General features: G+C 42.1%; 2 protein-coding genes and 6 non-coding genes across 8 annotated transcripts; 3 read left to right on the top strand and 5 right to left on the bottom strand.

Annotated features, from left to right (window-relative positions):
- Window positions 1-25,876: 25,876 nt before the first annotated feature.
- Window positions 25,877-958,688, top strand: VPS13B (vacuolar protein sorting 13 homolog B). The gene is given in 64 exon segments (XM_029063425.2): window positions 25,877-26,282; window positions 46,373-46,516; window positions 98,747-98,867; window positions 100,670-100,837; window positions 103,179-103,360; window positions 108,390-108,564; window positions 127,841-128,106; window positions 135,639-135,734; window positions 136,243-136,365; window positions 138,132-138,269; window positions 141,435-141,522; window positions 149,786-149,977; window positions 155,448-155,617; window positions 160,242-160,436; window positions 179,332-179,456; window positions 200,455-200,639; window positions 282,230-282,364; window positions 284,001-284,174; window positions 381,173-381,282; window positions 400,471-400,618; window positions 450,925-451,052; window positions 465,041-465,147; window positions 465,149-465,273; window positions 482,545-482,765; window positions 508,030-508,233; window positions 533,894-534,065; window positions 535,949-536,063; window positions 538,564-538,705; window positions 544,015-544,426; window positions 555,147-555,258; window positions 623,607-623,810; window positions 648,514-648,640; window positions 651,652-651,795; window positions 704,377-705,070; window positions 728,629-728,766; window positions 748,994-749,398; window positions 775,243-775,445; window positions 782,771-782,978; window positions 783,531-783,715; window positions 827,862-828,058; window positions 841,485-841,666; window positions 843,047-843,396; window positions 851,754-851,915; window positions 882,043-882,198; window positions 893,540-893,803; window positions 897,601-897,684; window positions 897,862-898,037; window positions 905,056-905,226; window positions 906,264-906,465; window positions 910,438-910,626; window positions 913,343-913,489; window positions 915,083-915,366; window positions 918,355-918,374; window positions 918,377-918,432; window positions 918,434-918,482; window positions 918,763-918,962; window positions 923,938-924,056; window positions 927,379-928,196; window positions 934,086-934,262; window positions 936,273-936,443; window positions 948,886-949,062; window positions 951,671-951,773; window positions 953,388-953,637; window positions 956,691-958,688. Coding segments are annotated over 64 exon segments (12,081 nt in total). The 5' UTR covers window positions 25,877-26,135; the 3' UTR covers window positions 956,940-958,688.
- Window positions 364,696-364,834, bottom strand: LOC114811821. Its single transcript, XR_003759516.1, has one exon. It is a non-coding gene; the product is annotated as a small nucleolar RNA SNORA7 (small nucleolar RNA).
- MIR875 (microRNA mir-875) lies at window positions 585,816-585,894 on the bottom strand. The gene has a single exon (NR_034642.1). It is a non-coding gene; the product is annotated as a microRNA mir-875 (primary transcript).
- On the top strand, window positions 591,998-592,135 carry LOC114811878. Its single transcript, XR_003759574.1, has one exon. It is a non-coding gene; the product is annotated as a small nucleolar RNA SNORA7 (small nucleolar RNA).
- On the bottom strand, window positions 596,239-596,375 carry LOC114811906. Its single transcript, XR_003759601.1, has one exon. It is a non-coding gene; the product is annotated as a small nucleolar RNA SNORA7 (small nucleolar RNA).
- Window positions 826,243-826,379, bottom strand: LOC114811397. Its single transcript, XR_003759101.1, has one exon. It is a non-coding gene; the product is annotated as a small nucleolar RNA SNORA7 (small nucleolar RNA).
- Window positions 925,733-925,861, top strand: LOC114811479. Its single transcript, XR_003759181.1, has one exon. It is a non-coding gene; the product is annotated as a U6atac minor spliceosomal RNA (small nuclear RNA).
- A 2,143-nt stretch (window positions 958,689-960,831) lies between the features above and the next one.
- On the bottom strand, window positions 960,832-972,287 carry LOC100074669 (cytochrome c oxidase subunit 6C). The gene is made up of 4 exons (XM_007663642.4): window positions 972,191-972,287; window positions 966,336-966,463; window positions 963,649-963,776; window positions 960,832-960,952 (listed from the first exon to the last, which is right to left on the bottom strand). The coding sequence occupies exons 2-3, from the start codon at window positions 966,447-966,449 to the stop codon at window positions 963,657-963,659; spliced, it is 234 nt and encodes a 77-aa protein (XP_007661832.1). The 5' UTR covers window positions 966,450-966,463; window positions 972,191-972,287; the 3' UTR covers window positions 960,832-960,952; window positions 963,649-963,656.
- Between the last annotated feature and the right edge of the window lie 20,876 nt (window positions 972,288-993,163).

The raw sequence follows: 993,163 nt of genomic DNA on the forward strand, positions 1-993,163 counted from the left end.
TAGTCAGATGAGCCCAAACCTGGAAATGGGGACCTGGGTTGTAATCATGCCACAATCACCTGCCTTCAGTGTAATCTTGGGCAAATTGCCACGCTTCCCAGTGCCGTTTCCTCTTCTGTTCCTCTTCTTTTTCTTCACTTGTTCTCCTTCATATTTAGATCATGAGCATGTAGGAAAGGGACTGTGTCTAAACTGATGATCGTGTATCTACACCAGAGCTTGGATAAGAGTAAGCACTTAACAAATACCATTTTTAAAAATTGCATTTTCTCCTTCCCCTTTACACTGTGAGCCACATATCGTACAGGGATCATATCTGACCCAATTATCTTGTTTTTTCCTTTTTATGTTATTTGTTAAGCACTTACTTTGTGTCAAGCACTGTTCTTGTATCTTGTATCTACTCCAGTCCTTAATACAGTGCTTGAAACACAGTAAACACTTAGTAAATTCCACATTTATTATTATGAGCAATGCTATTAATAATGGTCTGTCCTTGGAAGGATGGTTGTCCTCCTCTGTATCTACCCATCCATCCAGAATCATTCCTCTAATTTCTGTCACTGATCTCCTTTTTGTTTTTCTACTTATCACTATAATAATAATAATAATAATGGTATTTGTTAAGCGCTTACTATGTGCCAAGGACTGCTCTATATATATGGACATAGTTTTTATCAATTTGTCTTCTCTTTCCCTCCTCATTTTCTTCTTCACCTGTCCTTGAGAAGAGGAAAAAAGCTAGTAAAAATCATCCCAAAGTATTGCTTTTTGGAAAAGAGGCAGATTTAGAGGACTCCACATTGCCTCTCCCCTCAGGTGGACATGACCTCATTCACTGATAATGAAAAGGCCAAAGCAGTTTTTGCTTCAATTTGCCCCTCACCTGAGTCACCAAGTGGTATTCTTCAGATTCGAACAAGTACCTTGGAATCAGAAGGTCATGGGTTCTAATCTTGGCTTCGCCACTTGTCTGCTTTGTGATCCTGGGCAAGTTACTTCACTTCTCTGTTCCTCTATTCCCTCATCTTTAAAACGGGGATTGAGACTTGTGAGCCCCATGTGAGACAAGGAATGTCTCCAACCCAATTTGCTGTATTCATTCATTCAATAGTATTTATTGAGCACTTATTATGTGTAGAGCACTGTACTGAGCGCTTGGAATGTACAATTCGGCAACAGATAGAGACAATCCCTGCCCATTGATGGGCTCACAGTCTACTCGGGGGAGACAGATGGACAAAAATAAGACAACTTAATCGCAATAAATAGAATCAAGGGGATGTACACCTCATTAACAAAATAAATAGGGTAATAAAAATAAATACAAATGAGCACAGTGCTGAGGGTAGGGGGAGGGAGAAGGGGAGGAGCAGAGGGAAAGGGGGTAAAGGGGGCTTAGCTGAGGGGAGGTGAAGTGGGGGACAGAGAGGCAGCAGAGGGAGCAGAAGGAAAAGGGGAAGCTCAGTCTGGGAAGGCCCCTTGGAGGAGATGAGCTCTGTACCCGTCCCAGAGCTTAGTACAGTGTATGGCACATAGTAAGTGCTTAACAAATACCATTTTCAATGCAACTAGGATTAGAAAGTCCTGAGAATAGGAAGATGTAGCTAAAGTCAGGCAGATAGACATTAACCCAACTCATCATGTTCCTGATGTTTCCACAAACCCAATATCAATTGTAATTCAAAACCCAGATGGGGTGACTGAAAAAGGATAATGGATAGTTTCTTCTTAAATCACAGATTCTCTTTTAAACTACTAATTTAACCAAGCATCCTTGGAAGATTATAATGATAGTTGTATTTGTTAAGAGCTTACTATAGGGCAAGCTCTGTACTAAGCATGAAGATAATAATAATAATGTTGGTATTTGTTAAGCGCTTACTATGTGCAGAGCTCTGTTCTAAATGCGGGGGTAGATACAGGGTAATTAGGTTGTCCCACGTGAGGCTCACAGTTAATCCCCGTTTTACAGATGAGGTAACTGAGGCACCGAGAAGTTAAGTGACTTGCCCACAGTCACACAGCTGACAAGTGGCAGAGCCGGAATTCAAACCCATGACCTCTGACTCCCAAGCCCGGGCTCTTTCCACTGAGCCACGCTATAGATACAGTTCATGCAGATTGGAGTTGCATTCTAAGCTGGAGGAAGAATAAGTATTTATATCCATTTTACAGGTGAGAAAACTGAGGCAAAGAGGCACCGCAGGCAAGTGAGCAGCAGGAATTCAACCCAGGCCACTAGACCATGCTGTTCTCCGGCTATAGTGCTCAAAATGTGAAAATATGTTCTAATGTTCACAGGCCCTTCAGCCTGGAAATAATGCCGGTTAAGGGTACTACACATGGGAATTGTCTAACATCTTTTTTATAGAAAGAAGGCTAGAAGAAGAGGGAAATGCCCCATAGAGTTGAAGACGTGATTCAGAATTTGCTTTGTCTATGACCAATTTTCTCCCGGCTCTCTTTTGCAGGATCCTAAAACTGCAAAAGAAAAAGTACTTCCAGTCAGATCCAGTCCACTGATGGCATCCATGCCTTCCTAAACTTTAACCTTTCATCCCTAACCTTTCTAAACCACTTACCTAATAAATGTCAACACTTTCCACCTAGCACTGTCCTGACCTTTAACTTCTCCTGTTTTTCTCTGTTATGACAGTGAAGAGGAGAGAATAATTTAGAATTATGCTCTCTACACAAACAACAAAAAATAATTTTAAATAGATGAATCTATCCCTCTCCCTTCTGCTTTGCCTGTGCACTTAAATTTGTAGACATTAAGGGCTTGCTATTCACCACACATAGCCCCACAGCACTTTTGTGCATATCAATAATTTATTTTAACATCTATTTCCCCATCTAGATTGTAAGCTCCTTGTGGGTGGGGAGTATGTCTACCAACTCTGTAATATTATACTCTCCCACTACTTAGTAGAGTGCTTTGCATACAGTAAATACTCAATAAATATAATTAATTGATTGATTGGCTATCTCCCCAGCATCACCTATAGAAGAAGAGGAAGTGCTGCAGAGGAATTAATTGTCACATATTCTTGGTAGTTTCAAATATTCCTGTGATATGTAGGGGTGATGTCAGGGGAAATAGATCAGGAATTAGCTTATATTCCTGGGCAACATTAGGTGATGGTGCTCCATATGGACACGAAAGGGCTTGTGTGCTTTTTGTCTTCCTGGGTTTGTCTCAGAATTCAATAGAGATCTGGGACTGGTAGCCCATAAATACTTGCTTGGGTGCCATGTAGCTGAACATCTCATCTGGGAGAAGGGGGAAGGAATTAAGACGATGTCTCAGACTCCTTCAACACCCCAGGCCTTCATTCACTTCAACAGCCCTAGATAAGCTCTTGAGAGAAGAATCACCTACCAACTCCCAGGCCCATTGACTGTCTCGTTGTTTCAGAGCTTCCGGAGCACGACTGGTGGAAATCCAGACACCTGTCTGATCTTGTCCACCTAAAATCTATTCGTACTTGATTCACTTTGGCCCTCTCCTCTGTACAGCAACAATACAATACTTCTTTGGGAATTTGCTCTTTTTTATGGTATTTGTTGAGTGCATACTATGCGCTAGGCACTTTACTAAATGCTGGGATAGATACAAGTTTGGACACAGTCCATGTCCCATATGGAGCTCACAGTCTTAATCCCTATTTTACTGATGAGGTAACTGAGGAACAGAGAAGCAAAGTGACTTGCCCAAGGTCACACAGAAGACAAGTGGTGGAGCCGGGATTAGAACCCAGGTCCTTTAGACTCCCAGGCCCATGGTCTATTCACTAGGCCATGCTGCTTCTCCCATAACCATTGCCTCCACCAGCTGATCCAGACATTTAACTCCCTCCTCATAACCCCTGTCTCCCACTTCCTCTTCCCCTGACACTAATGACCTTGCTGTGTACTTCACAGATAAAATTGAAACCATTAGGTGTGGACTACATGGAAGCTCCCCTAAACCTCTTTAGTCCCTTCCTCCTCCTTCCCTCTTTTTGACTCTTTCGTCCTTCCCAGAAGTATCTCAAGACGAGATCTCCTGCCTCCTCCCCTCCACTTGCACCTTCAAACCCATCTCGTCCCACCTAACCAAACAATTGTCCCCTCTCTTCTTTCCTCTCTGACTGCTATCTTCAAAGGCTCCATTTTCAGTGGCTCCTTCCCCGCTGCTTTCAGACATGTTTATGCCTCCCTTATCCTAAAAAAAACCTTCCTTGATCCCATGGCACCCTCCAATGAATGCCCAATTTCCTTCCTACCATTCCTCTCCAAAATCTTTGAGTAAGTTTTCTGCACTTGTTCCCTCCATTTTCTCTCTTCCAACTCTCTCCTCAAACCCCTGAAAACTGGCTTCCGCCTCCTTCCCTTCACAGAAATAACTCTCTCTAAGGTTACCAATGACCCTTTTGCAAAATCCAATAGCCTCTACTCCATCCTAATCCTCCTTCACCTTTCTCCTGCCTTTGACATTGCAGATACCTTCCCCTGACTCACTCTCCTGGAAACCTTATCCAGCCTTGGCTTCACTGGCACTGTCCTCTCCTGATTCTCCTATTATCTGTCTGACCACTCCTTCTCAGTCTCTTTCACTGTGTCTTCTTCTGCCTCCAACCCTCTTACTGTGGGTGTCCCCCAAGGCTCAGTTCTGGATCCCTTTCTATTCACTCCCTTAGAGAACTCATGCACTCCCACAGCTTCAACTACCATTTGGATGAGAATCATTCCCAAATTTACCTCTTCAGGCCCGACTTTTCTCCTCTGCAGTCTCACATTTCTTCGTGTGCTCAGGACATCTCTACATGAATGGCCTGCTGACTCCTCAAACGTAAAGAACAGGACCCAACAAAGAATACTATTGTATTTTCATGAACAGAGTGTTCAAGTGATTCTTCCTTAAAGACATCATATATCAAGTCTCATCTTTGGCAATGTCCTCTTTGAGTCAAAGGATAACTTCACATCTAGCAATCATGATTCTATATTCTTACATTCCCCTAGACTGTTAGCTAGTTGTGGGCAGGGAATGTGTCTGCTATATTATTGTGTTGTGTTGTGTTGTGCTTAGTACCGTGTTCTGCACATGGTTAACCCTAAATAAATATGATGGATTGATGGATTATGTGGAGAAGTCAGGCTACATATGCATATGGACTAATACTTGTTCTACCCCTTAAAGAATATTCAATACAATTTTGCATTTCACATCTGGACAGGTGTCTCTCTTTGCCCTCCCCCCTTCCACTTCTCCAGCTGTAATATCAGAGTCAATACTGACTCTGAAGCACCTCTCCACCTGCAACTGGTAAACAGAAATACACACGATTTTTGTGTGAAGGAAGATCCTCATGCATTAGTACAGGGATTCTGGAGATTGCTCTTGGGAGAATCCCTTAGGAACCTGCTCTCTGGCTCCTCCTCTGCCCGGACACCAACCATAGTGACCAGTAGTGACACCAGTACAAAAGAGTGAGAGATGGTTTTTCCATTCATTCTTTCATTCAGTCAATCATATTTATTGAGTGCTTACTATGTGCAGAGTACTAAGCGCTTGGGAGAGTACAATTCAACAATAAAGAGACACATTCAGGCCCACAATGAGCTTACAGTCTAGAGGTGGGGAGACAAGAATGTAAGGGTAGATTAACCATGCTTGTGGGTCTGCTTGCTAGTCCACTCAAATCTCCTCTCTACTACCTTTCTTGCAGGGAGAAAAACCAGATGTTTTGTTAGAAATATTAACAATGAATCAAATCTTCTCAGGGCATTAGTAAATCACCAGGTCCATGCAATTAATAATATCAATGGTATTTCAATCAATTATATTTATTGAGTGCTTACTATGTGAAGAACACTGTAGTAAATGCTTGGGAGAATACAACATAGTGTAACAGATACATTCTCTGCCCACATCTTGTGTCGTTTGAGTTTTAATGTGGCTTAAGAAAAAGTAATTCCCAGGTCTGTTGCAGTCTTGCCCACAAGACAGAGTAATTCACAGAGGGAAACATTTTTCAACTAACGTTTTTCCCCAGTTCCCTCTTCCTTATGCATCTTCTATGCATTTGGATCTATGACCTTCGGGCATTTGGTATTCACCTCATCCTCAACTCCGTAGCACTTACAGACATATTTATAAATTATATATCATCAATTATTAATTTAATATTAATATCGGCCTCCTCCTCCTCTAGACTGTAAGTCTATTATGGACAGGAGACACGCCTACCAGCTCCGTTGTATTGTATTCCCCTAAGCTCTCAGTACTGTGCTCTGCCATGGTAAGAGCTCAATAAATCCGATTGATCCATTAATTATACTAGTTGGTTCTCACCTCCAGGAGGTACTCAGAATGATAGAGATGATCAGCATTCTTAGTTTTATACCTAGTTGAGTAATAACTTATTTTTGGTATTCTTTACCATCAGGAAGGTAAAGATCATGATTGGTTATTTGCAGGGCAAGTCTAATAGATGGCTCTCCCATTATCTGGTTGGTTTTCCATGGTTTCCAGTCTTTAGTATAGAGCAATTTACATTGGTGGGACTTGGACTACATTTAACTCTGTATTGGTGTTTTTAGTTTTGACAAATGTGTTCCTGGTAAGCATTGAGCCAGAATCTCCTCTGTAACTAAGTCCTTTCATCCTTGAGGAAGTTAAATGCTATGAGACGAGGAACATTCACACTTTCAGGTCACTAAATATCATTTAGTGCATGATTGCTGAAAGAACAGAAGCATGGGGAGGAATAGCATATCAGCTTATGCAAGATGGGAACAGAACTTAATGAAATGCAGAATTTATACGATGCCCAATATGATGGAAAACAGTATGTGTGTGTCCTTTCTTTTTTTCTCTTGGGCTCTGTCCTTCCTTTTCATTTATCTAAGTATTAGTACTGATAACAATGTGATATTTTTTAAGATCAGACAATATGCTATGTCATATTGACATATAAGATATGGCCCATTTCTATGCCATGTCTTGACCCCCTTGATTTTTGGATAAATGGGGAATTTTTGGACTTTGATCATGAAGGATTTTTGTTTCCTGAACACCCAGAAAATGAGCCAATCTGAATGACTGCTTTGAAATGACATGTTTCCAAGATCACGTTTCTGATCTTCTTCATATCAGAAAACAGAGGCCACAGTGAAAAAAAAAAATGATCAGAGCTCTTGCTACTGGTATTAAACAAGAGTAACACACCCTCTATAATAAAATGCCATATGGTGGTTCCTACCTGGTTCAGTATTTAAACTCACAATTTATTACTGGGCTTCCTGGCAGCAAGCTGTGCAAGTTGAAGTGGAATCTGATTGAGGTGAGTTAATTAATGTGGTGGCCGCTTGGAATGTTGTTCAGCTGCCAGTTAGAATTATGTCTGTTTGCCTTTGGCACAAGTGTGAAATGATTGGCTGTTGATTTCAGAAGTGTGAGGGTACATTTTTATATCTTACACGAATGAATACATGTTTTGTATTCCACACGTTTGGGGAAATCAAAACGTTATTGGGCCGAGTTATTTACCACTTGTGTGGCAGGAAGAAAAGCGTGGAATGTTGCCCCAGAGTTTGATTTTGCATCTTTAGAAAAACAAAAACAGGTGGCAGATAAATCCCAGAGTGGGTAAATAACCATCTTAAAGTAGCCAACTTTGGGCTTGGGGAGAGTCAAAACAAAAAGATGGAAGTAAGGCCATTGAACTTGGGCCGGGCAAATTTTGGAATGATGGAAGATTTTGATTCGAGTAAACATGGTTTTGGAAGAGAAACTTCCCCTACAAGACAGAGTTTTTAGCTTTTCTATTGCCTTGCATTTCGTATTTTGATCTTCCTCTCCCTGGACCCAGCTCCCTACTGAAGGACATCATCTCTCTGAATAATCTCCTCTCCTATCAAGAGACTGATGATAATGTTCCCTGTGATGTGTTCTGATGTTAAAGGTGCAATCGATTTCAGCTGCTGTTGCTGATATGATCAGAGGTTTCTTCTTTCAAGCTGTCAATAACTGACACTAAACCAACAAAAGTACAAAGTCCAATTGAAGGGTGTCAGACACTATTATCCCCTTCCCCCATTTTCTTTCTTCAGCTGACACGACTATTCGGGTAAGCAGTAGATAAAACTTTGCCCGAATAATTTAAGGAAATGGATATTTAAAAATAGAGGACACAACAATACAATTCTCTTACATCAACTCTTGATATGAAAGGAATGCTTTGAATATAGAGCCATAGAAGGAATACAAGAACAAGGTAGAGATGACAGGGCGCATAGATACAGAAAAGTTCTTTGAAAACAAGGCTAAAATGCAGGCTTTCTGGAAAATACTTTCTTCTCTTTTTTTTAGAATATTGGTCTGGTAGGTTGCTACCTGGAAATCCTAGAAAAGGTGAAAAAGCATATTGTTTTCAATTGCTTTGCAGGTGTCTGAAATCCCTCACGTTGGGTGAAAGTAGTAGGTGAATAAGTTGAGTAGGGCCTAATTGCAGTTGTTCAGTAATAGAATCAACAGTACATATTGAGTGTTCATCGTGGACAGAATATTTTAGCATTTAGGGAGCACACAACAGAAGTAAAATTCATTAATCAGTGAATCAATCGATCAATGGTAATTATGAAACACTTACCGTGCGTACAGTCCCGTACTAAATGCTTGGAAAAGTATAATATGATAGAATTGATAGACCTGATGCTTTTCCTCAAGGAGCTTATGGTCTATTTTAATAATAACTGTGCTATTTTAGTGCTCATTGTGTGACAGCCACTGTACTAAGCATTGGGATGGTTACAAACAAATCGGGTTGGACACAGTCTCTGTCCCATTTGGGGCTCACAATCCCCATTTCACAGTTGAGGTAACTGAGGCCCAAAGAAGTGAACCGACTTGCCAACGTTACACAGCATACAAGTGGCAACGCGGGGTTAGAACCCATGACCTTCTGACTTCCAGGACCGTACCCTATCCACTACACCATGCTGCTTCACTGTGCCCAACCCTAGGATCTCATAAACTAATGAGGGAGACGGTAGCCCTGCACTGATGATAACATCACCAGTAAGAGTGACAAACAGATATAAATAACAGCATAGGTGAATAAAAGACGTAATACATACATAGGCACATAAATATATAAAGTCCGAGATGGTTGATTAGCTGGTTTTAGGGGGAGTTCAATTAGAAAAAGCCTCCAAGAGAAGGTGACTGAAAAAGAGCTTTGTGGGAGAGGAGGGATATGCCTAGGCAAAGCTGAGTTGAGGTGTGCATTTCAGGAGTAGGGGAAGATGTGAGCAAGGAGTGTGAGCCGGGAAACTGCCCGGAAGGAATTGTAAGGAGATCAGTTTGGGTGTGAGGATTGAAAAGCACAAGTTGGGGTGGAGAAGGAGAAGTGATTAGATAAGAAATATAGGACGGGAGGCTGATGTTAGAGCCTTGAAGCTGATGGGTCAGGAGATTGTTTTTTATACCAAGGCAATGAGGAGCCACTGGAGATTTTGGAGGTGGAGGAGGGTTGTGCTCTGAAAGCTCTTTGAGGGCTTGTCGTATGGTCCTCTCCCGAGTTCTTAGTTCAGTGCTCTGCACCCACAGTAAATGCTCAGTAAATACCTTTGATTGGTGGAACAATTAACATTTTTAAAAGATGGAACAATCAAATCTCTTATCCTAGGTATGCTTCCTGTTTCTTGCAAGAATGCTTAAGCACGTTTCAGCAATTTCAGGCATTCTCTATATACAATCCCTGCTCTGCCACTTGTCAGCTGTGTGACTGTGGGCAAGTCACTTCACTTTTCTGTGCCTCAGTTCCCTCATCTGGAAAATTGGGATTAAGACTGTGAACCCCCACGTGGGACAACCGCATTACCCTGTATCTACCCCAGCACTTAGAACAGTGCTCTACACATAGTAAGCGATTAACAAATACCAACATCATTATTATTATTATTAAATTAAATTTAGGAATGCAAGAAACAATTCCAATTATGGGCCAAGTTTGACTGTATCTACCCAGAAATGGCAGTTCAGTCTATATGCTAACTAGCCAAAACACAGACGGAAGGTTCATGTGTGGCTAACTTTTTCATCAAATGACCAGAACAGACTGGTCGATGCTATTATACTATACGGATTATAAGGTTATCATAACCTTGACCTTTCAGACAAAAATAGTCTTCAGGGAGTTGTTCTATATCCTATTAACACTAGAAGTGAACAAGAAGGCAAACATTTTTATCTAATGTACACTCTGTGGGCATCCTATAAGGTCACTCTTATCACAGACAGCTGGCCTGACAATGGATTTCTTTAAATTAAGTATTTGCTTACTATTCTTCCCCCTTTGCTGAAATGCATGGTGGATATTAGCCAATCCTATTACTTTCTTCTTGTGAGAATTCCCTGGAATTTCCCGTTATTTTTTCCTATATGCCATCCGGTTCTTGATTGTGAAAGTTTCCTTTTAGTGAGATATTTTCTTTAAACATCAAATAATTTCTCACATCATCTTTACTTGAGCACTGGGAAACATTTCTGTAGAAGTTTCTTTTGCTTAAATTTTTCAGATTTCTTAAAATTACCAGAAGCATCATCGGTTAAATTTGCTATTAACTGAGGAAGTGGATTTAAATTTGATAACGGAAACAATGGGTCTATATTGAAGACTTCCACTGGTTGGAATAAAATAAAAATCTTTGTGATGGGTAATTTGCTGTTGGACTATCCAAACCAAGCATTTCAATGAGAAGCAGCGTGGCTTAGTGGAAAGAGCACGTGCTTGGGAGTCAGAGGTTGTGGGTTCTATTCTCGGCTATTTGTCAGCTGTGTGACTGTGGGCAAGTCACTTCACTTCTCTTGTGCCTCAGTTACCTCATCTGTAAAATGGGGATGAAGATTGTGAGCCTCACTTGGGACAAACTGATTACCCTTTATCTACCCCAGCGCTTAGAACAGTGCTCTGCACATAGTAAGCGCTTAACAAATTGAGTGCTTAACAATTAACCTAAATGAGTCTAAGAGAAGCAACAGGGCCTACTGGAAAGAACACCAGCCTGGAAGTCAGAGGACCTGGGCTCTAATTCTGTCTCTGCCAATTGTTTGCTGTGGGACCTTGGCTAAGTATTTAACTACTCTGTGTCTCAGTTTCCTCAAATGTAAATTGGGGACTCAAAGCCTGTTCTCCCTCCTAATTAGACCGTGAGCCCTAAGTGAGACAAGGACTGTGTTCTACCTGATTAATGTATCTCCCCCAGTGCTTAGAACAGTGCCTCGGTTTCCTTGTCTGTAAAATGAGGATTGAAACTGCAAGCCCCACATGGGACAGGGACTGTGTCCAACCCGATTAGCTTGTATGCACCCCTGTGCTTAGAAGCAGTGTGACTTAGAGGAAAGAGCACAGGCTTGGGAGTCAGAGGTCTTGGGTTCTAATCCCAGCTCTGCCACTTGTTGACTGTGTGACTTTGGGCAAGTCACTTAACTTCTCTGTGCCTCAGTTACCTCATCTGTAAAATGGGGATTAAAATTGTGAGCCCCACATGGTACCACCTGATTACCTTGTAGCTATCCCAGCACTTAGAACAGTGCTTGGCACATAGTAAGCCCTTAACAAATACCATAATTATTATTATTATGGGGCCTGGCAAATAGTAAGTGCTTAACAAATAACATTATTATTATTATTAGTAGTAGTAGTAAGTGCTTAACAAATACCATTAAAAGAAAGATCTTGCACAGTATTATCTTAGAAGTCAAAGAGGGCTCTTCCTCCTCACTGTCTGTTGCTATGGTTTGAGTCACTGGAGACAAAGTGCTGGACCAATGTCAGGAGTAATATTTTTTAGGTTCTTTATTTTGTATAGCTTCTAATTAGTCCCAGGTTTATCTTTTCAGAAAAGACCGGTTCAATACAATCATGCCGTGCTAATGTAAACTGTGCAACTTCCCTAATGACTTCCAAACTGTCAACTTCTGCCTTAAATGCTGTATTAAATACAGGCGTCCCGTGCGATAATGCCCTTTTTTCATTCAGTCAGTCCTTCAAGTCATATTTATTGAGTGCTTACTGGGTGCACAGCAGTGTACTAAGCACTTGGGAGAGGCCAATATAATAATAAACAGATAAATTCCCTGCCCGCTTTTCTGCTGCAGTCCTACTGAATTTGAATACTGGTATTTATTACAGTGCAGTCTGCTTCCAGGGGATCCCTCTGGTTTTGTTGTGCATGTACACTGGACAGCAGAAACGTATTCTGCAAGTTGGGCAGGGATTGTCTCTAAATCTCTTGCTGAACTGTACATTCCAAGCGCTTAGTATAGTGCTCTGCACACAGTAAGCGCTCAATAAATATGATTGAATGAATGAATACACTCAATAATGCCAGAAAGTGTGTTTTCACAATACGTTTAGCTAGAAGACAATGACAGAATTGGTGAGCATTCTGCCAACAACACAAGCTTGCCAGGATACACTGCAACGTAATGTCATAAAAAACAGCTGTGTGCATGAGAGCAGCTTGGACCCTGAATTATACCTTTTTCCTTTTCCTTAATGTTTTTCAACTTTAACTTGAACCTTGACTTAACTTTAACTTAACATGAGGTTTTACTAGAGGGCGCACCCCATATTAAGTGGGGAATGAGGTGAACATCATAATCTCAGAGTGGACTACCAAAGCTACTGTTGCCAGTGTAGAGAAAAACATCCTTAAACACTTAAAACTAGCAGTTAGATGTGATAAAATAGCTGAACTCAGGTGACCATCAAATTGACATACTGACAAATATGGGGCTTTATGTTTGGTGGGGTCAACAGAGCTGGCAAGTGGGTTTTCCTCTTCTTTGTATTTAGTTGCTTATATTCATACTCTTTCATTATGATGAACATTTACATTGCTACTTGATGTAAGCTAATAAAGAGTGTTTGCTCTCTGCTCTTTCATCACTTAAATATGTTTATAGTATTTTGGTCAATTTCTTTGGATCTTGGGAATACATTAATAGGCTTTGTAACATTTCCTACCGGCAATTATATTTGGTTTCATGCTCTTTTGTTTAATGCTCTGTTTTCATGGAAACAATTGAGATTGCTAACGAAGTTTTTGAAGAGAGTAATTAAGAACAATTGTTTATCACTTCTATATAATAACCTGCAGGGGGCAGTTACACAGTACTATCGGTTATGTTTTATCAACAAATTAGGTAGCTGAATTGAAATATTTGGTCTCGGTGGTGGATGTAAGGACAGTCAAGTGGGTTCATGAAGCTGAGGAGAGGAATGAAGCCACTTGACTGGAATGCATGGATGGGGAAACGAAGCAAACAGCCGATGGCAAGTTCTCACTGAAATAACAAAACTGTTTCAATCAATCAACCATATTTATTGAGCACTTCCTCTGTGCAGAGCACTGTACTAAGAGAGTACAATATAACAGAGTTGGTAGATATATTCCCTGCTCACAACAAGCTTAGAGTGTAGAGGGGGAGACAGTCATTTGAATAAGTTTCATTCTTACTCTAAGGAGCTACCTATATGCTACACTTGTCTTTTGGGGACAGTTTGGCTGAAACAATTATATTCATCATATCATAGCAGAGAAACTTTATAATAAATACCTGAATATTTGCAGTAGATTATTTTCTACAGGGGAATGTCTACTGAAACTTCCCTATGGTTCTCCTTTGCCCTTAGCCTGAAACTCAAATGATCCCTCCTATTATAATAATAATAATTATAATTATGGTATTTGTTAAGCACTTACTATGGGCCAAGCACTGTTCTAAGCTCTGGGGTAGATGCAAGGTAATCAGACTGTCTTAAGTGGGGCTCAGAGCCTTAATCTCCATTTTACAGATGAGGTAACTGAGGCACAAAGAAGTTGTGACATGAGCCAGGTCACACAGCAAGTGGCAGAGCCAGGTTTAGAACCCTTGTCCACTGACTCCCAAGCCCGTGCTCTTGCCACTTTGCTATGCTGCTTCTCTGCATCCACCAAAGGCATCCCTGACTAAAATATTTCTATAGATTCAAGGGCCTCGAGCTGAGCTGAGTCTAGAGAGTAGCTAATAACTCAGAATTTCTGCAGGACATTCACAGCTTGCTGCTTCCTGTGCCCCTTGTCCACTCTTTAGCCCCGAAGCAGTGTGGAAAAACTTCTTTATGGATCTCCACCACCTCAGCTCGAATCTCTCCTTATATCAATGATCTCATCTTCCTTTCCTCCCTGTCCAGTCCCTTGATTTCTAGACTTCTAGGCATTCTTTGTTCTCTGACATCAACACCTCCTTTCACAATATTCTCTAGGTCTGGACCAACATCCTACTTCTTCCAACTGTTTACTTTCCGTGGCTTCTTCCCGCTGGTTTCAAGCAGGCTACGTCTTTCCTATTCTAAAAAAAAAACCTTCCCTTTGATCCCATGACTCCCTCCAGTGATTGCCCCAACTCACTCTTACTATTCCTCTCCAAACTCCCTGAGTGAGTTGTCTCCACCCACTGCGTCCACTTCCTCTCTTCCAATTCTCTCCTTGGTCTCTTCCAATCTGGTTTCTGTGGTTTCTGCCACCTTTGTGTCACAGAAACTGCCCTCTCTAAGGCCACCTTCTTGCCAAATCTGACAACCCCTTCTCCAGGCTAATCCTCCTCAATCTCTCAGCTTCCTTTAATGTTGGTATTTGTTAAGTGCCTACAATGTGCAGAGCACTGTTCTAAGTGCTGGGGTAGATACAGGGTAATCAGGTTGTCTCACATGAGGCTCACAGTCCTCATCCCCATTTTACAGATGAGGTAACTGAGGCACAGAGAAGTTGTGACTTGCCCACAGTCACACAGCTGACAAGTGGCAGAGCTGAGATTTCTCAAGTGCTTACTATGTGCCAGGCACTGTTCTGGGGGAGATAAGATAATAGAGAAGCAGCGTGGCTTAGTGGAAAGAGCCTGGATTTGGGAGTCAGAGGTTGTGGGTTTTAATCTCAGCTCTGCCACTTGTCAGCCGTGTGTCTTTGGGCAAGTCACTTCACTTCTCTGGGCTTCAGTTGCCTCATCTGTAAAATGGGGATGAAGACTGTGAGCCCTACATGGGACAACCTGATTACCTTGTACCTACCCCAGTGCTTAGAATAGTGTTTGGCACATAGTAAGCGCTTAACAAATACCAACATTATTATTAGTATTAGCTTGCATCTACCCAGACGTTTAGTATAGTGCCTGATACACAGTAGCTGCTTAATGAATATCATAAAAAAGACATAAAGATGTAAATCAGAAAATAGACAATGTTGAATTTTAGCTTAATTTCTCCCCAGTAAATTAATGGCTGTGGCTTAAATTTATTTATCTTCTATTTCTGTTGAGTGTGAAGATGGGTTTTAGTATTTCTAGAAAGGTAGACACTTGCACTTAATTTACTGATTAACCTTTTTTTAAACTGTAAATCACAGTTTCTCCTTCATTCAATCGTATTTATTGAGCACTTACTGTGTGCAGAGCACTGTACTAAGGTACAAGTTCATTTTCACCAACGGCATATTATTGGAATGGAAAGCCAAGCTTCCATGGGGTAACAAGAAAACAATTTCATGGTGCATTGTATTTTAGTTAGCTGTCTTTGTTACAGTGAGGCCTTTATTTCACCTAAATATTTTCTCCACCTAAATTTTCAGTTTTCATTTTAATGCTTAAAATAGCAGTTGGTTTGCCATCAGTTATTAACTTCTTGTCTTTCCAGGTGGCCCAAATGCAAATGATTGAATCACACCTAGGTTTTGACTTGTTTCTAGTAGGAACGTGATGAATCCTCCTGGTGAAAACAGGTCACTGAAAAAAACCAATCCTGTGGCATTCTAAGACTCAGTCCTCAAAGCCACAGAAATAGCTGTTTCGCCTTTGATGTATCCACATGTTTGACATAGTTGGTCTTTATTTTATTTTCAACATTAACCAAAGTTGGTTTGTTTGGTTAAGGCATTTCTAATGAATTTAAACACTTGCTTTGCAATTACATCTCACAGTGGGAACCTAATTTTACCCAGGAGAAATTAATTTGAGCTCCATTTGTGGTTTGGAGTCAAATAAGATGGTTGCCACCTTCCCCCACCATCTTCTGCTCAGAGCTAGTTTTAGGAGTGGTCACTGTGGGTGGTAGCTTGGACCCACCAAATTCAGGCTAACGGTCACTCATTTATTTTCAGCAGATTTTAGGGGTAAGACACATAAAAGTTCTTAGAGTAAGATGAATGCTAGCCTTGGGAAAGCCAGCATTTTGCATCCCAGAAAAGTTAGGATATAAATAACAGAGCTACTTGTTCTTCCGAAGTTCTTCTTCTAGACTGAACGCTCCTTATGGGCCGGAAATGTGTCTACCAACTCTGTTGAACTGTGCTCTCCCAAGCCTCAGTACAGTGCTCGGCCCTAGGTAAGTGCTCAATAAATATCTTTGATTGATTAATCTGTCTTCTCAGACCCAACTTGGGACAGGGTTGGGGTCCGGAAACAATGCTTCCCCGGATTGAGCTGAGGAGAGGAAGTTTAAGTCCTAGCTCAAGCTGGAGATTGAAAATACTTGTTTGCCGGGGACCACTGGAATGCTAACACTGACCCTGCTTCTGTGGAGAGAATATTGCACTGAGTTTTACTGAAATGGTTAAGGTGCTCCCTTCTCTCTTTCTACTGCTCACCCCGCACACTCCGCTCCTCTGCCGCCCACCTCCTCACAGTCCCCCGTTCTCGCCTGTCCCACCGTCGACCTCTGGGCCACATCCTCCCGCTGTCCTGGAACGCCCTCCCTCCTCACCTCCGCCAAACTCATTCTCTTCCCCTCTTCAAAGCCCTACTGAGAGCTCACTTCTCCAAGAGGCCTTCCCAGACTGAGCCTCCCCTTTTCCCCTCTGCTCCCTCTGCTCTCCCTATAGCCACCCCCTTCACCTCCCCTCAGCTAAGCCCTCTTTTCCCCCCTTTGCTCCTCCCCCTCTCCCTTCCCCTCCCCTCAGCACTGTGCTCCTCCACTCAATTGTATATATTTTCATTACCCTATTTATTTTGTTAATGAGATGTACATCACCTTGATTCTATTTATTGCTATTGTTTTTGTCTGTCTCCCCCAGTTAGAATGTAAGCCCATCAATGGGCAGGGACTGTTTCTATCTGTTGCTGATTTGTACATTCCAAGCGCTTAGTACAATGCTCTGCACATAGTAAGCGCTCAATAAATACTACTGAATGAATGAATGAATGAATGAAAAGAAATTAGCTGTGAAAATATCCCACCTTGATTACTATATCAGCTTCCTTGCTGACCTCTCTGCCTCCTGTCTCTCTGCATTCTAGTCCATACTTTGCTCTGCTGTCCAGATCATTTTTCTACAAAAGTGTTCAGCCTCTAATTCCCCACTCCTCAAGAACCTCCAGTGGTTGCCCATCCACCTTTGCATCAAACAGATACACCTTAAGAGAAGCAGCATGGCTCAGTGGAAAGAACCTGGGCTTGGGAGTCAGAGCTCATGGGTTCAAATCCCCGCTCTGCCACTTGTCAGCTGTGTGACTGTGAGCAAGTCACTTCACTTCTCTGCGCCTCAGTTACCACATCTGTAAAATGGGGATTAAGACTGTAAGCCTCATGTGGGACAACCTGATTACCTTGTATCTCCCCCCAGTGCTTAGAACAATGCTCTGCACATAGTAAGCACTTAACAAATACCAACTTTATTATTATTATTATCTCACCATTGGCTTTAAAGCACTTAGTCACCTTGCCCCCTCCTATCTGACCTCCCTTCTCTACTCCTACAACCCAACCCACACTCTTTGCTCCTTTGCCACCGCTAACCTCCTCAATGGGCCTCGTTCTTGCCTGTCCCGCCATCTACCCCTGGCCTACGTCCTTCCTCTGGCCTGGAACGCCCTCCCTCCTCACATCTGTCAAGCAGCCACACTTGCCTCCTTCAAAGCTCTACTGAAGGCTCACCTCTTTCAGGAGGCCTTCCCTGACTAAGCCCCCCTTTTTTCCTCAGCTCCTCCTCCCCATGGATCAGACTTACTCCCTTTGATCTACTCCCCTTCCCCGCCCCACAGCACTTGTGTATATATGTACATATCTATAATTCTATTTATTTATAATTAATCCCTGTTTATTTGTTTTGATGTGTATATGTCTATAATTCTATTTATTTATATTGATGGTACCGGTACCTGTTTACTTGTTTTGATGTCTGTCTCCCCCTTCTAGAATGTGAGCCCACTGTGGGCAGGGATTGTCTCTCTTTGTTGCTGTATCATACTTTCCAATGGCTTAGTACAGTGCTCTGCACACAGTAAGCACTCAAAAATACGATTGAAAGAATGGATATTATTATTATTACTACTAATAATAAAAAAAAAACATGGATTGATGGCAGGTGCTGCTCTGGCCTGCTCTCACTGCGTGGCTCTGAGATTCACTCCTGGCCCTGGGACCCCTTGCAGCATTCCCACCATTAGATTTGAGTCCGCTTTTGTTCTGGTGATTAGCACCTAATTTAGAGCTTTAACCGAAGGAGATGCTCAATAAACACTGTTGAGGGTTAGGCATGCCTGTGGCTGCCCCTTTTACAGCATGCCCAGAGACAAGAGCAGAGGTCTGGGAGTCAGCAAAGACCAGGGTAAAGAACATCTTCTACCAACTCTATTCGACTGTACTCTCCCAAGCGCTCGTACAATAATAATCACAACTGTGGTTTTTGTTAGGCGCTTACTCTGTGCCACAAATTATACTAAGCGCTGGGGTGGACGCAAGCAAATTGGTTGGACAGAGTAGCAGAGAGTGGCAAGAGCATGGGCTTGGGAGTCAGAAGATGTGGGTTCTAATTCCTCTGCCTCTTGTCTGCTTTGTGACCTTGGGCAATTGGCTTTACTTCTCTGTGCCTCAGTCACCTCATCTGTAAAAGAGAGATTAAGATTGTGAACCCCATGTGAGACAACCTGATTACCTTGTATCCATCTCAATGCTTAGAACAGTGCTCAGCACTTAACAAATACCATACTTATTATTATTATTAATATGGGCCTCCCAGTCTTAATCCCCATTTTACAGATGCAGTAACTGAGGCCCAAAGAAAGACTTGCCTAAGGTCACACAGCAGATAAGAGGCAGAACCAGGATTAGAACCTAATTCCTTTTCTAACTCCCAAGCCTGAGTACTATTCACTAGGCCACACCATTTCTCTAACAGTGCTCTGCATAGAGTTAAGTGTTCAGTAAATCCCACTGATTGATTCCCGGTGATGCCTTTCCTGATAATAGTGTTTTTAATGTATTTAGAGAAGTAGTGTGGCCAAGAGGGTAGAGCACAGGCCTGGGAGTCAGAAGGACCTGGGTTCTAATCCTGGATCTGCCACTTGTCTGCTGTGTGATCCTGGACAAGGCCCTTCACTTTTCTGTGCCTCAGTTCCCTCATCTGTAAAATGGCCTGTATTTACCCCAGTCCTTAGCAGAGTGCCTAGCTCCTAGTAAATGCTTAACAAATAACATAAAAAGTTTAGCTCTGTTTGGGGGCTGGGTCTTGCCTAGTGGAAACATCAGCGTTGCCCTTGATTGACATGTCTTCTGCCCATAATAATAATATACTTATCAAAATTCAGTATTTTTTCACTATTTAGAGAAGCAGCGTGGCTCAGTGGAAAAAGCCCGGGCTTGGAAGTCAGAGGTCATGGGTTCGACTCCCGGCTCTGCCACTTGTCAGCTGTGTGACTGTGGGCAAATCACTTCTCTGTGACTCAGTTACCTCATCTGTAAAAATGGGGCTTAAGACTGTGAGCCTCACGTGGGACAACCTGATTACCCAGTATCTACCCCAGTGCTTAGAACAGTGCTCTGTACATAGTAAGCGCTTAATAAATACCAGCATTATTACTACTGAAGCAGCGTGGCTGAGTGGAAAGAGCCCGAGCTTGGGAATCAGAGATCATGGGTTCGAATCCCCGCTCTGCCACTTGTCATCTGAGTGACTGTGGGCAAGTCACTTCACTTCTCTGTGCCTCAGTTACCTCATCTGTAAAATGGGGACTGTGAGCTTCACGAGGGACAACCTGATTACCCTGTATCTCCCTCAGCACTTAGAACAGTGCTCTGCACGTAGTAAGCGCTTAAAAATACCACCATTATTATTATTGTTATGTCCCAGCAGCCAGGGGTTGGAACAACGGGCCTAGAGTGGTTAGAAAGAAGGTTCCTAAGTGTTTGCAGCCAAGAGTGCACCTTGGAGCAAGAGCTCATGTCTGTTGATTCTTCGTACTCTCCTTAAGTGCTAAGTACAATGCTGTGCACCCAATAAATACTACTGATGGATCATTCATAAGGCTGATAGACACTTGTGGTGGTCTGTTGAAAACTTTAATACCCTGGAAGAGGTGATTAAAAAAATTATTTATTGTAGTTTACGTTCCTCTGCCTTTATTCTTCACAAAGTATATAGGAAACGATCTGCAAAATAACCTCCAGGACTGCAGTCATTTTTAAATCTGAATTTTATTCAAAAATTGAATGAGAGTGTTGAGTGGATCAGATACATCAAACAGTATAATGCTCCAGGTGCTTTGTACACTGAGATGGAGATGATGAAAATATTTGCAGCTGGATAAGAAAACAGTGGGGGCAATTCTCCCCACTACTCTCCATATACAGCTGCCTGAAGTGCCAAGTTTAAGCTAGCTTTGATTCAGCAGTGAAGGTCTTATCTTAGACAGAAAGCAGTTTATTTTAGCGATTTTCTGTCTCTTTGGAAACAATGCAACTTTTTAAATTTGAATGGGCAACCAATATAGTCAAAGATCTGCACTAACACAGCTAAAAAAAAATTGTAGAACTCCCCCTGCCAATCAAAGATATTGCTATTGTTTTTCTCTGTCTCCCCCGATTAGACTGTAAGCCCATCAATGGGCAGGGACTGTCTCTATCTGTTGCCGATTTGTACATTCCAAGCGCTTAGTACAGTGCCCTGCACATAGGAAGCGCTCAATAAATACTATTGAATGAATGAATGAATATTCACCCCACCCTCAGCCCCACATTTTTGCACATACCATAGTTAATTTTCATATGTCTTCCCCTCTAGACAGTAAGTTCCTGGTGGGCAGGGATCATATCTATCAACTTTGTTATGCTGTACTCTCCCAAGTATTTAGTAAAATGCTCTGGACACATTAAGTGCTCACTAAGTACCATTGATTGATCATCTGATGGTTGGGTGTTTATCTGGTACTAAATATTTTTGACATTTGGCATTTTATTGAATGTCATAATTTACTATATATACACTATATATAATTTACTATGTGGGTGTACATATATATTTATGTACACCCACATAGTAAATTATATATAGTAAATTATATATACCCACATAGTAAATTACTTGAGGGCAGGGATTGTGTCTTCATAATAATAATTAGGCTATTTCTTAAGCATTTACAATGTGCCAAACACTGTTCTAAGTTCAGGGTTAGATACGAGATAAGCAAGGTTGGACCTATTTCCTGTCCCAAATGGGGCTCACAGTCTAGGTAGGAGGGAATAGGATTTAATCCCCATTTTATCTGTGTTAAGACATAGATGCATAGAAGCAGGATGGCGTAGTGCAGAGAGCACAGGCCAGGGAGTCAGAAGGTCATGGGTTCTAATCCCAGCTCTGCCACTTGTCTGCTTTGTGACCTTGGGCAAGTCACTTCACTTCTCTGGGCCTCAGCTACCTCATCTGTAAAGTGGGGATTGAGACTGTGAGCCCCACATAGGACAGCACATAGTTTAGTGGAAAGAGCCCGAGCCTGAGAGTCAGAGGATCTGGGTCCTAATCCTGACTCCGCCACTTGTCTGCTGTGTGACCTTGGGCAAGTCACTTCAATTTTCTGTGCCTCAGTTCCCTCATCTGCAAAATGGTAATTCAATACCTGTTCTCCCTTCTACCTAGACTGAGAGTCCCCAAAAGGACCTGATTATCTTGTACAATGCTTGGCACATAGTAAAGACTTAACAAACACCACAGTAATAATCATCCAGGCTCTGTCATTTGTCTCCTGTGTGACCTTGGGCAAGTCTAATTTCTCTATACCTCAGTTACTTCATCTGTAAAAGGAGATTAAGACTGTGAGCCCCATGTGGGACATGGACTGTGTCCAATCTGATTATCCTGTATCAACCCCAGCACTTAGTACAGCGATTGGCACATAGTAAGCACTTAATAAATGCCACAGTAATAATCCCGACTCTGCCATTTGTCTGCTGTGTGACCTTGATCAAGTCACTTCCTTTCCTCTATGACTCAGTTACCTCATCTGTAAAATGGGGATGAAGGCTTTGAGCATCTTGTGAGATGAGGATTATGTCCAACCTGATTTGCTTGTATCAACCCAAGCGCTAAATACAGTGTCTGTCACATAGTAAGCACTTATTACCATTAGAAATAGAAAAAAAAAAACTTAGAAGACATAGGGTCCCAAGCCCAACTGCTCCTGCTGAAGCACTGATCCTCCTCTCCTGCCACCTGACCTATTGCCTCTTCTCAGCCCTCACACAAGCAATCAATGGTATTTATTGAGCACTTACTGTGTGCAGAGCACTGTCCTTAGCGCTTGGGAGAATACAACAGAATCGGTAGACAGGTTGCCTGCCCACAGGGAGAAAGCAGCATGGCCTAGAAGATAGAGTACAGGTCTGGGAATCAGAAAGACTTGGGTTCTAATCCCAGATCCACCATTTGTCTGCTATATGAATTTGGGTAAATCACTTCTTTTCTCTGTGCCTCAATTCCCTCATCTGGGAAATAGGGATTAAGATTGCGAGCCCCAGCGGGGGCAGGGACTGTATCCAACTCGATTTGCTTGTATTCAGCACTTAATACAGTGTCTGGCAATAGTAATAATAATAATTATGGTATTTAAGTGCTTACTATGTGCCAGGCAACGTACTGAGCACCGACACAGATACAAGCGAATCGGGAGTCATGCAGAGGGCTCACAGTCTTAATCCCCATTTTACAGATGAGGTAACTGAGGAACAGAGAAGTGAAGTGATTTGACCAAGGTCACACAGCAGACAAGTGGCAGAGGCGGGATTAGAAACCATGTCCTCCGACTCCCAAGCCGAGGCTCTTTCACTAAACCACGCTGCTTCTCTTGTCTAAAATGGCGTTGGGCTGGGCAGGCAGGGCCTGGGGAGGGGAAACCATCTCTCCTCTTAGACTGGAAGCTCAATGAGGTTCATTGAAAGCACCCCGTCACCTGGCCCCCTTCTACCTCCCCTCGCTTCGGTCCTTCTACCACCCAGCCCACACCTTCTGCACCTCCGGCGCTAACCTTAGTACAGTGCTCTGCACATAGTAGGCGCTCAGTAAATACTATTGAATGAATGAACCTTCTTATCGTGCCTCGACCTCCCCATCTTGCTGCCGACCTTGGACCCACGTCCTGCCTCTGGCCTGGAATGCCCTCCCTCCTCAAATCCGCCAGACAATTACTCTCCCCCCGGCCCTCTTGAAAGATGTGCTCCCCACCTGGGACAACCTGAAAACCTTGTATTGCCCGCAGCGCTTAGAACAGTGCTTGGTACATAGTAAGCGCTTAAGAAATATTATTAGGAGGAGCACCATGGCTCGGTGGAAATATCCCAGGCTTGGGAGTCGGAGGCCATAGGGTTCTAATCCCAGCTCCGCCACTTGGCTGCTGTGTGACTTTGGGCAAGTCACTTCACTGCTCTTGGCCTCAGTTACCTCATCTGGAAAATGGGGATTAAGACTGTGAGCCCCGCGTGGGTAAACCTGATTACCTTGTATCTATCCCAACACTTAGACCAGTGCTTGGCACATAGTAAGTGCTTAATATTCATTCATTCAATAGTATTTATTGAGAGCTTACTGTGGGCACAGCACTGTATTAAGTGCTTGGAAAGCACAGTTCGGCAACACAGAGAGACAATCCCTGCCCAACAATGGGCTCACAGTCTAAAACGGGGAAGACAGACAACAAAACAAGTAGACAGGCATCAATAGGATCTATATATATATATATATATATATATATATTATAATGTTGGTATTTGTTAAGCGCTTACTATGTGCAGAACACTGTTCTAAGCGCTGGGGTATATACAGGGGAATGAGGTTGTCCCAGGTGAGGCTCACAGTCTTCATCCCCATTTTACAGATGAGGGAACTGAGGCCCAGAGAAGTGAAGTGACTTGCCCACAGTCACTTCACTGACAAGTGGCAGAGCTGGGATTCGAACTCATGACCTCTCACTCCAAAGCCCATGCTCTTTCCACTAAGCCACGCTGCTTCTCTGATATAATATATATTATGATTTTAGTTTCCTCCTTGCCTGGATGGGAGTGGCTGTCAACTGGTCCTCTTTCCCTCTTCAAAGCCCTACTGAGAGCTCACCTCCTCCAGGAGGCCTTCCCAGACTGAGCCCTCCCTTTCCCTTTGCTCCTCTTCTCCTCCCCATTCCCCCTTCTCTCACCCTCTGCTCTTCCCCCTTCCCCTCCCCAAAGCACTTGTGCATATTTGTATATATTACTTATTACTCTATTTTGTTAATGGTGTGTCTATATCTATGATTCTATTTATCTTGATGATACTGATGCCAGACTACTTGTTTTGTTTTATTTTGTTGTCTGTCTCCCCTGCTTAGACCTTAACCAAGATGATCCATCCTGCTGTGTGATCAAAGTTCTTAATTTAAATGGGTGCATAGGTAAATGGGCACACTTAGTTCTTCCAGCCAGTTAGATCATGTGGTAAGCCTAACATCTTTTTTATTTTATTTTATGGCATTTAAGTGCTTACTATGTGACAAGTGCTGGGGTAGATGATGATGATGACGGTATTTGTTAAGCGCTTACTATGTGCCATCTTCCAGATGAGGTAACTGAAGCACAGAGGCTTACTATGTGCCGAGCGCTGTTCTAAGCGCTGGGGTAGACACAGGAGAATCGGGTTGTCCCACTTGGGGCTCACAGTCTCCATCACCCTTTTACAGATGAGGTAACTGAGGCACCGAGAAGGTAAGTGACTTGCCCAAAGTCACACAGCTGGCAAGTGGCCGAGCCGGGATTCGAACCCATGACCTCTGACTCCAAAGCCCGGGCTCTTTCCACTGAGCCACACTGCACTTGTCATCTGTGTGACTGTGGGCAAGTCACTTCACTTCTCTGGGCCTCAGTGACCTCATCTGTCACATGGGGATTAACGGTGAGCCTCATGTGGGACAACCTGATGACCCCGTATCTCCCCCAGTGCTTAGAACAGTGCTCTGCACATAGTACACGCTTAACAAATACCAACATTATTATTATTATTAAAATGGGGATTAAGATTGGAGCCTCATTTGGGAGAACCTGATGACCCTGTATCTCCCCACAGACCTCTGACTCCGAAGCCCGGGCTCTTTCCACTGAGCCACGCTGATGACCCTGTATCTCCCGCAGCCCTCAGAACAGTGCTCTGTACATAGTAAGCGCTTAACAAATACCAACATTATTATTATCAAGAAAAAGGACTGAATGAATGGTCCTGTCAACCAACTTGGCCTCACCCCCTCTACGTGAGGAGCAGGCGGCGGGGCTCCCACTAGGCCTCCCTTCCGGGCGCCCCTGCCCAAAGAGTCCCCTTGCCCTTCCCTCTCTCCTCGTCGCCCCCTCTCCCTTTTAGACCGCTTTTCTCCCCGGGAACAGGTCGCTGCGGCCACAGACATTCGAACCGACCCCGCTTCCTCCTTTTCCTCCTCCTCCCGGGGGAGGGGGCGGCCCTTCCGCCGGGGGCGGAACCTCTCCTTCGCGGCGTCAGGGCGGGGAACGGCGGCGCGGGGGACGGTTTAGGAGGAGACACCCCCACCCGGAAGTGGGGCCGGGGATGGGCAACCGCCCCATGCGGGCTACGGCAACAGCGTTGTGCGAAGGGTGGGCGTGGGAAAGGGGCCTTCGGGGGGCTCCCAGGGGGGCCGGAGGTCTCCTTCCTGCTCCTCCAGGGTTGTCCTTCCTCGCCCTTGTCGTCCAGAGGGTTTCCGAGCCGGTCCTGGCCATCCGGGGGTCCCCCAGCTTGGCCCTCCATCCTGTAGAACGCGGTTTTCTCTGCACGCCCTGCCTGGCCCCGCAGCCCCCGAGGCCTGCACCATGCTGGAGTCCTACGTGACGCCTATTTTAATGAGCTACGTCAACCGCTACATCAAAAACCTCAAGCCCACCGACCTCCAGCTGTCGCTCTGGGGAGGGGATGTGGTGCTCAGCAAACTGGAGTTGAAGCTGGATGTCTTGGAGCAGGTAGGCGGCAAGGACCTGCCCGGGCCCTGCACCTGTTTTCCCTCTGGTTCATTCATGCAATAGTATTTGTGGAGCGCTTACTATGTGCAGAGCACTAAGAGCTGGGGTAGACATGGGGTCATTCATACGTTAGTATTTATTGAGCGCTTACTTTGTGCAGAGCACTAAGAGCTGGGATAGATACAGGGTCATTCATTCATGCAATAGTATTTGTGGAGCGCTTACTATGTGCAGAGCACTGTTCTAAGAGCTGGGATAGATACAGGGTCATTCATTCATTCATGCAATAGTATTTGTTGAGCGCTTACTATGTGCAGAGCACTGTTCTAAGAGCTGGGATAGATACAGGGTCATTCATTCATGCAATAGTATTTGTTGAGCGCTTACTATGTGCAGAGCACTGTTCTAAGAGCTGGGATAGATACAGGGTCATTCATTCATTCATGCAATAGTATTTGTTGAGCGCTTACTATGTGCAGAGCACTGTTCTAAGAGCTGGGATAGATACAGGGTCATTCATTCATGCAATAGTATTTGTGGAGCGCTTACTATGTGCAGAGCACTGTTCTAAGAGCTGGGATAGATACAGGGTCATTCATTCATTCATGCAATAGTATTTGTTGAGCGCTTACTATGTGCAGAGCACCAAGAGCTGCAGTAGATACAGGGTCATTCATTCATTCAATAGTATTTATTGAGCGCTTACTATGTGCAGAGCACTAAGAGCTGGGGTAGATATAGGGTCATTCATTCGTTAGCATTTATTAAGCGCTTACTTTGTGCAGAGCAGTAAGAGCTGGGATAGATTCAGGGTCATTCATTCATTCAGTAGTATTTATTGAGCGCTTACTATGTGCAGAGCACTAAGAGCTGGGGTAGATATAGGGTCATTCAGTCGTTAGTATTTATTGAGCGCTTACTCTGTGCAGAGCACTGTTCTAAGAGCTGGGGTGGATACAGGGTCATTCATTCATTCGTTAGTATTTATGGAGCGCTTACTAGGTGCAGAGCACTAAGAGCTGGGGTAGATATAGGGTCATTCATTCGTTAGCATTTATTAAGCTCTTACTTTGTGCAGAGCACTAAGAGCTGGGATAGATACAGGGTCATTCATTCAATAGTATTTATGGAGTGCTTACTCTGTGCAGAGCACTGTTCTAAGAGCTGGGGTGGATACAGGGTCATTTATTCAATAGTATTTATGGAGCGCCTACTATGTGCAGAGCACTAAGACCTGGGGTAGATATAGGGTCATTCATTCGTTAGCATTTATTAAGCGCTTACTTTGTGCAGAGCAGTAAGAGCTGGGATAGATACAGGGTCATTCATTCAGTAGTATTTATTGAGCGCTTACTATGTGCAGAGCACTAAGAGCTGGGGTAGATATAGGGTCATTCGTTCGTTAGTATTTATTGAGCACTTACTCTGTGCAGAGCACTGTTCTAAGAGCTGGGGTACATACAGGGTCATTCATTCATTCATGCAATAGTATTTATGGAGCGCTTACTATGTGCAGAGCACTAAGAGCTGGGGTAGATATAGGGTCATTCATTCGTTAGCATTTATTAAGCTCTTACTTTGTGCAGAGCACTAAGAGCTGGGATAGATACAGGGTCATTCATTCAATAGTATTTATGGAGCGCTTACTATGTGCAGAGCACTAAGAGCTGGGGTAGGTATAGGGTCATTCATTCGTTAGTATTTACTGAGCGCTTACTCTGGGCAGAGCACTGTTCTAAGAGCTGGGGTGGATACAGGGTCATTTATTCAATAGTATTTATGGAGCGCCTACTATGTGCAGACACTAAGAGCTGGGGTAAATATAGGGTCATTCATTCGTTAGTATTTTTGCAGCGCTTACTATGTGTAGAGCACTGTTCTAAGAGCTGGGGTACATACAGGGTCATTCATTCGTTAGTATTTATTGAGTGCTTACTATGTGCAGAGCACTGTTCTAAGAGCTGGGATAGATACAGGGTCATTCATTCAATAGTATTTATTGAGCGCTTACTATGTGCAGAGCACTAAGAGCTGGGATAGATACAGGGACATTCATTCATTCAGTAGTATTTATTGAGCACTTACTATGTGCAGAGCACTGTTCTGAGAGCTGGGGTACATACAGGTACATACATTAGAGAAGCAGCGTGGTGCAGTGGAAAGAGCATGGGCTTTGAAGTCAGGGCTCATGAGTTCGAATCCCAGCTCTGCCACTTGTCAGCTGTGTGACTGTGGGCGAGTCACTTAACTTCTCTGTGCCTCAGTTCCCTCATCTGTAAAATGGGGATTAAGACTGTGAGCCCCACGTGGGACAACCTGATTCCCCTGTGTCTACCCCAGCACTTAGAACAGTGCTCTGCACATAGTAAGCGCTTAACAAATACCAACATTATTATTATTATTATTATTACAGGGTAATTCATTCATTCAATAGTATTTATTGAGCACTTACTATGTGCAGAGCACTATTCGAGAGCTGGGATAGATACAGGGTCATTCATGCATTCAATAGTATTTATTGAGCGCTTACTGTGTGCAGAGCACTGTTCTGAGAGCTGGGATAGATCCAGGGTCATTCATGCATTCAATAGTATTTATTGAGCGCTTACTATGTGCAGAGCACTGTTCTGAGAGCTGGGATAGATCCAGGGTCATTCATGCATTCAATAGTATTTATTGAGCGCTTACTATGTGCAGAGCACTGTTCTGAGAGCTGGGACAGATCCAGGGTCATTCATGCATTCAATAGTATTTATTGAGCGCTTACTATGTGCAGAGCACTGTTCTGAGAGCTGGGACAGATCCAGGGTCATTCATGCATTCAATAGTATTTATTGAGCGCTTACTATGTGCAGAGTGCTGGACTCAGTGCTTGGAGTGTGCAATCGGGCAACAAATGGAGACACTCCCTGCCCAATGATGGGCTCACAGTCTAAACAGGGGAGGCAGACAGCAAAGCAAAACAGAACAAAACAAAAACAAGACAGCATCAATATAAATAGAATCAAGGGAATGTACACCTCATTACCAAAATAAATAGAGTAATAAATAATATATACAAATGAGCCCAGAGCTGAGGGGAAGGGGGAAGAGCAGAGGGAAGGGGGGCTCAGTCTTGGAAGGCCTCCTGGAGGACGTGAGCTCTCAGTAGGGCTTTGAAGAGGAGAAGAGAGTTTGGGGATTGGGAGGAGGGAGAGCTTTGTGGTTTAGGTTTTCAGGACCTTTTGTTATTCATCATCATCACATCATCATCGTAGTTATATTTGTCAAGTGCACTGTGCCAGGCCCTGTACTAAGCGCTGGAGTAGATGGAAGCAAATCGGGTTGGACACTGTCCCGGTCCCACGTGGGGCTCACGGTCTTCATCCCCATTTTACTGATGGGGTAGCTGAGGCCCAGAGAAGGGAAGTAACTTGCCCAGGGTGACAGCAGACGAGTGGCAACGTCGGGATTAGAACCGATGACCTGCTGACTCCCAGCCCCTTGGTCTTGCCACTACACCATGCTGTTATTGCTGCATTTAGAGGTTGCTCTGTAACGATATTATTTCTCTTGAATAGCTATTTAAGGTTTCAGAATTGGGAAGGAGGGTAGCTTTGAGTTGGTTTTTTTTGTTGTTGTTTTTTGGAGTTGTTGGATGCCTAATTCATAAATCTTAGCCCCAGGTGCAAGCTTTAAAAGGGCAATTTGCCCTCAGCTGTTGCATTTATAGACTGAAAAGACCTGAGGATTTCCAGTCGAGGCAGAAATGAACTAAAATAATGGATTGTGGCATATATGACATTTGCTGCTTGTCTCTGGGCAGGGGACATGTCTACCAACTTGGTTGTACTCTCCCAAGTGCTTAGTGCAATGTTCTGCGCACGGTAAGTGCTCAGTAAATACCATTGATTCCCAGTGATGCTTTTGCCAGTAGCTATTTTTAGTGCAACCTAGAGAAGTAGCGTGGCTTAGTGGAAAGAGCCCGGGCTTGGGAGTCAGAGGTCGTGGGTTCTAATCTCGCTCTGCTCCTTGTCAGCTGTGTGACTTTGGGCAAGTCATTTCACTTCTCTGGGCCTCAGTTCCTTCATCTGTAAAATGGAGATGAAGACTGTGAGCCCCACGTGGGACAACCTGCTAACCTTGTATCTACCCCAAAGTTTAGAACAGTGCTTGGCACATAGTAAACCCTTAAATACTGTCAGCATTATTATTATTTGTCTGCCTCCCCCCTTCTGGACTGTGAGCCCGTTGGGTAGGGATTATCTCTATTTGTTGCTGAATTATACTTTCCAAGCACTTAGTAAGGTGCTTTGCACACCCTAAGTGCTCAATAAATATGAATGAATGAATCTCTTTGCCTTTGTTCCCTCATCTGTAAATTGGGGATTAAGACTTTGAGCCCCATGTAGGGCAGGGACTGCGTTCAACCTGATGAGTTTATTTCTACCCCAGCGCTTAGTACAGTGCCTGGCACATAGTGTTTAGCAAATCTTCCAATGCCTTCCAATAGTTTGTGACCCAAAACGACCCTATGGATATACCCAACTTCTGTCAGAAAGTTGTTCTGGTATCTTTATCCATAGACTTGAATAAATACCATTTAAAAAAAAACAACAAAGAGAAACAAACTTTCAGTAGAAGGGTCATCAGCTGCCTCAATTACTTTTATAGCCGGTCTCTTCAGGTGAAGCATATTGAATTAATCCCATTGAGTCAGTCCCCTGCTGGATCTGAAACTTCCCTCTTATCTTTATAAGTCCAAGTGTTGATTGAATCCTTCTCGATGCATGCTCCTGGGTAGCAGAAGGTGCTGGTGCTCCTTTCAAGACTCATCACAGCGTCCCAACCTCCCGGAGTTTACAATCTAATAGGGGAACTGAGGCAAACCCCCAGTCGGCCTAGATGTGTAGCTGAAAATTTGATAATTATGAAATGTTGCAGGATGGGGAGCCGTCTTTTGCTAAAAGGTTGACATATTGGAAAAGACTAGTCAGGGAACATTTTGTAATAATAATGTTGGCATTTGTTAAGCGCTTACAAAGTGCAGAGCACTGTTCTAAGCACTGGGGGAGATACAGGGTCCTCAGGTTGTCCCACGTGAGGCTCACAGTTAATCCCCATTTTACGGATGAGGTAACTGAGGCACAGAGAAGTGAAGTGACTTGCCCACAGTCACACAGCTGACAAGTGGCAGAGCCGGGATTCGAACCCATGACCTCTGACTCCGAAGCCCAGGCTCTTTCCACTGAGCCACGCTGCTCCCGAGTTGGTGGGATTTACCTGTGTTTCAGGTAGTGGGGCAATGAGGATATTGCCCAGGCAAAAAGGACTATGTGGGTAAAAATATAGGGGTTTAGGAAGGAAGGCAGAGCAGATAAATAAATAAATGGTGGTATATGTTAGGTGCTTACTGTGTGCGAAGCACTGTTCTAAGCACTGGGGGATACAAGGTGATCAGGTTGTCCCACGTGGGGCTCACAGTTTTAATCCCCATTTTCCAGATGAGGTAACAGGCACAGAGAAGTGAAGTGACTTGCCCGAAGTCACACAGCTGGCAAGTGGTGGAGCCGGAATTAGAACCCATGACCTCTGACTCCCAAGCCCGGGCTCTTTCCACTGAGCCATGCTGTACTATAGCATGAGAAAAAAATATATTTTGCTTGACCTGACCACCTCTGCAATCTTGCATTTCCTCCGACATCCAAAACATCACTATATCGATTTCACCGGCACCCCAAGCCCAACCTGCCTAAAACTGAACTCCTTAGAGAAGCAGCCTGGCTTAGTGGAAAGAGCCCGGGCTTGGGAGTCAGAGGTCGTGAGTTCTAATCCCGGCTCTGCCACTTGTCTGCTCTGTGACCTGGGGCAAGTCACTTAATTTCTCTGTGCCTCAGTTACCTCATCTGTAAAAGTGGGGATTAAAAAAAATGTGAGCCCCATGTGGGACAATCCGATTACCCTGTGTCTACCCCAGCACTTAGAACAGTGCTCTGCACATAGTAAGCGCTTTACAGATACCATAATTATGATTATTAACTCCCTTCCCCAGTCAGTCCTTCCACCTGTTTCCCATCACAGTTGACATAACTGCTCTCCACATCTCTGAAGCTTGGAACCTTGACCTTCTCCTTGGCTACTCTGTCTCATTCAGTCCCCTTATTCAGGTGGTTGCCAAATCCTGAGAGTTTTTCTTTTACAGTGCTCCCAGAACCGACCCCCTCCTCTCAATCCAAACTGTCACTGCGTTGGACCATGCACTTGCAAGCAGCAGTGTGGCTCAGTGGAAAGAGCCGGGCTTGGGAGTCAGAGGTCATGGGTTCTAATCCTGGCTCTGCCACTTGTCAGCTGTGTGACTTTGGGCAAGTCACTTCACTTCTCTGAGCCACAGTTACCTCATCTGTAAAATGGGGATGACTGTGAGCCCCCCATGGGACAACCTGATCACCTTGCATCCCCCCAGCGCTTAGAACAGTGCTTTGCACCATCATGATTATCATTATTACTGTTACATCCTGCCTCGACTACCGCATTGGCTTCCTCACAAGGTCTCTCTACCCCAGCCTCTTTCAATCAGTCAGTCAATGGTATTTGAGGGACAGACCCCACAAGGGCTTTCCTCTTCTGTCACATTTCACTGACTCTGCTACCTGGATCATTTTTCCGGAACGTTCTGGGAGTTAGGTCATGGGTTCTAATCTCGGCTCGGCCGCTTGCATGCTGGGTGTCCAGGGGCAAGTCACTTAACTACTCTGTTCCTGTTACCTCATCTGTAAAATGGGGATTGAGACTGTGAACCCCACATGGGACAGGGATTGTGTCCAACCGGTTTGCTCGTATCCACCCCAGCGCTTAGTACAGTGCCTTGCACGTAGTAAGCGCTTAACACATAACATGATTATTATTCTGTCACCTCATTCCTCGTAAACCATTGGCTTTAGAGCATTCTGTTATCACTCTGACAGAGAAGCAGTGTGGCTCAGTGGAAGGAGCACGGGCTTGGGAGTCAGAGGTCGTGGGTTTGAAACCCGGCTCTGCCACTTGTCAGCTGTGTGACTGTGGGCAAGTCACTTAACTTCTCTGTGCCTCAGTGACCTCATCTGTAAAATGGGGATTAAGACTGTGAGCCTCACGTGGGACGACCTGATTACCCTCTATCTCCCCCAGCGCTTAGAACAGTGCTCTGCACATAGTAAGCGCTTAACAAATACCAGCATTATTATATCCAGTCCCTTCTCCCACTACACCTTGCTCAAGCTTTTTATTTCTCTCAAACCAACCTACTCACTGGGCTTCATTCTTATCACTCTCCCCACTGACCTCTTGTTCACATCCTCTCCTCAGCCTCATTCCTTCTCCCTTCAAATATGACAGAATTACAATCTCCTGGTGGGGAGAAACAGCCACAATCATTTATAGGAGGAGGATTTTTAGGTGAATATGTGCTTAGTGGAGTATGTAAAGCGACGTGTAGAAGTGCTACAGTTGAGCCCATAAGTCCTGAGAGGCTAGGGAATGTGACCTGGGGGCAAACAAAAATTCATCAGGGAAATCCTCGGCTGAACATGGTATTTCAGGAAGCTTTTGAAGATGGGAAGAGCCGATGCCTGCTGATTGCGAATCGGAAGGGGGCTCTAGGCTTGAGCAAGGGGTCAGAGGTGGGAGTGGAAAATCAGGAATAATAATAATAATAATTGTGGTATTTAAGTGCTTATTTTGTGCCAAACACCATACTAAGAGCTGGGGTAGATACTAGATAATTAGATCAGACACAGTTCTCATTCCACATGGGGTTCACAGTTAGGTTCTAAATATGTTTACACTGGTGGTAATAATAATAATGTTGGTATTTAAGTGCTTACTATGTGCAGAGCACTGTTCTAAGCGCTGGGGTAGATACAGGGTAATCAGGTTGTCCCACGTGAGACTCACAGTTGATCCCCATTTTACAGATGAGGGTACTGAGGCACAGAGAAGTGAAGTGACTCGCCCACAGTCACAGAGCTGACAAGTGGCAGAGCTGGGATTCGAACCCATGAACTCTGACTCCCAAGCCCGGGCTCTTTCCACTGAGCCAGGTCAAGGGTGTACTGTACAGCAAGCACTCGGCTACAGAGATACAAAATAATCAGGTCAAACGCATTCCCGTCCCACATGGGGCTCACAGTAAAGGGAGAAGCGGTATTTAACCTCCACGTTTCCGGTGAGAAAATTAAGGCCCAGGAAAAGTAAGCGATTTGCCCAAAATTCATTCGTTCAATCGTATTTATTGAGCGCCGTGTGCAGAGCACTGTACTAAGTGCTTGAAAAGTATAATTGGGCAATAGAGATAATCCCTACCCAACAACGGATCACAGTCTAGAATAATTCAATTGTATTTATTGAGTGCTTACTGCATGCAGAACACTGTACTAAGCACTTGGGATAGCACAATACAGCAGTAGAGACAATCCCTGCCCACAGTGAGCTCACAGTCTAGAGGGTGAGCTCAAAATCACACAGGCAGGTGGCAAAGCTGGATTTGGATCCCAGGTCCTCTTAATCCCAGGCTGGTGCTTCTTTCACTAGGCAACACTGCTTCTCTGTGTATTTAAATTTAGTGCTATCTTTTAAACATTGTCAGTTTGAAAGAAAAGAATTTACAGCCAAGTTCACTGAAGCCAGGAGCAGTTCTTCTCTCACTCACTACTTTTTTGTTTTTTTTTTTAAATCCCCTAGGGAATTCGATACAGGTTGCTTAATAAATATTGCTAGTTGACTCCCCCCCCCCCCAGGGAGCGATTACCCAGTTTGTAGACTATCATAATAGTAGTGAAGAACCAGCATGGTTTAGTGGCAAGAGCACGGGCTTGGGAGTCAATAGGTCGTGGGTTTTAATCCCAGATCTGCTCCTTGATTGCTGTGTGACCTTGAGCAAGTCACTCAACTTCTCTGTGCTTCAGTTACCTCAGTTACAATGGGGATTAAGACTGTGAGACTTAGAATAGTGCTTGGCACATAGTAAGCGCTTAACGATTACCATCATCATTATTATTACTAGGGTTTATTATGTGCTGATGGTATGCAGAACACTTCTAAGATCTGGGAACAAGTACAGGGTACAGTGACCCTGTCCCCTCAAGGGGCTCACAGTCTCAGTGAGCCCGTTGTGGGCAGGGATTATCTCTCTTTGTTGCTGAACTGTACTCTCCAAGCGCTTTGTACAGTGCTCTGCACACAGTAAGGGCTCAGTAAATACTTTTGACTGCGTGGAGCAACGGAAAGGCCTGGAAACACAGATTGGGAGCAGTGAAACATGAAAATATTAAAACAGCACAAAGAGGAGGACAAGGGCAATATACAAAATAAAAACAACAGTCAGTAGTGAGCTGCGGATAGAGAGGCAGAATTTCTCCTCTCGAATCATGGTCTTAGCTTCTGTCTTCTTTAGGTCCAGTGAGTGATATTTGGTACCACACTAGGGTAAAGTCTGGGATAGGTGACAGTCAAATTAGTTTTGCTATTCATTAACAGTTGTGGGGAGAAAAGTTGGAGGCAGGAGAGATTGAAACCAAATTATTAAAAAAAAAAGTGTTCTCTGTATTAGATTTATTCACACTACTCGGTCCCCTTTTCTTTTGAATAACCCAGAGTTCCTGAAGGCAGCTTGGCCTAGGGGACAGAGGAAGGACCTGAGCCAGGTCATGTGCTGGGTTTTAATCTCACCCATCAATACTATTTACTGAGAATTTACTATGTGCAGAACACTGAGGTAACTTATTAAGCACTTAAGCTGTGCAGAGCACTATACTAAGCACTGGGAATTGGGCAAGGACCTTTTGGCGAAGCGGGATGCTCATAATTTCCCTTGCTTGTTTTGTGACCTTGGAGAAGACACCTAACTTCTCTATGCCTGAGTTTTCTCATTCGTAAAATGGAGATTGTATACTTCTTCTGCTGCCCCCTTACCCGTGAGTCCCATGTCGGGCAGAGACAGTGTCTGACCTGATTAGCTTGTATCTGCTTAGCACAGTGTTTCCCACAGAATAAGTAATTGACAGATACCACTAATGTGATCGTATTTGGAGGCATGGGGAAACTTCCATGGTATGTCGGAGGTTCTGAGTGTTTTAAAATTTCCTTAACCAAGATGATCCATCATACTGATTGATCAATGTCCTTAATTAAAATGAGTGCATAGATAAATGGCCCGACATTAGCTTTTCTCGCCAGTTAGAACATGTGGTAAGCCTAAAGTCTTTTTTTATTTTATTTTATGGCATTTAAGTGCTTACTATGTGACAGGTGCTGGGGTAGATGATGATGATGTTTGTTAAGCACTTAATATGTGCTAAGCACTGGGGTAGATATAAGGCAATCAGGTTGTCCCATGTGGGGTTCACAATCTTCATCCCCATTTTCCAGATGAGGTAACTGAGGCCCAGAGAAGTTCAGTGACTTGCCCAAGGTCACAGAGCAGACAAGGAGCAGAGCTGGGATTAGAACCCACATCCTCTGACTCCCAAGCCTGGGCTCTCGCCACTTGGCCACGCTGCTTCTCATGCAAGATAATCAGATTCGATAAAGTCCACACCCCCTAATGGGGTTCACAGTCTTAATCCCATTTCATAGATGAGGTAACTGAGGCCCAGAGAAGTGAAGTGACTTGCCCAAGATCCCACAGCAGACGAGTGACAGAGTAGGGACTAGAACCCAGGTCGTTCTGACTCCCAGGCCCCGGGCTCTATCCATTAGGCCACACGGTGTCTATGAATGTGGCGTACTGTCCCTACTTTAGGGAAGCAGCGTAGCTCAGTGGAAAGAGCACAGGCTTTGGAGTCACAGGTCATGGGTTCGAATCCAGGCTCAGCCACTTGTCAGCTGTGTGACTGTGGGCAAGTCACTTAACTTCTCGGTGCCTCAGTTACCTCATCTGTAAAATGGGGATTAAGACTGTGAGCCCCACGTGGGACAACCTGATTCCCCTGTGTCTACCCCAGCGCTTAGAACAGTGCTCGGCACATAGTAAGCGCTTAACAAATACCAACGTTATTATTATTATTATTACTTTGACAGATAATTGGGCGCACTGGGTGGCCGACTTTGACGGGTGTTCATTTAGAAAAGGGATGAATGGTTTTGGAACAGGGATTGTCTCTATTCGTTGCTGAATTGTACTTTCCAAACGCCTAGTCCAGTGCTCTGCACAGAGTAAGGACCCAATAAATACGACTGAATGAATGGAGCAAGGAACTGCCCGTTTGTTTCGTAGTTGAGACTCTGTGCCCAGCTTCCTTTTCAGTGGTTTATCTAGTTGTTAGGCTCAAGGTGGGGTGTCAGAAATTAGACTGTCAGAGATATTCATTTCTTATACTATTCATACTAAGCAGGGTGTTCTGGTTGTAAATTTGGGTTTTGAAGATGCTTGTAAGTTTTCATGGCACTAGTGTATCCATTTAACATATTTGAGTAATTTAGTCATTCATTCATTAGTATTTAGCGCTCACTGTGTGGAGAGCACCATACTGAGCATTTGGGAGAGTACAATAAAACAATAAACAGACACATTCCTTGTCCACAGCGAGCTTGACATCCGGCTGGCCTGAAATTAATGTTCTGGAACTCTGTTGTAAGGGCTGTGATTGGGTAATGGGATATATAATAATAATAATGTTGGTATTTGTTAAGCGCTTACTCTGTGCAGAGCACTGTTCTAAGCGCTGGGGTAGATACAGGGTCATCAGGTTGTCCCATGTGAGGCTCACAGTCTTCATCCCCATTTTCCAGATCAGGGAACTGAGGCCCAGAGAAGTGAAGTGACTTGCCCACAGTCACACAGCTGACAAGTGGCAGTGCTGGGATTGGAACCCATGACCTCTGACTGCCAAGCCTATGCTTTTTCCATCAAGCCACCCTGTATGACTGAGTGGGTGGATGGGGGAGGCGGATGGGTCTCTGTCCTGACAGGAAGTAATTGGGGATGCTGCTAGTGGCTTGCCCAGCTTTACTCACAGTCTTTTTGTCCCTATCAGTTCTATTCCCGCTGACATATAGGGTGAGCCGAGCGAGTGGGAGGGCAGGGAACAGTAGTCCCGTGATAGAGAGGGATAAAAATGAATTTGAAAAATTTGAAATATGCTGATTCACTTACTAGTGTCAATTGTCATTCATGACAGAAAAAGGAATTCATTCCATCGCATTTGTTGAGCGCTTACTGTGGGCAGAGCGTTTATCTTAATTTATCTTAACCAGACCTAGAAATTATAGTCAATGTACTCGGGAGACAAGTCTCGGTACCAGGAACCAACCAACTTCCTTTTCTGTGGTTTATTTAGTTGTTAAAGAAGTTAAAGCGTATTTGAGATTGAAATCTGCACTAAATACATGGCGGTGTTTGTTCAGCGTTTACTACGTGCCAGGCACCGTACTAAGCTCTGGGGTGGATATAGGAAAATCGGGTTGGACCCAGTCCCTGTCCCACATGGGACTCCCAATCTCAGTCCCCATTTTACAGATGAGGGAACTGAGGCCCAGAGAAGCGGAAGTGTCTTGCCTAAGGTCACACAGAGGCAGAACGGGAATTAGAACCCATGACCTTCTGACTCCCAGGTCCTTGGTCTATCCACTAGGCCAGGCTGCCGCTCAAAGAGTATTCTAGTGGGGGCAGGACTGTCTCTATCTGTTGCCGATTTGTACATTCCAAGTGCTTAGTACAATGCTCTGCACATAGTAAGCGCTCAATAAATAAAAAAAAATCTTAGAACGAGTCATCTACAATCGCTGCTTAGAATTCCTTAACTCCCATTCTCTCCTGGACCCCCTCCAATCTGGCTTCCGTCCCCTCCACTCTACTGAGACTGCTCTCTCTAAGGTCACCCGTGACCTCCTTCTTGCCAAATCCAATGACTCCTACTCCATTCTGATCCTCCTTGACCTCTCTGCTGCCTTTGACACTGTCGACCATCCCCTCCTCCTCCACACCTTATTTCACCTTGGCTTCATGGACTCCGTCCTCTCCCGGTTCTCCTCTTCTCTCTCTGGCCGGTCATTCCTGGTCTCCTTCGCGGGCACCTCCTCCCTTTCCCATCCTTTAACCGTTGGAGTTCCTCAAGGGTCAGTTCTCTGCCCTCTTCCGTTCTCCATTTACACTCACTCCCTCGGTGAACTCATCCGCTCTCACGGCTTTGACTACCATCTCTACGCAGATGACACGCAGATCTACATCTCCGCCCCTGTCCTCTCCCCCTCCCTTCGGGCTCGCATCTCCTCCTGCCTCCGGGACGTCTCCACCTGGATGTCGGCCCGCCACCTAAAACTCAACATGAGCAAGACTGAGCTCCTCATCTTCTCTCCCAAGCCTGGTCCTCTCCCAGACTTCCCTGTCACCGTGGATGGCACGACCATCCTTCCCGTCTCTCGGGCCCGTGATCTCGGTGTCATCTTTGACCCGTCTCTTTCGTTCACCCCACACATCCTATCTGTCACCGAGACCTGCCGGTTTCACCTTTACAATATCGCCAAGATGGGCCCTTTCCTCTTCACCCAAACGGCTACCTTACTGCTACGGGCTCTCGTTCTATCCCGGCTAGACTACCGTGTCAGCCTTCTCTCTGACCTCCCTTCCTCCTCTCTCGCCCCGCTCCGGTCTATTCTTCACTCCGCTGCCCGGCTCATCTTCCTGCAGAAACGCTCTGGGCATGTCACTCCCCTTCTTAAACAACTCCAGTGGTTGCCTATCAACCTCCGCTGCAAACAAAAACTCCTCACTCTAGGCTTCAAGGCTGTCCATCACCTCGCCCCTTCCTACCTCTCCTCCCTTCTCTCTTTCTACCGCCCACCCCGCACGCTCCGCTCCTCCGCCGCCCACCTCCTCGCCTTCCCTCGGTCTCGCCCGTCTCGCCGTCGACCCCCGGGCCGCGTCCTCCCGCGGTCCCGGAACGCCCTCCCTCCTCACCTCCGCCAAACTGATTCTCTTCCCCTCTTCAAAACCCTACTTAAAACTCACCTCCTCCAAGAGGCCTTCCCAGACTGAGATCCTCTTCTCCCTCTACTCCCTCTACCGCCCCCTTTTCACCTCTCCGCAGCTTAACCCTCTTTTCCCCTCATCTCCCTCTGCTCCTCCCCCTCTCCCTTCCCATCCCCTTGGCACTGTACTCGTCTGCTCCACTGTATATATTTCCATTACCCTATTTATTATGTTAATGAATTGTACATCGCCTTGATTCTATTTAGTCGCCATCGGTTTTTACGAGATGTTCTTCCCCTCGACTGTATTTATTGCCATCGTTCTCATCTGTCCGTCTCCCCCGATTAGACAGTAAGCCCGTCAAACGGCAGGGACCGTCTCTATCTGTTGCCGACTTGTTCATTCCAAGCGCTTAGTACAGTGCTCTGCACATAGTAAGCGCTCAATAAATACTATTGAATGAATGAATTAATACTATTGAATGAATGTATGAGCGCTGTGCAGATGTGGAATGTGCCTTTGGGGACACAAATGTTTTAGGTCCCACTGAGAGCCTGCCCTGTGCATCCTACTTTCAGCGATTGACGATGATCCTTTCAGGGCCCGAATCCAGCCTGTCCCTAAAGTCTGCTCCATCTTTAAGCGCCTCCTAGAATTCCTCAAAGCCCGGAAAAACTGTCCCCGGCCGGAGGGGGAAGAACACGGAGCACCATGCGGCACTGACTGGCGCTGCTCAGCACAGACCATCTGCCGTCCCATTTCAACTGTTCGCTCCCATTTCCATTCATTTTTTCCTTCAATCGTATTTATTGAGCGCTTACCGTGTGCGGAGCACTGTACTAAGCGCTCGGAAAGTACAATTCGACCATAGATAGGGACAATCCCTCCCCATCAGCGGGCTCACGGTCTAGAAGGGGGAGACAGACAACAGAACAAAACAAGTAGGCATCAGTAGCATCAAAATAGATAAATAGAATCATAGATATATGCACATCATTAATAAAAAAGAGTGATAAATATGTATAAATATGCACAAGTACCATGGGGAGGGGAAGAGGGTAGAGCAGTGGGAGGGAGTCGGGGTGATGGGGAGGGGAAGAGGAGCAGAGGGAAAGGGAGGGCTCAGTCTGGGAAGGCCTCCTGGAGGAGGTGAGCGCTCAGTAGGGCTTTGATTTGCCTTCTGACTGCTGAACTACTTATTAGGCGTGATAGAATGGGAGCTGGAAATTCTTGGTCAGGATTTTTTTTTAAAGGAGTTTAGATTTTTGCCCTGTGAAGGCCTAGCCCTGGAGACATTGAATTTATTCATTCAGTCGAATTTGGAGAAGCAGCGTGGCTCAGTGGAAAGAGCCTGGGCTTGGGAGTCAGAGGTCAAGGGTTCGAATCCCGGCCCTGTCACTTGTCAGCTGTGTCACTGTAGGCAAGTCACTTCACTTCTCGGTGCCTGAGTTACCTCATCTGGAAAATGGGGAGTAAGACTGTGAGCCTCACATGGGACAACCTGATTACCCTGTATCTACCCCAGCGCTTAGAACAGTGATCTGCACAGAGTAAGCGCTTAACAAATACCAACATTATTATTATTATTGAGTGCTTACTCTGTGCAGAGCACTGTACTAAGTGCTTGAGAGAGTACAATATAGCAATAAAAAGACATTTCTTCCCCACAAGGAGCTTACAGTCCAGAGGGTACTTGGGTACTTGTCAAGAGCTTGCGCGAGGCATCGGTTTCTTCCCTCCTTCTCCCCATCTGTGCCTGTGGGGCAAAGGGGATCAATGTAATTATATGCTTCTTTTTAATATTCTGCATCTTATACCAGTGTCTTACCCAGTTATATTTGTGTCTCCCACTTGCCCATTTTTCACATTCTCATGCTTTCTCAAATTAGAAGTGAGAGATGGCCCTAGAACCCAGAGTTGGATCAGGCATCTGGAGTGCTATTAGGGGCATTGTAAGACCCTGGGCCCACCCCTTTCAGCTGAAATTTCTTTCCGGTCCCGGAATCTTGCTGATCGGGTTAATACTAGAGAAGCAGCGTGGCTCAGTGGAAAGAGCCCAGGCTTGGGAGTCAGAAGTCATGGGTTCGAATCCCAGCTCTGCCACTTGTCAGCTGTGTGACTGTGGGCAAGTCACTTCACTTCTCTGTGCCTCAGTTGTAAAATGGGGATTAAGTGTGAGTCTCACATGGGACAACCTGATTACCCTGTATCTGCCCCAGCGCTTAGAACAGTGCTCTGCACATAGTAAGCACTTAACAAATACCAACTTTATTATTATTATTATTACTTCCTCCAAGTGATTCTTGGGTTGGGAGAGTGGGTGTGCTCAGCGCCTGCCTGGGATTGCCCATTTTCAAGGTTTCTATCGTGATGTGCTTTTGATCATGTTTATAATCCTTCTTACACTAACCCTCTTTGCTAGAGTTCTCAGGATCTAATATAAATGAGCATTACATTCATTTCATGGCGTAGTGGGTTGAGCACGGGCCTGGGAACCAGGTGGTCATGGATTCTAATCCTGGCTCTGCCACTTGTCTGCTGTGCGACCTTGGGCAAGTCACTTCACTTCTCTGTGCCTCAGTTTCCTCATCTGTAAAATGAGGATTGAGACTGTGAGTCCCACATAGGACAGGGACTGTGTCCAAGCTGATTTTGCTTGTATCCACCCCAGCCCTTAGTAGATTACCTGGCACACAGTAAGTGCTTAAATACCAGAATTATTATTATTAATATTATTATTTCATAAAATGTTGAAATGCAATCACTAGTCACTAGACATTTATATTAGTGTTTGTCTGCCCTTCCCCCAGACTAAGCTTATTATGGGCAGGGAACGTGTCCGCTAATTCCGCTGTACTGTACTCTCCCAACACTTAATACAATTAGTCCCCGTTTAGACTGGGAGCCCGTCATTGGGCAGGGATTGTCTCTCTCTGTTGCCGAATTGCACTTTCCAAGTGCTTAGTACAGTGCTTTGCACGTAGTAAGTGCTCAATAAATACTATTGAATGAATGAATACAATACTCTACACGTAGTAAGTGCTCAGTAAATACCATTGATTGATAGTAAAATATCAAGATATGGGAGCAGTGTGAGAAGGGGAGACCCTAGCCCTGTGGGTGGCCACTCTGCCGGCAGGAGGATCAGGAGAAATAATATTAATAATGATGGCATTTGTTAAATGCTTACTATGTACCAAGCACTGTTCTAAGCACTGGGGGGATACAAGGTAATCAGGTTGTCCCACGTGGGGCTCACAGTTTTAATCCCCATTTTCCAGATGAGGTCACTGAGGCACAGAGAAGTTGTGACTTGCCCACAGTCACACAGCTGACAAGTGGCGGAGCCGGGATTAGAACCCATGACCTCTGACTCCCAAGCCTTTGTTTTTTCCACTGAACATCGCAGCTTCTCACACCGGAGATGAACAGAGAAGGAGCCTTTGGAGACAGGCTGAACATCCCTGCTGTTCCTTCTTGAGAAGCAGCTTGACCTAATGAGAAGCAGTAAGTAGTGGATAGAGCCCGAGCCTGGGAGTCAGAAGGTCTTGAGTTCTAATCCCATCCCTCCACTTGTCTGCTGTGTGACCTTGGGCAAGCCACTTCACTTCTCTGGGCCTGTTGCTTCATCTGCAAAATGGGGATTGAGAGGTGAGATCGGGCCTGTGTCCAACTTGATTTGCTTGTATCCACCCCAGCGCTTAGTACAGTGCTTGGCACTGTACACGCTTAACATATGAGAAGCAGCATAGCTCAGTGGAAAGAGCCTGGACCATGGATTCAAATCTCAGCTCTGCCACTTGTCAGCTGTGTGACCGTGGGCAAGTCACTTAAATTCTCTGTGCCTCAGTTCCCTCATTTGTAAAATGGGGATTAAGACTGTGAGCCTCACGAGGGACAACCTGATGACCCTGTATCTACCCCAGCACTTAGAACAGTGCTCTGCATATAGTAAGCGCTTAACAAATGCCAACATTATTATTAAATACCATCATTATTATTAGTATTATTATGGCTTTTTTCTGCGGCTGGAGCTCTCCCTGCCCCTTATGCCCTTGAAAATTAAATAGGCCTGAAATTATTGATAACCACTTGGCATTCTTGCTGCATTTAATAATAATAATAATAATGTTGGTATTTGTTAAGCGCTTACTATGTGCAGAGCACTGTTCTAAGCGCTGGGGTAAACACAGGGGAATCAGGTTGTCCCACGTGGGGCTCACAGTCTTAATCCCCATTTTACAGATGAGGGAACTGAGGCACAGAGAAGTTAAGTGACTTGCCCACAGTCACACAGCTGACAAGTGGCAGAGCTGGGATTCGAACTCATGAGCCCTGACTCCATTTAGAGAGAGGATGTCGAATTAAGCAAATTTCCAATTTTGGTGAATCCCTCACCCTTCTCAAGTACCTTTGCTTTTGAGGGTTGACAGAGGATGACTGATTAAAAGCAGAGGACGACTGATAAAACTTGTCTTAGACGGCTGCAGCCCCTGGACCTCCTTAGGGCCCAATCAACCAACAGTATTTGTTGAGCGCCTACTATGTGCAAAGCATTGTACTGAGCGCTTGGGAGAGTACAGTCCAACAGAATTAGCAGGCATGTTTCCTGCCTTTAAAGTGGCTTGTGGCCACGTCTGCCTTGAGGAAACGAGAAGCAGCGTGGCTCAGTGGAAAGAGCCCGGGCTTGGGAGTCAGAGGTCATGGGTTCGAGTCCCGGCTCTGCCACTTGTCAGCTGTGTTACTGTGGGCAAGTCACTTCACGTCTCTGGGCCTCAGTGACCTTATCTGTAAAATGGGGATGAAGACTGTGAGCCTCACGTAAGACAACCTGATGACCCTGTATCTACCCCAGTGCTTAGAACAGTGCTCTGCACATAGTAAGGACTTAACAAATACCAACATTATTATTATTGTTATTGTTACTCCTGTGGCAGTGTCTGGTGCTTGCTGGATGGCGGTGGTGCCAGTTGGTGCCGAGGGCTCTGGCTTGGTGGGCCACACATTGTTCTAGGGGTAAAGGGTGGTACCAAGCTACTGCCTCCACCATCCATCAACCAGTGGTATTTATTGAGCGCTGATTATGTGCTTACTATGTGCAGAGCACCGTACTAAGTGCTTGGGAGAGTCCTACATGACAACAGATTCCCCGGAAAAGCAGCATGGCTCAGTGGAAGGAGCCCTGGTTTAAGAGTTAGAGGTCATGGGTTCTAATCCCGGCTCCTCCACCTGACAGCTGTGTGACTTTGGGCAAGTCACTTAACTTCGTTGTGACTCGGGTACCTCATCTGGAAAATGGGGATGAAGACTGTGAGCCTCACGTGGGACAGCTTGATGACCCTGTATCTATCCCAGCGCTTAGAACAGTGCTCAGCACAGAGTAAGCGCTTAAAAAATACCAACATTATTATTATTAAGGAGCTTCAGTCTAGAGGGGGGCTTGGCTGGAAAGATTTCTCAAGGGGAGGGTGGACCAACTGGCCTTAATATCCCTTGGCCAAAGGCCCCAGGTGACCCAGGCTACTGTTAATTACAAGTTGATTGTGCCTGAAGGTTGTTAATCAGCAGTATACCAGTAAATGGAAACTAATCTATTCATTCAGTCATACTGCATATGCATACTGCATACAAGAGAAGCAGTGTGGTTTAGTGGAAAGAGCCCGGGCTTGGGAGTTAGAGGTTGTAGGTTCTAATCCCAGCTCTGCCACTAATCAGCTGTGTGACTTTGGGCAAGTCACTTCACTTCTCTGGGCCTCAGTTACCTCATCTGGAAAATGGGGTTGAAGACGGTGAGCTCCACATGGGACAGCTTGATTACCTTGTATCTACCCCAGCGCTTAGAACAGTGCTCGGCACATAGTAAGTGCTTAACAAATACCATTATCATCATTATTGCTATTACAATTTGGCAACAAATAGAAATAGTCCCTAAATATATGGCTTTTATTAATAAGTAAGGGAGACAGAAATTTAGAAAAAAATGCACTTTGATCATTTGCATTGTTCTTCTATTGAAACTAGGAAAAAGGCATTTCAAATTATTGGTGACAAAGCACCATCAGGTTGGGTGTATTTTTAAATATTAGACTTCTTAGTTCACTGACTTTTGTGCAACACTTTGGAGCTGAAATTAATTTTTGTTTCCTTCCGGGCTTTCTTTTTCTAGGAGCTGAAATTACCATTTACATTTTTAAGCGGTCATATTCATGAATTACGGATCCACGTGCCATGGACAAAACTGGGCTCAGAGCCGGTAGTGATCACTATCAATACAATGGAGTGCATCCTGAAGCTCAAAGATGGATTACAGGTGAGGAATCTGTCATTCTGCTTGTGTGAGGAATGTATCATTCTAGATGTTAAGTTAAAATGTGAGACTGACAGACTTGCCCTCTGTATGTGGGCTCCATCACTTGCCTCTTGTGTGACCTTGGACAAGTCATTTAACATCTCTGGGCCTCTGTTTCTTCATCTGTAAACTATGGATTAAATTCCCGTTCTCCCTCCCCCTTTAGAATATGAGCCCCATGTGGAATGGGGACTGCGTCCAACCTGATGGTCTTGTATCTGCCCCTATGTTTAGTATGGTGCTTGGCACATAGTAAGCATTTAGAAGAAAATAGTAGTAATTGGTGGTGTTCTTATGAATTGGTAACCAACTGAAGCTTTTTTAAGACCTGGGGATGTTTGTGCAAGATGGCTAAGTATTGATCACAGTTATTCAACCTCATTCTTGTCTTTTAGTCCGAGAAAGTAGCCACTCAGTAAACTCTTTGAATGTGGCTTTTGAGGGTCATTTTTATTGCACATTTCCTGTAATGTAGCCCCAGAATCATTAGCATGGATGCAAATTCCCCAGGCGTGTATCATTTGAGTGGGGCCTGCTGCTGGGTTGAGTAGGGTCAAATACTAATTTAGCTCCAATTAATCCAAATGATGTATCAAAATCCGGGTAAAATATATCTTGCTGTATTTCAGTTAAGGTGAGATGTATTTTATTTTACCAAAGTTTCTTGCAGTCTTTTGGATAAATTTGATTTTGCCTGCTAACCATATTTCTTTTCCAGTGTCTCCAGATTTTGTTGAGTCCTTATTCTTTTTTAGGTGTAAATGCTGGTCATTTATTTTCTCTTCCAGCTTTTCTTGGGGTAGACAGCAGACAGATCTCAAAAACGCATACCATTTTAACTGTTTTTGCTTTCTATCACCCAAGAAATACCTTTCTTGACTTGAGTTTGTGTTTTGGCACTGCCCATCATACTAGTATATGATAGATGTTTTTTCAGTTTCATTATGTAATCCAGCTATTATTTTTAAGAAAAGAATTTGAAATAAGAGTATATGTAAAATTGTTTTAATTTTTGAGACTAAATTTTAGGGCTTCTCAGAAGAAAACTGCATAGAATTCAGCAATTGAAATATTATTTGACATTGATAATATTCAGATCCTTAATTTTTAGGGGCATTATACAAAAGGCGTAATTGTAAGCTTATTCTTTCATCTAAATGCTTTTTCCTTCTTGAGTGTGTTTTCCACTTTTAGAGTGCTTCATTTTAGGGGGAGGAGGAGGAGGGAGAAAACAGGCTTTTGTGGAAATTCCATGTGTGCTAAATGTATACCCAGTTCTCCTAAACTGTGGAAATCATATTCTTAACCTGCGTGAAGGAAAATTTGTGATATAATAGTTGTCCTGTGTTTGAGGCTGTGCACGTGCACCGGACCATTTGTTCTAACACCTTGTCCTACGGGATCCAGACAGATGTGTGCCGTCGGAAGAATCTTTCCTATTTCTGCTTTCATGTTCTGTCCAAAACACATAGTGAAAACGTGTTCTGGCAAAACTAAGTGGACGTGGCTATTTAGCAACACAATTTGGAAATGTATGAATAATGTTATTATGATTATAATCATCTTTTTGCATTACAGCATATGTGTAGTGTTTCAGTGGGTTGTAATGAGAATCAATGTATTCTTGGAATTTGAAGATTTATTTTTAGGAAAATCTGCACTTGATTATGCCACCCATGCTGTATTCCATATTGGGCGGGGGGCGGGAGGAGGGAATCCAGACACTAAGTATTTTTTCAGTGCTAAGGTGGAAGTTTCAAGGCCAGATGTCCCATAAGAAACACATTTTAGAAGACGCAAATTACAACTAATTATAGAGGCTGCAGAAAAAGATTTGTAACACATGACTTTGTGCAGTCCAGAACTAATATTTGATATTGGACTATGCAGATGGCTACTGCTGGAATGATCAGATTTCCTGCTTGCATGGTATGTGAAACTTGAATTTTGTGGTGCATTCAGCAAGAGGTCAAGTGTCACAAATGTAAAGCACTTGCAAAACAAGTATTTGTTACAGATGGCGAAGATTCTGGGATAAGAAGGACTTTTGAAAATTGCAGTTGATATTTAGACAAATTATTCACTGGTACGTACTTCCTTGGAGAAAAACACGCGGGTTTTTGCCCATGATAAGCCCTATCTTTTGAGTAATAATGTGGAGGTAAACTGTCCTAATAGTTTGTCCTAAATATTTTTAAAAGAAACTTTGGATTTAGCGGAAGCTTTCCACAATTATTCATCTGATGTGGAAAATGAGAAAGGCTACTTTGGAGAACTCAAGACTATTTATTTTAACTAGTTTAAATTTCAGAAACACAGCAGTCAAGGCTAAATCCATTGCACCCTGTGAATAAATTTGGGTTTGGCATGGATGGTAAAGGGGGAGACAAATGTAGAAGGATAAAAATATCCTTTATTGCATGTTGGTATATAAATAAGTATATTTGTGTGCCAGAGAAGCAGCATGGCATAGTGGATAGAGTACGCCTGGGAGTCAAAATGTTGTGGGTTCTAATCTCCGCTCCGCCACATGTCTGCTGTGTGAGCTTGGGCAAGTCACTTCACTTCTCTATGCTTCAGTTACCTCATCTGTAAAATGGGGATTGAGACTGTGAGCCCCACGTGGGACAGGGACTGTAAACCCGGCCCATAGGAGCTCATGCTGCTCTGCAGGGGAGAGGAAGTTTCTTGCTGGAGTATGCCCATGGTTCCAATTCAGTCTAGAGTAATACTTGTATTTTGAATCTACCCCAGCGCTTACGACAGTGTTGGGCCTGTAGTTAGCACTTTACAAGTAATAATAAAGATGGTATTTGTTAAGTGCTTACTCTGTGCCAAGCACTGCTTAAGCGCTGGGGTAGATACAAGGTAATCAGGTTGACCCACTTGGGGCTCCCAGTCTTAATCCCCATTTTGCAGATGAGATAACTGAGGCACAGAGAAGTTAAGTGACTTGCCCAAAATCACACAGTTGAAAGCGGCAGAGCCGTTAAGAATCCATGACCTCTGACCTCTCCCCTCTTCAAAACCCTACTTAAAACTCACCTCCTCCAAGAGGCCTTCCCAGACTGAGCTCCTCTTCTCCCTCTACTCCCTCTGCCACCCCCCCCTTTTACCTCTCCGCAGCTAAACCCTCTTTTTCCCCTTTTCCCTCCACTCCTCCACCTCTCCCTTCCCATCCCCACAGCACTGTACTTGTCCACTCAACTGTAGATATTTCCATTACCCTATTTATTTTGTTAATCAATTGTACATCGCCTTGATTCTATTTAGTTGCCATTGTTTTTACGAGATGTCCTTCCCCTTGACTCTATTTATTGCCATTGTTCTTGTCTGTCCGTCCCCCCCGATTAGACTGTAAGCCCGTCAAACGGCAGGGACTGTCTCTATCTGTTGCCGACTTGTTCATTCCAAGTGCTTAGTACAGTGCTCTGCACATAGTAAGCGCTCAATAAATACTATTGAATGAATGAATGAATGACTGCCAAGCCCGGGCTCTTTCCATGCTGCTTCCCTGCTTAACAGAGGACCTGTGTTCTAATCTAAGAGAAGCAGCGTGGCTCAGTGGAAAGAGCATGGGCTTTGGAGTCAGGGCTCATGAGTTCGAATCCCAGATCTGCCACTTGTCGGCTGTGTGACTGTGGGCAAGTCACTTAACTTCTCTGTGCCTCAGTTCCCTCATCTGTAAAATGTGGATTAAGACTGTGAGCCCCACGTGGGACAACCTAATTCCCCTATGTCTACCCCAGCGCTTAGAACAGTGCTCGGCACATAGTAAGCGCTTAACAAATACCAACATTATTATTATTATTATTAATCCTGGCTCTGCCACTTGCCTGCCGGGTGACTTTAGGCAAGTCACTTACCTTCTCTGTGCCTCAGTTTTCTTGTCAGTAAAATAGAAATTCAATCCCTGCCTGTCAGCCTCAAGTTAGTAAGGGGAACGTTTCTGACCTGATTGTCTTGTGTCTATCTCAGTGTTTAGTACAGTGCTTGACACAGTGTAAGTGCTTAGCAACCACCACAGTCATTAGTACTGCTGAGACTAAAAATTCTTTATAGAGTTAGAGGGACAAGAACCAGGCCTGAATATGCATCCTTGCCTTCCACGCTTTCCTTTTTTTTTTACTCTCCCAGATGCCAGTAGGGACCCTGCTGGGTATCGGACCAGATCTGAATTGCAGTTCCCTACAGGATGGAGTGGATGGGATGCGATACATTACAAGAGAAAGGGACAGCAGCTACAGGAATTCCAGGGTGCTTTGTACAAGAGTTTTGAGAACACACAAGCCTGGTCTTTGAGAATAGAAGAAAAAATATAATAATGATAATAATGGTGCTGTTTAAGCGCTTACTGTTTGCCGGGCACTGTACCAAGCACTGGGATGGATACAAGCACCTTGAGTTGAACAATCTCTATCCCATGTGGGGCTCACAGTCTCAATTGACATTTTACAGATGAGGTAACTGAGGTCCAGAGAAGCAAAGTGATTTGCCCGAGGTCACACTGCAGCCAGGCGGTGGAGCCGGGATTCGAACCCATGACCTTCTGACTCCCAGGCCCATTCTCTATCCATTACGCCATGCTGTACTTGCTTGTTTTGGTTACTCAAAGTCCTAGAAGGAAGCAGAATTAAGCAATTTTGAATTTTTATAATGATATTCGCTTTTCTTAGGAGACCATTTTGGTGTGAATTGAAAGCATATTGTGGAGAAGGAATAGTAATTTATGAAGCTTTCTGAGAGGCAGAGAGAAGCCAGACAGTTGGTCATAATCTCAAGGAGTTTAGGAGGGCTAATTGTCGGGCAAGTAACTGGGATAAGGGCCTGGCCACCCTCTCAGTGAAGAAGGACGAGGGAGGTGTGGGGCTTCCCTGGCCTGCAGGGAGAATGAGTAGGAACCTGCCCCCAGTTTGCATGGAAGTCGGAGGTCATGGGCTCTAATCCCCGCTCCGCCACTTGTCAGCTGTGTGACCTTGGGCAAGTCACTTAACTTCTCTGTGCCTCAGTTCCCTCATCTGGAAAATGGGGATGAAGACTGTGAGCCCTGCATGGGACAACCTGATTACCTTGTATCTATCCCAGTGCTTAGAACAGTGCTTGGCACATAGTAAGTGCTTAACAAATACCAACATTATTATTATTATTATTATTTGGGCTTATTACAAGTAATGCAAAAGCAGGGAGAGATGTAAATTGCACATTTTGCTTCTTGACCTCTGGGTATTTGGAAGTAACCCCACCCTCAACCTCACAGGATTTTGCAGCAGCAGCTTGGCTTAGTAGAGAGAGCACAGGCTGGGAAGTCAGAAGGTCATGGGTTCTAATTCTTACTCTACCACTTGTCTGCTGTGTGGTCTTGTGCAAGTCTCTTCACTTCTCTAGGCCTGTTATTTCATCTGTAAAATGGGGATTAAGACTGTGAGCCCCATGTGGGACAATGACTATGTCCAACCCAATTTGCTTATATCCACCCCAGCACTTAGAACAGTGCCTGGCACACAGTAAGCACTTAGCCAATACCATAGTTATTATTACATATCTATAAATTGTATAGTATAAATTATAATAAGAATGTTAGTATTTGTTAAGCGCTTACTATGTGCAGAGCACTGTTCTAAGCGCTGGGGTAGATACAGGGTAGTCTGGTTGTCCCACATGAGGCTCACAGTTAATCCCCATTTTACAGATGAGGTAACTGAGGCACAGAGAAGTTAAGTGACTTGCCCACAGTCACACAGCTGACAAGAGGCAGATCTGGGATTTGAACCCACGACCTCTGACTCCCAAGCCCCAGTCTTTCCACTGAGCCATGCTGCTTCTAATTCATATTAATATCTGTCTCCCCTTCCAGACTGTAAGCTTGTTGTGGGCAGGGAGCATTTTACCAACTTTCTTCATTTATTCAGTTGTATTTATTGGGTGCTTACTATGTGCAGAACACTGTACATAAATACTTGAAATGTACAGTTTGGCAACAGATGGAGACCATCGCTGCCCAACAGCTGACTCAGTCTAAAAGGGAGAGACAACAAAACAATACAGCACTTAATACAATGCTCTGCACATATTAAGTGCTCAATAAAAACCATTGGTTGATTCTTGAAACAGGTAAAAGAAAAATACAGACAGCCGGTTAGGAGATCTGTATTGTCTCCTAATCCTGCTTCATTGAAAGTGTGAATTCACAGGAGAAAACATTTTTTTTTAACCTTTATATTTTTGCTACCTTTCCTTTTTTTTTCCTCTCTGGGTTTATCTTTGATTGTCTGTTGAGCAGCCAAGAGGCCAAGTAGCCGTGAGTACGAACCTTCAGTAATTCAGGGCTGCTGATAAACTCGTCCAATGTCCATAGGGCATTTCGGATTCTGTGCCTTTAGTTTCCCTCAGGTTTCAAACCAAAGCCCATGGTATATTATATCTAACATTTTAATGCAAAACCAGTGTCCTTTGCTTTACACTGCTGTTACTGTTTCATAGAATCCCGTAAGCCATATTATTTTCAATCAGTTGTAGTTCATTAGACTGTAAGCCCGTCAATGGGCAGGGACTGTCTCTATCTGTTGCCGATTTGTACATTCCAAGCGCTTAGTACAGTGCTCTGCATATAGTAAACGCTCAATAAATACTATTGAATGAATGAATGAATGGTGTATGGTGTTCTAGCTCTTGTCTGCGCAGATATTCATTTATCTAATTTCCAATCGCATGTGCTCACAATACCTTTTTAAGTCACTTAGCATCAAATGAGTTTCCTCTAAGATCTTTCTCAGATGTTTAGCAGCCATTCACTCTTTGATGGAAACTGCACTCCTGAACTACCATCTGTAGTCTTCAAACCTTAAGTCATTGAAGTTTTTGCCCTAATAAAGGCATGTTGGAGTGATTTTTCCTTTAGACCCTTTGTCTGGACTAGTTAAAATAGGGGTTTCAGTTTACTCTGGAGGAGGTTTCTTTTAGTCCTTCAGTTGGAAGGACCGATAGGGTCGTTTCAATCCTTCCTAAGAGAAAATAACATTTAGTGATATCACCCATTCCTTAGATGGTCTAATTGCACAAAATCATCTGTTGTATGATTACTCTGGATTTCAAAGATTTTGAGACAGGTGAAATTAAAATAGAAAGTTTGAAGACTGTTGGTTTCCCCACCCAGCGATCATCTTGAGAGTTAGTGACACTGTTTCTTCTTGCCTCAGAAGTCATTTAGAAGTCCAAAGAGACTTGCTTGGTTTCTACCAAAGGCACTGAAAAGGCTTATTAAGCAGAAGTGTTGTAAATTTTTGTCGAACCTGTGAAATCCAAGGCTTCACTGGGAGAAATCTTTCTATATGTGATAATGTTATGAGCAACTGTACAGGTGGAGCTATATTAAAGGTCCCAAAACTTTGGCAGTTTTCAACGTGAAGTTGTATGTTGCTTGTCAGCCGAGTTTGTTTTTCAAGGGAATTTCCAGTACTGTACTGTTCAAAAACTGAGTCCCCATGTTTGAAGACTTTTCCCCCTAAAATTAGATGCTTCAGAATGGAAAGATCCTACCTTCTGTTGACCTTATCTTACTGACCTTCTGCCTGTTCTTTAAATTATCCCCTTTTCAGGCAGTTTTTGCCCAAGATCATTATTTAGTTGTAACTTAGAAATTCTTCTCATGCCATTACGTCTAGCCTGTTTTGTATTTTTGGTGTTGGTGATTTCAGCAAAAGAGATATACTTGAGATCATTTATTTTTTTCTGACCTGATTTTTCTCTGCAACAGCTTTAACTCATCATGTTCTTCAACTTCCATCTCTATTTTTTTTTTCTGTGACATTGAGAGCTTACTGTATGTCAAACACTTTTCTAAGTGCTGGGATAGGTACAAATTAATTAGGTCGGACACAGTCCCTGTTCCACGTTGGGCTCACAGTCTAATGGGGAGGGAGAATACATATCTCCATTTTACAGCTGAGGAAACTGAGGTACGGAGAAGTGAAGCGACTTGCCCAAGGTCACACAGCAAGCACTTGGCAGAGCTGGGATTAGAACCCAAGTCCTTCTGATTCCCGGGTCTGTGCTCTCTCCACTAAGCCATGCTGCTTCTGTGCAGATAATTCCCGAATCATCTTCTCCAGCCCTGCAGTGTCACATTTCCTATTCCCATCTCAACTTGGATGTCCCTCTGATGCCTCAAATTTGGCATGACCCAAAGAGATCGTGTCATCTTCCCACCCAAATCTTGTCCTCCCCCTGAAACTTCTATCACAGTAGACACCACCATCATCCTCCCTGCCTCACAGGCCCATACCTGTGGCATTATCTCAGACCCCATCTTTCTCATTTAACCCACACATTTAATTTGACATGAAGTCCTGTCGGTTCTACCTTCACAGCATCCCTACAATCTCTCCTTTTCTTTCCATCCCAAATTGCTACCAACTGATTGTTATTCATTGTATCCCAGCTTGACTACTGCATTCGCCTTTTCGTTGATCTCTCTGCCTCCTGTCTATCCTCTGTGCAGCGTGGCCTAGCGGAAAGAGCATGGGCTTGGGAGTAAGAGAACCTGGGTTCTAAGCCCAGCTCCCATCAGTTATCGGCTATAAGACCTCAGGAAAAATCACTTAACTTCTCAGAGCCTCAGTTTCCTTCTGTAAAATGGAGGTTCGCTACCTGTTGTTCCTCCTACTTAGACTGTGAGCTCCAAAAGAGACAGGGACTATGTCCAACCTCCTTAACTTGTATCTGCTCCAGCGCTTAGAACCGTGCTTGACACAATAAGTAACTAGTAAGTGACTTAGCTTTTATTTGCTCTGCTGCCTGGGTCATTTTTCTTAAAACAATTTCAGTCCATATCTCCCCATTCCTCTCAAACCTCCGAAGGTTTCCCATCCATCCCCACTTAAGGTAAACTCCTTACCTTGTTCTTTAAGGCCCTCAATCAGGTCCCTCCACCCTACCTTACCTTGTTGAACTCCTGTAGCCCAGCTCGCACACTTGACTGCCCTAAAGCCAACCTATTTTCTGTACCTTGACCTTGTCTATCCTGCTGTCGATTCCTTGTCCTTCCTCTGGCCTGGAACTGCCCTCCCCTTTGATATACAACAGACCACTCCTCTCCCCACCTTCAAAGCCCTCCTGAAATCACACCTTTTCCAAGAAGCCTTTCTCGACTAACCCTTCATGACTTTCCTCATACCTTCCTCTCTGCATTACTTCTGGACTCAGATCTGTGCCCCTTAAGCACTTGATATTCACCCCACAGCACTTAGGTACATAACCTAAGCATATCCTAAGAGAAGCAGTGTGCTTAGTGGAAAGAACAAGGGCTTGGGAGACAGAGGTTGTGGGTTCTAATCCCAGCTCCGCCACTTGTCAGCTGTGTGACTTTGGGCAAGTCACTTAGCTTCTCTCCGTTACCTCATCTGTAAAATGGGGATTAAGTCTGTGAGCCCCACGTGGGACAACCTGATTACCTTGTGTCTGTCCTAGCGCTTAGAACAGTGCTTGGCACATAGTAAGCACTCAACAAATGCCATTATTATTATTTTTATTATATCCTTACACTCTCTTTCCCCTTGCTGTGATTCATTTTAATGTCTCTCTCCCCCTGTAGACTGTAAGGCCCTCTTGGGCAGGGATCTCAACTCAATTGTATTGTAACTTCCCAAGCGCTAGTTCAGTGCTCCTCACACAGTAAGCACTCAGTTAATGCTATCGATAGATGTTACTGCAAGGGAGGGTCAGTTGCACTGGGAGAGGGATATGTTGGAACCAAAGATTACCTGAATCTCTTACTCTTGGTCAGCGCTTAGAACAGTGCTTGGCAAATAGTAAGCCCTTAACAAATACCGTCATTATTATTCATAAAGTAAGAGAGGAGTCGGGGAGGAGATTGGGAGAGGCAGAATGAGGAGGAAGAAATCAGGCAGTAAAAGAATCCAGAGACCCAGAAAGAATAGAAATACCGAGGCAATCAAATGCTGTTTGGAACAGGTGGACCCGTGCAGGCTGTGCGGGTGAGAGAAGAGCTATATTTCCCATGAGCTGTTGGAAAAATAATTTCAACAACCTCTCCTTAGTCAATGAATTGGCCCATTCAGGGCTGAGTCCCTATTTTTTTAACCAAAAAAGGTCACAACTACAGCTCGTCAGTATTTTCATTCAAATGGGCCACTCCTGCTGGTCATTAGAGAGCCCTCGAGGAAGCATGCAAGCATAAATCCTTGTCCCTCCCCTCTCTTGTTTGAATCTCATCCATCTAGAGCTCCTGGAGGTTCATCGAGCCTGGTGTGGAAGGCCTTTGTGTTGGGACTCCTTGAGGATTGGGTGGGATGGGGGGATGAGGGGGTGGTGGCATTGATGTGCTGGGCAAAGGAGTGTCACATGAGACATCCTGACCTGGTCTTAATCCCCTTTCTGCAGTCTCCTCCTTAGGTTGATCCCAGCAGGCCGACGAAGGAATGGGATGTAGAGCTGGCCGCCTTGTCCAAATGAAAGAATATTTAGTTCTCTGCAGGCCTAACGTCATCTCATTTACGAACTAGTTTATTCTGACATGCCAGTAACATTAGTTAACTAATAAGTGGTGTTTATTGAGCGCTCACTATGTGCAGAGCACTGTACTGAGCACTTGGAAGAGTTCAATATAAGGGAATAAGCCGACACATTCCCTGCCCATACCGAGCTTTCAGTCTAGAAGGGGAGACAGACAATAATATAAATAAATAATTTATAATACCTAGTTAGCATCAGATATTTACAAGAGTTTACTAGTAATTTAGGCTTGGAAAATCAGACACCTGAGCAATCTAACTGCATCTGAATCTGTTGGAGTTGGTTTTGGAGAGACTTTGTCATGAGCTAGGGTAGGGCGAAGCAGTTTCAAGCAGATTGGCCAAAAGAAATGCCACTTCGATGAACTGCATCTCAGTCTGAAGATCTGTAAGCTTAGAGGAAGTGATAGCAACTTTTGAAATCATTAGGCATTTGGAAATGAGAGGAGTTGGCTAATTTGGGGTAAATTATATAGGGGATTTTTGAGAAAAGTTGAAGGCATAAATAAGTGTAGATAACTACAAAAATGACTACAGATGCTCTAAATGTGGAAAAGTCCATTACCAGCCTTTTCCTCCCATTTTTTTCATTTTGTGATAAATGAGTCAGTTTTGTCTTCCGTTTTGGCTTTTTGGATAATTAGCCCTGTAATTGAGATGGGTGAAGGTGATCATCTACTTTATACTACTAATTTTTACAAAATTAAAAAGCACTGGGGACTTCAGTTTGGGCCTTTCCAAGCAGTAGTTTACCAAAGTCTTAACAACTTTGGTTGAGACAGACTTTAATTAATTAATACCCCATGTATTAATAATCTGCTTTGCACAAACTGTCATACCACACCTGTTTAAATGTATTAACTCCTTGTGTAGTCCTTGTTTCCTGAAATATTTGCTACTTTTTGTACCAGAAATGGGAATCGTTAATAAAATGGGGTGAAAGCTTTAAAAAAAAAAATAGTCCATAGTCCATGTCCCAAATGGGGCTCATAGTTTTAATCTCCATTTTAGAGATGAGGTGACTGAGGCACAGAGAAGTGAAGTGACTTGCCTTAGGTCACACAGCAGACAAGTGGTGGAGTGAAGATTAGAACCCAGGTCCTTCTGACTCTCAGGCCTGTGCTCTATCCACTAAGCCACATGGTGTCTTTGCCTGATGTTTTCTCTGGTTTTCTCTCCCTTTTTCTCTCCCTCCTTCCTTGTCCATGAGTTTACAGCCTAGAAGGGGGATATAAAATGGATATAAAGGAATTGGTTCAGTTGTTTGCTGCATGATTAATTCATGGAACTTACGATAAATATGTGATCAGATATTTAGTTGAGAAGATACCACTTGGTTCTCCTTTATAGGAAGAAGATGAAAAACAAAAAGTTGGAGTATTCCATTATTAATCTTATAGACGCTTTGCACATAAAGTGTGCTGAAATGTTTGCGTCCTGAAAAAGTGACACAAAGAAAATAACTTCAAAGTGTCACCAAAGACAATTTGAACCTTCGCTGGGAAATTTTTAGGTGTTGGTTCTCAACAGAATCGAAATTTGGTAAATAGTATATTGCACATTTGCAGTACCTCATTGTCTTTAAAAATGCTTTTTTTTACCATGTCTTGATGAAAACCAGTTATAATGTTGATGGAGTTAACTTGATTGCAGTAATGAGTTTTAATTCATATAAAAGCTGAAAACAAAAAGAGCGAATGGAGAGCTGAAGTCTTGCCCTGCAGGCAGCAATCCAAACCATCTGGGCTGTCGGCCAGTGGTCCCTGAACTCAGAATCTCAGGTTAATTGAAACGTTGACATTTTGTGCCAAACTGTAGTGCTTTATTTTTGTGTTGAGCAGCTAAATATAACCAATAGCATAGCAAAAGGGCATGCTACAGCATAGGAAAGGAAAGTTTTCCGTGCTACTTTGTAGAAGTCCTTTGAAAACCTTTTTTTTTTGGTTTCAGTGTTTAAAACAAGCTTCATATGAGAAAATCTTCCTATATCATAAGAGCAGTATTCAGAATAAGAGGTTGTCTCACTTGATAACATTCTTTTTGACCATATTTTTGCAATGAGGTGTGTCACGATAGTGGTTTTTTTCCCCCAATCATCGTAGTTTGCCGTGGCACCTTTGCCCTGTAGCCCATTTCATGTTATTACACATAATGAAGTGTTTTGTTAATTCCATTCTTAAATTTCATTTAAACTATTGGATTTTTGACATCTGGAAGAAGTTATCTAGGCTGACATCTCTTCCATGTTCAATTTTCATTTCTGTCACTTGAATAAGAGCCCTACAGTGTCATACGTAGTGGGGTGAATTAAGGACAGATCACTAGGTTAAACTGGACAGCTTTTATTTCTGTTTCTTGCTGACTATGATTTCAGATTCTGTATTAACTCTTTTTTAAAAAAAATCTATTGTACCTTGATAACTTCCAAGATGAAGCCCTTAGTTTATTTTTTGACTAATGTGATCATGACCATGGGGCAGAGCTTTAACTTTTCTTGGTCTGACCGTTTCCTTCATCTGCAGAGTGGAGGGTGTAATATACCCATTTAATACCGTAGCTGTGAGGAGAAACTAGTGACATGAGTTAAAACCAATTTGCTCAATTTAGCGTATTTGAACAACTTAATGTTCCCAAGTTTTTTTTTTCTTCAGGAGCCCAGGTGATACTGAAATAAGATTCATTCATTCAGTCATATTTATTGATGGCTTACTGTGTGCAAAACACTGTACTAAGCCCTTGGGAGAGTACCATATGACAGCAGACACAGAGCTTGCCCATAATGAGCTCACAGTCTAGAGGGTGTGTGTTGTATGGCATCTTTTGAAGAATTTTCACACAAATCACGTCTGACATCTTTGTAAAGTATATAGGGAAAGTTATTTTCGTTCCTAAATTGCAGAAGAGGTAACTGAGACCTAGAATTGACTTACCTAAAGCCTTGCAGTCATTGGCAGTGAGTAGAAACCAAATTTCCTGATTCCCAGTCTAATATTCTTTCCTTGAGTGGAAAGAGTTCAAGGTTGGGAGTCAGTAGCACCAGGTTCTAGCCCTGACTCTGCTACTTGACAGCTCTGTGACTACGGGGAAGTCACTGAACTTTTCTGGGCTTTGGTTTCTTCATCTTTAAAATGAGAATGAAATTCTTTGTCTCCCATCCTCTTAGATTTGTGCCCGTTGTGGGAAAGGGACTCTGTCCAATCTGATTATTATGTGTGAACCCCGGCTCTTAGTACAGTGTTTGGCATATAACAAGTGCTTAAACCCCTTCATCATAATTATTATTTTATGTCACCTAATATCATATCATTTTTAAAAATCAGAAACCAACACTAAGCTATAATACTTTTTATAAGATTATACATTCTTTATTATCTGGAGAAGACATTAATCGTAGGAAAAGTCCAGGGAAAATGTGGGCAAGGTGGACCAGCAGATAGATGGTTAGAAACTATAGGAATGATAACGAAAGAATTGTTAGCAAGGCTATGGATTGTGGCAGAAGATAGGTCATCCTGGAGGAAATATATCCACAGAGTCGCTATGAATTGGAAATGACTCGACGGCATTTGATGATAATTCTTTATAAAAATCTACGTTTATGCTATCACTTGTGTTTTCATTACCCAGTTTGGGTAGAACATGATGGAAGAATAGAGAACATCCTTCCCTTAACATTAGTCTGTTCTGGATAAACATGATTCACAACTAGGACAGTTATCTATGGTTTAAGAATAAAATGGTTGTGTTCACCCCGTTGATCAAGACACAATGCTGCTATTCTTCCCAGCCGTTCCCTCGGTCTTATTGTACACTCTTTTCTGTTCTTGTGATTTTTACAGGTTTTAAGGCAATTAAATGTTGAATGACAAGAGCCTAAAGCATCACCATGTAGGAATTTGTATCAGAAACTAACAGTTGAAAATTTGTATCCAAAAAGTCAGTTGAAATGATAACTTAAAGCTGTCTACCTCCCAAGCCATTCATTCTCAGTGAATCAGTAGTTATATTAGTTGTTAGAGTAGCAGCGTGGCTTAGTGGAAAGAGCACGGGCTTGGGAGTTGGAGGTCGTGGGTTCTAATTCCGACTCCGCCACTTGTCTGCTGTGTGACCTTGGGGAAGTCACTTCACTTCTCTGTGCCTCAGTTACCTCATCTGTAAACATGAGGATTAAGAAATGTGAGCCCCACGTGGGACAGTGACTACCCTGTATCTCCCCCAGCACTTAGAAAAGTGCTCTGCACATAGGCGCTTAAATAGCATAATTATTATTATAATTATTATATCATGCTCTTCAAGAACACAAATTCCACGATATAGAAGAAGCTATTTTATATCTTATGTGGTGCTCATAAATTGTGGGTTTGTCTGCTTCAGGCTCACCCCACAGTGCAACTATACTATGTTCCTCAAATGTGGTTATCATGCAGTGTGCTCTTCTGTAGACTTGTAGGTGAAATTGGCCCCTTTTGTCCCCATAAGGCAACAACAGCTGAGATCATTAAGCAACTGTGGACTCAGTATCATCCACATTGCATCATGTTCAGTGTGACTTAATGAAATTGTCATTTGGGGGGTTATAAATGGTATGATTGGCTCTTGGCAACAGCAGCAAAACTCAAAGGTTTCATTTTGTTTGGCTCTGCTGCACAAAAAGGTTGTTAATCCCTACCCTAAAGGCTTATCCTCCAACTGCCCTCCCTGACTGCTATCTTAAACCTTTCACTCTGTGAAGATGCCTTCCTTTAATAACAATAATAATAATTGTGATATTTAAGTGCATACGATGTGCCAGGCACTGTACTAAGCACTGGGGTAGATACCAGCTGATCAGGTTGGACACAGTCCCTGTTTCTCATGGGGTTCCCAGTCTTCATTCATTCATTCAATAGTATTTATTGAGCGCTTACTATGTGCAGAGCACTGTACTAAGCGCTTGGAATGAACAAGTCGGCAACAGATAGAGACAGTCCCTGCTGTTTGACGGGCTTACGGTCTAATCGGGGGAGACATTTTGCAGATGAGGGAACTGAAGCACAGAGAAGTTGTTGCCCAAGGTCCCACAGCAGACAAGTGGTGGAGCCAGGATTAGAATTCAGGTCCTTTTGACTCCCAGGACTCCCCACTAGGCCATGCTGCTTACTTTTTGCTTCAAACATATTTTCATTCAATCATTCGATTATATTTATTGAGCGCTTACTGTATGCAGAGCATTGTACTAAGCGATTGGGAAGTAAAATTCAGCAACAAATAGCCACTCGCTGCCCACAACGGGCTCAGGGTCTAGAACCGGGGAGACAGATATCAAAACAAGTAAACAGGCATCAGTGGCATCATTATAAATAAAAATTATAGATAAATATACATCATTAATGGAATCATTATAAATAAGTACACAGGTGCTATGGGGAGGGGAGGGGGGTAGAGCTAAGGGGTGATGGGGAGGGGGAGCAGAGGAAAAGGGGAGCTTAGTTTGGGAGGGCCTCCTGGAGGAGGTGAGTTTTCAGTAGGGCTTTGAAGAGGGGAAGTCTGCTGTTTGGTGGATTGAGGGAGGGCAGTCCAGGCTGGAGGTAGGATGTACTTAAGTCTTCCATATCCTAAAAACACTCTCTGCTGATCCCATTGCTCTCTCCAGCTCTAGTCCCATCTTTCTCCCTTCTCTCATTCCTATCCAAACTCCAGGAACAAGTAATATAGGCCCACTACCTCCATTTAATAATAATATTTATTAAGTGCTTACTATGTGCCAAGCACTGTTCTAAGTGCTGGGCTAGTTACAAGGTAATCAGGTTGTCCCACGTGGGTGAGTCTTACAGTCTTAATCCCCATTTTACAGATGAGGAAGCTGAGGCACAGAGAAGTTAAGTGGCTTGCCCAAGGTCACACAGCAGACAGTTGGCAGAGCTGTGACGTCCTCTGACTCCCAAGCCCGTGCTCTTTTCACTAAGCCACACTGCTTCTCTCCATCACCTGTCTTCAATCAGGTTTTCCACATGAATGGATACTCTTAGCTCACCAGTGACCTCCTTATAATCATAGCCAGTGGGCTCGAAGGTGCCCTAATCCTCCTTGACCTCTCAGCAGCCTTTGATTCTGTAGACCAGTTCTCTCCCCCGCCCCACACCAGACCCGTCTAGAGAACGTAGATCATTCCATCCTCATCGAAACACTTCTAGGCCTTGGTTTTGCTGATGTGATGCTAACTTGTTTGACTGCACCTAGGCAGCGGCTCTGCACATACGTGTCTCCTGTCTGCACCTTCTCATAATTATAGTATTTTGTTAAGCACTTACTCTGTGCCAGGCACTTTACTAAGCACTCGGGTGGTTACAAGCAGATTGGGTTAGACACAGTCTCTGTCCCACATGGGGCTCACAGTCTTAATCCTCATTTTGCAGATGAGGGAATAATAATAATGTAGTTATTTGTTAAGCGCTTACTTTGTGCAGAGCACTGTTGTAAGCGCTTGGGGTAGATACAGGGTGATCAGGTTGTTCCACGAGAGGCTCCCAGTTAATCCCCATTTTACAGATGAGGTAACTGCAGCACAGAGAAGTGAAATGACTTGCCCACAGTCACACAGCTGACTAGTGTCAGAGTTGGGATTCAAACCCATGGCCCAGAGAACTGTGGCTCAGTGAAGTGGCTTGCCCAGGGTCACCCAGCAGGCAAGTGGCAGAGCTGGGATTAGAACCCATGACCTTCCGACTCATAGGCCCATGCTCTGTCCACTTGCCATGTTGCTTATTGTAGGAATAATAATTGTTATATTGGTTAAGCGCTTTCAAATTATATGTACTAAGCACTGGCAGCAGAAGACAATCAGGCTGGTCACAATCCCAGTCCGGCATTGAGGTCAGAGTCTGAGTAGAAGGGAGAATGGGCATTCTACGTCTTGTACGTCATGGAATGGGGTCACTCAGACTAGTATGCATAGGGGCTTCAAGGCTTTGGGGCTCCCCCAGAGATAAGGAGGGTGGTTAAAGTGTTTCTCTGGAATGATCCTGTAAAGCAGGTCTTGTAAAGCAGGTTATTCAACTCAAATAGTTTCTATGTCTGTCATCTTCACTGTAATTCGGAGTTTTTACGGTCAGGGACTGTCTTAATTTTTCCTTCTATATCTTGGAGTGCACACTTGAGAATTACATGCATTTCAGGTGCTTGATAAAAGTAGTTTTGTTGTTGATAGAAGCTGCAGGGCGTGGCGGATAGAGCTCGGGCCTGGGAGTCAGGAGGTCACGGCTTCTAATCCCAGCTCCACCACTTGTCTGCTTTGTGACCTTGGGTAAGTCACTTCTTCTCTGGGCCTCAGTTCCCTCCTCTGCAAGATGGGGATTGAGACTTTGAGCCCCACGTGGAACAGGGACTGTGTCCAACTTGATTTGCTTTTATCCACCCCAGCGCTTAGTACAGTGCCTGGCACTTAGTAAGCGCTTAACTAATGCCATCGTCATTATTATAAAGACCAATTTGCTGTTAGCAATTTTTTTCTGTTTTTTTCCCCCGACTAATTCCTGATGAAATCTTCTGGGTTTTTTAATTTAACAGGTAATTTTCAAAGTCTAGTCCGTTTGGCGATGAAGACTGCTTTCGTAACACTGTAGTGTAGACATCTTGGTACTTCAGAATTCCTTGATTCATGTTATGGCCTATAATCCTTTTGAAATTGGCTCAACAGAGCTGTGAGTGCTATTGATGGTGCATTTCTTTAATAACAGGGTGTTAAGGGGGTTTACATCTTTATTAGGTCTGTGGTCGGCCTGGGAATTTTAAGACAAAGACTTCACTGTACTTTTAATGCCTTTTCTGAAGATAGAGATCTTTCCAGAAGACTAAACAGTTAGAAAAGCTGTCATTTGTCATTGAACTGTTTGAACAGCAAAGTCCCCCTCCTCCTCGTCTCTCCTCCTCCCCCGCCCCACTCCCTCAGGCTCTTGTCATCACAATATCGGCCTTAACACTTATGAACCTGTAGCCATTATAAGCATCAAGAATGAAAGTACTTCAAAGGATTTTAAATTTTTGGACCTGATTTTTGCTGCGTAAAACTTTTCCATAACGAAGCATATTATTTTTAAGGTATAGCTTAATTCCATGTCCTGTTCGTTTCAGAGTGAGAATGTATTTGTTAAAATCATAAGTACCCAGTTTTTCTTAATGGCTATTTGTAAATGACTAATTTTGTGACTTTGTGGGCTGGATGAGTTTCTTGAAAATGTTTAAGTAAATATCTTGATCATAAAGGAATGTTTCTTAAAACTTGTTTTCAACTTTTCAGCCTCTTGTGTCAAAAAACTGTGGAATACTGTCAAATTCACTTATTGTGCCAAACACTTGCTAACTTCCCTTTAGAGGTGCATTGTACTTCATGGGAAGAGATGTAATGTAGCTAAATATTGTGGTTCTTGGAATCTGGAATTGTGTTAATTCCTAGCTTCCGTAGCTATTGACTTGAGAGAAAAACCTAATGGTCAGGAAGTCTTAAATTTTGACAGTTTTAAGTTTTATTTTCCCGGAGATGGGGAAGTTGAGCACCTTATCAGAAAGTACAATCATATGTAAGGAGAAACTATTGTAAAATGGTCATTTTAACAATTAGACACTAGAATGTTGAGGGCCAAAGCTGATATGAACTGTTCTTTTATTATACTCTTAGTTTCTGAAAATTATATGGATCATAAGAAGCCTTTGTTTTATTGGATAGATAGCTATTACCTAGAAGGCAAACTGGTGTAATATTTATTGTGCCCAGTAAACCTTGAAAGCGCCTTTCCCTTTTCAGTTTTCTCTCTTACATAACCAGTTATCGGGGCCTCCTGAATTTTCTTTAAAAATAGAAATAATCCACAGTGCAAATATTGAATGAGGAAAAAAAGCAATAAAGGACACTACCCTTTTTCCCATGTGGTGTGACTGACACATCTTCGATTTCTTGTCCAAAGCACTTCAGCCCACAATCTTTGAATTGCCAGCATTACATCATCCATTGCAATCCGGTTATTTTATTTACGTTAGGAGAACCTAAAAACTCCTTGTATGTTAAAAGCCTATCCTCACTGTATGGTCAGGCACCGTGAGTTAGAAATACTGAAGCTATTAACCCAAACTACTGGAAATGATTGAAGCCAGGGATGTTTCCGTAATGTAAATGTTGATATATCATAATGTTTGATCAACGAAATCAACCATTTTGATAATGTTTAGGAGCAGTATTGATGAGAATAATCCCACTATGCCTCATGCATGCTTGGATATTGGGCCAGCCACTTCTCATCTTTGTGCCTCAGTTTCCTCCTTCGGATAATGGAGACTCAGAAACAGTTCTTCCTCCATCAGAGACTGTTTGCTCCATGTAGGATAGGGATTATATCCCAAACTGATTATTTTGAACCCACCTCAGTGCTTAGTACAGTGCATGACACAGTGAGAGCTTAAATACCTCTACTATTATTATTAATAATAATATAACTGATGAATTATTGAAATTTTCTCAAGTTACGTTTTTTGTTTGCCATGGCAAATATTAGATGTGTAAAGGGTAGTACATTGCAATAAGTCATCTTAGAATATTGTAATTGAAGTCTTGGAAAGTTGTTGGGATTCTTTTTATGACTTGGCAGTTGCTTAACTGATCATTTTCAGAAATCTCTGATTAATTTGGTGTATTTAAAAATCAAACAAGGAACCTCTTGATGACCTTCACTTTAGACAGTCAGTCCCATGCATCGTATAAGGAATTTCATGAATGAGATGGTCTGTGCCCTGAATCAGAAAATATGAGTTGGTTTTTCAGTGTGGCATGTATAGCTTTACTTCCTCTCAATGCTTGATCTGATGATTCTACTTTTATATTCCTCATGCTTTATAGGAAAGAACTGCACTTTACCTCTTGCTGCTCATTTTGTGAAGGGTGATTAAACTACTTGCAGCCTTGTAATCTAGACTGGAAGGGAACACGTCTACCAACTCCGTTACATGGTACTCTCCTGAGCACTTAGTACAATGTTCTGCACACAATATTCAATAAATGTAATTGATGTTCATACTTTCTGCCACTCCTTTTTTCCTTTTTCCAAGATTCCTTGTCTAAAAATTCTAGTCCTGCCATTTTCATTCTTCCTTTTTCAGTCACTTATTACTTTTATCTCTTAGCTGTCAATCATCTCTTCTTGATATTTGTCCATTTAGTATTAATACTAGATAGCGAACTAGTTTTGTTTATCGGTAGCTCGCAGACGCAATACCTTGACACCCTTAACCCCAATTTTAGGCAGTGTAGCATGAAAGAGGAGAATCAGGAGAGGACAGTGTCTGTGAATCCAAAGTTAAATGGTGTTTCCAGAAGAAGGGTCCACAGTGTTGAAGGCAGACATCTAAGAAAATTAGGATGGAGTAGAGTCTGTTGGTTCTGGTAAGTAGGTCATGGGTGGCCTTGGAGAGGGCAGTTAGTTTCTACGGAGGGGAAGGGCATGGTAGCCAGATTTCAGGAGGTCGAGGAGAGGAAGTGGAGGCATTTTTGTCAACAACTTGTTTGAGGAGTTTGGAAAGGAATGGTAAGAGGGAGATGGGGTGATAATTGGAGAAGGTGGTGAGTTCAAGGGAGGAAGAGTTTTCTTTCCATTCTTTCCGTGCTCTTCCCACTAAGCCATGGTGGTATGAGATCATCAGAGGAACAGGGGGCGAGGGAGGAGAGTTCAATGGAGAAGGTGGAATTGAGTGTATGGATTTATTTATCAAAAAAAGGGACACTATTTTAGATGACACTGGATAGTCTCTCGGGATCACACCTAGAGAGTTTCCAGGACTCTGTCAGTCTCAGCTAAGGGAGGGAGAGTCAAGCAGAGGCATATCCTTCCCATTCCTATCTTGGACAGTGGTTAGTGAGTGGAAGGCAGTCTGCCACAAGTCCAAACTCACCAGTGCCGGGCAGCAGCGGCATGGGAGAGAGTCGAGGACGGAGACTCAAGTTGACTGCATGGAAGAAGGCGATGGTAAACCACTTCCGTATTTTTGCCAAGAAAACTCTAGGGATACACCACCAGAAGGATGGCAGGTGGAGGTGGGGCGTTCTGGGAGAGTTGTGTCCATGGAGTCGCTATGGGTTGGAGATGTCTCAACAGCAGAAGACAAGATAAGTAATTGACTGGTTCAAGAGATCGGAGGTCTCTGTAGGGACTGGACAATTTTGTGGGTATGTGGGAAAGAAGGCAGGGGAGGAAATGGTGGTTAGAGATTGGCATTTCAGAGTTGGTGAGTTGGAAATAGTGTAGTGATTAAAGATGATGATATCAAGGGAATATCCAAGGTGATGAGTGGTGAGGTGAATAGAGAAACCTGTAGTGTTTTGGTTTTTTTTTTTATTTTGACAAATGATAGAAGCTGAAGTTTTTCATGCATCTAAGAACACGAAGGCACAGAAATTGATTAAGATTATTCCCATGGCCAATTCCCATGGCATCGTAGATCTTCCCACGATGCATTCTTGCCCACAGCCCACCATCACCTAACCAGTCCAAGGAACATTCCTGCCGGTGTTCCCATGTGACTTCCCACCAGCTGGTGGGACTGTTAGGCCTCTGTTCCAGGAAAATGTGGCCACAGAAGTGCAAACCTGTAGGTTTCATTGTTTTCCAAACAGTGGGGCATTTAGCCAGCAGCAAGAGTATCCCTAGAACTTGCTAAACAGGTTGGGGAAGGGAGAGAGTACCAGGGAAGAAACCTTACTTTCCCTCATCTACTCACGTTCCTCTTAATTGAGCAGTTGATCCCTTCATATTAGCACCAACTTTTAAGTCCCCGCTGTAAGGGCCTTGTTGGCAGGGGTCATGTCTACCAACTCTGCTATTGTATACCTTTTCAAGTGCTTAATTGAATGCTTTGTGCACAGTAATTAAGCACATAGTCAATTCCATTGACTGATGTAAATTAAAGAACCTAACAGAAGTTTTCAGTATATAAGTATGACTATTTTGCAGCAATTGGGGTCCTAAAAATTATTGCATACCAACTGAAATAGGCAGACACACAGAGAGAGAGAAACTCCCATATTACCGTGTATATGTGTACATATATTTTTTAGGTTGATAGTTCAAAATATGGAGCTCTGTTTCTTATGATAAACTAGATTTTTCCAGGTTTTACATGAACTGTGGTTGACCCTTTATTTTTCTAGCAGGGAAAAGAGGTTAGGAGAAAGTAATCCACAGCCTAATCAAAAATCCCACATTCAAAATATGCCGTAACAGAATGAATACAAAGGACAGGTGGCCTTCTCTGTTTTCTATTTTCTGTTGTCCGTGACACACCCATACTAAATCTCTTAAGGATCACAAAGGCTGATTGATTAAGTACGTTGTGAGTTATATACTTCTAAAGTGTTACACTGCAATTTGGCTTACTCTTCATCACCTTGCTTCTAAATCTTCCCTTGAAATTTCAGTATGCGTTCAGAATTACTTTGAGAAAGTTCTTCTGTACTTGACTTAAGTTTAAAATGAGCTACATTCTTTTCTCCTTACATATGGAGTACTCCCCAAGCCGCTCTTTTTGGCATTATATAAGAAGATTAGAACATGTTTCCAAATTTTTCATTTTCCCACACTCCTATCTTTTTCCCAAGTTACTTTTAAATTTTATTTTCTCCACCCTATTGGCCAGTTTTTAACCTTTACTTTTGCATATGTTCATATTGCACAGTTTAACATCAGGCAGCAACAAGCAGTTTTTCCTATTTGGAGAAATGTTTATATTTTTCTTTTCCCCTGGGCACCTAGAATCCACTCATGCCTCCTTTTTGGCCAACATTCACTTTCCTTTCTCGTATTAAATCTTTACTCTTTCTTTCATTAGAAATTAGAGCAGAGATGACAGAAAAATGAACTTTTCTTCCAAGTAGTATTGCTGCCAAAGCTGAATTTGAGTTGGTGGTATTTATTTTTACCCAGAAATATTGTATTCATTGAGTAACAATGAATCATTGCTTTTTTTTGGTCAGTTTTCCTATAAGAATGAAGATTTTTCATGCATTTGGTCACCTTCTGGAATAATGAACATTGTGTGCTATTAAAATGCATTTCATAGTTGAAAAATACAAAATTACTATTTAAATTGGCCTGTAAAATTATTTTGGCAATTAGAATAATTTTCATTTTTAAAATGAAATGACATAATGTGCAGTTGACATTTGGGTTCCAGTTGTCATATTTAGAAGAGATGGCATTAATATTACTCTCCTGTTTAATTTCTTCCCAAAGCTAATGAATTAGACTGTAAGCTCGTTATGGGTGTGGAAGTTGTCTGTTAATTCTGTTGTATAATACTCTAAAGTGCTCAGTACAGTGCTCTGAACATAGTAAGCACTCCCCAAATCCCATTGGTTGATTCTTATTTTTCTGGTCTCCAACCATGCCAATGTACCTTTGTCACTCTAATCCAGTAATTGAATTCTGACCTTCATTCATTCATCCATTCAGTCATATTTATCAAGCTCTTACTGTGTGCAGAGCACTGTACTAAACTCTTGGAAGGTACAATACAACAAGAAGACAGTCCCTGCCCACAACGGGTTTACAGTCTAGAGGGCATTGTAAAGCTAGTTAGCACTGTTATAATCGCTCAGTAGCATTTGAGCGCGTGTTGTCTGTTGATCAGCCAGTCAACCAGTGGTATGTATTGAGCCCTTACTGAGTGCTTTAAGTGCTTGGGAGAGTACAGTACAACAGAGTTCGTGGACACAATCCCTGCCCTGCTCACAAGCTCACCTCCTCCAGGAGGCCTTCCCAGAGTAAGCCCCCCTTTTCCTCCGCTCCCCCTCCCCTCCCCTCCCCATTGCCCTGACCCACTCTCTTTGCTCTACCCACCCTCCCCACCCCACAGCACATGTGTATATATATATGTACATATTTATAATTATAACTATTTTTATTAATGATGTACATATATGTACATAATGTACATATGTATATACACATGTATATATATGTTGAGAAGCAGCATGGCTCAGTGAAAACACAGGCTTGGGAGTCAGAGGTCATGGGTTTGAACCCCAGATCTGCTCCATGTCAGCTGTGTGACTGTGGGCAAGTCACTTCACTTCTCTGTGCCTCAGTTACCTCATCTGTAAAATGGGGATTAAGACTGTGAGCCTCACGTGGGACAACCTGATTACCCTGTATCTCCCCCCAGTGCTTAGAACAGTGCTCTGCACATGGTAATTGCTTAACAAATACCAACATTATATATACATAATTCTATATATTATAGAATAATATATATTCTATATATAGAATATGCATTAACTATTCTATTTAATATTTATTATTAAATAGAATAAATTATTCTGTTTATTCGTAGTGATGCTACTGATGCCTGTTTACTTGTTTTGATGCCTCTCTCCCCCATTTTAGACTGTGAGCCCGTTGTGGGCAGGGATTGGCGCTCTTTGTTGCTGAACTGTACTTCCTAAGCTCTAGGTACAGTGCTCCACACACAGTAAGCGCTCAATCAGTACAGTTGAATGAATGAACAAATGGGGAAGGCAGATGTGAAATTTACAAATAGGAGAAGCTGCAGAGTATAAAAACACGTACAGTACTTGCAGAGAGGTTGGAGTAAGTGCCGAAGTGCTTAAGAGGTGCAGACCCCAGAGCGTAGGTGATGCACAGGGGAAAGAGGGTAATTATAATTAATTAATGTTGGTATTTGTTAAGCGCTTACTATGTGCCGAGCACTGTTCTAAGCGCTGGGGTAGACATAGGGGAATCAGGTTGTCCCACGTGGGGCTCACAGTCTTAATCCCCATTTTACAGATGAGGGAACTGAGGCACAGAGAAGTTAAGTGACTTGCCCACAGTCACACAGCCGACAAGTGGCAGAGCTGGGGCTTAATCAGGGAAGGCCTCTTGGAGGAGATGTGATTTTAATAGAGCTTTGAAGATGGGAAGAGCGGTTGGTCTGTTGGGTTTCAAGGGGGAAGGGAGTTCCAAGCCAGAGGAAGGATGTGAGCAAGGGGTCGTTGAGACGGTAGTGAATTTTCAATTTTAATGAATAATGTATGTACTTTAGGTTGAGCAGCAGCCTTCTTTTTCTTAAAGGGCTTTTTAGTAGGCTGTTTTTCGGACCATCTCTCTGTACCTTTGAACTCCTTTTTATCAGGATCTTCAGTCATTTTTCAAAGTTTGTCTGCTTTCTTGAAAATGGATGGAAAACTACAAATTCAGCTGGGGCTGAAACTAAGACCCTAGCCTTAGTAGCAACCATGACGAACTCCTCCTCTGCCACTGTGGAGTGGAAGTTTCTCTGTTCTCTCTGAAAGTAGTACCAGTCAGGAGGAGAGAGGGCGGAGGTGTAGCCAGATCTGTCTTGTCTCATGCTGTCGGATCATTTCCGACCCGTAGCGATGCCTCGGACACCAGAACGCCCTGCCTCTATCTGCAGTCGTCCCGGTAGTGTATCGATAGCCACATTTAGATAGCTTTTAATACCTAGCAATTCTGTGCTCCTTTCGGGTAGTGCAGAGAAGCTGGCTTCCTACTGGTCTTTGGGGAGGGAATTTAATTCTCTGCAATGACTGGACGTAACTTACTCTTTATGTGACTGGGCCTTATGGATCCCAGACTAAATCAACAATGAGTGGATGATGTATCTTTAGGTTTTAGGTATTGAAGTTGTGTTGTATGTGGATCAAAATATACAAAAGGTCTAGAGGGTGAGTACATAAGTGGTAGGGTGGCTTTTGGCTTGATCCAATCTAGAGTATCTAAATTGTACTTTCCAAGTGCTTAGTACAGTCCTCTACACACGGTAAGCGTTCAATAAATAGGATTGAATGAATGGTGGAAATTAACTGGTGAAGTTTTCCAATAGAGATATTTCATCCATAGTATCAGTGTACAAGATAGTTTGGGAAGGATGGTTCTCCAATCTCAGTAAGTCATATTTTCAGTCAACTGTATTTGAGTGCTTACTGTGTGCTGAGCACTGTACTAAGCACTCCAATTACACCTTTCGGTTCGGCATGAAAGAATTATTTTACCACTTTTTGGCATGATGAACATGTACTATGCAGCTGTTCCGTTTCCTTGTCTTAGTCCATTTAAAGTCCAAACACAGGACTAACAGCACAGAGATGGTATGTAAATATCATAAAGGCTGGGATCCACATCTCTTACTATTTAAAATTTTATTTAATTCTCTGCAATAACTGGGCGTAATTTACCGTTTAAGTGGCTGGGGCTTATGGATCCCAGACTAAATCAACAATGAGTGGATGATGTACTTTTAGGTTTTAGGTACTAGATATTTAGGCACTTATTATGGGACAAACACTGTTCTAAATGCCGGAGTAGGTACAAGTTAATTAGGTCAGACAGAGTCTATGTCTGGCACGGGGCTCATAGTCTAGGTAAAGAGGGAAAACAGGTATTTAATCCCCATTTACAGTTGAGGGAACTGAGGCACAGCAAAGTTAAGTGACTTGCCCAAGATCACATAGCAAGCATTTGGCAGATCTGGGATTAGAACCCAGGTCCTCTGACTCTCACTCAGGCCTGTGCTCTTTCCCCTAGGCTATGCTGCTTCTAAATGAACTTTTTCTAATGTTTTATCTCTTTGCCCTTCCTGCCCTTTCCTTGTCTCCTCTAATTTCTCCATCCCTTTCTCTCTTTCCCTCCTCCTATAAGCACCTTTTTGTTGTGAAAACTGGAAATGGTAGTTGCATTCTAAGAAGTTGGTGGCCCATTCTGTTCATCATTTAGTTTAGTCGGCAAGTAGCTAAATATATCATTAGTCTATTTGTCAGGTACGGTAACCTAACTTTTATTAAAGGATGCTAAGAATGTTTCATTGACTATTTCTGGAAACAGCATGGAAAAAGAAAAACCTATATGGGTATTTATATTTCCAATGCAACACATCAGTCATAGAAATGGAACTCATTACCTACATTAATACTTTCAACCAATATATCAAAAAAACTTTTTTTCCTAACCACTGGAGAAAGAAAAACACAAATTAGAAGGAAGGGAATAAATTTCACATTGTTAAATTGAGAGAGCATATGTTTACAAAAATCCATAAATTATCTGAATAATGGGAAGCCTAATATCCCTGGGACTGAATTATCCCGATTTTGAGCTTTGTAAACTGGATAACGTGTGCTTGGACATAGCTCAGTTTTGTTTTCTCAAGTGTTGTATTGGTGTTGAAGGAAGAATATAAATTTGAGAGAACACATTTATTTTATACAGTTTTTTTTCTGGTTCCTGCACAATCAATCCAGCACAAAAAGGAAGTCCATTTGAGCCTGGCAAGGACCAGGTTGGGAACTAAGCCCACATTTTTGGTAAGTGTGGGAAGAAGTGGGTATGCCTGGAAGGCATTCTGCACTTCTTGGGGCTTCAGGTCTAGTTGGAGATGAAACAGTCAAGCTTGGGGCAGAGCTGAAACACAGTTGAATTTACTGAGCGCTTACTGTGTGCAGAGCACTGTACTAACCGCTTGGGAGAGTACAGTATAACAATAGATGGACCCATTCCCAGCCCATAGCGAGCTTGTGGGCCCTGTCAGGAGGTAGTTGCCATCTCGGGTGGCCCTTTGTCTTTATCCCTGCTGAACCGAAATGGCCAGTTACGGCATCTAAGGGTGAAGTAGTTAATGATAATAATAATAATTATGGTATTTAAGCGCTTAGTATGTGCCGAGCGCAGTTCTAAGCGCTGAGGTGAGCAGTCGAAATGGGCAGCACCTGTCAGAGGCTGCAAAAGTAGCCCTCTGCTTTTCCTCACCTCCAACTCGACCCAGGGGTGCCCTGTCAGTAAATAGGCTGACCATCAGCTGGCTTGTGCTCCAAAGTTCCTTATTCCACTGCTGAGGTCAGCCCAAAGGGACAAACGTGGTGCCGCGACCCCGCCCCCATTAGGAAGTGAGCTCAGGCTCAGGATGAGCTCACTCTCCTGGGACTCAGACTATGCCCCAGGATTTTGGCTTCCAGAGGCTACGTTGACTGTTCCTCCGCTGGCCCAAATTAGGTTAGCTTAAAGCACTGTATATAAAATGAGCTAAAATCATAACTATTTCAGAGGAGCTTACGCTGGACGTAATATTCCAAAATTTGGCATAGATTCGTGCCAGCAGTCTTGTATGGGAGCGAATTGTTAGCGCTGTGGTATGCACACACCTAATGGTACGCACTAGGATCTGCACCCTTTATTCACCCCTCCCTCGTCCCCGTAGCACTTCCGTACATATCCGTGACTTTATTTCCATTAAGGTCTGTCTGCCCCTTGTTCTGGGCAGGGAACATATCCACCAACTCTGTTATATCATACTCTCTCAAGCACTCAGTACGGTACTCTGCACACAGTAAGCGCTCAAATAACACTGGATGTGAGACTATTCATTTTCACAGAGCTGCTAATATATTCTGGATAACCCTTTGCGTTGGGCCCAATTCAGACCAATATCGTTAAGTGAAGCTTGGTAAAACATTGTTTGCCAGGCATTGGGGCAGGTCATGTGTTGGACTGTACTTTCCCAAGAGCTTAGTTTAGTGCTCATTAAATAGCATCGAAGGATGCTGATATTTCATTACTGTTTTTGTCAGGGCGTATTTTACCCGGTGCCCAGTTTTGGCATTTTGTTTTTAGGTATAAATACTATACTAGTGCTATTACTCAGGAGATGTAAATTCAGCTGGAATTTCCAACAGACAATACTTCCTTGTTGTGCTGGATATTTTTTCACAAAGCCTTACAAGATATGTCAAGATCCCAGCCGTAGCTGAACCGAAACTGGTCAGGACTTGAAACCTAGTGATCCTCAAGCTTTATCGTCTTGCAGCTTCCTATACACCTAATTCCCCTCCCATCAGAAAAGAAAAATGTGTCAGGAGGTTCCGTGACACCGCGAGGGGAGAGACTGCAGAAACATTCTGTTCCTCTTTGTCTCCTGGTGAGGAGAAGCGAAATGGAGTGGGCGGGGGTGAGGAAGGTTGAGGTGAAGAGGAGGACAGTTGGGGAGGGGAGTGGGTTTGGTGGCCTTGAAAAGAAAACATTGTGGTGATTCTGAGGAGGAATAGGATGGGCTAATGCAAGTTCATTCATTCAGTCGTATTCATTGAGTGCTTACTATGTGCAGAGCACTGTACTAAGCACTTGGAATGTACAATTCGGCAACAGATAGACAATCCCTGCCCAACAATGGGCTCACAGTCTAAATGGGGGAGACAACAAAACAAAACAGTCTTCAGGAACCCTGCAGGGTCCCTGGGGCTTGCAGCATGGATCAGTGGAAAGAGCATGGGCTTAGGAGTCAGGGGTCATGGGTTCTTATCCTGGCTCTGCCACCTGTCAGCTGTGTGACGTTGGGCAAGTCACTTCACTTCTTGGTCCCTCAGTTCCCTCATCTGTAAAATGGCGATTAAGACTGTGAGCCTCACATGGGACAACCTGATTACCCTCTATCTACCCCAGCGCTTAGAACAGTGCTCGGCACATGGTAAGTGCTTAACAAATACCAACATTATTATTATTATTATTAGAGTGCTGGCTCGAAGGAAAAGGGAGAATTGTGTGCCTCTTAGAGGTCTTACCTATGAGATCGGGGTATAGGAAAAGAAGAAAATAGCCCCCAAACCCTCCAGACTGTGAGCTCAGGGAATGTCACTGTTTAATGTTCTATTGCACTTTCTCAAGCGCTTAGTACTGTGCTCTGCACACAGTGAGCGTTTAATAAATGCGATTGAATGAATAAAATAACCCATTTATGTAGTTTAGAAATAACATATTACAAAACTAACTGTGCCACTTTAAGACCTTGAGTCTGTTGTTCTCTAGGCTGAAAGCTTGTTGTGGGCAGGGAATGTGTCCGTTTATTGTGGTCATACTCTCCCAAGCGTTTAGTGCAGTGCTCTGGGCACAGTAAGTGCTCAATCAGTGGTATTATTGAGTGCTTACTATGTGCAGAGCACTGTGCTAAGTGCCTGGGAGACTACAGTACACCAGAGTTGGCAGGCAGGTTTCCTGCCCACAATGACCTTTCAAAAGCATTGATTGATTCTGTCCCCCGTGGGGATCCCAGGCTTCATCCCCATTTGACAGATAAGGGAACAGAGGCCCAGAGAGTTGAAGTGACTTGCCTAAGGCCGTGCAGCTGACAAGTGGCAGAGGCAGGATTAGAACCCATGACCTTGGACTCCCAGGCCTGGACTCTTCCCACTAAGCCATACTGCTTCTCTGTAAAGGCCCAATAAATACGATTGAATGAATGTGTCAGGAGCTGTAGTAAGGACCGGGGTAACCAAGGTAATCGGGTGGGCACGGACCCTGCCCCACGTGGGGCTCACAGACTTAATCACCATTTTACAGATGTGGTAACTGAGGCACAGAGAAGGTGAGTGACTTGCCCAAGGTCACACAGCAGGTAGGCATCTGTTTACTTACGTTGATGTCTTCCCCCCACCCCCAAAGACTGTGAGCTCTTTGTGGGCCTGGATTGTCTCTTTACTGCTGTATTGTTTTTTCCCAAATGCTCAGTACAGTGCTGTGCATATAGTAAGCGCTCAATGTGTATGGAAAAATAGGTTTATGCTGAAATACTTGGTGACTGTAATGAGTCATGAATATGATTTAAAAACTCTTTACAGCAGTTCAGCATTTACATAGTACTGTTGAAATAACTGGACCAATTTTAAGGATCCTATTGGGTGCATATTTGAAGATTGTATGAAAGTTTGGAGTTAGTGGCATTGGCCAGCGACCTTTGAAGTGTTTAGAGATCTCTGTTCTACCTTTTTGCAGAATGCCAGAAAAGTACCCTGGTTTGTCCTTCACTCATCCTTCACTTTAAGGCCTTATTTGATTTTTTTTTCTGTTTTTTCCATATCTATCAATCACCCATATTTACTGAATGCTTAAGGTGTGCAGAGCACCATGTAATAGTCGGGCGAGTACCATATAATAGAGTTGGTTAGATATGTTCCCTGCTCTCAAGGTGCTAAGACTCATTTACTGCTTTTCTTGAGAAGCACCGTGGCTCAGTGGAAAGAGCCCAGGCTTGGGAGTCAGAGGTCATGGGTTTGAATCCCGGCTCTGCCCCTTGTCAGCTGTGTGACTGTGGGCAAGTCACTTAACTTCTCTGCGCCTCAGTTGCCTCATCTGGAAAATGGAGATGAAGACTGTGAGCCTCACGTGGGACAACCTGATTACCCTGTATCTACCCCAGCGCGTAGAACAGTGCTCTGCACATAGTGAGCGCTTAACAAATACCAACATTATTATTATTATTAATAGAGTCGGGAAAGTACCATATAACAGAGTTGGTTAATAATAATAATGTTGGTATTTGTTAAGCGCTTACTATGTGCAGAGCACTGTTCTAAGCGCTGGGGTAGACACAAGGGAATCAGGTTGTCCCACGTGGGGCTCACAGTCTTAATCCCCATTTTACAGATGAGGGAACTGAGGCACAGAGAAGTTGTGACTTGCCCAAAGTCACACAGCTGACAAGTGGCAGAGTCAGGATTCGAACCCATGATCTCTGACTCCAAAGCCCGTGCTCTTTACACTGAGTCACGCTGCTTCTCAGCGTGGTTACATACATTCCCAGCCCACAAGGAACTTAAATTCATTTACTGCTTTTCTTCTGAAGAAGTCAAGCTCTCACAGGCACTTCCAAGTTTTTCAACATACTGTACAAGTCAGTGCTGTTACCAAGGTTCATTTTTGAGTAGTTATGAAAAGTACAGCTTTCCTCAACATAGTGAAGAAGAGTTAGCTTGGTAGTGAAAGCACAGGCCTGGAGTCAGAAGACCCGTGCTCTTATCCTGGTTCCTCCACTTGCCTCCTGTATGTCCTTGGCAAGCCATTTAAGTTCTCTGTGCCTTTGTTTCCTCACTTGTAAAATGGGCATCAAATACCTGTCCTCTACCCTCCTTAGATTGCCAGCCCTAGGTGGAACATGTGCTGCGTTTTGATCTGGACATCCTTTATCTACCACAGCACTTGCACTTTGATGTTACATATTAGGTGCTTAAAAATACTTTAATCATCAATAACAACTAAAACAGGTGCACTTGTACCGATTGAGTATATTTGTTTCTCCAAATATGAGTCTTTTTAATCATTTTTTCCCCTCAACATGTTCAGTTACTCTGTCCCAATGAGTTTGACTTTATTTCTATACCACTCCCTTCTCCTGGGAACCTTCTCTCCCCTCTCCACAAGAGAGGGGGAGAGAGAGACTTACTCTCTTTTTAATGGAGAAGTAGTATGGCACTCTGCCACTTGGCAGCTATGTGATTGTGGGCAAGTCACTTCACTTCTCGGTGCCTCAATTACCTCATCTGTAAAATGGGGATTAAGACTGTGAGCCCCACGTGGTACAACCTGATTACTCTGTATGTACCCCAGTGCTTAGAACAGTGCTCTGCACATAGTAAGCGCTTAACAGATACCAACATTATTATTATTATAGCGGTTAGAGGACGGACCTGTTAATCAGAAGGTCATGAGTTCTACTTCTGGATCTACCACTTGCCTGCTGTGTGACATCGGGCAAGTCACTTTACTTCTCTGTGCCTCAGTTACCTCCTGTGTAAAATGGGGATTGAGACTATGGGACGGGGCTGCGTCCAACCCGATTTGCTTTAATCCACCCCAGTGCTTAGTAAAATGCCTAGCACATCGCAAGCACTTATCAATTACTACAATTTTTATTATTATTATTACTGCTGGTAAAAATAAGTTCCTGGTGCATTTCACGTCTCTTAGGTCGTTCTTGTTTTCTGTAGGCTGCAGGATGGCCCAGTTCATATCAGTGCTAGAAAGTTCAAGCCTACCTGGTTCCTAACTGAGCTGTGTTTGTCTCCACTTACTGCTTTTCTCTACCATCTTGGCCTGCAGTGTCCCGTGTTGATTTTTTTACCCTTTCCTGTTAGAATCATTTTCTTGAAGCCTTTACCCCTCTTTGCTGCTCTTGCCTCCCAGCAAACATTCATGGATTGATTCAGTCATATTAATTGAGTGCTTACTGTGTGCAGAGCATTGTACTAAGCGCTTGGAAAGTACAATTCAGCAACAGAGACAATCCCTGCCCAACAACGGGCTCACAGTAAAGCACCTATTAAAGACTTCAGTCATATTTGATTCAATTATATTTATTGAGCACTTACTGTATTCAGAGCACTGTAATAAGGACTTTGGAGAGTACAATATAACAAGCAGGCACATCCCCTGTGCCCTCAGGGCTGAGCATTATATTTGGTGACATTGATGCAACTGCTGTATGCCAGCTATGAAATTCATGGTAGGTACAGGACTCTTAGCCATTTATTTCTGTGAGGAGGAGGGTCACATCGTCACCACACACGGCATTGCCAATGACTTTGCAGTGTTGAAACCACACCCAATAAGGCTCTAATTCAAAGAAACAGTTTTTTTGTGTGTGGGAAAAGAGGGGTATCTATTAGAAAATGAAAGAGCCTGTACTAGAAGTCTCTAAAGATTCTTTGATCCCTCTGGATAAACCTTTTCAGGTTTAATGTCAACAGCATGAAATGCCAATTACACAGTTGGGTTTTTGAGACCTCAATTTTTTTCCCACTTATTTTCCCTTCTGCATTGTTCTTTCTTTCGTAAATTATTAATATCCTGGCTCTGCTGTTTGTCTGCTGTGTGACCATGGGCAAGCTGGTTAACTTCTCTGTGCTTCAGTTATTTCATCTGCCAAAAGAGGACTAACACTATGAGCCTAATGTGGGACATGGACTGTGTCCAATCTCATTGGCTTGTATTTATCCCAGTGCTTAGTACAGGGCTTGGCAGATAGTAAGCATTTAATAAATGCCATAAAAAAAGAATTGTCAAAGTCTTTGGGGCTTTCAGACTCACTCATGTGGATAGGAAACATATGTGGTTATAATTTGTATGCAGACTTCACTTTTTATAGAGATGAAAATTACTAATCATCTGTAAAATTATTAGCAGTGTCCACAAAAATAATGCTAAGCAAGAGGGCTAAATGAAGTGTTAGTTTTACTTTGAAAACAAAGTGCATGAATGTGTTTCCTAGGTCCAAATAATTGACCAGAACAATATCAAGCTACTGAAAAACTGATAAAAGGGTAAGATTACAAGATGAAATGTCAATGCACATATGTACCAATTAATAGAATATTTTGAATTAGTTTTTTTTTGTTTACGTATGTAGGTGCAGTACTTCATTTTCTGTCATATTCTCTTCGGCAAAAACAATATCAAAAAACCCATCCATCAGTGGTATTTATTGAGGTCTTAATAGTGCTTGGGAGAGTTTATTTGGATAAGTAGGAATGATTCCTGCCTTCAAGAAGCTGTCATTATATATGCTAATAGATATCTATTGATAAATTAAAATCAGCTTTAATTAATTCAGTCAAAATTCTTAATAAGGGAAAGCAACATCATGAGCGTGTGCTATTGCTAATATTGGGATTTAAGATCAATAGTATTATCTCCAAAGAGTATTGAGGTAAGAGAATCCTAATTGGGGATGGCTGTCTTAAATAGAACAACAGTAACAAATTGGTGAAGAGAACTGTTTTTATTTCTGAGAGATTCAGTGGTGATCTATTATTTTGGACGTGGGCAGGGAACTCTGCCAACTCTGTATTCTCCCAAGTGTTTACTACAGTGCTCTGTGCATAGTAAGTGTTCAGTAAATACAAGTGATGATGATGGCATCAGATATCGAAGATTAAGGGAGAGAAAAGCAAATGGAAGAGAGCGGACCACCAGTTTAACATGCCTGATGTAAGTGATTTCCCTTCTACAGAAATCTGACCCTCATATGATCTCACTCTCCTTGGTTATCTTGATCTTCTTCCTCTGAAGGTCTCTTTCTTCTTTTCCGTATTTCTGCGATTGAAAAATTATCTTTTCAAATTAAAACCAAGATAGTTTTTCTCTCTTCCTTCCTCCCTCTCCCCACTTTAATTTTTAGCACTAGTAAACAAAGGGTCACTCATATTGAAGACTTAAGAACTTTCCAGGAGCTGAGGCGATTGTAAATCCAATGCAGATGATGACTGTGGCTTTGCCTTAAAAATGTAATTATTATTTAACATTTACATTCCTTTTACCCATCCTCAGTTCTAAGGTGTGACTATCTGCTTATTCAGTTATTTTGGCCACTATTAGTTGTAACTATTTTGGTACTTCCCCTTAGGGTGTAAGTTTCTGGTGGGCAGGGAACATATCCCTTCTTTATTCTGTGTTTCTCGAGGCCTTCAAACAGTGAGTGCAGTGCACCCAATTGCTACTGCTCATTCCGCTGGCAATTTTGGGCGATGCGTAGAATTAACCACTTTGTAGCTGTATTTCGTTTTTCTCTTGTGTTAATCTCTACTCTGTTTTAAATATGCAATTTAGATGGGTGGCTTTTCTTCTCGACTCTTACAGTGATTAAAAAATTGGAGGTGCCCTAAAGAACTCTATACAATTTTGTGCTTCAATTTGCTTAAGCCAGCTCTTGTAATAAATCCATTCCATCCCATTGCTAAAACAGGCTAATTTAGGCAACAATCATAAATTTTGTGACGCCTGAACTCTTGAGTGATTGGCTTTGGCCGAATTGTTGGTTATTCTCTATGGTGGTTGAATGGGGAGTGTCTTTCATTTTTCTAAATGAAGACCTACCAGATGAGGTTTGAATTGCGAGATGCGACCACTTTCTGGGTGGAAGTTGAAGATTATAATGTTTTTGAGAAATGCCTTTATGTCCTCAGTAAAAATTTCAGGTCTGATTGACAACTTTGAACACTGAGAGTTTGATTTATTTCTACATGTCCTTAGTGTTTTTTGGTACCTTATAAAAGTGTAACTTTATTTTTCTTGCATACACTTTTTTAAAGTGCCCTGGGACCCATTGCATAGAAGGAAACTCACAGGAACTTATTTTGATTATACTGTCTGTTCATTTTCAGGCAAGACAGGCAGCTTTAAAGGGATTGAAATTTACAGCTGTTGAATACAGAAGGAAAAAAGTCACAGAAAATTAACTTGCTTATATAGGGGCACTGTCAGGAACTTATTAAACTATGTTTTCTCTTACTTCGGAATCAATATTGGAATAGGATTATTAATTTTCTAAATTTAATTCACAAATATATGTAAAATTTCCAGACACCTGTGGTGGAGACGAGTGCCTGAAAAGAGTCTGGCTCCTCTCCAGCCCCTTCCTCCTTCTGCCCTTTCTCCTACTCTTCCATCTTTCTCAGCAGTAGGTCAAGGAGATTTCCCACCTCCTCTCAAAATCTCCCCCCTCCATCTGTGCCTCTGACCCCAACCTATCGCACCGTATCAGAACATTTGCCCCCTCCTTCCTTCCCTCTCTGACCACCATCTTCAACTACTTACTCTACAGGGGTTTCTTCCTCACTGCTATAAAACACGCTCACATCTCCTCTATCCTCAAAAAAGCCTCCTTTAACCCCGTGAACCCCTCCGATTATTATCTCATCTCTCTCCCATCATCCCTTCACTGCACAGAAGCTGCCTTCTCAAAGGTCATCAATGATCTCCTTCTTGCCCAGTTCAATGGCTTCTACTCCAACCTAATCCTCCTCGACTGTTCAGCTACCTTAGACGCTGTCAACACCCCCCTTCTCCTGGAAACATTATCCAACCTTAGCTTCACTGACACTGTCCTCTCCTGGTTCTCCTCCTGTCATTTTGGCTCCTCATTCTCAATCTCTTTTGCATGTCCCTCCTCTGTCTCCCACCCTCTAACTGTGGGAGTACCTCAGTGCTCAGTCTGGGCCCCTTTCTATTCTCCATCTACATTAACTCCCTTCGAGAAATCATTTGCTCCCATGGCTTCAAACTATCATTTCTACATGGATGATTCTCAAATCTACCTCTCCAGTCCTGATCTCTCTCCTTCTCTGCAGTTTTACATTTCCTCCTGCTTTCAGGACATCTCTACTTGGATGTCCCCCTGACACCACAGACTTAGTATATCCAAAACAGAACTCCTTATCTTCCCTTCCAGACCCTGACCTCCCCCTGACTTTCCCGTCATTATAGACAGCACCACCAACCATCCTACCCACATCCTTCCCCTTGCCCACATCCTACCTATGACCTCCTTCACATCCAACAGAGGGTCACTCTCTCCACCTTCAAAGCCTTATTGAAATCACATCCCCAGGGGCACTTCCCTGACTAAGCCCTCATTTCCCTCACCCTCTCCTGTCTGTTTATTCACTCCACCCTCAACCCCATAGCACTTAGGGTACCTATCTGTAAATTACTGTCTGTCTCGCCCTCTGGACTCTAAGACCCTTGTGAGCAGAGAACATGTCTACCAACTCTCATTATTGTGCTCTCCCAAGTGTTTAGTGCAGTGCTCTGCAAACAGTAAACACTCAATAAATGCAGTTGATTGATCGGCATCGCCTTCAGCACACCCATTCCTTGGAGGTGAGGGAGAGAATTAGATTAGGGAAGGGGTTGGGTTTGGTGACAACTTAGATGTATTGTCACTTGTCCTCATTTTTATTTTCAGCCCTCTGGGCACCTGATGGCTTCCTGCCACTGAGGCACCCATATGGTGTTCTAAAGAGGGTGATCTTGGGGTGCTCCTGAAGTATGGTGTGGGATCAGGAGCTGAGGTGTTCACCAGTTACAACCAGCCCCAAGACCTACTTATCTCCTTTTTCCTTTGGAGTATCATAGGAACTCAGGAAGGGGATTGGATACTAAATAGGGCTGGTGTGGTGGGGAAGCAGCGTGACTCAGGGGAAAGAGCCCAGGCTTGGGAGTCAGAGGTCATGGGTTCTAATCTCGGCTCTGCCACTTGTCAGCTGTGTGACTTTGGGCAAGTTACTTCACTTCTCTGTGTCTGTTACCTCATCTGTAAAATGAGGACTAAGACTGTGAGCCCCTTATGGGACAATCTGATTACCTTGTATCTCCCTCAGCATTTAGAACAGTGCTTGGCACAGAGTAAGCACTTAACATATACCATCATTATTATTACTAAAAGTCCCATGAGTAGAAGGCAAAGGAAGCAGCTTGGTCGAGTGGCGAAAGCACAGGCTTGAGAATCAGAGAACATGGTTTCTAATCCTGGCTCTACCACTTTGCTGTGTGACCTTAGGAAAGTCATTTCCCTTCTCTGGGCTTCATTACCTCATTTGTTAAATGGGTATTAAGACTGAGAGCCCTATCTGGATCAGCCTGATTACCTTGGATCCACCCCGCTGCTTAAAACAGTGCTTGGCACATAGAGTTTAACAGATGCCATCATCAAGAGCATGGATTTAGGGAGGAAGAGGACTACTTTGGATCAGTATGTGAGCTCTTTTCACTGCTGCATCCTGAGTTGCTGCCCTTTGCTTCCTTAATAGTAATAATGATAACTGTGGTATTTTTAAGCACTTACTGTGTGCCAGACACTATTCTAAGCGCTAGGGTGAATACAAGCTAATCGGGTTGGACACAGTCCTAGTCCCATGTGGGATTCAGAGTCTCAATCCCCATTTTACAGATGAGAGAACTGAGGCACAGAGAAGTGAAATGACTTGCCCAAGGTCACACAGCAGACGCGGGATGGAGCAGGGATGAGAACCCATGACCTTCTGACTCCCAGGCCTATGATTTAGCCACTATGCCATGCTGCTGCCCTGTAATATTATTGCCAGGATCACCTATCAGGGCCTGAAGTGCAGTGTAACACTGAAGAGATCAGCACTGATCAGGGTGAATCCCAGTTCACTATTCTTTTAAGCACAAAGGTGATGGGATCATGAGGGTCAAAAGTGTGGAGAAGGAGAAGAGAATGGATGAGTTAATTCTACATGTAGTTTTTCAGAAGGGAGTGTATGCAACATTTAAAATATGAGTTGAGTTCGTTTACTCTGTTAATCATCGTGGGTTTACACAGTAGATTGGGGCAGTGTTTTAATTGCATAATAACTCTGCCAAGCACTCTAGTAATCATTGGGGTTGAGTTCTACATGGGGCTCACAGTCTAGGAAGGGGAATGGGTATTGAATCCCCATTTTGCAGATGAAGGAACTGAGGTACAGAGAAGTTGAAACTTGCCCAAAGTCATGCATCAGACAGCTAGCAGGGCAGAGATTAGAGCCCAGGTCTTTAGGCTCCAAGGCCCTTGCTCTCTTTCCATTAGGCCACTCTGCTTCTCAGTACATATTACACCAACTCCTTAGTAGAGAAATGGGTTACTCAAGAAGGGTTCTAATGTGATGCTAGCCAGTGTGCTTTGAAGAAGTATTAGAAACTTATTGCTGTTTTTTTGTCAAGGAATATAGCCAATTTCCCTCACCTTTCATTTCAACAGACAAGTTCCTAGCTGATCTGTAATACCAGTCTTTTAAAAAGACAGATTTTCACAGCTACTGCTCATAAAAGTCAGTAAAACTACGAGTTACCATTTTAGGTGGTCATAACCTTTCACCGCTTGAGATTTTTTGAAGTAGCTCTTAAATACTTACTCTAGGTTCCAGTGTTCTACCTCCACCCCAAGAAAGAATAATTGGTCATGAGAGAAATGTCCTGAAAATGTCCATTTATTCCGATCATGCTGGTAAGGAGCAACTTGGGCAGATTCCAGACCGGTGCTGAAAGCCACCCGGGCTGAGCCGGACCTTCACTCTGGTATAAGAAAAAGACCCAGGGAGTTGTTTTTGTCACAGTAGCCCATTTGGCCAGAGTTGGGGGGGTGGTCTCCCCACCCCCGTAGACCCTGGCCAGGAGGGGCTGCGATGCCTGGCTCTTAAGACTTCTTAGTTGCCAGCAGCTGCATTCACTCCCATTTTTCCTATGCCCTGAGGCCCTGGGCTGTGTGCCCAGAATGCCTTTGGAGCCAGATGGGGTGGGCTTGGAGTTGAAGCCAAGCTGGCCATTCCCCCTCATTGCCCTCTGCTAGTAGGCTGCAGCCTCAGACCTGACCTTAGGATCAGGGAGGGTCATCCAGTCCCTTCCCAATCAACCGATCAGTGCACTTTATTGAGCACTTACTGTGGGCAGAGCGCTGTACTGAGCACCTGGGAGAGTACAATGGAGCAATATAACAGAGGGCAGAGACACATTCCCTGCCCACCTTGTTGGTTGGCTGACCCCGTGGCCACCTCCCTTTGCGATGCTCGCTCATGTCTACTTGATCCGGGTAGAGTGCCTGCACCTCACAACGGGCGACAGCGTTGTAGTTAGAAATGTTTTTTCACTTGAACCATTTTCCCACAGTTGCCCACGGACTAGCCACTCTGAAATACCCAATTCATTTAAAAATTCTCGCTGCGGGGAAGAAAAAGGATCCAAAGAACAGCGTGATGAGTGCAAATTTTAGAAAAGGGATTGATGATAAAATGTTAACCTTTGTTAGGAAATAACTAAAAAGGATAGATTTTAAAACAAAAAAACCCAAGATAAATGTTTGCCATTGAATGACAAAGTAGGTATTTGAATAGAAAGCAGGCTTAGGAAACTGGCAAAGTAAACAGAGGTAATCTTAGGGGGGAAATAATTCCTTTAAAAAAAAATGGAAAAGTTCACCAGAATGTGGAGAACAGGACAACCTAGAAAGTGGGGTAGATGACTGGCAGACAGAGAGATGGATGGGACAAAAAGAAAAGTGAAGACATATTTCAAGGGACTCCAGATGTTCTTTAAATGTCTCCTGTTCTTCAGCACTGCGGGGTTGCGCTCATAAAACTCTGAAGAAAATTCACATTGCTTTTCTCATTTTATCCGTTGCCCTTCTGTACAAACTGTTCTTTCTGACACTCTACCACACTATCTCCAACCAGACTCATGTTGTCGGATTGTCTCTTAATTTCTGCGTACCAGCTAGCCAAAATGCTTAATGAAAATGCCGATTATGGTAGATTCAAGTATTTATCCTAAGCAGAATTCTGGCATGGAATTCACTGGGGCCACTAGTGTTAAATGGACATGGCTGAAAGAGTAAATTGGTTGCTTCTGTCTTTAGATTTTGGAGGAAGAGATTAGGTATTCTTCACACCCAGGTTTTTTTTTTCGTAGCTGAGAGGTTAGAGGACTTGGATAAAATTTTGGTGAACAGCAGGATGTTAGACTAAATTTGTAAACTAGACATAAACAAACCTTTGGAAAATCTAAAGGAATTTGCAGTGAAAGTTACAACTGATCATTACAAATGCCAATGAATCGGAGGATTCATTGATCGTAAAGTATCGAAGATCACTGGCAAACAGGTAAAATCCATAATTCATCTAGGATCATTGAAAATTCGAGGACAGGATTAGCCTGAGTAGAATTAACTCCCAGCTAAATTGCAGCAGGTGGGACTTAGGTTCCAGGGGGTAGGTTCCAGGCCAAACTGCTAGTTGGCAGTGGGATTGAACCTTAGAATTTAGGTGCTGGGCTCCAAGACCTCCTTTGTGCCATCTGAAGTTTGCAACTCTTCTCCCCTCCCTTCTGAACCAGAGTGGAAATTCAAAATCTCCATCATTACATTAACAATGTGAGAAGAGACCAGCAGTTGAACCCCATATCACTGATGCCATGCTTTCCTCCCCCCACCCCAATCCCTTATACGCCATCCCAAAATCTCAGAATGTCCCTTTGACAACTCACCTGTGTCCCATAATTCCCCACTCAATGTCAGGGAAAGGAGGAGTTGGTCTACTTTCCCCTCAATGTCTTTTTTGCTTTTCTGGCACCCCCACCTTCCTCCTCTTCGTTACACTTAGTCTCTACCACTTTCTACAGCTGTTAAATGCTATCTAACATCCTCCTGGCTCCACTTCTATTTTTTAATTATTGTGGTGTTATTTATTCATTCAGTCATATATTGAGCTCTTACCTTGTGCAGATCACTGTACTATTATTATTATCATTATTATTGTACTAAACACTAAACCCAGTCCCTGGCCCACATGGAGCCCACGATCTTTCTTTTGCACTTCTTCCTGTTTGGTCCTTTCTTTACTGTCTTACTCTCACTTCCTCCTCTGATCTGCAGTCACTTCGACCTCCATGTTGAGCCCAGTGATTTCTCCAGCGGCTTGGTTCCCCTCACTCATTAACCAATCATGTTTATTGAGAGCTTACTGTGGGCAGAACGCTGTACTGAGCTCTTGGGAGAGTACAATATAACAGTTGGTAGACAGATTCCCTGACCACAAGAGCTTAGAGTCTAGAAGACAGCTCTACCAACCTCTTGCTACCACTTACCTCAGCCTCTTACCAGCAATCACGCTTGATCTGATCGTCTCTAGACATTGCATCATTTTACCTCACCACTTAATATGTCTTCTGAGATTGACTCTATTCTATTTTGTTCTTGTTCTTCCTCCTCTTTTGTGACCCACAGTCACTAGAAGTGACCCACCATCAACACCATGGTCAGGTGGTTATTATAAGGGGGGGCTGAGTCAGAGGATCTGGCATGTCTCGGGATTCATGGGACCCTCTTACATTTTTCCCTCTAATGTTACCACCCACGTGTCAAGTTAATTCCATCTCCCTAGCCTCCCTCCAAGTGAGTGGGTCAAGAGGGGGAGGTTTGCTCTGCAAGGCAATTCCTGGAGACTGAGGTGATTTAATTGGGATCAAATTGAAGACTCTCACCTTGGGTCTGAGGAGCAGAACTCTTAGGACTTTGAGTCCTGTTCACCTCCATGCTGACTTAAAGCAATGTCAATCACCCTGAGGTATTTATTGAGAATGACTGTTAGCATATTTTGGACGCATCATCAGAAGGACTAATTCTCTGGAGAAGACACTAATGCTAGGAAATGTTCAGGGAAAATGTGGATGAGGCAGGACCAGCAGCTAGAAGGATAGAAACCATAACAGTGGTAACGGAAGACCCGTTAGCAAGGTTATGAATTATAGCAGAAGATAGGATGTTCTGGAGAAAATATATCCATAGAGTCGCTATGAATCGGAAATAACCTGACAGCATTTGATGATGATAATACTGTGTGCAAAGCATTGTATTAAGAGCTTGGGGTAGTAAACACAATAGAGTGAGTGAATGAGATCTCTGTCTTCAAGGCGATTACAGTCTGGGGGACACTGACAATAAAATGCATTTCAGAGAGGGGAAGCAGTGGAGTATAAGGGTATGTACTTAAGTGGGAGAAGTGAGCATCAACATGTTTAACTGGTATAGATCCAAGTTCATATGTGATGCCCAAGGGAGGGAGAATAGGGTGGGTAGATGAGAGGATAGTCAGGAAAGGCTTCCTAGGGGAGATTACTCTGTCCACCATCAAAGCCTTATTGGAGGCACATCTCCTCCAAGACGCCTCCCCAGACTAAGCCCTCATGCCCTCTTCTCCTGCTCCCTTCTGTGTCGCCCTTGCACTTGTACTAGTCCCCTTTATTCACCCCTCCCTCAGCCTCCCTTATACGTAAGCGCTGACTTATTTATATTAATGTCTGTTTCCCCCTTTAGATTGTAAGCTCCTTGTGGGCAGAAAACATATTGACTCTGTTATTGTACTCTCCCAAGCGCTTACTATTCTGCACACAGTAAATGCTCAATGCATTTGATTGATGGGTGGTAGGATTTTAATAGGACTTCAGAGCTGGGGAAGGTGGAGGTCATTTGAATATGAAAGGGGAGGGAACTCCAGGCAGGAAGGAAGGTATGAGTAAAGGGTTGATGTACAAAAGATAAGACTAAGGCATGATGAGTAGTGTGGTGTCAGAGGAGCAAAGCCTGTGGGCTTGATTGTAGTGACAGATGAGCGAGGATAGGTAGGAAGGGGAAGAGGCCTTTGAGAGCAAGGACATTTCTGTGAAAAACGTTCAATGGAGCACAGTTTCCAAAACAGGTAACTTTATAGAAGCAGGGGAGAATTAACTCTCAATAGAATTGCCTAACCTTATTTTAAACTGTCCCTAGCTCAGTGGAACAGCCTCCCCCTCCCAATCAAGGGCCCCTTCATTACTTTTCTTGGGTGGTCCTTGACTGATCCATCTGGTAGTATGCAGCTTCTTTTTCAGCACTTAGCTTTAATACTCTGGAACCTCTGACTGAGGTCCTGAGGGAACTCCAGTTTTCCATCTACAGCCAAAATCTTATCTCTTCACTTGATATAGTGTTTTTTTTTTCCTTTCTCTTTAGTTTCTTAGCACCCTTTTCTTCCATCTTCTTCCCCACTTCACCCCAAATCCCCCCTTGGATTGATTCTTCTCTGTATCCAGGCAGGTTCTCTCATTAACAAGGCTGCCCTTGGCGGGGCAACATAGCAATCTATCAGATGCTGTTTTCTTTTACGTCTAAAGAACTTTAAGAATTAACCCTAATCAACCCGTGGCTTTCAGGGACTTTCAGGACTTCCATGGTTCTTAAACCATGCTTGCTCTACAGAAAAATAATTTTGAATATCTGCCTTCCTCACTAGACTGTAAATTCCTTGTGGACAGGCAATGAATGTTTTCCTACTGTTGGACTTTTCCAAGCTGTAGTACAGTGTTTTGCACTAAGGTCCTTGGTAAATAGTATTTGATCCTTGAGACAGACTAACTGGTTGGGGAACGATGCCATTTGTTGTTCTAAGGGGAAATCATGCCTCATAAATCTACTGGAGTTCTTTAATAAACATATGGATGGGGGAGACCTCATGGTCATAATATATGTCACGGTCCAAAAGCCTATGACAAGTTTCCTCCAAAGGCCTTAAAAATAAACCGAGTTGTCATGGGGATTAGAGGAATAGAATGCTGACTGAGAGTAGAAAATGAGGGCTAAGGAAGAACGATTACTGCATGGAGAAGTGTGAAGAGTGGGATCCTGCAGTGGTTGCGGTAAGACTGTTTTTATTTAACACTTCACAATTGCTCTGGACTGCAAAGTAAAATCTCCTAGCTCTCGGGCATAAAATGCCCTGCCGCTGGGACTGAACTGCAGTAGGATGCCAAAAAGCTGAGGGGAGGGTGGGGGGAAGAGTGGCAGATGAATTTCAAGCCAGGGTAAGGTTATTTTATTTTTTCTAGGGAAAAACAAGCTGAACTACTAAACGAGGGTGGGCTCTAAGCTATAAATTGCAACTCAGGAAACAGATCTTGGAGTTTTCTCCTCTTCTCTCAAATGTCAGGCCAGTTTGCTTTGACAGCCAAAAAAACTGGGCATAAGCAGGAAGGGTATTGCACACAAAACAAAAGGCGTAGTTTTACCACTACATAAAACCTTGGTGTGGCCACATCTGGAATAATGCAGGCAGTACTGTTTGCTGGGCCGAAGGAAGGAAGGAAGTAATGGTGGTAGGAAAGGAACAGGGAAGGCCAACTAAAATGTTGGACCAGGAGTCCCATGTGGTACAGGGACTTTGTCTGGCCTGATGATCTTGTATCTACTGTGGTGCTTAGAACAGCGCTTGGCACATACTAAGTGCTTAGCAAGAACCTTAAAAAAAAAAAAAAAGGCATGGGCGGGAATCTTGCTTGTGAGACTGAGAGGTTGAAACTCTGCAGGCTGGAAAGCTGAGCTCCTTGAGGAATTGTGATTGCAACTTAAAGAGTCATGAAAGGTAGAAATGGTGAGCATGCAGTTGAGGTTCATCAATCAATCATACTTGGTGAGTGTTTAGTGTGTGCTGAACTAAGTGCTTGGGAGAGTCTTGTCGTATGCCGTCGAGTCATCTCTGATCCTTAGCGACTCCATGGACACATTTCTCCCAGAACGCCCCAACTCCATCGGCAATTGTTCTGGTTGTGTATCTGCAGAGTTTTACAATATAACAGTCATATTTCCTGCCCACATTGAGATAGACTATAAAGTCTAGAGAGGGCATACATGCATCAATCTAAATAAATAAATTACAGATATGTACAAGTCTTCAAATACAGGATTTAGGGTACTCAGAATGCTTAACAAATACTATAATAATAACTATAGACCAGTGAAAGAAAGCAGTGCTTCACACAAAAGCAGTAAGTTATTGGAATTCATGGATGTTGTGTAGAGAGAAAATGTCAGCATGTTCAAGAGAGCCTTCTGTGTCTTAGCAATAGGTTCATTAGGGATATTAGATGGTACCCAAACCATGATGGTGGACATCATCAGCAGGGACAATCACATTTCCTCCCGGTTTTCTCTGACCACTGATAACACACCGTACTGGGCTAGAAGGAACATTGCTCTGATTCAGTATGGCGTTTTTATCATTCTCTTAGAAGACAAAAGTTCAATTTAGACAGATTACCTGTTTAACCTCTCTCCTATTCTCTCCCTTCTCATACTTCCCCCCCACCTTTCAATTGTGCTGACTTCATGTCAATCAATCCATCAGTGGTACTGAGTATATACTATGTGAAGAGCATTAAGTTCTCAGAGTATAATACAACAGAATTAGCAGTCGCGTTCCCTGCCCATATTGCATTTACATACAGTCTAGAGGCAAACTTGGAATCTAGAAGTCTTGGCTTAATGGAAAGATCATGGGCTTGGGAGTCAGAGGTCATGGTTTCTAATCCTGTCTCTCCCACTTATCAGCTGTATAACTTTGGGCAAGTCACTTAACTTCTCCATGCCTGTTACCTCATCTGAAAAATGGGAATTAAGACTGTGAGCCCCACATAGGACAACCTGATTACTTTGTGTCTCCCCTAATGCTTAGAACAGTGCACATAGTACGCTCTTAACAAATATCATCATCTCTTAACAAATATCATCATTGTTACTTTTATTATCTCAAGATAAGCATGTAGAATATTATCAACAGTCCTGGAGGACATAGTGTGTGTAAAACATAGTGATAATTATTTAAAGAACAGATAAATGTAGTACAAATAAGGACTTCACAGCAGACTGTATAATCAGAATGGCAAGTTCATAACAGATGAATGTACAGTGGTTAAGGTTAAATTAGTAGGTATAAAAATAATGAGCACAAGAGGGTGAATTAAAAATGTATAAGAAAATACCTGGGTCCTGAGAACAGGAATTTTTTGGAAACAACAGAGATTTCTCATGAAGGACTGTAATATCTAGACTGTTGGATTGAAAGTTTGTTGTGGGCAGGAAACACATCTATACCGTACTCTCCCCAGCACTTAATACAGTACTCTACATACAGTAAATTCAATAAATATGACTGATTGGAAGGACATGAGAGGAGGAGAGAGAGATGTGGCTTGGCAGAGTTGAGGGCAGAGGATATTTGAAGTGGAGGGAAATAATATTTATATTCTGTCACTGTTAAATGAAAAGTTTTAATAGGTCTATATAAATATGTTTTTTAAAAAGGTTTTCCCTCTGTTAGGAACTTTTTGTTTGGAAATGACATTCTTGTTTGGTTTCATGAGAGCAAAGGGCAATATTTTCAGAAATAGCCATGTGATCCTCAAGAGAAAACATTCTTTTGCCATGAAGTATTATTACCAGACATCTTGGAAATCTTGCAACCTAAACAAGAGAGATATCGCTGTAGTATGGTTGCAATTAATAATTTTTTGGAAAATATTTGAGATAATTTGGTTTATTAGAACTGTCTTGTTTATTGAAATGTGTTTTTTAGTATGTTGGTAGTAATTGGACCCTCATAACAGATCTTCTAGTGATATCAAGTGTAAGTTGGTATTTTAAACCTGGGGTAATTAGAGTTTAGTCAAGTACTTTGAGGCCGGTAAGATCAACAGGATATTGATTGTAGCAGAAAGAACAATAAGCTTATTGACGTTATACTAATTCCCAGTTGCAAAGCTAGTTATTTTCTTACTATTAATGTTCATGGAGCCAGGCCATGACTTGAAGTACACAAATAGTGCCTGCCACGTTTTTCTGGAAGACACTATTTCTTGGCATAGGCATTCACTTGTGATTTGCATGTTTTGTTGCCTTAAAATCACTAATTGAAGCTGTAAATTTATGAACATAGATTATTATTTTAGGAGTTATTTTTCATAATTGTAGGATCCAAATCTTGCTTTGTTGCATTTTAATTAATAAAATTCCGAGTACCTTCAGCATTTTTAACTAATCATTTTTTCAAAAATATAAATGTTATATTTTATGAATAGTTATAATCTGATGTGAGCCAAATTTATTGGACAGTAGTAGTTTTCGTGCAATTTGGCTGGAATATTTATTATGACATCACTGTAATCTATGTACAGTATGTGATTTCAGTTGGTTCCAGTGTTAAATATTTTCATAATTATGCTGATTTTGGCACTTATCTTGGAACTTTTTCACATCTCTTTAATGAACATGTTTTATTTTGGGCTTATGAGACAGCCATATGTTTCAAAAATGAAGAATGTGCTTTTACCATTAACCTTGAGCAGCAGGGTATGGCTACAGACTCTTTTGTAAGAATTTAAGTTGAACTAAATGTAGTTTTTGTAAGGCCATGCCCACAGTAGTCATTTTTTAGTAGTTGCATGTAACATTTCATAAAATAACTGGAGAGCATCAAAAAATAGTGTATGGTATAGAGGAAACTCTTTATAGCATGCCTGCTGTAAAGTGTTAATGTTCGATGAGGAAGTTGGCATTAATTTTCTTTAGTTATAAATCAACAGGCTTCGAATTCGTTATCCTCACTTTGTTTGCACTGATGCCCGAAACAAATCAAATTTGGTGGAAGGTATTGTATTATATCCTGAATTTATATGGCACTGTTTTATGTTTTCTCTCTATCACCTGGTTGTTGTGTTGTACTTTCCCAAGCACTTAGTACAATACACATAGCAAGTATTCAATAAATAAAGTTGACTGCTTTATCCTCACAAAAATCCCTAGATTTCCATGAGGTAGATATCCCTGTTTTCCAGTTGAAGAAACTAAACCCAAGTGGGATTAACTGAATTATCTGAAGTTGCATAGTTACAGGAGACTGGATTCCGGGGCTATACTCCTAAACTACACTATCAAACTTAATGTGACTGAGTACATCATTGAAAAATATACTGTGCGCCTTTTTCCTAGTCTACAGGAAACAACCTCAAAAACTCAGGAAGGAGAAAATGGACACACTGAGGGGGAAAAATTAGCAGGACAAATATGGGTTTTTTTTAAAGTGTTAATAAATTCAGTAGTATTTGAAGATTAATAGTGATAATGTAATTAAGTGCTTATTATGTGCCGAGCACTGTCCCACATGGAGCTCACAGTCCTAATCCCCATTTTAGAGAAGAGGGAACTGTGGCACAGAGAAGTGAAGTGACATTACCACGGTCACACAGCAGACAAGTGGTGGAGCTGGGATTACTTAACTTCTTTGTGCCTCATTTGTGCCTCAGTTCTCTTGTTTATAAAATGGGAATTAAGATTGTGAGTCCCTTGTGGTACCTAGACTGTGTCCAACCTGATTTACTTGTATCTACCTCAGTGCTTAGTACAATGCCTGACACATAAGTGCTTAACAAATACCATTAAGTTTAAAAAAAAAATAAAAATCCAGACTGTACCTTGAATTTGCCATAAGAGGAGCGGCACTTAGTAGTGAATAGAGCAAGGGCCCGGGAGTCAGAAGGTCATGGGTTCTAATCCCAGCTCTGCCGTCCTCTGTGTGGCCTTGGCCAAGGCACTTCACTTCTCTATCCCTCAGTTACCTCATCTGTAAAATGGGGATGAAGCCCTGTGAGGGACAGGGACTGTATCCAACCCGATTTGCTTGCATCCACCCCAGCACTTAGTACAGTGCCTGGCACATAGTAATTGCTTAACAGATGCCGTCATTACCATCATTATAGCACAATAGAGGGCCCTTTTTTGGTGTGGTGTGTATTATGTGGTTGGAATTGTGGGGTCTTCTTTCATTGGCCTTTTCAGTCAGATACATACCCAAATGAATTTAACAACCAGGACTATTTCCTTTCAGTATGAAGGATAACTGTGTGTGTGGATGTATGCACATTTATATACATGTTTGTTTTATATATATATATATGAAATTGTATAGACCATCGTAATCTAATTTAAAATATTTCTAGGTATTTGAAACCTTTACTCTTATAGCTGATTAGCGCAGTGCATATGTCTGAAATGAAATAATTCTTTTTTCCATAGTCCAGTTCACCTCAAAACTCCCATCTCAGTTGATAACTCCACATTTCACTTCACTAGTGCCAGCCTACTCACTGTACTTTATTTTCATCTGTCTTACTGCTGACCTCTTGCCCGCATCCCACACTGGTCTGAAACGCCCTCTCTCTTCATATCCTGCAGATGTTCCCTTTCCCCATGTTCAGTGTCTTATTAAAATCACATTTCCTTCAAGAGGCCTTCTCTAAGCCCTTATTTCCACCACTTCTCCCACGCCCTGCAATGTCGCCCTTGCACTTGAATTTGCACCCTTTATTTACCCATCCTTTAACCCCACTGCACTTATGTACATATCTGTAATTTATTTCTATTAACATCTGTTTCCTCCTCTAGACTGTAAGCTCATCGTGAGCAGGGAACGTGTCTCTCAACTTACTGTTACATTGTATTCTCCCAAGTGCTTAGTATAGTGTTCTCAATGTAAGTGCTCAATAAATGTGATTGTTGGTTCACCATCCGTCTCGTCCCAGAAACCTGCAACATTGGTGTCATCCTTGACTCCTCGTTGTCTTTTAATTCTTGCATTTAATATTCTGCCAAATCCTTTGTTTTTCTTCTATGATATCTCCTTCCTCTCCACCCAGCTATCTCTGTGACAGAAGCTTCGTTCATATTACAATTCGATTATTGGATTAGCAACCTTGCTAGTCTCCCTGCTTCCAGTCTCGAGTTCCCCCAATGCTGCTCTCCCCAACAGTTTTATCGACGTATTGCTGGGCGTAAATCTCACCTCTCCTGAGAACCGTCCCTTGGCTTCCTGTTTCCACCTGCATTTAACAAGCACTTTACAATGGGTTTCAGGGTGCTCACAACCTCTCCCCACCATCTTCTTTCTTCAGTCTATCAATCGTATTTATTGAGTGCTTACTGGGTGCAGAGCACTGTACTATGCCTTTGGCAGAGTACAATATAACATTCATTCAGTAGTATTCATTGAGCACTTACTATGTGCAGAGCACTGAACTGAGCACTTGGAATATACAATTCAGCAACAGAGAGAGACAATCCCTGCCCAGTGATGGGCTTGCAGTCTAATCGATAGTTTAATCGGTACTGTAACATAGTCGATAGATGTTTCCTTCCCACAAGGAACTTATAGTCTAGTCTTCACCTGCTCTCTCCCAGCTTGCTCGCTTCATGCCTCCCAGGCTAAGCTTCTATCTGTAGAGGGCATTGCATCAAGTTGTGCAGTTGTGACTATTTGAAGATATTTTTATGTCTGTTTCTCCCGTGTAACTTTCTTGTGAGCTGATAGCATGTCATCTCTTTGTTTTGTACTTCCTGAGTAGAGGGCATTGCATCAAGTGGATACTGAGAAAACACTACTCATCTGACTTTTGTTTTACACTTTTTGTGGGTGGATGGAATGCATTCTGTTTGTGAAATTCAGTAACATTACTTAAAACCAGAATTTGTGTCTTAATCCAGAATATTGACGGTTTCAAGGAATCCGTATTTCTTTGATCAGTAAAGGATTTTTAGCAGTTTCTAGGTAGTATGAGTACTTCGTAGTGCTCGGGGAATCAATCTGGCAGAAATTGTATTGTGAATCTGAGTTACCATAAATGGTTCATTTTCAATAATTCTTTACTCCTTTTTATGGTATTTAATCTTTTTTTAATAGGATGATCATGAAAGCTGTGGCTCCAGTTCAACCAATCGTAGCACTACCGAGAGCTCAAAGTCAACCATAAAGCCAAGACGAGTCCAGCAAGCTGCCCCCACGGACCCCGACTTGCCAGCAGGTGATTTGTAATGGGATAAATGAAGGTGTAATAAAGTTGACACTTCATATGTCTTCCATGATGGGGTAGTTTATATGGTTGACTTCTCCACCCTCCTGCCCCTTTCTCTTACACCTGAGAAAGATCACTGTTATTGTCTCCTTCCCCAAATAAAAAGGCCCTTGTGGCTTAGCCTATTAACTTCTAGTAGATTGTGTTCTTGAGCATATTTTATACATTTTAAGAATAACTGAGGTAACCGGGGCACTGTTTGCCCTAGATTTATTTTTTCTAGGTCCATAGGGTATGAAATTCTAAAATAAAACACAACAGGAATGATGAGGTGAAAGATAAGAGTTAAGGAGAAAGTGTCCTAGTGAGAGGCAGAACTTGGGACTAGAAGTTAGGAGACCTGGGTTCCAGTCCTGGCACCTTCACTTTGGGTGGCCTTGGATTAAAGGAATGTGTGGGCCTTTTTTGGGGGGAAGAGGAGGGGTTTGTTTTGTTTTTGGGTTTTGGGGAGTTTTTTTGGGTACTTGTTAAGCACTTACTACTTTTCTAGCACTGTACTAAGCACAGGGGTAGATACGAGACATTCAGGTTGAACACAGTCTCTCCCCTATTTGTAGTCTAAGTAGGAGAGATTAGGATTCTCTGTTTTTGAGGATAATGCAGTATTTGTTCAGCATTTAGTTAGTGGCAAGGATTTTACTAGGGTAGAAGGATTTTTATAGGGTAGATACAATATGAGCAGATTAGACCCAATCCCTTTCCCACACGGGACTCACTGTCTAAGTAAGGAGGAGACCAGGAATTTAATTCCCATTTGAAACTTGAGAAACCAAGGCATAGAGAAGTTAGGTGATTTGGCCAAGGTTACACAGGTCACCGACAGAGCTAGGATTAGAACCCTAGTCCTCTGACTCCCAGGCCATTTTCTTTCCATGAGGCCCACACTGTGTTGCCTTTTTCCATTCCTTCCTTTTTGTGATGAGCCTGAAGCTGCCTTTCTTTTTGAAAGGTGCTGTGGTGGTGTGTACATGTCTGCATCTTTAGTGATTAATAAAAGTTCTTGTTTTGCTGGCAGTCTGCCTTGCCTAGAACCTCTTCAATGTTTGCATCCTGTTACGCATGTCCTGTAGCTTTTCATTTGTTCAGATGTATTTGAGTGCTTACTGTGTGCAGAACTCGGTCTTGAGTGCCTGGGAGAGTACAATGTAGCTTGATTTGTACACCATGATGTAGGTTTCTTTTAGCCTTTATCTGATCATGCAGTGCTGCATGAAGTTACTGATGCATTTTTGCAAGTGATTTAAGCTTATCTTAAAGCTGCCTAGCGTTGCTTAATACTGCATTGCCAAACTATATTTAACAGTAAAAGTGAGGGTTTTTACTGTTACTGACCTATTACGATATGAGCTTTTTAAATAAAGTGCATTCAAATATGTTTGAATATATACATTTTATAAACGATTACCAATGCTAAAAAAATAGGTATTCAAAACTTTTCAAAAACATAATTTGCTAGGAAGTATGTTTCACAATGTTTGTTTGAAGGTAAGTTCATGTGTTGTGACCAGGATAGTATCTATATCGTAATTATGGTCTTTTGTGTAAGCTTTCTTCGTTACCACAAACTGATCTCTTTGCAGTTATTATGTTCATTATCGGGGATTTGAAGTGGAAAAATTGTGCATGGGGATTTGGAAGAAAGCAAGTCATTTTATGAAAATTCAGTTCAGGAATACTGTAGAATTGACTAACGGTGACTTGTGGCTAATAATGATTTGTGGTTTTTTTTTCTTCCTTTTCTGCTTTGATAGGATATGTACAGAGCCTGATTAGACGTGTTGTAAACAATGTAAATGTTGTAATCAATAACCTCATTTTAAAATATGTGGAGGATGATATAGTTCTTTCAGTCAACATCACTTGTGCAGAATGCTATACAGTAGATGAGTTTTGGGATCGAGCATTCATGGATATTTCGGGTGAGCAACTGTTTTATCGTTTTCCAACTTCCGTATATTCTTGTTTCCATTTATATTCCTTTATTCTCCTCCATCTCAAATGACATGTCATTTTAAAAATGTTTTCTAAGCATCCATAGGTCAAGATAAAGGAATGCCATGTAATTCACCATTATAGATGCCGAAGACTGCCTTGTCACCGACCTCTGGGTTAAAGGCGTTGTAACTAAATCTGTGTGAACCATGTTAATGGAGGAAAGAGAGAATATTATTAAATGAAATCCACTGATAATTCTCAAAAGCCCTAGTTTAGCCATTCTTTTTAACTGACTTGGCAAAAATTTTGTAGTAGCTACTAGTAAATAACTTTAGTATTTCTGACATCTCATCAACTGAAGAGTGACAGTTTCTACCTTAGTGTACTCTGGGTTAGTGAACTTAAGTGGTGGCTCTTGAATTTCTGCGCTCAAAAAGTTGTTTGTCTCATTTCCTTATGGTGCCACAGGACAAATGCCGGAGAACTAATATTAATTACCAGAAAAGCCTTGCAAAATTGCCATTTTTCATCATTTTTCTCCTTCCTCCAGTTGCCACCACCTGGGGACATTACAGCACTGGTTGCCTTTGCCCACGTAACCATGAGTCCTCAACATGTGACTAATAAACTCCACAACCTGTATTTTTTTTCTGTCCTCTCCTAGAGGTACAGAGGGAGTAAAATGAGCAAAAGTTGGTCAGAGGAGGTGGGAGAAGTATTGAGGTGCGGAGTCTGGACACAGATGGCCACGGATGGCAAATCTTTGGTCCAATATGTTCCTTGTAGGTTAAATATTGCCATCTTTTTTGCATTTTGTCTTTGCTAATCTTAAGTAAATATAGTTTTACCTGGTCATTTGCAGACTTTCCCATTGATGGTTTTACTTGTTTTGGGGAATCTTAATCCTTATTTTTATAGTTCCTGAAGCCAGATTCATTTATTTGCAGGCTTTTAAGAAACCTGAGATGCTTCATGGGACTTTGAGAGGTTGGGACTTCAAATTCAACAAATTTCAAATACTCTTCTATTGAAATGAAATAGAACTCTCAATTTCAGAATCTAAATTCTTCCCAGGCCACCCAATGTTAACAAGCGTATGGTTTTGTATCTGTCTCACCTGCCGGTGTTAACAGGCCTATGGTTTTGTATCTGTCTCACCTGCCAGCTAGATTTCAAACTGCACAACGAAGTCTTGCTGTTTCCAGACCCTGTTCCTTTACTCCCATTGGCCTTTCCACCCTCCCCCCGCCCCCACACCAGACCTTCCCGTCCCCTTCTTGTGCTGCGTCCCCTTTCCTTTCCCAAATCAGAAGGAGAAATGATTTTCTCTCCGGACTGAATTTGGATCTGCTTTTTTGTATACCATCAATCAGTAGTATTCTTGAGCACTTACTGTGGAGAGCCCTATACTATACTACATAGCACTTGAATGAATGTGAGTACAATACAGTGGAGATGGTAGAATGTTCCCTGCCGAAAAGGGGCTTAAAGTCTAGAGGTAGAGCTTACTGTCCACCATCAGACTAGGGCTTAAGGGATTGACTACCCCAAGCTCAACATCACCCAAAGTAGACGTGGAGTTAAGACCTCTCAATAGCCATCCCTAAATAGAGCTTTATAGGTTGTAGAGGCCCTGACTGAGCTGCAACCAAAAACAGACATAATAAGCAAACAGTCTAATTTGAAACATAAATAGAAAGGAAGCAGGAATATTCCCTGCCCATAATGAATTTACAGCCCAGAGGCGTTAAGAAATTTGTGCCTTTCTTATCATTTGTGTTTTGTATGTCTCCTCAGTTCGTTGATTTTTGAGAGTGATAAAGATTTTGTCTCCCCGGCTCGAATGAACTAGTATTAATAGTAGTGATTGTTTTTATTAAGCACTTAATGAGGGTGGAAGGACTACCCAGGTGAGAATTAAACAGGAACGTAAGCTTCTCATGAGCAGCGATGGGTTCCCTTTGTTGCATGCTTCGCAAACGTCTACCTAGTACCACTGCTCCAAATGGATGCTCGTTATAGACCATATAGCTAATACCCAGGAATATAATTCCTGCAGCGGCATAGTAAAGCACTGCCATACTATTCCATAAGAAATGTAGGGACACTCTTTCAAATGTACTTTGGAGGATTCTTATTATAAAATCATTTCCATTTCAGTAGTATAATACGATAATAGTTCTGTGGCTAAATTAAAAAAAAAGATAATAACGGGACCTAAAATCCTCTTACTTACTGCCTGATGGACTAAATTTGTGTTTTGGGGTTTTGATGGGTACCATTTGCATTTCTTTCATACTAAGTATTTTTCTTTTTTCCCCCCAGCAACGGATCTGGTCTTGAGAAAGGTTATTAACTTTTCCGACTGCACGGTTTGTCTCGATAAAAGAAATGCTAGTGGCAAAATAGAATTTTACCAGGATCCCTTGCTTTACAAATGTTCCTTCAGAACTCGTCTTCATTTTACGTACGATAACCTTAATTCCAAGATGCCGTCTGTCATTAAAGTAAGTGCATAAATAATCCGTTCTTCTAATAAGGGTATATGTTGAGGATTTGTTTTTTGGTTGATTAGTTTCTAGTGTAGAAGGATAAGAAATGAAAAACTTAGTAAATGGAGACTGGAATTTTATCAGTCAATCCGAGTACCTGTGAGGTATAATCACTATTTTGTGAGCTTTGGATAGGACTATAGAGGTCAGAAACTGTGGTTTGTACTTGGAAGGAATTTACAGTATAAAGACACAATCCTTTATAGCTAGGAAGAAATATATAAATAGTGTGTAGGTAGATATGTACAAAAGAGGTCCAGGTGGTTGTGAATGCATAAAAGTTGAAGTGGGGATTTTGTGCTGAGATGGTTGTTGTGAGGGTGAGATATGGAGAGAAGAAGAAGGAGGAGAGAGCATTCTGGAGAAGGTGGGATTTTAGCAGGGCTTTGAAGATGGGGATACTGGTAATTTGGCAAATTTGGAGGAGAAGGCAGTTTCATACTTGAGGAATGGCATGAACCAAGGGGTTAGAGGAGGGAGAATTGCTAGTGAGCAGCAACGATATGGAGATGCAGGGGAGAATGAAGAGGGTGACCCTGGGTATAATGGGAGAAGATATCAGTTAAGTAAGAGAGGGAGAGCTGATTGAGCACCTTAAAGAATGGTCTAACAAAATAACAAAATAAAACCGCTAGTAAAGTATCTTGTTCTCTCATGTACATACTGCTCTTCTTCCCAGATAAATGCCAGAGCTGGGCAATCTTGTCTTTTGAAAAGTCCTGCACTTAGTTCAGGGTGGTGATTAGGTAAGAAGCTGATGGTTAAGTGACAGGTTTAAATTTGTTTGTTCCTTTTTCTTTAGTGTGTCTTGTCTATTATAATTTTCATTTTTGCTCATATCCTTTAATCTTCATTTCCTCCTCCTTTTGTGTTGAAATTTGTAGAAATTCACAAAGAGATTATAGGTTGGCATATTCTATTTGTAAAGAAATTTTTTTCTACACTGTACAATTTAAGGTCTTAAAGGCAGGGATCATGTCAAATAACTTGATTGAGTTCTCCCAAATACTTAGTACAGTATTCTGCACAAAATAAGCCCTCAGTAATTCAATTGATAAATTATTAATGAATAATTACAATTAGTACAGGGCTCCTCTGCTCACACGAGGTGCTAAATAAATAGATTTGACTGATCTTGGTTCCTACTTGGGGTCTCTTTGGAAAATATATCTTTCACATTGCGACCTCTGAGATATTTTGGAAGCTTTCTCTCCATGGTTTTGGTATACATTTTGGACATGTGCCGTGGTTACAAATTCACAAATCTTCAACTTTCTCTAAGTTACACAACAATCTAAAAGCAATCACTTAGCCATTTTAAGTTATACTTGAAATCTTGTTTGCCAAGTTAAAATTGTTTTTAGCTTCTGCAACCAAGTTGTAGAATCGAATGGCTGACAATTCAAACCATAGCATTACAGGGTACTGTTTTATAATAATGAGGGGTTTTTTACTTTTTTTTATTAGAAAGCTTTTAATGGATCCTGCATCTCCATAAAACACATGCCAGAGTCTGTGGAGTGGTGTTAGTGTAATTAAATTTGTGTTTATATGAAACCCACCTGTTTTTTCTGGGTTGGTGGTCAGTCAACTGTATCAATTCATTTTACTGAATACAGTGAGCATTTCTTAAGTTTTGTTGTGAAAGTTCCAGTAATTAAGTTTTTGTGTCTTTGCAGATAGTTAATATGAGTAAATAAAGTTTTTATGGACTTTTAAAACTTAAAATAATTCCCTCACTGACCCTCCTGTCATTTTGGGATGTTCCTCAGGATTCACTTCCATATTCTTTAACTCTAAAATTAATCCTGTTAGTAAAGAAGCAAATTATATACTATAGTAGAATAATCTTATTATTTACATGGTATAGTGGATAGAGCAGGAGCCTGGGAGTCAGATGGTCATGAGTTCTAATCCCGGCTCCACCACTTGTCTGTTGTGTGAATTTGGGCAAATCACTTAACTTTTCTGTGCCTCAATTACATCATCTGTAAAATGGGGATTAAGACTGTGAACCCCATGTGGGACAGGGACTGTGTCCACCTTGATTTGCTTGTATCCACCTTAGTGCTTTATGCAGTGCATGGCATATAGTAATGCTTAACCCATACCGTGATTTGTTTTTTATTTTATTCTGATCGGAGGCCAATACAGATTTATTTAAGATGTGGATAAAGTCAAGGAACTTAAATATTTGAAGTTACTGACTTGCTATCCCTCTAATAGCAGTTATTCAGCATGGCTCAGTGGAAAGAGCCCGGGCTTGGGAGTCAGAGGTCGTGGGTTTGAATCCCAGCTCTGCCCCTTGTCAGCTGTGTGACTATGGGCAAGTCACTTCACTTCTCTGGGCCTCAGTGACCTCATTGTCAAATGGGGATGAAGACTGTGAGCCTCACGAGGGACAGCCCGATGACCCTGTGTACTCCAGCGCTTAGAACAGTGCTCTGCACCTAGTAAGTGCTTAACAAATATGACCATTATTATTCCTGAAATGTCCATTAATCGGAAACATTATAAATGTATTGGATCCCAGTTGCTGATCCAATTTGATCTGGAAGTTAGGACAGATGATCCAGGTGTTTGAAACTCCTGGATAGCAGGTCAGGTTTGTTGGAAATCATTTTCTGAGTTATATCCAGGAATGAAAATAGGGGTTTTTAGGGAAATTGAATCTCCCTGGAGGAAGGGTAGGCCAAGTGAGAACTGCTACCCCATACTCCAAACATTTATCCTATCCCACCTGGATTACTATGTCCTCCTTGCTGACCTCCCTACCTCCTATCTCTCCCCACTGCCCTCATTCTGCCACCCCAATTATTTTTCAAACAAATGGTTCAGCCCACGTTTCCCCACTCCTCAAGCACTTCCAGTTGTTGTAAACCAACTCCGCATCAAAGAGAAACTCCTCACCATTGGCTTTAAAGCACTTGGTCCCCTTGCCCTCTCTTATCTTACATTACTGACTTCCTACTACAACTCAGCACGCTCACTTGGCTTCTCTAATGCCAGCCTACTTACTGTACCATCTAGCCGCCGACCCCTCACCCACATCCTGCATCTGGCCTGGAGCCTTCCCCCTTTCATATCTGACTATCACTCTCTGCCCCTTCAAAGCCTTATTAAAATCACATCTCCTCTAAGAGGCCTTCCCCAACTAAGCCCGGATTTCCCTTACTCCCTCTCCCTTGTGTGTTTCCCTTGCACTTGGATTTGCAATCTTTATTCACCCTACCCTGAGCCCCACATCATCTGTGAACATATCTCTAATTTATTTTAATGTCTGTCTCCCTCTCTGGCCTGTGAGCTCTTTGTGGGCAGGGGTTGTATTTAGCAATTCTGTTATATTACTCTCCAAAGTGCTTACTACAGTGCTGTTCATATAGTAGGTGCTCAATAAATATCATTGAATGAGGAGTGGGCAATAAATCACAGGGAGAGGGGACCATGTAGTGCCTCTTCTGATACTCATATACTGCAGTTCGTCTTTGCAGCTTGAGGCTCATCCTCAAAGGAAATAATAATAATTATTACAGTATTTAAGCACTTACTCTGTGCCAAACACTGTTCAAAGCACTGGGGTAGATACAAAGTAATCAGGTTGGACACAATCCTTGTCCCGCATGGGGCTCACAGTTTTTTTTTTTTTTTGGTATTTGTTAAGCGCTTACTATTTGCCGAGCACTGTTCTAAGCGCTGGGGTAGACATAGGGGAATCAGGTTGTCCCACGTGGGGCTCACAGTCTTAATCCCCATTTTACAGATGAGGGAACTGGGGCACAGAGAAGTTAAGTGACTTGCCCACAGTCACACAGCCAAGTGGCAGAGCTGGGATTCAAACTCATGAGCCCTGACTCCAAAGCCCATGCTCTTTCCACTGAGCCACGCTGCTTCAGATAAGAGAATTGAGGCACCCTTGCCACTTGGCCATGCTGCTTTGGGAAGGATGAATGGAATGGTGTCCTGTAGTGTTCAGTTTTAGGGTCAGGTCTGTTCATCGGCTTTCCTGATTCCTTGGTCAGAAAATGTGATCATCAATTAGAGGGAATCATTAACATTCTGGAAATAGAAGAAAAATTTTGGCCAACACTGGCCGTAAAACAACAGAATGAAATTCAAGTGTTAGGTAGTTTTTTCATGGCCAAAAAAAAAAATGCAATAAATATATGATGGGAAATGATCGTACTAAACAAAGAAGAAAAAGATTGGAGGGGAAAGGAAGGAGACCAGATGAATGAACCATCACTCTAATGCCAATATTATTTGGAAATGCAGACTTCCACTGGGATAGTTCAACAGGTGTATAATGTAAATTCCAGGAAGTAATTGTTTTTAGTTAGCTTGGCATTAGTTAAAGCAGGGGTTGGCAGCCTTTTTGTGCAGAATAAAGCAAAGTTGAACCTTTGGCTGTTTACACATCAACCGTGCGTTGTAATAATAATGATAATGTTGGTATTTGTTAAGCGCTTACTATGTGCAGAGCACTGTTCTAAGCGCTGGGGTAGATACAGGGTAATCAGGTTGTCCCATGTGAGGCTCACAGCTAATCCCCATTTTACAGATGAGGTAACTGAGGCACAGAGAAGTTAAGTGACTTGCCCACAGTCACACAGCTGACAAGTGGCAGAGCTGGGATTCAAACCCATGACTTCTGACTCCCAAGCCCGGGCTCTTTCCACTGAGCCACGCTGCTTCTATAAGCAGAAGGGGATAGGTACATGTTCTCTATGGAAAGCCAATTTAATCCAGAGATGTTAAATGATACCATGAAGTTGCTGAGGTTCTTGGTCAATACTGTCTTAATTGCCCTTAGAACAAACACTTCAGTTGCCTAACATTTTATTTTTCAATTCTTAAGAACAAAAATTAAATTAATTCATTTAAAGGTATCAGGCCAATTTTGACACCTTTCTAATATTCTTACTGTTAATATTAAGAAATGGATGCTACTTCATATATGTTACTTAATCTCTTGTTTCCAATACAGATTCATACTTTAGTTGAAAGCTTGAAGCTGTCTATTACGGATCAACAACTCCCCATGTTTCTGCGTATCATGCAACTTGTGATTGCTCTTTATTATGGAGAAATAGGGAGTTTTAAAGATGGAGAAACAGAAGATCTAGTCTGCAGCACTAAGGACATATTGGGAAATCTTCCAGGCAAGTATCATGACTAAAAAATGTGGTATGAAAACAATTGATGTTCTTTCAGCTTTCTTTTTACCAGTGAAGTATTTTGAGAAGGATTATAGTAAGCACCCCATTCATTAATATGATGGAGTTTAGGTATACAGTCAATTGATCTGATAAAGCACTTTTCCTTTTTGAAAACTTGAAAATTGGTTTGGTACATAATAGCCACATCCAGCTTTACCATTTTCCTTGGTTCAGGATTCAGAGTCTGATAGTTTTCTTGTGATGTCTTGTGATCTCTTTGAAGGATCATCCCATTTTAATACACTGTGTCTCAATAGACCAGGGATTATTCTGCAAATATCATATTGTTCCCACTTTCCAAGTGTATGGACAGGAATCAGGATGTTCTAGTCTTTCTCATATTAGCACATATGAACTCCAGGAGGAATCTTCCTTTCTCCTCAGTAGTATCACATGAGGAGAGGCAGACTCACAAACAGTGAATTCTTAGGAATTAAGGCCACCAATCTCAAAGCATTATTTATCATAACATATCTTTGCTAGTGTGAAAGGGATGGATGAAGAAAGATTATTAAACACATCCTCTAAAGTTACCTGATATCCTTAAATAGTAGGGACAGAAAAAATGCTAAAAAAGGAAAAAATGAAGTACAAAAGCCCACAACACAACACAAGGATAAAAGCCCAACACTGTCACATAGCAAAAGAAGGAACCAAGTGAGCCTGGCTTGCAATTAGAATATTAGAAAAAATTAGAAAATTAGAAATTAAAGTTAGCAATTAGAAATGGTTGACTTTGACAGAGAGAAGTGGTAAAGACTCCAACCATTATAGCTAGCCAGATCTACAGCCTAGCAAGGAAGAATCTGTATATGCCTACAATGCTGAGAGAATTACTGGTCTAGAGCATGGGCCTGGGAGTCAGAAGATCTTGGGTTTTAATCCCAGCTTTGCCACATGTCTGCTGTGTGACCGTGGGCAAGTCACTTCACTTCTCTGGGCCTCAGTTCCGCATCTGTAAAATGGGGAGTAATAATGATGATAATGACTAAGACTGTAATCCCTTTGTGGGACAGGAATGTGACTGTGGCTGTATTATACTCTCCCAAGCACTTACTACAGTGCTCTGCATGCAGTAAGTGTTCAGTAAATATGAATGAAATGAATGACAGGTAATATGTCCAACCCATTTATCTTGGAGAAGCAGCATGGCTCAGAGGAAGGAGCATGGACCCTGAAGTCAGAACATGGGTTCTCATCCCGGTTTCGCCACTTGTCTGCTGTGTGACCTAGAGCAGTTTCTTCACTTCTCTGTACCTCATCTGCAAAATGGGGATTAAGACTGTGAGAGACTGTGTCCAACCTGATTACCTGGTATCTAGCCCAGTGCATAGAACAGTGCCTGGCACATAATAATAATGATGATGGTATTCAAGTGCTTACTGTGCGCCAGGCACTGTACTAAGCATTGGGGTGGATACAAGCAAATGGAGTTGGACACAGTCCCTGTCCCATGTGGGACTTAAAGATGAGATAACTGAAGCACAGAGAAGTGAAGTGATTTGCCCAAGGTCACACAGCAGGTAAGTGGCAGAGCCAATATTAGAATCCATGACCTTCTGACTCCCAGGCATGTAGTAAGTGCTTAACCAATCCCATTATTATTATTATTATTGTTCTACTACAGACCTGCGCACATTCTCCATTCCTTGTTTCACTTTGCCTCATTCTCAACTCTCCTGTTTCCTACCCCTTGTTCTCTTCTTTGCACCTGCCTAGAACTTTCTGACTCTGCCAAACCAAACTCTCCCGAGCTTCAAAACCCTTCCAAAGATTCCATCTACTCCAGGGGGCTACGGTCGATTTCTTCTCCAGTCACATCCTCCTCACTATCATCCTCCTCCGCTTTAGCACTTTACTCTTACTACTACTTTTTTCCACTTCCGCATATATTTTACATTCTTGACTATTTGAGCACTTCTCCTTCTTATTTGTAAGTTATTGGTTGTCTCCCCCTTCTTGATTGTAAACACTGTGGGTAGGATTTCTTCTTCTAATGTACTCGCCCAAGTGCTCAGTAGAGTGCTCTGCACACGGTAGGTCATGAATGAATATTATTCATGGTTTTTGCACCTCAGAGCGTCCGAGTATTATTCAATACTACCACATGAGTGCTCAGAGGAGATATTGATAACTGTGGTATTTGTTAAGCGCTTATGTGGCAGGCACTGTACTAAGCACTGGAGTGGCTACAAGCAAATCGGGTTGGATATAGTCCCGGGCCCACATGGGGCTCACAACCTCAATCCCCACTTTAAAGATGAGATTAATTGAGGCCCAGAGAAGTAAAGTGACTTGCCTAAGGCCACCCAGCAGATAGGTGGCAGAGCAGAGATTAGAACCCGTGACCTTATGACTCCCAGGCCCATGCCCTATCCACTAGGCCATGCTGCTTCTACAGCTTGCAGTATTACTGATTTGCGCTATCATTAAAAAAATAATAAACATATCAATTCAGGTTGCTTAAAGCAAAACCTCTTTAGAAAGGTTTTGAAACTTCATTATATCCTATATGGTTTTAGGAGGTAATTATTGGAGGAATCTGGAGAGTGGAACATTTTGCCAAAAACTTAACTCCTTTGAATGCTGTTTCGCTAGGGTAGGCAACTACCACAGTCCCCTGGCCGCTTTAAAATTGTTTAATATCTATGTGAAACCGAAGAGCAGTACAGTAGCACCTCAGTCCTGTAGCTCATGACATTTCTCAGCTCTGAGTACTCTCCTGTGAGCCAGGAGTAAAGAGAAAGTGGCTGTGGAGAAGATCTCGGGGCTGCTACTCTTAATGTCTTGGGTGCCTCCCAAGTGTCTTGGGCAGGGCAGTAACTTAGGGTGCCATGGGCAAGGAAATAGTTGAGCATGGCAGTGGTTTCTGGACCCCTGGAGACCTTTGGTATAACGAATTTTGAAATATATTACCATCAGCAATGGAGGGACCAGCCAACTCGTTCCAGCCTATCACTCTCCCCTGACTTATCACTTTCAAAGGTGGCCGGGCCCAAGGCCGGGAGTTTGGCAGAAGCTAGACAGGTCCTCCTTTGGTGTTTTCAGGTGGTGTTTTTTGTTTGCTTCTGGTCGCCGGCACTGCCTGTAGACCAGGGAAGCAGCGTGGCAGAGTAGATGGAGCCCAGGCCTGGGAGTCGGAAAGACCTGGATTCTAATTCATTCATTCAATAGTATTTATTGAGCGCTTACTATGTGCAGAGCACTGTACTAAGCGCTTGGAATGTACAAGTCAGCAACTGATAAAGACAGTCCCTGCCCTTTGACGGGCTTACAGTCTATCCTGGCTCTGCCACTGGTCTGTGTGTCAAATCACTTCACTGGGCATCAGGTACCTCATCTGGAAAAAGGAGATTAAGACTGTGAGCGCTTTGCGGAACGGGGACCCTGTCCAACTGAATTACCCTTTATCTACCCCAGTGCTTAGTAGAGTGCCTGGCACATAGTAAGCATTTAACAAATACCGCTATTACAGAAGCAGCGTGCCTCGTTGGAAAGAGCCCGGGCTTAGGAGTCAGAGGTCATGGGTTCTAATTCCGGCTCCGCCACCTGTCAGCTGTGTGACTTTGGGCAAGTCACTTCACTTCTCGGTGCCTCAGTTACCTCATTTGTACAATGGGGATTAAGACTGTGAGCCTCACGTGGGACAATCTGATTACGCTGTATCTTTCCCAGCACTTAGAACAGTGCTCTGCACATAGTAAGCGCTTAAATGCCAACGTTATTATTATTAGACCTGGTAGTTGCAGTGCGAACCAGGTCCTCCCTGCCTCTACCCCCTCCATGAGGGGCTCAAGCCAAACAGAAGGAAAGGCAGGTAAGCCTGGCGCCCTTACTTGGATTACTCCAGGAGACACTTGGGTTGGCAGCAAGAGTTCCACTGGTCTCCCTGTGGAATTTGGGGCTAGGAGGATCTGGATCATCACTTTTCCCGGTTGCCTGTCTTAATGGTTCAGAATCGAGCCCAACCTCCTACTGTTAATTGCTTGGTCAGCAGGAACAGATTTAGAATAATAGCCTTCAAGTAAAGTATCAATGCATGATCCCCTATGACTTCTCGTCTTTGTCACTTCACTTTATAGGCCTTTTAGAGTGCAGCTGGTATTAAAGGAAACATAAAAATTATAGAGCTTCAATGAACTACTGTATTCTAAATTCCCAAATTAATTAAAATAGGAGGCATACAATGAAGTCTTTACTGTGTGGGGAAACAAGTCACACAGGACCTAATAAAATAGGTTTTAAACTTAGCATAATTGGAATTTTATTCGATAAAATTATTTCAAAAAAGACCCCTAGGTCTGTGTAAAATGTACATTTCCAAAAAATGTTTCAGCATTCATACTGTCTAAATAAATTTAAATAACTCAAATTTTAGGGTGTTTTTCCTATATTCACCATCTTGGCATCCTAAAAAGAAAATAGATAAGAAAATCACTTGCACCATGCACTGTTTTCAAAGGTCTAATGGCTATAGTGGCAATATAGTAGTATACTGTACTAAGCCCTGGGGTGGATGCAAGTAGGTCAGGTTGGACTCAGTCTCTGTCCCATGTGGGACTCACAGTCTCAACCCCCATTTTCCTGATGAGGTAACTGAAGCCCAGAGAAGTGAAGTGACTTGCCCAAGGTCACCCAGCAGACAAGTGGAGGAGCTGGGATTAGAATCCATGACCTTCTGACACCCAGGCCCGTGCTCTATCTGCTACGCCATGTCCTCCCTCTGGCCTGGAACTCCTTCCCTCGTCATCGCTGACAGACCATCACTCTCCTCACCTTCAAATCTTTTTTCAAATCACCTCTCCTCCAAGACGCCTTCCCTGACTAAGCCCTCATTTCCCGTACTTGCCTCTCCCTTCTGAATCAACCTTGCATTGGGATTTGCACCCTTTAAGCACTTGATAGTCATCCCTTCACCAGCCTTCCAGCACATGTACATGTCTGTAATTTATTTCAGTGTGTTTTCCTTCTAAACCGTAAGCTTCTGATGGATTGCAATCATGTCAACTCCTTTGTATTGTGCTCTCCTGAACCCTTAGTACATGATCTCTTCTCAGTAAGTGCTCATTAAATACCACTGGTTGATTTGGTATTCACTGAGCAGTTTTTGTGTGCAGAGCCCTGAATAAAATAGATATTACAAAATCTCCTGTTTGCTTCTAGTCTGTGCCTTTCACCAGACCCAGTGGAAAAGGGAAAAGCAGCCATAACATGCCACCACAAAACCTGGAATCATTTAATCATGGTATCAGTGGTATTTATTGAGCACTTGCTGTGTGCAGAACACTTTAAGCGCTTGGGAGAGTGCAAGATAACAGAGTTGGTAGACACTTTCCCTGCCCAGAATGAGCTTACAGTCTACAGGGGAAGGCTGTGGTGACTTATGCAGCGGTTGCTGTGGCTCTGGGAGTGCCTTTTGCCCTGAGCCACAAGGAGCATAAAATTTTGCACCACCTCCCTCAGCACCCTGCTGGTTTTTATTTTTATTGTGGTTGTTTGTCCTTGTGTTTATGTTTTTAGAGTTTTGCTGTTTTGTCATTTCTTGAATGTCTGTCACCAGGCCCTCTCTTCCCATTGGCTCAGTGGAAAGAGCATGGGCTTGGGAGTCCGAGGTCATGGGCTCGAACGCCGGCTCTGCCACTTGTCAGCTGTGTGACTCTGGGCAAGTTACTTAACTTCTCTGTGCCTGTTACCTCATCTGGAAAATGGGGATTAAGACTGTGAGCCTCACAAGGGACAACCTGATTACCCTGTATCTACCCCGATTAGACTGTAAGCCCATCAAATGGCAGGGACTGTCTCTATCTGTTGCCGACTTGTTCATCCCAAGCGCTTAGTACAGTGCTCTGCACATAGTAAGCGCTCAATAAATACTATTGAATGAATACCCCAGCACTTAGAATAGTGCTCTGCACATAGTAAGTGCTTAACAAATACCAGCATCATTATTATTATTATTATTATTTTATTCTTAGGTTGAGAGGCCCAGGGGCCGTATCTGATTCCCATCTCTATATTTTTTCCCAGGGTTTAGTAGGATGCTCTGATCACTCTAATTGCTCAGTGAGTACCATTCCTATTACTGCTATTGTGATCCAGACTAGTTCTAGAAGCTCTGTTTTATTAGGTATTTTTTTTTCTTTACCAAATAACTAGCTTTCTTTTAAATGGTATTTTTTAATTGGCATTTGTTAAGTTCTTACTGCGGTCAAGTGCTGTTGTAAGCGCTGGCATTGGTGCAAGATGAGTTGAACACAATCCAGGTTCCATATGAGACTCAGTCTTAATCCCCCATTTTACAGTCGAGGTAAACGAGGCACAGAGAAGTGAAGCTACTTGCCCAAGATCACAGAACAGACAAAGGGTAGACTAGAGACTAGAACCCAGGTCCTCTGTCTCCCAGGCCCGTGCCTTTCCACTTGGCCACGCTGCTTCTCTTGAGGTCGGTGACCCAGGCGTCTCTGATGCAGAGATATAGGAAAGAGGGTATGCAGATGTGGAGTTTGGACAGACTGTTGGGTCTGGGTGAGGATGAGTGCTGTGCAGAAATGTATTTTCACTCTTATGTTGCCTCTTCCTTCTCCTTCCCCCTCTTAACATCTCTCTGTCCCTTCCCCCTGTGATCACTCTGCCTTTGATGCTCTGTCCTATGGCATCCTCTTCACAGCCCATTTGCCTGTTGTTATAGCAACACCTGAACTATTTACCGCCCTTGACCTTGGGGCCCAATGGAAATGAAACCTGCCCTTTGAGTCCTATTGTGTAATTAACCTCAAAATCGAGCAGCATTTGCCCATAAGTTCCTGCTTGTCGAGGCTTGAAGTTGGTGAAGAAGCAGTGTAGTCTGGTGGAAAGAGCTTGGGCTTTGGAGTCAGAGGACCTGAGTTCTAATTCTGGCTTTGCCACTTGCCTGCTCTGTGACCCTGGGAAAGTCACTTACCTTCTCTGTGCCTCAGGGTCCTCAGCTGTAAAACCGGGATTCAATGCCTGGTCTCCATCCTATTTGCACCGTGAGCTCCTTATATGACTGTGCCCACACTGATTATCTTGCATCTACCCCAGTGCTTAGAACAGTGCTTAACACATAGTAAGTATTTAACAAATCCCATAAAAATGTCTTAATAATAACCTGCATCTCTGTGATTGCTGTTTGCATTTGGTAGAAATCTAGGTTTAAATAATATGCTATATAACCTTGCAAATAAATAAAACAAAGAGTTCATAAACTCTGCACAAAACTACTAATGTCCAAGAGATGATGCAGCTGGTATGACTGAACATCAGTAGCCTAAGATATACAGTCCTGGACTCGGGCCTTGTGTTTATCATGTTTCTTGCCCAAAGAATGTTTTTTTTTTAAAGGAATTGAGTCCAAGAATGCTCATTCGTATGCCAGTATTTAATAGGAAACTGAATTTAGGATTTCAGAACTCCATTGTTTCAGTACTTTAAAACAAACCAAACCTTAGTACTACTCAAGAATTCGATTCAAAGTTTTGTTCTTCATGACAATTTTTAATGACTAAAAAAAATCCGTACAAATGTTATCTGGTCACCTAATTTATTGCCATCGATTTATGGAATTTGTGAGAAATCAAGTAAAACTGTATTTTAATGAGAGAAATCCTGACATTAATAGTTGTAAATATTTGGATCTAAATCTTTTCAGGAGTTTTGCCATCATCTCAAAAGGCAAATGAATGTGACATTTGCAAGGTTGTTCTATGAATCATTTACTCTGGAAAGGGTTTAGACAATTGAAAAAATTACTATTGTATTTGAGAAGTGCATGGTCAGTACACACACCAGATAAATGAGTGTCATTTATTATTGCTTTCAATCAGACAGTAGTTTTGTTTCAGCAAGCAGAACAGTGAAGTTTCTTTTAAAAAAAAAAATCCTGCGGTTGGAAATTTGGATGACTAATGTACTGTAAAGAGCTAACTAAAAGAATGTTTCCAATGTGCAGGCACGGATGTATTATAAAAGATGAAAGAAGTGTAAAATAATACTAATAAAGAAGCTGGAGTACAGATAATTTTGTAAGCTTCAGTCTTTGGCAGGCCCAGTTAGTGGCTTGACATAAAGCAACATCTAAGTCAAACTGGAGGTATATTAGCCTTTGAAATAATTATTTTGAGAAAATCGAAGTGATGAGAAAGAAAATCCACTTTGGTACATTAAAGTCAGAATTTTATTGTGGGGGAAAGAAGCCACTGAAGTGGGAGATGACAGTTTTCATGGAACAGTAAAAGCAATTTCTGGAATGCTGCGACTAAAAGAGATGTTAACAATAATGGGAAGGAGGGCATTCATCGCTAAATGGGAACAGGGTCAGGTCATGATTCTGTGAGGGCATTAATGTGTCTAAAGCAAAGACATTGCTGGATCCAGTTGGGAGGGTTTGAGAAAAGACATAGTCGTATATCACTTTTTGCTTCGTAAGTAAGTTTATCCTTGTTTGTTTTTAAAGACCTTCTGTTCATCCGTAAATTGAAAGAAATTATTTTGGCCTGTATGTTGCCCAGTCAATTTCCTAAGTGAAGCCAGTAACACCAATTCTATCCGGAGAGGGAGCGGTTATTGAATGCAAATCTAATTTCTTAACCAATTTGCTTGGCTTAAAATGCTCTGTCTACCTTCATCTTCTCCGTAAAGGAACTGTTCTTTGGTAAATTGCTTTTGTCCACTTCAAGTAACAGGACTTAAGCCTACTTGACACAATTACTTGCAGAGCAGTGGTATATAATAATGTGTTGGTATTTGTTAAGCACTTACTATGTGCAGAGCACTGTTCTAAGCGCTGGGGTAGATACAGGGTAATCAGGTTGTCCCACGTGAGGCTCACAGTTAATCCCCATTTTCCAGATGAGGTAAATGAGGCACAGTGAAGTGACTTGCCCACAGTCACATAACTGACAAGTGGCAGAGCCGGGAGGGGAACTCATGACCTCTGACTCTGAAGCCTGGGCTCTTTCCATTGAGCCACGTTGTTTCCCATAATAGGGCGTTAGGATGATGAGAAGCAGCGTGGGGTAGTGGATAGAGCATGGGCCTGGGAGTCAGAAGGTCTTGGGTTCTAATGCCGGCTCCTCCACTTGTCTGTTGTGTGACCTCTGTGCCTGTTACCTCATCTGTAAAATGAGGATCGAGACTATACTCCCCATTGAGACAGGGACTATGTCCAACTTGATTTGCTTTTATCCACATAATACAGTGCCTGGCACATAGGCGTGTAACAAATACCATAATTATTATTATGGCCTATGAATTGGGAGAGAATTGAGTGTTTCAGGCCTATTTAAGCTTTTCTGTTTGGTCTCAGATAACTTTCAAATGAAATTCTTATTCTGATCCTTAAAGCTGTCTCTTACTGAGTTTAATTTTCTCATCCATCCAGTATTATTGATTCAGGTCCCTTTCAGCAGAACTGAGTTGCAGAGTTGGGGGAAGATGCCCAGAGTCAGGGGCAGGATCACTAGCAAAGTCCTTGTCTGGCCAGTAATGGTTCAGTGCATTTGTTTAGAGAAATTGTTACATCTGAAATCTGCTTTAGCTGATGTAGAGGTGGTTAGTTTTGGAATTAGTGTTGATTTCAGTGTAGTCTTTATGCTTGACTATTTGATGACTCATGATTCCAGGACTTTGAGGCAGCTAAGACTCTAGAGGAATATATCTTTTTAGAGCTCTTAAGGCTGAGGAAACAGCGTATTTACATCGGAAGTCCCCTTTGTGTTCTTGATGACATACCTATCTTTTGATCTGTAAAACTTTTTATTTAGTTAAAAGGTGAAAGTGTAAAGACTTGAAATAATGAAAAATTGTGTCTATTCACCCAATGGTATTTATTGAGCGCTCATCACATACAGAATACCACACTAAGCACTTGGTAGAGTGTGATATAACCAAGTTGGTAGATGTGTTCTCTGCCCTCAAGGAGTTTATAGCCAAATGTTTGAAAGGGTACTTCTGATGTTAGAAGAAAAGAGTTAATAAGAATTTACTTCGCAAGTAAGACTGAAAACGAATTGTGTCATCTTAAGAAAATATTTTAAAATAACTCAAATTTTTGAAGAAGAATTTAGGAGGGTTCAGGAATCAGGTAGGCAGAAAGACGAAACAAGCTGAAGAAGATAGTGATGTGGAATTGAATCTCTCCTCTGATTATCAACCTTCTTGACTCCTTGTGTGAAGTGGAATGTATGCAGATCCAGCACACCAGAAAGGAAGGGGTACTTTTTTGTTCATTGATTCATTCAATTGTATTTATTGAGCGCTTTGTAGGCAGAGATTGTCTCTATTTGTTGCTGAATTGTACTTCCCAAGCGCTTAGTGCAGTGCTCTGCACAAGCGCTTGGAGAGTTCAATATAACAAGACACATTCCCTGCTTACAACGAGCTCACAGTCTAGAGGGAGCTAACAGTCGTTGGAGTGTTTGCTAGTTACCGCTGTGTTGTGAACTATTTGTATTTCACTGTGTTGTGAACACTGTGTTGTGTTTGTTTAGATTATTTAAGTGCCTATTATGTGTCAAACACTGTTCAAGGTGTCAGGGTAGATGCAGATTGATTTGGTCGGACATAGTCCATGTCTCACATAGGGCTCAGAGTCAAAGTCGGAGGGAGAATAAGAGAACTGAGGTACAGAGAAGTGACTTTGCCCAAGGTCATATACCAAGCAGTTGGCAGGGATGGGATTAGAACCCATGTCCTCTGACTCCCAGGCCTGTGGTCTTTTAATTTTAAAACCTAAACGTATCCAAGGATACATAATGAAAACTAGGGCCATAAGCCGATAGGATTTTTTTTCTCCTTCCCTGTAATAGAGACAATTTAGGTGGGGGAGTAGCCGAAAGACACCCTAATCAGTGAGGATCCTGGGTAAGTCGCTTCATTCTCTGTGCCTCAGTTACCTGTTCTGTAAAATGGAGATTAAGACTGTGAGCCCCGTGTAGGACATGGACCGTGTCCAAATTGATTAGCTTGAATCTGCCCCAATGCGAAGAACAGTGCTTGGCACCTAGTAACCACTTAACAAATAACATTAGAAAAAAATAGGTCTGGGCTATATTTCTCCCATCTCCATCATCCTCAAGTGCAGGTTTAGGGTGGTGCAGAGGGGGTAGATAACCACCAGGGTTGCACATGGCAGCTATTTCCTTAAAAGCATATTTTGGATACACTACAATACTGAAGGTATACAAATCCCATTAAAAAAAAAGGATCCCCAACATTTGAATTTGATAGGCACATGTCAAAGGATGGTTTCAGTGATGTTTATTTGCTACCCAGAGAGCCTCGTGGTTGTTGAGATTCAGGCTTATCCTACAGATAAGCGGGCTGACCCCACAGCAGGATCTCACAGGATTCACAGCTATCCTGACAGGACTTCTCTCGGTTTAAATAGGGGTGCTTTTTTTTTTTGCATCTTAGGAAAATATAAGAGTTTCCCTGCAGGGTGGATTTTAAGGTCTCCCTGCAGCATAACCCTTCCAGGGCATTCCAAATGTATAAAGGTATTTGACAACTTAAGAAGAAAAAGAAGGTTTTATTTCTTTGTTGAAATTTTCCTATGCCTAGAGGTCATCTGCTTAACTGGCTCATTGGAATCCAGAAAATTGAAACTGAAGATATCAATGTCATCCTTGACACGGGAATCAAAAGCAGTATAGCCTAGTATATTCCAAATACTGAACTTTTATACCTGAATCACACTAGAGATTCTCTTTTAAAAAAATCTATCAAAATTGTCAATTGTTTTGGATAACTCTGAATGAGATTGCTAATATTTTGACATTAATGTCACATTGTATTTGTGGCAAAGTTAAAGCAACATCAGGGGTACTTTTTAGATTTTGAGATTTTAGATTTATTTTGAGAGGGAAATTCCTTTCTGACTTAGGTCGTCGAATTTTGTTGTCGGGGTTAAATAGAGTCCTATTTTCACTATTTGGAAAGTTGTGTCATTGGTGTTGGCTTTCCTATTTGGGAGAGAAATTGAGTGCCAAGAGAGGGGGAAAAAAAGGTTCATCTTCCAGAAATGGTGCTTCTGTCGCTCAATATATCAACTGCTTTGTTATATGGGTGTCTCATGCTTCTTGGTAGATGAGTTCCCATTATTCTGCTAAATTTTTGAAATAAGGCAGCATTCTGCTGCATTGCCGTTTTGTGGGTGGGGGCCGTCGGGGAGTTGGGGTGGGAGAGATAGCTATGTAAATGGAAGGGTGACATTTCCGTTTCACTAATGATAAATTTTGTATTTAAAAAAATTGCAAAAAAGCATGTATGGCTGATGTTGAACAGCAGCCTGTTAGGGGGCTTAAATAGATTTGAGAAATTGTTCAAAAGCAATGAATCCACATGTAAAGCTTGCATACATGTAAAGGACAGCATCCGTTTGTGTTGTAGGGCATCTTGAGTGTTGCTCCAGTTGGATTGTGCGCGTGCCCTATTCTGCACTTGAAAGGCAATGCTGACTATTTCTGGGACCCTTTCATCTGGCTTACACTGCAGGGCCTACAGATCCCTCTTTTCTTGTTTTTCTTGAGATAGATTAAATTAGAAAAGAGAGAGACATGTTAAATAGAAGATAGGATTTAGCTGTGCCTTCCTTGCAATTTAGGGAACACATATATGCTACTATGATGCAAAATTTCTGGAGAAGTTTGATCAAGTCCGGATTTCAAAATTTAAGGAACTAATTTAAAATCATCTGTGAGTTTAACGTGTTAAATTTTTTTTTTGATAAATTCTACTTCTTGCTATAATCAGCCAGAGGTATTAAGCACTCACTGTGTGCAGAGCACTGTACTAAGCACTCGGGAGAGTGCAGTACAATGCAGTTGGTAGAAAAGTTCCCAGCTCACAGTGAGCTTATAGTTTAGAGACTCAGTAAGCAAGATGTCTGGGAACATATTGTGACGGCAGGTGTTCATTTGTAATAATAATGTTGGTATTTGTTAAGCGTTTACTATGTGCAGAACACTGTTCTAAGCGCTGGGGTAGATACAGGGTAATCACTTTGTCCCACGTGAGGCTCAGAGTTAATCCCCATTTTACAGATGAAGTAACTGAGGCACAGAGAAGGGAAATGACTTGCCCATAGTCACACAGCTGACAAGTGGCAGAGCTGGGAGGCGAACTCATGACCTCTGACTCAGAAGCCCAGGCTCTTTCCACTGAGCCACGTTGCTTCCCATAGCCATACCTTTCAAGGGTTAGACCTGGCTAAAACAGATCTCTCAGAACCTGATTACCCTGTATACCCCAGCGCTTAGAACAGTGCTCTGCACATAGTAAGTGCTTAACAAGTACCAACATTATTATTATTATTATTATTATTATTAATTCACCTTCTGTTTATCCAAAACGCAGAACTGTAGGGGCAGATAATCGCTTCTTCACCCCTGAGGCATTGACAATCACTAGTCAGAGGCTTTTATGCTGAACTTCTTTTCTACAAGCTAGAGTCGTAAGCTATAATCTGAAATGGATTCTTCAACTTTAAAACTCCTTTAAAATATAATGGGTAGTTTTAAAAAGAAAACTCGGCGCTGCTCTTCATCTTTCAAAGTTTAATTTTTCTGGCTTGAAAAGATGCCTTTCAAAATAACATGAAACACTTAATGTTACAGTTAATAAGTATTTCTCTTTTCCTTACGGTTTGGCTTAAAATCATATTTCAAAGTTGTAATGAACTAGGCAAAAAATGGGTAGACTCTTGGTTTGGGTTCATGCTTTCTCTTTCTTCCACTCCCACACTCTTTCCCTTTCGCGATGATTGTTGCCTCATGTACCTCTATCCAGTCAACTTTTCTTTCCCGCATGGAATAAATAGTCTTTTCTATGATGAGAAATTGAATTATTACCTCATCTGTACTCTGGCCTATTGAGTTTAATATATTCCCTCTCTTGGTGATTAAATTTTTATTTAAAGCCTTTCTGTTATGCAGAAATTTATACACACATCCTTTCCCCAAAGACAGTTTCAATTTTAGAAAATTTTATTTAGGTAATAGCGGATTCTTTTGAGCACTTGGCTCTCTTTTAGGTTCAATGGAACCTGACTAAAAACATTTTCAAAATATATTTTTATAATCACATGATTCTTAGTTATCAGAGATCATTCAGACAGATTTTGTTTCCCTCTTTTCCAACAAGGGACAAAAATCTAGTTTTAGTTACAGTACAGTGAAAATGGGACACATCTTTCAAGGTTTAGCTCTCAAACTTTACATATAATCTGGAACCCTGAAAACTATACATTTCTGTTATTGGTAAATTATCTGTTAGATGGGCTAGAGTTGGGTTAAGTTCTTAGTGGTCTGATATCATATGGCCGTTTATGTCGTAAAACTTCCTCCATTTGCACTTGGAATTAGAGGCCAGTACACTTCCCCCGTTTACCCAACCAGGGGATTGATTAGTCAGCCATATGTATTGAATGCCTACTATAAAATTAAAAAAAAATGGTGGTATTTGTTAAGCGCTTACTATGTGCAAAGCACTGTTCTAAGCCTTGGGGGATACAGGGTGATCAGATTGTCCCACGTGGGGCTCACAGTTTTAATCCCCATTTGACAGAAGAGGTAACTGAGACATAGAGAAGTTGTGACTTGCCCAAAGTCACACAGCAGACAAGTGGCAGATCCAGAATAAGAACCCATGACCTCTGACTCCAAGCCTGGGCTCTTTCCACTGTGTCACGCTTCTTCCCACTACGTACTTTGCTCCGTACTATGCACGGAGTGCTACACTGAGCACTAACTACAATGTAGTTAGAAGATACAATCCCACCCGTCAAGTAGCTTACATTCCAACAGGAGAGACAGACACAAAGTAATTTAGAGCAAGAAGAGAGAAAGGAGAAATGGGTATGTAGATGTGGGAGGGAGGAACTCCAAGCTTTGAGATCAGCTTGAGTGAGAGGCAGGAAAGACCTGAGTGAGGCTTAGTTAGGAGGTTGGCTTGGGAGGAATCAAGAGAGTTAGATGGAGAATTAGTGAAGATTTAACTTCGCTTCTCTGTGCCTCAGTTCCCTCATCTGTAGAATGGGGATTAAGAACTGGGAGCTCAATGTGGAACAGGGAATGTGTCCAACCTGAACAGCGTCTATCTCTCTACATCAGCGCTTAGTACTGTGCCTGGCACATAGTTATGTGCTTAACAAATACCATAAAAAAAGAAAAAGAAAGAAGATTGGTTAGGTGAAGCGGTGTGGCTCAGTGGAAAGGGCCCAGGCTTGAGAGTCAGAGGTCGTGGGTTCGAATTCCGGCTCCGCCGCTTGTCAGCTGTGTGACTGTGGGCAAGTCACTTAACTTCTCGGTGCCTCAGTGACCTCATCTGTAAAATGGGGATTAAGACTGTGAGCCTCATGTGGGACAACCTGATTACCCTGCGTCTATCCCAGCACTTAGAACAGTGCTCTGCACATAGTAAGCGCTTAACAAATACCAACATTATTATTATTATTATTAGGTGGGTTGGGGCCAGTTTGGGGAGAGCATTGAAACCGACTGTGAGAAGGAGTTGTTTGATGCAGAGACACAGGAAGCCAGTAGAGCGTTTTGAGAAATGGAGAGTTGTTGCCAAGTGACACTTTGGGAAAATGATCTTGCAGCAACATGTAATGTAGTTGGGAGGCTGGTGGACAAGTCAAGAGGCTCATGGAAGAGCTTAGTCAAGAAGCGATGGGATAGCCCATCAGCCTAGTAAAGAAATGACTGACCTTGTATTAGGATTGTAGCAGTTTGGGTGGAGAGGAAGGGGTGAATCTGGGAAGTGTGGTGCAGGAAGAGCCACAATGATTTGGCGAGAGAGAAAAAGAGAGATGAAAAATAAGAGTAAAGGATGACACCCAATTGAGGGATATATTGACGAGGGTGAGGGTGGTGACAGGAACAGATTTAGGAGGAAAGGTGAGAAAAGTTGCCGTTTTGTTAAATAGACTTTCTTTTAGTGTACTGCTTGATTGTTGTTGAATAATTTATATTTGTGGGTCCAGTTTAGGATGAAATAAAGTACCCTGCTAGAGACCATGGTCACATATGTATCAGAAGTACATAGAATCGCTTGGTATGTGCTGAAAGGAGGTTGTCTTCTTTGTTAATAATGGAAAAGTTCTCATTGAAGCAGAGTGTAGGGAAGTCTGTGTCTGTCACCCCATCTGAAAAATGGGGATTAATACCGGGAATGCCTTGTGGAACATGGATCGTGTCCTACATGATTAGCTTTATCTACCCCAGTGCTTATTACAGTGCCTGGTACATAGTAAGTGCTTAACTAATACCATTAAAAAAAGTCAGGTAGGTGGAGAGGAGCTTCATGTGGTAATATATTTCTCTCAGCTCAAGCGGTACCCGGGGCTAAAGTCAAGCTAGGGGAAATTAATTTGGTTTTTATTTTAGATTGAACCTTTTTTCCAACCACTTTCCCAAAGAAAGTCTGAGGGAGCCAACTGCGTGGCTGAACCACATGGTAATAATAATAATAAAAATAATTGTGGTATTTGTTAAGTGCTTACTATTTGCCAGTGCTGTATGAAGTTCTGGGGTAGATATGAGACAATTAGGTCAGACACAGTCCCTACCCCAGTTGAGGTTCACAGTTTCAAGGGTAGAGATAAGTTATGTAATCCACATTTTACAACTGAGGAAACTGAGGCACAGAGAAGTGACTTGACCAAGGTCACACAGTGCTCAAGGGGAAGAGCTGGGATGACAACTCAGATCCTCTGGCTCATACTCTTTCTACTAGGCCACACTGCTTCTTGTGGTGTCTGCAATCTGATAGCCAGATCATTTGGTTTACCCTGCCAGGCTTAAAATTTCAGTGGCTTTAAGTATTATATGAAAAAACATTGATTTTAGTATTTTCTGTTACAAGCCTTTAAAATCTGTGGTCATGTGGTTCCCCTGTTCTGGAAGTTCCTTCCCTACCTAATCTGAAAAACCACAGCTCTCCCCACCTTCAAAGCTCTCCTAAAATTCTACCTTCTCCAAGCCTTCCTCAGTTGACTCGTAAATCGCAGTTCACATTAACTGATCAATTATTCTTAGTGCATAATCTTCATTTATGCCTACTTCGGCGCTTCTGTGTGTTTAAACTATTTATTTTGATTTCCCATTTGTAAATATTTTAGGGTATCTCCTCTGTTGGTTGTAAGTTTCTTAAGGGCAGGGGGATATGGTCTCACTTTTCCTCCTGCCTTCGGGCCATTGAAGAAGAGGTGGATATCCCACCTCATACATGATATGCCCAAAACAGAACTCCTCATATTCCCACCCAAAGCTTGCCCTGACTGTAGGCACCACTTTCATCCTTCCTGTGTCACAAGCCTGTAACCTAGGCCTTATCCTTAGACTGTGAGTCCGTCATTGGGCAGGGATCGTCTCTGTCTGTTGCCAAATTGTACATTCCAAGTGCTCTGCACATAGTAAGCGCTCAATAAATACTCTTGAATGAATATCTCATTCAGTCTGTTGTTCAGTCCTGTCAGTTTTACCTTCACAGCATCTCTAACATTCGCTCTTTCCTCTCCATCCAAACTGCAGTTTGATTACCCTGATCCGAACACTTACCATGTCACATCTTAACTAGTAATAATAATGTTGGTATTTGTTAAGCGCTTACTACGTGCAGAGCACTGTTCTAAGCTCGGGGGTGGATACAGGATAATCAGGTTGTCCCACCTGAGGCTCACAGTTAATCCCCATTTTACAGATGAGGTCACTGAGGCACTGAGAACTGAAGTGACTTGCCCAGCTATGGCTGCCTCATCCTTACTGACCTGCCTCCTGTCTTTCCCCATTTCAATCCTTGACTCTACTGCCCAGACCATTTTTTTAAAAATAAAAAACTTTTAGCCTACGTTCCCCCACTTAAGACCCTCCAGTGGTCCCCCGTCCATCTCAGGATCAAACAAACTCCTTACCATTGGCTTCAAAGCAGTCAACCAGTTCTTCCTCTCTTATCTTACCTCTCATTTCCTATTACAACCCAGTCTGCGTACTTCACTCCTTTAGCATCAACCAACTCACTGTACTTCAGTCTCATCTGTCTTGCTGCTGACCCCTTGCCCATGTCCTCTCTCTGGTCTGGAATTTTCTCCCCCTTTATATCCAACAGACCACCACTCTACATTTTCAAAGCCTTATTAAAATCACACCTCCTCCAAGAGACCTTCCCTTATTAAGCCCTCATTTTCCTTCCTCCCTCTCCCTTCCTTATCACCCTTGCACTTGGATCTGTACCATTTAAGCACTTAATATTCACCCCATCTCCTGCCCCACAGCATTTATGTATAGATGTGTAATTTGTCTGTCTTTCCCTCTAGCATGTTAAGCTCACTGTGGGCAAGGAACATGGCTACCGACTCTGTTACACTGTACTCTCCCAAGATCTTAGTACAGCGCTCTGCACACATTAAGCACTGAGTAAATTGGATTGATAGTAAGCACTCAATAAATAATATTGATTGTAGTGGATTGCTTCCAATCTTTTATGCCAACCACTTGCTCTTATAGACTATTTGACCTTTCCAGTGGCTCCGTGTGTGTATGTGTCACCCACATAAATCCACAAATGCTGGTATGCACTGACTTCCAATGATTCTTTTGCCTTCTAGAAACTTTCCAAGCCCTATTATGGCAGTCAGAAGATAGCCATGTCCTTTTGTGAAGAGCAGGAAAGGGGGGAGGAGGTTGGAGAGGACACTGACACTCCTACTCTACTATCTTTATCTTCCAAACCACTAGGAAGGTGGGACTCCGGAACAGAAGGGGTCTATGTAAGAGGAGTGTTCACTGGAAAAGTTTGCTTTAAGAAACTCTATTAAGGCTTCCTAAAGATTGATTTAATCAGATCTCCATGTAGAGTTGTGTGTTTTTTTTTTAATTGGCATTTGTTGAGCACTTACTATGTGCCAGTCACTGTACTAAAAAGTAGTCACAGTCTTAGTCCCGATTTTGCAGGTGAGGTTACTGAGGCCAGAGTGAAGTGAAGGTCACAGTAGGCAAGTGGTGGAGCCGGGATTAGAACCCAGGTCCTCTGGCCCCCAGGCCTGTGCTCTTTCCACTAGGCCAAGCTGCTTCTCTGTGTCCTATGTGTGTGAGAGAAATGGCTGGAAAGCACATTATATTGGTATAATATATTACATTTAAAAACCTATGTAAGCTTTTTAGCATTCCTTATTGATGTGTTAATGTTTTTGTGTTGGAAGGTGGAGAAGATGAAATTAACCCAGATGTGCAGTATTCAGCTCCATATAAGACCCAGGAGATCTACTCGCAGCCAGATGATGAACAGCAGCAGGGCTGGGTATCATGGGCGTGGTCATTTGTTCCTGCTATTGTGAATTCCGATGATGCAGAAAATGAATACCTTGGAAGTGATGCAGCATCAATAATAAATCAGAAATCCCAGACTCTGAAAGATCCTATTGTTTCCATAGGGTTTTACTGTACAAAGGCAACTGTCACTTTCAAGGTAAGTTTCCTACCACTGTATTTTAGGCTTAGTTAAAATTATCATTTGTAGTTATCTCGTAAGAGGAGAGAAAAATATTCTCCTAACAAGCATATTTTTATTTATCTTTAGGAAAATCAAGCATCAGCTAAACCTAATTGTTAGTGGTTCTAAAGTTTGAAGCGTTAGAGAATTCAAACAATGAAACAGTGACTTTACATCTTTCCAGTTTAATGAAATAGCACAAAATAGAATGCACTGTGGTCTGGGCATGGAATGTATCTGTTGTACAGTTCTTGGAGATGAATATCCAGAATAAAGTAATTTTCAAGTTGACATAATGTTTATTGACTTTACCAGTTTTTTGGGAGTTTCAAGGAGATCAGTGAGAGTTTAAAACAGGTTCTGTATCAGAACCCAGAGTAAAATAAAGCCACGGATCTATGTTTCCCACGAAGAAATGCGGAGAATTCCCAAATTTTATATGCAGGGATCCCCAGTTCTTTTAGCTGTCTTTGCTGATGTGGTAATTAGATGCCCTTGTGAAATACATCTCTGGGAGGACTTCCCTAATTAATCTCTCATCTTCCCCTGGAAAACTCAGGATTTCCATGTCACCCAAGCACTTGGGCACCCCCCTGCCCCAGCCCCATTTCCTCCTGTGTTTGGGACATCGAAGAAGGGGTGGCGATCCTGCTGACACCTCATGCGAAACATGTCCAAAACAGAACTTGTCATATTCCTGCCCAAACCTTGCCCTTACTGTAGAGCACTTAAATAAATATGGTAATTGCAGTATTTAAGTGCTTACTGTGGGTCAAGCACTGTTCTCAGCACTGGGATAGATACAGGTTAATAGGTACACATCCCAGTATGCTGTCTGCTTCCTTTCCGGTTGACAGCAATCACAGATCTGCCTGTTTGGTGGCTGGCTGGCCTCGAGTTGTTGGGTAAACTTTCTTGTGCTCTAAGTGCAGCTGCTGTCGGGGTACAGATTGGTATCCATAAGTTCTTACTTTAGTGAACTACACTCAGTAGGTACTCAATACATATTGTTTCTACTTTTAATCCAGAAGGCCAGGATGTCCTTTCAAGGTCGTTTAACAGTGTGCATTAGGCTCCAAACCATACAAATGATCTACAGAACTGTAATAATAATAATAATAATGTCGGCATTTGTTAAGCGCTTACTATGTGCCGAGCACTGTTCTAAGCGCTGGGGTAGACACGGGAATCAGGTTGTCCCACGTGGGGCTCACAGTCTTCATCCCCGTTTTACAGATGAGGTATCTGAGGCACCGAGAAGTTAAGTGACATGCCCACAGTCACACAGCTGACAAGTGGTCAAGCCGGGATTCGAACCCATGACCTCTGACTCCAAAGCCCGGGCTCTTTCCACTGAGCCACGCTACTTCTCTAATGTTGTCCAATCTTCTCTGTGTCTCTAAGAGCTTGATTTTCTGGACGCTGAATCCTATTTCTTGAGCAGCCCTTGTTGTGGGATATGTGTTGAGACTGGATGACAATAGGATAGTATAGCGAACTGAAACTAGGAAGCAGCTAGGTTAGAGGAAACAATTGGAAGGTACAGTAAAACAAGTCACAGACAATGTTGTATCCTAGTTATTTGCTGCAGAAAGACCAGCATTGTATATCTGCAAAAGAGTGGTTTTGTTGAAGTGAGAGTTCTGTAAGGACTCTGAAACAAGGAGGCCAAAGTGAACCTGGATTCTAATCCCAGCTCTACCACTTGTCTGTTGTGTGACCTTAGTCACTTAACTTCTCTGTGCCTCAATTCCTTCCTCTGTTAAAAGGGGATTAAGACTGTGAGTCCCATGTGGGACATAGACTGCGTCCAACTATTTAGCTTATGTCTACCCCAGTGCTTGGTACAGTGCCTGACACAGAGTAAGTGCTTAACAAATGCCATTTGAAAAAAAAAAGTGAAGGCGGTATCAGGTGATGCAAGGACAGCAAAGATCAGCCTTTAAGCATCGTGACTTGGACTGTGTTTCCCAAACTGGTCCTTCCAATCACTCGTACCCCCTAAGTGAACCTCCCATTTGTGACAGCTTCTTTCTGCAATCCAGGAATGAAAGACGTCCTTAAAACAGGATTCTAGCAATAACAGTACTAGTAATGATATTTACTGAGCGCTCACTGGGTGCTGTGCACTCTACTAAACTTATGGGGAGTTTGAAAGAGAGAAACCACCTAATGCCTGCTCATTAGGAGCTGACACTAATGGGTAAGAGAGAGATATTTATTGATAGAGTAAAATCGTGAGACAAGCAGGCTAAACTAAAGAGAAACTTATAGCATCAGGTGCCACAAATGACAAATTTTACAGCTAGGGACTGTTGGCTTGTGGTCAGAGCATGTGTCTGCCAACTCTGTTATAGTGTACTCTTCCAAGCACTTAGTACAGAGCTCTGCACAAGGGAAATTTCTCAACATATATGATTGATTTTTTTTTTTTTTTTGGTTTTTTAAGGGGTGTTTATTAAGCACTTCCTATGTGCCAGGCACTCTTCTAAGCACTGAGGTAGATACAAATTAATCAGATTGGACACAGTCCCTGTCCCACATGGGCTCACAGTTTTAATCCCCATTTTCCAGATGAGATAAAAGAGGACCAGAGAAGTGAAGTGACTTGCCCAAGTTCACATAGCGGACATGTGGCCGAGCGGGGATGGAGAGAGTACGGGGGGTGGGGGCGGTCCTGTGTAGGCCTTCCAATAGGTGATTCTCTTTTTCAGCGGTGTCAGTCACTCGATCAGTGGTATTTATTGAGCTCCTTCTGTGGACAGAGCACTGTACTAAGTGCTTGGGAGAGTACAACAGAGTTGATAGACACGGATTCCTGCCCACAAGAGTGCAAAAAGTAATATGTCTGAGCCCGAGTAGCCCGGAGGCAAACGGTGGGGCCCAGGGTAGCCCAAGCAGCAGGGGCTCAGTACAGTCTCCAAGTAGTGGTTACACTTGGCCCCGTCTGGAGGCAACCGTGGCCTGATTGGAGTTGGCTAGGCACACTTTGATATGGAGGCCGTGGTCTGTTTAGACCCCCAAAACCTACCACCCAGCATTGCTTAAGGTGGTTGCCAAAAAGGAGGGAAAGATGGACAGCACCAGGATGAAGGAGAAAGGGGAAAAATAGAAGTGCATATCCACAAACAAGTTGCAATGCATATCTACCAACTCTTATATTGCACTCTTTCAACTGCTTAGTAAAGTGCTCTGCACACAGTAAGCGCTCAATAAATACCTTTGACTGATGATTCATTCATTCAGTAGTATTTATTGAGCGCTTACTATGTGCAGAGCATTGTACTAAGCACTTGGAATGTACAAATCGGTAACAGACAGAGACAGTCCCTGCCCTTTGACGGGCTTACAGTCTAATTGGATCTGTTTTTAGTTCACCTATTTGTGTAATGGTTAAGGTGTTAAAATTAATCTTCTGAAATCTTAAAGGTATTCATTTTGAAACAGAAATGGGATGTCTCCAGCCTTATGAAAATCTAATAAATTTTGGATTTTAGGAATCCAAAAATGTATTAAGTAAAAATATTCCAAATCTACTTTATAACAGAATGGTTAGTAGTAGTTAGGTGTTGATTTAAGTATATGACAAAATGGTGATCCTTTGAATTAACATGAATTTAAATATTTCTGCTTTTTTTTAACCTGTTCTTGTAAAGACTATCATTATTGTGTTTAACCAGTTACTGTGAATCAAGCACTGTTCTTAGCCCTAGTAGGGTATATCAGTAAAAACATAACTTTTGTTTGTCCTCCTTGTAAATTAGTGAATTATTCTGAAGTATTTTAAAATAAAGATTTTTGCTATAGTTTTATTGATGAGAATTATTGAAATCCCTTGTTACCTGCCCAGTGTAGATATTTTTAAGGGAAGGACTGTGCTATGTCAGCTGATAAGCTGATTAACATGGGTTTAAAAACGTTTATAATATTTCTATTAGATAAAGTTGCGAGAGAACCATTTTGACATTTAGGAGGAAAACATTAGATCTCATTGTTTAGCTTGTATGTGAAGAATGTATGGCATTAATTTGTGGTTCATATTTTGGTCAGAAAAATAAGGTCATATTTCTATATTAGCATTCTGAGCAGTTGATACCAGTCCAACAAAAAAGTATGCCAAATTAAATGTAGCTTTTTTCTAATAATGTTGAAAATTGTTCTTGTAATGTTTGAGTTCTTTTAATCAATTAATTGCCTTTCCCCAACAATAATTGCAGACAGCTGAAGGGTGATCAGGTTTTTAAAAAAAATCCAATTTTACTTAAGCATTTGGATTATAGAATCTTACTTTGTTGTACATATGGAGGCTGTTTTGATGTTGGAAATAACTAAGCAGTGAGGTCTTGGGAGATTCTAAAATTTTACGGAAAACGTATTGAAAATTATATCTGGTATGGGAATAATTGGTGAATTTCTAAACCACTGCTTTTGAACTTTAATGTATATTTTGTTGAATAATATAATTTTTCTTCATAAGTGGTAGAAAAATGCTTTTGTCATTTCATGGTGTGATTTCTGACTTCGATACCTTAAAACTTGAAGAATAAATCTGTTTCTCTGAGTAATTCATTTGAATTCCTGGTACCAAATAACTAAAATTTACCTATAGATTAAAGAAAAAAATGGAAAAAGATTAACTTATATCACTTGAATAATATTCAATTGAATTTATTGAGGGCTTACTTTGTGCAGAGTACTGTACTAAATGCTTGGGGGTGTTCATTTATTCAATTGTATTTGTTGAGCACTCACTGTGTGTAGAGCAAGGTACTAAGCGCTTGGAAAGTATAATTTGGCACCCAATAGAGACAATCCATACCCAACAACAGGCTCACAGTCTAGAAGGGGGAGACAAACAACAAAACAAAACAAGTAGACAGGCATCAATAGCATCAAAATAGATAAATAGAATTATAGATATATGCACATCATTAATAAAATAAATAGAATAATAAATATATACAAATATACCCAAGTGCTGTGGAGCGGGGAAGGGGTAGAACAGAGGGAGGGAGTTGGGGGGAGGGGAGGAGGAGCAGAGGAGAAGGGGGGCTCAGTCTGGGAAGGCCTCCTGGAGGAGGTGAGCCCTCAGGCCTTTGAAGAGGGGAAGAGAGTAAGTTTGGTGGATGTGAGGAGGGAGGGCGTTCCAGGTCAGTAGTAGGACGTGGGCCAGGGGTCGACGGTAGGACAGGCAAGAATGAGGCACCGTGAAGAGGTAAGCGGCAGAGGAGTGGAGTGTACGGGCTGGGCTGGAGAAGGAGAGAAGGGAGGTGAGATAGGAGGGAGTAAGGTGATGGAGAGCTTTGCAGCCAAGAGTGAGGAGTTTTTGCTTCATACGAAGGTTGATAGGCAACCACTGGAGAATTTTGAGGACGGGGGTGACATGCCCACAGTGTTTCTATAGAAAGATAATCAGGGCAGCAAAGTGAAGTATGGACTGAAGAGGGGAGAGACACGAACGAGGTAGGGAGGTCAGAGAGGATGTTGATGCAGTAATCCAGTCATCCAGTCAGGATATGATGAGAGATTGTATCAGCAAGGCAGCGATTTGGCTGGAGAGGAAAGGGCAGATCTTGGCGATGCTGTGAAGGTGAGACTAGCTGTGAAGGTGAGATGGATTGGATGTGTGGGTTGAATTAATGAGAGAGCGGAGTCAAGAATGACTCCAAGATTGCGGGCTTTTGAGTCGGGAAGGATTATAGTGCCGACCACAGTGATGGGGAAGTCAGGGATAAGACAGGGCTTGGGTGGGAAGATAAGGAACTCAGTCTTAGACATGTTGAGTTTTAGGTGGCAGGCAGACATCCAGGTGGAGATGTCCTGAAGGCAGAAGGAGATACGAGCCTGGAGGGTGGGGGAGAGAACAGGGGAGGAGATGTAGTTTTGAGCTGTCATCTGCGTAGAGATGATAGTTGAAGCCGTGGGAGAGCGTGAGTTCACCAGTGAGTATAGTTGGAGAACAGAAGGATGGGAGGGGGAGGAGGAGCCCACGGAGGAGACCGGGAATGAATGGCCAGAGAGACAAGAGGAGAATCAGGAGAGGACGGAGTCCATGAAGCCAAGGTAGGATAACATGTTGAGGAGAAGGTGATGGTCCGGTGTCCAAGGCAGTTCAGTACAAAAGAGGTGGTAGACATGATCCCTGTCCTCAAGGAGCTTACAGCCCACTGCAGGAGATGGGTATCAAAATAGATTATGGATAGGGAGGTAGTAGAATATGAGGCTAGTTACATAAGTGCTGTGGGGCTGAAGTGAGTATCAAAATGCCTAAGGGGGACACAGCCAAGTGCATAGTTGATGCAGAAGGAAGGACAATTGTGGGAAATAATTTAGCCAGGGAAGTCCTCTTGGAGGAGATGCGATTTTAAGAGTGCTCTAGAAGGTTTTGAAGGCGGGGAGAGGTGTGGACTGTCGGATATGAAGGGGGAGGGAATTCCAGGCCAGAGGCAGGATGTGTGGAAGGTGCCCGTGGCGGCATGAACAAGATAAAGGTACAAGAGTAGGTTGGCATTAGAGGAGGGGAGTGTGTGGGTTGGGTTGTAGTAGGAATGAGATGAAGGTAGGAGGGGAACAGCTGATTGAGTGCCTTAAAGTGGATGGCAAGCAGCGTGGCTCAGTGGAAAGATCACGGGTTTGGGAGTCAGAAGTCATGGGTTCTAATTCCAGCTCCACCATTTGTCAGCTCTGTGACTTTGGGCAAGCCACTTCACTTTTCAGTGCCTCAGTTACCTCATCTGTAAAATGGGGATTAGGACTGTGAGCCCCATGTGGGACAACCTGATTACCTGATTAAAACGGTGCTTGGCACATAGTAAGTACTTAACAAATTATTATTACTATGGTAAGACCTTGATAGATTAAGCAATGTGGCCTAGTGGAAAGAGCATGGGCCTGGGAGTCTGAGGATTTGGTGTCTGATCCTGGCTCCATCACTTGCCTGCTGTGAGACACTGGGCAAGTCACTTCTTTGTGCCTCAGCTTCCTTAAGCGTAAAATGGGGATTCAATATCTATACTTAAACTGTGATCCCGCTGTGGGACAGGGACTGTACCTACCCTGATTATCTTGTATCTACCCCAGCATTTAGAATAGTCCTTGACATTTAGTAAGCCCTTAACACGTGCCTTAAAAAAAAATTAATTACTATGTGGCTTATAGATTTTTTTGGCCGGGGAGGTAGAAAATATAATTCACTTGCTGTTATATGATTTTTGCAGCTGTCAGGTTGCTGTTTAATATTTTAATATAGAATTGTCATAAGAAAAATTAAATGAGTGTTAATATTCTTTTGCCTTATGAAGATTAAATTGGCACCTTCAACTGTAAGCTTTTATATTCTGATACAGTGTAATAGGTTACAGCTGTTGTACTGCACCTGTTTCCTGCCTCATGTAATTCAGCCAAAAGTAGAGTTTATTTTGTCGTCTTCAATTCAGTATCGTTGACAGATTGCTACTATTTAGTGCTAATATTGACTTATATAAGGTGTTTGTCATATTGTTCCATAGCTCACTGAAATGCAAACAGAGAATAGTTATTATAGCCCACAGAAAGTAAAATCCAAGGAAGTAATATGCTGGGAGCAAGAAGGAACTACAATTGAGGTAATTTTCCATCATAAATAAATTTTGGTAAAGATTCTAGCAGATAAATGCCTTATAAATCTTTTATGCTGCATTTCCAGGTATCAATAATTACTGATTTTACACTTCCATTTTACTGTGTAATGAGGCCCACTGTAATATAGTAGAGTGTTGATTATATAAACTGATGGGAGCAGGGCATTATTTTTCTCTGCTTTATTAAGTCCAACACTAGAATCAGTGAGTTGCAGAAATGAGTGCATGCAAAAATGTGGCACACATTTCCTCAGCACCTGAGTAGCATGAATCCCTGGGCAAGGGTTGGGCAGTGACTTGGCTAGAGAGAAATTCCCACCAGATTTTGCAAGCATCCATTCCTGTTCATGGGGATAATTGAGGCTCCATATTTGTTTCTTGGATTAGGGGGGAATAGAGGTATGCTCCTGATCTTGGAAAGATCATAGCGTTGCGTCCTTTATCTTACAGTTCAAATGATTTTCTTTAACTAATTTACCTTGTCTTTCCACAGGCTCTTATGATGGGAGAACCTTTCTTCGATTGCCAAATAGGCTTTGTAGGTTGCCAAGCTATGTGTCTTAAAGGAATTATGGGAGTTAAAGACTTTGAAGAGAATATGAACAGAAGCAGTGAGGTAAATGAGTAAAAAAGAGTGTTTGGAAATGAGATAAGGAAGAATAAAATAGTTGGACTTCTCTCTTTCTCCATCCGTGCATGGATACTGAAGCCCCTGCGGATCAGTGTGGATGTTCCCAATTACCCTTCTCTCTTCCCGCTTCCTCTTATTCCCCAACTTCACTGACCGGCTTCACCCCACCTCATCCACTCATCAGCTTGGAAACAGGCTCGATCTTATCACCTGTAGTTACTGTTTAATCTCCGTCTAGTGGATAGGGCACAGGCCTGGGAAACATTAGGATCTGGGTTCTAATCCCAGCTCTGCCACTTGTCTGCTGGGTGACCTTGAGCAAGTCACTTAACTTTTGTGGGCCTCTGATTTCTTACTATAACCCAGCCTGTGTGCTTCACTCCTCCAGTGCCAAATTTACTGTGCCTCTATCTTGTCAGTGACCCTACCTTATCTCATCACTAACCCCTTGCTCATGTCTTCTGGCCTGGAAGCCCCTCCTCCTTCATAACTGACAGACCACCACTTTCCCCACCTTCAAAGCCCTGCTAAAATCATATATCTTCCCAGAGGCCTTTCCTCAATAAGCCCACATTTCTTTTACTCCCTCTGCATTCTTGTGTATGCACCTGGATCTGTTTCAAGCCCATGCTTCTCACCGTACCTTCAGCCCCACAACACTTTTGTACATATCCTTAATTAATTTTAAAATCTCCCCTTTTATTCATTCATTCATTTGTATTTATTGAGTGCTTAGTATGTGCGGAGCACTGTACTAAGTGCTTGGAATGTATAATTTGGCAACAGATAGAGACAATCCCTGCCCAACAACGGGTTCACAGTCTAAACAGGGGAGAAAAACAACAAAACAAAACAAGTAGTCTGGCATCAATATCATCAAGATAAATAGAACCATAGATAGCTATATGCACATCATTAACAAAATAAATATATACAAATATGCACAAGGGTTGTGGGGAGGGGAAGGGAGAAGAGCAGAGAGAAGGAGTAGGGGGAATGGGGAGGAGAAGAGCAGAGGGAAAGGGAGGGCAGTCTGAGAAGGCCTCCTGGAGGAGGTGAGCTCTCAGTAGGGCTTAGGATATACATTCTAGGAGGTACCAAATGTTGGCTTGACTTCTCCCAAGCAAAGTTCTCTGCACACAGTAAGTGCTCAACAAATATTACTGATTAGGACTTGGTTACAACAGTACTATTTTATCTTATTTTTAGAAGGGGGAGGAAAGAGATTTTGGAGGAATTAATACAATAATGGACGATATATCCTTCAGTCAATGATAAATTGATCACATAATGTGTGCAGAGCATTCTACAAAGCACTTGAGTTGGTACACACAGTCCTTGCCCACAGAAAGCTTACAGTCTAGAGAGGGAGATACCCTTCCAAGCAATTCCTCCCACAAATGGGCAATACATAGGAAATATGCCAAGATTTAAGTCTGTCATTATCCAGTGTAAAAGGATTCACCACATATTTTATGTTCAATGAATCTCTCTTTTATTTACTGGTGCTTGCTCTTCTCAATTCACCAACAGAATTTAGTTCAGTTTAGGTGTGGTGATGACATGCCTATTGTTTCTATTTCAGATATTACTAGAAACTTGGGTTTGTCCCTTTTTGGGAGGTGTCAAGGGAGCATATTATCGTAATTTGATTGAATACTATGTATATGATAAAACTGAGGCCTTGTTCACCAGATCATGTCCTGTTAATATGATTTTCATACATTTTATTTTTATTTTTTCATTTTCAGGAAGCCCGTTTCTTCCTTTGTGGTGAAAATTTAAGCACCAAAGGGATGACATACCTTACAAATTCCCTGTTTGATTACAGAAGTCCAGAAAATAATGGTACCCGTGCAGAATTCATTCTGGATGCAACTCACCATAAGGTCAGGAAAAGAATAACTGAATCTCATTTCAAATTTACATACTTGCTGAATGCTGATGCATTTCCTCTTCTGCACCTGCAAACCAGTTTTGACTACTCACCATAGGGTCTGTATAGGACTAGAGTTATTCAAGATGTATAGGGTTTCCTGCCCTCTACATGCAGAAATAAACAGTGGAATGTTTATGGAATGTATGAAAAATCTTAGCGTCCTAATGACACCTAACAGAAGGACTTTTAGATATTCAATATGGTCCTACTGCCCTGTGCCTGTAGTGAAACTTCTGGGTCCTTAAGTAGTCCTGGCAGTCTAACATCAATCAGTGGTATTTATTGTGGGCTTATAATATGCAGAACACTATACTAAGCACTTGGGAGAGTACAATACAACAGAATTAGCAAACCGGTTCCCTGCCCATAATGAGCTTACAGTCTAGAGACATTTGTGTGTTCTGACTGTGGAACTCTATAACGGGGACATGTAAATCAATCAATACTTAATCAGTGGTATTTATTAAGTATTGACTTTGTGCAGAGCACTGTACTAAGTGCATTGGGAAAGTATAGTGTAATAGAGTTGGTAGAGGCGATCACTGCCCGCAAGTAGCTTACAGTCTTAGAGGGGGAGACAGACATTAAAATAAATTACAGTTAGGGGAAATGGTAGCCTATAACAATATGTTAATAAGTGCTGTGAAGCTGGGATGAGTATTCAAGGGCTTAAGGGATACACAGCCAACTGCTTCATTTGCTGGGAGGGTAGATGGGGGTATGAGGATTTAGGAAAGGCCTCTGGGAGATGGGATTTTTAAAAAGATTTGGGGTTGGGGAGAGTAGTGGACTGATGACTATGAGGGGCAGTTTAAATAAATCTTCAAGTCACTCTGGAGTTACCTAAGACAGTCCCAGAGCTGTGGGACTCTGGTCTGACTTCCAGTCCAGGGTAATCATGAGGAAAGAAGCTCCCGGAAATTCTGAGCAGTCTTGAGGGAATGCAGAGGCTTTCCCCGCCAACATATCCCAAACAATTGCAAATCAGTTGGACTGCCCTTGGTCCCTTCTGACTTCTGTAGCCAATCTAAATTGGAGTTCCTCAGTAAGCACTCAGTAAATACGATTGAATGAATGGAAGTTTCTCATTTCCCCATCCTGCCTCTCTGTATACCAGGGCTCCAGAGTTGTCTGGATGTTCCAGGGAATGGCTTGGGGTCACGAGTGCTGGACAGAATTGCTGAAACTACATATAGCCTACTGCTCACCTCCTTTAACAATAACTGTTGTATTTAAGTGCTTACTGTGTGCCAGGTACTGTTCTAAGAGCTGGGGTGGATACAAGCAAATTCATTCATTGTCGTATTTATTGAGTGCTTACTGTGTGCAGAGCACTGTACTAAACCCTTGGAAAGTACAATCCGGCCACAGATGGAGAGAATCCCTGCCCAACAACAAGCTGGATACAGTCCCTGTCCCCTGTGGGGCTCACAGTCTGTATCTCCATTTTACAGATGAGATAACTGAGGCCCAGAGAAGTGAAGTGACCTCCCCAGTGTCAGAGAGCAGACGAATGGTGGAGCTGGGATTAGAACCTAGGTCTTTCTGACTCCCAGGCCCATGCTCTGTACACTAGGCAACACTGCTTCAGCCCACCGATCCTATGTTAAGGCACCCTCCAGAATTCTGTGGATGATGATTTTGCCCAGTAGGTTATTTCCTGAACTGGGCAAACCTTGGGTGAGTGGCCTATTTCCCAGCTGCCACAGAGGAAAGCTGAAGGGCAGGGGGTGTTGAGAGGTGAAAATGGCAGAATTTCCATTTACAGCAGCTCCTAAATATGAGCTCTTTGTAGATGTGTGGCTCAGTGGAAAGAGCATGGGCTTTGGAGTCAGGGCTCATGAGTTCGAATCCCAGCTCTGCCACTTGTCAGCTGTGTGACTGTGGGCAAGTCACTTAACTTCTCTGTGCCTCAGTTCCCTCATCTGTAAAATGGGGATTAAGACTGTGAGCCCCACGTGGGACAACCTGATTCCCCTGTGTCTACCCCAGCGCTTAGAACAGTGCTCTGCACATAGTAAGTGCTTAACAAATACCAACATTATTATTATTATTATTAGATGCCCCCAGTAACTCCCTCATGCCACAGCCTCAACTGTGTTGAGGTGTCATGGGAGCTGTCATATGCTGGCAACAGGCCGGAAGCTTAAGGAAAGGCTGCTTAGGCTGTCACTCAGTGGTGAGTCTTTTAGCTGGCTGAATTTTGACCACCCCTTCTCTAGAAGTTGCTGATTAACTTGCCCTGACAATTGGGACTTGATGGGCTTGCATAATTTAGATGAAAACCCAGTTTGCTCTTTTAATTAAAAATCATTTTAAGCTTCCGACTACCTAGACTGCGGCTGCTCGGTCTCATTGATATGCTCTCTACATGTAAGGTCACAGTTGCACATTCAAATCCTAGTACACAATAGAAATCTTTTCATCTAGCGTCTCAGAACTTTCTGTGTTCTATAAGGTGCAAGTCCTGTCATTCCTTTTCTTTATAAAATTGGCAGGAACACAAGGTCACACAGAAATTTGTCAAACTAAGTTTCAGTTGCACTTTTGAAAGTGAGTTTTTTAATGTGATCTTCCTTCAGAACATTTTACTTGGCCGTATTTTCAAATCACAGTTCCAATAGCCGTCATTTATGGTAAAATAAGTCATATTATGATTTGATATTGCCTAATAACCCCATTGATTCTATGACTTTTTTGTTTTGTTTTGGCAAGTGGTCAATGTCTGTTTTGTGAAAGTTTTCTCATACTTCATGATTTACTTACTTTTCTTGTGAACCTGTGCAATTAGATGGTTTTGTGGTATTGAGAGAGGTCAAGAGAAGAATATGTTCTCCATTAAAGGTATTCATTAACTAGGCATTATTGATAAAGTGGTCAAAATGTCCAGTAGAATTATGGATGTCCTTTTGTATGCCCCATAATAGAAGTTGCATTACCTGAGGTAGAGGTGAATTCTTTGGATAACCCCTGTTCTTTTGTTTTGATAATCTTTTCTGGAGTTGATACACGAACCCAAACAAGCATACGTCTCCGATTCTTGACCTATCAGGTTGTAATCTTAAGATTCTCTTCTTCTACAACTTTTGTTCTGTTTACTCTGCTTTGTTGGCAGGAGACATACACAGAGATAGCTGGAATGCAGAGGTTTGGGGCTTTCTACATGGATTACCTGTACACAATGGAAAGCTTCAGTGGCAAAGGTACTGGTTTCTTTTCCTCATGTTTGCCTTCCCTGGAACAACAGAAACAAAGGCTTCTTCAGAGCCACCTGGTCCTTGACCGGCTGTCCCCTGTTACCCCAGATTTACCTTTTAGGGATGCTTTTTGGAATCATTTAATACGCCCAGATGCGTGTTGAGAGCCTTCTTAGCCTGCTGGCATTTTGACTCATTTCCCTCCTTGGATGATTAGAAAGGTATTCCTCTCCACTAATTAATCAGTTCTTATAAGTACCATATTGTATTTTTTGTGCAGGGAAACAAATATGCCGTGAGACGATGGGAAAGAAAAATTCCTCTCTTTTCCAAGTCACTTTTGACTAGCTGTTTTTAGGTCAAAAAAGAGCAGCTTGTGTGATGGAAAAATGGTTGAAAAATTATACTTCTGGAAGCTCTGAAGAAGTTTTTTATTATTTCCAGGATACTTGTTTTTATCACACTAAGAAAGGAAAAGCATTCTTGCTTCCCATTGTTCTTTTATCTGTCCCTTATGCTTTTAGTTCATTTCTTTTGTAATCAGATAAATTTTAGACATGGTTATATCATTTTCATTTTTTTGAACTGGTTGTAGGGAGTAGAAAACAGAAGAATTATGCCTTTATAATCTTGCACAACTTTGCTTAGAAGTTTGTTGAGGCTGGGGATTTTAAATGAAATCACCAGTTTTACTTCGTGTGTGTGTGTGCGTGTTTGGAGTCTTTTGTATCTTCAGATGATCTATTTATATATATCTATAGTATAAGGTAATAGACGTTTCAGGAATACTGCCTATGAGAAGTTTTGACAGAACTTAGGGTTTTTTTTTATAATAGCTGTACACTGTGCTACAATAGTAAATGACAACATTGGTAATTGACTGAAAGTTTGTCCATTTAAGAAGTTCGTTTTGCAAACATTGTAGCCCTCCTTGGGCAGGAATGATTGAATCGAAAGGGTGAAAAGTATCTCCGAGTTCATTCTCCTTATCTGTGGACGGGATTGCATTTACTATTATCGCAGAAATGTTGTACTCCAGTGTATTTTTCTAACATAGATTCTAAGTTTCATTCTCGGCCTATTTCTTACAAGATTGAATAGTGTAGCTGGTACATAGAAATATTTGCTATCATGTAAAGAGATTTCTGGATTTGAGTGTAATTCATCAGCAAATATATCTGCATGTGTTTTTTTGCATAACTCCTAAATTTTAGGAGAGGGGAAGTTTATTTTGAATCTAATGAATCCTGTGCACTGTGAAAAATATCAGTTTAGAATAATGCTAAGTGGACTTGCACTCTTATTAGAGTGACACTGGTCTTCCTAAATGTGGAGGGATGGTGAGCAAAATATTTCAATGCCTTTTGTGGCGTTTTAATTCTCTTGTAAATGATTCTCCTGTAGACTTAGATAATTTCATTTATAGTCAATTTTAATCTTTCCATACCCAGAAATCAAGTCTTTCTAGTAGGATATGGATTGCACACCATCACCTACGTGAGAAAATAGTGGTTTATCTTCTAGAACATTAATAATAATAATAATAATAATGATGGTATTTGTTACTACTTACTTACTATGTGCCAAGCACTGTTCTAAGTGCTGGGGTAAACAAGGTAATCAGGTTATCCCACATGGGGCACACAGTCTTAGTCCTCATTTTACAGATGAGGTAACTGAGGCACAGAGATGTTAAGTGACTTGCCTAAAGTCACACAGCTGACAAGTGGCAGAAGTTAGGATTCGAACCCACGCCCCCTGACTCCCAAGCCTAAGCTCTTTCCACTGAGCCACACTGCTTGTCTTGCCACTACATTAGTAGTGGCATGATGAAACCATGAATGCATGAGCAACACGAGAAGCAGCCTATTATATGAAGCATGCATGAGTCAAGGATTTCATTCATTCAGTAGTATTTATTGAGCACTTACTATGTGCAGAGCACTGTACTGAGCGCTTGGAGCATACAATTGGGCAACAGAGAGAGTCCCTGTCCAATAACGGGCTCACAGTCTAAATGGGGGAGACAGACAACAAAGCAAAACGAACAAAACAAAACACTTGGGTGCCAATTCCGGCTCTGCCACTTGTCGGTTGTGTGACCTTGGGCGAATCACTTGACTTCGCTGCACCTCAGTTACCTCATCTAAAAAAATGGTGATCAAGACCGTGAACCCCATGTGAGACACGGACTGTGTCCAACCTAATTAGCCTGTATCTATCCCAGTGCTAAGAGCAGTGCCTGGCACAGAGCGCCTAAGAAATACCATTTAAAAAAAATAAAAACTGGAAACCAAGCGAAAATCACAAGGCAAGCACATTGGTCCAGTGGCACATTGGTGCTGTTGCCAAACATGCTTCACTGTCCAGTCTTTCTTTTGCTAGTCACAGTTCCAGAGGGGTGGTACCTAGAATTAGTCTGAAGAGGAGATATATTTAACCAGCCTTCTTAAAACTGGGATTCTGTCTTGCCCCTTTTCTCTCTGCCCAACTCTCCCTCCCCCCATCCAACCAAAACCCCCAACACTGGGTTAGTTGCTCAGGGCTACAGCCCCTAGGGATGTCTCTGATTATCAAATTACACTATAATTCCATGCTCTATGAACACTTAGAAGCATATTAACACAATAGTGTTATCTTCTGATAACATTTATCTTTGATGTACTTCAAAGGCACTCAGATATCTAGGCCTACTCTGTTTTTAGGTTAACAAGTTCAGAACCGCACTTTAGTGGCAAAGGTAGGAAGAAGTAAATAGAGGGAAGAAAAGAAGTTCCTACTGCTGTTTGTTTTTGTTGTGATAGGCCCAGTGGTTATAGTTTGACCAGGGTTTTCAAAAGGTACTGCAAATTTGAACCCGGGTGATAATAGCTTCCTGTGTTGAGGCTTGGCTTTCCGGATAAGAATCTCCTAACAATTATTTCCCTGTTCTTTATGATACCCCAAACAATGCATTAACAATTAAGTGCTGGAAAATGACCTTTGACCATGATATAGGAAATAAAGATGAAGAGATCATTAAAACTTGGTACAGGTCTTATTCTTTGATTGCAAAAGTGTGTGGTAAATATTTTTAAAGAGTCCTCCTCTGCAGTTTCTTTGGTTATGGAACAGCATTGTACATTAAGTGCTAAAGCTGTCTAAATGAAAATGACTATTAGCTGTGTAGGTGAGGTTTTTGCTTTCAAGGTGTTTTTGTTGTTTCACCTTCACTACCTCTTTAACCCTAACTGCAGCATCCATCCACTTATTTAAAAAAGTCAGAGGGTCACTGTGAACCATAAAGAGTTTCTATCATTTACGTGCACTAGTCGTAATAATGTTCGACAAAAAGCAACCCAATTCAGTCTTATTTATTGAGCACTTACGGTGTGCAGAGCACTGTACTAAGTGCTTGGGAAAGTACAATACCGCAATAGAGAGAGACAAGACATGTTCATTGAAGAGACAGTTGTAAAACTTGCCCATCCCCCTTGATTTCATTAATTTAACTTAAGAACAATGAGGCTCCTGTGTTTTGAAATAATAATAATAATTATGGTATTTGTTAAGTGCTTACTATGCGCAAAGCACTGTTCTAAGAGCTGGGGGAATACAAGGTGATCAGGTTGTCACACGTGGGGCTCACAGTCTTAATTCCCCATTTTACACATGAGGGAACTGAGGCCAGAGAAGTGAAGTGACTTGCCCAAAGTCACACAGCTGACAAGTGGCAGAGCTGGGATTAGAACCCATGACCTTTGACTCCCAAACCTGGGCTCTTTCCACTGAGCCATGCTACTTCCCCATGAAACAGAGCATGATTCATTCATTCATTCAATAGTATTTATTGAGGGCTTACTATGTACAGAGCACTGTACTAAGCGCTTGGAATGTACAAATCAGCAACAGATAGACAGTCCCTGCCCATTGACGGGCTTACAGTCTAATCGGGGGAGACAGACAAAAACAGTAGCAATAAATAGAATCAAGGGGATGTACACCTCATTAAAACAATAGCAATAAATAGAATCAAGGGGATGTACACCTCATTAAAACAATAGCAATAAATAGAATCAAGGTGATGTACATCTCATTAAAATAAATAGGGTAATAAAAAATATATACAATTGAGCAGACCAGCACTGCTGAGGGGAGGGGAAGGGAGAAGGGGAGGAGTAGAGGGAAAGGGGGAAGAAGAGGGTTTAGCTGCGGAGAGGTGAAGGGGGTGTAGAGGGAGCAGAGGGACAAGGGGAGCTCAGTCTGAGAAGGCCTCTTGGAGGAGGTGACCTCTCAGTAGGGCTTTGAAGAGGGGAAGGTAATTAGCTTGGAGGTGAAGAGGGAAGGCATTCCAGGACCGCGGGAGCACGTGGCCCAGGGGTCGACGGCCAGATAGGCGAGACCAAGGGACGGTGAGGAGGTGGGCGGCAGAGGAGCGGAGCGTGCGGGGTGGACAGTGGAAGGAGAGAAGGGAGGAGAAGTAGGAGGGGGCAAGATGATGGAGAGCCTGTAGCCTAGAGCCAAGATGATGGAGAGCCTGGGAAGCAGCGTGGCTCAGTGGAAAGAGCACGGGCTTTGGAGTCAGAGGTCATGGGTTCGAATCCCGTCTCGGCCACTTGTCAGCTGTGTGACTTTGGGCAAGTCACTTAACTTCTCGGTGCCTCAGTTACCTCATCTGTAAAATGGGGATTAAGACTGTGAGCCCCACGTGGGACAACCTGATTCCCCTGTGTCTACCCCAGCGCTTAGAACAGTGCTTGGCATATAGTAAGCGCTTAACAAATACCAACATTATTATTATTATTAGAGTGAGAAGTTTTTGTTTTGTGCGGAGGTTGATAGGCAACCACTGGAGGTTTTTAAGAAGGGGAGTGACATGCCCAGAACATTTCTTCCAGAAGATGAGCTGGGCAGCGGAATGAAGAATAGACTGGAGCAGGGAGAGAGAGGAGGAAGGGAGATCAGAGAGAAGGCTGACACAGTAATCCAGCCAGGATATTATGAGAGCCTATACCCGTAAGAAAGCCGTTTGGGTGGAGAGGAAAGGGCAGATCCTGGCGATATTTACCAGTTTGCCTTGCAGGTAGTGAATCAGTTAGGTGCTGATGCAATCCATCTGATTTTAAAAATACAACCGGGGCTACACAGTTTACACTGTGATCCGGAGAAACCAGAGTCCAACTGATCCAAGCATCCTTGAAGATAACTACATTCATTGATAGTTTGTAGACGTCCTTCCTTGCTTTTGTGACTTTTCCAAAGAAAACATTCCTGGTATTATTTAGAGTGAATGACATAGGTGGCAGCATCCTGTCGTTATGTTCCCATTATAACAATAATAATGTTGATATTTGTTAAGCGCTTACTATGTGCAGAGCCCTGTTCTAAGCCCTGGGGTAGACACAGGGTAATCAGGTTGTCCCACGTGAGGCTCACAGACTTAATCCCCATTTTACAGATGAGGTAACTGACACCTCTGTTCCTGCTTGTTTGCCTTTACCCTTCCTTCATTACCCAAATTGAATGCATTTTTAATAAGATTCTAATAGTGTAGCAAGCTGTTATTATTATTTGTAATACTGTATATGATAAGTGCTGCACCGGGGTAAATATAAGGAAGTCAAGTCAGACACAGTCCCTGTCCCTCTGGGGTTCATAGTCTACGTAGGAGGGAAAAGAGGTATTGAATCCCCATTTTAGAGAGGAGGAAACTGAGGCATTCTGTTTGCCCAAGGTCACACAGCAGGCAGGTGGCGGAGCTGGGAGTTGATCTTAGGTCCTCTGACTCCTAGGTGTGTGCTCTTTCCATTAGACCGTGGTGCTTCACTGTGATGTACGTTTAAAGGTAATGTAGTAGGAATTAGGACTCCCGATGTCCTCTGCCAATATGACCGAGTCCTCTGAGATCTGGTGTTTTTTTGGAGGGAGGAGATGGTGTTTGCTTCTCCCCCCTCACGTATGCATGTGTGTACACACACACACACACACACACACACACACACACACACACACACACTCTCTCTCTCTCTCTCTCTCTCTCTCTCTCTCTCTCACTCACTCTCCTTCTCTCCTTCCCTCCTTCTCTCTCTCTCCCTCCCTCCTTCTCTCTCTCTCCCCCTCCCCTCTCTCTCCCCTCTCTCCTCTCTCCTCCCTCTCTTCTCTCCCCCTCCCCTCTTTTCTCCCCCCTCTCTTCTCTCCCCTCGCTTCTCTCGCTCTCCCCGCTCGCGCTCTCCCCGCTCGCGCTCTCCCCTCTCGCGCTCTCCCCTCTCGCGCTCTCCCCTCTCTCCTCTCCCCTCTCTCCTCTCCCCTCTCTCCTCTGTTCTCTCTTCTCTGTTCTCTCCCCTCTCTCTCCCCGTTGTCTTTCTCCCCCCCCCCTTCTCTCTCGCTCTCCTTGTTCCTGCTGGAGTGCTCTTAGGTCTTAAGAGAGGAAACAGTCCTGGTTCAGGGGCGATGGGAAGACACCTTCCCAGACAAAGCCCCCCATCTGTCTCGCCAGTAAACTCGTTGTGAATAGGGAATGTGCCTGTTGATTGTTGTATTGTACTCCCCCAAGTGCTTAGTACAGCTAAGAGAAGTGCTTAGAGAAGCAGCATGGCTCAGTGGAAAGAGCACGGGCTTTGGAGTCAGAGGTCATGAGTTCGAATCCCGGCTCAGCCACTTGTCAGCTGTGTGAATTTGGGCAAATCACTTAACTTCTCAGTGCCTCAGTTACCTCATCTGTAAAATGGGGATTAAGATTGTGAGCCCCAAGTGGGACAACCTGACTCCCCTGTGTCTACCCCAGTGCTTAGAACAGTGCTCGGCACATAGTAAGCGCTTAACAAATACCAACATTATTATTATTATTAGTACAGTGCTCTGCACACAGTAAGCGCGCAGTAAATACGATTAAATGAATGAATGCACACAGTAAGTGCTCAATAAATATGAATCCACTAGCTGGATGAGTGGAGGAATGCACCTTAGAGTGGAGGTAGGATAAAGATGGCTGCAGGAGCACCAAATTTCCCTTGGAGCGAATTGAAGATGATGTTTATTCCTGACACTTGTCAAGTGGTTTGCACTTCAGTGCTGCAGAAAGCAACCTATTAAGGGGTCTGCTGGTGGCTCCAAGAGTCACAGTGGCAGGGTGAGCGTATGGCTGGACGTTTTCCCACCCAGTGGGCTTTGGGGTCCATGGGGCAGTTTAAAGCCTGTGGTGCCTCCCCCCCGCCACATCACCGGAGAGGAGCCCCACCTCCCTTACCAGCAAGGAACCTGCCTGCTAATTCTGTCATATTGTACTCTCCCAAGCACTTAGTACAGTGCTCGAATACCATTGATAAAGTGACCATGGTGGACAAAAGGATTACTTGAGCAACCTTTGGAAGTCTGGATAGTTCGTGATGGTTTAAATGTAGGATAGTCCTAGTGGAGGGGGTGAGAAGAGGTGAAGTGGGAGCTTCCAAATTGTTCCCTTCCCCCATGCAGAAATGAGGGTTTGGCTGCAGCCCTGGCCTGGTGACGGTGTGGGGGGGGGGGGGGAGCAAGTCCCCCACCGCCTGCTTGGAAAGTGTGCTGCAACTGAATTTGTCTCTCCTCTGTTTGTACCCTAACCTCCCCATCCCAAGCGCGTGAACCCTGATACATTCATCCCAGTTGTCCTTTGGGTTAAAATATTGTGCTCTTGGGAGGGGGAGGTGATCATTGCAGAGAAATGATTTTATTCAAGGGTGTAGGCCTTGTTCCTATAGGTTTGTCCAAAATATGGTTAGCAAAATATGTGTAGAGAAGCAGCATGGGCCTGGGAGTCAGAAGGATGTAGTTTTTAATCCTGGCTCCACCTCTTGTCGGCTCTATGACCTCGGGCAAGTCACTTAACTTCTCTGGGCCTCAGTCACCTTACCTGTAAAATGGGGGTTAAGACTGTGAGCCCTATTCTGTCCAACCCAATTACTTTGTACCTCCTGCAGCTCTTGGAACAGTGCCTGACACATAGTGAGTGCTTAACAAGTGCCTTAAAAAAAAGTGAGCAGGAGAACACTTACCTAAGCCATTCTTCATATACAGAAGCACCCAGGAATGTGGCTGTATTACTCTTCGCAATAATGGGTTCACATGCAGTGTTAAATTTTAAAATGCAATAGATAGAGGCAGAATGTGTAGTGTGGACCATAATGTGATGTTGACATTCTTTTATACTTCAGATATTTGAATAATTTTCTCATCATAGGTATGAATAATTTTGAATTAGGTTTTTGGTCATTCTGGTTGAAGTTTTCCTTTTGTTAATGGTGAAATTTCTTTTCAGTAGTGTCTGGGACTCAACAAGACCTTTCCTCGAAGAGTGACGATTTGGGAAACGTTCAAGAGAGGTCAAGCAAAAGCCTCGTCATAGGACCTTTTGATCTTCGCTTGGACAGCAGTGCTGTACACAGGATTATGAAAATGATGGCATGTGCTTTTGAGCATGAATATGAACCATACAGCAGGCTGAAATCAGGTGTAGTATTGGCTTAATTTTGAGTCTGTCATGAGCCTCTTTGGATTCATACAGTTACAGTTGCTGTCTTAACATTAGCTTAACTGTCCTGGATATTTTGTTCATGCTAAAATGCATAACTTTGTTTTTAAACTTTTAAAAGTTAGCAGGATTACATGTAGTGCATTCAGAGGTTAATTATCTGAACTAAAGAAATTTGAGAAGTGAAAGGAAAATTTATTTACATCTGTTAAATTCTTTCACTAGAAGGGGAAAAAAACCTCCTAACTGGTTAGGATCTTTATTGCTTACCAAAGGGAGTTTCTTTTGGCAACAGGAAGCAGTGTGATCCAATGACTAAAGTTACAGGCCTGGGAGGACCTGGGTTCTAATCCTGGCTTCATCAAATCTGCTGTGTGACCTTGGACAAGTCACTTAACTTCCCTGGGCCTCGGTTACCCCCTGTGTAAAATGGGGATTAGGACTGTGAGCCCTGTATAGGGCTTGGACTTTGTGTAGCCTGTGTCCAGCCTGGCATATAATAAGCGCTAACTAAATGCCATTAAAAACAAAAGAAAGACCAAAGGAAAAAAAACAAACCCCAAAACTAAGCCCAAAATAAAGCCATACAGATGGGCATTTAACTCCACAGAAGTTAAACTGGAAAGATGAATTCAAAAACTAAAGTATATGACCCATGGTAGGATGCCAAAACTGAAGAGATGTAGAGATATGTCGTGAACCACTCAATAAAGGACTTTTATATGAACCACTCAATAAAGGACTTTTATTCATCCCAAAATAAACTTTAGGACCCCTTCTAGAGCAGCCCCCTGAAGAGAACCACCTTCATCAAATTCAGAAGGAAACTCTTACCCAGTGAGAGAAAATCCTGCCATGGTCATCTCAACATGACTTTGACCACTGAGGAGGAGATCCTTTAAGACCCTGAAAACCCACCAAAGTGGGAAGGCCTGGCCTTAACTGTAACTAGAACAAGTTATTACTGCACAGCACAGGGAGGAACCGAGAACTATTGGCATGCTGCATAATGCTATAAGGAAAGTGGTGATAGAATTCTCAGATGACTCCATGAGCTCTTCCTCAGCATGTGGAGCCTGCTACCCTTAGCAGTTGGGCAAAACCATTTATTTAGAGCACTTCTTGTTTATTTTTGGTTCATGTGGTAATTTCCCCCCTTGTTCTCATTGAACAGATACCACCCGTGACAGCCCACCTCCCCCATTAGAGAGTAGTAATAACGTTGGTATTTGTTAAGCGCTTACTATGTGCAGAGCACTGTTCTAAGCGCTGGGGTAGACACAGGGGAATCAGGTTGTCCCACGAGGGGCTCACAGTCTTAATCCCCATTTTACAGATGAGGTAACTGAGGCACAGAGAAGTTAAGTGACTTGCCCACAGTCACACAGCTGACAAGAGGCAGAGCGGGGATTCGAACCCATAACCTCTGACTCCAAAGCCCGTGCTCTTTCCAGTAAGCTGCGCTGCTTCTCCAGAGTAGGCAGTTCAGGGATCATGACCTAGGTTCCTACTTTTATCAGAAGCTCCCTGGGGCCTCTGCACAGTTTAGACTCTTAAAAATGCTGCTGCGGCTAGTAAATGATGACGATGAATCTTGGTGGCAAGGAAAAGCAGTAAGTTGCCTGGTAGTTTCCAAGAAGGAAGGGCTACTGATTAACTTAGCACCTCAGCTAAGAAGCAGCGTTGCTCAGTGGAAAGAGCACGGGCTTGGGAGTCAGAGGTCATGGGTTCAAATCTCAGATCTTCCAGTTGTCAGCTGTGTGACTGTGGGCAAGTCACCTCACTTCTCTGTGCCTCAGTGACCTCATCTGTAAAATGAGGATGAAGACTGTGAGCCTCAAGTGGGACAACCTGATTATCCCATATCTCCCCCAGCACTTAGAACAGTGCCGTGTACATAGTAAGCGCTTAACAAATACCACCACTATTATTATTATTAATTGATGGAGGGAAAGCCTGTCCAGAGAACTGTTAGGGATTGCCTCTTGGAAGAGGTGACTTTTTAGGAAGGCTTTGAAGGTTAGCAGGGCCTTGGTGTGTCAGATTTGAGGAGGGAGTGAATACAACAAAATTGCAATCCATTACAATGTGGTTTCTCATCAAAATGCATCCACACAGATGTGGTCTATAGCTTAACACATGAAAAAGAATTTCAGGAAGCAATTCTAAGATTCAGCTCTTATTTATATAGGCGGCACCAAGCATTTGACACCGTCAACAGACCAGATGTCTGGCAGCGGCCAAGCAAAAATTCAGATGGACTGAGATACACCAAGATCCTTAGGCTAATCCATGATGATATGGTCAGTTAAGACAGAGTTAAAGTTGTCTCTTCTTGCCAGTCATCATCAGAGTCAAACAGAGCCAATTACTAGGCTTGTTCCGGTGTACAGTCATCTGTGTTTCCAAGTCTGAGGTTACAACAAGAGAATGAGAAGCAGCGTGGTTCAGTGGAAAGAGCCTGGGCTTGGGAGTCAGAGGTCATGAGTTCTGATCCCGGCTCCGCCACTTGTCAGCTGTGTGACTTTGGGCAAGTAACTTCACTTCTCTGGGCCTCAGTTACCTCATCTGTAAAATGGGGATTGAGACTGTAAGCCCCATGTGGGACAGGGACTGTGTCCAACCTGATTTGCTTGTATCCACCCCGGCGCTTAATAAAGTGCCTGGCACATAGTTAAGCGCTTAACAAATACCATAATAATAAACAAGGAATCTAAAGCTGAACAGACTGTACTTGCTGTGTGCTGTGTGTGTTTCATCAGAAGGCTTTAAAACAGTTATGCTCATGATTGTCCCCCGGAGCACCTAGTTGAGAAGACGGGTAGGTGATGCAAGATATTTCACATCATCAGCGTCCTCTGGACTAAACTAAACTGGGGAAAAACCTGAACTTTATCCCTGTCTCTACCCTGGTAGTCCGGCTCACAGACCATCCTTGCCCAGGTAGTTTGTTTCAGAACTGACGAAATAAACAATGGACTACGTTACGTCCGTTGCTTTTGGTACAATATATGAAAACTGGCACCCTAGTAGTGGCATTTATTGAGCTCTTGATGCAGTATGCTGTACTAAGAACTTGGGAAGTACAGAATAATATAATTACATGTTCCCTGTCCCCAAGGAGGTTATACTTCTAATGGACATACGATAATAAAACCTTAGAACATTGGGACATAGGATAATGACAGGTTTTCATTGTTAGACATCAACGATGAACTCAGACCTTGAAAAATCTCCATTTGCATTTAAACAGTCCCTTAATAATAATTATGGTATTTGTTAAGCGCTTACTATGTGCCAAGCACTGTTCTAAGCTCTGGAGTAGATACAAGGTGATCAGGTTGTCCCACATGGGGCTCACAGTCTTCATCCCCATTTTACAGATGAGGGAACTGAGGCCCAGAGAAGTGAAGTGACTTGCCCAAAGTCACACAGCTGACAAATGGTGGAGCCAGTATTAGAACCATCCCGCCGTCGACCCCTGGGCCACGTCCTCCCGCGGTCCTGGAACGCTCTCCCTCCTCACCTCCGCCAAACTGATTCTCTTTCCCTCTTCAAAACCCTACTTAAAACTCACCTCCTCCAAGAGGCCTTCCCAGACTGAGCTCCTCTTCTCCCTCTTCTCCCTCTGCCACCCCCCATTTACCTCTCCGCAGCTAAACCCTCTTTTTCCCCTTTTCCCTCTGCTCCTCCACCTCTCCCTTCCCCTCCCCACAGCACTGTACTCGTCCGCTCAACTGTAGATATTTCCATTACCCTATTTATTTTGTTAATGAATTGTACATCGCCTTGATTCGATTTAGTTGCCATTGTTTTTACGAGATGTTCTTCCCCTTGACTCTCTTTATTGCCATTGTTCTTGTCTGTCCATCTCCCCCGATTAGACTGTAAGCCTGTCAAACGGCAGGGACTGTCTCTATCTGTTGCCGACTTGCCGACTTGTTCATCCCAAGCGCTTAGTACAGTGCTCTGCACATAGTAAGCGCTCAATAAATACTATTGAATGAATGAATGAATCATCCCAAGCGCTTAGTACAGTGCTCTGCACATAGTAAGCGCTCAATAAATACTATTGAATGAATGAATGAATGAACCCACGACCTCTAACTCCCAAGCCCGGGCTCTCTCCACTATGCCACGCTGCTTCACATATGGTCCCTTGCCATTGCACACATCATATTTGTGAAAGGAAAACAGTTGTATACTTTAATAGGTTGCAAAATAAATTCTAAATCTCTGTCTCCTAGCTCTCTCCCTTCTGTGTTGTCACTTGGGTCTGTAATCTGTGTGCAATTGGTATTTACCTCATTCTCAACCCCAAATCACTTATGTACATATTTATAAATTTTGCATTACTTTTATTAATGTCTCTCCCCCTCTAGACTGTAAGCTCATTGTGGTTAGGGAATGCGTGAGAAGCAGTGTGGCCTAATGGATAAAGCATGGGTCTGGGGGTCAGAAGGACTTGGGTTCTGATCTTGGCCCCCCCCCCCCATCTGCTTTGTGACCCCAGGCAAATCACTTAACTTTTCTAATAATAATAATAATAATTTTGGTATTTGTTAAGCGCTTACTATGTGCCGAGCACTGTTCTAAGCGCTGGGGTAGACATAGGGGAATCAGGTTGTCCCACGTGGGGCTCACAGTCTTAATCCCCATTTTACAGATGAGGGAACTGAGGCCCAGAGAAGTTAAGTGACTTGCCCACAGTCACACAGCTGACAAGTGGCAGAGCTGGGATTCGAACTCATGAGCCCTGACTCCAAAGCCCGTGCTCTTTCCACTGAGCCACGCTGCTTCTTTCTGTGCCGCATTTACCTCATCTGTAAAGTGGAGATTAGTGCTGTGAGTCCCATGTTGGTTGGTATTTGTTAAGCGCTTACTATGTGCAGAGCACTGTTCTAAGCGCTGGGATAGACACAGGGGAATCAGGTTGTCCCACGTGGGGCTCACAGTCTTAATTCCCATTTTACAGATGAGGTAACTGAGGCACGGAGAAGTTAAGTGACTTGCCCACAGTCACATAGCTGACAAGTGGCAGAGCCGGGATTCGAACCCATGGCCTCTGACTCCAAAGCCCGTGCTCTTTCCACTGAGCCACGCTGCTTCTCCTACGTACTGTCCATTTAAATTAGCATAATGCCCGGCACATAGTAAACACTTAACAAATATCATAAAGGAAAAGCAAAGCGCCTACCACTCTGTATATGTATTTTCCCAAGTGTATAGTTCAGTGTTCTGCACAAGTAAGCACTCAGTAAATACCACTGAATCGTGAAGCAGAATGATAGAATTTGACTTTGAGAGCTAGGATAAATCAGTTCAATTTTAAACCATCCCAAAACATTAGTCATTAATAATTAATCAAGAGTCTTGGAAGAAGACAATGACATAGTTTTGTTAACAAAGTTAATATTTTTGACTAATTTTTCATTTTGTCTTATTTTAGATGTTACAGATGAAAATAGAAGCACACCTGTCAATGAAGAAGTGCCCTCTTTAGAAGACTACATTCCTACACGGCTTACCAGTGTTACGATCCTTAATTGTACATTTACAATTCACATGGCTGAATTCAATTTGTTAAGCCATTTGCTGCCTGTCATTCTGGGGGAAAAGGTATGATTTTGATTCTTATTACTTAACCTCTAAGAGTGCCTATTACTTTTTTTAATATTGGAAATATCCTTAAAAAGTCATGGAGTGATTATGCAGAGAGAGACAGTAGTGAAACTTTGATCTGCATCATTCATTGACTGATTCCAGGTCAGTGTTATCCAGTTATGTGTGGTGGCTGGTTAGTGAAGTTTTGAACATTCCACTATAAGTTGCAATTCATATGGGAAAAAAAAATTCTGTATTATTTACCCAAAACAAGGATTGCAAAATTTTTGGTGCCAGGCTCGTTTTGGAATGCAGTGCTTACTATGTGGTGAGCATTAGGGTAAATAACAGACAACCACATGGAGCTCACGATCGAAGAAGTAGGGAGATCAGCCTGTGGCTATTGTGAACTGTTTTGCTAGTCATCTCCCCCTTCCTTTTGAGTAGGTAAAATAGAGAAACCAGAGTAATTTGGAGGAGAATTTCTATGTAGATCAAAGAAAGGTTTTTCTCAGCCATGTATCTGCATAGCTACATTTAATATTGGATGTGCCATTTGGATGGTAATTGATCATCCTAGTACCTGTCTCACTCATACTCACCCCATTGGCACTGAGTTAGGCTCCATCGTGGTAAGATTTGGTGGCTATGCATCCCATTTTCCTTTCTGTATCCTTATCCTTAATTGTGGCCTGTAAAGGAAAAGTGAGCTATGAACCTGTGAAGAGTCCAAGGAAAGTGATACTTTTTGGGGAAAAAACCCAAAGTGGATTGTATAGCATGGGGAAGAGAGTAAAGAAGATATCCATGTGAGTAAGTCTCCAGTGGGATGTATTGGGTGAGTGTGGTGTGTGCACAAGTACAAAATTCATCTTTATGCCACAATGATCGTTACTTAGAAAAAATGGAAAAAGCACTCAGCATCCAGCTCAAAGACCAGACCCTGAAAAAAAGTGCCTTTGAGTAGCCAAATGATACATTAAAAAGCATCTCCAAGAACTCTTTGATGGGGTAGGGGGAGAATGTGTGTGTGTGTGTGTGTGTGTGTGTGCACGTGTGCGCAAAAGGAAGACATTTTCTGGGGATAATTGCTTCAGCAGGCCACGAATCCACCGCCTCACTGCTTGCTTGAGCTGAAGAAGGTGTGTGAAGAAAGTGTTTATAGACTGGATCAGGTTTTTAAAGTCAATGAAGTGGACTTTTTCTGGAAAAGAATCCCTTCCCAAACTTTCTCCTCCAGTTTAGCATGGTCTGCTCCAACCTTCAAGGCAGGGAAGGGCAAACTGACTCATCCTCCCTATTGGTTCCAACACTTGGGGTAAAATAATGGTAAAGCTGATGATGCTTTCTCTTTTTGATGGTATTTTTTAAGTGCTTACTATGTGTCAGGTGCTGTAGTAAATGCTGGGGTAGATAAAAAGGTGGACACAGTCCATGCCCCGCATGGGACTCATGGTTTTAGTGCCCATTTTACAGGTGAGGTAATTGAGACACAGAGAAGATAAGTAACTTACCCAGGTCACACAGTAGACAAGAGGTGGAGCCAGAATTAGAACCCAGCTCCTGACTCTTAGGACCATGCTCTGTCCCCTAGGTCAGCATAAGTACATTTGCCACAGGTTTGGCTTTGGGACCTAGGTCACATATCACTCCCCCTGAACTATTGTCTGGGTGAACAATTCTTTGGACCACAACGTTTCATCAGTCACTGCCCTTCAAATGAAAATGCTGAAAGCCTTATAGCCACAGTCCAATTGGTGCATCCTAATAAGATAAGTGTGACTGCTTCATCCAAACCTAATTTCTTACTTCGGGGATTGGTTAAACGAAACAAAGTGCGGCCTACACCCAGAGTGGGCTTATGATCTAAAGGAGACTCACTGATTAATGAATGATGTGTAAGCAGCATGACGTAGTCGATAGAGCCCGGGCCTGGGAGTCAGAAGGTCATGATTTCTAAACCCATCTCCACCAATTGTCTGCTGTGTTACCTTGGGCAGGTTACTTCACTTCTCTGTGCTTGTTACCTCATATGTAAAATGGGAATTAAAACTGTGAGCCCAATGTGGGACATGGACTGTGTCCAACCTTTTATCTACCTTAGTGCTTAGTACACCATTTGGCACATAGTAAATGTTGGTATTTGTTAAGCACTTACTATGTGCAGAGCACTGTTCTAAGCGCTGGGGTGGATCAGAATCAGGTTGTCCCACGTGGGGCTCACAGTCTTAATCCCCATTTTACAGCTGAGGAAACTGAGGCACAGAGAAGTTAAGTGACTTGCCCACAGTCACACAGCTGACACGTGGAAGAGCTGGGATTCGAACTCATGACCTCTGACTCCAAAGCCCGTGCTCTTTCCACTGAGCCATGCTGCTTCTCTAAAACACTGATGATGCTTAACAAATATCATTAAAAAAAAAGAGAGGATCATTAGTGAAGTGATGGGCAAGTGACTTGGCCAAGTCACTTCACTTCTCTGTACCTCAGGTACCTCATCTGTAAAATGAGGATTAAGATTGTGAGTCCTGTGAGGGGCAGGGACATTTGCTTGTTTCCCCCCCAGTGCCTAGTATAGTGTCTGCCATATAGTAAGTGCTTAAAAAATACCACTATTGTTATTATTAACAGCCTCACTATTGTGGGGATGCAGGCTTTTGCGCACCCCAGCCTGCGGGCAGATCTCTACCCTGGTGATGATGGGCGGGGGAAGGAGGCACTGCCTTGAACTGCTTGGTTGCAGCTCCAGCTTTTGCCAACCCTAGTTCCATGGGATGGGTCTTCCACCCTGGTGACAAAAGTTAGGAGAAGGAGCTGCCAACCCCACAGACCCAGGATCGTAATAGAAGAAAAGTCCTGGATTACGTGGCCGCAGCCCCAGCTTCACTCAATCAGTTGTATTCATTGAGCGCTTACTATGTGCAGTGCACTGTACTAAGCACTTCGAGGGTAACAATGTACAGACACGTTCCTGGCCCGCAACGTCCCTGGCCCATTCTAGAGGGGGAGATGGAAATTAATATACATAAATTACAGAAAATCATAATAATTATGGTATTTAAGCACTTACTTTGTGCCAGGCACTGTACTAAGCACTGGGGTGGAATCAAGCAAATCAGGTTGGACATAGTCACTGTGGGGCTGGGAGGGGGGATGAATAAAGGGAATCCTGTCAGGGTGACACGGAAGGGAGCAGGAAAAGAGGAAAGTAGGGCTTAGTGAGGGAAAGCTTCTTGGAAGAGATGTGCCTTCAGTAAGCCTTTGACATGGGGACAGTAATTGTCTGTTGAGCATGAGTCGTCAGTCGAATTTGAGTGGTTACTGCATGCAGAATACCATATTAAGTGCTTGGGAGACTACACTATACATACATTTACTATATACTAGAGTAGGTAGGCACATTCCCTGCCCATACAAAGCTTACATTGTAGAGGGGTGGCTAGAACCTCAGCCAATGTACTTGGCTGTGACACTTATATTTAAAAGCTACTTTCAGCTGCATCCTGGAGTTGACTGAGGTGGACCCAACCCTGTCAGGGCTGCAGTGTTGGGAAAGTCTGAATTTTCTGTGACTGCATCAGTAAAATCAAGGCATCACTATATGAGTTGAAACCATTAATTCTTGATGATTCATGGGGGAAGACTTCGCAGGGTGGTAATGAATGATCCATGTCCTCCCCACAAAGGAGACTGAATGGCACCGTTTTGCCAGGCTGTAGTGTGATGGGGGAGTGAGAAGTTCGAGGATGGTGAAACGGAGTTGCAGACAGAGAGTTGACTAGGGCGACTCTTAGACTGATGCTATCAGTCAAGTCTTCCAGTGTGTTGGTTGAAACTGGCACCTATCTGAAAAGAAGTTGGAAAGTTACGTGAGGACTGCTATAATGCATGGTACCGCGTTAGGCAGGCCAGAATGGTTTTCAAAATAAAATGTTGCTGCCATCAATTGATACCTTCTTGCAAAGACCCATCACCATCATTACTTCAGTCGCGAGTATTGCTTCAGCAGCAGTTGCCAGATCTCCTTCCTCCTCCGTCCATTGATGGTCCGGAGTCTGAAGAGGAGGAGGAGAACTTGGCAATCTAATTATCCTTAATCTGCAACCTGACCATCATTATTTCTGAACCTGGAGGTCCTCACAAGGATATAGATTTTTCACATGATAAACTTAACAGTTACTGCCTGCAGCACTGTAACTTCTTGTAACAGTGGCTTTAAGCAGTAAGAACTTTATTGTAATGTTATTCTGCTTTTTCCCTTCTATAATGTGTTCAACATTAAAACACCCTCACAGTAGGTACTCTGTAGTATTAGAGATAAGCAAAAATGATTTCCATATGGGGGATTGTGTCCTAATTGTTTTTTGGAATTAGTATTTGTTTTGGGTTTACTCTGCTGTGCAATCCCAAGTAAAAATAAATTTAGATGGGAGGAAAGTGTAATTATCTGAGAGGCAAGAATACAATTTAAGATTGTTGGGTATGATAAAATAGAAAAAGTTGGCAATATTTGTTCTTCAGAGATATTTTAGCGATTGATACTTGAAGTGGTAAATTAGGTACTGCCATGAATTGTTGGTATATCGTAGCTGTCATTTAACATGTCCTACAGTATAAATTGATGATTTTTTTTTTCTAGAATGCCAGTACCTTTGTGAATAATACAAGCTTCCAACCTATACGGCCTTTGCCTTCCATTCAAATATTGGTAGACAAAATTAACGTGGAACATTCTGTACCTATGTATGCGGAACAACTGGTGCACATGGTCAGCAACCTTAGCCAACCTTCTGAAAACTTGCTTCACTACTGTTATGCACACTGCTACCTTAAGGTAAGAAATGAAGAAGTGAATTACTGGAGTGTAATCCCTGGCTGGATTTAGAGTTATTTACTTTGAATAGGTGTAGTGTCTTCTCAAAATTGCTGCGATAATTCTGCACATGGGTTAGGATATAAAGAGCTTAAATATGTATATCTGCCCCTAAAGGATTTGGATTCTATGTTAATTTAAAGGTTATAGGACTATAAAAATAATACCTGTGGTATTTTGCACTTAGTATGTGCCAAGTTTGTACTAAGTTCTGGGGTAGATACAAGATAACCAGGTCCCACATGGAATTCATGGTCTTAATAGGAGGAAGAACAGGTATTGCCTCCGCATTTCCAGCGGAGAAAACTGAGGCACAAGGTCACACAGCAGACAAATGGTGGAACTGGGATTAGAACTAGGCCCTCTGGCTCCCAGGCCTGGGAATAACCTCTTGAGGATTTATTGCATCCCCATTTTATAGATGAGGAAACAGAGGCATAGAGAAGTTAAGTAACTTGCCCAGGGCCATACCACGGGCAAGTGGCAGAGCTGGTCTCCTGACTTCCAGTCCTGTGCTGTATCCACTAAGTCAAGCTGCTGCTTTTCAAAAATGGAGGGAATACCCTCCTTAAGCCTTTGCCAAAAATTGTTTTAATACCATTGATTAATTCTTCCTCAGTGTATGGACCATTGAGGAAATGTTGCAAGATCTCCATCTTAATCCCCATTTTACAGGTGAGGTAACTGAGGCACAAACAAGTGAATTGGCTTGTCCAAGGTTACACAGCACATGGATGGGGGAGCTGGGATTAGACCCCAGATCCTTCTAACTCCCAGACCTGTACTTAATCCACTATGCCACACTGCTGCTTTTCTTGTTCTCCCTCCTACTTACACTGGAAGCCCTGTGTGGGACAGGGACTGTGTCCAACCTGATTAACTTGTATTCACCCCAGCACATAGAACAGTTAACAAATACTATTAGAAAAAGTGCATGCAGGATTTTTATGTGCAGGAACCATTACACCAAAAGTAACCAAAGCAAGAGCTCATCTTTTCAGCTGCGATGGATTTTATTGATTATATTAGCCGTAGAGTTCAGGAAGGGGGAAAACTAAGGCTAAATTCAAATTACACCTACAACAATCCAAGCAGATAAGTCACTTTTCACCCTTCGCATAAGCTTCTTTGAAAACCCAACGTAGATTTCTTAAAGATTGTAAAATGATGTACTCAAAGCACCTATCAAATTCTTCACTTAAGCTGTATTTTTCAAGTCTCAGTTCTATTCTCCATCTACACTCACTCGCTTGGAGAATTCATTTGCTCCCATGGCTTCATTTACCATCTCTACGTGGATATTCCCAAATCTACATCTCCAGCCCTAATCTCTCTCCTCTCTGCAGTCTCACATTTCCTCCTGCCTTAAGGACATTTCTACTTGGAGGTCCCACTGACACCTCAAACTTAACATGTCTAAAACAGAACTCTTCATCTTCCAACCCAAACCCTGTTCTCCCCCTCACTTGCTCATCACTGTAGACACCCCCACTATCGACCACTCACAAACCTGTAACTTTGGTGTTTTCCTCAACTCACCTTTCTCCTTTTAAACCACATATTCAATCATCTTCAGTTCATTTTTCAAGGGCTTCTTCCCTAATGCTCTGAAACATGCTCATGTCTCTCATATCCTAAAAAAACCCTCCCTTGATTCGACAGCCCCCTTCAGTTATCTCCTCTCGTCTTTCTCGGGTCGTCCTCCAAACTTCAAACTGCTGGAGTGTTTATCCTGTCCCACCTCAATAAATGCATCAACCTTCTTGCTGACCTCCCTGCCTCCTCTGTCCCCCCACTCCAGTAGATACTACATGCTATTGCCTGGATCATTGTTCTACAGAAATGTTCAGTCTCCTCATTCTATTGTTCAGTCGTATTTATTGAGCACTTACTGTGTGCAGAGCACTGTACTAAGCACTTAGGAAAGTACGGTGCAACAATGAACAGTGACATCCCCTGTCCATATTGAGCTTACAGTCTGCAGTTCCCCACTCCTGAAGAACCCCTTGTGGGTTGCCCATCCACATCTGCATCAGACACTCCTTACCCTGGCTTTAAAGCACTCGATCACCTTGTCCCCTCCTACTTTACCTCTCTGATTTCCTACTGTAACCCAGGCTGCACACTTCGCTCCTCTGATGCCATCCACCTTAGTCATTGTACCTAGATCTTGTCTACCTCACTGTTGACCTCTCACCCAAGTCCTGCTTCTGGCCTGAAACCCTCTCCCTCTAGACTGTAAGCTTGTGGTGGGCCATGAATGTGTCTGTTATATTGTTGTGTGATACTTTCCCAAGTGCTTAGTACAGTGCTGTGCACACAGTTAAGTGCTCAATAAGTGTCTCTGATTCCTAACCAACAGATGATGACTCTCCCCTTCAAAGCCTTGTTGAAGACACTTTTCCTCCAAGAGGCCTTGCCCGACTAGGCCCTCCTTTCCTCTTCTCCCGCTCCCTTCTGGATCATCCTTGTATTGGATTTGAACCCTTTAATCACTCCTCCCTCAGCCCCATGCACTGATGTGCATATCTGTAATGTATTTACATTAATGTCTGTATCCCTTTATAAACAGTAGTAAGATGACTGTGGGCAAGAAACATGTCTAACTGTTACAGCATACTCTCCCGAGCATTTAGTACAGTGCTCTGCACCCAGTTCAATAAATACAGTTCATTAATTGTTCAACAGTAAGCAACCAGCCCGGGTAGTCAGAGGGCAAAAAGAAGGGAAGAGGCCAGTAGACCTAATTTTCCAAAAGGACTGTCTCTGAGCTGGGAGAACATAGGCCTTTGATCTTCTGGGAAATGTGGTTCTTTAAGGGAGGTTTTTCTACTTCCTTTTCTACTTCCTCCTTGGGGAGTTTGGCAGCAGTAGTATGTTAGACTTCATACCAAAGTCTGCAGAGCTGTGGTAGTGTTCAACCTTCTATTGGATCTGTACCCTGTAAACTGCTTGGTATTCGCTCCACCCTCAGTCTCATATACATAGCTGATTTATTTCAATGTCCCCTCTAGACTGAAAACACCTTGTGGGTAGGGAGTGTGTGTACCAACTCTCAGATTTAATTCTCCTAAGGGATAATCAGAGTGATTCTAAGCAGTCTCCTTAATCTTTATGGATATCTTAGAGTCCATCAGGTTATTTTTTCCTAAATAAGGTTTCATGTTTGCACTCATTGAAATTAATCTGCCACTTTTTCCTCACTAATTTTTCAAAGTCTTTCTGCAGTTCATTCCTATCTGCTTGGTATTTAGCACCTGGAAAAGCTCACTGCCTTTCGTAAAATAAGATTCTCACTGCCAACCATCTTTCACATTATTTATAAAGAAATTAAAACTGAGCTCAGCTTCATTCATTGGAGAATGCAGAGAACTATATATCTGTACCCTTTGTTTTATACTTTTAGCCAATTATATGTCTGACAGAACATTCCTCCAATCCCATGATTACTCTTTTTAAAAAAACTTTTGGTGTAAACCGTCAAATGTGTGAAAATCTAAATTTTGTTTATTCTTTCCCCTCTCCATCTGTTCATCTGAATCACATGTATCAGCCTCCTTGCTGACCTCTCTGCCACCTGTCTCTCCCCACTCCAGTCCATCCTTCACTCTGCTTCCCAGATCATTTTTCTAAAAAAAGTTCAGTCCATGTTACCCCACTCCTCAGAAAGTTGAAGTTCTGCCCATCTACCTTCTCTTTAAACAGAAACTCCTTATCAGCTTTAAAGCACTCAATCATCTTCCGCCTTCTCTTTTAACTCCCTGATTTCCTACTACAACCCAGTCCGCAAACTTAGCTCCCCTAATACCAATGTACTCACTGTATCTCTGTCTTATTTATCTCACCCTCTCCCCCACATCCACATCCTGCCTTTGGCCTGGGATTCTTTCCCCTTTATATATGACACCCATGCCCATCACCCTCGCCAGTTATTCCACATGTTTAACTCCCTTCTTAGTCCCCTTGCCCCAATGGCCTGGCCACCTACTTCATCAAGAAAATTGACACTATCAGATGTGATCTCCCAAAAGTCTCCCCTGCCCCTCTCTAGTCCTTCCTCGCTCTTACCCCTTCTTCAACTCTCCCATCTTTCCCAGCAGTATCTCTGGAGGAAATCCCTTGCCTTCTCTTAAAATATGCCCCCTCCATCTGGGTATCAGACCCCATTCCTTTACACCTCATAAAAACACTTGCCCCCTTCTTTATTCCTTCCCTAACTGCCATCTTCAACTGTTCTCTCTCCATTGGCTTTTTCCCCACTGCTTTCAAACATGTCCATATCTCCCCTATCCAAAAAAAAATAGTCCCTTGACCCTATAGCTCCCTCCAGTTATCACACCATCTCCCTCCTACCATTCATCTCCAAACTCCTTGGGCAAGCTGTCTACATCTGCTGTCTCAAGTTTCTCTCTTCCAGTTCTCTCCTTGACCCCCTCCAAACTGGCTTCTGTCCCCTTTACTCCACTCCATCTATACTCACTCCCTTGGAGAACTCATTTGCTCCCACGGCTTCACCTATCATCTCTATGCGGGTGACACCCAAATCTGTATCTCCTCCCCTGTTCTCTCTCCCTCCCTCAGGCTAGCATCTCCTCCTGCTTTCAGGACATCTGTACTTGGATGTCCTCCCGCCACCTAAAACTCAACATGTCCAAAACTGAGCTCCTTATATTCCCTCCCAAACCCTGTCCTATCCCAAACTTTCCCATCACTGTGGACAGCACAACCATCCTTCCCGTCTCACAAGCCCGCAGCCTTGGTGACATCCATGATTCTGCTCTCTCATTCACCCCACATATCCAATTTATCACTAGATCATGCTGGACTCACCTTCACAACGTCACCAAGATCCACCTTTTCTTCTCCATCCAAACCGCTACCACATTAGTACAGTCACTCATCCTATCCTGGTCAAACGGCAGGGACTGTCTCTATCTGTTGCCGACCTGTTCATCCCAAGCGCTTAGTACAGTGCTCTGCACATAGTAAGCGCTCAATAAATACTATTGAATGAATGAATGAATGAATGAATGACTGGATTACTGCATTAGCCTCCTTTCTGACCTCCCAATAGCCTGTCTCTCCCCTCTTCAATCCACACTTCACTCTGCTGCCCAGCTTAGCTTTCTACACAATTGTTCTGGGCATGTCACCCTCCTCCTCAAAAATCTCCAGTGGTTGTCTATCAACTTCTGTATCAAACAAAAGCCCCTTACTATTGATTTCAAAGCTTTCCATCACCTTGCCCCTCTTTCCTCACTTCCCTTCTCTCTTTCTCCATCCCAGCCCGCACACTCCACTCCTCTGATGCTAACATCAAATTCACCAAGCAATCACTCTTTCCTCCCCTTCAAAACCCTACTGAAGGCTCATCTCCTCCAGGAGACCTTCCCAGAATAAGCCCCCTTTTTCCTCAGCTCTCCCTCCCTTTTGCGTCACCTTGACTTGTTCCCTTTGCTCTCCCCCCAAGCATACAAATAACCTCTGTTATTTGTATCAATCTATACAAATTTTGTATATCTCTATAATTCTATTTATATTGATGCCTGTTTACTTGTTTTGAGGTCTGTCTCCCTGCTTCTAGACTGTAAGCCCGGTGTGGGCAGGGATTGTCTCTGTTACCATATTGTAGTTTTCCAAGTGCTAGTACAGTGCTCTCCACACAGTAACTGCTCAATAAATACGATTGAACGTATGAAAGAATGAACAAAAAAACCGCCCTCTCCTAGGTCACTAATAATCTCCTGCTTGCCAAATCCAATGGCTTCTACTCCATCCTAGTCCTCTTGGACCATTCATCTGCCTTTGACACGTTCGGCCATCCCATTCTCCTGGAAACATCATCCAACTTGGCTTCATCGACACTGTCCTTTCCTGGTTTTCCTCCTATCTCTCTGGCTGCTCGTTCTCAGCTCTTTCGCGGTCTCCTCCTCTCTCTCCCATCCCCTAACTCTGGGTGTTCCTGAAGGTTCAGTTTTGGATCTCCTTCCATTCTCCATCTACACCCACTCCTATGGAGAACTCATTGTGTCACATGGCTTCAACTGCCACATCTATGCTGATGACACCCAAATCTACATTTCCAGCCCTCATATCTCTCTGTCTCTCTCCCTCTCTGCAGTCTGGCATTTCCTCCTGCCTTCAAGACATCTCTATTTGGATGTTTTCCCTTCACCTCAAATTTAATATGGCTAAAACTGAACTTCTTATCTTCCCACACTAACCCTGTCCTCCTACTCACTTTTCCATCACTGCTGATGGCTCCATCTCTCTCTCATTCAACCTACATATTCAAGCTATTCATCACTAAATTCTGTCAGTTCAGTCTTTGCAACGTGGCTAAAATCTGCCCCTTCCTCTCCATCCAGACTGCTACTACATGAATGCAAGCACTTATCCTATCCCACCTCCTTGCTGACCTCCCTGCCTCCTTTCTCTCCCCACTCCATTCCATACTCCTCTCTGCTACTGGATCATTTTCCTTCAAAAAATGTCCAGGCCATGTTTCCCCACTCCTCAAGAAAATCCAGTGGTTGCCCGTCCACCTCCGCATCAGACAAAAACTCCTCACCCTTGGCTTTAAAGCACTCAATCACCATGCCCCTTCCTACCTCACCTCACTGCTCTTCTACTGCAACCCAGCCCATATACTTTGTTCCTCTAATGCTAATCTTCTCACTGCATCTCGGTCTCGTCAATCTCACCGCTGATCTCTGGCCCACATAATAATAATAATTATTAATAATTTTGGTATTTAAGCACCTACTATGTGCCAGGCACTGTACTAAGTGCTGGGGTGGAGACAAGCAAATCAGGTTGGACACAACCCCTGTCCCACATGGGGCTCTCATTCTCAATCCCCATTTTATAGATGAGGTCACTGAGGCACAGAGAAGTGAAGTGATTTGCCCAAGGTCAAACAGACACGTGACGGAGCTGGAATTAGAACCCACTACTTTCTGACTCCCAGGCCCGTGCTCTATCCATTATTCCATGCTGCTTCTCATCCTGCCTCTCTTCTAGGCCATCCTACTTCTAGCCTGAAATGCCCACCTTCCTCGTATGAGAAAGATAATTTCTGTCCCCCACTTCAAAGCCTTATTGAAGGCATATCTAATCCAAGAAGGCTTCCCTGATTAAGCCCTCCTCTCCTTTTCTCCCACTCCCTTCTGTGTTGCCCTGACTTGCTCCCTTCAACCTCTCTCCCATCCCCACAGCACATTTGTATATATCTGTAATTTATTTATGTATACTAATGTCTTTCTCCCCTTTTAGACTATGAGCTTGTGGACAGGGTATGTGTCTGTTATACTGCACTTTCCGAAGCACTTAGTACAGTACTTTGCACACAGCAAGTGCTCAATAAATAAGATTGAATGAATGAATCTGACAGACCATCACACTTTCCCCTCCTTCAAAACCTTATTAGAATCACATCTCTGAGAGACCTTCCCTAAGTCCTCATTTCCCCAACTCCCTCTAAGTGTGTAAGCTCCTTGTGGGCAGGGAACATATCTACCAACTGTGTTATATTGTACTCTCCCCAGCTCTTAGTACAGGGTTCTGCACACAGTTAGTGCTCAATAATCAATTAATTGGATTTACGGAGCACTTACTGAATGTAGATCACTGTTCTAAACCCTTGGGAGAATACAGTATAGCAAAATTAGATACGTTCCTTGCCTATGAGGAGCTTATAGTCTAGAGGAGGAGGCAGACATATAAATAAATTATGCATATATACATAAATGCTGTGAGGGTGAGGTGAATAAAGGAGACAAATTCAAGCTCAAGGTTGAGGCAGAAGGGAGAGAGTGTAGGGAAAATGAGAGCATTTGGGAAGGTCTCTTGGAGATGTGATTTTTAATAAGGCTCTGAATGTGGGGAAAGTGGTCTTGGATAGTCATTCAGTCAGTCAGTGCTATTTGAGTGCTTACTGTATGGAGAGCACTGTACTAAGCACTTGGGCGAGTACAGTACAACAGTTGGTAGATGCCTTCCCTGCCCATCCATGAACTTACAGTCTAGAGAGGGAGACAGTAACATAAATGATGTACAATCTATGTGTAATTTGTAGATATGTAACTAAGTGCTGTGGTCCTGAGGGTGGGGCAAATAGCAAATGCCCAAAGATTTCAGATTCAAGTGTGTAGATGTTGCATAAAGGAGAGGGAGCAAGGGAAAAGAGGGCTTAAGCAGAGAAGGATATGAAGAGAAAGAGAATTACAGGACAGAGACAGGATATGGGTGAGGGGTAGGTGGTGAGATAGATGAGATCTAGATACAGCAACTAAGTTGGTGTTAGAGGAATGAAGTGAACATGCTGGGTTGTAATGGGAAATCAGGAAGGTGAGGTGGGAGGGGCAAGGGGATTGAATGCTTTAAATAATCAGTGGTATTATGGAGTGCTTACTATGTGAAGAGAACTGTGCTAAGTGCATGAGAGAGTACAGTGCAACAGAGTTTTAAGCCCATGGTAAGGAGTTGGTTTGACATGGAGGTGGATGGGCAATCACTGGAGATTCTTGAGGAGTGGGGAAAGGTGTAGTGAACTTTTTTCTTTTTTTTTTTTAGAAAATGATTGGGCTGTAGAGTGAAGTATAGACTGGACTGGGGAGAGATGGAAGCAGGGAGGTTAGCAAGGAGGCTGCTGCAGTAGTCAAGGTGGGATAAGTGCAAGGATAGAAATGGTGGATTTTGGCGATGTTTTGAAGGTAGAATGGACAGGATTTTCTGACAGATTGAATATGTAGGTTGAATGAAGAGATGAGTTGAGGATAATGCTAAGGTTATGAACTTACGAAATAGAGAGAATGATGGTTTTGTCTACAGTGATGGGAAAGACATTGGAGGACGGGTTTGGGTATTCATTCAATAGTATTTATTGAGCGCTTACTATGTGCAGAGCACTGTACTAAGCGCTTGGAATGAACAAGTCGGCAACAGATAGGGTTCGGGTACAGTTTAGGTAGGAATGAGGAGTTCTGTGTTGGATTATTGGAGGTGTCAAGGGGACAGCTAAGTAGAGATATTATGAAGGCAGGAGGAAATATGAGACTGCAGAGAGTAGAGAGCTCAGAGCTGGAGGTGTAGATTTGGGAATCAGCTGCATAGAAATGTCAGTTGAAGCCATGGGAGTGGAACTGTTTTCCAAGAGAGTGGGTGTAGATGGAGAATAGGAGGGGATGCAGAACTGAGCCATGCGGGACCCCCACTATTAGAGGGTGGGAGGGAGAAGAGGATCCCACTATATACTTAAACTGAGCAGCAAGAGAGGTAGGAGGAGAAGTCAAGGTGGATGATATTTCAGGAACAAGTGTAGCACAGTGTGGAAAGTAGGTGAGCAGTTGAGGAGAATTAGGATGGAGTAGAGAACATTGCATTTGACAAGAAGATCATCGATGACCTTAGAGAGGGCAGTTTCCGTGGAGCAGAAGGGACGGAAGCCCAAGTGGAGATGATCAAGGAGAGGAAGTGGAGGCAGGGGATGCAGACAACTTACTCAAGGTGTTGGAAAAGGAATAGTAGAAGGAGATGAGGCAATAACTGGAAGGAGCTGTGGGGTCGAGAGATTTTTTATGATAGGGGATACCTGAGCATGTTGAAAGCAATGAGGAAGAGGCCATTGGAGAGTAAACAGTTGAAGATGTGGTCGTTGAGGGAGAAAAGGATAGGGCAAGTGTGTTTTGGTAAGGTGTGAGGGAGTCATGAGCTCAGGTAGAGGGGGTGGATTTTCAGTGAAGGTGGGTGATCTCTTGAGATATTGCTGGGAAAGATGGGAGAGTTGAAGGAGCAGGAGGAGGGAGATTTTAGGGAGATCATGCCTGATGGTTTCAATTTTATAAATAAAATATGGGGCCAAGTCTTTGGGTCAAGAGATGGAGGTGTTGAGGTCAGGGGATTTGAGGCGGGAATGAAACTACGGGTGAGGGCAGTGGGCTTGGGAGTCATTATGTCAAACAGTCAACCAATACAATTCCATAATTGATGTTGATTTTGCCCCCTTTTAAAGGAGTCCAAATTAATGACATGATTTGCCTTTATGGAAGCCATGTAGTCTTTTTCAATGAGAGTGTTTCTAAAATCCTCTTTAAATATGTTAGATAGAAATAGAAGTGAGACCCTCTGAACTGAATGTCTGAACCATTTCTGATGGGTGGGTGATAACTTCCCAATAAGTTGGTTCTCTGGTACGGTAGCAGTTGGTAATAATAGGTTACTAACTTTTGCTAGGAGCTTGCCAGTTCCGTCCCCCCCCCCCCAACAGGTTCTTTCCAAACACTTGAGACAGATGCTCCTCAGATTGGGCTAAAAGAACCTTTATGGTTATTAGTTTATTTTGCCTTTTATGAAAAATAATTTGAGTGAGGAGAGCTCCTTTCTTTGGTCTGAATGAAAGAATTAACTGAACCTCTTGGTCGTAGTCTTTCTACTGCAGTGTACAGCTTTATGATTGAGTGGTTCATCTCATTCTTGAAGCTGTCATGTGGTATATTGAAGACACACATCTTGCAGTGTCTTGCAAGATGCTCAAATTACTCTTTTTCCACATAATATTCTGTCCACCCTGACCTGGCCTTTCTAATTCTGGCATTCCTATTCTCACTAGGATGAGCTTTCCATTTTTATAAGATTCATTTTTCTTCTGAAGATGGGACATGGACTGTATCCAACCTGAGTATCTTGTATCTATTCCAGTGCTTAGTACAGTGCCTGACCCTTAACAAATACATTTTAAAAAATATTTTTCCCATTGCCCTTCAGCCCGGCAAGTGGGTCTCTTTAATTTTGCCACTTGATATTCATTAGGTCTCTTACTTGTGTTTTTAAACTCCAGACTTCTCTTGGTTACTATTTTATCCTTTCCTTCAATTTTTTTCCTAATAAGGCCTTGTTTAATCATAATTCCTTTTCTAAAATTTAGTATTTTTTGCAGTGTTTTGGTCATCCTACAGCTAGAATGTTCAATTGTATTGTGATCACCAACCTGCGGAGTTCCTCTAATATATAGTCTTTGTATTAGTTCTCAGAATTAAAACAGGATATTATTTGGATTCTAGTTATCCCAGAAAATGATTGAAAATTTTTACCAACATTCATATCCTACTATTTATTTATTGCTGTTTGTTCTTGTCTGTCTGTCTCCCCGGATTGGACTGTAAGCCTGTCAAAGGGCAGCGACTGCCTCTGTTACCGATATGTACATTCCAAGCGCTTAGTATAGTGCTCTGCACATAGTAAGCCACTCAATAAAATACTATTGAATGAATACTAATATTTTTCAACCAATTTATTTGGGGGTAATGAAATCTTTCCTGTTATCATCAGTTGAATTTATTACTACCTATTTTAGTTACCTATTATAGTATTTCTACTTATTTCCCAGTCTAGTGTACCATCATTGGGTAGCCCATAGTACAGTCCTAATTTCAGTGTTTTTGAGAAAGAATCAATAAATCAGTGATAATTATTGAACACTTACTGCATGCCCAGTGCTTCTATAATGAACACTTGGAAGAGTACAGTATAGCATGGTCCAGCACTTAGAACAATCCTCGGCACACAGTAAGCACTTAACAAATAACTGTCATTATTATATGTTTCCTGGCCACAATGAGCTAGCAGTCCAGAGGATGGAATTTTACCCCAATTATTATCTGTTATACCTTTTTTCTGGTAAGATTTTATTTTTAGAGTCTGTTGTTCCACAGATACAGCTCTGAACCCCCACCTGTTCGGCATTCTAGCCATCCCCATAGAACTTAGAGTTTGCACCACTGTTTTCCCAGTGGTTTGCTTCCCTTTAGCAAGTCTGAGATGCCAATTAGATCAAGATTCTCAATAGTTGCCAAACATTCCAGTTCACCACTGTATTTTTAGGCTTCAAGCATTGAAGTAAAAAGTATTTATATACTGGCTTGTTCCTTTTCTATCTTCGTGTCTACCCAATTTCTCAGTTTTGGGAACTTGAATTTCCCCCCCTGGTTTACCACAAATGCGCCATTGGATTGTTTGCAGATGCCTTTCTTCCCCTACAGCATCTTCGTGCACTTGAGCGGCTTCTTTTCTGGGCTTTGTAGTTAGTGGTAACTGTATTAGTAAGCTACCCCAACTGACAAAAAAAAAAAAGCTACCCTTTCACAAAAGAGATATTCAGAATCTTAAACTTATTATGCAGCAGGAAGCAGCGTAGCCTAGAGGAAAGGGCATGGGCCTGGGAGTCAGAGGATCTGGGTTGTAATCACAGCTCTGCCTCTTGCCTGCAGTGACCCTGGGCAAGTCACTTCACTTGTCTTGGACCCCACTTCACTTCTTTGTGATCTTTTTTTTTCATCATCTGTAAAATGGGGATTCAATTCCTGCTCGCCCTCCCTGTTATAGACTGTGAGCCATTGGGGCAGGGAATGTGTCTGACCTGATTATCTTTTGTCTACCCCAGGGCTTAATACAGTGCTTAGCAAATGCTGCTGCTGTTGTCATTATTAGCATTATCGCTATTGTTATATAAGTTATTGGCTAGATTTTTATTCCACTTCCCTCCTACTGAGTGCATCACTTTCCATGATGAATGTCCAGAGTCTTGTGAAATCATATTGTAAAAACTGTTATTGGGTAATGAAAATTAATGATCAGTCTCTTCAATGTTACAGTCCTGTGTATTTTGACTAATGCCAAAATGCCAAAGCCTATACAACACATATATTACTCTATACCTACAATGGAAATTAAAATGGAAATTCCATTTCCTATATATTGGGTTGCCGACTTGTTCATCCCAAGCCCTTAGTACAGTGCTCTGCACATAGTAAGCGCTCAAATACTATTGAATGAATGAATGAATGAATTGGGTTAATTATAAACTTTTTTAAGAATGAATTATTCAAAAGCCCTAAATAATCTGGTGATCCATTAACTTGGCATTACAAGGAAACTACAAGTAGAATTCTTAGTTTTCAGTAGTCACATAAATTTTGGATTTTGAAATTTTTAAACTATTCACTGAATGCAAGAATTCCACTCAAAAGATGGTATTGGTGTCCACTTGGGTGTGTATAATCGCTGTGGCATTACAGGGGGACCAATTTACAGGTCAGAAAGATGTTGCAGTTTAACTGTTTGCCTATAAGGTTCTTTTCATTTCACTTTTTAAAGTGTTTCCAATTTGTTACTGAAAAATGCAGAATTTTTTCTTGGTGATTTTTTTTCTTTTAGTGGTTGTATTTCTCTGTAGTTTAAAAAAGTTTTAAATGCAATGCAGTTGCTTCTCCAATAATGCTGGGGTTGTGTTTTTGAAAAAAATCCACTTGGAGGAAATTGGAATATAGAATGCATGCCTTGACTAATAATAATAATGGTATTTGTTAAGCGCTTACTGTGTGCCAAGCACTGTTCTAAAGCTCTGGGGAAGATACAAGGTAATAATGTTGGTATTTGTTAAGCGCTTACTATGTGCAGAGCACTGTTCTAAACGCTGGGGTAGATACAGGGTCATCAGGTTGTCCCATGTGAGGCTCACAGTTAATCCCCATTTTACAGATGAGGTAACTGAGGAACAGAGAAGTGAAGTGACTTGCCACAGTCACACAGCTGAGAAGTGGCAGAGCTGGGATCTCGAACCCATTGACCTCTGACTCCCAAGCCCGAGCTCTTTCCACTGAGCCACGCCTGCTTCTCTAATGAGGTTGTCCCACGTTGGGCTCACAGTCTTAATTCCCATTTTATAAGTGAGGTAACTGAGGCACAGAGAAATTAAGTGACTTGCCCAAGGTCACACAGCAGACCAAGTGGAGAAAGCCAGGATTAGAACCCACGTCCTCTGACTCCCAAGCCCGTGTTCTTTCCACTAAAGCTGCACTGTAATGATTGGTGCAAAGGCACAATTATTTCTTTTAATATTGCATCATGTTCTATCCAGACAGATGTGTTTTGTTGGAAGAGCTTTCCTGAAATTCCACCCCCCTGCCAAAAAAAAAAAAATCCCATTATATCCAAATTGCATAATGAGAGCACTTATTCGAGGTCTGACTATCATCAGTGGTATTTGAGTGCTTACTGTGTGCAGAGCACTGTACTGAGCACTTGGGAAAGGACAATACACCAGAGTTGGTAGTCACGTTCCCTGCCCACCACTAATCTGGTTTATGAGATGATTTTTTGCTTGATTGCTTTTATGGATTACTCGTCTCTGGCTAGGGGGATTGTGGCCTCGCGATTTCCAGGTCCTTTGTACATTTCATTCTATCAGTTACTGACATTTATTGATGGCTTACTTTATGGTATTTGTTAAGCACTTATTAGGTGTACTAAGTGCTGAGGTTGATACAGAATAATCAGGTTGGACACAGTCCCCGCCCCACATAGAGCTCACAATCTTAATCCCCATTTTACAGATGAGGGAACTGAGGCACAAAGAAGTTAAGTGATTTGTCCAAGGTCACACAGCAGAGAAGTGGAAGGAGCCAGGATTAAAACCTAGATACTCTGACTCCCAGACCTGGCACTTTCCACTGGGTCACGCTGCTTCTTGTGTTCAGAGTACTCTATTAAGCAAGCACTTTGGGGAGAGTACCAATAACACAGACCCTACCTACAGGAATCTTACAGTCTATTTTTAGATGTTTACCTGCTGTGGGTACCTTGGAAAGGCAAGTTTTCCAGGTATTAGTAATCATTGATTTTCAATGATCACAGTTTACCTTAGGGTAATCCATGTACTGTATGATTTACCATATATTTTGATTAATAAGTCCTTTTATGTATAGGCTAATAAAGTATGTTGTTCATTTCTGAAATATATTTCAAGGAATAAGCATTTAAGTCCTGATCCAAATTTCTTTTATTGTCTTTGGTTCAAATTCGCCTTCCAAACACATGTGGATAAAACTATTTTCCAAACTATGGTCTTTCATTCATTTCCTCATCCATCGTGAGCAGTATGCTCTGAATTACTAAGTAACGGACTATGCATATTCTTAGTATCTACTAGATTGCTTAACTTTCACACAAGACCAAAAAGTGAAGAAATTGTCTAGGTTGTTTTTTTTTTTTTCTGGGTCCATAGTTGGTTTTGGAATGGGCTAAATTCACGTTGGTATCTGGTTGGTGTGAGGTTTGAAGGAGGATGTAGCTGATGTGACAAGATCAGGGAATGTGTCTACCCACTCTATTATATAGTTGTAGTGTAGACTCCCAAGTGCATATACAGTGCTCTGCACAGAGCAAGTGCTCAATAAATAATAATAATAATAATGTTGGTATTTAAGTGCTTACTATGTGCCGAGCACTGTTCTAAGCGCTGGGGTATACATAGGGGAATCAGGTTGTCCCACGTGGGGCTCACAGTCTTAATCCCCATTTTACAGATGAGAGAACTGAGGCACAGAGAAGTTAAGTGACTTGCCCACAGTCACACAGCCGACAAGTGGCAGAGCTGGGATTCGAACTCATGAGCTCTGACTCCAAAGCCCATGCTCTTTCCACCGAGCCACGCTGCTTCTTGATAAATGCGATGGATTGATCAGAGTATCCTCCTTCAGTGCATTATGTTTGCACTGTGTTATGAGAAGCAGCATGGCCCACCTGGATAGAGCACAGGCCTGGAGTCAGAAGGTCATGGGTTCTGATCCGGCTTCCATACCGTATTTGCCTGTGTGACCTTGGGCAAGTCACTTCACTTCTTTGGGCCTCAGTTCCCTCATCTGTAAAATGGGGATTAAGACTGTGAGGTCCAACATGGGGCCGGGACTCTGTCAACCCAATAATTTGTATCGGCCCCAGCGCTTAGAACTGCACCTGGCACAATAGTAAGCACTTAACAAATACCATCATTATTATGATTATTGTTTTAAGAGAGAGGAAGACCTTGAGTAGGTACATTTTGCCAGCCTTTGTGAGATGCTTTTCAAAGGGCTTTCCAAATTTTGTGTGAATATACACTCAACCTTTTTTTTTTGGGTGGGGGAATCATAGTTTTCTGCTTTTTGATGTATGTAATTTTTGGATTTGAGTCTTGGCCTTTTATGAAGTGCTCAAACTGCTAATGAAAAATTAGCTGGTGGTTTTAAAGAACACAGAAATATGTTTTATATTTGCTTAGGTGGCTGAAGTTAAATGATCCGAATTCCTTTTCATAATAATCCTTGTTTCTTTCTATTGACATTGCACTGTCCCTTGGAGATAGCACTAGGCAACGAGTAAATACAGTGAATTGGAAAAATATTGCTCTTCCCAAATCCCCCAAATCTTTGTAGGGCCATAGGGGCTGTGACATTAAAAGGACTTTTCTTCCCTTCTGTGCCTTCTCCCTCCATTTCTTCAAATTATGAAATCTGGTGGCTGTACTTGGAAGGATCTTAATGCATTAAATTCTGAACATTAAAGTGATTGCCAGTGACCTCCCTACTGCTTTCTTCAATCTTTGCTTTTGTCATTCCCTCCTCCTTTGTCAAGTTGTCTTTTCTCAAAAATACCTCCTCCTCAAAGCCTTTCTTTACGTGGCAGAGTCGTAGCAATCACTACCACGAACCCATAGCATTTTAGCATTTATGTGTATTTGCTTTAGAATATATGTATCTTCATATTTTTTGTACATTCTTCTAGGTTTCTGGGCTGTTTGGTTTTTGTTTATTTGTTGTAAATGTCTTCCGCATATTGCCCATTTAGATTACAAACTCATCCGTGAGCAGGAACTTTGTCTTTTTCTTCTTTAACTCTTCACGGTATCCAGTAATAGTGTTTTGCGTTTGTTATATGCTTAATGTTATGTGGTATGACCTAAAATTAGATGGGTGTTGATCAAGACATTCTATAATTACCTAGTGGAGGAAAATAAGATTCCTTCAAAAAATAATGAATCACTTTAGAATTTTTGAATAATATTAAAGATTAGGTCTGGTGCCCTATTACTGTTTGTTTTTGTGCTTCTTTTTGAGAAACAACCATTTGAAATCCCGTGAGGACTTCAAATTGAGGTCAACAGAAAGTGTTCCCAGGGAGAGAGGTGCAAGATTATTTTCTGGAATGTTAGTCTTAATATGAGACATTTAAATACCTAATAATTTTCAAATTTATTGAACCTTTCAGTTTGGGCTACTGACATTTATGTTCTACGATAAGGAAGTCACAAAAGCCTGATTTCAGAAGAAAAAAAATTAACCCTAATGTTAACAGTACAGTTGTCTAGAATATATTCCTTTAAACGTACATTCTTTTTTTTGGTATTTGTTGGTATTTGTTAAGCGCTTACTATGTGCCGAGCACTGTTCTAAGCGCTGGGGTAGACATAGGGGAATCAGGTTGTCCCACGTGGGGCTCACAGTCTTAATCCCCATTTTACAGTTGAGGGAACTGAGGCACAGAGAAGTGAAGTGACTTGCCCACAGTCACACAGCTGACAAGTGGCAGAGCTGGGATTCGAACTCATGAGCCCTGACTCCAAAGCCCGTGCTCTTTCCACTGAGCCACGCTGCTTCTCTAAAAATGATCTAATGAAAAAGTTTCAGGTTGTCAATTTCTAAAAATCTCTAAGGGCATAATTTCCTGAAAACACAATAAAATAAGCATATAATTATAGGCAATACATTTTGGGTTGTACTTTAGTACAACTTTGCTTATTCAGCAAAGGTATTGTCTCTTTCCTTAAGGTAAACAAATGATGACCTTACATTTCAGTTAGGTATTATTCTGAGGCAAACAATTTGACCCTATGGAAATGAAAATTTAGAAATAGCTGTAGATAATGTTGTAGTCAGACTACTGATGAATGTTAGGAAAATATTAAATGTCATGAAAAGCAGTGAGGGCTAGTGGATAACGCAAGGGGGTTGGAAGTCAGAAGGACCTGGGTTCTAATCCTGATCCTTCATTTGTCTGCTTTGTGACCCTGGGCAAGTCCCTTAACTTCTCTGTGCCTCAGTTACCCTCATCTACAAAATGGGGATTAAGAGTGTGAGCCCCATGTGGGATGTGGACTATGTCCAACCTGATTAGTTTGTATCTACCCCAGACTCAGTACTGTGACTGACATGTAATAAGTGCTTAACAAATACCATTATTTTAAAGTGGTAAATCTGTGTTCCTTAATTCTGTGCGTCTGTTTTTAGTGTGAGGTGTTTATCGTCTACCTTTTTAAAAATAAGAAGAGTGGAAATAATAATGATGGTATTTGTTAAGTGCTTACAATGTTCATAGCACTATTCCAAGTGTTGATAATAGATTCCACCCTCAAAAAATTTTCCTTTATAGTATTATCTTGTTTCATCACCATAGTCAAAGCCTAATGTTCAGGAACGAAATGTTTTTCTGTTCTGTTAATCAGAAATCATTGAAAAGATTCATTAGGTTCCAATATTTTCAGAGCAGTGCAGGAAAATCAAGTAACCTTTTTTCTTGCCCAATGGAACATCTCTTATTTTTAGTACAAAGTTTATTAAAATATTTTTAGTTGCAGCTGCTCAACAGATACTAGATCTTACTTTAACCATAAAACTGGATTAAATAATTTCATTCTGAGGGAAGTATAAAATCTAATCAGTACTGGAGTTCACATGAGCAGATAGATGTACATGTGAGTAGGTAAATGGAAGAATCATTTTCCTTTATATTTGAAAAGGAAAGCCATTTGATTAGTAGTGACTTTTTGTGGAGGTGTGAGACTCATTGAAGTCCATAATTCCCATTTTAAATAATTGTCTATCAACATAAAGGAAAGATTTGATCATTTTGGCAGGTGAATATGCATTGCAAAGTGGTTAGTGGGAAGCCGGGGTATAAAAAATGAAAGCTGTCATGATTTATCCTGTGCTTGTAAAAGTAAAACTTCATCTCTATGAACTTTTGGATTTTAAAAAAATTTCAGGTATTTGGCTTCCAAGCAGGATTGACCTCTTTGGATAGTAGAGGATCATACTGCTTACCTGCTCCGCTCATCCCCTCTTTCAGCACTGCACTTTATGGAAAATTCCTGAAACTCCCGATGTGTTGGTAAGTAACGTTTTAAAATCTCCCAAAAGATTAGCTACATGTTTTACTTTTGTTTTCACTTAGGAGCGAAGGAGAGTTTTCCTTATCTGGGTCTTCAATGATTTGCATTAATTTGTTGTGTTTTCCCTTGGAAAGGCATAAAGCGTAATTCCTTTGATTTCTCAGTTATTTTAGTTGGTAATGCCTTTAGTGTGTAGTGACTCCTCTTTGTAAGGTTATAACTGATGCTCCATCTTGTAGACCCTATTTTTCTCCTCTGGGTGGACTCTGTTAACAAGTTTAAAAAAAAACAACCCAGAAACTCAACAAATGTTTTTGCTTCAAAAACTAATGGGAACCTTATGGACTTATTCCCATTCTTTTTTTTTTTTTTGAGAACAAATACCAGAGATAAGAAAGTTACCAGATGACATCAAGAATATTAATTGAGTAGTTATGTACTTACTTTAATCCACCATCTCTATGACAGTCTGAAGCTGAATCTGTGTGGTATTGGTGTAGAGAGTCAGCATTTTGTGATCTGTTTCACTGACTTAATAGTATTCCTGGAATTAACCTGGCCTTTAAGGTGTTTCTTCAAGCGCTTCTACTCGAAGTATGTCCTTTGAACTTTCCTATATTATGTAGTACTTCCTATTCCTATCTTTTGATATTATTTGGGTGGAATTGTTTTAATGCTAAAAAAGTTGTCTGTGAATATGCTTTTTCTGTTAGAGGTATTGTGTTCCCATTAGCAAGGTCTAGTGACTATATCAATTGGGAATTAAATTTTCTTTAAAATTGAATTTTGGAAATATTTGTAGTAATAGAACATAACATGGACATAAAACATTTGTAACATTTGTGGTGTAAGTTGAGACTTATGAAGTTTAAACTTAAATTGGTTGTGCGTCTTTTTGATGGCTGATTCAAAATACATTGCATTTGTTTGTTTCTGGATCTTGATGGGCAAACACTTTTGAACACAATCAGTACACCACCAGGTGGTGGTAGTTTAATTTTTCATGAACATACTTTTCATCTGTCCTGTATGAAAAATATTACTGACTTCAAGGTAACAGTGATTAATTTCTTTCGAAAGTGCTTTCCTTTAAGTAATCATGAACCACCTTTAATATAGAATTTTTTTAAAAAATGATAGTGAAACATGTTGTCGTATATTTATTGCAATGAGAAATACGCTATGCTTTTCAATAACATTTTGTTATATCAGGAACAAGATATTCTGACTTGTTTTAAATGAAGCCACCTTCAAGTCCAAGTATTTATAGTCATATTAAAAATACTGACAGGTCATCTTTACAAAATTAATTACCAAACATTTTGATGTCAGTCGTTTTTGAAGCATTTCAGTCTGGAAACAACTCTTCAGCGTCCCTCATATGCCTTTGATTTAATTTGGGTGAACACTGGTTTCACTTTTTAAAATTGTGTCTCTCTGTGCTAGCGTATTTCAAATGAGGACCACTTCATCTCTGAATCTAGATAGGCTCCAGAACACATACTGGGGTTTATTTAGAAATGCATGTTAATGCCCTAAAATACTTTCTCAGTTCAAAAATCGATCTTTTAAATTATTTTCTGGGCTAATACTGACTGGCACCCATCACTTAATGAACGGTGGTTCAAGTTTTACAAGTGTAAAATATTAAGATTACACACACCTCATTTTGAAAGAAAACAAATGTTTGATGAAGGTGTAAGAATGAACCAAAATGTTCTGGACTAGGTGCTTTGAAAAGTAATCATGGGAGAGAGTACATTTGCCATAAATTGAAGGAAAAAAGACCAAAATTAGGTGATTTACAATATCAGGTTTGTTAAAGGATACCGGTAGCTCTAAGCAGGATGTCGGCACTTTCTTTAGGCGAATATGGTTGAAATTTGTTTCAGTGGTTGTCGATCCCTTATTTTCAAAGTACAGTGCTCTTTCATATTTTCATAACATAATTTTCCCCTAATATGATAAAAGCAAATTGTTACTATAAATTAATATGTAGACTATGCAACACCAATTTGAGGGTTGTAAAATAGAAAAATAAATGAATGGAGCTGCAGCCCAGTTAAATGAAGTGAGGTTTGAAGTGAATAAAACTCCATATGAAATGCATCAAATGGCACTTGAACTAAATCAAAATCAGCGTGAGGACCGAGAGCTTCATTGAAGTCATGCAGCGAGTGAGAATTAGTCTGGTAAGGTGACCTGGTAATGTCATTAAATTTCAACTCATTCTCTCCCTTCCCTCCCCTCCACCCCCAAATTCTGCCACCTGCTTTATTTGGATTTTTAGATTTCACATTCCTCAGTTTCTTAAAGTACACACATCTGATGCTACATGTGTTCTTCTGTTTCTTGAGAGAAAATATATACCACAGGCCATAGCTTTTAAAAACAAAGACATTTTATGAACTGTTATGGAATCCCTTAGGTAGTGTGTTTTGAGTTAGCAGTGAAAATCTCAACTTTATTTCGGACATAAATCAGAAAACTGTTTTTCATTTTTTCTATTCAAAATAATTCCAACTGTACACCTAATTATATCTGTTATCCTGCAAGTTAGTTGTTTTTGACCATATTCCAAACAATTGTTGTATCCTCCCCCAGATTATTGATATATTAGTAGCATCAATAAATGAAGTTAAACCAAAATTGGATATATTTCCCCCAATTAAATTGAAATGCTTGTAAACATACATATGATAGACTGTTACACTTATACCTTATTCACAATTAATTTAAATACGAATCCTCAAAATGAAAATATGTTGATCCATTACTATTTATTTTTAGGATTAAAAATAGAATGAGTAGTTCCAAAGCCAAAGGACAAAAATGTAAGATTTAAAATAATTCATATGGACCAACATGCTCTGTTGGTAACTGAAATATCACTCTAGCTTCAAAATGAACCAAATTACTAATTACAATGATTAATGCCAGACCGATCTTGAGATTTCTCAAATCCTGGTTTTACCTGATTTTTTTTTTCTAACAAAGTCTGATTCACTGGTAGAAATGTACTTGAATTCCCTATTGATGGTTGTTTCTGAAAGTTGGGATAATTATATTTAAACCTGTATGTTTTTATAATTAGTCAATACATATTTTATTTAGGATTTATGAGCCAAATTTGTCTTCCCAAACCATTTATCTGCTGAATGGTGGGGCTTCCTGGGTATTTCAATTAAATTTTGTCCTGAAAGAATAAGCAAACCTGTTTCGTGGTGAAGGACTTTATGTCTTTCCACTGGAATTTGAGATGTAGTTGGCCCTGGCCTTATGGCAAAGGTGCTTTTCCAGGTTCCCTTGGGAGATGTGCTTGACCTTTGGCAGGCTACCTAGGAGAAGCACAACTGACTAGCTTGAAGTCTGCTGTTTGGATTTACGTGGACTACAGTAAAGTACATGTGATTGGTTGGAGCAGGGACCTCCTGGTTTAAAGGAGGAAAAAGGGGTAACTGAATAGCTCTTATGTTTCTCTGATCCTGATGGATGAACCATTCTGACCACCCATGCGTTGGCTTGATGCCAAATAGCTCAGTGAAAAGGCATTATACTAAAGAAACTCCTTTGGGAATAAAACGAGCTATTTTTGGTCACTCCTTATGACCGACATCAGTCATGGTAGCATTTTCTATCGTCATTTTTCCCCTCCATCAAGCTATGGAGGTTGTCTTAGCGTTTGACATCTCCTTTCTCCCAAGGTGTTGTGATCAAATCCAATGAATTATATTAATTTTTTTATCACATTTAATGGGGTGTTTTCTCTGTTTCCCATTTTTGCTTTTCCTTTTTGTTTCCCTAACTTTTTTTTATAAACCTCAGAGTGGTCTAGTGGATAGAGCACGGGCCTGGGAGTCAGATGGACCTGGGTTCTATTCCCAGCTCCACCACTTGTTGGCTGTGTGACCCTGGACAAGTCACTTAACTTCTCTGTGCCTGTTACCTCACCTGTAAAATGGGGACTAATGTTGTGAGCCCCACGTGGGACATGTACTGTGTCCAGGCCGATTAACTTGTATCTTCCCTAGTGCTTAGAACAGTGTTTGACACGTAGTAGGCGCTTAACACATGCCATAATTTGTTATTATTACTGCCTGTTTTGATATTCCCTCCTTCCATTTTCCCTTTGAATTCCTTCAGTTTTAACCTTTCCTGACTTCTTTTCTTTTTCTACCATCTTAAATTTTTCCCATTGCAGTAACGGTTATTGGGCAGCGAAATTAAACATTCACAAGTCACCCAAGCCCTACCATGTTCCTCAGGCTCTGAGATTACTTGTAATAGGGTGGTTTTTGCCACTGTAATTCTGGAGATCTTGTTTGTATGCAATTTTGAGTCTCTTTATGTAGCTATCAGGAGTCATTGGGTAAAACCTCGTTGAATGACTTGAACTGGATTTCCATAAGAATGTTTCTAATATTGAATTTCCACAGAGATTCATTACATGGGTACAGTGGGTCATCTTTATCAGTATTTAAGTGTCTTTTTTTTTTTTTTTCCAAACCATTGTACTAGATACTTAGGAGTGTACAGTTGAAGTAGGTGGTCTTGGTCCCTGGGAAAATAGATATACACGGAATAGCTGTAGTGGAAACAAGAGTAAATCCATAAATAAAATAGGTAATGTTAGTCAGTGGAAAAATTCCAAAAAACTGTAAATGATTGGAACGAATGAACTGATATACACAAGAAAGTTTGGAGTACAAGGTGATATGACCCAGTTTATTTTAGTGTCTGTCTCCCCTTTCACACTATAAGCTCCTGGTGGCAAGGACTGCGTTTACCAACTATGTTGTATTGTACTACTCTCCCAAGTGTCTAGTATAGTGGTCTGCAGGCAGTAAGTGCTCGATAAATGCCATTGATTGACTGCCCTCCGGGGAAGGATGTGGTGAGGGTGGGGGGTTGAGATGAGTTGGGGAATGCCACCAGGGTGAGGTGGCTTATTAGAAAAGTTTTGAATGTGTGTTGGTGGGGAGGCTGTGGTTTTAGCAGATGTGGTTTTGCAAGTCCACCGAGGGGAGACAAAAGAGGTTACACAATATCTGAATGGGACAGTTGAGAGCTAGGTATGCAGTTAAGAGGCTTGCTAGAAAGGTGTAAAGAACGTCAGCTGGGATGTAGCTGGAGAAGAGAGCAGAAAGGCAAGGAGGAGACAGCTGGTGGATTGCTCTGAAATCAGTGGTCAGGAGGGTTCTGTTTGATGCTGAGAGTCAGGCAGAATTGCAGCCAAACACATGTTAAATACCAGAAAATCCTAGTCTCTTGTGCCTGGACTCTCTAACTGTGTGATCTTATCCCCAAATTTGTGTTTACTCTTTCTGCACGGTGCACAGGGAGAGTTCTTTAGCGTCCTGCTATATTTGCTTTTGACAGTTCCTAGCATTCTTTCAGATTTGACCTTTTGCTGTCTCAGTTCCCAAAGTCACCCCATTCCTACTTACTAACTAGCAGACTCATATATCTGCTGCCGGCGACCTCAGCCAACCAATCATCAGTGGTTTTTCTTGAACGTTTACTGAGTTCAGAGCACTGTAGGAGGTCTCTGGGAGAGCAAGACGGAAGCAAGGTACCCATTCCATGGCCTCAAAGAGTGTAGAGTGTAATGGAGGAGGCAGGCAGAAGAAAAGTGGTTTTGGGGGATGAGGAAGTTAGTGGGATAGGGAGTAGAATTTAAGGTTCAAAATGCTGAACGATTCATGGCTTTTGCATCTCTTCCTCTTAATTATGACTTCCTACATTTTTCATTTATTCAATCATTTTTATTGAGCACTGACTGTGTGCAGAGCACTGTACTAAGCACTTGGGAAGTACAGCTCAGCAACAGAGACAATCCCTACCCACAGCAGACTCGCAGACTAGAAGAGGGGAGACAGACATCAAAACAGGTAAACAGGCATCAGTAGCATTATTATAAATAAAAAGAATTCTAGATATATTCACATCATTAATAAAAATAAATAGAATTATAATTATAAATATGTACATGTATACACAAGTGCTGGGGGTCAGGGAGGGGGTTAGAGCAAAGGGGAGAGAGGGCGATGGAGTGAGGGAGAGCAGAGGAAAAGGGGGGCTTAGTTTGGGAAGGCCTCAAAAAAGCCCTTTTTCCTCACTTCACTCTTCCCTAGCTCTACTATAAGCTCAGAGGTAAAAATCAAAGGAAATAAATCAATTTATCTATTTGACGGCAACTCTGGAAGAAAAGGCATTGATGAAAGATTGAATAATTGGCTAAAATAAATTTTTTTGATTATCTGAAAAACTTGAACTTCATGTAGGCAGACAGAATTGTGGAGAGTGGTGCTAGTACACAAAGAGACCTCTAGATATTTTCTCTGAGACTGAAGTTTTGTGCTGAGGCTGAATAAAGAGGCCTCTTCGGGGCCCCCGGCTATGTTGTGTCTTTGGGGGAAGTGGAGCTGAAAATGCTGAAATGGCCACTGTCAAGTATAAGGTAACCTCTTCTCTTAGGAAGCAGGAACAGCATGGCTTTGTGGAAAGAGCATGGGCTTGGGAGTCACAGGTTATGGGTTCTAATCCCAGCTCCACCAATTATCAGCTGTGTGACTTTGGGCAAGTCACGTAACTTCTCTGCGCCTCAGTTACCTCATCTATAAAATAGGGATTAAGACTGTGAGCCCCACGTGAGACAATCTGATTACCTTGTATCTACCCCATTGCTTAGAATAGTGCTTGGCACATAGTAAGCGCTTAACAAATGCCACATCATTGTCATCATCATCCTAGGACCGCTTTCATCAAGGCCCAGCTTGAGTGGTTAGAGACAAAGGGCGTATCATCAATTTACGTTTCCTGACCCCTATCTTTTCCCCACTCCTCAATCAACCATAAGTAGTTATTGAGCCACTAATTCTCTGAAGAGCACTGTTCCAAGTGCTTGGAGGAGTAAGAGAGAGTTCATTCATTCATTCAATTGTATTTATTGACTGCTTACTCCATGTGCAGAATACTGTTCTAAGAACTTGGGAGAGTACAGAATAACAATCAACGGACACATTCCCTGCCCACAATGAGCTTACAGTCTAAAGAGGGGAAACAGACATAAACTAAATAAATTTCAGATATGTACGTAAGTACAGTTAGACCTGATCCCGGCCCCCAAAGGGCTTATGATTTAGCTGGGGTGACTGTTACAAAATAAATTAAAGATTGGAGGAAAAACCAAGGGGAAAGATTGATATAAACCTGCACCAGTGTCCTATCACAACATCCTGGAGCCTCCATCCCAAACTGCCGTGCACCATCCCCATGGCAAGGATAGAGCAGCGAAAACCTCATCTCAAGACTCCCACAAAAAGTAGAATCTTGGGAAGGCTGTGCTTTCTGCCGTAGTGGTCCCTGTGGTTGTTACAGTGGACTGTTATGAGGAACCTGAAAATCGCCCCTTTAGCCTCAATTTCCCTACTGTTTTGTGTTTTAATTTGCATAGTGATATATTGCTTTAGCATTTCATTGTTTCATCTTTCCATATCGTCCATCTCAAGTCCCCCCTGCCTCTTTTAATCTTAGACCGTGAGCCCTGTGAACGCTGATTATCATCTGGGTATTCTTTCCCAGCGCCTAATACAGTGCTCTGCCCACAGAAATGAGTGTGCTGTTTGTGCCCAGATACTTGGGGCTGTGTAGGCTTCATTTTATCTTAATTTTTTTTTCCACGTAAACACTGAGTCTCAATTTTATGAAGTAGACTTTTTAAAAAATTGCAATACTGCTCAAATCTAGTAGGCTTTGTACCTGTGATTCTGGGAAGCTTGTAATATCTTGTAAAATGACAGCTTAATGGTGGCCCTTAACAGCCCTCCAAAATGACAGAATGGCATTGCCCAGCACATCATGTGCATTATGCCAGGCATGGGGCGTTAGTGGGACTGATGCCATAAGCACTGTTTTGCAGGAGTATGCCAAGTTTACCCAAATTTAGTCTTATTTTATGGACCACTTACCGAGTGCAAAGCAGTATACAGCTTACAGTGAGATTACAATATATCAGAGTTGTTAGAGTTGAGATATATTCCCCGTCCACAAGGAGCTTACAAGCGAGGGGGAGAAGACAGACAATGTAAATTTAGAATGCTTCTCTGGGAGGACCCTTGACTATGCCACTTCTGTCAGAACCTCTGGTCCAATTTTCCAGCTCCTCTGAACCTTGTTTCTGCTTCTAAGCTGTGGAACCTGGAGACAGGATTTGTGGTAGAGAAAAGCTGGTTTACTTCCAATGAAAATACTGGTCACAGAAGCATCTGGTGCAGTGTCCATATTGGATATGAGACAGACCAACTGTTAAACTGGATGGCCTAGTATAAAATTCAATTACTGTCCACTGTAGACAGGCACCTATGAGATAAATTTTAAGTTCAGTATTCTTTTGGGTCAAATTAAACTCCAAATTTTGGTAAATGACCTTGTGTCTGGGGAAGCAGCATGGCATGGTGGGTACAGCATGGGCCTGGAGTCAGAAAGTCATGGGTTCTAATGCCGACTCCGCCACACGTCTGTGTGTGGCCTTGGGCAAATGACTTCACTTCTCTGTGCCTCAGTTATTTCATTTATAAAATGGGAAGTGAGAGTGGGAGCCCCACGGGGGGCAGGGACCATGTCCAACCCAATTTGCTTGTACCCACCTCTGTGCTTAGTACAGTGCCTGACACATAGTAAAGATTTAATATCAGTTATTAGTATTATCATTATTGTCACCAGTTATTGTTTGCTTTGAGGTTAGAGAGCAGCTTTGTAAGGGACTAAATGCCCCCTGAATTTCTTGTTATTGAAATTGGTGAGGAAATAACTTGATTTCCAGTTAAGAATATAACAAAAATAAAAATATTCTTTTGAAAAATTAATGCAATTATGTTAACTAATTAAACCCTCAGACAGCACATATCCCTTCCCCAGTCCTCAGCATAGCTCTCGTCACATAGTATGAGCTTAAGAAATACTATTATTGTTATTATTACTGTTATTTCTAGAGTATAAGCTCATTGTGGGCAGGGAATGTATCTACCAACTCTGTTGAACTGTTCTCTCCCATGTGCTTAATACAGTATTCTGCACACGGTAAGCACTTAGTAACTGCCATTGATAGAAGAAAATTAATCAAATTGATATGAATCCTAACAATTTCTATTCATCAAAGATATTGAAAATACACTTGTAATTTTTTGTGCATTCAAGAAAAAGTTCAACTTTTTATCCACATTAACATATTTTGTAAGTTTTAGTTTCTACATGAGAAAGTAGAATGAAAATAAGGACAAATTATTGCTTAACATGTATGCTCAGCTTTTGCATCTTAAAAATAGGGGACAAATAGGAGGCACACATTAACAAGCAGAAAGGTTTTCAGTCAGTGAGCATAGATAGTTTAATTTTGCTTTACAAAAATTTCATCATTTTGCATGCGTAATTTTGTGATAGTTTGGGTGTGAAGCAAACAAAGACAGAACACATCTATTTCAAATTCTTTGCCAATTGATTTCTCAAGGAGAATTGATGTAGTTACTGCAACTGTCATCATAATGAGCGCTCTAAACCCATTTTTAGAAAATACCTTATCTCCCCAAACAGTTGATGTTGGATACTGTTGTTGCAGGGTCCCATGTCTCTGGCTTTGAAAATAAATATAATGGCTTTGTCTTAGTAATTGGCTTTGTCTACGCAAGACAGCAGGAGAACATTATACTGTGACAGCACTGTAGTTTAATGACAATACCCTTTAAGTATGTCTGTGTTTGATTATTCTTGTGGGATTGGGACTTACCCAGGGTATGTAAAAATATTTCATGTTGAAAGCTCCTTATTAATATGACATGGTTAAATTTTGCAAACCCCAAGATGAAGCTGTTTTTTCCTTACCTTTTTTTCCTCAAAATCCATGTCTCTTTTTTTAACTGCTTTGAGTCTCATGTCTCCTCTCAGATAGTCATCCAAAATCCCAGTGATAATTTAAAATCTGTAGGTGTCAAGCCATCCATTTGAAGAGGGTTAAAGTCTCATCATCATCAAAGGTATTTAAATACTTCCTGTGTGCAGAGCACTGTACTAAATGCTTGGGAGTGTTCAGTGCGATTAGGTTGATGGATAGGTTTCATGCTCCCCCTAGACACACTTTCTGTATTTAGTAATGGAAGAGAAAATAATTTCCAAAGGTTTTTAGCAGTTAATGTTACACCTTCGCAATACAGCTTGATTGAGCATTTCCACCCAGCTAGTTGGAGTCCAGAACAGGAAGCCTTCTACTATCCTACTGTTTTGATTCAGTCAACCAGTCAATTGTATTTATTGAGCTCTTACTGTGTTCAGAGCACTGTACTTAGCACTTGGGGGAGCACAATATAACAGACAAGATTCAAATTTTTATGAATTGAGAAACCTTAAAAATGCTAGGAAGTTAATGCTCTCCTTATACCCTTACTTTTAAAGTTTACACTTCAGTATAAAATGAATGAAATTTTAAAGTTTATTTTCAAAACATTCTTTTCTACATGTTACTGTTAGGCAGTTAACTTAAAATCATCTCTGCTTCTTAGTACCATTTGCTGCTGAAATAGTGAGTGGTATGGAAATAACATACATTAACTCTGCTTTTGATAATGATTTAAATCCATGAGTAATAGAGAATCTGAGTGCAGGCTATTTTAACTGGAAAACTAAACAAGTCAGTGTGATGCTCAAGGAAGGGGCTTAATAAATAGTATTGATGATGAAATCAGCCAGAGAAGTCAGTTTAGAAGTTTGTCAGGTAAATCAATCAAGTAAAAATACACCCTTTGACCAGTCTTCAGTATTATCCCTTGAACATATACTTGTCTTTTTTTGTGTGTGGCTTTGGAATTCAACCAGAAACTCTGAGGTTCTAGCAATTTTCATATTCTAGATTAAGAATATATATATATATTATATTACTGGTTTGGTGGATTTTGTACCCCCTTAATCTTGTTCCCAATACTTCTAACTGAGGTTGACAGACCAGTAAAGAGACAGCTGTTTGTTAGAGGGAGACCAGGCAAGTAGGCACAATCAGTCAGTGAGTGTTTCCTGAGTGCAGAGCACTAACTAAGCGCTTAGCACAGTACAGTAGAAAAGAGTTGGTAGGCATATTCCCTGCCCACAACAAGCATGCACTCAAAAGGCAGATGAAACATTCAAAACTGAACTCAGAAAGAGTGGTGTGGACAGGTTCTGGCTGTTAGCAGAAGAATGCCTAAGCTGATCTCTTGTCTTGTCTTATGCTGTTGAATCATCTCCGAACATAGCGAAGCCATGGACACGTCTCCTCCAGAATGCCCCGCCTCCATTTATCTGCAATTGTTCTGATAGTGTATCCAGAGAATTTTCTTGGTAAAAATATGGAAATGGTTTACTACCATTGCCTCCTTCCGCACAGTAAACCTAAGTCTCTGCCCTCGACTCTCTCCCATGCCACTGCTGCCCAGCACAGGTGAATTTTGCCTTGTAGCTGATTGCCTTCCACTCGCTAGCCACTGTCCAAGCTAGGAATGGAAATGCTTCTGCTCGACTCTCCTTCCTGTAGTCGAGACTGGTAGAGGACCGGAAACTCTCCAGGTGCGACCATGAGAAGGGAAGCCGATCTCAGGGGCTGAGAAAATGAACCCGAGTTACTGGGTGGTAAGGAAGTGAGGAACTTGAACAAGTATAGGAAAAAGACACTGAACCTAGTACCATTCAGATTTGGTAAAGTAGCCAAACTGATAATTTTTTTAAAAGACACTGAACCTAGTACCATTCAGATTTGGTAAAGTAGCCAAACTGATAATTTTTTTAACAATAGTATTTGAGTTCATTTTCTGCACATTAGTATTATAATTTAATTGGATTTTTTGTGCGCTTGTATTTGCTTGTATTAAAAAATCTCATGCGCTCAGGTATGCCATAGTGCATATTTTCAATATGCATTTTAGCAAAGAAAATGAGTGAGCTGCAATATGTTACAAGAAAGAGTTTTAGCATGTGTACAGTCAGGACTAGGGAGAAATGTGATGCAAGTGTTCCTTTGTATGGGGTTTTGGAAGAACGTAATCCCCGTATTATAGGATAATTGGGTGTTACTTTCTCTTTCAGGCTATCTGGCCTCTGACTTTACGGTAGGGTTTGACTGGGCATGTGCCAAGACTGAATTTCAATCCGTAAACGTTGAGGGAGTTTTTTTGGCTTTGGTTTCAAAGATAGTTATCAGCTGGAGGAGGATAATAGGAGCCAGGATGGCAGAATAGGATGTGATAGTAAAGAAAGTCCAGAGAGATCAGGAGAAAGGAGAGTAACATGAATCAAAAATACCCACCATGCTGAAGGATCAGAACTGTCCATGTATTAGAGATGATAGTAATGATGGTATTTAAGTACTTTCTCTGTGCCAGCCACTGTACAAAGTGCTGGGGTGGATACAAGCAAATCAAGTTGGACACGGTCCCTGTCCCCTATAGGACGCACACTCTCAATCCCCATTTTACAAATGAAGTAACTGAGGTATAGAGAAGTGAAGTGACTTGCCCAAGGTGAAACAGCAGACAAGTGCCAGAGCTGAGAGTAGAACATATGGCATATGGAGCAAAGTGCTACCTCTGAGGTGTGGCTCAGTGGAAAGAGCCCAGGCTTGGGAGTCAGAGGTCATGGGTTCAAATCCAGGCTCTGCCACTCCTCGGCTGTGTGACTGTGGGCAAGTCACTTAACTTCTCTGTGCCTCAGTTACCTCATCTGTAAAATGGGGATTAAGACTGTGAGCCTCATGTGGGACAACCTGATTACCTTGTATCTACCCCAGTACTTAGAACAGTGCTCTGCACATAGTAAGCGCTTAACAAATAGCAACATTATTAAGGGGAGTTGTGGAAGTCTTAAGGGAGTGAACGTAAAACAAGTATGCTTGAGAGAGGCAGAAAAAAAGATCAAATGATAACAAAAGGGGAAATTGTTTTCTAGGAAACACACCCAGCCACTCGTGGAAAAATGGAAAAAAAAGGATAATTGAGAGCATATTACCAAAAAAAACCTCAGGAGAGAAGGAAGAGGGACAGGAAAATGTAGAAGAATTTGTTCCTGCCCTTGAGGAGCTTACAGTCAGACTGTGGTTACCAATTGACTGAAGTCACTGCTCTAAACCATGTGGACCACAGAATAATAATTGTGATATTTTTTAAGTGCTTACTCTTTACTACATACTGGAGTAGTTTCAAGATAATCAGATCAGACACATTTCCTGTCCCACAGCGCTCCAGGTCTAAGAGGAAGGGAGAAAGTTATTTAATCCCCATTTTATGGAAGAGGAAACTGAGCCACAGGGAAGTTGTGACTTGCTCACCTAGTCATATTTATTGGGTGTTCTGCAAAAGTTCTGCAACAACAATTGAGTAGAACTTAGAGCCGAGAGATGAATTTACAGCCTAGAGTCTAATGCCCAAAGTTACACAGTAAATGAAGTGGTAGAACTGGGGTTAAGACCCAGTTCTCTTTACTCGCAGGTCCATGCTCTTTCCACGAGTAGCTTCCCTGCTTTCTATCATATGGTTAGCATCCTGAAGAGAAGTAAGACTGTGTTTGTTTTTGGGGAAAAAGAAAGACACGGTTTACCAAAATGAACGATTCACAGGTAAAGATTTTACCCTTCTGTGTTGCCCGCACTTGCTCCCTTTGCTCTTCCTCCCTGCCTCCCATATCAATTACATATATATGTCATTTTATTTATTATATTGATGTTTATTTGTACTGATGTCTGTCTCCTCCCCCAGACTGTGAGCTCATTGTGGGCAGGGATTATCACTGTTTATCGTTGCACTGCACTTTCCCAAGCACTCAGTACAATTCTCTGCATACAGTCAACACCCAATAAATATGATTGAATGGCTGAATGCAATATCAAGAAAAGAAATGGGGTAATGATATCTGAAAATGAAAGTACAAGATACATGTTAATGCTAAAGAAAATGTATATACCAATTTTCAGATTGACATATCTGAAAGAAGTTTGGAAGTATAGAAACTGATCCTGCAACAATAAAACAAAAACTTTTAAGGCAAGACAAACTTGGATAGACTAGTCATAGTCAAAGCTCTTTGTCTTTTTTTTTAAAAATGCATTTGAGCTTGATGAATAGGGGACTGAGGAGAAAAATATTAAAAATATGATTCCAATTGTTTTGAATATGTTGGAACAACCTCAGTTTACTAATTTTTTTAATGGTATCTGTTAAGTGCTTACTGTATGGCTGGCAGTGTACTAAAGTGCTGGGGTAGATACAAGATAATTGACTTGGTCATAGTCCCCATCCTACAAGGGGCTCACAATCTCAATCTCCATCTTAGAGATGAAGTAACCGAGACGCAGAGAAATAAAGTGACTTGCCCAAAGTCCACACAGCAGACAGGTAGCAGAACTGTGATTAGAACCCAGACCCTTTGACTCCCATGCTCTTTCCAGTAGATTATGCTGCTTCTCATATTTGTGAAGTGCTTGGTTTGTGCCAGGTGCTGTACTAACTGCTACGATAGATCCAAGTTAATTGGTTTTGACACAGTCCATGTCCCATGTGGTTCTCACAGTCCCCAGAAGCAGTGTGGCTTAGTGGAAAGAGCATGGGTTTGGGAGTCAGAGGTCATGGGTTCTAACTGCGGCTCCACTACCGTCAGCTGTATGACCTTGAGCAAGCCACTTAACTGGGCTGTGCCTCAGCTACCGCATCTTGTAAAATGGGGATTTAGACTGCGAGCCCCATGTGGGACAACCTGATTACCTTGTATCTACCCCAGTGCTTAGTGGTTGACACATAGTAAGTGCTTAACAGATACCATTATTATTATTATTATTGTTATTTTTACAAATGAGGTGACTGAGGCCCAGAGAAGTTTAAGTGAGTTGCCCAAGGTCCCACATCAGGCAGTGGCAGAGCCGGGATTAGAACCCCCGTCTTCTGACTCCCAGGCCTGTGCTTTGTCTACTAGGCCGTAATGTTTCAAAACTGTACAGGATCTTTCTGTGTTTCAGGTGCTTCATCTCTAAAGCACTTACTGATTTCCTACTACAACTCAGCCCTCCAACTGCGCTCTTCTAATGCTAAGCTACTCTCTGTACATCGAGCTCATCTACCTCACCATCGACCCCACGCCCATGTCCTCCCTCTGGCCTGGAACTCTCCTTCCCCTTCATATCTGACAGACAACTCTCCCCTCCTTCAAAACCCTCTTAAAATCACCTTTCTTCCAAGAGGCCTTCTTTGACTAAGCTCTCACTTCTCCTGCTCCCTCTCCCATTTGAATCCCCTTTACACTTGGATCTGTACCATTTAACCGCTTGCTGGAGAAGCAGCAGAAAGAGCCCGGGTTTAGGAGTGAGAGGTCATGGGTTCTAATCCCGGATCCGTCACCTATCAGCTGTGTGACTGTGGGTAAGTCACTTAACTTCTCGGTGCCTCAGTGACCTCATGTGTAAAATGAGGATTAAGACTGTGAGGCTCATGTGGGACAACCTGATTACCTTATATCTACCCCAGCGCTTAGAACAGTGCTAGGCACATAGTAGGTACTTAACAAATACCAACATTATTATTATTCCCCTCATCTTCAGCCCCACAGCACTTAGGTATGTATCCGTAATCTGTTTCGTCTGCCTCTACCTCTAGACTACACGCTCCCTCTGGCAGGGGATGCGTCTCCTGACTCTGTTGTATTATGCTCTCCCAAGTGCTTAGTACACTCTGCACAACCCAAATGCTCAATAAATACCATTGATTGCTTCAGCATAATCTGGAAGAAATTTATGCAGTATTTATGATCGAAAGGGCTAGCTGTAGTATTTAAGCTGATCAAATTTTTTTATAGTGAATTGGCAGAAATATCCCTGCTTCCCAAAGGTGCTGTGTGTACAGTAGGGGTAATGAATGAATTACTGTGTGGAGCATTGTATTAAGCGCTTGGGAGACATGAGCTTGCAGAATGTGGCCTAGTGGATAGAACACAGACCTGGGAGTCAGACGGTCATGGGTTCTAATCCTGACTCCTCCACTTGTCTGCTAGGTGACCTAGGGCAAATCACTTCACTTCTCTGTGCCTTGGTCATGTCATCTGTAAAATGGAGATTAAGACTATGAGCCCCATGTGGGACAGGGGCAGTATTTAACCTGATTACCTCCTATACTCCAGTGCTTGGAACACAGTAAGTGCTTAACAAATGTGATTATAATTCTAATAATGTTTCTGATCACCACTTTAGCTACAACCCATGCCTCTCTCCCCCACATTCCCTAGAGCACCAACATTTCCCTCCGTTGCTCACTATTGTAACCTGCCCCAAATCGTCCTTCATCAGCCCATTTCTGTCCATACTCCTTAAGAACTTAATGATAGAGCAAAACAAAATAAGAGTTTCACATCCTGGAGGTTATTTATTTATTTATATTAATGTCTGTCTCCCTCTCTAAACTATGAGCTTGTTGTGGGCAGGGAAAGTGTCTATTAGATTTTGCTCTCCCAAGCACTTAATACAGTGTCTTGCACACAGAAGCACTCAATAAATATGATTGTTATTATTTATTTATTTTTTTCCTAAAGATGGGTATTACTGTGTCTTTAACTGGTCAGTGCATGCTTTTATCTCTGAAGGGAGCTTATAAATGTGTGTGTTGTACATATTAAATGTTGATGTCACAGATCGTGAATTTTACCAGTATGTGCAGGTGAGTCTAAACATTTTAGTGTATGCCCTGTAGTCAACACCCAAACTCAAATGATATTGGGTTGTAAATCAATCAGTCATTGGTATTTATTGAGTGCTTACTGTGTGCTGAGCACTGCACTAAGCACTCAGGAGACTACAATATATAGTGTTGGTAGATGTGTAAACTCCCAGAGAATAAGGATTGAGTACTTTTAGCAAACTTTCTTTTTAAATGACATTTTTAAAGCACTGATTATGTGCCAGGCATTGTACTAAGCCGTGGAGTATATACAAGCTAATCAGTTGGGCCTCATAGTCTTAATCCCCATTTTACAGATGAAATAACTGAGGCACAGAGAAGTGAAGTGATTTGCCTAAAGTCACCCAGCTGACAGAGACAGGATTAGAACCCAGATTCTTATGACTCCCATGCCGTGCTCTATCCATCCCGCTTCTCATTTTCTGTATTGCAGCAAATTTTGTATTCCATGTAAAGACCTGAAGTCCCAACTTTTGGGAGCATCTGGCATATAATAATAATGTTGGTATTTGTTAAGTGCTTACTATGTGCAGAGCACTGTTCTGAGCACTGAGGTAGATAGAGGGTAATCAGGTTGTCCCACGTGAGGCTCACAGTTAATCCCCATTTTACAGATGAGGTAACTGAGGCACAGAGAAGTTAAGTGTCTTGCCCACAGTCACCCAGCTGACAAATGGAGGAACAGGGATTCGAACCCATGACCTCTGACTCCCAAGCCCAAGCTCTTTTCCCTGAGCCACGCTGCTTCATAATCACGTATTGATCATCTGATCAGAATGTCACAAAAATATATACATTCCTAAACTTCATTCAGGGTCTACACTTACGCAGAAGGTTCTGGTAGCATGTTATAGGTTTTGCCACCTTGGAAAAAATGAACTAATCGTATTTTACTGTACAGGATATGAGTAATAACAAAATTACATTTTTGGAAACATTCTACAGGTTCCAGCCTTTGCATTCGGGGACTCTGTATAAACCAAAGTGCAGGCTGTTCACTACTATATTCTTTCAATCACTGAGAGGTGTTGATTTTAAAAGAATGGGTTTCTGTGCCTTAACTCTACATATTGCAAAAATTTCATGGTACTCCGATGAACTTTCAGGGATTGGTTAAACTAATTCCTTTGCTTGAAGCATGCAAGTACCATTTCCATGTTTTTTATTCAAAAACTGTGAAGAAAATTATTTTCTTTAAAGATATGCCAGATTTATCCTGATATTTTAGGAAGTATATTTTACAGTTTGTCAGCAACATAGGTACACCCAGGGTGTATTTTCAGAATCATTTTGTTAGGTCACATTCATTTTTAGCTTTGGCCACTAAATATCAAGACTTGCTTGCTCCTATTTCCTTAAATTTATTCTGGAGTTTGTCCAAGTTTGGTTTTAATGAGTTGTTTATCCCGCTAGTTACATTAGGATTTATTTTCCCCTAGAGAATAATGTTTGAATTGATAGTTTTTTAACCTGTTCTTTTAAATGAACATATGTTCAGCTGTTGACTTCAGCTCCGTTCATGAGAAATAAGTATTTGGGATATAAATGAATTCTATTGTTGTGGCCAAGGAGTTTTAAAATGCAGGCTTGCTAATTTTATATAACACAAATTTTGACTCTCGATGTATATTTTGAGCGATGTTATACTCAAAAAAGCATTGAAATGTAACGAAGGCATGGGTTTCATAAATTTCAAGCGTTATATTTTTTGTAACCTTTTTTTAAGGCAACAAATACTATCAAAGCCCATGAAAATACTGATGAATTGTTGTATCAACAGGTGCATTTAGAAAGCAACCCCTGTCATCCAAAATTTTCAAAGCTCTGTTTATACTTCCTTTTAAGAATCATTTTCTAGACACATTGTGTTGTTACTCTTACTTTTTTATGTTTGGCTGATTTGGGTGTAGTCACTTTCTTTTTTAAAACAAAAAATACTGAAGTGAAAATTGCTGGAGTTTTTTTTTTTCCATTCCCAAAGAGATTATTAAAAATCACAATAAGTGAACCTTTCAGAATTTGCATATGTTTAAGTATATCCAGTATAGAGTTACTATCCATCTGGGAAACTTTTTATGTGAGGCCTATTAGTTTGAAAGTAAGGGTAGTTCAGTACAGTAGCTCAACTACACATCAAATAAATAGTGATCTTGCACTTTTAAAATGAAGCAATTCCAAAATGCTGCCTTGTAAGTTGCTCTTGCTTTAACCTTCCGGACGTAACCTTTGCTACTCTACAGCACCTCTTAAATGTTGGAAATTTATCCGGCTGGAGACAGAGTGATTGGATTATTCATGCTCTTTTGAGTAGAGGGAACTGCTCAGATTTACTTTCTTCTGGATATTTTTTCACCTATGCTACAAAGCTGGTTTTGGTTTGTTTTTTTTTTCAAATTTTCATCAGTAAGGATTTGCAAATTGAATTTAAGGACCCAAATAGCTAATATCAAACCTGTTTTAAAAAGTGCAGAAAGACCTTAAAATTATTCAAAGAAGACCTTGAAAGAGGGACAGGGAAAGTAAATAGTAACAACATGAAGGAAGAAGTACATATTGCTAAATTGGATTTAAGTGGCAACAGAAACAGAGAAGTAGCATGATGTGGTGGGTAGCACATGGGCCTGGGAGTCAGAAGGTCATGGGTTCTAATCCTGACCCCAGCACTTCTCTGTGACCTTGGGCAAGTCATTTCACTTCTCTGTGCCTCAGTTACCTCATTTATAAAATGAGGATTGAGACTGTGAGCCCTTCTTGAGACAGGAACAGTGTCTAAGTTGCTTTGCTTGTATCCACCCTGGCGCATAGTACAGTGCCAGGCACATAGTAAGCACTTAACAAATACCATAATTATTCTTAATTATTATTATTAGAGGACTCCTAAATCTCTCTTGGGGTAAATTTCACAGATGTTTCATTTGTCTGCCCATACTCTGAGTGGCATGATGACCTACAAGATAGGCCTTTTCATAGCTTAACAGAGCTCCTGTGATGAAAAATTTGACCTTCAAGGAATATGTGTGGGCAGAATTGAGTTGTAAGGATCTCGATGTCATGAGAACATCTGGAAAAGTTGGTTGACGTAGCAGGTCAGCCAGCATTAGATACCTAGAAGTGAGGGAAAAGTCAATGTATGTGTGTGCGCGTGCACATATGCGTTCGTTATAACTTTGAAAGGCAAACCTATGAGGTGACTAGGATATCATTATGTGTTTAAATCTGTACATTTGTGGATTCCTCTTGGAGTTGTTTAAGGTTCCCGTTCCCTTATTTAGGGGTTCCCTGATTGAAAAATGCTTTATTATAGGTCTCATGATGATTGATAGAGCTCAAGCAAGCTCTTGGAGGTGAAGCAGTTGGCATCAAGGTGTCAATAGATTAATGGCATTAATTGCTTAGTGTATGCAGAGTGCTGTACCAAGAGCTTGGGGAGTGTACAGTACCACAGTGTCGGTAGACATTTTCCCTGCCCACAAATGGCTTATAATTTAACGAGTTCTAAAGACAATAAAATAACTTGTAGATAGGTGAGGTGGCAGGAGAAGGCAAGTGCGTAGGTGGCGAGGATTCTGTTGCCGAATTGTACCTTCCAAGTGCTTAGTACAGTGCTCTGCACACAGTAAGCGCTCAATAAATACGATTGAATGAATGAAAGGATAGAGGTTGGAGCTGAGTGAAGCTTGGGGCTGAGATAATCAATCGTGGTATTTCAGGGCCTGCAAAATATAAAGCAGTGTATTAAGGGCTTGAGAGAGTACAACAGAAGCAAGGCCCTTGGGCACTGCTGCCCTGGAAGAATTCTTCAGAAATAGAAAATGAGAATCTTTTAGATCTGACAAATTTCCACTCGGTTTTTGGTACTTACGTCCCTGTGCTCCTCTAAGGAATCAATTTACTGTTTCAGGATTTCTGCTTATATGTCTAGTGCATAAGTGCCTATTGTCCGCACCTTCAAACTTGGAAAATAAATTAACTTTTGGACTCATTTGCAGACATCGTAATGGTGATTTTAGGGTGTTTCTATTTCTAAATGTCTTTTTTTTAAAAATAATATTAGGAATTATTAAGAAAGACAACTTAAATAAGAACTAATTTTTACCTTAGGTTAAAACTACACCTGTCAGATATTGGTAAGATGTCATGAAAAATGCTATCCTACTTATTTTTTCTAAAAAATTATACCGCAGAGCATCATTCTTTGCAAACATTTTAGATGTAGCAGGAAAACAGTATGTTTTCTGATTCCATTTTTCTGTATTTTCCTTAATAGGACCAAACGAACACAAGTTCCATTGACCGAGTGCATATTTGAGCTTCCAAGCCTCACACTTCAAGCTACAAGAGCCCAGACTCTTTTGATGCAAGCAATTTATGAAAGTTGGTCCTATCATACTGGGAATATCAGTTCGGCCATCGTTAATGAAGTTTTGCTGAATGAAATATTTCATACCTCAGGTAAGACCACAGTATTTCTGTGAGCAAGGTAGATCCTGTTGGTCATAGAAAATCCACAATTCGAGCATATTCTTCTTAAATAACCATTGGAACCAATTTCTCAAGGTATTTTGTAGTCTCATAGAAGACCATTTTTCACTACCTATAGTATTCAATCCGTCAACCTTTTTGATCTTTTTCTAGAGAATATATTAATTCCTTAGGTGTATTCCAAAGTTGAATAAATTATAACATATCAAGCCTAATGATTTTAGTCACTGAAGATATTTCTGTGATATGAAATGATATGACATGATCTGGTTAGGTTACTTAGTGTGTAGGACTGAAGTGTGTCACCTGCTTTCACACAGTAAGTGTTCAACAAATACGATTGAATGAATGTCAGTTTATTGTTTATATATTTTGGAGGTGAAACTAAAAAGCCTAAGAATGAAGAAAAAGAGATGAAGAAGCAAAAATTAGTATGCAGGGCCCAATTAAACCGATGAGAGGCAATAAATTGTATTGGTTTTTAGATGTTATCTCTTTCAACCCACTCATGCCAGTAGAGTGCTTAAAATCAAATAACATTTGCTCTGTACCCTAATGTCTCAGAAAGCAGTGCACCTATAAAAATTGAATAGTGTTCCCCTCTGTCTCAGTAGAACCAGAACCAAATCTGGAGACATTGCCGCTATATACACAATTGAACCCAACCAATGCTTTTTACCTTGCCTTTGGACTGATGTTTCGTGCCATATTGGGAGACTTAATCACACTGTCTTATTCTCTCATAAGACTTAGATAATTCCATTTTTCACTTCTATTTCTATGCAACCTTGCATGGAGTGCTGCTTAGCTGGATTCATTGACAATATTTAGCTCTCTCAACAGTGGAGAGGTTAATTGTTGGTGTTGGCTTGTACAGAGCCTTGGTTGCTTTAAAACTGTCAGTCTGAAGTTTTTTGGGTGAAAAATGGTTTATAATCCATCTGAGATGTGTCCTTCAGGGCACCTCAGCAGTATGTAGTTTTTCGTAAGTCACTGTTAGATGGAATGGAGAAGCAGCCTTAGTTTATTTTATTTGGGTCATTCCAACTCAGCAGGCTTAAGTCAAACCCAAGATTGTGGGTTGCTCAAGCCCTTGTTGCTCAGCTGCTGAAATGATAGAAACAGTGGAAACTCTCTAGATGAACACCCTAATCACTCAGTATATTGCTCCACCAGACACATTTTCACTGTCAGTTTTTCCTTTTGACTGCATCATATCATTCTGCATTTTCCAGTCCTTTTCACCTGGCTCTATTGATCTACGTTTTAGTTTTATCATCTTTGTTCTGAGATGTCTGTTGTGCCCCTTCTTCGCTCTGAATAGCAGTGATTTCATTGATCTTTGCTTTTTGTGTCTTTTCTAGTTTTTAAAACTCAGTGGCTCTTCTAAAAGAACTATGGTTTCTTTGTGTTGGTTTTTATATTACTTTGTTGTGCAATTAAGAATTTGGTTAGCAATCTGTGGGGTCTACAGCCTTCTTCACTTGCTGCTAGAGAGGACTGGCAGTGGGAATTACAGAAAATGGACTGGACTACTGACAGATGATTGGGTGATTCATAACCTGCTTTTCTGTCACTGGCAAATTTGAAATTAGTGAAACTAATTTCTTACAGATTGTGAAGATTGAGGAGAAAGTGATGATGTCAGAAGTTTTGACCTCCATGTCACACGGTTTGATTTTTATCAAAGAGAACCGCAATAAAGGTCATAATGGATTAAGTAAAAAGTACAGTTGCAATAAGTAATATCAGATTTCTTCAAAGGCAAATTTGCAACAAGGGCCAGATTTCCTTATCTTTTGATGGCCCATGACTTTTTTTTTTTTGGCTATAGAACCTCTTTTAGAGGGTGAATAAATTAACATAGAGAGAACACTAGTGGAGCAAAATAAGATTTTTGGCCCCGTATTTTCAAATATAAATACATGGGGAAGCAAGTCATCATATATGTAGTATGATTGCAATATTTTTCACATTTTCAAAGTGTCATTAAAATATTGCTGCTTCTCATCAGAGAACTCTTTAGTTAGTATCTGAGTATTCAGATTCTTGAATCATTTTGTATTTTCTAAAACTCTTCCTCAGTGACCCATTCTTCTCTGTATCAAGCAGAAGCAGATGACCATTGGCTTTAAGGCATTTTATCATGCTGTGATTTTGTTAAACATTTAATATGTACTGAATCCTGGGGTAGATAGAAGATAATCAGGTCCCACATGGGACTCATAGTCTAAGTAGGAGGGAGAGCAGGTATTGAATCCTCATTCTGCAGATGAGGGAACTGAGGCACAGAGAAGTGAAGTGACTTACCCAAGATCACACAGCAGGAAGTGGCAAAGTGAGAACTAGAACCCAGGTCCTCTGACTCCCAGGCCTGACTACACTGCTTCTCCATCACTTTCTCTTGTACTTAAACACTGTCTCCTTCCTTTGTACACCAATTGACATATTTCATTTTGTCTGTTGCCTTATTCCTCCTCCTTGATTCTCCTGCCTGTGACTTCTGATTGAATCCCTACCATCTGCCTGGATCTCTTTTTATGCTTCAGTCTATCAGAGCACAGCACTTCCCATCTTCAGATACCTCTGGAAAGCTCATCTACAAGAGGTTTTCTCTGATTGATTTTCCCATTTATGTCCCCCTCACCTCCAACACGGAATTTTTGCTAATACTTCCCCCATGTCCACTCATAAGAGAAGCAGTGAGACCTAGTATTAGGAGCATGGGCTTGGGAGTCAGAGGACATGAGTTCTAATTCCACTCTGCCACTTGTCTACTGTGTGACCTTGGGCAAGTCACTTAACTTCTCAGTGATTTAGTTACTCCATCCATAAAATGGGGATTAAGACTGAGCCCCACGTGGGACAACCTGATTACCTTGTATCAACTCTTAGAATAGTGCTTGGCACCTAGTAAGTGCTGAACAAATACCATAATTATTATTAACTATTATTATTTTCACCTTTATACGTAATAGTCCTACCTGCCCTATTACTTTTAAGTACACAGTCATCTACAAACCCACTTTTCCTTTTTCCTCCTGTGTGTAAATTATTTTTGTGTGTCACTCTTACTAGATAGCGAACTCTGAAGCCAGGAATCGTATTTGCTAACTTTATTGTACTCTCTCAAGCACTTAGTACAGGGCTCTGTACACCATATGGGCTCAATAAGTACTACTGATACTTATTCTTTTAAGCTATTGTAGTTAGTAATGTGACTTTTGAGGGGACAAATCTCATTCATACATGTGGTAAAGAATATAGACTTTGTATTGGACCTGCATGGTCTTTTAAGCACAGTATTTAGATTTTCATTATCTATCATATTGCAGAAATAACTTCGTTTTTGCTACTGTAAAATGATAGTTTGTTTTTATTATCACACTGCAGAGTTGAAAAGAAACTGCGGTTCTTCCAGTTGTGTTGGTAGTTCTTTCCATGACTTGTTCAGGACTATGATGCTTTTGGAAAATTCAAGTAACAGACTTTTCCCTTTTTATTTTATGTTGCTGGTCCTTTGAAAGACTTGGGATTCACATTATCCATATGGATGTGATGTACCCTACAACTGTCCTGTTATCTCTCCTTGTTTTTTGTTTAGAATTGGATTGACTTTTATTCATCAAGGGTTTGTCAGCTAAGCAATAGTATTTGAGTATACAGAACACTGTATTAGGTAGGTATTTGGAAGAGTACAGGGGAGTTAATAGGCATTATCCTTGCCAGCCATCTACTGGAGAAGGAATGTGGCTTAGTGGATAGAACATGGTCCTGGGAATCAGCAGCTCATGGGTTCTAATCCTGGGACTGCCACATATCTGCTATGTGGCATTGGGCAAGACACTTCACTTCTCTGGGCCTCAGTTATTTCCTCTGTGAAATGGAAATTAAGACTGTGAACCCTATGTGGGACTGGGACTGTGTCCAACCTGACTAACAATAATTATGGTATTTGTTAAGCGCTTACTATGTGCCAAGCAGTGTTCCAAGCACTGGGGTAGGGATAAGGTAATCAGGTTGTCCCACATGGGGATCACAGACAGAATGGTGGGAGGGAGTTGAGGTAATAGCTAGTTGCTCTAGTGGAATCAAGATCTGTCTTCTCTGGGGCCTGGTGGGAAACACGAGTGTGCTTCAAAACAGAGGGAATGGAACCATCAGAGGGAATGGAACCATCAGAGTGAATGTCTGAAGATGGCGATCATAAGGAAAGGAGGAGTGGGTGCCTGGGTTTTTATAGGTGTGAAGAGAGGGTGTCAGAGGCCCCAATGTAGAATCAATTTTGAGTATAGGTGGGAGATCTCTTGATGGACAAAGGGGAAATTTGAGAGAACGGGTGGCTAGAGAAGCAACGTGGCTCAGTGGAAGGAGCACGGGTTTTGGAGTCAGAGGTCATGGGTTTGAATCCCGGCTCGGCCACTTGTTAGCTGTGTGACTTTGGGCAAGTCACAACTCCTCGGTGCCTCAGTTACCTCATCTGTAAAATGGGGATTAAGATTGTGAGCCCCAAGTGGGACAACCTGATTCCCCTGTGTCTACCCCAGCGCTTAGAACAGTGCTCGGCACATAGTAAGCGCTTAACAAATACCAACATTATTATTATTATTATTAGGGGCAAGATGGAACCGGAGAGATGAGTGATTTGATTTTGATTTTGTTAATAAAAACTGACAAGGTTGACAGGGATGAGAGAGGGAGAAGGTTAGGGCACTGAGAATGTGAGGAGGAGGTGGAAATTTGGGAATAGTTGAAGTGATCAGTGGCTTTGTAAGTTATTGGACAGAAATATAATTCTCTATTTTCATAACATAATAAATAAAGAAAATCAAACTTCAAAAGACCAAAGGTTTGCGAGAACACTTATTGAGAAGGCTCAACTATAGTCAGAGTTAGTTGTTGAAAAATCATACTGAACCAGGGATAAGTACAAAAATTCAGCAAAATTCTGGTGAGTTTAGAGATAAGTTTTAATTAGTTTGGATATCAGATATTCACTTGATTAGTTTATTTACAAGTTGTAGCAAAATGTTTACTGGCCGACTTGTTACATCGCTCATGGTTTTATAGAAGAAAAACAGACATGGTTGGAGAACTGGAGCAGTGAATGACTCTGTCCAACCCGATTTGCTTGTATTCATCCCAGCACTTAGTACAGTTCCTGGCACCCAGTAAGCACTTAAATACCAAAATCATTATTATGATGTCCCAAAGGAGAAAAACTGATTGACTTGCTGTGGTCTTTCCTGCTTTATCATTTGATTTTGATTACAGTAAATAGATGAGCCGGGTCCTGATCCAGAAGCTGATCCAGATAGACTGTGTTGCCGGGCGTAGCTGAGCTCTGTTAGCAGTATAAGGAGGTTTTCATATGACACTTATTCCACAGATCTTTCCCTTAATCTGAAGCCTAATGCCATGGCAGAACCACAAAGTTGCAATTGGCCCCTAAAGGCCATCTATTCTGCTTGAAATGTTATCTCATTTTCCTGAGCAGTATATGTGAAGATGACAGAACACAGTAATAGCTTTCAGACTTGGAGTTCTGTTGCAAATCCAAGGTCATATGTAAGACTTCTCTGGGCTTAGGCTAATTCACGACTAAGACCTTCTTTGAGTTTCATTCTAGTGCTATGCTGACTGTATATTAATCAACTAATTGTATTTATGGAGCTCTTACTATGTGCAGAGAACTATAGCTTACAGTCTAGAAGGGAAGACACATATTAATATGAATAAATAATTTATAATATATAATTTAAAGATATGTACAATATTAAGGCTTGCAGTCAACAGTCTTTTCATATTTTATGTCCAAACTTACAGGGCTCATAGCCAGAGCATTTCCAGAATGTTCTGATATCCTTATGATGAGGAACATGCATTCCCCAGTATCAGCGTCTCTGTCTCTCTCCCCCTCTTCTCTCTGTTTCTCTATATATTTACACACACACACACACACACACACACACACACACACACACACACACATTTTGGTGACATGGCTCATCTTCTGGAGACATTTGGGAAAATGATGTTAGTTCTTACTTAATACTCTGTAAAAAAAAAAAAAATCCTCTTACTACGTGGGATGCAAATGATAATACAAATCCCCGTGCAGGGAACAGGGAGTATTTTACCATTTTTCAGACATTCTGAATCCCCTCAGCACGACGAAGCCTAACTAGTTTTTGGTCACCATCAAGAGCATCATGTAACAAAAGCCATCAATCAAATTTGTTGAGCACTTACTGTGTGCAGAGCACCGTACTAAGCGCTTGCGAGAGTACATTATACCAGAGTTGGTAGACATGTTCCTGACCAGTTGTTGTTATTGACATTTTACAGATGAGTAATATGAGCCCCTAATTGGCCAAGTAAATAGTCAAGGTCTCACTGCAGGCCCATGGCCAAGCTGCATCTCAAAGCCATAACTCCTGAATCACAGGCCCATGCTGTTTCCAATTGACCAGGCTTCTACCACTAGAAACTGTTTATTAAATACTATTCTGCATCAGAGGCACTATAATGGGATTAAACCCCTTTCCTCTTGGGATCAAATTGAATTGATTTAAAACACAAATGGAATCACTGTTTCTCCCCAAATCACAGTGTTGTTCCCAACCACAGTGAAGCATAGCGGGCATGATCTTTTCAGAATTCAGTAGGCGTACTGAAAAGTCGAGCTCTCTCCACTATGCCAAAGAACAGTATTGGATGTGATCACCAGAGCTGGGTTTTGATAACTGTAGAAAGAGTTTGGCTGCTTGAAGAAATCTTTCAGGCTCCTAAGATTACTCCCTAATGGGCTGAACATTAGAAGCGATCATGGATATGTCCCGGCCTCATTGGTAGTTTCTCCAAAGATCTCCATTCCTGATGCAAAATTTAAATGCTGTCTCTAAATTCCGCTGCCTAGGATACATGTTGCTTAATGGAGCAAGGATAAATATACAGATAGAAAGCTGTAACAAACATAGCCAGATTGCGAAGTAAAGATATGCCGAGTAATTGTAGGATCCAACTCCGCCACTAGATTGCAAGCTCCAAATTGTCAAGCGTGTCTCTAACAGAAGTTGAAATTCTCATAGCACTCAGCTGCTGATGCCTTCCGCCGGTGAGATTTGTTCATTCAGTCGTATTTATTGTGCTCTTACTGTGTGCAGAGGAGTAGACTAAGTTCTTGGGAGAGTAGAATACAATAATAAACAGACAGATTCACATTGCCTGCCACAACGTGCTTAGAGTCTAGAGACGAGCTTAAAGTGCGTTTCTCATGGAATAAAAGTACTGCACTGATGTAGCACATTTCATGAGATAAATGCTTTCGTAAATCAGCAGCCTGGCTTAGAGGATAGATTATGGGCCTGGAAGTCAGGAGGTCATGGGTTCCAATTCTGGCTCCACCACATGTCTGCTGTGTGACCTTGGGCATGTCACTTCACTTGTCCTGGCCTCAGTTCCCTCATCTGTAAAATGAGGATTGAGTGTGAGCCCTATGTGGGACAGGGACTGTGTCCAACCTGACTACCTTGTAGTACTTTCCAAGTGCTTAGTACAGTCCTCTGCACACAGTAAGCGCTCAATAAATACGATTGAATGAATAAATCTACCCCAGTGCTTAGAACAGTGCTTGGCACATAGTGAGTGCTTAGCAAGTACCATAATTTTATTATTATCATTAGGGTAATCAACTTGTACCCATGGCCTTCTAAATGAAACCTATAAAGTATTCTCCTCATTTTATTCCCCTGCATACAAATAAATGCATTCATTCTTTATCCTCTGTTCTGAACCCCAGGTGCTCCTCTGTTGACTGCCAGCCTTAATATCGTACATATCTTTAAATTATATATTTTAGATTATTAATGGGTGTCTTCCCTTCTAGATTGTAAGCTCATTATGGGCAGTGAATGTGTGTGCTAATTCTTTTGTAGCCTCTCCTGTGCTTAGTATAGTGCACTGCACATAGTAAGCACTCCATAAATAGAATTGATTAATATACAGTCAGAAGTGCACCAGAATGAAACTCAAAGTAGGTTTTACTTTCTATAAACACTCATACTCACTGTCCTCCCTCACTGTCCACTATCTACAGCTGTGCATTTTCTGGGAGTTTCTTCCCCACTGCCTTTGAACACGCCCACGTTCCTTTTACTCTAAGAACACTTAACTGAACCCCACCACACCATCTCATTCCTCCTGCTGCCCAACTCCTGCTCACGCCTTCCCTGCCTGCTTTGAACCCTCTCTACCTTCACATCTGAAACAGCTCTTCCCATCTGCAGGGCCCTTCAAAATCACATCTCCTCTTGGAGGCCTTCACCAGTTAATCTCTTGCCTCTCCATCGTGTTCCCTCCGACCTCCACTTCAGTCTTTCCATGGCACCTAAGCAGTTATTCATTAAATCATATTTATTGAGCTCTTAATGGGCGCAGAGCACTGTACTAAGTACTTGGCAATGTACTAAGCATACTCATGACCCCAAATAACACTCATGTCTATATCTATTCCTTTCTCCTCTGTATAACTAATTTGTGTCTATTCTATTTGAATGCTAACTTTTTTTGCCTTCCCAAGCACTTAGCACCCTGTTCTAAACACGGGCTTAATAAATGCTGTCGATTTGATTCTTGATCTCTCTTTTCTCTCTCTTTCTATGCCCCTCTCCACTCTGTTTACAAACTTAACTACCTCCTCAGTTACTATGGGTTATTCATAGATGTCCATGGAATGCCCAAGCATTTCACTGGTGAGGAGTGGAGGGGGAGTGATCCTGTAATTGAAGTAGCCTAATTTAAAATGGTGTCCAAGACTAGGGTACTGCAGACAACTTTAGAAATTTTCCATTTCTCCCGTGGTGAGTGTCAGTAGCTCAACTGTCAACGGCAAGAAACTGCTCTGAGAAAAGAGAAGTACTCAAGGTTCTATTCATTCAGTCGTATTTATTGAGTGCTTACTGTGTGCAGAGCACTGTCCTAAGTGCTTATGTGGGTGGCTCCAGGACCTTATGATTTTACTGCCTTTGTAAGAAAAAAGGGAGGCTGTAACTGGGTTAAGCACCCGAACCTGTTCCCTATGAGTCTCGAGGAGCTAGTTTATGCTCAACTTCCAGTAAGAAACACTGTTTCAGCTAGCAGCCGATAGAGTGGGTGCAATAATTGGGAAACATTGCGTGGGGCAGGGGGAGACCTAATTCTATATTTTGCTGTGCCCTTGGTTTGTTACCTGGCCCTGAAGAAGTAACAACATCAATCTGTAAGATGTACCTCAGGTATTGTATGTAGACAGAATGAAGTAAGTGGCATAATGACATATTGTGGTGACATTCAACTCTATCAGTTATCTCATTTTGTCCACTTAATGCATGAACTACATTTCCTGAGTTGTTGAAGTCTAATATATTGGTATTTGAAGCCCAGTTTCTAACATCATCCTTTCAAAACAACAGATAGTGTCACATATGGCTGTAGTTTGCCGTGGAAAACTCGACTTAGCTACCTCTTTTTTCCCCCCTCGTCCTTTTCAGGTAGTTCATTATTTTGTTGACAATCCAGTTCCATTAATCTGGTATTTTGGGCAAATTGCTTGCAGACCTAAATTCTGTACTGAAGGCAATTTGAATCCCACATGTAAATGATGTTTTAAAGTTAAAATAAAATGTACTTTCCAGAAAGTAACTGTAAAACTATTTTATGCAAGATTTCATGTGGGATACCTTAATGGTTGAATAATAAATTTTACCTCATAAAAATGAAATTCAATAATACAGTAGCTTTCTCAGCGCGGTAGCATCTGGTCGATTCTCATGAGAGCCAATATTTTCCAACTCATTAGGATCATGTCGTTCTGTATGTCGTCAACATTGACTTAGCCAAGCTACCTTTACTTACATAACCGCCAAACTATTAAATAGGTCTCTTGTGGAGTGAAGTCAAATATTCCTCTTATTTTGCTTTTGCCGTAGAAGAGGAGAAGAAAATGTACATACTGTAGCATTTAAACATCTGGTCTAAACCACATCAGGATAACTCTGAGGAAAGTAACAGGATTTAGTATTCTTCCCAGGTGTTCATATAAAAAGGGTTTTGGAGTTGTTGCTTAGTTGTTTAACCATTTAGGAAAAAGCCTGAAATTTAGTGAAACGCAACTCTAATGTTCTATTTTTAAAATTGCTTTTTTCCTCCCAGAAGAAGAAATAACTTGAATTCAGTTATGATGCCTGTTGTTGCACTCTAATCATTTCCTTGCCACATGGATAAGTCTCTCTGAATCCCTATTAGTTCCACTTAATGTGGCCAGAGTTGCCATTCATTTTCAGATCTACAAGTAAGACTCTGTTTAAAAATCAAAGTGCAAGAATGCATTCTCCTGAGTAATTACTTGGAAGGGGCTGAGTCCAGCTGTATGAAACTTGTTCAGATTGAATATTTTGCTGTCTCCCCTGGGTGATCGTACCCACATGTGCTGAGATACTTCTGTGTGCTTCTGCTTATAGCGTTGAAGTAAGATCAAATTTCACTTAACGTTCTTGGGTTGGTGTAGGGTTCTCATCGCTCAGAATAATGGGAATTATGGAAAAAACTGATAATCCATAGAGATTTTGGGAAACATCGAACAACAATACGATTACACTTTTGAGGTTCGGTTGAATTTTAGCAAGTCATTTTGAAGTTTTGGCGGCCTAAGGTTTGGTAGGGACTTAAACGGCTTTTTTTAGCTGTTTGTTGTTCTCCTGCTAAGTGCAATATGTTAGAATTGCTAAGTAGCTCTGATCACCCTCAGAGGAGTCTACTATTTGCCCTATCCCAAATATCTACTTTAATGTCTGTCTACCCCATAGACTGCACACTACTTAAGGACAAAGATTATGCTTACCAACTCTTTTGTATTTTCTTTCCTGAGTACTCAGAATGCTATTCTGCATATCCTGTTCAAATACCATTTAAAAAAACAAGTCTTCCATCTGATGGAATGATGTGAGTGATACTTTGCGAGCTAGAAAGCAGTGATGGATAACAACAAAAAAAAATCAACCCTAGAAATAAATGGCAGGAAACTTCCTATGCCAAATTTTAAAGGTTCAGCTAGATTTAGAAAGGAGCATGGTACCCCTTATGAATCATCCTCAATTATTTTCAGTCCACTACAGAAAAGTGAAGGGAGTCTTTATGATGTAATTTATTAGACTTTTAGAATGCTTTTTTGAAGTAATTCTATAAAATAATTGTGTTTCATTATCAGTGACGACCATGTGGTACTGAAAGAGTAACAAATGAGGTTCTCTTAGGGAGGTTGGTGGGTTTTTTTTGTATCCTTTTTATGAATGGCCTTGAAGCAGAGGTTAACAAGTAGTCCACATCCTGAAAAATCCCTCTTCCTTCCTCTTCTCCCCTCTTGGCCGAACCTTTCTTGTCAACCTTGAAAGGTTAGGCTTTCCTTAGGGCCGAAGGCCCTTCACCGTCACATATAAAGAAAGTCAAGAATGGAAAATAGAGCTGAATTTGGTGAAAAAGAATCATTCCAGAAGTCAGAGTGGGTGTGGGGCAGGCATGCAGTAAGAATTAGTGTAGAAGTGGGAGCTGAAAAGTGAAGACAGGCAAAGGCATTTGCTTAAACCAGAAAGGATGTAATGGCTTTAACAGATTTGGGACAAAAATAGTTAAACTTGTATAAGAAGGAATTCTAAGAAAAAGTTTTTTTTAATATTTCATTTTTTTTGCTCCAGAATGCTTCCTGTTGTGTAAAAATTTCAATGAATAAAGTCTGTTATAATGAAGTGACTTTTTCAAGTGTCCATACACATTGCAAGGATATTTGCTGTTTGCTTTAGCAAGTAAAACATTCAGATTTGTATTTAGAAAGGTTATGAAACACATGTCTATTTGATCAAAGTAAAAATTTCAGTATGATGAAGTCATGTTAACTGAATGAAAGTACCGTTCTGTTATTTAAAATGTCTAGTGTGACAGTACCTGGCTCATTTAACTCTGAATTCACACCAGAGCTACTGTTGTGAAATGGACTTGTGGTGGAAGAAAATTAAAAATTTCTGTAGATTAAAGTTATTTTCTCACTTTTTTTGAAATTAGAAAATTAACATGTGTGCGTGCATGTGTATGTGTTGGAAATTTCTAACCAAAAGAAATGGTCTTCTAGAAACAATTGTTTTTGTACACACACACATAATTGTAAAAAAAATTAATATATATTTGAATGTATATGTATATTATGAATTTGGTAATCTCAAATGATACAATTGACTCTGACTCTATGTGTGTAAGTATGTGATTGAGAAGGTCACTGTGGCCTTTATAACACTATATACTTACAAAGACAGCCTCCTCTTGTCCTAGTGTTTTTGCTCCTTTTTGAACGCCTGGCAATTTTCAGTTTTACTTGTTTCATGATCCTCTCAGAGGACCAATTCCTTTCTTGACTGCAGCTTGTCAAGCTGTCTGGTGACCAGTTGTTTCCTAATATTCAGCTGCCAGGTCATATTGTCAGAGGCTGTGCTTCCTTGAATTCTGCAAGCATTTCCTTATCCCTCCTGTTTTTTGTCACATTTATTCAGCTCCCATAGAGCAGCTATTTGGGTGTCCTTTCATCCTACACCCACGCAACCAGGATGGGCGTACTGGGCATTGTTCCTATACTGTTCAATTGCTCTCATTTCAGAAAGTCACGTGTAGGGTATGAGGATTTGTTGTTGAGCAGGGCTGATAGAATAATAACAATAATGGCATTTGCTAATTGCTTAGTATGTGCCAGGCACTCTACTAAGTGCTAGGGTGGATCCAGAGAGGCAGTGTGGCCCAATGGTAAGAGCCCGGGCTTGGGAGTCAGAGGTCATGGGTTCTTATCCTGGCTCTGCCACTTGTCAGCTGTGTGACTTTGGGCAAGTCACTTAACTTCTCTGTGCCTCAGTTCCCTCATCTGTCAAATGGGGATTAAGACTGTGAGCCCCACATGGGACAACCCGATTACCTTGTATCTCCACTGCCCCCTCCCCCACCCAGCACTTGGAACAGTGTTTGGCACATAGTAAGCGCTTAACAAATATCATTATTATTACTAGAGAAGCAGCATGGCTCAGTGGAAAGAGCCCGGGCTTGGGAGTCAGAGGTCAAGGGTTTGAATCCTGCCTTCGCCACTTGTCAGCTGTGTGACTGTAGGCAAGTCACTTAACTTTTCGGTACCTCACTTCCGTCATCTGTAAAATGGAGATGACTGTGAGCCTCACGTGGACAACCTGATTACCCTGTATCTCCCCCCAGCGCTTAGAACAGTACTGTGCACATAGTAAGCGCTTAACAAATGCCAACATTATCATTATTATTATTATTATTATTATTACAAGCTAATTGAGCTGAACCCAGTCGCTGTCCCATATGGAACTCACAATGTCAATTCCCATTTTACAGATGGGGTAAATTGAAGCACAGAGAAGTGAAGTGGCTTGTCCAAGGACAAACAGCAGACAGGTAGATCGAGGATTAGCCGACTTGTGGGCCCGTGCTCTTTCCACTAAGCCACATTGCTTCTCTGTGATATGTGATGCTGCTGGATGAGTACAAGAAACCATTTGACATCTGAAGTGAGTCCAAAGCTTGTAACTGTGTAAAAGTTTGGACAGTACCAAAAATGTGTAGCACTTGAGTGTGATACAAAGCCTAGACCACATTGTCACCAAGTCCTGACAGTTTCCCACAGGAAACGCTGGCCTTCTTCATGTGGTTTTTTAATACTTTCTATAATCAGAGCATCGTCATGTGTTATATTCCCTAGAAAAGCATCATTCCGTGACAATTTTGAGCTTTGTATTGATGATGGAAATCTCATGTGATTAGGAATTCAGTATTCTTTAGGTTGACATGAGGCATGGTGCCTGTCTTGCTTTGCAAAATTGTTCAAAGTGGAGTACATGCTTTCCACAGGGACTTCTTAGAGCATAATTATATTCATATTGCCTGTTTTTTCTAGGACTTCAGTGATGCTCACAGTCTATTAAATGCAGAGGATTTCTGGGAGATTTAAAAGCTGGTTCTGATACCAGAGCTCAAGTACCTTATTGTACCCATCGCCATCCAGTTTGTGGGTTGGAGGGGAGAAATTAAAAGATAATTCCCAGGTTATGGGCTTGTGAAACGGGATGGAAGTGCGGTCTGCAGTATTGGGAAAGTCATGGGTAGGACAAGGATTGGGTGGAAAAATGAGTTCAGTTTTGGAGATGTTATGTTTGAAGTGACAGCAGGACATCCACGTAGAGATGTCTGGAAAGCAGGAGTAAATGCGAAACTGGAGAAAGGTTGAGAGATCTGGGCTGGAGATATAGATTTGGGTGTTGTCTGCATGGAGGTCGTTGTTGTAGCCATGGGAGTGAATGAGTTCTCCAAGGGAGTGAGTGTAGATGGAGAATAGAAGGGGACCCAGGACTGCATCTTGAGGGACTCTATGGGCGGGAGGAGCCCATGAAAGAGACTGCAAATGAGCGGCCAGACAGGAGGAGAACCAGGAGAGGACAGTGTCAGTGAAGACAAGGTTGGATAATGTTTCCAGGAGAAGGGGGTGGTCTGCAGCGACAAAGGCAGCTGATAGGTCGAAGAGGATTAAGGTGGAGTAGAGGCCGTTGGATTTGGCAAGAAGATCATTTGTGACCTTTGAGAGGGTAATAATAATAATGTTGGTATTTGTTAATCGCTTACTATGTGCAGAGCACTGATCTAAGCGCTGGCTTAAATTTACAGGGTAATCAGGTTGTCCCACGTGAGGCTCACAGTCTTAATCCCCATTTTACAGATAAAGTAACTGAGGTACAGAGAAGTTAAGTGACATGCGCACAGTCACATAGCTGACGTGGCAGAGTCGGGATTCAAACCCATGACCGCTAACTCCCGAGCCCGTGCTCTTTCCACTTAGCCACGAGGGTAGTTTCTATGGAGTTAAGGGGGTAGAAACCAGATTGGATGAGGTCAAGGAGAGAAATATTGCTCTTTATGTTAAGGAAAATTTTTGTTCTGGGTATACTAGCAAATAAATGTGGCCATTCTTGCAGGCTTTCATGTAAATTGTAAATGAAAGGATTTAAGCATATCACGAAAGGAGTGACTCCCGTTGAGAAAAACATTTATAAAGAAAGAGGCAAGAAGGCTAAGGGAAAACAGTAGTGGGCACTGCAAACATTAAGCATCTTTCCCCCAAGAAGCTCAAAAGTCACTGTCATTATTTTCTTAGCGTGTGTTTTATTCTTAGGAGGTAGGTAGTTAATATATATTGTTTGAGAGCGTGAAGCCCTGAGTGATTGTTTTACCCACTTACTTTTGCCAATGTTTGAATCAAAACTAGGACTCAGTCCTCCTAACCATTAATCAGTGAAGTTCGAGTCAGTCGTATTTACTAAGTGCTTACTATATGTAGAAAACTGTACTAAGCACTTGGTCAATACAATATAACAATAATCAGACACATTCACTGCCCACAAAGTGCTTACAGTCTAGAGGGAAAAATGGACATTAATATAAATAAGTAAATCACACATATTTACATAAGTGCTGGGGAGGTGATGAATAAAGGGAGCAGGTCAGGGTGACACAAAGTGGGAGAAGATGAAGGAGGGCTTAGGGAAGGCATCTTGGAGGAGATGTGGCTTCAGTGAGGCTCTGAAGTGGGGAGAGATTAGGCATCTACTATCAGCATTGGACTGTGCTAACCACTTGGGAGAATACAATGGAGTAGGTAGACAGGATCCTGGCTGTCAGTTAGGTGACTATGTTTTGTGAAGGTGAGAGGCACTCTAATAAATTACAGGTAGGGAAAGCGACAGAGTGGAAGGATATGGTCGTAAATGCTGTGGGGGTGGCATAAGTCCCAAATTGCTTCTGGGGTATGTACTTAAGTACACAGAAGGTAGGGGAAAAGTGGTGGCAGGGAGGGTTTCTTGGAGGAGATAGGATTTTAGTCAGGCTTTGAGTTGGGAAAAGTGGTGGTCTGTTGGCTGTGAAGGGGAAGGGGAGGTCCTGGCAAGAGGGAAGGTGTGATCAAGAGATGGGTGGTGAGAGAGATGAGTTGGAGGCACAGTGAGTAGGTTGGTGTTAGAGGAGTAAAGTTTGGGACTGGGCTGTCATGGGAAAGGAGCTAGGATAAGTAATGCGAAGAGAGCACTGATTGATTTATGCAGAGCTGCTGACAAGCATTGGAGGCTTTTGAGTTGTGAGGATACAGAACGACTTTAGAACACTGACATAGGCAGCAGAGTGAGGTATGTATTGGAGAGGCTGTTGGGAGGGAGCTGAGCAAGGAAGCTGATGAAATAATATGGGGAAGCAGTTTGGATGGAGAGGAATGGACACCTTCTTGAGACTGTGAAGATGGAACGGACAAGATTTGATGGCTGAGTGGGAAGAGCGTGGGCCTGGGAATCAGAGGAACTGGGTTCTAATCCAGACTCTGTCACTTACCTTAGGTGTCACAGCAGGCAGGTCACATACTTAATTTCTTCCTACCTCTGGTACCTCATCTGTAAAGTGGGGGATTCACTACTTGGTCTGCCTCCCATGTATGCTGTGATCCCCATGTGGACAGTGTCCCACTGGATTATTTTATATCTACCCCAGTATTTAATATAGGGCATGGTACATAGAAAAAGCTTAATGAATCATATATATTTGGTCAGGGAAGAAGAAAGAGAGAAAACGTTTGAGGTCAGAAGATCTCCTGAGAGACAGCTGGGAAGGCTGAGAGAGGGCATGTGGGACATGGGAGAGAAGTGGGACTGGGGGGTAGTTTTAGAGAGTTCATGCCTGATGTTTTCAAATTAGACAGTGAGAGACAGCAAGGTCATCAGGGACAAGAGGTAGGACCCCTATGAGTTAATCGCCAGTAATTTTGTGCTTTGTATGGAGCACTGTACTAAGCAGTATTTAGGAGAGCACAATACAGTGAAGTTGGTAGACACGTTCCCTGCCCACAAGTAGCTTAGGCATTCCTTTTATACTATATTCAGACTGCTGAACTATTTCTTATCCCATTAAATGTATGTTAAAAGAATAGATGAAATTCATTTTTGAGATGTATTTGTTTTAAGATCCTCTTGAAATTTCTTGCTGGTTTTAATTGAATATTTTAGGGAAATTCAGATTATGATCCCCAATTATCCATTTTACTCACAATCATTGAGGGGTTTTTTGGCAGTGAAAGGATTAACATCTAGTTTGAATGGTTTAGTGATTGAAGTCATGTGGCAAGACACTATCTGCAGTATCTTAAATATGAGATGCATAATTCATAATGAGGAACAAAATTTCTCCAGAGAAATTACCAAAGAATTAGAAATGCTTCTTCAGTTTATTTTACAAAAATATGTTAATTTTGGATTTAACTTTATGTTCTCAAGAAATCTGACTGTTTTGAGGGCTTATTCTGTGCAGAGCACTGTACTAAGCCCTTGGGAAAATACAGTATAAGAGATTTGATAATAATGTTGGTATTTGTTAAGCGCTTACTATGTGCAGAGCCCTGTTCTAAGCCCTGGGGGAGATACAGGGTAATCAGGTTGTCCCACATGAGGCTCACAGTTAATCCCCATTTTACAAATGAGGTAACTGAGGCACAGAGAAGTTAAGTGACTTCCCTACAGTCACACAGCTGACAAGTGGCAGAGCTGGGATTTGAACCCATGACCTCTGACTCCCAAGCCCAGGCTCTTTCCACTGAGCCGCACTGCTTCTCACGCCCCACAGATCCAATCTGTCACCAAGACCTGCCGGGCTCACCTTTATATCGCCAAGATCTGCTCTTTCCTCTCCACCCAAACGGCTATCTTACTGGTACAGGCTCTCATAATATCCTGGCTGGACTACTGTGTCAGCCTGCTCTCTGATCTCCCTTCCTCCTCTTTCACCCCGCTCCAGTCTATTCTTCATTCCGCTGCCCGGCTCATCTTCCTGCAGAAACGCTCTGGGCATGTCACTCCCCTTCTGAAAAACCTCCAGTGGTTGCCTATCAACTTCCGCACGAAACAGAAACTTCTCACTCTACACTTTGAGGCTCTCCATCACCTTGCCCCCTCCTACCTCTCCTCCCTTCTCTCTTTCTACTGCCCACCCCAAACGCTCCGCTCCTCTGCCGCCCACCTCCTCACCTTCCCCCGTTCTCGCCTATCCCACTGTCGACCCTTGGGCCACATCCTCCCGCTGTCCTGGAATGCCCTCCCTCCTCACCTCTGCCAAACTAATTCTCTTCCCCTCTTCAAAGCCCTACTGAGAGCTCACCTCCTCCAGGAGGCCTTCCCAGACTGAGCCCCCCCTTTCCCTCTGCTCCCTCTGCTGCCTCTCTGCGCCCCCTTTACCTCTCCTCAGCTAAGCTCCCTTTCTTCCCCTTGCCCTCTGCTCCACCCCCTCTCCCTTCCCCTCCCCTCAGCACTGTGCTCGTCTGCTCATTTGTATATATTTTTATTACCCTATTTATTTTGTTAATGAGATGTACATCCCCTTGATTCTATTTATTGCTATTGTTTTTGTCTGTCTCCCCTGATTAGACTGTAAGCCCATCAATGGGCAGGGATTTTCTCTCTCTGTTGCCAAATTGTACATTCCAAGCGCTTAGTACAGTGCTCTGCACATAATAAGCGCTCAATAAATACTATTGAATGAATGAATTAATGAATTTGATAGACATCTTCCCTGCCCACAAGGATCTTACGGTCTAGAGAGGGCGACCGATATTAAAATAAATTGCAGATAAGAACAAAAGTACTCTAGGGCTGAAGCTGGGGAGAGTGAAGGGTGCAAATTCAAGTGCAAGGGCTAGCCATAGGGCAGAAGGAGTAGGGGAAATGAGGGCTTAGTTGGAGAAGGCCTCTTAAAGGAGATGTGATTTTAATAATGCTTTGATGATATGCCGGATATGAAGGGCAAGGGGGTTTCAGTCCAGAGGCTGGACGTGGTGGGGTCTATAACGAGAAAAATGAGATTGAGTTACAGTGAGTAGGTTGGCTTCAGAGCAGCTAAGTGAGCGTCCTGGGTGACAGTTGGAAATCAGGGAGGTACGGTAGCAAGGGGCAAGTTGATTGAATGCTTTATAGCTGATGTAAAGAGCTTGTTTGCTGAGGTGGATGGACAACCATTGGAGGTTTTTGAGGAGTGGGAAATCATTTTGTAGAAAAATGATCTGGGAAGTAGAGTAAATAATGGCCCAGAGAGGGGAAAAACAGGAGGCAACGGGGTAACCAAGAGGCTGATGCAGGAGTCAAGGAGGGATGGGCTAGGTGCTTAGATCAACATAGTAGCAGTTTGAATGGAAAGAAAATTTTGGATTTTAGCAGTGTTATGAAAGTAGAACTGAAATGATTTGGTGACAGATTAAATTTGAGGGTCGAATGAGAGAGATGAGTTGAGGTTAATGCCAAAGTTAGGACAAGGAGGAAGGTGGTGCTGTCTATGACGATGGGAAAATCACGGGGAAATAAGGGAAGAGGAGTTTTGTGTTGGATATGGTATGTTTGAGTTGTTGTCATGGCATATAGAAATGTCTTGAAGGCAGGAGGGAATATGAGAGACTGAAGAGGAGAGATCATGTCTGGTGATGTAAATTTGGGAAGCATCCATCTAGAGATTGTAGCTGAAGCAGTGAGAATGAATAATTTCTCCAAAGGAGAATGGAAGGGGACCTAGAACTGTGCTTTGAGGGGCTCTTGGTTTGGGGGTGGGAGGACCCTTGAAAGAGGCTGAAAATAAGGGGCCAAAGAGGTATGAGGAGAACCAGGAGAAGACAGGGTCAGTGAAGTCAAGGTTGCATAATGTTCCCAGGAAAGGCGGTGATCCATAGTGTCCAAGGCAGCTGAGACCTTGAGAAGGATTAGGATCCCCTGATTAGACTGTAAGCCCCCGATTAGACTGTATGCCTGTCATTGGGCAGGAATTGTCTCTATCTGTTGCCGAATTGTACATTCCAAGCGCTTAGTACAGTGCTCTGCACATAGTAAGCGCTCAATAAATACTATTGAATGAATGAATGATTAGGGCAGAGTAAATGCCATTGGTATTGGCAAGAAAGAGATGATTGGTAGCCTTTTGAAAGGGCAGTTTCCATGGAGTGAAGGGGGCCGAACCAAATTGAGGAGGGTCAAGGAGAGAATTAGAGAGGACCTATTCTCTGTTCCTCGTTCTCTTCTTCTTCGCCACTGACCCTTGCCAGTGTCCTGCCTCTGGCCTTAACCTCCCCCTTCATATCCTATGGAATGTCACTCTCCTCATCTTCAAAGGTTTATTAAAATCACATCTCCTTCAAGAGGTCTTCCCTGATTGAACCTCCATTTCTCCTACTTGTAAGTAATTTACATATAGTTTAAAGCACAAATAAACATTTAACAAATAGTATTTAAAAAAAGTTGTTTCTTTTGTTTACTATTTCTGCAGTTTTCCCATTTCCTCCAACCATAGAGTATCTGTCTTTTCTCCTCCTGTTCCACTTTACAAGGGTATGATGTATTTTGTGGTGTTTTGATTTTTGAGGGTAGGACTATATTCCACTTGATTCTTGATATCTTTTAACTTTATTGTCCCCGCAACCTGTAATTTATTTCATATCTAACTGTCCAGTTATATCGTAAGCCGCTTGAGGGTAGAGATTATGTCTACTAGCTCAGTTGTACATTCCCAAGCACATAATGAATTGTTTGGCACAGAGTAAGCACTTACTAAATACAATTGTTAAAATGATCCTAAAATGACCTCACGTTACTTTTTCTTTTATCTTATGTGTGCAAACCAAGTTAATTTTTTCCGGTTCTTGTCATGCTTTAGTGAATGACATGTCTTAAATTCCATGCAATTTAGCCAGATATTAATTAAAATGTGAAATGGTGGCATTGCTACTCATGAAATTAAATCAAACACTCACTGCCTCTTCTTAGCGTAGCACTTAATTCAGTCTTGCAGATTCCCTCACCCATTTGCCGTGGGTATAATCACTCTTTCCTTGGCTGAATAGAATAACCAACTCTCTTCATTCTTAATACATTTAGCTGGTTAGAAAGCAGGTTGATAAGGGTAGTTTTTCACGTCAGTAGATTTTAACATTTATTTGCAAATAGTTTTTAAATCGTTAATGAGGTGCCTTTTGTCCTGGAATTATTAGTGAACTGCTCTGATATTTTTGTGAAGTTGGTTCATAAGAAATAATCTGAAAATATAAGCAGAATTTACCACTAGGTTATATTCATTTTTTAAATGAAAACATATCCAAACTTTGTACCAGCATGTCTTTAATTGGCCTGCCAATCAGTTGTCTTTAGTATGAAGTGAAATTCATTATTTTCTAAATTTAAAATGTTTGCTTGACTTGTTTTTAAAAGATAAAGTCTATATTGGAGACATTCTGATTTTCAGAAACTAGACTACTTTTTAAAGTGTTGAAATATATGTAACTTGTTGAAGTATCTCCATTATTTCCTGACAATATGTCTGTTGGTTTTGTGGAATTGCTGTAAGGTATAACTTTAAACTGTGACTTACTGTTTCCCTACCCCACCCATTTTCAGTAATTCTGCTACCTTTAGAGGAAGAGTACCAGAAGCCCTCTTTCATAAGTACTTTCTAATTAGGTAATTTCTTGAGATTGGTGACTCAAACATCAATATTTTCTGAAAACTTAAAATACCATTATTAGCCAAACGGGTAAATTTCTATGTATATGTGTGTGTGTGTCTGTATAAAGACATTGGGAGAAGCAGTGTGGCTTAGTGGAAAGAGCATGGGCTTGGGCGTCAAAAGACATGGGTTCTAATCCTGGCTTCGTCACCCGTCTGCTGTGTGACCTTGGGCAAGTCACTTCACTTCTCTGGGCCTCAGTTACCTCATCTGTAAAATGGGGATTAAGACTGTGAGCCTCAATTGGGACAAGCTGATTACCTTGTATCTACCCCGGCACTTAGAACAGTGCTTGGCAATAGTAAGCCCTTCAAAAATACCATACTTATTGTTGTAATTATTACTGATTGGGTTGGAGGCTGAGCGAGTCAAGAGAGAAAGATGCAGTTAGATGATTTTTAGAACGCAGTGGTGTACACCTGGGTGTACTTGCACCAACTCTTCTTCCTTCCCAGACCTCCGTCTTCAGCTGCTCTTTTTCTTGATGGCTTCTTCTCCTCTGCCATCAAACATGCCTGCATCTCCCTTAATCTAGAGAAACCCTTCTGGATCCCATTGCACCCTTCACCTGTCGCCCCATCTCTCATCTCCTTCTTGAACTCCTGTATGCATCCGCTATTTCAACTTCCTTCTTTACCCTCAGTTCTGTTCCCCCCCATTGTCATTCTGGTGATACTGCGCTCTCCAAGGTCACCAATATCCTCCTCTATGAGAGTACAGATGATATATACTAAATCTTCTGTCGCTGTGCACACAGTAAGTGCTCAGAAAGGATTATTGATTATTGAATTAATAATTGTGCTTTTTAAGCGCTTGCTATGTGGCAAGCACTGTGCTAAGCACTGGGGTTGATACAAGCTTATCAAGTTGGACAATGTCCCTGTCCCCTGTGGGGCTCACAGTCTCAATCCCCATTTGACATATGAGGGAACTGAGGCATAGAGAAGTGAAGGGACTTGCCCAAGGTCACGCAGCAGACAGGTGGCAAAGCCGGGATTAGAACTCATGACCTTCTGACTCCCAAACCCGGGCTCTAGCCGCTATGCTATGCTGATTCTCTAACTGTAACTGTGTTATATTGTACTGTATTTCATTAACTGTATTATATACATGTCATCCCTATAGAATAATTTAGAAGTAATGCTAGTCTTGGAAACAAAGGCTACCAAAGTTGAATAATTTCTGCTAGGTGTTGTTATAATCCAGTGAGGATATTTATATCAGATTTATGCCCCAGGCATGTTTTCTAGAATAAATGAAGTATCACATCCAAGCCCTTTAAATTTGCCAGCTCCAATACACTCCTCTGCTCAGCCTATGCAAAAATTTAGATTTTTACACAGAAGATTTTTATGTTATGCACTGTTGAGATTAATTTCCCAAATATGTGCACTTTTCGTTGATTGTTCAGTGGTCTTTGACGTTCCTGGGAAAGGAGCTCCTTAATAAGAATGATGGAAGATAGTTTTTTACTAGGCAGGGTGCTAAAAAGATTTTGACATTGATAGAGTGCAGCAAGGTAATTCTTCAGTTTCCATCGATTCATCCCATCCTTCATTCTTTCTGGCCCATCGTTTGGATGGTGGGAAGATTCCTGAAGCTGCTGGTGCAGAAAGGTTGGAGTCTCTCATGCTCTCTGTGCCCTTAATGGTGACCTATTAGGTCACACTCAAACTGGGCAGATTTAACCAGTATACTCCCACACACTGTGACCTGAGCTAAACAACTTTCTTGCTGAGTGCTGGGGAATGTGTTTCAGCTTCTGGTTCTGAAACCACTCTCTATCCATTTTGCAGCTTCTTTACTTCTGAGTAAGCCTGGGTACGAATCAACTCTTTAGGGAACTCTTTATGCTTGTGGCCTTACTGTTACTGTCGATGACCAAGGTCAAAGGATTTCAAATCTATTGTTTATTATTTACTGAATGTTCTCGATAGGTTAGATAGCGTGACCCTGGGCTGTGTTAACCCTGAGCTGGTCTGAGGGTTTTGGTCTGTTCAAGAACAGGAAGGTGGTGTTCTAGCCCTCCCCTCCCATCAATTTTGCACTTATCTGTGCCCCACCCCTGCCCCCAAGCATTTTGATACCGACCCCAACCCCACAACACTTATGTTCATATCCTTACATTCTACTACTTCCCCTATCTGTAATTTATTTTAATATCGGTTGTATTTCAATCAGTCATATTGATCCAGAGCTTACAGTGGGTAGAACTCTGTTCTTAATAATAATACTAACAATAATGGTATTTGTTAAACGCTTACTTTGAGTCAAGCTGTGTTCTAAGCACCAGGAGAGATACAAGGTAATCAGGTCATCCCATGTGGGGCTCACAGTCTTAATCTCCATTTAACAGATGAGGTAACTGAGGCCCATTCATTCAGTAGTATTTACTGAGTGCCTACAATGTGTAGAGCACTGTACAAAGCGCTTGAAATGTACAATTCGGCAACAGATAGAGACAATACCTGCCCAATAATGGGCTCAGTAAAGTTACGTGCCCAAAGTCACACAGCTGACAAGTGATGGAGCTGGGATTAGAACTCACGACCTCTGATTCCCAAGCCCAGGCTCTTTCCACTAAGCCACGCTGCTTCTCAATTGGGAAAGTAAAATATGACAGATTTGGTAGACACGGTCCTTTGCCCACAAGAAGCTTACGGTCTAGAGGGACTACGTGTCTCCTCTCATAGACCGAAAGTTCCTAATGGGCAGGGAACATGCCTACCAACTCATCTGGTACTTTCCCAAGCACTTAGTACAGTGCTCTGCACACAGTAAATGCTATTGATTAATGAATGAATGAATAAATGTCTAGACTTTTTGAGGCTTTCCTGGAATCAGAATGAGTCATCCAAGATCATTTCAAAGTGGGTATCCTGATTCTCCCCACAGCTAGGACCTTCTCTGAATTGCCGGATAAACTGGGCAACTGAGGGATTGGAAAAGTGTCCACTAATTCAGGAATCAGATTCTCAAGTTGCAGGTCTTAAAGAGGTTAGCAATTGACTATTCTGGAAAGCCTTAAAAGTGGGAGCTATAAAGGCTAACCCTGAGTTATTGTCCCTAGCCAAACTAGTTATGATATTTCCAATTGAATTTTACCAGGAGAACCGTATGTTTTATCCTTGTCTCTATACAGGGTAAAGTAGACTTACAACAACAATTTAGTATGGATGCTTCTGTCTTCAAGTCCACGCCAGATACCCTGACAAGTATATGTTTCTCTGATGTGACAGGCTGTGTTTCAGACATTTTTCATAACCCTGTTTCATTCCCTCCCCTCTCACCCCATAGCTTAGAGTGGCCTAAGGTCTCACCCGCCCAGCTTCCAGTCTTTCACATTTGTAACTTTTTTCCCAACATTTAGTACGGTGCTGTACCGAAAGTAATTATTTAAAAAATCCCATTACTATTACTACTGCTTAGGCGATCTCCCATGCACAAGCAGATGGGTAGAAGACAATACAGGACTGCCAACCTCCTGGGTATTATCTGTGACTTGTACAGTTTCCTAGCAATAAAGAGGTAATCTCAAGGAAGTGTTTACCATGGACCTTCTGTTTTGTCTGCTCTTGACAAACTGCTTTAGGGAAGGTGAATTTTGTAATCGTGACCCTAATCACTAGTTGCAGATCCTTTATTTGCAATGAAATGAAGCTGAAAGCTCAGGAACTGCTAAGTGGCAAGCTTTTGCTTTCACCTTTCTGTTCATTTTTTTAAGAAATGCGGTTTGTTGCAAGTAATTCTACCTCTCTGGGTTTCATTACCAACATAAAAAAGAAAGTAATATCCCTGTCTACACCACAGGAACGTCCTGAGAACCAATTAAGTAACTATAAAATCCTGTCTAGAGAAAAGCACTTTAAAAGTACCTAATTTTCTGTCATGAGAGAATGGATGTGAGTTGATTATCAGAACACCTAGGAGGTTTAGGGGGTTTGACCTTTTCACAATTGGAAGTAGGGAAAAATGGCCAGGAGAGCTTTGGGGAGTAGATGAGGCTTCCCTGCCTCTCTTTTCCCAAGTCCGGCCCTGTCACTGTCCCCAGGAAAACAAATGCTGTGATTCCCTCAGTTCTCACAGGAATGTCCACACCTCCCCATGAAAATGTGACAATCCTCCTGACCTCCACTGCCCTATAGAAAACAAGACCTCTTTTACTATATCTGAATGGTACTGTGGGTTTTAAAACAAAAATCATGGTAGACAAGGTACATTTCATGTTTATGTGGATGTTCTGGATTCTGGAAAATTGTCCACAGAGTGGTCCATATTGTCCAGAAAAGTGTCCAAAATATGAATTGTGATTGAGCTATGTGGAGAAGTTCACTATGCATTTTGGAGAGAAACTCCAGGGAAATCAGATAATGTTATGGAGATAATGTTGCAATTGAATAGAACACAGAGGTTTATCAGGGGAAAAAGTCATGTGTTGAAGTTAAGTTGAGGCTCTTAATTTTTTTGTACTGCTTGCAATGTGATATTTTTGGCTACTTTGCTGTCGCATCTTTTTCACAAGAATAACTGCTAATGTATTTCTTTGAATAAAATGTAGAGCCTGGTGTGGGCAGGGATTGTCTCTCTCTAATGCTGAATTGTACTTTCCAAGTGCTTAGTACAGTGCTATGCACACAGTAAGTGCTCAATAAATATGATTGAATGAATATTTTTTCAGTTTGATTTTACTTAACCATTCAATCAAGGATTATCTTGATTGCTTACAGTGTGCAGAACATTTCCCTAAGCGCTTGACAGAATATGGTACAAGTCGGCAATAATAATAATATTGATGGTATTGTTAAGCGCTTACTATGTGCCGAGCACTGTTCTAAGCGCTGGGATTGATACAAGGTTATCAGGTTGTCCCATGTGGGGCTCACAGTCTTAATCGCCATTTTACAGATAAGGTAACTGGGCATAGAGAAGTTAAGTGACTTGCCCAAAGTCTCACAGCTGACAAGTGGTGGAGCTGGCATTAGAACCCATGACCTCTGACTCCCATCCCTGTGCATAAGGGACTTACAGTCTAAAGAAGGATTAGTCAGTCAATCACTGGTGTTTATTGAGTGCTTACTACATGCGTAGCACTGTACTAAGCGCTTGGCAGAGGATAATACAGTAGAGTAGTGGGCATGTTCCATGCCCATAACGAGCTTATGGTCTAGAGGAGACAGACATTGAAATATATTACGAATATGTACCTAAGTGCAGTGGGGCCGAGGGTGGGGTGAATATCAAGTACATAAAAGGTGCTGATCTAAGTGCATAGGGGACCCAGAAAGGAAAAGAGATTAGGGGAATGAAGATGTAGTTGAGGGAGGGCTCTTGGAACAGATGGGATTTTAATAAGGCTTTGAAGTTGAAGAGAGTGGTGGTCTGTCATATATGAAGGGAGAAGAGGGTCCAGGCCAGAGGGAGGATGGGGCAAGGGGTCGGCGGTGAGGTAGACGTACAGTCAGGTTGGCGTTACAGGAGTGAAGTGCCCGGGTCTGCTCATATTAGGAAATCAGCAAGGTAAGATAGGAGGAGGAGAGCCGATTGAGTACTTTGAAGCTGATAAAACATCTTTAAAATTTAGGATCATAATCAGGCAAGCAAACGAATGCTTCCTTCTACTTTATGTATCTATTTGATAATTTGGAGTTTATATGAGCTAAAAATAGCTTCCTCTTTGTTTATTTGATGGTTGCCAAAGTATGTGTATTCCCACAGAAGAAGGACAATTCGCTTATTTTAAAGAACTCTCGTGATAAGTCTCTTCTGCCTAGTGTCAGTTTTGATTAAGTAGAGATGTGAGAAGTAGTAAAAAGATCAAACTTTTTATTTCTCATTTTTGGCAATTGTTTATCAAATGGCTTAGATGAAGCTGCAGTCCTTCACCTTTGAGACCTTGATTTGAAGCCAACTTGAAATGCTGGTAGCTTACTTTGCTGTTCTCAAATAAAGTGGAACAAGGAACTCTATATTTCTTTTCTTTTCATTTCTTTTTTTAAATGGTATTTAAGTGCTTGCTATGTGCCAGGCACTGTTCTAATCGCTGAAGTAGGTGCAAGATAATCAGCTTGGACACAGTCCCTGTCCCACTTGGGGCTCACATTTTTGATCCAAGTACCATGGTGAAAAGTGAATGGGTGCTCCTCCAAAATACTTCCTGTGTGGCACCTAGCAAAGCAGGCTCAATAAAAATGAGAAATGAGAAGCAAATTAATGCTTCAGTACCTCTCAGATTCTCATAGTCATATTGTACTTTCCTAGTGCTTAATACAGTGCTCTGCACATAGTAAGTGCTCAATAAATACAGTTAATGAATGAATATTATGATTAAAGGTCTATAGGAACCTGTAAAAGAACAGTGTTACTAGTGGCGTAGTGGATAGACCCTGGGTCTGAGAGTCAGAAGGCCGTGGTTCTAATTCTGGCTCTTCCAGTTGTCTGCTGTGTGACTTTGTGCAAGTCACTTGACTTCTCTGTGCCTGTGTTTCCTCATCTGTAAAATGGGGATTAAGTTTGAGAGTCCCATGTGGGACAGGGACTGTGTCCAACCCTGTTTGCTTGTATCCACCACAGCGCTTAGTACAGTGCCTGGCACACAGTAAGCACTTAACAAATACCAGAATTATTCATGCCGAAATGCTAAGATTGTAGAAACCCAAGGATATGCCCACCTCCACCAAAGCAATAATTTTTATTCAATAATAGAAAAGCCATGTGTGTCCCATGTCCACATCAACAGCGTAGCTAATAAAATATATGGTTTATCAGAGACAATGAAGGAATTCAGCAGGGGTGCCAAAAACACTTCAGTGGGTAGTGAACATTCCTTCTGCCCTAGAGGATTTGTCCCCAAGAAAGTATAGAGGCCCTTCCCTGCCTCCCTTCCTCCCCCTTCCCCCCCCCAAAAGGCATGACCTACATATCAATTTTGGGCGTATCACTGCTGCAGCCAAAGGCATAAAGAACAATCAAGTGGTTAGATGTGCGAGCATTACTGCCAAAGTATTTAAGGGACAGTGGAAATTACTGTTTAGCAATTTACATTGTGTGTTCTTCAACATGTGGAGTTTGGAAGAAATGACAGAGGGCTTTAAAGGCTCTACCAACATCACCATCTTAATACAAAAGGTTACCAAAGCCACTCTGCTCTTTCACTGTTCTCCTTTAGTACTCAAATTCTGTCAGAGTCCTGGACCAGCTACTTATTAATACTGTCAACAAGAGAGTGTCACAGTCCCATTGTGACTACCTCACTTACCTTTGAAGTGTGGTGGATATAGAAGTAAAAGAACCTGTATGTACAGTTTTTACGGTATTTATTGTATGTACAGTAGAAGTTCTGTATTTTTCAATGCTACAAATGTTTTTAACACTATTAGCTGTTCTGCGTTCTAGCAGCTGCTAAGTACATTTGTTCTGAGTTCTAAGGAAGGGTGAGCCGACTGAGTCCTTAAAAGCTGATGGTAAGGCGTTTGTGTTTGATGCGGAGGTGAATGGGCACCCATTGGAGATCCTTGAGGAGTGGGGAGATGTGGACTCAACTTTTTCAGAAAAATGATCTGGGTGGCGGAGTGAAGTATGGAATGGAGTAGGGAGAGAATGGAGGCAGGGAGGTTAGCAAGGAGATTGGTGTAGTAATCTAGGCGAGATAGGATACAAGCTTGGATCAGCGCAATAGCAGTTTGGGAGAAGAGGAAAGGGTGGATTTTAGTGAGGTGAAAGCAGAACCAACAGGATATGATGACATTGTATGTGTGGATTGAATGACAGATGATTTGAGGATAACACCACTCAGATAAGTCTGCTTGGTGCTATGGAAATATAGGAAAGTTGCTTTATGTGAATCGAGACTTTGGGAAAACCAGATTGAGAACAAAAAATCCCGCAAGAAGCAATGGCAGCAAGGAATTCTTAATCTTATTGCTAAATTTGGTGTCATGATTATTCATTTGAGCAAAAGACATAAACTTCCATTTTTCTTTGTTGGGTAAGACCAATCTGGTTCAGGTTAATGGGCTTTAGTGTAAGCAATATTATATGAAATCAATGTGTAGTTGTTTAGTACTAGTGGATGTAATGTTTTAGCTTTTGTAACTCAGAATTTTTTCTGTTTTCATCAGGGTCATTCTCAGTGAAAATGTAATTATGTAACTCTAAGTCAATTTATGAGTTTTGCCTGGATTTTAGAGTTCAGCTTTAGTACTGCAGAATGGCTATCTAGTTAAATAACCAGTTACTTGTGTGAATTAATCTTATCTTTTGGGGAGAGTTCACATCCACTGTCATTGCTGCAGTGGTCCAGATGCTCTTTCATAGGCTGAGAACTCAGTCCACTGTGTTGACCTACTTGTAAAGATCCCTTAGCTTTCTGCAGCTAGCACAAGTGTTTTCTTTGCCAGACATTTGCTTGACACGATAACACTCTTTTCTACTTCTCATTTTCTGTTAAAGTACTGGGATAATTTTGGATGTGGTACCATTAGTTAATTTTTTTTCTATCCATAGTAATTGTTTTTTTATAAGCTTTAGTTATTGGTAAAGTAGTGTTGAGCCTGAGAATTCAAAAATATTCCACAACTATGAGGCTTACAAAGCCTACTGACTGTGCCTCATTATAAAAGATATATGACTTTGGCTGTCTTTCCTCCTAAATCCTTCCAGGATGGAAATGCTTTACTGATTAAATTTTTTTTTTAATACAGCTGTTGAGCTGGTATTAAAGAAAGTTCAGGAAAAAAGTTAGCTGATACTTTTACAAGGAGTTTGAACTGAAATTTTTGATGATTTTATCAGGTAAGGGAAAGAATCATGAGAACCCTTTTAAGTAAATAATAGAAATGTTTAATCAAGCCCTCTCTAGTTAAGGTCAGATAAAAGTAGTTTTCCCCTCCACTCCCTCTTAAATTAACTGACTTTATTCAGGGAATACATCTGTGCCTATCATTATAAACTTTGCCTAATACTCTGGGTGATAATTTAGAAGTTAAAATCAGTAGGTGTAGTAAAATACATATGGAAATATTTGTCCAACTTAGACTGTTCCATGTTTGGATTTCATTTATAGTGTCCAAAATCATTTTGAGAACATTGGAAAAGATTTGTAAATGAAATTCAAATCATGTTTTAGCCTTTGTTAGTACATGCTCCACATCTCTAGGTAATTCCACTGAAGAATCAGGGGCCTCGAAGGAATTGTGTCTTAAATGACTGTTGGCTCATGGAAGTCCTCCCACAAAAAGGCTGGGGTGATTCTGGAAAGTTATAATATTAGCATTGGTATTTGGTAAGTGCTTACTGTGTGTCAAACACTGTACTAAGTACTGGGGGAGATTCAAGATAATCAGGTCCCACATGGGACTGCCAGTCCGAGCAGGAGGAAGAACAGTTTGAATCCCCATTTTGCAGATGAGGAAAATGAGGCACAGGGAAATGAAGTGACTTGCCCAAAGTCACACAGCAGGTATGGGCCAGAGCTGGGGTTAGAACCAAAGTCCTCTGATTTTCTGGCTCGTTCTCTAGGGGAATATCTACTCCAGGCCTGAACTGTTCATTCCCTCGGCAATGCTCCATTTTCCCAGAATCGCTCAAGCTTTGTAGCTCACTTCCCAGTTAGAATGTAAAATAATTAGAATGTTGGTCTGTACTTGTTATGTGACTTGTACAGTGAATTATACCAAGTAGGTACTCAAATGTTATTACTACTTCTGCTTCCACCCTCTCCCCCTGACCCCCTAAATGGAAGCCCTATGGAAGTGGATAGCCTGAGAGTTTGCAGCCTTGGGGTTAGAAAGTTGGAAATAAGACACTCTTTTTTCTACTTCTTAGGATTTGGATCCCTGTTTGAGACAGACTCTGTTTTATTGGGTTATCTTACATATACACACCAGCGCCCAGCTGGGCGCTATATGCACTGAATGCTTGATATATAATAATTACGGTATGTGCTTACTTTGTGCCAGGCACTGTACTAAGCCCTGAGGCATTGTATTAAGTGCTGGCACTCTACTAATATATACTGTGGTGACTGTTATGCAGTCCTCAGATGATGGAGTGAAGGACTGATATTTTTGTGTCTAAAGAAGATGTTTCAGTCACACTTTCAATCATGATGGGTCCTAGTAAATGGAGCATTTTCTCTGTCTCATGTATCTGTGTGTATATGTGTATATATACAAAATATGTATATGTATAATGTATTTTTATGTATATTATAGAGAGAGACGTAGAGAGAGAGAGAGAGAAATGAATTTTGGGTATGTCATGGTCATGCCAAATAGTTACCAGAATAAATGCATAAACCCAATTCACTTCATTCAGAAATAGCATAATGTTTTGAAAATGTTTTTTGAGGAATAACAAATTCTGAAAGGACAAGAGCTTCTTTATTTCCATTTGTTCTTGTTCCATTTGAGGCTGGAACACAATAGGGAATGTGTGGTTTGAATATGGAATGCTGGATAAAATAATCAACCAAGTCTTTTGTGCTGTGAAGTTTTTGTAAGGCTTTATGGTAGAAGCCAGAACCTATCAGAATACATTTTTATTTATTTTGCCTCAGTTTTGTTGGGATTTGGGGGGGCCATACGTGTGTGTGTGAGAGAGAGAATTGTATTTATTGAGCGCTTATTATATGCACAGCCCTGTATTAAGAGCTTGAGAGTACAGTATAACAGAGTTGGTTAAAAGTGGTTGCTATTCACTGGTTTGATTTTTTTTCCCCTTCCTTCAAGTCAATCATAAATAAATTTCTGATGTGAAATGTTTATTCTCAGAAATCGAGATAACCTTTTTTACATTCCTAATGACTGGCCACCTACTTCCTGTGTCTCAATCAGCTATTCATTGATAGTCTAGATAGCACACGAGGTGGACTTAAGGATGAAGACATTGGCCTCTAGATTGTAAGTTCCTTGTGGCCAGGGAATGAGTCTACCATCTCGGTTATACTCTCCCAATCACTTTATACAGTGCTCAGCACGAGGTCAGTACTCAGTGAACACCACTGATTATTACTCTTTTCAGAGGGCTATGGCTGCTGTTCCCTCCACCCCCCGGGCCACCTCCCTTTTCCCTTCCCTTTTTCTCTTCAATCAGACAACTACATGACTGGACTTTTCTCTGTTTACTATCCCCTTGTTCTCTAGCTATGCCCAACTCCTTGTTTTATCGATTTTAAGAAGGGAGTTTGGACCTTAGTGGGGCTAGTAACAAAGTTAAGGGTTTTCCTTTATAGTTGGCTACATGGTATAGATTCTGTTCTGCTGTTCTACATTATCAATAATGATAGTTTTCAACCCGTTTTCAAGTTTAGGTCTGGGAAACAAACATGATTTTATCATAATTATGTTTTCTGCTAAGAGCTGGGATAGATAGGAGATATCAGACATAATCTCTATCCAACATGGATAGAGAGCAACTCATATCCCCCTCTTACAGATGAGGAAACCGTGGTTGAGAGATGTTAAGCGACTTGTCCAACTTCACACAGCAGACCAGTGGTCGAACTGGGATTAGAAACAGTGTCTTCTGAGTCCTCGTGTTGTGTCCTTTCTGTTACACTATTTTGCCTAGTGATGGAAAGCAATTTCATTCAATTAATTTGCTGGACAATATTTTTTGGCTCATTAAATATGCTAAAATTATTTGGTTTAACTTTTGGTTCTGCCAGTTCCTAGCTTAGGCAACGTATGATGAAAGCCTTTTATGAGCAGTGGAGTAGATATTAATATTTTAGAGAAATCCTAAATAAGTATTTTCAGAATGCTTCCATTCATCAGTATTTTAAGCATTCCACATTATAAAATGAACAACTTCAGTATAAAAATGCAAATGTTATTTGTTATTGTTTGTACAAAAATTTCTTTTGTGATATTTTGGCTGGATTTGAAAAGGAAGCCAAATTGGTGGTTGCAGAAGTGAAGAAAACAACATCTTAAGTGTTGGTCTAGTGCAGTCAACCCCAAAGCTGTGGTTTTTTTTTCTTCTTCTAATGGCAAGTGCCAGAAAAATGAGTGCAGAATTCTTTTATGGTTATGTAATTTCAGTCCAATGGCAGCACTTATAATTTCTTTTAAAATGACACGTGTATTGGTATATGATAGATTTAAAATCTGGAGCACCATTATCATATTGGATTATTTGTTTGCTCTGGCACCCCTTTGCATTGACAAATAGTGTCTTTTCAGTACATTTCACATCTCTAAAATGTCAGGGCCATATTTCTGCACAACTCTGTGTAAAAGAAATCTCTTGCTCTAGTATTCCTATGCCTCAAACATGCAAGCAAACTGTTTCTTTTGACAAATTGGCATGCTGTATCCAAAAAAGCTCATGTTTCCTGTTGCTGTTTCCACAATTCCCCAACAATGTTCTAGCTATAACCCTTAGTTAAAACGTGTGATGTTAGAACTGAGTGTGTGGCTATATTTTATTTGTAGTAATAATAATAACGATGGCATTTGTTAAGCACTTATTATGTGCCAAGCACTGTTCTAAATACGGAGTGAGGGGGACGGCTACAAGGTAATCAGGTTGTCCCACATGGGGCTCACAGTCTTAATCCCCATTTTCCAGATGAGGTAACTGAGGCCCAGAGAAGTGAAACGACTTTTCCAAAGTCACACAGTTGACAATTGGCAGAGTTGGGATTAGAACCCATGACCACTACTCCCAAGCCCGGGCTCTTTCCACTAGGCCACCTGTTGTAGAGAGAGACTTCATATTTTTAGTGGGTTTTTATGCAGCTGGAGCACTGAACAGAGGTAGAAGTACAGGGCTTACACACAGTAAGTGTTCAATAACTTCAGTTGATTGATTAGCCAACCTAAACATGGCATGTGTAACTTGGATGAAATGCCTATCAAAGCAGTTCTTTTATACAGGACAACCTACAATCATGGTATAGAGCACTCTACTAAGCACTTGAGAGATAACAGTAAAGTAGGTAGGGCAGCAGGGCTTAGTGGCTAGAGCACAATAATAATAATGTTGGTATTTGTTAAGTGCTTACTATGTGCAGAGCACTGATCTAAGCGCTGGGGGAATACAGGGTAATCCGTTTGTTCCACGTGAGGCTCACAGATAATCCCCATTTTACAGATGAGGTAACTGAGGCACAGAGAAGTTAAGTGACTTGCCCACAGTCATACAGCTGACAAGTGGCAGAGCCGGGAGTCGAACCCATGACCTCTGATTCCAAAGCCCACGCTCTTTTCACTGAGCCAGACTGCTTCTCCAGAGCACAGGCCTGGGAGTCAGAAGGACCTGGGTTCTAATTCCAGCTGCACGACTTGTCTACTGTGTGAATTTGGACAAATTACTTCACTTCTCTGGACCTCAGTTATGTGCCCCTCCAACATGTATCTACCCAGCGCTTGGCACATAGTAAGCGCTTAACAAGGACCATAATTATTATTATCCGTGCCCTCAAGGAACTTGCAAGGTGGGGGCGGGGGAATGACATAAAAATGAATTGCTGGTCGGGGAAGCCACAGAGAATAAGAATATGAGTGTCCTGGTGGTGATCTTAGTACTTAGGGAAGCAGCGTGGCTCAGTGGAAAGAGCCTGGGCTTCGAAGTCAGAGGTCATGGGTTTGACTCCCGGCTCTGCCACTTGTCAACTGTGTGACTGTGGGCAAGTCACTTAATTTCTCTGTGCCTCAGTTACCTCATCTGTAAAATGGGGATTAACTGTGAGCCACACATTGGACAACCTGATTACCCTGTATCTACCCCAGTGCTTAGAACAGTGCTCTGCACATAGTAAGCACTTAACAAATACAGCATTATTATTATTATTATTATTATTATTACTGGCATGCTTAGAGCGCATGGACTCACGTGTATAGGTGATGCAGTAGGGAGGGAAAATAGGGGGTCAGATTAATTTAGTTAGGGAAGGCTCTCTGGAAGAGAGATGATTTTTCAAGCAGCATGGCCAAGGTGCAAGAGTACAGGACTGGGAGTCAGAGGACTCCCAGACTCCCAGTCAGAGGTTCTAATCCCGGCTCTGCCACTTGTTTGCTGGATGACCTTGGACAAGTCACTTCATTTCCCTGTGCCTCAGTTACCTCAGCTGTAAAGTGGGGATTAAGGCAGTGAGCCCCATGTGGGACAGGGACTGGGTCCAACCTGATTATCTTGTATCTATCCCAGTGCATAGTAAAGTGCCTTCCATGTAGTAAAGATTTACCAAATGCCATTGTAAAAAAAAACCAAAACACTAAAATACCCAGTAGGGCTTTGAAGGTGGGGAGCCTCACAGGACTCATTAAAATATAAAGGCTCTCTATTATCAGAAGTGAAGACCTCAATAGCAAATACTGATACTCAGTTCTTTCATAACACATGTTTTCACTATGCGTCGGGGATGGAATGCTATTAAGGAATTAGGGCACATTCTTCCACTGACATGTGCCTATCTGGCTAGGAGTCAGTATAGCATTTGAAGAAGCAAATCTTTTGGTGGCGGTCTTCGGGTGAGTTTTCTGATGTGAGTTTTCTTTAATGTGGAGTTCATCTCCATGTTGGAGAAGCACTAAGCGTATCTCTCTCTTTCCTTCATCTTTCAAGATGATGCTACTAGCATATTTTATTTGTTAATGTGGTGGAAAATATGGTAACATGATTGATGGCCTCTTTCACATTGTGCACATGTGTCAAGATGATCCTTCAGTGAATTGTTGCATTTGTTATTGCAGTTCCTGGGGCTGTTTTAGATTCTGTGTTTTAATAACTAGTTTTCCCAAGTCTTTTTCCAGAGACCCACCCCATTTCTAGCTCACCAAGGCTAGATTGTCTGCCCCTTTTTCTTTCTCAAGAATCTACAGCTAAACTCCGTTACTTGAACTTGTGTTCTGATAAATCTTGAAATCATTCTTTTGCCCTTGTTGTTTATTCTCACTTTGGAGTAAATGATACGTACCCCATTATGTAAAAGCATGGGGATTATGTTTTTGAGAGCCCTCCAAGAAGAAAAACTTATGCGCACAACTGTATATTTCAACACCAGGTTGTACCTCATTTGTACAGATGAGCATTGTTGGAAGAGCGTTCCTTTATTAGTCATTGGAAGAACGTTCCTTAATTTGTTGCCAGAAGAGTGTTCCTGAATTATGCCGTTGTTTTCTAGGGAAACTGTGAAAAAATATCCCTCCTGTCAGAAATGAGATAGCATTATTTATGGTCAGAAATGGTTAAAATTCCATCATTCAACCAGTGAAATCTGTTGAAAGTTCCTTTTTAGTGAACAAGCTTAAGGGGCTGTTTTTCCTCTGTACAGTGTGGTTGCCTTTTCTATCAGCAAAAAGGTAGGCACTCAACCTTTTATCCTAAAACAGGTGGAGATTTCAATTGAAACACTTAAAGACCAGCAGCCGTCCTCTTAAGTTGCAAAGTCTTTTCATCTACCTCATTAAACTAATTTCAACACCTATCCTAAACTTAGGCTTGAACTCACTTGTTACTCTGGCAAATGGCAGTGTCATTTTATCGTGCTTTTTAGTTTGAGCAGAAAAAAATGCTTAAAAAAATCAATCCCACAATAAACAATACCCAAACAGTTTTTTTAAAAAAAGATTTTCCATTCTACACCTGCTTCTCTGAAAACAAAATATCTAGAAATTACAACTATAGTAACTACAGTTGAGGGTTTTTCCCCCCCTTTTTTTGGTGGGGTTTGGGTGTCATTCACAACTGTTAAGTATTGTTTGATGTTTTAGTCCTAGGACTGTGTTTCCCAACAAAAGTCATGTGACATCAGTGGTTTGGAATAGTAAGAGCTCTCTTAGGATTCCTTTAAATAGAATGGAAGACTTTGGGCTTGAAAGGTTGTGTGGGCTTGACTGTGATTTTTATTTGATATATGAGCTGTGACATAGCTATTGCATGACTGAGATGTGTCTGTAAGGGCTGTACTATGCAGATGGGGTTCTCTGAAACAAAGCCAGAACCTAAATCTGAATGTGCTCATTTAGAGGAGAAGAATACTTCATACAACATATGGAAACATTTGTAAGGTTTTTCATTAAATGGGTCTTTTACTTTTTAAACATTTTTTGATTGTTCACGTTACTGTGCCAGTTACCTGGCTAAATTTCAGAAGCTGAGAAAAAAATGATATTGTAAAGTGATGGGATCATTCGAGGAATACTTTTCTTCCTTCTTTTAGTGTTGGACAGTAAGCACAGTTGCTAAACTATGTGGAATCACGTGGTAGTTATGTATTTTAAAATACATAACCAGCCCCCTAATTTGCTTGAAAAATTTTAATTCAATATAAACTCCCTCTATACTGTAATCTCACTGTGGGTAGGGAAGGTGTCTGTCCGCTCTGTTATATTATACTCTCTCAAGTGCTTGGTAAAATGCTTTGCTCACAGAAAGCGCCTAATAAGTACCATTGATTGACCTTCCTAATAGTCCTTTTAAGATTGTGGCGAGATTCCAAGTGACCCAATTGTTCTAACAAATATCTACAGACTAGTTGAGACTGGTAATGTAATTGTGGAATATCGTGTTTTGCTTATATATATTCCCTGTGCTGGTTGTGGCCCTCTGTGTAGGAACTGGAAGGGCTAAGCTTATGGATGTCAGTGAACTTGACTTTGGGTGCCCGTGGGCTAGGACTTTGAGTTGGTGAGTGCCTTAGCCCAGAATTCTGGGTCTTTCACTTTGAACATTTGATATTCGCTCCAACCCCACAGCATTTATTCATTCATTCAGTGGGATTTATTGATCGCTTACTGTGTGCAGAGCACAGTACTAAGCGCTTGGAAAGTACAATTAGGCTACAGATAGAGACAGTCCCTTCCCAACAACGGTCTCACAGTCTAGAAAGGGGAGACAGACAACCAAACAAGTACATAGGCATCAATAGCATCAAAATAAATAGAATTATAGATATATACACATTAATAAAATAAATAGAATAGTAAATAAGTACATATATACACAAGTGCTGCAGGGTGGGGGAATAAAAAAAAAATTGTGACTCTGCACTTACTGTGTGTGGAGCACTGTACTAAGCAGTTGGGAGAGTACAGTGTAACAATAAGAAGACACATTCCCTGCCCACAATGAGTTTACAATCTAGAATTCCCAAGTAAAATCTCATTTCCTCTTCTCCCACTCCCTTCTGCATCTCCCTTGCACTTGGATTTACACCTTTTATTCACCCATCTCTCAGCCGATAACACTTAAGCACGTATCTGTAGTTTAGCCTCTCTGTTTAGCCTGTAAGCTCTGTGTCTGTGGGGAACGTGTCTACTAAATGTGTTATATTGTACTCTCCAACGTACTTAGTACAGTGCTCTGCACAGAGTAAGCGCTCAGGAAACAGGATTGATATCCATACATGCTGTTCTAATACGTAAGCAGCTTTTGAAATGGATTTGATCCCACTTTGGTTTTTCTTAACATTTTAACACAAAGTTCCCACCTCCAATATTGCGTTCAAGTTATAAGATGAAATTGCTAAGTTTGAGGTTTGAAATGAAGAACAAGGTTGCACCACAATCTAGCTGGGAAGAAGAAAAATTTCATGTAAAGAAGCATCGTGGAAGATTGTGTTGGATTGATTTCATTTTACAAGGGTAAACTCAGGTTACTTTTGTAAGCAGATATCCTCGGCACAAGTGCTACGTCAGTATGCTCCCAGACTAACTGTGAAATGGAAGTATTGTTATTTTACTCAGTTGTATTTATTGAGTGCTTACTGTGTGCAGAGCACTGTATTAAGCGCTTGGGAGAGTACATAGTGAATATATCTCCTTGCATGTTAATTCTGCTTAATTGGAATCTAGTTCACAGTCCATAACGTGCATTTGGGATTTCTCTTAAAAAAAGCATTCAGAAGTTCTCACAGGTATTTGACTAGAAGGTCTAAAAAAGCTGTTGAGCAAATTGTGCTGAATTTAATATGCAGCTGAATTTTTTTTTATGAGTTGGACCCAGCCCATAGTGTCCTGGAAGGTCCAGGCCCATGGAGCCAAGTTGGCTGGCATAAAGCCCCATGGGTTGCATGGCCAGGTCTGACATCGTTCCTCTGTTTCGAGTCTGTAAGGCAGGACGGATTGTAGCTTACAGCTAACCCACTACCACACATTTAGGGAGATGCCTTTCGGGCTGCCGAGAGAACTCTCTTGGGCCTCTAGTGGCCTAAGAAGTAGTCAGGCTCTCTGACCACTCATTTCTGGTTTGGTCTGGGCTGACTTCAGTCTCACGGTGCCCGGTTCTACCATGTAGTAATGGCACTCCCTTTGTCCAGTCATTTTTCTGGTTGCCCTCCCGCTCCCTATGTGCTGTACTTTGCGATGTGGGTGCCTCGTAACCCCTCAGTCACCACTTCACCGACTGTCACCATCTTGGGAGGCAGAAGGTCATGGGTTCTAATCCCACTCTGCTACTTGTCTGCCACGTGGCCTTGAGCAAGTTGCTTCATTTCTCTGGGCCTCGGTTACCCTATCTGTAAATTGGGGATTAAGACTTTGAGCCCCGTGCAGGACGGGCACTGTGTCCAACCTAATTTCCTTGTATCCACGCCCACCGCCCAGCGCTTAGTTCAGCACCTGGCACACAGTAAGCACTTAACAAATACCCCAGTTATTATTATTGTTTGGGAGTCCTCTGCCCCTCTCCTTCCCAGGCTCACGGTCGGTTTCCCCCAATGGGACGACAGCCACAGAGCGGGGCTGTATGAGGAGGTGGCGGTGCTCTCCCGAGTCACTGCCGCTCACCCTCTCCTCAGCCCAGTTGACTCGTAGCCGCCCGTCTGCATTCAATCATTCAATTGTATGTATTGAACGGTTACTGCGTGTGGAGCACTGTACTAAGTGCAGGGGAGAGTACAGAAAAACAGTAAACAGACACATATTCCCTGTGCCCACAACGAGCTTCCAGTCCGCATCTCTGACCAGGGCGGGGAAATGGGCCACAAGCCAGCCAATGGTAAGAGGTGGGCTGAGGGATGGCTAGTGGTTCTTGAAATGACTTCTGAGTGGTTAGAAACAGACCAAACAGCCCAGTTGGACTCGCACAGCCCATATAGGGACCAGAAAAGTGACTGACAGTGGAAGATGATGGGGCAAGACTAGGGGTGAGTGGGGAGAGAGGGGATTTAGCCAGGTCGGAAGATCATCTGGGGATTAGAGGGATCAGAGAGCCTTTATGTAGGGCCCCTGGTTGCCTTGTCTAAGGAACTGGTCAAAAGGCTAGTCCGCGGGACCAAGGAACAGCACAGCCTAGTGGGAAGAGCCTGGGCCTGGGAATCAGAGGATCTGGGTTCTAATCCTGGCTCTGCCAGTTGCCTGCTGTGTGATTATGGTCAAGTCCCTTAACTTCTCTGGGCCTTCATTTCCTCATTTTTAAAATGGGGATTCCATACCTGTTCTTTCTCCTTCCTTGATTGTGAGGGACTAAGGCCAACCTGATAAACTTGTATCTGCCCCTGCGCTTAGGACTGTGTTTGACACAGAATTACATCGTGACTTATCTTTTGTGTCATTCTCCAAGCTGACTTGTCAGCCTTCAGCTTTTCCCTGCTCCAGTCCAATCTTCTCTCTGCTGCCTGGATCATTTTTCCCAAAAAATCATCCCATGCAAGTCTCCCCACTCAAGCTGCCTATCCATGATCACATTTGTGTTTTGCACCTCTGCTTGCCTGTCATGTTGAAGCACTCCGTGGCCCAGTAGAAACTTGACTAGCGGGGATGAGAGAGTACAATTGGCTTAAATAATAACTGTGATATTTGTTAAGCACTTACTATGTGCCAAGCACTGTTCTAAGCACTGGGGTTAATCAGGTTGGGAAGAGTTCCTTTCCCACATGGAGCTCACAGTTTAGATCAGAGGGAGAACAGGGGTGGAATTTCCCTTTTATAGATGAGGAAATGGAAGCGCAGAGCAGTCTAACAACAAGCAAGTTGCAGAACCAGGACTAGAACCCAGGTCTTCTGACTCCTAGGCCTGAATTCTTTCCAAGAGGCCATATTGCTTCTCCATGAAAAACATTATCACTAGTACCAGTTCTTTTATGCAGGTTCTGAGCCTTGAAGTTTGCGGGCTAAAGCTCATTCATTGAATTGAATGAAAGAATCTGTCAATACCTTCATCATTCTTACATTCTGGCATTCTCATAAAGATCAGCTACAGAGGATCAAGTTTAATGTTCAATTTGGATAAGCCTGTCTTTTAAAAACACTACTGAGATGGAGAAGGCTCAATTTGTCACTATCTAGAGAGTGGAATGTGTTACATATAGGATTTAAAAAATGTATTGAGTAATAGAGTTTAAATTTCTCTGAGTTTTACCATACTGTCTTTTTTTCTGGCATTTTTCATTTTTTAAATATGATCAATTCCACACACAAGCAGATTATTACTATATTTCCTGGTACATAACTACACAAGAACTCTTTGTACTGCTGGCTGTACTCTACACAGTCCCTTACTACAGTAAGTAAATACATTACCTCAACCCTTAATCAGTCTACTATTGCCACTGATGACCCAATGCTTAAGCTGTAACACTATGCTCTTGACCCAAGACTCTGGGGGCTTATTTTATTTTATTTTTTTGATGAATTGCTGTAGGCAATTTTAAGGGTGTGGAGCCAAACCATTTTCTCCCTTGGATTCATTTCCACTTCTATTTCCTATGGGAGGTTTAGCCCTCTTTCCAAATATTTGAATTTTTAAATTGTTCACCTATTTTGTGGTCAGTGGGTGGAGCAGAGAACCTATTATTCACTGCTTTCATCCGCTGCCTTCAGCACTGCTTAACTTGAGTGTAAATAAGTTCACGTGTATCCTGTTAGAGCATACTGCGATAATTCTGATAGCTTTTTTAACCTTTTAGGAATTTTTTATTTCGTGTTGTTCAACTATTCCTCACATTGTGCGCATTTTTGCAAGGAACATTTTGGCGTAGTTTAAACCCTAGTGAATGTAATTTAGAGCTTTCAAGGCTCTGTACAGTTGAAAACAAGTACAGTTTATGAAGACTGGTTATTGTTTACTAACAGATATTGTATTTGAGGATTAAATGACATAATGATTACTCTTATTCTCAGTAGTAGTCTTAAAAATTTGATCATAAGAAAGTTTAAGTATAATCTTTGGAAAGTTGGAATCTTGGCCCGATTGCATAATGATATAATGAGCAATGGAAATAGAATATTCTCTCCACATACATAAAGTGATATATTCAATTCATAAGATTTAATTTTTTGTGTGGTACACAGAGGCTTTTAACATAAGCTTTTGGCAAAATGTCCTGATCCTTAACTGCATTCATAGATATTGTATTAAGAAATATTGTATTAAAAAGCAGCATGGCCTAGTGGACCTGGGAGTCAGAAGAACCTGGGTTCTAATCCCAACTCTGCCACCTGTCTGCTCTGTGACCTTGGGCAAGTCAGTTCACTTCTCTGTTCCTCAGTTTCCTCATTTGTAAAATGTGGATGAATAATAATAAAATGATTATGGTACTTGTTAAGCGCTTACTATCTGCCAGGCACTCCAATGAGCGCCGGGTGGAGGGGATAGCAAATCCGGTTGGAGACAGTACCTCTCCCACATGGGGCTCACAGTCTCAATCTCCATTTTACAGATGGGTAACTGAGGCCCAGAGAAGTGAAGTGACTTGCTCAAGGACAAGCAGCAGGCAAGTGGTGGAGATTAGAACTCATGACCTTCTGACTCCCAGGCCTGTGCTCTAGCCAATATGCCATGCTGCTTCACTGAAGACCGTGAGCCCCATGTGGGGCATGGATTGTGTCCCACCTCATTAGCTTGTGTCTACCCCAGTGCTTAGTACAGTTCCTGGAACATAGTGAGGGCTTAACAAATCATAAAAAGCCAGTAAAACATAACAGGCACTGTTGAAATACATAGATTTTCAAATATTTTACAGTGGTGTTGAGTATCTGAACCGTTCTGGGGAAGCAGGTCAGTTGTGACAAGTGTATGCAGTGTTAACATTTTCTATATAAATGTCCTTCATGGTCGAACTTGATACTAACGGTGATATTATTTTCTTTCATTTTGCCCATTTTCAATAGCGTAGTTGAAAAGACCGATTCAGTGTCTGACAGTTCCTTCAAAACCATAAAGACATTAACATCATTCTTTTCTGCGGTGTTGCATTTGCTATTTATAGTGTTAGCAATCAATGATATTTGAGTGCTTACTGTGTGCAGAGTCCTGTACTAAGTGATTGTGAGAGTACAGTATAACCGATTTAGTAAGCACGTTCCTTGCCTAGCTTACAGTCTAGAGGACTGGTGCTTGGTCTTATTGCAGTCAGCATTTTCCTTTCACAATACTGTGAATCTCTAAGGGAATCACCACAAAATAATAATTATGGAATTTACTAAGCACTTATGATGTGCCAAGCACTGTTCTAAGTGCTTGCCAGCCATCAGGCTAAATGGTCTGCTGCTATTGTCTCCCTGCAGCCTTCAGCTATGCTACACTACTTGAGGTTTTCCTTAACGTTCAGTCACCCGTGCCACGGTGTAATATTGTGTTCTAGAAAACTCCCGAAGGAACTTAAAAACAAAACAAAACAAAAAACAGCCCATCATCCACCAGCGGCTCAGTGGATTATAAGAGTTTGTGAGAAGGAGAGGGGCAGGAGAAGATGGTTTGAATAAACCAGTACCCAGAGGGAATTAGTGACTGCCACGCTTTTGCCTTTCAGTCTTACCCCAAACAGACTGCATTGAGTTTCTGTAGAATAAAACTCAATAGTTGATTAACATTTTACATGGAAATAATTTATAACTCTTTAGAGTGCACTGTTGCTGAGATTGTGATGCCTCTGAGGGACAGGGACCCTAATTCTCAACTGTGTATTCTCTTCCAGCACTTCTTAGTGTGCTCTGCCCCAGATAAGCACTTCGTAAAGTAATCTTACCACTACTGCTATTTCTAAAGTACATTCAGAGTGGTCTTAGGCACTTAAAATTTGTTCCTTATAATGCTGATGAACTGACACAATTACAGTCTAGAGGACTAGTGCTTGGACCTATTTCACAGTCTGCATTTTCCTTTCACAATACCGTGGAATCGTTGAGGGAGCCACCATATAATAATAATTGTGGTATTTATTAAGGGCTTACTATGTGCCAAGCACTCTTCTTGGTATTTTGGCCAATTCACTGCTGCGTTAATACCATTTCCACTTTTCCATCATGTGACAGTGGAAAGAGCCCGGGCATGGGAGTCAGAGGGCGTGGGTTCCAATCCCAGCTAGGTCACTTGTCAGTTGTGTGACTTTGGGCAAGTCACGTCACTTCTCTGGTCCTCAGTTCCCTCGTCTGTAAAGTGGGGATGAAGACTGTGAGCCCCAACCTGATTACCTTGTTGTGCCTACCCTAGTGCTTAGAACAGTGCTTGGCACATAGTAAACACTTAACAAATACCATCATTATTATTATTCTATCCATGTGCTATAGCTGATATGACTTTTTCTTTAAAACGTTTTGCCTGCTTCCTTTAGCCTCCTTAAGTCATCAGCGGCTTAGAGATTCTGTTGACATAAATTCTGTCTACCAGTGAGCATGGCTTCAGTACTCGTTGAACTATGGATTTTGGACTTCATTTTTTAAAGCCGTCCGCCACATGACAAGTATGGCACGTAGGCCGTTCTGACAAACTACTCTAGATGTTGCTATCACAGATGTATGGAAATTGGGACATTGCGACCTCTATAAAAGTCTTTAGCTTGTTGAAAGTCAGAAACCTTGGTGTCAGTGTCAGTTTCCTAAAGGATGTGTAGTCCGTGATTAGATTATATTTTTTTTTCCACTTTGGTGCATCTGTATATGATTAGCCAGTGACCTCCTTATGAAAAAGAATTCAGTGACAGTTCTCAGCTCTTTTTTGCCAATGCAAACAATTCTTGTGCATGCATGCAAACTCAGGTAGGACTGACTGGGTTGCTCATCCTATTTTTCTAAGAAAAATACCAATAGGTAAAGTCCCTGCAGGCATGTACTTTAATTTTTTTTATGGTATTTAAGCACTTATTATATGTCAGACACTGTCCTAAGCGCTGTTCCAAGCTAATTAGGTCCTCCCGTAGAACTCACAGTGAAGTAGGAGAGAGCACAGGTATTTACAGTTGAGGAAACTGAGGCCCAGAGAAGTTAAATGATTTGCCCGAGGTCTCACAGTAAGCAGTTTGCAGAGGCAGGATTAGTACCCAAGTCCTCTGACTCCAAGACCTGTGCTGTTTCCACTATCCATGATGCTTCCTGATTCTTTCCCTACGCTGTAGGGAAAAGTTATAGCCAAATTCTGACTCTACCGGCAAATTGAGAGTCTCTGTTCAATCTTATATAATAATAATGGTATTTCTTAAGTACTTACTATTTGCCAAGCACTGCACTAAACTCTGGGGTGGTAACAAGCAAATTGGGTTGTACACAGTTTCTATCCCACATGGGGCTCACAGTCTCAATCCCCATTTTACAGATGAGGTAACTGAGGCAGAGAAAAATTAAATGATTTGCCCAAAGTCACACAGCAGACAAGTGGCAGAGCCCGGGCTTAGAATAATAATATTGGTACTTATTTAGCGCTTAACTATGTACAGAGCACTGTTCTAAGTGCTGGGGTAGATACAGGGTAATCAGGTTGTCCCATGTGAGGCTCACAGTCTTAATCCCCATTTTGCAGATGAGGTAACTGAGGCCCAGAGAAGTGAAGTGACTTGCCCACAGTCACAGCAGACAAGTGGCAGAGGCGGGATTCGAACCCATGACCTCTGACTCCCAAGCCGGGGCTCTTTGCAGTGAGCCTTGCTGCTTCTCAAGCCTCTGGAAAGCCTTGGATGATGCAGTAGTTAGTATGGTGGAGCAAATTTGGTGATTCTTGATCTTAAAGGGGGACTTTGTGGACCAATGCCTTCTCTTCCTGGCAATGATATATGGGATATCTCATCTTTCTCGTAGTCGACCTCTCACCCACGTCCTGCCTCTGGCCTGGAATGTCCGCCCTCTTCATATCCGACAGACAACTATTGTCCCTGCCCTCAAAGCTTTATAGAAGGCTCACCTCCTTCAAGAGGCCTTCTCTGACTAAGCCCTCATTTCCTCTTTTCCCTCTCACTTCTGTGTCACCCTGGTCTGCTCCCTTTACTCAGTCCTCCCTCAGCCGCACAGCACCTATGTGAGTAGCTGTAATTTATTTATATTAATGTTTGTCTACCCCTCTAGATTCTGAGCTCATTGTGGGCAGGATGTCTGCCAACTCTGTTGTACTCTCCCAAGTGCTTAGTACAGTGCTCTGCATGTAGTAAGCAATTAAGATTGATTGGGTACCTGCACTACCCTCACCATGAGGGGATCTGCCTGAGGCTTCATAGTAAGTGGGAAGAAGCTGACATTCATTGATGGCTTGTCATTTTGAGGCAGTTTAAATCACTTTCGTCGAGATTCCCCTAGCCACAAGGACTTGTGGTTGAGAGACCGGGGGCTTTTTGCTGATGTGACTACATTGCTCTGTCCCTTGATCCTACCCCTTGCAAAGTCTTGTTGATTATTACCTAGGACTTAATAAAGAGCCCCTGGAGCATAAATAAATCTTGCTTCTCTTATTAAGATGCTTGAGCTATTCCATTACGGTCTGGCTAATTACCTCTTAGTTCCTGGTGTCAAGTGTAGTCTATTTCTTATTCCCAACAGAATGAATTAAGCCTGCGTCGGGCTTAATTTAGCCTTTCACACAGCATTCAAGAGGGGGTTGGACATCGAGAAATCTTGGACACTCTGTTGTACAGGCACTTTTGAATTCTGGGGAAGCAGTGTTGCCTAGTGGATACAGCCCAGGCCCGGGAGTCAGAAGGACTTGGTTTCTAATCCTGGCTTCACCACTTGTCTGCTGTGTGACTTTGAGCAAATGATTTCGTTTCTCTGTGCCTCAGTTACCTCACCTAGTAAAATGGGGATTAAGACCATGAGCCCCATGCGGGGACATGGATTGGGTCCCAACTGATTAGCTTGTATTTACCCCAGTGCTTAGTACAGTGCCTGGCTCATAGAAAGCGCTTAACAGATACCATTAAAAATGCTGATGGCAGTTCTCGAAGAAAGCACCCACAAATGGTTGCAATTTTACGTAGTTTATCCAAAAGAAAACTACATTCTGAAGAAGGGAAATGACATGTGCTACACTGCACTGGAGAAGTTTCATGTGCAGGTTCTTCATTTGAATGAAGTAGTGAAAGCTGTTGCTGCAAAGTAGTGGCTCAGCAATACAGTGAGGTAGAAGAAAACCTCTAGGAGGACATCATGTCCATTAAGAAATATCTAAATAGACACTATCAGTGTGTGATTTTTTTTAATGATATTTAAGCGCTTACTATGTTTAAGTGCTACTAGAGAAGCACAGTAGCTGAGTGGAAAGAGCACCGATTTGGGAATCAGAGGATGTGGGTTCTAATCCCAGCTCCGCCACTTGTTGCTGTGTGACCTTGGGCAAACCACTTATCTTCTCTGTGCCTCAGTTCTCTCATCTGTAAAATGGGGATTAAGACTGTGAGCCCCACGTGGGACAACCTGATTACTTTGTATCTCCCCCAGTGCTTAGAACAGTGCTTGGCACATAATAGGCACTTGACAAATATCATAATTATTATCATTATTATTATTAACTGCCAAGAGTATGACTGCTCTTTGCTAGTTGCCTTTGCCGGCTCGTCTTCCTCCTATCTCCCATTAATTTTGGGTGTTCACCGTGGGCTTGGATTTGGGCCTTTTACTCTTTCCAGTCTATAGTCACTCTGAGAGAATTCATCAACTTAAATGACTTCCACTAAGCCCTCTGTGAGGTGACTCCCAAAACTACCTAATTGGCCTGTCATATCTACTCATGCTCTAGGCCATTAATACTTGGATGACTTGTTAGCACCATAAACTCCAAAAGTCAAAAATTGAACTTCTTATCTTCTCTCGTAAAGCTGCTTATCCTTTTGCATCGTAAAAAAAACAAAACAATCACCACTTTCTTCCCCGAGCCAAAATCTTGTAACTCTTGGGTATCATCTCCTGCTTTCTCTCGGTTTTCAAATCTGTAATGATCAGCCAGACCTTAAATGGCACCAAAAGGAGACATTGCAGCACCACGAGATGGGGCCCATCTGTATGCCTTGGCAGTCACTCTCACCCGAGAAGCTGATTTGCCTGAGTGACAGGTGATGACTTCATTGGTGGGTGTGGAGGGATGAAGAACCCAGTCACAGACACTTGAAATTGTCTCTGACTTGCTCTGCGTTGCTTGGGGTGAAACTAAAATTTGAACTGTGACCTTGAAGCTATGCTAGAAGAGCATCCTCTGGAAGATGAGGCTAAGTGGATGCTGCTTTTTTTTTTAGGCAAACCCATGTGAAATTATGGTTTCAGATCAGACTAGGGTCAGTCTTTAATTAAATCTGGATTCTAGTTCAAAGGTCTCATCCTTTCTAATTTATGTTAACAATCAGTTATTATACTAGTATTTGTTAGTCGCATACTATGTGCCAAGCACTGTATAGCAAGTGCTGGGGTAGGTATGAGATAAGCAGGCTCGATACAGTCCAGTTCCCACATGGGATTCACATTCTATTCTATTCTGTGTATTTCTTGAGAACTTTCTGTGGGCATAGCACTCAACTAAGCGCTTCGGAGATTGATTTGCGTACTCTCTTCCAACGAAGAGACACTTAAAAGTGTAGCTTAAACATTTTCTATATGGAGAGCAAATATTTCTATACTTTTCTATAAAGGAGCATGCTTGTGCAGTCTATGTGAACTCTCAAAGTCTGCAGAAGTTAGTTAAGTACAGTGAGGAGGAAGCTGAAGCTTTTGGCTTGTTTTTCCACATGACAGTTGAACCCACAGCCAAACTCCCCAAATCCTCCCATGCCTCTTGGTACAAATCTCTTTAGAAGGACTGGGTGAGCCTGGTTCAGGAAGAGCTTAGATATTTGAGAACAAGTTGCTGGATAAGCATAGTAGAAGGAAGAGTGGAGGGGGAAAGGATGAGGAGGAGGAGAGGCTCAGCAGACTCTAACCTCATTATGGACAGGGAACATATCTGCTAATTCTCTTGTAATACTAATAACTGGATAATTCTGGTATTTGTTAAGCCCTTACTGTGTGCCAGGCGTTGTACTAAGTGTTGGTATAGATGCAAGATAATGAGGTTGGACTCAGTCCCTATCTCACTTCTGGCTCACAATTTTAACCCCTATTTTACAGATGAGATAACTGAAATGAAGTGACTTGCCCAAGTTCACACAGCCAACATGTGGCAGTGCCAGGATTAGAGCGCAGGTCCTTCTAACTCCCAGGCCTGTAAAACAGGATTATGACTGTGAGCCACATGTGGGACAGGGACTGTATCCAACCTGATGTGCTTGTTTCTACCCCAGCACTTAGAACGGCACTTGACACATAGAAAGAACGTAACATATGCCATCGGTATTACAACTGGGGCTTTTAAGCATCTACTGTGTGAAGAATGAGTGCTTGGGAGAGTACATTAAAATTAGTTGACCTAATTCCTACCTTGAAGGGGCTTACAAACTAGTGAAAAATAAAATAAAAATAAAGCATGGGTAATAGGAAGCACTAGAGTGAAAAGATATGTGCATATAGGGCAAAAAGTGGTGTGGTGTGATTACCCCAAGTGGGTTTTTTTTTTTTTTTTTTTGCAGATGTGACATTTGGGAGAGCAATAAGATGGGGACATGCGAGGTTCATTCATTCATTCAGTAGTATTTATTGAGCGCTTACTATGTGAAGAGCACTGTACTAAGCGCTTGGAATGAACAAGTCGGCAGCGGATAGAGACAGTCCCTGTCGTTTGACGGGCTTACAGTCTAATCGGGGGAGACGGACAGAAAAGAACAATGGCAATAAATAGAGTCAAGGGGAAGAACATCTCGGAAAAACAATGGCAACTAAATAGAATCAAGGCAATGTACAATTTATTAACAAAATAAATAGGGTAATGGTTAATCAGGGAAGACTTCCTGGATGAGATGTTAATCAGGGAAGGTTAATCAGGGAAGACTTCCTGGATGAGATGTAAGACTCATCTCTTGCGTAGAGCGGTGCTTTCAAACCTTCTGAATAGGTCTGGTTGAAAGCTGACAAGGGAATTGCCGAGAAGAAAAGGACAAACACTACTGGGGAGACTTTGTCCAAAGTTCTCTGAGGCCACTGGGGCATTCTATGGGGAGTTGGCCTTTTGGGACATAGGTGGACAGCTGCACCTTCCCCCCCCCGGCACACTTTTGGTGGACAGGTAATAAATATTTTCCAAAGGAATTTCCCATAGGAAGGTGTCTCTCTTTCTGTCTCTCTCTCTGTCTTATTCATTCAATTGTATTTATTAAATGCTTTCTCTGTGCAAATCACTGTACTAAGCACTTTTCTCATCTCTGGTCTCTGTCTGCTCTGCATCTGGACTCTGTCTATATGTCTCTCTCTGGCAGAAGTTATCCTGCAGCTCTCCTCTGTTTAAGCTGAACGCTATTGGATTTCTGGGTGTAGTTTTCACCAGCTAGAGCAACTAGATAAAATCATGAGAAGACCACTGAACAGCCACCAATTTAAGCCAAGGAATGGAGACTAAATCCTGTGAGGAAGGCAAAATAGAATTAGGGCTCTTTGGCCTGAAGAAGAAAAGGTTAGGAGTGGCTTGAACCAGAAAAGCTAATACAAGATAATCAGTTTAGATTCAGTCCCTGTCATTAGAGGAGAGGAAGGAACAGGCATTTGATCCCCATTTTGCAGATGAGGAAACTGAGGCAGACACAAGTGTAGTGACTTGCCTAAGGTCACACAGCAGCAGCAGACCCCGGGGTCTCTGATTTGATTTTGATTCAGACTGGGAATCTAGTGGTAACTTGGGCATTTGTAGAGCTAGCAAACAGCGTTTGGGTGTGCTGAACAGTGGAAACTTCATGTTGTTCATTTTAAATCTCTGGCTTGAACTAAATATTATTGTCCTATTAGATAAATCTATCCCAATAAATGCTCCATGGCAGTGCTAAGCAGTAATGAGTCCAATTAGAAGATGACTTTCCCCTTTCATAGAAATGCTGTTATTTCTGCATTCAAGTCACTTTATTCAGATGTAAATCGATATGTTAGTTGTAGAAGTAAATTAACTTTTTGACTTCTGATATCTGTAAATCCAGTTCTGATCTCCCCAGTTTCCAAATTGTCTGTTGGGAGAAACACAAGAAGAAATTTAAAAGTTTAGAAACTGTGCAGAGCCCTTTAAACACAGCATGGGAATGTGCTGAAGGTCTTTAAAGTTTAAATGGCCCCTTGCTGAGTCTGAGTAGCTCTCTGACAAGGAGCAGGGAACAATTTAAAGTTCTCTTGTTTCCATATGAACAGCCTGGATCTCAGAAAGCCTGCTTTGCTGCTTCTAGGGCTGCAGAGGACAGGCCTATCCCTTCTCCCAAGAGTTGGGATATTCATCCCAAAGGAGGTCTCTCACCCACCCTCCCATTCTTATGCTCACTCAGTCAGTTGTATTTATTGAGCATGTACTGCATACTAGTGCTTGGGAGAGTACAGTCTAACAGTTGGTAGTCATGTTCCTTGCCTACACTGAGCTTATAGACTAGAGGGACAGACAGTCATTACTGTAAATGGGTCAATTATGGATCTTTCCATAAGTGCTGTGAAGCTTTGAATAAAGAGTGCAAATCCAAGTTCCAGGGTGACACAGAAGGGAGTGGGAGAAGAGGAAATGAGGGCTTAATCGGGAAAGGCCTCTTGAAGAAGATGTCTGTCTAATAAGGCTTTTAAGGTGGGGAGAGTGATATTCTGATATGAAGAGGGAGGGCATTCTAAGCCAGAGGCTTAGACGTGGGCGAGGTGTCAGTGATGAGATGTCTGAGATTTGGCATTGAAGGAGCAAAGCGATCTTACTGGATTATTGAGGGAAAGCACGGAGGTGAGCTAGGAGGGGGCAATCACCTCAGGTTTCCCTGTTCTCTTCTCCAGGGGTTGTTTCATGAGCATATAGAATAGTCTAAAGCAGATGAATATGCTTATGAACTTGGCCAGGAGAATCTTATGAACATGAAAATAAGCAGAATTTGACTTTCTTGGCGTAAGAAAAATCAGAAACTCTAGTCCAGATTTGAATCATCCAAGTCAAATGACAGTATGCGAATTTGGTCAGGTAACTTATCTACCAACTTGGTTGTATTATACTCTCCCAAGTGTGTAGTACAGTCCTCTGCACACAAAAAACATTCAATAAACATTATAAGAAATCTGAATTATTGGCTAAGTGCAATATTCCATCTGTATACAACTGAAAATGTATACTCAGGTGTCTTAGAATCATCAGAAAATAATTCAAAATGTAGGTAAACCAGAAAGAAGAACTTTCAAAGCAACAAAAGATCAGTTTTAGCCAAAAACTCATGTACAGGATTGAGAACAGTTTATATTTCAGTAAATGATCCCATTAACCGCAGCATTGAATGCAGGTATATCAAGGATTTTCTTGCAGTTTCAAAACATAATTTTGAGTTAGGATCAAAACTACTACCTCGTTGATTTTTTGTTTTCTTTCAAAGTCTTTTGATTATTGAATTCATCTTGAATGAATGCAAATTAAAAGTGAACTGAAGTACATTGTAACAGTTAATACTATGAGCAGTAATATGTGAAATATTTTGTATGTGCAGTTTTGTTTTACATATAGGTAGATGCATGCCTTGGTCTTTTTTCTAGTTCTTTTCATGATATAGATAACATTACATTTTAACCATTTGAAAAGAAAACAGAAATGAAACACAAATATTGTTCATTTTACATGGCTTTAAGATAGTATAATAAAGCACAAAATTATGGCAGCTACTTGTTGATTGAATTACCATTAGATGCGAGAGATAGTATTAATTAAAAGGGGAGAAGTGTCATCAGTTAAAAAGTAGTTATAGGTTCCAAATAATAAAGGACACATTTTCATTAAGAATTGGTTTAACTAACTCTGTCTAATACATTGTGTATATCATTTTGGAAAACCACAGTAGGATCTATTGGCTAATGCCTCAAAGCAATACTGTTTTCCATCCACTTGGTTGGCCAAAATTTGTCATATATGCATGTACTGAAGACTGGAAAACCGGTTTTCATAGATTTTGTTTAATGATAAATCTGAAACTTTTAGGGTATTTGCAAGTAAATGGAATTTCCAGAATCTTAACTTAATGCCTTATAAGTATGAAGCAAGCAAAGGCTTTATGAAGCAGGCTTAAGATGACATATGTTGAGGTAGAAAGTAAATAGATTTAGGAGGGTTTGTTTTTAATTAATATCAACAAACTTTTTTTGTATCCATTTACAACAGTACTCCTTGAAAATTGCATACATTTGATAAAAGTTGGGTGGGAAGATATGACATTGGGGAACAGACAAAGAGGACAATTTTATATGTAGCGTCTTTGGGACACTTCAGTCTGTCAGTGTGATAGTATTGCCTCAGTCGTTTTATTTTCGCCTGAATTTTGAAATAAGCTCCCTTTGCTAGAATTAAAAAATGTTCAAAGTTTTAGTTTGGGTGGTTTGAAGACTCTACATTGAAAATGAATAAAGCGTTGTAAAATAGCATATGAAATGTATGATCAATTGAATTTTTCACTTTTGGCCTCTGCTATCGGAAACCTGTCCTCTGCTCCATCTTGTTATCAGAAACCAGTAGCACTAGATAGCATTTTAATGTCATTGATAGAATCCAGTAATGTTTTTCTGTCTGATTTGGGGCTACTTTGCTTTGTACCCATAAAAAAGACCATTATCATCAGCCTTTCTATATCTAACATCACTAAAGAAAGTTCCCTCTCTCTCTCTGTCTCTGTCTCTGTTTGTGTGTGCATAATAAAAGCTAATTGGGATCCACATGGCCATATTGTTGCACACAAAAGGGCTGTTCCTTGTTGTGTTGTGTTATATTCAGTGTTTGCAGGCCTAGCACTGTTTTCAATTTTTTGCTTCTGTGTCTCATTCCTCATGGAGTTTTTGCTCAGGGCCAACTCCTTTTTTGGTAGCAGAAGGTCATGTCAGTCTACTCTCAGTTTTTGTCTAATTCTTTGTTTTTCAGTGTTCGTAAAACATTTCCTCTGCCCTTCTCATTTTTGGTTTCTCAGTTACAGCTCTCCATAGAGCAGTTATTTGAGGATTCTGCCGCTGCTCATTCTCTTCCCATGTCCCATCCAGCTTTGCTGTGTTAAATCGGGCTTAGCTTTCATTCTAGGAGATTAACTAGGTTTCCAAACTTCATATTGTTTATGCCAGTGGAACAAAGTGGTTAAAATCGTAACTGTTGAATCAGCTTCATGTAGGATTCATTTGAAAGTTCTGTGATGGTCCCAACCAATAGTCCATACCAGTTAAAGTCAGAATCAGGATTTAATTAACACAAATGAAATGATTGGGAGAATAATAAATCTGAGGTTTGGAAGATATTTATATCCCTTAAAGATATAATACCATTAACAGGTAAGCTGAATATTTTATCAGCAAACCTTGCTTTTATGTACCATCTCTATGCAGATGATTCCCACATCTACCACTTCAGCTCTCACTTTTGTCCTTCTGTACAATCTTAGGACATCCTGCCTGCTTTCTGCTTTCTGCCTTCAGGTGTTTGTGCTTGGATGTCCTGCTGACACCATAAACTTAACGTTTCCAAAACAGAACTCCTTATCTTACCTTGTCTGTCACTGTAGACAGCATCTCCTTCCTCCCCATCTCACAAGTCGGTAATCCCGGCATTACCTTTGACTCATCTCTCTCATTCAACCCACATATTCGATGTCACCAAATCCTGCTCTGGGATTTGGGAAGCAGCGTGGCTCAGTGGAAAAGAGCCTGGGCTTCGCAGTCAGAGGTCATGGGTTCGACTCCCAGCTCTGCCATTTGTCAGCTGTGTGACTGTGGGCAAGTCACTTAACTTCTCTGTGCCTCAGTTCCCTCATCTGTAAAATGGGGATTAACTGTGAGCCTCACGTGGGACAACCTGACTACCCTGTATCTCCCCCAGTGCTTAGAACAGTGCTCGGCACATAGTAAGCGCTTAACAAATACCAACATTATTATTATTATTATTACCTTCACAACATCTCTAGAATCCACCCTTTCCTCCCCCTCCAAACAGCTACTCCGGAGAAGCAATGTGGCTCAGTGAAAAGAGCGTGGGCTTCGGAATCAGAGGTCATGGGTTCGACTCCCGGCTCGGCCACTTAGCTGTGTGACTGTGGGCAAGTCACTTAAGTTCTCTGTGCCTCAGTTACCTCATCTGTAAAATGGGGATTATCTGTGAGCCTCACGTGGGACAAACTGATTACCCTGTATCTGCCCCAGCGCTTAGAACAGTGCTCTGCACATAGTAAGCGCTTAACAAATACCAACATTATTATTATTATTATTAGCTACTCCGATATCCAAGCATTTATCATGTCCTACATGACTCATATTGACCTCCCTTCCTTCTGTCTCTCTCCACTCCACTGCAAACTTCTCTCTGCTGCCTGGATCGATTTTCTTAGAACAAAACAAAAAAGAACAAAGACATTCAGTCCAGATCTCAGCGTGGCTCAGTGGAAAGAGCCCGGGCTTGGGAGTCAGAGGTCATGGGATCTAATACCAGCTCCGCCACCTGTCAGCTGTGTGACCTGTGTGACTTGGTTGGGCAAGTCACTTCACTTCTCTCTGCCTCAGTTCCCTCATCTGTAAAATGGGGATGAAGACTGTGAGCCCCACGTGGGAAAACCCAATTACCTTGTATCTACCCCAGCGCTTACAACAGTGCTTGGCACATAGTAAGCACTTAAATACCAACATTATTATTATTATTATTACTATTATCTCCCCACTCCTTAAAAAGCTGTAATATTTGCCCATCCATCTCGACATTAAACCGAATCTCCTCATCATTGGCTTTAAGGCACTCCATAGACTCTCCCTGCATATCTTCACTGGCAGATCTCCTACTTCAACCCAACTCACACACTTCACCACTTTAACGCCAATCTATTCAGTCTCATCTATCCTGCTGCCTTGCCTACATTCTCCCTCTGGCTTGGGACTCCCTCCCCCTTTATATCTGACAGACTATCACTCTCCCCACCTTCAAACCCTTCTAAAATCACATCTCCTCTAAGAGGCCTTTCCTCACTAAGCCTACGTTTTCTCTACCTGTCCTCCCTTATGTATTCCTGGGCACTCTAACCCCACCTCTGCCACATGTCTGCTGTGTGACCTTGGGCAAGTCACTTCACTTTTCTATGCCTCAGTTACCTCATTTGTAAAATGGGGATTGAGACTGTGAGCTCCACGTAGGACTGGAACTGTGTCCAAACCAATTTGTTTCCACATCAGTGCTTAGTACAGTGCTTGGCACATAGTAAGCACTTAACAAATACCACAATTATTATTATTATTATCACTTCAGCAGTTGATATCCACCTCACCCGCAGCGTTACAACCTTTATGCACATAGTACTTTCCAAGTGGTTAGTGCAGTGCTCTGTACATAAGAAGTGCTCAATAAATATGATTAAGTGAATGAATGCTCTGTCATTTCCCTTATCTCTAATTTATTTCATTTTCTGTCTCTCCTGCTGGACTCTAAACTCCTTGTAGGTAAGGATTATGTCTACCAACTAAATTGTATTATACTTTCTCTAGCGCTCAGTACACTACACACAGCACTCAATAAACACCACTGATTGACTTCATGCAGTGTGCTTCTTGAGGATTCTGCTTGGAAAACATTGAGAAGCAATTTAGATTAAAGTCACCCACAGATTAACCTGAAAAGAAGTTAGACCTTACTATTAGACCATCTTAACTTCCTTTTTAACCCAGGTGAAACTTGGGTAGAGAAAATTGCATTACCACATGTTGGATCTCCTTGGCAAGAGAACTACAGTCTATTCACAGCCATCATCCCAACTGAACTCTACCTCGGTCCCCAAGGGGCCTGCCCTGAAAAGGGTGGAATTCTTCATTCTCTTCGTCCAAAATGAATCCCCTGTCAGTGTTTGCCAAATGATCCCGTGGGCATGGGCGAAAAGCTGACTTCAGCCTGCCTATGACCGTGCTCGCTAATCGTCATCTTTTTCCCATACCACATTTTGACCCCTCTTGGGCTATTTGCCATTGTTCCTTGTATACTGCTGCTCTCCTGGATCCCTGCCACACTCTTCTGGTTTGTTTTCATTTCGTTTGGGTATCAGAATTTTTCTGGATGTTCTTTTTGACTTTTTCACTGTTGGTTTAGAAGATCTATAATGAGTCATCAAAAATGCAGCATTTAAAGAATCAAGTCATCAAAAAATAAATACTTGAGTTCCATGATCTAAATAGCTGTAAAATGACCATTGAAAAATCAACTCAGTGAAACTTGCTTGATGTGATTAAATTAATGGTCTCCACTATCTCTGCTGGATGACATGATTGGAAACAAAATTACTAAATGTTATCATCAGCAAGCAATTTTCTTTAAAATGTAAGTTCAGTAATGGACACTATCAATTCCCAAAGGATTTATGTTGGGTTTCCATGATTGAAGTGGTTAGTTCTTAGCATGTTCATTAGTAAACATTTGATTATTGACTGTAGAAACTGTTAATCTATCGGTTTCTATATTATCCACTATCCCTAAAGCTTATTTTGGATTTGCATTCTTTTGCAGTCATAGACTCTGGATGGCTGAGGGAAATCCTCCTGTTTTATTTCACTTCCCTAGTCTGTAAAATAGGGACCACAATAATTTCATTCCACCTGGGTGTTTAGAAGCCACAAATAAATGTTTATCTTTTCATATCCAAGTATTTCATATTTGCAAATCTTCATACTCTGAAAACTTTACAATCAATCGATTGTATTCTCTGAGTCCTTGCAGTGTGCAGAGCACTGTATTAAGCCCTTGGAGGAATACAACATAAGAGTTGGTTGACATGTTCCCTGCCTTTACAGGGAAGACAGTGACTATCTTGAAGTGACTATCGTTCACCTCTCTTTTCACAATCTCCCCCCTCGACTTGTGCCTCTGACCCCATCGCTTTGCATCCTATCAAAATACTTGGCCCCTCCCTGACCATCTTCAACCATTCATTTTCCAATGGCTTCTTCCCAACGTTCTCATGGCCCCCCTACCCTAAATAAAACCCTACCTTGACTTCACAGCCCCCTCCAATTATCACTTCCATCTCTCTCCTACCATTCCTCTCCAAACTCTTAGAGGGTTTATCTGATCTGTCTTGATTACTGCATCGGCATCCTTGCTGAACTACCTAACTCCTGTCTCTCCCCACTTCAGTTCGTATTTCCCTCTGCTGCCTGGATCATTTTTCTACAAATCCGTTCAGTCCATTTCCCCGCTCCTCAAGAACTTCCAATGGTTGCCCGTCCTCCTCCGCTTCAAACAGAAACCCCATGCCAAAGTCTTTAAAGCACACTATCACCTTGCCCCTCCTACCTTACCCCTTTGATTCCTATTAAAACCCAGCTTACATTTTGCTCCTCTAATGCCAACCTACTCACTGTACCTTGATCTTGTCTATTCCTTACTACCTTACTACCTTACTGCTACAGGCTCTCGTTATATCCCGGCTAGACTACTGTGTCAGCCTTCTCTCTGACCTCCCTTCCTCCTCTCTCGCCCCGCTCCAGTCTATTCTTCACTCCGCTGCCCGGCTCATCTTCCTGCAGAAACGATCTGGGCATGTCACTCCCCTTCTTAAACAACTCCAGTGGTTGCCTATCAACCTCCGCTCCAAACAAAAACTCCTCACTCTAGGCCTCAAGGCTCTCCATCACCTTGCGCCTTCCTACCTCTCCTCCCTTCTCTCTTTCTACCACCCACTCCGCACGCTCCGCTCCTCTGCCGCTCACCTCCTCACCGTCCCTCGGTCTCGCCCATCCCGCCGTCGACCCCCGGGCCACGTCCTTCCGCGGTCCTGGAACGCCCTCCCTCCTCACCTCCGCCAAACTGATTCTCTTCCCCTCTTCAAAACCCTACTTAAAACTCACCTTCTCCAAGAGGCCTTCCCAGACTGAGCTTCTCTTCTCCCTCTACTCCCTCTACCACCCCCCTTCACCTCTCCGCAGCTAAACCCTCTTTTCCCCCATTCCCTCTGCTCCTCCACCTCTCCCTTCCCCTCCCCACAGCACTGTACTCGTCCGCTCAACTGTATATATTTCCATTACCCTATTTATTTTGTTAATGAATTGTACATCGCCTCGATTCTATTTAGTTGCCATCGGTTTTTACGAGATGTTCTTCCCCTCGACTCTATTTATTGCCATTGTTCTTGTCTGTCCATCTCCCCCGATTAGACCGTAAGCCCGTCAAACGGCAGGGACTGTCTCTATCTGTTGCCGACCTGTTCATCTCAAGCGCTTAGTACAGTGCTCTGCACATAGTAAGCGCTCAATAAATACTATTGAATGAATGAATGAATGAATATTCCCGCCACCCTCTCACCCACATCTTGCCTCTGGCCTGGAACTTACTCCCTCTTCATATCTGACAGATGGTTACTCTCCACATCTCCAAAGCCTTATTTCTTCTTTCCCACTCTCTTCCATGCCATCCTCATATTTGGATTTTCCTCCTTTATTCACCGCTTGCGCAGCCTCACAGTACTATGCATATATCTGTAATTTATATATTCATATTAATGTCTCTCTCCCTCTCTAGAGAGTAAGTTTGCAGCGGGCAGGAAACTTGTCTGCCAACCCTGTTATATTGTACTCTCCCAACCGTTCAGTATAGTGTTCTGTATATAGTAATCCCTCAAATACAGTTGATTGATTGACTTGTCCAAGGTTATAGCAGACAAGTGGTAGAGGTGGGATTAGGACCCAGGTCCTCTGATTTCCAGGTCTGCACTCCTTCCACTAAACCACACTGCTTCCTGTCCACTCAACCCACATATTCAATCTGTCACCAAATCCTGTTGGTTCAACCTTCACAACATCGCTAAAATCCACTCTCTCCTATCCATCCAAACTGCTATTATGCTGTTCCAAGCACTTATATGCTGGCTTGACTACTGTGTCAGCCTTCTCAGACTTCCTTGCCTTTTGTCTTTCCCCACTGTAGTACAGAATTCAATATGCTGCCTGAATAGATCATTTTTCTAACAATAAAAGTGCAGTTTACATTTCACTCCTCAAAAACCTCCAATAGTTGCCTATCCGTCTCTTGCCCATCCACCTCCATACTGAACAATAATAATAATAATGATTTGGTATTTGTTAAGCACTTACTACATGCCAAAAACTGTTCTAAGCACTGGGTAGATACAAGGTCATTAGGTTGTCCCTCGTGGGGCTCACAGTCTTCACCCTCATTTTACAGATGGGTAACTGAGCCACAGAGAAGTTAAGTGACTTGCCCAAAGTCACACAGCTAATAGGTGGCAGAGCCAGGATTAGAACCCATGACCTCTGACTCCCAAGCCCGGGCTCTTTCCACTGAGCCACGCTGTAACTCCTTATGTTGGCTTTAAGGTACTCAATCTGGTTTCCCCCTCCTATCTAGACTGTAAGCTCATTGTGGGCAGGAATTCTTAGTACAGTACTTATGAAGTGTTTAGTACAGTGCTCGTAGCAATTGCCCAGTAAATACCATTCATTCACTCATTCAATAGTATTTATTGAGCACTTACTATGTGCAGAGCACGTACTAAGCGCTTGGAATGTACAATTCGGCAACAAGTAGAGACAATCCCTGCCCATTGACGGGCTTACAGTCTAATCGGGGGAGACAGCCAAAAACAGTAGCAATAAATAGAATCAAGGGGATATACATCTCATTAACAAAATAAATAGGGTAATAAAAATATATACAAATGAGTGGACGAGCTCAGTGCTGAGGGGAGGAGAAGGGAGAGGGGTAGGAGCAGAGGGAAAGGGGGAGCAAAGGGGACTTAGCTGAGGGAAGGTGAAGGGGGGCAGAGAGGCAGCAGAGGGAAAAGGGGAAGCTCAGTCTGGGAAGGACTCTTGGAGGAGGTGAGCTCTCAGTAGAGCTTTGAAGAGGGGAAGATAATTAGTTTGGCGGAGGTGAGGAGGGAGGGCATTCCAGGACAGCGGGAGGACGTGATGAATGGATTGATAACTGATTTCCTGCTACAACCCAGTCTGCACACTTGGCTCCTCTAATGCCAATTCACTCACAATACGTCTGTCTTTTCTGTCTCACAGCTAACCCCTTGCCCATGTCCTCCCTCTGGCCTGTAACTCCCTCCACCTTCATATCTGACAGACCATACTCATCCTCATCTTATTAAAATCACATCTCCCCAAAGGGCTCTTCCTTCACTAAGCCCTCATTTTGCCTACTCTCTTTCCCTATTGCATTGCCATCGTACTTGGATATGTACCCTTTTAGCACTTGATATTCTCCCCACTCTCAGCTGCACAGCACTTACGGATGTATCTATAATGAATTTTAATGTCGGTCTCCTCTTCTGGACTATAAGTTCATTGTGAGCAGGGTATGTGTCTACCAACTCTGTTGTATTGTACTCTCCCAAGCACACAGTGCAGTGCTCTGCTCATAGTTAGTGCTCAACTGAGTGTCACTCTCTCATTGGGGGACATATGCTTTTATGATTTGCCTTTCTTGATGTAAGTCAGTGGTAAAACTGGGACCTGAACCCTTTAATTTCAAGTTCATTTCTGTTCCCACGAGCTCAGTATAGTCCTCTGCACCCAGTAAGTGTTCAATAAATCCCATTGATTATCAATAGTGTTTTCAAAAAATTGCACGTCTCTTTAATCTATTTGGAAGAAATATATTCTCCTTCTCCATTTTCATTTCACCAGTGGTATTTGTAAAAGGTCTACCTCCGACAGTGAAAAAAGTTTAATTTCACACTTTCAAAATAATTTCCAAATGATGTACAGAATTCTTGAGGGAGGAATTGCAATTTAATACAGAGAGGAACCAAATTCAAATCCTTGGTGTTCGAATAGCAGCCACAATAGGTTTCTTACAGCTGCTTAGATCTTAAAATGCCCGGTGCTCTGATCTCAGTAGGGTAATTAACAGCATCTTAACCAAAACCCACACTGTAAATGCAAAGCTACTCAGTCAAATTACCAACTCTTAAAATTCCCAGTTGCACTGAAGTTACAATAGTTAAACAAACTTTCATTGGCCTAAACCCATATGCCCAAAACATTTAGACTCCCAACTCACAAGGCAGTGACCATATTGGTTAAATTTCAGTACCTCCATTAACTAGAGCCCAGTTCCTCCTCAAAAGCCCAAGATTGAGGGATTCCACACAGTTTTAAACTTTAAACTCTGTTTCCTTCCCCTGCCTATAATTTATTTTAGTGGCCGGGGGCCCTGCCTGATGGTCAGCTCCTCGAGGCTAACATTGTTTTTGCTAGCTCTAATATGCTCTCCTAAGTAATTTGTACACTGACCAGCATAGATTACGCGCTCAATATATGCTATCGATTGATTCAGTTAGACAGTGTCTTCAGTCTGGCAGATGTACTCCTCAAGAAGGAAAGTCAGAGTGGGATTTTAGGCATATCCCTGGCTTAACTCCTGAAGCCACATGTAGCACTGAAATATAGCTGGTATTGTTTGATCATCAATGAATCACTCAAGGTATTTACTAGGGAAGCAGCGTGGCTCAGTGGAAAAAGCCCGGACTTGGGAGTCAGAGGGTTTGAAATCCCGACTCTGCCACTTGTCAGCTGTGTGACTGTGGGCAAGTCACTTAACTTCTCTGTGCCTCAGTTACCTCATCTATAAAATGGGGATGAAGACTGTGAACCTCACATGGGACAATCTGATTACCCTGTATCTCCCCCAGCTCTTAGAACAGTGATCTGCACGTAGTAAGCGCTTAACAAATACCAACATTATTATCATTATTATTATTATTATTATTATACACTTTGTGCAGGGCACTGCAATAATAACATACCCTGGGTTATAACAACCCTATGAAACAAACACCCCAGGGATTCAGCTTATTTTGTTTGATGTTTTACCCCCACCAGTGCCCATTCACTGTGATTTTCTGTTTGAGTCCTTCTGGTAAGTACATTTTTCCCTACCTCCTCTTCACCTGGACTGAGATAAAGCAAACGTCAATTAATTTATCTTGGAGGCAGCTAGCAATCCAGCTTGTCATCATCATCATCATCAATCGTGTTTATTGAGTGCTTATTGTGTGCAGAGCACTGTAATGAGCACTGGAGAGACTACAACAAAATTGGTAGATACCTTCCCTGCCCGCAACAGGCTTACATTATAGAGTGGAAAACAAATTTTAATAGAAAGAATTTATAATGCATAATTTATACCAGCCTTGGTCAGATTTTCAATGTATAAACAAAACCACCAGGGTGATAAGCAAAGAAGTTGTTGAATTGTCGAGGCCACTTAATTTAGAAATTAATGTTGCAAGTGTCAGTGAATTCAGGGAAACTCTTTCCAAAGATCTGAAGGGCTTATCAAATTTTGACAGTCCAGTGCCTCATTGTGAGATACAGAAGGTTGCAGCTATGTTCTTTCATTGCCAGCTAAAATCAATCATATTTTGTACTGCACTGTACTAAGCACTTAGGAGAGTATACTATAAGAGACACATTCCCTGCCAACAATGAGCTTACATTTGAAAGTCTAGACAGTAAGACTCTAGATTATAGAATCTAGCTCTACAGTCTAGACCTAAAACTTTGGGATGGTTTTGTAACAATTTTTATGAGAGCTGATAAAATGACAAAAGATATAAAATTTATTGAAAAAGAAGATCCAGTATATGGCCTGGTCACAGCTGACTGAAGCCATGTGCTTTTAAAAAAAAGAAGAAATCTTTCACAGGCCTGGATAAAATGCTAATAAGAGAATTACAGTGAGGGAAAGGGTAAAGAAACTACAAAACCAGGGTTCAAGGAAGTAAGTGGGACATTCTGGGTTTGCCTCCGCTGTTAATAGTGGAAGAGCTATAGTCCTCTCCAGGTGAGGGGTTGGGTTTGCCTCAAGAGGATCTGTGGAACTAATCTCAACATGGTGTGCTTCTCCATGGCTGCTTTTCCCTTTTGCTGTTCCAGAACCTGGTTCTGCCTAGGTCTCTACTAGGGAAATTTTTTTGTGTGGTGAGGTCATTTTTTTTCCTCTTCTCAAGCTATTCCTGGGGTAAAAAGAAGACTTGGGTGAGCAAATTGGGCATCATTTCATCTTAAACCTTTCATCATCTTTCCCCAAGCCTTTAAGGCATCCCAGTGACCCTACAACCCAGTCCGCACACTTCAATCCTCTAATACTAACCTTCTCACTGTACCTCCATCTCATCTGTCTCGCCACTCCCCTCTCACCCACATCCTACCTCTGGCCTGGAATACCCTCCCTTCTCATATCAGACAGATAATTGCTCTCCCACACTTCAAAACCTTATTGAAGACACATCTCCTCCAAGAAGAAGCCTTCCCTGACTAAACCCTCCTCTCCTCTTCTCCCACCCCATTCTGCACTGCTCTTAGTTGCTTCTTCATTTATCCTCCTCCCATCTCCAAAGAACATAGGTGTATATTTGTATATATCTGTTATTCATTTATTTAATGTTTTTGTCTATTCATATTAATGTCTGCCTCCCCCTCTAGACTGTAAGCTGATTGTGGGCAGGAATGTGTCTTTTTCTGTTATATTGTATTCTCCCAAGTGCTTAGTACAGTGCTTTGCACACAGTAAGCGCTCAGTAAATACGATTGAATGAATAAGTCTGGCATAAGGTGAATAGCTGTTGTAATCCGGAAATCAAGCTTAGCATTGCAGCTGTAAACCTCCATGACTTTAAATATCATTCAGTACACCTGTAAACCACTAGAATCACCAGAATAAATTTCTCCTTCTGCAGCCTCTTGTAAAGGATTACTATCACATTACAGCTCACTTATTTACTACAGATTACATAATAGGCTGGTGATGTCTAGCATTACAGTATATAGCACACAGTGGGATTTCATATTTTTCCAGAGATTCTGGAATGGATTCTAGTTTAAGCAGTTAGCATAGTGCTCTACACACAGTGACTGCTCAGTAACTACCTTTCACTGATTGTTTCATGTAAGTCTATGGGAAAATTCCCTCCGTTACAACCGTATTCATGATAAAACCCCGTTTTCGAGAACACCTCAGCTATATATGTCTGTGCTAGAAACAACTTCCTACCACATAGCCCTCTGTTAGGGTAAATGCTCTGTGCTTATTAATGGCTGAATATTTACACTGCCATCTTATGATAACACTAACCTAGGCAGAGAGCCATTCATATGCCTGAGACAAGTGCCAAACTAAGCCTGTCAAGTGACCATAAGCCAGGCCAGAGCCTATGAATTCAAACTGTATAGCTGGTTGATCTCTTATATTTTAGCCTGGGTCCTTTCCACAAATAGAGCCAGTTTTCTCTGAGGACACATAACCGGAGTTGATGAAAATAGAGGCTGCATTTGGAATGTGCTCTGGTTTTATATTTATTTCTTTGTTCCCAAGGTACTGCTTCAATGAAGTAAAGCAAATTGATTTGAATTATATGGATTTTGGCCAGTGAAATAATCAATGGCATTTTCTCCTAGTTAGAAACACGTTCTCCCAGTGAGAATCTATAGGAAAATAGGTTTCCTGTTGTTCATCTGTTGGAACAATTTTGCTGGTTTGGATATTGTAGAAGGTAAGGATGGAAAAGGTAAATGCCTTGTAAGAGGCACAAGAATAGAATAAAAGGATAAATTATTTTTTGTGTGAAATATATTATACTGTAATCATTTATGAGAAGCAGCTTGACTTAGTGGAAAGAGCAAGGACTTGGGAGTCAGAGATCGAGGGTTCTAATCCAGACCCTGCCATTTATCAGCTGTGTGACTTTGGAAAAGTCACTTCACTTCTCTGTGCCTCAGTTACCTCATCTTTAAAATAGACTGAGACTGAGCCCCACATGGGACAACCTGATTACCGTGTATCTACCCCAGTGCTTAGAACAGTGCTTGACACATAGTAAGCCCTTAACAAATACTATTATTATTATTATTTCTTTTTCTTATTACCCAGAAAGTGTATTATAATACTCCTTGTGGACAAGGATCATGTCTACGTCTTCTAGTGAGCTGTGTTTGCCCAAGAAGTTTGTTCAGTTTTTTGCACACAGCACTCAACAAATAATAATGTTAATAATTGTGATATTTCAGTGTACTTATTCTGTCAGACGCCATACTGAGTGCTGGAGCAGATACAAGATAATCAGGTCAGTCAAAGTCGCTTTCCCTCTCAGCTCACAGTTGAAGTAGGAGGAGAAGCAGGTATTAAATCCCCATTTTACAGATGAGGAAACTGAGCCGCACAGGAGTGAAGGGATTTGCCCGAGGTCATACAGGAGGTTTGAGTAGAACCCAGGTTTTCAAACTCCCAGGTCCCTGCCCATTCACTAGGCCACACTGATTAATTGACTGATATCAGGTTACCAGTTTGTCCTCCCCTTCCATCTCTACCTTCACTCACTCTGTTTCTGTACTCCATAATAATAATAGCAATAATGAATATTGTACTTGTTAAGCGCTTACTATGTGCCAAGCACTGTTCTAAAGCACTGGGGTTGATGCAAGGTTGAAAGGTTGGACACAGTCCTTGTCCCACATGGGGCTCACACTCTTAATCCCCATTTTCCAGATGAGGTAACTGAGGCCCAGAGGAGTGAAGTGACTTGCCCAAGGTCACACAGAGGACAGGTGGCGGCGCTGGAATTAGAACCCAGGTCCGTCTGACTCCCGTGCTCTATCCACGTGCTCTATCCCCTGAACCACGCTGCTTCTCTTCTTTCCCAGCCCTTTCCTTGTGTGACAATTGTCTGACCTATAAAGGAGGCAGTATGCTAAAATGAAAGTGGTGTGGGGATGGAAACCAGGGAACATGACTATTAATTCTGTTGTCGTGTGCTCTCTCAAGCGCTTAGTCCAGTGCTCAGCACCCATAAAGCACTCAATAGATGCCATTGATTGATTCACATCCTGGCTTCCCTCTAGACTAGAAGTAAGGACGTAAGAATTGCCATAGTGGATAACATCAGTGATTCATCCACTCTAGTATTCTGCCTCAGATTGGCATCCAAAGGAATAGTGATGGTTGCCCCTCTTGATGTCCATCTTTATGGTAAGCAAGGTCACTTTTCCTCTTGGATCTATCACTGGTGAATATATCTAAATCATACCATCCGTAACATTTGTCTCCATATCCCCAATTTTCCCTCTAATATCCCATTATGCGTAGCCATGAATTTTGTCAAGCTGCCTTTGTTCTTTTTTCCTATCCAGATGAGTTGATTTCAGAAGACTTTTGCCACTTGGAAAAAATTAGTGTTTTCTTATATTTGTCTTGAACCTACCATCTCCCAGCTTTTATAGGTGCTCTTAGTCAAGACTCTTAGTCTTTTTAGATGTACAGAATGGTTGTGCACTTGCATGTGGTGTCCTACACAACACTTCTGCTAGAATGTAGGTTTTCCTTAGCATGGGATTCATCAATAATGTAACACCACCACCCCCGCCCAATAGGAGAGCAAGGATACTCTTCTCCAGTGCTTTTTTTTTTTTTGGTTAAGTCCTCCAATAATAATAATTGGGGTATTCAAGTGTGTACTATGTTCCAGGCACTGTATTAAGTGCTGGTGTAGATAGAAACTAATCGGGTTAGCCACCGTCCCTGTCCCATATAGGGCTCAGTCTTCATCCCCATTTTACAGATGAGGAAACTGAGGCACAGAAAGTTAACTGTGTTGACTAAGGTCACACAGCAGACAAGTGGCAGAGACAGAATTAGTACCCAGGTCCTCTAACTTCCAAGCCCATGCGCTTTCCTCTAAGACAGGCTGCTTCCCAATCCTTCCAAATCCACACTGCTTCCAAATTCCCACGAATGAATTTAGAGAGCTTTTATCAGGAAATAATGCTGCTCTAGTCTCAAAAGCAATCTCCCTAACCCTCTGACTCTAAGCCCTCCTTTAGGAAGCCTTTCTCCATTCATTTGCTTCTCCCCTATCTTATCCTCTCCAGTGAAGCCATAGCTCTTATTATGCATTCGCAATCTCTCTAATGCTTTAGTTCCTTTCGACTACGCATAGAGAGGTACGGTCCTGGGAGTCAGAGTCTCTGGGTTCTAATCGGGCTGTACCATTTGCCCACTGTGTGACCTTGGGCAGACCATTTAACCTCTCTATGTTACCATTTCTTTGTATTTTAAATGGGAATTCAATGCCTGCTATTCCTTTTACTGGAGAAGCAGCGTGACTCAGTGGAAAGAGCACGGGCTTTGGAGTCAGGGCTCATGAGTTCGAATCCCAGCTCTGACACTTGTCGGCTGTGTGACTGTGGGCAAGTCACTTAACTTCTCTGTGCCTCAGTTCCCTCATCTGTAAAATGGGGATTAAGACTGTGAGCCCCACGTGGGACAACCTGATTCCCCTATGTCTACCCCAGCGCTTAGAACAGTGCTCGGCACATAGTAAGCGCTTAACAAATACCAACATTATTTATTATTTTACTAAAACTATGAGCTCTATGTGGGACAGGAACTGTGTCCTACCTGATCACATTGTCATAACATAATAATAATTATGATATTTGTTAAGCACTTACTATGTGCCAGGCACTGTTTGAAGCACTGGGGTGGATGCAGGCAAATTGGGATGGACACAGTCCCTGTCCCACACTGGGCTCACAGTCTGAATCCCCATTTTACAGATGAGGTAACTGGGCACAGAGAAGCAGCATGGCTTAGTGGAAAGAGCCCGGGCTTAGGAGTCAGAGGTCAAGGGCTCTAATCCAGGCTCTGCCACTTAGCCATGTGCCTTTGGGCAAGTCATTTAACTTTTCTGTGCCTCACTTATCTGTAAAATGGGGATTAAGACTGTGAGCCCCACATGGGACATCCTGATTACCTTGTATCTACCCCAGCGCTTAGTACAGTTCTTGGCACATAGTTAAGTGCCTAACAAATACCATAATTAATTAAGTGAAGTGATTTGCCCAAGGTAACACAGCAGAAAAGTGGCGGAGCCGGGATTAGAATCCATAACCTTCTGACTCCCGGGCCCATGCTCTATCTAGTATGCCACCAGCTCTTAGTGCCTGAACATAGTAAATCCCTTAACAGATGCCACAATTATTATTATTATGATGATGATGCTGCTTCTCACCTGTCTGAGATTGTACCTATCCCGGCGCTCAGTACAGTGCTCTGCGCAGAGTAAGCATTTGTTGTTGTTGTTGTTATGATTGCTCTCCGGCATATTGTAGAGGTTGGCTGACTAGACTGCTCTCCCAAAATTGCTGTGGTCCTGGTCCATGGCAACTCCAGGAGCTGCAGATGCCCCAGTTTTAGGAGGCCCTCTGAATGGGAACCAGTGGGAACCACTTAGAGCCCAAACCACTTCTGGTGATTGTTCCAAATGGAGAATGTGTAGGCCAATTAGTTATCGTTATGCCAAGCATTTAGCATTTGCACAACATGTATAAAGGAGACAGGGATTTGTTATTCACAGGGAAAAGACAGACACCATACTCCCTAACTTTTTTCTTCCCAGATTAGTGATGACATTTTTGTTTCCTATGGGTAGTAATCGTTTTTCACTCTTACTCAGTCCAGATAGTCTTCATGGAAGAGATGGGTTCTCGGAAGGCTGATGTAATGCAGGTAGTGTTTTGACTGACTGACAAGTATCAGAATGTTATTTCCTTTTTCTGAGAACCTTTTTTATGGTATTTGTTAAGGGTTTACTATGTGCCAGGCATTGTATTAAGCGCTGGGATAGATACAGGCTAAGCACTTTTGACCGTTATCTGTAGGTATCTTTATTTTGCCTTTTTCAAGTCTGTCTTTTCTTAGGTGTCGTTCCTATTTTATCAGTCTAAGCCAGCACCCAAAATTCCATCAGCCCAACAGTGTCACTTTTCAAGATCATGTGTAGGTTCATTTTCAACTCCAGTGGTTGCCTATCAACCTCTGCTCCAAACAAAAACTCCTCACTCTAGGCTTCAAGGCTCTACATCACCTTGCCCCTTCCTACCTCTCCTCCCTTCTCTCTTTTTACCGCCCACCCCGCACGCTCCGCTCCTCTGCCGCCCACCTCCTCGCCGTCCCTCGGTCTCGCCTATCCCGCCATCGACCCCTGGGCCACGTCCTCCCGCGGTTCTGGAACGCCCTCCCTCCTCACCTCCGCCAAACTGATTCTCTTTCCCTCTTCAAATCCCTACTTAAAACTCACCTCCTCCAAGAGGCCTTCCCAGACTGAGCTCCTCTTCTCCCTCTACTCCCTCTACCACCCCCTCTTTACCTCTCCACAGCTAAACCCTTTTTTCCCCCTTTCCCTCTGTTCCTCTACCTCTCCCTTCCCCTCCCCACAGCACTGTACTCATCCGCTCAACTGTATATATTTCCATTACCCTATTTATTTTGTTAGTGAATTGTACATCGCCTTGATTCTATTTAGTTGCCATTGTTTTTACGAGATGTTCTTCCCCTTGACTCTATTTATTGCCATTGTTCTCGTCTGTCTCCCCCGATTAGACCGTAAGCCGGCAGGGACTGTCTCTATCTGTTGCCGACTTGTTCATTCCAAGCGCTTAGTACAGTGCTCTGCACATAGTAAGCGCTCAATAAATACTATTGAATGAATGAAAAGCTTTCTCATCCTCGTATTTATCGTTGTTTCTCCTCCTGCTCCCTAAAGTTCTAATTAATATAAGCCATTTTAATCTCCCCCTTTAGGTGGTAAACCCCCAAAGGACAGAGATCATGCCTTTTGCTTCTGTTGCACACTTCCAAAAGCTCAATACCATGCTGTGCATTGCAGTAGACTCTTAATTCCATTGACAGTGATGATAAATGAATTATAAATATTTTGGAAATGCATGGTGAGAATGTAAATAATTAAGAGACTGAAATGTTATTCTAGCTGACATTGTACAAAGCATTAATGAAATAGATCACTGGCCTTCATTTTACTACTTTTCCAAAATAAGCTTCTCTTTCAAGTGTTATATGTACTTATATTTTTCAAGATTATGAATATTTTGCTTTTCTTTCAAATGAGGGATCTATAAAACCGTCTGCAATCTTATGTAAATCCTTACCTCTGGATAAATACATGGATGTGCTTGATACAGTGGAACTTCACTGAATTGTCCCATTCATCTTGAAATTTTTTTTAAAAGTGATCACTATATATTTATAAAATGCATATTACTATATAATGCCATTTGATTAAAATGAATACAAAATGTGGCTGGCAAAACATTTTCCAGTGCCTTATGTCAGTTACATCCCATGATTTTTCCAAAAGTGATCCCTATTAGGAAAACCTTTGAGAATTTTTCACATAATAAACAATCTACTACTTAAGCTACCTTAACTTTTTCTATTAACGGCATCACTCTATTCTAGCCATCCTAGCAGAAATTCCACTAAGTAGACATTAAATAATAATAATAAAAAAATGACACAATCCTGCAGTTATTTGGTGAGGCCAGCATAATCATAAATTTACCATCTAGGCTTTTTCCAAAAATACTAACCCGTATTGTTCTCCCTGGACCTGCTGCAAGGATGACTAATCCAACTGCTGAGGTCTCCATTTATGTGTTTGATGGAACACTTTGGCTTGCTCGACTCCAGCTGTGTGTTTATGTGCAGCGCACACCTGCAGGGGCCTGACAAATAGCCGCAGTATGCGGAGGATACAAAATTACCCTGGCAGCACTGCAAATAAGGAAGTTTCTGTTTTGAAGTCCATATGTGTTGTGTGCGCTCGAGATGCCAGCTGGGGTATTTATGGTGCATCGCACAGATGGAAAACTGCCAACTGATTTTATACCGAATAAAGGCTAATCTTTTTATACATACTCAGTGTCAGAGTTATGAAGTGGTATATAAGAATGTTCTCACGACTTAAAAAAAAAAAATGAAAGTGGACGGGAAAACTTAAGATTCAAACGGAGAGGGCATTTATTTAGATCTAAGCTAATGGATGGTAAAGGATTTTATCTATCAATCGTATGTAATTGCTACAAATAATGGTAAAATATTGCTTCATTTTAGACATAGAGCTAATATGTCCTTTTCGGTTGGCTAAAGCCACTTAGTTCTGGGCCGAGTCAGGTTTATGAGTTCTGAAATATGAATGCCAAATTTGTATAAGTACTTAACGTGAAGGCTTTGGGCTTCCTATTTTTCAAGTGGTCTTAATTTTTTACATTTTCAAGGCTGTCAGAATAAAATACAAGTACATATTGAATATTTTAAGCAACCTAGTTGCAAAATTGAAGTAAGAAATACTACTGTGTTTTTCCTTGAGGCTAATCCTTTCCAAATGTATGGAAATCTAAAAAAAAAAATGCAAATTATGAAAAAAATCTAAAATGAAGTAAATGCGATAGGGAAGCTACATTTTTTAAAAGGAATAAAAAGTTAACTCTGGGTCCTAATGCTATAAAAAGTAAGTCGTTACTCTGCTCTCCCATTTTTCTTTCCCATTAGCTTAAATACAATTGGAAACATATGATTTGGGGGTGTATTTATATTGTTTGGAAGTTGCTTGAAAACACAACAATCCAAACTAAGTTTTTCTTTACCTAGTGCTTATTTGCAGTTTAATGTTTGTGGTTATGATCTTTTATTATTCTGTATTGGGAACCTGAATAATATGTTAAACTGCTGGTATTAATGTAAATATTTCTATGAATACTGATTTTACTGTGAGCACACTCCTCTTAAGGAAGTTATTGCCAACAAAATATCTTTGTTTACTGTGTGAAGAATGTGCCCAGATTAAGCCACAACCAAATTCTGTCTTTATCCCTCCTGTTCTACCTGTTGTCCCTCCAGTTTAGACTGTGAGCCCCACATAGGGCAGGGACCGTGTCTGACCTGCTTATATTGTATCAACGCCAATGCTTAGTTCAGTGCTGAGCACATAGTAAGCGCTTAAATGCCATTGCTCTGATTATTATCGTTTTCATTAAGTGACCTTGATTTAAAAAATTAATTGCCCTTTTGTTTAGGCTGCTGAAGAGGAGTAGTGGAGACGGAAGAGTTTAACAAAACTAATACTGCTTACTTATTAGCCATTTTAGAAGCATATTATTCAGGTTAAGCTGCTGGGAGCCTTTTGTCAGATGATGTTTGCCATGTTGCCATGCCTATGTCCCAGAAATAATGTATTTCCTAATGTAGATTAACAGTTTATGGCTTTTTGAAAAAATGTGTGTGTGCGCGTTCATCTGTTAAATGCAGGTAGGTAGGTACCCAGATAGGAGAAGAGTTTCGAAGTTCATGATTTGAGAGCATTCATATTATAAATCATGTGGTAAGTTATGTACTTAAAAAGTAACCCAGGAATTGCCTGACAGTTAAAGGTACAGCTATATTCATTTCTCACAGACCAGATCAGTTGAATGTTGCTGGCTTTGAAATGTTTTGTATGTTTAAAGAGTTAGCAACCATTGAGTGTGAAAAAAACATGGCATTTTTCTGTCCCTGTTGAAATAATATTCAATCTGAAAGGATAGTTTTCTGAGTATTGTTTAGTTTTTAGCTTGAAACATGAAGACCAAAAATCCAGATCATTAGCTCATAGGCTCAGCTTGATTGGGAGGAAATTTAATAAGAGAAAGAAAAAAGGTGGAATGCAAACCACATTAAGAGCATCTCCTACTGCCTGACCTGCAGGATGGCATTCTTAAAAAAAAAAAAAAAAAAAAAAAAAGCCTTATGTGGACACCTGGTTAGAAGAAGTGTAGCAGAAGCTGAGAGAAGGAATATGCACATGTGTCTGTGTGCGCGCTAAAGAAGTGCTTAGAGTAGACTCATTCACTAAGCAATGACAGAAAACTGTACATTGGATTCAAAAAGAAGAAATTCCTTAAAATAACTTGTTATTGATGAGAAACAGGAAATCCTATTTGACCATTCTTTCCCAAGAAATAACTCTAAGAAGGGTCTAAATCCCCAATCTAAGACCAAAGAGACAGCACCTTTTATTTCTCATGTGAGAGATTATGTTCCATACATTGCTCGGTTATTTAGTGCCAGGGCCAGGTTTCTTATAGTAGGGTATCACTTCAAACACGGCTGCCGCCACTGCAGGTTGCAAACACATGATTGAAGGCTTCTAGTTCTCTGCTCGCACACAGATGTCTTTCAATAACTGTAGCCAGTAATTTCTTCAAATTGCTCAGTTTATCAGCAGCACATGTCATCAATCCTGGAGTGGTTGCTCAAGTCAAACGGCAGAATCTTTAGCCTGCAGATGCAGCTGCAAACAGGTGAACAGGCAGAAAGTAATTTGTGCAGCTTGGTGGCTGTCAGACGAAAGACAGACAATCTGTGTTTAAAACAGATTGCAGGCCCAGCTTGGGCCAGACAAAAGGGATTTCTCCAACTGCAAATAATTCCAAGGTTAACATATTTTCCTTTCTGCCATTAGGTGATTTGTTAAAATTGGAAACAATGAACATTATAAATCGCCACAGAAACTAGAGACAAGATGAAAGAGAAAAGCAGATCACTAAATAGGTTTACATCTTTCTTTCCAAAGAGTCAAAGTTGGCATTCAAATGTCCTCCTTTTTCAGAAATGAAGCCAAGTTTTTGTAAAGTTCTTTTTAATATTCCACGAACAGATGCATATGTAGATTGCTGTTAAACTTAAAAAAGTTGTTAAAAGGACCTATAGGATAATTGGCAGTGCCCCGGAACCTGCTGATGGGAAAAATCTTTTTTTATGTTAAGCATTTGGTTTATGTTGTAACGAGTTAAGGGGGAGAAAGAAATTACAAGAAGTATTTTTCAGGCAGTGAAGACTTTACATTTATTGACAGTATAATTTTGAATTTCACAACAATTTCTCAAATTTTACTTTTGAATTTTGAAATGCTGCCTTGATTCGATTTAAAGGGAGGACCTTCCCAGATTTACCACATTTTGCAATATTGAGAGATCAAAAAGTGTTCAAAACACCCCCCTCCCCCCCCAAAAGCCTGTTTCTTGAGAAAAAGACATTTCCTGGACCTAGCTCTCTTTTAAGAGCTAGTCCGGGCCTTTTCAATACTTTCCTTTAATTGAGTCCTTGGAATGTGTGTTGCTAGAAAGATATTACTCAACCGAACAATTAGATAGGCTGGATAGTATATGATCCACAGATTTCTAAATAGATAAACTGTGCCAGAAGAACCTGAATCAGGATAGTATTACCTGACGGTATTAGTCCACGTAAGTACTTGCTCACTAAACTAAACAGGAAGAAGGGCTCTGTTACATTAGCTTGATGAGTACCTCATGCAAGACTGCTGAAGAAGTTGTGAGGTCAGTTGAAGTTTATACAGCCCATGAGAAGTAAAAGGATTAGGCCTTCTGTGTTACTGTCTCCTAGAACTAATGCCCATGATCTGGAGAACAAGTAAAACTGCTTGCATCTGGCAGATCTTTAGTTGGCCTCAATATTAATTTAGCCAGGGCTGCAATTACTTTGTTTATAATACCGTACTTCTAAAAACTTTATAGAGACTACGCACTCCAGTGCTTTGGAATTGCAATTGGCCTTCGTGACAGATGTTGCCAGAATTTGGCGCTCGCATTTGGACCCTTCGTTTTTAACTTTAGAATGATGCAAATTCATCCCCAGCTCAGATGTAATAAGCTTCGGCACTGGCGTTGGATGAGAGCGCTGCTTCCAGGCGTGAGCTGGCTTAAGGCTGAGCCTCTGTAACTTTAATTCTTAGCTCAGGGGGTTTTAGAACTGGGTTAGAACCTTGGATAGAAGTAGCAGAGTGGAACCTTTTGGGTCACTTCCCACCTTGGCCCAACCCGTTGAAAATTCCTTGGGTAAAGAGCACCGTAGCAAAGGGGAGAAGGTGCTGAGAAGACTGACTCCAACGACTAGCTGGTAATTGCGAACTCTGCTCGGTGTAGAGAGAGAACTCTGTAACACTTGCCATGCCATTTTGGCTGCTCCTCTATTTCTGCATTTCCTAGATTTTTCTGGGTCAATAGAAGTGGTAGAGCTAACCCCAAAGATGTGGCTCATCTCTAGCCCTTGGCCAAAGGGTCGGTAAAGAGTAGCCAGGACATAACGAAGAGTCAGAAGGATGCCACTGCCTTTCCTATGTTCAAGATGATTTTCTTGGAATTTAGATTATGATAGCATAGGTCGGGCGTGCAATGTCACATCTTCTCCAAGAGGCCTTTCCCTATCAAGTCTTTTCCCCGGCTGGCCCTCCCTTCTGCGTTGTCTATGCACTTGGTTCTGTGACTTTTGGACATTTAATATTAGCCTCATCCCCAACCCCAAAGCACTTAGGTACATATCTTTCATTTATATATTATAAATCATTTATTCTTATTAATGTCCACCCCCCTCCCAGACTGTCAGTGTGTTATGGGCAGGGAACATCAGCAGATTCCATTGCATTGTACTCTCCCAAGTGCTTAGTAGAGTGCTCTGCACATAGTAAGCTCTCAGTCAGTATGACTGAATGTTACCTTTATTGCAAAAATTCAGTTCCTTCTGCTTTCTCATTCCTTACTGCCCACCCTCCCACCATGCACTGTCAAGAATCAGCCCCTAAAATTACGCTCTCTTGGCAACCTTCCCCCCACGATTAGATCTACCTACTCTGCTGGTTGTGCGGGAAGTCATGGTTTCAGGATAGCTCTAGGAAGGACTTCATGTCTGGCAGAATGGACTCTTATTCTCACATTTGTTGTTATATGGTACTCTCCCAAATGCTTAGTACAGTGCTTTGCACACGATAAGTGCTCAATAAATTACAACTGCATGAATGAATATCGGCATGGTCTGAGCGCCTTCTCCAGCCCCCTCAATAATGGGGCCAGGCTGGGAGTGAAGGGTCCTGGAAGATGACTGCTAGAATCCTCTTCATCCTTAGAAGCAGCATGGCATAGGGGATTGAGCACGGGCTTGGGAGTCAAAAGGTCATGGGTTCTAATCCTGGCTCCGCCACATGTCTTCTGTGTGACCTTGGGCAAGTCACTTTACTTCTCTGTGCCTCAGTTACCTCATCTTTAAAAATGATAATGGTATTTATTAAGCACTTATGTGCCAAGCACTGTTCTAAGCGCTGAGATTGATACAAGGTAATCAGGTTGTCCCACATGTTGCTCACAGTCTTAATTCCCATTTTAGAGATGAGGTAACTGAGGCACAGAGAAGTTAAGCTGCTTGCCCAAGGTCACACAGCAGACAAATGGCAGAGTCAGATTTAGAGCCCACGTCTTCTGACTCGCAAGACCGTGCTCTGTCCATTAAGCCGTGCCGCCTCATAGAGTGAATAGGGATTGAGCCTGTGCGCCCCACATGGGACAGGGATTGTGTCCAACCCGATTTGCTTATATCCACCCCAGCACTTACTACAGTGCTTGTCACATAGTAAGTGCTTAACTACCACAATCATTATTATTATTATTATTATTATTATTATTATTATTATTAGTTTGTGCCACTGGTTCCCTACCATGAACTAAACCATCCTTTCAACAGCTCTGCATGTTCAGTAGTACAACAGCCCCATGAACAGCATATATACATGCATATGCTACATCTATTTATTATGAAAGTGAGCTCACCATCTTAAAAAGGATGGTTTTAATTTGATTTGTTGAATCAAGTGGATACTTTATTTTTTTTGGGGGTGGGGGGAAGCAGTCATGCAGGCTGAGGCCTGCAGTCCAAATTGCTGATCAGAGAGTCTTTATATGCATCGGTAATGTGCTGTGCAATATAAGCTGAAATATATTCCACAAGGGAGGAAAACGGAATAGGTTACATACGCTGTTCCTAAGTGCAATGAATATAAAACTCCATTACTCACTTTAAGCAGGTGCTTTTTATATGAGGCATTAAAGAAATATAAAACTGTTGGTGAAATGATTGGTTTGTACTGATACCACTTAGCTTCCAGAACTTTGACCAGATAAAGAAGCTAAAAATATCCCTGCGTGCATTTTTTTAATGATTCAAGGATTAAAGATGATTATCCTTTTGGTGTGAGGAACTATCATTCTAGGTACTGTACAGCATGGGGAATTTGCCTATAACTTCATAGTGAAATAGGTTACTTTTTAGGGAAACAGGAGAACTTCTCAAGTTGTCCTTTGAGTACTAATTTGTGGTGCAGTTCAGTAACACTTTTGTGCTAGTAGATAACTTTCAGAAATCATTATCCATAACAATTTCATTGCACCAATGATATTTACATTTACCTCATTGGCCTCACCTCTTATATTTCTTGTGTTTCCTCCTAAAACAAAATAGCTGAAAAATGAAGTTCATCATCTTCCTCTTTAAAAAAGGAAAGAAACTTACATACTTTTTTTTCCCTTGATGGTACCATCCCTCTAGGGCAGGTGTTTAAAACTTGAGTCATCTTTTGATTCTTTTCTCTCTTTCGCATCTTTCAGTCTGGTTCTGCTGATTTTTTTCCATGGAATTATTTTTCAGATTCCTCCTTTCCTTCAGAGCTCCATATGCCCCTGCTTCCAGCACTTTTGGTTTAATTTATCCTTACGACAGCAGTTGACATTTCTTCTTCCTCAACTGTCATCCTGACTGGTCAATCTGTCAGTTTTGTTTGTTGAGCATCAATGTCTAGAGCACTGTGCTATTGGGAAAATAAAGGTATAAGGATAAGAACTGCCATTAATCAGTTGTATTTGAGTACTTAATACATGCAGAGCACTCATCTAAGCACTTGGGGGAGAATAGTATAATAAAGTTGGTGGACTTGTTCCTTGCCCACAGTGAGGGTACAGTCTAGAGGAAGCTTTCATTAAGCAGTTTTCTGTAACTGTGGTATTTATAAAGGCTTAATATGTGTTAGCACTCTCCTGGATGAAACATACCAGATAAGACAGAACCAGGTTCTGGCCCACATGGGCATCCACAGTCATCTAGCTAGGTGGAACAGGTATCTTATTTCCATTTAACAGGTGAAAGAACCAAGTCACAGGGAGGTTAAGTGACTTTTTTAAGATCACACTGCAGTGCACTGGCAGAGCTAAGATGAAAATCCACATCTCCTGTTTTCCAGGCCATGCTCTTTCCATTAGGCATTCCATCTTCCAAATCTGACAGGAAAGACAGGCTCTCTAGTGGGAACAGGAGGACAAATTCAACCAGTTACTTTAAAATACAACCAGTAAAGAAAGATGGCTAGGTGATTATGGTATGAATAATCTATCCATGATAGTTTCCCTTCAGCAATGACTGAAGACATATGGTTAGTGGTAGCTGAAGATTCAACCTAAAGTGAGTTCTTAAGAGTATAGGTAGAAAATTGACACTAGAAATGTCAGATAACCGTATTTGCTCACATAATTACCTGTTGCTCCCTGCCTGTCCTTTCTCCTATTCCCTCACTCTAACTAAAGGACAGTGCTCACCACTCTTCCCACTTCAAGACCCTACTCTCAGCTTTTCCAGAAGCCTTCCCTGACTAATCCTTTGTTTCCTCACCCTCCCTTCTGTGTCATTTCTGCAGGTGAGTCTGAATCCTTTAAATCACTTTGGTACTCACCCCTCTCCAGCCCCTCAATACATATCCTTATACTCTGCTGCTTCCCCCATAGGTAATTTATTTTAACGTCTGTCTACCCCACCCCAGATTGTGTGCTTGCGGAGCACAGGGACTGTGTGTACCAGAGAAGCAGCATGGCTTAGCGGAAACGGCCAGGGCCTGGGAGTCAGAGGATGGGGTTCTAATCCCGGATCCACCTCTTGTCTGCTGTGTGACCTTGGGAAAGGCACTTAACTCCTCTGTGCCTCAGTTACCTCATCTGTAAAATGGGAATGAAGACTGTGAGCCTCACGTAGGACAACGTGATGACCTTGTACCTACCCCACCGCTTAGAACAGTGCTTGGCACATAGTAAACACTTAACAAATACCATCATTATTATTTCCAACTCTGATACATTGTACTCTCCCAAGTGCTTAGTTCAGTACTCTGCACACAATAAGCACTCAATAAATACCATCGATTGATCGATTATTGGTTTGCTCAGTGTTTTAAGCCGGCTCTGGACTAAGGGCAACAGATCTTGGAAAAAATAGCCTCAGCCTTAATCCGAAAGACATTTTCACTTAGGCGGTGTTAACAGGACTGTTGGTCTTTCAGGTATATCCTTATAGTCAGAGTGTATCATCTTCACCAGCATATTTAAGGATAGTGTCCTTTTGTTCCTGGCTTCATATTCATTGAACTGCTGGGAGAAGTATATTTCTGACGATGTGGATGGATTTTCGTAGGTAGTGCTGTTTTGTTTTCTTTCTTGAAACCACCTATGGAGGTACTTTTAAATGGCTGAGCAGCAAGGATTTTTTTTTTTGTAAGGAGAGCTGGGCTACCCATCTGGATGATGGTATATTCTCATAACCGAAGCATCTGTTGATTAGAAGACTGTTCCACAAACCTTCCCCCTAAGTATTTGCATACACCATCATCTCTCATGCTTTTTCTTTGCCCAACTGGTTGAACACTTAAACAGTGTTTAAGGGTAGGAGGGAGGGACGTTGATTGGTGACAGAAGAGGTCAGAGAAAAAGAAAAGAACAATTCCAGAACCTTTTCTTCGCAGATATTCATTGATTTCCACCTAGGTAATTAGGATCTTTATAGATGATGCATTTACAAAATATACTCTCTCACCTCCTAAAGCCTAAACTTTGAAACCCAACACATAGTAGAAGAACATCTGAGGTAGATAATTAAAGCATAATGAAGTTTAAATGCCTTGGTGAAGGAATATAAAAATTATTTAAATTCAACAGGCTAGTACATTTGCAGTTTTCTTTTATTAGGTGTGAAATCTAAGCATCCCCTGCCAACTCTTGAGGGCTCAATCCAGAATGTCGAATTGAAGTACTGCAGCACATCATTGGTCAAATGTGCCTCTGGGACCGTGGGATCAATAAAAATTTGTGCCAGAGCCCCAGGTATGTGCAGCTGGACCGTGTAAAACTTTATTGCCTGTATAGGAGAATTGGCCTTGCTTTTTACAAGGAGCGTTACTGAAATAAGAATTTACTCATTGTTCCTATGAATCAGAAGGTTTTTCAAATTCAGTTTCTTCTCTTTTAATATTTTAATTGTGCCAGAATGATAACTGTCATTATGTTGAGGTTTTTGGTTTTTAAAAAAAAGTACTTTGACCAGAGTGCAAAGGAAACAATCAGTGCCAGGAATTTTCAGACGTACAGTAAGCGCTCAATAAATACCATTGATTGATTGATTGATTGATGTGTTGTATGGAGGAACAGAATTAAAAGACAGCCGTATTCCACAGCATGCTTGAAGTTCCCTGACAATTGATATGAATTTTTTTTCCATTTCTGAATATGTGTAAGCCGTTTGGCTCCCATAAGATTTTTTTTTTGACAAACCTGGTGCCCAAAGAATCCTTTTGCATTATAGGAAATAAATGGACACTTTGAGGATATAGATTTGTCCCTTGCCATTCAAGCCAAGAAGTGGTGACAAGGGAGAAGCGATTATCTTAAATCAGGCTATGCACTTGCTATGCACTTGCTGATTTATCTTAAATCAGGCTATGCACTTAAGCAGGCTATGCGCTTGAGTTATTTTTGCAAAAATGGTGAGGGTTTGCTCTGAGAATGCCACACACTGTCCAGTAACCCTTGTTGGTAAAGGAACCATTTTCCTGACCAAATGGAAATTTTGACCTCTTTCTCTCTCTTGCTCTCTTCTGAATTTGTTGTCCTCCAACACTTGAATATATGTACAGTTACTCCTAAAGTGCTTCATTTAGGTCCTGAGAGAATGTTAGATACTTTGGGTTGATCATTTCCCTTTCCAAAACATGTAAAGCAGTGTGGCCTGCTAAATAGAGCATGGGCCTGGGAGTCGGAGGGATCTGGGCCCTAATCCAGTTTCTGCCATTTGTCTGTTGTGTGACCTTGGTCAAGTCACTTAACTTCTCTGGGCTTCAGTTACCTCATCTGTAAAATTGGAATTAAGACTGTGAGCCCCCTGTGGGATGAGCACTGGGTCCAACCTGATTAACTTGTATCCACATCAGTGCCTAGTATAATGACGGGCACATAATAAGCGTTTGGCAAATGTCATAATGCAAGCCAAAAAAAATTAAATAAGGGGCCAGTTAGGTGCCCTGCTGCCTCTATTGGGTGTACATAACTGCAATGTGATTTAAGAGTCTCAAGTAGTGTGAAAATTATTGCTCCTCCCAAAGTGCTTACCTTATTATCAGAGCATGCCAGTCGGCAATGGAAGAATTGAGTTTAGAGTAGTTAAATGTTGTTAATTTTTGCAACATTAATTTTTGCTATGTTTCAGGGAAGGAAACCAAAGTACAAATTCTGGTTTTGAATCATTTTAGTTGACTTTATTCAGTTAATCATAAAATCAGTGAATTTGAATTTTTAAAAATTGGTACCCTTACAATTCAGTAACTAAATATTGTTCTAAAATGTTTGAACTTTTAAAAAGTATGTTATGCATTAAACAATTGGGGATTAAAAGTGAAATTGCCTTAGGGATAAGAAAAAATCCACTGCAAAATAAAATGTTAATCTTCTGACATGTTCTGTGTAGGTGATGGTGGAAAAGAGAAGCTGATTCCTATAATTCAGGGTTCTTCAGACACCAGAGATCTTCATAGCAGCAAGTGGCTCAATGAAAGTAGAAAGCCAGAATCTCTCTTAGCTCCAGATTTGATAGCCTTTACAGTCCAAGTTCCTGGTTGTGTGGATTACTGCCATAATTCTGGTAAGTGCCAAGCTCCAAGATTGCTTTTGGTTGTCTTTTAATATTCAGCATGATGTACATAAAATTGTTTTTTTTTAATTGGCACTTGTTAAGCATATGTTATGCACCAGGCTCTATAGTAAGTGCTAGTGAAGGTGCAAGATAATCAGGTTAGGTAGAGTCCTTGTCCCACATGGTGTTTGCGGACTTTATTCCCATTTTACGAATTAGGTATTTGAGGCACAGAAAAGTTGAGTGACTTGCCCAAGGTCACACAGCCAACAAATAGTAAAGTCGGGATTATTACTTAAATTCTCTGACTCCCAGGCCCATGCTCTTTCCACTAGGTCATGCCGCTTCTTTGGTTAAAATAGCAAATGTCGAACACTGTCTTTGACATTATGATGCTCTCTGAGCAGTCTTTTTAATATTATCTTTAAGAGTTAATTTCTCCTCAAAGCCCTATCCACATGGTGAATTAATAATAATAATAATAATGGTATTTAAGTGCTTACTGTGTGCCAGACACTATACTCAGCACTGGGGTAGATCAAGCAAATCAGGTTGGACACAGTCCCTGTCCGATGTGGGGCTCGCAGTCTCAATCCCCATTTTACAGATGAGGTATCCGAGGCCCAGAGAAGTTAGGTGACTTGCCCAAGGTCACACAACAGTGGCAGAGCTGGTTTTAGAACCCATGACCTTCTGACTCCCAGGCCTGTGCTTTAGCCACTGTGCCATGCTGCTTCTCCAATCATAAGAAATCTACCTTCTTTTAGGTATTTTATATGTATTTTCTACCTACTGACCCTAAGCAGGTTTTCATCTTTATAGTATGTCGCTTCTAGTATGGTGAGAGTTGATTTAAAATGGCTGACCTAATGAGTAAACTTGCTGTATTTACCCACATAATTGGCCTGCTATTTTGCCTAATTTCATGTACAGTTGAAACAGGGGTGCTGTTATTGCATGGATCGTATAAGAATTGAGTCTAGCAATAAGTGGTAGGGGAAGAGCAAAAGTAGGAGAAAAGGAGGGGAAAGTAGGAAGGCACTTGAAACTACACCTTTTACTTTTGTTGCGCACTCCCAAGGCCTTCCTACAATAGCTGCCCTATAAATTAACAGCCACCCCTCTCCCTTGCCTTGTTCTGCACACTCAAGTTCCTCCTTCTGGGGCCTATGGTTGTCTCAGTGAATTAATTCCCTCCACCTGCTCTCTGGTTGTCAACCTTCTGGTCATCCTCACAAGGGCTATCCCAATTTAAACTGTCTGGTATAAAGAATAATTTCTTACTATCGCCTCAAAAATCAGGGTGGGGCAATTATGTAGAGGTAATTATGTGAGTGAATATGATGATTTGACATTTCTAGTGTCAGTTTTCTACCTCTACTATTAAGAACTCACTTGAGACTGAATCTTTGGCTCCTGTTAGTCACCTGCCATCCTCAGGTAAGAGATTGACTTAGAATGGTCTCAGTTGTTCATGTGGGTGCATAACGAAAGTGGTATCATTCATTCAATAATATTTATTGAGCACTTACTATGTGCAGAGCACTGTACTGAGCGCTTGGAATGTACAATTCAATGTAATGAATTAATGTATTAGTGTAATAATTGTGTAATGTATGTCTCAGGTACCTCAGTGCTGAAAGAATTCATTTTTGGCTTTGTTACTTTTATATAGAGAAATATGTGAACTTTACATCTGAGCACTTCATTACTTGAATCAAAATGTGTGTTCAGGAGTGCTTGAATTTCAAAGCGAACTGTGTTCTTGTCTAAAAAACCAAGCGTGGGAGGTCTATAACTTTCCCAAACTGCACATAATAGTCACCCATGCTCATGCTTACAAGGTTTATGGCATCATTTTATAGTACTCATAAGCATTATTTTTTAAAAGAAGCATTAGGATAATTATCCTAGTCTCTTTACGCAACTTTAAGATCGAAACTAGGGATGTGGGGGATGGTATCTATTAAGATTTGTTCCCCTTCATCGAGTAGAATTTTAGGTTATTCACCGATTGGAAGCGATCATGTTCACTTCCTTTGCCTTGAGCTTGGAGAAGTCCGTTGAAATAAGGCAGCAATAAAGACACTCTTATGAAAGGAGTGGAGGAACCGAGGTGAGCGGTGAAGAAAAGTCCAAATATAAAAGGAGCGAAATCGGAGTTGGCTTAGTTCTTACCAAACGGGAAGCTCTCCAACAGATGAGGTCCTCGGGGAATTTTTTTCTGAGGGTTTACAGAAGCAAGTATGGATTGTTTAATTTGAGTGATAGGTAGTCGAAAACACAATGCCGGTTGGTGAACTAGGGCTGAGTGTTTTTCGAGTAGGTGGGTGATAGGCTTAACAGACTCTGTGGGGAATGGTGGCATGGGGGATGGGAGAGAGCAGCTGGGGTTTATAAATGATTACAAATGAGGGGAAAACCAAGTAAAAGCCAGGACCCAGTAAAATTTGTGTATGGAAGAAAAACAGCAGGTGAATTCTGGAGGGAGTTCAGTTGGGAAGAAGTAGTAAAATGCTTACATCGTGGCAGGGTATATAAATAAAGACAGAAGGCATCTCTGGAAACGAGTAGCATCAAGTGTGCCTTGGAGCAACCGAAAACTGAGCCCTGTTTTCCTGGGGACGCTGGGGAGCTTAACAGGACTTTGGATTCTAAAGAGCAGGGGTGGAGAAAGAGGTATCTCTGTCCCTTCTCCCTTCACAGGGACATGTGTATCGTCCTCTTCCATAGCACACCATTTGTAATAGGACCGGAATTGGGCTGAGGACTTTCTGGTAGGATATGATCAATCAACTGAATTTATTGAGCGCTTACTGGGTGCAGAGAGCGCTGTACTAAGCACTTGGAAGAGTAAGATATGACAGTTTGTAGACCCGTTCCCCGCCCACAGTGATCACCCATGTAATCTTCTTCCAGGCACACTTTTGGGTGCTTTTAAGCTCCCCCAGGTGCATGCTCCTTTGACCTGCTAGGCATTAGGTGGCACAGTGTTCAAGCGCTTAATACAGTGCTCCGCACCCAGAAAGTACTCAAATAAATACATCGTAATAATAAATGCGATTGACTTTTGAAAACAGGGCTAATTGCCTGCGGTTTTGGAAAGATCTAAGAGAGATTCGAGAGCTTTTGAATTTAGAAAGCATTTTGAGAAGCAGCAGTAGTTGGCATAGGAATAAATTTCATATTATCATTCCAGGTTTTGAAACAGATCCCAATCTATGATGCGTAAGTCAATGGGCAAATGTACATCATGATGCACCTGTATAGCCGTATAGTCCAAGGTCACACACAGCAGACAAGTGGTGGAGCTGGGATTAGAACCTAGGTCCTTCTGACTCCCAGGTCCATGCTTTATCCACTAGGCCATGCTGCTTGGTGGTAACAGAAGCCACAGTACTGGAAGACAGACATTTCCCTATAGCGCTGGTCCACATTTCCTTCTATTGCCTCCTTTTGCTCCGTGAGCAGCCTCATTTCTTGTCTAACCTCTGCTTGATGCTACGAGGCAAGGGGTGTGGGTATCTCAGGCCCTGTGCTGTCCTAGGAATGCCCTAAGCAAAAACTCTGTGCAGACTGATTTTTTGATCCCAGATTAAATTCTTACCCACAGTCACTCAGAAATTTAAGAACTGGGTTAGTGTAAGTTCAACTTCACTCAAACACTGCTTGCGCAGGAAATAGGACCAACATTTCAAAATGGATGAGTGACGTAATGACGATTTGTTACGTGCTTGCTTTGTGCCAAGCACTGTTTTATATGCGGGGTTAGATATAAGGTGATCAGGTTGCCACACTTGGACCTCACAGTCTTAATCCCCATTTTACAGATGAAGTAACTGAGGCAAAGAGAAGTTAAGTGACTTGCCCAAAGTCACACAGCTGTTAAGTGGTGGAACGGGAATTAGAACCCATGATCTCTGACTCCCAAGCCCGTGCTCTTTCCACTAAGCCATACTGCTTCTCTAAGCAATGGTAAATGTAATGTTAATGAAAGTTATTACTGTGTTCAAGTGCTTGTGATATTCCAATCACCAAATTCATTGAGGACCTACTGTGTGCAGAGCACTTTATTAAGCATTTGGTATTAACTTTTATGTTGGACTAAACCTAAAATGAATACCTAATACAAAATAGAACACCCAGAATATTAGATAACTGACTTTTTCTTGCTCTATTTCAGTTCTTCATTTGTTTTATTTTCTCTCTAAGACCTAAAGATCAGTTTACCTTCTCTACCTATGTTCTTGAAAAAGATCTTATTAGGAGTCACTCAGATCTTCTGAGTATTTACTCTGCATAGAGTCCTGAGTAAGCCTTGTGGGGGTAAAATAGAGGTAGTAGGCCTGTTCCTTGCCCTAGGGGAATCGACAGTCTAGAGGAGCAGACACTAAAATAAATGACAGGAATGGGAAGCAGGAGAGTATAAAACATGTACCTAAGTGAAGTGAGTTTATCTAAATAGCCAAGGACACAGGGGACGCGGAAGACCTGAAGTGGCTGTTGTGGATTGTAGATATGAGAGATCAATTATGGAATCTCCTAAAGGAGATGTGATTTCAGAAGGGGCTAGACTGTAAATTCGCCCTCTAGACTGTAAGCTTGTTGTGGTCAGGGAATGTGTCTGTTATATTGTGATAGTGTACTCCCCCAAGTGTTTAGTACAGTGCTTTGCACACAGTAAGCACTCAATAAATATGATTGGCTGACTCGAAGATGGGGAGTGCAGTGGCCTGCCTGATGTGAAGAGGGGTAGAGAGAGGGCGGGAATAAGAGATTAGGTTTGAAAGAGATGGGATTGAAGTACTAGGAGTAGGTCGGCATGAGGGTAAAGAAGTGGCAAGCTGGGGTTTAGTGGAATAGGAGAGAGGAAAAGTCGAGGGATGAGACTTGATTGCCTTAAGAAATTTGTACATAGTCACATCATTTGATCATGTGACATTGTGTTTCTAATCAGTTAAAATAAATTTATTCATTGCATAGTATTTATTGAGCACTTACTATGTGCAGAGCACTGTATTAAGCGCTTGGAATGTCCATTTCAGCAACAGATAGTGACAATCCCTGCCCAATAATGGGCTCACAGTCTAAACGGGGAAGACAGACAAATTTATAGCACTTGAAGCATTTCTGAATGCAAAAAAATAAATGCCCATTCTGTAATTTCCTATTGGAAGCTCCACAGGTGCATCCACATTTTCCCATTGACTGACATGTTGTAGATTGGGGTCTGTTTCAAAACCTGGAATGATCATATGAAATTTATTTTTGTACCGAGTACTGTTACGTAAAGCATCACTACACTATTGATGAATCTGTTTTAAAGTAATTTAAAGTATACCAATCACAACATTAACTCAGTGAAGTACAGTAGAAGTTCTGATTTTAGTGTTAGCCAGGTCACCAGGTGGTTCAGATCAGAATTTACCTCATCCCTCCTAGTTAGTCTGGAATATTCTGGGAGAGACTGAGTGTTAGCCCGTAGGGTGGGAACCTTCCTTTCCATTCATTCAATAGTATTTATTGAGTGCTTACTATGTGCAGAGCACTGTACTAAGCGCTTGGAATGTACAAATCGGTAACAGATAGAGACAGTCCTTGCCCTTTGACGGGCTTACAGTCTAATCGGCTCACCCGCCTCACTCCCCACCAGCAGATTGAGAGGGGAGCTGAGCTTTCTGTGAGCTAAATGTAAGCTTAGTTCTTGTTGGGAGTTGACAGAGAAGGGAACATTAGCACTGACTCCTTCCTTCAGAGACCCAGCATGTAAAATTGCATGTGGTAAATTTTCTCTTCCTCCGAGCTACATCATAGAGAACATGGAAGATATAATAATGTTGGTACTTGTTAAGCGTTTACTATGTGCAGAGCTCTGTTCTAACCATTGGGGTAGATACAGGGAAATCAGGTTGTCCCACGTGACGCTCACAGTTAATCCCCATTTTACAGATGAGGTAACTGAGGCACAGAGAAGTTAAGTGACTTGCCTGCAGTCACAAAGCTGACAAGTGGCAGAGCAGGCATTCGAACCCATGACCTCTGACTCCTAGGATCGTGCTCTTTCCACTAAGCTACGCTGCTTCTCTGAGTGGGATTACTCTAGTTGTGAGCATAATTTCTGGATGATTTCAACCTGAGCCCAGTTTCTCCAAGCAGCCCAGCCTGGCACCGGGGTGGTTGAGTTATCAGACTGACTTCGAGGTGGGTGGCCTGGTAATCAGTCTTAAAAACCTTTAGGAGCTGTAAACAGTTACCTCGCACAACCTCTCCTTCGGCATTCTGTGGTGGCAGTTCTCTATTTGTGCTATTAATTAAATACCGATTGTTTACCTTGCCTGTTTGGAGGTGTATTTTTAGTCTGGTCTCTGGGGCCCGCCTACACAGCCTTTTTGGTTGTTAGTGGGAATTCTTGATTCATTTTTGAATTTAGGGTGGTCTGTGAGTTTAGTCCCATTTGCTGGTGTCCAGCAAAGTAGCCCCAAATTCAATCCAGAGAAGTGGAAACTCGCTTGGATTCTAACAAGGCTGCAAAAGTAGAAGCTTGGTCTGCCAACTGTGTAGTGGTTTCTCAACTTTAATTAATGTTGGTATTTGTTAAGCGCTTACTATGTGCAGAGCACTGTTCTAAGCGCTGGGGTAGATACAGGGTCATCAGGTTGTCCCACGTGAGGCTCCCAGTCTTAATCCCCATTTCACAGAGGAGGTAACTGAGGCACAGAGAAGTGAAGTGACTTGCCTACAGTCACACAGCTGACAAGTGGCAGAGCCGAGATTTGAACCCATGACTTCTGACTCCTAAGCCCGGGCTCTTTCCACTGAGCCACGCTGCTTCCACTTTAGTGGAGAGTATGTCCAATTTAAGATGAGCAGCAGCCTTCTTCTCTTCATAAAAGACTGGGTCATCTTAAATTGGACATACTGTCCACTGTCCAAATCCGTCCAAATGCCTCTTCATATCGTTGAATGCTTCTCTCCATCAAGGTCCTCTTCAGTCATTTAAAAAAATTCATTCACTTTCTGACAACGTAAATGTAAAACTCAGATGTAAAAGGAAAAGACCTCTTAATTACAAAATCTTACCTGGTGTGGAAGAGACCATAATAGCAGTGATACATTGAATTGTTGAGGTGTCAGACAGTAATTAGCTGTATTCCTGGGTTTGTGCTTCTTGGTCTTGCTGAAACCAGGTGAGCTCATTGTGGGTGGGGAATGTCACTGTTTATTTTTGCATTATACTTTCCCAAGTGTTTAGTACAGTGCTCTGCACACAGTAAGTGCTTAATAGATATGATTAGATGAATGAATGAAGAAGTATCAAACTGTGCTGGCTGTGTCTGACTTTTATGTGTCAGGAGTGACTGTAACCCGGGGTATTTCTTTACCTTGTTTGGTACCTTTGGTGCAGTGAGGCCTAGTGGTTAGAGCAAAGACCTGGGAATCAGATGGACCGGAGTTCTAATCTTCCCTCCACCTTTTGTCAGCTGCGTGACCTAGGGCAAATCACTTCTCTGTGCCACAGTTACCTCATCTGTAAAATGGGGATAAAAAGTGTGAGCCCATGATGTAGTGGATAGAACACAGGCCTCAGAGTCAGCACGTCATGGGTTCTAATCCTGCTGTATGCTGTATGTCTGCTGTATGACCTTGGGCAAGTCACTTGACTTCTCTGGACCTCAGTTCTCTCATCTCTAAAATAAGGGTTGAGACTGTGAGCCCCATGTGGGACAGGGACTGTGTCCAACCCCATTTGCTTGTATGCACCCCAGCGCTTAGTACAGTGTCTGGCACATAGTCAGTGCTTAATAAATACCACAATTATTATTATTATTATGTGGGACATAGACTGGGTGCAATTTGATTAGTCTGTCTCTATCCCAGCACTTAATAAGTACTATCTCTGCACATAGTAAGTGCTTAACAAATACCATTAAAAAAAAAATCATGGAACTAGAAAGAATGCCAAGTGCAATTACTCGGTGATATACATTATCACAATAATATATATATTATATATATATCACCTGCACCTTTCCAGTGCACTTTTCTTCAGTTAATACTGCTGAAGTTTTTCACGTCCATTTATACTAAATTGCTGTCGCAAACAAGAAGTCTTATTACAAATTAGGAGACTGTACCGTCTCAGTTCTTTCTTCGACTGTGAACCCCATTTGGGACAGGGACTGTGTCCAACCTGATTAGCTTCTATGGAGAAGCAGCATGGCCTAGTGGATAGAGCATGTGCCTGAAAGTCAGAAGGACCTGGCTTCTAATCCTCACTCCACCACTTATCTGCTGTGTGACCGTAGGCAAGTCACTTCACTTCTCTGTGCCTCAGTTGTCTTATGCTGTTGAGTTGTCTATGACGCATAGCAACTCCATGGTCACATCTCTCCTAGGATGCCCCACCTCCATCGGCAGTCCTTCTGGTGGGTGTATCCATAGAGTTTTCTTGGTAAAAAATACAGAAGTGGGAACTCTCCAGGTATGATCCTGAGAGGGGGTGCCTCAGTTACCTCATCTTTAAAATGGGGATTAAGACTGTGAGCCCAGGTGGGACGTGGGCAGTGTCCAACCTGATTACCTTGTATCTACCCCAGGGCTTAGAAAAGTGACTGACACATAGTAAGTGCTTAACAAATACCATAAAAAAAACCGTATGTCTACCCCATTGTTTAGAACAGTGTGTGGCAGAGTTAGTGCTTAAAACAGTAGCATTATTACTGTTTCTTTAACATTTTCTCTTTTGCTATTAATAGAAATAGATGCTCTCTAACACCTGTAACAGAATCCCTTTAAATACCTGAGTGTCCATGGAACCTTTTCTTCTCCCAACTACTCAACCACAGTTCTTTTAATCTTTTCTCTCCCTGCCAGTTTTTATAAATCCTTTTAGTTTTTGTTGCTTTCCTCTGCTCACAGTCTTAATCCCCTTTTTACAGATGAGGTAACTGTGGCCCAGAGTAGTGAAGTGATTTGCCCAAGGTCACACAGCAGGTGCATGGAGGAATCAGGATCAGAACCCAGAGTTGCTCAGGCCTATTCTCTATCCACTAGGCTATGCTGCTTCTCTCAGCTTTTCACTTGTTTTATTATAATATGGCAGCTGGTTAATTACTGGCTGCCAAACACTGGGGTAGATATAAGGTTATTAGAATTGACACAGCCCTTATCCCTCATGGAGCCCTCAGAGTAATTCATCCCCATTTTACAGATGAGAAATAAAGTGACTTACCCAAGTTTACCCAGTAGGCCAGTAGCAGAGGAGGTGCTAGAATCCTAGTCCTTTGCCTCCCATTTCTGCGCTCCTTCTGCTAATAATCACAGTAATATTATTTATTAAGCACTTCCATGTATTATGTGCAGGGAAAGAATACCTGCGTGGGAATTAAACAGTGGCCCTGGTCTTCAAGGGGCTCATAGTACAATTTGAAGTTAAACTGTGGGAACTAAATAATAAAAGTCAATATACAAGGAAACTGAAAGACTAGGTAAATTTAAAGAGAGAATGTGATCAGTAATTACTCTAGTGAGAGAGAAAGTCATCCCAAGTATCATTTTAGCCATCAGGTTTCTTTTCCACCAAGCTTTAACAGTGCTACTACAAAGCAAGATTGATCAATCGATCATAGATGTTGCATGATCACTGTGTGCAGAGCAGTGTACTAAACGTTTGGGGGAGTACAGTGTAATGGGTCGATATACATGTTCCCGGCCCACAGGGAGCTTGCCAGTCTAGAGAGAGCATTTATCCTAAAGCTCTCACACCAATGCTTGTGCACGTAGAGCTTGTCACCACAGTCTGAGTTGTACAGGGGGTGACTTGGGCATTCTCCAGAGCTGCCTAGAGGAAACAGTCCCTTCTGCTTCCTTCCTTGTGAATTTTAAATTGCAACTTGCCAGTGTTTTAATTATCTGGCAAAGGTAGCAATATCTAGTTCTTCCGTGGCTTTCTGTCCTCATGATTTGGGAGTTCTAGCTGTATTCTGGGGGGGAGAGGCAAGCAGGTATGGACAAACGATGACTATCCTGGCAGAAGACATGACTGCTCTCGTGCTGCTATTCTCTTGTGCCCAGTATATAGCCAACTGCAGAATTCCATGCATCTTAGCCCTGCAGCCATCTCCCAAAATACATAACATCTTTGTGTTGGCATTGGAGGAGGGGAAGTGCTCACCCTCCTCCTACACCCCTCCCATACCACCACCTTTGCCCCACATCAATAAATGCATTTTATGGGTTATTCATTTTTAGGTTTTACTCTTATCATGTTGTTTCTAGTGTTTAATTGCTGTTTGTTAATGTTTTATATACTTACCCACATTCCTGTTATTGATTTTAGATTTTACGTTTCAAGAAAGGACATTTGTGTATTTTACTTGGTATTGTGGCCTACACTACATTCAAAAATATTAGAAGGCAACACACTGATGCTTATGATTTAGGTGGAAGTGAAATATCATTTGTCTGGCTCCCCCGCAAGGCAGTGCTTTTTCTTTCCTTACCGTATAGGTGTTTAAATTCCATTCAGTCTTTTCATCTGAATTTTTTTTGATACCTATAATTCTTTAAGTCATATCAACATTGGAACTGAAAGTTGTTTTTATGTCTACTGTAATTCTTATTACCCTGGATGAATTAATTGACCATTCAATCAATCAACTGTATTTGAGTACTTACTCTGATTAGAGCACTTTTCTAAGCACTTGGGAGAGTACAGGACAACAGAATTGGCAGACACATTTCCTGACCATGAGGATCTTACAGTCTAGAAGGGGAGTAAGACATTAATATAAATCATTTCAGATATATAAATAAGTGCTCTGGGATTGAGGGTGTGGTGAATATCATGTGCTTATAGGGTTCCAATCTAAGTTATCTTGTAACTACTCCAGCGTTGAGTCCAGTGCTTGGCACACAGTAAACGCATAACAAACACCGTAAAGAAAAGATATACAAGATGGAGGTACAGTGAGTAGACTGGTGTTAGAAGAGCAAAGTGTGCAATCTGGTTGAGAAGCAGCATGGCCTAATGGATAGAGCATGAGGTTAAGAGTCAGAAGGACCTGGGTTCTAATCTCAGCTCTGCCGCTTGTCTGCTGTGTGTCCTTGGGCAAGTCACTTCACTTCTCTGGGCCTCAGTTATCTCATCTGCAAAATGGGGATTAAGTGTGTGAACCCCAAGTGGGACACAGACTGTGTACAACCTGAATACTTTGCATTTTTCCCAGCACTTAGAATATGGCCTGGCACAGAGTAAGCACTTAACGAATACCATAAAAAATATATATATATATATATATATATAAGATAAGGTAGGAGGGGGTGAGCTGATTGAGTGATATAAAGCAGATGGTAAGGAGTTTCTTTTTTGATGGAGAGGTGGATGGCTCTCACCTGGAGGTTCTTGAAGAGTGGAGAAATGTGGACTGAACTTTTTTTTAAAAAAGTGATCTGACAGCAGAGTTAAGTTTGGATTTGTTGTGGGAGAGACATGAGGCTGGGAGGTCAGCAAGGAGTCAGATATAATATCATGGCAGGGTTTAAGTGCTTGCATCAGTGTAGTAGCAGTTTGGATGGTGAGGAAAGGGTGGATTTTTGTGATTTTTATGGAGGTAGACCAAACTGGATTTGGTGACAGATAGAATATGTCGGTTGAAAGAAGGTGACTCGAGGAATAATGCCAAAGTTTTGGCTTGTTAGGGATGTTAGTGGTGTTGTCTGTAGTGATGGAAAAGACGGGAAGATGAGTTCTGTTTTGGGCACATTCCCTGCCCACAATGAGCTCAGAGTCTAGAGGGGGAGATGATTTGCCATAGCGCTTTTATTACCAAAGCACTCTGACAGTTCATTTCAACCCTTGCAACAAAACTGTGAGGTAGGGAGATACGACAGGTATTATTATCCCCATTTTACAGATGGTGAAAGATCCTGTGGAAGAGGCCAAAAAGACAGGAGGAAAACCTGGAAGGGATTGGGTCAGAGAAACTGGTTAGTTAAGGTTTCCAGGTGATCCACAGTGTCAGAGGCAGCCAGGGCAGAAGTCAAAGAGGATTATGACGGGGTAGAGGCCATTAGATTCAGTGAAAAGGAGGTCATTGTTGACCTTGGAAAGAGAGTGGAGCGGAGGTGGCGAAAGCCAGATTGTAGAGAAGATTGATAGGTACGAAATCCTTAAGGATTCGAGAAAACCAGAAAAAAAATTTGAAGCAGCAAAGATGTGACAAGTGATCTTTGTCTTCAAGTAGTTGATAGAGTTTTCTAAACTGTGTTGAAGCAGAAAGCAAATTCTACTTTACAGAGCTAGTGCTGGTTTGTAATAACCACAGTTATAGGCTTCTGAGATGGGAAAAAATTGAATCAAGCAGTTGCCATGGTTGTAATTTTACTTAAACCTTATAAATGCTGACAGGGTCCGTGACAGTACTGTGATGATACTGTGTTTAGAAGTCCTCATGCAAGTGTAGTGTGTGGGTTTTTTTCTTTGAAAAGGAGTGAATTATTAATTCACACACACACACAAACGTAGATAAACTTGGCTCCTGAAGTTAGTGTGTTACATTTTGTTATGGTATAATTTGCAAGACAGAGCGGAATTATTGGATATATACCCCATCAAGTAATATAAAAATGCCTTTTTGGATCAGCAAGTACAATTGGAGGTGCATTCATTTCTTCTATAATGCTGGAGCTGCATTCTCTGAGTTAAGGAAAATGCGTGCTTCTAGTTTTTCCGATTTCTGATGCCGCCTACACACGCACAGACCACTTCTTCTGGCGTGATGGTGGGTTGCATTTACGCAGGCTGTAATTGTTGAAGGAGTATTCCCTGATACCCTTTCAACCTTCTAGCCAAGATGCTTAGTGAAATCATATGTTGGGGAAATCATATCATACTCTGTTGAAGAACCAAGTATATATTCCACAGCTAACTGTTTTGTTTGGGCTTCAAATGATAATTCAACTAAGTTGTTGAAGTTTTTTGGTTTTCCCTTCACCCTTTTAAACAAAGTGTTTGAAGTAATCAGTGGTCTATCCATTTTCCATGTTAATTTATACTATCTTTTGCATATGGTTAATCACACAAACAGTCTTTGTACTTAAGCATTTTTGTTGTGACATATGCATAGGAATTGTTATGTATTGGAGCAATTAAAGACAATTCACATTTGTGGTTTGGATAGAAATGTGTAAAAATTATACCCATCTATCTTATTACATTTCCTCTCTTGCCTCTGAGGACTTTACTATGTACTTTATCTGTAATTGTTGCCAGTTTTCTATCATGTTCCCATTGGGCTTCTGGTGCAAAAAATCTTATCCTTTCGATGACAGAGCTTGCCTGAATGATTTCATGCTCCTAGCATTTTTGTTCACGGGAATTAGGGGCAAAATGTAACTACAGCTGAACAGAGCGTCTATTTTTGTAATTTTGGAGTTTAGACTCTGTTATTGGAACTAAATGAAGAGATGCAGGTGTTCTTTAGTGCAAACCCTTTGGGAGTTTAGATGGTAGATGCTTGAAAAGAAAATGCATGTGTTTCCAGAGTCAAACAGCAGCTGTGAGACAAGGATTTATGTTTTTCTCAGAACTTTGGGATTTCAGAATGTTACATTTAATCACATGCACAGAAAGGAGAGCAAATGTTAAAGATGTTACATATAAAAGTAGGGGACTGATCTCTTTACCATACCAACTAGTTGTGGGAATATGGGAACAAAGTGATCTTTAATCTTAATATGAACAATTTCAAAAGGATTATGATAGTTGCCAGGACACAGTCTTTTGAGAACTCTGCATTATAGTGTAAAACATTTTTATCCCTTTAATTGCTTTGAAAATATGGTTTGTTCTGATTATTTAATTTTTTAAAAAAGATATCTGTTGGATATTTTAAAAAAAATTCAAAGTATGTGTCAATATTTATACCTGACAAACAAAATTTTCAGGTTCTCACACTGCCATCCTTGTGGGCAGCAATCATGTCTCACAGCTCTTGTACTGTACACTTACTACAGTGCTCTGCACACAGTAAAACCTCAGTACACAATATTGATTGATTGGCAACACTTTTCCAGATGTGAGAAGACAGAGTGAGAGGAAGAGATAAAGCAAGAATAGATTTCTTGAGAACACTGGCAAAAGAAGATATTTACAAATTATGGTGTTTTTAGCCTTTAGGATTTCATTCCATATACTTCAGTAGTATAATTTCCAATACATAATTTTCAATTTCTGGTATATGAAAAGTGGTCTCTTCAGATATATCATTCACGTTGAAAATTTGTAAATTTTTCATTTTTATGAATGCTGCATTTCTCTTCAATTTTTTTCAAGAGGTGTACTCGGAAGCAGCGGCCTTGATAGAAAGTGTTCAGATAAAAGAAATACTGTTAAAGTATTAGCTTTGTGTGAATGTGGTAGATGTGCATTTTGAGAAAACAGTTTTTAATCTTTGCTTTGTTCTTTCAAGAGAGATCTCAAAATTTGATCTTGTTTGTTCCAGTTGACTCTTGATGATTCAAACACCAGGTTGAATGATAGTCCATTATGCCTTGCATTGTTCTACTCTGGTTATTTATAACAAAGTTACATCTCCCCCTTTGGGCAGGGATTGTCTCCATTTGTTGCTGAATTGTACTTCCCAAGCGCTTAGTACAGTGCTGTGCACACAGTAAGCACTCAATAAATGATTGAATGAACAAATGAATCTCCCATGCCAAAGAGAACAGGGTTGTGGCAGACTCCCTAGCTGACTTCTCACCTTTACAATATCGCCAAGATCTGCCCTTTCCTTTCCACCCAAACGGCTACCTTACTGCTACGGACTCTCATTATATCCCGGCTAGACTACTGTGTCGGCCTTCTCTCTGATCTCCCTTCCTCCTCTCTCGCCCTGCTCCAGTCTATTCTTCACTCCGCTGTCCGGCTCATCTTTCTGCAGAAACGCTCTGGGCATGTCACTCCCCTTCTTAAACACCTCCAGTGGTTGCCTATCAACCTCCGCTCCAAACAAAAACTCCTCACTCTAGGCTTGGAGGCTCTACATCACCTTGCCCCTTCCTACCTCTCCTCCCTTCTCTCTTTCTACCACCCACCCCGTACGCTCCGCTCCTCCGCCACCCACCTCCTCACCGTCTCTCGGTCTCGCCTATCCCGCCGTCGACCCCTGGGCCACGTCCTCCCGCGGTCCTGGAATGCCCTCCCTCCTCACCTCCGCCAATCTGATTCTCTTCCCCTCTTCAAATCCCTACTTAAAACTCACCTCCTCCAAGAGGCCTTCCCAGACTGAGCTCCCCCCTTTTCCCTCTGCTCCCTCTACCCCCCCCCCCCACCTCTCTGCAGCTAAACCCTCTTCTCCCCCCTTTCCCTCTCCTGTCCCACCCCCTCAGCACTGTACTTGTTGTCCGCTTGACTGTATGTATCTTTATCACCCTATTTATTTTGTTTATTTTGTTTAGTGAGATGCACATCACCCTGATTCTATTTAGTTGCCATTGTTTTTATGGGATGTTCTTCCCCTTGACTCTGTTTATTGCCATTGTTCTCGTCTGTCTCCCCCAATTAGACTGTAAGCCCATCAAAGGGCAGGGACTGTCTCTATCTGTTGCCAACTTGTACATTCCAAGCACTTAGTACAGTGCTCTGCACATAGTAAGCGCTCAATAAATGCTATTGAATGAATGAATGAATGATTTTGTCTTGAATTATTTGGATATGTATGCAAAAGGTATTGCTACTATTGTATCTATATCAGAAATTTGTCATCCTGTTCCAACCTCATCGCTTCGTCTTTCCCCCGACCACCCCCACTTGCCAATTCTCTTTGACCTCCTGTGACTCCATTGATTGGCCTCCTTCATGTTCCCCTTGTCCTGGGCCTTCCGCTTCAGTGTAACCGATCATAATGTGGGCATCTTCTTTCCACCTGCCAGCTTTTAGGACCAGCAGAAGGGCTTCTCATCCATTGGGTCCATGACCTGGCTGATATGGCATGTAATTAAGTTTCCTGACTACAGTCATGGGTACTAGCCAGGATAATGAGGTATTTTAAGCCCTGTGTTGCTGTGAAGAGTCAACAAAATAAGGCAGTGTGGCCTAGTGGATAGAGAGAGCATGGGGCTGGAAATCAGAAAGGCTTGAGTTCCAAAGCCAGCTCCTGGACTTGTGATCTTGAGCAAGTCATTTCACTTCTCTGGGCCTCAGTCACCTCATATCAAATGGGGATTGAAAATGTGAGCCCCCTAAGGGACAGGGACTGTCTCCAACCAGACTAGCTTGTATCTACCCCAGCGATTAGTACAATGCCTTGCCCATAGTAAGTGCCTAACAAGTACCATTTAAAAAAATAGGACTGGTGTATGTTTCTCCCATCTCCATCATTCTAAAGGGCCAGTTTAGGATGATGCTGTGAGGGTAGATCACCATCAGGGGTGCCTGTGATAGCTGTTTTCGTAAAAGCCTATTTTGAGTACACCCCAATCCTGGAGGTGAAGAAATAGTATAGAATTGACTCCTTTCTCTACTGTCACCATTACAATTTAGCCAAATTTTATTTCCTATAGCACTTTAACCGGCAGGTTTGTTAGCATGGCAGTCTTTTCCTTTGCAAAATGAGAGGAAGATTTAGTTACTTTTAGAGAAATATGAAGGAAGATGATTTGTTAAAGTACTCTGTGCTCTTTTAAGGACTGAGATCAGTCAAGTCAGGGGGTGGAGGGATGCGGGGAGATTGACTAGGTTAGCATGGGAAATTTGGGAATGTCTCAGATGGCAGTTGAGGGAGCAGAGAACAGCATCACAGGGTGAAAGTGGCGAAGTGGATAGGGCATGGGCCTGGGAGACAGAAGGTCAAGGATTCTAATCCCAGATCTGCCACTGGTCAGCTGTGGGACCCTGGGCAAGTCCCTTCACTTCTCTGGGCCCCAATTACCTCATCTGTAAAATGGGGATTGAGACTGTGAGCCCCACGTGTGACAGGGACTGTGTCCTACCCAATTTGCTTATATCCACCCCAGCACTTAGTACAGTGCCTGGCCCACACAGTAAGAGCTTAACAAGTATCACTATTATTATTAAATGCAGTATGTGGGCCATGGGAGATGGGGGTTTGGCTGGACCCAGAAACGAGGGAAGAAATCGGGCCCTTAGGAGTGTGAACAGCAGTTCAATCACTGCATTGGGAGGTGAGTGCTTTGGGTGAAGCTCTGGATTTGAGGACTTGAAGACTTTAGACCCCCAAATCTTCCTGTATATCATAATCTTTGATTCTAAATATCCTATTTATCAAATTCTCAAGAAAACCAGGTTTTAGTGCTGAGAACAGGTGTGCTTTGGGATCCTTTGGATATAATACCTCGTGCTCACCCTAGGTCCTTCACATTTGAGGTTGCCTTGGAATTGCTGAATGAGTCCCAGCAGCTGAGAGGTAATCACACCTATTGGATTCATTGGCATGATTTCCCTTACCACATAATTTGAGAAGCAGTGTGGCTCAGTGGAAAGAGCCTGGGCTTCGAAGTCAGAGGTCATGAGTTTGACTCCCAGCTCTGCCCCATGGCAGCTGTGTGACTGTGGGCAAGTCACTTAACTTCTCTGTGCCTCAGTTCCCTCATCTGTAAAATGGGGATTAAAAGTGTGTGAGCCCCACGTGGGACAACCTGATTACCCTGTATCTCCCCCAGCGCTTAGAACAGTGCTCGGCACCTAATAAGTGCTTAACAAATACCAACATTTATTTATTCTATTTTTATTTATAATTTCTTCCCAGCTCTGATTTTTTATGATTTTTGTAAGCAACTATAGTGGTAGTTGCCAGGATGGGAAGAGGAGTGGTGTTAGAATGAGCTTAAGCTGCACATACAGCGTCACAGAGGTGTGTGAACTCTGGGGTAGAAAGAGGAGAGTCGAGAATTAGGGTCACAGACACTGACGTATTTTGGAGTAGGAAGAGGATAAAGGGGGGAAATAAAGTGTAAAGGAGGATAAAGAAGACATTGAGTGCATGCACAGTATCAAATGATCTTTTGTCTTTCTCTTCCTTCTCCCCTCCTTTCCTCTTTTTTTCTCTTCTTCTCCCCTTATTGTTAAAGTTGGTTCATTCTTTCATTCAGTCATATTTATTGAGCACTTGTGTGCAGAACACACATTCCCTGCCTACAACCGACTTACAGATTCCTGATGTAATAATCCATCCCCTGATTTTGGGTGGCAAAGATTATGCCAAAAGTGGGGTAATCTAATATTCCCAATGTTGGCGAAGAGTGGATGTCAAAGGCTCACCTAAGACTGTCTTAACCTGACTAACTTTACTTGGTACTAACCCTGTAGATTTGAGACCTGAAGATCAGGAGCTCAAACCTGCTCATTGTAGGTAGGATTCTTAACAGTCTTTGCCTTTTTGAAATTGTATCCATAATCTGTGGAAGAAAATGCAAATATGAGGGAGACGATGAAACACCCAGAAAGATTCTCAAACTATTCGGCAAATAGTTTAAATTTGCTCTGTCTCGGATTATGTATTGTACTGTACTGTAAATTGTACTGTACTTGCTGTATCATACTTTCCCAAATGCTTAGTAGAGTGCTGTGCACACAATAAGCACTTAATAAATGTAACAATGAATGATTCTCTGGCAGGATTTGCTCATGAACCAAAAGATTTGATCTAAATTTTATCTGTTCCTTCTTCCCATCTTTTCCTTTAATGGCAGTGAAAGATCCCAAGACAGACCTCAAAAAGGAGGAGGAATGGACATTGGATGTCCAAGAATAATTATCCAAGTGCTAGAATAATTGAGTGTTTACAGTGTTGGCATTTGCATTTTTTAATCAGGCTAATGTAGTTTTATTAAGATACTATTCAATTTGATGATACTTAAAAATACTATCTTGAAGTTCAGTGATACTATTATTTGAAGCCAGGTTGATGCTCGGTCTTTGATTACTTTTTTATGTATGGTCATAAGAGCAAGAATTTTTAGGAGTAAGAATAAGAAAAGAATTGATGGGTTGAGAAAACAATTGATACTTGTAACACCCCTGATTTTTGAGTCATCCATATTTTGCTAGTAATTAGAATATTTCCACCTATTAAAAAAAATCAGTGTAGTCTCTACATCTCTATGCATCATTTAAAAATAAATTTTTAGTTTCAAAAAATGAATGGAAAAACTTTAAAAAAAAAAGAGTAGCCAGAAATGTAAAAGGTATTTATTATTTCGGCCATTGGTAATGCTTTCAAATATTAAAGGCATTGAATCATGAAGGTAAAGAATACTTGGTCATTAGCCAAAAGTTAATTATTAGAAGTCAATTTTAGTACTTGGAAAAATGAGCGCAATTAATAAAGCTGTCTCTTATTTGTTTCATTGCTAACAAAGTTTGGCATAATTTAGAGTCCCTCAGCCTGCGAAAGCGATGACTTAACACAACTGTTGATGCAGTTGGAATGAAACATCTTTATCAAGTTAATACAAGAAGCAGTCATGCCCTACTTGAATTACTCATTTATAATAGCTGAGCAGCAGCCTGCATGTGGACTTTGAAATCCTGGGAAAATAAGATGCATGCATGCATCCAAATGTCAAAAGCTTTCCTTCTATGGCAGCTGGAAAAAATTGAAATGTGTTGTCAGCTACTAGATTTTTGGTCTTTGTTGGTCAATTTAATTACAGGCCAACTTCACCTATCATATTTTCATATCCCAAATACCAGAATCCTCTCAAGTTCATATCACTTGAAATTACAGTTCTGTATGTTTGAATTACACAAACAAAAGCTGCCCAAATTATGTGCTAGTTGTTTGAACTCTTTTATTAAACAAATTCTTTGAATAGGATGTATAGTTCAAAGATAAATGGCATTTTGGGAATGAAAACAGTGATTTTTTGAATTTTATTTTTTAATGAATTTTTCGTTTATTAGTTTGAAAAAAATGTTCTCTTGAATGTTGGGCCCCTGCTTGCTTTCAGGACACCATCTATTGGTGAATGTTTTGGCGAGTTAAATCTGCCTGTGAGTGCAATTTCCACAGTATTGTTCCATAGAGATGTCATATATCCTTGTGTATATATTGTTTCCTTGTGAGTCCTGTTAACCATGCATTCTCTTCCAGCAGACTAATTCAAGTTTGGTTTTCTATCCCTTTTTCTAAACTTTAACTCAGTCCAGTCACAAAAGTAAGTCTACAGTCACACCGGACATGATGGGAAGGTTTGTAAGTCGAAGGACAAGGAGGCTAACACTTCGGAGTTGTTAATTCCAGTGTGGCATTCATCTATGGTCAATTGATTGGTGGTATTTATTAAGTGCTTACAGTGCGCAGAGCACTGAGCTAACTGTGAGTACAAGAGAACTGATAGATACGAGACACGTTTTCTGTCTAAAAGGAGTTTACAATCAAATGGGGAGACAGACAATAAAATTGCAGTTCATGGCCTAGTGGCAAGAGCACGGGCATGAGAGTCAGAGGACGTGGGTTCTAATTCTGGCTCCGCTACTTGTCTGCTGTAGACCTTGGGTAAGTCACTTACCTTCTCTCTGCCTCAGTTACCTCATCAGTAAAATGGGGATTAAGACTCTGAGCCCCACGTGGGACAACCTGATGACCTTGTACCTACCCCTATACTTAGAACAGTGCTTGGTACATAGTGAGCACTTAACAAATACCATAATTATTATTATTACTAAAGTTCTATGGGCCTGAGGGTGGGTTGAATATCAAATGCTTAAAGGGTACAGAGCAAAGAGTTTAGGCGATTCAGAAAAGAGAGGGAGAAGGTACATCACTTATTTTTTCTGTGGTTGGTTCCTAATCTGGTAGCCAGATTCTTTATGGATTATATGAGAAATGCTAATGCACTGAAGGTATGGACCCAGTTTTAGAAAATGATACAGAGGTATTCTGTGACCATTGTAATCAGTGTATTTCTGCTAAGCATCCACATGATTAAACAAGCTGGCTAGGCATTAAGAAGCCATACTAAAGAGAAAGCAAAGGTAGTCCCTGCTCTTTCAAAATTCTCCATTTAGGGGCAACAACAACTACCCAATGAGTGTACAGTGAGCGTATTGATACATATTGAGAAACAGTGTGGTTCAGTGGAAGGAGCCCGGGCTTGGGAGTCAGAGGTGATGAGTTTGAATCCTGGCTCTGCCACTTGTCAACTGTGTGACTGTGGGCAAGTCACTTAACTTCTCTGTGCCTCAGTTACCTCATTTGTAAAATGGGGATTAAGACTGTGAGCCTCACATGGGACAACCTGATTACCCTGTATCTACCCCAGCACTTAGAACAGTGTTCTGCACATAGTAAGCGCTTAAATACCGACATTATTATTATTATTATTACATTCTAGGTTTGCAGGAGTGACAGGTTTCCAAAACCTAAACGTCGTGTATCTCACCACATTCAACTTTTATTTGCTAATGTTTGGTGAGCATTTTCTTGGTAACTCTCTGTGCACTAGGTGTCTGGGTATGTCCAAAACCATAAATTGAAGTCAGAGTCTGGAGGCCATATAGACCATATAATCTATAGAGGGAGAAACAAATACAGAAAAACTTAGCAACCGTCAAAGCTGACCCACTTCCAGTCACTTAACAGCAGAGTCCCTGAAGTTCTAAACAATATCCGCACTGCTGTCTCAGCCACCCTAAACTCCTGCAGGACGCGAGTAGTGTGAAGGGATTGCTGAGGTCTCAGTCCCTGGATGAATTGGCTTTGAAGATCATAACTGTGCACTGGAAGATTTAATTAGCAGGGAAGGTGTTTACAAAGATTTTCTTTCTAGACCACAATCCCAAAGGGGCAGCATGGACTCACAATGGACATATTTATCCCTTCATGATATAGAGTTATTCTCATAAAATGTGGCTCATTTTACCATTGATTCAGTAAAGTGCTGGGTCTGTTAAGTCTATCAGTTTCAGTGATTTTAGGCAAGCCTCCTGCTCTATGGAGTGCCCTTAGTGTAACCTTACCATTCTTCCCATCTGTTCATCCATCTTGGGGCAGCATAGGACACAAGATGCGGGGCCCAAATAGGGCATTCTGGAAAATAACAGCTACATTAATAACAATAATAATCATAGTAATGATGTTATTTAAGTGCTTACTATAATAATGTTGGTATTTGTTAAGTGCTTACTATGTGCAGAGCACTGTTCTAAGTGCTGGGGTAGATACAGGGTAATCAGGTAGTCCCACGTGGGGCTCAAACACTTTTAATCCCCATTTTATAGATGAGGTAACTGAGGCACAGAGAAGTGAAGTGACTTGCCCACAGTCACACAGCTGACAAGTGGCAGAGCCGGGAGTCAAACTCATGACCTCTGACTCCGAAGCCCAGGCTCTTTTCCACTGAGCCACGCTGCTTCCCACATGCCAAGCAGTGTCTGAAGCCCTGGGATCGATGAAAGAGAAGATCAGAGTGAAAGCTCGTTGTGGGCAGGGAATGTGTCTACCAACTCTTTGATTGTTATCTTGTATTCTCTCAATTAATCAGTGGTATTTACTGAGCTCTTTCTGTGTGCAGAGCACTGTACTAAGTGCTTGAGAGCATACAGTATGACAGTATAACAGGGTTGGTAGACGCTTTCCCGGCCCCAAGAGCTTAGTACTGTGCTCTACACACACAGTAAGCGCTCAATAGGCTTGATTGATTGATAGTCCATGTCACATATGGGCTCACAGTCAAAATAGGATGGAGAATAAGCAGGGAATCCCCACTTCACAGATCAGGAAACTTAGGTGCCTTGTGGTTTGACCAGGTTCACACAGGCAAGTAGTGAAGCCGGGTTTAGAACCCAGATCCTCTGATTCCCCAGCCCTTGCTCCTTCCATTAGGCCACACTGCTTCTCCTGCTGTAAATGTGGAAGTCCCAATCCTTTGGGCCCAGACATTTTCCCTTCATCCTGTGGGTAGATTGGGGAGCCAGCAGGGCCTGCCCACGCGTTATAAAATGAGATGTTGCTCATCATCCAGGCTCAGTACACTCTTCTATAAATCCATCTATAGTTTGCATTAGTATTGCTATGACTTGGATGATCATATTTGGCCCTCCATGGATATTAATATTTGATTTAAAAAATCATAACCTATTTTTGAGGATTATGTTTTAAAACTATGAGCGTGTGATCAATAAGTAGTATGTATGAAGTATAAGCACTGGGTTCACTCATTCAATCATATTTGAGCACTTACTGGGTGTAGAGCACTGTACTGGGTGTAGAGCACTGTACTGAGTGCTTGAGAAAGTACAATACAACAGTAAACAGTGGCATTCCCTGCCCACAACGAGCTTACGGTCTAGGGGAGAAATGAATCCAAATAAATAAAATGACAGATATGTACATAAGGGCTGTGGGGCAGGAAGCGGAGAAGAGCAAAGGGAGCCAGTAAGAGTGACACAGAAGGTAGTGGGAGATGAAGAAGAGTGGGTCTTAGTCTGGGAAGACTTTTTGGAGGAGATACACCTTAGGTAGGGCTTTGAAGCTGGAGAAGAGTGATTGTTTGGCAGATTTGAGGAAGGAAGGTGTTCCAGGCCAGAGGCAGAACCTGGGCTAAGGCTTGGTGGCAAGACAGGTGAGATTGAGGCAAAGTGAGAAGGGTAGCACTAGAGGAGCGAAGTGGGTGGGCTGGGTTGTAGAAAGAAGTGAGGTGAGGTAGGAGGGAGCAAAGTAATAATAATAATGTTGGTATTTGTTAAGCGCTTACTATGTGCAGAGCACTATTCTAACCACTGGGGTAGATACAGGATCCTCAGGTTGTCCTACGTGAGGCTCACAATCTTAATCCCCATTTTACAGATGAGGTAACTGAGGCATAGAGAAGTTAAGTGACTTGACCACAGTCACACAGCTGACAAGTGGCAGAGCTGGGATGGAGCGCTCTGGCATGTTCTGAGTACAGCGTTCAATGCTTAACACTGCCTTGAATGCTTGGGAGAGTACAGTACAGTGGAGTTGGGAGACAGTCTTTGTCTTCAAGGCACTTACAATTTAGTGCAGGAGACAAACATTAAAATAAATTAGAGTGAGGGGGAAGAGCAGAGTGTAAGGCTATGTATATAAGTGCCTGAGGGCAGAGAAAGTATCAAGTGCTTAGGGAATGCAAACCCATGGTGCACAAAGATGGGAGTGGAGTGGGGTTATGAGAGGCTAGTCAGGGAAGGCTTCCAGGAGGAAGTGTGATTTTAGGAGCTTTGCAGAGGGTGAGAGTTTTGGACTGTTGGGTAATAACGGGGAGGGAGTTCTAGGAAGGAGGGGGAAAATGACCAAGGGATCGACAGCAAGAGCTTCTTGTAGGCAGGAAGCGTCTACAGCTGTTTTCTTGTACTCTCTCAAGGGCTTAGCACAGTGCTCTACATGCAGTAAGTGCTCAGTAAATATGATTGAGAACTAGTGAAAACGTGGCCTAATGGATAGGGCATTAACCTAGGAGACAGAAGGACTCGGGTCCTAATCCCTGCTCCACCACTTGTCTGCTGTGTAACCTTTGGTGAGACACTTCACTTCTCTGTGCCTGTTAATTCATCTGTAAAATAGGGATTTAGATTGTGATCCCTAAATGGGAAAGGGACTGTGTCCAACCAAGTTACTCATTCATTCATTCATTCAATAGTATTTATTGAGCGCTTACTATGTGCAGAGCACTGTACTAAGCGCTTGGGATGAACAAGTCGGCAACAGATAGAGACAGTCCCTGCCGTTTGACGGGCTTACAGTCTAATCGGGGGAGACGGACAGACAAGAACAATGGCACTAAACAGCGTCAAGGGGAAGAACATCTCGTAAAAACAATGGCAACTAAATAGAATCAAGGCGATGTACAATTCATTAACAAAATAAATAGGGTAACGAAAATATATACAGTTGAGCGGACGGGTACAGTGCTGTGGGGATGGGAAGGGAGAGGTGGAGGAGCAGAGGGAAAAGGGGAAAATGAGGCTTTAGCTGCGGAGAGGTAAAGGGGGGATGGCAGAGGGAGTAGAGGGGGAAGAGGAGCTCAGTCTGGGAAGGCCTCTTGGAGGAGGTGATTTTTAAGTAGGGTTTTGAAGAGGGAAAGAGAATCAGTTTGGCGGAGGTGAGGAGGGAGGGCGTTCCGGGACCGCGGGAGGACGTGACCCAGGGGTCGACGGCGGGATAGGCGAGACCGAGGGACGGCGAGGAGGTGGGCGGCAGAGGAGCGGAGCGTGCGGGGTGGGCGGTAGAAAGAGAGAAGGGAGGAGAGGTAGGAAGGGGCAAGGTGATGGAGAGCCTTGAAGCCTAGAGTGAGGAGTTTTTGTTTGGAGCGGAGGTCGATAGGCAACCACTGGAGTTGTTTAAGAAGGGGAGTGACATGCCCAGATCGTTTCTGCAGGAAGATGAGCCGGGCAGCGGAGTGAAGAATAGACCGGAGCGGGGCGAGAGAGGAGGAAGGGAGGTCAGAGAGAAGGCTGACACAGTAGTCTAGCCGGGATATAACGAGAGCCCGTAACAGTAAGGTAGCCGTCTGGGTGGAGAGGAAAGGGCGGATCTTGGCGATACTGTAGAGGTGAAACCGGCAGGTCTTGGTAACGGATAGGATGTGTGGGGTGAACGAGAGGGACGAGTCAAGGATGACACCGAGATTGCGGGCCTGCGGGACGGGAAGGATGGTCGTGCCATCCACGGTGATGGAGGAGTCTGGGAGCGGACCGGGCTTGGGAGGGAAGATGAGGAGCTCAGTCTTGCTCATGTTGAGTTTTAGGTGGCGGGCCGACATCCAGGTGGAGACGTCCCGGAGGCAGGAGGAGATGCGAGCCTGAAGGGAGGGGGAGAGGACAGGGGCGGAGATGTAGATCTGCGTGTCATCTGCGTAGAGATGGTAGTCAAAGCCGTGAGAGCGGATGAGTTCACCGAGGGAGTGAGTGTAAATGGAGAACAGAAGAGGGCCAAGAACTGACCCTTGAGGAACTCCAACAGTTAAAGGATGGGAGGGGGAGGAGGCTCCAGCGTAGGAGACCGAGAATGATCGGCCAGAGAGGTAAGAGGAGAACCAGGAGAGGACAGAGTCCGTGAAGCCAAGGTGAGATAAGGTATGGAGGAGGAGGGGATGGTCGACAGTGTCAAAGGCAGCAGAGAGGTCAAGGAGGATCAGAATGGAGTAGGAGCCATTGGATCTGGCAAGAAGGAGGTCACGGGTGACCTTAGAGAGAGCAGTCTCGGTAGAGTGGAGGGGACGGAAGCCAGATTGGAGGGGGTCTAGGAGAGAATGGGAGTTAAGGAATTCTAGGCATCGATTGTAGACGACTCGTTCTAAGATTTTGGAAAGGAAGGGTAGTAGGGAGATAGGACGATAACTGGAGGGGGAAGTGGGGTCAAGAGCGGGTTTTTTTAGGATGGGGGAGACGTGGGCATGTTTGAAGGCAGAGGGGAAGGAGCCCTTGGAGATCGAGTGGTTAAAAATAGAAGTTAAGGAAGGGAGGAGGGCAGGGGCGATGGTTTTAAGAAGGTGAGAGGGAATGGGGTCCGAGGCGCAGGTGGAGGGGGTGGCACTTGCGAGGAGGGAGGAGATCTCCTCTGAGGATACTGCAGGGAAGGATGGGAAAGTAGGGGAGGGGGTCGGTGGGGGGGAGGGGAGAGGCGGAGGGGTGACTTTGGGGAGCTCAGACCTGATCGTGTTGATTTTCGTGAGGAAATAGGTGGCCAGATCATTAGGGGTGAGAGATGGGGGAGGAACAGGGGGCCTAAGGAGAGAGTTAAAGGTCCGGAACAATCGGCGGGGGTGACGGGCATGGGTGTCGATGAGGGAGGAGAAGAAGCTTTGCCTGGCGGAGGAGAGGGCAGAGTTAAGGCAGGAAAGGATAAATTTGAAGTGTGTGAGGTCGGCTCGGTGCTTGGACTTTCGCCAGCAGCGCTCAGCAGCTCGAGCATAGGAGCGTAGGAGGCGGACGGAGGAGGTGATCCAGGGCTGTGGGTTAGTGGAGCGAGAGCGGCGGAGGGAAAGGGGGGCGAGAGAGTCGAGATGAGTAGAGAGGGTGGAGTTGAGAGCGGAGACCCTTGTATCTACCCCAGAGCGTAGTGCAGTGTCTGGCACATAGTGAGCACTTAAATGTCATTATTATTACTATCATTATTATTATTAAGTAGGTTAGTATTAGAGGAGTTGAGTGAGCAGGTTTGTAGTGGGGGAGAAATGAGATTAGGTAGGATGAGGAGGGATACTTACATTTCTTTATGAGTCAAATTTATTTTTAATCCTAGATTCCTAAATGGGATCAGATCATTTCAAGGAAGTTGTAATCCTTCCCATGAAAATATACTGTAGCTGTTATCTCTGAAACTGTCTTCTTCTTCTCTGTCCTTCCCCTTCCTCTTTACCTAAACCATCTGCAATCCAAAGAAAATCTCTGCCAGGAATTCCTATGCATAGTATCCCTACCTCTTCTTGGGATGACTCTTCCAAATCCCTGTCAATTTTTTGGCGGAAAATAAATCAGTAGTGCTATTGAACACCTACTGTGGACTGAGTGCTGTGTTAAGTAATTGGGAGACTACAATAACAGAAGAACCTGGGATATCCCTTGTTGGAACTTTCATCAGCCTTCAGTATTAGAAAAGTTTTGGAAAGTATCAAATGATGTCTGACTTTTCAAGTGATCTTTTTTTTTTTTTTTACTAAATTACGCATTTAATATGCATTTGCTCACAGACACCTCTGGTGTTTTTTTGGGTGGGGGGAAAATATTTAGTTTCATTCTGTTCCATATAAAATCTGGGTTAATTTTGAAACTTGGTGACTGAGGTGCGCTTGGTTCTACAACACAAAGGTTATGTTCTTGCAAAGCTGTTTAAGGACAGGCACTTCTGTGCTATTCACCTTTATCTGGTGCCAGATGCAGCCATTCGTTCCAATGCTGAGGATGCTGCATCCAAGCAAACTCACATTCTGTTTGGGCAAACAGTCCTTAATTCCTTTCAGCTTTCTAGCCACAGTGTGCAGTGAAATATATCAGTGTTCCAGGACTTGTGAGTCATTTGATAAAATGGCATCAGGAGATTATTTGTCACTTATTCTTGGTGTGCGTTTTCTGTGTTTCCCACAATAAATGTGTATGCTAATGGCTACTGGTGCTTTCTTTACGCGAGTGGAGTTTGAGGTTGTTGATAGCATTCCATTTGGATACCCTCGTTTAAAGAAGACAGACTACTTCGCCTAAAAGCGTAGTATCACTCAATATTTATAAATAGGTAATAACAAAAAGGTCAAAGAATAAGGTCCAGATTTATATGGTGAATAAGTCAAAGTAGTTTTCTGTGCCATGAGCGGAACAAATTAAACTTTCCCTGGTTGAGTGCATATACCTAAACAGTGTAGTGTGGGAGGATTATCAGCCTGTTAGCCTTATTGGTTTATTGGCAGCAGGACACACTTAAACCAAATTTTCCCATGGAAGAGGTACTGTACTAGAAATCCCAGAAGTTTACTAAGAAATTTATGAAGTGGGATGACAGTAAATTACTGAAGAGCCATCAAAGCAAGTATGCTATTAATTGACAATTTATTAGCCTCATCCCCAATGCCAGTTTGAAGAAAGGGGGAAGGAGGGGGAGGATTAGGTTTCAAACTACACTTTGAAAGCTGCGTGAGGTCTTTGTAAAATATTTTAGTTAAGCTGTAATTAATTAACTTAATTAAACAAGTATTGGTAAAAGAGTAAAAGCACACTCGCTCTTATGGATCTATAAAAGAAGTAGTCATGGTTTCAATGCAAACTCAACAATGAAAGTGTGACTCTGGGACTTGTTAAGATAGAATGGAACACAGAGTTCACTGGTCTTCTTTGGTGTGGTAAATAACAGAAAGTATAATATTGAACAGGGAAAAACTTCAACAGTAATATGCACTGACAGCATGACCAGATATCCTGCTTCAAATTTAGAGATACCAGCCCACTTCCCAGAAAAACTCTGGAAGGACTCTTTAAGCCCCTCTAGACTGTAAACATTTTGTAGTGTGGCTCAGTGGAAAGAGCACGGGCTTGGGAGTCAGAGGTCATGGGTTCGAATCCTGCCTCTGCCACTTGTCAGCTGTGTGACTGTGGGCAAGTCACTTCACTTCTCTGTGCCTCAGTTACCTTATCTGTAAAATGGGATTAAGACTATGAGCTTCAAGTGGGACAATCTGATTACCCTGTATCTACCCCAGCGCTTAGAACAGTGCTTTGCACAGTGTAAGCGCTTAAATGCCAACATTATTATTATTATTAATGTAGGGAGGTATATGCCTGTTATTTTGTTATATTGTACTCTCCCAAGCACTTAGTACAGTGCTCTGCCCCCAGTAAGCGCTTCGTAATTATGTTTGAATGACAGAAAGGAATTTCTGCTGACAGAGAAGAAACCCTTCATTTCTCTTTGCAGTGTCGCCAGTCACTTGGGCTGATCTGGTACTTCTCAGGTGATTCTTGGGGGCTGCCATCCTGACCAAAATCCTCAGTGACCCTGCTCTGGGTGATAGGGTTCTTGCCGTGACTGCCGAGAGGGGCTTTTCTTGCCGCCTCCCATTTCACAAAAGTGAAAGTACAGCAGATGGGCTCTGGCCACCATTAATGCACTCTCAGTGGCAACAGAGGGAGGCCTGACATTGCTACAGATGATAGTGGCAACAAGAGAAGCAAAAAGATCAGTGGATCGATGTCTGTGTTTTTATGTGTACATTCTTCTCCTTCTCATCCACCTCTACTCTACCTTCTTTTGCCTTCTTTTTCTTCTCACCTTTACCGGTCATTCTTTGTCTGCTTTCCTCCCTTTTCATGTTTGTCCCTTGGAGGTGCTGTCTTCTGCTGGCAGACCACTGCTCTCCCCATCTTTAAAGCCCTATTAAAATTGCATCTCCTCCAGGAAGCTTTCCCTGATTAGTCTTTCAATCTCCCCTTCCTATTTTCTCTCTGTTCTGCTTCACCACAGCATTGGTGTCCTTACCATTATGCTTATTTGCTCCGCATGTCTGTACCTTATTTCAGTGGCTTTATCCCCCTAGATAGTAAGCTCCTTGAAGGCAGGGATCTTGTCTACTTATTCTCTTGTAGCAGCATGCACCTTCCAAGTGCTTAATTAAATGTTCTGGGCACAGTAAATGTAAAATAAATGCCATTTATGTGATTTCCTCAAAACCCTGTAGAGAGTAAAGTGTTTTTAGGGAATAATTATTAATAATTTATAGCATTATTTTAATTATAGTATCAATAATAATTTTCATGTCTACCATGAGTAGATGCCAACTTGATGGGAACCACTTCCTTCATAGTTTTTCGAGCAAGACTCCTAGCCTTGGGGAGAGGTTTTTTATGACAGAAAATACCCTAATTGGTGACTTTCTGGTCTGGTCTTTCTGTAATCTGCCCCTTTCCAAGTCCCCACCACTGCTAATATTCTCTCCCCCCTCTTGCTCATTATGGGCAGGGAAAGCGGCTACCAACCCTGTTGCATTGTACTCTCCCAAGCACTTAGTACAGTGCACCGTACACAGTAAGCGCTCGATTAGTACGATTGATTGATATCACCTACATACTCAAACTAAGACATCACCCTCTATACTGCCATGTAATGTTGAACCTTAGGGTGAGTGGTTAGTTTTCTAGCACATTGGCATTTAACATTTTATTTATCTAATGTATTAATTTTAATTATTCCTTTGAATTATTATCCAGTTAGGTTTACAAAATTGCCAAAAGTCACTTCTTATCTTTGCTTGTTCAGTGGATTTGTAAATGATCAATATTTGTAATCAATGGTATTTAAAAATCAAGAATTCTCTGTCAGAATGTAAAAAACGGGGCTTCTGATTAGCTTGGGGAACAATGCATTATAATAAACTTGGCAAAATCGTTGGCTTTCATAACTTAGTAGAATCTAGTGAGTATCCGAGACTCACCCAAAGTCACAAGGATCCTGCTGATGGAAAATGCTTTAGCTTTCAGGTAATAGATGTGATGCTCGGTTTTTGTCAATTACATTAAGGAGATAAAACTTAAATTACAGTAGTAGGAGTTGTAGGTAGTATGTAGGGTTTGCTGTTTCCCTTGGAAAAATATTTCAATAGATTTTGCAGAGAAGTACATTAATCTTAAGGAGGAGTTAAAACAAACATGGCTACTGAAGCACTGAAATGCAGTCAGTTATTTGCATGACTGCAAAGTTTCAGCATCTCATTATGTCCGTACCTCAATTCAAAAGGCTATAGTTCTGGACATGACTCATCCACTAAAGATCATTTTTTCTCAGCAAAAGATAATTATAATGGACTTGGTTAAAGTCTGAGGTTTTTTTGATGCAATAGGAAAATTAATGCTAGGATAATGGTAATGATTTTTAGTTTGACTCTTCTGTTTGAGTGCCCTGGAGCCATGGCATGGAAAGCAGCTTCCCTTTCTATTCACTCTATTCTTTGGTTATTACTGACATAGGTGAAGTGTAGAGTTGCTTCAAATGAAGAATTACTGGTAAAGGAGTTGGCATTCTCTGTTCTCATATTCTACTTCCTAACGATAAAGTGGCTGTAGCTACATTTTAGGGAAGAAGATTGGAACAGATTTATCACTAGGTTCCCATATTTGGACTTAATACCCAGTGCTAAATATAGGGTGGAGGAATGTGTCCTTCTCCTCTCAGCAGAAATCCGTGAACATATCTTTTCTTGGAGAGGGCTAAGTGTGATATAAAAAGAATATAATAATAATGATTGTGGTATTTGCTAAGCACTTACTATCTGCCAAGCTCTGTACTGAGCATTGGGATGGATGCAAGATAGTCAGGTAATCAGGAAAGAGAATAGGCCTGGACGTCAGAAGGACCTGGTTCTAATTCCTACTCTGCCAGCTGTCTGCTGTGTGACCTTGGCAAGTCACTTGACTTCCCTGTGCCTCAGTTACCTCATTTGTAAAATGGGGATTTAAGACTTTGAGTCCTCTATGGGACAGGGCCTATGTCCAACCCAGTTATCTCGTATCTACCCCAGCGCTTAGTAAAGTGCCTGGCAATAGCAAATTAAATTTAAAAAATACAGTTGTTGTTATTGTTAGGTTGGACACAGTCTCCGACACACATGGACTTCACAGAGAAAAAATATGTCTTCACTGGTATTAATCTAGAAAATGTTTTTGTCACATGACCGGAAAATTTTTATTTTATCCATAAATTACTTTTTATATGTGGTAGAGACTCGATCATCATAGCTCCCAACCCCAGAACTTCAGTTAATCGAGAACATTTGGAGTTAGATTCATTCATTCAGTCATATTTATTGAATTCTTACTGTGTAACAAGACCTCTAGATCCCACCTCTGGTCCTGGTGCTGAATCATCTGGAGAATTAGCATTCAACAGTATTTTACTAATTAATAATTATAATAAATATGGTATTTGTTAAGTGCTTACTATGCACAGACACTGTTCTAAGTGCTGGGGTAGATGCAAGATAATTGGGTTGGGCACAGTTCCTGTCCCCCAAAAGGGCTCAGAGTCTTAATCCCCATTTTACAGATGAGGGAATTGAGGCACAGAGAAGTTGTGACTTGCCCAAGGTAACACAGCAGACAGTTTTCAGAGCCAGGATTAGAACCCGTGACTCCCAGGCCTGTGCTCTATCCACTAGGCCATGTCAGCATGGCTCAGTGGAAAGAGCACAGGCTTGGGAGTCAGAGGTCATGAGTTTGAATCCCGGATCTGCCATTTGTCAGCTGTGTGACTGTGGGCAAGTCACTTAACTTCTCTGTGCCTCAGTTACCTCATCTGTAAAATGGGGATTCACTGTGAGCCTCACGTGGGACAACCTGATGACCCTGTATCTACCCCAGCGCTTAGAACAGTGCTCGGCATTTAGTAAGCGCTTAACAAATACCAACATTATTATTATTATTAATTGAGCTTTTACACATTTTAAGTATTTGAGCTGCTACCACATAAGCTGAGAAGTAAACATTGAGTAATTACAGTATCACATTCTTTGTAATGTTTAATAATCTCAGCTAATTGCTGTAGCTGTGTGCCATGCCCCAGACTAGCAAAAGGGAAACTGAGTCCCATCACTTTTCATGCGTACAATTAATTTGACTATTTACTATGGTATTTCTTAGCCCATGAATGAGACTCTTCCAGGCCTATTTGCAAATCATGGGGACCAAAACCAGAAAAACAAGGGTCTTTTAGTTTCTTTGATACAGGTCTTGCCTCCAGGTCATATTTGCCTCAGAAATGACTAATGGATTGATTCTTGTCATCATGTTATGCAATGCCCAGTCTAGTAATTGAACTCTGTTCATATTTTCTGTTTGTATGTTTTTCATACTGAATATTGTCAAATGGATTTGAATGATTTTTGCCAGATATAGTCAGTGACTTTGGTTTGAGCATCTAAACTGAATGTGGAGGTATCTAATTAAGTACTATGTGCCTTCCACAGTCATTTTTGAATCATAAAACGAGCTGAAGTGGTTAGTTATTCTTCTATGAGTGTGTCTGACTACACCCACTCTTTTTCAATCCCCGATTGCTATCTGCCACTGCTTACTTTTTAAAAATAATATTAAAGTACTTAATATATGCCAGGCAATGAAGTAAATTCTCAGGTAGATAAAAAAGTAATCAGTTGGGCACAGGCCCTGTCCCACATAGTGCTCAGAATCTGAATCCCCATTTTTCAAATGATGTAATTGAGGCCCAGAGGGATTTAAGTGACTTGCTCCAGGTCACAGAGCTGACAAGTAGCTGAGCTGGGCTTGGAATCCGGGTCCTCCAGCTCCCAGGCCCACTCGGGCTCTTTCCACTATGCCGTGCTGTTTAGGGGTGTGGCTAAGATGTTAACTGTTCATCATTGAGGATCCTGCAAAAAAGCCTTCTCAGAAGCCTAGATTTTAATGAAATAATAACTTTATCATTTTCTGTTTATCGCTGAGGATCCTGCAAAATAGCCTTCTCAAAAACCTAGATTTTAATTGAATAATAATAATAATTATAGCATTTGGTAAATGCTTACTATGTGCCAGGCACTTTAGTAAGTGCTGAGGTGGATACAAGCAAATCGGGTTGGACACAATCCCTGTCCCACAAGGGGCTCACAGTCTCAATCTCAGTTTTACAGATGAGGTAACTGAGGCCCAGAGAATTGAAGTGACTTACCCAAGGTCACACAGCAGACAAGTGGCAGAGCCTGTATTAGAACTCATGACCTCACTCCCAAAACCCGTGTTCTGTCCACTTTGCTACGCTGCTTCTTACAGACTAAATGTACAGCAGTTGTCTCTCAAATCCTTTTTTTGTACACATTCAACCCCTTCATGTCTGAAGGAGTTGGGTTTGGTTCTGTGTGGTTTAACCTGAGGTGAGGGATCCCTTAGGGAGCTGGAGAGCCCCTACCACCTACCATTTTTTAGACCTCTAGGTCTGCCAGAGAACTTGCCCTCTCTATGAATTTGTGCTAGAATGTGACAGCAGAATTGGGGAATGCTCCTCATACAGCATGATCCTGTGTAGGTGAGTGCAGTACAGTGTGGAATTACAAAAGTGGACAAAGGAAGAACTATTTGAGTTTTACTTAGCATGGGAGGCTGCAAAAATGCAGCCCCTGAATTATAGGTGAGCTGGATATGCTATAAGCGTGTGTTTGTGTGTTGCTGATGCCAGGAGTCAGGGGTTCGAGAACAGGAGGGTTCCCACCCTTTTCCTTTCTCTCCTCAGTGAGGCTCAGTTCAAATCCCCTTCCGTCGCCCCCACCTCCCCATCTCTCTTCTTTTGGACCGCCTTCACATTGACCTGTGACAGCCCTGGTGCTGTGGATGAAGAGGCAAGTGATGTGAACTTGTGACCTCTTTGGAACCTTTCAGTGACTCTTTTTTCCTCTCTCCCCTTGGAGTTGAGGCCCAAGATTGGGACAGCTGAGAGGTAACTTAAAACTCTCTTTGAGCACATGATCATCTCTAGCAGGGAGGATATATAAAACCTGTTGCCCATCTCTACAAAGAATAGACTGAGATGAAATGAGCTTAATTTTAGCAGAGAAAGAGTCCAGTTAGACAAAAGAGATAAATCTTGACTAAGAAAGTGATTAAAACTTGTGAGGTTGTGGAAGTCACATGAAATCCACACTTTTCTATACGGTGGTTGCCAGATAACCTGGCCGTGTTTTGATGGAGTTTGATTATTGAACTCATTAAGTTTCATTTCCCTGCTCCATCGAGGTCGTGATTTATCAAAAATCTTGGAAGCGGATTCTCAGTGGGCAATATTTTAGGGTGAAATTATGGAGCGAGGGTTTTGTTAACCTGACATTTTGCGGTTTCGCCTCATAAAATTGGCAAAGGACTCTCAGCATGGAATGTTAATGGGGTGAAATAATGAGTGCAGGCTGGGATGTAAGCAACCAGACACGGGCAAACCTATAGTCCATTCTTCACAATTCTTGGAGGAGGTCTTTGTAGACAGTAGCTTTGCTAACAGATAAAAGCAGTGGGAAGTCTTTTTAACTCAGCAGTTGCTTATACTCCTTCCCCCGCAACTTCCCCCCCCTCCGCCCCACTACCATAACAGGCTCAGAAGCCAAGTAGTGTTAAAAACATGGGAAAGCAATTAAAGCCAGGCTATGGGAATCACATAATAATTTTGACTTTGTCATAGTGTATAGCTTAAGAAAATAAGTTGGCACTGTTTCTCTTCATCTATTTTTATTCAGAATTTATACCCTACCAATAGAATGCTACGAATGTGAGGATTATGCGTTAAAGAATTGTGTGTTCAGTTTTCCAGTTAAGTTCATTTTAAGCTTCTAGTACGTTTGAAAGACTTTTTTCTTAGGTAAATGTCCGTGTTCGCTCATTTCAGATGGCAGGTATTTCTGAGGGAAATAAGGGAGTATGTTCCTACTCTCTCAACCAAACTCCCCATTACCCCCATAGAGGCATATACTCATGAAAGGCTACATTAGAGTACATGCAGTAGTTGGGTTCAGTAGCTAGGAGCTTGTTTAAAGGAATTACTATCCCATTATCGTTTCCAAAGAAGCTGGATTGTCAGCAGAGAGCTAGCTCAAAGGGAGTATGATGAGACTTGAAGGGAGCTGTCATCGAGGACCTCCCTCTTCTCTCACCAAATTTCTCACCATTGCGATACTCTTCTCCTCACCCTCTTCAGCAGTAGCTGGAAACGGACAGGAGTCTTGCTGCTCCATGTCAGAAAAGGGGCAAAGGGGTTGCAGATTTGGGAAGAGCAAACCATGCCAGAACTCTGTCCTTCAGTGAAGCCTCAATTGACCAGTGGTAATTTTTTGAGCACTTACCATAGGCCGAAAAATATACTGAGCGCTTGGGAGAGTACAATATAAAAGAATTAACAGACACGTTCCCTGCCCATGATGAGTTCATTCATTCAGTCGTATTTATTGAGTACTTAATGTGTGCACACTGTACTAAGTGCTTGGAAAGTACAATTCGCACAAAGACAATCCCTACCCAACAACAGGCTCACAGTCTAGAAGGGGAGGCAGACAACAGAACAAGTTAACAGGCATCAATATAAATAAATAGAATTATAGATATATGCACATCATTAATAAAATAAATAGAATAATATGTACATATATATACAGAAGTGCTGTGGGGCGTGGAGGGGGTTAGAGCAGAGGGAAAGAGTCAGGGTGATGGGGAGGGGAGGAGGAGCAAAGGAAAAGGAGGGCTTAGTCTGGGAAGGCCTCCTGCAGGAGGTGAGCTCAGGGCAGTGGAGTAAAGTATGGGTTGGAGTGGGGGTAGAGTGGAGGCCGGAAGGTCAGCGAGGAGGTCAGTGCAGTGGTCATGATAGGGTATGGTAAGTGCTTCGATCAGCATGGTAACAGTGTGGATGAGGAGGAATGGGTGGATTTTAGAGATGTTGTGAAGACAGAACTGACAGGATTTCATGAGAGGTTGAATGAGTGAAATGAGTTGAGGATTATGCTAAGGTTACCACCGTCTTGTTACAGAGGATTTTGGTGTTGTCTACAGTGATAGGAAGAGAATTTTGAAAAGAATCACTGTTTATATAATTTAATCTAGATCAGAGAGATGATCTCTGTGGTCTTTTCACGTTGAATGAGGCTGTGATGAATCATATGGGGAAAGTACCACAACAATTTCAAATTTAGTGTGAGACAGGATCACTACCAAGTCTCTTTTGAAAGGAAAATTTGGAAACCCTTGGAAAAGAATTCTGTGCTATGGTTAAATTCATAATCACCACTTTTATAATATTGTGTTTTTCATTTTACCAGTTCAAGTTTTGTAATTCTTATTCCAAATTTGGGAAATACTTTAAATATGCTTTGTTATAATTATTACTGTTTTATTTTTATTGTATGTTTTAAGCACTTATATTTGTCAAGCTCTGTTCTAAGTCCTGGGGTAGATACAAGTTAAGTAGATGGTATGCAATCCCCATTCCACATGGGGCTCACAGTCTCAGAAAGAGGGACAACTAACGTTGAATTCCCCCACTTTATGGAAAATGCAATTGCAAAATGGGGATCCTGTTCATTCATTCAATAGCATTTATTGAGCACTTACTATGTGCAGAACACTGTACTAAGCACTTGGAATGTACAATTCGGCAATAGATAGAGACAATCCCTGCCCATTGATGGGCTTACAGTCTAATCAGGGGACCTGTTCTCTCTCCTACTTATGATGTCCATATGGGACAGGGACTGTGCTTGACCTGATTAACTTGCATCTACCCCTGTGGTTAGAACAGTGCTTGACACATAGTAAGTGCTTAACAAATACCATAAAAAGTACATGTCCTCCCCTATATAGAAGGATGTAAAGTTCAGGGGTTTGGGAGGCAAAACTGTCATAAATTTTTTTTGATACAACCTCATTTTAGATAATTCTGCAGATCCTTCAAAATAAATGTCAGTCAGTCCCCAGAAACAGCAATGTTCTTTAGCATTCTGGTTATTTGTGAATGTTAAAAATTTCAGCAAAATCTGAGCATGCATTTTTTTCCAGTCATGTAATAGAATGCCCCAGGTAAGACAGAGAATTCTGGGAAAGTTGTTTAATGACTATTTCAGACACATTCCCTGCCAACCAATTCTGTTATTCTGTTATTCGGTACTCTCCCGAGCACTTAGTACAGTGCTCTGCGCACAGTAAGTATTCAGTAAATACAATCAGTTGATTGATCAGAGGACCGATATGAATCAGTGTATACCAGCATCTAAGACCTGGTATAGAATAAATAACCACTTGAAGAATGGGGCCCCAAAGGCCAAGTAACAATAATAATAATGCTGGCATTTTTTAAGCGCTTACTATGTGCCGAGCGCTGTTCTAAGTGCTGGGGTAGATACATGGAAATCAGGTTGTCCCACATGAGGCTCACAGTCTTAATCCCCATTTTACAGATGAGGTAACTGAGGCACCGATTAGACTGTAAGCCCATCAGAGGGCAGGGACTGTCTCTATCTGTTGCCGATTTGTACATTCCAAGCGCTTAGTACAGTGATCTGCACATAGTAAGCGCTCAATAAATACTAAATACTATTGAAGTTGTGACTTGCCCCAAGTCACACAGCTGACAGGTGGCGGAGTCAGGATTAGAACCCATGACCTCTGACTCCTAAAACCGTGCTTTTTCCACTGAGCCACGCATTCCTTCTCATGAGCAGGAAGAGGCCCCACCCCTCACCCTGGACAAGAGGATGGAGAATGACAGGGAAAGAGATGTGAAGTGGACCAAAGAGCAATTAAGGGGAAAGATGTGATAAAGATGAATAATTCATAAAATGAGGGGAAAGAAGTGCAATTTGCACCTGCTTAAACCTCTGTAAACTAATGAAAATCATCTTAATAGAATATGTGAATTGCACAAACTCTCTTGTTTTTAATGGTATTTGTTAAGAGTTTACTGCGTGCAAGGCACTGTACTAAGCACTGGGGTAGATACAAGGTAATCAGACTGGACACCATCCCTGTCCCTCATGGGCTCACTGTCTTAAGCCCTGTTTTACAGATGAGGGAACTGAGGCCCAGACCAGTTAAGTGACTTGCCTAAGGTCACACAGAGACAACAGTGCTTGGCACATAGGAAGCATTTAACAAATACCATCATTAAGTGGCTGAGCCGAGATTAAGACCCAGATTCTTCTGAATCCCAGGACCGTGCTCTATCCACTAGACCACACTGCTTCATAACATAGAAAGTTTTGCATTAAGAGAGCCAGAATGGAGGAATAGATGAATAGGTTGAGACTAAGAAAATAATTTTCAGCATAAAATAATTCAGAGGAGGAAACTTTCACAAACAGGCTGTATTACTTTTCTAAATTGTACTGTGCTTGCTTTTAGATGTGTGTCTTCGATTGCTCGTCCGAGTGCGGTATGGCAAAATACATAGTAATATTACTGGGTTTTTTTTAGCATTTACAATTTGCCAAGCACTGTACAAAGTGATGGGGGAGGTACAGTGTAAACTGATCACACAGACCTAATCTTTCATGGGATTCAGAGTCTAAAAGGGAAGGGAGAACAGACATTTAATTCACATGTTATAGATGAGGAAACAGGCATGGAGAAGTTAAGTTATGGTACATGGTAGCCACAGCCTCATAGCAGGGAAATGACAGAGCTGTGTTTAGAAATCAGATTTCCACCCACTCAGTCTTGTCCTTTATCTACTAAGTCCCACTGCCTGTCAAAAAATTCAGCTAGAATCCAGTTTTAAATGAAGAATGGAAGAAGCGTGGAGGAAGTGAGAAGGAATATTAGATAAATGAGTGTTAAAACATGGTAGAAAGGAATGAGGGGAGATAGAAAAGGGGACTCCAAGAATATGACACCACTCCAGTCAACTATCCCTTGCCCACTGTGCCTTTGGTAACTGCCTTTCTTCTGGTCTTTGCTATTTAGCAAGAAGAGGCACCTGTTCTAACATCCAACATGAGCATACTTTTTAAAAAAAATTGAATTAAGTGCTTACTATGTGACAAGCTGGGGGAGATACAAACTTCTATTCAAGATACAAGATACCCTGTCCCTGTCCCACATGGAGCTCACGGTCTCAATCCCCATTCTGTAGATGAGGTAACTGAGGCACAGAGAAGGTAAGTGACTTCCCCAAAGTCACACATCAGGCAAGTGCTACAGCCGGATGTAGACTCCAGGTCCTTCCGACTAACAGACCTGTGCTCTATCTGCTTGGCCACACTGCTTCTCCATGGTAAATACCGACACTACATTCTAATGAGCTAGATAACTTTGGATTTCTAGGTTTCTAGTGTAATTATTTTCAAAGTACATTTCATGTCATTAACAATGATGTGTATGAATGCCCCTATCTTAAGTACATCATAAGGATGGTCTCAAACCATTCCATCAGATAAGAGTCAATATCTGGACCAAAGACCAAAGACCGTCTCCCCCGATTAGACCGTAAGCCCGTCAAAGGGCAGGGACTGTCTCTATGTGTTACTGACTTGTACATTCCAAGCGCTTAGTACAGTGCTCTACACATAGTAAGCGCTCAATAAATACTATTGAATGAATGAATGAACCAAAGAATTATTTCAAATTCCAATCTTTCAATAATTAGAAATCAAAAAATAACATAGTACAGATTTGAACTAAAAGAAATATAAAATTCAAGCAGAGAAACTAAAATTAACATATTAAACCTGTAACTACAAATTGGTCCATTTTGGTGGACAAAGTACAAGAGTCAGTTTGTTCTTTAAATAGACATTTCAATTTCATAAGGCAAAGAATGCCACCAAATTGGTACTAATTAAGGACATAAGGCATTAACAAGCCAGCAGGCAGTCAAGAAAGACACAAGATAAATCACCAGCACAGTGGAGGCTGCAGGCTGGAACACACACACACATACACAAGCTGAGTAACTCCTGCAAAGAGACCAAGCTTTGTTATCTAGTGTATTTAAACCTCAGTAATAAACCTTAAAATAAATCCTCAATTTGAGGAGAAGCTAATGAAAAACATAAAATGATGCAGTAATCTGTAAAAAGGGAGCAATAATAAACTTACAGCAAAATTTTAACGAAATTGGCAATTACAGATGGAAGATCTGGAAAGTTTACAAGATGTGAATTATGAAAATTTTCTCAGGAGTCACAATACCATTTTCAGCATTTTAGTAGCTAGGGAACTAGGGAATAAAACAGACCCTATCTTTCAGAAAAATGAACAATCAGAACACATATTGCTGTGTTTACTTTTTCAACTTTGGTTTTAACAGAAGCTCTTACAGAGCTACAGTGAACTACTTCTGGCAAACAACAGAGGAAAATACTTGTTTTAAAACCAAAAAAATATTGTGGGGAAGTAGCATGGCCTTAGCACGGGCCTGGGAGCCAGAGGGACCTGGGTTCTAATCCTGGATCCACCACTTGTCTGCTTTGTGACCTTGGGCAAGTCACTTAACTTTTCTGTGCCTCAGTTACCTCAGCTGCAGAAGGGAGATTAAGACAGTGTCCACCCCAGTTTACTTGTATCTACTCCAGCACTTAGCACAGTGCCTTGGACATAGTAAGTGCTTAACAAATCCCACAATTATTATTATGATTAGCTTAGTTTTTCTAAATTTTGCAGGGAATAATAGTAACTGGAGCATTTTTGAGTGCTTCCTGAGTGCCAGGCACTAGGCTAAACACTGGGATAGATATAGGATAATTAGCATCTGGGTCCAGTTTTGCAGTTGGATCTGTACTCTTTTTAGCGCTTCATTTACTGTCTTTCCCCCTCCCACTCCGCCCACCCCCCAGTCTCATAGCACTCATGTCCATGCCTTACATTCTGACTTTTCCCAAAGCTGTAGTTCATTTCAATATCTGTCTCCCCTTCTAGACTGTAAGTTCCTTGTGGGGAAGGATCAGGTCTGCAACTCTATGGTAATGTAGTTTCCCACTGGAGTACAGTGCTCTGTATAGAGTAAGCACTCAATAAATGCCACTGATTGATTGATTGGCCTACCTTCCTCTCATCTCTCTCACCTCCAATCTGTTCTATATGCTGCTGCATGGATCATCTTGAAGCATTGCTCATTTGGCATCTCCTCAAATCCTTCCCATTCCCCCTGCATGAAGTACAAACTCCCCATGATTAGCGTCAAATAGAAATAGAACATGTTGGTTTTATCAGAAATCCTTATTTTATGCTGTAGAGTCATCTCCGACCCATAGCGACACCATGGACACATCTCTCCCAGAATACCCCGCCTCCATCAGCAATCTCTCTGATAGTGGATCCATAGCGCTTTCTTGGTAAAAACATGGAAGCAGTTTACCATTGCCTCCTTCCACACAGTAAACTTGAGTCTCCGCCCTCAATTCTCTCCCATGCTGCTGCTGCCTAGCAGATTGCCTTCCACTCGCTAGCCACTGCCCGAGCTAGGAATGGAATGGACAGGCCTCTGCTTGACTCTCCCTCCGTAGTCGAGATTGGCAGAGTATTGGAAACTTTCCAGGTGAGACCCTGAGAGAGGATCAGAAATACTACCACTCTTTAATAACAAAGTTTATTATCCCAAATGGAGTAGCCATTTCATTCCACAATCATCAGTAGGGCTTCTTTTCTGTATGCCCCTAATTTTAGGGTTTTGCTTTTTCTTTCTTCCTCCTCTTCCAGTTTTCTTTTTCATCATCTTTCCACCCTTTTCTGTCTCCCTCTCACTAGTTTTCTGCCTGTCTTTATTTCTCCGTTGTTCTCCCTGCTTTTCCTGTCCCCTCTTTTCTCTTGTCCTCCTCTCCCCTCTCTCCCCCCAGCCTCCCCACCCCAATTTTCCATCCTGCTGTTTGCTTCCTGTTTTCCTTGTGGCTTTTGATTTGATATGACAGATCAGTTTTAATTTGAATTCATTTTAGTGCCAAAGGTTTAGCTCTGTCTTCTGTATGAGAAAGAACAGGCCTTAAGGGTTTTAGAGTTGTCACTACTGGCTGATTGGATTAAGTTAGTAATTTATGGACTTGTCTGTTGAAGAACTCTCTGTTGACAGCAAATTCCATTGTTAACACCTTCCTTATCACATTCCGTTTCTTTGCTACTCGAAGTATTTCTGCTTCCTCCTTAGTGAGGCCTACCAGAGAGAGAATAAGGATAAACCTCCATACACTGTGGTGAACTATAGAAGTGGTGAATACTTTAGAAGTATTAGAGCCACAATAATCGAAGGAAATGTTTTTTAAAGAAATTATTTCAAAGAAGTCTTTATTGTCTTGGATTAGATTTGTAGCTGGAAGTCTCTAACTCACTCAAAATATTATTCAGATTGGAATATGATGTTCCTTAGATTTAAGAGGGCTAGCGTTGATTTAAAAAAAGAATCAAAGAGACTGATTAATCACTCAATAGTATTTTAAGCACCTACTCTAGGTAGAGTCCTGTGTCCAACACTTGGGAGAATAAAATAGAAAACAAAGACACAATCGCCGCTCTCAACGATTTTATTCATTCAATCGTATTTATTGAGTGCTTACTGTGTGCAGAGCACTGTACTAAGAGCTTGGAATGTACAGTTTAGGAACAAATAGAGATAATTCCTACCCAACAACAGGCTCACAGTCTAAAGAAAAAGTTTACAATCTAATGGGTTTAATTAAAAATGTTCATCAGCGAGCAAGCTATGTTTGTATTGATGAAAATGAGGCACACCAGAAGGTTTAGTAGTAGATTCTATTTATCCTTAATTTGTAAAAAAATCTTTTGTGGTGCTTTAGTTAAGATACCCTCATTATTTGTGATTGATAAAGTTCTATTTGTATTTTGCTTCTGCTTTGTGAACATTTGCATTCCTGACTAAAAAATGACCTTGAATATTGATGTAGGAATCAGTATTAGGTGATGTCATTCCTGGTAAAGATCCTTGTCAATTAGGTTTTGCGGATGGATTGCTATTTCATGACCTATGAAGTTTGACTTGAAATGGCGGACCTTTAATTTTGGTGACATCCGTTGGAATGCCGATAACAATTTGCAAAGCGAATTCTTGGTATTCACTGAATTTGTGGATGAATTATTAAAATGAAGCATCTGCTTGTTAAGAGTGCCTCTCTAGATTTGAAAGTCAAACTCGAAAGGACTTCTATTTTGTTTGGAAAATATATAGGCTTAACTTTGAATTGAGAAGTTATTCAGTGACTCATTTGAAGAGTTTCTGTTCTGATTAATCAAGATTGACACAATTATCCCAATGCTAGCATTGGTTCTAAAAAGCACTGTTGGCAGAAGACTAAAAGTATATTTGTAGAGGACCAAGTATAATTTTGTTTTTGATATGGGGCTAGAGGGTTTTATCATAATTGGGAAATTTGTTAGTGTTCTAAAGGGTTAGAAGCTTTTAACACAAATATGATCAATATGGAATTAATGTCATGTTAGGGTCTTGAACATTTGAAATAACATGGTTAAATCGTACCTTGATCATTGTTTTTTTCTTTGTGAAACAAGAAGGCCCTTTATTAGTATATTTCTGTTGCTTGGGTATCCTAATCTGGGAGCATCTGTGGGCACATTGCCTTTGGTTTTTTATTTTTTTATTATTTTTTTTGGAGCATTTTGAGACTGAATCTTCCAGATTGTCACAGAACCAAAAAAGTCAAGTACATCAATAATCTGAAACCAACCGCTGCAGTTGAGCTCTTTAGCATCTGGGCCAGTGTTTTGCCTCTAGGATCTTTCTTCCTCATTTAATTTGGTAGGAAAATCATTTGTCATTCTGTTGCCAAGGAGCAAGTCGGGCGTAAATTAGAATTTTCCAGAAGGCTACAGCCATTGGTATGAATAGTTATTGCATCACATGTAAATAACCTATGTATAATTTGCAGAAGACTTGCATGTTCATATCTCCTTGAACAATCAACAGCATTTATTTTATCAGTTTCTTGAGGGAGCTTTGGGGCCTGTTGACAATTTCTGCAAGGAGTGGCCATGAGCTCTAAGTCATTTTCAGTGAGCCCACCTTTGGTATCATTCATCAATCAATGATGTTCATTGAGCGCTGTGTGTGAAACACTCTACTAAGTGCTCGGGAGAGTACAGTACATCAGAGATGGTAGACACATTCCCTGCTCTCAAGCAGTGTCCAGCCTGATTAACTTGTATCTAACCCAGCACTTTGAACAGTTCTTGTCACATAAGCGCTTAACAAGTACCATAATTAAACAAGTGGCATTAGCTAATTGGCTGCTCAGTCCTGATGATGGCCTGATAAGAGCATATCTCAGAGTCATTTATGGCGTTTGTTGCTCCTATAGGGCTGCCGTGATGCTGTTTCACAATTGCTTCGCTCGTGTCTTCATTCTCCAAGAGTTTGATCAATCTATCAAGAGGATTTGGAGGCGGCTTTTCAAAATATTGTTTGTTTCATTAGCCAGAGTTTAGAGCTTATGAAGTGATGGAATATCCTGCACTTGGCATGCCTTACAGTTGCGGTGATCCAGAGATCTCCAGGCTCCATTGCTCAACAAGGACAATGAGGTGCCAGTGTTTAGACTGTGATTGTGTCCACGGTCATTTGTTCGGATTCCGCAGAAATAAGATGGTGTTTTGGGGGTTTTGTTATTTAATTTTTTGTTTGTTTCGAATGGCATTTGTTCAGCACTTACGTGCCAGGCACTGTTCTGAGCTCTGGGATAGGTACAAGCTAATCAGGTTGGATACAATCTGTGTCTCATTTGGGGCTCACAGCCCCCATTTTACAGATAAGAGAACTGAGGCCCAGAGAAGTTAACTGAATCACCCAAGGTTAAACAGCAGACAAGTGGTGGAGCTGAAATTATTAGAATCCAGATCCTCCGACTTTTAGGCCCGTCCTCTTTCCACTAGGAGAAGCAGTGTGTTAAGTTGATGTTTGGCACACTCAAAAAAGCTAAGAGTTAGAGTTTAACATTCCAATCCCACAGTGTTTGATGACATTTTTACTTTGAGGAAATAACTTCTTTTAAATTTACTTTTTGGAACACCGTGATCTTCACTGGTAAGAAAGTCATTTTGTGTTATCTTGACTGATGCAGTATTGTATTTCTCTTTGATTGCTAGAAGTGTATGCCCCATTCCATGCTTCCATCTTTTAGAAATTCTTTCCTTTAGGCTTTTTTTTGACTGAAGAGGCAGAAGACATCCACCTCCTGCCCCAACCAGAATGTCCAATATTTTACATACGGTAAAAGAGGCAGTTTAAATATGAATGTAGGGAACTGAGCAGTACTGAAAATCACCCAGATTTGAGAGAATTGTTTGTTTGCATGAAATCTTGGAGAGTTCCTGTTCAAGAAAAAGTCGTCATTGTCCAGATCGCTTCCAAGCAGTGTGTTTGTACAATGTCAGTTGAGCAACAATTTCAGCGTGGAAAGCACATAAGATAGACTGACTGAAAGGAGGAAGAAGTCTTTTTAATTGCTCTCAGAACCTGGATCACCATAGGGAGCATCCTGGTCAAAATTTTTGCCTGAATTGCTACTAGCTTTCCATCTGTCTGTTTACATCCTTGGCCTTCACAACCAATGTCTTTTTTTTTTTCTCCTTCTTTTGAATGATCCAAGAAAATCCATATGCCTTCAGGGGAAACTCCATATTAGTTCCAGATTATAAATAAAATTGATCTCTCTGCAAGATTACTGCCAGTTTAATTTGTGACGCAGGTCCCCTGCTCTCTCGCCTGTCAGCTGCACTGGATTACATTCAGGATAATCACGAAGCATTCTCAGTGATCTTGACCTTCTTTTGCTATGCTGCAGTTATACTCCCAGCGGGAATTTCACTGAATAGTGTCTTCTCTACATTCTGTACAGGGCCCAATTCCGAGTTGGAATTTGGAGAGTCTTGAACAACAATGTTCATATGTTACCAGTCCCAAACAATAGAATTTTCAAGTTTCTAAATGAAAGCATTCATTTTCCTTCCTTTGGAATCTCAAACCATGTCTTGCCAAATGAAGTTAATTTTTTTTTTCACAATACTAGTTGCTTTGGTATCAACATTTTTCACCCTTAGTGCTAATCCTTTTAGAATGCATATATTGAAAAGCAAATTACTCCAACCTGTTAATATTACCTCCTTATGGAAAGAATGTTTCCCTCAGTATTTAGAGAACAAACCATCCCAGTGGACTGGATCTTTTTGGTTCTCTCTCTTTCTCCAAGTCCTCGTTTATCACAAATTCATTCACTTATCACAATTTCACTCTATTGTGATCCATTACTTATGATAAAATGACTCGATCAAACATCTTTCATTGTATAGCCGTCTCATGAACGAGAACGTTGGGACAGACGATTCTGCCTTTGATTTTCTAACTTGCCTCCCATCAATGGCTCCTTCAGCCTGAAGAAAGGAAAATGTTTTCATATTACAGCCAGAGAATGTACATAATTTTTAGTTTTTACTCACTGTGTTAGTATCTATTACATAGTGGGGAATTTATTTTTGTAGTAATGCACTCTTCTCCCCACTACAGTACATTGTTTTTTTATGGGAAAAATTTTTCTACTCCTAACCGCCTGAGAAGTTACTGTATACATTGCTGGGTGTGCCGAAGATGGGTTTTTTTTCAGCCCTTTCAAGTGGCCTGCCAGGTTGCAGCAACTAGAATTAGGAAAGGGAAGTTAAGAAGCACTAGTTACAAAGAGAGAATTGGTCTTCCAGTGAAAGTCTGGTGCGGAAGAAAGAATGGTGTGGTCGTTTCATCATTGACTTCTGTTTCTTATGCCTGTGATTTTTGCTGCTGCTCTTGTCGTTCCCACGAGAACTTCTGGGTGAATAAGTAATAATAATAATGACTTTTATCATTATTATTATTATTCTGGTATTTTTAGGGACCCTGGGAGTGAGAGGAACTGGTGCCGTCTCGGGGACAAGGCGAGCAGCCTCCACTTAGCTTTGGGTGGTGGGTATTCACTCCACCTTCAGCCCCACAGCACTCATGTTCATATCCCAAATTGATCCCCAAATTTACATCTCCAGCCCTGAGCTCTCTCCTTCCCTACCATTTCACATTTCCTCCCGCCTTCAAGACATAACTACTTGGGTGTCTCGCTGACAGCTCTAATGAAACATGTCCCAAACTGAACTCCTTATCTTCCCACCCAAACCTTGTCCTCCCCCGGTCTTTCCCACCGCTATCCTTCCTATCTCACAAGCCCATAACCTTGGTATTGTCCTCCACTCATCTCTTTGATTCCACCCACATATTCAGCCTATTACCAAATCCCATCAGTTGTACCTTCACAGCACTGCTAAAATCTGCCCTTTCCGCTCCATCCAAATGGCTACCGTGTTGATGCAAGCCCACTTTATTTTGAATTGTAATAAGCCTATTCCTTTCATTTGGCTTATTATCTACCCTATGAAATGTAATGATAATCTTGTTCAAGATTTGGGTTTGGATTGATGGCAATGAACTCAGTAAGGCTTTATAATTTCCTGGTGGAGTTCCATTCTATTCCTGAGGGGATTTTCCCCCATGTTCGAGACATCACACCTCCGGTGATCACCAAAGTGAAACAAGATTCAATAGCCCCATGATCCAAATATGAATGTTTCTTAGGTTATGGCGGATGGGAAAGGGAGGGTTTCGCATGCTATACCTGGAAAAAGTTTGAGGACATAATCAGTTACAGATACATGTTTCATTTGTAAACAAGGCTGCTTCTACTTTAAGACATATTTGGATTAGGCTTTTTTAACATTTGGTCTAGCCACTGCTTTAAATACTTGCTTTACATCAGTTAAAGCAGGATGGAGTCCAAGTGGCTAAGAAAATTTTTCATAATCTATTTTTAGAGGCCACAGGACACTGATTGAACTTTGCTCTGATTATAGCAAGTAGCTTCATGGAAAATGCCTATAAATGTTGTAGTACCAGGAGCCTTTGGGGAAGATAGAATCTGAGGCTTACTTATGTCTCTCTCTGTATTTGATCAAAGAATATTTCTCTGTGACATGGAGGTTCATTCATTTGCTTCCTTGCCACAAATATGAAGAGTTGTTAATATCTCTTATTGTGGATGTGTACGTTCACATACACATATAGCTGCCCTTTCTTTTTAAAGATGGCTCATGGGTGCATAGTTACCTCCATAGATTCAGGTATGGCTGAAAAGACTAAAGTATAAGGTTGCACCACTATATATGTCAAATATGGGACAGGTCTCTGTTTTCACTTCTGATTCTTGGAATTCCTGATGGTTGAAAAATCTTTTCTCAAAGAGCCCATTCCCATTTCTGATTGCTCAGTGAAGCAATCGATCAGTCATATTTATTGAGTGCTTATGGTGTGCAGAGCACTGTACTAAACACTTGGGAAAGTACAATATAATAATAAACAGTGACATTCCCTGCCCATAATGAGCTCATGATTTAGAGGGAGGGAGACAGAGACGCAGCGTGGCTTAGTGGAAAGAGCCCGTGCTTTGGAGTCAGAGGTCATGGGTTCGAATCCCGGCTCCGCTGCTTGTCAGCTGTGTGACCTTGGGCAGGTCACTTAACTTCTCTGTGCCTCAGTTCCCTCATCTGTAAAATGGGGATTAGGACTGTGAGCCCCATATGGGACAACCTGATTACCCTGTATCTACCCCAGCACTTAGAACAGTGCTTGGCATATAGTAAGTGCCTAACAAATGCCATCATCATTATTAATAATGCAGATTATTAATAATGGAGCCTAAATGGAGATATCTTTTCTATCAAGGGCACTTGATAGACACTTGTCCTCTAGAGTGTGAGCTCCTTGTGGACTAGGAACTAGTCTGTTGGCTCTGTTGCATTTTACTTTCCCAAGGGCTTAGAACAGTACTCTGAACATAATAAGTGCTCAATATGTCAATCATTCATATTTTTTTGAGCACTTTCTGCATGCTTTACTAAGCACTTGGGAGAGTACAGTATAATAGAGTTAACAGACATGTTCCCTGCCTGTGATGAGCTTACCATCTAGAGGGAGGGGAGTTTTGGCAATACTTGAAGAATGTGTATATTTGTATAAGTATAGTATGTATGTATACTATAGAGAAGCAGCGTGGCTCAGTGGAAAGAGTACGGGCTTTGGAGTCAGGGTTCATGAGTTCGAATCCCAGCTCTGCCACTTGTTGGCTGTGCGACTGTGGGCAAGTCACTTAACTTCTCTGTGCCTCAGTTCCCTCATCTGTAAAATGGGGATTAAGACTGTGAGCCCCACGTGGGACAACCTGATTCCCCTGTGTCTACCCCAGCGCTTAGAACAGTGCTCGGCACATAGTAAGCGCTTAACAAATACCAACATTATTACTATTGGTTGTTTTAATCAACCACTTCACACAAAACTGCTCCCATTGTCCTTAGATACTTTAGACTGGGGACAAAGGCTCTTGCCCACATTATTCTGTGAAGTTTAATATCCTCTCAAGGCAAAATGGAAATAGTTTAGAGCTTTCAAGCGGGGCCATTTGGGAAAACTTCTGTTTCAAGAAAGTAGGCAAAATTGGTGAAACCCAAGTCACCTGCTTTTGCCTCTTGTAGTTGAAACGCATAGGGCACATCATTAGTGAAAATAGTTACCTGAAATCTTCACTTTTGAAATGTATTTTACTGTCACTGCCCCTTAGAAGCTTTTACTGAAAAGGGTGAAAGTCAGTCAATCAACTCTCTCCCTGCTACCGATCCACTTTGAGCGTGACCTAATGGAAAAACACGGGCCTGGGAGTCAGGAGGCCTGGGTTCAAATCCCAACTCTGAAACTTGCTTGCTGTGTGACCTCGGCAAAGTCACTAACTTTTCTGTGCCTCGATTTCCTCATCTGTAAAGTGGGGATTCAGTACTTGTTCTCCCTCCCCTTAGATCGTGAGCCCCAGTTGAATCAGGGAAGATGTCCAATCTGTTTAACTTCTACCTAACCCAGCACGCAGCACAGTGTTTGGCACATAGCAACCGCTTAACAAATACCACTGTTAATACTAATGAGTGGTATGTATTATCTGGTGTGTTATGTGCGTTATGTTACAATACTAGTATGTCAAATAAATTCTCCCATTACACACTAGTGCTCCTTCTTTATTCCTCTCAAACTAACCTACTCACTGTGCCCATCTCTTGTTTCACCCATTTCTGACCCTTTTCTCAAGGGCGTCCTGCTGCCTGAAAATTCTCCCCACTTCTAATCTCACTAAACACAGCCCTCCACAACCTCTGTGAAATCATAAGTCCTTGCCCCAGACAACATCCCCCTCAACTATTAACCTCAGCTGTACCACACCATCTGCACATTTGTATACACACAGCTACCTCTCACTCTTCCTTACCTACTGACTTCTTTAATTTATTAGCCACTCACTCATATACATAGCTAATTTTCCTCCTTCCTCCCATCTGTAAATTATTTCAGTGTCTATCTCCCCAAATAGATAGATATCCCATTTGAAGAGATGAATCCTACCTATTAAGTTTATTTGACTGTCTTGAGTCCCAAGTAGAGTGCCCTGTATGTAATAGATGCTCTATAAATGCTATTTTGATTAATTAAATAACACCCAATTTTTTGTACCAACAGTAGTATTTCTAGCCAGGCTTCCCTTACAGAAAGAGGAAAAGAAATCGGTAAAATTTGGTGTTTAATCTTAATTTGACTAAATGCGTTCCCAGGGAATATAATTACTTCATTAGCATGTCTTCCACTGTACCTGCCCTGTGTACCATTAGAGACCCTGCATGATAGTAATGGTATTTATTAAATGGCTAATGCATGCTAAGTATCACTGCCTCCCCTTCTAGGCTGTAAGCTCATTGTGGATAGGGAATTGGTGGAAGCAGTGTGGCTTAGTGGACAGAGCAAGGGCTTGGGAGTCAGAGGATGTGGGTTCTAATTCCGGCTCTGCCACTTGTCTGCTGTGTGACCTTGGGCAAGGCACTGAACTTCTCTGTGCCTCTGTTTCCTCATCTGGAAAATGGGGATTAAGACTGTGAGCCCTCGTGGGACAACCTGAATACCTTATACCTACCCAGCACTTAGAACAGTGCATGACACATAGTAAGTGTTTAACAAATACCATAATAATGATGTGTCTGTTGTGTTGTATTCTCCCAGACAGTTCAGTGCTCTGCATACAGTAAGTGCTCAGTAAATGCAATTGACTGACTGAGGGAAAAATACATTAATGAAAACTAAACACAATCCCTGGTCCCCCCAGGCTTCTCATAATGCAGTGTTTCCAGGAAAAGGCAGTGCTCGACAATATTTAAGGCAACAGAGGAGTTGAGGAGGGTTGGGATAGATGAGAGGCCATTAGATTTGGCGAGAAGTAGGCCACTGGTGATCTTGTAGAGAGGTATCAACTCTTGACTATAAGCTCCTTGTGGGCAAGGAACATGCCTACCAACTCTGTTAAATTGTACTTTTTCCAACACTTAGTACGATACTTTCCACCCAGCAAGCGCTCAATAAATAATGTTGATTTACTGATTGATTGTTTCAGTGTAGCAAAGGGGGAAGAACCTGGATTGTAAGGGCCTAAAGGGGAGGTGGAGGAGAGGAAATGAAGGCAGTCAGTGTATGCAAGCTGTTCAAGGAGTTTAGACAGGATATTTTGGATAGACCATACAAATGTTTCAGAACTCTAACTTTGATGTCCAGGAACTGTATTTTTTGCCTTCATTGAGGCTTACCCTTTAATACAGAGCTATGCACTTTTGGTGGGTCAAATGACTTAATCTTTAGGTGCTTTTAAAATAAGAATTTATATCATATGAGTATCAAGTCATTTGAATGAAGTCTTCAGTGACCAAGGCATTTTAGAGTTATGTTTCTAGCTTTTTGAATATTTTGGTTGTATTTGTCTATTGAAATTGGCTCATTTTAAAACTTTTGATGCTCTTTGCTTTTTGTCTTAAAGCTATATTGAATTATTGAACTATAATCATAGTCTTTAGAAATAGACAAAGTATGAAAGTAAAGAGAGAATTAATGATACATCATTCAGCATATTTAACTTTTAAGGGGCAGAAATAGACTTTGGATTGTTTTAGGAAGCACTTTATAGCACTTTGTTCTCTGACAAAATAATCTCAACTTTTGTGCTCTTTCTGAAGAGTGAGTGTGTTCAAGAGCTTATGACCAAATTTACCTTAGGTTTATGTTTTAAAATACTTCTTCCCTTCCTCCTTGTGAACTATTCAAGATGTGCAGTAATTTTATGAGAAAGAATTTGCATTTTAGCAAGTTTAAAAAATACTACCATACCAAACCAAAAATAGAGTACTGTTGCCAATTGGGGTTTAAGGAACTTTTCATTGTTTGGTCAGGCCAACAGGTGTGGAGACCAAAAAATAAGCTTTGAGCAAATAACTGTGAAATACCTTTTAATTCCACATGATTTAGAATCATGTGCCTCAAAGGTGCCTTTGCAATTTCTCGAAGAGCATTAGAGCACAGAATTTTAAAATGGAATTTATGACAAATTCACATGAGGTGTTATGTCACTTCTTCGGGAAGACTAAATTAAAATTAATCACAATCTCATCTTTAACGTAACCGAGAAAATTTAACGATGACCTTCGGACAGCTTTAAGGTGTATTGGATTAGACTGATCTCTTGACTGCTAAATGGAACTTTGAACTAAAGGTAACTTGAGATTTTTAGACAAGCTGTGTTAGAGAAATGTATCCTTTACTTTCCTCTGAAATGTAAGGCTATATCTTTTAAATTCAACTTGTAGAAGGAACTGTTTAGGTCATGTGAAAAAGTAACAGTGTTTGATTTCCCAGGATTTTCTCGTGATCTGCTGGATCACGCCTTAATTTTCAGGCCTTCCCTGCTTGGATTCAAAAGGGTATTTAAGTACAAGTCTGAGGAATATGCAGGCATATCCAAACGTTAAAATTCACTTAGAGGAGTATTTTATTAAAATGACCATTTCCATGCAAGTTAGGGAACAGTTAAAAAAAGCTTTCAACGGTTAAAGTGTTGCAGGCCAAGCCAAGTGTTCTTTATTTATTCCACGTAGCTCATTCAGTAAATTCCTCAAATTTCCCAAGGGGTTCAGTGTGGAAAGGATGTTTACAAGTACAAAGTCAGTGTTATACTTATACTATATGCTTGCTTAACTTGAGTGTTTTATGTACATTGACACAGGTTACCCCTTCACGGCATCATTAAATGTAAAGTGTATTTTTACAGGCCAAGGAACAAAGGTGCTGAATTGTTTAAAAGTTGAAATTCATATTTAAATGTAGTTCTGAGAAAAATCTTCCCTTTCTAGAGTCCCTTTCAGATTTCCATTCCTTATACAAGTATGTACTTGTAAACCTAAAGATTGCTCTAGAAAATCACACTTCAGAGATTAATCTTTTCTGCTTCATTTCTTCGGCTGCGATAGTATGGGAATTGAGCAACCTTGCATTTCTTTGGCATTCGTATGAGAAGAATTTAGGAATGTTTCCTTTCATTTACTGTGGTGGAGATGTCAAATAAAATAGTGCTACCTAATTATTCATTCTATATAGAAGAATGATCTAGATGGAGAGCAGTTCAGAAATCAACACATTGAACATTATTCATGAAAAATTCCCATTTTGCCTGACATGCCATTAAAGAAATTCTTTTCAAATTGTAGCGCTTTTTAAAATCCCTATACTCATCTATTCTTTATAGTTAACTAAGATGAAATGATGGATGGTTATCTATTAAATCATAAAAATACAATTAATGAAAATAACCACTGTATGATTTTAGTGGAAATTTGTAAATAAGAAGGATTGTGCTTTCAAGGGGCCTTGAGATGTATACCCTACCCTGACATGACTAAATGGTTTTCTAGCCTCTAGCTTTAGATTGTCAGTTTTAATTTGATGAAATACAACAGAATATAATTTTGCACCCATTAATTTCGTTTTTAGAATCACCTTGTCAAATTGCTGACAACATTTCATTTTCTGTCTTCTAGCTATTTTAAGCTCCATGAATTTTTAGTCATTTTGATACTATTGATTTTTAATAATAATTATTTATTACCATCAAGTTTTAATTGTGTCCCAAGTTCTCTCCTAAGCCTCTTGGAAATGGTATCTCAGACACATTCCTTGCTCAAAGGGTGCTTATTTCTAAAATGCCCTACAAACTTGGAAGGAAAGAAATACAGGGATACCAAACAATGCAGTGAGGTTATAATCTTCAAAAAGGTCATTGTAATATTGGGTACATTTCTATAAATGGTATATCATATCTATAAATCATACATTGTTCATTAATGTCCATATCCCCCTCTAGACTCTGAGCTTGTTGTGGACAGGGTTCGTATCTGCCAACTCTGCTGCACTGTACTCTCCCAAGTGCTTAGTATAGTGTTCTGGGCATAGTAAGCATTCAATTAATATTAATGATGATCAATCAATCTCCAGTATGGTTATGATGATACATTTTCCCATCAATCATATGTATGATGATTATTCTTTTTCCCATCCACTTAGGTTAGAAATTTAGAAAAAGAATATGAAATTCCTTTATATTGTTACATTAAGCATGACTAAACTATTGTTCAATTTTTTATAAGTAACTGAAAGTATCATGTCATAATATTTTCAAAAAGAAGTATTATGGTACAATTTTTTGAGTGTTTAATAAGTTGCAGAAAGTAGAAGATGGCGCCGTGCCCATTGTGTTACTAGTTTTCAGCTTTTGTGAAGACTCTGTCCAACTTAGGTTCAACTTGAGCCTTCCTGTCTTCAAAAAATAACGATGCATGCTTTACTTTGGATGACCTCTGCACACCTTTGAACTCCTTTATTGGGCTTTTCATGCTTTTTTATAAATTAGTCCACAACCTGGAAAACTGATGCAAGACTTTTAATTCCAGTCTTTTCTATTAAGAAAGAAATTTATGGTTTTTAAACTAGTAGTAAAAATTGTGGTAGGGTAATGACTCAAAAAGTATAGGTTGCAATACGGGGGTAAAGTGTCCAATAACCCTGGGTGTATCCCCATATTTTGGGTGTGGCTGAAACTGGTAAAGTCTGGTAAAATGGTAAAATGGGATTGTAGATTGTACACTAGATTGTAAACTTGTGGACAGAGATCATGTCAAGTAACCTTCTTTAACTGTACTTTTCTAATTCATCAGTCAATCTATCGATGATATTTATTGAGCACTTACAATGTTCTGAGCACTGTACTATGAGCTTGAGGGCGTACAATACAGCAGAATCAGTGGACATGTTCACTGCCCATAATTAGCTTACAGTTTAGATGGGGAGACAGACATTAATATAAATGAATAACATATATTTTAAAGATATGTTCATAAGTGCTGTGGGGTTGAGGGTAGGATGAATATCAAATGTCCAGAGGTCACGATCCAAATGCATTGATGACACAAAAGTGAGAGCATGCTGGAGAAAGAGGGCTTAGTCAGGGAAGGCTTCTTGGAGGAGATGTGACCTTAATGAAGGTTTGAAGGAGGAGGGTGTGGTGGTCTGGCATGTATGGAAGCTCCAGGCTAAAGGGAGAATATGGGAAAGGAGTCAGCGGTGAGATAGATGAGATCGGGGCACAGTGAGTAAGCTGGCTGTAGAGGAGCTGAGTGTGCAGGCTGAGCTGTAGTAGGAGGCTGGGCTATGGTAGGAAGCACTTTGGACAGTGTTCTGCACATAGTAAACACTCAATAAATATCATTGACTGATTAGGGAGATACAGAATCCCCCCCCCCCAAAAGTACAAATTGACAGGAACGAGGTATTCCTCTGGGGTTGTCCCAGTTGCCTATCACCTAAACTCCTAAACTCCCATTTTTGGTGAGAGACCTGCATCATGACCCTAGGAAGAGGCTTTAAGCAGCGTGGCTCAGTGGAAAGAGCACGGGTTTGGGAGTCAGAGGTCATGGGTTTGAATTCCGGCTCTGCCACTTGTCAGCTGTTTGACTGTGGGCAAGTCACTTCACTTCTCTGTGCCTCAGTTACCTAATCTGTAAAAATGGGGATGAAGACTGTGAGCCTCACGTGGGACAACCTGATTACCCTGTATCTACCCCAGCGCTTAGAACAGTGCTTAACAAATACCAACATTATTATTATTATTATTATTGTTATTATCTATCCTTGGGATCTCCAGGAACGTTCATCACATCGACCCTGGGGGACACCGGGAATAGCCATTTGTTGTCACCGGGCACTCTTTACTGGAGATTCATTACCCCGACCCAAGACAACCAGTTAGCCCTGTGGGAGTTGGCCTGGCTGGCTCAGCAGTCCATCAGTTGGTGGGATTCTTTGAGTACTCACTGTGTGCAACTTGGAAAGTATACCACAGTCGAGTTAGTAGACTTGATCCCTGCCCACAAGGAGTTTACAGGCTAGAGGGAGAAGCAGACATTAAAATAAATTGCAGCATCAAACCTGGAAATTCTGTACAGATTGGGGGGAGGGGCAGAGTGTAAATGCTGTGTGCGAGAGAATGGGGTGAATATCCAGGAGCAAGGGCTTGAGAGTCAGAGGTCGTGGGTTCTAATCCTGCCTCCAACACTTAGCTGTGTGACTTTGAGTAAATCACTTAACTTCTCTATGCCTCAGGTACCTCATCTGAAGCAGCGTGGCTTAGTGGCAAGAGCACGGGCTTGGGAGTCAGAGGATGTGGGTTCTAATGCTGCCGCCACCACTTGTCTGCCATGTGACCTTGGGCAAGCCACCTAACTTCTCTGTTCCTTAGTTACCTCATCTATAAAATGGGGATTAAAACTGTGAGCCCCATGTGGGACAACCTGATTACTTTGTATCTACCCCATTGCTTAGAACAGTGCTTGGCACAGAGTTAGTGCTTAAATACCATAATTATTATTATTAACATGGGGATTACGACTGTACGCCCCACGTGGGACAACCTGATTACCTTGTACCTACCCCAGTGGCTTGGCACATAGAAAGCGCTTAACAAACACCATCATTATTATTAGTATTATTAATTGACGCTGGTCAGAGAAGCCCTTTTGAAGGAGATTTGATTTTAGGAGGGCTCTTCAAGTGGGGAAATTGGTCTCTCAGACTGATGGGCTGTCAGACAGTAAGCTCCTTGTGGTCAGGGAATATATCTGTTTATTGTTGTATCTCCCAAGCACTTAGTACAGTGCTCTGTACACAGAAAGTGCTTAATAAATAAATATGATTGAATGATTGAATGAATATGAAAGGGAAGAGAGAGGATGTGAGCAAAGGGTTGGTGATGAAATAGATGAGATAAAGGTCCATTGAGTAAGAAGGCTCTAGAGGAGTGGAGTGTGCAGATTGAGTTGTAGTAGGAGATCAGTGAGGTAAAATGGGGAGACTTAATTGAGTGTCTTAAGTTGGTAGCTAGGAACTCCAGTGTTCCCCACTGGCTTGGGTGTTCCCAACCCTCTAGGCTGAGCCGTGAACGATTGGAGTTAGTCTTTCCTACAGAGAACAGAGTCCTGGCAGTTGCACCTAAAGAGGCCCATCCACTGATTCTAATTGACAGCTATTTTTCTTCAGTCCTTCAGCCTTTTCCTAGCTCTGTACTAAGCGTTGGGGTAGATACAAGATAATTGGGTTGGACACAGTCCCTGTCCCAGATGGGGCTCACGGCCTCACTCCCCATTTTATGGATGAGGAAATTGAGGCACAGAGAAGTGAAGTGGCTTGCCCTAGGTCACACAACAGACAAGAGGGAGAGCAGGCATTACTCCTCAAATCCCACCATTTTTTGAAAGCTCACTGTGGACAAGGACCTTATCTGCCAAATCTTTTATACTGTACTCTTCCCAAGCGCTTAGTTAAATCCTCTTCACATAGTAAGCACTCAATAAATACAGTGATTGACTGATTACTGAGCTTCTCCTAAAAAATTCACTTTCTCCAGAATCTCCTTTCTTCAGAAAGCTAGATCTGACATTTTTATCATTTTGGCTCATACCCTTGTGTGAGCAACCCAGATTCACCAAAGCATCTAAGGAGTTTTCCTTCTGGAAGCGGGGCTGGGTCTTGTCTGAATGGCTGCCACCGAATAACCCATCTGATGAATTGAGTCCACTGGGCAAGCCCAGATTATTATTCTGATGGGAATGCAGTTATTATGGAGATAAATTCCCTTTATTCACAAAAAAATCCATTAATCTGGAGATGATTGTGATCCCAACCCTTATAGGTTTATGGAATCTTTCTGTAAATGTTAGAAAAGCTTTAAATAGAGCATTTTTTCAGGTAAGAATTATTTGGAGATTCTGATGTTTAACGGAAGGGGGGAAGAAACGGTCTAATTTAAAGCGATTCCAAATGCATGTGTAAAAGTTAGAGTTTTATGTATGTTTTGAATGGCTGTTGAGATGACCAGAGATAAGTATACTCTGAAGACATTCTTCCTGAAATATTTTACTGGTCAGCTCTAGAAGTTTTGATTATTTATAGCATCAAATCTTTGCCCCTTCAAATCTCCTTAAATTTACATATCAACTGGTGTAAAGAAGAGGCTCCCTTCTAGCTACATAAGGATTTAGAGACAAGGAAACAAAGGCAAAAATAGCCTAGGCCCTGCAAACATTAAAGCTGTCAGGACAATAAGGGACAGACTGTATACAATAGGGACTGAGCAGTGGGTTTAGCATCAGCCAATTTTAGGTTTTGTTCTCAGAGATGGCTTCAAGTATATTCTCTCTCTCTTACTGAGCCCTACTTTTATGTCTGAGTTCCTTGTGTCCCACGTACCTTATTTGTGAGAGCATTGTTTTAATTCCAACTTCAGTTTCCACACCTGGGTAGTTTCACGACTTCAGGGCCTGAGAGGAATTGATAGAGTGCTTGGTAATTAAAAGAGAAATCCTATCACACTTCTCAAAATATATTACAACTTGGATACTACCCATAAATCAAATTCAAATGGTTTGCATAAGAGAAATGGCCTATAAGAGCCCTTACCAAATTTGAGTGATGATGTAAAATCACCTCATAAATCTGTGACAGAGCAAGGTGAAGGAGCTCCAGCAATAGAATTCAGAAGTTCCTGACTCCTTCCATTAGGAAATGCTGCCTTTGTGGAATTCAGAAAAGTAACAAAATATTGAGGCTATCTGAGCGCTTCTACTTAATAGGATTAAAATAGTAGAAAGGATATTGTGTTGAAAAAGGTGGGAAAGTAGGTGTAGATACTTTCTTAAGATGTCTGACTGACTCAAAACGAATTGTATGGTGTTTTGCTTTCATAAAGTTAATGTTCTCCCTAGAACATCATTTTTCCTTAGCAAAAAGCAATCAGTGGTATTTATTGAGCATTTCCTGTGTGCAGAGCACTCTACAAAATGTTTGGGAGAGTACAACAGAGTTGAAGACACATTCCCTTCCCGCCACGACCTTACAGCCTAGAGGGAGCAGACAGTGAAATTGCATTCATTCATTCAATCATATTTATTGAGCGCTTACTTTGTGCAAAGCATTGTGCTGAATGCTTAGGAGAGTACAATATAACAACAACAGACACATTCCTGTCCACAACAAGATCACAGACTAGAGGGGGAGACAGACATTATTGCAAATAAACAGATAAAATTACAGATATATGCACATGTGCTGTGGGGATGGGAGGAAGGATCAATGAAGGAGCAAGTGAGAGTGGCACATAACGAAGTGGGAGAAGAGGAGAGGAGGGTTTAGTCAGGAAAGGCTTACGGATAGGAGAAGAGGCAGAATGTAAGGATATCCCTCCCCGCTCCCCCTTAAATTCATTCATTCAATAGTATTTATTGAGCGCTTACTATGTGCAGAGCACTGTACTAAGCACTTGGAATGTACAAAATGGCAACAGATAGAGACAGTCCCTGCCCATTGACGGGCTTACAGTCTCCCACTCCCTTCTGCATCACCCTGACTTGCTCCCTTTGCTCTTCCCTCCACCCAGCCCCACAGCACTTATGTACATTTCTGTAATTGATTTATTTATATTAATGTCTCTCTCCCCCCTTCTAGACTGCAAGCTCATTGTAGGCAGGGAATGTGTCTCTTTATTGTTGTATTGTGCTCTTCCAACACTTAGTACAGTGCTCTGCACACAGCCAGCATTCAGTAAGTACGTTGAATGAATAAATGAATGAAATGTACTTAAGTGCTGTGGGCTGAGGGCTGGGTGAATATACAGTACTAAGATGCTACAAACTGGTAGGAATGAAAGGACATGTATAGTTTGGCTTGGTGTGCAGTCAGATCTTGTAAATTTGAAGGTTTAAGCCAAAGCTAAATATTTTGGGTTTTAATTTTATTCATGATTTACAGAGCTCTGCACAGAGTAAACACTTAATAAATGCTATTGATTGATTGATTGACTAGCAGTCCATATCTTCTGGTTCAAAAAGACCACAAAACCCTAAGAACATGAGAGTCCTCCTGAGTTTCTTGCAGAAATGAAGGAGCTGTTCTCTGGCAAGGTTTTCAGCCCTTTTAAAATCATTTCTTTCAGTCGTTCAATTGTATTTATTGAAGTGCTTACTGTGTGCAAAGCACTGTGCTAAGTGCTTTGGAAAGTATATTATAACAATAAAATGACACATTTCCTGCCCAAAAGAAGCTTACAATGTAGAGGGGGAGACAGGCATTAATATACATAAATAAATAACAGATATATACATAAGTGCCTGGGCCAGAGAGGGGGGATGAATGAAGGGAGTAAGTAAGTGTGATCCAGAAGGGAGTGGGAGAAGAAGAGAGGTGGACTTTGTTAGTAACTTGCTGCTTCTTTGCCAGCTTTTAGCCCTAAAAAAGCCTAAAGAAAACATAAGAAAATAGTGATTACACACTGCTATTTATGCAGAGGATGCTGTAAATTAGAGGACCATGATGTAAATTTGGTCCCTCATGCCTTTTATTCCTTGAAGAGCAGCTCAGTATTTGAAGGGTCTTATTATATTAAAGTGTACTTAAAAAAACAAGGTAGCTAGTAAATGCCCCCTCATACAGTATTGGGCTGTCTTCAGTTATGATTTAGTGTTGGCTAAGGGGAAATAGGATATGTTCACTACATATTAAATACTGAACACTTCCAATTATATTCATATCTTTATAATTTTATGTGTATGTGTGTTTTAACGGGCTTGTACGCCTTGAAGTAAAGACACAACTAGTACTGTCATCAGTTTAGTGAGTTCATTTGAGAAATAGGCAACGTGGTTTATTGAAGGATTTCCCAAGTGTATTACTCATGGGCCAGTGTGGACTTAGGCGATATACAGGCCTGCAAACATTTATCAATCTATAATGCTTTTGCTCAAATAAGAGAAAACTCTGAACAAATGCCGTCGCTTTCAACTGAGCACTTGTGTCTTGAGGTCATACGTTATCTGCCATACGAAGTCATATGCTATCTGAGATCATATCTTCTGTTCCAATCATTGTGTTACGATAGGTGAAATTTGTTATGTGGTTTCCAGTCAGCCCCTCACTCGAGGGGACTTCATAGATTAGATTTGGAGAACCCCTGGTCTACTGGAAGGAAAGCTTGCCTGGGAATCAGTAGACCTTGTTCTGAGCTGGTTCAATTACTGGTCTTGTGAACCTGAGATTCAGTTTACTTATCAGTAATCCAAAGGTAATAATACCTCACCCCTAACTGCCTTGCAGAGATGTAAACGGGCTAAAATTAGTTATACATTTGAAAAAAATACCTCTGGTTTCACAGGAAAACATATGCTGTATCAGGGGATATATTATTCAGTGTGTTGCTGATTTTCATTCCAGTGGGGTAGGGCAGCTAATCCAGCATCAAATATTTATTATGTCACTGCATTCACTTCTACCACAGGACTTGCCTCTACTGCATATGTATAGAAAGCGTGATAGAAAAATTAGGAAATATTCTTTCAACAGTGTACGATCATCTGGGTATAGCGTAGTGGTGGTGTAAGATGAAACGATTGTGTTTTCTTGAATAGTAGTAATAATTGTGAAGCGCTTACTGTGTGCCTTTGTACTATGAGCATCATCTATGTACTTCGACCTATCACCTTTGGACAGTTGATAATTACCCCAACTCTACAGCACTTATGTATATATCCTTAAATTATTTATTATAAATTATTTATTCATAATAATGGTTGTCTCTTCCTCTAAACTGCAGGACCCTTACATGCAGGGAACGTGTTTGCTAATTCTGGTTTATTGTACTCCTCCAAATACTTCAATAAATATGATTGACTGATTTTAAGCTTGTTGTGAGCAGGGAACATGTCTACCAATTCTACTGTATTGTACTCTCCCAAACACTTAATACAGTGCAATGTACACAGTAAGTGCTCAGTAATATCATTAATTGATTTATTGCTTTGAGAAAAGGCTATATTCAGCATCAATATGCCTATCTGTGAGATCTTTGAAGTGATTTAGGTTCAGTTAATCGATTTCTCTATTCCCCAGTACTGAAATGAATTCATTGAAGCCACTTAGTTTCTGTTCCCTCAACCCGCATATCGGAGATCATTGGGAAATTTGTTATTACATGACTGAAGATATTCTCAGTTACTCTGTGAAAAACATTCTATGAAGCTCAACAGTATTTAGGAATTTCCATGGAAAACAGCTGAGAAGCAGCATGGTTTAGTGGATAGAGCATGGTTTTAGGAGTCAGAAGAACTTGGGTTCTAATCCTGTCTCCACCACATTTCTGCTTTGTGATTTTGGGCAAGTCACTTAACTTCTCTGGGCCTCTCAACCCCTGTAAAAAGAGAAAAAGAGTTGAGCCCCGTGTGGGGTAGCATGGCTCAGTGGAAAGATCACAGCCATTTATCTGCTATATGACTGGGCAAGCCACTTAAATTCTCTGTGCCGCAGTTACCTCATCTGTAAAATGGGGATTAAGACTGTGAGCCTCAAGTGGACAACCTGATTACCTTGTATCTCCCCAGTGCTTAGAACAGAGCTCTGTACACAATAAGTGCTTATCATATACCATACTCATTATTATTAAGTGTGTAGTATAGTGCTCTGCATACAGTAAGTGCTCAGTAAATATGATTGAATGAAAGTATGACTGTGTCCAACCTGATTAACTTGTGTCTAACCCAACTCTTAGAGTAGTGCTTGGCACATAGGAAGCGCTAAACAAGTACTCTAGTTATTACTATCTGAGCTAAAATCAAAGCAAGCATCCAAATACAGGACTCACACCCGAGTTCGGAAAATTTTGCAGTATTCAGAATCCATTAGACAGGGATTTGTATGTATATATTTTTGTCTTCCATGGGGTATTGGTAATAAAGACAATATTTTCTAATTTTTGAGTACGCATTCTCTCCAGTGTTGTAGATTTACAGAATATGCCCTTGGTTAGGATCATTAGAAAAGAATTACCAAAGGGTAAAAACATGAATCTTAGCATCTTTGTCATTTTAACATCTGCAGCCTTTGCATCACTAAATTATAGAGGACAGAGAAAAAAACTGGGGAGGGTTCCAAGAAAGCGGAACAGGGCCTTATCTAGTGAAGAGAGGCTTGTAATGCCAAGACTACAGATTCATAGGAAATGGAAAAAGACGAAGATTACCCTTTGAAAGGCTGGGTATTTTACAGCTAAGTGGGAGGATAATATAATCTTTTTCTTCCATTGAATTAGTGGAAAGTCTTCCTAAATTTTTGGAAAAAAATAATTCTGACATGTTTAATGTTCACTATTTTATCATCATCATCATAATTCTGGTATTTGTAAAGTGCTTACTATGTGCCAGCTACTGTACTAAATACTGGGTAGATACAAGCAAATCAGTTTGGACACAGTCCCAGTCCCACTTGGGGCTCTCATTCCCAATTCCCATTTTACAGATGAGGTAACTGAGGAACTGAGAAGTGACATGACTAGCCCAAGGTCACACAACTTGTCAGTGTGATGGACAAGTGATGGAGATGGATTAGAACCCAGGTACTTCTGACTCCCAGGATTGGCCTCTATCCACTACGCCATGCTGCTTCTCTATAATTTGAGGTTATTTTTCTTACAGTAAAATGGGGAAAACATTTTTATTTAGAAAAATATTGAACACTATAATGGAACCTGAATTTTTCACCAGGCTCTAGAGAGTGTTTTTAGGCTCTACTGTGAATTTTGGTGTCACTGTGTGAAGTTAGCAATTGGAGATAAAACCTTTTTCAGTTCGTCTCAGCCTTTTTTTCTCTTACAAGTGTCCCAGACCTTTGGGTAAGATGCTAGTTCAGGGATTGGAAGGTTAGGGAGTTGGGTTTTAAGAATGCATGGGATTAAAGATTGGTAGTAGCATGAGCTGTGGAGATTAGAGGTGAAGGACTTGAGAACAAATATATGGTGTCTAGGGTCTCTCAAAAACGTCCCTCTGTCTTTTTCCAGCGTATACGTTTTCTTCTTGCTCTCCTCTCTTTTTGTTAGCTGATTTGGCATCTTCTGTGTTCTTATCACCTCTCCCACTAACAGAGGTGCTGTGGTTTCTGCATATAAACATAGTTCCGCAATAGCACATATTTTCACTACTCATGTTGCCTAAAAAGTGATGGCAGAAGTAGGGAACATTCTTCCATTTACAAACGTCTGCTTTAATTCAGTGCAGTGCAGTGTGGGAAGATAGGGTTGTGCTCATGTGCTTGGCTTTGTACACAGTGAGTATGGCCTTAATATGGGATTCTGCCAAAACACAAACCTTGTATGATAAGGAGAACTAGCAGTAGTAAGATTCTGTGTACTTTCACCTAAACTGTGAGTAATGAGGAGAAAAAAGCTTTAATATTCTGAAACTCTTAATTTGATATTTACAAAGGGCAAAGAAAAGTTGAATTGTTTTCACAGACCCACAAATTAATAAATTTCAGCATTTCAGAAACTTAAATTTTTGGCACTTAATCAAAAATTTCAAGTTGGAGTGATCTTTTTCAGAAAGCTTTAGAGGGATGCCAGAATTCAATTCGTTTTTTACCCATACCCAGAACTGCAAAGTTATGAGAGCGTTAAAGACAGTTCAGTACACTTTTTACCCATTGGATAATTGCGCAAGTAAGAAAGTACATTTCCTTGTCCATCTGACAATTATGAGCTAATTGATTGGGAAGCTCTATCCATGTTGAATGGAATCGTTTATATTAAGATGCAGCATGGCTTAGTGGCAAGAGCCCAGGCTTGGGAGTCAGAAGTCATGGGTTCTAATCCCAGCCCCGCCTCTTATCAGGTTTGTGACTTTGGGCAAACCACTAAACTTCTCTAAGCCTCGGTTACTTCATCTGTAAAATGGGGATTAAACCTGCGAGTCCTACATGGGGCAACACGATTACCTTGCATCTACCTCACTGCTTAGAACAGTGCTTGGCACATAGTAAGCACTTGACAAATATCATCATTGTTATTATTATTATTATCGTTATTATTATATTGCATTCTGTTCGTTTACCACTGTGAGCTTTGGATGCTTTCTTGTGCTTTGAGAGGGGCAGCTGAAGATATATAGGTTGTCCTCTCCGTAGTGCTTTTGTTAAAGTACCGTAATTACAAAGATGGCATTTTATGTAACTTCTGATTTTTTAAGACTGAAGTTTTAGGGCCTCTCAGTGCTGCCTGTTGGTATCAGTTGGGGAAGTGAAAATGATACGCTCTTGGAATCTGGCCTGTACAATTCCTGGATATGCAAATAAGTTGCATTCTAGTGGGACCAGGAGGCTCTTTGTATTTGTTATGTTCCCTTCCCTCTCAGTCTACTTCCACCAACCACCGTTACATATCTCCACAAGGAGAGCAGCTTCTGTGGACATTGGACAATTCAGCATTTTTTCTATTGGGAACTTTTCTTGATCACCGCTTAAATTATTAAGACAAATGAACAGTTGGGATTAAGAAAATACACCGCATCAACACTGCTAAAGATTTAAAATATAGTGGGTTTACAGCTTCGTCTGGGAGGGGCATCTACTTCTGACTTAAGGGGAGGAAAAAAGTTGGCTTTGTGACCTTAAGTTAAATGCTGAGGTTCTAGATTCCCACCTGAATTGTCGGCACTTCTCAGTGACCTCATCTAGATGGTACCATTTTCAGTGCTCTCAAGATGTGAATACAGTCCTCAGATCTGCCAACATTTTGTGTAAGTCACTGTGACCATTTTGAAGCAAATGCAGATTTAGCCCAATTCCATGGGGGGGTCTCAAAATAATCCATTGCACAATATCAAGGTCGGGTTCTTCCGAGGGCGGTAAAACGTTGCCAGAGTAGCCTCTTCTAGTGTTCCCAGTTGTCTCATTGCTCACGATAGTGTCGTCGCTGTTTTCTACCATGCTTGTGTGCTCCGGCAAGACACACTACACTGTCTGGTGGTGGCCAGATCCTCTTTCTGGACCTCAGGTGGGGAATCTCTAGAGCTAAATCTAACTAGGCAGTTATCAGAGGGTTATTAGCACCATCTTGTGGTGCTTGACTTACCCTGTCATTTAAAGAGAGTGTTGGGGAGCCAGTGTGCAAATCACCAAAGTCCGCTGAGCAAAAAGAAAGGAGGGGGGCAGTCCCCCATCTTGGCTGGAGATAATGTACAATGCTTGGCACATAGTAAGTGCTTATCAGATACCACCATTATCATTATTATTACAGTATCATCCCAGTAGCATGTATAACTTTGTTTCGGGGGCACTTAAATGCCGGTTATGATTTTAACCATATTTTGGGAATGGCCTTTCGGTTTCCTTTAGAAGGATTTCAGGTCTCTTGCCAACTGTTTGAAGAATTGAGAACTGGATGTTGTTGAGACTTCTAAAGAAATAGATCTCAAAACATTAAAATTTAGACTGGGTTTTACCACTCAAGCTAGTCTGCAGTAGGTATAATTTTATTAGTGAGCATGTATGGTCCATTATATCACATCATATATTGAGAAGCAGCATGGTGTAATGGATAGAGCTCGGGTCTGGGAGTCAGAAGGTCATGGGTTCCAATCCCGGCTCCGCCACTTGTCTGCTATGCGTCCTTGGGGAAGTCACTTCACTTCTCTGTGCCTCAGTTACCTCATCTGAAAAATGAGGATTGAGGCTGTGAACCCCACATGGGATAAGGAGTGATGCCAACCCAATTTGCTTGTATCTACCCCAGAGCTTAGTACAGTGCCTGACCTATTTTTTAAAATATTTTCTTTTGTTTAAAAATGAACCATTTAATAATACGGTATCATTAGCCCATGGACGAGACAACTTCCAGTGGTAATTTTACCAGACACTCTTCAAATTCTAAATATTTATGCATTATTCCCCATGTAAATATTTTATTTAGGAGAGTAGTAGTGCTAAAATATTGAGAAAAATCTTTGGACCTCCAACGTTGGAGGTCCAACGTTTGGACCTCCAATAGAGAAGCAGCGTGGCTCAGTGGAAAGAGCACGGGCTTTGGAGTCAGAGGTCATGGGTTCGAAACCAGGCTCGGCCACTTGTCAGCTGTGTGACTTTGGGCAAGTCACTTAACTTCTCAGTGCCTCAGTTACTTCATTTGTAAAATGGGGATTAAGACTGTGAGCCCCATGTGGGACAACCTGATTCCCTTGTGTCTACCCCAGTGCTTAGAACAGTGCTTGGCACATAGTAAGCGCTTAACAAATACCAACATTAACGTTGGAAAGTCAACAGCATTGAAGTATTCCTACCCAAGTTATGTACTGAATATCCACTTGTAATCATAAACACAACATTCCTCTTTCCGACTGTATTTATTGAACACTGTGTGCAGAGTATTTGCATTTGGGGTCTTAGCAATTTTAATTTTCTGTATTATTTTTGGCCTTAGTTTTTTTAAATGAATTTTCTGACCAATAGACTTAACACTATCCACATTTCAACCAGTATATGTGGCTGTGAATATGGGATTGGTCATGCCATGATTAATTCCTGACTTTCACTAATGATAAAAATAGCATATCCCAATGTGACCTCCAATCCATCCTTACTCAGACCATCAAACTTCTGGAGGATGAAGAACCTTCAAAATACTCTGTGTCAACATCAGCCCTCTCTACTTCTAACAGTGGATCAGTAAGAGGATATCTCTTTGAGGTACCTGTTGGTAGTTTACTTAAAAACAAATTCTGCTAAGATTCCTAAAGTTTCATCTGGTTATAGTCTAGTCAGTTTAAAGCCAAATAATCCAAAAAAGCATTTATTCTTTAGATTTTTCTTTCTGTGGCGAAGAAATCTCTTCTTGATGGAAACTGCAACACCTGCAGCTGCTAATGTCTCAAGCAAAAGGGTCATTATAGGAAACTACACTGTGGCATACAAAACAGTGCTGATGACAGCTATGACATTTGAGTGCTTACTGTGTTCTAACGACTGGGGTAGATAGATTATTAGATCATCCACAATCTCCACTCTACACAATCTCCTTTTTACAGGTGAGGAAACCAAGGTTCAGAGAGGTAAAGTGATTTGCTCTATGTCTCGTGGCAGAACTGGCACTAGAACCCAGGTCTCCTGATTCCCAGTCCCATGCTCCATATACTGATGATGATAATAATTATGGCATTTGTTAAGTGCTTACTGTGTTCCAGGCACTGTACTGAGTGCTGGGGTGAATACAAGCAAATCGGGTTGGACAAAGTCCCACAGTCTCAATCCCCCTTTTATAGATGAAGGAACTGAGGCACAGAGAAGTGAAGTGACTTGCCCAAGGTCACACAGCAGACATGTAGCAGACTCGGGATTAGAACCCTTGACCTTCTGACTCCCAGGCCCCTGCTCTATCCACTACGTTGTGCTGCTTCCCATACTAGGTCACAGTGCCTAACTGCCAAACATTTAAAGAACTGTAGTCCACCGATCTATCAGTATGGAGCACCTCCCCAAGGCAGAGCACTGAGCTAAGCACTTGGAAGTTTACAATCTAGCAGTGGAGACAGATACTAAGGAAACAGTTGAGTATGGGGTGGGAAAAATGAGGGGTTAATTAGGAAAGTCTTTGTTAGAGTGTAAGCTTCTTGAAAGTCAAGATCGTGTTTATTAACTGTATTGTACTCTCCCAGGATCGTGTTTCTCAACTGTATTGTACTCTCCCAAGTCTTTATTACAGTGCTCTGCAAACAAAAAGTGCTCAACAAACAGGATCAGTTGTTGGGAGGCTGCCTGGAGGAGATGTGATTTTAGAAGTTTTAGAAGATGGGGAGAGCCAGTGATCTGTTTGATAAGGAGGAGAGGATGTTCCAGGCAGAAGAGTAGGGGTGAGCAAGAGGTTAGCAGAGGAGAGGAGAGACGAAAACAGTGTTAGAATCACAGAGCAGAAATCCGAGGCTGTATGAACTGAGTCCCTCTCCAGGACGCTATGGACATGTTCCTATGGCCCCAGGATTACTAAAATGTTTAGATGGTACCACCTCATCAAAGATGTGGAGGGAACCATAAAAAAGTAGTAATGACCATATTGATAGTATTTAAGTGCTTACTCTGTGTCAAGCACTGTTGTAAGCGCTGGGGTAGATACAAAATCATCAGGTTGACACATTCCCTGTCTCACGTTCTTAATCCCCATTTAACAGTTGAGGGAACTGAGGCACACAGAGAGGTGAATTGACTTGCCCAAGGTCACACAGCAGACAAGTGGTGGAGCCAGAATTAGAACCTGCTCCTTCTGGCGTCTAGAACTGTGTTCTGTCCACTAGGCCAGGCTGTTTCCCACATTCCCACCTAGAGAATGGGACCCCCATGAAAAATAGCTGACTTGGTAAGTCTGGGCACAGAGTTAGTTAAGCCATAGTGAAGGGCATAGTATACCAGTTCTGACACCCATTCCTAAGGAATGTTTTGGTCATTCATTACCTTGTGCAAAGTCTTTTTCAAAATTTAGAATACTGAGTTAACCTGCAAAAGGATTTCAAAGAAGCCATGGTTATCCTTTTTGTCAAGAAATCGGAGTAATGAGCTGACTGTGGAAACCATGGTGAGCTGTCATTGCTGGGCATTGATGGCATGATTGTGGTTAGAGTCCTGTTGAATGAGCTGCAGAAAAACATCATTAACCAAATGCTGCAGAATTAAAATGTGGCATTGGATCTTATCAGGCATTATCTTTGAATTCTTCAGTTGCTCCTGGAGTAGTATGCTGAATCCTTGTGTAACTCTCTTCCAACCTATCAGATTATGAGTACTTTCAAAGTCCTTGAATCTGTCCCGTGAACCTGCTGTAAGCAAGAAGGCATATAGATGATTTTGAGCCACTTTTTGAATTTAGAGAAACAATAGTGGCTGATAGCCTGCACAAGTCCAGCCTGCATTAGGCCAGTCCTGCGATCACAGCTCTCAAGTGACCTCACAAGCTTACGTGAACTGCATCGAGAAGGTCTCCGTGTCCACTAGGTGTGGATCGAGAGAAGTGGTGCCAGAGAGACATTGAGTTTCACGTCCAGTCGGAGGCCTATAGAAGAACTTTATGTCACATACAATGTTCTCTGTGATGGTGAGGCCTGGATGTCTATCAGAGCGACTGCATCCATCAGTCCATTGTATTTATTGAGTAGTTAGTGAGTGCAGAGCTCTGTATTGAGTGGTTGGGTGAATGTAGTATAACAGAGTGATAGACATTTTCCCTGCCCACAAGGCTACATCCAGGTTCTTCAGCAGGTCCATCAGTGCCACTTCATTTGCCATACTTAAGCATAAATAACAAGATAAGATCACAGCTAGGTCCTGGAATGCAATCATTTTGGGTGTAGTGGATAGAGCAAGGGCCTGGGAGTCAGATGTTCATGGGTTCTAATCCCGGCTCTGCCACTTGTCTGCGGTATGACTTTGGGCAAGTCACTTCACTTCTCTGGGCCTCAGTTACCTCATCTATTAAATGGGGATTAAGACCATGAACCCCACGTGGGACAACCTGACTACCTTGTATCTACCCCAGTGCTTAGAACAGTGCCTGGCACATAGTAAGTGCTAACAAATACCATAATAATAATTATTATTATTATTACTAGGGTAATTATAATTATTATAGTAATGATGACTGTGGTATTTAAACGCTTACTATATGCCATGCACTCTTCTAAGCACTGAGGCAGACACAAGCTCATCAGGTCCCACATGGAACTCCACAGTCTTAGGAGGAGCAAGAACAGGTTTTGAATCCCCATTTTGCACCTGAGGGAACTGAGGCATAGAGAAGTTAAGCGACTTGCCCAAGATCACACAATAGGTAAATGGTGGAGTCGGGATTAGAACCCAGATCCTTTGACTCCCAGGCCCATGTTTTTCCTACTAGCCAATGCTGCATCATTAAAACAGTACTCATTTCATCACATCTTCACATGGCTGGAGATGTGAGGAGAACGGATGTCAGCAGAATACCCAGATAGCTCTCTTACGTTTAGCAGACCTGTTAACAAGGAAAAATAGAAGCAGCTTTTTACACCACCACTTGGAGCAAATATTCAGGAATATAGAATTGTCCAGAACAGCTGGGAGACATCATATCGCACCAGTGTGAGTCAACTCCAAAGTGGATAATTTTCATGGAGTAGAGGCCTTAAGAAGATTGCTATCCCGAGACAGAATTTGAGAAGGGCCAGCATGATTTCTCGTTAAGTGGCACCGGTGGATGCCTAGAAAATGAAACATTGCCCTCCTTGACATCTATCCTAATGGTTAAGAATCTCCTATCTAATATCTATAACATTTTCCTCAATTTGAGTATTCCCTCATGAAAAATGTCCCAGTGGGGGAAGATCTGAAGGCCCGACCTTCTTCTAAGTGAGTCTTGTGGGGAGGGAATGTGTCTACCAACTCTCTTAAATGTACTTTCCCAAGCTTTTAGTACAGTGCTCTGTACACAGTAACCAGTCAATGAATACCATTGATCGATTGATTGATTGATGGGCCAGGTAGATGAGAGGAGAACCTCATTCTCTTACTCTTCAAGGTAAATTACCCCAGAGGATTAAAGGGGAGGGAGCCTGAAGGGGGAAAAACCCAGGGGAAAAAGCTTGAGGTGATTAGAGGCCAAAGGCTGAATAGATTTGATCAAGGCACTTTGGGAAGGGACTGTGAGAGAAGGGACCTCCCTCCCTCCCCCCCAACACACACTCTTCCCTTCCCTCCCACACCCCATATTAGATGAAATGGACAACCGAGCCAAAAACGGGAAAACCTAGAGCTGGTACATTGCCATCAGGGCCAAGTAAAAATTTCACTCAGAGAGGCTGCTTGCTTGTTTTTCAATATACTCATCAGTATCTTTCCTGTGAAAGACTGAAAATTTGGTTTTGCTTTAGCATCAGTTTTTAACAGGATAGGGATTGTGTCTACCAACTCTATCATGTTGTGCTCTCCAAAGAACTCAGGACAGTGCTCTGCAAAGAGTAATAATTGATTGAAAGCGTTTTTACAAATGTATATCCTTGCTAGGAGGCATGAGGGCAGCTTTACATATTCTAAGTGAAATATATTTAGTGGTTCATATGAGTCTATCCATGATAATGCTATTAAAAGTGTGGTTCAGGCTTAGAGATGATTGACTATTTATAAAATTCAGCAAAACAATATAGGTGGGCATTTAGTATGTGTAATAAATAAAGTACCACAAAATTCTCAATGTGGAAAAGTGTTGATTTAAATCTAGAAAACACATTGACATCGTTTTCTTGTTTTGATTTTTAAGATGCACAAGCTATAAAATTTTGTATTGTATATTTTAATCTTAGCACTTGTAATTGCAAGTAAATTAACACATTAGACATAATTAAATTATTGCAGTCAATAACATGGGTTGCAGTGTTAACCACAAAACAGTTTATACAGAATACACTTTATAATTCTCAAGTGTGAGACTCTGAGTTGTGATTTAATGGGCCACTGAAATCACGTGTACAGTATTATTGCTTAATTATGAAATTTTGTCAGCTGCCAAGAAAACTTTATCAGATGGTGGTGAGTGGAAGGAAACCACTATTGTTTTGCTTTTGGAAACTCATAATCCTTTATTTGAGGAAAGCGAACTGTGAAATGAATGAAAATAATGAATATTTGCTCTTCCCTGCCTCTTTAAGTAAGTCTCTGGCCGTGACTTTCATTGCCCGAAGCCTCCTGAACTTTACCAGTGATTTTTGAATCATCATGAAAATGAGGGGGCTCTGCCCTTTGAAGGCAGTAGAGGACTTGGGGCGATCAGTGGGAGGAGCAGTTAGATTTTCTTCATTTTTAGCTATGTTCCAAAATTTATAGTAACCGAGCCATAAAGATTTGAATGCCAGCTTTAACTTAATCCTCCAATTTTATGCCCCCACCATGACCCATGAGGACATGCCTGTGTTATTCATATTGCCTTCGCAGCGACAAGGCTTATGTTTTTGAAAGCATGGCTCCGAATGTGTTTCTGACTTTTCCTCAATGAACTGGTAAGAGCAGTTTCGACTACTAGATTCAGTATAAAATAATGCGGTGAAGAAACTGTGATGAATTCCTGTCAGCTGGAAGAGTGAGTCTGCAAGTTCCTTTAGAGTTAAGGTCAGAGCTACTTCAAATTGGCACTGAGTGTGACCCCAGTTCAGGTCGCATGACTCACAAGCAAGTTCATTACTCTCCTGAACCTGAGGGCTGAGGGCTGCAATCTCTTTTCAACTGATCCAACATAAATGGATCAGTATTTGAAAAACAGGCTTTGAAGAAAACCTAAATCGCAGTAGAGGTTCTTGTGCAATGTTTGCGTGTTGCTCATCTATACTAAGCAGCTCTGCCATAACGTGGAGCTTTTATTTCTGGAGAAACCCACAGTCCCAAGCTCATGTTGTAGAATGCATGCCGTGTCTGACGCCATACACATGTGCAAAAAAGTTTCTTCCAGAGCCCAATTTAACTATTTCCGGACAGTTGCATGTGTGTGGAAAAAAGTTGCCTAATTATGCTTTATCGTACTATCCAGTAAGCACACGTGGCAGATCTGACTGTGCCTCTGAAAGTGATACAAAATCAGTAACTATGGAGAGTGCAATAAATGCAGGTCCCCCTTACTTTGTATGAGAAGCAGCATGGCCTAGTGACAAGAACATGGGAGTCAGAGGATGTGGGTTTCTAATCCTGCTCTACCACTTGTCTGTTGTGTGACCTTGGGCAAGTCACTTAATTTCTCTGTGCCTCAGTTACTCCATCTGTAACATGGGGATTAAGACTGTGACCCTCACATGGGACAACCTGATTACCTTGTATCTACCCCAGTGCCTAGAACAGTGCTTGGCACATAGTAAAGGCTTAACAAATACCATTATTATTATTATTATTATCCTTAGTAAAGGAAAATGAATAATGAAACATTTGATATAAAAGAGAAATGTGGTCAAACCAGCATATTGGTGATGAGTTCATTTTTCCATTGGTTTTCACTGAAATCCTAGGCAAAGTTTTAAACTTGTGAATTTTCATTGTATCATGGAATTTTATTGAAATAGCTAGAAATTTGATTCTTTGGGAATGCACACCAAAATGAGTACATCATCTTGAGCATATTACTATAAAATTGGGTCAGAAAAGTTTTTTTTTTAAATGGTATTTTTTAACCACTTATTATATGCCAAGCACTGTATTAGGCACTGGGGTAGATACATGATAATCAGTTTGGACACAGTCCCACATGGGGCTCACAGTCTGAATCTCCATTTTACAGATGAGGAAACAGAGGCACCGAGAAGTTAAGTGACTTACCCAAGGTCACACAGCAGACAAGTACAGGAGCCGGCATTAGAACCTAGATCCTCTGACTCCCCAGCCTGTGCTGTATCCACTAAGCCATGCTCCTCATATTGCTAACAGTAACTATTTTAAACATTTTATCTAATGGGAATAATTTAAAATAGTGAATTTTTGGAACCTATATGGACAATGACTTTGTCCAGTTTGATTTCAGTTATCTCATCTGTAAAATGGGGATTAAGACTGTGAGCCCCATGTGGGACAACCTGATTCCCCTGTGTCTACCCCAGCGCTTAGAACAGTGCTCGGCACATAGTAAGCACTTAACAAATCCCACATTATTATTATTTCAAAATAAAGCTTCTAATATGGTGTTTTTCTCACCAAGCTATTTCTTTAGTGGTCTGTAATTCAGAAACAGACATTTACCCCTACCCCCAATTTCAAAATGTCAAAAAAAAGTTTTCTTCCATGCTTAGCCTGTAGATACCAAATTCCAGTGAGTGAGTGGAAAGGAGCATACTAGATAAGCATGCACAAGCTTAACTACCCTGAGGGGTCCAAAGTGTTGCAGATATTTCAACTCCGCTATCCTCTCGCCCTGTATGATGGTTCATTATTTAGCATGGTGGTTTTTTTTCTACACTTAGATTATTATTTAAACTGCTGGGTACTCTGAAGGACTTTTAAAAATTACATAGTGATTACACATTTGCTGTGTTTTAGAACTAATTCTGTTCCATTTACCCTTGTTTTTGCTCCTTTCATCTTTCTCTTTTGTGTAAAACCTAACACCAGGAGAATGGATGCACCTTAAAATGTATTTCTTCTGCTTTAGCTTGCTATCTGGCAATATTTTTATTGAGCACATAAGAAAGTATAGAAAATCTTCTGTGTGCTTTCCTCTTGGCTCAAGGGAAGGATTGTGTTTAAGCGTGAAAAAGAAGCCCTAAGAGTTAGTGCTCAGTGCATGCTTTTAAGGGATGCCGCGTCTCTACAGTGACTTCTAAGTCTGTCTTTACAATTGCAGAGTTGGTGTCCATAGATACAGTGCTACAAACATTCAACGGTTGGAGAGAGAAAAATTGTTCCCTCAATGCCTGGTTTGCTATAGGAAGCTTTGAGTCGTAGAGCATAGTTCTTGAAGGAATTCTCATGTAATGTTTCACAAAATAGAATTTCAGCAGATGAGAGACACAGTTGGGAAGCTGTATTAAAATGACAGTGATTTAGTACAAAGTTCAAGTAGTTATCAGTTATAAGGATTGTGGCATTTGTTAATCCCTCATTATATTGCCAAAAACTGTGTTGAGCGATGGGGGTCGATACAGTGCAATCAGATCACACCCACTCCCTGAAATTAAGTGAATTGCCCAAGGTCACACCGCAGACAAATGGCGGAGTTGGGATTAGAACCCACATCCTCTGACTCCCAAGCCTGTGCTCTTTCCATTAAGTCATGCTGCTTCTCCATTGTATTACAGTTTTGCAGTATTGTAGTAGTCCTATATGATATAGTACATGCAAATTTCCCCTGATGTTTGCTTTTAAAGTGGAATGTTTAATTACCCTGTCCATTTTGATTAGCAAAGAGTAACTGAGTATATACACAATATAAGTAATATTTCAATTTGCGAATGAGCAAATAATGAACTCAGTATTTGTCAAGAGTAGTCTGGGTTGCAAAAAAGCTTTTGAGCTTTTTGAAATATGGTGGTATTGTGAATGCTACACATTGTATATAGCTGGCAGTATTTATAGAAATGGGATAAATAGGATAAAGTTAGTAAAGGAATAGATACTTAGGGATAGCGAATTATTGTAAAGCATCTATTTTCCGGGGACAACATGATGATGCTGAAGAGTGATTTGTAAAAAGCATTGGATTACTCATGTTGTTCTTTTAGACCATTTTAATGAAATATAGCTCTAATTTATCCAATTTTAGTCTTGGCATTAGACTGTTTTTAACTTGACATTCCATTATTTTTCTATAAGCACATCAGCTTTTTTTTAAAAGGCTTTACTCTGTGACTTCTAATATACATGCACTACTGGTTCCTTTCCTTTATTTTGATCCTTTTTTGCCTCTTGAGGAATGATTATTTGCAAAAAAGTTGTTGTTGATTTTTTTGATTAATTTTGTTTTGCATCAGTAGAAACTACAGATTGGATAATTATATGAATAATGTTTATTCATATGAATGCATTAATAATGTCTGTCTCCCCCTCTAGACTGTCAATTCATCATGGGCAGGGAATGTCAGCTAATTCTGTTGTACTCTTCCAAGCGCTTAGTACAGTACTCTGCAGGTAGTAAGCGCTCAACAAATATGATTGATAGATCAGAACCCATTATGAATGTGTGTCAATTTCCTTCTTAATGAGAATTATCCATATAATAGTAAGGGTACTTGTTAAGGGCTCACTATATGCCAATCATTGTTCTAATTGCTGGGGTAGATACGAGTTAATCAGGTTGGACACAGTCCTTGTCCAACATGGGGCTCACAGTCTTAATCCCCATTTTACAGATGAGGTCACTGAGTCCCAGAGAAGCAAAGTGGCTTGGCCAATGTCACACAGCAGACACATGTGACTGATATGCCAACTGTTCTTTTGTGGCTGAGGTTGCTGTGCACTAAAACATGAGACTGTTAATCAAAAATAGCTCGAGAGAGCATTGGGCATCTGGGTTTTCCCCTGGAAGACTCTTTCATACCATTACATCTTTAAAATAGGATCCACAGCTACACAAATAGTTGTCATCATCATGTAATACTTGTTGAATGAGCTTGAACTCTAAATCTAGATTTTCACATATTCAGTATTGTATAATAATAATAATTGTGGTGTTAGAACAGTGCCTGGCTGCTGTAAGTACTTAAGCACTGGGTTAGATTCAAGACAATCAGGTCCAACCCAGTTTTTGACCCACACAAGGCTCACAGTCCAAAGTAGGAGTGAGAACAGATATCGAATTCCCATTTGACTCCTCCTTGACTCATCTGTCACATTCAACCGACATATTCAGTCTGTCACCAGATCCTGTCGGTTCTACTTTCTGCACATTCCTGCCTATTCAAACTTCTACCATGCTGATTCCAAGCACTTCTATCCCACCTCAACTACCACATCAGATTCCTCACTGACTCCCGTGCCTCCTGTCTCTCCCCAGTCCAGTCCATCCTTCGCTCTGCTGCCCGGATCATTTTTCTACAAAAAAGTTTGGTCCACATCTTCTCACTCCTCAAGAACCTCCACCCGCATCAGACAGAAACCCCTCACCATTGGCCTCCAAGCACTCAATCAGCTCACCCACCTTTCTACCTTAGCTCACTGATTTCCTACTATTGCCCCATTGCACACTTCCCTCCTCCAACACCAACCAACTCATTCTATCTTAATCTCATCTATCTCACCACCGACCCCTTGCCCACTTCCTTCCGCAGGGCTGGAACTCCCCTCTCCCCACCCTTTCATATAATAATAATTATGGTATTTGTTAAGCGCTTACTATGAGCCGAGCACTGTTCTAAATTCTGGGGTAGATACAGGGTAATCAGGTTGTCTCACGGGAGACTCTCAATCTTAATTCCCATTTTACAGATGAGGGAACTGAGGCACAGAGAAGTTAAGTGGCTTGCCCAGGGTCACACAGCAGACAAGAGGCAGAGCCGGGATTAGAACCCACATCCTCTGACTCCCAAGCCCGGGCTTTTCCACTGTCCCCATTTTCCAAGCCTTATTAAAATCACATCTCCTTCCAAAGACCATCCCTGATTGTCCTCATTTCTCCTACTCCCTTCCCCTTCTACAACACCCTTTCTTCACCACACCCTCAGCACTTCTGTAGAAATCAGTAATTTATTTTAGTATCTGTCTCCCCCTCCTAGACTGTAAGGTTATTGTGGGCAGAGAATATGTTTATCAACTCTGTTGTACTGTACAGTCCCAAGCATTTAGTACAGAGCTCTGCGTGCAGTAAGTGCTTAATAATTGAATGATTGATTTGACAGATGAGAAAATTGAGGCACAGAAAATGGAGTGACTTGGCCAAAGTCACATAGGAGCCAAATCGCGGAACTGGGAATAGAAGTCAGTCTGACTCCCAGGCCTGTGGTCTTTCCACTAGACCACACTGCTTCTGTCTAGCTGAGTGTGTCTTTTAATGAAAGTCTGTGAAGTCCCGAGTTCCCCTGCATCTTATTATTGCTCATAGTTGCTTGGTAAAGTGATCTTCCTGTTATAATCCAGAAAGCTTTTGTATAGAAAGCTTTTTTTTGCAAGAAATTCCTTGGTGCCTGGGTCATTTTTATTGAATTCTTTGTGGCATCAGTATGTGATGCCCATAGCAATTATGGCCATATTGAGCATGGTGTTCTTCAGTGTTACCCACTCTACTAATTTTGGTACAGTGAAACTGCGATTTACATTATTAACTATTTGAACATTTACCTTTTCATTGTCTTCTACCTGTAAATCATTTTATATATGTTCCACAGCTAGACTCCTTAAGGTCTCTAAAACGGCAAGAATTGTGTCTCTAGTTTGGTTGTAATCTCCCAGGTGCTTTATACCATGCTCTACACATAGTCACTTAATGAAAAATATTAATTGATATTTAGGTTGGATTTGTGATCATTAGTTTCATGGTACATGGAAAATGATACAGTAGACCCTTGACATTTTGAGATTTTAATTTTTTTTAGTTCCCAGTTTCATCTTGTTTGCAGTGATTTCTCTAACCAATCCCCTTATCTTATGACGCTATGGCCACACCTCTCCCAGAATACTCCATCTACAATCATTCTGGTCCTGTATCCATAGAATTTCCTTGGTAAAAATACGGAAGAAGTTTACCGTTGCCTCCTTCCGTGCAGTAAATTTGAGTCTTTGCCCTTGATTCTCTGCCCTGCGCCTGCGCCCAGAACAGGTGAGTTTTGACCTATAGCACATTGCCTTCCACTCGCTAGCCTCTGCCCAAGCTAGGAATGGAATTGGACAGGCCTCTGCCTGACTCTCCCTCCTGTAGTCGAGACTGGTAGAGTACTGGGAACTCTCCAGGTGTGACCCTGAGAGGGGACCAATCCCCTGCGAATGCCAAAATACATTTTTAATCTCTGCCGTCCCCTTAATGGTGCATCCTGAGAGTCTGTTATTGTCTGGAGCAGCCCCTTTCTCATATTTACTCTTAAAATTAAGTGAAAATGTTTCTTGCAGAACCCCCTCTTATCAAAGCTTGTCACATATGGTTGGGTCCTTGTCAGTCTCCGCTTGTGTGAATTATTTATATCCATTTCCTTTCTTTTTAATTATTGTTTTGTCTCATGATGCCAGCTTGGCTTTCTAATGGAGGATAACCTTCCTGAGGGTAGTAATCCTGTCTTGTTTTGTGTGGTCTCCAAGTAAGTAATTCTTTCCTTGGGGCCCCGAGAGTGGTGTGCGAAAGTTGATAATAACTATAATCTGTTGACTGCTGTTGACTGCTTTGATGCTGAGAGGGACTAGACCTGCTTGTTTTTGAAAAGTGGATAAGACTGCTGCAACTTTCCCGTAGACTTGTCGTCCCTTATTATAGCCTCTCAAACGCTTAGTACAGTGCTGTGCACAAAGTAAATGCTTAACAAGTACCTTTAACGGATTGCTGCCATATACAGTCTTGCCATAGCCTGCTCAGGCCCCTTGAAAATGATTTTATTGATTAAGATTGAAGTGTGGGGCTATACACGAAGGGCTCTCACCGAAGGCCTTGGTAGGCCTTGTATTCTTTTTCACTTTCTGGACAATGTTTTTCTCCTTTCGTGATGGAGATTTAAGGTGAACCCTGAGGTCTCAAGTGGGTGACTGGGTTTCTGTGGAGTCATTGATCCAGGTCAGATGACGGTTACCACAAAACATGTCACGATGAGTGGAATGGGTTGAGGGGCCAGAAAAAGCAGCAAGGCCAGGATGCTGGAGGTAGGAAAGGAAGGGCAAAGAAAGGAGGGAGAAGATAAAAGTCCAAACCTGATTAGCTTGTATTTCCCTCAACACTTGGTACAGTGCCTGGCACATAGTAAGTGCTTAAAAAATAGTATTTTAAAAAAAAAGACCAAATGAGTCTAGATGACTAGTCATGGGAGTCAATAAAGATGGTAAAATCTTTCTGCCATTCATTCAGTCATTCATTCAGTTGTATTTATTGAGCGCTTACTGTATGCAGAGCAGTTGGGAGAAGATTGATAGATATTAAAGCAAACAAAAAGAAAATCGGTTACATCAGACGGAAGAGGAAAACTTGGAAAAATGTTGCTCCTTTTGTAGCCAGGAAAAGAAAACTGAGTGCATTTCTGAAAAATTAAGCATTTTTAATCGTTTGTTTCTGTCTTTCGAAAAAGATAAAAAAAAAAACAGTCAACAGTCAATAGACTGTCCCGCTAGTGATTCAAATAGGAAAGCTGAATTAGAAATTGATTGGAGAAAATGGTATGTCTGCCTTGTAAGGAATTGGTAATTTTTGTTACAGAGCCACTAGCTTTTTAGAATCTGTAGGAGATTGGAAAAGTCCATAAAAGTCAGAAAATGGTAGAAGTTGTACCCATTTTGAAAAGGATAAAAAGGAAGACCCTGTTCAATATTGAAGTATTTTAGACCAAATAATCCCACCACCCTCAAACAACCAACATCACTTCACACAGAGCAAATTGTCAGACAAGTTTAATTTTTTATATGATAGTGGCAATCCCCCTAGATGTGGGAGAGGCAATACATACCTAATAGCTAATAATGAATACCATTATTCAAAAAAATCAAATCTATCTACAATTCGTGAAGATTTTGGGTTTGGTATTTTGGGGGTTTTCATCAACAAGGAAGGAAGGGGTGTTTATTTAGGAGGGTTGTTCACAGCCGTGACCGTGGTAAACCGTGGCAATTCTTAAATAGTTCCTTGGAACAAACTCTCTTGAATATCTTTGTTGTAGATCTAGGAGAAGGAGTCCAGAACAGACTTATCCAATTTGCAGACGATACTAAAATGGGCAGAGTTGCTAACCTATTGGAAGAAGAGATGGAATTCAACATGTTAGACGAATTGAGAAAAAGGTCCTATTGAAATAAGTCAGGTTACAGCTTAAATGATTGCTCAAGATCCTGACCAGCTCCATGATCGTATTAAAAAATAGAATCATTCCCAGGCAGTTCAAATTATTAAAATTTGGCATGATTCTGCTGCCGTGTGTGGTCTAAGAATAGTCAAGATTTAAGACCTGGGGCCAGCCAAGTGATAGCTACTCTACTCACAGTGTATGGAAAACAGTGAGTGGACTGATGGAAATGTGAACATTTTTAGGTCCTGACTTGTCGTGACTTATTTTTCCAAGGGCAAATCAACATTTAGAAAAAACAAACAAAACAATCGTCTGTTCTTCTCTTGGGTTCCTTCTATCAGTCTCGAGGGTTGGGACTTAGGGAAAAGTAAAAATGTATAACAATTATTTTGCAGTTATGTTTGAAACACAATTATGTGATTTCTTTAGGATGAGAACTCAGATTGTCCAGGAAGCAAATGGCTTCCCTTTGCATTTGAATGGTCAACCGTATTGAGAAACAGCATGGTGTAGTGGAAAGAGCAAGGGTCTGAGGGTCCGAGGATCTGGGTTCTAATCCCAGCTCCGCCACTTATCCGCTGTATGACCTTGGGCAAGTCACTTAGCTCCTCTGTGCCTCAGTTACCCCCTCTGTGAAATGGGAATTAAGTCTGTGAGCCTTATATGGGACAGGTACCTTGTCCAACTGGATTATCAAGTATCTACCTGAATGCTTAGTACAGTGCCTGGCACTTAATAACCGCTTAATACTATTTAAAAAAACAAACCATCGACTATGTAAAAAATGTTGAAAGTATCCTGAGAATTTAATAATAACGATGGTATTTGTTAAGCACTTACTATGTGCTAAACACTGTCCTAAGGTCTGGAAAAGATAATGAGGCTGGACAGAGTCCTTGTCCCACACTGTCTCAATCCCCATTTTACACATGAGGTAACTGAGGCACAGAGAAGTTAAGTAACTTGCCCAAGGTCACACAGCAGGCAAGTGGCGGAGATGGGATTAGAACCCATGATCTTCCGACTCCCAGGCCCATGCTCTATCCAGTAGACCATGCTCCTGTTGTCCCAGAAAAGGGAACAGTGGAATTTGTTTTCAAAAGATGCATAATTATTTGAATTTGGTCATGAAGAGTGTGCTTTAAATTTCATTAAGAAAATTGTGATGTGTAATAAAGTCAATTTCCTGCTTTGGTTTGTGCAACGAGGACCTAGTTTTTATCACCATATCTATAATACAAATTCCCTAATTATTGTGGAGGTTCATGAAAAGATTTGAAGAGGTTGGGGAACACTAGATAAAGATTGGTGAGGGTAGGGTGGGGAAACCTTTTCAATCAAAAGACTTTTCACCTTTGTTTTCAAAAGAAAGCATTTCTCTCTGGGAGGAAATTATTACATTCTTTTTATAGAAACATTTTCCTGGCAAATGCTGAATGGAATCCTCTTCAAGAGTCATGTTTTTCAAATCTTGTTTCAACTGCCCTTAACTCTCTTCTTATGTATCTGAACTTATTGAGAAGCAGCGTGGCTCAGTGGAAAGAGCCCGAGCTTGGGAGTCAGAGGTCATGGATTCCAGTCGCGGCTCTGCCACTCGTCAGCTGTGTGACTGTGGGCAATTCACCTCACTTCTCTGGGCCTCAGTTCCCTCATCTGTAAAATGGGGATGAAGACTCTGAGCCTCATGTGGGACAACTTGATTACCCTATATCTACCCCAGCGCTTAAAACAGTGCTTAGCACATAGTAAGTGTTTAACAAATACCAACATTATCATTACTGCCTAAAAATATGAAGTTCCTTCAGGCTCATATTGCTACCTATATGAAGGAATCTTTTTTGGATCAGAGAATAAAAGCTTTATTTCAATATGGTTTCTCTATACCATTTTCATATTTTTTTTCAATCCAAAGAATAAAAAAATGCTGAAGAGATGCTTAAGATAACTTTGGTTAGAAGCAGCAGCTTTTCTGGATCAAAACATATAAATTCCACTACACTCTAATTGCCTGGGCAGGAGTTGTCTACCAAGTCTGTTATATTGTACTCTCCCAAGTATTTAACACAGTGCCCTGCACACAGTAAGTGCTCCATAAATAGCATTGATTGATTATTAGGCCCATTCCCTTTCATGCATGATGGTGCCAAGCTGCAAACCTGTACATAGGAGAAGATGGAAACAGGGGGGTGATATTGCAAGTGTGCCCAGGACCTAGAATCTCAGAACCAATCTTCACTCTGAAACAGGAAACTGATTGGCCATGGGCAGATTTCTCCCAGGGGCTGTTAGTTATTATCCAGAGTAGGACCTAGGACTATGCAAATACTGCTCAGGACCTATCCTTAAGCAGAGAAGCAGCGTGGCTCAGTGGAAAGAGCCCGGGCTTGGGAGTCAGAGATCATGGGTTCGAATCCCGACTCTGCCCCTTGTCAGCTGTGTGACTGTGGGCAAGTCACTTCACTTCTCTGTGCCTCAGTTCCCTCATCTGTAAAATGGGGATGAAGACTGTGAGCCTCACGTGGGACAACCTCATTCCCCTGTATCTACCCCAGCGCTTAGAACAGTGCTTTGCACATAGTAAGCGCTTAACAAATACCAACATTATTATTATTATTATTATTAAGGAATTCTTCTTTGGTCATTGGATACCATAGGCCAGGCATTTTGATTACCGAAACAAGTCCTACTGGTGAGTGGTTGTAGAGATTGTTCTTGCCCAAGTCTTTTAATTTTTTTTTTCCTGTGGCATTTAACTGCTTACTATGTGCCAGGCACCATATTAAGCACTAGGGTACATATAAGCTAATCAGGTTGGACACAGTCCTTGTCCCACGTGGGGCTCTCAGTTTTAACCCCCAATTTTACAGATGAGGTAACTAGTCACAGAGAATTTAAGTGACTTGGCCAAGGTCACCCAGCAGTCAAGTGGCATCTGCTTAAGGATGTTTTGTTTCGGTCCCCCCAGTTTCTCCAGAGGAGGATAAAGTGCGATTATTGCCGTTTCCTATGAATTTTGAGCTGTAAAATAAAAGTAATGCATTTAGATTTTATATTTTATAGAGAACTAAAATGGCTTTGTGTACAGAAGATTCAGATTTCAGCAATACCCAGTTCTTCCATAACACATCTTCACTGCATATTGAGGGGAGAACGTGATAAGGGAATTGAGGAATATTCTTCTGGCAGCATGCATCAGTCTGGTTAAAACATGATATGCAATTTGAATAATGGTCATGTGCCTTGCATGGCACACAAAACTCCCAAATCAGGGTTAAGAAAAATATAACCCTCCTATTTTAGAATAGTTGAATTTTTGAGGATTTTTAATCTTGAATAATATTAGTAGACACGGAAATGCTCTAATTCAAAATTCAAGGGAACATTTCTTGAAAGTCTTAAAACTTCTATAATTTTCCAAAAGGTATTTGTTAGGTACTTAATATGTGCCAGGGACAGTACTAAGAGCTGGGGTAGATACAAGCTAATCTCGTTGGACAGTCCATGTAACACATGGGGCTCACAGTCTTAAACCACATTTAAAAAATGAGGTAACTAAGGCACAGAGAAGTGAAGTGACTTGCCCAGGGTCACAGCAGGGAAGTGGCAAAGTGGCTTAAGAGAAGCAATTTTTAAAAAAAATGCTTGAGTATTATCAGTCAATGTATTAAGTGCTTAGAAGATTCAGTGCGGCAGAATTAGTAGATATGTTCCCAGCATACATCAAGCTTACAGTCTATTATGTCATCTAATTTCTTCATTCTTCCCATTCTGCGAATCTGTGCTGAAATGAACCCGGCAAGAAACGTCACTGTTTTTTCCTCTCTGTTGTGAATATACAAAATGTGGTAGAATACTTTTGAACTGTTAGCTGAATAATGCTCTCCATAATTTTCAATTTTGAGATGAAAAGGAGGCAAGGATTTTCTGGGAAGTGAAAACTGGGGTAGGACAAACATCAAAGAGCGAATAAACCAGCATTTTGGGACAATTCATTCTTTACTAAACTGTTGTATAGAAAAGTGCCCCTATTAATGCACATTCTATCTATAATTTATGTAAAAGGAAATCTGTCACTTCCTGTAGGACATAGTTCACTTTCCAGCTACTGAGCATGAATGGAAAAGAATAGCCCACCTTTTACACTGAATGGTCGAGTGTGAGAAGCAACATGGCCTAGTGAATACAGCACAGGTCTGGGAATCAGAAGGTCTGCCTGCCCCCTAAAACTCAACATGTCTAAAACTGAGCTCCTTATCTTCTCTCCCAAACTCTGTCTTCTCCCTGACTTCCCTATCACTGTATATGGCATGACCATCCTTCCCGTCTCACAGGCCCCAACCTTGGTGTCGTCCTGGACTCGGCTCTCTCATTCACCCCACACATCCAATCCGTCACCGACACCTGCCAGTCTCACCTTTACAGTGTCGCCAAGATCTGCCCTTTCCTCCCCATCCAAACTGCTACTGCACTGACAAGCTCTCATATTATCCCAACCTGATTACTGTTACACCCTCCTCTCTGATCTCCCTTCCTCCTGTCTCTCCCCGCTCCAGTCTATTCTCCATTCCACTGCCTGGATTGTCTTCCTACAGAAACGCTCTGGGCGTGTCACTTCCCTCCTCAAAAACCTCCAGTGGTTGTCTATCAACCTTTGCACGAAACAAAAACTCCTCACTCTTGGTTTCAAAGCTCTCCGTCACCTTGCCCCCTGCTACTTCACCTCCCTTCTCTCTTTCCACTGCCCACCCCGCACGCTCTGCTCCTCAGCCACCCACCACCTCACTGCCCCCCGTTCTCACCTGTATCCCACTGTTGACCCCTGGGCCACGTCCTCCCGCTGTTCTGGAATGCCCTTCCTCCTCACCTCCGCCAAACTAAATCTCTTCCCCTCTTCAAAGCCCTACTGAGAGCTCACCTCCTCCAAGAGGCCTTCCCAGACTCAGCCCCCCTTTCCCTTTGCTCCCCCCCCCAGCACTGTGCTCATTTATATATATTATTTATTACCCTATTTATTCTGTTAATGAGGTGTAAATCCCCTTGATTCTATTTATCTTGATGATGATGTCTTGTTTTTGTTTTGTTTTGTTTTGCTTTGTTATCTGTCTCCCCCATTTAGACTGTGAGCCCGTCATTGGGCAGGGATTGTCTCTATCTGTTGCTGAATTGTACATTCCAAGCGCTTAGTACAGTGCTCTACACATAGTAAGCGCTCAATAAATACTATTGAATGAATGAAGGCCTTGGGTTCTAATCTCAGCTCCACCACTTATCTGCCGTGTGACCTTGGGCAAGTTACTTCACTTCCCTGTGCCTCAGTTCCCTCCCTCATGTGTAAAATGGAGATTAAAACTGTGAGCCCTATGTGGGTCAGGGATTGCATCCAACCCGATTTGCTTATATCCACCCAGAGCTTAAAACAGTGCCCGGGATGTGGTAAGCACTTAAAAACAATACCAGAATTATTATTACTTATTAAATCTGATGAGTGTATGCTTAACTCGATAGAAGATGAGACGGCACTGAATGGCTCCTACTTTGTTAGCAAATAATAATAATAATAATAATTCTCTTTATTAAAAACCAAGGAGTTTTTTGAGGGGAGAATGCTTTTAAAAGAACCTCAACTAGTCATCTTTGCATGACTTGTAGTAAAATATGTAGCATGAGCCATGAATGGGAATGCAGTAATTTCTAAAGGTTTAAGAATGTACAATAAGTGGGCCCACCCTGCTTTTCCTCTGCCAGATGTTTTAAATGAACTTGCATTTTACCACCTGCTAACAATTTATTTCTGGTTATCCCTCTCCTTTTGGATTGCACACCTATATGCATGCATCATGATGGCTGCATTGACTGACTTGATGAAATTACTTTATAGAAAATATTTTTACATACTTATCTCAAAGAGGTTGAATGCCATTGTCAAAAATGCCAGTTAAAAATTATAAAAATGACCATTGGAGAGTTCATAGTTAAGAGTATCTTTTATTAAATTAGATATCTTTTGTTTATTTGCAGTTTTTTGACTGGAGTATACTTATGGGTTCATTCTATGACTTCATTGGTATTATGATTGGTATTATGAGAAGCAGCGTGGCTCAGTGGAAAGAGCATGGGCTTTGGAGTCAGGGCTCATGAGTTCGAATCCCAGCTCTGCCACTTGTCAGCTGTGTGACTGTGGGCAAGTCACTTAACTTCTCGGTGCCTCAGTTCCCTCATCTGTAAAATGGGGATTAAGACTGTGAGCCCCACGTGGGACAACCTGATTCCCCTGTGTCTACCCCAGCGCTTAGAACAGTGCTCGGCACATAGTAAGCGCTTAACAAATAACATTATGATTATTATTGCATTTGCTAAGCACTGTACTAAGCCCTGGGGTAGATAAAAGTCAATCAAGTCAGACACGGCCCCTTTCTCACTTGGAGCTCATAATCTAAGTGGGAGGAAGAAAGAGGTATTGAATCCCCCATTTTACGGTTGAGGAGACTGAACCACAGAGAATTTAAGAAGCCTCTCCAAGGTCACTCAGCAGGCAAATGGTGGAGCCAGGATTAAAACCCAGGCCCTCTGTCTCACAGCCCTGTGCTGTGCTTTTCCACCAGGCCATCCTGCTTCCCAATCAGAATGTTCAGAATTAATTAATTGATCAAGATGCTCAGAGTTTCTTAGAATACTTTTTTATGTGTAATTTTAGCAAGTTAAATAAAAATGAGCAAATAGGTAAAAGTATTTTTGAGTGATCTGATAATGTTATCTTTGTAAATAAGAGCAAACTTGTGGCCATCTCACTTAATGATTTTTTGAAAATTATTAGTGAACAGTTGTTTTGGGTGATTTTCTTGTCATGAATCCCTCTATCAGCTCGATGTAAGTTTAGTTTCAGGTGCCTTATTCAGGAGTAATTCAGACATAAATAAAATGAGTGTCTTTTTGATATTTAGAAAAATTCATTTTATTGGATGCATATTACATTCTACCCAGTTAAATGTGCAGAATTCAATAAATTATGTATTGGATTGTATATATTACAGGTATTCGTTGCATGGAATACCAACACTACCTAAACTTGGTGTTCTTATTAGCTATTTTTAAGTCAGCGGAGGGCTGCAGATGAATTTCTTCCTAGTTATTAAAAAATCCTAATCTGCTATTGAATTAAAAATGACTTTTTGTAGTCAGTTAGACTTGGATTTAAATGGATATGTCTGCATTCTCAGTCTGGTTCATTTGTTCAAGATAATAATTCAGGAGGACACAGTGTCCCTTAGAAAGTTGATGTTTTACAAGGCAGCTCTACTGCCTTATCATATGTATTTTAAAGAAGTGTGTATGTTTAGTTTTCGTGCACTGCAGCTTCAGGCCGGGACCCCAACTTCGACTCTCATTCTCTAACTTCGGGATGTAACTGAAAAGGATTGCCGTGCCCTGGGATAGCTAATTGGTAAAGCCTGTGTGGAATGTGGATGAGTGAGCCATTTTGGCAGGGAGCAGAGCAGCAAAGCACACTTTTTCCCTTAGTTGTCTCCGAGGCTAAAATTAAACAGCGTTAGCTATTTCCACATTTAGTGATTTACAGTGGATCTGTTCTAAGTCAAACCAGCATCTACAGCTAATTGACTGCACACTTGTACGAAGGACTCGTATATGTGCCCCCCCCCCTTTTTTTTATAAAGGGAAGAATCTGGGCATGTTCAACTGCAGAAAACATGGGAATATGATATTAAATGTAAAATAAGAACATGTCTCTCCCGCCCTTTGAATTCATTGAATATTATATTTATGGTATTGTGGTTCATCAGCTTGAGCACCTGTTTAACCCTCATAGACTCCATTACACCTCCAAGCCATGAGGTCATTCATGCCATAATTTATGGGTAGTTTATGTAGCATGTTGGTGAGATGTTTTCTTAAGCTACTTAGTTACCAAAAATAAACAAAACCTGTCACAATTAATTTTCTTCACAGAACATTTTCATCTGTTTACGTATGTTTTCCTTCATCTCACTTTATCCCCCACAGTCTGTTTTATCTAGAAAAAGTGTTGTTACCTTAATATTTTTAGAAGAATAACTGTGGGAACTTCAGCCGGCGAGTCAATGTCCAAATGCCTGTGAAGGATTTATAAAGGCCTGGAATACTCTATGCTTCCCATCTTGCTTTGTTTTTATCAGCCGCTCTGCCATGTGTCAGATACAATTAGGGATAGACACTCTGAAAAACTTACCAGGAAAGCTTTAGGCTCTCTGCCATGAGAGCTTGAAAGTTGGGGGCGGCTCTGGTGATCTTGCCTGTAATTTTTCACAGGCTCCCTTAGCTCAGATCTGCTAACCGCCCTGTCTCCTGACTCACCCTCTCATTGCCGCCATTAGCCCACTAGGTTTTCTCCCCAAATTCCAGTCTGGGGAGGAGAGGGAGCGGGTCAGTCGAGCCCTATTCACAGATGTGGCTCGTAGTCCCAGCCGTGTAAGTGGCCCATTCCAACCTCTGCGGTGAACAAACCACTCTGAAGAAAATCCATTAAATTAGAAGAAGTTGCCTTGAAGATATCGAAATTTTTCTTCACTTTGTTCAAGATGAGGTCCTTGACGTGTGTGATGACAAAAGTTTGACAGCCTTGTGGAGTTGCAGCAGAAACTCCATAGGAATTTCAAAGAGGTAAAAGCAAAAACCATCATCAGGCATGGCAAGTGTGAAATAAGAACACAGCAAGGGTCAAGCCTTTTTGTGTGTTCATTGTGGCCAAGACTATTGGTCACATAATGAGTGGCATTTTCCTTCACATATATACCCATGGGGGAATTTTGTAGTCAGTGTTGTTTTTCTCAAAGGGGCCTAGTGGAAAGAGCAGGGGCCTGGGTTCTAGTCCTGTCTCTGCCACTTTTCTGCTCTGTGACTTTGGGCAAGTCACTTCACTTTTGAGCCTCAGATACCTCGTTATCATCATCAGTGAAATTCACTGAACGTTTACTATGTGCAGAGCACTGCATTAAGGCCGAAAAATGCGGATTAAGACTGTGTGCCCCATGTGGGATGTAGACTGTGTCCAACTTGATTCACTTGTATCTACCCCAGTGCTCAGTACAGTGCCTAGCACATAGCACTGAAGAGATAGCATTGAAAAAACGTACAAATGGTTGCTCTCCTCAGCTCTCCCCGTCTTTGAAGCCCTTTTGAAATCATACCTCCTCCAGGAGGCCTTCCAAAATAATTATCCCTGGTAATCCAGTTCTAGCCCCCCAATTTCCACCTCAGAAGTTTGCGGCCCACTTTCCACTTGTGTACTCCCAGATCTTTGTAGATTTCTTATATATCACCTTACATACCCATGACTTCAACATTCACTCATCTATATGAGCACTTTTCCTTCTTCCTTCTTATTTAATTGTGGAGCTGCCGCCTCTGCTGGACTGTAAGCAACTTGAAGGTAGGGATCATGTCCATTTACCGCCCTCGTACTTAGAATGGGAGCTCCATGGGGGACAGGGATTGGTGAACTTTTATCCCAGCGCTGAGACTATAGTTGTTGTGGGCAGGGAATGGGTCTCTTTATTGTTATTTTGTACTCTCCCAAGTGCTTAGTACAGTGCTTTGCACTCAGTAAGTGCTCAATAAATAAGATTGAATGAATGGTCAGCACATAGTAAGCATTTAACAAATACCACAGTTATAGTATTATTATTATTACTATTATTACTGTTATCATTATCGTACTTCCCCAAGCCCAGTACCATGCCCACAACAGGAGTTCAATAAATACAAAATAAATTTAGGCATAGTCAGTAACAATATATTCAAGTGTGGGTCTTCCCTTTAGATTGTGAGCCCCAGGTGGGACAAGGATCAATGTCTAAAGAAGCAGCGTGGATCAGTGGAAAGAGTCCGGGTTTGGGAGTCAGAGTCCATGGGTTCGAATCCCGGTTCTGCCACTTGGCAGCTGTGTGACTGTGGGCAAGTCACTTAACCTCTCTGTGCCTCAGTTCCCTCATCTGTAAAATGGGGATTAACTGTGAGCCTCACGTGGGACAACCTGATTATCCCGTATCTACCCCAGCGCTTAGAACAGTGCTCTGCATATATTAATAGCTTAACAAATACCAACATTATTATTAACCTAATTATCCTTTATCCTAATGCTTAGCACAATGCTTGGCACATAAGAAACACTTAAAAATGCCCCATTTATTAATAATCATTCCAAAAAATTTGGAAACCTAAGTAGAGAGAGAGTAATTTTTCATTTTAAAACAAGTATTTTCCTCTGTTGTTTGTCAGAAGTAGTTTGCTGTAGCTTCCTAAGGGCTTCTGTTAGGGCCAGAGTTGAAAAATTGAACCCAGCAATTTGTGATTCAGTTTGTTCATTTTTCTGAAAGATAGAGCCTATTTTATTCTCTTAGATACTAAAATGTTGGAAAAGGTATATTGTAGCTCTTGAAAGTTCTGTCTCACTTTTTAGACTTCAATATATTCTACTTGATTTGCTAGTCTGGTTAAAAATTTGCTATACAGTTAATTTATTAGTGCTCTCTTTTTTCCTCGTTGCCCCTTTATTTTATGTTTTCCTTTGGTTTCTCCTCAAATTCAGGATTCATTTTAAGGTTTATTAAATCAACTAGATAACAAAGCTTGGTCTCTTTGCAAAAGTGTGTATGTGTGAGTATGTATGTTTGTGTTTTTTCTGGCTTGCAGCCTCCACTGTGCTAATGATTTATCTTGTGTCTTTCTTGACTGCCTGCTTGTTAGTTAATGCCTTATGTCCCTAATTAGTACCAATTTGTGGTATTCTTTGCTTTATGAAATTAAAATGTCTATTTAAAAAGCATACTGAAACTTTTACTTCGACAACCAAGTGGCCCACTTTGTAATTATAGGTTTAATGTTTTAATTTTAGTTCCCTTATATGAATTTCAGAATTTTTTCAGTTTACATTTGTACTACATTCTTCTTTGAATTTTAATTATCAAGTGATTGAAATTTGAAATCTTCCTTTGGTCCCGATATTGACTCTGATGAAATTTTTTGAGACCGTCCTTATGGTGTCTGAAAAGAGCCTGGGCTGGGGAGTCAGAGGTCATGGGTTCTAATCCTGGCTCTGCCACTTGTCAGCTGTGTGACTTTGGGCAAGTCACTTCACTTCTCTGGGCCTCAGTGACCTCATCTGTCAAATGGGGATTAAGACTGTGAGCCTCACGTGGGACAACCTGATCACCTTGTATCTCCCCCAGCACTTAGAATAGTGCTCTGCACATAGTAAGCGCTTAACAAATACCAACTTTATTATGGTGTCACTTAGGATAAGGGACTTCATATGCATTTTTATTAATGACATGAAATCTATTTTGATAATTAGCCTTGAAACCCAAATTTAATGAGTCCATAGGAATGCAGTGTCATTACTATACCCCATGGTAAATACCTGCTTGTGTTGAAAGGTAGAATAGGTTCCTCTTCTTGCTAAATAGCAGGGACATCCAATTACAATTCTCCCTTAAGAAATTCCCGTATGTCAATTTAACAATTCTTCTGGTGGGACTTTGCGCTCCATATAGACCGTAAGCTTGTTGTGGGCAAGGAAGGTGTAGGTAGATTGGACCCTTCCAAGCACTTAGATACACTGCTCTACATACAGTAAGCATTCACTTAATACGATTGAGCTAGTGGTAATTAGGTTTTCACTTTAACTTGTGGCTGCTATTTAGCAGTCAGTAAATATGGTTGAATGAATGCATGAATGGTCACCATAGTAAGGCGATGGTATTATATTTGCCTCATCAATTCCCTTGCCTGTTGTTTACCCAAGCCTGTTCCAAACCTTCAGCTTCACCTTCAAGATAGCTTCCTCCCACCCCAAGTCTCAGCAGTCTCACTGAGAAAATTGATCCCACCAAGTATAAGCACTTCATGGGCCCCTTCGCTGTTCCTTCTGCTTTAAAAGGTAGATAGAGAAGTGGCGTCCAGAGATTTTGTTTCAAAATGGAAGGCATGGCGTAGTGGATAGAGCATGGGCCTGGGACTCAGAAGGTCATTCATTCAGTATTCAATAGTATTTATTGAGCGCTTACTATGTGCAGAGCACTGTACTAAGCACTTGGAATGTACAAATCGGTAACAGATACAGTCCCTGCCTTTTGACGGGCTTACAGTCTAATCGGGGGAGATGGACAGACAAGATCAATGGCAATAAATAGAATCAAGGGGAAGAACATCTCATTAAAACAATAGCAAATAAATAGAATCAGGGTGATGTACATCTCATTAACAAAAGGTCATGAGTTCAAGTTCCAGCTCTGCCACTTAACTGCTGTGTGACTTCAGGCAAACTACTTCACTTCTGTGCCTCAGTTGCCTCATCTGTAAAATGGCGAATAAAACTGTGAGCCCCATGTGGAATAGGGACTGTGTCAAACCCGATTTGTTTGTATCAACCCCAGTGCTTAGTGCAGTGCTCTGCACACAGTAAGCGCTCAGTAAATACAATTGAATGAATGCAGTGCTTGGCAAATAGTAAGTGCTTAAATACTGTTATGATTATTATCGTCACAAAGTGAAGCTTAAGTTGCCTGGATTTTCATGCCCCTCCTCATCGGCATATGCATGTTGTCTTGCTCATTCTTGGTAAAATTCAGGATTGCTGTAACATGAGTAGTATAAGGCAACAGACCATCCAAGTACCCCATTTTAACCATTAAGTCTAGCCTCCTTCCTATTCCTTAGTAAAATTAATAGATTCAAGTTAACCACCTCATCCTGTCCCAGCTCACTCACAAGTGGAAATTCTTTTGTGCAGTGAGATGGCCAGAAGTTGGGAAAAAGAAGCTCAAAAGCCAATCCAAGAGTCTGAATGATTCACCGTTGGATAAGCATTTCTTGAACACTGAATTGATTGCCTTGTCTGACCTGGAGTTGGGAGCATCACTTCTGGGAGTGAGGGAGGGGTCAATTAGCCTGTTTGACCTGTGTCTCCTTTCTGAATTGCCGAATTAGACAGTTTATTAATAATGATTATGGTAGTTAAAGGCTATGTCCCAAGCACTCTGCCAGGAACCTGGGAGTCAGAAGTTCATGGGTTCTAATCATGGCTCTGTCACATGTCTGCTCTGTGACTTTGGGCAAGTCACTTCACCTCTCTGGGCCTCAGTTACCTCATCTGTAAAATAGGGACTAAGACTGTGAGCCCCATGCAGAGGAGGGACTGTGACCAACCTGACTAACTTGTGTCTACCCCGGTGCTTAGAACAGTGCTTAGCACATAGTAGTGCTTAACAAGTACTAATGTTATCATTATTATTACCAAATGTTGAGATAGATAAGAGATCATCAGATCAGACATGATCTACAAAAGGTCAGTGCAATATTTAGTAAACGGAGGGTGTTGTAGTTATTTATACATGTGCAGCTTAATTGCAGTGAATAATGATAGTAATAATCGTGAATTTTGTGAAGTATTTACTTATGTGCCAAACATTGAACTAAGTGCTGAGGTAGAAAAAAAACATCATCAGGTCAGACATGGTCCCTGACTCAAGTGAGGTTTGCAGTTTAAGGGGAAGGAGAACAGGTATTTCATCTATATTTTACAGATGAGGAAACTGAGGCACATAGAAGTTAAGTGACTTGTTCAAGGGACCCAGCAGGGAAGTGGCAGAGCTGGTCAGTCAGTCTTATTGAGCAGTTACGGTGTGCAGAACACTATACTAAGCGCTTGGGAGAGTACAGTATAACAATAAACACATATTCCCTGGTTAGAACAAATTTACAGGCTGGGGGGGAGGCAGATATTAATACAAATAAATAAATTATAGGCTAGGGCTGTTTTCACTAGGAGCAGTTTTGTTTTGAGCATTGTTTTGCTATGCCATCTTTTATTCCTTTGTGGAAAAGTAGCTGTACTTCCTCTTACGTAAATCTCACATTACAACCCTGCTGGCTTTTTCACAAATCAAAATATGAAAACATCCTGCCATCTCATCAGGTTACAGAAAAACTACTTTCTTAAATTATTTTTTCATTCGGGCCCAAGTGGTGTGTTCATGAAAGAATAGAGAAGCAGCGTGGCTCAGTGGAAAAAGCATGGGCTTTGGAGTCAGAGGTCATGGGTTCAAATCCCAGCTCGGCCACTTGTCAGCTGTGTGACTTTGGGCAAGTCACTTAACTTCTCGGTGCCCCAGTTACCTCATCTGCAAAATGGGGATTAAGACTGTGAGCCCCACGTGGGACAACCTGATTCCCCTGTGTCTACCCCAGCGCTTAGAACAGTGCTCGGCACATAGTAAGCGCTTAACAAATACCAACATTATTATTATTATTATTAATTTCATTTTGTCTTGTTTTTTAGGTGCAGTACTTCTCGCCAGTGTACAAGGAATAGCAGTCAGCATCGATCCAGTGTTATACACGTGGCTCACCTATCAGCCGCAGAAACGAAGTAATAGACACATTCAGCAGGTAGGAGATACGTGAACATTATTTCATTGACTAAAGAATAATTACGTCTTCTGCGGAGATTTGGGAAAACCGGGAAGAGGTTTTCTAGGCTGCATAGTGAGTGTCTAAGACTTGGACTGCCAATGTCCTTACCCACTAATAATAATAATAATTGTGGTATTTGCTAAGCACTTACTGTGTGCCAGGCCCTCTACTAAGCATTAGGGTGGATACAGACAAATCAAGTTGGACACCATCCCTGTCCCGCATGGGGCTCACTCATTTATTCATTCACTCAATAGTATTTATTGAGCACTTACTATGTGCAGAGCACTGTACTAAGCACTTGGAATGTACAGTTCGGCAACAGATAGACTGTAAGCCCGTCAAACGGCAGGGATTGTCTCTATCTGTTGCCGACTTGTTCATCCCAAGCGCTTAGTACAGTGCTCTGCACATAGTAAGCGCTCAATAAATACTATTGAATATAAGATAGAGACAATCCCTGCCCAACATCAGGCTCACAGTCTAAACGGGGGAGACAACAAAACAGAACAAAAGTCTTAATCCCCATTTTACAGATAAGGGAATGGAGGCATGGAAAAGTGAAGTGACTTCTCCAAAGTCACGCACCAGATAAATGGCGGAGCCAGAATTAGAATCCATGACCTTCTAACTCCCAAACTCATGTTCTATCCGCTATACCGTGCTACCCCCCACCCTTCCCTTCCTTCCTACCGGGTTCTGTAGAGCTGACAAGCCTGGGGGAACCTTCAGGGAAGACAAGAATTCCTGTCCACGGAGGGGTGGGAATTCAAAGTAGTTCCCAATCTCAGTGGTGCATGGCGAACACCCCATCCAGAGCTCCTAAGTTGGGGAATAGGCCGGTGGCCTTCTGGGGGTCACCACCCGTTCGCCGCTTCTGGTATTGCAGCATGAAGCAGCGTGGCTCAGCGGAAAGAGCCCGGGCTTGGGAGTCACAGGTCATGGGTTCGAATTTGGATCTGCCACTTGTCAGCTGTATGACTATGGGCAAGTCACTTCACTTCTCTGTGCCTCAGTTCCCTCATCTGTAAAATGGGGATTAACTGTGAGCCTCACGTAGGACAACCTGATTATCCCGTATCTACCCCAGCACTTAGAACAGTGCTCTGCACATAGTAAGCGCTTAACAAATACCAACATCATCATCATCATTATTGCACCCAGGAGGCTGCCTGGGGTAGACCATCTCCACCCCCTCCATCCGTGGACCAGATGGAGCCCAGTGGGTGTTAGGTCATGGCAGTTGTGGGTCATGCATGGTAGCGACATTGCCCCTTGGAGGGTTTTGGGTGGGGTCCCGCCTCTTAGCCCAAGGCCCTAGGAGGTGGTTTTAAATGCCTCAGACCCTGCCCTCCTCCGCCCTGTCCCGGGTTGGAAGTCTCCTTGGTTCCAAGATGAGCTGGGTTTTGCTCCCTAACCTCAGGGTACAGGCTCTTTGCCCTATTATGCTTAATTGAATCTGGACAATAATCTGGTTCCAAGTCAGTCAGTTGTATTTATCGAGCGCTTACTGTGTGCAGAACACTGTACTAAGAGAAGCAGCTTGGCTAGAGAAGTAACATGGCTTCGTGGATAGAGCCCGGGCTTGGAAATCAGAGGTTGTGGGTTCTAATCCCAGCTCTGCCACTTGTCAGCTGTGTGACTTTGGGCACCTCACTTAACTTCTCTATGCTTCAGTTACCTCATCTGTAAAATGGGGGTTAAGACTGTGAGCCTCACCTGGGACAATGACAGCCTTGTATCTCCCCCAGTGCTTAGAGAAGCAGCGTGGCACAGTGGAAAGAGCACGGGCTTTGGAGTCAGGGCTCATGAGTTCGAATCCCAGCTCTGCCACTTGTCAGCTGTGTGACTGTGGGCAAATCACTTAACTTCTCTGTGCCTCAGTTCCCTCATCTGTAAAATGGGGATTAAGACTGTGAGCCCCACATGGGGCAACCTGATTCCCCTGTGTTTACCCCAGCGCTTAGAACAGCGCTCTGCACATAGTAAGAGCTTAACAAATACCAGCATTATTATTATTAGAACAGTGCTTGGCACATAGTAAGCACTTAAATACCATCGTTATTATTATTGAGAGCAGGCTAGGGAGTCAGAAGGACCTGGGTTCTAATCCCGGCTCTGCCACGTGTCTTCTTGGGCAAGTCACTTCATTCCTCTGGGCCTCAGTTACCTCACCTATAAAGTGGGGATTAAGAGTATGAGCCCCAAGTGGGGCAGAGACTGTGTCCAATCTGATTAACTTGTATTTCCCCCAGTGCTTAGAACAGTGCTTGGTTCATAATAAGAGCTTAATAAGTACCGTAATTATAATTAATTACTTAGCACTTGGGAGAGTACAATATAACAATAAACAGACACATTCCCTGCACGCAGCTGTGTCTTTCAGAGTCTGAGCGACACATTCCCCGGCTAGTCCCAAAGATATCCCCCGTCTATCAGCGTGGTCAAAGGGGAATGCCGCCGAGCTCCTTTAAAATCCCCCCTTCCAAATTAACACAAAACCCACCCATCAGTGGCCCTCATTCTCAGAAAAACAAACCGGGGAGCCTCATTCCTAAAATTCCCGCTCAACCAGAATCCACACCCGGGCCTAATTTAGATGCTCTCAGAGGCCCCCTCTCCATTTCCCTTTCCCAGGAGTTCTAACAGAAAATAGAAATTTTGAACCCAAGAAGATGCTCTCAAAGACAAGTAATTCTCTGCCAGACAAGCCAGCTTGGTGACTTTACACTGATTCTGGGAAGTTAAGTCTCAAGAGCCTTTTAAAACAGGAACATAGACAGTCCTTTTCTAGGAAAATCTCCTAACCACCAGCCAAATTAGTCTGGTTGTGAAAGCTGGAAAGTACCCCAGAGACAATAACCAGCAGGTGTCATGAGGACCTAGGTTCACTGAGATATTTCTCTTTGTTGTGACCCCAAGGCAAAGGTCCAGGGCCTGGAAGTTACCTACCCTGCAGTCTCCTCAACCTATCAAGATATTCTGAGGCTAGTAGTGGCCTTGAGTATGTAGCTCTCTGGCAGGAAGAACTGTGAAATGCTATGAGAAGCAGCGTGGTCAAAGGGGAATGCCGCTGAGCTCCTTTAAAATCCCCCCTTCTAAATTAACACAAAACCCACCCAAGTAGCGTGGCTTAGTGGAAAGAGCACGGGCTTTGGAGTCAGAGGTCATGGGTTCGAATCCCAACTCTGCCCCTTGTCAGCTGTGTGACTGTGGGCAAGTCACTTAACTTCTCTGTGCCTCAGTTCCCTCATCTGTAAAATGGGGATTAAGACTGTGAGCCCCACGTGGGACAACCTGATTCCCCTGTGTCTACCCCAGCGCTTAGAACAGTGCTCTGCACATAGTAAGCGCTTAACAAATAACAACACTTTCATTATGATGTTGATAATAATATTGGTATTTGTTAAGCGCTTACTATGTGCAGAGCACTGTTCTAAGCGCTGGGGTAGATACAAGGTCATCAGGTTGTCCCACTTGAGGCTCACAGTTAAACCCCATTTTACAGATGAGGGAACTGAGCAGAGAAGTTAAGTGACTTGCCCAGAGTCACACAGCTGACAAGTGGCACAGCCGGGAGTCGAACCCATGACTTCAGACTCCCAGGCCCAGGCTCTTTCCACTGAGCCACGCTGCTTCTCTTATGATGATGATGACATTTGTTAAGCACTTACTATGTGTCGAGCACTGTTCTAGGAGCCGAGGTAGATATAGGCTAATCAGGTTGGACACAGTCTCTCCCCTACACGGGGCTCACAGTCTTAATCCTCATTTTACAGATGAGATAACTGAGGCTCAGAGAAGTGAAGCGACTTGCCTAAGGTCTCCCAACAGACAAGTCGCAGATTCAATAGTATTTATTGAGCGCCTACTATGTGCAGAGCACTGTACTAAGCACTTGGAATGAACAAGTCGGCAACAGATAGAGACAGTCCCTGCCGTTTGACGGGCTTACAGTCTAATCGGGGGAGACGGACAGACAAGAACGATGGCAATAAATAGAGACAAGGGGAAGAACATCTCGTAAAAACAATGGCAACTAAATAGAATCAAGGCGATGTACAATTCATTAACAAAATAAATAGGGTAATGGAAATATATACAGTTGAGCGGACGAGTACAGTGCCGATGGGAAGGGAGAGGGGGAGGAGCAGAGGGAAAGGGGGAAAAGAGGGTTTAGCTGCGGAGAGGTGAAGGGGGGGTGGTAGAGGGAGTAGAGGGAGAAGGGGAGCTCAGTCTGGGAAGGCCTCTTGGAGGAGGTGAGTTTTAATTTGATTTGATTCCCAGATTTGATTCCCAGGCCCCTGCTCTATCCACTACACCCTGTTACTTCCCTATGCCACCTCTTCCCAACTCACATCACTTCCCAAGTCCATTAACTTCCCCGTGCCTCACTCCCCTAGTCTATAAAATGGTGATTCAATACCCGTTCTCCCTCCCTCTCTTCCTCCCCCACCCCCCACCTGGGACAGGAACTCTGTTCAATCTGCATATAACCTATCTGCCCCAGTGTTTATTTCAGTGTTTGATTTACCTCAAAACAATACCTTAACAAATACCCCAATTATCATTTTCAGTTTCTCCTTGCTTATCCCCTTACCTGGTTACTGGTGGAGACTGTAAGCTTGTTGTGGGCAGGGAATGTGTCTGTTTATTGTTGTATTGTACTTTAGCAAATGCTTAGTACAGTGCTGTGCACACAGTAAGCGCTCAATAAATACGATTGAATGAGTAATCCAGAGACCACACCAAAGGAGTAGGTGGCAAGAGGCCTCTGCTGACATGAGACTCCTAAAATCATTATTTTCATCAACTCCTTTGCCCTTTTCAGCATTTTAATGACAGCCACTTGGTCATATGAAATTAACACATCATTAGTTGCTTGTTTTGGGGAACATTTACGGGGAAATCTAATCCTGAACCCCTATTAGGTGATTGCTTAGTCTAATTGTTTTCTTCTCCATTAGTAGATTGCTTTTAATTTTCACCACTTCCCTTGCCAATTTGGTCAGGACTTCTGCAACCTAGGTAATGCCTCTGGAACGTTTGGTATACTTTGATGCCTTTAATCCAGACTTTTACATTCTACCGTGCAATTGCTTCGTAAACTAACATCTGACTATGATCAGTAGATTAAGTGAGAAGTATTAATTGCTGGACTGCCAGTAGATATTGTCAGGGTGCAAATGCATCCCTTACACAGTAATTATAATAATTATGGTACTTGTTAAGTGCTTATTATGAAATAATAATAATGTTGGTATTTGTTAACCACTTACTATGTGCCAAGCACTGTTCTAAGCGCATGGATAGATACAAGGTAATAGGTTGTCCCACATGGGCCTCACAGTCTTCATCCCCATTTTACAGATGAGGTAACTGAGGCACAGAGATATTAAGTGACTTGCCCAAGGTCACCCAGCTGACAAGTGGCAGAGCCGGGATTAGAATTCACAACCTCTGACTCCCAAACCCGGGTTCTTTCCACTAAGCCACACTGCTTCTCGAAGCACTGTTGTATGTGCCAAGCACTCTTCTAAGCACTAGGATAGATATAAGGTAATCAGGTTGGAGAAGGTAAGTGACGTGCCTAGGGTAACACAACAGACAAGTGGCGGAGTCAGGATTAGAATTCAGGTCCTTCTGACTCCCAGGCCTGTCCTCATTCCATCAGGCCGCATAAGCATTAAATGGGGAGGTGAGGACTTCCCTTTGGAGAGATTGGCTCTCTGTTGGTGTGATTCCATGGAAGCCATGGCTTCTGTTCTTCTTGTCTTATGCCGTCGAGTCGTTTCCAACCCATAGCGACATCACGGACACATGAAGCAGCGTGGCTCAGTGGAAAGAGCCCAGGCTTGGGAGTCAGAGGTCATGAGTTCGAATCCCGGCTCTGCCACTTGTCAGCTGTGTGACTGTGGGCAAGTCACTTCACTTCTCTGTGCCTCAGTTACCTCATCTGTAAAATGGGGACTGTGAGCTTCACGTGGGACAACCTGATTACCCTGTATCTACCCCAGCGCTTAGAACAGTGCTCGGCACATAGTAAGCGCTTAACAAATGCCAACATTATCATTATTATTATTACATCTCTCCCAGTACGCCCTGCTTTCCATCTGCAATGGTTCTGCTAGTGGATCCATACAGGTTTCTTGGTCAAAATGTGGATCCACCTTCCAGATAGTAAACTCGAGTCTCCTCCCTCGACTCTCTCCTTTGCCGCTGCTGCCCAGCACGGGTGAGTTTCAACTTGTAGCAGATGTCCTTCCACTCGCTAGCCCCTGGCCAAGCCTCTGCTTGACTCTCCCTCCCGTAGCCGAGACTGGTAATAATAGCAATAATAATAATAATGTTGTTATTTGTTAAGCGCTTACTATGTGCAGAGCACTGTTCTAAGTGCTGCGGAAGATACAGGGTCATCAGGTTGTCCCACATGAAGCTCACAGTCTTAACCCCCATTTTACAGATGAGGTAACTGAGACCCAGAAAAGTTAAGTGACTTGCCCATAGTCACACAGCTAACAAGTGGCAGAGCCGGGATTCTAACCCATGACCTCTGACTCCCAAGCCCGGGCTCTTGCCTCTGAGCCACGCTGCTTCTCTAGAGTACCGGAAACTCTGCAGTTGCAAACGCTGAGCACTGTGAGACTGTGAGCCCGTTATTGGGCAGGGATTGTCTCTATCTGTTGCCAAATTGTACATTCCAAGTGCTTAGTACAGTGCTCTGCACATGGTAAGTGCTCAATAAATACGATTGAATGAATGAATGAATGCTGAGAGGTCTTTTCTTCAGTCAGCAATAATTCTTAGAGCTCCTCCAAGATGTGTAGCACTCTTTAATGATTTTATGAGGATGTCATAAGGCAGTGAATAGGCCCCCTCTAGACCATAAGCTCCTTGTGGGCAAGGATGGGTCTACCAACTCTGTTGTATTGTACTCTCCCAAACACTTAGGACAGGGCTCTGCACAGAGTAAGCACTCAATAAATACCATTGATTAACAGATTGATTAGACTGTAGACTCCTTGTGGGCAAGGACGCGTCTACCAACTCTTTTGTACTCTCCCTAGCGCTCAATGCAGTATATTGCATACAGAAAGCACTCAATAAATAACCCCTGATAGATTAATGATTGAATTACAGTTCAAAATTTTAAAATTCTCAAAGTTGCATTAAAAAAAAAGAAATTAAAAGTCTGTGTGCTAATGGCCAACCAAATATAAAGATGGCATCTTTTTTACATAGTGTTTCCTAAGGTTATCGGTCAAGGTTTTGAAAACTATGCCTATGTAGCAAATATGTTAATTTATATAGTCCCTCTGCTATTAGTGTAGCTCTGACCTAATGAAAGAAATGCTCCAGTATGGGGGAACGTGGCCCAGATTTGGAACAGGAGCTTAGTGGTGTCTGTAAACATTCGTCTTGAAACTATATGATCTGTTCTACATCCTGGTGGGTTTGTTCCTTCTGTCATTTACAACTAGAGGCCAAAATGTGGCTGGATTTACATATTTAAATAAAGATGCATGCCATTCCTGTTCTGACTGTGTAGTCAGTGCTCTAGGGACAGTGAGGAATGTTTCCCTATGTTCATGTTTGATTTTTGTAAGAATTCAATTTTGAATAATCTCACTATTTAGTTACACTCTGTGACAACCATGAAAAGATTTCAGAATACCTCATAAATTTGTAAGCTCCAATTTCACTGCTCTGATGACTATTGGGGGTGTGTATAATAATAATAATAATGGTATTTGTTAAGTGCTTACTTTGTGCCAAGCACTGTTCTAAGCACTGGGGTGGATACAAGATAATCAGGTTGTCCACATGGGGCTCACAATCTTAATCCCCATTTTACAGATGAGGTAACTGAGGCATAATGAAGTAAAATGACTTGCCCAAAGCCACACAGCTGACAAGCGGCAGAGCCGGAATTAGAATCCATGACCTCTGACTCCCAAGCCTGGGTTCTTTCCGCTTAGCAACGCTGCTTCTCTTGTCTTTTTAGGTTCAAGCTGATGCTACTGATAACGAGCATTTTATCCTTGTGAGAATGTGGCTGATAATAATAATTATAGTATTTGTTAGGCACTTACTATGTGCCAAGCACTGTTCTAAGTGCTGGGGTAGATTCAAGGTAATCAGGTTTTATCCCTCGTGGGGCTCACACTTTTAATCCGCCTTTTGCAGATGAGGTACCTGAGGCACAGAGAAGTTAAGTGACTCGCCCCAGGTCACACAGCAGACAAGTGGCGGAGCCGGGATTAGAACCCATGTCCTCTGACTCCCAAAGCCGGGCTCTTTCCACTAAGCCACGCTGCTGGGTGATTGACAGTCTCTTTCACACTACAGCCATAAAAAGCTGCACTCCTCTATGTGTTAGCCATTGAGACTGGCAGAATTGTTTGTGTTTCCCCCTTTTAGTGTCATAATAGTCCATGCATGTCACTGCTCTGATTGAGTTACCCTATTGCTAGTTCGGGGAAGCAGTGTGGCTCAGTGGAAAGAGCCTGGGCTTGGGAGTCAGAGGTCATGGGTTCGAATTCCGGCTCTGCCACTTGTCAGCTGTGTGACTGTGGGCGAGTCACTTCACTTCTCTGGGCCTCAGTTCCCTCATCTGTAAAAGGGGGATGAAGACTGTGAGCCTCAAGTGGGACAACCTGATGACCCTGTATCTCCCCCAGCACTTAAAACAGTGCTCTGCACATAGTAAGCGCTTAACAAATACCAACATTATTATTATTCTGGCATACCAACTGTCCCTATTCCACATCACTTGAGGTTTCGTTTCATGTGTTTTAAAGAAGTGCTTTGCACATAGTAAGTGTTTCATAGATACCATTATTAATTAAAGCATCCTTTTGATCTCTGATGGGAATAGGGGAAAGAACCAAACAATATCTCTCCAATTATGACCTGATTACCCCTATAAGTTCCTTGATGGCAGAGATGTCGTATAATTCTTTCCCCACCTTTTAGTAAAGTTTGACTCCCGGCTCTGCCACTTGTCAGCTGTGTGACTGTGGGCAAGTTACTTCACTTCTCTGTGCCTCGGTTACCTCATCTGTAAAATGGGGATTAAATGTGAGCTTCACATGGGACAGCCTGATTACCCTGTATTCCCCCACCACTTAGAACAGTGCTCTGCACGTAGTAAGCGCTCAACAAATACCAACATTATTATTATTATTAACTATGCTCAAAGGATTGCTACTGATGGATTGAATAGCCTTAGGATCTTGAAAGCCAAATTACTATAGGAGTTGCCAGTGTGCTAACTGGTGATGTCACGAGGTCTTATGATAGAGCCTGGGCCTAGGAGTCAGAAAGTCATGGGTTCTAATCCTGGCTCTGCCACTTGTTTGCTGTGTGGCCTTGGGCAAGTCACTTCTCTTCTCTGGGCCTGTTGCCTCAACTGTATAACAGGGCTTAAGACTGTGAGTCCTCTGAGGGACAGGGACTGTGCCCATGCCAATTTGTTGATTGTGTCTACCCTAGCTCTCAGTACAGTGCCTGCACACAGTAAGCGCTTAACAAATGCCATGATTATTATTAGTATTATTCAGTCAATCTTATTTATCGATTGCTTACTGTGTGCTTGGGACAGTACAGTATAACAGTGTAACAGACACATTCCCTGTCCCCAATAAGCTTATAGTCTAGAGTGGAAGACACATTCATATAAATACAGATATGTACGTAAATGCTGTGGGGCTTTCTCAAAAATAATGGTGACAGTGGCATCTTCGAGATCTTTGAGATCCTGAGGCATTTCGTCAGTGATGCAGATACGGGAGAAGATTTTGTGTAGTTATCAAATAATGGTGGTATTTAAGTGCTCACTATGTGCCAAGCACGTGTTAGGGTAGAATCAAGATCATCAGGACCCAGATGGGGCTCACAGTCTAGGAGGGAGAACAGGTATCAAATCCCTATTTTTGCAGGTGAGGGAATTGAGGCCCACTGAAGCGAAGTGACTTGCCCGTGGTCACACAGCAGATGGGTAGCGGAGTCGGGATTAGAAGCCAGATCCTCTGACTCCCAGACCCTTGCTCTTTCTACTAGGCCATACTGTTTCTTAAGCAAAAGTGCCTAAGCCTGAGTGCAGATCTCAGCAGGTAGGTCGTTGGATCCAGGAGGCCTTCCATTTCTCAGAGCCCTGACTGCTGCCCTGACTCCCCCAGAAGTTGGTAAAAGGCCAGCTGTTCATACAGTAAGCACTTAGTACAGTGCTCTGCACAGAGTAAGTGCTTAATAAATACGATTGAGTGAATGAATGAATATCGGTAGGTTTTGTATTTTGGGCAGAGCTTCATCTTCAATAGTAGAGGACATGAGGAGGAGAACATTGGAATGTTCTTGCCATCTTTTGAGGATTCCCTCCTTGTCTGGGATTGTCCTCTCCCAAGCACTTAGGGCAGTGTTCAGCATACAGTAAGCACTCACTAATACTATTGATTGATGAGGTACCATGGTGGCAAGAACAGGAGCCAGAGAATGTCTTTCTGTAATAAAAATAGTTATCTTATGTTAGGCGCTTACTCTATGCCAGTCACTGTACTAAGCGCTGGGTGTAGATGGAAGCAAATCGGGCTGGGCGCAGTCGCTGTCCCATGTGGGGCTCATGGTCTCAATCCCCATTTTCCAGATGAGGAAACTGAAGCCCAGAGAACTAAAGTGACTTGCCCAAGGTCACACAGCAGACAAGTGGAGGAGCCGGGATTAAAACCTATGACCTTCTGACTCACAGTCCCATGCTCTATCCACTACGCCATGCTGCTGCACCCGTAGTGAGCGCTCAATAAAGACCATCGACTGGCCCATTACCTCTTGGAATCCTCTTTCCTTTGAATTCTCACCCCTGCTGAGAGCCCTACTCCTGTTATTCCCACGCTCTTAAAATGAAAAGTTGAAACCTCTGGTTAAACAGAATGCCAAAGTTGCAAACTCTGGAGACGTGGAGAATGGCGATGCTGTCAACTGTGATTGCAAAGTTATGTGGAAAGGAGCATTTTGGAGGGAAGACAATTGGTTCAGTTAAATGCAATGAATTAGTGTTTTGAAATGATATTTGATCCATCCTAAAAGATGTCTGTCTATTTCATACTCCTGGCTGCTGGGTAATATTGCAAAGGGATTTCTATTGATTATTTAAGTGTAATGTTGGTCAAAGAATTAAAGAGCTCTGTGGAAGTTGCTCTCATTGGACCGTTTCTAATAAAATATTTGCATTGGTGTGACTTCTAGTTCCCTGAAAGAATGTTTTCGTCTCAGTATATATAGTCAAGGCTCAATTCCCTAGCCAGTGGAATGTAGCCATCTCTAGGACAGACCAGAGTGAGCCTTTCTGCCCTCCGAAGTGACTCCATTAGTGTGTTCTTTAGAAGCAAAATATAATTAATCTCGTAGACTGTCATTCTAAAAATGCCTTCATTAGACTTTGCTTTTTATCTCTGTTTGAGCTTTCAGTGAGCATGTTCAGTATCTTAGCATGATATGGCACTTCAGTTGGGTTTACAGTAATTTCATGTTTTAATGCCCCAATCTACAAAATATTTCCAAAGAAATGGCTAAATGTTGGTAGTTGTCTTATCTCAACCTCTTTTTTCGCCAGGAAACACTTGGGAGTCTGTATATGTAGCAAGTTCTTCTGTAATGGATTTTTTTTTATTCCTGAACTTTTCTTTTGACTGATTTTGTTATTTTCAATTTCCAAGGGCCTGTTCTCCGTAAAATAATGTCACACTTTAAAATAGATCAGGAGCATAAGTAAAATAGTTTTCTAATCCCTCAATGGATGTAAAATGTTTTGTCCTTTTTGGTTTTAAGCCTCCATTAAACACAAAAACCCCGATTCTGACAATTCAATTATATGCAAAAAAATGGTAAAAGGCTCATTTTTTAAATGATATATTATTTATTTTGTGACATGATGGCTTTTTTAGTTTCCTGGTAAACAAAGTTATATTTTATTCTTGGTTTTGGACTCATTCATGATGAAACCATGCCATTTAAAATATCTCCAATAAATATAGTTGTCTTTCAACCTTCAAGGAGTTGCCACTGAGAGTGAAAATCACCTCTGAGTGCTTGTGGTACTAGTTCAGTGTGGGACTCGGTCCAGTCCACCAAAAGGCTGGCCCGTATTTCATTGTCAAACTATCCAAATGATTTTTAGACATTATCGTGATCATAATTGCTCATGATTTCAGATGAACACACTGTCCACAACAGTTTGAAATGACTCTTAAATGCTCCAGTTGAAAGTTTTAGGCTCTAGACTACAGTCTGAATGTCATAAATGTGAGTGCACATGTCACTGGGAGGTGTTCTTCATCATTATTAATATCTCTAGATGTCAGTGTCGGGGATTGAATGATCTCTCATTTTTAACAAGTGGTAAGAATTACCTATACTCACTATACAGCAGTATTATTGACACTTTCATACAAAAAACCCCGTATCAATCATTGCTATTTATTGGGTGCTTACTGTGTGCAAAACACTATTTTAACTGCTTGGAAGAGTACAGTACAACAGAAATAGTAGATACGTTCCCATACCACAAGGAACTTTCTGTCTAGACAGAGACATAATGTACCTAAAAGCTGTGAGGCTGAGGATGGGGTGAATATCACGTGCTTAAAGGGTAATAATAATAATTACGATTCTTGTTAAGTGCCTACTATGTGCCAAGCACTGTTCTAAGCACTGGGGGAGATGCAAGTTAATCAGGTTGGACACAGTCCCTGTCTCACTTAGGGCTTACACTATTAATCCCTATTTTACAGATGAGGTAGCGAGGCCTGGAGAAGTGCAATGACTTGTCCAAGGTCACAAGGTCACAGAGAAGGCATGTGGCAGAGCCAGGATTAGAATCCAGGTCCTTCTGACTCCCAGGCTCATGCTCTCTCCACTAAGCCACACAGAAGATAGAGGGAGCAGGGGAAAAGAGGGCTTAATCAGGGAAGTTGTCTAAGGAGATGTGATCTTTAATAAGGTTTTGAAGGTGGCAAGAGAAATGGTGTGTTGTATAATAATGATGGTATTAAGTGCTTACTAGGTGCCAAGATCTGTGGGGGGGTGGGCTAGGTGGGAGGAGGGAGTTCCAAGCCAAAGGGAAAATGTGGGCCAGGAGTTTGGGCTGATGTAGATGAGATCAAGGTACAGCATGTAGGTACATTAAAGGAGCAGAGCATATGGAGTGGGTTGTAGTAGGAAATCAGTGAGATAAACTGGGGCTAAGATGAGTGCTTTAAAGCTGACGGTAAGGAGTTTCTGTTTGATGTGGAGGTTGATGGGCAAAACAATAGGTTCTTGAGAAGCAGGGAGATGGGGGCTGAACTTTTTTTTTTTAGAAAAATGATTCAGGTAATAACAGAGTGAAGTACGGACTGGAGGGGGGAGAAAACGGAGGCAGGGAGGTCAGTGAGAAAGCTGATGCAGTAACCAGGGTGGGATATGAGTGCTTGGGTCAGTATAGTAGCAGTTGGGATGGAAAGGAAAAGGTGGATTTTAGTGATGTTGTAAAGGTAGGGAAGCAGCGTGGCCTATTGAATAGAGCATGGACCTAGGAGTCAGAAGGACCTGGATTCTAATTCCGACTCCGCCATTCATCTGCAGTAAGACCTTAGGCAAAGTCACTTCACTTCTCTGGGCATCAATTTCCTCAACTGTAAAATGGGGATTAAGACTGAACCCCATGTGGGACAGAGACTGTGTCCAACCCAATTTGCTTGCATCCACCACAGTGCTTAGTACAGTGCCTGGCACATAAGTGCTTAACAAATAACACTATTATTATTAGAAGGAACATGATTCTGTGGCAGATTGAATGTATGGGTTGAATGAGAAAGGTGAGTCAAGGGTAATACTGATCTTATGAGGTTATAATGGTGATTCATTCAATAATTCATTCAATAGTATTTATTGAGCACTTACTATGTGCAGAGCACTATACTAAGTGCTTGGAATGTACAATTTGGCAACAGAGTCAATTCCTGCCCAATAACGAGCTCACAGTCTAAACGGCTCACAGTCTAAAAGGTAGTGTGAGAAACAGGGAGGACAGGGCTGTTTGGGTGGGAAAGGGAGGAGTTCTGCTTTGGACAAGTTACGTTTGAGGTGTTAGCAGGACATCCAAGTAGAGAAAGAGTTGAATGGGAAACTACAGAGAAGGAGAGAAGTCAGGGCTAGAGATGAAGATTTGGGAATCATCTGCATAGGGATGATAGCTGGAGATGTGGGAGCGAATAAAAGTACTCTAAGTGAGTAGTTGTAGGTGGAAGGGATCCCAGAGCCCAGCCTTGAGGGCCTTCCACAGTTAGGGGGTCGGAGGCAGGGAGGAGCCTGTGAAATAAGAAGTGGCGAGAGATAGGATGACGACCAGGAGAGTCGACAAAGCCAAAATTGGATAACGTTTCCAGGAGAAAGGAGTGGTCGACAGTGTCAAAAGCATCCGAGACGTCGACGAGGATTAGAATGGAATGGAGGCCGCTGGATTTGGCAAGGGTTTTTACTTCTTCCTAGAGTCAGTCCAGTGGTATGGGCTGGCAGTAAACCTGAAGAAAACTGAGGTCATATGCCTGGCTCCATCAAGGATTCCCTGCCCATAACCAGATATGTTTATTAACACAGCACTTCCCGCCGTAACTGACTTCTGCTACTTAGGCAATAAACTATCCGGGTAGGCAAGGAATCGGGAAATCAAATCCAAACCCTGGGTGATTGACAGAGTTAGATGGGGGGGCACCAGGCTTCATACCAGTGAAAAGTACGTATAGCTGTGAACTACCGTCTTCCATCTCTAGGGAGAAAGACAGAAGCAGCAGTGTGCTGCCACCGCAGGATGTTGAACATTCAAAGGCTGCAGCTGAGAAGCAGCGTGGCTTGGTGGCTACAGTTTGGGCCTGAGAGTCAGAAGGACCTGGGTTCTAATCCTGGATCCACCTTGACCTTGAGCAAGTCACTTCACTTCTCTGTGCCTGTTACCTCATCTGGAAAATGGAGATTAAGACTGTGAGCCCCATGTGGAACATGGATTGTCCCGCCTGATTAGCTTGGATGTACCCCAGTGCTTAGTACAGTGCCTGGCATATAACTAATACCATAAAAAAGTATATACTTAAAAAAATTCTACATAATAGATACTAGTGTTAGGACTGTTAGACTGAGCTGTGAGAAGCCTGAAACCCTGTTCTTCTAGCCCCAGTACCCTACACAGCTTTTTTTTTTTTCCATTTTGTATTTATCCCTGCCTTCCCCTATTCCTATATCATGAGCGTCTTGAGGGTGAAGAACCTTGTCTAATTGCCCATCTGTGATTTGTCTCCATTGCTTAGTGCAGCACTTCGCACACAGGAAGCATGTAATAAATGCAATTACTATTACTATGTCTTTTTGTCAACGTGGCCTAGTGATAGAGCTTGGGCTTGGGAGTCGGAAGGATCTGGTTTCTAATCCACTTGTACTGTGAGACCTTGGACGAGCAACAACTTTGCTGTGCCTCTCTTACCTCATCTGTAAAATGGGGATGAAGATTGTGAGCTGCATGCGGGGCAGGGACCCTGACCAACCTGACAACCTTATATCTACCTCAGCACGTAGTAAGGTGCCTGACATAGTAGCACTAAACAAATACCATAAAAAAAGACAAATCTGGCTTCCCGTGCGTCACTGTGAGGCATAGTTAAGATGAGATAGCAAGGCAGGGAGCATGCAGTCAGCTCTCTATCACTGAGTGATAGCGAAACAGCTTTGAAGAATGGATGAATGCAGAACACCCAACCAGTTGCTGTGTGCGGAACAGAAAAGTTCCCCACACAAGGAAGAAAGGGCAAGGGGGGTGGGAGTGGAAGATTTAAAGACATACAGAAGCACAGACTCTAATGTGACAGCGGTGGATTCTTACTTCAGTGCTCTGCACAAAAAAATCAATCGTATTTATTGAGCATTTGCAGAATTTATTGAGCATTTGCCTGTGTAGAATACCATACTAAGCGCTTGGAAGAGTTCAGTATAAGAAGTTGGTAGACATGTTCCCTGCCCACAGTGAGCTAGTGTTTAATAAATACAATTAATACTAGTTCTAATCCTAGGTCTGCCACCTATCTGGAGTGTGACCTTGGGCAAGTCACTTCGCTGTGCCTCATTTACCTCACTTGGGAAGTGGGGATTGAGACTGTGAGCCCCTCGGGAGACAGGGACTGTGTCCAACCCCATTTGCTTGTATCCACCCCAGCGCTTAGTACAGTGCCTGGCATGTAGTAAGTGCTTAACAAATACCATAATAATAATTATTAGAATTACTAGTACTCCTGCTCTTGGGGGACCGCTGAAGCAGATAGACCAGCATGACAGGCAGCATTTGGGAGAAAGGTTGCCCTCCTCAAGCAAAGGAGTTAGCTGTGAGAAGCAATGTGGCTTAGTGGAAAGAGCACAGGTCTGGGAGTCAGAGGACCTGAGTTTTAATCCTGGTTGTGCCTTGGGGTGTGACCTCAGGCAAGTCACTTAATTTCTGTGGACCTCAGTTTCCTCAACTGTAAAATTGGGAATTAAATACCTGTTTTCCTTCCTATTTTGACTGTGAGCCCCGTGCAGGACAGGGATTGGGTCCAACCTAATTATCCTACCTACCTCAGAATAATAATAATCATAATAATCGTGGTATTTGCTAAGTGCTTACTGAGTGCCAAGCACTGTACTAAGCACTAGGGTGGATGCAAGCAAATTGGGTTGGACACAGTCCCTGTCCTCTGTGGGGCTAGCAGTCTCAATCACCATTTTCCAGATGAGGAAACTGAGGCACAGAGAAGTGAAGTGACTTGCCCAGCAGACAAGTGGCAGAGCCAGGGTTAGAACAGAGTTTAGAACAAACAGTGTTTGTGGCATATTGAGCACTTAACAAATACCAGTTTTAAAAAAAGAAATGATTGGGACATGAAGGCACAGGGTCAGGAGCAGAGACAGACTATGAGACAGACCTATGAGTGCAGCAGGGCTTTAGTTTTGTGGGCAATCAATCAATGGATTTGAGCGCTTACTACGTACAGAGCGCTGTACTGAGCATTTGGGAGAGTACAGTAGAGCAGAGTTGATAGACGTGTTCCTTGCCCACACGGAGTTTACAGAGTCTAGAGGATGCTGAAGGCCATGCTAGTCAAGTGTCTTTTCAAGCCACACTGGGATGGCATAACCTTTGGAAATGAATTCTAGCTATGTATTCATGCAAGGTGACTTTCAAAGGTCCATTCACAGCCCTAAGCTTCTGCCTTCTATTTTAGTCTTTTCTTAGAATAGCCAAGAGAAAGGGTAAGTAGCCTGACATTCACACTGTGCACATTCCTGTTGAACTGAACTTTCTCTGCCTCTTTCCACATTTTCAAAGGATATCTTCATAAGTGCCCTTGGCTGTTGTATATCGAACATTTTTACAAAAACGAAACTTCTTAAACAGCACCTTATAAATGTCATATGATCGATCACCCGATTTTCCTTTTGTACTCATTTTTAGGTACTCCTGAAAAATGACAGTGGCTTTAATTTTTCATAATTTTTAGTCACTCTTCAGTACCTCCTCTCTTTCTACATTAGCAGAGAGCTCGATGTGGGCTTTTATGTTTTACTTCCTGAGCTCATAACTTACTTTACCATCTGTGCTGTTTCAATTAACTTCCCCCCATATTGCTCTCTAGGAAAACACACCCAAATATAAAGGGCTGCTATAATTTGACTCATGGTTCTATTAACTCTCCATAATATATATTCTCCTTGAAACACCTATTCATACTAATCTAAATGCTTGGCTCTCAAGTAGGTGTTACAAATAGGGTGTAGTCCACAGTTGTATCTGTGAGGTTTTGATTGTTGTGATGAAGTGCTGATGACAAGATTTGACTTCAGTGCTGCCTACCTTACTCTTTTAGATTCATCAACATCTGATACAGCTGTGGTACTGTTATCATCTGCTATTTCCCAAGCTGCAATTTCCTCTACGATTTGTGGCTGAAACCCAAAGTTTTGATGATCATTTTCCATTCTGTTCAACATTGATCTTCCATGCTATGGCATACTTATAACTAACTTTTTTTTTTGACTGGAATCATGACAAGAGTGTATTGGGCACTAACAGCGGTAACTTTAGGCTTCATTTCATTGAACAAAGATGAAACAGCTGCTTTAGTGTCCAGCTCAGCACTCATGCATTCAATAAATGACTAATTTTTTCCAGGTTTGCCTCACTATGATAGCCTTGATGTGTTCCCCTGTCATCTAGTGGTATTCTGGATATCACTTCTTCAGTAATGCAAGATTTTTTTTTCGGTTCACCAGATTCATAGTCTCGAATAGTCCCCCCTACTTTAGTTAGTTTGCATGAGTGTATGCACCAGAACCACCGCCCAGCCCCTGGGAATCTGAATGTACATTGGTGCATTTTTAAACTTTTTTGAGGCCATTCCTCTTTTAAAAATGGGTAAATTTGGTAATCTCTCATCATGTTTTTAAATTTTCAAAGCGTTTTGCCCAGACCTTAGTCATTAGAGGAACTAAATCAAAATACCAGAGGATATAGAGGGTTCATAGGATCATTCTTTTGACTTCTAAATGCCTTTTAATGAATGCCAGGATCCATTTTTGATTTTACCCAGGGAGGTTTGCTTTTTAAAGTGTTTTTCTATGAGATTAAGAAATGGAAAAAAGAAACTACACATGCTCATTATCTCCTCTACTCCTTCTTGCCCACCTAACAACCCCCCCTCAAAAAAAAAAAAAGGAAAAGAAAAAAATGCCCACCAGATTGTGTTTTCTCAAGCAGGGGAAGCAGCATGGTGTAGTGGATAGAGCACAGGCCTGGGAGTCAGAAGGCCATGGGTTCTAATTCCGACTCCGCCACTTGTCCGTTGTTTGGCCTTGGCCAAGTCACTTGACTTCTCTGTGCCTCAGTTACCTCATCTGTAAAACGGGGATTAAGACTGTAAACCTTCTTTGGGACAGAGACCATGTCCAACCCGATTTGCTTATAGCCACCCCAGCGCTTAGTACAGTACCTGGTACGTAGTAAGCATTTAGCAAATACCATAATTTTTATTGTTATTATTTTCTCTGTATGGATAGGTTCCACTGCTCTTGGATTAGCCTTAGTTCAGTACTTTGTTTTTCCTTTTCCAGCAACCTGTGGGAGCTATTCCTCTTGTGATGCCAGCAACTAAAAAAAAAGAGGATGAGGTGTCAATTGGAAGTGTGCCCCTGGCAAAGCAGCAGTCGAATCAGGCTTCAGAGTGTGCCAGCAGCCCTGTGAAAACAAAAACGGCAACAGGTATAGTCTGTTTTAATTGAAGTACTGAAAAACCACATTGCCATTTCAGAAGTGTCAGCTGTGCAAATATAGTGGGACACCTTTCAATCACAAATGGCCTTTCAGAAAAGGAGTTAGTTGCCGTTTCTGAAATACCTGCTCAGTTTATTTCTAAGTATATTTTCTGTTTTCCTTTTGGTGGCTAACTTTTGATTATGTTGTGGGTTAACTTCTTTTTCAGGTGACTAAAACTTGCCTGGAAGGTTTAAAAGTCAAAGTCTTTTGATTTATTCACCCCCAGTGCTTACCCTTTCCAGTACTATTGTTGATCAAAATATTATTTTTAATAGTCAAAACAATGATATATTTTAGGGAGCAGAGTAGCATTTTAAAATTTTTTTCCAAAGAATCTGAGTCCATAGAAATGTCATGCCAGCTGTAAAACTTCGATTTGCCTATTTCCCACTCCTCAATGGCAAAAAAGTATCACTATTCAATTTTTTATTTACTTTTGATTAAAATCCTCCAGCCTCATTTCTTATAAACTCAGCCTAATTTCTTCCAGACGCTGACTCTCCTACCCTTCCTAATTTCCAGAGCTGGATTATAACATTCTTCAAGTGTCTGAGTAAGACACAACCTCACGCGAATATGACCGTTTAAAGGAATACTGATCTCTCTGAAATATGCTGACTGGACTTTTTGTTTCTTGATTGAAATCTGTTCTCTGCCCCTCTCCCTCTACTAAGACTGCACATTTTCCAAGGTCACCAGTGACCTTGTGGTCAAATCTAATAGTCGTTATTCTATTCTAATCCTCTTTGACCCCTCAAGGGCATTTTATGGGCCACCGCTTCTTCTTGGAATTGCTACCTAATCTTGGTTTCGCCAGCACAGATCTCTCCTGGTTTTCATCTCTGGCTGCTCCTTCACAGTCTTCTTTTCTGTCTCTCACTCCCTCGAGCTCTTTTCTGAGTCCCTCCTTTTCTCACTTTTATAATCCATCCTTTGGGGACTTCATCTGCTTCCATCATTTCACCTACTCTCTGCCTGCTTTGTCTCTTAAATCTCCCTGATTTAGCCCCAGATCCTCTCCCTGTCTACAATCTTGCATTTCCTCTTACCTTTTAGGACATCTCTTTATGGGTGTCCCGCCAACACATGTTGCATCCTGAACTCTCCTTTCTCCCAATTCCTCTCCTCTGCTGTACTTTGCCATCTCAGTTGCCAACATTCATCCATTCATTGATTCAATCGTATTTATTAAGTGGTTACTGTGTGCAGAGCACTGTCCTAAGCACTTGGGAAGTACAATTCAACAACAAACAACATCATCTCCCCTGTCTCAAAAGTCTGCAACCTTGGCATTATCTTTGAATCCTTGCTGTCTTTCAACTCTCACATTTGGTCTGTTGTGAACTCCTAACAGTTTTTACCCAGCAAAATAATATCCCCTTCCTTTCTGTCCAACCATCCGTCCCCAGGTCTGGTGCTCTTCCAATCCCATAATGGTGATATTTTTCTCCTGGCCTATAAACATGCACATTTGAAAATGTTTTCTCTTTGTACAGTGTGATTTTTTTTCCCAAGACGGTTCAAAGTATTATCTCCTATGTCCTATCTATTTATAAAAATCTTCCCTTTTTGTTTTGGGCAAAGAGTAAGTCCATGAAATTTTGCATTTCTCCTTTGCCTTTCCTCCCATAAAATTAAGGAGCTTCGCATAAAAATCCTCCCTGGTTAGTAAGAGGGAGGTTTCTCATAAGGAAGCTCAAAGAAGTGAGAAAAAGATAAAAGATTCAGTGATACCATAAGGTTTTCATCTGCAGGCCTACTACTAAGGCCAAGGTATGATGGCATGAAGTCTAACCCAAAAGATCTTGGGACTGGTAGTTTTTTTTAATGGTATTAAGTTCTTACTATATTTCACGCACTATACTAAGCACTGGGGTAGATACAGGGCAATCAGATTGGACACAGTCCCTGTCCCACAAGGGGATCACAGTCTCAATCTCCATTTTATAGCAGAGGTAACTGAGGCAGAGAGAGGCAAAGTGGCATGCCCAAAGTCAAATGCAGCAGACGAGGGAGAACTGGGATTAGAACCCAGGTCCTCGTAAGGAGAGACCCTGGCCCAAGTACTCCTGTTGCTATTTCATGCCAGTTTCTCTTTCTCGTTGATGGTTTTGCAAGGAATCAGTCAGTTAATGGTATTTATTGAACACGTACTTGTATGTAGATTACTCTTGGGAGAGTATAATACTGTAGGGTTGATGGACACATTCGTTGCCCATGAAGATCTTAAAATCTAAGCCACAAAGACAATCTGCTGTCATTCCTGCCATTCCTCCCTTAGCTCACCCTCTTTCATTTTTATTCTAATTATTATCTCTTCCCCCAGAATATTTTGTACCACTCATTCAGTAAGTGAATCGTTCTTTGGTTTATCTGCTTGGATTTGCTCCCATTTTCAGACCATTTGCTAATTATTTTAAAATCATACTTTTCATCTACTTACATTAGTCTTTGTTCTTTTTTAGTGTATCAGAATATTACCTTTCAATCTTTCTTTGTTTCCTACTCAACACAGTGTCTATTGTTTCTTTCCTTTCTCATTATTTCTCTTTTTCCAGTTTGTCATTCTTCATGGTAGATTATAATGATTTTGTTTTTCAGATTCTCCTTCAAACTGTTCCCACTTTCCCCATGCAAATCAATGGTTCTATTTATCTTGATTCTATTTATTGCCATTCTTCTTGTCTGTCTCCCCTGATTAGACTGTAAGCCCATCAGAGGGTAGGGACTGTCTCTATCTGTTACCGATTTGTACATTCCAAGCGCTTAGTACAGTGCTCTGCACACAGTAAGCGCTCAATAAATACTAATGAATTTATGGATGAATGAATGGTATTTTCTGAGCCCTGGCCTGTGCAGAGCACTATACTAAGCACTTGGAAGAGAAGAGGGTTGGGAGACAGTCCCAGCCCTCAAGGAATTCACAGTCTAATGAAATGTTCTTGCTCTCGGAAGTATTCTTGATCTGAAGTTTCCCAATATCAGAATCCTGAAATTTTCTTGGAACATCTTGACAAAATGCTGCACAGGTTGTGAAATTACTTCCACCGTTGAACCAGAAGCCACTCTTCTCTTCTGGTAGGCCTCTGCTTCGTCCTAATCCTCCACAGCTTCTCAGCTTCCTTGGACACTGTGAACCACCCTCTTCTCCTGGAAACATTATCCAACCTTGGCTTCACTGACACTGTCCTTTCCTGGTTCTCCTATTTTTCTGGCTTCTCATTCTCAGTCTTCATTCACGGCCTCCTCCTCTGCTTCCCACCCTCTACCTTTCGGAGGCCTCAAAGCTCAGGGACTTTGATTCTCCATCCTCACCCACTCCCCTGGAGAACTTCTTTGCTCCTTTGGCTTCAATTACCATTTATATGTGGTTAATAATAATAATTGTAGTATTCTTTAAGCTCTTACTGTGTGCCAAGCACTGTATTAAGTGCTGGGGTAGCTGCAAATCAGTCAGGACCCACATGGGGCTCACAGCCTAACTAGGAGGGAGAACAGGAATTTAATCCCCATTTTACAGTTGAGGAAACTGAAGCGCAGAGAAGTTAAGTGACTTGCCCAAGGTTGCAGTAAAGTTAAGTGGCAGAACTGGGATTAGAACTCTGGTCCTCTGACTCCAAAGCCTCTTTCCACTAGGCCACACTGCAGTCTACCTCTCCAGCCCTGATCTTTCTCCTTTTATGCCATCTCACATTTCCTCCTGCCATCAGGACAACTCTATTTGGATCAGTCAATCAGTCATATTCACTGGGTGCTTATTGTGTGCAGAGCACTGTGCTAAGTGTTTGGGAGAGTACAGTATTACAATAGACATATTCCCTGCCCACAACGAGTTTACGGTCTGAAGGCGAGGGAGTTGGGGGATGTCCCAGTGACACTTCAAGCTTAACCTGTCCAAAACAGAACTCCTTATCTTCCCACTCAAACCCTGTTCTCCCCCATCTTGCTCATCACTCTAATAATAATAGTAATAATAACGGTGGTATTGGTTTAGCGTTTACTATGTGCCAAGCACTGTTCTAAGCGCTGGGGTAGATACAAGATAATCAGGTTGTTCCACGTAGGGTTCATAGTCTTCAACCCCATTTTACAGATGAGGTAACTGAGGCACAGAGAAGGTCACACAGCTGACAAGTGGCAGAGCCGGGATTAGAACCTATAACTCCCTAGCCCATGCTCTCGCCACTGAGCCGTGCTGCTTCTCATAACACCACTCTAGACAACACCACTATAACCTCCGTTTCACAAGCCCATAAACCTAGCATCATCCTCAACTCATCTCTCGCATCCAACCCGCAAATTCAATCTGTTACCAAATTTTATCAGTTCTACCTTCACGATATAACTAAAATCTGTCCTTTCCTTTCATCTAAACTGCTACTAACCCGATCCAAGCAAGCTATTGCATCAGCCTCCTCTCTGACCTCCCCTGTAGCTTGTCTCTCCCCTCTCCAGTCCATCCTTCACTCTACTACCTGGATCTTTGTCTAAAAAAAAAAAGTTCAGTCCACACCTCCCCTCAGGAACCTCCAGTGGTTGTCCATCCACTTTTGCATCAATCTGTCAATTAATTGTATTTATTGAGTGCTTCCTGCATGCAGAGCACTGTTTTAAGTGCTCTGGAGGGTGCAATATAACAGATACATTTCCTGCTACAATGAGCTTTATAGTCTAGAGGAAACTCCTTACCATTGAACAACTTTAAACACTGAAACAGTTATTTCCCTCCTAGCTTACCTCACTGATTTTCTTCTACAGTCCACACACTGCACTCCTCTAATGCCAACCTACTCACTGTACCTCAACTTGTCTATCTTGCTGCCGACTTCTTGCGCACGTCCTCCCTCTGGCCTGGAATTCATTCCCCTTTCGTAAATAACAGATGGTCACTCTCCCCACCTTCAAAGCCTTATTACAATTACATTCCTCCAAGAGGCTTTACCTGATTGAATCCTCATCTGCATTGCCAGTACCATTGCTTGATATTACATGATAGTCACCCCACCCCTCAGCACTTATGTACCTATCTGTAATTTATTTTAATGCCCCTCTCCCCACTCTAAACTGTATGCTCCTTGTGGGCACAGGGAAAATCTCTTCTAATTCTGTTGTATTGTACCCTTCCAAGCAATTAGTACAGTACTGGACAACAGTAAGCGCCCAATAAATACTACTGATTGAATCTACTTAAATAACTTTGAAGTAGTTGACCGAAGGCGTGAACATTTGTTGGGTGGCTTTGGAATATGTTTAATCATAATAATAATTGTACTCTTTAAGTGGTTACTGTGTGCCAGGCACTGTACCAAGTGCTGAGGTGGATACAAGGAAATTAGCTTGGATACAGTCCCTGTCCTACATGGGGCTCACAGTCTCAATCCCCATTTTACAGATGAGGTAACTGAGGCCCAGAAAAGTGAAGTCACTTGCCCAAGGTCACAAAGCAGACAAGTGGCAGAGCCTGGATTAGAACCCATGACCTTCTGACTCCTGGGCCCTTGCTCTATCAACTATGCCATGCTACTCCAAAATATACCAGAGTAGCTATATCTGGGGGACAACAGGCAGGTCAAACCCATTTGTAGCATATCCAATCAATTAATAATGGTTTTTATTGAACTTACTGTGTGCAGACTCTTTGCCAAATTAAAATACAGTAAAGTTGGTAGGCACGATCCCTGCCAACAAGGAGTTTATGGTCCACAGTGGGCCAGACATTAAAATAAATTACAGGTGGGGGAAATAGATAATAAGGGTATGTACATAGTGCTATGTGGCTGAGGTGTCAAAGTTATAAAGGGTATGTAGTCAAATGCATAGGAGACACAGAGGAGAGGGTGGTTTGCAGAAGTGAAGGCTTAACTGGGGATTGACCTCTTGAAGGAGATGTGATTTTAGGAGGTTTTGAAGGTGGGGAGAATGGTGGTCTGTTGGATATGGTGGGGAGAAGCAGCATGGCGCAGTGGAAAGAGCACGGGCTTTGGAGTCAGGGCTCATGAGTTCGAACCCCAGCTCTGCCACTTGTCAGCTGTGTGACTTTGGGCAAGTCACTTAACTTCTCTGTGCCTCAGTTCCCTCATCTGTAAAATGGGGATTAAGACTGTGAGCCCCACGTGGGACAACCTGATTCCCCTGTGTTTACCCCAGCGCTTAGAACAGTGCTCTGCACATAGTAAGCGCTTAACAAATACCAACATTATTATATGAAAGGGATTGCAGTTCCAGGCTTGAGGGTGGATATGGGCAAAACTTGTAGACATTAAGCTACTTGTGGGAAAGGATTGCATCTACTAACTCAATTGTCTTGTACTGCTCTTACACACAGGTACCATGGATTGATTGGTAGTTAAGATCGAGGCACAGAGAGTAGGTTGGCATACAGGAGCAATATATGGGTTGAGTTGTAGCAGTATGTCAGGCAGATTAGGTAGGAGAGAGCCAATTGAGTGCTTTAAAGCTGATGAGAAGGAGTTTTTCTTGAAAGTAGACATGGATTTTTGAAGAGTGGGAAGATGTGGACTGAGTGGTGTTTCAGAAAAATGATCCAGGCAGCAGATTGAAGGAAGGATTGGATTGGGGAGAGAGAAGAAGTAGGGAGGTCAATGAGGAGGCTGATGCAGTGGTCAAGGTGGGAAATATAAAGTGCTTGGATAAGGATGAAAGCTGTTTGGATGGAGCAGAAGGCATGGTTTCAAGAGATGGCGTGAGGGCAGACCTGACAGGATTTTGTGACAGATTGAATGTGTGGGTTATACAGAAGCTATTCAATTACAAAGTCCCAGAAAAATCTTCCAGAGCATCTGGACCATCCCTGGGAAATGGGCTACTTCTAGGATAGGACCAGATCATGTGGCTCCCTCCTTCTGAAGTGTTTAATGACCCTTGTTTGGAAATTTGTTTCAACTAAGGTATTGGAGAAGTTATCTTTAAAGTACAGCCTAAATGATGAACATTTAGACATAAATGTTTTCACTATATAATTTTAAAAAAAGACATTTAGTAACCATCAGTGTGGGACAGTTTTGTAAGAAACATTCATTCATTCATTAATCAAATTTATTCATTCAGTCATATTTTGAGTGCTTACTGTGTGCAGAGCACTGTACTAAGTGCTTGGAGAGTACAGTTCAACAGATACTTTCCCTGCCCACAGTGAGCTTACAGGCAACAGTCCACTCATTCATTCAGTTGTATTCATTGAGCACTTACTGTATGAAGGGCACCGTTCTAAGCACTTGTAATCTAGACTGGTCACAGTCTAGTAATGCTATATTTCATTCCTTTTTGGAAGCCAGGACAATTGGAAACTCAGAAGGTGGAGATGATTCTGAATTATGTTCTGTTGTACTCTCCCAAGTTCTTAGTACAATACTGTGTACATTGTAGGTACTCAGTAAATACCATTAATTGAGGTATTATTGATCACGCTTTATAGTATGAGTTGATCCTCAAGCCGTTCCTTTGAAAATATAAGTGCATTTTTGGTTGTTTTTATTTGATTTTTTTTTTGGATAAAATTAGTAGGTAACAAGGGACTTAAACACAGGTCACAGCACGAATCAATAGCCTTTAGGGGCAAACTTGTGCCCTTCTTTGTATCAAACTTGATTTCACCATTTTTAACTTCAGTGAATTATTTGTAGATTTAATACTATTCCTTATGTGAGGGTATAATTGACAATAATATACTAGTTGTAAATGACCATGTGCTGAGTACTTCAGGTTTTGAAAATTCCGTTCTTTTACTTTCAGTTTTCAGTTTTCCATGTGTCAGCCCCATTAACTCTTCATCTTTCTCCCCCTTCTTTTCCTCCCCATCTCTCCATTCTTCCTTCCTCTCCCTTCTCTTTGGTCTGAAGCCAAATCCTCAAGTTCTACCTGAGTAGCAGTGAGAGAAGCCCTGGTCTGAGGAGACCCTCTTCTCCCTTATTTACCATATGGTTCTTGGCTTTCTCGCCCTCTTCCCACCATTTCTTCCTCAGTCCTCTCTCCACTCCAGTCCCCAGCAAACATCTGAGTCACCATGGGTTTTGGGAGGGGTAGCATGGCTCATTGGCGAAGCGGGGGTTTCCACAATTACATTCCTATCATAACTCTTGCCCAGTGGGATTAAAATCAAAATACTCAGTTTCAGACAGACGAGACAAAGAGGAAGTTGGAAATACATTCTTCCAAATTGAAAAGTCACAGTAATAAATAAATAAAAATGAGGATGAGGGTCAAAACAAGGAGAAGCCAGTTGTGTCTCCATTAATCAACTTGAAACCTCACAGGCCTCACTCTCCTAAATGTCTATTTTTGTATTCATTTACAACATACTGATGGCTTCTTCTAGGTAAAACAAAGTTTTAAGTTTGAAATGGGACTTGAAAGATTTCTCTGAAATTTGCAGTGCCTTACTGATTGCTTTTAGAGTGGACTCTAAACTTTCAATCCAGGATCAGCTAGGAGTTCTTCCTTTTCTCAAAGTTGTCATGGCATTTTTATTCAGACTGATCCCTGATCGCATCTCTGCTGTGGCCCTAATCTCTCTGCGGTAGCCATTTCTTTGCTATTGACGTTGACGAGTGAAACGTCATATGGCCTGAAACTATAACTAGTTTTAAAACTAAACATTTAAAAGATTTGTGGAACCAAAATATGTAAGAAAGAAATGCATATGATCTGTAAATTTTTGTATTGAGAAGTCCCGAAGGAGGAAATCTTTAAGTTATTAACCTAACTATAGCCTTGCTGTAATGGAAGGAGTGGGAGTAGGAAAGAAATCATCTGGTATTTTCCTTTCAGATTTATGTATGAAAAGTTTTATGGTTCCAATGAAAATTGGCATATGAGAGCCTCTGTCCATAAGAAATTTTCCCTCTCCTAATTTTTCAATAATGTATATATTTACTTGCCTCTCTTTAGTATAGTAGAGCATTCATCTCCAGACCAATACAAAAAGTGATTTACTCACTTCACTAAACACACTCACTGACCATGTCTAAATGACCAAAACCACCAACTCTATAGCTTCAAACAAATATCCCGACTCTGCCACTTGTCAGCTGTGTGACTGGGCAAGTCACTTCACTTTTCTGTGCCTCAGTTCCCTCATCTGTAAAAGGGAGATGAAGACTGTGAGCCTCATGTGGGACAACCTGATTACCCTGTATCTACCCCAGTGCTTAGAACAGTGCTCTGCACATAGTAAGTGCTTAATAAATACCAACATTATTATAATTATTAGTTTTCAACAGATCCACATGAACACAAATTATGAATTAATTAATGGGCTCCCTTTTGTCTAATTAAAAACCCCGGCTGTGGATATTTGAGCCATTAAGAAGCGTATGGTTTAAAGCCAGATGTACAGTTTTTGTTCTCTGACATCATGGTCATTCTCACATTTAGGCAGTACAATACTGTCTGATACGTGGCATCATTCTCTACCGCCCACTTCAATGGCTAGTTGCTGTTATCTACCTTGCCCCACCTCCAATATTCTGAGTGATTTTGATGCCTTTCTTACTTTTCGCCTTCCCTGACCGTTCAGTGATCCTTGGTGACTTCTATAGTTATATGGACATTCCTAATAGTGATAACAATAGATTTGGTTTTGGTTAAGGGCTTTACTGAGAGCTAAGGTGGAAAACAGCTAATCAGGCTAGATGCAGTCCCTTTCCAACATGGGGCTCACAATCTAAAGGGAAGGGAGAAAAAGCATGAAATATCCATTTAAGAGTTGGGGAAACTGTGGCACAGAGAAATTAAGTGAATTGCACAGGTTATATAGGCAACAGGCAGAGTAAGGATTAAAATCCAGGTCCTCTGACATTCAGGCCCAAGGTCTTTCCTGTAGGCCACACTACTTCTCTTCTTACGTGTCTCCTGCTGAACTCCCAGCCACCTCTTCTTTTCACTTCTCATCTCAGCTGACTTTCTGTTCCACCCCACCTCAACCACTTACCAACATAGATATATGCAGCATCTCATCATCACTTTTAACCTTGCAATCGCTAGACTCGAAAACTCTGAGATTCTGCTCTCCAACCACAACCTCCCTACCTTCTTCATAACCCCTCCCCACAAAACTACCCTGTCCTTCCCCACCAGAGACCTCCCGTTACCTACTTGATTTATTCCAGGCCATCATGACAAATTTAGACTCCCTACCCTGCCTCCTCTCACCTGATGCAAAACATCATCAACAGTGCCTAAATCAACTCTCTTACACACTGTCACTTTGGCCCCACCAACCCCCAGACCTAGATCACCACCCACAGTAAACTTCTACTGCTCATGTGCTTGTGCTATGGAATGCTGTTGGCAGAAATCCAGGTGTGTCAACCTCGTCCATCTCTAGTTTATCCTCACCAGTTATCATTCCACCCTCTCCTGTGCCCAGCAACACTACATCTTCTCCCCGTTTAATGCCCCTGACAACTGCTTGCACCACCTATGCCAGACTTTTAACTCCCTCCTTAAGCACCCAATACTCCTACCTCTAACCCTTCCCAACCCTCACCAACTACTTTTAACAAAATTGAAACTCTCAAACTTGAACTCTCCCATTTTTCTCCTTACCTCCTTATTTCCCTCCTACCCCCATGTTCATTCTCTCTTCCTTGCTGACTGTCTCTCAAGAGGAAAGTCTCCCACCTGCTTTTGAAACCTCCACCACCCTCTCTGATCCCATCCCTTCACACTTGACTCTGCTCCCTTTCGACTTTGGCTTTATTCTTGACTCTTCTCTCTTTCACCCCCCCATATTCAATCAGTCATCCTGTCTTGTCAGGTCTTTCTTTACACTGTGCCCAGAAGCCACCCCTTCCTCTCCATCCAAATTGCCACCACGCTGTTCCGAGTATTTGTCATATCCTACCGTGACTACTGCGTCAGCCTCTTTGCTGGCCTCCCTACCTCCTGTTCCTCTCCTCCCCAGGACATATTTCACTCTGCTGCCCAAATCATTTCTCTAGAGAAGCAGCGTGGCTCAGTGGAAAGAGCACGGGCTTGGGAGTCAGAGGTCATGGGTTCGAATTCTTCATTGTGGGCTTTTTGTTGTGGTTTTTTTCTTTTTTGTCTCTATTCCTCTTTTTCATTTGTTCTTTTTCCATCTGCCATTTTCTCCCCACCCATTCTTGGGCCATTGATTGACCCTATCACCCTGGAAATGTCCCTTCCTGTGCCACTTGGAGCTCCAGAAAATAAAATTCATTCAATAGAGAAGCAACGTGGCTCAGTGGAAAGAGCATGGGCTTTGGAGTCAGAGGTCATGGGTTTGAATCCCGGCTCAGCCACTTATCAGCTGTGTGACTTTGGGCAAGTCACTGAACTTCTCGGTGCCTCAGTTACCTCATCTGTAAAATGGGGATGAAGACTGTGAGCCCCACGTGGGACAACCTGATTCCCCTGTGTCTACCCCAGCGCTTAGAACAGTGCTCGGCACAGAGTAAGCGCTTAACAAATACCAACATTATTATTATTATTATTAAACAATCATTTTTACTCATCTTCCCACTCCTCAAAAACTTCACAACAGAAATTCCTGATGGTTGGTTTTAAGACACCCAATCAGTTTTCTCCCCCAGCTGCATATCCGTACTTCTTTCCCACTCCATCCCAGTTGGGCACTTCTTTCCTCTCAAGTTAGCCTATTCACTGGGCCTTATTTTCAACTTTCTCACTGAACTCATGCTCATGTACACTCCTTTGCTTGAAAAAAAAAATGTTAGTATTTGTTAAGCGCTTACTATGAGGTAACTGAGGCACAGAGAAGGGAAATGACTTCCCCAAGGTCACATAGACAAGTGGCAGAGCCGGGATTGGAACCCAGGTCCTTCTAGCTTTCAGGCCCAATCTCTATCCACTAGGCCACACTGCTTCTGTATGTTCCACCACCCTGAAATATATCGACTCGATTCCTCAAAGTCCTGCAGTTGGCCATAAGCCCATAATGCATTGGAAGACAGCCTTAATTGGCAGTAGTGGATAGAGCACAGGCTTGGGAGTCGGAAGGTCATGGGTTCTAATCCCGGCTCTGCCACTTTGCTGTGTGTCCTGGGGCAAGTCACTTAACTTCTCTGTGCTTCATTAACCTCATCTGTAAAAAGGGGATTGAGACTGTGAGCCCCATGTGGGATAGGGCAGTGCTTGGCACAATAATAATAATATAATAAGCACTTAACAAATACCATAATTTTTATTATAGGGCCTGTGTCCAACCTGATTTATCTCTATCCACCACAACACTTAGAAATGTGGGACTGTGTCTCATCTGATTAACTTATATCCACCCCAGTGGTTAGCACAGTGCCTAGCACAGAGTAAGCTCTTAAAAGAAATAAAATACCCCCCCCCCCCCAAAAGCCCCAAAACAACAGCCAGTGGAAGTAGGTTTAGGGGTGGAAAGCACCAGAACCACATTTTATTCAGCATTTGTTGCTGATGTGGATGGCAAGTCATGGACTTGGTGACTAAGTCTTCCATTTTCCTGTCTGTGTCCCTGTCTGTCTGTCTGTCCATGGATGGGGTGGTGGGGAAAGTGGTGGTTGCCTGTGCATCTGTGTCATTCTTCATTGTGGGCTTTTTGTTGTGGTTTTTTTCTTTTTTGTCTCTATTCCTCTTTTTCATTTGTTCTTTTTCCATCTGCCATTTTCTCCCCACCCATTCTTGGGCCATTGATTGACCCTATCACCCTGGAAATGTCCCTTCCTGTGCCACTTGGAGCTCCAGAAAATAAAATTCATTCAATAGAGAAGCAACGTGGCTCAGTGGAAAGAGCATGGGCTTTGGAGTCAGAGGTCATGGGTTTGAATCCCGGCTCAGCCACTTATCAGCTGTGTGACTTTGGGCAAGTCACTTAACTTCTCGGTGCCTCAGTTACCTCATCTGTAAAATGGGGATGAAGACTGTCAGCCCCATGTGGGACAACCTGATTCCCCTGTGTCTACCCCAGCGCTTAGAACATAGTAAGCGCTTAACAAATACCAACATTATTATCATTATCATTATTATTACTATGTGCAGAGTGCTTGGAATGAATAGGCAACAGATAGAGACAGTCCCTGCCCATTGTCGGGCTTACAGTCTAATCTCTCCGTCCTTGGGGGAAAGGGGACCAGTACGTCACATGTCCTGTCATGTAGCAGCAGTACTGACTTAGAGCTTGAGCTCAAGCCAAAGAGGGAATTCTGGGAATTCACAGGAGGACAGTAGTAGTATTTCTTAAGCACTTAGGGTGTGCAGAGGACTGTACTAAGCTCTAAGAGAGAGTACACGGGTGGGAATTCCCTTGTTGGGGCCCACAGGCTAAGAGAAATGGTTTCCAAAGTTCTTGTTTGATCACCTGCTTGTCCCTGGGTGTTTGAGGATGACACTGGGAAGGTAATTGATTGGATTAGGTTCCAGGACCTGAGTTCTAATCCCAGCTCCTTTGCTTCTCTTCTTTGTCACCCTGGACAAGTCACTTAACTTCTCTGTTCCTATTACCATCTGTAAAATGGGGATTAAATCTGAGCCTCATATGGGAAATGGACTGTGTCCAATATGATTATCGTGTATCTACCGTAGCACTTAGGACAGTGCCTGGCACATAATAAGTGCTTAACAAATACCATTAAAAAAAACAACACACCAACATCGTGCAAATCAAAAATCCTTTTAAAATCACTGGGAATGTGGAAGACCGCCATGGAAGGGTATGTACAAGTTATGTGTGGAGGAGGTGTCAGGGAGAGCCAGAGGAAAAATTCCTTGATATAAGGTCTGCTTGGTTGAAATATTATTTTAATGAGGTTTTCAAGAGTCTTCAGTAGTTGTCTTAAAAGTCCATTTTAATGTCTGAACAAGTCTGGCTAGTTGACTTTTTCCTCCTTTTTTCTGTTCTGCCTTGATGTTTGGCAGAGTGGATTTCAGAATTCGGTCTGGTAGTGAGTGGTGTTAGAGGCTTAAGGTTGTTTTGCGGGATTCAATTCTTCATAACTCTTGTCGTTTGTTTTCAATTTATCTTTTGAATAATTTGGAATATGCCCAGATCGGCTTTTAGTCTGGAAAAAAATTGAAATTAATGAATAAAATATACATTTTCTTATGTAATTGGGCACTTAATAGAGCTATGTAGAGAAAACACTGCGGAAGCTATCACCCTGTTTAACACGGAATGAGGTATATTGAAATTAGTTCAACTACAGAAAATATTTTACAAGAATGTGTTTATCATCTGTCAGGTTTGAAAGTGATCCTGTTTGTGGTAGAATTTCTTTTATGTAAAAGAAAAGTAATGGTCTTTTGAGCTCAGTGTGGCCTAATGGATAGAGCACAGGCTTGGGAGCCAGAAGGACTTGGGTTCTAATTCTGGCTGTGCCCTATGTCTGACGTGACTTTGGGCAAATCATTTAACTTCATGTCTCAGTTGCCTCATGTGTAAAATGGGGATTGAGACTGTGAGCCCCATGTGGGACAGGGACTATGTCCAACATGATTACTCTGTATCTACCCCTATGCTTAGAATAGTGCTTAGAATAGAATAGTTAAGCACATAGTAAGTGCTTAACAAATATTAAAAAAACCCAACAAAAAAAGCGTAGAGAAATAGCCTTATGGACAATGAAGAGGAGCAAATCTCAATGTGTGAAATTTCTGGTAGAGAGCGAAGAGATGGAGAAAGTCCTGGTGGGAACGGGCTTGGGGCAGGGTTGTAAATTGGGGGCGACTTTTTATTTGCATGACCAGTGTACACCAATGAGACTGATCATCACATTCATTGTGGTATTTATTAAGTGCTTGCTATGTGATATGCTGGGGTAGATTCAGGAGAATCAGATTCCTTTCCCAAATGGTACTCACAGTCTGAAAGGGAAATAGGGTAGGTATTTTATCCCCATTTTGTAGATGAGGAAACTAAGGCCCAGAGAGGTTAAGTAATTTACCCAAGATCGTCCAGCAGGCCAGTCGCAGAGTTAGGACTAGACCCCAGGGCTTCTGACTTACAGTCCTCTAGATCTAAGCTCATTTTGGACAGGGAATGTGTCTGTTTCTTTTTATATTGTACTCTCCCAAATGCTTAGTACAACGCTTTGCGCACAGTGTTTGATAAATATGGGTGAATGAATGGATGGATGAACGAAAGCGTCTACTAACTCCGTTGTATTATACTCTTCCAAGAGCTTTGTACAGTGCTCTGCAAACAGTAAGCGCTCAATAGATTAAATTGATGGATCGATTTTTATGTGATGCTCTTTCAAAATAGGCCAATGGCTTCCATCTAAAGATGGATGGTCTTTATTTAGGTTTTTTTTTGATAATGTCGATATTTGGGATGAAATCTTGTCACAACTCCATGGCCCAAAAAAGACCATTTCCACCATATATCTGTGAAGAAAATTATTTACCGCACTAATGCGTTGGCCATTCTTTGCATCTGTCATTGTCATTGATTCTTCCTCTCAGTATCTCAACCTTCCCCAAATCTCTGTTTGTAGAGAGCAATCCATCACTTGATTTCCACAGCCAGACCGGACTGACCATTACAGTTGTCTTCCAGAATTCCTTTACTGTGTATTTGAGACTACTTGACAATGTCTTTAGCACGTTCTACCATCCCTGCTGTGTATCCCCCATCCCTCCCCTCCCCACAACCCCTCCTGTTACCTCACCATTTGGCAGCTCTTTGGGTAGCCTGCTGAATACATCCCGCTCACATATCCTGCCAAGTAAAGCTGTGCTACTATAAGCTTCCCCTCAGAACTCATGGACTGACTGACTTTCTAAGTTCTTGCTAGGGCTGGTCCTTCCTGATATTCCCATATTGGGAAGGCCTTATGGTAACAGATGGTGTGGCCTCATGGAAAAAACACAGGCCTGGGAGTCAGAAGGTTCTGGAGTCTAGCCCCGGCTCCACCACTTGTCTGCTCTGTGCCCTTGGGCAAGTCATTTAATTTCTCGTGCCTTAGTGACCTGGTAAAGTGGGGTTTAAGACTGAGAGCCCCATGTGGGACATAGACTCTGTCCAAACTGATTAGCTTGTATCTACCCCAGCACCTAGAACAGTGCCTGGAACATGGTAAGCACTTAACAAATACCACAAATATTATTTTGTCGGGGCCAATTTAACCCTCTCACATGACCCATGGTACACATGATGTCTTGCATCGTCCCACATCATGACACCATTACAGTTCCACCAGCTGGACTTGTGACAGAGATAGAAGGGATCTGGGGTAGCTTCAGTTGGCCTCTCATGCCCAGGCAGCCAAGGGCCTGCAGCTTTTTGCCTAACAGGTGGTGGAGGGGGAAGGTGGCGGTCATTAGGAGCAGAAGGACCCCACCATAATCAGTCAGTGTTTTCTGGCACACCTCTCGTCCCTTGCCCTCTCCACGTTACACCTCGCAGCGTGTTCTCAGGAAACTGAAGGGGATTGAGAGACGGGGGGCTTGGAGGAAGAAGAAGGGTGGCCAGAGAACCATCCCACTCCTTCTGTCAAAGGATGCAGCAGCATAGGTGACTGCCTTGGGCCCTATATCCTCCGTCTAGGTATAGAGGGATGAGGGGCCTAGGGGGTTGTGGAGAATGCCACCACTAGCCAGTCCTTGCAGCCAGGAAGAGCCGGGACTGGGCCACCTTTTCTCCGAGGTGGTCTTTAGGCTGAGCATGAGTCAGAGCACCCGCATCGCGACTGAGCAGTGTTCTCTGACACGCCTCTCCTCCTCCACTCTTCGCCCGTCGGCTTGTTCTTCCGATAGCAAAGTTGGCTGTAGGTGGAGGGATAGGACAGGAAGAGAGGCAGCCAGGAATTCCCGTCTCCGCCCCCACCCGCCGCAGTGGTAATGGCATCCCATAGCACAGAGGGGCAGTCTCCTCTCCTCCCCTTCCCCACCATGAGTAAACCCACACTCACTCATATGGGCACACCCGTGTGAGTCACTTGGCCCAGTGGGGTTTCTCACTATCCATCTCACCCTATCTTCCAGCCGCCTCTGAAACACCACTTTTCTCCTACATCACTCTTTCTATAGCAACCTTCTCCAACCCAGAAATCCACAAGATTCCTCCCAGAAATATTGAGATCAAGAGCCAGGGGCCCATTTGTATTCACCACTACCCGTGGGTGGGCAGAGGAGGAGGTTGAGCAGATTTTAAAAGAGCAGTCCCAGGCCCTCCTGGACAAGCGAACTCCACTCACATGCTGCCCCTTTCTCCATAACTTAAGTTAGCCAAGCAGTGGCCTTGTTGGTAAGATCACGGGGGAGCATCATTTGGGAGGTCAGCCAAGGTCCTCCTAACAGCATGGCTTCAGTGGCAAGAGCACGGGCTTGGGAGTCGGAGGACGTGGCTTCGAATAACGGCTCCGCCACTTCTCCGCTATGTGACCTTGGCAAGCCACTTAACTTCTCTCTTTACCTCATCTTTAAAATGGGGATGGAAACTGTGAGCTCCACGTTGGACAACCTGATGACCTTGTGTCTTCCCCAGCACTTAGAACAGTGCTTGGCAAATAGTAAGCACTTAAGAAATGCCATAATCGTTATCGTTATTAAACCCTAGTCTCCTGTGCTGAAGCTGTTTTAGCCCCTGTATTAATTCATCCCTGGACAGGTGACTTTGGGGGAACAGTCCAAGGGGAGTCCAGATCTCAGAGTCATACCAAATGTGAACACTACTGTACCTTTACCGTAGTTCTCTGTTTACGTCGAACATGATCCTAGTGATCCGGAGTTATGATCTGCGTGCGACGGACAAGCCACCTTGTTGGAGAGTGAACTCGGCTCTGTCTTTAATGCCTTCCTTTCTTGCATGTGCTGCATTTCAGCCCATCACGTAGCACCTACTCGAGTAGCTTATGCTCACCCATCCTCCTTGCATACGCCAATTAACAAGGCAGTGTTGTGGCAAATCGAGCCAGTTGACGTTCAGTGTGGCTTCCTGACTATGCTGGCCAAAACTGAGAAACCGTGTGTGCCTACTTTGGAAGCTGTAGAGGAATTTGGACACTATTTCAGCTCAGTTGATATTTAGTTAATAGTCTGTAGACTATGGGAAGTAGCATGGCCAAGTGGCAAGAGCACGGGCATGGGAGTTAGAGCTCGTGGGTTCTAATTTCAACTCCGCCACTTGTCTGTTGTGTGAGGTTGGGCAAGTCACTTCACTTCTTTGTGCCTCCAGTTACCTCATCTGTAAAATGGGGACAGGGACTGTGCCCAACCCGATTACCTTACATCTACCCCAGAGTTTAGAACAGTGCTTTGCACATAGTAAGCACTTAAGTATTATTGTTATTATTATTATTGTAATATATAATTATTGTTATTATTAGACTGTAAACCTCATTATGAGCAGGGAACCTGTCTGTTAATTCTGATACATTGTGCCTTCCCAAGCACTTAGTACGATGCTTTGTACACAGTAAGTGCTCAGTAAACGTGATTGATTGATTAGATCAGTATGATGTCTGAATTTCTATCTATGACATCTGTTTTCCGTACTGTGCTCAAAGAACATGCATCCAGGGTCCTAAAACCCGGGGTTATGTTGCGGGAAAATCCCGCGTTACATAAGAGTAGTGCTGTAATACGCTGATGTCGCATACACGTACTTTCAGATAAGTCGTTGTTTTCCAACATATCCTGATTTCAAATTGGCTGTCATTAATGGAGGCCTCTTCCCAACTTCCCTAACAACATTCTATCTAGAAGCGCCTTGTGTCTTATGCATCTGTTGTGTCTCCCGAGTGTTTAGTATAGTGTTTTTTATTCAACAGGTGCTGGAGTAGTAACATTCCTAGAGAAGCAGCACAGTGTAGTGGATAGAGTATAGGCCTGGGAGTCCGGAGGTCATGGGTTCTAATCACAGCTCCATTACTTGTCTGTTGTGCGACCTTGAGCCAGTCACTTAACTTCTCTGGGCCTCAGTTAACTCATCTGTAAAATAGAGATTGACCCTGTGAGCTCCACATGGGACAGGGACTGTGTCCAACCTGATTTGCTTGCATCCACTCCAGCGCTTAGTACAGTGCCTGGCACATTGTAAGCGCTTAACAAATACCATAATTATTATTATCATTAGTAGTAGTAGTATTATTGCTACTACAGTGCATAGTGAAACACACACATTCTGGCAAAGCTGGAAATATTTTTCTTCAAGATTTGCCACTTTATGTGTGGTCGAATAGTGTTCTGTTAGATGTACATGCCATGTACACACTAAGTAAATGTTAGTTTCTTGTAAGGTAGTCCTTTGAATAGCAATTGCCATTCTAGTTGTAGTCGTATTTATTGAGTGCCCTCTTAGTACAAGGCACTGCATAGAGCACTTGGAAAGTACAAATAAATGAGAGATTCCTTACCCGACGGGAATGGACAATAACATAACGTGATAATATTTACAAACAGAGTTGTTAAAATACATAATTGAATGTTCAATTAAATAAAAGCACTTAGACGAAAATACTCAGAACAGGTAAAAGTAAATGAAGTTCTATGTAGCATTCTACCTACTGCCTATAATAGGACAGTTACTGATTGCAGCCTTGGACACCTTCAACTTTAATAATAATAATAATAATGTTGGTATTTGTTAAGCGCTTACTATGTGCCGAGCACTGTTCTAAGCGCTGGGGTAGACACAGGGGAATCAGGTTGTCCCACGTGGGGCTCACAGTCTTCATCCCCATTTTACAGATGAGGTAACTGAGGCACTGAGAAGTGAAGTGACTTGCCCAAAGTCACACAGCTGACAAGTGGCCAAGCTGGGATTTGAACCCATGACCTCTGACTCCAAAGCCCGTGCTCTTTCCACTGAGCCACGCTGCTTCCTCGAAGCTTTGAAACTAGTAGGTTCCAAATGGTGGAAGAGAATCCTTCACCTAGTGCATAGTATGCAGCTTGGCTCAGTGGAAGGAACCTGGGCTTAGAAGTCAGAGGTCGTGGGTTCTAATCCCGGCTCCGCCACCTATCAGCTGTGTGACTTTGGGCAAGCCACTTAACTTCTCGGTGGCTCAGTTATCTCATCTGTAAAATGGGGATTAAGACTGTGAGCCTTACATGGGACAACCTTATTACCCTGTATCTATCCCAGTGCTTAGAACAGTGCTCTGCACATAGTAAGAGTTTAACAAGTACCCACATTATTTTAGAAGCATCAAGGCTTAGTGGGAAGAGCATGGGCTTGGGAGTCAGAGGTCGTGGGTTCTAATCCCAACTCTGCCACTTGTCTGCTGTGTGACCTTGGGCAAGTCACTTAATTTCTCTGTGCCTCAGTTACCTCATCTGTAAAAATGGGGATTAAAAAATGTGAGCCCCACGTGGGACTCACCCCACGTGGGACAATCTGATTACCCTGTATCTACCCCAGCGCTTAGAACAGTGCTCTGCACATGGTAAACACTTAAAAAATACCATAATTATTATTATTATTATTATATGGAATTCCTTACCACAGGAAAGGGTTAGGGAGAGGAGGGTGGATAGTTCAAAAAGTTTAAATGCGTTTGTTTGACAGATTCCCCAGTGGGTCGTCACAGGGAAAGTTTAGATGTATTATGACAAACTTAACAATCAGGATGGATGCTCATCCAAGCCTTCTTCAGTGCCTCAGAGACAGAATCCTGGTTGGGGGGGACAATCATTCTGCCCCAGGACTATCACAACTGTTTCTTATAATGGACCTGAATATCTCTGCGAACTCTGTAGCATTGTACTTTCCCAAGCATTTAGTACAGTGCTCTGCATATAGTAAGTGCTCAATACCACTGATGATGATGATGATGATAACCTTTCCTGGCTGTGCTTTCAACAAAGCTGCTCCAAAGATTTCTCCATGTAGCTACTGCTGTTCAATGTCATTATCAATGGTATTTATAGGATGTTCACTCTGTGTAGAGCACTGCATTAAGAGTTTGGGAGAGTGCAGCATAACAGAGTCGGCAGATACGTTTTCTACCCTCGACGAGCGTACAGTCATCGGCCTCCATCAGCCGTAGCTACAGGCAGCAGCAAAAAGTGTGATGGCTCTCCCCCACATCTGCTAGAAACTTGCCTGTTACTTTCACGTGGCTAAACCTCCGTCATAGATCTCAACTAGGAGCCACAACTGCTGGTGCGTATTGTGTTCTGTGATATACATTTTTGTGCCAAAACAATTGATGCTTAGACTCCAGTATTAGGGAGTTCACTGCTTCAGAGGTTGTTCATTTATTGGACCTAAAATGTGGACAATTTATTCTCGACTCTAGTTACTCTGGAAAATAAAACATAAAGAAGCTCGAAGATTAAAAAATCTGTTCCAAGAGATGAAAAGGGACAGGTTTGGAAACCGTTGCAAACATGTTAGTCTTTTCAGAATCCTTTTACTCAAAATGATTTGGCTGAATTACTTGAAATTTTCTAGGAAATTACATCTGACCTCAGTAACTGGGAGGGTTTGATTTTTTTTTTCTTTTTGACACATTTAAATAAACCAAAACAGAGTGACTCTTTTTTTAAGCTTACTCTGGGGCAGTCGTGTTTGCAGGGATCTTTCCCAGGATCTCCAGGGTTGAGAAATCTCACTCTGCCCCTACCCGTCGACCCTGGGTCCGATTCTGGTGTCGAAGTGAAGGCATGCTCGAGGCTGGGGGCGGAGGATGACTGTGGACCTCTCGTGTGGCAGCAGAGTATTGCCCCAAATGGGATTGACACTTCATATGAAAAGGAGATCATATTTAGGAGCTTTCAGTAAAAATTGATCCGGAGAAAACATTAATCAAGAAAGGATGCAGAACTGGCTTAATTTTATGGGAAGAGGAGAAGACCATGGAGTTGCCTTTTCCACCATTTATTTTTGTCTTAGCTCTGCTGCTGGCAGGTTTTGCATGTATTGTTATATTTGCTATATTTGCTTCCTGCGTTGGTTTTAAATGGCACTAGGTACTTTAATCAATCAGTGGAATTTATTGAGTGCTTACTGGGTGCAGAGCAGTATACTCAGCTCTTCGGAGAATACAATGTAACAGAGTTGTAGATATGTTCCCTCCAGGAATGAGTTATCTTGATTAGAGTAGTCCTTCTTCTCTGCTGTTTTTTTCCATTGCAGATTCCCTACAAAGCAAGAATGCCAAGAGAAGTGTCTCATAATAATGATATTGATTAAGCTCCTGCCATGTGTCAAGTGCTGGGGTAGCTAGGAGATAGATATTCCAAGAGGCCTTCCCTAATTTAAACCCTCTTTTTCCCCCACTCCCTCTCCCTCCTGCATTGTTTTATCCACTTGGATCTGTACCCTTTAAGCACTTGATAGTCACCCCACCTCAGGATTTAAGAACAAATCTCTGATTTATTTATATTATTGCTTCCTTGTGGGCAGACCCGTTCTCTACCCACTCTTTTGTACTGTACTCTCCCAAGCTCTGAGTCCAGTGCTAAACACACAGTAAGTGTTCAATAAATACCATGGATTGATCAGATTAGACACTGTCCTTTTCCAACAAAGGTCTCACATTTGGAGGGAGGGTGGGCGTACAGGAATTTCATCCTCGTTTTACAGGTGAAGAAATGGAAGCACAAAAAGGCTAAGGGCCTCAGTTCCTCAGAACTGAAACCTGAGTGTCCTGTCCCCTACTGCCTCGGCCTTTTACTAGGGGAAGATTAAGCACATAAGCACTTGACTTGGCTGAGAATAGCATGTAGGAAAAAGACATCCTGCCCGACTTTTACTTGAACTAGATTTGCTCTCTCCACTCGCTTTTTTTTTTATAGTATTTTTTAACGCTTACTATGTGCCAAACACTGTTCTAAGTGCAGGGATAGATATGAAGTAATCAGGTTAGACACAGTCCATGTTCCACAGGGGTTCACTGTCTTAGTCCCCATTTTACAGATGAGGGAACTGAGAAACAGAGAAGTGAAGTGACTTGTCCAAGGTCACCCAGCAGACAAATGGTGGAGTTGGAATTAGAATCCAGGACCTTCTGACTCCGAGGGTTGTGGCCTATCCACTAGGCCATCCCGCTCATTTCTCATTAACTGTCTTGAGTTGAAGTCTCCACTCTGGTCCATTCCCTTCCTCCATTGGGTCCCAGTTGATGGGATAAAATAGGCCTCCCAGCCTCCCTCCACAACCAGAGCCACACCAGGAACTTTGGCTCTTTCCTCCTCGTTCTCTCCCACCCCCACAGACTCTTCACTTGTTCTGCCCCCTCCCCGCCTCCCCAACCCCCCCAATTGGGATCCCTCTTTGTTTTTTGTGCAGTTCCACACCCTGTAAGTAAGCACTGCTTCAACTCCACCGCCCTCTTCATAATAATGTTGGTATTTGTTAAGCGCTTACTATGTGCCGAGCACTGTTCTAAGCACTGCGGTAGACATAGGGGAATCAGGTTGTCCCACGTGGGGCTCACAGTTTTCATCCCCATTTTACAGATGAGGGAACTGAGGCGCAGAGAAGTTAAGTGACTTGCCCACAGTCACACAGCCGACAAGTGGCAGAGCTGGGATTCGAACTCATGAGCCCTGACTCCAAAGCCCGTGCGCTTTCCACTGAGCCACGCTGCTTCTCATGAAATGTCAAGATGAGTGTCCCTCCAGCCTCATATTCTGGGAGAAGGGGTGGCACTCCCCTGGAGCCCCCTCCCCCCAATCCCAGGAGGCCCCAGGGAATGGCCTTTAATCTCCTCTTCAGATCTCACATTCATTTAAATTAGGCAATTAGTATTCAAAAAATGTTAATCCAACTTTAAAGCCTCAAATTAACTATCCATTCATGTGAGTATATCAATTGTAGGACTGGGAAGGCAAGGGTGTGCAGAGGGACAGTCTTTTACAGAACTTGGAATTAAAATGTTTGGGCTAATGCACCGTCCTGATCATTAATGCCAAGTATTAGCATCTCAGCGGGGCATCCAAAAGATCCTAGAATGCTCAATCTGGAGAAGTTATGTTTTGAATTATGCTACAGAATCAACATTAATATAAAAAAAGAGTTGCCTTGTTTGCGGGGTCATTTATATTATAAGTTGCTCACTTTAATCATCTGCTTTATCTTACTAGTTTCCCTTCAATTCCATTCCCTTCTGTGATTAATTGGATATTTAGTTTCATTGTAAAATAACTTTGCGGAACAGAGTTCGACACTAATGAATAATGTACAATTGCTTTATTCTCTAGAGATAAATGTGGCATGAAAAATTACTTGTATTTTTCCTCTTTTGGAATAAAGCTAGCTTTTTAATAGAATAGATTGTAGAGTTTGGCTCTTGGTTTTGCTTGGTTGAAGACTTCAAAATTATATAAAAGGGAATGTATTTTACAAAGTAATCAGAGTTGCAGCCAGGTTAATGTAATTTAATTCTGTATTTTTGCCTCGTTTGACATTTTCCTATTTATTGGTCAGTTCAACAAACAATAGCATTAGTTTTTAACTTGGAAATAGGCAATTAAAGGAAAAATTTGTCAAAAGGCTTTGGTGGTTGAATATGAAGTCATTTATTAGTACAGTTAATTCTTTCATAGAACATGTGCGTTTCACTGTGCGTTTCGGATAGAAAGCAGTGGCAGAAGTAGGGAGGGGCTTTTCGACAACATGCAAATCTGTGGATTCAGCGAGTTGCGGTATTAGAAGAATTGGTTATGCACATATGCGTGATGTCTGACCTGGGGTGATAGAACTGCACAAATTGCCTTTTACTTGGGATTCTGCAAGAATGCAATCCCTGCGTTGTAAGGAGAACTGCCTGCACTCTTTGTCCTGCAGCAGTAACTCAAAAGAGATTGTGGGCCAGGTTGTCTGCAGAAGGAAGAGCATTTATTAAGGGGACACTCGGTGCAGTACTCTATACTAAGCACTTGGAAAGTAAAAGTCAAGTAAGAGACACATTCCGTACCTTCAGAAGAACTGGCCTTCTCTTGTGCCCTGTTAGTTCGGGCTAGGACAGAAAAAAACCATTTTTTCCCCTTCAAACCGAATGAGGGAAGAGGCGAGAGAAAAAGAAACGAAAAGAGGATGAAGAGGAGAGAGAGTGAAGAGAGAAAGTTGGTTCAGGGAGCAGAGGAGATTGTATTCTGTAAAATCATTCACACAGAAAGAAGTCACTTTGTTGTTCCTTTGAACTGGAAACCAGACTTACTTCCCTTCTCTTCCACTGTCCTTCACTCTCAGTAGTAGTAGGAGGAGGGGTAAAATTATTATTTATTAAGTGCCTTCTGAATGCAAAACCCTGTATTAAGCACTGGGAAATTATACAGACCTGAGAATTACACATAGTCTCTGGTCCTCAAGGGGCTCACAGTCCAAGAATAAGCAGGGAGGGGGAGTTTGGCAACAGAAGGATAAGGCAAGATGAACAATAAAATCACGAAAAACTAAGAAACAGGGACAGTGGCAAGTTCAGTAAGAGCAATCAACCACGGTAATGAGAGGAGGAGTATGGGGCTCCTTGCACTTTTGAGGCCAAAGGCCTGGCACATTGAAGAACCTGCCCAGCGTCCATTTAGAACCAGAAGTGTTCTAAAATATATAGAAACGTGATGCCACTTGGAAAATCCTCGTGGCCCCGGTGGCGTGGAACAGGTTGGGAGTGGTGGCCCAGCCTGGCACAGTGGAATGGTGGCAGGGGGGTCCCTGGGGGCTCGCTCAGCTGTCCGGTGTGTAGGAAGGCAGAGGCAGGAACCTGCTGCTGTGTAATGCCGTCATACAGCTTTACCACTTCCGCATTGTGGTCCGGGAATGTGTCTGCCAACTCTGTGATATTATACTCTCCCAAAGTAAGTTCACATGGTAAACCTCAGTAAATACAGTTGATTGATTGATTGCCAGGTGTGGGGATCTGGGCAGTTCACTTTAGGCAGCAGTATTGTCAGGGTGGGGGGTGGGGGAGGGTGAGACACCAAATGGAGCCTAGTGGCAAATGCAGCCATCCAATGCAGCCAAGCTGGCCTAATAATTATTATTATTATGGTATTTGTTAAGTGCTTATTATGTGCTAGATACTGTTCTAAGCACTGGGGTAGATACAAGTTAATCATGTTGGACACAATCCCTATCCCTCTTGGAGCTCACAGTCTTAATCCCCATTTTACAGGTGAGAGAACTGAGGCACAGAAAGGTGAAGAGACTTGCTCAAGGTCGCACAGCAGACGAGTGACAGAGCCAGAACTAAAACCCATGACCTACTGACTCCCAGGCCCGTGCGCTGTCCAATAGACCATGCTGTTTCCTTCTACCTGATTTGCTTATGTCCACCCCAGTGCTTTGTGCCTGGCATAGAATAAACTCATAACAAATGCCACAGTTATTAATTATTATTATTGTTATTATTATTCCTTCCTCTCTGGTCTGGGAAGGGATGTTTCCAGCACGGCTGCTTGGGGGGCATCTAGCAAAGTTTGAAATTCACATCTATATTCCAGGTGGGCCAGTTCCCCTCAGAGGCCAAGATGATGACAGACACCGTCGTCGCCATGGGGTTCTGTGTCCCTCGCCCTCCCGCCCTTGTGTGGCAAAACTGAACCTTGAAAAGCATGACTGTGAGCTTGTTGTGGGCAGGGAATGTTATATTGTACTCCCCCAAGTGCTTCATGCAGCGCTTTGCACACAGTAAACCCTCAATAAATATGATTGAATTGAACTGATGACCATTGTGCCCAACTCAGAACATCCAGTCAGCTTAACCTGATGCCTACCAGCACTGAAGCTATAGGTGGTTCTCAAAGGACCCAAGGGGCTCCGCCTCAGTCCTGAGACATTCCTCTTTCAGATGAGTTCTAGCTATCCATCCACTACTTTTCTTTGCTCAGAAAACCATTGTAAAGAAATAAGATGCAAGATGTGCTCATTGTTTACCTTCTTATTTTTTAATTTTTAGATGGGTGGTGTAATCAAATATCTGATCTAAGATAAAACTTCTTAGAAAAATGAAATTTAACAGATATCAAACAAATAGAATGATTTCCTAGATGTTCGATTTATGGGTGTAGGAAGTGAGCAGTGAGGAAATCCTCATCTTCCCACCCAAGTCCTCCCCCTGACTTTCCCATCACTGTAGGCATCCCCAACATCCCCTGTTTCACAAGCCCGTAACCTTGGCGTTCTCTACTTATCTCGTTCATTCAAGCCTCATATTCTGTCTATCGAATAGACTTAACGAATACCATAATAATAATAATAATAATTAGGCCAGCTTGGCTGCATTGGATGGCTGCATTTGCCACTAGGCTCCATTTGGTGTCTCACCCTCCCCCACCCCCTACCCTGACACTACTGCTGGCTAAACTGTCCTGTCAGTTCAACCTTCACAACATCACTGAAATCCGCCCTTTTCTCTCCATTCCAACGGTTACCACATTAATCCAAGCACTTATCCTGTCCCGCTTTGATTGCTGCTTATGCCTCCTCGCTGACGTTCCAGCCTCCAATCTCCAGTCCATACGTCACTTGGTTGCCTAGATCACTTTTTTCCAAAATTGTTCAGCCCATGTTTCCCCACTCCTCAGGAACTTCCAGTTGTTTCCCATCTACCTCCATGTCTATCAGGAATTCCTCACTGTGGCCTTTAAAGCACTCAATCAGTTTGACTTTCCTACCTTACCTCTCTGATCTCCTACTACAGTCCAGCCCGCACACTTCGCTCCTCTAGTACCTCTCTACCCCCTGTACCCTGACCTTGTTTATCTCATTACCAACCCCCAGTCCTGCCTCTGGCCTGGAATTCCCTCTGCCTCTTTATCCGACAGATGATCACTCTCTCCACCTTCAAAGCCTTGTTATAATCACATCTCCTCCAAGAGGCTTTCCCCAACTAAGCCCTCATTTCCTCTTTTCCCACTCCAGTTTTCGTCACCCTTGTAGTTAGATTGTACCCCTTACTCACCCCACCCTCAGCACTTATGCTTGTAATTTATTTAGTATTAATTTCCATCTCCCCGTCTATAATGTAAGTTTGTTGTGGTCAGGGACTGTGTATACCACCTCTGTTATTTTATACTCTCCTAAATACTAAGTCCAGTGCTCTGCGTGCAGTCAATACTCAAATAAGATTGATTGAGCAGGGTTGCAGTAGAGAGTGCTCAGGATGAAGAACCATACGCTTAACTAATTTGAATCCGTAGATGACTCCTTTTACTCGGTTTTATTAAATGATTATCCTTCATTTGCTCTGGCTACCCATTGGATGATACCTTGTTTTTAAATTAGCAAGATTCTAATTCTCAAGTATTGTATGATTTAGCATATAAGGTCACAACCTTAAGTCCTCTTTTTTAAAAAAAGGTTCTTTTATGTTTTGTTGCAGAATTTGAAAATATAAAAGACTTTTCTGGAAATGAGTTTACTGTAGCTTTTACACGACCTGGCAGGAATTCAACCAAATTGTTCTGTGCGGAGTCATTTTTTAGCAGTCAGTACAAGATTATGGTTTCCAGATGAAATTTAGAATGTCACATAGTGATGACATATATTTTCCTGGTTGGCGCGGCTCGAGATGCAGTTTTGCATGCCATGTCACGCTGAGTTGCAGTATCCAAAAGCCATTATTTCCCCAAAGGCTTTCAGGAGTGATAGCATTGATTGTAGCGTGTATTGTACTTGTAAGTCCTTACCAAAGTTGCAGTTTCTCTGACAGGCTACATAAAAGCCTTATCTCCCTGCAACAGAAAGTATATCTTTAATAGCATTTGATGTCACTCTCTTCTCAACTTGTTCAAACTTAGGTTGTCAAAGATGTTTCTATTTCAAAAAGAAGAAAGAGGAAGAAGAGTAATGGTAACAACAAAACCTTAATTTCACTCAGTCAATAGTATTAAGGAGCATTTACTGTGCAGAGCATGGTATTAAATGCTTGGGAGAATACACTAGAGAGAGGAGATATGTTCCCTGCCTTCAATAAAGGAGGAATTGAGAAAATAAATTTCAGGTAGGGAGAAGCCAGGCCATTATGAAATAACTTGTTCCAAAGAACTCAAAGCACTCTCATGAGTATTTTTTTTTCCCTCCCCACTTGCCTGTGATGGAGGAAGCATTAATGCCATTAGTACCACCCTGTAAAAGTTGGAAAACCAAACAAGTTTATGTGATCTGCTTTCCATTTTTATTTTCTGATTTAAAATTGTTCCTGGGTAAGAAATCAGGCACACGCCTTAGAAATGGACATCAGTAGAACCTAATAGAAATAAAAGAGAATTAGCATAAGGCGAGCTGATCTTTGATGGAATCTGTTCATTCAATCAGCCCTATTTATTGAGTGCTTACTGTGTGTAGAGCACTGTACTAAGCACTTAGGAGAGTGCAATGCAACGATAAACAGACACATTCCCTGCCTACAACGAGATTACAGTCTAGAGGTCCAGTGTCTTCATCCAAAGGAGACCATTTTCCTGAGAAGAGACTTGAGGTTCATTCATTGATTCAATCATATTTCATTCAATTGTATTTATTGAGCACTTACTGTGTGCAGAGCACTGTACTAAGCGCTTGGAAAGTACAATTTGCCAGCAGAGAGAAACAATCCCATCCCAGCAGTGGGCTCCAGTGAAGTCGAGATTCCTTATTCCACGAAAGCCCCTCCACTGGCCTGGGCTGAGCTCCGTATAAATATCTGGTGCAGAGAAAATGTAATCTTCACTGATATTATAGGGTGTTCTTTACAGAGTCCAATGTAGTTGGAGATTATCTTGGCAAGAGTTGACATTTTCCTCCAATCTCAGTTGGTCAGCTTAGAGAGGATATTTGATATCCTCAGAGTCATCCTCACTTTCCCTGCCACTACTGAATATGATTTAACTGTGCTGCCTTGTTCCTCCTGCTGTCAGGAGACCTCACTTGAAATGTGCATCTACTGCACCAGATCTTTTCACTTTTACATCCCTTTGGAGTCTGTCTATTCTAGGGCCAAGAGGACTGTAATACAGTAATGTTCTGTAGTCCAGGAAAGAAGTTCCAGAATGAGAATCAGGAGACCTAGATTCTAATTCTGTTGTCACCACTTGCCATATGACCTTGGGCTTATTCGGTCAATCAACCAATCAGTGGTATTTATTGAAGCCTGACTGTGTGCCGAGCACTGTACTGAATGCTTGGGAGATTGCAGTACAACAGAGTTGGTACACACATTCCCTGCCCACAGTAAGCTTACTGTCTAGAGGGGGAGACAGGAATTAATATGTCTAAATAATATATAATTTGTAGTTGAAAATATGCACTTAAGTGGTATGGAGTATTAAGTGGTGGAAAGACCAAATGCCCCAAAGATCATAGATCCATGTGCATCGATGACACAGAAGAGAGCAGGAGCCAGGGAAAAAAAGTTTAACTGGGGAAGGCTTTTTGGAGAAAATGTGACCCTAATAAGGCTTTGAAGGTGGGAAGAGTGATGGTGTGAATTATGTGGAAGGGGAGTAAGTCCCAGGCCAGAGGGAGGAGGAGGGAAGGGGGTTGGCAGCGAGATCGATGAGACTGGGGCACGGTGAACAAGCTGATGCTAGAGGAGCGTAACGTGCCGGCTGGACTGTGGTCCAAGATCAGCTAGGTGAAGTAGGAGGGGATGAGCTGATTGAGTGCTTTAAAGCTGATTGTTTTATTACTGTCTCCATCTCTACTTGGATTCCGTTTTTCTCTCTTTCCTGTACATAATAATAATAATAATAATGTTGGTATTTGTTAAGCGCTTACTATGTGCCGAGCACTGATCTAAGCGCTGGGGTAGACATAGGGGAATCAGGTTGTCCCACGGGGGCTCACAGTCTTAATCCCCATTTTACAGATGAGGGAACTGAGGCACAGAGAAGTTAAGTGACTTGCCCACAGTCACACAGCCGACAAGTGGCAGAGCTGGGATTCGAACTCATGAGCCCTGACTCCAAAGCCCATGCTCTTTCCACTGAGCCACGCTATGGCTGCAGTGAGAATGAGTGAAATAATTTGCAAATTATTCAGCTCCTTGTTCTCTGTCAACCCAAATGCTAAATAAAATATAGCCCTAATTATGCCTGAAAAGCCATGGCATTTACCTTTTAACAAAAGGAAGATATGTTCTTGGCTATATCCAATGGGTAAGGCTTTCTTTGAACAATTCCCAAACCACAGTACTATACGAATGTTTCCCTTCATTTTAATGAAACTCAGAGAATAGAAATGGCTGCGTTCATTGCAATTAAATGATTCCAAGATAAGAAATATTATTATGGAATTTATCTTTTTGTGCCACCTTTAATTCATAGAAAGACTCTTTGCCCCCGTCAGAGTGCTAAGATCTATCATCCAAGTTCCTAGCAGAGTAATGGCAATTGGCTAGAAACTGGTGAGCCCCTGCCTTTGGGTTTAAAGGGCATAACAATACACTCTTCTGGATCTCTCCTTTCCACTCTCTGAGACTTCATTGTTTTGCACTCTGGGCCTCTGTTGATTGATTGGTAGTGGCCACTGAATCAATGGTATTCATGGAGTGTGTGCTGTATGCGGAACACTATACTAAGCACTTGGGCAAGTACAATACAACAGAGTAGGTAGAAAGGTTCCCTGCCCACAAGGAGCTTATAGTCTAGAGGGGTGACAGACATCCAAATAAATTACAGATGTGCACGTAAGTGCTGTGGGGCTGAGGGGTGAAGTGAATGTCAGGTGCTTAAGGGTATAAATCTAAGTGACGTAGAATAATGTTGGTATTTGTTAAGCGCTTACTATGTGCCGAGCACTGTTCTAAGCGCTGGGGTAGATACAGGGTAATCAGGTTGTCCCACGTAAGACTCACAGTCTTAATCCCCATTTTACAGATGAGGGAACTGAGGCACAGAGAAGTGAAGTGACTTGCCCAAAGTCACACAGCTGATAGATGGTGGAGCCGGGATTAGAACCCATGAGCTCTGACTCCTATGCCTCTGCTCTTTCCACCGAGCCACGCTGCTTCTCGTGAAGAGAGAGGAAGCAGGGGATATGGCTGCCTATTTTGAAAATTGGGTAGAAAAAATGCTTTGAAGGAGCATAAAGGAAAGAGTAAGAGAATTCCAGAGAGCATCGGGGAGGTCAGCCTTCCCGGCCTTCCCAAACCCTGATTTGGCCGCTTGTCCGGTTGGGCTCTGTGATCTGCTTGCATTCTGATTGTAAGCGCATTGTGGACAGGGAATGTGTCTATGTATTGTTAAATTGTACTCTCCCAAGCGCTTAATACAGTACTCTGCACACAGTAAGTGCTCAATAAATATGATTGACTCTGATACAAAATTTTGTACTTTGGCTCTTGAGGTCAGGGATTGTGTCTACTTTATTGCACTCTCCCAAGCACTTAGTACATGCTCTGCACAGATTTAGCACCCCATAATTGATTGGCATTTTCCTGCAGGGGGAAAATAGGGTCCATCCTGCTTCTGATGTATTCTCCCAAGCCCTTACCATAGTACCTCACATTTGAGAAGCAGCAGCGCATGCCTCACACTTGAGAAGCAGTATGACTTATTGGAAAGAGCACGGGCTTGGGAGTCAGAGGTCATGGGTTCTAATCCCGGCTCTACCACTTATTAACTTTATGACTTTGGGCAAGTCACTTAACTTCTCTGTGCCTGTTACCTCATCTGTAAAATGGGGATTAAGACTGTGAGCCCCACATGGGACAATGTGATTACCTTATATCTACCCCAGCGCTTAGAACAATGCTGGGCACACAGTAAGCACTTAACAAATACCATTATTATTATTATGAATGGGAATTCAATAAAATGCCATTGTTGATGAGGGTGATAGTACCAGATAAATCAATGGACAATTCCCCCACTGTATTTTCAGGGTCACTAATGTTACTGTGTAAGGGAATAGTAGCATGGTGATTAATGTGGTGAATGGAAACATTCAGCTCTGCCACGTGCGATCCATCTGGCAGCTGTGCTTTGGGTTGATGCATTCTGGAATTGAGGATTGGGGTGAAGTTATCCTGGAAGGTGGAAAGTTTAGAAGACTAGGTTACTCAAGGATTGGGATGAAGGTTGAGACTATCCAAGCGTGGGCTGGGGAATCAGAGGACATGGTTTCTAATCCTGGCTCCACCACTTGTCTGTTGTGTGATCTTGGACAAGCCACTTAACTTCTCTGTGCACAACCTGATTACCTTGTATCTACCCCAGTACTTAGAGCAATGCTTAGCGCATGTAAGCGCTTAACAAATACAATACTAATAGTAATAGAAGCCTCTGGATTGGAGCACATTGGTCAGGTGCAAGGAACAGATAAATATCCTAAATGTATTGCTCTAGGTTGGGAAGTCTCTGTAGTAGAGCAGTTCTAAGTGAAGTTTTATTGTCCCAAGTGCTTAGTATGGTGTTACGCCTTCAGTAAGTACTCAATAAATATGATTGATTGAATGAGTGAATGACTGGAGCAAACTGCACAATGAGCCGAAGGCAGAGTGGGCTGGCAGAAAGTGGAGTCAGAAGGTTCCCAAACCTCTTGTCACCCCAGGCCTGGCACCTATATCGTACCAGGGCCCAGGAAGCCGTGGTCTGTGGTCTCCCTCAGAGCCCTCAGAAACAATTCCCTGCTTGCCTTTGGGAAGTGCAGTGCGTGATTATTTCCCAGGCTAAACTGCATGATGGCACCAGGTCACAGCAGATTGAGAGATTCGGCCAAATGTTTGAAGCAAATCCTGCTTATGTGGCAAGATATGATTGTAAGGGTCCTGGGAGACAAATATTTTGGCAGCTCAGTTTTAGGAGTATTACAGAAGACCACCCTGTTGAGTATTTTATGTACAGTGATGCTTGGAATTTTGTAGATGTGGACCTTATGTTCTTATAAGAAGCAGCCAGGTGTGTTATGTGAATAATTATATAGCTATTAATTTATATTTGGTTCCGGGTAATCAAACCACTAGTATTCTATATCTGAAATTGCTCATTCTGCCTTTTTTCTCTCTCCCTTTTATTTGTGGGGGTGGACGGGGAGATTAAATTCTACTAGTTGGCATTTTCTTGTGGTTTTTTTTTTCCCTCCTTCAGATGTCTAAAGCATATTCACCATTGTGAAATTTTGTGTTAAAACTCGGTTCTGGGTGTTTTACTTTATTTTTGGGAAAAATTTCAAATAAATCACTTCCAAAAAGATAATTCCACTGATTTTTAACATCTTTAATTCTTGGATTTCTGTCTTGAATTTCTGGGGACTTCTAAGAATAATGAAAGACGTGTCATGAAAATTTAAAATTTGTGTCAAAATTTATTGACCATTAACTCTGTGTATATGGGAGGGGTAAAGTTCCTATTTTAAAAGCAAAATCAATCACATAATTCCATTAGAGGATTCACAATTTTTTTTCTTCATCAGCAACTTGTAGATAAGTTACCACAGGGATTTTCAGCCTTTTTTTAAGAACTAGCCCACATTCACAAGGTTACAAGTTCCCCTTCCTTTCACTTAGCTAGCCACCTGCTCTCTCTTTCTTCCTGTCATCACAGTCACTCACGCAGGCATCTGTTATCTATTTTAGTATTTGTCTCCCCTGTGGACGGTAAGCTCCTTCTGGGCAGGGGATCGCTTCTGCCATCTCTTTCCCATTGTACTCTTCTTCCACAGCATCTCCCAGATTCATCCCTTCCTCTTCACTAACTAGTAGTGGCATTTATTGAACTCCCACTTTGAAAGGTGTTTCATACTAGTCCCTTGGGAAGTACAGAATAACAAATTGACAAGTTCTCTGCCCCCAAAGACAGAAGCAGCATGTCCGAATGGGTAGAGCATGGGCCTGGGCGTCAGAAGGACCTGGGTTCCAATCCTGACTCCTCCATCTGTCTGCTGTGTGACCTTGAGCAAGTCACTACATTTTTCTGGGCCTCAGCTACGTCGTCTCTAAGATGGGGATGTAAAATGTGGGACATGGACTGTGCCCAACCTGATTACCTTGTTTCTTTCCTAGCATTTAGAACAGTGGTTGGCACATAGTAAACACTTAAATTCCATTAGAAAGAGAGAGGGCATACATTCTAATGGGAGAGACAAACAATAAAAAACACTTATAACTAGAATTGTCTAAGTAAACAAATTGAACAAATATATATATGAGAGTGTTAAGGAGGATGTAAATACGTTCATAAGTGCTAGAGATGGTTAGAGGGTTGCTGTGGCACAGGCTTCTGGCAAATTAATTGGGGAAATCTGGTAGGAGGAACATGGTATTTGAATATGGGGCATGCTGGGGTCTGTCTTATAGAGTGGGGGAGGGAGTCCCTCTGTGAAGGAACCAATTATGAGGAGTTTTTAATAATAACAATCATTATGGTATTCATTAAAAGCTTACTATGTGGCAGGCACCTTACTAAGCACTGGGTGGATAGAAGCAAATTGGGTTGGACACAGTCCCTGTCCCACTTTGGGGCTCACAGTCTTAATCCCCATTTGGCAGATGAGGGAACTGAGGCACAGAGAAGTGAAGTGACTTGCCCAAGGCCGTACAGCAGACAAGTGTTGAAGCTGGGATTAGAACCCATGACCTCTGACTCCCAGGCCTGTGCTCATGCTGCTTATTTGACAAGAGCCATAGGAAGCAAGTGGAGGGTTTTCAGGAGAGGGGAGATGTGGGCCAAGCAATGTTTCAGCCACACGTGGTAAATATTGGTTGGGGAAGAGCCGGAGGACTGGGAGACCAGCGAGGAGGCTAGTACGTTAATCAAATTGTGGCAAGCCCAGAGCTCCTACCAGGGATTTTGCAGTTAGAGTGTGAAGGAAGGACTAGAGATTGATGTTGGGCAAGAAAATCTGGCAAGTTTCAACAATCGACTGAATATGAGAGTGGAAGGATTCAAATGGTCGAGTAAAAACTCTGGTAGTATAACTAGACTACATAAGTATATAAATGCTGTGGGGCTAGGGGAGGGGTGAATAGAGGATGCAAAGTTAAAGCAGAAGGGAAGGGGAAAAGAGAAAGTAAAGACTTAGTCAAGGAAGGCTTCTTAGAGGAGATGTACTTTTGATAAGGCCTTGAAGGTGGGGGGAGAGATCATCGGTTGGCCTTGAAGAGGAAGGGCATTTCAGGCCAGAGGCAGGATGTGGATGAGAGGTGGGCAGGGGATAGATGAGATGGAGGTACGGTGAGTAGGTTGGTATTACAGGGACAAAGTGTACGAGCTAGGTTGTGGTGGGAAATCAGGGAGGCAAGGAACTTGAGTGCTTTAAAGGCAGTGATGAGGAATTTTCTGATTGATACAGGGGTAGATGGGCAAGCACTGGAGGTTCTTTAGTGGGGAAACATGAATTGAATTTTAGAGAAAAATGATAGGGCGGCAGAATGAAGTTTGGACTGGTGTGGGGAGAGACAGGAGGAAGGGAGGTCAGCAAGGAGGCTGTTACAGTACTCAAAGCAGGATATGATAAGTGCTCAGATCAGCATGGTAGCAGTTTGGATGGAAAGGAAAGGGCAGATTCCAGCGATGTTGTGGAGATTGAACTGACAGGATTTGGTGACAGATTGAATGAATATGTGGACTGAGCGAGAGAAATGAATTGAAAATGCAAAAGTTGTGGCACTGAGAGAGGTAGAGTGATGGTGCTGTCCACAGTGATGTTAAAGTCAGGGGGAGGACGAGGTTTGTGCGGGAAGAAAAGTTCTGTTTTGGACATGTTTAGTTTGAGGTCAGTGGGACATCCAAGTAGAGATGTCCTGAAGGCAGAAGGAAATCTGAGACTGCAGAGAAAGAGAACGATCAGGGCTGGAGATGTAGATTTGGGAATCATCCACAAAGAGATGAGAGTTGAAGCCACGGGAGCAAATGAATTCTCCAAGGGAGTGGGTGTAGATGGAAAATAGAAGGGGACCCAGAACTGAGCCTTGAGGGACTCCCACCCTAAGGTGGTGGGAGGCAGAGGAGAAGCCCACAAGCACTTTCAGGAAATGCACGTGACAGCAGCTAGCTGCTCCTTTGCTATAGAAGATCTTGCTGCTGCTTCCCTATCATAATATCTGTCCCACTCTGATCCCTTCAAGTGCTGTCGAGGATGCTTGTACCCTTGATTGGAAATGCCTGTGTTGCAGAGCTTCTTGCTCTTTGACTCTGCTGCATCCTGAAAGTGGTGTAATGCAAGCAAATGTGATTGTTCAGGACAGGCAGGCCTAGAAGGTTACAGCTGCTATAAACTTCAAGCTCTAATACATACTCAATTCCTTTTTACTGCCTTGAAGAGGTGAAGCTGACTCCTCGCCAAGTTTACCTTGAACCGGGCTCTTTATGTCCTGGGCTCAGCAAATGTTGATTCAGTTCCTCAAACAGGAATACCATTGGCCAAATGCTATCTATCCTTGCCCTTGTGTGTTTTGTCTTTGCCTAAGTTTAATTACTGAGTTATCTTTATGCCATCCTGCCTCCCTACTAGGGTTGATAAATACACATAGAATTAGCTGTTCAGCTTTTCATTCCTCTTGGGAGAGGAGGATGTGTCGAACCATGTTTATAGCCAACAGACTTCAGATAGTAAAATTAAAAATCCACAGACAAGCCTGAAAAGATAGAACTGAATCCCTCCCATATCCCAGCCTCATCCTCTCCCCCTTGTAAATTTAGGGTTCTTGCCATCTGTAGTGTAGTTTACCAGAGAACATGTCTACTGACTCCATAGTATTGTACTCTTCCGAGCACTTTGTAAGGTCTCAATAAATATCAGTGATGCTGATAATGTTCCTCTCAGAAGCCCAAGCACAAGAACCAGGCTGAGAGGACAGAAATCCAGTTTCTTATTAATCAGTGGTATTTAATGAGCACTTACTGTGTGCAGAGAACCGTACTAAGGACTTGGGAGAGTACAATATGAAAATATAACAGACACATTCCCTGTCCCCATTGAGCTTACAGCCTAGAAGGGGAGGCAGATGTTAATATAAATAAATAAATTACAGATTTGTCCATAGGTGCTGTGGGGCTGGGAGATAGGAGGAATAAAGGGAGCATGTCAGGACTTTGCAGCAGGAAGTGAAAGAAAAGGAAAAGAAGGCTTAATCAGGGAAGGCTTCTTGGAGGAGATGTGCATTTGTCAAGAGGGTTGAAAGACCATAAGTTTCAACTGTCATTCATTCGTTTAAACGTATTTATTGAGCACTTACTGTGTGCAGAGCACTGTACTAAGCACTTGGAAAGTAGAGTTCGGCAACTGTCATCACCCCTGACCTGGTTCTCAGAATGCACTTAAGATTTAGGGTTTAAAGTGTGGGCCTCTAGGTCTGATCTCTACATTCGTGGTAGGAGAAGGAGGCGTAGCCCTTGGTTAATCTCCCGGCTCCGTGCCGGCCTCTGGATACTGCTCTCCTTGGCCTGATGTATCTTAGCCAACTTGGAAAAGAAAAACAGTCAGCAGCAGAAGTTTCAGTCGCTGAGTTGTATTCACTGAGCACCTACCGTGAGTCAAACCTTCTCCTAATCGGCGCTTGGGAGAGTACAGTGTAATTAGTAGGCACAATTCCTGCCCTCAGCGAGTTTACACAAGGTATAGGCTCGATGACAGGGGAATAATGGTGTCGCCAACAGTGATGGAAAAGTTAAGTGGAGAACAGGACGTCATGGACGCCTCTGTTTCCCTTAGTTGTCCCCTCTGGGATGTATGCCCCGTTATAGCTACGGGACGGGTGGAATTTGATGTTACGAGGAAGCTGGAGACAACACATTAAGGGACTGGATCTATGGCCGATTAAAATAATAATTATAGTAAATTAAATAAACAACAGCTAGAGCCCTGGAATGCAGTCCTGGGAGTCACAGCCAGCTCTTAATGGTCCCCTCACTGACAAGGCCAAGGTGGAAGAAATTTAATGGGTCCCAATAGACCCACCTGGCAGACGTCCCCCCCGACCCTACCCCCCCTCCACCCAGTGAAACATGGCCAGTTGGCTCTGCTCAAAGTTCTTCTTTCCCACCCCTCCCAATATGGCATTGGTCCATGAGCTGACTTGTTTCTACCCTCTTTCTGATTTATCTTCTACCCCATGTCAGCACTGGGTATGTTTCAGGGTTCCATTTGGGATGATTTTAGTCTTGCTGTGCCATTTATTGCTTAAGCATTCTTATTCTCATTGCTTTCTGAATATATATGAACATATATGTGCATATATTTCTTTGGAGAGGTTACTAATTCTCACAAGCATTCTTCCCCCTCTGCAGGGAATTCACTGTTCACCTAGGTGTTAGTCCTTTCGTCTATAGTTGCATTGGAAGTAGAGACCTGGCTTATTCTCCTTTTGGTGGTTACTCATGTCATTTTTACTTTATTAAAAAGGTGAGCCGTTTCCTACAATGATTGCATTCTCCTTCAGGTTATGATGTTCATCCCCTCAAGGGTATTGTTTCTTTTTCATATTTGGACTGAGTTTTGCATTTTTTTCATCTAAATGGGAGAAAGAAAGGTTTTTTCTCACTAGGGGGCTTGAGCATGATTGGGTGAGGAGATGAATGATTCTGAATGAAAGGAAGGAGATGTTAACATCCCACCAGATCTTCTTTATTCACTCCCCACCCTCCCCATTTCTACTCACATCCAGTCCATCGACCAGTTAACCAGTGGTGTTCATTGAGTTATAACTCTGGGCAGATCACTACTCCAAGCACTTGGGGAAAGTACAGTGCAATAGAATTGAAAGACTAGATTCCTGCCCTCAAGGAGTTTACAGTCTACAGCGGAAGACAGCGATTAAAATAAATTGCAGATAAGGGAAATAGAGTATAAGGATATGTACATAAGTGTTCTCCTGCTTGTCAAACAAATGGAAAAAGAGCAATATTTGTGAAACTGAATTTTTTTTAAGTTTCATTCTATTGAAATTAAACATTCTATCCTTAGGCTTGAGAAGCAGTGTGGCTTAGTGAAAAGAGCATGGACCTGGAAGTCAGAGGATCTGGGTTCTAATCCCAACTCTGTTGCATGACCTTGGGCAAGTCAGTTAACTTCTCTGTACCTTAGTTTCCTCATCTGCAAAATGGGGATTCAATACCTATTCTCCCTTCTTCTTAGACTGTGAGCCCCTTGTGGGACCTGATTGTTTTGTATCCACCCCAGTGCTTGGCACATAATAAGAGCTTAGCAAATACCACAAATATGTTTTATTGTTAGGTGCAATCAGCTCTCCACATCCTAACTAACTCTGCTCATCTCCTATTAAAACCCAGTTGGCCACCTCTCCTGATGCTAACCTGAGAAATAAAGTGGCTTAGTGGATAGAGTAAGGGACAGGGAGTCAGAAGGACCAGGGTACCAGTCCCTGCTCTGCTACTTATCTGCTCTGTGACCTTGGGTAAGTCACTTAATTCCTCTATGCCTAAGTTACCTCATCTTTAAAATGGGGTTAAGACTATGAGCCCCATATGGGACATGGACTGTGTCCAACCTAACTTGTATCAACCCCAGTGCAGAGTACAGTGCTTGGCACATAGCACTTAACAAATACCAAAAAAAAAGGGTGGGGGGAGAGAGTTGAGGGCAAAAACCCACCAAAAAGCTTACTGTAACTTGATCTCATCTCTCTCACCATCGATTTCTTGCTTACTTCCTCCTTCTGGCTTCCACCTTAATATCCAACAGATCACTACTCTCCCCTCTCTTCAAAGCCCCACTAATATCTCCTCCAAGAAGTCTTCCCTGACTCACCTTTCATTTCCGCACTGTATTTACCTTCCCTTTTGCATCGACTTTGCACTTGGGTCGGTACTCCTTAAGCACTTAAATACTCACCCCATTCCCAGCCCCAGAGCACTTAGGAACATATTCTTATATTCTGCTACTTACCCTATCTGTAATTGATTTTAATGTCCATCTTCCCCACTATCCTGAAAGCTGTTTGGAGGCAGAGATTGTATTATATTGTATTATATTCTCCAAAACACTTTTTAAAGGGCTCTGCACACAGTAAATGCTCAAAAAATACCACTGATCAATTGATTAATAGCCTGTCCCCTTGGGAATATTCTTGGGACACTGCATCCCCTTTTGAATGTACTTTGCTTTTAATTTGAGTGTACTTTTTGCCGAGTAAGTTCTCTATATTAGGAGATGGGATGGAATATTAGGAGTTAGTGATGGAAATTATCAATGTATTTACCACACAAATTTCAGTTTATTTTTAAGCTATGCTGTTTTCTTAATCTATTTAGCAGTAGGCATAACTCTTCTGTGTTGATGTTGGCTCTTAACCGAAGTTTTCATTCATCTCTGCCCTTAATTATTCCCAGCTCAGAGAGGTCATCTGGAAGGAAACACTGCACCATCTTATAATGAACTAAATGGATCTAAGTTTCAGTCAGCTAATCTAATAACTAACTGGCGGCAGGGTTAAATCAATCATAAATACTCTTGAGCCCTTCTAACACTTTTGTACTATTAAGGGCAGTTGCCTACCACTCACGTTGACTCTTCGATCACAGTTTCCTCTGAGTGTTCGAGGACTTGGTACAGTTCTGATGTCTGGTTGTCTGATGCCAGGGAATAATTAAATGCAGTGCTGACGTCAAAGCCATCTCTTCCTGCTGAACAGGCCAGTCAAGGCCACAGATCATCAGTAGATTTAAAGACACAGTACTTCAATATTTTAGAGAGATATCAATATGATAAGCACTGACAACTTCACATTAAGCAAATGTTCTGGAGCCTTTAATTCCAACTAACACACTGGAAGTAGAGAAGCAGTATGGCCTAGTGGAACTAGCACAGGGATGGGAGTCAGAAGGACCTTCATTCTAATTTTGGCTCCACCACTTTTCTGCAGCCGTCTACAGTTGGGCAAATCACTTAAATTCTCTGTGCTTCAGTTACCTCATCTGCAAAATGAGGATTAAAACTGAGTGGGAGGAGGCCATGTGGGTCAGTGACTCAGTCCAACATGATTATCTTATATCTATCACAGGGCTTAATATATTGCCTGGCACCTTGCGCTTAACAAATGCCATAAAAAAAAAATTGAAAATGTACTTATGAGACCACAGTACTGTGACTACAGACCCAATATATGGGTTGTCCAGAGGGTGTTTAGCAATAATTGAAAATGTACTTATGAGACCACAGTACTGTGACTACAGACCCAATATATGGGTTGTCCAGAGGGTGTTTAGCAATCTTTTTCTCTGATGCTATCTTTACCTGAACTCTCCAATGACAAACTGAATGTTTAAACCCTTTCTGTAATTATTTCCATGCCACAGGTCAATTCTAGGGGGCTTATAAAAAGCCCAAGCATTATCTAGGAAAAGGGATCAAAATTGGTTGGGGAGTATATATATATAAAGTCTGCTAAGCCTGAGGCCCCTGGGCCATGTCAGCCTTCCGTTAGGTCCTGGGTGGCCCGGCCTGTATCAAAAGGAAACGGGAGGTGAGAGGGGCAGAGAGTCCGCCTCTCGTGCCCACCTCTGCTCACAGTCTGTCTCCTTGCTCCACAATGAAGGATGGCCACTGCCCTCCAGGGTTCATTCTGAGGAACCTCCATGATCACTGTTCGGTTCGGCACCTTCAATTAGACTTCCATCAGAGGGAGAGGATAGGTGGTCTCCATTACACCAGATGTCTCCTACTGATGCAACTTCCCAAAGGGAAAGTTGTCTCCTTGTCTCTCTCCCTCTCCCTTCTGTTTCCTCTCTTCCTCTCCCTTGACTATCCTCTCCTCCTCTCCCTTCTCTATCCTTTGCTCCTCTTTTCCTCTCCCTTCTCATTCCTCTCCTCCTCTCCCTTCTCTATCCTTTCCTCCTCTTTTCCTCTCCCTTCTCATTCTTCTCCTCCTCTCCCTTCTCTTTCCCATCTTCCTCAACTGCTTCCCTCCTCTCTAATCCATTGCTCATGACTTTCCTCCGGCCCTGTACACCATCCCCTCTTAGCTTCATTGAACCACAGGCCTCCCTTTTTTTCTTAACTCACCACTTCCAGGTGCAGTTCCTGAATGATCCCGGATTATTCCAATCTATTAGAAACTTGAGCACTCGTACATTCTTTGATCAATCTATTTTCTTGTCTATCATTTGTGTCTGTTATCTCCATCTTTGACCTAGTGTGTTCTTGGCAACTTGTGTTAGTTTGTTTCCCTCCAGGTTAGGACTTGCTTCTTTTATTCCTTTGAAGATTTGCCCTGTGCCAAATACAGTGTTGGATACACAGGCACTCCATAAATGTGGCTGTTCATGATGAAGGAACAAAACCTATGTTCTTGCCCAGTGCTTTTTAAAAATGATAGCACTATACTCCTTGGTAGAGAGGTTATAAATCTCCCTCACATTTTGGCCCAGCTGGAAGTCATTGCTCAGACCAGCCCAGGCTTGAATTGCATGAGTAGCAGAGTTTTTAAGGGTAGACCTACTTTTCTAATTCCCCACTGTAGGCGGCTGTAATTTCTTCTTGCTTATTAATACCGTTGCTCTCTCGCCCCATATCTCACTGCTCGTTAGATGTCTCCTACGGATATTTTACGTTTTTCACGTGAAGCTGTAAAAGACAAAATCTGGTGGATTCGAAAACTGCACAAAGTTGTTTGGTTAGCAAAAATAGATGGGAAAATGTGTTGATGCAGCTCTTGTCGACTAAGCAGAGAAAGAAACGATGCTAGCCCCTGGATCATTTAAAAATTCTCCTTCACAAATTCTAGAATTCAGATGCATGACTAATCTTTTGATGTTAGTAATAAATCTTACATTTCTATCTACTCTGTCGTGAATGATTAGGTATTTTTAAAGGCATCAGCTGCCCCGAACCACAGTTCTACCTAGGGAATAGGACCAGTGATAAATGATCCTATTTGCCTTCACCCGTTTGCTTGATAACAAGGATCGGCTCCAGTGCCCACTACCTTTTACCCATACTAGCATGGGTGACTCCCAATCAATCAATCCATCAGTGGTATTCATTGAATGCTTACCAGGTGCAGAGCTCTGTACTAAGCGTTTGGGAGAGTACAGTACAACAGAGTTAGCAGACATATTCCCTGCCCACAATGAGCTTACAGTCTAGAATAGATGAGGTGCTTTGGGTGAGGATGTTCCCATGGATGGAAAGTTTGAAATCCTAGGGAATAGGGCACTAGGCATGGCCCTGTCCATCACTGTTTCCCTGAAGCAGCAGTGAGGAAGAGTGTCCCGGAAAGGGCCCAGTACAAGCAATGGGAGGATAGACCTGATGGGAGACCGGCAAGACACCGTTTGCATCAGAAACCATACTTCCCCATCACCAATTTCACTGCTCTCCAGATAGACGGTATGTGGTAGTCAAAAAGGGACTCAGAGTCAGCGCAAGCAACCAGAACTGAGCAGAAATACCCAGATCCAAGAGTGTATGCTGGTGAGAGTCAGTAAGACCTAATAGGACGATTGTCGAGATCTGTAGCAATCATCCTTTGAAGCATTGCAAACACACAAAACTGCTAAAATGCATGATTCTGGTCCCCTGGAATGTTACTGGGAAGGAAGTTTTAGCACCAGTTATTTGATTTTTTAATATTTTGTGCATTTGAAAAAATACAGCCCTAAACTTAGTTTATAATGTGTAACAGATTTAAGATCTTGGCCTACATTTTAATTCAGCTGCAGTTATTTATGCAATGCTCAGTATTAATGAAAACCAGAAAGCGAAGTTAACATACCTAGAAGCTAATGAGCTTTTTCAGAGTTTCCCTTTATGGAAAGCCTCCGTTTCAGTCTATATATCTAGAGTATTTCTCAAGGGTCCCTGGCATCCAGTACAAAGATGAGACACTGACTTATTACCAAAAGCTCTTAATGTGAATTTTGCCTAAAACAACAGAGCATATCCCTTGAAAGTCTTTGTGCTTTCAGTTGATGAAATCTACACGATGTCTTGTTGGTGATTACTTTGCTACTGTGGAGTCTCTCCTAGGTGACTCCATATATGACTTTTTGCTCTATTCCTTTCATTCTGACCTATGACGAAAGTTTCCATTTCATCCGTTACATAGTTATGTGGGCCAGAATTTGAACATTGGAATGATGAATTCAGTATCGTGAATGTGAGAACTGTGAATTTTCAACTTGAAAGCAACTCAGACTGACAGTAGGGTAAGCTCATAACGGATTCCCATACACCAGATCTCCCGTACTGGGCGAGAGATCGGCAGCTTCCAGTGCCCTTACTATGCTTACGCTTGGAATGCCCTCCCTCCTAAATCAGACAGACAATGACTCTCCCCACCTTCATAACCTTATTGAAGGTACATCTCCTCCAAAAGGTCTTCCCAGACTAAGCCCTCGTTTCCTCTTCTCCTATACCCTTCTGCATCATCCTTGCACTTGGATTTGCACTCTTTATTCACCCCACCCTCAGCCCCACATCACTTACCTGCAGTGTGGTCTAGAGAAGGATCATGGCCTAGTGGTAAGAGCAGGGGCCTGAGAGTCAGAGGACCTGGGTTCTATTCCCGGCTCCGCCACTTGTCTGTTTTGTGAATTTTGGCGAGTCGTTTATCCTCTCTGGGCCTTTCTCCCCCTAAGTGTTAGGGTAGATATAAGTTTATGAAGCTGGACGTTGTCCATGAGCCCTATGTGGCACATGGACAATGTCCAACTTCATAAACTTATATCTACCCTAACACTTAGTACAGTGTCTGACAGATAGTAAGAGTTTATTCAATGGAACAATTATTTTTTATTATGTACATATCTGTAGATTATTCATATTAAGTAGATATTTATATTTATGTTATTGTCTCCCCTTCTAGACTGTAAGCTCCTTGTGGGGATGGAATGTATCTACTGTGGGGTGTTCTACTGTACTCTTCCAAGCGCTTAGTACAGTGCTCTGCATACAATAAGTGCTCAATAAACATGATTTTATTGATGCCATCAAGACTCTCATTGGTCCCCTGCACCAACCTGGGAAGGAGTCAAGCATCAGTACCAGAGTGAGCCCACGATCATTTCTTAATGCTGGACCATCAGGGCCCACCAAGCTACTGGGACTCTCAAAATAATAATAATAATGATTAGTAATAATAATAATTGTATTTAAACACTGGGATAGATAGAGGGTAATCAAATTGGACCCAGTCCCTGTCCCATCTGGAGCCCACAGTGTAAGAAGGAGATAGAATAGGTGTTTAATCCTCATTTAATCCTCTATACTATTAACTCATTATGGGCAGGGAATGTGCCTGCCAATTCTATGGTATTGTACTCTCCCAGTGAATCATTTATTGAGCACTTATTGTAATAAGTGCTTGGGAGAGTACAACACAGAATAACAGAGAAGAGCTTAGTACAGTGCTGTGCACATAGTAAGCACTCAATATTGATTTTACAGGAGAGGAAACTGAGGCACAGAGAAAGTAATTGACTTGCCCTAGGTGACACAGCAGACAAGGGGCAGAGCAGGGATTAGAACCCAGATCCTCTGATTCCCAGGCCTGGGCACTTTCTACTAGGTCACACCAACCCACACTACTCTTGTGATCCCCATGAGGGCTGGGGACGTTGTCACTGTCTCAATCCTGTCCCGTTTTTTCCCCACAGAGCTTAGCATGGTGCTCTGCACAGAGTAGTTGCTTAATAAATGTTCTTGCTACTGCTCCTGAGAGACTCTTCATATTCATTCATTCATTCATTAGTATTTATTGAGCGCTTACTATGTGCAGAGCACTGTACTGAGCGCTTGGAATGTACAAATCGGTAACAGATAGAGACAGTCCCTGCCCTTTGATGGGCTTACAGTCTAATCACGGAACCCCAAGCAGTCCTGCGTTAAGTCTTTATGCCAGTCTTGCAGATAGATCTTAGAGCCAGCAGGTCTGCCAGCTAGTTCACAAGCCTATGCAATATTTTATTAGTACTGCCTCCTGTATCCATATTATCTCTTGCCCTTTCCTGGGCTTTTCTGTCGTGCGTGTCCTTTCATTTACTTTACATGCCCTTTGTAGCCACTGCCAAGACACGTCAGCATGGCCCAGTAGAAAGAGCCTGGGTTGGAGAGTGAGAGAATGCAGGTTCTAATCCCGGCTCTGCCACATGTCTGATGTTTGACATTGGGCAAATCACTTCACTTCTCTGTCCTTCAGTTACCTCATCTGGAAAATGGGGATCAAGACTGTGACTCTGTCTATTTTGATGGTAGTGATGCCTGTGTACTTGTTTTGCTTTGTTGTCTGTCTCCCCATTCTAGACTGTGAGCCCACTGTTGGGTAGGGATTGTCTCTATCTGTTGTCAAATTGTACTTTCCAAGCGATTAATACAGTGCTCTGCACACAGTCGGCGCTCAGTAAATACGATTGAATGAATGATAGGGATTGGGTCCAACCTGATGACCTTGTATCTGCCCCAGCGCTTAGAACTGTGGTTGGCACATAGTAAGAGTTTAATAAATACCACAATTATTGTTATTAGTATTATTATTATTAGCACCCCATCCCTGGCAGAGACATGCCCACTCTCTTCGCTTTCATATACTATTCTGCTCTCATCCAAACACATACTTTGGCAGGGGCACATACTCGTGTTCACCTCACAGCCAACTGACTTGTAACCAGACTCACCAATCCTCAGACTTCCCCTTGACTCTCATGCTGACCTGCTTTCACCCGTCCTCATGAAGGATGGAGTAAAGCAGAGCTTCATGTGATACTCAGCTGAAAAGTGGGTGAGAACTGCAGATGTAATCAAGGAAGGAATGTCTATCTTCATGCAGGCCCTTCAAGAGGACCATGACGTGAGGAAGTGTAAGCACAGTATGACCTAGTAGAAAAAACAGGGGCCTGGGAGTCAGAGGACCTGGGTTCTAATTCTGCCCCTGCTACGTACCATGACTTCCCTTCTCTGGGCCTCAGTTCCCTTATCTGCAAAATGAGGATTCCTTCATTTAATTGTATTTATTGAGTGCTTACTGTGTGCAGAGCACTGTACTAAGTGCTTGGAAAGTACAGTTCGGCAACAAATAGAGACAATCCCTGCCCAACAATGATGATGATGGCATTTGTTATGTGCTCACAGTCCAGAAGTCTGGGGGCAGGGACATTCTAAGTGGGAGGGAAAATGTTATTAAATCCTCATTTTGCAGATGAGGGAACTGAGGCACAGAGAAGTAAAGTGACCTGCTTACTGCATTAGAATCCAGGTCCTTCTGACTCCCAGACCCAATGCTCTTTCAACTAGGCCATGCTGCTTCTCTAGGTAATTTAGTTCCTGACAGCAGTTGTTTGTTCATAAAATCGTCCCTTGTTTTAAGACTATACCAATGAAGCAAGCCAGTATCTGTTCTAGTGTGTCTTGGGAGCACCAGAACTGAGCTGCACTCGCTCAAACCCACCCACCCCCTGCAACCTTGTGGTTATTTTGCACTCTCTGGGCTGAGAGGACAGAGGGAGGGGAGAGAGAGAGAAAAAAAAAAACCTTACACCCTTATCCTGTCATTGAAAGATGATGCCACAGGCAGTGAGATTTTCTCAGTGTGCACTGGGCTGAGTGTGCCCCAGACTGAGCTCCCCTTTTCCCTCTGCTCCCCCTTTACCCCCCCTTCACCTCTCCTCAGCTTTATTACCCTATTTATTTTGTTAATGAGATGTACATCACCTTGATTCTGTTTATTTGCTTTTGTTTTAATGAGATGTTCATCCCCTCGATTCTACTTATTGCTATTGTTCTTGTCCGTCCGTCTCCCCCGATTAGACTGTAAGCCCGTCAAAGGGCAGGGACTGTCTCTATCTGTTACCGATTTGTCTATTCCAAGCACTTAGTACAGTGCTCTGCACAGAGTAAGTGCTCAGTAAATACTATTGAATGAATGAATGAATGGTGTTGCTATAAGACCCAAGCTTGAGTAACAATCTCTTTTCTATTCTGTGATGTAAAGATTGCCCCCTGCTACACTGTGCATTTTTTGTGCACTGGTGGGCCCTTGGACATGGTCTTCCCAAAAGCTCTGCCCCACGAGAGTCACCCTGTTTCTGATTGTTGCAAATTAAGCAGTCCTAACCTATCCCCTGGGTGCCTTATCACTTGACGTTTTGTATCTTTCTTTTTTCATTGAATTCCTCACCCATACAGTGGTTTCTCAGCAGGACAAGGGGTGCAGAGAAATGCTTTTAGCAGCCTCAGCAGACAACTGCTATTAATGAGAAGCAGCATAGCTTAGTGGATAGAACACAGCCCTGGGAGTCAGAAGGACTTGGGTTCTAATTCTGGCTCTGTCACATGTCTGCTGTATGACCATAGGCAAATCACTTATCTGGGCCTCAGTTACCACATCTGTAAAATGGGGATTAAGACAGCCCTGTGTAGGACAGCGACTGTGTCCAGCCTCATTACCTATTTCTACCCCAGTACTAAGTTTACGAGATGTTCTACCCCTTGACGCTGTTTATTGCCATTGTTCTTGTCTGTCCGTCTCCCCTATTAGACTGTAAGCCCATCAAACGGCAGGGACTGTCTCTATCTGTTGCCGACTTGTTCATCCCAAGCGCTTAGTACAGTGCTCTGCACATAGTAAGTGCTCAATAAATACTATTGAATGAATGAATACAGTGCTTGGCACATAGTAAGCACTTAACAAATACCACAAGTAGTATTATTGTTATTATTAACATTATTAGACAACCCCTAACATGGGCAGTTTATGTTTTTTTTTTGTTTCTCAAGAACTCTTGTCAACCTGAATCTCCTTTCACAGACCCAGTATCATTATGGATAGAGTCAAAACATGAAGTATGTAAACAGCAATTTCACCCGCCCGAATATCTGCTAAAAGATTGATCTTGGCCTGGCAACCTTTTTGTGAAAAGCTGCTATTTTATTTTCACCAAATAAGCTTCTTATAATGGAAAAAAGGAATTATTTTGAATAGTTTAAGCATTCTTAATTATTATTATTATTATTATTAGGGTATTTGTTAAACATTTACTATGTGCCAGGTAATATACTAAGCACTGGGTTGGATACAAGCAGATTGGGTTGGACACAGTCCCTGTCCTGGATAGGGCTCACAGTCTTAATCCTCATTTTACAGTTGAGGGAACTGAGGCCCAGAGAAGTGAAGTGACTTGCCCAAGGCCACACAGCAGACAAGTGGCAGAACCAGGATTAGAACCCATGACCTTCTGACTCCCAGGCCTGTGCGCTATCTACTACGACATGCTGCTTCCCCTATATATCATCTCATATCACCTTATGATTCTGTTAGGAAAACGTATAGCAACTCCAAATAGCATTTTTAATCTCTTACATGGAGCCTCCTCTTATCATAATTAAGGTGGACCAGTCCCAGAAATGACCCATTTTCTCTCCTCGATTTCAAGACAAATCATAAATTTCTAAGTAAATCTGTGAAATGCTCTGAGGTGGCCAAGTCCATTGAAGACCAATAACTAGTATTCCTTTCCCTTAGAATCTCGACCTTTGTCAGTACCAGTGAAAACCATGCTGAACTCATCTGAAGGCGGCCGAAGTCCAGAGGAAAGAATGAAAGAATTTATTGGGGTAGTATGGAATGCAGTTAAGCGCCTCACACTTCAGGTAAGATGAAAAAGGGAGTGAGAAAAGTTATGTTGAATGATTTTTTTATGACTTTTATGTATTTCTGCACATTTAACTTGTATTAAAAAACTCATTTGATTCATGCGGGAACATTTTATATAAATAGTTTTAAAAGAATAGGCATTTTTTTCATTCTCTGCCTCTTTGGCAAATTCATCAGAATCATATTCATTAGAAGCATATTCACATTGAAATGTTAGTATTGTCCACATTTTTCATGCATGGTTTAAATGTTATGCAAAAGCACGAAAACCTAACTTGTATCAATTTACTTGGTTTAAAAAAACCCAACAACTTTTAAGCCGTTTTTTTCCTGCGTATCTCTGTTAGAACTTTAATTAATAGGCCAGAAACCTTTATGGATTTGTATGCTTTTCTTTAGTGTTGAGAAATTGCTTCAGATCTGAATGAAGGAAATGTGTGCCATTTAATTTCTTTCCCTTTTCACGTATTATTTTCATTCTCTTAAATTAGATGCTCTTCTCTTTCAACACGTAATGTAACCTGATATTTAATTAACAATTTTCCTTTTATTCATGGGCTTTTCCTGATGACATAAAATGAAGAAACTTCTGACCCCTGGCTTTAAGACTTATACTCTTTCTTATTCACTCCTTTTTTAAGGTATTTGTTAAGGGCCTACTATGTGCCAGAGAGTGTACTAAGTAAGCTCTGGGGTAGATACAGTATGAGCAGATTTGACACAGTTCCTGGTCTGCATTGTGCACACAGTCCTCATTTTACTGTTGAGGTAACCGAGGTACAGAAAAGTTAAGTGACTTGTCCAAGGTCACACAGCAGACAAGCGGTGGAGTCAGGATTAGAACCCAGGTCCTCCTGACCCTCTATCCCCGGCTGCTTCTTCAAATACATCCCAGCTTGCAGTCTTCATTCCTCCCAAGTTAATCTTCTCAGTGTAATTTATTCTCACCTGTCTTCCTCCTACCTGAATAGCAGTGTAATAATATAATAATAATGTTGGTATTTAAGTGCTTACTATGTGCAGAGCACTGTTCTAAGCGCTGGGGTAGATACAGGGTCATCAGGTTGTCCCACGTGAGGCTCACAGTCTTAATCCCCATTTTACAGATGAGGCAACTGAGGCCCAGGGAAGGGAAGTGACTTGCCCACAGTCACACAGCTGACAAGTGTCAGTCGGAATTTGAACCCATGACCTCTGACTCCCAAGCCCATGCTCTTTCCACTGAGCCTAGTAGAAAGAGCACAGACCTGGGAGCCAGGAGACCTTCACCTTGACAAACTACCACCCCATTGATCCTAGCATTTATCCTATCCCTCCTTGACTACCACGTCAATCTCCTCATTGACCTCCCTGCCTCCTGTCTCTCCCCACTGCAGTCCATACTTCATTCTGCTGTCTGGATCATTTTTCTAAAAAAATGCTCAAGTCCGTGTTTCCCCACTCCTCAAGAACCTCCATTGGTTGCCCATCCACCTCTGCAGCAAACAAAAACTCCTTCCCATTGGCTTTAAAGCATTCGATCACCTTTTTTGTTGTCTTATGCTGTCGAGTTGTGTCCGTCCCATAGTGACGTCATGGACACATCTTTCCCAGAACATCCCACCTCCTTCTGCGATGGTTCTGGTAGTGGATTCATAGAGTTTTCTTGGTAAAAATACAGAAGGCGTTGACCATTGCCTCCTTCCGTGGAGTCAGTTTGAGTATCCACCCTCAACTCTCTCCCATGCTGCTGCTGCCCCGCACAGGTGAGTTTTGATTTGTAGCAGATTGTGTTCCACTCACTCGCCACTGGAAAAACTAGGAATGGAATGAATAGGCCTCTGCTTGACTCTCCCTCCCATAGTCCAGACTGGTAGAGTACTGGAAACTCTCCAAATGTGGCCCTGAGGGGATTCAGTCTCCTTGCCCTCATCCTATCTTAGCTCTCTGATTTCCTACTACAACCCAGCCCATTAACTTCCCTCCTCTAATGCCACCATACCCACAGGACCTCAGTCTCGTTTATCTCTCCATGGAGCCAACTGATTCATCGATTCAGCAATTGCCCACAGCATTTAAGTTCATTCATCTGCCCTACTCTTAGCACTTAGGCATTTTCATAGCTCAGTTTAGAGCTATGAAAATTCCATTGTTAAAATGTCTGTTGCCTGAAGTAGCTATTTTACATGGATATTTTAAAACTATTATTAATGTGCTTCTGTATCCAAGCCCATAAATGGTATCCTTAAGCTTTTAATTTAACTCAAATTAATGCCTTTAGGAATGCAGAAATGATTTAGAATATGATTTGAATTAGGAAATGTCAAGCAGTCACATGACTCAGGACCATACGCAGTCCAATAATACCTCCCCATTGAGTAGAATTCCCTTACCATCAGCTTTAAGGCACTGAATCAGCTCTTCCCCCCCATCTTACCTCACTGATCTCCTACCACAACCCAGCCCACTCACTCTGCTCATTTCACACCAACCTACTCACTGTACCTCAGTCTCGTCTCTCACCTTGACTCCTTGCCCCCATAATCCCTTCCCCTTCACATCCGACAGTTCGCTACTCTTCCCACCTTGAAAGCCGTAATAAAATCAGATCTCCTCCAAGAGGCCTTCTCTGACTAAGCCCTCATTTTCCGTACCTGCCTCCCCTCCGCGTCGAGTCTGCACTTGACTGTGTACCCCTTAAGCACTTTGATAATCACCCCAACCCATATTCTTATACTCTATTCTTTGCCCTGTTGTTTTTATCTTAATGTCTGTTTCTCACTGGAGTCTTGGAACAGCTTGAGGGTAGGAATCCCATCTGTGGCAGGGATTGCCTCTACCAACTCTATTTTATTATACCTTCACAAGTGCTTAGTACAGCGCTCTGCACACAGTAAGCACTCTATAAATTTCATTGTTTGCTCGATTCTCAACCTAGGTGAGCTCTCACTATTTATGTTGCTTCCAATCTTTATGCTGTCAACATCTTCCAGCATTGTTTCTTTCTCCTTCAATTATTGGTGAATGGCTCTTCCGTCAGTCTCCCCTGTTCATTCAATCATATTTATTGAGTGCTTACTGGGTGCAGAGCACTTTATTAAGCACTTGGGAGATTACAATATGGCCAAAGGACACATTCACTGCCCACAGAGAGTTTACAGTCTAGAGAGGGAGACAGGTATTAGTTTAAATAAATAAATTACAGATATGCACATAAGTGCTTTGGGGCTGAATAAAGGGAGCATGTCAGGGCAACACAGAATGGAGTGGGAGAAGAGGAAAGCAGGGATTAGTCAGGGAAGGCTCCTTGGAGGAGATGTGCCGTCAATGAGGCTTTGAAAGGCGGGAGAGTAATTGTCGGATTTGAGAAAGGGAGGACGTTCCAGGCCAGAGGCAGGACTTGGGCGAGAGTTCAGTGGCGAGATAGATGAAATCAAAGCACAGTGAGAAGGTTAGCATTAGAGGAGCGAAGTGTGTGGGCTGGGTCATAGAGGGAGAGAATTGAGATGGGGTAGGAGGGGGCAAGGTGATTGAGTATTTTAAAACCATTGGTGAGGAGTTTCCATTTGAGGCAGAGGTGGATGGGCAACGCGTGGAGTTTCTTGAGGAGTGGGGAAACGTGTCTTCACTGAGTTTGTAGAAAAATGATTCAGGCAGCAGAGCGGAGTTTGGACTGGAGTGGGGAGAGTCAGGAGGCTGGAAGGTCAGCAAGGAGGTTGATAGAGTAATCGAGGTGGGATAATAGTAATAATAATTAAGATATTTGTTAAGTACTTACTATGTGCCAGGCACTGTTGTACGCACTGGGGTAGATACAAGAAAGTCATGTTGGACCCATTCCCTGTCCCATATAAGGCTCACAGTCTTAATCCCCATTTTACAAATGAGGGAACTGAGACCCAGAGAAGTGAAGTGACTTGCCCGAGGTCACACAGCAGCCAAGTGGCAGTGTCAAAATTAGAACCTATGACTTTCTCTTTCCCAGGCCCATGCTCTGTCCACTAGGCCATGCTACTTCTCATGGGTAAATGCTAGGATTAACATGGTAACAGTTTAGATGGGGAGGAAAGGGTGGATTTTAGGGGCTTTTACTCTCTTTCAGTGCGAAAAGCTCTTTCCCCTCAATCATTTATTTATCACTGTATCTATTTCTGTATGGAGTTTGTTTACCTGCCACAAGAAATCGTACTCCATTTTAAATTTTTGGCGACCTCTGCTTTTTCCACGCATTGACCAAATCTTACCTTTCCTGAACTATATAATTTTCCTTCATCAACACCACTTAGAGCATCCTCTCCCATTACTCTTTATGTCATTTCCACCATTACAGTAGAGTGTTTCGAATCACCCTAGCACATCAGCCCACCATCTGCCATTTCAGGTTGTTCAAGCCTTTACTTACCACACACTGCTCCTCTCTCAAGTGCTTCACACAATCGGGATCCTATTACAGTGCTCTGCATTGTTCTCTTGATTCCATTGCCTTTCATCATGCCTTCTGAGTGAAATCTGAGCGAACAGTTTATGAAGAGGGCAAGGAAAGGGAGGGCATTGGAAGAGAAAGAGATTGTTGGATTGTCTAAAATGAGGAGAAAGTTTGCCATTCAGGCGGAGGCCGTTCATTGTGAAGAGCCCACTGGGAGGACAATAAAGAAAAGTAAAAATATCCCATGCAGTCAAAGCTACAGATCCCCTAACTTTATTTGTCTAATAAATCTTGGGTCTTTCCATCCACAGTTTTGCCAGACACAGGGACTTTGAGTATCCAAACCCCAGTGGTTGGAGAGGTAGAACAATACAAAAACTCCATGACACTGCCTGGGCTCCTTTCTCCCTGCGAAATTAACCCCCCAAGTCACTTAAAAGACAAGTGCCTGAAAATGTCCTATATCCTAAGTTTTTCCTTTTCCAGGGCAAGGCAGTTTTTAGAAGTCCCCAAAGAGTACCAGTAAAGATTATCCCCTCAGGTCATTCCCAGAACCCTCTGATTCTCAAGACAGGCACCCTCAAAAGCCAGTTCTGCTTCAAGAGGGCTGGTTGCTAGGTGTTTAGAGAGGTTTTTCTGCTTTCCTCTCCCCTGATTCTCAAGTAGCACTTTATGCATTAACCCTGAGTTCCCTATGCTCTCTACTTAACTCAAACATTAAAATTATTATTTTCAACCAGTTTTTGAAAGTTCATTTATCTATTAACATGTAACAGATGTAAATATTTCCTAGTATCCAACCTGCCTCTTTCTTAACAAAAACTTCTTTTTCTGGGATAAACTTACTCCTTTGTACCCCAGGGCTCCATATACTTCCCTGGAAGAAGTTTTCCTGGGGTCAGCCATGTCCTAAGATCTTTCTTTTTTTTTTTAACGTATTTAAGTGCTTCCTCGGGGCCAGGCACTGTACTAAGCACTGGGATAGATACAAATTAATCAGATGGACACAGTCCATGTCCCACATGGGGCTCACATTCTTTATCCCCATTTTCCAGAAGAGAGAACTGAGGCACAGATAAGATAAGTGACGTGCCCAAGGTCACACAGGAGACAAGTGATGGAGCTGGGATTAATACCTTCTGACTCCCAGATATAATTTTAGGAGGGCTTTGAAGAGTAGGGCATTTTGGAGAGTGAAGCAGAAGTAAGAAATCCAGTATTAAGCGTCCTCTTACCTTCCCCTTCCTTTCTCCCTTCTCCCTTCCTTTTTTTTCCTTCTCCTTTCTCTGCTGTCCTTCTGGTAAGACTTAATTCATATAAGTCGCTACATAATAACACCTCCCCCTGCCCCATTTGAGGACTGGAAAATTTATGTGAAATAGTTGGGCGATTTGGTGATTAAGTATGGCATGTTTTATTTATTTTTTATGATTTTTATTAAGCACTTACTATATGCCATACAATGTGCTAAGCACTTGGGTAGAGACAAGCTAATCAGGTTGGACTGGATCCATGTCCCTCACGGGCCTCACAATCTTAATCCCTATTTTTTAGATGAAGTAACTGAGGCACAGAGAAGTGAAGTGATTTGCCCGGGGTCACACAGCAGACACATAGCAGAGTCAGGATTAGAACCCAGGTCCTTCTGACTCTCAGGCCTGTGCTCTAATCACTAGACCATGCAGCTTCACAGCATGATACTATCATTTCTATCGGGTGAGAAAACGTGCTTCATTTGGGAGTAAATGTGTCTCACTTGCCGAATTTGCATTCAGCTGGCAATCCTAAAATCTTTATGAATTTAAATTATCTTCATTTCAGACATCATTAAGGATTAACTTAAACTGAATTTGTTTTATTCACCAGCTTGTGGCTGGAGTAAAGTGAAGTAGCATAACATTTCAATAGAGAAATATGGTTCTGAGTCGTTCGTGCTTTCGATTTAATGTTTCAGGGATGGAGTTATACAGATGTTCAAAATCTGTTAGTTGACGTTTTTAAGATAAGATTTGAAGTAACTTTGTGATAGTATTACTGAAACCTAGGTCCAGGATTCTAATTTTTTCTAAAGCAACTTGCACATTCCTAGATCTTTTATGTTAGAAATATAGAACAGAAAAGCCTGGAGTTGTCATCAGATAAACTAGAACATCATAACCTAAGATCATCAAAGGATTATTCTTTTAAAAGAAATGTGGCTAAGTAAATGTGTTTGGCTCCAGAATTAACTTTCCAGTTGCTTTGGTTCCAAACACAGTACTTGCTTTTGGCTTTTCAAACATTTCCAGTTTTAGCAATATACATATACTAGGGTGTTTCTTACACTTCTAGAGAAGCTGCACAGCAAAGATCACATCTGCTTTATACCATCAATGTCATAAATTCACAGAACAATTGCACAGTTGTCGGTGTTTATACAGGAGCCATTCTACAGCCAGGGTTGGACTCTTTAGTTTCTGGTTGTTCCTTTTGAAGGTGGCGATGCTGGAGGAATCTTTGAAATCCCATGATGCTTCCTTGCGATTCCATTTAATTGAGAAAAGCTCATTTCAGTCCTTCATATTTATTGATCTCTTACTGTGTGCAGAGTACTGCACTAAACACTTGAGAGAGTACAATATAACAGAGTCAGTAGACGCATTCTCTGCCGACAGACATCTCACCAGGCCCCTTATGCTAAGAACGTCAATATCCATTTAGTAGTATCTACTGAGTGCTTATGTCAAGCACTGCATTAAGCATCTGGAGAAAGAGTCCCAGGACAAAAAAGGCAATGCTATAGCTACTAACCCTGCCTCTTTAACAGCTCCTAAATCTAAGGAAAACTTGGAGGAAGGAGGGCAGGACTGGCGATGGATGTCCACAGGGATAAATACAATTAAAAGAAATTCAGAAAACGACAACAATCATAAAAACACTAATAGCTACAGGACATTATGGAATAGAGGAAACCCACAAGCACAGGAATTGAGAAGGGGCAATCCAGTGTCCAGTATTCCCAACTTTTCTAACTTTCTAACTTTTAAATGTTTACTTTCTGCCCACCCCACCTCAGCATCTTGGAGGAGAGGGTAGCATCTCTTTCTTCAGTCCCGGGGTTCAAATGGGGGATCAGGTTCTGGGCTAAGGTGAAGTTCATTTTAATAAATTAATGGTATTTACCAAGCGCTGATTCTGACTCCCCTGGTAGATTCTGAAGTCCTAGTGGGCAGACACAGTGTCGACCGACTCTATTATATTGTACTTTCTCAAGTGCTTAATGCAGTGCTGTGCACAGAGTAAGTACTTCATAAATGCCATTGATTGAGATTGCCCGGACTCCAGTTCTGGCTTCTTTCAAATTTAGTGTGAAATCAAGTTTTAAGGATCTCTACAGTAGATTCATCAAACATATGTGATATCATTAATTGGCCTACACAGTGATATTTTCCAAACCACTTTGGTGGCCTACTTGGAGAAAACTGTAAGCTCCCTCTAGACTGTGAGCTCATTATGGGCAGGGAATGTGTCTGTTATATCGTCCTGTTGTACTCTCTGCACAGTAAGTGCTCGATAAATAAGGTTGACTGACTAACTGACAAAGTAGTCAGATCCTAAAGCAAATTTAAATCAAAATGGCCTCGCCATATGTGTCAAAGAAATTGTCATCTTGTCCAACCCAGTCCTCAGCACCAGTGAAGTGAAATGTGGCTTCATCAGAGATTCCATTTTCTTCAGTGTATTTTACACAGTAATGGTGAAAGATCCAAGGAACCAAGAAGATCCAGTGCATCAGTTCCTCAAAGAAAGTCATTGCTCTCAATGATTGGTGAATATTATCTTTCCAACCAGTCAGGAGGAATTCTGTTGACAAATGCCCTTTTGGAAGGCGCATGAAAGACATGGAAGAGATTTTACACCATTTCACAGAGCATACAGCACAGGATCAGGGACTCTCAGAGATCAAACTAAATAAAACGGAGGCATGTTCCGGAATGCATTAGGGAAAGGCTCGATGTAACCAAAGATTTTCAACAACAGTCTGCCGCGTTGAAGTGCTATTTCCTGTAATCCTAGTCCTCTAGGATGACCTTGTGTAAAGGGTGTATAATTCCATCCTAGCAGTGTGGTTGAGAAGGGTGGGCAAAACGTGCCCTAAATTGAAGTGACTTGGCGTGGAAAGTGAAGTAACAACAGAAGTAGTCAGACTAGCGTGACAGTGAATGTCAAACTGTGGGCTTGTTGTGGGCAGGGAGTGTGTCTGTTTATTACTATATTCTACTCTCCCAAGCACTTAGTAAAGTGCTTTGCACACAGTAAGCGCTCAATAAATATGATTGAATGAATGAGGCATCTTGTAACCTGGGACAAAGAGGCAACCCACACCCAATAACCTAGCTGGAAACCAAAGGACAGCACTTGTATTCATGCACTTGGAAAGTTCTGCTGATCACCCAGTATCTGTCAATCAGTGGTATTTATTGAGCGCTTACTGGGTCCAGAGCACTGTACTAAGCACTTGGGAAAACTATAATACAATAATCTTGTGACTTGCAAGGATTACTACAAACAGCATTTATCGCTGGACATCGTTAATGCTCTCCTTTGATCTCTTTATATCTCTCCATATATATGACTGTGTGTTTATATAATCATACAGCATTTTTAGTGCCTCTGCAACTAAATTAAACATCAGAGTAAGTAGGCAATAGCCCACACACGGCACACACTGATTTTTGCAGCTTCTCTATACACATACACACATCCTTAGATTACATCTTTATATATACACTATACACACAAACCCAGAAAGTTAATGAGTAGGAAATCCTAATTAGCAAATGCAGTAGCCAGAATCAAAGCATTATTGAGTTAAGTTGTTAAGCACCAAAATGACATAAGTAGCCATGGCCAACCACAGAAAGCAGTTGACTCGAAGGGAACTTTCCTAACAACTCGGTTGTATTCTCTCAACTGCTTAGTTCTCTGCTCTTCAAAGAGTAAGTGTTCAATGAAATCCATGGATTGCTCGACTGCAGCAGCTCCTTGGTATATTAGTTGGCTTTGGAGTGGCCAAGATGTGGCCTCTGGAGACCGGAGGTAGCAGAGAGCAAGGCCCGGTTGGTGGATGGGGTCTTGTTGGAGGGGTAAGGGGGCGGATGGTTGCCTCACCATCTTGAATATGGGTGTAGCGAACCACGAATAGGTGAAATCACAAACAGAAAAATGGGGAATGCCAAGAGACTACCACATATTTTCATCACCATCCTTGTTACCCAAACCACACATTTCTAACCAATATTATAATATGAATTGTATTACATCAGGATATTCAGACTCTGAGGAGTCTATCTCTACTCCCACTCCCTAACTCCTCTGTGCTCTTTCATAAGGTGCAAATCACACACGATGTCTCTGACTGAGACTACACTACTGATATCTAAAGTATAAACACCTCTGAAGTCAGCCCACATTTGTTGAGCCATTGGTTTGTGTATAATAGTTATGTTTAAATGCTAACCTTAAAAGCATTTAGAATGGTATTTGTTAAGTTCTTACTATGTGCCAAGCACTGTATTAAGCACTGGGGTGGATACAAGCAAATTGTGTTGGATAGAGTCCCTGTCCCATGTAGAGCTCACAGTCTCAATCCCCATTTTCCAGATGAGGTAACTGAGGCCCAGAAAAGTGAAGTGACTTGCCCTAGGTCACACAGCAGACAAGTGGCCGAGCCAGGATTAGAACCCATGACCTCCTGAGTCCCAGGCCCACACTCTATCCACTACGCCATGCTGCTTCTCCTAAGAATAGAACTAAGGAATCGATTAAGCTGATTTCTATCAGGTGTTCAAAAAATGTGTGTGTACATTTTTACACGGAGTATTTTTCCAGAAATGAAATCTACTCAAGGTATTTTCAACCTCTAAAAACGAAAATCTGTTTAAGGAAAAACTCAGTGTTCCTACGTAAATGGCCAGTAGTAAAAATGAAAATATTTTAATTCAGCCAATACTTGAGGTTTTTTGGAGAGCAGTGGGAAATTAAACAAGCGCTTCTTTAAGAAAAGTCAGAAAATACATACAATGCATCACTTGCTTTTAATAGTAAATTAAGGAAATAAAAGAGTGGGCTTTATATTTCAGATTAAATATAATTTTCAAAAATCCATTTTCCCTATTCCGGACACCTGTTTCACCATGAGATAGTACTCTTTTATGTGGTTTAGATTAGAAGAGGGTCGGAAGGAAATTACTAGGTCAGAAAACCAAGATATAATTTCACATTGAGCATAAAGTAGGCAGAATTTAGCATAAATATAATGCATTACACTCTGTAATTAAAAGTCAAAATATTGCTTACTTCACTGGTTCATCATTATATATGATACTTGGAATGTGTAGCCCTTGACATAATAGGAATCAAAATAGGAGGTGATTCTATTTCAAGAATTTGTAATAATTCCTTCTCTTTAACACATGAATGTGTTCAATATTGGCAAAGGAACACGTTGCTACCAAAACTGAAATAAGATCCTTGAAACAGAAAGGATGTTGCCATGGAAAAATGAAGTAACACACAGTGCAGCTGTGATGCATTAATGAATAGGATATTTTTTTTAAAGATCATTTGTGTTTGGTGTGGCTTGGAGGGTCTCAACCAGATGGTTTCCATGAACAAGATCTGACCCCCAGCTTGAGGACTTCTTACTGGCAGATTACTTCATTTTCTTTCCCTTGGATTGTCAGATCCTTACATTAATGCAAGATTTACGGCTACAGATTTATATTCAGTTACATAAATCACTCAGCATTTTACGTTAAATCCACATTTTAGACGTACAGTTTAACAGTTATTTAAAAAGTGTAAAAAGATTTATGAGATTGCTTAAGTTTATGTTATTGATAGAACTTCATAATAATTTTAAGTTATTTGCGATACATAGATTGTAGATCGTTTTCATGATGTTTAAGGATGTTTAACATTCTATACTTCATCTAGGTGGGCTAAGATGAGAAGTTTCTTCTATAAATTCTGCTTAGTACAGATGCATTCCATTTACTAAAAAGAATTCCAGAAAATGTTCACATTGATATTTGTCCATATATCTTAGGCAACACATTTAAGTACAGTACTTTACTATTATTGTTTAAGCACTGATGGGTGCCTTTCAATTAATACTAAAGTTACGTGTCACAGTACTTCCTCCTTATCATTTCTGACTCAAAACAGTTAATTAACCCAAACAAGTCAAAATAGCTTTTATTTTGTCTCCTTTGGTTTTCGCAAGGCAGGTGTAATGCCGTACCTCAGGACCTGTTTTGTTGACTTTGTACAGGTATTTGGCAGCCTGACCCTTTTTTCAAGCTAATGAAATGGTAGATCTCCAAACTGACAGTATTTTAACCTAGTGTTTATTCCCATGTGTTTTGCTCAGTCTGCATTCTGGGAACATTTGATTTGAATCAACACAATCTATTTGAATGGTGATTTTTAATAAACTGTTTATTTAGCACATTTATAAAACAAAAGTTTTTCTGATCATAGCAACAGTGCCTCTGTCAGCTGTTTATCGCTGGCGGTCAGTGGTTTGACCTGCATCCTGTGCTAATAGAGGAGAAAATACTCTTATGGGCCATTTTTTCCAAACTGGGCAAACGGACACAATAAATTATTGAAATGTTTTTAAGGATCTAAATGTAATACATCTGTAACAATACAAAGTTGTTCCTAGTCCAGGATAAATAAAGTATATTCAACGATCTTGAATCAATAAACTGCTTATCAAATATACAGTATAATTAATTTCACCTTGCCGCTCATATAGGACTAGACCCAGAAACAAGCCCAGACTTCATGAAACAGCGTATTTATTTTTACACAGCTCTACCTCTTCCCTACCCCCCCGCCCCGCAACCCCTCCGTGGAGTCTTGTCAGTTTGTCTAAGCAAAGAAGTACAGAAATGTTGGAGAAAAGATGAATATCTATGCTTTTTTATACTAGACTGGCAAATTATTTATGGTATTAAGGAATTCCAACTCCATTACAGATTATTGTTGCTCTCATGAGGGAAAATATATCAACCCTGAGGGGAGGGTAACACTAAGCATTAGTGCTTAGTTATCATTTGAAAAATATGGTCTCTTTACAGATATGAATTCTCAGTTGGTTGGAACTTTGACAGGGCACTGCTATGTGAATTACCGAACAGCAAACCAATTTTGTTTTTTATCACATCTTCAAATAACATCTTGCCTTGAAAACATTTGAAGAAACTGAACTGAATCATATTTTGTATTTTCTTAACAAAGCATTCAAGTGTGCAAGCTGTTGAGGATATTTGATATCCAGGTGCAGAATAGTCCTTGAGAGAGCCAACTGAGACAAAGAGTCCGTTGCCTACGTTGCCTCTGAATTAAGAAGTCATGATGAGTTCAGTCCCTGGTTGGGGCTTTCTCAGCCTTCTTGAAGTTGCAGAGGTTCTAGAAAAAGTATAAGACATTTTCTCTGGTAGGCTGTGCAACTTCATTGATAGTAGAAGTGGAAGAAAATATCTTGCGTGACATCGCATTTTAGCCTTCATCTGTAGAGTGGCGGAAGGAGAAAATACCTCTTGCATTTAAAACTTTTGTTGCTTTAAAATCAATCAACCATTTATTGAGCCCTTAGTCCTTACTCTGTGCTGAGCACTGTACTAAGCTCTTGGGAAAGTACAGTACAACAGAATTAGCAAACACGTTCCCTGCCCATAATGAGTTTACAGTCTAGAGGGGGAGATGGACTTTAATATGAATAAATAATAATAATAATAATGTTGGTATTTGTTAAGTGGCTTACTATGTGCCAGAGCACTGTTTCTAAGCGCCGGGGGGAGATCAGGGTAATCAGGTTGTCCCACTTGAGGTCCACAGTTATCTCCATTTTACAGATGACGGAACTGAGGCACAGAGAAGTTAAGTGACTTGCCATGGTCACATCAGCTGACGAGTGGCTTATTGTGTAATTTAAAGATATGTACATAAGTGCTGTGGGGTTGGGAGTGGGGTGAATATCAAATGTCCAAAGGTGATTAAATATCTGGTGTTTAATGAGAATGTCTGTTTCTAACTAAGGCCTTTTAGAGTAGATGATGAGTGAGGGTTTTTTTTTTTAGTGCTAGTCACTGTAAAACTACAAAGGAAGGGAAGAATTCACGTGGAAATAAATCTTTTTAGAAAGTAACAGCATATAAAATGCTAGTCAACTCTTAAGGCCTTTGCTGGTGCTAACAAAACCTAATGAACTGCAAAAGGAGGAGGATTTTCTCACCTTTTTTGCCAGCACATTTCTTAACTCAATCATGTTTCTTGGAAAGAGCTGTGGAAAGGCAGATATATTTCAGCTCATGTTGCTGTATCCTTTTGATCAAGTTTATAGACAGAAATGGCACCTTTTCATAGCGTGAAGATTTTTTTTTAATTTCTGTATGTGTGATTGTTGCTCCTACGTTCCTGATAATCTCTCAAAATTTTCTCGATTTCCCTCTCATTCCTTTGAAAATTTTAGAAGTGTTATTGTCTTTTATCTGAAACTAAAACAACATTTTGCCTTCTGTTTTCCAGCTAGAAATACAGTCGTGTTGTGTGTTCCTTCCAAATGACAGTCTGCCTTCCCCGAGCACAATTGTGTCTGGCGACATTCCTGGAACTGTGAGAAGTTGGTATCACGGCAAGCAGTATGCCGGGAACCCTCGTTCTCTGTCTGCCCCAGATCACGATCCTTAGTGCTGGACATAAATACATGGAGCCATTGCAGGAGATCCCATTTGTTGTCTTGAGACCTATTCTAGAAGAAGGTATTTATAAGATGAATTTTAAAATTTTTCCTGGCGTTAAGGGTGATGCTCATTGATCGTCGTGATTGCTTTTCTGTGTCCAGGTTTATGTAGTAAGGTCTTTCCCTTTGAGAGATATTTTGTGTGACTAGAGTAGGTGAGCCAATGCCACAGATTATCTCCTTCCTCCTCTCTCTAGAATCATAATACAAAGCACAGGATGCCTATATCAAAAATTTAAGAGACCCATGTGTATTTAATTCATTTCTTTAATCTGAGAAATACTGAGCAGAATTGAAAAGAGTGATTATTTCAAGTACAGTCGAATGTAGTTGTGATGATAGTTTGCAGTTATTCTCTCCCTCAACAAATACTTCATTTCCCATTTTCTGTAATTTGATACAAATTCATATCTTTGTGAACCTGACATATTCAATTCTCGTGTTGTAAGAAAACCAGAAGGGGTTGATTGAGTCACAGAGCCAGGCCAGGAAAGTGGGCCTGTATTTTAAGGGCAAGACTCAAGTTTTTGACACAGTTTGACAGGGCAACACCTTGTTCCTATTACTAACCTGTGAGTGCAAATCTCAGCATTGTTTGAATTGACATCCTGATACTATTTGGAAGATCAGATAGCATGTGAGCAGGGTGTGCTTAAGGCAAGTGTGATTTCTCTCCCTGGTACTCTTCTAGGAAAGCGCCCTCTTTTTCTCTTGGTAATCTATAGGTTGAAGTAGGTGATTAGGGTCTTTCAGAAATTTTTTATTCCATGCCAAAGGCAGACATGATTCACTTCACAGTAACCAAGGTTATCAGAAGCATCACACAGATTTTGCCAGCCTGCTGCCCTTAGCTCAGTTTCAGCCAAAATGGCTGGTGGGGTTGTAGTATGGTGTGTGTGTAGAGAGGGAGGGGGGTCTCATATGTACATCTTGAAGATCTTTCGGGTATAGATAACGCCAATGTGGAGCACCCTATTTTGTGCCTGAGGCAAAGACATAAATTTTACGACTCCATTTTTCTGCTTCTTGGGAATCTGGCACGGCATAGTTCCCCATTTCCAGTATATCTCAGTGGCAAGAAGGTGGGCAGCAGCGTGTCCTAGTGGGTAGAGCACGGCCCTGGGAGTCAGAAGGTCCTGGGTTCCAATATGCCACTTGTATGCTGTGTGATCTTGGGCAAGTCACTTCACTTCTCCATGTCTTTTATCTCATCTGTAAAATGGGGATTAAGACTGCGAGCCCCAGTTGGGACAGGGACTATGTCCAACCCGATTTGCTAGTATCTACCCCAGCAAATAGAAAAGTGCCTGGAACATAGTAAGTACTTAACAAATACCATTAAAAAAAATGTCTATACTGTCCTGGGGATTCTGAGCTTAATCTAAGTAATCTCGAGAAGTCCTCCCATTTATAGTAGCGCAACCAAAAGAAGAGCCTTGGTGTTGTAGACACATCATCTGGGAGGATGTTGGCACCCAGCTAGCTGGTCTTTGTGAGATCCAGTGGTCTGCTGAAAGTGAAAGAGAAAGGAATTCCAATCAATCAATCAGTAGTATTTATTAGGCACTTACTATGTGCGGAGCATTGTTCTAAACTCTTGGGAGAGTGTGATTAGACTGTAAGCCCATCAATGGACAGGGACTGTCTCTATCTGTTGCTGATTTGTACATTCCAAGCACTTAGTACAGTGCTCTGCAAATAGTAAGCACTCAATAAATACTATTGAATGAATAATACAACAGAGTTAGTTGGTAGACACATTCTCTGCCAACCAGAAGCTCACAGTCTAGAAGGGGAGACAGATAATAATATAAGTAAATGACGGATATGTACAGGAGAAGCAGCATGGCTTAGTGGAAAGAGCACAGGCTTGGGAGTCGTAGGTCATGGGTTCTAATCTCGGTTCTGCACTTGTCAACTGTGTGCCTTTGGGGCAAGTCACTTAATTTCTCTGTGCCTCAGTTACCTCATCTGTAAAAATAGGGATTAAGACTGTGAGCCCTACGTGGGACACCACTGATTACCTGATATCTACCCCCATGCTTAGAACAGTGCTAGCACAAAGTAAGTGCTTACTAATTGCCATTATTATTAGTTATTGGGACCTGATTATCTTGTATCTACCCAGTGCTTGGAACAGTGCCTGCACATAGTAAACTCTTAACAAATTCCACAATTATTAATTATTAGGAATGGGTAGCTATGTGATGGATGGGGTTGTGTTATGGGGTTTACCACATGATGGATTAATGGCGGTGTCTAGTGTGATGGGGAGATTATTGGAGTGGAGGAAGATTTGGAAGGGAAGATAAGTTTCAGTTTTAGATGTATTGATCTTAAAGTGTCAGCTGGACATGGGTTTGGAGAGTTTTTGGAGGCAAGAGGAATTGCAGAAGAGGTGTGAGCTCAGGGCACTTAAGTAGATATGGGCATCAATATGCATAAACGCCTGGAAGTTGAAGCTGTGAGACCTGAATCTCTCCCCAGTGGTGTGAGTGAAATGTGAGGAAAACAGTATGAAGAGGGATCCAGAACTAAACCTTGAAGGACACTCACAGTTAGAGGATGTGAAGTGTGGGAAGAACAAGCCAAAAGGGATGGAGAAGGATGTCCTCAGAGGTAAGAGGGAGAACCAAGGGAGAACTATGTCAGAAAAACTAAGGGTAGGGTATTAAGGGTACTTCAGTATCTAAAGTATCAAAGTCCATCAAGAGATGGAAGAGGATTAGAATTGATCAGATTCCACTAGATTTGGCATAGAAGAAGCCATGAATGACCCTAAAGAGTGTAGTCTTAGGAGAGTGAAGGGAGAGGAAGTCAGATTGTCGAAGGTTAAAAAGTAGGTGGAGGAAAAGAAGTAGAGGCAGTGGATGTCTATAACCCCTTCTTAGGAATTCAAACAGGGATAGGAGTAGAGTGATGGGGTGGTAGTTGGAAAGTGCTGTGGGATCCAGAGAAGTTTTTGAGTGTAGGGATGACTTCAGTGAGTTTGAAGGCAGAGTTGAGAAAGTGAGTAGCTGAAGATGGCGGACAAAGAAGGGAAAAAGTACTTTAAGGAGGTGAGCGGCGCGTTTGGGTCAAATGCACAGGATAGATGTGGATTTTGAAAGTGGGAGCAGGCCTGATCTAGTGGAATAGAACATGGGCCTGGGAGTCAGAAGAACCTGGGTTCTGATCCCTGGCTCTGCCACTTAACTGCTATGTGACCTTGGATAAGTTATTTCACTTCTCTGTGCCTCAGCTGCCTCATCTATAAAATGAGCCTTTACGACTGTGAGCCCCCATGTGGGACAGGGACTGTGCCCAGCCTGATTACCTGTATCTCCCCCAAGCGCTTAAACAGTTCTTGGCCAGATAGTAAGAGCTTTACCAATACTATCATTAATCGAAGAGGTGACATTTTTTAAATAATGACACTGTGTTCATTTATTCAATTATGACCCAAATCTTTTTCTGTTGCTATAATTACTATAACACAAGGAGGTGTCGTAGATAAAGACAGACGGTTTTACAGATGGATTTCTGGGATACAAGAAATTGAAATTATGCCTAGTCAGATAATGAATCACTGTAGATTTTCCAAGTAGAGGTCAACTATTGTATCCAGCAGACCAAATTATCTTTCATTATTGATGGGATTATCTTAATTTTCTTTATTACTGGCTGTCGATCAAAGAGTCAGTAGTATTTATTAAGCACTTAACTCTACTAAGTGCTTGGGAGACTACAGGATAAAGTTGGTATACATGATCGCTGCCCACGAAGCGTATATGGTCTAGTGAGGGCATTTTGAGTCCAACTGCAACTCCTCATTTAGCTAATAATAATAATAATTATGGCATTTGTTAAGTGCTTACTATGTGCAAAGCACTGTTCTAAGTGCTGGGGAGAATACAAGGTGATCAGGTTGTCCCACATGGGGCTCACAGTCTTAATCCCCATTTTACAGATGGGGTAACTGAGGCACAGAGAAGTGAAGTGACTTGCCCAGAGTCACACAGCTGACAAGTGGCGGAGCTGGTATTAGAACCCGCAACCTCTGACTCCCAAGTCCGTGCTTTTTCCACTAAGCCATGCTGCTTCTCTGTAATGTTATGCTTTGAATTACTTTGAGATTAAACAATATTGTTTAATCTCCCCACCCTCTGTTCCAGTGGCTGTGACAGTGATCCCATCTCTCCACACTGCCCTGAACTCAAAACCGAATTCCCAGAACTGAGTTGCATTCATTTTGCCCTCTGTCGCTATTCTGTATAATAGTATCAGGGTCTTTTTTAATGAGGAGCTTTGTAAATTGAGAATAGTGTGTCTATATATGTTTTATAAATGCTTGGTTTAATTGGGAAGAGCATTTCATCAAAATTAGGAGCAAACTGAGTCTTGGCAAAATTGAGAGATTGTAACCAAATTGACAGAGATTAATTGACAGGAAATAGTTTCAGGCATTGTTGCTAATCAGTCTATATAAGAAGTGCTAATTTTAGGGTTGAGGTGACTCCCCTGAGAATGAATCGAGGTTGGGCCTCCAAAGTTCAAAAATGATTATACCTTAGCTGAATTGTGTCAATTGGAGTCCAATTTCAATAGTTGAGGTGAAGAGAAAAGGGGATGTCTCACATTACTAAGGCCTGAAATGGGTTGAGGATTTAGTTCAACTCCAACAGCTTGTGTTACATCCAGAAGCACTGAGCAAAAGAGGTCATATTTTTAATTTGTTGAATGCAGTTAACCCCTTTAGGCAGATGGTAAGATGTGTTGCAGTCTTTTGCAAGGTGATAATGTTACAGCCTTGCAAAAAGTGTGTTTGCTTTATTTGAAAAGTTCTCTACATCTTTAAAAGCATATTTTGACAGGCATGGAGTTTTGAGATTATTTATGAATTAAAACTTTGCTGGTTTTGGATTTGGGGCCCTTTAATAGAAACTAATAGGAACATTGCTCCTCATCTGTTGAAAAACATGAGAGATACTTTTCCTTTCCATGTAATTTTGGTTCACCTTAGTAGCTTATTGTTCCACTTGGGTTGTAATTCTCTTATATTTAGATCATCACATTTTCCACTTGTTCAGAAGGTTGGTGATGCACTGTTGCTATGACTTTCTTTCCAGTTTAACTCGGTGTCTTTTCCTTTAATCTTCCAACTGTGCATATAAAATTGTTTCCCTGGAGGAAAGAGAAGCTCTTATGAGAAAATACTGGGAATATTTTTGTTTTTAAGTCAACCTCTTGGAAACCATAATGTGCTTTAGTATAAAAATATAAAGAGAAAAGGAATTAGTAAGTATCATTAATAAAACTGAATAACTAGACACCATTGCTTTCTTCTTGCTGGCCAATTTACCAACCACATGATTACTGGGGCCTGAATGGCTAAAATAAGGACATCCTTACCCATTTCCATCCAACAAAAGAAATTCTTAAAATGCTTAAAACCAAACTAATAATAATGGTATTAAGCCTTACTATATGCCAAGCAGTGTTCAAAGCTCTGGGATAGATAGAATAATATTAATAATAATAATAGTATTTGTTAAGTGCTTACTGTGTGCCAAGCACAGCATGGAAAATTGGGTTGGACACAGTCCCTGTCCCACATAAGGTTCACAGTCTTAATCCCCCATTTTAAAGATGAGGGAACTGAGGCACAGAGAAGTGGAGTGCCTTGCCCAAGGTCACATAGCAGACAAGTAGCGGAGCCAGGATTAGAACTCATGACCTTCTGACTTCCAGGCCAGTGCTGTTTCCACTAGGCCATGCTGCTTCTAGGTGTGTTCCAGGATTCTCACTGTTCTCAGTTTGTAGTTCACCCAGTTTTTCTATAACACATGCTTTATTGCTGCAGGTTGTGGATAGAATGCCATTCTTCCATCAGTGCCCATTTCTCTGGGTAGATGCAATCACACTCTTGGAAGAAATGGTTGGGCTCAAGTGCTTGGGACCAGTAAATCATGTCTACTATGACAAGGGATGATCAGGAATATAATACTTGTGTTGTAAGAGATCTGAGTCCATGTGTTATTTGCAGGGATGTGCATCTCATCTTTTAAGAACCTAAGAACAAAGTGATTCCATACTGGATCAAACTAATCAATCAATGAATGGTACTTATTTTCTCTATTTGTTGCTGAGGTTGTACTTTTCAAGTGCTTAGTACAGTGCTCTGTACACAGTAAGACTCAATAAATACGATTGAATGAATTGAACGTTTACTGTGTGAACACTGTACTAAGCACCTGGGAAAGTACAGTATGGTAAAATTGGTAGACATATCATCTGCCCTCAGTGAGTTTATGATCTAGTCAGGAAGACGGATGTTAAAATCTGCTACAGATAGGGAATGCCATAAAGCGTAAGGATATGTATACGAGTACTGTGGGGTTTGGGTGTGTAAGCAAGTGCTTAGGGGGTCTGGACCCATGGGCATGGACAACACAGAAGAGATAGTGTATTGGATGAGCAGATGAGAGGGTAATAATAATGTTTTGGGGGGTTTTCTAAGGCTTATATGTGCCAAGCACTGTTCTAAAGCGCTGGGGGTGGGGACAATACAAGGTAATCAGGTTGTCCCATGTGGGCTCACAGTCTTAATCCCCATTTTCCAGATGAGGCAACTGAGGCACAGAGCTCTTAAGTGACTTGCCCAAAGTCACACAGCTGACAAATGGCAGAGCTGGGATTAGAACCCATGACCTCTGACTCCCAAGCCCATGCTCTTTCCACTGAGCCACACTGCAGTGCTTACTGTGTGCCAGGCGCTGTACCAAGCCCTGGGATACAAGCAAATCGGGTTGGAAATAGTCCCTGTCCCACATAGGGCTCACAGTCTCAATCCCCATTTTACAGATGAGGTAACTGAGGGACAGAGAATTAAGTGACTTACCCAAGGCCATCCACAGACAAGTGGCACAGCCTAAATTAGAACCCATGATCTTCTGACTCCCAGGCCTGTGCTCTATCCACTATGCCATGCTGCTTCTCCAGGGTAGCCAGGGAAGAGATATGATTTTAGTTGGGCTTTGAATTTGACAGACCACCACTCTCCCGCCTTCTTCAAAGGGGGAAGGAGTTCCAGGCAGGAGTGAGCATGTGACCAAGGGGTCATAAGTGGAAGAGATAAGATCATGATAGTGAGTATGTCGATGTTAGAGGAGCAAAGTGTGTGGGCTATGTTATAGTAGGAAAGGAGTGAGGTTAGGCAGAAGCAGGAGAGCTGATTGAGTGTCTTAAAGCAGATGTTAAAGAGTTTCTGTTTGATATAGAGATAGATTGGAGGCTTTGAGGAGTGGGGAGGTGTGCTCAGAATTTTTTTTTTTTAAAAGAAAAATGATCTGGGCAGCCGAGTGAAGTATAGACTGGAGGCAGGGAGGTCAGCAAGAAGGCTGATCCAGTAATCTAGGCAAGGTATGACAAGGGCCTGAACCAGTGTGATAGCAGTTTGGTTGGAGAGGAGAGGTTAATTCTAGAGCTGTCGTGAAGCTGGAACTGACTGGATTTGATGACAGACCGAATATGCGAGTTGAGTGAAATGGATGAATCAAGAGCGATGCCCAGTTTATGGATTTATGAGAAGGGAGGGTGGTGGTGTCTACAGTGCTAAAAGTCAGGGGAAGAAGAGGGTTTGGGAGATGATGTGTTCTGATATGAACACGGTTAAGTTTAAAGTGTTGGCAGGACATTCCAGTAAAGATTCCTGAGGGCAGGAAAACAAGCAAGATTGGAGAGGAGGAAAGAGGTCAGGGCTGGAAAGGTACATTTGGGAACCATCAACATAAACATGGTCATTGAAGCCCTAGGCGTACATGGAGAATAGAAGGGAACCCAGAATTGAGCACTGAGGAGCCCCCGCAATTAGGAGGTGGGAGGCAGAGGAGGAGCCAGTGAAAGAGACTGAGAAGGAGCAATCAGAGAAATGAGGAGAAACAGAAGAGTTTCAGTGAAGCCAAAGTTAGATAATACATCAAGGAGAAAGGGTTGGTCCACAGTTTTGAAGATAACTGAGAGATTGAGAAGGATAAGGGGGGTGTGGAGTCTGGAGTCTGGATTTGGCAAAAAAGAAGTCATTAATTACCATATAGAGAGCAGTTTCCGTTGAGTGGAAGGGGTGGAAGCCAGATTACAGGTGGTCTTGGAAAAATTTCAAGGAGAGGAAGTGGAGGCAGTGAAGAGTTTGCAAAGGAATGGTAGGAGGGAGATGGGGTGATAACCAAAGGGAGCAATGGGGGTCAAAGGAGGGTATTTTTTAGGATAGGGGATACATGGGCATGTTTGAAAGCAGTGGGGGAGGAACGACTATGAAGGGAAAAATTGGAAGGGCTAGAGAAGGATGGGGTCAGCCGTGTGGGTAGAGGGGATAGATTTTGAGAGGAGATAGAAGATCACTTCTTGAGAAACTATTGGGAATAATAATAGTAATGATGGTATTTGTTAACCACTTACTATGTGCCATTCACTGTTTAAGCACTGCGGTAGATACAAGGTAATCAGGTTGTTCCACTTGGGGTTCGCAGTCTTAATCTCCATTTTACAGATGAGGTGACTGAGGCTTAGAGAAGTTAAGTGGCTTGACTAAAGTCACACAGCAGACAAGTGGCGGAGCCGGGATTAGAACCCACATCCTCTGACTCCCAAGGCTATGCTCCTTCCACTAAGACCCGCTGCTTCTCTGAAGGGATGGGAGAGTGGATGAGGGAACAGGAGAAGTTGGGACTGGAGAGGTGTAGGGAGATTATAGGGAATTCCTGCCGGATGGCTTCAGTTTTATCAACGAAATAGACGGCGTAGTTATTAGGGTCAGAAGTTGAGGGGGTTAGAGGAGGGAGCTAAACGTCTGAAACAGTTGGCACAAGCAGTGGACTTGGGAGTCAATAACCTGGGTGCTCACTCATCCACTCTGCCTGGGTACAATTTGCAAATGTGGCTGAAAAGGTGAAAGGGGGATTGACGCATCTTCCTGCATTATTTGTAATAATAATTATTATGGTATTATTTAATGTTTACTATGTGCCAAGCACTGTACTAAACGGTGGGATGGGATACAAGATATTCATTCAGTTATATGTATTGAGTGCTTATTATGTGCAGAGCACTGTACTAAGCGCTGGGTAGAGTACAATATTCATTCATATTTAATGAGCACTTACACGGTACAATAGCAGGCACATTCCCTGCCTATAGTCCTTGCCCTACATTTGGTTTGCAGTCTCAGTGTGGGGAGAACAGGTGTTTAATGCCCATTCTACCGATGAGGAAAGTTGAGAGACTTGCCCAAGATTGCACAGCAGGGTTAAAAGCCAGGTCCTCTGATTCCCAGGCTGTGATCTCTCCACTAGGCAACACTCCTTCTCAACTAACTTTCCAACTAAAAGTTTTCAGCTAAGAAGAATTCCTTTTTTTGTTTTGTTTTTTCAAGTGTGGTATTTGTTGAGCACTTACTGTATACCAGACACTGTTCTAAGCGCTGAGGTAGATACAAGCTGATCAAGTTGGACACAGTCCACGTCCCACGTGCGGCTCACAGTCTTAATCCCCATTTTGCAGATGAGGTAACTGAGGCATAGAGATGTTAAGTGACTTGCCCAAAGTCACACAGCTAAGTGGCAGAGTTGGGATTAGAACACGCAACCTCTGACTCCCAAGCCCAGGCTCTTTCCACTAAAACGTTTGCTATGTGCAGAGCTTTGCACTAAGCACTTGGGTGAATACAGTAGACCTGATAAAATGACCCCTTCCCACAAGGAGCTTATCGTCTAACTGGGAGAGAGAAATAAATTATAGACCAAGGAAATGGTGGGAGGAAAGGATATGTACCTAAGGGCTGAAGGATGAATACAAAATGCTTAACGGCTAGATTTTCAAGTGCAAAGATGTCAAGGGAGAGGCAATAGGGCAAATGTGGAATTAGTAGGAAAGGCCTCCTGGAGGAGGTATGATTTTAGGAGGGTTTTGAAGGTGGAGAGACGGATGGTCTGGTCTTTTGGATATGAGGGGGCGAGGAATTTCAGGATAGAGAGAGGATACGAGCAAGGGGTTGAGACAGACGAGATCAAAGTACAATGAGTAGGTTGGTTTTAGAGTAGTAAAGTGAGTGAGCTGGGTTATAGTAGGAGAGTAGTGAGGTGCAGTAATAATAATAATAATGTTGGTATTTGTTAAGCACTTACAATGTGCAGAGCACTGTTCTAAGCGCTGGGGTAGATACAGAGTAATCAGGTTGTCCCAGGTGAGGCTCACAGTTAATCCCCATTTTACAGATGAGGTAACTGAGGCCCAGAGAAGTTAAGTGACTTGCCCAAAGTCACACAGCTGACAAGTGGCAGAGCCGGGATTCAAACCGATGACCTCTGGCTCCCAAGTCCAGGCTCTTTCCACTGAGCCATGCTGTGGTAGGAGGGAGCTAGGTGATTGAGTGCTTTAAAAGCAATGATAAGGCGTTTCTGTTTGATGTAGAGGTAGGTGGGCAACCACTGGAGCCTCTTCAGGAAAGGTGAGATGTGGACTGAATGGTGGTCTTTGTTTCTTTTGTTTTTTTGAAACCAAACCAATGATACGGGCAGCGGAATGAAATGTGGACTGGAGACAGGAGAGACATGAGACTGGGGTGTCAGTGAAGTAGGCAAGATGGGCTAAAATAAAAGAAACAGCGTGGCTCAGTGGAAAGAGCACAGACCTTGGAATCAGAGGTCATGAGTTTGAATCTCAGCTCTGCCACTTGTCAGCTGTGTGACTGTGGGCAAGTCACTTAACTTCTGTGCTTCAGTTACCTCATCTGTAAAATGGGGATTAAGTGTAAAATGGGGATTAAGACTGTGAGCCCCACGTGGGATAACCTGATTCCCCTGTGTCTATCCCAGCACTTAGAACAGTGCTCTGCACATAGTAAGCGCTTAACAAATACCAACATTATTAGAATAAGTGCTTCAATCAGGGTAGGAGCAGAGTGAGTGGAGAGGAAGGAGTGGCTTCCAGAGATGCTGTGAAAGTAGAACTGACAGAATTTGATGACAGACTGCTTATGCAGGTTGATTGAGAGAGATGAGTAGAGGATATTGCCAAGATTACAGGACTTGGGAGACAGGGAGGGTGATGGTGGTGAGTAGAGGATATTGCCAAGATTACAGGACTTGGGAGACAGGGAGGGTGGTGGTGGTGTCTACAGTAATAGGAATGTCATGGGGAGGATGGGGTTTAGATGGGAAGATGAGGAGTTCTGTTGTGTTTTGGACAGTGTTATTGAAAGTTGATTTAAGACTTGTCTATTTGCATATCAATTAGTTATTTGTTTCTTTGCTAATCAGGGATGCAATAAACACTTTTAGTGTACTTCATGGCATAGCATTCAAGTGTCATAGACACTAGGTTTTACTGGTGTATAAATAATATAATAAAATTGATAATTATTGATTCCCTAGGAGTGAAAGTCTAGATTCTCCCAGTTCATAAACTATTCATCAGGAATGTTACTCAGTAACCAGGATTTTTCCCAGTGCCTAAACTCCTGACAGGAAGATTGCATTCACTGCCATATGGATATTTATTCCAATAATTGCAAGTATTTTTTGCCTTACGGTGATTACGATCACATAGTAAAGTACCCATTCCACTGTTTTACATCCTGCAATCTCTTTTAGGTTCACATTAAGGGATAAAAGTTGGACCAAGGCCTAGTCAAACACTTGCGAATTTACCCACAACACTAATGACATTGAAAATATTCCAGCTGAAAGTGTATCAAAATTTGGATTAAAGAGAACAGCTCTACTTCTAAACAGGCCCGCTGCTGGCTCAGGGCAAAGTGGAAGATGATGATGGTATTTGTTAAGCGCTTACTATGTGCCAAGCACTGTTCTAAGTGCTGGGGTAGATACCAGGTAATCAGGTTGCCCCATGTGGGGCTCACAGTCTTAATCCCTATTTTACAGCTGAAGTAACTGAGGCCCAGAGAAGCGAAGTGACTTGCCCAAAGTCACACATCAGATGGTTGGTGGAGCTGGGATTAGAATCACGACCTCTGACTCTCAAGATCGTGCTCTTTCCACTAAGCAACGCTGCTCCTTCTGGCCCAGAGTCAAGACCCAAGTTGAAGGCACGATGGGCCTTCAGGGGAGAGCTGAGAACTGTTGGGGGAGTCATAATAATAATAGTGGTATTTGTTAAGCATAGTACTAAATGCTGGGGTAAAAACCAGATAATCAGGTCCCACAAGGGACTGACATTGTAAGTAGGAGGGAGAACAGGTATCAGATGTCCATTTTACAGATGAAGAAACTGAGATCCAGAGAAGTCATGACTTGCCCAAGATTGCACGACAGGTTAGTGGAAGAGGCAGGATTAGAACCTAGGCCCACGCTCTTTCCATTAAGCCACGCTGGGAGATGTGTGTTTATCACTGAGATTGGTGTAGGTCCATCTCCATCCCCCCTTCCGTTAGCATGAGCGTTATCAGCAGCCTGAGCGGTGCATATATCAGCAGGCCCATCATAGACATGACTATCAGTACTAATAATAATGATGGTACTTAATAAGTGCTTACTGTGTGCCAAGCACTCTTTTAAGCACTAGGGTAGATGCACATTAATCGGGCTGGGCACAGTCCCTATCCCACATGGGGCTCACATTCCTAATCCTCATTTTACAGATGAGGTAACTAAGGCCTGGAGAAGAGCAAGTGATTTATCCAGGGTTGGTATAATAATAATGTTGGTATTTGTTAAGCGCTTACTATGTGCCGAGCACTGTTCTAAGCGCTGGGGTAGACATAGGGGAATCAGATTGTCCCACGTGGGGCTCACAGTCTTAATCCCCATTTTACAGATGAGGGAACTGTGGCGCAGAGAAGTGAAGTGACTTGACCACAGTCACACAGCCGACAAGTGGCAGAGCTGGGATTCGAACTCATGAGCCCTGACTCCAAAGCCCGTGCTCTTTCCACTGAGCTTCTCCATAAAGCATACAAGTGATAGAACCGGGATTAAAACCCAAGTCCTTCCGACTCCCAGGCCCAGGCTCTATCCATTAAACCAATGTTTCTCAAGCTCTCAGCTCTGGCAGTGAGGCCTGCAGCATCTGTCAGAGGAAAACCAAGCCAGGGGCCACCCACCATGGTGTTGTAAGCAACAGGAGCCACTAGGGATTGCTGGATAGCTGAACTGTTCTCATCAGTGGCATTTATTGAGCACTTTCTAGATGTAGAGCACTGTATTAAGCATTTAGGAGAGTACACAGTACAGCAGAGTTGGTGGACATGTTCCCTGCCCACAACTACTCACAGTCTCTCCTCCGGAAAACATCCCTGGTAGTCCAACTCCTCCCCCCGACCCCAACCTGCATCAGGAGCCAAGCCACTAGTAGCAGAGACCCATGTGCCTGAAGCTGTCACACTACTTCATTCAATTAATTCATTCATTCAGTAGTATTTATTGAGTACTTACTATGTGCAGAGCACTATACTATGCGCTTGGAATGGACAAATTGGCAACAGATACAGTCCCTGTTCTTTGACGGGCTTACAGTCTAATTGGGGGAGACAGACAGACAAGAACAATGGCAATAAATAGAATCAATTGAATTTATTGAACACTTACTCTGTGCAAAGCACTATACTAAGTGCTTGGGAGAGTATAATATAACAATAGACAGACACATTCTCTGCCCAAATCTAGCTTACAGGGTACTGGAGTTAAGTGGCCACCTCCCAGAGGCATTGGGGGCAATGGCTGGATATGCAGACTTGTTCATCGCACACCTCTGACGACCTGAGATTCCAATTAGGACTGGAAATATCCAAAATGGTGGCTTTCAATTTTTACCATGCGCCAAGCACTATACCAAGCATTTGTATTAGTGCTTTTGTCCGATTAGACCTTTCAAGTCAGCTCCCTCACAGGCTCATCCTCCCTAAAATCCCCACCCCTTTATTTTCCCCCATATTCAAAATAAATAGTTGACATCTATGATTCCAGTTATTGGGATAGGAAGGTGGTTCAGTGGTTAGTGAGGCTAATTAGGCTGATTGTGCTTCAGTGGCATTTGGTTCTGTTACTCTCTGCCCAGAGTAGCTGTGTCTTTTTCCAATTCCACGGTCTTAGGGTGAATGTACAATGCACTGCTCCCTATTTGTAAGCAGAATTTCCCCAGGCTACCGAGCCCAGTTCCATCCTTAAACCAGACTGGGGTTGGGACAAATGGATTTCATTTTTCCAAGATATGGAACAAAGAATCAGTCAAAGGTTTGAGAAGGTAAGCACGGTGTAGTGGATATAGCGTGGGCCAGGGAGTCAGAAGGTCATGGGTTCTAATCCCAGCTCTGCCACTTGTCTGCTGTGTGACCTTGGGCAAGTCACTTCACTTCTCTGTGCCTCGGTTATCTAATCTGTAAAATGGGTTTTGAGACTGTGAGCCTTACACGGGACAGGGACTGTGTCCAACTCAATTTGCTTGTATTCACCTCAGAGCTTAATATAGTGCCTGGCACATAGTAAGCACTTAAATGCCATTATTATTATTATTATTGTCATTACTGTGTGCAGAGCATTCACTGTACCAAGCGCTTGGGAGATTTCAATACAACAGAGTCAGTAGACACTATTCCCTGGCCACAACAAGCTTGCAATCAAGAGACTTGCTGGCATAGTGGATAGAGCCTGGGCTTGGAAGTCATGAGGTCATAGGTTCTAATCCTGGCTCGGCCACATGTCTTCTGTGTGACCTTGGGCAAGTCACTTCACTTCTCTGTGCCTCAGTTACCTTAACTGTAAAATGGGGATTGAGTCTGTGAGCCCCTTGTGGGACAGGGACTGTGTCCACCTTGATTTGCTCGTATCCACCCCAGCGCTTAGTGGAGTGCCTGGCACATAGCGCTTAACAAATACCATCATTATTATTATTAGAGCTTAAAGTCTAGAGATTAAAGAAGAAGGGAAAGGAACAGATTTGGGTTCAGCACAGGGATTATCTGGAACAGAAAAGGCAATGTGGAAAAGAAGGAAGGTCTCACCACATTTTTTTTCCCTATATTGCTAATGTGCAATTGTAGAATCGCTTATAGCAAACCCATTTCATTGAGTAGCAGAAAACTGGCGATTTGTGTACTCAGTTGGAAACATCTGTTTACAGAGACATAGCGTCCTCAAAATGTTTGTCAGAGAGCACAGAAGGACACAGAGGGTGATGAGTTCAATGTGGATAACACTCTTTTTTTGGAGTTGGTTGCTGTTTGTTTTGTGCCCATGTGTTCACAGCATAAATTAAGTCAAATCACACTATTCTGAATAGCTGCAAATTATCTCATGAGTTGCCTAAACTGGCCCCTGGTATCGGATGTGCACAGTTCTGCAAAATAAATAGCATCTGATACAGTTTAAACCAAGAGTTCTTGAGTAATGGGAATTTAAATGTGTTTTTCTGAAAATATTTCACTGTGTTGCCCATTAATGTGCTTTCCTAGTTGGGATTTTCCTTTCTTCTTTGACATGTAGGACTGGCTCATTGAACCATTTGTTTATTTCTGCCACGCAGCCTTCTGTCATCTTCACTTTCCCTTCTCATTATTAGGTCAGAATTACAGATTTTCGATTTGGTCACCAATTTTTCATGTCATTTGGGAAATGCCATAGAAAAGAATTTCCTCTGCTCTATTCTTCCCTCTGTAAATAATGTTGCATGATCACACAGATCATTACTCGCACACAAAATGGGATTTTAGTCTCTTGCTTCTTTTGTGGTTTGGGGCAGTTTGAAGTGATTTGAAAATTCTCCTAATCTTGCCTGCAATAAATATTTTCTCCAAAATCAAAGAACTAATTTCAGTTTTAAGAGCTACTCAACAATTGCAACAACAGCAAAAAACCCAAAACCATCCCCATTTTGAGAGTCTGCTAAGTTGTTTTAAAAGTTTCCCAGAAGTCTGCATATTAATAGCCTAAACAGTTATAGTGTATCCTTCACAGGTGTTCAAGGTTATTCCTAAAAGGTTTGCTTATAACACATGGGAGATGTAAATCTTCTTTCTAGTCCAGTCTTCCATCTGCTGTCACGGAGGGTTTTGGACAGACGCTTGTCAGTATTTGTAGATGAGGCCCCCAGGTTGGATCTGTAGATCAGAAGGAAAGTGTGGGAGTTTCTAGAAGCTCCAAGGTAAAGCAGGATCTGGTCTTTGCTTTCTGGTTGTATATTTTCCCCAGAACAGCTCATTTTTTGAGCTAGATGCTCTCAGGCACTTAGTATAATGCTCTGCATGCAGTATACCCTCAAGAAATACGATTGATTGGTGCAGTTTAAGTTAAATAATTCAGGTATCAGGGTTGCCTTTCTATTAAGGGAAGATGTGTATACGATGAAGCGATAATATTAAATATCATTTTAGGTGGTTCCATTAAATTTCCGAACAATATTGATTTACTGGCTGATCTCTGAGGGAGAACAATATTTTGTATTTTAATTAAGATCAGACTCAGATTATTTTATTCCCATTCATTCAATAGTATTTATTGAGCACTTACTATGTGCAGAGCACTGTACTAAGTGCTTGGAATGTACAAATCCCATACAATTAGCATTGTGTATGTGTTGCCTGATCTAAGGTTTGGAGAAAATTTATCTCAGTAACGGCTTTTAAGTACGTAAGTTGAAATTTTTCCAAAATATTTTAAGACAAATTTGGCAGAATCTTTATTTTGTAAATAGGAACTTTGTGTAGTTTTATAAATAATTTTAGAATCAGTTACAGATGATTTAAAGTTTGTCATTCTTTCTTAAGGGTAGCATATTTTCAGTTTAAAGGCTGGCATTTTTTTACTGCTCAGTCCTGACCACAAATTATTTAATATTCAGTGTTTTTTTTTCCAGGGAGGTTACTGAAGACTGTTACACAAAATGCAAGAATTTCACTTTATATTTCCATTTTTTTCTATTTTGTATTCAAATGTGAAAACTACTAATGTGTCTTGTGAATTTCACCAGATATTGTTAATCAATCAACCACTGGTATTGATTGGGTGCTTACTGTGTTCTGAGCACTTTACTATGTGCTTGGAAGAGTACAATCCAACAAAATAGCAGACACGTTCCTCGTTCATAAGGAGCTGACCATCGTCCCCTTCAATTATCTAGTAATTATTGCTCTTGATATTGGTCGTCTGATAGTTTTTTTCTTTTGGAGTACTTGTGCATGAAACCTAATTTAAGGATCTTTGAGTATTTTGCACATATGCTAATTCTGCACGTTTTAATTTCAGAATAGACAGTTTGGCAGATTGGATTGTCCATTATTAACTGTGGTTTTTGTTTGTCACAGGTGATGCTTTCCCCTGGACAATCAGCCTGCATCATTTCAGTGTATATACCCTTTTGGGACAGCAGATGACACTTTGCTTGATGGAGCCTATAGGCTGTACGTCTACTCTGGCTGTTACTTCACAAAAACTTCTTGCTTCAGGGCCCGAATCCAAACATTCGTTTGTCGTCTGCCTCCATGTCGACCTGGAGTCTCTCGAGATAAAATGTTCGAACCCCCAGGTTGGTACATTTAATTGATTTATGAAAGGAAATTTAAAATAACTTGATTAATGTACAATTGTTTTCCATTTTGCAGGAGAGGTTTTCTTCTATTAATGTCTTAATTTTTTCTTTAGCTGGGCCATCAAGATCAAGGTGGTTAGATTAAGATTTGCTTTGAAGGTCTCTCAGATTTTGTAATTCAAACTCTTCCCAAAATGTAATAGCTGCAGCATAAATGTATCTTTTGGCTGATGGAATGAAATCAGTTGCAGATGTACAGTTTTTAATACTTTACTGTCACTTGGGAAGTGTCTGTTAAAGTGATCAAATGTTATTTTCATCTCACTCAGAACTTCTTTGATTCAACATGCAGTGTTTGCAAACGAGAAGGCATGCTTTGCTTTAAAAATTAATTCTGTAATACCTTTCAGATTCTTTATGGACTAATCACATTGGGCTTTGCATGACCTTTGATTTTTATTGAGTCTAATATCTGTTCCAAGTCACTCCTAGTTGCTCAAATTATGAATCTAACTAAATAATACACAGTTTTGGCCTGTCATGGAAATATGAGCTTAGCTTCTGGTTTGTGCATGAGTGAGCAGGGGGAGAGGCAGGACATAGAAAACTCAAAAAAGTGTAAATATTTTCTTGGGTAACCACTAGTTCAACTCTGCTCTCTATTGATTTATGAAGTTTAAATCAGGGTACATTTTTTTAGACAAATTTGCAATGCTGAGTGTTGCATCTTAAGTTATTAGTAAAGTTTGCTTTTTACCAAGTGTTAGACCTGGCATAGTTGGGGCTGGATAAAACTTTTATAATTGGTATTTGGGAAGCATTAGCAATCTCTTTCTTTTAAATTTGGTGGGGTGCCGGGGGGGGCTGTTGTGCAGTACCTTGAGAAGACATGCTTGAGAAGCAGCATGGTATAGTGGCTAGAGGATGGGCCTGGGACACTTGTCTACTGTAGGACCTTGGGTAAGTCACTTCCCTTCTCTGGGCCTCAGTTCCTTCATCTGTAAAATGGGAATTGAGATTATGAGCCCCTTGCAGGACAGGGATTGCGTCCAACCCGATATGCTTGTATTCACCCCAGAGCTTAGTACAGTGCCTGGCACCTAGTAAGCGTTTAACAATTTATCTGTGCCTCAGTTACCTCATCTGTAAAATGGGGATTAAGTCTGTGAGTCCCACGTGGGACACCCTGATTACCTTGTATCTATCCCAGTGCTTAGAACAGTGCTTAGAGCATAATGAGCACTGAACAAGTACCATCATCATTATTATTATTAAATACCATAATTATTATTATCATATTATCCTTCATTTTCCTTTTTAATAACCTTTATTGTAGTTTAATTCCTTTCAATTACCCCATTTGCCTTTGATTGACATCAGCATCTATTAGCCCTAGCTGAGAACTTGGCATATTGTAGGGTAAAGAGGCCTATGCTTTTGGGCCCATTTTTATTAATGAACCATCAAAACATATAGTAATATATACACCCTCATAAAAGCCAAGAGGTAGTCAACCATCGCAAGATCAAAATCAGTTTTTGGCTAGTCACCTGGTAAATGATCTCTTCCCTTGTAGGATATCAGCATGTTCTAGTTATCTGGAAACTTGCAAGTCCCATCAGGGGGTAGCATAAACTCGTCAAGGGAATGCCCTTCTCCTTTTACTCTTCCTACCCATCCTGTCATTTCTAAACATGAAGCGCTTCCCACTGGATGCTATTCTTTGCCAGGGGATGTGTCATTTTTAACAGATGAGAAGGCAAGTTAACTGATCCAGGTTCTTCTTTGGATCCTGTGTCGTAAATTTAGTGTTAAGCCAAGCAAAAGCAGCGATAAGAGATAAGAGGAGAACCAGGAGAGGACGGAGTCAGGGAAGCCAAAGTTGGAAAATGTTTCCAGGAGAAGGGGGTGGCCCTCAGTGTTGAAGGCAGCTGAGAAGTTGAGGAAGATTAGGACGGAGTAGAGGCCGTTGGATTTGGCAAGAAGGAGAACATTGGTGACCGTGGAGGGGGCGAGGTTTCTGTGGAGTGAAGGGGATGGAATCCAGCTTGGAGGGGGTCAAGGAGAGAATTGGAGGAGAGGGGTTTGAGAGAGCAGGTGTAGACAACTCACTCAGGGAGTTTGGAGAGGAATGATAGGAGGGACAATCAATCAGTGTGTCTTTTGACACAATCAATCAATGTGTCTTACTGTGTGCAGAGCACTATACTAAGCTGCTGGGAGAGTACAGTACAATGCCACAAGATCTCAAAGATGCCACCTTCACCATCATTTTAAAGAGAAGAGGAGAAAGATCAGATTGTTACCAAGGCATCTCATTACTTTCTCTTGTCAGCAAAATCCTAGTCAGCGTTCTCCTGGATTCGCTATCAAACCTTATTTTTGAATATCGTTTAGTGAATACTCCCAGAATCAGTGGTATTTGTTGAATGCTTACTTGATGCCGAGTCATATGCTCCAACAGAGCTGGTAGACGTGATCCCTGCCTACAAGGAGCTTACAGTTTACAGGGATCTCAATGTGGCTGTGGAACACAGCATCACTCAGGAGTTAATGGTAATAATAAGTGAGCTGTATATACGTAGGGCTCACAGTCTAAGTAGGACAGAGAACAAGCCACTTGACAGATGGGAAAAAAGGCATAGAGAAGTTAACTGACTCACCCAAGGTCACACAGCAGGCAAGATGAATTGCTGGGAGTAGAGCCTAAGCCCTTTGATTCCCTGGCCCATGCTTTTTCCAATAGGCCATGTTGCTTCCTGATATGATATGATGTTTGCTCTAAGTCAGGTACAGGAAAAGTGCAGGGAGCAAAACCCAGATCTCTATATAGTTTTACATGATTTCCAGAATCTAGCACAGAAGAATGGTTGATTAATGCCCTTTTTACAGAAGCATCTGACACTAAATAGATCTGGACTCTGGAAATTATTTAGCATCTATGACTACCCTGAAAAGTGTATTAAGATACATGGCCTACTTCATGACAGCATGGCTAGCCACATCAGAGCTGGGATGCCTTATCGGACCCATTAAAGTAGAGATTTGCAACTGCCTCAGGCCTGTTAATGATAATAGTATTTGATAATAATAATAATGATAATTGTGTTTGTTAAGCACTCACTTGTGCCAAGCTCTGTAATCAAAATAATCAGATCTGACAGAGTCTCTGTCTCACATAGGGCTCCAGTCTAAGAAGCAGGGAGGACAGGTTCAATTTATTCAACACAGAAGTGCTGGAAGACACAAGAAGGCAATAATAATAATAATGGTAGTCTTTGTTAAACGCCTACTATGTGTGAAGCACTGTTCCAAGCTCTGGGATAGATGCAAGTTAATCAGGTTGGACACGATCCCTGTCCCATATGGGGCTCACAATCTTAATTCCATTTTACAGATTAAGTAACAGGCACGAGTAGTGAAATGACTTGCCCGATGTCATCCGGCAGACAGTGTGAATTGCTGAATCGGGCAGAGATTAAGACAATTGAGAAAAAAATCAAGGTAATCAATCAGCCACCACCAGGGAAACTATAAGTACTACCAAAAATCTAAGTTGGCAGCACAGAGCTAAATGCTGTTCTGCTCTAGACAAGATGCTGACCAACAGTACAACAGTAGAAAAGGAAATATTATAGTAATAATAATAATGGCATTTGTTAAGCATTTACTGTGTGAAAAGCACTGTGATAAGCGCGGGGGGGGATACAAAGGTGATCAGGTTGACCCCTGTGGGGCTCACAGTCTTCATGCTCATTTGCAGTTGAGGTCACTGAGGCCCAGAGAAGTGAAGTGACTTGCCCACAGTCACACAGCTGACAAGTGGCAGCCGGGATGCAAACCCATGACCTCTGACTCCCAAACCCGGGCTCTTTCCACTGAGCCACGCTGCTTCTCTAATTTTCTGAATATGAAACCAAGGCGAGAAGGCCAGGGAATTCTCCTGAAGACTATCAAATGGAGTGGGGCGGCAGCGAGGTATTGGGCTCCAGACCAAGCAGTACTATTACATACAGCTGACTTGGCTCATTCATGACCAGCCCAGGCAGCCTGCAGATGCCTTTCTCCTCTCTGACTTAGCAAAGGAGCCTGAAAAGGGACCCTAGGGCAAGGAATAGGTTCCTACCCCATCAGCCATCAGAACCCCAGGCCCAAGATGACTCTTCCCCCAACCCTGGATTCCAAGGATCCTTGCCAGTCTGGCAAGGATTCTAAAGTAGAGCTGGGAGTCCTTCTTGTGGGCTCTGGAGCCCAGGAAGAGGCTGTTCTTAGCCCAATGGTTCTAGAACTGGCTGGGACTCTTTGTGCCCCTCCCAGGCTCCGTGGCCTAGTTGGGAATTCTCTTCTGGGATCAGCAGGCAGCCTTCTGCCCTCCCATGGCGGGGCTGAAGCAAGGGAACCACATACACCAACTGGTTACCTCATCCGTAAAATGGGGATTAAGACTGTGAGCCTCACATGGGACAACCTTTCATTCATTCATTCAATAGTATTTATTGAGCGCTTACTATGTGCAGAGCACTGTATTAAGCGCTTGGGATGAACAAGTCGGCAACAGATAGAGACAGTCCCTGCCGTTTGACGGGCTTACAGTCTAATCGGGGGAGACGGACAGACAAGAACAATGGCACTAAACAGCGTCAAGGGGAAGAACATCTCGTAAAAACAATGGCAACTAAATAGAATCAAGGCGATGTACAATTCATTAACAAAATAAATAGGGTAACGAAAATATATACAGTTGAGCGGACGAGTACAGTGCTGTGGGGATGGGAAGGGAGAGGTGGAGGAGCAGAGGGAAAAGGGGAAAATGAGGCTTTAGCTGCGGAGAGGTAAAGGGGGGATGGCAGAGGGAGTAGAGGGGGAAGAGGAGCTCAGTCTGGGAAGGCCTCTTGGAGGAGGTGATTTTTAAGTAAGGTTTTGAAGAGGGAAAGAGAATCAGTTTGGCGGAGGTGAGGAGGGAGGGCGTTCCAGGACCGCGGGAGGACGTGACCCAGGGGTCGACGGCGGGATAGGCGAGACCGAGGGACGGTGAGGAGGTGGGCGGCAGAGGAGCGGAGCGTGCGGGGCGGGCGGTAGAAAGAGAGAAGGGAGGAGAGGTAGGAAGGGGCAAGGTGATGGAGAGCCTTGAAGCCTAGAGTGAGGAGTTTTTGTTTGGAGCGGAGGTCGATAGGCAACCACTGGAGTTGTTTAAGAAGGGGAGTGACAGGCCCAGATTGTTTCTGCAGGAAGATGAGCCGGGCAGCGGAGTGAAGAATAGACTGGAGCGGGGCGAGAGAGGAGGAAGGGAGGTCAGAGAGAAGGCTGACACAGTAGTCTAGCCGGGATATAACGAGAGCCCGTAATAGTAAAGTAGCCGTTTGGGTGGAGAGGAAAGGGCGGATCTTGGCGATATTGTAGAGGTGAAACCGGCAGGTCTTGGTAACGGATAGGATGTGTGGGGTGAACGAGAGGGACGAGTCAAGGATGACACCGAGATTGCGGGCCTGCGGGACGGGAAGGATGGTCCCTGATTACCTGATTACCCTGTATCTACCCCAGTGCTTAGAACAGTGCTTCACACATAGTAAGCGCTCAACAAATGCAAACATTATTATTATTCCCCTGACCCCAGATGCACAATAATCACAGTAGTAAAGGTATTGGTTGAGCACTCACTGGCAACCAGAAGTGTGAGAGATGCCCCCTGCCCACAAGAAGTTTCCACTCTAATGGAGAAACAGACCAAAAAAAAAATGTACAAACGGAGTAATCAAAGTGGACTATATAATCAGTTGTACATAATCAATCCATAGTATTTATTGAGCACTTACTGTGTGCAGAGCACTACATTGAGTGCTTGGGAGAGTACAGTGTAGTAGAGTTGGAAGGCACAGTCCCTGCCCACAAATGAGCTTAACGTCCATCAGTGCCTAAGTGCTGAGGGAGCATAAGGAGAATATAAATAAATGATCCCAGGCTCTCCGAGATCTGTTCTTAATTCATCCCTGCACTCAAAAGAAAAAGTTGTCCCCTTGGCTTACTCTCTAGGATTCTGCCCTTCGGAAGCCAATAGGGGAAAGAAACAGGAAATGACTTCCTTAATCCTGAGTAAATTAGATTTGGTAAAAGCAGTTAATCCAGTCAATCAATCAGTCGTATTTATTGAGCTATTGTGTGAAGAGCACTGTACTAAGCATTTCGTCTCAAACTGATTTGTAGTTTCACTTGAAATATTAAGAATTGAACATAGCATACAACCCACTAGCTGCGTTAATAGCTGTTTGGCTCAAGCAAGTATAGTTTTTAAATATATTTTTCCATAGTAAATTTTGCTTTGGGCCAAAATCTTTGCAAGGTAAGTGAAACTCCAAAATTGGTAGGGATTGTGTGAGAGAGATAGGATCAACTTTTGTGAAGTCAGCACATCCATCTGAAAAAATGCATATCAGATTATTTTAGAGAACTATGAGTAGATTGCAGAGTGTAGATGGGTTAAAAGGAGAAGAGTTAAGTGTTCAGTATGCTCACAAGGGCATAGATCAGTGCTCTACAGAAAAAACTCTCAGTTTAAATGATACTGAAAGAACAGAAGATTGCAGCACCACCACACAACCCCTAAAGAGTAACTCCCAAAATAGGAGGAGGAGCAATAGTAATAGTGATAGTAATAGCATTTATGAGCACCCATTTTTTTTCAGTGGTACTGGTTAAGTGCTTACTATGTGCTGACCACTGTACTAATCACTGGGGTAGATGCAAGATAATCTGGTTGGACCCAGCCCCTGTCCCACATAGAGCTCACATTCATTCATTCATTCAGGTGTATTTGTCCCTGTCCCACATTAGACTATGAGCCCGTCAAAGGGCAGGGACTGTATCTGTTACCGATTTGTACATTCCAAGCACTTAGTACAGTGCTCTGCACATAGTAAGCGCTCAATAAATACTATTGAATGAATGAATAGACCTCACAATCATTCATTCATTCAGGTGTATTTATTGAGTACTTACTGTATGCAGAGCACTGTACTAAGCGCTTGGGAGAGTATGCTAAAACAATAAAGAGATTTGTTCCCTCCCCACAAGTTAACTGAACAGAGCAGAAAGTGGATATTACTATTTGAACAAGCCACAGAGCAGCAATCAAAATTTCTTTTATGCTCTCCATCTATATTTTTGACCCCTATTCTACATTTTTGACCCCTACTCCCAGAAATTTTCCAAGCTCTCTGGACTAGTCATCTTTCCATGATATATAAATGAAAATGCCACATGTGGTCTTTATGTTTAGCCTTTTCATTAAACAGTTGAATTGCAGTTTATCTAAAACATAGTATCTACAGTCATGCCGGCCCCCCGCTACCCAATATAACAGGCTCTCGAGAACAGTGTGAATAAAAAACATTGCCAAATCAATAAATTATAGGTGAAACCTTATAATAATAATAAGATGGTATTTGTTAAGCACTCACTATGTGCCAAGCACTGTTCTAAGCACTGCTGTAGATATAAGGTAATCAGGTTGTCCCACGTGGGGTTCACAGTCTTAATCCCCATTTTACAGATGAGGTAACCGAGGCAACAGAGAAGTTAAGTGGCTTGCCCAAGGTCATACAGCAGACAAGTAGCAGAGCTGGGATTGAAACCCACGTCCTCTGACTCCCAAGCCACACTGCTTCTCTCACTTATTGGAGTACATCACTGAACTTCCAAGACAGATGGTAGATTAAGAGAGAGTATAAAAATGCCGTTTCAACAGAGACAGCTGCTTCATTTGCTGTGTATTTGCAAATGCGCAGGAGTTAGATAGGGCCTGACTTGCATATCTTTTCCTTTGCACCCTCCAGTTTCCATTTGTAATTGCTACTTAATAAGAGTATGCACTACTCACCGATATTTACCTCCCCAAATGCCAGATGGGCAAATCAAAGTGATAATCTCTAACAAAATACTCCATGAAAAAACAAAGAAAGCCTAAAATGCAGTGCCTTCAAAATTAGTACAGAATTTTAAAATACTGCACCCTTTTGCTATATATGGTATTCCAGCATTACCTCTGATACTACTAGGCTCCCAAACTCCCAGTGCTTAGAATGTGCCTGGCACATAGTTAAATGTTCAATAAATACCAATTGAAAAACAAACAACAAAAACTGTTAGAGCTTGGGCTGGGTAAGGGATGAGAAAGATGGGCAATCTTCATCCCCATTTTACAGATGAGGTAAGTGAGACATCAAGAAGTGAAGGGACTTGCCCAGGTCACACAGCTGGTTTGGTGCAGCGTATTGTACTAGAATCTTGGGAAGCACAGAACAAAGAAGTCATACATTCCCTGCCCAAACAGTTTTACTCAGAGACCAACCAGAAGAATCAAATGAAGAAGCAATATAATGGGGAAAAAAATATTCAGGCATTACGATTTTAGCCAACACTTTTCACCCCATCAGTTCTGTTATAAATCTTCCTAACATTAACTAAACCACAGTTGAAATCATTAGTGCTATTAAAATGTAAGTGGGTTATAAGAAATAATCTAGTCTGTAAACTCATGGACAGAGAACATGTCTGCTAATTTCATTGTATTATACTCTCCCAAGCCCTTAGTACAATGCTCTGCACATAATAAGCACTCAATGCCACTGATTGATTGAAATAATTAAAACCAATTGTCTAGTTGGCTCAGTGCAGGCATCAAGGCTTGTGATGATGATGATTACAATTATATGGTTAATATTAATGGTGTTAAGTGCTTTGTATCATCTAAGCATTGTGCTAAAAGTTGAATGCAAAATAATGGTCACAGTTCCTGTTCCATATAAAGCTCAAAATCTAAGAAATCAACAATATTTAGTGAACACTGTAAGATTTTGAAGTCAATAGATCATATTTATTGAGCATTTACTGTGTGCAGAGCAGTCTACTAAGTGCTTGAGAGTATATAATATAACAGAGTTAGTAGGCACATTCCCTGCCCACAGACTTTACAGAGACAGACTTCAAAATAAATTACAGATATGTGCATAAAATCTTTGGGGCTGAGGGAGGACTGAATGAAGCACAAGGATGACACATAGAGGAGTGGGAGATGAGGAAATGAAGGCTTAGTTGAAGAAGGCCTCTTGGAGGAGATGTGCTTTTTAATAAGGCTCTGAAGTTGGAGAGAGGAGTGATTCATTCATTCAGTAGTATTTATTGAGCGCTTACTATGTGCAGAGCACTGTACTAAGCACTTGGGATGAACAAGTCGGCAACAGATAGAGACAGTCCCTGCCGTTTGACGGGCTTACAGTCTAATCGGGGGAGACGGACAGACGAGAACAATGGCACTAAACAGAGTCAAGAGGAAGAACATCTCGTAGAAACAATGGCAACTAAATAGAATCGAGGCGATGTACAATTCATTAACAAAATAAATAGGGTAACGAAAATATATACAGTTGAGCGGACGAGTACAGTGCTGTGGGGATGGGAAGGGAGAGGTGGAGGAGCAGAGGGAAAAGGGGAAAATGAGGCTTTAGCTGCGGAGAGGTAAAGGGGGGATGGCAGAGGGAGTAGAGGGGGAAGAGGAGCTCAGTCTGGGAAGGCCTCTTGGAGGAGGTGATTTTTAAGTAAGGTTTTGAAGAGGGAAAGAGAATCAGTTTGGCGGAGGTGAGGAGGGAGGGCGTTCCAGGACCGTGGGAGGACGTGACCCAGGGGTCGACGGCGGGATAGGCGAGACCGAGGGACGGTGAGGAGGTGGGCAGCAGAGGAGCGGAGCATGCGGGGTGGGCGGTAGAAAGAGAGAGGGGAGGAGAGGTAGGAAGGGGCAAGGTGATGGAGAGCCTTGAAGCCTAGAGTGAGGAGTTTTTGTTTGGAGCGGAGGTCGATAGGCAACCACTGGAGTTGTTTAAGAAGGGGAGTGACATGCCCAGATCGTTTCTGCAGGAAGATGAGCCGGGCAGCGGAGTGAAGAATAGACCGGAGCGGGGCGAGAGAGGAGGAAGGGAGGTCAGAGAGAAGGCCGACACAGTAGTCTAGCCGGGATATAACGAGAGCCCGTAATAGTAAGGTAGCCGTTTGGGTGGAGAGGAAAGGGCGGATCTTGGCGCTATTGTATAGGTGAAACCGGCAGGTCTTGGTAACGGATAGGATGTGTGGGGTGAACGAGAGGGACGAGTCAAGGATGACACCGAGATTGCGGGCCTGCGGGACGGGAAGGATGGTCGTGCCATCCACGGTGATAGAGAAGTCTGGGAGAGGACCGGGTTTGGGAGGGAAGATGAGGAGCTCAGTCTTGCTCATGTTGAGTTTTAGGTGGCGGGCCGACATCCAGGTGGAGACGTCCCGGAGGCGGGAGGAGATGCGAGCCCGAAGGGAGGGGGAGAGGACAGGGGCGGAGATGTAGATCTGCGTGTCATCTGCGTAGAGATGGTAGTCAAAGCCGTGAGAGCGGATGAGTTCACCGAGGGAGTGAGTGTAAATGGAGAACAGAAGAGGGCCAAGAACTGACCCTTGAGGAACTCCAACAGTTAAAGGATGGGAGGGGGAGGAGGCTCCAGCGAAGGAGACCGAGAATGATCGGCCAGAGAGGTAAGAGGAGAACCAGGAGAGGACAGAGTCCATGAAGCCAAGGTGAGATAAGGTATGGAGGAGGAGGGGATGGTCGACGGTGTCAAAGGCAGCAGAGAGGTCAAGGAGGATCAGAATGGAGTAGGAGCCATTGGATTTGGCAAGAAGGAGGTCACGGGTGACCTTAGAGAGAGCAGTCTCGGTAGAGTGGAGGGGACGGAAGCCAGGTTGGAGGGAGTCTAGGAGAGAATGGGAGTTAAGGAATTCTAAGCATCGATTGTAGACGACTCGTTCTAGGATTTTGGAAAGGAAGGGTAGTAGGGAGATAGGACGATAACTGGAGGGGGAAGTGGGGTCGAGAGTGGGTTTTTTTAGGATGGGGGAGACGTGGGCATGTTTGAAGGCAGAGGGGAAGGAGCCCTTGGAGATTGAGTGGTTAAAAATAGAAGTTAAGGAAGGGAGGAGGGCAGGGGCGATGGTTTTAAGAAGGTGAGAGGGAATGGGGTCCGAGGCGCAGGTGGAGGGGGTGGCACTTGCGAGGAGGGAGGAGATCTCCTCTGAGGATACTGCAGGGAAGGATGGGAAAGTAGGGGAGGGGGTCATTGGGGGGGAGGGGAGAGGCGGAGGGGTGACTTTGGGGAGCTCAGACCTGATCGTGTTGATTTTCGTGAGGAAATAGGTGGCCAGATCATTGGGGGTGAGAGATGGGGGAGGGGGAGGAACAGGGGGCCTAAGGAGAGAGTTAAAGGTCCGGAACAATCGGCGGGGGTGACGGGCATGGGTGTCGATGAGGGAGGAGAAGAAGCTTTGCCTGGCGGAGGAGAGGGCAGAGTTAAGGCAGGAAAGGATAAATTTGAAGTGTGTGAGGTCGGCTCGGTGCTTGGACTTTCGCCAGCAGCGCTCAGCACCTCGAGCATAGGAGCATAGGAGGCGGACGGAGGAGGTGATCCAGGGCTGTGGGTTAGTGGATCGAGAGCGGCGGAGGGAAAGGGGGGCGAGAGAGTCGAGATGAGTAGAGAGGGTGGAGTTGAGAGCGGAGACCCGCTCGTTGAGAGTGGGAAGAGAGGACAGGGCGGTAAGGTGAGGAGAGATGCTATTGGAAAGACGGATGGGATCGAGAGAGCGGAGGTCTCTGTGGGGCAGTAGCGAAGATTTGCAGGGGGAGGGAGTGTGAGAGATGAGGCAGGTGAGAAGGTTATGGTCAGAGAGAGGGATTTCAGAGTTGGTGAGGGAGGAGATAGTGCAGCGGTAGGAGATGACGAGATCGAGGGTGTGACCGAGTCGGTGAGTGGGCGCGGTATGGTGGAGGAGGAGGTCGGCAGAGTCGAGGAGGGATAGCAGGCGGGCGGCAGAGGAGTCGTCGGGTACATCCGTATGGATGTTGAAGTCTCCAAGGATCAGAGTGGGCAGAGAGAAGGAGAGAAGGAAGGTGAGAAAGGGGTCAAGGTGGTTGAAGAGAGTGATCATCTGTCAGATGTGAAAGCAGAGGCAGTTCCAGGCCAGAGGCAGGACATGGGGGAGGAATCAGCAGCAAGATAGATGAGATCAAGTTTCAGTGAAAAGTTTCTCCCCCTTCTAGACTGTGAGCCCATTGTTGGGTAGGGATTGTCTCTATCCGTTGCCAAATTGTACTTTCCAAGTGCTTAGTACAGTGCTCTGCACGCAGTAAATGCTCAATAAATACGATTGAATGATTGATTGAATGAATGAAAGTTGGCACTAGAGGACTGAAATGTGCAATCTGGATTTTAGTAGGAAATCAGAGAGGTAAGGTAGGAGGGAGCTGGGTGATTGAGTGCTATAAAGCCAATAGTAAGGAATTGTTTGATGGAGAGGTGAATGGGCAACCACTGGAGGTTCTTGAGAAGTGGGGAATTGTGGACTGAACGTCTATAGAGAAAAATGATCCAGGCAGAAGAGTGAAATGAGGACTGGAATGGGGAGAGACAGGAGGCAGGGAAGGAGCGAGGAGGCAGATGCTATAGTCAAGGCGGGAGAGGATGAGTGCTTGGATTAACGTGGTAGCAGTTGGGATGGAGAGGATAAGGTGGATTTTAGTGATGCTATGAAGTTGAACCGACAGGAATTGGTGACAGATGGAATCTGTGGGTGGAACGTAAGCCCAGTGAGGGCAGGGATTGTCTTTCTCTATTGCTGAATTGTACTTTCCAAGCGCTTAGTACAGTGCTCTGCACACAGTAAGCGCTCATTAAATATGATTAAATGAATGAATAAATCACGAATATCGCCAAGGTTTCAGGCTTCAGAGATAGGATGGTGGTACTGTCTAAGTGATGGGAAAGTCATGGCGGGGACAGGTTTGGGTGGAAAGATAAGTTTGTGATTTATTAAGTTTGAGGCATCAGCAGGACATCCAAGTAGAGATGTCCTGAAAGCAGGAGGAAATGCTAGCCTGCAGAGAAGGAGAGAGATCAGGGCCAGAGATGTAGATTTTGAAATCATCTGCAGAGAGATGATAGATGAAGCCATGGGAGCGAATGAGCTCTCCAAAAGAGTGGATGTAACTGAAGCATCAAAGGGGACCCAGAACTGAATCTTGAGGGATTCTCACAGCTAAGGGATAGAAGGCAGAAGAGGAACCCATGATAGAGACTGAGAATGAGAGACTAGAGAGATAGGAGAACTGCGAAAGGACAGTGTCAGTGAAGCCAAGGTTGGATAATGTTTCCTAGAGAAAGTGTGTAGATTGAGTTTGAGATGGCAACTGAGAGGTCAAGGAGGATTAGGATAGAGTAGAGGTCATTGGATTTTGCAAAAAGGAGATTATTTGTGACTTTTGAGAGGGTGGTTTCTTTGGAATGAAGGGGGCAGAAGCCAGATGGGAGCAGATCAAGGAGATAATTGAAGGAGAGGAACTGGAGACAGCAGGTGTAGACACCTCAGGAATTTGGAGAGGAATAGTTGGAGGGAAATAGGGCAATAACTGGAGGGAGCCATGGGGTCAAAGGAGGGTTGTTTTAGGATGAGAAACATGAGCATGTTTGAAGCGGTGGGGAAAAAGATGGGGAGAACAGTGACCTGGTGAATTTGAAGAAGGAACAAATTCCAGTTAAGTGGAAGGGCATGACAAAGGGACTTGAGTCTCATGAGAGTGCAGGTGTCTTAACCGTTTTACAGATTTTACAGAGATTTAGTAACTTGCCCAAAGTGATGCAGCAGCCAGTGGGACAAAACCCCGGATGTCCTGATTCCCAGACTCATGATGTTATCAATAGACCCCCAGAGTCCCTGTGCTATATTTTTATGTCCTCTAAGACAGTCTTGTGACTTTTTTCTTTTTACCGTTTGAAGAGGGTTATAATGGGAAAAAACACGTGTGTGATGAACCTTTGGAATTGATTCATTCATTCAGTCTTATTTTTTGAGTGCTTACTGTGTGCAGAGCACTGTACTAAGTACTTGGAAAATACAATTCAGTAATAGTGACAATGCCTGCCCACACCAGGCTTACAGTCTAGAAAGGGGGGGAGACAGAGATCAAAACAAGTAAATGGGCATCAGTGTAAATAAATAGAATTATAGATATATACACATCAAAACAAGTAAACAGTCATTAATGTAAATAAATAGAATTATAGATATGTACATATTTACACAAATGCTATGGGGCGGGGGGAGGGGGTAGAGCAAAGGGAGCAAGTTGAGGTGACGTGGAAGGGAGGTGGAGCTGAGGAATGGGGGTTTAGTCTGGGAAGATCTCTTGGAGGAGGTGAGTCTTCAGTAGGGATTTGAAGGGGGGAAGTGTGATTGGTGAATTTGAGGAGGGAAGGGGTTCCAGTCCAGAGGTAGGACATGGCCAGAGGTCGACGGTGGGACAGGCGAGAATGAGGCACAGTGAGAAGGTTAAGGAGTGGAGTATGCAGGCTGGGATATAGAAGGAGAGAAGGGAGGTGAAGTAGGAGAGGGCAAGGTGACGGAGAGCTTTGAAGCCAAGAGTGAGGAGTTTTTGTTTCATGCAAAGATTGATAGGCAACCACTGAAGATTTTTGAGGACAGGGCTGACATGCCCAGAATGTTTCTGTAGAAAGAAAATGTGGGCAGGAGAGTGAAGTATGGACTGAAGTGGGGAGAGACAGGAGGTTGGAAGGTCAGAAAGGAGGCTGATGCAGTAATCCAGTCAGGATACGATGAGTGATTGTGGTAGGGGATTGGATGGAGAGGAAAGAGCGGATCTTGGTGATGTTGTGAAGTTGGGACCCGCAACCTTTGGTGACGGGTTGGATATGTGGGGTGAATGAGAGAACAGAGTCAAGGATGACATCAAGTTTGCAGGCTTGTTAGACAGGAAGGATGGTTGTGACGTGCACAGTGATGGGAAAGTCAGGATGAGGACAGGGTTTGGGAGGGAAGATAAGACATGTTATCTCCATCCCTATGACAGTGAAGGTTTTATTTCACTGCATTTACCAAAAAAAGAAAAAGGTCTTGGATTTAAGGTCACATAAAATTCAGATTCCAACTCCAAATACAGCTGAATCTATTAAGGGGTTCCTTTAGTGAAATAATGACTTATTGACTCTAGCAAGTGTTGTACTGTACTTCTCTGACTGAAGTTCATAGTGAAGTTACTGGCAGTTTGATCATAAACTATTGGCTGCACAGGAAATAATTCCCCGTAGCAAACTTTTTTTTTCAATATTTAATAATATGTGCATCTGAATAGGTAACCTAGTGAGTAACCTCACCTTTTTCATTTGAAATGGTCTTTAAAATACCCTAAGGTTAGATAATAGGAAGATCAAATATTAAGAATTGTCAGTTTAGATGAAGTGTAGCTCCTGCCCATCAGTCAGTTTATTGATTAAAAGAAATATGAAAGTGTTTCAAATTGGGAATTTGAGGAAGCAATAGGGAAGCAGCATGGCTGAATGGAATAGGCATGGACCTGGGAGTCGAAAGGTCCTGGGTTCTAGTCCAGGCTTTGCCACTTGTGTTCTGTGTGACCTTGGGCAAGTCACTTTGCTTCCCTGTGCCTCAGTTACCTCATCTGTAAAATGGGGTCAAAGGCTATGAACCCCATGTGGGACATGGACTATGTCCAACCTGATTAGCTTGTATCTACTCTAGTGCGTAGAACAGTGCCTGGCTCATAGTAAGCACTAAACAAAAACCATCTTAAAAAAATGCAAGAAAGAACTTTACACAATTTAAAGCCTAAAGTGCATTTTAAGTCCAAATTTCAAAAAGTCAATGATGGAAAAAATGACATATCCTTAATCATATTGTTATAAATGGTGCTTCTATAATACATGATGTTCTTAATTTACTTGTAATTTTAAATTGTATGCAGTTTAGGCTAAACAGGGACAGTCATTTTTTTGTTCAGCGTAGGGCCTTGGGGTTTCGGCTTGGTGTGTTGGGTTTTTTTGTTTTTTTTTCAGTTTCATTTAAGCAAAAGTCATAAACATCAGATTTCTAATTTTTTATACCAGATGTTCTGAAGAGAAGATGGAAAATAAAATTACATAAACAGCATCTGATAGTTATAAATTCACAGTGGGGTAACCATGAAACCTGAGTCTGTAGCTTGGTAGACTGTATTTTGTCTGTGACTGTTGAATAGATGACAGCCTGAAAATTATCTGATGCTTATTGAATGACATCTTACTATGTGTTAACAAAGGACAGAAAATTGGACTGCCTAATTGGGATGCATTAATTTAGTTCACATCTAATTGTTCTTAAAATCAGCAGTAACATGATTTTAAGAGTATTTAATATCTGTAATTCCACGATTGTCTTTTATATGCACCATTAACTAAGGCATTCCTGGTGCTTTTTTTTTTAATTTTTGAGAAAGAATTGTTTGACATTTGCCAGCAGGACTGCTCTTATTTTTAATCATTGATTTATTTCTAATTTTGAACAGAAGTTACAGAAACTAATAATTCCACATTAACCACAGAGTTTAAGAAGCATTGCCAATGCTAAGAACAAAAAAGAGACCCCACACTAATTTGGACTCTTCTTTAATTATCTAACTATTTGTGGGAATGTGTTTGGGGATGTTCAAACAGTTCAATTGCAAAAGTCGCCACCAGCATGCTAAATAAAAAACACCCTCTCTTTAATGAACTACAGCCATTGGAAGAAAACCAGATGCATTTAAATCAGAACCCTAGTCTACAGCTTTACCTCCACCTCAAATGTAAATGATTATAATATTGTACTGGAAGCCTATCATAATCTATACTTTTGAAGCCATTTGTATTTTTAGTTGAAGTAGTTCATGCCCGTAAGTTTTGCAACCTTGGTTGATTTTTCAAGCAGAATTTGGAGGACCAGTTTTTCTCCTAAGAGTGCAGTGCTATTTGTCTAAACCCAATGCATCCCTAGGGACGTCGACACACAGAGCTTCTTCTGCCCATCAATTCCTTTTGTTTTATATATGACTTAAATGTCTCTCCCACTTTTCCACTCTTCCACTCTTCTCTCTTCCCTCCACCTCTCATTGCCCAACCTGAACATATATTGCCTGTGCTCTAAATTTGGAATCACAGGTGAAACTTAAATAGGAAAGTGTACAAACTTTCAAAAAATGCTTATTAGAGGTGCTTGTTATGTAGTCGGCCATGTATTAACATAATGTCTTAGTTTTCTCATGCTATAATGAGGTTCTCTCTTGGCAGATCATTATATTGTATTTTCTTCTGTAGTAGAGTTTTAAAACCCTTTTATCAACCAACATCAAAATGAGCCCAAATCAGCAAATAGTGGTGGTGAAGGTGACTGTGGAGTTATGAATGGTGAAGTATCTCCAGTTATGAATGGTGAAGTATCTCTGTGTTCTTTCTAATTGTTGCTTACTTTGATGGTATTTGTTAAGTACTTATTATGTCAAGCACTTTTCTAAGCACTGGCAGAGATACAAACTAATCACATTGGACACAATCCCTGTCCCACATGAAGCTTACTGTCTAGGAGGGGGCACAGGTATTGAATCTCCATTTTATAGATGTGGAAGTTGAGGCCCAGAGATATTAACTGACTTCCCCCAAGTCACATAGCAAGCAATTGGCAGAACTAGGATTAGAAACCAGGTCCCCTGTCTCCAAGGCCTCGCACTTTTCCACTAGTTCACACTGCTTCTCTCTGAGTTAGCAGATTGGCCTGGACCACAAAATTAGTTTATCAAAGATGCCTAGAGAATACATAGGCTCCTTCTGTGTACAGGAGCAGCCTGGCATAGTGGAAAGAGTATGAGCCTGGGAGGCAGAGGACCTAGACTCTGATCCTGGCTCTGCCACTTCTCTGCTGCATAACCTGGGTAAATCACTTAACTTCTCACCTCATCTGTAAAATGGGGATTGAGGCTGTGAGCCTCATGTGGGACATGGGCTGAGTCCCACCTGATTAGTTTGTGTCTTCCGTAGTGCTTAAGCACCTGGCACATAATAAGTGCTTAACAACCACCCTTAGAGAAGCAGCGTGGCTTAATGGGAAGAACACGGGCCTGGGAGTCAGAGGACATGCGTTTTAATCCCACCTCTGCCACTTGTCTGTTGTGTGATCTTGGGCAAGCCACTTAACCTCTCTCTGCCTCAGTTACCTCATCTGGAAAATGGAGATTAAAACTGTGAGTCCCACATGGGGTAACCTGATTACCTTGTACCTACCCCAGCGCTTAGAACAGTGCTTGGCACATATTAAGTGCTTAATACCATAATTATTATCATTATTACAAATGCATATATATATATATACATGTGTGTGTGTGTGTGTATACGTATACACACGTATATATATATGAAATGCTTATATATAGTTTGCATCCCCTGATACTAAATAAAGGATGAACCTATTTTCAGTATGTTTCCTTGAAGTTCTTCAGACAAGGAGAGTTATATGTTTTTTCCTCTGTTCTCTACTCTCTATCTATGATCAGTCCATCAGTGATATTTATTGAGTGTGTACTGTGTGCTGAGCACTGTACCAGCCAGTTATTTGTGGGCAGGGGATATGTCTGTTTATTATTGTATCGTACTGTCCAAAGCACTTAGTAAAGTGATGCACACACAGTAAGTGCTCAATAAAAATAGAGAAGCAGGGTGGCATAGTGGATTGATCCTGGGCCTGGGAGTCCGAAGGACCTGGGTTCTAATTGCGGCTCAGCCACTTGTCTGCTATAGGACCTTAGGCAAGTTACTTGGCTTCTCTGTGCCTCAGTTCCCTCATCTGAAAAATGGGGATTAAGACTGTGTTCCCCATGTGGGACATGGACTGTGTATCCAACCTGGCTACCTTGTATGTATCCCAGCACTTAGTACAGTGCCTGGCACATAGTAAGCACTTCGAAAGTACAATTTAAAAAAATGAATGAATGAATTGAATGAGAGAGGCCAGTACAATAGAGTTGATAGACATGTTCCCTGACAACAAAGAGCTCAGAGTCTAGAGGGGAAGACAGACATCAAGATGAATTACTGATAGAGGAATGGGAGAGCATAAGGTTATGTACATAAGGTCTTTGGGTATTAATGGTATTTAGATGGCTTTTGGACAGTAAGCCCCTTGTAGACTGAAAGCTCCTTATGGGCAGAGAGCATGTCTACAACTCCATTCTATTGTACTCTTCCAGGCTCTTAGTACAGTGCTCAGCACAGTGTAGGCACTCAACAAATACCATTGGTTGATTGATTAAGGGATATGGCTCCAAGTGATTGCGGTGGGGGGCAGAAGTGACGCTGACCTTCTCACTGTACCTCAATCTCGTCTGTCTCACCATTGACCTCTTGCCACATCTTACCTCTGGCCTGGACCGCCCTTACTCCTCATATCCAAAGGATTATTACTCTCCCTGCCTTCAAAGCGTTATTGAAGGCATGGCTCCTCCAAGAGGCCTTCCATGACTAAGCCTTCATTTCCTCTTCTCCCACTCTTTTGTGCGTCACCCTGACTTGCTCCTTTTTTTCATCCCCCCTTCCCAGCCCCATAACACTTATGTACATGTCTGTGATTTATTTATATTAATATTTGTCTCCCCCTCCAGACTGTGAGCTCATTGTGGGCAGGGGATGTGTACTCTCCCAAGTGCTTAGTAAAGTGCTGTACTCACAGTAAGCATTTAATAAATATAGTTGACAGATGGACTGAAAGTTATTAGGAGAATTGAGGGCCTGGACAGGAAAGGCAGCTAATGGACTCTTTTGGCAGTAGAGTATGAATGTACAGTAGTTTTAGGAAAACGAAGGTCATGTACTAGCTTTCACCAAATAAGGCCTAACCTAACCTTACACCTAAAGCCTAACTTTACTGAGTTTCATTCTGGACTCTCCTGCTGCTGATTTTTCTTCGCACCCTCCCATATGCAAGGAATTCCCACCCCCTTTATAAATGACAGACCACAGCTCTCTCCGTCTTCAAATCACATCCCCAGTCCCTCATCTGCCCTTTTTTCCTACCTTAAATACTCTGGCCTAGTGGATAGAATATAGGCCTGGGAGTCAGAGGACCTGGGTTCTAATCCTGGCTCCACCACTCGTGTGCTGTGTGACCTTGGGCAAGTCACTTCACATCTCTGTGCCTCAGTTACATCATCCACAAAATGGGGATTTAGACTCTGAGCCTCATATGAGAAGCAGCGTGGCTCAGTGGAAAGAGCCCAGGCTTGGGAGTCAGAGATCGTGGGTTCGAATCCTGGCTCCACCACTTGTCAGCTGTGTGACTGTGGGCAAGTCACTTTACTTCTCTGTGCCTCAGTGACCTCATCTGTAAAATGGGCATTAACTGTGAGCCTCACGTGGGACAACCTGGTGACCCTGTATCTACCCCAGTGCTTAGAACAGTGCTCTGCACATAGTAAGCGCTTAACAAATACCAACATTATTATTATGTGGGATTTGGAATGTTTCCAACCTGATTTGCTTGTATCTACCCCAGTGCTTAGCTCAGTACCTGGTACATAGTAAGCACTTTTTAAATACCATAAAAAATGCCATAAACCTAAGCACTTGAGGTCTCTTGTATGTACATATGATATGTACATAACTTAAGCACTTATGTACATATCTATTATGTTCTGAGTTCCTACTATCTGCATGTTATTTGTCTGCCTCCCCAACTCAATTGAAAGCTCTTTGAAGGCAGGGAGCATGTATACTAACTCTTTTGTATAAAGCACTGAGCCTAGTGGAACTTTCTGGGCTATGTGGGTGCGCGAGAGAGATGACAGGTTTAGGAGGTTGTGTTCAGAGATGGAGAGGTTATGGTATAATGACTAGGGATTTTGAAACCCAGCTTGGGTCCAGGTTAATGAGTAGATGAGGTGGGCTGGAGCAGGAGTCAGGTGGAGTTGAGGAAGGAAGGGAAGCGGTCAGCAGGGAAAGTCCATGTGGATCAGTGTAGGGAAGGAGGTAAGAAGGAAGACAAGACGGGCTTGAAAGAAAATTGCTCCAAAAATTGGAGCTGAGGTTGGTGGCAGTGGTAGAGGATGGCCACTAGCAGAGGGGTAAGAAGGATGCTACGGGCTTCAAAGGAAGAGAAAGTGAGGAAGGGAGTTTGGAGATCAGAGGTTATGAAGGCAGCAGCACGTGGTGGGGGGAAGCAGCTCACTGGATAGAGCACGGACCTGGGAGTCAGAAGAACCTGGATTCTAATCCTGGCATGTCTGCCATGTGACCTTGGGCAACTCACTTTCTTCTTAGGGTCTCAGTTACCTTCTCTGTAAAATGGGGATTAAGAGTGCAAGCCCCATGTGGGAATGGAACTGTGTCCATCCTGATTAACTTGTATCTACCCCAGCACTTAGAGCACTGCTTGGCATAAAGCAAGCGCTTAACAAGTACCATAATTATTATTATTATTGTTGTTATTATTATGTCCTCCCCCACTCCATGTGAGTTTGGGATGGGTGGGGGAGGGTGCAGACCCTCTGAAGAGCATGGCAGAGGAGACAGCGTCGTCTGAAGCAAGTCACGTCTCTGTGACTGGACAGGACCAGGTCGTGGATGAAGGGGAGCTTGCCCACAGTGGAGCGGGGATTCCACAGGCCGCATTTGGATGGGGTCATGGGGCGGCTGGGCCACAGAGGGAACTGCCCGAGTGGAGGAATGGGTTGGATTGGAGGGTGCTGACAAGGGATGGGAGGTCTGGGGTTTAGCTGGTCAAAGATGGGGACTTGATTTGGGTGGGAGAGGTCATGGTGAAGTCTTTGCAACCTCAAGAACTGCAGCTTCTAAACACTGGAATGTGTCTATTGTTGTTGTCTCTCAAGCACTTAGTACAGTGCTCTGCACACAGTAAGCGCTCAATAAATACAGAAGCTCTGTGGCTTAAGAGAAAGAGCATGGCTTAGTGGAAAGAGCACGGGTTTGGGAGTCAGAGGACGTGGGTTCTAATCCTGGCTCTGTCACTTGTCTGCTGTGTGACCTTAGGCAAGCCACTTAATTCTCTGTGTCTCAGGCATCTCATCTTTAAAATGGGGATTAAGACTGAGAGCCCCACGTGGGACAACTGATTACCTTGTACGTACCCCAGTGCTTAGAACAGTGCTTGGCACATAGTAATCGCTTAACAAATACTAATATTATTGTTATTATTATTATTATTGCAATTGAATGAATGAATGGACTGGAGTGACTTTAGCTATCTCAAAGTGTGTGAGTATCTATTAGCCCTGGCACTTCTGAGGATTGAAAAGAATACACTTGACTGTATGATCTTTTCCATTCTGTGGGCACACAAAGGTTGTCCTTTACCATGTTAATAGGTTTTCCACTTTGAAGTGGCTCTTGGTCTCTCTGAATGCACTTCTAGCCTTGCTGCAACTTGTTCTCAGAAAGAGAAATTCCTATCTTGGTAAGTCCATGGCCGTTAGGTCCTGATGTCCTGAACATTTGTTCTGTAATGGGTTTTTTTCCAGCCACTTCAGGTGATGGAAGAGTCCTAGAAGCATAATAATGAAAAGTTTTCTCCCAACTGTGTATTGCAGTGCTCTGCACAAAGTAAGCACTCAGTAAATATGAGTGTTTGAAAAAGTTTGCAATATCTGGAGAAGGAAAATCTAAATATTAGCTGCACTTCTGCACATGCTATTAGCCTGACTTTGCTTTTGTCGGGACAGATACTGCCCTTAAATAGTGATGCCTTGTAATCTTTTATAAATTCTGTTTTTTCTCATTTAATCCTTATTGTGTTCAATAGTTCCCATTCCAGTTACTTTGTGTTTTCCCCAGTGTTTAGTGCAATGCTTTAGTATATAGTGCTTAATACATTCCATTATTATCATTATCATTATTTCAAGGACATCAGGGTTGTAAGCACATTCACATTTATATTATGTTTCAATAATTTGCATCATCTTTGATCCACAGTCATCTGTGAACCTGAATTAATGTGCTTCTCTTGTTGGAGTTATTTTGTAAGATGACATAGGATTTTTTTTCTTCAGTACTCTAGTAGGCTGCAAACAAAAATGTTTGTGATAGTACAAAAACCTGCATGATTGTAAAGGACAAATCAAAAGCATTTATATGAAATCTGAACATGCTAATTTATTAAGAAAGTACAGGGCATGAGATTTGAGACTTCAACACACAAAGCAGAAAAAACACAGAAGTACTGTTTTATATCAAATACGGATTGACAAGAGTGTTTCTGCATCTGTTCTGCCCACATAAGAAGCCAGCTTCATCATCTGGATGTGTCCTCAGGCTGAAACTTCTTATAAATCTGAGAATTTTGTTTTTTATAATGGCAAGCAGAGTATGGTATCCAGCTGTGGATCTGATTATATACTGTGTTTGCATTTTTCCTCGGACTTGTTTTATATAGTATAAGGCAATATATTGTCATACAATTTCCATGATTAATGCTTATTTATGAAACCTTGTGTAAATATCTTAGAATTTAATCAAACAATGTATGACCAAACAGTATGTTCTCTGAATATTGGATTGATCTATCTCAGGAGAATATTAAGTAAAATTGTACATATTCTTTATATAGGAGAGCAGCTTCATGCATTCTGGTAGATCTTAATTTTCTGAACTCCATTGTGGGTTTTTTTTTATTTTAGAAGAGATTGACCAAGGACCAGACAGAATACGAGCAAGTAAAATCATTCAGGAATAAATGTTACTTAAGAAAAATGCATCAAATGTATTTACATGGGCAATTTTGTGACAGTTTTAGAATTACATCTTTTGTTTATGAACTCCTGTGTGTTTATGCACTCGATCTTTCACACTGAAGCTGCTGAAGCTATTGTAAAATCTTGATAGTCACTCTGGTACCACCTTTCAAAAATTCACAGAATGTGTATAGAGCCCTTCTTCCAAGAAGTTCATGTCATTTCCTTTTTGGTCTGTTGTCATTTGTCCTCAGTTACTGAGGAAAGCCTGAGGTAATTATATCTTCCTGTTCTTCAATTTGGCTAGCTGAGGCACAGGGCATCTGGGTGGCTTTCTCACAGCGTCTTAGTTAATTGCGTAGCTGGGACTCTCTGAAGAACAAGGACACCTCCTGGTTCATTCTTTAATCCGACTTTGGTTTTACGTACTTCTGAAAATGGTAACGGAAGTGTCTGAAGATTTGCAGGTCCCCTTCTATTCTCCTTCTACACCCACTCCCTTGGAGAACTCTTTGGAAACCCACAGCTTCAACTGCTATCTCTATGAAGTTGATTCAAATCTACATCTTTGGCCCTGATCTCTATCCTTCTCTGCAGTCTCGCATTTCCTCCTGTCTTCAGGACATCTTCTCTTGGGTGTCCCGCCGATACCTCAAATTTAACATGTCCAAAACAGAAGTCCTTATCTTCCCACCCAAACCCTGTCCTCTGTTTGACCTTCCCATCACTATAGACAGCATCATCATCCTCCCCATCTCAGAAGCCCATAAACTTGGCTTTATCCTCAACTCATCTTTCTCATTCAACCCACATATTCAGTCCATCACCAAATCTTGTCTGTTCAACCTTCATAACATTGATACAATCCACTCTTTTCTCTCCATCCAAACTGCTACAACCTCAATCCAAGCACTTCTCCTATCCCTCCTTGGTTACTACATCAGCCTCCTTGCTGACCTCCTTGCCTCCTGTGTCTCCCCATTCCAGTCCATACTTCACTCTGTTGCCTGGATCACTTTTCTATAGCGACATTCAGTCCATGATTCCCCACTTCTCAAAAACCTCTGCATCAATCAAAAATTCCTTACTATTGGCTTTATAGCACTCAATCATCCAGCTCCCTCCTACCTTACCTCTCTGATATCCTACTACAATCTAGACTGCACATTTCAGTCCTCTAGTGCCAGCCTTTTCACTGAACTTCGATCCCATCTAACTTGCTGCAGATTCCTCTCCGTGTCCTGTCTCTGGCCTGGAATTGCTTCCGCTTTCACATCTGACAGATGACCACTCGCCCTAACTTCAAAGCCTTATTAAAAAGCAGATCCTTTCCAAGAGGCCTTCCCCAGATAAGCCTTCATTTCCTCTTCTCCCACTCCTCTATGCATCACCCTTGTGCGTAGATTCGCACCCTTTATTCACCCTCCCTCAGCCCCACAGAATTTATATATGTATCTCTAATTCATTTATATTAATGTCTCTCTCCCCCTTTAGACTGTATGCTCATCCTGAGCAGGGAAAGTGTCCACCATTTCTGTTACTTTTTACTTCCCCAAGTACTTAGTACAGTGCTCTGCACACAGTAAGTGCTCAGTGAATTTGATTGATTAATTGACTGACTTCCCATTCTTTTATTTTCAGGTTCAGCTCTTATACGAACTAACAGATACCATGAGTCAAGTCTGGAATAAGATTCAAAAGAGAGGCGTTCTCCATCAATCTTCAGTGTATATAGAATCCATGGGAGGGCCTATTCCTAGCTCTCCAATTAGAAGTAGTGTTGGTACAGCACCCCCGGACACGAGCACGTGCAGCCCGTCTGCTGACATTGGAACCACTACAGAGGTAAGTGTTTTTGAGAAATCATCACCATCATGTGCATGGTGATGGATACTCTAAAGTCATTCAGTCGTCAGAAGGGAGGCCGTTAAATTAAGGTAACCTCGGCAGAAAATGACAGGTCACGAATGCAAATTAGCTGCTGTGGTGTCAGCAAAATCAACTCACTGTGTGTGTTTTTATTCTGAGTTTTATTTTTTCTGGGTTTAGTTGAGATGTGAGAGGAAAAGGGTAAAGGATATACACACAGTAAAATTTGAAACCCAGAGAACGGGGTGAAACTGAGGCCCATAGAGGTAAAATAAGCAAACATTGGGAAACTGGGCAAAGAGCAAGAGAAAATGGAGCCAGAAAGGAGGGAAACTGTCCCAAGCCGGAGGCTTGGGGAGGAGGATGTTTTGGTGAGCCTTCTACCCACATATTAGCTGGGATCTGATCCTGTGTGTGAACTGCTCCTTGGAATCGGGTCTGGGCCTAGGACTGTGGTCGCCCTGGGCTCAGTCAGGGCAGGGATAGGAGAAGGAATTTAAGTAGCAGAACTTCATGCAGTTATGCATCCCCTGAGCTTCTTTATGAACCACCCTTACTATGCTAGAGCCAGCCTCACAGGCACTGATCACAGTTTCCAGAGTTCTTCTGAGTCTTGAGTGGCTCAACACACATCTTGTGAGAGGATGTCTAATTCTCACCTGGGTGTCCCCTCCCAGTGCTTATCAGTTAATCAGTGTACTAAGCTCTGGGGAGAGTACACTTCAGCAGAGTTGCCAGACACATTCCCTGCCCACAAGGAGCTTAGGAGTCTAGAAGGAGAGTTAAGCATTAAAATAAATTAGGAATATGTACATAAGTGCTGTGGGGCTGAGGGTGGGATAAATAATGGGCACAAATCTAAATGCAAGGGTAACGCACGAGGGAAAGGAAATAGGCGATATCAGAGCTTATTCGAGAAGGCCTCTTCTAGAAGATGTGATTTTAATAAGTCTTTGAAGCTGGCAGACGGATGGTCAGGCATAATGAAGGGAGGGAGTCCCAGGCCAGTGGGAAGTAACGGGAAAAGGGTCTGGCCTGAGATAAATGAGATCAGGCACAATGTCCAAGCTGCAGTTAGAGGAGTGAAGTTTGCAGGTTGAGCTTTAGTAAAAAATTAAGGGAGATAAGGTAAGAGGGGACAAGCCGATTGAATGCCTGAAAGCCACTGGTAAGGAGTTTTTGTTTGATGTGGAGGTGGATGGGTAACCGCCTGAGGTTCTTGAAGAGTGGGGAGACATGGAGTGAATTTTTTTAGAAGACGATCTGGGCAGCAGAGTTAAGTAGAGTGTAGTGGAGCGAGACAGGAGGTAAGGAAGTCAATGAAGAGGCTGATACAATAGTCAAGGTGGGATGTGATTAGTGCTTGGATCAGAAGAGGAGCAGTTTGGATGGATTAGAAAGGGTGAATTTTAGCGACGTGAAGGTAGAACCTACAAGGTTTGTCGGCAGATTGACTGTGTGGGTTGAATGTGAGAGATGAGTCGAGGATAGCCCCAAGTTTAAGGGTTTGAGAAGCAAATTTCAGTTTACAGAAGGCCTACACCATCTTCCCTCAAATTTTTTAATCCCAACTCTGCCACTTGTCACCTGTGTGACCTTAGACAAGTTACTTAACTTCTCTGTGCCCCAGTTCCCTCATCTGTATAATGGGAATTAAGACTGTGAGCCCAGTGAGGGACAGGAACACTCTGCCCAACACAGTATCTGCCCCAGCACTTAGTTCAGAGCCTGATACATAGTAAGTGCTTAACAGATGTTAAAATTGCTACCATCTGGAGGTGGCAGAGTATAGGCAACTCATTTTCAAGATCCAAAACTTTTACTCATATCAAGTTGTGTTCTTACCCATTACTGCCTTCATTTATTAGGTCATTGTGTACAAGATCCTCATTTAGAAGCCCCCAAAATCAGATTAACCTTTCAGTGGTGTTTTCATGAAAAGTTCCATTAATCTTCTCTTTAAAGAAACAGTTATCCCATATAAAAGCGTTTTTATAGCTTAAGGAGATAACTCCCAGCAAATCCATTAAGATCTAAAATAGCAACAGAGATGTGATTTCATTCGTTGTTCTTCTGTGGTTATACTATGCCTGTAGTTAAAGTGTGTGATTCTAAATAGAAACAAAGCTTGAACTACTTATGCAGAGGCCAGATTCAATTTGTAGATTGCCTGACCTAGACACCAGGTCCTATTAAAATACTCTTCTTCTTAATAATCATAATAATAATGGTAGTATTTGTTAAGCATTTTCCATGTCTCGAGCAGTGTTCTGAGACCTGGAGGAAGTACAAGTTAATGAGGTCTCAGACAGTCCCCTTCTCGCATGGGGCTCACAATCTAAGTAGGAGGGAGAACGGGGATTGAATGTCCATTTTACAGATGAGGAAACTGAGGCCTAGAGAAGCTAGGAGACTTGCCCAAGACTACCTAGCAGGCAAGTGGCGGAGTCGGGATTATAATTTACGTCGCCCAAGTGCTTAGTATTGTGGTCTGCACATATTAAGTGCTCAACAACAGCAATAATTGACTCCCAGGACCATGCTTTTCCACAAGGCCACGCTGCTCCTCCGCTACTTGAATAGGCGGAATAGAAGTGTATTAGCATTTAATATTAAGATTATGTCTTAAGAGGTCTGGGACAAGAGTGATATTGCTAGAGGGTAATATGAGGACAGCCTAGTGTATCTATCTTTTGATTCCACTGTGAGCCTTAGACTATGAACCCTATGTTGGACATGATTAGCTTGTATCTATCCCAGAGCTTAGTATTCATTCAATAGTATTTATTGAGCGCTTACTATGTGCAGAGCACTGTACTAAGCGCTTGGAATGAACAAGTCGGCAACAGATAGAGACAGTCCCTGCCGTTTGACGGGCTTACAGTCTAATTGGGGGAGACGGACAGACGAGAACAATGGCAATAAATAGAGTCAAGGGGAAGAACATCTCGTAAAAACAATGGCAACTAAATAGAATCAAGGTGATGTACAATTCATTAACAAAATAAATAGGGTAACGAAAATATATACAGTTGAGCGGATGAGTACAGTGCTGTGGAGATGGAAAGGGAGAGGTGGAGGAGCAGAGGGAAAAGGGGAAAAAGAGGGTTAAGCTGCGGAGAGGTAAAGGGGGGATGGCAGAGGGAGTAGAGGGAGAAGAGGAGCTCAGTCTGGGAATGCCTCAATGCTTGGGATGTAGTAGCCACTTAACAAATATCATTAATACTACTAGTACTGGTTTGGATAGACTACTGGCTTGACCCATGTAGCATTGTTTATATTCTTTTTCATTAGGGAATATCGAAGGTATTTATTCCGTTCCCTAGTAACATCTAAAAACAGAAAAATAAAAGGCTAATAATTAATTTCTTTTGAGGAGTGATGTATTCTCTTTAATTTGGGTAACAAACCGATGGATTTTATATGCTAAACTTGAAAATTGCAGAATATAATGGAATCTGAGAGTCTCTTAAAACAAACCCCACACTGGGAGTGAATAAATAATAAAGTTCTCTCTCTCTCTCTTAAAGGCACCTGGTCATGAAATATCAGATTAGCTATTTTTTCTAACAATCAGAACTTCCCAAGTTGGCATCTTGCAAAGATTGATTCACCTGCTGCCTTTTCTACTGACTTAGCCAGCACTTGGAGAACTAGAAATGGGACTAGGAAGTGGTGGGTGTGTTGGGAGAGAAGGCATGCTACATGCTGGTTTTAGTCCTCTTTCTCCACAAGGTCAGAATGGCTGCAGGAGTTCAAGTAGTTTCCAGAGCTTGTTGTGGGCAGGGAATGTGTCTGTTTGTCATTGTATTGTACTCTCCCAAGTGCTTAGTACAGTGCTCTGCACACAGCAAGCACTCAAAAAATAATAGTAATTATGGTATGGTACTAGTTAAGTTCTTACTATGTGCCAAGCACTGTTCTAAGCACTAGGGTAGATACAAGTTAAGCAGGTTGGACACAGTGTCTGACCAATATGGGGCTCCCATTCTTAAACCCCATTTTACAGAGGAGGTAACTGAGGCTAGAGAAGTTATGTGACTTGCCCAAGGCCACACAGCAGACAAATGGCAGAACTGGGATTAGAATTCTAGACTGTGAGCTTGTTATGGGCAAGGATGGTCTCTCTTTGTTGCTGAATTGCACTTTACAAACGCTTAGTACAGTGCTTTGCACACAGTAAGAGCTCAATAAATACGTTTGAATGAATGAAACCTTCTGACTCCCAGGCCTATGCTCTGTCCACTAGGCCAAGTAGATTGAATGAATGAAAGAATGAACAGATGGCTGCTAACTGGTCATACTTGCCTAAAGGAGTCTGGCAGCCTTGTTCCAAAAGGGCACAAAATGCATTTGATGGGTCTAAAATGATCGTAATTAATCAATCCATGGTATTTATTGAGCGCTTACTATGTGCAGAGCGCTGTACTAAGTGCTTGAGAAGATATAGTACAACAGAATTGGCCGACACGTTCCCTGCCCCCAGCGAGCTTACAGTCTAGTGAGTGCAAGGGAGGTTGTTAAACTAAGCACGATTAAGTACCAAGTATTCTGCAAAAACTGACACCAACCTCTAAAAAATAAACTGCTTAATATCTGAAAAGAAGTTGACAAGGATAGAAATGGGGGAGGAGAGGTGAACAAAGTGTGGAGCATAATAAACTAGGGAGATGCTGGTGAAAGACCTGAAGCCAGGAATAAGTGTCTTTAATCTGCTACTGAAGTTATGAGCAGCCAGGAGAGGGATTTGAAGGGAGCGATGATGGCAAAATTTCAGGTGAGAGAGAAGACTTAACACCTTAGAACGAAAGGCACAGCTCCCTCTTGGTAATGATATGAAATGAAATTCAAGTGATCCAAATGAAGATAAATATTTCATTCATCATATAAACAGTTCCTTCACTTGAAAAAAAAATCCCCAAAAGAAAGAACTTCCCAGAATTTGGTCCCTCTGGCCTTTGTCAAGTGAATAAGTGTCAGATGCTGAGCTGCTTTTCATAAATATAATTTCCTCACTGTTCGGATTTGTCTATTGGTTAACACTAATTGATCCCCAGCCATCAACAGGATCAGCATTCCATCACTATGCAGGGGTTTTGAAACTTAGAAATGCTAACCATTCCATTAGAGCAGAGGGAGCATAAACACAACAGTTGTATTAGTAGCATGAAACAAACCACAGACACGATCAGAGAACTACAGAAAAACAAAAAAAAAAACAAAACAAGAGGCAGATCGCTAAATGAAAGACAGAAGTCAGAAGGTACATCCCAACATGTAGTGAAATGATTGAGGCTAGCTGTGCTGGACGTAACCTGGAAAGGTGAGACTTCCCGTTTTTGAGAAAATGATGACAAAAATCTCCATGGGCAACTTGACAGTTCCCAGCCAGCAGAGATCTCCGACATTCAGATTCATCCAGTTATTAAAGCTGAGGTTGAATTAAGTTTACATGATTATATTTTATGTGTATTATTTCTGTTATTCACATTAATGTTTGTCTCCGCTTCTAGACTGTAAGCTCCCGGTGGGCAGAGAACAAATCTACCAACTTGGTTGTATTGTAGTCTCCCAAACACTTAGTGCAGTGTGCCGCACAAAGTAAAGAAGTCCAAGGAGCCGCAGCATGACCTAGTGGATAGGGTACAGGTCTGGGAGTCAGAAGCACTGGGTTCTAATCCCAGCTACGCCACTTGTCTGCTGTGGGACCTTAGGCAAATCACTTCACTTCCCTATGCCTCAGATTGAGACTGTGAGCCCCCAGTGGGACATGGAGTGTGCCCAACCTGATTGGCTCAGTGGAAAGAGCCCGGGCTTGGGAGTCAGAGGTCATGGGTTCGAATCCCAGCTCTGCCACTTGTCAGCTGGGTGACTGTGGGCAAGTCATTTAACTTCTCTGTGCCTCAGTTACCTCATCTGTAAAATGGGGATTAACTATGAGCCTCATGTGGGGGAACCTGATTACCCTGTCTCTACCCCCAGCGCTTAGAACAGTGTTCTGCACATAGTAAGCGCTTAACAAATACCAACATTATTATTAGCTGTAGCTACTCCAGTGCTTAGTAAAGTGCCTGGACCATAGCAAGCTCTTAAAAAATACCATTAAAAAAATGTCCCAAGGATTGCAGGCACTTCACATGTACCTTTAGAAACTTTGAAGTGGCCACATCACATACCAGGACTTTTTTCTTCTCCAGGCGGCCCTGTGATCTGCCCATTGTTTGGGCAGGGTCTCTCTGTTTTGCAGATCCCCTCTGAGCACTGTATAATCAGTACCCATTGTCTTCAAAACTGATAGATGGTCCTGGGCTTTCTTCTCTAGGTGCCACCCTCAGGGTTAGTGGCACTCCTGCTGGATTTTTTTTTTAGACTAATTAACCATCAGTGGTATTTGTTGAGCACTTATTGTATGCAGAGCACTGTACTAAATACATAGGAGAGAACAGAACAAGGGTTGGTAGTCACATTTCCTGCCCACATGGAGCTTACAGTATATCAAGGCTTTCGTTCTTTGACTTATTAATAATAATAGTAATAATAATGTTAGTATTTGTTGAGCGCTTACTACGTGCAGAGCACTGTTCTAAGTGCTGGGGTAGATACAAGGTAATCCAGTCATCCCACGTGAAGCTCACAATCTTAATCCCCATTTTACAGATGAGGTAACTGAGGCACCGAGAAGTTAAGTGACTTGCCCACAGTCACACAGCTGACGAATGGCAGAGCTGGGATTCGAACGCATGACCTCTGACTCCCAAGCCCGGCCTCTTTCCACTGAGCCATGCTATTAGAGAAGTAGCATGGAGCACGGGCCTGGGAGTCAGAAGGTCATGGGTTTTAATCCCAGCTCCATCACTTGTGTGCTGTGTGACCTTGGGCAAGTTGCTTCACTTATCTGTGCCCCAGTAACCTCTTCTGTAAAATAGGAATTGAGACTGTGAGCCCCATATGGGACTGTATCCAACCCGATTTGCTTGTATCCACCCCAGTGCTTAGTTCAGTGCCTGGCATATAGTAAGTGCTTAACAAAGATGATGATGATGATGATTATTATCATTATTATTCTCTTCTTTTCGACAGTATCTCCTGGTAATGGTTATCTGCTTTAGTTCCTGATGCTATTATGCTTTCCTCAGCAGTTAAAGTACTCTGGGCAGTACTTTAGTAAAGTGCTCAGTAAATACTATTAATGAATTGATGACTCCTCAGTCATTTTGAATTCCACTTTATGGCTCCACACAGTCTTTCCAAACTCTGGATTGGCTACCCCTCCCAACCTGTTGTTAATAGAGGCTGTTCTGGGTGATTTTGCTGGGTTTCAGGGTCTTTTACCAACAAAGCATTAGCCATGATCATAATAATAATAATAATAATGTTGGTATTTGTTAAGCGCTTACTTTGTGCCAAGCACTGTTCTAAGCGCTGGGGTAGACGCAGGGGAATCAGGTTGTCCCACGTGGGGCTCACAGTCTTAATCCCCATTTTACAGATGAGGTAACTGAGGCACAGAGAAGTTAAGTGACTTGCCCAAAGTCACACAGCTGACAAGTGGCCGAGCCGGGATTAGAACCCATGACCTCTGACTCCAAAGCCCGTGCTCTTTCCACTGAGCCACGCTGCTTCTCTGATCACCTTCTGCTTCTTTAATCCTTTAAAAAAGGTTTGTTGTACTCTCCCAAGTGCTTTAGTACAATGCTCTGCATGTTGTAAGTAATCAATAAATACTATCGATGATGACTGATGATTTTTTAAAAAATCTGCTGTTTTCCCCCAATAGATAAACCCAATCCATATAGGCGTACCAGCCTACAAAGAGCAAATTTAAGAGCAGTTTAGTTTTAAGTTTCCATTTTTAGCCACTCAAGAGAAGCCCTTGAAATAGTGGACCGTCATCATTAACAGGTCTCTGTGTAACAAGAAAAATGCAGTGATTTGGGGTGAGGTTTAATTGCGGAAATCAGGGTGTTAGTCCTAGGAGACCCCATAAATAATGGGAGATGCTCTTACTGAACAATTATCAAAAAGGACAGGCCCCACAGAAGCCCCTGTAGGAACAGGAGCTGATACAGTAGCCAGAAGCAGGAGCAGTAGGTAGGAGCCCACAGTATTTTTGGGGGCAGAGGGTGCACAGAGATATTTGGTTTCAAGGTCACAGAATACACCTCAACCCCCAATTCCACCATCTCACAGAGAATGTTCCTGGTCACAGGAAGATTAGATGGTTTATCACAACCCATCATCATGGCCAGAAAAAGAAATAACTCAGGTGTCTATCTGACTGACGATGAGGTGCACGCTACCCTCAATACAAGTCCTGTGCTAGCTGGCAAGCTGGTTAGAGGTTGTTGATCGACCGATGAAGTAGTAATGGTATTCAGTGCCACCCTGATATCTGAGTACCCTAATTTTGGAATACATTGCTTCCTTTCCAAAGAGGGCCAGGCATTGGAAAGATCCCCTAAATAGTGCCCATCTCACAGACCTTAAAATTAAATCAGTCCACGAACACACTGATGAAAATAAAAATCCGCAATCATCCTCAAGGAGAGCACTGGTACTTATGAACCAGCAAGTTTGGGTGTGGACATCCTGCTAATGAGAAAAACTAAGCAGTCTTATTAGTCGTCAGCGATATTGAGCGCTTACTGTGTGCAGAGCACTCTACTAAGGCCTGGGGAGAATACTTCCTTATGGAGAAAAGCTCCCAAAGAGGCAGGTGTTGGATATACCATCTTTCGAAGAGGCTGACCCTCTTCAGAGAGATGTCATTTAGGTGCGTGGTTTATGGATCTTGGGCTACATCATAATTACTGCATGACAAATCCCTGGATTTTACATGTGGTCATTCAGAACTGGAGTCTACCTCTACTCATTTTTGCTATAGTGCAATAGTTTTCTCAAAGAGCCTAGTGCTATGGGGAAATCATATTTAGTCAATCATGGATTCATTGAGGATTAATGGACTAAGGGGGAAATGATTCCAAGATATGTGTCAATAAAATGCATTCCTATGTGATTATGTTCACTACTTGCAGAATGCTTTACACCCTTGCTACTTGTATTTTGCTATTTTTAAATACACCCAACTTTCCAAAACATAGGGAAAACAAGGGAAATTGCACTGGCGTACTCTTCCATTCCATAAGCACATATATGCACTCTAAATAGTAATAATTATGGCCTTTGTTATGCACTTACTTTTGTGCCAGGCACTGTAGTAAGTGCTGAGTTGGATGCAAGCAAATCAGGTTGGACACAGTTGTCCCTGTCTCATGTGGGGCTCACAGTCTCAATCCCCATTTTACAGATGAGGGGAACTGAGGCCCAGAGGAGCGAAGTGATTTGTTCAAGGCCACACAGCAGACAAGTGGCAGAGCCAGGACTCATGACCTTCTGACTCCCAGGCCCGTGCTGTGTTCTCTATGCTTTGCACATAAGCCATTTATTCTGACACCATAGTACACTTACCGTATCAACAGGCTTGCATTGTTGACAGTGTCCGACAATTATGGCAGAACCGAATGTGCAGAAAAGCAGCACAAACACCAATAACTGTGTGGTACAGATTTGTGCCTCAACTAACAACCATTAACACTGATTGGCTTCTATCAGTGCTTGGCACATGGTAAGTGCTTAACAAACACCATAATAACAAATACCATAATAATAAAAACACCACCACCACATGTATTTGTACAACCAAATCCAGGTCTGCCAAATTTGTGGATCTTGTTATATCCAGAACTGACTTGTGTCGTGGGACGAAATATTCCCAGAGCACTCATTCCAGCTAGAATGTGTGGTTTCACTACATGTTTTGGAGAGAATATGACAGCAGACAGTTTGCTTTGTCCGGTATAGTGTAGTGAGGGAGAAGAAACAGTTGCGCATAGATGCACAGCATTGGACATGGGTTGAGTTGTTCAGTGTGAGTTTTCTTGAATGAAGGTTTCTGCGAGAACCCAATCGTCACAGAATAGGGTTGGAGTTTGCTTCCATCATTTTAAATCCAGATCATGTAATGAAAACACATGGTGTAACAGAAAAGACTACATATATGTTTTGTTTAGGTGAATAAATCTGGACAAAAATATTCAGTCTCTTAACCTGTCACTCTTGACCTCAGCCAGTCCCTGAGCTGGTAAACAAGGAACAGTTTTCTCATAGCATTTCCTTAAATCAGAAGTGCACTTCCATTCTTCAAGTTTCTAGAATGTTACTAAAGTTACATAAGATGAAATTCTGGTGCCCGATTTCGTAAACATTTTATGAAAAAGCACTGGGTAAAGCAGTTTTCTAAGGCAGTACCAAAGTGGAAGTAATTATCTCTTTTTTTTTTTAAATGGTGCTTGTTCAGTGCTTTCTACGTGCCAGACACTGTACTAAGCACTGGGGTAGTTAAATGTCAATGTTAAATTCTCAGTTTACAGAGGTGGTAACTGAGGCACAGAAAAGTGAAGTGACCTCGGGGTACTTACCATCTCAAGGTCAAATGCTATATCATGACCCCTGAGCTGGCAGGCAGAACTGGGAAGTGTGGGTGGGATTCCGCCCCCACAACCAGAACTGCTAGATTGGTGCAAGATTACAGAAGGTGTCCCTTGCCCCTGGACCAATCAAATAAGGTATGGAGGAGGGGTGGGGAGAGCGGAAGCTGGAATGGCCTAGGAGCACAGGTGATAAATACCTGTGGCCTCTGACCTTCTGTGTAGTGGATGGAGACTTGCAGCAGCTGGCTGTAGGTCGCCTCTGCCCGTTACATGAGATGCCCGCTCTGCTTGCACCAAGCGAGGAGCCGTAGGATGGGTGAGTGTCCCGTCCTGCTGAATGCTCGTGGGGCTGGAAGCCAGGTGCTTCACCACGGCTGTGTAATGCATAAGTGGATTCTTCCCAAGTGGGAAGAACTCGTAGATGGGAGCTAGGCGCTCCACCACGGGTGTGTAATGCATAAGTGGATTCCTCCCAAGTGGGAAAAACTCGTGGGTGGGGAGCTAGGGGCTTCACCGTGGGTGTGTGTAACACTTAAGTGGATTCTTCCCAAGTTGGAAGTGCTCATGGGTGAAAATTGGCCACCTCACCTTATGGGGGTAATGCATAAGTGGATTCTTTCTGAGTGGGAAATGCACATGGGTGGGAGCTAGCCACCTCACCATGGGCCAACAAACCATAAGTGAATTCCACCTGGGTGGGACCTGGGAGTTCTGCCATGTGCGAATAGCATTATAAATATATTTCTAATATCACTAAATAATCATATTCCTCCCAAATGGGAAGTTCAGTTCGCCAAAATAAATAATTCAGTTCGCCTCCCGGAATAAATTTTGTATGAAATTCAGCCTTTCCATCCCCACTCTCTCTCTCGCCCCACCGATTCCCGAACAAATCCATCCCCAGGCGACCGGTGACACTTTCCTGGTGTCACCCAGCAGACAAGTGGCGGAGCTGGGATTAGAACCCTGGTGGACTAGACATTCTACTGCTCTTGAATTCCAGGCTTACCTATGCTACTTATTAATGAATTAATTTGTGATTTCAGACAAGTTATTAGCCTGTTTCTTAGTTTACTTTTCAATAAAGTTTAATGACCTCAGCTTTTCTCCCAGGAATTCTTGTAGAGCATAAGGGCAAAGCTAAATTGCTAAATGAGTGTTCAAATGAACTGATAGCTACTTTTAAATTATGTGTTTTACTTTAGTCTTTATTCGTTTCAGTTTTTGTTTGTTATCTACCTACTCCAGTATAACACTGTGACAGCTGAGGTGGTGGTGGATTGTTTTTTGCTGTTTTGTTTTTTAAAAAAAGGCCTTGGATATGTAATCCATTGGTTGTCATGTTTTTGAAGGCCAATTCTGTTCTTAGTTTAGATCATATCAACTAGTATAGAAGAACTGTAGCCCAGGTCCTACCAGTTTTCCAAGAAGCAAATTAGCTTGGAAGTTTTATTCCAAACAGGAGTTTTACAGATTCCATTCTCAAATACCAGGACTGCTTTGAAACATTTTTAGCATGTTAGCTATATAGCTTTTCTATCTAAGTGCTTTTAAAAATAATAATTAAAGTTGATTTTAAATGGTCTTCTGAAAATGTATGTCTTTCATTTAATGTTTGTGTGTTCGTGGTTTGTGACCAAAACTAAACAGAAGCTTTTTTAATAGAATGCAGTGATCACAATGTTTAGATTGTCTTCCTACCACTGGAAATTGCTCTTGTGAGGGAAGAGAGAATGTAATATACAAAAATAGATTAGAGGAATGAAAGTAACTCTTTAACTTTCCTAAGATGTGCAACAACATAATCTGAACCTAATAGTCACATGTTTAACATGGCCATATTTAAAAAATAATAAACAGGTTTATTTGAGATGTTTGCATTTCCAAGATTTTGGTTGTATTACTGAAGCCTGATCATAGACCTTTAATGTATTATACTCATTTCATTTCTTTAAGCAGAGTATCTGAAGGTTTGTTCTGTTATTGGTTTTATTTCTACCTCTTTGTATGAATTTTGGTGATTTTTTTTTTCTTTTTCTTTTTGACCATTCAAACACTCCTCACTAGTGGATCAGAAGGATTATTTTAAAAGGTTTCTTTCAAGTGTAGTAAGTAGTATTGCAGTGAAAGAATTTCCCGTCGGCACACTCCTCCCACCATAAAAAAAAACAACCCTTCCCTAGCAATTGTTTGTATTAAGTAGTAAAAGAGGTATTTGTTTATATGATCCTGAGATGATTTATACTCTAAGCTGTGAGTAATTCTTTTCATGCTGACAAGTTGATAAGGAGCATTGCACTTGTGTGAGAGAAAAGCTCTAGCTTCCTGAATTTCAATCTGGGTGGTGGGAGAGAGGGAAACATCAGCTGAGAGGTTTAAGTACTGGGTTTAGAAACAGTTAATCATTTCTACCACCCTTGCAGCCGGAATAGCAAGAGCCAAGGTAGTGCAGGCCACTTGTTACTGTTGACTTAAGTACAAACAGCGGTAGAAGTGTTTAGCCCTTGGGGAAGCTCTGTGATTGAACAAGAAGGCTGGAGTTATTTTGATAAGGCAGAGCGGTAATGCCGCCAATACTGTGATCATCCTTGAGCTTTGAGGCAGGCCAAGGATGAAGGCCTCATGTGTTTGGCTCTTCCTGATGAACAAAGATAAATTCAGCTAGGAAAATAAACTCAGTATTTTGGTCAATTTGCAACAATTGGCGAAAGAATTAAATTGTATATTTTAGGACTTGGCATGAAGAGGTGTGGGAAAATAGTTCAGCATCTCCGATTCTGGCTTGATCCCGACGTGGAGTTGGAAACGGAGCAGAAAATTAATGCATAAACATATTTAACAGTACCACACCAAATGTTGTAAATCCAAAAAGAAAATTGAAACTGCGTGAGGAAGGGAAGCATAAATTCTTTCCTGCGCATGCTTATGTTATAAATTTGAAGCCATAATTTTCCTAGCATTCCTTTGGAATAGAAATAATGGCATTATGAAATTGAATTCTCATTCGTTTGAGGCACATTTGCCTCTAAAGATTCCCATCCTTGGGATTGTGAGGAACAGTAGCTATTTATTTGTTGGTTATAAACTCCTTGGGGAAGACTTAATGTATGCATGCTTAGGCTCTGAGAACCTAATGAAAAGAAGGCAAGCTGACCACAGCTTAAATTTTTATTGTCTGCTTTAGGATTTGGGCTTTGGAACGTCTGTCTAGTTCTAGTACTCGGTGTTACGCCCTGAGACCTCAGTTTTCCAGATGACTCGAGTCCAGATTCAATCTGAGGAACAAGTCTCTGAGTGTCCCCAGTGCCACATAGAGATCTGGTGGGCCTGCTCATGCCATAGCATTCCCAGGCCCCCTTGCTAGCTGTCACCGCCTGTTTTCGGCTGGCAACCTCGTCTCCTTGAAGCTCACAAGGCAGTGTGAATGGAAGCCACAGTATGGAGTTTGAGGAATCCATAACTCTTCCCAACTAGACTGTAAAGTGCTTGAGGGCAGGGATCATGTTGACTAATTCTGTGGTTCTCCCAATCAGTCAAAGGGATGCTATTGAGCGCCTACTGTATTCAAGGTGCTGTATTAAGAGCTTGGGAGAGAACTAGAGACTAAGCAAACAGGATTCCTACCCTCAAGGGACTTAAAATCTATTAGGGGAGAAAGACATGAAAGTCAGTTACATATAGGAAAGGCAATGGAGCGTAAAGATCTGTACGGTGGTTCTGTACATAAGTGCTGTGAGGAAGAGAGCAGTAAGGAAAGCAGTATGGCTTCCTGCAAAGAGCATGAGCCTTGGAGTCAGAGGCCTTGGGCTCTAATCCTGGCTCTTCCACTTACCTGCTGTGTGACCTTGGGGCAAGTCATATAGACTTGAACTCTAGAATGTGAACTCATTGTAGGCAGGGACTATGTCTGTTGTATTGTACTCTCCTGAGTGCTTTGTACCTATGCACACAGTAAGCATTCAATAGATATGATTGAATGATGAATAAATGTAACTTCTTTTTCTGTGCCTCAATTCCCTCAACTGCAAAATAGGGATTCAGTACTTGTTCTTCCTAGACTATGAGCCCTATGCAGGAGCTGAGTATCTTGTATCTATCCCAGCACTTAGTACAGTGCTTGGAATATTGAGACTGTGAGCCCTGTGTGGGACAGGGACTGTGACCAACTCAAATTGCTTGTGTCCACCCCAGTGCTTAGTACAGGGCCTAGCACATAGTAAACGCTTAACGAATACCAAAATTATTAAATACCACAGTTATTATTATCATTACTATGGCCTAGGGGAAGAGCACTTGGGCAAATCACTTAATTTCTTGGGGCCTCAGTTTTCTCATCCTCCAGACTGTTAGCTCGTTAATAATAATAATAATAATAATAATAATAATGATGGTATTTGTTAAGCGCTTACTATGTGCCAAGCGCTGTTCTAAGCACTGGGGTAGATACAAGATAATCAAGTTGTCCCAAGTGCGGCGGGCTCACAGTCTTAATCCCCATTTTACAGACGAGGTAACTGAGACACGGGAAGTGAAGTGACTTGCCCAAAGTCACACAGCTAATAAGTGGTGGAGCTGGGATTAGAACCCACGTCCACTGACTCCAAAGCCCGGACTCTTTGACTAAGCTACGCTGTTTCACTGTGGGCAGGGATCGTGTTTACCAACTCTGTTGTACTCTCCGAAGCGCTCATACAGTGCTCTACATACAGTAAGTGCTCAAGAAATATGATTGATCTTTAAAATGGAAATTCAGTACACTTTCTCCCTGCTTCTTAGACTCTGAGTTCAATATGGGACAGGGATTGTGTCTGATATCAGTTGACGAGTGATATTTATTTACCTGCTTGTATCTACCCCAGCGCCTGGTGAACGCTTAACAAATACCACAATTATTAACTACTAAAGTGCTTAGGGGATGTAGACTCAAGGGCACAAGAGATTCACGATGGAGGAAAACTAGGGTGGGATTGTGAGAGATTAGTCAGGGAAGATTTTCTGGAGGAGATGTGTGTACTCCTCCATGTGTTCAGAGTTGTACTCTACACTAGAGTACCTTAGTACTCTAAAGGTATTCAATAATTCCTACTGATTGATTGATTCTCCTGATAGCTACTGCCTTCATATCTGTGGAGGTGGTATAGGTTGAAAAGAAGCAGTGCAGACTTTTGTGTTCCTGCAACACCACTGCCTATTTATTTCTGATCTATAGCCAAAGTGGTCTGGAGTAGTTGGAGAGGCCTATGGCTAGGGGTGGGAAAGTTGCCTTCCTGCTGCAGTTTCTGCTGTGCTCTGTGGTGTTTTGCTATGAAAAATCCACTTTCTTTTTCTTTCCGAAGTAAACAGAAGAGATGATATAACCACCTCCAGGGAAGACGATGCATCACATTATTTTAGCCAGTGGTCGGAACCTCCTCTTTCCTGAAAGCCTTTTGATTTTAGTGGCTTTTTAGTGATGAAACTCAGATTAGGTTGTTTTTCTGTTTCTCCCTTTCCCAGAGTCTTGAGGAGGTGCTAATGAATAGGGAAATAGTCAAAAAGCCGATGGGGAAAGAAGCAAAGACCATGTATAATCCCCAGACTCGATAATCGGCTCCTTAAACGATGGAATGTTGACTCTACTTTGTTTTTCAGGATAAAATTATGAGTTCACTGTGCTGTTGAGATGGACAGTGAGAATACTGATGCCTTAATAGCTTGTGGGGCCAAGTCCTAAAAGCATTTTCTTAAAAAAGGAAAAAAAAAGAACACTTCCTCAGAGCAGTATTTTACTATGTTGGATTTGGACGGGTGGTGTCATCCACCACTTTGAGATGTTGTTTCTGGCTAATGACCATTGGTTATTCCTCCCGAACATAGGAAATGAGTGAGCCACTGGAGGAATGCAGATAAGTGTGTGCCTATTAAGTGAGGTAACACGTAAATAAGATGAAAGAGGCCAAACGTGATAGAGAAATATATCTGTTAGAAGCTGTAGTTTGAGAGTGTGGTTTTATTTTTTTTTCCCCAGAAGGAATGCTTTTTTTTGCTGAATCCTCTAATGCACAGCTGCCTTTTAAATGAGTTGCCACTTAGAGTGGACATTGGCAAAGGTGTTATGATACATCCTCCACTCTACCGGGCAGGATGTGTGACTAGTCTATGAATTGCAGCCTTTGCTGAGGCTTGGTTTTCCCACCCTAGAAGCTCCTCCTGTCTCTCCCCTTCTGTTCCCAGGGTGCCTGATACCCAAGGGGAAGAGAGCGGTTGTAGGGCATGGGAAAGTGGAAGGGATTTCAGGGTGACCCCGTGTAGTGGCCGGAGTCCGGCAGAGATCCATGCTTGGCCACATTTGCTTGGGCTTTCTGATATCTCAGGTCATAAAATTAGAGAGCGAAGGAACTGTTTGGTGGTCATCTGATGGATTCATTCAATAGTATTTATTGAGCGCTTACTATGTGCAGAGCACTGTACTAAGCGCTTGGGATGAACAGGTCGGCAACAGATAGAGACAGTCCCTGCCGTTTGACGGGCTTACAGTCTAATCGGGGGAGACGGACAGACAAGAACAATGGCACTAAACAGCGTCGAGGGGAAGAACATCTCGTAAAAACAATGGCAACTAAATAGAATCAAGGCGATGTACAATTCATTAACAAAATAAATAGGGTAACGAAAATATATACAGTTGAGCGGACGAGTACAGTGCTGTGGGGGTGGGAAGGGAGAGGTGGAGGAGCAGAGGGAAAAGGGGAAAATGAGGCTTTAGCTGCGGAGAGGTAAAGGGGGGATGGCAGAGGGAGTAGAGGGGGAAGAGGAGCTCAGTCTGGGAAGGCCTCTTGGAGGAGGTGATTTTTAAGTAAGGTTTTGAAGAGGGAAAGAGAATCAGTTTGGCGGAGGTGAGGAGGGAGGGCGTTCCAGGACCGCGGGAGGACGTGACCCAGGGGTCGACAGCGGGATAGGCGAGACCGAGGGACGGTGAGGAGGTGGGCGGCAGAGGAGCGGAGCGTGCGGGGTGGGCGGTAGAAAGAGAGAAGGGAGGAGAGGTAGGAAGGGGCAAGGTGATGGAGAGCCTTGAAGCCTAGAGTGAGGAGTTTTTGTTTGGAGCGGAGGTCGATAGGCAACCACTGGAGTTGTTTAAGAAGGGGAGTGACATGCCCAGATCGTTTCTGCAGGAAGGTGAGCCGGGCAGCGGAGTGAAGAATAGACCGGAGCGGGGCGAGAGAGGAGGAAGGGAGGTCAGAGAGAAGGCTGACAGGAGCGTAGGAGGCGGACGGAGGAGGTGATCCAGGGCTGTGGGTTAGTGGATCGAGAGCGGCGGAGGGAAAGGGGGGCGAGAGAGTCAAGATGAGTAGAGAGGGTGGAGTTGAGAGCGGAGACCCGCTCGTTGAGAGTGGGAAGAGAGGACAGGGCGGCAAGGTGAGGAGAGATGCTATTGGAAAGACGGATGGGATCGAGAGAGCGGAGGTCTCTGTGGGGCAGTAGCGAAGATTTGCAGGGGGAGGGAGTGTGAGAGATGAGGCAGGTGAGAAGGTTATGGTCAGAGAGAGGGATTTCAGAGTCGGTGAGGGAGGAGATAGTGCAGCGGTAGGAGATGACGAGATCGAGGGTGTGACCGAGTCGGTGAGTGGGCGCGGTATGGTGGAGGAGGAGGTCGGCAGAGTCGAGGAGGGATAGCAGGCGGGCGGCAGAGGAGTCGTCGGGTACATCCGTATGGATGTTGAAGTCTCCAAGGATCAGAGTGGGCAGAGAGAAGGAGAGGAGGAAGGTGAGAAAGGGGTCAAGGTGGTTGAAGAAGTCGGAGGTGGGACCGGGAGGGCGGTAGATGACGGCGACAAGTAACCGGAGTGGGTGGTAGAGGCGAATGATATGGGCTTCGAAGGAGGGGAAGGAGAGGGAGGGGGGAGGAGGGATAGTGCGGAAGCGGCATCGGGGCGAGAGGAGGAAGCCGACGCCTCCTCCCTTACCGGTGAGTCTGGGGGAGTGGGAGAAGGAGAGGCCTCCGCTGGAGAGAGCGGCGGCGGAGACCGTGTCTTCGGGAGAGAGCCACGTTTCCGAAAGGGCGAGGAGGAGGAGAGAGCGGGAGAGGAAAAGGTCATGGATGAAAGGTAGCTTGCCTGTAATAGAGCGGGGGTTCCAGAGGCCACACTTGAAAGTAGCTGTGGGTGCAAGGGGAGGAGGGGGGGAAGGGCGGGGGGAGGGGAGGGTTTGGATGGGAAGGAGGTGGCGGGGCCCTGGACGAGGAGAGGGGGATGAGGGGTGGCGGTGGGACAAGAGGACTGGGATGGGGCATGGGTGGGGAAGAGAGAAGGGGGGAGGGGGTGAAGAGGGGGTTTGGTGGGGGGAAGAGTAGGGGGAGGGGGAAGAGGGGTAGCGCTGGTAAAGTGGAGTTCTAGGGCGGGAGAGAGGAGGGGGGGAGGAGACAGAGGAGAGAGCGGGAAAGAGCTGAGCGAGAGAGGGGAAGGGGAAGGGGAAGGGGAGGATAGGAAGGGCCGGGAGGGGGAAGGGGGGGAGGAGGGACATGGCGAGGCCAGAGAGGTGGGTGGCAGCACTGACAACAATAAACAGTAATAAACGAAATCGGTAATATAGCAACATGATACAATATGATACAATACAGTGGTGCTAATATAGCAACATGATACAGTATGATACAATATAGTCGTGTTAATAAAAGGGGTGATGACCAGGGTCGGGGGTAGAATCGATTAAGGGGCGACCTGATCAGATTCAAAATCTGACGACAATAAACAATAAAAAGCGAGATCGCAAATATAGCAACATGCTACAGTAAGGCACACTACAATAGTGTTAATAAGCAGGCGATGACCAGGGTCGGGGGACGAGCCGACCCTACCCGATCAGACTCAAAGTCGAGCGGCCAGCGGCCGAGAGAGTCCCAGAGCTCATGACCAAATAACCCTGTGGCGGCGGGGGGGCCCTGAGGTTGTCCGGGGTGGGTGGCGGCCGTAGGCAGCGGCTAAGGTAAGGTAACATGGTGAGAACAAGGACGTCGTCGCCCGGGGCGGGGGCGGGAGAGATGAATCACCTCAAGAGGGAAAATTGAGTGAGGCCTTCCCAAAATGTCCGCCTCAGGCAGAGTGGGGGCTTCCCAAAATGGCCGCCTCGGGCGGAGTGGGGGAGCGGTTGGGGAGCACAATGTCCCCGGGCCCGAGCAGGGGGACACAATGTCCCCCGAGGACACAATGTCCTTGGGGCCGAGAAGGGGAGCACAATGTCCCCAGGATCGAGAAGGGGAGCGCAATGTTCCCGGGCCCGAGCGGCGGGGGGCGGGTGGACTGGAAGCTGGTGGCTGGGGGTCTGTGGGGGCGAAGATCCGTAGTGTCGGAGTTCCCGAGCGGGGGTGCGGAGATCCAGGTTGTGAAAGGCTGAGGCGGGCGTGGGTCCGGACGGTCCGAGGCTCAGCTCCCCGGTGGAGGCGGAGGAAGCGCAGATGAGTCAGCGAGCGGTAGGCGAAGGGGGGCTTGTCGGGAATCGGGGCAGGGGCCGGGTGGGCCGAGGTTGCGCCTCAGGGGAGCAGAGATCCCGAGCCCACGAGGTAATGGCTCCAAGGGTCCGGGCGATGACAAGGCTCAGCTTCCCGGGAGAGGGGGGGTGGTCTCGGCGTGGATGAGTCGGCAGTCGGCGGCCATGCATAGCTCTGCTTCCCATCAGGGCAAACCCTAAAGCAGCGTGGCCTAGTGGATAGAGCACAGGCCCGCGTGTCAGAAGGACCTGGGTTCCAATCCTGCTGATGTCATTTGTCCACTTTATGACCCTGAACAAGTCACTTCTCTGTGCCTCAATTACTTCATTTGTAAAATGGGGATTAAGATTATGAGCCCCATGTGGTACATGGACTGTATCCAACCAGATTATCCTGTAATCTACCCCAGTGCTTAGAACAGTGCTTGGCACATAGTAAGTGCTTAACAATTACCATTAAAATAAAAAAAACTCAGAACATGCTTCTCCATTTCATTAATCTTATGCCATCCCTGTGTTCCACAACCAGGATTTCCATCCTATTGAAGAGAGAAGGTACTAAAGAATAGAGAGAGGAAATAAGCACATGGTGTTTGCTCAATAAATGTGCTTATTTATTAACAAGGAGAATGCTGGGGAATCAATCAGACCAAGGAAAAGAGAGCTGGTATTAATGTGAGTGCGGCAGGAGGAAAAGATATATTTTTTCTTTTGCTTTAATGGTATTTGTTTACATAGTGCTTACTATGTGCCAGGGACTGTTCTAAGCATTGGGGTAGATACTAGCTAATCAGTTTGGACACAGTCCATTTCAGGATTCTCTTGAGAATTTAACTGCATAGGGAGAAAACCCTTCAAGCACATATAGAACGTGAAAATAGAGAAAAAAACAAGTGAAGAGAAGGGATAATCATCATAATGATAGTAATAATGGTATTTGTTAAGCACTTGCTATGTGTCAAGCACTGTACTAAGCACTGGAGTGGATACAAGCAAATTGGGTTGGGCACAGTCAGTGTCCCACGTGGGGCTCACAGTCTCCATCTCCATTTTACAGATGAGGGAACTGAGGTCCAGAAAAGTAAAGTGACTTTTCCAAGGTCACACAGCAGACAGATGGCAGAGCTGGGATTAGAACCCATGACCTTCTGACTCCCAGGCCTGGGATCTCTTCACTCTGCCATGCTCTGCTTAGTCGAACAGGCCAAAGACCATGCCGTCATCTGACTTTTCAGACTCCTTTTTCTTCTCTTCCTTCTTCGATGAGAATAGGGGATGGCGGCAGGGGGATGATATGGATGGAGGCTGAGGGGGCTGAGGGGTGCGGTGGCAAGGGGTGGACAATAAGATCAGGAAGGAAATGTAGAAGGGGGGTGTGAACAAGGCTAAGAAGGGGAGAAAGTGAAGAACGGAGATGGGTGAGATGATGAGAGAGGAAAGGGAATGTGAGGGGAGCAAAAAGAAGAGGAGAGCAACTTGAGACTCACGGTGCCTTCCTCTCAATGCAGTACCCATGCCAAACTACTCTTAGGCACCAGAACCTAGATTCTGAGACTACTGACCACCTGATATTCAAAACCATCCAAGGAATGTCCATGTTTAGAAACTCCAGCCAAGAACCAGTTGATAGCTCTGTAAAGACCCAGATAATCCTGGCTAAACCATATTCCCAAGAAAGAAAATGACCAAAGTGATTACATTATCAATTTGGAAAAGTAGCAACAGCAAATAGAAAAGCTGAGTTTATACGATGATTTTTTTTTTTAGGACATCTACCAATTCTCTTGTACTCTCCCAAGCACGTTGTACAAAGCACTGCACACATAAAGTGCACAATAAATACAATTGACTGCATACAATTATTTGAGGTTTAAAGCTGTGAATACAAAGTTTGGTTTTCTAATTACCTGAAAACAGTCACCATGTGGTTGCTCACATACTCACCTTAAGACTTCACTTGGAGGTGACTGAAAAGGGGTTAGCCTAAAAACAACCCCATATTAGCTCATCGTAGCTTCCCTTTTAACTCAGGTATAGCTTTTAAGCAGAGAAATGCATTGCCACTTGGAAGCCTTCCTCTGGTGTGGTTACGATCAGGAACTGAGACTAACACAGCAGCCAACAGATCAATGATGATTATTGTTATTATTATTGTATTTGTTAAGGGTTGTTATGTGCAAAGCACTATTCTAAACACTGAGGTAATCAGGTTGGACAAAATCCATCCCACATGGGGCTCACGGTTTAAGTGTGTACTATGTGCAGAGCCCTGTACTAAGCACTTGAGACAGTGTACTTCCCTCTAGACTGCAAGCATCTTGTGGTCAGGGAACATGTCTGGCAACTGGTATATTGTACTCACAAGCACTTAATGCAAAGGTCTTACGCACTAAGCACTCAGTAAATAAAGTGGAGTTGTTAGACACAATTCCTGCCCTCAAGTAGCTTGCAATTAAAGTATTAATCAATCAGTGGTATTTATTGAGTGCTTACTATGTGCAGAACACTGTTCTAAGTGCTTGGGTGAGTATAATACAAGAGAATTAGCAGACATGTTCACTGCCTGTAATGTAAGTAGGTGTCCAGGTCACCGGGGATAAGAGATGGAGGACGCAGAAGGACAGGGGTCCTGAGGAGGGAATTAAGTGTCTGGAACAACTGGCCAGGGCGATAGGCATAAGCGTCGGTAAGGCTGGAGAAATAGCTTTTCGAGGCAGAGGAGAGGGCAGGTTTAAAGCGTGCAAGGATAAACTTGAAGTGGACCAAGTTGGCCTGATATTTAGATTTCCGCCAGCAGTGCTCTGTGACCCAAGCACAAGAGTGAAGGAGATGGATTTTGTAGGTGATTCAGGGCTGTGGGTTATTCTACTTTGGTCTCCTCCTGATTCAGTGCCTAATACTGCTGCTGCTATGAGAGACTGAAATCCTTTACTTCCTCCCATAGGAGGCATAGACTGTAGAGTGGATATGCAGCCATTCATTTATTCATTCATTCATTCAATTATATATGTATATATATATAGATGTATATGTATAAAATACGTATAGAGTGTTTACCTGTGCAGAGCACTGTACTAAGCACTTGGGAGAGTACAATACAACAATAAGCAGATACATTCCCTGCCCCCAACAAGCTTACTGCAATAATCTTCATTCTTTTCTTGGAGGGATGGTGACTAATAATTTAATTTTACTTTAATTGTGAACTTTGTCCAAATGTGTAATGTGCAGTAATAACGATGGTATTTGTTAAATGCTTACTATGTGCCAAACACTGTTCTAAGCACTGGGGTAGATACAAGATAATCAGGTTGTCCATGAGGGGTTCACAGTCTTAATCCCCATTTTACAGATGAGGTAACTGAGGCACAGAGATGTTAAGTGACTTGCCCAAAGTCACACAGCTGACAAGTGACGCAGCTGGGATTAGAACCCACAACCTCTGACTCCCAAGCCCGGGCTCTTTCCACTAAGCCGAAATGAACAACAAAAAAACCCCCACCACTTAAACCAGAGAGACCAGAGAGTAAAATCAATAAAATCACCTTCTTAGGCAAATGGCAGCTGACCAAAAGTCTTTGCCACTTCCACATTGTGGTGTTAAAAGCTTTACTGAGGTTGATGGGAATGATGATAAATATCCATCAAACATCAGCAGTGTGCTAGAGTGGCACAGTTGCTTTGGGATATAGGTCAGGCTCCCCTATGAAAGTTAACCCTGGCATAAAACTCTCTGGAAAGGAGTTAAAATTGGAATTGGTGGTAAACCTAGTCATTGGGCTGGTGTATTAGTCCCTTGTGTAGATAATAGCCACCTGAAAATAAATTTACCAACCGACTTTGGGGAGAGGTCTTCAGACGAGCTACCTAATTAAGGTCTAGGGTTACCCTTTCCCTGGGCCTCTGGTGCACAAGAGGTGTGTCAGGGTGGACTAGAGTGGACCATCCTGCCTGGGAAAGCTACCAGTAGCTGTGATCCCTGCATCTGCTCCCGGAGCAGCAATAGCAAGAGGAGGTAAAAAGAGAAACCAGAACATGTGGCTGTCCTTATGCCCCGTATCTGGCCAGGCAATGATGCTAAACAAATCATGTGACATACATACACACACACATATACCCAGTCACCACACACAATATCTTACTAAATGCATGTATCATTAACTCTTTTCTCCTCTTGTTAATCACAGACTCCTAAGTCAAGGGCTGCGAAAAAGCATTATTTATAGAAAATATCTAATTGCCTATTTCCTATATCTTCATTCATTCAATCGTATTAATTGAGTGCTTGCTGTGTGCAGAGCACTGAACTGTGCCCTTGGAAAGTACAGCTTTGCAACAGAGACATTCCCTACCCAGTAACCGGCTCACAGTTAGAAGGGGGAGACAGACAATAAAACAAGTAGACAGGCATCACTACCATCAAAATATATAAAATATACATACATTTTATTATTTCCCACAGTACCTACTACATCATCACACACTCGGGGGGAGCTCAGTGAATTTTTGGTGAAGTGAAAGTACACTTGGGGCTCCCCTCAGACAAAGAGTTAAGTTCCTGAAAATCACCACAATCGGCAGATTTGTTTTGGCAAAGTCACTGGGTCAATGGGAAAAAGAGTTACATTTCTATTCCATTAGGGAACAGCAGTAATTTGGTTTGAAAATGCTGTGCAGAACTAATGCTGTTCTAAAATTAACTTTGGGCAAGGAAGTTAGTTTGGTTCAGGATTAATGTGCTGGAGAACTAATTTCGGGGAGGACAAATTTTCTTTTGACCAAGTGCGGGATGGTGGAATTAGTTTTGCAAGATGCTCATGCTGTGCTGAATGAGTAATGTAAGAAAACAAGTGTTTGATCATTTTCAGCTGAGAAAGCAAAATATGACTCCATGAAGTTAAAAACAGAAAAGGGACTCAGGGAAGCCACCTTATATGAAACTTTAAAAAAGAATTATCAAAAACTTTAATCGGCAAGGTGCAAAGTCTGCAGTGCTCTGCACACAGAAAGTGTTCAATAAATGCGGCTCATTGATTGGATTGCAAGAAGGACCAGTTTGCTCTCAGGATGTGTCATGTCACAATAAATTGAGGCTGCGCTGATTAATTTGGAGAGAAAGAGTTGTTTGCCATGGCCTCAACTATCCAACCCTGGACCTCTAAATGTTCAGGGAATAAAGCCAACTCATTGTTGGTAGCAGAAAGTGAGCCCGATGCAGAAAAGGGACTGTGTCCAACCCGATTTGCTTTTATCCATCCAAGCGTTTAATACAGCGCCTGGCACATAGTGAGCGCTTAACAAATACAATAATTATTCTTATTAGAAGGGGAAGCTGTCAGCAGGAAAATATAAACTCTAATGGGGTGCAAAGCCACTGATAGTTTATCAGGGTTTTTTTCTAATGTTATTGACTAAATCAGTGGTATTATTTACTGAGCACTTACTGCGTGCAGAGACCTCTGCCAAATGCTTGGGAGAGTATAGAGCAATAGAGTTGGCAGGCATGATCCCTGCCCTCAAAGAGTTTACAATCTGGCATATAATCTAGTTTATAATCATGTGCTCTACATACAGTGAGCCAAGGTATGGTGTTAACTCATGGAGAAATTCCATGGTGTTACTGTCACAAGATGATGATAGGCTCTTTTCAAACCATTTATGGTTTGTTTTGTTTTCTTCTCAAGGGGGATTCTCTACAAGCTGGAGATGATTCACCATTTTCCGACTCTGTTACCTTGGAGCAAACGACAAGTAACATTGGTGTGTCAAGTGGACGTGTGAGTCTGTGGATGCAGTGGGTGCTGCCAAAAATCACTATAAAATTGTTTGCTCCAGACCCTGGAAGCAAAGGCACAGGTACAGGTCCAAATCGTTTCTCTGTTACTAATTTTTTACTTTTTAAAATAAAATAATTAGAAGGGAGAGTCTTCTGTTAGGGACTTCATAATGCAAGATAACCTCTGGACCTTCCTACCACAATCCCCTGTACAGTACATTGAACCTAAGGCTTAAATTGTTGACTGACCTAAACTCTAAAGCTAAATTTCCTGGAGAAGCATATATTCACTGAATCTCAGTAGCTATTTGCTAATGATAGATCCTGTATCAGTAGTCATATTATGCATTTAGGTATTTTGTCTTTGTGGATTGGTGTCTGTCGTCTCTCTGGAAATTTTATTAGCTACCTCATCTGGGAGTTGGACTTTTCATAATGAACCAAACCATTTAAGATGAATGGGGATTGTATCGGAATTTAAAAAGGACATCACCTTGCTTTCTTTCAATTTTATTTTTAGCTTTTAAAAGCTTTTTGTATTGTTTTTATTTATATTGCCCTTGCAGTTTCCCAAAGTGCTTTCACACTAAGGACCACATTTTATCTTCACAGTATCCTTGCGAGGTTGGCAGAGGTGGGTAGTATTGTCCTCATTTTATAGATGAGGTGAGGTGGAGGAAGCATAAGTGCCTTGTACCAAACCACGCATATCAGGTCATTGGTAGAACTAGGATTAGAACCCAGTTCTCTAGATACCAGACCAGACCATGCTGGTTTTCCGTCATTCTAGAGGATGCTCATCTGATTTGTTTTGTATATTTTCGTATAGATTTTCATTAGTTTACCTGATTTGCCTGAGCATCCCATATGGTCTTATGCTGTCGAGTCATTTCCGACCCATAGCAATTCCATGGGCATATCTCTCCCAGAACGTCCCACCTCCACCTGCGATCGTTCTGGTAGTTGATCCAGAGTTTTCTTGGTAAAAATATGGAAATGGTTTACCATTGCCTCCTTCCGCATTCTGTATTTAAGGAGTGAAGAAATAAAGATTTTTGTAATTTCATTGATTTCAATATAATTTGACCGAGTGAAGCTGTCCCTTGGAACTGACCTTCCGTACCCTTTAATGAGATGCAGCATGATTTAGTGGAAAGAACTCAGGCCTGGGAATCAGAGGACCTGGGTTCCAATCCCTGCTTATGCCTCTTGCCTGCTGTGTGACCTTGGGAAAGTCATTTAACCTCTTTGCACCTCTAGACTGTAAACTCGTAGAGGGCAGGGAATGTGTCTGTTTATTGTTATATTGTATTTTCCCAAGCACTTAATACAACGCCCTGAACATAGTAAGCACTCAGTGAATACGATTGACTCAGTTTCCTAATCTGTAAAATGGGGATTAAATATCTGTTCTTGATGCCTTCTTGATTGTGAGATCCACTGTGGAACAGGGACTGTAGGTGACCGTATCAATGTCTATCCACCACTTAGTTCAGTGCTTGGAGCTTAGTAAGCACTTAATAAATGCTATAATAATTGTTGTTATTATTCAATTAGCTATAACAAAGAATTTGATAAACCTTGGAATCACAGGAAAATCACTTTGAAGCATCAGTGTCAGGGAAGATTATTATCACACCTTACCTCCAGTTAATCAGTTAGTAATATTTACTGAGCATCAGTCATCCCATTGCCCTTCTTTGAAGTGGAGCACCGAATTGGATGGAGCGTAACGTATTGCTTAGGAATGGCATTTTCTGTGCATGGGTGTGTGGTCAGAAACGGTTCATTGGCAGTGATTGGAAAATTTTAAGAGATCGCTGTTTGACCCCAAGATTTAGATGGGGACTTTTTTGTCCTTATAAGCTTGACTGCGGGACATGGATATTTATGCTCAGGTTTTACTTGTTATTTTAGAAATCTGTGTGGATAATTTATGCTTAGGTTTTACTTGTTATTTTAGAAATCTGTGTGGTTAGTGAACTAGAAGATCTCAGTGCCTCAGTTGATGTCCAGGACGTGTATACCAAAGTCAAATGTAAAATAGAAAGCTTCAACATCGATCACTACAGAAGCAGGTAAGCTTAGATCGTATTTCTCTCTCGGTGGCCAATAGTGAAATGAGGTTGGGTTTTTGTAAAGTACTTACTTTTTGTTTTTCCTTTGAATAAAGAAAAATGTATAAATAATGACACTAGCTTAATGATCACTGTTTCTACAATGATTTACAAATCTGCCTGCTCCCAAAGTAATTTTCAGTTAATTATTCTTTGTATATTGTGTGACTGTGAAATGTAATTGCTCTGTAAGCTTTGTTGTAGAAAACAGGGTGGTCTATTTAAAAAAGAACCTGTGCCATGTTGCCATCCCGAATAATGCATCATGTTAACTGCATATAGGAATTTCCTCAGAAAATAAATGATTGCTCTCGCTCTTGGGTCTTTTCTTCTCAACTGAAGTACTCTTTCTGAAGTGGCACTCCAGGGAACCATAGTTAATCTCCATTAGCGGTCTTAAAGGCACTTGTGCTGGAGAAAGTGTATTAAGATAATGTTAATTATTTTCCAGTCAGTTACTGTGGAGCATATTGCCTCACCTGGGACAAAACACAGTAGGCTCTTTAAAACATTCCTAATGTCATTCCAGTTCCCTTATCCTTCACTCTCCAAGTCACAGCCTAGAGACTTCTGTAATAGAAACTTTCCCCTTCACTTGTTCTTTCCTCTGCACCCACACCCTTCTATGCCTTCCTCTTTCAAATCTATCAGTGGGGTTTATTGAGTGTTTACCGTGTGCAGAGCACTGTACTAAGCACTTGGAAAAATGCAGTATAACAGAGTTGGAGGACCCGATCGATCCCTGCCCACAAAGAGCTTACAGTCTAGAGCTTTTGTCTCTGCTTTTCTTCTCTACATTTCATTAGTTTCTCCCATAAACCTCCTTTCATTTTTATAAGCTCTCAATAAATACTGTTGATTGATTTCTTCCTCCCACTTGTTCATTCTATCCCCTTCCTCCCGCTTTCATAGCCCATTCTCCCATTTCCCTTCTCCATTTTTGCATAGTTATTTAGTCAGAAAAAAAGTTCCTTTGTATTATAGTTGTAGGTATGAGACCACTGAAAGTTATTCACAGCAAGAGCGGCTCCAAGTTTTCCTTAGTAAATTTTCCATCAAAATTGTGACTCACTCCCACTGTTTTGTGAGACCTAAGGGGATAGAGTGAAAAATGCAAAGTGTTAGTGTGGGAATCACATCGTTATTTGGAAATTCCATAGTAGTTTCCTAATTAATTTTTCTCCAAGGAAAAGAAATAGAATACTTTTAAAAAAAGTTGTATTGAAATACTTTGTTTCTGATCATTTTAAATAGAATAATTTAATTTTCTAATACCAGTTAATTTCTTAATGAAGTATGCATTAAATGAGTGGTTTCTTAGCCTTTTGAATTTTAAAAATATCCAATTCTGAAAAGGATTCATTTTTATTTTTACAGTTCATCACTAACATTGACATAATCCATTCTATGTTGGTAAATCACTCATAAATGTAATTGTAAAATATGGTGACTTTTTTTATTCAGAAGATGAAAGTCCATTACAATACGATTTCTCAATTCACCATTCAGAATGTAATTGGTGGTACTATTAAAAGTCATTCTCAGTTAATTAGTTTCTCTTGTTACTTTGGTTCATTCCTAATGAAGTTTTTCCTTTCATCAAAATATTTTTCATTTGCTTGTTTATCCTTAGACACTTATTAGAACTCTTGAAGATCCTATTGTCTTTAGCAAAGTGTTGATTGCTTCCTTGAAAATATGGTCGATGTAATTACCTTGTTTACATTGTCAAATCTAGCTTTCAATTAGGAATACTAATTGTTTGCATAATATCTATTTGAAGTACAGATGAAAAATGTCTAAATGATGTGAACTCAAACAAATTGCCTAGAATAGATAAGGTGAACATTGTGTTTTCCAGGCCAGGGGAAGGCTGGCAATCAGGACATTTTGAAGGAATATTTCTGCAATGCAAAGAAAAACTTGTGGTGAGACTCACTTAGTAAATACAATTTTTGGTAATTCTGTATTGTTAACCAAACTGTCTGTTCTTGGATGCAACAGGTAGGATGCTTACAGGATTTATCACACCAAGTAGACTCACTTTAGCTTTTTACCTCACAGCAAACTGAAATGGGTTTCCTTTTGAAATGGAATCGTCTCTATTTGAAATTCTTTAATTTTAATCATCGCCTCCCTGTGTTTATTGAATGAAAAGCTAAAAGATAAGGCAGGGTTGCTTTAATGCAATATATTTTTGAATTTTGCCATTTAAATGCCCTAAAACTATCCTGTGTAATTCCTTATCCCTGATTATTGCTGAAAATATAAAATTGACATTAAAAGAAAACATCCATTAACCATGGCTTTACAGAGAAAGGTCTAGGCCCAGGCTGTATCACGCAGCTTCTCAGGACTACGCAGACTTTAAAGCAGAACTGTAAATCCAAATCGATTTTGCTTATGGCTTTTTATTGCTTTTTGTCTCTCCACCCTCTCTCTTCCTGTTCACCACCTCAAGCCTTGGGGAAGAGTGTTGGTCTCTGGGGCAATATGGAGGTGTCTTCCTCTCCTGTACTGACAAGCTGAATAGACGCACCTTGTTGGTTCGACCCGTCAGCAAGCAGGACCCTTTCAGTAATTTCTCTGGCTTCTTTCCTTCTGTAAGAAACCATTTTAAAATTATACAACAAAACTTCCATTAACAGAAACCAGACAAGGGAATTGAATTCCTCAATCTAAAGAGCACTTTGTCATCCCTAGTGATTCGATTTCATCCATAAACAGGTTTATGGGTGAACTTTTAATCCTGTTACCTTCTTTCCCTTTTGTCATTAAACAGTCATAATGCTTAAGGAAGTCCCCGTTTATGGCCACTCTTAACTAGGTTGATGGACAGAGCTGTTATGTTATATGCCAATGACTCTGAGGACCAAGCATTTCAATTAAGAATCTCTTGAGTGCCAGAAATGTGTGGCTAGGAGGGCAGTCATCTTCCCCTGGAGTTGGGGTGGTAGGTGTGAAGGCTGTAGCCTTGCTTTACCAGGTTTGGGGGACAGCTGAAACCGAGAGCACCCTGACTCTTGGAGTCAGTGAGGAGCCAGCTGGAAGAGGAGCTCTCACGATGGATACTCCACCTGTATAATTGCTCAGCATGTGGTAGGCCATGATGGGGAGTGAGCGATCTCAGGCGCTTCTCCCTGGAAGCCATCCTTCATGTTCCCATCCTCCGTGTTCCCATCCTCCAAATCCATTTAAGAGAAGCAGCATGGCTTAGTGGAAAGTTCTGCCATTTAGCAGCTGTGTGACTTTGGGCAAGTCACTACACTTCTCTGTACCTCAGTTATCTCATCTATAAAATGGGGATTAAGATTGTGAGTCCCAGGTGGGACAACCTGATTACCATGTATCTCCCCCAGTGCTTAGAATAGTGCTTGGCACATAGGAGGCCCACAAATGCCATCATCATCATAACATTTTTTATAGAGGATTTGTACACACACACTAAATATAATTAGTTGTGTTCTGCTTTAAATACCTAATATTCCTTTTTTTTCTGGACGTGCATATTAAATTGGTATTGGATATCAAGAATTTTTTTCTTTAGAAATGCAGCTTTGCAGCCTGTACATACTTAAAAGGGGCAGGTTGAAAAACACAGTGATTGCTCAGTAAATGTTAACAGAATGCCTCATCTTTCCACTCCAACCCTGTCCTTTCCTAGACCTTCATATCACCGTAGGCAGCCCCACCATCCTATCTCACAAGTCCATCGTCTTGGCATTATTCTTGATTCACCTTTCTCATTTAACCCACATATTCGGTCTGTCATGAAAGCCGGTCAATTCTACCCTCACAGCATTTCTAGAATCCACCCCTTCCTCTCCATCCAAACTGGTACTCTTCTGCTCTAAGCGCTTATCACAGTCTTCCTCAACTTCTTTGTCAGTCTCCTCAGTGACCTCCCTGTCTCCGATCTCTACTTACTCCATTGCCCTTCACTTCACTCTGACTCCCAAATCATTTTTAATAATAATAATAAGAATGATGGCATTTGTTAAGCACTTACTATGTGCAAAGCACCATTTTAAGCGCCGGGCTGGATACAAGGTGATCAGCTTGTCCTATGTGGGGCTCACAGTCATAATCCCCATTTTACAGATGAGGTGAATTAGGCAGAGAAGTGAAATGACTTGCCCAAAGTCACACTGCTGACAAGCGGCAGCGATGGGATTAGAACCCATGATCCCTGACTCCCAAGCCCATGCTCTTTCCACTGAGCCACGCTGCTTCTCTTTTTCTAAAGCAGTCGTTCAATTCATGTCTCCCCGGTCCTCAGAAACCTCCAGTGCCTGTCCACCTGTCCCTGTGTCAAACAGAAACTATTTACCATCAGCTTTAATAAGCTCAATTAGCTCTCATTTGTACTTCATTGAACTCCTATTAATGGTGTGAGCAGTCCATAAATACCATTGATTGATTGACTACTACAACCCAGACTAAACACTTTGGTCCCCTAGTGCCAAAAATAATAATGATGATGATGGCATTTGTTAAGTGCTTACTATGTGCTAAGCACTGTTCTAAGTGCTGGGGTAGATACGAGGTCATCAGGTTGTCCCACTTGGGGCTCACAGTCTTAATCAGCGTGGCTTAGTGGAAAGACCCTGGGCTTGGGAGTCAGAGATCATGCGTTTGAATTCTGGCTCTGCCATTTGTCAGCTGTGTGACTCTGGGCAAGTCACTTAACTTGTCTGTGCCTCAGTTACCTCATCTGTAAAATGGGGACCAAGACCATGAGCCCCACATGGGGCAACCTGATAACCTTGTATTTATCCCAGTGCTTAGAACAGTGCTTGGCACATAGTAAGCGCTTAACAAATACCATTATTATTATTATTATTATTAATCTCCATTTTACAGGTGAGGTAACTAAGGCCCAGAGAAGTTAAGTGACTTGGCCAAAGTCACACAGCTGACAAGTGGAGGAGCCAGGATTAGAACCTACGACCTCTAACTCCCAAGCCCATGCTCTTTCCACTAAGCCACACTATATTTGATCTCACCTTTCTCACCACCGACCCCTTGCTCACTTCCTTCCTCTGACCTGGAACTTCCCCTTCCCCAGGAATGACAGACCACTCTCCCCATCTTCAAAACCCTACTAAAATCACATCTCCTCCAAGAGGCCTTGCCTGAGTAAGCGTTATTTCCTTGAATCACCCTCCTTTCTGCATCGCCTAGGCAATTGGCTTTATACTCCTTAAGCACTTTGATATAAACCCCACTGATAGACTCACAGTAGTTGTTTCCATAATCTTAGCCCTAGCTTTAATTTATTTTAATATTTATGTGCCCTTCTAGATTAGTTCCTTGTATGCAGGGATTGTGTCTACCTACACCTAGAGTATTGTACTCTCCCAAGGGCATAGTACAGTGCTTTACACATGGTAAACACTTAATAGCATTGATTGATTGATTGACAATTTTAGAGAAAGGTTATAGCCCTGCGAATCAGACAACCAGCATTCTAATCCCCAATCCACCACTTGCCGGCTGTGTTGTTTTGGGCAAGTCCCTTAAGTCATTTTTGCCTCTGTTTCCTCATCTGCAAAATGGAGATTCAATACCAGTTCTCCCTCTCGTTTAGACACAGAGCACTGTGTCGGGCAGGGAGTGTGACCCACATGATTAATTGTATCTGCCCCAGTGCTTGACACATAGTACACACTTAAATATCATTTTTATTATAATCTCACCACCCCACCCAATAGTTTTACAGCCAATCTCACATGCAAATTAGTACTACCAAACCATTTTCTTGAATTTTTGATGACTTTCAGAATATCCTAACCAGCAAGTTCAGTCATCAAGTGTAACTCATTAGGATTTTTTGAGTTTTTTTGATCTTTTTTGTTTGATTAAATTTTAGGTCAGGATAGCATGACTTCCAATTTACTTAAAGAAATTAGTAAAGCATTAATAAATCCCTTTATTCTTGGGTTTAGTGCACAAGAGTATAAACAGTGCTTGTACATAAATACCTTTTGTATACTATGTGTATGTAGTTTACATTTATAAACATTGGGTTTTAAGGCAGAAATAAAAGTAATTTGTGATTTGAAATATGTTTTCCAAAATCCCGGGCATATTGTCTCTCTCTAGCATTAGATGTGTTGGCTGTAAAACACAACGCTCATGTTAATGGAAGTTCTGTTTGGGTTGATTTTTTTTTCCATGTTAATGTTGGTGTAATACATTTTCATACTTTTGTTTGTTTTTTCTTCAACTTCTGCTTCTGAAAAAGAAAACTTGATTACTAATGACTAAATCCTTCTTGATTGCCCTATTTTCTTTACCATATGTTCTTTCAACATTCCAAAATTAAAAGGGTAAAATACTAACACTTAGTAAAGTATGTAAAGATAAGAAATATCTTTATGAAATAACTTATGAATTTAAGAAGCTTATGAACTTATGAAATAAGTTGAAAGAGCTTTATTCTGTATTTGCAGAATGTTGACATTCTTAATGCTGCTTTAGCAATATTAATTGACATCTAATCTACTAATTATATGTTCTGCCAAAATAAATATAATGTATATTTTAAAATATTTCATTTCATAAAAGCTAGTGAAGTTTCTTCATATTTTCTATAATTTTGTTCATTAATAGTAAGGGTTTTAGAAATAATGCCATTACCACTGCCTTATATTTTTTTGTCCCAGAAATCTTATTTAAAATGTAGAGATTTTGTCCACCCAGAGCCAAAATCTGTGAGTTTAATGGAATACAGAAAAATGATTATACTTGAAGGAATTGTAATTGGTGTTCTACATAAGTCCTTATTGAAAATTATGTTTTGTAAAAACTATTTTAAAGACAAGGCTTGTGGACAGCATAGATTCACAGAAAGGAAAGTTGAAAGGAATAGAATTTTAAAAAACAAAGCAGTTTGTTGATTCTTTGCCTTATGTTATCCTAGCACCGTACCAAACTCAGGGTTTTACTGTTGCCCCAAATGGTTCTGAAGGAGACTCTGATTTGTCAGTCAGTGATACTACATCCTAATAACCATCATGGCCCCTTGAAAGTTATTGCATCCCAGATCCCGGGAGATCCTGTTTAAATTAAGCCTTTCTTTACTGCAGTGTCAAAATTCTACTTAGAAAAATAGCCTACAAGGCTTCAGGTGCTTTCTGCCCCATGGTCACAAAAAACAATGTTTAAAAGGGTGCTAATCTCTAGAAGAGAGTTTGACGAGCATCTGTTCTGTTGTATTTGTTGAAGTCAATCAATCAATCAGTGGTATTTAGTGAGCGCTTACTAATTGCAGAGTGCTGTACTAAGTACTTAGGAGAGTACAGTACAGCAGAGTTAAGATACATTCCCTGCCCACAACGAGCGTACAGTAAGAGGAGCAGCATGGCTCAGTGGAAAGAACCTGGGCTTGGGAGTCAGAGGTCATGGGTTCAAATACTAGCTCTGCCACTTGTCAGCTGTGTGACTGTGGGCAAGTCACTTCACTTCTCTGGGCCTCAGTTACCTCATCTGTAAAATGGGGATTAAGACTGTGAGCCTCATGTGGGACAACCTGATTACCTTGTATCTCCCCCAGCGCTTAGAACAGTGCTCTGCACATAGTAAGCGCTTAACAAATACCAACATTATTATTATTATTAAGTGTTCATTGTATATTAAAGTCTTTCCTTCAAAGACTTCACAATTGGCATCTTACAAATCATGAAACCTCGTTAGTACTGCATGTATAGTAAATTTGTGTCACGCACAATCAAGGGGCCTTTGTTACCTGGTTCAAATACATTTCTAATGGAAAGAATAGGCCTATCGAGCTTATTAAATGAATACATTAAAGTGAGAAAAATGTAAAGGATAATCACAATATTTTCTTTTTAAGATGTTTATCTCTTCATAACAAAATATTTCTTGTAATTTCCTTTTCTTGGAACAGACCACCACAAAACTTTTAGATGGCTCGCATCAGCAGCAGCATGGATTTCTCTCTCTTACATATACAAAAGCTGTAACTAAAAATGTCAGGCACAAGTTAACATCACGAAGTGAAAGAAGAAGCTTCCACAAGTTGTCCGAAGGTCTAACGGATGGTTCTCCTCATTTCCTTCACGAGATACTTCTTTCAGCCCAAGCATTTGATGTTGTTCTCTATTTTCCTTTGCTCAATGCAATTGCAAATATATTTCAAGCAAAGCTCCCCCGGACCCAAAAAGAGAAGAGGAAGTCTTCTGGTCAGCCGATGAGGACTCACACACTCACCTCCCGCAGTTTGCCTTTGATTTATATCAACACGGGTGTAATCAGAGTTTTTTTCCCCAAAACTGAAGAAAGTCAACGTACTGCTAAAGGTACTGTACCTTCAGTTTGTTAATATGCATGGTTTTTGAGTGCTTTCCTGTGACACCTTTTTAGGGTATTCTGGGGAAAGTAACCGCATGAATGTTCTGGTGATTGATGGTTTCAGGAGATATCCCAATTTTCAGTACAGATGAAATGACATTTGCCTTTAGAGTCGATTTCTGAACCTCTTGGACTCCAAGGCCCAGAAGTAGAAAGCTCAGGAGGATGATAAGAATTTTGGAAAAGTGTGTTTTGGGCAATTTGTGTAAGGTACCCAATTCTCCTGATCACAGGTATTGAGGAGCATACCGTTATGAATGAATTTATCCGTCATTTTGAAAGAGACGGTAGCTCCTCAAATGATATGAAGATAGAGAATTCCTTGTCCTCTTTCCATCTGTGGAGTAGCAAAGGGGCAGGCCCTTTCAATCATTTATAGAACTTGTACACTGCTCTGTCAATATTTAGAGCTCCCTGGAGTTTTTGCTGAGTTCTTGGAGAGCTCAGTAAGAAGCAGTTCAGTAGCAAACAGGAGCTGTTCCTGCTGCCGCCTAAAACTACCATAAAGCCTTTCGTACTTTGAAGTACCCTCAGTCATGTCTCTGATTGAGAATTTTTGCCGAAGAATATTTAAATAGTAACAGTGATGATAGCATGTGCTCCTAGGAACTTCCAGGATGAGACTTGCCCTCCAACTCCCTACACTTCCCAACTTCCCCCCAACCTCTTCCACCTGAAAAATAGGTGAAATGTGCTGTTTGCACCTGTGAGAAAATTTATCTATTTCCCCCCATGTATTGTCCTCTAAAATACCACAGTTGGATAATAATAATCCTTATGGTATTTGTTAAGTGCTTACTATCTTCTAGACTGTGAGCCCCTTGTTGGGTAGGGATTGTCTGTATTTGTTGCTGAATTGTACTTTCCAAGTGTTTAGTAGAGTGCTCTGCACACAGTAAGCACTCAATAAATATGATTTAATGAATGAATGAATGTGCCAGGCACTGTTCTAAGTGCTGGGATAGATACAAGATAATTAGTTTGGACACAGTCCCTGTTCCATACAGGGGTCACAATCTTAATCTCCATTTTACAGATGAGGGAACTGAGGCCCAGAGAAGTGAAGTGACTTCCTCAAGTTCACACAGCAGACAAGTGGTGGAGCTAGGATTAGAACCCTTGACTTTCTGACTCCCAGGCCCATGCTCTACCCCCAGGCTATTCTGCTTCCCAATGCATTATTGGTGTGGTATTGAGTACATGAGTCAGGAGCTAACATTTCTTACTTCTATCTACAATCATTGCCAGCAGCATTAGTCTTTAGATACATGGCAATATTAAACAGACATAGAAGACCTGATCTCTGTCCTGGAGGCACTTTTAATGTAGAACAGAAAAGAAGTAAGAATAAAAGCATAAATATAAATGAAGAAGACAAAAGTAGGAAAGTAAACATAACATCTAAAAACAGGTATGCACATGACAGAGTTGATAGGGTGGCATGTCCAAGTGAACTGTGACATTTGTGATGTTTACTATTATGTTTACTCATGTTTACTATGACTTAAGTACTGTACTAAGCACTAGGGTTGATACAGTATATGCAGATCATACACAGTTCCTTGTTTCACTTGGGGCTCACAGTCTGAGTTGAGAGACCAGGTATCAAAGCCCCATTGAATCGATAAGGAAACTGAGGCCCAGAGAAATTAAATGAGTTGCCCAAGGTCACACAGGGGACAGTGGTGGAGGCGGGATTAGAACCCAGGTCAGAGGACTCCCAGGTTGGTGAGGATTAGCTGTGGAATGCTTTTTTAAAAAAGTTGCTTTTTTAAGAGGTTTTTGCAAATGGAGAGGGATTCATTCATTTCATTCATTCGTTATTTATTGAATGCTTACTATGTACAGACCACTGTCCTATGTAGTTTGGCAGGTTTGATGAGGGAAGGAGAAAGCATAGGTAGGGGGTCAGAGGACCAAGAGTCATCGAATGACTACAGTTTAGGAAGTTGGCTAGAATCTTTCTGCGTGACTTAGTGGATAGAGCATGGGCGTGGGAGTCAGAAGGACCTGGGTTCTAATCCCAGCTTTGCCGCATGTTTGCTGGGTGACCCTTGGGCAAGTCACTTAACTTCTCTGGGCCTCAGTTACCTCATCTGTAAAATTCATTCATTCATTCAATCGTCTTTATTGAGCGCTTACTGTGTGCAGAGCACTATACTAAGTGCTTAGAAAGTACAATTCAGCAATAGAGACAATCCCAACCCCACAGTGGGCTCCACAACTGTACTGTTGAGTAGAAGGTAATGCACTCATTTCTAATATTCATAATTTCCCCTCTTAAAATAAGAAAAGGGAAATAGGGGTTTTTCTGTGTTCTTACTGAATTCACCAATTATTTTAAATTTTCCACTGATGCTTTTCAGAGATAAGAAAAAGAGTATGTTCAGCCTGTGTGCATTTCACATTAGCTTCCCATACCCAAACAATACCCTATAAGATAATAAAGAATCAGACTAAAGAGGTCTCTAGGTAATGTCCACATCTATTTGTCTGGGCACTCTGCTGATGCTGTAAATTTCTTAAAAATATGATATAGTAGAAAAAAATCAATGAATGAAGGAATTCATTTTGATTGAAGACAAGCTAAAATGGGGACTTAGAGTGTGAAGCCCCATCTAGGACAGAGACTGTGTCCAACCTGATTGACTTGAATCTACTCCAGTGCTTAGAACAGTGCTTGGCACACAGTAAGAGCTTAACAAGTACTACTATTATCATTATTATTTCTGACCGAGCATGCCCAGTAAACCTCATCAATAGTTCAGTTGATTTCCCACTCCTGAGAGTCAGGCTAAAGGCCCTGAGAAAATTGAAATGAAACTAAGAGAAACAACCTTGTGAAGAATTTGGAGGCAGCTGTTCTTTTATTGCCATTTCTCAATGAATAGCTGTAGGGACAGAGGAAGGGACAAAAAACACATTAAGGGAGAGCTCCTGGCAGCCCCTAAGCAGTCAAAACGGACACGCCTCGCCGACATCCTTTCAGCACAGCGTAGAGGCGTCCTCGAAATGGTTATGAAATTTCCTGGTCATGGATATGGAAGACCTTTTGGCCCAACTCAGTTCTATTATATTTATCGAACACCCACTTCAAGAGCCTGGGTGGCCTCATCCACTAGGCAGTGAGCTGGGTTGGGGGGAAGGGGAAAGGGGAAGACGGAGAAACAGACTGACTGGTGCCTGAACAACAGAAAGGTCAGTGTGCTACTGTCAACGCCTTCGTTGATGCTGAAATTGTCCTAGCATATTCCTCCCTACCCCTCCTCCACTCACTCCTTCCTCCTCTCCTCTTTTGGAAGTGGGTTCAGACCCGATTTGCCGCCTAGGAGAAATGACAAGAGAAGCGGTGTAGTGGAAAGAGCAAAGTTCTACTCTCCTCTCCACCATTCGTCGGCTTGTGTGACCTTGGGCAAGTTGCTGAATTTCTTTATGCCTCAGTTCCCTCATCTGCAGAATGAAGATTCAATCTCTCTTCTCCCTCCTGTTTAGACTATGAGCCCCATATGGGACTTGATTTATCTTGTACCTATCCCAGTGCTTAGTACAGTGCTTAACATGTGATAAGAGAAGCAGCGAGATTTAGTGGAAAAAGCAAAGGCTTGGGAGTCAGAGGAAGTGGGTTCTAATCCCGGCTTCGCCAATTGCCTTAAATGACCTTGGGCTAGTCACTTAACTTCTCTGTACCTCAGTTACGTCCTCTGTAAAATGGGGATTAAGACTGTGAGCCCCACATGGGACAAACTGACTACCTTGTAACTACCCCAACACTTAGAACAGTGCTTGGCACATAGTAAGAGCTTAACAAATACCATAATTATTATTAGTAGTATTATTATAAGTGCTTAACAGATATCACAGTTATTATCATTATTATTGTTGCTCGTGAATGACCCGTTGCCAGGTCAGTATCGGGGCACAGTGGTCTTATGGGCTATTTCAGTTTGCTGACCCTATTTCCCTCCCTGCCCCCGTCTTCCTCCTCCCACCTCATCACTATATTACACATCACAAACGATTTTCCCCCCGGAGTCATCAGAACCTTAAAAATATCCACATATTTTAAGCAGAATTTATGCCCCCTTTTTAACTGCTGCTAGGCTAGCAGCCTGGTGGCTTAGTGGGTAGAGCATAGGCCTGGCAGTCAGAAGGAACAAGTTCTAATCCTGGCTCTGCTATGTGACCTTGGGTAAATTGCTTCACTTCTCTGGGCCTCAGTTACATCATCTGGAAAATGGGGTTTAAGACTGTGTTCCCTGTGTGGGACAGAGACTGCATCCAACCTGATTACCTTGTATCCACCCCAGTACTAAGTACAGTACCTGGCACATAGTAAGCGCTTAACAATACCACAGTTATTATTATTATCCCTCAAATTCATTCTTCATTCATTGAGTGCTTACTAAGTGCTTACTAAGCGCTTGGAATGTATAATTGGGCAACAGATAGAGACAATCCCTGCCCAACAACGAACTCACAGTATAAAAGGGGGAGACAACAAAACAAGTAGTCAGGCATCAATGCCATAAAAATAGATAAATAGAATCATAGATGTATACAAATCATTAATACAATAGAGTAATAAATAGTATAAACAAATATACACAAGTGCTGTGGAGAGGGGAAGGAGGTAGAGCAGAGGGAGGGAGTAGGGGGAATGGGAAGGGGAGGAGGAGCAGAGGGTAAGGGACGGCTCAGTCTGGAAAGGTAGTCATCATCAAAACTGGTAGATTCAGTGGGCATAGAGGCTAAGCCATGACTAAAGGTGGATGATAGGCTTGCACCCTATGGAGTGTTGACCGTGTGTCCCTCTGCTTTAGATACAATCTTCCTACATAGAGATGGGGCTGCAATAGCTAGTGTACTGGGATTTGGCCCCAAAGGCGCCAGCCACTTTGTCCAGGCCCTGGCTTTTTCTTATACATTTTTAAACATTGAAAGGAAAGACTGGAGAAGTAGCAAAAGCCTTTTAGAGTTCAGACAAGCTGGTGTAATAATAATGTTGGTATTTGTTAAGCACTTACTATGTGCAGAGCACTGTTCTAAGCGCTGGGGTAGACACACGGGAATCAGGTTGTCCCACGTGGGGCTCACAGTCTTTATCCCCATTTTACAGATGAGGTAACTGAGGCACAGAGAAGTTAAGTGACTTGCCCACAATCACACAGCTAACAAGTGGCAGAGCTGGGATACAAACCCATGACCTCTGACTCCAAAGCCCATGCTCTTTCCACTGAGCCACGCTGCTTAAAGGAACAAAATGAGGAAAGGAGAATAGCTCCCTGTGAAATCCAAAGTTGAGATTGTTAAGCCATCCCCTCCCTAGTTCTTTCATTCATTCAGTAGTATTTACTGAGCACTTACTATGTGCGTAGCACTGCACTAAGTGCTTGGAATGTACAATTCGGCAACAGATAGAGATAATCCCTGCCCAATGATGGGCTCACAGTCTAATCGGGGGAGACAGACAGCAAAGCAAAACAGAACAAAACAAAACAAGGCCACATCATCAAGATAATCTATATTCACCCTCAGACCCAACCCTGTCTAGACGGCAGTATGACACTGGAGCATTTCCAAGCACTTCGTACAGTGCTCTGCATGCCGTAAGCGCTCAGTAAATATGGTTGAATGAATGAATGGATTCCCTTTGAAAATGGTTTGCTAAATGGTTTTTGGCAGTTCTTAAACTTAAAATAAACCCTTTTTTAGAGGAAAGAATTACATGTGCAGGCCATGCTTGGGGAAAGGTAGTAGGTAGAAGTGGCAGAAATAGCAGTAGCAGCAATAATAGCACTAATAGCAGCTTTGATAAAAACAGTAGTAATAATAATAATAATGGTATTTGTTAAGCGCTTACTATGTGCCAAGCACTGTTCTAAGCACTGGCACAGATAACAGATAATCAGATTGACCTATGTGGGACTCACAGTCTTAATCCCCATTTTACAGTTGAGGAAACTGAAGCACAGAGAAGTGACGTGACTTGCCCATGGTCACACAACAGACAAGTAGCAGAGCCAGGATTAATAATAATAATACTAATAATGTTTGTATTTGTTAAGCGCTTACTATGTGCAGAGCAAAGCGCTGAGGTAGATACAGGGTAATCAGGTTGTCCCACTTGAGGCTCACAGTCTTAAACCCCATTTTACAGATGAGGTGACTGTGGCACCGAGAACTTAAATGACTGCTATTAGAAAAATGAATGTGTACACGTGCTGTGGGGTGAGGAAGGGAGTAAAGTAGAGGGAGGGAGTAGGGGTGATGATGGGAGTAGAGGAGGAGGACCAGTCTGGGAAGGCCTCCTGGAGGAGCTGGGCTCTCAGTAGGGCTTTGAAGGGGGGAAGAGAGCTAGTTTGGCAGATGTGAGAAGGGAGGGCGTTCCAGGACAGCGGTAGGATGTGGACCAGGGGTCGACAGCTGGACAGGCGAGAATGAGGTACAGTGAGGAGGTTAGTGGCAGCAGAGGAGCAGAGTGTGCAGGCTGGGCTGTAGAAGGAGAGAAGGGAGGTGAGGTAGGAGGGGGAAAGATGACGGAGAGCTTTGAAGCCAAGAGGGAGGAGTTTTTGCTTGACACACAGGTTGGAGATTTTTGAGGAGTGGGGTGACATGCCCAGAAAGTTTCTATAGAAAGATAATTCAGGTAGCAGAGTGAAGTATAGACTCAAGCAGGAAGAGACAGGAGGATGAGAGATGCTTCCCCGAAGGGCCAGCTGCAAATTAGTTTTTTATGTCACAACTGGAAGTTCTGGTTCTCCAAATCTGAAATAAAATCTTTCTCTGCAAACACAAATTTCCACCATCTGCTTACATAACTGGTATAGCAACCTTGACTCATTTTCCACGAAAAAGAACTTAAAGCATAACTGTCCATTTTCAACTATACTGTTGACTATAGTAACTTCATTAAGGCATAGTTATAATTTTAAATGTAATTCCTGGTCATATACTTTTTATTTTAAAACCCACTGTTTTTCTTGAGCCTCTACAGATGCAGTTCACCAATCCAGGTGCCTAAATGTTTCCTATAGAAACACTGGAGCATGCTAAGTACTATTCATATGCCCAAATTCTCTAGCCCCAGCTCACATGTGGGTTGAATTTGCAACTGAGCAGCACTGAAGGCCAGAGTAACTCCTTGGTTCCCCTCCCGCTAGGCAGGAAACAAGGAGTATTTAATCTTTTCTCCTTGTGTTTGGATGGACAGAAGGAGATAAGTTGGATGGGTGGAGATAAGTTTTTGACTACTGTGGGTGCATCTTTTGTGTGCCGCCATCAATTTCTTTCCTCTGCCAAATTCTCCCATTTGAGTAAGTAGCTTGGAGTCCTTTCTTCAGGATTCCTTTGAGCTGTTGGGCTTCAAAAGACCTATTTCTCAACTACCCTCTCAAACTGAAGAGCCACCATACAGCCACACGACTTTAAGAAGAATGAATAGGTTGAATTGAAACATGAAATCTGAAAACGTCAGAAGTGTAAAATTAGAGATTGAAAAGTTTATACCAGTACCTGGCTTGATCAAAATGAAGTAGTTTTCCCACTCACATTCTAGATATCTAAATAATATTCTATTTAGAATTATTATTATTTAGAACAGCATTCTAAATAATACTCTTGTCCATCCTCTAAGTGGTGTCTCCCAAGACAAGCACTCCTTAACTGTAAAGAGGGAAGCAGTGTGGCCTAGTGGGTAAAGCATGAGCCTGAGAGTCAGGAGGACCTGAGTTCTAATGCTGACTTTGTCATTTGTCTGTCGTGATTTTGAGTTAAGTCTCTTCACTTCTGTGCCTCAGTTGCCTCATCTGTAAAATGAGGATTAGGACTGTGAGCCCCATGTGGGACAGGGACTGTGTCCAACTCGATTAGAGCACAGGCCTAGGAGACCAAAGGACTTGCGTTCTACTCCCAGCTCTGCCCCTTGTGTGCTGTGTGACCTTAGGCAAGTCATTTAACTTCTCTGTGCCTGTTACCTCATCTGTGAGCCCCATGTGGGTCAGGAACTGTGTCCAACCTGATTGCCTTCTATCTACCCCACATACAATAGTATTTATTGAGCACTTACTGTGAGCAGAGCACTGTACTAAGCACTTGGTACATAGTAAGGACTTAAATATCATAGGGGAAAAAAAGATGCTCATGTGATCAAATATTGGTTGGATGGTAGTAGTTACGATCATTCAGAAACTAACCGAAAGCTGCATGCAAGTGGGCTGAATGTCTAATCTCCCTGCTGCCAAATTACATTTTATATATCACAATTAGAAATTCTGACTCAGCCAATCTTAACTATTCTTCCCACATTGACTCTGAGTCCCACGTTGAGACAGGGACTATTCAACCTGACTGTCTTGTATTTTCCCCAGTGCTTAGGACAGTTCTTGGCACATACTAAGCATTAAATACCATAGTTATTACTGAGCACTGTGCTAAGTGATAGGGAAATTGCAAGGCGGACAGATTTTTTGGTGGTTTTTGTTAAGTGCTTTTTCTGTGTCAAGCACTGTCCCAAACCCTGGAGTAGATACAAGGTAGTCAAGTTGTACCCAGTCCCTATCCCACTTGGGGCTCACAATCTAAGTAACAGAAGAGAACAGGGGTTGAATCCCCATTTTACAGTTGAGGAAACTTAAGCCCAGAGCAGTTAAGCTACTTGCCCAAGGTCACACAGCAGGCAGGTTGTGTAGCCAGGATTAGAACCCAGGGAAGCAGGAAGCAGCGTGGCTCAGTGGAAGGAGCCTGGGCTTGGGAGTCAGAGGTCATGGGTTCGGATCCCGACCTTGCCACTTGTTAGCTGTGTGACTGTGGGCAAGTCATTTAAATTCTCTGGGCCTCAGTTACCTCATCTGTAAAATGGGGATTAACTGTGAGCCTCATGTGGGACAATCTGATTACCCTGTATCTACCCCAGCGCTTAAAACAGTGCTCTGTACATAGTAAGCACTTAACAAATACCAACATTATTATTATCTTCTGATTCCCCAGCCTCTGCTCTTTCCTCTAGGCCACACTGCTTCCCGTCTGTGTCCCATACGTGGCTCATGTCACTTATTACTTAATGAAAGATAAACAGATACATAGGTTTGCTCATGGTTTCAAGAACAGTTCAGTGCTTTAAGTCCTAAATTGAAGCCACAGTTTAAAATCAAGCAGCTGTAGTGTGTTGGAAATATCAGTTTACTATGGATCAGGAAGTTTTTGGTGATATCAAGTGGCAGTCTAATATTAATATTAATTACAATGTTCCCAATCTTTTTTGAGGTCTGAATAACATCACTGGTGATGGTAAATTTGACTGTAAGCTCCTTGAAGGCCAGGGATGTGTCTTTTTGTTACCTGTAACTCCCCTCAGTACTTAGTGCAGTATTCTGCACCTGACTTAAAAAATAGCACTAAAATAAACTACACATATCCAAATTCCTTTGGGAAAGAAAACCTTGAAGTACAACTCAGTGTCTTGGAAGTAGCATGGCCTAGTGGAAAGAGCTTAGGCTGGGAATCCGAGGACCTGGGTTTAATTCCAAGTCTGCCACTTGCCTCCTGACTCTGTGACCTCGGACAAGTCACTTAACTTCTCTGGACCTCCGTTTCCTCAACTGTAAAATGGGGGCTCAATACCCATTCTGTCTCCTACTTAGACCATGAGCCCTACGTGGGACTGGAACTGTGTCAGACTTGATTATCATGTAATTAGTACAGTGCTTGGCACATAGCAAGCAGTTAACAAATACCACAATTATTACAAGGTAACGCCCCGAAGAATATCAGTGAAATCACCCGCTGCTACTCAGACACAGAGGCATTTTCATATTCAGTCAATGAATCAATTAATTAATGGTTTTTATTGAGCACCTTCTGAGTGCTAGGCACTGTCCTGAGTTCTTATGTGAGTACAACATGAGAAATTTTGTTTTCTTTTCCTCAGAAACTACCTTAGCTCCTCACTTAATTAGAATTTGGGACTCAGGCCAGTGAACCCTAGATTTGTTTAGACTTGGCCTCCCTCCTTGCTGCTTCTCTCTTTGAATTTATTGGTAGGAGGAGCCTTGGGCACCATTCTTTTACCTCAGGGTCCTCCTGGCTGCTTTTCTTTCTGTCATTCTCCCACTGAGTGCTCCTTTCTCCATACACTCAAGAACAGTGGAGCTGCCTAATCAAGGGATCAGAGTTGTGTCTGATATCTTTCAGTCCACAGATCTAGCTCCTCCTAAGAGATGAATCATGGTATTGTGGAAGGAGGTGCTGAGTATTTCTTCCTTCCTCCAAATAGAAGTGTTTCAACTGTCTAAATGAGATTGTTGGCCCTCACGGTAGGATCCATTGGGGCCCGGGGAGATCACCTCAGGGTCTTCTGTGTTGGGGCCAGAGGAGATCATTTCTCTAAAGTCAGTTCATCTGTTGAGTGCCAGTTTATGGAGATCCTCAATGTCTAGATCCATGCTTTAATCCAGCCTATACTATTAGGGGAAAAGTTAATGAAAGCAGAGTAAACACCCTGAAACTTTTGTGATGTTCAAATTTGTTTCTAATGTACCCATTACTCTTCAGTGAGCTGATGAACGTCTGTCTTTTAAAATGTGCCTTTTTCAGAGTACTTTCTTTTCTTTGTAATGCTACGGCGCCCATGTACATTCTAGATCCTAAGAAGCACCTCTTTCCTTGTAGCAGCTCATCAAGCGGCGAAAGAAGACACTCTGGTTCTGAAGATTGGCTCAGTTTCCATGACTCCTCAGGCTGACAACCCACTTTGCAGAACTATCCTCAGGAAAGACATTTACCAGTAAGTTCATTCTTTTATGCTCAGTTTTTCGAAAAGCGTTCATTGTGGACTGATCAGTGAACCTGATGTGGCCTGTAAAATTCTTTCCATTTAAGGTCTTTTGATATTCAAAACCAGGTTTTTCTGATTTTCTTCAGTTGTGGGTTTTAAAATTCACTCAGACAAATCAAGTATTTCTGTGAAGTGTTGATGAGTTACAGAATTTGAACATCAAATCAGTGCAAAATTAAATTGCGGAGCTCAATTAAGAGTATTTTAATAGATACTCTTAATTTAACTAAATCTCTGACCACAAGAGAATATGAGGAGGAACCTTTTAGAACTGCTACGCCACTTCGTAGTCCTACTGTATAAAATATAGTAGGTTTTCATAATGTAAATGTTAGCAGACATTTGAAATGCAGACTGTTGATGTCATGTGGATCAAAGCTGTAAAGAAAAGCAAACTTCTAAGGAGAAATTTCACAGTAAACACATTTTCTGTGAAAATGACCTGCTCTGGATTTTGTCACTGAGTATTTGCAAACCACACTAAGCGTATATGGGCGGCAAAACTGGCAAACATATGTAATCAACATGATAAAAATAATATATGATTCTTACTGGAGTTGGCACTGTTGTCAGACATGAAAGTATAGTTGCAAATAATATCAAGTGAGAAAAGTCACAGCAATACAGATGAACAAGTGTCTTTTAGTTCCTGTTGGTCTGTTTCTCAGATGTGGCAATAGCTCTCTCTTTTTTTTTTTTTTAAAGAATTTCATACTACACTTCAATAGAAGTTAGAAAAACCAAAATCCTTTCCCAGCAGTAAAACATTTACTGCCTCGAAAATGACAAGTATTTTACTTTTAGCAGTCTACTTTTAGTAGAGCCAAAGGGTTTTAGGAAGGCAGGCCATCCAACAGACACTCTTTTTTTAGAGTTATTTGGCAGTTCAGCCTTATTTTTTTTTATTAATTCCTTGACAGATTATCCATTTTGCCTTGTTTTCCACTCAAAGGTTAATTCTATAAATGTATTCACCTTTGTTAGTTTTAATTTCACTTAACTTTTTTGTGATTATTCTTTTCTCATTTTGTTTTCTGCATTGTTTATGCCACTGGAAACTGAGGCTAAGAGAAATGAAGTGACTCGTCCAGGGTCCCACAGGAGACAAGCGGAATCCTCTGATTCCAGGCCTGTGCTCTTTCTACTAGGCTATACTCCTTCCCAGTTGGGTGACGGCTGGGCTTAGACAAAAAGCCGAGTGTCTGAAAAACAGAATTTATATTTAGCAATTGAAATCTCCGGATGGAAGTGGTAGCGCCTTATTGTACCCTATGTTCACTGTCATGAAATCCCTTGCTACCGCACCAGCCGACATGGAAGGTTGTCTAAACATCTAGGGGTGTAGGTGTGGTGATACATGCTCGGCTTTGTAGTTGTTCATATGTGCATCTGGGTCTCTGTCATATAGCCCTGATCATCATCATCATCCACTTAGCTGTGTGACCTTGGGCAAGTCACTTAACTTCTCTGTGTCTTAGTTACCTCATCTGCAAAATGGGGATTAAGACTGTCAGCCCCACGTGGGTTCTGTACCTCAGGGGTTAGACTAATTGTCTTCTAAAGCAGCGGTGGTGAGTTCAAATCTCAGCATGACCTGCATCGACCTTGATACTTTATTTGGCTTAACAAATACCTTAAATATTATTATTAAACAAACACAATCCCTGCCCACAACGAGCGGCATTTTGGGGGCGTGTGGCTTTTGGGGGCTCCAGCGCCCCGGCTCCCACTTGTCTGCTTGCTCTGTGACTTTGGGCAAGTCACTTTACTTCTCTGTGCCTCAATTCCCTCATCTGTAAAATGGGGATTAAGACTGTAAGCCCCACATGGGACAACCAGATCACCTTGTATCCCCCTGGCGCTTAGAACACTGCTTTGCACATAGTAGGTGCTTAATAAATACCATCATCATTAAGCGCTTAACAAATACTGATATTATTCTTATTCTAATTTGGGGGAGGGGTGAAGGGGTTGGGGGCGGAGCTCTAGAGCATTGGTAATGGGTCCTGGTCCCCGTCCTCCCGCTGGCCCGGAACGCCCTCCCTCCTCACCTCCGCCAAACTCACTCTCTTCCCCTCTTTAAAGCCTGACTGAGAGCTCACCTCCTCTGAGAGGCCTTCCCAGACTGAGCTTACCTTTTTCCCTCTGCTCCCTCTCTGCTCCCCCCTTCACCTCCCCTCCGCCAAGCCCTGATTGGACTGTAAGCCTGTCAAAGGGCAGGAACTGTCTCTATCTGTTACCGATCTGTACATTCCAAGCGCTTAGTACAGTGCTCTGCACATAGTAAGCGCTGAATAAATACTATTGAATAAATGAATGAACCTGATTACCTTGTACCCCCCAAGCACTTAGAACAGTGCTTGGCACATAGTAAGTGCTTAAATGCCGTTGTTGTTATTATTATTTGCATTTGTTGAGTAGATACTGTGTGTTAGGTAGGCACCATATTAAGTGTTTAGGAAAATAGAACAGTAGCAAGATGCATATTCCCTGCTCTAAAGTTTACAGTCTAATGAGGGAGACAGACTGTAACCAAAATGTAGGTTACTCCACACATGCAGTAAGTTTCAGGCAACCCTCTCCTGTGCCATGATCTTTAGGAAATAAAGCATGTCTCACCAGTGTGGCTCTGGCAGTAACCTTTCGGGAAGAAAAATCTCTAGAATGCAGTGGTAATTGGGTATTGTCTTGTTCTGTCCACTTTTAAGGCAAACCTAATCCTGATTCATTGCAGGGTGTCTTTGAAATACAATAATAATATAATAATGGCATTTGTCAAGCGCTTACTGTGTGCCAGACACTTTATTTAAGTGCTGGGGGTTACAAGGAAATCGTGTTGGACACAGTCCCTGACCCACATCAGGCTCACAGTCTTAATCCCTCTTTTACAGATGAGGTAACTGAGGCCTAGAAAAGTGAAGTGATTTGCCAAGGTTACAAGGGGGAGTTCCAGCCCCCCCCCACCCGCTTTCTTATTGTTGACCTTAGGCAAGTCACTTAGACTCTCTGACCCTGAATTCCCTACTCCAATGGGAATATGATAGATTGCTGGTCCTTTGGGGGCTAGAATTCTTGTCCAATCTGGTAGCCTTTTATCTACCTAAGGGTTAAGCCTCATAGTAAGTACCATATTACACTTAATGTTTATATGGAGCCTATTAATGTGTCAAGCAACTGGTGTTTTAAAAATTCACCCCAAAATCCTCTCTAATCTATACCTAATAGACCACCACCCACTCTGGTGTGCATCCATTTAATCAAGTATTTGGATCCACCAGCCAGTGATATTTATTGAGTGCTTATTTTGTGCAGAGCACTATACTAAGCGTTTGGGAGAGTACAATACATCAGAATTAGCAGACACATTCCCTGCCCACAACTAGTTTACAGTCTAGAGAATGCCTTAATAATAATAATAATAATGTTGGTATTTGTTAAGCGCTTACTATGTGCCGAGCACTGTTCTAAGCGCTGGGGTAAACACAGGGGAATCAGGTTGTCCCACGTGGGGCTCACACTTAATCCCCATTTTACAGATGAGGGAACTGAGGCACAGAGAAGTTAAGTGACTTGCCCACAGTCACACAGCTGACAAGTGGCAGAGCTGGGATTCGAACTCATGAGCCCTGACTCCAAAGCCCATGCCTTCACTCTTTGTCTCTTCTGGAGAGGAAAGAGGGTGGGTTCACTCGTGTTTGAGAAAAGTAGGTCAGTTCCAGGGTTGCTCTAGCATCTTCCTCCAATATGATCTGCTTTTAAGAAAAATAAATATTGCTTTCCTCAGATCTTCTGGAATATTAGTACATGCAGGCCCTCCAAGGGACATAATAATAATGATGGTATTTGTTAAGCTCCTACTGTACAAAGCACTGTTCTAAGCACTGGATCTCCACCCTTACCTCCTCCCAGGATGACTTTGGGTTTTCTGGGATTGATCAGAATCACAAGGATGGGCCAGGAACAATTGTAAACCAATTGTCAAGCCTACTGAGTCATGGGCCACTGCTATTAGACTATTGGCTACATAGCTAGATGCTATAGAAAACAAAGAAGGCACAATCATTTTTCACTAGCAGCTTAAATTCCAAATAGATTCTGAGTGAGGACTGTACCATTCACAAAACTGTACCAAAACAATGATTCTGTGTCATATAGTCAAGCACAATTTGAAGTAGCTTTTACGTTGAAGAGGGAGGCCTTGCAGAAGCAGAGGAAATTGGAATGAATTTGATCAGATGGAGAGTGGCTCACTTTGAAACAAAAATGTATACACCAAGCAATGGGCCTGCAGCTCCTTCTTTTATTCTCTCATCTTTCCCAACAGTATCTCAAGAGGAGATCTACCACCTCCTCTTAAAATCCACCCCCTCCACCTCTGACACTACCCCTTCACACCTTATCAAGACCCTTGCCCCCTCCATTCTCCCACCGTCTTCTGCCGTTCACTTTCCAAAGACTTCTCCCTCACTGCTTTCAAACATGTTAATGTAGCTCTGTCCTAAAAAAAAAAACAAAAAAAAACACCCTTGATCTTATGGCTCCCACCAGTTATTACCCCATCTTCCTTCTACCATACCTCTCCAAACTCCTTGAGTGAGTTGTCTACACCTGCTGCCTCCACTTCCTCTCCTCCAGTTATCGCCTTGCCCCCTGCTCCAATCTGATTTCCATATTCTTTACTCCAGAGTAACTGCCCTTTTTAAGTCATCATTGATTTCCTTCTTGCCCAATCCAGCAGCCTCTACTCTATCCTAATCCTCCTCTGCCTCTCAGATGTGGACCACCCCTATTCCTTGAGATATTATCTAACCTTGGCTTCACTGACACTGTCTCCTGGTTCTCCTCTTATATTTCTGGCTGCTCTTTATCAATCTCTTTTGCAGGCTCCTCCTGTGCCTCCCACTCTATAACTATGGGAGTCCTCAAAGCTCAATTCTGGGTCCCCATGTAGCCCAACCTACACCCACTCCCTTGGAAAACTCATTCATTCCCATAGCTTCAACTACCCTCTCTATGCTGATGATTCCCAAATCTCCCTCTCAAGCCCTGACCTCTCTCCTTCTCTGCAGGCTTGCATTTTCTCCTGCTTTTAGGACATCTCAAATTGATGTCCAGCCAACAACTCAAATTTAACATGTTGAAACAGAACTCTTTGTCTTACCACCCTGTCTTTCTCATCTCTATAGACAACACCACTGTCCTGCCTAGCTAGCTCACAACCTTGGCATTAACCCTTTTTTCAATATTATTTTTTAAGCACTGAGTGCTAGACAATGTACTAAGTACTGGGGTAGATACAATCAATCAATCAACTGTATTTACTCAGTGTTTACTGTGTGTAGAGCACTGTACTAAGCACTTGGGAGAGTACAACATAAGATTATAACTGAATTAGTAGACACATTCCCTGTCCCACATGCATCTCACAGTCTTAATCCCCATTTTGCCAATAAGGTAACCTACGCATAGAGAAGTTAAGTGACTTGCCCAAGGTCCCCCAGCAGACAAGTGCCAGAGCTAGGATTAGAACCCAGGTGCTTCTGACTCCCAGGCCTATTCTTCATCCTCTAAGCCTTACTGCTTGTGATCTCCATGTGAGACCTGAATGTGTCCTTTGATTGACATTTTATGGGTCACTGTCACATCAGAACTTCACAGCCACTCTGGCTCAGTATCCTGGATTCAGATTGAAATCAGATGGGAGGGCCACTTCCTTTGACTTTAAAGGTTTGATTTTGCCATTCACCAGAATAAAAATTGCCAGACCATTTTCATCCTACCTGAAGGATGCTTTAAAAAATGGGTCATATTTTCACTTAGAATCACTTAGATATTTCATGAAATGCTCCATCTCCTATTCCCCAGGGCGGGATTAGTGAAGGCCTTGATGAGCCCTGGGCAGTGGAAACTAGTAGGATCCTTGCCCAAAGTTTGCGCTCTTTGTAGATAACCTGAGTCCCCAACTCTCTGTCACAACAGTTGCTTCTAGTTGTTTTGTCTGTGGCCTAAAACAGGTAAATTGTTTTAGTGAGCGACACATGGGAATGGCTTGGGTTTCATCATTATTGAACCTGCCGATGGTCATAAAAGTCAATCTTAATATGTGAAAATGAAGTTTGAACCTTGAGTCTTGCACTGGTCTTTTCAGTCACACACACCTCTCTGTAGGTGAATTTTCACTTCAGTGGTGTCTTTGTGGATGAAGACCCATTTTATTTTTAGATTCATTTTAGAAGCTTTCAAGGAAGATATTTTCAGAGGGCATTTGAATGGATGCAGTATTATAGTCTAGTAGATAAGAGCGGTGTCAGTAGAGGCAGAGAGTAATTTGCCAATTTGTCAAATAGATGATGATCCCAAAATGGAAAAACCCAAATTCTAGGTCATTGTCTTTCAAGCTTTCTCAAATCGTAATCCCATTGACACCTCAGAGAATCCACTGTAAGTCACAGCACTCCTCCAATGAAAAATCGAGGAGAGTTGCTCATATATCCATTGAGATGGGAGAAGGATAGAGGGTTATTCTCTGTTTTTGCATAGAAAAAGTGAGCTCCAAATGCTAGCAAGAGAAGAGCAGTTAGAGGATAGGGTCATATTTGAAGTCACGTTGATTGGGCAAGTAGACCCAGGGTGTAAGAAAAGAGAATTCTTGTGATAATGTCTTTGCAAAAAGTTCCACTAATGAAGACGCAGTTGCCAACCCTATGCAAGCATGAAGGGATGATACAAATAAAGATCCTGAAACTCTTCTGTGTAATCTTTAATTTGACAGTGCGGCCCTTTGTCTTCCTTTCCTGAAGCTATTTTTCGGGTCCAAGTGTTTTGGGCTAGCAGAATTAAATGGTTGCTGTGATTCGTACTGAAAAGGATTCTACTTCCATGAAAAAGAAGTCCTTTTCCAAAAAGGATCTATTGTAGTCAGCCGCAGACATCCTCCAATATTCACTGACATAGAAGAACCACTTCAATGAGAAGTTTATAGTTCATAAACCATGTCCTGTCAACTGGTGGTCTGCCATAAAGGCAGATTCAAATGTCAGTTGTGGTCCTGATATTTTGGATTGTGTACTTTTGCCATTTAGAGTCTTGGACAATTATCAGTTTGATGTAGGGAACGCCCATGTCCACCAATGAGTTGGAATTGTCAAGGTGAAAAAAGCCTCTGAATCTCATTTCCAATCCTCTAGCCCTAGTCACCTAGTTAATTTCCTTTATTTGTTAATGGCAGTTAATAAATAGTGGTTTGTGAGCCTCTGAAACAGTGTTTTGAATCAGTTTTTTGACACCAATTCCTTGCCTTTTAATTTGTGGGGTTTCTCTTTCTGATTTCATCTGTCTTGAGATTTGCCTTTAACTATATAGAATGAACTGTACTTATGTAGCTTGTTAAAAGAAAGACTTAAGCAGAGTTTTCCCATCACATTTAGGGATTTAAATCTCTGATCAGAGTAAACCTTATTTTCGTAAGATGATAAAGTATGAGCTTTCTTCTGACTAGTTGTAATGAGAGTGTTGTCCGGATGAATTTTACTGTTAGCAATAGAATATTAGAAAAATTTAAATTTAAAAAAATTTAATCAAAAACCTGAATGACTTGTGAGTAGGTTTTTTTAATTTACATTTTTAATGTTTACATAGTCGAATATGTCCAGCGATGGGAGGTATAGTTAATTGAATAATATGTTACTTCCACTTTGACTGCATAGTGTGCAGTAATCACTTAGCTCTAAAATATAATATTAATCAGTTTTCATTACTTTCTCTATTATTTCCAATTTAAATAGAAAAATTAAGATAGATGGTTAGCAGGATTTATTTTATCTAGGATAAATAAAATTTCATTACCCAAAGCAGACTCATCGAGTTTCCAAGCTGAAATGTAATGAGTACTCCAACCTGATTGCGTAGAAAACCTTTTATTTGTAGTTTTCCCTCAGATTTTTTTTTTAAATTAAGAGTTAGGTACACAGACCGTTGGTATTATATAGTGAGAGAGAGCTTCTGAGTGGTACATACACACACATCTAAAGTTTAAATTGACCTTATCCCTAAAAGGAGGGTTGTGTGGGACAAACTTAGCTTCTAATAATTGAAATAGAGTTTGAGCAGCAATGACATCTTCACCTAATCTGATGGACTCTATCATAATCTTCCTAGATTTCTTAGCTGCTTTTGACAAGGTAAGCCATTCTCTTCTCCCAGAAACTCTATCTAGCCTTGGTTTTGCTAGCACAGATCTCGCCTGCTTCTCCTCCAACTCTTTGGCTATGCCTTCTCAATCTCTCACCGGCTTTTCCTTTGCCTCCTGTTTCCTAACTGTAAGTGTCTAGTTGTCTCTCAGGGTTCTGTTCTTGGATCCATTTCTCTTCCCACTTTATACTAGCTCCCTTGGGGAACTCATCCGCTCCATGACATCTATGCACCATGTGTCTTTATCTAGGCAGTCTCAACTCCCTTTCATCAGTTATTTCTCTGCATCTCTTACATGGATGTCCCTCCAGCATCTCAACCTCAGTAGATTCAAAGCTAAAGTGCTCATCTTCCCTCCCAAATTCTTCCCCACCAAACTTTCCTATCACAGTTGACAGCACCATCCTCCTCCTCATCTCTCACACCATACCTGTGGTACTTTTTCATTCAATAGTATTAATTGAGCGCTTACTATGTGCAGAGCACTGTACTAAGCACTTGGAATGAACAAGTCGGCAACAGATAGAGACAGTCCCTGCCGTTTGATGGGCTTACAGTCTAATGGGGGGAGACAGACAGACAAGAACAATGGCAATAAATAGAGTCAAGGGGAAGAACATCTCATAAAAACAATGGCAACTAAATAGAATCAAGGCGATGTACATTTCATTAACAAAATAAATAGGGTAATGAAAATATATACAGTTGAGCAGACAAGTACAGTGCTGAGGGGATGGGAAGGGAGAGGGGGAGGAGCAGAGGGAAATGGGGGGAAGTACTTACCCAAGCACTTATTACAATGCTGTACACATTATAAGTGCTCAATAAATGCTGATGATTGTGATCATTATCCTCGACTTCTGCTTCTCTTTCAAGCCTAATATTCAATCTGTTGCCAATATATATACATATTTTCAGTACCTTATTAAATACCAACTCTTGTACACACCCTTTTTCTTCTTCCTTCTCTGAATTATTTCCTGTCTCCCCGATCCTCAAGAGCAGTGATTGTGTCTTCCAACTCTGTTGTACTTGCCCAAATGTTGGCTGTACACACAGTAAGCACTAAGTAAATACCAGTGATTGATGGACTGATTGAATATGTCTATTTACTCTGTTGTGTCTGCACACAGTAGGTGTTCAATTTAATACTATTGATTGAGAAAAGCCAAAAATTGATTCTATTTAAACAATAGAATTGAAAAGAATCTTGATAAATAAATGATCCATCCCATGTTTCCCTTTAAGAGCTGAAGAAATCAATTTGTTCAGCATTTTTTTGTCATCTAATAGGCATAAATTAAGTCAATAAAAATCCCCCCTGTAAGGAATTTTCCTTTATTTGCTTAGTAAACATTTTCTCTTGTTCCCACATCTAAAATATTAGTTGTTGACCATTTGAAACCCAATATAAAATGGGTTACTGAGGAAAGTGGTTGTTCAATTAATATTCTAAATTTAATTTGTAATCATTAATGCATTGAACAATTTGCCAGTAATTAAGCCAAGAGTTTGAGTTTGAGGTTTTTTTAATATTACTCTTTGTTAGTAGGGGAATTTTGTAATTCACTGTCCTTAAATCAGCTGTTCCACTTGAAGGTACAAAAGACCTGAAGTCACTTCCAGATCCAGGTGAATGGCAAAAAAAAAAATGTATAGAAAGAAAAAATATTTTCAGTCGTAACTTCGGTATGCTGTAGAAAAAGAGCAAATTTGTATAGTTTAATAATTCATCAAATTGAAATGTTTTACTGTTAAATTAATTCTTCATTTGGATTATTTTTTCTTTCTTTACACCATTCCTTTTTTTTTGGAAAACAAACATTGACTAATGGATAGGTCTTTTCTATTCCATTTATTCCAAGTAGTTTTATTGTAAAAAGAGTCTGTTATGATACTTGGAAAAATTGTGTTATCTTACTGATTGGGTCTGTGAAGGATTTAGAAAAGGGGGAAGTTATGGCCAGATGACACTTTTTATATACTTCCATGGATATTCTTGGAGAAAGGTAGGATAAGTATAAGAGATGACTACTTGAAGGGAAGAAAAAACTTTAGCCAGTAAAGCTTAATGCAATGTGGACTGTAAAACAAAACACACACTGCACACAGTAAACTCTTGATAAATGCAGTTGAATGAATGACTCAAACATCGATGAAGTTTTCTAATGAGAATATTTTAAAGAATTTAGCCATATCTGCTGATTCTTATTACTCAATATTATTTGACTATTTTTTTAAAATGAAAGTCCAATTTAGGAATCTGTTGATCAGTAATATACCCCATCTTCTGGAACTGTACCACATAAGCAATTGAATAAGAACCAATTTCAATACTTAATCCTTTATTTTTTTGAAATTTCAATTGAAACATCTGAAATCAGTTTTCTAATTAAAAGGTTTCATTTTCCATATAGACCAGTGTCTTCTAAAGGATAGAATTCAGGCATATAGTCCTTTCTTTTTTTGTGGTAGCATTTTCTGTAAAAACTTAAAAATCTTGTTTTGCATCCAACTCCAGCTATGTAATGTTTAATTGAAAGCTTCTTGTAGTCAAATAAAGACTTATCTAATCAAGCATTTGAAAGAACTAAAGAAACAAACAGTGACACTGCTAGTGAAAGAACCCTGAAATACGATCTGAGCTAAAAATTATTTTTTAAGCAAGCATGTTTTTGGTATAACTGTGAAGTGCTGGTACTTGATATAAGAAAGATCAGATTTAAGAAATGTTTTAAAGTGCACAAGCTGTTTATATTTTGACATGGATTTTTTACTTAGAGCTGTAAAAATAATATATTTGCAAAAATGGTCTACTACAAAGTCATTCTCCCCCTGGTTTTGAAAAAATAATCATTTTTATTAGCCATATCTACATTTGTATGAGGAAAAAGATAGAGCCCTAACAGATTTTCATACCTTTTTAAAAGTGCTTTTAATCATCCTACTCTCCTATTTTTATGTCCACTAGGACAAAGTTAACTCATAGATGACCAATTCATTATCACAGAAACATAGTCTTTTTAGATTACCTTGGCAAAGGCTCCTAAACTTTTGTTCTTTCTTCAAAAATCCTCCTGTAACCTTTAAGGTATTCATTCATTCATTCATTCATTCATTCAATAGTATTTATTGAGCGCTTACTATGTGCAGAGCACTGTACTAAGCGCTTGGAATGAACAAGTCGGCAACAGATAGAGACAGTCCCTGCTGTTCGATGGGCTTACAGTCTAATCGGGGGAGACGGACAGACAAGAACAATGGCAATAAATAGAGTCAAGGGGAAGAACATCTCGTAAAAACAATGGCAGCTAAATAGAATCAAGGCAATGTACATTTCATTAACAAAATAAAATAAGGTAATGGAAGTGGCCTTTCTGTTGTGTGGCAAGGCATCAGTTCTGTGATGCTTGAACACCCAAGAACTTTATCCAATCATCGACTTTGATCTCTGATAATTGTTTCAAAAGAATTTAAGTAGCATCCATAAAATCCCCATCTTTTTCATGAAATTCAAGATGGAGTACAAGGATTTAATGCAGAAAGAACTCAGTGATTATGATGCTTTTTGTTTTTCTACTATACTTTGTAGCCATTTTTCAGTTATGAGACTGAACTAGTCATATCAATTTTTAATCCATATTCAAAGTGATCTAAAATAGAGGAAATAGCCCTTTCCTCTCCACCCAAACAGCTACCTTACTGCTACAGGCTCTTGTTATATCCCGGCTAGACTACTGTGTCAGCCTTCTTTCCGATCTCCCTTCCTCCTCTCTCGCCCCGCTCCAGTCTATTCTTCACTCCGCTGCCCGGCTCATCTTCCCGCAGAAACGATCTGGGCATGTCACTCCCCTTCTTAAACACCTCCAGTGGTTGCCTATCAACCTCTGCTCCAAACAAAAGCTCCTCACTCTAGGCTTCGAGGCTCTCCATCACCTTGCCCCTTCCTACCTCTCCTCCCTTCTGTCTTTCTACCGCCCGCTCCGCTCCTCCGCCGCCCACCTCCTCACCGTCCCTCGGTGTCGCCCATCCCGCCATCGACCCCTGGGCCACGTCCTCCCGCTGTCCTGGAATGCCCTCCCACCTCACCTCCGCCAGGCTAATTCTCTTCCCCTCTTCAAAACCCTACTTAAAACTCACCTCCTCCAAGAGGTCTTCCCCGACTGAGCTCCCCTTCTCCCTCTATACCCTCTACCGCCCCCCCTTCACTTCTCTGCAGCTTAACCCTCTTTTCCCCCCATCTCCCTCTGCTCCTCCCCCTCTCCCTTCCCATCCCCTCAGCACTGTACTCGTCTGCTCAAATGTATATATTTTCATTACCCTATTTATTTTGTTAATGAAATGTACATTGCCTTGATTCTATTTAGCTGCCATTGTTTTTACAAGATGTTATTCCCCTCGACTCTATTTATGGCCATCGTTCTCGTCTGTCCGTCTCCCCCGATTAGACTGTAAGCCCGTCAAGTGGCAGGGACTGTCTCTATCTGTTGCCGACTTGTTCATTCCAAGCGCTTAGTACAGTGCTCTGCACATAGTAAATGCTCAATAAATACTATTGAATGAATGAATGAAAAGTCGTGTCCCGGCTTCTAACCTCTCAATGCGTTTTTTCCCACCATTTCTCAAGCTTTAATTAGCTATGTTTATCCTTCTCGTTGACTGTTTCAAAGTGGATCATTCTCTTGATAGCAAAGAATGCAATTCTTTTTAAAATCCAGTTAATAATAATAATAATGTTGGTATTTGTTAAGCGCTTACTATGTGCCGAGCACTGTTCTAAGCGCTGTGGTAGACATAGGGGAATCAGGTTGTCCCACATGGGGCTCACAGTCTTAATCCCCATTTTACAGATGAGGGAACTGAGGCACAGAGAAGTTAAGTGACTTGCCCACAGTCACACAGCCGACAAGTGGCAGAGCTAGAATTCGAACTCATGAGCCCTGACTCCAAAGCCCGTGCTCTTTCCACTGAGCCACGCTGCTTCTCCAAGGGAACTGCGAGGAAGACTATGAAAGGGAAGAGACCAGAATAAAATAATGGTATTTTAGGCATAAGGTCAATATGCTGAAGTATTTTTCTTAAACAGAGACTCCAAAAATTTAGTTTTTTTGTTGTTTTTTTAATGGTATTTGCTAAGAGCTTATTTGTCAGACACTAAGCCCTGGGGCAGATACAGATTAATCAGGTTGGACACAATCCCTATCCCACATAGAACTCAGAACCTTATTCTCCATTTTACAGATGAGGCAACTAAGGCCTTAGAGAAGTTCAGTGACTTGCTCAAGGCCTCCCAGCCAATACGAGGTGGAGCTGGAATTAGAACCCAGATCCTTCTGATTCTTTTTATATATTTTTTCTGACCTCTTGATTTTTTTCATTAAATTAACTTTCTTGCTTGCATAACCAGGAGGATATCCTGATCAAATTTTGTGGCTTAATCTCTTTTCCTTGAAAAGTAATGAGGGACATGACAACATAATCTCATAGTAAAAAAAAAAAAAAAGTGTTGTGAAGCTAAGCCTTAAAGTTGATGACCTTGATGCTAAGAAACAGGACTGTATCTGACTAAAACTTTTCTCTAGATGTCTGAAACTGATTTGGGGTACTCTGAAAAGACTCCAAAATTTCCATTGAGTTTTGCAGCACTAATGGATAATGAGTTTCAATCTGAACAAAGGTGTTCATCTTTTATTTACTTTTCCTTTTGCATTCTGTTGGGAAAAAGTTAAAAAGCATGTTAGTATCACCATTGTTCAAGCATCTAGAATTTGAAAGGATTATAAAGAATTATTGCAATTGAAGATGGCCTTTTAAAGCTGCTTTAAAACAAGTTTTTTAAAAGGGCATTTTTACCATGAGATTTCCAACATTCACTTAGTGTCTTTCTCTAGGATTTGCTTTGTCTTCCTTCTCTCCATGCCTGCTCCTCTCCCAAATCCAGTCCTGTAAACTACTTATGTGATAATTCTTTTATGAAGATGTTTTTTCTTAGAAAGCTCAACCAGGAGATGTATAAAGCACAGAGGGCTCCACTAAATGTCATCTGTGGCAGTGAAAATGAATTTATAAACTGTGCCTTTCTGAGGTTTGTGTGGTTCAAGGGTGTATTTACAGATTGGTGACTTTCCCAATGAAACTGCTGCCCCACCAGCCATTTCTCTCCTAATAGTAATAATAGTCAATCAGTGATATTTACTGAGTACTTACTGTGTGTAGAGCATTTTTCAAAGCACCTGGGTGCTCAATCAGTTGTCTTTATCGAGCCCTTTCTATGTGCAGAGCACTGTTCTAAGTACTTGGGAGAATACAATATATCAGAGTAGATACATTCCCTGCCCACAAAGAGCTTACAGCCTAGACGGAGAGGCAGACAGAATAAATTACAGATGTATCCATAGTACTGAGGGGCTGAGGGTGGAGTGGCTATCAGGTACTTAAAGCCTACAGATCCAAGTACATAGGCAAGACACAGAAGGGAGAGGGAGTGGAAGAGATAGGGCTTTAGTAAAGGTTTGAAAGTGGGGAGAGTGGTGTTCTTTCATATATGAAGGAAAGGGGAGGTGCTTCAGGACAGAGGGTTGAGATAGGCTGAGGGTCAGCACTGAGACAGGCAAGATTGAGGTAAAGTGTAGTTTGGCATTAGAGGCGTGAAGGCTAAGTTGTAGCAGATCAGTGAAGTCAGGTAGGAGGGTACAAGCTGATTGAATGCCTTAAAGTCTGTGATAAGAAGTTTCCATTTGATGTACAAGTGGATGGGCAACCACTAGAGGCTCTTGAAAGATCGGAAGTTGAGGACTGAACGTTGTTTTAGAAAATATGATCCAGGCAGCAGAGGGAAGTATGGACTGGAATGAAGCAAGAGAGGAGGTAGGGAGGTCAGCGAAGAGGCTGATGTAGTAGTTAAGATGGGTTATAAGTGCCTGGGTCAGTGTGGTCACAGTAAAACTGTGGTATTTATTAAGTGCTTTGCAAGTACCATGTACTGAGTAGAAACAGTAGTAGTAATAGCATTTTTTGAGGTCTTTCTGGGTACAAAGCACTGTACCAACGGTTGGGAGAAAATACCCATGTCGGAATTAGACATGGTCCCTGGCCCTGGCCGCCTCACAATCTAAGAATAGAAGTGGGCAAAAAGGATTGGAGACAGACAAATTAGGAGTCGTGTAACATTAAAATGCAACACAAAATAGGCTCCGAGTTCAGGACACACCTCTAGCGGCCAGTAATAACAATAATAGTATTTGTTAAGCACTTACTATGTGCAAGACACTGTACTTAGCACTGGGCACTGTACTAAGCACTAATTTTCCCAGGGTTTTGTGGCAGTCTCCTCCAGTGTTTGCATGAGGGAGCAATTACCATGGGTGCTTTTCTTGGCTGGGATGGAGGAGTCACAGAGGAATCCTTTCCCCACCCCCAGCCCAGTGTACACTGACCATGCCGGGAGCAGTGACCTTCAGGGGTTGGAGGGGGAAGGCAGCTGTTATCACTAATGCTTGTCCTTGTGAGGATGGAGAAGCATTGGAGTAGATTCAGTTCAAACTCTGGGAGGTTGGAATCTGTTGCTCAGAAATGATTTTCAATAGTTGAGTAATCTCTGGGCACTGATTTTATAGAAAACATAAACCCGATCTTTGAGTTTTTGAAGGTATATCTCATTTGTGATCAGATCCAGTGAACATAAAACTTGACTTTGGTTATCTTTTGGTTTGAAAGTCAATTTTGTTACATTATTTCACCTATATATAAGGATACCTATATATAAGCCTTGTAACCACAGCTTCAAGTACCAAAATTTTCTCATTGTAGAAAAAAAGATTCTTTGTCCTTCAATTGTTCAATAGTCCCTCCATTCTATTTTAAAATTAAGACTGTCTAGTTGGTGCCAAGCAGAACTCTCCATAATGTAGCTGAAACCTTTTACTTCCAAACAAGTAACCTGGACTAAAAAGTTTGCCTGGACTTGTGAAACATTAAGGAAAGTTGAGGAAGGTCTTCCTCCCAATTGTTTGCCCTAGGAGTAGCAAACATCGTATTACTGAAGGGAAATGGCTGTTTGGAAATGAGAATTTCACTAGACTGTAAGTTCACTGTCGGCAGGGAATGTCTTCCAACTCTTAAACTGTACTCTTAGAACAGTGTCTGGTATGTAGTAAGCTTAATAAATTCTATAATTATTTATTAATACTCTCCCAAGTGCTTAGTACAATACTCTGCATACACTGAGCAGTCAAATAAACACAATTGATCAGCTGTTTGAGAATTGCTCTATTTGGCCATTTGAACATTAAGACCAAATCACTCCAATTTGGTCCCATTATCGTAGGCATTTATGGTGATCAGTTTTTGGTGGCAGTCCAAGAGAAAATTGTAGAGTTTAATGTCATTTGGATCACTCATTTTCCTCCTTGTTATCCAGGGGCATCTTAGTTCCAACCAATCTCATTATGTTGGGAGGGAAGCAGTTTTGCATGGAGATTGCCCTGGGCTATCTCTAGCAGTGTCCAATCAGCCCCAGAAGTAATTATGTTGGTATTTGTTGGTATTTGTTAAGCGCTTACTATGTGCAGAGCACTGTTCTAAGCACTGGGGTAGATACAGGGTAATGAGGTTGTCCCACGTGAGGCTCACAGTCTTAATCCCCATTTTACAGATGAGGTAACTGAGGCACAGAGAAGTCAAGTGACTTGCCCACAGTCACACAGCTGGCAAGTGGCAGAGCCGGGATTCGAACCCATGACCTCTGACTCCAAAGCCCGTGCTCTTTCCACTGAGCCACGCTATCAACCCAAGGATCCACTGCCGACAAGTTGGTTTGGGGTCTCCTGTTCTCTCTCCTTCTCCCATACCTCTCCTCTCAGGATTTTCTTTTTACATGATATTTTTTAAGCACTTACTATGTGCCGGGCACCATGGTAAGCCTGGGATAAATACAAGGTTGTCAGGTTGGACATAGTCCCTGTATTTGTTGTGCGCTTACTGTGTGCCGGGCACTGTACTAAGCACGGGGGTGGATACATGCAAATCAGGTTGGTCACAGTCCTTGTCCCACATGGGGTTCACAGTCTTAATCCCCATTTTACAGATGAGGTAGCTGAGGCGTAGAGAAGTGAACTGATTTGCCCAAAGTCACATAGCAGACAAGCGGGTAGAAGCAGGATTAGAATCCAGGTCTTTTGACTCCCAAGCCCGTGCTGTATCCATTAGACCACATTGCTTCTCTGATTTCAAATCACTGTTTCTCAGTCTCCTGGGCCTTTCCGCTTTTGAACCTTCTCCATTTTCTGCCTTGGCCAGGGCATCCCCAGGAAGATGTTTTCCTGTCGCTGGACAGTGTTCTGAAACACTGGGATCTCCTGGACTGATCTGGGATTGGTTTCCATACTGAGGCAGCCTCTGCCCAGCATATACTCTATGGGAGCTGCTCTGGCAGGACCACTCCTTGTTCAGACCAAATGGACTCAGGTGACTTAATCTCTCTGTAGTATATTAGGGGATCGAAAGCAAGGCCAAACGGTGTTCGGTTTAATGAGTTAAACTTTTGGTCGTACAATATTTGGAGGACTCCAGCAGGCGAGATTACAGATAAATTTCCACCTGACAGATTAGAGCAGCAGTTTTATGAGGGTTTTTAGTGGGGAGACGATTTTGCTTCGTAGTTTGATTCATCATTTCTGGCTAGCAGTCATAAACTCCTTTTAAGCTTTGTTTATATTTTAGGTGAGTACTTAAAATAAACTCCTGTTAACTTTAAGTGGCCCAAAAAGATGATCTGGGTACATATTTTCCAAAATAAAGGTTTGCCTGGTGCCTTCCAAAGGTACAGGAGAGAGTTTTTTTATTTTTTATGTTTTTTTATGGGATTTGTTAACACTTAATATGTGCCAGGCATTGTATTAAGTTCTAGGTAGATACAAATTAACCAGATTGGACACAATTCCTCTCCCTCATGGAGCTCACCATCTTAATCCCCATTTTACAGTTGAGGTAACTGAGGCACAGGGAAGTGAAGGGATTTGCCCAAGGTCACAGCCGACACATGGCAGAGTCGGAATTAGAATCCAGGCATTAGGGAAGCAGAGTATGCAGGTATAAAACTACTCTGTTTTTGCAAATGTTGCATTTGTTAGTTTAATTTGAAAATAATATTTAAAGCAGAACTTCTTTCTTTTGTAGTTTTCTTAATTATTCAGGCCCTTAGCATGAATATAATGTGAGTGTTGTGCATCTGTTTCTTGAGAGAACTATATCCTTTTTGTAATGAGACATTTGTGAACTTCTGTGTACAGCTTGTGGTTCATTCCATAAATATTTGTGGGTCCTCTGATGTCCTCCTCAAGATTTTATCTATGACCAATTTAGACCACAACTCTTGAAATGCTTTGTGAATGGTTGAATTTTTTCAACCGTTTCTCTTCTGGGAATAATTTTTTTCTAATCATTTTTTTCAGTACAATAAATAGTTAACAGAATGAGAATCTAAGAGTCTAATATTAGATTTCTTTTACTGTCTCCCCTCCCAGGCAAAATTTGATTCTTTTGAGACAAATGCCACCAAGTATCACAGCAAGATTGAATGTAAGCCCATCAATGGGCAGGGATTGTCTCTATCTGTTACCGAATTGTACATTCCAAGCGCTTAGTACAGTGCTCTGCACATAGTAAGCGCTCAGTAAATACTATTGAATGAGTGAAAGAATGAATGTAAATGTTGCCTGATTTACCTTTAGGACAGCTTGAAAAAATAAGCCAATAAGTTATTTTTGTTTTCTTGGTTCTCTCAATATGGAGAGGATTTTTATTAAGCAGAATTAATTACTTTTCCAGTCATTTGTAAATGTTTACTAGATGCCAGGCACTGTATTAAGCACTGAGATAGAATCGAGCTAGCCAGGTTGGACCCAGTCCATATCTCACATGAGGCTCACAGCCTCAGCCCCCTTTTATAGATGAGGTGACCGAGGCACAAAGAAGTTAAATGACTTGCCCAAGGTCACCCAGCACACAGTGGTGGAGCCAGGATTAGAATCTAGGTCCTTCTCACCTTCCAGATCCGTACTCTATCCACTAGGCCACACTGCTTCTGTTTTTCAAAATAAAGCAATTGTATTAGGCATTTACTTTGTGCAGAGTGCTGTATTGAGCACTTAGAGTAATAATAATAATGATGGTATTTAAGTGCTTACTATGTGCCAAGCACTGTTCTAAATGCTGGAATACAGTACAGAGTACAGTACAACAGAGTTGGTAGACACATTTCCTGCCGACAAGGAGTTTACCGTCTAAAGAGTAAACAGATGAAGTTACGGATTTTTTTTTTTAATGGCATTCAGGAGCTTAGTATGCATCGGGCACTGTCCTAAAGGCTGCAGTAGATACAGGTTAATCAGGTTGGACACAGTCCCTATCTGACACAGGGCTCACAGTCTTAACTCCCATTGTACAGATGAGGTGACAGGCCCACAGAAGTGAAGAGACTTGCTTAAAGTCACACAACAGGCAAGTGGCGGAGCCGGGATTAGAACCCAGGCCCTTCTGACTCCAAGCCCTGTGCTCCATGTACGTTAAGTGCCGTGGGGCTGAGGGTGGGGAGAATAAGGAATGCAAAATCAAGTTTGTGGACAACAAAGAATACAGAAGGAAACTCATGTTTGACTTAGCAAGTATTAGGACTGTGAGGTCCTATTCACCTTTCCAGAGCTCCCAAGGGCCTGGTGAGGTTTCTTTAACTGATGAGGAAACCCTGCACTTGAATTTGCTCCCTTTTTTCACCCCTCCCTCAGCCTCACAGTACTTATGTACACAGCCTTCGAGAAGTGGCGTGGCTCAGTGGAAAGAGCCCGGGCTTGGGAGGCAGAGGTCATGGGTTCTAATCCCGGCTCCGCCACTTGTCAACTGTGTGACTGTGGGCAAGTCACTTCACTTCTCTGTGTCTCAGTTACCTCATCTGTAAAATGGGGATGAAGACTGTGAGCCTCACGTGGGACAACCTCATTCCCCTGTATCTACCCCAGCACTTAGAACAGTGCTCTGTACGTAGTAAGCGCTTAACAAAATACCAACATTACCCTACCAAGCACTCAGTACAGTGCTTTGCACACGGTAAGCCTTCAATAAATACATCTGATCGATTGATGAGGAAGGGAAAGCAACTTCCCTCCTTCCCATCCCTCATCCCCAATCTGAAGCAGATGTATGTCTATCTGAAGCAGAGAATTGGTATTTGGGTAATGGCCTTCCTATTTTTATGGTATTTAAGTGCATACTATATGCCAGGCAATGTATTAAGCATTGGGTTAGATACAAGGTTGTCAGGTTGGACAAAGTCCCTGTCCTTCATGAACTCAGTCTCAATCACCATTCATTCAATCATACTTATTGAGCACTTAATGTATTCAGAGCACTTGTAGTAAGTACTTGGAAGAGTACAATATAACAATAAATAGGCACACTCCCTGCCCACAGTGAGTTTCCAGACGAGGTAACTGAGACACAGAGAAATGAATGGATTAGTGGAAGGAGCCCGGGCTTGGGAGTCAGAGGTCATGGGTTCTAATCCCAGCTCCGCCACTTCTCTGCTGTGTGACCTTGGGCAAGTCACTTAACTTCTCTGTGTCTCAGTTACCTCATCTGTAAAAATGGGGATTAAAAAATGTGAGCCCCATGTGGGACAATCTGATTATCCTGAATCTACCCCAGCGCTTAGAACAGTGCTCTGCACATAGTAAGCACTTAATAAATACCATAATTATTATTATTATTATTATTATCATTTGCCCACGGTCACACAGCAGACAGGTGGCCAAGCCAGGATGAGAACCCAGGTGCTTCTGACTCCCAGGCCTGTGCTCTATCCAGTAGGCCATGGTGCTTGTCTGCCTCTTGAGATATGGTAGAGAGATGTCATCAGGGAAGTGAAGCATCAGCCACGCCATTGTCCAAATAATCAGATGTATACAATCATGACCTTGGCCCCACTCCATCCCGACCACATCCTCAGTCTCTGAGGCTCACCAATGGGAAGCAACGTAGTCTAGTGGATAGTGCATGGGTCTGGGTGTCTGAAGGACCTGGGTTCTATGTCCCCCCCCCTCCGCCACTTGTCTTCTGTGTGATCTTGGGCAAGTCACTTCACTTCTCTGGGCCTTAATTACCTCATCTGTAAAATGGGGATTAAGATTCTGAGCCCTACGTGGAGCAGGGACCGTGTCCAATCCAATTACCTTGTATCTCCCCAGTGCTTAGTACAGTGCCTGGCACATAGTAAGCTATTTAAAAGTACCATTTATTTTTATTAATCCCTATTGTCCCCTGGCAAGGCACTGAATAAGGTCCTTGATCTCTACAAAGTGGGGGTGTGTTCTTTCCTCCTTTCTGCCTCTGTCCAGACAACACAGCTGATTCTTCATCCTATATCTATCTTTTCCCTCTACTCCTCCTCCCCTCCCCATTGCTTCGACTCCCTCCCTCTGCTCTACCTCCCTCTCCACCCCACACCACTTGTGTATATTTGTATATATTACTCTATTTTTCTTAATGAAGTGTATATATCAATAGTTCAATTTATATTGATGCTATTGATGCCTATCTACTTGATTTGCTTTGTTGTCTATCTCCCCCCTTCTAGACTGTTAGCCCATGTTGGGAAGGAATAATCTCTATGTGTTGCCAAATTGTATTTTCCAAATGCTTAGTACAGCACACAGTAAGCGCTCAATAAATATAATTGAATGAATGAATGAATAGTGCTTAATACAGTGCTTGGGCACTTAGTAAGCCATCAATAATATTTATTGATCACTTACTGTGTACAGAGCACTGTACTAAGCACTTGGGAGAGTGCAGTATAACAGAGTTGGTAAGAAGTGCTTAAGTGCCACAGTTATGATTATTAAAACCAGACTCTAGATGAATTAGTTGAAAACATAATCAGCAAAGAAATGCTGTTCTATTTCAGTGTTTAAGGATAGTAATCTACTAATGTGGAAACCATGAAGCTGGGGGTTTAAAGTGGAGACAGGAGCAGCCCTGGGACATTGTTCTAGAGTTCCAAAGATTTGAGAGATCTATTCAAGTTAGTGGGAGGCTTCCTGAACCCTAGATGTTCTCCTTGTATATAGCCACATATTTCATGAGCCATTTTGGGAATGGAATGACTCCAAGAATGCCCAACTTCCGAAGTCTGGGGCTTGGAACATGGCCGTGGGGTTTTTGATATCGGCTTTTTTGCAGATCTCCCTGATCCCATCTCTTCCCTCTCCAGGCCATACCTCACCCTACTGTGCTGATCATTTTCTGGAGTGTGTCTACATTCATTCAGTCATATTTATTGAGCACTTATTGTGTGCTGAACACTGTACTAAGTGCTTGGAAAGTGCAATGTAGCAATAAAGAGAGACAATCCCTGCCCACAATGGGTTTACAGTCAAGAGTGGGGGGGAACTCTGATGTATCATAATCTCAAACGTGTAGTACGGTGGTCTGCACACAGTAAGTGCTCAATCAATACCACTATTTAAAGGATTGATGATGTTACGTACATGTCTGTCCACTCTTCCCAAACCTCTCAGTAGTTGCTCATCCCTCTGAGCATAAAACAAAACTCCTGACTTTTAGTTTTAAAGCACTCAATTCATTCAATAGAATTTATTGAGTACTTACTATGTGCAGAGCACTGTACTAAGTGTTCATCTGATTTCTTGCTCACACCCTCCCTCCAGCTCCAACCCTTGCTTTGAACCCTCTTCCCTTCAGATCAGACAGACCATAGTTCTTCCCATCTTCAAAACCTTCCAGAAATCACATCTCTTCGAGGAGGCTTCCCCAGTTAATTTCTAATAATAATAATAATGTTGGTATTTGTTTACTGCTTACTATGTACAGAGCACTGTTCTAAGCGCTGGGGTAGATAAAGGGTAATCAGGTTGTCCAATGTGAGGCTCACAGTTAATCCCCATTTTACAGATGAGGTAACTGAGCCCACAGTCATACAGCTGAGAAGTGGCAGAGCCGGGAGTCGAACCCATGACCTCTGACTCCGAAGCCCAGGCTCTTTCCACTGAGCCGCGCTGCTTCTAATCTTACCATCTCATCTTCCCTCCACTCTCATCAGCACTTACACTCCACCTAATTAAGTATCCACATTTAGGTACATATTACATATTCTCTTATCACCTCTTCTTACCTAAAAAGTAGCTTTAGTGTCTGTCTCCCATGCTAGATGGAATCACTATGAGGGCAACAGACTTTGACTATGAGAAGCAGTATGGCTCAGTGAAAAGAGCCCAGGCTTTGGAGTCAGAGGTCATGAGTTCTAATCCCAACTCCACCACTTGTCAGCTGTGTGACTTTGGGCAAGCCACTTAACTTCTCTGGGCCTCAGTTATTTCATCTGTAAAACGGGTATTAGACTGTGAGCCCCACGTGGGACAACCTGATTACCTTCTATCCCTTCCAGTGCTTAGAACAGTACTTAGCACATAGTAAGCACTAAACAAATGCCGTCATTATTATTAATAGTCACAGCTACAAATTCTGTTGTACTCTCCTAAGCACCTAAAGCACCTTTTTACACAGAAAGGACTCAATAAATACTGTTGATTGATTTCAAGACTCCCATTTATCCCACTCTTCTTTCGGTAAGGACACCAGTAAGGAGAATGAACCTGAGTTAAGAAACTGCCTAACATTCCCCCCATCCACACCAAGCTCACATTCCAAGGGGAAAACAGACATTTAACATAAATAAATAAATAAATTCCAAATATATATATTTGCTGTGGGGATGGGAAAGAAGTTGAATGAAGGAAGCAAATTACGAGACACAGAAAGGAGTAGAAGAGGAGAGGAGGTATTAGATTAGTCAGGGAATGCTTCTTGGAGAAGATGTGCCTTCAGTAAGGGTTTGAATCATTGCATTTTGCAGATGATACCCAAATCTGTATCCCCTCCTCTGTTCTCTCCCCCTCCCTCCAGGCTCACGTCTCCTCCTGCCTTCAGGACATCTTTACTTGGATGTCCTCCCACCACCTAAAACTTAACATGTCCAAGACAGAGCTTCTTATTTTCCCTCCCAAACCCTGTCCTCTCTCTGATTTTCCCATTCCTGTGGGTGGCACTACCATCCTTCCTCTCTCACAAGCCTGCTACCTCGGTGTCATCCTTAACTCCGCTCTCTCATTCACCCCACATATCCCATCTGTCACCCAAACCTGCTGGTCTCACCTTCACAACATCGCCAAAATCTGCCTTTCCTCTCCATCCAAACCACTACCATGTTAGTACTATCACTCATCCTGTCCCAACTGAATTACTGCATCAGCCTCTTTTCTGACCTCCCAAGCCCCTGTCTCTCCCTGCTTAAATCTATACTTCACTCTGCTGCCCAGAATATCTTTCTACAGAAACGTTCTGGGTATGTTACCCCTCTCCTCAAAAATCTCCAGTAGTTGCCTATCAATCTCCGTATCAAATGAAAACTCCTCACTATTGGCTTCAAAGCTCTCCATCAACCTTGCCCCCTCTTACTTCACCTCCTTTCTCTCCTTCTCTCCATCCCAGTCTGCACACCCCGTTCCTCTGGTGCTAAGCTCACTCTGCTTCATTCTATCCCGCCGTCAACCCCTGTCCCATGTCCTATCTCCTAGCTCCTCATCAATGGCCAGGTTCTCTGGCCTGGAATGCCCTCCCTCCTCAAATCTGCAAATCACACTTTCCCTCCTTGAAAGCCCTACTGAAGGCTCACCTCCTCCACGAGGCCCTCCCAGACTAAGCCCCCCTTTTTCTCAGCTCCCCCTTCCCTCCGTGTCCCCTCAATTTGCTCCCTTTGCTCTACCCTGCCACCTCAAAGTACGTGTATATATGTACAGGGCTGTAATTCTATTTATATTAATGCCTGTTTACTTATTTTGTTGTGTTATATATCTTTGATTCTATTTATTTAGATTGATGCCTGTTTACTTGTTTTGATGTCTGTCTCCCCCGCTTCTAGGCTGTGAACCTGTTGTGGGCAGGGATTGTCCCTCTTTACTGCTCAATTGTACTTTCTGAATACTTAGTGCTTAATCCCAGTTCTCTGCACACAGTAAGTGCTCAATAAATACAATTGAATGAATGAATGAAATTGGGGATAGCAAGTATCTGTCTGATATGAGGAGGGAGGGTATTCTAGGCCAGAGATAGGATGTGGGCAAGATAGATAAGATCGAGGTACAGTGAGAAAGTTGGTATTAGAGGAGCAAAGTGTGCGGGTTAGGTTGTAGTAGATGACGAGCGAGGGACAAGGTGATTGAGTGCTTTAAAGCCAAAAGTGAGGAGTTTTCATCTGATGTGTGATCGAGTGCTTTAAAGCCAATAGTGAGGAGTTTTTGTTTGATGTGAAATGAATGGGCAACCCCTGGAGTTTTTTGAGGCATCAAACTGTGCAGGCTGGGTTGTAGTAGGAGAGTTAGTCAGGTGAGGTAGGAGGGGGAAAGGTAATGGTCTGCTTTAAGGCCAATGGTGAGGAGTTTCTGTTTGATGCGGAGATGGATGGGCAACCACTGGAGGAACTTGAGCAGTGGGGAAATATGGTGAACGTTTTTGAAGGAAAATAATCCGGGCAGCAGAGTGGAGAATGGACTGGAGTGGGGAGAGACAGGAGGCTGGGAGGTCAACAAGGAAGCTCTTACAGAGCGGGACAGGATAAATGCTTACATTAATCCCAGCTCTGCCACTTGTCAGCTGTGTGACTGTGGGCAAGTCACTTAACTTCTCTGTGCCTCAGTTCCCTCATCTGTAAAATGGGGATTAAGACTGTGAGCCCCACTGATTCCCCTATGTCTACGCCAGAGCTTAGAACAGTGCTTGGCACATAGTAAGCGCTTAACAAATACCAACATTATTATCAGAGGTCATGAGTTCGAATCCCGGCTCTGCCACTTGTCAGCTGTGTGACTGTGGGCAAGTCACTTAACTTCTCTGGGCCTCAGTTACCTCATCTGTAAAATGGGGGTTAAGACTGTGAGCCCCATGTGGGACAACCTGATTCCCCTATGTCTACCCCAGCGCTTAGAACAGTGCTCTGCACATAGTAAGCGCTTAACAAATACCAACATTATTAGTGTGGTAGCAGTTTGGATGGAGAGGAAGAGGGCGGATTTTAGCCATGTCGTGAAGATTGAACTAACAGAATTTAGTGATGGCTTGAATATGTGGGTTGAACGAGAGCGAGGAGTCGAGGATAATGCAAAAGTTACGGGCTTGTGAGACAGGAAGGAAGCTGGTGCCATCAACAGTGATGGGAAAGTGACCGGGAGGACAGGGTTTGACTAGGAAGATAAGAAGTTCAGCTTTAGCCATCCAAGTAGAGATGTCTTGAAGACAGGAGGAAATGTGAAGCACTGCAGAAAGGGACAGAGCACAGGGATGGAGTTGTAGGTTTGGGCGTCATCAGCATAGGACTGGTCACTTGCAGTGGTTGCACCTTGGCATAAAACAAAAACTCTTACCATCGGCTTTAAAGCACTCAATCCCTTTACCCCTTCCTATCTCACCGATTTCCTACTACAACCCAGTGCTCACACTTCGCTCCTCTAATGCCAGTCTACTCAATGTCCCTCAGTCTCAACTGTCTCACCACCAACCCCTCGTCTGCATCCTCCCTTTGGCCTGGAAATCCCTCTCCCTTCATATCTGATAGTTGTTCACTCTCCCTACCTTCTAAATCTTATTGAAGGCACATCTCCTCCAAGAAGGCTTTCCCAAATAAGCCTTTATTTCCTCCTTTCCTACTCCCTCTTCCTTCACCTTGTACTTGGATAGGCACCTTTTATTCATCCCATTCATCACAAGTCCCACAGCACTTGTGTACAAGTCTGTAATTGATTTATTTACATTAATGTCTGTCTCCCCCGCCAGACTGTAAGCTCTTCTTGGGCAGGGAATACGTCTACCAACTCTGCAGTATCATACTCGCCCAAGTGCTTAATACAGTGCTCGGTGCACAGTTAGCACTCAGTAAAAGTCACTGATTGATGTGATTCAATCTCTCAAGCCAAAGAGTGCATCTTACCCTTCTCTAGGTTTTCCAAGCACTGAATATAATGCTGTGAACACAGACGGTTTATAGTAAATACTGTGTTGGATGATAATAGTGTTATAGCTGATTGCCTTAATCCTGGAGGGGGAAACTTCCATAGATTTAAGTGGAAGGAAGAGAATACATCCATTTCTCCACCCTTACAAGAGTGCTAGGGTGGCAAGCTAAACTATGAGCATACAAGCATACAATCCTGATATAGGCCAGGGCAGGGTAATTGGCACACATTCCTGGAGAGTCAGCAGAAATGCAAATATGTACAGTGTGGAGAAAACAGGAAGGGAATAGAGTAATAATAAAAATAATCATAGTATTTGTTGTGTGCTTACTGTGTCCCGGGGACTGTACTAAGCATGGAGGTAGATACAAGCAATCAGGTTGGTCACAGTCCTTGTCCCACATGGGGCTCACAGTCTTAATCCCCATTTTTTAGATGAGGTAACTGAGGCCCAGAGAAGTGAAGTGACTTGCCCAAGGTCATACAGCAGACAGGTGGCAGAGCCAGGCTTAAAACCCAGTTCCTTCTGACTCCCAGACCTGGGTTCTATCTACTTGGCCATGCTGCTTCTCACAGGAAAGCCCTTGTCTTTTCTGTAATTTCAGGGCACAGTCGCTCCCTCCAAAGCAACAGAAAGAGAATAGGGACCCATAGTGTATCCAGTCAAAAGAGGATTCTCTGTTACTAGCTTAATCTGTCACCTGTAGTCAAAAATAATCCACATCAAGATTACAGATATAGAGGTCTCTGTTATTAAAAAAAAATGCACCCTAAGATTTTATTACTTCCCCCATTGCTTTATTTTTTAAAAGTTAGCTATGTCTTTTAATGAATCCCCATATTAGTGCAAAAATGGGATCAGTGATTAGTACACAGTCATCGGTTGAGTGAAAAATTACCCAATCTTGTAATAGTTTGTAGTCTTTGCATCTATAAAGGACACCAGACTACCTTGATAATCACTATCATTTTGATATTTGGCAGGGCACATTGAGTGCCCGGAGACCCTATGTCCCCGTAATCCTGTAATAGTGTTCAGTGATATTTTGGAAATGAACTTTTAGAATGTTCCAGTGTGGAATTTAGAGAAATTGCCTCAAATCTTTTTGAAAAACAACCTTGGCAGACTGTTAGACCTGTCATGTTTTCAGCTGATCTAGTGTGAAGGCTTCAGGGTTGAAATCTGGCATTCAAAAAATAATGGCAAATTCTGTGGCTTCCTGTGGCAGGATGTAGGTTTCTAAGAATACGTTGCTTCTTGGTGCCAAAAACTACCTCAAGAATACTGTTGGAAATCATCGTAAGCCCTCCTGGCAGTCCTTTTGGTCTGTGTCGGCAAACCATTTTAACCCTTTCAAATAGCATTGCTCGTGTTGCTTCCCTACAGAATACTTAAAATTTGGTAGAAAAGATGACCAAATGATAGATTCAGTTTTCCCACACCGTTACTAAAATAGTGAATTTTAAAAGTTTAATTTTCGATCTACCATTGCAGTATACCTTGTCTAATCTAGCGATGCCAGTTCATAGTATTCTTAAATCGCCAGTGAAGATACTCTGCCAGGGATAGTGGAATGTAATCACCGGAAATATTAAAAATTGATCATTCAAAGATGAAAAGCTGTCTGGAGAATCAAATTCATGGAGGATATCCTTCGTTGAAAGTTTGGTGAGAGTGGACAGAAATTTATTTTCTTTATATTACCTCTTCATTTTCAATAGCAGACTAAAATTGATCTCTTTTCTAGTAGGATATATGCAGACCTGCCCATTTTTACTAGTAAGTTGGGTAACCAGTTAGTGAAAGCCAGTGCTCAAAGTAATAACTGCCTGAGGACATCTTTACTGACCAAGTTGGTCTGCATGTAATCTTGGAAAGAAATATTAGGTTACTAGATCCATTGTCTATCCTATTTTCCTTCTAAAGCTAACGAAATGAATGCATGGTACATTCAAGGAACACCATCTCAATTTATATTTTGGGAAAACAGATTAATTTAGAATTGTATTTAAGAAACCCATTCATTTAATGATATTCCTTTCTAAGGTGTGTTTGTAAAAATAGTATTTAAACAAGAGAACCTCTGTATCATTGACAGAGTTATCCCTTGAAAATACCCAAAACTTTTGTGTGATTAGTTTTACGAGTGAGCTAATCAAAGCAGATTTTGAGTTAGTTACCATTTGTTACAGTTAGTTACCATTTCATCATCAACTGTTCTTGTTTAAGTGCTCACTTGTTGTGCATGCAATTTCAGCGATAATGAAGAATAATAAGAGTTTACTATACCTCAGTTTAATCCAAGACCTTTTTCGCTCAATCTCTCTGATACAGCTATAAGCCTGACCTAAAGCTTTGCAAGGTATTTTTAAATATATAGACCTCATTCCCCTCATGCTAAATAAAAGTTGGCTGGAGTTAGAGGTGAAGGAATGAGTGGTGTCTTAGGAAAAAGCAGTTTATATGGATTAGAAGTCACATCTTTAAAATGAATGAGGAATCGATAGTAGAAAAAAGTAAAAATGGATCGCTAATAGCAGGTCCCACAATTTAAAAAAATTACTTGTGATCATTTTGTTTTACTGGGAAATATATATATATACCTGTCTTACAGTAAGTGCTCAATAAACACAAGTGAATGAAAGTAAACATGTGTACTCATATAGGTTACCTGTGTTGACGACCCAATTTTATATTTTTTACTTGAATTTTAGGTTAAGATTTCTTATCATCAAAAATATCAGAACTAGATTAATTGATTTTCCATTGATGGTTTTCTAGCCATACCTATATTCTGAATTTGCTTATTTTTAGCACAATAGTTTTAGTAAAAAGTGGTAAAACTGTGAAGGCAAATGCCAATGAAAACTAAATCACAGATAGAGCCGTGAAGTTAGTGTCTTAAATTTTTATTCAGTATTCATGATCAGAAACAGAAGAACAAATGATTTGGGTTAAATTCACTTGAGCGATGTCTATATATATCTGTTTTGGTGAGGGGCACACATTCACGCACACAAAGGCTATTTCCTAAAGCAGTCGATTGACAGATTTCCGCAGGGTCCATTATTCTATAACGGAATCAATTGGTGCTCAGGCTTGTGTCTGATACACTGACACAACCGTGAAAAAAAGCTCCTGTCTCATGTTAGCTTATCAAACGCACTGAGGACAGTGTGTTTTTCACCGTGTGCACCTTTCCTGGCGAATGAGTTCTGAACAGAAGCCACGAAGTCTGTGTTCAGTGAGACACAACCTCAGTATTGCCAGGTGAATTGAAAGAACACCTGATAAGACTGAGGTATTGTACCACTAAACTTGGTGAAATTTCACTAACTAGAAAAAGTAGGGAAAGTGCCAGCCACTGCAGAATCAAAAGGTTACTTATTCAGTTTTGTGGTTAGCTAAATATTTATGAAATGCACAAGAAAGTCCAAACTTGGTGTCCTGTTACTGCCAAACAAAGTTAAATAATGAGGTTGAATGAGTTCTGCAGAAAACACAACAGTAAAGAATGTCAGTTATGTTTTTGTACCTTTGTTTGACTAGTTCCCCAGCACAACAGACCCTCAGAATTGTCCTTGAACCCAAGTTTATCCCAAGAAATTATATTTCAGTCACTTGTTTCTTGTCAATTTTAATCATTGGAAATATCCCAGACACCCATACTTTGAATTGTACAATACCATCTGACTACATTTGGTGAAAGCTACCAAAGAAAATCAAAGTGTGACCTAAGAACTACAGATTTAGTTCAGCAAAATCCTATATAAATAGATGCCTTGATTTTCTAGCCCAGTTTTAAATGTAATCTTGAGTTTACAAAGAACTCAAATCTGCAGCCATCAGGAAAAGTCAAACTTTACTAAATATTCCATCACATGCAAATTAAGACAGTTGATGTTTTCCCCGGTTTATCCTCTATACTTATTTGACCATTCCAGCAAGAAATAGCGGTATTTGAATACAGTACCTTATCCCTGGAGCATCCATTTCTGTGTTGCAAGAATGAATGAAGGGTACTAGTGCCGTTCAGAAGTTGGTTTGTCTGATTTTGAGAAAATTGCTGTGTACGAGAGCTTTTTAAACAAGGGACTACTTTTAAATGTGTCTGGTCACCTCACAGGATACGCAGAGCATTTCCTGCCAGTAGGATTAGAGGAAGGAAGCATAAGGCCAAAATGTTTGATGTGTGATGTACCATAATTCCTTTCATGTGTTCAGTGGCTTTTGTGTGATGATCAATGCCCTGCTACCAATTGTGACCCTGGTGTGGTCCAGTTTATTAAAATTTGACCTCCCGTAATATACAGTATCACTAAACATTTGTAACAGCACCAGTGTAATTAAGGGGACTGTTTCCTTTTAAAGTCTTTTTATAGTTTATAACTATACCATAATGCTTTTGTCAGTAAAAAAAATAATTATTTGTAGCAACTCTGGATCCTACTAAAGCACAGTTTAATCTTTTGAAATGGCTCAGCTTGGTCTTAGCACAGACAGGTGTTGTAAAGGATTCCGCATATAGCTAAGACTGTAACATCCCTCTGATTTATGCCACTCTCTCCCATCCCACACGCAGTTCTCGGGGATAAAGTATCTTTCTAGCTATTCCGGTGTGCCCCTAAGTCATATGGGAACTAAAGGTCAGAAAGAAAGACTAGCTCCACAGGTTAAGACAATCCAGACTGTGACAGTTCTGCAGAAAAGAAGCATTGTTTGATAAACACAGTGCCAGCAGTAGAAGGTGAAATGGTACCAGAACATCAGAATTAGCAGCAGCTATAGTATTGAATCTTATGAAACTATTGAAGTGATTAATCAACAGGGGATAGGAAGAATGTAGAGGAGGATAAAAGCTATGCCAAGGAAGGGAAAAATGCAGCCACCCTATCTTTCATCTATCAAAATTGTAACATTAAAATGAAATATTGCTGCAAAATGAGCTTTTTCTTGTCATGGAAAAAATGATCGCCACAGCCAAAGGGAATAATCTTAACATCCATGTTAATTTTCTCTTTCTAAGAAACTAAAAATTAATTTCATATTTTGGATTTGATTTCATATTCACATAATAATTTCATATTCACTCTAATTTCATAATGTATCAAAATTTCATCTCACCTGTCATGATCCTTTTGTTTACTTAAATCTTGGTTTAAAGTGATATGGGAGACATCTAATTCTTTTTGGTCATGTTATTCACTGTCTCAAATGTTCCTTTCTGTTTTGAGAAGATGTTGGTCAGCAGCATTTGACTATGGTCCTCTTGGAAGGATCTGGGACAAGCAGGGTAGTATTGTCAGTGGATGTGCTTCGACCTTTATTTTAGTATTTTCAGTGTATTAGGACACATCTTGAATTCTAAGACCTCAGTTCTTATCTTTTGCAGAAAGTTTGTTTGATATATGTAAATGTGGAACATGCATAAATAGGTTCTGACTAGAATATTACCCGACTGTGTTCCTCAAGTTGTCCTTAACATAATTTAGAGGATATAAGCTACTTTAAAAAAAAATTCTGGCACAGTGTCAGGTTTATTCATTACATTATCATGCAAGTCGGCGTAAACTCAAAACAGGGATTTTCTTATTCTTGAAGCATCATTTTGGATGTGTGAGTTAGAGAGATCCTAAACCACACATCTTGGAATGTTAAGAAAGAATTTAGGCTTATCCTTTGTATTTTCACTAGAGTTTATTTATTGCATCTGTTCTTGTTCCATCCACAAGAAGGTGTTTCACAGAATTTGAAGTTAGGTTCTCATCACTACTGCAGAACTCATATGGTGAGTCATGGCATATGATATCAATAGTCACTATCCATGATAAAGAGCACATTATAATGCTTTCAATACAAAGCCAAAATATGAAATTAATTTTTAATTTCTTAGAAAGAGAACATTAACATGGATGTTAAGATTATTCCCTTTGGCTTTGGTGATCATTTTTTCCATGACAGGAAGAAGCTCATTTTGCAGCATTAGTTTATTTTAATGTTACAAGCATATTTTTGTACTCTAACTTAGAATGTAGACATTAAAATGTACACTCCCATTCTAACTCATCATTTTGGTACAACACATTAAAATGATGATTTTATTTTTAAGCATAAAGCATAATGTATGCCAAACAAATATCGGGGTGAGTATCCTAACCAACCTTGTAAACGGTAAAACATTGTCTCTATTTTCCTTCTTCAGGCCTGTTTGGGCGAAAAAATAATGAAAGCACAGCAGAATCAGTTAACAAATGTTGCAGGAGTTTAGTAATTTCAAAAATCTGCGGTGCATACTTTCTCTTCCCAGAATGAGCCTTTGTTCTAAAATGGAGAAAATTACTCTTTATCATTGTCAACAGCTGTCTTTCAAAGAATGTATAGTTGTGTGGTTTGAAAGAAAACCAGAAAATCCCCACTTATGGCGGGAGTAGGTTTGCAGTAGTTTTTCCCCCTTTAATGACTATTTGACCTCCTCGTTTCTGAGCAGAGGCATTTTTTAAAGCAGTTGCCCATGCACATTTGCACAGGTGGGAAACATACCTGCCGTTGTCAGGTTCGGACTACATTTCCTCCTTCACAAGCTATTTTACTAACAACTACATTTTTTTGGATTGGCGTTTGCAATCCAGAGTCCTCAGAAACTCTTAGTTTCATCCCAAATGTTTAAGTCTGAGGACTTTTTCTATAAGAAGACCATTTTTCTAAGTCACTTTCTCACATGTTCCTGTAGCGCCATCTAAAATCCTGCTCGCCCATGGATTTTATAACAGAAGTGCAGAATCATTTTCCTGAATTTTGTGTGTGGTCTTAAAACCTTACATTGAGTTGAGTATAAGTTACTTTCATGTCTAAAGTGTTTGCTTTTTTTTATAATTATCATGGCATTTAAGTTAGCTTTTTTATACTTTGGCATTTTCTTTTCTATTACAGGGTAATTTCCTTAAAATGTTCATGGTCATGGTATATATGCAGTACTGAAGGTTAAACATTTTTCACTATCATTATTCTGTTTATAAAAACTGTAAAGTATACATTGCTTTATTGCCTGTGCGTTGTTTAAAATCTGCCTGGCCCCTCTGCATCCTCTGTTGTTTTAATTACAGGTTACAAAAATGTCGAGTAGTAATTTGTTTGTGTACTATACTGTGCCTTAGTAAAACGTTGTCAAAGTTATGAGCAACTTTATCATTTCTAGGGACTCAATCATTTTCTTTGGGCTTTGATTACAAGAGCATGGAATTCTGTAATTAATATTCATGGGATAAACAGTTTTGATGAATGAAGTTGTAAAATTATAATGGAAAAATGTCGCACAGTTGTTAGCAAAGATGCCTTCTCATTGAATGTCCTCTGGAGCAGTGTATTCAAAACGCGACTTGGCAAGGTGACAAACAAATGTCTTATTAAAAAAAGCAGAATCTTCATGGGGCAAATAGAAGCAGTTACTCTTTAACCCAACTTGTGCATTTTGTCACAGCTTTTCACGAAACAGCCAAAATTGGTTTCAATCTCCTTTTTAAAAAAATAATGATGGTATTTACTAAGCGCTTACTATTTGCAAAGCACTGTTCTAAGTGCTGGTGGCATTTGCTAAGCGCTTACTGTATGTCAGGTACTGTGCTAAACACTGAGGTAGATCCCAGCAAATCAGATTGGAAACAGTCCCTGCCCACATGGGGCTCACAGTCAGAATCCCCATTTTCCAGTTGAGGTAACAGGCACAGAGCAGTGAAGTGACTTTCCCAAGGACACACAGCAGACAAGAGGCAGTGCTGGGATTAGAACCCAGGTCCTTCTTACTCCCGGGCCTGTTCTCTATCCACTAGGCCATGCTGCCTTAGCAGGTTGTAGTCTCTTCCCCCTTCCCTCTTCTTTGCTTTCCCCTGCAAGATGTGAGAGAGCGGTGCCCACATAGCCCTACCCAAGCAGCAGAGTTGGGGAGGAATGTGGGCATGCATTGGACTGGCAGTGAGTATGGTGGGGGGTATAGCGGGGGGCCTCCTTAGCCTGAGCCCTGGGCGGTGCTTTAACATGCCTCACTCCCACATCCTCACTGTGCCATCTCATTTGGTTTTCACAGAGAGCCAGATAATGACTCCTGAATGAATCCCTTTCTCACTTTGGGATATAGAGGTCCCAGGTTCAAGTCACTAATGAGCCTCTGTTTCTTGTTCAAGTCTTGAGCACTGTGCCCCGCTCACAGCAGACAGCAGGATGAAGTGAGAAACCACAGAAGGAAGAGAAGGGAGAGTGAAGGATGGAAAAAGAGCGGGAGAAAGAAAAACGCAGAGCGAGAATGTAAGCTCCTCTCTAGACTCTGAGCTCCTTGCAGATGGGGAATTTGTCTATTATATTGTTACATTGTACTCTCCCAAGTGCTTAGTACAGTGCTCTGCATGCTGTTAGCACTCACTACATATGATTGACTGACCAACTGAGAGGGGACATAGTAGGGAAAACCAGAGAACCAATGGAGCTACCCTAATCACAAAAGGAAGAGACGGGAGAGTGAGGACAGGAAAAGATCAGGAGAAGGAAAAACCCAGAGCGAGAGACTGTTAGATTGTCTCTAGACTGTGAGCTCGTTGTGGGCAGGGATTGTCAAATAGATTTTCCTCCTGATAGTCCTCTCAAAATATTTGCCTACCTCATGCAGACCCTCCTATTGTTGACAGATGGAGATGATTTTTATTATTTTAAAGCTCTGTTCCTCAAGAACAGTGAGTCTTCCACCCATTATCAGGAAGCAAAAAGTGTGCTCTACACACAGGAAGTGCTCAATAAATACGACTGAATCAATGGATGAATTAGTGAAGAAATAGGATTGCAGGGAATGGGGAATGCAGGAAAGATTCATATAATTCTGAAGCAGGGAGGAACCTTTAAGAGGCTATCTTGTCCAACCCCCTGCCTTCAAGCAATTAAAGGGGTAAACTCTACCAGAAAGATGAGTGTGTGTTCTTTTCTTAAAAACTCAGATATGCATTTACTGTTTATTTCTTGAAATCCAGAACTTCGCTATGGGAGAGATTAAACTGAAGTTGCTAATTTTGTGACTAAACAAAAGTAGATTGCAATATAAACTGATTTAAACCCTTAACCTTAATGATAACAAAAAATTCAAACTCTCCTGCTGGCTAGGAATCTTTCTTTTCTTTTGAGAGTTCCCCTTCTTAAGGAACCTAAATTTTACCAGCAATATGATCAACTACTTCAATGTTGAGCGGTGTTCACCAGTAGATATTTGATAAGTGAAATTTTCCTTCCCTTTTTGCCAAATGGCATCTGTAAGTATTTATTTAATGCCACTTTCAACATAACCTCCCTCAGGACTCTGCCTTCTAGTATTTAAGGTACTGTGCTGTAGTCTGTATATTCTTATTTGTTTTATTATTATTTTAGTATCATTATTATAATTATTATCCTCTCAGGATCGCACCTGGAGAGTTTCCAGTACTCTACCAGTCTCGACTAGGAGAGGGAGAGTCAAGCAGTGGCATACCCATTCCATTCCTAGCTTGGCCAGTGGCTAGTGAGTGGAAGGCAATCTGCTACAAGTCAAAACTGCCCTGTGCTGGCCAACAGCTCTTTGAGAGAGAGAGTTGAGGGTGAAGAGTTGAGACTCAAATTTCCTGTGCGGAAAGAGGCAACTTCCATATTTCTTACCAAGAAAACTCTATGCGTACACTACCAGCACGATTGCAGATGGAGGTGGGGCATTCAGGGAGAGATGTGTCCATGGAGTCGCTATGTTTTGGAGACGACTCGACAGCAGAAGACAAGACAAAAGAGACCTCTTCCAGCATGGTCACCTCCTGCTTGTGCAAGACGTTTTAATTATTACTAGTGTATTTGTTAAGCACTTTATTTCAACCACTGTTATAAGCACTGGGGTAGATCCAAGTTAATCAGGTTGGATACAGTTCCTGTCCCCCATAGGGCTCACAGTAATTCCTCCAAATTGGGGACATAGAGATCATCCACAGGAATGTTCATAAGGAAACTGCCACTAGACTATGAGTTCTGCTTGGCAGCAACAGAAAATGTGAGATAACACTTGGTCTTATTGTAGTTACATCTCAGAAGCGCTCATAAATTACACTCACACAAGATCAGTTTAGATAAATCAGGTAATTTGACAAAGGTCATTCCTAACCTTTAATGTAAGTATTTAATAAACATTATTAAAGTCACTATAAACGTATTAAGATTCAAACATTTCAGCTGGCAAAGCCTTCAAGAGGGAATTATATAAATTTAGAATTGATTTGTGATGTTTATAGCTTTCTTGCATAGACATAAACTAACCTTGAGATAAATGATTTTTGCAATTAGTATGTTGAAAGTAAATGGCAAGCAGGGATTTGAAATATACACCATTCTTGATTGTTCTGAGCTTTTACAGTTGACTGACAAGCCTAGGTTTTTGCGGGTATTTTTCGGGAGGGGAGTGCGAGGGGCTCTATAATAGTATCTTTCAGGAAGTTTATGTTTTTTTCTAAAACAATCCTAGGTCCCATTGGTACTCAGGGAATGATCCAAAATAGCTTTTATCTTAGTTTTCATTTCTAGTAATCTTTCCCAGTGGTGAGTGTCTAATGGAAGATAGGTGGAGGAAAGTTAAAACAAAGTTTTTCAGAGCAATTTCAATAAAGTCCGGATATGAACTGGGTTTCAGGAAGAGTTTTCCTCCACTAATTCCTCTTTCCTCTCAACCAATCTTTCCCCCACATTTGATCTTAACAGCAGTATAAAGTAATTTATAGGGCAGAGAGTAAATTGGGGTGCCATTTTCACCCTACTATAATAGGTAGGGGAAGTTCCTCGACCCTTCCTCAAGGTGAAAAACAGAATCAGAAACCTCTGAGTCACCAGCTGCTCTCAGAGAAAGGAACTATAGGGAAGGGGGGGTTGCCTGGGTCCCATTTCTTGCTCTGGGAGGGCAGGTGGGTTACATTCTCATCAGAAAATACTTGTCGGATTATCATCCGGGAAATAGCTGAATTTACAAAACTACAGAAGATAAAACAACTGTTAGCAGATTTTTAAAATTTAGAAGAGCTTATTGTAGCTGATGTTAAAATTTAGAAGAGCTTATTGTAGCTGATATTGTAGCTGGGTTATTTAACATTTCCATTGAAAGGCATAATCCCTTTTTCATTCCCAGAACATGTATCTGAATTTCCAAAGAAGAGTGTTTTCTGACCATATGAACTCATAATTCTTTGTCTATGGGATAAATGGGAGTAGGAGACATAGGGAAATTCCTACAAACAATGGCATTTATTGAGCGCCTATTTGTGCAGAGTAATGAGTAATGTATTAAGCACTTGGAAGAATATAATAGATTTAGTAGACATGATCCCTGTCCTCCAGGAGTTTACAATTTGACAGGGGAGACAGGGACTTAAAATAAATTCCAGGGAGAAGGACACAATAGAGTGGGTAGCTGGGATCTGGCTACTTATCCCATAAAAAGTGAGATTAGCATGCTCTCATGTGAGTCTGTTGTTGGGCAGGGATTGTCTCTATCTGTTGCCGAATTACACTTTCCATGTGCTTAGTATGGTGCCCTGCACACAGTAAGTGCTCAATAAATACAATTGAATGAATGAATGACTATCCACTTTTGCCTCTACCAGGGCTGGATTAACGCAGGGACCAACTGGCTTGAAGCTTAGGACCCAGAAATATCATTTGTTCCCTTCATTCATCCCCCTATCCCAGCCCCACTGCACTTATGTAAATATCTATAATTTATTTACTTATATTAATGTTTGTCTCTGCCTCTAGACTGTAAACTCATTGTGGGGAGGAAATATGTCTATCGTTATATTGCACTCTCCTAAGAGCTTAACACAGTGCTCTGCACACAGTAAATGCTCATTAAATGCATTTGAATGATTAACAAGGGGCCTGAATACCCCACGGTGTAGCTCCCAGCTGCAAAAGCTAAAACAATGCCCATACTGATACCGAAAGCTGCTCTCATCCATGGTCAGATGGAGCACACTTTTCCTCTTCAGGCACTTCATCGCCTGCTCCAGAATACTTCCTCCCTTTCCTGCAGCTCTGGTCCATTGCTAGGGTCAGTCCTGGCGTATGACTGGCAGGCAGATAGCCCAAGTTTGAGTGGGAGGATGGTGGGGCTGTGTGATGTGCAGTTGTCAGTTTAGGCCAGTGAGAAAGAAAGGGGATGGCATCTCTGGGTGAAGAGTCAATAGACACTATAGGCTGACTGCTTCTGCCCACCCTGAGAGATGAGCAGATTCAGTTGACTCTGCCATTAAAAGTTCTCTGATCGTTGAGGGGGACTACAAGTTGGCTGAATATCTCCTTCAAAGTAGGAAGCAACATTACTGTTTTTATTAGTGGAATTTGGGAATTCTAATTTTGGGGCCCTGTCAGAAATCTCACTGAATAGCTTCTTGGCATTTTTTTGATTTTCCATAGTCCATCATTTAATCTGGGAATGAAATGGGAGTTTGCTTTCAAGTCAGAGATCTTAAAGTTGCTCACCTAACCCATCTGACAGGCTATTTGCTGCTTGTTTTATGTTGGACATGGACTTGAATCGAGTCTTGAGAAGCAGTGTGGCCTAGTGGATAGACCACCGACATGGAAGTCAGAGGACCTGGGTTCTGATCCCACCTCTGCCACTTATCTGCTGTGTGATCTTGGGCAAGTTACTCAGTTTCTCTGTGCCTCAGTTACCTCATCTGTAAAATGGGGATTACAACTATGAGCCTCATGTTGGGCATAGACTGTGTCCAACCTGATTTGCTCGATTCTATCCCAGTGTCTGGTACAAAGTAAGTACTAATGAGTACTATTTTTTTAAAAAAAAGAAAAGACATGAAGATTTTAGTACATAGGTCTTTTCCCAGAGGCAGGTTGGAATTAGATACTAGCATGCAGAGGAGAGAGCCACCACCATCCCACACATGCATTTTCTCTCTCTCTCTCTCCCTCCTCCTCTCTTGTCTCTGTCTCCCTCTCTTGTCTCTGTCTCCCTCTTGTCTCTGTCTCCTTCCCATTCTTAAAAGATTCTGAGAGGCTATTCCTGCCCAGGAAATCAACCCCTTCATTTTCAGTCTCTTAGTCCCATCACCAACAAGAAGTTGATCTGATCCGAGAGACATCGCAGGTCAACATTTTTTCTGCCATTGGATGTTCATGATGTCGCTGATCAAACTACTTCTACTTCAGAAGCTGGATGTGTCTTCTGAAGTAGAAGCAAGTGTCACAGCCTTATAGAAGCCTGGAAATTCCCACAGTCTTGTAGGATCTCCAACGTGCTAGGGAGCTTAGTGGCCCATTGCCGCCACACTCTGTCTTGTAGTCTTCCAAAGGCCACTTTGGCCATTTTTATTCTTTTTTATTTTTTAGGGGTCTTTGTTAAGTACTTACTATGTACCAGGCACTGTACTAAGCTCTGGGGTCTTGTCTTATGCCGTCGAGTCGTCTCCAACCCATAGCGAAGCCATGTACACATCTCTCCCAATACACAGTTGTTCTGCAATCGTTCCGGTAGTGTATCCATAGAGTTTTCTTGGTAAAAATACGGAAGTGGTTTACCTTTGCTTCCTTCCTCTCAGTCAACTTGAGTCTTCACTCTTGACTGTCTGCCATGCTGCTGCTGGCTAGCACAGGTGAGTTTTGACTTGTAGCAGATTGCCTTCCACTTTCTAGCCATGGCCAAGCTAGAAATGGAATGGATATGCCTCTGTTTGACCCTCCCTTCTGTAGTCGAGACTGGTAGAGTACTGGAAACTCTCCAGGTGTGACCCTGAGAGGGGAAGCACTGGGGTAGGTACAAGGTAATCAGGGTGGACACAGTAACTGTCCCACATGGGGGTCACAGCCTTAGTTCCCATTGTACAGATGAGATAACTGAGGCACAGAGAAGTGAAGTGGCCCAAGGTCACACAGCATAAATGTGGTAGAACCAGAATTAGAACCCAGATCCTTCTGATTCCCAGGCCCATGCTCTCTCCACTAAACCACACCAATCCTCTAGTCCTTAATCTAAGCCTCAATGTTATATCTACTGCCTAGGTAGCAAAATTCAGTGATTACTTTGAGTTAATTCTGTGTTGTCCATGGAAATAATGTTGCCTTCCAACTCTGTTGTTTTGTAGTCTCCCAAATGCTTAGAACAGTGCTCAGCGCACAGTAAGCGCTCAATACATACCATTGATTGAGTACAGTGCAACAGAATTGGTAGACATGTTCCTTGCCCTCAGTGAGCTTGAAGTCTACAGTCTACAAAGCAATCCATAATCACTGATTGCTTGTGCCTCTAAGGCCCGGTCATCTGTTCAGTCTCTCATTGTGTCCTTGAACTTGGCAGCCTAGAATAGGGTAAATATGTCTGGACCTACCACACAGCAGAACTGAACTCGGTCAGTGATGGGTAAGAGGTCAGGCAAGGTTGCTTCAGCTCTGCCTCAACCGACGGTTCTGTTATGGAGTAGCCTAAGAATCTTAATGAATTTCTCAGGGCAGCCAAATTTGCTTAACAGTTTCCAGAGCTCTGGTCTCTTGATGGTTCAAATGCTTTGGTCAGGTCAGTAAACACAGTCTAAAAGTCTCTGTACTTTTTGCTCTCTGCACTTTAACCGGAACGGTTGCCCTGAAAACAGAACCCGCTTCAAGCAGTGCGTCAGGGTACAGAGGTTGGCTGAGGTGGAAAGTTTGAAAGAGCCCCCAGATTCTCTTCACCCGAGTTGGAAGTGGATCTGTGAGAGGAACGCAATGGCTTGGGAGCAAGGCGGTACTCTAGGTTTGGTCAGGCTCCCAAATGACACCAATAGGCTAAACCATGTGACTGACGAAGCCCACACGAAGTCTGGGCAGCCACTTTAGGGAGAGGCTGCTTGTTTTCCCTACCTCAGGGCAGCCAAATGTCTCAGCTGGCTGTGCCTGCATAGACTGATTCCGCTGTGCCAAGATTTGGTTTAAAAACACGTTGTAATTTGCCTAGGGCACAATATGACCACACCTGGAATTCTGAATTGAGTTATCCATCCTTCTTAGAAGGGGCATAATAGAAGTGGAGAAGGTACAGAGAAGGACAGCCAAGATTAAGGGGATGGAGAAATTGCTGCATGGAGATAGTCTGAAAAGATTAAGGCTTCATTCATTGAAGGGTGAGGATAGGTTGAGAGAGTATGGGATTTTTTTTTCTGTAAAGCATTTATTATGTGCCAGGCACTGTACTAAGCACTGGGGTAAAATCAAGTGAGGTTGGACACAGTCTATGTCCCACATGAGGCTCACAGTTTTCATCCCATTTTATAGATGAGGTAACTAGGGCACAGGAAAGTTACATAACTTGGCCAAGCGGACAAGTGGCAGAACCCAGGCCCTTCTGATTCCCAGGCCCATGTTCTAACTGCTAGGGAATGCTGTTTTTATATTGATATTCACTAACTCCCTCAACATGAGGAGATGATAGGGACATTATAGGGACTGGTTTATGACTGGTTACTAGGGGAAAAATTTAGGGAGGGATTTTACATTTAAAGGGCTAGCTATTGTTCTTAGGTTGAGTGGATTTTCTCGAAGGATAGCCATCGTACTCCTCCTCTAAGCAATTTTTGGAGTCACTGATGAAGACTGGATACTTTTTTCAATAGATCCAGAATACCATTTCTCATCTTCTTACATTATTTTTTCTTCCAAAAAGCTACTTTGCATCTACTTAATCTATTTTAATGGCAGTCTCCCATTCTAGAATGCAAGCTCCTTGTGAGCGGGGATCTTGTCTACAACTTGTAGTCTTCCAAGCACTTAGTGCAGTGCTCTGCACACAATAAGTGTTCATTAGATCCCCTTGATTGATTAACTGAAGAAGAGGATCCTAAAACTGTAATGTTGTTCAGGACATTCGGACATTTAGACATTCACACTAAGGTGAATTAGATGGTCTTAATATTTTCAAGATAAAATGATGTAAATTTAGTTCGTATATTACAACATTTAAGAAGGAAAATGGAGATTTAAGACTTCATTTGGACTTCTACATCATGTTCTTTCACGGTCATCTATATGTGCATTTCTATAAACTTCACTGCTAAGCAAAACCACTTCTAAACTCTAACCTAGTTATGTGAAGCACACTCTCGTGCCAAGTACTTGCATGTTCTATAAATACATGCGGTTTCTATGTAAACCCACCTGTAATGTATTATGTATAAAACATAATCTCAAAAAATCTCTCTGATCCTGCACACAGTCAATGAGTTATTGAATTTCTATGGAATACAAGTGTTTGGCAATCTTCTGGAAGAAAAAATAAAAATGCATTCGTGATATAGGTTGATGTATTATAATCACTAAGAAATGAAAATTGAAGACTACCGTAGTTTATTGGGTGATGCTGCATTGTATAATCTTAAATGGTGATGTGCTCTGATATTTCATAAAATGCCCAAAAGGATTATGCGAGTGAGGCAGTTTTGTTTTCTTTATTCCTATTTAAAAAATCATCTATGAACATAGAAAATGTTTCTTTGCTCATGTAGTCATTAAAGCAGGTGTAGAATTTACAGAATGGAAATACTGTAAAATTGCCTCTGGAATTGGCAATGTACTGTATTCATTCATTCAATCGTATTTATTGAGCGCTTACTGTGTGCGGAGCACTGTTCTAAGCACTTGGAATGTACAATTTGGCGACAGATAGAGACAATCCCTGCCCAACGATGGGCTCACAGTCTTAAAGAGGAAGACAGACAACAAAACAAAACAAGTAGTCAAGCATCAGTACTATCAAAATAGGTAAATAGAATGATAGATTTATACACATCATTAATAAAATAGAGTAATACAAAATATATACAAATATACACAAGGACTGTGGGGAGAGGAAGGGGTAGAGCAGAGGGAGGGAGTAAGGGGAATGGGGAGGGAAAGAAGGGCAGAGGGAAAGGGAGGGCTCAGTCTGGGAAGGCCTCCTGGAGGAGCTAAGCTCTCGGTAAGGCTTTGAAGAGGGGAAGAGAGTTTGTCGGATGTGAATGGGAATGTGAACGGGAACTGTATGGGTTGTTAACCATCTTTGATGGGTTTAAAAAAAATTTTTTTTTTTCAAGAATTCCATAAAATTACTCTCCGGAGAAAAACCGATAAGGGCCATGGCACAGTTTTCTACAATTTGCCACAGGGAAGTACCTGTTTGCAGAGAAGTTGGAGAAATGAAGGGAAATTGGAAAACAGAATAAGACTTTATAAATCACTTTACAGTTGCTACAACTGAATGTCCTAACCATCTTTGTGTAGTAAGCCTCTCTTAATAGTAAAGGAGTGGTGGAAGCAGCCACCTTGCAGGATAGGTTACAATAGACTAATTCAAAACACGTGACATAAAAGCATTTTCACATGTACTTGTATACAGTAACCCTTGCTCTTTCTAATCATGCACACTATCATTCTACTATTTTAAAGGACAATTTGATTATTAGAGAACAATAACTTCTGTTTCTTTTCTCTTAAATGAAAATTATAAGTAAAACAAAGTCATTCTGAGAATCAGTGTGGCCTAATGGAAAGAGCAAGGGTCCAGGAGTTAGAGAACCTGGGTTCTAATCCCGCCTCTACCATTTACCTGTAAAATGGGAATTTGATCCCTTTTCTCCCTCCTCCTTAGATGGTGAGCGCCATGTGGGATGGAGATTGTGTCTACTGATCTGTATCTTCCCTACGCTTAGTATAGTGCTTGGCACGTGGCAAATCTTAATACCATCATCATTATTATCACTGTCATTATCCCTGACTTTGAGAGATACTTGTCCTCACTGTCAACTTCTTTTAAATGACTGTTTTATACCTTAGATTTAGGATAATGCAAGCTAGAAGCCCATAGATATGTACTAGAATATTGGCACTACCTCCCCAAACAAATAAAATCTTTGTCTCCTCAGAAAAATTATAAAGTCATCTCTTTGGGATTGTTTTGCTTCCAAGTATTTGAATTGTAGCTATGAAAAAGAACAAGTGCTTGGCAGAGGTTGCATTTGAATGGCATCTTTTGAAAACCGCTTGTAAACTTGATGCTGAATGTAAACAAAATGGAAGGTCCTCATAATAGAATTTGCATTTCCTTTACCACATATCTACCCACACCACAGTTTCTCTATGTCAGTGGAATTTCCCAGTCCAAGTTATTCCAAATTAGGATATGGTCGCTCTTGAAGAAAAAAATGTGCCTCCTAGTTGAGATCTCAAAGTCAACCAAAAACAGAAATGTATAGAAACTTGGAAAGCAGGGACAAATGAATTGTTGTGCCTTCAATAATAAAATGTATTGCTGCGCCTCCAGGATAAAGTGAATTCCCAGGGGAGAGAGAAATCGATTTATATAGATTTCTAAATTAAATGGTTGTACATCGGGAGCTTTTTCCCGTGGGGAGTCTAAGTCTAATAGCGTACTAACCAGTTCATAAATTTAATTGTGGTATACGTAAAGTGCTTACTATGTGCCGAGCACTGTACTAAGCGCCGGGGTGGATACAAATAAATCGGGTTGGACAGGTTCCTGTCCCACATGGGGCCCAAAATCTCAATCCCCATTTTACAGAAGGAATAACTGAGGCATAGAGAAGTGAAGTGATTTGCCATTGTTCCACCGGGGCTCCAACTGGCAGCAAACAGGAAGCAGGAAGGTGTGCCACTTATAGAGTCACCCGCTCTCATTGCCAGCCATTGACTGACTAGCCAGGACAAATTTCTTTCTTGCCCTACGTTGCTTTATGGGGCTGGGGTGAGTGGGAGGTGACGGTGCCACTGAGATTCAGGTCCTTGGTCTCCGCTTCCTTCCTAGCCGTGACCAGGCTTGGCAGAGTCCCTCTAACTGAGATTTCCCCACCTCAAAACTGTGACTGTTATCTTGCCATAAAAGCTAGGAGAAACTGTATGGCTTCTCTCTCTAACAGTATCAATCCCTTGGGAAAAGGAGAGAAGAGGGAATCATTGTTCCAGCTGTCCATCGTCACTGAAGGTATCCTTGAAAAGAGGTTCAGCAGTTGTGAGCTGGAGGAGGAAAAAGGAAGGAGGGAGAACAAATACTGGCAAAGAGATGTGCAGGGTGGAAGGAAAAGAAAATGGGATCAGAAGGAAAAGCAGATCCAAAAAGGTGATGATCAAGGAATGCTAGGAAATATCTAGAAGAGCAAGATACAAAGAAGGAGGTAGGAAATGAGAGAGAGGGAGACAGAGATTAGAACAGCAAAAAGCAAGTCAGGTAAGGAGGCTGAGAAGAAAGTGTGTGACCCAGAAAATCAAAGAGTAATGGATGCAAGGATGGTGAGCAACTGTGTGCTTTAGGAGAGCCAAAGGGTGGGTTTTTCTGAATTTCATCAATGACGTCTCAGTGTGGTTTAATGCGGTCTCCTGGACCCCCTGAGTAAAACTCCCGCTCATTCATGGTGCTTGCTCGTGCTTCTCCCTTATTTTCTCTTCTTTCCATTCTTGTCCACCTTCCCATATTCACAAATATCTAACTACATTGTCTGTTAAGTGATTTGCTACCTGCCAAACTCTGGGGTAGATAGAAGATTATATGGCAACACCACATCCCCTTTAGAGCACATGCTTAGCCTGACTCTGCCACGTGTCTGCTGTGTGACTTTGGGCAAGTAATTTCACTTCTGTGGGCCTCAGTTCACTCATCTGTAAAATGGGGATTGAGACGCTAAACCCCATGTGGGACAGGGACTTGTGTCTAACCTGATTTGCTTGTATCCATCCCAGCACAGTGCCTGGCATATAGTAAGTGCTTAACAAATACCATGATGATGATCATGAGAAACAGCGTGACTCAGTGGAAAGAGCCCAGGCTTGGGAGTGAATCCTGAATCCCGGGAGTGAACCCGGTCATGGGTTCGAATCAAAGCTTTGCCACTTGTCAGCTGTGTGATTGTGGGCAAGTCACTTAACTTCTGTGCCTCATCTGTAAAATGGGGATTAACTGTGAGCCTCACGTGGGACAACCTGATTATCCTGTATCTACCCCAGCACTTAGAACAGTGCTCTGCGCATAGTAAGCGCTTAACAAATACCAACATTATTATTATTATTAGTTTGCATCTACCCCAGTGATTAATAGAGTGTCTTGCACATAATAAGCACTTAACAAATTCCATTAAAAACAACAACCCAGAAACCCACTCTAAGTGGCTGAGGCCTTCTTTCAAAATTTTCAGGTATAATTTTCCAGAAAGTGTACAATACTCTGTGCATGCTCTAAAATGGTAATGGTCTCCCTGGTAAACTCGTACTTGGAGAAAAGAAAGCACAGGTGTAAAGCCTAAAAGAAAGTCATGAATTAGCAAAGAGCAGGGTTCAGAGATAGGAACTAATATATCTGAATTATTACAGCTTTGTAATGTTGGTATTTGTTAAGCGCTTACTATGTGCAGAGCACTGTTCTAAGCGCTGGGGTAAACACAGGGGAATCAGGTTGTCCCACGTGGGGCTCACAGTCTTAATCCCCATTTTACAGATGAGGGAACTGAGGGACAGAGAAGTTAAGTGACTTGCCCACAGTCACACAGCTGACAAGTGGCAGAGCTGGGATTTGAACTCATGAGCCCTGACTCCAAAGCCCGTGCTCTTTCCACTGCGCCACGCTGCTTCTCTGTGTCCAGTGCACTGGAACATGTAAGGTAGAAAAAGGTCACACATCCAGGTTCCCAGAAATTTGGGTTTCTCATTAGATGTTCAGAGGGCCTATGAGCAAATTTAGGTCATTGTTAGCTGTTTCTGCTCACACAAAAGCAAATCTTCCTGGTCAGGAAATTCAGAGAGGGTGATAGTCTCCAACTCTTCCACTGCCAGCTCTGCAAAGCAGGACTGGCTTTTCCATTGTGGTCATGATGGTTACACTGGAAATGAGAGAGCGGAGCATGTTGGGGCTCTTGTGCTGCGGGCTGGAGAATAACTAGAGCCAGAAAATATTTTTCTTCCTCTTTCCTAATCTTCGCCCAGAAGATGCTCAGGATAGGCCACTACAAAAAGTAGCCAACCCAAAAGGTGAGGTGACAGAAACTAAACCTATCGGACAGTACAGAAAGTAGATTCTCTGAAGATGAGGCCTATATGTCTTTTTGAAAAGGTCCCTGATTTTCTGGCTTGTTTGACATTTTGTAGAACTCAATTGAGCTGTAAGGGAATAGATTTTAGTTCTTTACAATGAGTTCCTGAGTTATGCCTATTCAGCAGTGAGTAGTAAATGGTTCAACATGAGCTGTTTCTTATATAAACATACAAAAGGCCTGACCCAGACTAAATCAATTTAAAAAGAAAAACATTAAAGCGATGTTTCCTGTTACATACTCACAGTCTTCTTTGGTTGCTTATGGTCATATTATTGACCAGCTCTTGCAGGCTTTAGTTTATCCTCCTACTCCACCTGCTAAACAGTTCAAATGGTATGGTGGGGAAGTTTTCGGAAGGGCAAAGCAATTACAATTATAACTCCTACATTTCAGCTTGTAAAGCAGCTTTTTGTATTAAGGGCAGGGAAGTCATGGCATCTTGGCTTACCCGCTTTCCTGATTTGAATTGCTAGAAGGGTTTCAAGGCCGCAAAAAGGAGGAGGGAGCAGAGTTCAGAGAACTCCAAAGTATGTATATTGAGAGAGGAAAATCTGACTCTTTGTTTCGTTAGGAAACATTTCGGGTCCATTCAGGAAAGGCATTAATAGTAAATATATTAATGAAATGAGTTCTATTTGACTTTATTTAAAATAAAGCAAAAACCGCCAACAGACATTGCTAATTGTTGAACCCAGATTTCTTCCTTAAGAGGTTAGTTTCCAAGGGAAATGCTGCCGGTAAGCATATAGTCTTCCATTTTCTTTGAGATTAAAGCTGTGTTAATACTATAACATATTATGCAAATAAGCCATGCTAGTCTTCTTGAATGTAATATACATGTCTCCTAGGAATTAATTTAGAGCATTGCGATATTCTCAAAAGCCTGCCTTTAAGGTATAATTCATTCAGTTGTATTTATTGAGCGCTTATTGTGTGCAGATCACTGTACTAAGCGCTTGAGAGAGTACAATAACAATCGACACATTCCCTTCCTCTGTCTTTGATATTTAAAGAAGTATAGGATGGTTTCCAACAGTTGGCAATCAATCAATGGCATTTTTAGATTGCTTACTATGTGCAGAGCACTGTACTAAGCACTTGGGGAGAGTAAAACACAATGGAGTAGGTGTAGATCATCCCTGCCCACAAGGAGCTTACAGGGTAGAAGTAATAACAGAGAAATTGCTCTCATTCTGAATCTTTGCTTAGAATATCCTTCTATCTACATAAAAAAGGGCCAAACATAGCAGAGCAAATAAAGAACATCTTTTGGTTGGGGATATTTGATCTATTTAGTGAAACGGTGTAATAAAGTCCTACGTTTCCTCTTGCCTTCAGGACATCTCTACTTGGATGTCCCGCTGACACATCAAATTTTAATATGTCCAAAACATAACTCTATGCAAACCCTGTCATCCCCGAGATTCTTCCTTCACTGTTCACTACACCACTATGCCTGTCTCACAAGTCCATAACTTAACATTATCCTTGACTCAACTCTCTCATTCAATCCACATATTCAGTGTGTAACAAAATCCTGTCACTTCTACCTTCACCACTGTGTTAAAATCTGACCTTTTCTGTCCATCCAAAATGCATCCACCCCTGATCTAAGCATTTATCATATCCTGTCTTTAATACTGCATCAGCCTCTTCACTGTCTTCCCTCCCTCCTGTCTCTCCCCACTCCTGTCCACATTTCACTCCTCTGCTCAGATCAGTTTCATAAAAAATGTTTAGCCTATAACTCCTCACTCAGAAACTTCTAATGGTTACTCATGAACTTTTGCATCACACACAAACTCATGACTTTAGTGCAATGCTCTGCGCAGAGTAAGCACTCAATAAATAAATGTGATTGAATGAATGACCAACGGCTTTTCCAAACCACCTTGATTACCTCTTCCTATCATCATTCAGGATTTTGTTTCTCCTTGACTGAAGGATAAACATTATTTCAACACAACATCTTCACAGGACTCACAAGATGTTATAAAGATGCTAGAGAGAAATGTGAAAGTGTCTCTGCCTGGTGAAACCTCTCTCTACTGAAGCTGCAAAAAAAAGCAATCTCCTCTGGTCCAGAAAATAATGATAATAATAATTGTGATATTTAAGGCTTACTATGTGTAAAGCCCTGTACTAAGCATCGGGGTAGGTACAAGTTAATTGGGTTGGACACAATCCCTGTCCCACATTGGGCTCACAGTCTTAATCCCCATTTTCCAGATGAGGTATCTGAGGCCCAGAGAAGTGAAACAACTTGCCCAAGGTCACACAGCAGACATGTGGCTGAGCTGGGATTAGAACTCAGGCCTTTCTAACTCTCAGGCCTGTGCTGTATCCACTAAGCCATGCCACTTCTCCAGTTAAAGGAGTATCTCAAGATTCACTGGCAAAAGTGATCTTGACTTTCAGACTTTCTAAGCTATGTCTTCTGAACATTTTCCCATTGATAATTTCAATCAATCATTTTTTTTAATGGAATTTGTTAAGCGCTTACTGTGCCCAGGTCCTGATAGTAAGCATTGAGGTAGATAGAAGTTAATCAGGTTGGACACAGTTTGTGCAGAACACTGTCCTAAGCACTTGGGAGAGTACAATATAAAAGATTTGGTAGACGTGTTCCCTGCCCACAAGGAGCCTATGTAATTTATTTTAATGTCTGTCTCCCCCATTAGATTGTCAACTCCCTGATGGCAGGGATCAGGTCTAATCATTCAACTGTAATCTCCCAAGGGCTTAGTATAGTGCTGTGCACATAGCAAGTACTTTAAGGCACTTAGCCAACTCTCCCCCTCCCACCTGTCCTCGCTAATCTCCTGCTACTCAATCTCATCTGTCTTGACCCCTTGCCCACATCCTCTCTCTGGCCTGGAACTCCTTCGCCTTTTATATCCAACAGACCACCACCCGCCCCACCTTCAAAGCTCTATAAAATCACATCTCCTCCAAGAAGCCTTCCCTCACTAAGCCTTCATTTCCCCTATTCTCCCTTCTGCATCACCCCTGTGCTTGGATCTATATCCTTTAAGCACTTGATATTCACCCACATTCAGCTCCACTGCCCTTAAGTGCAGATCCTTATATTCTGTCATTTCCCCTATTTGCAATTTATTTTACTGTCTCCCCATGTAGACTGTAAGAGCCTTTGGGGCAGGGATCATATATCATGCCTACCGACTCTTTTAGATTGTACCTTCCCAAGTGCTTAATACAATGCTCTGCATAGGAAATGCTCAGAAAATATGATTGATGTAGAGAGAAAGGGAGCAAAGACTTTCAGATTTTGTATGCTATGTCTTTTGAACATTTTTCCATTGATCATTTCAGTCAGTCTATCAATCATATATTTTACGGTATTTGTTAAGAGCTTACTGTTCCCAGGTCCTGGCATTAAGCAATGAGGCAGAGAGAAGCTGATCAGGTTGGACACAGTTTGTCCCAGATGGGACTCACAGTCTTAATTCCCATTTTTCAGATAAGGAATTGAGTGCTTACTGTGTGCAGAGCACTGAATTAAGGGCTTGGGAGAGTACGGTGTTACAGAGTTGGGAGACATGTTCCCTGTCCACAATATACTTAGATTTTAGGTGGAGAGACAGATATGAATATAGGGGGAATTTAAATGGTAGATAAACTTCCAATTCCTTGAGCTAGGGAAAGAGGAGGTATTTGAAGCAATAGCTGTAGGCTAAAAAACAGCAACAGTACCAGTCAGAGAGGAGTCAGAGTTCCATAGAAATTTCTGGATTATTAAAATGGTATTTAATGAAAGTGGCAGATTTTGAGAAGCATGGAAATTGAAAGACATATTTCATTCATTCATTCAATAGTATTTATTGAGCGCTTATTATGTGCAGAGCACTGTACTAAGCGCTTGGAATGTACAAATCGGTAACAGAAAGAAACAGTCCCTGCCCTTTGACGGGCTTACAGTCTAATCATGGGTTTACAGTGAGGTAATATTCTAATATAAAATTATTTATACATAGCTGCCTCATATGTATGGTGGTATCAATGCTTTTTTTTTTAATGTGCTTAAGTGCTTACTATGTGCCAGGCGCTGTTCTAAGCACTGGAATAGATACAAGATAATCAGGTTGGACACAGTCTATGTCCCACAAGGGGCTCACAGTCTTAATCCCCTATTACAGATGAAGTAACTGAGGAGTTCTGCGACTTGCCCAAGGTCACCCAGCAGACAAATGGTGGAGCCGGGATTAGAACTCAGGTCCTTCCAACTCCCAGGCCCATGTTCTATCCCCTAGGCCATGCTGTTTCTTGTATCAGAAGTTCTATTTTGTCTCTGGAGTTCCTGTGAAATCTTTTTAACCTACCATTAGGCATGCTCAACGTAAAAGATTTGATGAGAATACTTTGCCTAGCCTTTCAACTTTCAAAGAATGATTTGGGTCTCATCCTGCCATGGGGTTACAGAGCTATAGTAATAATAATAATAGTAATTTCGGTATTTATTAAGCACTTACTATTTGCCAAGCACTGTTCTAAGCACTGGGTAGATGCAGGGTAGTAAGGTTGTCCCATATGCACCTCACAATCTTAATCCCCATTTTCCAGGTGAGGTAACTGAGGCACAGAGAAGTTAAGTGGCTTGCCCAGGTCACATAGCATACCAGTGGCGGATCCGGGATTAGAACCCAGGTCATCTGACTCCCAGGCCTGTGCTCTTTTCACGAAGCCACACTGCTCCTATCGTTATCCACGATGGTCCAGAGCCTTGACGGGCCAACCCAGTTCAAATCACCTCTGGTTTGAATGACCTCTGGAGATCTTGGATGGCTTCCAGGGATGTTATAAGAGTTAGGTCCACTCTAGATAGATGGAAAACATCTGTTATAAATTGCATTAGGATGAAACTGTGAATTCAGACTCAACAGAATTCACAGTTGCTGAGTGGTAATTTTTAAAAACAAAGCTGTTTTCTGAAGTCAAGAGCAAACTAATAGAGGAGCTAAAATAAATATTTAAGAGATGCATCTTAAAGCCAATTATAATTTGATAAATGGGCAGGTTCTGCGTGAAACTGTAGATTCACTACAATAATTTAATCCAGGTTCCACATCGAAGGATTACCAATATACTCCATGTAGTAGCCTGTGAAAGCTGGTCAACAAGGTTGAATATTAAAGAAATTAGGGAGAAATTCACAGTTATATGATCCGTTTACAAACCACCACAGAAATCCCAGGCAAGGAAATTTTGCTTTGGTTCACAAGGAGTGTAGTGAAGGAAAGGCAGATTAGATCCACAAATTTATACTGCTGTAATAATTCAAGTTTCAGTGAAAACACAAGCTTCAGTAAATACCAAAGCAAACTTACATAAGAACACTCTGGACAAATCAATCCATCAGTCAGTGGTATTTATTGAGCACTCACTGTGTGCAGAGCATTGTGCTAAGCACTTGGGAGAGTACAGTAATGATAACTGTGGTATTTGTTAAGTACTTACTGTGTGCCAGGCACTGTACTAAATGCTGGGGTAGGCACAAATTTATCAGGTTGGACACAGTCCCTGTCCCTCATGGGCTCACAGTCTCAATCCCCATTTCATAGATGAGGCAATTGAGGCCCAGAGATGTGAAGTGACTTGCCTAAGGTCACACAGCAGACAAGTGGCAAAGCCAGGATTAGAACCCATGAACTTCTGACTCCCAGGCCTGTGCTCTATCCACTGTACCACGCGCAATCATTCAGTGGTATTTATTGAACACTTACTGTGTGCAGAACATTATGCTCAGCATTTCGCCTGCAATTTACTCTCTTTTGTTCTTCCCAAGCCAATCTTTTTATATATTGGTATTTAATAAACAATAATAATAATTATGGTATTTGTTAAGCACTTACTATGGGCCAGGCACTGTATTATGCTCTGGGGGAGACACAAGATAATTGGGTTGGACACAGTCTCTGTCCCACGTAGGTCTCACAGTCTTAATATCCATTTCACAGATGAGATACCTGAGGCAATGAAAAGTTAAGTGACTTTGCCCAATAATCTCTTATCTCCTTATTCATGTTGTTCCCCAAGCTTGGAACTCCCTCCCTTCCAAAATCCAGTACACCTCAACTTTCCTCACATTCAAATCCCATGTCCTCCAATCAGCTTTCCCTGATTAATTTTCCAACACCCCCTGCCATTTGGATCCATTTTCAGCACTTATGATTTTATTTCCATCCTTTGCACTCTTATGTGTATGTCAGTTCATTGTACATTTACTTATTTATTTTGACTACTTAGTGGATGAGACAGTCAATAAAGTAATGATTGTTAATAATAATAATAGCTGTTTATTTGTAAAGCACTTACTATGGGTCAGGAACTGTATTAAGCACTGGGGTGGATATGAGCAAATCTTGTTGGACATAGTCCCTGTCCCACATGGGGCTCATAGTCTCAATCCTCATTTTATAGATGAGGTAACTGAGGCACAGAGATGTGAAGTGACTTAATAATAATAATAATGTTGGTATTTGTTAAGCGCTTACTTTGGGCCGAGCCCTGTTCTAAGCGCTGGGGTAGACAGAGGGGAATCAGGTTGTCCCACGTGGGGCTCACGGTCTTAATCCCCATTTTACAGATGAGGTCACTGAGGCACCGAGAAGTTAAGTGACTTGCCCACAGTCACACAGCTGACAAGTGGCCGAGCCGGTATTCGAACCCATGACCTCTGACTCCAAAACCCGTGCTCTTTCCACTGAGCCACGCTGCTTCTCACCCAAGATCACACAGTAGATAGGCAGAGCCAAGATTAGAACCTGTGATCTTCTCACTCCCAGGCCTGTGCTCTATCCACTGCAAGTAGTGGACTATTAAGATATATTAATATATATTGATTCGTGATTTATCGTCATTAAGTTGTCTTGTTTTTTTCCATCTGTCTCCCCCGATTAGACTGTAAGCCTGTCAATGGGCAGGGATTGTCTCTATCTGTTGCCGAATTGCACATTCCGAGCGCTTAGTACAGTGCTCTGCACATAGTAAGCAATGCTATTGAAATGAATGCTATTGAATGAATGAATATGCACCTAAGTGATACAGTGGGGTGTGTCTTCCCAAGTGGTTAGGTGGTGCGGAAGTGCTGAAGTAGTAGAGGAGATATAATGGACAGGTCATTGGATATTTAACCGAAAGGTCGCCTTGAAGAAGATGTCATCCTAGAAGTGTTTTGGAGATGGGGAAGGACTGTGGTTTGCTGGGTGTGTAGGCGGAGGGAGTTCCAGAATGGGGGAAGGTGTGAGAGCAAGAGGTTGGCAGCAGGAGAAACTGGAATGGGGCACTGATTGACTGCCCAAAAATTGATGGTCAAGGGCCTCTGCTTGATGTAGACAGAAATAAGCAACTATTGGAAGTTTTTGAGGAGTGGAAAATTCTTTATAGTGCAACATGTTACATAGCAGCAGAATAAGGTATGAGAGAGCCTGGAGGGAGGAAGTTCAACCAGGCAACAGAGAGTAATCAAGCCTCTTTAGGACAAACGTCTGGAACCGCCGTGGTGGCCTTCTCGGTAGAGAGGAAGCGACGGATTCTGGGAATGTTGCAGAGGAAGAATTTGGAGGACTTGGTGAGAGACTGAGTCCCCTGTAGATGGTAAACTCCTTGAGGGCAGGGATCTCATCCACTAAGTCTAGTATTTTTTCCCAAGTACGAAGTACAGTGCTCTACACAGAGAAAGCATGGAATAAATGTGATTTAGTGGTGGATGGGAATGGAAAGAGAGGAAGGAGTCAAAAATAATGCCCAAGTAACAGGCCTGAGTGGTGAGAAGATTGGTGACACTGTGAACTACTACTGATTATGATTGTGATATCTGTTAAGCGCTTACTATGTGCCAAGCACCAAGTGCTATGTTAGATGCAAGATAATCAGGTTGAACACAGTCTCTGTACTACATGGGGTTGCCAGTCTAAATAGGAGGGAGACCAGGTAGTTTAATCTGCATTTTACAGATGAGGAAACAGGCACAGGGAAGTTAGGTGACTTGCCCGAAGTCACCCAGCAGACATGCGGTGTATCCGGGAGTAGACCCCAGGTCTCCTAACCCCCAAACCCATGGCTCTTTCAACTAGGCCACTCAAGTTAGGTGGAGTGTGGCTTAGTGGACAGAACACAGTCCTGGGAGTCCTGACTCCACTAAAGCCTATTGATATAGAACTAAATATTTAAAAATATATTTGAGGTTGAATTTGTATATCCTAAAATTATTTAAAATTAAATGTGATTTTTAAGAAAATGAAATTCCAAGTGGCTCTCTAAGACAGGGGAAATGATAGTAAGGAATTTTGCAGTCCCAAAGCCTGAAATTTGAAAATGAGTGTGCTGTGGTTCATTCTCTATTATTAAAATAAATAAATGTTTGCAGGGGTAGAGCGAGTCAGGCTTTCCGATTTGGATAAGAAAAAGAATATGGCTTAATTTTGAGCTGAGTCAAAGCATGGGAAATTTCAAACCCCAATTCAAAACTCAGAGTGTTTTGTGGTTGGGATTTTGTAATTGTGCAGTTTCTTTATGGGTCAAGGGAAGTAGAAACCCTGTTAGTAATGTTAGGTTACAGTCAGTTTTGTTTTTTTTACCATACAACCAATTATATTTTCAAACGTTTTTTCTCTTTAAGGAAACTTTTTTTATATATACTTCATTTCACCTTAAGAATTTGTGGATGAAATCTAATTAAAATTGAGGGAATATTTGTTTAAGATAAGTAAATGTAACTCTTATAGGATGACTAATACTCTTGAGAGTAAAGATAGGCTATCAGCCACCAAGATATCTGCTGTGAGTCAAAATGTAGTTAAGGATATAAAAGCCTGGAATCTCTTCTAAGTACAGCAGGCTGAGACACTTTTTAATAATAATAATGATGGTATTTGTTAAAGCACTTACTATTTTGCAAACACTGTTCTAAGCACTGGGGTAGATACAAGATAATCAGATTGTCCCACATGGGGCTCACAGTCTTAATCCCCATTTTACAGATGAAGTAACTGAGGCACAGAGAAGTTAAGTGACTTGCCCAAAGTCACACAGCTGACAAGTAGCGGAGCCGGAATTAGAATCCACGACCTCTGACTCCCAAGCCCATGCTCTTTCCACTAAGCCACACTGCTTCTCAACGGATACTCAGGGGATTCTTATCTTGCATATGACAAGTATCTGGAATATGATTCCATCTTGTTGGTTGTCATGCAGTTTGGTTCACTGTCAACTAGATTGATTTCTTTACCAAAATTTGAAAAGAGTTTCTCATTTTGAGTGGTTTTTAGGGTATTTGTTAAGCACTTACTATGTGCCAGGCACTGTACTAAACACTGGGGTAAATGCAAGTTAATCAAGTTGGACACAGTCCCTCTCCCACGTGGGGCTCACCGTCTCAATCCCCATTTTACAGATGAGGTAACTAAGGCACAGAGAAGTGAAGTGACTTGCCCAAGGTCACAAAGTAAACAAGTGGCAGAGCCAGATTTTAAACCCAGATCCTTCTGACTTCCAGGCCCATGCTCTACCCATTAGGTTACGCTGGTTGTGTATATCAAAGTGGCACCTCCCCCCCTCTCCTTTTTTTTTTAATTTAAGTGCTTACTATGTGCCAAGCACTGCTGTAAGCGCTGGGGTAGGTACAAGGTAATCAGGTTGTCCCTCATGGGGCTCACAGACTCAATCCCCATTTTACAGATGAGGTAGCTGAGGCACAGAGAAGTGAAGTGACTTACCCTAAGTCACACAGCTGATAAGTGGCGGAGCCGGGATTAGAACCCACAACCTCTGACTCCCAAACCCATGCTCTTTCCACTGAGCCACGCTGCTTCTCTCATGCTGCTTCTAATCACACTCTCTTGGTGTGATTAGCCATGGAAGCAAGTCTGATTGGAACCAGAGTTCCGAACAGGGTGGCATGCCCTGACATGTTAACCGGGAAGAATAACCCCACACAAATCAACCCGCTGACCCTGGCCTCTATACTCGTAGTGCCACTCAGGGGCAAAAACCTGTTGGTTCAGCAGCCACCTTTGAGAGCAGGATTTTCCACAGGTAAGAAGAAACATGGAAATTTTCGACCCATAATTTTTCTCCTCCGAAAAGTACATCTTGTAATTAGACAAAGAAAGAGAATGAGAGAGAGAGAGTGTTCATAGACTAACCTTTAGTTTCAAAGGTGCCACTTCTGGCACTGAGTTCTTTTCCCTGTGCACACATAAACGGAGTTGCTGATCTGATGCCTTTTTTAAGTCAAGACCCGTTTCTGTTTTGTGACTGTCTGTTTTTTTTTTTCTCTTAATGGCATTTCGTAAGGACTTTTAATGTGCCGGGCACCGTTCTCCGCTCTGGGGTCTATACAAAATAATCGGGTTGGACACAGTCTCTGTCCCACATAGGGCTCACAGGCTTACTCCCCATTTTGTAGATGAGGTAACTGAGGCACAGAGAAGTGAAGTGACTTGCCCCAGGTCACACAGCAGACAATTGGTGGAGCCCGGACTAGAACCCAGGTAAGAAGCAGTGTGGAGTAGGGGAAAGACCCCAGACCTGGGAGTCAGAGAACTTGGGTTCCAATTTCACCTCTGTTGCTTGTCTGCTGTGTGACCCTGGGCAAGTCACTTCACTTCACTGTGCCTTGGTTAGCTCATCTGTAAAATGGGGATTAAGACTGTGAGCCCCACATGGGACAGGGACGGTGTCCAGACTGTTTAGCTTGTATCCATTCATTCACTCACTCAGTTGTATTTATTGAGCACTTACTTATACAAAGCACTGTACTTAACACTGGGAGAATCTAATACAAAAACAAACAGACACAGTCCCTGTCCACCTCAGCACTTAATACAGTGCCTGGCACATAGTAAGTGCTTAACAAATACCACAATTATTATTATTGTAATTATTGCAAATGGTTCACAGGTGACAGTGAATTTGCTCAAGAATCTGGATGTATGTTCTGTTGCGGGTCCAGATTTCACAGACACGTACAAAGGCCATCAGTGGAGTCTCCCATCCAGAACAGTGGATGATAAACCTTTTTTTTAAAAGTAGTGTTTCATTCATTCAGTCTTATTCATTGAGCGCTTACTGTGTACAACAGTACAACTGGAAGTTGGGTTTCCTGATTCCCAGTACTGCATTCTGTCTACTACAGACTTTTGTTGTTTTTCTGTGGTGTGTGCTAGGCACTTATTTTGTATCAAGCATTGTTGGAAACACTGGGCTATTCATTTATTCAGTCATATTTATTAAGCGCTTACTGCGTGCAGAGCACTGTACAAAGCGCTTGGGAAAGTACAATGCAACTGGGGTAGATACACGTCAGTCAGGTGGGACACAATCCCTGGCCCTCATGGGGCTCACAGGCTAAGTAGGAAGGAGAACAGGTATTCAGTTCTCATTTTACAGATGAGGCAACCGATAAATTGACTTGCCCATATCACACAGCAGGCAGTTGGTGGAGTGGGGATTAGAACCCAGGTCCTCTGACTCCCAGGCCTGTGCTCTTTCCACTAGGCCACGCCACTCTAAACCGGTGAATTGAAAGAGTTTCCTGTGGATTGGAAACAGTGAACTCCAGGTTTCTGAGCACTCATTTCATGATGACATAGAATGGGTCGAGTAGGATGACCTACTTGCCCCATGTTTTAGTTTAATGGCAAAGCAGAGAGGTTCAAATAAGGCACCTTCAACTGGGATTGACTAGGAATACCCTGAAAATGTTGTTGAATTTCTAAGGGTAACCAAACCTGGTAAGCAAATTCTAGTTAAAATATTGTTATAATTTATACTTTAGTAATCCTATATTATTCCAGTTAGACAGTTTTGGCTCACAATTGTATAGACTGCCTGCCTCACCCCATTTTGAGAAGGAAATGAAAGATACAGTTTTTTGTATTATAATTGTAAGCAGTGACAGCTGCTTGGGGGCGGAGAGAGAGAAGGAACACCAGAATAGGAGGAGTAGAAGGGTGAGATTAGGAACAAAACAGGTGGGAGTATTTAATTAATTCTAGACCATGAACCTGTTGTGGGCAGGGAACAAATCTGCCAACTCTTTAAAACTGTACTCTGCCAATGACTTAATACAGTGCTCTGTACATAGTAAGTGCCCAATAAATACCATTGATGATGATTAAGAATGCAGCCTGAGGTAGGAGAAGCAGTCGGGGAGAGTTTCATTCATTGAGTGCCTCTTGTGTGTAACACTGGGAGTGTGCAATGGAGGTAAGAGAAGCTGTTTCAAGAGCCCTCTTGTCTTTCTCTTCCTTTTCTTCTCCTTAGTTTTCTTTTCCTCTTTTTTTTCCTCATGCCTACCTTCTTCTTAGACTTCAATTCCCAGGAAAATAGCCCCTTTCCTGTTCTAGAGTTGCAAAAATTAGGCATAAAATGGGGCAGTAAGGTAGTAACTATTTGTAAAAGGCCCTCCTCACATGTAGGCCCAAATACATTTCCTTTGTGTATGGAATCATTAATTTACTGGATTTTTTTTTTACTGTTGGTATTTTGTAAGAACCTGAATAAGCAAGCTATGCCCCATTATCTGATTTTTTGGATGGCTTTTGCTGTTACACTTTTTACTTTCTCCATCTTCTAGAAATCAATTGTTCCTAGCTGCTTTCTTTGCACTGTTGCTGATAGTTGCTTGAAATTCACCAGAAACAACTTCTATGCACCCACATAACTATAGATAGAATCTGTTGAAATAATGGAAAGGAAAATGCTCACAGCTGTTGAAAAACTGTTTTTAAGGAGCTATCTTCTTCCTCCTGTAACCTGGTCACAAAGGAATATGATATTCATGCGAACCTTGTGGTCAGAACATCTTGGCTCACATTTTTAGCTAGCAAGGTAACCTTACTTTCAATGCTGCTAATTTCTTATGAATAGTAAGTCAAGGGGTTTTGACACTAAACCTTACACACTGTCGTTTCCAAAGCTTCAATTATGGGAAATATGTTTTAGCTCCATATATTATGTGTTGAATAGCCCTGAGTGTAAGCATTTTTTTGGGAGGGAGGGGAAGGCAGGGTGAATGCACCCATGCCTGGGAGTGCATATGTAATTAACTCCGATAGGTTAAGGATTCCCATGTTCCTTAGAAAAATTTATTGTCATTGGAGAAATTAATTATGAAGTCTTTATGGAGAAATGTATGTGTTCCTAGGCTGGCAAGCAGAGGAAACATCAGGAAGACATAATAGAGTGCCTCAAAAAGCCACTCCTGTGTTAATTTAACTTATAGGCTAAATTAGGCATAAAAATGGTTATGCAAACATTGGATGACTCCTTCAGAGAATACAGTCTCATAATAATGATGGCATTTGGTAGGCACTTACTATGTGCCAAGCACGGTTCTACGTACTGGGGGGCGGGGCAAGGTAATCAGGTTATCCCATGTGGGGCTCACAGTCTTAGTCCCCATTTTCCAGATGAGGTAACTGGGGCACAGAGAGATGAAGTGACTGGCCCAAAGACACACAGCTGACAAATGGTGGAGCCAGGATTAGAACCCATGACCTCTGATTCCCAACCCCGGGCTCTTTCCACTAAGCCACGTTGCTTTTCTAAGGTCTAGTGCCCTTTGGTCCAAACCTTCAAATCTGGAGTGTGACGAGGCAAGGAGAAAAAGAGACTGGTCTGATAGAATCAGTTGATAAACATAGGAGAAATGCAGAGGAAAGAATGGGTTGATAGCCAGGAACATTAGAAACTGGAGCCTGTCATTCCTCAGGTTGGTGCCTGGCAAGATGGGTTTGTGTATCTAGACACGTGGAAGGAGGGAGGTTTAGAAATTAAGGTGGGCATTAAGTGTTGTGGCTGACAACAGATTGTCACACTGATGGTTTTGGTTTCTGTTTTTTAATGATATTTTTAGGCGCTTTTATATATCAAATACTCTTCTAAATGCTGAGGTGGCTACAAGTTTAAAAGGTTGGACACAGTCCCTGGCCCACATGAGGCTCACAATCCAAGTAGGAGGGAGAATAGGTATTCTTTTAACCCTTGTTAAAAGGATCTTGACAATACCAACATTTTCAAAATTAAGACAATAAAAAACAACCTCTCTGATGAAAGATGGGTGCAGTAAGCATTGTGTTTACTTGAACCACAATGAGCATCAGTAGCATGCTAGAAACAGAAGGATTTCCTGGGTTGAGTGAGACAGGTAAAATTTTGCTTACCCTTTCTCAGTTTTTGGCCCCTCTAACCTCAAAATGAAATCAACAAGAGTTTTAACAGTGAATTGATTTGTTTAAAAAAAAACCCCAAAATTTCAGTGTAACAAAATGTTCCCAGGCCCCCAGAACTCTTTTCATCTTTAAGATGCAATAATCACCAGGGTCATGTAGACTATACAACCAATACACTTGAAAATCAGTGGTTTAAGAGAAATACAAGTACAGTTATCCATCATATAATTATTTTTAGACCTTCAACTGAGAACCCTTGTTATTTGCCTATTTTAATTCATTTTCCAAATAGATTTTTCTCATTAGAATGAAAACAATTACCTGCACATCTGATTATGGAATTCTCTGTATTTGCAGTTTAAGCCTCAAAATCTGTTACTCTTTAGATAGTCAACTTAGCTAAGCGAGTAAGTGTTTGGCATAAGGAAAAACGGTTAGTTGTACTCATTCTCATTTGGAATAATTCATGGTTTTAACTGGTAGGCAACCTTTCCATCCACGAAAAAATTAATCATGTCTTCTTCTCCTAAACAATGGATGCAGTTAGCCTATAGGTGAAATATAAAGGTGTATTAAATAATTTCTATACTGTATAAAATGCTGTGGCTTAGTGGATAGAGCACGGGTTTGGGAATCAGAAGGACCTGGGTCCTAATCCCGGCTCCGCCATTTGTCTGCTGTGGGACTTTGGGCAAATCACTTAATGGGGAAGCAGCGTGGCTCAGTGGAAAGAGCCTGGGCTTCGGAGTCAGAGGTCATGAGTTCGACTCCCAGCTCTGCCACTTGTCAGCTGTGCGACTGTGGGCGAGTCACTTAACTTCTCTGTGCCTCAGTTACCTCATCTGTAAAATGGGGATTAACTGTGAGCCTCACGTAGGATGACCTGATTACCCTGTATCTCTCCCAGCGCTTAGAACAGTGCTCTGCACATAGTAAGCGCTTAACAAATACCAACATTATTACTTAATTTCTCTGTGCATCAGTGACCCCATCTGTAAAATGGGGATTAATACTGTGAGCCCCATATGGGACATGGACAGTGTCCAACATGATTAGCTTGTGTCTGCTCCAGGTCTTAGAACAGTGCCTAACACATAGTAAGTACTGCACATAGTAAGTGCTCAATAAATACTATTGAATGAATTAAAGAAACTATATCGAGTAGTCAAGTACTATAGATGGTTCAGATGAAATTTAAACTATGCGTATCTATGCGTTCTCCTACCTTTCTCCAATCAACAGTTTTATTCACTGTCTCCTCCTCACCACTCCCTAACTGTAGGAGTACCACAAGGTTCTTTTAATAATAATAATAATAGTGTTTCAGACACTGTACTGAGTGCTGGGTTAGCTAACAGTGCTTTGCACATAGTTAAAGTTTAACAAATGCCATCATTAATTATAAAATAGAATGGATACATTCCCTATCCCACATGGGGCTCACAATCTTAATCCCATTTTACAGATGATGAAACTGAGACATAGAAAACTACAGTCTCTAAACTCATTACGGGCAGGGAACGTCATCTAATTCTGTTGTATTGTACTATCCCAAGTGCTTAGCAGAGTGCTTTGCACATAGCAAGTGGTCAATAAATACAATTGATTGATTAAAGCGACTTTCCCCAGGTCACACAGCAGTCAAGTGACAGAACTGGGATTCGAATCCTGCTCCTCAGACTCCCAGGCTCATGCTCTTTCTGGATGTCAAAAGCCTCTCGATTTACCCTCATTCTCTCGGGGATCACATTTATTTATTCATTCATTCAATAGTATTTATTGAGCACTTACTATGTGCAGAGCACTGTACTAAGCGCTTGGAATGGACAATTCGGCAACAGATAGAGACAATCCCTGCCCATTGACGGGCTTACAGTCTAATCGAGGGAGACAGACAAAAACAATAACAATAAATAGAATCAAGGGGATGTACATCTCATTAACAAAATAAATAGGGTAATAAAAATATGTACAAATGAGCCCAGTGCTGAGGGGATTGCAGTGCTGAACATTTACTTGTACAGCATTAACTGCCACCTGTATGAGGGTGACTCCCAAATATATCTTCATTCATTCATTCAATAGTATTTATTGAGCGCTTACTATGTGCAGAGCACTGTACTAAGCGCTTGGGATGAACAAGTCGGCAACAGATAGAGACAGTCCCTGCCATTTGACGGGCTTACAGTCTAATTGGGGGAGACGGACAGACAAGAACAATGGCAATAAACAGAGTCGAGGGGAAGAACATCTCGTAAAAACCGATGGCAACTAAATAGAATCAAGGCGATGTACAATTCATTAACCAAATAAATAGGGTAACGAAAATATATACAGTTGAGCGGACGAGTACGGTGCTGTGGGGATGGGAAGGGAGAGGTGGAGGAGCAGAGGGAAAAGGGGAAAATGAGGCTTTAGCTGCGGAGAGGTAAAGGGGGGATGGCAGAGGGAGTAGAGGGGGAAGAGGAGCTCAGTCTGGGAAGGCCTCTTGGAGGAGGTGATTTTTAAGTAGGGTTTTGAAGAGGGAAAGAGAATCAGTTTGGCGGAGGTGAGGAGGGAGGGCGTTCCGGGACCGCGGGAGGACGTGACCCAGGGGTCGACAGCGGGATAGGCGAGACCGAGGGACGGTGAGGAGGTGGGCGGCGGAGGAACGGAGCCTGCGGGGTGGGCGGTAGAAAGAGAGAAGGGAGGAGAGGTAGGAAGGGGCAAGGTGATGGAGAGCCTTGAAGCCTAAAGTGAGGAGTTTTTGTTTGGAGCGGAGGTCGATAGGCAACCACTGGTGTTGTTTAAGAAGGGGAGTGACATGCCCAGATCGTTTCTGCAGGAAGATGAGCCGGGCAGCGGAGTGAAGAATAGACCGGAGCGGGGCGAGAGAGGAGGACGGGAGGTCAGAGAGAAGGCTGACACAGTAGTCTAGCCGGGATATAACGAGAGCCCGTAACAGTAAGGTAGCCGTTTGGGTGGAGAGGAAAGGGCGGATCTTGGCGCTATTGTAGAGGTGAAACCGGCAGGTCTTGGTAACGGATAGGATGTGTGGGGTGAACGAGAGAGACGAGTCAAGGATGACACCGAGATTGCGGGCCTGAGAGACGGGAAGGATGGTCGTGCCATCCACGGTGATAGAGAAGTCTGGGAGAGGACCGGGTTTGGGAGGGAAGACGAGGAGCTCAGTCTCGCTCAAGTTGAGTTTTAGGTGGCAGGCCGACATCCAGGTGGAGACGTCCCGGAGGCAGGAGGAGATGCGAGCCCGAAGGGAGGGGGAGAGGACAGGGGCGGAGATGTAGATCTGCGTGTCATCTGCGTAGAGATGGTAGTCAAAGCCATGAGAGCGGATGAGTTCACCGAGGGAGTGAGTGTAAATGGAGAACAGAAGAGGGCCAAGAACTGACCCTTGAGAAACTCCAACAGTTAAAGGATGGGAGGGGGAGGAGGCTCCAGCGAAGGAGACCGAGAATGATATCTCTATCCTCATCCTCTCTCACCATAAGCAATCTCACATTTCCTCCTGTCGCTAGGACAGCTCCATTCCACTGGCTCATTAGCGCCTTACAGTCAACCTGTCTAAAACTAATTTTACCATCTTTCCTTCAAAACCCTCCTTCCCTCCCAACATATCCATTTCTAATGGTAACAACACAACCACCCCCCTGTTCCACAGGCCCACAGCCATGATGCCAATCCCCACACCTCACCGTCTTCTGGATCTTACATTCATTCAGCTGCTGAATCCTACCAATTCATCCTCCAAAGGATTTCCCGGATCCACCCTTTCCTTTCCTCCCTAGCTCCCACCCTGGGTACGACACTTGACATATCACATTCCGACTACTGTGACAGCCTCCTCATTGGTCTCTCCCCTCATCAGTCCATACTCCACTCAGTAGTCTAGATAATCCATGGTCTAGTGGCAACAACATGGGCTTGGGAGTCAGAGGACCTGAGTTTTCATCCCGGATCTGCCACTCGTCTACTGTTTGACCTTGGGCAATTCACTTAACTTCTCTGAGCCTCAGTTACTCATCTGTAAAATGAGCATTAGGACTGTGAGTCCCAAATGAGACAAGCTGATTACCTTGTGTCTACCCCAGTGCTTAGAACAGAGCTTGGCACGTGGCTTAGTGGAAAGAGCATGGTCTTGGGAGTCAGAGGTCGTGGGTTCTAATCCCGACTCTGCCACTTGTCTGCTGTGTGACCTTGGGCAAGTCACTTAACGTCTCTGTGCCTCAGTTACCTCATCTGTAAAAATGGGGATTAAAAAATGTGAGCCCCACTTGGGCTCACTGACTAACAGTGCTCTGCACATAGTAAGCCCTAAACAAATACCATAATAATAATTATTATATAGTAAGCACTTAACAAATACATAATTATTATATATCTCTCCAGTGTTCCAAAACTGCCAGTGGCTGCCTATTTCAGCACTATCAAGCACAGACGTCTTATGTAGGCTGCAAAGCTCTCCACACTTCTTAAGTATTTCTGTTTTCCCTCTTTAATATTGACTCTACCTTATACTCCCAAACTCACATTGTTCATCCCTCTTAAGCTCATGATCATGCTATTTCCCAGCTAGATTTCTTCCTCCGGCACCAATCCTCATGACCTCTACTCTCTCCACAAAGAAAACCCTCCTAAAATCCCACTCCACTCGGAAAGGTTCCCAATTAATTCCTGATACCTCAAGTCAGGCCACCCCAACAGACACTCGTAATGCTTATGTATTTATACCCAACCTCAGCACTTATGAGTATATGAATAGTCATGTATTCAGTCGTATTTATCGAGCACTTACTGTATGCAAAGAACTCTACTAAGTGCTTGGGAATATTCACTTGTATTTTGAATTATTCTGATATTTCATCCTGGAATTATTCATTTTAATTCATACAAAATCCTTGTTCTTCCTACTGCTTCTAGCATTTGAAGTAGCGTGGCTTAGTGGAAAGAGCCCAAGCTTGGGAGTCAGAGGTTGTGGGTTCTAATCCCGGCTCTGCCACTTGAAATCTGTGCGACTTTGGGCAAGTCACTTCACTTCTCTGTGCCTCAGTTACCTCATCTGTAAAATGGGGACTAAGATTGTGAGCCTCACATGGGACAATCTGATTACCTTGTATCTACCCCAGTGCTTAGAACAGTGCTTGGCACATAATAAGTGCTTAACAAATATCATCAGCATCATCATCATTTGAAAATGTATATCCATCCCCCACATTAGACTATCAGCTCTTTTTTGAAGAAGTGTTTTCAGCTGCATTTTACCCAAATGTTTTAAAGAGAATGTTGAATTCACTTAGGAGCTCAGTGAATGCCAATTCTACTACTCTTAGACTGATGGCTCAATAAATAATTTTTTTAAATGGTCTTTGTTAAGCATTTACTATGTGCCAAGCACTGTTCTAAGCACTGAAAATAATAATTGTGGCATTTGCTAAGTGCTTACTATGTGCCAAGCACTGTTCTAAGTCCTGGGGTAGATACAGGGTAATCAGGTTGTCCCATGTGGGGCTCCCACTTTTAATCCCATTTTACAGATGAGGTAACTGAGGCACAGAGAAGTTAAGTGACTTGCCCAGGACCACATAGCAGACAGGTGGTAGAGCAGGGATTAGAACATACGTCCTCTGACTCCTAAGCCCGTGATCTTTCCACTCAGCCATGATGCTTTGCTTATCTACAGCCATAATTATTTCTTTAGGAGAAAATTTGGTTTGATGTCTTTTTTTTTTTGTCTTTACAGGAGAGCTTTGAACTTGGGGATTCTCCGAGATCCTGGTTCGGAAGTTGAGGACAGACAATATCAAGTAGATCTCCAGTCTATCAATATTGGTACTGCTCAGTGGGATCAGTTGAAACCGGAGAAAGAAAGTGGAAAAGGAGGAGTGCTGACAGAGAGTGAAAGAAATTCGCAAAATCCCGCGCTTGAGTGGAATATGGCCAGCAGGTAGGAAACAGTTGAAAAGCTTTTTCTATCTACTAGAATTTCATACCGAAAAAAAGCAATTGCAGATACAATCTTCAGCATTGTCCAGCCTGTTTGGGTATTGCTTCTGCATTCCATTATAAGCATGAAATAAATTTGTAATTGTAGCTTATGTTTTGCCTTGGAAAACTGCTATTCCTACTACCGTTACACTATAATGATCACAAGTTTAAAGTCGTGTCAGCATTTCTATTGTAAGCTTCTTTTGAATTGCCTTTAAGTACCTCAGGCTGAAAATGAGCATCTGGGTTCTCCTCCAAGAGCAGTGAGTGAAGTGCTGGTGTTGTATTTGTTCAATTTTTCCTTTTGCTCTGCATAAAGAGGGTGAAAGAGAATCAACAAAGTAACAGTGAGCTTAAGGAGGGATAAAACAAGATTGTCTGGCTCCAGCTGGAATGCGGAAGAGGATCTTTTTCTTCTGATTAAGTCCTTACTATGAACTGTTATGTTTGCCGAGGGTAGTTTCCAGCATCCTGAAGCTGTTCATGGTTACCAGTGGAGAAGCAGAGTGGTTTAGTAGAAAGAGAAATCTGCTAGACATTTGAAACCCTTGTTCTTGAAATTGTTAGATTTGGATGAGTATAAAAATCCCTACCCCGGCCCAATACCATCCCAAAGAATTGGAGTGTGAAGGGATCTGACCAGTGTTTTGTTTGAAACCCTGTGTAATCTTTTGGAAGGTCGTAAACCCAGGTTCGCCAAACAAGCTGAGAAGGAATTCCCGGGCATAATATTTAGAAGCACTAATGTACTCAGAGAAAGGTTGAAATTCACTGGGAAAGCTAAAAGATTCAATTCACAAACCACCAATCTCCATCCTTATGGCTTGTTCTAACTTTTCCACAAAGCATTAGCAAGGAGAAAGGTGGTGACATGTTTCCAGAGCAGATTCCAGCTGTAGAATGGCCAGCAAAGGAGAGAAGAGGTAGGAAGAGTCCCTCTGCCACCCCTATTAAAAGCTTCTGCCCATTTGTCTCCATCTGGGAAATGCCTCTTTGCTGACCGGGGGATATAATATTCATTCATTCATTCATTCAATAGTATATATTGAGCGCTTAGTATGTGCAGAGCACTGTACTAAGCGCTTGGAATGAACAAGTCGACAACAGATAGAGACAGTCCCTGCCGTTTGGTGGGCTTACAGTCTAATCGGGGGAGACAGACAGACAAGAACATACCATATACATATGGTAATATACCATACAGGGAGCGAGTCTCTTTGCCTTTTGGGAAATGTACTTCAAACTCTTTTTCCTTGGGAAGCAATATGACCTAGTGGGAAGAGCGTGGGCCAGGAAGTCCGAAGACCTGGTTTCTAACTCTGGCTCTGCCACTCAATCCTGTGTGACCATGAGCAAGTCACTTATTAGTGCCTCAGTTCCCTCACATGCAAAATGCGAATTCAATACCTCTCCTCCCTCCTACTTAAACTGTAAGCCCCATATGGGATATGGTTATCGTGTAGGTACCCTAGTGCTTAGTGGATAGAGCATGGGGCCTGCGAGTCAGAAGGACCTGGGTTCTAATTCTGGCTCACTACTGTCTGATGTGTGACCTTGGGCGAGTCAAGGTCTCTGTGCCCAAGTTACCTCTTCTGTAAAACTTGGGGTTTAAGACTGTGAGCTTTAAGACTGTGAGCCCCATGTGGGATGTGGATTGGGTCCAAACTGATTACCTTGTAATTACCCCAGTGCTTAGTATATTAAAAAAAGACCCGGATGGTCCTTCTGTCATCAGTCTGGAACTTAATAATAATTATGGTATTTTAGTGCTTACTATATGCCACGCACTGTACTAAGCACTGGGGCGGATACAAACAAATCAGGTTGGACACAGTCCCTGCCCCACTTGGAGCTCACTGTCTCAATCCCCATTTTACAGATGAGGTAACTGAGGCACAGAGAAATGAAATGACTTACCCAAGGTCCCTCAGCAGTCATGTGGCAGAGGTGGAATTAGAACCCCTGACCTTCTGACTTCCAGGCCCGTGCTCTACACCGTGCTGCATCCAACTGTACCTGATCCATTTACTTGAATCCACCCCAGTGCTTAATACAGTGCCTGGCACATATTATTATGGTCATTGTTGCTAATAATAATAATAACAAATTCCACTGTTATTATTATTACTATTACTTGTTGTTCCTTTGACCCACCTCCAGCAAGAGGTTCGATCGGCTGTGTTGCCTTTCAGGGTTACTAACTAAACACTGTTAATACTGAAACACTGAGGTTAGCCAGCCGGCCAGCCAGCTGGCATTATGTAGATAACTCAAATGCATGAAGGTTTTTGGTGTGGAAGCTCAAGACAATTTAAGTCAAAGTGCTCTTTAAGGCCTCAGTTATTGAGGTGATTTGTTAATCTAGACCCATGCTGTGTCACTTGAGGTAAGTTGGGCCACTACATCGTGCCTCTCATTTTCATCGAGTCAGTAGTGATAAATCCTATCCCTGTGTACCTCACACTAGTATTATGATAATTATAGGTTACTGGGGACTGCTTACAGAACATCATAATGTGCATTCTTTCCCACCTGTATATTGCATTGAGCCCATTAGTAAGTTTTGTAGTGACTTTACCTCCCCCATTTACTGACCTGCTTTTTCTTCTTCCATGAAGTGCCATATTCTGGGTTACTTTTAGATCGGGAGTATAATTGCCCTTTGACCCATTTTCCCCTGGGAATCCGTGCTAAGCATTCCCTTTGGTGACTGGGAACTAGGAAGGATACATTTTTATCTTCTGTCAACAAGCTAGTAGCCTAAGAATGAGATGTATCATTCATTTTTTTAATAGTGAGGGATATGAATTAGGTTTTTTAAGAGAAAATCCACGATTGTGCAATCTGGGTGTTCGTTTTTTCATTTTACCAAAAAATAGTTGCACTAAGGCATTTGCTTCATGTAAATGCCAGCGTGGCAAGGCACATATCACCTTTACATGTACCTTTACATGTACAGTGTGTGGAAGGGAATCGAGGTCACCCAGAGATGTTTCCTTCCATTCATGCATGGAGAGGCTCTCACTGTCAGCATTCTCTTCAAAGAGAATGTTAGTGTAAATATTATCATCAATGGTATATGAGCACTTACTATGTGCAGACCACTATAACAAGAGTTGGGAGAGTATACTTCAACAGAGTTGGCAGGCACATTCCCTGCCCATAACCAGCTAACAGTCCATATACTGTGTAAGGTAATTAATTTAGTGTGTATTACTAGATATTGTAGAGGTACATGTGTTTTTGATTGTCTTTTAAAATGTTGATGTGCATCCATGTGTTAGGTTAGGCCATCCAGAGGTGAGATGTAACTGACCTGGAAGCTGATTTTGAGGCCTCAGAAGCACTTAATAGCTAACCATGCCCCAGGCTCAGTGGATCCCTCTCCAGATGTGGCCTCGCAGATAGAGCCTGGGCCTGGGAGTCACAGGGTCCTGGTTTCTAGTCCTGGCTCTGCCACTTGTCTACTGTGTGACCTTGGGCAAGTCACTTCAGTTCTCTAGGCCTCAGTTACCTCATCTGTAAAATGGGGATTAAGACCGTGAGCCCCATGTGGGACATGGATTGTGTCCAACCTGATTAGCATGTATCTATTCCAGTGCGGAGAACAGTGCCTGGCACGAAGTAAGCGCTTAACAAATACCACAATTATTATTATTGTTATTGAAGGCCTCTTTAGCATAGCACATTAGACACAGAACTAGCTGAGAACATACATCCAACAAGGGAACGTTACTGGAAGAAGGGAAAGAGGGCTGGGTAAAGCTTTCACATGCTAACTTTCACATGCTAAACTCCTCACCTTCCCCTTGAGTGGGTCAGTCAGTTGTATTTATTGAGCACTTACTGTGTGCAGTACACCATACTGAGAGCTTGGGAGAGTGCAATATAGCAATAGACGGGCACATTCCCTCCCACAATGAGCTTATAGTCTAGAGGGAGAGACAGACATTAATATATATGAATTACATATATGGACACGTGCTGTGGGACGGAGAAGGGGGATGCATACAGGGAGCAAGTCAGAAGGGAGTGGAAGAAGAGGAAAGGAGGGCTTAGTCAGGGAAGGCCTCTTGGAGGATATGTGCCCTGGATGCCCCTAACCAGAGTATTGATTGATTATCAATTGGTGGAATTTAGAGAGTGCTTCCTGTGTACTGGAGCACTGTGCTAAGCACTTGGTTTATATTACAAAGTCAGCTGTGTGACTTTGGGCAAGTCACTTAACTTCTCGGTGCCTGTTACCTCACCTATCAAATGGGGATGAAGACTGTGAGCCTCTCGAGGGACCAACTGATTACCCTGTGTCTACCCCAGCGCTTAGAACAGTGCTTGGTACATAGTAAGCGCTTAACAAATACCAACATTATTATTATTAATATTATTATTATTAGAAGCAGCGTGGCTCAGTGGAAAGAGCACGGGCTTTGGAGTCAGAGCTCATGAGTTCGAATCCCAGCTCTGCCACTTGTCGGCTGTGTGACTGTGGGCAAGTCACTTAACTTCTCTGTGCCTCAGTTCCCTCATCTGTAAAAAATGGGGATTAAGACTGTGAGCCCCACGTGGGACAACCTGATTCCCTTATGTCTACCCCAGCGCTTAGAACAGTGTTCGGCACATAGTAAGCGCTTAACAAATACCAACATTATTATTATTATTATTATTACACACCTGCTCCGTGCTGAGCACTGGAGTAGAAAAAAAATAAACCTTTCAGATAGTACCTACCCTGGGGCACACTAGGTAAAGAGCCCTGCTTTTTTGAATAACAAAGATCATGCATCTATTTAGGAAGCACATTTTCCCTGAGGTTGATGCTTGGCTTTTAGATGAAATCAACCTTAATTCCCAGCTGTTTTCATTGCTATTGCCATTTCCGTATTTAAGGAAAGTGAGCTTGGGCCGAGGTACAGTTCTTTATCTTGGCAGATGGGATTGAATCTGTTGCCTCAGTGTGGTGATTGTCATATTCACTTCCTACACAAGGGAGCCTTGGTGTAGAACAAAGTGGGAGCCGGTTACAGTCAAGCTTGCTTTGCTGTTCCACAGAAACCTGAGCCCAAACCTCACCTCTTAAAGGACAGTTTTCTGAGCAATCGTGGCCTAAGGGGTGGAGCACGGGCCTGGGAGTCAGGAGGTCGTGAGTTCTAATCCTGACTCTACCACTTGTCTGCTGTGTGACCTTGGGCAAGTGCTTAACTTCTCTATGCCTCAGTTCTCTCATCTGTAAAATGGGAATCTATGTGTCCAATCCCATCATCTTGTATCTACCCCAGCACTTAGATCAGTGCCTGGCACATAGTAAGCTCTGAGGAAGTACCATTATTATTATTATTATTTCCTCTAGGAGTAAATATACCCCAGCACTTAGATCAGTGCCTGGCACATGGTAAGCACTTAAGAAGTACCATAATAATAATAATTATTATTATTATTTCCTCTAGGAGTAATGCATTTTAGGTCCGTAGCTGGGGGACCATTCGCTTTGGAGACTGTCCACCTCTCACTTACAATTCTATAAAATGGGCCAAAGCTCAGAAAGCATTGCCATTCTTTCATAGGGGTAAGCTTGACAAAGAGCTAGATTACCTGTCCACCTGCATCCAGGAATTCTTATACAAAGCTAAAGATTTCACTGATGCCAGAGAGCAGATAGCTCTCCTTGTTTTCCTCTGCCTGGACAGTAGACTAGAGAACAATTAGCAGATTCGTAGTGAAGTGGAAATCTGAATTCCAGCAGTTCCTTTCAGATATCACCAGAGTCGGGTGTCAATACCCCCTCAAGCTGCAAAGCAAACTGGATGATCCCAGGGTAGTTAATAATAATAATGATGTTGGTATTTGTTAAGCGCTTACTATGTGCAGAGCACTGTTCTAAGCACTGGGGTAGATACAGGGCAATCAGGTTGTGCCACGTGGAGCTCACAGTCTTCATCCCCATTTTACAGATTAACTGAAGCACAGAGAAGTTAAGTGACTTGCCCACAGTCACCCAGCGGACAAGTGGCAGAGCAGGGATTCGAACCAGTGACCTCTGGCTCCCAAGCCTGTGCTCTTTTCACTGAGCCACGCTGCTTCTCACTGCTACTAACAATGAAACAATGCTGCTTCTCCTTGCTACTAACATTGTTGCTACTAACAACTCTGCTAGTTGTTAGTAGTAACAGCAATCACTCATATTTATTGAGCACTTACTGTGTGCAGAGCACTGTACTAAGTGCTTGGGAATGTGCAATAATAATAATAATGGTATTTGCTAAGCGCTTACTGTGTGCCAAACACTATTCTAAGCACTGGGGAAGATACAAGGTAACCAGGTTGTCCCATGTGGGACTTACAGTCTTCATCCCCATTTTACAGATGGGGTAACTGAGGCCCAGAGAAGTTAAGTGACTGGCCCCAAGTCACACAGCTGACAAGTGGCAGAACCAGGATTAGAATACACCACCTCTGACTCCCAAGCCTGTGCGCTTTCCATTAAGCCACGCTAGAACAGAGTTGGTAGTCATGTTCCCTGCCCACAATAAGCTCACAGTCTGGTACAGCACTGGTATTTTCTGAGTTCTGACTGAGAGCTGTACACTTGGGAAAATAGAACAAAAGCCAAATGTTTACAAGGATCACACACACAGCACAAATCACTTAGCATCAAATTGCAAGTCAGTCTGACATCTTTAAAATCAATCAGTGGTATTTCCTGAGCAGTTACTATCCTCAGAACACTCACTGTATTAAACTCTTGGGAGAGTACAACTCTACAGAATTAGCAGACACGTCCCCTGCCCGTAACAAGCTTAAAATGATGTACAAACTCAGCAGGACATATGAGAAACATTGGCCAGATATTTTCTGTGGAATGCGCTGAAGCGGAGGTACTATAAACAGCAGAATCCTTTGAAAGAGAGAGTGGGGCACATCTTCAAAGGTGATGTAATGCCGGACTTCTGGGAGATAACAGAGGTGACAGCCGCTGAAGGAGTGGCTTGGCATAAGGCAAACAAGCGGGGAGTGAATCTTTTAAAGCCGACTTTTGGGGGAGGTCCCAGAGATCATTTTGAGAGCAGGAAGAATCACAGCCAAGCCCGAGTACTGCAAATAGCAAATGCTGCAGAGCCAAAAGGGATTGGGAAGGATTTTGGGCCATGCATTAGTCTTGGCCATGCATTTTTCTGTACATAGATAAGATGTCTCCACTGGTAGCATCATCCTCAAACCAAAATGACACTTACACGGGAAATAAAATGTATAATGAGAATTTTCAGCTGCTACAAGCTCTTGAGGTGTAAGGTCAGTGCTGAAATGCATTACTCCCATGTCCAATTCCAGAAGTTATCTTTGAGAACTACATTTCTAGAACCATCTCTGACAGAATTTGCGGATCAGCCATAGAAAGGCTCAAATGATTCTCTGGGTGATAGGTATCTTTTTCAGATCACCCCATTAGGAAGGTAAATTCTAATTACCTCTAATAGGGAGGTTGTCTCTTACTTCTATCATATCTTCCCAGGAGCTTAGTAGAGCACATTGCATCCAGTGAGCCCTCAACAAAGACCATGATTAATCCCCCAGGATACGTGAAGCACTTCCAGGATCTCTCTTAAGAGCTGCAGTTAGTTGTGAAATACAAAATGGCTCAAGTAATTTTGTCACTTTAAAAAATTCATGTGGATTTTTCCATAGCTGAAGATCATGAAAAAGGCTATTTTCTTCAGAGTGTTTTTCATCCAATAAGCACTGTAGTTTTCTCACTATTTAGATCAGACATTACAGAATTTGTTTTAGCACTTTTTCTAGTTGTATCCATTGCACAGAGGAGCTTGTATGTGTATTTTCTTGTTGTTTTAGTTTAATATCATATACATAGGCTAATAATGGTCCCATTTTTATTTTTTCACTTGGCAACCACTTTTGTTGCATCTGGGTTTATTTTATGATCTGTGGAATTGATGTGCTGAGAACTGAAAGAACCTGAACTGATGTCTGCCATGTGCAAGATTATTTCTAGCACGCATCATCAGAGTCACGCTTTGGTGTTTTACATGGTGGTAGTGTTTCCACGGTGAAGTTTTATCCTGCAAATGGCAAAGTAGCTTTATACTTTGTGCTAGCATTAATGTTTTTTGTTGTTGTTGTTGATTTCCCAGATATATTTTGAATGGAATGTTGGAAATTATGTTGATACAAATTTTTGTTAAATTTTTTCAGTCTTTGTGTTTGCCTGTGATCACTTTTCCTTTCTTCAATTTCATTAAATTATTTATTTAGATCATCTTAGTATAACACTTAACTTCCTTCATTTCAAGATCTAATTGATTCACAGACCATACACTAACCAAAATGTGTTTTTCTCATTTACCATTTATTTCCTTACTGTGTCACCCAAGAGAAGCATTTTTAATTGTGATTTAGGAAAGGTTATCAAAGCATTCCTCTTTAGTATTCCTTATTTAAGGCATTTGAGAACACAAAGTAATTTGGATAAAACTAAAAGAAATAGTAGTGCTGGATTGGAGAGCTAACACTATTTACATATTGTCTGTTAAATTTGAATATTTGAAATTAAAAAGTGCTATACACATGTAAACACTTTTTTTTTCTTTTTAGTTGGTATTTGTTAAGCACTTTTTATGCAACAGCACTCTTCTAAGCACTGAGGTTGAACAAATTAGGTTGAACAAAGTCCTCATCCCACATGGGGTCACAGTCTAAGTGGGAAGGAGAAGAGATATTTAATCTCCATTGTACAGTTGAGGAAACTGAATTAAAGAGAAGTTAAGTGACTTGCCCAGGGTCACACAGCAAGCAGTTGACAGAGTCAGGATTAGAATCCAGATCTTCTGACTCCCAGGCTCATGTTCTTTTTCCACTAAGCCATGCCACTTCTCAGGCCAAGCCTCTTCTTTCAGTCTTCCATATCTGAGGCTTTTTGCTTGAGCTTATTTTTTACTTTCCTGGAATTCCACCTGAAAACTTAGCCATAGTATGTTATTTAAAAAGGCTTTTCACCCTGCAAAACTCAATGTACTTCACTCCCACTAGCTAAAAAAGAAGCTAGTGTCTGTGCCTGAGGGAAACCATCATCATAAAAATGGGTTTGTAAGGCCTTGCACCTGCCTCCGTCCCAACCCCACTCTTTCCCATTTTCCTACAGCCTTAGGCAGGCAATGTAGAAGTAAGTCTATGCCGTTTGAACCAAGTTAATTGAGGTTGAAGGCTGCTTGACTGAGTGCTTGTATATTGCATTTATAGTTTCGTTCTGCCTAAGCAGACCGCTACATTAAAGCAGCCTCAGGGAAACGAGCTAGGCAAAGGCTTCTTGTCCACAGCCAGTAAGCGTAGGTAGCTAGGTACGTAAATTTCTTCTCCCACAGAACATTTTCCACTTCCCTCAGGAAGGAGTCTAGGGTCACGGTTCTTGTTTCAGTGATTCACACCAACTTTTTATTTGCGTGCGGGTGCAAAGGGGGCAGGGCTTCTAGGTGTAAAGCAAGCTGCATGGCGTAACAGAGCATGGTCCTGATAGTCAAAAGGTCAGGAGTTCTAATCCCGGCTCCGCCACCTGTGTGCTGTGTGACCGTGGGCAAGTCACTTCACTTCACTGGGCCTCAGTTACCTCCTCCGTAAAATGGAATTGAGACAGTGAGCCCCACATGGGACAGGGTCTGTGTCCCACTCGATTTGCTTGTATCTATCCCAGTGCTTAGAGCAGTGCCTGGAAAATAGTAAGCGTTTAACCAGTAACATCATCATCATTATTATTATGAGGCCTGGGAAGGTCAGGCTTCTTGTTATTGAGCTAGTAGGTCAGAAGAACCAATCTTGCCTCTTTTCCATCCAGTTCGGAAACCTGTAGTTCTTAACTGGGATCGTGTTGAAAGATAGACTCTAGCAGTAATATTTCACTAGTAGTGGTTTTTGTTAAGTGCTTACTATGTGCCAGGCACTGTACTAAGCGCTGGGGTGGATACAAGTAAATCGGGTTGGACACAGTCCCTGTCCCATGTGGGGCTCACAGTGTTAATCCCCATTTTACAGATGAGGTAACTGTGGTGCACAGAGAAGTGAAGTGACTTGCCCAAGCCACACAGCAGAGAAGTGGCAGTGAGATTAGAATTCATGACCTTCTGACTCCCAGGCCCATGCTTTATCTGTTACACAGTGCTGCTTCACCCACACTATGCTGCTTACACATCCTGCTCTAGCGAGTTAATATCTGGGACTTGCAGGTTCCATATGTTTATTAACCTTTTGTGTCTCAGTGCATTTTTAATGCCCATGTAGCTTTTATAAACTTTCCTCAAATTAGTTAAAAACACAAGTGTGAGTGGTGTATTCGGGGAGGGGAGGAGGTTAATTTGGATAATTGGGATTAAAAAGATCGCTTTTAGATTGATAAATCAAGTGCCAAGCTTTTGTACTTGAGTGATATTTTAATAACAGAGTTAAAAAGTTAAAATGCCTATGAAACGGGTTTATAATGGAAACACTGAAAGTCATAGTAAAGTAGTGAATTCCAAGGGTCTGCTAAAATACATCTTTATGAAAAACCAACCACAGATAGGGCTGCTGTGGATCTGGTTGGGAAACTACATAAGGGGCTTCAAAAAGCTTTGCAAGTGCCTCCCCACTTATCTTCTAGAGATAAACATGTAAGATTATGTCAGAAGGACTCTATTGATGAAGAACCTCAAAACCTCCAACAGCAGCAGGTAAATTCAGGTTCAGTGAGTTTAGGTTGAAATACATCGGTTAGGCTTATGTTAGCCATTTGTTAGTGGGACTATATAACAGGTTAATTGCAAAATATTGAGTAAATAGTATCTCATTTTCCAGGTCCTGTAAAAAGAGTTCTTGTGGCAGTCTTTCCTTTTTGTAATAATTATAGATACGTACAGTATATGTTAGGAGCTTAACTATGTGCCAGGCACTGTACTAAGCATGGGGGTGGATACAAGCAAATTGGGTTGGTCACCATCCCTGTCCCACATGGGACTCAGTTTCAATCGTCATTTTACAGATGAGGTAACTGAGATACAGGGAAGTGAAGGGACTTGTCCAAAGTCCCACAGCACATTAATGGCAGAGCCGACATTAGAACACCCAACCTCCTGACTCCCAGGCCTGTGCTCTATCCACTACACCATGCTGCTCCTCTAGTGAGGAAGTGAGGTATCATATAGAAGAATATCTAGTATTCACAGGCATGATCCTAGTTGTAATGTAGCAGTTGAAGTACAACCCGCTACTACCTGGTTTCAGAGAAGCAGCGTGGCTCAGTGGAAAGAGCACGGGCTTTGGAGTCAGAGGTCATGGGTTTGAATCCCGGCTCTGCCACTTGTCAGCTGTGTGACTGTGGGCAAGTCACTTCACTTCTCTGTGCCTCAGTTACCTCATCTGTAAAATGGAGATTAAGACTGTGAGCCCCACGTGGGACAACCTGATTCCCCTGTGTCTACCCCAGTGCTTAGAACAGTGCTCTGCACATAGTAAGCACTTAACAAATATCAACATTATTATTATTACTAGACTTCCATGACTCATTCTTTGGGAATCCCCTTAGATGTAACCAGTGCAGCACAACTGGGGTAGGTCTCTGTTGGAATGCTTTTAGAGGCTATAATTAATGAGTGGTATCTATTGAATACTTACTGTTTGCAAAGCACTGTCCTAAGCACTTGGGAAAGTACAGTTCAACAGAGTTGGTAGACGTGTTCACTGCCCTCAAGGAGCTTGTAGTTCCTGATTAAAAAGAAACCTCATTATTAAGCCAACAACCTCTTCTTTACTTTTTCAAGGGTAAAGGTACTTCTTTAATAGGTACTTTCATTCAACTACCCAAAATTTGCCCCCGCCACCAAATAGAATGTATGTAATCTAAAAGCAGAATTATCTGCCCCTGAATATCAGTCATAACTTAAATATTTGGTACCAAATAGTATAATGAGCTATAATCCAAATAAGTTGTTCCTCAGATTTGAAGATGACATTAATAACAAAGTGATGTTTTATCAATGCGTGCACAACTGTGGGCATACCCAAAGCTTCCTCTCTAAGAAATTCACACTATTTGATTGCCGTTCATCAAGATGCTCTGCCTTTAGCTGTTTTCTCCCCACTCTCCACTGCAAAGCCACACCATTTTGCTTCATTTGGTTGTTAAAGCATTTCTTCAATTCTCCCTGTTTGTTCATTCATCCAATCATATTTACTGAGTGCTTAATGTGCAGAGCACTATCTAAGGGCTTGGGAAAGTACAATACAACAACAAGCAGACATGTTCCCTGCCCACAGTGATCTTACAGTCTAGAGCTGGTGACAGGCCATTTCATCTTACTGTAGGGCTAGTGTTGGGGTATCCCACTGTTGCCCATTCATGTTCAACCTAATGAAAATTTTTTATGGTATTAAGTGCTATGTGCCAGGCACTGTTCTAAGCAATGAGATAAGTACAAGGTAATCAGGTTGGACACAGTCCCTGTCCCTTGTGGGGCTCACCATCTCAATTCCCCATTTTCCAGATGAGTTAACTGAGGCACAGAGAAGTGAAGTGACTTACCCAAGGTCACTCAGCAGACAAATTGCAGAGCTGGGACTAGAACCCAGGCCCTTGCTCTATCCACTTAGAAGTTGGGAGGTGACAATCTTGGCTTTGAAGATAATGATCAGATTATATTCCAGAATTTCTTTGCTTCAGTCTTAATTGATTGGAAGTATTAACAGAAAGCCATGATACAACTGCAGTACAAGTCAGTGGCGTCTTTGGTTCATGTGGCCTAGTGGAAGGAGCACGGGTATGGGAGTCAGATTCTAATCCCGACTCCATCACTTGCCTGCTCAGTGGTTTTGGGCAAGTCACTTAACTCCTCTGTGTCTCAATTTCCTCATCTGCAAAGTGGGGATTCAATGCCTGCTCTCCCTCCTATGTAGACTCAGTGTCCTATGTGGAACAGAGACTGATTCTGACCTGATTAACTTGCATTTATCCAGTACTTAGAATAGTGCTTGGCAAATAATAAGGGCTTAAAAAAATACCATATTAATAATAATAATAATAATGTTGGTATTTGTTAAGCGCTTACTATGTGCCGAGCACTGTTCTAAGCGCTGGGGTAGACACAGGGGAATCACGATGTCCCACGTGGGGCTCACAGTCTTAATCCCCATTTTACAGATGAGGTAACTGAGGCACAGAGAAGTTAAGTGACTTGCCCACAGTCACACAGCTGACAGGTGGCAGAGCTGGGATTCGAACTCATGACCTCTGACTCCAAAGTCCGGGCTCTTTCCACTGAGCCACACTGCTCCTCTAGAATAGTGCTTGGCAAATAAGGGCTTAAAAAATACCATATTAATAATAACAATAATTATATATATAATTATAAGTGTTGTAATTGTTATTATATTCAGTTTGGTCCAAATATTGATTCCATATTGGCACCACTGTCAGATGCAGTAGTCAAGGCGGGATACGATAAGTGCTTGGATCAGCATGGTAGCAATTTGGATAGGGAGACAAGGGCAGATTTCAGCAATGTTATGGCATTTTAGTTTCAGGTGCCTGCCTATCTTAATACGTAACAGAATGAATGTACTCTGGAGACAGGTCATCACACCCTACACAGCCATGAGCTCATGTGGTACATCTGAGTGACCGATGGTAAGTGAGCATTTTGCTTAGAAGCCGATTGGGAAATTTGCACATCTGAAATGACCTAGACAAGCTCCTTTTTCCTATTTATTATCAGGCCCATCCCATGCACTGTCATATAGAGAAGCAGCGCTCAGTGGAAAGAGCATGGGCTTGGGAGGCAGAGGTCATCGGTCAAATCCCGCCTCTGCCCCTTGTCAGCTGGATGACTGTGGGCAAGTCATTTCACCTCTCTGTGCCTCAGTTACCTCATCTGTAAAATGGGGATTAAGACTGTGAACCTCACGTGGGACAACCTGATTACCCTATATCTACCCCAGCGCTTAGAACAGTGAAGCGCTTAACAAATACCAACATTATTATATAGCTGTATCATGAACTCCATAAAGTGGAAAGGGCTACAAAGTCATAAAAGGAGCATGTGGGGGGGGAACTTCGTCTTTTAAAAGTGAACAGATTTCTGCCTATTACGTATTCATTGAATTTCAGCTTTTGAAACAAAGATCATTAGTTTCTGATTGTTTTTATGTATTTGGATAGTAGGTCAATTTCATCTAAGGAACTAGTCAGTTAAGACTGATTATGAATTAGAGATAAGGAACTTGACTCCAGGAAAGTACTGAACATACTGGGTGGTATGTAAAGTTAAAGGAATCCTTCTTCCTCCCTCAGAGTTAGATCCTATCTTCCCTTGCCCTTCTATTTGGCTGAAACTCAACACTGTATTACTGTGGTATCTCTCAGCCATCCTGTGGAGCATTTTTCCCCTTTTAAGAGACAATATTTTCTCATCTTCCAGTTTTAGAAATGTGCCACTTAAGAATGTAGCATCATAAATGCCAGATGTCTTCTTCATGCTGTGTGCAGATGTCATGATATAAAAATGACATGCTAAAGTTTTAGTAGAAAGTGAATTACAAGACTTACAAGCTCTCCCAGTGATTACTGTGTAAAATATTATCTGCATCCTAAAACTAGATGGTGCATTTAATATATATTTTAATCAACACTGTTTCTGGTATCAACTTCCCCTTTTTCTTCTGAACAGTTCTTTATAATATGTTTTCATTTTACTCATTATTTTGAAAGTACCACTCAAGGTGGTACTCGAGAAGCAGCATGGCCTAGTGGTTAGAGCACAGGCTTGAGAGTCAGAAGGATCTAGGTTCTATTCCTGATTCTGTCACTTGTCTGCCGTATGACCTTGGGCAAATCACTTCACTTCTCTGTGTCTGTTACCTCATCTGAAAAATGTGGTACAGGGACTGTGTCCAACCTGATTTGCTTGTGCCCACCCCAGCACTTAGTATAGTGCCTGGCACATAATAAACACTTGGAAAAATGCATTATCATCACTATTATTCCATTATCCTAATTATTAATAATATTATGTGGTCCATCCAGAGAAGCTCTGGTAATTCAGCTGCTATATCCAAAATGTAGACCCAAGCGAGTCCTTGCTAACACTTCAGTTGCACTAGAGACCCAAGAAACAAACAGATTATACCATCTTCAATTAGTTAAGTAAATGCTACTTTTCTTAAGGGGCTTGAGCCAAGTACCGTCTGGTATATTGTGAAATATACTGTAGTCTTAAATCCTGCGGTTGAAAAGCACAATCATCTCTTGTCACCCTTTTATTGTAAAACCAAGTCAACTCAAAATTAAGACCATTCAATAAAATCTGTGACTTTGAGTGGAAAAATATTTCACTTAAATCCTTCAGAAGAATTTTTAATTAATGCATCTGAGTCTTTCTGTTATTTCATAGGAATGAATATTAATTAAAATGTCAATTGTCTCCACTGACGGTGTCTGAGCACTTGGGGGAGTACATTAGGACCAAAGATGTTATCCCTGCTTTAAAGGAGCTTGCAATGTAGTCGGGGAGATAGACACTAAAATCAGTTCCATGTAGGAGGAAGTTATAGAGTGTCAAGATATGCACATAAGATCTACTAGGAGTTACGAGTATTTAAGTGCTTAGAAAGTACCGAAATAGGTGTTAGGAGATGTAGAGCAGGGAGGAGGCACCATTTTGTAAGGGTCTTGAAGATGAGGAGAAAGGAGGTGTGCCAGAGTTAAAGGGGGAGGGAATTCGAGTTAGGGCGGTTGTGAGCAAGAGGTCGGTGTGGGACAGACAAGAACAAGATACGCGGAATACATAAACGTCAGAGGAATGAAGAGTAGCAGCTGGGAGAAGAGAGTACATAAGTAGGAAGGAGAGAGCTGTTTGAGTGCCTTAAAGTCAATGTTTAAGAGTTTCTGCTTGATGTAGGGAGGGATGGGCAGCCATTAGAAGGTTTTGAGTTGTGGGGAGAAGTGTGTAGAAAAGCAATGAAAAAAGCAATGATCTGGGTAGCAGAGTGAATGATGGACTAGGCTTTAAGTTCCTTGTGGGTAGGGAACTAGTTTGTCAACTCATATTGTATTCTCCCAAATGCTTAGTACAGTGCTTTGAACACAGTAAATGCTTAATAAATATGAAGTATTGGTTGGACTGGAAAGGGAAAAGGTTGGAGGCAGGGAAGTCAGCATGGAGGTTGATGCATTTGTCAAGCCAAGATATGACAAGTGCCTCGGCCAGAATGGTGGCCAGTTGGATGGAGAAGGAGGGGTAGATTCTGGAAATTAATTCATTCATTCATTCAATAGTATTTATTGAGCGCTTACTATATGCAGAGCACTGTACTAAGCGCTGGGAATGTATAAGCTGCGTGGCTTGGTGGAAAGAGCACGGACTTTGGAGTCAGGGCTCATGAGTTCGAATCCCAGCTCTGCCACTTGGCTGTGTGACTGTGGGCAAGTCACTTAACTTCTCTGTGCCTCAGTTCCCTCATCTGTAAAATGGGGATTAAGACTGTGAGCCCCATGTGGGACAACCTGATTCCCCTATGTCTACCCCAGCGCTTAGAACAGTGCTCGGCACATAGTAAGCGCTTAACAAATACCAACATTATTATTATTATTATTATTATTATAAATCGGTAACAGAGACAGTCCCTGCCCTTTGACGGCCTTACAGTCTAATGTTATGGAAGATGAAGATGTGATAAGTATAAAATATGTATCAAATCATTTACATGAATAGATTCATCAGACTCACTTGAAGTCTCTGTTGCTTTTTTGTTACTGTCAGCATATTCCAGTTCCTTTTGTTACTGTCAGCATATTCTAGTTCCTTCTCTGTCTCCCCTAACTCCTCTCTGAGATATATACCTGGAGAGAGGGAGACAGCCAGACAGACAGCCAGACACACATATCTCCCTTTCTATTGCCTCTCCCTTCAAAAAGAGAAGCAGCGTGGTTCATTGGTAAGAGCACAGACTTGGGAGTCAGAAGTCATGGGTTCAAATTCAGGTTCAGCTGCTTGTCAGCTCTGTGACTTTGGGCAAGTCACTTAACTTCTCTGTGCCTCAGTTACCTCATCTGTAAAATGGGGATTAAAACTGTGAGCCTCATGTGGGACAACCTGATCACCTTGTATCCTCCCCAGGGCTTAGAACAGTGATTTGCACATAGTAAGCACTTAACAAATGCCATAATTATTACTGTCATCATTGTCTTTGTCATTTAGATTTTAACACTCTTAACTTTACATCCTTTCCACCCTGGAGCTTAGCTTCTACAGGTTGGATTTAGGCATCTCCCTTCTCCCAAGAACAGTGTAGCTTGTAAACTCCAAAAACAGACAGCGGAGAAGCTGGTACAGCCCAGGACAGTCACAGTTGACTCTTGCAGCTGTGGAGGGTAGTGCGGGGAAAGAGGGGTTTGAAGAGTTCAGCAGAGTGGGGAATGCAGGTGTAGGGGTGGAGAAGGACCAGCAAGAGGGACGGTGAAAAAATTTTAGCCTAAGTTCAAACTTAAAAGGCCAAGGTTTCAGAGTAAAGGGAATTTGTTGGGGGAGGAGGAAGGGAGTCTCCCCATTAGATATCAAATCTAAAACAGCCCTTTGTTTTTTTGGCTAAATGTAGGCCAGGATCCCTTTTATGGTTTCAAGGAAACATTGTTATTAAAATTTAAAAATAGAATGCCATCTTGATACTGTTTGAGACAGAAGGCACTATTGGTATGCTTTTTCCATTTGTAAAGAAAAAGTCAAATAAATGTCTTAAATATGCTACAGCCGTTATATCCTTCCCCTAACAATAGTATTTCGAAAGCTACTAAATGTACACAATGCTGCATGCCATACTGCTTTACGGAGAAGCAGACATAGTCCCTGACTAGCCATAGTTATATTTTATGCCAGATAATTATTTTAAAATGTTGCTCTTACTGATTTTTCTTTTAATGTACTTCATAGGATAGAAGTAACTGGCCTGGTAATTATTTGGAGGGCATTCATAAGAATGAATTGTGTTTATGATTTTTTTAAAAATCTTTCTCATGTAATAACTGCAGCAGCAGCAGCATGGAATTCGTGTCCCTCCTCCAATACGGAATTGTTTAAAAGAGCGAAATGGTCATCTAAGAAGCATCTAAGATTTTTAAATGAGACAAATTATTCATAGTAATAATGTCTGTCTCCCCCACTAGACGGTAAATTCATTATGGGTAGGGAAGCGTCTGATAGGATGTTATAGTCTCTCGATTGCTTAGTACAGTGCTCTGCACATAGTAAACGCTCAATAAATGTGATTGATTAATTGATTGGCATGTGGTTTGAACCTAGGGGTATGTTATTTCACACAGAGAAAAATCTCCTTAATTCACATCCCACCAGTCTGGAATTGAAGTTATTTTAACACAGACATTTTCCTCTCCTTGCTTACTCCTTCTTGTCACAGGTAAGAAGGTTCTGAAGTAAAAGATTCTGCAGTGTAATTAAGCTGGCATGAATTAAGCATAAAGCTACCGGAGACAGTAAAGACAGCACAGGAGCCAGTGCAGGAGGAGACACAGACCATTTCCTGGCTCTCCAGCTGCTCCAGGCAGATTTTGAGAGCGAGAATGAGTGTTAGCCTAGGGCAGATGTCTGGAAATCTAGCCTAAATTTAGCACACACAATCACACAGGAAAGTACAGACCCACAATACAGTAGCGGAGCTGCCGATTTGAAAAATGTTTCTATAATTCATTCTTTTCACTAATTCAATTTGGGGTTCCCTTTATCTCCTTTTAACGCGCTTTTATTATATCCCAAAATGTGCATTTAATCAGACCGTGCAAATAGGTTCAACTGTTCTTCAGATCCCTCAAACATACCACACATTTTTCCCCGCAGTTTATAAACTTATCAGAGTCATATATGATGACGTTGAACATTGAGAGTCTTATAAATTCTAGTGAAATATATCTTATATTCAGTTCTTAGGATTTTCACATTTAGTTTTGCGCTTTTGTTTTTATGATATTGAAGTGCTTACCATGTGCCAGGCACTGTACTAAGCGCTGGATAGATACAAGTCCAGTCAGGTTGGAGACAGTCCCTGTCCCACATGGGACTCTCAGGTTCAATCTCCATTTTACAGGTGAGGTAACTGAGGCGCAGAGAAGTTTTTACTTGCCAGAGTATGCATCCATATGTGGCTTCTTGCATTTTTGGTCATTTGCAGTACGGTTCTTTCTAAAGCCTCAGACCTTTAAGTACTTCCTTGAGACAGCACATTGGAGACTGCTTGGTTTTCACACCCATCAATTCCACAGAAACAGCTCATTGGGCTTTAATTCTTGTATCGCCTCAGCTTCACACTTCTTATTGTATAATCATAAATTTAAGAAGCAGCTAGTGTATGGGCCTGGGAGTCAGAAGGTCATGGGTTCTAATCCTGACTCCGTCAGTTGCCTGCCGTGTGACCTTGGGCAAGTCACTTCTCTGTGCCTCATCTGTAAAATGGGGACTGAGACCATGAGCCCCACGTGGAACAGGGACTGTGTCCAACCTGATTTGCCTGTATCCACCCCAGTGCTTAGTACAGTGCCTGGAATGTACTAAGTGCTTAACAAATACCGTAATTATTTTTATTATTATTATCATTTGAGTGTTTTCTCCAATTGCTCTTTGCTTGCTAGATCTCTTAATTCCAAAAAATTGCCTTCCTTGCAGTCACAGAACCAGAGGACTCAACTTGGTCATCTGGCAGCTGTGCCTTTTCCAAAGCTCAGGAAAGATGCAGAAAAAAGGAGCATGGTTTAACAGCCAAATGTAGAGCTGTAGTTGGAGTTGTGAATTCCTGCCTCTGCTTATTGTTTGTTGTAGTATTAACTGTAGGGGGAGAAGCAGCATGGCCTAGTGGATAGAGTACCGGCCTGGGAGTCAGAAGGACCTGGGTTCTAATTTCAACTCCGCCACCTTTCTGCTGTGACCTTGGGCGAGTCACTTCACTTCTCTGGGCCTCAGTTACCTCATTTGAAAAATGGGGATTAGGACTGTGAGCCCCATGTGGGGACAGGGACTGTGTTCAATTGGGTTATATCTACCCCAGTGCTTAGTACAGTGCCTGGCACATAATAAGCACTTAAATACCATTTAAAAGAAAAATAAAGGGAGCTCGAAGCCATGTCTTCCAGCCATGGGCACCCTCTAAGGCAAGGCAGGACGAGGCTTTGGAACACAAGTTGGTGGAACTGGGTCAGAGTTTGTTGGGAAGGGCTGGGTGGATGGCGAGGCTTTTTGGATGTGACCAGAATGGGAGGCAAACCTATACCTGGTTCCTGTATCTGCTTAGAATTTTATGGAGTGGGGTGGAGGGGCGTGACCCCCTTTGCTTGCTATTATCCCAGTGATGGAAACTTTGCTATAAAGCGAGTCATGAGAGGGGAACACTAAAGCTACTCACAGGGAGAGAAAGAGAAGAATAAAAGGCGAAGGAGGTTACTTAGGGCAGCAGCCTTGAGAAATGTGAGGGAGCTGGACACTAAAGGCGTCAAGTCTTCTGAGGTCCTGTGAGAGCTATAGAATGTATAAATCAGTCAGTCATATTTATTGAAGGCTTACTGTGTGCAGAGCACTGTACTAAACGGTTGGGAGAGTACAGTGGAGCAACAGACAGACACATTCCCAGCCCACCACGAGCCTACAGGAAAGCTAGACTTGCAAAGGATGTAAGATGAAAAAGTTAGGATTGCAAAATTGTCTATAAGGCAGAAGGCCAGGAGTAAAATGAACAACCCCTCCCACGAAATAGGCAAAAGGTCAACTGCTGTGGAAAAGAGGCTGACCACCAGAGGAAACAAAGTCACAGAATCAGGGGATGTGGAGCAAGAATATACTGGAAGCCTGTAGTTGAAACCAGCTGAGACCAGTTGGCAAAGGTCATGAATAGAAGACAAGGATCAACAAGGGAGCGGTGGGATCCCCCACCACTCTTTAAGCCACTTGCTTCTCCTCACCCTGTTTGTATGGGAAGAAAGGGAAGCTTTCATAAAAAATAACTTGAAATGCCTCATTGTCATGGGAGGGGCGGACTGACGGTTTGGAATGTAGCAATAACAAAATCCTTCAACCTGCATAGATTCTTCTCACCTGTTGGGGGATGGAAGTGCTTAGTACAGTGCTCTGCACTAGTAAGTGCTCAATAAATACTATTGAATGAATTGAGAGGCTCCCTTCAGAGAGCACTCCAAGAGGAAGTCACAGCAATAAAGCCAAGATTTTCTTAAATAGTGTGTCTCTGGTTCTTGAACTGACACATTGCTACGGGTTTCTGCCTAACGCAAAGCATTGTGCCTAAGTGTTAAAGTAAATATGAGGCAATCAGTGAACACAGGACCCTATCCCTCAAAGGTCAGACAATCCCAAGGCCCTGGGTGATGAGGAGATTTTGGCAGTGTGAGTCCTAGCTCCGGCCCCCCGCCTTCAGCTTCTGTGCGGAGCGAGGCTTGGCCCCTTAGGCTTTCGGCAGAAAGGAGGAGACATCTCAGCCACCAGACAATCCTCTTCTTTGAGGGGAGCCTCTTTCTTAGTTTTCTCAACTGTAGAATGGTGAAAATAGGAATTGCTTATGTTGAAAGAATTTTGGATTAACTGATTAGTACTAAAGTATTTGAAAATTTGGCAACCGCCCGAAGCTTCCAATGAAACTGGTTCAAAATTGTAGAATGAAGACCCATATAAAAGCCTGTGAGTACATGAGACCCATTTTTCTCCCCTTGAAATCTAAAACAATTTCAGACACTTGAGGAAGATAAACATTTTGGAGAACTGGCCAAAATCGTGAGTATGAGAAAAAGTACTGGGCCTTATTCCAACAGTGAAGATTATTTGCTTGGGAATAGACCTGAACCTTTGTAGGATGACATAAATAATATCTAAAAAGTGGAGGGGAGAGAGAAGAGAAGAGATAGATAGTAGTAAATTAGTTGGGTTGTTTGGGTAATGAAGACACTGACCCACTTGTGTCAAAGATAAAAGGAATTTAGAATAAAGGCAGAGTAGTTTAAATTGGTGAAAATATCCAGGATATGGAATATTGTGAAACAGATTATCTCTAAATTTTACTATTGCTTTACAATAATAAAATTTTTTTCATTAGAGAAGCTGCATGGATCTAATGGAATCAGCACCTCCCCACCTAGACTATAAACTCGTTATGGGCAGGAAATGTGTCTGCTAATTCTGTTCCATTGTACTGTCCTAAACGCGTAGTGCAGTGTTCTCCAAATAGTAGGTGCTCAATATATACCATTGGTTGATTGAGCATAGGCCTGGGAGTCAGAAGGACCTGGGTTGTAATCCTGGCTCTGCCACATGTCTGCTGTATGACCTTGGCAAGTCGCTTAATTTCTCCGTGCCTCAGCTACCTCATCTATAAAATGGGGATTAAGACTGTGAGCCTCGTGTGGGACAGGGACTGGGTCCCATGCGATCCTCTAGACTGTAGACTCGTAGTGGGCAGGGTATGTGTCTGCCAACTCTGTTATACTGTATTCTCCCAAGCTGTTAGTACATTGCTGTGCACACAGTAAGTGCTCAATAAATATGATTGAATGAATGAATGAATGAATGAGAAAAATATAAGGAGAAAAGGAAGGAATAAGAAAAAGAAGTTATTAAGGCACTTGAGACTGTTTTTACTTCTCTTGTACTCTCCCAAATGCTGCATATAGTAATAATAATAATTTTGGTATTTGTTAAGTGTTTACTATGTGCTGAGCACTGTTATAAGTGCTGGGGTAGATACAGGGTAATCAAGTTGTCCCACGTGGGGCTTACAGTCTTAATCTACATTTTACAGATGAGGTAACTAAGGCACCGAGAAGTTAAGTGACTTGCCCAAGGTCACACAACTGACAAGTGGCAGAGTCGGGATTAGAAGCCATGACCCCTGACTCCTAAACCCGTGCTCTTTCCACTAAGCCACGCTGCTTCTCTAGACACTCATTGATTAACCTGTCCCTTCTCTTCCTACCACAGACTTTATGTGTTGCTGCATTAGCCTGTATCCTCGGTGCATACTGACCCTTCTTCTCTTACTAAGTCAACACGCATGCCTATGTTTCAAAGAAGAAACCCCATTGTGAGCCTGTATCCACAGTCTTAAGGCATTCTGACCCCACTCCCCTTACAAAAATAATATTTTATTTCCTCCTCAAAAATCCTGGGAAGAAGGTGAGGAATTATGATTAGTTTATCACATTCCTCTGTAGATTAGAAGCTCCCCTCCAGACTGTAAGCTCACTGTGGGGAGGGAATTTCTCTACCAACTCTGTTGTATTGTGCTCTCCCAAGCACTTAGTACAGTGTTCTGCACACAGCACTCAATAAATATTATGGATGATGCTGATATATAGTGGAGGCAGATATGCAGGTAAATAAGTGGTATGCAAAAATGATCCAAATGTGCCAAAAGTTGTATTAGATCTATTTTCCCTCTTCTGATTTGTACCATTTTATTTTAAATAAATAGGGAAGAATCTCTTAAATCTACCCACCTAAAGTTCTTAAACTTCCAAAATCCTATCACGCATCCTTCATTTCTCAGTCGTTCATTCATTCATTCAATAGTATTTATTGAGCGCTTACTATGTGCAGAGCACTGTACTAAGCGCTTGGAATGAACAAGTCGGCAACAGATAGAGACAGTCCCTGCCTTTGATGGGCTTACAGTCTAATCGGGGGAGACGGACAGATGAGAACAGTGGCAATAAATAAAGTCAAGGGGAAGAACATCTCGTAAAAACAATGGCAACTAAATAGAATCAAGGCAATGTACAATTCATTAACAAAATAAATAGGGTAATGGAAATACATACAGTTGAGCGGACGAGTACAGTGCTGTGGGGATGGGAAGGGAGAGGTGGAGGAGCAGAGGGAGTGTCTGCTGTGTTCAGTGCCCCGTAGTAAGCACATGGAAGAATACAGGAGAGTGAGTAGGCATGATTTCTCCCCTGGAGGGGCTTTCAGTCGAGGGGGAGGAGTCAAAAACTTTACACATGGGAGAAGGAAAGTGGATATTTAGGTGAGTGAGAGTACTTCAGCAATAGGGCATGTACCAAAGTGCAAAAACCTCAGTGTATTGTTAACAGAAAGTGCTTGGGTGGTATCTTGGTGGATAAATCAGGAAGAAAGAGAAATTAATTTGGGAAGACCCTCTGGAGGAGGTGTCATTTCAGAAGAGCTTTGAAGCTGCAGAGAACTGAAGTCTGGCAGAGCTAAAGGAGAAGGGAGTGATTGGCACGAGAAAGGGGTCAGAAGCAGAAGAGACAGGAGCAGTGCAGGAATATTAGTATAGTAACATGAAAAATTACAGTAACTATTCATTAAGCATTTTATATGGTAATGTTGCAATGTTGTATTCAAGGGAGCTCTATAAAATGTCATTGTTGATGATATATGTATAAATACAGATTTTGTATACCGCATAATGTTTAAGACTCTGATGTCAATCAGTCGTATTTATTGAGTGCTTACTGTGTGCAGAGCACTGAACTAAGCTCTAGGGGTTGGCTACTTTTTAGTCCATGATCTGTTATCCCATATGATGTAGACTCTGAAAAAAACATACACATCTTTATGTTCCCAAGAAAAAAGATAACATAAATATTAATTCTGTTCACTCTTTTTTCTTAGCATACAACGGCATCAAGAAAGGAGAGCGATTTTAACACCAATTTTGACGGATTTTTCGGTCCGAATAACCGGCGCACCAGCTATCATTTTCACGAAAATAATTTCAGTAGACAATTTGCATATCGAGGTCAGTACAAATTTAAAGATGAGATCTGAAGTAGCACTGTTACTTTTTTTAAAACATGGATTTTATTGAGCCATATCAGAACAGGGCAGAGATTGTCTGTGTTTCTTGCTGAATTGAACTTCCCAAGTGCTTGGTACAGTGCTCTACACACAGTAAGTGCTCAGTAAATACAATTGAATAAATGAGTGAATGAACAGATGAGGAAATTACTCCCTGAGAGAAAGTTTGACATTCCTGGGAGTACATTGATTCTTTCACACCCTGAGAGTGCTCTAGATTAAAAATTTAATAAAGTGGCAAAATCTGGCCCACTTGAGAAATATAAAGGTCTGGATGGGAATTTATAGGATGGCGGAGGCATTACAGAAGTAGATTTTCACTTACATAGTAACTGCTACATGCTATGGCAGTTTTATATAGACCAAGAGTTTTAATCCATGATTTGGTATATGTGGAGATGCTTTTGTGCTTGTTAGATGACTACGTTCTTCTCAGATTTGTGTCTCTGCTTTCAGTGGGCACACAGTCTGAATTTAGAAGCAGTGGCTCAGCCCACAGTGGGAATCGTGTCACAAAAGGTCCTAGGAATCAGCTGGCCAGAGACTTGCGGGATAAAAAGGCTAATGGTCTAGCAGAACAAATCAAGAGTGCTACATGTTTAATACAAAATTGCCTCTCCACAGTAATATGGTCTAGGAATACCAATCATTGTCTCTTCTAAAATTGCTATATCAGGATCAGTGTTTGAATTCATTCTATATACCTGATCCATTTTTTCATTTTTCATTCTGTTGCCCAACTCTGCCTCAGCACCAGTTCAGTCCTTTCATTTCCCATGGTATACCTTGTCTGTTTGGATTTGTAAGAACCAAATTATTTTTATTATCATTTTGCACTTTAGAGGAGCTCTTCTCCCAAGTACTGTGTAGTTCTTAATTTCCAGCCAAGCAGTGGACTTCAATGCTGGTTGAATAATGAGTGGCATTTATTGAGTACTTACTGTGTACAAAGCAATCAGTCTTATTTATCGAGTGCTTACTGTGTGCAGAGCACTCTACTCAGCTCTTGGAAGAGTACTCTGACATCCATGTCCATTGCCCTTGCCAGTTGTTCCAGACATTGAACTCCCCGCTCAAGCCCCCCAGTTCCCTTCTCCCAACCCTTCCCTCTAATATCTGGCCACATACTTTATTGGGAAACTCGAAACCATCAGACACGATCTCCCTAAAATCTGTAAAATCTTCCCTGCTCCTCTCCAGCCCCTCCCTCCTCCTGCCCCTTCTTCAACTCTCCCATCTTTACCAACAGTTCATCTCCTGCCTTCTCTCAAAATCCACTCCCTCCCCCTGTGCCTCTGACCCCATCCCTTTGCACCTTATTAAAGCACTTGGCCCTTCCCTTCTTCCCTCCCTGACTGCCATCTTCAACTATTCTTTCTCCAGTGGCCTTTTCCCTGTGCTTTCAAACATGCTCATGTCTCCCCATCCTAAAAAAAACAACCCTCAGATCCCTCCACTTATCACCCCATACAATTATGGAGACAACATCAGGGGCTCACACAAGTAAATCCCCCGTTTTCAAAGTCACGATATCAAGAAGGAGTTAATCTTGTAAAAGTAACTTCTGTAGGTAAAAAGCAACTCAGATTTCAATGAGGACATTTATTTTCCGAAGGGCAGTAATCACCGTTTTGCTTATTTAAAGAAATAACCATGGTCATTTCTTGAAAAACCTGTTCGTATGTGTGTTGCATCATTGAGTTTAATTTGTTACCCTGGGAAGTGGAAAAAAATGCTCCTGAGAGTGGCGTGATATAAAAACGAAAATAGAAGGACGAGGTTGGTTAGAAAACATAATTCATTCATTCTTGACATTGTTTAGAATTTTCAAAAGCTAGCCAAGTTATTAGACATATGTATTTTGGCCTTCCCCTTAATATCCCCAGATTCATTCCCCTGAATGACCCGGCTGAAGGGAAGGACCAGTAGACATTCCCAAGCAAAACGAATGTTGTCCACATGCTTTTCATGACAAGAGGCAGGGCTTCTACTTTTAGGCAGAGCTCCTTGACTGTTTTCCATATCCGCTTTCCATCTCTCTGAATCACTTGCCAGAAATAAATAGTCAAGAGCTTAAGTGCTCTATAGCACCAGTAAAAGAATGGTGATCCAGTGAGTGCTGCCAAGATTTTAGCAGTTTAAAAAGGGAAGCGAAATTAATTAGTCTAGCTATCTATGGCTTCAGCCCATAATTTCTTTCTTCAGTTGGAGTTTATCTTGGAAGGTGATTGATGAGCATAAGTAGTGCTCAAGAAGCAGGGGATGGGGTGGGACCCCCACCAATTCTTTTCCCCCTACCTCACGAACAAACCCACAGGCTCCCACCTCATTGTGGTGCTCTTTACAACAGTTCTCCTTGTACACCCTCAGAGCCGGGAATAGAGAAAAGGTGGAGAGAAAGGAAGAGATGCGGGTGCAGGTGTCAAAACTCCCCTTCCGAAAAGGTCCCTTCCCCTCTGAGATTGTAAGTTCCTTAGGGCAGGGAACGAATCTACCTATTTTGTTGTTTTGCACTCTCCCAAGGGTTCAGTACAGTGCTCTGCACTCAATAAATACCGTTGATTGCTTTAGATTTCCGTAGGGCCTTGGATTTTAAACCGATCCCCCTGGGAAACAGCTAAATTCCATCATATTTTGTTTCACATAAAATTGGGTGGATAACTAGTTACATAAGGAGAGGTCAAACTTCAGTTTCAACAAGTATTATCAATTTTTTTTTAAAACTTTTATCAGAAACTAAGTTCCAAATGATCAACTTGCATTTGCATTTCCAAATTTTAATTTTAGAATCATATGTTAAATTCTCTCTTACCATACTTTATCTCGTGAACCTCAAGCATAGTTTACATCAAGCCTATAAGTGACTTATGAGAAAGAAAAAGATTAGCCTCCATAGATTTACCTGACTGTATCTGTTATCTACCATCTAGCATTTGACATCTTTTCCCACAGGAGATTTTAGTGTGTGGCCATTCCTTGGAAGTGAACATGACCACAAACCTGGACTTCTTCCTCAGCGTAGCTCAAGTTCAACTTCTCCATCAGCTAATAATTGCCAATATGGTCGGTCTGGAACCTTCAAACCAGAGCCCAGAGGTAAGTTGTCCTACTTGCTTTGGGGGCTGGAGGGGGGCAGTGTTTGTGTGTGTTTTGCCTGGTTTCCTGTTCCTTGTAGCTAGAGTGCAAGTAAAAGAAAGAAGATATGCGAGCTATCCAGTCTTTTGCTCTAATTGGGATGTTTGTCCATAGATCATTCTGAGTTGTTTTCGTTCATTAAATTTGGTCTGCCCATACTTTTTCTCGAAATGCACAGTTGGAAAGTCGCTATAGGCCGTCCTTTAGAAAGCCTCTGTCAGAACATCATATTATTTCATTACCTTGCTGAACCTTCAAAAATGTAATTCAGGAAACATGGTTACAGCTTTCACGTAGCTATTTTACAGGAACAGGGCCTCTCTTGGAAATGAACAATGCAAATGTACTATGGGAATATCTTCAATAAATAACTAGAAAAAGACTAGTTTTCCATGCTCAGTGAAGAATGGACATAATCATGAAAGTTGAATGTCTGCCCAGAATTTTAATTTTGAACTGGTGTTCTGGGGAAGGCTTACTTCATAACTGAAGAGCATGTGAGCATTCTGCAATGAAGACTGCTTGCTAGTTGCTTTTCTGAATATGCATGCTTTGTTTGCTTTCCTCCCTCCTCCACTTAGACTTCCATTAATCACAGCTATACGTACAGCAAGTCTCCTATAAGTATGTAGTTGAAGAAAATGACTTCTACTTCAAAATGTTGTTTTACTTATGTCACAAGTTCTGTAGCTGTCTCTGGATTCTGTTCTTTAAAGTGATATGGTTTAGGTTTTTGGCTATTCGTTTGTCTGATTTCTTTGTCTTCTTTAGCTCGTTTAAGTACAGTGAAGCCAATTTTAACATTTTGTGATGAATAGTTGCTCTGTAATTCTATCACTTTGTTAACCTGTGGTTTGACTTTATGACGCACTTATTAAAAAAAGAACACTGAAGGAAACAATAGAGCCATGGATTATATACTTTAAAAGATCTGACTTTTCTACAGCAAGTAGTCTGAAGAAAAGATATCTCATATAAATGGGTTAAATATGTTTCCATGATTGTAAACCCCATCCGGGACAATAGTAGCAGAGCAGTAACAGTATTTATTAAGTGCTGACTGTGTGCCGAGCACTGGTCTAAGCACTGGGAAAGAATACACAGGTGGGGAATTAGACGTGGTCCCTGACCCTCAAGGGGCTCATAATCTAAATAATATAAAGAGGAGATTAAGAGACTGGTGACAGACACAGAAGGAGAGATGAAATGGTAAAACACTAAAGCAACATGTTGTTGTTGTCTTATGCTGTCGCGTAGTGTCCGACCCATAGCGATGCCATGAACACATCTCTCCTAGAACGCCCCACTATCATCTGCAGTCATTCTGGTAGTGTATCCATAGACTTTTCTTGGTAAAAATTACAGAAGCGGGTTACCATTGCCTCCTTCCATGCAGAAAACCTAAGTCTCTGCCCTCGACTCTCTCCCGTGTCGTTGCTGCCCAGCACAGGTGAGTTTTGACGTGTACCAGGTTGCCTGCCACTCGCTAGCTACTGCCCAAGCTAAGAATGGAATGGATATGCCTTCGCTTGACTCTCCCTCCTGAAGTCGTGGCTGGTAGAGTACTGGAAACTCTCCAGGTGTGACCCTGAGAGGATAAATCAACATATAGGGCAAGTAAAAATGCCCCAAATGAAAACATTAATCAGTAGGGTGCTATGACTAGAGAAGAAGAATTTTGGACTCTTCGTGGTTGAGAGTTGAGGTCCCACCTGTAGCCACAGCGACAGTTCCTAGTCAGTACAACAACATTCTAAGGCATGGCTTAGTGGCAAGAGCACGGGTTGGGGAGCAGAGGACATGGGTTCAAATACCAGCTCTGCCACTTGCCTGCTCTGTGACCTTGGGCAAGTCACTTCACTTCTCTGTGCCTCATTTATCTGTAAAATGGGAATAAGGATTGTGAGCTCCACATGGGACAGGGACTGGCCAACCTCATTACCATGTATCTACTTCAGTGCTTAGAACAGTGCTTAGCACAAAGTAAGCTCTTAACAAATAACATATTTGTAATTATTATTATTATTTTGTTGTACAGAATAATACCATAGTTGGAGGAAGGTATCTTGTGTTAGGGAGTTAACTGTATTATAGCTTTTTGTTAAGCTTAGTATGATAGGTTGTGAAATATTAGAGAAGCAGCATGGCTTAATGGAAAGAGCACGGACTTGGGAGTTAGAGGACATGGGTTCTAATCCTGGCTCCACCACTTGTCTGCTGTGTGACCTTGGGCAAGTCACTTAGCTTCCCTGTGCCTGTTACCTCATTTGTAAAATGGGGATTTAAAAGTGTGAGTTCCACATACGACAACCTGATTACCTTGTATCTACCCCAGCATTTAGAACACTGCTTGGGACATAGTAAGCGCTTAACAAATACCATAATTATTATATTAGACAAAGTGGAGATTTGTAATATTGATACTTACTGAAAAGTTCTGATTAGGAATAGTTTAGGCTCATGATGGGCTTTGAATAACATTTTTACATCGTGAGAGATAATGACTGCCTATTCCTACCTTCTTATCCGCCACAGACGATGCCCTCTCTTTTCAGTTTTTCTAACTTGTCAAAAAACCTTTTGTAAATAGAAATATGTCTGTTAGTTCCCCATGCTAGATCCCCATGCTAGATATGAAAGGCCAATATTGGAGGAGGGAGCTTAAAGTCCTCCCTGTGGCTTGGAACTCTCTTCACCTTCATATTCAAAAGTCCACAACTCTCCCTACCTTCAAAACCCTTCTAAAATCACATCTCCTCCTGAAGCCTTCCCTGACTAAGCCCTCATTTCTCCTACCCACACTTGCCTCTGCATCACCTATGCACTTTAAGCACCCGAGAGTTGCCCCAAAACATTTATGTTCAATATCCATATACTCTGCCATTTCCCCAATCTGTAATTTATTGTAAAACTCCATGTGGACAGGGATCATGTCTAGCAACTCTATCCTATTGTACTCTTCCAAGTGCTTAATACAGTTCTCTATTCACAGTAAGAGTTCAGTAAATACCCCTGATTGATCCTTGTGAACAAGGGTGAGCAGGGGTAGCAGATATAAAGAAGACAGTTTTGTCTTTGTGATCCAGAAAATGTTGGACATTCTGGGAGGAGAATGGTTCCTCTGCTAGTAATGGAAAAAGTCCCCCTTGGGTGGACTCAAGCTCTCCTGAGGAACAGTAAGAGAGAAAAAATCAGTTTTGAGCTTCCAGTGTTGCTCTGGGTTTGCCCATCTGCTGCCCTGAGACCCAACCAAAAGACGTTCCCTGTGGTAAAGTATTTCCCGCTGCTTAGACTTCCTTAGGATAAAAAGGAAGCTTTGGGTGAGTTAATTTGGGGTTATTTTTATATTAAATCCTTGTTTTCCTGCCACTTCCCCAAGAGTCTTCAGACAGTCATGTAGTTGCTGAGCCACATGGTGATTGATTTCTGGCAATCAAATCATCAAGATTAACCCCTATGGCTCTGAAACTCAGTAGCCTCAGATCTTGTGCATCTTGGCTCTGATGTTTTTGTTGTTACTCTTCTTTCCAGTTTGTAGTACTGATAAAATCCTAACTTTGGTCATTATCCCCCATCTCTCACCCCCAATGATCTGGCCACCTATTTCCTCACGAAAATCAACACGATCAGGTCTGAGGTCCCCAAAGTCACCCCTCCGCCTCTCCCCTCCCCCCCACCAACCCCCTCTCCTACTTTCCCATCCTTCCCTGCAGTATCCTCAGAGGAGATCTCCTCCCTCCTCGCAAGTGCCACCCCCTCCACCTGCGCCTCGGACCCCATTCCCTCTCACCTTCTTAGAACCATCGCCCCTGCCCTCCTACCTTCCTTAACTTCTATTTTTAACCACTCAATCTCCAAGGGCTCCTTCCCCTCTGCCTTCAAACATGCCCACGTCTCCCCCATCCTAAAAAAACCCGCTCTTGACCCCACTTCCCCCTCCAGTTATCGTCCTATCTCCCTACTACCCTTCCTTTCCAAAATCCTAGAACGAGTCATCTACAATCGATGCTTAGAATTCCTTAACTCCCATTCTCTCCTAGACCCCCTCCAATCTGGCTTCCGTCCCCTCCACTCTACCGAGACTGCTCTCTCTAAGGTCACCCATGACCTCCTTCTTGCCAAATCCAATGGCTCCTACTCCATTCTAATCCTCCTTGACCTCTCTGCTGCCTTTGACACTGTCGACCATCCCCTCCTCCTCCATACCTTATCTCACCTTGGCTTCACGGACTCTGTCCTCTCCCGGTTCTCCTCTTACCTCTCTGGCCGGTCATTCTCGGTCTCCTTCGCTGCAGCCTCCTCCCCCTCCCATCCTTTAACTGTTGGAGTTCCTCAAGGGTCAGTTCTTGGCCCTCTTCTGTTCTCCATTTATACTCACTCCCTCGGTGAACTCATTCGCTCTCATGGCTTGACTACCATCTCTACGCAGATGACACACAGATCTACATCTCTGCCCCTGTCCTCTCCCCCTCCCTTCAGGCTCGCATCTCCTCCTGCCTCCAGGACGTCTCCACCTGGATGTCGGCCCGCCACCTAAAACTCAACATGAGCGAGACTGAGCTCCTCATCTTCCCTCCCAAACCCGGTCCTCTCCCAGACTTCTCAATCACCGTGGATGGCACGACCATCCTTCCCGTCTCTCAGGCCCGCAATCTCGGTGTCATCCTTGACTCGTCCCTCTCGTTCACCCCACACATCCTATCCGTTACCGAGACCTGCCGGTTTCACCTCTACAATAGCGCCAAGATCCGCCCTTTCCTCTCCACCCAAACGGCTACCTTACTGTTACGGGCTCTCGTTATATCCCGGCTAGACTACTGTGTCAGCCTTCTCTCTGACCTCCCTTCCTCCTCTCTCGCCCCGCTCCGGTCTATTCTTCACTCCGCTGCCTGGCTCATCTTCCTGCAGAAACGATCTGGGCATGTCACTCCCCTTCTTAAACTACTCCAGTGGTTGCCTATCAACTTCAGCTCCAAACAAAAACTCCTCACTCTAGGCTTCAAGGCTCTCCATCACCTTGCCCCTTCCTACCTCTCCTCCCTTCTCTCTTTCTACCGCCCACCCCGCACGCTCCGCTCCTCCGCCGCCCACCTCCTTACCGTCCCTCGGTCTCGCCTATCCCGTCGACCCCTGGGTCACGTCCTCCCGCGGTCCCGGAACGCCCTCCCTCCTCACCTCCGCCAAACTGATTCTCTTTCCCTCTTCAAAACCCTACTTAAAAATCACCTCCTCCAAGAGGCCTTCCCAGACTGAGCTCCTCTTCCCCCTCTACTCCCTCTGCCATCCCCCCTTTACCTCTCCGCAGCTAAAGCCTCATTTTCCCCTTTTCCCTCTGCTCCTCCACCTCTCCCTTCCCATCCCCACAGCACTGTACTCGTCCGCTCAACTGTATATATTTTCGTTACCCTATTTATTTTGTTAATGAATTGTACATCGCCTTGATTCTATTTAGTTGCCATTGTTTTTACGAGATGTTCTTCCCCTTGACTCTGTTTATTGCCATTGTTCTTGTCTGTCCGTCTCCCCCGATTAGACTGTAAGCCCGTCAAACGGCAGGGACTGTCTCTGTCTGTTGCTGACTTGTTCATCCCAAGCGCTTAGTACAGTGCTCTGCACATAGTAAGCGCTCAATAAATACTATTGAATGAATATCTTTTTTGAGAATCTGGTTTAGCTGTGATTACTGGCACCTTCACAGAACTTTCAACTGGGTTCTGGCTGAAGTTTCTCATCTCAAATCTTCCTCACATCATTCTAAATGAAAATAGGAAACTGTAGTCCTGGTTTGGAGTTAAATGGCTAAGCGGCCCCAAATTCAGTCTCATGAAGCAAGAGCCTCCATTCTCAGCTAATACCCCTCTATCCATTTGCTTAGTGACTCCTTTAAAGGACTCCAGCAGATTACGATTGTGATTCTCCCTCAGAAACCAGCTTGTCTTTCCTCCTAAAAGGTTATGTTTTCACTGCTCCTAAACTTAATTACTTATTCTGCAAATTTTCCCAGGTTCAGAAGTGAACTGTTTTTTATAGATTGGAGTTACACTGGTAATCGGCCAATTCTGTGGTGCAGTGGTTGTTAGTAAAAATAGGTTACTCACACAATTCTGCAACCTCACTTCTGAGACTCTGAATTCCTTTAGAACCCTTGGGTGGATTCCATCCAATCCTGGTGTTCATCCTGTGTGGGCACCACAGTTTGCTCCATTTCCTTGTTACCTGTCTACTACCAAGCCAATTTACATGGGAATCTTGCTAACATGTTTTGTAGTCAAGATTGAAATATCTTTTCTAGTGAAGACTGAACTGAAGGATTTGTTGAACTCTGTACCATCCCCTTTTCATGCCAAAGTGAACCTTTTACTCCCCAGTCAAGTAGCCCCGTTGATTCCCCTACGGTCTTCTTGCTCTTGGGTGTTCTTGTAGATGTTTTTGATATCAGCTTTGGCATTCCTTCGTCAACATCAGCAGCAGCATTTATTAAGTACAGAGCATTGAACTAACCATATGGTAACATACAGTAGAAGTAATCAGTAGTATTGAGCGCTTACTATGTGCAGAACACTGTACTGTTTGGGAGAGTACAGGACAACAGAATTAGCAGACACATTCCCTGCCCATAATGAGTTTACAGTCTGAGGGAGGGAGGGGCAGATATTAATATAGATAAGTAAGTAATTTATACTATCAAATTTAAAGATATGTATGTAAATGCTAAGGGGTTAGTTGTGGGGCGAATATTAATTGCCCAAATTCACAGATCCAACTGCATAGACTAAGCAGAAGGGCGAGCAAGCCAGGAGAAAGAGGACTTAATCAGGGAAGCAAAAGATTTAATCCCTATATGACATTTCTGTATCACTTTACTCATCTTTGGCAGGTGCGGTAGAGAACACACATATGGTATTTTTGTTTGTTGAGAATTCCTATCCTTGCCACTCCCTGTATCTGCTAAGAGTTTTATGTTCTTATTGTTTGTTGTCCCTTTCATCTATGCCACCTCCGCCTACATCCTAATATTTTTGGGGGGGATTACAGCCAAGTGTCCCACTGATTTTCATCCCTCAGTCTCCAAAATGCCAGCTCTGTCAAGGTCCTCACTAGCTGCCAAGGATTCCCAATTCAACCATTTAGTGGTTTAGACTTTTAGCATTAGAGTAATTAGTAATGATATTTATTAAACACTTCCTACATTCTAAGCATTGAAGTAGGTACAATCATAACATCCTCTATCCCATATGGGACCTCCCCAATCAGGGAAATGAAATTAACCTACTTGTTTTTATTCCTGTTTGCGATATTTGTTCTTTGGGCCATTTACTGAATACTAAAAAAGTCTTACATAGAAGCATCTGTATATGTTGACTTTGTTTTTTTGCCAGTTTTCACATCTGCTTCCCCCCAAACACACACCCCACCCGACATGATGGACAGTCTAAATAGCCCTCATTGATTTCCTCAAATGCTCTATTCAGTTCTCGCTGGACACTTCCAGGCTTCCCATGGATATCCACAGATTTAAGTGTAAAAACTGCTCTACTACTTTTTCCATTTTTTGTATCACTGAGTTGGCTATTTTGCCTCAAGTGACACCCCTTCCTCTTGAGCTAATTCCACCTGCCCCACAGAATCTCCTGCTCTCTCGAGTTCCTGGTGTAGCTAAGCCCTCTCTCTGCAAAATCATTTCATCCATGCATCAAGACTCTGAATATCTACTTTCCTTTGGTACCCTGTACATGGAATTGGCATAAAAGTTGAGCATATTTTGAGCATACTGCTTGCCGTAGTTGAGTCCCAGTTTCCAAACTTCAGATTTCGCCATTTCATTCTGAATGAGAACTTAAAAACATATGGTGATGAAGAGTAGCATATAGACTCTCATTGTCTTTAGTTCAAGAAGCAATCATTTATTTAAAAGGGTTTCTTTTTGTTTTTTAAAAAAAACAATTAAAATCCTGACCAAATCTAGGCCTGAATGAGCTGAAACTGCCCAAGGTTATGTGCATTTGGCTGCAGTAATTACTCTGCTATTCATGAATAGCAAGTAATCATCTTATTAAACCTACTTACAGAAGTATAGTATGTAAGGAGTAACATATGTTTATTTTTTGAAACCAATGTTTTAGAACAAATTAAACATTTTATTTTTTTTCCAACAAAATAAAAACCATATTTTTAGGGGCACAGAAGGGAACCACATCATTGGGGAATTGAAGGTGGGGGTTCTTTGATCTATGCACTATATTTCCTGGAGAAGAAAGAATATAACTTATAACACTAATTTAACATTCCTTCCTCCTCCTCCCCTTCAGACTGAACTTTTGCAAATGAGCGTTCTCTACCCTTCCTTTTCCTCCCTAATCCATATATCACTTGGTAGTCTCAGTGTGCCTGAGACTCAGTGGTCTGGTGATCTCAAAGCAAGAAGCACACTATAATGAATTGGAGAGAATTGGGAAAATAAATAAGTCATATTTTATTTCATCTTCAGAAAATTAGTCGACATTACTCTTATGGCTTTTAATGCACTCAAATATGAGGTTTGACCAGGTGAATATATATATCTGGATATATATATCTGGTCTTATGCTGTTGAGTCGTCTCCGACCCATAGCGACTCCATGGAAACATCTCCCCAAGAATGCCCCACTCTCCATCCACAATCGTTCTGGTAGTGTGGCCATAGAGTATATATAGCTATAAATCTCTCTCTCTATATATATATACATATTTGTATATATGCATTTACATATTTGTCAGTAGTATCTCAAGATCATTGTGGGAAGGTGGAGCTGATAAGAACAAAACATTACCAATTGTCCCTTCTGCATCAGGGCCATGTTTAAATGCCATCCTCATTATCATTATTATTTAAATAGACCCTTGTTCAACTTATATTTTTTAACCCCAGTTTCTGGTAACCTTTCTGTTCTCCCACTTTAAGCAGCTGTTCTGAGATAATTGCCCCATTTCAAATTTCTGTACGTCAAACTGGTTTATTTTGGCTGTCTTCCATCCGTTAACTATACCAAGTAGTGGAAGGTTTTACTTTATTATGGTTCTAAAATGTTTCTTTTTTTCCCCTGTTTATGATTTCCCCAGTTAGCTACTATAGAGCATCTACTTGGGTATCCTGCTGTCCTCTATTATCGTCACATGCCCTGCCAGCAAAGATAGGATCGGTGAGCAGGCTTCAGTGCTGATGTATTGACCGTGTGCCAGGACTTCATTGTTTGTTATCCTGTCTTGTCATTTAATGTTAAGCGAGGCATATAGGTGGCTTTGACAGAACAGCCTTGGAAGTCGGATGTGGTGTCTGAGGTAAAACCAAGTTTCAGAGCCATAAAGAAGGTTGGATTCCACATTTGCTCCATATCCCTCCTGGCTTAATCAGAATTTTGATACCATGATGATCCTTCACTCTGTCGGTCTCCCCAAATCATTTTAGCCATCTTGATTTAATTTTCTGCCTCAGTATCTATCCTTGCATTATTTTGGACAGTGTGCTGCTTAAATGCCAGAATTCATGGCATTCAGTTTTGTTTTGCTGATGGAGGCTCTTGGCTGTGTGTAGATAAAGGCTGGTATCATACCAATGCCTTCTTTAGATTAATTGACAATCCAGAGTACTTTACTAATTCTGAAAAGTGATTCTTAATCATCTGTATGTTTTTACAGATGAAGAAATGGTTTTAGCAGTGTTGTAGAGGAGATGATTCAAAAGCTTTAAATGACACTCTGCCTATTTGAAAGAGTTTCTCAGATGATCAGCACTGAATTTTGACAACAGCTTTTGAATTCCTTGTTGTCCCCTCGGGTAGAACTTTTACGGTAGGTCAAAAAAATCTGAGTCTTGTTCAGGTCCATTGCTTTATTGGTAGTGGGAAAAGGTAAATCAGGGAGTGTTCAGTTTTGATGTAGCTTGTAACCTGTAGAATTCAACTATTTTCCCTAAATCTGGAGAGTCTAGAATAGAGATTATGTCTTAAAGCAACCAGGTCTATCACGTAAGGAGACCTTTTTTTTTTTGTTGAACTAAAACCTGCTCATAATCTGATGCACAGTCTAAAAGCATTTAGCCATCTTTATTTTACTCTGTTTTAAGTTTTTATGGAGAAGTGGAATATAACAGTTTTTAAGGCTCTTATGGCGGGATATCAGCTTCAAAAGTGGTAGATATTAGAGAAAAGCTTTACTTGCTCATTAATAATTATTTCACCCACATCCCTAAAGAATCTCTTAAGAAAAGAAAATTACCACCAGTGCTATTATAATCCATTCTTTCCATATGTGTTTTGGATAGGACAATACTGAGGAATGAGAAGAACTGTTTCTTCCTGCTATTAATATGACTCAGTTTTTACACCCTAACTTGAGTACATACTCTAAAAGTTTTCACTCTAGAGATTCTTTTAAAATGAATTCCCATCAGAATATGAGCATATAAGTAAGCCACAGGTCATCATGTTGAAAATAAATGGAATGTGTGGCCTAGTGAAAAGAATGCAGGCCTGGAAGTTAGAGAACCTGGGTTCTAATCCTGGTTCTGCCACTTGCTTTGGCAACTTCCTTAAGGTCTCTGTATTTGTTTCCTTATCTGTAAAATGGGGTTCAGTACCTTGGCAAATCACTTCTCTTCTCCGTGTCTCAGTTCCTCTTCTTCAAATGCTGTGGAGTTGTTTCCAACCCATAGCAACTCCATGGACACATCCTCTTCAGAATGCCCATATTCTGTCATAAAGTCGTGCTGTATTTATATCCCTAGAATTTTCTTCGTAAAAATACGGAAGTCGTTTACCATTGCCTTCTTTGCAGTAAAAACTTGAGTCTCTGCCATCATCTTTGTTTTGATCACTTGATCATTCATCTTTGACTTTCCGTTGTTGCCCCTCACAGGTGAATCCACTTTGTCTGACATTTTGGCTTAGAATTTTCCATTATGGATAGCCCCAAATGGCATAGCACTGAGCTTCATCAGCGGACACAAACTCTCCGACCACGATAAGATGTCGATTCACAGGCGAGGTACCTCAGTTACCTCATCTGGAAAATGGGGATTGAGACTGTGAGCCCCACATGGGACAGGGGCTTAGTACAGTGCTAAGTACAGTGCCTGGCAACAAAAGTAAGAACTTAACAAATACCACAATTATTATTGTTACCAATTTTCCTCCCTACGTAGACTGTGAGTCCCATGGAGGAAAGGGACTCTATCCGACTTGATTATCTTGTGCTGCCTTCCGTCATGCTTAATATTCATTCACTCATTCAATAGTATTTGTTGAGCGCTTACTATGTGCAGAGCACTGTACTAAGCGCTTGGAATATATAAATCGGTAACAGATAGAGATAGTCCCTGCCCTTTGACGGGCTTACAGTCTAATCGGGGGAGACAGACAAGAGCAATGGCAATAAATAGAATCAAAGGGAAGAACATCTCATTAAAACAATAGCAAATAAATAGAATCAAGGTGATGTACATCTCATTAACAAAATAAATAGGGTAATGAAGATATATACAGTTGAGTGGACGAGTACAGTGCTGAGGGGATGGGACGGAAGAGGGGAAGGAGCAGAGGGAAAGGGGGAAGAAGAGGGTTTAGCTGCGGAGAGGTGAAGGGAGGGTAGAGAGAGCAGAGGGAAAAGGGGAGCTCAGTCTGGAAAGGCTTCTTGGAGGAGGTGAGCTTTAAGTAGGGTTTTGAAGAGGGGAAGAGAATTAGTTTGGTGGAGGTGAGGAGGGAGGGCATTCCAGGACCGTGGGAGGATGTGGCCCAGGGGTTGACGGCACGATAGGTGAGAATGGGGGACGGTGAGGAGGTGGGTGGCAGAGGAGCGGAGCGTGCAGGGTGGGCAGTGGAAAGAGAGAAGGGAGGAGAGGTAGGAAGGGGCAAGGTGATGGAGAGCCTTGAAGCCTAGAATGAGAAGTTTTTGTTTTGTGCGGAGGTTGATAGGTAACCACTGGAGGTTTTTAAAAGGGGAGTGACATGCCCAGAGCATCAGGCCAGTGTCCTGTCCAGCCTAATATTCTTCCTCGTACAATGGCAACAGGACACTGGAGAAATAATGTGGCGGTTACATTCTTAAACATCCTTCCTAGTGGTTTTGAGCGATCCCCTTCCATCCTTAATTAACTTCTAGTCACCCATTATAAAATACTCATCGATGAATTTATTCATTTATTCAGTAGTATTTATTGAGCTCTTATTATGTGCAGAGCACTGTACTAAGCGCTTGGAATATACAAATTGGCAACAAATAGAGACAGTCCCTGCCCATTGACGGGCTTACAGTCTAATCAGGGGAGACAGACAAAAACAGTAGTGATAAATAGAATCAAGGGGATGAACATCTCATTAAAGCAATAAATAGAAACAAGGTGATGTACATCTCATTAACAAAATAAATAGGGTAATGAAAATATATACAATTGAGTGAACAAGCACAGTGCTGAGGGGAGGGGAAAGGAGAGGGGGAGGAGCAGAGGGAAAGGGGGAAAAGAGGGCTTAGCTAAGGGGAGGTGAAGGGGGGGTAAAGGGGGAGTAGAGGGAAGAGGGGAAGCTCAGTCTGGGAAGGCCTCTTGGAGGAGGTGAACTCTAAGTAAGGTTTTGAAGAGGGGAAGAGAATTACATCAGTCTTACATCAGTTGATAGTTTGGGGTTGCACAACTTAATGTTGTAATGAATTCCATATTTCCTTTTGTTTGTTTTAAACCTACCTTTAATGACTGTCTCCACCTGTTGTTATGGCTCTATAAGTGCATTCCAGGCCAATCTGACAGGCTCCTGAAGACCCTGTGAAGGCAGGCACTGGTCTTTGTAGCTGAATCAATATGGTGCATTTTCCTGGCTATGCCATTAACATAGAGTGTGTGTGAGAAGTAAAGGAGAAATCAGATCAATAGCTGTAGTGACTTTCCTTTTCCCGCCCTCCTCCTCCTGTCCCTAATTATGCAGTGGCCCTCTACACTGTAAGCCCTCTCTAGGCTGTAAGCTTCCTCTAGACTGCAAGCTCATTGTGGGCAGGGACTGTGTATGTTTATTGTTATAGTGTACTCTCCCAAGCGCTTCGTACAATGCTCTGCACACAGTAAGAGCTCAATAAATACAATTGAATGCATAAATGAATAATAATAATAATAATAATGTTGGTATTTGTTAAGCGCTTACTATGTGCCGAGCACTGTTCTAAGTGCTGGGGTAGACATAGGGGGATCAGGTTGTCCCACGTGGGGCTCACAGTCTTAATCCCCATTTTACAGATGAGGGAACTGAGGCACAGAGAAGTTAAGTGACTTGCCCACAGTCACACAGCCGACAAGTGGCAGAGCTGGGATTCGAACTCATGAGCCCTGACTCCAAAGCCCATGCTCTTTCCACTGAGCCACGCTGAGTAATAATGTTGGTATTTGTTAAGCGCTTACTATGTGCAGAGCACTGCTTTAAGCGCTGGGGTAGATACAGGGTAATCAGGTTGTCCGACGTGAGGCTCACAGTTAATCCCCATTTTACAGATGAGGTCACTGAGGCCCAGAGAAGTTAAGTGACTTGCGCACAGTCACATAGCTGACAAGTGGCAGAGCCGGGATTAGAACCCATGACTTCAGACTCCCAAGCCTGGGCTATTTCCACTGAGCCATGCTGCTTCCCTACAGTTCATTCCCTAAGAATGAATGAACTGTACCTCACTGTCAGCTAGCTTGCTGCCAACCACTTGACCACGTCCTTTTTCTGGTCTGGGAATCCCTTCCCCTCCATCAAACAACAGACCACCACTCTCCCCACTTTCAGAGACTTAATAAAATTACATTTCCTCCAAGAAGCCTTCCCCAACTAAGCCATGTTTTCCTCTCCCCCGCATCCCTTCTATGTTGCTCAGTCACTCTGATGCCACTTAATATTCACCCCTCCCTCAGCCCCACAGCACTTATGTGCATATCCTTAATCAATTTATTCTAATATCTGTCTCCCACTCTAGATAGTGAGTTCTTTGTGGTCAGGGAATGTGTCTGTAACTCTGTTGTATTGTACTATCCCAAGCTTTTAGTATAGTGCTCTGCATACAGTAAGGACTCAATAAAGACCTTGTTTGATACAGAAGCCTCTGTGTCTCCTGTGGGGCCAAAATCATATTAACTGTTGTGCCAGAACAAAAGAATTTGTAGAAAAAATGCCAAGAAATGAGGAATGAAGAACTGATCAATGGGGATGCTAACCTAACACAGTGTTTTCGGAGAGTAAGCCCTTAATATTACCACCACCACTACTGTTAGCATTAACTGGCGTTTATCTAATTATTCTATTCTATTTATAGATTCTATTCATTGCTATTGTTCTTGTCTGTCTGTCGCCCCCCGATTAGACTGTAAGCCCGTCAAGCAGGGACTGGATCTGTTACCGATTTGTACAGTGCTCTGCACATAGTAATCGCTCATTAAATACTATTGAATGAATGAATGAATATCTGCCATAAGTTGTTTTAGGTATCCCCGTAGGAGACTCCTAGAATTGAGAAATGCTAATTCCACCCTGGCAGAGTCCTACAGTGGCTTAGGTCTGGGCTTAAACTGTGCCCATAAGTTCCAGAAATGACAGGTCATATTTGCCCGTGAGTATGTAAGCTCACTGAGGGCAGGGATCATGTCTGCAAACTCTCACAGACTCTTCCCACTGTTTACTTTGCACGTAGTAGAGTTTCAGTCAATGCCGTCGATTGCCATAATGCATTTGTGTTCTGCACTTTTGACAGGTCAAGGGAAGAAACAGGGAGCATTCTTTCAAAACACGAGCCTTGTTCTGGTGTAGCAATGATCAACAAGTTGGCACAAGTAGAGTTGGTATGGAAAAAAAAAAAGTTGGGTGCCCCCACATGGCATGGGTTAAAGAGTGGTACTGCTACAATGTCCACCCTTCACCTTGGCCTTACTTTGGGATACCCTACAATACTTGATATTTCTTTGTATTTATCATTTTACGAATAGAGTCAAATAAGAGGCAAGGATGAAAGGCATTGTGCTAATGGTGGACATATGGGGGGCAAAAAAAAAACCAGTACGGGGTGGGCGCATCTCTGAAACACCTACCCATAAACCCATTCATTTCCATTGCCTCGATGGTTACTACTGCACACTTTTTTTGAAAAAATGAGGTTCTTCAAGAACACAGCTACGTGTTATAGCAAAACTGTGGTATAGTCGAAGCAGCATGATGTAGTGGAAAGAGCATGGACCTGGGGAGTCAGAGGACCTGGGTTCTAATCCCACCACCACTTGTCTGTTCTGTGTGACTTTAAGCAAGCCACTTAACTTCTTTGGGCCTCAGTTACTTCATCTGTAAAATAAGTATTAAGACTACAAGCCCTATGTGGGACAGGGACTGCGTCCAACCTGATTAAGTTGTATCTACTGTAGACTGTAAACTCATTGTGGGCAGGGAATATATCTTTTTATTGTTCACTCTCCCATGTTTTGCATACAGTAAGCGCTCAGAAAATACAATTGAATGACTCTACCCCAGCATTTAGTAATAATAATAATAATAATGTTGGTATTTGTTAAGCGCTTACTATGTGCAGAGCACTGTTCTAAGCGCTGGGGTAGACACAGGGAAATCAGGTTGTCCCACGTGGGGCTCACAGTCTTCATCCCCATTTTACAGATGAGGGAACTGAGGCACAGAGAAGTTAAGTGACTTGCCCACAGTCACACAGCTGACAAGTGGCCGAGCTGGGATTCGAACTCATGACCCCTGACTCCAAAGCCTGTGCTCTTTCCACTGAGCCACGTTGCTTCTCTAGTACAGTACCTGGCATGTAGTAAGTGCTTAACAAATTCCATTAGAAAAATAGACTGTGGTTCAGATTGACCTGGTGTAGTAGCAACAGCAAATGCAGCATTCTGTGAAGCAGTATCTGCCATGGCATGCTACCCTGGGCAAAAAGCGGCTATCCAACTTCTTACGAGCTAAAAGTCATGTTAATGGGAGCAACGGCAGTGGAGATTGGAGAGGAGGTGGAGGTGGGGGAAATGTAGTCTGTCAGCATCTATTTAGTGCTCTGGAGAAGGTAATGTATTGTAGTCATGTGTTTGGGTCATCCTTTCTGTCAGAGAAAGGAGCTGTCATGCCCACCCTCTAGGGGAGCCTGAGGAAAAATAAGCAGCAGGATCAAGAATAGATAAGAGCAGCAAGGCCTGGCAAACCCCTAAATTAACTGCCTGAAGAGAGTGAGGAGTTAAAATGTGCATGAAATAGTTTCCTCAACCCAAGTGCCACCCTGCTCCCCTGAATCATTTCCTTATTTATTTCAGCTCCTATGAATCAATTTAACTGGAGATCTGGTCAAACTATAAAATTATACCCTCGCAAGGCTCTTATCTTCATATAAAGTAATAATAATAATGATAATCACAGTTGTTAAGTGCTTACTACATTTCAAGCACTGTACTAAGCACTGGGGTAAATACAAGATAATCAAGTGAGACATAATCCCTGTCCCTTAGGAGGGCTCACAATCTAGGTAGGAGGGAGAACAGACATTACCCCATTTTACAGGTAAGTAAACAGAGAAGTTAAATGATTTGCCCAAGGTCACACAGTGGCAGAGTTGAGATTAGAGCCCAGGTCCCCTGACTCTTAGGCTTATGCTTCTTCCATTAGGCCTCACTGCTTCCCCCCAGAATACTTCACTTTATTTCACCCCTGCCTCTCCTATTTTTTTCCCCTAAGCAACTAATATAGATAGTCCCTGACCTTGGCCTCCAATGCACTGTATTGTAAATTTTAGTATTAGTTTTTGTTTTTAGCATGTATTCATAGACAATTGGTCAGATTGCCAGAATGGCATCTCTATATGCAGCACATGCATAAGACCATTAGAAAATATATCTTGATCACTCATAATATATGGAGTAACTAAAGATTCCAAGGGTGTAAATAGCATCAGATTCCAAAACTGACTTTCCCTCCCTTTCAGTGCCAAATTTAGTGTAGTTGTCCCTCGTAAGGTTGGAAACTCAAGATTAGCTCCTCCTTAAATCTGCTCTGTGGTTTCCAGTTAATCCTCAGGGTTTTGAATTTTGGGATAAATGATTGGGTGGAGCCCACCCTCTCCAGACCAAGAGATCCAGATCCATTCAAGCAGCCCACAGAGAATACAAAACCGATCTCTGGTGTGAATCTAATCCAAGATAGGGGAAAAGTGAAGAATCATTGATTCACTGGCCATATGCAATTAATTTGGTTATATCAACAGACTCATCAGAAATATCTATTTTGTGTAGTAGCGAAAATATCATTTGTGTTATTTTTATAAATTAAATGATAACATTTTAAAGTTAGAATTTATTAAAATGTATGTAGAAATGAACTATTACAAAGCTCCTATTCGGTCCAGGACAAATCTACTGGCTCTCCAGAAGATATTCTGTTTATTCTTGAAGTTTTATACAGTCTGTTTTCCTAAGAACAGTTGTAAAATACAATTTTTATTCATTCATTCAATACTATTTATTGAGCGCTTACTATGTGCAGAGCACTGTACTAAGCGCTTGGAATGTACAAATCGGCAACAGATAGACAGTCCCTGCCCATTGACGGGCTTACAGTCTAATGGGGGGAGACAGACAAAAACAATAGCAATAAATAGAATCAAGGGGATGGACAGCTCATTAAAACAATAGCAATAAATAGAATCAAGGTGATGTACATCTCATTAACAAAATAAATAGGGTAATGAAAATATATACGATTGGTCGAGCACAGTGCTGAGGGGAGGGGAAGGGAGCGGGGAGGAGCAGAGGGAAAGGGGGGAAAAGAGGGCTTAGCTGAGGGGAGGTGAAGGGAGGGTAGAAGGGGAACAGAGGGAGCAGAGGGAAAAAGGGAAGCTCAGTCTAGGAAGGCCTCTTGGAGAAGGTGAGCTCTAAGTAAGGTTTTGAAGAGGGGAAGAGAATGAGTTTGGCAGAGGTGAGGAGGGAAGGCGTTCCAGGACAGCGGGAGGACGTGGCCCCGGAGTCGACGGCGGGATAGCGAGAACGGGGGGACGGTGAGGAGGTGGGCGTCAGAGAAGCGGAGCGTGCGGGGTGGACAGTAGAAAGAGAGAAGGGAGGAAAGGTAGGAGGGGGCGAGGTGATGGAGAGCCTCGAAGCCTAGAGTGAGAAGTTTTTGTTTCTTGCGGCGGTCGATGGGCAACCACTGGAGGTTTTTAAGAAGGGGAGTGCCATGCCCAGAGCATTTCTGCAGGAAGATGAGCCGGGCAGCGGAATGAAGAATAGACTGGAGCGGGGAGAGACAGGAGGAAGGGAGATCATGTTGCAGAGAGCTTTAGAAAACCAATCAAACCTCATGTTATAGAATAAATGGGATGAAGATACAACTCACTCTGGTCCTCAAGATCAGTAGCCCTCTCAAAAATGAAGCCTTTCTCAAGTCTTTATGAATGCCAGGAGAAAAAGCCCAAGACTGACCTCCAGTGGTCATCATTTCTGCACTCCCTCGAAGTGCCGCTGGTTACACCAGTGGATGGAGATTTGCCTTTCAAGAAAGTAATTATCACTCCAACGGTGTGTATTGGCACCAGACTATTTGGCATAATACTTGGCGGTGACCCAGAATTCCAAAGCCTGGCGCTTCTCATGCTAGAGGGTCAAAATAATTTTCCACCCCCCCACCCCAATCCCTTTCAACAGGGTCCTTTCTCTTCCTTTCTTCTTTTCCTTCTTTCATTCTTTTGCTCCTTTTTCTTTCTCGCTTTCTTCCCCCGCCTTTCCTCTAAAGAAATGGAAAATTGGGTTCTAGGAAGAACCATTTTAATTTAGGGATTCATTTTGCCCCACTTAAAACCTCTCAGAGGATTAGGGCTCTTGGATTATCTCTGAATCGAAGGGGGTAAAAGTGAATATTAAGTGCTTCGGTAAATTTCTTTCTCACGTTTAATCCCTTTGCAATGGACAAAATTCCCACCTCAAAATTTTTCCCTTTAATTGTAGGGGCACTTCTCTCTGTCTCTCTCTCCTAAAGGCAGCACTGGACCTCTTGGAAGTTTCTGTTCTATCCGAGCTCCTGAGCCATAAGGGTAAAAGCAAGCAGCTGTCCAAACCCCCCTTCCCCCCCCACCAACATGCCCCACCTCCTGTGAGATCCTTCCTGTTCCCCTTTTGAGCAGGCCAGACTGAAGGAGAAGCATCTGGACACCTTCCAAAATTTTGGAATGTTTGGAAAATTGTGGCTACTGGACCCTGACCAGCCATTTTCAGATTCCTTTCACCTTGGTGAACAGTAGTTATAGTTTTTATTGTCTTTGTTTTCTTGTATTTTGCCTACGTACTCCTCCCCTCTCTTTTCTTCTTACATTGCAAGTCCCCTATGGTTTAGGGGCTAAGTCTGAATTCTTATCCTTATATTTTCTGCCTACAGCTTAATTGAGGGCTCTGTTCACAGAAGGCACTCAGTAAGTACTACTGAAGGAAGAAAATACTGAATGAAAACCATCCTCACAAGAGCCTATGCAACCCTATTGTCTAGCATTGAAAAATAAGAGCTCATGCAATAATTCATTCAAAGAGGACAGAGCAAACAGTGAATAAACCACATATTGCTCTCTGAGATATAAGCCACATATTGCTCTCTGAGATACCAGAGTTAGTCATTGTGCGGCTTATTGGTCTAGAGTAATTAACCTAGAGAAGTGGAGCCCTTAAATAGCCAGTCATTCATTCATTCAATCAATCGTATTTATTGAGTGTTTACTGTGTGCAGAGCACTGAACTAAGCACCTGGAAGAGTACAATGCAACAATAAACAGACACATTCCCTCCCCATAAGGAGCTTACAGTCATTTGAGAGTGCTAACACACCAACAGGCTCAGGAAACCGTTCACCAGGCACCAGAAAATGCATGAATAATGTCAGAGTTTTTCAACTAGGAATATAGAAAAATCTTGAAGAATTTCAAAGCTCAGCCAGATCTGCCTTAACACAGGATTGCACTTCTTGAAGAACCTCACATCAAGAAGAAATCCCATTGAAGTGCTCACTTTGTGAAACCATGACCCATATGTGCACAACCGGTTCTAATCCCAGCTCCGCCACTTGTCTGCTGTGTGATCTTGGGCAAGTCATTTCACTTCTCTATGCCTCAGTTCTCTCAACTCTAAAATGGGGATTAAGAATGTGATCTCTGTGTGGGACAGGGACTGTGTACAACCCAATTTGCTCGTATCCACCCCAGTGCTTAGATCAGTACCTGGCACATAGTAAGAAGTTAACAAATATAATTATTATTGTTATTATAGTCTCATCCTTTAGACTGTAAGCTCACTGTGGGCAGGGAATGTATCTGTTCTATTTTACTCTCCCAAGCGCTTAGTACAGTGCTCTGCATAGAGTAAGGGCTCAATAAGTAGGACTGACTGACTAACCAGACAGTTGCTGTTAAAGATTTCGAAGACTGAAACCCTCTTGCTAAAGTAATTGAATGATGAGCAAAACAGCCCTCTGCAAAATAGGACATTCAGAAGGAAAGGAATTAAGGATCTGACCAGGACTCAGTGGAATACTCTGCATAAATGTTTTGAAGAATTACAAAACGCTGATTGAACATGACTGATAAAGAATTCCCATACATAGTAATTGCCAGCAAGAATTCTTTAAAGGGTTTGCTTGAAGAAGTGATAAAAAAAAGGAAACTAAGATATAAACTGCGCACCAGGAAATAAACCAGAAAACCATCCCCTTATTGCTTTGATTAATCTTTCCCACAAGGAATGACTATGTGATAAAAAGGCCTCATACCCTGTGTAGGCCTAGTTTCAGAGCAGGGGAAGAGAGCTCAGCAGCAGCTTCTCTCAGCAAAAACAGGGCCCAAAACAAAACCTTAGTGCGTTCCATCTCTCCAAGATAAAATGCTGGGAGCTTAATTCCTCTCAGATTGCAGCGAAATGTAATAATAATAATGTTGGTATTAAGCGCTTACTACGTGCCAAGCACTCTTCTAAGCGCTGGGGTAGATACAGGGTAATCAGGTTGTTAATCCCCATTTTAAAGATGAGATCACTGAGGCACAGAGAAGTTAAGTGACGTGCCCACAGTCACACAGCTGGCAAGTGGCAGAGCCGGGAGTCGAACCCATGACTTCTGACTCCGAAGCCTAGGCTCTTTCCACTAAGCCATGCTGCTTCCCCTGATGTAGTGGATCAATCCATCTGCCTACTGGGAAATGTAGTTTCTTTTTTCCTTTCCCACAACTCCCTTGCCAACTTCTTGCTCGGCCCCTGATTGGATGTTGTAAAATCACACAGCGCTCACTACAGAATTAATGATGATGAAATCTACTGTCAGGAGCCAAAGATGACCCTTATCTATACCGAGTGCTTACGCTGAGCAGAATGCTGTACTAAGCACGTAGGAGAGTTCAATACTGTAAGTAGACACAATCCTTGCCCTGAGGGACCTTACAGTCTAGTGGAACCCTTAGTCTAGACACTTGACTGAAAACCTGCACAGAGAAGTTGATGATAGTGTTTGTGGCTAGCATAATGCCACTTGTGCTATCTCACCCCGACATCATATTCCCACTGGATCACTGAGTGCAGCGTATGTTTTAGTGGACAGGGGTGTAACACATTGCATGGTTCACATGTGGGCTTTGCCCATTTTAGTCTGCTACAAGCAGATCCGAGACTAAGACCCAGGTCTCCTGATTCCCAGAATGATGCTATTATGAATCAATCAATCAATTATACTTACTGTATGCAGAGTACTGTACATTCCCTGTCCATGCAAATAAATAAATTACAGATAGGTACATAAGTACTATTAGGCTGAGGGTGGGGTGAATAAAGGGTGCAAATCCAAGTGCAAGGATGGGAGAAGAGGAAATAAGGACTTAGGGAAGGCGGCTTAGAAGAGATGTATTTTTAATAAGGCTTTGAAGATGGGGAGAGTGATTGTCGGGTATGTAGGGGGAGGAAGTTCCAGGCCGGAGGTAAGATGAGGGTGTGGGGTCGGTGATGAGCATCCTGTGAGTAGATTTGCTTTAAAGGAGCAGAGTGAGCAGGCTGGGTTGTAGTAGGAAATCCGAGAGGTAAAGTAGGAAGAGGCAAGGTAATTGAATGCTTTAAAGCCAATGGTAAGGTCCTTCAGTTTAATGCGGAGGTGTATGGACAGCCACTGGAGGTTCTTGAAGAGTGGGGAAACATTTTGAATTACAGCACAGTCTAACAGAGGCGTGTTGGTAGTAGGACGACATCTGATTCCTCAGTAACATTCTAAGTAAACGCTATGGCAGAACTTACTGAACTTTCCAGGGTTCAGCTGTAATGACAGTTGAAGAAGTATGGTTCTACCTCTGATGAAATGGTCTATGTTCAGATCCCTATGAAAGCGAGAACTCCTTGTCTGATGTGTACCTTGGGCAAGTCACTTCACTTTTCTGTGCCTCAGTTACCTCATCTGTAAAATGAGGATTAAGACTGAAGGCTCCACATGAGACATGGACTGTGTCCAACCCGTTTAGCTTGTGTCTAACCCAGTACTTAGTACAGTGCCTGGTACATAACAATAATAATAATAATGTTGGTATTTGTTAAGCGCTTACTATGTGCAGAGCACTGTTCTAAGCGCTGGGGCAGATACAGGGTAATCAGGTTGTCCTACATGAGGCTCACAGTCTTAATCCCCATTTTACAGATGAGGTAACTGAGGCACAGAGAAGTGAAGTGACGTGCCCACGGTCACACAGCTGACAAGTGGCAGAGCTGGGATTCGAACCCAAGACCTCTGACTTCCAAGCCCGTGCTCTTTCCCCTGAGCCACACATAATAAGAGCTTAATAAATACCATTTTAAAAAATGAGGAGGAGGGAGTGTTTACAGCGTTAAAGGCAGAGGAGCGGTCTAGGAAGATTAGGTCAGAGTAGAGACTTTACAGATGCAGCTCCAGGGGAGCGAAGAGTTTGACAACCTGAGAGAAGAGAGAAGAGAGGTGGTGGAAGTGAAGTGAAGGTAGAAGGCGTGCACAAGATATTCAAGACTCTGGAAGGAAGTAGAAAGAGGATGATGGAGTGATAGGTGTAGGGAGTCATGGGATCAAAAGAGGACTTATTTAGTATTGGGAAGAATGGAGTAGCTAAGTGGATAGAGCAAGGGCCTGGAATTTAGAAGGATGTGAATTCTAATCCCGGCTCTGTCACTCATCTGCCCTGTGACCTTGGGCAAGTCATTTCACTTCTCTGTGCCTCAGTTACCTCATCTGTAAAAAGGAGATTGAGACTGGTGGGCCCCATGAGAGACAGGGACTACATCTAATCTGATTAGCTTCTATCTACTCCAGCATTTAGTACAGTGCCTGACATGTAGTAAGCGCTTAATTCACACCATTAAAAAAAATTGGTTGAGCTGTCAAATGAGAAGTTGAAGACAGCAGTGAGGGAGTAAATGTTTTTAGGGAGTGAAGCGGGCAGGATCAAAGTTGCAGATGAAGGGAGGGATTTATAGGAGACCTCTTAAAAAATAGCAGGCGGAAAGAGAACTTTAGATAGTTCAACCCTGATGGGTTCAGTTTTCCCAACAAGGTAGTTGGCAGCATCATGCCGGATTAGGGAGGGAAGCAGTAGGGAAATGGGACTTCAGGAAGGAGTTAAAGGTTTGGAAAAATTGATGTACCCATCATCCGTTTGAGTATCATTCTGGTAACTTTATAAACCCCAGTCATCCATCTGCATTGGCATACACAGAAATCCTGTAGCCTCCGATAGAGTGAAGCAGGAAACTTTGAAAACAGAGCAGTTGCCTCTTAGCGCACATCAAATTTTAAGCTCAGAAAGTCATTAAACATCATGTTCTTCAATAATAGACCATCCAACCCTCAGCATCTGTTTGCAGGAAACAATAATAATAATAATAATTATGGTATTTGTTAAGCACTTACTATATGCCAAGCACTGTTCTAAGCACTGGGGTAGATACAGGGTAATCAGGTTGTCCCTCATGGGTCTCACAGTCTTAACCCCCATCTGAGAGATGAGGTAACTGAGGCATAGAGAAGTGAATTGGCTTGCCCAAGGTCACACAGCAGATAAGTGGTGGAGCTGGAATTAGAACCCGCATCCTCTGACTCCCAAGCCCGTACTCTTTCCACTAAGCCACGCTGCTTCTCTGTGAGCATGAAAGGAACAATGCAAACAACTTCCTTCCTAAACTCATATATTAGTCTCTCACTATGCCCTAATTCCATCATTCATTCGATCGTATTTATTGAGCACTTACTGTGTGCAGAGTACTGAACTAAGCACTTAGCACTCTACTCTCTTCCTTACACATAAACAGTAATAGGTAAAAAACTAGATCACAAGAAGCTCAGACTCTGATTTCACATTTTCTCCAAATTTTAAGTACTTATTCATCTGACCTTTCACTTTTACTTGCAACCTAGTAGTTAGGGTGAACTGATTTGTTGTTAAAGGAAGTAAAATTACAACTTCCTTTTAGAAAAAAATCTGTTGCAGCATTGGGATTCCTTGATTTATTTGTTTCAGAAGTGTAAATATTTATGAAGCTTTTTTTTTCATGAGCTTGTTGAAATGCCAATCCGTCAAGTAGTATATGATTTGGATGCCTGCTAGCAGTCTCATATAAGAGAAGCCAAAAATAGCAGTAGTAGTAACTGAAAAACTTTACATAAACAGAAGTTCTGAAAGTCTGTTATATAAATCCTAAAACCATCACTGATTATCCAGTGCTGCTGTGAAACGGGAAATACAAACTTTAATGAATTTACTCTAAGTTTCCTTTCATCTGGTCAAGGTCACATATTTCCAAGAATGAATGAACACTCGTATGTCTTTTGGGATTCGATCAACTAAACAGTGGTCATTTTATAGCCCAAGAGTCTGATAAAAAAAAATTTCGACATCAGATTAAGCCCTTTTGTCGATATGTTTGCTCCAACTTTTGAAAAGCCACCAGCGGTCTAACTCATGTATCTAATAGTATGCTGATAGAAATTTATAAGAGGAGAAGCTATTTTTTGCTTAATATGTCTGCCAGGACTTTTCCTCGGCATATGGAACCAACTTCGAAGACCCCCACTATATTCACCATCTTCTAGGAAAAAAGTGATGGATCTTACTGAAGAAATTGGTGACGTCTCACTTGTCTCCACTGTCAGTGAAGTCATAGCCAGAGTCTTCTTGAAGAGTAATAATGATAATGGGCTTTGTTAAGCTCTTTCTATGTGCCAGGCATTGTAGTAAGCACTGGGGTAGATACAAGCTAATCGGGTTGGACACAGTCCCTGCCCCACATGAGGTTAAAATCTTAATTCCCATTTTACAGATGAGGTAACTGAGGTCCAGAGGAGTAAAATGACTTGCCCAAGGTCACACAGCAGGCAGGTGGTGGACCCAGGATGAGGATCCAGGTCCTTCTGACTCCAAACTCTATCCACCAGGCCATTTTGCTGCTCAAGAGTATTGTTCAACATGCTTTCTTGGAATCACACTGTGCCTTTAGACCTCAAAGCAGCTTAGCATTTTAAAACAGCAGATTCAGCAGTGGAAGATCTGACTCTAAAACCACTGTGATGTTTTTGTCAACTTTACAGAAACATGTGACCCTCAGTTGACTTGAAATACTACTTGAACTTTGAGCCCGCTGTGGGACCTGATTTACCACAGTGCTTGACACATAGTAAATGCTCAACAAATTCCACAATTATTGTTATTATTAGTTGGACTCATAACTACTAAAATTTGGATGTCCTGAGAAATTATAAACAGATATCAATGAATCAATCGTATTTATTGAGCGCTTACTGTGTGCAAACCACTGTATTAAGAACTTGGGAGAGTTCAGTATAACAATAAAGCAGACACATTCCCTGCCCATATCGAGCTTACAGTCTAGAGGGGGAGACACACATTAATATTAATAAATTACAGATATATACATAAGTGCCAAGGAGCTGGGTGGGGGGTGAATAAAGGGAGCAAATCAGAGTGATGCAGAAGGGAGTGGGAGAAAAGGTAATGAGGGGTCAGTCAGAAAAGGCCACTTGGACAAGATATGCCTTCAATACGGCTTTGAAGGAGGAGAGGGGTGTAATAGTATCTTAGATATGAAGAAGGAGGGCATTCCAGGCCACAGGCAGGACATGGGTGAGAGGTCATTGGCGAGATGTGAGATTGAAGTATAGTAAGTAGGTTGACATTAAAGGAGTGAAGTGTGTGGGCTGGGTTGTAGTAGGAGAGTAATGAGGTGAGGTAGGAGGCAAGTGAAGTGCTTTAAAGCCTGTGGTAAGGAGTTTCTCTTTCATGCGGAGGTGGATGGGCAACGACTGGAAGTTGTTGAGGAGTGGGGAAACATTTTTCTAGAAAAATGATCGAAGCAGTAGAGTGGAATGGGGAGAGACAGGTGGCAGGGAGGTAAGCAAGGAGGCTGATAGAGTAATTAAGGCAGAATAGGATAAGCAAGATCAGGCTGGAGATGTAAATTTAGGAATAATCTGCATAGAGGTAGTAGTTGAAACCATGAGAGTGAATGAGTTCTCCAAGGGAGGGGTGCAGATGGAGAATAGAAGGGGACCCAGAACTGAACCTTGAAGTAAACCCACAGTTAAGAGTGGGAGGCAGAGGAGGTGCCCATGAAAGAGACTGAGTGGCCAAAGAGATGGGGAGTAGAACCAGGAGAGGATAGTTTCAGTAAAGCCGAGGTTGGAGAATGTTTCATTCATTCATTCATTTGTATTTATTGAGCACTTACTATGTGCAGAGCACTGTACTAAGCGCTTGAAATGTACAATTTGGCAACAGATAGAGACAATCCCTGCCCATTGATGGACTTACAGTCTAATAGGGGGTTTGCAGGAGAAGGGGGTGGTCGATAGTGTCAAAGGCAGCTGAGAGGTCGAGGAGGATTAGGATGGAGCAGAGGCTGTTGGTTTGGCAAGAAAGAGATCATTGGTGACCTTTGAGAGGGTCGTTTCTGAGGAATGAAGGAAACAGAGGCAGATTGGAGGGGGTCAGAGAGAAAAATGGAGGAGAGGAATTTGAGACAGCGAGTGTAGACAACCTGCTCAAGGAATTTGGAGAGGAATGGTAGGAGGGAGATGGGATGATAAATGGAAAGAGGTGGAAAAGAGGAAAAGAGCTGATTGATTACCTCAGAGCCACTCATCAGGGATTTCTGCCTGGTGTGGAGAGGAGTGGTTGGACTTTGAGGGTTGGGGAACATGCAGAAATGGGGTTTTAGAAAAATGATCGGCAGCAGAATGAAGTACGGATTTGGGGAGTGGGAAGACTATAGGCAGGGAGAACAGTGGGATGGAAAATCGTTCTTAAAGAGTGGGAAGTATCTTACATAATGCCAAACAAGCCTCAGAGATGGAGAAGAAGCTAGAAGATAATAATAATGTGGTTTAAGTGCAGTTTGTTTTATTAAATGCATTTGTAAATGCATAAATATTGGAGTTAAGAAAAAACTCTTCCTTTTAGGGAAAGAATCCCAAACTTTGTTTTTTTTTCTTGAATTCCTTTCTCTGACATATGATTGTGTGTTTCTGAGAATATATTTTTATTTACCTAATTTTAGAAAATCAAACATTATTTTTAAGAGGATGGAGGAAATGGACGATGTAATGTGTTACTGCTGAGAAGGACTTCATTTAAGAATTATTAGGATAAAGCCTAGTAGGGAGTTAAGCTACTGCGTGCCCTCAGTGTCAGCTTTTTCGGTTACTGGGATAGCATAGAAGTCATACCTGAATCTTGATGACATGAATAAACCGGTCCACTTGGTAAGGCTTATCTCATTTTACCTCATTTTATCTTTGATGGATTCAGTCTCTTCTGGTCTTATATCATCTATGGAAATAGAGGTCAATCCAGACATCATAGGTTTCTAAATAGAAAGACGTGATGGACCCAAATATGCATCCTAGCAGACTTGAGTACCAGTTGATTGGCAACTCAAGAAGATCCACTGTTCAGACTGGAAAAGTGGTCTGTTCTGGCTGCTGCTCTGAACTGTCACCAGTTTGATCATATGGGGATTGGTTCAAAATGCAGCAAGGTGGTCCCCAGTGACATCTCTACCTTCTCTAATGCTGATCTCCCCACATTTTACTAGCTGGACTCCATTCATTTACTCAGAAACTCAAATGGACTCTTCTGGTTGTACCTCTTCTGTGGAATTTATTTCCCAATTTATGCACAGAACTACTGTGCAAAAAATAAACATACTGATCTATGTTAAAGAGGTCAAAAAGTGGCACTGAGATGTTAATGAGAGCAGCAAGCTATCATATTTTATTGAGTGGCTACTGTGTACCAAGCCCTCTGGTGAGTAAAACAAAGGTAAAAGAAACATCTCTGACCTCAAGGAAATTATAAAAGCATGTTAGATTACTTACAAGGACATGCTGGAAACAACTTAGTGTGATCCTAATATGGACCTTATATTCAGGTCTTCACCTCTTCTGAGTAAAGAACTTTCCAATGCTTTAATTTTAATCATTTTCTTCTTATCTGTAGGTGAGTCAATTAACTTAGTTATGAAAGATGTTCATAAAGTTCTTGGACAGCTGTTACTTTACTTCTGAACGCCTTTAAATACATTTTAAAAGATATTTAAAAGCAGAATGTATTATGCTTTACTGATGTGTGCACCCAGTTTTGCCAGGATGCTTGTGTTTGCTAGATGTTTTTTAGGGAATGAGGAAATGTTGGTCTTTTATCTTGATTGAATACATAATGCTCTGTTGTCAGAAGAAACCACATGTGGGCATGCCCATGGCATCAAGCATCTTTAGTTCTATTGCTTGAGTTTTCCATAAAAATCGTTGTGTGTTTGTGGGAGTTTTTTAATGGTATTTGTTAAGTGCTTACTAAGTGCCAAACTCAGGAGTAGATACAAGATAATTGGGTTAGACACAGTCCTTGTCCCACATCAGTCTCACAGTCATAATGCCCATTATAGATGTGATAACAGGCACAGAGAAGTGAAGTGAATTGCCCAAGGTCACATAGTAGGAGAATGGTGGAGCCAGGATTAGAATCCACATCCTTTGATTCCCAGGCCCGTGTTCTTTTCACTAGACCATACCGCTCCTCATACTTGTTTAGTGAGAACACAATCCTTGCATTTAAAGAACTTGAAATTGTTAGAAATATCCACCTACCCAGACCTACCCCAATCTTAGTCAGATGTTTTGCATAATTTTGTTTATGTGATAATTTTCCAAGCACCATAGGATAATGGAATTTTTAGCAGAATTGGTGACTGAGTCTTTCTAACATCTATCCATAACTGTCCTGTATTACAAGAGGAACTAGTTCAACCATCTTAAAATAATGTCAGTGCTAAAATCAGCTATTTGCGGGGCAAAGCAAACAAGTAAAATAGACTTATATATACCCACAGGAAGCAGCATGGCCTAGTGGATAGAGCACAGACCTGGAAATCAGAAGGATTTGGGTTCTGTTCCCGGCTTGGCCACTTGTCTACTGTGACCTTGGGCAAGTCACTTCACTTCCTCTGTGCCAGTTTTCCGTAAAACAGGGATTGGACCAGCCTGATTAGACCATGTCCAGCCTGATTAGCTTTTATCTACCCCAGTGCTTGGTACAGTGCCTGGCACATAGTAAGTGCTTAAAAACTTGCAAAAGAAAAAAATGCAATAGTGTCTATTCATTAGCTGGGTCTTTATGGGACAATATATGTTTTTTGGGAGAATTCTCTAGTGAGAAATTCCTCTGCACAAGTAAATCTAACCCTTGATGGCAGTCCAGTCATTGTGGGAAAAGTACTGCGGGAACAGGGTTTTGGGGGATGTTTGGGGATCTAGGTAAATCAGGTTTTCCCCAGAGGCCAACCCGAGAAACCGTACAGGTACTCCCTCACGCAAATGCCAGCTAGCAATTTGAGCTTTTCCTACCTCCTGGATCTTCAGAGTAAATGAAATGCCATGATGATGGGGAAAAACTACAGGGTGAGCTCTTAAAGCTGAGTTAGAGTCTTTCTAACTTCAGCATCAGCAAGGCCCATCCAGGAGTCCTAACTCCCAAAAGATGTTCATCCCACCCAAACTTGGACATGAGCCCTTCTAATAGTGTTTACTATAATTTTGGGATGTTAAAAGATTCAGAGATGCTAGTGTCTGATCTGATTATCTTGGCACATAGTAAGCACCTAATAAATACCACAACTAAGTACATCAGTTTTTGCACAAGAGACATATTATCTTGGGAAGTAGTACCTCTAATATGTATAGTGCTTTTATTTTTCCAAACATTTGCACATCATATTTTTTATCCTCATAACATTTTTGTAAGGTGAGGAAGGTGGGCATTATTACCTCCACGTTGCAGGTGAAGCAGCGGAGGCATAGAGAAGGAAAGTGGTTTGCCCAAAGTCACCCTTTAGGAATGATAGACTAGGGAGTAAATCCCAAGCCTCCTGCTTTTCATTGTGCATTTGGCTTGGAAAGTTCAAAGGAATTCCTTCCGCATTAAATTAATTAAATTAAATATGGATGTTGTGCTATACACCTTATTTTTGAATAATAGCTGGTAACGTGTTCTAACTTCAACTTGTAAAGAAAGTGGCCTTTTGATTAAAATGTAATCTCACTCTGCGTTTGAACTCTATTTTGTGATTACCAGCACAGGATGCATAGTTTGCTTATACCAGTAAGTACTCAATAGATTACTATCCCAGTTCTTTTGAAAGTTTGCCTTTTTAATAATAATTTGTATAAACAACTGCCTGAAAAAGGAAGTTTCGAAGGACTGTATCTTATTTCTGTAACTACTAGGTTGTGATTTTGAAAACAAGAAATCAGTACTATTCCTGAGTTCCTACTGTGTGCAGAGCACCATACTAAACCCTTGAGAGAGTTTAGAAGAGTTAGAAGTTATGATCCATGCCCTCAAGGAGCTTACAGTCTAGCAGGAATCCATGAGTCCAAGTAGTGCATAATTTGATTTTAGTACAGAGTGAGTTTTATGTATCAGCTGTAACCTCATTAATTAGAAAAATCAGTTTAAGACGTTGTTCAATGCTTGCCTTTAGTGAAGCATGACTAAGTGACAGAACACAGGTCTGGAATCAGAAGGTCAAGGTTTCTGATCCTGGCTCCACCACATGTCTGCTGTGTGACCTTGGGCAAGTCACTTCACTTCTCTGGGCCTCAGTTACCTCATCTGTAAAAAATAGGGATAAGAGTGTGAGCTCCATGTGGTACAGGGACCAAGTCGAACCTGATGAACTTGTATTTACCTCAACACTAAGAAGAGTGCTTAGCACTTAGTAAGAACTTAATGAATTTCATAATTGTCATTATTGTTAGGTAAATTTGTTTGACTTCACTTTAAGCCATTTTGATTCAGGTTAGCATAGTTTCTTCTGGGATAGCCTTGAATGTTTTTTTCAACCAAACTAAAAGTTCTGGGGCTGGAAGTGAGGGGGGGCAGTTATAAAAGATGCCTGAGAATAAGAGCACAGACTCCAGAGCTCTCTTTAACTGCTGAAAATGTCTGCTTTAATTATTTTACCTAGTCTAGATTACGTAAAAGTTTTGCTCCATGATTCATTCCATTTTAGACCCGTAGAGGCTACCACAGTTATACCATAGTTATAGTCTAGACTATAAGGCAAAGGAGATTTTGTGTCCACCCTTCATTTTGTTTTGTTGTCTGTCTCCCCCTTCTAATGTTGGTATTTGTTAAGCGCTTACTATGTGCAGAGCACTGTTCTAAGCACTGGGGTAGACACAGAGGAATCAGGTTGTCCCACGTGGGGCTTACAGTCTTAATCCCCATTTTACAGATGAGGTACCTGAGGCACAGAGAAGTTAAGTGACTTGCCCACAGTCACACAGCTGACAAGTGGCAGAGCTGGGATTCGAACGCATGACCTCTGACTCCAAAGCCCGTGCTCTTTCCACTGAGCCACGCTGCTTCCCTTCTAGACTGTGAGCCCATTGTTGGGTAGGGATTAATAATAATTATGGTATTTGTTAAGTGCTTACTATGTGCCAAGCACTGTTCTAAGCGCTGGGGTAGATACAGGGTAATCAGATTGTCCCACGTGGGGCTCACATTTTTTATCCCCATTTTTACAGATGAGGTAACTGAGGCACAGAGAAGTTAAGTGACCTGCCCAAGGTCACACAGTAGACAAGTGGCGGAATAGGGATTAGAACCCGTGTCCTCTGGCTCCCAAGCCCTGGCTTTTTCCAATAAGCCACCCTGCTTCTCAATAATGTTGGTATTTGTTAAGCGCTTACTATGTGCAGAGCACTGTTCTAAACGGCGGGATAGATACTGGGTAATCAGGTTGTCCCATGTGAGGCTCACAGTCTTAATTCCCATTTTACAGATGAGGTAACTGAGGTACAGAGAAGTTAAGTGACTTGCCCACAGTCGCACAGCTGACAAGTGGCAGATCCAGCATTCGAACCTATGATCTCTGAATCCCAAGCCTGTGCTTTTTCCGTTGAGTATCTGTTGCCGAATTATACTTTCCAAGCGCTTAGTACAGTGCTCTGCACTCTGTAAGCGTTCAATAAATGCGATTGAGTGAATGAATGAATGAATTGTTGGTTACTAAAGTAGTACGTTTGTCACAGCACCTACATGACATAGTGATATGTTATATAAACCTTTACCTAGGTAGGTAGTTTACTTTAACATGCTGGCACATGCCCGAGAGCACATTCCTCTCAAAAGACCATTGTTTTCCTTAGAAAAACACCCAAGAAAAATCTTACCACTGGGCTATGAGAAAATTTTAGTTTGTTCTCTGGGACTAAAAAAATGTACTGTCTTTGGAACAAATACATTAGTGAACATTCATGTAGGCAATATAATTTTATTGGGAGGAAAAATCCCTAAAAACTCTTTATCTTAAAATAATTTTTATTTATTTTTGTTAAGCTGTATGGTATAAAAATGAGGCCTCATGGGCCTGGGTGATTTTTAACCTGAGTGTAAAGTGGGGGTTTGGGTTCAATCCAGCTTTCTTATTTTTTTAAAGTCTGTAGTACTTGATTATCTAAAACAGACCTTCATGCCTTCCATTGTTTGTATTAAAGATATATTGCATTTTTTTTGTCTCGTATGAATATTGTAATAGTCTCACAAAGGAAAAATGCTCTATCCAGGCTGCTTGTTAAATATCCTGTTTATTAAAATGTTTGACAGGAAATTTTTGGTGGCTGTTAAGATTTGCCTTTTATTAAATATAATAATTCTTTGGACTATCAGCCATCTTAAAAGCATTTTAATGGCATCCTAGATTAATTTACCTTTTTCTGGCAATGGTTCCTTGATGGGAAAGTTATGCACATCCCCAAACTCAGACCAGAGAAATCAAAATGTTGGTTAATGATATTCTTTCACATTTTTTACATGATATTTTAAAAAATCAGTTTAGGAATAACAAAAAATAATTAATCCAACTTATTCTTCCCAACATGTGAGGGTACAAGCCAAGGAAGAAATTTTAATCCCTTACACATACTTAATTTATTCTGAATTTTTCATGGAACGTTCAAAACCTCAAGGATGAAAATTAATAAAGAAAATGGGCCTGGAAGTCAGATGACCTGGATTCTAATCCCAGTTCTGCTCTGTATTTGTCTGCTGTGTGACCTTGGGCCAGTCACTTAATTTCCCTGTACTTTGGTTACCTCACCTGTAAAAATGAAAGCCAAATACTTATTCATAATAATTGGGGAATTTTTAAAAAGTGGTTACTATGTGCCAAGCACTGTACTAAGTACTGGAGTAGATAAAAGATAATCAGGTCAGTTACTGCCTCTGTCACCTTTTGGCTCACGGTCTGTCTCCCACTTAGACCTAGAGCTACATTTGGGACAGGGACGGTGTACAATCTGCTTATATTGTATCAACTCCAGCGTTTACTGCAGTGCTTGGTACATAATAAGTGCTAAACAAATATAATTACTACCATTATTAGTATCATCATCATCATTATTATTATTATTCTACCAGCAGCATGGCCTAGTGGATAGAGTACGGGTCTGACTCTGATTCTAATCCTGGCTCCACCACTTGACTGCTGTGTGACCTTGGGCACTTCTCTGTGCCTCACTTCCCTCATCTATAAAATGGGGACTGTGTCCAGCCTAGTTAGCTTGTGTCTACCCCAGTGTTCAGTGGTGCCATGTGGTATTTTTTGGTGCTTACTGTATTCCAGTCACTGCACTAAGCGCTGGGGTAGATAGAAACTAATCAGATTGTTATATGGCAGTGACCTCAGGGCCCAGCGGCAGAGTGAGGTATTCTCCCATCCAGCCTTCTACTTATCTCCATTCCTCTTCTCTCAGGAGTGGGAATTCACCCTGTGGAGCTCTGCTCTTCCAGAGAGTCTCCAGTCAATCAGTCAGTGGTATTTATTGAGCACATACTGTCTGCAGAGCAGTAAGCTAAGCAGTTGGAAAAGTACAGACCGATAGAGTTGGTAGATGCAGTCTTGGCCCATAAGGAGCTTGCAGTCTATGGGAGAGACAGATATTAAAGTAAATTACAGGTAGGGGAAATAGTGAAGTGTGAGAATACGTACATAAGTAATAATAGTAATATAATGTTGGTATTTGTTAAGTGCTTACTATGTGCAGAGCTCTGTTAAGCACTGGGGTAGATACAGGGTAATCAGGTTGTCCCACGTGAGGCTCACAGTTAATCCCCATTTTACAGATGAGGTAACTGAGGCACAGAGAAGTTACTATGGGACTGGGGTGAGCATACAAGTGCTTAAGGAGCACACGGCCAAGTGAATAGTCATTGCAGAGGGGAGGGCAGATAGGGGGAAGGAGGGCTTAGTCAGGGAAGGTCTTTTGGAATAGATGTAATTTTAGGAGGGTTTTAAAGGTGGTAAAAGTGGTCGACTATTGGAGTTCAAGGGGAGTGGGTGTTCCAGGCCCAAGGAAAGATGTGGACGAGGGACTGGGGCTAGGACAGTAAGCACTTAAATACTATTATTATTATTATCATCTCCTCCTATATCTTGCATTTACTCTTGCTAACAGTGATTCCTTTAGGGCTATCCCACCGACACCTTAAGTTCAAAATGTCTGAAACTGAAATATTCCCTCCCAAATCCTCTCCTCCATCTAACTTGCCCTTCACAGTTGACAGCACCACTCTCCTCTGTTTCTCTGTTGCATAACCTCGTTATTATCCTTAACTGCTCCCTCTCTTTCAGTTCTCATGTTCAATCCTATTGATTTTTCCTTCACATTATTTCCCAGATCCACCTTCTTCCTCTTGATCCTATTGGACACCGCCCTCATTTCAGTCACTTCCATGTTCTGGCTAAACTACTGTATCAGCCTCTTCCTGCTCCAGTCCATTATTAACTATGTGGTTTTGATCGTTTTTCTCAAACATCAGTCTGCACAATGAATGTCTCCCCACTCCTTAAAAACCTTCAATGGGTACCCATTCCCCTCTACATCAAACAGTTGACTACAGGATACTCCCGAAATACTCTCCTTCTTATCCACTTTCTTTTCCCACTTGAGCTCAGCTCGCACACTTGATTCATCTCAAACTCTTCATTCGGTCATATTTATTGGGCGCTTACTGTGTGCAGAGTGCTTACTAAGCACTTGGGAAAGTACAATACAACAATGAACAGTGACATTCCCTGCCCATAACGAGTTTACATTCTAGACTGGGGAAGACAGACATCAATACAAAAAAATTAAATTACAGATATGCATGTGCAAGTGCTGTACATAAGTGTTGTAGGACTGGGAGGGGGGAAGAGCAAAGAGAGCAAGTCAGAGCAACATAGAAAGGAAAAGGGGGGCTTAGTCTGGGAAGACCTCTTGGAGGAGATATGCCTTCAATCAGGCTTTGAAGGTGGGAGAGTAATTGTCAGATTTGAGGAGGGAGAGCGTTCCAGGCCAGAGGCAGGACGTGGGCTAGGGGTTGGCAGCGAAACTATTTTCTCATCTCTGCCTCCTCCAACCCCCTTCTCCCTCACCTTGTCCTACCTGGAACTCCTTCCCCCTTCAAATGTTCCAGATCAGCTCACCCCATCATCAAACCCCTTTAGAAATCACATGCCCTCAATTACTTTATGTTTCTCTGTAGGTCTTATACCTCTTGATTACCACTTAGACACTTTTGTGCCAACTACAGAATTGTATACACCCAACTACCTATAGCACTTGCCTACCTATCAACTTATTTACTCTCTTATTTAAGCACTTCCTCATCCAAATATTTTTTTTCCCTTTCCCCTCTTATATCTGTAAATTATCTTGTTTCTGTCTCTTCTGCTTGACTGTAAGTTCCTTGAGGTCAGGGATTGTAACTTCTAACTCTACTCTCCCAAGTGTTCCTGCTCTGCATCCAGTAGGAACTCAATGATTGCTATTAATTGGTGAATTGATTGATGCAGACGGTAGTTCTCTACCTTATGAGATTACAAAGATTACATGGATCCTGCCCTAGAGACCTTTTCAATCTAATAGAGGGAACGATGTGGTTGGGCAAAGAATAGCCCCAAAATGGGGGTATGGCAAGCACAATCTGTGAATGACAGAGATAAGTAGGTTAGTAGGAAAATTCAAGTCAGGATATGACTGGAAATAAGGGATTTTAACATACAAGGGGGACACTTTGTGGAGAGAGCATTTGAGCTCTTGATCTGACATTTAATTTGAAGGAATTGTAGCTGTTGGTTGCTTAAAGGAAGAGTATCAATCAGATTTCCATATTGAAGTAGCTGGAGGCAGGCTCTAGAAGGAGGAGGCTATTGTAATGCTCTAAACTCTGACCTGAAGACTAGAAAGAATAAAGGGTGGGTGTGAGAAATATTATTATGCAACATGTCATGTATAAATAAAAGTAACCAAAACTAAAGCGAAAAGTAAATGTTGTCCACTGACCAATAATTTTTAAATTGAAAACTGTGGGAAACATTTTAATACTTTCCAGAGGGAGACTTTTGACCAAGTATTTTTATTAAAGGGGAAAAGAGAATGCAGTGAATGTTGAAAATGCATTCAGCCTGTGAACAGAAACAAATAGCCTATGCACAGAACTCAAGAGAATAATCTAAAATTACTCTGCCATTGTCTTGCCTAAGAATCTTAAAAATCTAGAATGATACAGAACAAAATATGTGACTAGTCTAAAGAACATAGAATCATTTTCCTTCCATACAAAAGAACCCAGCATTATCCTTAAGCTGTCATACCAGTAGCTATAAACAAGCAATTAAAACATGATTTGCATTTTAATTTTTATTTTTGGTGTAGTTGTGGTTTACAAGGAATGGAAGCTTTTATGTAGGGGAGTGATTATTACATCCGCTCTGAAATTTGGATCTAAAGTGGTTGCCTAGAGGTAAAGTAGAAACTTTAAAAGGAATATAGTTAGAGATATTAAGTGGTTTGCCCAAGGATACTCAGCAAAACTGAGATTAGAACCCAGGTCTCCTGTACTCTCCCAAGAGTACAGTGCTCTCCCACACAGTAAGTGCTCAATAAATACGATTGAATGAATGAATAGTATTGTTTGATCAATTCCATTGTGGGGACTTCGACATTTCATTGTGTAGAGATTCTGAATATATGAGGTTGGAAAAGCCAAAGGGAATAGCTCTCCTAGTTTTTCTACAGGAAAGGAGTACTACAATAAAGGCTCTACCCATATTTGGCTTTCTGTATGCGACTCATTCAGACCTTGGCAATAACTATTTCCACAACTCAGTTAATGTGCCAGATCTGTGGCTTTTATCTGTTTGTAACCCTGTTTAACAATTCTGCTGAATCAGTCCATGATTCATCCTTTGATGTATCTGCACTCCAGAAGGAGAGATATTGAATATTTGCTGGTTCATAGTAGGTTGCTACCTGCATGCGATTAAGCATTCCTATTATCAATCAGTCAGTGTTATTTACTGAGCACTTACTGCTAGGCAGAGCACTTTAGTAAGCATTGGGGAGAGTACAACAGAATCAGCAGACACATTCCCTGCCCATAACGAGCTTACAATCTATTTTTAATATAGATTCAGGGAAATTTGAAGTAGGATAAAGTCACTCTTGGGAATCAGAGTGTTATTGTTATAGTATGTGTTAAGCACCTACTGTGTGCCTAGCACTGTTCTAAGCGCATAGTATAATACTTCCTGAGTGACTGTTTGGTGCAGTGCATTATACTGATTGGAAACACAAAATAAAAATGTGACACATTCCTGGTCCGTGAGGAGCTTACATTCTAACGGGGGCCGTAAAATAATTTATGAGTAATCAAGATAAATAATTGAAGGAACAATTGAATAAACATATATAGAACACAGTGTTGAGGATGGTTATAATTGAGTTTGTAAGCACCATTCATTCATATTTATTGAGCTCTTACTATGTGCAGAGTACCAGAGATGACCGATGTGTTTATACAATTTAGCTACTGTGATGACTGGCAGTTGGTGCATAATTGTTCTCTATAGGAAGTTTTTTCTGATGCTTGGCCCTTGGAGAAGCAGTGTGGCTTAGTGGCAAGAACCCAAGCTTGGGAGTCAGAGGAAGTGGGTTCTAATCCTGGCTCTGCCACTTATCAGCTGTGTGACTTTGGACAAGTCACTTAACTTCTCTGTGCCTCAGTTGCCTCATCTGTAAAATAGAGATTAAGACTGTGAGCCCCATGTGGGACAACCTGATTACCTTGTATCTAACCCAGCGCTTAGAACAGTGCTTAGCACATAGTAAGCACTTAACAGATACCATAGTAATTAGTTATTATTATTTCAATTCTACATGCCTCCTAGATGTCAATTTTAGAAAAAACATTATTTCACTGTTGATATACTATTTATGTTTTTTCGTGAAAAGTAGCTCATTTTTTGAAAAGGAAATAGCACTGGGTATTTATTACTCAGGTAATCTTTGATAACTTGATCTGTAAGTGTTCTGATTTACACTGGGCTTATAATTAGACGATTAAGAATAGAGTGCCAGAAATATCGCTATGATCATGGTTGTAATGCATGAATAATAATTGCATCATTTTCCTGATAGGCTTAACTAATACTGAGAATTCATCTTAGCCACTTGTAAAAATGTGTCTCTAAGATCAAAGCGAACTGAAATTACATGAACTGTGTAATTATCAAAATAAAATATCTGCCAATATCTTCAAGACCCTACTGTCGGTCTATTGTTAAAGAATTCTGTTTTTTGTATATTATTGTCCCAGATAGTCGAAATTATTATCCCATTTTTAAAGATATGCTTTATATACATTTCATTTTCACTGAAAACAGTAAATAGCACAGTTTTTAAATTATGGTTTTACTTTGACGTTGTCAACCCAAATTAATAGTTGAATCAATTTTATTTTTAATTTTTTCAGTATCTGAAAGAGTACAGTGACAGATTGGCATTTATCAAAAAAGTATGGTTTAATAATAGAAGCGAGTCATGTGAGCAGTGTGGATATAATAATCCATTCAGTAATGTGGACCGCATTTACAGGCAGTAAAAGAAATATTGAGAGATATAAGGTTTTAAGTGGAAGGAATTAACACATGCTTAAATTCTCAATATCTTGAGTAAACTACCGATAGAATTGACAGGGTAAAGGATGTTGTTTGCATTAAACATTTAATGGTATAGTTTTAGGGCCACCAAATAAGAATAATTACATGAATTTGCATAAAATCAACTACATATGAAAGGGATAATCTGATTGACAAGAAGATGCTCTCTTCTTTTTCTACGGCATCTCGTTTGTGGCAAAGTGTCTTTAGGTTATGGTCAAGGATGAAGGATCAAAGAAACTAGGTAATAGTGGCAGTGGAAGTTTAAATCAACCTGATCTTATCCAAGACCTTTCCAAATTGATTCCAAGTGGAGATAGTTCTAAGAGGAGAGGACAGAATTCCAAGACAAAGGGACACAGAGAAAGATTATTTCAAGACAAGAAAGAAAGGAAAGATTCTGAAACTTAAACCATGAGGGGTAATCATAACATATATATATGGGCCGGGGGCGGGCCTGGAGAAGTGAATTTGATTGTTTTTAAGAAGCTTAAATCAATGGCAGCCGGGATTTAGATAAGGAAAAGATGTGGTTCCTGAAGGGCAGGAGGTTGGGGGGACACAGCAGGCAATGAGGAGGGCCATGGAGGCAGAAGGGCCTGAGGAGAAGAATTAGATAAACCCAAGCCACTCAGTAAGAGAAGCATGTTTGCTATTTTTAGCATTTCATTTTGGTAAGTCTTAGAACTAGCAGCCTAGCCTAGTGGAAAGAGCATGGGTGTGGAACTGGATCAGGATTTTAATCCCAGCTCCACCACTTGCCTGCTGTCTGACCTTGGGAAGGTCACTTAGCATCTTTTCTGCTCTGTTTCCTCAACTGTAAAATGTCAGTCAGTGGTATTTATTGAGCGCTTACTGTGTGCACAACATTGTAATAAGTGCTTGGGAGAGTACAACAGAGTTGGTAGACATTCTGAAGATTCAATATATGTTTTCACTCCTACTTTGACCTAGAGCCCCAAGTGGGACAGAGACTGTGTATGACCTCTCTAGACTGTAAGCTTGAAAGATATTTTATATAAATCATTTTGAGCAAATCCATTGTAGTTAGGGAATGTGTCCATTTATTGCTGTATTGTAATCTCCCAAGTGCCTAGTCCAGTGCTCTGCACACAGTAAGTGCTTAATAAATAAAATTGAATGAATGAACCTGATTAACTTTTATCTACCCCAACACTTACAATAGTGCTTGACACATAGTACTTACTGTGGTAAACACTAAAATAATTAGTATTCATTATGATTATCACTAGAGCTCTGATTAAATTATTAATGATTATTAATAACCATCATAATCATTCTTAATGCTTAAATTAAATTATTAATGTCTGTCTCCCTAGACTGTAAGCTCATTGTAGGCAGGGAACATGTCTACCAAATTTGTAATGTTGTTTTATTACACTCTCCTAAGCACTTATTACAGTGCTCTGCACACAGTAAGTACCCAATACAGTTGATTGATTAATTGTTTAAAAATCCTTGACCCTTGCATATGGACCATTCTATAAGCAACTTAATATCTAGACAATTATAAAAAGCAGGGGTTCTCTCTGAAGTAGTTATGGCCCGGGATTTCTTACATATGAACATTTTGTTGTACCCTCCCATTCAGAAAGTCTCTAAATCCTCCTAGTTTACTTCTCAGGGTCAGTATTGCAGTATTCCATGTCAAAATGACAATTCCATCACAGACTCACCATTGCAACACCCAACACACAATGACTCTTTTCTTCCTTAGTCTTTCTTGGGTTCATCCATTGCTTTTCATTTCCTCAAACCTATTCCTAATGCAGATAGTAATTATTTTTCACCCAGACTACTTGTGCCAACCCCCTTCTCTCAACCTAATCTATTAGAAAAAAATCTTCCTCAGTAATTATCTTGACCATCTTATACCTTTCCCCAGATCCTTGAAGTGGGCCATGGTTTCCTCTTGAATCAAACTAAATTTAACAATCTTAGGTCTTCGGGCTCCCAACCAATTGGTCTTGTCCTCCAACCTGACTCCAGTCATCTTGATTGTCTCTCACTGCTTTTTTTTTTCTTAGCCAGTCCTTCCATCATGAATCCCTTGTGAACTAGCTCTGCCTTCAATCCATCACTAGACACAGTGTGGCCTAGTGGAAAGACCACAGGCCTAGAAGTCAGAGCACCTGGGTTCTAATCCCAGATCCGCCACTTGTCTGCCTTGAAGTCACTTCTCTGTGCCTCATTTTCCCTGATTTGCAACAATGGAGATTCAGTACCTGTTCTTGCTCATACTGAGATTGTGAGCCCCATGTGGGATATGATAATCTTATATCCTATCCTATAGCTTAATACAGTGCTTGTCAGATATAATTATTATTGCTATTATTATTATTATTAGAATTTATTGTGCCCCTACTGTATGCAGAGCATGTGATAGGCCACTATTAAGAATTTATTCTGTGAGCATAAGTGTAGCTAATACATACATAAACATATCTTTCACAGTGTGCAGGCAAATACTATTCTTTGCATATGTCCCCACTAGACTGTAAAGTTCTTGAGGCCAAAGTTCACATCTACTGATTTTGCTGTACTCTTTCAAATATTTAAGTGCTCTGAATACCAGAGGCCCTTAATACATGCTATCTATTATTCAACTTCCTTGAGAAGACCTTGCCCAAGCCTTTGCCTGTTTGTTGTATTTCCAGTGAGTCTGCTGCTTATATCCAAACCATAGTATTTGAAAAGTCTACATAAATATATATGTAAATGCAATTCGATGCACAGTTCCAAAGATATGCAGTGGTCTTATTGAGATTATTTAGATTTGTGTCTAGTTCCGAGTTAGTCAAGGGCAACCCTCTTGACTGTAAACTCACTGTGGGCAGGGAATGTGTCTACCAACTCTGTTATGTTGCTATATTGTACTCTCCCAAGTGATTAGTTAAGCACTCAGTAAATACAACTGATTAATTGACTGATTTAACCTTCTTGGAAAAGGTGGGTTCTGCCAGAATCTTAAAGATTTGCAGGGATTAGGTGTAGTCAGTGAGAGAAGAAAGTCATATGTGACCCTCTCATAAGAGCTGTGAAAAGGCTGATTCTAACCTATGGGACTCGGACTTACGAGGTGTTATCAGATGGACCTGGTTGGGTTTAGGCATGGTCAAGGTATGGTCTCACTGCCTCTTTCTGCCCCAGTGCTGAGTGTTCAGGGAAGTGGAAGCCCAAAACAAAGAGTACCAGGAAATGGTTTTCTCTTTCCAGTGTTTCTTGCAATTTAAATTGACACCAAAACCTAGGCTATGACAAAACCAGAAACCATGTGGCCATTTAAAGGGCTTCCAGAATGACATGTCCCCTTTTAACATTTGACCTGGATTCAGGCAGATCCTTTTTATTATTATTATTTTAATTAGGGGATGAAGGAGCCTGAATGCTGAAATATGTATCGCATCATTCTGTTTAGGTTGGGTTCCAAGAGTTCAATGTGCTAGCTTCAGTTTTTACCATCTCAGTGTATTTGTTCACAAAGTCCCATATGTATGGAAATGGTTCTGGGAGAAAGTGCATGTGAAAAATGGCAATAGAGAAGCAGTGTGGCCTGGGCCTGGGAGTCAGAAGGACCTGGGTTCTAATCCCGACTCTGCCACTTATCTGCCATGTGACCTTGGGCAAGTCAAGTCACTCCTCTGTACCTCAGTTGCATCATTGGCAAAATAGGGATTAAGACTGTGAGCCACATGTGAGCCCTTGGTGGTGTCCCTGATTAGCTTGTATTTGCCATAGCACTTAATACAGTGCCTGTCACATAGTAAGTGCTGAACAAACACCATCAAAAACTAGAGAGAAGACTAAACAGACTCTACACTGTAAGCTCCTTGTGAACCGGGAGTGTGTTTACCAACTGATGTACTCTCCCAATTGCTTAGTACAGTGAACTGCATACAGTAAATGATCAGTAAATACCACTGATTGATTACACCCAAGTGATAAGAAGAGGTTTCTCCTGACTGGACAGTTTGACAGGTTGGCATATGTGGAACTGAGAGCTTTTGGTAGTGGTAGGATCAGCATTTGGAAACTTTCAACAAACCATCACTTACTTGATTCAGTAACAGGGAGCTCCTTCAAGATCCGAGGAAAATGCCATGCCCAAAATTATATGTCTCTTGACCTTATCTATCCCACCACTAACCCCCTACCCATGTTCTCCCTCAGGCCTGGAACTCCCTCCCCAGTCAATCAATCAGTGGTATTTATTGAGCACTTACTGTGTATGGAGTACATTACAAATATTGTTCAGTCGTATTTATTGAATGCTTACTGTGGGCAGAGCACTGTACTAAGTGTTCGGAAAAGTACAACATAATGATAAACAGACACATCTCCTGCTCACAGCAAGCTTACAGACTGGAAGACTGGAGCTTTAATCCAGCGCCTTAGATCGTTCAGCCATGATATCCAGCAATCACCTACCCTTCCCCACCTTCAAAACCCTCCTAAAATAACCTCTCCACCAAGGGACCGTACCACACTTTAGACCTTTATTTCTCCCCTCTCTCCTCGGTGTTGACTATGTACTTGGCTCGGTGCCCCTTAACCAGTTTGATACTCACCCCAGGCCCACAGTACTTGTGTAAATTTTCTTGTACTTGATTATTTCCCCCACTCCTAACCTATTTTAATGTCTGTCTCCCCCTGTAGACTGTAAGCTCCTTGTGGGCAGGGACCGAATCTACCAACTCTGTTGTATTATACTTTTCCCAGCTTTTAGTACAGTGCTCTGCACACAGTAAGTGCTCAATAAATACCCTCAGTGGATTGATTATGCATGGCAGATCATTTAGTCTGATGATTGATTGCTAAGAAATTTTCTGGCGTTAGCTATTGGAGGTAAAAATGAGAAAAATTAAATAGGGTCTGAGCAGGCATGAAATCCACGTTCATAAAGATGAAAAGGGATATACAGAATTTATGTCTTTGCTAAAAAACAAACAAACCCAAAGAGCTAGGTGGTTACCATATTTATTCAGCATTTACTATGTGCCAAGCATTGTGCTAAGAGCCAGGGAAGATAAAAACATAAGGCATCAGGCAAAACCCTGTTCCAAGTGGAGCTCACACTCTAGGTGGGGATAGGCAGATCAAAGACAAAGGTGACAGTGAACTGCAAACAGCAACATGAAATCATCTGCCCTGGAACTACGTATTTCTTGGTAACATGCGATATTTATTTCATGTTGATTTATTCATGTTGTTTTATTCAACATTTATTTCATGCTTTAACATCAGCAATTTCTCCTTATACTGTATTTGAGAATCCAGTATTTTCTACTTTAGGCTTAGTCAAAGTCTATTTGTGGAAATTAATAGCATGCTCTATTTTAAATGGCCCAATTCTATATGGTGGAAAAACTGAATATTTTAGACTGATTTGGTAATGAAAAAAATCTTAATTTATTTTCTAACCCTGATAAACCTCACTTTCACTGTTAACATTCCTAATTACTTTTTGAATCTTTTAAATTATGTGTCCTTTCCCCTCTCTTTTTGTAAGAAAAGTTAATGCATTTGATCGATGGAAACTTTCCTTTAGGCTTTTTAATAACCAATGCTGCTTCTGTAGTTCAGTGGGAGTTTTCTTATTGTTAAGCATTTTTCTTAAGTTCATAATTATTAGAGAAAAATTTGTGGTAAATGGTGTACTGGTGTACCACTGATATGTTTTATAAACCCAGTGTATCTTGGCATTATAGTACATACTGTAGTTAAAGTTTCTGGTGATTCGTGCCCCACTGCACACAGGCATAGCAGACTTTCATGTGCTATGGAGTTCAGAGCTGATCCAATCTTGGTAGAAGTTTATGAGAGTGGCTGATATGATACAGTTGTTTCTAGTAAAATCAGAATGGCTCTAAAGGAGCCAACCCAAGTCATTCAGAGCAGAATTCTATGAAAAACAGACTCAGAACTCAGGCACAACTGTAAACCCTGATATAATGAGGGCTTGGATCTGATTCGATCTCAGAGAAAATCTCTAAGCAGCCTTGGTGCAGAAATGGTTTCCACACTGATATCAATGGGGTGAACCTTGCATTTCATCAGTTTGAAACACAGTTACCTTGTATACACAGTAGCTGTTTTTTTTTTAAAAAAAAAGATAGCATCGTGGCCATTCAAAAACTGGTTGGGGTCTTTCCGGATGTAAAGTCATCTGTTTTGATTAAAGTTCAAGTTATCCAGTATATGTCAAGTTTTATTTTCATTAAACGGAATCGTGTATTTATAACATAAAGCAAACAAGCAAACTCCCAAGCTAGTAAAAATTAATTAGATTTCATCTCCTCAAACAGAAATGGCCAAGTTATCCCAGTTACCGTTTCTGACAAAAATTGCTCCTAGGCTAAGAGCGCTTTATTTCAATTTTCAGCCTGGAACTAATTTTTTTTCTTGAACTTGTAAGCCCCTAAAAATAGGGTATGCCTTTGGAATCACTAAAGTAGAGCATTGTGCATGTGACATTTCTAATAAGTAAAATATTTCTGATCCTACCCATATGTTGCGGGAGTTTCTGTGTGTGCATTCAGGTTATTTCTGTTTTTAAAAGTGAACTAGGAACCAACATTGTGCTAGGTCTGTATCCCACAAAGCAACTGACAGAGTCCCCACCCCGTTTGCTTTACAATCTAAATTAGACAAATAGACCAAACACGCACGGCAATAAAACGTAAAATACACAGTGCAGTATGCATACACACTTGTGTTAGTACAGCTAGGACAAAATATGTGAATATTTGAGCTATTGAACAGGCAGAAGTCACTTAGCATTGCTTGAAAGCTTGCTTAGCATTGGACAAAACGTGAATATTTGAGCTATTAACAGGCAGAAGCCACTTAGCATTGCTTGAATGGGGAAACTTGGAACTCTAATACTTTCAACCATTCTATCACTGTTATGCAGCGATGGGTATCGTTAGTTCTGCTCATTTGCAAAATTATTGCAGTATTGTAAAAACTTTGGTTGCCACCCAACTGGGAATAATTACACTGTATGAACTTGTGTATACCATTCTACTCAGCGAAATTCAGCCTAAAATCATCTTTGCTTTCTAGGACTCTGCGTTCAGTGCGGTATTACTCAGTGGGAGCATAAGGCTCTTCCTTGAATGAAAAATAAATTTGATCTGTGATACTAAATTAGAACTTTAGGATTGAAGTCCTTGTGGGCAGGGAACATGCCTACCAAACTCTATTGTATTGTGCTCTCCCAAGGGCTTAGTACAGTGTTCTGCCCACAGTAAATGTTCATTGTATGTAATTGATTGATTTATTGATTCACAGTTGTTCTTTATTTGCATACTGCTAGGCTAACTTCTTGCAGAATATTACTGTATTGGTCATTGATCAAATCAATGTAAAAGCTTGCGCACTATAATGGTGACATAATTTTCAAGCTGCCTCCCTGAAAGTACATTTGATTAATTTGCTTAAGCGAGTTAATTTATCAAGCTGAAAGAGGCTTTCCTAATTGTTAGAATCACTGTTTACTTTGCAGTCTATATAGAGTAACCAGACTGGAGCTCGTCAGTTTTTAGGGTGGACAACTATTCTAGTTTTTAAATTGAAAAAAGGTTCTTTCAGATCTAATGAAAGAATTATGTTTGCAAATGTTTTGACTTGAGATGTTTTCATAATGAAGCACATAATTTTTTTAAGGTTGGAAACTATCTTTGTAATTCCAGTGTGTGGAACAATAAAAATACTGGAACTAATTCTCTTACTATAGTTGATTTTATAAGATAGACAAGATGTTTATTTCCATGAAAATACTACTACTTTTTAGCAAGGGTAGTAAAATTAGGTCAAGTGTCACAGGGATGTACCAGATGTGATTGGCACTTTGATTCTGTGGTTTCACACTAGTGACTTTTTCCATAATTTATGTGATGTGAAAAATGATCTCATGATTGGCTGAGGATATTTTGATCAGGGTTAAGGAGTAACTAACTGTGTGTTACATGCTGGAAATATTACTTCAGTGTTGCCATTATATAACCATAATTATGATTAGGAAGTGGAAAAAGTTTGCCAGTGTTCTCATGCACAGGGTATATACTTAGGTTTTCCTTAAAGAAACAAGAAAATAAAATTTTGAGAGTATATTTGAATCAACTAGAATATTTTTTAAAGTTTATCTTAGAAATGTATATGGAAAAAACCATCTCTTCTTCTCTCTGGTGATGGCATTCAAATAAAAAATTAGACTATTCTGATGGTTTATTCTGACTTTTTCACCTTCTTTCCCATCCCAAAAAACATCAGTCCTCTCTCTCTACCTGTCGAGAAGAGAAATGTCCTCTGAAAATAGAATTGTGGCATGATTTATAAAGAAAATTGAATCAGACTTTGTACATACTGTAAAACTGCTTAGCTAAGGACCGATCTCTGAAACGCCTTTGACTTATTTTCTGATGTGTATAGATTTTTTTTTGTTAAAAAGCAAGAACTAAGTGTGCCCTTTTCAGGTGTTTATAATGCTTCCCCTCCTGACCTCCAGGGGTTAAGCTAGTAAAGTTACCTATCTCCCCACACGAAAAGGAAGAATTAGTCCTAGTTCCCAAGCTACTAGTGTAGCTTTCAACACCTCTTCCGTGGTGGCTAGTATTTGTAGGCCATCTAACTGTGGAAGGATGGGAAAATGCAGTGAAATGATCTAAGAAGTAAACTGTCAACTTGACATGTTTTCCTAGCTATTGAAAACCTCCTCTTATTGAAATCCATTGACAGTGAAACTGTAGCATTCCTCTGAATTTAAGAACCATCTGGTTATGCTCAAAGCTTTAAAGCTGTTATCTCAGCATAAAATTTCAGAGTCCTATACTTTTTTCTTCGCCAAACTATCCATTTTTAAGCCACAAATATTTTTCCAGTCCTTTCAGATTTTATCTAAAAGTATATTTTAACAGTATTTAAATAGTTCTTAAACAATAACAATTTATCTTGATAGATGACATGCTGTGTTTTTTCATTTTATTTTAATTAGCCATTGTGGAACCAAATTCCCTTTTGTTTTAGGCCTTTGAATACTGTTTAATTACAGTTATCATGCCAGATATCTTAAAGGTTATTTTACCAATACAGTTTCATTTAACATAAGCCATATGGAATCAATAGCCCAGTTTCCTAAAGTGAATGCTTGGAAAATCTTACATTCATATGTTAAGAGTACACATCCTTTCCTCATTAGTTGGAAAGTACAGGGATTTTGGCACAGGTTCTGTGTGGAAGCATTGTGCAGCTTTTATATGGATTTTGTTTTTAGCCTTTGATGACACTGTTTAGAATAGGAAGTATCTAATAAGTAAAGCATTTTGTCTAATGTGCTGCCAGTGTGTTTAATATATGCCTGGAGGTCTGAAACATTATCTTCTCCACTACAGTAATATGCATTTAATTCTCTGAAAGCAGAAGGTCGAACTTTTAAAAGGGACTCAAAGTACATTTTCAACTAGAATAATTTAAAACATATGGGGAAGGGGACCAGAGTAATGTACAGTTGGTTTTTATGGTTTAATCATGATCATGTTAATGCACACCAGTAGCTAATTAAAGAAAACTTTTATTGTTCATTTTAAATGGGTTATGTAAAGAGCAGGAGAACTGATCCAACAGTAATGCCCAATGATAGATGTTGCCATTTACATTCGCTAACACCGAGAAAATATCGTTGATTTTGACAACTTAAATTATTAGTCCCTTTAGCCTATAACAAAGCGGAGGTTCCTTCCCAAGTTATTGCACTGTGGAGCTTTTTAATTTTTTTCCCCCCACAAAGTAGCAGTAAATTGATGCTCAGGTTTAAAACAAGGCACAGTTAATTAACTGTAAAACTTTACTCAGTAACGGGCCTAGGACTCTTTAGTCATGACAGATTGATCTAGAAAGCAGCATGGCCTAGTGGATAGAGTCCGGGCCTGGGAGTCAGAAGGTCATGGGTTCTAATCCCAGCTTTTCCACTTGTCTGCTTTGTAACCTTGGCCAAGTCACTTTGCTTCTCTGGGCCTCAGTTACCTCATCTGTAAAATGAGGATTAAGGCTGTGAGCCCAATGTGGGCCAAGGACTGTGTCCATTCCGATTTGCTTGTATTCCTCCCTAAGCCCTTAGTATAGTGTCTGGCACATAGTAAGTCCTTTACAAATACCACAGTTATTATTGTCATTATTATTACTATTGGTCAATCGATGGCATTTATTGAGTGCTTGGTTTGTGTTGAGCACTGTGTTAAAGGCTTGGGAGAGTACACCATAAACAGAGTTGTTAGGAACGTTCCCTTCCCACAATGAGCTCAACTAGCATAGCTGGATTTCTGTAATAGCTGAAGTCTACCTTGCAAATCTATCGCTTGTTTGTGATACTGGTAAAATAATTATCTGTTACGACTTGGGGAGAGGGGAAGTAGTAATAACCTTGAATACATTATTTCCCTGGATTTAGGTGGGTTGTGATATGAACTGGAATTCAGAATCTTTGATGCCTTGGGCCACCAGTTCCAGTTCAATAGTATTACATTCAGTTGTATTTATTAAGCGTTTACCTTGTGCAAAGCACAATTCCACAGTGCTTGGTAGTAAGTAGAATTAGTTGTCACATGACTTCTGTTGTCACCTATGTGAACTGAGTTAGCAGTCACCATATTTCTCCCAGTGGTAGTAGGTTTGTTTTTTTTTCCTGAAACGCAACTTCATTCATCTCTAGCTAAAATCTAGAATGGCAGTCGCAGCACTTAGTAGGAATTTAAACTTCCCTCGTTTCCCTACAGGTGGCCGATCCCTCCTTGAATGCAATTTTCGGGAAATGCCCAATTCACTTGAAGAAAAGAGGAGAGTGGATTTTAGACCCAAATCTATAAACCAGCAGGGGAAAATTGAAAACAACATGCTTATAAAATGTAGTTTCTTTTAGTGAGTTTTCATTGTCCTTCTCCTACTAAAACAGTTCTTTCATTAACAAGCGCACATATGCGTAAGTGTAAAATGAGTTTATTTACAGAATTACGTAAGGCTTCACTCACTGATTGGACTCTCCAGCGATGATCCGCCAAAAGTACTTTTTAGGGGGAGTGTGTATATGGATTTTGTGTGCAGGGTTTAAATCTTAATATCAGAGGGGCCAGGTTTCCCTGCTGCTTCTGTAAGTGCTGTTGCCCTCTGTCATTTCTTGATTCATTCCCATGGGATGCATGAGAGTGCAGAGTTTGGTATGAGGTGAAAGTGTGAATCTAAAAAACTGATAATAAGAAACAGTAAAAGATTTTTTAAAATAAAGTATTTCAATTATCATTTCATCAGTGATTTTGGTTCTAGAAAATTGCCCTGTGTTAGATGAACTCTTCATTCCATATGGCAAAGAACCAGTACATTATTGATCCATGATAATTCATTTTAAGAAATAGTTCTACAGCTTACAGATTGTGCAGTAAAAGTAGGAAATAATATGTGGATGTCTTACTACTATTTTATCAAGGCAGTATTGCATTTAGTATGTGGGAAGTTGCACATTTGAGTATATTTTAATTCTGTTTAAAATTTCACAATGTAAATAAGCATGTTTATGCATGTGGAAGGTGCTTAGGCCTAGGGTGAGCAATGTAGAAATCACTGTAATAATAATGTTGGTATTTGTTAAGCACTTACTCTGTGCAGAGCACTGTTCTAAGCGCTGGGGTAGATACAGGGTCATCAGGTTGTCCCACATGAAGCTCACAGTTAATCCCCATTTTACAGATGAGATAACTGAGGCACAGAGAAGTTAAGTGACTTGCCCACAGTCACACAGCTGTCAAGTGGCAGAGCCGGGATTTGAACCCATAGCCTCTGACTCCCAAGCCCGGGCTCTTTCCACTGAGCCACGAACATTTGTTAAAATAATTGACATATACCTGAGTTGTTACTCATGTTGTAAATATACTGCAGCTGTAATTTACCCTACTCTCCCCTACAAAAATCCTTCCACATCTTGAAGGGTGTATGACATATATATGTTTATGATATTTGTTAAGCACTTACTATGTGCCAGGCGCTATACTGAGAGCTGGTATAGATATAAGCTAGGTTGGACACAGTCCCTGGGACTCTCTGTCTTAATTCCCATTTTACAGTCGAGGTAACCGAGGTCCGGAGAAATTAAGTGACTGGCCCAGGGTCACATAGCGGACGGGTGGCAGAGTTAGGATAAGTAGAGGTCCTTCTGTCTTCCAGGCCCATGCTCTCTCCACTAGGCCATACTGCTTTTAGTTTATGTTTACTTTTTCAGTCATTTTGAATAATTTGGAAGCAGATTCCCTTTTCCCTTTGTCACTCGTTTTTATTGAGCTCTTACTATGGGCAGAGCATTGCCCTAAGCAACTGGGAGAGTACGATATAACAGATATGTTAGACGTGTTGTGGGCAGGGAATGTGTCTGCTAATTTTGTTGTCCTCTCCCAAGCTCTTAGTACAGTGCTTTGCACATAGTGCTCAGTAAATATGATTGGTTCCCTGCCCCCAAGGAGTTTCCTTTTCCTGCTCTAAAATGTTTGTAGGACCATTTTTCAGCAGTGAGGTATTTAAATATCAAAAGCTCAAAATGTAGCGTCATTTACTCTTACCTGTAAAAACTATTCCTTTAATCTTTCCAACTCAGCACAGTGTCATGGTGGCCATTGTGTAGCCATTCAGAGGGAGAATGAGTTTTTAAAAATAAGTCTAAGAGTCCAGAAACCCATATTTGCTTTTTTTCCCCTTCATATATATCTTTGGCACTTGGAATGAGATGTGTCATCATTTCTTAGGATCGGATACCTACTGGGTCTTTCATGAGCGATTACTGTGTTAAAAGCTACTCTTGGCAGGGTTTTTTTTCTAATTCCTTTTTTGACGTTATGTTTATATAGTAATTGTTCGCCACTAAAATGGAAATACTTGGGATAGAGCAAATGAAGTGAATATAGTATTTTCCCTCCCAGGTCTCCAAACAAGAGCAGAAAAAAATGGACACGTCTGACGGTGGCGTGGCTGAAACCTCTTCTCGCTACAGTGGGGCCCAAGACAGCGGCATTGGGAGTGACAGCGTGAAAATAAGAATTGTCCAGATCGAACAACACAGTGGTACCAGTCAACATCGCATCGCCCGCCCTTCTCATCAGTCTTCCATTGTGAAAAATTTGAATTTTATCCCCTTTGATGTATTTATTACCGCAAGTAGAATCTCCCTAATGACCTATTCCTGTACTGCCGTGCCTAAATCTAAGCCATTGAAGGACCAGAAGGATGGTGAGAAAATGGGCAAAAATGCATTAAACCTCACCGAAGCGGATTCGGACGTCGGTACTAAAACCGGTCCGGTTTCTATTTCGTCAGTGACCGCAGATGATCTCTTAAGCAGTAACATTTCATTGCCTACTGGGAGAAAAACTGGGCTTCTGTCTCTGGAGTGTCTTCGTGCTTCTACAAGGTCATCTGCTCGGCAAGCCCTTGGAATCACCATTGTTCGCCAGCCTGGACGACGAGGAACTGGCGATGTACAGCTAGAACCTTTTCTCTACTTGGTGGTATCTCAGCCTTCTCTGCTGCTGAGCTGCCATCACAGAAAACAGAGAGTGGAGCTGTCGGTGTTTGACGCCATGCTTAAAGGAGTAGCTTCTGATTACAAGTGTACGGGTAAGAGCCTCCAAAGGCATTCGATTGTTAACCGTTGTTCAAACATCATCAGACTTTAAATCGGAGTTTCAAGGTTATGAAACAGAAAACAGCTGCAAGACAGGGCTTTTTTCCTTCCTCCAGAAATGGCAAATTCATGACCCACAGCTGAATCAAGTTTAAATACATGCAACTCTTGAAACGCACTGAGCTTGAACTAGGCATCCTAGTTCTTGTTTTATTACTGAATACTTTTTTCTAAGAATCAGAAAACAGTGGCTGTCACACTGATTCAATGCGACGTGGCATGTTAGGCAACTATACTATTATTAATAATAATTATGGTACTTGTTAAGCACTTTACTATGTGCCAAGTACTGTTCTAAGCACTGGGGTAGATACAAGTCAGGTTGGACACAGTCCCCGTCCCACGTGGAGATCACATTCTTAATTCCTATTTACAGAAGAGATACCTGAGGCCCAGAGAAGTTAAGTGACTTGCCCAAGGTCACAGAGCAGACATGTGGCAGAGCCAGCATTAGAACCCAGGGCCTTCTGACACCCAGGCCCCTACTCTATCCATTAAGCCATGCTGCTTCTCAGTGGATGATATGGAAGGTGCTGCTTTTTTGTTTTAATAGCTCAATGCATTCCTTTCCTATCAAATGCAAACATTTTATCTTCTTTAGTTTCTCAGAAAAGGAAAATCCCTAAGAAATAGAATTTCATTATCCGCATATCCTGATTAGATGTTCAAGTAAAAGTACTCTTTAATTGAATCTTTGTAACACTTTTTAAGCTTGATGAAACAGTACAGACTGAAAAGATTTCTGATAAAGGGGAAAAAATGTCCTAAATTCCCCACTCAGAATGATCTTAAATTGAAATATTTTAAACACAGATATTTGTAAATGAGTCTGTGGGTTTTCTTTTTTCTTCAGAATTGTTGTGATTATCAGTACACCTCACTGGAAAGTTTTGGAATTTTTTATTCCCGTGCCGTAATGCCCAAGGCTTAAATTGTCCTAACGCCAGAATTCACTTTTTAACAGTGCAGACAGTAACTCCATACTGTCCTCTGGTGTTGTCCAGTTCAACTTCACTCTCCTTGCTTCAAGCACCACCTTTACCTTCCCTATAGCCAGAGAGTGGGATCCCTCAAGCTAGAAACAAGCCTATGATTTAAAACAATAGCTTCCCACGCCACGTGAACGACTGTACCGCTAATCTAGGTTTGGCTTTTGGTAGAAAGTACAGTCATTCCTGCGACAACGCAGTTATTGCACTCTTACAAACTCACCCTTTATCAAAAATAGTACTGGCAGCCATAGTTTCAGTGGGAAACAGAGGGTTGGGAGAAGGTGGTTTGAAACCATTGCTGTTGGTATTGTTCTGTCCATTCATAATCGACAGTATTTACTGAATCATTACTTCGTACAGAGCAAAGTGCTTAGCATAGTACCGTACAACAGAGATGGTAGATGGGATCTCATCAGGAGCTCATAGTCTATGGGGGGAGACAGACATTAAGATAACCAATCAATCAATCATATTTATTGAACACTTACTGTGTGCAGAGAACTGTATTAAGTGATTGGGAGAGTACAATATAACAGAGTTGGTAGACACATTCCCTGCATACAACAAACTTACAGTCTAAGGGGTAGAGAGACAGATATTACAGAGACAGCTACGAGAAGCAGCATGGCTTAATGGAAAGAGCATGGGCTTGGAAGTCAGAGGTCATGGATTCTAATCCCGGCTCCAACCCTTGTCAGCTATGTGACGCTGGGCAAATCACTTAACTTCTCTGTGCCTCAGTTACCTCATCTGTAAAATGGGATTAAGTCTGTGAGCCCCACGTGGGGCAACCTGATTACCTTGTATCTACCCCAGCTGTGAGAACAGTGCTTGGCACATAATAAGCGCTTAACAAATACCATTGACCATATGAAAAATCTTTGGATCAGCATGGTGGCAGTTTGGATGAAGAAGAAAGGATAGATTTTAGAGATGTCGTGAAGGTAAAATCAACAGGATTTGGTGACGTATTGTGTGCGATGAATAAGAGAGGTGAGTCGAGGATAATGCCATGGTTCAGGCAGTGGTGGTGTTTGAGGTGATAGGAGAGTCTTGGAGAGGATGGAGTTTGAGTGGAAAGATGAGTTCTCTTTTGGACATGGTAAGTTTGAAATGTTGGTGGGGCATCCAGACAGAAATATCTTGAAGGCAGAAGGAAATGTGAGACTGCTGAAAAGGACAGAGGTCGGAGCTGGAGAGGTAGATTTGGGAAACATCCAAGTAAGGGCTAGTAGTTGAAGCTGTGCGAGCAAATGAGTTCCCTGCAGGAGTGGGTGTAGATGGAGACTAAAAAGGGGACCGAGAACAGAGTTGAGGGATTCCCACAGAGGTTCAGAGGTTGAGGAACAGCCTGCGAAAGAGATGGAAGACAGTCAGAGAGATGGAAAGAGAACCAGGGGAAGACAGTCAGTGGTATTTATTGACTGCATACTATGTGCAAAGCACTGTACTAAGCACTTGGGAGAGAATAATACAACAGAATCAGCAGACACCTTCCCTGCCCATGACAAGATTACAGTCTAGAGGGGAGACAGACATTAATATAAATAATCTATAATATATAATTTAAAGATGTGTACATAAGTGCCATGGGGTTGAGGGTGGGGTGACTATCAAATGCCCAAAGGTCACAGATCCAAGAGCTGGGGGAAAGGAGACATAATCAAGGGAAGACCTCTTGGAGGAGATGTGACCTTAAAAATGTTTGAAGGTGGGACGAGTGGTGGTCTGGCGTAAATGGAGCGGGAGGGAGTTAAGTGTCAATGAAGCCTGAGTTAGATAATGATTGTGGTAGAAAGGGGTTGTTGAAGTGCCGAAAATAACCGAGTGGTCAGGAGGATTAGGACAGAGTTTCCAAGTGCCTGGGGAAGTGAAATATTGACGTTCCATTCAGAAAGGAGAGGGTGAGCAAGAAATAAGTATGAGAGGTGAAAAAGAGGCACAATGAGTAGATTGGCTTGAGAGGAGGCTATAGTGTAAACTGAGCCATAGTGGGAGAAGAGAGCGGTCAAATTAAAGGGTTGGAGCCAATTTGAATGCCTTACAGCCAATTCAGAGAGGAATTTTAGAGGAGTTGAGAGATGTGCATATAACAGTGTTGTAAAAAAACGAACTCTAGACTGTAAGCTCATTGTGAGCAGGGTACATTTTACCAACTCTGTTGGTATCATACTCTCCCAAGCGCCAGTACAGTGCTCTGCCCATAGTGCTCAAAGTCCCTGCTCTGCCACTTGTGTGCTGTGTGATGTTGGGCAAGTCACTTTACTTTTCTGGGCCTGTTACCTCATCTGTAAAATGGGGATCAACACAGTGAGCACCTGTTGAGTTACAGAGGAGGTAACTGAGGCCCAGAGAAGTGAAGTGACTTGCCCTGAGCAGGGAAAGGGCACATTCCCTCAGGTGAAGGTGAATTTGAATTGTCCAAGTCTGGTGCTTAGATTTTTGGTCTCTGACAGAGGAGATGTATTTTGAAGCTGATCCAGGGCTAGGGGTTGGTGGTGCAAGAGGGCGGAGGTGCTCAGCTAGGAGCAAAGTTGGGGCCTTTGTGGAAAATATTCTTATCCCTCATGGTTGGGGGTTGTTTTACTGTTTTACTACTATTTCCTGGGCAAAGGCTCAATGCTTTGCCTTTAAGGGCTTTACTCTTATGATGCCACGCTAATTAGAATGGGCCCAAGCATTGTTCTGGAACTAAAAGAAATAGACCCCTTTCAAGATGGCACCTGGAAAGTTTCCAGTGTTCTACCAGTCTCGGCTACGGGAGGGAGAGTCAAACAGAGGCATATCCATTCCATTCTTACCTCGGGCAGTGGCTAGCGAATGCAAGGCAATCTGCTTCAAGTCCAAACTCCCCTATACTGGGCAGCAGCGGCATGGGAGAGAGTTGAGGGTGGAGACTCAGATTTACTGTGTGAAAGGTGACGGTAAACCACTTGCATATTTTTACCAAGACAACTCTATGGATACACTACCAGAAAGACTGCAGATGGAGAGTGGGACATTCTGAGAGAGATGGGTCCATGGAGTAGCTATAGGTCGGAAATGACTCGAAAGCATAAGACAGAAGAAATGACAACAGAAAGGGAATCGTTTTACTAAAAAGTTAAAATACAACCATCCCACTGGCACTTTACTTCTTCCAGCTACTGGCGATTGAATATTACCATCAGGAAAATCATCACCATGTTGCTGGAAAGTGTGGGTGGAGCTGGTGAAGATTTTGATGAGTTGATAAAATATTTTCAGGTTTTTTTAAACCTACTACAAGACTGCTGTCAGGTGGCTTTTCATTGTGCAGTAAAGTTTATAACACTGCATCCAGGTAAAAAATCATACTATTCTGAAAGCCAGCCTAATCAAAATTGGAAAGTGGACTTTTGGAAGTAACCAATGGCCTATATATTCAGAGGCAGCTCTGTATTATTTTCATGGGGAGGTCTGTGAAAACTTACCTAATGAATGAGTTTGTCCCAAAAGAGAAAATCAGGAGATAGAGAATCATCTTCATCTCTGTAGGTTCTTTGTCTGTAATTCCTCTACTCTTGCATAGTAGGGCAAACTCTGAAGTCTTTATTTTTATTTTAGAAAAAGACCTCAGCAATGATAGGTTTTCTCACCTTTGTTAAACTGACAGTAAATGAAGCAGCAATTTATGCTACTTAGTGTTAGCAAGGTAGTGTTGTGGCCTTAATGTAGTAGCAGCATGATCTAATGGAAAGAGCATGGGCCTGGGAGTCAGAGGACCTGGGTTCTAATAACGACTCTGACACTTGTCTGCTGTGAGATCTTGGGGAAGTCACTTCACTTCTCTGTGCCTTAGTCATCTCATCTGTAGTCAGCCTCCAGAATGAGAGGGAGAGATTAACATTTTAGTGGCATTTATTGAGCACTTATGCTCTTCCAAAGACTATACTTAAGGCACTTGGAAGAGAAAAATACAGTAGAGTTGGTAGACGCATTCCTTGTCCACAAGAAACTCACAGTCTAGAATCAGAGTTGTTCTAGAATCAGAGTTAAGATTTTCCTTGAGGAAATCACATTTGATTTTCACTTAAGATTAGAGGCAGCAGCTCAATTTTAGTGTGGTGGTTTTTGTTTGTTTTTCTAACAGAACTCTAAGAGTTTCTTGGGGAAAATTTGGATGGTAGGTTGTTCTTTGACTGCATCCCTGCCACTAGGTTCCACCAGGTTATGTTCTTCATTGAAAAAGAAAAAAAACGAAAGTAACACAACTTCAAAAAGAGAGGGGGGTGAAGTCTTAAGGTTACTCCCAACTCCTGTCCGACCTTAGACTTTTGATACTTTGATTTCTGTAACCGAAAATGGCATATAATGGTTTCTCTCATTTCATTCTGTGTGATATCACACCTCTTGGCCAAAAATCTCAAAGTGGACTTCATCATATTGAAAATGCTGGGATATAGAGTCAATCAGAATGACATGGAAGGAAAATAAGCCAAAGGTGTAGCAAGGAATGAAAATGAAACAGAAATTCCTTTTCCTCATCTGTTTCTAGCCACGAATCTTTGGAAATAGCCTTTTCAAATGAAAAATCCCCTTTCCCACTGAACAGGAAGTACAATAAAAAGCTGAGTTGGCATGCTCCCAATGGCTTCTGGTAAAATGAAAAGAGCCAGTTCTCTGGAAACTGCAGATTGGAGAATTATCCAGCTGTTGAAATTAGGCAGCTAGCCAGCAGTGCCACAACCCTGACCTCCAGCCAGTTTAGGAAACTCCTGGGGCACCGCCTAGTTAGGCTTTTGCTGAAGTTCTGGGAGCCCATTTTGGTCCATGTTCATGCTGGGACTGACGGGCAAGAGTTTGCTCCAGATTGCTAGAACTTGCCAGTCCTAGCCCCCATTGTCCCCAGGTGAATCCTGACCTCCCTGAAACTGCCTGGGAGTTTGTAGTCAGTCAATCATATTTATTGGGAGAGTACAATACAACAATATAACAGACACATTCCCTGCCCAAATTGAGCTTACGGTCTAGAGGTGGAGACAGATAATATAAATAAATAATGCAGATATGTACATAAGTGCTGTGGGGCTGGGAGGGGGGATGAATGAAGGGAGCAATAAAGGGAGTTGAAGAAAAGGAAAAGATGGATTGGTCGGGGAAGGCCTGTTAGAGGTGATGTCCTTTGAAGATGGGGAGAGTAATTATCTGTCGGATATGAGGAGAGAGAGCATTCCAGGCCAGAGGCAGGACCTGGGTGAGAGGTTGGCAGCGAGATACACATGTGTAAGAGTAGGGTGGGCCGAAAAGGCACGGTGCCTGCCCATCAGCATATGGCTCCCAGAAGCTGTCACTGTGAATTGCCCACCTAGCGTAGTATGTGCGTATCATGGTAATAGTCGATCAATTGTGTTTATCGTTCACTTACTGGGTGCAGAGCACGTCACTAAGTGCTTGGGAGAACTGGTAGACACATTCCAATGGTGGCTGTAATTTTTCAGTTGTGTGTAAACTATTCAAGTATTTCAAGAGCATCCCCGCAAAGGGAAGCAGCATGGCACAGCGGATGGAGCACGGGCCTGGGAGTCAGAGGTTCATGGGTTCTAACCCTGACTCCGCCACTTGTCTTTGTGTCTGTGGCCTTGGGCAAGTCACTTCACTTCTTTGTGCCTCAGTTTCCTCATCTGTAAAATGGGGATTAAGACTCTGAGCCCCATGCGGGACAGAAACTGTGTCCCACCCAATTTGCTTGTATCCACCCCAGTGCTTAGTAGAGTGCCTGGCACATAGTAAGTGCTTAACAAATACCACAATTATTATTAATTATTGTTACTATAATTATTATTTTTATTTAGGTCACAGGGCCCAGAATGAACTCTGCATCTCGTTTGTCTTCCAAATACCATGCATTTTCTAACTGATTTCTTTGATGTCGTCTTAAACTAGTTAGAATCCAGATGAATCCTCTGAGTAGATTTTGAGGCGTCAAAATTATTGAAATATCTCAAGCTGTCTTTTGTCCTTCAACTGTTAAAAATTACAGAAAACACTCCGCTATTTAAATTAACAAGTTAGAGAGGACAAACATTGTGGTAGTTTGATCTTTTTAGTTCACAGACATTTTCTACTCTTGCATTCATTTTTATCTCTGTATAGTGTGGTTATAAAGAAAATATGTATATTGGTCCAAGTTTCACTTGACTTTTATTTTCTTATCATTAAGTCATTAGAAACAAGAGATATAAAAAAGATGCGCTTTTACTTTTTTCAGACTTGTGCATATTCACCTTTAGTTACTATAGGAAAAATAGAATTAGCCATAACTTTAGAGTAAAAGTGATTTTCATCTATGCTTGCCTATAATTTCTTTGCTTTAAATAATGCACGCAAGAGCCTTAACGAACCCACAAGTGTATGGACCAGTCCTAGTCAGGATTGGGCCTAGTATTAGTAACTATTTATGTATTTGTCCTGAATGATGGACATCTTTTTTGTAAGGATGTTGAATGGCACCGTATGGGATGTGTGATCAATTTGTAGATGAGATTAAAATTCAACCAGACCTTGATAAACTGGAGGAGGCAAAAAGACATAGGATTCTTAAAGGGGAAAAATATATGCAACTCTATGAGAGAAGGAACTCTAGTAATTATAATGGACCAAAATCTGAAGGTGAATTAATTGTAAATAAGGAAGAAAAGATTTTGAGTATCAGAATAACAAATCCTCCAAAGTTCTATGGTCAGCATATTTGAAAATCAACCTTTATCTATCTGCTCTTTCATTTGTTGAAAAAACTTGAAGATTGGAAATAGGTTTGAATTTAAGGTTTAGAGATAGAGTTTAGCCGAAGGATTAGGAAATGAGTGTTGAAGATTCTACTTTTCAACAATTAAACTGTTAATAAGTGAACATTAAATGGGAAATCTGTAGATTTTTAAGTTTTTGGTTTTCAACTATTTGTTTTATGCCCGAGATGAATGAATAGAAAGATAAGTCCTTTCATTGAGCTCAGCATATAAAAAGCTATTATAAAAACTTCCAAGGGCAATGACCATATCATAAGTGAACAGAACAAGAGCTATTGGGTTGAAACCGCAGCATAGTGCAGGATTTAATTAATTAATGGTATTTATTGAGCATTTACTCTGCACAGCACCATACCAAGGTCTTGGGAGAGTACAATATAATTAATTTATCCTTCTTCCCAAAGCGACCTGAAAGCTTCCTATTAGGAACTTCAGATCCTCCATCTGTGTTGTTTTGATTGATTAGGTAAATATAGATACTAAGACCACCATCAGTGATGGCCAAACACTCTTCACCTTGCTGTTGTTCTTCTTCTGCATTTATCCGAACTTTTCTTCCCCATAGTATTAAATCATCCTCACTTCTCCCGTGGAAAGAAAATGGAATGATATCTGTTTATATCCAGAAAGCAAAAAATTCATATTAATTTGGCTATCTGCAGTGTGCTGTGAATCGAAAATGACTCGTCAGCACTTAATAATGATAATAATAATAATAATCTGCAGGATCTCTAGAGATTACCCTCTGTTTGGGGAAATATTATTTATATGCTCAAAAGTGAGTGAAAATACTTAGTGAAGAATAAAGAATCAGTTATTTTTTAAGAAAATGTTGTTGTGTATTTCTATAGGTGATGTGCTTAACTTGAAGAGTTCAGCTTAACCTACAATTCCATAAACACTAAAGAAATGTTTCCTAATTAATACCCTGCATAATTAGGTAACTTTTCTATAATAGTTTTGCCTGTTTTACTACTCATTCAAGATGTGGCAGACTTTTTAAAATCTAAATTGTCAACTTGAACTGCCTTTTAAGTCCATTTATATAAACACTCTACTTAATGCTTTCCCATCTACTGGAAGTGGATAGCAGCTCTGAGTTAACACAGGTTCCTTTTTTAAACATTAAAATAATAAAGCAACAGGCTTATTTATCCCATGCCCCTCCTACCTGGAACAGCCTCTAACAAAAATGATGCCTTCTGCCATTTCTTTATACGTAGCAGATGTATTATTGGCCATCTTAATTTAAATAAAGATGTATTCAGTTGTTTTTAACATAATCTTATTAGTTGTGTTTATAAATATTTGTAAATGGTATTTGTTTTGTTTAAGGTAATGTAATCCAGATTCAAATTGCCTCATTTCTTGTCCATCTTGCCCAAGGCAGCCTTGAAAAATCATTTTTCTTCTTGCTTGTTTGGCTATGTTGTTTGTTTTTGAAGGGGTGATGGTGCCATCTTGTCAGTTGTTGGAGGAATTAAACCATCTTAAGGGTGTGTAACTAACCCCCACAGGCTTTTAGAAAACACATAATTAGTCTGATGGTCAAACTGCTGTTTTATTATTGTATGCTCTGTACTGATGAGGAAGATTTATTTGTAAATGATTACTTTCCGCTGGGTATTTGTCCACTCTGCTCCAACATTTCATTAGCAAATTTTCTGAATAATCAGCTGAGATGATAATTGTGAGCAAAGTCCTCAGTTTTCAGTGATTTCTCAAATATGTTCAGGGAATCAGAACATGTAGGCACGTTTACTGGTGAAGCCAATAATAATAATAATAATAACAACAATAATGTTGGTATTTGTTAAGCACTTACTATGTGCAGAGCACTGTTCTAAGTGCTGGGGGAGATACAGGGTAATCAGGTTGTCCCACATGAGGCTCACAGTCTTAATCCCCATTTTACAGATGAGATAACTGAGGCACAGAGAAGTGAAGTGACTTACCCACAGTCACACAGCTGACAAGTGGCAGAGCCGGAATTAGAACCCATGACCTCTGACTCCCAAGCCCGTGCTCTTTCCACTGAGCCATGCTGTTGTCAGGTGTTTTCTATCTCTTCCTTTTACCTCTTTTTTGTTCGATGATGACAACTCAATAGCTGAGAAGCAGTGTGGCCTAGTTGATAGACCATGGGCCTGGGAGTCAGAAGGACCTGGATTCTAATCCTGGCTCCGACGCTTGTCTGCTGTGTGACCTTGAGCAAGTCAATTCATTTCTCTATCCCTCAGTTACCTCATCTATAAAAGGGGTTTTAAGACTGTGATCCCCTTCTAAGACAGAGACTGAGTTCAATCTGATGAGCTTGTATCTACCCCAGCACTTAATACAGTGCCTGGAACATAGTAAGTGCTTAAGAAATACCATAAGAGCAAAAGAGACAATTATACATGCTCATCAACCTTGATTTTTCAAGTCACTACTGGGAATATGAGCATTTTATCTGGATACTTAGGTTAGAAAAGAGTTTAACCACGTTGTCCTTTTTTTCTGAATGGTAAGTAATAGACCCAGTAATCTTCTTATCCTGAAGATAATAATAATAATAATGTTGGTATTTGTTAAGCACTTACTCTGTGCCGAGCAGTGTTCTAAGCGCTGGGGTAGATACAGGGTAATCAGGTTGTCCCATGTGGGGCTCAGTTAATCCCCATTTTGCAGATGAGGTAACTGAGGCACAGAGAAGTTAAGTGACTTGTCCACAGTCACACAGCTGACAAGTGGCAGAGGCGGGATTTGAACCCATGACCTCTGACTCCCAAGCCCGGGCTCTTCCCACTGAGCCACACTAAGATCATTGAGGTCCTGAGCAAGTCACAAAATTGGTTGAATGGTGATGGTTTCAGTGGTTTATATAAGCATTTTCCTTTAGCCTCTCTGTCAGGAAGGTCAGGGCCACGTCCCTAGGGTCTCCACTCATTTCCTGGCTCGAGCTCCTACTCAGGAACCTGTAACAATAATTGATGTTGTGAGTCCTCAACTGATAAGCCATCCTCAGACCTGAACATTTGGAGAATGTCTCGCATAATAACAGTGTTACAAAGAACAGTCCCTTTTCTCAGATAGCATCAGAGAACAATTTGAACAGTTTTCTAGCTGCAAATAGAATAGTGGGGGACCCAGAACTGAGTCTCGACGGACCCCCATAGTTAAAGGAAGTACCTGGGGAAGAGATTGAGAAGGAGTGGTCAGAGATAGGAGGAGAACCAGGGGGTGGACAGGGTCAGTGAACCTGTCCTGTTAGAGAAGCAGCGTGGCTCAGTGGAAAGAGCACGGGCTTTGGAGTCAGAGGTCATGGGTTCAAATCCTGGCTCGGCCATTTGTCAGCTGTGTGACTTTGGGCAAGTCACTTAACTTCTCGGTGCCTCAGTTACCTCATCTGTAAAATGGGGATGAAGACTGTGAGCCCCACGTGGGACAACCTGATTCCCCTGTGTCTACCCCAGCGCTTAGAACAGTGCTCGGCACATAGTAAGCGCTTAACAAATACCAACATTAATTAATTAATTCCTGTTACCTCATCCGTAAAATGGGGATTAAGACTGTGAGCCCTACGTGGGACAACCTTGATTACCGTGTATCCACCCCGGCTCTTAGGACAGTACTTGGCTCATAGTAAGCGCATAACAAATACCATAATTATTATTATCATTATGTTTCCCAGAGAAAGGGGTGGTCGGCACTGTTGAAGGCAGCCGTGAGGTCAAGAAGGATTAGGGTGGAGTAGAGGCCGTTGGATTGGGCAAGAAGGAGATCATTGGCGAGAGGGCTGTTGTGGTGGTGTCTCGGGACGGAAGCCAGATTGGAGGGGGTCACACAGAGAGTTGGAGAAGAGGAAGCATGAATGGACAACTTGCTCAAGGAGTTTGGAGAGAAATGGTAGGAGGGAGATGGGGCGATATCTGGAGGGAGCTGTGGGGTCAAAGGAAGTCACTAGCACTGTGGAGTCAAAGGAAACCACCAGCACAACTCCATCTTCTAGTCTCTTTTAGTAACCTCTCATTCTTTTGGCGAGAAAATATTTTCTTGTTCAGCCTCAAGGGACTTCTTTAATCCCAGAGTAACCTTCTGAGTCAGGTTACTCTCCTTGGTCTCATTTTACCAAGCCTAAGTGATCCATACTCTCCTTGGTCTCATTTTACCAAGCCTTAATGATCCAGTAACACTGCCAATTTCTTACTTAGAGGTCCTAGTAATAGTAAGGAGTTAGATCAAGTAGGAATGCTGTGGAGTAGCCAGACAGAGGTCATCTTTGGCCACTATGTAACAGCAAAAAAGCCCCCCCCCCCCCAAAACCCAGACTTGACTTTGTATTTACCCCTTTGGTCCATGTTGTTCCACTGGCTGGAATTTATTCCTTCAAGGAATTGGGGAATTGAGCACTGTACTTTTTACAGATTCTCTAGACTTAGACTCGTCATGGGCAGAGAACATGTCTACCCACTCTGTTATATTGTGCTCTCCCGAGTGCTTAATACAGTGCTCTGCACATAGCAAGCACTCAATAAATACAGTTGATTGATTGATGGGTACAGATCAGTCAGTGGTATTTATTAAGCACTTACTCTTTCCAGAGAACTGTACTAAGCCCTTGGGAGAGTATAGTGCAGTAGAGCTTGTATTTACGTTCCTTGCCCATAAGGGTTTCACAGTCCAGAGGCTGCGGACATTAAAATATTTAAAGTACAGGTAGGTACGTAAGTGTTGTGGGACAGAAGGTGGGGTAAATCTCAAGTGCTTAAAGAGTACAGATCCAATTGCATAGGCTACTCAGAAGGGAGAAGGAGTAGGGGAAATGAGGGCTTAGTCGGGAAAGGCCTCTTGAAGGAGATGTGATTTTAATAAGGCTTTGAAAGCGGGGAGAGTGGCGGTCTGTCATATATGAAACGGGAGGGAGTTCCAGGCCAGAGGGAAAATCTGGGACAGTACTTGGGAAGGTGTCACATGAAATACAGAGTAATTTCTGTTATTGCCCAATTTGAAAATTTTCAATTATAGTGGTTGGCTACTTCTTCCTGGTTATGAATGGGACTAAAGAAAATACGCCAAACTCATTTGAGTAAACCAACAGCTAGAAATCCTAAATTGGCTTCTCGCACCTCATAAATCATCACTCAATTTCACTTAGAAGCTGTGACTCTAAGGAAAGTGCATAAAACGGAATGCGAGTCTCTTTGGAATTGCAAGCTGAGCCAATAATAATTAATAATAGCATTTATTAGTAGGGAGCAGTTAACTTATCCTCATTTGAGAAATGAGGGAACTGAGCCTTAGAGAGGCTAATCACTTGCCCCAGGTGACAGAGCAGGTCTGTGGCGGAGCTGGGGTAAGAGTCCGGGCCTCCTGACTCTGATTCGTAGGCTCCTTCCTCTAGGCAGACCTACCACCTGCTCCCACCTCTAGATGAAAATAAAAGCTTAGAAACCTACTTCTTCCTTTAGTGTTATCACTAATTTCTTACTAGCCAACAATGGAAATAAGAGCGTTCCTTCCCTGTCCCCTCACCTAAATGGTAGGAGTTGATGTTTGCTGCTGGATTTTATAATGAAACCTATTTTGTGAGTCATGGCTCTGCCAACCTGGAGAGGCTCACGCTATCAGCCCAGATGCAGGTTGGTGGTATTAGGCCTCTGGACGAAGAGTAGAACAGACCAAAAGAGGTGGGAGTTGGCAGACTTGGAGAGGAGGAGAGTTGAGGCCGTAGCGGATCCAGGGTGCTCCTGATGGGGAGGGTCAGCGTGACCTAGTTGTAGAGTCAGAAGACCTGGGTTCTAATCCAGATTCTGCCGCTTGCTGGGTGACCTTGGGCAAGTCGCTTCACTTCTCTGGACCTCAGTTACCTCAGCTGATTGAATCTGACTCCCTCCTACTTACCCTTAATGTACCATGTGGGACAGGGGCTGCGTCCAACCTGATTATCCTGTATCGAATTCTAGAGTTTAGAACAGTGCTTGACCCATGGTAAGTGCCTAGCAAATATAATGAAAATTATAATAGTAATAAAAAAATTAGTCTCTGTTTATAAGAAACAAAAGGGAAAGTGCTGAGCCTTCTTTCCTTTACAGATCTAAACTCCAGGGGGTATTTTGAGACTAGGGACATAAGCCCTAAAATTGATTTATAGGCTTGAGCAATTTGGCTTCTGTTTAATTTTGAAATTTCCCCTGAGTATAGTTTCATTGGATTTTAATTAGAGGCTGCTAGGCTAGACAATATTTGGGATCCCAATTCAAATTTAACCTGAAAACAGCTGAGCAAGAAAGCGGATAGAGCATGGGCCTGGAAGTTAGAAGAATCAGGATTCTAATCCCGGTTCTGCCACCTGTCTACTCTGTGACCTTGGGCAAGTCATTTCAATTCTCTCAGCCTGTTACCTCACCTGTAAAATGGAGATTAAGATCGTAAACCCATGTGAGACAGGGACTGTGACCAACCTGATTACCTTGTATTCATTCATTCATTCATTCAATAGTATTTATTGAGCGCTTACTATGTGCAGAGCACTGTACTAAGCGCTTGGAATGAACAAGTTGGCAACAGATAGAGACAGTCCCTGCCGTTTGACGGGCTTAGGGTCTAATCGGGGGAGACGGACAGACAAGAACAATGGCAATAAATAGAGTCAAGGGGAAGAACATCTCGTAAAAACAATGGCAACTAAATAGAATCGAGGCGATGTACAATTCATTAACAAAATAAATAGGGTAATGGAAATATATACAGTTGAGCGGAAGAGTACAGTGCCGTGGGGATGGGAAGGGAGAGGTGGAGGAGCAGAGGGAAAGGGGGAAAAGAGGGTTTAGCTGCGGAGAGGTAAAGGGGGGGTGGCAGAGGGAGTAGAGGGAGAAGAGGAGCTCAGTCTGGGAAGGCCTCTTGGAGGAGGTGAGTTTTAAGTAGGGTTTTGAAGAGGGGAAGAGAATCAGTTTGGAGGAGGTGAGGAGGGGGAGGGCGTTCCGGGACCGCGGGAGGACGTGGCCCGGGGGTCGACGGCGGGATGGGCGAGACCGAGGGACGGCGGGGAGGTGGGCAGCGGAGGAGCGGAGCGTGCGGGGTGGGTGGTAGAAAGAGAGAAGGGAGGAGAGGTAGGAAGGGGCAAGGTGATGGAGAGCCTTGAAGCCTAGAGTGAGGAGTTTTTGTTTGGAGCGGAGGTTAATAGGCAACCACTGGAGTTGTTTAAGAAGGGGAGTGACATGCCCAGATCGTTTCTGCAGGAAGATGAGCCGGGCAGCGGAGTGAAGAATAGACTGGAGCAGGGCGAGAGAGGAGGGAGGGAGGTCAGAGAGAAATCTACCCCAGTGCTTATATGGCATTTGTTTAGAGCTTCCTATGTGCCAGACATTGTAGTAAGTGCTGAGGTGGATACAGGTGAAGCAGGTTGGACAAGCAGTGTGGCTTAGTGGAAGGACATTGGCTTGGGATTCAGAGGTTGTGGGTTCTAATTAAGGTTCCACACTTGTCAGATGTGTGACTTTGGACAAGTCACTCAACTTCTCTGTACCTCAGTTACCTCATCTGTAAAATGGGGATTAAGACTGTGAGCCCCACATGGGACATCCTAATTACCTTGTATCTACCCCAGTGCTTAGAATAGTACTTGGTACATAGTAAGCGCTTAACAAATACCATCATTATTATTATTAATATAGTGTCTGGTGCTTAGCACTTAAAAATATTACTATTATTATTATTAACAAAAGAGCAACTTAAAATGAATATGTTTTATAAACTATTTCTACTATGTGACTTCACAGGACCAGAATACTGAGGTTTTATTGTTGAACTGTGGCTGGGGTGGGGATTAACTAACTCGTTGTGGGCAGGGAATGTGTCTGTTTATTGTTGTATTGTTGTCCTAAACGCATAGTACAGTGTTCTGCACACGGTAAGCGCTCAATAAATACGATTGAATGAATGAATGAACTCACCCAGAGTCAGAAACAGGAACCAGGTGTCTCTGTCTCCTGTAATCCTGTTATCTGAAGTGGAGCCCAAATCCCTCCCTCCCCAAAGAGTCCAGGGGAGCTCAGTCCTCATTTTCTGACTGTCAGGGTTATGCCCTAGGTGTAAAATGAGATCTCTAAACTTTAGCACCAAAACATCCACTCCCACTCTCTATCCCCAGACACTAGGCAGGCGGCGTAATCAGAATGGCTTCCTGTAGGGAACAGAGAGCACTTGGATGAGATTTTGGACTCTGGAAAGGGTCATTCTCTCATTTGCAGAATACCTGTATTTGCGGCATTAGCAATAGTGGAAAGACATACATTTTGTACAATCAAAACAGCACTCTCATTCATTCAGTCGTAATTATTGAGCACTTACTGTGTGCATAGCACTATACTAAGCAGGAAGGATAATACAATATAACAGTAAACAAAGTCACTGCCCACAATGAGCTTACAGTCTAGAGGGATTGACAGACAGGCATGAATGTAAATAAATGTTACAGATCTGTATATAAGGGCTGTGGGGCTGGGAGGGGGGATATATGATGGAAGCAAGTCTGGGCGATATAGAATGGAGTGGGGGAAAGAAAAGCGGGGCTTAATCAGGGAAGGCTTCTTGGAGGAGACGTGCCTTCGATAAGGTTTTGAAGGGGGAGAGAGTAATTGACTGTCAGGTTTGAGGAGGGAGGGCGTTTCAGGCTAGAGGCAGACACGAGCAAGAAGTCGGTGGCAAGAAAGACGAGATTGAGGTACAGCGAGAAGGTTAGTATTAGAGGAGCAAAGTATGCATGCTGGGTTGTAGTAAGAGAATCGTGAGGTGACGTAGGAAGGAGCAAAGTGATTGAGTGCTTTAAAGCCAACAGTGAGGAGGTGTTGTTCGATGCAGAAGTGGATGAGCATCCATTAGTGTTTCTTGAGGAGTGTGTGGGGACCTGTAAGGGGCAGAGAGAAGTTGGGCAACTCCTCTGCTTAGTTCGAGATGAATGAGAGTCTTGGAGGGTCAGTCCCCAGGGGAGAGGCAGCAGGGGTTCAAGAGGCATCGACCCCAGGAGCAAGGTAGAGGTATGTACGTCTTGCCTCGGAAACTCCAGGAGTGGTTCTGGCTGCCTGGTCACTGCTTATGGGAGGGGCTGTGGCCCAGCTTGAGCCCAAGGATAGTTTAGAAACAGCCCAGCGGCTCCAGCGACAGGAGTTTGGCTTTGTGCTTTAATTCTCAAGAGGTCAAGTTCTGTGGAAAGGATTGCTCTGCATGTGGGGCCAGCTCTCACACCCCTTAGTTTATTCACCCTGTATTCACCCCTCCATCAGCCCCACAGTACTTGCGTACATGTCTGTAATTTCTCTATATTAATGCCCGTCTCCCCTTGTAAACCGTAAGTTCTTTGTGAGCAGGAACTTCCCTACCAACTGAGGTAGTGAAGAAGCGACGTGGCATAGTGGATAGAGCACAGGTCTGGGAAGCAGGTCATAGGTTCTAATCCCGGCTCTGCCACTTCCCTGGACCTCAGTTACCTCATCTGTAAAATAGAGCTTGAGACTGTGAGTCCAATGAGGAACAGGGCCTGCGTCCAACTCAATTTGCTTGGATCCACCCCAGTGCTTAGTACAGTGCCTGGCACATGGAAAGCACTTAAAAAATACCATGATTACTATTATTATCACCCTCCCAAGGACTTAGTACAGTATTCTGCACACAGGAAGTACATAGTAAATGCCACTGATGGATTGTTTGTCCAGTCCCCAGTGTGGATCAGGCTGAACTTCCTGCACAATCCAGTGCTCCAGATGGGGCAAATCAGCAATGAAGTTTAGCCTCCATTTATAAGAAACAAAAGAAAAAACGCTGTAGCTGCATTGCTTTACTGTTTAAGGAGTTGTAAACTCCGAAGGTATTTTGTGCATAGCCCCCTGCCGTGTTTCAGATTGAGTAGGGCAGCAGAGGAGTGTCTGCCATGAAGGTTTGGGAGCTCATCTACTAACTCCGTTGCATTGTACTCTCCAAGCGCTCCATTCGCTGCTCTGCTCATAGTAAGCGTTCAGTAAATACCATTGATTGATAGATTTCAGTGGCCTCTGGGGGCCAGCAGTGCAAGTCACTTCATTTTTCTGCGCCTCAGTTACCTCCTCTGAAAAATGGGGATTAAGACCGTGAGCCCCATGCAGGACAGGGACTCTGTTCAACCTAATTTACCTAAGTACCTTATATCCACCCCTTCGCTTAATACAGTGCCTGGCTCATAATAAGTGCTTAACAAAAAAACACAATAATTATTATTATTCTTGTTAAGTCCCAGCAACACAGAGAGAAGGAACCACCAGACATGTGTGAACTCACTACCAAAGCATGATGGCAAGTCCCTGTCCTCGTGACCAAAAATTTTGGCCTCGTTACCTGCCCGCTGCCCCTTCTTCCCCCACCCACCTTTCAGCACTGCTACTAGTATTTCAGTAGTTTCTTCTCCCTAAACTCTCTGCTCTTAGAAGTTTCCCCTAGTCCCCGGGACCAGAAGGCTGAGCTGTAATGGGTCTATGCTGGCACAGTTGAACACAGGCAGGGACTCTATCTGATTGAATTTTATTGTATTTACCCTCAGCCCTCAGCAAAGTTCTTGGCACATAGTAAGCACTTAAATACCATTATTATTATTTGTGTCAGTATAAAATGACTCTAATTTTACAGTAGGGAAATGCATAAGTAAGACTGGTGACTAAAATTTACAACTTCAAGGATTTGGGTAGTCTGTTCCACTCACCCTGTCCATCAAATTTCTCACCTCAACTCCCCTGTACTCCTTCCCCTGCTGGCACTGACCCTCAGATTCTGCTTTCCCCTTTCGTCCTCCAGCTTTGTGGTGTCACACCCAAAACCCCAAACCTGCCTCACCCAGTTTTCTGTGGAAACTCATCCCAGCCTCTCCAGTTCTTCCCTTTTCCTGCCGCCATGCTGTTCCCTTGCAGTCCAACCCCACTTGAGATTCCCCAAATCCAGAGTCAGCAGAGATGAGACCAGGATGGTAAGGTGTGGTGGGGGATTGCTATCATCCACCACTTCTTTTCCTCTCCCTCTCCCCTTCCCCATCAGCGCTTTCCCCCACTCTCCCCCTTCATCTCCCCTACACACATGCTTTGGTCTTCAGTTGACTGTAAACTCGCTATGGGCAGGGAATATATCTGTTTACTGTTATGTTGCATTTTCCCAAGCATTCAGTACAGTGCTCTGCACACAGTAGGCACTCAATAAATGTGATTGAATGAATGAATATTTATTGAGTGCTTGCTCTGTGCAGAGCACTGTACTGAGCACTTGGAAGAATACAATACAACAGAGCTGGTAGATATGTTCTCTACCCACAAGGATCTCACAGTCTGGATGGGGAGATGAACGTTAATGTAAATAGGTTGCCTGACTTGTGAGGGAGTCGCTTAATCGGGAAGAAGAGGAGAGTGGATTTGAGGCAGTTGCAAGTTTCAGGGGTGGGGTTGGATTATGGCTCAGAGGGTGGAGGTGGGAATGAGCTCAGGTTTAGGGGAGCCTAGAGCAGAGTAGAAGAGGCTGGGGCCAGAAATGTAAAGGGATGAAGGAGAAGAGCAGAAGGAGTATGGAGAAGATGTTGGAATGGCCCAACCCACAAGGGGCTTATAAATCTAAGTAGGAGAGAGCACAGTTATTTAATCTCCATTGTTCAGATGAGGAAACTGAGGCACAGAAAGCATCCCTCGTGATGTCACTTGTCTGCTGGTGTGTGTCACAAAGCAGGGTAAGGGCATCACACAATAAGTGTTCAGTAAATACTACTGTTAGTTTTCTGTCCCCATAGCTTTGGAGGCTGAGCTTCTGCCCTCATTCATCCCAGGCCTCCTTCAAGACTGAAGACTCATATAAAAAGACTCAAACTTGGATGTTTTAACTGATCAGTTAGCTCCTCCAAGCCTGCCATTCCCAAGAGCCAATCTGCTTGCTCCATTACTAAAATCCCTGACTCCTCTTGGTCTCCACACTCACAATGAAAAGCTGGCCCCTATGTCAGGAAGCAATCAGTAGCACAGTACAGCCTCGTGCACTATCCCTTTCAGAAACAACTGGATGGAAGGGCCAGCAAACTCTCTGACCAGCGACAATATGGATAAGAGGGACCTGAGACAGAGAATGCTCTGGCCAACAGGGCGGTCTTAGCGATAGCCCCTGAACCTTGAATTTGATAAACATTGTTACAGCCAAAGCTGGGTGTGTGATTCAAAGAAGTTCTCTACTCTTCCAGCATCTATGTGGACACCCAGTGACTCATTTCTGAGTTGGCAAAGTTGATTTGGTCCTTTTGCCTGTTTAGGGACTGAATAAGTTTTCTTAGCAAATGTAGTTCACTTGCTGACCTACACTGTACCCAAGTGAAAGCTCCAAATTACTTCCTACTCACTCAGGTTGGTGCCAATATTACTATTCCTTTCTTTAGGCCAGGCCTTATTTCATAATGAGAATTAGTGCTAATAAAATCATTTTTAAACATACCCCATATTTGAATTAGACACTTTTCTGTAAGAGACAAGTCTGAGAAACCTGTTTTAATTATCTAGACAAAAAGGCTAAGTGGAAGAATTTAGGTTCCATGGTAAAATACTTTCTTAGTGTAAAACTAGCCAAAAAGCTGTAACATTTCTGCACATGCAAACTTTAACTCTTTATTTATGCACATACTCATGCACATATCCATTTTTCAATCTTTCTTTTCCTCTTAGTAGTAGTAAGAGTAGCAGCATATATTAAGGACCCACGTAGTGCTGTACGCTGTATTAGGCACTTGGGAAGTACAGAATAATGAAGTTACACATTCCCTACTCGTAAGGAATTTATACTTTTAACATGAGGGACAAACAAACTAGATTTCCATGTAGAGTGCTGGACCTGTCTCCTCCACTAGATTGTAACTACTTGAGGAAAGGGACCATTCGTTCAGTCGTATTTATTGAGCACTTACTGTGTGCAGGACACTGTACTATGCACTTGGAAAATACAATTTGACCCTGTCTTTAACTCAGTTGTTCTCTCCCAAATGCTTAGTGTAAGAGACGCAGCCTGGCCTAGTGGAAAGAGCATGGGCTTGGGAGTCAGAGTATGTGGGTTCTAGTCTCAGCTCTGCCACTTGTCTGCTGTGTGATCTTGGGCAAGCCACATAACTTCTCTGGGCTTCAGTTACCTCATCTGTAAAATGGGGATTAAGACTGTGAGCCCAACATGGGACAGCCTGATTACCTTGTACCTATCCCAGTGCTTAGAATAGTGCTGGGCACATAGTAAGCGCTTAACAAAAACCATTATTATTAATACCCTAATAATAATAATAGTTATTGTATTTGTTAAGTGCTTAGTAGGTGTCAGGTACTGTTCTAAGTGCTGGGGTAGATACAAGATGATCTGGTTGGACACATGCCCTTGTACTCAAAGCCTTTATTTCCCATTTTATGGTGGAGGGGATAGAAGCACAGAGAAGCACTTGTCCAAGGTCCCACAGCAGGCAAGTGGCGGAGCCAGGATTAGAACCCAGGTCCTTCCGGCTCCCAGGCCCGCACTCTATCCACTAGGTCATGCTTCTTCTCAACTCTGCTGTGTACATAGTAGTTACTCAAAAGAGCTATTGAATATTCCTCTGGATCATTTCCAGCCTGTCTCCAAAATGCGTTAGAAGCATCGTCTAGGGACTCTTCTTGACAAAATTGCCACCTTTGTTATTTCATTTTATTATTATTTTATTTTATTTTGTTAATGAGATGTACATCCCCTTGGTTCTATTTATTGCTATTGTTTTTGTCTGTCTCCCCCGATTAGACTGTAAGCCCGTCAGTGGGCAGGGATTGTCTCTATCTGTTGCTGAATTGTACATTCCAAGCGCTTAGTACAGTGCTCTGCACATAGTAAGCGCTCAATAACTACTGTTGAATGAATGAACCTACCATCTCTATCCCCATTCCATGAGTTGGCAGGCTTCCTATTCCCGCCACAGGGGCATGAGCTAGTCAGTCCTTCCCCAGTCTGTCCAACCCTGGCCTCCTTGTGTGCCCATTCTACTCTGAAGTCTATCTGTTGCCGAAGTTTACTTTCCAAGCACAAAGTACAGTGTTGTGCACACAGTAAGCTCTCAATAAATTCGATTGAATTAAATGAATATTTAGAAGCATACCTATTTAATGTCTGGTGAATTGACAGGGACTCTGTCCTACCTAATTAACTTTTATCTACCCCAGTGCTTAATAAAATGTTGTGGTTATTATTATTGCTATTATTATGAATGAATGGGAAGAAATCCCTAGCTATTGGATCTACTGTTCAGTGTACTCATTGATCTTTCTCACGTAGGTCTAATGCCATGGTCAAATGGTTTCAATGTTTTCTTTGAAATCACAGAAGGTTTTCTGTGTACCAGAATCTATACGATGCACAAGATAAGATCATGAAATTCAAATTCCAAGGCTGAATTTATATGCCCAATTAACATATGACAGTGATCTTGCCCAACCATATGGCAGATTTAGTGTACTATATGTAAATGCTGTTTTTGCAAGAAACCCCATCATTAAACCTAAAATGAAAATATTTTAACACATTTCAAATTAACTAAAATGGAATGAGGGAGCTTTATGTAATGAATGTCCCTATAAAATTGACATCAAGTACATTAAAACAGAGTGAGAAACAATATCAAAGCTAAACATAAACTGTGAATAAATTGTGAAGCTTCTTTTTAAAAAAAGTTTTGCCAAAATGTCACTTTAAAGAGCTATTGCCAACAAACATGAATTTCCAAGGATTAAAAAGCAAATTCACTAGTGTTTGCCATCATCAATAGCCAAAAATTGTAATTTGTTTTTATAAAAATTACCAGCATTGAGCATAGACATTTGAGCTTAATGTCTTATTCATAATTATGGCTATTAGGGGGTAGAGTACATTTTACTATTAAAGAGGATTGATGGAAAAACTACTGAAGTGAACTTCAAAAGCCAAATACTAAAAAGTGATTGCTGTGTCAGTGAAACTCCCAAGCAGATCAGATATCTTTTAAGAGGTAGTAATCCATTGCATCTTTGAGCACGTGTATTGTTCTGTTTTAGGATATTGCAAAAGTTGGCTTTTGGGTTCTGATTTATTTCCAGCCCTGACTAAAGAAATACACTTTTTGAACATTTGATAGTTGGAAACACAGATTAAAGAAAAGTTTGTTGAAAAGGAAATACATTTTCCATTTTTAAATCAACTCGAACAGTGCTTCTCAGTTTTGTTTCTTCAGTGTCCTTTATTTTACAATCAAACGCATTGCTCTGTGGTGCTTCAGCAGTTAGATTAGCACTTCACAGGTCAACCAGTTTATAGAACAGTGATTTACATGTAACGAACGCTTAACAAATATCACAGTAGTAATATAGGTGCCAGACACAGTCGGGGAGAAGATACCAGGTTTTCAAGGATTGCGTAAAATGGGGAGCAGGTTGGAAAATTGAAGGAGCAACTGTTGTTCAGAGAAAAGCCATTACCTTGCCCTCCCCATCCCAGCCCTTGAAACCTCTCCTCCACTATGCCTGGAATTAATGATATGGCGATCATCAACCTTTAAACATTTCTCTGTTCCTGAATCCCCTCCATGTATGCCAACGTATGTAAGTTAGGGCAGGGTATGTGTTTGCCTGCCTTGTTTGGTTTCTTCTGTTTCTTAAATAAAAAGCTTCTGCTAAAAATCAGATGCTTAGAACGTCATTAATCGGTGTGACTGTAATCTTGTCCCTTCAGATCCTGGGAAGATTTTGCCAGAAGCTCTGGATTACAGCAAGATTTGGTTACAGACAGTATCTGGAGAAGTAGATACCAAAAGTGGCATTCCTCCTCCACTTGTTATACTGCAAATTAAAGACTTTCTCAATGGACCAGGTAGGTAGTGTATTTTAATGTGAATATATGAATATTGACTTTATATGTACCTTATATAAGAATGCCCCTTATGTTTATATATTGTAATATTTGTCTTTACCCTGATTTGCTTGAATCCACCCCAGCACTTAGTACAGTGCCTAGAACATAGTAAGTGCTTAACAAATGCCATTATTATTATTATTATTGTTATTAGTGAAAAGGGTAAAGTTTGCTGCCTTTCCAGAAGGGTAGCAGCATGGCTTAGTGGAAAGAGCACGGGCTTGGGAGTCAGAGGTCATGGATTCTAATCCCAGCTCCACCACTTGTCTGCTGTGTGACCTTGGGCAAGTCACCTAACTTCTCTGTGCTTCAGTTCCCTTATCTCTTAAGACTGTGAGCCCCACATGGGACAACCTGATTACCTCGTATCTACGCCAGAGCTTAGAACAGTGCTTGGCACATAGTAAGCGCTTAACAAATACCGTTATTATTATTATTACTATTATTAAGTGTAATTTTTTGAAGTCTCTCCATTTAGTAAGCTATCAATTAATCAATTGTATTTATTGAGCACTTATGTGTAGTTTATTACATAAGAGCTTGGGAGTACAACATAACAGAGTTGGTAGACACATTCCCTGCCCACAATGAGCTTACAGTCTAGGGGCCTTTGTATTCTAGTTAGTAATAATCATTGTTATTTTAATTACTGTATTTGTTGAGGGCTTACCATGTGCCAAGCCCTGGACTAAGCACTGGGATAGATACAAGTGAGTCAGGTTGGACACAGTCCCTGTCCCACATGGGGCTCATAGTCTAACTAGGAGGGTATTCAATATGATATATTGCCATACATATCTTTGTTCTTCTCATTCCCATTATTTGGAATAATGTATGCCTGCCTTGCTTCCCCCATTCGATTGAGGGCAGAAACCATGTCTTTTGTTTCTTGAGTCCCCTGGACTTTGAGCTCGTTGTGGGCAGGGAACAGGTCTGCTAGCTCTATTGTATCATACTCTCCAAAGTGCTTAATACAGTGCTCTACACATAGTAAGTGCTCAGTTAATACCACTGACTGATTGACTCTCTCTCAGATGCTTGTTTCAGTGAGCAGCACACAGCCTGTGGTTGGGCAGGGATTGTCTCTGTTGCCAAATTGTGCATTCCAAGAGCTTAGTACAGTGCTCTGCACACAGCAAGCGCTCAGTAAATACGATTGAATGAATGAAGTATCTGAACATGTGCTCAGTAAATACCGTTGAATGACAGTGAGGTGCAATCAAAATTAGTTTCCCAGTTTCCTGAAATTTTTCTACGGTGACTCCATTTTCAGTCACAGGCTTTCCCCTCAATTTGATAAGTTTGTCAATATTTTACTTGTACCCAAATCTAAAAAGCATTTTAAAGTTGAGAATTCCACTCAAAATTATATTAAAGATTTGTATTTTCTTACCAGTTGAATAGAGTGAAGTATTTGGGTTTTGATCATTTTGCCTTTAAAGGCAGAACTTTTACCGCTTTCCTTTCTTTTATATTATTAATATTATCTGTTATTCACAGTTGGAGAGTAGATGAAGCAATATTCCTTTACAGCACATTTCATAAAATTAACACACTATTTCAGTGAACATAAAGCTTTGATAGAAATTTGAATTGTAGTTTTAAATACGAAAATCTTTTTACTTGACTCTTACAGCACTAACCTTGTGATGTATGGTTTCTTCACAACCCAGTGCCATTAAGTAACTTAGATTAATCATAATTTCTTAAACTCTGGCACTTTCAACTAGTTATTATAACTTGAAAGCCATGATAAGTATGTTGGTGACATAAATATATTTTTAATAAAACAGCATTGTCACTTGGACAATTTTACTTTTCCTAGTATGCATTTAGTCTTCAGAAACTTATTTCATCCCTTAATTTACCTAATATAAGTACATTTTTGGAACTTACTAAATTCAAGTAATCTTCAAAAGCAACACAGTATACAGTTAAATTTGCAGAACTTGCAGATTTAACTGCTTTTGAAACTTTTGTGATTGAAATGTCAAGGATAATGGTTAAAAATGTGACCATTTTTTACAAGTTGAAAATCTAGTGCATTAATCAAGATCACTTTCCTTTGGGTAAGATATTTTAGAAAAGATTAGTTTGAGTCTAGTATCAAGTGCATGCCATGTGTGATACGATATACACTATGGTAATAATGAAATAGTCTGTGAAACACCCATTTTTTTAGACAAATGTGATAAATCTATAAGTCTATAATTCTGTTTTAGACAAATAGACTTGTGAACCCAAAAAGGTTTTGACAAAAGCTTTCATATTACCATCAGTTTGTTAACTGAAGTTTTTTTTTTACAAAGAACTATATTCTTCCACCCTATAGGAAGCCAGATTGTCACTCTACATTAATTTAAAGATCAAGAGGCCAGAACAAGTAGCTAGAGTTGGTAGCCACTAATTAATTAGGAATAGAGGGTCACATTAATGCTGTTCTTGGTTTCTCTGAACCACTGACCCCACTAATTGGTAAAATTGTTGCCTTTGGGGAAAGGGGGAAAAACGACTTGCCACATGAAGACATTTTTACATTTTTGGCAATTGATTAAAAGTGATATTCCTTCCAGATTATAGGTAATATTAACCAAATGGAAAGATATCTATAGCAGGTGTTAGGCACTAAAGACAAATAGTCATTTCATTCATTCAATTGTATTTATTGAGCGCTTACTGTGTACAGAGCACTGTACTAAGTGCTTGGGAGAGTACAATATAACAATAAACAGATACATTCCTTGCCCACATGAGTTTACAGTCTAGAGTCATTTGTTAGACTATGGAAGTCAGCCCAGAAGATAAAGAAAAGATACTTTTAACTCTCAATAGAAATTAACAGTTTATAAATTTTAAAATGCCATATCCTTTTAACTGAAATATTTGTTGAACCATATGCCTACAGTACCTTTGTATCGTTTCACCAAGACTGGAGTTTTCTCTCTCTTAAATGCTAATTCCATGAAATTCTTTTTAACATAAAAAGTGTGATGAGTGAGAATTTAAATTTGAATCATGCATAAAATGCAATCTTAACTGAAGCACTACTCATTTTGATACTAATCAATTGTGTTTTCATCTAATTTTTTTTTAAGTATCAAAGGAAACATCTTGGATTGCAAGTTGTGTCTTTTGAAACCTTTCCTGCATTGCAATATTTCTGCCTATGACCATAATTCTATTTGCAAACCCAAGTAATATATAGAGTATGGGCCATTTTTTAAATTTAGTTTTTCAGTGAAAACTGTGGATGTGGTAACTTTCAAATTTAATTCTCTGGATCGATTTTCCAGATAGCCCTTTTCCCTAATGAAGCAAAAAGGATACTCCCTTTTGGGATTAACTGTTGAAGAGTGAAAGAAAGTTCATGATATTTTCTTCCTAGTCCTCTACACAGTATATTGAAGTGAAAGTTGGGCCCTCAGGTTGTACATCAAGAAACGTCTCCCTCCCCTCCTCCCTTTCTCCAAAAGCAACGATCGAACCCATTAGCCAGGTCAGTGGTTTGAGAAACCTGGAAAATAGCAGCTACCAGAAACCCACTGGAATAATATCTCCAGCAGGTGATAGATTAGTTGGAACAAATTGGAACCATCACACTTCAGCAATCCTGGTTTCTTTCAAGCTGTTTTAAAAATGTCGTCATTTTAATACACAATCTCAGCACAGCAGAACAGTCCACAGCAGGTTAATTTGAATCATATGATGTGTCACTGCCCTCAGCTGACATGAGCTCTTTCCATGTGTGAAGCCATAATAAATCCATTCCCAACCGAGGCAAATTCCCTATGAGAAGGTGAACTAATCCAGGCCTCACACTGGCATGCTAGCCCTCTGTAATTGAAAGCAGGGCCACCTGTTCCCAGTACACTTGGTCGAGAGAGGGAAAGAGAATTAACATTAGATCTGATACGTATTATATTGAAAAGTCATTCATCCTTCTTACGAGTTCAGCTGTGGGCTGCTTAGTATGACATCATGTATATACCTAGAAAAGGGCCCACTTTATCCCAGTTCAACAGTTTTGTTAAGCACGATCTTTGTTAGCTTTGAAATGAGTATCTTTTGATTTAATGAGACCTGACATGTGAGAGGGGAAACTGGGAAGAGTGCAGATTTTCCTAATTAACTCAGGGTCACTTGCAAAAGCATTTGAGCTCTCTCTGGTAGTTTCTTTCATTGTTTTTTGCAAATAAATATTTAAACCACTGACAGTAAAGCCATGAAATGACATGTAAATAAGAAGACAAAGAAAAATGTGGCAATTATTTAGTAGTTTATTATAGTTTTGTTTTAGAGCTCGTGTGGCTTAATTGTTTTTGTAATTTCTACCTATTCATAATGTTTTTCATTTGAACTTGTATCAGCTATGTGTATATGTATATATGTGTGTGCATTATATGCACATATAAAACATATGTGAAAGGACTTAGTTATGTTCCTTTCAGTGTAATGTTTATATTAGCAGTAGTATTTATTGAGTGTCTTCAGAGAAGTAACATATTCCCTGACCAAAAGGAGCTTACACTCTAAAGGGGAAGGCAGACATAATAATAATAATTGTATTTGTTTTAGTGTTTACTTTGTTCCAGGCACTGTACTAAGCACTGGGGTGGATACAAGCAAATTAGATTGGACACAGTCCCTTTCCCATGTGGGGCTCACATTCTCAATCCCCATTTTACAGATGAGATAACTGAGGCTCAGAAAAGTTAAATTACTTGCCCAAGGACAAACAGTAGACAACTGGCAGAGCTGGGATTAGAACCCATGACCTTCTGACTCCCAGGCCCGTGTTCTACTTTCTGCACTATGCTGCTTCTCTAAAATGCATAAAAATATCTATATATGAAATAATCAGAATAAAGAACTGAATGCATCCATCTGCAAAAGTGCTGAAGATGGGTATAAGTACAATAGTAATTAATAAATTAATTATGGTATTTGTTAAGCACTTACTTTGTGCCAGGCACTGTACTAAGCACTGGGGTGAATCCCAGCAAATTGGGTTGGATACAGTCCCTGTCCCTCATGGGGCTCATGGTCTCAAATCCCCATTTTACAGATGAGGGAACTGAGGCACAGAGAAGTGAAGTGACTTAGCCAAGGCCACCCAGCAGATAAGTGGCAGAGCTGGGATTAGAACCCATGACCTTCTGATTCTCAGACACATCCACTACACTTTGCTGCTTCTGTGGGATAGAGGAAGAAAAGTGGGGGACCCTTGTGGAATGCCCACAAGAAGGATGAGAGGCCAGAGAGAAGCCAGTAAGACTTTGAAGTCAAAACCAGGGACAGAGCTTAGAGAACTGGGAATAGGTCACCATGAGAAGCTCATGTGCTTAATTTTGTATTTCCAGTAAGAATGATGTATAGCACTGAAACATCCGCATTATTTTGTCTGGCCTCTGTGAATTTGACAACCTACACTGCAGTAAACTGGCAGCATTGTGGGTGCAGGCGGCTGAAATCTCTGCAGCGACAATCTCTACCGTGCCCTTTTGGAGCCGAAATTGTGAAACCTTAAGCTTGGAAGGTGGAGGAAAGCATTTTAGGGACCTGGTTAAACAAAGCCTCTGACAGTGCTGCATCCCAGCTGAAACAGGGAGTCACTTGCTGAGGAGCGATTGGCATGCCTCATTGCTGTCAAGAAGGGAGCGGCTCTTGTTTAAACAAAAGCTTCTCACAGAAAGAAGACGAGAAGGCAAAAGTGAAAATAGCTCTACATATTAAGTTGAGCTCGTAACCAAGGGCAGGCTGTTTGTATGTCCATTGTGGCACTGCGGTGGATCCTAAATTGGCCTTTTCAACCACATACACACTCATAGACTTTGCCTTTAGTGGTTTCTTCTAATACAAAGGGCAACTTTCTGTTTGTGTGTTTGCGCACGTGTACAGCATATACATATCAACAACAACAAAAATTGCTGTGCCACTCATCCATTACTAAGCTATTTTTGAGTTTGACTGCTAATTCTCACACAGTTGTTTAGGCCATCCCTACATCACAGGGATGCTGTGAGGAATAAAGGAGATAACTGATTTGAAAGTGCTTTGAAAAGAAAATCAATTAATAGTGTTTGCCTTCTGTGTGCAGAGCATTGTAGTAAAGACTCGAAAGAGCACAGCAGACATGCAAAATGTTGTCGCTCCCCTTTTAGGGTGTACAATTTAATGGGGGAGACAGACACAGAATCATTTACAGGTAGAATGTGTACATTGATATGTATAGAATTAATTGGTGTGTGTGAGTGCTGAGGTGGATGATGATGAGATAAATTGGCTGGATGTGATCTAGGTGGAAGAAAAATTAATCAAGGAAAGCCTCGAGGAGGAGGTGAGGATTTCAGAAAAGCTTTGGAGGCAGGGAGAAACGAGGCCTGGCTGATTTGAAGAGGAAGCACTGATAGGCAGAAGAGAGGGAATGGGTTAGGGGTCAGACGCAGAATTGTCAAGAATTAGGCAAATTGAGAAGGTGAGCTTGGAAAGAGCAAGCTAGGGTGTAGTAGGAAAAGAAGTGAGCACATATGGAGAAGAGAGTTGATGGAGTCTCTTCAAACCAATTGTCAGGAGTTTCTACTTAATGCAAAGAGAGATGGGTGGCCATTGAAGGTTTTTGAGAGCTAAGAACGACATGTGCTGTAAAGTGATCCAGGCAGTACAGTGGAGGATGAACTGGAGAGGAGAGGTTACATAAGGGGATTCATTCATTCATTCAGTAGTATTTATTGAGCGCTTACTATGTGCAGAGCACTGCACTAAGCGCTGAGAATGTACAATTCGGCAACAGATAGAGACAATCCCTGCCCAATGACGGGCTTACAGTCTAATCAGGGGAGAGGATAGGACCAGGTCATGGCTGCTTGGATGAAGAGAATGTTGAGGAAATCCCGATAGAATTTAACAACAGATCGAATGGTAGAACTGGAAAGGAGCAAGGCATCAGTTATCACACCATGGTTGTGGGTTTCAAAGACAAGGAGAATATTGGGGGAAAAAATGTTATACCAATGTAAGGCATTATTAGTATTCACAACTTCCTTCCAAGTAGAAAAGTAGATGATTTCTACTTCTGTAGAAACTTCGGCCCCTCTAGACTGTAAGCTCATTGTGGGTGGGGATGTTGTCTACCAACTCTCCCAAGTATCTAGTACAGTGCTCTGCACACAGTAAGTGCTCAATAAATGCCATTGATTGAGTGTATAAACCAATTTTTAACAGCCACATTTAAAATGTCATCCCTCGCTATAATACTACTTATTGCAGGATCCTAGTGAACTATTTGTTTTTACCTCACAGACAGTGTCACCTTCTAAAGGGACAACCTCTTTTGAACCATCAGATAACGACTGGGATAGTACTTGGGGTAGTCGTGCCCCTTTTAAAAAAATTCATCTTCTACAAGGAGAGGGCCAGAGAAGTAAATGAATTGCTTCACCCACCCCCATTTGTCCATCAGCAATTTTTCACCTCCTGAGAGAGGAAAATCTTGAATTAAAGGATTGAGTCAGGCCCAGCTGCTCTCCGAACAGCAAAAAGCAGTCACAGCAGCCGAGTGGTTGTGTGACTCCTGCTGTGGTGAGACAAACTGGAGTGGAGGCTGGGAAAACATTAAGCCCTTCGAGGTGGTTAACAGGCTCTGTGGAACTCTCTGGAACTTTTGTGATGTGGGGAATGTGAGGATAGCTCTCTCATTTCCTCCTCATGGAGAGATCACCTCAATCCAAAAGAAAAATGAAGCCTAAATAAAAGAAGCTGGAGGAAAATAATCTGAGTTTAACAGGAACTGTTAATGTAAAAGAGCATTCTCGAAGCTAATATCCTTGGAACCACAGAGAAGCTGTAGAAAGGACATGGGCCTGGGAGTCAGGAGACCTGGGTTCCAATCCGGGCTCTGTCATTTGCCGGCTGTGTGACCTTGGGCAAGTCACTTCATTCACTTCCGTGTACCTCATATTCCTCATCTGCTACAAAGATTAAGTATCTGTTTTCCCTTCTACTTAGCTGGGAGTTTATCTACCCCAGAGCTTTGTATAGTTCTTGGCATTGGGCTGACTCTCCAAATCTGAAAGCTTGAGAGTCCTCTTGACTGTAAGCTCCTCATGGGCTGGGAATGTGTCTACCAACTCTGTTATACTGTATGTGCCCAAATGCCCTGCACACAATAAGCGCTCAATAAATACCATTGATTGAGAAAGATCACTTAATAATAATAATCATAATAATGTTATTTGTTAAGCACTTAGTGTGTACCAAGCAGTGTTGTAAGTATTGGGAGATAGGAACAATAGAGTCATATCGGACACGGTCCCTGTACTACATGGAACTCACAGTGTAAGGGGGAGGGAGAACAGTTATTTAACCCCCATTTTACAGAAGAGAAAACTGAGGCACAGAGCAAGGTCACACACCAGGCAAATGGCACAGCCAGTCTTAGAACATAGGTCTTCTGGCTCCTCATCCTGTGCACTTTCCACTACGACATGCTGCTTTAGCAAATTATTGAAAGATGTGCAATTACAGCGCAAGCCTTCTTTTACCAGTTCAGTTCTCTGCATCCTTGGAGCTGAGGAACGATGTGCTGGGAGGAGATAGGAAGCCTCATGGGAAAGTCTAGAGAAGGGAAGGCACTTCAGAGTAGTGCTGGGGTTGAGATGATGGTAGTAGGCAAGGAAAGGCAAGAAAAAAGGCTTTTGTCTCTTCTTTATTCAATCCAGAAATCACGAAATTCTGTGTTCGGAAAGCCACAGTGGCCGACTGGCTAGTGGAGCCGCGCTCCGTTTTCAATCCACAGATGCAAGTGCAGTAGTCATCATACAACCAGAAGAGAGCTAGACGGTAGGTGAGGAGAGGAATTCCTTGGAAGGGACTGGAGGAGACCAATAAGCATAAGTGTACAGGTATACAGAGAAGCATCATTCATTTATTGAGAGCTTACTGTGTGCAGAGCCTATACTAAGCGCTTGGGAGAGTATGATACAACAGTAAACAGATGCATTCCCCACCCACAAGCGTACAGTCTACAGGGGAGGTGCATGACCTAGTGGATAGATCACAGGCCTGGGAGTCAAAGGGGCCTGAGTTCTAATTCTGACTGCCACTTGTCTGCTGCGTGATCTTGGGCAAATCACTTCATTTCTCTGTGTCTCAGTTATCTGTAAAATGGGGATTAAGACTGTGAGCCCCATGGGGGACCTGGACTATCTCCAACTAGCTATCCTGCAGTTAGTATAGTGCCTGGCACGTAATAAGCTCTTAGTAAATGCCGTAATTAAATACATACAGTTATTTATTTATAGGACATTCGGGAGAAGCTAGTAGAAGCAAAGCCTGGGAGATAACTGTAGGAGAAGGGTACAGAAGTGGTAGTAAGTGAGCAGGAGAAAGGGGCTGAGGGAGAATGGGAATGATGAGCCCTTTCTCCTAGCAAAAATGGATGACTACCAGCCCTGGTACTGGGCAGACATTGCCTGCTGAGCAGCTCCCTACCGCCTCACTGGTTGTGGGTTAGGAAAGTTGAATATATTTCCATGAAGTGGGTACTTATTTTGAGGTAATTTGCGGCAGGCAACCATTCTGACGCCCTTCAGCCAAATAAAATAAATAAATATGTGTCTGTAATGCAGTTATCTTCCAAATGTTGTGTGGCTGTTTCCTCTGAAAAGCTGAGATCAATTTATTTCCAGTTCCTTTTTGAGAGTGAATCATAGACTTGAGAAGGACCTCGTGAGGTCACCTGATCCAGTTTCCAGACTGGATGGTGGTTGTCTCATCTTTCTGCAAGCTGTTCAGGGTCGGAAATCCCACAACCTCCTTTGGAAGCTCATGCCAGTGATACATCTCTCTAATAAGCAAAGATAGGTTCTTTAAGGCCTTACACAATCTCTCCCCTTAATTTAAGCCTATTTTCTCTTGTTGGTCCAAGTGGACACGGAGAGCGACGGGATAGAATCTTTTCCCCAAAGGATAATAAGGTGCTGATCAGTGCAAGGAAAGCAGTATGTCTTTGACTTCACATATTTGACTTCTGATAACTCTACAGTCATCTTCTGAAGTTTTTTGGTATTTAGCCACTCTTACATTTGTGGTATTTGTTTTTTACACCTATTGAATTGTCTCCTTTTTCAGAAAAGCTATTTTCTCATTTTCCAAGGTAACTTTGAATTATATTCCTGCCACCCGAGGTATAGAATCCCTTCCATTTGAGTGTGGGAATGTTCTTGCTACTTTTGGCCAAGCCATCAACCAAGATATTAACTAAAACTGGAGAAACCGTGTGGCCTAGTGGAAAGCACATGGGCCTGGGAGTAGAGGACCTGGAATCTAATCCCAGATCTGCCACCTGTCTCCGTGTGACCTTAGGCAAAGCTATTTAACTTCTGTATGCCTCAGTGCAGCGTGGCTCAGTGGAAAGAGCACGGGCTTGGGAGTCAGAGGTCCTGGGTTCTAATCCCTGCTCTGCCACATGTCACTTCTCGGTGCCTCAGTTACCGCGTCTGTAAAATGGAATTAAGACTGTGAGCCTCATGTGGTACAACCTGATTACCCTGTATCTACCCTAATGCTTAGAACAGTGCTCAGCACATAGTAAGCACTTAGCAAATACCAATATTATTATTATTCCCTCATCTGCAAAAATAGGAATTCAATAGCTACTCCCCCACCCACTTAGACTGTTAGCCACAGGAGGAACCTGATTATCTTGTATCTACCCCAGTGATTAGTATAGTGTTTAGCACACAGCAAGTCTTAACAAATACCACTATTATCAATATTATCATCACTAACTGACTTTGGAAAGGATGGATATAAAATCGTTCACCTCTAGAGTAGTCAAAATATTCAATTGAGTGTATAAACAAATATGCACATTTACAAAAGTTCAGAAGATAGATATAAATAAGTTCATAAGTGGTTTCCAACATCTTCTTCATCTTGCCGAACACTCTTTCTTTCCTTTAGCATCTGGAATGCAATCAGTTTGACTGTTTCCTTGAGGCTTTCCGACTGCTTCTGTTATTCTCTATTAGTAATAATCAAGACAAGAAACACTTCCACCTTAGTTGGTGCTTCTACTTTCTCCCCAAGAGAACTAACCCAGATGTAATCCAAAATCCTTTGTGTTGGTCCATGCCCCTTAAATTATTTCAGCAGGTCATATTGGAAGGGTCTCCCATCACCACTAGATCAGACCAACTATCTTGGTTGTGTGGATCCAGAATATTTTAAAGAACAGTCCAGCAGAAGTTTTTTTGATGCAAAATAAGAGGAGAAAATATGCCAATATCAAAACCAAGAACAGTAATTGGCACCTTCTAATTCTACTTGTTCATTGATTTCTTAATTGTTTATCATGCATCATCCTAATTTATGAAATAAAAATCATCCTCACTGGTTAGTTTTTTTTTAATCTGTCACAGGAAGCAGTGTAGCTTAATGGAAAGAGCACGGGCCTGGGATTCAGAGAACCTAGGTTCTAAACCTGGCTCTGCTTCTTGTCTGCTGCATGACCTTGGGCAAGTTGTAGAACTTCTCTGACCCTCAGTTACCTCCTCTGTCAAATGGGAATAAAGACTGTGAGCCCCATGTGGGACAGGGACTGCGTCCAACCGTATTATGTTATACCTGCCACAGCACTTAATATAGTGTCTGGCACCTAGTAAGTGCTTAACAATTAAAAAATAACCCCCTCAAAACCAAACAAAAAACCAACCCACCTTCCTAGGATATATTTTTTAGCAAACTTTTTGGTTTGAAATATTTTTTCATTTGCTAATAAAATTCCCAAGGAAGAAATTCTCTGAGATGCGACTTGTGTAGTTCGTAGGAATTTTCTTTCCTAAATGTTATGATTTGGTTCTAACAGGCCATATTCAATCCACTGGGTTTTAGGTAAGATATTTCAGAATGCATCATATATGTAAGTAATATGATGACTAATGGGTCAAGTGAAGTTGGAACATTTTAAATGGGAAAATTGCTGGAAGCAGTGAGCAGGGAAATTTTCCACTTGATTTTTGGTCCCCCACAAGGTGTACATAAACTCAGTGGAATCACCTCTGGGACCTGAACTTCTGCTCTGATTTCATTATTGCAATATGATTCCTTTCCTTTCACTGTTAAGTCATCTTATGGTATGGTGGGAGCATAAAATAAGTGTAATTTATTTATATTTGTCTAATCTCCTTTTAACTCAATAGTCATTTGATCATTCCATTTCCTGGTACCTGTTCAGAAAGTTTTGAAGGGGAATTAGAAACTAATAATGGACAGGCATGGATTTAGTTGGTAACCTAAGGACACAAAATCTGTACTGGGATTGGTGAGAGAAATAGAGCAACAGGAAAGTAGATGATTCAGCTGGGAGAAAGTAGTTTTATATCATGTTCTCTATTACAGGCTCTTCCTCAAATCCAGGCTTTGCAAGCAATCCATTCTAAGTGAATTAAATTAGGATTGAAGGAAAATGCTCATTCTTCAACCTAAAGCACTAGATTCTTACAGTTGAGAAAAGTAAAATTCACAGCTGCTACCTGTATACAGTGCCTTATCCAGTTACATTTCAACAGAATTATATTAAATATTGTAGTCCTTTATTAAAAAGCACACCCTGTGTGTTTAATTTGGAGGGCTTCCACTATTGAAGTGCATTTGTTTTAGTGCTAATGATAAAAAGTTTTTTCAGTGAGGTAAATACAAAGTGTAAAACAAGGCAAAAGTCATGTAGATTGCTCAATTTTTATGGGTTTTTGTCTTAAAGTGCCAAAATTGTTGCATAACCTTTTCCTACTTATCAAAATAATCTTTCTGTCATTGTGACACTGTTAAAATATTTGCAGTGAAATTTTTGATTTTCTGCAAATTTTGAATAGATGGATTCACTAGATAGTAATATTAATATGTATTAAGTTATTAAGTGTGACAAAGATTTTGTTTAGGGACATACATCACTTTACATTAGAAAATGATGAACTGAATATTTAGTTGAGTTTGAACTCTTCCTATTTTTGGTGAAGCTTTTTATTGTCTCTGGGTGAATTTTGTGCTTATGAAAGGAAATGCCCAGTGGTAGATATAGCTGTTCTTCATTTTTGAAGACAAAACTACTGATGGTGAAACTAACCCTTTTGATGGGTGCAACTGATGCCTCAGATGTTGTTGTTGTTAATGGTAAAGTGCTTCCTATTCATTCATTCATTCAGTTGTATTTATTGAGCGCTTACTGGGTGCAGAGCACTGTACTAAGCTCTTGGAAAGAACAATTCGGCAACAAGTAGAGACAATCCCTACCCAACAACGGGCTCATAGTCTAGAAGGGGGAGACAGACAACAAAACAGAACAAGACCTATGCATCACCAGCAACCCATTCAAAACTGAGTGTCCATAAAAATAGTTCCTAACAAACTGAACTGGTAGTTTGCCTCATGCAGGGCACTTTTCAGTTTTCTAATTTTTCTCTTGGCATGTCTATCTTCGCGTAGCCTCCACTCAAATCAATCAATATTTATTGAATTAGCCTACTAGGTGCAGAAGATTGTTCTAGTTCCTGGAAATAATAAAATGCAATCAATAGAAATGATTCTATAGACAGATATATACCTCTATATATCTGGAATTCATTTATCTACTTATGTATATTAGTGTCTGTCTCCCATGCTAGACTGTGAGCTCATTGTGGGCAGGGAATGTATCTAATGTTGTTTTGTACTCTCCCAAGCACTTTATACAGTGCTTTGCACACAGTAAGTGCTCAATAAATATGATTAATATAACAATGATGATTCTTGCCCTCAGAGACCTTACAGTCTTGTGGGGGAAATTGATACTAAAATAAATCACAAATAGGAGAAGGGAAATAAATATAAAGATGGTCTTAAGTGGAGAGGGGATGGGCATACTTCCGTGTTTTAGGTGGTGCAAAACTGAAATGACAGTTGGGGATTATATAGGGTGGTGAGATTAGAAATTCATCAGGGAAGCACTCATTCAATCCATTAGTGGTATTTATCGAATGCTTACTGCGTGTAAAGCACTGTGCTAAGCACTTGGGAGAGTGCAATACAACAGAATTGGTAGACACGTTCTCTGCCCACCAGGAGCTTACAGCCTAGAGGGGGAAACAGGCACTAAATAAATTATGGCTATACATAAGTTCCGAAAGGCTGAGGGTGGAGTGAATATCAAGTGCTTCAAGGGTAAGATCCAAGTATAAAGGCAGCACAAAAGGGAGATGGAGTAGAAGTGAGGACTTAGGCAGGGAAGGCCTTTAGGAGAAGATGAGATTTTAATAAGACACTGAAGATGATGAGGGGTGGTCCTTTCATATATGAAGGGAGAGGGAGTTCCAGAGGGGTGACTTGGTCAATAAATCGGCCGCAAGATAGATGAGATTGAGGTATAATAAATATGTTGGCATTGGAGGAGCGAAACATGCAGGCTAGGTTGCAATAGAAAATCAGTGAGGCAAGGAGAAGGGGGATGAGCTGATTGGGTGCTTTAAAGTTGGTGGTAAGGAGTTTCTTTTTGATGGGGAGGTGGATTGGCAACCTCTGGAGGTTCTTGAGAAGGGTTGAAATGTGAACTGAATTTTTTTTAGAAAATGATTCATTCGTTCGGTCATAGTTATTGAGTGCTTACTGTGTGCAGAGCACTATACTAAGCACTTGGAATGTTCAATTCAGCAACAGATAGAGAAAAATCTCTGCCCAATAACGGGCTCACAGTCTAAAATGATCTGGGCAGGAGAATGAGGTATGAACTGCAGTGGGGAGAGACAGGAAGCAGAGTGGTCAGTGAGGAGGCAGGATATAAGTGCTTTGATCAGTGTAGGAGCGGTTAGGATGGCAAGGAAAGGGCAGATTGTAGCATTGTTGTGAGGGTAGAAATGACAGGATTTGTTAACAGATCAAGTGAGTAGATTGAAAGAGAGATGAGTCGAGGATAATGTGTGATTTCAGAAGGCCTGTGGCTATAGAGAGAACAGTGGCCTGTTAGATGTGAAAACCAGGGAAGGTGTTCCAAGAGGGAAGCTGAGCATGAGCCAATCAGTGGCAGGAAAGATGAGACTGAAGCATGATGAGTAGGTTAGCCTGAGAGGAACAAAGCAGCAAAACTGGGGTGCAAGGGAGAGAAGAGCTTGGATACCTAGGAGTGAGAGAACTGTTTGAGTGCCTTAATATTTCTAAGCAGGAGTTTTTTGCTTGATGTGTGGAAAGGAATGGGTAACCATTGATGAGTTTTGAGGACTGGGGAGATATGTAAAAAATTATATTTGAGAAAAATAATCCAGGTAGTAGAGTGAAGTATGGACTGGACAGGGGAGAGGGTGAAGGTTGGGAGGTTAATGAAGAGACTGATGCAGTAGTCAACTCAAGCAAAGATAAGCAATGGTCTGGATTAGTCTGATAGCCAGTTCTCTCCCTCACCCCTGTGATCTGGCTTCCACTACTTCCACTCCATAGAAACTGCCCTTTCCAGTTCAGAGAAACTCAGCTTCTCAGCTGCCTTCGACACTATGGACCACCCTCTTCTCCTGGAAACACTAATCTTAACTTCACTGATACTGACCTCTCTTGATTCTTGTCCTATCTCTAGCTGCTCTTTCTCAGTCTCTTTCACTGGCTCTTACTCTGCCTCTCACCGTATGAAGACTCAATTCTGGGTCCCCTTTTATTCTCCACCTACACCCACTCCTTTAGAGAACTCGGGTTCAAATCCCGGCTCTTCCACTTGTCAGCTGTGTGACTGTGGGCAAGTCACTTAACTTCTCTGTGCCTCAGTTACCTCATCTGTAAAAGGGGATTAACTGTGAGCCTCACGTGGGACAACCTGATTACCCTGTATCTACCCCAGCGCTTAGAACAGTGCTCTGCACATAGTAAGCGCTTAACAAATATCAACATCATTATTATTATTAACTCATTCACTCCCACAGCTTCAACTACCATCCCCACGTGGATGATTCCCAACTCTTACTCTCCAGCCCCTACCTCTCTCCTTGTCTTCAGTCTTGCATTTCCTCTTACCTTCAGCACCTCTCAAACTTAACATGTCCAAAGCAAAAATTCTCATCTTCCCCTCCAAATCCTCCCCAGTACTCTTTCATCATTGTATACAACACCAGCATCTTTCGTCTAACAAGTCCATAATCTCAGCATTATCCTCGACTCATCTCTCTCCTTCAACCATTCATTCAAAATATCACAAAGTCCTATCGGTTCTACATTCAGAACATCTCTAGAATCTGCCCTTCCCAAACTGCTATAATGCTGATCCAAGCTTTAACCATATCCTGCCTCAATTACTCTCTAGCCTCTTTGCCAACCTCCCTGCCTCCTTTTCTTTCCACTCTCTAATACATACTTCACTCTGTTGTCTCGATAGGTTTTCTAAAAATTTCTCTGCACACATCTCCCCTCTCCTCAGAGACTTCCAATGACTGCCCCTCCTCATCCGCATCAAAAAGAAACTCTTACCACTGGCTTTAGAGCATTCGATGAGCTCTCTCCCCCACCAATGTTACCTCACTGATTTCCTACAGCAATCCAGCCTACGTGTTATGCTCCTCTAATACTGACCTACTCACTTTAATGCAGTCTCATCTATACTGAGACCCATGTAGAGTTGCCTTTTAGATGTAGGAGGAAATGTGAGATTATAGAGAAGATGAGAAGACAGGGTGAGTGAGGTATAGTAATAATCAATCAATGTTATTTATTCATCACTTACTGCATACAGAGCACTGTGCGAAACACTTGAGAAAGTCAACATAACAGAGTTGGTATGATCGCTGATTACAAGAATCTGTGGGCAACTGTGTATCCTCTCCCGGTGCTCAGTACAGTGTCCTTCACCTAGTGAGCCCATAATAAACAGTACTTATTAAGCACTTAGGCAGAGAAGCAGTGTTGCCTAGTGGAAAGAACGTGGTCTGGACATCAGGGGATTTGGGTTCTAATCCCAGCTCTGCCTTTTGCCTGCTCTGTGACTCTCGGCAAGTTATTTAACTCCTCTGTGCCCTACATTTCTCATCTGTAAAATGGGAATTCAATACCCGTTCTCCTTCCTACTTAGAATGTGAACCACGGTTGGGGTAGGGACTGTGTCCAGTCTAAATACCTTGTACCTAGCCTAGTGCTTAAAAAAAGTGCTTGGCACATAATAAGCACTTGACAAATACCACAATTATTTTATTATTATAGTTACCACTACTTATACCTACTGTAATAATGGTGATAGTTAAAGCAATGGGAATGAAGGGCCTCCTTAAGGGGAGTGAGTAAAGATTGAGAATAGAAGGGGACCCAGAACAGAGCCTTGAGGGATTCCCATAGTTAGGGAGTGGAAAGCAGATAAAGAATTGAGAAAGATAGGCTGGTAAGTTAGGAAGGGAACCATCAGGTAGGGTATGGTGTATAATTGTTAATGACTTCTGTATTACAATCCCCTTCAGTTTCAAGCTCCTTAGCTAGGCTAAATTTAGAAATGCACAGTATAAATTGTAGTAGCCTGAAAATCTTTCTCCAAGTATGCCCGATCTAAACCTGGAAAATAATTGATCAGGGTCAGAATCTGTCCGAACAAATGGTATACCCTTTACATGTTATCTTCTCCAGATTAGAAGAGGGAATGGATTCATTCTGAAGAAGGAACAGCCTCATCTTTTTTCTAACATTCTCTTCTTTTGATATTTGTTAAGCGCTTACAGTGTGCCAGGCTCTGAATTAAATGCTGGGTTCAAGATAATCAGGTTGGACAAAGTCTGTATCCCGTATGTGGCTCATGGCTTTCAGCCCCATTTTCAGATGAGGTCACTGAGGCACAGAGAAGAAAAGTGACTTGCCCACGGTCACACAGCAGACAGGTGTCTGTGTCTCCATACCTTATCTCACCTTGGCTTCACGGACTCTGTCCTCTCCTGGTTCTCCTCTTACCTCTCTGGCCGATCATTCTCGGTCTCCTTCGCTGGAGCCTCCTCCCCCTCCCATCCTTTAACTGTTGGAGTTCCTCAAGCGTCAGTTCTTGACCCTCTTCCGTTCTCCATTTACACTCACTCCCTCGGTGAACTCATCCGCTCTCACGGCTTTGACTACCATCTCTACGCAGATGACACGCAGATCTACATCTCCGCCCCTGTCCTCTCCCCCTCCCTTCAGGCTCACATCTCCTCCCGCCTCCGGGACGTCTCCACCTGGATGTCGGGCCGCCACCTAAAACTCAACATGAGCGAGACTGAGCTCCTCATCTTCCCTCCCAAACCCGGTCCTCTCCCAGACTTCTCTATCACCGTGGATGGCACGACCATCCTTCCCGTCCCGCAGGCCCGCAATCTCGGTGTCATCCTTGACTCGTCCCTCTCGTTCACCCCACACATCCTATCCGTTACCGAGACCTGCCGGTTTCACCTCTACAATATCGCCAAGATCCGCCCTTTCCTCTCCACCCAAATGGCTACCTTACTATTACGGGCTCTCGTTATATCCCGGCTAGACTACTGTGTCGGCCTTCTCTCTGACCTCCCTTCCTCCTCTCTCGCCCCGCTCCGGTCTATTCTTCACTCCGCTGCCCGGCTCATCTTCCTGCAGAAACGATCTGGGCATGTCACTCCCCTTCTTAAACAACTCCAGTGGTTGCCTATCGGCCTCCGCTCCAAACAAAAACTCCTCACTCTAGGCTTCAAGGCTCTCCATCACCTTGCCCCTTCCTACCTCTCCTCCCTTCTCTCTTTCTACCGCCCACCCCGCACGCTCCGCTCCCCTGCCGCCCACCTCCTCACCGTCCCTCGGTCTCGCCTATCCCACCGTTGACCCCCGGGTCACGTCCTCCCGCGGTCCTGGAACGCCCTCCCTCCTCACCTCCGCCAAACTGATTCTCTTTCCCTCTTCAAAACCCTACTTAAAAATCACCTCCTCCAAGAGGCGTTCCCAGACTGAGTTCCTCTTCTCCCTCTACTCCCTCTGCCATCCCCCCTTTACCTCTCCGCAGCTAAAGCCTCATTTTCCCCTTTTCCCTCTGCTCCTCCACCTCTCCCTTCCCATCCCCACAGCACTGTACTCATCCGCTCAACTGTATATATTTTCGTTACCCTATTTATTTTGTTAATGAATTGTACATCGCCTCGATTCTATTTAGTTGCCATTGTTTTTACGAGATGTTCTTCCCCTTGACTCTGTTTATTGCCATTGTTCTTGTCTGTCCGTTTCCCCCAATTAGACTGTAAGCCCGTCAAACGGCAGGGACTGTCTCTATCTGTTGCCGACTTGTTCATCCCAAGCGCTTAGTCCAGTGCTCTGCACATAGTAAGCGCTCAATAAATACTATTGAATGAAATGAATGAAAGGTGTCAGAGCTGGGATTAGAACCCAGGTCCTTCTGACTCCCAGGCTTGGGCTCTTTCCACTAAGCCATGCAGCTTCTCACCAGTCAGAAGAGCTGAAGAGTCTAGGGAAAGTAACAAGTTTGGTACTTTTTAGCAGTAAACTGCTTTGTAGTAGCCTCACCTTCCTGCACTAATGAAAAAACTTCTGTGGAAAACTAGACCAATTCTTGTGTTCTATATATCATTCCAGTTTTTCCAGTTCTCATTTTGTGCATCAACTAGTTCCCAAATCCAGATGTAAAAGTGTTAAACTTAGGTTTGGTAATTCTACTTGAATGTCAATCAGGCAGTCGTATTTATTGAGCACTTACTGAATGCAAAGCACTGAACTAAGTTTTTGGGAGAATATTTGCTTGGATCCACCCCAGCCCTTAGTGCAGTGCTTGGCCCATAGTAAGCACTTAACAAATACCACGATTATTAATTATTATTATTCTTACAGTTTAGTAGAGGCACATTCCCTACCCACAATGAACCTCCAGTCTAGCGCCCTTATTTTAGCTTACAGGCCTTTTTTTATTCCATGGTTCTGCAATATTTGTAGGTCCACGAAGCTACTCCAGACTTTAAAATGGCCTCCTTTTTCTAACAACTCCATTTGATGGCATGAAATGAAATTGAGTGGCCTTTCCATTAGACATCACTCATGTTAAGCAGTGTATTTCAGAAGAGACCTTTTGTATAATAGTTCTGCCGTGGTCTGTGATGTGCCTTTTAAAAAATTGCCATTTAAGCCAAGTTAGCGCAATATCTCCTATCCAGTAAGACAACATCACTAATTGTCTTGTCTTTGTAAACTTCTACAGCGGACATAAATTTGGATATCTCAAAGCCTTTGAAAGCAAACCTGAGTTTTGTCAAACTAGATCAGATAAACCATTTTCTGAAGAAGATCACAATCACGAATGGTTCCGAGAGCAGCCCGGAGTCTACTTCATCAAATGAACTACTAAACAGAGTTGAAATATCAGCATCCAGAGTCCACAGTGGAGACCTGTCTGTTCCTGCAGCACACGCTGATGGGGGGCAAAAGGTTCCAGTCCGAGAAAACATGTGGAGAGCTGTTTCCTGCTTTCAAAAGATTTCTATCCACACTGCTCAGATAGTGGTCTCCATGGAAACCATCCCACACCCTAATAAACCATGCCTGTTAGCATCTTTATCAACCCTCGATGGAAGCTTAAATGTCAAGACAGAACAGAGAACACCTGGTAAGTTGTCTCAATCATATGTGTGTTCAAATTGTCCTGAAAGTTTCATGCACAATTGTTTTTCAGATTGTTTCATTTAGAAGTCAAAAACAGGAGCGATAAAATATTACGCACTGAATAGGATCTATCCTGAGAACTGAGGATTTTTGTTTTGCTTTTTTGAAGGGGCTCTTAGATAATTGGGAGTGAATCACTGAGCTCACTAAGCTCAGCAACTACAAAATGAATCTCTTAATGGCAAATTTCCAAGATATGTTTAAAAACAACATCCCCATCTTTCTGGTCAGTTGGTATAATATTACATCTTACGGGTCAGTGTGTTTGAACACCTTTAGTAGTGACAGACATGCTTGGTGAATTTTAGTAGGAAACTAGGATCAAGCAAAAAGTTTCTGAGGGCCATTTGAAAGTGTTATAGCTCCATTCTAGACACACCTCCTGTCCGGAAAGGCCTTGATTGATGTCCCAATATAGCATATTAAGGAATTAGGTACCTTCATAATGAATGGGGTGGTAGAGTAATGAGGTCGCAAACTGTTTCCACTACAAAAGCCTCAAACCTTTCTTTCCTCCCTGTGGCAAAAGGTTATTTTTCTTCTTCTGTGGCCCAGGCATGAAGCCTTGAGCTTTCTGCAGTTTTTCATGAGCAGGGGAAGAGGGTCACAGGTGAGAATGCAGTTTTTAATCACATAAACTTCTTCGCTACTGTAAAAATTCAGGGCAAAATGCCAGGAATTTCACACCCAAAGGATTGTAAGAGGGAAAGCAGTTTATTTGGGTGGGAGGGCTTGAGAGTCAGACTCTTGCCTTATGGTTATGTTTGATTAGTTGGCTCCTAAAAATTATGGGCTCTATCAACACTAACTGGGAATTAGACAGATCTAACCAGTTGGTACCACCATTTAAGAGATAAAAGAAAATGGTTAGTGGCTGAGAAATGTGGGTTTCAAGCCAAGGAAGGTAATTTATTGCTTTCTCATCAGAAATGATTGTGGCCCTGCCAGCTGAAGGCATACCTTTATTATTTTTTAAGTTAAAAATGAAATATGTAAGGTTTAAGGGGCGAGAAAGACTGAAACATTGGAGGATGAAGTTCTCAATTTACCCATAAATTGTAAGGCATAAGGGGTGGACTCATTCCATGTTTTTTCAGTTATATTTTTAATCTTAGCAGGGGAGGATTAAGACTCAAACTGAGTTGGAGTTGTTTAAATTCGCTGTTCATAATTCTAGGCAATTTTTTTTAAATCTTTGTTTTCCTTTACTATTTCAAGCTTGCCATTGTCCACGCTTCTTACCAGTGTCCATAAAATTATTTCTCAGTTGTAGACAGAAAGTTGCCAGATTCATCCTGTGACTCCCTTCAAATTTTCCCACTATTAGAAAAAGGCATTCCTTGAAGTGCAGTTTAAGTTCTAGAAACCTGTTGCTTCTAGCAGTTATATCTCTCAGTCTACCTCGATGCAGGTAAAGAGAGTATGGTTTTAAAGTTTAGCCCATTTTGCAAAACAAGTTTATAATGCTTATTTCCCCGCAAGCATTTTAAATTAAGCAAATTGAGATTTGCTTGAGGGTTAAATCCAAGCAAAATGAGATTTTCTCATTTAGTATGAGACACTTTCCTATCAGAAAGTAAAAGAGCACTGTTTAAGTAAAAATCCTTCATTCTATCTGTATAAAAAGGAAAATTCTTAGAAGAAAAAAATTGTCATTCAGCTGGATAATGAAGTACTGATTGTCTCTAAAAACTCATGTGAATAATTGTAATTGAGCGAATGTTACATAATTTTAAGGACTTAGATTTAACCCAGGACTAAAGTTGAAATGTGAAAAGTTTTAGGAAACATGCACACATTTCAAGGTGCTCCATACTTTTTTGAAAGGCCTTGCATTATAAGTGCTAATAAAATGATTCAAAATGCTTAAGCATTGTTGAAGATAAGGTATGTTCGGTGCTGCAAAATGCAGTAGGTCAGTTACAAATAGATTTTTAAGGGCTTGGAGCACTTTTTTTAAATGTTAGAGTTCTTCTGAATTTGTCTGAAACCTTTTCTAGTTATACCTTTTTTTTTTATAACATTTTGAAACTAAAACACAAATGCTTCACCGCGTCTTTGATTTTAGTCATACGACTATTATGGCCATCTGTAGCAGCTGCACTGTACAAATTATTTGCTGAACCAAATTGAGCACAGTGACAAAAGTAGTCATCTCAGATGTACTGCTAAAATAGAGAGAGGAAAAGGAGCAAGGCTTTTGTACAGTATAAGCCATCTGCTGTACAGATGTTACTGTATAGAATGACTTAAGATAAAATAATTGTAGAAAATGTTCATTAAAACCTCAACAATTTGCACTTGTTTACTTGAATCTGCATAACTCCCCAATGAGACAACACACTTGGGGTTTCTTTGGTTCTCACTCGCTTTCGCTTTGATCCTGTTTGATGTGCTGACTTTAATAAACACAGTCAGAAAACACTGTGCAAAAACATCATGGAAAAAACTACAAAGGAACAATTATAGCCGAAACTACTCTAATCCCTTACTTACGCAAGCTATTTTTAGTGAAATATGTTTTTTTACACATTTTATGTGACAATGTTATATAAACAGCATAAACGGCCTTCTTCCAGATGAGTTTTAATTTAGGAGCTGAAATTGATTTGTAATGCCGGAGGAATCTTGTGTGCTAAGTATTATTTAGGAAAACATAACTGGGAATGTGTTGTAAGCATGTTTCCGCATTTATGGAGGGTACAAGAAAAGCTTTGACCTTACCTCCTGACATTATTTTTTTTTTATCTTTAAGTTAACAAACAGTCATGAGCTCAAGGGGGCAGAAGGAAGGGAAAAATCATTTTCCCCCAAGATATTTGCAATAAAAAAGGCTTAAAAGCCTCCAGTTGCAGTATGTGGGTGTTGAGGGTGGAGGGAAGATGCTGTGTATGTAGATGTGGGCACTATTATTTATTTATATATATGTATATGTCTATACCTCTATATATGTGTGTGTGTGTGCGTATGTGTGTGCATATTTAATGAAACTTTAAAAAGTTAGGTGATGTGGCTGATGGATTTGGATTTTTTTAGCCCGTTCTAGCAAAAGAAAATGGAATGCTTGATGATACAACTCAGTTTTATTCTTCTTAACTTCCTGCTTCTTTCGATTGTAAAATGATGACTCTTTCAAGGGGATTTTTTTTTGTTTTTGCTATTTTCCTCATGAGGTTCTAATGTAAGCAGTGATTTATTAGAATGTTTCTCTTATTTCTGCTAGAATCCATTCATTCTAATTAAGTGGCATTCGTGTTCTGGTTCTAGTTGAGACAATGCTTAATTGTATAAATATTTGTGTACTATACTTCCTAGTTGTCTATGATCGTGTTATTATCCCTTAATTTTAATTTAATAAACATTTCAGTGGACAATTTTTGGGAAGATTCTAGTCTAGTTGTTCAGATTTAAAGAGTTGCACAATCATACCGAGTGACAATAATAGTAATAGTATTTGTTAAACAGTAACTTTGTGCCAAGACATATCATACAAAGCAGTGGGGTAGATGAGAAATAAGCAGGTCAAATGCAATCCCTGTCCCAGATGGGGCTTAGAGTCTTAGGGGGAAGGGGAACTGGTATTTAATCCATATTTGACATATGAGGAAACTGAGTAACAGAGAAATTAAGAGACTTGCCCGTAGTCACCTAGCAGTCAGGTGGCAGAAGAGAGATTAGACCCCAGGTCCCATGACTCTCAGGCTCATGCTCTTTCCACTAGGTTACACTACTTCTCAACATGTGACTAAAAGATAAACAGATTAGTATTTTGAACCAATTTGAACAGGTTATACGGCCAGAAATGCCTAGGTGAAATTTGTGAACTGGAGGCCCAGCCACAAGTGAAACCCACCCAGAAGATAGCAGCAGCTGGGTGAGATCTTGGGCTTAGTGGCCCTCGTCATTATGAACCTTGGCTCCTTCAGGGAGTTACTCCATGGACTGGTGAAATGCAAGACCTAATGGAATGAGCACAGGCTTGGAAGTCAGAGGACATGTTCTTATCCCAGCTCCACCACATGTCTGCTGTATGACCTCGGGCAAGCCACTTAACGTCTCTGTGCCTCAACTACCTCATCTCTGAAGTGGGGATAAGAGCATTAATCCAATGTGGGACAAGGGATTGTGTCCAACCTGATTAATTCACATCTACCCCAGTGCTTAGAACAGGGCTGGGCACATAATAAGCTGTTAATAATTACCATAATAATAATTATTATTATTAGCTCCACCACATGCTTGCTGTGTGACCTTAGGCACGTTACTTAATTTCTCTGTGCCTCGGTTTCTCTTCTGTAAAATGGGAATTCAATAACTGTACTCCCTCCCACTTAGATGGTAAGCCCCATGTGGGACCTGATGATCTTGTGTCTACCGCAGTGCTTAGTACAGTGCTTGGTACATAGTAAGCACTTAATAAATGCCACTATTATCATCATGATTATGATTATTCCAGTGTTTAGTGCTGTAAAATGGCAGCTCAACTGACCATTTTCATTATGTTGATAGCTCCTACGTGCACAAGACAGGGAAAGTGTTCGATGAGCTTGTTGCAGACCCGAAAGTTCATTCATTCATTCATTCATTCAGTTATATTTTTAAGCACTTACTGTGTGCAGAGCACTGTACTGAGTGCTTGGGAAAATACAATACAACAATAAACAGTGCCTTTCCTGCCCACAGTGAGCTCACAGTCTAGTTCTTGGTGAAATCTCATTCTCCCATCTCAGGATGGCAGCTTACTGTCATCAAGGCTGGGAAAAACTAGAAGAATCCACTCTCTTGGCCTTTGGGTAAGGGACTTTTCATCTATGCAGAAAGCAGTAGGTCGAGTTCTTCTTAGGGAAAGAGCTGTGGTTTAAATAACTTTCACTACGCCATTCTCTGTTGTCCAGATGTACTTATCTTTGCATGTAAACAAAAAAAGTGAAAAAAGTTTTACCACGTAATTTCTCATGTGAAAAATGTCTATCGTCATGTTAACCAAATCCAGGACCAGTTAAAAAAAAGTACATATGTAAAGGGCTTAAAATCTTCTTTTATGTGTATCAAAAAAAATGAGATCGGGCTATTAATTAGTGCGACACTGAACTCGGACTTTTCATACCATAGCTAACTGGCTCTCCTGAGAAAACTCTGCTAAGGCGTTGTCATAGCTTTTGGATGCTGTAGAGATGCAAGTTAGCCTGAGGGGAAATAAAACATTAAATTAGATATGACTACCTAAAATAATATGCAGCAATAACAAACCATTTACAACACCCAAAAGGCCTTTGTTAACTTTCAGGAAGAAATATCAGCTCTTTCCAACACTTGAACAATAGGAAATTAAGTCCTTGTCAGAAAAAAGCCAGAGGACAAACTCAAGGTTTAAATGGCCACTGAGGATTGAGGTGGAAGTGTGGCTTGTAGACAGCTATTCAAATCACGAAGAAACCTTAACGAATATTGGGTGTGGGCATAGGAGTCCTGTCAGTTTTGACGCTCTGTCCCAAGTAGCTTAAACCCAACACTCAAGAAAGGTGAAGACCTCATCAGGTCTGTAACATCTGGGATTTTATTTGTCATTTTGGCATACCCTGCAAGCGCAAAAGAAAGAGTAAAAGGGGATTATCCTGACAATGAAATGAGTTACTGAATCTTGTGATAATGAAAAGCAGAAGAATTCTAATGCCTTTCTATAGTCCCCGAGGTGGAGGTGCGTTTATAGTTTTGCAGAAGTAAAATGTAGGAGGGAAGAACAGATGGCCTAAACTCCATGAAACAAGACACCACCTAATCCCAGGCCCGAGTACCCCTATTAATCCTGATCAGATTCCCTACCAATACTTTATAACAGAGTTCAGAGTTGCTACTGATGAACTGGCATGTCCATTTTTTTTCCCCCTTCAATTACAAATTAACTGTAGTTTTCTGCTTGAAGAACGCAAACATTTTCCGAATGTGCGCGATCGCTTAAAACTTAAGTTGCATCCAGAGATTCGATTAGGAGCCTCTACAAACTGGATGGGATCCAAATGGAACTGAGTCAGATTCCTCAAAGTTTATTCAAAACAGTCTCCAATATCACCTCCGCTAAGATGGGAACTGTCCCTTTGTTATATAAATGTAGGTTCTTGAGGCTGCAGTGCACTTCCTTTGACCTCTCCTTGCAGGAGACCCATTTGTGTTGGAAATAATAGTAATAATATAATGTTGGTATTTGTTAAGTGCTTACTATGTGCAGAGCATTGTTCTAAGCACTGGGGAAGATACAGGGTAATCAGGTTGTCCCATGTGAGGCTCACAGTCTTTCTCCCCATTTTACAGTTGAGGGAACTGAGGCACAGAGAGTTAAGTGACTTGCCAACGGTCACACAAATGACAAGGGGCAGAGTCAGGATTTGAACCCATGACCTCTGAATCCCAAGCCCGGGCTCAGTATGGAAATGCTGATTTTTCTGGTCCCAAGATTAATATTAATAGTAATAATGGTATTTGTTAAGGTCTTACTGGGTGCCAAGGACTCTTCTAAGCACTGGGGTAGATTCAAGGTAATCATGTTGTCCCACAGGGGGCTCACAGTCTTAATCCCCATTTTACAGATGAGGTAACTGAGGCACCGAGAAGTTAAGTGGCTTGCCCAAGATCACACAGCAGACAAGTGCTGGAGCCAGGATTAGAACTCATGTCTTCTGACTCCCAAGCCTGTGCTCTTGCCACTAGGCCACGCTTCTCCCACCGTGATACATAGTCAGTGAATCCTGTTACTAGCAATCATAATCCTCTAGATTGTGAACTATTTGAGAGCAAGAAACGCAATTACTGCCTCTATTTTATTATATGCTGCCAGGCACATAGTACGGTGCTCTGATTGTACCTGATGCGTATCTCTAGTTGAAATATACCACATGAAGCCAAAAGGATGTCGTCTCCTGAGCTACAAAACAAAGGCTCAAGAGACAATGATAATAGAAAATATGTGATCAAAGTAATACTCATACTTTGAATTTGTTCAGCTCCCTCATTTTTTTGTATTATTTCACTTTGTCCTCAGAATCTCACTGTGAGGTGCCTGCAGGAAGATACGTTATCACCATTTTGTACGTAAGGAATCCAAATCCCGTGCTTCAAAATCCCTCAGTAGGCCATTTCGTCAAGTTTGGTGTAGAACCTTAGGATTTAGGTCTCTGGCCTGTCAGACTTCTGTACTCTGCACTAGATAGTGCTACCTTGAATATCATATGTTTATGTTTCTTCTGTACCTGAATCTCATAACAGACTGAAAGTGAGCAGACATCCTGTACTGACTGGGCCAATCCCCAAATTCACGCCTTTTCTACCGCTCCAAAAACGGTTAGTGAGACGCAAGTGTCTTGCCTGGCATAAATCAGCAGCAGTCAGTCAATCGGTCATATTTATTGAGCTCTTACTGTGTACAAAGCATTGTATTAAGCGCTTGCGATAGTACAGTACAACAGTAAATGGACACGTTCCCACAGTGAGCTTACAGTCTAGAGACCTTAAACTGCAGAAATAGAGCAGATAACCAGGCGTCAAGAGAATGTAAAAGAAAAGTCATAATAATTGTGGTATTCGTTAAGCGATTATGTGCCATACACTACTGAGCGCTGGGGTAGATACAAGCAAATCAGGTTGGACACAGTCCCTGTCCCATACGGGGCTCGCGATCTCAATCCCCATTTTGCAGATGAGGTAACTGAGTCACAGAGAAGTGAAATGACTTGCCCACGGTCACACAGCAGACGAGCGGCAGAGTTGGGATTAGAACCCATGACCTAATGACTCCCAGGCCCATGCTCCATCCACCACGCATTGCTGCTTATTGCCGTCTGATGCGGATTCAACCACTGCCGCCTCTGCCACGGCCTCTGCTTCCACTTCACCAGCTTCTCCTTGGAGTTTCTTTTCCTTCCACCCTCTGAGGACTGTTTTTAGATCAGCCTTGGTGGGAATTTAGAGGAGCAGACCGTGAAAGCAGCAGTGGTGGCCAATTATGCTGAGGTCTAGGGTTAGACACCCACAGTTTCTCTTTCATAACTAGCTCCCATAATTTCTCTCTGTTCTCTGCCACAGACTTTCACCTCGTCTTGTGTTTTTGTAAGTATCTGTGAGTTGTGTAAATGGTTTCTTTTGTTATTTTTTGGAGAGTGGCTGAGGAGTGACATTCCTGCCTACGTGCATTTTTCTGTTTCTCTCTTGTGTATCTCTTTTCTATGCTGACCACCTCCTTCCCGTCACCCCCAGCATCATCGATCACTGCCTCCACTCTCGTAGCTGCCATGTTCCGAGAAGCAGCGTGGCTCGGTGGAAAGAGCACGGGCTCTGCCACTTGTCTGCTGTGTGACTTCGGGGAAGTCACTTCACTTCTCCATGCTTCAGTTACCGATCTCATGTATAAAATGGGGATTAAGACTGTGAGCCCCATGTGTGACAAACTGATTACCTTGTATCCCCTCCAGCGCTTAGAAGAGTGCTTGGCACATAGTAAGCACTTAAATACCATCATCATCATCATCATCATCATCACTTTGAGTTGCAGAGAAGTGCTTCGTAGAGTGCTTTGCTCACAGTAAGCGTGCAAATGAATACAATTGAATGAATGAAAATGGGGTCAGTTTTACTGGTTGTTATAACCACTTCTTCAGACTTCTCTACCTACTAACTTGTTGAAGGCAGGGAACGTGTCTGCCAACTCTGTTATATTGGACTCTCCCAAGTGTTTTGTTCAGACCTCTGCACACAGTAAGCATTCAAATAGAATTGATTGTTTATGGTATTCAGAGCTTATCGTAATCATATACAATAGGTACAAAGTCTGGTAGAGTTTTTGAATTGCCCAGGTATAATTGATTCATTCAATTGTATTTATTGAGCACTGCTGTGTGCAGAGCACTGTACTAAGTGCTTGGGAGAGTGCAACATAACAATAAACAGACTCATTCTCTGCCCTATTGTGAAAGGTGGGGTTTTCTCATTTTACCCCATTGTGGGAGCATTATTCTCAATATATGTTTTCGGGCAACATTATATAATGGTTAGGATTTTTCACAACAGGCTTCTTTCATGCAATTCAGGGAACCTCCCGGAAACTGTAAGCTCCTTGGAAGCAGAGATCAGAGCGCATGAATTGTGCTTTCCAAGTGCTCCGCACACAGTAAGCACTCAATAAATATGATTAAATGAATCTACCAACTCTGTTGAACTGTTCTTTCCCAAGCGCTTAGTACAGTGCTTTGCCTGCAATAAGCACTCAATAAATCTTCTTGATTGATGGAATCCCTGCTGCAGTCATTCCACAAATGCTGGAAAAATAGGAATTTTCTAATAAACAACTAGTTTTGATATCAGGGAACCTCCCGGAAACTGTAAGCTCCTTGGGAGCAGAGATCAGAGCGCAGGAATTGTGCTTTCCAAGTGCTTCGCACACAGTAAGCACTCAATAAATATGATTAAATGAATCTACCAACTCTGTTGTACTGTTCTTTCCCAAGCGCTTAGTACAGTAATTTGCCCGCAATAAGCACTCAATAAATCTTCTTGATTGATGGAATCCCTACTGCAGTCATTTCACAAATGCTGGAAAAATAGGAATTTTTTAATAAACAACTAGTTTTGATATCAGGGCAATCTAGCGTGCTGAATTATAGTGAACATGGTGTACCTGCCCAGCTTTTCGTTGAGGGAGATGAGCTCATCGCAGATAGATAACCATCTCTGACTTTTCTTCTGATTCATCACTGACCTGAACTCCATTTGAACCTTGTTAGACACAAAACAAACAGGATTCCTGGGCTAAGCTATAAAATATAATTAAGCCCTTTTGAAATGATGTGTAAAAGAACATTGCTCTCTCCACCCCCCCACCCTCCAACTTATAACCACTACCACCACCACAACCAATAAAGTTAAATCAAGCTCTGCCTGTAATGGATTAAAATAATAAATGTTCCTGGATTTCAGTGTTTGAAGTACTTGAAGAAAGCAGGCTCCCAGCAGCCCGAGTAGCCGACTGCAGGAGGGACATTTATTAATGACAAGTTCAAGGATTTGGCCTGTTTAAGATCATTACTTTCTGTTTACCGTGTGTTACACATCCCTTGTATTATTGCACAGCCCATATGTGTCCGTATGCAATAATGAAAAGCTCTTTTTCAGCAGAAGAATTGTTAATTGTGTAAATATGGTTCTCTGGGGAAATATGAAGCTTCACGAGGCTCCGTTCCCATGTAATGAGAAATCCAGTGCAGGCATTGTTCGCTTTCAACTAAATCCATCTTAGAATCTTGTCTTTTGCTAGATCGATTCCGCTTCTTATTGCTACTGGTCACCACCAAATTTAGCCTCCAAGCTACAGTCTGTTGAAGGAACATTTACCGTAATGTTTAGTAGTTGCAGGACATTGTTTGTGCCTGCCCACGGGTGCCCTGTACATTCACTAAGTTTATAGGAAGCCGAACGAAGCAGTACCAGTGAAGCCATTTATATCCGCTTGAGACACATTAACAGTGTTTCAGAATTTGAGAGGAAATGGCGTAGTCTCCAGTAGCAAAGGTTAGGTACCAACACCCTCCTTTCCTTACTGCTTCTCCTTTGCATTTAATCTTCAGCTACCGGGAATTGAGATGGGCTGGGATGATAGCCCTCTCTGCCTCCAAAACAACTTTCACATCAGCAAGCGTCCCTCCTGGGATAGAGGAGTTTTGGCGGTCCACCTCTGAAACATTACTTCAGGGATAGCCTGTCTCAAATTGAAAAATCCCTCTCTATCTCTGCCTGTCTCTCTTTTTCAGTCTCTCTCTCTCTCTCCCTCCCTCGCTCCCTCCTTCAAAGTCAATTTTGGCACTGGATGGTGAAGCCTGCGTGACTTTGACTCACAGATCTTTTGTATTGATTGGTGATGAATACTGTTGGGAGTATGGAGGGCGAGTCCTTAAAAAAGTTGGGTGCCTAAATGAAGCAGATATCTCTAATTTTTGATCCCTATTTATAAGTACTGTGGAAGTCATGTAAGCATCAGCTCATGGTCTGGGAGTGTTTTTCCAGCACTGACTGTTGAAACTGTTTTGAAAGAGTTCTGTTTGCATTGTTTGCACTGATCCTCTATTCAAGTAAATGACACTCAAAACTTCATCATTTCCCCGTATAATTGAATTAACCAACTCTTATGCACTGTCATTCATCTGAGAAACTTTTCAGAACTTTGTAAATACAGTTGTTTACTGTTATTTCTTTCCCCTCAGCCAGTGCCATTCACTTTTCACTGAGCCTGCTTAAGATTGCCAATAAAAGTTCTCGTTTCCTACTTCATAGTAAAAGCCAATCTGCTGTCTTCATTTTACCCTCAAACAGATCCAACTGTTTGGAGAAAGAATGAGGAAAAACCCTTTGGTAATTTCCTTTTTTTCCGGATTTTAGAATGTTTAAGAGGCCAAAGAAATAGTTTATGGGGACCAAGGGTAAAAAAAATCCCACGGACGCTTCACCTTTCATGAGCTATACTTCTTCCTTCACGTGTAGCCAGGGTGGATAAAAGCTTCCCACTGCCACCTGTTCTGTATAATATGTCTTTAAACGTGGGATTCCTGCGAGGTCTGTCTTATTGGTTCAACTTGTAGCCTGGAATTTGCATCTGTATTTTTATTTTATCATAACGATTTGGTTCATTACACCGGATCTCACACAACCTGACCACCTTAGGATACAATGCTCTTGAAAGGAGTGAATTTAATTTTGCTCTTTAGATATTTGCACTCTGCCTCTGACTTGTTTCAAGTATTGTTCTTGAGTGCTTCAGATAAATCAAGCAAGGGTGTTTAAAATATAAAATATAATAAATCTTAACTTCAAAAGTGAATAGGATATGCTCATGTATTGGAGATTTTTTTTTCTTTATTGTAGAGGCATCCCGAGCCATAACTGCTATGTAAATCAGCTTCTGGATCATATCTCTATCACGGGCTTGCAGATTTTCAAGTAGTCTTAGATTATTTCCAGCTGTATAAAAAAAGTACCTGGATACGCCTTGCTAGCATATGTCATCGTAGTATAATCTTCCTAATGATATACAGAAGCTTGATTTGAAATTGCATTTTGCTCAATCAGCATGGCAAAGGAAAGGAGCATTACTAACTGGCCTCACTATGTAGGGTTGGCAGCATTTTGTAAACAATGGCCAAAGCAAGTGGTTCACATTTATTCCTCTCCTGAAGAAGTATTTTAAAAGCCATGAAACTATTTGTTCCTTGAATCAAATTGTTTTGCTCTCTGAAAACCATGTCAATATGCAGGAAGTATTAATCCGAGCCAAGCAGGATGATTTGTGTTTTTCACACCAGTTATTTGTGACGATCTCTCGTTTCTGTATGTTGCTGCAGCAAGATCAGTGTCAGTGTCGACTGTGATTTAATTTCCTTGAAATTGCAGGCAGAATTCTACCAGAGGTGTTCATGAAACCATCTGGCAGAAAGGTATTGTCTAAGCGGAGAGAGGAGAAAGATGATGCTACCTTGTTCCTGCTTTTTAATTCCATGTGGTGGCTAGCAACCCTGGGTCCTTCTCATTCCCGGGCCTGGGTTCTTTCCACTAGGCTATGGTGTCTCTTGATTCTATAATCTTCCCAAAGCTTCTGCTGTCCGCCACTGTCTTGGGCTAGGCTTGGTCTGTCTCCTCTGGTTATCTGCCATCAGACACGGGGTTGCAGAGGGATGGATGGTGGACATCCCACTTCTGACATGTACATTTTCCCTCTCTAGACTGTAAGCTCACTGTCAGCAGGGAATGTATCTGCTTATTAATAATAATGATGGTATTTGTTAAGTGCTTACTATGTGCCAAGCACTGTTCTAAGCACTGGGATAGATACAAGGTAATCAGATTGTCCCATGTGGGGCTCACAGACTTAATCCCCATTTTACAGATGAGGTAACTGATGCACAGAGAAGTTAACTGATTTGCCCAAAGTCACACAGCTGATAAGTGGCAGAGCTGGGATTAGAACCCACGACCTCTGACTCCCAAGCCTGTGCTCTTGTGACTAGGTCATACGTTCCCAAACCCTCCATACAGTGCCCTGTACACAGTAAGTGCACAATAAATAAGAATGAGTGAATGAATGAATGCATTTAGTTGCCTCCAAGATATTTCTTTGCACTCTTTTTTAAGGACAAGGGGAGCTCTTTGGTCACAGCAGTCGTGATTTTCTACTAGGTGGAATAGCATGTTTAAAAGTGCAGCAGAATACTTGTCTAAAGCTCATAAATCAAGCAGTGGTATTTATTGGGCACTCAGAGTGTACAGGGCACTGTACTAAGCTCTTGGGAGAGTTCAGCGCATTTAAATTGGTAGACATGATCCGTGCCCTCAAGGTCCTTCCAGTCTAGATGGGGAGACAGATATTAAAATAAATTGAAATTAGAGCTAGGTGAAATGGCAGAATCTATGGATGTGTACATAAGTGCCATGGGGCTGGGGATGGATATCAAGTGCTTAAGGGATGCAGATCTGAATGTGTAGGGAACACAGAAGGGAAAGTTAAGAGGGAAAATGAGGGCTTAAGTCAGGGAAGATCCCTTGGAGGAGATGTTGATTTTAGTAGGACTTTAAAGGTGGAGAGTCTTTCCAATTTGAAGAAGAAGAGAGTTCCAGGCCAGAGGGGAGGATGTGGGTAAGTGTCAGCCTGAATCATAGTCGTCAGAGTTGTCATCTGGGGTGCCGAAGTGTTTGTTCTCCTATCAAAAGTTTCCAGTTTACATGAACTTTATGCTGAGTACTGGCTTCAGTCATTTGATTAAATATGGAATGATTGATAGAATAACATTAATTTCAATCCAAAGAGGGTATATGGAATCTGTCCGTAAAGGGGAAAAAGTATGAAAAAGGTACTCTGTAGGCCAACTTCTAACCAAGGGGGAAAAGTATTAATAACCCTGGAAGGTTTTTTTTGTGGGAAATTGTGGATAATGGTTTATATGGACATATGTACATATGTGTACAGATGTCATCCCTCCTTAGGTCATCATCTCCAAGTGCCCTGATTAGTTTGGAAATGACCCCAGGAAGTGATATGCTGGGAAGTTCAGAACAAACCTGGTGGCCCTCCTCTTTCTAGTCTCCTGAAAGATGCCAGCCAAACCAAGTTTTAGTTCAGTTTCCTAGGAAAGATCTACTTTGGGTTGAAGTGGCCAGAGTGGTGGCCATATTTTCAGTAAAGCAGTAGTGACAGAGCAAGATAATAAAATAATAATGTTGGTATTTGTTAAGCGCTTATGTGCAGAGCACTATTCTAAGTGCTGGGGCAGATACAGGGTCTTCAGGTTGTCCCACGTGAGGCTCACAGTTAATCCCCATTTTACAGATGAGGTAACTGAGGCACAGAGAAGTTAAGTGACTTGCCCACAATCACACAGCTGACAGTGGCAGAGCTCGGATTCGAACTCATGACATCTAACTCCCATGTCCAGGCTCTTTCCACTAAGCCACGCTGCTTCTCAAGATAAGAGATAAGATCTCAAGATAAAAGATGCCCATGCCTCCGCTTTCTTTTGAACATCCATGTTTTTCTGGGACTCTGTGTCCTGCTGTCTCTCTGACTGCCCTGCCCCTTCATCTAATAGTAGTATCATTACCGAGGAGCTTCTGTGTGCAGAACACCGTTCTAGGTGCTGGAAAGAAATACCCGGGTGAAAATTAGACATGGCGCCTTACTCCCAAAGGGCTCACAATCTATGGGGTGTTTGGGGTGGCGGGGAGAAAGATGGAAGGACAGCAATCATCACTAGACATGTCAGCATCATTGGCACAACAGTGTATCTCTTACCTATTCCTTCTTCCTCTTTTAAATAATAATAATGATGGTATTTGTTAAGCGCTTACTATGTGCCAAACACTGTTCTAAGAGCTGAGCACTCTTCTTCGAGTCCCCTGAGGGCCAGGGATCGTGTCCACTTTCCACCTGTGTATTTTTCCCATTATATATTTTCCCAGTGCTCTGCACGCAGTAAACACTTACTACTACGAAAACAATACCAAAGCCAATGACACATCCAACAGGAGCAAAGTGATCTGGTGGAGAGAGCCACAGGCCTGGGAGGCAGAGGATCTGGGTTCTAATCCTGACTTCACCACTCGTCTTCTGTGTGACCTTGGGCAAGTCACTAAACTTCTGTGGGCCTCAGTTACCTCATCTGTAAAATGGGGGTTAAGACTGTGAGCCCCATATAGGACAGTGCCTGGCACATAGTAAGTGATTTACTAATACTCTATAATTTATATGATAATATAGAAATATATTTGTGTGTGTGTGTATAATATAGATTGTTTTGTCTCTCCTAACTGCTTGTGCTGCTTATGAGAAGCAGCATGGCTCAGTGTAAAGAGCACGGGCTTGGGAGTCAGAGGTCATGGGTTCGAATCCCTGCTCTGCCACTTAGCTGTGTGACTATGGGCAAGTCACTTCACTTCTCTGTGCCTCACCTGTAAAATGGGGATTAAGATTGTGAGCCTCACATGGAACAACCTGATTACTCTGTATCTACCCCAGTGCTTAGAACAGTGCTCTGCACATAGTAAGCGCTTAAATACCAACATTATTATTATTATCATTATTATATATCTCACTATGTCTCTGTCCCATTCATCTGTGCCACACTTGCAACTTTTGCTTGTTTTCTGTAAATGGCAATCCTCTGAAATTCAGCAGCATATCTTTTACTTACCTTAGATATTAGACATACCATGTTTTGGGAAAAAGATCTAGAACGAGCAAAACATTTTTCTTTGGTTTTATTTTTGTAACATAAAAATATTCAAAAACAGAGATAAAGATCTGCTGTCAGTGCTGAAATTTATAGTTTGGATGAATTTTTCTTCCTTTATGAACTCCACTGTATACCCTGGAGGAGCTTGGTTCTACCATTCTCTCCCAGGAGTGCTACTACTACTACTTCTTCTACTTCTTCCCAAACTTGCTCGGAACCACTTCTCTTCCTAGACTGTGGAAGAGGCCAAAAGGTAATGTTTGGTTGGAAAGTCCTGATGCACATGTGCAGAAGTTTCTGATCTTTAGCCAGGCTTCTTACTGTTAATAGACTAAATGAAAAGATCCCCTTTTTTTATCCTACCTTTACTCTCAGCTACTCGAAATGGGGCAAGCAAAGAAAGCTGAATTGAGCCGCCATTAGTGACCTACATACAACTCTGTGTGAGATGGTAGATGATGGGTTTGCTACTGTTTTAATGAATTGTACATCCCCTTGATTCTATTTATTGCTATTGTTTTTGTCCGTCTGTCTCCCCCGATTAGACTGTAAGCCCGTCAGTGGGCAGGGACTGTCTCTATCTGTTGCCGATTTGTACATTCCAAGCACTTAGTACAGTGCTCTGCACATAATAAGCGCTCAATAAATGCTATTGAATGAATGAATGAATGAAATTCTTATTATTATTATTATCATTGGTATTATTATTATTAAGAAGAAGAATCAGTTGTATTGAGGATTTACTATGTGCAGAGCATTGTACTAAGCACTTAGAGAGTACAGCAGAATTACCAAATATGTTCTCCCTGCCCATAGTTAGCAATAATAATAACAATGTTTTTGTGAAGGGCTTACTATGTTCCAAGCACTGGGATAGATACAAGATAATCACATCAGTTGCAGTTCCTGTCTCACTTGGAGCTCACAGTTTAAGCGGGAGGGAAGACGGTATTTAATCCCCATTTTACTGATGAAGAAATTGAGGCCAGAGAAGTGTAGTGACTTGCCCAAGATCACAAAGCGAGCAAGTGGCAGAGCCAGTATTAGATCCCTGGCCCTCATGTTTTCCTCTAGGCAAATCAATAAATCAGTTGTATTTATTGAGCACTCACTGTGCCACGCTGCTTCTTGTGGGATTTGAAGGAAGGTTAATGGGAAATGAAGAAACAAGGTTAACATCTTTAGGGTTATTCATTTTCCCATTAAGTCTGGTTAATTCTCTGGTTCCCTACCTAGACTGTAAACTCACCGTGGGCAGGGACTGTGTCTGTTATATTGTTATATTGTACTGTCCCAAATACTTAATACAGTGCTCTGCACACAGTAAGGCCTCAATAAATAGGATTGATTGATACAGCCGAAAGATCATGGCAGCATGTTTTGGACATTCATTCATTCATTCAATAGTATTTATTGAGCGCTTACTAAGTGCAGAGCACTGTACTAAGCACTTGGAATATACAAATCGGTAACAGACAGAGACAGTCCCTGCCCTTTGACGGGCTTACAGTCTAATCGGGGGTGGCAGACAGACAAGAACAATAGCAATAAATAGAATCAAGGGGATGAACATCTCATTTACAAAATAAACAGGGTAATGAAAATATATACAGTAGAGTGGATGAGTACAGTGTCAAGGGCAGGGGAAGGGAGAGGGGGAGGAGCAGAGGGAAAAGGGGGCAAAAGAGGGCTTAGCTGAGAAGAGGTGAAGGAGGGGTAGAGGGAGCAGAGGGAAAAGGGGAGCTCAGTCTGGGAAGGCCTCTTGGAGGAGGTGAGCTTTAAGTAGGGTTTTGAAGAGGGGAAGAGAATTAGTTTGGCGGAGGTGAGGAGAGACGGCATTCCAGGACCGCGGGAGGACGTGGCCCAGGGGTCGACGGCGGGATAGGCGAGAACGGGGGACGGTGAGGAAGTGGGCAGCAGAGGAGCGGAGTGTGCGGGGCAGGCAGTGGAAAGAGAGAAGGGAGGAGAGGTAGGAAGGGGCAAGGTGATGGACAGCCTCGAAGCCTAGAGTGAGAAGTTTTTGTTTTGTGTGGAGGTTGATAGGTAACCATTGGAGGTTTTTAAGAAGGGGAGTGACATGCCCACAGCGTTTCTGCAGGAAGATGAGCCGGGCAGCAGAGTGAAGAATAGACTGGAGCGGGGAGAGACAGGAGGAAGGGAGATGAGAGAGCAGGCTGACACAGTAATCTATCCGGGATATTACGAGAGCCCGTAACAATAAGATAGTCATTTGGGTGGAGAGGAAAGGGCGAATCTTGGCGATATTATAAAGGTGAGACCGGCAGGTTTTGGTGAAGGATCGGATGTGTGGGGTGAATGAGAGAGCCGAGTCAAAGATGACACTGAGGTTGCGGGCCTGAGAGATCGGAAGGATGGTCATACCATCCACGGTGATAGGGAAGTCAAGGAGAGGACAGGGCTTGGAAAGGAAGATGAAGAGCTCAGTTTTGGCCATGTTGAGTTTTAGGTGGCAGGCAGACATCCAGGTAGAGATGCCTTGGAGGCAGGAGGAGATATGACCCTGAAGGGAGGGGGAGAGGACAGGGACAGAGATGTAGATCTGCGTGTCATCTGCATAGAGATGATAGTTGAAGCCGTGTGAGCGGATGAGTTCGCCGAGGGAGTGCGTATAGATGGAGAACAGAAGAGGGCCGAGAACTGACCCTTGAGGAACCCCAACAGTTAGAGGAGGGGAGGGAGAGGAGGTGCCCGCGAAGGAGACCGAGAATGACTGGCCAGGGAGATAAGAGGAGAATCGGGAGAGGACGAAGTCCGTGAAGCCAAGGTGAGATAAGGTGTGGAGGAGGAGGGGATGGTCGACAGTGTCAAAGGCAGCTGAGAGGTCAAGGAGGATTAGAATAGAGTAGGAGCCATTGGATTTGGCAAGAAGGAGGTCATGGGTGACCTTAGAGAGAGCAGTCTCGGACATCCAGAACCAATCTAGCAAACTGCATCAGGAAAATATAAAGTAATTCAAAACTAGTTTGATATTACTCATATTCTTATGCTATCTATGGCCTTTGCCAAAACATTGCAACTGTCTTTTAGCATTAATAATTATTTTTAGTAATTTTGTTCCTTTTAAAATCTATTGGGCAAGTTATTTTTAAGATAATGCTTGCAAATCAAAGTTATTCCGGGATTTTTGTACTTTTGTCAATGTGAATGCCTAGTATTATTCATAGGGGAGAAATTACTGGAGTCATGGGAGCATTATGTTATTTTTGCAGCTGTTCATTTTATTAGTGAAAATTTGCCAAAGAACATGGCTTTGTTAACTAACAGGTTTGAAATGCAGGAGTATTTTGGATTATTAGCATCATTAAAATTATTTTGAGGAAGTAGTAGCATTTATTGAGCACCCATTTGGCACAGTGTACTTACTAGGTGCTCAGAGAGTACAGAATAATAAAATGACTCATTCCACCATATCCACAGGAAACTTGAACTCTTTATCGGGGGAGACAAACATAAAAATATTTACACTACTGTCAAAGTAAGTTAATCGAGCAGACATCTATGCACAAGTGCTCATGAGGGTATAAATAAATTCATAAATTCAAAAACATAATAGATAAGACCATGGACCGAGGAGTCAGAAGAACTTGGGTTTTAATCCCGGCTACACCACATGTCTGCTGTGTGACCTTGGGCAAGTCTTTTAACTTTTCTGTGCCACGGTTGCCTCATTTGTAACTTGGGGATTCAGACTGTGAGCCCTATGTGGGACGTGGACTGTGTCCACCTTGATTAGCGTGTTTCTACCCCAGTGCTTAGTGCAATGTCTGGCACAATATTAGCACTCAACAAATAGCATTAAAAAAAAAAGTGCTAGAAATAGCTGAAGGGATGATACAGTTCAGGCTGCTGAGAAACTAATGAGGGAAAACTTTCTGGAGGAGGTGGGATTTTAGTAGGGATTTCAATGTGAGAAGGATTTAGGGATAATAATAATAATGATGGTATTTGCTAAGTGTTTACTATGTAGAAAGCACTGTTCTAAGCGCTGGGGTAGATACAAGGTAGTCAGGTTGTTCCACGTGGGGCTCACAGTCTTAATCCCTATTTTACAGATGAGGGAACTGGGGCACAGAGAAGTGAAGTGACTTGCCCAAGGTCACACAGCAGACAAGTAGCGGAGCCGAGATTAGAACCCACGTCCTCTGACTCCCAAGCTCGGGTTCTTTCCACTAACCCACGGGTCTGTCTGACATAGGAGGGAGGAGTTCCAAGTGCGAGTGAGGGCATGGAGGCGAGAGAGTCAAAAGCAAAGTTCAGGTAGCAGTTTGGCTTGGGAGGAAGAAAGTCAGTGAGTTGGGGAAGAGTGGGTGAATAAAGGTGAAGAGGAGCCAGAGGGTGAATAATATAATTATGTGATTTGTTAAGTGCTTACTATATGCCAGGCACTGTACTAAGTGCTGGGGAAGAGACCTGAAGCCGATTAGGAGTGTGTGCTTGATGTGGAGAGATGCTGAAAGTCAGGAACAGTTTTCAGGAGAGATATGGGATGAGCAGTGCTTCAGTAAGACGATTTTCCAAGGTATTGGAGGGATGTAAGCACTCAGTATGATTGAATGAATGAATGAATGAAAGAGGCCTAATTTATTAGAATTCAATAAATACTTGCAGCTCTGGGTTAGAAATTTCCTTTATGGTTATCCAGATTGCAAAGCATTTGTTTATTTCTCTGGGGTAAATGTGACTTTCATAGAGGAATATGTGTCACTGGGATGCCATTTAATACTTTGATGTTGCAGGGAACAATATAATGCCTGAGTGATGTGCAAAAGTTACCAAACCTTTCCACAGCGTCCGATGTGCTCCAAGTAAATTAAAGTAGGGCACTGTTGGATGAACTTTAGGTTGAGGGGTGGGAGACCTAATGCATATACAGAATAACTTTTAAAATCCAAATTCCAGTAAATAATTCTACAAAACTGAGATTTTCTCTATGCTTGTTGCTATCCATTATCATTATTATTATTATTATTATGTGCCGTCGAGTCGTTTCCGATTCATAGCATCTCCATGGATATACTTTCTCCAGGACGTACTGCCCTCTGCCATAATCCTCAACCTTTCTATTAGTTCTTCCGTTATCATTGTTATGGTCTTCGTTGTTACGGTCTCTATACATCTAGCTCCTGGTGTGCTTCTTCCACGTTTTCCATGGACTTTTCCTAGCATTAGCGTCTTGTCCAGATAATTAATCTTCCTGATTGTGTCCAAAATATGCTAATATAAATTGAATCATTTGGCCTTCCAAAGACCACTTTGGTTTAATTTGCTCCAAAATCCATGTGTTTGTCTTTCCGTCAGTCCATAGTAGTCTCAGTCCATTCATGGTTGCTATTCATAGATGTCCTTAAATTCACCATAACACCGGAAAGGTTATCTGAATCCACTGGAGAAGATAATACCTCAAGCCAACCACCAGGAGAGATCTATGAAATTATAGATATCATTGCTCCGGGCGTAACAGATTTATCATCCACGTATGGGAAATTCATTCTTTTTTCTAATCTTCTATTACATTAAAAGCCTGTTTCCTCTAGATGCTTCCTCCATAGAGATGGAAGAACTTGTCAGTGCCCACCTTGTTGACTTGTACTAGAAGAGAGTTTTTAAATTTCCTGAAGTTTCTTCTAGTAGTAATAGTATTTATTAAGCACTTACTGTGTGCAGAGCAATGTATTAAATGCTGGGAAACAGATGGGAATTAGTCACGAATTCTGTCCCTTGAGGGGCTCACAGTCTATGAATATAGGAAGGAGAGTGAACTGGGGCAGGCACACTGGGAGCAGTGAAACAATAAAATGTGAAAACAAAGAAAGAGACAAGGACTCACACAGGATGCAGTAATAAAAACAAAAGTCAGTCTTCTTCATTCAATTCAATTGTATTTATTTAGTACTTACTGTGTGCGAAGTACTACAATCTCTCTAACTAGACCATTATGACTACAATACTTGAACTTATTGTCCAAATTCATCATTTCATTGTTGATCCCTGTATCATCTCCCTTTTCTTTCTGTCCTCTTAAAATATGGAGACCAAAATTATGTTTTATTTTGTCAGGACCTAATTCTGGCCATTACATATCAAGCTCCTTGAAAACATCTCAAACTGATGTTTTCTTTTGAATAACTTAAATTGCCCACTTTGTTAAAAAGCCCACTACGATGAAGTGAGAAGGATTTAGGAATAATAATAATAATAATGATGGTATTTGCTAAGCGTTTACTATGTGCAAAGCACTGTTCTAAGCGCTGGAGTAGATACAAGGTAATCAGGTTGTCCCATGGGGGGCTCGGTCTTAATCCCCATTTTACTGATGAGGTAACTAAAGCACAGAGAAGTGAAGTGACTTGCCCAAGGTCACACAGCAGACAAGTGGTGGAGTGGGGATTAGAACCCACGTCCTCTGACTCCCAAGCTCGGGCTCTTTCCACTAATTCATTCATTCAATAGTATTTATTGAGCGCTTACTATGTGCAGAGCACTGTACTAAGCGCTTGGAATGAACAAGTCGGCAACAGATAGAGACAGTCCCTGCCGTTTGACGGGCTTACAGTCTAATCGGGGGAGACAGACAGACGAGAACAATGGCAATAAATAGAGTCACTAAGTCACTAAGAGTCACTTAGAGTCACTAAGCCATAGGTCTGTCTGACATAGCTGGTCATTTGACACTATTACATAGCTGGTCATTTCCAGTTACCCAGTGCCATTAATTTTTTATCCCCAAGTGATCTAAGGCACCTGACTGAAGTTGCCACTTCTCGTTGGGGCCTCCAGTCTCTGAATGAAGGCGTGGGTTTGAATCCCCCTTTTAACATTTCTTTTGAGAAGCAGCGTGGCCTAGTGGATAGAGGACAGGCCTGAGAGTCATAAAGACCTGGGTTCTAATCGCGGCTCTGCCAGTTGTCTGCTGGGTCACCTTGAGTAAGTCACTTCATTCATTCATTCAATAGTATTTTCTTCACTTCACTTCTCTGTGCCTCAGTTACCTCATCTGGAAAATGGGGATTGAGGCTGTGAGCCCCCATGTGGCCCCATGTCCAACCCGATTTGCTTGTATACATCCCACAGTGCCTGGCACATACTGTTAACTTAAAAAACACTAGAATTACTATTATCATTATTGCCTGGGAACTCGTTGTGGGCAGGTAACACATCTACCAATTCTGTTGTATTGTACTCTCCTAAGCATTTAGAACAGTGCTCTGCACACACTAAGCACGCAATAGGATTGATTGATTCATTGACTGGTGTCCCTGTAGCAATCCAATTTTTCAAGCTCCCTTACAATTATATGCTTATCCTCTCAGTTGTGAGAAATCTGCCTAGCTTGATCTCATCCACAAACTCACCCCATTGTGTGTATCATTTACATATTACCAACTTGATTCTCCCTTGTTTTGAAGGACACATTAACTCAGGTCCAAGGGGTTATTGTGTCAGTAAAAATCAAATGAAGAAAGAAAACTACCACCTGGAATTTGTGCTTTCCCAAGCACTTAGTACAGTGCCCTCCACAGAGTAAGCCCTCAATAAATACTTTTGGTTGATTTATATTTCCAAAGAACTGCCACTTGAGAGACCTCATTTTTCTTCCTTTCATTATTCCAATGAACTGCAGAGGGTATAGGAACACATGCAAACTCTTGGAAAAAAAGAAAACCATCAAGTGCCCTTTGAATGCAGGAATCATGAAAATCATCATTATAGCCAGCAGTTGTCTTCCACTATCAAAACGTTTTGATCAAAGAAGAATAGTAGTGAAAGTATTTTATTAAGTGCTTAATTTGGCACCGTTGTGGGCAGGGAACATCTCTACCAATTCTGTTGTGTTGTATTCTCTCATCCAGTTGTTACAGTGCTCTGCACACCGTAAGCGCTTAATAAATTCCATCGATAATGATGATGATGTGCAGAGGCCTGTACTAAGTGCTGGGAAAGAATGCACAGATGGGAATCAGAATGTTTGTTAGGCATTAGTGCAGACTTTTTTTTCCCCAAGCATGTGAGAAGAAGTGTGACCTAGCGTAAAGAATACTGACCTGGGAGTCAGAGGACCTGGGTTCTAATCCCAGCTCTGCCACTTTTTTATAATTTTTTTCTTGCATTTGTTAAGCATTTCCTATATGCCAGACACTGTACTAAGCACTGGGGTAGATACAAACTAGTCAGGTTGGACACAGTCCATGTCCCACATGGGGCTCACAGTCTTAATCCCCACTTTACAGATGAGGGAACCGTGGCCCAGAGAAGTCAGGTGACTTGCTCAAGATCACAGAGCTGACAAGTGGTAGAGTGGGGATTTGAACCCAGGTCTTTCTAACTCCCAGGCCCATGCTCCATCCACTAGGCCATGCTGCTTCTCGTCTTGCCCACTTGTCTGCCGTGTGACCTTGGGCAAATGACTTGTCTTCTCTGTGTCTCAGTTATCTCTGCAAAATGAGGATTAAGACAGTGATTCCTGTGTGAGACTGGGACTATGCCCAACCCAATTACCTTATATTTACTATAGTGCTTAGTATAGTGCCTGACACATAGTAAGTGCTTTCAAATACCCAAATGCCATACAAAGAAAAGAAAGGATAATCGAAGTTCTTTGTTGTTTTAACAGTGGTATTTGTTAAGTGCTGACTATTTGCCAAGCACTATACTTAGCGAAGGGGTGGATACTTCTCTGTGCCTCAGTGACCTCATCTGGAAAATGGGGATTAACTGTGAGCCTCACATGGGACAACCTGATGACCCTATATCTCCCGCAGCGTTTAGAACAGTGTTCTGCATATAGTAAGCGCTTAACAAATACCAACATTATTATTATTATTATACAAGTAAATCAGGTTGAACAGAGTCTCTGTCCTCCGTGGAGCACAGTCTCAATCCCCATTTTTACAGATGAGGTAACTGAGGCAAAGAGAAGTGAATTGATTTGCCCAAGATCACACAGCAGACAAATGGCAGAACAGGGATTAGAACCCATGACCTTCCCCATGCTTTATCCACTACGCCGTGCTGCTTCTTTTTCATTACCTAGAGAAGCATTGTCCATGTACTGGACGGGGAACCAAGTTAGAGGACAATGTCTCCCAGCACAGATTTGAACATTTACAGCCCTACAATACATTTTAACATCTGTATGTGGTGAGCCTTAGGTGTTTTTTAATCTTTCATCTTTTGCAAGGATCAGATTTCATTAGAAAAATAAATGCCACGGGCATTACAAACTCTATCTGGTGAAATTCAATATTCACAATGACAATTCACAATTTGAGCTGTACAGGGAGAAAAAAGTTAACCCAGTCCTCTGGATTTTGCATCTAGATATATTTTAAAGAATATCATTAGTTTTATGAAATGGTTTTGATCTGCACTACTAGGTTAAGTTCAAAAGAGAAGTTAAACTTTTAAGTATATCCTTTTCTGAATGTGTCTACTTTGAACTATAACATATACTTGCTCTCATAAATTTAACCTTCCACTATCTATTTTTAAGGCTTTGTAAACTTCAGGTAGTTATGATGTGAGAAGTTTGGATCAAACCAACCTTCGTAGAAACACATGTTGAATATTTTGAGGTGCCGTGACTGTTTTGAATTGCAGATTTTATAACATCTCTTTTTAGTGTCGGCCCTGCTACTCTAAGCTATTGAAAAGAGAATAATAATCTTGAGAAAGTAAACATAAACCAGAAATTAACCCTAAGAAATTGTTACCTTCTATAAGGTTAGATGACTAATTTTAGTCTTTGCAAATTTCTCTGAAGAAATCCACAAGTCAATGAAAATGTTTCTACCATTAAAGTGAAATTATTAATGTTTGTGAAACTCATCATGTTTTGGCTTGGTACTTTGTGAAGAATATCCATGAAGTAGTCCTATTCCATAGAGTGCATTTGAGTATTTTAGAAAAACAGTTTAAAAAGGACCAAAGGAAAGGACCGAAGCCAAGAAATTGACAAAACATGACCATCTCTCTTCTTAAAGTTTTACCTGCTTTGTATTCTCTTTTTCAGGTGTAATTCTTGGATCATCATTTCTACTTGCCATAAATGACTTTCTCCTTAAAACAAGCCTCAAGGACAGAAGCAGAGTTCTGATCGGTCCCTTCTGTGGAACTGCCAACCTTGAAGCAAAATGGTGTAAGCATAGTGGCAATCCAGGTCCAGACCAAACCATTCCCAAAGTACATATTGATGTACGAGGAGGCCTCATACAGGTTTGTATCACTTCTCTGTGGTTTTCGTAGTCCATGAATTCCTGCTCCTTCTTTTGAAATGGTTTATTGAATAATGGAGCATAGTTTGGTGGAGAAATTTATTAGGTTAAAATTATTTTTTCAATTCCAGGCAAGTAAACTGTCCTAAACATAGTGGTAGTGATAATAATAATAACAATGGTATTTGTTAAGTGCTTACTATGTGCCAGGTACTGTACTGAGCACCAGGGTGGATACAAGCAAATCAGGTTGGACACAGTCCCTGTCCTGCATAAGGCTCACAGTCTTAATCCCCATTTTACAGTTGAGGGAAACAGAGGCACAGAGAAGTGAAATGACTTCCCCAAGGTCACACAGTGGACGAGTGGCAGAGCTGCTGTTAGAATCTATGACCTTCTGACTCCCAGGCATATGCTCTATCCATTGGTTGATGCTGCTTCTCCAGTGGAATTTATTGAATGCCCACTCAGTGTTTGGCATTGTATGAAGGGATAATAATACTTCTGGTATTTCTTAAGCACTTACTGTGTGTCAGGCACTGTACTAAATGTTGAGGTGGATTCAAGCAAATCAGGTTGGGCATAGTACCTCTCCCATGTGGGGTTTAAAGTCTCAATCCCCATTTTACAGATGAGGTAACTGAGACACAAAGACTTGAAGTGATTTGCCCAAGGCCACATAGAAGACAAGTGGCAAAGTCAAGATTAGAACCCGTGACCTGACTCCCAGGCCTGTGCTTTATCCAGGCTTGGTAGAGTACAGCAGTCATAAGATACTCGTCTCCCACCCTCCAGGAAGTTTTCAGTCTAATGAATGAATACACAAAAAATTAATTTACAGATAGTAAAATCAGGAAGAAGAGAAAGGACAAAGTAGGAAGCAGTATAAACATAGCTGAACAATTAACTGTGTACAGACAAATAAAACTATATGAATAAATAAAAGTATGGATGCTAGATATAGGAATAAAATACTCAAAATACTTTCCATTAGCATGGCCTAATGGAAGGAGCATGGGTCTGGGAGTCAGAGGACCTGGCTTCAAATCCCAGATTCACACTTGTCTACTGTGTGACTTTAGGCAAGCAGCTTAGCTTCCCTGTGCCTCAGTTCCCACATCTGCAAAATGGGGACTCAATACCTGTTCTCCCTCCTACTTAGATTGTGAGCCCCATGTAGGACTCAATTATCTTGTCTCTATCCCAGTGTTTAGTACAGTGATTGACACTTAGAGCCTAACAAATACCACTATTATTATTAAGTATATACTAATTACTTAATATACTTAATATTAAGTATTATTAAGTATATACTGATACCACGATATGGTATCATTATTATTGTTATTCTGTAATTCACCCCACACATCCTATCCGTTACCAAGACCTGCCGGTTTCACCTCTACAATATCGCCAAGATCCGCCCTTTCCTCTCCACCCAAACGGCTACCTTACTATTACGGGCTCTCGTTATATCCCGGCTAGACTACTGTGTCAGCCTTCTCTCTGACCTCCCTTCCTCCTCTCTCGCCCCGCTCCGGTCTATTCTTCACTCCGCTGCCCGGCTCATCTTCCTGCAGAAACGATCTGGGCATGTCACTCCCCTTCTTAAACAACTCCAGTGGTTGCCTATCGACCTCCGCTCCAAACAAAAACTCCTCACTCTAGGCTTCAAGGCTCTCCATCACCTTGCCCCTTCCTACCTCTCCTCCCTTCTCTCTTTCTACCGCCCACCCCGCACGCTCCGCTCCTCTGCCGCCCACCTCCTCGCCGTCCCTCGGTCTCGCCTATCCCGCCGTCGACCCCTGGGTCACGTCCTCCCGCGGTCCTGGAACGCCCTCCCTCCTCACCTCCGCCAAACTGATTCTCTTTCCCTCTTCAAAACCTTACTTAAAAATCACCTCCTCCAAGAGGCCTTCCCAGACTGAGCTCCTCTTCCCCCTCTACTCCCTCTGCCATCCCCCCTTTACCTCTCCGCAGCTAAAGCCTCATTTTCCCCTTTTCCCTCTGCTCCTCCACCTCTCCCTTCCCATCCCCACAGCACTGTACCCGTCCGCTCAACTGTATATATTTTCGTTACCCTATTTATTTTGTTAATGAATTGTACATCGCCTTGATTCTATTTAGTTGCCATTGTTTTTACGAGATGTTCTTCCCCTTGACGCTGTTTAGTGCCATTGTTCTTGTCTGTCCGTCTCCCCCGATGAGACTGTAAGCCCGTCAAACGGCAGGGACTGTCTCTATCTGTTGCCGACTTGTTCATCCCAAGCGCTTAGTACAGTGCTCTGCACATAGTAAGCGCTCAATAAATACTATTGAATGAATGAATGAATGAATAATTCATGATACCATATCGTGGTATCAGTATATACTTAGCACTTTGGAGTATTATATCTGCTTATTAATTACTAACCCTCGACATGTGGAGTCATGCTTTGTTTCAGATGTGTTTTTCTAGAGTTTCTGCTAAAAACATTTTCTGATCATTTCAGTTTCCTTATTTCCCATCAGTCAGTCATTCAGTGGTATTTACTGAGTGCTTACTTTGTGCAGAGCACTGTACTAAGCACTTGGGAGAGTATAACAGGGTTTGTAGACATGTTCTCCGCCCCCGCGGAGCCTACAATCTAGAGGGGGAGACAGGCATTAATATAAATAAATAATTTACAGTTATGTCCATAAGTGCCGAGAGGCTAAGGGTTTACATAAAAGGAGGCAGTCTTCCATCTCAGAATATCTCCACCAAAAATCACACCAGGCACCTTCATAATACATGGTAAGCACACAAACTCTTTGCAACCAGAAAGTTGTTTTACTGTCCTCTTTGGACCCTCTGTTGCTTTTCTTTCTACCTTAAGATGAAAAGGAAAGGAAGTTGCACAAATGCCGTGATTCTCCTTGCTTTTATCTCTGATCCCAGAATTCCAGAGGACAGGGCCCAAAGTGTGGAACTGGAAAATTCCTTTGATCTAAGATGCATGAGGCCCCATATGCTACTGGTTTTCTGTGTTGTTTCCTGTGTGTCCAGCCCTGTTATAGTTATGGCCTTCACTTAAATATATGTGAGCTCAACAGGCAAGAGTGGCCTCGGCCTGTCTGTTTCTCCAGATGCCGAAGGCCAGAGAGGGGTAGAGGGAGGGCGGGCCGTTCCTGACAGGCAACGCTCTGATCGGACCACACTCTGCTGCCAGCCTGGCCATTCGATCGGCCCTAATGCCGGAGGGCAAAGGCCGGCCCGGCAGTCACAGAGGAGGAAGGTGAGTATACAAGTCCAGAAAACACAGAGATATAGAGAAAAGATCACTCGAGGGAAGGAGGAAGAGGGAGTGAAAGGCCACTGAAACTTGACTGAAGGAGAGAAGGAAAGAGGAGAGAGGCAGAATAAATAGGCATCAAACTGGGAGGGTGAAGTGGAGAAATTAAATGAAGCAAGAAAGAACCTGAAACCAAAAACCAGGGAGGGAGGGGGTCAGTGAAGTCGTGGGAAAGGAGGTGTGAAGGAGAGGTGAAACTATCAAAAGAAAGCACACTCATTCTGCCATAGTGTATGCTTCAATCCATGTAATGAAACAATGTTTTCAGTAAACGTTTTGGATTGGTCGATTAATGATATTTATTGAGTTACTGTGTGCAGAGCACTGTACTAAGCTCTTGGGAGAGGTCAGTACAGTAGAGTTGGTCAAAATGATCTCTTCCGTCGTGGAGTTTACATTCTAGTGAGGGAGACAGACACTAAAATAAAAGACAAGCAGAAATGGAGTGTCCTGTGGGGGTGGATCTGGGCTGAATATCAAAGTGCTTAAGGTCTACAGATCTGGAAGTATTGGCGACTCAGGAGGGAGGGCAGTGTGGATGGGGAAATGAGGGATAGAATGGAAGCGGCATGGCCAAGTGGAAGAGCAAGGGCCTGAGAGCCAGAGGACCTAAGTTCTAGTTCAGGTTTCCCCACTTGTCTTATGTGTGACCTTGGGAAAGTGGGGAAGTGACCTCACTTCACTTCTCGGTGCTTCAGTTACCTTAGCTGTAAAATGGGGATTGACACTGTGAGCCCCACCTGGGATATGGACTGCATCTAACCCGATTTGCTTGTATCCACCCTAGTACTTAGTACAGTGCCTGGCACATAGTAAGCTTTTAATGAATAGCATAATTATTATCATTATTATTATTACTTGAGGTTACTGCCTCAGTTACCTCATCTGTCAAATAGGGACTAAGACTGTGAGCACCATGTGGGTCATGGATTGTGTTCAACCTGATTAACTTGTATCGACCCTAGCATTTAATACAGTGCCTGGCATATAGTAAGCACTTAACAATTACCAATTTTTTAAAAATGTGAAAAGGAAAAGTTCTTCAAAACTTGCAACCTTGTCTGGCCTCTGTACTGCCAAGTTGCTGAAAAAACTGGTTGTGTGCAATGTAAGCTCGTTGTGGGCAAAGAATGTTCCATTTATTGTTGTATTGTACTCTCCCTAGCGCTTAGTGCAGTGATCTGTGCACAGTAAGTGCTCAATAAATATGATTGAATGAATGAATGAAATGCGCTTGCATATAAGCTGATGTCAAAATAGGCAAGTACTTCAGTGCAAATTTTTCTTAACACAGGTGTTTCAAGGCCCAACCCTTGCATTATAGGAAAAGTGTGTGTAGCCAAGCAGAACCAGAGACTTTATGCTAAACTAAAAAAAAAGGTCAAGACTTGCAAAAGAAGGCCAATAAGACCCAAAAATAAATAAGCAAGCAAAAAATCTGATAGCAATAGGGGGAAATAGCAAACCTAGGGAAGACCCCAGTGATCCCCTCCTTGCCCAATAATAATGTTGGTATTTGTTAAGCGCTTACTATATGCCAAGCACTGTTCTAAGCGCTGGGGTAGACACAGGGGAATCAGGTTGTCCCACGTGGGGCTCACAGTCTTAATCCCCATTTTACAGATGAGGTAACTGAGGCACCGAGAAGTTAAGTGACTTGCCCAAAGTCACACAGCTGACAAGTGGCCGATCCGGGATTCGAACCCATGACCTCTGACTCCAAAGCCCGTGCTCTTTCCACTGAGCCACGCTGCTTCCCAGTCCAATGGCCTCTACGTCATCCTAATCCTCTTTGACCTCTCATCTGCCTTTGATATTGCGGACCACTCCCTTCTCCTTGAAAAATTATCTGACTTTGGCTTCACTGACATTGTCTTCTCTGGGCTCTCTTCCTATCTCTCTGGCCACTTATTCTAGTCTCTTTCTCAGACTCCTCCTCTCCCTCCCACCCCCTAACTGTGGAAGTCCTTCAAGGTTTAGTTCTAGGTCCCCTTCTATTCTCTATCTTCACCTACTCCCTTGGAGAATCGATTTGCTCCCATAGCTTCAGCTAGCATCTCTATGCAGATGATTCCCAAATCTACATTTCCAGCCTCTCCTTCTATGCAATCTCACAGGATATGTCTACTTGGATGTCCCCTCAACACCTCAAACTTAACATAGCCAAAAAAGAATACCTTGTCTTTCTACCCAAAACCTAGGGAAGCAGCATGGCTCAGTGGAAGGAGGCTGGGCTTCGGAGTCAGAGGTCATAGGTTCAACTCTCAGCTCTGCCACTTGTCAGCTGTGTGACTGTGGGCAAGTCACTTCACTTCTCTGGGCCTCAGTTACCTCATCTATAAAATGGGGATTAACTGTGAGCCTCACGTGGGACGACCTGTTTACCCTGTATCTCCCCCAGCGCTTAGAACAGTGCTCTGCACATAGTAAGCGCTTAACAAATACAAATATTATTATTATCCCCACTGACTTTACTGTCTCTGTAGTCTGCACCACAATCTTCTTGTCTCACAAGCCCGTAACCTTGACATCTTTCTCACTGAACCATTATGTCCTGTCATTTCTAGCTTCACAACATCATTAAAATCTTCCCTCTTCTCTCCAAGCACTTATCCTATCCCTCCGTGATTACTGCATCAGCCTCCTCACTGATCTCTCTGCCTCCTGTCTCTCCCCTCTCTGCTGCCAGGATCATTTTTCTTAAAAAAAAAAAAATCAGTCCATATTGTCCCTCAAGAACAAGTCCTCAAGAACCTCCAGTGGTTCCTTATTTACCTCCACATCAAACGGAAACTCCTTACTGTTGATTTTAAAGCACACAATCACCTTGCCCCTTCCTATCTTAACTCACTTCAATCCTCTAAGCACCAACCTACTCAATGTATCTCAGTTTCATCCATCTCCCTGCCAACCCCTTGCCAAGTCCTGTCTCTGACCTAGAACTCCCTCCCCTTTCATATCTGATAGATGATCACTCTCCCCAATTAAAATTCTGTCTCCTCTAAGAGGCCTTCCTCAACTAAGCCTTCATTTCCTCTATTCCCTCTCCCTTCTGCTTTGCTATTGCACTTAGATTATTATTCTGTATTCACCCCACCCTGAGCTCCACAGCACTTATTTACATATCTATAGCTCATTTATTTATATTGATGTCTGTGTTCCTCTCTAAAAGAGAGGGAGGTCCTTCTGGGCAGGGAATGTGTATACCAACACTGTTATATAGTACTCTCCCAAGTGCTCTGCACACAACAAGCGTTCAATAAATATGATTGATATAAAACAAACTTGACCAGGAATTCCACAGCTATTTCTCTGGTAGAAGAGTTCTTTCCTTAGGATTACACTATGGTTTTGTGCTGAAATAGTGGAAAGGTCATTCCATATTTGCTACAATTCAAACCAGTGTATTGCAGAGTTGGAGTATGTGCTGAATCTTCTGTGCGTCATTCTGAAAAGAAAACTACACTTCTCCAAAACCAGTTGCCATGGAGCTCAGAAAAACCATCTTCATTAAACTCCAGGAAGTCCCTGGTTCCTGGAGAGAAGGGTTTTCCTTCCTGTAGAGTTGGGAACATTGAAGTTCTGAGAAGCTCAGGAACAATCAGAGTCAGAAGGTCTTCCTGAGGGAAACCTAAATTCCTCCATTCCTCATTTTTGGTCTTCAGAGAAGATGGAGAACAGTTGGTGCCCGTCTTCTAGATAAGTAGGGCAAACTGAGAGAGCAAAATTGGTATTTAAAAAATGGAAACATTGAAAAAGATGAGAACCATAGGGAGAAAGGAACCAATTACAAAAAGAAAGCCACCCAGAGACAGGGAATACATCTGACTATAACACTGAAAAACCAAGCCAAGGGCCAGATTTTCATTTGCTTAATGCTTCCCTCAATTCTCATTCCCTTACTTTGGATTTTCAGACTGACTCTCATTCACATCTGTGAGAGATTGTTTTGCCTAGCTCACCTAAACTCATGTTCTTTCTAGTTCCTAAACCTTTTGGCGTATTTTTCCAGGTATTTTGGGGACAGGAGAATTTGAATTGTCTAGTTCTTCTGTGTGAACTCCTACACGGTTACCTAAATAAGGATGGCAGATCAGAGGGCCGAGTCAACGATCAAGGGCCCCAGATGCTACTGCCAGTGGAAAAGACTCAGAGCTGCAAAACGGAGCATAGCTCAGACGATCTGAGGACAGGCCTATTTCAATACATTCAAGATGCTGGTAAGACGGGGCAGGATGGGGCAGCTTGTATATCCCTGTGGACTGGGGAAGATTTTAATGCAGAGTGAATAAAGAAAACATCAAGTAAGCATCACTCAGAACTGTAATAGTAATAAAAGTGATAGAAGATGAAAAACTATGTAGGAGAAAACTTCTTAATGGCATTTTTGTCAGTAACTTTTCATATCCAGATCTGTGATCCACAACTGGCAGCGTGGATCAGTGGAAAGAGCATGAGCTTGGGAGTCAGAGGTCATGGGTTCTAATGCTGGCTCCGCCACTTGTCAGCTGTGTGATTTTAGGCAAGTTACTTAACTTTTCTGTGCCTCAGTTCCCTCATCTGTAAAATGGTGATTAAGACTGTGAACCCCACTTGGGACAACCTCATTATCTTGTATCTTGCCCCTACCCCTGCCCAGTGCTTAGAACAGTACTTGGCACATAGTAAGTGCTTTTAAAATACCATTATTATTATTATTATTATTATTATTATAAATCAGTATTTTCCCTTTAAAACTGCAGAATTCATTGCAACTTGCTTTTCTTTGACAGAGCCCCAGAAGCTGCCTGGTGTCTATGAAGTTATATTTTATAATGAAACTGAGGATAATCCCGGGATGATGTTGTGGAGATATCCAGAACCTAGAGTGCTTACCCTCGTACGAATAACTCCTGTTCCTTTCAATACCACAGAAGATCCAGATATCAGCACAGCAGACCTTGGGGATGTACTGCAGGTATGTCAGTTTACTTCAGATTTTAAACTTTGGAATGTATCTAACTGTCTAATAGTGTTATGTGTATTTGAAACGTACTCATGGTCTACATCTTTTTCAAATATTTAGTAGATGAAATAGCTCTCTTTATGGTGTTTGTTAAGCACTTACTATGTGCCAAAAACTGTTCTGAAGCACTGGGGTAGGTACAAATAAATTATGTCAGACCCAGTCCCTATTCCACATGGGGTTTACAGCCTAATGAGGAGGGAAAATGTGTATTTCATCCCCATTTTGCAGTTGAAGAAACTGAGACACAGAGAAGCTAAGTGACTTATCCAATGTCACACAGCGTTTGACAGAGCCAAGATTAGAACTCAGGTACTCTGACCTGTTCTTTCCACTAGGCCATGATGCTTCTCACATAATGACTTCAATAAGGGTGGTAATATGGTAGAAGATGGATAAAAACAGACTATATCCTAGAAGCTAGAGAATGTAAGCATGTGATTCAATTTCTCTTCTCATTTGGTTATTGAAGACTTGAGAGTCATGTGGTCTTGTCTACAATGGAATAGCAATATTGGCTATTCAGATTCCTTTCTTGTCATTTTCTGGGTTTGCTAGTGACAACACAGATTATTAGGATTGCTGAAAGCAGTGGAGTACTGCCCAATTACATGATGGTAAATACCATTGATTGATGATGGAAAAAAGGCCCAGTGGTACAAACTGATAGGGCTATCCCAGCTCTACCGCTTGCCTGCTGTGTAGCCTTGGGCAAGTCACTGGACTTCTTTGGCCTCAGTTTCCTCAACTGCAAAATGATTCACTCAAGCAAAGAGTCCTACCTCTTAAACATTTAAGTAATCACTGCATCCCTACAGCACTTTGTATATATCCTTATTCTGGGTTGCTTCCCTCATCTGTAATTAATTTCAATGTGTGTCTTCCCCACTTGCCTCTAACTCCTTGAGAGCAGGGATTGTGTCTACTTAGTCCACTGTACTCTCCAAAGTGCTTAGGACAGTGCTCTGTGTGAGAGTAAGTGTTCAATAAGTACCACTAAAATTGTTTAATTAGGGAACACCAGGCTCTCTTCAGAGCCCATGGCCTTCCAGGGATGTGATCTTCCCCTTCTCTCCTTTCTGGTGGCTACCGAGATAATCAGGTAAACTCTGGCTTCTGCCTCCTTGGTATTTTGTCATCTAGGAACCAACCCAGAATTGACAACAGCGGCAAGAAGGTAATGACATAACCTCTCTGCCCCTGACAGTACCTCTGCTTATTTTGAAAGTTTTTGAACTCTGGGCTCCCTTCTCCCCAGTATATCTGATGTATTTCTGTGTGGACTGTCCCCGAGATTTCAAAGTTTTGACAAATGAATCACAGCACTGTAGGACAATGCTTATGAACTGGAAAGAAAAATGGGATTTGATGAAGTTGCGTTCCAGGATAGGCAGCAACTAATGATCAGGAGCATTAGCAAAGGATACTCAATGAGCAGGTACTCTTGATAATTTGATGGTGGTATTGAATTTGTTAGAATTTCATCACCTGGAAGCTTTCTTTTGTTACTTCCATGATAATGATCCTTATATGGAAAGAAATTTAAGTCTGGCAGGGGGTGTTGAGAATCAAATGAAGTGTTAAAGACTCTTTTACAATGAAAAACAGAAGCTGCATGACCAACTGGTGAGTAAAAGAAGCCATCAGAGGAAAAATCTGTAGAGTGGCTGCTTGAGTCCAGGCAGGGATTAAGGGGACCAAAAAAAATAAATAAATAAATAAATTGAAGTATACCTTGCAGGGAATGGCAAAGTTAATAGTGATTCTTCAAATATAACAAAAGCAGGAAGATGATTAGGGACTCTTTGGGGCCACTTGATGCCGAAGGGGTAAAGGATCCACTCAGAGATTCAAAAGAGATAGCTGAGAAGCTCAATGAACTTTTAAGTTATCTTTACTGAAAAGGATGTTAGCGAGATTCCCAAGTCCAAATTATTTTTGGTAGCAATGAGTTGAGAAGCCTTGGATCCAATTGTGGTGAAACCAAACTGATAAACTAGATTAATTCATTCAATTGTATTTATTGAGAGCTTACTTTTTTTGCAGAGCACTGTACTAAGTGCTTGGGAGAGTACAATACAACAAAAGACAGACACATTCCCTGCCCACAGTGAGTTCACAGTCTAGAGGGAGGAACAGACTTTAATATACATACAGAAATAAATCACAGATAGATCAAAAGCTTTTGATCTGTAGATCAAAAGCAATCATTTGGTGGCACCCATTCAGTTGTCCTGAAGGAGCTTGAAAGAGAAGTTGCTGAATTTTTGGTGAAGAGTTTTAGATTCAGAGTCTTTTGCCTCCAGAGGTTGAATTTGGGACCGCTTACTTGTACAACCCCAAACCAGGACCCAAATCAGCCTTGAGGGCAAACCAAGGAAAATGTGGGATTAAAAACTACATCCAGGACCCAGGTGAGCGTTCTGTGAAGCCCCTGGCAACCATGGCAGACCCAGATTCAGGGGACAAGCAAAATGTCAAAGATGAGGGCAGGGAGAAGAGAGAGGGACAAGCGAAGGCCAGTCATAAAGAGTGAGCAGCTGACTGAAGGCAAGAAAAAGCAGCGTGACCTAGTGGATAGAGCACCGACCTGAGTTTTAATCCTGGTTCTGCAATTTATCTGCTGTGTGACCTTGGGGAAGTAATTTGACTCTTCTGTGTCTCAGTTACTTCATCTGTAAAATGGAGATTAAGAATGTGAGCCCTATGTGGGACAGGGATTGGGTCCAACCTGATTAACTTGTATCTACCCCAGTGCTTAGTGCCTGAGGGATGATGTAGGACCTGGCAGTGGCAGCCATGGTCTGATGGGAGCAGTGCAAGGGAAGGGAGAGGGGGTAGTAAGGGAAGGGACTCCTCATGTAACCGCCCGGACCAGTCCTCAGCCCCAGAGTTAGGAAGTATTAGGATGTTATTGAATGCTGTTTTGTGCTGAGCACTGTCCTAAGCATTGGAATAAAGACAAAATAAGCTAATTTAGAAACATTCCCTTTCCCATAGCCTATTTGGTAGACCTCTCCAAGAAGCTTTCCCCGATTAGACCCTCATTTCCTCCTCTCCCACTTCCTTCTGTGTCACCCTTGAACTTGAATTTGCACTCTTTAGTCATCCTCCCTCAGTTCCACAGCAGTTATTTACATATCCAGAAATTTATTTCTTTATATTAATGTCTGTCATCCCATCTTGACTGTCAGCTCATTGCGGGCAGGGAGCGTAGTTGACTAATTCTGTCATATTGTACCCTCCCACACAGTTAATCCAGTGCTCTGCACACAGTAAGCGCTAAATAATAGGACTGATTGAGCAAAAATATAAAGTAAGGAAAGATGAATCATAAACCATCCCCAGACAAGGAGAGCATTTAAATGTCAAGAATTTACACTAAAGAGAGTAGAAAGGTGTCATGTTCTTCTGCCTCTTCTTATAGGACTTCCAAAATTCTTGAAGAGTGAGGGCAGTGGCTCTCTAACTGTAGTCCTGGCAACTTCAAAAATGTTTAGCTAAGCCTTAAAGGTAGGGCTGTCTCTCCGAGCTATTGGTTAAAACAGAGATGTGGTTTCGAGGGCGGGAAAATAATTTACAGATCACTCTGAGGTCCTCAAATGAGGTTGGCTGTCTTGGTGCATTAGCTAAAATGAGAAGTGATTTGTTGGCCAGCACATTAGCAGCACAGTATTTTTCAACTTGTGGACAAAATTATTCCCTGAACCAACTTTGGATAAGGGACATTTAATTTCCAAATTCAGGAACAGCGAGGGGAGCAGAGTAGGGAAGTGCTGGTCACTCTGGCTTCCAAAAGCACAAGCAGTGATGTGGCCACCACTGCTATCTGTTGCCAAATTGTACATTCCAAGCATTTAGTACAGTGCTGTGCACATAGCGCTCAATAAATACTATTGAATGAATGAACGCCACTCTCCACTGCTTTTGGCCAACTATTCCCAGGGTTTTCACCGTAACCACCTTGCCGCTATACTGGTGGACTGATGAAAAGAGAAGCAGTGTGGACTAGTGGATAGAGCACAGGGGAAGCAGAAGGACCTGGGTTCCAGTTTCGGCTTCGCCCCTTATCTGCTGCATGATCTTGGGCAAGTCACTTCACCTCCGTGTGCCTCAGTTACCTCATCTCTAAAAGGGGGATTGAGACTAGGAGCTCTATGTTGAACAGGGACTGTGTTCAACCCGATGATCTTGTGTCTACCCCAGTGCTTAGTATAGTGCCTGGCACATAATAAGCACTTAACAAATACCATAATTATAATTATTAATGAACCTCAACTTTAAATTATCGCATTGTTTATTCATGACATAGTTTAAAATCCATCTAAAAGTCCTGAATGTCAAGGTACCTGTGACTTACATGTTCCTAATTTTTGGATAACATTAGTAAAAGTTTCTATATTGTCTTTCAGTGTTGCTATTGCTATAATGGTTGTATTTCTGTACTAGAATCCCAATTGTTTGGTACAATGCTCTGCACACATTAAGTGTTCAGTAAATTCAATTGATTGAGTGATTGATTGATAAGAATTAGAATTAAATGAAGAATTTCTTCATCTGTAAAATGTGGGTTTAATCCCACTCCCTCCTAGGAGCCCTGTGTGGGCCAGGGACTTTATCCAACGTGATCATCTTAAATCTAGCTCTGCTCATAGTAAAGTGCTTGGCATATAGTAATCGCTTAACAGTACTGTTGTTATTATTTTGTTAAGAATTGAATTGTCCACTAATATGCATTTATTTATGCTTTGGAAGAATAATCATGCACAGAAGTATAGCCTAATGTTGTTATACTTCAGCGCCGTTAGTGAGATCATGGAAATGTCCTGCCAAATTTTCTGCCCTTTAGACAGAGACTACTTTCATCTCCCCTCAATTACATGAAGTTTCAAAATTAAGGCCAAAGATGAACAAACTCACTTGCTTTGGGTCCTGAATCGACCATCACGATTGTGCTATGATGCTTTTTTCTGCCAGATCACAGTGACATTCACATGAACGGCATACACTTTCAGGCTTCACTTCCACAAAAATATACAAAATGTTCCCTGCAGAAATCCCATTATGTTCTCATCACTGGTAATGGGATTTGTGGACCAAACACCCTATATACCACTTTCAGAATTGGACTCCAAATGGTAACCCAAGGAATATGGAAAATCTGACTTTAATATCGGGGTGGAATAATATTTGTGCACAGGGAAAAGACAGAAGCATATTTTTCTACTTGGTTTGTGATTTATCATGAACTTAAAAAAATACTGGTAGTATGCATTGGGACTCTGCTATACTTGAAGTAACTAAGAAGTCTTGTATTAGGACAGTACAAGATTCCACTTCCTGGTCTCCTATCCAAGAAGAAAATTGGACCCCTAAAGATGCACTTTTTGTGGCGGGGATAGAGTAAAGAAATAATAAATTTTGCGGCTCCCATCACTTCCAGAACTGCCATAGTCATTTCTGCTTTTTCCATTTATCATTAATAACAATAATTGTGGTATTTGTTAAGCACTTACTATATGCCAGGCACTATACTAAGCACTGGCGTAGATACAAGATCATCAGGTTGGACACAGTCTCTGTCCAACATAGGGACTCAATCCCCATTTTACAGAGGAGGTAACTGAGGCACATGGAGGTGAAGTGTCTTGCCCGAGATCATACAGCAGACAAGGGGCATAGATGAGATTGGAACCCAGGTCCTTCTTCCTCCCAGTCCCGTGTTCTATCCATGAGGCCACGCTGCTTTTCTTTCCACCAGTCCAGCGTGCAGGGTGGTCACATGAAAACCCTGAGAGTAGCTCACCAAAAACAGTGGAGAGAGGCAGTGATGGCCACATCATTGCCTTGGGCTTTTGGAGGCCACAGTGACGAGCGCTTCCCTACTCTGCTCCCCTCGCTGTTCCTTACCCTGAGCCCAAAGTGACATCTCAGTGAATGTATATATGAGGATGGGCTTGTGTGTGGGATTCAGAAAAGAACAGGGGAACTTCTCCTTCCTCTGAGTCTAATTTAAAGGATGGCCATGAGTTCTGATTCTAAGAAAGTTCATTTGTAATCCAGTCATACAAACTCCTTTTATCTGAATGAAGCATCTACGTGGATCATCTAAGTTGTAAACTCCATTAGGGCAGGAATTGTTTCTGCCAAATGTATATTTTATTCTCCCAAACCCCTAACATAGTACACGACCCCCACAGATGAAGTGATTAGTACATAGCATTGATTGATCAAGCTTATGTTAGGCAATATATATTAAAAAATAGACATTATTAAAAAATTCAAATAAACACCTATTTGAGAGAACTCAACACCATTTTCCTCAGCTGTCAGAATCCTCGATAAACTGAATCAGCCTCAACCCATTAATTCAGATAGTAGACCTATGGATAATGCATACCTGGATGCACCAATTGATTATTCCATGCAGTTGAGTGCTAACATTTTTTATTCACAGACATCAGTGTATATTCTGGTTTTCTCTGTAGTTTTCTCTGAATTTCTATGGTATTTGTAAGGGCTTACTATGGGCCAGGTACTGTACTAAATGCTGGGGTGGATACAAGCAATTTGGGGCTCACAGTCTCAATCCCCATTTCACAGATGAGGCAACTGAGGCCCAGAGAAGTGAAGTGACTTGCCCAAGGTCACACAGCAAGCATGTGGCATATCGGGGATTAGAACTTATGACCTTCTGACTCCCAGGCTTTTGCTCCATCCATTAGGCCATGCTGCTTCTATCCATTGCTATCTCCAATTGCCTTTTTTCTCTCCCTCCTCTGCCTTTTTCTTCCCAATAAGCTTGTTACTTAGACCCTGCACCACCTGAGGCCCCTCTCTCTGCCCTACATTAATAAATTTTCAGGAAATAAGGTCATCTTATGTGTCACTGGTAGCTAGAATGGATGAGGTTGGACTAAACAGGGTTGGTTGAACAAAATTTCAGAAGTATAGTTAAGAACAGTGACACAGTGGATGATCAGCTTTAAACTTAAAAAAAAAGTAAAAGGTTAATAAAAGAGATCAGGATTATAGCAGAAGCCCATTTTTAAAATGGTATTTAAGTGCTTATTGTGTGCCAGGCACTGTACTAAGTGCTGGGGTAAATACAAATTGATCAAGATGGACACAGTCCCTCTCCTGCATAGGACTCGCAGTCTTAATCCCCATTTTACAGATGAGGGAACCGAAGCACAGAAAAGTGACTTGCCCAAGGTCACACAGCAGACAAGTGGTGGAACCAGGATTAGAACCCAGGTCCCTCTGACACTCAGGCACTGCTCTACCTGCTGCTTCTCTACAGTGGTTCTTAGCTGCTGCACTAGGCAGTGGAAATGGCTTCTGACTGCCACAATAGGCAATCGAAAGACTCTCTGGCCATTATACAGTGGTTTGGGGAAATGACATCAGGTATAATAAGAATGATGGCATTTGCTAAGCGCTTACTATGTGCCAAGCACTGTTCTGAGGACTATATAAAAAATTCAGTGTCGAAAGTCCAAGTTTCAACCATGTTTTAACTTGAATCTGAGGTCTAGAATGCTGCTTCGTAGTGGAGATCCCAGTGTATAATAGGTTAGTAGTTACAAAAATGGGAATGATACTCTCCTGACCCTATGGATGATGACAGGCAGCTCAACGCTTATCCGAATCTTTATGCATGCAAATGGTGTTTCTCTAATTCTTTTAAATGAATTTAAGGAAATGACCCCAAAAATAATAAGCTTACAATACAGCATATGAATATCCCTTAGGTGAACGCTTTATCTTAGAGTGCCAAATTGGATTAGGTGAAAAGCCAACATTTCTGAACTTCAGCTCTGAATTTAGGTGAAGCAGTGTGGCCTAATGGAAAGAGCACTGGCCTGGGAGTCAGAGGACCTGGGTTTTAATCCCAACTCTACCACTTGCCTGCTATGTGACCTCGGGCAAGTTACGTTTTTTTCCAATGGTATTTGTTAAGCGTTTACTGTGTGCCAGGTATTGTACTAAGTGCAGGTTCATATCTCTATGCCTCAGTTTTCCCACCTATAAAATGGAGAGTAAATATCTGTTCTCCTTCTTACTTAGACTGTGAGCTCCATATGGGGCAAGGGGTTGTAGCCAACCAGATTGCTTTGCAATAATAATAATAATGATGGTATTTGTTAAGCGCTTACTATGTGCAGAGCACTGTTCTAAGCGCCATGGTAGATACAAGGTAATCAAGTTGCCCCACGGGAGGCTCAATGTTTTAATCCCCATTTTTCAGATGAGGTAACTGAGGCACAGAGAAGTTAAGTGACTTGCCCACAGTCACACAGATGACAAGTGGCAGAGCCGGGATTCGAACCCATGACTTCTGACTCCCAAGCCCGGGCTCTTTCCACAGAGCCACGCTGCTTCTCTAGATGATCCACCCCTAAATATTAGGATGAGTGTCAAGGAGGACAACCATCTCATGGTTCCTCCAATAACATTGGTTGTAAACTGGATAAACTGGCTGTAAACAAGACCAATGGCCTGGCCAACTTGACATTGATTAAGTTGTCCTCCTTGTGAGGGGATTTAATGGGGAGTCATTTAAACAGTTGTGCTAAATGATCATGGATCCATGCGTTAATTACTATGGGTTCTTTCCCAAGTAATTTAGGAAGTTGGGTTTTAAAATACTCCTAAATACAATGGCTTGGGTTTTGCAGCAGGGTAGGGGGAAAGGCCGGGCGGCGGGGGTTGGTATTTGTCAATTCAGGTATTGTACTAAGCACTGGGTAGATGAAAGCTAGTCAGGTTTGACACAGCTATTTCCCATATAGGGCTCACAGTCTTAATCCTGATTTTGCAGATGAGATAACTGAGGCCCAGAGAAGTGAAGTGACTTGTTCAAGGTCCCACAGCAGACAAGTTCCAGTGCTGGGATTTGAACCCAGGTCCTTCTGACTCCCAGGCCCATGGTGTATCCACTAAGCCACGTTACTTCTCGGTGTCAGTAGACACTCCTGCACAGTGTCCTTTCACTGGAAGCACATAGAGGTTTTTAATCATTGACATGCCACTTCATAAATATTATCATGGTGGCTGGGGACAGAGCAAATTTCAGAGTGGTGGGTGGAGCATGGGGATGACTGGAGTGAAAACTAGCCAAGAGCTATCAAAAGACCTGCAGATAACTCCAGAAACTGTATTCTGTAAAATCAGTCAGTAGTGTTTATTGCAATTGTTCTTGTCTGTCCATCTCCCCTGAATAGACTGTAAGCCCGTCAAAGGGCAGGGACTGTCTCTGTTACCGATTTGTACATTCCAAGCACTTAGTATAGTGCTCTGCACATAGTAAGCGCTCAATAAATACTATTGAATGAATGAATGAATGAATAATGTTTATTGAGCCTTGGCTGTGTGCTAAGCAGGGTAAAAAGCCGCCAGAAAACAGCCCATTTTCCTCAATAGAGCCGAAAATGGCTTGAGAGGCCCAATTTTGCCCTCCCTAACCTAGGGCATAGAGGAGCATCATGGTGCTGGAAAAAGGAATCCACCTGGAAGCAGTAGTGGGTAGCCTATACTCCCTGGGAAAATGGCTTGGGCTTGGAGTCAGCATGGCCCACCTTGAGAGAGGGACTCAGAGGGATGGGAAAACTGCACTAGACTGGAGTCCAGAATGAGCAGCATGACATTAGCGGGGCTCCTCCTTAGCACAAAACTAGAGTGACAAAGTTCTCAAGAAGCCGAGACAACTGAAAACAAGTTAGAAAAGTGCTGAATATTGACAGAAAATAGCGAGTGCATATCCAGACAAGAACAAAGGCTAGAGGGCTGAAAATGGTTTGAATATGCATATTCTTTCTCTATCCTTTGAGTAGTCTGGCTAATTTTAAAAAATAATTTCCCTGGAAACAGGTGCCTAGATATGAGAAAAAGACGTAACAATTCCCGCCCCCAGGACTGGAGGACCCGAAAAATGTCCTTTGTTTCTGTGAAATTCTCCCAAGTGTTTGGTTCAGTGGATCTATGGGATACCTATCTGATTTGAGAAAAGGAAGGAAGAGTTCTAAGTTTCAATTACTTCACTGGCCTACCTTGCTCGAAGTGATAACTGATGGTTTCAGCATTTGATGAATAATTTGTAAATGAAGTAAGAACTGGAATTCTTCAAAGAAGCATCTGCAAAGGGGACAGAAAGGGAGAAGACAGAGAAGCAAGCTGTGTAATTTGTTTACTTCCAATGGAGAGAAGGGGCCATAAGCCAGAGAAATCACTGCATTTGGGTACAATTCACTTTTGTTTTATAATATGTAAAAGATAGAGAAGTTCATTTTTAAAGCAATAATGCTATAGTTGTGAAAGAACAAAGAGACTGTGTTGGAAAAGCTAGTGAAAAAAAGAGACTCTATAAATAATCTCTGGGTTATGGGCAATTAGTGATTACCTTTATATTTAGCCTGGTGAACTCCAAAGTAATGAATTATTATTTAATCAGAAATATTATCATGACTACCGAACTCTCACTTTTCTAAACACTGCTGGGATTCAACGTCCCTTTGTAATCTGAATTTTGAATCCACCACGCATGCATACTTCAGTTTCTGTGACTAAAATTCCAATTCTTATATATCAGAGTTTGACAATCAACAGTCTTCAGAAAGTGATATGAAGCATTTGTTACTGGAATATTACTGTATATCCACAGAAAAATGTTATTTCTTCCTGTTTGTTAAAGGAAAATAGCATGCACATTTTCCCTCATTTTAAACTGAAAAAATATTTAACTATTAGAGGTTCATAATTTTTCTGAAAAGTATTTTCCCTCGTCTTTTTTTCCTCGGTAACAATTACAAAGAATCAGCCACTAATATTGTGCATTTTGCTTTCCCCAAAAATCCCCAATAGAGAAATTAAAACCTAGAAGTCTTTAAATTTTACTTTAGTAATAGCCTTTAATGACCACTGCATGATTTCTTTTGTGTGGATGAAGATGCCTAACATCAAAGCAAACGGGCATAAAAAAAAATTAAAGTTTCATTATCTGTTACTGCCATCACGAAGTATCCTTGGCAAGAATATTGGCAATCTCCTGTAATGGATTTGCTTCTCCTTGCCAAAAATTACTGAGTAAAAGAAATTACTCTTGGATTTTTTGGTGTTGGCTGTGTTGGGCTGATACTTTGCAGCACCACATGTGTTCTCAGGCCTGCAGAATCTCCTTCGTTTTCAGAATGCTCCCTACCCAGTGGCTGTGGTTCTATTGTATCCCAAAAGGCTCTGCTCCAAACCATCATGTTAATCAATCAGTGATATTTATTGAGCGCTTACTGTGTGCTGAGCACTATACTAAGTGCTTGGGAGAGTACAATACAATCTGGGCATGTCACTCCCCTTCTTAAACAACTCCAGTGGTTGCCTATCAACCTCCACTCCAAACAAAAACTCCTCACTCTAGGCTTCAAGGCTCTTCGTCACCTTGCCCCTTCCTACCTCTCCTCCCTTCTCTCTTTCTACCGCCCACCCCGCACGCTCCGCTCCTCCGCCGCCCACCTCCTCACCGTCCCTCGGTCTCGCCTATCCTGCCGTCGACCCCCGGGCCACGTCCTCCCACGGTCCCGGAACGCCCTCCCTCCTCACCTCTGCCAAACTGATTCTCTTCCCCTCTTCAAAACCCTATTTAAAACTCACCTCCTCCGAGAGGCGTTCCCAGACTGAGCTCCCCTTCTCCCTCTACTCCCTCTACCACCCCCCTTCACCTCTCCGCAGCTAAAGTCTCTTTTCCCCCCATTTCCCTCTGCTCCTCCCCCTCTCCCTTCCCCTCCCCTCAGCACTGTACTCGTCCGCTCAACTGTATATATTTTCATTACCCTATTAATTTTGTTAATGAAATGTACATTGCCTCGATTCTATTTAGTTGCCATTGTTTTTACGAGATGTTCTTCCCCTCGACTCTATTTATTGCCATTGTTCTCATCTGTCCATCTCCCCCGATTAGACCGTAAGCCCGTCAAACGGCAGGGACTGTCTCTATCTGTTGCCGACTTGTTCATTACAAGCGCTTAGTACAGTGCTCTGCACATAGTAAGCCCTCAATTAGTACTATTGAATGAATGAATGAATAGAATTAGCAGACATGTTCCATAATGAACTTATTATAGTCTAGAGACATTAAAAATGTCTCCCAATTCCATGTATGGGATTCATGGGTGATGAAATCAAAAACTAAACGACGAGACAGCCAAGTCAGGCTGTTAGGAAGTGGGGATGAGACTAAATGATTTATCAAGGAAAGCAGGAGCCAGTGCTGAAGAGCAGATGGATAGTAACATTCTCCTTACCTTGAGCTGCCTAATCCAGTCTTGTGCATCCAGTGAATGCTCAGTAAACATGTTTTGATGTCGGGCCAATGCCCAGTGGAAAGGAGTACCTCCTTTTATTATTAATGATATTTATTAAGCACTTACTATGTGCCAGGCACTATTTTAAGATGGGGTAGAGACAAGGTAATCAAGTTGGACATAGTCCCTGTCCCTCATGGAGCTCATAGTCTTAATCCCCATTTTACAGATGAGTTAATTGAGGCCCAGAAAAGTGATTTGCCCAAGGTCACACAGCCGACAAGGAGCAGAGGTGGGATTAGAACCCAGGTTCTTCCTACTCCCAGGCCTATGCTCTATCCACTAAGCCATGCAGCTTCCTTAGTATAGAGTTACTCAGACATGAAGAGTCCTGTCAAAAGTTGCTGCTGCCTCGTTAGCAATTGAGAGGCTAATTTGGGCCAGGCTATTTACAAGGAACTTCTGTTTGGGCTTGGGGAAGGAGAGAGTATCTAAGATCAGCAGAATTAGTGTGCAGAATTAGCCATAATCTGATATGTCACCCTCATGTGGCCAATAACTTGCATTAGTATTTAGTACTTATTTATTTATTGAGTGCTTACTATGTGCAGAGCACTGTACTAAGCGCTTGGAATGTACAAATCGGTAAGAGATAGAGACAGTCCCTGCCCTCTGACGGGCTTAAAGTCTAATCGGGGGAGACGGACAGACAAGAACAATAGCAATAAATAGAATCAAGAGGATGAACCTCTCATTAAAACAATAGCAAATAAATAGAATCAAGGCGATGTACATTTCATTAACAAAATAAATAGGGTAATGACAATATATACACTTGAGCGGATGAGTACAGTGCTGAGGGGATGGGACGGGAGAGGGGGAGGAGCAGAGGGAAATGGGGGGAAAAGAGGCTTTAGCTGCGGAGAGGTGAAGGGGGGAGGTAGAGGGAGTAGAGGGATAAGGGGAGCTCAGTCTGGGAAGGCCTCTTGGAGGAGGTGAGTTTTAAGTAGGGTTTTGAAGAGGGGAAGAGAATTAGTTTGGTGGAGGTGAGGAGGGAGGGCATTCTGGGACCTCGGGAGGGCGTGGCCCGAGGGTCGACGGCGGGATAGGCGAGAACGGGGGACGGTGAGGAGGTGGGCGGCAGAGGAGCAGAGCTTGCGGGGTGGGCAGTAGAAAGAGAGAAGGGAGGAGAGGTAGGAGGGAGCAAGGTGATGGAGAGCCTTAATGTTGGTATTTGTTAAGCGCTTACTATGTGCAGAGCACTGTTCTAAGCACTGGGGTAGATACAGGGTAATCAGGTTGTCCCCCGTGGAGCTCACAGTTAATCCCCATTTTACAGATGAGGGAACTGAGGCACAGAGAAGTGAAGTGACTTGCCCACAGTCGCACATCTGACAAGTGGCAGAGCCGGGATTCGAACCCATTCGAACCCACGCTGAGAAGCAGCGTGGCTCAGTGGAAAGAGCATGGGCTTTGGAGTCAGGGCTCATGAGTTAGAATCCCAGCTCTGCCACTTGTCAGCTGTGTGACTGTGGGCAAGTCACTTCACTTCTCTGTGCCTCAGTTCCCTCGTCTGTAAAATGGGGATGAAGACTGTGAGCCCCACGTGGGACAACCTGATTCCCCTGTGTCTCCCCCAGCGCTTAGAACAGTGCTCGGCACATAGTAAGCGCTTAACAAATACCAACATTATTATTATTATTATTATTATTAACCCATGACCTCTGTCTCCCAAGCCAGTGCTATATCCATTGAGCCACGCTGCTTAGTAAACAGTTGGAAAAGGTCACTGGTGAATTCTGTGATGTGAAATGGAAAATTTCAGTGATATCTCTTTAGGAATAACCACTGTTGTGTCCTCATCTAAATTGCCAATTAACAGGAGGGGATAAGAATTGTAGCTTTCATGTCTTAAATAGACTGGATTGTAATTTAAGAACTATGCCTTTTCCACAGTGATTAAATTTATGGGGTAAAGCAGCATGGCGTAGTGGATAGAGCATGGGCCTGAGAGGCAGATGGTTGTGGGTTCTAATCTCAGCTCCACCACTTGTCTGCAGCGTGGCCTTGGGCAAGTCACTTCACTTCTCTGGGCCTCAGTTACCTCATCTGTAAAATGGGGATTTTTAAGACTGTGAGCCCCATGCAGCACAGGGACTGTGTCCATCTAGATTTGCTTGTATTCACCTCAGTGCTTAGTACAGTGCCTGGCACATAGTAAGTGCTTAACAAATACCACAATTATTATTATTAAATTTGTGTTTTCCTTTAGAAGTATTCCCTTTTGCACCAAATCTGCCTGCAGTAAAAGAAGCCCTCAGTGCCGAAGAAACAGTCATGAATAGAAAACTGCACAGACAGACGGACCATTTTTGGAATCCTTAGGGAACTTTATGCCATTGGCTCTTCTTTTAATAGAATTTAAGTGCTTACTATGTGACAGGCATTATACTAAGCAGTGGGGTAGGTACAAGCTGATCAGATTGGACACAATCCATGTCCCACATGGGGCTCATGGTTTTTAATCCCCATTTCACAGATGAGAGAACTGAGGCACAGAGAAATTAAGTGATTTGCACAAGGTCACCCAGCAATCAAGTGATGAAATTGAGATTAGAGCCCAGGTCTTCCTAACTCCCAGGCCCATTTTATTTCCATTAGGCTATGCTGCAATCTGCCTCAAGAAATTGGATGGCAGCACTCTTGTCTAATTGGCAGGAATCATTTCCTCAATTTGTGGCCTATTTCCTTGCCCTGTCTTTGGGTCTCATGTTTGTATTTTAAAGGAACTCTTTTTCATTTACTCTTCTCTCCTTTGGTTCTTCTAGCAACTGCTTGGAGCTTTGAGGGACGAGTGAGTGCAGAGGGAGGGAAAGAAAGATTAAAATATGAAACCAGAGGAGTTAAGAGATTCACTTAGGGAGGAATTTCAGAGGTTTTTCATCAAAGACATGAAGGGTGAAGATAAGTAGGTTGGTCCTCTGGTGCATAAAAGTGTGAACACAGACAGGTAGCTGTCCTCAATGGGAAAGGGATAAGCCAAAACAAAAAAATCTACAAATTCTTGGCAGATAATAGGTCCAATTTTTTCATTGAGAAGGAGCCCTTGATTTTTTTTAATGGTATTTTTTTAAGCATATACTATGTGTCAGGCACTGTATTAAGTTCTGGGGTAGATACAAGATAATTAGGTTGGACACAGTCCCTGTCCCGCCTGGAGCTCACATTCTTACACCAGTTTACAGATGAGGTAAATGAGGCACAAGAGAAGCTGAAGGTCACACACTTGACTGTCATTACTCTGAATCAAGAGTTTTGAAACTGGAGCCCATAGCCTGTAACTCCAAGTCGGTTACACAGGACTCAAAATAACAGAATTGATGCTCTTTGAGCTTCCCCTCCTTACTCTCCCCTCCCTCACTCCCTGTTCTGCGGAAATCTTTAATTAGCCTTTCCCATTAGCCACTTTTTAAGAGAGTTTGGAAGAGTTCGCACCTACCTGCTTTTATTTTTTTGTAGGCTTCCAGGTCCAGCAGGTACAGAGTAATGAAAGAGGAGTTTCCCTTTGGGAAATCCTACCCTTTGAATATATTGTCTCGAAATAACAAAATGGAGATATTTCAAAGGCAGGGGGAAAAATGAGCAAACCTCATTTTGCCAGGGAAATGATAAAAGCATATAGTGTCATTACATAGAGTCCTTGGCCAGTCAGGAGGAAGCATTGCTACATGCCCCCCAAAAAAAACCATCCTCCAGGACACCAAAGAAGCAACTTTTGCTTGGTCCAATCACATGGATGATCTCTTTTTGTGCAGATGAGAATGAGATGGGAATTTTCACCATTAAGAAACATATGGCTTTTGTTTAGGGTTGTTGGGTTTTTTTTTTCAAATGGATGTTTGTTGTGCCCAGTTTCTGAATTTCCAATGAAACATTTAACCATAGAACTATTCTTTTTGATTCTTCCAGTTAAATGATTCATTTTTTAAAAAAATAAATCTTGGACCATTCAAAGATTATCTGTTGGTGCACAGATTTCAGAACATCTAAATGGCAAATTAAATTTATTAAATCAAAACCCCCTAAATAATTTGAAATTGTAGCATTCTGTGCCCTTCAAAAAAAATGAAGACAGGGAAAGAATAAAATGTGCTTTGTAATAAATGAAAAACACTTGCAAACTGGAAGAGTCATTTTTATCCTGTCACTTCATTTGGTAACAGATATTTTGTTAGCTATTTCTCTTTTCCTATTATATTCTGGCAGGAAAAAGAAGGCAATTGCATTCTGGAAATGAATCATTTTTCCGATGCCAAGCAACAAATTGGCATTCACTGCTTAGCAATAAAAATATTTTTGGAGAGGACAAAAGAAGAGTGTGACAAATTTTAATTAATGATACTCTAGCAATTATTCTTGGTTCAGATTTTATTTTAGTTTCATTTAAGGTGATGTTTTAGTTTGTTTTATGAAAACATCAAGGATCTGATAATAAAGGTTGGGATTGGGATGTGGATGGAGGAGGGGCATGGCATTTTAAGAAAATAAGATTGTCTCAATTCCAAAGACCTGTGGGCTGCCTGAATTCCTCGCCCCTTCCCTCTCCCCATCCCACCTCTCCAGATGCTGCTCACTCCCAGTAACACAAGGTGGAACAAGCCGTTCATCAAGTTACTGATTCCCCAACTGCAAATTCAGGGGTCCCATGGATCGGGGCTCTTTATCAGATGGAAGGGATCTGCCAGTTTTTGTATCTCTCTGGTAGGCTGGATTGTAGCCCTGTGACTCCGGGTCCCTTGGGCTACCCCAGAACTGTGGAATCTGTTCAAACTGTAATTCAGTTTCCATATTCTCAAGGGAGAATCTGGCCCCCAGCCAGCATAGAAAGAGGAGCCTAATCATCGGTTATCTAATTCCGGTTCCCACTCCAGCAGCGCCTTGATGTGAAATCAATCAGAATCACTTTCAGACTATATTGGATTTGCCATTTTGCCAGAGAAAACCCATAAACATGGGCTTGTCTTCTGTAGATTTGAGTTAAATTATCAGGTAAAATGGAAGTGAAGCTTAATTTTAGTTCATGGGTACACTAAAAACCTTGTGAAAAAAGTGTTGGTGAAGCAGCGTGGCCTAGTGGAAAAGAGCACAGGCCTAGGAATCAGAGGTTGTGGGTTCTAATCCTGGCTCTACTCCATGTCTGCTATGACCTTGGGAAAATCACTTAGCTTCTCTGTGCCTCAGTTTCCTCATCTGAAAAATAGAGATTAAGACTGTGAGCCTCATGAGGGACAGGGACTGTGTCCAACCTGATTACCTTGCATCTACCCCAGGGCTCAAAACAGTGTTTGGCACATAAAAAGCATTTAACAAATGCCATTATTATTATTATCATTGTTATTATTAAATGTTTTGATTTCCAGTAATGAAAGTGCTAAAACAGATAAATGTCTATGCATAGTCATAAATCAGGTCATAACCATCATCAAATATTGAGTATCTACAGCATGTCTAGCAGGATAGTTGGCATTAAAGGAGCATAGTAGAGGTTGGAAATTATCTTTTCATTAGATAAAAGGTTTTACAGTTAATACAGATTAACCTACAATAAGAGTAATGCTTTTGAATGGAAGAATGAGTTTTGTGACCATGGGTAACAGGTAATTGCTACATAGGGAATGCTGCCCACCATTTTAGGGAAAGGATTAAAACTGATAATGTAAATACCGATCATATTTTGACAAAAAAGTGCCTTCATACGTGATAAAACTGCAGTATGCATATATTACCTCCCCTGTCTTTGTCAGGCAGGTCAGATTTAGGTGAAAAAAGGAGTCTCAAATATATTAACTGACTTGCCTGGAGCTAAATAGCAAATGATTGTCAGAGTTGGGTCTTAATCCCAGTTCAGGTATGCACTCATCTATTGGCATTTTAAGAAAGGAAGATATTTGAGTAAAATCAAGCAATAGATCTTTTTTAAAAATACATGGACAGCCCTAAAAGGTAAGTAATTGAGTGCCATCACTTGAGGGGGCGGGGAAGGACACAAGTTATATTTTAGTAATTTTTCTTATTCATAAAAGTAATTCCAATAATATAAGCCAAATACTCCCCTTAGGCAGAGGTATGTAGACTCATTGATTTTAGTAGGAGTTAATCATGCATAAAGGAGAACAGAATTGGTACTGTATTATGGTTTGTTTATATGAGCAAGTTAATGGAATAGAATAAAACCCATTATGCGTTTTCTGGTGGGGAAAAATGTTTTAGGCAAAGGAACTCTTAAAGGCTAATATAGAGATGGAAAGATTGGAGCACCCTGTTTCATCAGTCATATTGGGTGCTCCAATTGACTGCATTCCAAATCAAGATTTCCTTCTAGATTGTATCTTGGTTCTCTGCGGTACTGGCAACTCTTGAAAAAGTTCAACAGATGGAGTGCAGAGATAGAGTAGGCTAAAATGATACCCAAAACGTCAGCATCAGCATCATCTTGTTGACATTTACATAGTGCTTAGTACGGCGCTGCCCACACAGTAAGCACTCAATAAATATCATTGCTGGTGGTGATGATGATAATAATTATAATAATTCTGGGATTTCTTAAATGCTTTCAGTGTGCCAGGCACTCTACTAAGTGCTGGAGTGGATACAAACAAATTGGGTTGGACACAGTCCCTGTCCCATGAGGGGCTCACAGTTTCAATCCCTATTCCGTCCCTAAAGATAAGGTAACTGAGGCACAGAGAGGTGAAGTGATTTGCCCAGGGTCACACAGCAGAAAAATGGCAGTGCTGCGATTAGAACCCACGACCTGACTTCCAGACCTGTGTTTTATCCACTGCATTAGTGGATAGTGACATCGATGCCTTGCCTATCCACTTCCTCCTTCCCACCCCTCAACAAAGGCCAATGTATCAGGTTGACCATTCAGAACCAAGTATTTCTTTTACTAATTAAAGTGTTCATTAAATGTGTATGTACTCTGTGCCAAGCACTTCACAAAGCATTTGGGTAGATCGTCTGATCATTCCATCTGATACAGTCCCTTCCCCACATGGGGCTCAGAGCCTGAGAGAGAGAGAGAAAGCAGGGAATCTGGATCTAGATTCTAATCCTCCCTCTGCCACATACCTGCTCTCTGATCTTGGACAAGTCACTTCACTTCTCTGTGCCTCAGTTCCCTCATCTGTAACTGGGGATTTAATACTTGTTTTTCCTCATACTTATATGGTGAGTCCCATGTGGGACAGAGACTGAATCTAACCTGATTATCCTTTATCTACCCCCAGCATTTAGTTCAATTAAAGAGTTTAACAAAAACCACAATTATTATCAGGAAATCAGTCCTTTTGCATATTGGGAAATGTCATTTTCTCTCTCCAGTATTTGTAGTCCTTCTTCCCACTTTCAAAAAAGAGATTTTAGGTGGTTGTTAAAATACAGTACACTCCAGCAAGATATTTGTTTGGCTCTTTTGAAATACAGCACAGTCTAACAACTGGGAAAGTTAAAGCGAACTTATACTTTGACCTAGACAATTTCTTAGGCTTGGATAAGATGAGATTAATAATAATAATTATGGTATTTGTTAAGCGCTTACTATGGGCAAAGCACTGTTCTAAGCCCTGAGGTTAGTCCAAGGTAATTAGGTTGTCCCACATGGGGCTCACAGTCTTAATCCTCATTTTACAGATGAGGTAACTGAGGACACAGAGACGTTGTGACTTGCCCAAAGTCACATCTCAAAGGGAATGGGATAGTTTGTTAATGCAGACATTGTTGGTGTATATGAAATGAGATGATTAGTGACTAGAAGGACATTGTTATTCCTTTCTTAAGACAACAGAACCAGAATCGAAGGGAGTTGATTTATCATGATGAAAATTTGGAGGTCCTAAGGTTACAACTCTAGACAGTGGTGATAAAATTTCATGGAGTGTAGTGGTATTCTGCACATTGGGAAGCAGTGTGGCCTAGTGGAAAGAGCATGGGCCTGGGATTTAGAGGACTTGGTTTTTAATCCCAGCTCTGCCATTTGTCTGCTGTATAACTTTGGGTAAGTCACTTCACTTCTCAGCACTTAGAAAAGTGCTAAGCGCTTAGAACGGTGCTTGGTACATAGTAAGCGCTTAACAAATACCATCATTATTATTCTCTGTCTCAGATTTTATCAACTGTAAAATGGAGATTCAAATCTTGTTTTCCCTCCCACTTAGACTGTGAGCCCCATGTGGAACAAGGACTGTGTCCAAACTGATAGTGTTATATCTACCCCAGGGCTTGGTACAGTTTTTGTTAGATAGTAAGTATCAGTATTATTATTATTATAAACATTGGCATGTTAAAAGCAAAAGGGTACAATCTAAAACAACAAACATAAGGCAAATAAATTAAAGCATTTTTTGAAGAACTGAAAGATGATTGCTCCCTGGAAAGAGAGTGGCTAAGCGACCGCATTAGAGCTTACAAAATCAAGAACAGGATTTCTAAGAATTGTTGTTCACCAAATCCCACAACACCAAGATGCACACCCACTGACATTTGAAAATGAAAAAAACACTTCTTCACAAATTCAGTGGTAAGCATTTGCAGTTAATTACTACAGGAAGTTGTACAGTTGAAAAATGTCAGTAGGTTCAAGAGGAGTTTGGTATTTATTGAATACTTACTGTGGACAGAGTGCTCTACATCTTGGTGGATGCAAAAATAATCTCCAGTGCCTGGACAAAAGGCAAATGCATAATTTGCACTGATTCAGGCAACCAAATGTTGGGAGCGAAATTAAAAAATTGTTTTGCCAGAAAACTCATTTCTAAAACCTCAGAAGTCAGCATGGATATAGTGCAACAGAGTTGGTGGGCATGTTCCCTTCCTACAAGGAGTTTACAGTCTAGACCAGGAGGTAGACAAATTACAGACACGTACTCTTGAGTGAATGGTCCATAATGGGTTACTCGAAGGTGGTTTAGAGATATAGAAAAGAAATATCAGGGGTAAATCCCTAAATAGAAAGACGAGATATAAGTAGAACACACTCAGTTCTCCCATAAAGTATATTTTTACTATGTGTTTCTCGCTAGAATGTTGTTAGTGAATTAGAAAGCCTTCATCCAACTATGAGAACCTCTTCGGACACAGAATGTCGCGGTTTTTAGAGAAAGAGCATATGCATATTCCCCTGCCTCAACGCAGTGTGTGTGGCAACATGAGTTTTCCTTAGTGTGGGGCATACAAAAACACAACCCCTGCTTTGTCAGACTGGATGTATCAGATTGATTGGACAGTTGGCCACACCCAGTAATGGAATTATTTTATAGTCTTAAAAGAGGTCATAAATAATGTAGTTTAAGGGGACTTTAATGTTGTCATAGACAGAGTGACCAAGAGGGCTTTATTAAAAAGTTTAGTTGCTTTTTCTGGGGCCAGATTTCTATGTGTACAGGAGCACAGTATATACCAAAAAGGGCAATGACATCAGTACACTTGGAAAAGTCTGAAAACAGTCACCCTGAGCCAAATTGATTACGTATTGATGGATGAAAAAATAATCTCCAGTGCCTTGACAAAAGGCAAATGCATCATTCGCACTGACTCAGGCAACCAAATGTTGGGAGTGAAGTTAAAAAATTGTTTCCCCAGAAAACTCAATTTTAAAACCTCAGAAGCCAATGTGAAAGTGCTATTTTAGTTAAGTATTCTCAGAGGAATTACGTACTTTGAGCCTCAAATACAACTCCATCAGGGAATAGATCAGGGTAATTATGATGTATTCATTATACTCGCAAACTTGTCAGCAAATGTAACAAAATAGAAAATAGCAACTAGAAAGACATTCAGGGTCAAGGAGGAGATGCTGAAAATGATGGCCAGGGTAGACATGGAAGCTGAAGGAAAAAATGACGAAGAATACAGGATGCCTTGTAAGGACATGTGGAAGAGTATTAATAAGGTCTCTGAAGGGTTTAAAAAGTTGATAATAGCAGCTGAAAGGCAGGAACGTTTGGAGAAAAGTCAAAGCTGGGAAACAATATCTCAAAGCCACCTAAAAACAAAAATGGAAAGGGAGCAAAAAAAAATCGATCCAAATGGTCAGTCAGGCAGTCAGTCATTGAGCACTTACTGTGTGCAGAGCACTGTACTTAGCACTTGGAAGAGCACAATACAACAATAAACAGACATGTTCCCTGCCCACAAAGAGCTTACAGTCTAGAAGGGGAGACAGACATTAATATTAATAAGTAAAATCCAGGTATGTACATAAGTGTTATGGTTCTGGGAGGGGGTTGAATAAAGGGAGCAAGTCAGAGTGATACAGAAAGGAGTGGGAGAAGAGGAAAGGGGGCTCAGTCAGGGAAGGCGTCTTGGAGGAGATGGGCCTTCAATAAGGCTTTGAAGGTGGGGTGAGTAATTGTCGGATATGAGGATCGATGAAATATGTGCAAAATTCTGTAATGGCCACTTCTCATCTAATGTCAATAAGTCACATTGAGTCAAGAATGAAGCTGGAGCTTGTTTCAGAAGTAATTTGGAAAGCTGCTTGTGCCTTGGCCAGGAAATGAATAAGATCAGTTCATTCAGTGATGAATACAGTTGGTGAAGGAAAGCAGAATGGATCAGTTTCCCCAGAATCAGGACATCACTACTGGGGGAGGAGTTTTCATGTGGAAGAGTCATAGCCTAATGGAAAGAGCACAGACCTGGGAGTTAGAGGACTTGGGTTCTAGTCCCAGATCTGCCAGTTACCTGCCGTGTGACCTTGAGCAAGTCACTTGACTTCTTATGCTTCAGTTTCCTCATCTGAAAAGGGGATTCATTTATCTGTTCTTCCTTTTACTTAGACTGTGAGCCCCTGTGGGACAGAGACTGTGTCTGGCCTGTTTATCTGGTATCTACCATAATGTTTGGCACATAGTAAACACTTAACAAATACAATTATTATTATTAATTATTATTTTAATAATGGTATTTGTTAAGCACTTATTATGTGCCAGGCACTGTACTAAGCAATGGAATAGATAAAGGTAACTGGGCTGGATGTAGTCCCTATCCCATATAGGACTTTCAGTCTTAATCCCCATTTTACAGATGAGGTAACTGAGGTCCAGAGAAATTAAGGGACTTGCCCAAGGTCACACAACAGATAAGTGGCAGAGCCAGGATTAGAACCCAGGTTTTTCTGACTCCCAGGTCCTGTGCTTTATCCACTAGACCATGCTGCTTCTCATATTATTAGTTATAGATTCAAGGGTACCAGCTCTGTGCGGGTAGTGAGGATCCCATAGGATTCAACAAAGCGGTTGTGCCCACAGCTCTTTCGGCAGGACAGGCAGCCACGATGAGTCAAATGGCAGCAGTTTTGGTGCCCCCCCCAGGACAGACTCCCCGAGCCGTAGCCACGGCAGATCAGAACGTGGTGATAGCTGGCAGTTCGTGGCCGGAAAGCAGCACAGCAACTGCTTTGCCCTGTGGAGTTGGGAGTTGTGTGGCCCTGTGGACATAGTTGCTGAGGAGCCTCAGAGTCTCATTCTCAGGAGCATCTTGAAGGCCCAGGGTTTAGCAGGACAGGAGTGAAAAAAAGAATCTCTGGCTCAGACCCACAGCCCAGTTAGGGCAAGAGAAACCCCAAACGTCTTGTGACAAAACATTTGGGGGAAAGAGCAGAGAGGGTGAAAACCCTTTTACCTTTCTCACTTTTCCCTCCTCTTTCCTTCTCCTCACCTCTCCCTTTCTTTCTCATCATTTTCCCTAGTTGTTTTTTTCTCCTTTTGTCTTCCCCTACCTTTCTCCACCTCCCCATCGCTCTTTCTCTCTCTTCCTTCCCCATCTCATTTCATCTCTTCCTCTTATGTCCATCTACTCCTCCCTCTTTTCTTTCCTCTCTCCCTCAAATCTTAGTCCCAATTCATTCAATAGTATTTATTGAGCGCTTACTATGTGCAGAGCACTGTTCTAAGCACTTGGAATGGACAAATTGGCAACAGATAGAGACAGTCCCTGCCCATTGATGGGCTTACAGTCTAATCGATATGCTGTCTTCTGCTGCAAGCTCACCTTCATCCTCCAAATGCAAAATTAGCACCCTTTTTGGAATGCCCCTGCAGAAATACAGCTTTAATTAAGAGTAATGGAGTGATGCCTGCTCAAAATCATACTTCAAAAGTACATTTCAATGAAATTGGGAAGTACATAAATGGCAAAGATGGTAAGCTTCTCCATTAGGTTGTAAACGTCACCAGAGTAGGGCCCACGTCTTCCTTTTATTGCACTCTCCCAAGCATTTAGCACAGTCCTATACGCACAGAAGGCACTCAACAAATGGTATTTAATGAATGAATCAACTAATACCAGCTTTAAAGGAAGAAAAATGAATCAGATAATCAGCAGTATTTATTGAGTGCTTCCTGCACGAAGAGCACTGTCTTAAGCACTTGGCGAGTACAATACAATGGAATCGGTAGGCACGAACCCTGCCTTCAAGGAGCTTGCAGTAGATGGGAGGGCCATATAGCTTGTAGTTTGGACATCAGTTAGACTGTTTGCAATAGTAATAATAATAATTGTATTTGTTTTGTGCCAAGCAGTTTCCTCAGTGCTGGGGTAGATAAAACATAATTAGCCCAGGTAGTCTGTCCCACATGGAACTCACAGTCCAAGAAAGAGGGAGAAAAGATATTTAATCATCATTTTCCAAATGAGAAAAGTGAGGCACAGAGAAGTCAATTGGCTCGTCCATGGTACCAGAGCCCAGAAGTGGTGGAGGTGGGATTAGAACCCAGCTGTCCTTATACTCAACCCTATTTTCTTTCCATCAAATCCCAAAAAGCAGAAAATATACCTTGAAAAACAAAAAACATTCATGGTGGATGCAATGTGAGTAAAGTTTTTGGTCATAAATGGACAGAGCATGTGGAGATAGAAAGAATGGTGGGTCATCAATTTATATCCAGGGACAATCATGGGCCATCCCCTTCCAGGCCTCCCCTCTGATCCTGGTCATTCTAGTCAGGCCAGTTTCTATGGTGGTCTTGGGGAATGGGTGGAAGGCAGGATCTAGGGAGGGAACAGGCTCAGCCATGAGACAAATTACAAGCTGTTCTGGAAAAAAAAATTCAAAAATTGGAGGTATATGGGGAAGAGAAGGGGCAGGGAAGAGCATGGGGGGGATGAATTATGGCATCTTGAGGGGATGCATTAAAGCCACAGGGAAATGGGGAACTAATTTTGGGGAGTGAAGAGAGTGCAAGTTTCAAAAGGGGGCAGGAATGACTGGGGAGGCAGGAGGAGGCAGCATTATATGATCCTCAAGCAGAGTCACCAGAGAGGGTCAAAGTGTCCATTTTACCTCCAGTGAAGAATTATATGGAGGCTAGTGTCAGAGTCAAAATCCATGGGTCAGAATATTGAAATGGGTGCAAATTGGAAATATCAGAAGTCCCATTTGTTATAATGGTAGATGTTGGAAGTTGGCTGCTCGTACAAAATAATAATTTCTGTGAGACTTAGATTGAATAGGAGAAAGAGGACAAGAGTTAGAAATGTGTATTATCTTTCCCCCAAAATTGAAAGTATACTTAAAAACCAGAAGTGGAAGAAAATCCTGTGGTAGACAAAGAGATATAGGTAGATCACTGAAAATATCATGTTTTATTATTTTCAAGGTATTGAATAGCATTTAGTATTTTCAGGATTTCAGCGGATTACTGTTCCTTTTAGAAGCATATATGTCTGGCCCGATGTCATCCAGGATTGAAACTTTGATGTTCAGTTTTCACTCAGTAATATTATTTCTGCAAGCCAAGATTGTGGGGAAAATTATAATTATGTTGTTTATAAAAGAGAAACTATCATTTTGTGTGGAATCATCTTTTAATATTTTTATCAAAAAAAATTAACCCTCTATTTTTTTTCCTCACTGACTCTGATATAGCAATTTCAGTTCATAACTTTATTCCTCTAGACTGTAAGCCTTTCCCCGCTAGATTGTAAACTCCCTATGGGGAGGGAATGTTTCTGTTAAATTGTATTCTCCCAAGCACTTAGTACAGTGCTCAATAAATATGATTGACTGACCAAAAAAAAAAAGAAAAGAGAATTGGGTCAGTTGTTTGAATTAGAAATGAAAAATCTGCTATTTTAAGATGAGGCTGGTTTTTAGTTGTTTTCCACTTTTACAAAACTGAAGTGTATTTCCTAAGCATGTTTAGACAGTATTCTTCTGGGATACTCAGGCAGAAAATTTATTCCTAATTTAGAAAATGACTACATTCTCCCAAGTGCTCAATTCAGTGCTCTGCACACAATAAGTGCTCAATAAATACCATTTGGTGTTGGTTACTCAGGACTGAAACTCAGCAGTCAATTTTGACTTCTCTGCTTCATCCATCTGTCCTTCAACAAGTGTAAAGTGCCATGAGAATTCTTTCTCTCTCTCCCACACATTTTTCTGCATTGAATTGTTCAGGAATTTGATTCCCCATGAAGTTCGGAGTGATCCCAAGTAGGTAATAGGGTATGGGGCAGTCACAACTTATAATACGTCTTCTGTGGTACTGAGGAGAAATAAATGTCTGAAAGTTGGGATACTGAGGGACTCACCTGAACACTGAAAAAGTCATAAATTAACAAGTCTTAGAGTTCATATTTTCAGTACTAATAAAAACTTAAAAGACATTTTAATACCTTGGGACTGCTTTGAACAGTGGCTTGGGGAAATATAATCTTAAGAACAATTGGCATTAAATCTATTCTAAGTCATTACTTAAGAAAAAATTTGACATGACAGTGGACAGGAAAAGAATTATTATCACTGTCAAAGGTATTCATTTTTCCTTTTATTTCAGAATTCCTCATGTTTGGCTGCCTGTTTCCCCTTTACTTAGCATTCCCCTTTGGGGATACAATTTTGGGTTGAGAATATGGGAAATGATTTTTTTGGAAAGCACAAATTGCCCTCACATTTGGTTCACTCACACATCAGAAACAAGGACTTTGAAAAATCCAAGTAGAAAACAAGGTTAGGAATTTTAGTTGCTGCCACACACAGTAAAGCGAACATGCCCGCTTAATTTGAAGTTCCAATGCTTTGATATCTTTTCCATTAAAATTTCCAAAAATGACGATGCCAGTTCTTTGATTGCTACAAAGAGCACAAAGTGACCAAAAAAAAAAAGTCCATGCCTCTTGTGCTGTCATTTCTTGTCAGTTCCACTACTGTATGTTTGAAATTACATCATTTTACATTTAACTGAGATGCGATGTTTCCACAGTGTGGCCAGTGTGGAGCCATACCCTGAACATACCAAAGTCGCTGACCCGAAATAAAATCATTACTTTTGTTCTTTTTTATGAATTTATGCTTTAAATTAGAGCGAAGTTGCGTTCTCTGACATTAACATTCAAAGAAATTGACAGGAGTTTTTATTTAACATTTGAGGATTCACACTGTGAAGTATTTTATATGCTAAATGTGCTACATTTCCCTGAACTGAGGAAGACTAATAATTTCAGATTTGTTCTGTAGCATTTCTGTTTCATCTAGCTTCCTGCATGTTGAGGGAGAAAAATGATGAAGTACTGAAAGACCTGGCCAAAGCTCCTCTTGGGAATTTGAATAGAATTTAACAAATATCTTAAAAAAATTTTGTGCAGAATGTCATTTTTACCAAAGTGAAACTTCTTTCTCTTTCGCTCCCTTCACCCCATGAATGCTTAATGAAAGCCCAGAAGATTGCCTGAGCAATCGTGGAAAATATAACGACAGTTTTATGCTACTTAGTCCTGTCACCGTTATTCAGGTGGCAGTTGTTCAGCTTCTGGATTGTCGATCTCCTCCTACCAATCTCCCAATTCAGTTGTATTGTACTCTCCCAAACATCTAATACAGTTCTCTGCACCCAATAAGCATTCAATAAATACCATTACTTGATCTCTGACATAGTTTCCTCTCTTTCCCCCTTCTGCTGTTTGCCATCAGTAAACTCCTTCTATAGGCTGTAAAGTCCTTATGGGCTGGGATGTATCAACCAACTCTGTGGTTCTCTTCCAAGTGCTTAGTCCGATGGCGGCACACAGGAAGTATTCAATAAATATGTTTGATTGATTGACATTGATTGTCAGCCTCTCTAGCCAAAGAAGGGAGGAGAAAAGAAAGATGCAAAGCAGTCTGTTTTGGTATTATCAAAATCTTTTCAGGGAGTGGAGGTTGAGGCAGTTTGTCAAAATGAGATTTGGGGATTAAGCATTGATTTAGGTGATTTAATTTAAAGGGTAAATTGGACTCATGGCAGATTATATTTTAGACATCTACATTTACTCTGAACCTGGTAATTTGATAAGATGATAAGGTGAGTTAGTAATTTCTTATTATGGAAAGTCGAGAGTCAAAAGTAATTGTATTGTAAAAGTTTTGGATTTTGTAAATTTCTACTAATAGATCAATTACCACTAATATAGAGTCTTCTGCATATGTTCAGTTTGTGATATCACTAACCTTGTGTAGTTATTATTCCTCCCAGAATCAGATAATTTAAAACTTTTTAATGTTTATAAGGAAAGCTTGCAGTTCTCCTTGTCAGCTTTCTCCATAGAACTGAAAATGTACTTCACAGGTGGAAATAGCATTAAACAGACACGATTGTTTTCTTCTATGAATTCCTATTGAAAAAAAATTTGGGAAAGTCTTGGCTTTCCTTAGTACAGTTCCCTTTTTGTTTTAACAAAAAGCTGTTTATATATGTAGATTATTTGCCTCTAAGGGAAAAGTGAACTCCTGACAGATTATATTTTACACACCTGCATTTACTCTGAACCTGGTAGCTTGATAAATTGATAAGATAACTTGGTCACTTTAGGAAAAAAAACACTCAAAAAATGAAGGCCCTAATAAAAGAATGTTACATATTTCCTTTAAAAGGTTAAAAGTATTTCTCAGGGCTCTTAAATTACCATATTCTGATACCAAGGGAAAATAAAACCTAGGCTTAAAGTCGTGTTTGTACTTAGAGGGCTTTCCTGACAGGAAGGCAATCTTGATACAGTGCAGTAAGCCACAATACCAGTGGGGCATTACAGGTGAAAACTTTGCAGCTGTACCCCCTCACCACAATGTATTACAACTGTGCAGTGAAATATTTCCTGTTCAGAAATAAGGTTGGGTTAACTTTGTTTCCCAAGAGTAGATCACATTAAAATGTTATAAAATCATGATTTCCTGCATTTGAATACTTGTGGTTTCTCAACTGGTTCCAATATTACAAAGAGTTTTTTTTATGACTTCTATTAGTTGAAGATGTATAGGAGCTATTTTCTTTCCCCAAATCAGTTATGGGGCAGATGTATTTAGAAAAGAAAACATTTTAAAAGAAAACAGTAAGATTTCAGACATATTTGCATTGTATTTCATTGACTGGGATTTGATTCGCACTCTGTAAAAGATAAGTGGAACAGATTTTAATTTTGCTGCTCAATCGGAAGTCCATTTTAAGCATGCATCTCAGTGGAAAATGTCACCACTTTTTTTTACACATTTGTGCTGGGTGAAGGTGACTCTTTTGTCATTTTTTCTTTTAATAACCCAATAGAACCCTACATTTTGATTTTGTTGATTTGAAAATTTTTTGTTCTGAAACAGCAGAGGGAAAGCTATCAATGCCCAACTTTGATAAAGTTTTAAAATATGAAACATCTTCTGCCAAGCTTTTGTTAAGTAATTGAAGACTTTTTTTAACAATATCAATATATCCAGTTAAACTCAGTATTTGGAAACTCCAAATTGGGAAAAGCAGAGAATCTAAATTATAGATAAGCTTTGCTCAGAGACTTGAATCAGAAAACTTGAATCAGAAATTGAGAGCAACATGAGGGTGTGAATTCCACAGAACAAGGGACAACAGTCAGCTAATGTGTTTTTTACGGCTTTGATTTATTAGGTAATAGAGACACTGAAAACGTTGCTGCAGTGCATCTGACTTTGACTCCACACCATTTTTCATTTGGATCCTAACCAAGAGTAATGGAGTGAGTTTCCAGATTAGGAAACAGCCAGAAAGACTTATTTTCCATTTTGATGATGAGAGATGATTTTTGTCTCTTGAGACGGAAGTCAAGAACAATATCCAGCTCCAAGAAGGAGAATTGGTCTGTGTGCCATAAGTTATTTAGCACTGTTGAACAAGAAGCTTGCTTGGCAGGTGTATGTTATGCAGTTATGAAACTGTAAAACTCCTAACCTGGCAGAGAGTATCTTTTCTACTTGATTTGTTTATTTAAAATGCTGGATTGCAAAGGAAATTATTAGAACGCTTCCCCATGGCACTGTCAACATTGAATAGACAGAGTATGACTCAGTGTTTTAAAGTAAAATCTTGTTTGGGGGTGGGGGGGTGTTAAAAAAAACAACAACCAATTATAGTATGCAAATAATTGGCCTAGCATTTTGTTCAGTTCTCCTAAGAAGGCAAATTGCATTTTAAGGAATCTGCCTTGGGAACAGAAAATATTCCCCATTCTTAGATAACACTGTCATGAAGCATGTAGTTTATTCATGCTCAAAGAGGGCTGGGTTAAAATCACAGCATGGGTTGGCGATTGACACCAAAAACAAGATTATATTGTATTCCACCTTTCCCTCACTTAGGTGGGCCTTTTAGGAGATGATAAAACACACACATGCTTCCTGCCTTGTAGATGCTTTTGGGGGTATGGTAGTTGTTTCTGGACCAAGAGAGACTTGATCTGGAAGGAAAGGGGCCCACCATGTAAGAAAACGAGTTTCAAGAAGTTTTGTTTCACATTGAGATGCCAATCAAATGAGACATAAAAATTAAAAAAATTAAAAAAACAAGGATGCAGCCCTGAGGGGAACACCAAACATTATATTCTATAAACTCACTGTGGGCAGGGAATGTGTCTCTCTTGTTTCATTATACTCTCCCAAGTGCTTAGTACAGTGCTTTCCAAACAGTAGGTGCTCAATAAATATGAATGAATGAATTAATGAAGGTGTTAATGCCTTTGCCCAGTTTGTCTAGAGGCATCAGTGCATTCCTCAACCTTGTGGTGGTGGAATATGTTTAAAAAAGATAGTGCTGTTCTTTGTATGTGTGCATCACATTTTTTGCTTACTTTTTTTATAACATCAATTGTATTGAGCACTTAGTGAGTGCAGAGCACTGTACTAAGCACTTGGGCGAGTACAATATAACAATAAGCAGACATATCCCCTGGCCACAGGGAGCTTACAGTCTAGGGAAGATGGACATTAGTATAAATAAGTAAATTACAGATATGTACATAAGTGTTGTGGAGCTGGGAGGTGGGGATGAATGAAGGGAGCAAGTCAGGGCGACGCAGAAGGGAGATGGAGAAGAGGAAAGGAGGACTTAGTCATGGAAGGCCTCTCGGAGGAGATGACATCAAGTTTGGTTGTTGTTTGAGTAGTGTTACCGTTGGCTCTACTAGTCTGGAAGTGCTTGGCCTCACCTAGAGCAGGAAGAAGCCAGAAGTCTTGAATTTTAGTTTTTGGTTGTCTACTCCAGCCACACACTGAGGAGACCTTGAATCTATGGGTGTACAGAAATAGTCTGGCCATTTTCGTTTGGGCTCTCATGTGTGTGGTTGCTCCCGGGGGAGCTCAACATGGACACTGTCCCCCTTTCTATCCTCCTGGCCCCTCCTCCCCAAACCTAAGCCAGTTCCAGTCCTCCCCCAAAGGTTTTCTTCAGTCCAGGAGGTCTGGACCAGGAAGTACTCCTAGTATGTGTATATGAGCACCCACTGGATGTAATGCATTGAACCTTATTGTACCATATTGAAGGCACATCTCCTCCAAGAAGCCTTCCCTGACTAAACCCTCCTCTCCTCTTCTCCCACCCCCTTTTGCACCTCTCTTGCTCCTTCATTCATCCTCCCTCCCATCCCCACAGCACATATGTGAATATCTATAATTTATTTTTCTATTTATTTATATTAATAATATTAATGATAATAATGTTGGTATTTGTTAAGCACTTACTGTGTGCAGAGCACTGTTCTAAGCTCTGGAGTAGATTCAGGGTTATCAGGTTGTCCCACATGAGGCTCACAGTCTTCATCCCCATTTTACAGATGAGGTAACTGAGGCCCAGAGAAGTTAAGTGACTTTCCCACAGTCACACAGGTGACAAGTGGCAGATATTAATGTCTGTCTCCCCATCTAGATTGTGAGCTCATTGTGGGCAGGAATGTGTCCTTTTGTTGTTATATTTGTACTCTCCCAAGTGCTTAGTACAGTGCTCTGCACACTGTAAGCGTTCAGTAAATATAATGAATGAATGAATATTACCCACTTGGGAAAGAATAACTCTCAGAAGCGGCACATTCCCTGTCCACAAAAAGCTTACATTCTAATGGGGAATCCGCTTTCACTTGGGTCTGCTTTGGAAAATGTACCACAGTCCCAAGCTAGCAATGATGGTACAGAAGACCCCTCAGAGGGCAGACTGTGTTAGGATTTTGGGTGCTGCCAGCATGGTCTTAAAGGGAAGGAAATGGGAAAGTGGAAGAGGCCCAATTAGGACCAACATTAGAATGTTTTAAAACCAAATTATGCCTTTTCCTCTCATCCTTTTTATTAATAATAATAATGGTATTTGTTAAGTGCTTACTATGTTCCAACCACTGTTCTAAACGTTGGGGTAGATGCAAGGTAATCAGGTTGGACACAGTCCCTGTCCCCCATGGGGCTCACACTCTTAATCCTCATTTTACAGATGAGGTAACTGAGGCACAGAGAAGTTAAGTGGCTTGCCCAAGGTCACACAGCAGACAAGTCGTGGATCTAGGATTAGAACCCACATCCTCTGACTCACAAGTCCGTGCTCTTTCCACTAGGCCACTCTGCTTCTCCGATTCTTGTTAAAATGAAGATGATAATATAAGTTCAGAAGTCTCTTTGGGATATGGGTAAAAGCAAAGTTTTCTTACATAGTAGGTGCCTGATGAATATTATCGATTGAATGGTTAACTTTCATCTGTTTTACAGCTTACAAATATTATTATATTTAAGTATTATCCATAAGTTTATATATATATATATATTGACTTTATGCAAAATTCATGTATCACACACTTAATATAGTAAAACCTGACTATTTCAAAATAGGGAGAATATCCTGGATGAATTCTGCAAGTTCATTACAGTACCATGGGAAAGTGTGTGTGTATTTTTACATATCTATATTTATATTTTTGTGGCTTTGTGCTATTAGAATTATTTCAGCACAAAATCTGAACAGTGAGAAATAGGGGCTTGTCCCTGCAAAATCAGCAAGTTCAGCAACTAGGTGTAATCAGTCAATCTTATTTATTGAGCACTTACTGTATGCAGAGCACTGTATTAAGCTCTTGGGAGAGTACAACATTCATTGATTGCCTCACATGGGGCTCACCGTCTTAATCCCCATTTTACAGATAAGGTAACTGAGGCACAGAGAAGTTGAGTGACGTGCCCAAAGTCACACAGCTGACAAGTGGCACTATGTTAAGTGCTGGGGTAGATGCAAGATAACAAGATTAGGCAGTCCCTGTCATTCATTCATTCAATCATATTTATTGCGTGCTTACTATGTGCAAAGCGCTGTACTAAGTGCTTAGGAGAGTACAATAGAATGGCAGACACATTTCTGCCCACAACAAGCTCAAAGGTAACTGAAGCCCAGAGAAGTTAAGTGACTTGCACAAGATCACACAGCAGACAAGTGGCGGAGCCATGCTTAGAACCCAGGTCCTTCCGACTCCCAGGCCCATGCTGCTTCTATAAGGATATATATAATAATAATAATGTTGGTATTTGTTAAGCGCTTACTATATGCAGAGCACTGTTCTAAGCGCTGGGGTAGACACAGGGGAATCAGGTTGTCCCACGTGGGGTTCACAGTCTTAATCCCCATTTTACAGATGAGGGAACTGAGGCACAGAGAAGTTAAGTTATTTGCCCACAGTCACACAGCTGCCAAGTGGCAGAGCCCAGATTCGAACCCATGACCTCTGACTCCAAAGCCCGTGCTCTTTCCACTGAGCCACGCTGCTTCTAAGAGCTTTAGAGATGAGGGTAGGGTGAATATCAAAATGCTTTAGGGGTACATACCCAAGTGCAGAGGCAATACAGAAGGTAGGACAAATAGGGTGGGGTAATGAGAAGTTAGTAAGGGAAGGCTTCTTGGAGGAAATACAATTTTAGCAGGACGTTGAAGACAGAGTAATAGTCTGTTGGATATGAACAGAAATGGCGTTCCAGGCCAGAATCAGGGCCTGAGCTGGGGTTTGTCAGTCAGAGACAAATTTGTGGTATAGTAAGTAGGTCAGCATTAAAGGAGTGAAGTATGTGGGATGGGTTATAGTGGGAGGTTAGCAAGGTTAGTCAGGAAGGGGCATGACTGATTGAGTGCCTTAAACACAATGTTAAGGAGTGCCTGTTTGATTCAGCAATAAATGGGCAACTGTTGGAAGTTTTTGAGGAATGAGGGGATGTGTACAGAAAGTTTTCTGAAAAATGATCCAGACAGAAGGATGAAGTATGGATGGAGAGGGGTGAGGTAGGAAACAGGGAGGTCATTGAGGTGACAGATGCAACAGTCAAGATGGGATACGATAAGCCTCTGGACTTGGCAGGTTCTAAAGATGTTGCGAAGGTAGAACCGACAGGATTTGGTGACAGGGTGATGGGGAAGCCTTGGGGTGCACAGGATTAAGGTGGGAAAATGAGGAGTTCCGTTTTGGACAGGTTAGGTTTGAGGTGTCAATGGGACATCCAAGTAGAGATGTCCTGAATAAAGGAGGAAATTCCTTCTGCAGGGAAGGCGAGAGGTCGAACTGAAGAGGTAGATTCGGCAATCGTCTCTGTAGAGATGGTCGTTTAAGGTATGGGAGCATGTACGTTCTCCGAGGGAGAGGGTGTTGAGAGAGCAGTTTCCATGGAGTTGAGGAAGGAAGATTGCCGGGGGACAAGGAGAGAACTGAAGGAGAGGAAGTGGGGAAGTGGGTATAAACAACTAGCTCAAGTTGGCCAGGTGGGAAGCAGTGTGGCCAAGTGGAAAAAGTGTGGGCCTGGGAGTCAAAAGACTTGGGTACTAATCCCAGCCCTGCCACTTGTTTGCTGTGTGACCTTGGGCAAGTTCCTTATTTCTCTGTACCTCAGTTTACTCAACTGTAAAATGGGAATTCACTACTTGTTCTCCCTGTTACTTAGTCTGTCAGGCCCATGTGAGACAGGGACTGTATCCAGCCTGATTAACTTGTATCTACCCTAGTGCTTAGAAGAGTGCTTGATGCATAATAATAATAATGTTGGTATTTGTTAAGCAGAGCACTGTTCTAAGCGCTGGGGTAGACACAGGGGAATCAGGTTGTCCCACGTGGGGCTCACAGTCTTAATCCCCATTTTACAGATGAGGGAACTGAGGCACAGAGAAGTTAAGTGACTTGCCCATAGTCACACAGCTGACAAGTTGATGCATAATAAGTGCTTAATAAACATTATTATTACTGTTACTGAGTTTGGAAAAGGGTGGTAGGTGGGAGATGGGGCAGTGAGTGGAGGAAGCCTTGGGGTCATAGGAGGAGATACATGGACATGTTTGAAAGCGATTGGAAATAAGCCACTGGAGAGTGAGTGCTTGAAAATGGTGGTCAGCAAGGGATATTGGAAATGGCAAATGTTCTAATAATGTGAGATGAAGGTGATGAAGTCATGGGGGCAGGAGGAGGAGGTGGCAGGAGTTCTTCCCTTGAGATAGTACTAATACTAATTATGATATTTGTTAAATGCTTACTATGTTTATTCATTCAATCACTGTACTAAGCACAGGGGTGGATACAAGCAAATTGAGTTAGGCACAGTCCCTATCCCATGTGGGGCTCACAGTCTCAATCCCCATTTTACAGATGAAGGAACTGAGACACAGAGAAGTGAAGTGATTTGCCCAAGGTCACACAGCAGAAAAGTGGTGGAGTTGGGATTAGAACCCTTGACTTTATGACTTTCAGGCCCATGCTCTGTCCACTGCACCATGCTTCTCTGTTGGGAAGGATGGGAGATTTTAAGAGCTGGCCTGGAAAGAAGCAAGGAAAATTTTTAGGGGTGAAGAAAGTTCTGAAAGCTAACAGAAGCAGTAGCAACTATTAGTTTATTGATCCACAACAAGGGAAGACCACTGTTATTGCTGCCATGTCAGTTCAAATCAGGATGGAGGGTAAAGTGGGCAGGGTCCTTGCCAGGTTTGTGATGACTACTATTGGCCAAATCTCTATGCCAGATTACCCGTCACTTTCATTCACTCATTCATTCAATCATATTGAGCACATACTGTGTGCAGAGCACTGTACTAAGCACTTGGGAGAGTACAATACAGCAATAAACACATTCCCTGCCCACAACGAGCTTATAATAATGTTGGTATTTGTTAAGCGCTTACTACGTGCAGAGCACTGTTCTAAGTGCTGGGGTTGATACAGGGTAGTCAGATTGTCCCCCGTGGGGCTCACAGTTAATCCCCATTTTACAGATGAGGTCACTGAGGCACAGAGAAGTTAAGTGACTTGCCCATAGTCACACAGCTGACAAGTGGCCGAGCCAGGAGTCGAACCCATGACCTATGACTCCCAAGCCCGTGCTTTTTCCACTTATAGTCTAGAAGGAGGAAGACTGACATTTATATAAATATAAATTACAGATTTTTCTATAAATGCTGTGGAGCTGGAAGAGGGAAAGAACAAAGGGAGCAAGTGATGGCGATGCAGAAGGGATTGGGGGAAGAAGTGGGATGGTTAGTCAGGAAAGACCTCCTGGAAGAGATTTGCCTTCAGTAGACTTTGAGGCAGGGAGAGTAATTGTCTGTCACATTTGATGATGATGGTATTTGTTAAGCGCTTACTGTTCTAAGCACTGGGGTTGATACAGGGTGATCAGGTGGTCCCACGTGGGGCTCACAGTCTTAATCCCCATTTTACAGATGAGGTAACTGAGGCACAGAGAAGTTAAGTGACTTGCCCACAGTCACACAACTGACAAGTGGCGGAGCCGATTCGAACCCGTGACCTCTGACTCCCAAGCCCGTGCTCTTTCCACTGGAGGGGAGGGGGTTCCAGGCCAGAGGCAGGAGATGGGCGAGGGGTTGGCGTCAAGATAGATGAGATCGAGGCACAGTGAGAAGGTTAGCATTAGAGGAGCGAAGTGTGTGGGCTGGGTCATAGAGGGAGAGAATTGAGATGGGGTAGGAGGGGTCAAAGTGATGGAGTGCTTTAAAGCCAGTGGTGAGGAGTTTTTGTTTAATGTGGAGGTGGAAGGGGAACCACAGGAGTTTTTTGAGGAGTGGGGTGACATGTCCTGAATAATTTTGACATATCCATCCCTCTGAGACCACCACAGACCCGGGCTGCTATCCTTGGGTCCCACATTCCCTAGAGAACCTGTTATGTCTTACTGGGAAGCAGGGACAGAAAGGGGAAGAAGGCAACAAGCTACTTGCAGCCAGTGGCAGTTAAATCACAGCCAGGAGCCGATATCCTGGGACAGTTGCTACGTCAGATTCTAAACATCCTGGAACATCCAGAAATGTAGTGGAAGTAGTGACAAAATCAGCAACCATCATCATGTTTACCCAGACGGTTCTGAGCACCATACGGAGGCTCAATTTTAGGATAGTACAGAACACAGTGGAACAGATGGCAATCCTCTCTGTCTGCTCTGTCTCAGTTTAGGCTTTGGAGAGAGAAGAAACAGACTTGGATAAAGGTATTGCAGCTGATGAACCCCCCCCCTCCCGCCAATGCACACATCACACACCACTCACCACCCCAGAACCCTGTAAGGATCTAAATTTTAAGGCCCCATTTGAGCCAGTTCAGTTTTAGACTCTGTGACCCTGTGTTTCGAAAGAAAGTTTAAAGGGACTGGATCCAAGACCGCCTCTAGAATAGAGCAGCCCAGTCCAAGAGAATCACCTTGCGTGGAACCAAGTTGTCCACTGGAACTGTAGTTTTTAGGCTCACTCTGGGGAGAGAGGGTAAATGGTTTAAAGAGCAGAACTACTATACTAGGAAGTGGTTCGGCTGCTGCGTCACCGTCATACTGCATCAACCAGTTTGTCTCTGCTCCTGCACCCACCAATAAAGATGGTCCTTGCTAAGCACTTACTCTTTGCCAAGCACTGTCCTAAAAATAATAATAATGGTCCTTGTTAAGAGCTTACTATGTGCCAGGCACTGTTGTAATAATAATGATAATAATAATAATGATGGTACTTAAGAGCTTATTATGTGCCAGACATTGTCCAAATGATAATGATAATGAAAATGATGATGGTTCTAGTGCTCAAAATGGCAGCACTGAGTACATTTTGGGACAAGAAACCAATTTTTCCTAGCATCCTTCCACTTATTCCACTTCCACTTCCACTTAGAGAAGCATCGTGGCTCAATGGAAAGAGCCCGGGCTTGGAAGTCAGAGGTCGTGGGTTCTAATCCTGGCTCTGCCGCTTGCCAGCTGTGTGACTTTGGGCAAGTCACTTAACTTCTCTGTGCCTCAGTTACCTCATCTGTAAAATGGGGATTAAAACTGTGAGCCCCATGTGGAACAACCTGATCACCTTGTGTCCCCCAGTGCTTAGAACAGTGCTTTGCACATAGTAAGTGCTTAAATAACATTATTATTGTTATTATTATTATTATTGTTTAGGGACTATTGTTGGACAGGACTTTGTCCCAGAATGCACAGTCACACTGTCAACTTGATGAGTGAAAGTTCTGCCACAGGAGTTTTAGGGAGCAGATATTTGGAGACCTGGCCATGTACTCAACCTCCTTTATATTTCAGTAGAAATCCCCGTCATTTTCTGAGAACACATTTTATTATGTTTTGATGGTTCGTTTTTAGATTCTGTCAAAGAATGAATAGAAAAAGAGATAATTTTTAAAACAGACATGGTCTTGACAGCCATTGGAAGAATAACATATATTCCACCTTGTAATGCTTTCCACCACAGCCAGTTAATTATTCCAACTTCCCACTGCTCAGTTCTGTTGAGGGAAGGTTTCTAAACTATCTGTTGGCCATCAGAGCTTCCTGGAAAAACCATCTTCATGTATAGAATTAACAATAAATCCTTTAGGAAGAGCAGTTTGATTAATCTGTTGGTGTTCTTTAAATGCTTTTCTAGTAAGCAGATCTGAAGGAAATATTTGACTTGTTACTGTTCGGCAATCATTAAATCATAACTTGAAGATGGAATATAATATCCAGTGTATGAGACCATACGGGCAGTAAAATATTATGTCAGAATTTTTTTTAGTTTCAGAATAGCTTCACAGAGCCCGTCTGCATTTTTGTTTTACAAGAAAATGGCTGTTTCCTGCTGTCTTTAAGACCCCGTTCATCTCACCTGTGCTGGACAGTGTTTTATTTGTACTTTGTTTTCCAACTGATAATTATGATTGGAAGGCTTGTTGTGGGCAGGGAACGTGTCAGTTTATTGTTGTAGGGCACTCTCCCAAGCGCTTAGTACAATGGTCTGCACTCAGTAAGAGTTCAGTAAATACAATTGAATGAATGAAAAAGGTGTACAGGAAATAAGAGGAGGAAAATAAAGCCTGAGTTTTGTTTGTACTTATATTCTTTGAAAACTTTCCAGTAAGATTTTCATTTGGAGTGAATTTGTTGATGCCATATTTTAACCAAGGAAATTGGAGTGTGTAGAGGAAAATGCTGACGAGAACATAGCTCACATACTTTTGTATTTTTTTTCCCAAATGCATTTTCTATTGTTTTCTGAATTTCCCGAGGTGCCTGGAAGGTTCTAAAAAGACTATGTAGCTGAGTGGGCATCCCACCACAAAACCCTTAATGAAGCCCATTTGATTTTAAAGCAGTGTTCGCGAGATCCATTCCCGGTTCCCGGGATTCAGAAGCCGAGAAGCAGAGCCCACCATATTAAAGTTACCTGATTTTCCTAGACATGCCCAAATTTCAAGGTTAACAAACAAATGTCAGTGTGAATTTCGCATGATTCCCATGTGGGAATCTCCTCATCTGAGTTATTTTAGTCATTTAGTCATTTAAATAATTTTATCTGATTCCGGGCTCTCTGCCACCCTGTCCGTCACCCTCTGCCATCAGCAAAGGAAGGCGCTAGGCTGACTAGTTTGGTATTTATTGAAATTACAGCTGAGGCACCCGGTGTGATTCTGCTGGACTGATTTCTTTGCCCCCTTATCTTCTTTGCCACACAATCTTCTCCCCAAACATTGCTCACTGCCTCTCTGGGCTTCTGTTTCCCAAGCCACAGCTGTTGGGGGTTGCTATTTCATTGACTTGAAAATTCTTGGTGCAAAGTTCACAGAGTTAAAGCCACTCCTGAAGGTGCTTTGGGGAGGCCGGAATGATAGGAGAACTTGCCTGAATGAAAATAAGATAACAATAATAATAATAATCTGGTATGTATTAAGCACTGTTCAAGGCTTTGGGGTGGATACAAGCAATTTGGGTTGGACCCACAGTCCCTGTCCCATGTGGGGCTCACAGTCTTAATCCCCATTTTACAGATGAGGTCACTGAGGCCCAGAGAAGTGAAGTGATTTGCCAAGGTCACAGAGAAAACAAGTGGCGGAGACACGATAAGAACCCATGACCTTTTGTCGTCCAGGTCCATGTTCCATTCACTGTGACATACTCTTTCTCTAATTGTATTGTACTCTCCCAAGCACTTAGAAGAGTGCTCTGCCCATAGGGCTCAATAAATACTGTTAATTGATTGATTCATTCATTTTACAGACCCCCAGCCTCAAAAATCCTAAAACCTTTTTAAAATTTTTAAATTTTTAAGGCTAAAACCACTGAACCCACCCTGTAAAATAATAAATTTGTACTAGCCCTACTGGTGCCATTTACCAACAGCACTTATGTACGTCTTTAAATTTTATTTATTCATATTAATGTCTATTTCCCCCTTAGACTGTAAGCTCGTTATGGGCAGGGAATTTTTTTGTTAATTCTGTTGTTTTGTACTCTACCAAGCACTTAGTACAGTGCTCTGCACATAGTAGCTCCCCAGTAAAAACGATTGATTAATTTACCCACTGCACTTCTTTTTTTTCCCCATGGTATTTTCTTAAATGCTTACTGGGTGCCAGACATTACGAGGCATTGGCAGAGACACAAGATAAATTAGGATGGACACAATCTCAGTCCCACATGAGACTCACAGTCTTGATCCTCATTTTACAGATGAGAGAACTGAGGCATAGAGAACTTAAGCAACTTGCCCAAGGTCACACAACAGCTATGGAGTGAGGTCAGAATTAGAACCTAGGTCCTCTGACTGGCCGGCCCTTGCTCTTTCCACCAGGCCATGCTCCATGGTGATACATCTGTGTACATGCCCATACGAATAGGCAAGGGGCTATTTTCAAAGCCACATTATAGTATTGAAAACGACATTCATTTGTGGAATGAAGATATTAATTTTATTGTGTGCAGTGAGACTTTTATGATATAACTAATGGAAATTTGGAAATTCTTTCCACCATTTTTGGCGGTAACCAGGTAAATAGCCTACTCTCTGGGACTGGAGGAGAGAAGGGCTTTCCCTTGGACCCGCTTCAGCTTGACTCAGGTTTCGGTTGGCAGCCAAATGATTTCTTGCCTGCAACTGACTCCTTACTAGGCTTCCTCTGCCCACACAAACACAGGTGGAGGAATTGGCCACCCTGGAGAACCCTGTGTTCTCTGGGCCAAACCTGGCCTCACCATCAAATGGACAATGAAACCCCGGAGGGATGCCCTGATCTCACTGCTGAGAGGGTGCTTAGGGTGCAAATTCTGGCTCTTTGTCCATCTGGAAGGAACAGATGTGCGATATGTCACATTTCATTACATGTGCTCAGTAGTTACATAAGGTAACGTAATAATCACATAAAGACATATTGTCTTGTCTAATGCTGTCGAGTCATCTCCGACCCATAGCGACTCCATGGACATATCTTTCCCAGATCGCCCCACCTCCATCTGCAATCATTCTAGTAGTGGATCCCTAGAGTTTTCTTGGTAAAAATTTGGAAATGGTTTACCATTTCCTTCTTCCATGAAGTAAACTTGAGTCTCTGCCTTTATCTCTCTCCCATGCCGCTGCAGCCCAGCACAGGGGAGTCTTGACTGGTAGCAGATTGCCTTCCACTCGCTAGCCACTGGCCAAGCTAGGAATGGAATGGGTAAGCCTCTGCTGGACTCTCCCTCCCGTAGTTGAGACTGGTAGATAATGGAAACTCTCCAGGTGTCATCCTGAGAAGGATAAAGACATATTACAAGGTGTTTTTTTTTGGTGGAGGGGTTTAATGGTGTCTGTTGAGCGCTTACTATGCATCAAGCACTGTTGTAAGCACTGGGGTAGATACACATTAATCAGGCTGATACAGTCCCTATCCCACAGCAGGTCCACTGTCTAAGTAGTAAGGACAGGTACTGAATCCCCATTTTGCAGTTGAGGAAACTGAGACACAGGAAAGTTAAGTGACTTGCTCAAATTCCCGTATCAGGCAAATGATGGAGAACCGGGATTAGAGAATTCAGGTCCTCTGGCTCCCGGGGCCATGCTTTATCCATTGCTTCGAAGAAGCAAAGACACGTGGCATTAAAAGCGTGATAAAGTTCTCTGCAGAAATTTCCAGACCTAGTGTTTGTTGCCACAAGAACCCTGACCTCTTCCCTTGCTCCAGAGCCATTGATTTCCCCTTCCATGTCCCTGAATATACAGGCACTGCCTTCAAGGCACAGGATTCAGCATGAGGAATGGGGACAGAAGGAAGCTGGGGCCTTAAAATAAAAATACTGATCGTAGAGATGTCCAGTGTTGTGTCCGAACTAGCCGGGGAATGGTCTTTAGACTGTTAGCTCGTTGCTACTAGGAAAAGTGTTTGTTTAGTGTTACATTGTATTTTCTGTGTCTGAACTAACCAGGGAATAGTCTCTAGACTGTAAGCTCGTTGCTAGCAGGGAATGTGTTTGTTTAGTGTTACATCGTACTCTCCCAAGCGCTTAGTACAATGCTCTGCACACAGTTAAGTGCTCAATATATATGATTGAAGGACTGAATGAATGAGCCAATGACCTGAAAACAAAGAGAATGCTTTCCCCCGCCACCAATCCTAGGATCCGGTTGTTTTCTGACTCCCTTGGAACTGCTGGATTGTGCTCCAAATTTTCTCACATCTGACTTCCCTTCCAAAGAGGCTGAAGGGGAGAGAACAAAACTCATTCTGATGAAGTCATACAAAATTTCCTGGGTATTAGTATAAGAATCAACAATGTTTTTAGAGGGCAGAATGTATTTACTTTGTGTGGGGCACATTTACTGAGTGCAGAGCATTTGAGGTCCATATAAAAAATGAGATGTGATTATTGCCCCAAGAAGTTTACGATCTAAGCATAATAGCAAAGGAGGTTTTAAGGTACATCTTATGTCTGTGAATTTAAACAAATGGTAAAGACTAAGATTTGCTGGGGTGCCTGTATTTTGGTCTGACGTTTCTCGATATGGAAAACTGCCATGGTGTTATGAACTCATGTATATTTCAAAATTTATCAGGTATTTATATTTGTGCCAGTTGCCTATATTTAAATACATGTTTATATGACTGCCTATAAACAGGGTAAATGTAGAAATGAAAAAAGAAAAATTTTAATTATTCTTAGTTGTAACCATTTCTTTTTAATGTATGTGTATAGTTTCAATTTGAAATTGTCAATATATAACTTCTCCGTGTTGTTAATGCAGGTTCCTTGCAGCTTAGAATACTGGGATGAACTCCAAAAAGGATTTGTCGCATTTCGAGAATTCAGTCTGTCGGAAAGCAAAGTCTGTGAGTTGCCGTTGCCCAGTATCAACCTTGTGAATGACCAGAAGAAATTGGTAGCTTCAGACCTCTGGAGAATTGTCCTGAACAGCAATCAAAATGGTGTGGATGACCAAAGGTATTTCCGTGAAAAATTAATCATGCTCCACGTCATTTCCTGTATGTAAAATTAATTCAGAGCTCCGTAAAATGTCCAGGCAATCCCATCTGCAGCCTCCAGGATCTCTGATGCAGCCACGTGGACCTTCCAGTTTACCTTTGCTTCCACATTCATTCATTCGTTAATTCAGTCGCATTTTTTGAGCACTTACTGTGTATAGAATGCTGTACTAAGCGCTTGGGAGAGTTCAGTACAGCAGTAAACAGACACATTCCCTGTGTCTGTGTGCCCACAACACCTAGAAGTGAACTGACTTGCCCAAGGTCACAGAGCTGGTAAGTGGTGGAGCCGGGATTTTGGTTGTAGAGGAATGAGCAGACTCCCTCCTTGCAACTCTTGCTGCTTTGTGTTGCCTGGACGAGGAAGGGGGATGCGGCACCATTTTCATTGTTCTGCTTATCCAGGGTTCCTTACTCCTCTACAGTCATCAGCATTCCCTCCCCATGCTCTCCATCCTGTTCTGGGTGCTCAGGGTGGTTGATTCCTGTTTGTTTTATAGTAGCTTTATAGTACTTGCTGAATGCTTATTTTGTGTCATACACTGTTCTAAGACCTGGGGAAAGAACAGGTTAATTAGGTCAGACGTAGTCCCTGTCCCACATGGGGGTCTTAAGCGGGAGAGAGAACGGGTATTGAATCCCCATTTTACAGTTAAGGAAACTGAGGCACAGAGAAGTTAAGTGACTTGTCTGAGGTCACACAGCAAGCAGTTGGCAGAATTGGGATGAGAACCCAAGTCCTCTGACTCCCAGGCCCGTGCTCTTTCCACTAGGCCATGGTGCTTCTACCCACACCTGTCCACAGAATAATAATGTTGGTATTTGTTAAGCACTTATGTGCAGAGCACTGTTCTAAGCGCTAGGGTAGATACAGGGTAATCAGGTTGTCCCACCTGAGGCTCACAGTCTTAATCCCATTTTACAGATGAGGTAACTGAGGCATAGAGAAGTGAAGTGACTTGCCCAGTCACACATCTGACAAATGGCAGAGCCGGGATTTGAACCCATGACCTTTGTCTCCCAAGCCTGTGCTCTTTCTACTGAGCCACGCTGCTGGATGGTCGAGAGTTGAAGTTTTCCACGATATGCTATGCCTACCCTGATGCTCAAATCCTGACCTATTCTGTGTTTCTTGATGGCCTGGCAGAAAGAAAACTTCCAAGCCCTCTTTTGAAAGACAGTCCTGACCTAGAAATCAAGAGGAAATAGGAAAGGGGGGGATAATAAAATCGATGAAAAATTAGGCATCTGGTTTCCATTAATAATATCATGTTGGAAATGATTTCTTCATGTTAATTATGAAGGAATGCATTTTCATCATTGAGAAGTTAAGTGTTTTAGACAAGGTTAATTCCTCTGAATGTGGGGCCATTACAAAATTACCTCTGTGGTCAACTTAGCACTATAGAAATGTGAACTCTGTGGGAATTGGAAATGCAGAGAGTGAAATTCAGTAGGCTCCTTTCATCAAAGAATTGGACATAGGTGCATATATTGCTTTGAATTTAAATAGGATTTATCATACCTAATATTTCACACATTGTTTTATTAGAATTATTTAGGAGTAATAGTCTTCACATTAGAAATTTGTACTTTTGAAACTACAAGGAATGATTGGTTGAAAATCCAGTTGAGTAAGCCACTGCTAAGAGGTTTATTTTGTAGAACAGTAGAAATTCACATAGTTAAATAATAATAATGTTGGTATTTGTTAAGCGCTTACTATGTGCAGAGCACTGTTCTAAGCGCTGGGGTAGATACAGGGTAATCAGATTGTCCCTTGTGAGGCTCACAGTCTTAATCCCCATTTTACAGATGAGGTAACTGAGGCACAGAGAAGTTAAGTGACTTGCCCACAGTCACACAGCTGACAAGTGGCAGAGCCAGGATTCGAACCCATGACTGCTGACTCCCAAGCCCGTACTCTTTCCACTGAGCCACGCTGCTTAAATGTACCCTATGCAGACTATATAAGCGTTTGAACCCATGACCTCTGACTGAAGGAGAAATGCAAAAATTCCTTAAGCCACTTCAATCTCTCAGTCAGTGGTGTTTATTGAGCACATACTGTGAGCAGAGCACCCTTGTCAGCTGTGATACTGATACTGATTGCCCTCCTCTGTGTCATCATCTCCATATTTTTGACTGCCCTCACCACACTGAGTTAATAGAATTCTAGCAGCTGATACGCTACTACTGAATCAAGTGGTCTCATCGTGTATTTGTTGTGGGGTGGACAGATGGTCAGAATTTGGTATGAACCCAGTAAATCTGCTGCATCTTTCACCTTATTTTAGTTGAAAGGAATAAAATAGCTAGGATCGGGGTGGCCCTGCAGGTCGAATCCGTTAGAAGACTGTGGAAGCATTAAGTGCTTGCTCTGTGCCGAGCATTACAGTAAGACCCGGGGTAGATTTCAGATCCTCAGGTTGGACACAGTCCCTGTCCCTCATTGGGCTCACAGTCTATGTAGGAGGAAGAACAGGTATTGAATCCCCATTTTACAGATGAGGGAACTGAGGCATAGAGAAGTTAAGTGACTTGCCCAAGGTCACACAGCACACAGGTGGCAAAGGTGGGGTTAGAAGCCAAGTTCTCTGGCTTTCAGGCCTGTGCTCTTTCCACTTACCACACTGCTTCCACTCACCACACTGCAGTATTGGTGTCATAATAATGTTGGTATTTGTTAAGCGCTTACTATGTGCAGAGCACTGTTCTAAGTGCTGGGGTAGATACAGGGTAATCAGGTTGTCACAGTCTTAATCCTCATTTTTACAGATGAGGTAACTGAGGCACAGAGAAGTTAAGTGACTTGCCCACAGTCACACAGCTGACAAGTGGCAGAGCAGGGAGTGACTAGAGCACGGGCCTGGGGGTTAGAAGGTCATGCGTTCTAATCCTGACTCCGTCACTTGTCTGGTGTGTCACTTTGAGCAAGTCACTTCACTTCCCTGGGCTTCAGTTGCTTCATTTGTAAAATGGGGTTGAAGATTGTGAACGCCACGTGGGACAGGGGACTGTGTCCAACCCGATTTGCTTGTATCCTTTCCAGCGCTTTAGTACGGTGCTCGGCACATAGTAAGCACTTAACAAATACCGTAATCATTATTATTATTATTATTATTATTATTATTATTAGAGCCTGGACTAGTAATCAATCAGTGGTATTTGAGAGGTCACTGTGTACAGAGCATTAAAATTAGCAGACATAGTCCCTGCCCTCAAGGAGTTTAGAATCTAGAGGAATAGGATTAGAGAGGAAGGAGTTTCTCGATGTGGGGTTTAGAATCCTGCAAAGACCAAATCCAGAGATCCGGCTCTGGACTACCAGGCCCTGAGGGCTAATTATGCCTGTGGGCAGCTGAACTCTTTAGTGCCAGGAAGTATTTAGGGAAAAGCTCCTGTTCTGCACTTGTATGTAAGAATCCTGATCAAGTGAAGAGCAGAGGCTGAATTTGAATCAGGTTGAATGAAGGCCAGTTATTTCTTCTCTCCTCCCCCCAGCCCCTTCACCTTCCTCCTCAAGTGGGGAACCTGGTTTAGGATAACTGTGTCTTCAGTATCTCTGTTGTGGACAGTGGTAGTGAGGCATGGAGGAGGGTAAGTGTGAGACAGTAAGCAAGAAGGAAGAGGGAAGATAGGAGATTCTGGAGTTTACTGTTTTTGAGGCTATTGAAATTCACTATTGCTTCATTCTTTATACGGCACCAACACATGCATGCGTACGTACACACACGCGCACACACACAACACCAAATTTCTCATGTGTCCAAGAATTTTCTGTTTTTCTTTCTAAATGTTATTTGTTAAGCAGTTACTATGTGCCAGACACTGTAGTAAGCGCTGGGGCAGATACAAGATAATCAGGTCAGACATGGTTCCTGTTCCACATCGTGTTCACGGTCTTAATCCTTATTTTACAGATGAGGAAAGTAAGGCACAGAAAAGTCAATTAATTAATTAATGTTGGTATTTGTTAAGTGCTTACTTACTAAGTAAGCACTTACCTTACTTATCAGCACTTAGGGTAGATACAGAGTAATCAGGTTGTCCCACTTGGGGCTCACAGTCTTAATCCCCATTTTACAGATGAGGTAACTGAGGTCGAGAGAAGTTAAGTGACTTGCCCACAGTCACACAGCTGACATGTGGCAGACCCGGGATTTGAACCCATGACCTCTGACTCCCAAGCCCGGGCTCTTTCCACTGAGTCAAGCTTCTTCTCCAAGTAAAGTGACTTGCCCAAGGTCACACAGGCAAGTGATGTAACTGGGATTAGCACTCAGGTCCTCCGACTCCCAGGTCCGTGTTCTCTCCTCTGTGCCACGCTGCTTCTCTAAGAGTTAAACTATTTCAGATACACAGTTTGTTCACTCAGATTTGGAATTAAAAAATTTAGTGTTCGAGTTTACCTTCCATTACAGAGGCAATTGGCTTTTTACTCATATTCTGTCTCTTTACTCCTTATGATGGTCCTAAAGTGAGAAAAATGAATGACTACATCCAGGATTTCCATTTTGGACTCTGTTTTTCTCCCGGCCCCAGCCCATGAGTGATCTCTCCTTCGGTTGCTGATTCTCTCCTCATGGGAAGGTCTAGTATTACATCTATACTGCTTGCCTTCATTTGGCAGTCTCTGTCTGGTGTGTTAGCAGTGGATCTGGGATATTGGACAGGGTCTGTCTTATTCTATTTATGTCATAAACCATTTTAGTGCTAAACTTCAAGTTTGGAGTCTTTTTTCATCTGGGTCTCTATTCATATAATATTCTGGGCCAGAATTGTTCTGGAAAGGGCTTTCCTTTATGAAGTCATAGCTAGGCCTAAATTTCTGCATTTTCTCCTCCCTTCTTGAACAAACTCCTGTGATTTTTCACACATCTGTGAAGCTTCATTTAGATGGTCTCCTTTCAAATGTTCCCCTTTACCTCATCTTCCAATGTTTTAGGGGACTTAAAGTTGTACTTTTGTAGTTAAAGGGACTCCTTTCTCTTATCATCCACCCAAGTGTTTCCTCTGCCTTTAGTCTTTCAGGTGCCTTATGACTTCCTCCTCTAACATTTTCTAAAGTCTGAGGCTCCGTCTGATTCTGTGCTTTTTTCATTTCTAACTTCTCATCTCTTCCAAATTTTCCCTCACATCTGTGTTTTTTGGAATAATTTTGAGCCTTCAATCAATCAATCAATCAATGACGTTTATTGGTGGCATATTTTGTACCGAGCACTCTACTAAGCACTTGGGAGAATACAACAGAGCCAGTGGACATGTTCCCGGCCCACAAGGACCTTGCCTCTTTAGGGGAGACATGAAAATAAATTAGGGATATATATATAAGTACTGTGGGACTGAGGGTGGTGTAAATATCAACTATCACCTGCTACTTCTCCTCACCCTTTAGCCTAACCCACCCATGCTAATAGATGCTAATTGCCAACTCCACCCCATAGTTATCCCCTTGCCCTTGCAAGCATCTCAGTGCCTGGGGTGATTGTTGTTTTTTGGGGTTGAGGACAATGTATGAAGCAGAAGGAATAAGGGGAAATGTTTGATATTATTAAGAGGGTGTCTGGGGACTAGGTAAGTTGGAAAGTAAAGTCAGAAATCTCCCGCACATTTACATTGGCCATGTCATTGCTCATTAGCTGGCTGAGGGCTGAAGGCCAGATTTTGAAATGCCTAAGCTAATAGCCTAACTGGGGGCCAGCAAGGATGGGATGAGGGGTAGATGTCTTGCTCTGAGGCAGCAGCCCACTGACCCCATTCCAGAGCCGATCCCAGTGGTCCCTGGCTAGAAGGAAATCAAGCTTCTCCCTCACTGCCCTTAGCCCCAGCCCTCCAATTTAAAATGAAGGGTCTGTAGCATCATAGAGGGCGTGTAACAATCACCTTGCCCCCTCCTACCTCATCTCGCTACTCTCCTACTCCAACCCAGCCCGCACACTTCACTCCTCTAATGCCAACTTCTCACTTTACCTCCATCTCGTCTATCTCAACGCCGACCTCTCGGCCGCGTCCTGCCTCTAGTCTGGAATGCCCTCCCTCCTCAAGTCCTACATGCAATGACTTTCCCCTCTTTCAAAGCCTTGTTGAAGGTGCATCTCCTCCAAGAGGCCTTCCCTGACCAAGCCCTCCTTTCCTCTTCTCCCACTCCCTTTCCACCACCCTGACTTGCTCCCTTTATTCATCTTCCCTCCCAGCCCCACAGCACTTGTGTACATATCTGTACTTTATATTAACGTCTATCTCTCCCTCTAGATTGTAAGCTCATTGTGGGCAGGGAATGCGTCTGTTTACAGTTATATTGTACTCTCCCAAGCGCTTAGTACAGTGCTCTGCACACAGCAAGCACTCAATAAATACGATTAACTGTGTGTGTGTGTGTGTGTGTGTGTTTCCTTAGCTGAATGCAGCATAGAGTAGTGGATAGAGCCTGAGCCTAGGAGTCAGAAGGTCATGAGTTCTAATCCCGGCTCTGCCACTTGTCTGCTGTGTGACCTCGGGCAAATCACTTAACTTCTCTCTGCCTCAGATACCTCATCTGTAAAATGGGGTTAAAGACTGTGAACCCTACAAGGGGCAACCTGATTACCTTGTATCTATCCCAGTGCTTAGAACAGTGCCTGGCACATAGTAAGTGCTTAACAAATACCATTATTATTATTATTGTTATTATCTGGCACATAGTAAGTGCTTAACAAATACCATTATTATTATTATTGTTATTATTATTCTCAATGGGCTCTCAGCACAGCATGGGGGTAAGGTTGCCCCTCTTGCTTTCCCCACCCCCTCTGCCCAGAGGCCTCCTCTGCTTTCAGTAAGCTGAAGTAAGAAAGCTGAAGAGCAAAGCGTAGCTGAGTGGTGAGACGGAACAGAAAACCAAGGCCATCTGCAATTCCCTTCTGTCTCTACCGCCTCTCTGGCTGGAGAACCGCAGTGCTTTGTGATTACATCACCGTGTCACGGGTCACATTAGAGGGCTTGCAGAACGGCCCAACTACAGGCCCCATTCAGTCCCAAAATAACAGTACTTTGTGCAGAGAACTGAACTAAGCACTTAGGAGTACAACAGGGTTAGCAGACATGATTCTTTGTCCTGAAGGAGCTTGCAGCTTCATTGTCTTAGGGAAAGAAAAGTCTTATACCAACTCTGTCACCGGCCTGCTGTGTGATGTTGAACAAGTGACTTATAATAATGTTGGTATTTGTTAAGCGCTTACTATGTGCAGAGCACTGTTCTAAGCACTGGGGTAGATACAGGGTAATCAGGTTGTCCCACTTGAGGCTCACAGTTAATCCCCATTTTACAGATGAGGTAAATGAGGCACAGAGAAGTTAAGTGACTTGCCCATAGTCGCACAGCTGACAAGTGGCAGAGCTGGGATTCGAACCTGTGACCTCTGACTCCCAAGCCCAGGCCCTTTTAGCTGAGCCATGCTGCTTCTCTACTTCTCTTTGGGCCTTGGTTTACCCACCTATGAAATGGGGATAAAATACCTGCTCTCCTTCCCTTATATATTTTGAACCTAGTGTGGGACAGGGATGTGTCTGATCTGTCTACTATCAATCAAAGGTTTTTATTGAGCTTTTACTATATGCAGAGCACTGAGTTAAGCACTTGGGAAAGTACAGTCCAGCAGAGTTGGTAAACAGGATCTCTGCCCCCAGGGAGCTTATAGTCTATAGGTTGCTTAGACTGTAGTAGGTACTTAATAAATTTCATCTTTTTTTAAGATCTCTTCGAGCACATGGGTACTGTATTTACTTTTGAAGTGGGCTAAAATCCAGTCTATTTCAATTAGAAGAAAATGAGATTATTTACCAGGTTTTTGGATGCACTGCCTCCACAGGTCAGCTTTGCCTCACCCTTTCTTACCTCTCTTCTGGATCTTAATGACTTTGTCATTCAGACCAAGGAAGATTTGTTTTCCCTGGGAATAATGATGGCATTTGTTAAGCGCTTACTATGTGCAAAGCACTGTTCTGAGCACTGGGGGGGGGATACAAGATGATCAGGTTGTCCCGCGTGGGGCTCGCAGTCTTAATCCCCATTTTACAGATGAGGGAACTGAGATCCAGAGCAGTGAAGTGACTTGCCCAAAGTCACACAGCTGACAAGCGGCGGAGCCGGGATTAGAACCCATGACCTCTGACTCACAAGCCCGTGCTCTTTCCACTGATCCAGGCTGCTTCCCTAGTAGTATCATGATGAATCATTGACATACGAGGAACCACATAATCCACATATCCTGTCATTGTAAGAAGCATTGTGGCATAGTGGAATGAGCCTGGCCTGGTAGTCAGTTCATCGTATTTATTGAGTGCTCACTACTTGCAGAGCACTGTACTAAATGCTTGGGAGAGTACAATGCTCTAATTTGAGCTCTGCCAATTGTCTGCTGTGTGACTTTGGGCAAGTCACCAAACTTTTCTGTGCCTTGGATTCCTCATCTGTTAAATAAGAGTGAAATATCTTTTCTCCTTCCTATTTAGAATGTGAGCACGATGTGGAACAGGGACAGTGTCCGATTCATTCATTCAGTCATATTTATTGAGCGCTTACTGTGTGTAGAGCACTATATTAAGTGCTCTTAGTTCAATTCTTAGTACAATTCGGCAAGAGAGACAATCCCCCCCCCAACAGTGGGCTCACATTAGCTTACCTCGCCTGTAAAATGGGGATTAAGACTGTGAGCGTCACGTGGGACAACCTGATTACCCTGTATCTATCCCAGCACTTAGAACAGTGCTCGGCCCCCAGTAAGCGCTTAACAAATACCAACATTATTATCATTTTTATTTAAGATTGATTAACTGATTGATCTACCCCTGCACCTAAAAGAGTTCTTGATACATAGTAAGTGCGTAACAAATACCATTATTATCATTATTATTATTATCATCAAATAATCAACTCTCCCAAAATGGCTCAAGCCATTTCTCCGAACCGCCCAATGTCAGCCTTATGACTAGGCAAAGGCAGCCACCCCATGGGCCATGAAACTATTAAGGTCCAATGACACCATCCATACCGAGGAAGTTTCTCGGTCTCTGACTATGCTTTTGGAGACCACGGTAAGATTTCTGAAGTTGTCAAATCCTAGAAGCTTTTAGCACATCCAGGATCCTGCAGTCACCCATCTCTGCCATACTATGTTGGTGATTTAGCCAAAAAAGGAAGATGGGCCCGTCTCAGTGTCATACCTGGAGAGTTTCCAGTCCTCTACCAGTCTCAGCTATGGGAGGGAGAGTCAAGCAGAAGCCTGTCCATTCCATTCTTCGCTTGGGCAGTGGCTAGCGAGTGGAAGGCCATCTGCTACAAGTCAAAACTCACCCATGCTGGGCAGCAGCGGCATTGGAGTGTAGAGCGGAGACTCGAGTTTACTGTGCAGAAGGCGGCAATGATAAACCGCTTGTGTATTTTTATCAAGGAAACACCATGGATACACTACCAGAACGATTGCAGATGGAGAGCGGGTCATTCTGGGAGAGATGTGTCCATGTTGTCCCTTTGCATCAGAAATGACTCGACGGCATAAGACAAGGAAGATGGGTGAAACGTGATCCAATTGTAGCCAAGATTTTATTTGATTATGGCATTTGTTAAGCAGTTACTATGGGCCAGGCACTGTACTGCGCTTAGAACAGTGCTCGGCACATAGTAAGCCCTTAACAAATACCAACATTATTATTACTGAGCACTGAGGTTAATATCTGCCCAACGTGGGGTTCACAGTCTCAATCCCCATTTTACAGCTGAGATCACTGAGGAAGAGGTAACTGAGGTAACTACCAAGACTGACACTAAATCCAACATAACCCTAATTTGATTTCTGTCCCCTTAACGGACACCCTAATCAAAAGAGGGGGTTGTGGTCTGATTTTTTCTGTGATTGTGTCAGTAATTAGGCTCTGATGCTTGATGTTGTTTTTTGGGATCAGGAATGAAATTTTCAACTAGGGATCAGAAGGTGACCGCTAATCTATGCCATTTTGTCTAGAAAGCTAGTTGCATGTTTTATCCCAACAAGGCTGAGAGGGGCCCATCTTCCTTTCTTGGCTAAATCACCGACCTAGTACGGCGGAGGTGGGGGTCTGTAGGAACCTGGATGTGCTAAAATAAAATATGTATTTCACTGAGCAAAAAAATGTAATGCCCTTCCTTTTCATAACTGCAGAGATTCATTCACTTGAAGCAATGCAGAATTCCATGTTTAAGCAAACATATCCAAAAAAGTTTAATAACTGGGAAACAACATAGTTTTGTTTATCATACACAGTATCACATTTGTCTTGCTTCGAAGCTTATTAAAATTTCAAGGTAATTTGTTTATTCAAGCTTGTTATTTTTCTCTAGAAAACCAGGTAACTGCCAGAAGTGACACGTAAAGTAGTGTAATCTTCTGTAACTTTCTTATATGTGGAAAGCCCTATTTCAGATAAGTACACACAGAGAGACTAAAGGAATTTTGGAGATTTTTGAACTTGACATTTTAAATAACAAAATAAACCGCCAGTTAATTTAGTAATTTCTACAGCAAGGAAATTATGATTAAGCTCAAATATGTTTTTAATTACATCTGGTTGTAAAGTGCTTTCAGCACATATTCTGCCACATTAAATACGTCATTTGACCTTAGAGAAAATATTTTTATGATCAAAGGAGGAGCAAGAGCAGTAGGATTAAATACACTCATTTTCAAAGCGGGGAGGATCCAGATATGTCAGTAATGATATAACGAACCTATAAACTCTAAAGATCGAGTACTCCTAAACTATCTGAAACTTTCCTAAACTGTCCATATTGTATCCCTGCCTTCTAAATTCTATGCAGCATATCCTTTAACACCTCCTCAATCTGGGGGAAAGGAGTCGGGGAGAAGGACTTTTAGAGGAAAGGTCTTTTTTGTGCCTGTGGCTAAAAAATAAAACTGCAGAAATACCTGAAACTGCTTTAAGTTGTTTCCAGTTCCGGCCTGAACATTCAAGAAATTTAGATTTTATATCTGAACTCCAGGATGCTTAAACAAACTGATGAACCTTCTGAGATTCATTTATCAGCGTAGAAGTTTTAATTGTTTCCAAAAGTCATCATTTAGGGTGTTAGGAACCAGCACCACTAGGGGATATTATGAACATTGGCAATGGCCCGTGACTTTGACCTTTTTTGGCAGCCTTATGGGAAAAGTGCTAAAATGGAGATGTTAGAGGTTTCCATTTGGGGTTTTTATAATCTCTTCCTTAACCCTACCAACCTCCACACGTGCCCCATAAATTTTCTGTTTATCCTTTTGATGATTACATCAGATTGACGTCCAAATCCAGATCTGTGTAGGGAAGTTTACACAAACGTAAGTGCTGTAACTAACTCCGAGCAAGGCTGTCAATCTTACATTTATGAACACTTAGTTCCATTTGTTTAAATCTCTTAAAACCTCATTAAAAAGATAAATTAAATGTGGGTCATTTTTTACAGTACATAATGGTGATGATCAGACTAAATTTTAAGAATGAAAAATGAAAGAATTGTTAATTCGAAGCATACCTAAAAATAAGACTACAGGTTCTCTATGATAGGTTGTTTTGTGTTTTGGGAATTTTTGATCCGAATCTGTTCTCAATTTTTATATTATGGAATGGTTTTTGGATTTAGGCTAGCCTGGTTACATTTTAGTCATTTTGGACAATTATTGTAGGGCTAGTAGAAGTCATGATCAGTATATTTTGGGTCGGTTCCAAACTACGACCTATTAATCATCCTTCTAAAAACTTGAGAGATGCTCACTCTCTCTCCATCTAGGCAATCAATCGGTGGTATTTATTGAGCACTTACTGCATGCAAGGCACTGTACTAAGCACTTGGGAGAGCACGATACAACAGAGTTGGTAAACACGTTCCCTGCCCACTTACAGTCCACACTCCAGTTTTCTAGTGTACTCTAACAATTCAGCATCTTTCCTCTTGCCTCTCAGGACCATCTTATGCCAACATGGCAACCTAACCAATTACCCGCTCCTCCCCTCACTTGACCTGAACTCTGCTGGACCACTATGGCTTTTAACACATCTATCAAAGGATTTGCCTCCCATCTTCGAAGCCAGAGTCTTTGAATGGGGAGTTGGGGGAGAGTGGATAACTATGGAATCTCCTCACTCACCCCAGGTCCTCTGAAGCTGGAACTGGCATGGGCAAGAGAAGGTGTCCCAGGCACCCCGTGGATCTGATTAGTGATCCCAGATTCGAGGGCTATTTAGGCAACTGGGACTAAAGTGGCCTGTAGCCCAAAGGCATTGCCCAGCAGCCAGTGGTGAAGAGTTAATGACCCTCACCAGAAGGAGATGAAAGAGTGATGGTGTTAACAGTTATTTTGGTGTGAATGCAAGTGGTGTTTTAATCGTCTTAGAACTGTTACATAACATTAGCTGCTCTTAAGAGATGCCAGAATAAATCAGAGGAAACTCTCCAAAATTAGTAATTCCTGTCAGCTAGAAATGGAAAGTCCACTCAGAGAACATTTTGAAAAAAGTAACTCCTGTTTTAAAACTAGTGTTAAAAGCTCTTTACCCCCAAATTATAACAGTACATTTGCTTATCTGGTTCACTGTTTTGAGAAAACATAAGGGGAGTAAGACTAGAAATGTATTGTCTGACAGAACTTGAAAAATGACAAAAGGCATTATGAATGTATTTTTAAAAAACAATTCCTCGTTTGTCCCATCTGGGTGAGTTTTTGAGATTTTACATTACCTATGGATAAATCCTTAGCAAGTGTTCACTGTTATTTTTTGGAAATGTATATATAAACATATATGCACAGTTCTTATATTTAGTGTTTCCCTGATTTGTTGGTAATTTCTCCCAGGTTTGTTTGTCCTCCGTGTGCAGCCAGGATTTACTAAAATAAACCAAATATATTGAAGGCAAGAATATTTTAGTAATAATTATATTGTATGTATTATATAGAGAAGCAGTGTGGCCTAGTGGATAGAGTAGGGGCCTGGGCGTCCAGAGAACCTGGGTTCTAATCCCAGCTCCAACACTTGTCTGCTATGTGACCTTTGGCAAGTCACTTAACTTCTTTGCGCCTCATTTACCTCATCTGTAAAATGGGTACTGAGACTGTGAGCCCCACATGGGACAGGGACTGTGTCCAACCCAATTTTCTCATATCTTTCCCAACGTTTAGTAAAGTACCTGGTACATAGTAAGTGCTGAACAAATACCACAAAAATCCATTTAGAATTGCACCTACAAGTAGCATTTGCTTAAAGGAGTGGCTCTGGTACAGAATTCCTTTTGACAAAAAGATGCATAGACATTGAGTTTTGAAGTTACGTGGACCTGAATCTCATGGATTTCTACTCTCATTCTACATCCCCCACAGCTCGGAAAGTGAATCTGGCTCACAGAGTGCTTGCGACCAGCTCGTCACACCCACAGCCTTAGCTGCCTGTACCAGAGTCGACTCGTGTTTTACTCCTTGGTTTGTGCCTTCCCTGGGTGTTTCTCTGCAGTTTGCACACTTGGAATTCCACCTCTGCCATCATCTTGATCAATTGGGCACAGGTACTCTCTTCTCTGAGATAAGAAGGAAAGCCCCGAGAGCACCGTTACCTCTTAAATGTTGGGATTTCTCAGTGAGCATTCTCTGTTACATGACTCATTAACCATTACTCAGATAAATGACTTCCAGGAAGTGCAGCAGGGAAAAGGTTTCAATTTCAAGCCGACGACTTCTGTTCTGTGGATTAGCCGTATCATTACCAAAAGCAGTGAGGCTGCAGAGCCGTTTCTCCTTCTCCCTGGGGACTGAACATTATCAGGATCGCGCATTCCTTTTGCCCTTAGTAGTGACCACGGACCCCTTCGTGGCCCCCAAAAGGCAAGAGCGGACCTCTCTTTTCAACCAGCTTTTAAACTTTTAATGTTTTCCAACAGTACCATCGTGCTAGTCATTTCAGTTTTTACAGTACTCTTGAAATGCTTTAAGACTTTGGAGCTCTTTTAATGAGGACTTTTAAGGAAGCTGCAAGAATAGCAGGTTTCACTGTTATTCCAATTATGATCTTTTAGAAAGGAATACATCTGGTTTGATTCAGTGTTCCATGTCACTGCATTAATGGCAAATACATTCCCAAAGTACTTCAGGATATAGCCTGATTTCAAATGCTTTCCACAGAAGATGGACAAATACCTTAGATAACTTAAGGGAATAGCATTTCTATAGGTTGCGGGGCAGAGGGAGGGACGGGGGGATTTTGATGGTGGGAAAAATGCAAACTCCTCCCTACCAAAACCTAGTTTCGAGAAGTGTGTGAATATTTCAAATTCCCAATCAAATGCTTATTTCAATATCAGTTATTGGAAACTTTCTGTTTATTTGCTTTTAGACTTCAGATGAGGAAATGGTCAAAATGTACATAATGGAAAAACAAAAGCTGATTGAAAGCAAACAGATTTCATTTTGATATGATTTTGGTCACTCGATTTCTCAGAAAAGCCTTTAAAACATTTTTGAGAAGTACTCATCCGATACCAGCGACCCCATAGAGTGCTTTCTAAAAAATCTTGACATTTGGATTTTTTTTTTCTACCTTCTATATTTTGGAGTCAATTTAGTGCTTATGAAAGCTAATTGAAGTACAGGGAAACAGAGTTTGAGTACTTGGCTAATTAAGGAAGGTTCAGAACTATCTTGTAAAAGTGTCTAGATACCAAATAGCAGTCCTGAAAATATAATCGCTGAAAGAGATAGACGTGGGTCACTCATTTCAACCAGAAAAAGTCAGCGATCTTCACTTCCTTCATTCTCATCTAGAACTCTGTATTTTTAATACACTTCCTGATTTGAAATTCCAGTTAGACAAACAATTCCTGCTTTTTTTTTCCCCCGTATGGTACCGTATGTCATCTTAGCCACAGCTGTATTGTTCTCTTCCTTCGTAGTTCCGCCACAATACCTCCAACCGTTTATCTCCGATAAAAGTGTGCCAGCTGAACTGGAATACATGATCATTTCCTTCAGAGAACCCCACGTATATCTTCGGCAGTGGAACGATGGATCCGTCTGTCAGGAGGTACAGCTGTCCACTCAGGCCGACTGTCAACTCCTGGAGTGCCGAAATGTCACCATGCAGAGCGTGGTGAAACCTTTTAGCATTTACGGACAACTGGCTGTTTCTAGCGGTGCAGCCGAAAAGTCGTTGGACGGCACTGTGATAGTAGAGCCTGTATTTATAAACATCGGGCAGTATGCCGTTCATTCTTTAAATACTGCGATTCAAGCTTGGCAGCAGGTATGTAAATAACATAAAAGTTGACAATTCACCCATGTTCAATATTAAAGTGGGTACGATATAAATGATGTCACAGACAAGGGAAGGTGTAACAGAATGGATTTGCGGACATTCAGTAGACTAATTTGGACTGTTCCCACTCCCACAAACAAGTGTGTTATATGCAGAATCTTTGTAGAATGTGTGGCTTTTTGCAGAGGCCTTGGAGAAAATGCTAGGGGGTTTTGATGAATCATTTTTCTTTAGCTTGAAAGCCTAGTATTCTCTGAAATTTTTGCAGGTAACTTACTTCAGTTTGGCAGAATAGAAACAGCCTTAGATCTGGACAGTAAACTTCTAGGGGCCTTCAAGTAGGAAAAAATTGAAAGTGCAAGTTTTGCTTCCTTTTAACTTTCTACCCCTGCAGCTCACTGGATTATGGAGGAGTAGATTTTTTGAATCAGAATATAACAGGCTACTGATTCCTCTGTATAGTTTGGCATTTTCATCTTGCATAAACAGGTCCAGTTCTAAAAAGGTAAATCTATGTAAAATACAATGCTCAGGAAGATGTGGAAATTAAACATAATCAATTGTATTTATTGAGATTGTTACTGCATGCAGAGCACTGTACTAAGCACTTGGGAGAGTATACTATAACAATATAACAGAGACGTTCCCCACCCACAGTGAGTTTACAGTCCAGATGGGGAGATGTGTTTTTTTCAACTCATTCAACTCAAAAATGTTGTGGGCCTGGGAAGGGGGATGAATAAAGGGAGAAAGTCAGCGTGATGAAGAAGGGAGTGGGAGAAGAGGAAAGTGGGGCCTAGTCAGGGAAGGCCTCTTGGAGGAGATGGGCCTTCAATAAGGCTTTGAAGGTGGGGAGAGTAATTGTCTGTCAGATATGACAAAGGAGGGCATTTCAGGCCAGAGGCATGATGTGGACGAGATAGACAAGATCGAAGTACAGTGAGTAGGTTAGCATTAGAGGAGCAAATTGTGCAGGCTGAGTACAATTGTGCAGGCTGTGTAGGAAAGCAGGGAGGTAAAGTAGGAGGGGGGCCTTCCCCCAGCCCCACCAACATATAACTAGTTTCCAGGATGTCAATGCAGGCAGGATTTCCAGGGTAATTAATTTCCAGCTCCAACACCGATTTTATGTGTATTCAGAGCCTTTTTATCTGGAGGCAAATTAGAGAGCAAAGGCCCAGGGCCTCTGGTGAAAGGAAAAGGAAGAATGCCTTTTCCGCACTTTACAGTGAACAGCTAGCAACCTGGGTGAGGTAAAACTGTGGGGAAGGAGGGGTTTTATAAGAACTGCCTTGCTACCGCCAGTCAGCTATTCAGAAATTCACCCCCACCCCCAGTTCTGTTCACTGAAACTAATGTTTTAAAATAGTAATAATAATGATGGTATTTGTTAAGCGCTTACTATGTGCCAGGCACTGTATTAAGCACTGGAGTAGAGACAAGCTAATCAGGTTGGTCACTGTACTAAACGCTGAGGTGGATACAAGCAAATCAAGTTGGACACAGTCCCTGCCCTGCATGAGGCTCACATTCTTAATCCCCATTTTACAGATGAGATAACTGAAGCACAGAGAAGTAAAGTGACTTACCCAAGGTCCCGCAGCAGACAAGTGGCAGAGTTGGGATTAGAACCCATGTTCTGACTCCCAGGCCTGTGTTCTACCTACTACCACATGCTCCCCCATCCTCTGTAACCTCTGCTCTCTCAGCCAGGCTTAGATTGAAAAATCAAAACTAACTTAAGTTTAATTCTGCATGATAAATATAATAATTGTGTTCGCATTAGCACCTTTTATAGTTATTGTTGGAAATTTAGGGAGCTATGTGAGGAATCAAAAGCACGGTCATGGGTCTTTTACATTCAGCCCCGACCTCTCATGGTCCTTCTCTTCTCCAAATGGTCACAGAAGCAAATTGTTCCCTTTGTGTACATGAAGACCTATGTGAAGCCTATGAATTAATTACCTAACGTGACATTACAATAGCAGAGTAGAAGATAAAGCATCTGTTTCGTATTAAAAATTCTTTTTTAAGGGCATTCCATGGTTTTCTTGTTGCAAAGGACATTCGTAAAACAAGAGCTAGTGTGATCTAAATCTTTACAGCTGGTTCAAATAGCCACGTGAAAAGAATCTTTGTAGCTCCAATTTCTGTTTTTTGTCAATTTTGAACAATGCATTTAATAAAAAACAAGCGTATGAAAATATAAGAGAGTCATTGATGGAGCATATACAGCCAGAATATTTTGGACTTGGTATCAATGCCTGTTATAAGAAGACACATGTGTGGCAACTACTGCAAAATGGCTTTCAAGAAATATCAGTTTCCTCTCCGGCTAAAAAATCCTCTCAGACGCAGCTACACATTTAAATGAAATATGGTGCATAAATATTTAAATGTTTTAAACCACATCAGAGTGTGAATGACTGACTGACTAACAGGGTGCCTTGAAGGAATATTCTGAGCTGAAAAAATGGAATTGTATATTTGATTAAGTAGAGCCATATGTCACGTAGCATATTGCTGACAGGTACATTCTATGAATAGTTGGGTCTGATTTACTCAGGGATTTGACGATGTTAACATGAGTCACGAGGGGATATACTTCTGTAATTGTTGCTGTAATTTTCTTGTTTCCTCCCATGTCAATGGGGCTTGCCACCACGTATCAAAGTGGTGGACATCTAACCCAGCGGGCCCCAAATTAACTGTAAATTTAACTAATTGGAAATTACGGGACACACAGAATAGAAACGTGCTCCCAACTGCTTACTAAACTTATTGTTATGAGGAGACTCTGCCTGTGCTTTATCGCCATTAGAGGGGAAGTTCAGTTTCCCAATCGTAGATTTTATGGTGTGTGCCGAGCTCACAGAGCGTAATTGCTGCCAACCAGAAACATGAATCTAATAAACCAGAGACGCTATTTGAGTGCCTCAAATATTTTCTATTGGATTAATATCTTAGGCAAGTCATTTTTTATACAATGCGGATGGGCCAGACAGATGAAGCATGAAGCAATTTGGCCTTGCACCTTTAGGTCACAAGTTCAAGATTAACAGAAGCCTTGTCGGGGTCTGGTTTTTCTAGCTGTGAATTGATTTTTTTTTTCTCCCCTTTTGTTAAATGATGAATGCTTTGTGAAAACAGATTAGACTACGAAAACACCAAATTCAATCTGTGTTGTGTTTCTGGGTCAACGTGCTCAGATTCTGAGGAGATTAACATTTAAAGAATTTTTCCTCGGCACGATTGTATTCTGTGGCCTTATCTTACGTAAACTAACATATACCAGCTTAATGGCAGATGATGACATACTAACATTCATCTAAGTGTGTAGACAAAGCTCATGATATGATAGTTACGCAATTTAAGTGACTATTGGGGTGTTTTAATTTCAGTTCATTCAGAGCATATATTATGACATAAAATGCATATGAATGTTTTTATCATGTGTGCTGTGCTTAAAGCATTCCAAGAACTGTTTAAACTTGTCGAGTTTCATTGAACTCTGCAGATGAAGGGGCAGTGGGGAAAACAACTCCCTGAGGACTTTGTGTATTCTGTAGAAAAATGTAAATAACCCCTTGCGTTCTTTCATTTACATTTTTTCCTAGCCCTCATCATTTATTAAAGGTCAGTTTTTAGAAGTAAGGAAAGCAATACAGTTGTTTCTTTCCCCCCTTTCCAGGGCCATGTGTTGGTTTAACTACCATGTTCCCAACAGATTGATCTCAATTCATTAAGAAAACTAAATATGAACTGTTGGATTTTCAAGCAGATTGAGATTTGGACTCTCATTAAGTCCTAGGAGTTTGATGGCAAGATGATTAGAACAAAAAATCTTAACAATGTACCAGGATTGCTGAATTTTGAATTCTCAAAGCACTTAGTATAACACTCTATACACTTTAAGCGCTCAGTAAATATCATTGATTGATCTCAATTGATGATATAAGACTAGTGGGGAGTTTTATGGTAGTTGTGACTCCAAATTACTGAGGATCATATTTTCTAAGAGATCTGATCATTGACCATGCTGGAACCTCTCATGGTTGATGCACTAACAAGACAGGTTATGCTTCCATTGTCCCATGGCAGCAAATCCATGGTTTTTTGTTTTTTGTTTTTCAGTGGTATTCGCTAAGTGCTTACTATGTGCCAGGCATTGTACTAAGCACCAGGGTAAAGTCAAGCTTATCAGGTTGGACATAGTCCCTGTCCCACATAATAATTTTAGTATTTGGTATTTGTTAAGCGCTTACTATGTGCCAAGCACTGTTTTAAGCGCTGGGTGGATACAAGGTAATTAGATTGTCCCACATGGAGTTCACAGTCTTAATCCCCATTTTCCAGATGAGGTAACTGAAGCACAGAGAAGTTAAGTAATAATGTTGGTATTTGTTAAGCGCTTATTATGTGCAGAGCACTGTTCTAAGCGCTGGGGTAAATACAGGGTAATCAGGTTGTCCCACGTGACGTTCACAGTTAATCCCCATTTTACGGATGAGGTCACTGAGGCACAATGAAGTGAAGTGACTTGCCCACAAGTCACACAGCTGACAAGTGGCAGAGCAGGGATTCAAACCCATGATCTCTAACTCCCAAACCCGGGCTCTTTCCACTGAGCCAGGCTGCTTCTCAGTGACTCGCCCAAAGTCACACAGCTGATAAATGGAAGAGCCAGGATTAGAACCCACGACCTCTGACTCCCAAGCCCATGCTTTTTCCACTGAGCCACGCTGCTTCTCACACAGTCTTAATCTCCGTCTTAAAGATGATGTAACTAAGGCACCGAGAAGTGAAGCACTGTATCCAAGGTCGCACAGTAGACAAGTGGCTGAACTGGGATTAGAACCCAGGTCCTCTGACTCCCAGGCCCGTGCTCTTTCCACTAGGCCATGGTGATTCCATATTGCCTAGAGGAGATCAGTGTCGTGCAAGAGGAAATCTGAGATGTCCCAGCCCAAACTGGTCTTTGAAATACCGAATGGCCGAAGATGAAAATCTCCTAGCTCAACAGGGAGTCATGGCAAAATTTAGTCCCATGGATGAGAACTTGGGGGTTCAGGTGTCTTGGAGTATTTGCCTGAAGACTCTCTTTAATTATTTTTTGTGGGTTTTGTTAAGGGCTTACTGTGTGCCAGGCTCTGTAATAAGTGCTAGAGTGGATACAAGCTAATCAGGTTGGACACAGTCCCTGTCCCACATGGGACTCAAGGTCTTAATCCCCGTGTTATAGATGAGGTAACTGAGGCACAGAGAAGTGAAGTGACTTGCCCAAGGTCAAACAGGAGGTATGTATCAGAGCTGGGCCTAGATCACAGATCCTTCTGATTCCCGGGCCACAGCTGCTTCTCAGACTCTGCCTGAAGAAGGTGATCATTTTAGCATTCTGAGCCTGTTACTGCCAATTAACAGAAGTGTCAAAAAATAGTGAAAAAAACCCCAAAACCAAAAAGTAGTGCTGTTAGTGATTCTTCAGCCTCCAGAAGCAAAAACTGTGTTAGGTCAATTATGTTTGTTAATGGTGAGCATGAATTTCACAAACTAAAGAATAATTGGCAAGAAACAGAGGAATTTATTCTGATTGCCTGATTTATTCTCCATGAGCCATCTTCCTCTCTTCTTTCTGGAGTTGCCAGAAACTTAGAGGTGTCCCAGAGATTCCAAATCCCAACTCGGAAAGATTCGTCTTCCCAGTCAGAGTACCAACCGATCCCATTCTATCCAGAATCCTACTGTACTGAGTCCTGCTGGTTTCCCAAAGCAAGGCCTAGGAGAATCTGTGCATTTCTTCCATAGATAGCTTCCACTTTCCCTGTTGGAAATCATAAACATGTTTTACTGAACTACCCAAAGCAAATGGAAAAGTCATTTTATTTTCAACTTCACATCTAGATCACAGTCCTAACAGTTGAGAGAGTGGTTGGTTGATTAATGGAAGCAGCACAGGCCTGTCTTTGAGTCAGAGGATCTGGGTTCTAATCCTGGCTCTGCCACTTACTTGCTGTATGTGACCTTGGGGAAGTCACCAATCTGCTCTGTGCCTGTTTCCTCATCTGCAAAACGGGGATTCAGTGCCTGCTCTCCTTCCTACTTAGTGAGCCCCATGTGGGATCTGATTATCTTGTACCTACTTCAGCACTTAGTAGTGTTTGGCACAGAGTAAGAACTTAAGAAATACCACAATTATAATTACTAGTAGTAATAATAGTAGTAGCAATATTGAGAATAGCAGAAAAAAATATTTAGGTCTGAACTAGAGAGGACCTGAGGAGCCCACTCTGAATCAGAGCTGTCCCCTTGGCTTGAGTAAGAGTAATAGTAATAATTGGGTAGGGAACACGTCTACCAACTCTGCTTTTATAGTACTTTAGTATTCTCTGAGTGGCCTGCACACAGTGCGTGCTTAATAAATGTGACTGATATCATAAAAAGCTTATTCAGCTAAGCTCTCTCAACTTCTGGATTTCTAGACTGCTAAGAGACTCCAACCCCACATTCCCCTTCCTCATCTCACTCTAATTGAAATCAAGAAAAAAGGGCAAAGGGAGCACACAAGCATGAGATTTCGTCCTGATGTCCTGATTTTGAGCTGACATAATGTGGTCGCCTAGTCATAGGGCAAGCTAAGCAGGCTGCAAAATCAATAGACCATTTTTGCTCCCTTTAGTTATTACTAAAAATGCTACAACCTGGACAGAAGTCTTAAATGTAGAGCTTGATAATGCTCCAAGTATCTGAGTTCTCTGAAGGTGCCCTCTAAATTTTGGGTTCTTGTTGAATTCTAGTAAGTGTTTTGTGCTAATAATAATAATGGTACATTTGTTAAGCCTTTACTATATGCCAAGCACTGCACCAAGCCCTGGGGTGGATACGGCGTAATCACAATAGTCTCTGTCCCACATTCTAAGGAGGAGGGATAATGGGTGTTTAATCTCCACTTTACAGATGAGGAGATGGAGTTACTGAGAAGTTAATAATAATAATAATGTTGGCATTTGTTAAGCGCTTGCTATGTGCAGAGCACTGTTCTAAGCACTGGGGTAGATACAGCGTTTTTAGGTTGTCCCACGTGAGGCTCACAGTCTTCATCCCCATTTTACAGATGAGGTAACTGAGGCACAGAGAAGTTAAGTGACTTGCCCACAGTGACACAGCTGCCAAGTGGCAGAGCCGGGATTCGAACTCATGACCTCTGACTCCCAAGCCCAGGCTCTTTCCACTGAGCCATGCTGCTTCCCAGTTAAGTTAAGGGATGGTATAAGGTCACGCTGCAGACAAGTGGCAGAACTGGGATTAGAACCCAGTTCTCAAAAGCCCAACTAATATTGCACTTGGATCTGTGACCTTTAGGCATTTCATATTGGCCTCACCCTTAACTCCATGGCACTTATATGACAGTATACATGATATATGATGGTATATCTTGAAATTATGTATTACAAATTATGTATTTATATTAATGTCTGTTTTTCCATCTAGACTGCAAGTTGCAAGAATTGGCAGGGAACATATCTGCCAATTCAGTTGTATGTTACCCTCCCAAACACTAAGTACCTTGCTCTGCACATAGTAAGCGCTCACTAAATGCTATCAGTGATGATGATGTTGATCGTACTTTCTATTTGAGTTGATTGATTTTGCATAGGTCTCTAAGCTCATTGTGGGCAGGGAACGTATCAGTTTATTGTTGTAATTTTCTCTCCCAAGCGCTTAGTACAGTGCTTTGCACACAGTAAGCTCTCAATAAATACAGTTGAATGAATGAATGAATAAATGAAGCTCAGCCCAATACAATATGGGGGATTGTTTTTCTCCAAATTTACATCTCTTTCACTCCCAACCAAGGATTTACACGCACATACAAGACCACGCATGCCTCCTTAAGGGGGGAAAGTATGTGCAATCTAGTGCTCCCTTCTTAACTGTGGCTTTGGTAAAGTGATCTTGATTGTCACGCTTAGAAGAACTGGAACAGTAATTCTGGCCTCCAGTGCTCTGTTCACTGTTCACAATATACTGCTTAACAGCTTTATTTGTAACATACCAACATGTTCATTTACTCAAAGAAATGTTCAAGGTTTAAGAAATCTCATTATTCTTTGACTCTTCTATGTGGATGATGTATTTTGCAGCAGCGTACGTTCATGCACATTACTGGAACCTTCAGACCTCTTTAGGCTATTTTTGTGCTTATGCTGGAAGTATAGGATGCTGAAGCTAATGACAGCCGATCTTTTAGTGTTTCTGTGTTGTAACAATCGCCACTGGGCAGACAGCTGCCAAACATCTTGCAATTAAACTGATGCATGTTGGCTTTCATATCCTTTTTCTTTCAGAACAAATGCCCAGAGGCAGAGGAGTTGGTCTTTGGCCATTTTGTGATCTGTAACGACACACAGGAGACACTGCGGTTTGGCCAGGTGGATACTGATGAAAATATTCTGCTGGCTTGTCTCCGCAGTCACCAGTACAGCTGGCGCTCTCACAAGTCCCCACAGGTATTTCAGAAACGACGTTACAAACACAGCGATTGTTAAAACTGTGTGTTCAATTATTCTGCATTTTTATTCATGTGCTCAAGTATTCTATCTTGTTAAGCCTCTCAGGAGGTACATACAAAAGTTACATCAGCATGGAGAGGCAGAAGAAAAAAGCTGAAGAAACCCAGAAATATTTTAGGACACACACACATTATTTCTCTCTCTCTCTCTTGTAGAAAATCACAAATCTGGATGGTTTGGGTTTTTTTACCTGTGAAAATCTGTATAAACTCTTTTTCTTCTGAGGTGCAAACTGTAGGTCTTTGGAGGAACTCTTTAGGAGTGCTCTCCTGTAAAGAATATTTTATCCACTTTGCTGCTTTGTTCTTGAAAGGCAAGTATCGTTCGTGGTCAAGAGAAATCATGAGGTGATATGAATACTAATAGTGTGATCTGATTGGTGATCAAATAGCATGTTTTTAAGCAACAGGGAGTTATGTTGATATTGAAGGTTAGGCCTTCAGGTGTGTGTGTTCACATATATCATCAGCTCTGTCTGTTTCATGACAAGAGCATTAAGCCCAGAAGGATCACAAGGTAGGATCACAAGGTAAATGTGAGTGAGTCTGAGGAAACAATAGGCTGCAGCGGAAAAGATCCAAGCAGCCGGACGGAGCAATCCCTGCAACCATGTGCTCTGGCCAGAGCACACCACCCTCCCCTATCCTATCTTTGCTAGTTGCATGACCTGGTGAAGATGCAGAGCTGTGAGAAGGAACCTAGATTGGATTGGACAGGCAAAAACACCCCTTTATAAGGCACTGATTAAAAGTCCAAAAATTATTGGGAACTCTAAAGTTGCTTAATCTTCCAGGGGCTACGAATAGGGAGTGCACAAAATGGTGGTTGTTAGTTGGAAGGCAGCCATCTCTTCTTTGACTTCCTCCCCCAACCTTCAGGTGAACAGCACTGTTCAGTCAGTACTACTCTTGTGTGAAAAAGACCTTAAATTGCAGATTTATGTTCCTCTCATGCTAGCATACAATGAATTTAGGCACCAAGTGCTCAATTTTTTGAGAGAAAAGAATATCATGTGCCTGCTAGTCTTCAGAAGTGGACTCTCATTTTTTTTAATACTGTAACTGTGGCCTCTTGAGTCTGAACTTAGGTTCTAAGGCCTACAGCGGGATTGAGTGCAAATCCATATGTGAATATCCAGGAAATATAAAATCCAAAAGCTAAAATGGAATTCAGGAGCCCCCTGACTCTAGGCATACAGGACATGATGATTGTCCAGTTGTTTTCTCTCCCCCTTCTGTAGCCCATCCCACAATTTTATCCCTTTTTTTTAATGGTATGTGTTACGTGCCAAGCACTGTACTAAGTGCTGGGGTAGATACAAGATATTCAGGTTGGTCACAGTCCCTGTCCTACTTGGGGTTCACAGTGTAAGTGGGAAGATTGAATCTCCATTTTACAGATGAGATAACTGAGGCACAGAGAAGTGAAGTGGTTTGCCCAAGGCCACACAGCAGGCAGGTGACAGAGCCAGGATTAGAATTTAGAGCCTCTGACTCCCAGGCCTGAGCTCTCTCCACTAGATTGTGCTGCTTCTAATTCAATCCAACCAAATTATTTCTAGCTGCCAGTTAAATAAACCTAGTCCCATCTCTGTGGACTCGACTAGCTGGTCAGTGTTCTCATAAAAATATTTTGATATATTTTGTTAAATTAGCTTGTAGTCTTCTCTGCCTCAGAATCTGTCTCACAAATGTCCAATCCTTAAGGTATAACTACCATGTGGGATCTATCTGGTGCTTAAGTAGAGATAGTGGCTTTAGAATATGTTGCCATGTTTTGTCCAGGTGAGAAGGAGCTGCTTTGGTAAATTTCAGGGGAAAGAGAATTCCATGAAGAAGAAAAGGTGTGAGCAAAAGTGTCAGAGATTGGCAAGCAGTCAGTGGGGTTCAGTGAGAGGGTTTGGCTAGGAGAAGTGAAGAGTGCTCAAGTAGTTAGTGGCTTTAGACTATGTTGCCATGTTTTCTCCAGACCGTCAGCTCACTGTGGGTAGGGAACATGCCCACCAACTCTGTAATACTGTACTCTCCCAAGTGCTTATTACAGTGCTCTACACACAGTAAGCACTCAATAAATACTATTGATTGATCATCAGGGTTAACTTCTCCATGACCTTCAAACTCCTGTTTTTGAGGTGAAGATAATAATAAGCATCAATTCTCTATTCTCAATTGTATTACATTTCCTAGGAACGTAACCTAGTTGTATTGTGATAGGCCTGCACTCAAAATATGACCGCTCTAGTACAGTGTATTTCTAGAACACTGATAGAAAAGGAAAAATGTACTTTCTCAATCATATTTGAGTGCTTAGTATGTGCAGAGCACTGCACTAAACATTTGGGAGAGTACAGTGCAACAGAGTTGGTTGATGCTTTCCCTGCTCACAATGAGTTTACATTCTAGAGGGGAAGACAGACATTAATATAAATAATTTATAATCTATAATTTATAGATATATACATAAATGCTATGGGGTTGAGGGTGGGGTGAATACCAAATATCCAAAGATCACAGATCCAAGTGCATAGACGGGTCAGAGGGAAAGAGAATGGGGGGAAAGAGGGCTTAATCGGAGATGGCCTGTGACTGCCTTCTGTGACTAAAGGGAAATCATTTCAATGAGTCCTCAAAATACCACTTGAAGATTAGCTGATTTCTGGTCAATGGCCCTCTCTTTCCCCTATCTACAAAGGAAGGCAACATCTTCACTTTAGTATTATATCTGCTTCAAAATTAGTTAACCTGTTCAATTTGTGGGAGAACAAGTAGAAATAAATTGTCAAACATAAGGTCAGGGATTGTGTCTACCAACTAATATTGTATTGTCCCTTGCACTTTTAGTACAGTGCACGTAGATAATCAATGATTGATTAAAAAGATAAGAGCCTAATACCAGAAACTAAACATAATTAAAAAAGTAAGTAAATGATGAGGAATGATTGCTAAGGCAGTCGATGAATGACATAGCCAGGAAGGGACAGATTAATCAGGGAGTACCTTTTAAAGGGGGGCCTGGGAGGTGAGAAGAAGCTGTTCGGCAGATTTCAGGGGAAAGAGAATTCCACCAAGAAGGAAAGGTGTGAGCAAAAGTGTCAGAGGCTGGAAGCTGTCAGTGAGGTTCAGTGAGAGGGTTTGGTTAGGAGACGTGAAGAGTGTTAAAGGGGAGGAAACAGCTGGTGAAAAGTCTTAAATCCAAATCTTACCCATTTGTATATTCAGTTACTCATTTTGATCGCTCTATCTGTAAGTCTTCTTATGGCTGTTTCTCCCATTAGACTATTAGCTTCTTGTGAACAGTTGTTTGTTTTGAACCTCCCAGTTGTTTAGTATAATGCATTGCACACAATAAGTGCTCAATCAATACCATTGACTAGGGGCAAGATGATTGAGTGTTTTAAAGCCAATGGTAAGGAGTTTTTCTTTGCCAAGCTGGGTGGACGACCACTGGAGGTTCTTGAGGAGTGAGGAAATGTCGACTGAATGTTTTTGTAAAAAAATGATCCAGGCAGCAGAGTGAAGAATAGACTAGGCAAGAGTGGGAAGAAGGGAGCCTACTGCACTGTGTTCAGGCAACTGAAACAAGTCCAATCTCTGAATCACAGGCCAAGCGTGAAGCCTCAGCTACAGCACCTTAGGCATATGTGGTCTCTAAATGATATTTTCAGAGCCACCCAACAACATAAAGCAGATGTCTGTTAATCTGTTAAAAGAATTTGCAGCTCCATCCTGTTAGTGAACTGACCTGAGTTTCAAGGTGCTCTGCAGTCAGCATAGTCACTTGTGGTCGAGGTTGTATAAAGGAAAGGTGGACATTAAATGTGTCTTAACCAAAACACAGTATGCTTTAGAAGCCTCTAAGACCAGCATCCAAAATGGGCCCGAGGGAGCTTAACAGAATTTCTTACTATTGCAATAGCAAATTCTGCCACGTTCTAAAGAAGGCTTCCACCAGAGAGTCATTACACTAGCAACCGTGATTTAAACTGCACCTGGAGGTAATCACAGACACACAACTAGACAAATTGTTTCTTTCTCCTGACCTGAAATCATATTCTGTATTGCCCAACAACCCTAGTTTAATAATAATAATAAAAAAAAAAGAGTTTGCTTATTAAGAACACTAGTACGTGGTGGGTCTACACTATCGTGGCTCTAGGGCTGCTCAAGGTCTTTATGAGACTTCCGTAGGTCCTTTAGGCTTTATCATTAGCCCCCATGGGCAATGTAATTTCTATTATTGAGTTTTTTCAAAAGATCAGGAAAGTAGCGGCAACACCTGGAAAGGTTTCAAAGGGGTCAGACTATTACAGAACCACACAGGATGTTTCTAACAACAGCGCAAGTTCAACAGGATGGGAAGACACACATGGACGCAAGTGGTTCGGGAATCCGATCCAAAGTTGAGAAACCAGAGAGCATAAACTTTTTTGGAATTGGGAAGTCATGAAACTCTCCCTGTGTTTTCTAGCACATGAAAGAGACCTACTTACACCGCTGGACATTCCGCAACATTTTTTTTTTCTGCCTAAACAAACAAAGGGGGAGCAAAACAATCCTGCACAAGGAAGTGATAGAAAAATATTCATTTGAGGACAGTCAGATATCCTATCACACTGAGCCCTTACATATCAAAGGCCCAGTTAAGTAGTAGAGCCTCCCATGGAGAACGACGGGTGAGCCTAGCTCCTCAGGACCCCGGGAAAAGCAATTGAGAGCAACAGTGGTTTTCCCAGCTTTACTCACCCTTTCTTCATTCATTCATTGTTGAATTTATTGAGCACTTACTGTGTGCAGAGCACTGTAGTAAGCATTTGGGAAAGTATAATAAAACAATATATTTCCTGCCCACAACAAGCTTACAGTCTAGAGGGACTGTAGCCAGCCAGTCATTCACCCCCCAATCCACCCCAGAGGTACAGAGTGCCCTGAGCAAGTATGAGAGTGAGGGTATTGATGATGATAATGATGATGGTGATGGTATTTGTTAAGCACTTACTAAGCGCCAAGCACTGTTCTAAACGCTGGGTTAGATACAAAGTAATCAGGTTGTGCCATGTGGGGCTCACAGTCTTAATCCCCATTTTACAGTAGAGGTAACTGAGACGCCAAGAAGTTAAATGACTTGCCCAAAGTCACACAGCTGATAAGTGGCAGATCTGGGATTAGAATCCCTGACCTGTGACTCCCAAGCCACTAAGCCAAGCTGCTCCCACAAGGTGCTGTACATTGCCCAATTCACAGCCAGTGGAGGTGACTGAAGTGACCACTGATTCATGGAAAAAGCCAGCAACTTCAGGAGAGCCAAACATAGCTGAAAATTATTCATATCTGTAATTCATTTATATTAATGTCTGTCTCCCCCTCTAGACTGTAAGCTCGTTTTGGGCGGGGAATGTGTCTGTCAACTCTGTTATATTGTACTCTCCCAAGTGCTTAGTACAGTGCTCTGCACACAGTAAGCGCTCAATAAATGCAATTGACTAACTGGCTGACCTTTAAGGCAGTAGTTGCCATTAGAACATCCTCCCAGGAGACTTTCTTATAAGAAATGTAAACAGAACATTTTTCGCCATAGAGTAGAATTAGATCACATGGGCCCTTGGCATCATTAGTCCTTTACCTAATTGTTTAGCTGATGTCTTGGGGGTCCCTTTTTTCTGAACCTTAGCCCACTCCCCAAATTGAACACATCTAAGGTGGTTGTACTTCGGGATTCCCAACCACAATTCTACCCTGAAGGTATATATTCATCTAGAGCGCTTCCAAATAACAAGGCATTTTGGCCAGTGACTTAAAAAATGACTCCAGAGTTGTCAGTGGAATCTGTCATTAACACTTATTGAGCGTTTACTTTGTGCCGAGCACTGTACTAAGTGCTTGGGAGAGTACAATATAAAAGGGTTGGTAGATACATTCTGTGCCCTCAGCGAGCTTATAGTCTAGAGGGATCAGTCAGTCAAGCATATTTATTGAGCACTTGCTCTGTGCAGAGCACCATACTAAGCGCTTGGGAGAATACAGTAGAACAATATAACAGACACATTCCCTGCCCTCAGTGATCTTACAGTTTAGAATGAGTTTACAGTCTAAAGGAAGCAGTTGGGATTCAGTGTATCTAGCTTTACGCTGTGGTTAGAGGGAGTGATAGAGGTAGGAAGGGAGATGGAGAGAGGATACATAATTATCCTGTGGATATGAAGATGTGATTGATAATAAGGAGAGCCAGTCCGTGTGGATGGATGCCAATGAAAAGAACTGTATATGACCAGCATTTTATTCCAAGCTATGTGCACATACAGGATATACTGTGTCATGCATTTTCCATGTACGCTACTTGTTGTTTTGAGATGTATCCCTTGAGCCGAGACACATTCAAGAGGAAAGAACAGAACTGATACTATAAAGACATAGTGAGACCTAGCCTCAAATGGCTGGAGAATAGCTAAAGGACCTTTTCCGTCACGGAAGTTATAAAGGTGGAGGGGAGCCGAGAACACAATACATACAGATGTTCCCTTATATTTTACAAAAAGGCATAGAAGGTATTTTACGAAAACTAAAGACAGGCTTAAACATTAGATCGAAGAAAGAAGCAGTTTATGTTGAAGGGTGGAGCTAAGTGATTCCCCCCATCTCTCTCCTGCCATTCTATCCATGGTATTTATTGAGTACTTACTTTGTACAGAGCACTGTACTAAGCGGTTGGGAGAGTACAATATTAGCACTGGTAGACACGTTCTTTGGCCACAATGAGCTTACAAGTCTACTGCAAGTAGGCATTTCTCCCCAGACTCCGCTAATGAGTTGTCTTCACTCACTGTCTCCACTCCCTCTCCTCCAATTCTCTCCTTGACCACCTCCAATCCGGCTTCCACCCGCTTCACTCCATGGAAATGACCCTCTTTAAAATTAACCATGATCTTCTTCTTGTCAAGCCCAGTGTTCTCTACTCCATCCTAATCCTCCTCAACTTCTCCACTGCGTTTGACACTGTGGACCACTCCCTTTTCCTGGAAACTTTATCCAACTTTGGCTTTGCTGATACTGTGGTCTCTTGGCTGCTCCTCATTCTCTTTTGTTGGCTTCTCCTCTGCCTCCCACCCTTTATCTTTGAGAGTCCCTCAAAGCTCAGTGATACGTCCCCTTCTGTTCTCCATCCCCATCATCTCCCTTGGAGAAGTCATTTGCTCCCATGACTTCAGCTACCATCTCTGCACAGGTGATTCCTTCCTGCCTTCAGGGCTTCTCTATCTGGATGTCCAACCGACACCTCAAATTTACTTCCATCATTTAAATAGCGCCTTCCTTAATCCAAAAATCCCATACTGTATTTCCCCAAGCACTTAGTACAGAGCTCTGCATACAATAAGTACTAAATAAATACTGATTAACTGATTTATATACAGTAATGTCTCGCATTGCTATTTTTTGCTGATAAAGTGGTCTTAATTGACATTCTCATTCATTCAATCATATTTCTTGAGTACTTATGTACAGAGTACTGTACTAAGCGGTTGGAAAGTACAATACATCAATAAAGAGAGACAATCCCTGCCCACGACTGGCTCTAGTCTATATTTCAGACTCCAAAATGCATTCTGTTTTAGTTGTTCTGGAGAAGGTGCATCTCCACCTAGACTTTGTGCCACGACAGTGAATAACTCCGTTGTTTCTCAAAGGCGCATTAGCACAGAAACTGTGTGACACAGGAGATAAAGCAGACCTAATGTCCCAGTGTAACAAAGGAGCTGATAGAAGGAAAGTAGCAGTTTTAATTTTTAAAAGTTCAAAATACAGCTCACCACACTGATTCAACACTTATTCAAACTAATGTTGCTGATTGCTATCAGATGTATTGTAATTAAGACATAAAGGTTTTGGAAAGGCTGGTGAAATTGTGTGGGTTGGGGAAAAGTGTTTGTGGGATTTGTTAGCATTCACCCCAGCACTTAGTACAGTGCCTGACAAATAGTAAACACTTAGTGGACTGTAAACCCGGTGTGGGCAGGGATTGTCCCTCTTAACTGCTGAATTGTACTTTCCAAGCACTTAGGTCACTGTTCTGCACACAGCAAGGCTCAGTGGAAAGAGTCCGGGCTTGCAAGTCAGAGGTCATGGATTCTAATCCTGGCTCTTCTGCTTGTCACTTTGGGCAAGTCTCTGTGCCTCAGTTCTCTGTGCAACTTCTCTGTGCCTCAGTTCCCTCATCTATAAAATGGGGATTAAGACTGTGAGTCTCATGTGGGACCACCTGATCACCTTCTATCCCCCCAGTGCTTAGAACAGTGCTTTGCACATAGTAAGCGCTTAACCAATGCCATCATTATTATTATTAATAATAAGATCTTAATAAATAAGATTGAAAGAATGAAATACCAAAATTATTATATGATTGAAACTGCTTAGAGGTTGGTAGTTGAATATGCACATTAGCAAGAACAACTAAAACTAAATGTATCTTGGAGTTTGAAATATAGAATTAAAATGAGAATGTAAATAAGACCACCTTATCTGAAAAAAAAACCAAACCAAAGATATTATTGTTTATCAATCAGTATTTATTTAGTGCTTACTGTGTGCAGAACGCTGCACTAAGTGCTTGGTAAATACAATATGGTAGAGTTGGAAGCAATCCCTGCCTATTGGTTAATATCCCAAGAATAAAGTCCTTTTAAGAGGATATTTCAGAGGAGTTTTATGGGGACTGTAAGACCCTAAACTGTAAGTCTCTAGAGTGTAAGGCCATCCTCTAGGGTGAAAGACTGTGGCGGGAAGGGAACGTGTGTATCACTCTGTTGTACTACACTCTCACCAAGTGCCTAAACAGTGCTATGTCCACAGTACATGTTCAGTAAATACCATTGATGACTTCTAATTTGTATAAATGTCTAGGCAGGAGATTGTATCACATTTTCTAGCACTTAACTAAAATGTCCCTCAAATTTAGAGAAGCAGCGTGGCTTAGTGGAAAGGGCACGGGCTTGGAATCAGAGGTCATGGGTCCCGGCTCCACCACTTGTCGGCTGTGTGACCTTGGGTTTAACTTCTCTGGGCCTCAGTTACCTCATCTGTAAAAATGGGGATTAAAAAATGTGAGCCCCATGTGGGACAATCTTATTACCCTGTATCTACCCCAGCGCTTAGAACAGTGCTCTGCACATAGTAAGCGCTTAACAAATACCATAATTACTAAATTCCTCAGATTTTATTTTCCCCAACCGTAAAACTGGAATTATGACAGTGGAGTAGACTGGGGAAATAAAATGAATATCTTTATCAGTCAAGCAATCAATGGTAGTTATTGAGCACTTACTATGTGCAGCACACTGCTAACTGCTTGGGAGAATACAATACAACAGAATTAGGAGACATGTTCCCTGCTCGAAATGATTTTACAATCTAGAGGCCACACCACTGGGAATAAATGTGAGAACAGAGCACTGCAAAAATCAATCCCTCTAAATCAGTCCCCGCTCCTTATCCCTCCACCCCTACCCCGAGGGACCACAGTTTCTCACTTACTTTTCCTTGATTTCAGGTATTGGTAGAGGGTAGTATGGCCTAGTGGATAGAGCACAGGCTTGGGAGTCAAAAGGTCATGAGTTCTAATTCCAGGTCCTCCATTTACCTGCTGTGTGACCTTGGGCAAGTCACTTGACTTCTCTGTGCATCAGTTACCTCACCCATAAGGATTGAATCTGTGAGCCCCATGTGGGTCAGGGACTGTGTCCAACCTGATTTGTGCGTATCTACTCCAGTGCTTAGTACAGTGTCTGGCACACGGAAAGTGCTTAACAAATACCACAGTTATTATTATGGATCCAGAAATATGGATGGGGTTCCATCCATATTGCTCATAGGCTGATACAGATCCTCCTCTTCTGACTTGATCACTTTCAGTTTTTTGTTGAATGTCCTCAGGTACCAGGAAAGTAGAAGACCCCAAAGTTTAAGGAACTTTAACTAGTAGGAGTAGTCATCATATTTATTAAGCTCGTATATCCAAGGCCCAGAAACAAGTACGGGGGAAAAGTACATAGATTAAATACAGATGAGGTCGTTTTATTATGATGTTGATTAAGCACTTACTATGTGCCAGGCACTGTACTAAGCACTGGAGTAGATACAAGTTAATCAGGTTGGACATAGTCCATGTCCCACCTGGGGCTCACAGTGTTAATCCCCATTTTACAGATGAGGTAACTAAGGCACAGAGTTGTTAAGTGACTTGCCCAAGGTTACACAGTAGACAAGTGGCAGAGTCAGGATTAGAACCCAGATCTTTCTGGCTCCCAGTCCCGTGCTCTATCCACTAGAGCATTCTGCTTCCTACTATTCAATTCAGTTCAATCATATTTATTGAGTGCTTCCTGTGTGCAGAACACTGTACTAAGCACTTACTGAAAGTACAGTACAGTAATACAGAGACAGTATCTACTCATAGCGACCTCACAGCCTAGAGAAGGGGACACAGATATCAATACAAATAAGCAGTTATCAATATAAATAAATAAAATGACAGATATGCACATAAGCACTGTGAAAGTTGGGGAAGAGCAAAGTCAGAGCGACACAGAAGGGAGTGAGAGATGAGGAAAAGTGGGGCTTAGTCTGGGAAGGCCTCTTGGAGGAGATGGGCCTTCAGTAAGGCTTCGAAGTTGGGGAGAGTCATTGTCTGGCGGATTTGAGGATGGAGGGCATTACAGGCCTTGCTGCTTCCCAGTGGGTCATTGGCCCAGCGGAGATTCACCATCTAAGGCCAAAGACATACGTGGAAGGTGAAACCAAAACTGAAAGCAACATAAAAGGCTAGAGACCACAGCAATTAGAGTTTCATGCTCCTCAGCAACCAGGCAGAGCAGTTCAAACTGTCACAGCGGCCCAGGGACCCCGGCCCCAGCCTTCCCAAAATAATAATAATGTTGGTATTTGTTAAGCACTTACTATCTGCAGAGCACTGTTCTAAGCACTGGGGTAGATACAGGGTCATCAGGTTGTCCCACGTGAGGATAATCCCCATTTTACAACTGAGAAACAGAGAAGTTAAGTGACTTGCCCACAGTCACACAGCTGACAAGTGGCAGAGACGGGAGTCGAACCCATGACCTCTGACTCCCAAGCCCAGGCTCTTTCCACTGAGCCACGCTGCTTCCTCAGCCTTCTGCCTCATCCTGGCCTTGTCCCGGCACAGAAAGTAGCGTGGGTGGGGCCCAGCGTCAAGGATCAAGGGTAGTGGAGGCTGCAGGGAGTCTCCGGACGGCCTCTCAAGCCCCGTTATCAGAGGGGTGGGAAGGCTTCGACTGCTCCTCACCCTGCTGCAGCGGAGAGAGCAGGAGCGAGGATAACTTTGGATAACTAAGGATGCAACGTGGCCTAGTGGATAAAGCACAGGTCAGGGAAGCGGACAACTTGGCTTCTAATCTCGGGTCCACCACTTTCCTGCTGTATGACCTTGGGCAAGTCACTTAACTTCTCTAGATCTCTGTTTCTTCAACTGCAAAATGGGGATCCAATATCTGTTTTTCCTCCTACTTTCACTGTGAGCCTCACGTGGAAGCTGATTATCTTGTATTTCATTCACTCATATTTACTGAGCGCTTACTGTATGCAGAGCACTGTACTAAGCGCTTATATCTACCCCAGCACTTAGAACAGCACTTGACATACACTAAGTGCTTACCAACTACCATTAAAAAAGTAGGCCATATTTGAAAGAGCACCTAGGTTTGCTTCAGAGATTGTTTTATCTTGCACAAATCAAAAGAATTATTTTTTCCACCTTTACCTAAGCTCGTCATGATTAATATACATACCCCCTGGCAAAGTAATGATTTACTTTAGAATAAATAGCACAATAGTATATTATTATTATACTTAAGGTATCACTAAATAAGAGAACAAATGTCAAATGTGTTTGAACTGTCAAAGATTTTACTTGGTCTTTTCATTTAGTCCTTGCAGAACTCATGCTCCTTTATTTAGAAAATAGCGTGACAGAAAAATTGAGGAAATTTCACAATTTGGATCCTTTTACAAATAATCTAGAGTGTAATTTTAATACCATGTGTATTAAATTTAGCTTAAAGATACTTCTGTCATGGAAGTTATTTTTCAGAGATATTTGGTGTCAAACCCTTGTTAGGTATTAGATTAGATATTCTAACCAATGCCATTAGCCATAACGATTTAATTGTATAGGAAGGAGTTTATGCCTCTGCTTCCAAGTGGCAGTTCCAAACTTTATTTTATTCTTACTGGCATGAATATAGCTAAAATCAACAGCGAAGTAAACACTTCTTGGTAACAGAACTGTTTGGTATCAGTATTCTGTTATATTTCGAAGATGTTTAATCTACAATCTTCTGTAGATGAGAAGCCAAGGTTTCTAGCCATTTCAGGCTTCTTCCAAGTTGCTAATACTCTCAACAAGTTGTTCTTTTTATTTACCAAGAAAGCGAAACTGCAGACTGAATCTAAGTCAAATCATTCTCTTCCAGGGATCTCCTAGGGAGATATTGTTATTAATAATGATAGCAATTGTGGTATTTGTTAAGCACTTACTATAAAACAGGCACTGTTCTAAGCGTTGGGGTGGATACAAGCAAATCGTGTTGGGTACAGTCCCTATCCCACCTGGGGTTCACAGTCTCAAACCCCATTTTACAGATGAGATAACTGAGTCCCAGAGGTGCGAAGTGACTTGTTGAAGGTCACACAGCAGACAGATTATGGATCTGGAATTAGAACCCATGACCTTCTGACTCCCAGGCCCGTGCTCTATTCCCAGAAGAATAGTGAATTAAGTGCACTTCTGAAGATTTGCATCCAGTATATGTGAAGTCTAAGGCAACTGTTGAGTTCTCATTTTGGTACTTAAGTGTCCTAAAACATATAGTTGATATTTTTCCCTTTTCCACTATCAAATACACTTTCTTCTTTTGAGACCTGGAGTAGAAATTTGGGGTTTTGGTTTAAGTTTTTGGCTCTGTGTGGATCCACTGTGGAGTATATTCTCTTCCTTTGAAATCTGGGGTAGAGATTTTTGGTTTCGGTTTGACTTTTTTTGGTTCTGTGTATGTCCACTATGAAATACACCTCTTTTCCTTTGAAATGTGAAGTAGAGATTTCTGGTCTTAATAATAATTGTGGTAATGGTTAAGCACTTACTATGTGCCAGGCACTATACTAAGATCTGGGGTGGATACAAGCAAATCTGATTGGACACAGTCCCTGTCCCATATCGTGTTCACAGTCTCAATCCTCATTTTACAGATGAGGTAACTGAGGCACTGAGAAGTGAAGTGACTTGCCGAAGGTCACACAGCAGACAAGTGGCAGAGCCAGGATTGATTTGTGGTTCTTTGTGGGGAGGGGTTTTTTAAATAATATTTTAGCAATAAGCTATTTTTCCATTTGCCCTTTTTAAGATCTTTTTTATAATGCATAGAAAGCTTTTTTCAAAAGAAATGACAGAGGTTGAATGGGGGTAGGAATCTTTCTGTGGTGTGTCAACCAGTCCCAGAGCTGGGATTTACATCCTTCTACATGTATCTGTGTGATATGGATGGTCATGGAGAATTTCAGTTAAGATTCACCCCCAGGGATGATTTTAGTTGCTTCCGATACTTTCTCTAACCCCTTCCCAAAGTAGTAAATTTTAGAAACAGAAATACAGCTTTGGATGGATATGTACTAAAGATAGTTAAGGTTTTTTGCAGGCCTGTTTCTTAAAGATTTTTGATGTTTAAACAAAGTGAATTTCCTAAACTAATTTAAAAGGTGAATTGGAGTACAGTTGGCATCAAAAGAGGGAATTCATTTGAAAGAATGAAATCCAATATTTTGTCATTCTCGGATAACGTGGGATTTTGATTAAGAATGCTATAAATGTAGCAATATACGTGATGTGATTTTCTCTGGTCATAAGACACTAACCCAGATCTATTAAATGAAAGCACCACCTCAGTTAAAAGTTCATGTTGTACCCATTACGCTGTGGCACTTTTCAAAATTGTTTCCATGCTGGACCGGCTAGTGAACAGCTTATTATCTAAAGGTCAGAATAATGCCCAAGCCATAGACAAGCCCACTGAGTGTCAGATTTATGGAATGCTGGATGACTTAATAGTTATGAAATTATTTCATTTCTCATGATAATTCCTGACTTGCCAAGTGAGTGAATTTTAAGAACTCTGAGAGCAGATTGTAAGATAAATGTGAAATAATCCATACTTTTGGAATCAGGGACTTCCCTCCAGGCATTAGTTCATACTTGACTTGCTTGACTTACACTTGGGGATAAAGTGAGTTAGGACAAGGTCTTAGATACCACATTCTCTTACTGGGAAAGCAAACCAACTTGCACAACTTTGGCAGGCTCATGTTTCTTGTTATACAGGCACTATGAAGCAGCAGTTGCCATGAAATACTTTATTTAACCTTTACAAAAATGTTTTCTCAATATGGCAAGGCAGTTCAGTTAAATGAAAATAAATAACTTTAAAAGGATTGTATTTCTTGAACATTCGTATTGATTGACTTTTCTTTTGCAAATTTAAAATTGGGGAGAATAGTTCTGATTGCATTCCTCAAAATAAATAAAAGAAACTCTGAGAGGGTTGGATCTATCTTGGGTCACGTGGTGAAATATTTGAAAGCCCTTATTTTACTTTGGTGTTTGAAGAATTTACACTCTAGAGCAGTTAAACTATATTCAATGTTTTAAAACCCACTGTGGAATTTTATTCCCTCTCCTTGTTATCATTTTGCTCAACAATGATTTACATTCAAAAGATTGAAGACTCGAGCCACAAACTGAAAAATTTACATTCTTATTTGAGGTTTATCCAAAAATGTGCAATTGATCTAAGATTTTCGGCCATTCCCATCTCTTGACACACTTACTCTTATCCTATTCAAATTCTTCTCCCTCTGTCCGATACTTTTTTATATGTTCCCTCACCTCCTTTATGCGCGGAGTCTTTGACATTCTAACAGTGAGTCTTGAGTCTAAATCTACACTTCTCCATTTAAGGCAGCCGTTATCCATTAATCAATCGATAGTATTTATTGAGCCCCCACTCAGGGCAAACCACGGTACTCATCATTTGGGAGAGCATGCCCTCAAAGGAATCTCTTAATTTGCTGTCACTCTTAAGCTAAGGTATTTTCCCCCTCTAACCATAGTGAAACCTAAATTTGTGACACATGCAAGTTAGGTACAACAATGAGGCTGCCAAAATTATCTAACTTGATCCATATCCCTGTTAGGTGGACCTATATTCATTTCATTGATTTTCAATTGAATGATAAAATATAAATATATTAACTTCGCTAATAGTAAGTGCTTAACAAATGTCATTATTATTATTATTATTCTCATCTTCAGAGGAAAATTGTGCAGCTTAAGAAAACTAGACTACTTAGTGTAGCCAACCTCAGTGTTAAAAGACGTTGTTGCTGCCTGCATTAATAATAATATCCAGTCAGTCATATTTATTGAGCTTGAACTGCTTGCAGAACTCTGTACTAAGCACTTGGGAGGGTACAATAGAATTAATAGACAAGATTCCTGCCCTCAATGAACTTGCAGTCTAGCAGAGAAAATGACACTAAAATAGATTATAGGCAGCAAAAAGAAGGAAAAAGGGGATATGTTCATGATTTAGTGCTTAAATAACAGGGTACGAAAGATTCCTACATAATTACTTTGGGTGGTTGTGAATATTAAGGGTTTAAGTGGAGCAAAATTGTTATTTTGACAGTTGGGGGACATAAGCAGGGTAGATTAGAAAGTAATTGAGGAAGGCTTTCTGTTGGAGTTGTGCTGTCAGAAGAGCTTCAAAGGTGGAGGGAGCAGAAATCTGTCAGATTTAAAGGGAGCGAGAGAGTTCCATGCAGAACGGTAGGGCATGAGCAAGAGGTAGGCTACAGGAGACACAAAAACAAGGCACAGTGAGTAGGTTTGCTTGAGAGGAATAAAGAGTGTGAGCTGGAATGAAGTGGGAGAAGAGAGGGCATAAATAGGAGGAACCAAGCAGATTGAGTGTCTAATAGCTTATAATCACTAGCTTTTCTGTGATGCAGAGAGGCACAGACAACTGTTTGAGATTTTTGAGGATGGAGGGATGTATAACATTTTAGACAAATGATGATGTTGGGATTTGTTAAGCGCTTACTATGTGCAGAGCACTGTTCTAAGCACTGGGGAAGATACAGGGTAATCAGTTGTCCCTCGTGAGGCTCACAGTCTTAATCCCCATTTTACAGATGAGGTCACTGAGGCACAGAGAAGTGAAGTGACTTGCCCACAGTCACACAGCTGACAAGCGGCGGAGCCGGGATTAGAACCCATGACCTCTGACTCCCAAACCCGGGCTCTTTCCACTGAGCCACACTGCTTCTCTATGTCCGGGCAGTAAAGTTTGGACTGTAGAGGGTAGAGACTGGAGGGAGTCTACTAAGGCTAATGCAATCATCATTCTGGGATATGACAATGCCTGAGTCATTGGGGTGGCTATTTGGGGCAGATCCTGGAGATGTTTTGGAAGAAAAGCTGACAGGACAAACTGAAAATGGGAGTTGTCTATTGGAAGGAGTTAAATGAAATGCTGATTGTGGACTTCGGGGAAAGGAATAATGGTTTGGTGTACTTCAGTGGGGAAATTACACTATTTCGGCATGGCTCAGAGAAAACATTTCTGAAAATGATCCTCTACATTTGTGATTGAGTTAAAATATGAATATGTGACATTGGTCTTTTCCACAGTCAACTCATGTGAAGATTATCCTTTAGTTTATGGTCTAGACCCTATTGTTTGTTCCTTCCCTTTTGTAATCCGGTCACCTCAACTTTCTGTGCCCATCCTCTTACTCCTTGGCTATATCTCAGTTTAGGCTGGCTGTGTTTTTCTTTCCTCTTGCTAGAAATTCATTCATTCATTCATTCAATGGTATTTATTGAGCACTTACTGTGTGCAGAGCACTGTACTAAGCGCTTGGAAAGTACAATTCGGCAACAGAGACAATCCTGCCCAAAAACGAGTTATTGTTTTGTGCTTCATCTGTGTGCCCTGCTTGCTGCCTCGCCAAGTCAACTCTCCATTCAGCAGATGATTTGATATTATTATCATAATCATCGTCGTCATCATTTTCATTGTTACAGTATTTGCTGAGTACTTATTATGTGTCAAGCACTGTTATAAGCACTGCGGTAGATACAAGTTTCTCAGGTTGGACGCTTTCCCTGTCCCACATGTGGCTCATAGCTGAAGGAGGAGGGAGAACACATGAAGAGAAACAGTGTGTCCTAGCAGAAAGAACACGGTCCTGGAAGTCGGAGGACCTGGGTTCTAATTCCAGCTCTACCACTTGTCTGCTGTGTGACTTGGAACAAGTCACTTAACTTCTCTGTGCCTCAGTTACCTCATCTTTTAAATGGGTCAAATCCTCCTTTCTCCGACTTAGACTATGAGCCCCATGAGGGACAGGGTCTGGCTCCCAAACTGACACTGGGCTGAGGGAGGGGTGAATAAAGAGAGCCAATCAGGGTGATGCCAAAGGGACTGGGAAAAGAGGAAATGAGGACTTGGACAGGGAAGGCCTCTTGAAGGAGATGTGCCTTCAGTAAGACTTTCAAGGCAGGGAGAGTAATTGTCTGTCGGTTATGAAGAGGGAGGGCGTTCCAGGCCAGAGGCAGGACGAGGGTGAGAGGTCGGCAGTGAGATAGATGAGATGGAGGTGCAGTGAATAAGTTGGCATTAAAGAAGCGATTGCGTGAGGGCTGGGTTTTAACAGGAGAGCAGCAAAGTGAGGTCGGACGGGGAAAGGTGATTGAGTGCTTAAAAGCTGATGCCAAGAAGTTTGATGCGGAACACGTAAGAATTGGGGTAGATACAAGATAATCAGGTTGTACACAGACAGAATCTCACATGGGGCTCACAGTCTTAATACCCATTTTACAGATGAGGTATTAGGTGACTTGTTCAAGGTCACACAACAGACAAGTTCAGAGCTGGGATTAGAATCCGGCTCCTTTGATTCCCAGTCCCTTGCTCTTTCCACTAGGCCAAAGTACTTCATACTGGATAGTCACTGCTGTGAAAACTTCTCCAGGAGAGAATATTCCAGGAGCATTTCTCCATGAACTCTCCTTCCGGATAACTAATATGTATGAGTTCCCACAAGCAGTCAGTGGTATTTATTATGTCCTTACTGCACATTATTCAAATATTTCCGTTTTAAAATGTAATGGGTGGGGGGGAATAAATAAGCTACACTGCGAGTTCATTGTGGGCAGGGAATATCTCTGTTGTTTTGTACTTTCCCAAGTGCTTAGTACAGTGCTCTGTACACAGTAAGCGCTTAATAAATGCACAGAATGAAAATACGATTGAATGAATAAGTCATCGATAGTGAAAAGAGATTTTTTAAAAACAAGTGTAATTCAAATATAGCCTTTTTAAAGTAACCATTACTGAGTCATGTCAACTGATTAAATTGGAGCAAATATCCCATGGTGGTTAAGTCAGTACTACAGATGGGTGTTAGAATTGATTTACTAACTAGGTGATAAAATATATGTAAATTTTACTAGCTATGTTTTCTTGATTAAGAAATTTTCAATAATTTTGGTAAGTATTTTTAGCATTTCCAAGTCTCTCCCCTCCGCTTGTTCTTAAGAAATATTTCTGTTTTTCATCTTAGAAGTTAATGATGAATCATTTTTTTTTTACATTGCAAAAAGACAAAATTTCCACGTGCTTTGGAAGATTTTTTGAGATTGCATTGTTGTGATCCATAATAGCACAGGATTGTAAATCTTGGAAAATGATGAATAACTCATCCAGCCTTGCGTAAGAATATTAAATCTTCCTCTGTATGCAGTCAACACACACACACACACCCTTAAAAAACAGGTACTTGTCATTTTTGATATACTTTCTTTCTCAAACCTCCCTTATCAGACCAAAATAAATTACAACTCAACTCTAAATTGCATGGCTTCTAGAGGAGAATGATATTTCATCATTATTTATACACTTGTTATTCTTTTAAGTATTCGGTTATGTCTTAAAAAGTGAATAATAATATGTGGAGCCTCACGGGTTCCAGTGCTTTAGCTCTGTGACATCAAACAACAATCACTATTTGGAATTCTTCCTGCTTAATTGTTTAGGGATGTCATGATTCTCTGAACAACTTTTGGAATTCAATATAATCCTCCCTGGGCCACAGAAAAAGAAATAAAGCAAAATACTTTTGTTTTATTTTTTACACTAATCTAATGGTGTAAAATGTACTGTGAGTTCCACTTGGGATTCTGCATTCCGAATTGATGATTCAACTTCAGTACGTTGGACTTGCTTCCCAGCTAATATTCTGGACAGATAAGAAGTTGGAGTAATTGTGAACTATAACTTTATATTTAGACATAGCTGGTTTTTGAGAATATGACAGAAAATAGCATTTCTGCAGGAAGATGATCCAGGTAGTGGAATGAAGAATAAACTGAAGCGGGGAGAGGAAGGAGGAAGGGAGATCAGAGAGAAGGCTGACACAATAATCCAGTCGGGATAATTTGAGAGCCTGTACCAGTAAAATAGCCTTTTGGATGGAGAGGAAAGGCCTGATCTTGGCAATATTATAAAGGTGAGACCGGCAGGCCTTGGTGATGGATTGGGATGTGTGGGATGAATGAGAGAGCACAGCACAGTAGTAAGCACTTGGGAGAGTACAATATAGCAGAGTTGGTAGACATGTTCCCTGCCCACAACAAGCTTACAGTTAAGAGGCCTTCTCTAGGAATTAAGTATTTCTTTCTACATATCCCCAACACCCATTTATATATGTATGATCTGCTGTCGGTCTAGTGGAAAGAGCGTCATTGTGGAAAGCAGTTAACCTGGATTCTAAATCCCAGTTCTGCCTGCTTAGATCATGAGCCCACAACGAGGGACAGGGACAATGTCTGATTGCCCTGTGATTCCCACAGAAAGTGCTTAATATCAATCGGTTTTATTTACTGAGTATTGTGTGCAGAGCACTATATTAAGCACTTGGGAGAGTATACGGAGAAGCAGTGTGGCTCAGTGGAAAGAGCCTGGACTTCAGAGTCAGAGGTCATGGGTTCGACTCCCGGCTCTGCCACTTGTCAGCTATGTGACCATGGGCAAGTCACTTGACTTCTCTGTGCCTCAGTTACCTCATCTGTAAAGTGGGGATTAACTGTGAGCCTCACGTGGGACAACCTGATGACCCTGTATCTACCCCAGCGCTTAGAACAGTGCTCTGCACATAGTAAGCACTTAACAAATACCAACATTATTATTACTACAACAGAGTTAGTAGACATGTTCCCTGCCCACAGCAAGCATAATAAACAATGATAATAGAAATGAACATTATTACGACTAGGCCATTGGCGGTGGAGGTTTCTGACCAAAATACCACGGAGGGTGTTCCGTGAGGTGGAAAGATGGATGCGGTTCCTGAAAAACAGTTGGCTAAAATGAGCAGCCATGACCACAGAGGTTACCAAGGCAGCCACCTGCCAGGATACGGCACGGTGGCACCATGGCAACAGCATCAGCACTGTGCTGCTGTCAGTAGACGCTTCATGTCAAAAAAAGGCTTTGTGTGTACTTCACAATGTGCTGCACTCCAGCCTACTCCGTCATTGTGCTCTGTCTCGGAGGAAGCACAGGTAGTAGGGAAGAGGGAGCATATGCGACACTACACAAGCCACTAGCACTGTAACCAGTCAATCAATCGTATTTATTGAGTGTTTACCATTTGCAGAGCACTGTACTAAGCGGTTGGGAGAGTACAATATAACAATTTGTACAGGCTTTTTGGTCCGGAAGCCTCAGAACTGAAGCCTGTCTGTTGTTTCCCACAGAAAACTCCATCCTCATCGATTATTACCACCACCAGTTACAGTCCAAAATGATATTGCTGTCTTTTCTGTCATAGTCTCAAAAACGAGCTGTCTTGGAAGCATAATTAGCTATACAAAGGCTTACGTAATATTAGGATGCTTTTTACAATAGCACACTTTTTTTAATGGTATTTGATAAGTGCTTACTCTGTGCCAGGCACTCTACTAAGCCCTGGGTATCACAAGGTCTCATTTTATGAAAAATTGCCATCTTCAAACATTGGAACTCTGGTTTTTTACAGTAGTGAGAGTTGATGGTTAACTCTAAAAACTATAGAAGGGCAATTCAGTTACAGTCCTTTTTTTTCTTCTTTTTAAACTTATTGGATTTTTTAGGTTGGGTTACTTGATAGAAATGGCTTTTCTTAATTTTCAGAAAAGTGAGTTTGTGATTTTTAAAGTGTATGTGCCTGGCACACAGTAAGTGTTTAATAAATACCATAATTATTTACTTAAAAAAATGAAAGGTTTGGTCAAAGTATATGAGGCAGAATTTTGAAAGCTTATTAAATTTGGGGATCTGTTTTAGTTATCTTTTAGAAAGATATGCTGGAATAATGATATTGTGCGGTAAGTTATTTGAGGGGGTAATAACTTGCAGGGTATAAGGAGGTAAGAAACAAAGCCAAGATTGCCCAATTATAAAAATGTTCTTAAAAGTTCATAGAAATGATTTGGTATACTGATCATGTGATCACATATTTTAAGGTATGTGAAATCTTGCGTTACTCTCACTTCTTCCCTCCTGTCTTACAGTGCTCCTTATTTCCCAAGTTTTGGTTCCAGGTCATCATCATCAATAGTATTGGTTGAACACTAACTGTGTAGTACAGACTAAGCTCTTGGGAGAGTACAATATAGCAACAAAGCAGACAGGTTCCCTGCCCACAACAAGCTTACAGTTTAGAGGGGGCAACAGATGTTAATATAAATAAGTAATTTGCACTAGATCATTATATATATGTACATAAGGGCAGTGGGGTTGAGGGCGGGCAAATACCAAATGCACAAAGGTCACAGGTCAGAGTTCCTCCTTCTTCTATATTATAACCTCTCAGGAATCCTCTCCTTGAACAGACCTGTGGGTGGTCCTCAGTACCTCTATCCCCAAGTCCCGGATCAGCGATTCAATTTTATTTTTACTGAAAAAGTGAATCGAAACCCGCTCAATATTCCCACTTGAGTTTTTTGCTTGGAAAACATCAAGTTTAGTCAGGTTGCCGGAGAAACTCCTGGGAACTGCAGGGGTAAGAGGAGGGGGCCTGTTGGAAAAAATAAAGAATAGCAACTTAGGAAATTCCCATTGGTGCGATCACTAAAGAAATCTGCCCTGCTGTTTAGTTTCGGTTCCAATTGGAAAACCTAAAGAAAGTTAAGTAGCCGTCCTACGTTACATATTTTTTTAATGGCAAGATTATCATTCTTCCCAACTTGACCAAAGGTGAGGAAAAGAAAAACACGTGGGCAGTAAGAGGCCTGCAAAACACAAAGAGGGTGGGACAGGAAACTGGTTAGCAAAAATGGCTTTCAATCCCCCAAAGCCCCCAATTGCATGAGAGTGATTCCATTCCTATCGCTTAAAGTGCTTATGAATAGCAAATTCCAGAATTTAAAGTTCTGATTTTTACTGGCTAGTTTCAGAAGTTCTTAACAATAACAGTGACTTTCCAGCCAGCGGCAGTAAAATTTGGTTGTAGTGAATCCATGACATCCCAAAGACTGTCCAGCAACAAGAGAATTTCAGAATCCACTTGAAAAATCCAAGGGATCGTATGCAAACACCTCCCCTGACAACACTCACTTATTGGTTTTGTAAGACCCCACATTTGAAAAAAAAAATCCACGTTGTCTTTTTCTTTGTTTGGAGGACTGAAATTCTGTGAATTACTGAATTTGAAGTTGGGAAAGACTATGTTCAGTCAGTGATTTTAATCATGGAAAGAAGAGTTGGGAACTCCCTAAGTCTAGTGATTTCTTTCCTTTTTCCTTGACATTTCTGGAGGAAGCTATTTAGATGTTTGTGTGAGTAGGTTGAGTCTTCCAAATACTGAATTGATGGAGTAGGGGAGGGGTGGTGTTACTAACTTGTTTTCTTCACTTAACTGTTCTCTGTGAAGTATTTCCAAATGCATCTGAATTTTCATAATTCAAAGAAAATTACTGTGCCAACATTCTGAGAACAAATGACTGCCAAATGAAACCTGACAGTATATTCCTTGGTGACATGCAGTCTTTGAACAAGTTGCTTATACAGGGAAGGGAGGGTTTTAAAAAACTGAACTAATATGCAAATATTAACAATACGCGGTTATATCTAAGTGCTATATATTACATCTGTCTTCAGAGCACCCAGCATTTTGGAGAAAATGTAGCCACAGTTGACCTTTAAGTGCCTTTTCTCGTTATTTCTTTGTCATTTCCAGCTACTCTCCAAAATAAATAGCTTTTTTGTTTCTTTTAGTTTTGTATATGCAGAGTTTTATTCCCAGTTGTCACTATAAAAAGTTGAAATGGCTCCAACCCCTGCTATTGTTTTTCTTTTTCCTATAAGTAATATTTAAATATCACAGATATGCTGGGTAGATGTCATAGAGTATCATTAGGGCCATATTTTCCCCTGAGGTTTTTTTTTTAGGCTGAACTTTACAGTCTCTTTGGTGTAACTGTGCTCCAAAAATCCGAAAAGCCAGCTGCGGTCAGAAAAATGGTGTCTAAAGTCGAACTGATGACACAGAAAATCCCTGTGATGACTGGGTTTTAAGACTTAAATGCTGTTGTTATGGTAGCTGCTTAAAATGAATACTAAAGCCTGATGGTATAATTAAAAATCCAAAGACACCCAGTTTTCCTCTAACATGAAGATTGTGTTCTTTCTTACAAAACCCCACATTAAGGACAGTTAGCACTAAGTCAGTCAGTGTTATTTATTGAATGTGTGTACAGTGTGCACAGCACTATAGTAGGTGCTTGGGAAAGAATAATGCATAGAGTTGATAGGTACATTTCCTGCCCATAGGTGTATGTATTCTACAGGGGGAGACAGACATTAAAAGGAATTAAAGATAGGGGAAATAATAGAGTCTAAGACTATTTACATTTGTGCTGTAGGGCAGGGGTGAATATCAAAGTGAATATCAAAGGGGTACAGGGCCAATCGCATCGGTGATGCAGAAGAAAGGGCAAGATAGGGGAAAAGAGGACTTAGTCAAGGAAGGTTAGGAGGGTTTTGAAAGTGGAGAGAGTGGTGATCTGTTGACTGTCAAGGGGGAGGGTGTTCCAGCCAGAGGCAGAGCCTTGGCGAGGATTCGGCGGCAAGATAAATGAGATCAAGGTAGTGAGTAGGTTGGTGTTAGAGGAGCAGAGTGTGTGAGCTGGGTTTTAGGAGGGAGAGAGCTGATTAAGTGATCTAAAGCTGATGGTAGGTTGCCAAGGTGGATGGGCAACCACTGATAGTTTTTGAGGAGAGCGGAAATAATGGACCCAACGATCTTTCAAAGAAAATGATCTGGGCAGTAAAGTATGGACTGGAGAAAGGAGGTCAGCAAGGAGGCTGAAGCAGTAGTCAGAGCAGGAAATGAGTGCTTGGATCAGCATAGTAGCAGTTTGGAGGGAGAAAAAAGGGCAAATTCTAGAGATGTTGTAAAGATAGAAGTGGTACGATTTCATGACAGACTAAATGTGTGGGTTGAACAAGAGCACTCATCCATTACGATGCCTCACACAGGCTCACCGATGGTTTTTTTGGACATGAAGCGTGTATACAAACTGATTCATGCTGTGATACAAACGTTCCCTAATTTTTTTTTAATGGTATTTAAGTGCTTACTGTGTGCCAGGCACACAGGCACCAGGGTAGATACAAGATAATCAGGTTGGACACAGTCCATGTCCCAAATGGGGCTCACAGTCTTAATCCCCATTTTACAGATGAGGTAACTGGGGCACAGAAAAGTTAAGTTACTTGTCCAAGGTCACACAGCAAACAAGTGGCGGAGCTAGGATCAGAACCTAGGTCCTTCTGACTCCCAAGCCCATGCTTTACCCATTAGGCCACACTGCTTCCCCAGATTCCCAAATAACATTCTAGCCAGATTCAGTAGGCAAAACACGCATTATGACAGAACAGTGTTCATTCATTCATTCAATAGTATTTATTGAGCGCTTACTATGTGCAGAGCACTGTACTAAGCGCTTGGGATGAACAAGTCGGCAACAGATAGAGACAGTCCCTTCCGTTTGACGGGCTTACGGTCTAATCGGGGGAGATGGACAGACAAGAACGATGGCAATAAATAGAGTCAAGGGGAAGAACATCTCGTAAAAACAATGGCAACTAAATAGAATCAAGGCGATGTACAATTCATTAACAAAATAAATAGGGTAATGGAAATATATACAGTTGATCGGACGAGTACAGTGCTGTGGGGATGGGAAGGGAGAGGTGGAGGAGCAGAGGGAAAAGGGGAAGAAGAGGGTTTAGCTGTGGAGAGGTAAAGGGGGGGTGGCAGAGGGAGTAGAGGGAGAAGAGGAGCTCAGTCTGGGAAGGCCTCTTGGAGGAGGTGAGTTTTAAGAGCACCACTGATCTATTTGTGTCTACCCCAGGATTTGATTCAGTGCTTAGTGCTTACCGCAATTATCATTGTTCCTACTTAATAAATAATCATTAACAATTATAATAATAACCACCTGGAGCAACAGTGCAATCCAGAGCACCTCCCCATAAACCACTCCAGCCTTGGCCAGAATTCTAGTCAAAAGACAGAGGGGCCCAGTGGAAAGATCACAGGTCTGGGAGTCAGAGAACCTGGGTTCTAATCCCAACTCTGCCACACATGTCTGCTGTGTGACCTCAGGCAAGTCCTTCACTTCTCTGTGCCTCAGTTACCTCATCTGTGAAATAGGGATAAAGACTGTGAGCTTCATGTGGAACAGGGACTGTGTCCCGCCTGATTACTTTGTGTCTATTCCAAAGCTTAAGTATAGTCCCCAGCACATAGTGCTTAACAAGTATCATTTAAAAAAAAATACAGTGCTCCTTGGTCAGCATGGGGTCATCTCATTCCTGAGGAAGTGCTGCTTCATGTAAGGAATCCAGCCCTAAGCAACCTTGGGATGGTGGTGGAGAAGGGTTCATGTCTGCCTCTAACATAGCACTGCTGCCCACTCTAGGGACAACTCCAGCCTGGTCATGGAGTCTTCCCGCCGACATCTCAAACCTAACATGTCCAAAACAGAACTCCTCAACTTCCCACACAAACTCTGTCCTCTCTGTGACTTCCCCATCATTGTAGATAGCACCACCAGGATATCTTCCTCATCTCACAGGCCCATAACCTTGGTTATCTTCCACTCACCTCTTTCATTCAATCAACACATTCAATCTGTCAACAAATCCTGTCAGTTTCTACCTTCCCAATATCTCTAGAATCCTCCCCCTTTTCTCCATCCCAACTGCTACTCTGCTGGTCCAAGCACTTGTCATATCCCACTTCAACTACTGTGACAGTCTCCTCGCTGATCTCCCTGCCTCTAGCTTCTCCCCACTCCAGTCCATACTTCACTTGGCTACCCAGATCATTTTTCTAAAAAACCATTCCACACACGTCTCCCCTCTCCTCAGAAACCTCCAGTGGTTGTCCGTCCATCTCCGCATCAAACCAAAATTCCTGACTATCGCTCTGAGTAGGGATTGTGTCTACCAGCTCTATTGGGCACAATAAAAACTCAATAAATAAGATTGATTAATCGGAAGCAGTGTTGCTTTAGGAAGAGGGCAAACTGTGGTTATCACCCTTGCAGACCATTTTGGTTGGAGCCAGTGATTCCCCCCTCAGCTACTTGGCTTTCATTAGTGCATTCGTTCATCACTTACTACGTGTCAAGCATTGTTCTAAGCGCTGGGGTAGATACAAGTTAATCAGGTTGGCTAGTCCCTGTACCAGCTGGGGCTTACAATTTAAATAGAAGGGAAAACAGATATGGAATCCCCATTTTCAGTTGAGGAAACTGAGGCACAGAGAAGCTAAGTGACTAGCCTAAGTCCTATGACTCTCAGGCCTGTGCTCTTTCCACTGTCATGCTTCTTCCATGCTGCTTTCCTGCTTCTGTCAGGTATCCTAAGAGAACCCAAATCCAACCAGAAATTTCTTTTCACTCTTCTTCCTTGGGCTTAAAGTTCTAAAAGAGTGCTTAGGGTGATTTTTTACAAATCAGTGAAAAACTTTCAATAGGAGTGCATGGAGCAGAAAAGGAGGTTCTGATTTGAGCTTTTGATGAAGGAAAAGTAATTGAGAGAAACCATTGGAAAAAAATGGGTGCAGTGAAAGATTTCTAGGAAGTTCTTTTTATAAAATACACAAAACTATAGATTTCTCTACGTGAAAGTAAGTACTTTAAATGTGTTCCAGAGGAGTAAACTATACCCAAATTCAGTTAAGCTTATTTTCTTGAATGTCATAAACAGTGTCAGACTAGATGTGGTCAGTGTTTGGAAGAAAGCCTATAAAGAAACTTAAGTGCTTCCAACTTGGGTTCATCGTTACTTCTGTGTCAATCCCGAAAAAATGTCCCAGCTTGTTTTGAGGCAGATGTCTTTCCGACTAGTGCGATTCGCCATCCCTTAATCAACCGGGTCATTAGAGATCCACTTACTGTAGGACCTTCGGGACTTTGTTCCCTTAAACCTGCATATCTTCTAGGTTCAATATAGTACAAACCCACCCGACTGACATATAAATTGCAAAAAAGCCTATTTCCCCGTCAAATATAATAAAGTCTCCTAATATCTTTGCTCCGTAAACATGTGGGCACTCGTAAATACACACATATACACACCCAAGCCCCTCCTCCATATCCTGCACACCATTTACATTGTCTTAGAGTAAAATATTAAATGAAGGGAAAAAGAATGTAATGTGCATGGCATTGCACATTCTTCATAATATCCACATGCAAAGGCTCTGAATTAGTGGGGCTTTCAGCATGCGTTCACACGCAAATGAAAAGTCACAATGTCCTGGTGACTCAGTTTAGATGAATGGAGCACTTACTCTTTCAGTGAACTGAACTAAGTTCTTGGGAGAGTGCAGTTGAGTTATTAGCCATGATTTCTGCCCTTGAGGAGTGTACAACCTACTCGGGGAGACAGATACTAAAATACGTTACAGGTAGGGAAGCAACAGAGGTTAAAGTTACAAACCGAAGTATATAGAGGAAAGCAGAGTACGGTGTCTTTAGTGGGAGAGAAGCAAAGATGAGTAGTGAGGAGAGAGGGTTGATTGAGAACAAGAGGACACATTCCAGGTGACTTTATTACAATACTTTGAGTTACTATACACAGCCCTGTTTATTGTCCTCAGAGGCCAGGCTGAGGAATTGTTAATCAAAGAGCCTTTATATTGGGAATTATCTTTCCCTCTTGATAGTTTTTTTTTTATGGTATTTGTAACGCACTTACTATGTGTTGGGCACCGTACTAAGCATTGGGTAGATGCAAGACAATCGGGTTAGAAACAGTCATGTTTCACCTAATGCTCACATTCTTAATCTCCATTTTATAGATGAGGTAACTGAGCCATAGAGACCTGCCCAAGGTCACCCAGCAAATAAGTGGCAGAGCTGGGATAAGAACCCAGCTCCTTCTGACTCCCAGGCCTGTGCTTTACCCATGGGGCCACACTGCTTCTTCACAGGTCAGGGAGATCCTCGTTTTCAGGTGGCCAAAACTTCATGGATTAGAGAATTGCCCTCCAGTGAGGATGTTAGATCATCAGTGATATGGCAAACATTTCTAGAGGTTTTTGCCCTCCTTTCCTCCCCTTCTGCTGCCACTGTGTCTCACCCCCATTTCTATCATACACCAGCTCCCTTCATTTGTGAACCTTCAGAAAGTTTTTGCATTTAAGGGCAGCAGTCATTTTTAGTCAGATTCATCTTCCTCTGCATCAAACAGAGGCTCCTTACCATCGTCTTTAAAGCACTTAATCACCTTCCCTCTCTTCTACCTTACCTCACTGCTATCCTACTACATCCCAGCCTTTACACTTCACTCCTAAAATACCATCACTGTACCTCAATCTCGTCTGTTTCTCTGCCGACTTCTCACCCCATGTTGTGCCTCTGGTCCGGAGTGCCCTTCCTCCTCATATCCGACAATTACACTCCCCCCTTCAAAGCTGTAATGAAGGCACATCACCTCAAAGAGGCTTTCCCCAACTAGGCCCTCATTTCCTCTTCTCCCACTCCTGTCTGCATCATCTTTACACTTGGATTTGCCTCTTTATTCACCCTTCTCTAAGCCCCACGGCACTAAAGTACATATCCATAAAGTATTTATATTAATCTCTGTCTTCCCCTCTAGACTATAAGCTCATTTTGGACATCGAATGTGTTTACCAACTCTGCTGTTTTGTACTCTCCCAAGTACTCAGTATAGTGCTCTGCACACAGTAAGGGCTCAATAAATACAGTTGATTGATTGATCTCATTAACTGTCCTACTTCTTTTTATAAAACCATTAAAATCCCCCGTGGAGCTCGGAATTTGAGACTTGGCAACAATAGGAAGTGGTACTATATACTGTGAGTCATGGAGAAAATAAAAACATTTTCATATTGTTTGATCTCCTGGATCCTTCTTTTATCTACGTAGTATCTTCTGTTTGGCTTTTTGAATCCTCAGAAGGACAGTGGGACTTACTCAAATGACCATATTGCACCCATTTGGAGTCCAGAATATCTCAAAATTAGAATTAATTACTTTCTTGCCAGTAGAAGAGAATGAACTGAAGGCCATGACCAAGTTTCTTAGATCTGAGATTTCAGCTTTTGTGTCTGGTAGATGACCTTTCTTAGAACCTCACACCAGACCCTTTACCATTGAAGAACACAATTATTTTGAAGAAGATTTGTAATGTAATCTGGAAAACTGCATTGCATTTCTACTGTGTAGTATATTTGTTATTCTTGGTATGGTTGATAATTGAAAGGGGAATGACTAATACAGGTTAGAAAGAAAATAAGATTCTGAGCTTTTCAAATAGAGAAGGTTTTGCACTAATGAAACTTTCAATTCATTACAGGAATTTTTCATTTGGCATTGAGATGATTTTTTTTTCCTCTCTCTCCAGCTGTTACACATCTGCATTGAAGGTTGGGGGAACTGGCGCTGGTCAGAGCCATTCAGCGTGGACAGTGCTGGAACTTTTCTCAGAACAATTCAATACAAAGGCCGGACAGCTTCACTCATTATTAAGGTTCAACAGATCAGTGGAGTGCAAAAGCAAGTAAGTGCTCTCATGTACGCTGTTACAGCCAACCTTTAATTATAGATTCTGATGTAAGTAAAACATAACCCAAGAACCTGAAAAATTCAGGAGATCCCAAATTTCATGCCAGCCATCGGTTACAACACCAATCACGCCATGAGAAGCAGCTTGGCGTAGAGGATAGAGCCCGGGCCTGGGAGTCAGAAGGTTCATAGGTTCTAATCCTAGCTTGGCCACTTGTCTGCCTTGTGGCCTTGGGTAAGTCACTTAACTTCCCTGTGTCTAAATTATCACCTGTAAAATGGGGATTAAGGCTTTGAGCCCCATGTGGGACATGGACTCTGTCCAACCTGATTTGCTTGTATCTATCCCAGTGCTTAGTACAGTACCTGATGCATAGTAAGCATTTATCAAATTCCACAATTATTAATATTATAATATTATATTATTATTATATAGTTTCTATATATATACTCTCTGGGTAGTCAACAGCTACAGATGGCCCAAGGCCAATGGATTATTTGAAGAGAATATATTCCAATCTAAAATTACTCTGAGGTCCTGCCAAGGAATTGCCTATCTGTGTCACAATCTACTTGGTTGGACTGTCCCCACCTCTCCCCTTTTGGAAAGGGGAAAGAGATATTTAAAGCGATGAACTATTTATTATGGCCGTTTGGATCTTTAAAAAGATCCACATTAAAAAAGAAGATTTTACACCTTTCTAGGCTCCTGCTTGGGGTTCTGAGCTAAATCAGAATCATCTCAGTTTGAGAAACCCTGGCCTCTGACAGAGACTAACCTGGACCTCAGCCCAGGGCCCCAGGTTTTAGGGGGTTTCTGTGGTATTTGTTAAGCACCTCCTGTGCATCAGGCATTCTGCTAAGCACTGGGGTAGTTACAAGATAATCAGATTGGACACAGTCCATGTCCCAGATGGGGCTAACAGTCTTAATCCCCATTTTACATATGAGGTAACTGAGGCACAGAGAAGTTAAGTGACTTCTCCAAGATCACACAGCAGACAAGTGGCCGAGTCAGAATTGGAACCCAGGTCCTTCTGAGTCTCAGACCTCCCAGCATTTGGAGGGAGTGCCATTGGCTGACCCCCAAAGTAGCACCTCCTCCTGACCTCACCGAATCGTCACAAATTGGGATACTATGAACCTCGTGTTCTTCGTAAAACCACTGCCACAAAGCAGCTGTCCCAGCATTAAAGAGACTATTAAAGGGAACACTTTCAATTGTAGGGGGAAAAGGCAGCAGCAGGAGAGAGAAGTTTGAACACCCTGGAGTTCACCCCAGGACAAGCTAGGGTTGATCCTTTGCCATCCATTCAGCCTCAGCCTCGGCCCACTCTCAGCACTAAATGAGTAGCAGCGTTGCCTAATGGATAGAGCATGGTCCTGGGAGTCAGAAGGACCTGACTTCTGTTCCCAGCTCTGCCACTTATCGGCTTAGTGACCTTGGATAAGTCACTTCACTGGGCCTCAGTTATCTCACTGTAAAATAGGGATTAAGAGTGTGCGCTCCATATGGGACAGGGACCATATCCAACGTGATTAACTTGTAACTACCCCAGAATTTAGAACAGGGCTTGGCACATAGTAAGCGCTTAATAAGTACCATAATTATTATTAGTGAGAAGCAGCATAGCTTACTAGGTAGAGCACGGGCCTGGGAGCCAGAAGGGCCTGGGGTTCTAACCCCAGTTCTACCACTTGTCTGCTATGTGACCTTGAGCAAGACTTTAACTTCTCTGTGCCTCAGTTTCCTCATCTGTAAAATGGGGGTTAAGACTGTGAGCCCCAGGTGGGACATGGACTGTGTTCAACCTGCTTAGCTAGTACATTGCATGGAACATCATTAAAGCTTAATAAGTACAATTAAAAAACCAAACAAACCAAATATGACCCACCCAATCATCTTGAGTTCTCCACTGGGGACAGTCATTAAGCAAGCAGTGAATAAAGACGGGGGAAATTGGTTTGGGTTTGAGACAGTTTGGGCATAAGATTAAAGGGAAAGTCAGAAATTTCTGGGGGGCAAAGGTGACCCTGACATGTGTTTACTTACTGAGGTGTGCTTTGCTGCAGAGTGTCACCACAATCGAGAGGAAGAGCGACACCCCCACTAGTCCTCTTCCTCCCCACACCCCAATTCCCCACAGTCAACTTTGCTTTTGGAAGAATAAGCCCCTGGGAAAGAGTGGAGAAGGAAGCAGAGAGGAGCCACACGCCAGGAAACAGTCTTCAAGACTGTAAGCTCGTTGTGAGCAGGGAATGTGTCTGTTATATTGTAATCTTCCAAGCGCTTAGTAATAATAATAATAATAATGTTGGTATTTTTTAAGCACTTACTATGTGCAGAGCACTGTTCTAAGCACTGGGGTAGATACAGGGTGATCAGGTTGTCCCACGTGGGGCTCACAGTTTGAATCCCCATTTGACAGATGAGGTAACTGAGGCACAGAGAAGTGAAGTGACTTGCCCACAGTCACACAGCTGACAGGTGGTGGAACCGGGATTAGAACCCATGACCTCTGACTCCCAAGCCCGTGCTCTTTCCACTGAGTCACACTGCTTCTCTACAGTGCTATGCACACAGTAAGCACTCCAGAAATGCGATTGACTGACTCACTGACTGACTGAAATGCTCAGTCAAGTCCTCCTGACTTCTGCACCCCCTTATTCTCCCTAAACAAAAGACCACCCAAGCCTCCTAGAGGGTCCCTTCTGTCTCGGCTATCACTCTGGCTAGTGGCATCACATTGATGCCATTTTGCAGCCCAGCACACGGCATTATCTGCACCCAGGGTCACAAGAGAGAGCGGCAGCATGAATTAATGCTGCTCTGCTCTTTGGGTGTAGACCACAACAGGAGAATTTCATTATCAGTGCAGTCAAAAAACACGAGGGAGATGAAGACCTGGAAGAAGCAGCGGGGCCTAATGGAAAGACCATAGGCCTGGGAGTCAGCAGACCTGGGTTCCAGTCCCGGCTCCACCACTTGTCTGCTGTGTGTCCTTGGGCAAATCACTTCACTTCTCTGTGCTTCGGTTTCCTTATGTAAAATGGGATTTAAATCTTCCTCCCTCTGACTTTGACTGTGAGACTCATGTAGGACAAGTACCGTGTCTGACCTGATTAATTCGTATCTACCTCATTGCTTAGAACAGTGCTTGACATGTAGTAAACACTTAACTAGTACCATTAAAAGGAGAGAGAATACAATGCCAATCAGACAACTTTCCGGGCAATCCCGAAGCCCCAGAAAAGAACATGATCCCAAAAGGAAAAATTCACCTTTGTATGCCCTGATTCTGAGTCAATGCAGAATTATTACAATAAAATGAACAGTTTTACATTCTTTTTTGGTTTAAGTGAAAACATAGCAGGATGTGTGTGCACTCCAAAGAAACATCTGTGTTCAGGATCGGGTTTTTTTGTGGGGGGGGGAGGGAGGGAGGGATTAGGGAGGACCAGGAGGAACCTGCTGTAGGTTTTATCCCATGCAGACATGGCCGTTAAGTGCTTGCTGAAGATAATGATGATGGCTTCAACCTTGTCCCCACCTCCTTTACAAGAGCTAGGAATGAGCATCAGAATTTACTGATTTGCCTTTCACCTCTTCTCCGTGTCACCTAGTTTTCTGAAAGAGGTGCTAATGAGCTGTGAAATGACATAAAAGGCCTAGGCTTTTGGGAGCAGCAAAGATAATAATAATAATGTTGGCATTTGTTAAGCGCTTACTATGTGCCGAGCACTGTTCTAAGCACTGGGGTAGACATAGGGGAATCAGGTTGTCCCACGTGGGGCTCACAGTCTTCATCCCCATTTTACAGTTGAGGGAACTGAGGCACAGAGAAGTGAAGTGACTTGCCCACAGTCACACAGCCAACAAGTGGCAGAGCTGGGATTCGAACTCATGAGCCCTGACTCCAAAGCCCGTGCTCTTTCCACTGAGCCACGCTGCTTCTCAATAATAATGGTATTTGTTAAGTGATTACTATGTGCCAAGCACTGTTCTAGGCTCTAGGGTTGATACAAGGTAACGAGGTTGTCCCAAGTAGGGCTCACAGTCTTCATCCCCATTTTACAGATGAGGTAGCTGAGGCACAGAGAAGTGAAGTGACTTGCCCAAGGTCACACAGCAGACAAGTGGCGGAGTTGGGATTGGAACCCTGGTCCTTCTGCCTCCCAGATCAGGGCTCTATCCGCTAGGCCATGCTGCTTCCCCAAAGAGCAACTGGAAACCTGGATAATCAAGGCATGATTAACAAATTTAAAGAATGATTTTCTCATAAATGATGTCAAATCTAGCATTATGCTTCTCGTGCGTTACTCTTAGAGGTATGGCCATTCAGGAACCTTTTTTCAGGACAATTTTAATAAATGCAGTAAAAAAATCATTGTGATAAAAAGTCAGCCTTCAGCACATAGTTCTATGCATCTTCTAAAGCTTTCTTGGGCTTTTATTGAAGTTATAATAATTTAAAGGAAAAAATACCCAATACTTTGTCTCCTAAAAAAGTGAAAATGGGGGTTTTTAATTTATTGTTTAAGTTGGGTGCACCTAAAAAAGTTGAGGGGAAAAAAGAGGAAATCTTAAAACCTGAAAAATGTCTTGGTTGCACATTCAGTAACCCGATGTGCGTGAACAGTTTCAGCGTATATCCATTTATTCATTCAGTAATATGTATTGAGTGCTTACTGTGTGCAAAGCACTGTACTAAGCTCTTGGGAGAGTACACTGCAACAACAGACACAGTCCCTGCCCACAACCAGCTCACAGTCTAGAGTGGGAGACAGATATTAATATACGTATATAAATAAATTACAGATAAATGGGTATGTGCTGTGGGGATGGGAGGGAGGAGGAATGAAGGGAGCAAGTCAGGGCAACGCAGAAGGGAGTAGAAGAAGATGAGAGAAGGACTGAGTCAGGGAAGACTTCTTGGAGGATATGTGCCTTCGATAAGGCTTTGAAGTAGGGGAGAGCGTGATATGGAGAGGGAGGGCATCCCAGCCAGAAGGCTGGATGTGGACGAGAGGTCGGCTGTGAGATAGATGAGATCGAGGCACAGTGAGAAAGTTGGCATTAGAGGAGCAAAGTGTGCGGGCTGGGTTGTAGTAGGAGAGGGGCAAGGTGAGGAAAGAGGGGGCAAGGTGATTGAGTACCTTAAAGTCAATGGTGAGGAGTTTTTATTTGATGTGGTGGTGAATGGGCAACCACTGGAGTTACTTGAGGAGTGGGGAAACGTGATTCAAATGTTTTTGAAGGAAAACGATCTAGGCAGTAGAGTGGAGTATGGAAGGGGGAAATAGGTATTAATATAAATAAATTATAATATTACTATCATATAAGTAAATATATTTAAATAGCTATTAATAAATATATTAAAATTAAATGTATAAATTATATGTCTCCCCACATTGCAACCATCTTTCAAGAGCTGCTTATCGCAGAAACACTATATAAGCAGTGAACAGGAGTAGGGGAGAAGAAAGGATTTCTTATTGCTCACCAGCAAAGCCAGAAGAAAAATAGGAAATTGAATCAAGAAATCCAGCACATAGTTCGGGAAGAGTGTCACACAGTACAGAGGAACAGTCTTTGTGCCTGTGTGGTGTAGTCTGGAGTGTCAATCTTCCGTCGGCCTGTCAGTCACACTTGCACTCTTAGGTAAACTTGCCTATCCCCGGTGCCATTTTTGAATGAAGATGACATCTCCCCGTGTCAGCAGTCCTTTGGGTTCAAAGACGATACTTGTGGTTTTCAGATTTTCATGTGTTTGGGAGGGTGGCTGACCAGACAAATGCATGACTGACAGTACTGCCGTACCTTGTCTCTGTGAAAATGATCCCTTTCCTCCCTGTTGCATTTCTTATCTCAAGTGCCAGATATGTTTCCCTTTAAGCAGGGATTGCATCTACCAACACTTGAGAAGCAGCGTGGCCTGGTGGATAGAGCACAGGCCTGGGAGTCAGAAGGTCATGGGTTCTAATTTCGGCTCTGTCATTTCTCTGCTGTGACCTAGGACAAGTCACTTCACTTCTCTTGGCCTCAGTTACCTCATCAGTAAAATGGGGATTGAGACTGGCCCTATGTGGGACCGGAACTGTGTCCAACCCAATTTCTATCTACCCCAGCGCTTAGTACAGTGCCCGGCACGTAGTAAGCACTTAACAAATATCATTATTATTATTATTAATTATTATTATTTTACTCTCCCAAGTGCTCAGTACCATGCTGTACACACAGAAGCAATAAATACCATGAGAAGCAGCGAGGAGCACAGGTCTGAGATTGAGGACTTGGGTTCTGATCCTGACTCCACCTCCTATCTGTTGTGTGACTTTGGGAAAGTCACTTCCCTTCTCTGTGCCCCAGTTCCCTGAACTGCAAAATGGGGATTCAGTACTGCTCTCCCTCTTACTTAGACTGTGAGCCTCACGAGAAGCAGTGTGGCTCAGTAGAAAGAGCCCAGGCTTGGGAGTCAGAGATCGTGGGTTCGAATCCCGGCTCTGCCACTTGTCAGCAGTGTGACTGTGGGCAAGTCACTTCACTTCTTGGTGGCTCAGTTACCTCATCTGTAAAATGGGATTAAGACTGTGAGCCCCAAGTGGGACAACCTAATTACCTTGTATCTACCCAGCACATAGAACAGTGCTTGGCACATAGTAAGCTCTTAACAAATACCAAAATTATTATCATTATTATTATTGTTAATATTATTGTCTGTGCTTCAGTTACCTCATCTGTAAAATGGGGATTAAGACTGTGAGCCTCATGTGGGACAACCTGATTACCTTCTATCTACTCCACTCCTTAGAACAGTGCTTGGCACATAGTAAGTGCTTAAAAATACCATCATTATTATTATTGTTATTCTCTGGTCCTCAGTTACCTCATCTAAAAAATGTGAGCCCCGTATGGGGCCGGAACTGTGTCCAACTCGATTTGCTTGTATCTACCTCAGCGCTTAGTACAGTGACTGGCACATAAGTGCTTAACAAATAATTATTATTAAATAAATGTATAAGTATCAAATGTCAGAGCCTCTTTGGCCTTCAAAAAAACTTGGGCTCACACAATCTTGCCCAAATATAAATATTGATATCCTGGGCCTTTTCAAAGACACCGCCTTTATTGCATTTGCAGATATACCCGATCCTATATTAGTATTCAGACAAAACCATTTAATCTTGGCAAGACTGGAATATTTTTGGGAATATGGAGCTGCTTTTAAATGTAATGTTAATGTTGGTATTTGTTAAGCGCTTACTATGTGCAGAGCACTGTTCTAAGCGCTGGAGTAGATACAGGGTAAACAGTTGTCCCACAGGAGGCTCACAGTCTTAATCCCCATTTTCCAGTTGAGGTAACTGAGGCACAGAGAAGTTAAGTGACTTGCCCAAAGTCACACAGCTGGCAAGTGGCAGAGCCTGGATTTTGGGATGACCTTTGAAGCCCTCTGAAACCTATTGAGGAAACTAATAGGAGAGGGAGAGAATAGGAGAGATAACATTGCCAACCCAGACATGTATATTAGGAAAAAACCCTACAGTAAAGAACATTAAGGATCCGTCTTAAATTGGTAAATGAATTCTGAAGTTGTACTCAGCCCTTGACAAGTAAAAGCATTAGAAGTGCTGCCACTTTGAAGAACAGCAGAATTAAACCTCCCATTGAACCTTGCACTGGAGGAGTCTGAAAATACCACCACCAAGCTCAGGATGGCCATTTTGGATTTTTGCTTTTAAGAAGCCAAATCGCCATGGCCAGTTAAAAAGCTTGGCTTTCAGTTTTGAAAGCCAACTTGACAGATTTTTCACTTGAAAGTGAAGTGATAAAAACCCATGAAAAGGAATGTCTCCTTAGACAAAGCGAGGCCCAGATGGTTACCATGATCCTGTGGTTGCTGAGAGAGAGACAGCTAGATTCTGTTCTTAATCCTTTGGGGCCCGAAGACTTCAGAAGAGATGGCACTGAGCGTATGTCTCAGCCTATCCAGAGTAAGAACAGAAGTACAGCATGGTCTCTAAGCTGTCTGAACTTTATTTCTGAATTGTATGTTGCCTGTCCTATAGCATTACTTTCCGAGAACTTTCCTAAAATTCATATTTTATTTATTCACGATCTGCAGGAGAAGCCCTCAGCATTGAACCTGCAGAAATAATTTACCCTCTGAATTTATCAGAATCAGGTCCGTGGTGGTGAAAGCCCTGGATTGGATATCTGTAATTTATTTATTTATATTGATGTCCGTCTACCCCTCTAGATTCTAAGCTCATTGCGTGGGGGAAATGTGTCTGCAGCGTGGCTCAGTGGAAGGAGCCCGGGTTTGGGAATCAGAGGTCATGGGTTCTAATCCCGGCTCTGCCGACTGCCAGCTATGTGACTTTGGGCAAGTCACTTAACTTCTCTGTGCCTCAGTTACCTCATCTGTAAAATGGGGATTAAAACTGTGAACCCCATGTGGGACAACCTGATCACCTTGTATCCCCCAGCGCTTAGAACAAAGCTTTGCACATAGTAAGCGCTTAACAATTTATTTATTTAACCATTTATTTATTTTATATTGTGTTCTCCCAAGTGCTTAGTGCTGTACTCTGTACACAGTAAGCCCTCAGTAAATACGATTGAATGAATACATGAATGAACAGCTTAGAGATCCTCTTGTAGTACACACCTTCCCTCTCTCCCTGAGTTAGGGAGAAGCCTTGTCAGACCAAGGGGAAGCAGCAGAAAGAGGAAGCTCCAACACCGTCCCTCTCCCCCTGAGATGGGGAGAAAAGCCTTGTCAGGCCAAGGGGAAGCAGAGGGAAAGGGGGATATTCTAGCACCTTCCTTCTCTCTGAGTAGGGAAGAAGCCTTGTGTGGCAAGGGGAAGCAGAGGGAAAAGGGGATGCTTTAGAAGAGGGAGCCGTGGCGGACACTACCTAAGAAGTCGTGGGTGTTTGGGTTCCCATTCGTGGCAGCCTCCTCTTCATGCTGCCATGTCACTTCATTTATCTTAAGTCACTTATGAGAAGCAGTGTGGCTTAGTGAAAAGAGCCCAGGCTTGGGGGTCAGAAGGTCATGGGTTCTAATCCTGGCTCCGCCACTTGTCTGCTTTGTGACCTTGGGCAAGCCACTTAACTTCTCTGTGCCTCAGTTACCTCATCTGTAAAATGGGGATAAAGACTGTGAGCCCTGCGTGGGACAACCTGATTACCTTGTATCTACCCTGGTGCTTAGAAGAGTGCTTGGCACATAGTAAGCGCTTAACAAATACCATCGTTATTATTATTATTATTGATAACTAGAGACCTCACACTGAACCCACCCAGCCATCCTGGGTCTGTTCTTAGTTTTTTTTAATGGTGTTTATTAAGCACTTACTATGTGCCAGGCTCTGTGCCAAGCTCTGGGGTAGATACAAACCAGTCAGGTTGGACACAGTCCATGTCTCACATGGGGCTCACTGTCTTAATCTCCATTTTACAGATGAGGAAACTGAAGCCCAGAGAAGTTAAGTAGCTTGCCCAAGGCCACACAGCAGATAAATGGAGAAGCCAAGATTAGAACCCAGGTCCTTCTGACTCCCAGGCCCATGCTTTTTCCATTAGGCCACACTGCTGTCATCCTGTTTCCCTCTCCCGACAAATCCTCCAGACCACAGCTCTCCCCATCTTCAAAGTTTTCTAAAATCCTACCTCCTCCAGGAAGCATTCCCCTATTAATTCACAACATCCCAGTTGCATCAACACCCACCCCTTAGCACTTATGTATTTTATTTCTATCCTAGGTATATATCATATATAATGTATTTATTTGTATATTGAGTTATTCAGATATTTCATCCAGAAATATGTATTCTACTTCCTGTTGTGTCCTAGCTCGTTATGGACAGGGAACATGTCTACCAACTCTGTTGTATTGTACTCTTCCAAGTGCTTAGTACAGTGCTCTGCACATAGTAAGCTCTCAGTAAATGTGATTGATTGGTTGATTAATTTTTCCTCCTGCTTTCACTGTTTTCAGTAATTTTGCGTCTCTCCCCCATTAAATGCGAAGCTCCTGGAGGACAGCGACCATGTGCCTTGCTACTGTTGTAGTCAGGCATGTTTACTGATCGCTTACTGTTTGCAGAGCACTATACTAAGCGCTTGGAAGAGCACAATATAGCAATAAACACACATTCCCTGCCCACAACGAGCTTTCAGTCTAGAGGACTGTACAATGGCCTGTCGTTCTCCCAAAAGTGCTCAGTACAGTGCTTAAGCATCATTTGGCTTTCCAGAAATACCTTTGATTAACTGACACCACTTCACCCTGGCCTGACCTGACAGGATGGCCTGCATCCTGGACACGGACGTGGGTGGGCTTACTCTAAACCACCACCTACTTCCTGGCCGGGAGCGTCAGGACTCCTCTGCCACTCCTTTCCTCCAGCTTTGAAACTAAGACCCAGCAGTGTCATTTTCTCCTTTCAACTATTACTCTGAAAGGGGTTGTGAAATATATTCCTTAAGGAATCAGGGAATGTGTCTGCCAACTGTGTTTTAATAATAATAATAATAATAATAATAATGATAATGTTGGTATTTGTTAAGTGCTTACTATGTGCAGAGCACTGTTCTAAGCGCTGCGATAGATACAGGGTCATCAGGTTGTCCCACATGAGGCTCACAGTCTTCATCCCCATTTTACAGATGAGGTCAACAGAGGCATAGAGAAGTTTAGTGACTTGCCCAAAGTCACCCAGCTGACAAGTGGCAGAGCTGGGATTTGAACCCATGACCTCTGACTCCCAAGCCCGGGCTCTTTCCACTGAGCGACGCTGCTTTTAGTGAACTCTCCCAAGTGTACACAGTAAGCGCTCAATCAATACAATTGATTGACTCAGTCACTTGGCTTTTCCACAAGATATATTCTGAAAAGCAGCACGGCCTAGTGAAAAGAGTATGGGCCTGGGAGGAGTAAGTGTTTAACAATACCGTCATTATTAATCCTGACTCTGCCAATTGTTTGCTATATGACCTTGGTCAAGTCAATCAATTCCTCTGTGCCTCAGTTTCCTTAACTGTAAAATGGGGATTCAATACATGTTTTCCCTCCTACTTACGTTGTGTGTTCTATGTGGGACAGGGACCATGTCCAACCTAATTAACGTGTACCTACCCTAGTACTTAGAACAGTGCTGGACACATAGTAAGCACTTAACAAATGCCATCCAAAAAAAAATTGATCCAGAAGGAGTTACAGAAAGCACTTCTAGAAAGACAATTCCAATAGAACTCCTTAGAGTGGAAATCAGGTTGGATTTTCGATCTAGAACTTGGTTTCATGTCAAATTTATTTTGCATTTCAGATTATTTTCTGCGGAAGGCAGATCATCTGCAGCTACTTGTCCCAGAGCATTGAACTGAAAGTGGTCCAGCAGTACATGGGTCAGGATGGGCAGGCTGTCATTAAAGAGCATTTGGACTGCCTCACAGCCAACCAGAAATTGCCTTCCTACATCCTAGAAAACAGCGAGCTCACAGAGTTGTGTGTGAAGGCCAAAGGAGATGAAGATTGGTCACGAGACGTTTGCCTTGAGGCTCAAAACACCGAATATAGCATAGTCATTCAGGTATGAGAATAAATGTTGTTTTTTTGCCAGGGACTGACTCTGTCGCATTGTACTCTCCCAAACTCTTAGTATAGTGCTCTGCACATACTGAGCACTCAATAAGTATCGTTGATTGATTAGAATGAGGTGATTTTTAAAGCTAAGACTTCCCTTCGGTCATTTTGCCCTTGGTCTTATTGGCTTAAGAGATTTATAAATCATCTTCCTGGAGCAGTTTCTGTTTTGATGTCTCTGTACAGCGGCAGGTATAGTATGTAATTTATTTATATTAATGTCTGTCTCCCCTGCTACACTATAAGCTCACTGTGGGCAGGGAATGTGTCTGTTTATTGTTATATTGTACTCTCCCAAGTGCTTAGTGCAGTGCTCTGCACACGATAAGCGCTCAATAAATATGATTGAATGAATGAATGAGTGACAGTCCTGTAGGGTTTACCAACCGCTGAAAACCATTTTTACGACTAGTATGTAGTTATTGACCCGCTAATGTTTTTGCCAAAGTCATTTTTCTAATTATGAAGGCTGGGTAGATCCAGTGATGGAGAGCAGGTGTGGGGGTGGGGGGGACGGGGGAGAGGGTGGCTGCCGGTGATATCTGAGCGGGAGGACAGACAGGCTCAAGACAAACTCCCCGTTCCGACATCCGCTGCTCTAAGCGAGGCAGCGGCGATGATGGCGGTCTTGGTGATGAGGCCCCTGGTAGCAGGGACAGTCCCTGTCCCACGAGGGGCTCACAGTCTCAATCCCCATTTTGCAGAGGCAACTGAGAACCAGAGAAGTGAAGGGACTAGCCCCAAGTCCCACAGCAGACAAATGGCAGAACCGGGATTAGAATCCATGACCTTCTGACTCCCAGGTCCTTGCTCTGTCCACTACGCCTTGCTGTTTCAGAAGTGCCTCTTTGGGGTGGTGCAGAGTTTGGTTACAAGGTGACTTTCAGGCACTCACTCCCTCGGTGAACTCATTCGCTCTATAGGCTTTGAACTACCATCTCTATGCAGATAGACACGCTAGATCCTACAGTCTCTGCCCCTGTCCCTCTCCCCCTCCCTTCGAGCTCCGCATCTCCCTCCCGCCTCCGGACGTCTCCACCTGGGATGTTCGGGCCGCCACCTAAACTCACCATGAGCGATGCCTGAGCGCCTCCTCATCTTCCGCTCCCCAAACCCGGCCCTCTCCCAGACTGCTCTATCACCGTGGATGGCACGACCATCCTTACCCGTCTTCTCGGGCCCGCGATCTCGGTGTCATCCTTGACTCGTCTCTCTCGTTCACCCCACATATCCTATCGATTACCAAGACCTGCCGGTTTCACCTATACAATATCGCCAAGATCCGCCCTTTCCTCTCCACCCAGACGGCTACCTTACTGCTACGGGCTCTCTTATATCCCGGCTAGATTACTGTGTCAGCCTTCTCTCTGACCTCCCTTCCTCCTCTCTCGCCCCACTCCGGTCTATTCTTCACTCCGCTGCCCGGCTCATCTTCCCGCAGAAACGATCTGGGCATGTCACTCCCCTTCTTAAACAACTCCAGTGGTTGCCTATCAACCTCCGCTGCAAACAAAAACTCCTCACTCTAGGCTTCGAGGCTCTCCATCACCTTGCCCCTTCCTACCTCTCCTCCCTTCTCTCTTTCTACCACCCACCCAGCACGCTCCGCTCCTCCGCCGCCCACCTCCTCGCCGTCCCTCGGTCTCGCCTATCCCGCCGTCGACCCCCGGGCCACGTCCTCCCGCGGTCCCGGAACCCCTCCCTCCTCACCTCGCCAAACTGATTCTCTTCCCCTCTTCAAAACCCTACTTAAAACTCACCTTCTCCAAGAGGCCTTCCCAGACTGAGCTCCCTTCTCCCTCTACTCCCTCTACCACCCCCCTTCACCTCTCCGCAGCTAAAGCCTCATTTTCCCCTTTTCCCTCTGCTCCTCCACCTCTCCCCATCCCCACAGCACTGTACTCGTCCGCTCAACTGTATATATTTTCGTTACCGGCTATTTATTTGTTAATGAATTGTACATCGCCTTGATTCTATTTAGTTGCCATTGTTTTTACGAGATGTTCTTCCCCTTGACGCTGTTTAGTGCCATTGTTCTTGTCTGTCCGTCTCCCCCGATTAGACTGTAAGCCCGTCAAACGGCAGGGACCGTCTCTATCTGGTGCCAACCTGTTCATCCCGAGCGCTTAATACAGTGCTCTGCACATAGTAAGCGCTCAATAAATGCTATTGAATGAATGAATGGATTGTTTTTAGTTTCATCCATCAGCACCAGTATTGGAAATGAAGAAAATAATATCGTATGTGGCAGCTTGGCCTAGTGGAAGAACACGGGTCTGGGAGTTAGAGGACCTGGGTTCTAATCCCAGCTCTGCCACTTGCCTGCTGTGTGATCTTGGGCAGGTCACTTAATTTCTCCATGCCACAATCTCCTCAACTGTAAAATGGGGATTCCAAACCTGTTCTCCCTCTTAAATAGACTGTGAACCCCAGGCAGGACAGAGACTGTGTCCAACTCGATAGTTGTATCTACCCCAGTTCTTAGAACAGTGCTTGACACATAATAAGCACTTAACAAATACCCTTTTAAAAAAGTGTATTGTTCCCACTAGATATCCTTATATTCTGTACTGGTGTGGAAATTGGCAGACTTCTTGCAGTCCATTCCATGGGACCTCTATCACCAACCCCACTGTCTACCTCTCTTTTCTAACTAAGCTTTCATTTCCCCCCGTTCAGCTTCCCTTATGTGTCTCCTGTGCATTTGGATTTATGTCCTTTAAGTACTTGATATCCTTTAAGCACCCCACCCATGGCACCACAGGACTTTTGTACATATCCTGACAGTCTCCCATTTCCCCATCTGTAATTTATTTCAATGCCTGTCTCCCTATCTCAACTGTAAGCTTTTTATAGGCAGGGCTTGTGTCTACCAACTTGATTGCAGTGCACTCTCCCAGGCACTTCATATGATGCTCTACAACACAGTAAGCGCTCAATAAACACCATTGATGTGCTCCTTCCTCCTTTTTTCCTTCACACTCTTTCTTCCTCTCTACTCTCTTCTCCTTTTCCCCCTTTCCCTCCTCTCTCTTTTTTCCTTTCTCCCCTTTTTCTCTTCCATGGAGCAGCAGGGCCTAGTGGCAAGAGCGTGGACGTGGGAGTCAGAGATCTTGCGTTCTAATCCCGGCTCTGCATTCGTCTGCTGTGTGACCTTGGGCAAGTCACTTCACTTCTCTGTGCCTCAGTTACCTCATCTGTCAAATGGGGATTAAGACTGTGAGCCCCAGGTGGGACAACCTTGTATCTACCCCGGTGCTTAGAAAAGTGCGTGGCACATAGTAAGCGCTTAACAAATACCATCATTATCCTCCCTCCTTAAGAATAATAATAATGATAGTAATAGTGGTATTTGGTAAGTGCTTACTGTGTGTACCAAGCACTGTACCAAGCACTTCCACTCTTCCTCCTTCCAGCATTGCAATTTTGTCACCTTTTCCTTTTACAGAGTCCCTGGCTGGATCACTGTGACAAGAGATGACCTATGACCCTCATGTTTATTAGCCTTGTGCTCAGCGTGGCTAGGATAAAATCTGTCAGCTGGCACCATCTGCTTTATATCTAGTACAAGAAAAGTTACCATTTTGTTTTTTCTCATGGTTTAAACTATTTTCTTATTTTTATCCTTCCTTCCTGACTGCCATTTCCCCATTGTTTTCTTTTTCTTAAGTAATAAAATGTTGAGTTGGATGATTACCCAAAAAAAGTATATTTAATGGGATTTTTTTGTCTTTGACTATGCAGGTGCCATCTTCAAACAGTTCCATTATTTACGTCTGGTGCACAGTTTTGACTTTGGAGCCCTGTTCTCAAGTGCAACAAAGAATGGTAAATGCTTTCTTTGCCCTAAAAATTGTATATGGTTCTGACCTCTCATGTTCTCAAATAAATTAAGGTCAGAGTGACCTGGAGGAAAGATTTATAATGGGCTTGTTTCAGCATCAAGCAGCTGGAATATTGCAACAAAGCAAATATTAAAGTGTTCTGTCCTTTTGTTTTTTATAGATTGTGTTCAGCCCTCTTTTTATCATGAGGAGCCATCTTCCAGACCCCATTATCATACACTTGGAGAAAAGGAGTCTGGGATTGAGCGAAACACAAATTATTCCAGGAAAAGGCCAGGAAAAATCACTCCAAAATATTGAACCTGACCTCATGCATCATCTAACTTTTCAAGCAAGGTACTGGATAAATGAGTGCATCTTCTGAAAAAAAACATTTCAGTATTGGGTAGCTGATGTTCGGGAATTGGGGGAAAAATGGAGTCTTATGAAATATACTTTGTACAGATTGTTGTTTCTCTGGCAAGTTATTCTAAAAGATTGTTCTCGGATGCCTAGAGGTTTCTACTCTACCTCTGTAGCAAACAAACTTTTCCTCCATGTGCCTAAGTGGTTTCGTAGCCAGAAGCAAGAAGCAGCAGGCTCATTAAGTTTATGGTTGATCTGGCCCAAAACTTTTTCTTTTGAGTCAGGAACGGTTTGCCCTTGGGTGTCTTTGTGGCCCCAAAATCAAAATAAAAAGTTGGCACCTAGGTTTCCGACTTTGTTCATGCCTTTCCTGTAATGGGAAAGTCAGGATCAATCAATCAGTGTTTTTTTTTATTGAGCACTTACTGTGTGCAGAGCACGTACAAAGCACTCGGGAGAGCACAATACAGCAGCATTGGTAGACATGTTCCCTGCACTTGAGCTTACACTCTAGAGGGGGAGACAGACATTAATGTAAAATAATATATGATGTGTAATGTATAGATGTGTACATAAGTGCTGTGGGGCTGAAGGTGGGGTGAATACCAAGTATGTAAAAAGTAAATATCCAGTGCATAAGATGACACAAAAGGGGAAAGAGGGTTTAGTCGTGGAAGGCCTCTTGGAGGAGGTGGGACCTTAATAAGGCTTTGAAGGTGGTGAGACTGGTGGTCCGGCATATATGGAGGGGGAAGTTCCAGTTCAGAGGAAGGAAGTGGGAAAGGAGTCGGCGGTGAGATAGATGAAATTGGGACAGTGAGTACACTGGCGCTAAAGAAGCAAAGTATGCGGGCTGGGCTGTAGTAGGAGATCAGTGAGGTAGGAGGGAGCGAGCGGATTGAGTACTTTAAAGATGACGGTGAGGAGTTTCTGTTTGATGCAGAAGTGGATGGGCAGCCACTGGAGGTTCTTGAGAAGTGGGGAGAAATGGACTGAACGTTTTTGTGGATAAATGATCCGTGGAGCAGAGTGAAGAACTGTACCAAGCACTTTGGAGAGTACAGCTGAGTTAGTGGACATTTTCTTAGTCTTAAGGAGTTTACAGTGTAAGGGGAAGACAGACACTGAAATAATTTACAGCTAGGAGGAGGAAGGAAAAGTTAATATGTATGTGAGTTAGTGCTTAAGTAATAAGGTATGTAAGATGTGGATAGAAATGCTACAGGAGGTTGTGAATAAATTGGTGCTCAGGTGGTACAGAAGTGCTGAAGGAGCACTGGGGCGATGTAACCTGGGGGGATTAGAAATTAATTAGGGAAGACCTCCTGGAGGAGTTGTGATTTCTCTGAAGATGGGGAGGACAGCGGACTGCAGGATTTGACGGCTGGTGGAAGGGCCTGAGTAAGAGGCTGGGGAGAGAGAGGGGAAGATGACAATGAGGCAAAATGAATAGGTTAGCGAAAGAGAAACAGAGAATGAGCCGGGGTGTAGTAGGAAGGAGAGAATTGATTGAGGGCCTTAAAGCCAGTGGTCAGGAGTTTCTGCTTACCTGCCACAACCTATAAACAGATGTGCATATCCCAGTTTCTCCCTTTTCTTTCCCGTCCTGTGATAGAGATGATGATGAGAGAGAAATATCAGGGTCCTGTCAGTTCTTTTCCTGTTAGTAACAATTAATAATAATTGTGGCATTTCTTAAAGACTTATTATATGCCAAGCACTGTACTAAGTACTGGAATAGAAACAAAATAATCAGGTCAGACTCAATTCCTGTCCCTCATTAGACTCACAGTATAAATAGGAGGGAGAACATGTATTTAATTCCCACTTTATATATGAGGAAACCGAAGCACAAAGCGGTGGTTTACCCAAGGTTACACAGGCAAGTGGCAGAGCCGGGATTAGAACCCAGGTCCTTTGACTCCCAGGCCTGTGCTACTTCCAGAAATTATTGGCGTAAAGTAAATTTATAGCTTTAGCTTTGTCAATCTCTAATCTGGTTACCCCGGGTTCTGATTGACCTGAGCATGTAAAAATCCGGAGATAAATCGTAACCTAATTTCTGACATAACCCAGGATCTGCAAGCCTCATCTGGCATTCCGTCCAGTTGTTACAGGGAAGACAGGGCCTCCCCACATCCCGTCTACATAGCACTGCTTTCAAATCAAATTCCCTGCTTTTCCCAGAGTTCATTCATTCAGTCATATTTACTGAGTGCTTACTGTGTGCAGAGCATTGTACTAAGTGTTTCACAGAGTATAAAATAACAGTAAGCAGACACATTCCCTACCCACAACAAGCTTACAGTCTATTAAGCACTTATGTGCCAAGCACTGTACTAAGTGCTGGAGTAAATACAAAATAATCAGTGCTTAACAGACTGTAACAACTGTTAACTGTACCAACAGGCTTAACAGACAGGAATATAAATAAATTACGGATACGTACATAAGTGCTGTGGGGCTGGGAGGTGGGAATGAATAAAGGGAGCAAGACAGAGCGACACAGAAGGGAGTGGAAGAAGAGGAAAGGAGGGCTTAGTCAGGGAAGGTTTTTTGGAGGAGCTGTGCCTTCAGTAAGGCTTTGAAGCCGGGGAGAGTAATTGTCTGGCGAATTTGCAGAGCTCAGGAAAGAAGCAGCACAGATGGGGTGGAAATGAAAGGAACGGAGATCTCTTTCCCACACTAATTCTGTGCTGTTTTGCCAAAGTGAGGAAAAGCTGTTCATCCTCTCTCCATTCTCCCACTTCCCATGTATTTCTGGCGTCCTCACTAAGCTTTCCCTCCGTTGCCAGTTCTGGGCTGCCTACAGTGCAGTGGGGGAGTTGCGGCTTGGTGGGAAATGGCCGTTCCTTATCATCTGGAAATGAGTCCAGGTTAAAGTGACCCAGCCTGGTTTGACCTTCATGGTAGTAGCAGCCAGCAGGCCCCAACAGTGGAGACAGAGACGCTTCCCTCTAGACTGTAAACTGCTTGTGGGCAGGGAACATGCCTACTATCTCTGTTGGATTGTACTTAGTACAGTGCTATGCACCCAGTTAGCGCTCTATAAATACCATTGACTGGGGGAGCAGCAGGGCACAGCGGATAGAACATGGCCCTGGGTGTCGGAAGGTCATAGGGGCTAATCCCAGCCCCACCACTTGTCTGCTTCTGACTTTAGGCAAGTGACTTCACTTCTCTGTGCCTCAGTTACCTCATCTGTAAAATGGGGATTGTCCTATGTGGGACAGGGACTGTGTCCAACTCGATTTGCTTGTATCCACCTCAGCGCTTAGTACAGTGCCTTGCCTGACTACTTGTTTTGTTTCATTGTCTACCCCCCCTTCTAGACTGTGAGCCTGTTGTTGGGTAGGGATTGTCTATATCTGTTGCCGAATTGTACTCCCCCAAGCGCTCAGTATAATGCTCTGCACACAGTAAGCGCTCAATAAATACCATTGAATAAATTGAATGAATGAATAATTGGCACATAGTAAGCACTTAACAAGTACCATCATTATTATTGTGAAAAGCATTGTGGTGTAGTGTATAGAGCATGGGGCTGGGAGCCAGAAGGACCTGGGTTCTAATCTCAGCTCTGCCATTTGTCTGCTGTTTGACCTTGGGCAAGTCACTTCACTTATCTAGGCCTCAGTTACCTCAACTGAAAAATGGGGATTAAGACCGTGAGCTCCACGTGGAACTGGGACAGCGTCCAAACTGATTACCTTGTGTCCACCCCAGCTCTTAGAACGGTGCTCGGCACATAGTAAGCACTTAACAAATAATACCATCATTATTATTATTATTATTATTTGATCAATCGATCCAGCCAAGAATGGCAAAAGGGAACGTGGCCAGCTCAAATTAAACCGGCTCTATGCTGTTTGGGAGCAAGACTAGGGTCTCTGTCTAGCAGGAACCCCTCTTATTTCCAGCCCCCTTTCTGCTGGAAACAGGGGTGACTTCACACGGCTTGAGTGGGAGCTATGGTAGTTCTGGGGAAAAAAAAAGATACTGGGTAAATTGGCAAGGAAGCTGGGGACCTGATGGAGGATGCCATGTTTGGAGTACACGGGGAATTGAGAAAATTTCTAGGAATAGTAAAGGAGAAGGGATGAGGGGAGGGGGTGGCAGTGAGTGAATCTGAAGGGCTACGTCATTCATTCACTCAGTCGTATTTATTGAGCACTCACTGTGTGCAAAGCACTATATTAAGCACTTGGGTGAGTACAATATAACAGACATATTCCCCACCCACAAGGAGCTCAGAGTCTAGACATGACAGGATTGGTTCTAGAAAAGGAAACTAATCAATTGCCCTAAATCCATGGTGAAGCCTATCCCAAGATCCAGAGGTGCCCAACTCCTCCCCATTTTGAGGGAAATATTACATATACCTGTCTACTGTTATTAGTCTCATTTGGTTTGGGATTCATTCATTTACTGAGCACTTATTGTGTGCAGAGCACTGTGTGCAATAAAACAATAAGCAGGCACATTCTCTGCCCACAAGGAGCTCACCGTCTAGAGAGAACTTACAGTCTAGAGAGATAGGAGCCACCTGGTTGAAGTACCTAGAAAGAGGAGCCAATCCAGGCATTCCAAAGGTTTAAAGGAGATGGGAAATCTGGCCCGAATCCAAGTGGGAACTCTGCCTCAGCCCATTGACGAGTAATAAAACAATGATTAAACCTGTCTGCTGACAAGAAATATTTTAATCGGAGATAGAATCGAAAAGAGCGCTCTAGGAGATTCACAAGGAAACTATACACCAAAACCAGAGACAACAAAGTAAGACAGCCAGTCCTTTATTACCTTGATTAACTCTTACCACAAAGATAGATTAAGAGACGATCACTCACCACATGTCCCAGACCCAAACTCAGAGCAAAGCAGTGCAGTGTTGCCAGTTCCAGGGTCGCAGAGGGAAGAGACCTGGCTTCCCGCAGAACCCTCCAAAAGGTCTGCTCCAAATTGTATAGTTCTCCATTAGTGCAAAAGGTAGTTAATCAGTCCTTTTGCCTAATAAGGGATGTAGTTTTCCTTTTAAGTTCCTACAGCTCCCTTACCACCTCCAGCAAAGTTGGATGTTTCAAAATTGCCCAGCTCTTACCAAAGACTGGTTACTGTAGTTAATAATAATATAATGATAATCCGTAATTTATTTGTTATATACATAATTTATTACATATAAAGAAGAAGCAGCGTATAAAGAAGAAGCAGAAAAGCAGCGTGGCTCAGTGGAAAGAGGGCGGGCTTAATAATAATAATAATGTTGGTATTTGTTAAGCGCTTACTATGTGCAGAGCACTGTTCTAAGCGCTGGGGTAGACACAGGGGAATCAGGTTGTCCCACATGGGGCTCACAGTCTTAATCCCCATTTTACAGATGAGGTAACTGAGGCACAGAGAAGTGAAGTGACTTGCCCAGAGTCACACAGCTGACAAGTGGCAGAGCTGGGATTCGAACTCATGACCTCTGACTCCAAAGCCCATGCTCTTTCCACTGAGCCACGCTGCTTCTCTGTAAAAGGAAAGAGAAAGGAAAGTCCTTTCACAGGCTTGGGAGTCAGAGGTCATGGGTTCGCATCCCGGCCCTGCCACTTGTCAGCTGTGTGACTGTGGGCAAGTCCCTTAACTTCTCTGTGCCTCAGTTACCTCATCTGTCAAATGGGGATTAACCGGGAGCCTCTCGTGGGACAACCTGATTACCCTGTATCTCTCCCAGCGCTTAGAACAGAGCTCTGCACATAGTAAGCGCTTAACAAATACCAACATTATTATTTATTGTGCCTGTAATTTATTTCTATTAATGACTGTCTCTCCTTCTAGAATGTAAGCTCGTCATGGGCCGGGATTGTGTCTACAAATTCTGTTACATTGTTTACAGATGAGGAAACTGAGACACAGTCAGGTGGTGTGCCTTAAGTCACAAAGCAGGCAAGTGGCAGAGCCGGAATTAGAACCCAGGTCGTCTGACTCTCACGCCCGTCGTATTTCTAAAACTTATTGGTGTAAATTTATAGCTTTAGTTTTGTCAGTCTCTAATCAGATCACCCCCAGTTCTGACCAACCTCAGTATGTAAGATCTGGAGATAATGACTGTCTCCCCTTCTAGACTGTAAAACTCATTGGGGTCAGGGAACGTGTCCACCAACTCTGTTATGTTGCTATATTGTACTCTCCCAAGTGCTTAGTACAGTGCCCTGCATACAGAAGAATGCCGACAGAGTGGAGAGATCGGAAACCGAGAGAGGAAGAAATAGACATAAGGCAACAGGCGAATTTAGGGCTGTGGAGGAAAAGGTGATGGAGAAAACCCTAAGAAGCAGTGTGGCCTAGTGAATACATCATGGGCCTGGGAGTCAGAAGGACCCGGGTTCTCATCCCGGCTCTGCCACCTGTCTGCTCTGTGACCTTGGGCAAGTCACTTAACTTGTCTATGCCTCAGTTACCTCATCTGTAAAATGAGTATTAATATTATGAGCCCCAAAGGAGACCTGGGCTGTGTCCAGCCTGATGATCTGGAATCCACCCCAGTGCCTAGTTCAGTGCCTGGCACAGAGTATTCATTCAATTACATTAACAAATTAAGTTAATAAAGTGCTTAACAAATACCACTGGGGAAAAAAAAAGCAAAAAAAGGAAAAGACACAGAAAGCAAGGAGGAAAAGTATGCCTATCTCAAATGGATGAAAATTGGGCCTGCAGCGTGGCTTAGAGGAAAGAGCATGGGCTTGGGAGTCAGAGGTCGTGGGTTCTAATACCAGCTCTGCTGTATGTCAGCTGGGTGACTTTAGGCAAGTCACTTAACTTCTCTGTGCCTCAGTTACCTCATCTGTAAAATGGGGATTAAGACTGTGAGCCCCATGTGAGACAACCTAATTGCCTTGTAACTACCCCAGTACTTAGAACAGTGCTTGGCACATAAGTAAGCACTTAGCAAATACCATCATTATTATTGTTAAGTAGTCTATCCTGGGAATCTGGTATTGATCTTTCCTTTCTTCCTTTCCTTTTACAGAGAAGAGGATGATCCTTCTGACTGTGCTGTCCCAATCTCAACAGCCCTTATTAAACAAATAGCCACTAAGACGCATCCTGGAGGCACAGTGAATCAGATTCTCAGCGAGTTCTATGGGACAGAGAGTTCCTTCCGTGCTGTGTGGCCATATAATAAAAAGGATTCAGAGAGGTAATGTGTTGGGGTTAATTATACCCATAAACATCAAACTGACCCTTTACTTTCACTTGATGGTATTTACACTATATTCGTATACATTGTGTACGTAAAAATCATATTTTAAAATATGACTTAGGTCAGCTGCAGCACTGATCTGAATGTTTTATTTACAACAAATTTTTTTCTCACTTCACGTAATGAGTTTGTATCACGTTTTGAGATCTTTTTATCTTGTGCATGTTGATTTCTATGGTGGATTTTTTTTTTAGACTGCAGCCTAAATGTGAAGTCGAGAGGAGGACAGCTGTGTATTTTTTTTGTTGTTATGTATAAGGTTTTTTGTTTTTTGTTGTTTGCCTTCCCCTTAGTGATCACAAAGTGGAAAAGATGCTCCCACAGTCCTTACAAAGCCAGTCTGAGTGCCATCCTCAACAGTGGCTTATCATACTGGGTTAAGGTCCAGTGGAGGCTGCTGCTGTTGGGGATCTTAGAGATAGTCTGTTCTGTGATCACAGAGTGCCACCCGTCCTCTCTACTAACTCCCTACCAGCTATCCCACATTGTGTGCTGCTAGGCACAGGGGAACTGGGCGAAAGAATGGAGATGGCTCCGTGCAAACCATCCCTTGGCAAAAACAACTCAGAAACATCCTCGTAGCAGTAGACTTGCCTTTCTGCTCTTAATCGCTGGTGTCCAAGCAAAGCTCGCTCAAACGGCAGGTGGCCAGAAAAGGTGCATTGCTGTATTTTCAAAGACAGAGTGAGTCTGTAGGAGGTTTTCTTTCCAAGATGCTTATCCTCTTGAATGCAATGTCATTATCAGCAGCATCGCCTTCGAACCATTGCTAAAACGAGTGAAGGCGTTTTAGAAGCTGGAGTTTGCCATTTGTATCGGAGTTCGGTTTCCCTCCGAAATTAAATTCAGTGTAGAAATCTGTGGTGAGAGAGATTATTTAAGAGCATTGAGAATCTGGAATAATTAACCCTATTTTGGTAACAGTGAAGTAATAATATTCCATGATGTGTCTTTGGATGTGGTATTTGGAACAGTCATGAACAGCTGAGTCAGTGGGACAGTCCGATGCGGGTGAAGCTGTCAGTCTGGAAGCCATATGTGAAAACTCTGCTAATAGAACTTTTGCCCTGGGCCCTATTCATCAATCAATCCAAGTGGGACCTCTGGCTGTTTGAAGGAGAAGAGATCGTTCTACAGATTCCTGCTGGGAAAACTATAATCCCACCAAATTTTCAGGTACCTTTTTTTTTTCAAATTAATATGAGACTTTTGTCCCATGTGTCCTTTTTTATAATGGTATTTGTTAAATGCTTAGTATGTGCCAAGCACTGTATTAACGCTGCTGGGGTGGATAAAAGCAAATTGAGTTGGACACGGTCCCCGTCCCAAGTGGGGCTTCTGGTCTTGATTATCATTTCACAGATGAGATAACTGAGGCACAGAGAAGTGAAGTGACTTGCCCAAGGTCACACAGCAGAGAAGTGGCGGAGCTAGGGTTAGAACCCAAGTCCTCCTCATTCCCAGATCCATGCTCTATCCACTTGGATGGGCTACTTCTGAAAGAAGTGTGCCTTATGGAAGCACTCAAGTCCTGGGCCATAGAATCAACTGTGGGGGAAAGATGATTTCATAGCACGTATCATAATGTGTAAACATTTGGTACTGAAGGTGACATTGTTTTTGACATTCTGCTTCCTTCACCAATTCACTGAATTATCTAGATTGATGATCATTTAATCGAAAGTATTTATAGAGCATCTACCGTGTGCTGAATATCATTCTAGGCAATTGGGAGAGTACAATAGAATTAGTAGACCTGGCCCCTGCCATCAGGGAGTTTACAGTCTGCCTGGGGAGAACAGTGCTTGGCACACAGTAAGCGCTTAACAAATACCATCATTATTACTTGTTACTCTTATTATCCACTTCCCCTTCTCCAGATTTCTGGGGCCCAGGGGGGACACATTTGTGCACGACAGTTAGCAAGGACTAAAGCAGAGACATGCGAACTTGCCACGCATTTCTCAAAAATGCAGCCCGTTGAAGGTATGCAGGTATGCCACCGGCAGCCAGGGCAAAAAAATGTCACGTGCAGGCCAGGAAGCAAGTGCTGCCACAATAAGCTTGGAACACTAGGCTGCAGAATAATAATAATAGAAATGGTATTCGATAAGCACTGTGATAATAACTATGGTATCTGTTAAGTGCTTACTATGTACCAGGCACTGTATTAAACACTGCCGACATGGATCCAAACAAATCTGATTGGACACAGTTGCTGTCCCTCGTGGCATTCATAATCTCAGACACTATGTACTTGAGTCTATGTACCAAGCACTGTTCTAAGCACTGGGGTAGATAAAGGTTAATCAGGTTGGACACCATCCCTGTCGCCCATGGGGCTGACACTCTTAATCCCTGTTTTACACCTGAAGTACCTGAGGCCCAGATGAGTGAAGTGAGTTGCCCAAGGTCACACAGCCGGCATTAGACCCCAGGCCCTTGTTCTATCCACTAAGCCACACTGCTTCTCCTGTGCGGAAGCACAGGTACTGTCAGTCCCAAAGCCCTTCTGTGATTGGGTCAAGCAGTGCCCAGAGAGGTAGACTGAGTCCTACTGTGACAGAACTCCATCCCCAGCAGGTAGGCTGTTTCTAGGCGGTCTCTCCGTGGCCCTTATATTTTCTCATGTGCAGCTCATGTTACTACTTGAGTTGCACAACTTTATAGACTTGTCCCCCCCGCCCATGGTCAGGATGAGCCTGGAAAATAATAGAGAACTTCTCTGCTGGCTTTGGTTATGTGGACAAAGGAAGTAGATGATGGGTTATGGGCGGGGAAAGTGTCTGCTAATTCTGTTGTATTGTGTTCATCCATTCATTCAATCATTTTTATTCATTCAGTCATATTTTTTGAGCGCTTACTGTGTGCAGAACACCGTCCTAAGCTGTACAAGCATTTAGTGTGGTGCTCTGCACATAGTAAGTGCTCAATAAATGCCATTGATGGATGGAATGATTAAGAAGAGCAGGATGACGTAGCGGGTAGAGCGCAGGCCTGGAGGTCAGAAGAACCTGAGCTCTGATCCCTCCTCTACCACATGTCAGCTGTGTGACTTGGGCAAGTCACTTTTAACTTCACTGGGCCTCAGTTCCCTCATCTGTAAAGTGGGGATTAAAAGTGTGAACTCCAGGTGGAACAGGGACTGTGTCCAACCTGATTAATCTGTACTATCCCAGTGCTTAGAATAGTGCTTGGCACATAGTAAGCACTTACCAAGTACTGTAAAAATTGCCTCATTTGTAAAATGGGGATTAAGACAGTGAGCTCCATGTGGAACAAACTGATTACTTTATATCTACCCCAGTGCTTAGAACAGTGCTTGGCACATAGTAAGCGCTTAACAAATACCAAAGAGAAGCAGTGTGGCTTAGTGGAAGAGCACAGGCTTGGGAGTCCGAGGTCATGGGTTCTAATCCCAGCTCCGCCACTTGTCAGCTGTGTGACTTTGGGCAAGTCACTTCACTTCTCTGTGCCTCAGTTACCTCATCTGTAAAATGGGGATTAAGATTGTGAGCCCCACATGGGACAACCTAATTACCTTGTATCTACTCCAGCGCTTAGAACAGTGCTTGGCACATAGTAAGAGCTTAACAAATGCCATCATCATTATTATTATTATCATCAGTATTATTACTATTATTTTAGCAGGTTGGGAGGGGAAACGAGACACCCTGTCTCAAAAAGCAGGGAAGATGTATTCTTGACCAGATTCACACCGTCACCCAACCCTTTGCCCATCACACAGCACTGATAGTAGTCTCAGGAAGATTTTACACTGAAGGGGTGATCGCATTTTTCATAAAATACAAATTATGATGACCTTCTAAACTGTGAGCTCATGGGCAGGGAACATGTCTGTTAAGTCTGTTGTATTGTATTCGCCCAAGTGCTTGGTACAGTGCTGTGCACACAGTAAGTGCCCCCAAAATACCATTGATGATGACCATCTGAAGAAAAATCCAACCACCCTTTCCACCTAAAGTTGGCAAATTTCATGGTGGCAATACTAACTATGCCAGTTAAGAGATTGAAAAGGGCACTTGAATCTGATGCCTGAATCTGGTCAGGTGGAATTTGAAAGCCATCATTGCAGCCCCTCCCTCATTCAATTGTATTTATTGAGCACTTATTATGTGCAAAGCACTCTACTAAGTGCTTAGCACTGCTCCCGCCAAACAGCGTGGCTCAGTGGAAAGAGCACGGTCTTTGGAGTCAGAGGTCATGGGTTCGAATCCTGGCTCGGCCACTTGTCAGCTGTGTGACTTGGGGCAACTCACTTAACTTCTCGGTGCCTCAGTTACCTCATCTGTAAAATGGGGATTAAGACTGTGAGCCCCACGTGGGACAACCTGATTCCCCTGTGTCTACCCCAGCACTTAGAACAGTGCTCGGTACATAGTAAGCGCTTAACAAATACCAACATTATTATGATTATTATCTTCTTCTTCCCTCTTCCCCCACCCTCTACCATCCACATACAATTAGTAAGGGAAATTTCTAAAGATGCTTTCCTGCCTCTGAGCTTTAAGAAGTGGTCCCTGGTTCAATTGGGATGCTTCTCTACCTGGACCAAATGTCTATCAATCCAGCAGTCAGAAAGTCAGTCAATCATATTATTGAGCACTTCCTGCGTGCAGAGCACTGTACTAAGCACTTGAGAGAGTACAACAATAAGCAGACACATTCCCTGCCCACAACGAGCTCACAATCTAGAGGAGGAGAAAGACATGAATATAAATAATTACAGATATGTACATAAGTGCTGTGAGGCTGGGAGAGAGGGATGAATAAAAGGAGCAAGTCGGGGTGAGATATAAGGGAGTGAGAGGAGAGGAGGGCTTAGTCAGGGCAGGCGTCTTGGACGAGATGTGCCTTCAATAAGACATTGAAGTTGGGGGAGAGGACTCCTGAGACAGGCAAGGTTGAACCTCAGCTGTTTAAGCCTTTTTACATGAATATGTATTTTCGTGAGTTCAGTCACCTGTGAATCCACCTACTAAATGGCAAAGTCAAGCATCGCCAAAAGAGCATAAAAGATGCTCATTGCCTCATCAGACACATTTTAGAGCTTAAGAAATTCTTGGGGATAGGAAATAAGAAATACGTAAGCTAACGAAGAGCATTTTGTGAATGAACTTTATTCAGGAAGCATTTCAAATTGGAATATACTGGGCAAATACCAATACGGTGCACAAGTCAGTCGCAATTAAGCTGGACCACAACTCAACATCTCCCAAGTGGAAGGACGGAGATAATGATGAAGTGGTAACATTGGATGAAGAAGGGTTTGTTGATGCTGAAATTAAACTTGGTGCTTTCACAGGACATCAGAAGGTAGGAAAAATTCTATATTTGGTAATTGTTGCTTAGGATAGGAAAACAGGTTCATGAATATATCAGTGCGTTGAAAAATGATAATCTCACTCTACTCTAATTTTCAGCTGTAAAATATGGAATTCTAAGGCTTTTGTACCTAGGTTTGTCATGTTTTTTCCTAGAACAATGATTAAAAAAACTTATATATTCCACATAATTTATCTGGCAACTGCATTGTTTCAGAACACTCAACAGTCACTTAGTTTACAGTGGTTGGGAAAATAATTGAACTTTCTCCAAAATATCTGTAAACTGTACTTGGCCTCCTCTTCTCAGGCCAGGAAGTAGCTCTGCTAACTTTTTTGGAATTAAATAAAAGAACTTTGGAGCATTGAATCCTGGAATAGGAAAAAAATATACTCCACCTTGTTGTGTGCCTGGTTTCCATAGGCTACAGCGACTCCAAGTTGATCTAGATGGTGCAAGCTCGCGGAACATTTTCTTGACTATGATCTCCCTCTTCTTTAGTTACCATAAAAGTTGGGAAAATAGGCATTTGCTTTTTAAAACCACACCAGTAAATGGTAAAAAAAAAAAAAAATAGCTGAATGAAGGAGAAACTATGGCAGTTTAAATTCAGCCTTCCATTTGATGATGTGCACGAATGGAGATGCCATCATGGGGCTCAGATCAGATTCCAGGATAAATTCCAGTTGGGGGTTGGGTATGGACAGGGATGGCCAAGCTTCATGAACCGAAGAGCCACAAACCAAAAATATAATATGACCAAGAGCTGAGGAGATAAAATTATGTCTTCTTAAGCCATATTAGTGGTTAGGGGATAGAGCACGGGCCTCGGAGTCAGAAGGATGTGGGTTCTAATCCCAGCCCTGCCACATGTCTGCTGTGTGGCCTTGGGTGAGTCACTTAATTTCTCTGGACCTCAGTTACCTCATCTGTAAAATGGGGATTAATAATAATTATGGTATTTGTTAAGTGCTTACTATGTGCCAGGCACTGTACTAAGTGCTGGGATGGATACAAGCAAATCAGGTTGGACAGTCCCTGTCCCACATGGGGCCTCACAATCTCAATCCCTGTTTTACAGATGAAGGAACTGAGGCCTAGAGAAGTGAAGTGACTTGCCCAAGGTCACACAGCAGACCAAGTGGCAGAGCTAGGATTAGAACCCATGACTTTCTGATTAAGAGCGTGAGCCCATGTGGGACAGGGACTGTGTCCAACCTGATTAGCTTGAATCTACCCCAGCACTCAGAACAGTGCTTGGCACAGAGTAAGTGCTTCAGAAGTACCATAATAGAAAAAAATTATTATTATTTTTACTTTAACCAGAATGGCAAGCCTGGGTGGGTGGAGTAGAGGGAGCAGCCAGCTTAGGGTTGGGGCCAGAGGCCACCCCTCTCCCTGGCCCATGGCCAGAGGCCTGGAGCCATGGCTCACTGTAGTCCACCCTTCCAGGGGCAGCAAAATCAGAGAGTATGTGTGCACGGACCATCCAACAAACGCAGAAGAGCCCACTGTGGCTCCTCACCCTCCTCCTGGCCCTCTCTGGAACTGAAGTTGGGTTAGTATTGAAAGCTAGATAGCGGCTGCATCCAAGGGTGTCATGGTTAGAGACAGTGCGGGTAGTGGTAGAAATAAGATGCTCTTAAAATTTCTACCAAAGTACCTTCCGTGGAAATTAAGCAAAAGGGGACAGGCAGCTTACAGGCCAGAGGATGGGAACCTCCCTTTTCTCAGAGGCCATCAGGAAGAGATTTCCAAAATCCATACTGGACTCTGGGACCATGTGGGAAGCAGCATGGCCTAGTGGATAAAGCCCGGGCCTGAGAGTCAGAGGACCTGGATTCTAATTCCAGTTCTGCCACTTGCCTGCTGTGCGACCTTGGGAAAGTCACTTAACTTTTCTGTGTCTTAGTTTCCTCAACTGCAGAATGGGGATTCAATACCTGTTCTCCCTCTACATAGACTCTGAGCTCCATTGTGGGACAGGCATTGAATTCGGCATTACTAACTTGTATCTCCCCCAGCGCTTAGAACAGTGCTTGATGCCCAGTAAGTACTTAACAAATACCGTTAAATTAAAAAAAAAAAAACTTTGGGTTAAGCTAGGCCAAATAAGAGAGCACTGCTTCATTTTTGTTCTAGAGTTATTCATTATTTGTATGTGTATATCATCAAACAATCCTATTTATCAATCATCATATTAGTGAGTTGCTTACTATGTGCAGAGCATTGTACTAAGCACTTGGGAGAATCCAATATAACAGAGTTGGTAGTCATGTTCCTTGCCCATAATGAGCTTACAGTCTAGGTGGGGAGAATTCTGGTTGACCATCGAACAAAAGATATAAATTTCCCAAGTTGGGAAGCCTTCTCTAGTGCATGCTCTCTGTCTGCCAGTTTTGCCTTTTTTTTTTTAATGAATGAATGCTTTTGTATAATAGGTGTTCATTAATCTTAAAATAAGAGATTATCGTTCATTTCAAAGCAGATAGGCAGGACTCTCAGGTCTAAGAAGCCAAAATTAAGTGACTTTTTATAGGAAAGTGTGAAAGAATGATCACGGGGTCTGGTATAAGTTCTTTTAAAAAGGAATAATGACTTATCCACAGTCTTCCAGTGCCCATTATGCAAGACTGACCTTTTAATGAAAGGGTTTTATACTGTTCTATATTTTAAAGTTAATTTATTTTCTCTCCATTATTTGCAGTTGTGCCAGTTCTGTATTTCCTCTATGGTTCAACAAGGTATTCAAATTCTACAAATTGAAGATAAGACTACGGTAATCAACAATACGCCATACCAGATTTTTTACAAGCCGCTGCTATCTGTCTCAAGTATCCGTTCTGAAGAAGAGGTGAGGGATTTCTGGGACGGTTTTACTCTAAAGTCTGGATTGGGAGAAATCTAACCTTTTAAAAATGACGGCGAACCTTATTTGAGAAATCCAGGATTTCCTGAATTGAAAATGAGCGAAAGATAAATCACTGTAGGGAACTTAATTAAGAAACAGAAGCCGTGGTAAATGCTTCCAAGGTAATTCATCGTGATCTGAAATTTGTGCAAAGCAGCGAATCCCTACACATTGCAGGATTAGTTCTGCCTGGCGTACATCTGTTTGGAGACTGCAGGCCACTGCTGTAGCATGCTCATTATAATCCATAATAGCTGTGGAAACAGTTCTAAGATTTGTTCAAGATTCCACGTAGGAGAAATACATCTGCTTGCAGGCTGAAATGTTTGAGGTAGCAATTTGGGCAGAAGCACAGTACCTGAACTGAGGCCATGGGTCTGGAAAACATGGAAACTTGGTCTATTTGAAGAGATTAACTGTGAGGGTTCACCATGTTGTCACTCCTTGGGTCCTGGGACAGCACGGTACGTGCAGGATTGGGAAGCGGCAGAAAATAGAATGCAAGCGTTCTCTGAAGGACTATAAATCGGTCATTTATGCAGTTAAAATAGGCAGTTCTGTTTTGAGACGAGAAGATTTAAATAAGGCGTGATATGCTAAGTGGGGTTTTTTTAAGCTCATTTGTCATGTGTTGTTTTTTTTTTTATGAGCTCTGTCAGCTTTTTATGCAGTTATATTTTTATATCCCTGATTTTTTTTTAATTTTCCAAAACTATAATGTTGAATTTAAAATGCATCCAAAAGATCCTGTTTTTTTAGTACATGACTACACTTACCCAAAACAACTCATGATTGGAGCCTGGTGCAGGCCAGTGACACATGTCACGCCATGATCTCTGTAATTTTGCATTCATTTCAGTTCTCAAAATTGCCACTGAAAGAACCCAGTTAGGTGGAGATCTGGTGCTTTTCAAAGTGAGGCGTTATGATCATGTTGGAAGAATGTTGAAAATGGCAGTGGTGATGTGATTTAACCTCCCAGCATTGGAATACCAAATTCAGGGGAATACTGAATTCAGGGGTCGTCACTTCTCATGGAGACAGACTCTGAGAGTCGGGGAAAAGCCAGTGAGATGCTCATTCATGCATGTCCTGTTCCCTTCCTCCGAAGCCTCAGGGCTTCTCAAAAGGTCTGGGGGGTGGCTATTTCCCTAGGGGAAGACCTCCCCCACCCCGCTATGGGGTCACACGAAAAGCCCGGATGCTTCCATCCCACTCATCCTCAGTCCTACAGGGGAAGGAGTGGGAAATTCCCATAAAAATGATAACCCCATCTACCATATCTATAGGAAGCCACTGAGAAATCCAACTGGGACTTGAAGAAGCTCTCCTCATACAACAATATTGCTCCTCCCAGCCCAGCCAAGATCGACATTTGGCTGAGGTTCAGGCCAAAGTCGGCTTTCCGACGTGATAGTCCCCCATGAGAATCTCCGGCATTCTGACCCCGCGATGGACATGCGTTTGGGTCGATGGGAGCAGAAAAAGTGGTTTGTTGTAACTATGCTCTCTTCTCTCTGCTTTCTTTCCTTTTAGTATCTGCAAGTTCTCGATAGTGCTACTTTCAGCATTTGCCCAGCTGGAGACCAGCCTACTGTAAAATCGAGTTCTGTTCCCTGCTGGAACTTAATGCCTGACATCAGTCAATCAATGTTAGAAGAGTCCCTGCTACAGAAACAAATCTTGCTAAGTTTTTGTCCGGCTGGAAGTGCTGACAGTTCTCAGGGCTGGAGCCTACCAGCTGTGGTGAGACAAGAGTTTCCTAGGCAGAGCGTGGCAGTACCCTTAAGGGACTGCACTGAAAATGGATTCTGCACCAGGTATTGTAAATATACGTGAACAGCCTCCTTCTTTGCTTGTCACCCTAGCTCTTCATCAAGAAATAGCCAGGCGAGATTAATAGAAAAGTTTAAATAGTGACACATGCCCTCCATATGTAAAGTCAGGTCTTTACATTTTTTTAATGGTTATCGTTGGGATGTTTTAGACACTTTATAATACCTGATTGAATGTTATGATCATGTCCAAGTGGTTGCATTTTACAATTTACATGACTCCTCCTGATGCTGATAAAGTCAGAAATGACATATTTCATACAGTAATCGGACCCAAGAATAAAAATATCACCTTTGTAATTCTCAGGTCATCCCAGTCTTCTATGAGGAGATGGGCATTACGAGTTAAAATGACAATGAAGAAGAAACGGAAAATGTGTCCGCATTCTTTCCTTTTGATATCTGTTCTTTTGACTTCAAGTACTTTTCTCGGAAATGCTTTTTTTCAGTCAGCTTTGTTCTGTGGTTGTCCTGCATACCCATTACTCTATTTACCAGTTACCAGTTATGCAAGCAACTACAGAACTGTGCCAGAGCCTTGTAATGATTAGTTCACATTGGACTCCTATGTTGCAGCTATTATGTGTGAATAATGAGTTCTTTTGGCAGCCAATCAGGAATAACCTCTGTATGTGTATGTGTATTCAATACTATTTATTGAGTGCTTACTATGTGCAGAGCACTGGACTAAGCGCCTGGAATGGACAAATGGGCAACAGATAGAGACAGTCCCTGCCCATTGACGGGCTTACATATGTGAGAAGCAGCGTGACTCAGTGGAAAGAGCCAGGCTTGGGAGTCCGAGGTCATGGGTTCAAATGCTGGCTCTGCCACCTGTTAGCTGTGTGACTGTGGGCAAGTCCCTTCACTTCTCTGTGCCTCAATTACCTCATCTGTTAAAATGGGGATGAAGACTGTGAGCTTCACGTGTGATAACCTGATTACCCTGTATCTACCCCAGCTCTTAGAACAGTGCTCTGCACATCGTAAGCACTTAACGAACATTAGGGGGTCAGCGTGGCTTAGTGGAAAGAGCCTGGGCTTGGGAGTCAGAGGTCATGGGTTCAAATCCTGCCTCTGCCACTTGTCAGCTGTGTGACTGTGGGCAAGTCACTTAACTTCTCTGTGCCTCAGTTACCTCATCTGTAAAATGGGGATTAAGACTGTGAGCCTCACATGGGACAACCTGATTACCCTGTATCTCCCCCAGCTCTTAGAAAAGTGCTCTGCAACATAGTAAGCGCTGAACAAATACCAACATTATATTATGCGTGCAGCAGATATAACTGAAAGTCCACTGAGCCCTCCTGAGAGGACACAATATTTAGATTTTATCTTCTTTTGGATTTTAGCCACCTTCACTTTTTTTTTTAATGTTATTTGATAAGTACTTTGTGCCAGGCACTGAACTAAGCTCTGGGTTGAGAGAAGCTAAGCAGGTTGGACCACAGTCCATGTCTCACATGGGGCTCAACAGTCTTAATCCTCATTTACCGATGAGGTTACTGAGGCCAGAGAAGTGAGTGACTTGTCCAAGGCCACACAGCAAGAGAAGTGGTGGAGTCAGGATTAGAACTCAGTTCCTTCTGACTCTCAAGCTTGTGCTCTATCCAGTAGGCCACGCTGCTTCACTAACGTGGTTGGAAACACTCTTTTAAAGGTAATAATAGCAGCCAAAAACCAAATACCCCATCTCCTTTTCCGTCTCTTGTTAGATAAGGGATTAATAGTGTGTCTGTCCTTCAGTACTGCACAGAGTTAAAATGGCCATCCACTTCTGCCTGGCTGGAAATGTTGGTATGCATAGCCCAGAAGTAGAATTTAAACCAAACTCTATATGAAACTAACTGGTAAATGGTTTCAATTCTTTACGGGCCAGGAATGTGTCTACCAACTTTAATTATATAGTTCTATTGTCCTCTTTCCAGCGCTTAGTACGCTGCTCTGTACACAGTAAGTGCTCAATAAATAAGATTGAGTTACATTTTAAGAATTTATGATCTAACTTCCCAGGCAAGAACTCCCTCATTTAGAAAGAGCCTACCCTGGCCCTAGTCTCTGGCTTCCTTGGCCAGAGGGAAGGAATTCTCTGGAGGAAGTAAGCTTAGACACTGAAATTAGGCCAGGTCTACACTTGGGAAGTAAATTCGGAATTGATCAAACCAGTCTGGAAAGGAGCCAGCACCCACCTCCTCAGAACTGGGCAGTGGGTGGGCCTCTCAAATTCTAACTCACATACTTGTGGGCAGGGAATGTGACTGTTATATTGTTATAACTGTACACTCCCAAGTGTTCAGTACAGTGGTCTGCACACAGTAAGCGCTAACTAAATACAATCGATTGAATGAATAAATGATTGAATGACGGTGAGAGGCTTGCCATAAGTGGTGTGTTTGGGTGTCCCCAAGAAATATGAGGGGCTCTTGAATTGTAGCAAAGGAGTGCAAGTTTAAGTAGCAGCAAATATGTAGTTATCCTGACCAGAATGTCATTGTGGACTAGCGGAAAGGGCACACGTCTGGGGGTCAGAGAAGCTGAGTTTCTAATTCTAGCTGTGGCCATTTGCCTTCCTGTATAACCTTTGGTCAAGTCACTTACTTCTCTGGGCCTCAATTTCCTCTTCTGTAAAATGGAGATTCAATACCTATCTCTCCATCCCATTTAGCACAGCAAGCCCCTTGTGGGGCAGGGGACTGCCTGATTATCTTGTGTTACCGTCGCGCTTAGTACAGGGCTTGGCAGTAAGCCCTAAATGAACACCATTTTTATTACTATTTTTAGAATGTTTTCTCCTCTTTCAGAAAGTGATGTTTCTTTTGTCATCAAAATATCCTTGCACTAATGAATGCTAAAAAAAAGAAAGGGGGATCTGTGTAAAGGGAGGCCAAAATCAAAATGGCATAAGCCCAAAATAAAGATATCCAGAAAATAGGTACTGCAAAATTAATTTTAACATTTTACACTATCTTCTAGAGCTGTGGCACTGACTTATCAGGACATCTTGGAGTGACTTACTTAACACTGACAGAAGATCCTAGTCCCCGCCTCATTAATCCACAACAGGTGCCCAATAATGTTGCTTCTGAAGGAAAACATCAAAGGTATACTTTCCTGTCAGCGAGGACAAAATAGCAAGAACTCTTATAATTGGGACTGCTATATGTTTCTCAAGTTTTTGATTTTGCATATGGCTAGTTAACAGTGACTCTGAAAAGAAGTTGAAATAAAGGGGAAAGGTATTCATTCCTCCTCTACCCTGGAAGACTTGGCCTTGTACCATTTTAAAATCTAATATGGCTTTGTCTTTGAGGTTTAAAGCTATTTATGCTGTAGATTTAAAACTTCAAGACTCTAACCAGTGTATTTTTTTGAAAATTTCAGACACTCCAAAGTTTGACGTTTACTGCAGAAAAATTCCAGCTGACCGTTCCATTCATCATGAGCTATATCATCAAGTCTCCTGCTATCCAGACTGCAAAACCAAAGATTTACTCCCTAGCCTGCTTCTAAAAGTGGTATCTCAAGATGAAACAACCCCCGAATGGAGTGACTTTGTGGATATTAATAATCAAGGAATGCAGGTAAATGTGTTACACTACGGGTCAAAATACATCCTTATAAACATAGTTAACGATGTCTTTGATTATATAGACAGCAGCACCACATGAGAAATTCCAGGTGCCACTAAATGAATTAATTATTGGCTACAAAATCACCTACCTACACCCCTCAAAAGCACCCCAGGTCTAGATAATTCAAAAGTAAAGCCTTGCCCTATGTACTTTTCGGAGATTCTTAGGAGAGATGAGGAACCAAGTGAGATGTAGCAGAAATGATAGGTTTAAAGCAGCAAACCTTAGTAATCCCAACCCACAAGGATGGTGGAAGCTCTTGCTTCTTTGGGGAAATTAACATTGAATGCCTCCATTTCTTCTGCCATAAAAATTGTCCTTCCATTTTTGAATTCTCAAATAAAAGCTCCCAGGGAAAGAATTACTAAAGTCAAAATGGCCCACATGCCAAGGTCCTTTGAAATAGATGCTCTATAAATTGTTATGTAAATTCACCATTCTTTGAATCTAGGAACATGCCCAAAGCCATTTTATGAAATAAAAAAAGGGAGGGAGAAGAAAGCTTTCCTGCTTACTCTTGAATCGGCTGCTGTGATCTTCAAGGGAGGCTAGTGGCCAAAATCCTTGAAATGGGAAACCGCATCACTTGTAGAACTAAGTACTTTGATGTAGATTTTCCTCTCACATTTGCCTTGCACATAGGCTGTCTTGTGCTTCTCTTGAACTATTTGGAATAATGTATGACTAAATTAGTCATATTTCTCCTTTCAATTTCTCCTCATACCTGCCCTCATCGCTGCCTTCACCAACAATCATAGCTCTTCCAGCCTTTGCAGAACTCGGATGGGCTTTCAGAGCCAGAGGAAATGGTCTCCGTTCTTGGGAGCCAAGAGTAATGAAAGCTTTGTTTCTTCTACTTCATAACATCGGATGAATCTCATACATTCTTCTTCATATTTACCTTAGGTGTTTGGTCTAAGGAAAACTGAAAGCTCTAGGCGTTAGGCCCATAGCAGAATTCCTGAATATTTGTAATTATTATTGAGCATCGAAAACCTGTTGATCCTGACTTCATTGGCTCGCCGTCAAAATATTTCAAGCCTTCTAACTATCCTTAAGTCAAAATGGCATTAGTTGGAGTTGTTTTTGAAATCTCATTTATACATGCCCAGGGAATTCTTTACAATAGGGATCAAGTCTGCCCAGCCCTTATTTGGGGGATCCCCTTTCACTCTCGATTTCCACCCGTCTTTGTACTCAGGGATGCATCAAAGCTGGGAAAGAGACGATCATTCCAGCAGCAAAACCATCAGTGGTCCTGGGACCCGGGCAGAGTTTCATGTTCCTATAAATCTTGTAGGAACTGTGGGCCATATGTCTAGCAGATCTTTCTCGGACTTCCTATCCCGAAAGAAGACTTATCTCAGATTCTCCCAAACAACGTTTCGGGTGATGCAGTAGTGTGTATAAATCAGTGGGGGTAAAGGGAGCTGCTCCCCCTGATGAAAGGAATCGGCCCATATGTGGGAGTGAGTCTGCCTCAGAGGAGCTTGTTCTCGGCCCTTGATCTCTTGAGACATGTGAATTTCAAAGCTACCCAGGTGGAATTATGGCTACCAAATCCTCCCAGCTCTCATGATTGAGAAAATCCTTTCAGCCTTTGTCACTCCAAGAAATATCTCCTACATCAATTGTGATGAAGTGTGCAGTATGAAAGGTACCCAGTGGAAGTTACTACATTCCAAATCAAGATAACTCTATATTTATTACTCTAAAATCTAGTTCATCAGATAAGGGGAAAATTATTTTTCAATTTACCACTCTCCATATTGCTATATGTTCACCTGTTCTTTTTCTCTCTTTTGTCACTGTATTACTTGGTCCCCCTACTCTTTATACCTGCCCACTTTTTTTCTGTAACTTAAAGCCCAGTTCCTATTTTTTCATTCACCTTCTTTGTCATCATCAATAGCTGGAGGTACATGAAGCTTTGAGGAAACCTAAGAAAATGAGTCACTCTGAGAAACACAAAGTCAGAGAGAGAGGGAGAGAAAGGGACCAAGGGAGAGAGCAGAGCAAAGACAGAAAGCAGAAAAAACAAAAGAGAGAGGCAAGGGCAAAAAAGGAGAACAGATCTTGTTGTGTTCTTTCTACAGAACTTTCTGTTCTAGGTTCTGTCCCTCTTCTTGTTTTTTTGTGTGTTTTTTTCCTGAGTGGAGTAGAAAAAGAGTAGACTGACTTCATTGTCAAATGTTTGAGTTCAGTGATAGTAATAATAATAAAAAGTTGCCAAATTATGTTCATTTCTTAAAAGCTATGCCAGCCTCTGTAATTCTCTCTTCCACTTTTTTGTCTATCTGCGGATCATTGGAAGAGAAACAGCATGGCTTAGTGGATAGAGCACAGGCCTGAGAGTCAGAAAGACCCGGGTTGTAATCCCAGCTCCGCCACTTGTCTGATGTACGAACTTGGGCAAGTCATTTAACTTCTCTGTGCCTCAGTTACCGCAATAGTAAATTGGGGATTAAGACTGTGAATACTCTGTGAAAAGGGAAGTGTGTCCAACCTCAACTATCTTGTATGTACCCCAGGGCTAAGAACAGTGCCTGGCACATAGTAAATGCTTAACAAATACTACTATTATTATTATTTTTATTATAGTGTACTCTTAGGTAGAATTTGGTGATGGCATAAATTGTGTTGCCAATGACAGTCTTTACTGTGTGTTGTTTCCCAGTGTAAAATTTGTTCATGACCTCAATTTTCATCAAGGTTATTGTCAGTCTGTAGAACTGAACTGACTTGAAGCAGTTCATAACCACCTGTGTGACTTCTTGTTCATGTACTGCAAGAGCAGAGTCATACAACACTATCTAGATATCAGTGCAATTATACCACAGCTCCTACCCCCAATGCGTACAGGCTAAGTATATACTATTTATTTCGTACTAATCCAGGAGTAAATAATCAATTAATCAATGTGTTCCTGAAGCATCTTCCAGAAAGATGGATCAGTGAGTTTTCCAAAAGTATACGCCAATATCTTGCACCAAAATGAAATAAGCGAAAGAGAGCCCCCCAAAAGAAAACAAGAAGTAGTTTTGTTTAAAAGAGAATGCATTAGCACAGCCTAGTGTCTTTCTTTTGGCAATGTGGTCCAGAAAGGTTCTCAGCTCCTGATCTCCACAAAGCACTGCTCTTTACTAAGGTGTTGCTGGAGAATTTATAAAAAAGACTTCTTGTGTAAACTCCCCGAGGGCAGGGGTCATGTCTACCATCATTCATTCATTGTCGTATTTACTGAGTGCTTACTGTATGTGGAGCACTGTACTAAGCACTTGGAGAGTACAATACAACAATAAACAGACACATTCCCTGCCCACATTGAGTTTACGGTCTAGAGGAACCTTCTGTAGTACTCTCCCAAGTCCGTAGTACAGAGCTCCACACAAAGTAAGCACTCAGTAAATACCATTGACTGATTGTGCTTTTCCAAGTCGTTTTTATGAACAAAGTCTCTTGGACGAACATGATTAATAACTCTGAAGAAGGGGAGATTTTGCCTTTTTTCAAACATCTTAATCTTGACCTGGAGACATAGATTTAAGATCCCTCAAATGGAAGAGCAGTGCTCCGGGAAAGGTCTCTAGGAGTTGCTGGGAGGGGTGGGGCAGGGTCCATTTTTACAGCTCTTCCTAAGGTTAAGAAGCACCTTTGTTTTGCTCTCTTGGCCGGCCAATGAATTCTCTCTCACTTGACTTTTTTTGTGTGTTTATATTTGTAGTTGATAAGTGTTTATTATGTGCCAGGCACTGCGCTAAACTCTGGGTAGATACAAGGTAATCAAGTTGGACTCAGCCCCTGTCCCATATAACCCTCGCAGTCTTAATCCCCATTTTCCAGAGGTGAAGTGTTTCCTGTGGGAAGTCTCTCTTCTTTGCCACTCCTTCTGGGCCTGAGTGCATCTGGGTGATGCAAACCCCCTCCTCTATGCTACCTTTTGGAATTGATACTCAAAATCTTCAGAAGCAACTTTCCAAAGACCCGAGCGGTACTTTACCCCTCCCTCTCTCCCCCCACCTCCACCCCCACCAAGGTAATCCCTGCCTAGGGAAGCTTTTCCTGAACTTGTTTTTCACTTAGTTCTGTGCTGTTTTCAAATGTTTATCCATTTTAAAAACATTGGTATTTGATGCTGAAAGGCCATCTGTTCTGCTTGCCTTGCATGTGGTTTCAGGGGTTAGGGCTTTTTTTTTTTTTTTTTTTTTTTTTTTTTTTTTTTTTACACAAAACATTTCATCCCCTTTCACAGGGTCTCCCTTGGACCCTGGCTGAGAACCGACTAAATTTTGACTCCAGGCAAGTTAGTTTAGCACGTATTTTCCCTTAAAGTAAGTATATGACCTTTCTGGACTGTGGCATGCAAAGGAGTTATAAAAGGCAGTGGAGATCTTGTTAGTAGGTTTCATTTCTGTGTTTGCTCCCCCTCAGCAGAGAGTATTAATAATAATTGTGGTATTTGTTAAGCACTTACTATGTGCCAGGTACTGTACTAAGCTCTGGGATAGATACAAACAAATCGGAGTGGACACAGTGGTTGTTAATTTAGAATCAAAGAAAATGAAACTCAGTGAAATGAGGTCTCAAGCACTAAATCTGCTTTTTTTTAGAGAGGTTGACATGGGCTTAATTCTGAGTTTGTGGCCCAACTGCACCCTTTCCAAAACAAATTTGTCATCCCTGAAGAAGCAAAGAATGAAGGCACCCATCATTTTTCTCTATGTACCTTAGGCCTTGATGTTGAACAATCTGGATTTAATTTTTTTTTCATTTTCAAAGTCAATTTTATATCGGTACACGTGGAAATCAGAGAAATGCAACCAGGAAGCACTAGTGGCCTTAAATCAGAATGTCAAAAAGTTTTTAAATAATAATTCCAGTAGCTTTTATGACCGCGTAAAGAATTTGAAATGGTCTGTTGCAGGTTTTGTTCTTAACTGGCTTTGGCTATGTTTATGTGGATGTTACCCATCATTGTGGCACAGTGATAATAACTTTGGCTCCAGAAGGAAAAGCAGAGCCCATCCTCACCAGCACATTTGGGTAGGTTTCATTTTATTGTAATTCTTCTGGATAAATACTGCCCTGGGAAACCAGCAGGGCTTCCAGTGATGAGTGTGATAACATTGAGTATGATATTGTATTTGGTCTAATGCCTTTATCTCCTGGGTGGCATTGGCTTGGATGATATATGTTAAGGGTACCTTCATAGACTGTAGTAACAGTGTCCAAGATTAAATTGACACACAAAGGGCAGTAAGAATTACTAGTAATTGCAGTATTTATTAAATGCTTACTATGTGCCACGCACTGTACTAAGCGCTGTGGTAGATAGATACAAGATAATCAGGTCCCACATGGGGTTCACAGTCTGAGTATTAAATCCTCATTGTGAGAAGCAGCGTGGCTCACTGGAAAAGAGCACGGGCTTTGGAGTCAGAGGTCATGGGTTCAAACCCCGGCTCTGCCACTTGCCAGCTGTGTGACTTTGGGCAAGTCACTTAACTTCTCGGTGCCTCAGTTCCCTCATCTGTAAAATGGGGATTAAGACTGTGAGCCCCACGTGGGACAACCTGATTCCCCTGTGTCTACCCCAGCGCTTAGAACAGTGCTCGGCACATAGTAAGCGCTTAACAAATACCAACATTATTATTATTATTATTAGATGAGGGAACTGAGACAGATCATTTAAGTGACTGGTCCATGGTCACAAGGCAGGCTAGAAGCAGAGCTGAGATTCTCTCCCCACTCCATGTTTCAGTCTGCTGCCTGGATCACTTTTCTATAAAAACGTTCAGGTCGTGTTTCCCCACTCCTCAAGAAACTCTAGTGGTTGCCCATTCACGGCCTCATCGAGCAGAAACTCCTCACCATTAGCTTTAAAGCACTCAAACACCTTGCTCTTGCCCTACCTCACCTCACTACTCTTCTTCTAAAACCCCGCCCATACACTTGCCTCCTCTAGTACTAACCTTCTCACTATACCTCAGTCTCGTCTACCTCGCCCACATCTTGCCTCTGGCCCGGAACACCCTCTCTCCTCGTATTCGACATATTCATCCTTATGGGCTTTGATTCTGCCCTCTCCTCTGAACGGTAAAAATATTTCTCTATCCTTATTAACATCTATGCCCATTGGCCACGCCAGTTGTTCCCTCCTAAAACCCCCTGTCCCCCCCGCCTCCCCCATCTCTTGCCCCTAATGACCTGGCCACCTATTTTATTGAGAAAATCGAAACCATCATGTGTGATCTCCCTAAAATCTCCCGTGCCTCTCCCCAATCCCTCGCTCCTCCTGCCCCACCTTGAACTCTCCCATCATTTCCCCAGCGGTATCTCAAAAGATCTCCTGCCTTCTCTCAAAATCCTCCCCCTCCCCCTGCTCATCTATCCCTTTGCACCTTATCAAAACCCTTGCCCCCGCCTTTCTTCCTTCCCTAACCTTCATCTTCAACTGTTGGCTCTCCAGTGACTTGTTCCCCATTGTTTCCAAACATGCCCATGTCTCCCCTATCCTAAAAAAAACCCTCCCTTGACCCCACAGCTCCCTCCAATTATCACCCCAACTCTTCCTACCATTTCTCTCCAGACCAAGCTGTCTACACCTGCTGTCTCAAATTCCTGTCCTCCAATTCCTTCCTTGACCCCCTCCAATCTGGCTCCCATCCCCTTCACTCCACAGAACTGTCCTCTCCAAGGTCACCAGTGTTCTCCTTCTTGTGTAGTATGAAAGGAGAAAAGGTTAGCACTCCCCTTGAGAAGAATGGAAGATGTCTTAGTGGCCTTTACAACACATATTATAGTTAAAGCATTGCCACCTACCTAATGGCATCTAACCAAGTTTTAGAGAACAGCGTGGCGTAGTGTACAGAGCACAGGCCTGGGAGTCAGAAGGGCTTGGGTTCTGATCCCAGCTCTGCCAGTTGTCTGCTGTGTGACCTTGAGCAAGTCACTTCACTTCTCTATGCCTCAGTTACCTCATCTGTAAAATGGAGATTGAGGCTTTGAGCCCCACATGGGACAGAGAATGTGTCCAACCCGATTTGCTTGTTTCCACCCCAGTGCTTAGTACAGTGCCTGGCACACAGTAAGCGCTTCACAAATACCATGATTATTATTATCATTATTTTTGTCAAATCCAACAGCCTCTACAACATCCTAATCCTCCTCAACCTCTAGCTGCCTTGGACACTGTTGACCACACCCTTCTCCTGGAAACGTTATCCATCCTTGGTTTCACTGACACTCTCTTCTCCTATCTCTTTGGCCACTCATTCTCAGCCTCATTTGTGGCCTCTTCCTCTGCTTTCCACCCTCTAACTGTAGGTGTCCCTCAGAGTTGAGTTTTGGTTCCCCTTCTATTCTCCATCTATACCCACTCCCTTGGAGAACTCATTCACTCCCATGGCTTCAACTACTACCTCTATGCAGATGATTCCCAAATCTATGTCTCCAACCCTGATCTCTCTTCTCTGCAATTTCACACTCCCTCCTGCCTTCAAGACATCTCTACTTGAATGCCCTGCCATCACCTCCAACTTAACATGTCAGAAACAGAACTCCTTATCTTCCCTCCCGAACCCTGTCCTTTTCCTGACTTTCCCATCACTGAAAATGGCACCGCCATCCTTCCTGTCTCACAAGCCCGCAACCTTCGCATTATTCATGACTCCTCTCTCTCTCTCATCAACCCACATATTCAGTCTATCATAGAAGGTCATGTTCAACCTTCACAACATCGCTAAAACCCGTACTCTCCTCTCCATCGGAACTGCTACTATGTTAATCATTCATTCATTCAGTAGTATTTATTGAGCGCTTACTATGTGCAGAGCACTGTAGTAACCCCTTGGAATGTACAATTCGGCAACAAATAGAGACAATCCCTGCCCATTGATGGGTTTACAGTTAATCTAAGCACTTATCCTATCCTACGTTGATTACTGCATCAGCCTCCTTACTCCTCCCTGCCTCCTGTCTCTCCCCACTCCAGTCCGTACTTTCAGGAGAGAAGCAGTGTGGTGTAGTGGAAAGAGCATGGGCTGGTTCTGATCCCGGCTCTGCCACTTGCCTACTTCACTCTGCTTCCCGGATCATTTTTCTATGAAAACGTTCAGTCCATGTTTTCCTCCTCCTCAAGATCCTCCGGTGGTTGCCCATCCACATCCTAGAGGAACGTATTCAGTATTAAGTGCTTAGTACAGTGCTCTGCAGACAGTAAGTGCTCAATAAATACAAATGAATGAATAAATGAATCCTGAGGTATCCTTGAACTTGGCTCACATTCAATTTTCCTGTCCCACCAGGAGTCCCAGAAAGAATTCTGACTTGAATAGGAATAATGATTATTGCCTGTTTTCTCTAGGATTCAGGAACACAGCATTGCATTAAGAATGTTCATCGGTCAGCTAAGTCTCGCGGTATTTGATGACATCACCCAGCCCAAAACATCCTCTGAACTTCTGCGCCTCACACTGGACAACATTTTTCTGAGTGTTGCTCCGGAAGCCAGCCAGCTGAAGGCCCTGCCCCTCAAAGATCCCACCAAAGGCCTCCTGGAGCTTTATAGTCTTGAAGTATATTGCGGAGACTTACAACTGGACAATCAGCTGTATAACAAGTCCAATTTCCACTTTGCTGTGTTGGTCTGCCAGGGAGAAAAAACAGAAAGCACACAGTGGTCCAAAGTGAACAGCCTGCTCTTATCCAGCAAAGAGCTGGATGAGTACAAGAAAAACTGTTTCATCAAACTTTGTGTCGTCTTTTCCGAAGATCAGAACTCTCTGTTTGACATGAATGAAATCAGCTTCGAACTAAAGCCTGCCAGGTTGTATGTGGAAGACACATTTGTTTACTATGTCAAAACTTTGTTTGACACGTATCTTCCCAGCAGCGGCCAGCTGTCCAGACATTCTGCAGAGCTTGCGGGTCTTCCCCAGGTATTACCTGAACAAGTCAGGCAACATGCCCGAGCTTTGGTCAATCCAGTGAAACTGAGAAAGTTAGCAATACAGCCCGTGAGCCTGCTGGTCAGTATCCACGCTTCGCTGAAGCTCTACATCGCTTCAGATCATACACCTCTCTCCTTCTCAGTGTTCGAACGAGGACCGATCTTCACCACGGCCAGGCAGCTCGTCCACGCTCTGGCAATGCATTATGCGGCTGGGGCTCTCTTCAGAGCAGGTAAGGAAGGCGAGCTCAAGGTCTTTAAACCCTGACCCCACAAATTTAGCCGCTCAAGGCCCGGCCAGTTGAGAAAATTATGATCTGAGAGTCAGACGTCGTCGGAGTGGCACTAGTTGGGTGCCGATAGGGTGTGAATTTACTGCTCTAGTATACTGAATGTCAACTTAAAGTTGCCGTGAAGAAGAGTGCTGGCCCACAGACCCTGAGGGGAGATTCTGCTCTTAGAAGTAAGAAGTTGCAGTGTTATCTAGTGGAAAGAGCCGGGGCTAATTCTAATCCTGGCTCTGCAACTTGCCTACTGCGCGACCTTGAACAAGTCCCTTAAATGATCTATATTAGTTTCCTCATCAGTAAAATGGGGATTCAATAACTGTTCTACCTACTGCTTAAATAGTGAGTTCCGTGAGAGACAAGGACTGTCTCCAGTCAGACTGTCTTGTATCTACAACAGTGTTTGGCATAGTGTAAGAGTTTAACAAGCGCCACAATTCCTATTATTATTATTAGTAGTAGCAGTAGTGTCCTTATAAGAATTCACAATAGAGATGCCAGGGAGAGTGCTGGTTCTTACCACCATCTCCTGGTTGTTTTATTGATATTGGCAAATGTGGAAAAGGCTAGTGGAAATTTTCTGATCTGTTTTTTAAAAACTTGGAAGGCCAAAAGGTTTTTATAGTTATTTTGAGGTTGTTGCTGTGCGTGGCATAGCCTTGGAGATATGTGCAAAGCATAATTGGATTTGTCAGCTTTTCCTCTCGCCAAAATCAAGTAACTATTACCATTCCTCCTGAGCAAACATCGATCGATAGCTACTGGCCTGAGTTATGAGAATCCTACTAGTCAAATGGGGCATTTTCAGAAGTGCCCTCATTTAGAGCTGAAGGGGATGAGTTGGACGGAGGATGGTATCATGTGGTGGCAAAGAGAAGCAGTGTGACCTATTGGATAGAGCACGGGCCTGGGAGTCCGAAGGACCTGGGTTCTAATGCCAACTGCCACTTGTCTGTTGTGTGACCCTGGGCAAGTCACTTCACTGCTCTTTGCCTCAATTTCCTCATCTGTAAAATGGGAATGAAGACTGTGAGCCCTATGTGGGACAGAGACTGTGTCCAACCCAATTATCTTCTATCTACCCCAGTGCTTAGTAGAGTGCCTGGCATATAGTAAGCACCTAACAAATGCCACAATTATTATTATTATTATTACTGTTATCATTATTACTAGATGGAGTTTCCCATCCCGAAGACTTAAGGACCAAGAACCTGTGTGGTAGAATATAGCCAAGAAAGCATCTTAAAAAAAAGAAAGATGGTCGTAAATACAAGAGCAAGAGGAAAGAACTGAGCAAGGGCAAATTTAAGATTGTTCATGTATTTTGTATATTCTGGTTAATGGGTGGGTCCATGTGTTCTCAGAATATATCCTGGTAATCCAAATCCAGGCCCTAAATCATACCTAAATCTTTTTTCAGTTTAGTAATCTTATTCCACATATTCCCATGATTTCAAGCAGTGGACACCAATCTGGATCATTTTAACTTTTTCCAAAGAACTTATGAGTAACAATTGTGGAATTTGTTAAGCATGTTCTTTGTAATATCTACTGTGCTAAACACTAGAAAACAGAATAATCAGATTGGACACAGTCCCTGGGCCATCAAGGGCTAACAGCCTAACTGAAGGAAGGGAGAACAAGTATTAAATCCCCATTTTATAGATAAGGACTGAGGCACAGAGAAGTAGCATGGCTCGTCCAAGTTCACACAGTGAGCAAGTGACAGAGCTGAGATTAGAATTCAGGTCTCTTGACTCTCACATCTGGACTTTATCCACTAGGTCATGGTACTTCTCATTATTTATATTTATTTATTTTTGGTTAGGGACTTGATAAATTGGGAAATGAGTACTTTTCATCTATTATTCTAAAATAACATATTTTATAATAAGGTTGTTTTCCCACATAATATACATTTGGAGAGCAGGGATTGGTTTGCTTGCCATATCACTAAGTTTTTCTCACAAAAATGTAAAATTCATTGATAGAGCTAATTGATCTTGAATTTTTAAATTCATATTGACAAGATTGGGGTAGAATCCCTCCAACTCTATTGCAGTATCTTTGGATTGTGTAGCCTGCACATGCAGTAAATAAAGTGTTAAATTCAGGACAGAGGGATCACCAAGAAACAAATAATTCAAACTTTAGATCAAAATGAGCAGTGATTGCTGTGGCTCATTGTGGGCAAGGAATGTGTTTACCAATTCTGTTATATTGTACTCTCCCAAGCACTTAGTACAGTGCTTTGCACACAGTAAGCAAATCTACCTAAGGTGACCTCTTGGGTCTGCCACCTCACCTGTTGGAGCCTCTAAGATTAAGAAAAGGAAATTCTCAATTATCCCCCAACCTCGTAGGCCACAGGCTCAACAACTGTCATCGTACCATATCCGAACCTAAGGCCCTCACTGTGTGTTTGTGACACCTGGAATTACACATGTTGCAGTGTTGGCATTTAACTCCAGTCATTCAATCAATCAGTGGTATTTATTGAGTGCTAACGGTGTTAGAGAAGCATTGTGGCTCAGTGGAAAGAGCCCAGGCTTGGGAGTCAGAGGTCATGGGTTCGAATCCCGGCTCTGCCACTTGTCAGCTGGGTGACTGTGGGCAAGTCACTTAACTTCTCTGTGCCTCAGTTACCTCATCTGTAAAATGGGGATTAACTGTGAGCCTCACGTGGGACAACCTGATTACCCTATATCTACCCCAGCGCTTAGAACAGTGCTCTGCACATAGTAAGCATTTAACAAATACCAACATTATTATAATTATTATTATTATTGTTATTAAGCACTCAACAAATACGATCGATCGATTGATTCTAGAACAGAGAAAGGAATGTAATGCTAAATAAGCTTGGAGTTTTACATTAGGAACAGTACCGGTATAGGCCCAAATCCCTCGAAGAAGATCCTTCATTCCAGATTACTGAATAATGCCCAAGTCCAGTTTGTAGACAACAGTACCAGTTGGGCCAGGAGGACTTGCCAAATTACATTTCAAGCAGTATTAATTAATATAACATTAAGGATTTATCCTGTGATTTTTTTTCTTGCATTTCTCCTTACTTTGTTCTGTTAGGATTTTCTATAACTGACATAAAATTCTCTAAGCTATTATCTCAACCTCTACGTGAATAGAGAATACCATCTGTAACATGGAGAGCTCTGTTTTCAGTCAGTCGGTCATCTTTACTGAGCGCTTACTGTGTGCAGAGCCCTGTACTAAGCACTTGGAAGGGTATAATATAACAATAAACAGACAGCAGTTTTGGAAATGCCGTTCCTAAAATCCAGAGGGGAGCAATCGAAACGAAGAAAGGGGTGGGAAATGGCACCTAGGAAGAACAGCTAGAGACCATCTCTGGTTAATTGGGTTAAAAGAGGGGGAATTAATAACATTCCTCAAGTATAAAAAAGGGGCATTGGTTGAGTGGTGGTGAACAGCTGGCCTCCATCTCCACCAAGGACAGAACAGGAAGAAACGGGATTAAATGCAGCAGGACAAATTTAGGTAAGACGTGACTAAGAACTTCCTGGCTATAAAGATGGAGACTTTGAAATTTGCTACCAGAAGAAGTTGTGAGATGATCTTCTCCAGACTTTTTCAGAAAGAGTTTAGAGACCCGAGTTTCAGGGTGTTCACGGAATAATATTTATTTAAAAAAAAAAATCACCTCACTGCTGTGCAGCGCCCGGAATGCCGAGTGTATTGGAGACAGGTATCTCGGGGACAGGGAAGTCAGAGCTCCCGGCCTGACGCCAAAGGTTCTGTAGGGTTATCTACCTAAAGTGACCTCTTGGGTCTGCCACCTCACTGTTGGAGCCTCTAAGATTAAGAAAAGGAAATTCTCAATCATCCTCCAACCTCCTAGGCCACAGGCTCAACAACTGTCATCAGACCTTATCCGAACCTAAGGCCCTCACTGTGTTTGTGACACCAGGGACTACATGTGTTCCAGTGTTGGCATTTAACTCCAGTCATTCAATCAATCAGTGGTATTTATTGAGTGCTTAAGGTGTGCCAAGCACTGTACTAGGAGTTTTCTGCCTTTGGCCAGACCCTCCCGCATCCCTCACCCTCTCTCACTGCATGGATCTGGGAGTTGCCTGGTTTTGGTTGGAGATTTTCCTTTGGCTCCTTCCACTGTCACCATCGGGAGGGTTGGGGGAAGGTGGGGCAGCCCATTAGCCTGAACTTCTAAATCACTGCCAAAGCTGAAACACCGAGCCAAAGCCCAAAATCAGTCACCAAGGCAAAGAGCCGTAGCGAAGCAGAGGTCTTTCGTTTTTTTTACGTGTGCGACCATCCGCTCAGGTTGATTTCATGAGGCCCAAGTTTCCTCCAGGCATCCACAAGGCAGCATGGGGCAGGTATTTGTAGCAGTGGGCGGTGAGGTGTGCTGCTTGGGGGTGGGCTGCTCCTAGGAAGGAGAAACGAGCAAGCAGGTTGACTTCAGCCATCCCACGAGCTAGTGGGACGGCTTGGAGAAGCAGCATGGCATAGTGGATAGAGCGTGGGCCTGGGAGTCAGAAGGTCATTGGTTCTAATCCCAGCTTCACCATTTCTGTCTGTTTTGTGACCTTGGGCAAGTCACTTCACTTCTCTCTGCCTCAGTTCCCTCATCTGTAAAATGGGTATTGAGACGGTGAGCCCCACGTGGGACAGGGACTGTGTTCAACCCGATTTGCTTGAATCCACCCCGGAGCATAGTACAGTGCCTGGCACATAGTAAGCACTTAACAAATATCACAATTATTATTTCGGCCATCCCACGAACAAGCAGGCCAGCTTTGACTTCCGTGAGTAAGCAAGGCCGGCTTCGGCCATCCCTGTGGCACCATCCCCGTGGCCATCCCAGAAGCCAATGCACAGGGAAGTGCATTGGGCAGCGCCGTTTCTAAACCTCCAGCCGAGGAGCTGCAAGAACTGCCTCCCCCGGTTTACTCCTTCCAGTCTTCTAGATTTCCAGCTTGAGGGAGAAAATCCCCTGCTGCTTTTCGGAACTGGCGTCCACTAAGGCGAGGCAGCCCCGTCTCTCCATCTGATCAGGCGTCAGGCCGGTTCACATTTACAGAGGAAACCCTGATCCAAGGATCCCCCTTGGGAATTTCACGGGGAGTACTCCCTTCTGACTAACCTAATCAGTATGTAGATGTCACTGTTGTTTACACAACCAAAGCTTGCCGGGTAGGGAGGAGGGCGAGACAGTTGTCTGGCTGTAGCTCAGCGCCAAGGGAGAGCGGCGTGGTGGGATTGGGGAAGAATAAAAATAACTCTTGCGCACTTGTCAGAAATGTGCATCTCTTTGATAGCACCCCATCAATCTCCCCACTCCCGGCCTCTGCATCCCCGGGCATCGACTGTCCTAATATTAACATTTCAGGGCGGACTTTTTACAACACACACAAACCTCCTAAACAAGCAAATCTTCAAGGAACATTACTCTTGAACCGCCTGAGCCTAACGCCGCCTTCCGCACTTAATACGCACTAGACTCAGCAGAAATACGGGAGGTTCAACTGAGGAACTCATACTCAAGCTGCCCGAGAGGCTGCCAGAAAGGGTCGTGCTGATTTATAAAGTCGGGAAAGATGGGACGTTATGAATCCATAGGGAATGATTTCCCCCGTTGTATTCCAGGAGAGCTCATCCTATTAGGAATCCTGGGGTGAGAGTGCTCTGCACCAAGTAAGCGCTCAGTAAATAGGATTGAATGAAATATGATTGAATGAGAAGGAATGGAGGGTGGGCATGGGACCCGCTTTTCTTCACGTCACCCCGCTGTGTGGGCCGTGTTGGTGACCTTTGCCCTTTGGATCCATACAGGTTGGGTGGTGGGGTCTCTGGAGATCCTGGGCAGCCCGGCCAGCCTGGTGCGCAGCATAGGAAACGGCGTCGCCGACTTCTTTCGCCTCCCCTACGAAGGGCTGACCCGAGGCCCGGGGGCCTTTGTCAGCGGAGTTTCCAGAGGCACCACTTCGTTCGTAAAGCACATTTCCAAAGGTAGCTATTTTGGTTTCTCGGTTATCCTTGCTGCCTCCTTTCCATTCTTTTTCTCCTTCCTCTGGTACTTGAAGGAATGTGTGAAAGTTTGAAAACGCACTCCAATTGCCTCCAGCTTTGTTTGGTGGATTTGTAACCAAGCTCATATATAATGACTTATGTATTAAACAGATCACTTCTTGCTCAGAGCGCGCTAAAACGTTTCAGAAACTTCAGAATCTTAAACCTCCCTCTGGGAAAACGAAGATTGGCTCAGCTGCTATTCCGTGTGATAAATACAGAAATATTAAAGGTGTTCAAGACTTCTGCTAAACATCAGAAATTCTACACTCTGTTGCCTCATCATATTTATTTTTTTTTTAAATGTAGATACAGTTGTCATAACTTTTGTAAGTAGGTGGATGCGTTTTGACGTGAGAGCAGATTTGGATAGAAAGCTCAGCCAGCTTTTTCCCAACAAGATACGTGAAGAGTGCCATCTTGTGGCATCGAGACTTCAGAAAAACAATGACCGGCGCTTCTCAGAGTCCCTGCAGCAGCTTGACAGGGAAACTGATTCCTCCCAAAACAGTTTTGGGTGCTTTTGATCATCTGGATTTACCCCCTTCTAACTGGCCTTTGATGCTTAAGAGCCAACAGAGGATATTTCAGGCTACTACCTGTCTCTCGTGTTCTAGCAGGAAGAAAGCCTTTATTCAACCCCGAGAGATTTGGGTTTTTTCCTTCACCGTCTAAAAGTAGTTTTGTTGGTGAACCTCCATTATGACTGGGAGAAAGGTTGCAGAGGGTCTCAGAGGCAAATAGGTGCGGGTAAGAGAGTGAAGACAAAGAGTCAGAACGGAGGGGCTGAGAGTCAGAATCAAGCCTAGGAAGAAGCCGTTACCAGTTGTCTCCAGAAGGATGGTAAGCTTCATTACAGTGAAAAGAACAAACAAATGTATCGCTGGTGATTTTTAGAGCCCCTAGTATCCTAGGAGTGTTTTGGTTTTTGTTTTGTTTTTAATATAAAAAATTCCCACCCAACTCCTAGAGTTGGTACCATCCGCAATTGTAGCCGTAAGCCCCGGAGCAGGGCAGTTCAGTCATTTTTACAAGCATTTTCCCAACTTCCTCTCGTTTTTCTAGACAGATCTGCCTTACTTTCCTGAATTCTAGCTAAATTGCAGCTGCATAATAAGTTGAAAACTATCCTCCGTCGGCGAGCAGTTAATAATAAGAGATATATAGATAGGATCGTATTTTATTGAAGCAGTTAACTGTAGCATTTAAACTTTTCTCATTGAATTGCTCGCTCAAGGGGATTCAGATATTTTCCAGCAAGATGTGGGCATTGCCTTTCTGGAGAACAAAATGATCGTACTGTTTCATTCCCACACCCCGGGGTTTGCACTCTTAGCAACACCATAAGCATTTCCTTACCAAGTCAAGCTATATTGTTGAGTGTCTCCAATGATTACAATTAAGCATCTCTTTAACTTCAGTCCCCAAATTCAGCCCTAGAGCTTCTTACGGATCAAAGCAGACAGGTTGGTCTGCCTGGTATTAGACTAAGGGAAGGTTTCAAAGCCCATAAATGTTAACCAAACTGCCACCTGAAATAATTCCACCCTTTTTTCCTAACCCCTCTCTGGGGGGGCTTTCTTTTCTATTAAAATTTCCCTCGAGCTGCCTCTGGAAAAGTTTCTCTGGAGCGGCCTGTCTAGGGGATACTAGGGGCTCTAAAAATCACCAGCCTGTCTAGAAGTTTCTCTCGAGCTGCCTGTCTAGAACAATCACAAGGCCCTTAGGACTCTGTGTTCACCATTTTATCATTATTGGCTTGTCTGCTTTTTTCAACGGCCACCCCATACCATCCTTTTCCTCTCCTCTCCCCACACCCCACCCTGGGCCAGCATCCTGCCTGTCGCCAGCTCGTTTGGGGAACTCTCTCTTTGGTTTTGGCCACAAAAGCAGTGAGGCGCCCCCGCAACCCCCTGTCAGACGTTGACCGCTGTAACTCCCTGCCCTCAGGTACCCTGACGTCTATCACCAACCTGGCCACAAGCCTGGCCCGCAACATGGACAGGCTCTCTCTTGACGAGGAGCACTACAACCGGCAAGAAGAATGGCGGAGACAGCTCCCGGAGAACCTGGGGGAAGGGCTGCGGCAGGGACTCTCCAGGCTTGGCATCAGCCTCCTAGGTAAGGCGCTGGTTAAGGCGATGGCGTTAATGCCCGGGCTGACATTAGATTAATGCTAAAAATATCCATTTCCAGTTTCTTCGCAACTATGTCATTCTTCCAACATCTTCTCCTGATGTTTGTGCTTAATTACCCTCCCCACCTTCGAAGCCGAATTTGTTCATTCGATCGTATTTATTGAGCCCTTACTGTGTACAAAGCACTGTACTAATTGAAGGCACATCTCCTCCAAGAGGCCTTCCCTACGCCCTCATTTCTTCTTCTCCCACTCTCTTCTGCATCTTCCTGATTTGCTCCCTGTATTCATCCTCCCTCAGCCCCACAGTACTCATATATCTGTAAGGTATTTATTTCTATTGTCTGTTTCACCAGCTAGACTGTAAGCTCATTGTGAGCAGGGAATGTGCCTAACAACTCTGTTATATTGTTATATTGTGCCCGCCCGAGCGCTTAGGAAGGTGCTATCCACACAGTAAGCGCTCAAAAAATACCTCTGATTGTTGTTAGACTTGGTTTCACAGCTGAAACTAAGGCACAAACTGCTCAGGGATCTGGCCCAAGGATAATAGCGAGTCGGCTAGAGAACATCAAAGAGAGGACCCAGGAGTCCCACTTTCTGTGCCCTTTTGTAATTGTTAAGACTGTGATATCCAGGGATCAACGTGTGCTAAGGTGGAAGTGTATTTTTTTTTCTAGAGGATTTACTTGCAAAAATGTATCAGCCTGTATTCTCTTTTTTGTAGTATAAAACATTTCGTTGGCTCAGGCGTGCTGCTCCAAAGTAAAGGCTCGTTTGGTTGTGAGCACCCTGAGTGGACCAGAGTCAACCTAAGGACAAGAGCTTTTATGTGTTTATTTTAGAGTGAGTTTTAGGAAACCTCCTAAACTGATGGCTGCTTCTGCCTCCTAGATATCGTAGATGCTTGTTTTTGTTTGAAAAGCACTTGAACAAAGTGCAAATGTCATGTAAACTTAAATGAGGAGCCTACTTTTTTTTTTTCAAGGGAGCCAGATCAGCCTGGCTCAGAGCATAATTGTCAGTCAGTCAGTCGTATTTATTGAGCACCTACCGTGTGCAGAACGTGGTACTAAGCATCGGGAGACTACAGTATAACGATAAATAGTGGCCAGAGGGATCGCTGAGAGGTGGAGATTGCCGGATATTTCACAGTATTGTAAAAGTTTGAAAACTCCGTGAAGGGGAGCTTTCTAGCCAAACCAGTGCAGCACAGGGTTTTCAAGGGTAGTTCTGTTTGTCACACTAGTGAAGGAATTTGAAACTGTATTGCTTGGCCAGCTGCCTGGATGCATCTGAAGGAGTATGCATCCCTTGGAGATCAAAGTGGCCAAAAGCAGCCCAGAGCAAAAGGTTACAAAAGATGAGCATGAAAGGATTTGTCCCCTTTCTAATCTTCCGCACTATACACAACTCCTCAATTTGCAACCACAGCTCAGAAAAGGCCCCAAGAGGAAGTGGTAAAAATGTTACAAGGCCAGGTCAAGTTACTGGAAATCATTTAAGCAAGAACATTTGATGATGTGGGGCACTGTCATTTGATAACGCCTGAAAACTGGGAGACCAGTGACCTGGGATGAAAATGCCAGACGGAGGGAACAGTTTCTGCCTAGTGATTAGCAGTCACTAATTAGTTAGAAATGGTGCCTCAGAATGGTGAGATAATCTGCCACATAAAATGGCCCGTTTTAAGCCTTGTAGCATTAGAGAAGCAGCATGGTGTAGTGGACCGAGCACAGGCTTGGGAGTCAGAAAGTCATGGGTTCGAATTCTGAATTCATGAATTCGAATGTCTGCTGTGTGACCTTGGGCAAGTCACTTCACTTCTCTGTGCCTCAGTTACCTCATCTGTAAAAAATGGGGGTTGAGAGTGCGAGCCCCATGTGGGACAGGGACTGTGTCCAACCTGATTAACTGTATCTACCTCAGCACTTAGAACAGTGCTTGGCACATAGTAAGAGCTTAACAAGTACTATTATTATTGTTATTATTATTATTATTATTAATAAACAAGGAGGAAGAAGAACCTTATAAAGGGCCCAACCTATAGACAAGGGGAAGGGAGAAGCTGAGCAATGGAATGAATCATGATGCTATTGTTTGCAAAGATAGGTGTGGAGAAAGTCTTGGGGGATTAAGATTCAGCATCTCTGGAGTGCTTTGTGTGTCTGATAGTACTTTTATCTGCCGGAACAAGGAGTATTTATTAAGTGGTGGCTCCTTGGCATTGAACCCAAATGCTCCACCCAACACCCTTATTAAGGTTATGGGAAGGTGCTGAGCTAGTAAACTGACACCCAAGCTGACCAAGGGCTAAAAAAAACAACAACGGGTGAATCCAAGATGCAACTACCAAGATCCAGACTCAGTCCACAGCAAAACCTAGGGCATGTCTGCCCCTGCCCTCCTCATTCATTCATTCAGTTGCATTTATTGAACACTTACTGTGTGCAAAGCACTTTACTGAGCACTTGGAAGAGTACATTACAACAATAAACAAATTCCCTGCCCTCAATGATCTTACAGTCTACTGCCCAGCCTTTTAGCTGCATCTTGAGGTCAGGTGAGGTGAATACATTGTTTATTGTATTATTTAATAAAAAGCCAAATTCAGGTCTCTGGGGTAACAATAATAATAATTATTATTGTAGTATTTGTTAAGCACCTACCCTGTGCCAGGCTCTGGGGTGGATACTAGCAAATTTGGTTGGACACAGTCCCTGTCCCATGTGAGACTCACAGTCTCAATCCCCGTTTTACAGATGAGGGAACTGAGGCCCAGAAAAGTGAAGTGACTTCTCCAAGTTCACACAGCTGACAAGTGGCGTGGCTGTGATTAAAACCCATGACCTTCTGCCTCCCAGGCCAGTGTTCTATCCACTACACGATGCTGCTTCTCCTACCCAGCCCAGACAACATTTTAGTTTCCTGAGCTTCCCTCACTGGGTTTCGCATTATCACGTTCCCTGCGTAACTTCGGCAGGTCTGTATGGTGGTGGCTGATGTGGGTTACAGGAATTAAATTAAAAGTGGGCTTTTCGAGTCTCCTTGCACCATGATAATTCACAAATAGGCTAGTTCTACAGGTGAGACAGTCATTCCCCTGGCTGTGAGGAAATATTTAAACGATGAGTGATTTGGGGAGGGCGGCAAGGGACAAAGAAGGAGTAGTGTAGAGTTGATGCATCTCTTTGGGAAACAAATGTGACTCTATTTTATTCATTTAATTGTGCTTGGGAGAGTACAATGCAACAATAAACAGACATAGTCCCTTTCCACAATGAGCAGAGAGCTCTGAAGAGGAAGGGACAGGCTTCACTCTCCCTCGCCCTTCAGTCACCCTCCTGCTCCACGTTGTTTAGCTTTCTCCTTGTGGGCAGGGTTCATGTCACCAACTCTGCTTTATTGTACTCCCCCAAGCACTTAGTACAGTGTTCTGCACCCATACAGATGAGTACAGTAAGTGCTCAGCAAATACCATTGATTGATTGACCAACAACTGCCAAAGCTTAGCCACCTGGTGGTTCTGACAGCGGCACCAGTTTTGTGCTTCTGTTCACGAGAAGCCAGAGGAAAGATCAAACTGGATTGGACTATGCCAGCTGGGAGGGGTTTTGTCAAAGCAGCAGACAGAGATTTGTCCCACTGAATAAGGGCAGTACTGGAGATTGGAAAGAATAAAGACAAGGGTCAATATCTGCCTGGGATGGGGGGGTCAGGAGGAGTTACAATGAACTCTGAAGGTAGAAAATTAATGTTGGTATTTGTTAAGCGCTTACTATGTGCCGAGCACTGTTCTAAGTGCTGGGGTAGATACAGGGTAATCAGGTTGCCCCACGTGAGGCTCACAATCTTAATCCCCATTTTACAGATGAGGTAACTGAGGCACAGAGAAGTTAAGTGACTTGCCCACCATCACACAGCTGACAAGTGGTAGAACCAGGATTCGAACCCATGACCTCTGACTGCCAAGCCCGTGCTTTTTCCACTGAGCCATGCTGCTTCTCTAGCCATGCTGCTTCTCTAAATGGTGCAAAGCACTTTCTAAGCGCTGGGGGATACAAGGTGATCGGGTTGTCCCACGTGGGGCTCACAGTTTTAATCCCCATTTTCCAGATGAAGTAACTGAGGCACAGAGAAGTTAAGTGACTTGCCCGAAGTCACACAGCTGGCAAGCGGCCGAGGCGGGATTAGAACTCACGACCTCTGACTCTCAAGCCCGGGCTCTTTCCACTGAGCCACGCTGCTTAGACAGGAAAAAGCATTTTTCTGTCAGCTTTGAAAATGAGCTTTACTCTCTGGTTAGAAGCAATATGATATTTCACCCCATCCTTCAGCTAGACTGATTTTGAGTCCTGGAGGACACAACAATTTATGACACTTAGCAGTGTGTGCCTTCTGCTGTTAATCCTAGCATCGTTTTTGAAAAATTGTAATGAGTTTGGCTTGGGAAAATGTGCTCTTTTCCTGTCCCCCTTCTGCCCCTATCCTCCTCAGTTACTAATCCCATCTCATCTTCCTTTGTTCTACCTTCACCTATTCCTAGAGGTGAACTAGAGAAGGAATATGTTAGCATATAATTATGGTATTTGTTAACCCTATGTGCCAAGCACTGTTATAAGCTCTGGGGTAGATAAAGGTAATCAAGTTGGACACAGTTCCTGTCCCAAATGGGGCTCACAGTCTTAATCCCCATTTTACAGATGAGGTAACCGAGGCACAGTGAAGTTAAGTGGCTTCCCCAAGGTCACACAGCAGATGTACGTGGCAGAGCTTGGATTAGAACCCGCGTCCACTAGGCCATGCTGCTTCCCAACTCTCCCATATATTTAAAATAAATCTAATTTCTTTGAGATCTACTGCTCCCTTTCGCCATGGTCCACCCTGGATCTGTGCTTCTTTTCATGGTTATGCTCGGGAATGCAGTTTGGGGAGCGTAAAATGTCTATTAGATAAGCTGATAAAGCTTACTTAGCGCTCTTTAGTGCTAGCTTTAGAGCTCTGGAGTTATAGAGATCAAGCTGCTGTTGTCCCAGTGAATAAGGCTACCTTTAGGTAGAAAGGATAATATTAACAGGAATGAATGAATTGGTAAGACTCTGAATCGAATAATAATAATGTTGGTATTTGTTAAGTGCTTACTATGTGCCGAGCACTGTTCTAAGCGCTGGGGTAGATTCAGGGGGTAATCAGGTTGTCCCACGTGAGGCTCACAGTTAATCCCCATTTTACAGATGAGGTAACTGAGGCAAAGAGAAGTTAAGTGACTTGCCCACAGTCACACAGCTGACAAGTGGCAGAGCTGGGATTCGAACTCATGACCTCTGACTCCCAAGCCCGGGCTCTTTCCACTGAGCCACGCTGCTTCTCTGAATAAAGTGTGTCAGATCCCTCTGGACTGTGAGCTCGTTACGGGCAGGGGACAAGTCTGCAAATTCTGCCGTATTGTACTCTCCCAAGCGCTTAGTTGAGTGCCCTGCACATAGTAAGCACTCAAATACAATTGATTGATCCAGTCCATATCACAGTATTGCAGTTACACCCTATGTACCATCTGTAAAGTGCTTAGTACAGTGTTCTGTGCAAGCTAAGCGCTCAATAAATATGATTGTGAAAACTGGTTATATAAGGCTAATGGTAGAGGACCCAGGTTGGTTACTTGTTTTTATGATATTTGTCTTGCAATTACTATGCTCAGTGCTGGGGTAGGTACAAGCCAGTCGGGTTGGACACAGACCCTGTGCCACATAGGGTTCACAGTCTTAATCCCCATTTTTCAGATGATGTAACTGAGGCACAGAGAGGTGACTTCCCCAAGGTCACACAGCAGACAAGTGGCGGAGTCGGGATTAGAACCCAGGTCCTTGTGACTCCCAGGTCCATGCTCTATCCACTAGGCCACGCTGCTTCTCTGAGGGTTCCTGAGCAATCTTCATCCTACAGTTTAATTCTCAGACCACAAGGAGGGAAAAGATGAAGGTGGGGGGCCAGGAAGAGTAGATTCTGTTGCTTACAATTCACTAATTATACAGGCTTCAGTAAATACACAAACGTCCATAAATACACAGCAACGTTTTGTAAACACACAAGCTTTCTTGGGCCTAAGCAAATTACTCACGACTCACCAGGTGGTCAGAGGAAACTGCACATCAGAGCAGGTCCCCCTCAGAACAGCCGAGTTAACCACAGCCAGGAAGAGAAGCAGGGTGGCTTAGTGGATAGAGCAGGGGCCGGGGAGGCAGAAGGACCTGGGTTCTAATCCCTGCTCTGTCATTTGTCTGCTGTGTGACCTTGGGCAAGTCACTTATTTTCTCTGTGTCTCTGTCACCTCATCTGGAAAATGGGGATAGTGACTGCATCCAACCTGATTATCTTATATCTAACCCCAGCACTTAGTACAGTGCCTGATACATAGTAAGCACTTAACAAATATCTTTTTTTTAAAAAAAAAGGATCTGAAGCTTCTAAATTTAAGTGTTCTCCAGGGTTGCCTGGTTGGTTAGTCTTATTTTCCTCCTGGAAGTTTCTGGAAGATGGAGTCCTTAGAATCCCGGGAATTCTTAGTTCCCAGTCAACTGCCTAAACTGCCTTCCTATGACTCTTTCGGGTCTGGCTCTATCAGGGAGCTGAACAATTCCACAATAGATGGGCTCTGCCAACACTGTAGAAATTGGCGTGTAAACTAAACTCTTGACTCTCTGATTTTGAGTGGCTAGGAAAAGATGTCCTGAACACAAGGAAACTGTTGTCCTCCCCTTGTAGACCTGTCAGTCGACTACCTATAGTCCTTTTCAAGGTGGTGTCACAACAGTGGGACAATTAAGAGCAAGGGAATAATGTCTCTGGTTCCCCGGACTACACATGTCCCGAGCGGGCTCTGCATCCCAACTAAAAGCCTTTTGCCTGCAGGAAACTCCCATGCTCAGCCCTCCAGATTCCCAAACATCAATCAATCAATGATATTTATTAAGTGCTTATTATGTGCAGAACACTGCACTAAGCACTTGGGAAAGTACAATGCAACAGACAAGATCCCCGCACACAAGATCCTAAAGTCTACAGAGGAAACAGACATTAAAATAGGTTATGGATAGGGAAATAAACTATATAAGAATAGTGACATAACTATTGCAGGGCTGGAGTGAGTAACAAAGTGCTTCAGAGGCACACAGCCAGATGCTTAATCAACGCAGAGGGGAGGGTGGCTAAGGGAAATAAAGGGCTTATTAGAGAAGGCCTCTTGGAGGAGATGTGATTTTAGGAGGGTTTTGAAGGTGGGAAGAGTGGTGGACTGTTGGATAGAAAGCGGGAGGAAGTTCCAGATCCCTCAGTGATGGGAAGGCAAGACTGAGGTACAGAAAGTAGGTTGGTGTTACAGGAGCAGAGTGTTCAGGTTGGGTGATGATAGATCAGTGGGATTAAGTAGGAAGGAAATCTACCTCTCCAGCCCTGACCCCTCTCTCCTCTGCAGTCCCGCATTTCTCCTGCCTTCAGGGCAGCTCTGCTTGGATCTCACTGAGACCTCGGATTTAACATGTCCGAAAGCAAACTCCTCATCTCCCACCCAAACCTTGTCCTCCCCCCAGCTTTTCCATTACTCCCTATCTCTCGTGCCCCCCAATCTTGGCATTATCTTTGAGTCGTCTCTCTCATTCAGCCCACATATTCAGTCTGTCCCCAAATCCTGTCAGTTCTATCCTCACGACATCTCTAGAATATGCCCCATGCTAACCCCGGCTCTTCTCTTACCCTGCCTTGACTACTGCATCAACTTCTTCCTGTCCCTTTCCCCTCCAGTCCATATTTCACTTTGCTGCCCAGATTGTTTTTCAGGAAAACCTTTCGGTCCATGTCTTCCCTCCCCTCCTCCCCCGACCCGAGGCATCCCCAGTGGCTGCCCATTCACCACCACATCTAAAAGGATCTCCATACCGTCAACTTTAAGGCACTCCATCAACTCAGCCCCTCTTATCTTACCTTCCTGATTTACCACAACCCAACCACCTCACTCTTCTAATGCCAGCCTACTCACTGTACCACAATCCTGCCTTTCTCGCTGCTGACCTCTTGTCCACGTCTTCCCTCTAGCCTGGAACTCACACCCCCTCATAACCAACAGACCACTTTTCTCCCCACCCTCCAGGCCCTACGAAGGTCACACTTCCTCCAAGAACCCTTCTCTGACTAGGCCCTCATTTCTCCCATTCGACTTCCCTTCTGCATTGCCCCTCTAAAACTTCATAGTCACCGCACCCCCAGCTCAGCAGCACTTAAATACACGTCCCCTAAATCTTCCATTCCACCATCAGGAATTTATTTTACTGTCTGTTCCCCACTCTAGACTGTGAGCTCCTTGTGGGCAGGGAACCATTCTACCGACTGTATTGTTCTCTCCCCAGTGCCTCAGACAGTGCTTGACATCCGGCACCCAGTTAGCACCATTCATTGGCTGATTGAGGACTGCCTGAATATAATTTAAACTGCCTGAATATAATTTACTGTTTGTAGAAATTAAGATGACTGCATTTAACTACAGGTACTCATAAGAGAGCCCTTTATAGGTGGGGTTGACCAGGCTGTGAAAGAGATATCAAACCAAATCCGAGCATTACTTGTAGGATTTCTTTGGGGTTCTTAAAGACCTTCACTTCACATGGTACAAAAGTTTATCTTTCCATCTGGTAAGTGGTATGGTATTAGTGTGGTCAGTGGGACACCTTTGGAATGTCCTGTTTTCAGCAAAAAAACCTGGGATTAGTAGTCTGCTCCAAATTGCTTACATCATGCCACTTTTTTCAGTCTTGATTTTTAGTTATATGCCGACAGCTGATCCATGAGTGCCACAGTACGTGGAAACAGGGCTGAGGTCAGCAGCTTGTATAAATGGAAGATCACAGGAAAGTTTCACCTCACATACCTGTTTGTATTTAAAAAGATCAGTTAGTCCTCTGCTGGTAATAAATGCAAATGGTTAGGCATTCTTCTGGCATGTGTAAAAGTTAGACTCAGACATATAGTGAAGCAGCGTGGCTCAGTGGAAGGAGCCCGGGCTTGGGAGTTAGAGGTCAAGACTTTGAATTCCGGCTCTGCCACTTGTCAGCTGTGTGACTGTGGGCAAGTCACTTAGCTTCTCTGTGCCTCAGTTACCTCATCTGTAAAATGGGGATGAAGACCGTGAGCCCCACGTGGGACAACCTGATTCCCCTGTGTCTACCCCAGCGCTTAGAACAGTGCTCTGCACATAGTAAGCGCTTAACAAATACCAACATTATTATTATTACTTCTCTGGGCCTCAGTGACCTCATCTGTAAAATGGGGGTGAAGACTGTGAGCCCCACGTGGGACAACCTGATTACCCTGTATCTACCCCAGCGCTTAGAACAGTGCTCTGCACATAGTAAGCGCTTAACAAATACCAACATTATTATTATTCAAATACAATGTGATCATTTTCCAAAATCATTGGCCACGTTTAATTAGGGTAATATTAAGTCAGTAATAACTACTGAAAACATCTTTCAGACCCTGACTGTTTCTCACAGTCATGAGGGACATTAAGATTGCCTATTTCAGAGGCTGGTCATTTTGAATGAATTTCAAGCTAGTATCTGTTTATACCAGCCCTTTTATTCACGGAGCAGCCATGATAAAGAAGCTGCAGCCTACTGCATATATTCGGGATGGTTTAAGGGCAGGTGCAGATGAGACATCTGCTCTGTGCTCTGATTGGTGGTGTCCTCTTTGTGATCCTTCGCCAAAAACTGACTGGGCCTTCCAGTTCCTATCCATCTCCTTCCTTCCGTGGGCTTAAGGGAATATGAGCCATTTTAGCTGTTTGTGGGGGCATTTCCCAGCTGCTGTTATTCCAGATCTGGGGGTGATGTTAGCTGGGAAGGGTTGAAAGAGATCATCAGGTTGTGCAGAAGCTGAATCTACAATGGGAACTGAAAGCCCAAGATTCAGTGTTTCTCTGTCTTATATTTTCTTTCTTTCTCCTTCTCTCTCTGTCCCCCCACTTCCCCTCTCTCTCACTCTCTTCCTCTCTCACCGTTTCCCTTTCTCCCTCACCACTGCCTCTCTCGAAGGCATTAATAGCATCATATGTTGCCAGTGCGGTTCTTCAGAGAGGAACTGGGCTTGTAGTAGCCCAACGGGTGACGTTGCTGCTGTTTTCAGGATCAGCTCTTCCGATTCCAGCCTCCTGAGGTGCCCCTGCTGCTCGAGAGGCAGGAGAGCGGTGCGGGATCAAGAAACAGCGGCCGAAATGGCCCAGGACCCAACTCAAATTGGTGCTAGGATTGTTTTGGCACTCCAGCCTCTGGCATATGAGTTGGAAATAGCCGAGTCTGCCCAAACACCTTTCCCCTTCCCCTCCCCCTCTATGCTGCTATTGCCAAAACGTGGAGAGATGGATGGAATCCATGTTTTAAATTCCTCTGGGCCTAGTTAGGCTGAAAATCTGAAATTCTATTAAGAATTATGGCAACTTACCTATACTGGCAGGGCAGTAGGACTGAATGGGAGAAAACCCTCTACTCTGAGGAAGGACGAGCAATCAATCACACTTATTGAGCACTTACTGTGAGCAGAGCTCTGTACTAAGCACTTGGGAGAGTACAATATAGTAAGAGTTGGTAGATATGTTCCCTGCTCACAAGGAGCTTATAGTTTAGGAAGGTTAATTGTTTGAAATTAGCACGGGTCAGACCCTTTCAGTATCCAGCTGCACAGCTTAGGAAGGATGTGGAAGACTTGGAGGGATTCAGACAGTAAACGGTGAGAAAAGGCTTGAGGAAGTGGAGGTGTTTAACAATAATTAATAATTGTGGTATTTCTGAAGCATTTACAAGATATCCCCTATCCCAAACAGGGCTTACAATCCAAATAGGAGGGAGAACAGGTATTAAATCCCCATTTTACAGATGAGGGAACTGAGGCATAGAGAAGGAAAAAAGGTCGCACAGCAGAGCACATGGCAGAGCCGGGTTTAGAACCCAGGTCCTCTGACTCCCAGGCCTTATACTCTTTCCACTAGGTCACGCTGCTCCTAACCCCAAGAAAAGAAGGCTGGGAGGTAGAAGCAGCATAGCTTAGTAGAAGCAGCGTGGCTTAGGGGGTAGAGCACAGGCCTGGGAGTCAGACGGTCGTGGGTTCTAATCCCAGCTCTGCCACATGTCTGCTGTGTGACCTTGGACAAGTCACTTCACTTGGAGCCTCAGTTACTTCATCTTTAAAATGGGGATTAAGGCTGTCAGCCCTATGTGGGACAGGGACTGTGCCCAACCTAATTTGTACTTACCCCAGTGCTTAGAACAGTGCTTGGCACATAGTAAGCGCTTAACAAATACCGTGATTATTATCTGGTCTTGGTCCTCAATCATAGAGTACAACTTCTAGAACACCAGCGTTTCGCAAAGCACACTAGAAGAGAAACTCTGCATAATGGTCACCAACTAGTTGTCCATCTACATCTGACAGAGGAGATGAAGGAATAAGCATAATCTGTAACATGGGGAATTTAGGTTAACAATAACGGGAGATTTGCCCAAGAGGGAAGGTTGCTAGATCCGGTGACTGTAGCAGGCTGTTGTAATCAGAAACAGGACTGATTGTCACCTATCTGGTTTGGTTCGGATATACCTCCTTCTCTAAGCAGGGTAGTGGACCAGGTAACCTCTTAGCCCCTCAAAGGGCAGTGACTGTTACCGATTTGTACATTCCAAGTGCTTAGTACAGTGCTCTGCACATAGTAAGCACTCAATAAATACTATTGAATGAATGACCCGGTGATTCCGTCCTGATAATCCCCCTGGAAGTGATAGGTTGAATGAGCCGTACTGGAAGAATGTGGATAGTTAGTTCTGAATCGGTAACATTATTTTCCAAACCGAGTTTCTTAACCAGGGAACGTGTCTTCCCATTCTGTTGTACAGTACTCACCCAAGAGCATAGTACAGTGCTCTGCACACAGTAAGCATTCAATAAATGCCATTGTTATTGCTGAATTGTATTTTCCAAGCACTTAGTACAGTGCTGTGCACACAGTAAACGCTTAATAAATATGATTGAATCAATCAATCATGCATAAAGGGGTGTGGCTGACCCCTGCACGTAAATTTGACTGGTCTTCCAAAGGGACATAAATCTTGTTTGGTCAACACCGACCTGCTCCAAACTGATTTACACAGTTCTAGACTCAACTCCCCTGCCCCCAAGAGATTTAGATTACTTTAATGAGGACAGTAAAAATGTACCATAAATGAGGCCAAAATAGTACTTAGATAATTGGTAGACCTTTAATAAAGAACTTCAGAATGAGGGTGGAGTACAGTTTTCAATCCAAACAAAACCGTTCCAACTTTCAGGTTTCTTTCTTGTTCTGGGATTTAAATCCTCATTAATTCTTGGTGACTTTTGTTGTTTCAGGTGCAATTGCTGGTATTGTAGACCAGCCAATGCAGAACTTTCAGAAGACATCGGAGGCTCAGGCTTCAGCGGGCCACAAGGCCAAAGGAGTGATCTCTGGGGTGGGAAAAGGAATTATGGGGGTGTTCACCAAGCCCCTCGGAGGAGCAGCTGAGCTTGTGTCTCAGACTGGCTACGGTAAGTTTCTCTGTAAACCAACCCAGGCACCCCAGATCGTTTTTGTTTGGCTTGTGTTTTTTAATGGTATTTAAGCACTTTACTATGTCCCAGGCACTGTACTGAGCGCTAGGGTATTCATTCAGTTGTATTTATTGAGCGCTTGCTGTGTGCAGAGCATAGCATTAAGCGCTTGGGAGAGCACAGTGCAATAAACGGACACATTCCCGGCCCACAACGGGTTTACAGCCTAGAGGACGAGTTTATCAGGTTGGACACTGTCCATGTGGGTTTATGGTCTTAATCCCCATTTTACAGATGAGGGAACTGAGGCACAGTTCACACAGACTGTCCACGAGAATGCTCCTACCCAAAACCATCAGCTATCATAAAAGGACAAGTTTCAAAGTTCATCGTATGTGGCTGTTTACATTGCAGCACAGATTAGGAGTACCCCAGGAAAACCACGGGTTGTCTTGCTTCTTCAGATTTCACCTCTTCATGCTTGTCTCCGCTGAGATCTTAGCCATGACCAATGCCAGAAAATATACATGCACGAGTTATCAAATCCTCCCTGAGAGCCAGGCAATTAATTAGGTTCTTTAGGACATTCCCCCCCCCCCCCCCCCCCCAGGAGCTTTCCTCATCCGTTCCACAGAACGGGCTTTTATCAGAAGTAGCCAATTAAAGCTTTTTGTGTGTGGGAATGTTACAACACGAAATTTGGAAGAAAACATGGACTATGTGGCAGGAGGATACTTATAAATTATAGCGTTTCCTGAGAGGGAATTGGCCCGGTGTTGGTGTTTTCTGGTTTGGGATGCCTTTCCAGCTTTAGAACTGCTGGAGAAGGGGAGTCCATGGCTACACCACGTCCCAGCCCTCCTGATTCTGGGAAGGCAATGAAAAGATCTAGATGCACTTCTAGAAGATTTCCACAGGGCCAGAAGGCAAACCCAGAGCACCTGGAAGGCTGTCGGGAAGGCCCTGCCACTGAAGGCAAAGAAAGGTCGAAGCCCCAAATCCTCAGGGGTCCCGGGCATGTTTTATGTGACAGCTAATTCCCCGCATTTGACTGCTGCTTTAAGAGACCGAAAGGTCTGATATTCTGGCTGGCCTCCTCTAAAATTACTTTTGGTAAAAAATATCAATTACGCCATTACTTTAAATACTAAATTTAGCTTTTTTTTTTTTAAACAGAGGAAAGAATCTGCTCTGTCCCTTACTTTGGAAACATTTTTCCTGTTCATCAGTTGTTTCTTTAATATTTTAAAACGTGGCAGTTTTTATCCCTTCGTAAAATACCCCAAGGAGCAGCGGGATGCATTTCATTGCAGCTCATCTTGTTGTCTCAGGTAGATAAGACCCAAGCAATCAGCCAGACCAGGAGATAAAAACCCCATCCTTGATAACTGATGAATGAGAGAACCCAGAACCGTGACAGTAAGGCTGAGCCCCGAATGGATCAGGGCTGGGAGAGAATCCATTAGATTCTCTTGAGAGAATCCTTTAGGGGGAGACCACACAGAAGTAAACACATGTTCTCTTCTCTTTCCCCGGGTTCCCTCCCCTCACTCTTTCCCTCTTCTCTCTCCATCTGTAAATGACATTTTCACTCCTAGCCACTGACAGACTTCAGTAAGTCATTGTTGCAACTGCATGACCTCTCAGGGTGTCAGAAAGGAAACCCCTTATTTTGTTTTTCAAACGCTTATGCTTTTGTGAAATAATTATTCTTTTCAATCGAGAAACCATAAACCCTCATGTTGGAGAGCAAACATGTTTCAAAGCTTCATAAATCGGTTCAGTTTCAAAAATACCTTACTGGGCCCTTCCCTTCCCAGCGCTCGGGAACTCGTGCTTTATGTAAGAGTATCTCTCAGCATAGCTTCACGTGGCCTTTCTGTGTTTCCATCATTCTTGTAAAACTTTTATTATAGCACTGAAGTTTTTACAAACCACTAACTCTTAGTCTAATGACCATGCCTCATTTATAAAAATTTACAAGCCATCAGAAAGCACACATGCTGTATCATCTTCGGCTCTGGATAGTCTATTTGGAGACCTGCTTAGCTGCTTCTTGTAGTCTTTATTCTGTGCTGGCACTGAGAGGAACTCGTAATAAACCAGATGCCCCAAGAGGTCTCATAAATGTATACGGATTCATGTTTAACAGCTGGATTAAGTAACTTAACATTTAGTACTGTATCTAGGCAAACTGTTTGTGTGTGTATGTGTTGTCTTTTACCATCTATGACACAGATATGGAAGTATTTTAATATTAAGCAAGAAAGTTAACAAGCATCTTGACTTTTTGTACGTAAACTGTAAATGATGTGTAGGATATGATTCAGAAATGGGGGCTCTCAAGGGCATAAAGTTTCTCTTAATTGGTAGTATATGCCTGGATTTTAGAACATTCATATTTTAGTTTCTAGCTAATGCAAGATCGTTAGGGTTAAGTGCATTGTGATGTTTAATGAATTATCTATAGTGTTGCTTCCAAAGATGTGACATCATTTTGAATCTGTACTGTTTTATGGACTGTTCTAAACACATGACATCACTCTAACATGTAGCTGTTTCCCAGAAAACAACTAGTAAAACCCTCTTACTTTTCTTACCACAGGTATTTTACATGGAGCTGGACTTTCTCAGCTTCCCAAACAGCGCTATCATCCAAGAGATCAACATGCTGACCAGGCTCCAAACAGCCATGTCAAATATGTCTGGTAAAATTATTTAGACACATGCTCATTTTTACATCCCTGTTATTAATAGGTCCTGGCTCCCTCTCAGGTGAACAGGCCACTCCTTTAGGAGAGGCAGTTTGGTTCGGCATCTTAAATTCAGAAGTGTCCCAGTGAAAGGGCGACAGTCCGCTGCTGGGTCTCTGAGGCTAGCCTGTGTTTAATGGAGTTAAGTCGATTTTCCATTATAGCTCAACTATCTCCACCGCAGTGTCAGAGTCTGGGTCTCCCCTGTATCATAACACAGTGGGGATATAACGAAGGAACCGGGGTTCCTTGGGTCCCAGGCCCTAGGTAGAGCTCAGTGTCTCTTGCAGCCTTTTTTCTAAAAAAAAAATGGGTATCTGTTAAGTGCTTTCAGTGTGCCAGGCACTGTACTAACTGTTGGGGTAGACACAAGCTGATGGGGTTGGACACAATCCATGTCCCACTTGGAGCTCAGTCTTAAACCCCATTTTACAGGTGTGGTAACTTTGAGGCACAGAGAATTTAAGTGACTGGCCCAAGGTCACACAGTAGACATGTGGTGGAGCCAGAATTAGAACCCAAGTCCTCTGACCCCCCCCAGGACCGTGCTCTTTCCACTAAGCCATGCTACTTCTCTGCTAATTATGTCTTAGCTGCAAGAGGTAATTTTAATAAAAAATAATAGCGGTTAACAAATGCCACCGTTATTATTAATTTTATCTTGGCTCCAGCCCACATTCCCAGATTTGCAGGCAGGGAGGGGAGAGGCCTGGAGTGTGTATGGGGGTGGGGGGAAGGGGTGTCACCATCAGTGATTTAACCAGTGGCTAAATCTCTACTGAACAAGGAAGGGGATGCAGTTGTCTGGAAATTGCTACCAAGAGGGCAGCTCTTCCTTGTGAGGGGAGATGGAGTCCCCAAGGGTCACATAAATGATGGACCAAGGGAATTCAGTGTCTACCCTAGGAGAAATCACAACGGTTTTGAAGCGGACTCCTGACTTTGCTGAACCCAGGAAAACATCCCTTCTCAGCAAATTAAGCATCGTAAGAAGTGGGAGGTCTCTGCATATTGAGAGAGGCTGCATTGAGGGTCTTGATGACTGACTAAATGAGAAAATATCAAAAGGTGTAGCCTTGTAAAGTTGGACCTCACACCTAGTTGCCCACGTGGGAAGGTTAAGGGGGACTCCCCACACCAGCAGTTCTATCTTTGGGGCAAAGATACTAGCTTCGGCCTGGCAGCTTTTGGGTGTCTTGCTCTGTTATTTGAGGCTGGCAGATCGAGGCTCTTCTTCCCGTCTTTCTGGAAAGCTGGGGTGGTGAGTGGGGAAGGTGAGCCAGAAGGGTTGAGCATGAACTCTTCTCCAACCACAACCCCTTCCCCCACCCAGTTCCCAGGTCTTGTCTTCCCCCGTGGGACCTTTGTGTGCTTTCCCTCTTTCCTTAAATAGGGAGGTCTTGGGTTTCTTGGATGAAGAACAGTAATTAGTGCCAGTGTCATCTGCTTTAATATGCACCACTTAATGGGGTCCAGAATAGGACCCGATCTCCTGCAACCATACCCCCCGCTCAAAAAGCTAAGTTGGCCCCTTTGGGCTCACGCATCCATTTTTATCCTTCAAAACAGGAAAATGCTCCAGTCCCTTGGCCGACCAGAAGTGCACATGGCACTGGATGTCGTCATTGTGAGTGGCTCGGGCCAGGAACATGAAGGGTGCTTGCTGTTAACCTCCGAAGTGCTGTTCGTTGTCAGTGTCAGTGAAGACACTCAGCAGCAGGCGTTTCCCGTTACAGAAGTTGACTGTGTACAAGACACCGGGCAAGGAAATGTTCTCAAGGTGCAACTCAAGCAACAAAGAGTGGCCTGTGATTTGGAGGTAAGAATCAAACTCTTCCTTTATTCATCTAGAGATTTTTAACTGGACTGACATGCTTTTTTAAACAAACCCAACTTAAATATGGTCTCTAACTGGCTCACAGTGCAAGGATGCCACAAACAAGATGGACCCTAATAATAATTACGGTACTTGTTAAGCGCTTACTATGTGCCAAGCACTGTTCTAAGTGCTGGGGTAGTTACAAGTTAATCAGGTTCCAAGCGCTTAGTACAGTGCTCTGCACATAGTAAGCGCTCAATAAATACTATTGAATGAAAGGTTGGGCACAGACCTTGTCCTACATGGAACTCACAGTCTAAGTAGGAAGGAGTAAATCCCCATTTTAAGGTAACTGAGGCATTTGCCCAAAGTCACGCAGCAGGCACGTGGCAGAGCCGGGATTAGAACCCAGGTCTTCTGCCTCCCAGGCCCGGGCTCCTTCCACTTGGGCATGCTGCTCCTTGCTTTGGCTGTAACTCTGAATGCCTTCAAGCTACTAAATCAAGGAAATTGCTCCCTTAAAAATAAATGTTTTTAAGCTTACTCCTTTGGGAATCTTGGTGGCATTACTAATATTGGAGACTGCTCTCCCCTGCCAGTCCATTTGGGGTAAGGTCATCTAAGAGGATGGAAGCAAGCCAATTTTACAGCAACTTCTAATTTCCCTTAGTTTCCTGGATCTCAATCAGTTGGGCTTTAAGTTGTGGCTTGGCAACAAGATTGCATTGCTCTTTCAAGATGATCATGTCCTGGAGATAAACAGAGGTCAGATGTCCGGGCTGTCTTTATTAGATGTGCCAGAACTTTTTGATCCAGTTGACAGGAAAGTAGGGATGATTTGGCTCTAGGATTTGGCAAGAGGAACTATCCTTAAAGTGGCTGCTCTCATTCTTCTGCGAGAAGTCCCAGAGGATAATCAGAAGCAATCTTTCTTCCTCCCTGACAGCTCCTAAGGACTCTACATAGAGTTCATCCTTGTTCCTCCCAGGGAGGTATATGATTGATTTGAGAGTCACCCCCAGGGGACAGTCATGAACCAATGATGTAGTGTCCATATCAAGGGTTCCCCATGGTTTACTTGCCTGGAACAAGTACTATTCAGGATCTTTATTGATGACCTGCCAGTCACCAAGCACTCTAGAGCAAGCCAATTAGACTAATAGATGAAACTAAATTGACTGGAGATGGCTAATACCCACACCAAATCCCTCAAAGAGGACCGTCCAAACAAAATGACGGATCCCGTCTTAGTTTCCTTGCAGTAAGTGGGCAGCAGCGGGTCCTCTGATTTTTGCAGATAACATCCAATTGTGACACCATTTAATTTAACCAAAACAAACAAAAAAGCTCAAAATTTACTTTTATTGGTTTAAAGGGGCCATTTTTATGGTAATTGCTTAATGCGCCTGGCACACCACTGAAATCTCATAGGAACACCTCAAATGAGTCAGGAAAATCAGGTTTTTTATTGGCTGGGTTCCCTTCATAACACTGTGGGTTTTTCAATGTGCAACTCTTCAGGAAGCGCAATTAGATTTCTTGAATGGTCAGCGCTTTCCAGATGAATTCTGGCCCCATTAAATGGTAGCGTCAGCATTCCCCTCTCCCTCCTGCTCTGCCCTAGGGCACACTGGTCTTGTTTGTTGCGGGTTTGACCACTTTTCGATTTTCTGGGCCCAAAGGTAGTGGGACTGTTTTCAGATTTTCAGAACCGTTGGCCTCTTTACCCCACTCCCAAGCATTGCAAACATGCCCTGGCAATCTCCGTGTTGCCTAAATAGAATTTCCTGCTTCTTGTTTTTAAAAAGTCCAGGGAGGCAGTATGGCCCAGTGAAGAGAGCATGGGACTCAGGTCTTTTGCCAGTTCTGTTGTTAATCTTCTCTGAGCCTGTTTCCTCACTTGTAAAATGGAGAAAAATATATCTGTTGTTCTTCCCTCTTAGTGTGTAAGCCTGGACTTCTGAATGTCCTTTATCTGCTATTGTGCTTGGCACAGTGTAACTGTATAATAAATACCATCATTGTTCAGGTCCCTTCAGCAGGACCAAGGCCATACAATCCCACTCCGGCAGCAACCTGTTCCAACAAGGGTGTAATTTGGGTAGTTTTAGGCAGCCCTCAAAAGGTACATTTTGCCTATCTGATGTGTAATGTCGAGGCTTAATACACCGAACCCATTAGAAAAGCCTTAAGGTACAAAATAAGATTTTCACAACTCCCCTTTGCTGACATTCAGATATGAAGGAACTGAGATGTAGGTTGGTCAATCAAATGACTTTCCCAAGGCACAGCTGTAGTAAAAAAGTGGAAGATTCCCTTCTCCCTTCCTCTAACCATCAAACATGTTTCTCCAACAAGCCTAAGATTCCTCAATTTGAGTGTCTTTGAAGATGAGCCAGATGTATAAACCATAAATGTTCTTGCCCTAAAATTTCCCTTTGCTTTGCCCGGTCTATTTTCTCTGGCCTAAAAGATTTTTACATTTCAAACTGTGCTGTTTATTTTAAATGTCTGTTGAAAGCCACTGGTTTATAGAGGATTGAGGAAACTTCTCTATATCATCTAACTGGAGCTGTCTTGACTGACTTGGGATTTGGAAGAGGCAAAGACTTCCCCATTTTTAAGTGCTAAATTCTGATTAGGTGAAGATGTTTTTTTCTGTTGTCCCCTATGCTTGCTGGGAGGGAGTAGCAGCAAATGGAGAAAACTTGAAATTTGACATTTCAAGAGGTAACCTATTTTGACACAGAGCCTTTTTTTTTTTAAATGAAATCAATCTTCCGCTCAGGGCACCTAACAATTTTTACAAATATTTAAAATATCTTGCATTGGGTCCAAGAGCAAAGGTACTGTTAGGTCTCCCTGGGTGTCTTGGATAGAATGCACCCAAATAATGGGTGAAATTAAGTGTTTGGGCACTACATGAGGAGATGTTTAAAGTGTGAGTTCTACATTGCCAATTTTCCTAAACATGGGGCTTATCAAAACCGTAATCCCTACAGCAGTGACTGCTAGTGAACAAATTGCTAACCAATCTTTCTATATTATTCCAGGCGGATGGGGTCAGAGAGAGGTTGTCTGAACAACAGTACAACCGACTTGTGGACTACATCACCAAAACATCCTGTCACGTCATCCCCAGCATCTCCTCTGTGCAAACCCAATTCCAGGTGGTAGCTGTGGAGCCCCCTGTATCCACAGTTAAAACTTATAATTACCTTGTGGACCCAAATTTTGTTCAGGTCTTCATTAGCAAGTTCAGTATGGTGAAAAATAAAGCCCTGCGGAAGGGCTTTCCCTGAGCCCTGGAATGAGAGACCACCACTGTTTCTAGAAAACTGCAACTTCTTGTTGGCATTACGGTGAGAGAAGAAACTGTTTAATTTGTGTGGGAATTGTAACCTTCAGTCAGACTAGTGGCTTTCCTGAACACCATCCAATTTACCCTCTAGATTTTTCCCCTCCCTGTTAACTATGACACTAAATGACAACTTTAGAAAAATGATGGAAATGACAGCAGCAATCCTTTGGGTGGTGGTATTTTTGTCAGAAAAAATGGAGAATTAGTATTTCTGTCCTTTCCATTGCTACCAAAATATATGACTCTAGTCCTTCTAGGCAGCATGGGGGTAGACTACAGCAAGAGACCCAGGAAGACTATGTTATACAAGGCTTTTAACACTGTTTCACAGTGGGACCACGGGCAAGTCATTTAAACCTTCATATGCTTTTCCCCTTTCCTTAAATGGAGTGGTCTTGGGTTTCTTGGATGAGGGACACTAATTAGTGCCAAGTGTCATTTGCTCAGGGTTTAAGCAGGTTCTAGTGGTCAATTTTGAAGCAAGTTGAGGTCATTGCTTTTCAGTGGCCATGTTGTTTTAAAAGGCCTTTTTTGTCTTTAGTTGAAATTTTCAGAACATTTTGAATGAACCCCTCCTTTTTAGAAAAAGAATATTACATGGGTCCAAGGATGCTTGCAGTATTTTTTTTCTTCAAACCAATCCTTTTGGCCCTTCTAAACCACAATTAACATGCATTACATCTTTTTCTGAATTTATAATCTTTACTCACGGCCAGCAGTTTTGAGTTAGTGTTTTTTTCCCCCTAAATGTCCTTAAAAGTTTCCTTCAAATTAACGAAAGCCTTTTGTCCAAAACTTAGCTCGGAGCTTAGAAACTGATGGATCTCTCCACTGCTGCCTTGCCCGATGTCAGGATGAGCTAGAAATCCTGACTTAAGAGAAGTGGACTTTTTATGGTGCTGGAACTATACACTGCTGATTTTCAGCAAAAAAAAAAAAAAAGTATTCCATTTTCTCTACTTCTAGGGTTTTCTATTACACAAATAATTTTGAGTTAAGAACTTGATACATTGGCACTGATGAAGCATAATTTTAAAAGTTTACTTAATATAGGCCTAGCCCTAAACACAAAAATCACTTTAATATAAAGTCAAATCCTTTTCATTACCACTTACAGTCCGTTTCACAGTTATTTAGTCAGACAAGCCTTTGACTAAATTTTTCAAACCTTGTGCAGACTACAACCTCAACTTTTCTGTCATGATGAACAACAGGTGGGGAGAGGTGTTTTAAGAGGCAGAAGCCCCTATATTTGCTCTGCAACTCCTAACTAGCCCAAAGCTTGCTATGGATTCAGTCAACGGCCACCAAGCACCACAGGCCCCAGAGCTGCCACTGACTGGAGGTGACCCCTAGAGTTTTTCCACCCTTGCTTTAAACGCGACTCGACATCATCAAATGTCTGCCATTTTCAATTAGCAGCCACAAAACCTGGAAGTCCACCACACTACCTTCTTCAGCAACCCTTTCTAAAATTTGCAGCTAATTTTTGCTAAGAAAACTTAAGCTTGTAAAGTGATCTATCCATTTACCTTGGCATGCATCCATCCCTTGTAGTCCTTAAAATTATTTTTGAAGATGTAAATAACAGGTCTGAATCTTTTATGAACAATTTAATATTGCCACTTTTGCATACTGCTTCCATAAATTAAAAGATTCTTTGGAAAATAAAGTTATTCCTTCATTACTATTTGTGGTTTACTCTAATCTGTCCACAACCTGATAATCTGCAGCTAGCTAATCCTTTTAAATATCACAAATACTAAAACAGCCTCATGTCTGGTGATTCCTGGGTGGAAGAGCAGAATTGTTCCACCTCCCCCGGTGAGAAAAACCAAACACCAAAGACAACCGGTGAGTTTTACACTACAGAAGAGTGTTTATATTATATTATTTTGTGTGATTCCACTGATCTGTAATTGGTGATCATTCAATTTCCTCCTTCACATTGTTTTCTCTTCTGCTCTAAGAAAGGGTTTATAGTCTTGAGTTGCAAGTGGCAGGACACTAGCAGAGATGATAACTTCAAGCTGCCCAGTTCCAGAGGCAACACCAAGAAGTTAAACCTACACTTGACATTTAGTCACAGAGACACTTAGACAGGCACTGGTAAAACTTAATTGTAGAAGTGTCTCTTAGAGAGAGACTCTCCAATTCAAATTTACCTCTCCTTGTGACAAGTCAGGATTTACTATGTTTCAAACTGAAGATATTCACCCTTCTATTTGTTGTTGCTTATAATATAGGGACAAAATTTCCTTAGGCTTAGCAGTCATTTCTAGAGATCACTTTTGAATCAACGCTCACAAGTTACAAACAACTCCGCTTAGGCATCATCCCTGCCAAATACACAAATCTCCAAAACCATTTCTCTCCCCCGTTCTTCAACTTACCTCACTGGGGGCTTGGGGTAGGTCACCACTCCTCAGGCATTTATGAGATCAGCTTGATCCATCGCAGGGTTCTGTGGTCTTTGGGGTATTACAATGACGGCAGTTGATTTGTAAAGATCATAGCTGTGCTTTTCCTAACCTCGATCAAGTCATTATTGGATCTCAGTTCCTAGAAGGGGATGCTTAGTGAAAGCTCCAAGCTCGCAGAAGTTAGTAAGCTCTTTTGGGTGGTGAGATGTCAAACTGTAGGAAAGTCTTAAGAGCTGAATTAGAGGGCAATGGGGATAAACACATGGAATGAGTTACTACATTGTGCAGGCCAAAAACATCAATGGGTTCAAGAAGGATTTGGATAAATTCAGGAACAAGAGGTTTTCACGGGTTATTAGAGGTGTTAGAGGGCTCAAGAAGCTATTAAATATCTTCATGGATGATAGGCCTGGCATTGAGAAAAGGCAAGAAATGTTAGAACGCAGAGCCCTAACTCTAAAGCTGGATGTCAAGTCAGTAATTACCACTCATTTCTTCCAAATGCCCTTTGGAATGACCCTCTGTGAAAATACCATACTAACCTGGACAGCTGATCCCCACAGTCTGACAATGGTGCTCTTGAATAAATTTAAAGATTCTTTGTTTAGCTAAACCAGCATCTAAAGATCTAGATATCATCAACTTTCCATGACCCTCTGCTTTTAATTGCTGCCTATCTTCTGATAGTACAGATAACACTGCAAGCTTACAAAAAGAATGAATATACATAATATCAACAGGTTTAAAGACATTACTATTATGGCACCTACCAAGTATTTATATATCTTGCTCCTTTCTAGAGGCTGATTAATAAGATAGTTGCATCCCAATACCTGTTTCCAAAGCCATGCCTTAGTTCCAGTCACATGAAAAGTACACTGATTTTACATTTGTCTTGTCTTATGCAGTCAAGTTGTCTCTGACCCATATCGAAACTGTGGACATTCTTCTCCCAGAACGCCCCACCTCTACCTACAATTATTCTGGTAGTGTATCCAAAGAGTTTTCACATTATTCCAAAATATATTCAAACTCAGACACCATTCATTCAAGCCTATTTTACTCAATCGTACCACTGTTGAAATTCTGAAGTGATACTATTTTACTGCTGAAATTACTGAATGAATTTCTTTATCAAGACAAAATAGGTCAAAGTGTCCATTACCAAAAAATAAAAACAAATCTTGAGACAAATTGAGAGCTAGTATGCTAGAAGTGGAATACTTGACCACTTCTAATCTTGACTTACCGATTACTTTCTTGTTCCAGCTTCATTTACTCATAAAATGATCTTTTTCATTTTGACTTTTCTACCTTTGGGGTGCATACATAATAAAATATAAAAGACAGGCTACAGGGAACAAGTAACTGTAAGATATTTCAATTACTTGCAGAGACAACAACTGAGAGTACACTTAAAGGTTTAAGTATTTATTTGTCAAACTTCCATAACCAGCGTGTCTGTGCCTTCAATTCTAGTTCAAGAAATAGATAAATGATAAGCCTCCATGGATTTCAGCCTCCTTGGAGCCTGTAACAAAGAAATGAGAGGTAAGCACAGAGAGGCACAACAAACATTCTCTCCCCTCAGTTACCCCGGACATATAACTAACTAAGATAGTTTTACATATACTTTTTGGAACACCCAAAGCAAATAATATAATATTATTATAATATATATCCTACTGGTGTGTTCAAGATGTAGGGTCACCATTATTTAGTAGTAAGGAAAACGGGATATTGCCCCCCCAGATGAGTCTGAATAGCAAAATATGGATGAACTAAGATTTCCAAGGATATTTTCATTATAAATTCAGATCATCCAAATCAGTGTGTTTTATTTGGTGACACCTTATCCCCGCACAATCCCACGAACCTCTATTTACATGCCCTTCAAAAGAGGGGGTTCTGGCTCACTGTCCCAATTACAGAATAAACTGTGTGTCTCAAGCTGATACTAATCATACATTATAGCACAAATTATTAATGCTAGATTTTTGAAAACTAATAGTGTGAAATGATGAATGTTTGATCACACTTGATATATCAAGATAACATAAAATTGTTCTAGATGAAGTCTAAATGGCAGTAATGAAGCTTTAAAATGAGGAATAAAGCCTGTATCCACTTATTCCCTAAAATGTGCATAATTTGGCCTTGTCTTCTCTGGCAAAGTAAATCATATAAATTCTAGTGGCAATATTATCCAGATTGACTTTCTCGCACTGTCATTTTTCTCTCAGTACAATCCAGAACAGCTTACATTTTTTATGAGGCTTAGATTCTAAGACTTTTTCCTTATTAAACTTTCTGTACAACCTGAGCTAAGGATGAATCAGCTTTGTCTCAGGCTGGCAGAGGAAATCTCACCGTAATGACTGATACAGGAGGGCAAAGTAATCTGATATAATGAAGACATTTATGAAAAAGGTACAACCAGGTGAGACTTTTCTCCCCCTTCTGCTTCCTGAACACCATTCCCACCACTGTCAATCTTTGTGACCTGCCAGTGACATTCTCAAAGCTAGGGTAGATGTCACCAATGCTGTAAGATTATGCACTCCAAGCTGCTTGTAATATTTTTACTTTCCCCCATCCCAGTTTTCCAGAGGTTAAATTTTCTCTCTCATTGTGGGCATGAAACATGTCTAACAACTTTCTTGTACTGAACTTTCCCAAATACTTAATATGGTGCTGTGCGTACCCTAAGTGGTCAATAAATACCATTGACTGGAAAAAGTCAGCACATAGTGGGCGGATATGTGTCTGTTTATTGTTATATTTTACTCCCCCAAGCACTTAGTACAGTGCTCTGCACATAGCAAGCACTCAATAAATACAAATGACTGACTGCTTATAACACCCATTTTTAAGAGAAACCACTATGAGGCTAGTATATTTCTTAGATCAGGTATGTACAATTCATGTTAATATAACTTTAGAGCTTCAGCTACCCATACAGCATCTTGATTTCAATCTTGATAACAATAATAATGGTATTTGTTAAGCGCTTACTATGTGCCAAGGACTGTTCTAAACGCTGGGGTAGATACAAGTTTATCAGGTTGTTCCACGTGGGGCTCACAAGTCTTAAGCCCCATTTACAGGTAGGGGAACGGAGGCACAGAGAAGTTAAGTGACTTGCTGAAGGTCACACAGCAGACAGATGGTGGAGCCGGCATTAACCCATAACTTCTGACTCCCAAGTCCGTGCTCTTTCCACTAATAATAATGGTGGTATTTGTTAAGCACTTACTATGTGCAAAGCACTGTTCTAAGCTCTGGGGGGGTACAAGGTGAACAGGTTGCCCCACGTGGGGCTCACAGTTTTTAACCCCCATTTTTCAGATGAGGTAAGACATAGAGAAGTTAAGTGACTTGCCTAAAGTCACACAGCTGGCAAGCAGAGCCAGCATTCGAACCCATAGCCTCTGACTCCCACGCCTGGGCTCTTTCCACTGAGCCACGCTGCTTCTCTAAGCCAAGCTGCTTTTCACTAAACCATGCTGCTTTGCTCCAGAAGCAACAGAGGGGTGTCATGGAAGAGTAATGCTGGACCCACATTGTGCCAATGAAACAGCAGCAAAAATTGATGATCTCCCCTTCCTTCAGCCTCTTTCCCCTACTGGTATCAACTTTTGTGACCTAAAAAGTCCATTTGTTAACCTAATGAGTACAACTGGATGAGACCTAAAAGTAGCCTTATTGGCTTTAGTATTCATTCATTCATTCAATAGTATTTATTGAGCGCTTACTATGTGCAGAGTACTGTATTAAGCGCTTGGAATGAACAAGTCGGCAACAGATAGAGACAGTCTCTGCCGTTTGACGGGTTTACAGCCTAATCGGGGGAGACAGACAAGAACAATGGCAATAAATAGAGTCAAGGGGAAGAACATCTCGTAGTACCAGGATACTGGTAAAAAAAATCCTTCCAACTACTAAAACCTATGAATCTACACTGTGAAATGGTTGGTGTTCTATCAAGGATTAAGTTCCTAGAGCACGCCACCGGACTGTATTGTTTATCTTAATAAAGAGAATTTACTGGCATTTGGATGAAACACGCATAAGCAAACGAATTAAGTCAATCGGAATCACTGTAAATGTAATTTCAAGCTTCTAGACTCAACACAAGTTTTACTTCCTTTTGTTCAGATGCCAGCCACATTACAGTAATCCAGTGCAGAATAAGCAAAACAAGAAATAGAGTGCTTTTTATATTACCTGCATGATCATTTGGGTCCTACACTCTGGAAGATGCCAGCCTTCCTCATGTCTTCAAAGTCTTTCATCGAATCATAATTTCTGTAGAAATCCGCATATGCCTTTTTTCTAGGTTCAGCCACTCCAAACTAAAACATAAAAGAGTACATTAGTTATTTGGTACACACAATCTAAACAATTTAAATCACTAGTCAGGAAGTTACAATGTCATCTCTGCATCTACAAAAAAGTGATTTATACATTTGATTTAGCCCGTTTTATTTATATCAAAAGATGTATGTTTCGTTTTATTCTTAGAAAGAACACTATATATTTTAAAGCACTGCTTTATTTCGATATTTTTCAGATTTAATTGTCATGAATTCTGATTTGGCTACCTTACTTAATCAGAGTTCACTGAAGTGGATACTTGTGAAATCACTGGGAGAGACAAGAGAAGCACATGCTCTAGTGGATAGAGTATGGGCCTGGGAGTCAGAAGGACCTGGGTGCTAATCCCCACTCCGTCACTCGTATGTGTGACCTTGGGCAAGTCACTTAACTTCTCTGTGCTTCAGTTACTTCATCTGTAAAACGGGGCTGAAGACTGTGATTAGCTTTTATCCACCCCAGGGCTTAGTTCAGTTCTTAACAAATGTGTTTTTTTAAAAAAGGTGAACATTCACCAATTCAACTGCAAAACTTTGCTTAAAATTAGTTTCCCTTGCTTCACCCTATTTGCATAAGCTTACAAGATACATCCCCCACACCCAGATCTACTCTACTTCTAACCATCATTACATTTTGTAGAACTTTGAACTTTGAGATGTTATGAGTAGGTAGGCCTCTACTTTGGCCAGTGAGTTTGTTTCTTCCTTCCCACTGGCTTGCTGGTAAAGGCAACCTTCCTCTCCAGGGAGGACAAGTGGTCCTTGTCTTCAGCAGGGAGGAGTGATGCTGGTCTTTATAATTTAGGGAGCAACCCACGCTGCCCAGCAGCAAGCAAAAATCCCCCTTATATATATGCCACAGGTTGGTGATTATGTAACCAGATCTGATCTCTCTGATCACCAAAGACTGATGCTAATGGGGATCTCTTAAGACAGATCCAGTTAGAGAAATGAAACGAAGCATCACCAAGAATGACATCTAGACTAGGCCCTGATTTTGGGCAAGTCACTTAACTTCTCTGTGCCTCAGTTACCTCATCTGTAAAATGGGGATGAAGACTGTGAGCCCCACGTGGGACAACCTGATTCCCCTATGTCTACCCCAGTGCTTAGAACAGTGCTCTGCACATAGTACGTGCTTAACAAATAGCAACATTATTATTATTATTATTAAATTTTCATTAATCTAAAAATAAGATACTGGGGAACTCAGATTGGGGGGGGGGGCCTACTGTCATCTATTTGGATGGATTTCCTTAAAAGGCTACATAAATATGCGGCCTCCAAATTAAAATCCCTATTTATCTTTGATCTTTAGCACATCTTCAAATTAGGTTTGTTCATGAAAGCATCTTGACAAAAAAGCTTTTTTTTTTAATCAAGCTCAGGAAACAGCCACACAATTCCAAGAAATCAAATTTATGAGACACTCTGCTGTCCGCTAATCACAATCTATGTTAGAACAAATGTAGTGGCTTGCAGTTACAATCTAACAACTTGAATTCTGCAGTTGGGGCCAGCACTGTTTTGTCGTGTCTAAACAGCATTCACTGTTCATTTAAGAAGGTGGTAAAATGGGCTTCCAAGTTCACCCAGGAGCCTGAACAAATCTCCAGTGTTTTCCTAGAGAAATACTCCAAATCTGGTTCGGAGAAACCAATAAAATGGGCAAACGGGAGAAAACTGAGAATGGGGGCAGCTCATCTCCTTCCTTTGTGCTCTGGACCCAGAACACCAAAAGAAGCCTTTCTGTTCTAGGGAACTGAGCCAGCCAAGCCTTTGCAATCACCCTCTTCCTGGGTTTCCCCAATCCGTAATTTATTTTTTTTTAGCATTTTCTGATAGAAAACACTTAGAATCAGGTAATGACATGAATTTCTATACAACTTTAACTTGTCTCAAAGGGTGAAACAGTACTTCAATCTGAGTCCCACTTTTGCAAATAAACTACATAGATTCTAAGAAACTTCCCTCAGACACACCAACTGTAATCAAAACCCACACTTCTACTCTATTGTCCTTTCCAGCGCTTTGAACAGTGCTCAGCACATAGTAAGCACTTAAATACCAACATTATTATTGAGAAATTTTTCTTCAGTAAACTTTAAATAAGTTCGGTCAATTTAACCTACCGGCTTTACCGTGGCTTACTCTGCTACTCAGCTAGACTGTAAGCTCCTTGAGGGAAGGAATGTGTCTCTTAATCAGGTGGTTTACTTAAGAAAGGTTTCCTTTCCTGCATCATTTTGAAGACAGCATTCCCCTGACCTTGATAATAGTGAGCTTTAGGAAATTATTTTAACTATAAGAAAAACAAGTAGATAGACAAGACCTTCATAACCTTTAGTGATAGGAGTGAGTACCACAGCAAGAACCAGGCTCCTTCCCCTCCAACTTTCTCCCAAGCTTATTAATCAGATAACACACTGTCCCATATTAAAGTGAATTTGACAAGGCATTCCACTTTCCTTTTTTTAAGTCTTAAGGGATGGAATGAATCAAAGATTAATGAAAGCTTACAAGAGGTTTGGTCCTCACCTTATATAGAGCAGCCAGTCCCATAGATACAGTAAAGGCTCCAACGATGTGAAATCGCAGGCGTTTGGCCAGCAGGCCGCGCATCTGTGGTTTGGGCAACAGTGCGGAGGACATTTTGACAATTCTCCCTGGTAGAACAAAAAGACAATACATGAAAACTGCAAACAAGGACTTTGAGAACCTTCTTTTCTTTGCATTTAAAATTTACCGCATCGATCCACTGATATATGTAGACAGTTCACCTGGTTCTTACGATAATAAATGTCTTTATGAATAAATGGTTAACTGACAGCCTACTATTAAAGATAGCCTAAATTAACAGATGTGGCATTTAAGTCCTGTACTAAGCGCTGGGGCAGACACAAAATGTCACTGTGCCTGCTCCAACGCTTAGTACAATGCCTGGCAAATAGTAAGCACTTAAATACCACAATTATTACAATCAGGTCCCACATAAGGCTCACAGTCTACGTAGGAGGGAGAACAGGTATTGAATCCCCATTTTGCAGCTGAGGGAACTGAAGCACAGAGAATTTAGACACTTGCTCAAGGTCATACAGCAGGCAAGTGGGGGAGCAGGATTAGAACCCAGGTTCTCTGATTCCCAGGCCTGTGCTCCTTCCACTAGGCCAAAGTGCTTCTAAGCAACTAAGGACATAAAGGTCTCAAACTGAAAATTGAACCAACTTTTGTGGAGCGGTAATGTGAAACATCTGAAAGGGATTTTTTTTCTGCTCTTAGGAAAGGGCTTGTGAAGGAAATGACTGGGGTAAACCCAATGACCTTCAGGCCACACGAGTAGGTGAATATCGAGAGAGGAGGAGACTCAACTTCCCTCAAATAATGTGCATTGCGACCTGACCATTTAATTCCTACTCCTTCCCTGTCCCAGCCCCAAGAGCAATAGCCGGGGACAGCTAAATCAGAGAGCTTGCAGCAACCTGCAACTATTTCACAACAGCCAATCTCCTGTACCTGCTCGGGCCAGCAGGATCCAACAATTCGGGGTGCCCTCTCCCTATCCCCCCCAATAATAATAATCATCATCATCATCATCATAGTATCTGTTAAATATCTACCGATTGGCTTGTATCCACCCCATCGCTTAGTACAGTGCTTGGCACATAGTAACCACTTAAATACCACAATTATTATCCACTACATGCCGAGAACTAGAGAAGCATCTTGGCCTAGTGGGTCTGGGAGTCAGAAGGTCATGGGTTCTAATTCCGCCTCTGCCACTTGTCTGCTGTGTGACCTTGGACAAGTCACTTCACTGGGCCTCAGTTCCCTCATCTGTAAAATGGATATTGAGACTGTTAGCCCATGTGGGACAGAGACTGTGTCCAACCTGATTACCTTGTATTTACCCCTGCACTTGGAACAGTGCCTGGCACATAGTAAGTGTTTAACAAACACTATAATAATTATTATTATTATTATTAAGAATTATATCAAGAGTTAGGATGGATACAAGATAATCAGGTCGAACACGACTCCTGTCTGACCTGGGGCTCACAATCTAAAAGAGGGCAATAGGCATTCCATTCCCATTTTACAGAGGAGGAACCTGAGACACAGAGAGGTGACTTGCCCAAGGTCGTACAATAATAACCACATTTAAGCGCTTCCTATGTACCAGGCACTGTACTAAGCCCTGACGTGGATACAAGCAAATCGGGTTGGACATGGTCTCTGTCCCATGTGGGGCTCACAGTCTTAATCCTCATTTTACAGCTGAGGGAACTGAGGCACAGAGAAGTTAAGTAACTTGCCCAAGGTCACCCAGCAGACAAGTGGCAGAGCTGGGATTAGAACCCATGAGAGCTCATCTCCTCCAGGAGGCCTTCCAAGACTGAGTGCCCCCCCTTTCCCTCTGTGCTCCTCTTCCCCTGCCCCCTCCCGCCCTCTGCTCTTCCCCCTTCCCCTCAGCACTGTGCTCATTTGTATATATTATTTATTACCCGATTTATTTTGTTAATGAGGTGTATATCTCCATGATTCTATTTATCTAGATGATGTCTTGTTTTGTTTTGATCTGTTTTGCTCTGTTGTCTCCCCCGTTTAGACTGTGAGCCCGTTATTGGGCAGGGAATGTCTCTGTTGCTGAAATGTACATTCCAAGCACTTAGTATAGTGCTCTGCACATAGTAAGCCCTCAATAAATACTAATGAATGATCTTTTGATTCCCAGGCCCATGCTTCAGTCCTACTGAAGGCTCACCTCCTCCACGAATAATAATAATAATAATAATAATAATGATGTTGGCATTTGTTTAGCGCTATGTGCAGAGCACTGTTCTAAGCGCTGGGGTAGACACAGGGGAATCAGGTTGCCCCACATGGGGCTCACAGTTTTAATCCCCATTTTACAGATGAGGGAACTGAGGCACAGAGAAGTGAAGTGACTTGCCCACAGTCACACAGCTGACAAGTGGCAGAGCCGGGATTCGAACCCTTGACCTCTGACTCCAAAGCCGGTGCTCTTTCCACTGAGCCACCAAGAAGCCTTCCCAGACTAAGCCCCCCTTTTTTCTTAGCTCCCCTTCTCTTCTGCATCACCTTGACTCATTCCCTTTGCCCTTCTCCCCCTCTCAAACCTACAGCACTTATGTACATGTATATATCGATAATTCTGTTTATACTGATGCCTGTTTACTTGTTTCGATGCATATACATCTATAGTTCTATTTATTGATATTGATGCCTGCTTTCTTGTTTTGATGTCTGTCTCCACCCCCTCTAGATTGTAAGCCCAGTGTGGGCAGGGATTGTCTCTATTGTTGAACTGTACTTTCCAAGTGCTTAGTACAGTGCTCTCCACACAGTAAGCACTCAATAAATACGAGTGAATGAACGAATGAACAAAATAAATGTTCTACACCGAGCTGCTCCTCAATCAGGCTGCTTCTAATCCCAGCTCTGCCACTTGTCTGCTCTGTGACCTTGGGCGAGCCGCCTCACTTCTCCGCACCTCATCCGGAAAACGGGGATGAAGGCCGTGAGCGCCACGAGGGCCAACCTCCTGTGTGACCTTGGGCAGGTCATTTCACTTCTTTGGGCCTCAGTTCCCTCATCTGTAAAATGGGGGATTCCATACCTTCCTTCCCAGGAGAAGCAGCGTGGTTTAGGGGAAAGAGCCTGGGCTTGGGAGTCAGAGATTGCGGGTTCTAATCCTACCTCTGCCACTTGTCTGCTGCGTGACTTTGGGCAAGTCACTTCACTTCTCTGTGCCTCCGTTCCCTCAACTGTAAAATAGGGATGAAGCCTGTGAGCCCCACATGGGACAACCTGATGACCTTGTATCTACCCCAGTGCTTAGCCCATTGCAAGCACTTCACAAATACCATTATTATTATGCCTATTGTCTCTACTTCCAATGTGGGACTTGATGCCCTTACTTCCACCTCAGTGCTTAGAGCAGTGCTTGGCACATAGGAAGCACTCAACGAATACGATTATTTTTATTATGTGCTTAATGAATACCATTATTTTTATTATACACTTAACGAATACCATTATTATTATTATTACTGTGATGATAATGCCTCTTTCCCTTCGACTTCCCATGTGGGACCTGATGCCCTTCCTTCCACCTTAGCCCTTGGAGCAGTGCTTGGCACAAAGGAAGCGTTTAATGAATACCATCATTACTACTGTGATGATGACGCCTCTTCTCCCTCCTCCTTCCCATGTGGGACCTGATGTCCTTCTTTCACCTCAGCGCTTGGAGCAGTGCTTGCCACATAGGAAGCGCTTAACAAATACCATTATGATTATGGTGCACTTAAGGAATATCATTATATTATTATTATGATGCCTCTTCTCCCTCCTCCTTCCCATGTGGGACCTGATGCCCTTCCTTCCACCTCAGCGCTTGGAGCAGTGCTTGCCACATAGGAAGCGCTTAACAAATACCATTATGATTATGGTGCACTTAAGGAATATCATTATATTATTATTATGATGCCTCTTCTCCCTCCTCCTTCCCATGTGGGACCTGATGCCCTTCCTTCCACCTCAGCGCTTGGAGCAGTGCTTGGCACAAAGGAAGCGCTTAACGCATACCATTATTATTATGCGCTTAATGAATAATACCATTATATCACTATTATGATGATGATGACGCCTCTTCTCCCTCCTCCTTCCCACGTGGGACCTGATGCCCTTCCTTTCACCTCAGTGCTTGGAGCAGTGCTTGGCACAAAGGAAGCACTTAACACATACCATTATTATTACGTGCTTAATGAATACCCTTATATCACCATTATGATGATGATGATGCTTATTCTCCCACCTCCTTCTCATGTGGGACCTGATGCCCTTCCTTTCACCTCAGCGCTTGGAGCAGTGTTTGCCACAAATGAAGCGCTTAACGCATACCATTATTATTATCCGCTTAATGAGTACCATTATATCATCATTATTATGATGATGATGACTCTTCTCCCACCTCCTTCTCATGTGGGACCTGATGCCCTTCCTTTCACCTCAGCGCTTGGAGCAGTGCTTGGCACAAAGGAAGCGCTTAATGAATACATTATTATGCACTTTACGAATACCATATCATTATTATTATGATAATGCCTCTTCTCCCCCTTTCTTCCCATGTGGGACCTGATGCCCTTCCTTTCACCTCAGTGCTTGGAGCAGTGCTTGCCACAAAGGAAGTGCTTAATGCATACCATTATTATGATGATGCACTTAATGAGTACCATTATATCATCATTATGATGATGATGATGATGATGATGATGACGCCTCTTCTCCCTCTCCTTCTCATGTAGGACCCGATGCCCTTCCTTTCGCCTCAGCGCTTGGAGCAGTGCTTGGCACAAAGGAAGGGCTTAACACATACCATTATTATTATGCGCTTAATGAGTACCGTTATATCATCATTATTATGATGATGATGATGATGCCTCTTCTCTATTCTCCTTGCCATGTAGGACCCGATGCCCTTCCTTTCACCTCAGCGCTTGGAGCAGTGCTTGGCACAAAGGAGGTGCTTAAAGAATATATTATGCACTTAATGAATACCATTATTACTATTATTATACCATTATTGGTATAATGGTATATATATATATGGCATATAATTATACCATTATTATTATTATTACGATGATGCCTCTTCTCCCTCCTCCTTCCCATGTGGGACCCGATGCCCTTCCTTTCACCTCAGCGCTTGGAGCAGTGCTTGGCACAAAGGAGGTGCTTAAAGAATATATTATTATGTACTTAATGAATACCATTATTATTATTATACCATTATTGGTATAATGGTGTATATATATGGCATATAATTATACCATTATTATTATTATTACGATGACGCCTCTTCTCCCTCCTCCTTCCCATGTAGGACCTGCTGCCCTTCCTTTCACCTCAGCGCTTGGAGCAGGGCTTGGTACAAAGGAAGCGCTTAACGAATACATGACTATTATGCACTTAATGAATACATGATTATTATGCCCTCAATGAATACCATTATATCATGATTACTATGATGCCTCTTCTCCCTTCTCCTGTGGGACCTGACGCCCTTCCTACCACCTCAGCGCTTGGAGCAGTGTTTGGCAGAGAAGTAAGCGCCGAGCAGATTCGGTCCCAATGACTAACGACGACAGGGCGGGTCCCGGGGGTCCCAAGACCTCGTTGTGGTGGGTCGCCCCTCCGGCGGGGAGGCCGCAGGGAGGTCAGGGCCGGTCCTGAGGCGAAGCGGGCCGGGGACGGGAGCAGGCGGGCGGGCGGGCAGTCCGTAGAGACGGCGGGACCGCGGCCATGTCGGGGGATCCGGGGGAGAGACGGGGAAAGACCCCGGGGGGCGCGGGAAAGGCCCCCCCGAACCTCACCTCAGCAGCGACGTCCTTGTCCGCGGACGGCAAGATGGCCGACTCCGCCGGGGAAGGGGAAGGGGAAGGGAGGCTACCGCGCAGGCGCAGTCCGACGCTCCCGCTCGGCGGCAACGGCGGCCGGGAGGGCTCAAAATACCCGCCCTTCGACAGCTTTTTTTTTTTTTTTTTAGGCGCGCGGCTCTGGGCGTCGGCTTAGGGGCTGAGGCCTGGAGCGCGAGACTCCCCTCGCTTCACAATATTCATTCAGTCAGTCAGTCAGTCAGTCAGTCACCCAATCAGTCACTCAGTCATTCATTCATTCAGTCAGCCACTCATTTATCCAGTCAGTCATTCATTTAGTCATTCATTCGATCATTCAGTCAGTCATTCAGTCAGTCATTCATTTAGTCATTCATCCTGTCATTCATTCATCATTCATTCCTTCCTTCCTTCCTTCCTTCATTCATTTAGTCATTCATCCGGTCATTCATTCATTCATTCAGTCACTCAATCATTCATTCATTAGTCATTCATCTGGTCATTCATTCATTCAGTCATTCATTCATTCAGTCATTCATTCATTCAGTCATTCATCCGGTCATTCATTCATTCAGTCACTCAGTCATTCATTCATTAGTCATTCATCTGGTCATTCATTCATTCAGTCATTCATTCATTCAGTCATTCATTCATTCAGTCATTCATCCGGTCATTCATTCATTCAGTCACTCAGTCATTCATTCATTAGTCATTCATCTGGTCATTCATTCATTCAGTCATTCATTCAGTCAGTCATTCAGTCAGTCATTCATTCAGTCAGTCAGTCAGTCATTTAGTCATTCATCCGGTCATTCATTCATTCATTCAGTCACTCAGTCATTAATTCATTCATTTAGTCATTCATCTGGTCATTCATTCATTCAGTCAGTCAGTTAGTCATTCAGTCAGTCATTCATTCAGTCAGCCAGTCACTCAGTCATTCATTCAGTCAGTCATTCATTTAGTCATTCATAATAATAATAATAATAACGTTGGTATTTGTCATTAATTCAGTCAGTCAGTCATTCAGTCAGTCAGTCACTCAGTCATTCATTCAGTCAGTCATTAATAATAATAATAATGTTGGTATTTGTTAAGCGCTTACTATGTGCAGAGCACTGTTCTAAGCGCTGGGGTAGACACAGGGGAATCAGGTTGTCCCACGTGGGGCTCACAGTCTTAATCCCCATTTTACAGATGAGGGAACTGAGGCACAGAGAAGTGAAGTGACTTGCCCACAGTCACACAGCTGACACGTGGCAGAGCTGGGATTCGAACCCATGAGCCCTGACTCCAAAGCCCGTGCTCTTTCCACTGCGCCATGCTGCTTCATTCGTTTAGTCATTCATTTAGTCATTCATTCGGTCATTCATTCATTCATTCATTCATTCATTCATTCAGTCAGTCAGTCAGTCAGTCAGTCAGTCATCCAGTTACCCATTCATTCATTCAATAATAATAATAACGATGATGGCATTTGTTAAGCCCTTGCTATGTGCCAAGCACTGTTTTAAGCGCTGGGGGGATATAAGGTGATCCCACGTGGGGCTCACAGTCTTCATCCCCATTTTACAGATGAGGGAACTGAGGCACCGAGAATAATAATAATAATAATAATGTTGGTATTTGTTAAGCGCTTACTATGTGCCGAGCACTGTTCTAAGCGCTGGGGTAGACATAGGGGAATCAGGTTGTCCCACGTGGGGCTCACAGTCTTAATCCCCATTTTACAGATGAGGGAACTGAGGCACAGAGAAGTGAAGTGACTTGCCCACAGTCACACAGCTGACACGTGGCAGAGCTGGGATTCGAACCCATGAGCCCTGACTCCAAAGCCCGTGCTCTTTCCACTGCGCCATGCTGCTTCATTCGTTTAGTCATTCATTTAGTCATTCATTCGGTCATTCATTCATTCATTCATTCATTCATTCAGTCAGTCAGTCAGTCAGTCAGTCATCCAGTTACCCATTCATTCATTCAATAATAATAATAACGATGATGGCATTTGTTAAGCCCTTGCTATGTGCCAAGCACTGTTTTAAGCGCTGGGGGGATATAAGGTGATCCCACGTGGGGCTCACAGTCTTCATCCCCATTTTACAGATGAGGGAACTGAGGCACCGAGAATAATAATAGTAATAGTAATAATGGCATTTGTTAAGTGCTTAATAATAATGATAATGGTGGTACTTGTTAAGCACTTCCTATGTGTCAAGCACTGTTCTAAGTGCTGGGGGGATACAAGGTGATCAGGTTGTTCCACGTGGGGCTCACAGTCTTCATCCCCATTTTACAGATGAGGTGACTGAGGCACCGAGAATAATATAATAATAATGGCATTTGTTAAGCACTTACTATGTGCCAAGCACTGTTCTAAGCACTGAGGGGATACAAGGTGATCCCAAGTGGGGCTCACAGTCTTCATCCCCATTTTACAGATGAGGGAACTGAGGCCCAGAGAAGTCAAGTGACTTGCCCAAAGTCACACAACCGAATGGCAGCGGAGCAGGAATTTGAACCTAGCAATTTGAATTCAGCAATAAATAACAATGCAATAAAAAGAGACAATCGGGGGGCGGGGCTCTGGACATCAGCCTAGTTGCTGGGGCCCGAAGCAGGAGGCTCCCCTCGCTAAATAATATTCAGTTGTATTTATTGAGCACTTACTGTGTGCAAAGCAGTGTACTAAGCACTTGGAAAGTACAATTCAGCAATAGCGACAATCCCTGCCCACACTGGGAATAATTGTAATATTTGTTAAACGCTTACTATGTGCCAGGTACTGTACTAAGCGCTATGATGGAGACAAGCAAATTGGGTTCGACACAATTCCTGTCCCTCATGGGTCTCACAGTCTTAATCCCCATTTTACAGGTAAGGGAATTGAGGCCCAGAGAAGTTAAGTGACTCGCCTGAGGTCACACGGCAGACGTGAGCGCTTACTGTGTGCAGAGCACTGTACTAAGCACTTGGAAATACAGTGCAGCAATAGAGACAATCCCTGCCCACAGTCAATTATTCATATTTATTGAGAGCTTACTGTGTGCAGAGCACTGTATTGGACGCTTGGGAGAGTACAATATAACAATAAACAGACACATTCCCTGCCCTCAGTGATCTTACAGCCATTCATTCATTGATTCATTCATTCAATCGTATTTATTGAGTGATTACTGTGTGCAGAGCCCTGGGCTGGACTGTAGAACCCATCACCTTCTGACTCCCAGGCCTGTGCTCTATCCACTACGGCATGGGCTCATGGAGAGAAGACACAGATGCACTTTGTTTTGGAGAGCTCTTTGGAGCAGCAATTATCAATCAATCAATCAATGTCATTTATTGAGCTCTTACTGTGTGCAGAGCACTGTACTAAGCACTCAATAAAGTACAGTGCAACCGAGTGGTAGACATTTTACCTGTGCACAAGGAGCGGGGCTCTAATCTCCAGATTCTAATCCCAGCTCTGCCGCTTGTCTGCTATATGCAGACAGCATGGCTTAGTGGAAAGAGCCCGGGCTTGGGAGTCAGAGGTCAAGGGTTCGAATCCTGGCTCTGCCGCCTGTCAGCTGTGTGACTGTGGGCAAGTCACTTAACTTCTCTGTGCCTCAGTTCCCTCATCTGTAAAATGGGAATTAACTGTGAGCCTCACGTGGGACAATCTGATTACCCTGTATCTACCCCAGCGCTTAGAACAGTGCTCTGCATATAGTAAGTGCTTAACAAATACCAATATTATTATTATTATGTGACCTTGGGCAAGTTCCTTAACTTCTCTGTGCCTCAGTTGGTTAAAATGGGGATTAAAACTACGAGCTCCATGTGGCACATGACCGTGTCCAACCGAATTAGCTATATCTACCCCAGGGCTCAGTAAGTGCCTAGCACATAGTAAGTGCTTAATAGATACCATCACCAAAAAAAAAAAGCATTAGCTGATGGGAGGTGGTTTCGCTGATCCCTGAAACATCCACCCTTGTGTAAATGGGCCCTGCTCTGATACTTCCGATGCTTCTTTTGGCTGCAACGTGTCCAGTTGTACAGAGAACAACTGTAGTTTGTTGTTGTTTGTTTTTACTTTCCCCACGGTTTTCCCAAAAAAAGTGGTAAAGGTCTCCGACCCAGACATACTAAGTCACTCTGAACATTATGCTCGACAGCAGCTTATCGAAGCAGTGAGGGGACACCTAGTGCTGTTGAAATCTCAGAGATCGATCAATCAATCGATCGATCATATTGACTGAGCGCTTACTGTGTGCAAAGTACTGCACTGAGCGCTTGGGAGAGTACAACAACAAACAGGCTCATTCCCTGCCCACAAGGAGCTCAGAGGCTAGTGGGGGAGACAGACATACATAATACATAAATATAGACATAAACACATAAATTAGTAAATAATTACAGATAAATGAATAAATTACAGGTAAATAATCAATTCCAGATGCACTCAGGGGATGAGGAGCCAGCATCAATTCAGGATCCTGGGACGAGGAAGCAGGGTGCTAAGGGAGTTCATTTCCCCAGGCCACGAAATCTGATAGAAGGGTCAGAAAATTGGGACTTCAGGACATCTGCTTCAGCAGGATTAGGGGAAGGTCATGAGTCGCAAAAGGTAACCCGAAAGAAAAGGTGAGAAAAGGAAGAGACGAAATAGATAGAGCTCATGGATATATTGTGTGCGATGAAGTTTTATTTTGGAAATCGAAATCTGTGGCTTGGGGACTCGTAGAGAAGCCGAGCAACTCATTAAAAGCATTCCTGGATTTATACCGCACCTGACTCAGGAACTGTTCAATAACATCTTGAGCCTCACATAAAAATAAATACAAACCAGGTCCTTCCCTTCCTGGGCAGCTGGGTAGTGTCCCAAGATTGGCTGAAAAGAAGACAATCATTTTCCCACGTTTTAAGAAATGAAGAAGAGATCTGTCATTTCTGCACTACCACTGTCACAAAAATCATCTAGGTTAGGGGAGGTGAGAGTCCAGATAAAGCAGCTGGACTTTCTGGTCACTGTGCAAATCAGAGAGTGTAAATAAATAAGAAACACTTGGTCTGATTCAGCAAGAAATCTCTCTGACCCCTGTCGTGGGTAGTTCTGGGGGAGACCAGTCACATTTTTTTGTTTTACTTAAATTGAGTCCTCAGGGCTTAATTCAAGATGTGAAACGGCACTAACTTGGCTCCACGGAATTTATTTCAGATATGTGGATTAGAAACCAAAGGATTTATGCCATACTTTCTTCTTTCTCTTAGGGAACATTTTATTGTAAACTTTACACAGACAGAGAAAATCACACTGGCTAAGCAAATGCTCCAGGTGATATTTTAAAAATTATCTTATTCTGGCAAATGTCCCCCTTCGTTGATGAAAGCCAACAGAGTCCTGATGCATCTCTGCCTCGTTCAGATGGCTTTTTAAGCCTTTAAGTGGAGTGAATGTTTACTGTTATGAATGACTTCAGGCCCAGCACACCCTAAAAATCATATGTGATTATTTATATTAATGTCTGTCTCCCCCTCTAGACTATAAGCTGACTATGGGTAGGGAACAGGTCTGCCAACCCTGTTATATGTACTCTCCCAAGTGCTTAATACAGTGCTCTGCATACAGTAAGCACTTAATAAATACCATTGATGATGACAAAGTCCTCTGATGACACATAATAATAATAATAATAATAATGTTGGTATTTGTTAAGCGCTTACTATGTGCAGAGCACTGTTCTAAGTGCTGGGGTTGATACAGGGTCATCAGGTTGTCCCACGTGAGGCTCACAGTTAATCCCCATTTTATAGATGAGGTAACTGAGGCACAGAGCTTGCCCACAGTCACACAGATGACAAGTGTAGGAGAAGCAGCGTGGCTCAGTGGAAAGAGCACGGGCTTTGGAGTCAGGGCTCATGAGTTCGAATCCCAGCTCTGCCACTTGTCGGCTGTGTGACTGTGGGCAAGTCACTTAACTTCTCTGTGCCTCAGTTCCCTCATCTGTAAAATGAGGATTAAGACTGTGAGCCCCATGTGGGACAACCTGATTCCCCTATGTCTACCCCAGCGCTTAGAACAGTGCTCAGCACATAGTAAGCACTTAACAAATACCAACATTATTATTATTATTATTATTAAGTGGCAGAGCCGGGATTCGAACTCCTGACCTCTGACTCCCAAGCCCGGGCTCTTTCCACTGTGCCACGCTGCTTCTCTTCTAAAGGGTATGCATTAATGACCCCATTTGAGGGCGGCTATAACCAATCTGGATGTAAACTATGATCTTTTAGTGGGGCTTACTTTAATGTTCCAAAGTAGATAGCTATCTCTGGCACTCGTGGCCTAGTGGATTGAACATGGGCCTGGGAGTGAGAAGGACCTGGGTTCTAATACCAGCTCCGCCACTTTCATTCATTCATTCAATCGTATTTATTGAGCGCTTACTGTGTGCAGAGCACTGTACTAAACACTTGAAAAGTTCAGTTCAGCAATAGAGACAATCCCTGCTCAAACTGGGCTTACAGTCTGGAAGGGGGCAGACAGCAAAACAAGTAAAGAGGCATCAGTATAAATAGAATTATAGATATATATACATCAAAACAAGTAAACAGACATCAATACAAATAGAATTATAGATATATACATATATATACTCAAGTGCTGTGGGGTGGGCTTTCTGCCTTTCAGAATCCTTGTTTCCCTTTGAGTGTAGTTACACAAAATGTAACCTTCAGCAAGTCACTTAACTTCTCTATGCCTCAGTTACCTCCCTTGTAAATGGGGATTAAAAATGTGAGCCCCATATGGGACAGGGGCAGTGTCCAACCTAATTAGCTTGTATCTACCCCAGAGATTACTCCAGTGCCTGGCATAAAATAAGAATTTAATAAATACCATTAAAAAAATCCATGGGTTCTGTGAGATCAATGACTAGCATGGCGTAGTGGATAGAGCACAGGCCTGGGAGTCAGAAGGTCACAGGTTCTAATCCTGGCTCTGCTGCTTGTCTGCTGCACAAGCTTGGGCAAGAAGTGAAGTGACTTATCTCATTACCTCATCTGGAAAATGGGGCTTGAGACTGTGAGCCCCATGTGGGACAGGGACTGTGTCCAACCCGATTTGCTTGTATCCACCCCAGCACTTAGTACAGTGCCTGGAACACAATAAACATTTAACAAATACCAAAATAATAATAATTAAGTAGTTTGGTAGTGGGGATGAGGGGATATGAACAACTCAATTGAGATCTCTTACTGACTTTTGCCCATGGCTGCTAGAGTCAGGGTAAACCAGGGCACTTTGAAATCAGGTTGAATATTCAACCCGGGGAAGACAGGAAAGGGCACAGCTATCAGGTTAATGGAAACAATTCAGGAAGAGACTCTTTTGGTTTTTTGCTCGCTAAATTACCTGAATTGGTTGTCAGAAGGTCTCCAATTCACAGAGTAATTGTGCAATCTTCTACTTCCCTTTGGCTGCGCAGAGAAAGGCTCACAGGTGCCTTTTTTGAAAATCTGCCCTCGCTCATTACAAAGAAATGTTTTATTCAAACTAATAGCAGCGAGTTCTGTGTAACAAACAGTACAAGAACGTTTGTTCTCCTGCAGCAATTTCTGCGCCAGCAGCAGTTAAAAACTGCTTCCCCAGAGCTGAGCTGACATCAATCAATATTGCTGGGACACAAAGATGTTCTGGCCTGATAAAGAACTTTCTGAAATGAGGTTGTTGTTGAGTAAAAGTGTCATCTTAATCTCAGCTGCATTAAGAAGAATACTGAGGGAGAAAACCCAAACTTTCCCAAATGGAAAAACTGAATCAGGAAAAGAAAAATACCATTTTCAAACTTCTAAGAGGGCACAACAAAGGCTAAGATCATAAATTATCATCATCTAAGAAAAGATATTTTATGATGACCTTTCAATTGATTTCAAAAAACAGTTTCTTTGGGGCTCTACTTTGAACTTATTTTAAATTTAATTAAGGATGTTGGGAAACGAATAGACCCAATAAACTTGGCCCTCTTTGAGTGTTCAGATGTTTCTTTGTATACACTTTTTTTATTCCTCAAAAACCACAGTTGTGCCGTTAATTTTTATGGTGCCATACTTTCAAAGGTGAAAGTCCAACCTGGAACTCAAAGCAAATTAAATCTTACGATCTATAACAGAGTCACTTAACTTCTCCATACCTCAGTTTCCTCATCTATATAATGAGGTTAAATACCAGTTCTCCCTCCGCTTTAGACCGTTTGCCCCCCTGTAGAACAGGGACTATGTCCAACCTGCTAATTGTTTTGTTACCTACCCCAGCACCTGATACAGTGCTTAGCACATAGTAAGCGCTTAACAAATGCCACAAGTATTATTATTGAAGCAGGTATCAGAATTTCAGCCAACTTAACTGTACTAAGTGCTGGAGTAGATACAAGCAATTCATGTTGGACACAGTCTTAATCCCAATTTTTCAGATGAGGTAACTGAAGCACAGAGAAGTGACTTGCCTAGGGTCACGCAGCAGACAACTGGCAGAGCCAAGTTTAGCACTCAGGCCCCTCTTACCCCCAGGCCCGTGCCCTATCCACTAGGCCATGCTGCTTCTCTATTTATCTTCCCTTCTTCCTAGTTTTCCTATCTCAGACTAAAGTATCACCATCCTCCTCATCCTGTAATCCCACAGCCTTGATGTCATCTTCAATTCCTTGCTCTCCAACTCTCACATTCAGTGTCCTGCCAAATCCTCCCAGTTCTCCCTACACATGTCCCAAATCCACCCTTTCCTCTCCACCCTAAAAGCTACCATGCCTCTAAAAGCTTGGGCATACGCTAGCTATACTATTGCATCAGCTTCCTCACTGGCCTCCCTGCTTTCCAAGCATTACTAGACCCAGATCTCCATTCTTCAAAATCCTCCATTGGCTCCCCTCTCCCTCAACATTAATGCAAAAAAATCCTCAGTTTTCTTCAGAATTCTCTAACAACTCACCCCATCTTAGATGGATAGATAGATGATAGATTGATACAGAGATAGAGATAAAGATAGATGATAGATATACTCACCCATTATACCCCGACTTGCTCTCCTTGGTACTCATAAGGTAATTATTATTAATAATAATAATAAATTGTGGTATTTGTTAAGCACTTATTATGTGCCAGGCATTATTCTCTGTGCTGGGCTGTATACAAGCAAATTGGGTTGGACACAGTTCTTGTCCCACATGGGGCTCACAATCTTAATCCCCATTTTAAAGATGAGGTCATTGGGGCCCAAAGAATAATAATAATGGTATTTGTTAAGCACTTATTATGTGCCAAGCACGGTTCAAAGTGCTGGAGTAGATACAAGGTCATTAGGTTGTCCCATGTGGGGCACACAGTCTTCATCCCCATTTTATAGATGAGGTAACTGAGGCCCAGAGAAGCAAAATGACTTGTCCAGAGTTACACAGCAAGCACGTGGCAGACTCAGGATTATAACCCAGATTTTTCTGACTCTCAGGCCTGTGCTCTATCCACTAGACTACACTATTTCCCACCTTCTAACTGCACCAGGCTCTAGACTTTCCCATCTATATTCCCTCACTCACGCAGTTTCCACAGCTTGAGATACCCTCCCTCCCCAAATCTGATAGACACGAGCCCTCATCTCATTCAACGCCCTCCTGAAAGTCCGTCTCTTCCGACATACCTTTCCTGATTATTTCCTGGCATCCCAAGTCATAGAAATCCTCCAGCCATCTTTAACAAGTATGTATTTACATACCTCCTCAAGCATTCAATCAATCGTATTTATTGGGAAGCAGCGTGGCTCAGTGGAAAGAGCCCGGGCTTGGGAGTCAGAGGTCATGGGTTCAAATCCCAGCTCTGCCACTTGTCAGCTGTGTGACTGTGGGCAAATCACTTCACTTCTCTGGGACTCAGTTCCCTCATCTGTAAAATGGGGATGAAGACTGTGAGCCTCGCTTGGGACAACCTGATTACCCTGTATCTACCCCAGTGCTTAGAACAGTGCTCTGCACATAGTAAGCACTTAACAAATACTAACATTATTATTATCATTATTATTATTATTGATCGCTTATCCCGGCTCTGCCACTTGTCAGCTGTGTGACTGTGGGCAAGTCACTTAACTTCTCTGTGCCTCGGTTCCCTCATCTGTAAAATGGCGTTTAAGACTGTGAGCCTCACGTGGGACAACCTGATTACCCTGTATCTCCCCCAGCACTTAGAACAGTGCTCTGCACATAGTAAGTGCTTAACAAATACCAACATTATTATTATTATTACTGTGTGCAGAGCCCTGTTCTAAGCACTCGAGTACAATATAACAATATAACAGCATTTATGTATATGATTTTAATCAATGTGCATTCAATTATTTTGATTACTCTCTAAATATTCCTTAATTGCAGTTGGAGCATAAACTCCTTGAGGGTAGAGAATGTGTTACTTGCTTGTTTTGTATTCCCCAAGAATCTCATACATTGCATCATGCTCACTGGGTGCTTAATAAATGTTATTACTATTGCTAAATGCAGTGTTAGAAGCATTTTCAACCCAGATAGCATCAGGAAGTATCCAGAGTTTGCATAGCATCATATAGATGTTTTGAGGTTTATGAAGTTCAAATGAGACACAGACCTGACCTCTAAATAGATTATATTCTGGTGGGATTATCCAATTCTCCTACAACACATGTTTTCACTATGCACTTTGAATAGAATAATAATTAGTAATTATGATATCTGTTAAGCACTTAGATGCTGCGGTGGATACAAGCAAATCAGATTAAACACAGTCCCTGTCCCACATGGGGGTCACAGTCTTAATCCTCATTTTACAGGTGAGGTCATTGAAGCACTGAGAAATTAAGTGACTTGCCCAGGATCGCACAGTAGACAAGTGGTGGAGTAGGATTAGAATCCAGGTCCTTCTGACTTCCAGGCCCTTGTTCTATCCACTAGACCGCACTGCTCCTCACGGAATTTGGTGACAGCATTAAGGTAGGATCTTTAGAGAGTGCGCTTGTGTCTGGATCCAAAACAGTGGAGTGTTGGACGAAATCTTTGTGCACATGAGTGGCATCAGGCACGATTGTATCATGACACAAATTTTCCTTAATGTAATCCTCATGCTCTAAGAGAAACTGACTCTATGGGTATTTAGGGATGATATCTGGTCCTGTGTTAATCGAGAGAGATTTAAGTACGTTTAAGAAAATGGTTTGGGGTTGAGTTCTCAGGGACCAAAAGGCAGAGTCAGGCTGTGTGGGCTGGAAGATAGCCTCAGCAAAGTCCTGGAAGTTAAAAAGAGGAGGAAACCATCCATGGAGGACATGAGGTCTGCTTGGCTGGATTGGAGGGCTCGGCAATTGATGAGGGTGTTTGAACAAACACTGGATTAAAGCAAGGAGTTCAGGGAAGAGGTCTATTCTGACTTGACCTGAGTTCTCCAAGCATGCCTTTTCACTTTATTAGCTTTTTTTCCCCAGCTATTTACTTACAAAATGTTTCCCTGTTCTCAGATGAAAGTTCCTATTAACAAGGGTTCCACATTTCATTTTAAGTGCAGGGGTGAACTTAGGTTGGGGTAGGGGGGTTGGGACTTTCAGCGTGGTGAAGAGAAGTTGGAGTAAAGGGGAAGAAGGAAGAGTTGGAGAGAAAAAGGAGGAGGGGAAGGAGAGGAAGGGGAAAAAGGAAGGAGTCACCGAGAAGAAGGGGGAGAAGCGAAGGAGAGTCGGGGGAGGAGAGGAAGACGGAGAAAGGAAGGAGAGTCAGGGAGGGGAGTGGAAAGGGAAGAAGGGAAAGAGAGAATCCAGGAGTGGAAGGAAAGAATCAGGGAGAGGAAAGGAAGGGGGAGAAGGGAAGGAGAGAGCCAGGGAGAGGAGAGGAAGGGAGAGAAGGGAAGGAAAGTGGTCACCTATCAACCTCCATATCAAACAAAAACTCCTCACTATTGGCTTTAAAACTCTCCATCACCTTGTCCCCTCTTACCTCACCTCCTTTCTCTCCTTCTACATCCCAAACCGCCCACTCTGCTCCTGGGCTGCTAACTTTCTCACGGTGTCTCGATCTCGTCTGTCTCGCCGCCAACCCCTGGCCCATGTCCTACCTCTGGCCTGGAATGCCCTCCCTCCTCAAATCCACCAAACAATCACTCTTCCCTTCTTCGAAGCCCTACTGAAGACCCATCTTCTCCAAGACGTCTTCCCAGACTAAGCCCCACTTTTCCTCAGCTTTCCCTCCCTTCTGCATCATGACAATTCGCTCCCTTTGCTCTTCCTCCCCCTCCACTCCACAGCACTCATATATATATATATAATTCTATTTATATTAATGGCTGTTAACTTGTATTGATGTCCCCCCCCCTTTAGACTGTGAGCCCATTGTGGGCAGGGATTGTCTCTACTGGGGTATTGTACTTTCCAAGCACTTAGTACAGTGCTCTGCACACAGTAAGCACTCAATAAATACGAATGAATGAATGAAGGTGAAGGAAGGGGAGAAGGGAAGATAAGAGTCAGGGAGAGGAGAGGAAGTGGGACAAGGGAAGAGTCAGTGGGAGGAAGGAGGTACTTACTTTCTTCTGCTGCAGTCTTCACCACCGAAGCTACAATCACCAGTCAGACAGCGATGGTCATGGCACCAACCCAAGAATGGCAGTAAGAGCTTCAAAGTGGCAAAGCAGCTGTGAGACCACACGGAGTTTCCACACAGCCAACCTCGTGGCTCCTGAGCCTCCTGACACTCGCCTCATTCTCAGAGCATCTGACAGGCTGTTTGTGGGTAAGGAGTGAGATGGGTGTATGATTCACCATTGCTGGGTGCTGGAAGAGAGGAGGCTTGGCCGGACACCAGTCTGTCAATAGTGGCAGAAGGTGGAGCTGCCATCTTGGTTCCACTTGCAGACCTCTTCTGGCTTCAAAGGGCAGGCACAAAATGCTGTCAGGATGAAGCTAATGGTTTGGCCCCTCAATGCCAATTCTGCTGAGGAGGTGGATGGATGGCTGCCTGAAGCTGGAGCTATTTATAAAAATTTTGAGCTTCTCAGAAAAAAGCCGTTCTGTTCATGTAAAACTATTAATACACTTACTTTTCTCTCATTAGAGCCTTAAGGGAGTTAGCCTTAAGGCTTAGTACAGTGCTAAGCACTTAGTACAGTGCTCTACACACAGTAAGCACTTAATAAATATGATTGATTGAATGAATGAGTTTAAATCTTGGGTATAACCCAGTTTGAATTGCTGGCTAGGACAAAAGGCAGCTTGGCCTGGTGGAAAGAGCACAGGCCAAGATGTTAGAGGTCATGGGTTCTAATCCTGACTCTTCCATGTGCCCGATGCGTGACATCAGGCATGTCACCTAACTTCACTCTACCTCAGCTTTTACATCTATAAAATGGGGATGAAATACCTGTTCCCCCATCTGCTTAGACTGAGCCCCAGGTAGGACAGAGACTGTTTCAGATCCAATTTTCTTGGATCCACCCCAGCGCTTAGTACAGCGCTTGGCACATAGTAAGAGTTTAGGAAATAGCACAGAAATTATTTTAGAGCCATTTCTGGTCTCATGCTTGATAGAACCAGCTTTACTTTTGGTGTGGAGGAGCGAGTCTGGGCATGGTGGTATGGAAAACGGGCAGGGTTGCCTTTGTAGGTTGCAGAGACTCACTGGGCCAGTGAACACTCAAATTTCCACCCAGCTACTTGTGGGGTTGCCAATCCCTGACCAAGAGCAGACTCGAAAAGGTACATGAAGGACAGGTCAAGGCCAGCTCAAACCTAGTGTCTTCTATTTTTGAGCCAGGTTAGTCCTAACACCCATGTCAATTAGGGTGGTTCTTAGAGATAACTGGAAACCACGTGTCACGTATTGCCCACGACACTCAAGACATTATAAGCCTAGTCAAAACAGCAGCCATCCGAGGAGGAAAAGAATAAATCAATCTCAGTAGCGTCGCACGTTTATTTTGGTGAATATTATCCTCATGTCATGGAAGAGAAGACAGAGCAACTGCATATTGTTGGCCCTCAGTGGTTCTTGAATTATAAATAGGAATAATATTTGCAAATGAGTGTGTCAGGTTTCTGATGAGTCACAAGGTGGCTGAATTTTCCAGATGGTAGAAGGAAGATCTCAGCATTTCTCATTAGAAATCCACGGCCTTTCCAGCCTACGTTGCCTTTAAACTTTGAGGTTCTGAAATCTTCCAAGGAAATTAGGAATCACTGACTCCTGTTGATCTTGCGGTATGACACTCTTTGAAGAAGCATGCATCGCACTATTGACCACCACGATGTTAAAACTAAGCGCTTCCATAATATGTTTTCTCTGTGCATTTGGCTAGAATGCTGATAAGGAAATAGAAAACGTTCTCCCAACAGTGCCTGCCCACGAAGATAGAACACAGTACGATGTTGGAAAAGATGGTCAAATGCATGCAACATAGTTCTGGTCACAGAGCACTTGCTACAGTGTGAGTTTTCCTTACAGCAGGGCTCATCAGGAACCCCCGTACTGCTGCACTTAAACCAGTTCTCGAAGACTGTGAAAAATCTCATTTCCCAAGATTAGAGGTATTAGCTACTACACTCCAACAGTACCATGAATTTATATAGTAATCTTTCTCCAAGCAACCTAAAGCAATTTCATGATAAAAAATGTAGCGATCTCTTCCTTCCCAGGGACACAGATGGGGATATTAAGTCTCAGCTAGAGGATAAGGGTCTTGTCTTTCGAATCAAAATCTCAGCTGGGAATAGAATCTAGGTTATATGACCCTAATTCTAGTCTCTTACCCACTAACCATGTTATCTTTCTATCCGACTTGTAATTCAAGGACTTCCCGTTTGGATTTCTTTTTGGCCAGGGGATTCTTTGTTCTAGTGCAATGGTTCTCAAGCTGCTTCATCAGACAAAAGACCCAGTAACCAACTGATCTTCACCAATATTGAACCCTCTTCCTCCTCCTTCATTCATTCAATTGTTCATTCATTCAATCGTATTTACTGAGCACTTACTGTGTGGAGAGCACTGTACTATGCACTTGGGAGAGTACAATACAGCAATAAGCAGTCACATTCCCTGCCCACAAGGGGCTTAGGGTACTCTAGAGTACCTTCAATCAGTGATATTGATCTAGTGCTTACTATGTGTAGGGCACTGTACTAAGCACTTGGGAGAGTACAGTTGGGTCCACTCCTTGCTCCTTCAGTGCCACAGTGTCACAAGAACCACATTTATGCCCGTTAGATTGGAAACCTCCCAAGGGCAGGTACTGTGTCTTCTTCCTCAATTCTTCTATGTCTACTACACGTTCCATGTAGCATTATATGACACGGTAAGCTCTGACCTCCTCCTGCACACTTCATTCCTCTAATGAAGTGTGAAGCAGCATGGTATGGTGGATACAACATGGGGCTGGGAGTCAGAAGGGCATGGGTTCTAATCCCAGATCCACCATTTGTCTACTGCATGACCTTGGGCAAGTCACTTCACGGGTCCTCAATTCCCTCATCTGTAAAATGGGGATTAGGACTGTTAGCCCCATGTGGGACAACCTGATTGCCTCAAATCTACTCCAGGTCTTTGAGCAGTGCTTGGCACATAGTAAGTGCTGAACCAATGGCGGATCTGGGATTAGAATCATATTAATATTAACCCAGGCCCTCTCATTCTCAGGCCCGTGCTCTTTCCACTAGGCCATGCTGCTTTTCTGAAGTCCACGATAAAAAGGACTTGAAGTGAGGCAATTCATAAAACCCTATTTGGAAATTCATCCTTATGTGAGAAATAACTTATCTTAGAAGAGAAAAATAATTGGCCATAGTTGATCATGCTGGTTTCAATCAATTAAATTAATATTTATTTATGGTTATAATCAGCATTTGTGCAGGTCTGTGCCTCAGTTCCCTCATCTGTAAAATGGGGATTAAGACTGTGAGCCCCACGTGGGACAACCTGATTCCCCTGTGTCTACCCCAGCGCTTAGAACAGTGCTCTGCACATAGTAAGCGCTTAACAAATACCAACAAATACCAACATTAGGTCTGTATGTGATTATTAATTCGGCTGCTACTTGCCATATCCTTGTTCTTCCTCCTTTTCCCACCATTTGTAAATCTGTCTGCCTGTTTCTCCTAAGAAATTATAAGTAACCGAAAGGCAGGGAACAAATATATGTTTTGCTTCTGTTATACTCTTCCAAAAACTTAGTACAGTGTTTTGCACTCAGTAGGTGGTTTAATAAATGCCACTACTACTTTTACGACTAGACGTCTTTCCAGATAACCTTCATATCATTGATAAATACTGCTGATTGATTGTGTGTGGCAGTTGGACAGTGCTAGGATAGTATGTTTTGAAGGACAACTTCTGTGAAAATTTAATTTGGCTTCATTAGAAATGCAAAAACTGAACTCTTAAACTCTGCTTCTTAAATTCTGCTTCAAAGGAAGGACACGATCTAGAATAGCACTATTTATAAAGCCAGAGAGTGTCATGCACAAATGACAAAATCAGACATTAAATTTCAGACCAAATGAAAGAGCTATGTTCTTTTCTGATATAAGATAATCGGGTCCCACCCGGGCCTCACAGCTTTGCTGAAACAGTCCTACTAAGAAAACCTTACTCCGTGGTGCCTGAGGTAATGAAACTTCCCCAAAGCCTCTACTTTCCATATGCTCACCCCCCGCCACCAGGAAAAAGGGTCAGAAAACTTCTAGTTCAAAAGAACAAAATGAACACTTTGCACAGTTGGTTTGAAAAGAGCCAATTGTACAAGTTAAAAACACATTAATGTGGCCTAACCGTAGAGGTGTCATTAAGAAATAATAATGGCTACAAGTTAATGAGGGGGAGAGTGAAAAAGAGAGGAGGTGGAACAGGAGGAGCGGGAGGAAGATTGTAAGCTCTTTATGGGCAGGGAACGTGTCTACCAACTGTTGTGTTGCCCTCTTCCAAGTGCTTAGTACAGTGCTCTGCACACAGTAAACACTCAATAAATACCATTGATTGATTGATACAGAGAAAGAGGGAAAGAGAAAGGGAGGATATGGGTAAGATAAGGAAAGAGAAGGCGGTAGAGAAAAACAGGGACCCACAGACAGGATGAAGGGGGAGGAAAGAAATGTCTGCCCAGTTGTTTTCATTTGAGAAAAAGGGAAGGTGGGTGCCAGAGTAGCAAAAGGACCACATTTACAAATTTAACAGCCTTGGAGACAAGGAGGGGCACTGGATAGAGGCTCAGTGGGATTTGGAGACGGAGAGAATGCTCAATAAATATGATTGATTGATTGAGAGAAGCTGTAGCTCTAAAACATCAAACAGCTGTGTTTGTAAATGGGTTAGGGAGGGAGACAGGGAGAGAGCTGTTTTGAATTGAATATTCCTTCCCTTCCTCAGGGAGGAGAAAGTGGCCATATGAATCCTGCAGAAGTGACATTAAGCAGATCTCAGTCTCCCCGAGCTTCTTATACCACCGCTGCCTGACAGATTCTCCAGATCCAGTAAGTTTGGAGGGTGAATCTTCCTTTTCTCCAATGCCTATGGGGATCGTGAGAAGCACATCTGGTGCCCAGCAAAGGGGTTGTTTTGTCCCCATGCCCCAGCAACCACTGAGGGTGAGGGGTGTCTTTCCCCTCATCCCTGGCTTGGCTGGCCAGGCTCCATCGATGTTGCTTCTTGCAGTGGGAGGGCATGTGATGCTCGGGGTTGGGAGTAGGGGGGCAACTGGCCTTCGGGGAAGGGGAAAACTCCAGCTCAACCTGTCATCCGATGAGCACCTGATGACATATTCCCTGTCTGCAGTGAGCTTACAGTCTAGAGGGGGAAACACACTAATATAAATAAATAAATTACAGACATGTAACCTGATTTATGAAAGAAGGTTAGAAGAGCACTTGCCTTTCAAAGAATTTGAAATAGTGAAACAGCGAAGTGGTGTGGCCTAGTGGATAGAGCACAGGTCTGGGAATCAGAAGGACCTGGGTTCTAATCCCAGCTCTACTCTCTGCTGTGTGACCTTGGGCAAGTCACTTAATTTATCTGTGCTTCAGGTACCTCATCTGTAAAATAGGGACTAGGACTGTGAGCCCCATGTGGGGCAGGGATGTGTCGAACCTCATTAATTTGTACCTATCCCAGCACTTAGAAGAGTACTTGGTACATAGTAAGTGCTTAACAAATACCATTCAAACAACCAACTCAGAATATTTACTAACATAAAACTGAAAACAAGGTAAGCAAAAGAGGAAACAGGGAGGAGAAAAACCAAAAAGGTAAGGTAAAGAAAGCTAAGGAACTACAAAATCCAAGCCCAGGAGTAAAGACACTGAAGGATACTATAGAGTCTAGGAGGCGATCCTGAAGGATTTTCAGGGTATCATGGGGCAATTCTATAGGTTCTATAATATTAATAATTGTCCTTCTAGACTGTAAGCTCCTAATGGGTAGGGAATGTGTCCGCTAATTCTGTTGCACTGTACTCTCCCAAGCACTTTGTGCAGTGAAAACCATTGATTGGTATTTGTTAAACCCTTATTATGTTCCAGGCACTGTACTAAGCACTAGGGTAGATACAAGATAACTGGGCCAGACAGTCCATGTCTCACATAGGGCTCACACTCTTCATTCCCATTTTAGAGATGAGGCAACTGAGGTCCAGAGAAATGAAATGACTTGCTCAAGATCACACAGCAGACAAATAGCAGAGCTGGGATTAGAGCCCATATTACCTGACTCTCAGGTCCATGATCTTTCCACTAAACCATGCTGCTTCTCTATACCCAGTGGACAATACTCTCTCCTGGACTCTCCTAGAGAAGCAGCATGGCCTAGTGGATAGAGCATGGGCCTGGGAGTCAGAAGGACCTGAGTTCTAATCTGCCACATAATTGTGGTGTGACCTTAGGCAAGTCACTCAACTTCTCTGTGCCTCAGTTACCTAAACTGTAAAACAGGGATCAAGACTGTGAGCCCCACGATGGACAGGGACTGTGCCCAACCTGATTTGCTTGTATCCACTCTGGCGCTTACATAAGTGCCTGGAACATAGTAAGCACTTAACAAATCCCACAGTTATTATTAGACCTTGCCTCTTTGTCATTGCTTTCCCTTTCTCCTTCTGATGTTTCATTCAGCAAAGGCTTGGTTAAATATTAGAGTGAAAAATTCAACACAATGTATAGAATAAAGTGTTATAAGGTTTGGGAAAAACAGCAACAGGTCTAACTCTTGAGGGGGTGGGGAGGGGGTGTGTGCTTGTGTGTGTCTGTGTGTGAACAGCATGCCACTCCTTTATATTTCTCTGTATATAAGGGGTACAACAGCAGTGATATCTGCCTGTCAGGCGGGAGGCGGGGGTGTGTGGGGGTGTGTGTTTGAACTGCATGTCATTCCTTTTTATTTCCCTGTATATAGGGAATACAATAGCAGTGATATCTGCCTGTCAGAGCTCACAGTTGGTTTATTATAAATCATCATTTCCCTAGCTAATCATCCAAAGTTTGAAAATATAGAACAACCAAGAAGACCTTAGGGAACATATTAAAAATTCATAAAAGTGAGGATTTGGATAAGAGAACCTGGCAAGCATGGAAGTCTACTCTCTAAGTCCCTATTTTGGAGGGCTGACATTCAGAGCATCATGTCTATCTCATTGATTTTATAGACAGCTAACTTGGTCAAAGGCAACATTCCAAATATGGAGTTTGGCTCCAGGTTTTGTGGGCCCTAAGCCTATGGAAAAATTTACCTTCCCTCCTGATCAGCTACTCAGCCTTGGAGACCCCAGCCAATAAATCTCCCCCATGAGATTCAAGGCCCATTGCTTAAAGATGTTCTTTTCAGGGTTTCTAACCCATCTACCCACATAACACTCTGGAAAAATTTCCCTATAGGGATGACATTAAAATCACTGCCCCCTCACCATTAGATTGTAAAGTCCTTGGGCAGGGAAAGGGTTTTTTCGGGGGGGACAGGGAAAGGGTTTTTTGGGGGGGGGCAGGGGTTTGCATCTAGCGTACTTTCCCAAGTGCAATGTGTGGCACCCAGCAGGTGCTTGGGAAACGCCATTACCTCTATCCTCATAATAATAATAATAGCATTTATTAAGTGCTTACTATAGGTCATGCACTATACTGGGGTAATAATAATGTTGGTATTTGTTAAGCGCTTACTATGTGCAGAGCACTGTTCTAAGCGCTGGGGGAGATACAGGGTAATCAGGTTGTCGCATGTGAGGCTCCCAGTCCTAATGCCCATTTTACAGATGAGGTAACTGAGGCCCAGAGAAGTTAAGTGACTTGCCCACAGTCACAGAGCTGACAAGTGGCAGAGCCAGGAGTCGAACCCATGACCTCTGACTCCAAAGCCCAGGCTCTTTCCACTGAGCCATGCTGCTTCCACCTAGATACAAGATAATCAGGTCCCACATGGGGCTCATAGTCTAAGTAGAAGGGAGAACAGATATTGAATCCCCCTTCTGCAGATGAGAGAACTGGGGCTCAGAGAGGTTAAGTGACTTTCCCAAAGTCACATAGAAGACAAGTGGCGGAGCTGGGATTAGAATGCAGGTCCTGTGACTCCCAGGCCCCTGTTCTTCCACTAGGCCACACTGCTTCTCTAACCCCTTTTTTGTCTGCTGTTGTCAGCATTCAATACGATGTCACAGTATTACCTAGTTGTAGGCTTATTTGTAATTAAGTAAATAAAACTGGCATTGATTGGAATTTTACCATTAGCACTAAGATTTATAGCCAGTGACACAACCTCTTCGACACAACTAAGGCTAAAATCTGGCCTCAGATGCTTACATATTGCTCCCTGTGAAGTCAATAAGACCCACGTGTATGGGTGTGAGGCCAGATTTTGGACCTTAAATTAGTACAGTTAGGGCATGTTCATAAGGGATTTACAAAGTCCATAGAATCATCTGTTTTTTTAGCTGGAATGCTGTTGGCTTAAG

This window comes from Ornithorhynchus anatinus, chromosome 4, assembly GCF_004115215.2.
Source record: "Ornithorhynchus anatinus isolate Pmale09 chromosome 4, mOrnAna1.pri.v4, whole genome shotgun sequence".
NCBI lineage: Eukaryota > Metazoa > Chordata > Mammalia > Monotremata > Ornithorhynchidae > Ornithorhynchus > Ornithorhynchus anatinus.

Coding starts and splice junctions, on each gene's coding strand:
- LOC100074669 (XM_007663642.4), bottom strand. CDS start 966,449: ATGTCCTCCGCACTGTTGCCCAAACCACAGATGCGCGGCCTGCTGGCC. Junction 963,777..966,335: donor GACTGGCTGCTCTATATAAG/GTGAGGACCAAA, acceptor TTTATGTTTTAG/TTTGGAGTGGCTGAACCTAG.